This window comes from Lithobates pipiens, unplaced genomic scaffold (assembly GCF_037356315.1).
Source record: "Lithobates pipiens isolate NorthernLeopardFrog02 unplaced genomic scaffold, aLitPip1_a1.2 Scaffold_18, whole genome shotgun sequence".
Taxonomy (NCBI): Eukaryota; Metazoa; Chordata; class Amphibia; order Anura; family Ranidae; genus Lithobates; species Lithobates pipiens.
Window position 1 is genome coordinate 228,022,704 of NW_027507758.1, and position 1,153,433 is coordinate 229,176,136.

The 1,153,433-nt window shown below is 41.8% G+C and overlaps 1 protein-coding gene across 1 annotated transcript; it reads right to left on the minus strand.

The window, feature by feature from the left end:
- Window positions 1-83,156: 83,156 nt before the first annotated feature.
- PACRG (parkin coregulated) lies at window positions 83,157-801,536 on the minus strand. Its single transcript, XM_077486658.1, has 5 exons — window positions 801,299-801,536; window positions 635,411-635,545; window positions 392,474-392,645; window positions 375,649-375,798; window positions 83,157-83,376 (listed from the first exon to the last, which is right to left on the minus strand). The coding sequence occupies exons 1-5, from the start codon at window positions 801,410-801,412 to the stop codon at window positions 83,216-83,218; spliced, it is 732 nt and encodes a 243-aa protein (XP_077342784.1). The 5' UTR covers window positions 801,413-801,536; the 3' UTR covers window positions 83,157-83,215.
- Between the last annotated feature and the right edge of the window lie 351,897 nt (window positions 801,537-1,153,433).

Sequence of the window (1,153,433 nt, forward strand, 5' to 3'; positions counted from 1 at the left end):
AGTTTTTTTGCATTTTTTGCATTTTTGAATGATGAAGGCATGTATAAATGCACATTAGATACTTTTTTAACAATTTTTAGCAATTTTTAGCAATTTTTTTGCAACTTGCGACTTCATGCGACTTGCTGCAATTTTTTATGCCTTTTTGCATTTTTGCATTTTTTTTGCATTTTTTATCACAACAATACCCTCTTTACTCTTATGTCCACCTTCGGATGTCACTATACATCCTTTACCATACATTTTTACCTCTAGTCCAGTAGAATACTATAATGCAATTATATTTCTTACCCATTTTTTAACGTAAATTTAATATAATAATATTGTGTATTATGATATGTATTTTGGTATTATGCGGTGTGTCCGTTACAACTTGGCATTAAGTAGTCCTTTTAAAATCACCCCTCGTTATGTTGCGGAGTAGTGTTGTCTGTTACCATTTTAAATTTTAGAATATTGTGTATTATGATATGTATTTTGGTATTATGCGGTGTGTCCGTTACAACTTGGCGTTAAGTAGTCCTTTTAAAATTACCCCTCGTTATGTTGCGGAGTAGTGTTGTCTGTTAGCATTTTAAATCACACTACTAGCAATAGCATCTGCCATGCCGAAACCTGGAATAACCACAAATGGCCGCGGTTACATGGCCATCAATTTAGGACACACCTCATACCATATAAAAACCGGATGGTGTATCAAGGTGGCACCACTCCAGATGACCTCCCATTGGCAAAACGCGTAGGGAAGGACTATGCATCACTTCCAGTTTCGAGCCATGGAGTGCAGATCGCTCTGGTTTCCTGTTTTTAAATACCGTTTTCACTTTTAATGATTTTTATTAAATGTGAGTACCCATCAGTATTATTAATACATTTTTGGATATTTGTACGGTATCACACTATGGAGTCTCTTTCCTCTCTACATGTGGGCAACATATAAGAGGTTAACAGTGAGGAGACCACTTATATCACAGACAAGGTGGCACTTCGAGAACACAGGACAGGAAGTTTCCTCCCACTCCACAGGCTGTACAGTGGCTCATACTGTGGAGGTGAAATACCTCCTTGTGGGGTGAATAATAGTGGTGAGTGTATTTCTTATGGAGCACTATTTTCCAAGAAGCACAGAACAATTTGAAGGAGCACATTGTCACTTTATTGGACTTTTTTTATACACCAGGGTTTAAGGACAGTTCCGTATTTATCTGCGTATAACACGCACTTTTTTTTCCCTTAAAATCAGGGGAAAATCATGGGTGTGTGTTATACGCTGATCCCCCGCCAATTGTGCCTTTAGCAGTTCTCGGCGGCTTTCGGCCACCTTAGGCTGTTTTTGGCGGCTTTCGGCCGTTCTCTGTGACTTTCAGCCACCTTCGGCTGTTTTCGGAGGCTTTTGCCCGTTCTCGGCGGCTTTTGTCCTCTCTCTGCCGAAAAGCTGCCGAGAATGGCTGAAGGTGGCTGAAAGTCGCAGAAAACGGCCGAAGGTGGCCAAAAGCCGCCGAGAACGGCGGAATGAGCAGGACATCTGGCTCTGTATCTCGGCAGCGCCATTTTTAAATGGCAAAGCAGAAAATAACACTGACAAGGCTGTATGACAAAGCTGAATGACAAGGCTGGAAATGACCCTGACAAAGCTGAATGACAAGGCTGCAAATGACACTGACAAGGCTGATTGGCAAGGCTGCAAATGACCCTGACAAGGCTGCAGATGGACGCTGACAAGACTGCAATGTTGGACAAGGCTGCAGATGGACACTGATAAGGCTGCATTGATGGGCATTTCAATTTAATTTTTTTCCTTAAACTTCCCTCCTAAAAGTTATTTTCCTTAAAATTCCCTCCTAAACTTGGGGTGCGTGTTATACACCGGCACGTGTTATATGCCGATAAATATGGGATATGTCTAAACCCAGTTTCACAGCAACAATATACACCAGTCATATATGTTGGATTTCTTTGCGCAGAAATGTCACTTTGAATTGCAGGTTTTGCACAAGATTGTGTCTATTTTATTTTATTTCTGTCTGAACATAACAATATACATTATATATAAGCAGTTAGGAAGTTTACACAGTAGGATTTTTGGTGGATTTTTGTGAATATACAAATATTTATTTTCTGCACTTTTAGTCGCTTTTTTCACTAAATACACCCGTGACACATGCCCCTCAAGTATTTCGAGGTTGTAGGTCACCTCTTAATAAGAGCAGAGCCATACCTATCCCCTCCTTTTCACAACCCCCCTTGGATTGCCATCCATGTCAGGTCTTTGTGCCTGTTGGTGAGTCCCTTTGAAGAAACAATCCTCCAGACCACTTTGCAAGTGGCTGAAGGGAACAGTCTCAACAATGTCTATTCCTCTAATCAACTTGTGGATAGTCTTTGGCTTCCACAATTCAGGTTTAACGCCATGCATCCCCAGCTTCTTGATAAACTTAAAAGTATCTAAGTAGTACCAAGGAGTGTCCCAGTTGTAGGGGATGGAACTGTCCCATTTATCCCATCCAAAGACTTCCAAAGAGGCAGAAATGGGACATGGAGTTACCACCAGAGTCCAAAGTTCTGTCAATCAAAGTCCCGCGTATGCAGTTACAAGCAAAGAACAGCCTCAGAAGTGTGGCGATGTCAGCACGCCCTTACTGCCCTTGAGAGGTGTTCCTTAAACATAACTAGAGCCCCAGATGAAGTGGAACACCGCTCTGGTGATGGCCTTGCAGGTGTGAACCTGGGGGGGGGGGGGGGCAAGCCAGGTACTGCAACACAGGGAGAATCTCACTGCAGAGTACCAGTGTTTTACCTTCAATGGTGAGATCTCTGAGGCTCCATAGTCCAAACGTCGCATCTTGGCCAGTCTCTTCTCCCAGGACTTCAGGACCTCAGCTCCAAACCAGACCCCAAGAATTTTGATGAAATACGCTTTGATGCTGAAAGGAATGGGTGCATCTCAGGGGGGGGTGGAGCCACAAGATTGCGCCTGATAGGAACATGCTGTGAAGCCCCATGCATTACTCCGTGCAAGCGTGCTATGATGGAGGTAGCTTGTATGCCTAGACACCCTATCTGAGCTTGCCTATGCTTCTGTTAGAAGCTGATCAATGCCGGCTATGAAGCTGCACTGGTTTGGAAAATGAAAACTGAGACTTCTGTATCTGCTATCTGTCGTCCTGCTTTTTGCCTTTCCCAGTGCCTCTACCACGCAGTGAGGCATATATCAGGCACTTACCACGCCATTGCTGTGAGGAGAGAAGGAGGTGCCTGTGCATGTCGGCACACCCCCTGCTTGTGGGAGAGGTTAGGGGGTGTGCTCTCCTGTGGGTGTCAGAATGGCAGACTGATGTATGGACCTGGTGTCAGCGTTGGCCGAGAGGGCTGTGGCTGGAGGATTGTGGAGAGGAATCTGGTGGTTGCAGTTCCCCCCTGATCCTCCTCCCCCATGCCTGTGAGAGAAGCTCAGGAGAGGTTAAGGAGACGGCTGAGCCTGCTAGTCCAGCGGAGGGCAGCAGCAGGTGATGGAGAGAGCTACAGTCCCAGATGGGAGATGGATCGGGAGATGTAGTAAGTCAATTGGCCTTACGGCAGCCCCCTAGAGGACTGAAAGACTTCCTGAAGGTACTCAGAAGAGATAAAGGAATTGAAGGAAGCCTGCAACAAGGAACCTCAAGCAATACTGACAGGTAGAGGATTGCAGACTGGGTTGGAACAATTGAAATAAAAACTGGCTAAAAGTAAAAGTATAGTAAATATAGAGGTTATTAGTCCTTGGAACAAGTTGGAGAACTTTTTAATGTGGATGCAGCAGAGGGTTAACTCGCAAAAATTTGTAATAATACTCTGCTTAAAAGATACTGTTTCAGCAAGAGAGAAAAATGTATGAAAATAGCGCAAAGAGGAAGGTTTGACTTCACCGCTTAGCTTTTTCAATTAATGCTTTATTCAGTTTTTTTTTCTCTGATAAGATTTCTCTGCGGACTGTTTCCTAAAAGCCTATATACCAAACAGAATGAAGATATCTACATAGACTAAGTCTACACTTGCATTCTGTGCTTACTCTGCTTTGCCTCTGCGTTGCTAGTTACTGCTTATTTTGTTAAGTAAACAATCAGTGCAAGGAAAATAAGGCAATAATGGATCAGTGGGGGTCCATGCAGGCATACTGAAACCCCAAGAGATGCCCTGCCTGGATGGGCACCAATAAATTGGGCGACAGTAGGGTAGGCCATATCATTGATAATCAATGGAAGGGGGATTGGGAGGAGGAGGGGGGCCTACTAGAGGGTGTATATTAGGGATACATTAGAAAGGGTTGTATTGTGGTGTCATGTTTTGTTAAATTGTGTGTTAGTTGAGTGGATCATCTCTGGAAAATCAGAAGCTCTTTATTTCCTTCCCATGATTACGGGTCTCTGGATGTTTATATTTCACAGGTCTGAGAGATGTTGCCCTTGAAGATAGTGACATATAATGTTAGAGGTAGGGATGAGCTTCGTGTTCGAGTCGAACATACGTTTGACTCGAACATCGGCTGTTCGCCCGTTCGGCGAATACCGAACGTTATGGGCCGTTCGCGCCAAATTCGTGTGGCGCTCGCGGCCCTCAATGCACTGCGCCATCGCAGTGCATTGCTGGCTCATGATTGGCCAAGCATGCACTGTGACCTCGTATGCTTGGCGAATCACAGCGCCGGCAGCGAGGAGAGCCATGATTGGCCACAGTGGCCAATCATAGCTCAGGCTGTGTAGTACACGCCCCACACTATATAAGGCCGCCAGCGCGGTGGACTTGTGTAGTGTGTTGGCGTCTGTAGGAGTTAGTGGGTGTTCTGTGTACCTTCAACACAGTATACACCGTTCTTTATCGCCCGATTTTGTGTTCTTGCTCTTCTATAGTGCGTGCTGTCTGTGTGCCCTGACCGCAGTATACACCGTTATATCCACCTATATAGCTAGCTATATTGCTCTTTTTTAATAGAGCTTGCAGTCAGTTGTAGGAGATTGTGCGTGGTGTCTGCGTGCCCTGACCGCAGTATACACCGTTATATCCACCTATATAGCTAGCTATATTGCTCTTTTTTAATAGAGCTTGCAGTCAGTTGTAGGAGATTGTGTGTGCTGTCTGCATGCCCTGACCGCAGTATACACTGTTATATCCACCTATATAGCTCTTCTCTAATTGAGCCATCTGCCATCTGCAGGAGTTAGTGGGTGTTGTGTGCCTCCAGCACAATATACACTACCCGATTTGGTTAGGTAGTGTATATTGTGTATTGGTTTGGTTTGGTTTTCCCATCTCCCTTCAGGCCATTACCATGTCTGGAAGGCCAACAATGAGAGGCAGACAGGCACGAGCCGATCAAAGAGGGCAAGCAGGCTCTGTGTCTAGAGACAACAGTGCTGGTTGTGGACGCGGTGCATCGTCATCATCAGCACGTGGCCATGGGACACGCTTGTCCTTCTTTTCGGCAGCTGGACATGTTGAGCCGCAACATGCCGAAGACTTGGTAGAGTGAATGACCAAGCCCTCTTCATCCTCCTCATCCTCTCTCACCCAGGCTCAGGGTACTAGCAAAGCAGCTGCCAACGCATCGTCTTCCCTCCTCTCAATGTCATCATCAGTGACTGCTTCCCTAGACCCACCACGTCCTCCTGAGGAGTCTCCTGAACTCTTTGAGCACAGTGTTGGGTACATGCTCCAGGAGGATGCCCAATGTTTTGTAGGCTCTGATGATGATACTCAGCTAGAGGAAGGCAGTAGCATGAGCGCAGAGAGAGGGGATGCTCAAGAAGAACAGCAATCTGGCAGTCATGTTCCACAAGCTGCAGCATACTGCCAGGTTTGCTCCAGCAATGAAGAGGGAGGGGATGATGAGGGCACTGACTCCACGTGGGTGCCTGGTAGGAGAGAGGAGGAGGAGGAGGAGGCACATGTCCAATGAGGCAGGATGCCCTCCGGGGCCAGCTTAGGGGCAGCACACCGACTGAATCACACCTCAGAGCTCCGCCTGTGCAGGGCGCTGCCTCTGCGCGTTATTCTAAAAGTTTTTTGGTGTGGGCCTTTTTTGAGACGAGTGCATCAGATCGCACCGCTGCTATTTGCAACATATGTCTCAAGCGTATCTCGCGTGGCCAAAACATTAGCCGCTTGGGCACCACATGCTTGACCAGACATATGACAAGTTAAGGCGCAAAAATCGTTTAATAATATGTCCCAGCAGGGAGAGGACTGTCTACATAAATACAAGAAATGATGAATACAGAATGATTCTATATCTACATGGTCAGGTCCAGGAGAAGATGTCTTTATTTATGAGGAGGATTCCACATGCAGGGCTGCCACCATCAGGGAGCTGAAACCAGGCTCCTAAATTGCTGAAGGGTACAAAAAAGAAGAAAGATTGGGTGCAGATTTTTTCCCAAAAGTTTATTCACAGTTTCTTGGTAATCAATAAAATTTGCACTCACATTTTCTGAAGTTAAAACGAGCATTAAAAAGACACAGGAAGGGTCATCTGATTCATCTGATTCAATCCGTCAGCTTAAAGCGGGAGTCCACCGGGACTCCGCGTTTTTTTTTTTAAAAGCCAGCAGCTACAAATACTGCAGCTGCTGACTTTTAAATAGTGACACTTACCTGTCCAGCGCGCCCGCGATGTCGGCACCCGAAGCCGATCGCTCGCTCGGCTGCCGGGTCCCGCCGCCATCTTGGGTGTGGGAATCAGGAAATGGAGCCTTTCGGCTTCATTTCCCGGTTCCCTACTGCGCATGCGCGAGCCGCGCGGCGCAATCCGGACGGTCCCCGCTGCCTCTGGGAGCTGTGTGTTTCCCAGCAGGCAGCGGGGCACTTGCTGAAGGGGGCGGGCGTTTGCGGAACGGGGGCGTAACGTACGCCCCGTTCCGCAGAGAGCTAGCCCGGAAGTGGGTGCAGTTACCTGGATTATCCAGGTAACTGCACCCCCCTCCCCCCTGAAAGGTGCCGATTGTGGCGCCGGAGGGGGGGGGATTCCGATGAGCGGAGGTCCATTTTAGGGTGGACCTCCGCTTTAATAGTCCAGTCCGCATGTGTCATCTTGCATTTCTCAAAGCGTTATCCACTTGTAAGGTGTTTCAAAAATGCCGGCTTATAGTGGACGCAGAGGATGTAATATCAAACCGAGGCTTGGTATGCTCAGACGAGCGGGACATAGAGCTGTGACGTCATGTATATGCGACGCGTTTCTTGACCGTGTGGGTCAAGGTAGAAAGCCTGCCATGCAGCTCGTTGGCAAGCATACCTCAAAGACCCACACCAAAGAACAAAGCGGACCTTTCCTTGCTCCTCATCAGCTGGGATCTCCAACCCCACTAGACCTTCAGTCCTCTCTGAAACCTGCTCTGAGAGGAATGCTTCTGGGCACTCTGCTAGCAGTACACCCACGTCCGATTATAGCAGGCAAATGTCCCTGCCCCAGCTGCTGGACCGTTGAAAGAAGTTCACTCCCAGCCATCCACATGCCCAGCGGTTGAATGCTAGCTTGGCTAAATTGCTAGCACTTCAACTGCTGCCTTTTCAGTTGGCAGACTCGGCCCCATTCCGTGAGTTTGTACAATGTGCGGTTCCTCAGTGGCAGGTCCCCAAACGCCACTTTTTCTCACGGAAGGCGATTCCGGCTCTCTACCGGCATGTGGAAGGCAATGTCCTTGCCTCGCTGGACAGGGCGGTCAGCGGTGAGGTGCATATTACCGCTGACTCATGGTCCAGCAGGCATGGACAGGGACGTTACCTGTCTTTCACGGCCCATTGGGTCACTCTTCTGGCAGCTGGGAAGGATGCAGTAGTGTTGGAGGTTGTTCCGCCACCACGCCTCCAAAATGCTACTATTGGTTGTGACACACCTCCCTCCTCCACCCCCTCCTCTTCTTCTTCCTCCATGGCCTCTTCCAGTGCTCTGTCCTCAGAACCAGCGGTGCTCCATAGGCATTCCAGGGGCTACCAAGTACGCAGGAAAAACGATGCCATGCCGTGCTTGCGCTGGTTTGCTTGGGGGACAGGAGCCACACTGGGGCAGATATTTTGTCAGCTCTGTAGGGGCAGGCCGAGAGGTGGTTGACACCACGCCAGCTTAAGCCAGGAATGGTGGTTTGCGACAATGGCACCAACCTCCTCTCCGCCCTCTGACAGGGACAACTGACCCATGTGCCCTGTGTGGCTCACGTCCTTAACCTGGTGGTGCAGCGGTTCTTGGGCAGGTACCCGGGCTTACAGGATGTTCTGAAGCAGGCCAGGAAAGTCTGTGTGCATTTCCGCCGATCATTTAATGCCTTTGCTTGGCTGGCTGAGCTCCAAAAGGAGTTGAACCTGCCCAAGAACCGCCTTATATGTGACATGCCCACCAGGTGGAACTCAACATTGGCCATGCTGCAGCAGCTGCACTTGCAGCAGAGGGCCATCAATGAGTACCTGTGCGACTACGGCACCAGGACAGGGTCAGGGGAGCTCGGTTTTTTCTCACCACGCCAGTGGGGCATGATCAGGGATGCAGGCACTGTCCTGTCACCATTTGAGGAGGCCACAAGGATGGTGAGCAGTGACAGTGCATGCATCAGTGACACTGTACCTCTTGTCCACCTCTTGGAGCATACGCTGCGTGGAATAATGAACAGGGCACTTGAGGCAGAACAGAGGCAGGAAGAGAAGGACTTCCTTGCCTCTCAAGGCCCCCTTTATCCAGACAGTGTTCCTGCTGTGCCACCCATCACACATGAAGAGGATGAGGAGGAGGAGGAGGATTGTGTCAGCATGGAGGTGGAGGCTGGCACTCAGCATCAGCAGCAGCAGCAGCAGCAGCAGCAGTCTTGTAGGGATTATTTACAGTCCCAAGAAACCCGTGGACTTGTACGTGGCTGGGAGGAGGTAGCTGCGAATCATGTTGTCCTTAGTGACCCAGAGGACTCCGGACCGAATGCCTCAGCTAACCTACGCTGCATGGCCTCCCTGATCTGCAAAGCCTGCGGAAGGATCCTTGTATTCTTCGGATCAAGGAGAGGGACCATTACTGGCTGGCCACTCTCCTTGATCCACGGTACAAGGGTAAGGTTGCCGACCTTATCTTGCCGGCGCAGAGGGAGCAGAGGATGAGACATCTCTGGGAGGCCTTGCATAAAGGTGCAACGCGTTCCCAGAGACTGGGAGGTTACAAACTCCTGGTTCTGGACAACGTGTTGCTGAGGCATCGGTCTGAAGGAGCGGTGGAGAAGGTGGCCGTCTGACCAATGCATTCAGACAATTTTTTAGTCCGCAGCCCCAAGGTATGATCGGTTCCAGCAACCATCGCCAGCGTCTGATTTACATGGTGCAGGAATACCTAGGGGCAAGGTCAGAGTTGGACACCTTTACCACCGAAAATCCTCTGGCTTACTGGGTCTTGAGGATGGATCACTGGCCAGAGCTTGCACAGTATGCAATCGAGCTACTGGCCTGTCCTGCATCCAACGTTCTTTCGGAACGCACCTTCAGTGCTGCTGGTGGCTTTGTTACCGATCACAGGGTGTGCCTGTCCATGGACTCAGTTGATCGACTGACCTTCATTAAGATGAATCAGTCTTGGATCACCCACAGCTACCAAGCACCTGAAGCTGATGTAACCGAATACTTTTTTTTGAAATATCACATCCCTTCAAGACTGCCTATTCTGATGCTGAGTGACTGTCCTGTTATGTTGATTGTCTATCCTCTTCCTCCTCCGCTGATATGTTGGAAGAACATTTTTGGTTCTGGGTGATGCCACCAGCCCAATTTTTCAGCCCCTGTTTAACAGGGGCGTTTAATTACAATTTTTGATGCAATGCTTTGCAGCAGGGCTAATACCTGCACTAAAACTAGAGTATATGGGAGAGGTTGCAGTGTCGTGGCACCAGCACCAGTGCCTAAGGCCCAATTTTTCTGCCCCTGTTTAACAGGGGCATTTAATTACAATTTTTGATGCAATGCTTTGCAGCAGGGCTCATTCCTGCACCACAACTAGAGTATATGGGAGAGGTTGCAGTGTTACCCAGAGTAACTGTGAGGACTTATAGTGTTGTGGCACCAGCACCACAACCACCAAAGGTCAATTTTTCTACCACTTTTCAACAATGGCATGTAATTACAATTCTTGATATAATCGTTCACAGCAGGGTGCTCCAGCGCCCACCAAGAGTCACTTTGAGGGCTTACAATGTTGTGGCAACACCAACACCTTGTTCCGCCATTTCTGCAGAGCATATAGGGCAGGCCCCTACTTTCAAAAATCCAACTTACAAATGTCTCCTACTTGCAAACGGAAGGAGACAACAGGAAGTGAGATGAAAAAAGACGGACGGCAAAACAAATTATACAGGGGTGATAACCCTTCCCTATATTTTCCAAAAAGCTTAAAAATAGATTTTTTGACTGGAGCTACACTTTAAAAATGTACCAGTTCAAAATTACACACAGATTCTACTTAACACAACAAATCTACACAGTCCCTGTCTTGTTTGCACCGCCTGTATACTGCTGTTCTGAGTATATAGGGCCTGGGGGCTCCACGTCTTTCCTTTTTTTAATATGGGTACGGGGTTCCCCTTAATATCCGTACAAGACCCAAAGGAGCTGGTAATGGGCAGGGGGGCTACCCATGCCATGATTTTCATCCATATTGCCGGAACCGGATATTACATTAAAAACGCAAGCAGTTTGAAATGACTTTTTTTACGTTAAATGTCATTTTGTGCAGGGACTGTTCTAAACACAGGAAACGTGGCACTTCACAGGCATACTATAGACACCCCCCAGGCACGATATTTAAAGGAATATTTAACTTTTTTTTTCACTTTAATCGTCATTAAATCAGTGCTCTCGCCAAAACGGCCATTTTAAAAAACATTTTAGGCATTGACCCATGTCCCCTGGGGGCAGGAGCCAGGTCCCCAAACCCTTTTTAGGACAATATCTTGCATATTGGCCATTACAGTTAGCACTTTTAATTTCGAACGTTCGAGTCCCATAGACTTCAATGGGGTTCTAAAGTTCGTACAAATTTTTGGTCCGTTCGAAAGTTCTGGTGCGACCGAACCTGGGGGGGGGGGGGGGGTGGGGATGTTCGGCTCATCCCTAGTTAGAGGTTTAAATAGCCCCAATAAACGCCATTAAAAATAGTGCACTTGCTTACTGGGCACTTAAACACCCTTCCTGCCCAGACCAATTTTCAGCTTTCGATGCTCTCACACTTTGAATGACAATTACTCAGTCATGCAACACTGTACCCAAATGAATTTTTTGTCCTTTTTTTCCCACAAATAGAGCTTTCTTTTGGTGGTATTTGATCACCTCTGGGGTTTTTATTTTTTGCGCTATAAACTGGGGCGGATGGCACTTTTTTTTTCACTTACGGCCGCTGCAGCTGTTCATCTCTCCCCTCTCACAAGCTGTCTGTGTGAGGAGGGAGAGCGGCGCATTTGACACGCCGATCGCGCTGTAAACGGCCGCTGTGATTGGCCATTTACAGTGATCTGTGTTTGCCTGTCTCCGGCAAACACAAAACTTCCCCAATGTGCGCCCGTGGCGGTGCGCATTGCGAAAGTAAACACCAGGACGTCCAGGGACGGCCTCCCGGAAGAGAGCGCCCGCTCTATAGCCGTCATTCGGCTATAGGGCGGGCGGGAAGCGGTTAAAATTCTGGTCATTAAATATTGTTTTTTTACAAGAAACTCATTTTCAATGGTCATCCGAGGTTGGACTGAGTTAAAAAAAACTTCCCAATTTGGTTCTATGGATATTCCTCCGATAAGAGATCTAAAGAAATAGCGATAGGTTTTGATAAAAACACACCATTTAATTTAAAAGCAATGCAAACAGATGCCGAAGGAAGGTACTTGTTTATTAAGGGATCCCTGTTTAATATTGAATATATATTCCTTAATATATATTGCCCAAATATCCAGCCATGCCTCTTTTTAAGTAAGGTAATAAATACATTTCAATTTTGTACTCGATCGATCCAACTCTGGGTACCCAACCCCTCTTCCTATGTTCAGAGGGTAAATATCTCAAGGTTATTAAACAAAAAACGACACCAACAGCAGCTTGTGGAAGCATGGAGAATCTTTCACCCTAAGGGGAGGGACTTCACATATTATTCTCAGGTACACTCAATTGATTATGTTTTCTTAGACCATCAGCTTCTAGAGGGATTATTAAAGGTAGAGGTGAAATCCTTCACCCTCACGGATCATGCCCGGTTATAGCTAGCCTGGATTTAAAGAATATACCGGATAAGCAAAGATCCTGGAGGTTGAATGAATCACTGCTATATGATCATGGTATAGTGGAGGGTGTGGAAAGGGAACCCATTTTTTTTTTTTTTAACAGAAGGAATTTTTTTGTTATATTCAACCAGTTACATGTAATATATATCAAGTATCACAATACATATTGATGTGCAGGAAATAATGCAGGTACTTAAGAAACATATACAATAGGATTGCAGGGAAAAAAAATTGTCTGTTCATATAATGCATTATTGGAACTTATTTCTTAGAATATACCAGGGTATTAGTAGGTGCATGTTGCAGCTCGTTAGAGCCTATTCTCGTTAATAGGTCAGATAATCTGGTCTAGTGCAACCTTCATTGCCTATTGTCTCAAATCATAGAGGCCATTAACGTAGTTGTTGGAAGAAGGGATATCTGTGGGGGGGGGGGGGGGGTAGCAAGGACATGGACCATAGGATCCCAGGGGGTGGGACTGTGAGGGGGGGTGGGGGGAAGCAAGGATCGGGACTATAGGATCCCGGGGGAGAGAGGGGGGTCTCCACAGAATCCACTGAGTATGGTGGGTAGAGAGACTCAGGGGAGAGGAATCCTTCACCTGAATTAGGGCTGTGTTGGTGGGAGAGGGTCTCTATCTGTTCCTATACCGTGAGACCCCTGGCCCCAACCCACGCTGACCAGATTTTATGGTATTTCTTAGGGCAGTTGCGTCCCATGTACGTTAGTTTATAAAGAGGGAGGGTAGCATTCACCAACTCTCTCCAAGTGGAAACCCTGGGTGTTTCTGTCGTTTTCCACTGAAGCAAAATAGTCTTCTTCAATAGTCATCAGCCACTTTCTGCCAGAATTCTTGTATTCGTGGGCAGAGCCATAACATGTGTATATATTTGCCTATACTTTCCCTACATTTGGGACAACTATCAGATGTATGGTATATCAGAGCCAACCTTTGCGGCGTATAATGGACCCTATGAAGGAACTTCAGTTGTACAAATCTGTCCTTTGCTGATATCATAAAGGGGATGTATTGTTGTAAGCGAGGACTGTCCAGTCCTCCTCAGTCAGGCCCGGAAGATCCCGCCTCCGCACCGAGAAGGCCTATCTGCCCCAGAGCCAGCCACACACGTTAACCTAAGGTAAATTGACGATAGAGTTTTGTCTATAATGCGGGATGTGAGCAGTCTCTCTACCTGGTGTGGTTCAATCTTAATGGGGCCAGAGAACTGTGCTCTGAGGGAGTGTCTCAGCTGCAAAAACCTGAAGTACATCCAGGGGGAAGCCCAAATTTAGATTTCAGTCCTCCAAAGGGGAGCAGGCGCCCTTCTGGCATGACATCTCGAAGAGTCTTCACTCCAAATCTGGCCCAGACCTGTGGGTCGGGTACCATCCGCAGATGGGTCAATGATGGTTTACCCCACAGGGGCATGTGGGGAGAGAATGACTGTGGTTCCTCTATATGTCTTGATACTTGTTTCCAAACCTGTACCGTGGTCTTCATAGGGGTGGTTATTTGTGTGGTGGATCTAGGCCCCCTATACACAATATTGCTTAACTCAGAGTAGGAGCCTAATATAGCAGCCTCGAGATTAACCACAAGATTAGATTGGTCTTGTGTGAACCACCACCGTACAGACACAAGTCAGGGAGGGCTAGGCCACCCCCTGACAATCCAAGTTGAAGTGTGGACCTTGCTATCCTCGGCATCGATCCCTTCCAAATGAATGCAGTAGTTATTTGGTCTAATTTTGTGAAGAAGGAGGTGGGTATGGTAATGGGGGTATTTCTAAGGACCTATAGAAACTTTGGGAGGAAGGACATTTTAATTAAATTAACTCGGCCTATTGGGAAGAGTGGTAGACTTCCATATGGAGGTCTACTGCACAAGCTTCTGAAGGACTGGGTTTACATTAGCATCCAGGTACCTAGATGGACTTTTATGCACCTGGATACCTAGGTATTTAAAATTATCCACCCATTGGTGAGGTGTCGGGAGGTCTGGGGGAGGTTCCCCCCATGCAGAGAGAAGAGGACTGATTTATTCCAATGAATTCTAATGCCAGAGAATTTGCCAAACAGATCTATCAAATCTAGGGCCGCTGATAAGGAATGGTGGGGGTCTTTAAGGTAAAGGAGGGTGTCATCGGCATACATGGACACTTTCTCTACAATAGGCCCCACAGATATGCCAGCCACCATCCCTGATGACCGCAGGAGGATAGCCAGGGGCTCCACGGCAAGTGCGAAGAGAGCCGGGCAGAGGGGGCACCCATGCCTAGTGCCCCGGCGGAGTGGGAATGGAGCAGAAAGTACACCACCGGTCCAGACTCTGGCTGTCGGAATTGAGTACAGCATCTGAAGCCAGGATATAAAGACCGGACCCATGCCAAATCTTTGGAGCACACTCCACCGAGTCACAGGCTTTTTCGGCATCCAACAACGCTATTGCCTCCTCCCCCCCAACCACCCGGTCGATCACCGTACACAGTCTCCATAAGTTAATATCTGTGCCCTTTCCAGGCATGAAGCTCATCTGGTCCCCATGCACCAGGGAGAGTATCACTACATTGAGGTGGTTGGCAAGTAACTTAGTCAGGATCTTTGCATCCACATTCAGTAATGAGATTGGTCTATAAGATGAGCATAGTTCGGGATCCTTCCCGGGCTTGGGGAGGACTTCAATTACCGCTCTCATCATGGATGCCGGCAGAGCCCCCTCCTTAAGAAGTGATAAGAGGACTCCTCTAAGTCTTGTAGCCAGAGGGGCACTGTGTGTCTTAAAGAACTTCACTGGGAGGCCATCGTCTCCCAGGGCCTTACCGGCCTGCATAGAGGATATTGCCCTTTGGACCTCTTTTAGAGTGATCGGGGCCTCTAAATGCAATGGTGTATCATCTGATAGGGTAGGGAACAGACTGTTATCTAGGAAGGACTGTAGTTCAGCCGGTGTGTGGCCAGCTCTGGAGGAGTACAAATCCCTACAGTAATCCCTAAAACAAGTGTTTATATCGCTTGGGTCCGATATACCTCTCGGGAGAGCAGAAATCTTGGCCAGGACTGGGCTGCTGATGTAAATAAGATCTATACGAGACATAGCCGAATATGTGGCTGAGTTGCAAGTATAGCTCTTGGTCTCTGGATACTTCCATCTCCAGACATCCGTTGGCCCAGTGTCATAGCCCAAGGAGAGAGTGGGGAGTCCAATGCTGGACCGGGAGGCAATCTGTCCATGTTAGGGCACGGTGTCATATTAAAGTGCCCAGCTAAAATTACAGTGGTGACTGAGTATGATGCTACTATCTGGGCTAGCTTATGCAAGAGGCCCATGGAGGCCAGAGGCAGGTTGTAAAATCCCACCAGTAACATTGGTAGACCCTCTATACTTGCGTGGATAACCACATATTTACCCTCAGGATCCAGATGCAGGTCAAGAAGTATAAATGGGAGGGATTTTCGTATTAAAATACTAACCCCCCTGGCATGTGTAGTGTGGGTGAAATGGTAATAATGACCAACCCATGGTTTCTTAAGACTAAGGACCCTTCCACCCACCAAGTGTGTTTCTTGCAGAATACATACATCAGGGGCATATGCTTGAGAAATTTAAACACTAGGGCCCGTTTGATCTTAGAGTTCATCCCCCGGACATTCCACAATATTAACCTCTGTCCCACATCAGGATCCCTGTGGGCGGTCCCCGAAAAGGGGCATCCACCGACAGCAACTAGTGGACATTTGCAAAAGTAAGCAGCATTTGTGATATACATACATACATCATTCTTTCATGAACAATCAGGTAACCAAGAGAGAGCAACGCAAAGTAAAAGAAACAGTAGAAAAGGAAAAAAAGGACATAAACCAAAACCTCAACTCCCCCCCACCCTGTGCATCTATTCCAACTTGAGTGAACTTGGATCCCCTTAACAGACACGGTCATTTACCCTCTGAGGGCGTGAACATATAACAATCCGGCGATAAACTCCCAGGCACCCGGTGTATAGGGGGGGTGCAGCGGAGATGCCGCCAACGGAGCGGAGTGCAGGAATCACCTGGTCGAGCCAGGGATACAGAACTTAAACTGGTCATGTAGATTGTCATATGTTAGGATTACAAGCATGTTTGATACCCCCTGGGACCTGTAGTTATCTCTCTTACGGTCGTTGTACACCAACATACTTATGGGGCATGAGAGACTTTGTCACTTCTGTCCGAGCAGCGTGTGTTTGGGGGGGTCTGGGATGTGGGGGAGTCTGTTCATTGTCACAGGGGATATGCGTTTCTCCAACATCCCCCAGCATCAATGTCCAGCACAGCAAACATTTGTGCCTATTCTTCGGCTCACCCCTCTCCCCCCAAAAATAGGTGCCAGAAGGGAAGATGTAAGGGAAGAAAGTACTGCATGCATGGCACAGGAATATTCATCCTCCCCTCTGCACCAACCATATAGCAAGCTGAAAGTCACGGGGTACGCTGCTCTCTGTGAATTCTCCCAGGGTCCAGGGGTGACAATAAGAAGCAAAAGAGTTCCCAGGACCAAAAAAAGGGGGAAGAAAACTCACGTGTCCCAAACTCGATCCATATATGTCGATCATGGGGTCTCCAGATCATCCACGCGGGAGTGTATTAACCCATTGTGCTGCTTCTTCAGGAGTGTTAAAGAAGCAAACTGATTCACCATCCGCCACCCTCAGACGTGCAGGGAACATCATGCTATATTTTATATTCCTGGATCTGAGGGATTGTTTGAGCGTGTCTAACTATTACCTCCTTTTTTGGGTGTCCACGGAGAAGTCCGGGAAAGACATGAGGTGGGCCACCTCGTGATGAATATCATCCCTCTTCCGGGCCTCTCGTAGTATAAGATCCCGGTCCCTGAAGTTCATCAGCTTAAAAATGAACGTACGTGGCGGTGCTCCCGGAGGGCCTCGGGAGGGAGGCATCCTGTGCGCCCTCTCCACCACAAAGTGAGGGGAGAATGGCGCTTGAGGAAAAAGTGTGCAGAGGAGGCACTCAGTAAATGCGGGGGTGTCCGCTCCCTCAGTCCCCTCAAGGAGACTGATGAGCCGCAAATTATTGCGCTGATTACGGTTCTCGGCATCTTCTGATTTTGTTTCCAGGTGTTTCAGCCTGATCTGAACCGTATGTAGGGTAGCCCTATGATCCCTGACAGTCTCCTCCGTACTCCCCACGCGGGTCTCCACCTTGTCCACCCGTCGGTGGAGCTTTTCACTGTCCTTCTGCATCAGTCCCATTTCTATTTGTAGTGAATCTATCTTATTAGTAAGTGCCGCTTGGCAACCATTTATGGCTTGCATCAGTGCAGCAAATCTGTCGTCTTCCATGAGGGTCAGGTCTGCTTCAGGTGTTTGCGTCGCCATGTTGGAGATTCCCTCCACGTGTGCGGCCGCACCAGAGGAACGGGCTGGGACTCCCTTTTGCTGCGACTTACGGTTTCTGCCCTTGTTCTTCCGAGGCAGGACCATCTACACTCTACTGTGAATAAGGTTTAAAGGGTCTCGGGCAGGGAAGGATGAGGTAGCAGGATAATTTCCCCTTCATTGGCTCAGAGCTCCACTCCTAGATGTCCGACCCGATCGCCATCTTGGCCACACCCCTGGGAACCCATTTTTTAAAGAGAATAATGTAGAAAATATTTTGCCAACTGTACTGTGGGAAACATACAAAGTATTTATGATGAGACTGATAGCAGAAGGAGTTAAGAGGGGACAAAAATGGACAGCACAAAAATAATCTCTCCTACAAGAAATTCAGGAATTAGAGCAGTCACATAAAAATTTAAATGACAATAAGGTAAAGGTGGAATTAGTAGGAAAACTTGAGGCTCTGAGAGATTTGATGGAGCAGGAATCCAAATGTGTTTTTATAAGAACGGCTAAAAGGCAGTATGAGATTGGCAACAGACCTGGGAGAGTGCTGGCAGGGGTGATTAAACCTAGAAGGAACTTAAACTATATTGCGAAAATGAAAGATAAAAAGGGAGAAATGAAATACTCTACTAAGGACATTAGTAAAATCTTCCTGGAGTATTATCATTCATTATATAAAGTAAATTATTTCCAAAATAGTGAAGATAAACAAAATAGAGGAAATAAAATCGAACAGCACTTACAGAAGATAAAGTTTCCGGCCCTATCGGATGAGGCCGTAAGTAAATTAGAAAATAATATCTCCAAGGAACAATTTGAGCAGGCAATCAGGAAAAGTAAGGCTGGTAAAAGTCTGGACCCAGACAGTTATACATCCTTATATTTTAAAAAGTTTTCAGGTTCCCTGACCCCTTTTTTCCATTTATATATGAATTCTATCAGAGAAAATCTGAATATTTGTGAAGAAGCTTTGGGGGCCTATATATCACACTTAGGGAAAGAAGGGAAGGATCCAACTCTGTGCTCTAGCTTTAGGCCGATATCCTAGATTAATGAGAATGTTAAAATATATGCAAGGATTTTGGCCGAAAGATTGAGACCACTTATGCCAGATTGTATTGAGAAAGATCAAGCAAGATTTGTCCCTGGGAGGGAGGCGAAAGATAACATATTAAGAACAACTTTATTGATGCATGCAGCAAAAAAGGGAAATAAACTGGTTATTTTTCTATCAATAGATGCCAAAAAGGCCTTTGATAGGTTTGATAGGTTAGATTGAGACCTTATGCTGCAGACACTACATAAATTTGGTATGGGCCCACGAATGCTGAGGTGGATAGAAGCTTTATACTCCACTACTATGGCTAAAATTCAAGTTATATAATGGTAGACAACAGGGGTGTCCCCTTTCTCCCCTACTCTTTGTGTTTTCCCTGGAACCCTTTTTAGCCTCTATAAAAGCTAATAATAAAATTAAAGGTATAGAGGTCGAGGAACAAGAACATAAGACATCCGCGTTTGCGGATGATGTTATGTTATGTAATCCTACACAAACACTCCCAGAGATTTTGCTTGAATTGAGTGACTACTAAGGATGAGCTGAACACCCCCCTGTTCGGTTCGCATCCAGAACATTCAAACAGGCAAAAAATTTGTTCGAACACGCGAACACCGTTAAAGTCTATGGGACACGAACATGAATAATCAAAAGTGCTAATTTTAAAGTCTTATATATCAATGCAAAAAATGTTCTTAAAAACTGCAGTTTTTTCGGGAGCAGTGATTTTAATAAAGCTTAAAGTGAAACAATAAAAGTGTAATATTCCTTTAAATTTCGTACCTGGGGGGTGTCTATAGTGTGCCTGTAAAGGGGCGCATGTTTCCCGTGTTTAGAACAGTCTGACAGCAAAATGAAATTTCGAAAGGAAAAAAGTAATTTAAAACTACTCGCGGCTATAATGAATTGTCGGTCCGACAATACACATAACATTGATAAAAACGGTATGGAATTTCCCCACTGGGGAACCCCGAACCAAAATACGAGCTAGAGTAGTGAAAGCCTCTAGACCCTCCAACACTATACACCAGATCCAGAGTCCACAGGGCACACCCTGCTTTAAAAATGAAGACATTGCAAAGTGTTTTGAGAATTACTACAAAAAACTATACAATTTACAACCTACCACCCAGAACCCGGGTCGGATAAATGAGAGGACAGTAGCCATTAGGAATTTTCTAACTCAATACTGCCCAAATGCTCTCTCAGGTGAGCAAGCTGTGGACATGGAGTGGCCTCTTTCCATGGAGGAGCTCCAGAATGCATTAAAGCAGATGAAAAGGGGAAAGAGCCCGGGCCCTGACGGGTTTACGTTACAATATTATAAATCCTTCTCCACCGTACTGTCACCACAGCTAATAACTACCTTTAATGCCATGGCAAACCCTAAGACCTCAGTCGGACGCATGCTAGAGGCCCACATTACGGTTATACCGAAAGAAGGAAAGGACAACACACAAGTACAGAATTACAGACCCATTTCCCTCTTGAACGTAGATATCAAAATTTATGCCAAAATTCTAGCGAATAGACTATCCCCCCTTTTACCCAATCTTATCTCTTTGGATCAAGTGGGCTTTGTCCCTGGAAGGGAGGCTAGGGACAACACTATCAGAGCCCTAAACCTTCATCACTGGCTTTCAACATCCAACACTCAGGGTTTCTTCCTGTCTCTAGACGCTGAGAAGGCGTTCGATAGAGTGGCCTGGGATTACATGCACGAGACCCTGAAGGCAGTGGGCCTCCAATCTCGCATGCTGGCTCATATCTCAGCGCTATACTCTTCTCCAAGTGCGGGTGTGAGAGTTAATGGCCACCTATCAGACGCCTTCTCCATAGGTAACGGAACACACCAGGGCTGCCCCGTCCCCGTTAATCTTTGTCCTGATATTAGAACCCTTCCTCAATAAATTAAGAGATAATCCCGATATAAAAGGCCTCTGGATACAGGATAGGGAATACAAAGTAGCTGCCTTTGCAGATGATATTCTGCTGTCCCTCACCTCCCCCCTTACCTCTATTCCCAACCTGCTGAAAGATATAGAACATTTCGGAACCCTGTCACACCTAAAGATTAATTATGCGAAAACCCCAGGCCTTAAATGTTTCCCTACCCGTAACAGAAGTAGCACGCTGTCAGGAATCCTTTCCCTTCCTGTGGAATCAGATAGCCATTACGTATCTAGGCATTCAAATCACAACAAAATTGACTAACCTATACAACGAAAATTTCCTGATAGCCCTGAAAAAAGCCCAACAAGACTTGAAAGACTGGGGGAACCTTAATGTCTCATGGTTCGGCAGGTCAGCCCTCTTGAAAATGATAGTGTTACCACGACTCCTATATCTCATCCAATGCATCCCCATCAGCCTCCCAGTATCCTTCTTTGCAACATACAAGTTAGCATCTTCATTGTTTATATGGAGAAACTCCCCGCCACGCATTAAATATACACGTTTAACATGCCCCAAACCCAGAGGTGGTATTGGGCTACCAGACCTCTATAACTATTACTTGGCGAGCCACCTTACTCGACTTGTCGATTGGCGCATTCATGAGGCTGGTAAGATCTGGGTGACACTGGAGAAATCTTTTACGCATCTCCGTCTTAGGTCCTTGCCCTGGGTTCCCTCTCGACTTTGGCCTGTAGAGGTCGGGGCACACCCAATCATCTACCCATCTTTAGAAGGCTTTAGAAAGGCAACAAAATCGGCTGCGCTTTCCTCTGTGCCCGGTCCCCTGACACCCTTAAGGGGGAACCCCGGCTTTACACCGGGTATCTCATCCTAATTTCTTAGACAGGAGTGGCCACAGGAGGAAATCCTAGCTCATCAATTCTTTGCCCGAGGAGCCACTCGCTCCTATGAGGATTTAGTAGCGACGCCCCCTTCCAATTCTTTTCCATTCTGGATATATAGACAGATCCAACATTTTCTCTCCACTCAGGCAACGACAGAGACTTGGACAAGACACCTGACTCCATTTGAGTCGATCTGCACGTGCCTCCCCCCACAAAGACACCTGATCTCTGGTATCTATGAGATACTTATGGATGAAGTCCCTAGTTATCCGGACCCAGCTCGTGTAGCTTGGGAACGTGACCTTCAGGCACCTCTCACAGATGATAATTGGGCCCTTATCAATGAATACGTCCACAAGGGATCTCTTAATGTTGCCATCCAGGAAAACTGTTATAACATTGAAACGCGTTGGTATAGGACTCCTTCACTTCTACATAAGTTTTCCTCATCCATTCCAGATACATGCTGGAGGTGTAAGAAGGCGAAAGGAACCATGCTCCACATATGGTGGGAATGTGAATGCCTCCAGCCATTCTGGAAGGAGGTGCATGAGCTTATTGCCCACATCACGACTTACACTTTAGATTACTCTCCAGCACAGTACCTCTTACACCACACCCACCTGACCAAAACTGAGTACTATAAGTCCCTCGCCATGCACATGGTAAACGCGGCGAGATTATGCATCCCGGTACATTGGCGAACTACACACACTCCAACAATAGGCAAATGGTTTTTGAGGATTTCCAGGATAGAGGAAATGGAAGAACTAGTACATATTTCTCAGGAACGTATTCAAAAATTTACAACAACATGGGCCTGCTGGACCCACTTTAAATCTACGCAACGCTTTCAGACTTATGGCACTTGAGCATTAGTTGCTGCCAAAATATACCGAGGTGGTTAGCCCGCTCTGGACCGTATTGCCTATGGGCATATGACCTTGATAGCAAGTATACCTTAAACCCCCCCTTCCCCTTACCCTTTTCCATCCCCTGTTCCTTTTCTTGCTCCCCATTCTCCCCACCCCTCTTTTCCCTCTTCCTTCGATATTCTTCCCCCCCTCTTTACAATCTATCCTCCCTTCCTACTTGTGCATCCCCCCCCTTTTTTTTTTCCTTTTTTCTTTTTTTTTTTTCTTTCTTTCTCTTTTTTCTTCTTCATTTCTCACTTACTTTTCTATCTTTTCTCCTACCAAGTATGACAACGTGAACCCCCTTCTGGTTCTGAACTGTTAAGAGGGATTCCCAACGGGCTTAATATCCACATTATTACCATACTTCATGCCGATGCCCTGGAATCTCTGCAGATAATGTTTTTTGTTTTCTGTTCTGAACGTATAAGCTGTTATGTGCAAAATCTAGTAAAAAAAAATATTTGTGGAAAAAAAAAAATACATAAATGGTGTGGAGGTCCCGCTTAAAATCCATACCAGACCCTTCAGGTCTGGTATGGATTTTAAGGGGAACCCCTCGCCAAAAAAAATGGTGTGTGGTCCCCCCAGAAATCCATTCCACACCCTTATCTGAGCCCGCAACCTGGCAGACCACAGGAAAAGAGGGGGAGACGAGAGAGCACCCCCCTCCTGAACCATACCAGGCCACATGTCCTCAACATTGGGAGAGTGCTTTGGGATAGTGGCCCACCTCAAAGCACCTTGTCCCCATGCAACCCTTGCCTGGGGATTGTGGGGGTCTGCATGTGAATTGGTAATGGGGTACAAATGTGGGGTAATGGGGTAAAAAAGTGTCAAAAGGGTTAAAAAACACAGGACAGTTTTTGACAAGTCCTTTATTAATTTCTTCTTCTTTCTGCTTCTTCTTCCATCGTATTTCTTGTGGTATTCCTTCCGTGTTCTTCTTCTTCCTCCATTTTCTTCTTCTCCATCTTCTTCTTCATTTTCTTCTTCATCTTCTTCTTCCTCCGCTCTTCTCATCCCAATGTTTAGGGCATGTGGCCTGGTACAGTTTAGGGGGGGGGGCGCTCTCTTGTCCCCCCTCTTTTCATGCGGCCTGCCAGGTTGCGTGCTCAGATAAGGGTCTGGTATGGATTTTTGGGGGGACCCCACTCTATTTTTTTTAATTTTGGCACGGGGCTCCCCTTAAAATCCATACCAGACCTGAAGGGTCTGGTATAGATTTTGAGGGGGGCCCCCCACACCATTTTTTCTTTAATTTTGGCGTGGTGTTCCCCTTAACCCCCCTGACGGTATTCCCGAGTCTGGCTCGGGGTGGAATTTTTATACCAAAAGCGGTAACCCCAAGCCAGACTCGGGACCGCATCGCTGGATCCAGGAGGACGCTTACTTACCTTCTCCCTCAGATCCAGCGATGTCCCCGCGCTGTATGAGCTAGCCGCGTCTCGCTTGATCTATCACGGATCTGATCACCGTGCCCTGCGAGCGTTGCGACGCATGGGGACGGAGATCGGCACCAAATTCAAAAAGTGAAACACTCACTATACATACAGTATAATGTAATCTTTGGGAGAGTGCTTTGGGATAGTGGCCCACCTCAAAGCACCTTGTCCCCATGCAACCCTTGCCTGGTGATTGTGGGGGTCTGCATGTGAATTGGTAATGGGGTACAAATGTGGGGTAATGGGGTAAAAAAGTGTCAAAAGGGTTAAAAAACACAGGACAGTTTTTGACAAGTCCTTTATTAATTTCTTCTTCTTTCTGCTTCTTCTTCCATCGTATTTCTTGTGGTATTCCTTCCGTGTTCTTCTTCTTCCTCCATTTTCTTCTTCTCCATCTTCTTCTTCATTTTCTTCTTCATCTTCTTCTTCCTCCGCTCTTCTCATCCCAATGTTTAGGGCATGTGGCCTGGTACAGTTTAGGAGGGGGGGGGGGCGCTCTCTTGTCTCCCCTCTTTTCATGCGGCCTGCCAGGTTGCGTGCTCAGATAAGGGTCTGGTATGGATTTTTGGGGGGACCCCACTCTATTTTTTTTTAATTTTGGCACGGGGCTCCCCTTAAAATCCATACCAGACCTGAAGGGTCTGGTATAGATTTTGAGGGGGGCCCCCCCACACCATTTTTTCTTTAATTTTGGCGTGGTGTTCCCCTTAACCCCCCTGATGGTATTCCCGAGTCTGGCTCGGGGTGGAATTTTTATACCAAAAGCGGTAACCCCAAGCCAGACTTGGGACCGCATCGCTGGATCCAGGAGGACGCTTACTTACCTTCTCCCTCAGATCCAGCGATGTCCCCGCGCTGTATGAGCTAGCCGCGTCTCGCTTGATCTATCACGGATCTGATCACCGTGCCCTGCGAGAGTTGCGACGCATGGGGACGGAGATCGGCACCAAATTCAAAAAGTGAAACACTCACTATACATACAGTATAATGTAATCTTACAGATTACATTGCTGTATGTAAATATTTCACCTCCCCTTTGTCCCTAGTGTTCTGCCCAGTGCCCTGTGCCCTGCATGTAGTTTTATATAATAAAAACTGTTCTTTATGCCTGGAAACTGGAGATTGTCCATAGCAACCAAAACTGTCACTTTACATCAAAAATGATTTTAGACCAGCTAGAAAACAGCGATAATAAATTAGAATCACTTGCAGAATTGAGGGATAGCGATTTGTGGGGAGATCCGTCATCAAATACTTAAAAGTAATGACAGTGACAATTCTGCAACTGAGCAAATTTCAGTGTTTTTGATTTGATTACATTATTGAATAATTTTTATTATTGTTATATTATTATTTGGTACAATTATTTATAATAAGAAGTAGAAAGTGGAATGTCGTGCTGCTGCCGTTGTCAACCTAGAATGTCTGACTGGTCATCACTTCATAAAGCACATCCTACCAACTGAAAAAAGTCAGCACCCACAAGGATATGCGTGGTTTGTTGCTCAAAGCATGACAACAGTGGAAAGAAAATCCGAAAGTCAACCAGGCTCCATTGTCCTGATTGTGACGTTGGACTTTGTGCAGTCCCATATTTCAAAATTTATCATACCCGGGATGTTTACTGAAACAATATGACTAGCACTATTTCACCCTTGTTTTAACACATTTCAGTTTTTTTTTTATTTGATTATATTATTGACTAAAATGTATTGAATACAAATTATTATTATTATATTATTATATTTATAGTTATGTATTATATTATAATTTATGATTTCATTTTTCAAACTTTATCATGTCTGCTAGACTCTGGTTTGGACAGATTTAAGAGAGTTATTGCTAAGAATTACAGTACTACAATATAAAATGCCAAATTTTCATGCAAAATAATTGTACCGCTTTTAGCACCTAAAATCCTAAATAATCGTACTGCCAGGGAGGTTAATATCCATACCAGACCTGAAGGGCCTGGTATGGAATTTAGGGGGCCCCCATGCATTTTTTTTTAAATTTTGGTTCAGGGGTTCCCCTGTGGGGAAATTCCATGCCGTTTTTATCAATGAGCTGTTATGCGTATTGTTGGACCCAAGAACTCATTATAGCCACGAGTAGTTTTAAATGACTTTTTTTATCTTTAGAAATGTAATTTTGCTGTCAGACTGTTCTAAACACGGTAAACATGCACCCTTTACAATCATACTATAGACACCCCCAAGGTACGGAATTTAAAGGAATATTACACGTTTATTGTTTCACTTTAATAATTATTAAAATCACTGCTCCCAGAAAAACTTCCATTTTTAAAACTTTTTTGCATTGATACATGTCCCCTGGGGCAGGACCCAGGTCCCCAAAGACTTTTTATGACAATACCATGCATATAAGCCTTTTAAAATTAGCACTTTTGATTTCTCCCATAGACTTGTAAAGGGTGTTCCGCGGCTTTCGAATTTGCCGTGAACACCCAAAATCGTTCCCTGTTCGGCGAACTGGTGAACAGCCAATGTTTGAGTCAAACTCATGTTCGACTCGAACATAAAGTTCATCCCTAGTGACTACAGTGCTGTATCGAACCTCAAGATTAATATAGAGAAAATTGAGATATTAGATATCTCGGTCTCCTCAGCTGAAGGAAGGGATCTCAGATTTCTGTATCCCTTTAAGTGGATGAAGAGGGAACTGAAATATCTGGGAGTGTTCCTATCAACATCAATAATGGACTTATATCAGGATAACTACTTGCCCTTATTGAATAAAATTAAACAAAATTTGAGAGGACACCCTGTACATAGATTATATTGGTTTGGTAGGATAAGTGTCATCAAAATGATGACTCTCCCGAAAGCCTTGTATATCTTTCAATGTCTTACGATAAATATTCCCGTGGCTTATTTTAAAACTTTTAGATTGATACTAATACTAGTTTATATGGAATAATAGGCCCTATTATTATTATTATTATTATTAATAATCATATTGTCTATAAAATTTTGAGTAGACCAAAAGAAAGGGGAGGACTATTCCTTCCAGATTTTGAAAAATACCACGCAGTGGCAATTTTACGGAGAGTCATATACTGGGTGCATGGGTCTCCGTATAAAAAATGGGTGTCATTGGAGGCAGAGCTGAGTAAATCAGCCCTGAGCCAGAATATTTGGATTCCAAGGTAATATAGAGATTTCTCTAGAGAAATGGCTCCAATTACCATAGAAACACTGAGAGTATGGGATAAGCTTTTCAAAAATACACCTTGGCAATATAATAGTCCCTTGATGCCGTTGACAGGTAACAATTATTTTCCTCCAGGCAAGCATAATAAATTGTATTTAAAATGGACTTGCTCGGATTACCTGAGGTTAAAAGATGTCCTGGAGGGAAATGTCCTTTGCTCACTACTGGAAATGCAAGGAAGATTTGAGGTAACGTCATGGGATGCATGGAGGTATAAACAACTTCAACATTTTGCAGAATCTCTTCCAAAACCCCTCTGCTCAGTTAGTGAACTAAATTCATGGGAAGGCTTAATCAATCGAGGAGGAATAAATAAACAGGGGATTTCCAATGTATATAGGATGTTGATGATGCCCACAGAACAGGAATCCTTGCGTCCCTTGAGGGGGTGGGAACAGGAAATGAATCAGGTATTGTCCGAAACAATGAGAAGTAAAGTATTTAATAGTAAAGTATTCATCTTCAATAGACACAAGGATGAAGGAAATTAATTATAAATGACTAATTAAGTGGTATTATGTCCCAATAAAACTGCATAAAATCAGTCCGGATCTCCTTTATGTTGGAAGGGATGTGGGGAGAATGGAACGCATGCACATATATAGTGGCAATGTCCCCTTACTCAACCTTACTGGAGGGAAGTACTTGATTGAATAAAGACGATCAGTGGGAATGAAATTGGTCTTGATCCTTGGCAATGCCTGTTACATGCAACGGGGATGCCAAGGAAGAAATATAGAGTAGCAGTTATCCCATTCCTACTGAATGCAGCAAAGACATTAATCCCAAAACAATGGAAGTCAAATATAATTCCAATGATAAAGGATTGGTTCAGGGAGGTAGCCAAAATGAGGTTAATGGAAGAAATAATACATATGCAAAATAACTCAGAAATAACATTTGTTAGTACTTGAAGAGATGGTTGGAATTTAGATAAACCCAGGATTATATGAACTATATGGGAAGTAATTAGATATGCTGCAGTTCCCCGCCTATGACCCCCCCCCCCCCCTTTTCTTTTTTTTTCTTTTTTTTTAGTTTTGTTAATGGAACACAGTAATTAAGTACACCTTATTGCAGGAATTTTCGATGGGAATAAAAAGTCGAGAATCTCTCCTCTTTATAAATTAAATAAAAAGGGTTTTGGAAAACATACAGTTTATTTTTGTAAGAAAGAAGTCACTGAGAGAATTATACATTATAGATGGTGGGTGAGGGTACTATCAAGGGTTTTTTTTTTCTTCTTTTTTTCTGTTCACGGAAACAGGCCTTTTTAAGGAGGAACCTTTAATATGTGCTAAAAAGCAGAGAATTTTTCACGTAAATAAGAAGGAATGTCACTCTGATAGGTGGGGGATTAGGGCACTTTTCACAAACTTAACAAGGATAATAACACAGTGGCATAGTAGCCCTCCTGTTTTTTTTTTTTTTTTGTGGGGGGACTAGACAGCGGGAGATGGTGAGATAGCTTTAACACGATGGAGTATATTAGGAGATAGATCCATGTTTGTGTTATGTTGATTGTATTTTATGTTTTGTATTTTATATATGTTATGTATATGCTATATATACTTGTATGGTTCTGAAATGAATTGAAATGGAATGTTTCTATGAGTTTTATGTATATAATAATTTAATAAAAATAATTGAAAATTAAAGTGAGAACAATGTGTGTAGAAGAAGGCCGGAACCACTTTCCAAAGAGTATGAACTCTGACTTCCCGCAGTTGATCTTTGTGCCTGAAGCTTTGCTGAAGTCCTCACAGGTCTGGACGAGTGTGCTGATGGAGCTCTGATCAGCACAGAACACCGTCACGTCGTCCATGTAGAGTGAGCACTTGACCTCCCGTCTGTCTGGTCCTGGTGCGGTGATCCCTCTGATCCCTGTTTTCCGTCTGATGCCTTGGTTGAAGATCTCTATACAGCAAACAAAAAGCAGAGGTGAGAGGGGGCAGCCTTGTCTGACCCTGGAGAGTACAGGGAAGGGATACGTCTTCCAGCCATTCACCAACACCAAACTACAAATGTCACTATACATCACATTCACATATGAACAAAATAGCTCCCCAAGACCAAAGCACTCTGCACATAAATCATCATGGGAGACACGGTAAAAGGCCTTCTCCTAGTCGAGGCTGACCTGGGTCGCGTGCACATAGCAGCCATGAATGTACTGGACCATGTCCTGGACAAGCACAAGGCTGTCTGTAATCCTGCGACCAGAAATGCCACAAGTCTGATCCGGATGGATGATCTGTCCGATGACAGACTTCAGCCTGTTGGCCAAAACCTTAGCAAGGATTTTGTAGTCCACGTTCAAGAGAGAGACCGGGCACCAATTTTTCAGATCTGATCTCTCCCCCTTCCGAAATCGTGATCATCCCCTCCCTCAGTGACTGAGGCATTCTGCCCTCCTACACCATCCCCTCATACAGCTCGAGCAGGTCCAGGGCCACGAGATCCCACAGCGATACATAGATATCTACTGGGAGACCATTGCAGCCTGGGGTCCTGCCCCACCTAATGGATTTAGCTGCAGAGTGCAGCTACTCCAATGCCAAGGGAGCGTTGGTGGCCGATGAGCCTGCAGGATCAATTGGGTTAGAGATAACTGACAAGAACCTGTCAGCCTTATTCATGTTTGTTGCTTTCGGGAGTAAAGGTTGGTGTAGTAGTCGAATCACAGCCTCCTTCCCCTTCTGGAGTGTTCCAGTCTCGTCACTCACAAGGTCACTCGTCACTCTGACAAGGGTGTGTGTCCTGAGTGAAGTTTCCTGAAAAAGAAATTACACTTCTCACCTTTATCAAGATTCTCCACCGTGGCATGGAAGAAAATTGCCTGGATTCTTCCTTGAAGTGCCCTATCAGGCTCTTCTTGGAGTCCTCCAGGTATTGCCTAGTGTCCCAACTGCAGTGGTGAAGATCCTTGCAGGGTCTGCAACTCACGTTGCAGTCTCCTGAGTTCTCTCTTCATGGTACACGCTTGCTGATGTCCCCTTGCCTGAAAGAAGCTGCGCAGCTTAACTTTCATAAACTCCCACCATTCACTTACCCTTCCAAAGAATCTCTTTTCCTCCTTCCAGGTGGCATAGGCCTCCCTGATTTCCCCCCTAAATTCGTCATTTTCCAGCAGGGTACTATTCAGCTTCCAGGGGCAAAGCCCTCACCAAGGTCACCCCAAAAGTGAACAGCCCGGTCAGAGAAAAAGCAGGGGACCATGGAGAACTCACAATGTCTGACTGCCTTTGAAGTGAGCACGGAGTCAATCCTGAACACGCGGATCAATCAGGTCGGCACCACGAATAGTTCAAGGAACTTTTTCCTATGGATCCCATGGCATCCTGCAATGAAGCCTCCAAGATCATCTCCCTGAGCAGCCAGGAGGTAGCATCTAGTTTTGTGTATAGGCTGGAACTAAACCTATCCTCCTTGATTGGATAGGTAAAATCTCCGCCGATCACTACTGTTTTGGTGGAGACAAGTTGGGTCCGCAGGGTCTGGAAAAGTTCCAGCCACACATTTTTGTCTGGGGGGCATACACTTGATGAGCCTAACTGGCTCTCCCACCCATGAGCCATCTATGACCAAAACACAACCACAGATGAGCTCCCACCCCTGACAAGAATGGCTACTCCTACAGACTTACAATCACCACCCTTTGACCAGTAGGAGGGACCAAGGGTCCACTAGGAGGACAGATGAGTGCACCTTCTCAAAGCAAGAAGGGCACATTCCTGAAGCATGTAGGTATCACTCTGCTGAGTGTAAAGAATGGTCAGCACAACTTGCCTTCTAGACTTACCATTAATATTCCTCACATTAATGGAAAAGATGGAGATCTCAGGCATAATGAAAAAGGTTATGAAGGCTAGTCTGCAAGGGGTGGAACTTACCTCCCCAGAGTGGGAGGTGACTGTTCCAGTTCACTTGCTGCCTATCCCATGTTCTGGGTCAGACCCAGTTCCTCAAGGACATCATCCATCATCTCCTTGAGGGTGAGGTCAGGCTCAGGATCGGCCATAATCTCCTCCTCTTCCTCCTCGAGGTCCTCCACTACTAGGTCGAGTCCAGCGCTGTCTTGCTGGGCCATGGTGAGCCACTTTATGGAGGTAGTGGGTTCCTCTGCTGTTGGGCTTTCTGGCTTCCATTTCCAGCTTCCTGTTGGGCTACTGGTGGGGGTGGGGGGGGGGGGCAGATCCGGGGTGGGAAGGGAAGGGGGATGGGCGGGCAGGGTCTCCTCTGGATTGGAGGGGAAGGGTAGGGGTGTTCCGGAGGCAGGAACAAGGAGGGGGAGGGGACTCACCTGTGACCTTTTGGGGCTCCTTTGGCTTCTTTTTCTCTGGCGGTTTCCTCCTGATGGCAGAAGATGATGTACCCTGGATCAGGGCTCCAGCGTAGGTTCTCACACATCTATTATACTATATATATATATATATATATATATATATATATATATATATATATTTATATATAGTATGTATAAATATATACTGTATATATTATGGTGAAGGCCGCACAATTACATTTTTTTTTGCATATATATTAATTCCAACCATACAATGAAAATACTTATACTCAAAATTACACCATTTTCTTGTGGAGAACTTTATCACGTATCTGCTATTATTATCCAAAAGTCCAAAAAAATGATTATAGTGTAAAAAGCTTAAATATACACAATAACCTGCAATGCCTTGTTACATGTGGATCCCATCAAGTTCCAGTTTTTAATATGGTTACAAAACTTATGTGCAACACAAAGTGGCTGATTTACTAAAGGAGATGACAATTCTTACACAATGAATTGTAAGCATTTTCACTTCAAGTAGCCATTCATGTGAAAAACTAATTCTTGTTTGCTTATTAAACCTGAAAAAAAAAAATATTCAAAGTAAGCAGGAATTTTTTGCTTACATCATTGGATAATTGAAGTGAATATTCACACAAGTATGATGTGAGGATTCTTGACTTTTGTAAATTAGTCCATTCCAATGGTAAAGTCAAGATGAGTTAGAGTAAATCTCTACTTCCTCACAAACAGGAAACCCCTCTCACTTTGTCCTGACTCCTGACTCCAGAAAGGTCTCTCTTCATACAGCCATGTGCCTCAAGGTGCTCTCCACAATTTGGGAATCCATTGGCATCTTCATGCTCACCATTGCATGATTGCATGCTATACCAGCCCTTAATTCTACATGAATATTTTCATGAAACAGAGTTTCACTGGAAGGCGAAATCTGGATCAGGAGCCAGGTTGTTTTTTAACCTTGTTACTTTTTTGGGTGTAAAAGAATGTCTGTCTGTACTATGTTTTTTGTCTGCTGTATTGCAGCCTATTGAAAATGTTGCTTCCTAAAGGTGTACAAGTAGAAGAAGGAATATTCACCAGCATGAATATGGTGGTGGACTCCTGACTGATAGCCCTGGAAAGCCATACACTTTGCATGGCAGTGTGAAGTGAGGCATCTTGCTGGTAAATGGATACATGAGTCTGAACAAATGATGGGCTCTCCTGTTTCTGGAGAACTTAATAAATACACTGCTGGAACTTTGTTTGTCCATATTAAATACTGGGACGTATCCTCTTGAGACAAGTTGTTTTAGGTGATTGAGAATTTATGTGTTCTTACTATCACTGCAACATTTTCTTTGACGTTTGGACTCTAATGTCACAATAATTTTATTAGCATGGTGTAATCCTGTATACAAATATTTCATATTTACTTAAAAAACTAACACAAAATATAGTCTCATAATAACTAACTTATATACAAAACCAAAACACATACCCTTTAAATGTAAGTAGGAGAAAGATAGACACAGGGGGGCTTATTTTCTAAAATATTAGAAAACTTATGCAATGAGTAAACCAATTATAAGCAGTTGAATTAAAAAAAAGAATATAAGTGTATCTTGCTTACCATTGCATGGATGAAGTGAACACAGCTCCACTGGACTAAGTGCTACAGCTTTAGTAAATCAGCCCAATGTATCGCTACTAGTTTACTGTATGAATAAAACAGGAATAAAGGTTTACTGTATGAATAAAGCAAGTGTATGGGAAAATATTAATATATGCGGCCAACTCAGTGGAAGATTTTACATATTATTCATTGCAAGATAGGTAAAATGGAAAAAAAAATCTAATATCCTGGAAACATTTAATAAAATAGGATAATGACATTTCACAACAGAAGAAAACCTTTCTTAATAAATTATCTGTCTATCAAATTAAAAGATGGGAATAGAACTGACTTTGTGATTAATAATAATGTACAGTATGAATAAATGATAACAAGTATAGCAATATGATGATGCCTGGACCATGATAACACTCATCTTCTATATATCATTAAAATGCTATTTTTCCTGCCTAACATTGTTTTTTAAATCTCTATCATCAGCATTGAATAGGAAAACATCTGGAGTAAAGCTAGTGCCTGCAATGCACTTATGTTTCTGCAATATTTTACCATCATTGTATTTACAGTATCAGTAACATTGGTGTGTATTTAATCATGTTATATTTATTATATTCCAAAATTGGTCCACAGGTAAAAATAACCCTATCTATTGTTTACACCTTTTCTATGCTCATTTGCCTCAATTTTGAATTTGACTTACAAGCATCATGTATGCAAACATAACAGCATTCCAGCAACACAAAAGAAGAGGGCCAAAGCTGGATTTAAACAACTACAGCTAGCAAAATCATTTTGAACAAGCATTTTTGATGCATTTTGATGCATTTTGTTCTTTTGTTCTTGCTGCTGCCGCAGTTACGGTACAGTCTTGTTGGAAGAAGAAGCTGAAGAACAGGAGAGGAGGAAGCAAAGATTTTGAGTGCATCCTGTAATTGCCAAAAGAGAAGAGAAGACAATTTTGGATCAGGCCCACCATGACCTCCAAGCTCACGAGGAGAAGTTTTTCAGGTACACATGGATGTCCGTAAAAAGGTGAGCATATGTTAGCAGGTCTTGGACTTTCCCTGGAGATAACACACAGTTGTGCGTTTTTTTGTTTTGTTTTTAATCACTAACACCCTTATTTCTCTTCACACATGTTTGATAAATTGCAGGGTTTACGCAGCAGCAGGCTGGAGGAACAATATTCCGCCAGTTGAAAGTGTGTTTCATTTTTTTAATAATCCTTTCCCACCCAAAACTAATGAATGTGACACAGGTAAGGTTGTAATGGCAAAACATTTTTTGTAAACTCTTTTTAGATTTTTTTTTAAATCCATTTACATTTTTTAACATTAACCACTTCCCGACCAGCGCACGACGATGTATGTCGACAGAATGGCACGGGCAGGCATATTGGCGTACATGTACGTCCAATATTCGTTGCCGCCGTGCCATCGGGAGCGCGCCGCCGCCGGCGCGCTCCCGCGCTGGTCGGGGCCCCCGTGAGTCCGGTCGCGGGACCCGCGGACTCGATCGCCGCGGGCATCCCCGCGATCGTCTCACGGAGCGGCCGAATGGAGGAAATGCTGTATAAACAACATTTTTCCATTCTGCCTAGCAACTAGTGACGCTGATCTCTGCTCCATGTGATTGGAGCAGAGATCAGTGTACACTAAATGAAAGCCCAACCCCCCCACAGTTAGTAACACACCCCTAGAAACACTTAACCCCTACACTGCCACCCACTGGTTAACCCTTTCACTGCCAGTGTCATTTACACAGGAATCACTGCATTTATATAGCAGTGATTACTGTATAAATGACAATGGTCCCAAAAATGTGTCAAAAATGTCCGATGGGTTCCCCACAATGTCGCAGTCACAATAAAAATCGCAGATCGCCGCCATTACTAGTAAAAAAAAAATAATAAAAAATTATTAATAAAAATGCTATAAAACTATCCCTATTTTGTAAACGCTATAACTTTTGCGCAAACCAATCAATAATCGCTTATTGCGATTTTTTTTACCAAAAATATGTAGAAGAATACGTATCGGCCTAAACTGAGGGAAAAATTTTTTTTTTTATATATTTTTGGGGGATATTTATTATTACAAAAAGTAAAAAATAATGCGTTTTTTTCAAAATTATCGCTCTATTTTTGTTTATAGCGCAAAAAATAAAAACTGCAGGGGTGATCAAATACCACCAAAAGAAATCTCTATTTGTGGGAAAAAAAGGACGTTAATTTTGTTTGGGAGCCACGTCGCACGACCGCGCAATTGTCAGTTAAAGCGACGCAGTGCCGAATCGCAAAAAGTGGTCTGGTCTTTGACCAGCAAATTGGTCCGGTCTGAAAGTGGTTAAACATGCAGCATGAAATTATGTTTCAAATTTAAAAACATTTTTTTTTAAACATTATGCAGCAGGAACTTTTATAGTATAGTATGAAGTATACCCTAGTATACCCTATCTTACCCTATCTTATCATCTGTTTAAACAAACAGGCAACAAAAAAAAAGTTTTAACATGTACTTTCCTCCTGGGAAATCTAGGACTTAACACTTGGGTGGTTCAGTGGACATGCAGTTGGCTAAAGGATAGATACCAGAGTGTGGCTGTAAAAGGGGTTCACTCACGACAGAGAGCAGTCACTAGTGGTGTATCACAAGGCTCTGTACTAGGTCCTGTTCTAGTTAATCTCTATGTAATTGATATAATTAAAGGTTTGTTGGGCAAGGTATGTATTTTTGCTAATGACACAAAGGTGTGTAATAGGGTTGATATCTCTGGAGGTGTCTGTGATATGGAACATGATTTGGCATCGCTGGAAGATTGGGCAAAGCAGTGGAAACTGCAGTTCAATGTTTCTAAATGTAAAATAATGCACCTAGGGAAAAATAATCCCTTGAGAGATTGCAATAGTGGGGGTACAGTGTTGGTCAGCACCACAGAGGGAAAGGATTCGAGGATACTTATTTTAGATGATTGCAAAATGAGAAAACAGAGTGACCAGGCAGTGGGAAAAGCAAATAAAATTCTAATATGCATTACTAGAGTGATCACCAGCAGGAGGAAAGAGGTTCTGATCCCCCTATATAGATCTTTAGTGAGTCCTCATTTAGAATATTGTGTGCAGTTCTGGAGACCTCACTTACAGAGACTCTTGAGCCTGACATGTGTTCCTCGGGTCTGCCTCCTCTCTGGCGGTGTGTCGTGGTGGTGCTGTGACATCATCACTTTTGCCTCCTGGGAGGTGTAGCTCTGCGGAGGACAGCGAGCAGGGAGAGTGTTATGGGACACCAATGATTTTATATTGAGCTATATTGCAAATTTCTTGTAAGTGCCATCTATTTATTTTTATTAAATTCTTTGTTTTTATTACTACACAATGGGAGCTTTTATTATTTATATTCCCTGATTGGTACCGATCCAGGATAAGCTGTATTGCGGCATAGGTTTTTGGGAGACCAAATTCCCTGCGCTTGCTGAGACCATCCTATTGGTCTTTGGAGTCGGTAAGGAGAATATTTGCTCACTTCCTGGGTGTTTTTCCACTTGGCAAAGGGATTTCATATTCACTGATCTTCGTTGGCAATTCACTTAAGGACTTGTATCTATGGACTGATTTTCACTATACTTTCACTTTTTGGCACTCTGCCTTAGTTTTCACTTTTAGCATGCATTTTTTCACCAGATATTTTTAGTCAATTTAAATAATATTTTTTTTAATGTTTATTATATATGCTTAATTCTAGTGTGCAAATCTATTATATTTAAGCAGAGTTTATGCTATTAATCCAGCATATTTCTTGATATATTATTATTTATGTAAATTTTTCTTTTCACTATTGTTTTATCACTTAGCACTGCACTTATTTTTTATTTGTCACTGATTTAGGGGTTTTCTTGTTTTATAAAACTTGAAGTGCTGGCTGCTCTACCAATTGATTTATTTTTATTTTTTGGACATTCATATCCTTCCTATAGCGCAGCGTTTGGCCTTTGGCTGTTTTTTATTTAGGTGTGATTTGGTGGCCCGGCCCGACATCGGCTGTTTTTATCCATTGCTTCCTCCATGGCTGCCTTTGGGATTATGGGGGGGGGGGCTTACCCCCACCTCTACACCGGGGCGAGACGGCTCTCTCGGAGCCACTGCACCAATCCATCTTGGGCACCTGCTGGACCAATTATATATATACATGGGCTATACCATAGGTAACGTATAAGCTCTCAGCTCCCTCTTGTAGAGTATATGGTACACCCTCTTAGACCCCTTTCACACCAGGGCGTTTTGCAGGCACTATAGCATTAGAAATAGCGCCTGAAATCCGCCCAAAAAAAGCTGCACCATTGTTTGTAGTGTGAAAACCCGAGGGCTTTCACACTACAGCGGTGTGCTGGTAGGACGTCAGGGAAAAGTCCTGCCAGCAGCTTCTTTGGAGCGGTAAAGGAGCGGTGCGTTTACCGCTCCTCCATCGCTGCTCCCCATTGAAATCAATGGGGCAGCGCTGTAATACTGCCGGCAAAACGCCGCTATTGTGGCGTATTGCCAGCAGTTTTAACCCTTTCTCGGCCCCTAGCGGGGGTAAAAGCGCCCCGCTAGCATCCAAAATGTGCCGCAAATCCGGCGGTGAAACGCCGCTAAAAATAGCAGCATTTTACCGCCCACACTATGGGCGGTGTGGTGTGAAAGGGGTCTAAGACTTGATTTATTTATTTTTCTATCTTACCCTGTAACCAAAGTCTATGCATCTTACTCCTGATGGGTGGCTGTTACCGCCACAAAACGTGGTGAGTTTTGATTCAAGAATGCCAAGCCAAACTTATCTTAAAATCATAAATTCTGTTAATTTTATTGTTTGTTTATAGTTATCATGACGATTACAATCATTGGACCTGTATTTGTATCAATTTATCAATTGTTTTTGTCTGTAGCAATCATGTTTATTATTAGCATTAAATATATCAATAGGATTATGATTATTATTATTTATTATGTCCTTCTTTATGGGGAATATGTATTATATATCATTTATATGAAACATTATATATCATAATGTGTATTGCATTTATTAATTGTATTTAATTGATTGTAGTTATAAATTTAAATCAATAATTCAACGGGTACATGCTGTTCCCAATGGCAAGCACAACATGTAACCTGTTTATAATTAGATCTTTTTTTATTTTATTATGTACATGCCTCATTTAAAGTCCCAAACCCTTTTTTCTCTTTCTACACACACATATATATATATATATATATATATATATGAGGATGGAGGCATGTGTATGACATAACCTGGTTGGGTTCAATGGGGCTACTCCTTGTTCTTTATTTCTCACTTACAGAAGGATATTGATAAAATAGCCGGAGTCCAGAGAAGGGTAACAAAAATGGTGAAAGGTCTGGGGGATAAAACATATTGAGAGCGACTTCAGCAACTTAATTTGTACAGTCTGGAGGAAAGAAGGGAAAGGGAGACATGATTGAAACCTTTAAATACATTAACAGGGTAAATAAGGTCAGGATTTTTCAATATGGAACCAAAATCAAGAACACGGGGACATGAAGTCAAACTAGCTGGAGGAAAGTTCAAAACTAATTTTAGAAAGTATTATAAAGGGTAGTTGATGCTTGGAATAATCAAAAAAAAAAAGGACAGACTCAAGGAACTACAGTTCACTTTCAGGAAATTGTTATTCAAAAAATCTGTCCGGAGGATTGTTTAAATTGTACAATGGGGCACAATGGGGCACAATTTGGCACATTAGCCATTGCAAATATGGACATTGGTGGACCAAATGTAGATGTAATGGGTGGTGGGAGTGACTCAAGTTGGCTTGTTGGTGCTCTGTACGGGGACTGGGCACTGGCAAGGTAAGTGGGCTGTATTGGTGTTTGGTATGACGGTTAGAAATTTGGAAGATTTGAATAAGGGGCATAGGGACCCGGTTGTGGTGTCAGTGGAGGGCTAATTCAGGGTGAGTGTGCAGAGGGTGTAAAGGTAGAAAGTTACTGCATAACCCCAATGCGTATCTCCACTTGTTGCTCCAGAGGGATTTGATTCATCAAAGGGACTAAAGTATTTGTGAACTGCTGGGATATGGACATGTGTTTTTTTTTTAAAAGTGAGTTCATTAAGCATGTCAACCATTTATTCACTTGGTTTCAATTGTGTCCCTATCTTGATCCACCTCCCCTCCTAGCTGTGTTAACAGTGAGAAATGATGCTGCAGCCCCCCTCTCTTGCTCTTCCTCTGCTAATCATGAAGTCAGGGACCCTGTAGTTGGGGTCTCCTGTAAATGTTCTGATGGACCCACCTCAGGGTCTTCTTCTGATTCATGAGATGGGTCCAAGCTGCTCTCAGTGCTGCAAACCTCAAATGTAAAAACATTTTTTAATAAAAATACCCATTGATTACAGGTATTTTATGATCATAGCTTACCTTATCATCTCAAAGATCAATTTTAGAATTTCAAGATCCTTTGCAAAATCTATGGGGTAAAAATCTATGTGGGGTAAAAGTTTTTACAGAAGACCCACTCCTGGTGCTGCGTTCATTTTTTAAATGTTTATTGTAGCAATCTTTTGCGCTACACCATCTAGCTCTTAACTGCTTAACTGCAAAACATTTTTTTTTTTTTACTTTTGATTTCAGGTACCTTGCAACTGGACATTCTCTATCAAGTCAACATTTTCAGTTTATGGAGGGAAAAACAACTGCCAGCTATATTCTATGGGACACCTGTTCATTAATATGTCTTTTAATCTCCCTAGCGGTATGATTATGTCAGATTTTTGATGCTGAAAGCAGTACAATGTTTTGCATGGAAATTTGCCGATTTATATTGTAGGTCTATAATTCTTATGCCACGTACACATGATCAAACAATCCGGTGGAAAAGTCCGGCAGACTCATGTCCGCCGGACAATCTGTCCGTGTGTAGGCTCCGGCTGACTTTTTTTACCCAAAAGTCCGGCGGACTAAGATTGGAGTTTTGCACACCAATCTGTCCACCAGACTCACATTTCAGTGGACAGTACGGGCGGTCGTGCGTGTGTGCCAGTCCGCCATACTTTTGAAATGAGCGGACTTTTCTCCGGGAGGGAATAATTTTGAGCACGTCTCCAGGTAGCCAGGACCAGCGAAGGAGGCGTCGCTGGCCCCGTCACCTGGTATGGACTTAAAGTGGAATCCCTACGCCGAAAAAGCAGCGTGGGGATCCCCCCTAGGCCCATATCAGACCCTTATCCAAGCACGCTACCTGGCCGGCCAGGAAAGGGGGTGGGGACAAGCGAGTGCCCCCCCTCCTGAGCCATACCAGGCCGCGTGCCCTCAACATGGGGGGTGCCCTGGGGAAGGGGGGCCATGAGGCCCCCCAACCCGAAGCACCTTGTCCCCATGTTGATGAGGACAAGGGCCTCTTCCCGACAACCCTGGCCGTTGGTTGTCGGGGTCTGCGGGCGGGGGGCTTATCAGAATCCGTGAGCCCCCTTTAATAAGGGGGCCCCCAGATCCCGGTCCCCCACCCTATGTGCATGAGTATGGGGTACAATGTACCCCTACCCATTCACCTGTGAAAAAAATGTAAAAAAAAAACACGACACACAAGGGTTAAAATAGTTTATTGCACAGTTCCAGGGGTCTTCTTCCGTCTTTGGGGGTCTTCTCGCCGGACTCCTCCGCTATCTTCTGCTAGCTCTTTTACTAGCGGAGGATCCCGGCTTTCTTCTTTGCCACCGCCCTCTTCTTCCGACTTTGGGGGTCTTGTCCCCCTCTTCGGGGGTCTTGTCCCCCACCCGGTCTTCTGTCACCGCTGCTGCTGTTGCCGTCTTCTGTTCTTCTCTCCTGGAGATGCTGCCTCGTCGCTGTCTCCGGTCACTATGACAGGACACGCGGCATGCAGCAACTTATATAGGGACATCACCGGATGATGTCCCCGCCCATTATGATGTCACAGTCCCAGCATCCATCTCCTGAAGAGAAGAAGAGAAGAACAGAAGAAAAGAAGACGGCGACAGCGGCAACAGAAGACCGGGCCACCGCTTCTAAAACAGCTAGAAGAAGGCGCGGTGGCCCGGCAAGAAGAACCGAAGAGGGGGACAAGACCCCCGAAGTCGGAAGAACAGGGCGGTGGCGAAGAAGGAAGCCAGGATCCTCCGCTAGTAAAAGAGCTAGCAGAAGATAGCGGAGGAGACCCCCGGAGCTGTGCAATAAACTATTTTAACCCTTGTGTGTTGTGTTTTTTTTTACATTTTTTTTACAGGTGAATGGGTAGGGGTACATTGTACCCCATACTCATTCCCATAGGGTGGGGGTCCGGGATCCAGGGGCCCCCTTATTAAAGGGTGCTCACAGATTCCGATAAGCCCCCCGCCTGCAGACCCCGACAACCAATGGCCAGGGTTGTCGGGAAGAGGCCCTTGTCCTCATCAACATGGGGACAAGGTGCTTTGGGTTGGGGGGGCCGCATGGCCCCTTCCCAAGGCATCCCCCATGTTGAGGGCACGCAGCCTGGTACGGCTCAGGAGGGGGGGTGCTCGCTCGTCCCCACCCCCTTTCCTGGCAGGCCGGGTAGCGTGCTCGGATAAGGGTCTGATATGGACCTGGGGGGGGACCCCCACACTGTTTTTTCGGCGTAGGGATTCCCCTTTAAGTCCATACCAGGTGACGGGGCCAGTAACGCCTCCTTCGCTGGTCCCGGCTACATGAAGACGCACGCAAAATGAGCGGACTTTCCTCTGCGTGTGTGGGCGAGTCCGTTCATTTCAAAAGTACGGCAGATAATCCGGCGGACTTAGTCCGCCGTACCTAGTCTGCCGCAAAAGTACCGTGTGTGGGCAGGTAGCTCATTCGGAAAGTCCGGCGGACAGTCCGGCGGAAAGTCCACCAGACTAAGTCCGCCGGATAGTCTGATACGTGTGTATGCGGCATAAGGAATAACTCACTTAAATCTGTCCAAACAAGAGTCTGATAGGCATCCTGGGTATGATAAAGTTTGAACCACAAAATCATAAATTATAATATAATAAATAACTATAAATATAATAATATAATAATAATAAATTGTATTCAATAAATTTTAGTCAATAATATAATCAAATCAAAAAAACTGAAATGTGTTCAAACAAGGGTGAAATAGTGCTAGTCATATTGCTTCAGTAAACATCCCAGGTATGAAATATGGGACTGCACAAAGTCCAATGTCACAATCAGAACAATGGAACCTGGTTGACACTGTTGTCATGCTTTGAGCAACAAACCACGCATATCCTTGTGGGTGCTGACTTTTTTTCAGTTGGTAGGATGTGGTGTATGAAGTGACGACCAGTCAGGCATTCTAGGTTGACAACGGCAGCAGCACGACATTACATTTTCTACTTCTTGAAAACTTCAGATGTGTAGCAGCTTGTTGCTCTCCGTACCAGTTTGCCTCCATAATAAATTTTTCAATAACCTCATAGGTCAAAAATAGTTGTAGGTATGCCAAGGGGTTGTCATCATCAGCATTCACTTTGATACCATTGGGAATCTTGGGGGCGCTGAGTGATCCATACCACAGTCAATAGAGCACCAAGTCCGCACATCACTGAGCTCATTTACAGGATTGTCGCTGATGAATTTCCCCACTAATCGATATCACTCAATTCTGCCAGTGATTCTGTATTGCTATCACTGTTTTCTAGGAGGTTATAAACCACTTTTGATGTAGAGGCACGCTTTTCAGATGCCATGGTCGTTCTCCAGTTTCCAGACAGAAAGAACAGTAAAATTGCAGGCAAGGGCACTGGACAAAGCACTGGGGGGGGCAAACTGAGGTTAAATTATTTGATACAGTAATGTAATCCAATAAGATTACAATGTATTGTGTGTGTTGTGATTTAAACGTTTTGAATCTGACACCGGTTCCACCCCCTGCATCGTGACACTCACAGGGACTGGAAATCCAGGTAAGTCACCTCTTCCAGGATCGATTGATGCAGTGGTTTGGGGGTTACAGCTAATGGTACTGAAATTTCACCCTCGGGAATACCGCCAAGGAGGTTATGTACTGAAAGATATCCTCTTCAAGAGATTGGACCAAGATAGCTAATGTGTTCTATGAGCGCTGTCATTTCCCAAACTGTGTGGGTACATTAGATGGAAAACATAGTCGCAAAAAATACTAGTTTGGGGGATCATCATCATCATTCAGACTGTATAAAGAATGCAACAAGAAATGTAAGGGTGCAATAAGGGCGGCTAAGATAGAACATGAAAGACACCCTCATTCAAAGCAGGCTTCCAGTTTCTGAAAATCCACTCACTAATGCCCACTTTCTTTTTTGTGGAACTGAATGTGGGGATGAAGCCCTTGTAGGGTTTGCCCCCCACCCACACAAAGGGGAGGTACATGTGCTCTGGCTCCATTTCCTGGCCAGCCAGGCTGTATGCATGGATAAGGATTTGGTTCAAATAAAGGGGGAATCTCACTTAGGGGTAATGTTCAGAATGTACTGTCCCCCTTAAAATTAATAAAACACCCTTACCCAGGCATGAAGCCTGGATAGCCAAGAAATACTAGGCCATCTGCCTTCAACATTTTTAGGGTATCTTCAAAGGGAGGGGGGTCCTTCAGGGCACCTTGTTCCCATGTTGATGAGGACTAAGGCCCAATCCATTTTTGATACAATAAAACTTTGAACTAAAATGTTTTTTCTGTCTTTCATTGATATAGTATTTGTATCAGTGGCACCTAAAAAGTCACATTTTGTTTTTTGTTCTTTTTTTTTTTTTTTTTTACATGCCTGTACATTATAGGGATATGGTGGAATTAGCTGCATGGTCACTCCTAGTCATACATGGTTTCCTTGACAACATGAAGCGTTAATGTTTATAAATCAACGTGACGTAATACTTCTGAATATATTCAGTTATACTTTTTTACCTCTAGCTTGTAAATGGAACATTTATACACTAAGTGGTGTCCAATAAAGCAATTGTATTTAGGTCACAAGCGGAAGCAGTTTTGTCAATAGAACTTAATTTAAATCCAATATTTAAAAAAGTCAGCTTCTCATTGTTTAAAAAAAAGACTCTTTGGGTATTTCAGTGCTCTGATTACTCCATTACGGTGTTAGTTCACAAAATAAAGTATGGTTTCTTGCAACAATTGAGGACTCTGATACTTTACCATGATTGATAATGCAGCCAAAACATGTTAGGAGCCCATTCACACTAGGTGCATTGGACCAACCCAAGACAATGCATATTGTCTTGTTTACAGTCAGCTCAGTTCACACCACTGCAATGTGGTTGTGTGCACAGAACAAATGTACAGCGTGCAGTACTTTTTTTTATAGCACAGTGGGGTGCAATGCAAACCAACGCATTGTACTGTACTGTGGCTAATAGAACTGAATTAAATGTCACTTTGTGACATTTTATTAAAGTTAAAAAAAAAAGTTGCCAGGAGTTACATGTTACTCCTATATTTAGGGTGCAACATTTACCATGTTACTAATGCAGCAGCCCCACTCACCCCCATTGTGTCAGTGGGCAGGGGATCTTTGCACAATTTAAAAACAGCGAGGCTGTGCGGGGCTCCACTAGCACAGCCACATGATTCAATCACACAGATCTGTGAATGAATGAACTAAAAGTCCAGTTTGTCAATGTGGCAGACAGCTTGTAGTTCTCAATAATCAGGTAGGGCACTGGTGAGCGCTCTCATAGTACATTGACATTTCCTGCTCTTCAGTAACTGTCTCTCCATATGGGAGATATGTCCAGAGAAGCTGTATTGAGTGTCTGCAGGAGCCTGGCATTATACCCATTATACACATGATCTGCTGATCTCTGGTGCACTGCTCTTCATGCTTCTAAGAAATAAATTAATTAATAAACGCATTTTTTTTAACCACTTCCAGACCGCCATACGCCGATGTCCGTCCTCACTTTGAGGATGGATATCTTTGTTATGGCAGCAGCTAGCTATCATAACCCCGATATCTCCGTGTTTGGCCGGCGTTCCGGTACAAGATAAAAGTGGTCTCTGTGGCGGAGGTGATCCGGTCCTCTTGACGGCTGTGCATGAAGATGAGTGAGGGGAAAATGGCCCCCATCCATCTCCATGACACTGCAGACAATTTTTTTATTTTATTGCATTTTAGTGTAAATATGATATCTCAGGTCTTTTTGACCCCAGATCTCTTATTTAAGAGGTCCTATCATGCTTTTTTCTATTAGAAGGGATGTTTACATTCCTTGTAATAGGAATAAAAGTGGCACCATTTTTTTTTTAAACAGTGTAAAAATAAACAAATAAAGGTAAAATAAATAAGAATGTTTTTTTTTTTAAATGCACCCCATCCCGCATACGTGAGTAGCGCCTGCATATGAAAACAGTGTTCAAACCACACATGTGAGATATCACCACGATTGGTAGAGCAAGAACAATAATTCTAGCCCTAGACCTGCTCTGTAACACAAAACATGCAACCTGTAGAATTTTTTAAATGTTGCCTATGGAGATTTTTAAGGGTAAAAGTTTGTTGCCATTCCACAAGCGGGCGTAATTTTGAAGCGTGACATGTTGGGTATCAATTTCATGTAAGTGCCGAACCCTCCCCCCCTCATAGTATTCAAATTAGGAATGGAAGCACATGGTTTTGCTCTATTGATTTAGCTTTATTACAATTATCCTGCTCCAGTTGACCCTATGTTAGCCGCTCCTGGCTAACTTGCCTTATATACCTACCAGTGATAGTATGACATATTCATAATCATCATTAGTGATTTACTTTTCTTATTGTAGGCACCAGATATACAATACTAGCTAATCCATTTCTGATGGTGCTGTGTGCTGTTGGGTCATTGGGCCGCCTAGTTATCATTTGACCCAGAAACTGCGATGCACACTGAGGGCGTTCTCCCACTTCCCGCTTCTTATGATGCCTGTTTGGATGTTAGAGACATTGTGCTCCTCCACCTTCTGTTTGAGGATGGCCCACAAATGCTAAATATGGTTTATGTATGGATACATGCTTGGCCAGTCCATCACCTTTACTGCGGCATAGACTTTGAAGGGAGGGGATCATGCTCTGCTTCAGTATGTCACAGTATATGCTGCCATTCATGGTTCCCTCAATGAACTGTAGCTCCCCAGTGCCAGCAGCACTTCTCCCAAAAAGTAATTGCCTTAGTAACTCAGTTACTACATTGGAAAAGTAATTTGTTACTCAGCAAAGTAACTGTGACTTTTTTTTAAATATTATAAGGGGAGGTTTAGTATTACTGTAAGCAAGGGGCGCATTCCCCCCTGCATGTCTATTTCCCCTCTGTACCCCCTGCATTTCTGTCCCCCCCCACACATATATCTGTTCCCCCCTACACGTCTGTCATCCCCCCACACACATATATCTGTTTCCCCTCTGTACATCTGTCCCCCCCCAAACTCACGGATCGGATCGTTCCTCGGATCAGAGTCATGGATCGGATCATTTTTCGGATCAGCAAATAATAATTGAATTTGCAAAAACCTGTGAAAATTCCACCACCATATAGTCCCCACTGTAATATCCACAATCTCCCCCACTGTAATATACATCTCCCCCACTGTAATATCCACAATCTCCCCCACTGTAATATACATCTTCCCACTGTAATATCCATAATCTCCCCCACTGTAATATACATCTCCCCACTGTAATATCCACAAGCTCCCCCACTGTAATATACATCTCTCCCACTGTAATATCCACAATCTCCCCCACTGTAATATTCACAATCTCCCTCACTGTAATATTGGCAGAGTATGGCTGGGTAAGGCTAAGCATGGCTGGATACGGCAGGATATCGCCGAGTATAGCTGGGCATTACCGAGTATTGCAGAGTATTGCAGAGTATGGCTGGGTATTACCAAGTATGGCAGAGTATGGCTGGGTATTACCGTATATGGAAGAGTATGGCAGGGTATAGCAGAGTATTGGCTGGGTATGGCAGAATATTGTCAGGGTATGGCAGAGAATTGTCAGGGTATTGCAGAGTATTGTCAGGGTATTGCAGGGTATTGGCAGGGTATTGCAGAGTATTGGCAGGGTATTGCAGAGTATTGCAGAGTATTGGCAGGGTATTGCAGAGTATTGGCAGGGTATTGGCAGGGTATTGCAGAGTATTGCAGAGTAGTGCAGAGTATTGGCAGGGGATTGCAGAGTATTGCAGAGTATTGGCAGGGGAATGCAGAGTATTGGCAGGGTAATTCATAGTGTTGGCAGGGAACTGCAGAGTATTGGCAGGGTATCGCAGAGTATTGGCAGGGAATTGCAGAGTATTGGCAGGGAATTGTAGAGTATTGGCAGGGTATGGAGGGATGGCTGTGACTGCAATTGTCACAGAGCAGCACTGTGGGCACTACAGATCCAGCCCACATTGCTGCTGCCATCCGATCTCTCCCCTCCACTGTACAGATCTGTAGACAGAGGGGAGAGAGGTTTGTTTACAAGTGATCGTGCCGTCATTTGACGGAGCAATCACATTGTAAACGGCCGGCGGGTGCACCAAGATGGCCACCGCTCCGGAGCTAGGATCACGGTGTGTGCGTCCCTAGTGGCAGTAGATGTAATTGAGGTAATGCCGCCCAAGTAATGGGAACGGCATTACCATGAGGGGAAAAGTAATCAGTAACGCTGTTTACTTTAACTCCGTTAGTTACATCACTGCCAGTACAAGAGAGTGAGAGCGATAACACCAACTTTAACACACCTGCTCCCCATTCACACCTGAGACCTTGTAACACAAACGAGTCACATGACACCAGGGAGGGAAAATTGGGCCCAATTTGGATATTTTCACTTAGGGGTGTGCTCACTTTTGTTGCCAGTGGTTTAGACATTAATGGCTGTGTGTTGAGTTATTTTGAGGGGACAGCAAATTTACACTGTTATACAAGCTGTACACTCACTACTTTACATTGTAGCAAAGTATAATTTCTTCAGTATTGACACATGAAAAGATATAATAAAATATTTACAAAAATGTGAGAGGTGTACTCACATTTGTGAGATACTGTATATATATATATATATATATATATATATATATATATATATATATATATATATATATATATATATACCCAAAAATGATGTTGGATGATCTGGATGATGACGATGATGATGCAAGCACTAAATAGTTACACAGTTATATAATTACATAGAAGGTAATGCTGAAAAAAAGACAATAGTCCATCCAGTTCAACCTGTGTGGGTGTATGTGTATCAGTCTCTATAATGCTTTCCCATATCCCTGTATGTTGTGTCCTTTGAGATGTACATCCAAAAGTCTTTTAAAAATATCCATACCCCCTGCAGTCACCACCACTTGTGGGAGAGAGTTCCATATCTTTATTGCCCTAACAATGAAGAACCCCCCACGCAGTTTCCTTAAACCGCTTATTCTCCAGTATCATTGTGTGGCCCCATGTCCTTTTATGCTCCCTATGACTGAATAGTTTATTTACTATGGCGGGATCCCCATTGAGATCTTTGTAGATCGCTATGATATCTCCTCTCAAGCGTCTTTTCTCCAGCGATAAAAAATGTAATGTTTGCAGCCGTTCATCGTAATTGAGGTCCTACAGTCCCCTTATTAGTTTTGTTGCCCTTCTTTGGACTCTCTCCGGCTCCAGCACATCTCTTCGGAGGACTGGCGACCAGAACTGGACTGAAAAACTCCAGATGAGGTCTGATCAGAGTTGTATAAAGTGGCAGAATTATGGTTTTGTCCCTGGAGTCTATCCCTTTTTTGTGCATGGTAATATTCTGTCGGCTTGGCACTGCATGCTGTTGCACAACCTGTCATCTACTAGTACCCCTAGATCCTTCTCCATCCTTGACTCCCCCAGCTGTACTCCACCTAGTGAATATTTTACATTTATGTTTTTTGACCCCACGTGCATTACTTTACATTTCTCCATATTAAACCTAATTTGCCATTTGTCTGCTCACTCCTTTATTTTATTCAAGTAATTCTGCAAAATGTCCATGTCCTGATGAGAGTTTATTATTCTGCTTAACTTTGTGTCATCCACAAAAACTGAGACTGAACTATTTATCGCACCCTCTATGTCATTTGTGAATATGTTTAATATAATTTGTCCCAAGACAGAACCTTGGGGTACCCCACTGACTACTCCAGACCAGTCTTACATGTTATTTATCACTACCCTTTGGACCCGTCCCTGTAACCAGTTGTTTACCCAAACATAAACCCTATGGTCTAAGCCTGCCGATCTTAGCTTGTAACTAAGTGTTTATGGGGACTGTATCAAATGCTTTTGCAAAATCCAGATACACCTCATCCACAGCCCTTTCCATATCTAGATGGCTGCTCACTTCCTCGTAGAATGTTAGCAGACTGGTTTGGCAGGAACATCCCCTCATAAACCCATGCTGATTACCACTAATGATGTTCTTCTGCTCCATAAAACTTTGGATTTGGTCCCTAATCATCCCCTCCAATAATTTACCCAGTACTAATGTTAGGCTGACTGGCCTATAATTCCCAGGAATATGTCTCTGTCCTTTTGTGAATATTAATTGGTACCACATTGGCTTTTCTCCAATCGGCTGGTACCAATCCTGTCATTATGCTGTCTAGCTATAACTTGACTGAGTTCTCTAAGGACTCGTGGGTGTAAGTCATCTGGTCCCGGTGATTTATTTGTGTTGAGCTTAATAAGTCTATCTTTGACTCCGGCCTCTGTTTGCCATGTGGGTTTGTCTTGTGTTGTGCCACTAACACTACAGTCACTGACAATAAACTCTACTTTTTCTTTCATAAAAACTGTGGAGAAGAAGGAATTTAATACAGTTGCCTTTTTTGTGTCATCTGTAACCATCCTCCCCTCCTCATCTTTTAAGTGTGCAATGTGCTCCGTTTTTGTCTTTTTACTGTTAATTTATCAAAATAACTTTTTGGGTTATTTTTACTTTCTTCCGCTATGTGTCTATCGTAATCTTTTAAGCCACCTTGATTATGTTTTTACATTTCTTGTTGCATTCCTTGTAGTGCAGAAATGCTGGCATTGAGCCATTCCATTTATATTCCTTAAAGGTGATCCTTTTCTCCTTGATGAGGCTACTCACATTACAGTTACATTTTTTGCTCTTCTATATTTATTTCCCACTGGAATGCACTGCTTGATACCTTTATTTAACCACTTCAGCCCCAGAAGAATTTATTTTGTTAGCTAGGCTCCTAGCAATTGTGTATATGCCTCTTAGGCTGGATTCACACATATGCATTTAGTGCTTTTTGCATTTTGCAGATTTGCATTACAGTCCATTTAACATAGTTTCCTATGGAACACATTCTGTAGTGCAAATCTGCAAAATGCAAAAAGCACAAAAAATGCATAGGTTTGAATCCAGCCTTAGTGCTGTAAGAGTATGCATTGTTTTCACCCCTTGTTTCTCCAGGCTTTGTCTTTGAATTTGCCAATCACTTACCCTGTGATTAGTTGTTATGGTTATATTTTCACTGCTATTACTCTTGCTGACTCTATCACCCTCTCTTACGCGCTTCCTATTAGCTATCGCTTTTTCTGATTCTCCCTCCCACACCTAGTTTAAAAGCCCCTCCAGCTTTATTGCCATCTTACTTCCCAATAGAGCTGTACCATCCCCATTAAGGTGCATGTTCATGTTGAGCCCCATACACATGAGCCTGAATGTTGGGCGGCATCGGCTAGTTCAGTAGAAACCGACCGACATTCGTGTGTATGGATGAGCCCCAGTTCCGTTCGCAGCAGAACATGCGAACAAGCAAAATGTTTGTGCGTACATGCATTACAGTTAAAGTCTATGGGACGCAAATGTGAGAAATCAAAAGTGCTCATTTTAACTAGATGCTGACCGCCGGCCGTCAAATGACGGCCAGGCAGCGCACCTATTGTGGCGGGAGGCCGTCATACGACGGCCTCCCGTTTAAACAGGGAATGAGCGCGATCGTGCGCGCGCATGCCTGTTTCTTCGGTGGCGGCGTGTCACGGAGACACTGCTCGCCACTGAAGGGGGTGAACAGCCATTGCTTATGGCTGTTTACCACGTGATCGGCCGTGATGAAGTCACGGCCGATCACAGGTGGTCACACCCCGGCTGTGCACGGCGCATGCGAGCGATCGCGAGCGCGCTGCGCGTGCACGTCGGTGGCGGCGTGTTCCCCGGGAACACTGCTCGTCACGACGCTGGTAAACAGCCATTGGCCAGCTGTTTACCCACGTGATCGGCTGTGAAAGGATCACAGCCGATCACTAAAATGTAAACAAACCGCGGTAACGAGATGTTACCGGGTTGTTCTCCTCCTCACACACCGATCGTGTGAGGAGGAGATTGCGGTAACATCTCGTTACTGCCTAGTGTACACCAATCACACTGATTGCGCCCCCCCCAATAAAGAGGACCTGTCACCAACCCTCATAGTACCTGTCAATCACAGTCCATCAGAGTACCTGTCACAGTCCATCAGAGTATTTGAGTACCTGTCACAGTCCATAAGAGTATTTGAGTACCTGTCACAGCCAATCAGAGTACCTGAGTACCTGTCCCAGTCCATCTGAGTACCCGAGTACCTGTCCCAGCCCATCAGAGTACCCGAGTACCTGTCACGGCACATCAGAGTACCCGAAAACCTGTCTCAGCACATCAGAGTACCCGAGTACCTGTCATGGCCCATCAGAGTACCCAAGTACCTGTCACAGCCTATCAGAGTACCCAAGTACCTATCACGGGCCATCAGAGTACCCGAGTACCTGTCATGGCACATCAGGGTACCCGAGTACCTGTCACGGCACATCAGGGTACCCGAGTACCTGTCACGGTCCATCAGAGTACCTGAGTACCTGTCACAGTCCATCAGGGTACCCGAATACCTGTCACAGTCCATCAGGGTACCCGAGTACCTGTCACAGTCCATCAGGGTACCTGAGTACCTGTCATGGTTTAACAGTGTACCCGAGTACCTGTCACAGCCCATCAAAGTACCCGAGTACCTGTCACAGCCCATCAAAGTACCCGAGTACCTGTCACAGCCCATCTGAGTACCCAAGTATCTGTCCCAGTCCATCTGAGTATCCGAGTACCTGTCACAGTTCATCTGAGTACCTGTCACAGTTCATCTGAGTACCCGAGTACCTGTCACAGTCCATCAAAGTACCCGAGTACCTGTCACAGCCCATCTGAGTACCCAAGTATCTGTCCCAGTCCATCTGAGTATCCGAGTACCTGTCACAGTTCATCTGAGTACCTGTCACAGTTCATCTGAGTACCCGAGTACCTGTCACAGTCCATCTGAGTACCTGTCACCAGGCCATCAGAGTACCTGAGTACCTGTCACCAGGCCATCAGAGTACCCGAGTACCTGTCACCAGGCCATCAGAGTACCCGAGTACCTGTCACCAGGCCATCAGAGTACCTGAGTACCTGTCACCAGGCCATCAGAGTACCCGAGTACCTGTCACCAGGCCATCAGAGTACCAGAGTACCTATCTCCAGCCCATCACAGTACCCCAGTACATATTTGCAGCCCATGTCTCATAGAATATACGTTGGGATGTTTGCTTTCCAAAATGGGGTCATTTTGTGGGTAATTTCACTGTCCTGGTGGTCCAGGACCTTCAAAAGTGTGATAGGTAGGAATGAAATGAGATGTGTCATTTATGCTCCTAGAACGCCTGAACGTACTACTTCAATGTTCGGCCTCTCTATGTGGCCAGGCTGTGTAAAAGTCCTACACATGTGGTATCGCCATACTCGGGAGGAGTAGCAGAATGTGTTTTGGGGTGTAAATTTTGCTATATACATGCTATGTGTTAGAAATATCTCATAAATTTACAATTTTGTGTAAAAAAAATGTGTTTTAATTTTTTTCCACATATTCCAAAAACTTCTGGAAAAAAATTAACCATTCAAAAGACTCATTATGCCTCACAGATTATACGTTGGGGTGTTTGCTTTCCAAAATGGGGTAATTTTATGGGAAATTCAATTGTCCTGGTACTCCAGGGCCTTCAAAAGTGTAATAGGTGGTTGAGAAATGAGATGCGTAATTTTTGCTCGTAGAACGTCTGAAGGTACTACATCAATGTTGGTGCTCTGTATGTGGCTAGGCTGTGTAAAAGTCTCACACATGTGGTATCGCCGTACTCGGGAAGAGTAGCAGAATGTATTTTGGGGTGTAATTTGTTGTATGCATATGTTGTGTGTGAGAAATAACCTGATAATATGACAATTTTGTAAAAAGAAATAATAATAAAAAAAAAAATCTTAATTTTGCAAAGAATTGTGGGAAAAAATGACAACTTAAAAAAACTCATCATGCTACTTACTTAATACCTTGGAATGTCTACTTTGTAAAAGGGGGTCATTTGAGGGGTATTTGTACTTTCCTGACTTGTTAGTGTCTCAAGAAATGAGACTCACCTGATGTACTGAAGGCCTGATCAGAAGTGATCAATTTTCAGCGATTGGCACCATAGTTTGTAGACTCTATAACTTTCACAAAGATCAAATAATATATACTAATGTGGGTTAATTTTACCAAAGATATGTAGCAGTATAAATTTTGGCCAAAATGTATGAAGAAAATTTACTAATTAGCAAAAATGTATGACAAAAACAAAGAAAAAGGCATTTTTTTCACAAAATTTAAGTTTTATTTTATTTATAGCACAAAAAAAAAAAACTCACTAGTGATTAAATACCACTAAAAGAAAGCTCTATTTGTGTGGAAAAAAGGACGCAAGTTTCATATGGGTACAGTGTTGCATGACCGAGTAATTGTCATTCAAACTGTGAGAGCGCTGAAAGCTGAAAATTGGTCTAGTCAGAAAGGGGGTGTAACTTCACTGTATTGAGGTGGTTAAAGGCTTATATGCAAGTTATTGCCATAAAAAGTGTTTGGGGACTCGGGTCATGCCCCAGGGGACATATATCAATGCAACAAAAGTTTTAAAAACAAATTTTTTTTCGGGAGCAGTGATTTTAATAATGCTTAACCACTTAAGGACCGCCGTATTGCCATTGTACATCATCACAATGGCACAGGCAGGCACAAGCACGTACATGTACGTGCCTGCCTTCCAGCGGGTGGGGGTCCGATCGGACCCCCTCCCGCTGGATACGGCGGTCCGTTTCCCTCCGGGAGCGATCCGTGATGAGGGGATGGCCGTTGGTTTCTGGCCACCCCCTCTCGATCGCTCCTGGCCAATGACGAACTTCCTCCCACTGTGTATTGTTTACACAGGAAGGAGGAAGTGATGTCATTCTCCTCGGGGCGGTCTTTTTGACCGGACTATGAGGAGAAGACTAAAAGTAAGTGCACCAAAACACTACACTGACACATAGGTACACATAGGTACACAAACCCCCCCCCCCCCCCGATTTTTCTGATCGCTGCATCAGTGTCGCTACTGTCGCTAGGTAGCTAGTTATTTTTTTAGGTTCACCGCCAGGTTTTTATATCGCTAGGTACCCCGATATACTACCCAATAATGGTTTTAACATCCTGATTGCCCCTAGTTAACCCTTTCACCCCCTTTTGCCACTGTCACTAAGCAATCATTTTTCTGATCGCTGCATCAGTGTCGCTACTGTCGCTAGGTAGCTAGTTATTTTTTTAGGTTCACCGCCAGGTTTTTATATCGCTAGGTACCCCGATATACTACCCAATAATGGTTTTAACATCCTGATTGCCCCCTAGTTAACCCTTTCACCCCCTTTTGCCAGTGTCACTAAGCGATCATTTTTCTGATCGCTGCATCAGTGTCGCTACTGTCGCTAGATAGCTAGTTATTTTTTTAGGTTCACCGCCAGGTTTTTATAGCGCTAGGTACCCAGATATACTACCCAATAATGGTTTTAACCCCCTGATTGCCCCTAGTTAACCCTTTCACCCCCTTTTGCCACTGTCACTAAGCGATCATTTTTCTGATCGCTGCATTAGTGTCGCTACTGTCGCTAGGTAGCTAGTTATTTTTTTAGGTTCACCGCCAGGTTTTTATATCGCTAGGTACCCCGATATACTACCCAATAATGGTTTTAACATCCTGATTGCCCCTAGTTAACCCTTTCACCCCCTTTTGCCAGTGTCACTAAGCGATAATTTTTCTGATCGCTGCATCAGTGTCGCTACTGTCGCTAGGTAGCTAGTTATTTTTTTAGGTTCACCGCCAGGTTTTTATAGCGCTAGGTACCCCGATATACTACCCAATAATGGTTTTAACCCCCTGATTGCCCCTAGTTAACCCTTTCACCAGCGATCACAGTATAAGTGTCACTGGTGACGCTGGTTAGCCAGTTAGTTATTTAGGTTCCCTGTCAGGTTTTTATATAGCGCCAGGGACCCCCATATACTACCTAATAAAAATTTGAACCCCTGATTGCCCCTAGTTAACCCTTTCACCACTGATCACCATATAAGTGTTACAGGTGACTCTGGTTAGTTTGCTTTATATAGCATCAGGGCACCCACCATTTATTACCCAATAAAGGTTTAACCCCCTGATCACCCGGCGGGTGATATCAATTAGGTTTTAGGGTCAGGGTCTGCGTCACCCCAGGCAGCGCTAGGTTAGTGCCAGTACCGCTAACACCCACGCGCAAAGCATACACCTCCCGTAGTGGTATAGAATCTGAACAGATCAATATCTGATCTGATCAGATCTATACTAGCGTCCCCAGTAGTTCAGGGTTCCAAAAAAAACGCATTGTTAGCGGGATCAGCCCAGATACCTGCTAGCACCTGCGTTTTGCCCCTCTGCCCAGCCCACCCAAGTGCAGTATCGATCGATCACTGTCACTTACAAAACACTAAACACATAACTGCAGCGATCGCAGAGTCAGGCCTGATCCCTGCGATCGCTAACAGTTTTTTTGGTAGCATTTTATATTTAAATCCGGAAGGCAGTGCTTGTTTTTTTTTTTTTTTTTGTCATTATTCAATCCCTTGGGACAAAAAAAAAATATTCAATGGTCTCAACATGGCCCTCAGCAAATAGCTTGGGGTGTCTACTTTCTAAAATGGGGTCATTTGGGGGGGTTTTGTGCCATCTTGGCATTTTATGGACTTCAAAACTGTGATAGGTAGTGATAGGTAGTGAGGAGTAAAATAACAAATGCCCTTAGAAATCCTGAAGGCGGTGCTTGGATTTCGGGGTCCCGTACGTGGCTAGGCTCCCAAAAAGTCCCACACATGTGGTATCCCCGTACTCAGGAGAAGCAGCAGAATGTATTTTGGGGTGTCATTTCACATATGCCCATAGCATGTGTGAGCAATATATCATTTAGTGACAACTTTGTGCAAAAAAAAAAAAGTTTGTAATATTCCCGCAACTTGTGGCAAAATATCCATGGACTCAACATGCCTCTCAGTAAATAGCTTGGGGTGTCTTCTTTCCAAAATGGGGTCATTTTGGGGGGTTTTGTGCTATTTTGGCATTTTATGGCCTCCGAAACTGTGATAGGTAGTGAGGAGTGAAATCAAAAATTTGCACCCTTAGAAATCCTGAAGGTGGTGATTGGTTTTCGGGGTGCCGTGCGCAACTAGACTCCCAAAAACCCCCACACAAGTGGTATCCCCATACTCGGGAGAAGTAGCGGAATATATTTTGGGGTGCAATTCCACATATAACCATGGCATGTGTGAGCAATATATCATTTAGTGACAACTTTTTGTAAAAATTTTTTATTTTTTTTTCATTATTCAATCCCTTAAGACAAAAAAAATAAATATTCAATGGGCTCAACATACCCATCAGCAATTTCCTTGGGGTGTCTACTTTCCAAAATGGGGTCATTTGGGGGGGGGGGGTTTGTACTGCCCTGCCATTTTAGCACCTCAAGAAATGAGATAGGCAGTCATAAATTAAAAGCTGTGTAAATTCCAGAAAATGTACTCTAGGTTGTAGACGCTATAACTTTCGCGCAAACCAAAAGATATACGCTTATTGACATTTTTTTTACTAAAGACATGTGGCTGAATAAATTTTGCCCTCAATGTATGACTAAAATGTAGTTTATTCGATTTTTCTTTTCTTTTTTTTTTTTTTCTTTTTAAATCAATGAGTTTTTATTAAGTTCTTTAAAGACAAACAGAACATAACATAATACAATAAAGAAAGGAAGATTAGGGTGGGTATCTGGACACAGGACATACAGCCATTAGAGATGCAAAAATATATAGTACAGACATGTGAAGTACTTCTCGTTCAGTTAATAAAAATCAAGGCAAAAATTATTGTATCAGTTAGCGATAATAAGGTTCTAAAATAAGATGTGACCACGTATCAAGGCCCAAACCTGGTGGTCCATAGCTTCCAATCTGTATCGAATTGCTTACAGCAAAATTAGTTAATTGCAATCAATCTTTCGAACGTATAATTTCTATTGACAATGGTTACTACTTCAGAGAAATTAAGGGCCATATATTTCTTCCAGTTGCGAAGAATTAGGTTTTGTGTGGCTAGTAAAATATGTATTACCATAGCTCTATCCCCACGTGGAAAGGTTTCAATACCAATGTGCAGTATAGCTAGATTGGGGTTTGGGGGGGTTAGGATACCTGTGAGATCAGAAATTGTTTGGAAAACTTTGTTCCATAAGCTTTTCAAGCATGGGCATTCCCATATAATGTGAATCAAGTTTCCAGTGTGACCACAATTCCGCCAACAAAGTGGTGAAGAGGATGGGAACATGATAGACATTCGAAAAGGGGTATAATGCCACCTATAAATAATTTTCAAGGTCATTTCCCAGTGACTCACACAATGGGAGGATTTGTGGATAGATTTAAAGGCAGAGAGCCATTGTTCATCAGTAAAGGTGGTTGCTAAAACTTCTTCCCACTTCCTCAGGGCTGGTGATTTGTGAAATATGCGTTTATCCTGGAAGATGTTATAAAATAATGATATACCTTTGGTATTATGATGTGAATTCGAAAAAAATGCCCATGCCTTAGTGGGTATTTGGGTGGTGGGTATCGGACGCGACTTTAAATAGTGAGAAATACGGGTGCAGGAAAACCATGTGGTGTGTGGTAAGTCAAATTCCGATATAACTTGTGCTGCCGATTTGGGTTCCTTGTCCCTGCATAATTCTTGAATATAGTGAATATTTTTCGCCTGCAGTTTGCGAAGTTTGTAGGAAGGGGAGCTTGGCATTTAGGATTTTTAATGGTAAGTCATATGTTATGTCGGTTACTTCTTTGTTATTTTGTTTGAGGAGGAATCGCCACGCTTGTAGTGATACCTGTATAGTGGGGGGTAAACTTCTGGTGTCCCAAGGGTCCCAGGAGTCACTAAATAAGAAATCTGTGGGATTACCTACAGGGAGCTTAGAAATTTCCATGTCTGCCCACAGTGGGCTTTCCACTCGATTGAACCAGTGCTTGAGTTGGTCTAGTCTTGTAGCCCACATATAATCTCTTAGGTCTATATATCCAGCTCCCCCTATGGATTTGTGAGGTGTAAGAATGTGGCGGGGGCATCTAGCCTTTTTACCCCCCCACGTGAATTTCCACATGGCATTGGACAACTTGTTAACATAGTGTAGGGGTATGGGAATTGGTAAAGAGCGGAACATATACAATATTTGAGGCAGTATAGACATTTTTTAGGCTGCAATTCTACCTAGCCATGACAACTAGTGATGGACGAACTTCCGACGGGACGTTTCGCGAACGCGAAACGCGAACGGACACAAACGTTCGCGAAAACGACCGTTCGCCGCGGGCTCCATTGACTTCAATGGGAGGCGAATTTCGCAAACCTTTAGGTCGAATTTGCGGCCACGGGGTAATTATTAGGGGGTAGCACGTAGTCCCACCACCTGGACAATAGCATAATACATGTATGAGGTGAATTTGGGATCGATAACTACAAGCATTTTTTTTTTATTTGGGAAATTGTTCTGACAATTCAGGACTATGGAGCTAATGAAGGCAATGGAGGAGAGGGAAGGTCAGGGACCAGGGTAGGCAAACAAGAGGGTGCAGGAGATACAGAGCACTGACAGCAGCACTGTAATACAGAGCACTGACATCAGCACCGTGACATACAGCGCTGACAGCAGCTCCGTGACATACAGCGCTGACAGCAGCTCCGTGACATACAGCGCTGACAGCAGCTCCGTGACATACAGCGCTGACAGCAGCTCCGTGACATACAGCGCTGACAGCAGCTCCGTGACATACAGCGCTGACAGCAGCACCGTGACATACAGCGCTGACAGCAGCTCCGTGACATACAGCGCTGACAGCAGCTCCGTGACATACAGCGCTGACAGCAGCTCCGTGACATACAGCACTGACAGCAGCTCCGTGACATACAGCGCTGACAGCAGCTCCGTGACATACAGCGCTGACAGCAGCACCGTGACATACAGCGCTGACAGCAGCTCCGTGACATACAGCGCTGACAGCAGCTCCGTGACATACAGCGCTGACAGCAGCTCCGTGACATACAGCACTGACAGCAGCTCCATGACATACAGCGCTGACAGCAGCTCCGTGACATACAGCGCTGACAGCAGCACCGTGACATACAGCGCTGACAGCAGCTCCGTGACATACAGCGCTGACAGCAGCTCCGTGACATACAGCGCTGACAGCAGCTCCGTGACATACAGCGCTGACAGCAGCTCCGTGACATACAGCGCTGACAGCAGCTCCGTGACATACAGCGCTGACAGCAGCTCCGTGACATACAGCGCTGACAGCAGCTCCGTGACATACAGCGCTGACAGCAGCTCCGTGACATACAGCGCTGACAGCAGCACCGTAAGCAGCCCCAGGAGGAAGTCAGCACAGCACAGGGATGGTGTGATCCCCTCATAATAAGAACCCCCAGGAGGAAGTCAGCACAGCACAGGGATGGTGGGAGCCCCTCATAATAAGAACACCCAGGAGGAAGTCAGCACAGCACAGGGATGGTGGGAACCCCTCATAATAAGCAGCCCCAGTAGAAATATGACACCGCTCAACCTCTTCAAAGAGGAGGGTAGGGGCATATAGTACGGTGTGCTTTTTTGGGTCAGGGAAGTGAGCCAAATGAATTAAGAAGGTCTGTGTGCTTGATTCCAAAAATTGTTTATAGACATATACATGGTCTACTGATCACATGTGTTGAATTCCTCCGAGATCCATGCCTCATTCATTTTTAGAAATGTGAGGTAGTTAACACTGTCGTGAGCTAGGCGAGTACGCTTATCGGTCACAATCCCCCCTGCTGCGCTGAACGTCCTTTCGGACAGGACACTGGATGAGGGGCAAGCCAACAGTTCGATTGCAAATTGGGCAAGCTCTGGCCAGAGGTCAAGCCTGCCCACCCAGTAGTCTAGGGGTTCATCACTCCTCAGAGCGTCCACATCGGCCGTTAACCCAATGTAGTCGGACACCTGACGGTCTAGGCGTTCCCTGATGCTGGATCCGGATGACACCTGTCGATGGGTCGGCTGAAAGAATGACCTCATATCCGAAGTCACCAACACATCTTCAAACCGGCCTCTTCTTGCAGGCGCTGTTGGATTGGTACCCGCAAATCCTTCTCTGGGAGTGGGAATTGCTCCTCTGCCAGCGCACGCAAAAGCAGAATGCAGCATTTCTCGAAGCAAGGCCTGGAAGTGCTGCATTCTGACAGCCCTCTGCGACGGCGGTAACATTTCCGCCATTTTGTGTTTGTACCGGGGATCTAAGTACGTTGCCACCCAGTACTGGTCCTTGACCCTCATGCTTTTTATACGGGGGTCCCTATTAAAACACTGGAGCATGAAGGCCCCCATTTGCACTCAAGCGGAAGGTATGTGGTGGTGGTGGTGTTGTTGGTGGTAGTGTCTTTGGGGGTGCACATAGCAGAGAGTGAAGAAGAGGGTGCAGATCGAGAGGATGAGGAGGGTGCAGAAGAATAAGGCTGAGTGAGCCACTCAACCAAGTCTGGTGCGTCCTTTAAAGTAATTGAACGCACCTTCTGCAACTTCCCACTTTGGCTCAAGGCTGTTGCTCCTGCCCTACCCCTACCACCCCTGCGGAAGGGCCTGCCTCTTCCTCTGCCTGTCATTTTTTAAATCACCCTGTGACAAAACTCTTAGTCCCTATACCGCTGAAGGACTGCTGCAGTATAGGGCAGCGGTCAGCAGTAGTGCACGTCAACCCTATGTATTGTGGACCGATAGCGGTCCTTACAGAACAGCAGACTGTAACGCACTCAGGCCTATGTACCGTAGCACCCTATACCAAGTTACCAGTCCTTATAAGAACTTTTGTGGACCAAGCAGGTTGTGTGTTAGTGATTAGCAGACTGTACGTCAGTCCCTATACCAATGAAGGACTGCTGCAGTATAGGGCAGCGGTCAGCAGTAGTGCACGGCAACCCTATGTATTGTGGACCGATAGCGGTCCTTACAGAACAGCAGACTGTACTGCACTCAGGCCTATGTACCGTAGCACCCTATACCAAGTTACCAGTCCTTATAAAAACTTTTGTGGACCAAGCAGGTTGTGTGTTAGTGTTTAGCAGACTGTGCGTCAGTCCCTATACCGCTGAAGGACTGCTGCAGTATAGGGCAGCGGTCAGCAGTAGTGCACGGCAACCCTATGTATTGTGGACCGATAGCGGTCCTTACAGAACAGCAGACTGTAACGCACTCAGGCCTATGTACCGTAGCACCCTATACCAAGTTACCAGTCCTTATAAGAACTTTTGTGGACCAAGCAGGTTGTGTGTTAGTGATTAGTGATGGACGAACTTCCGACGGGACGTTTCGCGAACGCGAAACGCGAACGGACACAAACGTTCGCGAAAACGACCGTTCGCCGCGGGCTCCATTGACTTCAATGGGAGGCGAATTTCGCAAACCTTTAGGTCGAATTTGCGGCCACGGGGTAATTATTAGGGGGTAGCACGTAGTCCCACCACCTGGACAATAGCATAATACATGTATGAGGTGAATTTGGGATCGATAACTACAAGCATTTTTTTTTTATTTGGGAAATTGTTCTGACAATTCAGGACTATGGAGCTAATGAAGGCAATGGAGGAGAGGGAAGGTCAGGGACCAGGGTAGGCAAACAAGAGGGTGCAGGAGATACAGAGCACTGACAGCAGCACCGTAATACAGAGCACTGACATCAGCACCGTGACATACAGCGCTGACAGCAGCTCCGTGACATACAGCGCTGACAGCAGCTCCGTGACATACAGCGCTGACAGCAGCTCCGTGACATACAGCGCTGACAGCAGCTCCGTGACATACAGCGCTGACAGCAGCTCCGTGACATACAGCGCTGACAGCAGCACCGTGACATACAGCGCTGACAGCAGCTCCGTGACATACAGCGCTGACAGCAGCTCCGTGACATACAGCGCTGACAGCAGCTCCGTGACATACAGCACTGACAGCAGCTCCGTGACATACAGCGCTGACAGCAGCTCCGTGACATACAGCGCTGACAGCAGCACCGTGACATACAGCGCTGACAGCAGCTCCGTGACATACAGCGCTGACAGCAGCTCCGTGACATACAGCGCTGACAGCAGCTCCGTGACATACAGCACTGACAGCAGCTCCGTGACATACAGCGCTGACAGCAGCTCCGTGACATACAGCGCTGACAGCAGCACCGTGACATACAGCGCTGACAGCAGCTCCGTGACATACAGCGCTGACAGCAGCTCCGTGACATACAGCGCTGACAGCAGCTCCGTGACATACAGCGCTGACAGCAGCTCCGTGACATACAGCGCTGACAGCAGCTCCGTGACATACAGCGCTGACAGCAGCTCCGTGACATACAGCGCTGACAGCAGCTCCGTGACATACAGCGCTGACAGCAGCTCCGTGACATACAGCGCTGACAGCAGCTCCGTGACATACAGCGCTGACAGCAGCACCGTAAGCAGCCCCAGGAGGAAGTCAGCACAGCACAGGGATGGTGTGATCCCCTCATAATAAGAACCCCCAGGAGGAAGTCAGCACAGCACAGGGATGGTGGGAGCCCCTCATAATAAGAACCCCCAGGAGGAAGTCAGCACAGCACAGGGATGGTGGGAGCCCCTCATAATAAGAACACCCAGGAGGAAGTCAGCACAGCACAGGGATGGTGGGAACCCCTCATAATAAGCAGCCCCAGTAGAAATATGACACCGCTCAACCTCTTCAAAGAGGAGGGTAGGGGCATATAGTACGGTGTGCTTTTTTGGGTCAGGGAAGTGAGCCAAATGAATTAAGAAGGTCTGTGTGCTTGATTCCAAAAATTGTTTATAGACATATACATGGTCTACTGATCACATGTGTTGAATTCCTCCGAGATCCATGCCTCATTCATTTTTAGAAATGTGAGGTAGTTAACACTGTCGTGAGCTAGGCGAGTACGCTTATCGGTCACAATCCCCCCTGCTGCGCTGAACGTCCTTTCGGACAGGACACTGGATGAGGGGCAAGCCAACAGTTCGATTGCAAATTGGGCAAGCTCTGGCCAGAGGTCAAGCCTGCCCACCCAGTAGTCTAGGGGTTCATCACTCCTCAGAGCGTCCACATCGGCCGTTAACCCAATGTAGTCGGACACCTGACGGTCTAGGCGTTCCCTGATGCTGGATCCGGATGACACCTGTCGATGGGTCGGCTGAAAGAATGACCTCATATCCGAAGTCACCAACACATCTTCAAACCGGCCTCTTCTTGCAGGCGCTGTTGGATTGGTACCCGCAAATCCTTCTCTGGGAGTGGGAATTGCTCCTCTGCCAGCGCACGCAAAAGCAGAATGCAGCATTTCTCGAAGCAAGGCCTGGAAGTGCTGCATTCTGACAGCCCTCTGCGACGGCGGTAACATTTCCGCCATTTTGTGTTTGTACCGGGGATCTAAGTACGTTGCCACCCAGTACTGGTCCTTGACCCTCATGCTTTTTATACGGGGGTCCCTATTAAAACACTGGAGCATGAAGGCCCCCATTTGCACTCAAGCGGAAGGTATGTGGTGGTGGTGGTGTTGTTGGTGGTAGTGTCTTTGGGGGTGCACATAGCAGAGAGTGAAGAAGAGGGTGCAGATCGAGAGGATGAGGAGGGTGCAGAAGAATAAGGCTGAGTGAGCCACTCAACCAAGTCTGGTGCGTCCTTTAAAGTAATTGAACGCACCTTCTGCAACTTCCCACTTTGGCTCAAGGCTGTTGCTCCTGCCCTACCCCTACCACCCCTGCGGAAGGGCCTGCCTCTTCCTCTGCCTGTCATTTTTTAAATCACCCTGTGACAAAACTCTTAGTCCCTATACCGCTGAAGGACTGCTGCAGTATAGGGCAGCGGTCAGCAGTAGTGCACGTCAACCCTATGTATTGTGGACCGATAGCGGTCCTTACAGAACAGCAGACTGTAACGCACTCAGGCCTATGTACCGTAGCACCCTATACCAAGTTACCAGTCCTTATAAGAACTTTTGTGGACCAAGCAGGTTGTGTGTTAGTGATTAGCAGACTGTACGTCAGTCCCTATACCAATGAAGGACTGCTGCAGTATAGGGCAGCGGTCAGCAGTAGTGCACGGCAACCCTATGTATTGTGGACCGATAGCGGTCCTTACAGAACAGCAGACTGTACTGCACTCAGGCCTATGTACCGTAGCACCCTATACCAAGTTACCAGTCCTTATAAAAACTTTTGTGGACCAAGCAGGTTGTGTGTTAGTGATTAGCAGACTGTACGTCAGTCCCTATACCAATGAAGGACTGCTGCAGTATAGGGCAGCGGTCAGCAGTAGTGCACGGCAACCCTATGTATTGTGGACCGATAGCGGTCCTTACAGAACAGCAGACTGTACTGCACTCAGGCCTATGTACCGTAGCACCCTATACCAAGTTACCAGTCCTTATAAGAACTTTTGTGGACCAAGCAGGTTGTGTGTTAGTGATTAGCAGACTGTACGTCAGTCCCTATACCAATGAAGGACTGCTGCAGTATAGGGCAGCGGTCAGCAGTAGTGCACGGCAACCCTATGTATTGTGGACCGATAGCGGTCCTTACAGAACAGCAGACTGTAACGCACTCAGGCCTATGTACCGTAGCACCCTATACCAAGTTACCAGTCCTTATAAGAACTTTTGTGGACCAAGCAGGTTGTGTGTTAGTGATTAGCAGACTGTACGTCAGTCCCTATACCAATGAAGGACTGCTGCAGTATAGGGCAGCGGTCAGCAGTAGTGCACGGCAACCCTATGTATTGTGGACCGATAGCGGTCCTTACAGAACAGCAGACTGTACTGCACTCAGGCCTATGTACCGTAGCACCCTATACCAAGTTACCAGTCCTTATAAGAACTTTTGTGGACCAAGCAGGTTGTGTGTTAGTGTTTAGCAGACTGTGCGTCAGTCCCTATACCGCTGAAGGACTGCTGCAGTATAGGGCAGCGGTCAGCAGTAGTGCACGGCAACCCTATGTATTGTGGACCGATAGCGGTCCTTACAGAACAGCAGACTGTAACGCACTCAGGCCTATGTACCGTAGCACCCTATACCAAGTTACCAGTCCTTATAAGAACTTTTGTGGACCAAGCAGGTTGTGTGTTAGTGATTAGCAGACTGTACGTCAGTCCCTATACCAATGAAGGACTGCTGCAGTATAGGGCAGCGGTCAGCAGTAGTGCACGGCAACCCTATGTATTGTGGACCGATAGCGGTCCTTACAGAACAGCAGACTGTAACGCACTCAGGCCTATGTACCGTAGCACCCTATACCAAGTTACCAGTCCTTATAAGAACTTTTGTGGACCAAGCAGGTTGTGTGTTAGTGATTAGCAGACTGTACGTCAGTCCCTATACCAATGAAGGACTGCTGCAGTATAGGGCAGCGGTCAGCAGTAGTGCACGGCAACCCTATGTATTGTGGACCGATAGCGGTCCTTACAGAACAGCAGACTGTAACGCACTCAGGCCTATGTACCGTAGCACCCTATACCAAGTTACCAGTCCTTATAAGAACTTTTGTGGACCAAGCAGGTTGTGTGTTAGTGATTAGCAGACTGTACGTCAGTCCCTATACCAATGAAGGACTGCTGCAGTATAGGGCAGCGGTCAGCAGTAGTGCACGGCAACCCTATGTATTGTGGACCGATAGCGGTCCTTACAGAACAGCAGACTGTAACGCACTCAGGCCTATGTACCGTAGCACCCTATACCAAGTTACCAGTCCTTATAAGAACTTTTGTGGACCAAGCAGGTTGTGTGTTAGTGATTAGCAGACTGTACGTCAGTCCCTATACCAATGAAGGACTGCTGCAGTATAGGGCAGCGGTCAGCAGTAGTGCACGGCAACCCTATGTATTGTGGACCGATAGCGGTCCTTACAGAACAGCAGACTGTAACGCACTCAGGCCTATGTACCGTAGCACCCTATACCAAGTTACCAGTCCTTATAAGAACTTTTGTGGACCAAGCAGGTTGTGTATTAGTGTTTAGCAGACTGTGCGTCAGTCCCTATACCGCTGAAGGACTGCTGCAGTATAGGGCAGCGGTCAGCAGTAGTGCACGGCAACCCTATCTATTGTGGACCGATAGCGGTCCTTACAGAACAGCAGACTGTACCGCACCCAAGCCTATGTACCGTAGCACCCTAGACAGACCAAGTTACCAGTCCTGATAAAGAGCTTTGTGGAACAAGTGAGTTGTGAATGATTAGCAGACTGCAGCAGAAGGGCAGCAGTCAAGTATAATATTCTTTCTATATTTGGAAGAAAGAATATTATACGTGTACAAGCCTATTACCGTACCACTGATACCAGTCCTGAAAAGAACCTTTGTGGAACTAATAGTAACAGCAAGTCTTTAAAATTATCCTCACTGCCTGACACACTGCTTCCTGCCTGTCCCTATACAAATTGGCAAAAAAGAGTAGGCTGGAACGATTAGCTGGAACAGCTCTTTTGTGGACCTGATAGTAACAGCTAATGATGATGATGATGATGATGATGAAGAAAGACTAATCTGGCTGAGCTGTCCCTAAAATAGCAGCATACAGCGCTCTGTCCCTTTATCTAAACTGACAAAAGAAACTCAGGCTGCTGACCTAACACCTATACCAGTCCTGAAAAGAACTTTTGTGTACCAAATAGCTAGCGTTTTCTCTGTCCCTACTCCACACAGGATCCTTTCCCTACAGTGACAGAAGAAAGAATGTAAAATGGCCACCGGATCGGGTGTATTTATAGGTTAGGGGGAATGTCCAAGTGTCCATGAGCTGTCATGTCTCAATTGGTTGTCCTGTAACACATGATAAACGTGTCACGAAAGGTTAAAGTTCTTGTATACATTAAACACGTAAGTCCGCCGGGGCGAACGACGGAAAAAGGCGTTCGAACCCGCGGACGGCGAAAGTCGGAAATTCGCCGCGAAACGACCGCCGGGCGAACCGTTCGGCCATCACTATTAGTGATTAGCAGACTGTACGTCAGTCCCTATACCAATGAAGGACTGCTGCAGTATAGGGCAGCGGTCAGCAGTAGTGCACGGCAACCCTATGTATTGTGGACCGATAGCGGTCCTTACAGAACAGCAGACTGTACTGCACTCAGGCCTATGTACCGTAGCACCCTATACCAAGTTACCAGTCCTTATAAAAACTTTTGTGGACCAAGCAGGTTGTGTGTTAGTGTTTAGCAGACTGTGCGTCAGTCCCTATACCGCTGAAGGACTGCTGCAGTATAGGGCAGCGGTCAGCAGTAGTGCACGGCAACCCTATGTATTGTGGACCGATAGCGGTCCTTACAGAACAGCAGACTGTAACGCACTCAGGCCTATGTACCGTAGCACCCTATACCAAGTTACCAGTCCTTATAAGAACTTTTGTGGACCAAGCAGGTTGTGTGTTAGTGATTAGCAGACTGTACGTCAGTCCCTATACCAATGAAGGACTGCTGCAGTATAGGGCAGCGGTCAGCAGTAGTGCACGGCAACCCTATGTATTGTGGACCGATAGCGGTCCTTACAGAACAGCAGACTGTACTGCACTCAGGCCTATGTACCGTAGCACCCTATACCAAGTTACCAGTCCTTATAAGAACTTTTGTGGACCAAGCAGGTTGTGTATTAGTGTTTAGCAGACTGTGCGTCAGTCCCTATACCGCTGAAGGACTGCTGCAGTATAGGGCAGCGGTCAGCAGTAGTGCACGGCAACCCTATGTATTGTGGACCGATAGCAGTCCTTACAGAACAGCAGACTGTACTGCACTCAGGCCTATGTACCGTAGCACCCTATACCAAGTTACCAGTCCTTATAAGAACTTTTGTGGACCAAGCAGGTTGTGTGTTAGTGTTTAGCAGACTGTGCGTCAGTCCCTATACCGCTGAAGGACTGCTGCAGTATAGGGCAGCGGTCAGCAGTAGTGCACGTCAACCCTATGTATTGTGGACCGATAGCGGTCCTTACAGAACAGCAGACTGTAACGCACTCAGGCCTATGTACCGTAGCACCCTATACCAAGTTACCAGTCCTTATAAGAACTTTTGTGGACCAAGCAGGTTGTGTATTAGTGTTTAGCAGACTGTGCGTCAGTCCCTATACCGCTGAAGGACTGCTGCAGTATAGGGCAGCGGTCAGCAGTAGTGCACGGCAACCCTATGTATTGTGGACCGATAGCGGTCCTTACAGAACAGCAGACTGTACCGCACCCAAGCCTATGTACCGTAGCACCCTAGACAGACCAAGTTACCAGTCCTGATAAAGAGCTTTGTGGAACAAGTGAGTTGTGAATGATTAGCAGACTGCAGCAGAAGGGCAGCAGTCAAGTATAATATTCTTTCTATATTTGGAAGAAAGAATATTATACGTGTACAAGCCTATTACCGTACCACTGATACCAGTCCTGAAAAGAACCTTTGTGGAACTAATAGTAACAGCAAGTCTTTAAAATTATCCTCACTGCCTGACACACTGCTTCCTGCCTGTCCCTATACAAATTGGCAAAAAAGAGTAGGCTGGAACGATTAGCTGGAACAGCTCTTTTGTGGACCTGATAGTAACAGCTAATGATGATGATGATGATGATGATGAAGAAAGACTAATCTGGCTGAGCTGTCCCTAAAATAGCAGCATACAGCGCTCTGTCCCTTTATCTAAACTGACAAAAGAAACTCAGGCTGCTGACCTAACACCTATACCAGTCCTGAAAAGAACTTTTGTGTACCAAATAGCTAGCGTTTTCTCTGTCCCTACTCCACACAGGATCCTTTCCCTACAGTGACAGAAGAAAGAATGTAAAATGGCCACCGGATCGGGTGTATTTATAGGTTAGGGGGAATGTCCAAGTGTCCATGAGCTGTCATGTCTCAATTGGTTGTCCTGTAACACATGATAAACGTGTCACGAAAGGTTAAAGTTCTTGTATACATTAAACACGTAAGTCCGCCGGGGCGAACGACGGAAAAAGGCGTTCGAACCCGCGGACGGCGAAAGTCGGAAATTCGCCGCGAAACGACCGCCGGGCGAAACGTTCGTCCATCACTAATGACAACTCCCTCTTTTCAATCTCCGTAAGTTGGCGGTCTATTTTGGCCAATAGAGGTTTGAAGTTAGCATCAGCTAAGGTGGGGAGAGTGTTAGTTAACGTCAGACCCAAATAGGTAATGTTGTTGGTGGCCCAAGAATATGGAAGTGTGAATTGCAAGGTCTTTTTTACTTGCGGGTGGGTTCCCAGATCCAAGATCAGTGATTTATTGTGATTGACCTTATAGTAGGATATAGCTCCAAAATCAGACAGGGTCTTGTGGGCTTGAGGGAGAGAGTGGATAGGATCAGTTAATAGTAGGATAATGTCGTCAGCAAACAGATTTATGACATGTTTGGATTTGCCAAAAGAGAAACCTTTGATCAGGTCATTCGCCCTTATAGATTGTGCTAATGGCTCTATGATCAGATTAAATATAGTGGGGGAAAGAGGGCCCCCTTGGCGAGTGCCATTTGTTATGTCAAACGATTTGGACAATAGGCCTGCCGTGTATACCTGTGCTGATGGGCACGAGTAAAGTGCCATAATAGCAGTGAATATTGGTCCCCTGAAGCCAAATTTGTTCAATACCGCTTTCATATATGTCCAGTGCACTCTATCGAACGCCTTCTCTGCGTCTATGGAAAGAAGCACAGAAGGCGTTCCGGAGGCTTTAGCATGGTGAATAACATTGATAACGCGCCTAGTGGCGTCTGAAGTCTGCCGCCCCTTCACAAAGCCCATCTGGTCCTTTGGTATAATGCATGGAATGATATTTGTCAGTCTCCTAGCCAGCAATTTAGCATAAATTTTTATATCAGAATTTAAAAGGGAAATTGGCCTAAAATTAGCGGGAGTGGTGGGATCTTTACCCGGTTTTGGCAAGGTTACAATGTGTGCTCTCAGCATCTCAGAGGGGAAGGAGGAGGTTGATTCCGCTTTAGCGAAAACGTCGAGAAGGTGTGGGGAGAGCAGGTCCATGAGGGTTTTATAGTACTCGTTCCCGAAGCCATCAGGGCCTGGGGATTTGCCATTGGGCAATGTGGATATAGTCTTAGCTATCTCCTGGAGTGTGAATGGGCTATTTAATTGAGTAAGATGTTCCTCCGAGATAGATGGGAGATTAATGGCCTTCAGGAATGTCTGAATGTCTTGTTCAGTCGGTTGTGGAGTGTTTATGTCATTGCGTAGATTATAGAGAGCTCCATAATAATCCGCAAATTGGTTCGCTATGTCCTGGGGATTCGTGATTTTGTGGTGTGATGTCGGGTGTATCAAATGGGCAATTTTGGAACGGGTGCGGGCGGCTTTTATTCTATTAGCTAGGTATTTCCCTGCTCTATTGGCATGAGCGTAAGAATTTAGTTGCAGTCTGCGTAAGTGTTTATCAAATTTTTGTGTAAGGAGGTTTCTTAGTTTGTTTCTAAGGTCGGTGATGGCAGCCGCTATAGCGGGCGAGGGGGAGACTTTGTTGTGGGTATCTAGCAAATGTATTTCATCTAGCACATCTTTCAGTAAAGAGTTGTATTTCTTCTTCTCTCTGGCTCCTAACTGTATAAGAATACCTCTCATGAATGCTTTGTGTGCGTTCCTGAGGATAAAGGGATCAATGGCTGGGGTGGAATTGTTTTGGAAAAATTCTCTGAGATGCTGAGAGATTATTGGGGCAAGTTTGGGTTCTTGAAGAAGCCTATTATTGCAACGCCAGATGGGTGGCGAGAGGGCGGCCTTTTGTGTATCAATAGACAATGAGATTGCAGCATGATCTGACCACGTGATATCATGTATCGTAGTGGCCCGGACCCTCTGCAAAAGCCACTTGTCAGTTAGGAACATATCAATCCTTGAATAAGTACAGTGTCTAGCTGAGAAAAAGGTATAGTCCCTTTCATTAGCGTGGTGGCATCTCCAGACTTCGAAAAGGTCTCTCGTGTGTAGAAGGTTAGGTAGAGGCGATGGTCTACATTTATGAACAGCCTTAGTGTCTAAACGATGATCCGCTACGAGGTTGAAGTCCCCTCCTATGAGAAGACTACCGTAAAGCATAGATTCAGCTCTTTTGAGCACTCGTCTGATAAATCTCAGTTGATGGGAGTTCGGAGCATAAAGCGTTACCAAGGTGAAGGGTTGAGAGTCAAAGTCGCCTGTTAGAATTATGAATCTACCTTTATCATCTATGAATGATTCCTTAAGAAGGAAGGACACAGTATGCTTGATTGCTACCATCACCCCACCTTTTTTGCTGTCTGGAGTACATGCCAAAAATATGTGTGGGTAATCCTTATGGGTACAGATCTGAGTTTTCCGCTGTTGGAAATGAGTCTCTTGGACGAGGAGTATGTCCACTTTTTGTTTGTGGGCCTCTTGCCAGAGTGAAAAACGTTTTGCGGGGTGGTTCAACCCCCGCACATTAAGAGATAAGCAAGTAATAGTCATTTGTGATGTGGTAAGAAAGTCTGTGGGATCGTAAGTGCCTGGTACTCACTGTTGTCGCATGTTCTCAATAGATGCGTCTGCACCAGTGCTGAACGGAATATTGTTGGTTTTTGCACAAGGAAGTTCTTGGTTTCGTCGTAGAGGTCCATGAGTCCAGAAGGGAGGAAAAAGGGAAAAAAACTAAAACATAAGACAAAAACGTAGAATGCATGTATAGTAAAAAAGGATCTAACAACTGATCCGTGTGCAGTCATGACTGCTGAACTTAGTAACAGGGCGATTGGAGAGTAAGAACTAACTCCGTCAGCCAGAGAGAGAAGATGTAAAGGATGTGGAGTAGTTAAGAGCTACTCCCGGCCTGTGGTTTGTTGTGGCGCTTGTGTGAGACTAGCTGCCATTCTTCCTGGAGAGGCGAGGGGCGCCTTGGGGGAGCTAGAATAGGCGGTGGCTCCTGCAGAATCTCCCATTGAGTCAGGAGGTTAATGTCTTCCTCCAATTTATTAATGGATTTGGTGACCCCATTATGTGTTATGATGAGCGTGGCTGGATATTTCCATTTGTGTGGAATTTTATGGTTTCTTAGAGCTTTCGTGATTGTCGCCAGATTGCGTCTTCTCTGTAACGTATGCCGAGAGAGGTCCGGGAGGATTTGCAAATCGGCATATTGGGGAGGCATATTGTCGGGGCTGCGTGCTGCTTGAAATATTTGCTCTTTAATATGGTAGAAATGGATCCTCAATAGCGTGTCTCTCAGGGTGCCCTCAGGGAGGAAGGAGGGTTTGGGGATCCTATGGATCCGGTCCACTGTGCGGTCAGATTAGGCAGCAGAGAGGAAAACAGCGTTTGGGCAAATTGTAAGAGTTGTTGTGCAGAGACAGATTCGGGTATTCCCCTTAACTTAATGTTGTTACGTCTGCTGCGGTCTTCGTGGTCTGCGACCTTGTCTTTCAACCATGCTATGTCCTCCCCCTGTGCTGTGTGTGCATCCACCATCACATTATAGGTAGCTGAGAAATCCTCCATCTTGCGTTCCACTCTATCCACTCTGACCCCTATAGCCTGCACTTCTCTGTGGCATTGGTTGATACCGTGCACCATATCTGCATGGAGAGCTGATCGAAGTGATATTAGCATTTCTTTCAGCACAGTATCTGAAATAGGTTGGCCAGATGTGGGAAAGTTTGATATGGGGTCAGGGTCTTGTGATGGATGTACTGCCTGGTCACCTTGTGAAGCGCTTACCTCCATGGCTGGCTGTCTGTCAGGAGAAAGTAGCCTGGGTTTTGATTTGGCTGGGCTCCTTGTAGTGGGGCTCGGCGTACCGGACGACTGGCCACTGAAGGATCCCGCAGGATCTTGGTGGGAGATAAGATCTCCGCCTTCCGTCCCATTCTGCGCGGCCTGCTCTGCTCTGAGGCGAGGATGTGATCCGCCGCCATCTTGCGGGGGCCCGCGGGATTTCGCCGGGAAGAAGTGAGCCAGCTTCTGCGGTTGAAGGGTGTTTTTTCGTCTCCTCGACATTCCCCAGCCGTTCCGTCGATCGTTCGGGTGAGTTTGCGGGTATTATACGGCCGGTGAGCGCTGGTGCGGCGTGTTCTCTCTGGCAGGCGAACGGAGCTCCAGGATCAGGTGTCCATCTTAGAGCTCGGTCGCCACGCCCCCCTCGATTTTTCTTATAACAAAAAGAAAAAAATATCTTTTTTTTTTCAAAATTTTCGCTCTTTTTCCATTTATATCGCAAAAAAAAAAAAAAATCACAGAGGCAATCAAATACCATCAAAAGAAAGCTCTATTTGTGGGAAGAAAAGGACGCAAATTTCGTTTGGGTGCAATATTGCATGACCGCGCAATTACCAGTTAAAGCAGCGCAGTGCGAAATTGGAAAAAGACCTCTGGTCCTTAAGGTGTTTATTGGTCCGGGGCTGAAGTGGTTAAAGTGAAACAATAAAAATTAAATATTCCTTTAAATATCGTGCCTGGGGGGTCTCCTTAGTCTGCTTGTAAAGTAGCACATCTTTCCCATGTTTATGACAGTACCACAGCAAAATTACATTTCTAAAAGAAAAAATGTCATTTAAAACTGCTTGCGGCTGTAATGTATTGTATTGTACAGCAATATAGATAAAAAAATTTTTTTTTAAATGGAGTGGTTTCCCTCCCCCAGCCCCATACCAGGCCCTTTGGGTCTTGTATGAATATTAAGGGGAACCCCATGCCAAAAATACCAAAAATGGCGTGGGGGTCCCCCAGGCACTATGTACTCTGAACAGCAGTATATATACTATACGGCCTGCCCTATATACTCTGCAGAAAATCTGGGCGCTATGTGTTGGTGGTGCCAGAACACTGTAACCCCTCATAGTTACTCTTGTTGGGCATAGAAACGGGCCCTGCTGCTAAATATTATATCAAAATTTGTAATTATATGGCCCTGTTAAACAGGGTTAGAAAAATTGGGCCTTTGGTTTTGGTGGCACCAGAACACTGTAACCCCTCACAGTTACTCTTGTTGGGTGCAGGAATGGGCCCTGCATTGAAATATTATATATAAAATTAAACAGGGGCAGAAAAATTGGGTCTTGGGTGGTGGTGGTGGTGCCCTAAATCAAAACTATTGTTGGAAGCTAGAATCATCAAAATTGAGGAGGAATAGGATAGTCAGCATAGGCAGTCTTCAAGGGATCCCACATCCATAGCAAATTCAATCAGTTACATCAGCATCGGTTGCTTGATAGCTGCTGCTGATCCAAGACTTATTTGTTTTTAGGAATGTGAGCCTATCAGACAGGTGCACTCTTCAATCTGTTACAAACCCTCCAGCAGCACTGAATGTGCGTTCATAAAGCATGCTGGATGCAGGATAGGCCAGTAGCTCAATTACATATTGAGCAAGTTCTGGCCAGTGGTCCATTCTCAAGGACCAGTAACCCAGTGGATGCTCTGTTGGAAAGGTCTCCAAGTCACCCTCTGCGAGGGCAGGATAAGTTCTGCAACTTTACTCTTGTGATGTGGATCAAGAAGGGTTGCCAGCTAGTAATGATCCCTCTCCCCAGAAATCCTAGGATCCTTTTGCAGGCTTTGCAGAATCAGGGAGGCCATGCAGTGTAAGTTTGCAGAGGCATTTAATTCTGAGTCCTCAGAATCAGAATTAGGGTCACTAAGGATCACATTATCCGTAACTACCTCCTCCCAGCCACATACAACTCTTTGGGTTTTTGGGGACTGAAAACCATCCCTTGAAGACTGCTGCTGAGTGTTATCCTCTACATCATGCTGACACAATCCTCATCCTCTTCTTCCTGTGTATTTGGTGGGCCTGCAGGTATGCTATCTGGATAAAGGGGATCTTGAGAGGAAAGGAAGTCCTCCTCTTCCTCCTGCTTTTCTGTCTTAAGTGCCCTGTCCATAATTCCATGAAGCGTGTGCTCCAGCCAAATGGATAAAGAACAGAAGAACTCTGGATAGCCGCACTCCGGATCAGATAAAGTGAATTGTGCCTTTATTATTTCCACTAAAAATCTTCACATCACGCAAATCACAACAGCAGAAGGAAAAAGAATGCAGAACAAAAAATGCTGACGCGTTTCACGCTAAAATTAGCGCTTACTCATAGCTCCAGCAGGAAGACTAGAGGGACAGTATAACTGATTCATGAATTGTCGCCGCTCACCATCTTTGTGGCCTCCTCAAATGGTGACAGGAGAGTGCATGCATCCTTGATCAGTAGCCACTGGTGTGGCAAAAAGAAGCCAAGATCCCTGATTCTATCATGTTGCCATACCCACACAGGTACTTATTGATGGCCCTCTGCTGTATGTGCAGCCGCTGCAGTATTGCCAATGTTGAGTTCCACCTGGTGGGCATGTCACAAATGAGGCGATTCTTGGGCAGGATTCCCTTTGAGCCAGCCGAGCACTGGCACTGTATGACCGGCAGAAATGACCACAGATTTTTCTAGCCTGACTCAGGAATTATTGTAAGCCTGGGTACCTGGTCAAGAACCTCTGCACCACCAAATTCAGGACTTGTGACAAACATGGAACATGGATCAAGTGTCTCTGTTGGAGTGCAGAGAGAAATTTGGTGCCATTGTTATATACAACCATTCCTGGCTGAAGCTGGTGTGGCGTCAACCACCTCTGAGAATGCCCCTGCAGAGCTGAGAGAATCTCTGCCCCAATGTGGCTCTTGTCCCCTGGGCAAACCAACCTAAGCACTGCATAGCATCTTTTAGACTGACTGCTTGCGTAGCCTCTTGAATGCTTATGGAGCACTGCTGGTTCAGAGGACAAATCTGCATAAGATGCCATAAAGGAAGAAGAAGAGGAGGATGTTAAGGAGAGAGCTGTGGTAGAATCACCACTAGCATTTTGGAGACGTGGTGGCAGAACAAGCTCCAACAACTGAACCCTGTCCTGCATCCTTCATAGCTGTCAGCGTGCCGTGAAGGAAAGGTAACATCCCTGTCCATGCCTGCTGGACCATGAGTCAGCAGTAATATGAACCTTATTGCTGACTGCCCTGTCCAACAAGGCCAAAACATTGCCTTCCACATGCTGGTAGAGAGCCGGAATGAAAAGGCAGCAGTTGCAGTTCTAGCAATTTGGCCAAGCTAGCATTTAGACGCTGAGCATGTGGGTGGCTGGGACCAAATTTATTTTTATAGTTCAGCAACTGGGGTAGGGAAATTTGGCTGCTAAAATTGGTGGTATACTGCTAGCAGACTGGTTGCAAGTACTTGGGACACCTATTGCTATACCTGCATTCTTCTCAATGCAAGTTTTTGAGAGGACTGGAGGTATAGTAGGGTTGAAGATCCCAGATGAGGGGCAAGGAGAAGTCCACCTTTTTATATGATGTGAGTCTTTCAAGTGCTGTTGCCAATTGACTGCATGGCAGGTCGTCATATGTCTGGTCAAGCAGGTGGTGCCGACTGCCGAATCGGTTGCTGTTCTGGCCACACTTGATCCGCTTCAGACATAGGTTGCAAACAGCAATAATGCGATCTGCTGCACACGTATCGAAAAAGGCCCACACCAAGGAACTTTTAAAAGTCAGCAGGGATTCAGCAAGCTGCCCCCTAGAGGACATCCTGCCTCATTGGAGTTGTACCTCCTCCTACGCCTCTCTTCTCTCAGGCACCCAAGTATAGTCAGTGACCTTATCATCCCCTCTCTCTTTGTCACTGGAGCAGACTTGGCAGCATAATGCATCTGGGGGAACATGACCTTCTGTGGCTTTAGGCTCACGTCACTCCCTTCCTCAACCTGTGAACCAACATTGGAGCTTTCAAATTTCTGTGCACTGTGTGACTGTGGACAAGGAGTTGGTGGAATAGGACGCTTTGGCACCTGCGTTGGAAGGCAAATTACTCTGAGCCTGGGTGACAGAGGATGAGGACGGCTTTGTTATCCACTCCACCAACTCTTCTGCAGGTTGTGGCTTAATAACACGGCCAGCAGTAGAAAAAACGGACAAGTCTGCCACATGACCACCAGCAGAGGATGCACCATGTCCACGACCACCATTGTTGACTGTAGACACAGAGGCTGCTTGCCCTCCTTTACTTGCCTGTGAGCTTCTGCCTCTCCTTGGTGGCCTTCCGGACATGATGTATTTTTTGTTTTGCAACACCACACTACACTGTATTGTATACTGTGTACACCGACCTGAAGTGTATTAGAAACAGTACACCACCGAATGCACTGTAAATATAGGCTTCACTGAATGCAGAGTATATATATATATATATATATATATATATATATATATATATATATATATACACTGACTGAATATGAATACTGAATATAAAGTTTATGCTAAATGCAGAATATATATATATATATATATATATATATATATATATATATATTAGACTATTAGACTGACTGTATCAAATACACTGCCACTAACTGAAAACCCTGTCTGCTTAATCTAACTCAAGGTATCTCTCTGTCCACACCGAGAACAATAGCAGCCTTATATAGTGTGGGGTGTGGACTTAGTCTCCCTGAGCCATGATGGGCCAAACGCACCCTGCCTTTGGCCTCTCAGCAGAGCATGCTGTGATTGGCGAAAGCATGCAGGTCAGGTGCATGTTTGGCCAATCATCATACAGCAATGCCCTGCATTCTCACAATGCAATATTGGGCGTTCCACAGAGCTCCAATTTCCTGTGAACTCCCCATACAGTATGTTTGGTGCATTTTAGAACAAACGAAAACGCCCGAACACTAATGTTCAACTTGACCCGCTGGCTTGTCTCTATTCATCTGTACTGCAGCCTGTCTGACAGAAGCCTGCTGTTTGGCTTCTGTTGAAGGGGCATGACCGAAAAAGGTCTGCAACCAGCTCCCAATCAGTGCTCTCAGCCAATAGCTGAGAGCACTGACCAGGGTGTTCTGGTGGAGGGACCATCCCCCTGTCAAAACACAATAGAATAGCAGGGGAGATCGCTGTACTAACATTCGATTGTTAGTACAGCTGCTCCAACCTGAGCAGTCAGTTTTGGGTTTTTTCGTTCAGCTTATTGGGTTTATGGGGGAAAAAAAATAGAAGTGTGTACTAGGCTTCAGTGAAGGCACTGTTATTCTGTTATTCAAATATTTTGCGTTCATGCACATTTTGTTACTTTTCTCAACCTGGTTAAATCTTATCTTAATGTTATGCTAACAATTTAATTTACTAGTGCTGCTGACATCTCAATCTGATCTTTTTCTGGTTCAACATTTTTTTTTCTACTGTGTGCAGTGCAATGTAGTGTTGAAAGGGGAATAAAGCTCTCCTAAATAAAAAAAAAAACACATTCACTTTGAGCTTTAACATTCTGCTATGTTACATAAAAATCACACTCATTTGATATACGGGTAATTTAAATCCACAGACTTTGTTGATTATATTTCATAATAAATATATGGAGGTATGAAAATTATGTAAAGGTTGTGTTTCGAAAAATGACAACAAAATTAATTTCTTCTAAATTTTTTACTATTTATTCCCACAAAAAAAAACAAGGAAATAAAAATATATGCTACCAAAGCTCTGTCTGTCCAAAAAAAAAAAAAAAACTGTTGGGCTAGGGGCTTTAGGGAGAACAAGGCCTGGGGACTCGTGGTTAAAACAAAAAGAAATAGAATCCCCAGTATATAAATTAAATACAATTGTAGACATCTTTAGTGCAAAAATAAAGAGGCTGCAACTGTCCATGACTTAACAGTCCAAACATAAGTTCTATCCCCGCGTAGTCAGCAGCTGTGTGCTCACATTACATTCTGTGAAGATTAAAGCATTCATTTCTCATGTATGTGCTTTTTGAGCCTCTAATAAGCTTATCATCCTTACTGAAGAAGAAGAAACTATAGCCTGTTTTATTAAAAACTGGCAGCAAATAGACTCAATAGAGTCTATTGAATGCTGCATGAGCTATAAGAGAGACCATGTTCCGATTTTACAACAAGGCCATTTGTTTATGTCTCTGTCCACAAATATGTTATTTCATTTCAGCACGCTGGGGTTAAAATCTTACTTTGCTGAATTATACCATTCTGTGCAATAGCAGATCTCCCATAGGAATAGCAACTCATTTTATACCTTTAAGCGGCATGGTTCAGTTACAGTATGACATATTATTTACAGAATACAAAATGGAAGCTACATATTACACCTCTTAGAACAACGGTTTCATACAAAATGCATAAATAGATTAAAAGCTTTTAAAACACAAGAGCATTCATACTCATATGCAATCAAGGTAATGGAAAATTAGTCTCTTAAAGAAAACCTGTCATAGGAGCAATATGGAGGCTGCGGTTGCTGACTTCCCCTTTATGTAAGCATTAGTTGCCCAGCTGTCAGGCCAACTTATATTCTTTGAGTCCTCAACATTTTTATTTTTATGATCTGCATACTTAATCCAGGTCAGATTCTGGAAATAGTGAAGCCAGCAAGTAAGCAGAACAACCAGGTAACTAGAATTTTAATAAAGTTAGATATGGAAGCCTCTAATTTATCCTCAAGACAGATTTACTTTAAAACTAAACAAACATGTTTGTTTTAGTATGCAATAGGGTTGATTTACTAAAACTGGAGAGTGCAAAATCTGGTAAAGCTCTGCATATAAACCAATCAGCTTTCAGGTTGTTTTGTCAAAGCTTAGTTGAACAAGCTGAAGTTAGAAGCTGATTGGCTACCATGCACAGCTAAGCAGATTTTGCACTCTCCAGTTTTAGTTACTAAACCCCAGTATGTTGAAATATTGGAAATAAGACTATTCACTATCAGATTGGAGCTAAATGTGTAAATGCTGCAGTTGCTACTGCTGATTAAGATGTAACTCCAGGTAAAATGAAAGAGGACATAATATCCCCCCCCCCCCCACACTTCAGTAATGCAAGTCCATCTTCCTTCACTAGTGCTGCTGACATCTCAATCTGATCTCTTTCTGGTTCAACATCTTCGGCCATCATGATTGGTTGGCATGGGATGACAAAACTTCTGCACATGCTGATATGCCAAGAATATACACTGATCTGCACACATGAAGCTCACTGCATACTCTAGGGAATATAGTAAGCAGATAGATGAGATTGTTTATTGTCCAATGCATTTCATTAAGCCAGGGACCTCAAGATGAGATCCTTGGCTTGACAAAACACGTTGGGTGGGAGTTTGTTGCCGTAACATCACTTCCGCTATCTACAGTAGAATGCATGCCTGCATTCCAAACAGGGAGCACAAGGAAGGGATTGAACTGTTTGATATTTTGTATTGCTTGATTGCTGGGAAAGGCACCTTATATGTAAGTACAGATTTGGCTTTTTACTTTGCTATAATAAAAGTGGAACATGCTATTTGTGGACTCTCTCTTCCTTGGTTTTGTGCCCATATAACACTGTTAAGGAGGTGGAGGAGAACAGAGGAAATTTGACCATGTGTAGGTAATAAGTGGCAACTATCCTATTAATTTGAGTGATCTGCGGTCTTGATGAAGGGTTGAAGAAGAAACGAGATACCCTGGAAAAATTACATAAGTCACTTGCAAGACCCACTTACAAATTTAGGAGGTCCACAGTTCTGGTGAATGTTTCACATACTGGGGTGTTTGATGAGAACAAGGGAGCAGGTGCATTGTAGTGCTACTAGGAGGAAGAATGGAAAAAATTATAATTGCACACTGGAATTCAATCACATTGCGATTGAATATTGAACTTTGAAATCATGAATTGGATGTTCACAGCACATATTATAAATTAAATTATTCATTTTGTTTGTTGTTAAGTTTTTAAGGTTTATTGAGCACTAAGTTTGAGGCATTAATTAACTATTTATGTCTATTAATCATTTTATATATATTTTTCATCACGTCATATATGTTGTTTCACATTATAGACATGGAATGGGTCGATGGGTTCATAAACATTATAGTGCTGCATGATTCTATTTAATGGTGCGCCCTTGCCATTATTATTCTCATTCAACAGCTGTGACTCCAAGATTAATCTGAAACCCCACAATGCTAATGAGCAAAATGCATGAATCCAACACAATTTATATAATAATAATAACAGTTTGCAGTACAATAATATTATATTATACTATGTATCCAACACATGATGACAAAATCAGGGGCACAGGGATTTCAGCATGATGACGCTTTCCGGTGACTTAGGCAGAGTCTGCCCCTTATTGCGCCAAAATGCTGCTCCCTGGAAGCCACTGCCAATCTCTGCAGAGCGCCACAAAGATCACTGGATAGAGCATTCTACTGGCTAAGTATGTTGCAGATCTTGATTCCAATTTCTATGCAGAACGGATGATATGTCAGCTTATCTATTTTATATATGTGAGTGTTCCATTGGTCTTTGGGAATTTATAAATAAAGGTATACAGTGAACAATATAGAAGCTCTGTGTTGGCTGGTTTCTATGCAGAGCTGCACCAGATTTTGCACACTCCACACTCCAGCTTTAGTAAATAACCCCCTTTGTGTGCTTGGTACACAGTATAATGCTGCGTACACACGGTTGGATTTTCCGATGGAAAATGTTCAATGGGGGCATTTTGTCTGAAATTCTAACTTTGTGTAGACTCCATTGGACATTTTCCATCAGAATTTCTGACACACACAAAATTTGAGATCTGGATCTCAAATTTTCCGACAACAAAATCCGTTGTCGGAAATTCCGATCGTGTATACACCATTCCAACGCACAAAGTTCCACGCATGCTTGGAATAAAGTAGAAGAGCCGCACTGGCTATTGAACTTCAATTATCTCGGCTTGGGTACGTTCTTGACATTTGGAATTTCCAACAACATTGTGTGACCGTGTGTACGCAAGCTTGAGTCAACACCCGCCGGAAAAAATCTCACAGATTTTGTTGTAGGAATGTGAGATCATGTGTATGTGGCATTACAGTATTGTGCTGAACATTGTTAATATTATTATATAAGTTGCATATTGCATTTATTAATTTGTTTTTTAGCTTTTTTGGGTATAATCTTGGATTCACAACTGTTTATTAGTAGACTTTAGTGCACTTATCGAGCTTTTTTTATATTCTACATAGGTGTGAATCGCTTTTCTTAGTGCTTGCTGGCTATTCACTTTAGGAACATAGTTGTAAGGACAGTATTTGTGGTTACTTGTGATGTTAACATGGATACCTAAGATTTTAATGTTGCTCTGTTTAATTTAGAAAACAATTTGGGTATATTCAATATATAATACAAATATTATATGAATATTAGCAAATGTAAAGGCCATATAAAGTATTTTAATATGGTAGTAGTTATGCAAAAGGACATATTATACAGCACAGCTGTGAAGGAGTCACAACTGAACTGCTATTTCTTTTCCATGACAAATACCTATTAAGCAGTCAGAGCAAACCCTCATTAAAACCTCTGACATCACCCTTAGGGCAAGAGAACACAGAGCAGCAATTGCTGAATTCCATATGAAAATTATAGTTTTATTGTCCGTACAACTGAAGACTTAACTCCAGCTCCCATTTCAGTCAGCTTAGCCATAAAGAGGGTATTCTTTCACAGTACAAAAAAGCACAGTGCACCATTGTAATGTAAGGAACAGTCACTGTTTATGTATTTGATAGCCTTGTTCACAATAGTACTAACAGTGAAATGGTCCTGAAGATCTCATTTTAGCAGCTGTGAAGAGAAAGTCATAAACAAGAGAAAAAAAAATGCTTCAATTGGATGTACAAATTTGGAAGCCCACAGCCTTTATTTTCAATCAATAATACTATTTTGTTTAGTTCAACAGACAGGATTCGTAGGTAGGCACCATATATTTTATATTAATAAACGCATCTTCTCCTCCGTGGCGCTCAAAAGCTTCTAGAGTTTCTTCAATCAGGTCGCCAATGTTTTCACGTTTTTGCTGGCTGTAGTCAATGCCATCGCCTGAGTTCACTGTAAACAAAGAGAGAAAACTGTTCATGTTTTGCGATTTGCTTCTTTTTTTTTCTGCACAGAAAATATTGTATAAAAAGAGATTTATAAAACTAAAAGGAAAAAAAAGTGTTGCACATAGCAACCATATTGATCTTAGTTATAATTTCTATTTCAGGGTAAAATGTCAAATGTTTGGTTGGTTTGAATACGGTTCCTTTTTTATACTTTCCTTACATTGTTACAAATGACAGTTTCACAGAATAGAAAATGCTTAGTTGAACTGCATAATTAACTGGAAGTTAAAAGGATAAGAAGTGCATGATCAGCTTTCTCTTTAATGCAGGTCAAACAGTACATGGGTGAAATCAAAGCATCTATATAAACAAAGTATAAAGCATCTATATAAATAATATATATATATATATATATATATATATATATATATATATATATATATATATATATATATATATATATATTGTATAGTAGAGAGAGCTCAAGTCACATATATACATATTTTAGTGCAATGCACTTACATTTTTTTGTTTTTAGCTATTGTTGATGAATAGTACTGTATGTAACAACAAATTCACTGGGTCTCAAGATACACACACCTCACTGCTCTAGATGCCACAGGTGTAATCTACATTACCAACAGCTCAAGCAAATGGGCGTTCTTGTTAGAAATGGCTCAAATACATGGTTTTTGATTACGTAACTGCATGTGACCTGGTTTGCCTGTAATTCAAATGAGCCTTAATAGGACCTGCTGTATGTAAAAAAAACTGTAACTCAGCACAAAGCAAAGCAGGTCAAGCACAGCCTCTAAACGGTTATATCACGTAGCATATTGATAAGGTCAATAGGAATTTTCTGGACTGCATTGGATGTGCATTTCAAATGCACATCAAATGTAGGAAAACAACGCCCATCTGCATGAGCTCCAAACCCAGTCGAGTCCCTTTGTTTCAATACAGAAGACAAGAAAAGGAAATTTCCAAATGATGGTGTAATAATTATTGTTTGTTTTTCTAACTATTTACAATTTTTCACATTCTTTGCTATTTCTTAGACTTTAACATTACAACCTTCCATGTCTGGCTTTTATAAAGGAATACTGTCATTATTGTGTTGCTCTTTGTAAGTAAATTATCTATAGTGCTTGTTTCTGCCATATTTCATTTAATTTACATTGCTAGACTTAATTAGTACGGGGAATATTAAATAAATGTCATTCTGTAAACTGTTGATTTACATTGAAAGGTACACTTTGACAGCTAAGTCTACCATACTTAAGTCTGCATCATTTCCAAGACATATTCATTATTCAAAGTGCATTTGTAAAGTTTTTCAAAGTGACCCACAACTAACGAGGGCAACCAATGAATCAATACTAATCATATTGAGAAAGCACAACCATGAGACATATTTTCCTTTTAATTTGCATCTACCTTTCTTTTAAAAGGATCAAACCCTTTTACAAATTAAGCTGTAGACAAGATGGAATATCAGTTTGCCATGATTACAAATACATAAACATCCTTCTTTTGTATTTTTACTTATAGATGTCAAAGTCTGCCTATTGATTTTACATTGTCTTATGTTTATGCATACCATATCTATATTACATGTTAGTAATAATAAAATCCATTCTCCTTATGTCTTTGCATTGCTGAGTTTTCATACTGTCTATGATATTTTAAAAAATATGCATTATTTTGTGAACTGATATATATATGGACTAAGTTAAGGCTGTCCTATGCCAGCTGCATAATATTACTTGATGATATCATATTATGCATTAGAACCAGGTCGGAAGCTCATCCTTTGTTGTAAAATGGGAACTGAAAGGGTGAAAATATACTTTGTTATAGAGAACATCTAGAAATGCTAGGTGTGCTTAAGCAGCAGTGGCAGCTAGTAGTCAATAATTTGGGGGGGGGGGCGGCAAACCATCGCCACCCCCACTGCCCCAGAGGATATGGACAAGAAGGTGGCAATCATCCCTCTCCATGTGGGAAATGGACGGGAAGACAGTGATCAGAGACCCCCTTACCTTAGGAGACAGATAATATGGCTGCAGCTCCTCGCTCTGGGGCCATTGCTTCTCCTCCAGGTCAAACAGGAAGTGGGTCTTGGGACCCAATTGGCCAGGAGTCCTATAAGTCCCTGGCCAATCGGGTCTCAGGACCTGCTTCCTGATTGGCCAGGAGGAGAATCCGAAAGACAATAGCGAATATTAATTCGCTATTGTCCCACAACTGGGTTGGCTCAGGGTGCAGTGCTGTGCTCCTCAAGCCCATCCTTTTTTTAACCCAATTAGAACCTCAGGCTCTAATCATGTGCTTAAAAAAAAAAACAAAAAACATTGAAATCCATGTGATCGGCACCCTGTATGAATATTAGGGGCAGGGTGCATGGATTAAGGGGGTGGTGCCCCTGCACCCCCTGTGAACAGGGCTGCAACTGCTAAGCTGTATCATAAAAAATTTACCTTTTGTGTGGAATCCCCCCTGAAAAATAGAAGTGCACTTCTTGGTATGTGAGGGTATCTAGGGCGCCTCTGTGCCTACAGGCATATCGCTGTATGCCTGCATTGTGAAATCTAAGGCACTGCTGCCTCTGATTGCTTGTGTCAGGAGGTTAAGAGTGATATTTGGTCACGTCACTACTGTGCTGCTCACTGCTTTCTTCACTGGAGGCCCTGACATAAGGAAGCAAAACTCTGTACCTGTACATGGACACCCCAACACACATTAACAGCGCAGAATAAAGCATGGCCATTTAGTAATGAGGAAATTATTAATTGTAAGGAGATCATAGGCAATGTTGCTGCAGCATAACTGGTCAGCAACCAACTAAGCGTATTCAGTAAACACTGCAGGGTGCCCATGAGCAAATGGGAGTGTTTGGTTGTGCATGCATAATCTTCTGGATTGCTCTTGACATGTATGAGTGCTCTAGTCTGTAAAATGTCCCAGTTCAAGGTAGTGAAGAGAACAATGAGGAAGAAATAAGTGCAGCTGACAGACACTGCCAGCTCAATATTTATGGTAAGCGAAAACCATAACAATAAGCCGACTGATAGTTCTATCAGGCAGTATCCAGTCTCTGAGGTCAGTGGCCTTCCATAAACATGACTTCATTACACAATCTGGATGTTTTCTGTGGAAATGGACTAAAGCCATCTCATGACTATGGGTAGCTTTTCCAGTGACCAGCATTTTCCAATCTTTAACTTAAAATATACAAAATATATTCCATTTTATTATCAAGTTCCAGCTATAAAACTCTCAAGTATCTGAGTTAGGCCTTGTACAGAAAGACATCAAAATTGGGAAACCAGTGTGCCTTCTTAATGCCGGCCAAATGCCCCCATTTGCCAGGCTGGAGAGAGTACACAGAGTCTTATGATAAAATTCACACAGAAAGTAATAGAAGTCATTGTGTTGTTTTTTGCCATGGTGCAAAAAAATGGCAGTGATATCATGTATTCATCACCCTGGCTTGCAACATCAAACCCCCTCAACTGATATATATAGTATCTCTCTCTCTCCCTCTCTCTCTCTCTCTCTCTCTCTCTCTCTGTATATATATATATATATATATATATATATATATATATATATATATATATAGTGACAGTAGGACCCTGTGCTACCTGGAGGATTGCTGGTTTACGCCAGATTTTGGAGAGACAGGCACGCTGATTACACAACTGTGTAATGGGCTATTTAGTTTTGACCTGGCTATGGCTCAGTGTTCCACCCAACAGACAGGAAGTCTGTGCATGGGAGCTAGGAGAACGCTTACCTCTAGGAAACTCTTTTAGGTCTGAGGAGCAGACCTAAGGCCTAGGCTAAAGGCATGAATCAGCCAAATAGGAAGAATGTAACCCAGGAGGCTAAAATATTAAGTGTGCAAGATACAGTAGTGGTGGAACCCCCCTGTGTGGGTACTGATGTCTTTGTGAACTTTTCTGTGCTTTTAAATAAAAGTAGGCTACCAGGCCCTTAAAAATACAGTTTTGTACTGGCGTACTCACTGGAAAACTCACATACCATTTGAACCTGATAACCCCAATCTAAGACCTCTTTCACACCATGCCGCCCATAGCTTCAGCGGTAAAACGCCGCTATTTTGGCCGCTAGCGGGGCGTTTTTACCCCCCGCTAGCAGCTGAGAAAGGGTTAAAACCGCCGGCAATATGCCGCAATAGCATTGTTTTGCCGGCGGTATTACAGCGCTGCCCATTGATTTCAATGGGGAGCAGTCGTGGAGGAGTGGTAAACACACCACTCCTTCACCACTCCAAAGAAGCTGCTGGCAGGACATCAGGAAAAGCACTCGGGGCTTTCATACTACAGACAATGGTGCAGCAGTTTTAGGGCGGATTGCAGGCGCTATTTCTAACGCTATATCGTCTGCAAAACGCCCTTGGTGTGAAAGGGGTCTTATATATATATATCTCCCCAGTGATTAGCTGTGCAGAGGGACATGTCAGCAGTCAGCACAAGTCTGACCATTGGATTACAGACAAGACAAATGCAAAGAAGAAGAAAACTGACCACACTGGGAAGGATGTGCTTCTATGCCTAGCACAGTCAGTTTGAAATAGGAAAGCAGGATAACTAGATATTTCACACAAAGGAAGCAAATACAAGTATAGTATATGGTACAACAAACGCCTATCAGGATATTGCTACATAAGAAACTACAGCTTTTTGTTTCCTTCAGTATTTTATACATAACCCTCAAAATAACTCAATGTAATTGAGATAATCTATCCTTATTTTCTGTTGCCATTGAAGACCAGACTCACTACTATCTTAGCATTTATGTGTTTTGTGTTCCCAACTAAAGTGGACATACAGTATCTATACACTTTAGAGGCATTTGTCCTTTATTCTAGACATGAGTGTTAGTATAAATTTAGACTTCAATAATTGCTAGATGTTCCTGTGTTTGAAGCATCTGAGGTGCATCTAGCATTCAGCGGCATGCCAATGCATACTGACATCCTTCCATAAAGGACAGCTGTATCTTGGTGTGCATATCTCAAAGCAGTAAACAGAGAATCGTTGAGATGCAGGAGAGCACATTGACATAAGCATGTTTATACAAGCATTATAAAATGCTGTGCTGATCCGAATGCATCTTAAAGAGATAAAAAATTGATCAATCATTAATTAAGCTGAGACTACTGAAAATAAAATACATGAGGTGTGTAGTAGAATAAAGTGGAAGACAAAGACTGCACAGTGTGCAAACAGTTTGGACCTTTTTATGCATTCCATTTATAAGCATACCCTTTTGAATATTTTACCAGAACCTGTGTTTATTAGTAGTATATATAACACCTAAAGTCCTAAAGTATGGTATACTTCCAAACAGTGATACCTGTGTGTCTTCTGTTATTTGCAGCATCTCACCATTTACTACCTCCATTCACTACACTTGTGGCCTCACTTGCATTATCCATATTCTAGCATAATTTCCTGTAAAATTACCAGCACCGTTGGAACCAATGTTATGGCAAAACACTTAAAGTGATTGTAAAGCTTCATGTTATCTTTTTTTTAAATAACAAACATGTCATACTTGCCTGCACTGTGCAGTTTGTTTTGCACAGTGTGGCCCCAATCATCCTTTTCTGGGGTCCCCCAGTGGAGCTGGTATCTCATCCCCACATCATATAACCCCCTGGGATCTCCTAAATTACTTCTGACAATTTTCTCAGGCAATAGGCATTTCATTGTGACCTTACCTCTAGCATGCATTATTTAATTGAAGCCTCACCAAAACATTGACATGCATGTTTCCCTATGAGATTGTGAAAGAGGAGGGGTGTTCATTCCCTCCCTCTGGCCTCAGATTACACTCAGATTTGCACTGTAGATTGTATCAGATCCCTTTCCCCCTACCTCTAGCATACAAGAGGTGGTTTACACCCTCACTAAATTGATAACGTGCATGTTTCTCAGTGAGGCTGTGTAGAAGCGAGTGGGGTATCTATTCTACCCTCTCAGGTTCTCAGGTTTCAGATTACACTCGGGACTCTGCTCTGTGCTGTGAAGTTTGTGGCATCAGATCCATGCCCTCTCCCTCCTCCTGGAAGCTGAGAAGTACCATCTGATCTGTGTACTTTGGAATGCCCTATAGGAAAGAGGGCTGCAGCTAAAGAGAGGATCTGCTTTGCACTGCACTCTTAATGTGGTTGTAAACCCCTATATATACTCACTGAAGTATATGTAATGATGGTAGGTCCCTACGCAAAAGTTCTGTGTATTCTATTATAGAAGCTGCGTGCCTTATAGCTGGAATATATAAACAAGAAAGAAGAGCAAAAATCCTACCAATAATTGTGCCAAAAGTAAATGGTGCTTAATAACTTATATAGTGCTAATATATTTAAAAAATTGCATATGTAATGATCAAACTATATTCAGTGATATACTTATAAATGTTCTAAACAATGCATAAAGCGCTGCACAAACTGTTGGCGTTATATAAATTCATTAAAGTTCATGAAAATCCTTCAGTAAAAGCACTTGCTGTTCAACCAAAGTGCTTGCTGTAATAAAATGAAAAATTGTATATTCACCTTTCCGGAATTTTCCTTTCCTGACGCATCTCCATGGCAGCACACACACTGGGTTGTGACTCTGCCCCCACAACCTGACAGGATAGGTTAACTATAAAAGATGAAGGAGAGGCACCCCACCTCATTCTCTGTAGCTATCACCTAATGAAGGGTGGGATGCAGTGTGCTGCCATGGAGATGCGTCAGAAAAGGAAAATTATGGAAAGGTGAGTATACAATTTTCCATTTTCCTGATGCATCGTGGCAGCACACACACTGGGAAATAACTCGCCGGTCGGAAGGGTGCAAGTAAAATAGTAGAATTTATCATATGGCTGTAGAATTAGCCAGAATAACTGATCTGCCAAATTCAACTGTTGACAACTGAGCCGAATCTACCCTGTAGTGGGACATGAATATATGCCTGGAAGACCAGGTTGCTGCCCTGCTGATTGTCTCTGGTGACACCCTGCAATATGCTTCCCAGGAGGTTGCCACTGCCCTTTGTTGAATGAGCCCTGATGTTTCCAGGTATTGTCAAATTCTGAACGTCGTAGGCTTTCTTGATGGCCTTAACCAGCCAAGATGCGATGGTTATAGATTAAGCCATTTGGCCTCTTCTTCCTTCATGAGGAATAACCAATAGATTCTTCCTAAAAGATACAGTAGCTGTCAGGTAGTTCCTAATGGTCATCATCAGTAAATAAAAGAAGGTTGATTACCTGATTGTAGTGAAAAGATTACACCTTTGGAGTAAAGCGGCCTGATGGCTTCAGAACCACCCTATCTGGGTAAAAGATCAAATAAGGTTCTGAGATCATTAATGCCTGAATCTCCGAAACTCTTTTAGCTGACGTGATGGCGAAAAAGAAATGTTGATTTCAATGTTAAGAGTCACAATGTGATCGAGTCAGCTGGATGAAAGGGTGAACCTGATAGAGTATTGAGGTCTACTGATTAATCCCATGTTGGAAATGTCGTCTTCTTGGAGGCTTAATCTTTATGCAAGCTTTTATAAACTGGATTATGAGAGGGTGTGATGCCCATCTGAACCCTGTTTTTTGGGGGATAAAGCTGAAATCTACACCTTAAGGGTACTTGAACTGAGTCCCTTAGATAAACCTGTTTGCAGAAACTCCAAGATCTGCGAAGCTTGAGGATGTAGTGGATCCCAGCCATACTGTTGAGCCAGGATCTCTCCCATATCCTACCGTAAGTAATATTGGTTGAGCATTTCCTTGCTTGGAGTAGCATTGAAACAACTTCCTGAGAACAGCCTTGCTCTCAGAACCGATCCCTCTCAACATCCATGCCATTAGATAGAGTTTATCCGGATCCGAATGGAAGAACTGCCCCTGGTGAAGCAGATCTTGAGACAATGGAAGTGGTAGTAGATTTTCCATGCTGAGTTGTAGCAGAGTCGTGAACCAAGGCCCCCTGGGCCAGAATGGAATCACCGCTATTACTGACGCTGATGACCTCCTGAGCCTTGACAGGAACCTTGATATTAAAGGAGTTGGTGTAGGAATATGCATCCTAGACAAAAGTTCCATGAATGAACCAGGCAATCTACCCCTTCTGTAGATGGATATGCTGCCCTTGACAGGAACCTCTGGCACTTGGTGTTAATCATGGCCAGATCGATTTCTGGAATCCCCCAAGTTTGAGTCAATAGATCAAAAGCTTGATGGCTCAGAGACCATTCGTTGTTCGAAAAGAACTCTCTGCTTAAAGAATTGGCTAGTAAGTTCTGTGTTGCCAGAACATACACTGACGAAGATCTATTAGGAATAACTGGGTCCATTCCAGGATGGGGCAAACTTCCTGTAGTAAGGTACTTTTCCTAGTACCCCCCTGTCTCTGAATGTATGCTACCGCCAACTTTGTTGTCCATCCATATAAGGGCACTTTTCCCCCTCACAGACAGGCCGAATACTAGGAGGGCTTGAAAGGCTGCTCTGAGTTGGAGAACATTCAATGTCATGCCCACCGTGTGAAATTGCCATTACCCCTGAACTGCCTGGTCCCAATAGTGGTCTACCCATCCTGTTTGACTGGCGTCTGATGTAATTACCTCTGGTTCTGGGTGAGCTATAGGACTGTTTCAATCTGCAGTGAATGGCAATCGGCTGGAGCATTGATACACCATTCCACTGATTGAGGAATGGAGACTGCATCTCCGTCATGTGCCATTGGACCATCAGAAGAGTGGCCGACATTGAGCCTAACGTGCTCAGACAGACTCTTGCTATAAGGAATGTTGCTGTCATTAACCTTCTTAGCTTCCAAATGAATGGGTCTATCTTCTCTTGAGGTAGGCTGACTCTGTTTGAAGGAGTATTGAGTTCTTCCCCTAGAAAAATCATGTTTTGTGTAGGTTGAAGATTGCTATTTTTCCAGTTGAGTAACCCCCCGAAACTCTGGAGAGTGTTGATCAATATCCCCTGATGGAGAATGAGCGTAGCTTGACTGTCTGCTAGGAGCAAAATGTTGTCCAAATAGTGACGGCCTTTCTCCCTTAGAAATGCAATCACTGGAAGGAGAGTTGTTGTAAAAGTCCTGGGAGCGGAGGAGATGCCGAACGGGAGGCATTGAAATTGGAAATGTTGATGATTGACTGCAAATCATAGGTATTTTTGAAATGCTGTCACGATCGTTCCACCATCCCGATCGTATATAGGAGACTTACCCGCAGGGTTCCTGTACAAGAGGATCGTCGGTGCCCTCGGACGCGGGTTGGCGCACACGAACGCACGCGAGTGCATGTAGTCCCTAACAGGCGCACGCGGGTGCGCGTTGATACGAGCGAGCGCACGCGGGTGCGCGATAATCCGATCGGGCGTACGCGGGTACGCGGGGTCACGAACGGGAGCACGGTCACCCGCGGGGGTACGCAAACGTACCGTGCGACCGGTTCTGGCGCCCAACAGGCTATTTAAGGGATCAGCTTCTGCTCCACGGTGCTGTCCTGTCTACAGCGTTCCTGTGACTTCTGCTACCAGTTCCTGTGTGTTCCTGATACTGTACCCGGCCTTGTTCCTTGACCTTGTCTGTTTGCTGCCTGCCTCCGACCCTTTGCCTGATTGACCACGCTTCTGCCTTCTGCTCTGTACCTCTGCTGCCCGATAGTTGCCGACCCGGCTCGCCTCTGACCACGCCTGCCTGTCCTCCGAGTTCCAGCACCTACTACCCCTCTGGTTCTTGCTCGACCACCTGTGCCAGCTGTTCCTGCAGTTCCTGTCCGGCTTCCAGCGCTAGTTGCACCTACCGTTCCAGTCAGCTACCTATTCCGGCTGTGCCAGCCATCTGCTATCCGGCCTGGCACTTGTGTCCTCCGGACTCCTGAATCCCTGTCTCCACCTCCAGGGGCTCACGAGCCGGAGGCTTACGAGGCGCCGCTCCCTGCACGTCTGGGCTCTCCAACCAGGTACGTGACAAATGCGTGGTATATAGGCACAGGTAGATGGGCGTCCAATAAATCTACTGAGAGCAACCAGTCTCCTAAGTTTATGGCTAATAGGATTGATTGGAGGCCCTCCATTTTGAAGGCTTTGATATGAATTCCTTTGTTGTTGAGCCCTTTTAAGTCCATCACAGGGCGTAAGTCTCCCGTCTTCTTCTTTATTAAGAATAGGAGAGAATAGGAGAGAATAGGAGATAGGCGTCCAATAAATCTACTGAGAGCAACCAGTCTCCTAAGTTTATGGCTAATAGGATTGATTGGAGGCCCTCCATTTTGAAGGCTTTGATCTGAATTCCTTTGTTGTTGAGCCCTTTTAAGTCCATCACAGGGCGTTAGTCTCCCGTCTTCTTCTTTATTAAGAATAGGAGAGAATAGGAGAGAATAGGAGATAGGCGTCCAATAAATCTACTGAGAGCAACCAGTCTCCTAAGTTTATGGCTAATAGGATTGATTGTAGGCCCTCCATTTTGAAGGCTTTGATCTGAATTCCTTTGTTGTTGAGCCCTTTTAAGTCCATCACAGGGCGTTAGTCTCCCGTCTTCTTCTTTATTAAGAATAGGAGAGAATAGGAGAGAGTAGTTCCCCCTTCCTCTTTGAGAGGTTGGAACTTCCAAAATTTGCCACATTGCTTTCCAAATCTGCCACATACTTGAGAAGTAGTTTCCTTGTGACTGGTGAAGAAGGAAGTCTGGTTGGCTGGAAATGGCCTTTGGCCCCCCCGTCTAAAAACCTCTATTTGTGCACATGTTTTATTGTGAACAGTGTCCAAGCATTTTTTATGTGATCTGTCCTGACCTGTTCGAATTTTTTGAGCCTTGCTCCCACTTTCCCAGGCAGGACAGCTTACCCTCAAAAGGACTTCTGGTTATCCCGACGTGGTGGTCTTGGATTTTTGAAGCCTCAAAAAAAGAGGATTGTGGATTCTTCCATGTTATTTTGAACTCTCTTCCTGGCTCACTTCTCTATACCTCTCTAGAAGGTTTCGTTTGAAGGTAGGATCTTTCTGAGGTCTAGGCCTTCTTTCAGAGGGAATCGATCCCGATTTACCTTCTGTCATTTTTTAAATTGCTGTGCCCAGTTTGGAACCAAAAAGATCGACTCCCTCGTAAGGAATCTTGCACCAGTTGGTCTTTGATGCTGGATCTGCCACCCATAGCTTTAGCCAAAGAGCTCTTCTAGCCATGACTGAAGCTAACATATCCCTCGCAGAAGAACAAACGACATCTACTAAAGTCTCTGCTACAAAGTCGCTTGCCAGTTTCAGTTCTTTAAGGGAACTAATTATTTTCTCTTGGTCCGCTCCTTCACATATGGATTTTTCTATATTGGCAGACCATCCAATGATCACCTTAGCGACTGCGGCCGCTGCTACTGCTGGCCTATATGCCCCTCCTGCTGAGCAATAGACTTTTTTCATATCCTGATCAATCTTCCGGTCTAGCACATCTCGGGCGGTTACTGCATCTTCATTACCTATTGGAAGGGTAACATGTCTTGCGAGTCGCATCAGGGAAACGTCAACCATCGGTGGAGGAATTAATGAATTTACCTCCATTTCTTTCAATGGATATAATTTGGCCAACATGCTATTCAGGTTGGATCTCTTATCTGATCTTTCCCATTCATCCTTAATGAGATCCTCCAACTCCTCGATAAAGGGAAAAGACTCTGGCTCTCTTTTTAAATTAGGGAAGTATTTCTGTACTTTGGGAGGAGCTGCAGCCACTTCATCCCATGCTATGGCCTCCTTTACTGATCTTATAAAGGGTTCCACTAAGGTAAAGTCGAATCCTGTGGGCATCTCTGAATCTTCATTGTTAGAGGTTGAATCCAAATTAATTATGAGATACAGCAAATGTGCTTGAGCCTGTCTTTTCTGGTTCAGGAGCTGATGATTCCAGAATAGATTCTCGTACAGATTCTCTGATAAGGTCAGATACTTCTCTTGTGTCCGACTCCTTCTCCCTGGTTGCTTCATTAAAGCATGCACAGCTAATTTGTCTGGCAAAGCTGGAGCTCCGCAGATCCAGCAAGCATTTTCTGCAGGGTGGGTGTGAAAACTCCTTTCACGAGGAGGAGACCAGAATGTGCCCCTGAGACCACCAGATTGGGGTTTTCTCCATAGAGGCTCCTTTAGAGGCTGTACAGGAGAGACTTCCAGCCATGAGAGGCTTAACCTGGTGGGGCGAATGCGGTAAGGTTGCTGAATCCTTTCCATCCGAATCAACGGATGTATCCATGTCAGGTGAGGATATAAAAAAGAGAATGAGATGGGGTGCCTCTCCTACATCTTTTATAGTTAACCTTTCCTGTCAGGTTGTGGCGGTGGAGTCACAAGCCAGTGTGTGTGCTGCCACGATGCGTCAGGAAAATAAAGTGCTTTTTTTGCTATATGGTGCTCTACATGCCAGAAAAATTCACCAATTAGTGTAAAAGGTGACAACACTATACACTTACCATAAAAATGTGACCCCTTTTCTCAAAGGAGGTCAAAGGAAGTCAAGTAAAGCTCATAGGTAAGTGGGTCTCCTAGTTGGGGCTGTAATTACTGATCCAGCGATATCCTGGATATTGTAATTCAGTCAATCATGGATGTCTAGGATACTGTTCTCATTTTAAATGAATCCACCACTCAGGTGAAACACGGAGATGAAACAAATCCTCCTATGTAAGTTGTATCTGTTTATCTGCAGTCGTCTCTTCTCTAAAGCCCTTCAAAATACAGAATTGGAACAGCATTTCTGAGCTTCCAGAGGCAAGGGACAGGGATCTGAAGTCACATACTGCACAGCTCAGAGAGGAGAGATCTGTGTAACCTTAGATCTGAAGGGATACACTGCCCTCCACACAGGTGGGTGTTATGAGGTTTCTTATTTATTATTTTATAATTCTTATAATTTATACTTAAATACTTAAGCAGTAGTTCATGTGGTGTGGGCTCACAGTGAAGAAAATGTGCTTGTCATAGCATGCCACACAAATCCCAATCCACGTTAATAATTAATAACTAAAGATTTATCAGTGCCGTTCTAAATTTGTTTGAGCAGAGGATGTTTTAAAGCTAAATTGAATGGAAAAAAGGGAAAATCCAGACAATGAAAGCTATGTTACATAGTGAAACAATTCTACAGACTGTTATTATAGATATGATCATGGTTTCTTGAAGCATCTATCACCTAAAAAATCCAGTTTTTCTCTTTCTTCAAGGAGAAAAATACCTCTCAGCTATGATTTTACTAAAATGGCCAGCTTTGCACTGAAGTCACCTGCCAAGTGCAATAACTGCTTATCTCCTCTTGTTGCTGAAATTAGCAAATACGCCAGTCCAAAGTGAGATAATTAGGGATGAGTTCAGTGAAAGAATACAAAGACTTCTGTATGAGATAAATGAATCACATTGATTTGTTCAGAACACCTAATGTTAAGTATGCAGTCATCATCTGCACTTTGAAGAAAATTGATATGGATATATAAGGGTTTCCTGAGATGTCTGAGATGTTTAACTTCATATCATGCAGAGAGAATGTTCTCAGCAGAAAAAAATGTGACATCCAAATATTAATCCTGTATGAAGATGCATGCAGAGATCCTTATTGTCAGTATACTGTTGCAACAGCTCTGTGTTTTCTACCATTCCCTACACATTAAGTAAAATATTAACATTAAAAGGTTTCAGTAAATAAATGGTTTTCATGCAATTCAATAGAAATAGAGTACCATAAGAAACAAAGTATGCTCACAAATATTAAAGTGGAACTTGAAGCAAATAGCTAAATATCTAAATACATACTGTCTATATATTACTTTACTGGTCAAAGTATTTGTCATTTTGACCAGAAATTCTATAGTTACATACAGTAGGAGCCACCGATATTGTGTTTCCAGCGCAATGGGATCGCGCTGAAAATCACCACTGCGAGCTGTGCTTCTCACGCTCTCTGCCCCCATGAGATGCCACGCATCCATAGGAATGTATTGGGGCAGAAAAGCGGGAGGAGAGACATAGCTCGGCGCTGGCTCCTGCGACGGGGCTCACGGGTGTCAATCTCGCCGCTAATAGTGGTGAGATTGACACAATATCGGCGACACCCACTGTAGTTACATAGTAGGTGAGGGTGAAAAAGGACACAAGTCCATCAAGTCCAACCTATGTGTGTGATTATATGTCAGTATTACATTGTATATCCCTGTATGTTGTAGTCGTTCAGGTGCTTATCTAATAGTTTATTGAAACTATTGATGCTCCCCGCTGAGACCACCACCTGTGGAAGGGAATTTCACATCCTTGCCACTCTTACAGTTAAGAACCCTCTACGTAGTTTAAAGTGTAAGTAAACTCCCCTATCGTTTTCAGCCAAGGAAGCTGCCATCTTTGCCTCTGTTTAATATAAAACTACCATGAGTGCTGCACATGTGATCAGTCATGACACCAGCCATTGGATGGTTTAACAGTTTGATTGGGAGCACAACCAAAGGTAATGTTACATTTCCAGCATGCCCCAGAAATGAAACTGTTTTATGGATGGGTTTACTTCCACTTTAAGGTTAAACCTCTTTTCTTCTAATTTTAATGAGTGGCCACGAGTCTTGTTAAACTCCCTTCTGCGAAAAAGTTTTATCCCTATTGTGGGGTCACCAGTATGGTATTTGTATATTGAAATCATATCCCCTCTCTCCTCCAAAGAGAATAAGTAGTCATATAGTATATAATATAATAAATTTATAAATGACTGCAAGGATCACTCTGCTACTTTCAGGCTAACCATTACAGCTTCCTTGGCTAGCCTAACTGCTTCAGGCCCCTACTGTTATACTTACCTACTCAATAGTATTGCACACGGGGGCTACGGGGCACTTGTGCAGGCATAGTCACATGCCGGGCTGTGTGCATCAATAGGCATACACAGCATGACCTGGCCATGCCCTCCCAGGAGCCAATGAATCACGCTGCTCTCAGTGAAGTCTGTGAATCCAGGAAAAGAGGAGAGGGGGGCTGCGTTGGGGACAGTGCTAGATTGTGCAGGGATTGCATTAAGGTAAAAAATTTTTTTCCTTTATAACCACTTTAAGTATATAGATTCTTGCAGATTTCCTAAAACATTATAATGTCGAGCAGAGCAAACAATTGGATTACTTGGTATATTTTCATTTTTTGCTACCTATAAAACCAAGTGAAGCATCACCGTGTGCAGGTAGGTAGGTTTATTTTATTGCAGAAGAGACTATGCATGTCTCTTATACAATAAAGAGTGAGTCTGCTATCAGTTTTGTTAATGGAGACTTTAGCTTCACTTTAAAGAAACTCCTCACTACCTGTTCACCCCCCCCCCCCCCCACATTCCTAAATACTTACCTGTCTCCTCTCTGGTATTGTCTTCAGCTCCAGCTTTAGCATCTCTTCCCTCACTTCCTGCTTTCACAGGAGAAACTGGGGGAAGCAAGCTATAGGATCCTGTTGTTGTCAGTCAAACTTCTCTGAGGCGAGAGCATGGGGCCTGATTTACTGGTGTTGTGTGTCTATGGACACAGCTCAACATGGGATCCACTGGGAGCATGCATGGGTGCCTCCTTGGCTCCTGGCTTGCTACAGGAGGCATATACATGTATTATCGCGCTCATAAAAGGAGCGCAGCCGTCCTGTCATACACGGTCTTGCCAGCTCAGGAAACGCGTCGCATCCCCTGTGACGTCATCTCCCGTCGCCCGGAGTTCCTCGTGCGCTCCACACCTTGGACCAACGCTCGCTGCTCTACATCGGCCGGCTCTGCACATCTAACACAGCCCCCAGGAGAGGACACATGCCGACAGGACTCCCCCAGTGCAAGGGAAACAGATGACACATCGAGGGTCTCCCTGCGGTTTGGAATCTTTACATCGCCTGTTAACTTACTACTTATGGGAGTGTTTTTAACCACCGGTGCATTAAATAAGAATTTTACAGTCTGCACTCAAAGGCGCCTCTTTCTCTTGACTTTGCTACAGGAGGCACCCAACATAGGGTGAAAGCCTACAATGCCACCGGGGATTGCAAGAAGAGGAGGAAAGCAACATTTGTGCAATATCATTGCACAGAAAAGCTAAGTGTTACTCTTTTTTAGTTATTTAGCCTTTAACATTACTTTAAGCATTGAAGATATGCTTTCCATCACTCTGAAATGTAACACTGACAATAGTCACAGCAAATGGGCACATTTTTAAATAGAGGCTACAGACAAATGGTGCACTCATTAATATTGGTTTTACAACGTACTTACAAAGAGCTTACTGTCAATTTGCGCCACTAATAAGAAATGTTATTTCATTTGGAGGACAATTGCACTTGAAACTTTGGTGTGTTCCTTCATAATTTAATCAGGTTTTTCTATTAGTGGCTACAGCTGATATTTCATATTAAGTGAGCTAGAAAAGCAACATATCCTCCTTCGCACATGATAATTTTATGCAAATCTAAAAGCAGATATGCCATCTAAATAATATATTGAGTGTTATATTGGAGTGAAAACATTTTACTAAAATGCTGTAGGTCATACTTTGCCTTTATTTTCTTTAAATCTATTTCTGCTATAGTGCAGTCTAGTACGTAGAAACAGAAGCCCAAAAAGGTTAGGTAAAAGGTACACCAACACTAGTTTGAATCGACTGTGTCATTTCCCTATACAACTACTGCAAAGTACAATGCTATTTGCAGTAACATTTCTGAAAACCCCTGTCAGATGTCACAGTGACGATGGAACACATGGAGAAGTTTTACGAATGATGCAAGTCAAGTACAAATACACTTGTGATTTGCTGCTGAAACAAATACATTGAAATCAAGCCAGTATGACAGCTGTTATCACTGTTTTCCATTCCCTGGAAATACTAGCCCGGATCAAACAAAATCCTTGCCTACTTCACATTTTATATTGAAGTACTAATATGAAAACAAAGCAATTGTTGTTTTTTTTTTTGTTTGTTTTTTGTTTGTTTTTTTAGCTTTGACAAATAACAGCAGGTGATATATTAAATCACTGTAAAAAAAAGGGCATTGATATTTTTATCTGAGTTGGTGAGCAATTTTATTGCTGTAATAATAACGTAAAACTTTCAGAATTGCTGGTGCAGCTAAGAAAGATCAATAATGAAACAAAGTGGGGCTGAATAATGTTACATGTGCAGGCTCTACTGAAACCACTACAAATAAGCTCAGCAATATGTGTGCCCATTGAAATAATCTTTAAAGTGGTAAACACACCTCTATAGCAAGAATTTTCTGTGCAAGTTACCTTTCTTCGTAATTTGTAATACATACCCTGTTTCCCCTAAAATAAGACCTAGCGTGATTGTCGGTGATGGCTGCAATATAAGTCCTACCCCTCAAATAAGCCCTAGTTAAAGTCCTTGTAGGTCTTATTTCCAGGGTAGGGCTTATTTTCGGAGAAACAGGGTAGGGCTTATTTGGGGGGTAGGGCTTATATTGCAGCCAACACAGACAATCACGCTAGGTCTTATTTTAGGGGAAACAGGGTAGTTACAGTACAGACCAAAAGTTTGGACACACCTTCTCATTCAAAGAGTTTTCTTTATTTTCATGACTATGAAAATTGTAAATTCACACTGAAGGCATCAAAACTATGAATTAACACATGTGGAATTATATACTGAACAAAAAAGTGTGAAACAACTGAAAATATGTCTTATATTCTAGGTTCTTCAAAGTAGTCACCTTTTGCTTTGATTACTGCTCCGCACACTCTTGGCATTCTGTTGATGAGCTTCAAGAGGTAGTCACCTGAAATGGCTTTCCAACAGTCTTGAAGGAGTTCCCAGAGATGCTTAGCACTCGTTGGCCCTTTTGCCTTCACTCTGCTGTCCAGCACACCCCAAACCATCTCGATTGGGTTCAGGTCCGGTGACTGTGGAGGCCAGGTCCTCTGGCACAGCACCCCATCACTCTCCTTCTTGGTCAAATAGCCCTTACACAGCCTGGAGGTGTGTTTGGGCTCATTGTCCTATTTGAAAAATAAATGATGGTCCAACTAAACGCAAACCGGATGGAATAGCATGCCGCTGCAAGATGCTGTGGTAGCCATGCTGGTTCAGTATGCCTTCAATTTTGAATAAATCCCCAACAGTGTCACCAGTAAAGCACCCTAACACCATCACACCTCCTCCATGCTTCACGGTGGGAACCAGGCATGTAGAGTCCATCCGTTCACCTCTTCTGCGTCGCACAAAGACACGGTGGTTGGAACCAAAGATCTCAAACTTGTACTCATCAGACCAAAGCACAGATTTCCACTGGTCTAATGTCCATTCCTTGTGTTCTTTAGCCCAAACAAGTCTCTTCTGCTTGTTGCCTGTCCTCAGCAGTGGTTTCCTAGCAGCTATTTTACTATGAAGGCCTGATTCACACAGTCTCCTTTTAACTGTTGTTCTAGAGATGTGTCTGCTGCTAGAACTCTGTGTGGCATTGACCTGTTCTCTAATCTGAGCTGCTGTTAACCTGCGATTTCTGAGGCTGGTGACTCGGATGAACTTATCGTCCGCAGCAGAGGTGACTCTTGGTCTTCCTTTCCTGGGGCGGTCATCATGTGAGCCAGTTTCTTTGTAGTGCTTGATGGTTTTTGCCACTGCACTTGGGGACACTTTCAAAGTTTTCCCAATTGTTCGGACTGACTGACCTTCATTTCTTAAAGTAATGATGGCCACTCGTTTTTCTTTACTTAGCTGCTTTTTTCTTGCCATAATACAAAGTCTAACAGTCTATTCAGTAGGACTATCAGCTGTGTACTGTATCCACCTCCTGCACAACACAACTGATGGTCCCAACCCCATTTATAAGGCTTGAAGTCCCACTTATTAAACCTGACAGGGCATACCTGTGAAGTGAAAACCATTTCGGGTGACTACCTCTTGAAGCTCATCAACAGAATGCCAAGAGTGTGCGGAGCAGTAATCAAAGCAAAGGGTGGCTACTTTGAAGAACTTAGAATACTTCACACTTTTTTGTTCAGTATATAATTGGACATGTGTTAATTCATAGTTTTGATGCCTTTAGTGTGAATCTACAATTTTCATAGTCATGAAAATAAAGAAAACTCTTTGAATGAGAAGGTGTGTCCAAACTTTTGGTCTGTACTGTACATAGTAGGTGAGGTTGAAAAAAGACACAAGTCCATGAAGTCCAACCTATGTGTGATTATATGTCAGTATTAAATTGTATATCCCTGTATGTTGTGGTCTTTCAGGTGCTTATCTAATAGTTTTTTGAAACTATCGATGCTCCCTGCTGAGACCACCGCCTGTGGAAGGGAATTCCACATTCTTGCCACTCTTACAGTAAAGAACCCTCTACGTAGTTTAAAGTGTAAGTAAACTCCCCTATCGTTTTCAGCCAAGGAAGCTGCCATCTTTGCCTCTGTTTAATATAAAACTACCATGAGTGCTGCACATGTGATCAGTCATGACACCAGCCATTGGATGGTTTAACAGTTTGATTGGGAGCACAACCAAAGGTAATGTTACATTTCCAGCATGCCCCAGAAATGAAACTGTTTTATGGATGGGTTTACTTCCACTTTAAGGTTAAACCTCTTTTCTTCTAATTTTAATGAGTGGCCATGGGTCTTGTTAAACTCCCTTCTGCGAAAGAAGTTTTATCCCTATTGTGGGGTCACCAGTACGGTAGTTGTACATTGAAATCATATCCCCTCTCAAGTGTTTCTTCTCCAGAGAGAATAAGTTCAGTGCTCGCAACCTTTCCTCATATCTAATATCCTCCAGACACTTGTTTAGCTTTGTTGCCCTTCTTTGTACTCGCTCCATTTCCAGTACATCCTTCCTGAGGACTGGTGCCCAGAACTGGACAGCATACTCCAGGTGTGGCCGCACCAGAGACTTGAGCTGTTTATTCTGATAATTCAAGAAAAATCACAATTAAAATACCACTCTGTCATTCAGATCTAATGGCAGGTTTGCTGTTGTGCCATGTTCTTTACATTTGGTTATGATAGATTTGATGGTGCTCCTAGGGATCATCAAAGATTTTGGATATTTTTTTATAACCTAAACCTGACTTGTACTTCTCAACAACGCTGTCCCTTACATGTTTGGAGAGTTCCTTGGTGTTCATGGCAGTGTTTGGTTAGTGGTGCCTCTTGCTTAGGTGTTGCAGCCTTCGGGGCCTTTCAAAAAGGTGATTGTATATATAATGACAGATCATGTGACACTTAGATTGCACACAGGTGGATATCATTTCACTAATTATGTGACTTCTGAAGGTAATTGGTTGCACCAGAGCTTTTTATGGGCTTCATAACATATGGGGTGACTACATACGCACATTCTAATTATCAGTTTTTTATTTCTGAAAAATAGTTTTATGTATATATTTTTCTAATTTTACTTGTAACAAAATACCGTATTTTCTGGCGTATAAGACGACCTTTTACATGTAAAAAAACTGGCCAAAAAGCAGGGGTCGTCTTATACGCCGGGTCAGCCCCTCGGATGCCGGCTGGGTGTTTGGTAATACTGTATGTAGCTTCGGCTGCATACAGTATATACCGCCGAGCCAATCCTGGTGAGCGATGTATTCAAATGAATACAGAGCCTGCTCAGATTGGAGTAATAACCTCTGCTTGCCTGCTCGGATTGGCTTTGAGAGTCAGAGAGGCGCGGGCTGATGATGTTACAGCCTCTGCCAATCCAAGCAGGCTTTGTATTCATTAATAGAATACATCACTCGCCGTGATTGGCTCCAGCAGAAACAGGAAGAAGGAAGAAATATGAAGCCTCGGAAGCCTCGAAAGCCGGATCGTCTTATACAGTGAGTACAGTTTTAAAAGCCTTTTTGTCCTGTAAGATTAGGGGGTCGTCTTATATGCCGGGTCGCCTTATACACCGGCAAATACGGTAGGTAAAAAGCCAAAGGGGGTTAATACTTTTGCAAGGCACTATATTCTTCTGGTGATCATCATGTATGCATGCACTAAAATTTCTAATTTAGGTATGTCAAATATCTGTTTTAGGGTGGTCACAAACATTGGGAGTTCTCAATTTTCTTTTTGTCATCTGGATTAAGAGAGGTATATGAGTACAGGGGAATTGTTTTTCAATATACCACAGAAACAGCATATTACAATGACCATGAGAGTGAGTAGGAACAGTGAGGAAAATTGGGTCTATCTTCCTCTGCTCTTCTCTCCTCCCTTGAGGCAGGATGTGTAATGCAGTCCTTCCAAATGCCCGCTCACTGAACGGGGCTTGTCATCTGCCATAGTGTCTCCCTTCCATTGACGGGCCATGGTGTATTGTGGACCTTGTAGCATCCCGCAAATGGCGCCCGCGCAATGGCCACTGAACGTCCGCATTGGAATAGAGATGTCAGACGCTGGTTGAGCGGCCTGTATAAAACAAACACACTAACTAGACCACTTGTCAGGACTCCGAGGTGGACCACATCCTGCTGTAGCTTTATACAAGGCAAAATAACTACATTGTACAAGCGACTCTCTCCTCAATTCTAATACTAATACTAATGTATTTATTTCAATTTTATTTGAATGCATTGGATTATGTCCACTGCAAATGCCTCTTTCTCTTTTTCTCTGTAGCTGTATCTGCTGCCACCTATCTAAATCTCCCCTAGTTGAAGGAGACAGCTGATTTGCAGCAATTTGTTTGGTCTGTGTTTATGTAATCACAGATCTTTATTCATGTGTTCTATACCTTATTGATCATTACCTAAGTTTTTATTTGCTTTTTTATTTGATAACTAATAACCTTGAGTCACCCCTTGCTCATTCTAATTTTCCCTAATACATTTTCAGTCTCTCACTGCTTGTCTTTAATCTGACAACCAGTGTTATTACTCCATCATGGCACCTTTGGCTTTCTTGTCTATCAACAAGGTGTGTTATGAGTATGTTATATAGTGCTTGGTGTGTCACCCTAGTGTGTGGTCCCACCTCCCTTTCACCCCCACTTTTCTTTCATGCCTCTACAAATCACACAGTTGTTGCTAGACAACTAATTGAGTATTATTATATTCCAGTCTGATCTATCTGACTCTATGCAGCCACTGTATGCACCCTCTAGTGTCCACTATATCATGATTGGCTGGGTTGGAGGCAACAGGAAGTTGAGTTGGGTGAGTCGGCGATATGATTTAACATGGCTATCTATATTTAAAATTCTGTTTTATATTTGTTAGGAATTGTCATTTCAGTTGTCTTAAAATATGTTTCATTTTCTATGTAGTGATATAATATTTATCACAATCATTCCCCTGAGGAAGCCCACAGTGGCGAAATATGTCAGGATAACCATCTAATTGTCACCCCCTAAGTGACAAGACTACTTCCTCCTTGATGGCACACCACAAGACATGTTGTATTTGATGTTAATGTTTGTACAATAACAAACCCTTAACATTTTTTAAAATAATTTTATATATATATATATATATATATATATATATATATATATATATGTCTTTAATTTTTGCCGGCACCTTAAAAATCCCCTAAAAAAAAAAACTCTCTGTATCTATTGAAATTTCAGGGATGTTGGTGCCTTTTTGAACCTGTCACAAATCCATATCACCATCCGCTCTCGAAAATTGGGTCTATGGACTCATCAAATCCATTTACAGTGTTACAAGGGCAAGGTGACATGTAAAACTGAAAAAGGAGCCTCTAAGCAGGGTTGGAGAGGAAAAGATGTATATCTATTCAAATGTAAATTATCTGTAATGGGAAGGTATGCCAAATCTTATTAGGAACTTATAATATAAAATAGTTCAAAATATCCATTTTCTTTTTCAATCACTTTTTTTTGGGAGGAACGTGATAACAGATGTTTGGTTAGTTGTTAAATCAACATATAGCTAACGTTTAAATATTTCGCTCTCATGCATGCTAAACAGCGTCTGGGTGTTATGCCTGTCCCAAATCACAGTTAGCTAAACACACTTGTTAAAGGTCCAATATTTGTTAATTCTTTTTTTTCTCTTAGTGTGATTTGCTAACTGAAAGAGAAGGGTCACTTCTCCAGTCAGAATACTTAATAGGAACATGAAGTCGCATGCTGAAGGAATGCTTTCAAAACCACAGATGAAAGTAGAGAAATGGCTGATGGATTGAGCAAATCCCCAGAGATGAGCGTTGTGAATACACAGACCCCAGACTGAACACTTGTGCTTGTGAAGGTTAAAGTACTGGCAGCCCTGGAAACATAAGTCCGCTATTTATCTAGAAGCCAGGTATAGTGCAGACAGCTGCAATCTGAGCCTTGTTTCAAAGATATCTCTATAACCTTAGCTCTGACCTCTGATGCTCACTGTCTTCCCCACTACATGTGTCATTAAAAAAATAAATAAGCATACTCTCACTCTGAGGCATGTTTATCTTTTATAAAAATAAAGACAAGAAGTGTCCATGGAGTTACATGTCATTTTGCTATCACTCATACCACATAACATGGCTATTATGCTCTCATGGTTAAATATAGCCAACAGATAAACTGTCCCTAGGAATCATGATTTGGCATGTTGACATGCAAAGTTAAATGTAATTAGACCACACTGATGAAGCTGCCGGTCAGAATAAATAAAACAAATATATATATATATATATATATATATATATATATATATATATATATATATATATTTATTTATTTATTTATTTTCTTAGTTTCCTTCAGAAGGCTAGTCAAGTGCGAAAGTTCAAGAGAAAAGTAAGTATATTAGTTGTCCTGTGTTTCTGGCCATTATATTTCAATTACTGATTTAAACATTGCAGCAGATTCATTGTTATTTTGCAAAAGAAAGGGTGCACTTGAGCAAAGATGCCTTGACATAGCACTGTTCACGGTCATCAGTGAATATAACAGCCAATAATAACTATGATATGTATGCTGCTTTTTACTATGGTAACCCTGAATCGGTATCATGACATTTATGTACAAAGTAGCAGAAAAGATACTAAAAATATTTTCCTTCTGTGATCAGTCATCATTGACCACTTAAGCACCGAGCCTCTTTTTGAGATTTGTTGTTTACAAGTTAAAAACATAATTTTTTTTGCTAGAACATTACTTAGAACCTCCAAAGATTATACTTTTTTTTTGCCTAACGACCTAGAGAATAAAATGGTGGTCGTTGCAATACTTTGTCACACCGTATTTGCGCTGCGGTCTTACAGGTGCACTTTTTTTTTTAAAAATACACTTTTTTGAATTAAAAAATAGGACAACAGTAAAATTAGCCCAATTTTTTTTATGATGTGAAAGATAATGTTACACCGAGTAACATACCCAACATGTCACACTTCAGAATTGCGCCCAATTGTGGAATGGCGACAAACTTTTACCCTTAAAAATCTCAGTTGAAAAAATTCTACAGGTTGCATGTTTTGAGTTACAGAGGAGGTCTAGGGCTAGAATTCTTGCTCTCGCTCTACCGGTGATACCTCACATGTGTGGTATGAACATATGCATTCGCTTCTGTGCGCAAGCTTGGCGGCACGTTTAAAAAATAGTTTTTCTTATTTATTTTACCTTTCATTTTTATTTTTATACTGTTCTTTTAAAAAAAAATTGTGTCACTTTTATTCCTATTACAAGTAAACATCCCTTGTAATAGAAAAAAAGCATGACAGGATCCCTTAAATATGAGATCTGAGGGTCAAAAAGACCTCAGATCTTATATTTACACTAAAATGCAATAGTTTTGATGTCGCTTCCGCCCTGCAATGGTATAGAGATGGATGAGGGCCATCGTCCAGTCACTCCTCTCCCTACCCAGAAAGGGAGAAGGTCCGATCGCCTCTGCTGCTGCCGATGGCTCCGGTAAGTGGCGGAGGGCATCGGAACACGGCGAGGTGGGGCCTTCTCCTGCCGCTGATAAAAGCGATCTAGCAGTGAATCCTCTGCAGAGACCACTAAGCACACCGCCTGCTGAAAAAGAGGATACTGTAGTTATGGCAGCTAGCTGCTGCCATAACAATGATTCCTCTTCAAAGTTAGGAAGTATATCCTCTAATTCAGGGGTCTCCACACTTTCTAAACAAAGGGCCAGTTTACTGTCCCTCAAACTTTGGCCAGTGGGAGAAGAAAATATCCTGGTGTCAGTGGGATTAAACAATGCACCATGATTGGTATTAGGGGGAGTAATAGTACCCCCATTGTTAGTATCACTGAAAGGAATAGTGTCCCATTGTTGGTGTCAATTGGAGAAATAGTACCCCATCAATAGTGTCAGTGAGAGGAATAGTGGCCCAACGTTGATGTCAGTGGGAGGAATGGTGCCCCATCATTGGTATTAGTGGGAGGAATTGTGCACTATCATTGGTGTCAGTTGGAGAAAAAGTGCCCCAATGTTGGTGTCACTGGGAGGAATAATGCCCCATCATTGGTATCAGTGGGAGAAGTAATGCCCCATCATTGGTATCAGTGCAAGGAATGGTACCAAATCATTGGGGGAAATAGTGTCCCATCATTGGTATCAATGGGAGGAATAGTGTGCCATATCTGGGGCCAGTAAGAGGACTAGTGCCCCCAGTGGCAGGAACTATGCCGTACTGTTGCTGATGGTGGGGGGGAATAATGCCTCAAGGTCTCGATAAAAACAAGCAAAGGCCAGCATCCAGCTCCCAGTTTAGAGACCACTTCTCTAAATGTATGTTTTTATTTTATGTTTCATTATATCTTTATTTTGAATTGACAAGTCTTTGGTTTTACTGTAAATCACAGTGCACATTTTGAAAAATAAATTAAGTAACAATTAGGGCTTACTGAGATAAAATCAACGTTAGTGATATCTACCAAAAAGTTCATTCTTAAAATGTAACTTCAGTCAAAACCTCTTTGTGTCTTGTAGGCAATTTTGTTGCTGTAGGAGGCTTTAATGTGGAAATCTACCCTCACATACTGTCCCAGAAGTTGTTTTATAGATAGGAAGAGAGAGAAAATCTTCAACATGGGCAGCAATAAAAAGCTGTTAGTGGCTCTAGCCTTTCCATACTGTACTAAAAATGAGATCAGGACAGGAAGGCCGCACCTGGGCATTTTGAATCATGGGAAGATTTTCCACTATTCCTGTACTTTTTAATATAAAACAAAGTTGTCCAGAGATACACTTTAAAGGTATTGTAATGCGTTGCAAAACTTTCAGTACTCTGTTGGGTTCTCTTTAGGATCATTGAGCAGCAGTATAGTCTGCAAAAACAATATGCACCCTAATATCAACCATCCTATCCAGTTAAGGGGAACTAAAAAAATGTTCCCTTACTGGTTATTCGTGCAAACCTTTAGGTAATGTTTCTGTCTAGGGTACAAGTGAGCAAATATGCTTTCTTACTTCACTATTTAAGGCTGAACTTCAGCCATCAGCACAGTTGTACAGGCACCTCTTTTCACTGCACACTGTGAGCTTCTTCCAGGGAGCAATAAAATCTACAGCAGGTCTTGCCTCAACTTGCCTCATTTGCAGAGTGGAGGATGTCTAACATCTTCTAAACCTTTCCTCTTCAACCTGACTATTCCTGGCCCACCCCTTTTATTCATTAGATTTGAGTTATTTCCGTCACGAAGGTTCAGTGTCACATGCAGGCATTGCCTAGGGCTATCTGTATGCAAATTCAGTCTGTCTAGTAACACCCACCCTTTCAGACTGATATCCACCTCAAGAAATTTGAACACTGGTTGCCTCAGGACTGAGGGCTCTTATGAAAAAACGTCATTGGCATGTTGATGAGGGGATTCCAAATGAAGGAAACCAAAAAACAGACAGCTAAAACTTCAGCTTTTCATGTGTTGAAAAGTAGAAAAAAAAAAAAAATAGACTATAAATGTATTTTCCTACACTCAGAAAACCACGTGGCTAATTTAAAGCTGACCAAACACAAATTTGGCTGGTTCAGCGGGGATTTAAAACAGTGTGTAGCCATCCCTGTTCAAAGACAGCAGCAGGAGCCACTGTCAGAATACGATGGCCCATGAGGGGGATTCCTCTATCCATCTTGTTTGTGCGGATGGGGGAATCTGTGTATTTATTTATATATTTATTTTCATTTAGACCACTGGCTAAAAAAAAAAAAAAAATAAAAAAAAAACACCTAAAAGTGTATAGACAGCTTAAAGCTCAACGGCTACAAATACTGCAGCTGCTGACTTTTAATATAAGGACACTTACTTACCTTTCCAGGGAGCCCACAATGTCTTCACCCGAAGCCGACCCGTCCTTCGGCTCCAGGTGCAGGCGCCGACATCCTTACTAAGGTAAACAGGAAGTGAAGCCTACTTTGCATGCGCAAGTCAGGCTGCATGGTCTGAATTGTCCCTACTGTCTTCTGGGACCTGTGTGTCTCCTAGAAGAAAGCGGGGTGAAGGATGAGGGGCCAGACATTGCAATGATCTATGCCCAGAAAGGTGCCAAATGTGGGGGGAGGAATCCAATCAGTGGCAGTTCAATTTCTGGGTGGAACTCTGCTTTAAAGTGTTTGTAACCCGAAAAAAATGGAGATCCTGGTCCCTTAAAGCAGATTAAACAGCACAGTACTTGTGCTGTGTTATCTGCCCCTCTCTAGAAGGTAAAAAACCTGACAGAACCTGCAATTCCTCTATCTCCCTCTCTGCATTGACCACAATAATCAGGGCTGCTGAGCCCTGACCACCGTGGTCGGTGTACGTCCCTTTGTTATCAGCAGCCCTGATCTCAGCTCTCCTCTCTCCCCCTCACCCCCTCCTCCCTGCCTGTCAGCTCTGTGTCTCTGTCCCCGCCCTGCCCCCCCCCCCCCCCCCACCACTATTATTAAAAAAAAATTATAAATGGTCACTGCCAGCCCCTCTATTATAGATAGGCATGTAAATATCCCTTTAGAGCGATTTTCAGGCTGGTCACGTGACTCTTGGACAGTTTCCAGGTGAGCAAATTAATACAGTAATAGTATTAGTAACCATTTCACATACAGCTATGCTGCCTTCAGTTTATACTGTCACAATTAGCATATGATGAAGCATCAAGCACTTCATACATTACTCAGCAAAATATGATTCCCTGAGTTCTAACTATGAAAGATAGAAAATGTTTGCCATGGTTGTGTAACAACAATAATGAGGCTTCACATGGGTTTGGCATTGCTTCTTGATACTTCTGTCTGGCATGAGTGTTCTCATCCTGTGTTTACTAAAATTGGATCATTATGCTTATTTACAACACTTCAAATATGCTTATAATAGGTATTACATGAGCTGTAAGTCTGAATAATGGTTCTTACATTTTTTAAAAGTAGATACATATTTAGGGATACTGTTACTATATGATTTTTTTTTTTTTTTAAAGGAAAGAACTGCAGTAAATCTGTTTACATAGTTACATAGTTAGTAAGGTTGAATAAAGACACCAGTCCATCCAGTTCAACCTGAGTGAGTGTCTACAATTGTCCCTATCCCTGCACATTGCATGCTCACATCAGACCCTACACTCAAGGAGCCCACAATCCTAGGTCCCCATTCCTATACTAGGGGCAATTTTTGGACAGAAGCCAATTAGCCTACCTGCATGTCTTTGGAGTGTGGGAGGAAACCGGAGTACCAGGAGGAAACCCACGCAGGCACAGGGAGAACATGTAAACTCCAGGCAGGTAGTGTCGTGGTTGGGATTCGAACCAGCGACCCTTTTTACTGCTAGGCTAACCACTACACCACTGTGCCGCCCACACATCTATAATCCGAAAAAAATGGAAACATCTTTCATGTAGAAGATATCACCACTAAGGACACAAATGTAAAACTATATGCATAGATCCATAAAAGCTAAAAAAAAAATTAAATATTCAGGCTTGGTTTGGGTAACTCTCTCACCTGCTCATTTAATGTACTCTCTCTACAGCTCCACTTGGATCATGCATAGATCTCGGAGAGGTCCAAGTCATGCACCCACCATTAATTGGACTAATCACTCTAGAAGAGGAAATGCCAATTGTCAGCTGAAGAGGATGAGATTGAAGAGTGATCATTGTAAATGATTGCTGTGTTTGAGCAGGACCTTTGGTTTCACTCCAGAGGGCTGCTAAAACCAAGCATTGTGTCTGGATTTGTCATGAACTAAATATATCCTGGAAAGATAACCACACACGATAGCTTACCGACACTAAAGTGTTCACTGAAACAAAGATAATGCCAGCATAATGCAGCAGAAGGCCATAGAGCCTCTAACACATTACACACAGATAGTGCTTAGCCATACAGTAATTCTGGCAGGAAATTATATTCATTTTAAATGTTAATCATCCAATTGAAAAAAATATAATCATGTGTGACAAGTAGAGTTCGGTATGGTTAACCATCAACTGTCTTTGTAAAATTTGTTCTTGCAGTACCGCAGATAAATTATGTTATTCGAAAATGCCTGAACTGGATGACTGTCATCTTATGCCTATGAGCTGTTTTTATGTAATAAGCCAGTATAAAGAGCAATGCTTATGCCGTAAGTATATAATCCTATTACAACAGTAAGGGCCTGTGTCAAAGAGATTTGGGCTTGTGTTGATGGTATCAGTTTGATGGTATCAGTATTGAGATGCTTCTGAGATCATTCAGAACTCACTGACAGGTGTGTTTGACCTCCAGTTGACCTCCTTCTGATCTCCATTTGACTTGCTTTAAGCGGTTTTGCATTCCCATAGACTTGTATAGGAGTATTAAACTCATCAGAAGTTAAAAAAAGCCTCCCGACACTGCTTAGACGATTGATTGTGATTCACTGCACTTTGCATACTAACCAAAGTCTATTTTTAAGGTCCACTCCAATTTACCATCCATGTTCTTTAGGACAAGGTTGAATACTACATTTGTAAAATGAATGCATTTCTCAGAACTGTGGATTGCCTTAATCCTTTTGCTGCCAGGTCACCTGACAGTGGATCTGACGGGGGGGGGGGGGGGGGGGGGTTCACACAAAATCTGGTGGCGGCAGCCACTGGGATTGTGTGTAAAACTGACTAGCAGACTCTTGCCTGTCAGGTGGATGCTTTCGGACCAGCTAGGCTGCCCACCCCCCTGTTACCAGTGCCCCCTCCTGTGCACATACCCCGCCATGTATTATGGGCTCTGCTTGCCCCTCTGTTGGACCGGGATCAACATGGCAGGTGCTGGTGAGTGGAGGGGGAGGAGAAGAGCAGACACACATCTGTTCTACTCTTCTTGCTATGACCCGGAAAGTGGCATGTTTTGGGGTGCTACACCTATAATGTATTACACATGTCTAAACAAAACATGTTCTACTATTGCCAAATTTGACCCTCCAACCTGCACACACTTTACAGATTACAAAATACTTGGTACCTGACTAACTTTTAAGTTTTGGACAGTGGGTGGAGTTAACAAAGAGTGGTGCAAGCACAATGCTTGCACCACTCTTCTGAACATAAAAATTATTCAAGTCCATTACATAATTGGGAGTGATCAGTTCTCTTTTCTGTGACTGTGAGAGATACAGCACACAGTACAGAGAACATGAGAGCTGGACATGTTCTGATCTCAATGCCTGTCTCCACCTCCCTGTTCAGCTCAGGACAGGAGGGAGGGAGAGGGTGATTAACCCTGCGGGCTCTGCTCATGTAATGTCATTACTGCACAGGCAGCGAGAGGGATGTGAGCTGTCTGCTGATAGCTGCATCCCATATGCCGGTTCACATCTGGCAAGAACCTGCAGCAGTTTACTATATGGAAAACTGCCATATTCACTTTGTTATTTAGGTGCCGAGCCTGTGCCAGTTTTTTATTTACGCTGAAATAGAAACTGGCGCAAGTGGCGAAGACCTGAAACAGGTCTATCTGCCTAGACCACTTATGGCAGTTTCATGTGCCACACAAATTTTAGTTAATTTGCTAATGCATGTGAAACCTACCATGTGTTGGAAAGAATGTATAGCTGTGTAGTTCAACAGCAGCCCCATATTGATTATGTAAGTAGTCAATAACTGCACTGACAGTATTCTTCAATGTACAGGTTATGTGAGTCAATATGTGAACAATATGCACAATACATGAGCATGACCGGGAGATTATGTAAGTTTAGCTATAGATAGACAATCGTGCTGTCATTCACTTATTGCAATGTTGTCAAGGAAGCCTTGCAGATACTTTGGGTACGGTGTATGAAATTGGAACAACTGACAAAGCACCTAGATTCCAGATAACAGTTCTCTAATACAGGTTGAAAGCAAAAGGAAACACTTGATTATCACTGAAAACGCCCATACCTTTCCCATTGCCATTGCGACTGATGCTTATGGGAAGGTTCAGTACAGATGACTGGAGCAAGATTTTCTACCTAAAGAAAACGTTTACCTCATGGAAAGGTGATGTAGAAATACACCTAAATATACAATAGCAAAGAACAAGGAGCAAGCAGATGAGGTTATCCACAACAAACTAACCCTGGACTAATACAAGATGAATTGTAGTTGTTGTGGGTTCTGCATTTTGTTCAGTAATTATTTACTAAATACATCTTAAAGCAAATCACAGATTTTGTCATATACAGTATGTTTCATAATGAGCTATATTATACAGCATTTACTGTACCTACAGTATATGCGGTAGGTTGTAAAGTATATCACTGCAAACCAATAGCACCAACCTGGTCAATATCAAATAGCAAGTATTCACATTATTGGCCATCGTTATTATTGGGAATAGGACACTGCACATACTAACAGACAAAAAGTGTTAAAGACTCTGCAATGTCATTTCCCCTCTTGGGTTTAGAATAAACAATTAATTCTATACAGCTTTGATCTCTAATATATGAATATTAATTTGATATCTATATACGTAACCAGTACAAAAAGCAGTGAGACTGTTTGTGTCACATGATTTAATTTGTGAGCTTTCTGTGACATAATTTACAACTGTCGGTGAATGTAAAATTTCCTCTGCATAGAAAATGCATTATAAGAAATAGCAAGCATAAATTAAGAATAGAACTGAAGGAAGAACAGTGCCGGATACCCATGATAATCTATCATATTCTTCTTTTCATAGCAGTATGGAAGAAGCAAGGGAGGAAGTGAGTTGTCATGGACAGCTTAAATAACATTGTACTCATTTTCTATTACACCCCTCCCCCAGTGTAAAATAATATGGCTTCATATATGAATGTATTTGAAAAATTAGCTCTCAAAAATGTCCACAGTAATCAGATAAAATCACTATTTCATGTTCCAAGTCCAAGTAGGGATGAGGCAATAGTTCACTGCTATCAATGGTTCAAGGTGAATTCCGTTCAAAGTTTGTGGTCCAAGATAAGGTATAGTGAATTTCACTGTGCTGAATTTTTTGTGCTATAATGCACTACATAGCCTTTTAACTTCAGCTGGCTTAGAAGGGCCAATAATGTGGGTTTTGTTATGTGCCAGCCCCCTCACTAAAAAGGGTCGGTTCCCCGCAGCCATTTTTCAGTGTGTGTTGGAATAGTTTAGGGACAGTTGAAAAAAAAATGGGTTGGGTTTTCTGTTTCTGTTGGTGAGGCATATTGTATTTTATTTTCTGTTATTGGAGCCATTTTTCTATTTTGGGGTGGGCAGTGTATATTTTTACACAGCCAAAAGTTTATTTTGTTTGCAGTATGCCACCTCATACTTGTGCACCAAAGCAAAATATATTTATTTTACCTATTGCCATAGTTGTCATTAAATTTAGTCAATCCTCTTTATTAATAAAAACAGAATAAAAAATGGTCCCAGATAACCCCAATGTCCAGTATCTTAATGTCAGCTTGGCAAAAATGCTCCCATTTCAGCTCATGGAATTAGCCCATTTACACACATTTATGACCTGTGGCAAAAGGGCCATCCATTTTCCCCAGATCACAAAGGTCTCCCAAATTTCCATGGGAGCATCAATGGGCTGCATGGCAGGGCCTACCAGTCCAAAATAGGCTTTAATGAGAACTTCAAGTCTCTTGTCCACTGAGTCCTTGAAGACCGGAACATCGCCAACTGGAACTATCAGGGCACTGTCAATGCAGTCAATAGCAGTATCCACAGGAGAAATATTTATAAAACTTCTCTTTGCATGGGGTATTGCTGAGAAAATCATTTTGAGGGTAGGTCTTGGGCAGCCTAGAAGCCTCCTCGGAGCTCATACTGGTTACATTTGGTCTGACAGACTCCAGAGGCTCCAGCTTTAAACAGAAGCATAGCTCATTCACCAGGATAGATATGAATCACTGCCAAATCGCAAAAACAGTCTCTAATCTCATAGAATCAGAGGAGAGTGCATCCTCTTTCATTTCATCTTTTGGTACCTCTTCTGCTCTCCTTTCCTGTAGTAGGAAATGAACCAAGACAGATTCTGAGATAAAATGACAAGGAGAAACTGTAGTATGCCTCTTACTGCTTCTTTGGCCTGACATCTCCCACAGGATTTTTCTTTTCCCATACAGTGGGACTGTGTCCGCCCTGCATGGGTTAACAGCTCTTTTTCATCTGGAGGAAAGCAGAGCGGAGATATACTTTCCTAATCTGCTGATCCTCTGAGTGCAAAACTGGTCCCCGCTGCTCCTGCCTCCCGCATTCTAGCAGGTTTGTGAATGGAGTGTTTCTGACGTCACCAGGCCCATAAAAAGGCTCTGGATATGAGGACGGGAAGAACAGTCCACCACTGGACATGGGAACATGGTTTTCCAGAGGATTGAAGGATCGGCTAAGTATAGCTTTTTCTTGCTCCCCTAGACAAAGCAGTTAACCCACACAGTGTGGGCACAGCCTCACTGCATAGGAGAACAAAAAATGTTCACGTAGTTCTTCTTTAACTACACCATAGAAAAGGAAAACTATTACCTGTTTAAACATGGGAATGGGAAGTGCCTGCAGGAATAAAACAGGAGAAGGATGCAGAAGAAGGACAGTTACCTGCAGTCTCAAATATTGTCCTTTGTGGGGAACCCTCCTTCCCAGGGCCTTCTAGCGGAAGGTATGTGTCACGTACCTGGTGGTGGGAGCCCGGAGTGCAGGGAGCGGCCTCTCGTAAGCCTCTGGCTCGAGATCCCCTGAGAGTGGGAACAGGGACTCTGGAGGGCAGAGGGCACAAGTGCCAAGTCCGTGTAGGTGGGCCTGGTCCAGGAACTGGCGTCAGACAGCAGTGGATAAAGGCAGGTGGTTCTGGAGTGGCTGGAAGTCGGCAGCTGGCAGCAAGCAGGTGGGCACACAGGAACGGCTGGCAGGCAGGCAGCAGACAGCAGAGGTCACAGAACACGGACTGGAACAGCAGGCAGAAGCGGGGTCAAACACAAGCCGGGTCATCAACGGGCAGGCAGCAGAAGTACCGAAGGAGGAGGCAGAAGAATAGTCAGGAGGTCCGGGGGTCAGGGCTGGCAGCAAGCAGGATAATCAGGAACAAGCCGAGTAGATCAGAGACAGGAACAATCAGGTAATCAGAGGCAACTCTCAGGAACGCTGTAGACAGGACAGCAACGGGCCACTAGAATGAATCACTTAAGAAGCCCTCTGGGCGCCAAGAACGGTCGCACGGCGTGCCCGTTCGCGCCCACGTCAAACCGTGCAACCGACCGTGACCCCGCGCACCCGCATGCGCACGTTCGCAACCTTGTGCACCCGCGTGCGCCCGATCGTACCTGCTCGCACCCGCGTGCGTCCGTTCGCGCTAACGCGCGCCCGGGAAGACCTATTAGCGCTCAACGGACCAACACTGTGGGTAAGTCTTCCCTGGGCTGCTGGAACTCGGAACCGACCATGACATTGCCCCCCCCCCCAAGGGGCAGCCTCCGGATGCCCAATTGGGCCATTTTACTAGGATGGGCCCTTCTGAAGGCGAGAATCAGTCTCCTGGCATGGATGTTGGATTCAGGTTCCCAAGAATTCTCTTCAGGTCCGTACCCTTTCCACTTTACCAGGAATTGAACTTGATTCCGTCTACGCCTGCAGTCCAAGATAGACTCCACTTCGTACTCGACTTCACCGTCGACGACCACGGGTTCAGGTGGGACAATCCTCCGACTGACGAAGGGGTCCGGGATGGCTGGCTTGAGTAACGCCACATGGAATATGGGGTGAATCCGGAATGACTCTGGCAGTTTCAGCTCAAATGCTACATCGTTTATTTTCTTTACAATTGGGAAGGGACCCACAAACCTTGGTCCTAACTTCTTAGTAGGGCAAGCCATCTTTAGATTCAACGTGGAGAGCCACACCTGGTCCCCAACCTTGAGTTCAAGCTCCCCCCTTCTCCTCCTGTCAAAGACTTCTTTATTATGTCTTTGGGTCTTTGCCATGGTCTCCTGCAGAAGTTTGTTATTGGCACTAAAGAAGTCGATATTCTCCTGGACTGCTGGTACCGGGCTTTCAGGCAGGTCTTGGGACAAGAATGAGGGGTGGAAGCCGTAATTGGCGAAGAACGGAGACTGACTTGTGGCGGAGTGGATGGAGTTGTTATAAGCGAACTCCGCTAACGGGAGCAAGGAAGCCCAGTTGTCCTGAGAAAAGGACGAGAAGCAGCGTAGGTACTGCTCCAGCGTCTGGTTCGTCCGTTCTGTTTGCCCATTGGTCTGTGGGTGGTAGGCAGACGAGAGACAGAGATCAATTTTCAAGGCCCTGCAGAGTGCTCTCCAGAACTTGGACGTGAACTGCACACCCCGATCCGAGATAATGTTTGCGGGGACACCATGCAGCCTCACGATCTCTTTAATAAAAACCTCAGCGGTCTCTGCAGCGGAAGGGGTGCCCTTCATCGGCAAGAAGTGGGCCATCTTGGTTAGCCTATCTACTACCACAAAGATTGTGGAGTAGCCTTCTGATGGAGGAAGCTCTACGATGAAATCCATCGAAATCATCCGCCATGGCCTCTCTGGAACAGGTAATGGTTTCATCAGGCCCCAGGCCCTGGATTTGCTGCTTTTATTACGGATGCAAATGACACAAGCCTCCACGTATCTTTTACAGTCGGATCTCAACTGGGGCCACCAAAAGGTGCGCTGGACCAACTCGGTGGTCTTGAGGGCGCCGAAATGGCCGGCCAACGGGTGGTCATGGCATGCACTGAGGACTGGCACCCGAGCCTCCTGGGGGACAAAAATTTTGCCTTCATGCCAGAGAAGTTCATCTTGGGCCAGAAGTGTGATGTTAGGTGGAGGAGTGGCACCAACGGAGACTTGCTTAATCAGGGACAACAAATCAGCTTGAAGAAGAAGAAAGTTCCCTGAGGTCAGGATGGTATCCGGATGTGGAGAGGTCTCTGGCTCGTTGAACATTCGGGACAGGGCGTCCGGTTTGGTATTCTTGGAACCCGGGCGATAAGTTATGTGGAACAAAAACCGGGAAAAGAAGAGAGCCCATCTGGCCTGGCGTGGCTTCAACCTCTTGGCGGACTTCAAGTATTCCAGGTTTCTGTGATCCGTGTAAATGAGGATTGGATGCGTAGCCCCCTCCAGCAGGTAACGCCATTCCTCAAGGGCCACTTTAATGGCCAATAGCTCTCGATCTCCGACATCATAATTTGCCTCTGCTTCGGTTAGCTTGCGGGAGAAGAACGCTACTGGGTGCAAGCGGGCCCTAGGCCCATGTCTCTGGGAGAGAATCGCCCCAACCGCAATCTCAGAGGCATCAACCTCTAAGATATAGGGCCGGGTCAGATCAGGATGTTTGAGGATGGACGCCGACACAAATAAGTCCTTCAGGGTAGAGAAGGCTTCCTGAGCCTCTGGGGACCATTGAAACTTCAGACCCTGCCTGGTCAGTCTGGTGATGGGGGCTATAATAGTGGAAAACCCCTTAATAAATTTTCTATAGAAATTTGCGAATCCCACGAAACGCTGGACCCCTTTTCTGTCAGTGGGAGCGGGCCAATCACGGATAGCGGAGACTTTCTGAGGGTCCATCTCGATGCCATCTACAGAAATCACCAGCCCCAGGAATTGAATACTTGATTGCTCAAAGGTACATTTCTCCGGCTTGGCATATAGCCCGTGCAGACGAAGTCGGGATAGCACTTTCCTGACATGCTCCCGGTGTTCTGCCAGAGAGGAGGAGAAGATCAGGATGTCGTCCAAATAGGTAATGACGAACAGGTCTAGGTAATCCCTGAAAATATCATTGATAAAGTGCTGGAATGTGGCGGGAGCGTTGCATAAACCGAAGGGCATGACCAGGTACTCGAAGTGCCCGAAGCGAGTACGAAAGGCAGTTTTCCACTCGTCGCCATCACGGATGCGGACCAGATTGTAAGCCCCCCGGAGATCTAGTTTCGAAAATACTGCCGCTGACCCCAGTCTCTGGAAAAGCTCCGGCACAAGTGGTAGAGGATAACGATTCTTAATAGTTATTTTATTAAGGGCCCGGTAGTCAACGCAGGGGCGCAGGGTCTGGTCTTTTTTTTCTACGAAAAAGATCCCTGCTCCCGCCGGTGAAGTAGAGGGACGTATAAATCCCTTCCTGAGATTATCGTCCAGGTAGGACTTCAAGGTCACCAACTCAGTCTCTGATAGCGGAAAGATCCTCCCAAAAGGAATTTCTGCCCCGGGAAGTAATTCAATGGGACAGTCGTATGGCCTGTGAGGGGGTAAGGTCTCCGCACCCTTTTTGCTAAACACGTCCAGGTAATCATGGTAGGCAGATGGTACAATTTGGCGGGTTTCTGCGTCAACTTCCAGGCAGAGCAAAGAAGAAGAGGCCTGGTCAGTTCCCGACAAACAGTGCTGGAGGCAGTAAGGTGAGGGGAATCTTAACTCCCCGGTGGTCCAGTCAACAAGGGGGTTATGTGCCCTCAGCCAGGGCATGCCGAGAATGATAGGGAAGAGGGGAGAAGTAATAATGTCCAGACAGAGTAATTCTTGATGGGTCCCGGCAATAGTGGTTGGGTTACAGGTCCAGACTTGAGGGTGGAACCATCGGCCAGATGTATGGAAAGTCCCTTTGCCCTGGGCCGAAGAGGGATGTTATGTTTAGAGGCGAAGGTTAGGTCCATAAAGCCACTGCAAGCTCCCGAGTCAATAATGGCGTTGGTCTGGACGTTCCCTCCTGGTAGCTGCAAGGAAATGGACACAGTCAAATGGGAGGCAGCACTAGGACAGTCTAACGTAAGGGCAGGAGATACGAAGAGGGACTTACGGAGCTTAGCAGGGCAATTGCGCACGAAGTGTCCAGACCCTCCACAGTAGAGGCAGAGATTTCCTTCCCTGCGGCGTTGGCGTTCTTCAGGCGTTAAGGAAGGCCGGAGTAAGCCCAGCTGCATGGGCTCAGGGAGGTCTTGACTTGTCGTGGTGACAGCAGGAGGGGGGAGATGAGGAGAGCTGGGGACCCGAGGAAGCATCCATACCGGACGGGAAGTGGTTGAAGACCGCTCCAGGCGGCGTTCTCTCAGCCGCCTGTCTATTTGGATCGCCAGTTCCACCAGGGCTTCTAGAGTCTCTGGAATGCCCACTCGGGCGAGCTCGTCCTTCAATGGTTCCGATAGGCCCATACGGAACTGATAACGCAATGCCGCGTTATTCCAGTCTGTGTCGGAGCTCCAGCGTCGGAACTCCGACACGTAGTCCTCTACAGGTCGGCGACCTTGCTGCAGCGAATGCAGGGCTGCTTCAGCGGTGGCGGTTAGTTGTGGGTCTTCATACAACCGCGACATGGCCTGGAAGAAGATGTCCAAGGTGTCAAGGGAGAGATCCTTCTTTTCTAGTAGACGGTGGGCCCAAGACTGAGGTTCACCAGTTAGCAGAGAGATCCCATAGCCCACCTTGGTAGCCTCGAGGGAGAAGGTCCTCGGCTGTAGAGCAAAGAACAGTTCACATGAGTTCCCGAAAAGCCCGGAATTTCCCTCGATCTCCGGAAAATCTCTCGGGTGTAGGCACCCTGGGTTCGGGTGGCAGCATCACTACAGCAGGAGTAGCAGAAGTTCCGGAAGTAGCAGGAGAGGAGGTGGACAGGGCCTGGACCCGTTCCTCCAGTTGACTGTAACCCTCCTGTAAACTCTTCACTGCTTGAGTGAGGCCTGCGAGATGGCGGCAAAGTTCGTCCATTGGAGAGGCTCCCTGCGTGGGCTCGGACATGGCTGTCCTGTACTGTCACGTACCTGGTGGTGGGAGCCCGGAGTGCAGGGAGCGGCCTCTCGTAAGCCTCTGGCTCGAGATCCCCTGAGAGTGGGAACAGGGACTCTGGAGGGCAGAGGGCACAAGTGCCAAGTCCGTGTAGGTGGGCCTGGTCCAGGAACTGGCGTCAGACAGCAGTGGATAAAGGCAGGTGGTTCTGGAGTGGCTGGAAGTCGGCAGCTGGCAGCAAGCAGGTGGGCACACAGGAACGGCTGGCAGGCAGGCAGCAGACAGCAGAGGTCACAGAACACGGACTGGAACAGCAGGCAGAAGCGGGGTCAAACACAAGCCGGGTCGTCAACGGGCAGGCAGCAGAAGTACCGAAGAAGGAGGCAGAAGAATAGTCAGGAGGTCCGGGGGTCAGGGCTGGCAGCAAGCAGGATAATCAGGAACAAGCCGAGTAGATCAGAGACAGGAACAATCAGGTAATCAGAGGCAACTCTCAGGAACGCTGCGTCCGTTCACGCTAACGCGCGCCCGGGAAGACCTATTAGCGCTCAACGGACCAACACTGTGGGTAAGTCTTCCCTGGGCTGCTGGAACTCGGAACCGACCATGACAGTATGCTTGAAAGCCTTTTTACACCATCCTGCCTCTGCTTTGAATCCTCCATAGCAGTCAGGTAAACCCACAAGGGTATTTATTAATAGCGCCGTGGAAGGTACTAATAGAGCCGTGGAAGGTGTTGATAGCTTTTAGGTAAAAAATTCCACAGATGATGGTGCCTGTGTAAAATGGCAGTCTGGAGCTTAGAAAATATAGCCAACTCTCTTAGGCCGCGTACACACGGGCGGATTGTCTGCCCAACTAAGTTTGTCAGACAATCCGACAGACAGTCCGTTCAACTTTTGAATGAACGGACTTGACCACACACGATGAACAGACAGTCCGCTGAAAACTTGTGCGATGACGTGTACAGCACGTACGACGGGACTAGAAAAACGACGTCCAATACACTGCAATGCAACCTTCGGCCGTGTAAATCCTTTCTGAGCATGCGCCATACTTAGTCTGTCCAACTTGCCTACACACGAGCGGACTGTCCGCTGAAACCAAGTTTGGACGGACAAAACCAAGTTTGGACGGACAAAATTACGGAAATTCCGAAAGACAAAGTCCGCCAGACTGTCCGCTGAAAAAGTCCGCTGAAGCCCACACACGAGCGGATTGTCCGCTGAAACACGGTTCAGCGGACTAAGTTGGGCAGACAATCCGCCCGTGTGTACGCGGCCTTAGAACTAAGTTCATAGATCTCTACCTCTGAAAATGGTGCCAGAGCCTATCCTCAGCTGCATTCATGTGGCTACAGTTAGAGAGAGGGGCAGTGCTGAATATAACCTGTCAGTTAGCCTGAATAGGAGCAGGGACAACCATAGGGAAAATAAGCCTGCTTGAAATCCACTACAGATTAAAAAGAGCTGTGTCACAACAGGAAAAAAAACTGTTGCAGCCTCTGACAGGGCTGCAACATAGAATAGCACTACTGAGACTTCTCCCCTTCTTTTTTTCTGAAGTAACAAATCAGACTAGCTCCAACATAAAAATACAAATGAGTGCCTGTAGAAGCTTTACATGCCAGCCCCCAACTTCTATCTTTGACAGGGCCCAAGTATGTTCCTAGTGGTGCTCCTAGGGTCCAGAAGCTGCACAATTAGTCAAAAAAGTTGGTGCATAGCCAGGTGAGGATTACTGTGAGTGGGAGGGATTATACAGGGGTCCTGGCTGTCCTGTTTCCAGTGTCCAATCATCTGAAGGTTACAGCATGTAACTCATGTGTCCTGTACTGTACAGTCAAGAAATTTATATGTGAGAAATGTTGAATTAATGTCACAATTTGTGTGCTACTGTATATAATTGAAAATATTGCATATACCGTGTTTACCCAAAAATAAGACCCAGTGTTATTTTCCAGGAGGGCTGCAATATAAGCCCTACCCTGAAAATAAGCCATAGTTTAAAATGCTTGTAAAATCCTATAATCCACTCTATTACAGCAGTATATAATGTACAATGCGTGTGTTTATGTAATATAATTGTGGGGAAGAGAGCTCCGAGGGGTCACAGAAGCGCAGAGCGGCGCTATAACAAAGGTTTTTGGCACAATTATATTACAGAAACACACACATTGTATATTATCTACTACTGTAATTGAGTGGATATTAGGATTTTACAAGCATTTTAACTCAGTTCACACTGGGATTCCTATCAGGCAGGGAGAGAGGGGAAGAGAAGACCGCACATTACATGGTAAGACCTATTTCAAAAATAAGCCCTACTGTGTCTTTTGTTGCCAAAATTAATATAAGACCCGGGCTTATTTTCGGGGAAACACTGTATTTTTTTCTGCAAAGAATAGGTGTATTAATGAGCCAAGCAGTAGGTGGTGCAGGACTTGTAGGTATATATGAGATCAATGTATAAATCAAAGTATATACTCATCATTGTCAATTACATAAGAAAGCTTTAATTATATATGTGTCTTCTGGTATAATTGAAATACATATTTTGTAGCCTGAAGTTAAAAATAAAGTCAAATTTGTACAATATACTCCTTCTGGTAAATGGCAACAGTATGTGAAATTAAAAATAGTATCAGTAATCATTGTCCTGAGTTTAACTTTGATGAGCTGTCTCATAGAAATGAGAAAGCTAATATTCTGTCTCACTGTTTTATGTTCTCACATCCCCTTCAGCACTTTAGTTTAGTTTCAGACCTTCAGAGGTTTTTGCATCTTATAAACTATGATCACTGCAACACTATAGTTTATCAGGTCCCTTGTGTTTATGTTATTGTGTTGTGCTCATTATTTTAAATTTTCTCTTTTTGAACCCTTCTAAATATGACAAAAAATTCTATGGAAGAACAAGGTACAGCAACTAGCTATACTACCCTCTTATATTTCAGTATGTTGTTACTATAGTACACATACAATTATATAATATATATATGTATGTATATATATATATATATATATATATATATATATATATATATATATATATATATATATATAGTGGTTTTGCACTTTTTGATAGAAAGTTGCATAGAGTAGGTAGGTGTTTTCAGCTGAACACCGAAAATGCTAAAAACGATTACTTCAAATAGTCTTACTTGTAATTAATTTTGTTCTACACTATAACAATAATGAAAGATTAGGAAAGACATGCGATCCAATTTGTGAACTGCTACAAGTCTAAGCAATCTTTTCTCAGTTACAAAACTCCCTTGAGGCTGGGTTCACACTGCTGCGGGGGGAGATCCGGATGTGATTCGCACCGCAAATCACATCCGATCTCCGTAACGATGTGAGTACAGCCATACAGATAGTATGGCTGAATTCGCATCGCTCCCGCAGCAAACTCGCACGGGACCCTTTTTTTGGTCCGCAACAGAATCGGATCGCATGGGGGTTCACACCATGCGATCCGATTCCTGTGCGAGTCGGCAGATCGCACTGCGATATGCGGACGGATCTGGGGGTGTCATTAACATATCATTGACACTCCCAGCCGTCCGCATAGGGCAGTGTGAACTGCCGGCGGGAGTAATGCGATGCGGGAAAACGCCGCGGATTCGCAAGGTTCCCGCATCGCAGCGGTGTGAACCCGGCCTGAAAGGAATGCCACAGTATAGATCGTATTCGGAGAGTTACCATTTCTAACCTTGGTTCAATAAATTGGCTGAAACTAACATTCTAAAAATGCAATAATTACAACATAAGCCAAATAGGAAACAGTGTGCATTGATTGACAATGTTTTAGGTTATTGCATATTGCTAGGCGCTGAGTGGGAGATTTGGTAACTCTATTGAAGTGAAGAGAAAGAGAGATTTATTTTTATACAAAATTATTCAGCACAAGCTGTGTAAACTTTCCGCAGTCACTCTGAAAGATCGCTTGCCTTTTGTTCCAAGGAAGACAAAAATTAGTATTTAATTACTCCTCAGGTTCTGGGGGATTAAACGGTTTAAGGTCCAGAGACTCTGAACATGATATCAGAAGTAGCAATCTGACTATTCCTATACACATATTTAATTGTTTTTCCCAACCTTTGGTTATATATGACCAGTGCAGTAATAGTGCGTATAATTGTTAAATTGTAGCTTTGTAGGTTAGGCACTGTATTTTTATTTACACAAGAAAAAAAACAACAGAAAATATGTAATATCTGTTTATATTTGTATATGCTCACACGTCGTATATGGTCGTTCAAATATGTAAAATATAAGAATCTCTTCTATCATGGGATAAATGCAATTGCCAATCTTGTGGATTTTTTTTTACTTTATGAACTGAGCATCTAACCCAAGGATAGATAAAACTTAACTTGTATTTACATTATGTAAGCATGCCTATTTTCATCCCAGCGTATTAATAGATCATTTTGTGCTACTTACATAGTTACATAGTTAGTAAGGTTGAATAAAGACACCAGTCCATCCAGTTCAACCTGAGTGAGTGTCTACAATTGTCCCTATCCCTGTATATTGCACACTCACATCGGTCCCTACCCTCAAGGAGCCCACAATCCAAGGTCCTCTATTCATATACTAGGGCCAATTTGGGACAGAAGCCAATTAACCTACCAGCATGTCTTTGGGGTGTGGGAGGAAACCGGAGGACCCGGAGGAAACCCACGCAGGCACAGGGAGAACATGCAAACTCCAGGCAGGAAGTGTCGAGGTTGGGATTCAAACCAGCGACCCTTTTTACTGCTAGATGAGAGTGCTACCCACTACACCACTGTGCCGCCCATGGCCCATTTCTGAAAACAATCTCCCAATCTCTATATTTCACTGTATACTTACTTTTTCTTCCTGCTCCTTCTAGTTAATCATGATTTTACTCTTGTGTCTTTCCAAAGTTTGACCCAGAAGTGAACCATCAGTCTTAGTATATACATACTGTATAAAGGTTTTTTTATGCACCCAACAAAAATAAAAGGTCATTTCACCACTTGTTTTGAAATCAGAGGATCTTTATCATGGTGGTGGTGGGGGGGTGCAGTGTGGGTGTCATGGGGATGCAGTAATGTTTGTTTGTCAGCTTACCTCTCCATGTGTTCAGCTTAAGAGTTTAGCCTCTTTCACCTGGCTGCTTAAGTAATGCTCAAAGCATGGCTCCACCCCAGCCCCTATCAGGGAACTCTATAATAACCTATGGTCTGCAAGCCAGCCCTGCTGATCGATATTGTGTGTTTGGATAAGAAAATGCCAACACCCAACTGGCACAAAAACTCTCCCAAGCACATTTTGATCTCAGGCTCCTACTTATAGAACAGATAAGCTCTAGCTAAGATTAGACTCCCGTCCCTCTCATCGGAGCAGCTCTCCAGTCTGAATTCCCCTGTCATGGAACCTGAGCTCAAACGAGTCATAAAGACACTTCCATTGGGAAAGTCCCCTGGCCCGGATGGCCTCCCAAATGACTATTACAACATTTTTCAAGACCATTTAGCCTCACACTTGCAAAATGTTTATTCGGCAGCTGTGTCCTCGGCCTCTTTTCCCTCGGAGATGCTCAAAGCTTATGTGGTCACGATCCCGAAACCAGGTCAAGAACCTATGTCCCCGGCCAATTTCAGGCCGATTTCACTCCTTAACACAGATGTCAAGGTTTATGCCAAAATATTAGTGCATAGACTCCTCCCGATCCTTCCCTTTCTCATTAATCCTGATCAGTCAGGATTCACCACAGGTAGACAAGCCTCTGATGCCACGAGAAGAGTCATCAATATTATGCAATACACGAGGGCCTGTCGGACACCTTCTCTGCTCCTCTCCTTGGATGCGGAGAAGGCGTTCGACAGGATTCACTGGGGATACATGAGACTGGTGTTGTAGAAGTTTGGTTTTTCAGGACCCATTCTCTTGGCAATCCTAGCACTTTACTCTTCGTCCTGTGCAGAGGTATGCACGTCCAACATGCTCTCTACCACCTTTAAAATATCAAATGGCACGAGGCAGGGGTACCCCTTGTCACCCTTTATTTTTAATCGTCTCATTGAACCGCTGGCAGAGAGGGTAAGAACAAACCTTGATATCACTGGATTCAACGTGCAGGGTAGGACCCATGTTATAAACCTGTTTGCGGATGACATAATTCTGTTTCTGACGGTGCCAGATACATCCCTACAGCAGACACACAACACTCTGGAGGAGTTCAGTATGATCTCCTACTATAAGGTAAATTCCACAAAATCACTGTGTCAGGTCACCTTGAGCCGAGGTGACAGATGCACACCGTAGGAATCAGGAGTGCACCGCAAGGTTGTGGACCTACGGCTGACTGCTGCGGACGGGAGACAGGTCCCACCGAGGTTAGAGCGTAAGATTCCCTGGGGCGCGGAGACGCCCAGGGTCCCTCAGCTCACACCCACAGTAGGCAACAGGAAGATAGGGATGGTGAGGGACAAAGCCAAGGTCGGGGCCACAAGCAGACTGGAATAGTCAGGGACACGCCAAAAGGTCAGGATCACAGGCAAACAGGGATAGTCAAAGACATGCCAAAGTCGGTAACGGAACAACAGAAGAGCACACGGCAGGTAACAGGAAGCTAAACACACAAAGGCATACACAATGGTTGATCAGCACTCTTGGCTTGCAGTGCACAGGTTAATATAAGGTTCCCTGATAGGGCCTGGGGTGGAGGCATGCTTAGAGGAGAGGTTATAAAAACCACTAGGTGGAAGTGGCTGGCCTCTTAGTCTGAACACATGAGGGGAGGTAAGCAAACAGGAAGATCACTGCATAACCATGACACATTGATTTTGGAATTAGGCATCCCACTCCCTCTCAAGAACAAATTACAGAAGGAATTCCCCTACATCTGGAGCAGGGACAACATATCATATCTTGGTATTAAATTAACAGCCGATTTGCAGCAGTTAGCCGCAGCTAACTTTACACCCCTGTTAGAGAAACTCAAAAAAGAAGCTGATAAACTAATCAAAACAGAGCTGACTTGGTCGGGTCGCTTGGCCACATTCAAAATGTTACTTTTGCCGCAAATTCTATATCTCTTCTGAACACTCCCAATTTAAATCCCTAAACTCTTTACTTAAACAGGTCATTTGGGGACCCAGATGACCAATATGTGCAAAAGCCTTACTGATCAAGCACAGAGTAGTGGGAGGTTTGGGACTAGTAGACAATCAGGATTACTATAAGGCCTCTATTCCTACACAACTCAAAGTTTGACTTAACCCTACTTCAGAAGCACCGTGGGTTAAAATAGAGCAGGCTTTATGCCCGAGTAACAATTTAAGGACATTCCTTCTTTTGGCAGCCCTGAAACCATTCCCCATACACAAACTTCCATCCACCATCCAAGCCTCGATAGCAGCATGGAGAACTCTCCAAGATATATCCCCAGCTATGGAGGGTGGAGTGGAAGTTCCCATACTTGTAATGGTCCTCCCGCAAGCTATCCCAAACCTCTATATTGCTAAATGGCAAGAAAAGGGGATTCAGAACATTACCAATCTTTATGACAAAGCTAACCCTATCGATTTTCTCAAGCTTCAGAACCTATATAATCTTTTGCCTTCAGATAAATATAAGCACAATCAAATTCTACATTTTTTGAGATCTACTAAATCACACCAGATATCCATCCCAAAAGAGGCATGGCAGTATTATAATGCTACCTCCCTCTCTCGTGGCGGTATCTCCCTTTTTTATAACCTATTTCAACATAAAACAGACAGACTAAATCTCACCCATTTGTGGGAAAAGGACCTAAATACTACATTCACGGTCCTGCAGTGGAGGGAGGCTTTTCGATCAATCTACAAGTCCTCTAAATCTATTAACCACTGAGAATTATCACAAAAAATCGCTTTGAGATGGTATCTCACACCTTATAGGATTTCTAAGTTTGGATGCCAGGGATCCCCGCTGTGCTGAAGAAATTGTGGCGATATAGGCAATTTGCTCCATATGTTCTGGAGTTGTAGACACCTAACCAGCTTTTGAAACTCTATATTCTGCTCAATCTCCAGTATTACGGGCATTATATCACGTCCCAATCCAAATCTGGAATTACTAAACATTGGTATCGAGTGCTTTCCTCCAGACTGCAGAGAACTGATTACACATATCCTCTTGGTTGCGCTCACACTTATAGCAAAGCATTGTAAAAATTATATAGTTCCAAACGATTCTGAAGTTTTTGCGACCACCCAAACCCATTTTGTATATGAGACTCTAATTGGCAGCAGAAATGGTAACAGAAAGCAGTTAGTGGGGAAATGGAAAGTATGGACAAATTGGTATAAAACTTAAAAGCTGAACTCCTCACAAGTGTAGACTCTAAAGTTAAACTTGTTAGAACATATACAAAGAGACCAGACCATGAGACCCCTTTTCCCCTCCCCCTTCCTCCCTACACTAAGTCTTCCCTTCACGGGTTCTACTTCTCTATCCCCCTAGTACACACTCCCTCTATAAAGTAAGTAATATTGACTAAGATTGAAAAATTCTTCCTCATCTCAAAGGCCATGGCTCGACATGGCCACAAGGACGAATGCAGGATCATCCGGCTAAGGGTTTGGGGGTGAACCCTGGCCTGGACGGTCGGACTGAATATTATGACCAAGAAGGAATGCTCACTTCAAATTTGATAAGGAATGTATGTATAGATCTTTGTATTGTTCCTTATCATCCATTGCTGACTGAATACTGTCAGGAGTATGCCTACTATACATGACACTGAATGTATACATCTGTGTTCCTTTTATTTTTATTGTTTGATTTGTCCCTCTTTTTGTTGTATCTTATTTCCCCCTTTCTTCTTATTGTTTTTGTAATTGATATCTTATAAAACTTCAATAAAAACTAATTGGGAAAAAAAAATTATTGTGTGTTTAGCTTCTGTGTGCTACTTGCTGTGGGTTCTACATTTGATTCCAGTTACCTATCGTGGCTTGTTCTCGACTATCCTTACCAGCTTGTTGCCCTGACCTTTGGCCATCTCCTGACTATCTTTGTTGTCACAGTCTGCTGCTTCCTCTCTACCTCCCTGTAGTCTACCGTCAGCGTGAGCGTGAGCTGGGAGGCCAGAGGGGTTGTGACCTGGAGCTAGACTACAGCTAAATCCATCCTCACCATTAGGGGCCTCTGGTGAACACCGGCTGGCTCTTAGATTCCGCGCCCTGGGACATCTCATACTCTAGCTCCTAGTGTCATCTGTGTTGGTACTACAGAGTACATGCTCTCCTGTATCACCTAGAGCTCCATCCGCAGCAGTCAGCCATAGGGTCCACTACCCTGCGGTGCACTTCAGACCCCAAAGGGGTGCATTTGTCACCTAGAATCGGGTGACTTGACAGTTTGATTAGCTGTGGACCCAGCTGACGTGCCACTACCCGTAGATGATCCATTGCAGGGCATAATCTGCAGACTTGAGACCCAGGAACTGAATCAGTCTCAGGTGATATGATTCCTCGAGGATCTGGCTTCCCACTTTGAGCAGCTTCAGGCCTGTTGGGAACCCCGAGTCAGCAACCTCAAGTACAATTGGTGGCTGCACCTATTCTGGTCACAGTCACAGCCACACATTCACTGAAACTGCTCCTTCCCTCCTGTTTTTCTGGGGACTCCAAGGCCTGCAGGGGGTTCCTCAGCCAATGCACCATTCATTTTGAGCTCCAGCCTCAAAACTTCCTGTCTGTTTGGGCAAAGGTAGTCTATATTATTTTCCTCCTCTCCGGTGAAGCCCCTGTAGGAGAAGAATGATCCTGTGGTTTCCAGCCTATCTGACTTCTTGAAGCTCTTTCAAAACATCTTCGAGGAGCCAGATTGGGTTTCTTCAGCAGCCAGTGTCCTTTTACGTCTTCGCAAAGAATGTTCTTCAGTGGGAAAATATGCTCTTCAGTTTCGTATCCTCAAACATGAGTTGAGCTTGAACAATGAGGCCCTGGTTGCAACCTTTTTACATGGCCTCTCTGACTGAGTGAAAGGCGAATTAGCAGTAAGAGCCATCCCTGCCGGTCTGGACGATGTAATTTCCTTGTGTAACCAGATCGACATTCGTTTTCAGGAGAGGTCCCTAGAAAAAAAATGCCAGCACTCTGTGCTCCCCTCCCTTTGTCCTGTGGAGCATCTTCTACCTGCTGAGGAACCTATGCAGCTTGGCCGAACCAAGGCTAACCCCCGAAGAACGTACTAGGTGCAGAACTCTGAGCTTTTGTCTCTATTCTGGTGATCCTTCATGTAGGCGCTTCTCCTCAATTGATCTTTGCATATCTGGATTCCGGGGCTGCTGGCAATTTTATGGACTGGAGAACTGCTTCTTCCATGAAGCTTACCCTTGGATCCCTCACTACGCGACTGGTAGTCTCGGCAATTGATGGCAATTTTTTCCCAGGGGGCCCTATCCACTTCCAGACTCTACCTATTAAGATATCTGTAGGGATACTCCACCAGGAGTGGATATCCTTCCTCCTTCTACCCAAGGCCTCTACTTCCCATTGTATTGGGCCTCCCTTTGCTACAGCTCCACTCTCCACATGTGGACTGAGTCTCTGGGCAGATCCTGGCTTGGGGTCCCTCATGTTTCTCGTCCTGCCTTCTTAAGGAGAGTCTTCTGATCTTCCCGCTGCATACAGGGATTACCGGGATGTGTTCTGTAAGAAATGAGCTGAGGTGCTTACTCCTCACAGGTCTTTTGGCTGTGCTATTGACCTTGTGCCTGGAGCAACTCTGCCCAGGGGACGTACCTACCCTTTGTCCATCCCAGAGACCCAGGCAATATCAGAGTATGTCGTTGAGAATCTAGAGAGAGGTTTCTTCCGGAAATCCTCATTGTCTGCAGGAGCAGGGTTTTTTTCGGTGCCAAAAAGGATGGTATCTTGGGACCCTGCATCGACTATCGAGGTTTAAATAGCAAAAATCAATACCCCGTATCCATAATATCTGAGCTATTCGACAGGTTGAAGGGTGCCTCCATTTTCACAAAGTTGGATCTCAGAGGTGCATACAATCTGATTCAGATACAGGTGACGAATGGAAAACCACTTTTAACACTAGAGACAGGCATTATGAATACATGGTTATGCCTTTTGGTTTGTGTAATGCCCGAGCTGTGTTCCAAAACTTTGTCAATTAAATCTTCAGCCCGGGCTCACACTATAACCCACTGCGGAATGCACAGGAACCCATTTCAGGGACAAATCAGGGCCGATTATATGCCTGAATTAGGCCCTGAAACGGAGCCAAAGTTTTTTCTGCAGTGTGCTCCGCAGCTGCCCCGGAGATATGTGAACTGTGGCCATAGGGAGCCAGTCACATTCTCCTACTATGCGAATTAGATGCGGGGAAATGCTCATCTAATTCGCATAGGTGTGAATGGGGGCTCAGGGATCTGCTGTACCAGTTTGTTGTAATCTATCTTGATGACATTCTCATCTTTTTGGAAAATCTTCTTGCCCACAGACACCATGTCCGCACTGTACTTCAATGCCCTAGAGAGAATAATCTGTATGTCAAGCTGAAGAAATGTTCTTTTGAATGTTCTGAGGTCCTGTTTCTGGGATGCTTTGTCTCGAGTTTGGGTCTTCGTATGTATCCTGGAAAGGACTTGACCATTACCAACTAGCTTCTTCCTGCTAGCCTCGAGGCCACACAGTGCTTTCTTGGGTTCATAAATATTTATAGGCAGTTCATAAGGAATTACTCTTCCATTGCTGTGCCTATTATCGCTTTGACCAAGAAGGGTGTGAATGCCAATCATCATGTGAGCTAAAATTACTAGATAACACATAATAAAACACACAGTCCTGTACCAGGTAATACCAATATTGTCTAGCATTATCACAGAGTGGTCACTTAGTTTTATAGGGGTTAAACTCTAAGATGCATAGGCAAGACAAGAGTAAATTTAATAAAGGAGAAGGATCAAATTAATATCTTCAAAGAAAGGACAGTGGGACTATAAAAATATGGTGGGTAATATTAAAATTTTCTGGTGGCTGCACTGTGGTTTTGGTGTAAATGTATATAATGGGAGGATGTTTCCCCTAGTAAGATACAGTGCAGAGAAAAGAGCTTTACCCTTCCCTTTCCACTTAGAGATCCCTCCCTTGCTAGAGTCTGGAAAACAGAACCCACTTAGACACTGTACAACATAAGGCGTAATTGAGAATGCATACGAAAAATAAAAATAAAAATATGTGCATTACAAAGTGCTTGAACAAAACGATCAAACAAAAGCATCACTCTGCAAGGACTGACACAAGGTGACACATTGCTATATTCTGAGCCAGAAAGATAATTTGTTTTCATAGCACCAACTGCTGTTTTAAAGCAGGAGCGCATGCAAGTACGATTCTGGATTTCACACTGCCTTAATCTGTCCATAAGCAATTGGCGTACGAGTCATAATATGCCTGGAATGATTTTTCTTGCTTTAAGTTGTTCTCTTTTGAAAACAAATGTCACATTTAGAATTAAACATGTATGGGAAATCTTGTTTTTCCAGGTTTTATGTTGCATTTGTGATATTTGCTATGGTAATACTCTAATATAATTGAAATCAGATCTATCTGCTGGATAGCTTAATATGCAGTGTTCTAGCTTTAATGACAAGTTTTGTTTCTTCTATATATAAACATGTTCTTTTTCAGAAAGAACTTCTTACAAGAACAATCTCCCCATAAGATTACATGTGCATTAAAGGGGTTCTGCACTCAAAATACAACATTTGCCCATTCTGTTGCCTATAGTTAATATATCTCATAATGCCACCTGTTTTTTTTTTTTGATTCACCTACCTTTTGTAATCTTCAGTACTTTATTTCAAACCCCTGCGGCGATGGGCGGTCTCTTGCGGGGATCAGCGTAATTTCCTGTTGAAGCCCGCACTGTCTCCTGTGATCTCGTTCGTGTAATCCCAGGAGACATTGCGGCTAATGCACCCGACATCTCGCGAGATTTCGGGTGCTACAGCCGACATCTCGCGAGATTTCGGGTGCTACAGCCAACATCTCGCGTGATTTTGGTAATTACAGCCGAGATCTCGCGAGATCTCGGCTGTAATTACCAAAATCACGCGAGATGTTGGCTGTAGCACCCGAAATCTCGCGAGATGTCGGCTGTAGCACCCGAAATCTCGCGCGATGTCGGGTGCATTAGCCGCAATGTCTCCTGGGATTACACGAACGAGATCACAGGAGACAGTGCGGGCTTCAACAGGAAATTACGCTGATCCCCGCAAGAGACCGCCCATCGCCGCAAGAGACCGCCCATCGCCGCAGGGGTTTGAAATAAAGTACTGAAGATTACAAAAGGTAGGTGAATCAAAAAAAAAAAACAGGTGGCATTATGAGATATATTAACTATAGGCAACAGAATGGGCAAATGTTGTATTTTGAGTGCAGAACCCCTTTAAAGAGTAACTCAACTTTTGTTGAGAAAAGAACATTTATTTGTTTGCAAGGGCTTTATGACAGATTCCTACCTTTTGTTATTCTGAGTAAATAGCTGTTTTTTTTGTATCCATGTGCACATTGAATCTAATGGGTGTGATTTCATAATTATCAATCAGATGCAGGGCTCTAATGAGGAAAACCTCAGTGTCTGCATCCCTTTAGGCATGTTTTCCTTTTGGGAGTATCACATCAAAAATTCCATTTTGTTGCAGGGGTTGCCAAAAATCTCATTTGGATCTTAGTGCAGGCTTCTGGGAAAGTTAGGGAGCCAATCTCACAAGCAGAAAATTACATTTCTGTGGGGTGTTATGTACACCATCTGTGTACAAATTCAGAATTCTGTACACTTGCGTACAGAAAATCCAGACTTTCAAGAGGCCAAATAGAATGAGTAAACTAAAACTCACAAGTAAAGGTGGGTTATACCACTAAACAGAGGGTTTATGGCATCTGTGGATTACATGGAAGGCAGACTTAAAGGGTTTGTGAACCGATTTGTATAAGTTTATGCCAGACCCTCTACTAGAGCCTTGCATAGCACACTGTGTAAAGCATTTAAAAAAAACGGGTAGTGTAAATACAGATTTTCAGCTGTCTTCAGGCTGATCACATGACTCACGCCCCCTCTCCTGCGCTGATACAAGGCTTCTGCGGGAGGGGCCAAGATCTCCCTCTGACGTCAGCCAGGGAGATCACGCGGCTGCTCGGCTCCACCAGCAGAAGCTCTGTCTCGGAGCTGTAAAGCAGCCGTGAGTCACGTGACCGGTCTGAAGACAGCTGAAAATTGGTATTTACACTGCTCGTTTTTTAAAATGCTTTACACAGTGTGGTATGCCAGCCTCCAATAGAGGGGCCGGCAGTTTTTTTTTCCATTAATAGCGATGGGGGGGGGGGGGGGAGTGCAGGGCTGAGCCGAGACAGACAGAGAGAGGAGAACTGAGAGCAGGGCAGCGTATGATGGAGGGACGCACTCAGACCACGGTGATCATGGCTCAGGAGCCATGATTTTCTTGGTCAGCGCAGAGAGGGAATAGAGGAAGTGGCAAGTTCAGGGAGGTTTTTTTTTTAGAGTTTAGAAGGGGGAAGATTATACAGCACAAGCACTGTGCTGTGTAATCTGCTTTAGGGGCTAGGATATTTTTTGGGGGGTTAACAAATGCTTTGAACACCTATAAAACAGAATGATAAAAGTTTGGCGCATAAGGGAGAGAGTTCCAACAGTCACATACATCATTCATGAGTACACGTAGAAAAGTCCATCTCAGGTGTTTAAAATAACTGACTGGGTAATTTAGAGTCACTGGCTCAGATCACTCAGAAGCAACCGCTTCTAGACAAGCTAGCTGGTACTCAGTAGGCAAGAGGAAGAGCAGGAACAGCGCTTCTAAGTATAATAGTTTAAAACCAGTGGTGGCTGGTGGTCAATATTTTGGAAGGGGTGTGACAAACAGTTCTGGTCCCCTTACTTGCATCCACCGTGCCCTCTCTCTGCGCACAGCTCTCAATCCAATCCACTCACCCCTGAGCCCACCCTTTTTTAAGCCAATTAAAGAATTTGGCTCTAATCGCGTGCGTAAATAAAAAAAAAAAAGAAACTCCACATTGAAATCCATATGTCCGGCACCCTGCATGGAGATTAGGGGCCGGGTGCATGGATTAGGGAGAGTAGCATTCCTGTGCCCCTAATGGACGGGCCGCCACTGCTTAAAACACTTTAATGGTTAAAAAGTTATAAACACACAGGGATAGATGAGACTGCGCATGTAAGTACCTCTTGCAGTTCCCGGGTAGTCCTGCTGGGTGCCTCTCTGTCTCAGTAACAACAGCAGAATGTCAGCTGTGCTGGTGGATTCCCGCATTGCCAATAGTGGTCATGGAGGCTGAGGAAGCTACAGACCAGGGTTTGCTTCTGGTATACAGGATGGGGCAGCACGTGTTTGGAGCATGCGTGCCCCTCTGGCATGCTCCGAACGCATGCCACCTCCCCCTGCATCCTGGAAGCAAGTCGTACCCTGGTCTGCAGCATCCTCAGCCTCCACAAGCATTATTGGTAGTGCAGGAATCCACCAGCACAACCAACAGTCTGTCATTGTTACTGAGACAGAGAGACACACAGCAGAACTACCCGGGAACTAGCCCTATGAGTGCATAACTTTTTAAACATTAAAGTGTTTTTTAAACTATTACCCTTAGAAGCACTGTTCCTTCTCTTCCTCTCGATCACTTATGAGATATTTCAGCTGTACAAGCTGACAGAGTTCCATAAATTAAAACAGGTGCACAGAGTGGAAACCGTAAGTTTGGGTATGCCATTGTTTTAATCATTATTATTTAATCATTTAATCACAGCGCCTAGAGGCGATTCAGTTCGCATTGTGCGCTATATAAGTATTTCATTCATTCATTCATTCATTATGACCAAAGAGATGTATCCCCTGAATGGTAAGCAAATAAGACAATGCTGTGCATTCCAGAAATGTAGTCAAAGTGCCTTACCCATATAGACAGACATTAGCGCCATAGAGGATGGGTCATCCTAACTGAAGCAGAGGGTTTTAGACAGTTACTTGTTCTGTGTTGAGGAGTCCCTCCTAAAGTATGTGATCCATTGGGACATGGTTTGACAAAGTAATGTCACCTCCAACAGAGTATAGAGAGTTGTTCCAGTTAAATTAAATAGAATCAAGTAGGAAGTCCTACTGGCTATAAGTAAATTTGATAAACGTTCAGGCGCTAGAGGGATGAGAAAGGTAAAGACCATTTCTCAGGAGATTCCCTATCAAAGCGAAATGCTTTATCACATAAACAGGAAGATCCCCTGATGAAGAGAAAGAGGCACTGTTTATAGCATGGAAACTTTTAACCTGGTAAAGTAGGTTGATCCTCTAAAAGCAAAATAGAGTCCACTGCATCAATCAGACTGTACACATCAGTTTTGATATCTGAAACATAAGTTTGGGTCTGGGCTAATACAGACTCTGCAGCAGCAGTTATGAAAGGTTTTCAATCAGAAAACAATGATAGGGCCTTCAGGATCTAATAGAAATAAGGGCCCAACAAGCAAAGTGTGAAAAGCACCACAATGCAGTTCAGCATTCAAAAACATACCAGGATAATATTACTATTTATTCCATCTCACAGAGTGACTATACAGAGACTGGTCATATCAGAGACTTTGCCATAGCTCTGGGCCTGGAAAGCACTCTGTGGCTAGCTAGTACAGTACAATAAGATCTAGAATCTAAATCTAGAAAAAAAAATGTAAGCAAGCTGATTGAATCCATGAAGGAGGCAGCTGCCTGGGCTTTTCACCCCCCTTCCTCTCCTGACACACACAGAGGCTAGTCTGTTCCTCCCCTGTGTTGGCTGATTCACCAGGTCAGCAGACTGAACGCCATTGCAATACATCTGCAATTAGGAGAATTGTTTGATAGTTCTTCAGAGGATCGCTGAACAGGATTGGTGAGGGGGCTCTTGGCTAAGAATCTCACTTTCAGGACACGGTTATTTACTACTCTTAAAGGGGACACGCCACTGATACCTATAGTGTATTATTCCCAATAGACTTTGAGGTATTATAGGTTGGCCCGGGGGCCCCCCTTTAGTAATATTAATATCTACAATTATCCTTAGCTTTCTTGAAGATTTGCTTATTACCGTTTAACACTGTATTCAATGGTGTTACTTTTGTTGTTGCTAATTGTCATCAGGGCCGGCGCTCCCACTAGGCGAACTAGGCAGCTGCCTAGGGCGCACTGCCGCCTAGGGGCGCAGCCACAGCCGCTGGGTCCCCTCAAGAGGACTGGTGGGTGTTGGCTGGTGCGGTGCCGAGTATAGTGGGAGGTGGCTCCCGCAGCTCCATCTGGCTGGCTGCAGAGTCACTCGGCGGCGAGTAGGAAGAGGCAGTTCCCCCCTCCCCCAGAGCCAACCATACCAATGTCCAGCAGCCGTGTGTGTAAGCTCTCTGCCCTCCCCGCCCCGCCTCCCTCCCTGGGTGATGTGCAGCCATTGGAGGAGCAGGGCGAGCGGCATTATGCACAGAGACAGCCGGATGGACTGGCCATAGGACACACGCTGGTCCTGCAGCCCGCCCTGCTTACCCAACCTCTCCGCGGTCGTCAGCCGGAGCCCGGGGGTGGAACCAAACGATCAGCTGATCGGATGGGGGACGAGCTGGAGGAGGTCTCCCGTGCATGAGCTATGACTCGCAGCCTGTAGGAAACCCCATCTCCTAATCCTGGGACTTGTGACAAATCGACTGCTGCCATGTGGACGGAGCTGAAAAGAAGTGCCCCAAGGTAAGAACTTGTCAGGTGGTGGGGGAAGTGCTGCTGGGGATGAAGGCTTCCAGTCAGACATTTTTCACTGGTGTGTGTGACTGGATCCACCTGGCTTCATCCCTCCTCCTGCTTACACCCCCCCTCCTGTCCACCTGGCTCCACACCCCCCCTCTTATCCACCTGGCTCCATCCCTCCTCCTGCTTACACCCCCCCCCCTCCTGTCCACCTGGCTCCACCCCCCCTCTTATCCACTTCGCTTCATCCCTCCTCCTGCCTACACACCCCTCCTGTCCACCTGGCTCCATACCTTCACTTGGCTACATCCCCCTCTCCTGTCCACCTGGCTGCCCCCTCTCCTGTCCATCTGGCTATAGCCTCCCTCCACCTGGCTGCACCTCCTCTCCTGTCCGCCTGGCTCAATTCCTCCACCTGTCTGCACCTCCCCTCCTGTCCACCTGGCTGCACCCTCTCCTTTCCACCTGGCTGCACCCACCCTCTCCCATCCACCTGGCTCCATCTCCTTATCTGGCTGACCCCCCCATCCTGGCTGCACCCCTCTCTCCTGTCCACCTGGCTCCATCCTCCCTCCACCTGGCTGCACCCCCTCTCCTGTCCACCTGGCTACACCCCCCTATCCACCTGGCTCCATCCTTCCACCTGGCTACACCTGGCTCCATTCCTCTACCTGGCTACACCCCCTCCACCTGGCTACACCCCCTCCTATCTACCTGACTACATCCCTCCTCCTGGCTACACCCCCCTCCTGTCCACCTGGCTCCATCCCTTCACCTGGCTACACCCTCCCTCCTGTCCACCTGGCTCCACCCTCCCTCCACCTGGCTGTCCCCCTCTCCTGTCCACCTGGCTATAGCCTCCCTCCACTTGGCTGCACCTCCTCTTCTGTCCAACTGGCTCCATTCCTCCACCTGTCTGAACCCCCCTCCTATCCACCTGGCTCCATCCTCCCTCCACCTGGCTGCCCCCCTCTCCTGACCACCTGGCTATAGCCTCCCTCCACCTGGCTGCACCTCCTCTCCTGTCCAACTGGCTCCTTTCCGCCACCTGTCTGCACCCCCCTGTCTACCTGGCTGCACCCCCTCCTTTCCACCTGACTGCACCCCCCCTCTCCCATCCACCTAGCTCCATCTCCTTACCTGGCTGACCCCCACTTCTGACCACCTGGCTCCATCCTCCCTCCACCTGGCTGCACCCCCCTTTCCTGTCCACCTGGCTCCATCCCTCCACCAGGAGTTTTGGTGCTGAAATGATTGAATTAATTTAGATTTTTTTTTAGGGGGGGGGGGCGCAAGTAGTCGATCTTGCCTAGGGTGCAAAATAGTCTTGCACCAGCCCTGATTGTCATTTATTGCTTTAACAGAAATTGGCCCTGGCTACTTATACAGGACTTGTCTGACTAATATCACTTTAAACCTTTCTCTGGTCTAAGTAAACTTGAGCGGTTAGAACTGTGTCTGTGTGTTATTAGGCTACTTTCACACTGGGGAGGGTGGGCGTCGGCAGTAAAGTGGCGCTATTTTTAGCAGTGCTTTAGCCGTTGTTTTAGCAGCACTATTCGGCCGCTAGCAGGGCAGTTTTAACCCGTGCTATCAGCCGAAAAAGGGTTAAAACCACCGGCATAGCACTGCCGGTTTAGCTGTGCTGCCCCATTTTTTTCAATGGTAAGGGGCGCTTTAGGAGCAGTGAATACACTGCTCCTATAGCGCTCCAAAGATGCGGCTTGCAGGACTTTTTGTACCGTCCTGAAGCACACTGCTCCAGTGTGAAAGCACTCAGGCTTTCACACTGGAGACACAGGAGAGGCGCTTTTACAGGCGCTATGCAGGTGCTGTTTTTAGCGCTGTAACGCCTGTAAAGCGCCTCAGTGTGAAAGTGGCATTACTGTGTTATTCCATTAATCACATTGCTAGGTGCACCAGAGGGGTTCTTTTGGGTTGAGAGGCAGAGTTACGGACTGAACAAACAAAAGCAGCTCCTTCGGGGGTATCGCAACACAGTATTAACCCAAATACCAAAAATGCTATATTTTGCAGTTTAACAATTCTTAGATGTGGTGGCTGCATATTTTTTTATTTTTAGTCTTTTTTCTCTGTTTTCACTTGGTGATCTGGCCAGTAACACACCTCCTGTATTAGAATGTCTCCACTCTAGTTGAGAAGAGCACAAGGGACACCTTCGGACAGCAGCATTGTTAATATGAGGGAAGGGGAGTGTTAGATGCACTAGCAGATTTACCCTAATGAGTTGCAGCCATACTCCAACTCACACTTTATAAGCAGTTACAGCAACAGTTTTTTTTTCCCTTTTGGGACAAAGGTTTTACATAAAAAAATAAAAGCTGATCATTGTAAGCACTCAAGTCTGTAATAAATGGTTTGTCTCAACCCTTCAACTGCTATATCTGCAGAACATCTTGTTCTGTTGAAAAACAACAGATTTAATCTATGTGCTTTGTTTTCTGTTAAAATTAACAAATGTGCTGAACAAGAAAAACAACAAATTTCCTGGCTAGATCACCAGGTAAAAATAAGGGAAAGAGAGCATAAAAGGGAGAACTAATGCAGCCATCACATCTAAGGAATGGTAAGCTGCAATATAAATACATGTTTGCTTTCAAGTTTAATACAGCTTCAAGGTGCAATATGTGAAAAAAAAAACGTAAAAAAGAAGTATGGGAATTTTTTTTTATTACCATAATCATACTTACCTAGGTGGATACAGTATCGGACCGATGCTGCATGTGTCCCTCGCCATCTCTGCATTGAGAACTGAGCCATCAAATGTTGCAAATGGCTCAATTCTCTCGGCTCCCCGAGAGGAGAGCTGCTAACTGTCAATCAACAGCTCTCCTGTTCTATCCCTCCACGTTCACTAGAGCGCTGAGCTGTGGAGGGGCAGGGAGCGGCTGTCTCAGCGGCTTGCTGAGAGGCTGGGTTGGCCATCAGTCCAGGCACTTGGTGGATCAAGACTCCCAGAGTCGGGATGACTGAGCTGTGTGATGTCAGCAGAGAGAGGGCCACAGGAGTGCAAAAACGAATTGCACTCCTGCCCAGGCTGGACTTCTCCTTTAAATTAGTAAATGAACGAATGAACGTCATCACGTTCCGAACTACCGGATTTTCCGACAACTTTGTCCGACCGTGTGTATGCAACACCAGTTTCGGAAAAAATCCGTTTGAAAAAATCTGATGGATTTTGTGGTCGGAATTTCCGACCGTGTGTACAAGGGCTAAGAGAGAGAGAGAGAAAAGAGAGACCACCATGTGAGAAAACAACCGCACTCTAAGAGAAAGGCAAGAATATGACAATATCTTGTTAGAGAAAGACTGCCATTAGACAGAGTTAACATTGGAAATGAGATCACTGGAAAGATTGTCCCCAAAAAATGCACAAAATATGTAATTTTCTCAAAATGCATAGCCTCTATCACCTCATTAGAAGTGCAGTAATTCACCTACTGGGGTAACCTGGACTAGGTACTGCCTGGCCCCAGAGCTGCTTGTCACTTTCATTCCTTTTGCTTAGTTAGTGATGGGATAAGCTACTTATCAGTCATCAGCCAAAAAAAGGTAGGCAGCAGATCAGTAGCAATTAGCACTTTCATCTCTTATGCAGTCACTGCAACAAATACATTCACTCCTGTAAAGGATTTTCTACTACAGTCAGGAACATAAAGAAAAGCATGTCATCTTTATACATAAGTCTCTTAATAACCACTTGATATTGATGTGTTCATTGCACATGAAAATTGTGCATTGCTATTTTTATTCAATCACTTGCAATGCTTAACAATTTAAAGATATCTTAAAAATAAGCATTTGGGTCATGTCTATGAACAAAATCAATGATTTAGGCAGTAAGCTAACACAATTATTGATGTAGAAAGCTTTTAAATGCATCAGCTGTGGCATTCATCTGGGAAAAGATAAAATAATAGGTCCCTTTTATGTGACCTAATGTTTACATTTTTAGGGTATCCAGAGTTTTCCAAGCAGGTGAAGCACCATTACAAGCCAACGTGAAACAATAAAAAAAGAAAAAAAAATTCAAAGTACTTTTCTCAATGAGTCAACACATGTTAAACATATTAAAGCTCACTTATTAATAGAAGTAGAATGGGGTATTTTTGTTAAATTTGTGCAGGCTGAAAACCAGACAGTATCTGCTTTTGTAAACTTTGTGAATGTGTGTTTTAGGATATAAACATCCTCTGTTTATTGTAACAGTTGAAATAAAATAACAAACAAAATCCAGTTTTATTAAAAGATTATTAATTACTACCGTCTTCAATAAATCAAAGCTAGTTTTTTTTTTTATTTTATGAACACTACAAGCTAAATATTGCAAGTTTATGTGAATTCAACTTTTTTTGTTTTACTTTATTTCTATGCAATGGTTTGAAGAATATAACCCAGAAGCTTAAAACAGGTTTGATTTGATGCATAGATGCTAATATTTCATTTTAATAGGTACAGATTTATGAAACTAAGTCATAGAATCATATTTCACCTTGATATTCTACTGTGTTCTAAGTTAAAGGAAAATAATGTTTTTTTTGTTTTTTTTTAATCTACCCCAAAATATTCTGGCAAACTATATCAGGACTACAGCTGCCACAGAAGACCTGATATATAATCCATATTTAAGCTACACAGCCAAGCTTTTCTAATAAAAAAATAATAATTTTAACAAAAAATGTACTTTAAATAGCACCTCGGCCTTAATTACAGAACATATAATGCTGAACATGGAATTTAGACTTGCGATTATACTATATGCTGTACCAGACATTCCTAACTTGACATTAGGATTACTTTTTACAGGTCAAAGAATTTACACTTTCCTGAATAAATATTGTAGGTTTTTATATTTAATGATAAGAAGTTAACAGCATAACACTGACGTGCACTCTGTCATGTAGGAAGTTATTCAGAGTCCAGTGAAAGAAACAACTATGTACATATAAATCATTGTATATTGTCGAAGGATTTTTAATTAAGAAAATTAAAGACATCTACTATGAAGATTGTTTTCCATCAGTAATTTTTCTTCAAGTAAAGCTAATTACATATTTATCTTAGATAATTAGAAATCTGTTGACAGATTTGTTTCTGTAGTAGGTAATTACAAAGAGTTGGAAGTTCAGTCTAAATTCATCACCTGATGTAAAGGCTTGCAATGTTAATATAAAGCAGTGTAAATTTTTCATGCATATAACAGAAACTCTAATTAATAGCAGACACTAAGGGGTGTATTTAAAAAAAATTGCAGAGCTCTTCATCCTGTGAAACTGCATGCGCATTTGTGCCGCTGCTGATACCGGCAAGATCAATTGATACTAAGCTAATTTCTCTCCAGTTTAGATGGTCTTCATTCAAAAGAATAGCATTAACCTCCCTGGCGGTACGATTATTTCAGATTTTAGGTGCTGAAAGCGGTACCATTATTTTTCATGAAAATTTGGCGTTTTATATTGTAGTTCTGTAATTCTTAGGAATAACTCTCTTAAATCTGTCCAAACCAGAGTCTAGCAGACATCCCGGGTATGATAAAGTTTGAAAAATTAAATCATAAATTATAATATAATAAATAACTATAAATAATTATACCAAATAATAATATAATAATAATAAAAATGATTCAATAATGTAATCAAAAACACTGAAATTTGCTCAGTTGCAGAATTGTCACTGTCATTACTTTTCAGTGTTTGATGACGGATCTCCCCACAAATCGATATCGCTCAATTCTGCTAGTGATTCTAATTTATTATCGCTGTTTTCTAGCTGGTCTAAAACCTCCTTTGATGTAAAGGGACAGTTTTGGTTGCTATGGACAATCTCCAGTTTCCAGGCAGAAAGAACAGTTTTTATAATATAAAACTGCATACAGGGCATTGGGCAGACCACTAGGGACAAAGGGGATGTGAAATAATTACATACAGCAATGTAATCTGTAAGATTACATTATACTGTATGTATAGTGTGTTTTTTACTTTTTGAATTTGGCGCTGTTCTCCGTCCCCGTGCATCACAGCGCTTGCAGAGAACGGAGCCCGGCGATGTGATACATTGAGCGAAGGGCGAGCTGCTCGCACAGCGGGGGGGACATCACTGGATCCAGGGGATAAGGTAAGAAAGCTCATTCTGGATCCAGCGATGCGATCCCGAGTCTGGCTCGGGGTTACCACTAATGGTACTGCATTTCCCCCCCCCCCGAGCCAGACTCTGGAATACGGACGGGGGGTTAAACAAGAAAATACCACACTATGACCACTAGATGAAGATGATGATCATAGAAAATAAATATTTACTGTTGCAGTATGTTCCCTGGTTCATGCTATACTTCTAAATTAGGAATTTCTGACCTAGGGAAAAGATATCCAAGTAACATTAGTAACATTAGGCATTAGTTGCAACTTTGCAATCCATCTTAAAACACACTGAATTCCTGCAGACCCTTACTCCTCTATTGATTTATAGCTCCCTCCAGGAGGGTGACTTCCAACAACTTCCACCTTATGTTTCGCTATGAGGGAGGGATCTCTGTAGCTTCTTAGAGTCGTACCAATAGTCCCAGATTTGGGAATACGATAGCCTATGGATCACTTAATACTACAATAATTGAAGCAAATAATACATTTTACTTCACTGGTAAATGGTAACTCCACAACTGGCTAAGTTCAAACAGGGTGCCTCAGAACTATGTTAAAGGGCCTTCAGAGCAGTGGGGGCACTAGCTCATATAAGGTGAGAGTGCCACAGTTTTTTGAAGTAGAGCCTACCAATTAAAGTGTCATTAATCCCACATTGTCAGTGCATGTTGTATCACACTCTGTTCATACTCACTAAGTCACTATGGAACTTGTTTTCCATATTCTGCAAAAAACTGGTTGATACTATTGTTCATTGTCCCTCCCTCCTTGTCTGTGTCCCTGCTACAGCCTGAGATTGTATAGACCAGCTGTTGCCATATCAACATTGAACATGCTGCAATTTCAGCTCCCTTCTAAGCTGTTAATTTCCTAGTTTTTTTGTATATGTGCAGCTAATGTGACTATAGAGTCACATATGTGGGTCATGTGATTGCATACACTACAGATAAATGTCAGCTCACTCCCTCCTTCATTCTTTATGCCTACTAAACAGCTTTACACTATGGGGGCAGGGCATTACATGTTGAATGATGTTGACCTCCCTGTAATTCTAAGCACATACAAACAACATACTAGAGGGGCATAACCGGCTGTGATTGTCAGCCCCCTAGATAGCCTCCTCCCCCTAGATAGCCCACATCATGTTTTTGCATTAAAATAGAAAATATTTGAGTTCAAATACATATTTGTATAATGATTTAAAACATTTGATAATTAATATGTATTTTTCCTCTGTATTTTATTCTATTATTTTTTATGAACTGGCAGCAGAGGACTATAATCCATATGAAGCGCTACTCCGCCACTAACTAATTGGATGCATGGTTAATCAATTCAGACTCATAGCTTTCATTTTCATGGAAGACAAACAAACTCTGGTGAAAACTCAGTGAAGTGACACCACAACAATTGCAAAAAAATTGTCAAACAAAAATTGCATAGTATTTAGTGAACAAAAAGGGGCTGCACTCTTCAATGCAAAGAAATTTGGAAAGGTTTGGACCTTGGATCACTCACTATTTCCCTGGTAACTTTGATTATTCTCTATAGAATATCTTACATCCACTAAGTAAGAGGCGATTGTTTTTAGGGTGGTGACTGATCTCACGCCCTCCCTTTCCTTTCCACCATCCTGTCCTATTTCTCCAAACCTCCCTGTTCCTTTCTCTCTTTTTTTCGTCTTTTCATTTTACTTACTTTTATCTCTTATGCCAGGTAATTGAGCTGGATTGTAAGTAGAAGTGGAGAAAGCAGATGCTCCCTCCTGTCGATTTCAAAACCTAAATACAGCAGATTTTTTCTGCCCTAAGTTTGGATCTACATTATGAATCGTGTGGAGTGATCCTCAGTTATCCTCTATCAGCATGTGCCTTGTCAGTATATGAGTGCTGCAGCACAACTTGGTTACTAGTACTGCTTCTCCCCTAGCAAATCTAAGCTCTGCTTTACAATGGGTTGCAAACGGATGACACCAAGTCAGACTCAGTGCCTGATACTGCTTGCAATTACAAATACCTTTAATAATGCAAAACCACATTTAATCCATTTTTTTTTTATATCCGTGTGTATTTCATTTTTAGCTCATGTTGGTGAAGGCTACAATCAGACACTGATTAGGAAGAGCATAGAAAATATTAAAAAGTTGCTTATGTATGGATTGATGATATCAAATGATCAGCATCAGATTCTAAATGTTCATGTTTTAAGCTGCAGCATTGATATGAGTCATAAACCGTCTTCTTTGCAAAAGTCCATTTTTTTTTAAAGGATTAAAATTAAGATAGGAAGAGTGTGCCAGAGAGCAACAGACAGAATTAATTTTGCAGATTTTATAGTTGCATAGTCAAATTACTGTGATATTAAAAAGAGCTTAGTGTAAATTTTGTCTCACATTTTTGTACTGTCACAGGGTAGATGTGTACTTTGTGAATTTAAAGACATTAAAAAAACACTTTCTGATGGCCTGTACGTGTCTTATAAGCTCAAAGTATTGCCTAACAAGTTTTATCTTTATATTTACATAAAAGTAAATATGTAAATGAAATGCAAAATCCAATTAACAATTTAATAGCATTAGATAAAAATGTCACCAATTTCTCAGATGGCATTTTTGTGCTGCTTATAGGCAGTTTTTCTTCTTACTTACGCACATCCCAAACACTTAAAAAAGCATAAAAATTTAAAATGTGATGCATTCTCCAAAAGGCATATGCACTTTAGCTTTATTAATGAAAAACTGTTTTTTATTATGGCTGTCCTTGAGTTATATAAACAACCCCAAGCACTAGAATTTTGAGTCAAACAATACATAACTGAATTCCCAAAGGCCCGTATCACAAAGAAACAGTAATCAAGTTAGCACCTTTCATACTACTGCAATAAAATTAACAATAATAAAACACAACATATAATTGCTTATGTAATAAACCTTTCATAACTTATTAATCAAGGCATGTCATGTGTGACCTTCTTACCTCAGTGGGTACATGACTAAGAATGCAGGCGATTGCAATAGAATTTCAACACTTCTTGATTTTATAGACAATTTTATGACCTGCTAACATTGTAGATTATATTTTTGTACTCAATGAATGTTTGCAACTTTGTTGAAAAGCATTGATTTTTTTCTGTGATAAAACGTTTTATTATTTGCAAACTGTAAATTATACATAATTTTGATAAGAACCACTGATCATTTCAAGTCTGTGCCAAGCTTCCAAAGAAAAAAAATAAGATTGACCTGTTATATTTAAAGTGGAAGTAAACTCATCGATTTATACAGTTAAAAAAAAAGGCACGCCGGGAATGCTAACTGCACATTGGCTGTTCTCTCAGCCAAACTATCAAACCATCCAATGGCTGGTGTCATAACGAATCACATGTGCAGCACCATAGCAGTTGAAGATTAAACAGAGGCAAAGATGGCAGCTTCCTTGGCCTAAAACGATAGGGGAGTTTACTTCCACTTTAAATGCACCCAGGAATAAAATTGCATAGGTTTCAGTAGTATGCATGTCTAGCAAAGTATTGATATAGAGAAATGGCAAATGTTTGCTTGTTCATTGAAAGAAAATTATTTGAAAGGGTGACAAAGTATTCAAAAAAATGGCCTCAATAGGGATTATTTGAAAACCCTTTTATATTTAAAGTGGCGTCAGGGTGGGCGGGGCATGTTTTAAAGCATGCCCAGTCACTCCTTCTTTGGTTTGAAGAAGGGCGGCTGGACATGCTCTGAAACATGTATTGTCCACTCTGACGTCACTTCCGGTTGCCTGGACAATGCTACAATAATAACTTTATTTATTAGTTTATTTTCTGCAAACCCTTGCAGGTGTTTTTTTATTGCTAGTCTCTGTAAAAAAACATTGGGGAAATATAGGAGCTTCTATCACAAACTCATTTTTGAGAGAGTAAGGCCGCGTACACACGGGCGGACTGTTCGCCCAACTTTGTCCGCTGAACAGTGTTTGGGCGGACAGTCCGCTCGTGTGTGGGCTTTCAGCGGACAGTTTCAGCGGACAGTTGGACGGACAAGGTTTTTCGGAATTTCCGAAAAACTGTCCGCTGAAACCTTGTTTCAGCGAACAGTCCGCTCATGTGTAGGCTTGTTCGTCAAACAAAGTTGCGCGCATGCTCAGAAAGGATTTTCACGCCGAAAGCTATAATGCAGTGTATAGGACGTCGTATTTTTCGTCCCGTCGTACGTGCCGTTCACGTCATCGCGCACGGTTTCAGCAAACTGTTCGTTCGTCGTGTGTGGCCATGTCCGTCCATGCTAATTTTGAGCGGACTGTTTGCCGAAACTGTTGGACGGACAAAGTTGGGCGAACAGTCCGCCCGTGTGTACGCGGCCTAAGATTCAAAGCTGTTATTATGATGCCTGCTTCACAATTTAGTAAATCACTAAACTGGAACAAACAAGTGCATATCAGGGGTCCTGACATTGACTCATTAACTATTAAAGAAAACATCACGGTGATAGTCATTCAAAACAAGTCAGTAATATCAAATTGCATATTTTTATCATGACAGTTTTCTTTTAAAATCAATAATCTGGTTCTGCATCAATTTTGAACTAAACATGCCTGTGACAATTTCACAATAACAGCAATGAACAAGATATTTAAAATTTGACAGACATTCATGTTTAATATAGAGGCTGCCAGGAAACAATGTTATCTTTGTATTGTAAATATAATCCAGGACTTGGTGCATTTTGTCTTTTGTTACTGAGATATAGCACCACCCATGTAAGTGGCAGCAGGTGGGCATCTGTCTTCCAAATGTTTTTCTTTCCTTCGTGTGAAGGAATTGCATGGGAGAAAAATTATGTGAAATCTGCAAAGCTTATTAGTTTGCTGGAAAGTCTTGAATCACATCAGGGCAAGACATAAATGAAGTTTACCAGATTACATGCTAACACTCATCCATTGTGACTAGCCTCTTTCTCTTTGTATTCCATCTCACAGCATGGCTGACTTTATTTCTAGTGATTAGCTCGCCCTGCTGTGAGTCTTGCTGAAATGTAGTCGGCAGTTACTTAAAAATATTTCGTCTTTACTGAGTACTGTCCTTTATAAAAGAAAGCAAATGTCAACATGTACTGAAAGATTTCAAACCACAATATAACACTGGTGGTCTTGAATTTTGAGGATATGATTTCTTTCCATTAAAATCCTTAGCATTATGCATTACAAACTGTTAAAAATGGTTATTTTTTACAATAAACTCAGACGGTCTGGTTTGTATGAGATTGGTGCTAATTATAACGTATTTGAAAATGGCACTATAATGCCTTGGTTCATTATTACCAATGGAAGGATTATTGGCAGAGCTGGAAATTCACTCAATAACTCATTGTTACTGATCAAATCCCTATCATAGTTCATAATGGACTATTTGCGAATAGGAATACGGGAAGATGGGCAAGCGGGTATGTCCTATGGCAACCATAAAACCCTACATTAAATAACAGATTCGATTTTAGGATAACATAATCTTAAACTATAGTCTAAACCCTGGCTCTAACACTGGGTACACACTATCAGGGTTTTTGTTTTCATCCAGAGTAGGCTGAATAAAATAGAAACTAACAGATTCCTGCATTCACCCCGCTTGTAGGGATGCAAAAATCACTCCCCAGTTAGGACATTGTATTTTAACAACAGGGGGTTCTCCGCTGTCAAAATACGCTGATCAGTGCTGCAGCCAATTGGCTGCAAGCTGTTGATCAAATAAAGTTTACGAGCAACTCATTTGACAGAAGCTGATCTAACGATTGGCTTTTATAAAACTGGGAGTGCTGCACACAGACAGAAATTAACTCTTAACCATATATCTTAACAGAACCTCCACCCTAACTTCCATGAAACTTGTTTGAAAAAGTATGGAGGTTGGCATTGCGACAGCTGAATGTATGTGTAAACACAGTTTCCGGTTCTCTGAGAGGAGAAGAGACAGATCGTCTGTTGACACAGAGTATGAACGGCGATCTGTCATCTCCCCTACACAGTCCCCCCCCCCATTCAGTTAGAACACACACTAGGGAACACATTTAACCCCTTAATTGCCCCCTAGTGTTAAACCTTTCCCTGCCAGTGACATTTTTACAGTAATCAATGCATTTTTATAACACTGATCGCTGTATCGCCAATGGTCCCAAAAATGTGCCAAAAAAAGTCTGACGTGTCCGTCATAATGAAGATCACTGGCATTACTAAAAAAAAAATAATAAAAGAGAAAATGATAAAACTATCCCCTATTTTGCAGAGGCTATAACTTTTGCACAAACCAATCAATATACGCTTGATGCAATTTTTTTTTACCAAAAATATGTAGAAGAATACATATCGGCCTAAACTGAGGAAAACATTTTTTTAATATATATTGTTGGGGAATATTTATTATAGCAAAAAGTAAAAAATATTGTGTTTTTTTCAAACTTGTTGCTCTTTTTTTGTTTATAGCGCAAAAAATAAAAACCACAGAGGTGATCAAATACCTTCAAAAGTTCTATTTGTGGGAAAAAAAGGACATCCTTTTTTTTGGGTGCAACGTTGTACAACCGTGCAACTGTCAGTTAAAGCGACGCAGTGCCGAATTGCAAAAAGTGCTCTGGTCAGGAAGTGGGTAAAATCTTCAGGGGGCTGCAGCGGTTAACTGGGGGGCCCCAGATCCTGTCCCCCCTATGTGAATGTGTATGGGGTACGTTGCACCCCTATCATTCACCAAAACAGTGTCAAAAATAAAAACAGATGGCAATTTGACAAATCAATGGAGAATTTTTGCATTGATACCTGTGCCCCAGGGTAGTACCCGGGCCCCCATACCCTCTTTAGGAAAATAACTTGCATATAAGCCTTTAAAATGGGCACTTTTTCAAGTTTGGGTCGCATAGACTTTAATAGGGTTTGCATTTCAGGTCCGAAATTGTGTGATGTTCTAGAGTTCTGGTGTGAACCGAACTATAGGCCCAACTTTAGTTAAATCTAGTTCCATACCAAGTAACTGCCCTGCTGCATTCTGAACACAGGAGGTCAGTTGCTTGGCACAAGCACTATTCAGAGAATGCTTTGCATTGTCTGACTGGATGAGGTGGAAAGCATGACATTACCGCCCTCTCTACTTTGTCCAATTAGAGAATGATTTGCATTCATTCAGGAAATACAAAACATTACTGAAGTAGTAGTGTCTACTACAGTGATTTCCAGCTTCCAGGGGCATCAGCCTTGTACAGTATAAGCTGTATAAATTGATCCAAGCTGGACCAATGTAACTATGTATAAAATATCTATATAAAACCCCCCCAAAACACACATAAATCAGTTAACACATAAATGCCCATATACTACAATTGTGGCACGTGCCCATTAACTCTCATGCGATTCACTGTAAATGGTCCAAATAAATAAAAATAATAAAAATAACAACAGTCATCTAATGAATAGTAGGTGATATATAGAACAGCCTACTCTCCACTCTGGAGATCTGTGTGCTCAAGCTCTATAAAGATGTGCACCAAGTGCCACCACTCATGCCCTTTGAGACAAAGCACTCAGCATATGGACCAGACCCTTTACACATGTAATTGGGTCATGTAAACTTTATGGTGAACTGGAAACTTTGGTTGCTCAACTTCCAAATCTCAGGTCTCCCCTATACTCAACTCAGCAATATTACAGTGCCTGCATGCTTCCTAAATATGTCCAGATGGGTGAAACATATTGAGATGGGGCCATGAAAATTTTTACATCACTTCCGGTGACCGCAGTTCCACCCGGTGGAATACACGCATGCTTCTGGTCTCGAAGTTGCAGAAGCTGGGTAGTGTGGAAATTTCTGGAGTCTCTGGGTGCCAGATGAAGGCAATCTAATATAGATGAGAGGAGTATAGGGGAGACTTGAGAGTTGGAGAGTGAAATTAGGCAACAGAAGTTTCAAGTTCACATTACGCTTATTGATCCTTTACATACGTAAAGGGTCTGAGTCATCTGGTGAGTGCTTTGTCTCAAAGGGCACGAGTGGTGACACTTGACATACATCTTTATGAAGATTGAGCACACAGATCTGCACAGAGTGGAGAGTGGACTGTTCTACATACCACTTACTTATGTGAATGACTGTTGTCATACTTATTCATTTATTTATTTGGTCTCTGCGTTAATGGGCACTTGTCACATTTGTAGTATATGGGCACATATAAATGATTTATGTGTTTATTTATAGTCCAACTCTGTTTTGGTTTAATGTGATAATACAATATATTTTTTGGCTAACACTGGTACTTTGACTGTCAGCCTGGTCACATATATTTTATTTTTATTTTTTTACACAGAAGTTTTTATTTGTGCGCGGTCTATTTATATTTTGTTTGTATAAAATATCTATACAATTCATCTTTAACACTAACTTGATGTATACCTTAAAATATATTTAAAATTCACACTTCACATAAATCAGTAGCCGTTACTTGGGCTTTACAATATCAAACTATTATTCTGGGTAAAAGGCAACACTCTGTTAATAAAAACTACTCTTGAACCACCTCATATGGCCTGAGGCCTAGACAAAGCTCATCTGCACACTAGATGCATTGTGGGTGTTATATGTAGTTAGACAAAAGAGAGTGAATTGCTTTCACTCAGACAGATCTAAGAAAACAAAATGAACATAGCTAAATCGCTGCATAATGTTACTAAGCAAACCATGATTAGGCATCACGCAAATACAGTATGGGGGTTATTTACTAAAGGGAAATCCACTTTGCACTGAAAGTTCACTTGGAAGTAAAGTCGCTGTAGATCAGAAGGTTATGTGCAAGGAAAATAAACAGCATTTTAGCTTGCACATGATTGGATGATAAAATCAAGCAGAGCTGCCACTCATTTCAGACCTACCCCTTAGATTGAGAGCGACTGCACTTCCAAGTGCACTTTCAATACACTTGCAGTGCAAAGAGGATTTGCCTTCGTAAACAACCCCCTATATGTCTGTCTCTGAGCAAAAACACACACACACACACACACACAAAAATACTGCACTACCCTTTTATCTACCAAAGAACCATACTTATCATATATTAAGGTTAATATATCAGCACCAAAAACACGAACCCATAGTATGAAATTTTAAAACTCTAAGCCCTAATGCAGTGATGGTGAACTTTGGCACCCCAGATGTTTTGGAACTATAGTTTCCATGATCCTCCACTACACTGCAGAGTGCATGAGCATCATGGGAAATCACTGCCCTAATGTATTTGTATTAATTAATACATTTATTAATTAGGATTGCCTACATTTATTAACCACTTGACCACTGGGCACTTAAACACCCTTAATAACCAGACCAATTTTCAGCTTTCGGTGCTCTCGCATTTTGAATGACAATTACTCAGTCATGCAACACTGGACCTATATGAAAATGTTGTCCTTTTTTTCACACAAATAGAGCTTTCTTTTGGTGGTATTTAATCACCGCTGGGTTTTTTATTTTTTGTGCTATAAAAGAAAAAATACCAAAAATTCTGTAAAAAAATGAATTTTTCTTTGTTTCTGTTAGAAAATTTAGCAGATTAGTAATTTTTTCTTCATACATTTTGGCCAAAATTTATACCACTACATATCTTTGGTAAAAATAAGTACAAATTGGTGGATATTATTTGGTCTTTGTGAAAGTTATAGAGTCCACAAGCTATGGTGCCAATATCTGAAAATTGATCACACCTGAAGTACTGACGGCCTATTTCAATTCTTGAGACCCTAACATGCCAGAAAAGTACAAATACCCCCCAAATGACCCCTTTTTGGAAAGAAGACATTCCAAGGTATTTAGTAAGAGGCATGATGAGTTTTTTGAAGTTGTCATTTTTTCCCACAATTCTTTGCAAAATCAAGATTCTTTTTACTTTTTTTTTTTTTTTCACAAAATTGTCATATTATCAGGTTATTTCTCACACACAGCATATGCATACCACAAATTACACCCCAAAACACATTCTGCTATTACTCCCGAGTATGGCGATACCACATGTGTGAGACTTTTACACAGTGTGGCCACATACAGAGGCCCAACATGCATGGAGCGCCATCAGGTGTTCTGGAGCACCCAGGACAATTCTGACATTTCTCTCCTACATGTAAAAATCATCATTTATTTGCTAGAAAATTACATAGAACTCCAAAACATTATATATGTTTTTTTAGCAAACACCCTGGAGAATACAATGGTGGTCTTTGCAACTTTTTATCTCGCACGGTATTTGCGCAGTAATTTTTCGAATGCTTTTTTTTGGAAAAAAAACAGTTTTGTGCTTAAAAAAAAAAAAAACACAGTAAAGTTAGCCCAATTTTTGCATAATGTGAAAGATGAAGTTACGCTGAGTAAATAGATACCTAATATGTCACTCTTCAAAATTGCACACGCTCGTGGAATGGCGCCAAACGTCGCTACTTAAAAATCCCCATAGGCGACGATTTACATTTTTTTTACTGGTTATATGTTTTGAGTTACAGAGGAGGTCTAGGGCTAGAATTATTGCTCTCGCTCTAACGTTCGCAGCGATACCTCACATGTGTGGTTTGAACACCGTTTTCATATGTGGGCGGGACTTACGTATGCGTTCGCTTCTGCATGCGAGCACATGGGGACAGGGGTGCTTTAAAAAAAAACATTTTTTTTATTGTTCATTTTACTTTATTTATTTTAGTTTGACATTTTTTTCCCCAAAAATATTTTTTTTGATCACTTTTATTCCTATTACAAGGAATGTAAACATCCCTTGTAATAGGAATATGGCATGACAGGTCCTCTTTACAGTGAGATGTGGGGTCAATAAGACCCCGCATCTCACCTCTAAGCTGGGAAGCCTGAAAAAAAAAAAAAAGATTCTGGCTTTGATCGTATTAGCGATTCGGTAGAAGCACCGGAGGGCGTTGGGAGGGGGGGGATGTCTATGGCTGGGTATTGCAGGGTATCACCGACTATGGCTGGGTATCTCAGAGTATGGCTGGGTATCTCAGAGTATGGCGTTGCAGAGCATTGCAGGGTATTGGCGGGTGTTGCAGAGCAATGCAGAGTGTTGCAGGGTATTGGCGGGTGTTGCAGAGCATTGCAGAGTGTTGCAGGGTATTGGCGGGTGTTGCGGAGTGTTGCAGGGTGTTGCAGGGTGTTGCAGAGTATTGCAGAGTGTTGCAGGGTATTGCAGGGTATTGCGGAGTGTTGCAGAGTGTTGCAGAGTGTTGCAGAGTGTTGCAAGGTGTTGCAGAGTGTTGCAGGGTGTTGCAGGGTGTTGCAGAGTGTTGCAGAGTGTTGCAGGGCATTGCGGAGTGTTGCAGGGCATTGCGGAGTGTTGCAGGGCATTGCGGAGTGTTGCAGGGCATTGCAGAGTGTTGCAGGGCATTGCAGAGTGTTGCAGGGCATTGCAGAGTAATGGCAGGGCATTGCAGAGTAATGGCAGGGTATTGCAGAGTAATGGCAGGGTATTGCAGAGTAATGCAGAGTAATGGCAGGGTATTGCAGAGTAATGCAGGGAATCGAGGGGTTAATTTTCGGTGAGCAGCGATGTGGGCACTGCAGATGCAGCCCACATCGCTGCTGACACCGATCTCTTCCCCCTCCGCTGTACCGATCGGTACAGAGAGGGGGAGGGAGGAACCGGCGTCATAACATGACGCCGGCTTGTTTACAAGTGATCACTCCGTCATTTGACGGAGCGATCACGTGGTAAACGGGCGCGATGAGCGGCCGTTTACCGTGATTCGTGATGCGCCGGGTCCACTGGACCCAGCGGTCACGGATGCTCTCGTGTGCGCGCCCCAGGGGGCGCGCGAGAGCAGAATTCTGGGAGGCCGTTAATTAACGGCCTCTCAGAGTTAAACAACCGCCCTGAAGCCGTTAATCGGCAATGGGCGGTTGTTAAGTGGTTAATAAAGACAAAAGTAAAATGTTTTTTACTAGGCCCTTTGTTGCTGCATTGCGCTTAGTGAACTTGATATACAGATGTAAAAAAAAGCTGGACACCTATAAAAAGAACTCTATAAAAAAAGAACTGACAAACTACAGAATGAAAATAGTGATTCCCACTGTGTCCAGGTCAAGCACTTCCCAAACCATTTCTGCCATTTCTATAAAGTGCAGTAAACGTTCTGTATGGGTACACTTAACCAGAATCCCTGTGATTGAGCTACACATAGAGAAAAAAGTAATGCTCTTTCATTTCAACTTTGCACATTTAAGCTGTTTTGTATTTAACAGCAGTGATGATTTCCCTCCAAGAGGAACAAAAAGGCGCTACCTAGTATTACCTCCTTCCTCTTTACATTTAGTTAGCATGACAAAAATCCTTAATGTTTCCATTTCATAAAAGATTCTCTAGACTGCATTTTTCTAAACAGAAGAGAATTGTGTATTTGATACCTTTCTCTCTCTCTTTTTATATCTTTACACATAGATTTTAAAGGCTACGTTCACTTATTTTTTTTCTAAATTCCAGCTCCCCTATGTACCTTTATACCATTTATATACTATTTTTGCAGAAATAAAAAATCTTTCTATTTGTCCTATACCAGCCATTACCTCAGTGTCAATGCTTGTTGTATGAAAAAAAAATCTTTATTACTTCCTGGACAGACCTTAGGGTGTGAAAACTGTTAGGACACAGGAAGGAGTTCACCCACTGACCTCATTAACACATGCTGCATCTGCCCTTCCCCCTTCTCCTCCAGGAGATTGCTCCCACCCACCTCTGTAGGTGCCTGTTTTTTTTTTCCAATGCAATCAGCGATCACCGTTATCACTAAATACACAGCCAGTAATTTTTTTTGACCTTTCCTTCATCTTGCATAGAGCATTCATTTGGCAGAGTGTGCAGGAGCTGAGTGGTCACATACCAGCCTATGTGGATCAGAGATTTAGTACTCAAAACAGGAGAAGCATGTTGTGGGTTCTGTAAAGCTCACCATACACTATACAGTCTGATTATCCAATCTTCTTTAGATCTACTATCATTTATGTAGTGCAAAGGCCTGTCTGATTGGATACAGAGCAATTGGATAGATGGTGTGTCCTCCTATTATATAGATTTGGTAAATCTAAAGGAGATTGTACAATCAGATTGTATTGTGTATGGTCATCTTTATACATCTAAAATTAACTAGTTGCACTTTTGGTGCCATTAATCCATAATGGCAGACCGAAAGCATAAGCAAGCCCACATTTTTTGCGACAAACACAGTAAAAACATACAATAAAATGTGCAACATGGCTAAATGTTCCATGAGCCACTTTGCCACAAGAACCTACACATTATATATATATATATATATATATATATATATATATATATAAAATCTATCTTTCCATCTATCTATATAGATATAGATATAGATATAGATATAGATATATATATATATATATATATATATATATATACATACACACACACACACTGATGCAGGAAGCAATATACATTGGCCTGGAAGTGAATCGTCTCTTCCTCAGAGAACAGTGAGCAAGGCATGGTGCATGGTGGTGGGAAGAAATTAGCAGAAATATAAGCAACTTCCTGGAGGGGCATGATGTCATGCGACAGGAAGTGAAGCCAATTTTCAGAATAGGGACACAAAGCCCAAACTAAAAAAAGACAAGCAGGAGTTCTAACACTTGGTTTGCCTCAAATGACCACATATAGAATAGGATTGTCTTGAGCTAGATTTTAGCTCAGTGCTCTAAATCAGTGGTTCTCAACCCTGTCCTCAAGTACTCCCAACAGGCCATGTTTGCAGGTTTTCCTTCATCTTGCACAGGTGCTTTGTATCACAGTCAATGGCTTGGTATTTTGGACAGCTATTTTAACTAAGATAAATTCCCAAACATGTCCTGTCGGGGGTACTTGAGAACTGAGGCTGAGAACCACTGCATTAAAATGGAAAATTGAATACTTACCTCGCTGTAATTTTTCTAAAAGCTACTTTCCTGGTGCCTATCCATGGCAGCATACACACAATTCAAGCATGTGCTACCATGAAGGCACCAGGAAAGTAGCTTTTCGAAAAATTACACCTTTTTTTGTTTTGACATGCCAATCAGCTTAGTTAAGCTGCAGCTGGGAAATCTGTTGAAATCTGTTGAAAATTGGTTGGGGGGGGGGGGGGGGTGTAAAATGCATTACTTGGATTGAGCATGCACTGGCAAAAAAACACATAAAACATAAAAACTTGCTACAAATTTTGTTGGTCAACAAAACAGGACTTGGAAAAGAGCAAGGAAAGCAAAAAACACATGTATGTTAATTTGAGACACTAACAGAATATGGTATTGAGGTCTGACCATTTTGCAGAGGAAATTAAAAGGAGTTAATAGGACTGTGCCTACAAATGGACAGTCTCTTAAGGATTTAAACATTCATTAGTCACAACATCTTGAGGAAGATTATGCAAAATAATGCAGCACAGACAATTAAATCAAAGTGAAACTAACAACCTACAAACAGCAAACACTGACAACATCAAAAATATTACACACACACTTGCCTCTTTTTAGGGCAAGGTAAAGATTGCTATCTGCAAGCTTTATATAATACGGGTTTGTATGCTAATGAGGCAAATGAAAACACATGCATAGTCCATGAAACACACAAAATGCAAGTTCCAATGTAAAGACAGAACTTCAAAGTGGGTACACCTGTTAATGATATCCTTAAAGTACTAACCCAAAAAACAAAGTCTGAGCATGTCCAGAAAAATCCAAGTGCTGTTCACACAAAAAAAAAAACAAAGTCCCTAAGCATGCCCAGAACAACCCAAATGCTTTTTCACACACCAAAAGCAACACATTAGAGAGGAGCCAGGTGTCACTGTCGTCACTTCCGGTTGCGGCCAAGAACGTAAGTTTGTTTGTTTGTACACTCACGATTTTGTCTACTTAAATGTAAGCATGGATTTATTTAATTAAAGTCTAGTTTTTATTTACTACCCATTGGAGGCCCCCCTTTCTTCTTATCTCATACATGCTTATTGCTGACGATACTTTTAATATTGACAGGCTGGACATACGAGGAGCAAAGCAGGATTGTGATTGCTACCAGTGTCTATACAGCATCATATAGCCCTTAGTGGTCTTGTATTGAGGTGAGAGGCTGGGGGAAATAAGGGGTGCACAATTGGAGCACTGAAGTGTCGATTATCGGTGGACTGTCACAGTTTGGAGTTGCTTACACCTTTGCTTCATTGCATGGACGTTGTGGACTTTCACTGTTGGACATATTTAATTTTTTGTACTTTACTTGTTCGTAAATGGGGGATTCAAGCTCTGTTACCAGCACAGCGTTTTGTAAAAATATGAAAATGTGCGTTGCGTCTCACCATGCACTTCTACTGATGGCGCACGGCTTCCATTAATCACCCCCTTAGCATTTAAGTTATTTTAAAGGGAATATATATATATATATATATATATATATATATATATATATATATATATATATTTTTTTTTTGTTTGTTTGTTTCTTTTAGATAAACATATAAAAAAAATCTGCTCTTTACATATGCAGTTTCTACTTTCCTGCTTTGCAGTGCTACACAATGGTTGTGCCTTACCACTCCATGTCACACTGAAATTCTATCAGGTTGATTTAGCAAAGCGATGGAGCCTCTCTTGTTAGCTTTGTTAATAAGGTGAAGCTGTTTTAGCTTCAATCATCCAATTATGTGCATAAATCCTATTTTTTCATTATTGCTCTTTTTCATGACTAAATATTTCATGCAAACACGGCTTAACTTTATTCATTATGCTAAATTAACAGTCTCTATATCTTTATTACACCAACTAGTTGTGTCAGCAACCACAATGTTAAAGCAGAGCTCCACCCAGAAGGGGAAGCTCCACTTGTTTGCACCCCTCCCCTCCAAGCGTCTCTGCTTCAAAGCACCCACCCATCCCCATGTTAAGGGAATGTGGCCTGGTATGGTTCATGAGGGGGGCACTCGCTCACCCCCCCGTTCATGAACTGCTGAGATGCATGCTTGCATAGGGGTTTGGTATAGATTTTGAGGGGATCCCACGCAATAAATAAAAAAAAATCCATACCAGACCCACACCGTTTTTTTAACATTTTGCTATTGCCTGCAATGGTATTGTATTGCCAGAAATGTAAATGTGATTTGACTTGTTTTTTGTTTTTTTTTAAATGTCAGTTTTGCTGCAGTAGGTTCTATCCATGATACAGATGCATCACTTTACAAGTAAACTAAGGGAGAGCCACTATATTTAAAGGATTTTTTTTGTTTTTAGTGTTTCACATTTAGCATCATTAAAACCACTGCTCCTGTAAAAGCGATCTTTTAAAAAAAAAAATTTGCATTGATAAATGTCCACCAGGGCAGTACTCAGACTCCCATAACCTTTTTATGGCAAATAGCTCACATGTAAGCCTTTAAAATGGGGACAATTGATTTTTTAAGTTTGGTTCCCATAGACTTTAATAGGGTTCACCGTTCAGGTCAGAACTTTTTCTCTGTTCGGGAGTTCTGGTGCAAACTGAACAATGAGGTGTTTGGCCCATCTCTAATGGAGGTAAGAACCTCTGACTTTTCTCTGACTTTCCATATACACGTACCTGTTCTGTGTCTCCCAGTATTGACCCAAATGGGTCAGCAGATGACCAATGCAACAGACATTTAAAAGGAGGTTAGCAAAGGTAAGGCTGGGAACACACCAACAGGTTTTTAGTTTTTTTTTTATCATTCATCCCAGTAGGCTAAACAAAACAAAAAAAACTGAGAAGTCACTGTAATAACACAAGCGCTGTTAGTGTGGCAAACTCCACCACTGTGCCTTTGTGTTCTAACAGGGAGACTGCCCCACCCTTGCCCACCAGAATCGGCTGCAAGTGCTGATCCGATGCCAATTGGATGCTGGTTTTTCAGCATGCCCTTTCAACAGAAGCTGGTTATAGGAACAGACAGCTGTACACACAGGCTGAAAGTCGTCTGGTTCCTACCAAAATGACCATTTTCAGCCTGTGTGTACCAAGCCTAAATGTATAATGACAGCTTTACTTTAGGATTATACAGTATCTCACAAAAGTGAGTACAGGCCTCACATTTTTGTAAATATTTATTATATCTTTTCATGTGACAACACTGAAGAAATGACACTTTGCTACAATGTAAAAGTGAGTGCACAGCTTGTATAACAGTGTAAATTTGCTGTCCCCTCAAAATACCTCAACACAGTTATTAATGTCTAAATCACTGGCAACAATGTGAGGGGTGTACTCACTTTTGTGAGATACTGTATGTGGTTGAGAAATAATTCTATCAATATTTTCTAGTGAGGTGGCCACACACATCCTGATATAGGCCCAATTTGAGCTTAACCTGCAGTAATCAAATGAGAATTGTGAGCACTGCTTGCTATTTCTTTTAGTTAGGCTACTGTCACACTGGAGCAGGGATTTGTTAGCAGTAAAGCGCCGCTAGTTTTAGCGCCTCTTTACCGTAGTTTTAGCGGGGTGCTTTTAACCAATGTTAGCAGTTGAAGAAAGGGTTAAAAATGCCTGTTTTGAGGCAAATCCAAAGTGAAGAGGGGCAACTGTCACAACAGCCATTGATATTGGTCAAACATCTCCATATCCAAAAAACATGTATGGCCACTCTAACATATGAGATACATTTGAAATTCCACATACATTACACAAAAGCTCACCTGTTTTCTCCACCCCTGAACCTACATTTTTTTTTTTTATCACTTTTGTTTTAAGTATATAGTAGATTTAGAGTTAAATAAAATGCCTTACAGCAAAGTTTCATCTTTTAAATGTATACTGAGAAAAACTATTATGTTTCTATTTTGTTTAAGGCTGTTTATTACAAATTTAGGCCGGCAATTATCAGTGTTCCCAATTATCTTGGTAAGACAATTATACTGTAATGAATAGAAAAACAATAACCTATACTGAAAGAATAGTTAGGATCAGCAATTTAGCTGCACAAAAAACATTAAATGACCATGAAAGATAAAAAAAAGCTACGGAAAATTTACAAATAAATATGCAGCATTATCAAGAGTCAGAAACATGTATTTATTAGATAATGCTGTGATTCATTAAAACACCTTTTCAGTACACATCAAACTTATTGTCATGCATTTGCAGAGCACAGTAAAAATAAGGGGAAAAAAAATTCACAAACAGAAAACCGCTGAAATAAGTTTTTTTCATTTTTTTCTAAGGTTAAAAACATTCCATAAATGATAGCTGTCATAAGTGATATACGCACTGATCCCCCCCCCCCCCCCCCCTCGGAAAATGTTAGCTGCTTGACTGCTCAGGTATTTATAGCATATCTAAATCCAAAAGACAAACATTTAATATATTGCAGCTGATCAGTCCTTAGATGTGGTGGCTGCAATCCCTAACTATTTTCCTTTATTTCCACCCAGTGATTCCACCAGTAACATACTATACTTCCGTGACAATGCACACCCACTGTACTGTGTCTAAGGAGGAGTAGAGTTTTCAGGATTAAGGAAAACATCCTCCTCTCTGCTATTCCATAAAATAGGGGGATCTGTTTTGTAGTCCGGTGAGATTGCTGAAAACAAAGCTAACTAATAAGAGAGCAGCAGCGTTTACAAAAAGTTACAAACTCCTTGGATTTCTCATAGGATCAACTGGTATTTTTGCACTTATTCAACAGATATAACAAAACCCTGTTTGCCTATTTAATAGACCAAATGGGGGGGGGGGGGGGGGGGATAAGACATATACTTTAACTTTTTCTTAGTGGTTCACCTAAAACAAGCATGTAGCTATAAAGTTAGGATATTGTCAGAAGGCCTTATCTGCATTATTGTTCCAAGAGGGTGACTTACCAAGTATTGAAGGGGGAGGGTTTACAAACCAGCCAAACAAGATTTTTTTTTAAACAACAGCGATGCTACTTGTTTCCATTATTATATTTAACAAATTTTCACTTAACTTAGTTTCAATGTTTTACACAATCTAGGCTGGGTTCACATATATGTGAATTGAATGCGTTTTTAACCACATCCAGTTTGCATAATGAGTGAATGTGACTGGCTTTTAATGAAGCCGGTTCACACATGCCCAGGGCAGCTGTTGTGCAGTTTTGAAAAGGGTCCTGTGCGTTTTTGGGTCTGGTTTAGGTGTGAATTCAGGCAAAAATTTGATTGCACCAGCCTCTGGACTGAAAACCACAGCCAGACATGTGTGAACCCAGCCTAAAGATGCTATACATGTTCTGATTTTTAAAAGAAAAAAATTTCCCAAAGATCCACATAGACATTAGATTATTAAAATATATGGGAACAAGCACTACACGGATCGTTATCTGATTCTAAGCTTGCCAGGATCTGGTGGCATTCAGAAAAATATGGCATCCTCAGTACCTTAAGGTTTTGCTATCTTGAAAGAAAATCATACTTTTCTCACAAATGTCCTTCAAATAAGTTCTAAAAGTGCTGGGGGAATTTACCTTACACCCATATATATATATATATATATATATATATATATATATATATATATATATATATATATATATATATATATATACCTTAGTATGATGCGGGCATGAATCTCTGCATGCCATATGCCAAAAAAAGAGATTGGAAATCCTTATGTCATTGTTTTTCTCCATATAAGTCAGCAAGAATAATTTCTGCTGAACAATTGCCTCAGCTTTCTCCATGGTTTCCAACTGGTCACCTAATGCAAGCAATGGTGTTAGGTATGTATTGGCCAACATTTGTGGCATGATAAACCTGCTCTTTAATGTATAAAGCCAGCTTAATTTTCTGATAACCAGATATATACTGCCAATGGTTTCCCCTCCTATGTGTTATCTGAATACATCCTAAAAAAAAATCCAAAAATCCATAGCAGGGCAACTGGTGTTGCCTTGCTTTCTGTATTATCCAGAACTTAAGAAGAACTTCCTGACAAGTTTGTGTATATTAGCTCATGTGGCCAAGCCTGTTAAAGACCAGGTCATGTTAAAAATGTGTGAATGATAGGAAACATTGGTTGACTTCCCCATGAAAGATTAGCTTTAAACTGGTTGGAATTTTCAGGTATTAACAGATGGCAGTCTCATTGCTACAAACTGGCAAATGAATACTCCTAAACACATGGCATGGAAACATTTGTGCCCACACCAAAGGTATACAGTGTGTATATATATATATATATAGTAAATGTGTGTGTAAATCAAGAAAATGGAGAAAAATTGTGACAAAAGTATAATTTTCTTTCAAGATAGCACAACCCCTGTAGTTATTCAAGATACTGATAATGCCATATTTTTCTCAATGTCACCAGATCCTGCCAAGTTTAGAATCAGATAATGAACAGCTAAGGTGCAGTGATTGCTCCTGACAATGCTTTATACATTGGGGTTGACTATTAAAGAAATAAAGGTAGTTAACTTTGCAAAGTGCATGTTATATATTTTGGACCTGTGTTCACTTAGAAAAAACAACATTGTGCAAAGAATATAAAAGAGAAAAACAAAAAAAAAAAAAAACAGGATTTTTGCTAGCGTGTGATGGAGTAAACCTAGCTTCACTTTTTTACGAACGTCTATTTTAACGGTGAATATATTCTTTGCTAGGTAAACAGCTTCTTTCGCTTTGGTAAATCAATCATGCGTGATCTATTAGTATTCTTTGGATTCGTCTCATTTTAATTTTCCACTCATTCTTTTTTTTCCCATATTGTGCCATGCTTCTATCTTCAAATTCTGCAAACAAGTAGCTGAGAATGGCTGTATTAATAGGAAACTTAGGTCTGTTTGGTTAAACGAGGATTTAGGGGCTTTTTAAAACCTTTACCTTCTATGCTAAAACTTCTCTTTTCAATGCTAAGAATGTCAATAGTTTAACGGCACACATTTAATCATTTCCTTACTTGCACTTCTGTTTACAATCTGATCTTTATACAACTAAATAAATGCTTTCCTGTTCTGAAATAATGCAAAACCCCACTAAATCAAACTGGCACACTGTTTCTAAGACAATTATGTTTAAAACAAGCTATCAAAAAAAGTGATGTTCAATTCTGTAGCAATTTGCAATTCATGATTGGGACCAATTTGAATGTTGGTTTGGATCTGAACTAATTTCAGCAAGAAATGAAACCTTTTCCCAGAGTCTTGGCAGGCGTCCATTCTCTGAGAAGCAATTACACAATAAAGAAAGTTACAAAGTAATTGAAGGCTGCATAGGTTGCAGATGTAAATGGAAGACCACATTTTGCCACTGTATTAAATATTTAGGAATTATATCAGTTATGATTATATTGCAAAACACTTATTTAAAAAATGGGTAAGGGGGCTGCTAATCAATACACATGTAGTGTGGGTTTTTGTTGTTCACACCATGGTCATTGAGCTGTGTTTCTGTGCACACCACCACACATGTATGGCGTGAACAGGCCACATAGAAACAATTGTTTATATCTTTATTGCATATTGCTTAATATGTATTGACCACACTAAGCATGCATATCAATGGATTTACCTGCAGAGTGTTTCTGCAAGAAAATATAGATCTATTGCTTTTTGTTTCCTTGGGATTCATACTTTTTTTCCTTTACAGGACTGAGCTCTTATTAATAGCCACAATATTGAAGATAATCTCTAATGAGCAGGGGACTGTGATACCACATTTTGTAAAGCACTGCGCAAACTGCTATATAAATAGTGTAAAATAATATTAATAATAATAATATTGCTGGGAGGTAATCATCATCTTTGCTGTTGACAGATCACTGTGATTAGCCAGATGGATTACAAAACTAAGTTGTCTCTGAAGCAAAAATAAGAAAACTAATCCAATGTAGCACTGTTTCACAGTGTGTATACATGTAGTGAAAGTATTATTTTTAAGAATGCAATGAGAGAGCTAGAGTCAAGATGAAAGTTAAGGTTACGGCTAAAGCTAAGGTTAAATAAGTCAATATAATTTTGGCATCACTGTAATTTTAAAGAGGAAACTTTACCCATAACAACTTGATAAAAAATATTGTTCTTTAGCAAGGAACATAGATTCCACATTAATAATTATGCTACCAAATGACTGTGTGCTGTAAATTGCCTCCAGCATTGCTCCTGTTTCTACTTGCTGGAGGCTGCCATTTTTCTGAAGCCCAGAGCCCCTAAACAGCATATTTAAATCATAAAGCAGAACTAAACCCATCGATTTAACAGTTTCAAAAAACAGTTGCATTCATGAAATGCCAGGATTGCTAACTGTCACATTAGCTTGTGTCCATACTGTCAAACCATCAAATGGCTGGCGTCCTAAATTATCACATGCAGCACCATGGAAGTTCCTTGGGGACTTCAACATCCCTAGTAATACTAATGCCGTGTACACACGATCAAACAATCCGGTGGAAAAGTCTGGACTCCTCCGCCATATTCTTGTAGCTCTTTTACTAGCGGAGGAGCCCGGCATTCTTCCTCGCCGCCGGCCTCTTCTTTCGACTTCGGGGGTCTTGTCCCCCTCTTCGGTTCTCCTGCCAGGCCACCGCGCCTTCTTATAGCTCTTTTACAGGCGGTGGTCCGGCAGGAGAACCGAAGAGGGGGACAAGACCCCCGAAGTCGAAAGAAGAGGCCGGCGGCGAGGAAGAATGCCTGGCTCCTCCGCTAGTAAAAGAGCTACAAGAATATGGCGGAGGAGTCCGGCGAGAAGACCCCCGAAGACGGAAGACCCCCGGAGCTGTGCAATAAAGTATTTTATCTCGTGTGTTGTGTTTTTTTTGTACTTTTATTTTACAGGTGAATGGGTAGGGGTACATTGTACCCCATACTCATTCACATAGGGTGGGGGGGCCGGTATCCGGGGGACCCCCTTATTAAAGGGGGCTCCCGGATTCCGATAAGCCCCCCGCCCGCAGACCCCGACAACCAACGGCCAGGGTTGTCGGGAAGAGGCCCTTGTCCTCATCAACATGGGGACAAGGTGCTTTGGGGTACCAAGGCACCCCCCATGTTGAGGGCACGCGGCCTGGTACGGCTCATTCACCCATTCACCTGTAAAATAAAAGTACAAAAAAACACAACACACGAGATAAAATACTTTATTGCACAGCTCCGGGGGTCTTCCGTCTTCGGGGGTCTTCTCGCCGGACTCCTCCGCTATCTTCTTGTAGCTCTTTTACTAGCGGAGGAGCCCGGCATTCTTCTTCGTCGCCGCGGCCTCTTCTTCCGACTTCGGGGGTCTTGTCCCCCTCTTCGGTTCTTCTGCCGGGCCACCGCGCCTTCTTATAGCTCTTTTACAGGCGGTGGCCCGGTCCTCTTTCGCCGCCGCCGCCCGTTCTTCTTCTTCTTCTTTTTCTCCAGGAGATGTTGACTCGACGATCTCTCCGGCCGCAATGCCAGGGACGCGCTGCGCTGCCACTTATATAGGGGCAAGGGGCGGTGTCACATGGGTTTATGTCACATGGGTTGGTCACATGGGTTGATGTCACATGGCGACAGTCCCAGCATCCTCCGGGACTGTGACATCGTAAGGGGGCGGGGTCACCATGTGACACCAACCCATGTGACATAAACCCATGTGACACCGCCCCTTGTCCCTATATAAGTGGCAGCGCAGCGCGTCCCTGGCATTGCGGCCGGAGAGATCGTCGAGTCAACATCTCCTGGAGAAGAAGAAGAAGAAGAAGAAGAACGGGCGGCGGCGACAGAAGACCGCCGCCTGTAAAAGAGCTATAAGAAGGTGCAGTGGCCCGGCAGAAGAACCGAAGAGGGGGACAAGACCGCCGAAGTCGGAAGAAGAGGCCGCGGCGACGAAGAAGAATGCCGGGCTCCTCCGCTAGTAAAAGAGCTACAAGAAGATAGCGGAGGAGTCCGGCGAGAAGACCCCCGAAGACGGAAGACCCCCGGAGCTGTGCAATAAAGTATTTTATCTCGTGTGTTGTGTTTTTTTTGTACTTTTATTTTACAGGTGAATGGGTAGGGGTACATTGTACCCCATACTCATTCACATAGGGTGGGGGGCCGGTATCCGGGGGCCCCCTTATTAAAGGGGGCTCCCGGATTCCGATAAGCCCCCCGCCCGCAGACCCCAACAACCTACGGCCAGGGTTGTCGGGAAGAGGCCCTTGTCCTCATCAACATGGGGACAAGGTGCTTTGGGGTGGGGGGCCGCGCGGCCCCCCTTCCCTAAGGCACCCCCCATGTTGAGGGCACGTGGCCTGGTACGGCTCAGGAGGGGGGGCGCTCGCTCGCCCCCCCTTTCCTGGCTGGCTGGGTAGCGTGCTCGGACAAGGGTCTGATGTGGTCTTGGGGGGGACCCCCACGCCGATTTTTTTCGGCATTGGGGTTCCCCTTTAAGTCCATACCAGGAGGCGGGGCCAGCGACGTCTCCTTCGCGGGCCCCGCCTACCTGGAGACGCGCTCGAAATGAGCGGACTTTCCTCTGCGTGTGTGGGCGAGTCCGTTCATTTCAAAAGTAGGGCGGATAGTACGGCGGACTTAGTACGCCGTATTAGTCCGCTCAAAAAGTGCCGTGTGTGGGCAAGTAGCCCGTTCGGAAAGTCCGAAGGACAGTCTGGCGGGAAGTCCGCCAGACTAAGTACGTCGGACATACCGCTACGTGTGTACGCGGCTTAACATTCCTGCAACTTCCAAACTTCTCAGTCTAACCACCTCCTTTGACCTGAAGCAATGGATACATGCTCCTACTCACTCTGAAGGCAATACCCTTGACCTCATCTTCTCCCACCTATGCACTCCATCTGATCACTACCTTATTAACTTCACTCTCTCCCTCTCCTCTGCCTCCTGACCCTGCATACACCCATAGAAATATTCGCTATCTCAACCCTTCTCTTCTCTACTCTGCGACTGACCACCTCTATGACAAAATTGCTCCTCTGTCCTGCACCAATTTAGCTACTTCTGTCTACAACACTTGACTCCTAGCCTCACTGGACACACTTCCCCCCCCTCACTACACACAGAATCAGGCCCCGTCCCCTTCAACCCTGGCAGACAGATGATACTTGAAGTCCGAAAAAACACAGCCGTGCTCTTGAGCGCCTGTGGTGTAAGACGAAGTCCGATAAAGATTTCAGCCAGTATAAATCTGCCCTCCAAAAATACAATTCAGGCCTCCTCACTGCCAAGCAGACCTATTTTATTACTCACATTACAAAATTATCATCCCGTCCCTGTCAACTCTTCTCTACCTTCAATTTTCTACTTCATCCTCCATCCGCCAGCTCACTCACTGCCCAGGAGATCGACAATCTCTTCAAACAGAAGATTGATACAGATTGATACAATTTTGCGAGGAGATCTCTACTGTTCAGATACCCTCCATGCTTTACACTTCATGTCCACAGGTACAATCATTACTTCCCTCTTTCAACCCCACCACTATAGACGAGGTTGCTAAATTACTTGCTAATGTCCATTTTACCATCTGCCTTCTGGATCCTGTTCCCTCGCAAATGCTACATTTACCCTCTAGCTCTATTCTACACTCTCTAACCCATATACTCAATCTCTCCCTCTCTTCTTGCATCTTCACCAACCCTTTAAAACATGCACTTGTCAGCCCCATACTTAAAAAACCCTCACTGGGCCCATCCAATCTTAACAACCTATGCCCCATGTCCTTGCTCCCCTTTTTACATAATCCTTGAACGGTCTAGTTTACAACCGACTGAGTGTCCACCTTGCTGATAATAGCCTTCTTGATCCCCTTCAGTCTGGATTTCATCCTCAACATTCCACAGAAACTGTTCTCCTAAAAATAACAAACGATCTACTAACGGCCAAAACTAAGGGACACTATTCTGTACTCCTACTCCTGGACCTCTCTGCTTTCTTTGATGCGGTTGAGCACCCCCTCCTTCTCAAAAAACTCCATGCCTTTGGTCTCTGTGATTGTACTCTTTGCTAGTTCTCTACCTACTTATTTAACCGCACCTTTAGCGTTACCTACAATTCTACTTCCTCTCATCTCCCTTTCTCTGTTGGGGTCCCCCAAGGTTCTGTCCTTGGGCCTCTCCTATTTTCAATCTACACCTCCTCCCTGGGTCAGCTGATAGCCTCCCAAGTCTTCCAATACCCTCTCCACTGACGACACCCCTCAACACACTCCTTCAGTCTCCTCACATATCAGAAATATCAGTCTGGATGTCGCACCACTTCCTCAAACTTAATCTATCCAAAAACAAACTTATAATTTTTCCTCCCCCATGTGCTACTTTCCCTGATCTCTCTGTCAAAATTGATGGCACAACTATCAGCCCATCCCTACATGCCAAGGTCCCAGGAGTAGTCCTGGACTCTGAACTCTCCTTTAAGCCGCACGTCCAATCACTGTCCAAATCTTGCTGCCTCAACCTCTCGAACATCTAGTATACGCCCCTTTCTAATCAATGAAACAACAAAGCTTTTAATTCACTCTCTGGTTATCTCTCGCATCGATTACTGCAACTCCCTCCTCATTGGCCTGCATCTGCATACTCCATCCCCCTTCAGTACATCATGAATTCTGCTGCCAGACTCATCCACCTTACCAACCGCTCTGTCTCTGCTACTCTGTTAAACTCTCCACTGGCTTTCGCTCACCTAATGAAATTAAATTCAAAATACTAACAACTACCAACCTAATCATTCTCTTCCTTCTCAAGTCCTCCTGCTCTCTAGCTCACTCATCACCTCCTCCCATGTTTCCAGAACTTTTCCAGAGCCTCTCCAAGCCTATGGAGCTCCTTACCCCAATCTGTCCATTTATCTACCACTCTATTGGCATTTAGACAATCCCTGAAAACCCTCCTCTTCAGAGAAGCCTATCCCAACCACACTTAACAACTGTATTTTCATTTTGTCCATCTGATCATCCCCCAGAGCTACTACCCTTTGTTCCACTTGACCCTCCCTTCCCGGATGTTGTAAAGTGCAAACACAAACTGTTGGCGCTATATAAATCCTGTATAATAATAATAATAATAATACAGGATAGGAGGGTTTAATTCCACTCTAAGCTTGTCAGCAGATCAGCCTCTAAAAACTAGGCAGTGCTTAAAAATGCCTAAAAATGCAGAGCAACTGAGCGTGTGCAGAGCAGGGCAAGACAGTGTATTACAGAACTTAATTTTCTGACCCACTTTAAATATGTTGAAAACTGAACAGGATTTCAAATCTTTTGACAAGTATTTAGCAGTTTACTCAGAGTTCAGCTTTAATGTTCTTCTTATTTTCCCTGTTTACTTGATAACATTCACATATTTTTCTATTTAAAAGCCTGTAATAAATAAAATGTTTATTACTTCAAATTGTTGGCATTGCAGATGCACTTAAATAGGTCTTTTAAATGAAAAAACTCTGAATATATAATTACAGTAGTTCAAAATGAATAATCCCAATGATCCATTCTATGTGTTAAGACACTGAACAATCTGTTCAGCATGCAAAAAAATAAAAATGATAATGGCATATAAGAAACACAGAAGCAGAATCTGCATTCTAAAAACTACTGGCTTTTTGTGACTCCAGAAGAAAACCATGCTATCAAATAGCTAATTTTGTTGGGACAGAAAGCAGGTGGCTTTCTGAGAGATCTCATTTTATATTTGATATTGGTAAGGGAATCAAATTGTTCACTGCATTGATTGTGAATGAGAAACTGTTAAACACAGGTCAGAGGTGGTTATGGATAATAAGTGTACAGATGCTTTAAACCAGTTGTGAGGTGATGGTTCTAAGAAACCAAGTTACAGTTCAAGGGCAGAATATAGGCACAGCTAAACAATTTTATTTTACATTAGATTATGCAACACATTTATACTTGCAGTATCTTCCAGGGAAATGGTCTATAGAAGGTTGTGCTATGTGCTCATGGTAATCGAATAGTGAAACGCTTTCAATTAAAACTTTTCTGCACAAATATTTATCCTAGGTTTCCTATCTACACTGTATGTTTAGAATTGAAAAAAACAAAAACTAAATATATACTATATTTTTCGGGCCATAAGACACACTTTTTCCCCCCAAAAAATGGGGGAAAATGTCTCTGTGTCTTATAGTGCAAATATACAACAGGCATCACACCCCCACCGCTGCCAGCACCACCCCCCGCCGCAGTCGCCATACTAGTATTGGAAGACAAACATCTCAGGCCCACGCCCAGCACTGGGCGATCTCCCGGCTGGGCCTGACACCTGCTGAGAAGACAGAGCAGCCCAAGCAATGGCCCAGATCAGGCTGCAATAATGGCAATAGTCAGGCTGCATTTATGGCAATGGTCAGGCTGCATTTATTGCAATGGTCTGGCTGCATTTCTTTGACACAGGTCAGGCTCCATTTCATGGGCACTGGTAAATATTTTAGTACACCATTTGGTTCAGAATATTTGTTTTCTTGTTTTCCTCATCTAAAACCTATGTTTTAAGGTGCATCTTATGGTCAGGTGCATCTTATGGAGCAGAAAATATGGCATACAGTATTTGCAACATATATATATATATATATATTTTAAATAAGAGACTAATATAACCATATAAAGGCACACACTTCTTCTGGTATATAGACCAGACATAAATTTAAGGAGACACCACACAGACTCAGATCATGAGTGAAAAGCTGGGGAACGAGATACATTATCCTTGACTGGGTTGAACTTATACAATGTTCCAAAATACCAAAATATATTTAAAAAAAACGAATTCCGCTGATACAAGGTTCACTCCCTTCAACGTAACGATAATTGACATCTTGATGTTCATGGCCTATAAGTCTCAACGTTAATATACCCTGTCAAATGCCATTTGATTTGTATCATGTGTTTCTGTTATATTCTTCATTTGCTTGTTCTCTTTTACTTCTAATAATAAAAACTTTATGGAAGAAAAAAATAAAAAAGAGGCTAACACCAATAAGTTAGGACTAGAGTTAAACTGGTCATGTATTGGATTGAACTTTGGTGGGTCCAGTAGGAACCAGCCGAGTTTTGGTGCATGTAATCGACGGTAGTCGATCATTAGATGGACACTTCTGTATGGACCTAAAAAGTGCTCACAGGTGGCCAAGTCTGTACGGACCTCATATGTCTCTCTCATATAAGCTTATGGTCACTTCAAGGCGTCAGGCTGGAGATTGCGGTGGGGGTGCAGTGCGGGTGGGACTGAAGTTGTGGCTTGGGGGGGTTTGTTATAAATGTGTATACCAAACCCCCTGTGCAATGAATATAGGCAGTGATTGCTGCTATATCCACTGACCAACTGATCCATGAGTGTTACAATGTATCCAATTGTCATTTAATTTCATGAATGGAAAGGGCCTATCTTCAGTCCCTCTATCTGTCTCAAAAAATAAATATGGGGGGTCTGTTTAGACCTCTTATATCTCACCAAAGACCCCCAATAAAATAATTAAAAAATGTAAAAAAACAAAAACACAAACATAGTAAGACCCCCCAGGTCCGTCCACACTCACCCACACTCACCCCCCCTCCCCCTATGGTGACAGACCCCCTCCCTCCAATCACCCCTCCATGATAACGGCCCCTACCCCTCCACGGCTTCCTCAGCTTCTCCTTCCGGTCAACCTGATCTGTCCTGATTGGCCAGGAGCAGAAGACAATAGTGAATATTAATTCGCTATTGTCAGAAGTTAGCGGGTTCAGGGTGTAGTGCTCTGCTCCCTGATTCCAACCTTTTAGGATATTTACATTTTTTTGCATATGTTCGATTTTCACCATTTTGCAAAAAGGCGCAATGTAAAAATTTGCATTTCTTGTTATTTATTAACTCCATACAGGTTAAGCTCTTATATTTAAAATTTTATATATGAATTTAGCAGGAATTTTGTAAATTTAGCTGTGTTTTTATCTGCTAATGATGGTTTTAGTGTATTTTTTGCGTATATATTAGTTTGATAAACATTTGTGCAAATACCGGGGGGTCTAAAAAATCAGTAGCATCTTCTTTTTATTCTAGAGGTCATATGCTTGTGTAAGGGAAAAATTAAAACCTTCAGATTTTTTGAGAAATTTGGATATTTACATTTTTGTGTACATTCGATTTTCACCATTTTGCAAAAAGGCAAAATGTAAAAATTGCAAATATTTGTTATTTATTAACTCAATACAGGTTAAGCTTTTATATTTAGTAAGAATTTTGTGAAATTTGCTGTGTATTTACCTGCTAATCATGATTTTAGTGGATGTTTAGTAAAAATATTGTTTTGATAAACATTTGCGCAAACATTGTGGGACCTTAGAAATCAGTAATACCTTCTTTTTATTCTACTGGCCATGTGCTTTCAGAAAATAGAAGGTGTGGGGGTCTTTTACAAATAATGAAAGCTATAAGTGAAAAGTAAAAGAGCAAAGGAAAAATTGCAAAAATGGTCTGGCCACCATGTTCCTATTACTAGCAAAATTGTTCCCTGCAACAGGTGTAGTTAAAATTTCAACATGCTCCAAACATAAGTATAACTTACATTGACTTAAAACACATACCATGTAATTTATTTTTTTACTTCCCATCCTCTCCCCTTCAAGGGAAAAAAAACGGAGGATGGCAGGAATAACAAAGACATAAAAACATAAAAAGGGAAGAAAAATCTAAAAATTAGGGGGTGGGGGGGGGGGGAGGAAGGGAAAAGAAAAAAGGAAAAAGAAATGGGAGAAACCTATGAAAAATTAAGTAAAGCTGTCAATGGGCTAAAAGAAAAAATTAATCTTAGCTGATATGTCATACTCTGATTCACTATTCACAGGAGTCTGAGATTATTTCATAGTATACTGTAACATAGTAGTCTTAAATTCAAACCATTTTCCCCATGCCCTAAGATATTTCCTGGTTAGACCTTTATTCCTACAAGTTAATTCTTCCATTAGATAGATCACATTGACTCTTCGTAGACACTGCGAAATAGTAGGTATAGATCGATTTCCCCAATTTTAATGGGATCAGAGATTTACCTTTGTTTAATAGATAGGACCTATTGCTTCATTCGTACAGTAAAACAGAAATGTCAATGGCTCAGGTCTAATTATTCTCCCCTGTACCAAAGAGATCAACTTCGCCACCTCCTCTCAAAACGGGCGGATCTTAGGGCAAGACCACCATATATGCCCATGTGTAGCTTTCACATTCTCTCCAGCACAGGGTAAATTCAACGTGAACATTGCGTGCAATTTTACTGGTGTGTAATGCCTTTGAATAAGAAGTTTAAAATTTACCTCCTCCATTCTGCACGAAGTGATGGACATATAAGAGAGTTGTATGACCATACCTTTTTGTTTATCTGTAAGCCTAATTTGTAAGACGTTTCCCAACAGCCTATATAATATGGCTATCCCCGATTTTGCAAGGTCAGCAAAGCTTTATAAAAAAATTTAACTACAGTGCTGTGGTGGATCCTTATATTGCATAATTGCTTCAATAGGGTTCAGTTCTTTTAGAGAGCAAATAGGTTGCAGGAATAAATAAATCGAGATAACTATACGTATCTCCACTTATCCATAAATATTGGCTGATCTACTCTGCACATGGGCCTTAATTGTTTAATCTTTGAATACCTCATCACTTGATGTATTAATGGTATAGATTCTGGGAACCATGATTCAAAACCTTTATCTAAGACCCCTGGCATAACATATTCATGTTTCAGCAAGGGCATTATTGGGGCGTTATATTACCAGCAATATTGGCTGTGTAGAGAGCCCCATAGTGCCAAAGTATATCTAGTCAGTGTAGATATTGTGGAAGCTAACCCTTTCAGTGGTCGTGGTATCTATGGTACTACTGATAAGTCTGTGTCTACCAGTGCCATTTCAAGTTCAACCCAAAGTTTAGTCTTTCTAGCATATTTCTAATCTACCATACATGTCAATACAATTGCTTGGTAGTACAATTTAGAATTTGGTAAGGCCAGTCCCCCCATTTTTTTTTTTTTTTTGGTCCGGTATAGGGTATCTTGAGATATTCTACAATAATGCCCCTTCCAAATATAGTGTGCAATAGTAGACTGTAGCATCAAAAAAACACAGTGGCACCAGCACAGTGTAGCATACATTATTGACATCCATCAGATGGAACTTGGTGACATAATAATGCAATTCCATGCATGTTGACAATTGTATGCAAATGCATTGCATGCTCACTGGGCACCTTATGGATGAAGGAGAAAGATGTGAGCAGCTACAGAAGCTTCTGAGAAATATGGCATTAGTAGTTATGGCTTGAAAAGGGAGAGCAGGGAGCTCTCATTGGTGGAGGTCATATGCAAGTAGGTTTGCTAGCTTACACCTCACCCACCCATCCAGTTTCGCTTTAAATATAGATTGGTCGCAACCTGAAATAAGGCTGCTTGCGTGTTTTATGTATCAATATTGTGTGCATTAGAAAACCTTGCTAAAGATTTCATGGCACTCAAAATGAGACCAGAGAAACATAGCATACAGTGTGTGTGGAGAATATAAATAGGCCACTTTATGAAATATCTTTTCACAGTGCTAAAATTAAAGATGACTTTTCCACAAACACCTGAATCTAAAGCAACTAGATGGCCATTGCTGCCAGAAGCTATACTATAGTATACAGATAAGAGGGATCTTGTAGGCTGTTGTTCTATGACTCACTTTCTATCTCACATTTGTCCTTAACAACAGTTGAAAGCTTTACATATTTTATGTATACCAATAATTGTTTAGATCGTAGTTTTTCGATACTAAAGAAGCTTCTTCATCTTTCTGCATTTTCAGCTCTATAACTGTGTATAGCTTGTATATACCTCCTTGCTATTAGTCAAAAAAACAAGGAAATGGATCATAATGAAAACATACAGCCACGAAGTATAGTTTACAGTAATTGTATTTGTTTTCCTTAGATATGAATTATAAAAGAACTAGAACCAACCTTTTCTAAGCATTAAGATCTTATATACTACCTAAACTGGCTAAACTCTATGTTTAGTGAGAAAACTGAACGCTGTTGTTTTTTTTTTTATTATTATAAAAAAAGTAAAAATTGAAAATAAATAACCCTCATATGATTCTGTCCTTATGGGCTTATGAGACGAGTGGTGAGCTGCTTGTTGTAGCTGTAGCTCATTATTCTGCACTCTTTAGCACAGTGCTCTGTGCACCAGTGACAGGCTCTATGCATCTCCATAGATAAACGGAATCATCATTCAGATACAGTGGTTTGGAGCACAGAACAGATGTTGGTGTACATACTGACACAATGCCATGCATGTTTTGAACTATACTATGGGTCACTGGAGTCAGAAAATGCACAGTGCATATTAATGCCAATCCTTTGTTCACTCTGTTTGAAATATATCCTCATTCTGGGCTTGGGGGGGGGGGGGCAGGTTTATCTGTAAGGCTCCATGAACACTGGGTTTAAAACAAAATGTCAGTTCCCTGGGCAGAAAAAAAATGCTCATATGGAAAGTTTTTTGTGCAAAGTTTAAACGAGTTTAGGAGAGTTTTGAGTTTTTTTTCTGCCAGTAAGCTCCAATCAGAAATGCAAACCAGAAGGTTTTTTTTTACTGCCGCTCTAAAAATTAAGCTCAAAATATACCTGTAATCATCCTAATGTACATAGACATATAGGACAACATTGAGCTGCTTTTACAGGCAGAACACAAAACTCCTGTAGTAGCAGCGATTTTTAAGCCAGTGTGCACAAAGTCTTAAATGTAACTTAAATCAGTTTGAGATACTGACCATTAAGATGAGCTAAGCAAACACATAATTACATGAATGCATACATTGGACTTTTTTTTTTGTCTGTCCTTCCAGATAACTTAAATATTTAGTGCTGTAGATGGCTTCAACCTACTAAACTGATACCGCAAACGTGCCTACTTCTCACATCTGAGGGTATACAGCAAATTCCCTTGCTGTTTTATAAAAAAATTCTCAGCACGTTATAAAACAAAAATATAGGTTGCACTGTTGGTGCCAGGCATCACAATTATGGTATACATTCCAAAGGATACAAATTGATTAAATAAAAAATGATGATACCTTTCCCAACAAGAGCTGCTACCTTGTGAGTTTCCCATCAACAACCTATTTCTCAATTTCCTTCCACTGCCATTCACATGGTAACTATTTCTGCCTAGGTTTTTACTGATGTCTGTATCCTCAGCGAGGAGTTATACCCCTCTGTTTATCCTTTTGACCATTGTTACCTAGACAGAGAATAAAGAGAAGTTGAACATTTTCGAGAACAAAAATGAGGGCAAATAATGGAACGGGGTCACCTGTCCCAAGGACACCTCATTTTCTCTCATTCCCTGTTGTGTCTCCATGACAAAACATTTAAGGGTAATTTTCTCAGTTTGACAGAAAAAAAACAACTCAATAACCATTACTTTCTCTATTTAATAAATAATAAAAAAAAAGTATTGGCTTTACAAATACATTAAAGTGGTTGTAAACCCTTACAAACCACTTTGACCTACAGGTAAGCCTAGATTAAGGCTTACCTGTAGGTCCAAGAAAGATCTCCTAAACCTACACTGTTTAGGAGATATTTAGTAAAAGTCAGTGACAGCTGTCTACGGCGCACACAGGCGCACTATCGCCCTTAGCAGCATGCCGCTGCTAACGGCAATATGCCGTTAGTGGCAGCTCCCATGCACATGAGCAGGAGTGATGTCATCGCTGCTCCAGCAATGTGAGTGGCTGGAGCAGCGATACCCTGAAGAAGATGAATGCTCCGGACTACAGGGGACAGCGGTGACATCGCTGGCTCCTGTGTCAGGTAAGTGACACATAATGGGCTAAAATGCGATGCATAGTAGCCCATTATGCTTTACCTTTGCAGGTAGACAAAGAGGAAGTAAACCCATCAGGGTTTACTTCCTCTTTAAGTGATCACATTTACATATCGATAAAAATCACCTGTATGTGAACATTGCAATGAAAGATCATTATTACTTCAGTTGCTGAAACCTTCCAGCATTTGGGAATGTTTCAGGGTTACAGTAAAATTGCCTGCAAATGATTAAAAATTATAAAACCAGGAAAAACATAGCAGTCACTGCACAATGCTTAGTAATCATTGAAGAAAGGGGAAAACATCAATCTTTTGTGATTATGAAAGGTCTGCCTATATATGTCTCAAGTAACAATCGTGCAGAGACCATTTCTGCTTCCAAACGACTCAAATAGCATCTTGGTAATAAATGCTAACCTTTGAGAACATTATGGTTTCCAGAGAGAAGTTATATGTCAGCACAAATTATTGTGTTTTGTTTTCACAAAACCAGGCTTATATTGCTCCACATCAAAAACTAAATATTTGTTACTTCCTAAATGAAAACCCTCCTGTACTGCATAGTGAAAATGTCAAAAATGGGAAAAAAAATGTTGCCATAAACTTCCAGGTAAAGAATGCATCTGTTCTTTTTACTGCTGTCCCCAATATCAAGCAAAATATTGATTTTTATTGTTTGCAGGATAAGTAATATTTGCTTTTTTTTTCTTTTTTGTTTTTTTTTTAGGTGCACACATAGACACCCTATTGTAATTTGTAAACACATGCACTGTGCTAGTTCAATACATTTCTGTCATTGTGGTGCGTAAGAATCTGCTGAAAACTGCATTTACATAGCAGCTTGCAAACTATTTTTAGATGTGTACGCTGGCAACATCTGGTGAAAAAAAGGCGGTGCAGAGCTACAGAAATAATACATTTTAGTTATAATCAGTTAGGTGACTTTGTGCATATTGAGTTTGTATTATGCAAGATTTTTTGTTAGAATGAATTCAAACTGTAAAGGCCTAGTTAATATGGAACTCTAGAAAAATAATTCAAGTAAGCAACAGTATTTCTTTTGCTATTCATTTTAACAGTTATCGGTACAGAGAGTTTTTTGCATATATTTTATTGCCCCCTTTCCCAAGTCACAGCTCTCTAGAAATCCTTAGATAGCAGCTGTGAAAGCTCTATGTAGAAATCTGCTTTGCATACTGGAGTCCAATTTGCAGAGCCTGTACAGTAAAGATACTTATACATGGCTGCAATTTCAACCAATTCCCTCTGAATCACCTGAAATTTGAGCTGTGGGTGGCCTTGATGGCATTTAAAAATCAACTGAGCAATCATATGCTGACTACTATCTATTAGGCATTGTCACCCTTTATGTATTCTGAATACAGTAGATGTCGGTGCAAATTTCTCCATCCCTGCTGTTTAGGATGGATAAAGGAATGTACTGATTTTTTTTTCTTTTTCAGCATACAGGCTGAACAGTAAAGTTGATCCGGGGAAAATCTGATTGCCTCTCAGGGGATCAGGAAGGAATTTTTCCCCTGCTTTAGCAAATTGGATTATGCTCTACTGGGGTTGTTTTTCCTCCCTCTGAAACAACTGTGGGTATAGAATTGGGTATAAGGGATTGTATGATATTATTTTTTTTTTTTGTGGTTGAACTGGATGGACTTGTATCTTTTTTCAACCTGACTAACTATTTAACTATATGTGTGTATGGACAGCACGAGGTTAGCTGTACATAATACGATTTCACTTATTCAGTCCCACAAGCAGAACAAGAAAATGAAATACCTTTCCCCATACACAGTAAAAAGGGTGGATGAAAGAATCTACCCTAGGAGCAGCAGCTGTCAGAATACCTGGGCAGTGACTGCATTTGATTAGCTGCATTCACTGTTTGGTGGAGAATTTTCCACCTATACATTCCCTTGGAGTTTTTCTTTAAAGGAACCTTGTAAGTAGCCCAATAATTTGAATTGGCAGGCACCTGCAAGACAAGATGTATTACGATCACCTCTCCATTGGTCTCGTACCTTACCTCTATTCAAGCACTACAGCTTCAGGCAGATTCTTCAGAACTCAACATTTCCTGGAGTGCAGATGCTTGTGTCCCTTACTGCATGCTGTGGCTCCATCTTCAAAATCCTTACATCACAGTGTTGAGTTTTGTAGTGACTTTGGAGTTAAAGGAAGGAATCACAGTGTGTCGAAGGAAACAGAAATCCAACATCAGAAATGTTGAAAACTAACGTTGAAAGTCTGACTGAGGGTGAGGCTTGAATGGAGGAAAGGTGGGGAACATGGATTTTTTTAGGTGACTGACATGGTCACTTTTAGTGGACCTTGTTATGTGGGGATTTATGCAAACCATATATAATTAAACTGAAATTTAATGATGGTATCCCTGAGCTAGTGAATAATGTACAGTTTACTGACAGAGAAGAAATACTTGGAAGCACAAAGTAGCCTTTGATGGTAGAAAATACATTATTATGGGATGGAAAATCTCAGTATCACATTCATGATCGTACCCCATGAAGAAAGGAAAGATTCTTCCACTTTATGTGAATGTAAAAAAACAATCAGTGGTAATGTTATAGCATGTTACGTAATACAGCATTATCCAGAAAAACAGAGAGATCTCTTATCGCATGGTATGAGGAATTGCCTTTCCTATGGTCAGATCCACCTCAAGTATCTTTATCTACTTTTTAGAATGCAAACCAGAGACTGACATCTCTAATTAGAAGTTACAAAACAGAACGGGAGATGCTTGTTTACATTAGCATGTCCTCGTTCTTCCTCACCGTTAGACAATTGCGGGTATCCCCACGGACATCGGGTCCACGGGACCTGTGATCACGGTCACAGAGCTCCTGGCGGGCATGCAAGCCTGCGAGCCGCCTCTTAAAGGGCAACGTACAGGTACGTTAATCTGCCTGTACGTGCCCTTCTGCCGCAATATATCTGCGTGAGGGGGTCGGGAATTGGTTAAAAATGAAGCTTCGGGGATGAATGCATCATATGTATTTTATTATAGTATTGTCCACAAAATTCAACGAACACCATACTGAGTTAAACATCGTTTTAAAATAATACAAACGGCAAAATAAATCTATCTGAACAAAAGCAATCATTTCACTTTGTTCCACAAAAACTAAGATTGATCAATGTGTTATTTCCATATTTTTTCAATAAATGGCATTGATTATATTCTATATGTGTCAGAATCGAGTCTCACTTATACTGACCTTGCACAAACAATAATCAAAGGTAGAAATGATTCAACAATATTCAAATACAGCTCGCCAGGGGCCATCACACATCCACAGGGGGTTGAATGTATTGTTCAGAAGCAGGGTCAGATGAGAAGGTTATTCTGTTATTTTTGTGTATAAATTGATGTATTATAAATTGTAATGCATGCTCAGGTCTATTCATTATCCAGTGGTTTTAGTGACAAGAGAATCTTCAGAAGATTAATTACTTCATCAGAGTGATAGCCTGTCAATATCCCTTACCAGCATATCACAAATGCAAAGAGGAAAGCATTCAATGGGGCTGTTCATTTAATACAGCCGCCCAGCAAAGCAGACTCCTTTATAATTTATATTAAGCTGTGACACAAAAAATACACAGTGAGCAATATCTTTTAGTCTTTTTACCATGCCTACCTTATTTGTATAATGAATTGTTTTTCGGCTGCAACATATGTTAAAGCGTTGTAATGCTATAAAGATATAGAAGCTGGTGTTGCAGCACAGGCTATATTGGCTTGGCTAAGAACATTATTCATATTTAGATTCTAGTATTTGCATTTTACACAATGACGAACACACAGTTTGTATGACAATATTGTGTGTTTAGGAGTTGCACACTGGTATGTAGTAATGATCACTGACACATTCAATACCAGCCTTTGAGCTGGAGGCACAATGGGATAATGATATTTAAGGTCATAAGAAGCGGTGTTTAACACACTGTCAAGTAGACAATTACACCTATTTTACAGACAATAACATTATTATTGTACTAATGAAAACAGAAACTGCTCAGACCTGTACACTTTTCTTACACTGATGAACTTTATAAAGTGTTTTAAATGCTTATTTTTATTTCTATTGATTCTAATAATGGAAATAGATGCACAATTCCTAATATGGGCCCTATTTATATAGAATAGCCTGCATGTAAAAGATCTGCCATATTCTGTGTTCACCATTATCTTAAAGTGGTTTGTGGTGATTTAATAGTGAATTGATGTTCTAAAAAAAAACATTTTAGAATATCTGATCTGAAGCACTATAAACATTCAAAAGCTGAAATCAGAAACTGAAAAACGAATTAAAAACATGCACTCTAATTACATTTACTGAATGTAACCCTACATATTAAACCGAGGTGATGAGTAGTACAAAAAAGAGAAAAAGAGAAGGCTTTTAGCAATGATTAGCCATACAAACAGGAATCTAGCAGGAACACTTTACAAGAGATGCGTGAAGGAATTAAAGGGCTTCTAAACCCAGGACCACACAATCGCTATATCTGTTCTCTCACAATACACAGAACATGGAAATGCAATTGTTTTAATAAACGTAAACTGTTAAATACTGTACCTTTTCTAATCAGCAGTATATATAAGTCTTATGACTTCTATCAATGTCTGGTTAAAACTTGTAGGAGGAGTTTTCAACTGAGACTGTCCTATGAGGCTGCAGGGCCCCTTACCCTCTGTCTGGACAGTGCTGATTGGCCCTGTGCTGACCACATGCAACCTCCCAAGACAAAAAAAAACTCTCTAGAAATAGACACCAAACTGAGCATATGCAGAGGGACTCCAAAGGCTCTGTCTTATCAGGAGATGGATTGGGGACTGTGGAAGAAGGGGAGGATTGAAAAAAGATGGGATCAAACAGCCTTTTTTCACAATGCAGAGGACTAACCCCTTAGGTCCCACAGCGAGTATAACAAGAATGCTTTACTGCATATACAGACTGATTTTACTGTTGTGGGTTTAGTAACACTGTAAAGAATTGTAGCCACTATGAAAGTGATGTAATTTAATACCCCACTTTAATAATTGTTCTAAGAATATGGTTATTTGTCGTTTATAAACTATATAAACAGAGTCATAATAAGACAAGGTTCAAATAAATATGAATAACTTTAAGACCCCTTTTACACTGCGGGCGATTTTCAGGCGCTACAGAGTTAAAAATAGCGCCTGCATAGCGCCTGTAAAAAAGCAGCTCCATTCACTCCAGTGTGAAAGCCCGAGGGCTTTCACACTGGAGCAGTGCATCACAAAAAGTCCTGCCAGCAGCTTCTTTGAAGCAATGAAGGAGAAGTGAACTCACCGCTCCTCCACCGCTGCCCCCCATTGAAAACAATGGGGCAATGCTGCGATACCACTGGCTGCTCTGGCTGCGTTTTGCCAGTGGATTTAACCCCTTTTCGGGCTGCTAGTGGGGTGTTAAAATCGATTAAGAAATTAAGAATAGTGCCGCTTTACCATTGACACCCTGGGTGGCTCAGTGTGAAAGGGGTCTAACTGCTGCCAAAACTAGGTGGCTATGCTTTGTTGATCCATTGGCTTACATACATTTTAAATCACTGGACTGGAACAAGTATGAAAATCAATAGTCAACAATGGCATCCTCCAAATTTTACTCAGTACAGGTTTCCTTTACAACAGTGATTTGCAAACAATAGGATCACTGACTTCAAATGCCGAATACAACAGCTGAAAGAACATTTCTAAATAGATTAAAAACAAACTTGAATAGAGTACACCGCATAAGAGGCAACATAGGAGTAATTTATCATGTTTGACTCTTTGGGGTTGATTTACTAGAACTGGACAGTATAAAATCTGGCGCAGCTCTGCATAGAAACCAATGAGCTTCTAACTTCAGCTTGTTCAATTAAGCATACATAAACAAAAAAAATGGAAGCTGATTGGTTTTTATGCAGAGCTGCGCCAGATTTTGTACTCTCCAGTTTTAGTAAATCAACTCCTTTATCTCTCACCCCATATGTTGTAGAAGTAAGAACTGAAGCAAAGCACATTTTCATTTCTGTTTGTGAAGAATAATGAAAACTACTAAACAGTAACAAATGTCAGCAGTATACTGTAGGTTGAGGTCAACCATAAAGTATCTCCTGGTGCTGCAAAGAAGGCCGTTTTCATCTAAAATGAAGCAGTGGATATATATGTAAACTCTACAAACATTCAAATGCTGTCCATTTACCTTGATGGTATGCTCGTTTATTTAAAGTGGACATTTCCCCCTTTCACTTAAATCACACCACCATGCAGCTCTGCATGCTGATATGAATTCATCCTAAATTCTTTACTTTTTGCTTTTACTTACAATTACTGTTTTTCCACTTCCTGGTCGAATAAGGCACCGGTTATTTAACCCTGACCACACAGATGCATCCTGGGAAGATTACGTCACATGTTCCAGGTGGCAGACCCAGAGGTCCGGGAAATAAAGGGAGATAGATTCACCTGCCCTTTGTGAAAATGGCCCCCATAAGATAAATGGTAGAGAAGAGAAAAATAAGGCATTTCAAACTAATAAAAAGCCTGAAATTATGTCCCAAAAATGCTTTGTATTGGTTTTCCAATAACAAGGAAAGAAACAAATTGCTATAGTTCAAATAACATGTATACATGCATTAATAAACAGTAAAATACAGTCTTTTAAGCCAAAAGCCTGCAATTATTTATAGATAATATAGGTATAAAGGTATATGTATATACACATATATATATATATATATATATATATATATATATATATATATATAGGTATAGGTATAGGTATATAATTATAGGTATATGTTTGTAGATTGACATTACTAAACATTTTTTTATAAAATAAACATAATTTTTATGATAAGAAGTTCCTATCACTACACACACACACACACACACACACACACTTGCTGCTTCATATGCGCCACACATTCTAGAGCAGGGGTTTCAAACTGGCGGCCCTCCAGCTGTTGCGAAACTACACGTCCCATGAGGTATCTATAGCAAGGTTGACAGTTACAAGTATAACTCACAAAGGCATGATGGGACTTGTAGTTTTGCAACAGCTGCAGTTTGAGACCCCTGTTCTAGAGAATGTGCTGTGTTATGCCCTCTGTCTTTTTCTATGTTTGTTTCACCAATAACATTTAAACTTCTAAAACTGATTTGAATTTTCTTATTGGCTGTGAGAAATAGATTAATGCTGGTATTTTTTTTACATTGAAGCTAGGTTCACACTGGTGCAATGCAGCCACCGCTTGAGATTCGCACATGTATCGTACCACATTCCTGTTCACATCACATGTGATGTCTGTGCGGTGCAAATTCAGCCATACAGTTTGTATGGTAGAAATCGCATCTCATCCATACTGAAATGGCGCAGGACTCTTTTTTTTCCCCCGCACCTAAATCACATTGCATGGGTGTTCACACCCATGCTTTGTGATTGCAATGCGATGCAGAAAACACACAGGATTCACTGTGTTTCCCACATCGCATAAGTGTGAACCTAGCCTAATGCCGCGTACAAACGATCGGATTTCTCATCGGAAAAATATATGACGGCATTTTCAACGGGATTCCACACTTCCAAGTTTGCCTTGCATACACATGGTCACGCAAAATTTCGCTGAAATAACGACCGTCAAGAACGCGGTGATGTACAACACTACGACGAGCCGAGAAAATTAAGTCCAATGCTTCCGAGCATGCGTCAGAAATGTAAACGTCGGAATTGCCACAGACAATCGCATTTTCGGATAGGAACTTTTCCCGACCGAAAAATTGAACGCATGCTCTCAATCTTTTGCTGCCTGGAATATACATAGGGTCGCATTTTCTGACAAAAAACTCTCATCTTTTTTTGTTGGCCAAAATTCTCATCGTGTGTACGTGGCATAAGTCTTCTGTATGGAAGAGGTAGCATGGTGCTGCATATTCCTGGATGTTGTGCTGTGGTATGGTGCACTACAGCTATAAGTGGGAGAAAATATAATGTACTAGGCAGTACTTTGCAACACATTGTAACTGCTCTCCAATGTCCTATTCCCTTCCACACTAGGTATCTGTATCAACCCCATTCCTACTCAGTTGGAGTAGCTCATGTATACGCAGAGCTAGGGATTTAATATCACAGCTGACTTTTGTTTTCCAGACACAGAACAGACGCAGAAGCTCCAGGCTGACTTTTTTTGTAGTGGCGAACACAAATTATGATTTTTTTTCCAATTAAAGATTTACAATTTTGTACAATGAAAATTGTTCTATGTTATCGTTTTACATAAAACAGTGTTTTGTGGACTCATTTTTGCTAGTCTTTTTTATTATGATCTGCATTATATTTATCCCAAACACATAGATCACAGTTCTATATGCAAAGAAAAGGCTTTGTAAGTCTGTACTTTTCCTGCATGTTAAAATTTTGATCCATATTATTCACTGACATAATCTGTTGCTATGGTAACTTATGCTGTATTATGTGTGAATGGCAACAAATATTTAAATTTTACTGTGTTTTACTGTTTGACAAGAAAGAAAAAAAGAAAAACTTGTACATTTATAATAGCATAATGCCAACGGCACATTTATTTAGTGGTTGCTCATTATTGTAACTGACTGTGCTTTATTCATACAGCTACATACAGTGTATTCCATTGAAAACCGAAGGGCTTGAAATAAGATCTTGAACTATCATACAAAGGCACATCTGCAACCTTTCCTGGATATAGGTGATATAGTCATTTGGTTAGAATATATATATATATATATGTATATATTTATATATTTAGCAGCACATCCTACAAGAGATAATTCACAAATTACTGATGCTATGAAGCTAATATATTAATACATTATGATACAAAAAAAAACAAAAAAAACTAGATCACAGAAACCACACACAAATCAGCATATTATTAGTAAGTCAGTAAGTCCAATTATTTTCAAAGCAAACATTATGCCTAGCCTATGTGGCCGGAATGTGGCATTAGAAGTTACAAAACCCCCTTTTATTAAAATATAAGGTGGCAGATTTCAGCCTATACTTTTGTTGATACTTTTTGTTGCTGTGTATGTCGACCCCTACTGATTTTGATCCTCTACAGCGTCCTCTGCATCTCTATCCTAATCCTTCTTAATGTTAGCAAAAGACGTTGGAGCTTTCTGTTTCATCTACTAAATCTACTTGTGTGCAAGGTCCTAGACTGTCATCTTTGTCCTTGTATCACTAACAAATGACCCACTAACCTGGAAGAAATATGCAGTTTGGGAGTTCTGATTCACATGCTACTACTTATGCCCTGTACACACGGTCGGAAATTCTGACGGAAGAGGTCCAATCGGATATTGTCAGAAAATCCGATCGTGTTTGCTCTATTGGACTTTTTCCGTACGAAATTCCGATGGAAAAAATTTGAGAGCAGGATCTCAAATTTTCCGACACAAAAATCCGATCAGACTTTTTCCAATCGTTTGTAGAGAATCCCGATCAGACAAAGTGCCATGCATGCTCAGATCAAATTACAAGACCAAAGCTTTTGGCTACTAGCCTCAACATCGCGTTCTGAAAGATCGGATTTTCTGACAACTTTGTCCGACCGTGTGTATGCAACACCAGTTCAGGACAAAATCCGTCGGAAAAAATCAGACGGATTTTGTTGTCGGAATGTCCGACCGTGTGTACAGGGCAATACAGGTCATTGGCTCACTAAGTACCTAAGCACTGGGGTAACCAATTATACCACATTGGTATCTATATATCTTTTTGCAGATATGTATAATGCATCCGCTCCTGGGGAAATGGAGTGAATACACAAAATGCAAGCCTATTTGGATGCAGTGATGTCTCTAACCTACATTTTTTATCTTATATTTTAGATCCCATTATGATGTTTTTGCCATATCAATAACTATATAACATGGACTGAAAATCGGCTCATAATATCATCTACTGTGGTGTATTATGATGATATGTGTGTGTGTATATACATGAACTGCAATATGACACATGTTATTGGTGTATATGAATTTGTTTATGTGTGTAATAACTGCAATGTGCTACAGTATCTACTTTTGTATCATAATAAATTTGTCATCACTTTATATCTATTTTACCAATCATGTGTCATGTGCCTCATATAACGTCCCAAATTGTCTCCTTTTATCTCAGATATGGAAGTGCATGACTGTACTGTAATGCGCTTCATTTAAAGTCCTAACCCTCTAACCCAATTTTAAGTAACTAAGCAATGCTTAGAATGAGAGTAGTAGAGCCAGCATCTTCAAAGAACGTAGGGACAGGCAGATTTCATATTTCTTTTCTGGTGGGTCTATTTTAAAGTCTAACTCTGGGCTAAACCTTAAAAAAGGTTATCCAGCCTCTGAAAGAATTAAAAATCAGCTTGGGCTACTATACGGGTATACCCCACAATTAAGTGCGCAATGGGGTTTATTTACTAAAGCTGGAAAGTTCAAAATCAGGCTCACTGCTGCATAGAAACCAATGAGCTTCTAACTCCAGCTTGTTCAATTAAGCTTTGATAATAAAACCTGGAAGCTCATTGGTTTCTATGCAGAAGTGAGCCTGATTTTGCACTTTCCAGCTTTAGTAAATAAACCCCATTGTGTACTTAAAAGTGCGGTATGCCTGTACTTACCTTTAGTTCAGAGCTGTCCCCATGCAGTACTCTGCCATAGGATGCCCTCAGTCTTCTGGGTTGCAGGATGTCCAACATCACTCAACCCGAAATACACAGCCAGGGGCAGCTTCAGTGGGGGGGGGGGGGGGGCATTAGGGATGAGAGTCAGGAGCTGGAGTTGAGCTTGAACCATTTGACTGGACTGTAGTTCAATATGCTAATAGATATATTTTATTATAATGTAAGTTATACATTATAGAAGGCTAATTCCATTATTTTACTGTACAAGATGTAATATGAACACAACACAATTATTACATCCACATATAATGATCTGCACTACATTTCATCGCGTTTACAAAGCATACCTGAGTAAATTTACATCAGATTACGTTTATGGCATATATTTATGGGTTATGCATAAGGAATGATTTTCCCTGCTTTTGTCACCGGAAAACCAATCATCATTTGTATAATTTACTTACTACATATATGACATTTATATAAGGTAATTATATCAGCAGAGAATTGAATCTATGAACATACACGTGAAGAAAGCTGTAAGGTAGTTAGCAGCTTGTATGGAAAAAAACAGCAACAAAAAAAAATCCAAAACAATAAAAATGAATAGATGAAGAGACAGAAGCAGTGATAGAGAGAATGAATTATAAAACACTGCTGTAATCATAGTAAATGCCTGATACCCTTACTTATCTGTGTCTTCAGCAGATTAAAAGGATCTGTTGTCAGGCCACAAAGATATCAGACAGAAAAACACAAAGACAACAGCTAGGATTGTGGGAAATGTTTAATGTGAATTTCTGTAAATCCTAAAATCTGTAAGGATAGAAGTATGGGAGCCACTACTGTAGACTTTCTTACAATGGTGTAGATCTGACTGGGCTAACAGCTGAGTCAGCTATCTAGAATAAGCACGCAAACAGTAAATTTACAACTATGAACATGCATTGTTTTTTTTATGTCAGTGGAAGCAAAGATAAGGACAACAACCACAGAGCATAAACCTTTCAAATGAGTAGGACATGGATTCTCAACCAGGGTTCCGTGGAACCCTAGGGTTCCTCCAAAGGTTGCTAGGGGTTCCTTCAGCATTGGGCAATTTCTGCCTCTCAGATAAGTTCCCACTGACACCATTGATATTTTTAGCCATCTGTAAGGGGTAATTCTTCCCAATGACCACAAGTGTAAGGACCATTCTTCCCACGGACCATCACACTATTGTATCATGAGTTGTAGATTTCTCATTTTTATCTGGTGTTCACCGAGACTGAAGAACTATTTCAAGGGTTCCTCTGTGTTAAAAAGGTTGACATGGCAGCTTTCTCCAACCCTTCTTTCTATCCTGACAGGGTCCATATGAATAGTCATGGAGTAGTAAGTTGCCGCTTGGAAGAGTCAATGCCAATTTTACACAGTTAGCCTATACATTTAAAATCAACCTATAATAACCTTCCCCCTTTGTAAACTATTTAGCATGTATTATTCATTAATGTATTATTTATCTATTTATTACCTATTTGAACACATTATAACTTTAAAGAATATGTGCATTTTTCAAAAAAAGTTCTGGTGCCAATGTCACTTGGCAGAGTCAGAGATAATGTAATGTGGGCCTACTGTAGTCTCTAAGTTAAGTAACCACAGGGATTGATTTATTAAAGGCAAATAGGCTGTTCATTTTGCAAGGGAAGTTGCACTTTGCAAGGCAATTGGTCCCAGAGCTTAGTGAATGTGGTGCAATTTCATTTGGCAAAGAATACCCAATCACATGCAAGAAAAGTAAAAAAAAAAACAGTTGTACACGTTTGAATGTTTAGAAGCCAGCAGAGTTTTGCCTCATTCACTATGCTCTGGGGAAAATGCCCCTGCACAGTGCAACTTCCCTTGCAAGGTGAACAGTCTATCTGACTTTAATAAACCAACCCCACTTATTCCTCTTATGCCCTGTACACACGGTCTGACTTTCTGACAGAAAATGTGCAATCGGATCATGTTGTCGGAAAATCCGATCGTGTGTGGGCCCCATCGGACTTTTTCCGTTGGAATTTCCAACACACAAAGTTTGAGAGCTAGATCTCAAATTTTACAACAACAAAATGTGATCGTTTAAATTCCAATCGTGTGTAGACAATTCCGACGGACAAAGTGCCACACATGCTCAGAATAAATTACGAGATGAAAGCTTTTGGCTACTGGCCCGTTTATAGTCCCGTCGTACGTGTTCTACGTCACTGCGTTCAGAACGATCGGATTTTCTGACAACTTTGTGCGACCGTGTGTATGCTAGACAAGTTTGGACCAAAATCCGTTGGAAAAAATCAGACGGATTTTGTTGTTGGAATGTCCGATCGTTAATTAATGTAGGAGGGCATTCTTTCTATTACTGTCCACCAAGGTTAGCAGGACATTCTTTTTTGTGTTGACCACAATTGTACTGTTCTGCACTAACCATCAATGTTAAGGCTGGTGGGCTTTTACAGTGACCACAGATGCAAGGTTGCCATCCTACTGGCCACCAACAAGAGGGAGTGCATAAGTCATAACACATAAAAAAAGAATCTGTATATGCAGCTGTTCATTCAGACACACTAACATGTTTCCACTTGTCTGCGTCTGGCAGTTGTCCAGAATAATGTGACAGTGTAGTACAAACTGTACTCTGCGTTTAGACTTGTTGAATTATTATGTGCAACATCTAGGCTTACAGTAATGTCAAGAACTCAATCTCCAAGAAGCTTTTTGAAAAAAAATTAAATAAAAAATCCTTGAATATTTAAATGGAAGGCACCAAACATCCTGATTTTACATTGTTAATTACATCATAATGCAAAAATGTCAGATGTGAATGTTATTTCAGCTGTGTTATAGGCAACTTCGTGAAACTATACCATCATCAAATAAGTGACACAGTCACTTTAAATAAAAAGCCCATCATAGCCACTCAGCGCCTACTGTTTAAATGCTAACAATAATCTATGAATGGCTGTAGGTGGCACACAGGGTTATCAGAAAGAATTTCTACAATACTGAGAGCTCTTCCTTACAAGGAGTATATTGCGGGCATGGGCTGATAAGGATATGAGGGACTTCTGTTACTATTTGTAGATCTTAAGCATATTGTGTTAGGATGGGGCAGTTGAATGTGCGCCAAGTTTTCATAAATAATGTGTTTCAAAGACTTGTCTGCTTTAGTAACGATTCTATATTAAAAATTAATATACATTTTACATCCAACTTTTGATTCACAGATGTGCCTTTAGAAAGCAATCAAACAATAGCGTTGCACATCTAAAAGCAGTGATAGTGCTATCTTATTAGCTCAGAAGGAATAAACAAAATGACTTTGCTAGAAGTACACTAGCATCCAGTTTTAGTTAAATTATTTACAGTGCAATATAAATGTAAAATTGCAACATGTTGTGATAGGTAGCTGCACTTTATATGCTGTACTCTCTTCTATAATAAAACTTAAGTGAATTTGGGAAAACTTGATTGCAGGTAGCCTCTAATTGCATATATGTCTCTTCTGCAATAAACATTTCTCTTTTTCCTGCCAACTCCTCTACTACTAAATTTATACTGAAGGGTTCACTTGTCGTATAGTGCACATTTTTGGCAAGCCGTAGTGCCAAAATGAATTAACTCTTGTGTGCATGCGAGGGAGTGATAACATTCCAGACTGGCCATTCAAGATGGTCAAAAACAATAAAGCGAGGTGAAGATGCAAGCATCGGCGAAAGGGAGGTGACTATAGGGAATTTTCTTTCACTTTAAATAAGCCTGTGTTTAAAAGGTCCGTTCACTAAGAAATAATAATTAAGTTATAGGTGGTGTTTGAGTCATCCACTGCATTATTTTATATCACTTGGGGACTCCAGTAATTGTATCTTCTTGCCATAGGTTCTGGCTCTGTTCCTGTCTACTGTGGCGTATACAACGTATACAATGTATACAATGTGCCCACCGCCAGCTATTCCCTCTGCTGGCTCTTAAAGAGGAGTTCCACACCCAGCAAAAAATGAAAAGTAGAAGCTACACATACTGTAGCTGCTGACTTTTAATATATGGACACTTACCTGTTCTGGAATCCAGCATGTTGACACCCAGTTGATGTTTCCATTGGCTCTCAGGTGCTGCTGCCACCACCATTCGTAGTAAGGGGATCCGGTAGTGAAGCCTTGCGGGTTCACAGCTGGTTCCCTACTGCACATGCGCAAAGCGTGCTGCCCTTTCTGAACGTCCCGGCGGTGGGGAGAGAAGGAGGGGGGCCAAACTTCCGGGGGATTGCGCTGCGGTGCGATCTCCTGGAAGTGGGGACAGGTACCTGTCACAAACAGGTACCCCCCCCCCCCCCGAAAGGTGCCAAATGTGGCACCAGAGGGGGTAAGGGGTCAGATAAGCAGAGATTCCACTTTTGAGTGGAACTCTGATTTAAGTGCTACCAACCAGGAGGTAAAGCTGGCCATAGAAAGGTAGAATTTCCAATAAACATGATTAGGAAAAGAACGTGTGTATTGTTTATTTCACTGAGAGGAGCCAGTTTGCCAATATATTGTTGTAAGGGTAGTTTTCATGTTGGGCCTTACACACAGGCTGAATATCAGGCAGCATCGGCCGGATCAATAGAAACCAGCCAACATTCAGCCTCTGGGTACAGCAGTCAGTCTAACAGAAGCTGTCCATTCAAATGTCTTCTGTTGAAGGGGCATGACTGAAAAAGGTCTGCCAATTGGCACCCTATCAGCACTCTCAGCCAATGGATTTGAGTGTTGGCCTGTGTGTACTGGCGGTGGGGGGCAGTCCCCCTGTCAGAACACAAAATTTAGTGGGGAGATCACTATACTAACATTGGATAGTTAGTACAGTGGCTCCTCCTGAGCTCTTCAGTTTTTTTTTTCGTTCAGCCTTCTGGGTTTAATGAAAAAAAAAAACCTGTAAGGCCTCTTTCACGCGGCTGTTAAAAGCATGTTTTGTTATTTTGAAATTATAAGACTCCAGGCACAGCGATCACTTGCAGTTGTACATTGCAATTAGCTGCATTTACATGTGGCTGCGTTTAGCTGCGTTTAGCTGCATTTAGCTGCGTTGGAACATTCTTGCCATTTCTGATGTGCTTCCTGTTGTTTTTCTTTACTTGGTTCTATTGCTATCCACAGTAGAAATAGTACACTGTGATTACCAGCAGTTATGTACAAGCTGCAATAAATCGGTCCTGGGCACAGTCAAATGTATTTTGTCTAACCACACAAAACCCCATGTAACGAAACCATTGCTAAATGCAGTGTGTGAATGGGGCCATAGGAAAGCATTGTGCGAGTTTAGCTGCAGTAGATAACTTGACCTATCAACAGCTAAAAGCTGAATTCTATCTGTACGTGTGAAAGGGGTCTTATGCCGCGTACACACGATCAGAAGTTTGGTCAGAAAAAGCTCTGATGGTTTTCCCGACTGAATTTCCGACGGGATTTCGCTCAAGATGTCTTGCATACACACGGTCACACCAAATTCTGACCGTCAAGAACGCGGTGACGTACAACATGCACGATGGGACTAGAAAAGTTCAATAGCCAGTAGCCAACAGCTTCCGTCTCATGGTTAAATGAGCATGCGTAAGCATTTGCGCGTCGGAATTGCATACACATGATTAGAATTTCCGAGAACCTGCTCTCAATCTTTTGCTGGAGGAAATTCGGCCAGCAAAATTCCGATGGAGCATACACATGGTCGCATTTTCCCGATGAAAAGCTCTCATCGGTCTTCTGCTGGCTGAAATTCCAAGCGTGAGTACGCGACATTAGGCTCCATGCACACTGACTTAAAAAACGTAGCTTCTACAGGAGTTTTGTTTTCTGCCTGTAGAAGCTACTTAATGTTATCCTATGTGTCCATGCACATTAGGACAATTGCATATTTTGTGCTCAAAGTTTAGAGGCAGGGAAAAAAAAAACTTCTGGTTCGTGTTTCTGATTGCAGCTTACTGGCAGGAAAAAACTCTTCTAAACTCATCTAGACTTTGTGCAAAAAATGCTCTATATGAGCGTTTTCCACTTCCAAGAGAATAGACATTTTTTTTAAAGTCCAGTGTGCATGGAGCCCTAGTGTGTACCAAGTTTTAGAATAGGAATATAATCTGAAACAAATGAGACTTTTATCTCAGTGCCATAAATAAACACTATTGACCACAGGTTATCAACTAAATGGTGTCTAGCTGACATTGCTATAAAGACAAGTGACCAGATCTGCCACCATAAGGACTGTTTTCTCTCACATACAGTAATACCAATATATTCCTAAAACAAGTTATTAGACTGTATATTGCAATGTATTAATTACAAAAAATATAACTCGTTATCACATTGCCCTTAACACATGACTTCAATGACTGTACTGATTCTGGGTGATAATAAAAAAGGAATTTTGGTTTTATCAGATGCTCAGGTTTTCCAGTATATCCTTGGCTGCAAATAAAACAGTTTTCTGCCTATCTCAGCATGAGATTAATTGGAATCCTTTTGTTCTGACCACATTAGGTTTGCATGAAGCATATAGAAATGCATTCATCTTTCATATTTGTGATCCTGCGGGAACCATTGGGTAAGAACCATCTATTTCCAGCTAAGCATAAATGTGAATATAAGAGATAAGAATAATACGTGATGTGACATAATCCATTTGTTTTATATAAAACAGTAAAATATATTAAGTGATAGTCAGACTCGGCAGATACATTGGACAAACTAGACTTAGTCCAAAAAAATGAATTATTATAGAACTGCCTATACATTATATACCCACTACTGTTCACTTTTACTAACAATTCCTTTTACTGACATGCAAACAAAAATATGGTTTTAATTGGGATCATAGCTGTAGTAAAATCATTTGTCACCCTTGACTCAAGTATAAAGGCATAGTTCCTATTTCCCCCATAAAAATGGCTTATGCAGGTAAAGCCCCATACACACTATCAGATTTTCGGCTGATTTTTGTCTTCAGATTTACCAAAACCAGTAGTGCAAGGGCCTGCCTGATTGCATACAAACTGAAACTCCTAAGGTTTGACATCATATTATATGGTTTTGGTAAATCTGAAGACAAAAATCAGCAGAAAATCTGATAGTGTGTATGGGGCGTAAGGAGCATCTGTAGAGTAAAAACAAACTGTGCAGCTTTGACCAAAGTTGAAAAATGCCTTGATTGTAGGTGATTTATGTACCTCATACAGCCTGACTGAAAAACTCCATGAGACTGCATCTCCCCACCCAGCCTTCTTGCTGAGACATTGCTAAGAGACTCCCAGCTGTTGCTGTTCACATCCACCATCACAGGAGCGAACAGTTAAATGCTAAGCTCAGAGCTACTGCATCAGAGGAGAGAAAGATTGTGTGAGAGGGTTTGAATTAGAAAAAGAGCTCACTCCTGTGATGGAGTCCTAGCACCAAGGCAGGACGTGGAGATGCAATCCCTTGGAGTTTTTGCATTTAGCCTAGATTCACACCAAATGCGATGCAAATTCACAGCGGATTCGGTACCGCATCTAAATCACAACCCACCCATGCAAACCAATTGTGGGGTGTATGTTAACAACACCCTGCAATCAGTTTGCAAAATGTAGATTTGCAGAATTGGATCACATGGGTGTGAAAACTCATGCACCAGGAGGACATACATGGACATCCCCCTGATCCAGAGGTTATACCAGGCTAATGCCTACAGGCAACAACTTGGTATTATTCTCTTCAGCCAGCGATTCCCTTCACCGTAAGAGTGAAGGTTCAACCCCCTCCCACTGCCCTCCGGTGCTTCTCCTGATTCACCTGTGCGATCGGTTAGCTGGAGAAGGAACCCACCAGTGGCGGAAGTTGACCATAGAGAATTTCTGGGGAACAGATGGTCCCCGGTCATCTCTATGACTCTTGGAGGTCCGGGCGTGACATTATGACGTCACGCCTGGCCTGGCAGTTGTAAATGCTGCCATATTGCCATGTACTCGGCTGGAATACCGAGATCGTCCTGTTTTTTTTTCAATCTCAGTCTTTCCAGCCTGGAGAAGAGATGTGGGGTCTTATTGCACTATTCCTATTACATTCCTTGTAATAGGAATAAAAGTGATAAAACATTTTTTTCAAAGGGAAAGTGTAAAATCAAGCAAGCTTGCATGCAGAACTGAGCGCATGTGTACTTCACACCCACACATATAAATTACATTCAATTCACACATGTGAGGTATCACTGCGAATGTTAGAGTGAGAGCAATAATTCTATACCTAGACCTCCTCTGTAACTCTAAGCAGTTAACCTGCAAACAAAAATGTAAGCGTTGCCTATGGAGATTTTTGAGTACCAAAGTTTGGCCCCATTCCATGAGCAAGCGCAATTTTCAAGAATGACATATTAGGTATCTATTTACTCGGCCTAACATCATCTTTCACATTATACCCACAAATTGGGCTAACTTTAGTGGTTTTTTTTAATTCATTAAACTTTTTTCCCCCAAAAGACGCGTTTTAAAAATTGCTGCGCAAATACCAAGCTGCAACAACCGTCATTTTATTCCCTAGGGTCTCTGCTAAAAAAAAATATCTAATAAATTGGGGGTTCTGAATCATTTTCTACCAAAAAATAATGAGTTTTACATGTAGGAGCAAAGTGCCAGAATTGGCCCGGATGGGAAGTGGTTAATGGCAGGTGTAGTTTAAAATGAAGTCACTTGTTTGTCATATATACATAGAATATACTTGAGTTGTTGACTTTCTGAATACATTTGATCAGTAAACATATAAAGCAAACTATGATATAATCTGTGGTTAAAAAAATGCCATATTTTTCATACTAAAGAAACCATGATAGACAACTCAGTATATCCACAGATCTATGAAAAATCTGAAAAATGTTTTGTCCATGTTTATTTTAGAGGAGGCCCTTATCTTTACGAAAGGTTGACAGATGCTACAAGCACTTTCATGTGAGATGGATATTGCTGAGTTTCATGTAAGACAGGAAGATGGAAGCTCATCTGTGCCGGTTTGTAAAGAGAATAAAACAAAACCTAAATGATTCTGGAAGAATTGTTTGTATTTAATAAATAATAAGATATATGTATAGTGTTTTCTGTGCCTCCATTGAAATTAAAGCGTGAAATCTTGTGGTCACATACACTATGCAACAGTTGGCTACATACTGGTTCTAATAATATCATTTAACAAGGATAAAGAGTTGATCTTACTGATCATAAAAATGGCCATGGGAAGGACCCAATGTTTATATGTATTATATCTATGGATTATTGTCCAAATAATACAAATATAACAATAAGCCTTGACATAAATAAAGGTGTTATTGTATTATTTTCTTCTGTGTTCTTACATAAATATAAATGTAGCTTATAAGGGAAACAAATAATATACCCCATCTGAGGTCTGAATTAATTTCCTGTACCACCCAGCGAGCATACCCTCTCATTTAGATGACAACTGAAAAAACTCTTCCAATGTAAAGATTAATCAATGTGAAATAATAATGAGCAACTGAGGAAAGTAAATGATCTCCTACTCAACAAACTGTATTATATACTGTAGTAACATAATAGTGGAACAGCATCTTAACAGTGGTAAACCATTTCAATGCCTACAAGTGCTAATTATCACTTTCAAGGGCACCCTTATAGTGAAAAATTACCAAGTTAGAATATCTTGCATCATTTGCAAAGAATCCAACCATGTAACAAAACACTTATACTGTACAGATTTGGAGCCTCACTTGGACGTGGAGTTTCTGCTGGGAACATTGTAGGGCTAATCTTGGGGGAAAGGGGGCAAGACTAGCCTAGACCAAGCAACATAACTAGCAGTACTGCTGAACTCAAAATAAAATGAGCAGCAGGAAATGTAAGGACCTGGAGCTTATAAAAGTTAGCATCCCTTTTCCTCCTTGATAAACACTTTATTAATAATAATTTGGGTTATTTTTTGCCATCACCTTACCATCCTTCTGAACATTTCTGTCTGGTGCACTAGGTTTATCTTAGATGTGGGACAGCTACTGTTGGGCCTTTTGCGGTTTTCAGAGCTACAAAAGGTTATGGGAAACCTACATGGTTCACTTAATTGGGGTTGGCATGACCTTTCGCTTGGCAAGGCAAGAGTAGATCCGATAATGCTTAAGTATATATATATATATATAAGTATATATATATATATAAGTATAAATAGTAAGTGTACCTAAAAAAAAAGAGGCAGTGCTTACCCCCAACTCCTCTCATAAAAAAAATAAGCACTAAGACCTCGGATGCAACACAAACTTGCTTTCCACTGCCCTGGCCTTAGCTAAACAGTATATACGATCTATTACTATTGAGTCAAGTATTAATCTCAATATGTACTAGAAAAAGGTGAGCTGTCCTTTTAAATAATAAAATTCATAACTCAGTGAAAAAAAAAACAATTGAAAAATCTTGATCAATACCATCATTCGAAAATTTGATAAGTGCAAACAAGCAATAAGTAAACAATTAGGTGAGCTGACATTCATAAATCAACAGTATATGTGCAAGTTGCAAATCTAATGAACAAAAGTCCCCAAAAAATATGAAAAAAAATCTAATTAGTGCAGTAACTCAATGAAAGTAAAGTCCATCAAAAGCAACCTCTGATGTAAAAAAAAAAAAAGTCCAAATGTAACAAAGTTGAATAAAGTGCTCTGTGCTATAAAGGACCTCCGCTCATCAGTGCTCCCGTGCTCATAAGTGCTCCTTAAGGAGAGGGGCCTCTTACCAAAGGTAAATAATCTAGAAGCGCACACATTCTTCCCCCAGGTGTAATGGGTTCACCAGCCACAAAATCCTTTGGTAAGCAGACTGAAAGGACTAGCCCTTTGTGATCAAAAGACTACTCTCTACGCAAGCATATAAAATACATACAGGGAGAAGCTTTATAGCGTAATACAGTCTGCATCTTTTTATTAGTGAAAAATTGTACTTACATTTGAGTAGCTAAACTAGGCAGTGATAATAAAAGCTGGCCATGGTGCCACCTGATCTGCCGATACGTGATGACGTCACACACTCACTCCGCCCAACGTGTTTCCCCACATTTGGCATTCTCTGGGATCTCAATAACCCAAAGCTATAAGCACCTTCACGTTTAGTGTAATGGAGGATTGGGCAGTGGAAACAGACCTGAGCTGTATCTGAGGTCTATGATAGCAGATCCTTTTATTTTAAGGAGGGTAAGCATTGATATGCTTTTCTCTGTAAAATATAGCTAAACTTTAAGGATGTACAGATATTACTTTTAAAAGTTGAAGGCTTTCTACATCAAATATCATGTTGTTTTGTCTATTTCATATGCTTAATGTGGTGGGTCAATGTAGCCTAGATAAAGCAGCAAGAACATATTTACACTATATTTTCAGCAAAACAATGTTTATTTTAGGATATATCTATGTATTTTTTTCTTTTGTACAACACAAGTGTATATAATGCAGTAGCAACTACTTAGAGGTGTTTAGTAACGTAAAAACATTCAAAAAGGAAATTTAAAATATTTTGTTCTTTCTTAAGACCTTTGACATAAGCAGGGAGAGCAATCCTTTAGTTACTTATTACTGGGCCTTTGTTAGAAGACCACAATTTCCATTTTCTATGCATCAACTTGTCCAAGCTCCAGAGATAAGAAAAGAGCTATAATGAGGATATTTTTCTGATACATTGGAAAGTACATATGCAGTCCAGTTTGACAGATCCATATGGTGCATAAATCAGTCAACAGACAGAATTCTTACAACTCCTCCCCACTCTCAGTGAAGCATCTACCAAAGACCAATGTTAACAGCCTATTTTATACACACAACACAAGCTAAATTTTTAAAACAGCTTTGAATGATAGATTCTCAAGAATATCTTTAGAACTGAATGTCTATTAAATAGATATACAGAAGATGTCTATTGTCTCTAACCTTTATTTTCCCAGATTTAAAGTGTATACAAACCTAACAATACCAATTTTTATGTTGCAGTCTACCAGCCTTTAAAGATGACAGTTGCATTAGCTTTCCTTATTCAGTTTTTTTTTTCTTTTTTTTCCACCATCCTATCAGTAATGTATTTTCTATCTTTGTGTGAGAATACTCACTCTCTATACTTTATCTATAGAGAAGTGGTGTTATTATACTAATAACATACAATATGTATATACTATACATAAGACATGTGTCTTGGTACTATAAAACACCTCCCTTCTTTCTGGTCTCCAGAGAGAGGGAGGAGGTGTTCTGTAATTCACAAATATGAAATTGCGCATACTGATAACTAGTGGGACTGATAAATGCAGAATTGGCAGAAAACACAGGAAGTTAGAATTTTTCTAGTTTTCTATTTTCTGTTCATTCGTGTTTATTAACCACTTAAGCCCTGGACCATTTTTCTGGCCAAAGACCAGACCACTTTTTGCGATTCGGCACTGCATCCCTTTAACTGACAATTGCCTGGTTGTACGACGTGGCTCCTAAACAAAATTGATGTCCCTTTTTTCCCTAAAATAGAGCTTTCTTTTGGTGGTATTTGATCACCCCTGCAGATTTTATTTATTGCGCTATAAACAATAAAAGAGCGGCAATTTTGAAAAAAATGCATTATTTTTTACTTTTTGCTATAATAAATATCCCCCAAAAATGTATAAAAAAATGTTTTTCCTCAGTTTAGGCCAATACGTATTCTTCTAAATATTTTTGGTAAAAAAAATCGCAATAAGCGATTATTGATTGGTTTGCGCAAAAAAGTTATGGCGTTTACAAAATAGGGGATAGTTTTATGGCATTTTTATTAATACTTTTTTTTTTACTAGTAATGCAGAGATCAGCGATTTTTATTGTGACTGCGACATTATGGCAGATGCATCGGACATTTTTGACACATTTTTGGGACCATTGTCATTTATACATGCACTAGTTCCTGTGTAAATGACACTGGCAGTGAAGGGGTTAACCGCTAGGTGACAGTGTAGGGGTTACGTGTGTCCTAGGTGCATGTTGCTAACTGTGGGGGGTGTGGCTGTGTTTTACACATTACTGATCTCTGCTCTAATCACAGGAGGCAGAGATCAGTGTCACTGTTGCTAGGCAGAACAGGGAGATGCTTGTTTACTTTAGCATCTCCCCGTTCTTCCTCCCCGTAAGACGATCACGGGGTATCCCCATGGCGATCGAGTCCACGAGATCTGCGATTGGACTCATGGAGGTCCCGACCGGTGCATGCGTGCACCGCCGGCAGCGCGCACATGATGGTACGGCGGCAAATTTAAACGGATGTACCTGTACGCCCATTTGCCTGTCTGTGCCATTCTGCCGAAAGTACATCGGCGTGTGCCAGCCAGGAAGTGGTTAAGGGTTTCAGTCAAAAAAATGAGAGAGAAAAAATAGGAGAATTACCCCATAATAACATGTGACAGAATAAAGTCCAAAAATTACGTGCCAATCAAAAGGTGGATCTGTTAGGTTACATAACAGAAAGATTGTATAGACCAATGAAATCATCAATAAGAGTGTACAGGGAAAAACACATACAGAAAATCAATGGTTGCTTAGAATAACCTACAGTTTCAGGATCTATTTTAAGCAGATTAACAAGTATGGCTCTGCACTTGCATTGTTTTTAAAGAAACAAAACATGGCAAAATGAACAGAGAGTGAGTATCCCCAATTAGAACTTTAAAGGCATTGATATACATACAAAGGTTATGAGACATATTTCAAATACACCTCATAACCTTTGTATAGATATCAATGCCTTTAAAGTCCTAATTGGGGATACTCACTCTTTGTTCGTGACAATTCATGGATGTGGCATTATATCTATGAGAAATCAGTAACCGACCACCCTATTTTGCTCCAGACATGGCAAAACCCCCATGCATTGGAGAGATGCACTCATATTTTTTTTCATTATTATTATTTTGCCTCTACATACTTTAATCAGCAGCCAAGGATTCTATTTAATTACAGAAATAGAATGATGTTCATCATCATATTTAGAAATCTGTTGGTAGGTATGGCAATGTGTTAACGTGTAACTAAACCCTCCTTCACAGCCAAGGAAGCTGCCATCTTGGTCTCTGTGCCGTAGTTGTAATGGTGTTGCATATGTGATCAGTTATGACACCAGCTATTTATCGGTTTGACAGTTTTGCTGAACAGCAGCTGTGACAGTCATTTCTTCAAAGCGTGCTTTGAATGGAGCTGGTTTTGGGAAACTGTTAAATTGATAGGTTTAGTTCCACCTTAAAGTTACATGGTTATGGCTCTATTGTCAGGATGGAGCAAAACTCCTGCATTCTCGCAGGCTATGAGTGTGTGTATTCATGTTTGGGTAAATCTTACTCCCATCCTATTATACTCTTCACCATAAATTCCTTTTCAGATCTCTTATAGAGCAAAGTGCTTAAAAATGCAGCTTCAGGCAGTGAATCCTCAGTGCACCAGCCTACCCCTCTTCCCCCCATCCCTGCTCCACTCCTTCTCTCACTCCTATTATATTTATTACTGAAGTGTTGGAAGGAATCAAACAATGTGCCACTTGCATAATACTTATGTTTCTTTACCAGGTTCTGCATTTACACAAATAATATTCTGCATTGGCGCAATTCCATTGACATTCCTGAGTAAAATAGATCCACTTTGTAATGCTAATTATAACATTAGATGTATGCGAGGATAATTGAAACTTCCTGCATGTAAAAACATGTCTGGCATTTTATCTTCCCAGGCACTGCTGGCAGTCTATTCAGTGGATCAGGTAATGGTTTTACCAGTCAAGTGTTCCTGGGTGGCAGTCATGTAATAAAGCTTGCCTCTGGGTCTTCTCAATTCAGTTGGCTTCAGATAAGACATGATGAATGAGGGCACTAAGGAAACCGTAATCATTAGCTTCTGAAACATGTGTAAGCAGTAAACTGTCTGCTCTAGAGATGAGCGAGCTTTTAAAATCCACACAGCCTGCGATTTGCCTGATCTGATAAAACAATCTCATCTCCTGGTATTTTTAACGTTTATTTTATTATTTCCCCTTACAGTTTTGTAAGAATTTATTTTAAATAATGTACCATTCTTTCTGGATGATACAAGCCCTGCACACCAGTCATAGAGGCTGGAGGACTGCAAGTGTCCAAGCCCCTTGCCATATGGATGCCAGTCCAATAATGCTTATCATTGCTAGGAGGGTGCTGCAAGGGCAAGGAACCACAGTAACGTCCACTTAACACGCCAAACCAGTACTGGCAAACACCAGCTTCATTTGCATTTATAAAATGAGATATATTAAAGTAGAACTATGTGTAAAAGCAACAACTTCATATACGATGCAGTCTGTCCATAGCATTAAAGTGGCCCTTCCCTCTCCTTTTGTCGATTGCTTATTCCAGAACCTCCCATTCCCTTTAAAACATTTGAGAAACAATGTTTGGGAGTCAGGACCCCACCCAAGACTCACCTTTAAAGCGGAGCTCCACCCTAAAGTGGAACTTCCACTCATTGGAACCCTCCCCCCTCCGGTGCCACAATTGGCACCTTTCAGGGGGGAGGGGGTGCAGATACCTGTATAGTACAGGTATTTGCACCCACTTCCAGCAGCGCAACTCGCACATGCGCAGTAGGGAACCGGGAAGTGAAGCTGCAGGGCTTCACTTCCTGATTCCCATACCGAAGATGGCAGCGGCAGCACCCGAGAGCCGAACGAGAGATTGGCTTTGGGTGCCAACATCGTGGTAAGTGTCCTTATTTTAAAAGTCAGTAGCTGCAGTATTTGTAGCTGCTGACCTTTAAAAACAAAAAACGGCGGAGCTCCCACTTTAACACATTTGGAAAATATTTTGTTACTTTTTTTATTTTCAATAAAGTAGACAGGTTTAACTGGACCTAGATGAGGATGACATTTGTTGGGTACACGTCTCTCCCACCCACAGCCTCCTGGGATATATACCAGAAGATTCTAGGACAATTGCATCAAATCTGCACATTCACGGTGGGGAGCCAGCAGTGACTTATCAGGAAGTTGGCTCCCCAAATCCAAGATGGTGGCGTGGAGCTGATGATTTCTGGTTGTAGAAAGACAACATTGGACACCATGGGCTAGTACCTATTTTGAAAAAGTTAGTGGCTACAGTTCTTGGTGCTGCTGACTTTTACTTTTTTTGCAGACCAGGCTGAAGTCCCACTCTTATGCAGCAGTTGTTCTACTGAGTACACTCTTTTATATAGTTGTATTTCCTGTTGCTCCCCCCAAAGGAGATCTATTGATTTTCCAAAATCTGTAGTAGCTAATCGTTTTGCATTAAAATCATGGCAGAATTGTCACCCTGTATACAGGGTAGTCTAAAATAGAAGTCGTTTTAGATAAGTGATGAACAAATTAAGCCCCTCTCTAACATGAGATTTTTTTTTTTTTTATTATGGAAAAAAGGTTCAGAGAACATGATTAAAAAACCCTTGTCAGTATAATAATTTGTACAAACTGTCAATTTTGCTAGACAGCTTGGCCTGGGTGTAATAGCGGAAAAAAATCTATATATAAGCCTATGAAATACAAAAGGGAATCATATACTTAATAGCGTCATTACACCTATTAACCCCGTATCATTACCAAAATACAATCTTTTTTGCCATAGTAGGTTTTTAAAAATGAACGAATTATTGCTTTGCCAACGCATCCATTAAATATTATACAAAGTAGCCTAATTTTACCTGTGGAACTACAATGAAATATCTGTTGGAAAGTTAATTTGACAACAGTGTTTAGAGAAGCACATTTTTCCTGAGGATATCTATCAGGGAATGGATTCTTCGAATGAGAGATTGTGGGTTAACATCACAAGCCCATATTCAGCAGTACTCTCACAGCTTCTTAACAGTTCCTCCTCTATGAAAATAAATCTTCAGGCAATAAATTCTCCCTGTGTCACTCCATGCTCCTATTGCTATGGAAATACAATGAAGTTGCTAGATTGTCACAGATGAAAGATCCTTTCAGTTTATTGTATGCGGTTTAAAGAAACCACATGAATAGCTATTATAATAATATGAACTGTGAATTATAGTTTTCAAATTAGTTTTCAGAGGCTAGATTTAAGTAATTGGTTATTTGCTTGCTTGCACATTGCAAATTTGAAAAGAAATAAACGAAAAATGAAATACTACTATTCCAAATAATTAATTTTAAGGTTAGACTTGCAGTTATACATTTTGCCTTTGGCAGTCAGCCACCTTATAATCTTCCCTAATCAATCCCTTTTTCTTTAAATAACGAAGAAGTGCCATAGGAACAAGGCTTGCGGTCCCCTCATCCTCACAAGGCCCATAGAGCAAATGTTCTTTTCACTATCATGATACCACTTTTATGTGATAAGGCAAATATGTGGGCTGATAATTCTGTTTGGCTTTGTCTACCTTAAAAATTTGAGTCACAGACCCAGAGTTATTATTCTGCAAATAAAAGCCAGAGAGAACTTGGAATTCCTTCCTAGCATTATAGAAGATAGAGTAGGCAGTGGCAGCCCTTATATTTTTCGATAATATTTGTACTTTAGGCAAAGCGGACAGGTGACTAAAGTACACCAACTTATCACTTCTTTATAAGCCCTTGTACACACGGTCGGACATTCCGACAACAAAATCCGTCTGATTTTTTCCGACTGATTTTGTCCGAAACTGGTGTTGCATACACAGGGTCGGACAAAGTTGTCGGAAAATCCGATCGTTCAGAACGTGATGACGTTCGTTCGTTACGACGGGACTACATTGTGGCTAGTAGCCAATAGCTTTGGTCTCGTAATTTGATCTGAGCATGCGTGGCACTTTCTTTGTCCGATCACAATTCTCTACAAACAATCGGACAAAGTCCGATCGGATCATGTTGTCGGAAAATTTTATATCCAGCTCTCAAACTTTGTTGGTCTGACATTCCGACGGAAAAAGTCAGATGGAGCCCACACACGGTCAGATTATCCGGCAACATGGTCTGATCAGACCTTTTCCGTCCGAATTTACGACTGCGTGTACAGGGGCTTAGTGTTGGGCATGTAGAACTGCATGGTGCACTTCTTGTTACTAGAGAAGCATATATTTTACAATTGCCCTTTGGGAGAGGGGAAATATCGATGCAGTTCAGATGCCATCCTTGCACCTACTTAAAGGGAATCTATAGTGCTTTTGCATGTATTTTATATTTTGTATTATGCGTCAGGTAAATAGGAAAGATCGGCTTTGAGTGGGTAATGTGTGTGAGACAGTTTCAGACAGAACATTTGTTACTATAATGTGAATAACCTGTGTATAGACCTGTAGACTATCAAATTGCATAGATACAATTAATTTTGCAGAAAAGGAATACCCCACCCATGTTGCCCTTCCGACTTTTCTATCTGCCAAAGCAGTCAACAAGTTCAGAATATTTGCTGCTCAGTTCTAAAGTTCTGTGGGTCCAGGCGACATGATAACGCATCCCAGGGGGCGTGTCATCAACAGCTTGGGTTCACGGGACATGAGTTGAATGATACTGGTTGTCATTCAGACCAGAGAAGCACACTGGTGGTGGATGTAGAAAGAAGCTGGGGACAGTGCTGTAGCTTGTGGAACCTGCTGAAGTTAGGGGGAGATGAGAAGTTTAAAAAAAAATTATATCCTGCAGTTTTACTTGAAGCTGTTATGTTGCCTGTTCTGATGATTTTTTACAACGGCTGCAACATACAAATGAAAGGTTAAAATTTGGTGTTTGCAACATAACTTCACAACTTATTTCGGACAACCCCGGGCGTGGGCTCTGCTTCTCTGTGCAGTTCCTTTCTCTGAGAGTGGAATCCAAAGCTGGTCATACATGGCTTAGTTTGTTTTGTTTAGCCAGTGGGCTGAATGAAAAAGATAGAACAAATTCTCCCATCCACACATTTGTGGTGGATGCGGGAATACTCCCTGCTGTATAATTTTATTCTGACAGCGGAGGAGTCAGCTGTACTCCTCCACTGTCCTAATACACTGATCAGCAATGGAGCCTATTGACTGCATCTTTGAGCAAACAAAGCCCGTATGTGGTTAACCGACTGGTGATCGACTGCTTTTAAACAGGACCAGCTATAGATGGATCACAATTTGGCTGATTCCTGCTGAACCAGTTGAATTTCAAACCATTTATGACCAGTTTAAGAGAAAGCTGGTATCCCAACAAGGAGGCCATCACAGCAGTGTTGGCTTAGCTTAGTTTAGAGAGACACAAGGCATTGGGTAACTGGAAGCAGGGGTGATGCTGCAGATTTAGAGATTGCACAGCAGAAGTTTAGATTGTGGATGCAATGGAGACAGAAGGTGCAGAGATGATATAGTGGTGGCTCAGACTATGAATGCAGTAGAGATTGAAGATGCAACAGAGGCTAAGACTGCCAGAGATGTGATGTCTGTGGGGCCAGTTGAGGTGAAGCAAAGGCTACAGGGCAGCAGCTGTGCGCAGAATCACATATATACTATATAAGTGATCCTGCACTTGCACCTGCAGGGGGTGTGCATTCGCTGCCAGTGGTCCATTTCTGCTGTGATCTGCAGGTGACAGGTACTCGATGTCTGCCGACACCGGCTGATTGTCGGGCAGAGACTCAGAACAAAGCTCTACCTATGTGAACAAATCAGAGTTCCATTCTGAAAGTAAGGGATGAATTTTGTGTTCCTGCGAAGCAAGAACTAAAAAACTAGTAAAAGCAGCACACATAGTGTACACATAACCCTTTGATCACCCTATATGTTTAGCCCCTTCCCAGCCAGTGTCATTAGTACAGTGACAGTGCATATTTTTTAGCACTGATCACTGTGTTAGTGTCACTGGTTCCCGCAAAGTGTCAAAAGTGCCAGTTAGTGTGTATACACTATAAGTCGTTGCTCACCGCCATTACTAGTATAAAAAAAAAAATAAAAAATAAAAAAAATTATATATCTCATAGTTTGTAGACGCTAAAACCAATCAATATACGCTTATTGGGATTTTTTTTTACCAAAAACATGTAGCAGAATACATTTATACACAAATAAAATAAATTTATGAAGAGATTTTTTATTTTTTTATTGGGTATGTTTTATAGCAGAAAGTAAAACATATTGTTTTGTTTTTTTATTTATTTTTTCAGTCTTTGTCTGTCTTTTTATGTTTGTAGTGCAAAAAAATAAAAAACGCAGTGTCGATCAAATACCACCAAAAAAAGCTCTATTTGTGGGGGAAAAAAATTATATACTTTTTTGGGGGTACAGCTTGGCAAGACCAAACACTTGTCAGTTAAATGAACGCAGTGCCCTATCGCAAAAAGTGACCTGGTCATAAATGGGGGGGGGGGGGGTACAATCTTCCAGAGGTCAAGTGGTTTAAGCAGATTTAAATCCAGTCACTAATATCTCACATAAATCCTGAAATCCTGAATAATAATAATCCTTATTATATTTATGTGTTTTTTTTTTTTTAAATGTCAATCTTTTTTATTTTACAGCTTTTCTTGAATTAATAGCTTGTAATCCTGTATGGTTCAGGCACATCCTATTGTGGGGTGACAAGGCCCTGTTTCCCAACTGCACTCCTCCATTGTCACCTTGTCACCTGCACCTCCAATGGAGACTACAAGTGGCTGTGCCGATGCTTACTGTGCAGACATGTTCTCCTGCTGCCACTATCAGGAAGACTGTCCTGATTAATGGAATGCAGCCAAACGCTGGAGAGAGTACATTGCAAGCAGATGCAAAGAGACTGACAGAGCAAGACCGACATGGAACAAATAATGAAAAAAGGCAAAAATGTAATTAGTGCTTGATATACTGTGCTTTACCAAACTAAATATCACCCATTCATGGTTTAGACTGACTGTAAAACACCAACAATTTCTGGCAACCGATAACGTGTGTTTCAGTGAAGAAGAAAAGGAGCAATTAGCTAATATTAGAAAATAAGAGTGTTAACACTTGCTTTATCATCCCAGACAAAAATCTCTTCTTGAATCCATAGTGTAATCAATTAAAACTGCTCTCAGTGCAAAGGGAGTTCTAATGGTACCAGCCAGATGTACCTAATAAAGTGGACACTGGATATAAAATAAAATGCAACATCTTTCATCAATGTCAGGAGATACTTCTGTTGTTAATGTCACTCCCACTGTAAGAGAACTGATAGTGCAAAGTGACAGCCATATTTACATTTTTATAAATGAAAGCCCTTCAACAAATAGTTTACTAAGATATCACATCTCTCATTTTCAGCCACTGCACATAGGCCATATATCTCTTACCGAGTATCAGTAGCTTTACTATATCTTTTACGTGACAATATTGTACAGACTCTACATATTTCAACATGATTAATACCAAGACTAAGACATCCTATTGTTAGCAGCATACATTTAAACGTATGTCAGTTCTTGTTTTGCAAAATTTAATGGGCATTAAAAAATGTGTCATTTTCATCTTTAAAAAAAGGCAACATAAATGTCAGAGCATTCACAGAGTGGCATTCTGGCAGGACTTTCTAAACAATCACACTTTTGGATCTCTTCGTTTGCTATTGTAATGAAACATGTTTCATTAGACACTTCCACTAGAACACAGCAGCAAAGGCAAAGCCGAAGAGCTGACAAGTGCTAATCTACCATTCTTATTTTAAAAGCATTTAGTCCTAAGAAGCTTCTAAATCTGCACATTTTCTGGTACTCTGCCTATAGCCTTTTTTGATGAGATTATAATACTACTGCATGTTACGGCTCAGTGTTGCTATCATTCTAACCATATAACAGAAATACAATAAAGTACCTTATTTTGTTTTTTTAAGGAGGTCCACAATATCGTGTACACTTCATTCTTTGTATTATTTATTTATTAGAGGCATTCGTAAAGTAGCAACAGTTCACAAAGTTAGATTCAAAATTGCTGAAAAATTTAAAGAGGAAGTAAAGTATTTTTACTATGATAAGGCTTACCTGTAAGTACTGTAAATATCTCCTAAACTTGCACCGTTTAGGAGATATTTACTATATCCGCTGCCGATGACGTCATCGGCGCATGGGCTCTGAAGGAACGGTCGCCCATGCCATTTCTTCAGGGCCCTGTGCCACGATTGGCAGTTCTCATGCGCATGCGTGGGAGTGACAACATTGCGGCGCCGGACAATCACAGAGTCAGAACCAGCGAACCTGGAAGAAACACCAGGGAAGATGTCAGCCGTCTCAGTGGTGTGCGGGCGCCGCTGCAGGGCTTTGATCTAAGGTAGGTGTAGGTACTGTAAGTATTTCATATAGAGCTAGTATGCGATGCATATTAGCTCATTATGTCTTTGTCTTACACGTGTTTGTTTTTTTGTTTGTTTTTTCTCAGGTTTACAACCTCTTTAAGCTGGCTATACATGGATTGCTTTTTTTTTGATCAGCCAATTCACCCATTGACACAAGGGAGGTTGATGGAGGAATCCTCCCCACTGTATTATTGTATTTTGACAGCGGAGACCACTCCACTCTTTCACTGTCAGAATACTCTGAACAGCAATGCAGCCAACTGGCTGCAGGTGCTGGTCAAATGGAAGTTTTCTAACAGTCCTGTACGAGAAAAGTTGATCATTAGTCTTTTAAGTGGGAACATCCATAGATAGATCAAATTTGGCTGGTCCCTGCTAAACCGGCTGAATTTGAATCCATCTGTAAGCAGCTTAAAAACGTTTGTGCTGACATAAGGTCTTCACTGACTCTTATACCAATTGTAGCTTATTTGCTGACTGCAATAGGAGCCATTTAGCAAATTTGGAGGGATTAATTTTAACTTGCCTCCATAAAATGGAAATCCAGAACAGGCAAAAGATGTAACACAAGAGCTACCTGTGTCTGATCAGTTTTGTTGCCCTCATAAAAATAGCTTAGAGAGTCATAATGATACAAATGGTGTTCAGGCAACTACCAACATGTATGTTTTTACACCTAGAATTCCTGCCAGAAACTTACATGGAAACACAAATGCATGCCAACACACACAAATGCATGCAAGTGCACAGGTCCACTCATGAATGCACACTGACACACAATTGTCCCAGACTGGCACCAAATGGCTTTTGTATGGGAGCCAGTTTCTGGTTGATCTGTGGCTCTCCGGTGCACTTGTTCCTGTGTTACCCTTTCATCTATGGACACCCGTTACCAACGCGGCTTGCCCCTTAAAATGGTTGTAAACCTAGTTACACCACTTGTACCTACAGGTAAGCCTTTAATAAGGTTCACGAGTAGGTACTGTAAATATCTCCTAAACTTCCTCGATTTAGGAGATATTACCATATACGCTTGTGTCATTGGCACATGCGCACTAAAGAAACGGCTCGCTTGTGACGTTTCTTCAGCAGCCATGGCCGTGAGCGTCAACGCGGCTTCAAACCCCAAAATAACTCTGCACTCAATGGGCGGAGCCACTGCAAAAGCTTAGATCTAAGGTAAGTATTTAAAAATGAGCTAGTATGCCATGCATACTAGTTCATTGTGCCTTTGTTTTTTTCAGGTTTACAACCAATTTAACCTGCCTTCTGCCTGCCTCCTGATCTGACTTTGGCTTGATAAATGGACTGTCTGATTCTGCTCTACTGTGTATGATCTTGGCTATCCACCTGACCATGCTTTCTCCTGTCCTTACCTGGTACCTGACCTTGGCTTTGAACCAGCTTTTCTCCTGACTCCTGCTCTACTTGAGTCCTGCTTCTTTCCATGGGTGCCACCTGTCTGCAGACACTATCCTGGTTTCTCATCTGAGTACCTGGAAACCTCGTCTGACAACACTCTAGTCAGAATATCCCTGCAATCTATTGCAGTAGGTGACCCTTGCTTCTTTGAACCCGACTCCTCCTGCTTGACCTTCAGGGGAGTCTGAAGCTTAGCCAGATGGGAAGCCCTCTCTCCATTGGCCTCCAGCACCAAACACATGATAAGGAGTTTCAGGAAGTGGGGTCAGTAGAGAAATCACTGCTTGGAGGAATCAAGGTACCATGGGCTATGTAATCCTAAGAAACGGAAAGTAAACAGCAAAGCTACAAAATATGCAGGAAATCTAAGAAGTTGTGTAAAGACATGGACAGCAGACAGCACTCACATTTTTCAAGTAAGCTTATATCGGATTGTCAAACATAATGATTGTTTGCATTGCTATTATGTTGCTGATGGTATAAAATGAAAGTGTATGCTGTGACTAATGAACTCATTTAAAGAATTGCCCTATTTTGAATATATACAAAGAGACATATGCTTGAATACCTTTTGGATTTAGCCATTGTTTAGCATTCCTCATTCCTCATACCGTATTTCATATTTTGTTACCCTTTGACATAGCATAGCTCAAGCCAAATAAAAGTGTGGTATAAATTACAGCAATATGATGACTGACTGAAAGTTTAAATGTATCCACTTACAATCAGAGGACAGCCCTCCAATGTAAAAGCTCTGTAGCACTTGACATTGCCGCATTATCATAAAACATGTGCACAGTCAGCTGTGCTTTGATTCCTTCAGCACATTGCATTCCATAATAGTATTGTCTCAGAGCACGTGTGTGGAAATACTGTCTAACCTAAACTCTGGGATAAACAAATCATCTCACCACATCGAGTGCAATGCGTGTGTCGACAATGAAAGGCTGTCCTATAATCTAACCCATGTCCAGATTGTGCAGTAATCCATAGTTAACCGTTTACATGTTTAGCACATTCTCAAGTGTATTTAAAAATGGCAGCTGAATCATAGCTTTTCTGCTACAATATGTGATACCACACATTTATTTCAGACACATCCTAGGAACTGTTGATTTGATTAGAAACTGCATGTTGTGTTGTTTCTGTCTAATGAAAGGTTATGTGGGAGATCTAAACTGATAGAGTGACTCTGAGGATATGCCCACACTGACAGTTCACCCGGGCTTGCTGCCTGAATTAGAGGATAAACGATATTGCAAAAGGTTTCATCTCTGACATAGAAATTGCTTATTCTCGCAATACATTTGCAAAGACATTCAAAACGACTATTCTATTTCTGTTTTTTTCAGGCTACTTCTCTAATCTCAGAGGCAAACAAAAAATGCAAATAGCTCAAGAAATAAATGTCCAAGCACACAGTCAGGAATAACTAAATATGTATAATAGATGTATATCTATAATATCTATTAATAATATAGTATATATTTTTAAAACAAATATAAAAAACAAAAAAAATCTAGTTTACCTACAGATTTATCTATTCCCCTATTTTTTCATGCCCAAGGTCTTTTATGTGATCACTCATCACAACTGAGGCATAATTATTTGTGTTTCTTCTGACAATGCTGTGTAGGCACCATGAGTGTAGCATACAGGGCTTGCCATACGCTTGCCTTCCCTGATTTCCAGGAGGTTTTATAGCTACTTACTGCTTACTATTGGGTTCTTATAACTTACCAATACTTTATTACTGACAAAGACCCGTATTCTTTTAGGATGGTGTGGGGAAGATATGGAAGTGCGGGAAGAGACTACGTTCTGCATCTAACAAGGCAGCTAGCAAACATGGCGTACTTTCCCCAAGGCTTCTTATATATTTATTTATAAAATTCTATGTTTCAAAGCTCGAGCATATGTCCCCCCTTCATCCTACAAGGGTTAAATGCTTGTTACATCTAAGGGAAACTGAAGAGGACCTTAACCCCCAATCCAACCAGCTCTTCTTCTTTCTTAAGTGCACCAGCCTTTCAGTGTCATCATGTACAATGCGGGGCTATTGACACTACATTGTACGTTGAGGAGACAGAAGTGCAACAGCAGTCGGGAGCACCTTAGAAAAGAGGCTTTGTGGGGCCACTTAAACCGCTGGAAGGTAACAACTGGGGAATAAGTATTACACCTTATTCCTCTACCCCTAGACAAAAATGAGTATTTAACCCGTGTAGTGCGAAAAAGGGGCACTGCAAGGGTATTTTTTTCCCTTTCTTTTTTTTGTGCCCAGAGTTGGGCTTTCATTGACCACTTGCCATATCTGTTTTACTGCTACAGGGTGGCTCTCCTATGCAGAATCACATATACAGTATATCCACCTGCAGGGACAGCGCGCACTGCACGCGGGCCACTTCTGCTGTGATTATTCACAGCAGAAGCGGACCTGTGGGTGCCGAGCACTGGATAGCCACTGCCACTCACTGATCATTGGTAATACACCCAGAAATGATAAACAATGCAGATCTCCATTCTGACAGGGGGAAGGAATGGATTTTGTATTACTGCACAGTGGGGAACAAAATTAATCTCTTGCCTTAGTAAAAGCACCTAACACAGTACACAAAAACACTGGCTAGGCACACAGTTAAACCTTTGATTGCCCTAGATGTTTAACCCTCTTCCCAGCCTGTGCAATTAGTATAGTGACAGTGCATATTTTTAGCACTGATCGCTGTATTAGTGTCAATGGTTCCTGCAAAGTGTCAAAAGTGTCAGCTAGTGTGCAATTGTCTGTCACAATATTGCAGTCTCACTATAAGTCACTGCTGAGTCTGACTGCCATTACTAGTATAGAAAAATAAATAAATACAAATTCCATAAATATATCCCATAGTTTGTAGATGCTATAGCTATTGCCTAAACCAATCAATGTATGCTTATACTCTTATTGGGATGTTTTTTTTAACCAAAACCAGGTAGCAGAATATATATTGTCCTAAAATTATGAAGAAATTAGATTTTAAAAATTTTTTATTGGATGTGTATTATAGCAGAAAGTAAAAAATATTGTTTTTTTAAAAAAAATTGTCACTCCTTTTTGTATACAGCGCAAAAAAAGAAAGCTCAATTTTGCAAAAAAATTACTTTTTGGGTACAGTGTCAGATTACCGCGCAATTGTCAGGTAAAGTAAGGCAGTGCCGTATCGCACCGTATCGTAAAGCAGAGTTCCGCTGGAAAATTTTTTTAAATCGGCAGCTACAAATGCTACAACTGCTGACTTTTAAAAATAAGGACACTTACCTGTCCAGGGCGCCCGCGATGTCCTCACCTAAAGTTGACCCGTCCGTCCGCTCCGGGTGCAGGCGCCAGCATCTTCCGTAAGTGAATCAAGAAGTGAAGCCTTGCGGCTTCATGGCCTGGTTCCCTATGGAGCATGCGTGAGTCGTGCTGTGCATTCTGAATGGTCCCTGTTGTCTTCTGGGAGCTGTGTGTCTCCCAGAAGACAGCAGGGGGGGACAGATGAGGGGCTGGACATGGCGTAGTTCATTGTGGATTATGTGCCACTCTTTCTCCAGAAGTGGGAGCAAATACCTGTATTAGAGGGGTATCTGCTCCCCCTTCCCCCTGAAAGGTGGCAAATATGACACTGGGGGGGGGGGGGGGGCCGGATCAGTGTAAGTTCCATTTCTGTGTGGAAGCCCGCTTTAAGAGTTTCCTTTAAAAAGACATAGAGGTTGATTTACTAAAACTGAAAAGTGCAAAATCTGGTGCAGCTCTGCATACAAACCAAACGGCTTCCAGGTTTTATTGTCAAAGCTTACAAAAGCAAGCTGAAGTTAGAAGCTAATTGGCTACTATGCAGAGCTGCACCAGATTTTGTACACTCTAGTTTTAGTAAATCAACCCCACTGCTTTATGCAACAATCTAAATATTTAGTTCTGCATCCAGCTTTACTTATCCATTTAAACCTGATGCTGTATCCAGCTAAAAAGAGAGCGTTATCAGTGATCAGTAGATGAATATGCAAAGTGTTCATAAACCAAACAAAAGAAAATCCTTATTTTGCCATTGAAGAAGTAAGAGCCAACACATTTCAGGAGTCATGCCTTCATTTCATCTGGGCTAATGCACTTACAGGGAATGATTAGTAATTAGAGAAGCATATAGTATAACCAAAAAAGGGAAAAAATATATCTGAAGTATGAAAAGCTAGTACAAACATGGCATTGTGTAAAACTATTTAAATCTAAGGCTAAAGAGAGGTAAGCCTTTGAACTATATACTTGTTGGTAAATTTTGCTAATCTTAAATCTGACTGTGTGTAGCAGGTTAATACGTACTCCATCTTAAACTTCTAAGTAAAAGTTCTCTTATGCCACGTACAGACGACCGAATTGTCCGGCGGACTTAGTCCGGCAAACAATCCGCCGGACTTTCTAACGAACGGACTTTGCCACACACGGACACTCCGAAAGTCCGGCGATTTCTAATGCAATGATGTACAGCACGTACGACGGGACTAGAAAAAGGAAGTTCAATAGCCAGTAGCCAATAGCTTCCTTCTCATACTTGCTTCTGAGCATGCATCATTCTTAGTCCGCCGTACTAGCACACTGATGAACCGATTGTCCGCTGAAAGCCAAGTCCGGCGGACAAATTTTGAGTCAAAACTACTTTCTAAGTCCGCCGGACTTTACGATGAAAAAGTCCGCTGGAGCCCACACACGATCAAATTGACCAGCGTAACGCGGTCTAAGTCCGCCAGACAATTCGGTCGTGTGTACGCGGCATTAGACAGAAAAGTCTATTCTGTTCTGTTTCAGATTGGGTTATATATTATTATTATTTTTTACTAGGGCCTGACTTTTCTTGACTTAGCTAGCCTAGGCTTCATCAACTGCTGCCCCTCTGTCCAGTAGGACTACCAACAATGTTCCCATTTAGAATGGGTATGACAGTTAGCAGAGCTTAGACAACAGATAGCAAACGATAACAAACAAACAAACGAAATAAAGAGTGCCAAAAGCAATCCTTTTAAGATTATTAAAAGTGACACATATGTTGGCAGGACTTCTGCATATTTAAACGTAAATATGGGATCACTGTAAGCATGCTGAATCATAAGACTGAATATTCATGTTCTTGCACAAGCCCAACTGTGACTTAAAAATCAGTCGTAATCCTTTCGATATCAGCGTTACAGAACCACAAACCCAAGATTTATGTAAACATACAAATAACTTGATCTCTAAATTCAATGTAGCAAGAGTATGTGGAACTAAAATGGCATGCTGAAAAAAAAAAAATATCTCCCTTAACAATACAGCCAACAGGTTGCTAAGCAACAGTGACATATAGGCCAACAAAAACAGACCTGTCAAGGAAAATGGTGGGAAGGAGATGTGAACAAATTTTGCATTCTGCTGCTGTCTGAAATCTTTCACACAATGAACAAATAATAAATATACATATAGTAGTTATATATAATATAATTATAAAGTAAAGTAAACCCCACACTTATATATATAGCATTGCAAGACATCCTGTCTACTTTCTATTGTATGCGATTCGATTTCAGAAAACTCTCCAATATACTGTAGATAAAATGAATCTCCTGGACACTAAAGAGGTTAATATGTTGGAATATATCAGTCAATCCACAGGCACCCTTGGCAACACCCCGGTATTTATGGTGTGCTTTGAAAGCAGTTATGCGTTTATAAAAATGTAACACATACATGAACAGCTCTGAGCTCACAGACTTGACATTTGAAGCTCAAGGTTATTCAGCTGCTTGTTTGGTTGTGGCCCAAGAGCTATTAAAACATTTCCCTCCCATGACAATTTAGCACAATAAAAAAACCTCTGTGAGTCACGCTGGTGTAAATAATTAGCATACCTGGAGCCAAACCATCTTCTGATCTTCTCTTTTTAAAGATGCTCCAGATTTTGCCTGAACCTTTCCCATAGAAACTGAAAATCTACAAGATGTGCATTTCGTAAGCTATCATTTTTAACCTCTTGTCTATATTTTATTATATGATCGTTATGTTGTTTAAACTGTACAATACAAAAAAAAAAAGATTATTAGATTATTGCCCCCCAAAAAAAACAACTGGTATACCTTAGGTATGGTAAAGGAAACTAATTAGACTGGTACGGGTAATATGTAGCACAGAAAACATATAATACAAGTATCTCTTTCAGCTGGAGATGCCCTTGGGATGTTTAATGGTTTCTGGAATTATTCTTAACCTATTTTTCACACAAAGCACTTGAGTACAATCACAAAGTGCACTTGTTCAATGGATTTTTCATTTCTTTGTCTCACCGAGATTCATCTTTCAGAAGCTATGTTAAAAAGACAGCCTAATGAATTAAGCTGTAGTTTAAACCATGCTTATTATTACCAGCGCCGTTTTACAGTAAAAATGTGTCAGCGTCACTCAGATGGTTAGTGGACTGGATGAATATCATGTTGCTTCTGAACTAATGCTGTACTCTAAATACTGCAGCAGAAATCCCGAGAAAATGTGTTGTTTAAACAATTCTTCATTTTTTCTACTTGACCAGAATCCAGAGAGAGGTCCTTTTATCTGGTCACAACATACACTAACCCATTGACCTGATTGAGAACTCACATGCAAAGCTGTTTACAATAAGTGGTAACTATTAAAATAATGTGTGCCTTTTCCCACAGCAATGAAGGGATTCTAAAGTCAGCTAATGAATTACAGATAAAATCAGGAATATTATGGTTTATTTGTACAGAAAAAGGAATAATGAAAACTTGACCCACTACTCTTTGAGCTGGTTCACATCTGTTCGGTGTATTTTAGGTGTTTCAGGTACGTTTTAAATGTTGGCTGCGTTAAGCCTAGTACACACCACTGACAGCTCCGGCCGGAGCCACTGTACTAACAATCCGATGCTAGAACTGCAATCTACTCTGCTGTTCTATTGTGTTCTGACAGCCATTGGCTGAGAGCGCTGATCAGGAGCTGGTCGGCTGCTGGTTTTCTAGGATGCTCAACCAACAAAAGCCACTTGTCTTCTGTCGGACTGGCTGCCATACACACAGGCCAAATGTCGGCTGGTTTTTACTGAACCGGCCGATGTCACCCAACATTAGACCTGTGTGTAACAACTAGACTGTATTGTTGAACTCTCTATGTGCATTTTCATGAAAATGTCATCAATGATAGAGCCAACAGGGATTTTTAATGCACTGCACCTAAAACACACATCACATGCTTATGGGATGAATGGGGCCTTCCATTTCTTTGTGTTTACAATATATAAAGTAAGTATATATATATATATATATATATATATATATATATATATATATATATATATATATATATATATATATATATATATATATATATATATATATATAATATTACATTTATAATAAATATACATTTATGGTCGAGGCCCTTCAATCGAGACAGATGTGAACCACATAATACGTGACAAGACATATAACATAACATAGACCTGAGGTGTGCCCTAGTCTGTTGGCCGGTATGGTATGGCAAAAAAAGGGGGCATACCCAAGATAAGTATTGGATGTTTGCAGAGACAAATGTGCTGAAAAATGCCCTGAAAAGGGGAATGGGAGGGAGGGTATTGTGCACCGGAACCGACAAAGACCACAAGTGAGTGGTCTGCTTAAATACCCTCCGGACTCCTCCCATAAATTCAGGCCACCATACTGGCCTTCTTATATATATATATATATATATATACACACTGGGGGTTATTTACGAAAGGCAAAGCCACTTTGCGCTACAAGTGCAAAGTGCACTTGAAATTGCACTGCAAGTGCACTTGGAAGTGCAGTCACTGTAGACCCGAGGGGGACATGCAAGGAAAATAAACAGCATTTTAGCTTACACATGATTGGGTAATAAAATCAGCAGAGCTTCCCCTCATTTCAGACCTAACCCTCAGATTTACAGAGATTGCACTTCCAAGTGCACTTTCAGTGCAATTTCAAGTGCACTTTGCACTTGTAGTGCAAAGTGAATTTGCCTTTCATAAATAACCCCCACTATATTACCAAAAGTATTGGGACAGTTGCCTTTACACGCATATGAATGTTAATGGCATCCCAGTCTTAGTCCATAGGGTTCAATATTGAGTTGGCTCACCCTTTGCAGCTTTAACAGCTTCAACTCTTCTGGGAAGGCTGTCCACAAGCTTTAGGAGTGTGTTTATGGGAATGTTTGACTGTTGTTTCAGAACCGCAGAAGGTTACACAGCTACATAGTAGGTGTAAGGTCAGGACTCTGTGAAGGCCAGTCAAGTTCCTCCACCCCAAATTCGCTAATCCATTTATGGACCTTGCTTTGTGCACTGATTCAAATCATTTGGTGGAGGAAGGATTATGGTGTGGGGTTACATAGTTACATAGTAAATAGTTGCATAGTAGGTGAGGTTAAAAAAAGACACAAGACCATCAAGTCCAACCTATATGTGTGATTATATGTCAGTATTACATTGTATATCCCTGTATGTTGTGGTCATTCAGGTGTTTATCTAATAGTTTTTTTAAGCTATTGATGCCCCCAGCTGAGAACACAGCCTGTGGAAGGGAATTCCACATCCTTGCCACTTTTACAGTAAAGAACCCTCTACGTAGTTTAAGGTTAAACCTCTTTTCTTCTAATTTTAACGAGTGGCCATGTGTCTTTTTCATCAGCATACTATCAAGACATTTTGGACAATTTCATACTCCAAACTTTGTGGGAACAGTTTGGGGATGGCCCCTTCCTGTTCCAACTTGACTGCACACCAAGGGTCTGCATCCCTTTAGTCATGATTTCCCTTTGGAAGAATCTCATCAAAAATCTTTGTTTTTGTTGCAGGGGAAGCCCATTATCTGACCTGTATAGTATGTTAGTGCAGACTTTTGGGAAAATCAGTAAGCCAATCACACAAGCAGGAAATTTCATTTCTGGGGGACGTTCTGTACACCATCTGTGTACAGAACGCCTCTCAGTGGACATAATGCATTACATTTTACAGAAAATTCCAGCACTTCAGATTGAAAAGGAAAGGTAATTTTTAATAACATTCAGTTATAATATGATGTGTGCAGTAGTTGTCTACGCAATATAACTTTTTTTTAGCTTCGCCCACGAAAGTGGAGTTACCCTTAAAGGGATTGTAAACCCTCAGCTTTTTTCCCCATCCAATGGCTGCGCTGCTAGATTGATAGCAGCGCAGCCATTGGCTCCCTCTGCTATCAATCAAATCCAATGATGCGGAGCCAAGTCCTGCTGTTTGTGTCAACAGCAGCAGGAAATGGGAGTGTCCTGAAGGACAGCGCTTCTCTGATTGAGCAATCGAGAAGAGGAGGATTCACCAGCACCGCTAAGTGACCCCAGAAGGAGGATCAGGGCCACTCTGTGCATAACTAACTGCACAGGGGAGGCAAGTATGACATGTTTATTTAAAAAAAAGGAACCTTTAAAACCCCTTTAACTAATGACAGATAGTGATGACTATCAGAATCATATAATGACACTTAGAGAGAATTGCTTTTGGAGGCAACCACTTCCGTACATGCAATGCAAAATCAACATGGCACCGGTTGCTCTCTCACTAAACTCAATGCAATAGCAATACTTTTCTGGATACATTTCTGGAAATATGTTTTAATTTTTTGAAAAAAAATTATTACAAATAACCATGTCAGTGCTAATCCTATAGAATGGATTAGCAATGGGAAATGCTGTACTTATCATACAATTAAAGCCAGCCACCAGTTTCAAAGTAATTATAAACCAGCACACAGTATAGATTACCATTCACAAATATTACCCAGCAATAATATTCCATTACAGAAAAATGTGTTATCTAAAATGCTATGTCAAGTGCAAAATGAGAATATTGCTTAATTTACCTATCAGATGCTCAACAAAATTAGAAAGGTATTGTCCTGTGAGGAAAGCAAGTTTAGAGAGGAACCACATTGACCAAAAGGGGACAAGCTATTCCTCACACCTTGAAGTGTAGAAAAGGATTGGTGCCAGGAGTTCTGCAAAAGAGTGAGGTTTTAACAAATAGACTGATGGACATGTATGCATAAACCTGCTTTATTTACAAGGTAATGACTTTCTAAGTTTGTTGTCCCCCTCATAGGGTCACGTTAAGGCTGGGTTCACACTGAAGCACGGAACGGTCCGGTGCATCCCTGTTCACCGTTTCAAGTCTGATTGCAGTCTGAATTTTAGCTGAATTCAGACCTGAAACGGACCAGAAGACGCACAGGACTCCTTTGCAATTTGCACCAGAGCTGCTCCAGTGATGTGTGAACTGGTTTCAAAGAGAGCAGGTCACAGTCTTCGGACATGCGAATTTGACCCCTCATCCAATTTGCAGTAGTGTGAGCCCAGCCTAAAGCACAAAAGCACTGTAACCCCCTCTATAACTACCATATTTATCGACATATAACACACACTCTTAAAATCAGGGGGAAATCGTGGGTGCGTGTTATACGCCGATCCCCGCTGACTGTGAGCAGAGGAGCGAGATCCGCCGAAATACACATAGCCGAGTGTACTCGGCTAGGCTCGGCTCCGCTCACAGTCATGCCCAGTCCCGCTCTATGATGGACATAACACAGGGACTGGGTGTGACTGTGAATAGAGCCGAGGGGAGCTGAGCCTAGCCAAGTACACTCGGCTATGTGTATTTCAGCGGTGCTCGGCTCCTCTCGGCTCCGCTCAGTTACGACCAGTCACACCACTGGATCTGTGTTATTTCCATCATAGGGCGGGACTGGGGAGGACTACGAGAGGAGCCGAGAGGAGCCAAGATACACGGGACTGGCTCTGTGTATCTCGGCGGTGCCATATTTAAACTGCAGTGACACTGAGAAGGTTGCAAATGACACTGGACAAGGCTACAGATGGACACTGATAAGGCTGCATTGATGGGCATTTAAATGTACGTTTTTATCCTTAAAAAGTTTATTTTCCTTAAAATTCCCTCCTAAACATGGAGTGTGTGTGATACGACGCTAAATACGGTAATGCATAACTTATGTCTTCAAGCAGTAGAAATGTTTTATTTTTGTGCTAACCATCCTGTCCAGGGCTAGTGTAGGCCACCACTCTTGTGACCAGTACTCAGGGAACATAGAACTGCATTTTTTTACAGTAAGAATGTGTTTTTTTAGCTCCTCTGTTGATTTTTGTCCATCCCAGCAACACAGTATAGCTTTGTGTTAACATTTGAGCATATGTCCAATTTAGGCACTGCTTTCTTTGTACATGGTAGCTGTAAATAAGGAAGTTAAGATTGTGGAACAGTCTGGTGTCAGTTATATTGATGTACTTGGGTGCTGAATGACAACTGAGCCTGTCATATTTTTGGATCGTCATGGTAACAGGCAAACAGCGGAGAGAACCAAAATTAGGAATTAAGCATGGCACTTTTAAAATAAACTAAACATGACACTTAAAATACTCTGGTGTACAAATGCTGTACATTAATAGAATATATGTGTGCTTTAATCATTGTAATGAAGCCCACTGGACTAAAAGAATGAAAAGAATGCAACTAATTACTGATAAATTATCTTGTACATGGAATCATATATAGGCATAGATACATGTAAAAAAATGCCAGTAAACTACAGTACATCTGTTGCATGAAAAAATATATCTGACAGTAAAGCTGAGTAATGGACAACAATTTTTCCAGTCATGCTGCACTGGGGCTCTAACATATCAAGAATGGATGTTTGTTGAGTTTCCGCATATAAGAATCAAGAACGTATTGGATATACTGTTTAGGAAAAACTGAAAGCTATTTTATACAGTTGCAACCCTAAAAAACAGTGGGTTACTTGTATATTGAATATATATATATATATATATATATATATATATATATATATATATATATATATATATATAATAGATAGATAGATATAGATAGATATATATATATAAATGAATTATATTAAGAGTAAAATCCAACCACAAGGCATGTAGACATTTGTTACATTCTTTTCACGGTAGGTAATCCTGAGACAATCATGTGTTTGAATAATGTTGCAGTTGTCTGCACCTGTTCAAGAAAATATTTGCCGTAATTCCAGGAGACATACGCAGGAAAATAATAAATAATAAAACAGCTAAAACTAGCGGCTGCTACTCTTTTGTTAATGTTTCTGTTATATTATTTAACCGCTTCAATACTGGGCACTTTTACCCCTTTCCTACCCAGGCCCATTTTTAGCTGTCATGCTTTGAATGACAATTGCGCGGTCATGCAACACTGTACCCAAATGAAATTTTTAGCATTCTCTTTACACAAATAGATCTTTTTTTGGTGATATTTAATCACCGCTGTATTTTCTTTTGCTAAAAAAAGAATAAAGTTTGAAAATTAAAAAAAAAAAGTTTTTCTTAGTTTCTGTCAGAAAATTTTGTAAATAAGTAACTTTTCTCCTTCGCTAATGTATGCTGATGAGGCGGCACTGATAGGGTGCACTGATAAGCACTGGTGAGGCGGCACATATGGACACTGATGATACAGCACTGAAGGGCACTGATGAAGTGGCACTAATATGCCGCACTGATGGGCACTGATAGGTGGCACTAATACGCGGCACTAATGGGCAATTATAGGCAGCACTGATGAGCACTGAAAGGCAGCACTGATGGGCACACATTTGAAATACTGATGGGCACATGTTGGTGTCACTGATGGTCACTGACTGGCATCACTGTTGGGTACTGCTGGGGCTGCACTGATGATCAGTGCCCTGATTACCTGTGCAGGTCTCCCCTGGGAGGAGATGCCACTGATTGGCCCTCCTCTCCTTACATTCTGTCAGTGTGACAGATAAACGGCACTTCTATGTTTACATGTGATCAGCTGTGATTGGACACAGCCCATTATATGGGTAAATAGCTCCTTTATCTGTTCTTTACCGAGATCAGGGTCCCTGGGGTGAGGGGGGGATCCTGCCTGCCATAATTTTGCTATACATTGTGCTCCTAAAGTAGTATTAAACTCAAAAGCCAGAATTTGTTATAGTGCAACTTGCTAATTACTAGATTTAGTTGCAACATGCATTTTCTTTTTTTTAGGCTTTCTTTCGCTTATTGATCTGGCCAGTATGTCTGTTGTTTTTTGATAGAACAAGCTCTCTTGCAGATATAGCAGTTAGAGGGATGAGGCAAACCATTTATCACTGACAGGGGTGCTTAAAATGATCAGCTTTTTTTTTTTTTTGTAAAAACGTTTATCCCAAAAAGAAAACAAATCTGTTGATGTAACTGCTTCTGAAGTGTGAGCTGGAGCTTGGCTTCCATTTGTTAGTGTATTAAAATCTCCTAGTACATCTAACACTCCCCTCCGTTCAGATTAACAATGCTGCTGTCCAAATGTGCCCATGTACTCCATCCAGAGTGGAAGTGCTCTAATACAGATGGAGTGTTTCTGGCCAGATCACTAGTTAAAAACAGAGGGGAAAAAGCTTAAAAAGGGACTACTAATATACACATCTAATGATTGGTATACTGCAATATATAACATGTTTGGTTTTGGATTTAATACCACTTTAACCACTAGGGATCCGCGCTATAGCCGAATGACAGCTACAGCGTGGACCTGCATTGCTGGGACTCTGTCTATTGACGACGTCCCGTACATGAGCGGCCTGCGTGCCCCCTGAAGGGCGCGTGCGGCACGCTCTGTGATCAACGAGTCTATGAGACCCCTTACCACGTGATCAGCTCTCAGCCAATGACAGCTGATCATGCGATGTCAACACAGCCGGTAATTGTCTATTTTTTCTCTTCGCGCTGTCCGATCACCAGCGGCAGTGAGAGGGACATCACTTCGATGTGCACCAGATCCTCAGTGCCCACCTGCGCCCCCTAAAAGTGCTGCCTACCAGTGCCCCCAGCACCACTTATCAGTGCCCACAGTGCCATCTGTCAGTGCCTACAGTACCACCTATCAGTGCCCACAATCGGTGCCTGGACAGTGCTGCACATCAGTGCCATCTATGAGTGTCCATCAGTGTCACCTACCAGTGCCCATCAGTGCCACCTATCAGTGCCCATCAGTGCCACATATCAGTTCCACCTATCAGTGTCATCTATAAGTGGTACCTATCAGTGCCCATTCATACCACCCATCAGTGCCACCCAACAAGGCCCATCAGTGCCATCGTATCAGTGGCCATCAGTATCGATTTATCTGTCCCCATCAGTGCCACCTTATCTGTGCCTATTAGTGCCGCCTTAACTGTGCTTTTTAGTGGCCATCAGTGCAGCCTATCAGTGTCCACCAGTGCAACCTATCAGTGCCCACCAGTGCTGCCTCATCAGCACATATCAATGAAGCAGAAAAATTACCTGTTTGCAAATTTTTAAAACAAACTATTAAACATGTTTTTTTTTTTGCAAAAAATAAAAACCCCAGCTGTGATTAAATGCCACCAAAAGAAAGCTCTATTTGTGGGAAAAAAATTATAAAGATGTAATTTGGGTACAGTGTTGTATGACCGAGCAATTTTCATTCAAAGTGGCTCAGCACCGAAAGCTGAAAATTGGTCTGGGCAGGAGGGGTGTTTAAGTGCCCAGTAGGCAAGTGGTTAACTCCTCATTCAACTCAGGGCCCATACGCATCACAGCACTCGTGTACTGGTAAAACACATTTTTTTCTTTTTTTTATTCCACCTATGCGCTGAAGCATGTAGCAATGCGTTACAGGTTATCCTGTTCAGTACACACCAATGCAGGTTATTGGTGTAAAACCTTAAGACATAAGGACAATTAACTTGTTCTTGTGCTGAGACAACACTGGGCAAAACAGCCCAAATCTGCTGGTGTGAATGGGCAGAGTACATATACAGTACCCATGTGAATTTGAATAGCTATACATTTGTAAAGAATTAAAGAAGTTATATATCAGACCAGTGATGATATAGTTGAAGCTTTGCATGAATGTGTCTGTTGTTCAGTTTTTATAGCCTATATGTGCAACTAACGGTAAAGGTTTTACAAGTACATATTACCTGAAAGAGCTCAACTACCCATAAGGCACTAGGGTATTGCTATGGATGGTCCCCATGGTACTCATTGAACCTGTAACAACCTGTTCTGCCAATACAAGTGGCTTTATTTCTAGAGATAAAGCATATAAAAGCTTTACTCAACAATGGATGCTCCATTTTCAGTCCCTAAAAACCTTTCTTCAAACATTATCTCAGTATGGGACCCGGATTAGTACTCCAAGAACATGCTTTAGAATTTTCTCACAATGCTGAAGAAACAGAGGAGGTCCAGAACATTTACTGTCTAGCTTTTGGCAGTGTGATTATCAATGTAATCCTGGTAACAGCTACCAATTAGAAAGGACAGCTATTTTTGTAAGAGATATCCTTACCTGACCAGAATAGCAACAAGTAAAATAAATCCCCTTAACCACCACAGAAGATAATCAAAGGCATGGATATTCTCATCAGTGTAGCCTCCGCTGATTAACCACTTTATCAATCAGACAGTGCTATCAGTAAATATTTCCTCTTACATTATTTTTTGAAACAGCTCATACGGAAGTTATTCTATAATGGAATATAAATGTATATGATGCCAACAAAGACAATACTTACAACTATTCAATTGTCATGTTTTTCAAATCGATTATTGATGGGATTCTATGGACAACCGTCCTTGTCTCCCTCGCCCTTGTTAAAGGAAATGTTATTGCATTCTTTAATTGTTAAAAACTCACAATAATATTTTGTCAGGGTTGTCGCTCCTACTGAAAGTACATTGGATTCACGTTTATTACGCTCCCATCTCAGGAATAAAGGCAAAATAAAGAAGATTCGACTATGTCCTTGAGTTGGTTGAAGGCCAGGTGTGTACATATATTTATTATATAACAGAAAGAACTACTGTGTATCTTTCTGGCAAGACACGGAGAGGAGTGGGTGAAAATAACAGCATGTTCTGCAATCCCACTTTTTCAGCTATGCTCTTCTAGCAATTTACATCACAACAAGATACCCAGAAAACAAACACTGTTTCTGTTCTGCTAAAGATCTGGAGGATGTGCATACAAAGGGAACTGAATAAAATCTCCTCTGTTCATTTAATGCATGGGAATTTATTTACTGCGGAGATATAATCTTTATATTTAACAACAAGGGTTTGGGAGGAATAAAACACCGGTAGGTATCAGTGTTTGTAACGGAGCTGCACGCAAATATAAAATCATTCTTTATTTATTTCAAATCTTTCTACTATGAATACTAGCAGTCTATTTCTATTAAATCCCCATAATGCTTGCACACCACAAATCAAACAGAGAAGGGCTGTACTAACAGCCAATCATTGAGAGATTTGGAAGGGAATGATGAGACTTTCTATTCTCCACAAACAATGCTGTTTGTTGTTGCCTGAGCTGGAGCAGTTAGCCATCTATGTGCATCTTTGCCCACCATTAAATTCTCCGCCTGAAAGAGTCTTCAGTGTAGCTGGTGGCCTCATCACTAACAAATATATAAATGTATGGAGTGTGGACAGTATGTAATTATTTTCTTATCAGAATGAATCCACTCTTACATACAAACAAACCTCTATCTATTATGCGTTACCAACCGCTTTGCCATCTTTTGCAATCCTATACATAGATTTGCAAAAGTACTGTGAAGAGAAGAAAAGTTAGCAGCCTACATGTGCGTATCCCAGGTAAAACATCTTCCCATAGAATAAAAAAAACGACATTTTTAAAAATTGGTTGTTTACCTATTCATTTGCCAAAACCCATTTCAGCTTTCTAGCTCATGTCAAAATGTGATGATAACTGAAGGATCACAATACAGACATACTAAAGCTGCAAAGTGCAAAATCAGGCTCACTTCTACATAGAAACCAATGAGCTTCTAACCTAGGCTTGTTCAATTAAGCTTTGGTAATAAAACCTGAAAGCTCTTTGGTTTCTATGCAGAAGTTTGCACTTTTCAGCTTTAGTAAATAAACCCCATTGTGTACCTAAAAGTGGGGTATGCCTGTAGAGAGCATTTTCCCTCATTTTTAACCACTTTCAGACCGGACCATTTTGCTGGCTTAAGACCAGACCACTTTTTGCGATTCGGCACTGCATCGCTTTAACTGACAATTGCGCGGTCCTGCGACGTGGCTCCCAAACAAAATTGAGGTCCTTTTTTTCCCACAAATAGAGCTTTCTTTTGGTGGTATTTGATCACCCCTGCATTTTTTTTTTTGCGCTATAAACAAAAATAGAGCGACAATTTTGAAAAAAACACATTATTTTTTACTTTTTGTTATAATAAATATCCCCCAAAAATATATAAAAAAAAACTTTTTTTCCCTTAGTTTAGGCCGATATGTATTCTTCTACATATTGTTGGTAAAAAAAAATTGCAATAAGCATTTATTGATTGGTTTGCGCAAAAGTTATAGCGTTTACAAAATAGGGGATAGTTTTAAGGCATTTTTATTAATAATTTTTTTTTTTACTAGTAATGGTGGTGATCAGCGATTTTTATTGTGACTGCGACATTATGGCGGACACATCGGACATTTTTGACACATTTTTGGGACCATTGTCATTTATACAGCAATCACTGCTATACAAATGCATTGATTCTTGTGCAAATGACACTGGCAGTGAAGGGGTTAACCAGTGGGTGGCAGTGTAGGGGTTAAGTGTCCCTAGGGGCATGTTACTAACTGTGGGGGGCTAGGCTTTGTTTTAGTGAACACTGATCTCTGCTCCAATCACATGGGTTGTTTGTGTCCCCATTAAGGAGATTCTATATCTCTATTTTTCCTGTTTACCATTATCAGTGAAAGTAAAATAAAATCCCAAATTTTGGGCTGTCACCAGAAAAGTAATAGAAAGAAAACCTTCCAATGGGGACATGGGACCTGGGGGTCCTCAAGGAATGCCCTTAATTTGCAGGGATTTCCTCTCACTTCCTGTTTGGCTAAGTGGAGAAAAATCTCCGCAATGGGACACAGATGGGGTTATAAGGCTACCTTATGCTCTACAAAGTGAATACAAAAGTTTTGCCTTTAGTTCAACTTTAATTTTGCAAATAAAGGCCTTTAGATAATTTTGGGTACGACTCCTGATTTTTTTTGTCAAACTCTCCCTAAACTAGTCCAAAACATACTGCAAATGACTGCTGCGAATCCACTTTTTTTTTTAAATGAGGCGGTGGCACACATTATTGCCCATTGCAACTCTACTGAGCACAGTCAGACTTGGGTACAATCAGCCTGCTCAAAGATGGTTCAAATCTCAGCCGGTCCCTGCTGAACTGGCCAAGATTCGAACCATCTATGGCTGCCTTAAGTTACATACTTTATACACAGTACACCAACACACTAAGCATTCCTCCTTTACACACATATACACAATAAAACACATTAGACAGAGTTTGTATACACATATATTACACAAACACTTTACTCAGCATGACAGTGTAAGGCCGCGTACACACGCGCGGACTGTTCGCCCAACTTTGTCCGTCCAACAGTTTCAGCAAACAGTCCGCTCAAAATTAGCATGGACGGACATGGCCACACACGACGAACGAACAGTTTGCTGAAACCGTGCGCGATGACGTGAACGGCACGTACGACGGGACGCAAAATACGACGTCCTATACACTGCATTATAGCTTTCGGCGTGAAAATCCTTTCTGAGCATGCGCGCAACTTTGTTTGACGAACAAGCCTACACACGAGCGGGCTGTTCGCTGAAACAAGGTTTCAGCGGACAGTTTTTCGGAAATTCCGAAAAACCTTGTCCGTCCAACTGTCCGCTGAAACTGTCCGCTGAAAGCCCACACACGAGCGGACTGTCCGCCCAAACACTGTTCAGCGGACAAAGTTGGGCGAACAGTCCGCCCGTGTGTACGCGGCCTTAGTGCTGATTGTGCTTCTTTTTTGCCTCTACATTCCAGCCAGCAGTCTGAAGGTTGATGAATTATGATTTGTGCGTTCTCACATAAATGCAATAAACAAGCAACAGTACTGCCAAGTAGCATTGCAATCTCCAAAGCTACCCACAGACATGAGATGGTGGTCGGGGGATCTGAAAGTGGTTTTTGGTGTTTGGATTAGACGTATATAAAATAACTTGTTTTGCATGACAAATCAGCCTTGTCATAACATTAAGCGTTATTATGAAAGTGTCATTTAACTATGAAGCGGTGGTTGTCTGCATTTTCTCTTTAAATAAAGAAGTATGCATATTATATAGTACATTTCTCATCATGGACAATCTGGAACAAATGTGCTACGTGTCATATTTTACCTTTTCTTTTCTTTTTTTGTCAGGACACTACACTAAAAAGAGATTATGGAAAACATGTGGTTGGCATCTGTGCAGAAAGCACTGCTGAAGTTAAAAAAAAAACCTAAGCTCAATAATTGTTAGCGGCAGATGGGTTCAAGCTAAACAGTTGAAGGAGCACACAGAACAAAGCACCTGTGATTGCTTAACATATCAGGGGAGTCTTTGAAGTGCAGTACAAGCTTTTAATCAGCTGACTGTCAGTGCGCATTGGCCCAAGCTTCAATCTGCACAAGCAAGCAAGCCTAACTGCTACAGTTGTACTAGGCTTGGTAATCAGTTGAGATCAATATGGAAGTTTCCTAAATGTTGCTTTATTTTGTATTGTGCATTTTTTTATACCACGTATTGTTTTGTTTCTGAGATTGTCAAATCTGGATAACAGACACAGGAAAAAAAAAAAGATGAATATTTTGTTATGGGTTACTGTACTAAGCTAATTACTCTTTGCTGTTTGGCCCATTAAATTAGCCAAATATTTGTTATTAGTGCTATTGAAGCCCCAAAGCGGGTTCCAAACATCCAAATGAGAATTGGAAGGATCAGCAGGAGTTGTTGCCTCATTAATGTTTTGTTTTTGTTAGTTTTTTTTATAGAGCTGCCATTGTTTATATCATAAGGGAAAACATAAAACAAGGATTCTAAAAACAAGCAGCTAATTAACAAAAAAAATAAAAAATCTTTAATAAAAATAAATGGCCATCAGAAGTTATCATCAATTATTATACTAATCATAACACAAATTTCTGTGGAACAGTTTTTTTTTTTTTTTTTTTTTTGTGAATGGTTTGAGTCCCCATTTTTTTTCCTCCTTTAAAGTCACAGTAAACTCATAGCATGTTTAAAAAATATAATAACCTGCTAATACTTCTCAGCTACAAGTCACTATAATTATTCTGTAAACAGCCTTCAAATATCTTATTTTTCTGCCTTTCATAAAGGTCATGGGATTGTTTGAGGCTCCAGCTATGTGGCATCGGGTGGAGACAGAAAGACAGAAAAGGATGGTTGGCGGTTTCCGATGATGTTGTGTATCACAGGAGTTCTTTAGTTCCATGGCAGCCAGCTGTTCTTTTTTGGTGGGTTTAAATCTTATCCTTCTTATCCCCTGGGATCTGGGCAGGGCTTTAATTTAGTAGCGGGTTTGCTTAAATGAACTTGTATTTGAAAAAAAATAAAAATAAAAAACACCCTTTCCTGTAATTCTTACCAACTCAAGAATTACAGAATTTGTGCACCCCCAGATATATACCCCAAAAGATAACCATAAGAGTTTGTTGATTAAAATTATATCATATAAGTATTATTTCTTTATTACATGGAGAGATAAATAAAATGTAAAGTAAATGTTTACAATTTACTTTAGAAGAGCTTTATTACATTGAGATGCAACCAGGGAAAAACCAATGATTTGCGGGAAAACTGCATAACATTCAGATAAAATCAGGTCAGGTTAGTGAGGTCTCAGATTAGAAGGATGGTGACTCAGAGGACATTGCATTCACTTACGTGAATCTCTAACACTTACGCAGTAAATGAGAGTGTCATTTGTGTGATCTGGAGATTAATCTCAGCAGGGAATCTTTATGTATGTATATATATCTATATATATATATATATATATATATATATATATATATATATATATACAGTGGGGCTGATTTACAAAAGGTTTGCACCATGAATTGTGACGCACGCCAACGCGCAACGGCCATTTTCGTAAAGCATTTGAGCCTGTAACAATTCCGCATTAACTATTAGCAGGGCGGCCACGATCTGTGCACCGCTATAGATCTGGTGCACGGCTTCTTCAACTCAGAATTAAAAGAAGCTGGAAGTGCTAATATTATAGGGGTGATGTGAGGAAGTATTAGATATAACTGTCCAAGTAACAAATATGCCCAAAATAGAACGGGAAACTAACTTTCTTTGAGCAAGCTTGCTGCGCCTGCAAATACACTTGGAACTGCGCCAGGTCAATTTATGCACTGCGCATTTGTGCTCGTTCAAGTGCTCTGGTTCACTGCGCTGGTAAATGTCAAGCCATGTAGATTCATTTGCATAAGTTGAACAAGCGCACGTCTCAACTTTACTTTTTTTTTTTGCAGTGGTTCACTTCTATGGGTTTTTTAAAGGCTATTTGCACACAGATAATGTTACCATTAAAAAAAAAATGCGTGGGAGTCCCCCAATATTCCATACCAGGCCCTTTGGGTCTGGTATGGATATTATGGGGTCCCTCTCAAAATCCATACCAGACCCTTATCTGAGCACACAACCTGGCAGGCTGCAGGAGAAGAGGGGGGGGGCGAGAGAGCGCCCCCCTCCTGAACCATCCCAGACCACATGCCCTCAACATTGGGAGGATTCTTTGGGGCCCCCCCAAAGCACCTTGTCCCCATGTTGATGAGGACAAGGGCCTCATCTCCACAACCCTGGCCAGTGTTTATGGGGGTCTGCGGGCAGGGGCTTATTGGAATCTGGAAGCCCCTTTAACAAGGGGACCCCCAGATCCTGGCCTCCCCCCTGTGTGAAATGGTAAGGGGGTACACAATACCCCTACCATTTCACCAAAAAAGTGACAAAAGTGTTAAAAATGACAAGAGACGGTTTTTGACAATTCCTTTATTAAAGTCTTCTTTCATCTTCTTTCTTCTGGTCTTCTTCCTTCTTCCTTTCTTCATCCTTCGGTTTCTTCCTCCATCTTCTTCTTCCTCTGATCTGCTTCTTCTTGCTCCGGTGTTCTCATCCGGCATCTTCCTCCACAGAGTCTCTTCTTCATTTTCGGGCCCCTCCACACACGTACGGTTCTGTGCATCAGAGGAGGCGAGGTCACCAGCTGGCCCTGCGCCCCGTTATATAAGACCTGTCCGAAGAAGAGAAGAGTCACACAGAGGGAGCCTCCCATTGCGCGGAGCGGCCCGAGAACAAAGAAGAGATGCCGTGGAGGAAGATGCCGGACCAGAACACCGGAGCAAGAAGAAGCGGATCAGAGGAAGAAGAAGATGGAGGAAGAAGAAGATGGAGGAAGAAACTGAAGGATGAAGAAAGGAAGAAGGAAGAAGACCAGAAGAAAGAAGATGAAAGAAGACTTTAATAAAGGAATTGTCAAAAACTGTCTGTTGTACTTTTTAACACTTTTGTCACTTTTTTGGTGAAATGGTAGGAAAAGTACCCCCTTACCATTTCACACGGGGGGAGGCCGGGAATTTGGGGTCCCCTTGTTAAAGGGGGCTTCCAGATTCTGATAAGCCCCCTGTCCGCAGACCCCCACAACCCTGTCCTCATCAACATGGGGACAAGGTGCTTTGGGGGGTCCCCAAAGCATCCTCCCAATGTTGAGGGCATGTGGCCTGGTACGGTTCAGGAGGAGGGTACTCTCTCTCATCCCCCCCTCTTTTCCTGCGGCCTGCCAGGTTGCATGCTCGGATAAGGGTCTGGTATGGATTTTGAGGGGGACCTCCACGCCATTTTTTTTTGGGTGCGGGGTTCCCCTTAAAATCCATGCCTCAGGTCTGGCATGGATTTTGAGGAGGACCCCCACGCCATTTTTTTTTGGCATGGGGTTCCCCTTAATACCTATACCAGACTTGAAGGGCCTGGTATGCTCTTGGAGGGGAACCCATGGCGGGCTATTTTCTTAAATTAAAGTTGCCTGGCCTGGGGGCAACTTAAAGTCGCGTTGTAAGTCACCCCAAGTCGTGCTTTGATTAACACTCAAGTCGTGCCCAAGTTGCCTCCCAAAGTCGCGCTGGAAGTCGTGTTGCCCCTGTGTAAATGGACTGTTAATGATACAGCGTGCGCTATTATCAATTGTCCCGGCATATTATGTGTTGCGCTTATGCGTGCGCTGGTTCATACGCTCACTTGATAATTTATCTGGCGCACAAATGAAGGTATGAACTAGCGCAGCGCATTCATCTTAGTACTTTCCCTACTTCTTTTAAAGTAGGAAAAGGGTTAGACTCTGTATTCATTTTTATCCCCATTCAAAAATGTTGAGTTGTCAAGAGATGAGAGAAAATCATCCAATGGGGACAACTGTTCATTTATTTCTGTATTTGTAGTGCAGGAAGTGAAGGAAAATCTCATTAGTGGGACAAAGACAGCAAAAATAAAAAAAAACACAACATAGGATTTAACCCTTCCCTAATTTATCTAATACAAAAAAAAACGTTTTAGCTTTATATACACTTTAAATATTGATGTCATATATTCCGTATATTGTGTTTAACATGGACAATATGTAGAAACACTGGATCTGAAATGCTGTCCAATCAGACAATGGTTACTGTGTGATTGAACACTTCAAACTGTAGGCCTTACAACTGTTACTAAATGTTGTTATCTTTAGTTGTTTGGAAACCCAAGGCATTAGTTTAAGACCTGTCAGAAAGAAAAACAAACCACCTTTGACTGCCAAAATCCAGATAACCAGGATGTTACCTTTGGGTGCAGTTTATAGATCAAGAAGTCAAAGTAAAGTGTGAAAAATGTCTTTCCTAATAAAGAAAAGCCTATTTACAAAGATCAGTATAGATGACCAGAGAGTACAGTTCCATGTGAATTAAAGGTGAAATCTTTATATTACCTTTTACCTATAGAAGAGATGAGTCTTAAAACTAAGAGAAAATGGGAACACTAGAAATGTGCTAGCAAGAAATAATAATATTTGACTAAATCTGGTAAAAGAAAATCACTCAGTTCAAACAAGATAACAATGTTTTAACTGAAGCTAACTTTAGAACTTTATTAGTGGCAGCCCATGAGATTGCTATAAGGACCAGTAGCATAGGAGACCCAATTTACAAGAAAGAATATGGTGACAATTTAAGTAAAGCTGATCAGGTAGCAAAATGAAAGCTAAATTTGTAGCTAGTAAATAATTAAAACCTGTGTTCAATATGCAGGAAAAAAAATGATTTGAACAAGATTTGGTGACCTGAAAGCAGCTTCACCTATTTACAAAGTACAGTGAACAGCCTCTACTCCTTTAGTAAATCAACACCTTTACCTCAATGTCCTCCTCTGTCGGCATTGACAGATTCTGGCTGCATGTAGATTTATCCATTCAGCACCACCATTTGAAGAATATATAAGATAAAATATTAAAATCTTCTAGATTGTAAGCTCTAATGAGCAGGGCCCTCTGATCCCTCCTGTATTGATTTGTATTGTAAGTGTACTGTCTGCCCTCATATTGTAAAGCGCTGCGCAAACTGTTGCCGCTATATAAATCCTGAATAATAATAATAATAATAATAATAATAGTGGGGATACTGTGCCAAAATCATTTGAACTCTGTAGTATTTTAGTTGTAATATTTTAATTATAATATAATACCAGAGGAAACTGCATACTATATATAATATAATATAATATATATATATATATATATATATATATATATATATATATATAGATAGATAGATAGATAGATAGATAGATAGATAGATAGATAGATAGATAGATAGATAGATAGATAGATAGATACACACATTTCCTGTACAGGGACTTTCCTTTCTAATATTATGCACAGTCTTGTTTCCCTTAGTAGCCACTTCTCACTAACCAAATGCATATATGGCATAAATCAGTATGATTATTTAGATAGTATTTTATTATTGTTTGCATATACTGTTCTTTAGAACCAGATATATCAATGCACCAAAACATCCTGCAGTAAGGTCTTTATGACTATTTTCTGGTCATACTCTGCCATATTGCTTTGCAATTTTTTCCCCTAGGGTTGACTAGTAGTAATTGTGATGTGATCAGAATGTACACTATAAAAAATTCAATGACATCTAATTAAACTCAGACCAATAAGATGTACAATCTCTATGATAGATTAAAGTAAATAATGATCTGTAAGTAGATTATACCTTAGGGAGGATTTATAGCAAGAAGATCTAGCAATCACACAACAAGAATATAAGGACAATTAACAGGGCAATTTTATACATTAAATATTTACTATGAATTATTTTAAGTCTGCAAAAAAAGGACAGCAGTTTGCACATACCAAATAATGTGGAATTTAAGGTTGAAACAGACCTGAGGCTTTTGTTCCCAGTGCAGTAAAAGGTAGCTTTCTTCATGCAGTACATTTTAACAGCGCTGCAGAAATAATTCTGCAGCATAACTAGCTGGAATGTGAACTGAGTTGTGTATAGATCCATATATATTTTATACACTAAAGTACAATACATGTATACGTTTGAATAGAAAGGAATTGGGCCCCGATGTTCCCCACATGCGGCATCTTCTGCAGAGGCATTAAAATATATCTATAAAATAATTGTACCTAAAAAACTCAAAAGTATATGAACCTCCATGATAATATACTCCAGGTATTCCAGTCAATAAACTGAGATTAGAGGTGTAGTTAGAAGTGCAATATAAAAAGATGCACACATTTTGGATATTGACAGGAATTGAATGGAGCCTTGATTGAAATAAATTGACGAGGCCCTTAGATCATGGATTGTGGAGCATGTAGCTGAAAAGGCTAAAAATTACTTTTTTTGCCTTTTCGGACTGGATATTCAGTGTATCCAAAATAAGCCAAGATGTCTACAAATGGAGAAAAAGCAATATGTATTCCACTCTCCATAGGAGTTGGTATATAGCTAAAAGTACAGCAAAGGTACAGGGTACAAGACCAAAAAAAGAATAGGTGAAAATGGCACAGTGGGGGTTATTTACTAAAGGCAAATCTACTTTGCACTACAAGTACAAACTACAAGTGTAAAATGCACTTGTGGATTTCTTTTTATAAATTTCAACTTTTGATAATACAAAGCTATGCATATATAAACTTATGAAACTGAGCGTAGATACAGGTATGTTCATAAAATAAGCATCTTCCAACTATGGATCATTCAAGTATAATTATCGTACCATATCCTGTGATAAACAAAGGGAAAAAAGGATATATAGTTACGAATAACAACAATACAAAAGAAAAGAAAGAAAAAAAAAAGAAAGCAAGATACAGCATAATCAAGAGATGGCACCATGAGATTCAGGAGGTTGGAGGGTTATCAGACTCAAGGGGGAACTCAGAGTCGTCCCTTATCTTCCATATTTTATAAAAGGAGGATAGTGTGTCCTCTATTTTAGCAGTCAAGTGTTCCATCCTACGTATATCTGCCATTATGGAAAGAAAGTGCTGGAATGTGGGGGGAGTGGTGGAGAGCCAATGTCTAGGGATTGCTCTTTTAGCAGCCAGAAGGATAAAGGACATAAGATTCCGTGATGCTTTAGATACTAAAGTGGATTTTCCTTTAGTAAATAACCCCCCAATGTCTGCAAAGCATCAATGTAAATTTACTGAAGCTGTCAAAGTCTTTGTTCATGTGTTAACTGTAAGAAAAACACTGCTTCCGTGACAGTATTCTGTGTATAAACATGGCAAAAAAAAAAAAAGAAAACACCGCATGCCAACACCAAATACTATACTCATTCTAGAATACAGCATAGTACATGGCAGGTTTGCTACCTCAGAGAACAATAAATCTAAATCTGTGGCAAGAAAATGTAGACATCACAGGGAAGTGATCCTCACCTGAAGATGGATGAAACTGGGTGATGCAAATGAGATCTAAAATATAGACCTAATTGAACTATTTTATTTTCAACTTACGCAACCTTTGCCTACTATTTTTGAAATAATAATTCTGCTCAAAATACTGTCATATTTCCTTGTATAAAAGGTATTGTTTAATCTTATGAATAAGTATGCAATGTACTTATTAACCGAAACCTGTATTTATCTGATGTCAATTTGACCTGTTTTGTTCCTATATATATTTGAGAAATAAAGAATTAATGAACAAAGAATAAAATAGGTACAGCATACAGAGTACAGAAGGCATGTCAGTATAACACCAGATACAAGCTTATATTCCCATCAAAGTTCAAAGTGCAGAGTATATTGTACATTGCAGCTAAGTAGAACAGACCGTAAAACAACAAAACAAGTGAGTAAACTAAAATAAAAACTTACATAAATTATTCACCATACATACTGTGATATTACTTCAAGAAATGTTTAAAGTGCATTATCGTGCCCTGTGATAAATTTGTGAATTAAAGGGGTATGAGTTAATCCTAGGGACCTACAGTACATCATTTAGCAGTAGGCTAGATGTTTCACAAGTACTTTTGAAACAAACTTGCAGGGACAGCTTCTGGGTTCATATGTTATTTATACATGAGTAAGGTTTGGTTAATCACCCTTTTCTACACATTGAAAGGAAGAGGGTCAGCGTGTACCCAATGAAGCGCCACTATTTTCCTCACATAAAGTAGGAGAATTCTCAGAAATAGTTTTGTGTCGTACTAAGACGCCTTTTACACTGAGCACCTGTGCCATTAGCACTAAAGTACAGCTCATTTTATCTGCGCTGTAGCGCTGTTTAAACAGCACTTTTGTGTCTCCTTTCGGCCACTAGTGGGGCACTTTTAACCCCCAAAAAAGGTTAAAAATTTCAGTGTTGTGGTGCTTTCAAATCGATGCCCATTCATTCCAATGGGCAGGGCAAAACCGGCCCCAAAGATGCTGCTTGCAGGACTTTTTGGAGTGTCCCACAAGTGAACCGCCGAGTGTGAAAAGTCACACTGGAGGCGGTTTTCAGGAGCTTAGCAGAGGCTATTTCCAGCACGAAAACACCTGAAAACTGCCCCAGTGTGAAAGGGGTAGATGCCAAATATACACCATTTGGGGTTACAGTAGTTAGATGAAGACTGTTATAGTATTTTGAGACCAAAGGGGTCTGATTTTGTCACAACCCCACACCATATGTAGAAAATCATCTGTTTCTTTGAGACATTTATGGCAAGTTGGTATATCTCTTTTATACATATGAAACAAACATAAAGGGATTTAGCATACTCTATGAAAATACCTTGACTGACTAAGTTTGCCTCTAGCAGGTATGGCTGTATCAAAGTATGTGCTAAAGAATTCTTGCCAAATGCTTTCAGAGATATCAGGAATATCTGTCTGCCAACAAAGTTGTTGTTTAAGGAGTGTGGGGACTTTACTACTCAAGATCAAATGGATATTGCACTTCTGCTACATGACTAAGTTGCAAGTATCTAAAATTCCAAACATCTGTGATGGCCAGTTCCCACTGAAGCACAGGAAAGGCCTTGAAGGAACCCTGAGAATAAAGACGATGAACAGATTTTAGATGTAACCTTGAGCTATTTAACTTTCTATATAACAATCTTTTTTTAGCAGGAGGTAGATCATTACGAAAACTTTAAAAAGGAGCCTAATGTTGACTCAAAAGCGTAATAAAAATATACTAATATGTGATATTCATATTTACCTGTTTGTTTTACATGTTTGTTATAGTGTTATCTTTTAGTCCTGTCCATAATGAATATAGAAAATCCGTCCAAAAATACAAATTCCCTTTAACCACTTGCCAACCGCTGTCAGCAAATATACGTTGGCAGAATGGCACGGCTGGGCAAAGTAATGTACTTGTATGTTACCTTGAATTTCCCGCCATGCGTGTGCGTGCCTGTCGTGAGCTCCATGACCGTGCCCACGGGAACCGCGGACTCGATCGCCGTGGGAGTACCCGCGATCGTGTCACAGAGCTCAAGACCGGAGAGATTCCGATGTAAACAGCATCTCCCCGTTCTGCCTAATGACAGGACACTGTCATCAGGAGCAGAGATCAGTGTCACGTCACACACAGCCCATCCCCCAGACAGTTAGAAACACTCCCCTAGGACACATTTAACCCCTCCCCGCCCCCTAATGGTTAACCCCTTCACTACCAGTGACATTTTTATAGTAATCAATGCAATTTTATAGCATTGTTCGCTGTATTAACGGTCTCAAAAATGTGTCAAAATTGTCAAAGATGTGTATGCCATAATGTTACAGTCATGATAAAAATTGCTGATCGCCGCCATTACTAGTAAAAAAAAATTATTCATAAAAATGCCATAAAACTATCCCCTATTTTGTAGACACCATAACTTTTGCGCAAACCAATCAATAAACGCTTATTGCCTTTTTTTACCAAAAATATGTAGAATAATAGAAGAATTTTATATATTTTTGGGGGATATTTATTATAGCAAAAAGTTAAAAATAATGCGTTTTTTTCAAAATTGTCGCTCTTTTTTGTTTATAGTGCAAAAAATAAAAACCGCGGGGGTGATCAAATATGACCAAAAGAACACTCTATTTGTGGGAAAAAAGGACATCAATTTTATTTGGGTGCCACGTCGCTTGACCACGCAATTGTCAGTTAAAACTACCCAGTGCCGAATCGCAAAAAGTTCTCTGGTCAGGAAGGGGGTAAATCCTTCCGGGAATGAAGTGGTTAAGAACTATACTGGAACAAAAACATATTATGCTGATTTTTTTCACCCTATTTTATAATGTAAAGTATCTTAGGTTATTTTTTCCCATACTGCACTATTTGATAGATATATGTGCATATGTGCCTGTGGCTATGATGCCCTAGCAAAATCAAACACTCTTTCTCTTCCCCCAGATCAGATGCTTGGCATATCACAAGGTACACACTACAAGAAACATCTGACCTCTGTGATTGACATCAAGGGTTTTGCCACCAAGTACTAAATCATGTTTTGCGAAGGGGTCAAATACTTACTTCACTCATTAAAATGCATATCAATTTATAACTTTTTTGCAATTTCTTTCTGGATTTTTTAGTTGTTATTCTGTCTCTCACTGTTAAAATAAACCTACCATTAAAATTATAGACTGATCATTTTAACTAGTGGGCAAACATACAAAATCAGAAGTGGATCAAATACTTTTTCCCCTCAGTGTATAGTGAAAGAAAATCAGGAAAAAGTGCTAAGGAGAAAAGTCTGTGCCCTTAGTCAACATGGTTCCAAAGTATACAGCCTTCCTAATCTCCGCACAGTGGGCGGCACAGTGGTGTAGTGGTTAGCACTCTCACCTAGCAGTAAAATAGGGTCGCTGGTTCGAATCCCAACCACGACACTACCTGCCTGGAGTTTGCATGTTCTCCCTGTGCCTGCGTGGGTTTCCTCTGGGTACTCCAGTTTCCTCCCACACTCCAAAGACATGCAGGTAGGTTAATTGGCTTCTGTCCAAAATTGGCCCTAGTATATGAATGGACCTTGGATTGCAGGCTCCTTGAGGGTAGGGACCAATGTGAGTGTGCAATGTACAGGGATAGGGGTAGACACTCACTCAGGTTGAACTGGATGGACTGGTGTCTTTATTCAACCTTACTAACTATGAAACTATGCTGACATCAATGTGGTTGATTTACTAAAGACAAATAGACCGCATACTTTGCAAGTGAAGGTGCGGTTGCTTCAGAGCCTAGTAAACGAGAGGAAACTCTACCGACTTCAATCATCCAATCACATGCAAGCAAAAAAATTATATATATATATTTTCTTCTTGATATCGTGATTGGGTATTCTTTGTAAGGTGAAGCTGTATCTCATTTACTAAGCTCTGGTGTAACTGCATTGAAAAGTGCACAGTCTATTTGCCTTTAGTAAATCAAGCCCAATGTTTCCACAGTGTTTGTTCTTGATACTTCAGTTCTCATAAATGATTCAGAGATGGAACTACAAAAACTATGTTTTGTGCATATGAAATGCTACAGTATCAAGGGCAGGCACTGGCAGGAACTAAAACATTAGATTACTAAATTTGTAAATTAAAAGCTTTATTATATTTATAGAAATGTATGCCTCACGTCACATTTGATGTCATAGTACATGTTATATAAAGAGTCACATTTAAATATATTTTATAGATTTAACCATGGCAAGCCAAAGTACTGAAAAACAAGCCATCCATATTTACAACTAGGAGGTAGCTATAGACATTTGAAGAGAGATGATTCAGAGTAGGATCAAGGTTTGTGTTAATAACACTCTTAATGCTTTCACAGTGTTTAGTTTAAAATGGAATAGACGTCAACAAATAACTTTTCCCTTTATAAACTGCATATGTTAACAGGTTAAACTACATAAGCGACATATATATATATTGGTGAAATTTTTAAATATAACAAGTAAAATGTTAATTCAAAATGAACTCAAAGTTCTCTAATTCTAAATGTATTCATGGCTTGAACAGATGGCAGAAATGATTATGATGTCTTCCTTCAGACTCCACTTCATGCTGTGAGAACGTGGTTGGTATATAGTTATAGACAGTTTATTATTTTCCCATGACTTTTTCGTATGTCATTATTTTGTGCACTCACAATATTATTGCATAACATCTATTATGTATCTGTTCTGTCAACATTTAAACTTTTTATGATAATTTTAAAGCAAAATGTATCCAATAACACATACGCCTTATGTTATATTTTAATCTAATACTTACTATAAACATTCTTTATTTCTTATCCTAAACGTATACATACATCTATAATACAAATATTCCCAGTTGCTAATGGAGATTGCTCATGAACTCCTCATAAGGCAACACCTTGCAACACTAAGTTTACTTTTCAGTCTTGAGTTAGACATGAGGTGATCAACCACAACCCTTTACTGTATTAACTAAACATCATGTTGCCTACTATCTTCGCTTCACTTCTATTGTTCAAATTGTAATGGGCTATATTGCCAACTCTTGGAACAGGCTGCCTCAGGTAGAATCATTTAATTCAAATTGGCCGCAACTAGCTTCATTGCCCTCCATTAGCAGAAAAACACAAATAGCTTATCCCCAACAATAAATCATAAAATAAGAAATGTAATCCTAACATGTCTGGCTTTGTGTCAAAACCCACAAAATAACAGTTCCTACATGTTAAGGCTGTTGTCACATAGGGTCTCCCTACTCAGTCAAATGGCCTTGCATTCTCAAGGCTAAAGACAACTTTCTGTTTTATAGAGAACAAACCTAACACTGGCATACCTGCCCTGATTACCATTTTATTGCCAAGTTGGCTTTCCTAGTGCTCCTGTCTCAATGTAAAATATATAGTAAAAAAATATAACTAATAAATTAGAAATTGGTGGACACATACTTTGTCGACACATGTAAGCTTCTATCAAGGCCAGGGGCCAGCACAACAGTGAGAACTGATGAGTGACAGTGCAGTATGCATATGGCCCTAGAACAACATTGCCAAGGTTGTGACTGAAATCCTTGCCCATCTGCTGTCTTGCACAAGTTAGGCTGAAAGAAGCCCTGCTGTCTCCTATTTCATATGATTCAATGGAAAATTCTGTTGGGGAGGATTGACCACAGACTCAGTGATGTCTCGGTCTTGGTTGTGGTGCTAGTTACTTCTGACCAAACTAGGTGTTGAGCTCCTACACTTAATATTTCAGGAAAATGGAAAGATAGCGCTGGATCTGTAGAGTTATCTTACTGGTTATGTTTTTTTTTATTTTTTATGTGAGCAACCTCTGGAGGAGCCGCAGGGTTCCATGGAACCCTGGCTGAGAATTACTGATGTAGAGTATAAGATTTCCTATCATTTGTGCCCAGTCTTACCACAAAGAGTCAATCCAGCTCTGAACAATCTTCTTTTATTGTTCAGTGAGATAAATCCCGAGATTTAATTCCCTCCCACTCCTTTCTTCTGCTGCTCTGCCAGGATTGGATGTTCAACACCTTAGCATAATTGGGCATGCTGAAGTCATGTGGTTACTTTCCTGTCTTTTCACTGGATGTTAGAGATTATAGCAGAAGTTCAGTGTAAGAAATACACAGGAGAAAATGTGTATCGTGTATAAATCGTGTATAATGATATTGACAAGGGGAGTGTAAAGGTGAGCGGGGAGTCTACTGACATCACGACTCCACCCACCGAGCTCCAGACAACAGACCCACCCACAGAATCTGCAGTTTTTTGGGTCTCATAACAGACAGAGGGGAGATATTTGACAGGTAAATATACATGCAGGAGGCATGTATATCCTTATAGATAACCCCAATGGCAGTAGTTTAGAAAGGATGGCATTGGGTTTACATCCACTTTAAGGTATTGATGTTGGTGTAAATTATCCGGTTCCAGGACAGATGGCTTCTACACCCCAGAGTATCTACTCAGTCTCCTTGTTTTGTAGTATCACGTAACAAGAATTTAAATTTCAGCACCACACTGCTACTAAAAAGTCCAGAGATAACTTTATTCCATTAAATGTCAATGGTACAATCCAAAAAAGTAGCCAATCAATTTCAGGGGTCCAAGCACCCCCCTGCATCAGGGCTTGACTGGCATCCATGTTAACAAACCAGAAGTGAACTGGACTTACAATTGTTTTTTTTGCAGTGGAAATTACAAGCACAGGCCTTATCGGCAGTATATTTGTTAGCCAAATAGACTGCTGTTATGGACGCTTGGGCCCCCAAAACATGTTGGCTACGTTTCTGGATTGTACCTCTGACTTTTAATGGAATAAAGTTGCATCTGGACCTCTTAGCAGTAGTGTGGTGCTTCAGTTTCAATTCTTATTATACTCATTATACTTAATATCTGAACTGTAATAATAATGATAAAGTAAATAAATAAATAAAGTAAATAAATCATAAACAGCACTTAGACATTTGTGTGCCCCAACTGAAAGAGAGCATTTTTATGGCTAGCAACACTAAACATAATTTGATGATAGCAAAGTGAAAGAGACTGTGTTGACATCACACCGAAAGAGCAGGTCAGATATAGCTCAACATTATTCTAACGTTTTATTTTATAAAAATATTGTACATCCTTCGCAGAGTTTACATGTAAACGTTCTATGGGTGGAGCAACTTTATAACCTAAATTACTTTATCCAGCAGCTGCTAGTTCTTAAAGTGGTTGTAAACCCTTACAAACCACTTTGACCTACAGGTAAGCCTAGATTAAGGCTTACCTGTAGGTCCAAGAAATATACTTGCCAAAAGACAGGTACCGCATGCGCCGTAGACAGCGGCGCGCAGACGCACTGAGCGTGTCGCTGTTAACGGTGATTTGCCGCGAGTGGCCGCTCCCGTGCGCATCCACGGGAGTGACGTCATCGTGGCTCCATCGAATGACAGCGCCAGAGCAGCGAGACCCACCAAGAAGATGGAGGCTCCGTACACAAGGGGACAGCGGTGACTTCGCTTGCTCCTGTGTCAGGTAAGTGACACATAATGGATTACTATGCGATGCATAGAAGTCCATTATGCTTTACCTTTGCAGGGAATCAGAGAGGAAGTAAAACCCATCAGGGTTTACTTCCTCTTTAATGCCATGCACCTTCTTTCCCAGCCGTTGGACCAGCTGTATATGACCCATGTGAACTTTAAATAAAGAAGTATATGGGGAATCTTTCAACAAAAAAGTTGTAATGCTATCAGCAGTTTCTGCAGAGCCCCCCAGGAAGAAATACTTAGCACAGAGTCATTTTCTAGAATACAGTCTGTACAGTAAAGCCTGAAGCACTTGTTTAACAACTTGGAGCATGTGTGAACAGTGTACTTCTGTTTTTTTTTTTTTTTTTTTTTTTTTAATAAATACAAAATACTCCGTATCATTTTACTACCTGCATTTGCATCAACAAAACAAAGTTTCAATTCAACTTTCAGCACAAACATACCTATAAAATATGATAAACAATTCAATGCCTTCATAAGTGTGCAGAATAGTTTTTGAAATTCTGTGGTATGAAAAGGCTCATTGTGATCCATGCCTACAGTTTTGTGAAGTACAAATAAAGGATTTACAGACAACAATAAAAACCTGAGTGTGGCAGGTGGGTTAATTACACCAACAAAGAAACATTGTGGGTACATTTTATAAAATAACATGCAGAGGGAACAAACAGAGAGAGACAGCAAGCCTATTTAGCAGTCAGTCATCAGTCACAGCGCTGGTAGCAGGAAATTTCTGGAAGCTGATCTATACATTTAAAGGGCATCCACCCACATATGTATTTTTTTTCTTTTTCCTCTTGTTTTGATTACTGAATATGAATGCAAATTTATATCCCTTTCTTTCTGCAGATGTCAGAAAGATACATGAAGTAAATGAGATCCCTGTTGCTCAAGGCAGAACAATGGTTACATACTTTAAACCGAAAGCTGCAATTAAACTTAATAATCATGACTTCAAATGGTTATATACTGCCTTACATTATCCAAACAGCCCATTTTTAAATGTGAATGCTTGAAAAAATCTAGATATTTTCCTGCATGCATGAACAGAATTGTGCTATTTATTCCATAAATATAGTCACTTATTAATGGATCACTAAATCTGAAGTACAAGATAACTCTGAATTTTTTTTTTTTTTAAATAAAGTAATAAATATATTCATAAATGTAGCCATGCCTGAATAGAATGTGAGCTAGCTGACACTGTATTTAAAGCTGGCCACACAGAAGTAGAATTCTGTTAGACATTTTTGGACCGTTCCTTGAAATTTCTAATAGTTATCGGGGTCAAATTGATGATTGTTTTCAACCAAAACCATAAAACTTTTCTTCGATTAATGAAATTCTAATGGAGAATGTGGTTATTACTTGGGAAATTCCAATCATTACAAAATTGAATGGAAAAGCAAACAAAATCTGGAAGTACTTTTGAATGGCATACGTCTCGATTGTCTCTTAAGGCATTATTGAATGTACTGTTCAGATATTTTGTACAAACATCTGTAGAAAAATCTACTAGGTTGATCTGAGACAGTTTTACTATGTTATCTGCCATCTTAGGCTAAACGAAGCTTTCCACTATCTGGTATATAGATTGTTTACTTTTCCAGTGATAAGGTTTATACTGTACTTCAACCCTTCACTGTAATTATCTTTTAGCGTGATTACACAATATGCATTAGGTATTTGCTACATGGAAATAAATACCCAATAATGATTTCATACAATACTTCCTAATGAAGGCTAATCAGGGAAGTTCAACTACAATGTTTTATGTAAATAGGATATGACCAAGTGTTTGCTGCTTTCATGGCTTTCACACTACTCTTAAAGCTGACCTTTTTTTTTAACCATCTGCAACACTAATCATTTTTGCAATCCATGTATAAATGCATTAGCCCATATAGATTTATGCTATAGCTGTCAAACCTCTGGTACAGTACGTCTATCTTCTTTAGACTGAATATTCAGAGTTGTTATGCTTGCCTAATTATAAACCATGATCAGCAGCATGGAAATAGTGGATCATTGGATCTGTCAGGACCTAATTAAACAGTGAAGCTGTCAATCATGTTTGGACTGTTGCTGCAGGAGCTGGGGTGCCCTCTAGCTAAATGTATGTAAAATTCAGATAGAACCTGCATAATCAGAGAACCATATGCCATGCTGAGCTCAGTTAGCCATTTCTGTCATAAAGCAACCCTGACTTTTATAAGGTGGACTACCTTATATATCACAAATTCCAGATTAGCATTCAGAGATGCTGCTTTATATGATCAAGCATAAATTGAATAAATTACAGTACTTTGTATATTATAGTTCAATTTTATGTGAGCACAGTCTCTATTATTAAAACAAAGTATGTCTCTGTGCCAGCAAAAACTGGCTTTTTTATTTCAAAGTATTTTGTTTACGTCTAATATATACAGTACATTATAACTACACTCTCGTTCCCTCTTTCTCTATATATAAATATCATAGCGCTGAAAAAATTATCAAGGCTTAAAATGTTAAAATAGGTAATAATACAATGGGAGCTAAAATACATAGCATTCATAGTCCATCCATATCAGAGAATTTGTAGTTTTCTTACATTATTCTAACAAAAGGTTATTTTTGTTTATTGCACATCACACAGATTCAGCAACCAAAACAGTGAATGCTTGGTATTAGCTACAAGAACATACTTACCTTGCTTTGTATAACTCAATACTTAAATGCAGCAAAGCTAAATATAAAGCAATTACTATTCGGTCCTATCAGGGTTAGTCAGCAAGGCAGCACATAAAACAGCAGATCCAGGGGGTTACAAAATTTGTAGACCTAACAATAGACTTAACAATAATGCACTGCCTGGAAGTTTTAAGTGGTTGTAAACTTTTTTTTTAATGATTATTCAAATAAAAAAGATGCTATGCTTACCCACACGTGGTACTGCACAGAGCGGTCTCCTCTTCTGGAATCCCACGCCAGCACTCTCCATGTGCTACATGGGCACATTTGAGGGTGCGCTCCTGAGCTTGGCTGTGTGCGTCTATAGACACATACAGAGTGGCTCAGTCATGACCCTTGCTCCATCCTTACAGAATTTGACTGACAGAAGCAGGAGCCAATGGCCGCAGCTGCTGTCTTCTGTGAGACCAGGAGATGAAGAGAGAAGAAATGCAGTCAGACACAGTGCTGGATTGCTGACAGGCTCAGCTAAGTGTTTAAAAGTAGGGTGGCCTGGTAGTAGGGGGAACATTTGGTGTCTTTAACTTGGATCAGATGGCTTAGAAGGGCCAATAAGGGGGATTTTGGGTAAGCTACTCCCCACACTATAAAAAGGTGAAGTCACCTCAGCTATATTAACAATGTGTTTTATTTCAGATAGAAAAAGCATAGGGAGTGCTGCTGACAAACTGCATAGGAAAAAAGTGGTACAAGGATTGTAGACACTAGCAGGTTTGTTAATGTGGAAGTAAACCATTACTGAATATCATAAAGGTATCTAAATGCTTTGCAGGTTAGAGAACTGGTATGGGAGGTTACATTGTTAAATCCTGAGGCCGCGTACACACGGGCGGACTATCCGTCCAACTAAGTCCGTCAGACAATCCGACAGACAGTCCGTCCTACTTTTGAATGAACGGACTTGACCACACACGACGAACAGACAGTCCGCTGAAAGCTTGCGCGATGACGTGTACAGCACATACGACGGGACTAGAAATACGACGTCCAATACACTGCAATGCAACCTTCGGCCGTGTAAATCCTTTCTGAGCATGCGCCATACTTAGTCCGTCCAACTTGCCTACTCACGAGCGGACTGTCCGCTGAAACCAAGTTTGGACGGACAATATTACGGAAATTCCGAAAGACTTAGGCCGCGTACACACTGGCGGATTGTCTGGCCAACTTAGTCCGCTGAAACGTGTTTCAGCAGACAATCCGCTCGTGTGTGGGCTTCAGCTGACTTTTTCAGCGGACAGTCTGGCGGACTAAGTCTTTCGGAATTTCCGTAATACAGTCCGTCCAAACTTGGTTTCAGCGGACAGTCCGCTTGTGAGTAGGCAAGTTGGACGGACTAAGTATGGCGCATGCTCAGAAAGGATTTACACGGCCGAAGGTTGCATTGCAGTGTATTGGACGTAGAATTTCTAGTCCCGTCGTACGTGCCGTACACGTCATCGCGCAAGCTTTCAGCGGACTGTCTGTTCGTCGTTTGTGTGGTCAAGTCCGTTCATTCAAAAGTTGGACGGACTGTCTGTCGGATTGTCTGACGAACTTAGTTGGGCAGACAATCCGCCCGTGTGTACGCGGCCTTAGTCCGCCAGACTGTCCGCTGAAAAAGTCCGCTGAAGCCCACACACGAGCGGACTGTCCGCTGAAACACGTTTCAGCGGACCAAGTCCGTCAGACAGTCCGCCCGTGTGTACGCGGCCTTAGTAACATTTAAATGCCTGATGTCCTGAAGCCTCATTACAGCCTGACCCTGTCAACATGCAGGGATAACAGACTGCTATTTTTTTGCTTCCTGCATTTTTTTTTTCACAGGCCTTTTTTTAAATAGTGACAACAGTGGAATATGTCTGGGCAATGCGCATCCGCACAGTAGTTTTTTTTTTCCGCTTGAGAGAGCCTGGGACAAGGTGACTTATAGCCAGGAGGTTGTGGGAAAGCGATTGTGGGTGGGATTTACTAAAACTGGGGCACTCAGAATCTGGTGCGGCTGTGCATGGTAGCCAATCAGCTTCTAATTTCAACTTGTTAAATTATGTTTTGGCAATAAAACCTGAAAGCTGATTGGTTTCTATGTAAAGCTGCACCAGATTTTTCACGCTCCGGTTTTAGTAAATCTCCCCCACAGTGTTGTTACAACATAACACAAAGCAAACAAACAAGGACCTTTATATCACAAAAAAATCACATATTTACATAAAAGCTATGAATTAAATAATAATAAAAAAAAAATGTTAACGCTAATATGAGATTTTAGAGATTAAGTTTAGGTCTGCTTTAACAAACTATGCTTAGGTTCTTTGATTTACAGTTCTGGGGTACATATTCTTATGTGCTTGCCTATATTTACAGAACTGTACAGCCAAAAATAATTTGAAGGCCAAAAAATTTTTTTTAAGTTATATTCTTTAGGCAGGGTTTAGTACAAATTGTCAGTGTGACCTGTCAGGCAACTTAGCTGCCTGATAAGTTGCACTCCATGCATTGCAATGGAACCGCTCTAATAGGAATGACTCAAGGCGCTCCAACTTAGAAAAAGGTTCCTGTACTACTTTGGGGCGACTTTGCAGAGGCTTGTATTGACTTCTATACAGAAGCGGTTTTGCAAGCCGTGCTGAAGTCATGCTGTACAGGGTGGCTTCAGAGTCGGATGACTTTGAAGCTGCCCCTGTGTGAGCCGGAACTCAAGCAGCAGGACAGTACATAAACGCAACAAGACTAAAATGTGTAAACAAAACAAGGCACATATTTTGTCACACTAGATATTCAAATGAATCATCTCATGGACAGTTCAAAAACTGACCAGCAGCAGTGAAAGTTTGGAGGTAAGTAGTTGAAGGAAGACTCAAATCAACTGTTTTGTTACACTGAACATATAAGTGTACTGTCCTAGAGACATATCTGAAAATATTGATTGGCGGCAAGCTAGTCGTATAATGTATGCTAGCTGAAAATGTACAGACACAACACATCAAGTTTATTTTCTGCAATAAAAATATAGATAGACTAGTGAAAAATAGGCCATATTGTGTATATTTCTGTTTTAAAAAATATCTGATAAAAAAAAATCGAATTTCTTCATAAATTTTGGGCGAAATGTATTCTGCTACATGTCTCTGGTAAAAACAACAAAAAAAACAAAAGTTATAGCGTCTATAAACTATGGTATATATATACTGGAACCTACACAGCTAAAGGCACTATACTGTCATAGCGGTAATCATCGACTTATAGTGGGACTATGATAGGCAATCTGGCACCAACAGATACTATCTGGGAGGGTCACTAACTGACACTGATGTCGTTAGTGACACTTATACAGTGATCAGTGATAATACTGCATTAATGACAATGGCTGGGAAGGGGTTAACATTTAGGGGCAATCAAGGGTTAACTGGGTACCTAAAAATGTGTATTGTGTGCTGCTTTTACTTTCTGAACCAGATGTTTTTTCTCCCTGCTTTTCAGGGAGAAGAATAGGCAAGATTGCTGTTCCCTGTACACAGAGTTCTGTGTGTTTGAAAACACATAACTGTGTGTGTGATTGGACACAACTGATCAGCTGATTTCAGCCAAAATCATTCACTGAAATCTACTGCTAAACTCATGCTGTGTCCAATCACTGTACCACTCAGCAGGGGGGGCGTGCATGAGGAAAAAGGCCGCCACATACACAGTATATGTACTATGAGTGGTTGGCAGGGAATAAAGGTATGTATGCATTAAATATTTTAAATCTTAGAGCAGGTAGAAGAGGAGGCTTTCCACACTGGAACTGAGCTAAATCTGTGCTAAAAGAAATATGAAAGTTGTAATTCTTTCATCATTCATTCATTTATGTCATGCTTTCATCTGAAAATACTGGTTGACAGTCTTGTAGCTACAATTTTCATAAATTGAGGCAGCTGACATATTTCTAGGAATGGTGAATAGTTTGGCCTGAGCATAAGTTTGGGCCGAATTTTGGTTGTTCGGATGTTTGGCGAACACCGAACAATATGCAGTGTTCGGGGCAAATTCGAAAGCCGCTGGAACACCGTTAATGTCTATGGGACACTAACATGAAAAATCAAAAGTGCTCATTTGAAAGGCTTATATGCAAGTTATTTTCATAAAAAAGTGTTTGAGGACCTGGGTCCTGCAAATCAATGTAAATTTTATTTTATTTAAACGCCCATTTTTTTGGGAGCAGTGATTTTTTTTAATGCTTAAGGTGAAACAATACAAATTAAATATTCCTTTAAATATCATGCCTGGGGGGTGTCTATAGTATGCCTGTAAAGTGGCACATTTTTCCCGTGTTTAGAACAGTACCACAGAAAAATTACATTTCTAAAGGAAAAATTGTCATTTAAAACTGGTAAATATTAGGGGGGGGATCCTGTGCCAAATTTAAAAACAAAATGGCATAGGGTCCCCCCAAAAATCCATACCAGACCCCTCCTGAACCATACCAGGTCACATGCCCTTAACAGGGTCTGACCCCAAAGCACCTTGTCCCCATGTTGATGGAGACAAGGGCCTCATCCCCAAAACCCTTGCCTGGTGGTTGTGGGGGTATGCGGGTGGGGGCTTATCTGAATCTGGAAGCCCCCTAATAAGGGGATCCCCAGATTCCGCCCCCCATGTTGGTAACTGGGTACATTGTACCCCTACTATTTCACAAAAAAAGTGTCAAAAATGCTAAAAAAGACAAGAGACAGCTTGAGACAAGTCCTTTATTAAAAGATTAAAAAAAGTCCCGTGATGTAAATCCACACCGCCCCGACGGACCGAAAAATAAAAAAAAAGCTGCAACAGTTCCACCTCCATGGGAGGCTCCCACCCAGTGATGCTTCCTCTGGGTGATAGCTGTTATATAGCTGAGGGCAGGGCCACCCGGTGACATAAACAGGTGACCCTGCCCCCCTCTGATGCCACGGGGAAGCCCTGTGGATTTTGGAGGGACCCCATGCCATTTTCTTTTAAATTTGGCACAGGGTTTTCCTTAATTTCAATATCAGACTTGAAGGGCCTGGTATGGATTTTGGGGGGACCCCCACGCATTTTTTTTTATTTTGGTTGGGAGTTCCCCTTAATATTCATACCAGACCCAAAGGGCCTGGTAATGACCTTTTTTTCAATGAGTTTTATCTATATTGCAGAGACCCGGCAATTCATTACAGCCACAATCAGTTTTAGATGACAATTTTTTCCTTTAGAAATGTAATTTTGCTGAGGTACTGTTCTAAACACGGGAAACATGGGCCACTTTACAGCCATTTTTACAGACACCCCCCCAGGCATGATATTTAAAGGAATATTTCATTTTTATTGTTTCACTTTAAGCATTAAAAAAAAATCACAGCTCCCCAAAAAAGTCAGTTTAAAAAAAAAAGAATTGCACTGATACATGTTCCCTGGGGCAGGACCCGGGTCCCCAAACACTTTTTATGACAATAACTTGCATATGAGCCCTTAAAATTATCACTTTTTATTTTTCATGTCCGTGTCCTATAGACTTTAACGGTGTTCGTGTGTTCTTCCAAATTTTTTGACTGTTCGGATGTTCTGGTGCGAACCGAAATGACATTTAGTTCCTATTTCATTTTACGTTAGCTGAATGTATAAAGATCACACATTCATAAATCTGTATCAAAGCAAAACATCATGCAAATATAAGCAAAAGCAACGCTTATCTTTACCGAATTCAATGCTCCCTCCTACCATCCAATTAAAAATAAATATGGTTGGTTAAACACAAAACAAAGCACAGAGGAAGCATCCATGTTTAATAGGAAAATCAAATTTCACACACTGATGATATTGCTGCTTTAAGCACGAATAGGTCAGATAACTGGGCATAACAGACCAGAGAGCTGACATTCATAGAATCACTTTTCTGAGATTTAATTTCAGGAAAGAAAACAATCCTCTAATGCTCAGAAAGATAATAACTGGGAGCTGTTTTGGCAAGTTGCGGTTATGATTTGAATGATTCAGAGTTTTGAATAGGTTAACATTACAGGGATTTTCAGTATAATCAATGTGGCAAAAGGCTGACTGAGTGCACGTCACAGAAAAAGGTCTTTTTTTAATGCTACTTGTTAAACCCTATTTCTAGGTTACTATAAGCTATAATTTTAAATGAGTAGAAATAAATAATTCTGGCATTCACTGGGTCAGCAGCATATTTTTAGAAAGACTATGCAAAGCCATTTGTGTAGCTTGTAGTCACACAGAACTGTGTCCAAGGTTGGAAGTAAGAATTGTGAATCTTGATATTAGAGTCCTGCTTACCAGATATAATTAACAAATCTGATAAAATGATAAAAGGTAAATGGACAAATTAAAGAGAACCTGTATAAGTATAACAGGTAGTGGCAATATATTTCTCAGTACTTTGCTAACATCTAGGACTGCTTATATCAGTTCACTTTCTAGCAGTGAGACAATGGAATAAACATGATATATATCCAGTTTTGAGTGTGGGCCAAGTCTATAATTTTCTATTGCATCTTACATACAATGTGGGGTTATTCACCTTGCATTGTACATGATGATTTCAAGGGATCACCCACCCGCAGGCCAGATCTTCAGGGGAGAGGAGGTCAAATGTGGAGCTAGCTGGAAGGGAGAAAGGGTAAGTAATGGAGCCTTGGGGGTGTGTCCAAGATGGCGACCTTGGTGGGGTGTGTCCAACATTATTATCTAGCAGCTGATCTCCTATCCTATCAATGAGACACAGATCCTCACATGTGAATTTCGGTAGGGAGCACACTATGGCCATCCGTGTCCTGTAGTAGAAAGTCCAAATTAAAAGAACTCACCGCTCCAGGTGGAACTGATATGCCCACTGGAACACACACCTGAGTGCTAGCCCCAGCTCACCTCCATGGTAAATTGTCAAAATAAGAAATTGGGTCACCTCACGTGGGCTCCAAGTAAGGTTTATTGGAATATGAAAATATTCAAAATGACACCAGAGGACACCAGCAGTGGTCAAGGTAGACACTTTTCACACAACAGAAATGTGCTTAATCATTACCAATGACAATTAAGCACCTTCTGTTGTGTGAAATATGTCTACCTTGACCACTGCTGATGTCCTCTGGTGTCATTTTGGATATTTTCATATTCCAATAAACTGTACTTGGCGCTCACTGGAGGTGCAGCCATTTCAGATTTTGATCCTGGAGTACAAAGCTGAGGATGCAGAGAACAGGAATGGGAGGAATAACCTCTGCGTCGTTGGGTTGGATGAAGGTACAGAGGGGGCAAACCCAACAGTCTTCATAGAGGACCTGCTCCGCAACCTATTTCCAGATGCTCATTTCTCACCCTACTATACGGTTGAGAGGGTTTACCACAATCTGCCTAAACTGGGCCCCCCTGGCTCCCCTCCCTGGACCTTTATCCTGTGGCTACTAAACTTTCATGACAGGGATGAGTCCCCTTTCCCAAGCTGGCTCAGGCTGATAAGAGGCTGATATTTCCCTGGAGGAAGTTCAGATCACAATTGGGCAGTTGCAGGAGGAAAGATTCCTGGGGCTGATGGTCTCCCGACTAAATTTTACTCCCAATTCGGTGAATTATTGGCTTCAAAGCTTACAGCTCTTATTTCTGACTCTACTTGTTAGCATCTCTGCCTGAGTCCTTAGAGGAGGCTGTTATTGTTTTGGTTCCCAAGCTTAGCAAGGACCTGCTGGAGTGTGTGTCATATCGAATCATCTCTTTATTGAATGTTGGTGCAAAGATCTTTGCGAAGGTCCTGGCTAGCCGTCTCTCCTCAGTATTAGAGGATTTAATTAATGTAGATCAGACAGGCTTTATGCCAGGTAAGGGAATCAGCATCAATATCCAAAGCCTTTTTCTGAACTTCTCTACAACACATGAGAACCTTGTCACTAGCGTTATTGCCTCCTTGGATGCCAAGAAAGCATTCAACTTAGTTAAAGTGGAAGTAAACCCTCCTATCGTTTTCAGTCAAGGAAGCTGCCATCTTGGCTTCTAATAATTCTTCAACTGCCATAATGCTGCACATGTGATCAGTTATGACACCAGCCATTGGATGGTTTGAAAGTTTGGTTGAGAGCACAACCAATGTGAAAGTTAGCATTTTCGGCATGCCGGGAATGTAAGTGTTTTTTTAAACTGGGTTTACTCCCGCTTTAAGTGGGACTTTTTGTGGGAAATTCTGCGACTTTATTATTAAGTGCACCCCGCTGCTAGGTGTTTTTTATCCATATATTATGTCCAAAATATATTTGCTACCCCTCACCCTTGGAGAGGGTACAGAAAAACCAAAAAAAATTGTGGTGAATAAAAATATAAAAATATTATCGGGCTCCATTTTCACCCATATATAACTTATACACCCAAATCAGGTTGTCAGCTAGTCTGACAAGCCTGAAAACTTCCCCAAACACCTTCTATACCTACTTCAGAAAACCGATGACAGCACAAACATAATATTATATTACTCTACAGGACTCCCAGGGCACAGGTCTGTACCAATGAATGGCTTTTAGAGGTTTTTCCCCGTTATCAAGGTACAAGGCAAGGATGTCCATTGTCCCCTTCTATTTTTGCCCTGGCTCTAGAGCCCCTGGCTATTCTGATCAGAATGTCTTTTTAAGTCTGGGGTTTAAGGGTGGGAAGAGAAGCTGTCCCTATAAGTGGATGATGCCCTATTTTACCTCAATGATGTGGGCCCATCTCTCCTGGCAGCACTGCAGATCTTTGACACCTTTGGATCCTTCTCAGGCATCCGGATTAACTGGTCCAAGTCCATCCTCTTTCCTATTGATGACCAGGCAATAAGACAGTGCTCTACTTTGCTGGGAAGAGGAATTTCAGTATCTAGGGGTGCAGGTCACCATGACCATTCCCTTCTTCCTCTCTTATCCCTGCTTAAGGGGAAGTTTGCCTCTTGGTCTAGCCTTCCTCTAAATTTACTAGGGAGATTTAATTTTATTAAAGTGATTGTAAAGTCTCGTTTTTGTAAAAAAAACAAAAAAAATGTTATACTTTCCTCCTCTGTGCAGTTGGTTTTGCACAGAGCAGCCCATCTTCCTCACCTTTGTGGGTCCCTCTTTGCTGCTCCTGGCCCCTCCCTCCTGATGAGTGCCCCCCACAGTCAGCAGTCTGTGGTGGCACTGGAGCCTAGTCACAGCTCTGTGTGTCCAATCAGACACAGAGCCTTAACCTGCCCCGCACCCTCTTTCCCCTGATTGACTGACTGACTTTGATTGACAGCTGCTGGAGCCAATGGCACTCAGCCAATCAGGAGGAGTTTACAAGATGGCTTAGACATTTGTGGACATCACTGATGGGGCTCAGGTAAGTAATTCGAGCTGGGGTGGCTGCTACACACAAACTTTTTTATCTTAGTGCATCTTAAAGTGCTTGTAAACCCTTACAAACCACTTTGACCTACAGGTTTTTTGTGGTGAATAAAAATATAAAATTATATAAAAATTATTAAATAGTGTTACGTGTCTATAACCAGTGTCCAATATGAGACTAGTAACCAATATGAGACTAGTAACCAATATGAGACCAACAGTTGACTGTGCAGTAACGCATACAATACATGCAATAATGTACATAAATAAGACAAGTGAAAACAAAAAGAAATAATATATAAATAGTCCCAAAACAATATCTATATTTTTTCCAAACGGTGACTTGTGCAGACTGCCTATGATTATTCCAAGGACAGAGAGAACTCCCAGTGCGATTTTGTGAAACCAATTTATATTGCGCTCACCATATCCCTGCCCCAGCAGGGGTAAAATCGCCTCCACAATGTGAGCCCTTGTGCCGCTCTCTGGTGTTTCCCTGGGGATTTAGTTTGTCATCCACAGGTAAAGATGCCTCATTCATATGTTCCATAAAAGAAAAGAATATCCATGGTGTAGTATGTCTATACAATCCGTTTATTTGTAAAAGGAAAACTACTCACATGACACCAGCATAAAATCAGCAATAATTAACTTCCACCGCCGGCCGCTGGGGTTTGCTGTAGAGAGGTCACGTCCTATGACCACGCCCTATGCGTTTTGTCATACAGACGTCATCTCTGTTCTTCAGATTTGAACTTTTAATAAGGAATCCTAGACCCATCACATTCCTTGATAAGACGCGGATAGGTCGAATATTATGCATACATAAATATTTTCTATTTTCAAATATTTTGTACAACTTTGCACATTTTTGCAATATTTTGCACAAGGAAAAAAGCCCTTTCCCTCTTTCCTTTTGCCTCTAGGATTTTCCTCCTTCCCATCTCCTCCTGTATAATGTAGGACATATTTGCACCAAAAGGATATATATATATATATATATATATATATCTTGCATTTTTTCCAGTTCTTTTTTGCTCCCATGATTTTTTCCACCTCCTTTGGTATGATGCAAGATATATTTGCAATAAAAGTATATATATAGAACATCTTACATATTTATGGAGAGTGTTGATTAAAGTTCTAACTTTCTCCTTGTAATATTATTTCTATGTATAAGATGCAGCAGGCACTTTCTTTTACATGAGTATCTGATAAAAATGGTCTTTTTTCCGGTTCTCTAAAAACATATTGTACCCCCTAGCTATTAGACGGGAGCTGGGGGCACACTCTCTTTATATATTTTTTCTATTTTTTTCTATCCAGTATAATATTTTTTCTATCCCGTATAATATTTTATTTTAAATTTTTAATCCAATATTTTTTTTTTTTTTAATTAAAATTAAATATTAATAAGGATTTAATTTATTTGTATAATTTTTCATTTTATTATCATGAGAATTTTTTATGGTCTGGTCATTATTTAATGTGTTTTTATTTAGAGAATGTAAACTTGTGCCTTGCTTTAAGGAATAGGTGTTCCATATTTATATGCGGATATTATGTTACTAAATGTAAAACAATATATGGGATGCAGTGTTCCAATTCTTTAACCAATTGTACCTAGAATGATGTTTTCCCTTTAACAATATGGGGAAGTCTTTATGCCTGCGCAGTATGTGGCACATATTTGTCCCCATATTTGTTTTTAAAAAAAAATAAGGCGGTGATTGGTCCCGCACATCCGCGTTAACACAAGGGTATAGGAGAATCAAATACATGCTCGGGTGATCGGACAAGCACACAGAATTGGAAGGTTCCCCTGACAAAGATGGTGCGGGTACACTCGCACATGCGCGAAACACTGCACCCTATATAAGTGGAGAGGTGCACCAACATGGCCGCTTCAGATGATGTCTGTATGACGAAACGCGTAGGGGGTGGCCATAGGACGTGACCTCTCTATAGCAAACCACAGCGGCCGGTGGTAGAAGTTAATTATTGCATTTTTTATGCTGGTTACATGTGAGTAGTTTTCCTTTTACAAATAAACCGATTGTATAAACATACTACACCATGGATATTCTTTTCTTTTATGCAACATATGAATGAGGCATCTTTACCAGTGGATGACAAACTAAATCCCCAGGGAAACACCAGAGAGCGGCACAGGGGCTCACACTGTGGAGGCGATTTTACCCCTGCAGGGGCAGGGATCTGCTGAGTGCAATATAAATTGGTTTCACAAAAGCGCACCGGGAGTTCTTTCTGTCCTTGGAATAATCATAGGCAGTCTGCACAAGTCACCGTTTGGAAAAAAAATAGATATTGTTTTGGGACTATTTATATCTTATTTCTTTTTGTTTTCACTTGTCTTATTTATGTACATTATTGCATGTATTTTATGCGTTACAGCACAGTCAACTGTTGGTCTCATATTGGTTACTAGACACTGGTTATAGACACGTAACACAATTTAATAATTTTTATATATTTTTATATTTTTCTTTTCCACGATATTTTATTGAAGACAAAATCGCTATACATACAGAGTCAAATGTGTGTATAAAAGAGAACAAAAAAAACAAAAAAAGACTTTGCCTGGGCCTGTTGGTATGAGAATGTACAGGTAAACCAAAACCAGCATATTATCATAAACGTTCAATCTTGCTGTAACAACAAAAAGTATGTAGAGGAGATGATATGGCGTTCTTAAGGAGAAACAGCCAGGTAGCATATCTTGTATGGTGAATGCAAGCAGGTTATGTAATTCGTAGGCTCGGAGGGGTTTACTTTTGGAGAGAGACGTTTTTGAGGTAAGGCTGGTTTCTTGTGATAATAACGGTTGTGTGGGGAAATCTCTGTATAAGAATGGGTGGATATTGTTTGTGCTGTCATCGGTTTTCTGAAGTAGGTATAGAAGGTGTTTGGGGAAGTTTTCAGGCTTGTCAGACTAGCTGACAACCTGATTTGGGTGTATAAGATATATATGGGTGAAAATGGAGCCCGATAATATTTTTATATTTTTATTCACCACAAGTTTTTTGGGTTTTTCTGTACCCTCTCCAAGGGTGAGGGGTAGCAAATATATTTTGGACATAATATATGGATAAAAAACACCTAGCAGCGGGGTGCACTTAAGGCATTAAAGAAATGTATAGGGCACAGGGCCCTGATTGGCTAAATACTTTTCACTGAGTTTCCAACGTAGCACATCACAGAAGTAGTATTTTCACAGTATAAACGAACATAAATAATAATCAATTTTTAGTTTAATCGTTTTCATTGGTTAAAAATATTGTTCCATTTAAAGGTATAGCGCCAATTCTACTTAACTCATTCTTATACCTAGATAGCAAAAGTTTAACAGAGAAGGATTTCCAAACTTTTTTTGACTATATGTTGTTTGTGGGTCACAGGAGTACTAACATCTGATTAAGCAGACCCATGGCAAATTCAGGAAGGAGCCTGATAATATTGTTGGCATTCACATGGCTGAGAGCTGGAGCTAGATGTATCTGTCCCTTCCCCAGCTTGGAAATCAAGTGAACGCTGGAGAAGTGTTACCTTTGCAAGGCATACATCTATATGGATCCTGTCTTTGGTATGAATAAAGGTGTTGGACAGTATGTGCCATGAAAAATACCTTGCTGTACAGAAGAATGGAAAACCTTTTTTTTTCATGCACCACATTAATTACCTAGGACACTTGGTTTGATAAGAAATACTAAGGTGATACTGTCAATCTGGCATAGCAAAGAATGAAATACTATTACATTTTTCACAAATGTGAATGTTCATCATACCGACACTGAAAAACAACTTACATTACAATGCCTTCATGTTTCCTAATGGTTTATGCCTCTGTCTTTTTCAGAAGGATTTAATTAGGGTTAATCTGTAAAACTAAACTAAACTATCATACCAGATGGCCCTAAATTTATGGAAATCCTTGTTGCAGATGTGTTCCAAGCTTTACTCTATTATAAGAAGCTGTAAGTTAGTAGGCAAGCTGTAGGTGATGTATACCATCTCAAGGGAAATTAGAAACATCCTGATAGTGATGCTGTCATAACTACCTCTCCTTGCAAAATGCTGACTTTTTTTTACTGTAATCTGGAATGTCTTCAGTATTTATGTGACGCTCTTTTGGAGCTGAGCCAAAATGTTTTAAAAAGCGTATTTCTGCAAACGATGAAAGACAATTGAATCTGCGGGAAATGATTTAGAAAGGAGAACACAGACAATAAAACCTAGGTAACTGATTAGTGTATACTACATTACTTCTTTATCAGGCTATCCTATTTCAAATAAAAAACAACTTGTATTTTCATTCTATAAATAATATACATTTACTGCGATCATTATGATGTGTCAAATAAGAAATTTTACAGTGCAAATGCAGACTCCATTATTTAGCAACAGGGCTTTAAAACACCTGAATAAAAGCCATTTAGACAAATATTGGAATAAGTGGTAGGCAAAGCTTGCACACTTAAAAATGTATTAAACTTTCCAGCAACTGTATTAATATGTGCATAAGGGGTTGATTTACTAAAGTAGTAATTAATGGTAATGTGGCAAAATGAATAAGGTGAATTTGTGTTCATTTTAAATACTCAATCATTGTGAAGAGAAATGCAAAAATCAGGCACCTTGCACATGGCTGGATGACTGAAGTGAACACAGCTTTATTTCATTTACTGAAAGTAAATATTTCGTTTTCAAGTCAAAAATTTGTTCTCCTTTAGTAAATCAATGCCATTTCCATATGTCCTGTTGTGGTTGTGATCTCTGTGATTTACGCTAAATTAAAAATCCAAAAACACTTCTACCATCTCACAAGTCAAAACAAAAATTCTAAATTAAAAGAAGAATATCAATCATTTCATCAAATCAATCATAAACATATCAAAGGAAATGTTTTACTTTCAAAGTGTAAAAATCTATGTGCTTCCTAAATAATTCATCCAGCTGTGCATGTAAATCCTAATGTGGCCAATCCCTATTCACAAGGATCACTTCAAAAAAGGATGCTCCCCTTTAGTAAGGTCATATCATTAAAAAAGCAGAGTAACAGCGTATATCTATGAGCTCCGACTCGTTCCACAATCACATCACTTCCGGTATACCTCCACTCACGGGCATGAGTGGAGGCATACCGGAAGTGATGCAATTGTGGAATGAGCTCGGAAATCGTGGATATACACCATTACTCGGCTTTTTAATGTGAGCGCACTGTATGATGTTAGGATTTTAATAAAATAATTCTAAGTTTCTACACTACAAGAGCACTCTTCTTCCTTTAGATATACCCCTTTGAGAGGACATTAGAGGGAACCCCCTGGGAGAAAACAGAGACACAACATATGTGAAAGCAGATCATCGGAAACAAGTATAAAGGACCCCAAGAGGTGACTACACGCCAGTACACAGTCCAAGGAACCATAGGCTATGCTGATTTAATATTTACCTGAGGTGAAAGGCTAGAGAGCATGGAGGTGATGTGGGAGCAAGATTGTCAGCTATATTATGAATAGTCACAACTAAAGGTGTAGGAATATTGTGGACTACCTCACAAAAAGGACTTTTTATATAAGGACTTGTATCGATGGACACGCACCATTATATTGTTGTTTAGATTTGTGTGTTAGGTGTCCAGCCTTGAGACACAAGTTATTATTTATGCACTAGGATCACTTTTATTATATGTTTTGGATCATTATTTATATTGCATGTTTATACACCTATTTTCTATTGCTGCTGATTTAACACAGTGTGAAAAGTGTGGTGGATGACTAGGGGCATCACAGGGTGATTGCTTTTAGCCTTGAGGTTACATCCAGTAACATTCAATTGGTTTATGCACTGAAGTCACTTTATATTTATATTTATTTTGATGGTTATCTATTAGGAGTGATTAACAAACAATATTATCACCTACAGACCTGATGAAAGAGAAGCAAGCACAGTGGCTTATTTATTAAAGGAGTAGAGCTTGTTCACTTTGAAAAATAAATTTATATTTTCACCTACCTTAGTAAATGTTGTGAATACGTACTTTACAAAGAACACTTTTTGTTTTTTCTTGTTTTTTTATTGCACAAACAGGCTTTTTGCTTGCACATTGAATGATAGAAGTTAGCATGCTTGATCAAATAATAAAAGTCAGTACATCTTTGCCTTATTCACCAAGATAAGTAAAAATTCCATTGTAAAGTGAACATTTATTTTGCAAAGTGAACCTGCTCTGCTTCTTTACTAAATCATCCACTCCACACAGAGTCCCTTTAGGGTTACAGTAAGGCCGCGTACACACGCGGGGACTGTTCGCTGAAACTGTCCGCTGAAACCAAGTTTCAGCGGACAGTCCGCTCGTGTGTGGGCTTTCAGCGGACAGTTTCAGCGAACAGTCCGCTGAACAAGGTTTTTCGGAAATTCCGAAAAACTGTCCGCTGAAACCTTGTTTCAGCGGACAGTCCCCGCGTGTGTAGGCTTGTTCGTCAAACAAAGTTGCGCGCATGCTCAGAAAGGATTTTCACGCCGAAAGTTATAATGCAGTGTATAGGACGTCGTATTTTTCGTCCCGTCGTACGTGCCGTTCACGTCATCGCGCACGGTTTCAGCAAACTGTTCGTCCGTCGTATGTGGCCATGTCCGTCCATGCTAATTTTGAGCGGACTGTTTGCCGAAACTGTTTGACGGACAAAGTTGGGCGAACAGGCCCCGCGTGTGTACGCGGCCTGAGTCTATTTTTTTTTATCAAGGAGTGTAACATAAATGATAGGGTTGCGATATATTTACTACTTCTTTACAGTATTCGCAGCATATTGAAATCTATTGTTTGCCTATTTGATGATTGTCAATAAATGGATAAATATCAGAGTAGTAAATATTAAAAATATTTTGGATGGTAGGTGAATGTATTCCTTTTTTGTGCACACCTAGAATGTGACATCTCACTGGTTTGGTTAACAAGGAAGCTACTTAGGGAACGTTAAGTTATTTGAGATCCTGGCACTATCAGGATCACTTGTTTGACATTGCCCCCAGTAGGTAAACCCCCAGAAAGTAGTTTCCTGCTTGTGTGATTGTCTTACTGATTTATCCAGAAGTCTGCACCAAGATACAAGTCAGATTTTAGACACCCTTTGCAGCAAAAAATATAATGTTGGCTGAGATACTAAAGGAATCCAGACCCTGCCTTTTCCTTATTAGAATGCTGCAAGTACATCAGCTGTTTAAGCATTTCCCGACCGGCGCGCGCCAATGTACGTCGGCAGAATGGCACGGGCAGGCATATTGGCGTACAGGTATGATCAGTTTTAAATGCTGCCCTGCCATCGCGAGCATGCCGCCGCCGGACTCGATCGCCACGGGCATAACTGCGATCGTCTCACGGGGTGGCTGAATGAGGAGATGCCGTTGTAAACATTATCTCCCCGTTCTGCCTAGCAACAAGTGACGCTGATCTCTGCTCCATGTGTGTGGAGCAGAGATCAATGTTCACTAAAACAAAGCCCAGCCCCCAAAGTTAGTAACACGCCCCTAGGAACACTTAACCCCTACACTGCCACCCACTGGTTAACCCCTTCACTGCCAGTGTCATTTACACAGGAATCACTGAATTTGTATAGCAGTGATTGCTGTATAAATGACAATGGTCCCAAAAATGTGTCAAAAATGTCCGATGTGTCCGCCATAGTGTTGCAGTCACAATAAAAATCACTTATTGCCGCCATTACTAGTAAAAAAAAAGTATTCATAAAAATGCCCTAAAACTATCCCCTATTTTGTAAACGCTATAACTTTTGCGCAAACCAATCAACAAACGCTTATTGCAATTTTTTTTTACCAAAAATATGTAGAATACATATTGGCCTAAACTGAGGGAATTTTTTTTTTTTATAAATTTTTGGGGGATAATTATTATAACAAAAAGTAAAAAATAATGCTTTTTTAAAAAAAATTCTCGCTCTATTTTTGTTTATAGCGCAAAAAATAAAAAATGCAGGGGTGATGAAATACCACCAAAAGAAGTCTCTATTTGTGGGAAAAAAAGGACGTCAATTTTTTTTGGGAGCCACGTTGCACGACCATGCAATTGTCAGTTAAAGTGACGCAGTGCCGAATCGCAAAAAGTGGCCAGGTCTTAAGCCAGCAAAATGGTCCGGTCTGAAAGTGGTTAATAATGAAAAAGTCCCACAATTTTTTTGCTTCAGAGTAAAAACAGATAGAACTCGGCAACAAATGTTGTTAAAATCCCTGCAATGTAAATTGATCACCTAGAGGGGATTGTTTTTTTCTCAACAAAAGACTTAAGGACAGAGCCTCGTTTTGAGATTTTTTTTTGCTAGAAAATTACTTAGAACCCCAAAATATTATCTATATTTTTCTAACATCCTAGAGAATAAAATGGTGGTCATTGCAATACTTTCTCTCACACAGTATTTGCGCAGTGGTCTTACAAGCCCACTTTTTTTGGAAAAAATACACTTTTTTTGAATTAATAAATAAGACAACAGTAAAGTTAGCCAAATTTTTTTTGAAAGATAATGTTACGCCAAGTAAATTTATACCCAACATGTCACAATTCAAAATTGCGCCCGCTTGTGGAATGGCGACAAATTTTTACCTTTAAAATTCTCCATAGGCGATGTTTAAAAAATTCTACAGGTTGCATGTTTTGAGTTACAGAGGAGGTCTAGGGCTAGAATTATTGCTCTCACTCTAATGATTGCGGTGATATCTCGCATGTGTGGTTTGAACACCATTTTCATATGCGGGCACTGCTCAAGTATGAGCTTGGCGGGACGGGGCACGTTAAAATTTTTATTTTATTTTCTCTTATTTTTTTTTACTTTTTATTTATTATTTTTACACTGTTCTTTGAAAAAAAGTGTAAATTTTATTACTATTACGAGGAACGTAAACAAAAAAGCATGACAGGACCTTTTAAATATGCGATCTGAAAAGACATTCAATCTCAAATTTACACTAACATGCAATAAAATAAAATAAAAAGTAATTTGGAAAAAAAAAAAAATGTCCTTTTAGGAGCTATGGGTGGAGGTGACGTTTTGACGTCGCTTTTGCCCTGCAATGATATGGACCCCGAGCGGAGCAATCTTCCTCTCAGTCAGCTCCATACCACAGACCAAGAAGGATCTGATCATCTCTGCTGCTACTGGCAGCTTCTGTAAGTGCGGAGGGCACCGGAGCACCGGGCCCTCTTCCGCCACTGATAAAAGTGATCTTGCGGTGAATGCAACTGTCCACTGAAGAAGAGGATAGTGGGGGTTATGACAGCTAGCTGCTGCCATAACAACGATATTCCTCTTCAAACAGCCGACATATAACGATGGCGGGCGGTCGGCAAGGGGTTAACCCAATATGAATTTTTAATAAAAAGGAGGACACAGCAGAAAAAGTTTAAGAAGATCCAGTTCAAATGTTTTAATCTCTGTGTACAGAAATTGGGGAATAACGGATATCGTTTAACTTTTGTAAGAAACAGACTAAAGGTCCCTTTTGGCAGTTCTACAAATAAATTCAGTAACTTGCCTTTTAACACTGATAAGCAATAGCAATGAAAACTCAGCCCTATTCACTTTACAAAATGTAACAGATTGATTGCTCACCACTATCCACAACCTTTGCACATTTGTTCTACACCATAAGGTTGATTTATTAATGGCGAGTAGGCTTTGTTAACTTTGCAAGCAATTTTTTCCTTAGCTTAGTGAATGCAGTGAAAACTCACTTAGCAAAGAATAGTCAATCATGTGCAAGGAACATAAAAAAAAATATTTTTACTTGCACATGAATGGAAAATAGAAGTAAACAGAGCTTTACCTCCTTCACTGAATTAAGGAAACATTTCTGCAAAGTGAACAGCCTATTTGCTTTTAGTAAATCAACCCTCATGAGTTGAGAACTAAAAACACCTAAATTGCTTGATAATAAGTATGTATTTATACATACTAATAGCTGTAAAAATGTATTGTAGATGTACTTGTAATTCCATTGTGCTATAAATGCAAACCTTTTATATATAGCTAAAACCCACAATGTTCCATGAATATAAATGAAACAAATCTAAAAAATCACCCCCATCCTAAAAAAGGCCTATATAGCAGTCATAAACCAAAATTCTACATGAGAAGTGCTAGAAGTAGAAAACCGTGTCCTTTGCATATAAAATACAACTTAGAAATACAAATAGAACCATTCAAAACAATCAAATTACATCTACATACCCTATAGGGTGCCATTCCTGTATCTACATATGGCATATTCCATAGAAACACATCTCCAAATGTGCACTCATGGTAAGCTTAAAAGATCAATTTGTCAATGTGCAGTATGTTATGTCCCGTGTAAATACTGATCCACTGGCACAGCAGTTATCCTATTGGGACCTGCCAGAAAGTATTTATTTCTGTTTTATTATTTATTACAGTTACTTATAAAGCACCATCAATTTGCACAGTGCTTTACATAAATATATCGTGTATTCACATCAATCTCTGCCCTCGATGAGCTTACAATCTAAGATCCCTAACTCACATTCATACATACAGTACACATATTAGGGCAAATCCAGACAGGAGTCAATTAACCTACGAGCATGTCTTTTAAGTGTGCGAGGAAACCGCTTGGATTCAAACCAACAACCCCAGTGCTGCCAAGTGGAAGTGCTCACCACTTAGCCACTGTGCTGGCCAAAGTCATGCCACAGTCCACACAGAATAAATAAATAACCACCACAGAATGTTCAGGGATTAAAATGTTTCATGCAGGTTTCCACCAATTTATTTATCATTGGAAGGATTGCTGTTCAGTAAAACTTTCCAGAAAGTACCTATGAAAAAATGGAAATATACTTTTTTTTTAGGGGCACATCAGAAATTATACTATTCTCAAGTGTCCAATGTATTTTTTCCAATAAAAAAAATGTATGAGTTGTATTTTGCACTGAGCTGCAACAATCGGTTTGTATAATCGAATAATTTCTGCACAAACTGCCAGAAACAATCTCAGGGAAGCTCATCTGCATCACCTCATCGGGGTCTTGAACTGACTGCAGTTTGCTTTGTAACTGTTTTGAGTGGGCAATTGCTCACATTTGATGGCATCTGGCACTTTGGAGATGTGTTCTCTTCATGGATGAATCCCAGTTTTCACTGTACAGGGCAGATGGCAGACAGCGTGGTGTTGTGTGGGTGAGTGGTTTGCTGATGTCAACATTGTGGATCAAGTGGCCCATGCTGGCGGTGGGGTTAGGGTATGGGCAGGCATATGCTATGGACAACAAACACAGGTGCATTTTATTGATGGCATTTTGAATGCACAGACATACTGTGATGATATCCTGAGGCCGATTGTTGTGCCATTTATCTATCACCTGTTGCAGCATGATAATGCACAGCCCCATGTTGCAAGGATCTGTACACATTTCCTGGAAGCTGAAAACATCCCAGTTTTGCATGACCAGCATACTCACCGGACTTATCACCCATTGAACATATTTGGGATGCTCTGGATCGGCGTATACAACAACATGTTCCAGTTCCTGCCAATATCCAGCAACTTTGCACAGCCATTGAAGAGGAATGGACCAACATTCCGCAGGCCACAATCAACAACCTGATCAACTATATGTGAAGGAAATGTGCTGCACTACGTGAGGAAAATGATGGTCACACCAGATGCTGTCTGGTTTTCAGACCCTCTCCCAATACAGTAAAACTGCACATTTTAGATTGGCCTTTTATTGTGCTGTCTAATCAGCATCTTAATATGTCACACCTGTGAGGTGGGTGGATTATCTCGGCAAAGGAGAAGTGCTCACTAACACAGATTTAGACAGATTTGTAAACACTATTGGAAAGAAATAAGCCTTTTGTGTACATAGAAAAAGCCATAGATCTTTCAGGTCAGCTCATGATAAATAGGGGCAAGCACAAAAGTGTTGCGTTTATAATTTTGCTCAGTGTATGTTTTGTCTATACAGCAGAACTATACTCACCTGTTCTCCAACACTATGATGTTCCGGAGCTCCATGTCGGATGCTGATATATTCAGCCCGGTGATTCGGTTGCCGATCCCCTGCCATTTACATTGGCCAGACCAAGATGACATCACGTTCAGTCATCCTGGTATTGTTGAAATTCTTACACTGAGCTGCGCATGTGAAGCTCAGTGTATGGGGGAAATAGACAGGTAAGTAATGTTCATGCAGAAAAACATAGCATGTCTCTTCTGCATTAGAAAACCTTGCCTATTCACTTTTATTTGGTAAAGTTTCACTTTAACAATTCTTTGCAGAAATTCACAGTATATAGATATACCAATCATGTGTAAATCATAATAACTATGGAGATTAATGGACAGTGTCCATGTGGAGTCAATCAAACAATAATCTCTAATTGGGAATATGAATTTCTTCATTCAGTATCTCTTCATTATTTTAAAGATGATCAAGTGTGCACTCCAAGTTTTCACCGCCTCCCCATCTAATAAAGTGTATAGAGCACCAACAACTAAATGTGCATAAAGAAGTCATGGGAACTTAACTACTTTAGCCTCCATACCCATACTTTAGAGGTTCATATGCTCCATGCTGTATATATATATATCAAGGGATGACACTCTGAAAATAGGTGATCTATGGTTGTAGTGTGTTTTACTGGGCCTATGTGTTTTAAATAAATTATATTTTATTGTAAAGTGTACATTTCATTGAATTCCTACTTCTGATATCTTTTACTTCGAATTTTGCTCTGTGGGACTTGTATGGACTGTATTATTTGGATATTTTGGTTGTCTGAAAAAACAAGATATATGATATTAAACAACTCATCATGAAGTCAAAAGTACCAACTATTTTACTCATCACTGGTTATGAAATTGCATTTTTCCCAGATCTTCTACAAATATTATGTGTGCCTGTACTTGATATATTTATTTTTTAATTAGTTTTACCACTTAATCCAAAGAATGTTGTCATTAAAAGTACTTAAATTTACCAGTAAAAGGGAGAGAAAATGAACAATGTTCCGGAAAAGGTCCCCTAATGTCCACAGGCAATAACTTATAATATAACCCATTTTATTAATTGATTTTAAGAAGAAATCAATTCAAACAGTCTTAGATTGCCTAAGGCAGTTTGGAATAATTTGTGCACTGTAAGAATTTTAATAGCGCTGCCCGAGCAATGAACTCTAGTGACCGATACTTAACAGAATTTCTTACTTTCTTAGTGCTTAAAAGGAAATACGGATCAATGTTGGTAATGTAGAATATGCTATTTCTGTAGTAGCAGAGGGACAGAGAAACACAAGATATTATCATTACTTCTCCCAGAATGCAAGCTTGGTGTGAACAGTGCATTCATATGCTAGACATAACAGAGGATAGAGAAAAAAAAAGAAGACATTTTCTGTAGTGATGCCTTTCAAAGTTTCAAGATTTTAATACATCATTCAGAAATTGAAGAACAAAGATTTTCCTTTGTGTTATTAGTTTTATTTAACCTGCCAGGACTCAGGAGAATGCATGTAGACATTTTCAGACAGTTTTAAATGTGATCTTCTTCCTTGACCTCTTGTACATAAGATGTTTAAACACCTCACAAAGCTATTCACTTCTGAAATGAAGATTGACCATACTGCTCATGTACGAATTGGGTTACCTGAGATGGTACAGACACAGGCAACCACATTTTTAATAAATTTACCATATCTTACTTATTTGAATGCTTCACACCCATGTTAGATATTGAGATTGTGAGAAATATAAAAACACAGGAGGTGCGGTGATTCTAACATTTATAGGGGTTTTCTGTACACTGACAGTGTACAAAATGTCTCCATGTTTCCATATTGTATTGAATTGTACTACAGAAAATGACAGTGCTACAGATTTAAAATAAAAGTACATTTTTAATAACATTAAATTAAAATACGGTTTATGTAGCAATTGTATATGCTGTATTTTTTGTTTTTATTTTTTTCCCATGAAAGTGGATTTAGTCTTTAGTCTCTTTTTTGCCTGCAAGATTTTAGAAGATTGCCAAACATAAATATCTCCCATAATTTTCCACCATAGTATCTCTAATAAAAATAAATAAAGACAAAGTGAAAACAAAAGACAAATACGAAAACAAAAATCCCATATGATGGGTTTGGTAGATTCAACCTAGGAGAATGGATTATGGGATCAGATTGAAAAATTGGCAGCAGAGCAGATTTGAATAAGTTTGCTCATCCCTGGTAGCAGTGAAAGTGATACTTTAAGGAGATGGGGCTGAATGAGGCTAAACAGAGCTCATACTAGCAGACATATGTTCTGATTAGACATATACACTGATCTGAAACTGAAAAGGAAGAGAGTCATTTATGGAATAATAATCCTTTATGTTTGGAGGAATGTGTGGCTTACATAGAGTTTCAACTAAAATCTTTTGTAGATATTTTTTTTTCCATATATGGATTCTTGTTTCTAATTGCATGGCATCAAGGTCAATAAAATGGCATGATTGGAGGTATTTGATTTATGGAGTGGTTACACAAGCAATTTACTTACTGATAAATGAAAATCCATATGATTACCTACTTAATGACAAAGTTAAAACTAACCTTGAAATAAAAACTCAGTTTTTCAACTTTGGCATGTGTTATTACAACTGTAAATACTTGCAACTACTTAGTGCATCCAGTTAATTTATTACTTTTTTTTTTAGGACAATATGAGCCTTCAATTGGTGGTACATGTTAAAGGAGAAGTATGGCCACAGCTTTTTTGGACATACTTCCCCTATGGGTCACAGGAGTGAATTTAGTTCTGCACTCCTGTGGCCCAGATTAAGCCAAGTCAAACACTCAGTCCAGGCAATAATTTCAGGATCCACCCAGATTTCTAAATAGCATCTAGCTCAGCTTCTCAGCGTGATGCTGAGAGCGTGAGCCAGCCATCCCCTCCACAGTACAGTGCTCCAGTGAGCACTGGAGGGGCACAGCAGAGAAGACCGCAGAGTGATTAATGGTTTTTGATTGCACAGTTCTCAATGTAGAGCTGACTGGCTGCATCCACCTATGTAAGTAATGTTTGATATTTTCCATTCCTGCACTTCTCTCTAAAAGGACTTCTCCTGATTTTTTTCACTATCACAAGAAAAATTGGGCCAAAATAGTAAAATAAAATATATCTGTATAAAATGTTGCTGTATACTTCCTGCCATTACCATAACCACCACCAAAAAATAAATAAAAAAATTCTCCTACTACTGATATGCATATGGATACCACTTACTGTATGTGTACAATATTTGTTGTTGGCACCCATTGTAGGGCCCAGAAACAGTAGTGCACATTGTGCCTTCAAAGAGGTCAATTAATCCAAATTGAATTATTATTTCAGGTATCATACTTACATTACATACACTTTGTAGCATGAGCACAGAACTATACACAGCCCACTGCCATGGTAGTTAATAAAAACAAAATATTAAAACACGGACACCCACACAAACAGACAATAAACTGTCAAATAACTCATACCACACACTATCACAATAATTTATATAAAACTTAGTTTTTTTTTAATCTTACCCCAAACACTCAGACATTGACACTAACATTGGCATTAACATATGCTGATATGAGCGCGGACACGAATGATCTACCAAAACTAGGGTTTTGGTAGATCATAAGCTCAAAAATAGCATGCAATGCCAAGCTGTGGTTTCCAAAGTGAGCAAAGTTCTTTCTTGTATTAAGAGAGGTATAGACTCCAGAGAGAGAGACATCATTTTGCCCCTGTACAAATCATTAATAAGACCTCATCTGGAATATGCAGTTCAGTTTTGGGCACCAATTCTCAAAAAGGATATTGGGGAACTGGAGAAAGCGCAGAGAAGGGCAACCAAACTGATAAGAGGCATGGAGGAGCTCAACTATGAGGATAGGTTAGAGGCACTGAATTTATTCCCTTTTCAGAAGAGGAGATTAAGGGGATATGATCAAAATATCCAAATCTACAAATACATAAGTGGTCCATATTGTGAACTTGGTGTTGAGTTATTCACTTTAAGGTCATCACAGAGGACAAGGGGCACTCTTACATCTAGAGGAAAAAATATTTAATCTCCAAATACGGAAAAGTTTCTTCACAATAAGAACTGTGAAAATGTGGAATAGACTCTCAGAGGTGGTTCTGGCCAGCTCAGTCAATTGCTTTAAAAAAAGGCTGGATTCTTTCCTAAATGTACAGAATATAACTGGGTACTAACATTTATAGGTAAAAAAATCTGATTGCCTCTCGGGGGATCAGGAAGGATTTTTTTTCATGGGTGATTGAGGGGTAGTAAAAACAGGTAGTTGAGCCATAGTTTCACCTCCCTTTTACTGAAGAGCTGAAAGTTAGTACACATTGTTATAGATACCAAGGGGTTGATTTACTAAAACTGAAGTGTGCAAAATCTGCTGCAGCTCTGCAGAGAATCCAATCAGTGTCCAGTTTTTTTGTCAAAGCTTAATTTAACAAGCTGAGGTTAGAAGCTGATTGGCTACCATGCACAGTTGTACCAGATTTTGCGCTCTCCAGTTTTAGTAAATCAACCCCCATGTATCTTGTTTTTCTCACAAATGGAAGAGTAATAGATACCTGGGAGAATTCCTAAACAAGTGATGAGTGTGAAAGGCTATCACAGTGATCACATCACAGAGCTAGCTCTGAATGGATCCTGACAATAATGTTGGGCTCTGCCCAGATGCCTGATCGGCTGCTGGCCCAGCCTATCAAACTGCTGCTGAGAGCCTGAGCCAACTGCTCCTGTCCCCTCCACAGTCCGATTCTCAAGTGAGCACTGGAGGGGCAGAGCACAGAGTCAGGCTCTGTGGTCAGAGGGGACCCGAGAACTGAGTAATCAGAGGTCTTTAGACATTCAGTTCATGGTGAACCAGTGACGGAAAGCTGCAGCATCAGATTGATACTGCAGCTATCTATGTAAGTACGTATGTTTATTTCTTTTTAATTCCCACACTTCTCTTTTAAGAAATAACATTTTAAATACAGTTTACTGCACTGACATTTAAATTTGATATAACATGAAATTTTATATTTTGAAAGTTCAGCCATGTAAAAAAAAATAAAAAAATAGATACTGTGGAAGTTATGTTAATTTCTTTTTTTTTTTTGCATCTCATCTTAGGCTTTTGTACAGTATGCTGAATAAGGTGCATTGGCATTTTAGACCTTATGATCTATGGTCTAATGTCAATCTAATATTCATAGACTCTGCCTTCCTTGAAGCTTTTCAGCAGTCTATTATGCAGCTGTTGACTAAATATGATGAACAAACAGTTAGACATGTGTGCAAGCATCTGAATGAACTGAACATCTTTGATTAATATTTAATGTTAAAGAGAAAATATTGTAACTAGTTCAGTAAGTTTAGTGTGCTATAATAAAGAATTGAAGGAGAGCAATTCCCTGGAGCACTTAAGATTTAACAAGCGTTATACTACATTTTATTAATGCCAATGTTTAATTTCCCTAAAACCAACAGCGAAAACTTTTAATTTAGAAAACTTGAGCACACAAATATGCACCATTCAGAATGCAAATATGTTTTGCACATAGCATAAGAATATTCCATAGATTTCTTTTTTTCCTGTTTCTCCATCTGATGTTGTTGCAGATGTTTACCTTAACGCACTATATTTACATACATATATTGTATCTGTACTATATATATACAGTATATAGAGAGAGAGCAAGATATGTTCTTTCTCTTATATAGTGTTTGTGATTGGATCATTACTACTTATTTAATTAAAAGGAGAGAACTTTTATCACAGATCCTGTATCCCCTATGCTCTTAATTAAATGATAGTATAGATCACAAATAAAGACAAATTGATGTTTTAAAGTGATTGTAAAGTCTTGCTTAAAATTTTTTTATAAATAACAAACATTTTATACTTACCTCCTCTGTGCAGTTGGTTTTGCACTGAAGAGCTTGGATCCTCTTCTTCTCCGGTCCCTCTTTGCTGCTTCTGGCCCCTCCCTCCTATCAAGTGCAGCCACAGTCAGCAGCTTCCTATGGAGGCACTGGAGCAGAGTCACAGCTCAGTGTGTCCATTCAGACATGACAACCAGACCCCTCTCTCCCCTGATTGGCTGACTGACTTTGATTGACTGCCATGGGAGCCAATGACACCGCTGCTGTGTGTCAAGAGGAGGGTCCTAGATGGCTTAGACAGTAGTGGGCATTGCTGGATGTGGCTCAGGTAAGTAATTAGAGGGTGCTGGGGAGGTTGCTACACAGATGTTTTTTTTTTATCTTAATGCACAGAATGCATTAAGATAAAAAAACTTCTGACTTTACAACCCCTTTAACTGCTCAGCCTATCCAAGGTTAAGGTAATTCTGATATTAGAGGTCTTTTCATGTTAAGCTCATTCTTCTTGGGGGCATTTTGCCGCTTAATAAAGTAATGGGTTGTGTATCTAACAGGGTATACACACATTTTTACCTTTACAGATGAGCCTGTTCTCCATCTCTGGGTTGTTCCCAGTAACTTTCTATATATATATTTTATGTTCTGCTACCCATTTATCCATTTTATCTGTTTTTGTTTTCATCATACTATACATATTGATCATATTAAAGTGGTTGTAAACCCTTACAAACCACTTTGACCTACAGGTAAGCCCAGATTAAGGCTTACCTGTAGGTCCAAGAAATATCTCCTAAACCTATATGGTTTAGGAGATATTTGCCCGAAAACAGGCACCGCTGTCTACGGCGCATGCGCCGTAGACAGCGGCGCGCGGGCGCACTGAGCGCGGCATTCTCAACAACGGAGCTGCCGTGCGTGTTGGCTCCTGTGCGCATGTGCAGAAGTGACGTCATCACGGGTTCGCCAAATGACAGCGGCAGAGCTGCGAGACCCCACCAAGAAGATGGATGCGGCGGACTACAGGGGACAGCGGCGACTTCGCTGGCTCCTGTGTCAGGTAAGTGACACATAATGGACTACTATGCGATGCATAGTAGTCCATTATGCTTTGCCTTTGCAGGGAATGAAAGAGGAAGTAAACTCATCAGGGTTTACTTCCTCTTTAACTTGTACAGCTTGAAACTCTGAACATAATTATGTTTGAAAAATGTACAAGTAGAACACAGGCTTTTGAGTAACTTTCAGCTCTGTTAATGTTCTTGCAAAGACCTACATAATATACATCTATCATAAGTCTATAATCATGTATTTTGAAGTGTGAACTCTTATATAACTTTACTTCACTTTACTGAACCAGATCCAGGTCCTGACTCAGAGGAACTCTATGGAACCTTTTATGTATTTGGGGGAATATTTTAGATTAGGACAAGAATGTGGCTGGGCTGTAGCACCCAGGCTTATTCCCTGGATCTCCTGCTAAATTGCTCAGGTGTTTAGCTTGTAACATGGGTTGACGTATGGGAGCCAGGCATTGGATGTAGTATAAATCCAGCATTTGTATTGACCTGTAATTTGAGTTGATTGTAATAACTCTGGATAGACTGTGCTATGGTAAAACTGTCCCGTCCCTCTTCCTGATACCTACAGTATGCTAACTAATGTGTAAGAAAGATGTATATACTTATCAATTTTCAGGCTGGTCACATGCTCTCCCCCGTGGTAGGCAGCAGTGAATGTGGGGAGAGGAGAGAGCACGCAAACAATGGCTAGTAAAGCCTGGAGAGGTGACGTCCTTCATAGATTTCAATGGCCCATGTGTTGTCAACACATCGTCCTCTCCTTTGCAGCTAAATGGGCTGACACAGGGGAGGCAGATTACAAGACCAGATCCAAGCAGCCTGAAAACAGGAAAATATATATATCTTTCTTACACAGGTTAGTTCTGTTAAAGGGGGGGGGGGGGGTTTAGGGCTAGTTAGATGTATAGACAGAATTCCACTTCCAATTATTGTGATTCTTAGTTGTTGAAATATAAATGTTATGCCCCATTGGCATGCATAATTGGTATGCATCCCACTTCCATTTGCATTCATTTTTTTACTGTTCTTAAAATCAACTACTGATCTGTTTTTTGAAATCATAGCAGTATTAGTCTTAATAACTGCTTCCGGATCAACCACCACTGCACATTTATTGTGGCATGGAGGCTTGGCTGCGTAAAACAACGTACCTGTATATTGTTTCTGCCTCAGAGTTTGAGGCATGTGCGCGCTGCCGCCGACCTGCTCCCGTGGTGACTGGATACAGTGGGAGCAAATCAGTGGGTCTGGCAGCCGTGATAGCCACTGGGACCTGACGATTGTTCGCATGAGAGGCAGAACAGCAGTCTGTCAGAGAGGAAGAGAGAGATCTTGTGTTCCTGCTAATCAGAAACACAGATCTCACTCTTCCTCCAGTCAGTCCATCACCCACACAGTTAGGCCGCGTACACACGGGCGGACTGTTCGCCCAACTTTGTCCGCTGAACAGTGTTTCAGCGGACAGTCCGCTCGTGTGTGGGCTTCAGCGGACAGTTTCAGCGGACAGTCTGACGAACAAAGTTTTACGGAATTTCCGTAAGACTGTCCGCTGAAACTTGGTTTGAGCGGACAGTCCGCTCGTGTGTAGGCTTGTTCGTCAAACTAAGTTCCGCGCATGCTCAGAAAGGATTTACACGCCGAAGGTTGCATTGCAGTGTATAGGACTTTGAATCTCTCGTCCCATCGTACGTGCCGTTCACGTCATTGTGCAAGTTTTCAGCGGACTGTTCGTCCGTCGTGTGTGGTCGAGTCCGTTCATGCTAATTTTGAACGGACTGTTTGTCAAACTGTTTGACGAACCTAGTTGGGCGGACAGTCCGCCCGTGTGTACGCGGCCTTAGAAATCACTCCCTAGGAGCACACTTTACCCATTGATCACCCCAGGTTTTAGCCCCTTCCCTGCCGGTGTCATTTTTACAGTAACAGTGTGTTTTTTTAGCACTGATCATTGTATTAGTGTCCCTGGTCCCCAAAAAGTGTCACTTAGTGTCCAACTTGTCTGCCAAAATGTCGCAGTCCCACTAAAAATCGCTGATCACCACCATTTCTAATAAAAAAAATGCCATAAATCTATCCCATAGTTTGTAAACAAGATAACTTTTGTGAAAAACCAATCAATATACAATTATTTGGATTTTTTATTACCACAAATATGTAGAAGAATACATATTGGCCTAAATTGATGAAGAAATTTGATTTTTTAAATGTTTTTATTGGATGTGTTTTATAGCAGAAACCAACAAATATATATTTTTTTTTTTTTCAAAATTGTCAGCCTTTTTCTGTTTATAGCACAAAAAATAAAACCCGCAGAGGTGATCAAACGCCACCAAAGGAAAGCTCTATTTGTGGGGCAAAAAAGGGCATACATTTTTTTGGGATACAGCATCGCACGACAGCGCAATTATCAGTTAAAGCAATACCTTTAGTAGGTGTATTTACGTTGTACCACAAATAAAATGGCCTAGTTAATAAGGGAGTGAAACCGTCCAGGGCTGAAGTGGTTAAGAAAGGAAAGCTAATATATATTTCAGTTATCTGGCTACTGTGAGCCAATGCTTTCTTCGCTACAGTTTTTTCCTAAAAGTTTCAGCATGGAACTTCCAATGATCATTAACCACTTGCTTACTGGGCACTTAAACCCCCCTCCTGCCCAGACCAATTTTCAGCTTTCAGCGCTGATGCACTTTGAATGACAATTATGCGGCCATACAACACTGTACCCAAATGACATTTTTATCATTTTTTGCCCACAAATAGAGCTTTATTTTGGTGGTATTTAGTTACAGCTGGGAGTTTTATTTTTTGCTAAACAAACAAAAAAAGATGCAAAATAAAAAAAATAAAAAAAATCATGTTTCATAGTTTGTTATAAAATTTTGCAAACAGGTCATTTTTCTCCTTCATTGAAATGCGCTGATGAGGCGGCACTGGTGGGCACTGATAGGCTGCACTGGTGGGCACTGATAGGCAGCACTGGTGGGCATCGATAGGCACAGTTAAGGCGGCACTAATAGGCACAGATAAGGTGGCACCGATAGGCACAGATAAGGCAGTACTTATGGGCACAGATAAGGCGGCACTGATGGGCAAAGATGGGCACATATAAGATGGCACTGATGGGTGGCACGGATGGGTGGCATGGATGGGTGGCACGGATGGGTGGCACTAAGGGGCACTGATAGGTACCACTGATAGATGGGACTGATGGGCACTGATATGTGGCACTGATAGGTGGCACTGCTGGGCACTGATGGACAGCACTGATGGGCACAGATATGTGGCACTGGGGTGCAGCACTGTTGTTGAGGCAGATTGTGGGCACTGAGAGGTGGCACTGTGGGCACTGATGGGTGGCACTGTGGGCACTAATGGGTGGCACTGTGGGCACTGATGGGTGGCACTGATGGGGGGCACTTATTTTATTACATAGGTGGTACTGCCAGGGGGCAGGTGGGCACTGATAAGCTGGCCATGATCGGGACTGATGTCCCGATCACGGCCGCCGGTGATCGGCTTTTTTTTCTCTCCTCGCGCTGATAGCCGATTACCAGCTCTGTTGTGTCACATGATCAGCTGTCATTGGCTGACAGCTGATCACGTGGTAAGGGGTCGGGATCGACCCCTTGCCCTGATCCGTGATCAGGCAAGTCTCATAGACTCGCTGATCACAGAGCGCGCCGCGCGCGCCCCTTTAGGGGGCACGCAGGCCGCTCGTGCACGGGACGACGTCAATAGACGTAGTCCCGGCAAAGCAGGTCCGCGCTGTAGCCGTCATTCGGCTATAGCGCGGATCTCTAGAGTTTAAAGAAACTTAATGTGCAAATACCCATTCAGCTGCAGTAGTATCTATCCCTGTGAAGTAAAGTAGCTCAAGTCTGCAGTTCCCTTGTATGTACTAATTATGCTTCCATATAACATTCTGTGCATAATAAATAAAACTTTTATCTTTACTTCACATCCTTTTTTTTTTGGTGTTGTGCATTTTATTTATAGTTGTACCACATAATCGTATGTATACATTCCTTATGCAATATATATTTTTTAAACTTTAAATTTGTATTAAAGTATCAAATATATATACTGTTAGATATAGGAACAGAAACATATATGAGCAGAATATTTAAGCATTAAGAATTACATTCAGATTAGTGCATAGAGTAATGCATAGAGTAATATTGACATATATACTCACTGTTAGGAACAATAAGCCTCTATTGACCCCAATGGGACCATACTGTCAATAGAAATTGTTCCTTATAGTATAGTGGGCAGTGGAACCAGAAGGTAGGGAGTGGGAGCTATGTACTTGATTATTGTGGCTTGTTGAAATCGTTAGGAAATTTTGATACTGTGGGGTGTAACATTCAGTCTTTCCAGATATTTTTAAATTTGCTGGTGTTGAAATTCTTGTGAGCTAACAAATGCAATTCATTTTTTAACATGCTTTATAATCTCAAACTGTAATAATTGCTTGTGATTTTCTAATTTGTGTATTATTGGTGTTATAATTTCACATGCAGTATCAATACACTATACATGCAAATAGCTCTAGTTATTTTTACTCAGAAAGTTCAAGATTTTTGATGGTGGCCTCCATAATCACATATTTACTTTCTGCTGTAAGATGGTTATGTTTGGTAGTAAAATTATACTTATCTGTCTTTAGAAACTGCACAATAACACTCTAGAATAGCACAGGTCTAATTCTAAGATGACAATGGCATTACAAATACAAGTGTTTTATTTATGATAAAGGCGCTGATCTGTCTTTAAATCAGTTATGAACATTGATAGAATAGTGCTTTTCGGATTTTAAACATACTGTAGTTTTTACATTATACCGATCACTAAAACAAAGTCTGCCTGAGCAGGTGTAACCTACAGACAAAAAGGAGGTATTTATGCATGCTTGTATCACTCTACAAATGCCCCTATAAAACACTAGGCATTCAAACAAGTGTCAAAGGTTAGACCATTTATTTCTGCTGCTTTGTCTTTCTAATGGCTAGTGAGGTCTTCCATCACAGTTATGGGCCAATAAGGAGGAATGACAGGAAAGACAATGCCAATCAGCCTTCTACATTATGAGGAATTGTCCTCCAAACTGGCCTAATTGAGATCCAGAACTTTTGCAGGGTGTTAAACATACATGCCTGCTAGGGATGAGCTTCGTGTTCGAGTCGAACGTACGTTCGACTCGAACATTGGCTGTTCGTCCGTTCGGCGAAATCCGAACATTTTGGTCCGTTCGCATCAAATTCGTGTGCGATGGCGCAGTGCATTGCTGGCTCATGATTGGCCAATCATGCACTGTGACTCCGCATGCTTGGCCAATCGCAGTGCCAGCAGCGAGGAGAGCCATGATTGGCCACAGGCAGGATGCCTGTGGCCAATCATAGCTCAGGCTGTGTAGTGCACGCCCCACACTATATAAGGCCGCCATCGCGGCGGCCTCGTGTAGTGTGTTGGCATCTGAAGCAGTGGGTGTTCTGTGTACCTTCAACACAGTACACACCGATCGTTTTCGGCCGATTTTCTATCTTGCTGTTGTGTAGTGGTTATTGTCTGTGTGCCCTGACCGCAGTATACACCGCTATATTCACCTCACCTATATAGCTAGTGATCTATCTTTTATAATAGAGCTTGCAGTCAGTAGTGTTAGGAGAGTGTTAGTGTCAGTTTGCGTGCTGAGTTAGAGTAGGATTTTGCAATATCAATCAATTGGATCGCTCTGCAAATGCTGTCTCATGTACCCCTTAAATGGACAAAGCCTACTTGATCTTTATGCGCAGCCACTGCGCCCATCAAGCGCAGCCACTGTGCCTATCAAGCGCAGCCACTGTGCCCATCAAACGCAAGTACTGTGCTCATTAAACGCTGCTACTGGTGCCACTAGCGGCTGGTGCTCAAAATTTTTGGGGAGGCGCAAACAAACTGAAAAAAGAAAATCAATTGCGGCCATTGTGCCATCAAACTAAGCCACTGTGCCCATCAAGCCCAACCACTGTGTCTATCAAACGCAGCCACTGTGCCCATCAAGCGTAGCCCCTGTGCCCAGCAAGTTCAGCCACTGTGCCCATCAAATGCAACCACTGTGCCCATCAACCACAGCCACTGTGCCCATCAATTGCTACCACCGTGCCCATCAAATGCAACCACTGTGTCTATCAAACGCAGCCACTGTGCTCATCAAGCGCAGCCACTGTGCCCATCAAATGCAACCACTGTGCCCATCAAACGCCGCCACTGTGCCCATCAAATGCAGCCACTGTGCCATCAAACGCAAGCCACTGTGCCCATCAAATGCTGCCATTATGCCCATGAAACGCAGCCACTGTGCCCATCAAAGGCAGCTACTGTGCCCATCAAGAGCAGCCATTGTGCCAACTACCATACCTATCAATTGCTGCCAGTATGCCCATCAATTTCTGCCAGTGTACCCATCAATTGCCGCTCCTGTGCCCCATCAAATGCTGCCAGTGTGCCCATCTTTCGCCGCTGCAACTGTGCCCCATCAAATGCTGGCAGTGTGTATCACCCCGGCACTTGCCTGTCTCGCAGCGGGTCAGTGGCAGTGTCCTGCGTGCTCCTTGATGTCTTCTTCCGTCCTCTCTACCAGGCGTCCAATCACAGCGTCTGATGTTTCAGCCAATCAGGTGACAGATAACAGACCCGAGCACCTGATTGGCTGAAAGGTGGTTCAGTGTTAGCAAAGTGAATTCCTTCGCTTTGCTAACAAACAATTGAGTGAGCAGCAAACGCACAGCATTGCACCCGCTGTTCACCTTTTTGGGTGCCTATTAGAGTCTACGGCTCTAATCAGGTGCTTCCAAAAAAAAAACAAAAACATCACTATAATTCAGGTGCCCAGCGCCAGAAAAGGGGCCAGACACCTGAATAGGGGGTGTCAGCGGGGACTATAAATAGATTCATGCAAGGCATGAATCTATCTATGGTGATAGAGCGGTGACAGAAGAGAGGGGGCAGCGCTCCTGCGCCCTTTACGGACGCACTGCCACTGTATGTTATACTTTTCATTTAAAGCCCCTCTCAGAGATAAAATCCACACCCCTGCCTGTTGTAGCCACTTCCTATTGGATGGGCTATGGTAAAAAAAAGGTGGACGTCAGCAGAGAGGATTGGAGGAGACTGGTGGTCCCCTGGGTCGGTGGTACTCCTAACAGTGGGGATGTGGGATCTAGTTTGGGGATTTACGTGGGTATATCTGGCTTCACACAGTAAGGGGGAAAAGGCCTAATAGAAAAAGATAGTGGGTATTTAAGTCAAATAATGAAGAGGTAGAGAAAACATTTTGGGAGCCCAATGGATCCAGCAAATTATGCATTCTAATTATTTTCCTATTGCATTCTTCTTTCTTTTCTCCAGTACCACTACATTAAACTCCCACTTAAATTAATATTTTATTGCTTCATAGGCAGAACAAATGTCATTTGTAATTATATGGCAGAGGTTGCAGTGTGGTGGCACCAGCACCAGTGCCTAAGGCCCAATTTTTCTGCCCCTGTTTAACAGGGGCGTTTAAGTACAATTTTTGATGCAATGCTTTGCAGCAGGGCTAATTCCTGCAATAAAACTAGAGTATATGGAAGAGGTTGCAGTGTGGTGGCACCAGCAGCAGTGCCTAAGGCCAAATTTTTCTGCCCCTGTTTAACAGGGACATGTAATTACAATTCTTGATATAATATTTCACAGGAGGGCCCCTTCCTGTGCCCACCCAGAGTAACGGTGAGGACCACAACCACCAAAGGTCAATTTTTCTACCACTGTTCAACAATGGCATGTAATTACAATTCTTGATATAATCGTTCACAGCAGGGCGCTCTAGCGCCCACCAAGAGTCACTTTGAGGGCTTACAATGTTGTGGCAAAACCAACACCTTGTTCCACCATTTCTGCAGAGCATATAGGGCAGGCCCCTACTTTCAAACATCCAACTTACAAACATCTCCTACTTGCAAATGGAAGGAGACAACAGCAAGTGAGATGAAAAAAGATGGACAACAAAACAAATTATACAGGGGTGATAACCCTTCCCTATGTTTTCCAAAAAGCTTAAAAATAGTTTTTTTGACTGGAGCTACACTTTAAAAATGTACCAGATGAAAATTACAAACAGATTCAACTTAACACAACAAACCTACACAGTCCCTGTCTTGTTTGCACCGCCTGTATACTGCTGTTCTGAGTATATAGGGCCTGGGGGCCACACGCATTTCCTTTTTTTAATATGGGTACGGGGTTCCCCTTAATATGCGTACAAGACCCAAATAGGCTGGTAATGGGCAGGGAGGGCTACCCATGCCATTTTTCTCAATGATTTTCAACCATATTGCAGGAACCAGATATAACATTAAAACCGCAAGCAGTTTTAAATGGTGTTATTTCCGTTTAATGTCATTTTGTGCAGGGACTGTTCTAAACACGGGAAAGACGTGGCACTTCACAGGCATACTACAGACACCCCCCAGGCACGATATTTAAAGGAATATTTCACTTTTTTTTTTCACTTTAATCGTCATTAAAATCAGTGCTCCCGCCAAAACGGCCGTTTTTAAAACTTTTTTTGCATTGACCCATGTCTCCTGGGGCAGGAGTCAGGTCCCCAAACCCTTTTTAGGACAGTATCTTGCATATTAGCCGTTAAAATTAGCACTTTTCATTTCGAACGTTCGAGTCTCATAGACTTCAATGGGGTTCTAACGTTCGTTCGAATTTGGGGTCCGTTCGAAAGTTCTGGTGCGAACCGAACCGGGGGGTGTTCGGCTCATCCCTAATGCCTGCATTTTAGATGTTGATATGGTCAGATAAACTTGATAGTATGCATGTAAATCCTTTTCTTTTTTACAGTGTAACAATGGTTTTAGTTGGAATAGGTGTAAAAAAAATATTTTACTAAAAAATGTATATTGTACCTTCACATTTATTCAGGATTTATAATGACAGCCATAATTATTTGTGGTGGCTGCACTGATGACCACATATACAATTTTCCTGATCTTCAGACACTGGCTACAAGAAAATGCTTTTTGTTCCCTTCAAAGCTATTTTATCTTGAACTTCTCTAACAAGTGTTTTCATTCTTTCAACAAAATGTTCACCTTTTTTAGCTAGCCAGAGAGCCTGTTTAACTACTTATCTCTGCCTACCTTAGTCATAAAAAGAGTAATGTTGTCAAGTATTACATGCTTTGAATACAGAAACAATATTTTCAACCCAGTTTAAATGTAGATACTTAGGAGATATGGTGCACATGCTGTGTTTTGAAATTAATTAAAAATGATTGTCTGGACACATCATTAATCACTAATTTTGCTCTCAACATGTTCATATATTTCTGACTTATATAGCATATTGTCTAATTTGTTCACTGTCTAACTGAACAAAATGATAAAAAAGAGTAAGAAAGAATATTTATTAGTAAGAGACATTGCTGATGTTAATCAGATATAGTAATATAGCTGAAATACAATACTTATTTTTAGAAATGTTGGACTATAAAATAACTAGAAACTATTTATAGGCTATTCATATTTGCAAGTGTTTTTGCCTTTAACTACTTGCCTAGTATGAAAATCCCTGGGTTGCAAAAACCTCAATTCTCTTGGAAACTCAACAAGGAATTATTAGATGAAGAAGGAGAGGAAATAATAAGAAAGAAGTTGGAGTTCTTCTTTGCCTCTAACTGGACAGAATGCAGAGAATACCATATGGGAGGCCCACAAGGCCTATATAAGAGGGATATATATCTCCTTAGGGGCAAAGAGAAAGAGAGAAAGGAATAACAAGAGCAGAGGGTTAAGGGAGGAAATCTATAGATTAGAACAAACCCATAAAAAAGAGAAAAGTAAGGAACAGGGACAGGCCCCGGATCTACAGCGTAATTTAGTTATCAAAAGAGAGGAAATAAAGGAATTAACGGAACAAGAAATGAGGAAGACATATAATAGGATCGCAAAAGAGAGATATCAATGGGGGAATAAAAAATAGCAAGGGCTTAGCTAGGATATTGAGGAAAAAAAAAAAAGATCTATAAACTATATTGAGAAAATATTAAATAAGAACAGAGAGCCGTTATATAATACTAAGGACATAGCAGAAGTTTTTAGGGAATACTATGAGCAACTATATTCGGTAAAGAGGAGAGAGATAGGACAACAAGAGACTATCAGAAGGGAAAAAAATTAAAGAATATGTACTCCAAGCAAACGTCCCTAGATTATCAGAGGAACTAGCGCAGGAATAATAGAATAATAATAGAATATCTAAAAAAATTTGGGGAAATACTAGCGCCAAAACTATGCACATATTATAACAGATTAGGTATTAAATATGGACTGAGCAAAGAAGCCTCTACAGCCACAATCACCACGGTATTGAAAGAGGGGAAAGAGAATACAATATGTTCAAACTATAGACCGATCTCATTACTGAACACAGACATAAAATTAAATAAGAAAGGGAAATAGACTTGGCGCTATACCGTTTAGTTTAAAAAAAATTATAATTAATTATAGTTTATATAAATTTTCCAGCGTGCTGGTAAGTAATAAAAATGAAAAACTATCTGTTCATGCCCAGCAGTAATCTCTAGTGATTATTTATATATATATATATGCTTCTTTATAAATGCCATAAAGTGCTAACAAACCATAAATAAACATGTAATTCCTATATTTAGGTATTAAAGTGCAAGTGCCAGTGAAAAAACATGTGTGAAATTTAAGTATTAAAATACACAGATTCAGCTACATTTAAAATGAATATATGATTGATTAACAATTTTGCATGTCATATATCAATTAGTGAACAAATCAGTGTACTAAGTGACGCAATTGAATACCATGCGACTAATGGCCCGTGAAAAAATAAATAAATAATAAAAACTAAAATTAAAAATGAAAAAGGTGAGCAAACTGAAAAATTATAAAAATGAATATATGATAAAAAATTGATTTAAAAATAATAATATAATAAACGGTGGAAAAAATCTTCTGTGAGTGTCTTTAAAAAAGGGGGGGGGGGGGTGACTGCAACTGCTGCTCTCAGTGCTCGGTGACTGCTAATGTGATTGCTCTCACCAGAGGTATAACCCCATCCGGGGTGGATCAGCCTCCACAGTATAAGCCACTGTGTTACTCTCTGGCTTTTCTCTGCTGTGGTCCTGGGGGTCCCCCGTTCCTCCGTTGGTATAGCGTGCCACGTTATATGCAACAAGAAAGAGGCATATCCATAGTGTAGTACGTTTGTAAAAGGAGTTTTATTTGTATAAACTTAAAATTACTCACAAACATCCAGTGTAAAATCGTTTTCTTGTAGTGATCGGTTTGAAAGTCCCGCCCGGCCGTATTGCCGTCTAAGCAAGAGGTGTACGCTGTCTGGCCCCAAACTCCTTTTACAAACGTACTACACTATGGATATAGGAATTACATGTTTATTTATGGTTTGTTAGCACTTTATGGCACTTCATGGCATTTATAAAGAAGCATATATATATCTATATATATATAGATATATATATAGATATATATAATCACTAGAGATTACTGCTGGGCATGAACAGATCGTTTTTCATTTTTATTACTTACTAGCACGCTGGAAAATTTATATAAACTATAATTAATTATTAATTTTTTAAACCAAATGGTATAGCGCCAAGTCTATTTCCCTTTCTTTTTTCATTTTACTGTTTCACCCACACTGGGTGGAAATTTAATAGAGGCCGCTCATACCAGAACTATACTAAACTGCTCCATAGCGCGACCTTATTCCCTTCTCTTGCCTTTTACAGACATAAAATTGTTTGCGAAAGTTTTAGCCTCCAGGATAAAAAAGTTGATGCCGAGTTTGGTCCATTCAGATCAGGCGGGTTTTGTGGTGGGGAGGGAAGGAAAAGATAATGGTGTGAGAACAGTACTGCTGCTCCAGACAATGTGGGAGAGCAGAATCCCAAGTCTACTCTTATCAATCGATGCTGAAAAGGCTTTTGATCGAGCAGACTGGGGATTCATGATAGGTACCCTGGAGGGAATGGGGTTTGGCCCTAGAATTCTGAGTTGGACAGAAGTACTCTATAACAGCCCAATGGCAACTGTAAGAGTTAATGGAATATTATCCGCCCCCTTTAGGATGTATAACAGGACTAGACAGGGGTGCCCGTTGTCACCCTTATTATTTTTGTTGGTATTGGAACCATTCCTGGAGACAGTGAGGGGAAACCCCGATATAGGAGGGGTAGAGATGGGGGAAGAGACGCATAAGGTAGCCGTGTTTGTGGACAATGTTCTGTTTTATGTGTCGAATCCCTGAATTTCCATGCCAAACCTGGTAAAGGTTATTAAGGAGTATGGGGAGCTATCCAATTTTAAAATCAATTCAAGGAAATCAGAAGTGTTACATGTAAACATTAACCATAAAGAAGAGCAGAGTATCCAGAAGGAATTTCCCTTTCTATGGAAGAAGGAAATTCAATATTTAGGGATAAAACTGACAGCATCAATAGAGAAAATTTATCAAGCCAATTATATCCCCCTTCTGGATGAATTAAGATAAGAAACAAGGCGAATAGCAATAAAACCCCTGTCCTGGATGTGAAGGATAAATACCCTAAAAATGATTATACAGCCCAAAATATTGTACAAATTCCAGATGCTCCCGATTTATATCCCTCCGATGTACTTTAGAATCATCAAGTCCTTAACCGCCAAGCTCATTTGCCAAAATAAGAAACCCAGAATATCATTAAAGACCTTGCAATTGGAAAAAGATCAGGGAGGATTAAACGTACCGGATTTTAAAAAATACTATAAAGCAGTAGTATTAACATGGGCAGTAGAATGGACAAAATTAGATAGTAAAAAAATATGGGTAGCGATAGAGCATAGTTTAGCAGGAACACATTTAGGGAAGGAAATTTGGACACCACCAAAATACAGATCACTTGGGGGAACAACACTTACACTTACAAAAAATGTGTTTAGAGTTTGAGAGGGAGTACACAAACACAACAAATGGAAATATAACTCCCCACTAATGTATTTAAAAGAAAATTATTTTTTTCCACCAGGTAAAAGCACTCTGGGAGGGAAGAGGATAAAAAAATAAAATATTCAATTGAGACACATAATAAAAGAGGGGGAAAAAAAACCACTATAAACACTACAGAAAGAAAAAGATTGGATATTTTTAAATAGATGGTGGTACCTCCAGCTCAGACATTTCTTCTCAGCGTTACCACAACCCCTGAGAGATGGAGAAAAACTAACAGCCTTCGAATGGACGTGTGAGGAAAAAACACCTCGGGCAGGTATCTCGCAGGTATATAAGATACTGGGATGGGCTGATGGGATGGAGGTGCCAACATACATAAAAAAATGGGAAGAAGAAATAGGATCACGCGGAGAGAAGCAGAATATAGAAAAAATTTTGAACCTGGTACATGGAACCACTAAAAACATTAGGATGATAGAAACAAACTATAAATGCTTAGCAAGGTGGTACAGGACACCAGATATAGTGGTGACATATCAAGTGGGACAATCTGGGAAATGCTGGAGGGGCTGTGGACAACTAGGGAATATGGCACATATTTGGTGGAATTGCCCAATTATTAAAGCGTTCTGGAGAGAAATACTAGGAAATATTAAAGTAATAAACAAAACCCAGATACCAGAAAATCCTTGGGCATGTCTTTTCCATGGCATAGACACTCCAATAAAAGAGTACAGAAACTCCCTTATAAGCCGCCTGATAAACGCGGCAAAGAGCCTGATCCCAAAAAAATGGAAATGCGAAAGGTAGGAAAATTCGAAGGAGGGGGCTTTCCGTCTTTGTAATTTGATAGAAGAACAGTAGTAAAGGGAAAGAAGGCTTCTAAAATATATTGGTTATGTTTTTTTTTTTCTATTTAATATTTTTGGAATTGTTGTTCCCCCCTTTCTTTCTTGTTTGTATTAAAAATCCTTGGAAAATGTAAGAATATAAAAAAAATTAACTACTTGCCTACTGGGACAATTTTTTTTTGTACACATGTTACAATCTACATTTCTTCTTAGAAATTAATGTAAACCTCCACAATAATATATTTTATAATCTCAGAGACCCTGAAAAACAAAATGGTAGTGGTTGCAATTTTTTCTGTTACACGATATTTGAGCAGTTACTGTATTTATTAAATGCATTCTTTCAGGAATAAATACACTGAATGTATTTTAGTACAAACAAACACAATATTATACCCAATTCTTTATTAAAATGTAAAACAAGGGGTTGTGTTGAGTAAATATATACCAAACATGTCAAATCTTAAATTGTGCATGCCCGTGGAATTGACATAAAGAAGCAATGGTACCCAAAGTTCTGCATAGGCAATGTTTTAAAAGCCTTTACAGGTCATCAGTTTAGAGTTAATTGTGAACTATGGCCCTAGAATTATTGCTCACGCTCTAATGCTCATGATGATGCCTCATGTATGGCAGAAATGCTTTTTTTACATTTTTCTTTTTTATACTTTATTGTTGTCACAAGTGGGGTAACAAGCCCCCTATATGATAGAATGGGCAGGTGGCAGGTCCTCCTTATGCAGACATTAGGGTTGCCCTTCAATGTAACTATTCAAGCACATATTGCACTAGCTGAGGAATGACAGCTGTGATACACATCACTTCCGGGCTCATTAGTAAATTGGGTAATTAATGTTCCCTCAGTTACTTCTGCTTTCATTTGAGAAGTAGTTGCCCATGGTTTCAGTTCCTCAGATAAATGGGAGAGACTGAAATTACCATAGGTTCTGCTGGTGGGGTGACTCATAAAAGTGTTTGAGTGGCTCAAACACTTTTATTGGAAAACCCTTCATCAGTTCTAAACCACTTCAGCCTCTGCAATGTACCCATACGTCGCCAGGTTGAAGAAGTTTTACTGGGATGATGCCTGTAGCTACAGGCATTATCCCAGTATCTTATTTTTCAGCTGGTGATGCTTTGTAATGTAAAAGCATTCCTAGCAGTTAATGAGCCACTGGATTGCTTTCACAGGTGGTGGAAGGGAGTCCCCCTCCCGCCACCTTCTGCTGCCTTCTCAGGCTCTCCTGTTTCATCGATGAACCTGGGACTGAAGCCAGCAGTTTTTTTCTGGTTGACTATATAGATAACCAAAGACTGGAACATTCTCAATCCTCTCTATGGTCTAAGAAACCGAAACAAAGAGTATGTTGTCACTTCCAGTTTCAGTCTAATGGAAACAGGCCTGTTGAAGTATCAGGTCAAATCGATCTTGGTTTGATCTGATGATTTTAAGGGTATAGGAGAGATCTGGGGTCTCTCAGTAAAGAGTACCAGTCAGTGCCCATTTAATCACAAGGGAATGTTGTTCATTTCTTGTGATTACATAAAGTTGATGAAAAAAATTAAAGATACAGCATAAGAAATAACAAAAATATTAAAACAAAAAAAGGTTAAAGTGTTCCCCCATGCTTGCATGCAAAGGTAAATGCACATGTTGGTCCCATGTGAATATGTAAATAAAGATCACACCACACATGTAAGGTATCGCTACAAAACATCAGAGCGAGAGTAATAATTCTAGCACCAGACCTCCTATGTAAATTTAAAATGGTAACCTGTAAAGGATTTTAAAACATCACCTATGGATAATTGAATGTACCATAGTTTGTTGCCATACCTAGGGCATGCGCAATTTTAAAGTGTGACATGCTTGGTATATATTTACTTGGGTGTAACATCATATTTTATATTTTAACAAAACACTGAGTATTATATTTTGTTTGTGTACACTAAAGTTCATCAAAGTGTTTTTTTTACGAAAAGCATTCCATTTGAAAAACCCAGTGACAAAAACAATCCAACAGCCACTATTTTATACTCTAAGGCCGCTGCATAAAAAAGAAAACAATCATGTTTGGGGGTTCTAAGTAATTTTGTAGCAAAGAAATGTTGATTTTTACATATATGCCAGAACTGGGCTGAGGTGGTTAAAGCAAGTATCAAGCCTACAGCTGCAGCGGCATCTGTGAGATTGATTCCACCATATGTCTACCATGACTTTTATAAACATGCATTGGTAGACAAATGGTTAAGGAGAAATGGACTGCCATGAATTGGGGTGGATGTCATTTTTGTTTAGCTTCCTGTAATTGTTATGGGTACACATTGGATGCTTCCAGCTGCCATTGTGCTCTGGTGGGCTTCTGGGGTATCCTTTAAGCAGGCTTCTTTAAGAAGGAATGGGTTGCCTTTAGGCATACATGCCCTTAATTTATTGACTGCTATATATGCTCTAGAATGGAGGCTTCTATTGATTAGAGTTAGGACTTCACTAAGCCTTGATGAGGTAGTGTGGCTTCCACATATATTTGCAAATGTTTTGCAAAGCCTCTGTTTGTAATGTAAATTGTTAGACTTTTTTTCTGGATATCTGATAATTGTGCTGAAAAATACATTTTATTTGGTCTGCACTTTGCAAGGGATGTTTAATTTTGTAAGGGAGTTTTCCTCAGAGCTGAGTGGATGTCATAAAGTAGTCATGTAGTGAGTATTTAAAAATGAAATGGAGGAGCACATACTGTATCACCAGCAGTAAGGTGAGGAATGCAGTCAGGTCATTCAGAGGTTTGTACATTAACACTGCTTTAACAGTTATGTCTGGTTCAGCTAAAGGTTGCATGTTGCAGTTATAATTATGCTTTATATGTAAAATGTTTACAATTATTAATGTTCCTGGTGGTGATTGTGCTAAGCAATGCACAATTCAGATATATTTTATTCATACATGGCATTTTTTTTTAATACATTGTATGTGTTAATATAGTAATCAAATAAAATAGACCAATAAGTATTAAAAATAATGATATAATGGTCATATTTTTGAAGAATAACACATAAACACTAAATATACTGTGGCAGAAAAGGACAGAACCTGATCTGCTTATACAATCCAAATAGGAGCTTTACAGTGCTAACCCAAACATCTCCATGGTTTGTCCACTTTTATTAATGCTAGTGAATTAAATAAAGAAAGCCTTTTAGACCAATGGTCACTCACTCAGGACCATTACATTGATTTAACCAGCTCTTCTTCATTTAATCCATTGATTTGCTGTAGGGAAATTAAAAGGTGACTAGGATAATGTCATTAACATTCGTATTGTTAAACAAGTACCATCCTATATATCAGAAAATGAACAGCCAATAATGTTAACACTGTATAAAAACTCTGCTTAGACCTTGTTTTCTGTGGTTGTGAAATCACAAACGCATTACTAGTAAGAATAATAGCATTAATAGTACCAACACAGAAGAGCTACGATAAAAATAAATGTGTTAAGAATAAAGGCATTTTGCTACTAAATAAATGCTAGATGTCAGTTAAATTCTCTTAGTCATTTTGTTGCACTTGTTATAATCACTTAAAACTTGCTTGTAAAATTTAGCTTTTGGCTGCTAACTTTCACATCGTAATGTAAACAGCAACTATGTTATTTTTCCATATTATTTAAAGCACTATCTTGCATAATGTACTATGAAAATATTGACTATAGCACATCACATAGTAACAATACCCCACATAGAGACTACAAATTTGTATATGAAAATAGTACATAACACACAAATTAAATGTGAAAAGTCAAGATCAGATTCCTTCAAGCAAGTAAAATGAATGTAGCTAATGTTTCAACCACTTTTACCCACCGCTAAGAAAAAAATGCTTTCTAGATAATCTAAATATAATGTAAGGATTGCGTACATTTTTTACATATTTATATATATTTTTTTGTTTTGAGGAACTTGCACTTTGCATTGGCATGTCCCGATTTCTGAATGGGGGGGGGGGAGCAATTTTCATAATAATCATCCAAACAATCTCCCATTTATAACCCAAAACGCTGGAAAATTGACAACCGTTTAAGCAAAAATAAGCCTAAAGCCTCATTCACACGATAGGACTTTGTACAAACTTTCCCTTGGATTTTTGTATAAAGGGCGTCGGCCCTGAACTTGTATTGCATACACACAGCAGGACTTTTTCAGCCAACTTTCACCAAATCATGTGTTTTTTCTGCTCTTTACCGCCACCTTTGGTCAACTTCTGTATTGTTGTCTGATCTTTTGCATTGGTTCTGAGCATGCCTGTTTGTACTTTGTACAAAAGTCCGATGGTTTTCTGTACACACGATCAGACTTTGCTCCATCAGACTTTTGTTGCCAGAAAGTTTGTCCGTTCGCACAGCCAACAAAAGTCAGATGAAAACCAAAAAAGTTTGTCAGATGGAGCGTACACACGGTCGGATGTTGCTCCAAAACAGCTAATTTGCATGTTTCTTGTCAAAAAGTCTGATCGTGTGTATGGGCCTTTAGATACATATAAGGTCATACAAAGCTAGAATTTTGGATATACTTTGAGCCATGGGTAGATAAGTCAGCAGCACCTGGCTTAACAGACTTTGATTAAAAATCGCGAAAGCGCGGATAGAAAACTGTGGTCCGAATGATGACTGCATCCTATTAGATGCAGTCACGGCTTGCGTATTCAGACAGCCATGAGTGCCAGCTGTCTGAATACAAAAAATTCCCCCAACCACATTGCTCAGCATAGATAGAGAAATCTAGTCAGGTATAGCTAACTTATCTCACATAAAGGTAACTACTATTGCAAGGGGTTGCTGTAACCTGACTTGCAGCTCAGTGCAGTCTTCTGGAAAGCAAGACACAAGATATCTGGAGGAATTTTGTAAGCATAGACAGTGGAATTCCATAAAGCATCATAAAGCATGTATGTCACTTTTCTGGCTGTACTTTTCTTTAGAACTACCTGCAATGTCATTATTCAATATAATAATGCTCACATTTGGGAAATTACATTGTTCACTGTGTGGGCACCTTAATCTTAATTGTCAGCACATTGCAGTGGGTGGATTAGAAAGCCACTAATGGACTGAATAACGGTCATGTAGCCACGCTCACACCCTTGTGCATTAATATTCGTTCTTTACTCATGTTGATTAGTTTTTTATATATTTTTTTGCTAGCAATCTGTTCATTTTTAAACGTTATGTTTACTTTTTGCGACTCGGTGGAGTTATCTTTTTAGCGCTCAAATTAATCGGTTGAATAAAAATCTGTTCAAACCATACTACACGATCGGGTGCATTTTTGTTTCGCTTTTTCCGGTGATATGACGTTTTGAGGCCTATGAGAGGATCCGAGCGGATTTGGAGACTACGTGATATCCGAAGGATTGGGTGGTTTTCCGGCTTCCTGTATCGAAGGATTGGGTCGGTCTCCGGCTTCCTGTATCGAAACGTCTATGTGATCGTATTTGCGCAGACTGACCTCCCTTAACAGGGGGTCACTGGTGATCTGGTAAGCCTCCATTCACTATTGGTTTACAGAGGTGAAGGGTCCACGTGGTCAAGCATTAATATCGTTGTTTTGAACAAACAAGATTAATCACTTTTTGTTTCATATTTCACATGAGACTTTATATTGTGTCACATCATTTTTTATGATTATTTGGTTTTTTAATTTGTTTTTCACCCTATTGGACATTTGAGTTATAGATAAATGTCTTCTGACTTTATTGGACATTTGAGTTTTGAAAGTATTTTTCACTAATGATTTTCACATCATTTAGGTTTTTCACACTATTTTTATTCTATTAAGTCATATTTATATTTAGAGGCTAAGCGCTGCACTTTTATTTCTCATATTATTTTAAGTGAAAGAACATTTTTTCCTTGCATACTGATTGAGCCCTCAAAATGGATGCACCTATTATATGAAATCAGTAAGTGTATTATGCAGTATAAGGAAGCAGTATAAGGATGTCAAAAGATAAAAATATATCAAAATTTTACCAGCCTATAAATTCACATTTTTGATTTTTTAATATTGTACAACATTCTTACTTTACTACTTAACATTTAATATGGGATGTTTCCATGATGCAATGGGGTTGATTTACTAACACCGGAGAGTGCAACATCTGGTGCAGCTGTACAAGGTAGCCATTTAGCTTCACATTTTTCAATCAAGCTTTTTCTGGAAGCTGATTGGTTTCTATGCAGAGCTGCACTAGATTTTGCACTCTCCAGTATTAAATCAACCCCAATGGCTATTTGTACCAGATAAGCATTTGATAATAAAGGCAGGAAGCATTGAGACTGCAAAGGCAATCATATATGGTAAAGATACACCGTATAGTATATTATATATAGTATGTAATATGGTATGGTAATATTGGCCAGCTAGTCCTGTATGTTACCGGGTGTGGCTCAAGATAAGAATATGAAAAGACAAGGCACTGAAATGTGGGTGAGTACATGATGGTATTTGATAGGAGAAAGGGGAAAGGGCCGCTGTACTAACAATCCAATCAATGTTAGTACAACGATCTTCCCTGCTGTGCTATTGTGTTGTAACAGGGAGATGCCCGGGATACCCCCGCCAGAAGGCCCCTGCCCCAGTTGGCAGAACGACATTCGGCCCATGTGTACTAGGCTTAAGCATCAAACACATTTGTGCAGTGAAAGGAATGTATATTTGTAATGACATATGCAAATGTAATTAAATGTTACACATAATTGGATTGTTGTTTACTAAGGTTTTACAATGCAGTTGCTATGTTTTTAAAAGCAAATTGCTATGTATAGTTTGCCCATAGGGACAGCAATATTTGTTTGTTGCTTATATGCTGTAGTGTGTAGGTAGCATTGCCTATTAATCCTAGGTAGTGCTGCAAACTATTTATTGCATGGGTCTTTTTACAGTTTATAAATAATAAAAGGCAGAATCACCCACTGACTTCTTGTATCTCCCAGGGACTCTGGTGGTAAAATCTTTGTGCCTGCCGCAAATGTTAAAAGTGATCTAACTTTTTCCTTTGCTTGGCTGAATTATGGCTATAGTAGAATGTCAAAGCTAGAATTCTGAAGAAAAGATCCTGCTGTTTAAATCCCCATAAGGTCAACTGGTAAAAAAAAAAAAAAAATGGCATTGGCTTCTGCAAAGAACAGAAGTATCTGTTTTAGGTGGACTACTTCCTTAAATTTCTTTTTGAGACACATTTGTAAGCATTAAAAAATAATAGATAAACTGACCATTATATGAATGCTTTCATATTACTGTTCATAAACTCATAAAATGGCTTAAACTGTACATTTCCCTCTGCCACTGTAAATTGTCATTATTATAAAGCAAGCAGTTAAATACTTAAGTGGGTATTATAGATGAAACATGATGTTTTCTGCCCACTGTGTTCCATTTGATTAACCCACTCAGACTAGCAACAATGTTATAAACAGTGTTTCTAAGGATTTAACAAGTCTAGTCATTGTCAACACACAGACTTGACATTGTTTGTGCATTTTTATGGAGCGTGGGTTTCTATGAAGAATTATTCTTTAGCAAGAAAAAAAATGTATGAAATTAATAATATAATCTGCATTTTTCTTTCTGTAATGAGTCTTTTTATCAAATTTGTTGCAGATCAGTAACCTTATATTCAGAAAAATCAAATAAAGGTTATTTATTTCACTAAAGGAGCATATAAAATGCATGCCATAGAATTTTTTTTCAATAACTATGAAATGAAAAAAAACAAGGATGCCTATACACCCTAAACTTTATCTACTCTATATCTTTCTTTGGGTTCCAAAACAAGGAAAAAAATAACATATATAATACTATATTTACAGTACATATTATATATATATATATATATATATATATTGTAAATTAAGACATTTTGCTTTATCAGTTAATATTGTAAATCCCCCCTAATGTCAAATGTAAAATGATTTTACTGGTCTAAATGTGAACACTATAGTAGAATGTACATTTAGAATGGGACTTGTAGGAAAACAAGTATTCTCCTTATCCCACTGCTATGACTTAAAATGCTCATCCACTGACCCTTTGGTTTCACCAATTCAGAAAAATAAAACTGACCTGGAAAAAACAGTCAGCATGACAGCCTGATACTAGCACATTCAGGACATCAGAATAGACTCCATAGTTCTCTAATGACAGAGATCCCAGAACTCCATTGCATATTGTAGCTTATTAGTCATTTATCTGCACAAACCTGAATATGCTCATGTAAGCATAATTAGGGGGCAGTTAGTGACAGACGCAGCCTAGGTGCTTTAGATGCTTACTGAAACAAATACTGATGGTCCCACACTCACCTCAAATGCCATTTTTTTCTGCTGACTAGAAAGTGGGAGAGCAGGAGACCCTGACCGGTTGACCTGTTTTTCTAGGATGATAAAATTTACATCTTAAAGCGGAGTTTCACCCAAAAGTGGAACTTCCGCTTATATGCTTCCTGCCCCACTCCGGTGTCACATTTGGCACCTTTCGGGGGGGAGGGGGGAAAGGGGACTAATTTCTGACAGGTCCACTTCTGTGAGACAGGCCATGGCCTGATGTACCAGAAGTTCGGCCCCCCTCCTCCTTCCCCTGCTGCCAGGCCAATGAGAAAGCACAGCGTGTTTCATGTATGCGCAGTAGAGTGCCAGCAGTAAAACAGCAGCAGCACTTGGGAGTGGATCCGAAGATTGGCTGGGGTGCCGTCATCCCAGACTCCCTGGACAGGCAAGTGCCCTAATATTAAAAGTCAGCAGCTACAGTATTTGTAGCTGCTGACTTTTAATCTTTTTTCACCCAGGCCGGACCTCCTCTGTAGCCTCACTGGCGATATGATTGTCAGATTTTTGAATCTCAAAGCCATACATTGTTTTGCATAGAAATGTGGCATTTTATATTGTATTCCTGTAATTCTTAGTAATGAAAAAATTAAAACAGAGATTGTGCTATGGATGCAGACAGTATATTAATGGTATGTGCTGCCTCTGCCTAATATTGCCGCCCCCTGGGTGGAAATATATTGAATGTAAAAACAAAAACAGATCTGGCGCTATACCTTTAAGAATTAAATGCCAAATGGAAAAAAGTTGGTACGGAGTAGAGAAAAATATACTTATTTTTTTCCATTTGGCATTTAATTCTTAAAGGTATCTGTAATTCTTAGTAATAACACACTTAAATCTGTCCAAACAAGAGTCTAGTAGACATCCCGGGTATGATACAATTTAAACCACAAAATCATAAATTATAATATAATAAATAACTATGAATAATTATAAAAAATAACAATATAATCATAATAAAATTAATTTCCCCACAATTCACTATCGCTCAATTTTGCAAGTGTTCTAATTTACTATTACTTTCTTCTAGCTGGTCTAAAACCACTTTTGACATAAAGGGACACTTTTTGGTTTCCACGGACAATCTCAAGTTTCCTGGGAGGAAGAACAGTATATATAATATAAAAGTTCATGCCGGGCACTGGACAAAGCACTAGGGACAAAAGGGAAGTGAAATGATTTGATGCAGTAATGTAATCTTACAGATTACAGTTTACTCTATGTGTTATGTTTTTTGTACTTTTTGAATTTGCCGCCGGGCTCTGCCCAATGCGACACTCGAAGGGAACAGAGCCTGGAACACAGAGCATTGGGCAGATGATCCAACGGAGGACACAGCGAGGGGACATCATAGCATCCTGGTGACAAGGTAAGTTCGCTGTACAAGGATTCTGCAATGCAATCCCGATGGGGCTTGGGGTTACCACTAATGGTACTGAAATTTAACCCCAAACCACACTCGGGAATACCACAAGGAGGGTTAGGTAAAGGAAAACAGTTACTATGGTACTTCAATATTTACTCATTTAAATTAGATTTGCTCTTGCTCTTGCTATGTACCGTTTTACATAGCAAACATGTTAGGACGTGCAGTGTCAGACAATGCTGAATAAAAAAGGGGAATAACGTGTTCCTAAAGCAAAATGCATATGTTCACTTTGAGCTGTACCATTTCACTTGATTACAAAGAAGTTGCACTACTGTGATATTAGCAAACTTTGTTTTGATTATATTTTGCAGTAAATAATTGGGGATGTGCAAACGCTACATTGAGAAAATTACAGAAAAACATTTAAAAAAAGTCAAAGTATTGTCATTAAAAATAGAAATGTGTCAAATGAAATCCATATGTCCCCCAAAAAGTATACTAGGTTAGGCAGACTATAAATACTAAAATGTATATTATGCAGAACCAATCAATTTAGGTACAAAAAGGCCCCGATGATTTAGGTAGCTTACTGTTGACGGGTCCTTTAGTAAATGTAATATGCTAACTCATAAAGCTTTAACACAATAAAGACCTTAATTTTAGCCAAGTGACTGTAATTTTTAAATCTCACTGAATTCAACTAAAAACAACTTTCACTTTTTGCAAATAAGTATCTTTGTCCTCACGTGTTAACTTTGTGAGCCTTATATCTTAAAACATCTGTCTCTAGAATTCCTAGGGGTATTCAAAATTACTAAACAAAGGGCCAGTTTACTGTCCTTCAGACTTTAGGGGGGCCGGAATGTGGCCAATGGGAAAAGAACATTGTTCCCATCAGTGGGCATAAACAGTGCCCCATCTTTGGCATTAGGGAGGGGATAGTGCCCCATTGTTGATGTCAATGGCAGCAATTATGCTCCATGTCTGGCATCAGAGGGCAGAACAGGGACTCATATCAGTGAGCTGAATAGTGCCCCAAGGGCCAGATAAAGGCACGCAAAGGGCCCCCGGGTCACAGTTTGGAGACCACTGCCATAGAATATATCTCTATGGCATGTAAGAATGCCTTTTTTTCTCATATTGTACCAGTGAAATTTAGTTACAAAAATGGCAATATCTATATATTTTTTTTCAGTTTTTATGCAAAAAGATCAGTCTAGTATGTTCTTGAAACTTTTCTGGGCACGCATGGAATACACTTGGTATTTCTGATATCAACTCCTAGCTGAAGTGCTATTGCTTTCCCAACCTACCTTTACTCTATATCAGTGTTAAATACACATTCTCATGCAGTACCCAATAAACAACACAATTAATTTGTAGTCACTTGCAGAATAGTACATTTCGTTTTATTTTTTTTATTTTTATTTTTTTATAGGAGATGAATAACAGAAAGAGAAAAAAAAGAAAGAAAGAAAGAAATAGAAATGCATTTGTGGCTTCTAAGAGGTTGAAATGATATGTCTAGTGAAGAGGTTAGCAAAACAACTCGAGGATGTTCTACTTCAGTCTTCTTTGTGAATTACATATTGTGTGGATAACAAGAAGAATAAGATATGTTTCTATGTAAATGCTTCTTTCATAAGATCTCTTTAGAAAGCACAATTGTTTGGCAACAATGTTATTTTCTGAGTCAAGTTCAAAAGCAATTATTGGATGTCAAAACATCTGACTACAGAGACCGCACCTGAGCAATTAATGTGGGTTTGTATTTCGAAAGTGTTATAAAGTGTGATGCTACTATAGTAAAATAATAGAACTGACATAGTTAACAGACAGGAGAAAGTTATCCTGCAAGCCACAGAAACAAATAAGAAGTTCAAATTGTGCCAATTTTATAAAAATAAGTGCTTATAGAGATTATACTTATATGACAATAATGTCTAATAACATAATGAGAACAAATACGGAAGAGATGGGGGCAGCCACCTTTTTACTGATGCAAAGCAACACATCTTCATTCATCGACAAAGAACACACTCCTTGCCAGACAAATGCTGGCAATCCGTGCTGCACCTGCTTTCATTCAATCTGGCCATGAAGAAACATTAAAATTAATTCTCCAAGGCTATCAATATCTTCTTCCTTTCAAACACTATGATACTATTATCCTGAAAAATGATCTGTGGCAAATGAAGTTTAGCAGGAAAAATAGTAATGGTAATAAGGAAAGTGCTATTAAAAATAAAGGCTACATCACTTGTGATAGTTTTTCATTTCTTACTGCCTTGCTGCCATAATTTATCTGCTTAAAAAAGGCTAGACAGCAAATGCATCTCTGTATGCTTCTATCCATGCTTGCATCTTCTCTGCATTTGTGTCATTCTATTGTAGAATTCAACATCAAAACCAAACGAATTCTTCCAGTAATGGCTCCAGAAGATAAAATTGCCACAGTGCAGGATTTTAAATTGAGTTATACAATAAGCTAAGAACGATGAATCAATAAGACATTAAATTATTATACTCTCAAAGGGAATAATGGCAGAAATATGGTGTGGCTGATTAAATTCTCTAAGCAAACTACTCCAGATTCACATTTCAAAAGCACAGCCCCAACAAAATCAGTCCCTGGGCTGTCATACCGATTATCTTTGTTTGTTTTCATTTTAAACAGCTATTCATTTACACAAAAGCTTCTATACTTGATTTAGAAATCCATGAGCCACCCATCACCGGTCTGTAAAATATTCATATCCTGAAACAATCATGTACAAATGAAAGTACACAATTGTTGCTACACATGATGCAAGTGATGGTAACAGAAGGGTGCTTCTTGTTTAAGACAGAGTCTAATTTTGTTCTGAGGGTAATAACAATAATGCATCTGTATTGCATTAAACACAAAAACACAAAAAGCCAGTGAATAGGTATTCAAGCATAAAAATTAGTATGTTAAAATAATAATAATTCAAATAATTTTCTTTTAGGGTTTAACATCATTGCTTTAAGTTACTATGGGTGAAGAGAACGCTCACTTACATTAATGCAATGAAGCTAGGTTCACTTAAGATATTGCACAAGATCGTATGCCCGAACAGCTTCACTATTTTCAGTAATGGGTTCATTTATAAAAAGAGAATGGATATTGCTATCTATTATGTGGTACATTCATAAAATGAAGGCCATGTTCTGGAGCCTGTGGTATGATAAGGAATCCACTTCGTATAACGGAGTAGAAAGAATTATATGACTGGAGAAGAGCTAAGCATGTGACTTTGACAAGCTTCCAGCTTTGTTTTCAACTTCCCTTAACTATACCTGCATTCTGCAAGTTTTGGACTACCGAAGCCAGTGGAGTACAATCCAAATTTGTAATGGCATAAACATACCACCGGCTTTATATAAATACCATACCATTATATACATAAACATACCATTGCTTTTTTAAATCTACTGCTTTAAACATCTCTATTTCTTAAGTTAAACAATACTTCATTAAATATATAATTAAGAAACTAAAGAGACCAATGGGGAATTTTATCTTCAGGATTTTCAAAAGAAAATACCAATTTACATACAAAGTTCCCTAAGCACTCTCTACATACACTGTAGATATTCACATATCTGACAACTAAATTGACAATTCCCCCAAAAATACAATACACCACTTTATTTTCACTTCAGCTGGCCATAGATCAGAAAAAAAAAATTAACAGATTGGCCAATCCACACATGATGGGCCATCTGAGATGGATGGGAAAAAATTTCCCTGCTTCGCCTTTGTATTCTGACAGCGGGACTCCTCTACTGCCACATTACACTGAAAAGAGATTTAGCCATTTAGCTGCATGCAGTGTCGAGACAAGGTTATCCAGTGCCCAGGGCGAAGTTTGCAAACCACGACCCCCCCCCCCCATCACCACCCCAAGCTATTGCTAAGCTATTTCTTCTGGGTAATAACATACTAGCTCATTATGAATTACTTACCTGAGATCGAAGCCCCCGAAGCGACCCTCGTTCACCTCCTCCATCGCTGACATATTGACTCGGTGTGTCTTCCGGGTATCGGTGCTCTGGCCAGTCGTATGCGCGCTGGTGCCGCCACTAATGGCATGATCGTCGTTAGATTTGGCACGCTCAGTGCACCTGCGTCCGATGTCTACGGTGCATGCGCTGTAGACATCGGTGCTGCTCTATTTCTGCAAATATCTCCTAAACCTTTTAGGTTTGGGAGATATTTCTTGCACTTACAGGTAAGCCTAATGCCTTGTACACACGGCCGGACATTTCAACAACAAAATCCGTCAGATTTTTTCTGACGGATTTTGTCCTAAACTGGTGTTGCGTACACACGGTCGGACAAAGTGGTCAGAAAATCCGATCATTCGGAACGTGATGACGTTCGTTCATTACGACGGGACTACATTGAGGCTACAAGCTAATAGCTTTGGTCTCGTAATTTGATCTGAGCATGCGTGGCACTTTGTCCAGTCGGAATTCTCTACAATCAGAAAAAGTCCAATCAGATTTTTTTGTCGGAAAATTTGAGATCCTGCTCTTAATTTTTTTCTGTCGGAATTTCTGACGGAAAAAAATCTGATAGAGCCCACACACAATCGGATTTTCCGACAATATAATCCGATCTGACCTTTTTCGTCTGAATTTCCGACCGTATGTACAAGGCATTAATCTAGGCTTACCTGTAGGTTAAAGTGATTGTAATCGGATTACAACCACTTTAAAATCTTCAATGTGAATCCCTTAAATTCATTTGCTTTTGGTTTCTCATGACTTAAAGCGGGAGTCCACCGGGACTCCGCGTTTTTTTTTTTTTTAAAAGCCAGCAGCTACAAATACTGCAGCTGCTGACTTTTAAAATAGTGACACTTACCTGTCCAGCGCGCCCGCGATGTCGGCACCCGAAGCCGATCGCTAGGTCGTCTGTCGGGTCCTGCCGCACCATCTTGGGTATGGGAATCAGGAAATGGAGCCTTTCGGCTTCATTTCCCGGTTCCCTACTGCGCATGCGCGAATTGTGCTGCGCAATAAGGACGCTCCCCGCTGCCTCTGGGAGCTGTGTGTTTCCCAGCAGGCAGCGGGGCACTTTCGGGAAGGGGCGGGCACTCCCGGAAAGAGGCGTAAGTTATGCCCCTTTCCGCAGAGAGCTGTCCCGGAAGTGGGTGCAGTTACCTGGATTATCCAGGTAACTGCACCCCCCTCCCCCCTGAAAGGTGCCGATTGTGGCACCGGAGGGGGGGGAGGGTTCCGATGAGCGGAAGGTCCACTTTAGGGTGGACCTCCGCTTTAATATGAACTTTCTTACTTTGTCTTGATTTCTTGCTAACAGTAGGGAATTTAAAAATTGATGGTCGAGTTGAAAATAACACACAGCTTATATGCCGCATGGGTACAGCTTACATGTATCCTTTATATGAAGTGTGGCCTGGCCTGTCTAAATTTCTAAATGACAATCAGGCCCAAAAATTAGGGTGGTAATAAAATGTAAAGAGATGAAAAAATAATTAAAAATCCCCCAGTCTGTTCTGGAATGTAAATTACTGATCCATTTTTTCTTAAAATATTCTCAGCCTTTCCAGCTATCTTTCTCTTTAACTATAGCAATATTCATATTTCAGCTATGCATCTATTTATTTGGGCATCGTTTGTTTTATAATCGTTAATAACAAAGCTTATATATAACAAGTACGGTAACAAGTAAACGCGAGTGCCTGGTGGACATTGTGTGCCCCCTATACCGCTGGGAAGCCGAGTACATCATATGACACCCACCCACAATGACAATGGGAGGGTAGGGAAGTGCTTAAACAGGAAATATATGCATTTTTAAAAAATCATTAAATTTTACATTGCAAGTTTGAGCAGCTGAGAGAGAGTCTCAGAGAGAATATTCCAAAAAAGTCTGCGATCTGTATGTTACAACTGAAATTACAATGTAATTAGATGATTACATCAACTTCCAAAGTAAACAATCAGTACCTTATCCAACCTTGACATCAAGACCTATGAGGCATGTGCTGTATAAAAAAAGTTACGAAAGACCATCAAAAACAGTATATGCAAAGTATAAGAAACCTGCTTTTTCATGTGATCAGTGTCTGCAGCCTATCAACTGTAGTGCTGATCAGTGTCTCCCATTAGTGGAGGAGTCCTGCTATCAGAATACAGTTGCTCAGTGGTGACGATTTCCCCATCAACTTCGTGTGAATGGGGAAACTCATTCAGTATTTTCAGTCAGCCCACTGTCTGATCAAAAAGTATGACCCGCTTTATACTGCGTACAAATGATCGAATTGTCCGGCGGAATTGGTCCAGCAAACAATCCGGCGGACTTTATAATGAATGAATGAATCACTTGGCCACACACAGATGCTCCGAAAGTCTGGCGATTTCTAACGCGATGACGTACAGCACGTACGACGGGACTAGAAAAAGGAAGTTCAATAGCCAATAGCCAATAGCTTCCTTCTTGTACTTGCTTCAGAGCATGAGTCATTCTTAGTCCGCCGGACTTTACGATGAAAAAGTCCGCTGGAGCCCACACACGTTCAAATTGTCCGGCGTACGCGGCATTAGAAACTAAGAGCCCAAACTTCACCCATCATGGCAGGTTCCTGTCACTTGAGGACCATCAAGGACTGGGTACCCTTTTCATTTTTGGGGTTCACTCTCTTGGACCTGTACAGAAGCCTGCAGGAATGCCTTAGCACTGTGGTTTCCAGGATTCCACTTTGCACGGTCCAGCGCCCGGAGGCCTCATTACAAGCAAAACTTTGCAGGATCTTGTGTCTTCTTTGTGAGGCTCTGGTACCATTTATCTAAGCATATATAGCCTGTGTCAAATGAATCTGATCGGTCAATCCCTTAATTCATTTAAGAACCATTTGTGGGACTAGAGACCTGGAGCTCAGAAAGCTCAAACAAACCGTGCCATCCACCTTGCAGACACTGGTAAAAAACTGAAGTGCTTCTGTGTGGGAGGGTTGAAAAACTTCTTTGTAATACATGTTGACCAAGGCTTACCATGGACAATCAGATATCTCCACAATAATGACAGGTGGAGAATTAGCATGCATTGTGTGTTAGACATTGGCATCCTCCATCAGAAAGGTGTTTAGCTTGATCACAGATTACCTCTATGCATGATCCTTTCATACAGGCTTTGAAAACATGCATGGCAAAAACATTACAGGGAAATGATTTTTTTGAGCAAACTTTTATTAATTTTTATTGTTGACAAAAGTAAACACGTAAGTGCATATGAATTTAAACTTATAGATTACAGAACAACTCCCACTATTGTTACATTGTATTAAACTATGCTATAAGCATTCTGATTCAGTGCTGCTGTCACTCAAAATATCCAGTATAAAAACAAATCAATATAGCACAAACCCACAAATCACACTGTGATCACCTGCTTCAAACAATACTAATTAAGGTTCTTTTACTTGAACTAATCAATTGTGATGTCAGGTCACCTTTATGAAGAAGGTATTGGATGCAATAGCTGTTTGAACAGCATTCAATCCATTCGAACATGTTGTGTTTGATATTCTCTATTACAGTTATGATTTGCTGAGTTTAAATGAAATAGTAATTTTTAATACCATTAAAGATAAACTCTAAATTCTAGGGCAAATGGAAATTATTTTGTGATAACTATCATAACCTTGTTAAACATTTAGCTTTTAGATTAGGTAACAGATGTTTTTGAGTAGTTGCTAAACATTACTTGAAAGTGGCTTAACCATTTTTCCACCAAAGTTATATTTCAGGTTTTGTACACATTTTAAAATACACATATAAGGCCTGAAAATGACTGCAAACCTCCAAAGATTATATATTTTCAAAAAGCAGAGACCTTTGAGAACAAGATACGATTGACCACCCCCTCCTCCTCAAAAAACGACACACCTTTGGTCTCCGTGACTGTACTCTACGAGGGTTCTCTTCCTACTTATCCAGCCGCACCTTTAGCGTTTCTTACAACTCTACTTCCTCCTCTCCTCTTCCTTTCTCTGTTGGGGTCCCCCAAGGTTCTGTTCTTGGACCACTCCTATTTTCAATCTATACCTCCTCCCTGGGTCAACTGATAGCCTCCCACGGCTTCCAATACCACCTCTATGCTGACGACACCCAAATCTATTTCTCTACCCCTCAGCTCACTCCCTCTGTCTCCTCACGTATCACTAATTTACTATCAGATATATCAGTCTGGATGTCACATCACTTCCTCAAACTCAATCTATCCAAAACCGAACTTATAATTTTCCCTCCCCCATATGCCCCTTCCCCTGATCTCACTGTCAAAATTGATGGCACAACCATAAGCCCATCCCCTCACGCCAAGGTTCTAGGTGTAGTCCTGGACTCTGAACTCTCCTTCAAGCAACACATCCAATCACTGTCCAAATCCTGCCGCCTCAACCTCCGCAACATCTCCAAAATACGCCCCTTTTTAACCAATGACACAACAAAGCTCTTAATTCACTCGCTGGTCATCTCCCGCCTCGACTACTGCAACTCCCTTCTCATTGGCTTACGTCTACATAGTCTATCACCTCTTCAATCCATCATGAATGCCGCTGCCAGACTCATCCACCTTACCAATTGCTCTGTGTCTGCTACTCCTCTCTGTCAATCCCTCCACTGGCTTCCGCTCAGCTAAAGAATTAAATTCAAAATACTAACAACTACATACAAAGCCATCCACAACTCTGCCCCCAGCTACATCACTAGCTTAGTCTCTAAATACCAACCTACTCGTTCTCTTCATTCCTCTCAAGACCTCCTGCTCTCTAGCTCCCTCATCACCTCCTCCCATACTCGCCTCCAGGACTTTTCCAAAGCCTCTCCAATCCTATGGAATGCCCTACCCCAATCTGTCCGCCTATCTCCTACTTTATTAGCTTTTAGACGATCCCTGAATACACTTCTCTTTAGAGAAGCCTACCCCACCCACACCTAACTGTATTTTAATTTTCTCCATCAGCTCATCCCCCCACAGTTATTACCTTTGATTCAACTTGACCCTCCCTTCTAGATTGTAAGCTCTAACGAGCAGGGCCCTCTGATCCCTCCTGTATTGATTTGTATTGTAAGTGTACTGTCTGCCCTCATATTGTAAAGTGCTGCGCAAACTGCTGGCGCTATATAAATCCTGAATAATAATAATAATAATTAAATGTGATTTTAAAGTGAAAGTAAACCCATCGATTTAAACAGTTAAAAAAAAAGGCATGCCGGGAATGCTAACTGCACATTGGCTGTGCTCTCAGCCAAACTATCAAACCATCCAATGGCTGGTGTCATAACGAATCACATGTGCAGCACCATAGCAGTTGAAGATTAAACAGAGGCAAAGATGGCAGCTTCCTTGGCTGAAAACGATAGGGGAGTTTACTTCCACTTTAACGCACACAAAAATAATATATTACCCAGCTGTTTCATAAAATGTAAAAGTTGAGGTTGTAATAACTAAATAGATAACCAACATGCCTTAAAATTGTGCATACCTGTCTAAGGGCAACAAACATGTGAATGATGACCCTAGAATGATTGCTTAAACTCCTACATTTGTAGCAATATGTAATACATAACACAGTTGGCATCTCCAACTTATGTATTTAAGCTCTTTTGTGTGTGTATGCAAAGGCATAGGGGTTTAAATTTTTTTTATTTTTGTTTATTATACTGTATGTTTCTTTTTTAACTTTTTTTTTTCAAACACATAACATTATTGCTATCACATAGGGGACCAATAGCCTCCTCTATGAAAGTATACTGTAATCAGTCTGTTAGACACGTGATGTCTCCCCTGCCCTCCACTGAAGCTAATGGAGCACAGATCGTCTTCCACAACAGCCAGCCAAAGTGACAGCCAAACACACAAGTGCTGTAATACACTCCACTTCCATTTTCATTCACTGGACGGAAGATCAGCAAACAGATGTACACTGATGTCCGTCTGTTCCACCTGCTACGCCCGCCCTGTACTTGCAGGTAAAACACCAGAGCCAAGAATACATAGTGGGATCAGTTGGGTGGGGGCAGTACCTTCTGTGAAGTGTGGCTTCCACCAAAAAGCTTACGACCAGATGAACACATTTAAACACAGTGTTTAAATCTCAGTTTGCCAGCTGTTGTTTATAATTATCTCATATCTGTAGGTAACTTTGGAATAAATAGGTAGGCAATCCAGTAATGGTGTGAATTATCCTTGATTGCGCTACCTGCTTTTTATCTTTGCATAGTTTTAACCTGCATCTGTCTACCTTAACATTGAGGAAAATGAGTTAAATCATCTCAATCCAAAATAGTTAGCCCAGTAGGTCTAAAAATAAAAATAGCAGCTCTGGCTGCTCACTTCCTCTGCTGCAGACGCATTGCTCTATGATTCAGGGCCACTGCTCTCCTGGGTTAAATAATACGTAGGGGATTGAAACATGGAATTGTGTTTTAAACATCTTCATTTAATCATGTAGTCAAAAGTATTGGGATGCATGCCTTTAAATACATATGAGATATGAACTTTAATGGCATCCGAGTCTTAGTCCGTAGGGTTCAATATTGCGTTGGCCCACTCTTTGCAGCTATAACAGCTTCAACTCTTCTGGGAAGGCTGTCCACAAGGTTTAGGAGTGTGTCTATGGGAATGTTTGACCGTTCTTCCAGAAGCACATTTGTGAGGTCAGGGACTGATTTTGGACAATATGGCCTTGCTCGCAGTCTCCACTCTAATCCCAAAGGTGTTCTATCGGGTTGAGGTCAGGATTCTGTGCAGGCCAATCGTGTTCCTCCACCCCAAACTTGCTCATCCTTGTCTTTATGGACCTACCTTTGTGCACTGGTGCGTAGTCAGGTTGGAACAGAAAAGTGCCATCCCTAAACTGTTTCCACAATGTTGGGAGCGTTAAATTGTCCAGAATGTCTTGGTACGCTGATACCTTAAGAGTTCTCTTCACTGGAACTAAGGGGCCAAGTGCAACCCCCTGAAAAACAACCCCACACCATGATTCCCCCTTCACTAATGATTTGGCCCAGTGCACAAAGCAAGGCCCATAAAGACAGGATGAGCAAGTTTGGGGTGGAGGAACACGATTGGCCTGCACAGAATCCTGACCTCAACCCGATAGAACACCTTTGGGATTAGAGTGGAGACTGCGAGCCAGGCCTTCTCGTCCAACAGCAGTGCCTGACCTCACAAATGCGCTTCTAGAAGAATGGTCAAAAATTCTCATAGACACACTCCTAAACCTTTTGGACAGCCTTCCCAGAAGAATTGAAGCATTTATAGCTGCAAAGGGTGGGCCAACTCAATAGTAAACCCAACGGACGAAGACTGGGATGTCATTAAAGTTCATGAGCGTGTAAAGACAGGTGTCAGAAAACTTTTGACAATATAATGTATATATATATATATATATATATGTATATATATATATATATATATATATATATATGTGTGTGTGTGTGTGTGTGTGTGTGTGTGTGTGTGTGTGTGTATTACATGTATTATAATGTAAATATTCAATTGTAATTTCATTATTTGTCACAGCATATGTGGTGCTGGACTGGACAGTGTACCAGGTAATATTTCTCATGAATTAACTTTGTTTACAGTGCATAATTGATATGGCTAGCTTTGATAACTTGAATATATGATGGAGATTCTGTCTATTACGGTAACTTACCAAGAATGCAGATACATAATCAAATACCTGCCACATTTTTATTAATTTTGTTTGTCAAAGTATCTAGTGACTATACTATCTGGCCATGTTAAAAGCAATTTAAAATTATCTTGAACTGTATTCTACTTGATTGAATACCATAAAATAAAACCACAATAATAAAATGATACAGCTACAATAAATATTTATAGTGCATTTTTATTTATTCAATTACATGGTCTGTGTATTGTTTCTTCTACTGACTTTACTGTTATTTTAGAGAGACAATATCAAGAGACCAAGTCAATGTTACTGATTTAGTTGCATATACAAAGTCAGAATTTTGGTTTTATTAAGGCTTGGCACACAGTAGCTAATGACAAGTTATGAAAGTGATAAACACATAAATCTTGGAGCTTTAAAAGAACATGCACAGAATAAATGCAGAACATACAACATTCTCTACCATGAATTGGAAATAGGACAATATAACCATTAATCTTTTTACATTAAGGAAAATGAATGAATGTTTATCGGTACAATAGCTTAGAGTGCCTCCTTTTGGTACACTGTAGAATACAGTGTCTTTTTTTCACTAGGGCTATCAGTTGAAACAGTTAAGGACCATCTTTTATCTATTCCATTTAATTATTATACCTATTACTTTGTACAGAACATATTTTAATTTTAAATAAAGAAAGAAAATAACACAGAGAAAAAGAAACCTGCATATTTGTGAGTGCCAGGAAAGACTACACAAAGATGATTTATTTTTATTTTTAGATAAAATAGAATTCCACTCAACAGTGAAAATTCAGAGTTGGTTTCTAGTGGCCTTATTTAATAACGATATGTTATTTAACTCTTAAGTTCAGTAACTTACAACAACCAATCAGAATACTCTAATGAAGACCAATACAATATACATTTTGAATAATGGTTAGGCATCACTACATTTTAGAAGTAGCACATAACCTTTTCATGACCATTAATAAAGCATGGATGTCATGACTACTGTTACCCTTTTGCCTCGGCCCCGCATTGTCTGCTCTTAACAAGCGCTTGGAAGGCCTTTGCCCAGCTTTCATAGATGCAAGCTAAATGAGACATATTCATAATTATGATATTTTCCAGATCTTAATGGAGATTTCACATAAACTCATAAGGCAACACTACATTTAGCAGTATCCACACTGTTGTGGGGGTCAAGCTCACCTTTAGCACTTTTTATGAACCTTAGTCCTGCCAGTGATGGTTTCAGGACTTTATTTGCCCAAATTTGTTAAAAAAACAGTTTCTTACATAAAGATTTCCACACATAGGTTTTAGCTTCATACATTGTTCTAAGCAAAAAAAAAAAGCTCCTGGCTATACAGCAACTACATTTGGGCCACAAAGTCCTTAGCCTTAAATGCAAAGTCTCAGTCTTGAACACAAGGGTGTTCCCATGCTGCTTCTTCAGCAACTGTAACTACAGGTTTGGCCTGGCCAGTACAGACCTTTGTGTGTCTGTACACGTGCTGCTCCCTGGCACCACAACAATCTCTGGAGGGTGGAGCCCTGAACCATAATCCGTCCCTATATTAAAAGAGCTGTGCACACCTACACAATCAGAATGCTCGTTGTCTGCAAAGCCTGGACTCAGTGTCAGAGGCTTTATCCCACCCAATACTCTTCAAAGCTTACAGTCTCCAGAATCCATACCAGGATTTATCAATCCTGGAAAAAAACTGAAAAGCCAGTTTTCTCATAACGAGTCACACATCCCAGAGCCCCTCAACCTGCCTGGGTGAGAACCCTGGGTGACACCAAATTCTTCAAACACAACTTTTAACACTAAGGATTATCAGAGCACTATTGAATAAATAAAGAGACATCATAGCTGATCACATATTATTTTCAGCACTCTTTATCTTATAGAAACCTGGAACTTGACAGTCTGAAAAGGGAAAGTCACTAATCTGATCAGTTCTGTAAATAAGGGGCTTCTTTCAGCATAACTGAAATGTAATCAAGCTAATGGTGTAAAAAGGAGACCAATGCTCCATCTGCTGACTGGATAGAAAACAACAAAATAGTAATAAGCAATATTTTATATTCATAATAAAGAAAAACTGATTTATATCACTGTACCTAGCAGGCTAGTGGCCCTTCATCATCCATGTAATAATACTGATTATTAAAGTAGTAAAGCATGTTCACTTTGCAAAGTTGATGTTCACTTTTGCTCTGGAATTTTACCATCAGTAAAAAAATGTAAACATTGTTTTTTTCACTTCCTGGTTGAGAGGCAAAAGAGATGTAACTCGGGCCTTACAGATGAATCATGGGAAGTTCCTGTCACATGTTCTGGGAGGCAGATCTAGAGTTCTAGGCAGCATTCCAATATTCCAGGAAGTAAAAGGAGATGGATTAATCTGTCCTTAGTAAAAATGGCCACCATTGGGGTGCAAAGGAAAAACAGAATAAAGAATAAAAAGCCTGCAATTATTTTTTAAGTATCTGCAAAGATTGCCATTACAAAAAACATTTCTAAAGGTGTTTTTGTTGAATTTTTTTATGGTAAGGGTAAAGTTTCTCTTTAATCATTTATTAATTCAGAACCAAAGGTAGAAGGCAGAACAACATTTTAGATACATGTACTTGGATCCACTGTACCATGGTGTTACTCCTTATACTGGGGCACACATTAAAGGGGTTGTAAAGGCAGAAGGTTTTTTATCTTAATGCATTCTATGCATTAGATAAAAAGCCTTCTGTGTGCAGCAGCCCCCTCAGCCCCCCTAACACTTACCTGAGGTCCCTCTATGTCCAGCGATGTCCACGAGTGTCTCAGCCATCTGAAATTCTCCCTCCTGATTGGCTGAGACACAGCAGCGCCACCATTGGCTGCCACTGCTGTCAATTAAAGTCAGTTAGCCAATCAGGGAAGAGAGCAGGCAGGGGCCAGGTTGGGCTCTGTGTCTGAATCTACACACAGAGTTGTGACTTGGCTCGGGTGCCCCCATAGAAAGCTGCTGCTGTGGGGGCACTGAACAGAAGGATCTGGGCTGCTCTATGCAAATCCACTGCAACAAAGCAGGTAAGTATAACATGTTTGTTATTTTTATAAAAAAAAAAAAAAAAAAAAAAACTTTAAGCAAGAAGCAACAAGCATCTGATTAGATATTTCTGGACTTTTTTTTCAGATTCTAACCCTGCACTGTGCACATAATATGTATATTGGCTCCTGAAGACACATTAATTAGAAATGCATACGCTATAACTTTTATTTTTCAGCACTAATTTTCTTAGTGGAAAACAGCATCCACTGCAATACTACTTGTAGTTTTTTGTTGTAGCTGGGATAGTGATGTAGTCTGATAATTATTTTATGGGTTTTCTAAAGGTAGATTAATTTGTACAACAATCACTGCAAATGCAACACACACACACACACACACACACACACACACACACACATGCTTTAAAGTATATGTGTGTGTTCATGAAACTAATAGCTAGCACATGTAGATAAGTATGAACCACATTTATTAGAAAATGTATTTCTATTTTTTTTTATATAAAAATATATTTATGATAAAAAAACATTTTCATTATTCTTTTAATGTTATAACTATGAGTACACGCTGCTGAAATGTGCATTAGCTGTTCAGAAATTCAAGGAATGTGAGGCACTATAGTTACTTCTCTCTATTGAAACTTTGAAGAGGTTGTCACTTCAGCCTAGAAATACCAGTGTTTTACAGCTAAGAAAATCTAGGCATTCTTTTGAACAATCTGAAAATGTATTTGAGTGATGGCATGTCAACCGCAATGACAGGTAAAATTACATTCCTATGCCTCTGTATGAGTAGTGGGGCAAATAGGACAGGCAGGTGAAATGTACTTTTTTCTGTTTTTGGTGAGTAATCATACTTTTCCACTTACAATTTTACTTTTAACTTTGCCTTTTATGACCTACCAATGACTTTCCAGCTGAAACAAGAACGTGCAAGCAACATAAGGACTTTTAGTCCTAGGCTAGTATTGTTTTTTATTTCCTAAACTTGTTTTTTTAATAGTATATCATTTAAACCACTGCAAACACCAGAAAATTGAAGAATACATCTGTTACAATGGTAACAATAAAGATGTATTAAAATTGCATTGTAATATGCAGTATATTACTATGCTACTTTATATGGCAGAAAATATGTTAAAATAAATCCAGGCAAACATTTGTGCTTCAGTTTATGTCAAAAATAGGTTATAAACACATTTTTCTTCTTTAATTATGTATTTATGACAATATACTGTACATGTACTGCATATACATATATGAGTCAAACAGTTTTAATGAACTTAGCTGATACTATTTTAGCATTTAGCAATTTTGTATAATTCAGCTGATTGTCATGTTACACATTGAATCACAAATCCTCAACAACCCTAACTTATATAAACCCCATCTATGTGGGCTAGTGGCACACCAGTAGCATCGCTCTGGCCAAAGGTCAATATTGCCCCTGCTATAGGAGTAGGCCTCCTGAAGCCTGGCAGTAAAACTCTCAGATATTACATCATCCTATTCTGCCTTGTTGCTAGGACATTGCTAGGAAACTCCCAGGTGTCACTGTTTATATCCATCATCACAGGAACGTGCTCTCAAATGCTGATCTCAGAGCTACTGCATCAGGGGAGAGAAAGCGTATGTGATGAAGTTTGAATCAGAAAAAGAGCTCACTCCAATGATGGTGGCAGTGAACAGTAAGAATTAAGAAGGGAAATTTGCTACATTACTATTTACCAGCAGCTGTTTTCGGTTAATTAAGTGGTCGGTTTATAGTGGTTATAAAGGCAGAAGTTTTTTTTTACCTTAATGCATTCTATGCTTTAAGGTAAAACACCTCCTGCGAGCTGCCCCCCCCCCCCATACTCATTTGAACCCACTTACGATCTGGCAATGTGCACAAGAGCAGAAGCTCTCTCTCCTATCTCATTGGTTTAGACACTGTGCCTCCCACTGCTGTCACTCACAGCCAGTGGTGAGTGAGTGGGGTGGGGCCAAGTCTCACTGTCTGTGCTGCTTGTAAGTGCCCCTATGGCGTGTAGGTTTTACCATAGGTAGGCACTCAGTCGGGGGAGAAGCCAGGAGCGCCAGCAGGGGAGGGGACCTGAGAAGAGGAGGATCAAGACTGCTCTGTGCACAACCATTGCACAAAGCAAGTGAGTATAACATGTTTGTTATTTTACTGAAGAAAAAAAAAAAAAAACTTTTAGAATCACTTTAAAGGGGTTATAAAGGCAGAAGGCTTTTTAGCTTAATGCATTCTATGCATTAAGCTAAAAAACCTTCTTTGTATAGCAGCCTCCCCAGCACCCCTAATACTTACCTGAGCCCCATCTCTGTCCAGCGATGTCCACGAGTCCCCCGGACTCTCCCCATTGATTGGCTGAGACACAGAAGTGGCACCATTGGCTCCCGTGGCTGTCAATCAAATTCAGTTAGCCAATCAGGAGAGATATGGGGGCACGATCAAATGGCAGCTCCGTGTCTGAATGGACACAGGCAGGGAGCTGTGACTCAGCTTGGGTGCCCCCATAGCAAGCTGTTTGCTGTAAGAGCACTTGACAGGAGGGAGGGGCCAGGAAAAGTGAAGAGGGACCCGAGAAGAGGAGGAACCAGGCTGCCCTGTGCAAAACCAACTGCAACAAGCAGGTAAGTATAGCATGTTTGTTATGTTTTATTTATTTTTAAAATGGGACTTTACAATCACTTTAAGCTCTCATGCAAACAAGATGCACAAACCTGCATTAAACTGCTATTATTACAAATTTTTCTTTTTAAGTTTATGTTTAACCACTTCAGCCCTGGAAGATTTTACCCCTTCCTGCCAAAGCACTTTTTACAATTTGGCACTGCGTTGTTTTAACTGACAATTGCGCGGTCATGCAATGCTGTACCCAAATGGAATTTGCATCCTTTTTTCAATCTTTTTTTAATTGATCACCTCTGCGGTTTTTATTTTTTGCGCTATAAACAAAAAAATAGTGACAATTTAAAAAATATATATATTTTACTTTTTGCTATAATAAATATCTCCAATTTAAAAAAAAAATCAAATATCTTCATTAGTTTAGGCTAATATATATTCTTTTACATATTAAAAAAACGTAATAAAAAACGTGATTAGTTTGTACAAAAGTTATAGGGTCTACAAACTATGGGAAAGATTTATACCATTTTTATGGCATTTTTATTATTTTTACTAGTAATGGCATTGATCTGCGATTTTTAGCAGTACTGCGACATTGCGACAGACAGATTAGACACTTTTGTCACATTTTTAGGACCATTGACATTTATACAGTGATCAGTGCTATAAATATGCACTGATTACTGTGTAAATGTCACTTGTAGGGAAGGGGTTAACACTAGGGGGCGATGCAAGGGGTTAAATGTGTGTTCTCTCAGTGTGTTCTAACTGTATGGGGATAGGACTGACTAGGGGAGGAGACCTAGGGAAGGGGTTAACACTAGGGGGCGATCAAGGGGTTAAATGTGTGTTCTCTCAGTGTGTTCTAACTGTATGGGCATAGGACTGACTAGGGGAGGAGACCTATTGTTGTTCCTACTTAATAGGAGTAAACAAGAGGTCTCCTCTCCCCTGACAGAACAGGGCTTTGTGTGTTTAAACACACAAATCCCCTGTCCTGGCTCTCGTGCATGTGATCACACATGACCAGCAGCGATCGTGCCTGCCGGCCACACGCATCGGTTCTCCGCTGTGTAGTGCGCACACACCTTCTGGCGGCTCTTACAGGGGACAACGTACCCGTATGGGGAATTGCGCAGCCATGCCATTCTGCTGCAGTATGCATGAAGCAGTTAACATTTATATATTATATTTGTATTTGTATATTATATTTGTTTTTACTACAACAGTCTGTCACTGTGAATAAGCACTAAATGACAGTGATACTGTCTGGGCAGGGATATAGATCCCTAAAAAATATGAACATGCATCTAAAGGCAAGAGGTGGGTTTTTTGCCCCAAATTCAATTTTCTACTCCTCATCCTGTGAAGGTAGATTTTTGCATATGTAGCATGCTTGCAGGCCCGTACTGAGCATGTGCCCAGTTCTACCTAATTTGACAGGCACCTGAACCTGACAAATCTCTGAAAAAACATCAGCCTGTGCAGGAAAAAACTAAAACTCTAAGCAGATCAAACAACCAGGAGGGTGGACAATGTTTAAAGGCTGAAACTAACCATTGGATGGGTAAGCCCTTGTACACACGGTCGGACATTTCAACAACCAAATCCCTCAGATTTTGTCCAACGGATTTTGTCTGACGGATTGTGTCCGAAACTGTTGCAAACACGGTCGGACAAAGTTGTCGGAAAATCCGATCTTTTAGAACGTGATGACGTAATTTTGTTTTACGATGGGACTACATTCAGGCTAGTAGCCAATAGCTTTGATGTAGGAATTTGATCTGAGCATGCGTGGCACTTTGTTCGATCGGAATTCTCTATACATGATCGGAGTATGTCCGATCGGACAAGTTTGTCGGAAAATATTTCCAGCAAGTTGGAAAATTTGGTCCGACGGATATTCCGACGGAAACAGTCTGATGCATACCACACACAGTCGGATTATCCGACAAAACGATCCAATAGGACACATTCCGACGGATTCTCCGACCGTATGTACAAGGGCTAAGTGTGTGCTGCTGAGGTCTGTGAATAAAAGTGGCCAGGAGCTCTAAAACATACGCTGTTCTATGGACTGAGGCATTCATTTGTTTTTATATCTTTACTTTCCTGTGAACTCTGTAATCGAGGCATAGTTTTTGTTTATTGTTATTTATTATGGGTACTTATATAAAGCACTGTCAATTTACACATGTTGTACAATCACAATTATAGCCACTTTTAGTAACCTCAGTTAATTTGCACAACCATCCAATTAGGCTCAGGATCCCACTCTTATTTTAGGAGTGTATTGTTAAAATTGTATTTGTGAAGTTTTTTAACACCATTGTTTCTGTAGGTTCCAACCCCCAGATTAACATACAAACTATATAGATAGATATTGCTAATTATACTATACTAATAAAAACCTATATTATTTAGCTTAAAATACTGTTGGTTTATGGTGTGTTTCCATACACACTGTATTTACTACCAAGATTTTAATTGAACATTATTTTAAAAAAAGCTAAAAAAATTAAGCCACGCAGTAATGGTTATGTAGTGGTAAAGAAATCCAGAGTGCACAAGGTGCCATGAAGCAAGGAACCAAATCAACAGGCAACAGAATAGTCCATAAATACGGTTGTTCTCAGGACTGGAGGCATTAAAGAGGACGTAAACCCTGATGGGTTTACTTCCTCTTTGATTCCCTGCAAAGGTAAAGCATAATGGACTACTATGCATCGCATAGTAGTCCATTATGTGTCACTTACCTGACACAGGAGCCAGCGAAGTCACCGCTGTCCCCTTGTGTACGGAGCCTCCATCTTCTTGGTGGGTCTCGCTGCTCCGGCGCTGTCATTTGACAGAACTGCGATGACGTCACTCCCGCGCATGTGCAGGGAGCCGCCACTCGCGGCATATCGCCACTGACAGCGGCGCGCTCAGTGCGCCTGTGCGTCGCTGTCTACGGTGCATGCGCCGTAGACAGCGGTGCCTGTCTTTTGGCAAATATCTCCTAAATCGTGTAGTTTTAGGAGATATTTCTTGGACCTACAGGTAAGCCTTAATCTAGGCTTATCTGTAGGTCAAAGTGGTTTGTAAGGGTTTGGCAACCACTTTAAGCCAATGCTTAACTAACAGGTAAGGCTGGAGGCGTTTAAGTAGAATTTTACCTCAAGCAGAACAGGCAGCAGATAAAATAACTAGCATACCCCATAAGACATTTCGGGGCAATAACAAGAATAACAGTTATAATCATGGAACCAAATTACCAAAAAAATAAAACCTTTCCACTGTTCAGATGCACTAAGAAGAAATTAAAACTGTTGTTTGAAGATGTTATAAGAAAACCTTGAGAAATGCAAAATGTACATGTGTTAGTTAAGAGGGTAGCTTCCACTAGTACAGATGGAATCAGCGTTGTCTCTGATTTTTGGACAGCATGTAGCCATATACAGTTTAAAGTGGAAGTAAACCCTGTTATTGAACTTGTACCTTCAGGTAAGCCTATAATAAGGCTTACCTGTAGGTACAGTGAATATTTCCTAAACACTGCATGCAGCCAGTAAAGTCACTGGCGCATGCACTGTGTAGGGATGGCATACTGTGCTGTCCATTCATAGCTCTGTGCCACGGTCCGTGACATCATCGTGGCGCAGCCAATCAGGAGGCCAGAGGACGCAAACCTGGAAGGAAGACCGGGGAGAAGATGGAAGCCCTGTCACCGGTGACAGCTCATAGCTGGAGGGCTTCATTCTAAGGTAAGAGTTTCCTAGCACATACTAGCACATTATGCATTTACCTTTCAGGTTAAAAAAAATAGGGTGCAGTTTACTACTGCTTTAAGATCAGAAGAAAATGAGGAGTAGGGCTAGCCTGTGATAAGACGCAACTGTGACCTTGACCACAAATTCTCAACCGCATGACGAACATCAAACTTTCTGAGAGAATTCACCACACGTTATATGATTCTATGCCCCTTTATCAAAAAAATAAAAATAAATGGATTCTCTGGGATACCACCTCTCTAATTTACATTTTTTTTTTTACCTCCTCTTTGATTGGCCTGATTATAACCATATGCATTTCCTGTACAATGCTCACTGTTAAAGATATTTGTATACATACCTGCACCATCATTGTAATTTTTTATATATCTTGACCTTTTCCAAGTAAAAAACAAAAAAATAAGATGCGACTGTATATTCTATTGTTGCAAGACAAGTACTTGTGTGGCATTAAGACTGCACAGATAGAGCCATAATATACAACGCTAAAACTTTTGATTATTAAACATCTAAAAACATTATTTTTAAAATAATACATCTTGATGAGAAATTAAGCTGGACATACATAAAATTTCTATATCTGCATAATCACAGTAAAGAAAGAATCCCATCGTATTCTGACATCGGCACCCACAGCCATCAGAACATACTGATCAGCGGCTGCAGCAATTTTGGATCAGTGTATGGCCAGGTTTAGTCATATGGAAGTTATCAGTTTCATGTGATCTGTAGCAGAATATTAACCCAACTGAAACAATTAGGCATCAACAATGTTAAATTATGAATGGACGTACAGATGCTGCAAAATTTGTGCCAAATAATGCAGCATTCCACTGTCACCTCCATACTTGCTTGATTTTCATGGGTGTATCCTCTTCTAGAAGATTCTGCCTGCCAACATAATATACCTAATAAAATGTGCCAGAAAGGTGAAAGCTCATTTTGCACCATTTAATTATACGCATGTTAGATGTTACATAGCATGTTAAACAATGCTGTATGTTTCTGTACATGAAGTAAACATGTCACAAGCCTGCACAATTCAAAGTAAGATTGTGATTTTTTTTTTTAAAAGAATAATTAGAGGTTATTGTTGGTGAAAACTGCATGTCAAAACAATCAGTAGAATCAGATATATAGGCACTTGAAATGACATGCAAATCTTAACTTTACTGTAAAGGCAAATATTGCCCTGCTCTATTTACAACTCCCGAGACCTCCACACTGGTCAGTGAGGCTGCATGTTACCTTAAAATTACCAACTGGAAATATGAAGGTGGGTAAAAAGAGAAACTCTTCATAACTTCCCTCTGTATCTCTGGACATAGTAATTGTTTTGTTATGTGGTTTTACTGATGACAACCTTTACGTATGCATTTTTTTAAATCTTCATCAACTAGAATTGCCTAAGTTTGTGTTGCGTTTATGTTTTAAAGCAGTTGTAAAGGCAAAAGAAAACCTTCTACATGCAGCTTCCCCTGCAGCCCCCCTCAATACATAACTGAGCCAGATCTTGATCCAACGATGTGCAGGAGAGCCAAGATTCTCTCGGCTGTCTCCCTTTTCATTGGCCGAGATACAGCAGCATACTGTCAATCAGTGCCAATGATTAGGAAGAGGAGTTGGAGCTGAGCCCTGCTTTGTGTGCTTCATGGACACTCAGAGCAAGGCTTAGAAGCGAGCATGAACAAGTGCCACTTGCTATGGGGGCACTCAACAGGGGCTGACAGGGGATCCAAGAAGAGGAGGATTGGGGCTGCTCTGTGCAAAACTGGTGCACAGATCAGGTAAGCATGTGTTTATTATTTTATTTAAAAAACAGCCTTTATGATCTCTTTAATAAACGTTGATACACAGCTAACCATGAAAAATGCTGCAAGAATATAATTATTACTAATCAAAATGTAACACCGATTCATGATTTTGAATAGGTTTTAGCTGAACTCCTTTTTCTTTCATCTGTGAGAGATGTTAGAGCTTTCCCTCTCATTAAACCCAAGTTTAAAAAATATTTGTTAATACAATTTCATTTCTGTTTTTATCAATGTGTCACTATGTGATAAAGAAAATGCAACTGCTGCTAATTGAAGAGAACATTTCAAATTACAAATAGTTTATTTTGAATTAAAATACCCCTTTCTTCCAATATTACAGAATGAGAGCTTATACCTCCCTGATAAATGTAGCAGCATTAGGCCTTTGTAAGCAGTTATTTATTGTGTTAAAGAATTAGCAGAAGATCTCTTAAAGCTGAATTCCAGGCACAGAAATGTTATTTAAAGTGATTGTAAACGTATTTTCTAAAAAATAACAAATAGGTTATACTAACCTGCTCTGTGCAATAGTTTTACACAGAGCAACCCCAAACCTCCTCTTTTTGGGTTCCCCGCCAGTGTGCCTGGCTCCTCTTCTTCTAAGTATGCCACCATAGGTAGCTGCTTCCTTATGTGGCACACCTGCGGGTTAGATCCTAAGCTGTGCTGTCTGCATTTACTGATTTGCTCCAATGGCTCCGACTGCTATCAATCTGACCTGTGAGGATAGAGAGAGAGGAGAGAGCCTATGCTCTCAAGCATACCTGGACTGAAAATAGGTTCAGGTAAGAATAAGGGGGCACTAAGGGGTGACTGCACACACAAGGTATATATATATATATATATATATATATATATATATATATATACATATATGTATACACACATATATATATATATATATATATATATATATATATATATATATATATATATATATATACGTGATTCTGCACTGCTATTGGGAGGATGCACGCACATGCCACTGGCAGGCCACTTTTGCTGTGATTACTCACAGCAGAAGCATATCTGCGGGTGCTGGGCAATGGATGTCCACTTCCACCCGCCGATCATTGGACAGAGGCATAGAATAGAGTTCTGCCTATGTAAACAAGGCAGAGCTCCATTCTGACAGTGGGGGAAGTGATGGATTTTGTGTCCCTACAAAGCAGAGAATACAATTCATCACTTCCCTTAGTAAAAGCATCTAATACAATACACAAAAACACAGGCTAGGCACACAGTTAAGGATTTGCACACACTAGATGTTTAACCTCTTCCCAGCCAGTGTCATTAATACAGTAACAGTGCATATTTTTTAGCACTGATCACTTCATTGGTGTCACTGGTTCCCTCAAAGTATCAAAAGTGTCAGTTAGTGTCTGATTGTCTGCTGCAATATTGCACTCCTGCTATAAGTCGCTGATCACCACTATTTATAGTATAAAAATAAATAAATAAATATAAATTCCAGTATATATACAATAGTTTGTAGACACTATAACGTTTGTGCAAACCAATCAATAAACGCTTAATGAGATTTTTTTTTACTATAAAAATATGAAACAGAATACATACTGGCCTAAATTAATGAAGGAATTAATTGATTTTTTTCATTTTTTTTAAGGATATGTTTTATGGCAGTAATAAAAAAAAAAAAAATATTGTTTATTTTGTTTATAACACAAAAATAAAAACCACAGTGGTAATCAAATACCACCAAAAGAAGGCTCTATTTTTGGGAAAAAATTACATAAATGTTATTTGGGTACAGCGTTGCATGGCCTGGTCATGAAGGGTTGCAAATCTTCTGGAGGTCAACTGGTTATTAAAAGCTGAGCATTGTAGGCATCACTGTCAGTGTCAAAGTGGAACTAAAGTCCTCAATACTTAACTCTCCTTAAAAGGTCCAAGGTCCCTCACTGGCGCTGCCACCACATCTTCTACTTGGCTTCCAGGAGCTGGGCTTTGGCCATTTTTATTGGTTGCCACAGGAATGACATTCATCCTGTGCATGTGCAGTAGTTCAGTCATCTTGGCATAAAGTCTCTGTGCCAAAGTACAAATGAAGAGCCACATAAGCTAGTGCCTCCACTGTAGTGCTTGTTCCTGTCCCATGCAGAGTGATACCAATTGCACTCTACCTCTTATCTCAAATAGAGGTCTCCAGAGTGGTGCCAGCAGCAGGAAAGAAGAGATCTGTTACAGTTTACCCACACCACAGATGCAGTGCAGTGTACCTGCAGCTTTCCTGCTGGTTTGCTGTGCTTAGCCATAGACTTCTAATATATCCTGCGGGTTTGGTGCACTTTCTGAATGCAGGAGTTTTGATGTGCTTTCAGAAAGTGCACCATGTCTGTAGGATATAATAAAAGTTAATGGCAAAGGGCAGCTAACCCAGGAAAGTTGCAAATGCACTGCGCTACACCAGCAGTGTGGGTAAGCCACGTCGCATCAGTGTGAAAGCCGCCTTATAGGAGCCTCAGAACAGTAAGGGTTCATTCAGAAGTACAGCAGGCACTGCTGCTTCCCTGAAAAGCAATCCGATTGTGTTTGACAGGTAGTGAGGAGGTGATATGTTGCCTCCTCACCACCTGATTTAAACCCATGATTGCCGTGCAGTGCAATGCACTTAATTGCTACACGGTAGTATAGCAATTTGAGGTTTAAATCAGGTGTGAGAAGGTGACACTGTGCCCGGTGATCTTTGACTTCTCCCATGTGCAGGTAGATCTCTACCTCTTTAAGGTTGCCTACCCCTGGTGTAGACTATATATTCTCTTTAAATACCCTACGACATATAAAGCAAGATCACAGTGTTACAGAACAGTCTGAGACAATGCAGAAACTACTTTTACTTTTTGAATTCATGTTGCCATTGGTAAATAATCAGCAGGGGAATACCGGCATGTCGACTTCTTAAAATCTATGAGAGCCTTTTACAAAACAATTTAGAAGCTACAAACAGGCCTCCGAGACTTCAACACCACTCTTGGATGCTGCATATGATGCATAGCATCAAGAAGTAATGTTCTATAAGTTTTGTAGCTATCAATAACATAGGCACTGGAAAACATGCCAAAAACTTGTTTCATGTCTGCACACTCTTTCTTAGCGATATACCTTTTGGGGTCTTAACAATAATTGTGTCTTTATTCATACTGTAATAAAAATATCTTTCTTCAAATAATATTACATTTGAATTCCTCTGCTTATAAGGATATAGGAAGTAATGTTCCAACAACGTTCAGAAGTTATAATTTAATAAATATTAAAACAAGGCAGGTTAGTAATCTAATGTCAAACAATTGTGTTTTTTTATTTAATTACATTATTCTGTTGCTATACTGGAAATGGATTGATACTTCTGGTGACAGGTGCATCACTAAAAACATTAGTTATAATGTACATACACAAACTAAGATTAACTACATTTTACTTCCAGAAAGCAGGTGTATTGTTTCTCTCTATATAAATATGTTAAATTGGATCTGTAAAAGCTTCATAATGTAGTACTTTCTCAATGAAATATTGATTTCTCTATATACAGGCACAACTATTTGCAATTAAAAGCAACCTCTCCTTTGAGGTCATAAATCAAATCTTTCTTGTAACTAAGCTGGACTAAAAAAAAATCACCATTTATAAGAAAGATCATTTCTGCTAAGCATGCAATGCCCTTTTCAGATAAATGTTGCTTTTTTTTTTTTTTTGTAACGCTGAACAGTTTTACTGTATCTAATCTTCTAAAACATTGTAAAAGTCAACTAACCTAATGGCTTCTGGAAATTGTTCAGCAAGCAACAAGTATAATTGCTTACCAGCAGTCATGACTTCACAATGTAAAATCATGTCCAGCATTTTTTTCTTTGTCAATGGAAAGTGTTCACAAGTATTTATTATTTTAACATTTGCCCCAGATGTAAAATACGTGCTATAATCAGCATAAGTGTACATTTAAGAAAGCCGGATGGATATGGCTCCATAGACCCATGCACACATGTGGCAAGGGGAAAGGAGGATTTTCTTTCACTTATTTTCCATTAGCTTAGTCCTCAATATGACATTTCCAAAATACAGTTTAGCTTCTTCAGGTATCTCTGAAATATACACAAATGTGTTCATTTTCTAAAGAAATAAAGCATGTTCCCTTTTCAAAGAGAGTGTTCACTTTCCAAGGGAATTTTCATGTAGCTTACTGAGTGTGGTGAAAATGTGCTTGTAAAAAATACCCAATCACATGAAAGGAAAACTAAAAAAACAAACAAACAGTATTTTTGCTTGCACATGATTGGATAATGGAAGTCAGCAGAGCTTCACCTTTTTCATTAAGCTAAGGAAAACAGCCTATTTGTCTTTAGCAACGCAATTCCCTAAAAGTACAGAAGTACATATCACTCAAAAAATGTGTATCACTGTAAAAATTTGTAACTGTAAGGAAGGTGCTATTTTCTCTCCCTGAGCCTTAAAGCAGAAGTGAATGCAAAGTCTTATGTATTATTGTTGTTATCAAAATTTCACATTACAACCTCTGTCAGATTTTTGTTTGTCTTCACTTGCTTGATAACATTTTGCCATGAGTTTAAACATGTTTTAGTTTAAATTGCAAGTCAAAGCAGAGAATACAATCACATTCACTCATTTTTGCTTTAACAAATCTGCAAATAAAGAAAAATCACAGTTTGAGATGACAACACAGTTCCTGTGCTGCTTTAAAATCCTAAGTAGCATTGTCGCTTTCTATCCCCCACCCCTCTCAGTCTCCCTCTACATGCATGCATTGTTTTCTTTCCCAGAAAAACAATGCTTTTGTCTTACCTCCCAAGATCTTGCCCACACCACTGTTCATAGGGAAAAAAGCTCTTGGGAGATGTAGCTCTGGAGATGTGATCAGAGGGTGGTTCTAAATACGGATAATTTGAAACAGAGACCCGTCACTAGTGGGGTACAACAAGGTTCTGTACTAGATTCCTTTTCTTTTTATATCTGTTTGTAAGTGATATAAGTGAAGGTTTAGTACAGGGATATGCAATTAGCAGACCTCCAGCTCCAGTTGGAGGTCCGCTAATTGCATATCCCTATACTAAACCTTCAGCTGTTGCAGAACCTCCAGCTGTTGCATAACTACAAGTCCCATGAGGCATAGCAAGACTCTGACAGCCACAACCATGACACCCAGAGGCAGAGGCATGATTGGACTTGTAGTTTTGCAACAGCTGGACGTCCATTAATTGCATATCCCTGGTTTAGTAGATAAAGGTTGCCCTTTTGTTGATGACACACAGGTTTGCAATAGATCTGATAATCCTAAAGGAACATGGAATATGATTTGGCATTGCTGAAAGGAGGCCTTACGTCTCCTATATAGCTCTTCTGGTAGACCCCATTTGGAATACTATGTACAGCTCTTGAGATTATACAAATACTTGGTTAGTAAGTAAGTTCAGAGATAGGTAACACAACTAGTTAAAAAGTCTGATGGTAAAACATACCAGGAGAGATTGCAGGAACTTTATATATACAGAGAGCACAGGGATTTGACCTCAAACTAGCAAGAGGACAGTTAAAAACTAACCTAACAAAGAAGAATAGTTGATGCTTGGAATAGATTTCCAGCAGAAGTAATGAGTTAGTCAACAGCAAGTGAACTAAAACATGCGTGAGGCAAACATATATCTATGCTTAGACAAAAAGGCAAAAAAAAAAGGGGGGGGGGGCAGACTTGATGGACCATGACATCTTTTCTGTCATCACTCTTCTATGTTTTGGGTTTCTAAATGCATATGCCAAACTAAGCACCAAATAAGCAGCTCCTGTAAGACTTTTACAAAGTTGTTTCTCACTGCAGGAACAAGGTAAATAAAAACAATAATAATCTAGAGGGTGAAACTACAGGTTTGGGGGTATTATTTGGGAGATAGCTTTACTAATCCTTTAAATGTGTGATTCGTACTACCAATGAAGCAGAAACTAGTGTGGACAAAATAATTTTGATTATTATATCGGTCTCAGGCATCAGGGGAACATGCCTTGTGTCTTTTCCCAGGTGCCCCATGTTTATGTTGCCGAGCATTGCCAAAGTCCTAACTACCTGCAGAGCTGTGGGTCACACTTTCTGCACTGCAGAACCCATCCTGCACTTATTCAAAAAGTATACTTCATCTGGCAGGACCTAACTCCTCTCCCTTGTCAATTATTTCCCCTGAACATTCCCTTGTCAATCACTCTCTTTGGAGAGCCCCACCTCTAACACCAAGCACACAGCTCCTTTGTTTCAAACAACAGAAAGGGACATGACCATGGAGCAAAGTGAATGAAAATGGAGAAAATTGTGTCAGGCTTAGACACCACCTCAGCAGCCTGACACAGAGCACCAGATGTACAGCCCAGTGTAGTACCTGAGACTTTGGATAAAGAAAGAAGGGGAGTTTGGCGATAATGGTGTATCAGGTGGCTTAACCTGGAGATACATTAAAGTGTAGGTCAAGCTAAAAAAAAATTTGGGGATAGTGTGGGTAATATTTGAAACCCACTTTTACTGCTATCCTAGCAATGTGTCTCTTGATATATAAAACATAGAAATGTGATTGCAGAAAAAGAGCGAGTAGTCCATTGAGTCTGTCCATTCTCTAGCCACTTGCCAACTGGCTCCTGTACATTTTGAAGATGGATATCTTGGTAAGGGCAGCAGCTTCTGCCACAACTGAGGTATCCATCTCTTCAGGAGCCAGTTGTGTTTCCAAAAATGGTGGTCTCTGCAGTGGATTCACCGTGAGGTCAACGTTTTTGTTGGTAGGAAAGGGACCCTCCTCCCACAGCTCTCCCACGCCCTCAGCCACTTACCGGAACCATCTGCAGCAGCGGAGGGGATCGGGTCATTATCATGGCTGGGTATGGAGACAAGTGAGGGAAAGATGGCCCCCACCCATCTCCATATCATAGAAGGGCAGAAGCAACGTCATAATGTCACTTCCGCCCATACGTATTAAAGGGACATTTCAATGTCCTTTTTTCAAATGACATTTTTTTTTTTATTGCATTTTAGTCCAAATATGAGATCTAAGGACTTTTTGACCCCAGATCTCATATTTAAGAGGACCTGTCATGCTTTTTTTCTATTACAAAGAATGTTTACATTCCTTGTAACAGGAATAAAAGTGACCCAATTTGAAAAAAATTAATAAAATCAAGTAAAATAAATAAGAAAGAAAATGTTTTTAAAGCGCCCGTTCCAACGAGCTCGCACACAGAAGCGAGCGCATACTTGAGTAGCACCCACATATGAAAACAGTGGTCAAACCACAATTTTGAGGTATTGCCGCAATTGATAGAGTGAGGGCAATACTTCTAGCCCTAGACCTCCTCTGTAACTCAAAACATGCAACCTGTAGAATTTTTTAAACGTACCCTATAAATATTTTTAAGGGTAAAAGTTTGACGCCATTCCACATGCAATTTTGAAGCGTGACATGTTGGGTATCAATTTACTTGGTGTAACATTATCTTTCACAATATAAAAAAAAAATACTTAACTTTACTGTTGTCTTATTTTTTTATTCAAAAAAGTGAATTTTTTCCCAAAAAATTGCGCTTGTAAGACCGCTGCGCAAATACGGTGGAAAAAAAAGTATTGCAATGACAGCAATTTAATTCTCTAGGGTTTTAGAAAAAAATATATAATGTTTGGGGGTTCTAAGTAATTTTCTAGGAAAAAAAAAAATGTTTTAAACTTGTAAACACAAAAATCTCAAAACGAGGCTGGTCCTTAAGTGGCTAGATTACTGCATCTTAATAACTTTGTACTCTTTGCCTATCTCATGCATTGAATTTGTGTTATTGTTTTAGGAAAAAATTATAATATTGTATTGATTATAAAAGGATTAATTCGGTTGTGTCTAGAACATGACTTTTCAGATCTCACACAGTAGTTTATCATACTTTTTACAATTGCCTCGCTACTAAATGGTCAGGCAGGGATTTAGAACATTGACAGAGTTGTTGTATAATCATAGGAGGAAAAACCCCAAAGGTTAAAAGGGAGAAAATATAGGAATTGTATGGCTCAGTGGCTTGCACTGGGATACAGAGCAGCTTAGCTGTAGGCTCAGATCTGGCTCAGACTAACAGTAACTGAAAATCAATGCTACTTGAAAGCTGTTCAGGTTCAGTTTTCCTTTAAATTATCTCCATTACAAAGCATCCTGCACAGAATGTAAATAAAACCTGTGTTCTCTATATCCCACACAGAACTAAAAGAACAGTTTGGATAAATAGAAAAATGCCCAGTTATTACCTAAAAATAAACGTTTAAATGTAAGATTACATTGATATCAAAGAGAAAAAGAAGAACATTCTCTATATAATGATAGGTGTACTGCTTGCTAAATAAATATAAAAATGTTTTTTAATGCACCTAATTCATAACTTAATTGGTGTTTGTTGAACATATGTATACTTTTACATTGGGAAACACTTTAGGGTTATTTGTTTATGTTGCAAAACACATTTAATGTAAATCAATCAATTAAAGTAGACAAATATGTTATGCAAATATATACTTGAAAACATATGTCTCTTAAAACACAGCATCTTTATTTCCATTTACAAATCAGAAGTGCAGAAAAATCAAGAGAAATTACATATTGTTGCACTCCTTGTTTGGATTTATGATCTCTCAGGTTAGAATATTAAACAATATGCATAGTAATGTTGGAATGTAAGAGCACTCTGTATTTTAAAGTTCTAAGTTAATCTAAATATAAAGGCTTGTGAACGAGTTCCATTTGCCCCTTTATTGATCCTAATTTAGTTTTCTTCTGCTTTACCCTTCAGCTTGAGTTAGAAGCTGAAAGGTCACCTAAGGTTTGCTGCCTTGTTATATGTCTGACCCCTTACATTAAACACTCAAAATCAGTAAGATAGTGTGCAAGGTTAGACAGCTGATGGGGTAGCAATGTCAGACTTCACATAACAAAAGGAAAATGAATAAAGATAAATAATGGGGTATCTGGGAATTCTATTCTTCACAAAATAGCAGAGAAAGAAGAACTGAATTCTGTCACATGATAGCCCTTCGCAATTCACAAAGATGTGGTCTTGCTAACTTCAATTATAAACAACCACAGAATATGCCCAACTTATGGATAACTACCCATAAACCTATGCTTTGTTGGGATAATGAAACATAAGCCCCAAGCTTTTGTGCTTATATTACTCACATCCCCCTTACATTAAACACTCAGACTTCACATAACAAAAGGAAAATAAATAAAGATAAATAATTGGGTATCTGGAAATTTGTTTCTAGACTTCACAAAATAGCAGAGAAAGAAGAAATGATTTCTGCCACATGATAGCCCTTCACAATTCACAAAGATCTGGTCTTGCTGACTTAAATTCTAAACAACCACAGAATAGGCCCAACTTATGGATAATTACCCATAAACCTATGCTTTGTTGGGATAATGAAACATACGCCCCTAACTTTTTTGCTTATATTACTCACATCCTAGTGCATCCTTCCCCATCCCCCTAGACCCTACTTTTTTTCTCTCCTGCATCTTATCTAGTATCTTCTTTCCGTTTTCATTTTCCACATCTCCCTCCCCTGGCTTCATCATTTTCCTAAGTTGTAACCACCTTAGCAGGGCTACCCGCCAGTTCCTCCACATACAGTCTCCTTCTTGGCTGACATTTACTAATAACCCCTTTCCATATGCTAACTTGCTTGAAGATTAATGCCTCTCCTGTTCATTCATTCATTACTTTGGATAGCCTTTTCTGGTTTTGAGGGACATGTTCTAAATACTTGACAAACATGTCTTTATAAGCCTTGTACATGCAGGTTTTAATGTATTTTCTTTACGTATAACATGTATACATAACATTTTTTCAACCTGACTAACTTTACAGTCAACAAAGAGGACAAGGGGGCACTCTTTACGTCTAGAGGAAAAGAGATTTCATCTCCAAATACGGAAAGGTTTCTTCACAGTAAGAGCTGTGAAAATGTGGAATAGACTCCCTCCAGAGGTGGTTCTGGCCAGCTCAGTGGATTGCTTTAAGAAAGGCCTGGATTATTTCCTAAGTGTATATAATATAACTGGGTACTAACATTTATAGGTAAAGTTGATCGGGGGAAAATCCGATTGCCTCTCGGGGGATCAGGAAGGAATTTTTTCCCCTGCTTTAGCAAATTGGATCATGCTCTGCTGGGGTTTTTGCCTTCCTCTGGATCAACTGTGGGTATAGCATTGGGTATATGGCATTGTAAGATATTATTATTAATTTTTTTTTATTTTTTTGTGGTTGAACTTGATGGACATGTGCCTTTTTTTCAACCTGACTAACTATGTAACTATGTAACTTTTGTATAATTCCTTTTTTCTGCTGTTATGGTTATGGTATAAAACCAATAAAATATTTGTGGCAATAAGATAATAATGGGGTAAATACAATTCTTACATACATAAAACAGCACAATCCAAGTAATCTAGAAGTGAATAAACAGATTACTGCATATGCCCAATAATGATTAGTTCTCTTTAAGCTGGTTGTCCTCTGATAAAAAATATTTACTCACCACTCTCCCCTCTCAACAAATTTTCCTCTACTTTAATCAATCAATACATTTAACTCATTTACCCAAATACTACATACCAGTAGATGATTGCTGCAGAGGAAAGCACTGGAAGGATCATGCTAATTGAATCCCTCAAATCCAAAAATTCCCCAGTAGAAATAGAAGCAAAATCATGAATGGATATTGACAATGTGTTGGAAGGTGGTATTTAATTACTTTGATCTTAAGGAATGACTTCATCTCAAAGCTGAAATGCATTCCCAGCAATAATGGCAGTGTTTTCTCTCAATCTCATTCCATAATTAGTTACAAGCCTCAAAGTATATGTATAAACACTGACCTTGTAAAACAACCTATTCCGTTAAAATATAACTGATGGGTAAAACATTTGTTTAAATATATATATAGTATACATTATAACTAAATGTTCTCAACTTCTTGTTAAGGGGCTTAGAGAGTTTGGGTAGAGAAACAGCAGTACACTGATCTTCCTAGTGAATGGCTGTTCCGGGGGGGGGGGGGGGGGGGTCAGCACAATTCTGACCATTAGAGGACAAGCAGTCTGTGCTCCAAGACAGAAAACTGATCATGCTGGGATGGATGTGCTCTCATGTCTAGCATGTTTGAAATAGGAAAGCAGGGGGACTGGAAGGATCGCCAGGTATTTTACATAAAGGAACAATGCAAAAGGGACATTTTACTTTTTAACACAAGTTCATGGAACAACAGTCATATATTAGGAATATTGAATGCTGGGGTATATATATATATATTTTTAATAACAAACTAAAGGAAAGGTAGTGGCTATTACAAGGGTTAGAGGAATAAAATATATTCACTTTCTATACTGTCCATAAAGTGCATAAACATCATTTCATAGCCCCTGACACTATGATAATAATGAGAGTAGATGTTTCCCACCCATCTTTTGAACTTGACGATTGACACATTGGAAGTGTTTTTTTTCATCTGCAGAAGTAGTTTCCTATTGGTATTTATTGAGACAGAATCTTTTTATACATTGATCCCACAAATAGCATGTCATGTGGGCCATGTGTGACTCTACCTAATTTGCAAGTTTGCACCTTGGTTCTGCATGTTTTTACCAAGCAGATGGTCTCATCATTCTGCTATACAGATACTTATACTGTAGAGGGGTCAAACCAGGAACTCCAGATATTCACTATGGTAGTCAACATTTATTTTTCTGATATGTCTTGTATATCATACCAGCAGCTGCTACTTAGACTTGTAATAAAAATTCTGTACCGGAATGAATGTGGGTGGAATTTGCAATTGCTGGCCTCCTTCTGAAAATTCTTCTCATATTGTAAAGCGCTGCACAAACTGTTGGCGCTATATAAATCCTGTATAATAATAATAATTCTAGTTTCTTGGCTGTCTTTGAATTTAATACCTTTTAAATCAATAAAAAAAAACTGGCAAAAATCTATTCTCCTGGGGACACTAAGTGTAAGGGGAAGGTTTAAGGCAGAAGGGGTTATAGCCTCTAGTAGTATGGCCTTCACTTTCTATGTTCCTAGTGTCTATTTCTCCCGCAGGAGGCACTATATCCCTTGTTTTTTCATAAAGTTGTGTCCTATGATGGACAATAGAGAAAAAACAAGTAGTCCCTGTATCCACAGGAACTACCCACTGTAGTAATAAATACTGTTTTTTTAAGTTTGCCATCCATGTCCTTTCACCCTTCATATCCCTTCACACATGTAGAAATTCATACTATTATACTGAATCCTTAAATAGTTCCATATACTTCCTAAAGACTAAATCTATGCTGATCTAAGCCATTATTATTTTTCGTGAAATACTCAACTTTTGGTGTGTATGTAGTTAGAGTTCAAAGAGATAAATGCTTTTTTTAAGCATTCTATTTAGTTATTCCTCCGTGCACAGGAAAGAGCAGGTGAGACTATCTCAGTAGCGCTGAATAATTAGCATTGTAATTAGAGGACGGGGAGGGTCATTAAGTACACAGTTTCCATGAGGCAGTCTATGACTGAAATTCCTATGCGAGTCTAATAATCACACATTTACAAATGCTTATACTTTCCAGAGGGAGTAAGTTAATAGTGTTTAAGCCCATGGCTTATAAAGGACAGCACAAACCCCTTAGGTGTTCACAATGTGATACTAGGAAAGTATGCACAGCCAAAGAGGTAAAATATTTTTATTCTATTAAACTCAATTATTGAATGTGCTGTACATAAATGTCCATTTCATCACAGACACAAGATGCCCTGCCCTTACTACCTCTTTATACTTGGAATAAAGCACCAGAGTGTTGCCTTATGAGGAGTTTATGAGTAATCTCCATTAGCAACTGGGAATATTTGTATTATAGATGTAGATATTAGTAGTAGTTTAGCTTAACCGGCACAGATGGTTTGAGGTACAGGAACAGACGTCTGGTCAGCGTATATAATTCAATTAACAATACCTTTGTCTCACAGGTATGCTAAGTGTGGGTGTGAGGGAGATGTCCTGCTGTTTACCTAATGTAATAATCAAAACCCACGAACAGATACCATTTGGGGTGTGTAGTCGGTACGGAGCCGAATTCATTTGCTAGATAAAGGCTTGTGTATTCTTCCGTGCTAATCCACCATTTATCCATTTCAAAGGGTGGTTGATATGCTTAAAATATTTCTTTGATCTGTTCAGGAATGGACAATTTACCCCGGCTGGGACTATGCATAGTTAAGTGTCCTATTCAAGAGCAAACTTCCTCTTTAATTAAGTGGGCTTCAGACTAATTATCGCTAACCAATCAGTGTGGTCCTATGCAAGTCAATGAGAGAGGGCCCTTTTTAAGGGAACCCAACCCTAGGGTAATGGCAGATGAGAACTGACCAGAGCTATGGACCAATATTAGGTAACATATCAGATCATCTCCCAGCACTTACAAGGTATACCGAATTGTCATATGTCCTGTTTTGTATTGTAATGAATGTATTGTACTCTTGTTGTAGTTTAAACTAATATTTTACTCCCTCACTTAGACTATAGATATTTTCTGTGTATTAGATAAACCTGTAACGTACTCTAATAAATGGTGTTATGTTAAACCTCCCTTTCCTTTGTCAATAAGAATTCTCTTTTCAACCCATATCATATCTTCTGATTAATAAATCAGAAATATAGATTTTGAAGGTTAACAGTGGCGACCACGAAGTTGAGTACAGGACTGAAAGTATTTAATATAATACCACAATTTGTTTATTAGAGATTAAGGTTATTAGGGGGAATTTAAGCTGAGTCAGCTTATCCAATCTATACAGGGAAAAATATAGGTAAATGTTTTTTTTTATTATATGTTTTTATTATTAAGTGAGTATTAGATTAACTCTAAGGAGAGAATATACACCACAAGTTATTATTATTGTTTTTTTTATGTTTTGGATTTTTTTTAATAATTTTTTTATTAATTTTTTTTTTATTATTTTATTTTTTTTTTTTTTTTTTTTTTATTAATATCCCAAAATTATAATTGAAAAAGTTCTTTGGATGTACCCTTATATACCGGTCGATGTAAGGGGGAGGAAGTAACTTTGCGGGAAAAGTGTTATTAATTTTTTTTTTTTTTTATTGCATTCTTTGGTGCTCACCAAGCTTCATTGCTGTCTCTAACAATTGCTTGAGAGTCCTGCATGGTGAGTACATTTATTTTATTGAAAAGACGCCAATTGAGTGTGATCTTGGTTTTGTTGAAAAGGTTCAACAAATGTTTGTTTTAATTGAAATGGTCTATCCACTAAATGCATAACATAGCTTTAAGAAAGTAGTTTGTTTGTTTTTACGGTGGAATTTTATAAGCAGTAATATTCTCATTGTTGTCAGTTAAAGTACAGAGCTGTGGAAGTCTTGTTGCTGAATACTGAAGCTAATCTTTGAGAAAGATTATTAGTAGTGTATTAGTGTGAAATAAGGTGCACTGAGCATAGTATAATAGACCTTCCAAAAGTTTTTGTTGTTGTTTTTTTTTGTATTACTGAATGAGTTACAAATACTAGTGTAAACACGGCTGCGTTTACCTTACCATTGTCAGCATATAGATCCTTGGGGGCTTACAGTACACATTCTCAAAGCTCTTGGTTCTATTGTCCCCTGGGTCAATTGTTGTATTGAAGGCTCAATGTTATGGTGAGCATAATTAGTGTTCCCCCACTAATATAAAAGAGGGTTTTATTGTGAGCTGAAATATTGTTTTATTTTTACTGTATTTTCTGCATTTTTATTTGAGTCTGTTTATGTTTTTTTTTTTAATTATTATTTTTAAAGTGTTTTCCTTCCCTCCTTCTATACGGTAATCTCAAAGTGGCTGTATAGTACAGGGGAAGTTAACATAATTTAGCTTACAAATTTTGCATTGTATAGATTGGTAATGGCTACCATGTCCGGTCTAGAAAGTTTTGTAGCAACGTATACTCGTAAACATAAGAACAATGAATTTGCCTGTGATGCCAAGTTAAAAGTATCTCCTTGGACTTATGTCCAGGAGTTATTTGAGAAAGAAGTTAAAACAACCAAAAAAAATCAGCATAAAAGTCTAGCCTTAGCAGGTATGTATGCAGCTTGCATGGCTATGAATACTAAAATGCAGAAATTAGAAGATATAGTCTATAATAAAAATATTACAATTTCTGAGAAGGAAAAAGAGAATACAGCTTTACAGAACCAGGTACAAACATTAACTACCCTTAATCAATTAGTTAATGCCTCACAGGAGGAAAATGTTAAAAGTGTAAATTTGGCCCAGAAAGAAGTGGTACAATATAAAAGCATGCTAACTAAAGTTGAGACTGAGCTGGACCACATAACTACTGCATACAAAGTAGTCCAAAATCAGTTACATGAAGCTAAGAAAGGAACATTTATAGATCACACACACTGCACGCAAACCGAGTCACAGTTGCTACAAACAATTTCTATCCTTAAAGGACAGGCGGCGGTGGCCAACAGATGCGAACAAGGTAATGCTACGGCACCTACTTGTGCCTATGAAATTGGGGACACAGAGGAATATGAAGAGTATTGGGGAGAGGAAGATATGGGTTCCGATTCCACATTTCCTGTAGCGATGGGAGAAATCGCAGAGCCACAGGAAAATCGAGAATGCACCATTGTCATAGACCCACCAGACAACGGGGACCAGCTATCTACAAATGAGGAGCATGACAAGTTCCCCATCATGGGTAGGACCCAGATTTCCTCCTCTACTGAAGGAAATCAAACATTTTTGGGCTTTGATAGTGAAGGAAATGAGGTGATTTCCAATGTATATCCAATTCAACCTGTAAAAACCCTTATGAGTGTAGCGGATTTCATTGGCAAAATTAAAACGAATGAACACATTACTTCACATGCAACCAATGTACAACAGAGGTGTGAGCTCTTAGGTGTGCGAAATCCTAGTGACCAAGTTAAGGTGTTACAATTAACCCTTGACGCCCACACCTGGAATGCACTCCCAGATCAAATTAAGGAAGGCAAAGGGAGCTACAAAGTAACCGTGGCCGAATTGCAAAAAGTCATAAACCCCTCAGCTATAGGTTTGATGGTGGCCTATCAAATCAAACAAAGTAATGAGGAAAATCCTTTAGTTTATGCCAATAGATTGTGGGCAGCATATAACACTAACAATGGTAAAACCACTAGAGAGGACATGGAATATAAGAACCTACTGATACACAATGCCCATCCCGCTATTCGAATAAAATGTGAGCATTTAATAGATCCTAGAAAACATAGCTATGAGGAGGTGATTGGATTAATACATAGATCATTCCATGCCATCCAAGCCTATAAACAGCACAGGCTTAAGGAAAGAGAAGAGAAACAGCTGTTTAGGAAGGTGGCTGCAGTACAATGCAGGACTACCACCGTAGAAGGCCCCCATGCCCCAGGAGAAGCCAATCCTCCATACAACCCTAACTGGGACAAAAGTTTACAAGGGAGGGGGAGGGGATATAGGGGGAAATCAGGTTATAGAGGCAGAGGCAGAGGAAGAGAAAACTCTCATAGCCACCTATCACCGGGCAAGCATGTCAGTGACACAGAAAGAGCTCCTACTTATGCAGAGTTGCGACAACAATTACAGGCCTTTCAAGTAGGCCCTGGAAAGGAAGTACAGGTAGCTTCCCAGACAGAGGCTAACCGTCATCAATGGTGACAACTACAAGGCCCCAAAATCTTAGCACCTATTTCTCTGGATAGGTGTGGGCGCCCTGTAGTGTCAGCGTTGATTAGGGGCCGTCAATGTGCCATGTTAATCGACACAGGGGCGGCGATATCAATTATGCATGACAAAGATCCCTTAAACTCAACACTATCTTCAGGAAAGCCACTGAAGCTCCAGAGCTTTGCTGGACATAATGTTGAGTCTGCCTTGTCCAAGCCCCTAACAATCCAAATTGGTGAGTTAACCCTAAAACAGCCATTAGCATTAATGTGTTTGCCAAATGAAACCAGCCTGCTGGGTTCAGACTTCTTAATTCCCAATGGATGTATGTTGGATCTGACCAACCTGTTATTATTGCAAGGGGTTCCAACTGATCAGAATAGCACCATTGTGATACCTGATTCTCACACAATTGCAGCCATCAAACGCAATGATTTAAAATATGACATACTGGAGATCATTACAGATCACCCAGAACATCAGCTTCTGCACCCTGTGATAGAAAGACATCAGGGATCCTTTGCAAAACACAAACATGACTGTGGAAAGGTAAATACGGTAATACACATCAGTGGGCCAGACCCAGTTCCGCAGAAACAATACCCCTTTCCAAAGGAAGCTATCAGCTACATACAGGAAACCATAGAGTCACTGCTTGACCAAAAGGTCATCAGACCATGTGTATCAACAACAAATGCGCCAATATGGCCGATTCGCAAAAGTACTGACAATTCGTGGAGATTAACAATCGATTACCGCAAATTGAACAGTATTACAAACAATTGCGCCCCCACCGTTGCATCTGTCCCGGATGTGTTGAGCATGTTAAATCCCAAACACAAATATTTCACAGTGCTGGACATATCAAATGGTTTTTGGTCATTACCGTTGTCAGAAGAATGTCAATACAAATTTGCATTTACATTTCTCGGAAAACAGTATACTTTCAATTCTGTCCCTCAAGGATTTCATAACTCTCCTACGTTATTTCATGCAACCATGAGAGATATTTTAATTGATTTTTCTTCTCCAAAGAATCTTTTCCAGTACGTGGACGATTTGTTGCTAGCCACATGCGACAAAGAAGAACATTTGCGGCTATTGGAGGAACTTCTGCAGATCCTAGGAAAGGCGGGACTGAAGTGTAATCCCATTAAGGCACAATTGTTGAAGGAATCTGTGTCTTTTCTTGGGATTACAGTGACAGCAAACGGACGTAAGATAGCAACGGAAAAGGTAAAAGCCATTCTACAATTACCGCTGCCAGTGAGCATCCCGACTCTGAGATCTTTTTTAGGATTGGTAAATTATTCACGGGCTTTCATCCCTGAATTTGCACAAAAATCTGCACCACTGTATGATTTGTTGAAAAAGGATACCCAATGGCAATGGACTGAGCAACACACCAAGGCAGTGCAGGAGCTTAAAGAAGCTTTAGCGCAAGCGCCAGCATTAGCCAACCCAGAGTACCAACTGCCCTTTCACATTGAGACTGCCATATCAGAGACAGCCATGTCAGCTGTTCTGTCACAGGAAATCCATGGGCAACAGAGACCCATTTCATATGCGTCTAAATTATTATCTCCTGTGGAAATGAAGTACTCTCTATGTGAAAAACACCTCCTAGTTACGTTTTGGGCAGTGAAATACTTCACATACATCATAGGACTTAACCCAGTCATCCTGCACACAACTCACACTCCCACTAAATTTTTACTCACAGACCGAGTGAAGGATGGCAATGTATCCAATGCCAGATTGGCCCATTGGGCTTTGTTGCTTCAAGACAGAGACATTAAAGTTCAACACACAAATAATCCGTCCACTAGAGCCCATGGCCTCCTTTACCAGGGAGTACCACATGAATGTGATATCACCCCACAATCAGCGGCACAACAATTCTTTAGACCTTTGTCAGTAAAGGAAACAGTCCCTGAAAACGCAGGCCAAATTTTCACAGATGGATCATGTTTTTACGTGGAGGGTTCTCCATGTGCAGGATTTGGAATATACTATATCAATCCACAAGCAAAGACCCAAACATCAATCTTTCGGTCATGTAAAGTCAAATCAGCACAATTTGCGGAAATGGCTGCAATCGCTCATGCCCTAGAACTGATGAAAGGGGACCAAGAAATTGTTTTATACTCAGATTCTGCGTGGGTCTGTAATGCTCTTACAGAATTTCTGCCCTTCTGGCACACCCACCAGTACATGTCCTCAGATGGGTCTCCACTTAAACATGCATCCCTGTTGAAATATATTGTATCATTGGTGCAAAAGTTGCCAGTCAAACCATGGGTGTGCAAAGTTAAAGGTCATTCAGGTACTGCCCCATACTGGGAACAAAATGAGGCGGCGGATTGCTTGGCCAAACAAGGAGCACAGGGAGGGGAGATCTGGGAAATTCCGTCGAATTTACCGGACCTAGTCTTGTGCCCCAGTGTTTGTGCCCTCACAAAATCCTGCATAGTAGTTCCGGATATTTCGGACATACAATGCCAGGATGACAACATTAAGGAAATAATGCAAAAACTGCAAAATGAGACTGGAGAACTCTCTGAGGGGAATACTTTGGCAAAATATATAAAACACCTCACATTGTCAGAAGATAAAAAGGTATTGTTACATCATGGAGATGAAGTAACTTGGGTGGTTCCTGAAAAATACCAAAATGAAATGATTTACATAGTGCATGACCTACCTACTGGGGGTCATCAAGGGTCAGAGAAAACAGGTGAGCGGCTCAAGAACATAGGTTGGTGGCCTTCCATGATGGCAGATGTGAAGCAGTATTGTGACAATTGTATTGTCTGTGCACAGGTTAACCCCGCACCAAGGAAGATCAATGCCCCTTTACGAATTAGACTGAAAGAAGGGCCATGGAATGCCTTACAAATGGATTACATGGGACCCTTGCCAGTCACTTCTAGAAACAACAGATTCATCTTCGTAGTCACAGATTTATTTTCTAAATGGGCAGAGATCTTCCCAACCAAAAGTAACACTGCACAAAATACGGCTAAGATTTTAGTGGAACAGGTGTTCAGTAGATGGGGGCTCCCAGGATCAATAGAGTCAGATCAGGGGACCCATTTTACTGGAAAGGTGGTAAAAACCTGCCTACAGATGTTAGGGGTGGAGCAAAAATTTCACATTCCATATCACCCAGAATCTTCAGGTCAGGTTGAAAGAGCCAATCGGCAGATTAAGACAATGCTAAAAAAATTTGTACACATCAATGGTAAGAACTGGGATAATCTGCTGCCATTACTGGCCATGGCCATCCGAGCAACCCCCTCATATGCTACCCGGCTGACACCCTTTGAAGTGCTGACAGGTAGACAGATGAGACTCCCTGAACATCTCTGGCTAGAGATGCATACACCTACCATAGACAGACTGTCAATGGACCAATACCTCCTTAAACTCCAAAAAGCGGTAAAAGAGATCCATGTATTTGCCGCAGCACAAATGGGTAAAAGTCAAAAGAAAGCCAAGGCGTATTTTGACAAAGGGGTTCGAGAATGCACTTGGGCCATAGGAGACCGAGTTATGTTCTTGGAACTACGTCCCCTGGATCACAGTCTAAGTCAAAAATGGAGAGGTCCATTTTCTATTATTGATAAATTAAGTCCTTCTGTATATAAAATCAGAATAGAGGCGGGCAAAAAGACACAAGATAAATGGGTTCATGCGAACCAACTGAAACAGTTCCATGGAGCCAAAGAAATCAACTAAAATGTGCTGCTTTCTTTCCTTTTAGAGCCATGAAGTCGATGTGGATCGTTATCCGGCTCCAGCTGATCACAACTACCAAGGAAGAGGAGACTGGACCACTCATCAGCGTGATCGTTGACAAGAATCCTGTCTACTGCCTAGAGGGGGAATCCATTTTATTACCGGTGGCCATTGTAGGGACTGTGGGGAAGCAAGTATATTGGTGGAGTCCCATTGATAATCATCTCGTCTGGGGTAACGGCGTCGCAGGGAATATCACTGACTACCGGGATAGAGTCATGAGTTTTCAGAATGGATCCTTGTTGATTCAAGAGACACGGTTGAGTGATGCCGGAGAGTGGAAATATTCTTTTGTTATCTCCATCCCCTTGTCCAGCAACACACAGGCATCCACTCTTCAGTACGTCCCAGGAAAAGTCACCTTGCACGTGTCCCCAAAGACTAACACCCCTGCTCCTACCATTTTGCCCAAAAATACAGCTGCAATCCCCTACTATGAACCAACATCCTTGGAATGCCCATCACTGCAAGAGGGACCACCTAGTGGCCTAACGGCAACATCAATCCCTGGAATTCTGTTCAATAACGTTAAGTTCATTCATGTACCCGTGGTACTTAATTTGTCCCAGTGGAACATGGCTGAATTCGGCTCATGTGCCCGGACAAATGTGTCTCTGTTTTACTCCTCCTTGCTGGTAGATTTGATTGCCTCCCATGCAAGCCGAACTCAGGACCCATTTGCAGAACCAAACCTCACTCCCCATAGGGGCATTTTCAGATCCAGAAAGTTAAAGGGGTTGGACAGCATACTTGGGTCCATCCCAGGACTTTTTGGATCTGGCATGTCAATTTGGAACCGAGCCGATTTGTCAGCGATTCGCAGGCATATCGGAAATTTTGAACAAAAAGAGGGTCGGCAAGTGCTGAAACCAGTTCTGCAGGGTGTTGAGGGGCTTGCAGAGGAGGAAAGGTTTACGGTGTATAACATGAAAGATATTGCCCAGTTGTTTGAAAAGACACAACAGAAAATCAACGAAATCATAAACATAAATAATCAGAAAGCTAGAGAGGATGGTATGGGGAAAGAGGTAATATGCACTGCGTATGGAAATTTTGTTTTAACCAAGGTCACTAATATCATCCGAGATATCCAAGCAGGTAAAATCCCTGATATATTAAGAGATACCGACCTTACCCAATGGTATTGTACTCACACTAATAATAGTGGTGGAATGAATGTACATTCTGGAGACAAGTGCAAACCTCTGCCAGTTTCCACAATTCGAAATATAGGGATAGTAACACCACACCCAAATAGAGGGCCATTTGCTTGCAAGAAGAGCCCGTCCCTGTGCGCCTACCGGGACCTAATGTATGTTTCCTTCACCATGTCGCTGCCAGTGTTCCATCCACAAGATGACTACTTTAACACGATGGCGTCCATACACTCCCTCGGGTACCTTGAAAACGACGTGTACAAGGAAAGGTTGCACCTCCCCGAAATGCTCATTCAAGTTCAAGGGCGATGGAAAGCACCACACACTGCCTGCTGCACTGTCAAAGACAATAGGTACTTATGCCGTTGTGATGTGTTTGAAATTGACACTCCAGTCTGTGGTCTAAGCAATGACCCGGATCCCACCGCCAAAGTAGCGAGGGACCCCCAACTGGAAAGTCCACGCCACCCACCTCAAGAAACCAGCACAAGTGAGATGGAAGCTAACTGCCCAGTGAAGCTGTCAAAATGGAGAACACCTAGCACAAAGGTCACCTACCACATGGATGGACTGTACTGTGTCGTTACCAATCACCAGACATTTCTCTATGGGGGTCAGTGGTGTCCCATACCCTATCCAAATTTTTGCTTCATTCCACATGAGTACACTATTATTGGGCAAACTGTAGTAACCCCCATACCAGTGTTAACAGAAGACTATATCATTGAGAGTCCCCCTGATGTCCCAGATCCTATAACCTATCTACCCCATTTTGATATAAAAATTGATACTCTGTCAGTAAACCTTCACAATCTGCTCGCAAGGAAGGATACCCATATAATTCAAATTAGTAATGATATGGAGAAAACAGGGAAAAGGTTGAATGAACTTTTACATGATGGGGATTTCAGTTTGGTCACCACCAGGACCTGGGTAGAAATGGGAATAAAAGGTCTTCTCATATTGCAGTGTGGGGTACTGTTATTTATGACGGGTATGGTGATATATCTCGGCCGACTTCTAAGATGGCAGAGAGAGAAACTGAACTCACTAATGGAGATTAGACATAAACAATTACTCACTTAAGTGTGGCGTCGTTTCATTGGACTCAACTTGCCACAAGGGGTCATCTGTTGCCTTATGAGGAGTTTATGAGTAATCTCCATTAGCAACTGGGAATATTTGTATTATAGATGTAGATATTAGTAGTAGTTTAGCTTAACCGGCACAGATGGTTTGAGGTACAGGAACAGACGTCTGGTCAGCGTATATAATTCAATTAACAATACCTTTGTCTCACAGGTATGCTAAGTGTGGGTGTGAGGGAGATGTCCTGCTGTTTACCTAATGTAATAATCAAAACCCACGAACAGATACCATTTGGGGTGTGTAGTCGGTACGGAGCCGAATTCATTTGCTAGATAAAGGCTTGTGTATTCTTCCGTGCTAATCCACCATTTATCCATTTCAAAGGGTGGTTGATATGCTTAAAATATTTCTTTGATCTGTTCAGGAATGGACAATTTACCCCGGCTGGGACTATGCATAGTTAAGTGTCCTATTCAAGAGCAAACTTCCTCTTTAATTAAGTGGGCTTCAGACTAATTATCGCTAACCAATCAGTGTGGTCCTATGCAAGTCAATGAGAGAGGGCCCTTTTTAAGGGAACCCAACCCTAGGGTAATGGCAGATGAGAACTGACCAGAGCTATGGACCAATATTAGGTAACATATCAGATCATCTCCCAGCACTTACAAGGTATACCGAATTGTCATATGTCCTGTTTTGTATTGTAATGAATGTATTGTACTCTTGTTGTAGTTTAAACTAATATTTTACTCCCTCACTTAGACTATAGATATTTTCTGTGTATTAGATAAACCTGTAACGTACTCTAATAAATGGTGTTATGTTAAACCTCCCTTTCCTTTGTCAATAAGAATTCTCTTTTCAACCCATATCATATCTTCTGATTAATAAATCAGAAATATAGATTTTGAAGGTTAACAAGAGCATTGTTATTCAGATGTCTTCAAGAGACATAGGCAAAGATGCTTTGTGGAAGACCTAGCACTACAATGTTAAAGAAAGACATTGCATATGTTAATTTTTTTAGCCAAAACATTTTAAAAGTAAGAACCATACTCCATGCATGATCTATCATCATCTACAATGGAAATGATTTAAAGTAAACCTGTCTCAAATCTGGGCAATTCAAAGTAAGAAAATTATGTAAAAATCATAAGTGAAAACTGTGTGTCAAAACAATTGCTAGATCCGGCAACATTTAGAATTCATCTTGCTTCTTGCTGAAAGGCTGTGACGGCCCCTTAGTTGTAATAACCCCTGTCATACCATAAGATTACGGCAGCAGCGGTGTAATGGGGATGGCCAGGATGGAGGAAGACTACCAGTAACAGAAGAGGAATCAGAACATGGACTAATCCTACTGATTATACATGATGTCACTTGTGCAGATTTTTCTGTTTTTGGCTGCACTTAGGTTTTAAACCCCAAAGGATTTATGATGCAGTCTATGGACTTAATCTCAAAATAAAATATACAGTATCTAAAAAAAGTGAGTACACCCCTCACATTTTTGTACAGATTTTATTATATCTTTTCGTGTGACAACACTGAAGAAGTGACACTTTGCTACAATGTAAAGTAGTGAGTGTACAGCTTGTATAACAGTGTAAATTTGCTGACTCCTCAAAATAACTCAACACACCGCCATTATAGTCTAAACTGTTGGCAACAAAAGTGAATACAACTCTAAGTGAAAATGGCAAATTGGGCCCAATTAGCCATTTCCCATCCCCGTGTCATGTGACTCATTAGTGTTACAAGGTCTCAGGTGTGAATGGGGAGCAGGTTTGTTAAATTTGGTGTTATTGCTTGCACTCTCTCATACTGGTCACTGGAAGGTCAATATGGCACCTCATGGCAAAGAACTCTCTGAGGATCTGAAAAAAGAATTGTTGCTCTACATAGAGATGGCCTAGGATATAAGAAGATTGCCAAGACCCTGAAACTGAGTTGCAGCATACTGGCCAAGACCATACAGCAATTTAACAGGACCGGTTCCACTCAGAACAGGCCTCACCATGGTCAACCAAAGAAGTTGATTTCACGTGCTCAGAGTCATATCCAGAGGTTGTCTTTGGGAAATAGACATATGAGTGATGTCAGCATTGTTGCAGAGGTTGAAGAGGTGGGGGGGGGTCAGTCTTGTCAGTGCTCAGACCATACACCTCAGACTGCATCAAATTGGTCTGATGGTTGTCATCCCAGAAGGAAGCCTCTTCTAAAGATTATGCACAAGAAAGCCCGCAAACAGTTTGCTGAAGACAAACAGACTAAGGACATGGATTACTGGAACCATGTTCTGTGGTCTGATGAGACCAAGACAAACTTAGTTGGTTTAGATGGTGTCAAGCATGTGTGGAGGAGTACAAAGACAAGTGTGTCTTGCCTACAGTCAAGCCTGGTGGTGGGAGTGTCATGGTCTGGGGCTGCATGAGTGCTGCTGACACTGGGGAGCTACAGTTTATTGAGGGAACCATGAATACCAACATGTGCTATGACATACTGAAGCAGAGCATGATCCCCTCTCTTCGGAGACTGGGTCGCAGGGCAGTATTCCAACATGATAACGACCCCAAGCACACCTCTAAGACGACCACTGCCTTGCTAAAGAAGCTGAGGGTAAAGGTGATGGACTGGCCAAGCATGTCTCCAGACCTAAACCCTATTGAATATCTGTGGGGCATCCTCAAATGAAAGGTGGAGGAGCGCAAGGTCTCTAGTTCCATTATGTTGTCATGGAGGAGTGGAAGAGGACTCCAGTGGCAACCTGTGAAGCTCTGGTGAACTCCATGACCAAGAGGGTTGAGGCAAAGCTGGAAAATAATGGAGGCCACACAAAATATTGACACTTTGGGCCCAATTTGGACATTTTCACTTAGGGGGGTACTCACTTTTGTTGCCAGCGGTTGGCAGCGGCTGTGTGGTGAGGAGACAGTAAATTTACAGTTATACAATCTGTACACTTACTACTACATTGTAGCAAAGTGTCATTTCTTCAGTGTTGTCACATGAAAAGATATAATAAAATATTTACAAAAATGTGAGGGGTGTACTCCCTTTTGTGAGATACTGTATGCTAAAACCTATGTAACACCTAAGGCGGGGATTATTATTATTCAGGATTTATATAGCGCCAACAGTTTGCGCAGCACTTTGAGTAAGGTTAAGTAGGGAAGTATTTGTCAAAGTGCTGCTTTCATATTCACTTTGTTATTGCCAAAGGAAATCCTACTTTGTGCCCAAAAAAATTACAATACAGGCCTATAGCAGAAATGCGCAGAAATGAAAAAAAAAATCTATAAGGGGTATAAAGATCTGTGTGCTATAGTGGTATAGCTGCCACCTTCTATTTGCCTTTTTTTCATACTTTAAAACTTTATGTTATACAATAGATTTTCCTGAATTAATACAACACTATCATTTTTCCAAAAAAAAGCATTTCTAACTAGACAAAGATGGATGTGTTTTTAAACTGTCAATTTAAAAGTACTAAGAAGTTTGAAGAAATTTGTTGATAGTTTATGAAGCCTGAAACTCAAGGAACAGATTGTCTTGAGCTTGAAGAGCTGGTCAATTGCAACTTTGAACACCACAGCAAAATTATTTGTATATGCAGCTGCAAAACAGAAATTTCCAGACAAATCAGATTACATTGACTTGGTTTAATGATTGCTGTATAGAGGTAAATAAAAACAGTTTATATGCCTTGTAAAGCAGAAGGAAGAACATTTTATTTTAGAATTGTTTTGTTTATCTGTTTTCATGGTCGTCTATACGTGTGAAAAGAAAATGCAATCACTAGGCTAGAAAACAGCATTTTTTTCAGGCGTTTTCATCTTTGGGATAGTGAAGATTGAAGATCAAAATCATTAAAGCAATGCAATTTCTTTAATGCCACACAAATCTGAGCACCTGTAGCCATAACTGGGGAGAACGTGAGTTTGCAAACAGGTGAAAAAATTCATGTTTGAATGCAGCAAATGTTTGACTGTTTTTTCATTGTAAATAGGTTTTTCTATTATAAATATGTCTATGCCTTTAGTAACGGAAAAATAGACACAGTTAATGGAAACTGTAATGGAAATGGGAGATTACTGACTTTTTATCAAAGTATATCTGAGATGTAAGTGTGTATAGTCAGTCTGCAACTAATAGTTATTCATCACATTTTCTATGAAGAAAAAAGGAACAGCACTTTCACATGCACTTCTAAGACAAGTTAGCCGAACTAGAAAGAACATCACACCCCATTCTGGAGATGATTTCTGCAGTTCTCCGTGCAAAGTCTGCACTTGCATGGCCACCCCACGACATGACTACAAAGTACTGCAAGTGCAGTAAATTATTAACAAAGGAATATATCTGTCCCCCCAGTGATGATTTAAATTCCTGGCAGTCCATTTCAAGCTAACTTGCTTCGTATATTTGTTTGCAGCACTCCTCCTTTAAAAAATATTCAAACTTAGGGCTTATTCATACTAGGAACACATGCAAAACCACACATTTTCCTATACCGCAAAAAAACATGCTGCCTTCTGCATATGCACGTGGGTGCCATTAATTCTTAATTTTACCCCCATGCACCTGGCAAACAGGTGTGTGCCAGCACCTGGTACAAAAGTACCATGCAGTTTGGTGCTTCTTTCCCCAGTGTTGGACAAACTGCCATCTGCAGTAACTGTTAGTTGAACATATCAGAGGTTCAGTGCCTGGGACAGCAAGTAGGAGGAGGCACCCAGAGATATGTATCAATGGCCTCCGAAACTGTGACAGGCAGTAAGGAGTGAAATCAAAAATGGACACCCTTAGAAAGCCTGAAGGCGGTGCATGGTTTTTCGGGTCCCATAGGCGGCTAGTCTCCTAAAAAGTCTGTGGTATCCTCATACTCAGAAGGAGCAACAGAATGTATTTTGGGGTGTAATTGCATATATGCCTATGGCATGTTTGAGCAATATATCATTTAGTGACAACTTTGAGAAAAAAAAATGTCTTTTTCCCACAACTTGTGTCAAAATATAAAATATTCCATGGACTCGACATGCCTCTCAACAAATAGCATGGGGTATCTACTTTCCAAAATGGGGTAATTTAGGGAGGGTTTGAACTGTCCTGGCATTTTATGCACAACATTTAGAAGCTTATGTGACACATCACCCACTCTTTTAACCACTTGAAGACAAAGCCCTTTCTGACAATTTTTGTTTACATGAAAAAAATCATTTTTTTTGCAAGAAAATTACTTTGAACCCCAAAACATTATATATTTTTTAAAGCAAAGGCCCTACAGATTAAAATGGTGGGTATTTATTTTTTTTTATTTTTTTTCACACAGTATTTGTGCAACGATTTTTAAAACACATTTATTTTGGAAAAAACACACTTTTTCTAATTTGAATGCACTAAAACACACTATATTGCCCAAATGTTTGATGAAATAAAAAAGATGATCTTAAGCTGAGCAAATGGATACCAAACACGACATGCTTTAAAATTGCGCTCAAACGTGCAGCGGCGACAAACTACAAACATTTTTAAAAGCCTTTACAGGTTACCACTTTAGATTTTCAGAGGAGGTCTACTGCTAAAATGACTGTCCTCGATCTGACCTTTGCGGTGATATCTCACAAGCATGGTGCAATTGCTGTTTACATATGACGCCAGACCGATGCTTGCATTCGCCTTTGTGGAGAGCAGTGGGGCAGGGGTGCTTTTTTATCATTATTTATTTTGCTTTTTTATTTTATTTTTAAACTGTTCCTTTCATTTTTTATTTATTTTTAGCATTTTTATTGTTATCTCAGGGAATGTAAATATCCTCATGATAGCAAAAGGTAGTGACAGGGTCTATTAGACCCTAGATCTCTCCTCTGCCCTCAAAACATCTGACCACACAAAGATAAGTGTGATAAAACGCTTTCTCAATTTTCCAATGGCACCTCCTACAGCGCTGGAGTCATGGCTTTATGTATTGTGGGAGCAAACGATGTTGCTGTCAAGATAAATAAATCCATGCTGCAGCTGAATGGCGTACCTTAAATGAGAAAAAATGGTTAACAATAAAACACAGTAAACAATAAAGTATAAAACAATTACATACCTGAAAAGCAAACATCTTTTGTGAAAGGATTGGCTCAGGCGAAGACGCTGCTGGATTCCTGGACAGGTGCCCTAATATTAAAAGTCAGCAGCTACAATTTTTGTAGCTGCTGACTTTTGATTTTTTTCTGCAGGAGCCTGGAGCTCCTCTTTAACCAAACCCAGCAACAATCGCTCTCAGTCTGCTGGCACTTGATCGTGATCTTGCAAGCTGGAAAATCTTTGGGCAGGGTGAGGCTGAGAGTGAGTGTCACTGTACCATTTGACAGCATGGTATGAGTTTGACCAGCCATTTGTCACAATTTAGTGAACGTGGACAGGGTCTGACGCAGCGTCCATCACAGCATCGATCAACACAAATTCTAAATCAGTTTTTTTGTAGGCAGGATCTTAGAGTATCTTGGAGACATGTTTATAAATGTCCTGGTCACTCCTAGTTACTCTACTACTTAAAAAATCCATGCTTGCTAATGAATTTCCGATTATCAAACCTCTCTGGTTTTATCCTTATTCACTGACAACGTTGGATTAGAAAGCCTGAGATCTCTTATAATGAATTTAAATTAAACATTCACCGATACAACAAGGTTACATTTACATTTCTTCAGATTTAGAAAAATATATTATATTTAATCTCCGATAATGACAGTTCTGCTACAATAATGAAAAACATCAGTAAGAACAAATCTTTAGCCACAGGAGATATTCTGATAAGCTTCTGCTAAAAAAAAAAAAAAAGAAAGAAAAAATCTTCTGGAAAGAGTCTCTGAAGCTGAGATTTTTTTTAAGTTCTGTTCTACTTTAAAACATGTCAGAGTACTTTTCATTTCCTCCAATCACGTATTCAGTCTCAAGTCTGTGTAATGAACACCACTTAGAAATGCTTTGTGCTTTCTTCAGGCAAATGTCAGAAGATAGATGAGACACGATGCAATTGCTAAATGCACAGCTAAAATTAATATAGGTGCTATTTATGTTTCCATTTACAAAAAAAAGATGCTCTCATTTACTTCATCCTTTAGGAATACAAAAGACTAATAGGTTCAGTATTAGGTGGGATTCAAATTTGTCGGTTCAAAACAGTCGGTGGCTTGCTTCCAAGCCCCAGCACTATTTTGCATGAATAGCACTTTTTTTGCCATTGTTTCAACGATAAAACTCATTCTCTGTCAATACTAAGAACACTTTGATTTCCTCGGAGATAATTATACATGCTGTTCAAATTACACATTACAGCTTAACCCTTCAAACACTAACAGCCTCCTAACCAAATGCGATGATTCTCAGAGCATTTCAAGCTCACCATGGTACTGTTCAAAACACAATTACTATAATTTTCTAGCAAGAAACCAATACTAAATTATGCTTTATTTTTGTTAGTAGATCTCAGACTGAACAAAGGACTTCAAAGTTTACAGATATTGTGTGACACATTAGAACAACATTTTACAGGGTCCTACCAAGAAAAAAAAAAAAAAAAAGAGAGAAGAAGAAGAAAGAAAGGAAAGACATAATCATCCCTGTGGAATTTTGTTCTCATCCTCCAGACTTTTCTTTCACACCCCAGTGCGGAAGCACAGCCCCCTCTCTAAGCAATTAGAGAGGATGTTCAACCTCTTCATACTTAGAAATCTGCAATTCGCTTTTAAATTTCCTGCAGCTGTCACTTGATGCTGCTGAGAGAGACCCAGCAAAGCAATAGAGTCATTCTCCTGGATACTGGAAGTCTGGGTCGCAGTATACAAATCCCATGGCAATGTTTTTTCTTATATATACAGTATAGTATTATATGCATTTCTTATATATACAGTACAGTATATATGCAGTGAATAATGTACAGACTATAGCAATGTGTGTATGCTGTATATGTCCTTTGATGCAGTAGCTGCAGGTAAATCACAGAAGAAAATGTTTATTATTTTTTATTAATATTATTTATATATTTTTTTTAGCCAGTAGAGTTATTCCTACTTTTCTGTAAATCAGGTTTTCGTGTTATTCTTGATGTGGTAAAAGGTAGCTTTGAAGAGCTAAAGGTAAAAATAAATGTACAGTAGTCAGCATCACAGGCTGATTGTCGGTGATGTGCTGCACTTGAACTGGCGAGGTACTAATGTGTCCTAAAATTAGCTATAGATATTAAAAGGCAGGGAACTACAAAGGCCCAGTCTGAACACTGGACAACTTCCCTGACAGTGACATTTATACAGTAATAAATGCATTTGTATAGCACTGATTGCTGTATAAATGTGAACGGTCCCAAAATGGTGTCAAAAGTGTCCAATATGTCCGTCGCAATGTCGCAGTCACGATAAAAATCATGGTCCAAGATGACCACTGCCTTGCTAAAGAAGCTGAGGGTAAAGGTGATGGACTGGCCAAGCATGTCTCCAGACCTAAACCCTATTGAGCATTTGTGGGAACCTCAAACAGACGGTGGCAACCTGTGAAGCTCTGGGGAACTCCATGCCCAAGAGGGTTAAGGTGGTGCTGGAAAATAATTGGTGGTCACACAAAATATTGACACTTTGGGCTCAATTTGGACATTTTCACTTAGGGGTGTACTCATTTTTGTTGCCAGCGGTTTAGACATAAATGGCTGTTTGTTGAGTTATTTTGAGGGGACAGCAAATTTACACTGTTATACAAGCTGTACACTCACTACTTTACATTGTAGAACGTCTAATTTCTTCAGTGTTGTCACATAAAAAGATAATAAAATCTTTGTTGTAAGGGGTGTACTCACTTTTGTGAGATACTGTATATACATACATATATATATACATACATATATATATATATATATATATATATATATATATATATATATATATATAAAAAGCAGAAGAGCGATTGCTGCACAAACAAAAGTAAATTTATTGATACAATTTACATCACATCAGGAATAATTCAGGTATTCAGGTGACGTTTCGGGCTAAGCATGATATCGCCCTTCCTCATGAACTTCGGTTACAATTTTTATTGCAGGTATGTGGTCATGAGGAAGGGGGATATCATGCTTAACCCGAAACGTCACCTGAATACCTGAATTATACCTGATGTGATGTAAATTTTATCAATTGTCAAAGGGCAAAAAGTGCAAGTAATTACAATAATTCATAAAAAAATATAAAAAATTATAAACTATAAAGAATATATAAAAAATATATAAAAAAATATTAGCACTTTGCACTTTAATGGAACTTTGAATACTGTTTTTGCAAGACTTGTTTTTATATATTTTTTATATATTTTTTATATATTCTTTATAGTTTATAATTTTTTATATTTTTTATGAATTATTGTAATTTCTTGCACTTTTTGCACTTTTTGTAATTTTTGCACATTTTGCATTTTTTGCACTTTCTGCATAAGGATTTGGACTCTACTGTCACATTAGAGGTTTTTTGTTTTTGTTTTTTTGTTTCTCTTTTTATTATATTCAATATTAGACTTACACAGTTATCTTTTATTTTTATTATATTTCTTTATATATATATATTTTTTTTTTATTTGATCACTATACTTAGATTAGTCTGCACTTTAAAGTTCCCCCTCTAGTGTTTACAATTACGTACTACATCCCCCTGGTCTAAAATACTCCATCATTAAGTAATGCTTTTTACCAACAGGACAGGCATGTACTGGCCATCGGGACTACCGGGAGATTCCCGGTGGGCCGATGGCTCAGTGGGCCGGTTTCAGTGACAGCCTAGCCAAATGAATGGCTGCGCTACTCGCACAGCCATTCATTTGAGCACCGCTGTACTTCTGAGCACAGCGCGGTGCACTTCGGCTCTTTCCGCCCCCACTCGGCGCTCTCATAACACATCTTCGGCCACCTCCGCCACCGCTCGGCTTCCCCCGCCCTGCTCCTCTCCGACAGCGAACAAAACTCGGCTATCTCCGGCGGCCCCCGCGGTAACAGACGCTGTGAGTTTAAATGAGCCGGGGGCCACCATGAGAGCAGCCGACAGGCAGAGAAGTCCCTGGAGCAGACGAGGGAGCCTGGAGGATGGCGGTGCTGCAGGAACCCATCCAGGTAACCGGCCGGCCCATTGAATACTGTATATAGCACATGGCTGGATATATATATATATGCTGTGCATGTGTGTATATATTATATATATATATATATATATATATAGCTGTGTGTATATATATATATATAGCGAAGGATGTGGTGCTAAATAAAATAACATAAAACATCCATTTGGTGAAAATAATGGTTAAAATAATATGCAAAATCCAACATAGCTAAAAGTTCACCAAAACTGTCAATTAATATTAAAATGTGCATAAAAATATTTTCAGCAAAAAAATCATATATAAAAATGCTTATAATTAAAAACCCCCCTTTTTTTGTACTCTTTTTGCACTTTAATACCAAGGACATAGTTTGGATAAAATGGTTTTAATTATAAGCATCGTTTATATACAAATTTTTTGCTGAAATTTTTTTTATGCACATTTCAATATTAATTGACACGTTTGATGTACTTTTAGCTATGTTGGATTTTTTGTATTATTTGAATCATTATTTGCACCAAATGGATTTTTTTTATGTTATTTTGGTTAGCATCACATCCTTTGCTATATATTCAATTTATCTGTGGGTTTGTGTTAGGCCCCTTTCACACATGCAGATGATATGTCCGTATTTCATCCATCCGTTTGCAGATGAAATACGGGCATACATTCATCCCTATGGGATAGCGGGTGTCTGCGGATGAACATCCGCAGACACCCGATTTCATCCGCCTCCGCAACAGTCCGATTCTGCAGACGGAGGAAAATCCTATTTTTCTATCCGTCTGCAGAGCGGATCGGATGAACACGGACAGACGGTCCGTGCTCATCTGATCCCCATAGAGGAGAGCGGAGAGCTGACAGGGCGGTCCCCGCACAGTGTGCGGAGACCGCCCTGTCCGCAGCCGGCTCAGCGGGGACAACGGAGCGATCCCCGCTGAGCGAGCGGATCATCACGGGGCGGATCATTACTGATCCGTCCCGTGTGAAAGGGGCTTAAACCTGTTTGATGTTGGCAGCTTCTCATTACTGCGGTTGATCAAAAATAGGTGTGCGCATTCGTTGTTTATTTTAAAATATATAATGCAGAGCCAGACTTCGGGCAGGTGACAGGGGGACACCAGGGGGTGGGGGGGGGGGCTGGAAAATAAAAGATCACCAGCAGTGTGCTGTCAGCTTCTGAGTTTGCATACTCCTGCTATGTGTCTAGCCGGGCCGTGATGACGTCACTCTCGTGCAAGTGCACAGCATACTGTTTTTGTGCGCGTTTGCAAAATTGGAGTGGGCCGGTCTGGATGAAGTCCAGGGCCAAATTTTTGTCCCAGTCCAGCCCTGCAACAGGATGTATGTAGAGAACACATGATAACTGCTATTGAGCTTTTTCTGTGTTTTTCTCTCCTTTTTTTCTCTTGGGGTATTACCATTTTTTAGCATTTACTGCACATAGACCCAATATAGGGGTATATTGTACAAAATTCTAATACTGTAATCTGGATATTGCAGTTTATCAAAAGTCCAGGTAGTCCAAGCTGAACACTGGAGAGATATTGGGGTTTTTTCTACTCAGGGGAGGTGAGCTATTGATCACAACCAGCACAGAGGATTTGAAAAATTTCCATAAAATACGGGCTTAGCCCATTAAGTATCTTTTAGAGGTAGCGCCTAGAGCCCCATATTAATCTAAAAAAACAGCTGAATATCCACAGACTTGGGGGCTGAGGACTTGTAGGGCGGCAACAACCTATTACAATTTCTGAGCGCGGCTTTTCCAGTACTTTTTATTTGATTGATATATATATATAGCGAGAGAGAGAGAGATTACGGTACATTTTTATTCAAAGGCCTACAAGATGTAGCTAAAATTTGCATTAAGAAAGATTATTGGCAAGCACCCCAACATCTTATATACATTTATATGTTTGTATAGCCAAAATATTTTCTTTTTTTTGGGGGGGGGTAGAGTAGGGAAGTATTAAACCCATTTATGCCTGATGTTGTAATTTTTTGAATTTGTGCATGGAATTCATATATGTTATCTATAAAAATTCAAGGAACAAGAATTTGAAGACATTTTGTTTTTCACTATATTACATTGTTTGGTAGAACACCAAAAATAGAACACTAGGCAAAACCACTGCTACATTGTACATAATGTATAAAATCATGTTTCTTGTCTCAGGAGGTGGTGACACCTGTTATTCAGTGTTATATTCAACAGAACACTTCACCTGTAAGGCAACATCACATTTTTCACATTGAAAAGTGGTGTTCTTATGACATTTAGCACACCGTGTTTGCTTTCATTGTTGACTATCACATGATTCATGCTACCATGATGTGAGTCAATGTTATGCTTCTGAGAAGGTCCTCCTCTTCAGCCAGGTTCTGAAGCATGACCATGAGTCTCCAGATAATGGCATATCACATGTCATGGAAAATCAAGAAAATCCATTGGCTTCTTATCATATGTTTTATGCAGTTGCCAAGCATTTTGTAAGACCAATTCCAAGCATAACAAAAGAGGACTTGAATACCATTTTTTTGCAAGGATTGATGCCCAATACTTTTATCAGCTCTGTCTATGCCTTTCATTAAATGGTAACACACTTTGATCATGTTTGGCTGCTGAACATTGAACTTCTTTTTCAGTTTCTGGGAATATCGATTAACAAGACACAGGGGATTGATATCAGAATCAGAGGAGACTACAGTGACAACACTGTTATCATTCCATCTTCAAACAATATTGCCTTTGCCATCAATTCAATAATGTGCCCCTTTCCTTTTTGCGGAAAGTGGAAAAAATACATTATCAGTCCTAGTGGTAGTGGTTTTGCCTAATGCTCCAAAAATGGAACATTCAAAATATCAAACCCATAACTAATACAAAAATAATAATTGTGTCATTTTCTTTTTACAGCACAATAGCATATCTAGTAGAGAAGTAATAGGAAAAAAAATACTACTATAGGATGTAGTGCAGTAAAGTTGTATTTACCTGTCATTGGTAGGTTCTTCAAAAATGTTTCTGAAAATTCACATCACTTTTTGACAGGCTCCCAACATGCTAGTATCTGCAGCAGTGCCTAACTCTGTGTACCATGTGATAACATGTACCCTCATGTACGTGTGAAAAATCAAATCTCAGTGATGACTTTGAGCAGTAGGATATAAGTAACTCCCATATCACTACCGTTCCAATAATGGTACATCAAGCATTAATGGGTTAAGACCTCTTTTTTTATATTATTCTGCAGTGATGTGGGATCTGGCAGAAGGAATCACAGTGATTGATAGAAGGCCAGGAATCTGATGGTGTTTTGGATAAAGAGGATTCTCTGGACATTGTAAATCTTTAAGAGGGCAAACTTCAGCATCAAGGGCAGTAGGATAGTTACGTACAATATCCCTTCTTTGCAGGGTAAACTCTTTTCTACTTTTTTAATTTGGGACAGGGTCACGTGAACTACTTATATGTGGGCAGTCATGTTTGTTCACTACTATATATAGGTTCTACCACGTGCTTTGCTATATATGGTTATGTTCTACTGCCCCTTCTCACACTGAAGTCTATGGGGTTGATTTACTAAAGGCAAATCCATTTTACACTGCAAATGCACTTGGAAGTGCAGTCGCTTTAGATCTGAGGGGAAGATCTGAAATGAGGGGAAGCACTGCTGATTTTATCATCCAATCATGTAAGCAAAAATGCTGTTTTTTTATTTTCCTTGCATGTCCCCCTCAGATCTACAGCGACTGCACTTCCAAGGCAAAGTGGATTTGCCTTTAGTAAATAATCCCCCTTGTGTCAGGCAATCCATAAAAACAATGTACTTACTGGGTGGGTAACATTTGTTCCTATGCAGAGGCAGGTACAGAAATTGCATTGAGCCACTCTCAGCTTCCTACTTTAGTTATCATTGTGTGCTTCTATGTCAACTATGGGGGATTTCTTTTTACTGCCTATTTAGTAAAAGGTCCTGGACAGCATTGGATATGAAGATTGTTTCCTCCCTTCCTGCTTATTTGATGAATGTAAGAGATAACAGGGAGTGGGGGATTCCCTTTAATGGGGACAGAGACTGTAATAAAAACTATAACACCTCGAAATATACCCTATATTTTTCTGTAGCCTATATAACCCCTTTGCCGCCGAGTGTACGCAGATGTGCGTACTTGGCTTCCGGGGGTTATACCGGGATAATGCCCGCACCTGCAGGCATCATCCCAGTACTGTTTTTCAGAGCGGGCGATTGGCTTTCCAGCCTTCCCCTCCAGCCGCCTCCTGCCGCTCTTACCGGGGCTCCCGTTCAATTGGGAGCACCAATGCATGATCCGCCACTTCTGGCGGCTAGGGAGGGACTAGAATGAAGCCGTAAGCGACTTCATTAAAGTCTCCTAATTGTAAACATGGAAGCAACGTCATGACGTCACTTCCCATTTACTCGGCTGCCAATGGCGCCAGATTTAAAAATATATACAGTATTCAGAATCGCCAAAAATGGCGATCTGAATACTTTGAAGTGTAAAGGAGGGATCGAGGGTCTTTTAGACCCCCGATACCTCCATAAAGAGTACCTGTCACCACCTATTAATGTCACAAGGGATGTTTACATTCCTTGTGACAGCAATAAAAGTGATCTTTTTTTTTTAAACAATTTATTCATTTTAAAATAAATAAAATAAATAAGAAAAAAAATGTAAAGCACCCCCCCATCGCCGTGAGCTCGCGTAGCAAAGAAAACACATACGGAAGTCGCGCCCGCATATGTAAACGGTGTTCAAATCACACATGTGAGGTATCGCCATGATCATCAGAGTGAGAGCAATAATTCTAGACCCCCTCTGTAACTCTAACCTGGTAACCGGAATTTTTTTTTTAAAGCGTCGCCTATTGAGATTTTTAGGTACCGTAGTTTGTTGTCATTCCACGACTGCGTGCAATTATAAAGTGTGACATGTTTGGTATCTATTTACTCGGCGTAACATTATCTTTCACATTATGCAACAAAATTGGGCTTTTATTGTTTAATTTTTTTTAAATTCATCAAAGTGTCCCTTTTCCCAAAAAGTTGCATTTAAAACACCGCTGAGCAAATACCGTGTGACATAAAATATTGCAACAATTGCCATTGTATTCTCTAGAGTCTCTGCTAACAAAATATATATAATGTTTGGGGGTTCCAAGTAATTTTCTAGCAAAAAATATGGATTTAAACTTGTAAACACCAAATGTCAAAAATAGGCATAGTCATGAAAGGGATAAAAAAAGATGGGGGTGACAGTGTAAAGAAATAGTGCGGGTAAAATTATTGTGGAAACAGTGTAACAAAGTGCTGCTGTTATTTCCTAACCTAGTATACCAGGTACCAGAAAACAACAAGACAAAAAACAGAATGGCACATGAGAGGGTACAGAAACACACTGATAACCCAACTGAAAAAAGTATGGGAAGTGTACGTATGCAGCAGTGACAGCACCTTTAAGAGCGAAGCAGTCTCTGGAAGAACAATGGGAGAAAAACAAGGTGCAGCAAAAACTTAAGCAAAAGATGCAACAGATGGTATATTTAGTTAAAATCAGCCAAATGGCTACTCACTCTAATATAAAGATCAATAGGCATATAACAGTATAATACTGTGGTCACTCAGCAGGTCCCGGTGGATGGTGGTGTGTAGATGTTAACATGAGAGGAGAGGAACAACTGGCCAGACAGTCTTATTGTCTCGGAACCAGCATGGAACACACTTAGAGTTGCAACAGATTGATACCTAGCCATTTAGCCTAGTGATCAATAGCCATTTAGTCATGTGTTCCATGCTGGTTCCGAGACGACAAGGCGGATGTCTGGCCGGCTGTTCCTTCCCTCTTGCATTAACATCTATACACCACCTCCACCGGGGACCTGCTGAGTGACCACAGTATTATACTGTTTTATGCCTGTTGCTCTGTATATTAGTGTGAGTAGCCATTTGGTTGATTTTAATTAAATATACCATTTGTTGCATCTTCTACTGCACTTAGTTTTTGGTGCACCTTGTTTTTCTCCCAGGTACCAATGAACACTCACAGTGCATCACTAATGCATGCAAACTAATAGTCCATAGTATTGTTTGGCTGAAAGCTTAGCCTCTCTGCGACCCTTTCCTAACCCTAGCTTGAAATTTGAATAATAATGGACTAAACAGCTAACATTATAGAAAAAAAACAAAAAAAACTATTCAGTAGTTACTAATGTCAGAGCTTTTTTAGCTTTGTAAATAAAACCTATATGAGTATGATAAATCATCAAATACCTTGAACTCTCTTTCCATATACTGAGATGAAAAAAGAGGTCAACTGTAAGTAAAAGGTATTTAGGCAAAGGACATATCCATGTGTTTGTCCAACATGATTAGTGAAACCCACAAGTGCTAATTTCCCTACTACTTTTTCAGTATACTGGCATTTTAAAATAGTAGAAACAAACATTTAGAGGTTGGATGGCAAGTAGTGTTGAATAACAGTATTGTTAGTAAAATAGCACATTTTTATATAGGGGTCAAAACATCTGAAAAAAACTGAGGAACACCTAGGGCGAAATATGGATTTGGCTCCAAAAGAGGGACAGTCCCTCTAAAAGAGGGGCGGCTGGGAGCTAGAGCTAAATCAGAGAATGAAAACAGTTTAGTATTAGTACCCCTCATTCTTCCTAACTACTGTCATTGCAGCTAGGAGACTTTGAGGAGTCTGTGTTCTTGTTCAATAATGTATTAAGCTTGAAGATCAGTTACAACTGTCTGATATCCTCACATGGAAAAAAATAATAATTTCTTTATAGTATATATTTTAGGCACCAATAAATCAGGATCCATCGCAATGACTGAGAAAAAAAAGTAATGCTGATGTCAAAATTAGAACATGTCAATCATAAAATGAGATAGCTGTCAGTTGCTGCTACAGTGCACAGATAACTGGTGCAGCAGACACAATCCTTCCCCATATGAGTACCTTATAATGAAAACATGGAATATTAATCAACTTCTACTCTCTTACTATGCTAGTTATAACAAGACAAAAATAATGCAAGCTATAACAGATTTATAATATGCCTAGATGGTATGGTTTGTTATAATTGGTATTATTAAAAATGGGCCATATTATTATTATTATTATTATTAGCGTTGGGCATACCCAGATTTTTTTTCTGGATGATCTGTTTGCTTATGATAAATCTTAACCAGGTCATTATAAATATTAAAATACAGGCATAATATTAGCAAATACATTAAATGATAGCCATGAAACTACAGCTCAAGTGAACTTACAATAAATCAAAAGCCTGAGACTCTTAGCCTTGATGTGCACATAGCCTACTTTGACCGTTGGCTGCAGAACACAAAACATGGCAAAAGCATGCCACAATTTCCCCACAATTTGCCACATTTTCCAGCCGGCATTCTTCTGTGATTCTTCCACATGCAGGAGAGGTAGGTTGAAGCTCCCCTAGCCATAACAGCTCATTAACTCTGGTAAAAGCCTATGTGTACATTGGCTTTTATGGAGTAGCGTTTAGGAGCTTTGGAAAAAAGCGCCAAAAGCTCCTAAACTCAGGTTCAGCAGCTATAGTGTATATGAAGCCTTATAATTGTTTTCATAACTATAGTAGGCTGGGGCATATTTATAAAGCTACAAATGTAAAAATCAACAAATATGTACTGCAGGTGAATCACTCGCTGGCATTTGAATCGCCTGCAATAGAAGCATTCACCTGCAGCGACTGTCCAGTGAATTTCACATTCAGTGCTTCATAAATATACCCCTAAAATGAATTTTCTTTGTGAAAGCAAAATGAATAGCTGAATGATATTTAAAAATAGCCTGTCTGGAGACCTTTATGACCATGATTTATCTCAACATAGCTCCTTACGTACTTAGAAAACTTGTAAAACTTTTAGAATCTGACTAGATTTAGCATGTCAGGGTCAGTGTAATGCTCCAAAATAAACAGAGAGAAATCAATAAACATAACACAGCCCCCTTCCCCCAGTAGGTCCAACATCCCTTCACATTAGAACATTTAGGTCCTCCGTGTTGGTTATTGGTAGATGTGCAGTTTACAAGCATCCATTGTCTGAACAGGCAGTATCTACACTAGTGTGTTCATCTAATGAGTTGCCTGTTGAAAATTTGGTCAAAGGCCACAGATGGAACTTCTGAAGATGATCCACACATGAGTGGGCCCCACAGCATTAATGTGGGGTTTTCTCCACCAATGATCCACAACTTCTCAATCCACACACACACACAAGTACAGAAGTTATACTAAAGCAAACATCTAGCCATTTAATCAGCTGCATCAAATACCATTATAGATTGAGAAATGCACAAGTAAAATACAAAAACACATAACAATTTGGCTACCACTAGCTTTCCCAAGAGAGGAATACAACTGACTTTTATTGACAAAAGACGGCTTGGTATTTTAATGTAGCTCATCAAATCATCATTTGAGTTGCTTTTTTCCCTTCATTACCAACAAGATTAGGCTGTGGGTTCTACTTATGCACACAAGAGACACATATTCCAGCCTATCTAACGCAAACACATCAATAAGAACATTATCAAAAAATCTCTAGGCCTCCGTAGATCATTAAAAATGCCAAGATCACAGACTACACAAGAGCTATAATTCTGAACACCTACGTTTTATCAATGCTAAACTGAAGTTTAGAAGGTAAGGGTATTTAATGAGGCAATGCCATGGCTAACAATTATGTTCCGTAAAGTACAGAAAGAAGCATTCTAAAAATGCTAACTTTAATTAAATAATATACAGCATAAACAGTAACGCAGTGGAGTGTACTCTCTTGAACATGTTAATATTAACGGTTCAAAGAGTTCATAGAGTACCGTAGATGGCATTTGCAATCAGAAATGCAGCCAATGTTATTACCATTCAAAATACTAATCTTTTTATGCTCACATTTACTCTCTGTTCCTTTTCCTTGCATCTCATCAAACATTTATGAAAAGTGGCAATGCCTTTGTGGGAAGGTGAAGGCAAGATATTGATACACACTGAAAGTGAAAGCATGGATAAAGTGGATATAAAATGCCTTCCCCATGCAAAGCTTTATAGAAATGAAAGATTATGACTTTCTTATTATACGGCAATGTCCCATGCTTGTTAAATTTTACTCATTAAGAAGTACTCTCACTCCTTGAAAGTAGCATCATTCATTTTTAGTGCTAGCTGTCTCAAAGACTTCAATAGAATTGTGCTCTTTGAAGTAAGAATTTTTCTATTAAAATGACATTTTTGATCCATAACACGAAGACCCACTCAATTGAGCTATTGTACTTTGACAGCTTTGTTGTTAAGGTCGGCACTGCTGTACTATATACATATACAAACATGATTATCAAATGGATTTTGGGGCAAGATAAGGGCATTTATTTGTTCCATATGAGAAATGAGTGGCAAAAAAGACAGGGCTCAAATGGAAAAAGTCAAGCTGGAATAGTACAATATTAACGCAGAATATATCACACATTTAACAGTGTGCACTGAGCACAATATATAGCAGAATAGAAATGATCCACGACTTGAACATCTGGATACTTGTAAATTATGACACATATTCAGCAATCAAAGCAGCTTCCTTGGTGCATTTCAAATGATGTGCTGTGCTACAATCAAAAGGCTTTAAAGCAGCTGCATTCTTAGGTTTTTACTTTTTTTTTTTTCATTTTCTCTCTCAGTTAGGTACTGTAAAAGCAGCTAACGGATTATAAGAAATATTGAAGTAATGGAACTGCTATATCCTTTCATCTGTCCATGTTACATGATGCAAATGGTAAATTTTTTTATTTTACGTGGGTATAGAGCAGAGCATACAGGACCCTCAGAATGCTACATATTCTAGAAACATAAAAAAAAGACATAAGGGGATAAATACACTGGTATTTTCTGCTGCCCTTTTGCACTGAACAAGCTTACCAAACACTGCTTTGAATATAATTATGCAATGAGATTGACACTTAAAAACAAAAGTCAGCATGTGTTTCTATTGTACCCTACACACTGTACCCTACACACCTAGCTAGTTTCTAAAGGCCTAAACGACTTGGAACACCTCTGGGCACCCAATCTGAAATGTTATTAGGCTTTTAGATTCATTTAAAGAAAAGTTGGCAAGTCTTTTTCATTGTCATTGCTGTCCATGGTAAGGGAGTTGAAATGATTAAAAAATATAGATCACAGCAGAGATACTATAAAGGAGAGAGTCAGAATGGCAGTCTGCCTATGTAAACAAGGCAGATTGCCATTCTGATATTAAAAAAGACTGAGATCTTGTGTTTCTGCTAAGCAGGAAGACGGATCTATGTCTATCTTCAGTTAAGCCATCCTTCACACAGTAAGAAAGCTCTCTCAGGGAACACCATTAGTTAACTCCTTCCCAGCCAGTGTCATTTATACAGTGTATTTTTTAGCACTGATCACTATATTGGTGTCACTGGTCCACAAAAAGTGTCACTTAGTGACAGATTTGTCTGCTGCAATGTCGCAGTCCTGCTAAAAATCACTGCTCCCTGCCATTACTAGTAAAAACAATAAAAAAAAATAAAAAGTCCATAAATCTATCCCATAGTTTGTAGATGCTATAACTTTTGTGCAAACCAATCAATATACGCTTATTGGGATTTTGTTTACCAAAAAGTAGCAGAATACATATTGGCCTAAATTGATGAAGAAATTCGATCTTTTAACTTTTTTTTATTGAATGTGTTTTACAGCAGAAAGTAAAAAAAAATATTGGTTTTGTTTCAAAATTGTCAGTCTTTTTTTGTTTATAGCACAAAAAAAAAAAAAACAGCAGAGGTGATCAAATACCACCAAATACCACCAAAAGAAAACTCTATTTGTGGGAAAAAAAAGGACATAATTTTTTTTTTGGGTACAACGTCACACAACCGCACAATTGTCAGTTAAAGCAATGCAGTGCAGTATCGCAAAAAATGGCTTGGTCAGGGAGGGCGTAAAACCTTCCAGAGCTGAAGTGGCTAAAGTAGAACTGACGATATCTTCATCTATTGCATCTGTGTCCCATTAGGGAGATTTCTTTTTACTTTCTGTATCATAGGCCCATCAGGAAGTTAGACAAAATCCCTCCAAAGTTTGAGAAAGCCCTCGTTGTCCCCATAGTCACCAGAACTACTGTCCCTAATTGGAAGATTCCATGTTCTGGTGTCGAAGTTTAGGATTTTCTTTGACTCTCAGTGATAATTATCACCCCAACAAATTAAGAGGGTGAATCTCCCTAACAGGGACACAACAGCAATTAAAAAACCTGACTGATGTTCTAATCCCTCTCCACTCTATAAAGACTAAAAAAAATGCATTAAGTTATACTTTAAAACAAAATAAGTGCAGATGAGCAGTTCATTTATGCAGCTTACTGATCTCAAACAGAGGCCTCAAAACAATTCCTACACACTTTAAAAGACCCAAAGCAACCCTGTATCAGGAGGAACTTACCAGAGTAAAATAATGCAGGTAATCTCTAAGGCACTATAAGGCTGTTCCAGAATATAGCAGGTGTGTATATATATATATATATATATATATATATATATATATATATATATATATAGGTATTTGGGGTTCAGTTTCCAAATCACTAGTAGACAGGACTAGGCAAATCAGGTTAATTAGAGTCAAGCAAACTCTTTGTGATATTTGGTAAATATTGTTATTCAAAGCCGGGAAATTAATCCAGAAAAGTTAGAATTGAATTACATCTTGTCCAGTAATAAATTATATAGTTTACTAAACTCCCCAATCATCAGGAAAGATCTGCCAGCTTTACTTCCAACAATGTATAATAAGTTTAGTGTGTCTACTCCCCAATTACAGGAAAGGAAATGAGGAGTACATCCTTCAAAGAGAGATATGGACTATGTGGATATGTCATCGAAAGGTTGATACATAGGGGCTGCTTTTCTAAAGACAAATAGACTATTCAAGGGATGCTGCACTTTGAAAGAGATTATTTTCCAGAGGTTAACAGTTTAGGTAAGACTCTGCTGACTCCCAATCACGTGCAAGCAATTTTTTTTTTAATTCCTTTTGCACATGATTAGGTATTATTTGCAACATGAAATCTCACCACATATTTGAATCTCTGGGGAAAATTCCCCTGTGATGTGCAATGTACCTTTAAAAGTGAAAGTTTGCCTTTCATAAATCAACCTTGTAGTGTCTATTATGTAATATGGAGAAAAAGGGGTGTATTCCTGATGTTCAGTTGTATACCCTGGTAATCCAACGTTTCAGAGTATTTTCTGATAAACAGGATCCTTAATAAAGGATGGATCTTATCCAACAATGTACAACTTCAGAATCTCAAAAAATCTGGAAGGTCTCTGAAGATCAGAAGGCTGTTAATCTCATGTAGCTCATACAAGTAAATCAGAGGAGAGGCTGTAAATTATCTACATAGATGTCTGTTCATGTGCTGCTGAAGTGTATCACCAACCAACCAAAACTGCTGCCACCATGACAGCCCCGTGATATCATTAACTGTCTTGTTGGCATAAGGAGGAGGAAATACAGGACAAAGAGTTTATTCCAGGGTGCGGCTTGTCACCCCTGCAGGGGTACATCTCTTTGGTGAGTGTGGACCTGAGGGGGGAGCGCGGGTGAAGAGTTATTCACTCACGCACCACACACTTTTTTGAAGATGATCATTTATATGGATTTATGAATTATGACTTTTTGCAGATTTTATATTATTTTACATTTTGCTTGAACATTTTTTTAAGAAACTGACTATGCTTGTTATTTGGCACTATTTGCACTTTGAGCACTTTATTGGCATACATTTATTTGTCAGTAATTGATGTTATTAGCAGGGTTGTGCCTGTACACTTCATACACTTGTTCATCAGTGTGTTTTTGGTATTTAAAGAGACAGTACACCGTTTATTTATTACATTTGTATTAATTTATCTTACACAATTAGCCCATCACAGTGCCACTTCACCCCCTTAATTTCACTTTTGAAACTGCAGCTTGCCATTGCATGCTTTTATTAAGCTTGTGATCCACCAAAACCCCCAAATCCTTATCCACTATGGATTCCTTAGTATGTATGATGATGCATATTTTTATACCCCAAGTGCATAACTTTAAATTTACCAACATTAAACCTCATTTGCCATATAGTTGCCTAATGAAAGGATGAGGATGTTATTCCACTGCATAGATTGGTGTGATCTGCAAAGACTAAATGGTACTTTTAATCCCAGACCCTATATAATTTATAAAGCTATTAAAAAGTAAAGGTCTCAACACTGAACATTGGGGTACACCACTGATAACCTTAGACCATTCATTAGCCACTACTCTCTGAATTCTGTATTTTAGCCAGTTTTCTGTCCATTTACAAACTGTTCTTTCCGAACCTACAGACTTTACCTTACCTTGGGGAACTGTGTCAAACGCTTTTGGAAAATCCAAGTATACTACGTCCACAGACACCCCTCTGTCCATGGTTTTACTTACCTCCTCATAAAAAGAAATCAGGTTTGTTTGACAACCTCTGTCTTTCATGAATCTATGCTGTCTGTTGCTTAAAATATTTTTTTCCCAGCAATAATTCATCAAAGTGGTCTTGTATTAAACTCCCAAGTATCTTCCCGACTATAGAAGTTAAACAAACAGCACTATAGTTCCTTGCTTTGATCCATTTTTAAATATGGGAACCACATTGGCCTTACACCAATCCAGTGGTACTATTCCAGTCATTAACAAGTCCCTAAAAATTTGATACAGTGACTTTTAAATTACAGAAAAGAAGCAGATAAGAGGTGAAGCATTACACAGTCTAGCTGTTTTTCAGCTGGTTTGAATGACAGTCTCCTGACTATGGCACCAGCATACACTACAAACTAACCATTCCATGAAGAGAAAAATCAATCTGACAAGTCTCAAAACTTTATCCAGTCACTATTTTTCCACCAGAAATAAGTCTGTGGAGGTCCACATGTCTCCTCTGGACTCTCTGTTCCACAGGCATAAATATAAACACTCAAACAGCGCAAGGATTCATGTTTATTCTTACATCTAACCAAATGGCCACATCAAGCACATCTGGTTATCATCTAAGGACTATGGCAATCATTCATTTTTTTCAGCTATAACTGAAAAACACAGAAATATATTTTATATATACTGTAAATCACCTCCATTACTCTCTATGTCTTACATTACAGTGCGGAAACTGATCAGTTAAATTATCACTGCAGTATCTGATTCTATCATAAAGTTTCAGAGAAAGAATCCATGATGATGGTGTGCTTAATAGAATGTGGAATATAGAGCTGTTAATGCATTTAAAGTAACACGTTTTCTTTGTTACAGAAATGAAGAAACTGCCATTATCACTTAGGCCTAGCTATGTATCAAATGAACCGGTTACAATGGCTGTCAATTGGAATTTGGTTGCTTCAAAAGCCCATCCAAATTATAAGATGATATTTATTGCACAGACAACACAATCCACTTGTCTGCCTAAAAGACAGCTACAGCCTCTAAAATGTAATTATTAGAAGATTACACAATGCCTTCAATGTTATTTGCTTTAATAAGCTACATGTGAGATGTGTGGTAAATTAAGCAGTAATATTACTAGATCCCAGCACTGGGAAATGAGGCACTTGTCTTACTCTGATCTTTGGATTCAGCTGTTAAGATATATAATCGAAGTGATATTACTATACTCCATGGCTCTTTTTATTCAAAAATAGATTGACTTCATTGGCATTTTAAGACTTGGAAAGATTCAAGCAACACATTTGTACATCAATCAGTTTTTTTTTTATGCATATTACGTTTGGATCAATTAGTGAAAGGAAAGTAAGTAAAAGGAAAGCCTTACCATTTATATTTTTGAAGATGTTGAGGATGGGAAGAATCTGGCGGTAGTAAGGAACAAGAGCTTCACCCACCATTTCCGATGAAAAGACCAAATGCTGCAGAACTTTGAGAGTGGTACAGATGACTTGCCGGTTGCGAGTGTTCAAGGCATCTAAAGCACGATAATAGTATCTTACTTTATACATAACAGTACAGTTTGATAGCCATTTTAGACAGTTTGACTGTCATAAATAACTCAATTTTGTTACAGACAAAAAATAAACTTGTATGTACATGGTGCCAATATCAGAATTAAAATGACTGGCACTCCTCTAAATCTCATATAAATTACATTATGAATATGACAGACTAAGAAATGGTGAACAGGGCAACCGAGTATGTGGTATAAATTTAGCAAGCATATATGTAAATAATAAAACACTTCTCACTTGAAATAGTTTTTTGCTAAAATAGAAAAAGTCTGGCTTCTGCCACAAGTGTGATGAACAAAGAAGTCGCTGTATATACAAGATTCGAAAGTATGAGGGACATATTTGTAATAGTATTTAGTTGGCATAGATGCATTTTTAATACATTTGCTTTCCATGTGGCTCTGGTGTGTAGTCATACAAACGCAAGGTTATGCTATTTTAAACAAACCAGAAAAACTGTCTCAACATTTTGTCTTTAAAGTGGAATTTCAGTCAAATGCAAAACTAAACCTACTCCCACCCCCATTCTGAGACTATTCTGTCTACCTTGTAAAAGAAAAGATGTCTGAACTTACGGTCGCGTTTCAGCGCTGGCTTAAACTTAGAGGAGAGACAATGACTGCAGAGCATAGGTGATGACGTCACCCATAGGTTTACTATGGGGCAGCCATTTTTGGCTGTCCCTCCTCTACACTAAAAGCTGATGCTGGAATTTAATCATGTAACCAAACTGGAGCAGCTTCAGAATAGATAGGTATACACATCTTTTCTTTTACAGGGTAGATAGTCTTAGAATGGGAGTGGGGATAGATTTACCCTTAGTTAGAATTTGACTGGAATTACACTTTAAAGAAGTCTACTACCCAACATCTTGGAGAGACTTGCTGTACTAAACCATATTTTAATTTCCTTGGTTTGATTCTCTTCTATCTCTTTAACTGCCATGAGTAATAACTGAGAACTGTCAAAAATATGCAACACGTCAGCACCTTAAGAATGGGAAGAGTCACATTCATAGTTATTATGTGGGAATTTTCAAAATCCCACTATTACAACTATACATTGCAATGGATTAGAGGCCCTCTCCTTCGTGTGAAAAAATATGCACTGACCACCAAGGGGTAACTAGATTTCAGAGGGATTTATAGTAAAAATTTGATGGAGCTCTATGAGTGGCAGGTGGGTGCACCCTTTTTAATAGCGCGAGGAGAAGAAAAAAGCTGATCACCGACGGCTGTCAGAGGGACATCGGTCCCGATCACTGAGAGCTGTTGCCGAGTGATCTGTGCCCACCTGTGCGACCTGCCAGTGCCGCCTACCAGTGCACAACAGCCTTGCCTACCAGTGCCCACCAGCTCCACCTACCAGTATCCACAGCTCCACCTATCAGTGCCCACAGTGCCACCTATCAATGCCACTAATCAGTGCCTCATCACCAGTGCTGCCTATGAGTTTTATCTATCAGTGTCCACCAGTACCACCTATCAGTGCCCATCAGTGCCACCTATCAGTGCCCACCAGTGCCACCTATCAGTGCCCATCAGTGCCACCCATCAGTGCCACACATCAATGCTACCTATCAGGGCCCATCAGTGCCACCTTATCAGTGCACATCATTGCCACCTTATCTGTACCTATTAGTGCAGCCTATCATTGCCCATTAGTGCAGCCCATCAGTGCCCACCAGTGTCCATCAGTGCAGTCTCATCAGCGCATATCAATGAAGGAGAAAAATTACCTGTTTGTAAAATTTTATAACAAACTATGAGAAAAATGTTGTTGTTTTTTTCAAAATTTTCTGTAATTTTTTGTTTGTTTAGCAAAAAATAAAAACCCCAGTGGTGAGTAAATACCACCAAAAGAAAGCTCTATCTGTGTAAAAAAAGATTTTTCATTTGGGTACTGCGCAATTGTCATTCAAAGTGCATCAGTGCTGAAAGCTTAAAATTGGTCAGGGCAGAAGGGGGGTTTAAGTGCCAGTAAGCAAGTAGTTAAGACATGAACTTGACCCCTCGGCCTGTGGTCCACAACAGTTGCATGGGTTGCTATAGCTGCAGTTTTACCTTTTCTGACAGAGACAAATATTTTTGCATGAATGTTGATCTAGTACAGGGGTCTCCAAACTTTTCAGGGGGGCCACTTTGTATATTTTACAAATATTCATTGGATTAAAAATACAAAACATGAACATGTCAGTAACAAAAATAAAGCAAAGAAACTACAAATTAACTTGAGCAGAGTTGGCCCTTACATCAGAATCCCCACAGACCTCCCACCTTACATACTTTAAGCTAAGCTAATGTAAGGGGGCTCTGATGTAGAGTTCCCCCTTACATCAAGGACCCCATCAAAGTCCCTTCTTAAAATGTTTACATCATGGGGCTAGATAAAATCTTGGAGCAGGCCCTTTTAGGCCAGCAGGCTGTGGTTTGACAACCTCTGGTCTAATAGAAAACACAGGTGTTGATTTACTAAAGGCAGATAAACTATGGCAGGGATATGCAATTAGCGGACCTCCAGCTGTTGCAAAACTGCAAGTCCCATCATGCCTCTGCCTCTGGGTGTCATGCTTGTGGTTGTCAGAGTCTTGCTATGCCTCATGGGAATTGTAGTTCTGCAACAGCTGGAGGTCCACTAATTGCATATCCCTGGACTATGGCCTTTGCACAGTGAATGTGTTAAAGCTCTACTGATTTCCATCCTCCAATCATTTGCAAGCAAACATGATGTTTTTTTTTTTTTTTTTTATATTTTCCTTGCACTTGATTGGTTGCAACTTTACCACATTTACTAAACTCTGGGGAAATGCAAAGTGCACAGTCTATTTGCTTTTAGTAAATCAATCCTGCAGTGTACCGTCATCATCATTATTATATTTTCCTTGCACTTGATTGGTTGCAACTTTACCACATTTACTAAACTCTGGGGAAATGCAAAGTGCACAGTCTATTTGCTTTTAGTAAATCAATCCTGCAGTGTACCGTCATCATCATTATTGGCTTTTGCAAATTTACATTTATTCAAAGGACATTATCTTTTCAAAAGCTGAGCAATATAACTGAGAAACTACAGAGATTTTTCCACCCAAAAATATGTTTCACTTTAGAATTGGGAGCAAGTGTTGGTCTGGTGAAATACAGTTGTTTTCAATAACATACATAGGTCTTTAGAAAATGAATTCAAGCCAGGGTTAAAATGTCATATGTTGATACAGAGCCTTAACTCTTACCTATGTGGGCCAGTTAGAAAAACACTGATTATACTTTTCACGCTTTTATTTTTTGTCCTCGTTGATTGCTACAAAGCAATGTATTTCAGGCCCCTAAGGCACTGTAGGGAATTAAGCTGAACTCTGCTGGGAATTGTAAAAAGGCCTTTATTAGTCAAAGCCTTGAACGAAACTAAAAGATGGATTGCAGCCCTGATGTTATAAAACGCTGCCTTGTGTGACTGTTATTTGTTCCCACAGTTTCTGCTGACACCTCAAGCAGACCCCAAGAAGGCTATTCTTCCTTCACATTGGCTCTGTTATTAGTCTATTCAATAAGTAGAAAGAAATCACAGTTACTTTTTTTGGACACTATGACAACAGGAAGTCGACCTGGGAAGGGACAAATTCAGAATCTCTTCTAATGATTACATTTTGCAAACTTTACAGTTCTTCTCAGAAGCATTTGCATTGAAGCGATGCAAAAGACTTTTCAAAATAAAAGGAACAAAAATGAGAAGTGGATGTTTAGAAAAGGTTCTCGGTTCAAGTTTTAATTCTGGAGAAATATGCACAGATTTTTAACTAAAACAGTCGTTTGAGCAGCTATTTTTAAAAGTGTAGCAGAAGGAATACAAAATAAAATATAATTTAACACTTATTTTAACATGACAATAGCTTACAGCTGAACTCCAGAATAATTAATTATTGTGTAAATATAAGAGTCATATGTATTCTTCATTGAATCTCGGTGTGCTCTGTGCATTTCTTCCAGATCTACACAGTAATAGAGTGAGAAAACAACACATGTGCTTCTGATGATTTTTTGTTATATGTATTACTTGATAGTTTATATGAATTTATATTTACTTGTACCTCTGTGTTTCTATATTTGTACAGTTACTCTTGAAATGTTGGTCTAAATTTGCACATCCCCTGAAGAAGCGCCACAGTGAAACATGTTGGGATAATGTGCAATCTATTCTTCTCCATTTAACTTGCTTGTCATGACCACCATTTATATGAAATTCTGCCTATTTTCATATTAATTATTGTTTTTTGTTCACATGTGCTTTTTAAACTTTAAACTTATTAAAAATTAAATATTTTTTTCTAAATGTATGGTCTCCAACTTTCTCTCATTTGTGTATATTGTGCACTGTCAAAATCCCTATTCCTCTCCCAATTTCTACAATAGTGTGAGAAACTTTACTTCTGTGCAGGAACTCCCTGTAATAAAGACCAATCACCGCAGCTCTTTTATCTTGTGCAGGGTGACTGGTCTTGTCTCCACCCCTTCCTGTAGTTTTCTGCAGTCGGTCTGTAGTGGGTGGGGCTCGTTGGGTCCCTCCTGCAGCTCTGTTTTATGCACAGTGTTGATGTCACTGCTACTTTTGCAAGGTAATATCTAGGTTTAGCATTTAGCGCACACAAAACTGGATTATATTATTTGTGGCTATTGAGGAATATATTTAAATGCCCAGAGTTAAGCATTAAAATAAGGAATAAATATCCAGGGGGCATATAGTATAAAGTTGAATGGAGCAGCAGAATATTAGGGAGTGTAGTGTAGTAGTGCTGTAGAAATGGCCAATTTTCAGTGCTCAGTAATATTAGAATTTTCAATTGTAGTCTATACTGTATATAATTAAGTCCATCTGGGCTGTATACAGTAGGAATTGCATGTCTAAATGGTTTTCTGTGTCCCTGCTGGGGTATCCACAGTCTGTTCTGGTATAACAGCAGAAAATAAGTAAATATTTTCATCGATTTACTAAAACTGGTGCACACAGAATCAAGTGTAGCTGTGCAATCAGTTTCTAGGTTTTAGGCTCGGTTCACAATACTGCCACCTGAAAGTCCCGCGACTTATGGATGGTGTGACTTTACCAGGCAATATACTGGCAATTTGAGTACTACTTTGATACAACATGATGCAACTTTAAAGCAACTTTGTCTTGTGCAGGTATGCAGAGATAACAGCAAACAGGAAAATGCCATGCCCCGCCTGGGTAATCTTCCTGTAATGTTGGCTCTAAATCATATTAATATAGATGAGAATCCGACTTGGAGGCGACTTCCATTAAAGTCTATGGGAACAAGTCAGATACAAGTCGTCTTTAAGTAGTACAGGGATTTATACATGAGGCAGGCCCTGTCACCCCTTTAAAAAGCAATCCATAGTGGATAATTTTTCAGAGGTGCTTGGCAGGTTGTAAAGAGGCTATTTATCACCTCCTCATTGCCTGATTAACCCTAAAAATGTTGACTGTTCTGGATCCATTTGCATTGTATGCAGTTTCATGCTGCTGATTGTGACACGACCCTGTTCACTTGAATGGGTCATGTTCAGTGGCAGTACCACTTGCCAAATGCCATGGGATACTTTGTTTCATGGATGCATGCCCTTGGTGGCTGGTCAGTGGGCTGTAAAACAGCGGCTCAACCAATTGCTTTTTCTGCCCCTTGGCCATATGTGTGAAGGTGCCCTTAAAGCATGGGTCTAAAACTGGTGGTCCTCCAGTTGTTGCAAAACTACAAGTCCCAAGAGCCATTGCAAGGCTGACAGTTACAAGCATGACTCCCACAGGCAGAGGCATGATGGGACTTGTAGTTTTGCAACAGCTGGAGGGCTGCCAGTTTGAGACCCCTCCCCTAAAGTGTATATAAAACCTATCAATAAAATTTCATAATTTTTTTACTTTTAGCCTGTTAAAATGCCACTGATAAATATGTTTGATAAGTACAGAAAAATACATTATGATTCTGCCTGAAATCACCTGAGCTAATAACTTCCTGTGCTCTCTACTTCTGTTAAAGTGGAGCTCCACCCAAAAGGGAAAGTTCCACTTTAGGTATTCGTACCCCACTCCTCCTGACAAAAAAATTGGCACTTTTGAGGAGGGAGGGGGCAGGTACCCAATTTTGACAGGTACCCTGTTTCCACTTCTGTTGTGAACGCCATGGCAGTCTGAAATGTAAGTTCTCCTCCCTCGCTTCCCCCTGCAGTCTTCTGGTACTCAGACAGGTCCCAGAAAACTACATTTGCCATTCACAATGTGCAACATGACTCACGCTTGCGTAGTGGGCACCCTGCTGTGAAACCGCAAGCTCTCACAGCCGGGTAACCATAGTGAAGATGCAGGCGCCGGGGGTGGGGGGGGCGAAGACAGCGGATGAGACCTAATGGGGTAAGCACACCATTCGATTATGGGACAGATGAGTGGCTGTTTTTTAAAAGTCAGCAGGTACAGATTTTGTAGCTTCTGACTTTTATTGTTTCCACAGTTGACTGGAACTCCACTTTAAGTGTTATCAGTCAACATTATATACCCACCTCTCCATAGTATGGAAAAGGGGAAATGTTCTGTAGTCCTGTCCTAGGATGACAATGCTGCTCTTTCATAGATACAGTACAGAAAGTGAGTGCTGTCAACCTAGGACATATAGTTACTGGCAAGTACCAAGTACAAATAAAGAAATAGGATGAAATAAGAAAACTAATGCTAACAACATTTCTAAAGACCGCCAAGATGCACTATATCACACATTTGTTCTTGGGTTTAGATACACTTGAAAATTGTGAGGTACAACTGACTATGGTAGCAGCCACATAATCATGGTGTTATTTTGGGTTGAGGGTTGTCTGTCCTAGTCGTACAAATGGCCCTAGAGTACCTAAGAAATTATTCTTCTGAAAACATCAATACTTTTTGTCAACCCTACCCATTTTTTTCACTGAAACCTCTATGGTACCAGTCTTATGATGTACCGATTGGATGACAGAATCATCCTTATTTTATTGCACTTAAGAAAAAACACACAGGCTTCCGCCAAGAACAAAAAGGCTCATAGATACCGAAGTTTTGTATATGTAATTGTTTCCTCTAAATGCCGGTAAATGTAGATGTGTTTAAGTCACATTTTACAAGTTTATATGCATACATAAACATCCTTTTTTTCTTTAGGCCGCGTACACACGGGCGGACTGTTCGCCCAACCTTGTCCGCTGAACAGTGTTTGGGCGGACAGTCCGCTCGTGTGTGGGCTTTCAGCGGACAGTTTCAGCGGACAGTTGGACGGACAAAGTCTTTCGGAAATTCCGAAAAACTGTCCGCTGAAACTGTGTTTGAGCGAACAGTCCGCCCGTGTGTGGGCCTGTCCGCTGTACTTTCGAAATGAGCGGACTGTTCCCGCTCGGAAAGTCCGCCCATTTCGAGCGCGTGTACAGGTAGGCGGGGCCCGCGAAGGAGACCTCGCGGGCTCCGCCGCCTGGAATGGGCTTAAAGGGGAACCCCAACGCCGAAAAAAATCGGCGTGGGGGTTCCCCCAAAGTCCACAACAGACCCTTGTCCGAGCACGCTACCCGGCCGGCCAGGAAAGGGGGGCGAGCGAGCGCGCCCCCCCTCCTGAGCCGTACCAGGCCGCGTGCCCTCAACATGGGGGGGTGCCTTGGGGAAGGGGGGGCCGCGCGGCCCCCCCACCCCAAAGCACCTTGTCCCCATGTTGATGAGGACAAGGGCCTCTTCCCGACAACCCTGGCCGTTGGTTGTCGGGGTCTGCGGGCGGGGGGCTTATCGGAATCCGGGAGCCCCCTTTAAGAAGGGGGCCCCCGGATACCGGCCCCCCACCCTATGTGAATGAGTATGGGGTACAATGTACCCCTACCCATTCACCTGTGAAATAAAGTACAAAAAAAAACACAACACAGGGGAAAAAATATTTTATTGCACAGCTCCGGGGGTCTTCCGTCTTCGGGGGTCTTCTCGCCGGACTCCTCCGCTATGTGTGTGTAGCTCTTTTACTAGCGGAGGAGTCCGGCTTTCTTCCTCCCCGCCGCCGGCCTCTTCTCCCGACTTCGGGGGTCTTGTCCCCCTCTTCGGTTCTTCTGCCGGGCCACCGCGCCTTCTTGTAGCTCTTTTACAGGCGGTGGCCCGGTCTTCTGTCGCCGCTGCCTTCCGTTCTTCTGTCGCCGCCTTCGGTTCTTCTGCCGGGCCACCGCGCCTTCTTGTAGCTCTTTTACAGGCGGTGGCCCGGTCTTCTGTCGCCGCTGTCGCTGTCGCCGCCTTCCGTTCTTGTTCTTCTTCTTGTTCTTCTTCTTCTTCTCCAGGCGATGTTGACACGTCGCTCCCTCCGGCCGGAATGCCAGGGACACGCTCCGCTGCCACTTATATAGTGACAATGGGGCGGTGTCACATGGTATATGTCACATGGGTTGGTCACATGGTGACCCCGCCCCCTTACGATGTCATAGTCCCCATGTGACATCAACCCATGTGACCAACCCATGTGACATATACCATGTGACCCCGCCCCATTGTCACTATATAAGTGACCGCACAGCGCGGCTCTGGCATTCCGGCCGGAGAGAGCGACGTGTCAACATCTCCTGGAGAAGAAGAAGAAGAACAAGAAGAAGAACAAGAACGGAAGGCGGCGACAGAAGACCGGGCCACCGCCTGTAAAAGAGCTACAAGAAGGCGCGGTGGCCCGGCAGAAGAACCGAAGGCGGCGACAGAAGAACGGAAGGCAGCGGCGACAGAAGACCGGGCCACCGCCTGTAAAAGAGCTACAAGAAGGCGCGGTGGCCCGGCAGAAGAACCGAAGAGGGGGACAAGACCCCCGAAGTCGGGAGAAGAGGCCGGCGGCGGGGAGGAAGAAAGCCGGACTCCTCCGCTAGTAAAAGAGCTACACACAGATAGCGGAGGAGTCCGGCGAGAAGACCCCCGAAGACGGAAGACCCCCGGAGCTGTGCAATAAAATATTTTTTCCCTGTGTTGTGTTTTTTTTTGTACTTTATTTCACAGGTGAATGGGTAGGGGTACATTGTACCCCATACTCATTCACATAGGGTGGGGGGCCGGTATCCGGGGGCCCCCTTCTTAAAGGGGGCTCCCGGATTCCGATAAGCCCCCCGCCCGCAGACCCCGACAACCAACGGCCAGGGTTGTCGGGAAGAGGCCCTTGTCCTCATCAACATGGGGACAAGGTGCTTTGGGGTGGGGGGGCCGCGCGGCCCCCCCTTCCCCAAGGCACCCCCCATGTTGAGGGCACGCGGCCTGGTACGGCTCAGGAGGGGGGGCGCGCTCGCTCGCCCCCCTTTCCTGGCCGGCCGGGTAGCGTGCTCGGACAAGGGTTTGGTGTGGACTTTGGGGGAACCCCCACGCCGATTTTTTTCGGCGTTGGGGTTCCCCTTTAAGCCCATTCCAGGCGGCGGAGCCCGCGACGTCTCCTTCGCGGGCCCCGCCTACCTGTACACGTGCTCGAAATGGGCGGATTTGCCTCCGCCTTACGTGGGCGAGTCCGTTCATTTCAAAAGTTGAGCGGACTGTTTGGCAAACAGTTCGTTGAAACAGTCCGCTCGTGTGTGGGCAAGTCCGCTCATGCAAATTTTGAGCGGACTGTTTGCCGAAACTGTTTGACGAACAAGGTTGGGCAAACAGTCCGCGCGTGTGTACGCGGCCTTACAAGTTAGATTTGTTAAATATAGATGCTAGGGGCAAGGATATTTTAAAATACAAGTAAAAAACAAGGTAAAAAGCAATGAAACAGTGTATATGCACTCAAGAGCATAACTGTTTATTTGTTAAACAAATTAAAAATGTCAGTGGATGCAAACCTTAAGTTGTGGACTTACAACTCACTTTGCAATACAGCTCTACAATCAAAGATTTGTAGAACAGGAGTAGGGAAATTGATACTTAAAGAAGTCGTTTTTTTTCAAGGGAAAATCCTGCTGCTGTGGCTTGGGCTGTTCTGCTAGTATTATGGCAAATGTTTGCACCTCACGTTAAAAATGTTATTAATTTCCCTATAAAATTTATGTAATGGAATAAAGGTTTTCCTAGTTTTAAATTGAGTGTGTAACTTTTATTAGTGTATTCGACCCCAATGGGGCAATTCACCTATTTTGTCCTACTGACCATTGTAATGTCATCCTCATTCACCCCTAGCGTAGTGGGAGCGCACATTTTTTGTCTCATTTTTCCCACAACGCACATAGGGAAGCCAGTTGATTTCAATGGGTTGCCCTACATGTGGCAAAGTAGCTCATGGGACATTATGACATTTTTTTGCACAATTTTTACTTTACCTTTTGCTTTGCTTGTTGCTCGTTTTTTTCACATGGCAAAATGTGTTTTTGCTTCGTGTTTGGGGTGCCGTTAACAATTAATAGCACTGAAAGTGCGACTAGCTCATACACCAGACAATCGGATTGTAGAATCTCCTTTAGATTTTCCAAAACTATATAATATAAGGGCACACCTATGTATCCAATCAGGCAGGCTCTTGCACTACATAGTTGATGGTATATCTAAAGGAGATTGTACAATCAGATTGTATAGAGTATGATGAGCTTTACAGTCTTCCGGGGACGCACTGGGGTTTATTTGAGCTAGAGAGGGCAAAATTAGTCATAGTCAGCTTCTAACCTCAGCTTATTTAATTAAGCTTTAACAATAAAATCTGGAAGCTGATCGGTTTCTCTGCAGAATTGCAAATAATTTTGCCCTCTCTAGCTTTAGTAAATAAACTCCACAGTTTGCAATACTACATTTCTGTTCCACATAGGCTGCTTCTGATCGCTCAGCTCCTGCACACCCTGCCAAATGATCTCTGCAAGATGTACAAATAAAACAAACTGATCGCTGGCTGTGTATTTAGTGAGAAGCACAGATTTGGGTGGGAGCCATCTCCTGGAGGAGGGTGGCGAGTGCAGGGTGTGTCTTGATGAGGTCAGCTGGTGAACTAATTCCTTGTACTGGTTTTTATGTCCTAAATACCAAATTCAGGATGGGGCAGGAAGTAATGGATTTTCTTTAAACACACCAAGGGCAGTGGTAAAGCCTTGTCTTAAAACCCCTTTTACACTGAAGCAGCTAAAACAGCACTAAAGCACCGGTCATTTTTTGCGGTTGCCATATCGGTGCTTTTGCAGTGCTTTTCGGACACTAGCAGGGTGGGTTTTTTAAGGTCACGTGACAACGTGACCTTATAAAAAAAAGGAAAAAAGGTGCTTTCAAATTGCTTTAAGTCACTTTGGAAGTGCTGCTCATTAATTTCAATGGTCAGGGGCATTTTGAAAGTGCTTTTTATAGTGCTCCCAACCCACCCCAAACATGCTGCTTACAGGACTTTTTCTAATGTACCGCAAGCATATCGCCCGAGTGTGAAAGCACACATTGCAATGAATGGGAGGCAGTTTTCAGGTTCTTTTCAGAGGCTATTTTTTAGCATTAAAACGTCTGAAACCTGCATCAGTGTCTAACACAGGCACAATAGAAAAAAGGAAAAAAAAAAGGTCTGAGCAGTCAAGGCACTAAAGTTATGGAGATTACATTTTAAGAGTTCACACATTTGTTTTCTTAAAATGGTTTAAAAGTTTAAAAAAAGAAAAAGTAAAAAAAACAAAAAAAAAATGCTGAATTGGGTCTAATGGATCAGCCAGTGGATTGGAAATTATTGATAATACTGCTGGACAGAAATCTGCATGATCAGTTAAGTATCCAATGGATTGATCTGGTTATCTCTTTTCGAGACAAGGTCATCCATGGAGGATATTAGGATAAAGAATACCCACTGGAGACCAGAAATGAAACTATAATTAGTGGTAAAGCATTGTCCATCAGGGACTTAAACAGTGATGGGCAGCCAATCACTTATCTTGATGCTCTAATGTGTTCAAATCCTTTAATAGGATTCTCCAGTGTGTTCAGTCATTGCCAGGTTAGTGAAACATTATTAGATTTTTATTTATAAGATTCCAATTTTTTTTCCTAGGACTTGTAAAAGTGATGTCAATATTGGTCAGATTTAGTGTTGACTGAAAACCAGCTTACGGCTTGTGTACTTTTTCTGTACCGTTTGCTTTTAGTCCTGACACAGCAGGCAATGTGTACAGCTATTTCCAAGGCCTTTCAGTGTCAAGGTTGCTTTCAAATATGTTATATGTACATATCATAAACAGTTCTTTAAATTAAGATCCTCTAATAACAAGCGCATTTCGTGTAGGATCAGCATCATTTTATATGAGCCTAATTTTAGTCTTCCTCTGTTAAATTGAAGTTTTATGTTTTTTAATAAATCGTTTAGTAAGAAGAGCTCTACTCCATTTCTGATAATTTAGAAAATGTTCATATCACTCCCAGGTTTATGACTTAATGGAGACCTAGGGAAATACATTAGGCTGCCAATTGCAATAAACTACAAAGTTGTTAATAATCATGCCTGCATTCAGAAACATCAGACGTAACACAATATCATTTCACAGCCAATGTCTACATGAAATATGGATCCATGGAGATAGTGTTTCAGACTGAATGTTTGGGGTATTATCTGCACCATGGAGCCATACAGACTACAAATGCCCTAAAGTAGATCTAGTTATTGGGACTGCAAAGGGTTTACACTATTGGCCTTATTCCAACAGTGCCAAGAGCCAATCATTAAGTGTATAATGTGGTAATCCATAGAAAATAATCTACATCCCCTTTAGGCTGGGTTCACACTAGTGCAAATTGGATTTGGCTTTTGCTGCATCCAATTCGCACAGCAGGAGATTGTGACCGGCTCTCCATGGAGCCGGTTCACATATGTCCACAGTGGCTCTGATGCAATTTGCACAGGAGCCCTGTGGGTCTTTTAGTCTGTTTCAGGCCCGAATTCAGCAAAAATTCAGGGTGAAATCGCACCTGAAACAGTAAACAAGGATGTACCGGACTCCTGCTGTGAGCCACTGTGTACTCATATGTGAACCCAGCCTCACTGTAATTAAACCCCTCAGTGCCTCAGTTTTTATACAAAGTGTCTGTGTAAATAAACCCCTCAACTTGGTCCGGCGGATCCACCCGTGTGTGGGATCCGGCAGACTTTTTCTTACCAAAAGTCCGGTGGACTTAGAAAGAAGTCTTGACTTAAAATTGTGGCTCAGCAGTCTCGGCAGTCAATCTGCCCATCTGTATGCTAGTCCGCTGGACTTTTGAAATGAATGGACTTGCCCACACACGGAGTAAAGTCCGTTTTGAACGTGGCTCCAGGTAGATGGGACTAGCGCAGGAAGTCAATGTAGCCCTCCCCAAAGCACCTTGTCCCCATGTTGATGAGGACAAGGGGCTCTTCCCGACAACCCTGGCCATTGGTTGTCGGGGTCTGCGGGCGGGGGGCTTATCAGAATCCAGGAGCCCCCTTTAATAAGGCGCCCCCAGACTCCGGCCCCCCACCCTACAATGTACCCCTACCCATTCAGCTGGGGGAAAAAAGTGTTAATTAAAAAACCAAAACACAGGTTTTTAAAATACTTTATTAGACGCTTCCGGGGTTCTTCTTCTGTCTTCGGGGGTCTTCTTGCAGGACTCCTCCACTATCTCCTGCTCTTTTACTAGCTCTTTTACTAGCGGAGGAGCCCGGCTTTCTCCTCCGTCGCCGCCACCCTCCGGGGGTCTTCTTCCGACTTTGGTGGATGTTCTTACTACTTCGGGGGTCTTGTCCCGGTCTTTGGTTCTTCTTGCCGGGCCTCTGCTTTCTTCTTCCAGCTCTTTTACTAGCGTTGGCCCGGTTCTGTCGCTGTCTCCGCCACCTTCTGCTTCTTCTTCTTCCTGCTTCTTCTTCTTCTTCCTTCTTCTTCTCTTCTTCCGATGTTGACACGACGCTCTCTCTGGCCATAACGGCAGGGACACATCATGCAGCGATTTATATAGGCATAAGGGGCGGGGTCACCGGGTGATGTCACATGTTGACCCCGCCCCTATGATGTCAGAGTCCCAGCATCCCCCGGGACATTGACTTCCTCCGCGAGTCCCGTCTACCTGGAGCCACGTTCAAAATTAACAGACTTTACTCCTTGTGTGGGCAAGTCTGTTCATTTCAAAAGTCCGGCGGACCCCCGCCATAGGACTTTTCCGGCAGACTAGTAGGACCTAGTCTGCCGGAAAAGTCCAGGAGTGTGTGGGCAAGTCTGCTCGTTTGGAAAGTCCGGTGGACCTCCGCTGCAAAGTCCAGCGGATTGTCCGCCAGATAGTCTGATTATGTGTATGCGGCATCAGTGCCTCAGTTTTTAGGCAAAGTGTTGTTAAGCTTACATGTGATGACATATTGGCCTTCATGACCTATGACATGGAATCTCCTTTTAAAACTGCCAAGGTTGTTTTTACAGCAACCTTGGTGACTAATACACAGAGACAAATGTGGCATCCTGCGGAAAAATGGTATTCACCTATTTGTCACAGTGTAGAAAGGGAACATAGCAATATACCGCTAAGCAGGGCAGATAGATAACATACTGGGCTGGTCACCATTGGGTTAAAGTGACACTATTTTTTCCCGTAATATGCATATTTTCTTCCTCTCTTCTCTTCCCCTGCATAGAAGCAGTATTGAAGGACACAGGTAGGCTGCATTGTTGGGCACAGGTGAAGTGGCATTGATGGTTACAGGTAGGCTGCATTATTGGTCACAGGTGAGGTTACATTGATGGCCATAGGCAAGGAGGCTGCATTAATGGGCACAGGTGAGGCTGCACTGATGACCACAGGTGGGGCTGCACTGATAAGCACAGGTGATGCTGCACGGATGACCACATGTGAGGATGCATTGTTGGGTACAGGTGAGGTTAATAAAGTTGTTGTTAATATTTGTTTTTAGAACTTAATTTTGCATAAAACATTTAAGTGTCATTTTGTGAGATAATTTATGAGGGCGGAATTAGGGGCGGAGCATGGTAGGGGTTGGGTGGGGCAACTGGTGGCGAGTAACCCTTGGGGCCTGGCTAGTAGCTCAGGACTTGAAATTTTGAGCCGTGCACAGTGCATTATATAACTTTCAATTTTGCTTTGGTTTGGGCTAATGTCTAATGTCTAAAACTAATAAAGTGACTGTTGTATTTCTACACTCTCTAAAATATTCATGTATACTCTCTGTTTCTTCAATTGATACCAGCAGCATCACTGCAAACACAGTTTATCCACTGGCTGCAACCACTTAAAATGTCAGAATTAATGTATTATTATATATTTCAAAATAAATATATTATTATTATTACAATTTCTCTGAAAAACAAGGTAAAGAAGCTTAAATGAAATGCCAATTTTTTTTTTTTTTTAACCGATGGTTGCAAACGTTTTGGTGCTAGTCATGCTCAACTTATCCTTCCTAAACTAAATGAGGACACAACTTCAATAGGATACAATCAGATATTAACTAAGACAAAAATGAAAAAGGCTGTCAGAAACTGGATCCCCTTCTGGTGGCACTGTGGTTCCCGGATCTAAGAAGTGTTGTCCTGGTGTCCCCCACCGGGTGTTTCCCAGTAGCAACAGATCCCAGCAATTAATCCCTACCTGACACTGGCTACTGGAAAAGTATTTAGTTCGTCCTCCAGCATTCCACAGTACCTCAGTGTTTTGCCTGTGTGTCTATGTGCTCTGTTCCTGTAAATCTGTAACCCTGATCTCACTTGCTGGTACCTGCTCCTGAGTACCTTCTCCCCATTCTGGTCTATTCTTGACCTGCTATTCCTTCCTCCTCAGCCTGATCTCACTCTGCCCTATTTATTCTGCTGTTTGTAAATAGCTTAGTTAGGTAAGAGAAAGAGCTGGGAACACACCACTTATAGCCACCTGTGGGGATCTGATGAGCTGCTGAAGAGATCCAGGTGCCTGCCTGGTCTGCAGCAGGGAAATCCAATGGAAACAAAGAAAATGGTGGCACATCCAGAAGTAAAATGAAAATAATTTATTGAAAGTCCATAAAATCAAGCGAACGCGTCTACTGAGCACCTTTATTGGACTGATGTTTGCCATGTTCGTTTGATTTTATGGACCTCTGGATGTGCCACCATTCTGCTTTGTTTCCATTAGCTTAGGCAGTTTAGGTAGGGATGCTCTTGTGTGATAGTTGGTTTCACTTCCACTGTTTAGATTCACTTTTCTTGAAGTTCAATGGTTGTTTCTATATTGGTTTTTATGACTGTTTGCATCAATTACTGTGTTTTATATTACTGGTCACCTGTGCTGTTTCACTAATAAATCTCATTTATTTCCCCTTAGTTTTGAGTTTGAAGTTCTGGTCGCATCTGCTCTACATAATACCCTTGGCATCCTAACAAAGGCAAATTTTGCAAAAGCAAAACACTTTTGGTCTATGACTGCAAAAACAAATTTCTTCTCTTACTCATTTCTTCATTTATTTCATTATATTTACTACCTCTTAAAAAGGAATCAATTTTATGAACATGCTCTGACTAAATATAGGGGAATAGCTTTATAGAAAGAACAGACATCTACTTTAATGATGTGATCATGTGAGTGATAGAAATATTACTATTCAAAATAAAGTTTGAGGGTTTTGAATTATAATGTATCATACTGCAGGTACAGTACAGGATTAGAAAATGACTCAAGACTCAAAGTCTGGTTTGCCCACGTACTTACTTTTTATGGGTATAATTAGCTGAGGAATGACAGGCAGAATCTTTGGTCCTCCGTGCTCCAGCATGTCATGGACTCCCTGACGTGCAAAAAATTCATAAGGATGTGCCATTTCACAAAGTCCATCAAAGAAGAGAGGCAAGTAGTGGTGATAATCCAATTTTTCAATCTCCACCTAAACAGAAATAAAGGATAAATGACGATGTAATAAACATTCATCAGTAGCACATGAGGCAAAAAAACAATGGTATTATGAAAGAGATGCCACAGCTTAAGCCATACTTACAGCTGCAACATTATTGCAGATATAAACTATTAAAGACACATTGTGGGAAACAGATATTCAAAATTACTCTAATTGACTGAATACGAGTTTTAGTTTGCCTGAGGGGTTTAGCTCCATTGGGATGCTAGTCTAACTACTGAGGCAGTCTGTCGAAATCTTTCAGAAAATTCAAACCAGAAGAACAGACAAATGCATAGAGATCTTTTTTTTTTACTTTTGAGTAAATTGCTTGCTTTTTTCAATACAATAATGTATTTTGCTACATCCGGACCTGTCTTTTAAGAAATTAATGTTAAGGGATGATAATGGAATTTCCATTTGCCCAGGTCCTCCTGAAAACCATAAAATGACATTTAGTTATTAAAACGATATGCTACACACATTGGTTTACTACTACTGGGCTATTATCAAATGAACAACAATTCCAACCCAGGTAGATTCTTATTATGTCCATTATGTTCTTATTATTATGTCCATTTATTCTGATTGATATTATTTGCATGTACTGTAACTGTAAAAATATTATATCTTTGTTTTTTATTTCACATGCTTTATTTATTTTCCTCAACATTTTAATACAGAATAAGTGACAGCGATGGGGGTTTGGACAAATCACAACCCTGTTTGAGCAGTTGCAACAGCAATTTGTTGTTTTTATATATGAAAAAACACAGGTCTTTCATTCTATTGCAAACGCAAAGCAGTTCAAAGCAATCAAGCTTCAAGCTCCAACTGACTGAATGAAAAAACAAACAAACAGAATCTTGCATCCACACAAGCAAGGTGGATGCAGGAATTCCCCCTCACTTCCACTGGGGCATTGTATTCTGAAAGAAGGGATTCTCCACTGTATGAAAAAACTGATCAGCGCTGCAGCAGATAGGCTGTAAGCCACTGATTAATGCAGCTCTTCCAGCAGGTCAGTTTGACAGAAGATGATGTAACTTGGCTTCTGTTGAAGAGAGAGGGCTACACACAGATCGAAGTACAGCCAGCTCCTGCTGAACGGGCTGGATTTTGATCAGTGTGTACTCCTAAAATATAACCACCAAACATTTATATATCCCTCTATCAATCCCAACAAAGGAAGTGTCTGTAACTACCAATGGGAAGATGACAAATAAGTTGGATCTGATGGAGAACTTCCACCTATGTATAAATTAACACAGCTGTCACTGATCAATTAAGTGAAAGAGATGGGATTAAAAAAAAACTACTAATAGTTTTTTTTTTAAAATATAAGTTTTAACCCCCTAAAAAGGGTGGTATATAAATATGTAATACTGATATTTTTACACATGCTGTGCAAAGTCTGTAAATTGTTTTGTTCAAGAAGAATGTGTTAATGAAAGGTCTTAAGCCTCATACACACGATCAGATTTTCCACAGACAAAACTTTTGTCCAAAGAGCGTTTGCCCCAAACTTGTCTTGCATACAATCGGAAAGGAATTGTCAGCCAACAAACACGAACATAGTGACGTACTACGTGTTTTTTCAGCTCTTTAGGGTCACCCTTTGGGCTCCTTCTGATGATTTTTTGTTAGTAGAAGTTTGGTGAGTGTTGATTCGTGCTTTTCATTTCACGCATTTTTAATTGTGTGCTTTTCAGTTCATTTCTGAACAGCCGTTCATTAACCAGACATGTTGCGGAATTGGAGGAGATAATGTGTTATTTATTATTGGCCTTGAAGTTATTGCTTTGGCCCAAGTCCAGTCCAGAAAACAAGAGGAGGAGGATTTATTGGACCAAATATTGGTTGCTTTATTAATCGTGACCAATTATGTCACATGCTTTTGCTGCGGGAGCTTCAGGAGAATAATATGGATAGTTTTCGGAATTATCTACGGATGACAAACTCCTGCTTTCACCAATTCTTGGCATTGTTGACCCCCTTTTTAAGAAGCAGGACACATGCATGAGGCTTTTCATTTTTTGGTTGAATAATGATTTGATTTGGTATATTTTTGGATGCATAAGATGCACTTTTTGGTTAAGTTTTATTTTATTTGTTTTCTTTTTTAATGGACAATAAAAAAATTGTGGAGAATAATACTTGGTCATGTGTTTTACTACTGGGTGGCACAGTGGTGTAGTGGGTAACACTTTTGCCTAGCAGTAAAAAAGGGTTGCTGGTTCAAATCCCAACTAATCCCGACCCGATACTACCTGCCTGGAGTTTGCATGTTCTCCCTGTGCCTGCGTGGGTTTCCTCCCACACTCCAAAGACATGCTGATAGGTTGATTAGCTTCTGTCTAAAATTGGCCCTAGTATATGAATTTGAGTTAGGGACATTAGATTGTAAGCTCCTTGAGGGTAGGGACTGATGTAAATGTACAATGTATATGTAAAGCGCTGCGTAAATTGACAGTGCTATATAAGTACCTTAAATAATAATAATAACACTTCAAATGACTGTTTGGGAGTAGGCAGTTACATTTAAAAAAAATACAATGTAAAATTCACAAGGGACACAAACATAGTTGTATCTTTGATCTTAAAAACTACGGGATAATGGTGTTGTGGTAACTTGCCCAAAAAAAAAAAAAAAAAACAGGCAGAATAATATTATTTTTGATATCACTAGAAAATAAAAGACTTTTAAAATACGTTTGGCAGAACTCCATCAGTATCATCAACAAAGCAAGTTAATTATAATCCCTTTAATGAAGAAGAGAATGTGTGCTGCATTTTGAAATTTCATAATTTGCCACGTCACGATTGTCAATTCTCCATTACGAACGCTAGTTTACAAGATTGACCGCTTCTGGCTCATCCTTGCTTCCAAGCATGCATGTTTGTTCTTTGGACTCTTGTCCAGCAGACTTGTGTACACACACTCGGAAAATCCAACAACAGACATAGTTACATAGTTACATAGTTACATAGTTACATAGTTAGTCAGGTTGAAAAAAGACACAAGTCCATCCAGTTCAACCAAAAAAAATAAAATAAAATAAAATAAAATATACTATACATACATACATATACATACATATATATATATATATACACACATACATATACCAGCCCATATACCCAATTCTATACCCACAGTTGATCCAGAGGAAGGCAAAAAACCCCAGCAGAGCATGATCCAATTTGCTAAAGCAGGGGAAAAAATTCCTTCCTGATCCCCCGAGAGGCAATCGGATTTTCCCCGGATCAACTTTACCTATAAATTTTAGTACCCAGTTATATTACGTACACTTAGGAAATAATCCAGGCCTTTCTTAAAGCAATCCACTGAGCTGGCCATAACCACCTCTGCAGGGAGTCTATTCCACATTTTCACAGCTCTTACTGTGAAGAAACCTTTCCGTATTTGGAGATGAAATCTCTTCTCCTCTAGACGTAAAGAGTGCCCCCTTGTCCTCTTTGTTGACTTTAAAGTGAATAACTCGACACCAAGTTCCCTATATGGACCCTTTATATATTTGTACATGTTGATCAAATCCCCCCTTAATCTCCTCTTATCAAGAGTGAATAAATTCAGTTCCTCTAATCTTTCCTCATAGCTGAGTTGCTCCATGCCTCTTATCAGTTTGGTTGCCCTTCTCTGCACTTTCTCCAGTTCCCCGATATCCTTTTTGAGAACTGGTGCCCAAAACTGAACGGCATATTCCAGATGAGGTCTTACTAATGATTTGAACATAGAAAATTTTAAAGCCTGCCATCCAACAATTGTCTGATGCAGCATACAAACAGCCAGATTTTCCGCCAACAGCCTGTCATCACACAATTCCCGGTGGAGAACAACCTAGTCCTAGTGCCTGTGCTTTATAAAAAAAAACACATTTCTACCTGTTCCTACAGTGCCTCCCAGCGCTCATGAGACTCCCGGCTCCCTCCTCTCCCCATCTGACAGCTCCCGCGAGTGGAGCTGAGAACTCAAGCTGACATCAGTCGGGGAGGCCTGGATGAGAGAAGGAGAGAGCCGGGAGTCACAAGACCGCCGGGTGGCGCTGTGAAAACAGGTAGAATTTTTTTTAATAAAGCACAGGCACTGGGGCATAGGTTGTTATCTAATAGAAGGCACTGTATAAAGATCAGATAGTTATGTATCAGCGGGGAGGGGAGGGGGAGGAGGACAGAAGGAGACAGAGGAGAGCTGCAGAGAGCAGCGGCTTACGGAGGCAAGTAAATTAACAAAGATGTCAGGGCTCAGCAGCCATGATATACCGTCATCAGTTTACAGAAGGAAAGGCATAGCCAGGCAGGATCAGCCAGGTATTTCAGGTGATATAGGGGGCCAAATTACACAGCACAAGCACTGTGCTGTATAACATGCTTTAACCACTTCCCGACTGGCGCACAACGATGTACGTCGGCAGAATGGCACGGGCCGGCAAATTGGTGTACAGGTACGTCCATTTTAAATTGCCGTTGTGCCATCGCATGCACGCTGGGACCCCCGTGAGTCGACCGGAGTCAGCCGCGGGGAGGCTGAACAGGGAGATGCGGAAGTAAACAGCATCTCCCCGTTCTGCCTAGCAACAAGTGACACTGATCTCTGCTCCCTGTGATTGGAGCAGAGATCAGTGTTCACTAACACACAGCCCAGCCCCCCACAGTTAGTAACACACCCCTAGGACACACTTAAACCCCTACACTGCCACCCCCTGGTTAACCCTTTCACTGCCAGTGTCATTTACACAGGAATCAGTGCATTTAAATAGGTACTGATTGCTGTATAAACGACAATGGTCCCAAAAATGTGTCAAAAATGTTTGATGTGTCTGCCATAATTTCGCAGTCACAATAAAAATCGCTGATCACCGCCATTACTAGTAAAAAATATGCTATAAATTTTGCACAAACCAATCAATAATTGCTTATTGCGATTTTTTTTTACCAAAAATATGTAGAAGAATACGTATCAGCCTAAACTGAGGAAAACATTTTTTTAATATATATTTTTGGGGGATATTTATTATAGCAAAAAGTAAAAAAATTTTTTTTTTAAATTGTCGCTCTTTTTTTGTTTATAGCGCAAAAAATAAAAACCACAGGGGTGATCAAATACCACCAAAAGAAAGCTCTATTTGTGGGAAGAAAAAGGACGGCACTCTTGTTTGGGAGCAACGTCGCACGACCGCACAATTATCAGTTTAAGCGACGCAGTGCCGAATCGCAAAAACGTGTTCTGGTTTTAAGCCAGCAAAATGGTCCGGTCTGAAAGGGATCCATTTTGTTTAGGTTAACACATTTTGTTGGCAACAAATGTCATTTTTGAATCTATCGCCAAACTTAAAATCACACAAGCTGATTATTGCTATTGGTATGGCCCTAAAATGAGCACAAGTCATTCAATTAATGAACTGATTAATTAAGCAGATTAATGCATTCTGTGATCAGCCTTTATTTTATTTGTTTACCAAGGGTATTACCAGCTACTAAAATGAAACAGCCAAAGAGAGCTAAGAAAATCCACATCTGTTTTGGCCATTCACAGGCTTCCACATTACAGAGATACTGACACATTTAATGTTTTTTTTTTCCAACAAAATGAACAAGAAAATTAATTACAATGATTAGTAAAGTGTCTTATTATCAAGTGGGAAGGCTGCTTTTATAATCTGAGTGAAGATTCCATTTGAAATATATCTGCTCTTCACGAAGCCAAGCTATATGCTAAATTACTCTGCATTGCTCGGCAACACTTTGTTTCAGTTATTTTACTGGTTTTATACAATAATTAAGCTTGCTAAATACATTCATAAACTGTTATTTCATACAGCTACCTTACAGTGGTGACTATAAAACACTATTTTCTCCTTTTCCCTATGATATTTTGTTCCCTGTACATTTTTGCCAATAGCATACAATTTGTAGGACATCACAAACAGGAATAATGAATAATGTTTGTTTAATTAGCCATATGTTAATAGTTTACGAGAAAGACTGCAGAATCTGTTTTACAATCTGAAAGAAGAAAAAATTATCATTTGTGCTGTGCTGTGCCAAACTGTTTTTCTGAAATGTATTTGAGGAAAATTGCTGCATTCGGAATGTTTGCTGGTAAAATGTAAGTCTTTGCAAGCATTAAAATCATCCTTATGGTGCTCAAGCCCACACGTTACAAATAAAATCACAGTTTTTGGTTTGTAATTCTTTAAGGTTTAAATGTTAAATTCAAATAAACATGTGGAAAATAAATCAGCTTTTAGTGTTAGAAAATATACTTTTATCTTTAATATTGACCTTAAAGTGCACCTGAACCCAGACTGTGAGCATTAAACTAATTAGATATTATATATCGACACACAGTAAAAGAGCTTTAAAACAAGTTAACAGTCACCGAAATAGGAGTGGAGTATAAATATATTACTAAAACATGACTCCCAAGCTTTAAAACAAGCCATCTTTGACCTCTCTAGCTGCAGGTATTGTGAAGTGACTCATTCTCCAAGCTTCCCAAATCGGTTTCAGTTGGAAAAGGCCTCTTTCACACAGGAGGTTGAGCCATAGTTTTGCCACCCCTGAGCACCACTTGAAGCCTACCATACAGTCAGAAGGGGCTGTTCACATACCATAGTGGCTGAAGCAAATGTAATGTGGCATGTTGACTTGGCAGACGGTTCCACCTGAAGTCAAGTTATCGGGCCCTACCACATCCGTGGCCTAGCGGCCTAGCTGTCTAGTTGCACTCTGAAAAGTGTTCTATCACAGGTTGCATTTCATAGAATGAACAAGTGTGGTCTGAGACTAACAGCTTAGGCAGGTCATAAATTATGCAATTTTCTTTTTCTTCAAACATGGGTTGAAGGAAAGAAAATTGTTTGATTCCCCCATCAACTCAGCCAGTCAGTCTGCTACAATAGGAGGTAGAAACTCTCCAATTAATTTCCCTACATGTGCATTAGCTGGTGGTGTCTGAAAAATAGGGTTTTGGAAGCCATAGGGTGGAAGACACAGACTCAATAATAAGATTTTGGGGCTACACATTGGGTTTTGAGGCAAAGGTAGAAGCTCCTGTATAGCAAGTTTCACAGATACCTATGTAATGGAGGGCAAGCACAGTTGGCTGTTAAGAGCACAGTGCTATCTCTTTGGTGTGGCAAGGCTTCTGTGACACTGATGATGGGAGGTCTGTTAAATTATAATTAAAAGTATTTTTTTTTGTTTTGGATAGCGTGGAGATCGATTAGAACACTTTTTAGGTTTTTATTGCTGTCTGTGTTCCCGGAGATTCAACCTCTCTAATTGTTCTGTTGACCATTTTCATTGAAAGTGAAAAGTAATAGAGGGGGAAATCTTCCAATGGGGACACTAGTTTCTATTGACGTGGGGTCTCCCAAGAAATTCCCTTAATTTGCAGGGATTTCCTCTCCCTTTCTGTTTTGGCTATGGGGCAGGAAGTGAGGGTAAGTCTCCCCAATGGGACAAAGATAGCAAAAAAAACTGACAGGAGTTATAACCTTACTCTGTCCAAACTGAAAAAAAAAAGTTTTGCCTATAGTTCTACTTTAACCACTTATGGACCACCCGCCGTAGGTTTACGTTGCTAAGTTGAAGAGGAATATCGTTATGACAGCAGCAGCTAGCTGCCATAACCCCGGTATCCTCTTCTTTAGCGGGCGGTCTGTTTTCAGTGGAGAAAAGTGGTCTCTGTGGCAGATTCGCCGCAAGATAATTTTTATCGGTGGCGGGAGAAGGGCCCCTCTCCCGCTGTGCTCTGGTGCCCTCTGCCGCTCAGTGGAGCTGTTGGTAGTGACGGAGGCAATCGGATCCTTCTTCCTGCTAGGCATGGAGATGAGGGGAAGATGGCCCCCACCCATCTCCATATCATTGCAGGGCAGAAGCGGCGTCAAAACATCACTTCCGCCCATAGCTCTTAAAGGGACAATTTTTTATTTTTTTTTATAAAAATTTTTAATTTTTGGTTTTTATTTTTTTTATTGCATTTTAATGTAAATATGAGATCTGAGGTCTTTTTTACCCCTGAGGTCATATTTAAGAGGTCCTGTCATGCTTTTTTACTATTACAAGGGATGTTTTCATTCATTGTAATAGGAATAAAAGTGACACAATTTTTTTTTTAAAGAACAGTGTAAAAATAAAAAATAAAAGTCAAAATAAATAAGAAAAACATTTTTTTTAAACGGGCCCGTCCCGCCGAGCTCGGGTGCAGAAGTGAACGCATACATGAGTAGTGCCCGCATATGAAAACATTGTTCAAACCACACATATGTGGTATTGCCGCAATTGGTAGAGCAAGAGCAATAATTCTAGACCTCCTCTGTAACTCAAAATATACAACATGTACAATGTTTTAAACATCGCCTATGGAGATTTTTAACGGTAAATGTTTGTCGCAATTTCACGAGCGGACACATTTTTGAAGAGTGACATGTTTTCACAATATAAAAAAAATTGGGCTAACTTTACTGTTGTCTTTTTCTTAATTAAAAAATGGGTATTTTTAACCACTTCAGCCCCGGACCATTTTGCTGGTCAAAGACCAGACCACTTTTTGCAATTCGGCACTGCGTCGCTTTAACTGACAATTGCGCGGTCATGCGACGTGGTTTCCAAACCAAATTGATGTCTTTTTTTTTCCCACAAATAGAGCTTTCTTTTTGTGGTATTTGATCACCCCTGCATTTTTTATTTTTTGCGCTATAAACAAAAATAGAGCGACAATTTTGAAAAAAGCATTATTTTTTACTTTTTGTTATAATAAATATCCCCCAAAAATATATAAAAAAACATTTTTTTTCCCTCAGTTTAGGCTGATACGTATTCTTCTACATATTTTTGGTAAATAATTTGTTTTATGGCATTTTTATTAATATTTTTATTTTTTACTAGTAATAGCGGAGATCAGCGATTTCTATTGTGACTGCAACATTATGGCGGACACATCGTACATTGTTGACACATTTTTGGGACCATTGTCATTTATAGAGCAATCACTGCTATATAAATGCAATGATTCCTGTGTAAATGGCACTGGCAGTTAAGGGGTTAACCAGTGGGTGGCAGTGTAGGGGTTAAGTGTTCCTAGGGGTGTGTTACTGACTGTTGGGGGCTAGCCTTTCCTTTAGTGAACACTGATCTCTGCTCCAATCACATGGCGCAGAGATCAGCGTCACTAGTTGCTAGGCAGAACGGTGAGATGCTGTTTACAATGACATCTCTCCGTTCAGCCGCCCCGTGAGATGATCGCGAGTATGCCCGCTGCGATCGAGTCCGCGGGACCCGCGACCGGACTCACGGGGGTCCCGACCAGCATGCGAGCGTGCCGCCGGCAGTGCGCTCACGATGGCAGGGCAGCATTAGAGATTGGATGTACCTGTACGCCAATATGCCTGCCCGTGCCATTCTGCCGATGTACATCGGCATGCGCTGGTCGGGAATAGGGATGAGCTTCGTGTTCGAGTCGAACATACGTTCGACTCGAACATCGGCTGTTCGCCCGTTCGGCGAATTCCGAACGTTAAGGGCCGTTCGCACCAAATTCGTGTGGCGCTCACGGCCCAAAATGCACTGCGATGGCTGCGATTTTTCGTTCTTGCTCTTCTGTAGTGGTTGTTGTCTGCGTGCCCTGACCGCAGTATACACCGCTATATTCACCTATATATCTAGCGATATATCTATCTTTTATAATAGAGCTGTCAGTCAGTGTTAGGAGATTGTGCATGCTGTCTGCGTGCTCTGAACGCAGTATACACCGCTATATCCACCTATCTAGCTAAATATCTTGCTCGTTTTGAATAGCGCTCTCAGTCAGTGTTAGGAGATTGTGCATGCTGTCTGCGTGCTCTGAACGCAGTATACACCGCTATATCCACCTATCTAGCTAAATATCTTGCTCGTTTTAAATAGAGCTCTCAGTCAGTGTTAGGAGATTGTGCATGCTGTCTGCGTGCTCTGAACGCAGTATACACCGCTATATCCACCTATCTAGCTAAATATCTTGCTCGTTTTAAATAGAGCTCTCAGTCAGTGTTAGGAGATTGTGCATGCTGTCTGCGTGCTCTGAACGCAGTATACACCGCTATATCCACCTATCTAGCTAAATATCTTGCTCGTTTTAAATAGAGCTCTCAGTCAGTGTTAGGAGATTGTGCGTGCTGTCTGCGTGCTCTGAAAAAGACGGACAGCAAAACAAATTATACAGGGGTGATAACCCTTCCCTATGTTTTCCAAAAAGCTTAAAAATAGTTTTTTTGACTGGAGCTACACTTAAAAAATGTACCAGTTGAAAATTACAAACCGATTCAACTTAACACAACAAACCTACACAGTCCCTGTCTTGTTTGCACCGCCTGTATACTGCTGTTCTGAGTATATAGGGCCCTGGGGGCCACACGTATTTCCTTTTTTTAATATGGGTACGGGGTTCCCCTTAATATGTGTACAAGACCCAAAGGGGCTGGTAATGGGCAGGGAGGGCTACCCATGCCATTTTTCTCAATGATTTTCAACCATATTGCAGGAACCAGATATAACATTAAAACCGCAAACAGCTTTAAATGACGTTATTTCCGTTAAATGTCATTTTGTGCAGGGACTGTTCTAAACACTGGAAACATGTGGCACTTCACAGGCATACTACAGACACCCCCCAGGCACCATATTTAAAGGAATATTTCACTTTTTTTTCATTTTAATCGTCATTAAAATCAGTGCTCCCGCCAAAACGGCCGTTTTTAAAAGTTTTTTTTGCAGTGACCCATGTCCCCTGGGGCAGGAGCCAGGTCCCCAAACCCTTTTTAGGACAGTATCTTGCATATTAGCCGTTAAAATTAACACTTTTAATCTCGAACGTTCGAGTCCCATAGACTTCAATGGGGTTCTAACGTTCGTACGAATTTGGGGTCCGTTCGAAAGTTCTGGTGCGAACCGAAACCGGGGGGTGTTCGGCTCATCCCTAGTCGGGAACCAGTTAAAACAAAAAAGTGAGCTCGCAAGACCACTGCATAAATACAGTGTGACAGAAAGTATTGCAACGACCGCCATTTTAGACACCAAAGCACCCTCTCCATGTTGAGGGCATGTGGCCCGTTACAGTTCAGGAGGGGGCGCTCCCTTGTCCTCTCCTCTTTTCCTGTGGCCTGCCAGGTTGCGTGCTCAGATAAAGGACTGAATTTTGGAGGGACCCCGTACTCCAGTCTTTTTATTTTGGTGCAGGGTTCCCCTTAAAATCGGGTCTGGTATGGATTTTGGGGGGACCCCTACGCCATTTTTTCTTAAATGTGGCGCAGGGTTCCCCTTAATTTCCATACCAGACCTGAAGGGCCTGGTATGGATTTGGGGGGGGGGCATGCCATTTTTTTCAATGAGTTTTATCTATATTGCCAAGACCCAACAATTCATTACAGCCGTGATCAGTTCTAAATTACTTTTTTCCTTTAGAGATGTCATTTTGCACCGGTACTGTTCTAAACACGGGAAAACTGAGCCACTTTACAGGCATACTATAGACACTCCCCAGGTACGATATTTAAAGGAATATTTCATTTTTATTGTTTTACTTTAAGTATTATTTAAATCACTGCTCCCAAAAAAACAGCCGTTTTTAAAACTTTTCATGCATTGCTACATGTCCAATTGAGCCAGGATCCCCAAACACTTTTTATGATAATAACTTGAATATAAGCCTTTAAAATGAGCACTTTTGATTTTTCATGTTTCTGTCGCATAGACTTGAACGGTACTTGAACACATAAACGGTGTTTGTGTGTTCTGAATTTTTTGCCTGTTCAGATGTTCTGGTGCGAACCGAACCGGGGGGGGGGGGTGTCTTCGGCTCATCCTTAGACCCCTTTAACACCGAGGGCACTTTGCAGGTGCTATAGTGTCAAAAATAGCACCTGCAATCCACCCTCAAACAACTGCTCCATTGTCTCCAGTGTGAAAGCCCGATGGATGTCTCCAGTGTGAAAGCCATCGGGCTTTCACACTGGAGCAATGTCCTGCCAGCAGCTTCTTTGGAGCGGTGAAGGAGCAGTGTTTTTACTGTTCCTCTACCGCTGCTCCCCATTGAAATCAATGGGGCAGGGCAGCTATACCGCTGGCAAAATGCCACTGTTGCGAAGCATTGGGGGTGGTTTTAACCCTTTCTTGGCTCCTAGCGGGGGGTTAAAAGCATCCCGAAATGCACTGCAAATCTGACGGTAAAACACTGCTAAAAATGGCCGCGTTTTACCGCCGACTCTATGGGCATCACAGTGCGAAAGGGGTCTTAGTCCTAGAGACTTCTCTGGCTTAAGTTCTGGTACTCATAGAGTTTAGATACTTCTAGCAGTGAGAACATACTTAAGTTGAGTTAAACAGTTGAGTAAAAGTTGAGTTAAACAGTAATGTGCTTTTCTGTGTGCTTTCATGCAAAAAAAAGGGAAGCACGTTAAAGTATAACAATGGTCATACTGTTAAGTTCAGAGAAATATTGAATGTTACTGTTCTGTGGTCCTAAGAGTGTGATAAAAGATGTCCTAGAGGTATACATTTACTGCACTAAGAGATAGACATGTAACTCAAAGCCACAGGGGCCCTACAGGCAAAATCTGAACATCTGCCCCCCTAGTAACTGCGGAACAACTTTCAGAGATCCTCTGTAATCATTTTATACATATAACACTGTAAAACGTGCTATTTTATAAAACCCATATATTTTAATGTGAAATATTATTATTAAAATATGTCTAAAGGCTTTTAGACTTAGATAAAGTCATGTGTTTGAACCACCATGAGGTTTTTATTACTGTCTGGGCTGTATAAGTTATTTCCTGGCAGAAAAAAAAATGTTTTACTATCCAAAGTTAAATAGGAAGTAAAGGCAATAAAAAAAAACACACCCTGTAAGGCAAAGGCATAATGAGCTAGTATGCATAGCATACTAGCTCATTATGAATAACTTACCTGACAACGAAGCCGATGAAGCGGTCCTCCATCTTCCTCTTTGCCGCTGCCATGTATCCCGGAGCGACTGCACTGTGATTCGCCGGAGCTGCGATGACATCACTCCCGCGCATGCGCAAGGGATCAGTCACGAGCGGCATATCGCTGCGATCTGCGGCCTGCCCAGTGCGCCTGCACGCCACTGTCTATGGCGCATGCGCCGTAGACAGGGGTGGCTGTCTTTGGGTAAATATCTCCTAAACCATATAGGTTTAGGAGATATTTCTTGGACCTACAGGTAAGCCTTAATCTAGGCTTACCTGTAGGTCAAAGTGGTTTGTAAGGGTTTACAACCACTTTAAAACAACAAAGGTAGAAGATGGAATAGATGGAAAGTTGAAAAAATGACTGAAGGTCCGCTTTAAGCCCTTTTGCCTTTCTTGAAACAAACAGGCAAAGCAATCTGGTGAGTTTGACATTTTCATTGGTGAGGGGGAACACAGTGGATACTATGCATGAAGAGATCAATCACTGCTGGGTGGTGGTCATTATTTATTATCACTGAGAAATTCAAATGGACATTGTGAATACTTTTTTAATTAAGCTGATTAAAATATGTGATTTTATTTTACAGAATCACTGAAAGAGCTGTCATTTATTTATTTTGTTTATTTTAATATTATTTTTGTGTGTGGTAAGGACATTTATATATGTTTGTGATGTGTTTGCAATGGGGTTGATTTACTAAAACTGGACAGTGTGAAACCTGTCGCCAATCAGCTTTTAACTTCAGCTTGTTCAATCAATGTTTGCCAACAAAAAATTGGAAGCTGATTGGAGAGCTATGCAGAGCTTCACAAGATTTTGCACTCCACAGTTTTAGTAAATCAACCCCAAACTGTCTATCATCTAGAGGTAAATTCAAAGTTTTAGCGCTGAGCTGATTGAATACATTTTGGCTTAATTTGTAGTATTATTTGTTTGGGGATTATTAAGAACAGCTGCTGATTTTTTATATTAGCACTGCTTTGAGGGTTTGTTTATTTGTACATTCTAGGAAAAGTGAATCTGTTTGTAGTGCAAGGTGGACACAGGTGTTTTATTGAATATTATTATTATTATTATTATAACATATTATTTTATATATGCCGTGATTCTGTACTTGCCAAATATACTGCAGAAATCTCCCTCCACTGAGTCTGGCTGAATCCATTTTAACTGTGGGCAGCTGAAGCTGCTGCCTGTTCACTTCCTGGATTTACACACCACCAGCTCTGCAGCCCTGCAGCTCTCATTGGCCCAATTATGAGTCATCCCCCTCTCTTCCTGTGAATGATGTCGTAAAGCCTAGGCTAATGACCAGACAAGAAACAGAAAGTGGGTTGTATATGTTTACTGGCAGAAAAAAAATGTTTTACTATCTGAAGTTAAAACAACAAGGGCAGAAGATTTAATAGATGGAAAGTTGATAAAATGACTGCAGGTCTGCTTTAACAATGTTTGTATTACATTTAATGCAGGGTCCCTACATTCAGGTAAAAAAAAAAAAAAAAACATTAAAATTTCCATTTCACATGCTTATTAATCTCTAAAGCCCTGTACACACGGTCGGATTTTCCGACGGAAAATGTGCAATGGGATCATGTTGTTGGAAAATCTGATAGTGTGTGGGCTCCATCTGACTTTTTCCGTCGGATTTTCCAACGCACAAAGTTTGAGAGCAGGATCTAAAATTTTCCGAGAACAAAATCCAATCACATAAATTCTGATCGTGTGTAGACAATCCCGACGGACAAAATGCCATGCATGCTCAGAATAAGCTAAGAGACAAAAGCTATTGGCTACTCGCTCATTTATAGTCCCGACGTACATTTTGACATCACCTTGTTCAGAACGATCGGATTTTCCAACAACTTTGTGCGACCATGTGTATTCAAGACAAGTTTTGGCCAAAATCCATCAGAAAAAATCCAACAGATTTTGTGGTCGGAATGGCCGACCATGTGTACAGGGCATAAGAGATAGGTGACAGGAAGGGTAGTGTGTTCTTCATATTAAAAATAGGTAATATGTGTACACGAAATATGAGAAACTACCACTTTGAGTGGAGTTTTCAATTTGAAATCACCCCATTTTCTCGTATTTTGCTAAGATATTATTATCATCATGAGTATAACTTAATCCAATGATTAATGACTTAGTAGCCTTCTCTGGTATAGTAACCTGCCATTGGACCACTGTAGCCTCTCCAGATGGCATAACAGATACCCACAGAAAGGGACATAGGGGAATCCACCTACAATGATTTCATCCATAGAGAATCAAATTTGCCATCATCTGGTAGGGACAGCTCAATCCTGTGCACAACAACCAACCAGTATAAAAGGAAAAACACTGTGTATTTATGCTATGAGTGAATGTTATATACAATTTGATACTATTTTGCCTATTTAATGTCCCATTTAAGAAGAGAGGATGATCTTTTAAATGTGCTTTTATGTAGAAATTTTTTTTCAGTGGCGTTCTATTTGCAAAGTAACACTGATAGCTGAAGTAGTCTTTGCTCCTTTTCTTTTTAGTACAGTTAAAAGTAAAAATACTGTTTTTACTGTGCATAAATGTCACATGCTTTTACTCTAATTTTAATTTTGAGGCATATTTTAGTAGCTGCACCTTGCAAACATTTATGGCAAAAAGTATTTTATATCTTTTTTTTTCTCTTTTAAGAACAGTCACTGTGCTCCATTTGACTGCAGATCCAACAATATAAGATGGCACGTGTGATTCACCCACTAAAGTATTATTCAATTTAGTCTGCATTGGTCACTTTATATAGGACTTTTTCAATTAAGAAATTGATCATTTGGCAAGGTTTCAAGGCCTGATTTCTGCACATGTTCCTATTCTGTAATACGTGTTCCTATAATGTGATCTTTCAAGGTTATGTAAGCAGCTTGTTTAATTAACTACTTTAGTGCTGGAGGGAGAAGGGGATGGTTGAGAGCATAATCCTAGTAGAGGGAAATGAATATTTGGCCTTTCAATATAGATTAAGGCTATGCTATGTTTTTTTAATAAGTGTTTTTCTTCCATACCTATGTAGGTTTACATTTTTACTTATTTAAAATGGCTAGTAACTTGGCACAATTATTTTTTTACTGGCAGATTTAACTGCATATTTATTAATACCGTTGCTCTTCACAGTTTTGGGATTTGTGATAATATTCACAAAATAACACACACACACACACACACATACAGTATATATATATATATATATATATATATATATATATATATATATATATATATATATACACATACACACACAAAGTATTGATATAAAAATGCCACCAAATTAATTGCTATTACTATACTTATACATTTGAATTTGCTAATTATTATGAAAAGGGTAAGAAAAATTATTTATTGTACATCCACACTTTCAGTACAGAGAAAATGTAAAATGGATAAGATCTAGAAAGTCTTCACTTTGTACTAAGGTTTCTAAAGAAGTGGTTATTAAAGTGGTGTATCTCTGCATTAGGGTAAAAAACCTTTTAGAGTCCCTGGCGAATAAAATAATAAAATTTCTGATTTGGTTATGTCACATGATATTTGAGTCATGGTTTATCAAGTGAACATTTTTAGTAATACATATACTAAAGTTACATTTAAGGCATACAAATGCAACATATTATCAAAATATAAAAGATACGGTTGTACTGAGTAAATAGATAGTAAACATGGCAACCCTTAAAATTGCACATATCCAAGAAATGGCAGCAAACTTTGGTTCCCTACATTTTCCATAGGCAACATTTTAAAAGCCCCTACAGGTCATCAGTTTAGAGTCAATCATTAATAATAGACTTCCATTCATTCCAGTGTTCACAGCGATTTTTAATTTGTATTGTACAATCAATGTTTGCATATGTAGGTACTCTGACGTGTGTTTACACATTGGCATGTGCATGCACGCAGGGGCAGGGACAGGGTGGGCTCAAATGTTTTGAAGGATGGGTTTTTTAGTGCTTGGGTTTAACTTTATTCTTTTACACTAAAACTTTATTCATATCACATAAGAGCCAAAAGTTCCCTATGTGATACACTTTTGTTGTGACAGGTTCAGCCACCTACTTCTGCCTGAAAGCCAACAAATGGCTTGTCAGAGTAAAGCTGGATGGTTCAAATCTTGGTTTGTTCAGCAGGGCCCAGTCGAGATTCAACCCATATATGAGTAAGCTGATTGTATTCAAGTTGATTGTTTGGGTACAACCAACATATTGGATTTTTCATGTGATTATTGCCAGTGGCTATAGCCTCTAGTAAAAATCACTGTGTGTTCTCCCGCCAGACGAACACAATAGCTCCTTGGGAGGGATTCCCCCCATCAACACTGACTGTATTGATGGGGGAAACAAGCATTTTTTTTTCTTCCTGCAACCGTGTTTTAAAATGATATTGCTGAAAAAACTGAGAGATCCCAGTACTAATTAAATTATGTTAGTGCAGCAAACTCTCCTGTTGTGCCTTCGTGCTCTGATAGGGGGACTCCACCCCTGCCAGAACACACTAATCAGCCAATGGCTGTGAGAGCTGATCGGATGCTGGTTTTCCAGCATGTCCCTTTGACAAAAGACCGGTTTCTGTCAAAATGACAACTGTACACATGGTTGAATGTCCGATGGTTCCTACTGAACCTGCTGATGTTTGGACCATGTGTACTTAGCTTTAAATGGTTTAATATGAGGTTTCAGTCAGACAATGGAGCCTCAAAGCAAGTTTTATTTACTGTGCTGTGTCTTCAGCTAACCCATACTTCTTTGACGATCATTGTCATGTACTAAATGTAGAGACAGTAACAAACTGCTTTGTATTATTGCCATATTATAATGTGGTTGCTGCCTGTAGGAACAGCAAAGACAGTGACAAACAAAGATCAATAACCATACTGTTTTACGTCAAGATGATAACATTTACATGGAGGTTCATCGATAAAGTAAAAGCTTTTATGCAACAGCTGTTTGAGTTGTAGATTGGAAGCAATATCATTTTATGGCTAAAGTTAATTAAACAGTGTTTTGGAAAGTGATCTATTTAGCAGAGCATTGCATTTTTTTGTTAGCAGGCCAGAATTTTTCAATATTGAATATATAAATGGTCATGGTTTATTTTGATGTTAATTAAGACTCCTCAGAGGCATTAAATAATTGAGGTTTGTGGTAAGGAAATATACGATCTGTAACAACAAATGTTGGCTATGACGGTAAACAGTAGCAGAACTATACAAGAAACAAATTCTTATACAAATTAATACACATTTGGGATAGTTTTCTCCAATGTAATATAAAAAAAACAGGAGTTGATTTTACTCCAAGCATAATAATGTGCTTAAATTGTGGCATGCAAATGCTTTTATCCAACCATAATAAAACTCAAAACAGTCTGTTTACATTTTTTTTTTGCCTTGATTTTTTTTTTCTGAATGCTTTGTGCACATTTGCTAAAGACAGTTCAAATATAGGCCACATATTTTTTTTAAATCCGTAATAATTAGAAAAGCACTGAAGCCATTTGATGTGGCTTTCATAAGTTTAGAAAAAGCCTTTTAGAAAATAAATGCATCTTTTTGCTGACCTCCTTTTGAAAATGCTAATTCACTGGCTGTTATATTGATCCTCTTGCTTCAGTCATTTATTAAAGAGGTACAAAGTGTTCACTCAGAAAAGTGAATGTTTAGTCTTCTTAGTGCATAAAACAAAGTTGTGTTCACTACATTACTACATTCATCTAATCATCTGAAAGACCAAATGAATTGCATGCAATTTAAGCCACACACTCAAAAACTGATTGTAGCTTCATATTAAAAGAGGGGGCGGGGGGGGGCAGTTGTGGGACTTTAAATGAAATGCATGAGTACATGCACCTTCACCCCTAAATCAGAGATTCAAGAAATTGTATTTTTTTTTTTCATTTCTTGCAGATATGCTACGCGGTTTCTCCTGATGAGTGGAAATTGTCCATGAAACGCGTCAAGCCTATTAAATGGCATCATGGTCCCAGTATGAGCCTATTAGTTGCCATCATGTTCCCAATATAAAGCTCAATTTCAACTGTGAGCCATTTTTATGAAAACATTTCTCATTGAATACCATATTTAATACTTGGCTTATATCATCAGTTATCACAGCAAGATACCATGTACTTTTATTTATATATATATATATATATATATATATATATATATATATGAATTCTCTACTGACTTGTATATAGATCAAATTACCTACATTTTATTATGTATCACATTTTTTATGGATGCCCTGTTTTTATGCAAATAAAACATCTACACAGCTTTTCCATACCACGTGCCCTGTGACTCACACAAAGTCCCCCCCCCCCTTTTCTTGAATGCTTGTAGTTTCAGTTTTATCACAATGCCCAATACAAAAAAAGATTTCTGGTAAAAAAAATTAACATCTCAAGCTGTCATTTTAGGAGATGCACTAAATAATAGAAGAGTGGGTTCATCGGGTTTTGTAAATGATCATAAAATGCATTTCCACTTTTGCAGTCAACTTTGAAAAAAAAAACACATGCTTCATGTTTTTTTTTTAATTGTCCCATTCACACAGCACACCTAAAAATATTTTTTTAAATATTTACTACCTTTCTGGTTGTTTCTTTGTAGCAGGTTCATGCATAGGATTAGAAATGGTTTGAGCACAGATTGGATGTGGATTTACATCTAGGGACACTGTTTTTTTTTTATAAAGGCATTGTCAAAAATTATCTTTGTGTTTTAATTAATTTTTTACACTTTTTTGGTGAATGGGTAGGCCATAATCATTCACATGGGGGGGCAGATATGGGAGCCCCCTTTAACAGATTTCGATAAGCCCCCTGCCTGCAGACCCCCACAACCACAGCCCAGGGGGGTCTATCAACATTGGGACAAGGTGCTTTGGGTTGAGGGAGCCCCCAACCCCAAAGCACCGCCTATGTTGAGGGCATGTAGCCTGGTATGGTTCAGTAGGGGGCCGCTCACTCACCCCCCTTTCTTGATCTGCCATTTCTTTGGTGAATGGGTAGGCCATATTTCTTCACATGGATCTAGGGGCCCCATTGTTAAAGAGGGCTTCCAGATTCTGGTAAACTCCCAGCCCAGGCAGGCAGATCCCCCCTGCTCCAAAGAACCCCCCATGTTGATGGCATTTGGGATGGTATGTTTCAGAAGGGGGGCCACTCACTCACTCCCCTTTCTTTACTTAACAGGCTTCATGGTCCGATAAAGGTCTGGTATAGATTTTGGGGTGACCCCATGCCAAATATTTTTTTAATTATTTTTTTTTACCAGGAAATGTTTTTCTTTTTTATTCAGCTGTCAGTGGGGAAGCCCATTGACAGCTGATGTCTTATCAGTTGTTAAGAATGCCAAATCCTGCTTCCCGGCCCAGCTCCTAAACCAGCTTCTACTGCACCCTGATTGTGCAACACCCTGCAAATTTGGATGTTCCCCGAACGAGTCAACCAGACAATGTTCGGCCCAAACTCATGCTGGGGCCGAACCATTTGCCCAACACTAGCTTAGGACAATTAAGGCAGATTTAAAGCTATTCTCAACAATTTCAAAGTGCAATTAGAGGAACAAAATGAGGGACAAACATAGGTAAAGTTCATTAAGACACAACATACTAACCTAGACTTGAGATCTTTTGTTAGGACAGACAGTGTTTAAAAAAATAATTTACAACTGCTGAGATCTGCCAGCACAGTGCAGACAGGCCTTATTATGGTAAACAGAATTTTTTATGATATTTTTGCAAGTAAAAAGGTAAGGGACAATAAAAAAAAAACATTTAGTAAATTACGCTATGTGAACGGGGACATTTAATAAAAATAATACATTTTTAAAATAAAAATAAATAATTAATAATAAAAATAAATAAAGGTGTTATCCTGATCTGGCTACAAAAGTGGAAAAGGAATTTAAAAGTTATCATATATACCCTTTAGCAACATAATAAATAGAAGTCCTAAGAGGGTAAATAAAAGCAGTCACTACTAATTAACTAAACAGGTGAAAGTCCATGCGCAACAAATAAAAAAAAGTATATTTTATGAATAATTATAGCTGCCTCTGGGCTCATTTGACTCCGGCAAATGTGTATATTTGGCAAGGCTGAAACATCATAGTTCACTTAGTTCAACATATTTATATTAAGTCAAACACTGCTGACCCTCAGGAGAATGCCTGAAGTAATTATTCCCACAGTTCTTCTATCTGACTTGCTTTATGCATATAATGTTTTGGAATATGCGCTCATTTAACATGGTATGTACATGAATGCTATAAAAAGCACAACAATGTATTTAAACAAGTATGTCTTTCCAATGCATTTTTATGTAATTCCTAAGACATACATCTAAAATCAGCAATTTGGCTTCCAGCATGCAATTTTATGTGCCATAATAGATTTGTCAAATGCATCAAAGCTTCATTGAAATTCAAGGTAAACACAATTACATTGTGGCATCAAAGTATTTCCAGAGTTCTGTTCAATGCTCTGATGTCAATAAAAAGGTCAACATGACAACTAAATCACCTGACAACAAAACGTAAAAAGTCCAAAATGGACTTGCGTACAATGGCACATAGAGGCATATTTATAAAGCCGTGAATGTGACATTCACCCAACATTCACTGCAGATGAATGAATCACTGTCATTTTAAACACATGCACCCAGAAATTCACCTGCATTGAATGTCTGGTGAATGTCGCGTTTACTGCTTTCTAAATATGCCTAAAGAAAAGACTGGGACTAATTTTAGAGACATTACAAAGCAGTGAGGTATATGAATCACCGTACATGTACTGTATTCATTTACAAGCAGGTTAAAGGAAATAAATTCTATTTTAGCATTGGAAATCCATGTGTCTTCTAGAGAACCAGTCAGGTTATGTGGAAATGTATATTTAAAAACAAATTCCTTATCCGGATTTGCATTTTGAAAACGCACGGCTTCTCAAGATGGAAATAAATTTTACTCCGTTTTGTAAATCAGCTTCTCAGCTCTCATATACATAATGTGATAAAATGTTTAGTTAGGCAGATTTTTTTGAACAGCATCTTTAACCACTTCAGTCCCGGACCATTTTGCTGGTCAAAGACCAGACCACTTTTTGCGATTCGGCACTGCGTCGTTTTAACTGACAATTGCGCGGTCGTGCTACATGGCTCCCAAACAAAATTGATGTCCTTTTTTTCCCACAAATAGAGCTTTCTTTTGGTGGTATTTGATCACCCCTGCGGTTTTTATTTTTTGCGCTATAAACAAAAATAGAGCGACAATTTTGAAATAAACACATTATTTTTTACTTTTTGTTATAATAAATATCCCCCAAAAATATATAAAAAACATTTTTTTCCCATCAGTTTAGGCCAATACGTATTCTTCTATATATTTTTGGTAAAAAAAATCGCAATAAGCAATTATTGATTGGTTTGCGCACAAGTTATAGCGTTTACAAAATAGGGATAGTTTTATGGCATTTTTATTAATTATTTTTTATTTTTTTCTAGTAATGGCTGCGATCAGCAATTTTTATTGTGACTGCGACATTATGACAGACACATCGGACATTTTTGACACATTTTTGGGACCATTGTCAGTTATACAGTAATCACTGCTATATAAATGCAGTGATTCCTGTGTAAATGACACTGGCAGTGAAAGGGTTAACCAGTGGGTGGCAGTGTAGGGGTTAAGTGTTCCTAGGGGTGTGTTACTAACTGTGGGGGGTTGGGCTTTCATTTAGTGAAAACTGATCTCTGCTCCAATCACATGGAGCAGAGATCAGCGTCACTAGTTGCTAGGTAGAATGGAGAAATGCTGTTTACAGCGGCATTTCTCTATTCAGCCGTCCCGTGAGACGATCGCGGGTATGCCCACAGCGATCGAGTCCGCGGGACCCGCGACTGGACTTACGGGGGTCCTGACTGGCACGCGAGCATGCCGCCGCCGGCATGCTCGCGATGGCAGGGTGGCATTGAAGATTGGACGTACCTGTACGCCAATATGCCTGCCCATGCCATTCTGCCGACGTACATCGGCGAGCGTTGGTCGGGAACCGGTTAAACTATTATACATATATATATATATATATATATATATATATATATATATATATATATATATTATATTTGTTGCAACCACCATTCATGATTGACTTCAAGTCCCATAATTTGTGTGTCTCAACACGTAGAAGCTGTTATACTGTATGTATATTCATATGTGTCCCAATACAATGCTTTTAAATGTTTATTCTCTATATTTTGCATTTTTTCACTGAATAATAAAAAAAAATTATTTTATACTTTTTTAGTACTATCACTTTATATCTTGCCAATTATCTTACCCGTACCATCCCTCGGGGCAGTTTTTTCCTAGTTCTTTAAAGTAAAAACCACAGCCCAGCTCAGAAGCATGTGTGCACAGTTGTCACATGGCTTGCTGAGAGTACACCCACAGGAAAGGAGGGACAGAAAGCACCAGCAGGGGGACTTCATAAATTAAGATAAGGAACTAATACCATTGCACAGAGCAGGCATCATTTTTTTGTTGTTTAACCACCTGACATCTGCACTATGGGCGAATGACGGCCACGGCGTGGACCTGAATTCCTGGAAGGCCTTCATAAGACAGCCTCCCCTGTGCACGCTCCCTGCGTGCACTGTGATCACTGAGTCAATGAGACTTGGGTGAGCCCAGCCCCTTACCATGTGATCAGATGTCAGCCAATGACAGCTGATCACATGATCAAAACAAAAGCTTGGTGATTGTTTTTTTTCTCCTCACACTGACAGAGGAGGAGAAAAAAAAAGCTAATAACGGCTTATCTTAAAGGGACATCGGTCCCGAAAAGAAAGAGGCAAGTATGCCTCATTTATGCCGTCCAACAGTGCCTACAAGTGCCACCTATCAACTATCAATGCCCACAAGTGCCACCTATCAATTCCCACCAGTGCCACCTATCAATGCCCACCAGTGGTGCCAATCAGTGCCACCTAGAAGTGCTGCCGTGCCCATCACTGCCACTTCATCAGCGTACATCAATGATGGACAAAAATTACCCATTGATAAAATACCACAAAAGAAAGCTCTATTTGGGGGATAAAAATTTAATTTGGGTACAGTGTTGTATGACTGCGCAATTCTCATTCAAAGTGTGACAGCGCTAAAAGCTGAAAATTGGTCTGGATAGGAGGGAGGTTTAAGTGCCCAGTAAGCAAGTGGTTAAAAATATTTTTGCCTTTACAATCAGTGTACTTTTTTTGCTATCACAAGGGTCTAATAAAGCTTATAGTTGATAGCTTTGGATATGTGGCAGGTACTCCCCTACACTCTAATGCAGCTAATAAAGCACATATTGTGCATAATTAGCTGCTTTCTTGGTTGTAGCAGCCAGAGAATGACAGTTCTGAAACTGGAAACTGGAAGTGGTAAAAACATTGTCATTTATTAGTCAGAGAGGAGAAAGTTGCTTGATCTCCGTTGTTAATTGTTAGTAAGGAAATTACTGTTCACGTTGGTGATTAATTTTTCTTGTTAACTAGCGCCCCCTACGTGTTACATATATTCTGAATTGAGAAGTGTACTATTGTATTCTTTTTTTTTAGGGGAGCAGCATTGGAATAATTTTGAGTGTTTATATATATTTTTTTGGCGCTGGGTTTTTTCTATTTTATTGATCTCCGTTGTATCTAACCATTCCAACCATTTACCATAGTCCCACACTCCCCTGAAGAATGGGAGAGCCTGTGAAACACTGTGGGGGGCGGGGGGGATTGTTGGGATGTGGCCCTTCTCATTACAGTAAAAGTGCCCAAATCACTTTTACTGAACAGCCGGTCACTGGCTACAAAAAAAGATACCAGGCTCATGGATGCAGGCCAGGATGATTTTTATGTTTGGCAGTCAGCAAGTGGTTAAAGGAAATTGTACTGAGAGAAATAAGTGTATGCAAAAATGCAAGTCACCTAACTAAAAGAGGCATGCAACAAAGTCAGAGTGAAATCGGAACCCCTGACCTGCATATTCCAGGCTTGTGACTGTTACCGATCCACTGGATCAGTGTTACAGCAAGGAAACAAGTATTCTTAGCATTAGAGATCAGTAGTGGCAGCACTCATAGGGGGACATTTATTAATAATGTGTTAATAGTTCTAGTTGCTAATGTGTTGCCTCTTATTTATTATTTCATAAATTAAGGACAGATTTATAATCTCTACACAAGTTGCATAATATATTAAAATATCCACACCTGTATAAATGTGATCCTTAGCCCTTCTTAGTTCTGTGACAGATGAAAGGTTATATTAACTCTCAAAAAGGTGTTTGCGGTTGTGGCAGAAAAGAGAAAATAGGCAGACAGTTGCTATTTGGCTGCACAGTCATGCATAAATACATTTTTTGGTCGCAACCAAGACCCAAAATTGATGCTAACATTTTTGCACACAAATTTCACATTAACATGCAATTGCTTTAACTAGTTCCCTCAGTACAAGTTCCCTATGGATTTACACTACACCTATGTACCTATTACACTTATCAATGAAAACACAACAACACACATGTCAAATTTTAAGATTTGTTGTCACGTTTTCAAAGTGTTTTTTAATGCACATTGTACTGGATGTCAAGGTGTGACATTATGCATTATGCATGTTTTGATTAATGATTGATGATGATATGAATCCAGGGCTTAAAGATCCAATATACAAGTCAAAGAAATATCATTATTTTAGTTGCCATGATCGGTTTTATTTATGAAGTAAAATAATGATTTTTTTTTTTGTTTGTAATATTTAGCTATTGTATTGATAAGCAGGCAGAGTGAAAATATTTCAGATAGGAAAGAAGATAAAGCGAAGAATCTGATTCTTCTAAGTGGATGGAAGATGAGAGATATGGGAAGAAGAGAGTATTTGAGCAAATAAGAGTCAATGGCATTAAACATATCTGTTCCCCATAGAGACTGCAAGAGACAAAAACCCAAGAACCCAAAAAATCCTAATGCCCCGTACCCAAGATCGGACATTTCACCAGCAAAAGTCCGATGTGAGCTTTTGGTTGGAAATTCCAACTGTGTGTGCGCTCCATCTGACTTTTGCTGGCCGAATTCCCGCCAGCAAAAGATTGAGAGCAGGTTCTGGCAGATGTTCGATCGGGTCCCCCATGCCAACGGGAGGCCGGGGAGAACGGCAAGAGGTGGCGGGAGGAGGGGGGATGTCCCATTCCGCTCCTCCGGGATAACAGCCAAGTGGCTTTTAGCCACATCGGTTGTTATCCCTGGATAGCCAATTGCCCGCTCTAAACAACGGTACCGGGATTATGCCTGCAGCTGCGGGCATCATCCCGGTATAATCCCCGAAATTCCGAGTATGCATATTTGCACATGCTCGGCGGGAACAGGTTAAACAGATATCTAGGGGTCCGATTGTGTCTATACATCTGACTATCCTGTAATCAGAGGCATGCGCAGGGGGTGTGCCTAGGCACATTCTAATTACCTTGTGCAGTACGACTCCCGGTGCTGCTTGGCCCCTTGTGTGCCCCCCCCCCACAGTGTTTCCAGCTTCCCTCCTCTCCTGTCGGCTGCTGTGTGGGATGTGTCAGGATGAAGAGTGGGAGAAGGGGCTGGTAAATATGTCATTTACCAGCCCCTTCATTTTCTGAATGAATATTGTAAGTGATCGGTATTGATCGTTCCTTTGCCCATTCATAACTAAAGCATAGTAAACTGTGTAGGTGAAGGAACAAGAAGCTGCTTAGTACAGAGTAATCCCCATTCATTCACTGTCCAGTGCAGCTGAGGCTGCAGAGAAGGGGACTAGGGAATATTTGTCCTCTATCCCTTTATCCATCTAAAAAATGAGACATCAGGGGTCTGTTTAGACCCCTTATATTTCACCAAAGTCCCCCAACAGGGCTCTTAAAAAATAGTAAAAAAAAAAAATAGTTGAAAAAAATGTAAAAAATAATAATGAAAATAAAAATCTACTGACACCATCCACTGTCCTACTATTATTATCTACTGTTCTACTGAGATTGTCTATGTTTTAATACATTTTAAAATGTTTTTTTACATTTATTTATAATAGTGTATGTCTGTGTGTTTGTGTATGTCTAAGCCTGTAATGTCTGTATTTTTTTTTTTTTTTTTAGAAAACTACAGTATTAAATTGTTTTAATACTTCATTAAAATAGAAATGGCAGCTAAATAGAGAACAGAGATAGAAAGCAGCAGTGCATGCCAGATCTATACTAATTGAAGTGGCCAGTAAACATGACTGATAAACATGGAATGCACTCAAGAACTGTTTGTACAAGGTAAATAATAAACCCTTATCTTGGCACCAGTCAAATGGTTTCTCCTGTATGTAGATTCCATCAGAAATCAGTTGAGCCTTTTAAAAGGTGTCAATCACACATTCATGTCTGTTGTTTAAAAATAAAGAACGACAGTTTGTCTTTGTAAGATCCAAAACCTTTTTGTTCCAACAGCTACTATTCTACATATAAATCGAAAGCTAGAAGCACAATGGAATTACCCTGTGCAATTGTCTGACATTGTGAATTTCAGAATGCAGTGAATACATTAATAATTGCTGTAACAGTAAAAGGTCGATAAAATGCAATATTATCCCAACCAGTGGTTATATTTGTTTATTAGTTTTATGGTATAGTACAGGACATACCACAAATATGAAAACAATAGAAGCCTGTAGAAAAATATTTCTAAATTAAAGTTATAAGGCTCAAACAGCAGGAAAAACAGAACAGCAGAAAAAAAGTGCTGAAACATTTGGTAAAAATGCACAATGCTATGATTATAGAAAAAAGGCATCTGTCAGGGCAGAAATATGGGTACTTCCATTACCAACTTGTTTAAAGGTGCATGCTTAAAGGCTGTCATCCTTTTTGCATGCCTGCTTAAGGGATAAGTCAGATTTTCTCAATTTATACCCCAGAGGAACCCTCAAAATAATTTGAGGTCTTGGGGAACACCTGCAACAATTAATTAAATAATTAATTAAATTGAAAGAATGCCACCTTTAAAGTAGTTTGCAGAATACCACCTTTACAGACATTTGAAAGATTATTGGCATCATGCCACGGGATGTGCCAAATGGCATTGGACCCAGAACTATGCCTGCACTGCCAAATATAAGGTCATTCAGCCACAGCTAAAGGAAACCCTGGTGACCTCTAAAGGCACCTTAGAGTTCCATCGAACCCTGGTTCAGAAAGGATGGGATAAGTGGTCACAAGTACTAAAGTAAGGGCAAGGCTAAACATCCTAAAGCAGGCTGCTTCCAAAACATTATTATCAATCAGAACCAGAGGGCGAGTTTGTATACATGAATTTTATAGACTCTCTGTGGGCACCATCTCTTCAATGGATTAAAATATAAAACCTCTCACCCCGTTGTACACTGGGTGATGGTGTATAAAATAGGACTTTGAATGTGCTCACAGAGTAATACAGACATGATGTTCTATTACAAACAATTAAAATATGTATTTTACACTTATATGATATGTTGATCCATGATTTTTGAATGACTTTTTTTTATAAAAGTGAAATACACATTTTAACTGTTCATAACAAAATGTCACCGATTTTTTTTTACTTCAGGGTCTATAATACACATTCAAAGTCCAATTTTATACACCATCAGCCCGTGTACATTAGGGGCGAAAGGTTTTAAATCCTGCGTCAAAAATATATCAACAATGGAATCTCCCATATTCCTATCATAACCAGTTTCTTTTAGCCCACGTACACACGGTTGGAGATTTTGCCAACCAAATCCGTCGGATTTTGCCCATCGGATTTAGTCCGACGGATTGTGTCCGAAACTGTTGCATACACACGGTCGGGCCAAGTTGTCGAAAAATCCGATCTTTCAGAACGTGATGACCTAATTTCGTTACGATGGGACTAAATTCAGGCTAGTAGCCAATAGCTTTGATGTAGGAATTTGATCTGAGCATGCGCGGCACTTGGTCCGATCAAAATGCTCTACACATGATCGGATTAGGTCCGTCCGGCCCAGTTGGTCAGGAAATATTTCCAACATGTTGGAAAATTGGGTCGGACGGAGATTCGGACGGAATCAGTCCGATGCATACCACACACAGTCGGATTATCTGACGACACAGTCCGATAAGACTCATTCCGACAGATTCTCCGACCGTGTGTACAAGGGCTTAGGGAGGCCAGACATAAAGGCTTGGGACCTCTGTTGTGTCTGGCAATGACTCTTCTCACTAAGCTACTTGAGATGCTGGTCAGCACCCTCTCTGATCCAGCACACTGTCTGATCAATTGGACAGCCCTGCCTTGTGCATTGACTTCTGCTGAATCTTGAACGCTTTGCTTTTCCCATGAACTTCCTAATTTAATACATGTCTCTGCACTTCCTGTTTGGCAGATTATTGAGCCCTCCAGCCAATATCTCATTCTTGTCATGCCTGCTGCCGTCTATATTTTTTCTACCACACAATACTGACCTTTGGTTTGTTCATTGACTACGCTTCTGCCTGATTCCAACCTGCAACTACTTGTTACCGACCCTTGACTTGTTTACTGACTACCCTTCTGTTTTATCCTTACCTGCTACATCCACTACTGGATTCTGGGTTTCTCACCTCCAGGTGGGTCAATTCTGAGGACCATGACCTTGTACTAACATGCAAAAAAAAGAAAAACATCACCATCAGGAGCTCTGGTGAACACTGGTTAGAACTTAGACTCTGCACCTCAGGTGAGCCTGCATAATCCACCAGGATGACCTGCTTGTATACCTATCCTGCTGGTCAGTGGAAGTCCCCCTACTGCTGTAGCTACTGGTCTCCAAGCCTGACCCCTGATCATGACATAGACATGACTCAACCATTCTCATGCAGATGAGAATGGTTCATCATTGGCTCATCAAGGAGAAAAAATATATTTATTAGATCAGACTTTTGGAACTTTTTGGTCTGACCAAAATTTCCTTCAATAAGTCTTAGTCATGAATGCTTAGAATGTCTCAGAAAAAAACAGACAGGCAGGCAAAATATAGGGCTAAATATCTAAATACAGCACACCGTCGAAATAGCATCCTCCATACAAAATAGTAGTTTTATGTGAAAGCCTTTCTTCCACCATCACTTCATATTTGTCTCCAACATACTTTGCAACATATTGCAAGTTAGCAGACCCTCCACCACTTATATCAAAACTTAGCTCCTGTCCTGTGTGAGTGTGGGTGGGATGGCTGGGTATGGCTGAGTATAACTGGGTATGGCTGAGTATGGATGGATGAGTCTTGCAGAGTATGGCAGAGTATGGTAGAGTATGGCAGGGTATGGCAGAGTATTGCAGAGTATGGTAGAGTATTGCAGTGTATGGCAGAGTATTGCAGAGTATTTCAGGGCATTTCAGAGTATTTCAGAGTATTTCAGGGTATTGCAAGGTATTGCAGAGTATTGCAGGGTATGGCAGTGTATTTCAGGGTATGGCAGAATATTTCAGTGTATTGCAGAGTATTTCAGGGTATTGCAGAGTATTGCAGAGTATTTCAGGGTATTGCAGAGTATTTCAGGGTATTGCAGAGTATGGCAGGGTATGGCAGGGTATTGCTGAGTATTGTCGGAGTCAGAATGCGGCTGGAATGGGCACTAAGCAGCACTGTGGGCACTACACATCCAGCCCACAGCACTGCTGCAAAAGTTCTCTCCTCCTCTCCCCTCACACTGTACTGATTGGTACAGAGAGGGGAGGGAGGAACTGGACGCGACACCGGTCTGTTACTGTGATCGCTCCGTCATCTCACAGAGCCATCACGTGGTAAACAACCGCTATCAGCGGGCATTTACCATGATCCGTGATGCGCTGGGTCTTCTGGACCTGATGGTCACGGATGTTTCCAGGTGCACGACCCAGCGGCATGCGGGAGCAAGATTTTGTGAGGACATCCATGGACACCCTCCCATAATAAGCTGACCACGCTGTAGCACTCTTTTGGCTATGGCCCGGTCAGCATGTGGTTAAGACGAAAAAAAGCAAATACAAATATATTTATACATACTAATATAAATTTTGTAAAAAAAAATTTTTTTTTTGCATTTTTTGTTTTACATCAGATATAATAAATCATATAGATGCTGGACTTCTTTTCAGTTTGATAAAACAAAGTTTAGGAGCTCAAGGCATCATCTTTGTATGAATAGTTGATGTTGTCAGCACAGTCAAATGGACATAAATGATATGTAATACACCAAATTACTGAATAGCTCCTTATAATAGCCAGTTTAATGTATTGATGTCATCCAAGTGACAAATTATAAAGGACTTGCACCATTGTTCTCCTCTTGGCAGATAATGGAGACATTTATCAAATGGAAATCGGTGACCCAAAGGCAAACATACTTATGAAAGTTTTACACCATTATATTATAAAAACAAAATTAACACAGGGATGTTTTATTAGCTACATTTATCTATACCAAATAGACTTAAAAATAGTGTCAAACTTTAATAAACCCTCTGGTCAAATACAAAACAAAGTCAAGTTAGAGTATTTCCTTTCATATACTGTATAAATTGTATACATAAATATTGTATGTAGAAAACCCTCTGTGTTTTGCCTTCATGACAATAATCTATTCCAGTATACAACTGATATATTATATCCCTGATCTAAAATAAAATACATGCTTCACTTCTGTGTCTTAATGTTTGCATTTGTTTTATATACTAGGCAGGAATAGAAAAATAGAATAGCAACAAATATATATATATATATATATATATATATATATATATATATTTTTTTTTTTTTTTACGTTTTCTCAACCTTAGTATATGAAAAAGAGCCTCTAACCAGTTTTTTTATAAGCTGGTGAATATTAAGAGTGTCCTTGAAGTTATACTGTCAACAGCATATTAATATTGAAGGAGGCTAAGATCATTATGAACGTGAACAAATTAATGACACACTGATACACCTTTATCACCATTGCTCATGATATTCAAAGCCTATTTTAACAAAACATAGTTTAAGTTTGGGAACCTCCGTACAGACAAATGAAATTAAAATGTTGTTACTTTTTTTATTGTTTTCTTTATTTTTTGGTTGGTTACAAAAGCAAAAGCTATTTCATTGCTTTCCTATACTGAATGTATATCATGTTGATTCCATTCTCCTAATAGATTGTAATTTGTATGAGCGTAATTTCATATAGCACATGCACAAGTTTAGGCACATGATGTCACGTGCTTCCTGTCACATATCGAAGAAACTGATTCTGGACAGCTGCACTCCAATAAAGCCTTTATTGTAATGAATAGTCAACATTCATGTGATAATAGAAGCAGGACAAACCGCTGACGCGTTTCACAACATCATTGTTGCTTAGTCATAGGTAAATTACCACATATTGTTTGACAAATATATACCAGATTCAAGCATATCACATGATGCATTCAATGTTCTTAAATTGCAAACACATGTGGCCGAAAAAGGGGGGGGGGCGGGGACACATACATACATGTGAGGCCCCTGGGAAAATATGGAAAACAAGGAAATAGAACACAAAACGAGATGGTGAAAACAAAAAAAAGATTACTGTATATACATGTACATATCAAAGATATGCATATATAAGAAAGTCCAATACCTTAAAATAATCTAAAAAGTAAAAAAACTAACCACAGATTTAAAGGATGACAGGTGGTGGTGAGCGATGACTAATACAGGCTGCCCTTAAGCTCTCCATAATCTATAATCAACTACTTTGTACTGTGATAAAAAAAAAACACAAAATGTAAAGTTGTTTAATTATAGCTAGCAATAATAAATTATAAGCGTGAAATAATATTGTGTCTGTAGCTTCAGTCAAAGGCAGAAACATGATACAAAAACCTAACCACAGATTTAAAGGATGACAGGTGGTGGTGAGTGGTGACTAATACAGACTGCCCTTAAGCTCTCCAAAATCTACGATCAACTACTTTGTACTATGTCTGTAAGTCACAGCTAAAATTACTCATGACATCTAACTGATATCTGACCTACAAATTCTAAAATAGATTTAAGGCAAGGGGAAACTGTTTGACACAAACATAAAACGAAAACATAGACACGTATTTTAAGCATCCCTAAGCATGAGTTTTAATTAATTATTATTAAAGTGGATGTAAACCCTCACATATAGCCAGTGAAGTGAACAGCCTCAGATGATACATAGAGATTAAATAAATCTCCCTACATAAGTTTTACATCCATATCTGCTGTCTTCATCTTTATATACTGTTTAGAAAGTGCACATCATGTTAGGAGATTTTCTCTTCCTGTTTAACACTGCAGTGAAGCCTGGGCATACAGCCAAGACAGCTGATTGGAGGAAAGACACACACCCCCTCTCCTCATAGGTAGATACTTTCAGCTTTGTTTGTTGAATCCTTTAGGGCTCTGCTAATCTATTTATAGCATCCTCCCCAACACAAAACTCTGGCTGCTTTTATCATATGTGACAGAGAACTTGTCAGGAGTTATCAAGGAGAGATTGAGGAGAGATGACAAAACACTGCAGATATGTGCCCAGCTCAAATTTCATGAATCGGGTTTACATTCACTTTAAGGTAAAGAGCAATGTACAAGATTACAATTTGTAGCAACTGGTTAATCATTTATGCAAAAATCATCATTGTTTGCTGTAGATTACCTATATTTACACATGATTGTGACATTCCACAATGTTTTTATAAATTATCCTGTACACGTCCATTTGGATCCATTGTTTAATGTCTCTGTTTAGTGTAAAGTAGTCTTGTCACTTACTCACAAATACACATCAAACTCAACATGTTACAGAGTGGTTGATTTACTAAAACTGGAGAGTGCAAAATCTGGTGCAGCTTCCAGTTTTTTTTTCTGTCAAGGCATGAAGTGATTATAAAGGTTTTTTTTTTTTTTTTTTTAAACAAACATGTTATACTTACCTGCTCAATGCGAGGGTTTTGCACAGAACGGCCCCGATCCTCCTCTTCTGGGGTTCCCAGGTGGCGCTCCCGGCTCCTCCTCTTCATCGGGTGTCCCACGGAGAGTCGCTTTCCCTGGGGGCACCCATGTGGGTGCACTCACGAGTCCCACTGCTGCACCCCCATTGACACAGACAGCAGGACTTGACCCCGTCCCAAGCTCCTGTGTCACTGGATTTGATTGACAGCAGCGGAAGCATTGGTTCTCTTCACCGCTTCTCCTCGGTGCCGATAGCTTGAGGCTTCACAGCTGGGTGCGCATTGTGCATGCCCGAGTCGCACTGCACATCCTGAATGGCCAGGCAATCTTCTGTAATCTGTGACCTGTCCCAGAATGCAGGGTGGGAGGGAGGAGAATGTCCGCTCTGGGAGCTGGGTACCTGTCATAACTAGGTAACCCCCCCCCCCCCCCCCCCCAAAAAAAAAATGACATAAAAATGCCAAATGTGGCCTATCAGGGAGTCAGGAGTCCTTAAAGCGGAACTTTCACTTTTGGGTGGAACTCCACTTTAATGCATAGAATGCATTAAGTTGAAAATCCATGAGACTTTACTACCCCTTTAACCTCTTGCCGACCAGCCACCATCATTATACTGCAGCAGGTTGGCTCGTTCCCGCAAATCACTGTACGTCGGCCTGGGAACTCGCTTTTATGGGCACTCTATCCCATTGGCCAGCGGGAGAAGCCAATCAGCAGGTCCAGCAGACATGCCGTGACAGAACGGGTATCCTGTCTTTCTGCTAAGCAGATCTGTGTTTTCCCAAGTCACACAGTCCCCCATACAATTAGAAAACACAAACAGGGAATACATTTAACCCGTTGATCACCCCTGATGTTAACCATTTCCCTGCTCATTAGTACAATAACATTGCATATTTTTAGCACTGATTACTTTAATAATGTCACTGGTTCCCAAAAAAGTGTCAAAAATGTCAGTTAGGTGTCCGATCTGTCTGCTGCAATGTCACAGTCCCGCTAAAAATCACTGATCGTGATTTACTAGTAAAAAAAATAAATCATAAAAATGCCATAAATCTATCCCCAATTTTGTAGGCGCAATAACTTTGCGCAAACTAATCAATATACGCTTATTGCAATTTTTTTTACCACAAATTTGTAGCAGAATACATATTGGCCTAAACTGATTAATAAATGTGTCGTTTTACTTTTTTTTGGAAATGTTTTATAGCAGAAAGTAAAAAAGGTTTTTATTTTTTTCAAAATTATCGCTCTTTTTGTTTATAGCCCAAAAAATAAAAACCGCAGAGGTGATCAACTACCACCAAAAGAAAGCTCTATTTGAGGAAAAAAAAGAATTCAATTTTGTTTGGGTACAGTGTTGCAAGACCGCACAATTGTTAAAGTGACGCAGTGCTGTATCGCAAAAAATGGGCTGGTTATTAACCGCTTGATGACCGCCTCGCGCCAATTTTCGTTGGCAGAAGGGCTCACACAGGCAAACTAATGTACCTGTACATGGCCCTTTAAGAGGCGATCACCTCACGAGGAGGAAGAATGGGGAGATGCTAATGTAAACAAGCATCTCCCTGCTCTGCCTAGTGACAGTGTCACTGATCTCTGCTCCCTGTGATCAGGAGCAGAGATCAGTGATGTGTCACACGTAGCCATGCCCCCCCACAGTTAAAAACACTCCCCAGAGCACATCTAACCCATACACTGCCCCCTAGTGGTTAACCCCTTCACTGCCAATGTCATTTACACAGGAATCAGTGCATTTGTATAGCACTGATTGCTGTATAAATGACAATGGTTCCAAAAATGTGTCAAATATGTCCGATGTGTCCGCCATAATGTCGTAGTCATGATAAAAATCGCTGATCACTGCCATTACTAGTAAAAAAAAAATAATAATAAAATGAATAAAAATACCATAAAACTATCCTCTATTTTGTAAACGCTATAACTTTTGCGCAAACCAAACAATAAACGCTTATTGCGTTTTTTTACCAAAAATATGTAGAAGAAAACGTATCGGCCTAAACTGAGGAAAAAAATCTTTTTTTATATATTTTTGGGGGATATTTATTATTGCAAAATGTAAAAAATAATGAATTTTTTTAAAAATTGTCATTCTTTTTTTGTTTATAACACAAAAAATAAAAACAGCAGGGGTGATCAAATACCACCAAAAGAAAAAAGGACATCAACTTTGTTTGGGAGCCATGTCGCACGACTGCGCAATATTCAGTTAAAGCGACACAGTGCCGAAACGCAAAAAGTGCTCTGGTCAGGAAGGGGGTAAATTCTTCCGTGGCTGAAGTGGTTAAGGGGGCAAATTTTTCCAGGGCTAAAGTGGCTAATTGAACAAGTTGCAATACATTTTGCACTCTCTAGTTTTAGTACATCAACCCAACCAAGTTTTATACTTGCAAAAATGTTTTCTTTTATATGCGCAAGAGACTATTCGTATAAATACTCATGATAGAATACATGCTGGCATAAAGGAGAACAGGCATGAATCAGTTGCATTTATTTCATCTGTATGCAAATTATGCTGCTGGCTTCTGTCCCCAACCACTGCCTAGTGGTCGAGGGAAGTGCTCTAAAATTCCTCATTGGGTCTGTGCTATAGGTCTGACAGTCCTCACCAGTGGGTGAGGAGAGAAACAGGCAGCTGCATACGTCACATACAGTAGAAAAACAAAAATAGGCAACATAGTCCTCAAGAGATATAAGAACTTGTCAGGGTGTTACCTCTCTAGCAGTTACCCAAAAATGAAATATTCGTTTTGGGTAGACTGTCTATTTAATGTGACTCTAACACTTAATTTTGTATCATTCCTCCAGCTTAAAAATTAATCAATTAACCTAAATACTTAAAAGTTAACCAGGAGTTGGCCATACATAGTAAAACCTTCCTGCACACTCTCATTTCAATTTGTCAAGAATGTACAATGCAATGGCCCACATTATTGGATATAATTTGTTTGGATTTTTTTTTAAGTAGCTCTTCCTTCTACATTCTTGTTAATAAATCTAAAGTGGGATTGTGTTGAGACTATAGAGTCAGCATGAAATATGTGATTACTGTAACAATGACTTGACTACTTAAGGTTTACTCCTTAACACTTTACCTAAGCGCTAGTACTGAATTGACTCTTGTTGCATAGGGCTGTCCAATGGATGCAGAGAGTAAGTAATGCAAATCTACTCTACACTAAAGTGGAACACTGTACACACCAGAATGGGGATTAAACTTGGAGTGTAACACTGTGCTCTTGACAGGCATTGTCCTTGCATAATACAAAGGAACATTATCTCTGTAGTGCCATGACTCTATTTGCTTAATTCTTTTTATTACAGAAAAAGACTGTGTGTGGAACAAATACAACTTAGAAATGTTGTACTAAACAAATTAATATATGTAAATCATTATATATGATGTCGCTATGCGATACCATATGTAGATTAGTCTGCTTGCCTTTCAGAAGCTAATTTTGACCGTAAAGACAAGGTCAGTTGAATGTTGACATGCAACATTGCTATCTTTATGCACAAGCTGTGTTTATTAACAAAAAACAACTTAATTAATCCAGGGAACAGCTGCTCAATAGGTTTGGCAGGAAACTCTTATTGCCTCGGGTTAACAGTGTTCCCTAGACTGGTGGTAACAGGGAGTATTGCATAATTTGCTTCTCTTCCTCAGACCCTCTAGGCAGTAACAGAAGGTAAGTGACCTGTAAACAGCTATAAAATAGTGGCAGCAAAAAAGTTTTAGGAAAAGCAATTTTAAGAGCATATGGAAAGCTTCAATTAACAATACTTGTATATCACTGGAAAGAACTTCTAAAAGAATATGTATGTGACATGTCATCATAGGGTAATTAAGGGTATATCGTATTTTTAGCTGGTCTCTTCACTAGTCACTTCAGCACCAGTTTTCTATGTCTTTTAAGCATATCCTAAGCTTTCTCTGTCAATGAAAGGGTCAAGACCATGGGTTACAAGTCATATGGTGAATGAATGAGACTGAATTATAATGAGATGCAATTTCAGTGAGTGACATTTGGCAGATCTCCAAGGATTATGTTAGCTTAGCCTCAAGTTAGTATTACTCTTTTTTGTTATTACTTATTTATAAGACAGTAACATATCTTACACAACTGTAAAAGGACTTGAAGCATGTCAATTATATAATAAATTGATATAATAAGTCTATGTCACAAAGTGCAAACAAAAAAAAAACAAAATGATACCTAGCATGATATGATATGTTTTAAAATAAATGTTGGCTTAATAAACAGTCCCAAGGGGAGTATGCATATGATATGAAATGCTAGTGGCAATACATTTAGCTGTAGACGCTACGTACTACTAAATCAATGACAGAGTATGCGCACATTAGCCATTCATGCAAGCAGAACATTTAATTTAAATTATGTTCAACAATAACAACGTATATTTTGAAAGCATAAAAACAATTCATAGCACACTAAATAACAGATAATAGGTTTGCATTTAGCATTGTTAATAGCAATTGTTTTGTGAATAGTATATAAAAATTCAATTTAACTGAGTTAAAGGAGAAGTAGGACAAAAGCTTTTTTGGCCCTACTTCTCCTGTGGGTCTCAGAAGTGCATTTAGTTCTGCACTCGTGTGATATTGGCCTAAGGTCCTCTGGTGGCTGAAGTCCCTCAGCTGGTCCAGACTCTGGAGGAATCCTGACTTTTAGGCTACTTTCACACTGGGGCGGTCGGGCGTCGGTGGTAAAGCGTGCCTATTCGGCCGATAGCGTGTCGGTTTTAACCCCCCCCCCCCCCCCAGCGTCCAAAAAAGGGATAAAACCACCCGCAAAGCACCACAAAGCCCATTGTTTTGTAGATTTGTGTAACTTATAATTAAGGTAAGGTTTTGGGGGCAATTACTAGAGGGACTGGTTCTCTCTTCTGTTGGTTCCATCTGTTGGTTCCATCTCTTACTGTTTACAGTAAATTTTGTACAATCTGATTGTGCAGTCTCCTTTCAATTTACCAGAAATACAGTGTGATGACTACCTAACTGAATACAAATTTAATTTATTGTTAAGGTAGATGCTTTTATTATAAAAGTTGTCTATAGGTATCAGATGTTCATGTAAAATCTGGTCATCCCAGAATGTCTTCCTCTATCTCCTGTAAACAGAAATACGAGCGTCAGGGATAACCAGAGCTATTGTGTGTTATTTCTGTTGTCATTTCTAGCTAGGGAAGAATGTAATCTAAAATCTAAAAGCACCTACATTTATTGGTAAATTGTCACTGGGCCACATGAACTACATGTTTGTATAGTCTCCTTTAGATTTAGTTTGGAGCTCAGCTTTGGTGCAACTTTGATGCAAATTTGGATGGGTGCAACTTGAATATGACTTTGGCTTTGACGAGTGATAATGGACAACTGTTGCATTGTACAACATTCAGGTATGACTTTCATGCAACTTTTGAGGGCTACATATACATAGATAATAGTGTGCTCCTTATTACTATGCAATAAATGAAATACTGAAAATGTATCAATATACAATCAATGAGTTGAATAGTTCATAAGGTTTAATATGGAAATAATTCTGTGTGCCAATAGCAATGAAAACATATAGAGGAATGAAGGTGTATCTAATTCTTCTCAAAATAATGATATATCCCACTGGGTGGCAAACCACGTGAATTGTTACAGCGTTCCACCATACACATAGTTCCCTCCACCATTATTAAGCCTCTTACCAGATGGTTGTGATCCCCAATTACAGACATAAAACACACATGAGTAATAATGGACCCCTTTGAGTGTCTCTAAACAGGATCAGTATGGTCCACTGGGTTTCAACATATGATATTCCCAATACCAATGCACAACTTTCGATTTAACTCAGACAGCCGCCATAGAGAAAAGGAACATAGGTCGCACATAGCATGAATATTGCTAGTACACGTTTATTATTGAAAACTGACAATCGGCATCAGCGGGCGTGAAAGATGTCAAATGTTTGTTGCCTGCCCAAATAGTTTTGCATCACAGCGCATCATCAGGGGAACAGGAGTATAAATAGATACACTATTATTAATGTATATATATGTTTTCACATCACTTTTGGTATTCGGGTGATATATAGGTGCAGCTCTTTGATAACTCACTACACTTCAACGCAGAAATACTTTTGTTTAAAAAACTTTTGAGGGTTAACATTGAAGTCTATGGCCCTCAAGTTGCATGAAAGTTGGACCAAAGTAGTGCATGAACTACTTTGAAGTCACTGCAACTTTAAGTTGCACATATATGAATGGTTATTATTGGAAAATATGAGGGACGACTTTTCATGTGACTTTGATGTCCAACATTGCATGACAAGTGTAAATTGAGCCTAAATAGTTGTTAATAAATCAAAAGGAAATTGTACAGAGATTGTACAACTAGATTGATAAATGTGCGGCCAGATTAATATGTTGATGCTATACAAAAAAATTACATAAGTAATTTAGTAACTAAAGCACAGGACTCATGTTCATACTTCTGTCTTATACAAGTGTTTGAATTAGAATTACAACATCCTTCCATGGCATGTGTCTTATCTACTCTCTGAACTATAATATAGCTCTTATTGTTAATCAGCCCTCTGGAATAGTGTCTCCAAGCTAACTTGCTTGCAAAACAAATCTTGTTCCAGATTGTATAAACTGACTTTATAAAGAAAATGAAGCATTATGCAATTTCTACAGAAAAGTCATGCCACCTTCAGATTCTGGTGGCCTCTGCCAGGCTACCTTGTCATCCCTCATGACCCCAATAAATGTATTGCAGAAGTAATGCAGACCCTTAAATGTGAGTACAGTCAAACTAGGTGCCAAGCGCCATCATTAGTGACAGTATATTGAGGGTTGTCTTTACTCACTGCCTTAATGTAACCATTATCATTCATCATAGACAGTATATTTGCTAACTTTGAATAATCCAATTTTATTCTAATTGTCCCTGTTAACATTTGCATGCTGAGAAACGCTAGCGCTACTCCTACTGTTAAAAACGTAGATACACTTTTTTTGGCTTATTCAGACATTTGAGGTTCCAAAGACCACAACTGGAGTGCAAGTTTTCGCATGCATTTTTTTATTATGATAGGATTCTCCTCCAATAAAATTGTTCTCCTCCCCTTGCCCAGCCCATGAAATAAACATCTAAAGCTTGCTACATGTGCAAGAACCCCTGCAATATGCCTGTAATACAGCTGAATCACCAAGAAAATTTCACGTCACAATCACCAAGAAAATACTCTGCTTGCACTCTGCTCAGGTTTGTTCTGTCACAGTGATATTTCAGAAAAGCTGGAGGAACATTTATGGAGGAAGCTGCATAAATATATAATAAATCTGTCTCAGATCTACCTCAAATTTGCCTCACTGCTTTTGTTTAGCCCTATCTAGCTTTGTCACAGAATTGATAAATGTGCCCCAGTCTGCCTTTGTTCAATCCAATGCATTATAAATAAATAAATGCATTATTTAAAATGCATTATTTAAAAGCGTTATTATTGTAAATAAAACATTTGATGGAAATTCAAACGAGAAGAGCAAGTAACAAACCTCAATGGGGGTTATTTAGTAAAGGAAAATCCACTTTGCACTACAAGTGCAATTAGAAGTGCACTGAAAGTGCACATGGAAGTAATGTCACTGTAGATCTGAGGGGGACATGCAAGGAAAATAAAAAACAGCATTTTAGCTTGCACATGATTGGATGATAAAATCAGCAGAGCTTCCCCTCATTTCAGATCTACCCCCGAATGCGCTTTCAGTACACTTTAAAGTGCACTTGCAATGCAAAGTGTATTTGCTTTCGTAAATAACCCCCAATGTGTCCTGTCTACTGGGAAGTTTACTTAAAGTTGACTTCTATAAGAAAATTAAAAATAAAATTCACTTAGCATTAGTCACTAAATGCTTAGTATGAAACAAAATGAGGTATGAGCTTCAGTGTGAAAAGGTGGGGTATACAAATATATTTCTTTGAATTCATTTATAGAATGCCAATATCAAAAAGCAAGCGGAAAAATAGACCTTTATTACAAGAATATAATGGCCAGAGATTATCTCCTTGGCTTGCAATTAGCTTCCCCACCGATTCAGTGAATGTGTTTTGTTCTGATTTTGCTATTTTCTGCATGTACATGATGAGACAACTAAGGTATAATTGTGTTGGGCGTCACAGATAAAAAAAAAAGCCATTAAGCTTCATATTTCATCTATAAAACACCTTAATTTACATTTAAACTTTAATCTCTAATAATTTTCTTTCAGCTGAGCGATGAAATGGTCAGCTTTAGAGTGAAAAGGTTCAATAGCACACTGCAAATTACTTAAAAACATTCAAAATAGAAAAAAATGGAAAAACTGCTTCCTTTTATAATTGCTTGGTGTATGTTTGTTGAGTAAATAATAAGGGATTCAAAGAGAAGTTGTCATAAAATGTGGTCTATTACTATTTATTCAGCTAAATTTGGTTTTAAAAAACATCAGCAGGAATTGCGGAAGCATAAATATGAACTTCAGAAATATTTTCACATAAACTACATTGAGAAATAAAGTTGATGATAGGTTAGCTGATTACTGCCTGACATTTTATTCAACTGATATTGAAAGTCATCCTAAAAAAAAAAGCAAAATTGTATACATGCACCCAAATTGCACAATGTCTGACCTAATGATGTGCTGAAATTGACACCTATTTATGATCTCTTCCTAATCCAACATGATTCAGCTGTTCAAACTAGCTTATCTCACAATATCTTTACATATTTTATAAACACATTATTCATCACAATGCCATGTTTTCTGTTGTTAAACAAACGTGTTATAGATACATAGTTATTTCGTTGGTTGAATAAAGGCATCAGTCCATCCAGTTAAATTTTGAGTGTGTGTTTTTGCATGTGTGTGTTTATGTCACTATCATTTTCAACATCCCTGTACATTGTGTTCATTAACCACTTGCCAACCAGCCGCCATTATTATACGGTGGCAGGTCGGCCCATTCCCGTGAATTGCCGTACCTGTATGTTGGGTCCTTTAAGAGCCATAGCAGCCACGTATGGGCAACCCAATGCGCATGGACAGTCGCGGGCACTAGAGCCAGAACAGGGATCTGTGTGTGTAGACACACAAATCCCCGCTCTGACAGGAGAGGAAAGACAAATCTGCTGTTTCTACTAATTAGGAACAGCGATCTGTCTCCTCCTCCAGTCAGTCCCATTCCCCCACAGTTATAAACACAAATGAGGGAACACAGTTAACCCCTTGATTGCCCACTAGTGTTAACCCCTTCCCTACCAGTGACATTTACACAGTGTCAAAAGTGTCCAATCTGTCTGCTGTAATGTCGCAGTCCCGCTAAGAACCGCAGACCGCCACCAATACTAGTAAAAAAATGCCAGAAATCTATCCCTTATTTTGTAGATGCTATAACCTTTGCTTAAACCAATCAAAATACGCTTATTGCTAAATTCTTTACCAAAAATATGTAGGAGAATGCATATTGGCCTAAATTGATGAAGAAATTATTATTTCATTTTTTTTTTAATTTTGGGATATTTATTATAGCAAAAAGTAAAAAAATATATAGTTATTTTTCAAAATTGTCACTCTTTTTTTGTTTATAGCGCAAAAAATGAAAATGCAGAGGTGATCAAACAGCACCAAAAGAAAGCTCTATTTGTGGGAAAAAAAGGACGTCAATTTTTTTTAGCTACATCATTGCACAATGGCAAATGTCAGTTAAAGTGACGCAGTGTCGTATCGCAAAAAATGGTCATTAAGGGGGCAAATCCTTCTGGTCCTTAAGTTGTTAAAAAAACACATCTAATATGTTTTTTATTTTTTTTATTTATCTACACTCCCCACTGACTTCTCTAACATTAGAGAACCCCTTACACAGTTTAAGATTGAGCCACTTCTCGTCCAACTTCATTGTGTGGACACGAGTCTTCTTTAGAGACCTTAGGTTAAATAGTCTCTTCCCAATGCTAGATTTATCATTCAAACATTTGTATATTACGATCATAACCCTTCTTAAGCACATCTTTTCCTGAGAAAATAAGTTTAATGTTTGCAGATATTCCTCATAGCTGAGGTCCTGCAACTCCCTTTTTAGCTTTGTTGCCTCTGGACTCTTTCCAGTTCAAAGGCATCCTTCCTGGGGATTCCTTGCCAAAATTGGCTTGCATATCTTTCTTGCATACGCAAGATGTGGCTGAGTTTTGTAAAGTGGTAGAATTCTAATTTTGTTACATAGTTAGTCATAGTTAGGTTGAAAAAAAGACACAAGTGCATCCAGTTTGAGTAAACACTCTTATTAATGCATGCTAGAAATCTGCCAACTTTGCTTGGTGAAACTTGCCATTGTTTGCTATGTCTATGATACACTAGGAACCCCAGATTATTTTCCATGTTTGATTCCCCCATATGTTCTTCTCTTAGCATATAACTTGCATGCATATTTTTAGTATTACTTTGAATTTTTCAATACTAAATCCTATCTGTCATATAGCTGGCCATCCCTCTATTTTAACTAAGTCTCCTTGTAAAGTGTCTATATCCTGTTGTGAAGTTATTGCCCTGCTTAGCTTTGTATCTTCAGCAAGTAGTAAGACTAAATAGTTTTTCCAACCTTCATATCATCTATGAACAAGTTAAACAGAATTAGTCCCAGGACAGAGCCCTCACAACTCTAGGCCATTCATAAAATATGCCATTAATAACCATCCACTTCTGTAACCAGTTTTCTGTCCAGTTACATATGATATCATCAATGCCAAGAGACATTAAATTGTAAATTAAGAGTTTATGGGGTACTGGGATATCAAATGCCTTAATGAAATCTAGGTAAACTACCTCCTCATAGAATGTTAAAGGATAAGGTCACCTTTGGGAATATGTTACATGTTCTACCTGTTTTTAGGGTGGAAGATGTAACATATTCCACTCCTGCAGCTGCTCCCTGATCACCCCGAAGGCCGAGGATTTTCTTCCTGCAGAGCTTTGTTCTCATGTCCGCATCATTCATTCATAGAGTCCTGTGACTGAATGAACTAAAAGTACTGACAGCCTTTGCGGCTGATGGCTTATAATTCTCAATGAACTACCAAGGCTCTGCAGAGGAAGTTCATTGATTCTGTGTAACTGCCTACCTATACAAGGTACAAGCAGATAGTTTACACTGAGGCCGCGTACACACGCGGGGACTGTTCGCTCAACTTTGTCCGTCAAACAGTTTCAGCGAACAGTCCGCTCAAAATTAGCATGGACGGACTTGCCCACACACGACGAACGAACAGTTTGCTGAAACCGTGCGCGATGACGTGAACGGCACGTACGACGGGACGGAAAATACGACGTCCTATACACTGCATTACAACTTTCGGCGTGTAAATCCTTTCTGAGCATGCGCGGAACTTAGTTTGACGAACAAGCCTACACACGAGGGGACTGTTCGCTGAAACCAAGTTTCAGCGGACAGTTTTTCGGAATTTCCGAAAAACGTTGTTCAGCAGACTGTTCGCTGAAACTGTCCGCTGAAAGCCCACACACGGGCGGACTGTCTGCCGAAACACTGTTCAGCGGACAAAGTTGGGCGAACAGTCCCCGCGTGTGTACGCGGCCTGACAGTTTGCAGGAGCCCTGCATTGCACTCACAATCTGATGATCATGGGTGCAATGCTTTCCAGGCTCCTACATAAAAAAATAGTAAATGCAAATTTTTTTACCTACAAAAAAATGTTCAGTTATTCATTTTTTTTTTTTTTTTTTTAAGGTGAAATTATCCTTTAAAAGGTTGGTCTAGAGAGAATGTTCTATCATAAATCCATATTGGTTGCTACCAATGATACAATTTTCATCAGACAATTGTACATGGTCCCTTATCATTCCTTTAAAATGGAATCTGTGAATGAAAGAACTATAAATCACATTTTCCACCAAGGCAGATGACTTGTGGTTCTCAATGAACTGCAAGGGCACTGCTGGGTGCCCTTGTAGTTCATTTACAAGTCCTGGGACTTTCAAACTGATAGCTCATACAGAGGTATGGCAGAAAGTTGTAGGGCTTGTCTGCAGAAGCTTGGCATTGCACCCACAATCCACTGATCATGCGTGCAATACTTTGCAATACTTTGCAGACTTCTTTGGGAAAAAAAATGATAAATGCAAAAATGTTTTCTGAAAAACTGTGTGCATTCATGGGCGTTTTTTGTAAAAGCTCATAAACTCCACTCTATGTGTCCATGCACACATGGACGTTTTTCAGCTTTAATGAGCAGTGGAGTTTATGGGCTTTTTTCTGAACGCCAGAAATTCGTGTTCAAAGTGCCATTTTTCACCGCCAAAAAACGACAAATGCTGATAAACGCTCATAAACACTTATAAACGCTCATAAACACTTATAACCGCTCATAAATGCGCGTTAATTAGTATTCGGCATTCTATTTTTTCAATGCATCGTGGGAGTTTGGAATGTACTGTGGGATTTTTGGAGTGTCCTCTGTGAATTTTTTATTGAAAACGCCCATAAACGCTAACACTAATAAACGCTCATAAACGCTAGTACAAAACGCTGTTAAAAGCAAGTTTTTCAACCAGCGTTTTCTGCCAGCAATCTGGTGTCCAGAAAAAGCTTCAGTGTGCATGGAGCCTTATTCTTTCCCAAAAGGTGAACTTAGCCTTTAACCACTTGCTGATCAGCCGCCGTCATTATACTGAAGCAAGTCGGCATGATCCCGTGAACCGTCATAGCTATAAGTCAGTCCCTTTGAGAGGCATAGCAGGAGCCCACTGCACAGTGGGGGTGCCGATGCTCGTGACCGGAAGTCGCGATGGACTTCAGCCACGAGCATTCGCGTGCAGGAGAAGAAGTACAGGGATGTGTGTGTGTAAGCACACACATCCCAGTTCTGTGAGGAGAGGAAAGAGAAATTGTGAGTTCCTACAAGCTGAGAACCACGATCTCTCATCTCTTATAGTCAGTCCCATCCCCCACAGTTAGCACACACACATGGGGAACACATTTACCCCTTGATCGCCCCCTTCCCTGCCAGTGCCATTTTTATAGCACTGATCGCTGTATAATTGTCAATTGTCCCAAAAATGTGTCAATAGCGTCCGATGCGTTTGCCATAATGTCGCAGTTTTGATATAAATCACAGATTACCGCCACTAGTAAAAAAACAAAATAATAAAAATGCCATAAATATATCCCCTATTTTGTAGACACTATGACTTTTGCACAGACCAATCAATATTTTTTTTGCAATTTTTATTACCAAAGATATGTAGAAGAATACATATCAGCCTAAACTGAGGAAAAAATTAGCTTTTAAAAAAAGATTGGGGCTATTTATTAAAGTAAAAAGTACAATATATTGTGTTTTTTCAAAATCGTCGCTCTTTTTTTTTGGTTTATAGCGCAAAAATAAAAAACGCAGAACTGATGAAATACCACTAAAAGAAAGCTCTATTTGTGGGAAAAAAGGACATCAATTTTGTTTGGGTACAACATCGCATGACCGCAAAATTGTCAGTTAAAGCGACGCAGTGCCGTATCGCGAAAAATGACCTGCCTTAAAGTGATACTAAACTCTGTTTTTTTTCTTTGAAAATAACAAACCTGTTATACTTACCTGCTCTGTGCAGGGGTTTTGCACAGAGCAGCCTGGATCCTCCTCTTCTTGGGTCCATTGCTGGAGCTCCTGGCCCCTCCCTCCTGCTGAGTGCCCCCACAGCAAGCAGCTTGCAATGGAGGCAGCTCAGCTGCAGCATTGTGTGTCCATTCAGATATAGAGCTGCACTTTGTCCCCACCCTCTCTTTCTCCTCATTGGCTAACTGACTTTGACAGCAGCGGGAGCCAATTGCGCCACTGCTGTGTTTCAGTCAATCGGGAGGGAGAGTCCCGGAGGGCCGAAGCACTTGTCCATATCACTGGACCATGATGGAGCTCAGGTAAGTATTATGGGGCTACTGCACACAGAAGGTTCAATAACACATGACTGGGGCACTGTGCGGTCATGAAGGACTAATTGTTATTACATGACTCCACAACTTCTCCTCCATAGAAAGGCTTATGTGTTTGTTTAGTCTAGAGCAGGTTTCAAGTACAGAAATACCTAGCTAATTCCTTATTGCTCCACCAAAAGCTGGCACTCTCCTTTGCTCTTCTCAACTCCAGGTAAGTGGGCTGACACATGACATAATCATGCACAATGTGAGACCACTGCTCTTGCATGACATCAGAGAGGCTACAACCACATGATGGGCAAAGAAGGGTGGCTTCATGCAATGGGTCATTCAGTGAGGTGCAGGAGTGAGTAATAAAGTAGGTACTCCTCAGCTTAAAACCTCCCCTAGACTAAACAGGTATCTAACCCTTACTGTGTCAAAACACTCCCTTTGCACATACATTTAATGCTGCACTGCAGTGGTACAATTGATACAATTAAGATGGTTCCTTTTTTAATTAATAAGTATATTTTATATATTTGATAAAGAATGTAGATAAAATAAAATGGAGATATGCATCACTTCAAGAAAATAACATTTTCTTATCACATTTTGCTGGGATGTGTGTGACAGCATTAAACTATACTTGATCTTTGTCTGTCTGTTTTAGGCAATCTTTAATCTGCTGGCGATGCCCTTGCCACAAGCAGATAAATGTGTTCAGTGTACTCAGAGAGTGCACAGGACTGGAACTGATTGAGCAGATCTGGACGCAGCTACAAAATGTATTTTTACTTTTTAAATGAAAGCATTTGGACACTGAAAAGTATAATATTTTATGAATTATGTTCATATTAATTTAGGAAGGCTTAATGTATAATCCGTACAAATGATGAGTGAATATACTTATGTTTTCTACTGCTTATGTACTTACCAAAAAGAGCACTTGCATGAAAGCAAATTACAAGTTCAAATAGTAGAAAAAGCAAAATATTCAGTTAATCTAAGTTACACCTTGGTCTATATTTATTTTTATTGATTTATTTAGTACAATCATCTGCTATGGTTATGTACAAAGTGTTCAAAGAAGGGTAAGTAATAAAGAAAACAAAAATATATAGGCATTTCTAAAGACAAATACATACAGTATAGCAACATAACGCACAATAAGATGCAATAGCAAAGACAGCACTACTTGTACAAGCCTACAATCTAAAAGAATATGGTGTAGACATGTAGGTTAGGTGCATTAAAGTGGAACTAAACTCAAAAGTGAAGATTTTGCCAAGTTTTAGGGAACATCCAGGGGAGCTAGTCATGTCTCTGCTGTACCCTAACAAATTCACCATTTGTCTTGCATTTCTGAACTATGGCAGTGCATTTCTGGTGTGTGAGCATGCCTAGGCAGTTCTGTGCCTACAGCATCATGGATGTACATTTGCAGTGTGATAAGGCACTGCTTCCTCTGACTACAAAACTCAGGAGATTTGGTGATGGCATTACTGTGCTTTACACTGTTTTCCTTGCTGGAGGCTCTTACATGAGGAAGCAAAACCCTGCCTTTACCAAAATGGTCACCTCAACACAGAGCAAAGACCAGTGACTAGTTATTTGCCCTTTACCTGCATTTTTTGATGGGGCACAACTTTCAGTTCCTCTTTACCAAGTAGGTCCAATGCTACTTCGAATACAGAAAATACTATTTTTATTAAAGTACATGCTTTTCAAAAGTGATGACGATTCAAGGTATAGCTAGATTTAAAAATTGTATGCTGAATAAGGCACGGTAAAGCCTGTGAAAATGAAACAGGAATTAAAGCAGGGATGAAGCATGAGCATAGATATGAAAAGAGATGTGAGGAATAGAATAAAGAGAAAAAACAAGTTTGAGAATGTAGAACAGTGTAGATATCTATGGGGGGGGGGGGGCAGGGTAGACCATTCCTGAGTTTATGTTTGTGTATCAGCAAATCATTAATCAATAAATCAATCAATAAAATAGCTTTTATTCACCAAGCTACCAGGTGATGCCTCTCCAAGATTTTTGTATGATGTGCGGTTTCTGGCTTGCCAGTAGGTACAAAAAGGTAGATATTGCTTAAGTGAGGAACTGTTTACTGTATACGTTTTTATTTCTGTGCCAAGGGGATAGCTTGAATGATGGTTAATATTGAAATATTATAAAAAGTATTAAAGAAAATGTAGAAAAAATCAGAGCAGAGGTGATAGAAGATGGGTCAAAGATGTGACCATCACTGTACGAGGAGTAATGGGTTACTGTGCGAGACCAAAGTATAGGGTGAGTGAGCTTTCCTGGGTGGCAGCAGGGCTAATATTTCCAGTCTTAACTCCCTATGAGTATCTGTTCTTTCTCCAATGTGGAAGTGAGAGGCAGCATAAATACAGTACACACAGGGTAAACCTCAACAGAAGGGAGAGAGAAGGAAGATAAATAATATCATTAAACAACAGTGCCTAGAGATTAAATGTCAACTCCGCCACCTTTTTACATATACCTCCTGGTCAGGAATATGGCTAAAATGTATTCTTCCATATAAAAATTAAACAGTTAAGACAGTGGCAGAGGGAGCAATTCATGTTTGAGTGAGGCCGAGTAAAGTAAGATTTTTAGAAATTATAGGATCATGGAAGTGGGTACGGTAAGTTTGTTACTTGGCAAAATAGGAAAATTTAGCTGTACACCAACATCCGTCCAACAGGTTTATTGAAAGACTGCCACCAGGACTGTGACAACGGACCAAGGGGTCCTTGTTCCATTGTCACAGTCCTGGTGGCAGTGTTTCAATAAACCTGTTGGATGGATGTTCCTGCGCAGATTATTTTTCCTATTTTGTCTACATGTTCATGGTTGCGAGCCGGAGCTAGCACCCAACCCTTCCTCTCTCGCACCGATCTATCTCATTGTTCCTTGTTACTTGCAAAAAGACATTCCAGAAAACCCAGGTTACAGGATTAGGAAGTAAAATATACATTAACAAGGGTAAAGTGTATCTCCATACAGGTAAACCCATTATTATAGCCATTAGCGCACATTACTGGCACGATAAACAAATCTTTTATGGGTTTTGCAGGGGAACTGAGAGAAAAAGTAAAAGCAGGTGGTCATATAACTAAGTGCTTTTTAACCTCCCTGGCGGTATGATTCAGTCTGGAATTAGGTGCTGAAAGAGGTACAATTATTTTGCATGGAAATTTGGCATCTTATATTGTAGTCCTGTAATTCTTAGGAATAACGCTCTTAAATCTCTTCAAACCAGAGTCTAGCAGGCATCTCGGGTATGATAATGTTTATAATATAATAACTAATAATAAAAATTATTCAATAATGTAATCAAATCCTAAAACACTGAAAAAGGGACAAGTTTTGGTTGCTATGGACAATCTCCAAATTCCAGGCAGAAAAAACAGTATTTATAATATAAAAGTGCATGCAGGGCATTGCACAGACCACTAGGGACAAAGGGGGTGTGTATTTTTTAATACAGCACTGTAATCTGTAAGATTACAGTGCTGTGTGTGTTTTGTGTCTTTTTACTTTTTTGAATTTGCCGCCGTTCTCCGCTCCCGTGCGCCGTAAGACCGCAGGGAACGGAGCTCGGCGGCATTCGGCACTGTGAATCGAGCGGAGGACGGCTCGATCACACAGCGCGGGGGACATCGCTGGATCCAGGGGACAAGGTAAGTAAGTCTCCCTCTGTCCTCCCTGTATCGAGCGAAGCGATCCCGAGTCTGGCTCGGGGTTACAGCTTCTATCAGTAAATTCCCAACCCGAGCCAGACTCGGGATTACCGCTAGGGGGGTTAATGGAGGTCAAAGTTCTAATTTAAATTAATTGTACGTGTCTTATTGGATTATTTGAATGTGACCCAATTTTATTAGACAGCTGATCATAAAAATGCTAGTCAATAGTAATCATAGCGAAGTAACTCAATGTACATATTTTTTTCTGGTTTAGTCATCCTTTGTGACATAAAAAGCTTTACATCTTCCAGTCTTTCACTACACATTATTTCGTTTTCAGTCATGACATATTTTGATTCATATTGCCAAATGACAAATGACTTGCATTCTCGATTGATCATCCTATTTGGAAAGCAGGGTTATGTTTCAAGGTGAAAGAATCTATGTATGACCTTTCAATCAATAAAGCCCAACAAAATTCCACTGTGACTTACTACAGGCATTGCATGCCTTTATTATCGATGGATGATAGATAGATAGATAGATAGATAGATAGATAGATAGATAGATAGATAACACAGAGATTTCTTTTTACTTTATCGTTGACTTTAGGCATATCAAACTCAAATGAAACAGAGTTAAAATGAGTTTCCTGACTGGCATATTAGTTCTGGATCAGTGATTCAGAAACTACTAAAGCCACTGATTTGACAGGGAGCTAGCATTTTCAGAATGAGAGGTTAGCAAAGGCAGCTTCCATCCACCCTCAGTAAAGCTTAACTGCATTTCAATATGCTAGGAATTATCTCACCAAATATATTTTTTTGTTTTCTACTGATATCAGTGCTTTTTTTTTATTAGTTCAGTTGCTTCAAGCTGAAGGAATAAATGACACATTTACCAGTCATTTTCCCCAGAGCTTAGTGAATAAGCTGAAACTCTGCTGCAAACTGAACAGGCAATTTGCTTTTTGTAAATCAACCCCACTGGGTGGCCATGGATGTTTCATTGCGAATATAGGTGATGAGACATCTGCCTGTCATCAAACAAGTGTCATGAGTCCTGGCCACCTGTAATCTACTACTTGATTCAGGCACAAGGCAGATAAGACACATGTACAGCAAATAATTATTTGCCTTTTTAAAAGAATTACCCACAAAAGATCTCAACTTGGAATACCAGGCATGCGAGCTGGTGCTCCACAGCAAAAGGATTGTGAGTGTACAGACTTTAAATATTACGTGGGGGCTCAAGAGGAAATCCCATATTACCAGTCCTCCCTCTTTTGAAAATCTAGACTGCTACTAATAGGCCGTATGCTTTCTGCACATAAAGGAGATTTTGTAATTAGTCGGGCAGGTCATTATAACAAATCTACTGCACCGATACCACTTTTTAAATACTGAGTACAAGTACCAATAGATTTCTCCAAGTACTCGTCGATAATGATTACCAATACTTTTTTTTTTTTTTTTTTTTTTTTAACAATTGGTTTTTATTGAAAATTTTGCATATGACATATACAAGTAGAAAGTGACATATCCAATAAAAAGATATACAAACACCCATAAAAAGAAAAGATCATGTTGAGAATAACCCGTAAGACAAAATACATGAAAATGCCAGTTCTCTGAAATGAAAAAAATATACATATAACAACCGTAAATATAAAAGCCTAGATTCATTTTCGTCTAAGGGTGCTGAGATAAGCTGTTTAACTAACTGACATACCCCACAAATTAGTGGGAGCTATCCTCACTACAAAGATAAATACCTATGGGTATTCTGCTTAGAGGAACAAGGAAGGTGGGGGAAAAGAAAGAAACGGGGAGTAAAGGAAAGGGGAAGAAAAGGGAAGAGTAGGGATAGGAATAGTAGGTTCACTGACCAAGGTCTGGCGGTCATCTCCAATCTACACTTATGTAACACTCATTAAGATCAAGTAGGCTTGTACCAATCTTTCCATATTCGCCATTTATTCAACATCTTCATTCTATTACCTTGTCTGCTAGCAATTAATGTTTCATATACACAGTGAATTTGGGTGATAGCTAAAACCTCAGATATTTTGGGGGCGTAGTTTGATTTCCAGTGTTTCGCTATCAGCGAACGAGCCACCAATAAGATGTGTGTTACCACCACTCTAGACTCAGGAGGAAAAATGTCTATTCCTATGTTCAATATAGCAAGAGCGGGGTTAGGTCTAGTTAGGATCCCCGACACACCGGACACTACACGGAACAGGGAGTTCCAGAAGCTAGTCAGGCTCCTGCAACTCCAGAACACGTGGTACAGATTTCCAATGTCTCCGCACATTCTCCAGCATAGCCGGGACCCCCCACAGACAAATTTGGATATTTTGTATGGGGTGAGGTACCATCGTAGGGCGATTTTTTTGTGATAGTTCCCAATGATTGACGGATTTGGAGGAAGCATATACAGCTTGAAAAGCTGCTTTCCATTGTTGAGGTGTGAAGGAAGTATTCATATCCCTTTCCCATAATTCGTATGGGCGAGACTTAGCAAACTCCAATTTGCTTTGGTAGATGTTATAAAAGAGGGAAATCCCACCCCGTGTTAGAAAGTTGGAGTTGTAGAACTTCCAAGCAACTTTAGGTAAACGCACTTGATGCGTCTTTGCTGCCCTCAAGCAATGTAATATACGGTAGTAGGTAAACCTATCCGTGGATGAAAGTCCATATCGTTCCTGAAGTATGTCGAAGGGAATGGGCCTGGCCTCAGTGTATAAGTCAGCGATAAATTTGATTCCCTTGTCATGCCATGTACCCGTAGGAAGGTCGGGGACTATATAGGAGAGAACTTTTAAGGGTACAGGGAGCTCCTTGGTCTCCTGCGCCTCTGAGGCTAAATTGGTGAGAGTCCTCCAGGCCAACAAAGAGGCCTGGATGGTGGGGGGAAATATGCGCACAGAGTACGGCTTCAGAGAATCTAATAGGAGCAGGATTGTCAAGTCATCTGTCGGGCACAGGGCTCTTTCCAGCTCGACCCAAGGGGTCGCCCATGAGGGATTGAGCCAATGTTTGACTTGAGTAAGTAATGAGGCCCTGTAGTAGTCTCAAATGTCCACTAGCCCCATACCTCCCGCCCTCCTATGTTTCACCAGTAGTGATTTAGCACATCTAGGTTTCTTACCTCTCCATAGGAACTGTCTGAGTATCGCATTAAAGGGTCCAAAATGAACCTCTCCTAGAGGGATTGGGAGGGTACGGAACATGTACAGAATCTGCGGCAATATAATCATTTTGAAGGTGGCTAACCTTCCCGTCCAAGTCAATTCGGTTTTGTTCAGTTGGACAATGTCAGTTTTGAGTTTTGACAATAAGGGGGAAAAGTTGGAAGGGGCCAGTTGTTTCAAGTCTTTAGTAACTTTGATGCCCAGATAGGTAATGTGTTCTGGGCTCCAACTATAGGGAAACTCCTTTTTCAGTACGGCCTCTAAGGGGGGGGGGCACTCCCAGTCCTAAAATTAGGGATTTAGTCGAATTAACTTTATAGAAGGAGATGTTCCCAAATTCCTCCAAGGTCTGAGTGGCTCGCCTAAGAGAGATGTCCGGGGAAGTTAAAAATAGGATAATGTCATCCGCGAATAAATTCAACACATGCTCCCTTTCTCCCACCTTAAAGCCAGTGATGGAGGGGTCAGATCTCACCCTCTCCGCCAATGGCTCGATTAGAAGATTAAAGATGGAGGGGGACAAGGGGCATCCCTGTCTCGTACCGTTTGTTATAGCAAAAACAGAGGACAGCATGTTGGATGTATAAACCTGTGCGCAAGGCGAGGAGTACAAAGCTAACACAGCCGACAGAATCGGGCCTGAGAAGCCAAACTCCATCAACACCTGTCTCATGTAGCCCCAGTGGATCCTGTCGAACGCCTTCTCCGCATCCAAAGATAGGAGCAGAGAAGGCGTCCGACAGGCCTTTGCATTTTGGACAATGTTGATGACCCTTCTAGTGGCATCCGATGCCTGTCTACCTGTAGTAAAGCCCGATTGATCGGGGTTAATAATAGAAGGGAGTATCGGGAGCAGTCTGAGCGCTAATATCTTCGCGTATACCTTGACATCGGTATTGAGTAGAGATATCGGCCTAAAATTCGCCGGGGTAGTAGGGTCCTTACCAGGCTTTGGAATCGTTACAACAAATGCCTTAAGCATCTCTTTAGGGAAAGAGGCCGAGGACACTGCGGCTGCATATACCTGTTGCAGCGTTGGGGACAACTGCTCACCAAAGGCCTTATAATAGTCATTAGATAGCCCATCCGGGCCAGGGGATTTTCCCAGCGGAAGAGTGCCTATGACCTTTTCGATCTCAGACTTAGTGACCGGGGAGTTAAGGGAATCTAGCTGGTCCTTCGTAAGTTTCGGCAGCCTAATCTTAGCTAAGAATGCTTGTATGGCGTCGTCAGTGGGCTGAACGGTGTGGGGATCTTTGCTCAGATTATAAAGTGTTGCGTAGTATTCGGCAAAAGATTCTGCTATCTCCTGCGGGTTAACAATTTTCCCCTTGCCTTGAGGCCCTAATAAATACGGTATTCTAGATTTAGTTCTCATTCCTCTAAGCCTCTGTGCCAAGAATTTGCCCGCTCTATTACCGGAGGAGTAGAAGGACATACGCAATGAGCGCACGTATTTTTCATTTTGTTCAATCAGCATAAGTCTGAGATCAGAACGAGCCCTAGATAACTGTTGAGCTAAATTTGGATCAGTATTAGATTTATTAAGGGATTCAAGAGTTTTTATAGTGGTGAGCAGTTGGTCTACCCTATGTGTCCTCCGCCTCTTCTCTCCTGCACAAATCTTAATCATTACTCCTCTAATATATGCCTTATGGGCACACCATAAAACCATCGGGTCATCCACCGAGCCAGCATTACAAGCAAAATAGTCCTTCAGATGCGCTCTGATGCTGGTAGCATGTTCCGGCATTTGAAATATACGGGAATTGGCTCTCCAAATGTAAGCTGGACCAGGAGCGTGACCCTCCATCACCACCATAGATACTGGGGCGTGGTCAGACCATGTAATGTCATGGATGGAGGATTTAGAGATTAACTGCAGCAACTGTTTGTCAACAAGCATTAGGTCAATGCGGGAATATGAGTTGTGCCTGGGTGAGAAACATGTGTAGTCCCGCTCGTCGCTGTGCTGACATCTCCACACATCATATACATCTGCGGCATGTAAGAGAGACTGAAGTTTAGGAGGAGACCTTTTGGCAACCGTAGTAGAGTCCAAAGTAGGGTCAGGGGTGACATTATGATCTCCACAAATAATCAGGGACCTCCATCGAAGATCCTCAATTCTTCTATACAATCTTTGCAGGAACCGAATTTGGTGGGTGTTAGGGGCATATAGATTGACCAGGGTATACTGCTTGCTGTTGAGCTCTCCTTGTACGATTAAATATCTACCTGCAGGGTCCGTGTGGAGCTCTTTTAACACAAAGGAGACAGAGTCTCTAAAAGCAATAAGGACCCCCCTGTGTTTTTTCGGTGCGCAGGACATAAAGATAGTTGGGAAGTTTTTGTGTTGGAATTTTGGTATATTACCAGCTTCAAAGTGTGTTTCCTGTATAAGAAGGACATCAGCCTTGAGTTTGAGGGCCTCTTTCCATGCTGTGGAGCGCTTTGCTGGATGATTTAGCCCGTTTGCATTAAATGAAACAACATTAAAAGACATATCTATCAATTAGTGGAGGGTACTCACGAAACCTGGAGAATATGGTACCAGTAGCGGGAGTCCATAATTTCTGTACGTTGTTCTCGAAAGATGAAGAAGCCGACCAGACCATGGGAGATGCACAAAGGAGGGGGAGAAAAATAGGGGGAGAGTCATATCCAAAAAAAAGGAAACAAAACATTATTAAAAAATCAAGATTCAAGAACCAGAGGGCGGAAATACCGTCCATTATAACGAGGGGGGGAAGAAACGCACTAATGCTCCATAGTGCTACAAGGCCCCCATATGTATCCGCATACTACTCAGCTCAGGAAGGGAACACGTTAAGGCTTACTTTTCCTAGGGTTTTTCTTCTTCTTGTGCGACACTGTGTGCCAGCCTTCAGGGGAGTGTGCCACTTTTGACAATGAGGGTTCATCTGCTGCTGTCGCAGGTAGTATGGCCAGGGATCGTAACAGGGCCAAGCCCTCTTCAATGTTGGTCACCACGGTGGTGTTGTCCTCGTGTGTAACCGTCAGTTTCACCGGGTAGCCCCATCTATACGGGATGTTGTGGTTTCTCAGAGCTTTGGTCACCGACACCAACGACTTCCGTTTTTGCATTGTATACTGCGAAAGGTCCGCAAACAGTTGAATGTGAGTAAATTTTTCAGGAGGAACTTGCTGTTTGCGGAACGCCATCATGAGCTTCTCTTTGGTTTGGAAGAAATGCACTCTCATTAACACATCTCTAGGGATATTATCTGGCAAATGAGATGGTTTGGGTAATCTGTGGATGCGGTCCACCTGCATCTCCGCTTCGTCTGTAGAGGGAAGGAATGCGCACAGAAGTTCCTTGGCATATTGCTGTAAATGCGCAGGAAGGACGGATTCGGGGACTCCCCTTATCTTTATATTATTCCTTCTCGACCTATCTTCAAGGTCTGCGATTTTGCTTTTAAGCCATGCGATTTCATCCGCTTGCTCGTGAAATGCATCAATCAAAGTATTATGGGAAGTAGCGAAGTCCCCCATTTTGGACTCTATATGTTCCACCCTGCCACTCATCTCTCCAACTTCTTTTTTAAAGGAGCTGACACACTTCAGCATGTCAGCATGCATAGATGTGCGGAGGGAGAGCAGCATCTCCTTCAGCATAGTGTCTGAGACAGGTTTGTCAGCAGTAGGGAAAGCGTTAAAGGGGTCTGTTAACTCTCTCGTGTCTTCCAGGGAGTCCTGGTCTGTGCTCACCTGTCGGCAGTCTTCTTCCAGCCTTGGCTTGGATTTTACTGGGCTGCAGGAGTTCGGGGTGGATGCCGCTGGAGACCTTCCGCGCTGCGCTCTGTTCATATCAGGGCTCGAATCATCCGACCGGGAACTGCATGAGGGAGGTGGAGGCGAATCAGCTCCGCCGGCGCCATCTTGCTTTAGGCCGCGCTCCGCCGGCCTGAAGAAATCGACCAATTTCTTCGGTTTGGCCGCCTCTTTCCTCCTACGGGACATAGCTCCGGGGTCCACAGATGTTCCGGTTACCGGGTATGTATGCGGATTTACGATTCGTCGCTGCGTTGTTGATAAGGGACCGTCGCTAGAGCGGAGCACACCGTTCAGGCGTCCATTCACTAGCGCGCGGTAGCCACGCCCCACCAATACTTTTTTTAATGTCATGTAACAGTTTTCAAAGCACAGTTTTGTAAATAAGTAATTTTTCTCCTTCACTGATGTGCACTGATGAGGCTGCATTGATGGGCACTGATGAGGGGGCACTGAAGGGCACTCATTGGGTAGCACTGATGAAGAGGCACTAATATGCAGCACTGATGGGCACTGATAGGCGTCACTGATATGCAACACTGATAGGTGACACTTATGAACACTGATAGGTGGCACTACGTGGGCCCTGATAGGCAGCACTTATGTGCACTGATAGGTGGCACTGACTGATGGGCACTGATAAGTGGCACTGATGGCTGGCATTGATTTAAGCCACTGACTGGGAGCTGATATGTGTCACTGACTGGGCAGTGATAGGCAGCACTGATGAGCATTGAAAGGTGGCACTGACTGGGCACTGATACTGATGGCTGGCGCTGATTAAAGCCACTGACTGGGCACTGATATGTGTCACTTATGGGCACTGATAGGTGGCACTAATGGGAAAGCACTGATGGGCAATTGCTGGCATAATAAATGATGAGATGATATTGAGACAATAACAATTCAAACAACTTGGAAAGGAAGGCTTTTGCAATGCTAGTATTAGTAGCCTAGTACAAATGCTATGATGCCCATCTTGGTACACTCAGCCACAGTAAGCCTACAGTCAGAAGGCAGCACCAGAAATCTTATTACACCCAGCTCATATAGTTAGTGAACTATATGGGCTGGGTGTAACAAGATGTCCAACACAGCCTTACTGGGGTCGAGTGCAGGGTGTACCAAGATGGGCATTGTGATGTTTAGCCTCTGACGGAGACATGGAACGTCATTTCTGTTATGCGACATCCCGGTCGCCGATTCTGACGGAAAATGCGGCTGCGCCCTGCACCCCTGCCCCGGCCAGTCTGCTGCTGTCAGCCCGATGAGGATTCTCTCTCCACTACGCTCTCTTCGCCCACTGACTTCTGGAAGCACCTCTTTAATCCCAGGTATCAGATCAAGCATTGGGAACATTTGCACAAGTACTTGTAATTGAAACAAATTGTAATGCTCGGTATCGACGCAGATACCGATACTACGCAACCCTAAAATCTACCCACAAACATAACAAAATATGGTTGTGGCAGTTAAGTTGCAGATATACCACTTTGTTTTTGCACATTCCTGGAGTCTGCCCTTATAATTCTTTACATGGAACATATTTCATTTTCATTATATCTTAACAACTTTTCTTTCTGAGAGATTCCATACTCTTATGCCACGTACACACGACCGGACTTTCCGGCAGAAAAGGTCAGACGGAATCATTCCGTCAGATATTACGATCATATGTGGGCTTCATCTGACTTTTTTCTTCAATAATTCAGATGGAAATGTATTTTAGAGGAAAAACTCAAAAAATGCCAGCAGGTCCAATAAAAACACCGACCTATTTCACAACTAGTAGTCTCATATATCCAATTACTACCACATGAAGATAATTGCTCTTTATCAGATGGAAGCCACAATGCAATCCTTTAGAACCCACTAACTTCAATTCAGTCCAAGAAAAAACAAGCAACCTCTGCCAAAATCGTATACAGTCGCATGGGTTGACCTATTGCGATTCGGACACGATTATGGCAAGTGTAATTATTATCTAATATATTTATAACCGTATTCGAAAACTCTATATAATTTACCAGAAAAAATTATACATAAATCCTGTGAAGAAAAACTGAATGGCAAAGAAAGTGATACTTAATGCGACTATAACCTTAGAATCGCATGAGTATTAAGATGTGATTATATCCGACACTTTATCAGCTAAAATAGTAAATAAATCTAATATGAAAGTACAGAATCTCTTGAAAAAAATATAAAGTGCATTAAAAGTGCAAGTGAAAAATCAAGAAATTGAAATGCAAAATATATAACACAACCAATACCCAAAGTGAATCGCAAGACCTGAAAAATATATAATAAAAAATATATATATAAATAAAAAATATATATATATATATTTTTATTTATATATATATATATATATATATATATATATATATATATATATATATATATATATATATATATATATATATATATATATATATATATATATATATATATATATATATATATATATATATATATATATATATTTTATTATATATTTTTCAGGTCTTGCAATTGCATAGTGTACGCAAACGAAACTTTTATCATTTTTTTTTTACACAAATTGAGCTTTCTATTGGTGGTATTTCAGCACCAGTGGGCTTTTTATTATATAAATGAAAAGAGACCAGAAAAAGATTTTCTCAATTCTGTAATGAAACATATCTAATAAAAAATAAAAAAAATAAATTAAACTTCTTCATAAATTTAGGCCAAAATTTATTCTGCGACATGTCTTTGGTAAAAAAAAAAAAAAAATGCCAATAGGTGTATATTTATTGGTATGGGCATCTACAAACTATGATACATATACTGAAATTTACACAGCTATAGACGCTATACTGTAATGGTGGTGATGAGCAACTTATAGTGGGACTGCGAGACTGTGATATGGTGGTGGGCAATCTGGTGCTATCTGGGAGGGTCGCTAAATGACAATTGTGTCAGTTGTGACACTAATACAGTGATTAGTGATAATACTGTACACTGATACTGTACTAATGACATAGGCTAGGAAGAGTTTAATATCTAACGATTTGAATGAGAGCAACACGCATCAAATGAGAAGTGTACATTACTGCAAATAGACATTTTCAGCAGAAGCTCCTTTATCAAACATGTGTAGACGTTTTCTTAATTTGACAAATTAGTAATATTTCCCACTGTTTTTAACATCTGTAATTAAGCAAAATGCTGCCAATGGTATTATACCATTTAAAATGGAAAGACACTAAGCATATGGTCTTTATTAGAATTGCTGGACAGGGGGCAGACTGTACTTTTTGCAAACAAAGATATATTCGAACACTTCCAGTTCCAGCAGCTTGAAAAATACATTTTAGTAACAGTTTCTTATATTTTTGACATAGGCCAGCTTGTATTTTATAGTTTCCAGTCTGGGGTACCTTTGTGTTCACTTACATGTGTGCCCTTAAGGAATGAAACTGTTTAGCCAACAACTGTTTAGTGAGTGTAAGCATTCAGTTATAATATGATCTTCCTGGAATTGGGTTTTAGACCATGGAAATGCATACAGTGTTGAATATCATGATGGCATAAGCCACGGTATAGACGGAACAACAGGAATTTGATTATTATGGCACAAGAAACATATGTTCAAAACCCACAAGGGCAGGTTATGTTAATAAAACTAAACTTGTTGCTATCTACTTGCCATAGATTTTGTTTTAACAGTAATAGATGCAGACATTGAATTTGGTTCTACTTTAAACAAGAACACATAACATCTTTCTGTGCTAGGTAAACATTCAACAAGCCTTCTTACTATAAACTCAAAACCCAGAAAGACCCACATAACTTTAACCGCTTAAGCGCAAAATTGCTCCTGCTGTGATTGGACACAGTGCGAGCCAATCAGCGGGTCCGGTTCATGCAATGTCTGCCAGGAACCCAGCAGTCGTACGGAGAGACTGAACAGCGGCCTATGTGAACAGCGCAGACCTCCGTTCTGTCAGAGAGGAAAATAGAGAATTGTTTTCCTTTAGTCAAAGCACATCCCCCACAGTTAGAAAGGACTCATAGGGAACACATTTAACCCTTTGATTGCCCCTGATGTTAACCCCTTCCCTGCCAGTGTCATTTATATAATGACAGTGCATTTTTTTTAGCACTGAAAACTGTATTGGCGTCCCCAAAAACTGTAACTTAGTGTCAGATTTGTCTGCCGCAATGTCACATTCCCGCTAAAAATTGCTGATCACTGGCAAAAAAAAAAGCCCATAAATATATCCCATAGTTTGTAGACGCTATACCTTTTGCACAAACCAATTAATATAAGCTTACTGGGATTTTTTAACAAAAATATGTAGCAGGATACATATTGGCCTAAATTTATGAAGAAATCTGTTTTTTTACATTCTTTTATTGGATGTTTTATAGCAGAAAGTAAAAAATATAGTTTTTTTCCAAAATTGTCTGTCATTTTTTTGTTTATAGCACAAAAAATAAAAACCGTAGAGGTGATCAAATACCACCAAAAGAATGCTCTCTTTGTGGGGGAAAAAAAGACATCAATTTTATTCAAGTACATCATCGCATGACTCACAATTGTCAGTTAAAGTAACGCAGTGCCGTATTGGAAAAAATGGCCTGGTCAGAAAGGGGGTAAAACCTTCAGGAGCAGAAGTGATTGAAGTGGTTGTAAAGGCACAAGGTTTTTTACCTTCATGCATTTTTGCATGAAGGTAAAAAACCTCCTGTGTGCAGCAGCCCCCCAAATACTTACCTGAGCCCCTTTCGATGCAGCAATGTCAAAGAGAGTCTTGCCTCTCTGGGGACTCACACTTTTAATTGGCTTTTGGCAGCAGAGGGAGCCAATGCTGTCAATCACAGCCAGTGAACCAATCAGGAGACCATATGGGGTGGGCCAAGCTGCAGCTCTGTGTGTGAATGGACACACAGACACACTCGGGAGTGTGCCTGCTTGGGTGCTGCCACAGGAAGCTGCTTCCTATGGGGCAACCGGCAGGAGGGAGCCAGCAGTGCTGGCGAGGGATCCGAGAAGAGGAGGTAAGTATAACTTGTTTGTTATGTAAAAAAAAGGCTTTAATATCGCTTTAACCACTTCCGGACTGCCACACGCCTAATTTGGGGGCGGATATCGTTGTTATGGCGGCAGCTAGCTGCCATAACCCTGGTATCCCTGTGTTCGGCCGACGGTCCAATACAAGATAAAAGTGGTCTCTGCGGCAGATTTGTCACAAGATCACATTTATCTATGGCAGGAGAGGGCCCCTCTGCTGTGATCCGGAGCCATCGGCAGCAGTGGAGGCGATTGCATCTGTCCCCTGGGCTGACATGGAGATGAGTGAGGGGAAGATGACCCCACCTATCTCCATGACACTGCAGGGCGGAAGCAACGTCATAACGTCACTTCCGCCCATAGCTCTTAAAGGGGCATTTTATTTTTTTTATTTTTTTAAGTTACAATTTTTTTTGTTTTGTTTTTTGCATTTTAGTGTAAATATGAGTGTAAATATGAGATCTGAGGTATTTTTGACCCCAGATCTCATATTTAAAGAGGGATTCCACCAAAAAAAAAAAATATTAAAAGCCAGCAGCTATAAATACTACAGCTGCTGACTTTTAATAAATGGACACTCACCTGTCCTCACTCACCTGTCCCGGGTTCCAGCGATGCCGGCAGCCGAGGCCGATCGATCACTCGGCTCTCGGCTGCTGTAGTCACCATTCTAGGTGAGGGAATCAGGAAGTGAAGTGAATCGGCTTCACTTCCCGGTTCCCTACTGCGCATGCGCGAGCCGCGCCACGCAATAGGAATTCTCCGCGCTGTCACTGGGACCCGTGTGTGTCCCAGCAGACAGCACGGCAGGGCAGGAAATGGCGTAGACTCCCACGGGAGTCTATGCCCGGAAGTGGGTGAAAATACCTGTCTTTGACAGGTATCTCCACCCCCCTCCCCCCTGAAAGGTGTCAATTGTGACACCGGAGGGGGGGAGGGATCCGATCAGCGGAGGTTCCACTTTAGGGTGGAATCCCGCTTTAAGAGGTCCTGTCATGTTTTCTTTTTTCTATTAGAAGGGATGTTTATATTCCTTGTAATAGGAATAAAAGTGACAGATTTTTTTTTTAAAACAGTGTAAAAATAAAAAGTAAAAGGTAAAATAAATAAGAAAAAAATCCCTGTACCTTAGATCCAGCCCTCTGTGACTGAATTATTGGGTAACTGGTAACTGTGTCCATACAGGGTGTTGTTTGTATGTTGTTTATATGTTTTTTAATTATTCTGTAATACAATGTATACCTTTTATTGATTCTCCCTCATTATGTGCCCACAAAGTCCACCATTTTTTTTACTCGTTCAATCCTTTTATATATATATATATATATATATATATATATATATATATTGGATGTTGGTATGGTGAGGGTCTTCCCTTCCTACGTCCTTCATAATAAAAATTGAAATTAGATTTTCAGGGAGAATGGTATAGGCATAATACATAATAAAAAACTCACAACAATCTAGTATTTTAATTTGATCTCTTTTACCTATATTTGTATATGTGCGTATATATATATATATACACACATATACTTGCATTTTTAAAGCCATTTTTCCCAGAGCTTAGTGAATGAGGAGAAACTCTGCTGACTTTCATCATCCAATCATGTTCAAGCAAAAATGCTGTGGTTTTTTTCCCCTTGCAGGTGATTGGGTATTCTTTGCAAAGTAAAAATTCATCACATTCACTAAGCTCGGGGAAAATTCCCTTGCAAAATGAACAGCCTATATTCCTTTAGAAAATCAATCCCTTGGTGTCTATGAATTGCCGTATAGCCTTGGTACAAATTTTGCCTACGCACAGTCTATTTTGCAAGTAATTCCTTTGGAAAGCTTTAGTAAGAACACAGTATCATAACATTTTGTTGTTTAAACAGCTTTTATCTACAATCTTTTTAAATATGTTTTGTTTTCTAAATATTTGTAACTATATTTTTTGCATTATTTGTATATATCGATAATCAACATATGTATTACTTATTTTACATCATCTATTATTTTAAAGTTTTGCCAGCTTTAGGATGAAACCTTTTAGAGAATCTACCCATGAGTTTTTTGTTTTTTTTTCCATTTTAGGTGCTTGCCCTTATTTGTAGATGTATGTCAAACTGATCCATAACATGAAGTGCCATGTAGAGAGGATCATGAGCCTGCTATGTGAAGAACAGGTTTAATTTGGTTTTATTTACCCTTTCTATATAGAAAAACATTATTTATATTGCAAGTACATCAGAGTACCTGACAAGAGAAAGCAGGTCAAACTTGTTTTCACTCAACCTTTAAGATCAATATCAACTTTGCACCAGCCATCACACTTCCCTCTGATCTCTGGTCATCTTCTACAATAAGAAGTGAAAAAAACCAGACACCTTGAGCAGTTTAAATGGGAAAAAAAATGGGTTTTCTTAAATGCATTACTTTGTCATCTGTATGACCCTCAACAATTACATCAGAAGCAGTGCAGGGAAGCAGGGAAAAACAAGTGGTTACACGACAATGGATCACTGCCCAGGCAACGTCTTTCTGAACTGATTTATCTAAAAATATGTATAAAACACACATAGTTTAAAAAAAAGTTTTTAACAAAAATGTTTTTTGTATTTTTCTGCTCAATGTGTGACCGTTTACAAAACCTGTATGCAGACTTTGGGTAATAAAAAAAGACCTACACGTACTTGTGAGGTCAAAAATGTTCATAAGGTTGGAATAAATTGTGACTTTTGTGTTGCCACTTCTGAGATTCTCTCTTGTTCCTTTCTAGAAAAAAAATGTAACCATCAGCAACGTGTAACATGCAGTAAACTAAGAAATACGTAACGCCTTTTAGTCCATAGAGTCTCAGGAGCCTAAGTAATATAGAAGTTATCAATAAAATCCTAACGCAAGCAAAATGTTCTGCTAAATTTATATCTACAGCTATATAACATCAAATAATCTCTGTAATTTTTTTTTTTAAAAATCCTTGTTCTGAAAAAAACCTAGCTGATTACACAGTCCTCAAAAACCGTAAACTCAATATTATACGTAACTGGATAAACTGAAAAAAATTAAACCTGGATGGGTTCATTATAGCTATTAATAAGCACAGTACAATCCACATAGGTTCCCAATGATCACAAAGCTGGTTACATATAGACAACATTACGTTTGGTCGTGTGGTTTAATGGATTTGTTGATTTGTATAAGAAAAGCCCCCAAACTTCAGATCAGATGTCAGTTTTAGCAAATTAATGTGATGAGCCAACAAAATATCATTTCTGTTTGGGGGATATCCAATAATGAACATTACTGCTGTAAGTAAGATATAAAAAAAATACTTTTATAAAACGAATAATGGTTTTAGTGTATTGAAAATGGTAATGTTGTCTTTTGTTCATATGTGTCTGGGCTCTACCAATAGATTTCTATTCAATAGCCCTATCGGATAAATGCCACTCAATCAGAGGCTGCAGCCAATGACTGTAGAATTGACCTGTGTATTCTGATGGTGAAGGGATTCTACTCGCTATCAGAATACATTAATGCAGTGGTAAGGACAGGGTAATTGGTTCTTTGTTTTTGATCAGCCTGCTGGCTCAGTGAATAAAAACTGAACCATGTATTCCCATCTTATGGGAAGACTTGAACCCTGGTAAGCTCCTTATTGCTTTCTGTGTCCCTTTTGCAGATTTTCTGTCAGGGAAGACTTACCATTACCAATAGTGTAGACAATGTATCTAGTTACATACAGAAGTGTAGACACACATGCGTATGTCCATACCTGTGCGAGCGCATTCACAAATACCGATGCCCATTTAAACAGGGCTGCTGCACTGGCTCATTGCTTTTTCTACAGCCTTCTATGTATTCTGTTGCTTGTTCTTGTGCCCAACTTCTGTTTCTGGCCAGGCTTGCCCATGGCCATGCCTTGTTCCTGGAATCTGCTCTTGTCTCCTGGCTTGTCTGACCTGCTTCTCTGTTGCTGACCTTGACCGGTGTCCCGATTTCTCTTCTGCCTGCTTGATCTGATCGACTGTTACCAACCCAACGTACCTGACCCTACATCCTGTTCATCCTGTCTGGCACAACACTGTTTGACCAGTACACTTCTTGCTTGGTTCCTGTCTGCGCCTGCTCAGCATCAGCCATCTGTCCCCAGCCAGCCAATCACTAGCTCTGGGTCTGCTGCATCCGTCGGCTGTCAGCAGCTTCTGTCTTCTGGCTCATCCCTGGTGAAGCATCAGCTATTTACCGGCACAGTCTACAGGACTTACTACAGGCATTCATACCTCACTGTGCTCCCACAGCCACTATCTCGCTCCCAGTGGTCCCTGAGCCAGAGCTGTAAGCGAGGCCTTCCTTTTTCCTTTTCAGGTCAGGCCCTATAACCAGGTGTGTGACATTTTCCCTCACTTCCCACCCAGTGAAATAGTTGTGACCAAGACTGTAAAGGAAGAGGAACCTCTTTAAAGAAGCAGTAGATAGCAGTAAAACACAGCTGTGGTTTCTAACTCTTCCCCACGTTATCCAAAGTTAAAAAAAAGTCTGGACTCACTTTAAATGTAATTGATTGGCTGCTGATAAGATGACATCTAACTTTGACATTATTGAATTTCCTAGCTGATTCTATTATGGTGATGATTGTGATTTTGTTAGCAAATTGGTTACTTTTCATGAATATGTGAAGGAGAATTCCAGCTCATGTTTTTTTTTTTTTAAACAATACAAAGCTTTATACAGTATATGATGTTGCAGTGAACCTGTCAGGCTTTGGAACATTTGTAAAATAATAAATTATTTGTGTTTTCCTTCCTGTGTACCCAGTGTTCTGATGGGTGCCCAGTGTTCAAATCAACCTGGGACCACCTTTTACCTTCCTCAGTACCCACAAACTGATACATCTTGTAGTGCCGCAGCAGACAGTCAGTGGAACCACAACACCTGGTAGGGGACCAGGAGTCCAGCACTTCCAGAACTGTGTAAGTGTTTCTGATCTTCTTTAAAGCCCCAAACACACTATCAGATTTTCTGCTGATTTTTTTCTTCAGATTTACCAAAACCATATATTATGACGTCAAACCTTAGGAGTTTCAATTTGTATGCAATCAGGCAGGGCCTTCCACTACATGGTTTTGGTAAATCTGAAGACAAAAATCAGCAGAAAATCTCATGGTGTGTATGGGGCATTGAATAAGCTTTTCTCTTTTAGATTTTTTTGTTACTTTAAGCTTCTCCCACTGCCTACCAAAACTAAGATTTGATGAATACATTATATGTCACTTATAAAAATACATTTTATTGTAGATAAAATAAAACTCCCTTTCCTTAACCACTTTAAGCAATGACTGAGATACTGTTTTTTTTTTCAACTAGTGATTCCCTTCATTGTAAAAGTAATCCTAGCGGCTATAGAGCTGATGGATTATTTTTTTACAGGTGGCAGAACCAGACGCCACTGGTCACATCCTTACCGAGTTCTCCCAAGTGATCAATGAACCCGATAAGGATGTGTCCGGTTACATTTGGTTCCTGGGAAAGTGGGAGGAACTGATATTGTTCTAATAGACCTCAGATCTCTCCATAAAGAGGACCTCTCATGGCTCATGCTATCACAAGAGATGTTGTTCTTCCCCTGGGATAGCAATAAAAGTAATCATGTGCATATGCAAACACATGGGTCGGTCCCGCATGCATATGTTAAAGGTGATTGCATTAGACATGTGAGGTACCACCAATGTCAGAGCGAGTGCAATAATTCCAGCTCCAGACCTCCTGTAACTTTGAACTGGTGATCTGTAAAGGATTTTAAAGCGTCACCTGTGGAGATTTTTAGGTGTCGTAGTTTGGCACCGTTCCATGGTATAAGCAATTATAAGCTATTTTAAACTGTGACATGTTTAGTATCTATTTACTTAGCATAACATTATCTTACTTTTAAAGGTTTTTATTTTTGAAAAGGCACTTACAAGTACATGGGTACATTTACAAACAATTGGCAGTAGGGCAGGCCTGCTGCCGGTAATCAAGTATACTACAGGCAAACAATAGTGCAACCATAGACAATAGCAACTGGAGATACAGACATCATCCCTCACAGGGAGGGCTAAAGCCAGATGAGCAATAAAAGGGGTCACCTTATCTGGAGCCCATAACTAGAGGCTAACTAAGGGAGAGACCAGGGGTCCCCCCCGACACCCCAAATAGGGATCTAGCTGTGTCAGGGTAGGGGTGATCCCCCCCATCCCCTAGGAAGAGGGTATTCAAGGGGCAGCAGAAGAGGAGCTCCCCAATATGCGTTATATCTGCATTATGATCGTGTTATTTATCTGCCTATTAAGGCAATCATCAGAAAGAGATCAAGAAAGATAGAGAGAGGAGAGAGGACAGAGCACAGAGGATTGGGGGAAGGAAAAGCTACTCCTGAATAAGGGGGAGAGGGTGGTGGACTAGATCAACCACCACTCAATTGGGGATTGTCACATCTATTGTTTAGATCGTAATACCCGGGGGCACTCCTGGTAAGAGGGAAATTCCTATGTACCTGGCCCATGGATCCCACACCTTTCTAAATGAATCAGTGTTGTGTCCATCAGGATACCTGACAATTTTTCCTGGGACATAATCCAGGATATCTTCCTTAGCTGCAAGGAGAAAGGGTCTGGGTTGTTTCCATGCAGTAGCTATTGCAATTTTGGCACCTAGGAGGATAAAGTGGATCAGTTTCTGAGCGTTTTTGGGGAGTGAAGGAACACGAGTGTTTAGCAGCGCTACTTCCGGAGTCCTGGGGACCTGGCAGCTTGTTACCCTGAAAATCATGTTGAAAATTTTGCTCCAGAATGATCGGAGCCTGGGGCACTCCCACCAAATGTGGATCATGGAGCCACGGTGTTGACACCCTCTAAAACATAGAGGGTTTGCCGTGGGGTAGATTTTAGCTAATTTGGAGGGAGTGAGATACCATCTGGTTATCAATTTGATGCTAGCTTCCATGAGTGATATGTTTTAGATCCCCTGAAAGGATCTAGTCAGAGCCTCCTGCCAGGTCTCCAGACTGTTTGTGATTTGGAGGTAGGCCTCCCAAGCTGTCATATAGGGAGTTTTGCCCATTGGGCCAGTGAGGGCCGAGTAGATTACCGATATGCCGCCCCTCTGTTCCCCAACCCTACCACACCAAGTTTAACATTATCTTTTATATTTTACTAAAATATGGGTATCATATTGTGTTTTTGTGCATAAAAAAGTGTAATTTTGCTTTTGAAAAACCACTGTGCAAATATTGTGTGATCTAAAATTATGCAACACTCACCATTTTGTTCTCTAGAGCCTCTTTTTATAAAATGTATAATGTTTGGGTTCTAAGAAGTTTTCTAGCAAAAACATTTTTTTTACAAGTTTTTTACATGTAGGAGAGGAATGTCAGAATTGACCCAGACTTGAAGCAGTTAATTTGTTAATAAAGTGTTACAATTGACAAGCCAATACATCTATCATTCTAATCCTATTCAAGATTCTAATTTTTAGTGCTGACTTCCTAAGATGCTTGAGATTGAGCACCTGTAATATGTCTAATCCTCAAAATACACCAGTTACTAGGGGGCACTAAGGAAAATATTTAAGGGTACACTATTCGCTTGAGATAGAATTTTCACCTTAGTTTGTAGCAGAAACACTCTTGATTATTTTTGCAAGACACAGGTGTGGCACTCATGGTGTCTTATGCTTAGTACATGTTAGTATACTTGTTTGATTAAAAAATATTTGATATTCCAGACACTAGCTCACGCATATGATAAACTTTATAGTCAAAGTAATACGCAAAAAAATATGGGTACTGACATCATAATGGCCCGCAAATCCAACCGGTGAAGATATACAATAATGCAACATTCAAAAGTACCATTTATTTAAAAGCTCTGCTTTCACACTTCTTATGAAATCTCACATCACCAGCCACAATAACAGCTGATAGCTGGTTTCTAGAACTGTGAAAGAAGACAAAGGCTCCAAATATCACATGTAATGAAACCATCATTGCCCTTATCAATTTAAATATATTTGCACATAATGCTCGCAGTCATTTCTGAGGGTAAAAGATTTTCGAATAGTTGAGTAATAATAAATGTTAATTAGCAAATTAAATGTGATTAGTGTGTTTTTATAGTATTTAAAGTAACAAGTCAAGTATACTATTTTGTGCTGCTTCAGTCAAAAGTAATAAGAAAATCTATCTGCTGTGTGTCTAAATATAATGGAGATATCAAAGAGAAATCTTTCTTAATTGTCAGAACAGAACAACTTCAAAAGACATCCCGAAGCATCTAGTAATATAATTCCGACAAGCTCCTTATCTATTCCGAGTTGTCGAATTAAACTATCTTGTCATGAATTCTAGTCTCCACTATTATAAATCAAAGGCCTGACATACTTCTGATCATTGAGCTGTTACAGTTAACATCACTATAACAGGTACAAGACGGATCACATACAGCATCTACCTCTTTATTATCCAAGTGAAACAGTGTCAGCTGCTGCATATAAAACATCTAGCAATGTATTCATTAAAACTTAACCCTAGAACGAGTCATGGCATTTTGGAGTGTGCTTTGTGCCAAGTGATGTGTTGCAGTTCACAAAGTTAAAATCAGATTACATCCACAAATCTTATCATGGAATACATATTTACCTATTTTTAAAGCTGTATCTTTTCAAGCTCTGTTAGAGATAAAATATTGATATAGATATTCTATTCTATTCTATTCCATGCTAGTCAAATCTATTAAATTATCTTCTTTAAACATTTTAAAAAGATTTAGTAGCTATTTCTTAAAACGTTAGTTTTAGAAAAAAATTTAACTCTGTACAGGTTTAGCCAAAAGTTTTTGCACTTACCTCGACATTGCCCCGTTACTGCATTAAGAAAAAAACAGTGCTTCTAGATATTTAGGTTCATATGATACTCCCTACCATAAATCGGACCTGAAGGGCCTGGTATGGATTTTGGGGGCACCCCCAAGTAATTAAAAAAAATGTTTTGGTTCAGGGTTCCCCTTAATATTCATACCTGACCCAAAGGGCCGTATTTTTCAATGAGTTTTATCTATCTTGCTGAGACCCGACAATTCATTACAGCCACGATCAGTGTTAAATTACCTTTTTTCCTTTAGAAATGTCATTTTGCTGTGGTATGCTAAACTAGACATGTGCATTTGTTTTCGTCCGAATGCATTTTCGTCCGAATTTAGGGTATTTTCGTTTCGTGCAGAATCCAAAAACCCAAAGATCCAACATAAACAAATGCTTTATTTTCATTTTGTTGTGACAACAGTTAAATATTGATAGGAGATTCGACATGACGCTGACAATAGCAATCTGTGTCCATCGAACCTGTGGTCGAATGTGCCTAACCTTAGCTCTATTAGTGGAAGATTATTCTACATAGAGAGAAAAGATTTGAGATAGAGAGAAAAGATTCAACATTATAGACACAATAGCAAAAAATGTCAAATGTGCCTAACCTAACTCTGTTAGTCCAAGATTATTCGACATAGAGAGAAAAGATTTGACATGAAGCAGAGTGGACATTTATGGTCAAATGCTCCCCCTATAGGCTACATAAGAATTTTAATGTTGGTTGACTAGTAAGAATAATTAATATAATTATTACTAGTGTCATACAACATTAGAATTCTACTATAGCTTGTAGGCGTAACATTCGACCGGAAATGTACGATTGCAGCGTCATACAGTTTAGCTGCTCCGTCAAATCTTCTTAGAACATTCGACAGACACCATAAGCCTTCAATGAAAGATTTGACCTTAATTATTTTGGATTTTTGGACTAATGCATTTTTTAACTAAACAAAATAAATAAAAACAAATTTCGGGAGTAACTAAATAAATTTATTTTTCAGATGAAAACGAAATTCCAAAACAAAATATTTCAGTGTGCACATGTCTATTCTAAACACAGGAAAACTGCGCCACTTTATGTGCATACTATAGACACCGCCCAGGCACGATATTTAAAGGAATATTTAATTTCTACTGTTTCACTTTAAGCATTATTCAAATCACTGCTCCTGAAAAAAATTCTGTTTCTAAAACTTTTTTTGCATTGATACATGTCTCCCGGGGCAGGCCCCAGGTCCCCAAACACTTTTTATGACAATAACTTGCATATAAGCCTTTAAAATTAGCACTTTTGATTTTTCATGTTCGTCTCCCATAGACTTTAACAGTGTCTGCATGTTTGTTCAAATTTTTTGCCTGTTTGCATGCTCTGGTGCAAACCGGGGAGTGTTCAGCTCATCCTTAACAACCAGCTATCCAACAATGAAGATAAAGACCTTTACTGTAATTTCACAGAAATTTAAGTTTTGGGACATGGAAGATCCCTTTCTCAAGATAGTGAACAGTTCACGCCACATATAATACAACCAACAATTACTTTTGATCAGGTCCACCTGGAACCTCCCATCAACAAAATATATCATTATAGCTGCTCGAAGTCCTTCCCATAAGAGGAAAGGAGTGCTCGTTATTGGCTTATGTCTTTTAACTTGTCAAATGAATTGTTCCTCCAAGTGACATTTTGATCTATAATAAAATGGCGCTGCAACCAGAAGTGAAGTTACATGTTTCAGGCTATTTCCAGAAGTGTCAGGCCGGGTATGATGTTACTGATTCTGGGTTACAACCAGAAGTGATGTTATGGGGTTCTTTGGATGGGCTATATAATAATGGCCACTGTTGCTTGTTTGTTTAAAGCTCCTGAGGACAATTGGTTGCGCAAAACAGCTGTAGAGAGTGGTTTCATTCTGCCTAAGGTCCTTGCCGCCAGTCCCATGGTTTAGCGGCTATTAATGTAAGTAACACCAGTGGCATATGTTTCTACTTTGTGTACAGAATTTTAATGTTTTTATCTTTTTTATTATGTTATATATTTTCAAGTCGCCAATAAATACTGCGCTATTAGTATTTTTTTCTGGTTGTCGATGATTCATCTCTGATGGGAATGTTACCATGATACTATTGATGGGAGAGAGAGAGAGAGAGAGAGAGAGAGAGAGAGAGAGAGAGAGAGAGAGAGAAAACTTCCCAGTCCACACTTTTTACTGATGGAAAGGAGCTATACATTCTGGGAAGGAGTTATACAGTAATTACTAAGCGTATATAGCTGTTATATTTATAAACAGCAACGCTATCTGTGAGTGTGTATTTCTGCTATTGCCAGAGGCACAGCACTATGGAATTTATTATGGTGCTGGATTGGACTGATTACTACACTTATGCATGTTATTTAACCTTTAAAGATTTTTTGGACTTTATTATTTACTCTTGATATTATAATCATTAAGATGTATGGACAATGTTTATATGGACATTGCTTATAATCATATGGGTGTCTTTTGTATCAATTACTTTGAGCACTGCATTTTTTATTAGATTGTTCCTCCAAGTAGGCCTACTGTTATTTGTTACTGATTGCTGCTAGATCCAGAACGCATTCAAATATAAATGATAAATAAATTATAATTTTATGTTACTGATTGCTGCTAGATCCAGAACGCATTCAAATATAAATAATTTTCTTGGCCTGTACCTTTCAAAACTAAACTCATAAGTGTAAACTATGTTGACTGACTATCAAATAACTAGGGATATGTGCTATATGAATACACAAGGGTATAAAAAAAAAAAAAACACTGCATAATATTTAACAGTGCAAATTATAGCTTTGAACATTACATTAACACAGCATATTAGAATGAGTCACCTTGCACCTGCAATAGGTATTGTGTTACTTTACCCTGACATTGCTAAATAAAGACACTGCTCTAGGCACAAAATCGAATGAAGCCTGTGTTGTGACGTTATTTCAGTTCGTACATTGTTTAAAAAGAATTCCACATACTGTATGAAATAAATTCTAAATGTTCTGTTACAATATATTTGTCTCTGAACTATACCATGCAGACCCCACAGATGAAATTCTTATAGCTGCTCTGTAAGGCAGAAATCATAGGATTTAAGCTTAACTTAAATCAGGGAAATGGGAGTAAGTGGATTTTTTAATGCAATGTCAAACAGGCACAGGGGACACAGCTAGTTATGGATGGTCAGTCTCTCTTCTTTTTCATCAATCCAATTGTGACTAGGATAATTTAATTTGCTTTACCAGATGGGCACTTAAATGTCCTAAGATTCTACCATTTCAAACCATATGGTCACATCTGCTCATCGCTATGATTGTTTAGCTACAGACCCTGTCACTTATTTTGTCTGTAGAAATTGATTTTCTTTCCAAGATCTGTTCTTTTAGGCACAATTCCTTTGAGATGTCATTACTTAAATGATCTCAAATTTATAAAGACTCAAAAAGCTGTATCTCAGAATGAATTTTTTTTTATAAATAAACTGTTTATTTTTCACAAACACAGCATTAGATTGGTGTAAGAACACAAGGTGGCAAGTAAAGGTCAAAAAAGGGAAAATATAATGTACTTTTAGGATGAATATACAGTATATTGTCAAAAGTATTGGGACATCTGGTTTACATGCACATGAACTTGTGACATCCCAGCCTTAGTCTGTTTAATATTGAGTTGGCCACCCTTTGTAGCTTTAATAGCTTCAACCCTTCTGGGAAGGCTGTCCACAAGGTTTAGAAGTGTGTCTATGGTAATGTTGGACCATTTTTCCAGAAGCGCATTTGTGAAGTTGGGCACTGATGTGTACAGAAAGTGTAGACTAAACCCCTATTTTTAACGCATACTGTTAGACAGGTTCATTTAATTTGTCTCTGCTGGTCAGGATGTAGAGCTCGGAAGTTTCCTTGATTTTATCCTTGGTTGTTTTTGTTATACTGATATGGACAAGAAGGCCTGGCTCACAGTCTTTGGTCTACTTCATCCGATAGGTGCTCTATCGGGTTGAGGTCAGGACTCTGTGTAGGCCAGTCAAGTTCAAGTTCATCAGTGACACCAATCAGTGCCCATCAGTGATGCTAGTCAGTGCTGCCTTTCAATGCCCATCAGTGCCGCCCATCAGTGCTGCCTATCTGTGCCACCTACCATTGCCCACCAGTGCCACCTATCAGTGCCCAACAGTGCCACCTATCAATGCCCTTTAGTGCCGCCTATCAGTGCCCATCAGTACCGCCTATCAGTGCCCATCAGTACCGCATATCAGTGCCACCTATCACTGTCCATGAGTGCGGCATATTGGTGTCTCTTCATCAGTTCATCTGTGCCACCTAATCAGTGCCATCAGTTCAGTCTATCCGTGCCCATCAGTGCTGCCTCATCAGTACACATCAGTGAAGGAGAAAAATTAGCTTGTTTGCAAAATTTAGTGAAAGAAATACAATTTTGCAAAAAATCAAAAACCCAGCAGTGATTAAACACCAACAAAAGAAAGCTCTATTTGTGTGGAAAAAAATATATATATTTTCAATCATTTGAGTACAGTGTTGCATGAGTGGCAATTTCCATTAAAAGTGCGACAGCACTGAAAGCTGAAAATTGGCCTGGGCAGGAAGGGGGTAAAAGTGCCCAGTAGGCAAGTGGTTAAACACGATTATTACTATACTAATATTATAACTATATATGAATACCTTTTGTGTCTGTATACAATACATTTCATCATTTGATTTAACAAGAACAAATGATTCAATTCCCTTTAGTTCCCAACACTTACTAAGCTCTAAAAAGCAACTTTATTCCAGATGGAAAATTACCGGTAATTTAAGATATAACATAGAATGTTTTTCTTTCAGATCTGACATCAGACAGCCAGTTGACGATCAACCTTTACCTTTCTATGTGCCTTTAGGTTGAACCAGCAGCATCTGATATATTGCTCACATATTTTATCCATCCAGTACAGTGATAGTTTGCAACAAATAGAACTAAAATAAATTCTCAGGTAGATTGTGTTGCTACTTTAAATTATAGTGTGTGCAGTCGATAAAATGGTTGTTGGCAATTTCACCAATGGGCTAGGCAATGAGACGTATCACACCATATACTTTTATTACTGATACAATGACATTACTGAAGTCGTAAACAATGCACTTGCTTTTGATATCTTGGACACTTGTAATTTTATTCAGTTTAAGCAACAGTAAACAATACCAAGGAAAATACTATTTGTTTTGCTTTGAAATCATATTTTATTATAAGAAAAAATACCATGCTTTTCTTTCCTAGCGTAAAAAAAGATGGTAATGGGGGGGGGGGGGATTTTGCACTACAATAGATTAGATATAATCGGCTCATTTGTGTGTTTTCTATGTTATTTCCCCTCTAATCTTTCATAATGGATCTTGCTTGGGAAAGTATCAAATATGTCCCAATATTTAGGACGGCCGTAGGAGGCACACATATGAAAGCATTGACTTGTAAATGGTCAGTTAAAAAAGTGGTCCATATTAGAATCATTGTAACATGTTTCAAGTTTATCAATTTCTGTTGAAGCATGTCACTATCAGCTCTTATGCCATGTACACACGGTCGGACATTCTGACGAGAAAATCCATCTGATTTTTTCCGATGGATTTTGGCCCAAACTTGTCTTGCATACACACGGTCGCACAAAGTTGTTGGAAAATCCGATCGTTCAGAACCAGGTGACCTACAACACATACAATGAGACTATAAAGAGGCCAGTAGCCAATAGCCTTTGTCTAGTAATTTATTCTGAGCATGCATGGCACTTTGTCTGTCGGAATTGTCTACGCACGATCGGAATTTAAACGATCGGATTTTGTTTTCGGAAAATTTTAGGTCCGGCTCTCAAATTTTGTGTATCGGAAATTCCGACAGAAAAAGTCCAATGGAGCCCACGCACAATCGGATTTTCCGTCAACTTCCGAAAGTCCGACCGTTTGTACAGGGCAATATAGTCCAGTTGCTAACCATCTTCTGCAGTATGTCAAAGGTCTTTCACCATCTTGTGATGCTTGCATAATATTTCTTATCGGTTTCTGTTGCCCTATATTAATTTAATATGTGCAGCCCTTTTGTGATTTCAGGGGCTACACTTGAGATCCTCTACATGACCAATGAATTAAGGAATACAGGTTAGTCACATTCTAATGTGTAGGAATGAAAGTCTAATGCTTAAAGAGTAACTCCATATTTGTGGAAAAAATAGCAAATAAAAATAAATTAATATAACTTTTCAGCTTCATTATTATCACCTATAAAGAAGAAGAGAATTGTGCACTGCATTTTAAGATTTCATAATTTGCCACATCACGAATGTTAATTCTCCATTACAAATGCTAGTTTACAAGACCAACTGCTTCTGCTTTTGAGCATGCGTGTTTGTACTTTGGACTTTTGTCTGACGGACTTGTGTACACATGATCGGAAAATCCGGCAACACAGATTTGTTGGTGGAAAATTTGAAGACATGCTAGCCAACATTTGTTGGTGGAAAGTCCAACAATTATCCAATGAAGCACACACATGGTCAGATTTTCTGCCAACAGCCTTTCTGCCAACATTTCCAGTCAGAAAGTCTGATCATGTATACGGGGCTTTACTGTTTGCAGTCACTAATCTGTCACTTCCTTTGTATTGTAGTTAGAGACAGATCTATTTTCTGTTTATTAGCACTTTAAGGTTATGCAACAGTTCTGGGGTTAAACATCTCTTAATAGGTGCTTGCAGTTTATCATGCAAAGATAAATCTGTTGCTTTGGTCAAAAACATGGCCAAAGATTAATGCTAACATGTTGCAGGCAAAGTACACAATAATGAAAATGCAACTGTTTTAATAGATGTTTTCCATTGTGCTGGCATTCTGTGCTGTAATCACTGCAGTAAAACTGTGGCAATTGAGTGCACGTTCATAAGAAATTAGCTTATGATTGTTGGATGTTGCTGATTTGAAAGATGACAAAAATGAGAGCTTAGACCAGTTGTAGACATTTGGTATTGCACATAAAATGTTCCCAGCTTGTGGTGGGTCCCATCACTCATGTAGGTATGGGCAGATATCTACCAGCCAATAGTTCTGGGGCCAGCTATGTCTAGGCGAGCCTAATGGCTTTTTAGCACCCAGCACCACCCTACCCCTACAGTTAATCTTTTTATTTCTACTTCAATTCATACACAAAAACTACTGAATCTAGTGGATGATAAAATCTGACATCTGAAAATTCCAGATCATTAATATATGTTAATCAAATCAATCTCCGCAGTACATAGTTAATCATTATTCTCAAAACAATTATCGTACATAATAATTTAGGAAACTACAGTAGCCTCTTCAGTGCTAAATTTAGGTAGACAAGGACGGAACACCATCAGAATACCAATATGCACTGCATTCTGCTAAAAGAAAAAGAGACACATTAATCATCTGAAGCATGATGAGCATTTGTTGTATACCATGAAATGAAAAAAAGAAAAAAAACTAAACTGAACTAAACTAAACAAAGAATGAACTGCTTAATATGCAGGCTCTGTGGTATTCAGACCCTCAGTTATAATAACAGTAGTAGTCCGTATTTTCAAGTTTTTACTCAAGAATAAAGTTCTTTCACTCACCTCCCTTTTAAACATAGGTTTAGGCTTATAAAACCTGAAAGAAGGGTGTTGCTAACTTATAAATCAGTCAGATGCTATCTATCATTTTTAATGTGCACCATTTAAATCACAAATAAACAAACTGGCTGGTTCTAGAGATGAAAAAATTATGACAAATCTATGCACTCCATTTCGTGTTCACAGAAGTTGTGTTTTAATCCAATTTGCTGGTATTTATTTTATTAAAAACAAAATGAGGTTTCCATTTAAAGATATCAGCCCACTATAACAGGCATAGAGGCTGGTACTCCAATGACTGGTAGATCACAAGCAAGTAGGCTCAAGCTATTGCTTTACCAAAACATAGGCAATTCTGAAAAACACATACACTAACCTGAAAGACTGCCAAATGACCAACCAAAGAACACACAATGCAAGCTTACAACATTGTTTCTAATTCTAAGCCCTTGTACACACGGTTGGTCGGATATTCTGACTGTGTGTGGTCTGCATCGGACTGTTTCTGTCGGAATATCTGACAGACCAACTTTTCCAACTTGCCGGTAAAATTTTCCGTCAAGATGCTCCGATCGGACATACTCCGATCATGTGTAGCCTACTCCGATGGACAAAGTGCCACGCATGCTCAGATCAAATTCATAGGCCAAAGCTATTGGCTACTAGCCTGAACGTAGTCCCGTCGTAATGAAATAACGTCATCACATTATGTACAATCGGATTTTCCGACAACTTAGTCCAACTTAGTCCAACCGTGTGTATGCAACATCACTTCCGGACCTCTTCCGGAATTAATCCATTGGAATTACTCAGACGGATTTGGTTGTCGGAATCTCCGACCGTGTGTACAAGGGCTCAGACAGTGGCTTCGTTTTGTCAGACTTTAACTTTGATGTTCTGTTACTGTCAGTATTTTCAAGTAAATAAAATCTCACAAAAATGATTTAAACATTTTTGTTCCAAAAGTTCCAGGGAAACAAGGGATTGTCCTTGAGATTGATGGTTTTCCTTTAAGAAATCTGATCCACACTGACATGGATTTACAAATCTGAGACACCACCCATAAGGCACAGACAATTACATCATATAACTCAAACTGAGACCGAAGTAGGGAATTCAAGTGCTAGGCCGTGTACACACGGGCGGACTGTCTGGCCAACTAAGTCCGTCAGACAATCCGACAGACAGTCCGTCCTACTTTTGAATGAACGGACTTGACCACACACGATGAACAGACAGTCCGCTGAAAGCTTGCGCGATGACGTGTACAGCACGTACGACGGGACTAGAAATACGACGTCCAATACACTGCAATGCAACCTTCGGCCGTGTAAATCCTTTCTGAGCATGCGCCATACTTAGTCCATCCAACTTGCCTACTCACGAGCGGACTGTCCGCTGAAACCAAAGTTGGACGGACAATATTACGGAAATTCCGAAAGACTTAGTCCGCCAGACTGTCCGCTGAAAAAGTCCGCTGAAGCCCATACACGAGCGGACTGTCCGCTGAAACACGTTTCAGCGGACTAAATTGGACGGACAATCCTCTCGTGTGTACGCGGCCCTAGTCATAAAAATTGTAAGAACTTCATCAGCCTGTTTGGTGGTGTGCTTCTTAAGGTGGATGAAGTGTCAACAGTTGGCAAAATCCATGTAGCAATGCATTCCTTTCAAAGTGATAAAAGTCTCTTCATATTCTCAGGATAAAGACATGATTCCACAGGCTGTTTCCAGTCCTCATAGAAGAATGTTTTATATACTGAGTATTGGAAAGGTCTATGCAGCGCTAATAGCTCTAAAATGCCATATTCCTGGAACTACAGCCTGATCCTCCAATTACAGGGACCGAATCCACTACATCAATCAGATTATCAAGTACTTCTTTTAAAGCTAAGTCATGTGAAACTTGTTAAAATATAGGCTCTTCAGAAGAAGGCTGTGAGCATCAGGCACACTTAGAGGTGGAGGTCCAGTAGGGCCAGAACTAAAGTCTGTTATGAATGGAGCTGTACTGTACTTAGAACCTCTGCAGGAAGATTGCTGCATTAGATGTGCATAAACCAATAAATTGCTCATGTCAACAACAGAGGATTATGGGCTGTGATCTCCCACTGTAACTAAACTGTCCACTGTGTGTCTATAAAAAGACATGTTGCACTGTAGCACCCCAAAAGGAGGCACGGCCTCATTCACGCAGAAACCTAAGCAGTTGATGCTGAAGAGGGTCATAGACAATCAAGACACTGGAAACAGGCAGTAAAATGAGCCTAAAGAAAGTTGTGTGCAGAGCATGAGCAACACTCACTTAGTGGATAATGTTCCCTCAGCCTTAAAATTTACAGTGGTAAGATGGCGGTGGTACAACTTTAAAATGGGAGATAGGTCTGAGTGCTTTAGCCCGCCTGGCCTTACTCACTATGTGAGATCAGGTCACACCAGAAGCTTCACCATGGCTCTGGACCTACAGTGTGCTCTGCAGTGTACAGAGGTCTGGAAAGCAACACAGTGCAGAGCCCACTGTCAGTAGGTCACATTCCAAGTTAACTTTGAAAATCTTTCAGTCCAGCAAGGACCGAGCACTGGCCACAAAAGTGTAGATAAGGACACGCCGGTCTGGACAGCTAATGTATAAAACAAGCTTAAATTGGAAGTAAACTTTCATCTCAGCCTTTTACCTAGAATAAGGCTTACCTACAGTATAGGTAGTGAAAATATCTCCTAATCATGCACAGTTTAGGAGATATTTACTGTACATGTACCCAGTGACATCAATGGCGCATGCGGTCTGGAGGAACGGCCACCCTGTGCTGTGAATGGCGGCATACGTGGGAGTGACGTCATCGGGGCTCCGGCCAGTCACAGACCTGGAGTCCGCAAACCAGGAACAAGATGGGGAAAGATGGGAGCACCTGTAGCTCTGATCTTGGCACAGAAGGGCTTTGTTTTAAGGTAAGTTTAACATAATTTGCTAGTATGCGATACATCACTTGCAGGGTCCAAAAAAGACCAAAAACGTCCAGTGATTTACAACCGCTTTAAGCAGTGTTTTTGATTTCTTGATTGAAATCATGAGAGAAAATATATCTACAGTGTATCTTGATTAAAAAAAATAAAAATAAAATTAGAATAAAAAAAGGCTAACAAAAACATTATTTTTTTTCAGCAGAGGATAAGGCACCCAGCCTCTTAGGACACTAGTAAATCACTGAAGCATGATGGTTAAAGGCAGGGTTATAAAGAGGCTAGCTTCGGATTTTTTGTTTGTCAGCTTCCCAACCTCTAAGCCCTTGTACACACGGTCGGACGTTTCGATGGAAAATGTCCAATCGGACCATGTTGTCGGATAACCCGACTGTGTGTGGGCTCTATCGGACTGTTTCCGTTGGAATATCCGACGGACAAAGTTTTAGAGCTGGGCTATAAAACTTTCCAACATCATGATCCGATCAGACTTTGTCCGATTGTGTGTAGACAATTCCGATCGGACAAAGTGGCACGCATGCTCAGATCAAATTCCTAGACCAAAGCTATTGGCTACTAGCCTGAACATAGTTCCGTCGTAACGAAATAATGTTGTCACGTTACGTACGATCGGATTTTCCGACAACTTTGTCTGACCAGGTGTATGTAACACAAGTTTCGGACAAAATCCGTCGGACAAAATCCGATGGATTTTGTTGTCGGAATGCCCGACCATGTGTACAAGGGATTACAGGTGGCAGTATAACCTACAAGTCCAATAATTGACTACACTCTTGTGCCCTTAAATTAAATAAAAAACTAAATAGATTTTGGATGTACATAGACTTTAAAGCTAAACTCTAGACCAGTGATGGCGAACCTTGGCAGCCCAGATGTTTTGGAACTACATTTCCCATGATGCTCAACTACACTGCAGAGTGCATGAGCATCATGGGACATTTAGTTCCAAAACATCTGGGATGCCAAGGTTTGCCATCACTGCTCTAGACAAATAAAAAAGGCAAACAATGCTCTGGTATTATTGATATGTTATGTAGCACCCTCTACCATTAGGTAGGTGCTAGAGTAGTGTTTTTGTGTTTACTGCCAGTGCAGGTAAATTTAGGCAGGCCTAGCTGTGGGCTAGGCCTGTTTGTTTTGATCTGGGGGCAGGGGAGTGATTTAGTGTAGCAGCAAGTGACTGACATGTGCCTCAACTCTTGGGAGCCTCCTCTGTTTTCAGTGAGAATGTTCTGGAAAAGAGGCAGGGCAGAGTGCTGGAGTCACATGGGATGTATTTGGGAGCCCTGACCAATCCCCAACTAGGATTGGCAGGGGGTAAGGTCATGGTCAGCCTGTGGTGGGAGGAGCTGTCGGGTGGAAGAACTGAACGATAGCATGTTAGGCTATGGTGGACCGTAAGGCACCCCCTTTCTGGGGTGGTGTACCGTAGGCCTGGAGCTCGAGAGCTGGGAAGGAGCCTCTATTTACACTGTCATTGAGAGGTGTCCTGGAAAAGGAGCAGGAGGAAGACAGCAGGGAGCACAGCAAGGAAAGTCATTGGAAATTCCGACAGCAAATGTTCGATGGAGCATACACACGGTCATACTTTCCGACAAGCTCACATGGAACATTTCCCGTCGGAAAATCCGACCGCGTGTACGTGGCATAAGTTTTTGGTTATATGGTTTTGTTTTTTCCTATAGGCCCCCTTTAAGGCTTTGGACTCCAACCTATTATAAACACTACTCTACTGTATTGTATATAGCCACATCAACAAAAATATAACCATCATTTGCATCACAGAGCATATGCCAATGTCTAGTAAATTAGCAATGAATTGCTATTGAGGAAAGGTGCACCTACCATTCCTAGGCAAATTCTATTTTTCCTAATTTTAGTCATTGTTGCATGTATGATTTCTTGGCTAAGCAGGGCTCTAGGCACCTCATATTCCTCTAAAGGTATCTGTGTGATTTTTACAAAGGTAGTCGTATTTCAAAGCTAAAATTTCTATTTTTTTCCGCTCACTCTGTTTTAAACATGATATCATTCCAAGTTGAAAGTAGTCCATTCCAACAGTTTTCCCAAATGGCGAAGATAAAAGAGTAACTTAACAATGCCTCAAAATAAAAAATAGAAAAAAACAAAACAGAAAACTAGCAATAATAATAATAATAATAATAATAATATCCATAGTAGATTATGCATGGTATAAACTTTGAAAAAAAATATGAATACAGGTTTATACTCCTTAATAATTAATTCTGCTTTTATTGCAACATATATAAGAATCGCTATAGTAAAAGTAACTACATAATGATGAAAGAAAACTTGACTACATTTCCTGGAATGGACATGATGCTGTCAATCAAAGATCAGACTCAGGGCTAGCCATGGGATGGGTCACTTCAAACTGATATGTTAGTGCAACCATCAATCACTGAGAAATATGAAGGTCAGCCAAGCCCAAAAGTTCTTGAAAGTCAAAAAGGCTGCTGTGTAATTTCAACATTTTATGCATTCGGCAACTACACAATAGTCATTGAATACAACATCAAAGTATGTTGTTTCCCAACAACTGTCTAAAAATACCTATAATGCATAAACCTCATATTAAATAACATGCTAGGAGGGAAATATAATTGCCAACAATTCGCAAATCACAGATTTAAAAGAGAAGGCATATATATAATTTCCACATTGACAGAAAAGGTAAACAGCAACAAAAAAATAATAACCAATAATAATTCCCAAAAAGTCCCAATTACATCTTTCTGACTTGGGTTGACCTGGCACATTCTATTGTGTAATGCCACGTACACACGACCGGACTTTCCGGCAGACTAGGTCCGACGGGATCAGCCCATCGGACCATCCGATCGTATGTGGGCTAGTCTGACTGTTTTTCAGAAAAAAAAAAACGACGGACCTAGAAATAGAATATGTTTCAAATCTATCCGACAGACTCAATTCCGTCGGACTAAAAATCAGGAAAACCGTTCATCTGTGTGCTAGTCCAACGGACCAAATACGACACAAGGGCAGTTATTGGCTATTGGCTATTGAACTTCCTTGTTTAGTCCCATTTACGCCATCACATTCAAAATAATTGGACTTTCAAACGGACTTAGCCCGGTCGTGTGGGGCCAAGTCAGTTCCTTCGGAAAATCTGTCGGACTTCTGCCAAAAGTCTGTTGGGAAGACCGTCTAAGCTAGTCTGCCGGAAAGTCTGGTCATATGTACGCAGCATAAGATGGCATTTCTATTCTCCTAAGATGTAGCTTAACAGCTTTGCTTTACCTGTATGTTTTTTTTTCACATCTACATGGTCTTTTCAGGGCTAAGTCCTAGTTGAAAAGATATAGGGCTCACAAGACAGGAAAAAAGTAGCACAAATAGGTTGTTCCTTCTTGTGGCCATGTAACTTAATATAATACAATACATTTGTTTAGATGTAATGCATTCATTATCATAATCATGATCAGAACAGTCACCATTTGCTATAGATATTTTTCCTTCTTATTTACACAATAGTATGTTTGTAATAGAGCCAGTGTTTATTTTAAAAGGAATCATATATTTTACTGATGTACTATATAGCATAACAAAGTGACCTTGTCATTATGCAAACATCATAGAGGAAAGTCATATCTATAAAAGAAGGCTGTAACCACTAATCTTTCCTCCCGAGACATGGTCTCAGTGATGATCTTTTTGGTCCTTTTTAGCTCCTGTTGGCTTCTCCTGCTGACCTCAATGCTATTACTGGGTCCTGTATTTTGCGGGGGTCAGCTGGAGGAACCGGTGAGAGCTGTGGGTAAACCAGGAGACTAAAAATCCAGGAAGTGTCCATATCCCAGCAGACTTTAGGGGACCAATCCTACTGAACACTGAATGAAGAAGTGTTCTGTAGCACAGGCAGCAGGAAAGGTGTGCTTTTACAGTCTTCTTTACATTTATGGACTTCCTTAGTAGCTAAGTGAAAGTGTGGAAGGTATTTTAGTGTCTGCAAAGCACCCCTCAACCTCTTCCAGGTGTTAGGTCTAACACTTTTTAAGGCCTTCATAAGCCACCAATATCAATATATGGATATCAATGGATTTTAAATGGTTTTAAAAAATAAGAAGCAAAAGCACAGTACCTAGCTAAATAAAGCAGAACAAGAAGGATTTTTATCTCTAAGCCCTAGATATCTTTAACCTTACATTTTACCTGTTCACATTTTAACCTGATGTACAAGTAGAAGATCCAAACAATAAAGCTGTAAAATATGTGAATTCAAAAGCTGTAAGTGCTATTATATTCCACAATTGTTAAAATGTAAGTCTTGTATGATGAACCGTTTGAATTATATATTTAATGCTATATTTGATACCTTGTTATATTATTATTATTATTATTATTCGATAATCTACATTAGTACCTTATTGTATGTTTAGTGCTGTAGCAGCTAGGTAAACTGTGAGTGAAATGGAACTGCATTTATAGTATTACAGAAAAATAGCCTTTATTTGTGTGCTTCTATAGATAAAAGGTGACGATTCAACTAATGTTCTTTGTTGTAAAGCTTTTTCTTCTCAGCAGGAAGCAAGTAAGTAGCAAAAAGCTATAATATGAGTTCATCAAGTAATATAACCCTGATCTGCAGGGATCATGTTCTTTAGTGGTGTGATGCAATTTGGTTGGTGTGTTAGTTCACTTTCAGTCTTCCCCTAAACAAAGCCCATCAATCATGCCTAGCTGTGGAATTATTCCTCTAGCTCAAACCTGTAGTGCACACTGGAGACCATGCTGATACTATCAAACTCATTTCATTTAGGACTTCAGGCTACATCCCCAAAGAGAACATACACAAACGTTATCTCTCATGCCACCCAGTTTTTCTTGTTGCTGGAATAGATTGCAGGAAAAAAATGATGCCTTCCTTTTTTTACATGTAGTGGAAAAGACAATGTCTACTTTTGAATTACAGAGATAACAGCAGATACATCAAGAATGTGGTATTGGATCTCTTAAACTTTCAATATGTTGGAAACCAAATGTCACAGCGCTGAATAAGAAGTGTAATTGGTCTCTGGAGAGTGAAAGATTGGCCTCTGTAAAAAGTGTGTGATAAGACTGAAGATCTCCAAGGGAATTCTAATTCTCTTCCTATCTGAGATGCAAGAATATGGAGGCAACAAAAATGTTTACCAACTATAACATAAAAAAGAGATGCATTTCTTAATGCTGCTTACATTGAGTCCTATATATGTATGTTCCACTGTTAAGGGATGCAACAAAAGGTGCAAATATAAGCGATGCAGCTCTTTGACTGAATCAATAGAAACTAAATCTGAAATCCACACCACTATAAAACCCACACAATATTTTAAAGTCAGACCGAACTTTTAGTTTAGATTATCTAAAAACATTACAGATGCGTTAAAACAAAAGGTGGAAAATTCCTTGCAGTTGTTTTTCTTCCCAGTAAGCTGTATAGAAGAACCCTTGCTCAGTGATTTTTCTGTTGAGGTTTGACATGCCTCTTGCTGAACCAGAACTAGAGCTCTTCAACCAGCAGGAAGCATGGGCCTTGTTGATTGCAGAGCTATAGCTGCAGTGGTGTGAAAAAGTGTTTGCCCCCTTCCTCATTTCCTGTTCCTTTGCATGTTTGTCACACTTAAGTGTTTCGGAACATCAAGCCAATTTAAACAATAGTCAAGGACAACACAAGTAAACACAAAATGCAATTTGTAAATGAAGGTGTTTATTATTAAAGGTGAAAAAAAATCCAAACCATCATGGCCCTGTGTGAAAAAGTGATTGCCCCCTAAACCTAATAACTGGTTGGGCCACCCTTAGCAGCAACAACTGCAACCAAGCGTTTGCGATAACGTGCAATGAGGCTTTTACAGAGTCCTGGAGGAATTTTGGCCCACTCATCTTTGCAGAATTGTCCTAATTCAGTTACATTAGAGGGTTTTCGAGCATGAACGGCCTTTTTAAGGTCATACCACAACATCTCAATAGGATTCAGGTCAGGACTTTGGCTAGGCCACTCCAAAGTCTTCATTTTGTTTTTCTTCAGCCATTCGGTGGTGGACTTGCTGGTGTGTTTAGGATCATTGTCCTGCTGCAGAACCCAAGTTCGTTTCAGCTTGAGTACACGAACAGATGGTCGGACATTCTCCTTCAGGATCTCTTGGTAGACAGCAGAATTCATAGTTCCTTTTATCACGGCAAGTCTTCCAGGTCCTGAAGCAGCAAAACAGCCCCAGACAATCACACTACCACCACCATATTTTACTGTTGGTATAATGTTCTTTTTATGAAATGCAGTGTTCCTTCTACGCCAGATATACTTGGACACACACCTTCCAAAGAGTTCCACTTTTGTCTCATCGGTCCACAGAATGTTGTCCCAAAAGTCTTGGGGATCATCAAGATGTGTTGTGGAGAAATTGAGACGAGCTTTGATGTTCTTTTTGCTTAGCAGTGGTTTTCTCCTTGGAACTCTGCCATGCAGGCCATTTTTGCCCAGTCTTTTCCTGATAGTGGAGGCATGAACGCTGACCTTAACTGAGGCAAGTGAGGCCTGCAGTTCCTTGGACGTTGTTGTGGGGTCTTTTGTGACCTCTTGGATGAGTCGTCGCTGTGCTCTTGGGGTAATTTTGGGCGGCCGGCCACTCCTGGGAAGGTTCACCACTGTTCCATGTCTTCGCCATTTGTGGATAATGGCTCTCACTGTGGTTCGCTGGATTCCCAAAGCTTTGGAAATGGCTTTATAACCCTTTCCAGACTGATAGATGTCAATTACTTTCTTTCTCAATTGTTCCTGAATTTCTTTGGGTCTCGGCATGATGTGTAGCTTTTAAGGATCTTCTGGTGGACCTTACTGTGTCAAGCAGCTCCTATTTAAGTGATGCCTTGATTGTGAACAGGTGTGGCAATAATCAGGCCTAGGTGTGGCTAGAGAAATTGAACTCAGGTGTGGACAACCACAGTTATAGTATGTTTTAACAAGGGGGGCAATCACTTTTTCACACATGGCCATGATGGTTTGGATTTTTTTTCACCTTTAATAATAAACACCTTCATTTACAAATTGCATTTTGTGTTTACTTGTGTTGTCCTTGACTATTGTTTAAATTGGTTTGATGTTCCGAAACACTTAAGTGTGACAAACATGCAAAGGAACAGGAAATGAGGAAGGGGGCAAACACTTTTTCACACCACTGTATGACTCAGCAGCGGACAGAGGACAGGCTTTTCTACTCAGAATGTGGCTAATTTATAAAGAACATGGACTCTTGGACTTTGCACCATTTGAATTGATGCACCTAGAATATATTCAGCTAGATGAAACTAAAAGTTCAATTGGATTTTAAAATATAAGCAATACTTCAGCATTCTAGTTGCTATCAAAGTTCCTGAAGTAAGCCCCATAATCGCTAATAACCTGCTAGATCTATAGTTATGTGCTTGGATTCTGGTGCTACATGTAAACCTAATGTTCGTTATATGGATGGCATGGTTCCACAGAAGCTTTAATATTTTGTATTGCTTTCCTGAAACAAGTATGTGGATAAGAAATTTTAGAGGGAAGTACATAATCCTTATATGCAAATGGTTCTGATTTAGCAATCCAATAAACCAGAGAGTCAATGTAACAGCCATTTGATTTGGCTATATTTTGAAAGACTCAACAAAATCCCCTGGATAGGCTAGGTTCCTACTAAAATTGTTCAACAGTGTTTGTAAAAACACTGCTTTTTTGTATTACATAAAGCAAGTATGGGCTTTGCTCATGTAGGTGAAATCAATAATTGAAATTAATGATAGCCCTACTAGAAGTGTATAGTCACATTCCCTCTGCCCTATAATTGGGAGTGTAGAACAATACCTGATACCCGATAATGGATGCCTGTGTTATAGGACTTAACACCCTTATTCCCATGTGAGTGCTGGTACTTGGCTGCTTAGGGACTTTATTAGGTATAATATATATATATATATATATATATATATATATATATATATATATATATTAGGTATAATATATATATATATATATATATATATATATATATATATATATATATATATATACACACACACACACACACACACACACAGTGTGTATTCAGACCCCTTCCCTTTTTTTCTGAGAGTTGTTTAAATTCATTTATTTTCTCATTAATTTTCACTCGGTATCCCATAATGACAAAGTGAAAAAGTATTTTTGAAATGTCTATAAATGTATTTAAAAAAAAAAAAAAAACTGAAATATCACATTGGCATAAGTATTCAAACCCTTTCCAACAAAGCTTGACATTTAGCTCAGTTGCCTCCCATTTCTCTTGATCAGTCCTGAGATGTTTATACACCATTATTGTGGTATATTAAATTGATTGTACATGATTTGGAAAGGCAGGCACCTCTCTATAAATAGCCTCACAACTGACAATGCATACTGTATCAAAACACAAGTCATGAGGTCAAAGGAACTGGCTGCAGAGCTCAGATAGGATTATTGCAAGGCACAGATCAGAAGAAGGCTACAAAAACATCTCTGCTGCACGGAAGGATCCCAAGAGCACAGTGGCAGCCATAATTCTCAAATGGAAAAAGAGCTGGCCATCCGGCCAAACTGAGCAATTACTGTACATGAGAAGTGCCTTAGTAAGAGAGGTGACCAAGCACCTGATGGTTACTTTGACTGAGTTCCATCCTGTGTGGAGATGAGACAAAGTTCCAGAAATACAACCATCACTGCAGCCCTCCAACAATTTGGGCTTTATGGCAGAGTGGCTAGGCGGAAGCCTCTCCTCAGTGCAAAACACATGAAAGCCTACTTAGAATTTGCAAAAGCCTTTTTGCAAACTCAAAGCAGGCTTTCACTAAAAACTGGGAGAGTAGTAATTTACCCACATACTTCCTGGTCAGTTACAGCTGTATCTGTAAGAAAGTACATGTACATGTACTGTACATGTCATGACTGAAAGTCTTCAGAGACAGGAACAGGGCAAACCCTGCCATAGTTCTTGTCCTGAAATCTCAGCAGGGAATCTTGAGAAGGACTGGCTTGATCTGAAAGCAAAGTCCTGTGCTGGAACAAAGAGGGGATGTCACTGCCAACCCTAAGATGGTTACATAAATTAGCTGGTGATTTCTGCAAAATATTGTAGAAAGGAAGTAGACATCCATTCTCCTCAGGACACTAAGCTTAACTAGAGGGGCTGTAGTCTCTAGAGGGCTGGAGTTCAGTTTCTAGTGTCAGTTTCCTCCTGTAAGCAGCAGTATAAGCCTTGGTTGTGTATTACCATAAAGACATGTCCCTCAATGGATGATAGAGAAAGCACAACAACCTATCTTTAAAAAAATAATAATAATAATAATTACAATCTGACACAAAAAAAGATAGCATAGTAACAAAAAACATAGTTTTTCTTTACATTCAGGCCTACAAAGCACTCCATGACTTCTGATGAGAAAGAAAATTGTATCAGGCACTCAATACATGTTACAGTTTCATATAGCAGTGCATCTGAAACCAGTTATGTTTATTTACCTGATTTATTTTTAAACTATTTAAAAAATGCTGAAACCAAAACCAGTTAAAGTATAGTGACGGCACCATTAAATATTATCTCTCCTATGTTTGCAACAATTGTCCTAGAGGTTTTCTTCCTTAGGCATAAACATAACATGAAAAAATGTATGTTTTGCACATATACCTGGTTGGTGGGTAGTACTTAACTCTGAATAGCTATATATCATGCACGCTACATAAGAATTTACAAACTTAGAAACCTAATTTTTCATTGAGTTCTGCATTCCTGCCCAAGGCCAAAAGCAAAAGAAGAGATTCCAGATTATGGTATTATACTGCAAACTCCACATGAAGAAGAAAAGCTCATAATTAAATAAATCCATGGTCTATCTAACAAAAAGAAAAACAATCAAATACATTTAAGCACTTTATAGCTACATTTCACAAAGTTGAATATGTTGCTTGTGTCTTGTTAAACTATATACAGTAATTTTGCATCAAAGTGTTCAGTTCAAATAAGAAAAGAAGCCTCCATAAATCAATATTTGTATTCAAACTCAATGGAGTTGATTTATTAAAGGCAAATAGACTCTGCACTTTGCAAGGGAATTTTCCCCAGAGTTTAATGAATAAGTAAAGCTCTGCTTCCATCCATTCTTGTGCAAGAAAAAAAACAGTTTATTTTACTTATTTTATTTTGCACATAATTGGGGATTCTTCACAAAATGCACCACATTTATAGAAGCAAAATGCGGAAAAGGCCAGTAATATAACACATATGCTCATTTCAATAGACACTGTATTACCAAAAGTATTGGAACACCTGCCTTCACATGCACATGAACTTTAATGGCATCCCAGTATTAGTTTGTAGGGTTCAATATTGAGTTGGCCCACCCTTTGCAGGTATAACAGCTTCAATTCTTCTGGGAAGGCTGCCCTTTTTAGGAGTGTGTCTATGGCACACATCAGTGCTCATCTGTACCACATCCATGCCACATCAGTGCTTATCCTCGCCACATCCATGTCACATCAGTGCTCAGCCATGCCACATCCATGCCATATCAGTACTCATCCATGCCACATCAGTGCTCATCCATACCACATCAGTTCTCATCTGTGCCACATCCATGCCACATCAGTGCTCATCTGTGCTCCATCTGTGCTCATCCATACCACATCAGTGCTCATCCATGCCACATTGGTTCTCATTCGTGCCACAACCATGTCACTACAGTGCAACTACAGTGCCCATCAGTGCCTCACAAAAGTGTAATAGGCAGTCAAATTAGATTTGAAATGTACATCCCTAAAATGCCTGATGGTGCTCCCTGTAGTTTGGGCCTTTCTATGTGGCCAGGCGGTGTAAATGTCTCACACGTGGTATCCCCATACTCGAGATGAGTAGCAGAATGTATTTTGGGGTGTCATTTTTGCTATGTACATGCTATGTGTTAGAAATATCTTAAAAATGGACAACTTTGTGTCAAAAAAAAATATATGTTTTAATTTTCTTTCCACATTTTCCAAAATCTTGTAGAAAAAAATGACATGTTGAAAAGACCTATTATGCTTTATAGATTATACGTTGGAGTGTTTACTTTTTTTTGGGGTGTTTCCATTGTCTTTCAAAAGCGTAAGCCCCTGTACACGCGGTCGGAGATTTTGCCAACCAAATCCGTCGGATTTTGCCCGTCGGATTTAGTCCAACGGATTGTGTCCGAAACTGTTGCATACACACGGTCGGGTCAAGTTGGCGAAAAATCCGAACTTTCAGAACGTGATGACGTAATTTCGTTACGATGGGACTACATTCAGGCCAGTAGGCAATAGCTTTGATGTAGGAATTTGATCTGAGCATGCGTGGCACTTGGTCCGATGAAAATGCTCTACAGATGATCGGATTAGGTCCGTGCGGCCCAGTTGGTCGGGAAATATTTCCAACATGTTGGAAAATTGGGTCGGACGGAGATTCGGACGGAATCAGTCCGATGCATACCACACACAGTCGGATTATCTGACGACACGGTCCGATAAGACTCATTCCGACAGATTCTCCGACCGTGTGTACAAGGGCTAAGAGGTAGTCAAGAAATGATATCTGTAATTTATGCTCCTAGAATGCTAATGGTGCTCCTTGCATGTTGGGCCTCTGTATGTGGCTAGGCTATGTAAAAGTCTCACACATGTAATATTGGCATACTTGGGAGGAGTAGCAGAATGTATTTTTGGGTGTAATTTGTGGTATGCATTTGCTTGGTGATAGAAATAACTTGTTAATATGACAATTTTGTGAAAAAAAACAAACAAATTTTGCAAAGAATTGTGGGAAAAAAAATCATAACTTCAAAAAACTCACCATGCAGCTTACTAAATACCTTAGAATGTCTACTTTCTAAAAAGGAGTCATTTGGGGGGTATATGTACTGTCCTGACTTGTTAGGGTCTCAAGAAATGAGATAGGCCCTCAGTACATCAGGTGTGATTAATTTTCAACCATAGCTTGTAGACTCTGTAACTTTCACAAAGACTAAATAATTTACACGGGTTTGGGTGATTTTTATTAAAGATACATATCAGTATATGTATATCATATCATATATGATATATGTATATGTATATCATATCAGATCATATCAGCAGTATAGATTTTGGCCAAAATATATGAATAAAAAATACAAATTTTCTAAATTTTAAAACAGAACCTAAAGAAAATACTTTTTTTTTACAAAATTGTCGGTCTTTTTTAATTTATAGCGCAAAAAAGTAAAAAAGATCAAATACCTCCAAAAGAAAGCTCTATTTATGTGAAAAAAAGGACACAACGTAATTGTCGTTCAAAATGTGAGAGCACCGAAAGCTGAAAAAGGGTCTAGTTAGGAAGAGGGTTTGAGTGCCTCACTGTGGGCACCCCCCCCCCCATTTATACACAAACTCTTATGGTAATGATGGTTTATAAAAGACCTGGTGCTTGTCAACTTAGAACATTGGTGGTTTTAGAAAGGTGACCTCTGGAAGTCCTTTTTTTATCATGAAGACCTGGCTCGTAGTCTTCTCTCTAATTCATACAAAAAGGTGTTCTATAAGGTTGAGATCAGGACTGTCAAGTCCGTCACCCCAAACTTGCTCATCCATGTCTTTATGGACCTTGCTTTGTGCACCGGTCCAATCAATTTGGTGGAGGGAGGTTATGGTGTGGGGTTGTTTCTCAGGGGTTGGGCTTAGCCCCTTAGTTCCAGTAAAGGGAATGCTTAAGGCATCATTTTGGACAATTGCATGCTCCCAACATTGTGGGGACAGTTTGGGGTGGCCCCTTCCTGTTCTAACATGACTGTGCACCAGTTAACAAAGCAAGGTCCATAAAGACATGGATGAGCGAGTTTGGGGTGGAGGAATTTAACTGGCAAGTATAGAGTCCTGACCTTAACCGATAGAACACCTTTGGGAATGAATTAAAATGAAGACTGTGAGCCAGGCCTTCTCGAGGAAAGGGCTTTCAGAGGTCACCTTTCTAAAAGCACCAATGTTCTAAGTTGACAAGCACCAGGTCTCTTCCACACCACCATTACCATACAAGTTTGTGCATAAACGGGGGGGTTGCCCACAGTGAGGCACCTATGCTGCTATTGCATGTTTTGTGGATAACTGTTCCATTAATTACAATGCAAAAATAGTTTTATGAAAATACATGCAAATATATATGAAATAAATTCAGAATGTTCCCTGCTATCCTTTTTTCCATCTTATTAGGATAGAGCAGAGTTCTTTAGAATGGTCAATATTGACCCCCAAGGGTATCTCCAAAATTCAGTTTACACCAAGTTCAGTTATGAATAGCTCTAATTTGAATGTCTGAATGAAAATGAAAACATGTTACTGCAAACTTACACATCTACAAATGGCATTTCTGTACTTTTGTAAACAACAACAAATGAAGAAAACAAATGAAGACAATGAACAATCTAATATTTTATGAAGAAGTTGATGAGATAAAAAGTTTAAGGACCGACCCCGGGACAGAGTTAAAAAAAATGATGGAGTCGTTTGTTGTAATTTCCTCTGCCCAGTCCTGTAATCCTTTTAATTAAAAAGAACCAGAAAAGCAAATACTGCCCATTTTCTTAAGCATACTGTCTTCAAACAGAAAATTATTGACTCTATTGTGATTCAGTCTTATGAATGACACAGGAATTCTTGAGGGGTTGCAACACTTTCATTCATAATTACTTCCAATAAAGCAAAAAGAATTACTGCAGATTACATTGTAAATGGGGTTGGGAGTTGATTGTCTTATAGCTACGAAGGTCCTAGAAGATTAACACATACTACAGGTGTCCTTAAAATTACAATATAGTGCAATAGTAGAAAATGATGATGCTATATAAATCAGAGCTAATCAAAATCATATAAAAACATTGAGGCTACCTGGAAAGACAAGCATACGGTACATGGTCATCAACTGCTACCATTATTTTACCGTTATTAAATGACAGCATGAATCTGATTTGATAGCTTTAATGTACACAGACACTTTCTTTACAGTTTTTAAACTTATACATTTGTTCTGCTGTACTTAATCAGAGCAATAATTGGTTAATTGTTTTTTTGTTGTTTTGTTTTTTAAGACAGAAAGGGTAAAAGAATGTAGAACCAGACCATGCTCCTTACTATACTTTTTTGAGCACACTCCCATAACAGTGTACAGAATAAACTTTTCACAGCTCCAGGGGATTATTAGATTAATAATTGATTTTGTATTCATTTAAAAATATGCATAGTAATGAGCTCATTTGTTATTTATGTGGATGTCACATAAATGTGCAGAGGCATTATGCTGCAGTTTAGTATTCAGAAACGAACATTTAAAACATCACTCGCTTTTAAATACATTTCATGCAAGATGACTAATAGGCTATTATCTTTGTTTATTGTTAATCGCATTTATCTGATATACAGCAAAGTAGTATACTGGTCTGCATCACTGACACATCAGGCAGACATCAAGAGCAACATCTCCAATTTATTTCATGTATAAACAAAGGTTACAGTTTACATATCATTTATAAAAATGCATTTTTCTAGCAAATGCAATGGGCAATAAAAAAAAAAAAGCTGTGTAGTCAGTGATACATAACGAATCATTCAGTATAAAATATTTAATGATGCACACATTATGAGCAAGAAAATTCTTGCATCCTGAGGAAAATTCACTACATATTTCCAGTTCTCGGATTTCTAATCCCATTAATACAGAGTTTACTGCACATACAAAAAAATCATAAAGGTTTACATTTTTAAAGCAGAACCATGAGCAAGGGCAAAAGCAAAAATGACAGATATGATGCAATTTGTCAGTAGCATTTTGTATTTTTCAGAGATTTATTAACTGCTGATCCAGTCAGTAGACTTGTTTGTTTATGGTAATAGGGTAACATGTTCGCCAGTCAAATCACTGCATTGTTGTAACCCTGTACATAGTGTAGTAAAAAATGGACATGTCCATAAGTGTACAATTAGTACACGTTTACAAGAAACATCGTTCAAGCTATTAACAAATTGGTACAATGCACCAACCAAATTACATAAATGGTACCCCACGGTTCCAGATCTTTGCTGGCATTGTAACCAAGACAAGGGCACATTACAACAGATTTGGTGGGACTGCAATCTAATCCAACCTTTCTGGAATCAAGTAATTAAACATACAAAACAAACTACGGACACCCGGATTCAATTAAACGCAGCATGTTTTTTATTACATATTACCGACTGTTCGATGAAAAAATACAAAAAATCATTGACAAGATTCTTACTCACAGCCGCAAAAGCGGTAATACCTAGACACTGGAGAAGTGCCACTGCCCCTAAAAAACAAAAAATGGCTAACCAAGGTACACCATCTTTATAAGATGGAAGAGATTAGGGCAACGATACCTGGCAACCTTGGATCATTTTCAGGTATTCTTTGACATTTGACTCTCTGATACAGACCTAAAGAAGGACCAAACATAGGTACCCAACCTATTACTGGCTCTCTTCCTCTCCCCTGCCCCCCCCCCCACCCTTTCTTTTTTCTCTCTTTCTCAATGTATCATCCTTTAAAAGGTTGACACTCTATACCTATCTTTCACCTCTATTACTGGTTCTATAGGGCTACTTATGCTCACTTAAAGCATTTATAGATGATATTCTAAATATATGATTGATCACTAGTAGTTATATTGGGAAACATCCATAAGATGAGACATCCACCATTGAAACCTTCATAGTACAAATTTTTCTGTTTTATGCTAATGATAAATATATTTTGTAAGGTTTATACAAATGCTTTACTGATTGTATCCATGCTTACTTTTGAAATAAACTTTTAAATGAGTAAAAAAAAAATGGACATGTCATTTTAAATGAACTTTAGGAAAGTGACAAAAATATTAAAGTCCCATTTGGGCATATGAACACCCTCTAACCCCTCCTTCCTGCTCCCCCAACCCACCCTGTAAGCTTTATCATTGCTTTTAACTGATGAACCACCATCTAGGTCCCTTGCCAGGCCTGTGCAGGGGACTGCTACCCTAACACTGCATATGGTCCCCTGATGGTCAGTCCTCTAGTGTTCCCTCACTCTGACCTCACTGGATCATCTTCTGGATTCTGAGAGACCACCGCAGCTGGACAGCAAAGAGGAAGTGTCCATATCACCCAAACAATCATGTGCGTACCTGAAAAAATGGCAGGTATAAGCAGAGATGGAAAGAAGGTTTGGGACTGGAGCATTACATAACAGCAGCATTTTAAAAATCCAAAGACTGGGGATGGAGGGTTGGACAGCCTAATTCCAGAGATGGGCTTCAAAGCCCAACTCCAACTAATAGTTAGTACCATGTGTCACATTTGTTGGCAGCTTAGCCTGCTGTTATATGTGGAAATAAATACAAAAGGTCTGTGAAATAAAAAGGGAATTCATATACTGAATATTTTTATTACAGGTATTAACCTCATGCACGTACGGTATAAAAAATATTTACTATAGTGCTTCTTTACATTTTTATGAGGTTTGAAGCAGAAAATGAGCACACAGGTCATTTTTCTAAGATAAATTATAAACTATAACTCAGCTATAATGTAAAAATATTGGGGGCGATTTACTAAGGTTGGCCATATATTATACAATTTCCTTGTACAATGTTTCTTTAGATTTACCAAAACTCTATAATAGGAGGTCAGACCTAAACAGTTCTAATTTGTAAGCAATCAGGCAGGCCCTTGTACTACATAGTTGAAGTTAAATCTAAAGGAAATTGAATAAGAAAATTGTATAATGTATGGCCATCTTAACACTGGTACATGCACAATCTGGTGCAGCTGTGCATAGTAACCAATCAGCTTCTAATTTCAGCTTGTTCAATTACGTTTTTACAAGAAGCTGATTGGCTACTATGCACAGCTGCACCAGATTCCGTGTGCACCAGTTTTAGTAAATACCCCCTATCATGTCCCACAATGAACTCAGAGGAATGAATTTAATGGCGAGTACAAAATAATCTTTTGAGGGACATAGCACCCGTGAGGGGTGGTGGGACACACAAACAAACAAAACTAGGTAAGCTCAAAACCCCAAGGGATGAATCTAAGCCACCAGGTAGTGCTTGCACCAAGCTTCCTCCTCCTGCAGGTGATGATATGAATTCATGTCTTTTGGACAATAGAGAAGCAGGTTTTTCATTTGCACACGTTTGTATGATTGCAAAGTGGAAATTCTATTAGCCAAAAAATGTAAATGAGATTTAATGTTGATAAATTTTGGGGTTAAAAACATGCATGCATGCATGCATCATATATTCTAGGAGGAGAACAACTGGGGTAGTCATCGGTAAATAAGGATCTGGATGTTCTGGTAGATCATAGACCTAATAATAGCATACAATTCCAAGCTGCAGTTTCTAAAGCAAGCAAAATACTTTCTTGTGTTAAAAGAGGTATAGACTCCAGAAAGAAATCATTTTCCTCTGCAGAAATCATGAGTTTATGTCTCATCTGGAATATGCATCTGGAATATGCAGTTCAGTTTTGGCCACCAGTTCACAAAAAAGGATATCGGGGAACTGGAGAAAGTGCAGAGAAGGGCAACCAAACTGATAAGAGGCATGGAGAAGCTCAGCTATGAGGAAAGATCAACTGAACTAAATGTATTATCTCTTAAAAAGAGGTGATTAAGCCTGATCTTCCTCCAGTACTGTGCACGAGAGCGTACATTGGCTGAGGCAATTGCAGGAGCTATCAATCACAGCCAGTGAGCCAATGAGGAGAGAGAAGGGTGGAGCCAAACCGCGGCTCTGTTTGCGAATAGACACGCAGTGCACGTCTCAGGAGTGAGCCTGCTGGGTGCCCCCACAGCAAGCTGCTTGCTCTGGGGGCACTCCACAGGAGTGAAAGGCCAGATGCACTGGCGAGGGACCCAAGAATAGGAGGATCAGGCTGCCTCATACAAAACCACTGCACAGAGCAGGTAAGTAGGACATTTTTATTATTTTGATGTAAAAAAAAATTCAAAGCTTTAATATCCATTTAATTTCCAAGGGAAAGGGGGCACTCTGGAGTAAATGAGATTTAGGTTTCACAGAGGGAAAAACTTCTTCACCACGAGAACAGTGAAAATGTGGAATATACCTCCTCAGACTCCCTTTACTGTGACCGGCTCAGTAGATTATTTAAAAAAAGTACTGGATGCATTTATAAATTAACTAAATATAACTGGATATTAACATTTTATAGGTAATAACACCAGAGATCATTGATCCAAGGAGTATCAGATTATCTTCTGGGGTATCAGGGAGGAATTTATTTTTCCCCCGCTGGAGCAAATAGGACCATGCTTTATACAGGGTTTGTTTTTTGTTTTTTTGCCTTTTTCTGGATAAACGGTGGGTATAGGGTTCTGTATATGGTTTGGTTCTCTGGATAAACGGTGGGTATAGGGTTCTGTATATGGTTTGGTTCTCTATATATAAGTGTTTTTCTATACAAGTACGGTATTTGTTTTTTCAACCTGAGTAACTATGTAAAAAGCTTCTTTTGTGCTCTGTGCCTCTCACTGATTTCGTTTTTTTGCATGATAACTTCTGACAGGTTCTCTGACACAGGAGATAAAAGCAGCTGAAAATTTGTGTTGGGGTGGGTGCATAGAGATAGATAAGCAGAGAGCTTGTCTATTCAAAGCACAGCTCTGCAAGTAGCTTCATTCCTCTGCTTATGTGGAAGGGGGGGGGGGGGGGTTGGGAGTGCCTTTCCTCCAATCAGCTGTCACACAGTGTATGTCTAAACTCCCCTCCCACAGCTGAAAAAGGAAGAAACATTTATAACACCATGTGCACTTTCTAAAGAATGTAGAAAGGGAAAGACAGCAAATATAAATGTAAAACGTATGTAGGGAGATTTGTTTAATCTCTGTGTATCATCTGAGGCTGTTCACTTCACTGGGTATAGGAGAGGGCTTACATTCACTTTAAAGTGTTACCAAACCCACAACAGTAAAATCACTCTGTATATGAAGTAAATATGCTTGTTATACTCACTGTGGAATCTAAGGGATTAATCTCCTGCATTGTGTAAAAAGGCTGTTTGATCCTGTCTACTCTGATCCCCCTCTTACACAGTCCCCAAACCCTCTGCTGATACAACAGAGCATTGGGTGCAAGCTGCACATGCTCAGTTTGATGTGTACTACTAGAGGTTTTTTTTTTCTTTCTTGGGAGAGAAACAAGATCACTCTTAGCGGCAGCAGGAGAGGTGCCCCCCTTCCGCCGTGCTCTGGGGGTCTCCGCCCCTTACCGGACCAACCAGCAGTGGCGGAGACGATTGTGTTCTTTCCTGTGGTGGCCTGGCTGCTGAGTGAGGGGAAGATGGCCCCCGCTTGGCTCCATACCATTGACTAATTGACCAATGCTCTCAAAGGAGACTTTTTTTTAGAATTTTTTTCAAATTCAATTTTTTTTTTCTTTATTGCATTTTAGTATAAATACGAGATCTGAGGTCTTTTTGGCCCCAGAGCTCATATTTAAGAGGTCCTGTCATGCTTTTTTTCTATGATGTTTACATTTCTTGTAATAGGAATAAAAGTGACCCAAATATTTTTTTTCTAAAAGGACAGTGTCAAAAATATAGAAAATAAATACGATTTTTTTTAAAGTGCCCACCCCCCCGCCGAGCTCGCATGCAAAAGCAAACGCATATGTGAGTAGCGCCCGCATATGAAAATGGTGTTCAAATCACACATGTGAGGTATCACTATGATCATAATGCAAACAGATGGTCGGACATTCGGGACAACAAAATCCATCAGTTTTTTTCTGACGGATGTTGGCCCAAACTTGTCTTGCATACACACGGTCGCACAAAGTTGTTGGAAAATCCGATCGTTCAGAACGCGATGATGCATAACACATACGACAGGACTATAAAGAGGCCAGTAGCCAATAGCTTTCGTCTCTTAGTCTATTCTGAGCATGCGTGTCACTTTGTCCATCGGAGTTGTCTACACACGATCGGATTTTGTTGAAGGAAAATTTTAGATCCTGCTCTCAAACTTTGTGCGTCGGCAAATCCGACAGAAAAAGTCTGATTGAGCCCACACGTGGTCAGATTTTCTGACAACATGATCCGATCGCACTTTTTCCATTGGAAAATCCGACCTTGTGTATCGGGCATTAGAGTGAGAGCAATAATTCTAGCCCTAGACCTCCTCTGTAACTAAAAACTGATAACCTGTAGACATTTTTAAAGGTGGCCTATGGAGAGTTTTAAGGGTTAGGGTTTGTTGCCATTCCACGAGTGGGCACAATTTTGAAGTGTGGTTGTTGGTTATCAATTTACTTAACATTATTTTTCACAATATAAAAAAACAAAATGGGCTAACTTTACTGTTATCTTTTTTAATTAAAAAAAAAAAAAATTAAAAAAAAAGTGTGCTTGTAAGACCGCTGTGCAAATACAGTAGGACAGATATTCTCTAGGGTGTTAGAAAAAAAAAAATATATATATATATATATAATGTTTAGGGGGTTCTAAGTCATTTTCTAGCAAAAAAAAAAAATGATTTTAACTTGTAAACACCAAGTCTGAAAAATAGGCTCAGTACTTAAGTGGTTAAGGTTAGTATTAGGTTCAGATGCATAACTAATCTTTGTGATGAGGTTTAGGTTAAAGCAGAACTAAACTCATCAATTTAACTGTTTTCCAAGAGCGTTACATTCAAGGAATTTATGAATGATAGATCTCATAAGTGCTTGTGCTCTCAACCGATTTGCCAAGCTGTGAAATGGCTGGTGTCATAACTGATCACATGTAAAGCATGGCAACTGCAGATCAAACCAAGGTTAAGACGGCAGCTTTCTTGGCTGTAAATGGGAGAAGGGTTTAGTTCTGCTTTAAGGGTTAAGATCATGGGCAAGCCCAAAGCTAGAATTGATATGCCTGAAAACTGCACATTTAAAGTGTGACAAAAACAGACAACTCTCCCTAGGACCCTAGCCTGATCTAAACGTGGTCCCACCACTCAGGCTCTTCCTGCCAGAAGTGGCCTCCTCCTGTGTGAAAAGTCTCACCGCTGAAATCTTCTGTGCTGTTTCCATTTGCACAGTAAAACCCCATCGACTTGAATGCAGCTTCTAGTATTGGCACTACTTCTAGTGCCAATACTTTTGGAGTAAAGTCAGCCTTACCATGTATGAGCTACAGAAGGCTGAATTTTAATATACTGTATATGGCAAATTAATGTACTTATTTTCGGCAACAAAGCTTTAAACCAGTAGTGATCTGTTTACTTGCTACCGAGGCCCTAAATGTGGCCCCTGATATCACCAAAGGATGGCAAATAATGTACAGTGTATGTACAGTGGTGTGAAAAAGTGTTTGCCCCCTTCCTCATTTCCTGTTCCTTTGCATGTTTGTCACACTTAAGTGTTTCGGAACATCAAACCAATTTAAACAATAGTCAAGGACAACACAAGTAAACACAAAATGCAATTTGTAAATGAAGGTGTTTATTATTAAAGGTGAAAAAAAATCCAAACCATCATGGCCATGTGTGAAAAAGTGATTGCCCCCCTTGTTAAAACATACTATAACTGTGGTTGTCCACACCTGAGTTCAATTTCTCTAGCCACACCCAGGCCTGATTATTGCCACACCTTTTCACAATCAAGGCATCACTTAAATAGGAGCTGCTTGACACAGTAAGGTCCACCAGAAGATCCTTAAAAGCTACACATCATGCCGAGACCCAAAGAAATTCAGGAACAATTGAGAAAGAAAGTAATTGAGATCTATCAGTCTGGAAAGGGTTATAAAGCCATTTCCAAAGCTTTGGGAATCCAGCGAACCACAGTGAGAGCCATTATCCACAAATGGAGAAGACATGGAACAGTGGTGAACCTTCCCAGGAGTGGCCGGCCGCCCAAAATTACCCCAAGAGCGCAGCGACGACTCATCCAAGAGGTCACAAAAGACCCCACAACAACGTCCAAGGAACTGCAGGCCTCACTTGCCTCAGTTAAGGTCAGCGTTCATGCCTCCACCATCAGGAAAAGACTGGGCAAAAATGGCCTGCATGGCAGAGTTCCAAGGAGAAAACCACTGCTGAGCAAAAAGAACATCAAAGCTCGTCTCAATTTCTCCACAACACATCTTGATGATCCCCAAGACTTTTGGGACAACATTCTGTGGACCGATGAGACAAAAGTGGAACTCTTTGGAAGGTGTGTGTCCAAGTATATCTGGCGTAGAAGGAACACTGCATTTCATAAAAAGAACATTATACCAACCGTAAAATATGGTGGTGGTAGTGTGATGGTCTGGGGCTGTTTTGCTGCTTCAGGACCTGGAAGACTTGCCGTGATAAAAGGAACTATGAATTCTGCTGTCTACCAAGAGATCCTGAAGGAGAATGTCCGACCATCTGTTCGTGTACTCAAGCTGAAACGAACTTGGGTTCTGCAGCAGGACAATGATCCTAAACACACCAGCAAGTCCACCACCGAATGGCTGAAGAAAAACAAAATGAAGACTTTGGAGTGGCCTAGCCAAAGTCCTGACCTGAATCCTATTGAGATGTTGTGGTATGACCTTAAAAAGGCCGTTCATGCTCGAAAACCCTCTAATGTAACTGAATTAGGACAATTCTGCAAAGATGAGTGGGCCAAAATTCCTCCAGGACGCTGTAAAAGCCTCATTGCACGTTATCGCAAACACTTGGTTGCAGTTGTTGCTGCTAAGGGTGGCCCAACCAGTTATTAGGTTTAGGGGGCAATCACTTTTTCACACAGGGCCATGATGGTTTGGATTTTTTTTCACCTTTAATAATAAACACCTTCATTTACAAATTGCATTTTGTGTTTACTTGTGTTGTCCTTGACTATTGTTTAAATTGGTTTGATGTTCCGAAACACTTAAGTGTGACAAACATGCAAAGGAACAGGAAATGAGGAAGGGGGCAAACACTTTTTCACACCACTGTATAATCAGAGGTTGGACATACTACAGTAGATTTTGAGAGACTGTGAGAATGTTGGAGGAGAATGACAGACATGCTACAAGTGTGATTGAAGAAATAGATTGTAAGAGAGATTTGGATATGTTAAAAGACTGATGTATGATGCTTTAAATTTGTAATAAAAAAAACTATTGGAACTACAGTCAGTGCTCCCTAAAGCAACTTTAAAAATGTACTGCCACATATTTGTTATTCCTCTGAGCACAAAATACAAAAAAATACAGTGCTGTAAACTTGTAAAATTAATCAAAATAATTTAGCTAGGAAAATCCCAGGTTAATGATTTTTTTTTTCATTCACTTTTCCTAATTATGCACCCAGTCAAAAGAAAATACAGACTAATGCCTGGTGTCACCCAAATGCTGCATGTGTTCCTTGGGCCAAAGGTTGCACAGGGTCGTAAGCAAAGTAAGAGGCCATCCATATCAGAATTAGGCAAGTTGGCACATGGGTGGGGCAACATATAGTTATACTTTAAAAAACAAATCAGCAATCACAGGTCCCATATGTTTAAAAGCATAGTTACATAGTTAGTCAGGTTGAAAAAAGACACAAGTCCATCTAGTTCAGGCAATCAAAAAAAAAAAAAAATCATACAATCCCATATACACAATCCTATACCCATAGTTGATCCAGAGAAAGGCGAAAAACCCCAGCAAAGCACAGGTATATGTTAAACCCTTGCATTGTAAAACAACCCATTCAGTTTAAAATAGATATTAAAGATTTTAAAGAAAACATTTGTGTATCTCTAGGGGAGAAGAAACAGCAACACACTGAACTTCCCAGTGAATGGATGGGTGGGGGGGCCTCATGTGCCTCTGTTGGTCAGTTTTTGAAAGAAAGGCAGATGGACTGGGAGGAACACCAGGTATTTCACACAATGGAAGCAATACAAAGAGAACAGGATACTTTTTCATACAAGTATATGATACAGCAGGCACATATCAGGAACATAAAATGTTGGGTTTACATATTTTTTATCTTAGTAATTGGATTTTAAAGATGCCTGCAGAAACATCCATGTACAAAACACTTATGTTGATTTACACTAGCTGTAAATGGATGTACCAGTTAAAAAATCAGTTGAGCGTGGTTAGCTCGAAAAACACCGCGCTTGCGTTTGACACTTTTGTTCATGCTGACAAAATGGTGTGTATTAACATAGCGAATAAACGTATACCAAGATTTTAAATGAAGGACCATTTACCCTACCTTACCCAAAAATGATGAATGCATCTTAAAAATTATTATATACTGTTATGCCGCGTACACACGATCAAAAACTGTCTGCTGGACAATCTGCCCATGTGTGGGCTCCGGCGGACTTTTTTTCCCCAAAAGTCCGGCGGACTTAGAAAGTAGTTTTGACTCAAAAATTGTCCACCGGACTGCGAGTCTGGCGGACAATCCGGCCGTGTGTGTGCTAGTCCGCCGGACTTTTGAAATGAATGAACTTTTCCGCACACAGAGGAAAGTCTGTTCATTTTGAACGTGGCTCCAGGTAGCTGGGACTAGCGAAGGAAGTCAATGTCGCCGCCTTCGGTGGCGAGATTGACACGTTGCTGGCCCCGTCACCTGGTATGGACTTAAAGGGGAAGCCCTACGCTGAAAAAACGGTATGAGGGTCCCCCCCAAGGTCCATATAAGACCCTTATCTGAGCACTCAGCCCGGCCAGTCAGGAAAGGGGCTGGGGATGAGCGAGCGCCTCCCCCCTCCTGAGCCGTACCAGGCTGCGTGCCCTCAACATGAGGGGGGCTTTGGGGAAGGGGGGGCTGCACACACCCCCACCCCAAAGCACCTTGTCCCCATGTTTATGAGGACAAGGCCCTCTTCCCGACAACCCTGGCCGTTGGTTGTGGGGGTCTGTGGGCGGGGGCTTATCAGAATCTGAGAGCCCCCTTTAATAAGAGGAACCACAGATACCGGCACCCCACCATATGTGAATGAGTATGGGGAACAATGTACCCATACCCATTCACCTGTGAAAAAATGTAAATAAAACACAACACACAAGGGTTAAAAATAATTTATTGCACAGCTCCAGGAGTCTTCTTCCGTCTTGGGGGGTCTTCTTGCTGGACTCCTCTGCTATCTTCTGCTAGCTCTTTTACTAGTGGAGGAGCCCGTCTTTCTTCTACATCGCCGCCCAGGGGTCTTCTTCTCCCTCTTCGGTTCTTCTTGCCTTTCCTGACTGGCCAGGCTGAGTGTTCAGATAAGGGTCTGATATGGACCTAGGGGGGACCCCCACACCGTTTTTCCCCTTTAAGTCCATACCAATTGATGGGGCCAGCGACGTGTCAATCGAAGGCGGCAACATTGACTTCCTTCGCTAGTCCTGGCTACCTGGAGCTGCATTCAAAATGAATGGACTTCTCTCCGTGTGTGGGCAAGTCCGTTAATTTCAAAAGTACAGCGGACTCCCGCCATAGTCTGACGATCCTAGTCCGCCAGAAAAGTCTGGTCGTGTGTGGGCAGGTCCGCTCGTTCGGAAAGTCCGGAGGACTTTCCGGTGGTTTGTCTGCCAGACTAAGTCCGCCGGATAGTCTGATTGTGTGTACACGGCATTAGGGATTCTCAGTGAAGACAGTGATGACAGATAGTATATGAATACAAGGCCATGCATTTTTACAGGTTTATATACTGTACATCCAGCTGGGATTTTGCCTGTTTTAGTAAACCAATGTTGGATGTTCAAGTGGTTAAAACCTTTTCTTAGAAGCGTGCAACTGATTCACTTTGTTTATTTACTTAGCTGAAATGCGGACACAACATTGTATTATGTAGGATAATTAAATGCTTTATTAGATCAGGCAATGTTTCATTGGTCTGGATAACAAGCAAGCAGCTGAAAACAATAGTCTAATACCCAAAGTCATCATCATGTGCATGGAGCGAGGAAAACATCAGATTCATGCTGATCTAATTCTTTGACCATCCTTATACTCTTTGCATTGGAATACAAATTAGAAGGAAAGAACACATTACAAAGGTGCTCAATTAACTAATGTATTAACACTATTAACATTCTGAAGCTAAAAAGTTATTGTATTATATAGTGTGTGTTGGTCTCTGCTATAATTTATATTCCGATTATTGTACCCTAATTTCAGCTGTAACAAGCTAAACAAAATCAGGTGAGACATTTCCTATTTCCTACCGTAAGTAGGAGTATGGCTTTCAGACTGATCAAAACCATGTTTTAAACTAGAAGCATATGAAATGTGCATGCTATCATTCAGAGCTAATAAAATATTTACTTTTTAATTTTCACTTTCCATTTTTTCTGGTACCCAATGTAGGAGTGCTGTCAGATTTATAGCGGGTCAAAGCAAAGACTGATTTTCTGAAATGTACTACAGGAAACACTGTTTTATTTTCATGCTACGTAGCTTTGGTAATGATGCATAAAGCAGATCTTATTTGCATGGAAATTCTTGCAGAGGGAGAGGAGCAACATTATCTCACAAATAGATGTTTTTAGACAATAACAAGGCAGTCAAACAGACGGACTCCTTGAATTTTTGTTTTTATGAAGATAATTATTGTGCAGCTTATTCGAATGTGCAGACATCTCATCACAGTATGTAAGGAAAACAGCAATGCTCTTAATAATAATCTTGTGCAATGATTTACTGTACAGTAATGACCTTTTATCTTAGTAATATTAATATTTCATTTGAATATTCAGTAGCGTACTCAAATCATATATAGTTATTGCTTAGTAAGACATTTTTATAACAATAAAAATAACTTGGTTTGGTAATACAACTAAACAGCAGAAGATAATATTAAAGGCTATGTACAGTATGTGAATTGAAATTCACGCCAATTTTTTTTGTTGTTTTTTTTTTTTTTTACCACTTGCTTACAGGGCACTTAAACCTCCCTCCTATCGCACTTTGAATGACAACTGCACGGTCATACAACATCACCTGTGCGATTTTTTATTTTTTTTATGTAAAAAGACTGAATTTTCTTTTTTTTTTTATATATTTCTTATCTTGTTTTAAAATGTTATAACCGGTCATTTTTGTCCATCATTGATGTACGCTGATGAGGCGGCACTGATGGGCACCGATAGGTGGCAGTGATGGGCACTGATGGGTAGCAGTGATGGGCACTGATCGGTTACACTGATAGGCAGAACTTATAGGTGGCACTGATTGGCACCACTGGTGGGCATTGATAGTTGGCACTTGTGGGCATCGATAGGTGGCACTGTTACTCTATAAATGAGGCTTAATTGCCTCTTCCTTTTCAGGACTGATGTCTCTTTAAGATAAGCCGATGATCACGAGCTTTTGTTTACATCATATGATCAGCTATCATTGGCTGACAGCTGATCACATGGTAAGGGGCCGGGACCGGTCCCTTACTCGGATCGAGATCACCCGAGTCTCAGTGACTCGGTGATCACAGCGGACTCCGCGCGCGCCCTGCGTGCACAGGGGAGGCCGTCATATGATGGCCTCCCGGGAATTCACATCCACGTTGTGGCCGTCATTTGGCCATGGCGTGGATGCCAGGTGGTTAAACAAACAGGTGGTATAATTTCTTTAGACGTGACACTTGACCCCTCAGTTCTTATGCCAACAGACCCCTCTTTTCTTCACAAAGGAAGTGCTATACAGTATGTCATGTATCTACCTCCACAGTGACTCGTACTATGTACTGTGTGTAGAACACACACTAGGAAACATTCCAAGTTACCTGAGCATGCAGAAGGACTACTTTGCACAGAAACCAATCAGCTTCTATTTTTTTTGTCAAAGCTTAAAGTGTTACAAAACCCACAACAGTAGAATCAGTCTGCCATAAAGCATGCTTGTTATACTCACTGTGGAACCTAAAGGGTAGTCATCTGCGTTTGGTAAAATGGCTGTTTGATCCTGTATGCACAGATCCTCCTCTTCTTGCATTGTATCCAAAACATGTCTGGATAAGATAGAGTTACTGGAGACAGGCTGCACATGCTCAGTTTGGTGTGTATTGCTGGGGGGGTTTTTTTGGTCTTGGGAGAGTGCATGCAGTCATGACAGGGCCAAACAGAGGGTCAGGAGTCCTGCATCCTGATGGGACAGTCAGTGTAGAATGAAAATTTCCCCCACAGGCTGTAACCGGGTACTGAAAGGAGTCACAAGACTGCTATATACTGCTGATGAGAAAAGGTCTTTAGCTTATATTTACTAAAATGATTGCATGTCAATGTTCTGTGTACTGTGGGAAACCTTATATAGTGAATGCAGGGTCCTGGGCTTAGTAGCACTTTAATTGAACAAGCTGAAGTTAGAAGCTGATTGGCTACCATGCGCAGCTGCGCCAGACTTTGCAGTCTCCAGTTTAAGTTATTCAACCCCAACGTGAAAACCCAGTGGCTGTGGTTGTTAATCTGAAGACTATAAGATGTCCATCCTAGCTTGTATTCCCAATCGGGCTCAGGGTTTTTTTTTTACTTAAAGCGAAGTTCCAGACATTTTTCTTTTTTAATAGATTCGAGCATAATGCATTATTAAATAAAAAATTAAATATATACAAGGTTAATAGTGGATGTTGCTAAAATATAAATGTAATACTCATAAGTTTGTTCCTCTTGTTGTGGCCATTGCCCTCATCATCATGGGCATGTGAAGCCCAATCAATAACTCTTCCGGGTTAAGTGTTGGAGAGGTGCATGCTGTGTAACCAGCATGCACCTCTCGATCTCGTGCATGCGCGATTCACTGTCAGCCGTAGAGCCGATTGTTTCTAAAGTTGCCATAACAACGGGCGGCAACGGAGGAAGGTCCCTCCCCCTTGTTATGACAACATAGATAAACACATCTCAACATAGTAAAATAAGGAATCCCAAACCTTCCAAGCAGCTGAGATCGCAGCTCCTTCCGCTCGGCTGCTTTGTCTAGGACATCCACATGTGTTCTGACAACAAAGGCTTTCTTACCTTTTTAAAAATGGCGCTGTGATCCTTCTTAAATTGCATCATTTCCTGTCAGGAAATAACACAATTTTTGATCACAACACTGCCCACAGACTCCTGTGAAATTACAAATTATTTTCCAGGAGCACAGGTAAGGGAGGAAGTGACGAGGAGCTCAGCGGACCAGGAAGTGGCAGATTATGAGGACTACATAGCAACAGGGTGTCTCTGGTAAGTATAAAAAACAATTCCTCCAAATGTTTCTTTATAGGTTTAAAGGAGTCTGATTATGATTAAAATAATTTTCAGGGTGGAACTCAGCTTTAAGCCAGATGGGGTATGTACAATGACCACTCTTTTAGTTTTTTTCAATCATCAAAACAATCAGAAATTTTACAGAAAGCGATCTGATAAGATTTGGTAACCATATTTGTTTTATGATGGTTCTCTAAGATAATGGCATTTATTTATTTATTTGCTTTGCATCATGGAGATGTTGATCATGCACCTTTCTGAACCTTCCTACGCTGGATCCAGATATGATACTATAAAAGGTTGATCACACATTGGATTTCCCTAATAAGTTTGCCCTTTATTGTTGCTTTCAGGTTTTTTTTGTTTTGTTTTGTTTTTTACCCAGTGGTTTATTAATATGTTTATCAGCATAAAAACCCTGTGCACAAAAAAAAAGTTGTCTATTATTTTTCTCAAAACTATAAATAAAATCCTCCCCATCTAAAATTATTTCTTTGGTAAATTAGCCCTTACAATACCAACTGTTTTACTGCTCTATTTTTAACATTTCTTGCACACACCTTAGTAACAGTCACCCACATCAAAGTTCTTCTAGTAATTTTTATAACTATGAACGCACTTATCTGAGTATTACATGATGAGATACAGCCTATTATGTGAGTCAAATTTAGCAGATAATTTTCAAAAACAAGGCTTTACTATGACTATTGAAAATTCAAAATTTCTAATTTGTTATTTTCTGTTGTGGTTAGTGAAGTATTTAAAATCGACATAAATGACAGAAATTCACCCAAACTTAAAAAATGGTCTTATGGACTCCTTAAAATGACCACAAACATTTGACAGTTTTGTTATTTCTATTGCAAGGCATATTTACATTCCTTGTAATAAAAATAAAAGTGATCAAAAAATAAAAATAAAGGGACAATGTAAAAATAAAAAGTAAAATAAAGTGAAAAAAATAAAAAATAAAATTAAGTGCCCTATCCCTCCATGCTCACATCATCTCCATGCACGGATCAGCGTTGTGGCTTGCGGGTGACGTCACGGCTAAAGTCACGTGGTCCGTACGCGTTGCGTCCCTGAAAGTAGGCGGGACTTCATCAGCGGCAGCTTATGAAGTCCCGCCTACTTTCGGGGACGCAGCACGTACGGACCACGTGACTTTAGCCGTGACGTCACCCGCAAGCCACAACGCTGATCCGTGCATGGATATCTAATGTATTTGTATTTTCGCTTATTACTCGGCACTGGAGATCAGTGCAACAGCATGTGAGTGTACCACTCTGTTTTGTATTTCTTGTAATAAATCTTTTGTAAACGGAGAGCACTAGATTTCGTCTTTTTATACTTTCATGTGGAATCATGCTGGTATTTGGGACATGAAAAGGATCCATTTCCAGAGCACTCCTGTTTGTATGCTGATATTTGTGATTAACCCTTGGTGGGAATATGCGTTTTTGACCTGTCTGATTTATCAGGGGTCCAGTGTTTGAGGTGAGAGTCCATCTTGCTCTTTGGTGGAAGGGATCACATCATCACCTTTATGCTGATTGAAGACACACTGCACATGTGGACTTCCTTGAAAACTCATCTTACCTATCCTATATTTCGTTTATTTATAGATGTATCTATATGTGTTATATTTATCACTTTGTTAGTATAATTTTGTTAGTTTTTATCTGCGCTGTACTGTTACTTTTAAATTTTATTGTGGGATTTGGTATTTTGACCTATAGTATTCTAGCCGCAGTATTTTAGTATATATTGTATGTATCTTAGTTTATTTTGTTCAGCGCTGATTGATTTCGTTTAAGTATATACACACACACACACACACACGCATAAAATGTTTGGGGTTTCTAAGTAATTAAAAATAAAACGACTAATTTATACTTGTAAACTAAAAGTTCCAGAGAAGGGCTGGTCAGCAAGTGGTTAAAATGAGTTGGCTGATTAGATACATTTTGAGACTTCAGTCACACAGTAAAATATAGTTGACAAAATATAAAATAATGTTAACATTGAAGAATGTACAATATAAAATTTATGGGTAGAGACATTTTCAGGATTTTACTATGTCTTGGGGAAATCAGCTATACACTCACTAGTTAGAGCTATTACAAAGGGGTATCAAACTCACTAATAATCTGGTAACACCCCAAGAGAAATGCAACCACTCATAGTAGTGGGAGCGGGGCTATTACCACTTATGCAAAGATTTTCTTGCTGCAATCTATGAGATTTAAGTCACTGGTTTTCTATTGGGTACTGAAGGTGATTCAGTTCACTCTATCCTTGATGTAGCTCACCAGAATCTACCCATTGCTGCAATACTTGCAGAAACTTATAGGTGACCATGAAAACGTTCTTTTTTTTTTTACAGCTAAGACAGAGAAATGATGAGATGTACATATCAATTGAATACATGATCTAAGCTTTAATATCATATTTGTACTAGATAATGTAATTCTGTAAATCATGCTTGCTGAACCAACCGTCCAGAATAACTATGAAATGTTATTATATATTCATTGAGACATTTTATTAGGATATGATACAGTAGGTTAGCAGGGATTTTTACAACAGAACTTACTTATAAAATGAATAATGCTGCCCCACTGTTTATCTACAATACAAAAATATACAATAAATGTTGATAAAACCAACCAATAGTTATTGTGTCTGTACGAGCCAACAAAGTAATGAATGCTGATGCTTTAAAAAAGTCTCCTTTTCCCCTTGATGATCTAGGTTGCTGTTATATTTCTAACAAGTCTTGAATTTTAACATAGAATGTGACAATAAAATCCATTTTCTGCAAATGCATATACAGTTCAACGGGAGCATTGAACTGAAAATTGTAATAGTCTATGGCATTTACATGAAAAATCTAATAACTCAAGCTGCCTACAAAATGTTATTCTTGATATTGCCAATAGGTTGCGAATGAAATAGGACAGGGCATAGCTGCTACGATTTTCAATGCTTTTGAAAGGTTCTTTGAAGTTGAAAGCAAATTCTTTCTTCAACATTGTCACAAAAAGAATGAAAACAAAATCCTGGGAACGCTTGAGATACAAAACAGGTCTTTTCTTAAGATACTTGCAATTAAAGTGGTGCTGTCATGTAAAATGAGGGAACTGAGATGGTTCTAAAAGCTTGCTAGTCCCACAGAATAGCCATTGCTGTTCTAACTTGGTAGGTATGGGTAGGTATTAGAATTTCCATTACTTACCCTTAAGTGCTACTAAAGGCATGTTTTAAATAAAAAAAGTTATACTTATCTGCTTTGTGCAAAGATATTGTACAGAAAGGTTGCTTTCTTTCTGTCCTGTCAGTTCCTGATGGTGTTGTCTGTACCTTCCTCCTTCGGGTACCTCCTGTAGCAATCACCATGCTGGGATGGCACCCATGTGTTTATGCGTTCTCCCATTGGGTCCTGAGCCAGGCTGTTTGTGTCCGTGGACACACAAAGCACTAGAAGCCAAGACCCCGCTCCCCCACACAGGATTATGACCGATAGCAGCAGGAGTCTATGGCTCCATTGCCTTCAGTTTCTCCCATCTAAGCAGGTAGCGAGGGGAGTAGTGATGGAGCTGAAGCCATGAAGCAGTGACATGGACATAGTTAAGTGTTTAGGGACAGAGGTGGGGTACAACAGGTAGTGAGGCATTTTTTAACCTTAAAATGGTTCTGGAGTCTAGGTTGTTTTTCCTTGCATTCAACTCCCCACTAACTATTTCTCCCTCCCAGCCCCCAAACACTTACCTGAGTCATGTATCAATCCAGCACTCTGCCTGGCTGCAGCTCTTCTCTTCCCTCTTCCACACACAGCTTGCTAAGGGACACTCATAAGATGGAGGGGAGAGTGTGGACGGTGGATTGAAAAAGAGGGGATAAGGGACCAGCCCAGTGCATATATTGTTGCACAGAGCAGTCAAGTATAACCTCCTTTTTTTCTATTTTACAAAAAAAATAACATTTGGAACCACTTTAATGCAGTGAATGTCCTGTGGCAATATGTGACTGGCATGAAGACTTTGGAAAAATAAATCATTAAACAGCCTATAAGACCCCTTTCACACTGAAGGTGCTTTTCAGGCATTTTAGCGCTAAGAATAGCGCCTGTAAAGCACCTGAAAAGTTCCTCTAATGCCTTCCGAGTGTGAAAGCCTGAGTGTTTTCACACTGGTGCGGTATGCTTGCGGGAGCAGGATATTTGGGGCGGTATACACCGGTCCTAAAATGCCCTGCCCATTGAAATGAATGGGCAGTGCAGCCGAAGCACCTACAAAACTGGCACTTTTAACCCTTTGTTCAGCTGCTAGCAGGGGTTAAAAGCACTCCGCTAGTGGCTGAAAAGTGCTGCAAAAACAACAGTAAAGCGTCGCTAAAACTAGCAGCGCTTTATCGCTAACCTGGCGTGGCTCCAGTGTAAAAGGGGTCTAAATAATATTTATTTTAATTTTGAAAATGATACTTGGTAAAGAAAAGGATAGCTGTGGTGTTTTGGGAAAATATTTATTTAATATATTCTTGCTGCATAAACTGAAACAGTAGCAATGCCTCTGCACCAATGAAAAATGTGGTTCCAATACATTAGGGCACTAATGAACCATTTACTAGAAACACATTATTCTCAGCCCAATTTAAAAAGCAAACCATTTGTTGAATTTCATGTAAACAAAAAAAAAACATATTTTAACAGTTTAAAAGTTGCTAAAATAAAATGGATATTGCTGATGTATTTAAATTAGATATGGATATGAATAACACTTAATTTACAACATTTAGTCACCTATCTGCAAAATATCCATTGGTTACATTACTGCAGGCCTGTGAAAGTATTGTCTTTGTAAATTTAATCTTTCACCTATGTTGTTCTGAGACCCATACAGACTTCTGAATTACCCATTTTGTCCTAAATAGAAAAATATGTTTGTTTAAAGTGCTGGCATAGCAACTGAAGACCCACTGCTGTTTGCAGAATCAAATCCCAACTGATATCAGTATGACATTCCATAGACACAGCTATATCTATCACTATCACCTAGCAGTAAGCAATACTTCCAACACTTCATGTTGGGTATGGTGGAAAGAGTGAAAGCAAGAATAATGGAAAAAGATAAGCGATCATCACTTTTTACAAAATAAAGAAAATATTACATCTATCGCCAGGGTAGAGTCTAAACACTAAAAGCAAATTTAAAAATTCTCTGCTTATGTGAGTACAAGTACAATTTAGAAACATGGTTATAGCAACGGTCAAAGAGGAGCACAAGGAATAATGTTGATAAGCAATAGTTGGCATGTAAAAGGTTGCTTAGTCCTTTGACAGAAGTACCTACTGACACATGTCTGTATGAATTGTACAATTTCTATTTATTTATTTAATTTTATTTGAGGGTCATTTCATGAATATATTTATAGCATAATTGTAAAAAATTCAATTTTATCGTGGATGCTATTTGTTATAGCTGCATCTGCAGACAATGGTCCCAAACTGGTGTGCAGAAATCAATGTAAGTTCAGCAGGGCAGACCTAGTGTATATGTTTTATTATTCTGCACAGCTGTATTTGGTTGTTGTATGTTTAATATCATTTAAGACACCATTTAGTCAATGTATGGCAAAGTGCAGTGTTGGACAGGAACCTTCCAATAGAAAACATAATATGAAAATATGCACTAATCTTTTTTAATGCACAAAGCATAATGTACTTATAATGGGAAAATTGTCTGATAAAGTCGTGGCAAGATACTCCTCACTGATGTAACTAAAATATCTACAATGAGTCTGCTGTCACCTTTGGAACACAAAATGCTAAGCATAAGATTACAATAGCTAATAACTCAAATATCAATAATCTGACTGCAGTAAGATGAAAAAAAAAAAATGGTTATTACAGTTTCAAAGAATCTGCAAATATAATTGCCTTAAAATAGGGGATGATTTACTAAAGTCAAATAGACTGTGAATGTGCAAAATATATATATATATATATATATATATATATATATATATACTGTATTATATATTACATTAATGTAATAAAACACTATGATGGCATTGCCTTGAACAAATAAATTATTAGGGATATAAAATGCATAGAAAATGTTATATTGCTACTTTTTTTACAAACTCAACATGCATAAAATTCTTTGCATTCATTGCTTACATTGAGAGCCCATTTACACTTCCGTGTTGCAGTGCTGAATGTGTTACAATGTGCATCGTTGCAACACATGATATAACATCCAAATGCACTAAAGCAACACAGCTGCAGGGTGACATGCCACAATGCATAGAAAAACACAACAGTGTATGGCATTACAAAAATAGGATCAATTGCTTTTTTTTCGTTTGTTATGGTGCACTGGCAGCCCTTTGATTTTTGAACAGGCTGCTTAATGCATATTAACACGCAACATAATGTGTTAATGCCCCAGGGAATTAATGTTTAGAAACTGCCACTTTGCCCTCAATGAGCATGGTGATAGTGACTCTTTAAACAATCATCATTTACATTAATTAGTAATTAAATTGCTATAGATGCGCCTAACCAAAGTTATGTAAGACTTGTCAAGGTTCCAAGTGGTTAAGACACTTCACATTCTTTGCCTTATCAAAGCCTAACGGTTTTCAAATGTAGTACCTCTCTAGACAGCTAAACCCTCTTTGTACGCTTATAGGGCATACGTACACAAATTTTACCTTTAACTTTAAAGTCTAGCTGCCAGATCAACATATAATATTAAGGTAATTATATGTAAGAACATTTTACTAAAACATTTATAGAATACAACGTAGAAAACATACAGTTAATTGTTGTATTTGAGACTGAGTTTCTGTTCTCTAAATACCCATATTACACTGGCAGTTGACATTTTTTTGGTGATCACAATCCTAGCTCTGCAGTTTCACAACAATATAAGAAGTACTTGTGATTTCTTCAACTAATGCTTGTACAATTCCCTGAAGAATGCAGCCCTGTGGAAGAATTGGCATGTGTTCTATTTCTTTTCTTCATGTGCATTGTAAGATGCTATTTGCTTACAAGTTCCCCCGTGGTTCGATACCACTTGTTCCTAAGGATGACTATAGTCTGCTGTATTGGTGCAGCATCTGCCATGTCTCAACTCATTATGAGCGCTTTGGGCAGCAGATAGAATGTTAAAATACAACTGACAGATGTACATGGAGAGCTACAGTAAATTCATAATACGAGGATAAAAGAAAGTTGCTACGCTTCTGAAATCTGAATTTACAGTGCCTGCAAGTACTAAATACCATAGACTGCATAGACTGACTTTTTATGACTCTGGATACAATCAGAATCATGTATCAATATGTAAGGGTATGTTTGAGTAAAGCACCACTATGACAATATAAAGTGGGAATAAAGCTTTAATACAAAAAATTGCCACAAGGTACAGTTTTTTTACTAGAAGAACCTTTACAACATTTACTTACCTGCTGGCAATTGCAATGCATTTTCAGTAGATTCTGTAAGTCTAGGATTTAAACCAGGGGTCTCAAACTGGCTGCAGTCCAGCTACTGCAAAACTACAAGTCCCATGAGGCATTTCAAGGCTGACAGTTACAAGTTACAGGCAAAGGCATGATGGGACTTAGTTTCGTAACAGCCGGAGGGCCTCCAGTTTGAGACCCCTGATTTAAACCATCAGGACCCACCCAATGGTTGAAGCAAGAACATGTCGGACCCAGTAAATTTAAATGAAAAAAAAGTAAAAAAAAGGCCAATACAATTGCTAATATATACATCTTTTTTCAAACATTAACGCACATTGATAACACAATATAAGTAATACATTCAGCTGATCTCTTTTACACTACTGTATATCTTAAAATGTGAAAAGAAAGTACTTTCCCTTGAAAGGGAACCTGCATGGACAAAAATGTAAGTGCTACCATTTCAGAGCCCCAGACAAGAGTTCTTCAGATTTTAAAGGAGAAGTCTGCCAAAGCTTGTTTGGCTGGACTTCTCCTATGGGTCCCAGGAGTGCAATTCTTTTTGTACTCCTGTGACTCGTTTTCAGCAGAGAGCTGGCTGAAGTCCGCTCTGCTTACATCACAGAACTCAGTCCAGGCACCGTGTCATCCTGACAAAGGGAGTCTGGAACTGCCAGGCGAGCCGCTGAGAACCTGAGATGGCCCCTCCCTGCCCATCCACAGCCTATCAATCCAGTGAGCGAGGAGGGAGCAGAACAGAGAGCTGCCAATTGACAGTTAGCAGCTCTATGCTCGGGGAGCTGTGAGAACCAAGCCATCGCCGGTGTTTGATTGCTCATTTCTCAGTGTAGAGGCGTCAGGGGACAGATGCAGCATTGGACTGATGCTGCTTCCATCTAGGTAAGTATGAAACTGAAAAAAAAAATCCTTTAATTCTCTTTTTAACGCTAGCTTTTCTACCTGATGAATCACTGACTTGGTAGGTGTTCTCACTTCGTAGATTGTGTTTGCCCAATTCACTTCTCGGTTAATTCAGGCCCTGGTTCCTGCACCTTTTAAAACCAAATCAGCAATGGTAGCCCACATACCTATCTATATTCTATGTATTCACTTTAAAGCAATAAAAGCAAACCAGCCCACAATTGTTTGTGTGACTGAACTCACAAGTGTTTGTGTGAAGCTTGGTAGCTCTGTTAGGTTAACATATTAGCACTACAACTGCTTTAAAAGTCTTGGGATGACTCATGAGCACACAGATACCACAAATCACTTAATGGAAATTAACTAAGTGTGAATTTATGTGAGGACATAGCAATAATGCATTTAAAGCATTTATTTTACACAGCAATTTTTAACAGATTACAGCACCATTCACTGTGGTCCCTGCCCCAGGGGAGCTTACTGGCTACTTCTGCAACCTTACATACTAATATTCTTAGAAATCAGTTTATCAATTAAAGAGATACCATGTTTCCTTTGAGTGATTTCTCTTCACTTTCTGTCCTGTAGATTTATCAGGGAATGTGTGGATATCTTTACATGCTGAGGGACAGTTGTGTCCATTTGAAAATTTCCCACTCTATTTCTTCTCTGGTTGCCACTCAAAACTTTGGATTTACCCTAAGTTTCATTTATGGTAATATTTGTTTTCAGGGCAATTAGTGAGATTAAATATCCCTAACCGGGACACAGACAGCAGTGTAATCCTGGCAGTGGATCTAACCTCTTACCACTCTACCAAAATGTAAAAAAAAGAACTTCTTGTAGGATAAAATAAAGATATTGTTTGTTTTATTTCTATAATGATCCACCACATTACTGAAAAACAGAGACAACTGTGTACCCATTGAAATGCAATTAACACCCTCAGTGCAGTGTTATAAACCACCTGTGTTATTATACGCAAGGGAGTACCTCATTCTGCCATCTGTAAAACACAGAGACTTCTGGAGTGCTTCCTGATGGCATCTGAACAAGTTCTTGTTAGAGAAAAAACCCACAAGACAAAAAAGGAATAGTTCTTTCTAAAGTTTACTATTCCAAGTTACCACAGAAACGAATGGCGACCAAAAAAAAACCCTTGTTTGTTCTCTTTAGTTGCCTATTCTCATTAGTTATTTTAGGATGTTTACACCAGACATATTCCACTGTGGTGATGCTAAGCTTGTGTGCCTGTCCTTGTGTGAGGTTAGACAAGTGTTTATATAGTTAACAAATAGAAATGCATATGCTATGTATTGGGGAGTTAATTTAAAGCCAAACAACTAGATACACATTGAAAAACCTATACAGAAATGTCTTTTACTGTCAAGAGATTTGTAATTCTTTTCAGCCAGTCTTGTAAATCACCAGAGCCTGCCCAACTGCATAGCCAGGAAGAAGACAACTATATGTTTCATTCCAACTTGGCAGCTTCCTGCGTCTGTTCATTGGGGGACGAATAAACAGCATGATAACATTATATGCCTAGAATTCAACCTTAAAGTAGAACTATGAACCCGAGTCCGACAGACAATCCGCCCGTGTGTGGGCTCCGGCTGACTTTTTTTCCCAAAAGTCTGGCAGACTTAGAGAGAAGTTTTGACTCAAAATTGTCCGCCGGACTCTGCAGTCTGGCAGACAATCCGGTCATCTGTGTGCTAGTCCAGCGGACTTTTGAAATGAATGGACTTGCTCACACGGAGAAGAGTCCGTTCATTTTGAACGTGGCTCCAGGTAGACGGGACTAGCGCAGGAAGTCAATGTCGCCACCTCCATCGGCGAGATTGATACCTTGCTGGCTCCGTCACCTGGTATGGACTTCAAGGGGAAGCCCTACGCCGAAAAAACGGCGTGGGGGTCTCCTCCAGGGTCCATATCAGACCCTTATCCGAGCACGCAGCCCAGCTGGTCAGGAAAGGGGGTGGGGTGAACCCGCCCCTTGTCCCTATTTAAGTCACTGCACAACGCGTCCCTGTCATTGCGGCCAGAGAGAGCATCGAGTCAACATTTCAAGGAAGAAGAAAAGACGAGAAGGCAGCAGGGACATAAGACCAGGCCACCGCTAGTAAAAGAGCTGGAAGAAGAAAGTGGAGGCCTGGCAAGAAGAACCGAAGAGGGGGACAAGACCCCCAAAGAAGGGGACAAGACCCCCAAAGTCGGAAGAAGACCCCTGGATGGCGGCGGCGCGATGACGAAGAAGAAATCCAGACTCCTCCGCTAGTAAAAGAGCTAGCAGAAGATAGCGGAGTAGTCCGGCGAGAAGACCCCCCAAGACGGAAGACCACCGGAGCTGTCCAATGAATTATTTTAAAAACATGTGTTGTGTTTTTTTCTTTACACTTTTTTTCATCAGGTGAATGGGTAGGGGTACACATAGGGTGGGGGGCCGGTATCTGGGGCCCCTTATTAAAGGGGGCTCCCGAATTCCGATAAGCCCCCTGCCCGCAGACCCCAACAACCAACAGCCAGGGGTGTCAGGAAGAGTCCCTTGTCCTCATCAACATGGGGACAAGGTGCTTTTAGCTGGGGGGGCCGCAGGGCCCCCCTTTCCCAAAGCACCTCCCCATGTTGAGGGCACACGGCCTGGTAAGGCTCGGGGGGGCGCTCGCTCGTCTCCACCCCTTTCCTGACCGGCCAGGCTGTGTGCTCGGATAAGGGTCTGATATGGACCCTGGGGGAAACCCCCACACCGTTTTTTTGGCGTAGGGCTTCCCCTTTAAGTCCATACCAGCTGGCGGGGCCAGCGAGGTGGCAATCTCGCCGATGGAGGTGGCGACATTGACTTCCTGTGCTAGTCCCTTCTACCTGGAGCCACGTTCAAAATGAACTGACTTTTCTCCGTGTGTGGGCAAGTCCGTTCATTTCAAAAGTCCGGCGGACTCCCGCCATTGTCCGGCGGTTTGTCTTCCAGAAAAGTCCAGTCATGTGTGGGCAGGACCGCTCAATCGGAAAGTCTGGCAGACCTCAGCTGCAAAGTCCTGCGGGTGTTTCGCCGAACTAGGTCCATCGTACTAAGTCCACCGGATAGTCCGATCGTGTGTACGTGGCATAAGACTCACTGCAACGTCAAACCAATACTTGTTGAGCTTGCCAGTGAAGTCCACCTGACACAGTTTTTTGTGACAATGTGGCAACAATGCTGCACTGCTCCTGAATTCAGAGCAGAATCACCATTCTGCTGTGCCTGCTTTCACTACAGTGGGATAAAAAAAAAACATGTTGCAAGGGGAATGACAATCAGTATTGTCACTGCTGATTTACAAGCCTGTAGCTTGTAAATCACCACAAAACTAGTAAATGAGGACTTTTGTTAACTTTTTGAGGCATCTGTATCACATACTAACTGAATTTGGAGCTTGCTTATACTGTCATATAGGAGCTTTTAGTTATAATTTAAAGCATCATTTTTCAACCAGGGTACCTTGAGGTTTCTTCAGGGGTGCCTTGGCAAATTATCTAAAAATTGCCCCACAATTGAATACAATGGGTGGATGAAACCGGCCTTTTAGTTACACAAAGCCACAGGTTTTCATTGTACACTATTACAACCTTCTACATGCCAACCTCCTAGCGACCAATGACATCTGCAGTTGATAAGGAGGATGTCATTTGCCTGCATATATACCTTGTTTGACCCTCCTTTGCCTCTCTCCATCAGCTTTGGGGTCTCATTAGCTAAGCGATGGAGAAAAACTGAGGGAGAAGAGAAACATTGGAATACTAGATACTAGTCAGTACCAGTTTGCAAAAGTGTATTTGCTTTGGAAGAATATATCAGCATTTACGTTGGGTGTCCTATGATGTTGCTATATTATGTAAAACTATTAGAATTGTTTATACATTTTACAATGAGGTGCCTCAAGACTGTCCATCAGTGCCTTGCCTGAAAAAAGTTTGAGAAACACTGATTTAAATCATATCTCCTGTTATTTTAAATACTATATATATATATATATATATATATATATATATACATTAATAAATTATATATATATATATATATATATATATATATATATATATATATATATATATGAGAAGGCCAGTATGGTGGCCTGAATTTATGGGAGGATTCCAGGGGGTATTTAGGCAGACCACTCACCTGTAGTCTTTGTCGGTTCCAGTGCGCGTTACTCTCCCTCCCATTCTCCTTTTTCTGGGCAATCCACAGAACATTTGTCTACACAATCATCCATTAGTTAACATGGATATGTCCCCCTTCTTGGCATACTGACCATCAGACCAAGGCCCACCTCAGGTCTATGTTATGTTATAAGTCTTTTCGCGTGTTTATGTGGTTCATATCTGTCTCTGTCGAAGGGTTTCAACCATAAATGATATACACACACACACACACACACACACACACACACACTACCTCACAAAAGCGAGTACACCCCTTACATTTTTGCAAATATTTTATTATATATTTTCATGTGACAACACTGAAGAAATAACACTTTGCTACAATGTAAAGTAGTGAGTGTACAGCTTGAATAACAGTGTAAATTTGCTGTCCCATCAAAATAACTCAACACGCAGCCATTAAAGTCTAAACCACTGGCAACAAAAGTGAGTACACCCCTAAGTGAAAATGTCCAAATTGGGCCCAATAAGCCATTTTCCCTCCCCATTATCATGTGACGCTAGTCTTACAAGGTCTCAGGTGTGAATGGGGAGCAGGTGTGTTACATTTGGTGTTATTGCTCTCACGCTCTCATACTGGTCATTGGAAGTTCAACATGGCACCCCATGGCAAAAAACTCTGAGTATCTAAAAAAAAGAATTGTTGCTCTACATAAAGACGGCCTAGGCTATAAGAAGACTGCCATGACCATGAAACTGAGCCGCAGCATGGTGGCCAAGACCATACAGCAGTTTAACAGGACAGGTTGCACTCATAACAGGCTTCACCATGGTCAACCAAAGAAGTTGAGTGCACATGCTCAGCATCATATCCAGAGGTGGCCTTTGGGAAATAGAAGTATGAGTGCTGTTGGGATTGCTGCAGAGGTTGAAGGGGTGGGGGGTCAGCCTGTCAGTGCTCAGACCACATGCCATGCACTGCATCAAATTCGTCTGCATGGCTGTCGCCCAAAGGAAGCCTTTTCCAAAGATGATGCACAAGAAAGCCTGCAAACAGTTTGCTGAGGACAAGAAGACTAAGGACATGGATCACTGGAACCATGTCCTGTGGACTGATGAGACTAAGATAAACGTATTTGGTTCAGATGGTGTCAAGCGTGTGTGTGTGGCAGCAACCAGGTGAGGAGTACAAAGACAAGTGACAAGCATGGTGGTGGGAGTCTCATGGTCTGGGGCTGCATGAGTGCTGCTGTCACTGGGGAAACCATGAATGCCAACATGTACTGTGACATACTGAAACAGAGCATGATCCCCTCCCTTCGGAGACTGGGTCGCAAGGCAGTATTCCAACATTATAATGACCCCAAACACACCTCCAAGACGACCACTGCCTTGCTAAAGAAGCTGAGGGTAAAGGTGATGGGCTGGCCAAGCATGTCTCTAGACCTAAACCCTATTGAGCATCTGTGGAGCATCCTCAAACGGAAGGTGGAGGAGCGCAAGGTCCCTAACATCCACCAGCTCTGTGATGTTGTCATGGAGGAGTGGAAGAGGACTCCAGTGGCAACCTGTAAAGCCCTGGAGAATGCCATGCCCAAGAGGATTAAGGCAGTGCTGGCAAATAATGGTGGCCACACAAAATATTGACACTTTGGGCCCAATTTGGACATTTTCACTTAGGGGTATACTCACTTGTGTTGCCAGTGGTTTAGACAATAAAGGATGTGTGTTGAGTTAGTTTGAGGGGGCAGCAAATTTACACTGTTATACAAGCTGTACACTCACTACTTTACATTGTAGCAAAGTGTCATTTCTTCAGTGTACAATATTTACAAAAATGTGAGGGGTGTATTCACTTTTGTGAGATACTGCATAGACAATATTGTCAGAGGACCTTGTCAGGAATGTCTAATTTGTTTGATGTGCTGCACATCAATTGCTTCATTTAGCTTTCATCTATGCAGGACAAAAAAAAAAATTACAATCTAATTGGCTGTTCTGGGCTTTAAAAAAGGACCTGACCCTTTATGTTAATAATTAATACATTCAGTGAAAGGTATAACAATATCAAATTTGTAATCTGGTTACCAAAAATAGCAATTTCCACAGAAACAGATGGTCTGGCTCTCTGCTGACAGTTACAGATAATTACATGCAAATCATATAGTGTCACAGAAAAAAAAAAAAAGCAAAAACAACATACAATTTGTATGTTACTAGATAGTTACATTTTGCATGTGCTGCAAAGCATGAAAAAAGCTTTGAAAGGTTAAATCTCTCCTTTTAAACACACCTTCTAAGCCAGAGGGTTATGTAACAGAGGTAAAAGGTGTTTTCTGGTGTGAGATATAAGACTTTAAATCCTCAGGTAATCATGACATTTATAAGCTCCATTGACTCCGAGAACAGGGCCATCCCCAATAACATAGTATAACGCAAATAAATTCTAGTGTCACCATTTCCAGAAAAACAGTTTATAAGATATAATTTAAAGTGTATAAACAATAGCTTCCCTTAGAGTGTTACTAAACCCAGGAGCCTGCATTCAATATATCTGGTCTCCCACAGTACACAGAACATGGAAATGCAACTATTTTAGTAAATATAGACTGCTAAATACCTTTTCTCATCAGCAGTTAGAGCAGTCTTGTGACTTCTATCAATGTATAGTTAAAGCATGTAGGAGGGGTTTTCATTCTCCTATAATTGTCCTATGATGCTGCATGACCCCTGACACTCTATCTGGACAGTGCTGATTGGCCCTGTGCTGATCACATGCACTCTCCTAAGAAGAAAACACTCTCTAGCAATACATACCAAACTGAGCATGTGAAGCCTGCCCCAAATCTCTGTTCTATCAGCAGATAGATTGGGGACTGTGGAAGAAGGGGAAGATCAGAGAAGACAGGATCAAACAGCCTTTTTACATAATGCAGGGGGATTAACCACTTAGGTCACACAGTGAGTATAACAAGCATGCTTTACTGCATATACAGACTGATTTTACTGTTGTGGGTTTAGTAACACTTTATATGTTCAATTTGTTAAATTATATCAACAGGGCACAGGCCATATACCTCTCCCTACACTGCCTTTCTCCTAATTGCAAACAAATTCTGGTTGTAAAAATGATAATTGGGATTTGCTCCACATTACAGAAGTAGCTAAAGCCACTGTTGTGTTAGCCCTTGTACACGCGGTCGGACATTCCGACAACAAAATCCGTCAGATTTTTTCCAAAACTGGTATGCAAAATCCAATTGTTCGTAACGTGATGACGTTATTTGGTTATGACGGGACTACGTTCAGGCTAGTAGCCAATAGCTTTGGTCTAGGAATTTGATCTGAGCATGCGTGGCACTTTGTCCGATCGGAATTCTCTACAAATGATCGGACAAAGTCCGATCAGATCATGTTGTCAGAAATGTTTTATATCCAGCTCTTAAACTTTGTTGGTCGGACATTCCGACTGAAAAAGTCCAATGAAGCCCACACAAGGTCGGATTATCCGACAACACGGTCCGATCGGACATTTTCCGTCGGAATGTCTGACCGTGTGTACAAGGGCTAAGACTAAGCCTCCAAACACGGTTCAGAAGCTCTATTAATAAATACAATGTAACAACATTATAGTTACATAAAAATAGATAAATAGGTGTGACATCATAGCATGGGAGTGAAAACATCTTACTAGTAAAACCTATGTTCCTATTTAACTCCTTATTTACCCTTAGTTAACAATAATCTGCCCTAATTAACTCCTTTCTCCCCTTATCAAGTTTACATTTGTTTCCTTTATTTAAAGTGGTTGTAAACCCTTACATGTGCCCAATGAATGTATTATCCTCAGTTGATACACAAAGATGAAACAAATCATCCTACATAAGTTGTACCTTTTTATCGACAGCCATCTCTCTTCTACATTCATTCAAAGTGCAGAATTTATAAGCTTGTCTGAGAGTTCAGAAAAAAGGGGATGGTGAGCTGAAGTTAAATTCTGCCGAACTTAGTGAGGAGTGTTCTGAGAGCTGATTGGAGGGAAGGGACACCCCCCCCCCCCCTTCACACAGCACACAGGAACACAGCAGAGGCTGTTTATGAGCTCCCTCCCCTGTCACCTTTTTTTACTTGGTGTCAGGATAAGCAGAAGAACTAAGCAGTAGACAGAAATGACACTTAGTACTCCTAATAGTACACACTATAGAAGGATATGCTTTGTTTATATTTCATGTCTGAGGTTTATAACCACTTTAATACTCTTGCTGCTTATATACATCTTCCCTTGACCACCCAGTGTTCCATTTTATAAATAGGCAGGTTTTTTTTTTTTTTTGCTTTTGTCCTCGTTGACATAGCCACAGCATAGCACACATGCATTGATATCAGAAGATTCATTTAATGTCAGGTTTGACTACTACCATCTTGTAAATGGAGTGATTTTCAAAGCTTCTGTGTACTGTATGTTATTATTTGTCTGTCTGTCCACCTCATGGATGTATACTTGTGTGAGTACATTGCATCCTGTGTGTCATTTCCCCCTCCTCTTTCGTAGCCCTAGTTTAGTACCGCACATTTTATTTTTTATAGCTGCCATCAGGGATAAAGGTGGATACATGGCCTGAACTGTTGACAGAGCTGTAGCCTTTCTGTATGCCTAATAGATTGGCAAAGAGATTAAACAGAACATAGGAGCCCCAAATAAGATATCACTTGATGGTAGTTGTAGTTCTCCTATTCACAAAACTCTATGAATGAATGACGCAGCCGAGTACACGGTGCCCAGCACATCCGCGTTTTTTTTTTGAATTGTGACAGCGGGTGCAGGCAGAAGATCCCTGGCCCACTGTCACAATGGGGGATGGGAGGCTGCTAATTTAGTAACAGGTTACATGTTACACCTTAAATATGGGTGTAACATGTTACTAAAGGTGAATGCATCCTCTAATCATCCCAGTGATCTCTGCAAGCCACTTCAGCCCCAGAAGATTTGGCTGCTCAATGGCCAGGCCATTTTTTGTGATTCTGCACTATGTTGAAACGCTGTACCCAAACAAAACTGATGTCCTTTTTTTCCCACAAATACAACTTTTTTTGGTGGTATTTGATCATCTCTGCGGTTTTTATTTTTTGAGCTATAAACAAAAAAAACATAAATTTGAAAAAAAAACACAATATTTTGTACTTTTTGCTATAATAAATATCACAATTTTTTTTAAAAAAAAGCATTTTTTTTCCTCAGTTTAGGCTGATATGTATTCTTCTACATATTTTTGGTAATAAAAATTGCAATAAGCGTATATTGATTGGTTTGCGCAAAAGTTCTAGAGTGTACAAAATAGGGGATAGATGTATGGCATTTTTTTTACGAGTAATGGTGGCGATCTGCGATTTTTATCAGGACTGCAACATTATGGCGGACACATCGTAAACTTTTGACACATTTTTGAAACCATTGACAATTATACAGCGATCAGTGCTATAAAAATGCACTGATTACTGTGGAAATGTCACTGGCAGGGAAGGGGTTAACACTAGGGGGCGATCAAAGGGTTAACTGTGTTCCCTGACTGTGTGTTCTATCTGTGGGGGGAGGGGACTGATTATAGGAGATGACAGATCATGGTTCCTAGCTACTAGAAACTCACAATCTGCCTCTTCTCTCCTCACAGAACAGGGATGTGTGTGTTTACACACACACATCCCTGTTCTGCCTCTCATGCCCATGATCGCACGTGACTGCCGGCCACGAGCATCGGCACCCCCCGCAATGCGGCGGGTGCACACGCGCCTGTTATCCCACTTAAAGGAGCCGACGTGCAGCTAAAATGGTTCGCGGGATCGTGCTGACCTGTCGCCATATAATGACGGTGGCTGGTCGGCAAGTGGTCAATAATTACAACAAAAGTAAAGGGATTATTTTACCAAAAGAAAATAGGATGTTAACTTTGCAAGGAAATTTCCCTTAGCTTAGTGAAGGAGGTAAAGCTCTGATGATGTACAAAATACTGTGTTTTCTGCTTGCATGTGAGCATTGGTATTCATTGCAAAGAGAATTTTAACCACATTCACCAAGCTAAGTTAAAAATCCTGGCAAAGTAAGCAGCCTTTGGTAAATCCACCCCATAGTCACCAAAATGTCTACAGAAAAGAATCAGTACTTTTGTGACACAGTTCCTCAAAGTTTTACATTGTGAGCTTCACAAATCTAGAATATATGACATCCTGCCATTTAGAAGACACTCTAAAATCAACACACATGGATGATTTACCTGGTGTGAAAAAAACAAATTGGACCCCTGAGCAATGGAAAAAAGTACGATCTGATGATTTATCTTCACTCTACCTAAATGATTTTATATTTTGAGTACCCCAAAGAAAATAAATACTAGAATACTATAAAGCCAATATTTCTGTTGCCAACTGGTAAAAGAGAAGTATTTTTTTTTTATAATTTCATACTTACCTAGGTGGATGCAGCATCGGTCCGATGCTGTATCGGTTCCCCGGTATTTCTGCACTGTGAACCAATCGATCAAACATCACCGATGGCTTGGTTCTCACAGCTCTCCAAGCAGAGAGCTGCTGCTTGTCAATCTGAAGCTCTCCTGCTCTGCTCCTCCTCGATCACTGGAGCACAGACCTGTGGAGGGCTGGGCAGTGGCCATCTCAGCCTCTCAAAGGCTCGGTGAGAGGCTGAGATGGGTATCAGTCCAGGCACCTGACAGATCCAGACTTTATTGTCGGGATGACGCAGTGCCTTGACTGATTCCAGTGACGTCAGCAGAGAGTGGACTTCAGCCCGCTGTCTGCTGAAAATGGGTCACAGGAAAGCAAAATTAATTGCACTCCTGTGACCCATAGGAGACGCCCAGCCAAACAAGCCTAGGCTGGACTACTTCAAAGTTCAGAATCCATAATGGCATGAGTGATCATCTTGTATGAGTATTAATCATTATAAAAGATGAGTGCTTTGCTTGGTTGTTTAATGGCATCATGATGTATACACTGCTCTTAACAGTGTATGGCCACAAATGTTTTCTTGGTTTTGTATAGTCCAAAGAAATATTAAGATCTATATGATTTTATTGCTCTTTGTGACCCCACTGGGGAGATTTAACCTCACTAATTGTCCCCAAAATCATTTTACAGAAAGTAAACGAAAGTAAACGAAATCCAAAATGTTAGGGTTTCTTTCCACAGGAATAAGAAGTAAGGGGAAATCTTATACCAAATGACTCAGGTCTATATTTCTAAAGGGAGAGAGCTCAACGGGGTCTGTGTGAGGATTACTGGGACGGTGGTGGCCTTTTATAGACTCTGCTATTACTGATGATTACTTAGAAAATTAAAATGTTCTGTTTAATGGAAAACTCCACTTACACTAAAACAGGCAATTCTGTATAATTGCTTTATAAGTTATTTTATATTTGAAATATTAAAATATGACTTTTATTTCAATCTGCAACTACTGTAAAAAAAGATTTTGCTTCTATGAAATATGATGTACTCTACTGTTGTTCAGAATCCCCAATGAATGTACTTTCCTATTTGTGTCACTCCTAAAGGGATGTATATGCCGCAGCTTTCCTTGGGCAAATATAATGAAAGCAGATGCTCACATTCAGAATTCAGAACATAATGAAACAAGGACGTGCTAATACTTGTAGTACCGCTGTAAGCAAAAAAGGGTATATATATATATATATATATATATATATATATATATATATACATATTATATATATAGTCCTGGTATTTAGGAAGGGGTATGCTGGGGAAAATATAATTGTCCAATAGTGTATAGCATACTTTAAAAAAAAATCACTGTTCAACCCTATGCAGTTTATGGGCTTAACATGTATAAATTGATGCCTTGCACCACTCCACACACCATGTCCTCTAACATGTTTTTCCCCAACCACCGGGGCTTAGTCAGGTCTATGAGTAAGCCCCGATGGGTGGGATGAAACATGTCAGAGGACATGGTGTGTGGAGTGGTGCAAGGCTGAGGCCAATTTATACATGTTAACCATATATACTGGATAGGGTTGAGCAGTGTTTTTTTATTTTTTTTTAAAGTAAAACATAATAAAACAAACGCAATAAAATGTAGTGCCATGTATACAGTCAATATTGGCAGCATAGCTTTCTCCATAAAACTAGACTCATAATGTAGATAAAGGGGTTTATTTACTAATGTCAAACAACCTGTTTACTTTGCAAGTGGAGTAGCACTTTGCAAGGGAATTTTCTCCAGAACTTAGTGAATGTGGCGAAGCTTCCCTTTGCATAGAAAACACAAATAAAGTGCAAGAAAAAAAAAATAGCTTGCACATGATTGGATGTTGGAAGTCAGCAGAGTTTCGAGCTCATTACACTGTGGGGACAATTCCTTTGCAAAGTGAACAGTTAATTTTGCATTTAGTAAATCAACCCCAAAGAGCCCCATCACTGTTGCAAGTTTAACCACTTAAGGACCGCTGTATTGCCATTCATAGTTTCATAGTTAGTAAGGTTGAATAAAGACACCAGTCCATCCAGTTCAACCTAAGTGAGTGTCTACCCCTATCCTTGTATATTGCACACTCACATTGGTCCCTACCCTCAAGGATCCCACAATCTAAGGTCCCCATTCATATACTAGGGCCAATTTTGGACAGAAGCCAATTAACCTACCTGCATGTTTTTGGAGTGTGGGAGGAAACCGGAGTGCCCGGAGGAAACCCACGCAGGCACAGGGAGAACATGCAAACTCCAGGCAGGTAGTGTCGTGGTTGGGATTTGAACCAGCGACCCTTTTTACTGCTAGGTGAGAGTGCTAACCACTACACCACTGTGCCGCCCGTTTTTGTACGTCATCACAATGGCACAGGCAGGCACAAGCACGTAGATGTACGTGCCTGCCTTCCAGCGGGTGGGGGGTCCGATCGGACCCCCTCCCGCTGGATACGGCTGTCTGGTTCGCTCCAGGAGCGATCCGTGATGAGGGGATGGCCGTTGGTTTCTGGCCACCCCCTCTGGATCGCTCCTGGCCAATGACAAGCTTCCTCCCACTGTGTATTGTTTATACAGGAAGGAGGAAGTGATGTCATTCTCCTCGGGGCGGTCTTTTTGACCGGACTACGAGGAGAAGACTAAAAGTAAGTGCACCAAAACACTACACTGACACATAGGTACACAAACCCCCCCCCTGATCGCTGCATAGTGTCACTAAGCGTTTTTCTGATCACTGCATTAGTGTCACTAGTGTCGTTAGGTAGCTAGTTATTTTTTTAGGTTCACCGCGAGGTTTTTATAGCGTTAGGTACCCCATATACTACCCAATAATGGTTTTAACCCCCTGATTGCCCCTAGTTAACCCTTTCACCAGCGATCACAGTATAAGTGTCACTGGTGATGCTGGTTAGCCAGTTAGTTATTTAGGTTCCCCGTCAGGTTTTTATATAGCGCCAGGGACCCCCATATACTACCTAATAAAAATTTGAACCCCCTGATTGCCCCTAGTTAACCCTTTCACCACTGATCACCGTATAAGTGTTACGGGTGACTCTGGTTAGTTTGCTTTTTATAGCATCAGGGCACCCACCATTTATTACCCAATAAAGGTTTAACCCCCTGATCACCCGGCGGGTGATATCAATTAGGTTTTAGGGTCAGGGTCTGCGTTGCCCCAGGCAGCGCTAGGTTAGTGCCAGTACCGCTAACACCCACACGCAAAGCATAAACCTCCTGTAGTGGTATAGAATCTGAACAGATCAATATCTGATCTGATCAGATCTATACTAGCTTCTCCAGCAGTTCAGGGTTCCAAAAAAACGCATTGTTAGCGGGATCAGCCCAGATACCTGCTAGCACCTGCGTTTTGCCCCTCTGCCCAGCCCACCCAAGTGCAGTATCGATCGATCACTGTCACTTACAAAACACTAAACACATACCTGCAGCGATCGCAGAGTCAGGCCTGATCCCTGCGATCGCGAACAGTTTTTTTGGTAGCATTTTATATTTAAATCCGGAAGGCAGTGCTTGGTTTTCGGGGTCCCGTACGTGGCTAGGCTCCCAAAAAGTCCCCCACATGTGGTATCCTGTACTCGGGAGAAGCAGCAGAATTTATTTTGGGGTGTAATTTGACTTATGCCCATATCATGTGTGAGCAATATATCATTTAGTGACAACTTTGTGCAAAAAAAAAAAAAGTTTGTAATATTCCCGCAACTTGTGGCAAAATATAAAATATTCCATGGACTCAACATGCCTCTCAGTAAATAGCTTGGGGTGTCTACTTTCCAAAATTGGGTCATTTTGGGGGGTTTTGTGCTATTTTGGCATTTTATGGCCTTTGAAACTGTGATAGGTAGTGAGGAGTGAAATCAAAAATTTGCACCCTTAGAAATCCTGAAGGTGGTGATTGGTTTTCGGGGTGCCGTGCGCGACTAGACTCCCAAAAAGTCCCACACATGTGGTATCCCCATACTTGGGAGAAGTAGCGGAATATATTTTGGGGTGCAATTCCACATATAACCATGGCATGTGTGAGCAATATATCATTTAGTGACAACTTTTTGTAATTTTTTATTTTTTTTGTCATTATTCAATTCCTTAGGACAAAAAAATAAATATTCAATGGGCTCAACATACCCATCAGCAATTTCCTTGGGGTGTCTACTTTCCAAAATGGGGTCATTTGGGGGGGGGGGGGTTTGTACTGCCCTGCCATTTTAGCACCTCAAGAAATGAGATAGGCAGTCATAAATTAAAAGCTGTGTAAATTCCAGAAAATGTACTCTAGTTTGTAGACGCTATAACTTTTGCGCAAACCAAAAAATATACGCTTATTGACATTTTTTTTACTAAAGACATGTGGCTGAATAAATTTTGCCCTCAATGTATGACTAAAATTTAGTTTATTCGATTTTTCTTATAACAAAAAGAAGAAAATATCTTTTTTTTTTTAATTTTCGCTCTTTTTCCATTTATATCGCAAAAAATATAAATCGCAGAGGCAATCAAATACCATCAAAAGAAAGCTCTATTTGTGGGAAGAAAAGGACACAAATTTCGTTTGGGTGCAATATTGCATGACCGCGCAATTACCAGTTAAAGCAGCGCAGTGCGAAATTAGAAAAAGACCTCTGGTCCTTAAGGTGTTTATTGGTCCGGGGCTGTAGTGGTTAAAGACACTGGGATTGGTTTATTAAAACTGGAGAGCGCAAAATCTGGTGCAGCTCTGCATTGAAACCAATCAGCTTCCAGGTTTTATTGTCTAAGCTTAATTGAACAAGCTGAGGTTAGAAGTGGATTGGCTACCATGCAAAGCTGCACCAAAATTTGCACTGCCCAGTTCATAAATAAACCTCAGCGTTAGATCAAACTGGAGCTAAATCTCAGTGACTGAAAGAGCCTCTAAACTTTTGATATGAATTATAGTCCTAGGTTAATACTAGGTAAATTATAATAAAAACAGTGTTTCTTTTACATATGGCACACAAAAGCAGATGGGAAAATGAACTTAACATTAATAAACAACTATCTTTAAATATATACATTTTTTTTTTTTATAAATGAAAGGTAGCAAATGGAACAGAAGTTCTTTTTTTAACTTTCACTAGTTGCTTAGCAACTTGAGATGAAGAATATTTATTAACCACTAGATTGCTGGAGCAAACATCTAAACATACTCAAAACTCATAATTTTCAATCTACTGTATTAATAAATGTATTTGATCTAGTTTTACTGGAAAAGGATAAAACAGCACATCTTAAGTGGTACTAAAGCCAAAATGAAAAAAAAGAAACATACTGGGGCTGATTTACTAAAATTTAAACTGAAGAGTGCAACACCCGGTGCAGCCATGCATGGTAGCCAATCAGCTTCTAACTTCAGCTTTTCTTGTATTGATTTCTATGCAGAGCTGCACCAGATTTAGCACTATTCAGTTTTACTAAATCAACCCCAATGTACATGATGTAGTTTGGCATTAGCATTAACAACATTTTCCTTGTTTTTCTTTTCTTGTTTTTTCGTTAGTTTTTTTGTGTCTGTTGTGACTGTTGATCCAGCTGTTATTTTTCAACTTCCTTTATCAGACCAAGCTGTGCAGCAAAAGTGGAAATTAGAGTATTGAACCAAACCATTTAACAGTGATATTCCTATGGGGGGCATACTAACCTGCGATCACTTGCAAGCTTCATGGGCCAGGGCTGTTCTCCCCTTGGGGCGGAGGGGAGCGCAATTCCCAAGCAGGGTTTGGGATCATGATTGGGGGAATTCTTTATTTTCTTCTGTGCTTTTTAACAAAGAGAAGTCTCTGGATAAGTGATAAATAAAAATTATTGGAAAAAAACGAATTTGACTGGTTTAGCAGGGACTGGCTGAATTCCTATCCATCTATGGCTCATGGATAGGCTTGTTGGAAAATGTTTGTTTGGATGCAGCGCTGATCTATGTATTCTAACAGTAGAGGAGTCCCTGCTGCCAGAATACAGAAACACAGCAAGGTGGATTGCTGTTCCAGCTATGGCCAGCTTTAGACACCCTAATGCCGCGTATACATGATCACATTCGCCGGACCACAGTATGCCGGACAATTTGATAGTGTGTGGGCTCCAGCGGACATTTTCATTGTAAAGTCTGGCGGACTTAGAAAGTAGTTTTGACTCAAAATTTGTCCGCTGGACTTGGCTTTCAGTGGACAATCCGTTCCTCAGTGTGCTAGTCCGGCGGACTAAGAATGACGCATGCTCTGAAGCAAGTATGAGAAGGAAGCTATTGGCTACTGGCTATTCAACTTCCTTTTTCTAGTCCTGTCGTACTTGCTGTACATCATTGCGTTAGAAATCGCCGGACTTTCGGAGCGTCCGTGTGTGGCCAAGTCCGTTCGTTATAAAGGACAATTCGATCGTGTGTATGTGGCATAAGATAGGAAGTGTGCTATAGACTGAATCACCAGGTGAAATTAAAGGGGGGAAGGGCCTTCTAAATCAGAAAAACAATCCATCCACCACATCTAAGGATTGGCAAGATGCAATATATTACATTTTTGTTTTTGGGTTTAGATATTCTTTAGAAAACCAATATTTGTTAATTGCACAAGTATTAAAAGCAGTTTTGTTTTTTTTTCATTTAATTCTGGGTAATCATACATAAGGGTTATTCCACCTTACCCCTGTAACTTGCAGTCTCTTTAGAGATGATATAGCTAAAGAAAAACTAGGGTTCTATCAAAAAGAATGAAGAAATACTTCAACCACATACTGTATGTTATTTTTCTTCACAGTCATTTTCTCAACACACTGAATGACCCTGGAAACTGAGGACAGAGTACCGGATCTGCATTTCTCTTGGTACCAAAGCTCTTTAAAATCATTATGCAGATCATAAAATCTTAATAATCCTATCATTGTAAAAGAATTGTGCTACAGACTATACAAGAGGAGTTTTAAAATTTAGCAGCCCAGGCTCTGAAGAGGTTTGTAGATCACTTCACAGTCTTTCGTAAAGATAAAAGGCATGAGAAAATCCAAACAAGTGTTTAGCAACTGACTGAACTGCCTGCACATCAAAATTTCTACCATAGAACTGAAAAAAAGAAATGAAGCCTGAATGTGTATCCATAAGTATCACATTTTTATTTGCAAGCACAAAATATTTATTCAGATAGGTGAGAGAAAATAATAGTTGTTAATACTTTAAAGCGGTATTAAAAACAGAACATGTAATATATCGTAGCTTACCAATCATTAAATGTGGTGGCTACATCAGTTTTATTTTTTTAGACCTTTTCTCCTCTGGTTTCACTTGGTAACCTGGCCAGTAACAAACTCCTGTACAGACATACCCCACTTTTAAGTACACATTGGGGTTTATTTACTAAAGCTGGAAAATGCTAAATCAGGCTCACTTCTGCATAAAAACCAATGAGCTTCTAACCCCAGCTTGCTCAATTAAGCTTTGGTAATAAAACCTGGAAGCTCATTGGTTTCTATGCAGAAGTGAGCCTGATTTTGCACTTTCCAGCTTTAGTAAATAAACCCCATTGTGTTTTTAAAAGTGGGGTATGTCTGTATTGGAGTGCCCCCTCTCTGGCTGAAACAGCACCTTTGGACAGCAGCATTGTCAATTTGGGGAAAGCATAATATTAGAGGTACTATCAAATTTAGATAAAAAACAAATAGATAGCAGAAACTGCCTAGATTTCTGTACATGGGTACCCTTGTCTGTTCAATAAAAAATGGTTGTCAAATTTAACCACTTCAGCCCCAGAGGATTTGGCTGGCCAAAGACCAGAGCACTTTTTGCGATTCGGCACTGCGTTGCTTTAACTGACACTTGAGCGGTCGTGCGACGTGTCTCACAAACAAAATTGATGCCCTTTTTTCCCCCACAAATAGAGATTTCTTTTGGTGGTATTTGATCACCTCTGCAGTTTTTATTTTTTGCGCTATAAACAAAAAAGTGCGACAATTTTGAAAAAAAAAACACATTATTTTTTACTTTTTGCTATAATAAATCTCCCCAAAAAATATCTAAAACATTTTTTCCCCTCAGTTTAGGCCAATATGTATTCTTCCACATATTTTTGCTTAACAAAAATCACAATAAGCATTTATTGATTGGTTTGCACAAAAGTTATAGCGTCTACAAAATAGGGGATAGTTTTATGGAATTTTTATTATTATTATTTTTTTTACTAGTAATGGCGGTGATCTGCGATTTTTATCATGACATGTAAAAATGGTTAAATAAAAAGGCACAAGTCTATTCTAATAAATGCAGCAAACACTTTGTGAGTTGGCTCTCATTAATGTACAGACTGAAAGAAAGGAGGGGGTGTGATGCGCTTCCTATATTAAAGTCCAATAGTGGGCTATCACAAAAAACAATCCATATTTCGATACTATCATGGAAACAGTAAAAAGTGCAATTGTGCTTGAACAAACAAACAAAAAACTAGTAGATCAAAGTGCGTCTGTGCATAGTATATATAAAATGTGTGCATAACATTAGATATATAAAAATATTACGTAAATAATATAAGTGGCACCAGCAATGGTGCTGTGATGAAAACTACAAGTGCATGTAACCGAAGATTAATATAAGTGAAATACACGTAGCAAACTAATAAATAAAAACAGCAGCAGCAAAAATAAAAAATAGAAAAAATATACTATGCACAGACGCACTTTGATCTACTAGTTTTTTGTTTGTTTGTTCAAGCACGATTGCACTTTTTACTGTTTCCATGATAGTATTGAAATATGGATTGTTTTTTGTGATAGCCCATTATTGGACTTTAATATAGGAAGTGCAACACACCCCCTCCTTTCTTTCATTATGGTGGACAGATCGGACACTTTTGGCACTATTTTGGCACCATTCACATTTATACAGCGATCAGTGCGATTAAAAATGCACTGATTACTGTGTAAATGTGACTGGCAGTGAAGGGGTTAACATTAGGTGGCACTGTAGGGGTTAAGTGTGCCCTGGGGAGTGATTCTAACTGTGGGGGGGGGGGCTGGGCTGTGTGTGACACATCACTGATCAGCGCTCCCCATTACAGGGAGAGCTGATCAGTGACACTATCACTAGGTGAACAGGGAGATGCTTGTTTACATTAGCATCTCCCCATTCTTCTTCTCCATGAGGCGATTGTGGGTATGCCCTAGACAAGATAGACAGATTTCACACAGTAAAACTGTGGCGGCTGGTCTGCAAGCAGTTAAAGTATAACTAAGGCAAACCTTTTTTTTTTTTGGTTTGGATAGAGTGGAAAGGAATTAGAACACCTGTCAGGTTTGTATTACTGTCTGTGCCCCCATTAGGGAGATTCACCCTCTCTATTGGTCCTGATTACCATTATCATTGAAAGTAAAAGAAATGACCCAAAGTTTGGGTTGTCCCCAGAAAAGTAATTTCTTCTCACTTCCTGTTTGTCAGGAGACAGGAAGTGAAGAGAAATCTCTGCAATGGGACACAGATAGTAAAAAATAAAAAAATGAACAAGGCTTATAACCCTCCCTTGCTGTATCCAAAATGAAAAAAAAAAAGTTTTGCCAATAGTTCTACTTAAAAAAAGAAAAAAGTATCTTTAATTAAATTTGCTGGCCGATTTTAACAAAATGGTAAAATAATAAACAGTTCCCCTAATGAGTGAAAATGTACTTTCCAAACCTATATATGTAATGTACTAATGGCTGATCGCTGCATGTGAAAGTCTACTCACTGTGTTTGTTTCTGTAGAAATCACCATGCAATCAAAAGTGACGTCATGCTTGCTTGCACAGTAGGTATTTTCATAGTGTGCCATTTCTTTATCCCTTGCATCCCGGGACATTAGGATTGATTAACTTCCTCTCAGAAGGGCACAGAGGGAAGTCTTGTGATGCTGCTCTGATTATCTCCTTCCTGCTTCTCCCCCTTGTGACTATGTAAGACGTCCCTCGGGGGAGGGAACCAGAGCAGCACAGAGTGTGATTTGCTGTGATTAATGGCTTAGCTCAATTGCCGTAGTAACGGCAATCGAGATAGAGGCTTGGTTTAGGCTTGGACAGGAAAACAAAGTAAGGGTGGAAATGATGCCCACCATCAAGCAGTAGTAATGATGGCACAGCCAATACCAGGAAGAAACTACATTTAAAAAAAAGGGAAATAAGGTATTTTGAAACCTTGTTTTTGTCATATTTAAATGTATATGACTTGCTAATACATTGCAAGTTCATTATATTAAAAAAATAAGAAAAAACGTACAGAACAGTGGGCACAATAAGGAGCCCACAACATGGGATTGTGGCTGCCAACGGAGTAGACTAAAAAAAAATTTATATTTATATGATTTAATAAATAAAAAAATGGGTTTGTCACGAGGCAACAAGCTGGAAAAATGTTTTTCCCACAGATACAGGAGGTTATATAAGTGCCTGTGTGCCAGATCGCTCACAGATGCCCTGAGGTGGCTTAGGCGTGAGCTCCCCCTCCCCCCCACCCTTGTCACTGGCACCGTTATGTGGTTATGTCACCCTTGGATCAAGGGGGGACTTTGTTTTTATAAATTGAGTAATTTGTAGCTCGAGTTCTATGACTGAGCGAATTTAGAATTTGTTTTAAAAGTTAAAATGTTGAAAATATAATTTATTTATTCTTTCACTGTTTTATTTTGTATAAAGTTATTTGATTAATTTTAATACCAATAAAGGTGCCGCTGCCATTTAAAACACCAATTGTCATTTGCTGTGTGTTTTTATTGTAAACGTAAGAAAGTGCGACCTACAATCCCAAGGGTTTACTTCCTCTTTAAGACATCAGAAATTGGTAATCTTCTCTGATTTGTATCCACAATAGTTGTTGCTAAGTTGGTCTGCAATTTTATCACAGGAAAATGGAGATCTAGGCTTTGGCAAGGGAAGTAAAGCAAGTTCTAATCTTACCATTAGGGAAAAAAATTCATTCGCTTGACAACGGAACAAAATGGATCAGTGTATTAGCAACTGAGTACTTAAAAAACGTTTGGAGCTTGTAGGCTGTAATCCCATTTCTTTTCAAATTAAATAAATACCACAGCAGAAAAAAAAGCAGAGGCATGCAAATCCCCAGCTAAAATGATTGGCTGTAAAATACGTTACTTCTTTTTTTTTTTTTTGCTGTTTCATTTACTACTTCATGCATTTTATCTGTTTTAATCTACTGCAAAAATATGGCTTTCGCTAACAAGTTGCAAACATCATCTACTTTTTAATAGGCACAGTTGTGAGCAGCATGAGTTTCAGGAATAAGTAATTACACAAGGACAGAGTAATATCATTATTGAATCCTAATAAGGTGCCCACGCACAGGCCGATTAGACTTTCATCTGCTAATAACTGCCATTTGTATGGAGTGCAGTGGTTGGGATCTTAGATGCACCACCAAGCTCAATTTAGCTTTGGTGCCAAGTATGCAGATCTTTTATCTTTGACCAAGATGACTGTATAAAAAGTGCAAATCTTATAAAGTTCAAGACTCCAGGTGCTCAAATAAAACTATATATTTTTTTTCAGTTTCAAAGATCCAAAGATTTTGATTGGACTTTTCTATGACCTCCATACCTGTAGGCAATAGCTGACTCCGCCATACACTCCTAAGTGATCTTATCTAGATACATTTTCTCAATAACTAATTTTTTCTGGGGCTATTAGGTATTCATCTGCACCAGATTCAAAGGTTTTAATGTGGATTGTGCCTACATGTCTGACCACCCTATAACCAATTGAATTGTGTATAAACATCTCAGTATAAACCAAGTACTGTGTAATGGACATATATGTTTTTGTGGGAAAAATAATGGTTACATAGGTAGTAAGGTTGAATAAAGACACCAGTCTATCCTGAGTGAGTGTCTACAATTGTCCTTATCCCAATACATTGTGTCTCATTAAGATGCTCATCTATTATATTATTATTTATTTAAGGTATCCATATAGCACCATCAATTTACACAACGCTCCACACATACATCACACACTCACATCGGTCTCTACCACCATGGAGCCCACAATCCAAGATCCCCAACTCACATTCATATACTATGTTCAATTTTGGACAAAAGCCAATTAACCTCTAGTCTAGAAACTCTGGTGTATGCAAACTTTAGCAGGTCATTAGTTGTTGAGATGCTGCAGCTACCACATCTGCCATACATCACATATCTTGTCGATTCTAATGTTTAGTTGAAGAATAACTGAACAACTGACTGTGCATAGAGTCACAGCCTCACAATTCATTATTTAGTTTTTTATGTCAATAAGCAGGTGTACCTGTAGCTACTGAGTAGATACAGCCATTCAATTGCTTGGTAACACAAATTGCTAATTAGCCAACCACATGGCAGCAACTTAATGCATTTAGGCATCTAGATGCGGTGAAGACGATTTGCTGATGTTCAAACCAAGCATCAGAATGGGGAAGAAAGGGGATTTAAGGGAGTTTGAATGTGGCATGGTTGCTGGTGACAGACAGGCTGGTCTGAGTAGTTCAAAAACTGCTGAACTACTGGGATTTTTCATGCATCTCTAGAGTTTACAGAGAATGGTCTAAAAAAGAAAAAATAACCAGTGAGTGGAATTTGTGTGGCTGAAAATGCCTTGTTGATGTCAGAGGAGACTGGGCAGACTGATTTGAGATGATATAAAGTAAACAGTAACTCAAATGATCACTTGTTACAACCAAGGTATGCAGAATACCATCTCTGAATGCACAACACATCGAAACTTGAAGTAGATGGGTTACAGCAGCAGAAGACCACACTGGGCGCCACTCCTGTTAGCTAAGAACAGGAAAGTGAGGCTACAATTTGCACAGGCTCACCAAAATTGGACAATAGAGCAGGGGTAGGGAACCTCGGCTCTCCAGCTGTTTTGAAACTACAAGTCCCATGAGACTTTGCAAGACCCTAACAATCATAGGCATGACTCCTAGAGGCAGAGGCATGATGGGATTTGTAGTTTCAAAACAGCTGGAGAGCCAAGGTTCCCTCCCCCTGCAATAGAAGATTGAAAAATGTTGCCTGGTCTGATGAGTCTCGATTTCAGCTGCAACATTTAGATGGTAGGGTGAGACTTTGGCATAACAACATGAAAGCATGGATACATCCTGTCTTGTATTGGTGGTAGTATAATAGTGTTTTGGGCCCCTTAGTACCAATTGAGCATTGTTTAAACACAACAGCCTACCTGACTATTGTTGCTAAACATGACCATCCCTTTATGACTACAGTATACCCACTTTCCGGTGGCTACTTCCAGCAGGATAATGCACCGTGTCACACAGCTAAAATCATCTCAGTCTAGTTTCTTGAATATAACAATGCATTCACTGTACTCTCGATGGCCTCCACAGTCACCGGATCTCAACCCAATAGAGCACCTTTGGGATGTAGAGGAATAGGAGATTTGCATCATGGATGTGCAGCAACTGCGTGATCCCATCAGGTCAATATGGACCAAAATCTCTAAGCCCTTGTACACACGGTTGGAGAATCTGTCGGAATGAGTCTTATCGGACCGTGTCGTCAGACAATCCGACTGTGTGTGGTATGCATCGGACTGATTCCGTCCGAATCTCCGTCCGACCCAATTTTCCAACATGTTGGAAATATTTTCCGACCAACTGGGCCGGACGGACCTAATCCGATCATGTGTAGAGCATTTTCATCGGACCAAGTGCCACGCATGCTCAGATCAAATTCCTACATCAAAGCTATTGGCTACTAGCCTGAATGTAGTCCCATCGTAACGAAATTACGTCATCACGTTCTGAAAGATCGGATTTTTCGCCAACTTGGCCCGACCGTGTGTAGGCAACAGTTTCGGACACAATCCGTCGGACTAAATCCGACGGGCAAAATCCGACGGATTTGGCTGGCTAAATCTCTGACCGTGTGTACGTGGGCTCAAGAATGTTTCCAACACCTTGTTGAATCTATGTCATGAAGAATGAAGGCAGCTCTAAAGGCAAAGAGAGGTCCAACCTGGTACTAGCAAGGTGTACCTAATAAAGTGGCCAGGAGAGTATAGGTTACAAGTTGGTGTTTTACATATGCATGTACTTCTAATACTTGTGTATGTCTTCACATACATAGTCATACAGTTGTTTTGTTTGCTTAGTATCCTTATAAGCTTTTATATCCCAGGAAATCTTTAGCTTTGCTTTATCAAAACATAACAGATGTGCAGATATTTACAAGGAATACAAGTGTATGCTATGCTCATGCTACCAAATAAAGGCATCTATGCCAAATGTCCTTCAGGTTCTATAGCCTTAAGGGTAAAAGACTGAGATTCGCATTCAGCAAAATACTGCTGGTGTAACAACAGAAATGCTCTCTTTCCTTTGCTTTTCATTGCTTTCAAAATTGATATGAAAAATAAGATAGCAGAACCTTTAGGGAAAAGGATTCATTGTTCCTATGTCATTCTATTATGAACAGTGTTATATAAAATACATTATCGTTTATGTCAGACCAATAAATGGAATTACATCCTCCAAGGTATCCAATTTAGTATGAGAGCATTACATCAACTAGGGAACCTAGGCTATACACCTACAGATTCAATAACTATACCTTTTGTACTTAAAGGGAACTTGTCAGGGCAGAAATATGGGAGCTGCCATTGCAGGCATGTTTTAATAGGGTCTGTCATTCTAAATCTTGTTTTGTTAGTTGCTAAATCAATGATTGGGAACAAGTGTGCGCATAACAGATGTCCTGGAAGTCAGTGGATCTGCAAGGAATGATATATAAGTAGCCAATATCTGAGGATATCAGCTGACTGGAAAGACCCAATCCACAGGTTTATTGTAGGGAAACAGTAATGGGACTTTTAAGGTGCCGTAAACAAATCAAAACCAATATATATAAAAATATTACATTTATTTGTACATAGATAAAATCATCAGGATATCATCATACAATAACCATAATTAAAACATGGACTGCAGTATTTTCTTGCTCTACATTCGATGGTTTCCTCAGGATATAAGTACTGCATATATGGTCACTACAGATTGAAAACAGAATATTAGAATCATGTAAACTATTACAATATATGACATCATAATGAAAAATATGCAAAAACACATAAAAAAACCTCTCAAGGAAGCATAGGACAGAAGAACTAGAAGAATCCCCAAATGATAACAATATATATCCTATATGCATCAAATTTGTGGCTCAGATATCAGGAGGATATTGACATTAGGAGATATCTGGTGCACCACAGAGGGGGATATAGGAACGCCAATGGCAATGGGCCTGTAGAGTAGGATGATATTTTAAAGTCTATGAGGCAATGTATATGAAAAACATATAGGTATGTATTAACCAATAGGTTAAACCTACCAGTAAATCCAAAGTCTGAAAATGATTTACAAATGGCAAAAAAGAGAGAGATTCATAAATAAAAATAAATATTCCAAAAGGAAAATCACAGACTGTTATAGATCCTAATTTACACCAAATGAGAGGATTCAATAATATGCAATCCACATAATTTTCAGCCTGATATTGCCTGGTAGCCTTTAAAATGATCTCCTAGTCTACAGTCTACAGGCTCATTGCGATTGGAGTTCCTATATTGCCTCTATGGTGCACCAGATATCTCCAAATGTAAATATCCTTGTGACATCTGAGCCGTGAATTTGATGCTTATAGGATATATATTGTTATCAGGTGGGGATTCTTCTAGCTCCTCTGTCCTATGCTTCTTTGAGAGTTTCTTTTTATGTGTTTTTGTATATTTTTCATTATGAAATCATATATTGTAATAGTTTACATGATTCTAATATTCTGTTTTCAATCTGTAGTGACCATATGTGCAGTACCTTGATCCTGAGAAAGCCATCTTATGGCAAAACATGTAGAGCAAGAAAATACTGTGGTCCATCTCTTACTTATGGTTATTGTAGGATGATATCCTGATGATTTTATCTATGTACAAATACTTTGATTGATATATATATATATATATATATATTTGTTAATGGCAAAAGTCCCATTATCCTTTCCCTACAAAAAAATATTTACAACATAGGGATGTGGTGTCACTTGACTATCCAACATCCATCAATTACTGTATTACATTTTTACCCAATCCACAGGGTTCTTTTTTAAATTTTGGTTTCCCCCTTCAAAGCAAGGCACATGGGTGACAGCAACAGGGCAAGTATTCAATCAACTATGATATGCTGATATTAGCCTGCATACTTTTCAGCATTAGCCAGGTGTGTCATAACTATGGCCAAATTTTAAATGGAGTAACCTCTGAAAACAGCAATCTAGTGCTGATGATTGCAGGGCTTTTCCACACTGATAAATGCATTGCCATGAGAAAATATATATGGCTACACCTATTAAATAAGATGCAGACTGAGTTTAATCTTTAATGGCATCTGACATCACCCTAAGGAATCATGTTCACAGAATTCTTAAGCAGCACCTGGAGCCATCTGAGTACTTGCACTCTGAACACTGCCAGGAACAAGGTTCACATGCAGGGTATAGCCAGAGAGACAACAGATCTGTCAAGAGACTGTAAATGCAAAAACTAACAATGCTATGAGTGCAGTTTGACATTAACAGTAATGTCACTAATTATTGATTCTGGAATTACCTATTTATTTTATATATTTAATTATATTATCTATAAAAGAACATGACTTGCAGAGCACTCTATTCACTTCAGCCTCCCAAAGGGGCTTACAATCTAAAATACTCCCTATCAGTCTTTTGCACACTAGGGGCAATTTGGGGGTTCTAGTGAACCCACTGTGATGAAAGTGGAACACCAAAAGGAAACTGGTGCAAACACACAAAATACATACTAACTATCTACTGTCCTTAGTGGAACTTCAAGTTTGGACCCAGAGTTACAAAGCAGGGTTGTTAACCCCCGTGCTGTCTAGAAAATCTGCTTTCCATTACCTGAGAGCTCTCTGCAGCATATCCCTGTGAGGGCTCTGATCCCCACCCTGGACTTATGGAAATATGCTGCAGAGAGAAGTGCCGGTCCCTGAACTGGTAAATCTGTAAAGAAAAGCACCAGAAATAGTGTTTATATAGCGCTACAGCATTTTTTTTTTATTACGGTATGTACTCCGCTTGGGGACATTTTTTATTTTGTGCCCAAACTGGAATTGGGCTTTAAACACATAGGTATAACAAGGGGTGAACAAGGGCGCAAGGATAGCAAAACCAAAAGGTGTCTGTTGGCTCGATATAAAATTATATAAAGCCATTTAAAGTCCATATAGCCCATATACTGTACAAAGAAAAAATAACCAACACTTCAGACAGCATGTTCTCTAGAGGTAGAAGCAAGACTCATGCCACGTACACACAACCGGACTTTTCGACGGACTAGGTCCAACGGTCTTTCGGCGGAGGTCTGACGGACTTTCTGAACGAAACGGACTTGGCCACACACGACCAGTTTGAAAGTCCATTCCTTTTGAACGTGATGATGTAAACGGGACTAAACAAGGAAGTTCAATAGCCAGTAGCCAATAGCTGCTCTTGCGTCGTATTTGGTCTGTCGGTCTAGCACACAGATGATCGGTTTCTCCGATTTTTAGTACGTCGGACTCGAGTCCATCGGATAGATTTGAAACATGTTTTATTTCTAGGTCCGTCTGACTTTTGGGGAAAAAAGTCCGCTGGAGCCCACACTCAAATTGTCTGACGGATTCTGGTCCGCCGGACCAAGTCTGCCGGAAAGTCCGATCGTGTGCATGCGGCATTAGCTGTGTGAATAAAAAAGAACATACAAGCGCCATCTAAGGGACTTAGATGGCGTTTCTATGTTCTTTTTTTTATTTAAACACATACTGTAGGCACTGTGGCAACTCCTGTGGACACGCCGACAGTGCCAGGTACAGGCCATTAATTGTGTGACTAGCGCCAATCTAGGTGTAACATGTTAAGAAACATTCCGTTTTGGGCCCTTTGTCATTTATGTGAATACAATCATATTAGTGCATATACACACATTCCCTGTACATAGATACATTTATTACATACATTACATTGTAAGAATTTGGTAAAAATGTAGAAAACAAACACTCAAAACATTCCGTCTGTAAAATAAAACAAGATAAATCAGCAAATTTAACATTAATTATAACAAACAAGTTTTTCCTTCTGCACAATATAATGCACATTTCCATACTTGATTTGACTACAATCATATTTGCCAATTATGCTTCACATCTCATCTTCTTTCTCATTGCAAAGCCAAAGAACATATTCCTTCTTCCATCAAATACCTGTTTCAGTCTACTATATATACTAGGCGAAGGTCACACATCAGTAACTGGGTTAAGTCCAGGCAGATTGAAGAGCTCAGAATCACAAGCGACACACTGTAAAGTTTGTAAAGCTTTACCTTTAATCCCAGATATCCATGCAAATTCTGTACAAGGAATGATCAAATTTATCACAGAAGACCAGAAAGAGTGAATTTTGTACTAACCATATCATTCTTTGCTTGGAATTCATTGAGGGACACAGGATTCAGAGACAAATAGGTAATGTTGCCTGCTTCAGTTTTGTAACAAGCAAGAGCACTGTAAACACATAAATATGGGGTCTTTGTCATTGAACTCCAGCAAAAACGGGAAGTTTATGGTGAGTACAAAAATCCACTTTTCTTTCTTGAGAAGCACAGTATTCATAGGCAGCAAACAAAATGGCAAAACAAGGCCAATATGCCAAAGCTGGCCATAAGATGAGGCCTGAACTGTCAACGGAAGACCAGGTGGTAGACTTGCAAATCTGGCAAACAGTTGCCTGATGCTGAAAAGCCTCAGAAGTATGTACAAATCGAGTAGAGCATGTCTTGACAGAAAAGGTTGGAAACTGATGCTTAAAGTGTTTCTAAAGGCTTGACCTTTTTTTTTACCCTAACGCATTCCCTGCATTACACCCATTTCACATTTGTGTGACTTGTCATGCGACTTTAGACATCAAAGTCAAATGACAAAAGCGTTCCCCAATGTTTTCTAATGATAACCATTCATATACAGTATATGAGACTTAATGTTGCAGCAACTTCAGAGTAGTTCATGCAGTACTTTTGTCTGACTTTCATGCAAATTGAAGGCCATAGACTTCAATTTTAACCCTCAAAAGTTACACAAAATTTGTACCTGAATGTTTTACATGCAACAGTGGTGTAACAGTGGGTCCAACTTTGCAGAGGGACAACATCCACATCCAAGTCGGAGCCATCAAAATTGCACCAAATTTGCACTAAAAAGTCAAACGACTTTGGAATTATACAAGTGTAAATGGAGCCTTAAGGAAAAAAATATCCCTGTATTGTGCCTTTAACTCCCTCAGCTCAATCTTGATCCAGAATCATGCCCATCTGCAGCAGCACTCTCGTCTTCTCATCTCTCTCTGCTCACAGAGGCAGCAGCAGGAGCCACCAGCTCCTGCTACTATCAGGCAAACCCTGTGAGCATAGAGCAAGGCGGAGCCGTGCTGTGTGAGTCTATAGACAATAAATCACCTTAAGACCATCAGCCTGAATTGTGACCTATCTGAGCCTGAAATAGTCAATCCTACAGAAGCAGTTGCTACATCCAGACAATTAAGGAAAATCTCCTTCAGATGTACTTGGGTCAAACAGAGGGATGGAAACACAATGTCCTGGTGAAACCACCTTGGGAATCAAGGAGGCGCTAGGCCTTAATTTGTCCCCATGTACATTGTAAGATGAGAAAAGGTTGTTTACAGGATAAAGCCAGAAGCTTAGACACATGCCTTGTAGAGATGATGGTGTCCAGGATCATAACTTTGTTAGTGAAAGTGAAAGGGGAATATCCCTAATAAGTTCAAAATGTGTTATTTTTAAATGGCAAGAAAACACAACTCAAATCCCTAAAAGACACAGGTGGCCACACAGGGAAAACTACCTGGGTAAACACTCTTTATAAAGGTAAATAAGAAATAGATGGTGTTGCGCTCCACACCAAATAAATTAAATCTAATAACACAATTACTAAATAATCGCATAAAATCTTGAAAACGCACTCATGTGATTAAAGTTAGAATCGCTAAATAATCGCATAAAATCTTGAAAAATGTGCTCATGCGATTAAAATTCCATTAGTTCTAAAATAAATACCAAGTGAATGATCCAGTGCTTGAAATAAAACTATTTCCTACTAATATTCATAAAATTGAAAAATGATCTATATAATCGTGATACAGTGACAGGAAAAGAATCGCAAATCTTAAAATTGTCAAAAGAATTGTGACATCTAACAAATCTGTGTCAGTCCATGAAAGTGCATCCAAGTGCCAGCATGTGTGCAAAAAAATATATAAGATGATAAATACACAATGAAAATATATAAAGCGGTGTGTGAAAAAAATTATTATCACAGAATACAAAAAATAATAGTCCAGCAAACGTGATAAAGAATGTCTCTAAATAAGTATAAAAAGGCTAAATCACAAAGTTCATGCAGAAAATGAAATAAATCCACGCTGTGCTATGTGAAGAAATTAATCCTATGAACAACCCCGGGATGATTCCACCAGTGATTTTGCAGCTCCTTAAACGTGGGTGCTCACACACTGAGTGCAGTGGGTACCTTACCTCACTGCTGTCAGTAAGACAGCAAAATGCTCCAGTGCAACAGTTGTGTCCTCAAATGGGGTGTATATCCTCAGTGGTATCCTCCCCGGAAGTGACGTCCGGGGTACGAACGAGGAAGCCGTTCGTTGTTTGTTAGTGGAAAAAACGCTTGATTTTTACTGCATAAATGTGAGTACCCAGGACTTAGTTCCTTTTTATAATAAAGTATTTGTGTGAACGTACTTCACTATTGGAGCCCCCTCTTTCTTTCTTGGGTCTGACTTGCGATCCCTTGCGGAATATCTGGAGGAAAAGGTTTTGGGGGCGCCCATACTACATTTAGGATATACACCGCAAAGTGTTGAAGGTCCCCTACATCCACTGAGGATATACACCCCATTTGAGGACACAACTGTTGCACTGGAGCATTTTGCTGTCTTACTGACAGCAGTGAGGTAAGGTACCCACTGCACTCAGTGTGTGAGCACCCACGTTTAAGGAGCTGCAAAATCACTGGTGGAATCATCCCGGGGTTGTTCATAGGATTAATTTCTTCACATAGCACAGCGTGGATTTATTTCATTTTCTGCATGAACTTTGTGATTTAGCCTTTTTATACTTATTTAGAGACATTCTTTATCACGTTTGCTGGACTATTATTTTTTGTATTCTGTGATAATAATTTTTTTCACACACCGCTTTATATATTTTCATTGTGTATTTATCATCTTATATATTTTTTTGCACACATGCTGGCACTTGGATGCACTTTCATGGACTGACACAGATTTGTTAGATGTCACAATTCTTTTGACAATTTTAAGATTTGCGATTCTTTTCCTGTCACTGTATCACGATTATATAGATCATTTTTCAATTTTATGAATATTAGTAGGAAATAGTTTTATTTCAAGCACTGGATCATTCACTTGGTATTTATTTTAGAACTAATGGAATTTTAATCGCATGAGCACGTTTTTCAAGATTTTATGCGATTATTTAGCGATTCTAACTTTAATCACATGAGTGCGTTTTCAAGATTTTATGCGATTATTTAGTAATTGTGTTATTAGATTTAATTTATTTGGTGTGGAGCGCAACACCATCTATTTCTTATTTACTGTCATTTTGAGGGGAGGGTTTGCACCTCTGTCGGTGTTTTTTGCTGCAACCACACCAACCTGCTCTAACTTTACCACTATAGCGCGAGGATAACCTACCATTACTCTTTATAAAGGACTCCATCTAAGAATGCGGAGCTAGTGGTCTTTGGAACAAGATCACAAGCACTGAGACCTGGCTCTTGATGCTCATGGCTAATTGTTAATCCAGGCCTGATTTTAAAAAGGTCAGCATCTGTCCCACAAAATGTTTGTGCTTATCATCCATCCATCTAGCTGTACCCTTTCAGGACTGTGCCCCCACCACAGACTCACCCTCTCCCATGGTCTCCCATATATGTGTGGCTTTTTTTTGTAAGTATTCTTTTTTAACCTTTCTTTGTAATTAAACCTTGTTGGAACGTACTGCACCAGAGTGGTCACGCTGTCTCCCTGTTTTACTGTCTCCATTTTGACAGCAGCAACCTTAGGTCGTCCGTTCATTTTGTCTAGTTATAAGGGCTACCCGCTCACAAGACCCCCCCCCTCCCCCCCACAAGTTTTGGTCTGTATTATCCTTGGTCTTTGTTTATTTCATGGGGTATTTTTTTACTTCATCATTCATATTTCACATTAATGGGAAGTGTTAGGAACATAATAAGATTGCAATTTTGATTCATAAGATTTTACATAACTGCAGTGAAATCCCAGGTTGGAACCAAACAGGGGACCACACCAGACAAAGCTAAGGAACATTCAAACAGTAGGGACTCAAGCAGGGAACAATGTTCCAGGTTGGTGGTGATAGGCCATTGAGAGTGAACACTGTAGGCCACCCCAGAACTGTTAGTAAATATTGAGCTAGGGGAACTTGATACAGCAGGACTGTCCCTTGCATGTTTGACATCCAGCACCTCAAGCAAGGACTTAGCTCTAATACAACCAGGGCTGGACTGGGACAGAAATTTGGCCCTGTACTTCATCCAGACCGGCCCACTTACATTTTGAGTGTCCCATCAGCACCTCCTTACATCAGAGTGGCCCATCACCAGCCCCCTTACATCAGAGTGGCCCACTGAGCCATCGGCCCACCGGAAAAACTCCCGGTAGTCCCCATGGCCAGTACATGCCTGAATACAAGGTAAAACTATAAATCTCCATTTAGAAGGATGCCAAGTGCTGTACTATGAAAAAAAAAAGTGTTGCTGTTTTTTGCACTACATTGACTGAAACAAGAAAAGAAGGGCATAGTTGCACTGTAGTATGTGTAAGGACTTAGGCAGGTTAGTTGTTATTTACATAAAATAAAGTCATTTTTTTTTTCACAGATTATACATATACAGTAAAACTACAGAAATAAAACCAAACCATCTGTTAAGAATACATTTCATAACATAAGATACTATATGTGTAGCCGATAAATGTAAAAAATAAAAATATGTTAAAGTGGTATTTATTACATGAGCCATTGCAAGTACAACTTAGAGTATTAACATATATTTTGAGATAGTAAATAAATGTTTAGCTACACATTTCCATTTCACATATTTGCATGGTTTTTCCTGTGCGGTTTAGTTTGTTTCTCATGCTGTTTAGTCACATGCATTTGAACATATGCAATTTAATTTCCCTCAGTGCATCTATCTAAGGCTTTTCAATCACAGTGACGTGTTTTTTTTATGTGTTTACAATAAATTTACCATGCTTCTATTAGATTAGATCACAAGTGGACGTTACAGAAATATTTCCAGGTGCTCCTTAATAATGCACCACAACACAATGTAATCAACTGTATCAAAATGATGTTGGAACTTTAGGTACCCACTCTTAGGGCATACATTTAAATCAGTTATCAAAGGCAATAACAATAGAGAAGTCTGTACATCTATGTTAATGTTTTACAGATTTACAGACTGATAGGCAGAATTGATGGGCACTAATAGGTGGCATTAATGAGCACTGATAGGTAACACTTGTAGGTGGAAGTGATGGGTACTGATAAGCGGCATTGATGAGCACTGATAGGCAGCATTGATGGACACTAATAGGTGGCATTGATGAGCACCGATAGATGGCACTGATGATTGGGGCACTGGTTATAAGTGTAAACAATATACTTACATTCTTGACAGTAAACAGCAGTCCTTTCCTAACACAGACATGGCATGGGAGGAAAGGGCTGCAGATAACCGGCAAGTCTGTTTACATGTGATCAGATGATCACATGGTAAAGGGCCGCTGTGATTGCGCTGGATGCATGTCCCAGGGGTCATGCGGAAAACACGGTTTTGGGAGGATGTCCATGGACACCCTCCCAAAATTGGAAGCCCGGGTTTCAGAAGGAAGGGGGGCAGGGGGGCCCCATCATGGTTTCTTCCATCTGGGCCCTGAAGGTTCTAGTTATGCTTCTGCCACTGTACATGTTTAAGGCAGCCATAGATGATACGATTTTCATTCCTACAACCACGTATTGCAAGGAAGCAAATCGCTTGATTCCCCCATCAACACAGTCAGCGGTGATGGGAAAATACCTCCCATGAACCTATTGTGTTCTTCCAGTGGAGGGGGCGGGGGAGCCAACCTAGCAGTGAGAACATACATTCACAGGGCGGCACAGTGGTGTAGTGGATAGCAATTTCACCTAGCAGCAAAGAGGGTCGCTGGTTAAAATTCCAGCCACAACACTACCTGCCTGGAGTTTGCATGTTTTCCCTGTGTCTGTGTGGGTTTCCCCTGGGTACTCCAGTTTCATCCCACACTCCAAAGACATACTTGTAGGTTAATTGTATCCTGTCTAAATTGTCCCTAGTATGTGTCAGTATGAATGTGAGTTAGGGACCTTAGAGTGTAAGCTCCTTGAGGGTAGTGACTCATGTGAATGTACAATGTATATTTAAAGCGCTGCGTAAATTGACAATGCTATATAAGTACCTGAAATAAATAAATAAAAATCAATTCACAGGACAGAGAGGCAGCAGTGGCACCCTTTAACTCCTGTTGCCGTCAATCAATTCCTGGGAACAGGGAGAGGAGGGGGGTGGGGTTGAGCCACACTATGTGTGTGTATGGATACACACAGCCTAGTTCAGGAGCAAACCTTCACATGTGCCCCCATAGGAAGAAGATTCTTATGGTGCCACACGGAGAAGAGGAGGAGCCAAGAGCACTGGTGGGGGACCCCAGAAGAGTAGGTTGAGGGCCACTCTGTACAATACTATTGCACAGAACAGGTAAGAATAAAAAAATAAATAATTAAAAAATATAAGCTGTACAACCTCTTTAAATCGATGGGTTCAGTTCCACTTTAAAGAGGAAGTAAACCCTGATGGGTTTACTTCCTCTTTTTTTCCCTGCAAAGGTAAAGCATAATGGACTACTATGCATCGCATAGTAGCTCATTATGTGTCACTTACCTGACACAGGAGCCAGCGAAGTCGCCGCTGATCCCTGTAGTCCGCCGCGTCCATCTTGCTGGTGGCGTCTCGCAGCTCCGACCAATGACAGCGGCGAAGCCGCGATGACGTCACTCCCGCGCATGCGCACGGGAGTCGCGTCTCGCAGCTCCGACGCTGCCATTCGGCGAAGCCGCGATGACGTCACTCCCGCGCATGCGCACGGGAGTCGACAAATTAGGCAAATCCATTCTTGGACTTGCCGCATTTCGTGCGCCGTAGACAGCGGTGCCCATTTTCGGGCAAATATCTCCTAAACCATATAGGTTTAGGAGATATTGCTTGGACCTAAAGGTAAGCCTTAATCTAGGCTTACCTGTAGGTCAAAGTGGTTTGAAGGGGTTTACTTCCTCTTTAATTATAACAAGCTGACCATATCACAAAGTAGCAGAGAATAATGCACCACAGTACAGCCCACATTAAAAGGTGGTTCATCAGAGATAATATACTATCAGAAAAGTTATAAATAACACGGAGACCTGAAGATATAATAAGCGATGGATAAAATTGATGTGACAAAAATATAAATGGAGGAATACAAAATCATACGCATTGTTTGAACAATCATTATAGGTGTGTTGTGTAAGAATTAGTATAAAATGATCTGTTCCCTATTCATTCCTGTACACCCTGTATAGGATGATAAATAAGCCCATAGTATTTTCATTAGGAAAATCGATCTGTACTGGAGGGAATACAGGGCTGCTGCTATTTCCCTGCTCTTAATTCCTCACAGACAATAAGGACATTTCCAGGACACTCGTACGGTGTTTTGTGGAATATTGTGCAGGGTCCATATGTCAGCCCTGGCAGGAAGGCTGTGAACAAAGGACACATGCCTTTAATAGCAGGGGATAAAAAAATAAATAAAAAATACTAGTAACGCTGTGCAAACAAATGCAATTCAAAGTGTAACAGATTTAAAAAAAATACACGCTCACTTAGTATACTCAGTGCTGACAATTCTTCCAATGCAGATGATTCTGAATACAAGCCGCATGCACCGGGGCTCAAATGTACCGTGCGTGACTGTGCAATTAAAAGCTGAACAATAAAGCTACATATTTCTCTGTGAAATTAGAACTGAGGAGCTGGGGTTGTGACATACTGTATGATAAATATGAACATAAACAGAATAGTGGCTGCTGAGAGAGCTATGGCGCGTGACACCGCCACAATGGAGCTTTTTTTCAGGTGAAGCAGTTTATCCTTCAGTGCTGAATTAGATATTTTCTTCTAATGGCAATGACCATCATGTCATCCTATTGTTAATAGATAGCGGTGAGCCTACTGATGCTATGGTAGCAAACTGCTAAAATGTCTTATTGAGCACTAAAAGATATTAAATCAAAGATTTGCTTCTAAAAAAAAAAAAAAAAATAGGCTAAAGCTCCTACGGCACAGGTCGTGATAGAGCTGGGCCAACAAAATGAACTGCCAGTTGTCTGATGATCTGGTGTTCATTGATCAGAAATGACATGGGTATCTGTGCCATGCTGCCACTTTAATAAGATCATTGGTGGCTCAGTGGATATTATCGCTGTGCACCCTGTCACGTCATGGAGTCAGCAGCACCACCACCATTGTATTATCGATGGATCTGTCATTGTGACAGCAGAAGGAGTTTTTTTTTTCTGTTTTATCACACAGGCTCTCTGGATTTGATGGTGTGTTGCTGTTGTCCCCTGGTCCTTATCATTGACTGCCTAGCTGTCTTTCACATTGATATAGGGCAAATGTTCTGTAAGATTGAGGATAACGATGCCTCTGCTTCCACATTACCCCACCCTGGGGGTGCACACACAATCATCATGTTATAACCAGCACTCCTGGTCCTGATAAGTTATTACAGATTACAGCTTTTGTGCCACCCACCATCGGAAGTAAAAGCAGGACACACATGTACTGTAGGTGTATGAATGTGTCAAAGTTAGTGTGGTGTTCCCCAGAAAACAGGCAGCAAATTTCAAAAAATATTACCTGGTTTAGTTGCTCAAGACAAAGGGCAAGTTCCCCTATACATTCTGCTTTCTGTCCCATAAAGACATCCATGACAACTAATTGGCAACAGCTTAGAAATTATTTTACGGAAAAAAAAATTTTATAGGACGCTGTTGGTGATCTCCCCAAGGACAAGTATGCAGCAAGTGAAGTCAGAACTCCTGATATGCATTTCTTCTGGATCTGTAACCCAGAAAGACCTGAAGACATAGGGCTGATTTAGACCCCTTTTACACAGAGGCAGTTTTCAGGCATTTTAGCGCTAGAAATAGTGCCTGAAAACTGCATCCCATTCATTGCAATGGGTGCTTTTGCACCTGGGCGGTGCTCTTGCAGGATATTAGAAAAAGTCCTGCAAGCAACATCTTTGGGGCAATTCGGAAGAGCAGTATACAGTGCTCCCAAAACGATTGCAATGTATCACTTCTGAAGCGCCTGAAAAATGCTTTGGAAGCACCGCAACATGGGAGTTTTTAACCCCTTCTTTGAGGTTAAAAGCCCCCCGCTAGCGGTGCAAAGCACTGCTTGAAACAGTAAAGCACCGCCAAAATGAGAGGTGCTTTACCGTTAATGGCCCACGCTTTCATTGTGAAAGCAGCCTTACTAGAACTGGAGAGTGCGAAATCTGGTGAAGCTGTGCATGGTAGCCAATCAGCTTATAACTCTAGCTTGTTCAATTAATGTGGAACTTCTCCCAAAGGACGAGTTTCCACTTGTCTTCAGCCCCTCCCCCCTTTAAGTTTTGGTAATTACTTTTTTTTTTGGGGGGGTGCACCTGATTTGGACAATTACCAGCTCCCACTTCCAGTCAGATCATAGCGGTGGTCTGAGCAGCAGTTCGTGACCTCTCTTCCCAGTTCGTCCCCCCCTTCCCCAGCAACCTGTGATCATTCACAAAGCCCAGCACAGCTCACGCATGTGCAGTGGGAAGCTTCCTGTGAAACCACATGCAGTCACAGCCAGCTTGTCAAAATAAACATGCCAGTGTCTGGACCCGAAGACAGCTGAAGAGCAGGCTCAGGTGAGCACAGTGCTGGATCCCTGAACAGGTGAGTGTCCTATCATTTAAAGCGGAGTTCCACCCAGAAGTGGAACCTCCGCTTATCTGGTTCTCTCCCCCCTCCCCAGTGTCACACTTGGCACCTTTCAGGGGGGGATGGGGGAGCTGATACCTGTCTAATACTGATATTTGCTCCCACTTTCAGCAAAAAATTGCTGCCGTATCCGTAGTGATCTATACCATGTCTGGCCCCTCCTCAGTACCCCCCTGCTATCTTTTGGGAGACATACAGGTCCCGGAAGACAGCAGGGACCAGTCATAACACGCAGCTCACACATGTGCAGTAGGGAACCAGGCTGTGTATAGCAAAATGACGGTGGCAAAGTGGTTTTAATATCCTGACCGGACGTCATATGACGCGATCAGGATATTAAGCCGCCGGGGGCGCGCATCACGACGATCGTTGTTGTGGTGTGTCAGTCTGACACACCGCAACTACAATCTCGGTAAAGAGTCTCCGACTCCCACAATGGACATCACTGATTGCCTTGCATTATTGTTTGGCATTGATTGGCATCCATCCCTACAATAATTTACACTACAATGCCGCCTATCCGTGCCGCCTATCAGTGCCCATCCATGCCGCCTATCAGTGCCCATCCATGCCGCCTATCAGTGCCCATCCTAGCCGCCTATCAGTGCCCATCCATGCTGCCTATCAGTGCCCATACATGTCCATTAGTGCCGCCTATCCATGCCCATCTGTGCCGCCTATCCATGCCCATTTGTGCCACCCATCCATGCCAATCCGTGCCACTTATCCATGACAATCTGTGCCACCTATCAGTGCCTATTTGTGTTGCATATCAGTGTCGCATATCAGTGCCGCCTATCGGTGCTGCCTATCAGTACCACTTCATTGGTGCCCATCAGTGCCCGTCACTGCACCCCCATCAGTGTCCATCAGTGAAGGAGGAAACTTACTTATTTACAAAGTTTTATAACTGAAACAGTTAGAAAAGACAAAATTTGTCTGGGCAGGAAGGTGTATAAGTGCCCTGTATTGAAGTGATTAACTTCCTGATTCCCTTACTTAAGATGCCGGCGCCTCCACCTGGAGCCGAGGGACAGCTCGGCTTCAGATGAGGACATCGTGGGCACCCTGGACAGGTAAGTGTCCTTATTTTAAAAGTCAGCAGCTGCAGCATTTGTAGTTGCTGACTTTTATTTATTTTTTTGCAGGCGGAACTCCACTTTAAAGTTAGCTACAGTATTTGTAGCTACTGACTGATATTTTTTATTTTTAGCCATAATCCCCATTTTTTTTGTTTTTTCAGCTGGTGATTGGCTTTTTTATTAAATAAGTCTGAGCTGCCAATTAGCTGCTGGGTTGCTTTCAGAAGCAGTGGGAGGGGTCACCCCCACCCCATCACTCACCTGTGTTTCTCAGGCTTACCATTATTACCAGCCCGCCCTAGAAATGAACAATTTACGAAGCTTGCCATAGAGGTGAACAGAGACAAGATTGTCTCTGATCACCTCTATGATCTTGGAGAACCAGAGTGACATCATGATGTCACCTCCGGTCTAAGGCTGAAGTAAACAATTTTTGTTTTTTTTTAAGCAAAAAGCTCACATTTTTGTTATAATCTTTTGCTTTTAAAGGTAGAGGAGAAATTTGGGGTCTCAGAGAACCCAGATTTATCCATTAAGAGGGCCTATCACCCCTTATTTCTATTACAAGGGATGATTACATTCCTTGTAATAGGAATAAAAGTGATAAAAAAATAAAAATAAAGAGACAGTGTAAAAAAAAAAAAAAAAAAAAAAGAAATCAAAAGAAGAAAAAAAAATTGTGAATCGCCCCCGTCTCCCACACACAGAAGTGAGCGCATATGAAAGTCACGAATGCATATGTTCACACCACACATGTGAGGTATCGCCGCAAACGTTGTCTAACAATATTTCTAGCACAAGACCTCCCCTGTAACTCTAAACACGTAACCTGTAAAAAATGTTAAACCATCTCCTATGGAGATTTTTAAGTATCATAGTTTGTTGTCTTTCCACAAACGTGCACAATTTTAAATCACGACATTTTAGGTATCTATTTACTCGGTGTAACATCATATTTTAAATTTTACCAAACAATTGGGTTACACATTGTTTTGTTTTTTTTTGTATTAAAATTAATGAAAGTGTACTTCCCCCTCCTCCCCCCAAAACAGTGTGCAAATACTGTGTGACATGAAAGATTACAATGATCGTCATTTAATTATCTATGGTCTCTGCTTAAAAAAATAAATAAATAAATATATATATATATATATATATATATATATATATATATATAAAATGTTTGGGGGTTCTAAGTAACTTTCCAGCAAAAAATACTGACTGGGCTTGGTTAGCAAGGCTTGATCAGCAAGTGGATAATGTCGAATGTATTCATCTGGTATCTTTCAAGTTAAATAAATTTACATTTTATAACATTCGAAAGATTGTCTGATTTAATCATTAATAGAACAAAAACCAAAAAAAGAAGTGAACCTTTCCCCCACCTATTACATACAGTATGACATATTAATAATAATGTAGACACTTAGTCACAAACGCACACATGCCTTACAGTTCTTTGAAGCAGCTGCGCTCGGGAACAGCTGTTCTTGTGACTTGCCACACTTGTAAAGAGCCCGCACCTGCCACATATGTGCTAACAGACATGGTAATTCATCAGAGGTTAGCACCTTTCTTTAAAGAAGTTCTATGCTGCATTTGTCACATTTTCGTAATTGCTGGATCAGTTTACCAAACCAAAACCACCTCTCAAACATGGTCACCATTACATTAAGATCATACTAAACAGAAAAAGTGGTTGGGCTTGATTATTTTAAATAATAGGTAATAACTTTGATTTGTACAATATAATGCAATTGGAACACTGAAAACAGGGAATCTGGAAAAAGTACTAGGGACGTGTCACACAAAAAATAAAAAAATAAATGGGAATGGTGGTAGATAGGGACTAGATTGGGTTTGGTACAAACACATATTTGCCAGATCCCAGAAGGAAGCTATCAGCGTCGGCTCAATTGGCTGTGGCTGGGGCATTGAATGTACACAAAGCATCCAATGTTATGTGACCGTATTAGGTCAATATATTATGAAGATGAGAGGAAGTTTTCTGAAATCCTGGTTCTAGGGTGGCAATGTTACTCCTCCACAGAGTGTTGTCGCCCTAGGATAGGAAGTGCGTTACTGGCAGGATCACCATTTAAACATGAAGGAAAAAAGCCTGAAAACGAATGCAGCCACCATATCTAAAGCCTGGAAAGCTGCAATAAATTACATTTTTGCTCCTGGGTTTAGATATGCTTTAAGGATACTAAGCTTTACTGCAAGAGAAGTAACTATATTTAATTCTGCTCATCTGAATAATGATGCCCTTTTGTTCAAGCTACTGCTAGACTGCGCTATTGGAGGCAGAACACTGAATGTTCTTTATGTTCTCTATGTACAGGTCTTGTTTATATGCAGAGCTATTTTACAGACCACCAAAAAAAAAAAGCTCTTCCCAACAACCCCCACTATTCCTCAACTGAAATTAGCCACAAACATCCAATATCACAATTTCTAAATGCTCCCCCTAACCCTGAAACTTTAGACACTGGTCCACAAAAGCCATGGTAAATACAGCCTTGCCAGGAACTAGTAGGTGTTCCAGGAACTGACAGGTTCAATCAGACATTTCTAGAGTTTTTCTTTTACCTTATACAGATTCCCAGGGCAAGTCTCTAGCAAAATTACACTCTAATGCCAAGTAAGGGTACCATCATTCAAACAATAATTGAGAAATAGGAAAGAAGACAATTCCCCTAACAGTCTCCAAGAGAAAAGGAAATGGATAAATGGACTATCTCGGTACCTTGTACACAAGGAATACAATTTAAAGTTGTTTTATTTATAAAAAAAAGGTAAAAACAGGATATCCAAATATAAACAGAACAATTGATGTAAATTAAAGTTCAAAAAGGTGTGTAAAACTCTAGTCTGTGTATACATTTGTTCTACTAATGCTTACTGTACTGCAATTGGGAGACAAGAGGTTTAGTGGGTCCTCATTAGACAAGTACATGTTTTTCAGATTTGTACCGCTTCTTCAGGCGGAACAGACTGGGTAATACCAGTATAAATCAACAGACTGGACAAAATTGAGACGGGGGGCAGTGCCAACACTCCCCTACAGTGGACATAGGGGACAAATGCGAGTGGATGCATTAATGCTGTGCAGCAACTGAGTGCACCAAGCAAACTGTAAGTAGCCAGGAGGGTAAGAATGATACACAGGGGTTCGCAGAGGAACAAGGAGGATTACACTATCCCCACATACAAACCAAGGGGAAGAAAGATAGCCAAAAGTGACTCATGGTATTTAAGTAGGAACTGCTTCACATTGCCCTAGAGATCTGAGTCTCCAGTGTTGTGGGCACCCCCCGGCTAACATCCACCACCGCCGGCGGGGGGGGGGGGGGGGGGGTGCCCACAACATTGGACACTCAGATCTCCAGGGCTATGTGCGGAAGTTCCTGTTTAAATCCCCCTTGCATCTCTGTGAACCCCTGTGAATCTTTTTTACCCTCCTGTCTACTTACGGTTTGCTTGGTACACTCAGTTGCAATTCAGCATTAATGGATCCACTCGCATTTGTCCCCTATGTCCGCTGTAGGTGAGTGATGGCAGTGCATCTCGATTTTGTCCAGTGTGGTGATTTATACTGATATCACCCAGTCTTTTCCCCCTGGAGAAGCAGTACAAATCTGCGAAACATGTAGGGGAGTACTTGTCTATTGAGGGCCCACTAAACCTCCTGTCTCCCAATTGGAGTGCAAGTGTTAGTGGAACAAATGTATAGACAGACTCGATTTTAATACACATTTTTGAACTTTAATTGATGTTCATTATTCTGTTTATATTTGGATATCCTGTTTTTATCTTTTTGTATAAAAAAAAAAAAAAAAAAAACATTTAATTTGATTCCATGTGTACTATGTCTAATGTACCGAGATAGTCCATTTCTCCCTTTCCTTATTACAGATTCCCTTTAAATACCTTTTTTAATTTGTTTACTGGGATAACTTTCAGTATAGAGAGCTGTAAACAATAATACAAATAGGCAAGGTCTTCTCAAAGATACACATCTAGCTATCTCACAAGAAGAATGTTATAGACTGCTTTCAAATACTGGCCATTCACAGACAAACGGAGTATTGAAACTGAAAAAAAGAACAAGGCCAGAGTAAAGGAATCCTACACTGAGATATATGGATAATGTGTTGTTGTCCTCCTTCTAAAATGTATAGTTTTTTGGCTGTGCCTGGCCTTAGTATGAATTTAATTACCAGCCCAGAAGATTTATGCAGCAAGTAAAGTTAGAATGCCATCAGAACTCCATATTTCTTCCAGGTCAGTAAGTCAAAAGTCCCAAAGCCTCTGGAACATAAACACAGCCAGGCTTCTGGCAGTTCATCATGGTTAGGTCTGCTAGGCCAACATGTGTAGTTCCCTCACTTCTTCACCCACAAGTCATCAAACTAATCATGTACTATTGGTGGAGGGAATGGTAGCAAAACAAATGTCCATCTGAATATACTGTAAGAGCCCAATACCATATACAAACAGAATCAATGCACATTGCTTAGAAATGCATGTCCACATATGGGGATAGACTAGGTTATTCTTATGATCCACTCCTGCTATCCATGTGTTTTTCCTACCATGAAAGACCAACTCCAGTAAAATGTTTTTTTTTTTTTTTTTTTTTCAGAGTTGTAAATTCCACCTTACTTTTTTACTTTTTGTTCACCTTGCCACCCACCAGGAAAAGCAAGTGATGGCAAATGTTTTAAACAGGGACACAGAAAACATTAACCATTTGATAACCCCCCCCCCAGGTTGACCCAGCAGGCAGCTGCTCCTGTGTCCTCTCCTCCTCAGCTTTGGCAGCCAGCAGCAGGCGGGTTGCGGGCAGCGGCTCCTGTGTCCTCTCCTCCTTGGCTTTGGAGACAGGCAGCGAGCAGGTTGCGGGCAGTGGCTCCTGTGGCATCTCTTCTTAAGCTTTCGCAGTGTGGCTCCTCCCTCCTTCTCCTAAGTGTCCATTATGATCGCCTGTCCTTTCAGCCAATTGGGTGACCAGTCTCAATACCCACTTCCTGATTGACCAGGAGGAGGATCAGTGTGGCGATAGCTAATATTTATCTGCTATTGTCACACAACTGGGTGATCCTTTTTTAAAGCCTATTAGAACCCTTGGCTCTAATCGCGTGCTTCAAAAAAACACACCCCCACTGTTGGACTCCATAGTCTGCCACCCTGTATGTAGATCAGGGGGCCGAACACATAGCTAGGGGGGGGCGATGCTCATGCGCCTCTAATGGACGGTCCGCCGCTCATAATAACATTACAAAAAATGATGATTGTTAACAATCTAATATAAGATTACTTTGAAAATAGCCTTTCATGTTGGGATTGCTGCCTGTCTGCTAGTCATCTCCACAACTTCCTGGATAACCTACATGTTTTGCAGCTTCCCTTCTTTAGATTACTTTTGATTTCTAAGGACTACATATCCCATGTTGCCTTGCCCGTCTGAAATCTGTGATTCCTGTACTAACTCCACCTCTTGAAACTCCTCTTCTCAGCACCCCTTTTGTTTAGATGACAGCCTCTGGAAAATGTATGACTCATCAGTGCCTACTCACAGGTCATAGTGAATACAGATAAGAGATATAAACAAACAAATGTATGGGGATATTTACAATGTAACTTTACAAACGTCAAGACCCTTCAGATTATTAGACATACTATAGGAACAATTGAACCACAATGTAGAAATGAATATATGATTTTACATTATGACAATAGATCCAATTTAACCCCATTACGACTGCCCAACACACTTTAACCCTATTATGACCACCCAACACATATGTGCCACACATATGCGTCACTAGGCACCTGTTGTTTTTGTTCCCATTTACTGTATGCTCTCAGCAAAAAGACGTAGCTAGCTCTTGACCTTTCCGATCATGTGAGCACTGTAATGGCGCATACACACGATTGGATTTTCCGACTGAAAATGTTCGATGGGAGCTTTTTGTCAAAAATTCTGACCATGTGTAGGCTCCAACGGACATTTTCCATCGGAATTTCCGACACACACAATTTGAGATCTGGATCTCAAATTTTCCGATAACAAAATCCGTTGTCGGAAATTCCAATCGTGTGTACACAATTCCGAAGCACAAAGCTCTATGCATGAGTGGAATCAAGCAGAAGAGCTGCACTGGCTATTGGACTTAAATTTTCTCAGCTCTTTGTACGTCACCGCGTTCTTGACGTGCGGAATTTCCGACAACATTGTGTGACCATGTGTATCCAAGACAAGTTTGAGCCAACATCCGTCGGAAAAAATCTCATGGATTTTGTTATCAGAATGTCGGATCGTGGGTATGCGGCATTACAGTGATTACATGGTCACCGATCCTTCCCTCCACCAGAGTATTCCAAACTATTTAAAGAGATGCCTGGGTGGGTAGGAAGGGGTTAACTTATAGGAACCATGTAAACAAAATCTGTCACCACTGGTTTTAGCCACCTGCATTCCACCATAGACAGGTAAGTTGCACATAAGCCTGCAAATTACCCATACCTCTTCTGGCAATGTGCTTGAAAAGAGAATCAGATTTTTAAGAAGAAGAACCTACCTGAAACCTAAACCTAAAACGTAAGAGTACAAAATCTGGTGCAGCTGTGCATGGTAGCCAATCAGCTTTTAACTTCAGTTTGCTCAATTAAGCTTTGACCAAAAAAAAAAAAAAAAAAACCTGGAAGCTGATTGGTTTCTATGCAGAGCTGAATCGATTTTGCCACTCACCAGTTTAGTAAATCAACCCCATAGTATGACAGTAGTAGTGTATATGCCTTGTTAGCTTTTCTGGAGTTTTCTGGAGATTTTTTATTTATTTTTTGCCTAGCAAATATCCATTAACTTGGTCTGATTTGGCTCAGTTATTGAAGCTGACAGAGCAGTTTACTCATCTGTAATAGACTTAACAATTTATGGTAAGCAGCAGTAAAACAGTGATTACTGCATGGATTGAAAGCTTCCATACTGCTGTTAAACACAGCTTGTGTTGTTTAGCCACTTCCGACTTTATCTATAGAAATTCCAGGAAAACAGGACCATCTTATCTTCATCCTCTTAATTTGAAGCCCATGTTTTCAGGTTAGTATACAGTGATTAATTAGTGCCTTCCATCAATTTACGAAGCCTTTTATTTCAGGACGTTTCATTGTTTGTAATAACTAAAATCTCACCTCTATTGGCTGGCCTGAACTTTTTCATGCAAGAACAACAATCTGATTGAGCACTGCTGTAAGTATGCCATTCCTCATTGTAATTAGCCATAATCATAGCCTTCCTGGGTGCATGAGAATGTTAAAAAGACTGATTCACAACCCTAACCTATTTGAATATGAATCTTCTCAGTAAGTAGCAATAAAATAGGGGGAAACAAAGTAGTTTCTCTAGGGAATTTTGTAAAGAATTCTTACTAATTCTTCCTCTTCAAAATGTCCTTCTTTCAGTATCTGGGATTTGTTTGCTAAAACAAGGGTTGCTTAATGAATACAATGGTTTATTATTTCCCTTAAGTGACACAGCAGGGCCCAAGTAATACAGACCCAGCTCTTTCAGAGCACGCCAAGAACATAAGAGACAAAGGAGCAGCAGTTCCATACAACAAATAGAACTCTCGGCTTGATCTCCGGTTTGAACAGTCCACAGAGCAAGACCTCGACTCTGCTATTCGAGTTTTCCTAGCCAGTATTTTTCCCCTCTGTTTTATTCCTCTCAATGACTCACACACAGGGCTGAGTCTGTGCTGTCATGGAAAAGCACATAGCAACAGCACAGTGATAACCAAAGGAGGGGGTGAGGCTCTCTAATGTGCATTCATAGTGAGCCACCTAATGGCGACAAAGCTTTCTCCAGCTCTGAAACTATTTTACAGCCGCCGATGACAGCTAATGTTTGTGTGCACATTTCCTTTGTAATTAGCTCAGATTTAGTCATGCTGCATAGAAATAGCTAAATGTACCTTGCAGTATTCAGAACTCCTAACTGCATAGCAAAGACCTTATCGTATTTTATAGTGCTGCAGTCTAGCAGAGCGGCTTCTTCTCATTTTTTTTTTTCTTTTTCATTTAAAAAAATATATAGATTCTAAGAAAATATGTTTATTTAAGCCCCTGGTTGTCTAAGTCAGTTGCTTTTTATCTAGATGTAAACGTTCTTTCCATAAAGAACAGTGTTCAGACAATAAAGCAATGAGACGTCACCAGCATTCTGTTGCAAACATATACACTCATTTATTAGTGTAACGTCACATTAGTCAAAAAGCCAATGTTTGGGGCAATGCAGGATCCCTTGGTGACATAGTGAAAGCCCACAATGCAACAAAACATGAATGTATATCCTGTGCGGGTTCATTCAAGTGTAGCGTCTTTCATGAACTTCTGGTCTTTTGGCTTCTGGTCACTTATGTTCAAAAACATGCAAAAGACCTTCCATTCCTCTTAGCCATTATAGAAAATGTGTTTTGCCACACCTTCTAAATGCAGCACGGCATCTGATACCAATCTACTGTAAAAAAGGTACCCTGGCATGCAGAATAGGTACGACTTGTGAATTATATAATGGAGGCAGTTCTACGCTATCTGGGCAACATGGATCCACTATACGTCAGGGGCTTCAGGGACCCCGCAACCCCCTCTGCCAGCACCTTCAGTGCCTCTTATGGTGGCGGTATGAGCGCTGTTCATAGCTCTCTTCTCTATAGGTCCTACTATATTTGAACCAATGCTTTTTAGTGCCTATGATTTGATTTGGCTTCCTGCTTATGCCTACTGCTCAGCGTCCCAAACTTATTAGAGTGCTCCTAAGTTTACCTTCTTCTTTGTTTTTTATATTTTGTATTGTTTTGTTTATGGGTGCTTGTCTGTCTACTCATTACAGCACCTACTGCACAGCCGATGAGCACTCACACCTTACAATGTGACGTTCCTTTGGATTTTTAATATCTGTGATTCCATTGGGAAGTCTGGGGAACCCTTGGTTGCATACCCCATGGTCTGACCATTTTGGCCAGTGGGCCTTGAGGTTTCTGCCATAGGCATTGCTTCACCTAGACTCCTCAATCCTCTCTTTTCTATGCACCTGCTATATGGGTTGGAATTGGCCCTCTTAGAGGCCCATGTCATTATTCTGGTTAATACTACATGTACAGTGCTGTTTTTGTTTACTTATATGTATGAAAACATTTTCTTTAAAGATTACATTAAAAAAAAAAAAACACGAAAGGTTACTCTTGCAGGGATTTTCAGTTTCACGATGAAAAAAAGGCTGTTGTCTTATCACATACAGTCTTTTAATATCTCTCTCAGGAGATGATCTAGTCATATCACCTCTCCTTGAAGTTCTAATTGACACTCTCCTAGTGCTTTGTTCACACACATTGCTTGCACAGTAGCTTGTCTTCAGGAAAAGAAGCTTCAAATCATAGACAGTCCCTTGACCAAAAGGCCTGTGCACACCTGCACAGTCAAAATGCTGAGGCCCTCAACCTGCATAAGTGAGAATGCTGGCAGACATAACCCTTTTGACACAGTAAAAAGATGTAGCACAGTAACAATATATAAGTGAACATGCAGAACCAAATAACTACCCCCAGGGATGTCATATTGACATAATCCCACCTAAAAAAAAAAAAACACTACAATGTTATGATTAAAAATGAAATATATATTGAAATGAAATTTTCATCTGAACAACCAAACAAATATAAAGGTTACCTGAAAACCCGGAAGTGTCATGTGGGTTGAAAGGTAACTCAAGTTTTCGGCAGTTGCTTAGCAACCCCATTCAATGGGCAAAGTATCTTGATTGCTCACACAGATACTGCTGGCCAGTAACTCTCCTGATCCAGCAATTAGTTGCTCTACACCGAATGACACAGGAAAGTGCTATGTTGTGTCCATTCAAGGTTCTTATTTTAACTGAAGCCCTGATAAAAAGGGGGGCATTTCTTGTGACCCCTGAAACGTGTTGGTTGTTTTTTAGTATAAACTAGTAAATTAAATTGGGCTCTTTTATTCTTTGGTCTGGCACTCCTTCCATTAATGCATGCTCCTCTGGTGCCCATCAATGGGAACAGTACAGGGAATGCTGCTACTGAATTGGTGCATGCACATTCAAATTAGCAAACATATGCACCTGCGCAAAAAGAAACAAGAATAAGTTACAATGTATATGGGGTCTCCTAAAAATCAGAGCCAACTGTCACTGTCCAAAAACAGTGTTCAGCCAATTCTTAAGTGTATAATACAAGACAGAAAACTGAGGCCGCTCACTAATGATCTCAGGCCTTGCTGTAAAGAAAAGTGAATGCAACCTATGATAATCTGCAGCAACCTGCAATAATGGCGTGTAAACAATCGCAGTCCTATATTATTGATTGTGGGTCTCTGCAACCTATACCAATGGTCTCTTTGTCATCTACTTATTGCAAAGCCTGCAAAGGGTAGCAGCAATTTTCCTTCAGACAGTAGCACAACTGAAAAATCTATTTACAAATCATATTCATTTATTGCCAGCCTCCCTTATTTTACCAAATACAATATAAAAATGAGTTAACCCTAAATCACTCCCACCACATAAAAATGTACAAACAATGCTTTTAATGTTTGAAAACTTCAGTAAAATATCACTGAGAAATAAAAAAAATTTAAAAAACCTTTAACACCCCACAATTGTATCTTTATTCATTTACTTAAACCTTCAGTGCCTAAAATAAAGATCCACGCACCCAAATCAAAAATGCTGTGAAAAAAAAAAAAAAAGCCAAAGGCTGATCTAAAGCATTACAGGAAATGCAGCAATTGCTCTGGCAGAAAGATGAAATGCTTGTCAGGTGTGAGAAATTACCATTTATATTTCAGTCATATATGAAATGGAGTGGTAAAATGTGTTTTTTCTTATAAAATATATTTAAAAAATGATAGTATAATTCAAGGGCACTCATTTATATCCCGGATATGTAAATATGTCTTCCTGCCCTCTAAAATTCTTTAATTATATTAAGAGATCTTTTTCATAGCAGTTACGAGAAAGCCAGGGTTTTATTTTAATGAAAGACTAAGATGAAGGGCATGCATTAGCAACCTCTGAAAAGACAATTAAGACATGACAAAGGCACATGAGGCTGACACCATTCATTTATGTTTTTGTTCTATTTAAAAATTGCAATTATTTATAGGCATATTATGTCTTTTAAGTGCACAAATGGTGCTTTGTGACCTTGTTTTCATGATGATGGCTACAAATCCAAACTTTGTAAATATTAGAAAACTGTTTTTAAATTAGAAAAAAAGTGGTTTTCATTTAATTTTTACTGAAAATAGGGACTATGCTACCAGCATTATGTGATTACATGATTATATCTAAAGACAGCAAATGCAGATGGTATTGAGAGGATTATATTGAAAATGTATTCTTTAGGCTAGGTTTAAGCTTGAGGTTGGGGGGAGGTGAAAACTTGTGGCTGGGCCACGTTTTTTCTGTCACCTAACCGAACCTTAAAGTGGAAGTATTTTCAAAAAATATGCTGACAAGCAGGGAATGTATGACAGAGGGGACCCTAATGGTCTCTTCTGACATAAATGCATCCTCCTGCTTGTCAACCATCACGTACACTGAACATTTGCACCCGCGATCTGTGCCGCGGCAATGTGACTCCTGTGTGCATGTGAGGGAGTCATCGTAACACGGAATGGCCAAAGGTTTAGAACCTGGAAGGAAGACCGGGCAAAGATGAAAATGGCATAATGTACTAATATACTGTGCATACTAGCACATTATGGCATAAACCACTTGGGAGCTCCTTAAAAGAAAATTATATAGCGGGGTTAAAGGAGAAAGGGAGGAATTTCACTTTATGCCCCCCCCCCCTTATCTGTTTGTGGCACTTTTTGGAGGGGTACGTATCTGATTTTGACATCACCTGGGAGTTCTCCCCTCCCACAACCTTTGAGGGCCATTCACAAAGTGCAGCTTGCCATGCGCAGAGGCTAGCTGGCTGTGAAGCCACATGGAAACACAGCTGGCTGCTCACAGTAAACATACCAGTGTCAGTACCCGAAAACCAGTGAAGAAGTGGTTTGTGTGAGCATGGCAATGGACCCCTGGATAGGTAAGTGTCCTTTATTAAAAGTCAGCAGTTATAGTAGTTGTAGCTGCTGACTATTAATTTGTTTTATGAAAATGGTTGAAGAACTGTTTTAAGCTTCAAAGGCAGCAGACAGGGGGTGTACAAATGCCACAGCAGCAATAATTAGCTTCATGGCCAAAGCAAAAATATAGTAATTTCCCCCTTTTGGATCTGCCGGCACAACAGTCCACCAAATGTGACCCATTCAAGTGAATAGGGACATGCTGCACCCGGCTCACAACTATGTGCATTGCATGTGTTTGTTCAGAATGGTAGTGCAGGTTTTTAGGGGTTAAAACTGAAAAGCAATCCACTGTAACATCACAAGTCTCAAGTAAATAGAAAAGGTTCCAGCACACTTAGCAGCTAACCTGCAAAAAAATAATAAAAAAGTAATAATTGACCTTGTCCAACAATTCAAGCTAAAGTGGCTGTAAACCCTAGAAAAAACAAACAATAAAAAACCTGCAAGACAAAGGCACGATGAGCTAGTATGCATAGCTTTCCCCGGGGTTGCTTCCGGGTATCGCAGCTCCGGGACTGTGATTGGCCAGAGCCACGATTATGTAATTTCCGCAAATGCGCACAGGAGAGGCCGGTTACGGCACGGTCTGACTGAAGTCTACTGACTTCGGTAACGGCACAGTCTAACTGAAGCAATGGCACACACTGCCATTTCTTCAGTGTACATGTGTCCATGACGTCGGTACATGCCAATACAGGGGATATCTCCTAAACCATGCAGGTTTAGGTGCATAGGGCAATTTGGTTGTGAAGCCATAGAATTGTTATTGTGGTGAATGGCTAAGGGCTTCAGTAGGGACCCTTTTTTTAGAATCTCACCTTCCTTGTTAATTTCTTATAAATACCATCAATTGCCATACCATGTTCCCTGTTTTGAGAGTAGGGTCCAAGTTTTTCTACTAAATCAAATAGCTGGTGGTGAAGGACACATTTGTCCTTAGTATAGGAGAAGCAGAAACTTCATGGCCATGGAAGTATCAACCCAATATGCCTGGCTACTGTCATTCTTTTTTAATTTGGAAGAAAAAATATAAAAAAAAAAGAAGCTAGCTCTAATACTGAATCAGCCCAAACGAGACTGAACATCAACCTTGGAGGGTGAATTTGCTGTGTTTAGACTGCAGGCCTAATTCACAAAGCTTCAACAGAAAGATATAGTTCTATAGATAAGCAATGTGCCTGTCATTTTCAAATTACATTGGACTCAGCTGACAATAGCTGTCACCGTTTTTAACATAAGTATACTTATCCTGGTATAGAAGCTTGGTGAATCAAGCCATGTATCTTGTGTATGTCAGAATAATGCCTTTCTTACTAGCTCACAAACTACAGAAATAAAACAGTAATAAATCTTACCTGTTATGGATAATTGGGAAACATAAACACAATGGGGTTGCTTTAGGCAAATAGACTGTGCACTTTGCAAAGTGTAGTTGCAATCTGCAAGCACAGTTTCTCCAGAGCTTAGTAAATGGGGTAAAGCTTCACTTTGTAAAGAATACCCAATCACATGCAAGGAAAATGAATACAAAAAAACAGCATTTTTGCTTGCACATGATTGGTTGATGGAAGTCAGCAGAGCTTCTGCTCACTTACTAAGTTCTGGAGCAGCTACACTTTCAGAATGCAAGTGCACAGTCGATTTGCCTCTGGCAAGTGGATGTCCTAGCTCTGACTTGGATAGAGAGGTTGAATTTGCATCCAGGATCGGCACATTGGTCAGTGGTTTTCATACAATTTAGTAGATTCATGGTATTTGGGGAGAACATGCTTACCAAGGATGGCCTGGCTTCATTACCATATCTAAATATATCAATATCTGACTTTATTCCATTTAATGCAGCTCCCACTCCCTTGCCCTTGAAAAATATTTTGCTCAGGGTATATGCTTATGATCTTAGGGCTAGATCCCCCCCCCTCCTATGTGACTCATATCATGTACTGGAAACTCCATCTTTTCCATTGAAACCTGGTACCAATAAGATCCCCTGAGGAAGCTATAAGCGGAACGAGTAGTGATTCCTTGGTACTTCTCATTTCTCGGTGATGCCCTGATATGGAAGACCATCTATAAATCAAGTTACAAGTTCACCATACCTCTGGGCATAAACCTACAGGTCTTTTTGTACATGTATAGGATTGACCCATATGGGACATAACCTTATGTACACTATTTGTATTATATGTTGAATCTATCCTATGATTTTAAAGTGATTTTTTTATGATGTCATAATAAATGTAGTATTTTTATTGCATTGAGAATTCTCTTTTATTTGAGTCTACCAGTGGCTACCAATTTAAAGTCCAGTATCCTTTCACAATTTTTCTTTGCCTATTACCTTATTACCTTAGTCATATCTCAACATAATCTTTTACTTTAGTTACTCAACTCCAATTTATCAAGACAGTTATATGGCAGTTGTCGCTGTTGACTTTCTTTGAGAGTGCAAGCTTCCGGACCTTATCACAACCTTAGCTTCACTAGTGGGGGTTGATTTACTAAAAGTGGAGATTGCAAAATCTGGTACAGCTCTGCACAGAAACCAATCAGCTTCCAGGTTTTACTGTCAAAGTGAAGTTAGACGCTGATTGGTCACGATGCACATATGCACCAGATTTTGCACTCTCAAGCTTGGTACAAGCTTTACCTTACTGCCCACATAACGACTCCATATCGGTGCTTACAATAAATGCTCTCAGGACACCGATTAGCAAAGCTCATATTGCTGTGTTTAATGTACGGTAAAACATAGACTAAAAAATTACAGCCATTTCAGGTTTACTTTAATAGGCATGATGATCCGATTTGGTAACCCTCCAAATGAGACATCTTTTTGATGACTGATAATATATAGACAGATAAATAGACAGATGGATAGATGGATAGATAGATGGATAGATAGATAGATAGATAGATAGATAGATAGATAGATAGATAGATAGATAGATAGATAGATAGATAGATAGATAGATAGATAGATAGATGGAATAAGCAGGTAGTCCACTGGTATAACTGTTGCTTTAGAAAGTGCAAAGTCAAAGTTCACTTGATAATGAGACCTACTGCAGCATGAGCCATGTATTATCCAAAGAACAGCGGGAGTACAACAATTATTCTTCAGAATAGTCCCCTCAACCTGGTTTTCAAATTAAATTATTTATTACGGTGTCAAGAAGTTGAGATTTTAAATAATGTTCAGCCAAGAAAGAGAATCACTAAAGAACACAAAAGAATTGAGTATTATTATGGGCTCAGACAATATCATTACATATTAGGGATGTTAACATCTGGAGGAGGGAAAATAAATAGAAAATCGTACTTGTTGTTTATAGTGTCAGGTCAAAAATATATATTTTGTTCATAAAATAAAAGTTGAGACCTGATTGGTTACGTTTGGCATGGCAGTAATGTTATGTTAATTTTCTTCTCTCCAGATTTAATGAACCAACTCCACTACCTTTCATGATAAACATCCGTGTATATTGGACTATCACGTTGGTAATTTGCTACAGTGTAAAACAACTGACTGTAAAAGGAGAAGGTCAGTCTATGGTAAATAAAGACACTAAATCATTGTACATACTAAAGAGAAACCTTAAAATATAAAACTAAATTACCAAAAGTAAAAAAAAATGAAAAATGAAAAAGTAAAAAATAAAAGTTCACATTTACGTCCCTGTGTTAAAGTAGCCTCTTACATTCAAGTTTTAAAAACTTTCACTTCCACCCTCCTCTGTCACAAGCTGGCTGAATGTCATACAGAATGATTATTATAATGTAGAATGGGATACTGGAAGATTCCAAAGCTCTAGCCCCCACGGTGTGATTAGCCCTAAGCCATCTTATTTTTTTTATTTTTTTATTATTGGTTTTGGATAGAGAAGCATGGGGTTGGAACCCTTCTAAACATCACACAATCATTTTCAGAAAAAAGCAGTAGAACACTTAACTATGTTATTGCTGTCCATGCCTTCCTGTTCCTCATTTGCTATACTGCCATCGCCAGGGAAAATCTCCCCAATGGGGAAAAATACGTAAATTAAAAGCTGATCCATTTTAAAGCTTCCCTATTCTATTCAAAGCTATAAAAATGGCTAGGGTTAAAACATATCAAAAGTGAATAACAAAAATATACCTTAATTCGTTGTAGCTTACTAGTCCTTACATTTGTTGTCGGCATCATTTTCTTCTTTCAAAATTAATAAATTTGTTTTCCAAGTACAGAAAAAGCACCTGCAAGAAATCCCTGTGACCTTGTCATTTCCTGTGCAACGAAATCTCAAACAATGTTATCGGCTTTCCTAGTTTTCCTCTATAAACTACAGAACACCTCGGCGGTCTGACCATTGGGCCACTCGGGCACTGCGGGAGGGCCCCATCAAGGTTGCCAGCCTCAGTAAAACCAGGGACAGTATGTGAAAATTTGTGTTTTTTTTTTACATCTGTCTCTGAAATGTTGCTTACCGACATCCTTTTGGTCTAAAAATCCCACGATTATAGCTGCCCCACCTCTCCAGTACCTTCTCAGCCAATAGACATGTCTGTGTATACTGTGTGATTGTATACTGTGTGTGTGTGTTTGTGAATACTGTGTGGCCCCATAATCTCTGATTGCCTGGGGGCTCCATAAGCTCCTATTGCCCGGGGTCCCCATGAGTTGTCAGTCTGCCCCTGACTCTGTCTATGTAATGGAGATGAGGAGAGGGAAACACGTTTGTATTTTAAGTTAGGAGAGCCGTTTAGAGTGACAACACTGATCTTCCATAGATACATTACAGTGAGTGTTGTCACCCTAGAACAGGAAGTGTACTGTTAGTAGGATCAGATGGTAAAAATAAAGTAAAAACTGAAATTAATTTAGCCACCACATTAGTAAACTGCAATATATTACATTTTTGTTTTTGGATTTAGATATGCTTTAAGGTTTAATCATTTTGTTGATTGATTGAACACACCTAGCAGACCTTGCCATAATGATTCCCGTAAATTAAATCAGTACCCCAATGCTCTCTTATATTATTTAAACCAGAAAACTGCAGGCCTTCTCCTCCTGAAAAACAGATTGTTTAAATTGCTCATCTTAAATGACAAACATCTGTTTCTACCACCCTATAGCAGATATACTGCTACAGGGCGGTCCTCCTGTGCAGAATCACGTAAATATATATATATATATATATATATATATATATACCTGATTCTACACTTCCACCTAGGGGGCGCATGCGCACACCCCAACGAGCTGCTTCTGCTGTGATTACTGACAGCAAAAGCTGATCTGCCGGTGCCGGGCAATGGATGTCTGCCAGCACCCACTGATCGTCAGGCAGAGACACAGAACAGAGCTCTGATTATGTAAACAAAGCAGGGCTCTGTTTTGAAAGGAGAGAAGTGATGGATTTTGTGTCTCTGCAAAGCAGGGAATAAAATCCATCGCTTCCCTTCATATAAGCAACTCACAGTCTACATAAAAACACTGGCTAGGCACATAGTTAACTCACTGATTGCCTTAAATGTTTAAACCCTTCCCAGTCAGTGTCATTAGTACAGTGACAGTGCATATTTTAGCACTGATCATTATATTAGTGTTACTGGCTTTCACAAAGTGTCAAAAGTATCAGTTAGTTTCTGATTGTAAATATCAACAAAAGAAAGCTCTATTTGTGGGGAAAAAAATGACAGAAATGTTATTTGGGTACAGCGTTGCATGTCTGCAGAACTGTCAGTTAAAATAAAGCAGTGCAGTATTGCAAAAAATGGCCTGGTCAGGAAGGGAGGGTAAATCTTTCAGAGGTCAGGTGATTAAACCATAAGTTCAGCCAAATGCAGACTTTAGTTTTGAGTGAAGAATAAAACCTGCCATACATGGATTACAATTCAGCCTGTTCAGGAGGGACAGGCCGCATTTCAGTCCATGTATGGGCAGGCTGGTTGTGCACAAATCAATCAATTGTACAACCTAGTGTACAACTGGCCTGTTTGAAGTCTGTCAGAATACATTAGCACAGTGGGAGGGATTCCCCCATCCACATCGAGTTGAGGCAACTGAATCATTTTATTTCAGTTTGAACTAAAAAAAATAATACTGTATGTCCATCCTTAGAGCCTGTCAGAGCTGGGCTCAGCCCTTCCTTCCCTGAGCTGGCCGCTCAGCTGTCAGCTAATTGCCAGCTCCTATCTCTCCACAGGTACCCAGCTGCTGATGATATCCTGCTTGTCAGTCCTGCCTACTTAAGCCGTCTAGCCCAGAGGATCTCTGCCTTCGCCTTAGTCAAGATCACAGAGACACTCTCCTGCATTGCTGTTAAAAGACTTGCTTGGCTGACATCCCTTCTGGCTCCAGATCCTGCCTCCTGTTTTACTACGCTCATCTCCGGCTGCCTGATGTTTGGCTTGTCTGACTATCCGTTCCGGTTCCTGAACTCTGGCTATGTTTTGACTACGTATGTTCTACTTACTTTTATTATTAAACAAGTGTGATTTAACTGTATTTCTGTCTCGGTCTGATTTCATGGTTTCTGACAGTGCCCTATCAGTTTTTGGTTTTACTGCTATCTGGGGCTCTGTAGAGAGATTTCCCCTCAGTTACTGTGACAATACCTTTACCAGTCAGGAAGCGAGGCACAACAATAAAAAGATGACAAGAAATATATCCTTCCCCAAATAAACAAAGGACTCATATTTGGATCTGTCTTTGCTTCTGTTGGAGATTTCCTTTCTCTCCTGCCTGCTGTTTGTCAGTGAAGACTGAATAATAGGCTCAAATGTTGGCCAATTCCTGTTGAATCTAATGAAATTCCACCTAAGAGTGACTGACCCTGTTGGCACCATCAAGCTCAAAAAGAGTACATTAAAATAATTTTTAATAAGGTTTTGAGTATAACAATCATAAAGGCAAGACAATGTAATAATCAAATGCACATCACTCAAAACCAACAGACCGTAGATCTTCTTGGTTATAACATACAAAGTAGTAGTATCAAACAAGTAAAGCAACTAAGCTAACCAAGGATGTCTCAAAAAGTGTGTCTTCAAACCCATATGTTGCACCTTAACACAATTTAATAATTAAGCTGACAAAACAAAGCAACCGTGTAAGTTGGCATAAGTCTGCCGCATTAAACTTTATCATATCTTTATGAAAGAGTGGCATGGGGGAGGGAGGGTCAGTTTGGGAGTAAGTCTTGGGGGGAGAGGCCAAAAGAGGGCTCAAGGAGTGGCATTCAGAGCCACACAAGTTGCAGGATAAAGTACATATACAGGTGGTCACAGTAAGGCCTCATACACACGGACATTTTTACAGCGGCATTTTCTTAGCTTTTTCTGCAGCTTAAAAATGCCAGTCCGTGTTATTCAATGGTCTCATACACACCATGACATTTTTGAGCTGTAACAGGCATTGCCGTTTTTAAGCTCCAAAAGTAACCCAGGACCAGCACATTCTGAGGCTCCAGTGCCAGAGCTGGAAAAAGCCAGATGCCAGTAAAGGGTGTTAAATACGGTTTTTAAAAGCTGTATACACAGCGTTGTCCGACCAGAAGTCGGATAAAGATGATCTGACTTGCAGTGTGACTTGTGTGCTAAGAATCTTGAAGAGGAACCATGCCAACATTTTTAAAAGGATTTTGCTTGAGGTTCCCCCCAAGACCTGACGTTTGGCTTGTCTGACTATCCGCACGGGTTCCTGAACTCTGGCTACGTTTTGACTACGTTTGGATCTTAAGGGGAACCCCCACACCTAAACAAATGGTGTGGGGACCCCCCCAAGATCCATACCAGACCCTTATCTGAGCCTTTTTTTTAGGTGAATGGGTAGGGGTACGATGTACCCCATACTTATTTACCTATGGTGGGGGGCCAGGATCTGGGGGCCAGACTTTGATAAGCCTCCACCCGCAGAACCCGACAACCACCGAGCAAGAGTTGTTGGGAAGAGGCCCTTGTCCTCATCAACATGGGGACAAGGTGCTTTGGGGTGGGGGGCGCAGAGTCCCCTTACTCCAAAGCACCCATCCCCCCATTTTGGGGGCATGCGGCCTGGTATAGTCCAGGAGGTGGGGCGCTTTCTTGTCCCCCCTTTCCTGACCTGACGGGCTGCGTGGTCAGATAAGGGTCTGGTATGGATCTTGGAGGGGATCCCCATGGCGTAAGATTCATACCAGATGGAAGGGTCTGGTATTGTCTGGGGGGGGGGAACCTCACGCAAAAAAAAGTTTACATTTTGGCGGGGTTCCCCTTCAAGATTCTCCACACACAAGTCGCACCGCAAGTTAGATCAACTTGATCCGACTTCTGGTGCAACTTCTATTTAAATCAATGGGCTTCCATAGGGAACCATTGATTTTGAATAGAGGCAGAGAAACGCGTCTGAAAGCTAGCTTGGCTAAACGTGCATTGATGCCAATACAAAATGTGGATAAAATGGCATTTTTAATGCTGTTTTTTTCCTGGCGTCGGTACTAGCTTTACAGCAAATTTTTTTTTAAATCTGTGTGTATGAGGCCTAAAGCTGGTACTTGGTGTGGGGGGTGGGGAAGTGACTGGTGTTGGACCAGGAAATAGGAAAAGGGGGGATATCTCTTCCTACGTTCCCCTCTTTCAGTCCCAATTCCTATTCCCATTTTCTTATATGTTTTTCAGTTTTTACTTTCCGCTATTTCCCCTGTTCTTTCCTTGGGTCAAGCTCTCATTGTTCAGTATCATTTTGGCTATGTAGTAACCCTGGAGAATTCTGTTGATTCCACAAAATTTAGCCAACAAGCCCAGATTTTACACAATTTGCCAAGAGTCTCTCTAGCTTGGAGAATCAAATCTTCAATGTCCACAGTTTTCCTAACACACTGGAGCCATGCGGCTATAAAAAAAAGTACATTTTTTGATTAACTTTTTATTAAAGGATCCAGATGGAAAATTGATGGCTGAACAGTGACTGCATCTGATTGGATGCAGTCACTGTTTGGGTAATCTGATAGTGGCAGCAGCACCTTCTAAAGCCAGCTGCTGCTACACAGTCCTCTGACAAGCGATCCACTGCAGATAATAAGGTAATCTCCCAGTTTTTAGGACATAATGATTTTGATTTACTAAAACTGGAGAGTGCAATCAGCTTTCAGGATTTATTGTCAAAGCTTAATTGAACAAGCTGAGGTGAGAAGCTGATTGGCCATGCACAGCTGCACCAGATGTTGCACTCCAGTTTTAGTAAATCAACCCCAAAGTATTCTAACATTTTCTTGGCTTTTGTTTAAAAAAAATTGTTTGCAGTATGTACTCCAAACTTCCTAATTATATCACTTGCACAAATCTTGGCCATACACACTTCAATTTTATTATCCAATTAGTGTGTGTGTCGAATAAATCTGAAATCACAAACAAACAATCAAGTAGTCAGAACTTAGATTTCAGGCCCATACACACAATTTGAAAATCGTAAGTAAAATTTCATCCAACCAACGATCTGCCGATTTTCTGATCGTTAGTATGGTGCTTTCGACAGCCGATTCCGATTTTTGGTATAACAAAAGCTGGATGTGCAGATTATTACATTTTTGTCGGATGTGAACACAACATTCGATTTTCTTTTGATTAGTATGTTTTCCGTCTGAAAAAAATCGTAAAAACAAGACTATGCATGCTCAGAAACAAAAGAATACATACAAAACTATTGAACATATTACGTCACTTCTGACATAGTATTCTGTCGTACGAGAATTTTTGTACGGCGAGTAACTTCTTCACTTTCGACATGAGACTAGCATGCAACAAAAAACGGATTAAAATCTGATCATGTGTATGAGGCTTTAGACTCAGTTTAAAGCAGATTCTATAAAATTAAGTATGAACGGAAGTGGAGAATTCCCCATGGGGCTATTTAGCAGCAAATAGGAGTCAAAAAATATTTTTTCCACCAAGATGGCCGCCATTCTGGAGCTAGGCTGAAGCCACTGCCTTTCCTAAGGCCGAGGCCGCGGAGCACTCGGGTGGTGCCAAGCGTATATTCGCACCATAAGATACAGGCACATTTTCCCCCATATTTCTGGGGGGAAAAAGTGTGTCTTATAGTCCGAAAAATACGGTATATTGTTTATCAGTTATATAACATGGTACTATCTACTATTTGCTACCCCTTCTTAGTCCAAACTCTCTCACATTGAGTACACAAGAGCTCATATTTTAACTTTTGTATCATATTGATGTCCAATTGTCTCTTAATGAATAAAATCAATATTTTTTGGGAAAAACAACATTTTGACTCCTATTTTCTGCTAAATACCCCCATGGGAAATTCTCCACTTCTGTTCAAACATTTTGTATTGGGGTGTGCAGCCTTATCAGACTCCCATACATGGGTCATTCATTGCTATAAAATTAAGTCAATCAACCAGGGTGAGAAAACATATCAATCGTTGTGCATTGATTGGCAGTATCAAGATACTTCGTTCATAAACCCAATGGTATTTTGTCAAAATAGAGAGTTTAAAGTGATCAATTTACAAATTTGGTTAAATCAGCACCAACGTCCCCTTGTAATAGAAAAAGTAGAAAACCCCTATTGGGGGATATATGTGACTTTCTTGGATTAGGAGACATAATGATGGAAATAGAGGTGTGACCGGTAAGGAAGAGCTCAGGTGTGTTCGCATGCTCCATGTGCAGAGCCCGCTAGGCAATCGTCGCAGCGCTGCTCTAATCACAGGCAGTGAGACATTGCCTCGATGTGTGGTTGCAGAGATCGGGCAATGTCTCACTGCCTGTGATTAGCGCAGCGCTGCGCCGACTGCCTGGCGGGCTCTGCACATGGAGCATGCGAACACGCCTGAGCTCATCCCTACTGACCGGTAACTCATGGTTGTATCTTAATTATTGCTTGCCCATGTGTGGCATATCAATGGAATGGGTTTTGATTATTCTTATTTGAAGAGACCAGTCAGAAAATAAGTTGATCATTTATTGAATTGTGTATTGCTACCTTTACACTGCTCAAGTTCTGTGCAACTGAAGTTTCCTGATTAGGAAACGACAAATGGGGTGACATTACCAATTAGGGTTGCCACCTCATCCCTTTAAACCCAAACACATATTAATCACACAGGTTCTGTGGCTGATTAAGGTGGTAATTAAACTCACTTGGTGCCTTATCTGCATTTAATTAGCCTCAGAACCTGTGTAATTCAAAGGTGTTCAGGTTTAAAGGGATGAGGTGGCACCCCTATTACCAATGCTTATCCATACAATGAAACAGAGGGAATAATGTAGCAGCCATCCCCACTGAATGATAATTGCTCTTCTGGTAGTCACTTAAACGATCAACCAGTAGGGGACGCTGCTTGCACTGACATAAGCCTAGATGCTGTCAGTGGCAGGACAGAACGCTGCCTAGCACAACTATTCAGAGTCCGGTGTAAGTTCAAACCGTGCCTTCTTTCAGAAATACATTCTTTTACACTGCAGGAAATATTTTCCAATAGCAATAATCCTTTCTAGTTTATATAATGTTAACAAAAATAAAACACGGTTTGCATAATTACATATAATCTCATTTGTAACAGTTAGATTTTTCTATTTCAAACGCTTTTTTATTTTTTTATTTTATTTTTCCTTTCAGTCCAGTTGGAGAAGGCAATTAATTTAAAAGTGATTAGAGATACTTATTAAATGATATCAACAATAGAGACCAATTCCAAAATAACTGTAATTAGGCCTGTGTAGGACATTAAAAGTTACAGCGGTGTCACTGCAGCTTCATTAGCTAGCTTTATCTTTTTTTTTTTTTTTCCCCAGAAAACTCATTTGTGTGTTTCATCTGCACAGACAAAGCCCTATCTGCAATTTAACATTTCGTGCCGTATGCAGGACATTGCAGGCATGATGATGCGCTAATGCAAAAAAATAAAATAAAAAATCTTCTAGTTTTTGGAACATTAAAGTGGCAAATGATGATTCTGTTTCTATCTTTTCAGTGTGTAGACAGTGTAGGCTAATAATTGTCCTTGACCTTCATTATGCACCTGTGCTTTTTATGTACAGACATAACTTAAGTCACAGGCAATTATCTACCAGTAAAGCCCTCAACCATTGCAGCTATTAAACCCCGTCTGACCATTAATATGTTCTTTCTCAGTAACTTCTGTGTCACATAAGCTTATTTATAAAAGCTAGCTTATTGCATTACCTCATAAGCTATTTTTAATCATGGCAAGTTTGTTTCTACCCTCACCTCAATATTCAAGCTGTAGCGACGCTTTTGATGTGTTTTTAACTAATGAAATGGATGCCTGCTGCATACTTCAGCAACAAAGCAACCGAAAATAGGCTGTGCGATTATTAAACTGACACGCAGAAACAAAGTAAATCATACCGCCGGTAATATAATCCTCTGTTTATTAGTCATCATATGTACGCACCTAAGAGAATTGCATATTGCTTCACCGCTACAGAAAAACCAAAACAAGCAAACAAGGGCACACAAAATGCCTTTCAAATCCAACAAGCCAATAAATGAACCTTTTCCAAATATAAGTGAATTTTTAATACACCTTAGCTCTCGACATACATACGACCAAATCTGCAAATATAACGTTTTACGTTTCCCTTGTTCCTAGTGTACTGAGATCGCTAATTAAAGTAGTATCTAACCCAAAAGCAAACATTTATTATATTGCAGCTTACCAATTCTAACGACGCGTACACACGATCGGAATTTTGGTCGGAAAAAGATCTGATGGTTTTCCCGACGGAATTCCGATGGAATTTCGCTCAAGCTGTCTTGCGCACACGCGGTCACACCAAATTCTGACCGTCAAGAATGCGGTGACGTACAACACATACGACGGGACTAGAAAAAAGAAGTTCAATAGCCAGTAGCCAATAGTTTCCATCTCATAGGTGAATCTGAGCATGCGTGAGTATTTGCACGTCGGAATTGCATACACACAAACGCATTTCAAGATAGGAACTTTTTCAGACCGAAAAATTGAGAACATGCTCTCAATCTTTTGCTGGCCGAAATTCAGCCAGCAAAAGTCCGATGGAGCATACACACGATCGCATTTTCCGACCAAAACTCTTTTTCTGGCCGAATTTCCGATCGTGTGTACGGGGCATTAGATGTAATGGCTGCATTTGTCTTTTTTTTTCAGGCTTTCTATCTTTTATTTTCATATGGTGATCTGGCCAACAGAACAAGCTGTCCTTTAGATGTAGCAGTCAGAGACAACAAATGATATACCACTGACCGGGGTTCTTACAATAATCAGCTTTTATTGATTTATGTCAAATCTTTATCCCAAAAGGGAAAAAAAAAAAGTTTCTGTAATTACTTGTGTAACTGCAATGTGAGCTGGAGTTTGGCTTCAGTTTGTTAGAAACATAAAAAAGTAGACTGAGTAGTCCATCGAGTCTGCCCATTTTATTTATTTATTTATTTTTTGGGTGGGGGAGTAGTTTCTTTATTAAAGCGGAGGTCCACCCAGAAATGGAACTTCCACCTCCCCCCTCTGGTGGCAACGTTCAGGGGTTAGCAGATACCTGTCAAATCCAGTTGAACTAGAGCAATGTCTGTCCCCTCCTCCCTCCCCCCTCACCCCCTCGCTGTCTTCCGGGAGACACACATGTCCCAGAAGACAGCAGGGACCATTCAGAATATGCAGCACGACTCATGCATGCAGACAATTTTCACTGCCTGGTTCCCTTACCAGGAATGGTAATGGTAATGGGAAAGGCAGATCCCCGGGAGGTGATCCAAAGATCGGCTGGTGTGCTGATATTGTGGGCGCCCTGGACAGGTAAGTGTCCTAATATTAAAAGTCAGCAGCTGCAGTATTTGTAGCTGCTGAATTTTTTTTTTTTATTTCAGCAGAACTCCACTTTAAGAATGATCTTTAGGCCCCTTTCACACTGGGGCGGTGCGGGCGTCGGCGGAAAAACGCCGCTATTTTTAGCGGCGCTTTACCGTCATTTTCAGCTAGCGGCCGAAAAAGGGTTAAAACCGCCCACACAGCACCGCAGCAGCGGCGCTTTGCCGGCGGTATAGCCGTGCTGCCCCATTGATTTCAATGGGTAGGAGCGGTTTAGGAGCAGTGAATACACCGATCCTTCACCGCTCCAAAGATGTGGCTAGCAGGACTTTTTTCACCATCCTGCTAGCGAACTGCTCCAGTGTAAAAGTCTCCTCTGGCTTTCACACTGGAGTGAAAGGGGCTGTTTTTTTCAGGCGTTACACAGGCACTGTAGCGCCTGAAAACCGCCCCAGTATAAAAGGGGCCTTAGTGTAAAGAAGAACAAGGAGTCCTGAAAGTGATGGTTTGGCCCCCACAGAGCCCTGATCTCAACATCTTTGGGTCTGTCTGGGATTACATGACAGAAGGATTTAAAGCGGAGCTACACCCTAAAGTGGAATGTCTGCTCATCAGATTCCCCTCCCCCTCCGCTGCCACAATTGGCACCTTTCAGGGGGAGGGGGATGCAGATACCTATAATACAGGTATCTGCACCCACTTCCAGGCATAGATAGCTGTAGAATAGCCGCAGATGCCCTCCCCTCCCCCATTGTGTTCTGGGAAACACACAGTTCCCAGAACACAATGGGGACCAGTGAAGACAAGCAGCGCAGTAGGGAACCGGGCAGTGAAGCCGCAATGCTGACCGAGGATGGGGGTGGGGGCAGCTGAGAGACGAGCGATTGCTCGTCATCTGCTGCTGACATCGCGGGCACCCGGGACAGGTAAGTGTCCATTTATTAAAAGTCAGCAGCTGCAGTATTTGTAGCTGCTGGCTTTTAATATTTTTTTAAGGTGGAGGTCCGCTTTAACCACTTACAGATGGGACCATTTTGCTGGTCAAAGACCAGAGCACTTTTTGTGATTCGGCACTGCGTCGCTTTAACTGACAATTGTGCGGTCGTGCGACGTGGCTCCCAAACAAAATTGACGTCCTTTTTTTCCCCACAAATAGAGCTTTCTTTTGGTGGTATTTGATCACCCCTGCGGTTTTTATTTTTTGCGCTATAAACAAAAATAGAGCGACAATTTTGAAAAAAACGCATTATTTTTTTACTTTTTGTTATAATAAATATCCTCCAAAAATATATAAAAAAAACATTTTTTTCCCCCAGTTTAGGCCGATACGTATTCTTCTACATATTTTTGGTAAAAAAAAAATCGCAATAATATGGTTTGTGCAAAAGTTATAGCGTTTACAAAATAGGTATAGTTGTATGGCAATTTTATTAATAATTTTTTATTATTTTCTTTTTTACTAGTAATGGCGGCGATTAACGATTTTTATTGTGACTGCGACATTATGGCGGACACATCGGACATTTTTGACACATTTTTGGGACCATTCACATTTATACAGCAATCACTGCTATATAAATGCAGTGATTCCTGTGTAAATGACACTGGCAGTGAAGGGGTTAACCAGGGGGTGGCAGTGTTAAGTGTTCCTAGGGGTGTGTTACTAACTGTGGGGGGGGGGGCTGGGCTTTCATTTAGTGCCGCGTCACTAGTTGCTAGGTAGAATGGGGAAATTCTGTTTACAACGGCATTTCCTCCATTCAGCTGCCCCGTGAGACGATAGCGGGTATGCCCGCGGCGATCGAGTCCGCGGGTACCGCGACCGGACTCACGGGGGTCTCGATTGGCACGCGAGCTCGCCGCCGGCAGCTTGCTCGCGATGGCAGGGCGGCATTGAAGATTGGACGTACCTGTACGCCAATATGCCTGCCCGTGCCATTCTGCCGATGTACATCGGCGTGCGCTGGTCGGGAACCGGTTAAGGTAGCCTGCATCCACAGAAGATACCCGCTGAGTTCCTTCAAAAACTATGTGCAAGTGTACCTAGAAGAAATTAAGAATTGATGATGTTTTGAAGACAAAGGGTGGCCAAATGTATATTTATTTATTTATTTACTAAATGTATTCTTATTACATTTTCATTGACAGAGAAAACAGTACAAAAACAGAAAAAATAAGTAAAAGATAAAAGGGGAGAATACAAAAGTCCTTTGTCACACCAAATATTGATTTGATTTGAATTTCTCTTTGGTTCATTTACTTTCCATTTTGTTCATTGATAAAAATAAACTATTAACACTTCTATTTCTGAAAGTATTCTTAATTCACAGCATTTTTTTACACCTGCCTAAGACGTTTGCACAGTACTGTACATCAAACCATTTTTTCATAATAAGTGATCCTGCATATAATTATGTAGAAGAAGAATTTTAGAGTCATTATTTTAGTATAGGACTAAATAAAGAAAATAATAAAGGTTTTACGTTTAAGTCACTTATTTTCTGCTTTCTCTGCTTTCCGTTCTCGCTGTTTTGCTAACTGCACAATAGTAAATGTATACATATTTGTCATTCGGTGACATGATATGGCCTTATCTTTTATATGTAGCAGGAACTCTGCAGATTATGTTCTGTTTTCTGTGCGTTAGTGATGATGTGATGGGAGGCAGTGCCCGGCAAATACTCTTCTAGTATACTTTTCTTGGCAAATCTAAGCTGTATGCAGATATGTTCAAGCAAATCATTCATTAAAGATACCATTTCCTTAGAGAGACCTGGAGGTTGCCATGTGGTGGCTTTCAATTTGGCAAATGCCGGCTGTCTGGCTGAAATGCTCAGAGTCATATTAGGGTAGGTAGCAGCCTTGCCCTTCCCCCACCAATTCCAGCTAACAATCCCAATGTCTATTGGAACATTTGTTGCATCATAAATCCCATGTGTTTTGTATGCCCTTTGTATATCTACAATTTCAAAGGTGTTCTACCTGAAGGTGGCAAGTCAGTGTTATTTGTTTAGAAAGGGAATGGGAGAGGCACATATATATAAATGAAACATTTGACTTGAGAGTGCTTACTAGCATTGGTATCTCTTTCTTTTCTTCTATTTTCTGTTTCCACTATCTAAGGCCCCTTTCACACATTCCGGACCCCTTTTTACTCAGCAGGGGATCCATCCGCAGATCCCCTGCTGAGCTGAGGCGAATAACAGGTCTGTGCTCTCTATGCTTATAGAGGACACTGACAAAGCCCGCTCTGATCTATGCACAGCCTGATATAAAAGGACCAGGTGTGCATTTACACCCCACTGCCCTCCGATCTGGTCAGCCGAAGGGGAGCAGATCACCTTCAGTTTTTCTTTGTTTTCTGCTGGATCAGATTGGATCAGGAGGTAGCTGGGTATAAGCAGACGTTTGTCTGTTTACATCCAGCGCTCCATATTAGACCCCTTTCACACTGGGGTGCTTTGCAGGCACTATAGCGCTAAAAATAGCGACTGAAAAGAGCCCTGAAAGATCCACTCCTGTCTCTCCAATGTGAAAGCCTGAGGGCTTTCACACTGCAGTGGTACGCTGGCAGGACCCTAAAAAAAAAGTCCTGCTAGCAGCATCTTTGGAGTAGTGAAGGAACGTTGAGTATATCGCTCCTCCACCACTCCTGCCACAGTGCCCAATGGGCAGCACGGCAATACCACTGGCAAACCACCGGTTTTAACCCTTTTGTGGCTGGTTTTAACCCTTTCTCGACCACTAGTGGGGGGTAAAAGCTCCCCGCTAGCAGCCGAATAGCGCTGGGAAATTGATGGTGATGCTAAATATAGCGGCACTTTACTGTTGATGCACCCACCGCCCCAGTGTGAAAGGGGCCTTAGAGAATGGAGGGTCTGGCTAAAAAAAATGGACACCTGGACCCAATCAGATCTCTCTTAGGAAAGGGGCCAAACTATCTTGAACTTCACCATACTTTTTCCTTTTACATTTTTTCCTCTGTAGTCACATGGCAGTCCTACATCATAATAGCTAGATTCAGCTTGGTCCGCTAGATCTCTGTTCTCTCTTTCTTATATATTAAATGTCCATTCAATTTCCTTTGCTTTATTCTATCACATTCCATTTTCTAGTTCAGCTCAATAACACTCAGATTCTCAGTGTTAAGTCTCAGATCACTAGCAGACTCAGTGGCACCTTCTGTGATCTACCTGATAGCCGGCCTCTCAGTGTACCCCATGTCGCATCTGGTGCACATGTTATATTTTTGGTACTTATACAGTACCTTTTGACATATTCAATCCATTGCTGGAGGACCCCAATGAGCCTCTGCCTCTACACATACAGTCTTTCTAAAAAAATATCTTTGGCCTTTAGAGATGCTGGGAAGGCCAGTAGGCAATTATAAAATTGTGGCGCTGCCTGTTGCTTGATATACAGCTACAGTGTTTTCTGCATTCAGTCAGCATGTTATAAGTTGACATCATTTAGTTCCAAGGAGAGGCTGATGGTATATTACATCAGATATTCTTCCCCTCATAGTAAACTGAAGAAACCTAAAATTAGTGGGGTTGTGGAATTTGTAGTGATCAAGATTGCACCTTGGCTATGGCAACAGCCTGATGGTTTTGTGGTTGGCTCGGTAGTGATCTAGATTTGCACTCAAGCTACCTGTATTCCTTCTATTAGATTGTGACTAACATACACCCGAGTGTCATCGTTTAAGTAATGGCCACCCTGTGTAAGGATTTTAGTATGAATAACAATTCAGCAGTAGTTGTTTTCTACTTACACACTTCAGATGTTTCTGTTTAATTATGTAGCACACATCGAACAGTACAAGCTAAAACTAAAGTTTTGAAACTATGATGAATTGTTCGTTCCACATTATACTTTGGAATGACTGCCTAGAGATCGAGAATGCTAACCTGCATCAACATTTATTTATTACGCATTTACCTATTTGATAGTTGGTAATACATCTGCTTCAATGTTATTCCTGTGGCTTTTTCAAATATCTCATAGAAAAATAGCATGTTATTTAAGTACATTTTTTGCAATCGAGAGAAAATAACTAAAAATTACACTGTAAATTATGGTGGTTGCTTTCTGCTTTCATGATTGTGTTTCTAAGCATTAGACCTTGAGGACTAGCCCATGGCTTCAAACATCCCTTAATGTTTAGAAATACAGATTGTCCTTAAAGACCTCAAAATACTTTTAGAACATACTGTAACTATGATTTGTTAATGTTAAACTGCTTCACCGCTGTACAAATCTGACACGGATTCATATAAGGATGTTTAGAGATGTCAACAAACATTTTTCATACTTAAATGGCCCACTTAGAGACCTTCAGCTGAGCACGAACCTTTGCTACGCAAAAGCCTTCTATAGCACTCTTAATACTGCAAATAAGCAATTCATTTTAACCATCTCTAGAATAAAAGAATGTGGCTCATAGTTCCAACTGAATGCTGAAACCCATACTTTACATCATTGCCAAAACAAGACAATTATGCATACTAACGGAGCAGTAAAATGTTGAGTGCTCATGCAGCTGGGTGAACTTTGCAGGATAATGCTGCACTTAACATGCCTACATTGTTTTTAAATCTAAATAGGCCAATTATTAGTTTCAAATCATGACAAAATTATCAGCATGCAAATACTAACCCATTGTCATGAAGTAAAACAATTGTTCAGCACTTATTCTTCAAAAGACAGTACAAAAAGGTTAGAGAAGTTCTATGTTGTTCAATGGAACAGTCTACATACCATGGGGTGGGTATAATACAAATCTGCGCATAAAAAACGTGTTTAACAACAATTTGAATAAAGAGCATATTCCATAAGGATGAATGGCTAATGCATGTTAAAACACACAAATATGCATTCTTTAGTTAATGAATAATTTAATGGGTTTGTTATGCTACAACCTTAGTTGCTCATATATACAGCAAACAAACTGAATCAAATTAATAAAATATAAACTTTTATAAAACAGCTAAATGCAACATAAAGAAACAGAATGGTTTATGATAGCAATGTTGCTTTCTAAGTACATTCTATATCATGTACTTTAAACATTACCACTCCATCTACCATCAGTTACAAACATTTCAGAAGCGTATTACATCTGAAATGCATAAAACGCCAGACAAAACACTGTGAAGCAAAAATATGCATAATAAATAATTAAATACATATACAAAAAAATGCATGTCTGAAACACATGCTAGCAGTGAATCCATACTATGAACTGGCAATGAACCCATACTGTGACTGAGAATATAGCACAATGGAACATGAATAATATAGCAAAGCATGGATGCGAAATAACACCACTGCGCTGAGCAGACTAATACCATGCAAACACTGGTTTTAGATCTTTCATTTGTGTTACAATTCTCATGCCTTCTAGCTAAATCCCCAACTTCACAACAAAAAAACTGCATGAAAATAGTGAATCAAAATGACTACATCTCATGTGAACACAGTAGTACATGTAACATGTGTATGTACTCTCACAGACTTGGTGAAAACCATATTATATCAGCCAACTACAATATGTACAAACATGTATTTATTAGTAACAGAGAGAACCCATTATTAATGGGCATTTCTGAATGCCCAATATTAATTTTTATCAAAAATTCTAAATACAGTGCTTCTATATTATCCAAACATGGATAAAGTCCATATCATTTGGAGATGGAAAGTTCATAGATAGGGAATGTAATGCCAAATAAAAGGTGCTGATAGAAATCTGTCAGCAGTAGCAGAGACACACACTGACCCTTACCCCATATGGTGGACCACTTAATCAATAGCAGTCAGAAAAGCGTTTTGTCGCAATCAACTCCACACACATAAGATCTCCTGATAAATGTATATATCAGGCTATGACACACTCCATCAAGGACAAGATCTTAGATCATATAGTATGTGCAAACAGGCAAGAAGACACCTCATTGTGCCCTCATTGTGCAATATTACCCCAATAACATTTATAAAACAAACACCAAAGTACTCAGAAACGACGTAAATAAAATGGCATGTACATCAATATGTCAATAGGAATGACAGGCGTCATTGGGGATGCCCCTAAAGACACCATTGATAATGTTTGTGATGACAAAACGTGTTGGATGGAGCCTGGTCACACGACATAGCCATGTCTGGTAGTCGGTCATCTTGTTGGTTGGAGACATTCCTATTGTCATATGGATTTACATGCAGTTTTATTTATGTTGTTTCTGAGCACATTGTTTTTTTTTAATAAACGTTATTAACGGTAATATTGTGCAATGAGGTGTCTTCTTGCCTATTTCCACATCCTATATGATCTTAGATCCTGTGCTTGATGGAGTGTGCCATAGCCCGAGGGATACAGCTATCAATAGATCTTATGTGTGTGGAGATCTGGAGCTGATTACTATAAAACACTTTTTTGACTGTTTTTTTGTTGTTGTATGTGTCTCTGCTACAGGTGATGGGTTTCTATCAGCACCTTTTGTGTGGAATTACATTTGCTGGATCCCTATCTATGAACTTTCCATCTCCCAATTATATAGACATGTTTAATATACAAGCACTGCATTTATCATTTTTATTGTTGTTATTGTTTTTACCAGGAAACTGTGTTAGAGGCATTTATGCAGTCCTTTGTACATTTTATTACATCACGAGAGCAGGTGTTTTGTGTTTTTCATTATTCATGTGTAATAATAGTGCAGCCTTACTTATCTGAGATGTGTGTGTGTGTCTTTTGCTGCATTTTCTCCCTGTCAGGGCAGAAATGTCAGCCCAGTCTCAAGCTGCAGGTCCACTGATAAGGAGGCCACCGGGCCTCCTGTACGGGTCTCAAGTCCCATAAATTCAATAGGGGGGCTCAGAGCAGCAGTAGTGGGTGTTGCTGGGAAAAATCCCCCTGTGGCCATTTCTGCATTTAAAATGTTTCAGTTTGTGGATGACCGGGGAGTTTCTGTACAGAGCGCTTCTTATTCATTCACTCTGGGTCCTGGGTCAATATCTTTCTCTGTCCCAAAAGTGAGACATTGGGTGTCTGTTTAGATACCTGGTATTTCACCAACACCCACCGGGCTGTGGGTATTATAAAAAATAAAAAAACATAATTAAGGGCTCATTTTCAAAGGAATTTGGACTGGAGCTATCTGTTAGGCATGGTTCATAGTTTCATAGTTATAAGGTTGAATAAAGACACCAGGCCATCCAGTTCAACCTGAGTGAGTGTCTACAATTGTCCCTATCCCTGTACATTGTACGCTCACATTGGTCCCTAACCTCAAGGAGCCCAAAATCCAAGGTCCCCATTCATATACTAGGGCCAATTTTGGACAGAAGCCAATTAACCTACCTGCATGTCTTTGGAGCGTGGGAGGAAACCAGAGTACCCAGAGGAAACCCACGCAGGCACAGGGAGAACATGCAAACTCTAGGCAGGTATTGTTGTGGTTGGGATTCGATCCAGCAACTCTTCTTACTGCTAGGTGAGAGTGCTAACCACTACACCACTGTGCTGCCCTAACAGTAGTGGTTCATTGTTTCTGTCAGCTAGGCCAGCCTCTTTCAACCAGGTTGCCCAGGCACCCTGGGGTGCCTTAAGGGTTTCTTCAGGGGTGCCTTGGAAAAATGCCTAAAAATTGCCCAAAAATGTCATATAAGCCAGTGTGTAGATGAAGCCTGCCCTTTGGTTACACAAAGCCACAGGTTTTCATTGTGTACCATTACAACCTTCTAGCTGCTGGCATCCTAATGACCAATGGCATCATCAGTTGATATGGAGGATGTCAATCCCCTGCATAGCACTCTTGTTTGACCCTCCCCTGCCCCTCTCCATCAGCGATGGGTCACATTAGGTGAATGATGTAGAAAAACTGAGGGAGAAGAGAAACATTGGAATACTAGTCAGTACCAGTTTGCAAAAGTGTATTTGCTTTGGAAGAATAAATCACCTCTAACGTTGGGTGTCGTACTTTTGTGGATGTTGCTGCATTATGTAAAACTATTAGAATAGTTTTTTTAGAATGGGGTGCCTTGAGACTGTCCATAATTTTTAAAGGGTGCCTTGAGATTGTCCATTATTTTTAACCACTTCCGGTCCCGGACCACCCACTGCACATATACTGCAGCAGGACAGCCCGGCTGCCTGAAACAACGTACCTGTACATTGTTCGCGACTTCTGTATCTAGGGCGTGTGCCACTGATGACCTGTTCCTACTGCGATTGGACACAGTGGGAGCCTATCAATGGGTCGGGCCAAACGCGATCTTTTGGAAGAGAGACAGAACGGCGGTAAACAAGGCAGTGGGGAGAGAGAGATCTTGTGTTCCTACTAAAAAGCACACCCAGGGAACACACTTAACCCTTTGATTGCCCTTGATGCTAACCCCTTTCATGCCAGATTAATTTATACAGTGAATGTGTACAGTTTTGTTTTTTTCAAAATTCACGTTTTTTTTGTTTATAACACAAAAAATAAAAAACGCAGAGATGATCTAATACCACCAAAAGAAAGCTCAGTTTGTGGGAAAATAAAGGGCATGAGTTTTGTTTGGGTACAACATTGAATGACCATGCAATTGTCAGTTAGAACAACGTAGTGTCATATCTACAGAAAATGGCCTGGTCATTAAGGGGGTAGAACCTTCTGGGGCTGAAGTGGTTAAAGGGTACCTGAAAAAGGGTTGAGAAACACTGAGCTAGACTGTACGGGGCCCCATCATTTCTAACAGCAGCCCTGTCAATCTGTAAGGACACCATAGAAGTTGGACAGTCTCAATAATGGTCAATAATGGTAGATTAAATAGTATAATGTGTAATAATGTGTAATAGTGTAATGTTTACTCAAAACTCTAGTGATTTGTTGGCAACTCTTTTAAAATTCTACTATACAGCCTAAAGCCTCGTACACATGGTACGATTGTTGGCAGATGATTGTCTGTTGACAGACTGTTGTCCTAAAATCTTACTGTTAGTATGCTCCTTTTGACAATTGTTGTCCAATTTTTGGCCAACAAATGTTGGATGACAGACTAGTAAATTTTCGGTGGACAATGGCTTGATTTTCGTATGGTCAGTACACAAATCCGTCACACAAAAGTCAAAAGTACAAACACGCATGCTCAGAATCAATGCTCACCAAACATGAAATTAGCAGAAGGGGCCCAAAGGGTGGCGCTCGAGAGCTGAAATTCCTTGTAGTACGTCACTACATTTGTGTTTGTGGCACGACAATTGTGTACCGTTAGTATGCAATACAAGATCCTGGCGCACGCCCTTTTGACAACACTCAGCTGCTCGGTTGGCCCACAATTGTCCCGTGTGTATGAGGCTTAAGGCTGGACATAGATAGTGCAAATTTCTTCTTGTGGTTGCAGGAAAGAAATTTGCACAATTCCCCCATCAACATAGACAGTGCCAAAAGGGGCATCCCTCCTGCCGAGAAATTATATTCTCCTCGTGGTAACGGCTTCTCTATGCCTCTGCCGAGACATTGTATTCCCCTGGCTTCTCTATAGCAGCCAATAACATTAAAGTGGATGTAAACCTGATGCATGAAATTTGAGCTGGACACATATATCTGCAGTGTTTTGTTATCTCTCTTCTAAGCACTATGTCTCGTAGCTTTCTCCTGCTCTGTTCTTCTGTTATCAGCATGATAACTCCTGACAAGTTCTCTGTCACATATGATAAAAGCAGCTGGAGTTTTGTGTTGGGGAGGATGCTATACATAGTTTAACAGAGCCCTGAACTATTCAAGGAACAGAGCTGAAAGTCTCTACCTATGAGGAGAGGGGGTGTGTGCCTTTCCTCCAATCAGCTGTCTTGGCTGTATGCCCAGTCTTCACTGCAGTGTTGAACATGAAGAGAAAATCTCCTAACACAATGTGCACTTTCTAAACAGTATATAAAGATGAAGACAGCAGGTATACATGTAAAACATATGTAGAGAGATTTTTTTCATCCCTGCGTATCATCTGAGGCTGTTCACTTCACTGGGTGTATGTGAGGGTTTGCATCCAATTTAATTGCAAGTAAAATCCAGCAGGCTGGTTGTACCCAAGTTGGTCGATTGATCAGCTTGGTACATTCAGCCTGCCCATTCATGGTTCGAATCTTGAGATTTGAACCATTTATGGCTGGCCTAAAGCTGGCCATACACCTATAGATTATCTGTAGATTTTCTATGGTTAGATGGAAAAAGTGCAACACATGTTCACTAAACTGTGTGGATGGAGGAATCTCCCACTTTTTCCATCTAACCATAGAAAATCTGCAAATAATCTATAGGTGTATGGCCAGCTTTACTCATCATCGTGAAATAATTCTGCACCATATTAACAATTCAGTAGTGCAGATGCAGAATAACAAATGGTGGTAACTGGTCCCCTTTTGCTTAGAGAAGCATAGAGGCTGCAGTTATTAACCTCTCATTCTAAGAACAATAGAGGGCTGATTTACTAAAACTGGAGAGTGCAAAAATTGGTGCAGCTCTGTATAGAACCCAGCCAGGCAGCAAAGTAGCTAAGTGGTTAACACTTCTATATTGCAGCACTAGGGTCATCGGTTCTAATCCCAACCATGGCACTACCTTCACCGAGATTGCATGTTCCTCCTGTGCCTGCGTGGGTTTCCTCCACACTCCAAAGACATGCTGGGAGGTTAATTGGATGCTGTCTAAATTGCCCCTAGTATGTGTATGTATGAATGTAAGTTAGGGACCTTAGATTGTAAGCTCATTGAGGACAGGCAATGTATAATAACTATGTAAATTGCCTCATAAATTGACAGCGTTATATAAGTACCTAAAATAAATAACAATAAAATTCTAACTTCAGCTTGTTAAATTTTTTGCCAAGCTTTGACAAAAATCCAGGAAGCTGATTGGTTTCTATGCGGAGCTGCGGCAGATTTTGCACTCTTCAATTTCAGTAAATGAATCCCGAGCTCCCTGTCATATGGAGCTAAGAATACTTTCTTACTGACCAGAACAAGTATGCAAATCATGAGATTTTGTGAGGTTTTTTAAGAATGCACAAGAACTATATCGTGAGTCCTAAACTGAATTTGTGTGAAAGGAGTTGCCTGGCTATATTTTATCCCCATGCATTAAACCCACTTCTACTAGATTCCCTTATAGTTCTATACAAAAAAAGAAGAAAGAGTATAAATCATAACATTAATCCGTTATTATTAGACTTTGTCAGTCTCATCGTGTCATGAACGGCAATTAATTGATCATTAAATGAAATATATCACATAACTCTCCTGCAGCACACACACAGATCTGAAATCTCTTAATTATTGCTCGCTGCTAGAGTGGAAGCACATAGTTTTACATCATTATTGTGCTTAATGTAAACAAACATTCCTCAGTGGTCTCTTAATAAGCAAAGAGCACAAGAGAGAGTTGCGAGGGATTGCACAGTTCATGATCATTACTTTGCTCTTCTACCTCCTCCCACCTTCTATCTCTATTAATTAAGCAGTGGATAAGCAAAAATGTGTACAGTTTACTAACCATGCACCATATTCACACTAATACAACTCGGTTTGATAAACAGATGGCAATATTTTCAATGTGCCGCCTGGCTAAAGGAAAAAAAAAAAAAAAATATATGAAGGTTGGAATTTTGCAGACCTTTATCTTTGTATTGGTTGAAATACATTGAAAGTGCTATATTCTACTAGGCTATTATTTATCACTTTTGGCTTTTTGCTTCAGGAAAGCTAGTAGGGTCATTCAAGATTCAATCTCACCAAAGGAAACTGAAATTGCTGCTACTATCTGAAAAGATTACACTATCACTTTTTATATAACCTTTATAAGTGCTTTTAATTAAAGAAGAGTTCCAGTTGGAATCAAAATCAGGTTATGAACACTCGGTAGTTATATGTTGCCTATAAAAATATGATGAATAATTCCTATACTGAATATATGTATCATTATACTTGCTTCCCTGGCTTACGATTACAAGAATCAGAATCAACATTCTTTTGGGCTAGTTAGTCCTCTACATTAGTGGTTCTCAACCCTGTCCTCAAGTACCCCCCAACAGGCCAGCCATGTTTTGGGAATTTTTCTTAGACCCCTTTCACGCTGAGGCAGTTTTTGGGCATTTTAGTGCTAAAAATAGTGCTTGTAAAGCCCCATACACACTATCAGATTATCTGCCAACTTTTTCCTTCAGATTTACCAAAACCATATAATATGAGGACAAACCTTAGGAGTTTCAATGTGTATGCAATCAGGCAGGCCCTTCTACTACATGGTTTTGGTAAATCTGAAGGAAAAACTCAGCAGATAATCTGATAGTGTGTATGGGGCTTTAAGCGCCTGAAAACCGCCTCCCATTCTCTGCAATGGGTACTTTCACACTGGGGCAGTGCGCTTGTGGGATGTTCAGAAAAAAGTCCTGCAAGCAGCATCTTTGGGGTGGGTTGGGAGTGCTCTATACCAGTGGTCATCAACCCTGTCCTCAGGGCCCACTATCAGGCCAGGTTTTATGTATTAGCTTGGGGAGATGCAGACAAGAATACTGCAATCACTGAGAACCAAATGATATCACCTGTGATTTATTTCAGTTATCTTGCAAACCTGGCCTGTTAGTGGGCCCTGAGGACAGGGTTGAAGACCACTGCTCTATACAGTGCTTCCAAAACACCCCTGCCCATTGCAATGAATGGACAGCGCTGCAGCACAGGAGTTTTAACCCTTTTTTTGGGGTTAAAAAAGTCCTGCTCACTGAAAGCTATAGCTCTTACTTTCCACCTCTGGCCGCGAATACCTAAATATTCTGGTAGGAGACCCTATATACTCGTCTCAGATAGGGGCTTGGGTCAGAAAGCAGTCCCCACCCCCTGCCCTACCACCCATACCTCTCTCCCCATCCTTACTTTCTGTCTTTCCACCCCCTCCCTCTACATCTCTTTCCCTTCCCTCTCTTCTACATACATGACAAGATTTTACGTCCCACCACCATTCATTAGAAACCCATAGCATAAGACAGAGGCTGACCTTACCAGCCTCAATATTACCGCTAGGGGACCTGTTGATATTGGTCCAAGTGGTACTACTCCTTTCTAGCTGAAATGGTTGGTCCTGGAACTAACATATGCTCCACTTGCTCTCTTCTTGATCTACGTATATGTCAATACAGGACCAACAGACCTGTGAGTGAAACCACCTCAAAATAACAGTAACTCAACTTCTTTATCTCCAATAAAATTCCTTTTTGTGGGAAAAAAAGGCCTGCTAGTGGCCAAAAAGCATTGCCAAAGCACCGCTTAACCACTTCAGCTCCGGACCAATAAACACCTTAAGGACCAGAGGTCTTTTTGCAATTTCGCACTGCGCTGCTTTAACTGGTAATTGCGCGGTCATGCAATATTGCACCCAAACGAAATTTGCGTCCTTTTCTTCCCACAAATAGAGCTTTCTTTTGATGGTATTTGATTGCCTCTGCGATTTTTTTTTTTTGCGATATAAATGGAAAAAGAGCGAAAATTTTGAAAAAAAAAGATATTTTCTTCTTTTTGTTATAAGAAAAATCGAATAAACTAAATTTTAGTCATACATTGAGGGCAAAATTTATTCAGCCACATGTCTTTAGTAAAAAAAATGTCAATAAGCGTATATTTTTTGGTTTGCGCAAAAGTTATAGCGTCTACAAACTAGAGTACATTTTCTGGAATTTACACAGCTTTTAATTTATGACTGCCGATCTCATTTCTTGAGGTGCTAAAATGGCAGGGCAGTACAAATCCCCCCCAAATGACCCCATTTTGGAAAGTAGACACCCCAAGGAAATTGCTGATGGGTATGTTGAGCCCATTGAATATTTATTTTTTTTGTCCTAAGGGATTGAATAATGACAAAAAAAAAAAAAAAAAATTTTTTTTACAAAAAGTTGTCACTAAATGATATATTGCTCACACATGCCATGGTTATATGTGAAATGACACCCCAAAATACATTCTGCTGCTTCTCCCGAGTACGGGGATGCCACATGTGTGGGACTTTTTGGGAGTCTAGTCGCGCACGGCACCCCGAAAACCAATCACCACCTTCAGGATTTCTAAGGGTGCAAATTTTTGATTTAACTCCTCACTACCTATCACAGTTTCGAAGGCCATAAAATGCCAAAATAGCACAAACCCCCCCCCAAATGACCCCATTTTGGAAAGTAGACACCCCAAGCTATTTACTGAGAGGCATGTTGAGTCCATGGAATATTTTATATTTTGCCAAAAGTTGCGGGAATATTACAAACTTTTTTTTTTTGCACAAAGTTGTCACTAAATGATATATTGCTCACACATGCTATGGGCAGAAGTCAAATTACACCCCAAAATAAATTCTGCTGCTTCTCCCGAGTACGGGGATACCACATGTGGGGGACTTTTTGGGAGCCTAGTTAACTAGCTACCTAGCGACACTAGCGACACTGATGCAGCGTTCAGAAAAATTATCGCTTAGTGACACTGGCACAAGGGGGTGAAAGGGTTAACTAGCGGAAATCAGGGGGTTAAAACCATTATTGGGTAGTATATCGGGGTACCTAGCGCTATAAAAACCTGGCGGTGAACCTAAAAAAATAACTAGCTACCTAGCGACTGTAGCGACACTAATGCAGCGATCAGAAAAACGATCGCTTAGTGACACTGGCAAAAGGGGGTGAAAGGGTTAACTAGCGGCAATCAGGGGGTTAAAAACATTATTGGGTAGTATATCGGGGTACCTAGCGATATAAAAACCTGGCGGTGAACCTAAAAAAATAACTAGCTACCTAGCGACACATGCAGCGATCAGAAAAATGATCGCTTAGTGACACTGGCAAAAGGGGGTGAAAGGGTTAACTAGCGGCAATCAGGGGGTTAAAAACATTATTGGGTAGTATATCGGGGTACCTAGCGCTATAAAAACCTGGCGGTGAACCTAAAAAAATAACTAGCTACCTAGCGACTGTAGCGACACTAATGCAGCGATCAGAAAAACGATCGCTTAGTGACACTGGCAAAAGGGGGTGAAAGGGTTAACTAGCGGCAATCAGGGGGTTAAAAACATTATTGGGTAGTATATCGGGGTACCTAGCGATATAAAAACCTGGCGGTGAACCTAAAAAAATAACTAGCTACCTAGCGACACTAGCGACACATGCAGCGATCAGAAAAATGATCGCTTAGTGACACTGGCAAAAGGGGGTGAAAGGGTTAACTCTAGGGGCAATCAGGGGGTTAAATCTTTATTGGGGGGTGATAGGGGGCTACCCTGGACCTAACACTAACTGTCCTGACAGTTTTTACTGTCACAACTGACACTGAATGCATTGATCAGTAAAGAAATGATCAATGCAATCAGTGACACTGTGACTGGGGGGGGAGGGGGGCGATCGGGGGGGGGGGATCGGGGGGGGTTTGTGTGCCTGTGTGTACCTACATGTCAGTGTAGTGTTCGTGCAGACTTACTTTTACTCTTCTCCTCGTAGTCCGGTCAAAAAGACCGCCCCGAGGAGAATGACATCACTTCCTCCTTCCTGTGTAAACAATACACAGGGGAGGAAGCTTCTCATTGGCCAGGAGCGATCCAGAGGGGGTGGCCGAAAACGAACGGCCATCCCCTCATCACGGAGCGCTCCTGGACCGAATCGGACCGCCGTAACCAGCGGGAGGGGGTCCGATGGGACCCCCCACCCGCTGGAAGGCAATCACGTAGATGTACGTGATTATGCCTGCCTGTGCCATTGTGCTGACGTACAATGGCAATACGGCGGTCCTCAAGTGGTTAAACAGTGCTAAAGCGCCACTAAAACGAGTGCACTTTAGTGCAAACTGCAGGCTCTTTCAGTGTAAAAGCAGCCTTAGGTAAAATAGCTGACCAAAATATCAAGCCATTGACTCTGATTTAAAGCACCTGTGCAAGATAAAGGAAAACCTGCAAACATGGCCTGTTGGGGGTATTTGAGGACAGGGTTAGGAACCACTGCTCTACATTACCAGTCATGTGATAACTCTATTTGCAAGTTTTCATATAAAGTGTAAGGCTAGGATCACTGCTATTCATGTGAATGGGCTGTTGTGCCTGTATTTCATACAGGAAAAAGGTTCCTGCACCTTTTTTTAAATGCAGTCGCAGGGAAATGCAAAAGCAACATGAGATTTCATGCAACCAAAAATGTGGTACGTTTTCAGATGCGTGAGGGGTGCCATTAAGAATGAATGAGAGCTTGGATATTATTATTATTATTTTATTTAATCTTTTTTTTGGGGTTATGAGGGTGGGAGGGCAAAGATAAGATGTATTAAATGTAAATGTAAATAAGACTGTGGAAGACATATATTTGAAAGAAATGCATTTGTACAACTGAATTATATAATAAAATAAAGAATATATAAAAAAAAAAAAGAATGAATGAGAGCCTGCTAATCTGCAAAAGAGCAGCATGGTGGGAACAGGTGCGATTTACACGCACAAGTGTGAATTTAACTTTAGTCTAACTAAACACGCAGTTGAAACACATATTTGTAAACCCTTATTCCCTTTAGCCTAGGTTCACACTGACAGCGGAAATGAAATGGTGTGAGTTCAGCTGAACTTGCACCATTTCATTTCCGCATGTCATTCCCGACTTCAGGGGCGATTTCAGAGACATTTGTGCAGGTTTCTGCACAGATATCTATTGAAATCACACCTCAAAGTTGCCAAAAATAGTACAGAATCTACTTTTAGGAATCGGTGCGGCAAATGCAGCATCGCACAGATTGGGACAGTGCCATTGCTGGCAATAGCCGCCTATTTGTCATGCGATTTGACATGTCAAATCGCATGCCAAATGCTGCAATGTGAACCAGGGCTGAAAGCTATAGTTTCAATACACCACACTGATTCTGGCCAACAATGGATGTCCTCAGTGTCACTCATTTCAGTAGCTCTCGAACAACAATACACAGAAAAAAAAAACAATAGATAGTTTGATTTTCACAAGACAAGGGAAGCAAGGTGTTGTTACTCAACATTGGAAAGGCCCCTTTGGTAACATAAACACATTGTTTTAGCCCTGGTTCACATTGGCATGATTTTACATGTCAAATCGCATGTGAAATCAGCGGCAATTTCCGGCAATGGCACCGTCCTAATCGGTGCGATTCTGCATTTACGGCGCCGCATCAGTTTCAAAAAGTCGTTTCTGTACTACTTTTTGCGATTTTGGGCTGCGATTTACATTGAGCTCTGTGCAGAAACCCTAACGGAAATCTCTGAAAATGCGGCCGAAATCGGAACTGACATGCGGGAGTGAAATTGTGCAAGTTCAGCTGGACACGCACAGCTTCATTCCCACAGCTCAGTGTGAACCTGGGCTAAATGTGATTTTTTAGCAGTCACTGTTAATAAAAGATGTTTCTGCTGTTTCCCACGTTGTAAGCGGTGGTATGAAAGCTATGGACAAGTGTTTTAAGGCATAGGATGAGGGTGTGATGATGCACAACTTCTATTCCCTCAGTTGGTCAGAGGATTATCTGCATATAAATGTAAGATGAAGCCTCCATAATTAGGAAACCCTGCGGTATTGTTGAGTGCTTTTCTAGTTTACTGGTGGCAGCTGGGGGAGTCCTTTGGGACATGGGTAGAGGATAGCAAGACACAGTTGTCTGAATTCCAGGGATGACCAGAGCATTATCGTGTATTGTCGATTTTACTGGCCTTACATGTAGAGTAAACTTTTTATATTGGCAAGATTTTTCTACAAGGGTAAAGTAATGGCTAATGAGATTTGTATCTTACAGCACAGAAGTCTCAGGCAGTAATTCTTTTTTTTCTCTATGGAGAATGTGTGCTTTCCTTTTGACCAGTACTGTAAAGTACACGGGGACTGATTTACTAAAACTGGTGAGTGCAAAATCTGTTGCAGCTCTGCATAGAGGCCGAGTTCACACTGGTACGACACGACAGTCGTACCACTTTGGATCTGACTTTGCCCTGCAACTTGAAGTACGACATGAATTCTGACTTCAATGAATGGGGATCCAACTTTGATCCTTGACAATACCAGGCATTGTGTCTGGCATGAATCTTTGGGGAAACTCCACGCCAAATAAAAAAAAATGGCATGAGTTCCCCCTCCAAGAGCATACCAAGCCCTTCGGTCTGGTATGGGTTTTAAGGGGAACCCCCACATCGAAAAATCGTTGTGGGGGCCACCCAAAATCCATACTAGACCCTTATCCGAGCACACAGCCTGGCAGATCAGTAAAGGGATGGGGGTGAGCGAGTGCCCCCCTCTCCTGAACCGTACCAGTCCACATGCCCTCATCATGGGGGGTGAGTGCTTTGGGACAGGGGGCCCCAAAGCCCCCTGTCCCCATGTTGATGAGCACACAGGCCTCTTCCCGACCACCCTGACCATTGGTTGTTGGGGTCTGCGGACGGGGGACAGAATATGAGGGAACCCACCCTATGTGAATGAGTATGGGGTACACAAATAACACATGTGAGGTATTGTCTTGATTGTCAGAGTGAGAATTCTATTAACCCTTTCATGACTAAGCTTATTTTTGGCATTTGGTGTTTACAAGTTAAAATCCATATTTTTTGCTAGAAAATTACTTGGAACCCCCAAACATTATATATATATATATATATATATATATATATATATATATATATATATATATATATATATATATATATACATACACACACACACACATACATACATATAAATATATATATATATATATATATATATATATATAATGTTTGGGGGTTCTAAGTAATTTTCTAGCAAAAAATATGGACTTTAATTTGCAAGCAACAAATGTCTGAAATAGACTGACTTAGGCATGAAAGGGTTAATAAGAAAGTAGATATTATATACTGAGTGAATAAAAAGAGCCTCAGTCTCCCCTATGCAAAGCTTCTGCATAAAGTATATTTGCTTTGAATTTTAAATATCTGCAGCGATGAAATGCTCACAGAAGAGGATTCTAGTTGTATATTAGAGCCATCTGTTTTAGTCCAAAAAATAGACAGAATCACATGTGACCACATATGAATCATAATTCTTAGATACACCTTCCCTTAATGATGTAGGCATCATTCCGTGAACGTAGAATTTTCTGCTTTTCAAAAGAAAAAAGTCTATTTTTAGAGATATGTTAGTGCTGTTCCAAGAAAAACAAAGAAAATGTATATTGCATTCCCTTTCTCATGCAAACTTCATAACAGAGAATACATATGGTAAACTTTACTTAGTTTATAGATCTCCTATCATCAAGAGGATTGTGCTATGTGATCACCTGAATTTTCTTCCATCAATGTCACAGATGGCAGTATCACAAATGAATGGTAGGTAGAGTAGCTAAACAGAGTTGGATATCTACAAGCAATGCAATAGAGTCTGCATAGCTTGTGATGACTGGGCTGTGATTTTCTGAAACTGCTGTTACTCCATGCAAATAATAAATCTGAAATGCTGGTAAATGTGTGTATCTCAGATCGGTAATAGCTAATCCAACCCATTATGTTGTAAATTGGCCAAGTTGGGGCCCAACTAATCATCAATGGCTGCCCATAGGGGTTTTTCTTTAACTTAGTAAATGTAATGAAAATTCCAAATTGTGTGCAAGAAAAATAAAAATAATAGGACTTTTACTTTCACATGGTTGGATGATGAAAGAACTTCACCTCATTTACTAGGCTATAGAGAAATTCCCTTACACAAGTTAATACAGGCATACCCAGGTTTTAAGTACATAATGGGGGTTATTTACTAAAGCTAGAAAGTGCAAAATCAGGCTCACTTCTGCATAGAAACCAATGAGCTTCCAGGTTTTATTACCAAAGCTTAACACCCCTAGTGGTAATCCCGAGTCTGGCTCGGGGTATAAAAATACTGATAGGAGCTGTAACCCTGAGCCAGACTCGGGATCGCTTCGCTCGATGCAGGGGAGGACACAGGGAAAGTTACTCACCTTGTCCCCTGGATCCAGCGATGTCTGCCGCGCTGTGTGATCGAGCCATCCTCCGCTCGATTCACAGTGCCGAATGCCGCCGAGCTCCGTTCCCTGCGGCATTACAGCGCACGGGAGCGGAGAACGGCGGCAAATTCAAAAAAGTAAAAACACACAAAACACACACAGCACTGTAATCTTACAGATTACAGTGCTGTATTAAAAAATACACACCCCCTTTGTCCCTAGTGGTCTGTGCAGTGCCCTACATGCACTTTTATATTATAAATACTGTTTTTTACTGCCTGGAATTTGGAGATTGTCCATAGCAACCAAAATGTGTCAATTTTTCTGTTTTTTTGGATTTGATTACATTATTGAATAAGTTTTATTATTCTTTATTGTATTATAAACTTTATCATACCCGGGATGTCTGCTAGACTCTGGTTTGAACAGATTTAAGAGCGTTATTCCTAAGAATAACAGGACTACAAAATAAAATCCAGATTTCCGTGTAAGATAATTGTACCGCTTTCAGCACCTAATTCCAGACTGAATCATACCGCCAGGGAGGTTAATTGAACAAGCTGGTGTTAGAAGCTCATTGGTTTCTATGCAGAAGGGACTCTGATTTTGCACTTTCTAGCTTTAGTAAATAAACCCTATTGTGTACTTAAAAGTGGGGTATACCTGTAGTTCATTTTCCTACAGTAAATCAGTTCTGAAGACTCTGATCTATACACTATATTTTTAAGGATTACAAATAAATATTGTTAAGAGCTGCATACCCCCTTTGCATTCCTTCCTAATGTGGCACATACGTGTCCCACATGCACACATGTATGTGCCACCAGTCCTTTCTGAGTTTATTTTTGTACATAGTGGGGAAACATTTTATTAAAGCGAATTTAAACCCCAAAAAAGAAAACTGACCACAACATTTAAGAAATGATTAGTTGTAATATATTTATATTTAGTTTTTGGGTTCAATACCGCTTGAATTTAGCCACTACCTTTCTATATGGCAGCTATGCCCAACATCCAAAAAAATTCCCTTGTGATAAGGAAACCTCTTCCTCTGCTGTTGCTTAAATTCCACAAGTGGGCAAATGTCTGTCAAACATAAAGAAATAAAAACATAATTTATTAACCCCCCTGCCGGTATTCCCGAGTCTGGCTTGGGTTTTTATACCAAAAGCGGTAATCCCGAGCCAGACTCGGGACTGCATCGTTGGATCCAGGGTGAGTTTACTTACCATCTCCCCTGGATCTAGCAATGTCCCCGCGCTGTATGAGCGAGCCGTCCTCCGCTCGATCTATCACGGAGCCGATTTCCATTCCCTGCGAGCGTTGCGATGTATGGGGATGGAGAACGGCACCAAATTCAAAAAGTGAAACACACAGTATACATACAGTATAATGTAATCTTACAGATTACATTGCTGTATGTAATTACTTCACATCCCCTTTGTCCCTAGTGTTCTGTCCAGTGCCCTGCATACAGTTTTATAATATAAAAACTGTTCTTTATGCCTGGAAACTGGAGATTGTCCATAGCAACCAAAACTGTCCCTTTACATCAAAAATGATTTTAGACCAGCTAGAAAACACCGATAATAAATTGTAATCACTCGCAGAACTGAGGGATAGTGATTTGTGGGGAGATCCGTCATCAAATACTGAAAAGTAATGACAGTGACAATTCTGCAACTGAGCAAATTTCAGTGTTTTTGATTTGATTACATTATTGAATCATTTTCATTATTATTATTATATTATTATTTGGTATAATTATTTATAGTTATTTATTATAATATAATTTATGATTTCATTTTTCAAACTTTATCATACCCGGGATGTCTACTAGACTCTGGTTTGGACAGATTTAAGTGAGTTATTCCTAAGGCCGCGTACACACGGGCGGATTGTCTGCCCAACTTAGTCCGCTGAACCGTGTTTCAGCGGACAATCCGCTCGTGTGTGGGCTTCAGCGGACTTTTTCAGCGGACAGTCTGACGGACTTTGTCTTTCGGAATTTCCGTAATTTTGTCCGCTAAAACTTGGTTTTGTCCGTCCAAACTTGGTTTCAGCGGACAGTCCGCTCGTGTGTAGGCAAGTTGGACGGACTAAGTATGGCGCATGCTCAGAAAGGATTTACACGGCCGAAGGTTGCATTGCAGTGTATTGGACGTCGTTTTTCTAGTCCCGTCGTACGTGCTGTACACGTCATCGCGCAAGTTTTCAGCGGACTGTCTGTTCATCGTGTGTGGTCAAGTCCGTTCATTCAAAATTTGGACGGACTGTCTGTCGGATTGTCTGACGAACTTAGTTGGGCAGACAATCCGCCCGTGTGTACGCGGCCTAAGAATTACAGGACTACAATATAAAACGCCAAATTTTCATGCAAAATAATTGTACCCCTTTCAGCACCTAAAATCTGAAATAATCATAACGCCAGGGAGGTTAAAGGTCAGGTTTTTCTTTTATTTTTCATAACATTTGCTTGAAAAAAAAAAAAGCACAGAGCCAAAATATTTCCAAAAATATCACATTGTTTTTTTAAGCTCCATTTAAAACAATCTTGTTAAAAGTGGCAGTGGCCTTCAAATTTACCCCACCATTATGGCTAACTTTCCAATGCCGTTATAGCTTATTTTAGTATCTCTAAGTCCTTTAGTGTCAGCCGAGGTCAAATCTTACTGAAGTGTTTTTATTTCCCCCTAAGCACATCTTGTTTCCTTTATGACTCTGCAAGGCTTTGTTCAGTTTATATTTTTAGTACAGCATCTGTGTGGCTCTTCTTTTACCATGCAATATACTTTGAACATTACAGAAGAGTCGTCTCTAGTTCTTTCTTTGTGGCCATTAATGTGACAAATTTGTTAGAATACCTACTGCAGCAATTCATTTTATAACACAAAACACAAATCAGTTTAGTGTCTTCAGCGTTTTATGTATGAAATGTTTATAGCTGCTCCCTGCATTTAGTAAACTCTTCTTTTTTTGGTAGCTGGCTGAGAATCACAACTGTATTTTCCAAGACTCTTTCTTGACCTTGAACCTAAAGTTACACTGCTGTGTAAAGTGGTTTATTAAAAATAGTACTTCTGATATAAAGTGAAAATATATAATTGCAACTATTCTAGCTTCTTTGCTGCTATCAAAAGGTTAAAATCTGGGTTACAATAGAAGCCATAAAATAAAGTTCTATTATAGCAATACTGCAAAACTTCACCTCTGCCATTGCTGTGTATTGCCGGAAAAAAAATGTGCGTTACTACATATAAAAAAAAAGTAAATCTGCAAAGACAATCAAATGCATTAAGGAAGTATTGGCACACAGTCCTTAATTTGTTAAAAAAAAGTGCCACAAATTATTCCTATGAGAGTAAAATCTATATAGTGAATCTCTTATGCTTCAGCTTTTGAAGTCTGACTTACTCATTCTCCAACTCCCACCTACAGAATGCTATGGGAACTACAGCAAAAAAAAAAAATCTTTGTAGCTACCATCAATCACCATGACGGGAAAATTAACAGGCCTTGACACTTAATGCCACTTTGAAAAGGAAGGCCAACATAACAGAGATGTAGTCTAAGCAAGCCAATTTTTAACCCTGTTTAACCCCTTGAAGTCTTCAATCCGAAGATTTATGTTCCCCTACATGGTGCCTCATGCAAAAGGAACATTATTCCACATTTCCCCTTAAAGCGAAGAGCACTCAACTGTCACAGACAGCTTCACCTCTTCTCTAATTGTTGGGAACCAATCATATGATCACCATGCTCATGTGTTTGTTTATAAGCACAGAAATAGGTGATTGTAACAATTAGGGTCCATTTACACATAGCACAGTTGACCCGCATTTTTTCTGTACTAGAATGCCATCACTGGTGGTAATACAGCCCAAAGGTGCGGTGCAATGAGCTGTGATATAAATGCAGACATGCTGCATTTTATGAAAGCATACAGGATGGGATCGCATGTCACTGCACAGCAGTGCTGAAACACATATCACACAGTTTCCTACTGTTGCCTTACTGCAGTAAAAACCGACAGCTGCCCACACATAACATCTCTCCAGTTTGGTGTGCAGGCAGTGCGAACGGGCCCTTAAAGTGTCATAAAACCGACAGCCAACCTTTCACGTGTAAGATAGATTAAAATGGGTGTAGGCCATTTATGTACTTTTCAAAGCCTGGCCAAAAAAACTCCCAGAGATGGCATTCCCCTGTCCTGCATCATTACTGGTATATTGTAACAACACTCCCAGACAGTATTGCTCATCCCCATAGGCGTGCGCAGATTCCCTCTGCTGACATTTCACAAAAGCCCCCAAACGGGTCTCCCAAGAAAATTATAATAAACTCTAAACTCTAAAATCTAAAAATAAAATTGTAAAAATAATACAAAAATAAAATAATACAATACAATAAAATACAAAAATAAATAATACAGATAAACAACTAGTGACACAGTCCACTATCCTACTGACACCAACTTCTGCCCTATTGAAACGTCCACTGCTCTACTGACACCATCCATTGCCCCTAGCAACATCCTACCAACAAGGCAGGACAGGGGGATGCCAGGAGTTTTTCAGCCAGTCTTCAGGAGGTATGTAAATGGCCTAGACCTATAGCAGGGACATTAACCAACTTAAACTGATTGTAAAGGCTCAGTTTTTTTTTTTTTTAAATAACAAACATATCATACTTACCTCCACTGTGCAGCTCGTTTTGCACAGAATGGCTCATCCATATCTGGGGTCCCTTGGTGGCTGTTGCGGCTCCTCCCCGCATCAGATAACCCTCTAGGAGAAGAGCTCTCCCAGCGGGTTACCTTGCGGGCATGCTCCCAAGTCCAGCATTTGTGTCCATAGACATGAATGCTGGACTCGGCCCCGCCCCCCCGGCGCCCGTGTCATTGGATTTGATTGACAGCAGCGGGAGCCAATGGCTGCACTGCTATCAATCTATCCCATCAAGAGCCGGAGCCCCGTGGAGAGAGGGACAGCGCATCCCACATAGGGAAATATGGACCTGAGGTAAGTAAAATGGGGGGGCTAGGGAGCCGGTCACTGCCAGGTGTTTTTTCATCTTAATGCATAGGATGCATTAAGGTGAAAAAAACATGAGGGTTTATATCCCCTTTAAGTCAAAACTGCATAGGCAGTTTTTGGTAAAGGTGAACTAATTCTTTAACACAGTATATACAAATACAATGAGAACTAATTAAAATATTTCCAAACACCAGATTTTATTCACTTTATATACTGATCACATGACTTTTATTCACTTGCACCACACTTTACTGTGCAAAAGGTGGGTGAAGCTAGCAGTAAACCTCTGATATATCCTGCAGCCATGATTGCATAACGTTTTCTTTGTTCTCCTGTGGTCACGCAGCGCAGATTGGTGCTCTTGCTGTCACATGGTATAATTGAGAAAAAAAACTATTCTAAATTTAATGAAAAACAATTAAAGGACAACCATTTAAGCCATTATTGTTACCTGAAATAGCAATTGTATTAAAATGAACGAAATAATCATTTTGAATGGCTGAGGAGGAATTTGTTCTGATGGACAGCCCCAGTTATTATACGGAGCAGATAGGAGGGGAGAGGGAGCTAATGTCACTCATACAGCTGGAGCCACCTTGCAAGTGATGAAAGGAATCACATAGGAAACCCTAAGAGAAGAAATAAGGAAACCAATGGCTTCCCAAAAATCAAATAGGGAAGCATGCACTAAGGGTGGCAACACCACTGTGATGATGTTGCCACAATGCCACAATGTTGCCACAATGCATGAAAATGGCAAGATCTACCAAGTATAATTAAAAAATAAACAGATGGATGATAGCAATATCTCAATCTCAATTGCAATCCTTCTAGTATCGTGCAGATCCATTAATAAACAGTTTGTTAAATACGTGCAATGTTAAAATATATTTAATTAATTCTTGTCTTGAATATGCATATTTATAAAGTCACTGAAAGGTTTGCTCTAGATGATATCAATTTATGAAAAAGCACATAAACTTGTAAAAATCCTTAAACGCTAAGGTTAAAAAAAAAAAAAATTGCTTTAATCAGCTTACACATGCTGCTAGTGTTTTTAAAGCCTAAAGCAGAAGGAAGCTTCTGACATCACTCAGTCATGTAGGACAAAAAAAGGGCAATCAAATCTAAGAAGGATATACCAACTACTGAGAACGCATGATGAAAACAGTACTGTAAGTAAATACTGAGGATGAAGACTCTGTCCAGGATTTCATGATATGCTGGACTAATCATGAAATCTAACGCATCGGTGATTTGCATGGACAATTCAGACATTTTTCTTTCCTCCAGACATTGTCTTGTGGAGTCCAAAAGCTGCGTATATCAACCCCCTCTCTTTTATAGCAAACACAATATAGATATAGCCAAGATGCATTATAGGTCATACTCACTGGGATATTTATACACATTGGGATATTGTGTATCGATGGAACAAAACTTGGGGGGGTAATTACATTGTTTACAATTTTGGCTCACGGTGAATTTTCCATACCAAAAGCGGTAACCCCAAGCCATACTCTGGATCGCATTGCAGTATCCAGGGAAAGTTACTTACCTTGTCCCCAGGATCCTGCAATGTCTCCCTGCTGTGTGTGGGGGCTGTGTCTTCCGCCCGATGTACTGTATCCCGGGCTCCATTCCCTGAAAGTGACACATGGGGACAGAGCCCAGCGGCAAATTCAAGAAGTGCAAAAAACATAACATATAAAGTACACTGTAATCTTACAGATTACATTACTGTATCACATTATTTCACCTCCCTTTTGTCCCTAGTGCTTTGTCCAGTGCCCTACATGTAGTTTTATATTATATATACTGTTCTTTCTCCCTGGAGATTGTTCATAGCAACCAAAAAGTATCCATTTACATCGAAAGCGGTTTTAGACCAGCTAGAAAACAGTGATAGTAAATTTGAAACACTTGCAGAATTGAGCGATAGTGATTCATGGGGAAATTCGTCATCAAAAACTGAAAGTAACGACAGCGACAATTCTGCTACTGAGTACATTTCTGTATTTTAGAGTTGATTAAATTATTGAATACATTTTATTATTATTATTATTTGTTATAATTATTTATAGCTATTTATTATATTATAATTTATTATTTTGTGTTTCAGACTTTATCATACCCGAGATGTCTACTACACTCTTGTTTGGACAGATTTAAGTGAGTTGTTCCTAAGAATTACAGGCCTATAATATGAAATGCCAAATTTCCATGTGAAACAATGTACCACTTTCAGCATCAAAAATCTAACATAATCATACCACCAGGGAGGTTAAAGGGGTTGTAAAGCTTCATTTTTTTTTATTTTCTAAATAGGTTCCTTTAAGCTAGTGCATTGTTGGTTCAGTTACCGTTTCCTTTTGATTTCCCTTCTAAATGTTTTTTTTCTTTGTCTGAATTTCTCACTTCCTGTTTCTCCTCAGTAAACTTCACACCATCATCCAAGTGGTGTTTAGTCAGCCAGAACAGCTTACTGAGGAGGAACAGGAAGTGAGAAATTCAGACAAAGAAAACAAAGAAAAAAAACATTTAGAAGGTAAATCGAAGGAAAAGGTAAGTGAAGCAACAATGCACTAGCTTAAAGGAACCTGTTTAGAAAATAAAAAACAAACCTTTACAACCCCTTTAATATTCACCTTAGCTATTTTTTTTTAATAAATCATTGTGTTTTGATAAATTAACTGAGCTAAAAAACGTCCTTTGTTTTACTGTTTACGGAGATGTTGAAGGAATCAGAGCTACAAATGAAAACATCAGAATGAGCATTGATTTTTATATGGTCATGTTGTCAGTTTGATTGGGTTTGCCACCTACCAAAGGTTTCATTGCCTTCTAGTCCTGAAGTGATATCGGGGGTGGGAGGAGGAGGAGAGAGAAATGTAAGTGATGGAACTGAGCAGCAAACGTTCATTAAATGACTAATTGGACCAGGACGGTGGATTCACCTTCAGGGCAGCTACAGAAAACTCATCTGAGCTCTGTTTGTGATGTTGAGCGGAACTTTCTGACAAGCAGCAAGCAACACTTTTAAGACTGATGTTTCAGCTTACCATTAAAAGATTAAAGTGTAACAAGCTCTGACACTTTCGGTTGGTAACCTTTTTAGCCTTGGGGGGAAAAAAAAAACCTCTCCGTCCTGAAACAAATTGATAACAATATAATTGTAGCTTTGTTGCTCTACACCCCAACCTTAACCCCATACTGTAAAAGGAAAACAGTTAACAATAGATTTAAAAAAAAAAAAAAGCCCATGCTATTTTTTTTCTTGTTGTCAATCCAGTGAGTTTTGAAGCTTACAGCATTGCTAGTTTCCCCTCGGGTCCATAGTAATGTGAATTGTCTTTATCCAAGTGCCTAACAAATCACTGTCATATAACGGCAGTCGACCTTTCTTTTCAATCTATGCACTTTTCAGGAGTTATAAATCAGTTGACTTTCAAGCTCGATGAGATGGCATATGCCCTGGTTTGAAGAACAGATGGAAGCTTGGGAGAAATGGTTTCTGCAGGCCTGATACAAGCAGCACTTCTCCATAAAAGTGAACCATTCGCACCGATTTCCCACATAAATTATACAGGCAGGGCGCATCAGCCCATTCAGCAGAACATCTTTCATCTAGCTTTCGGAGGTCATTTAGAAAATTTAAATTAAAGTTATTTCTAATATATGACTGCATTTTCATTCTGTATATTTCTGAGAGTTTGCAATTTATATATTAAAAAAAAAGACGTCTTTAATTGTGTCTGGATCCAAAAGGGGAAGCAATAAATTACATGCTGCACTATTCAAGATTTCTAAAAAAAATTGTGATAAGCCATAGCTATTAATTGATGACAGGGAAATTTGCAATTCTATTGTGTCAGCTTCACAGTATAGGAGGTGGTAAGCCTCTCATTGTCTTTTGCAGCTTTCTTTTACAATAGTATGGAAATGTATCTGGATATTCATATGAAGGTAACTGTAGAAAAGGCTACAGTACTAATATATCTTCTCTATAGGATACATTTTCATTCCACTGAAAAAAACTAGCATGCAGGCATAGTAAAATTGGTGAACAGAATAGAAAATATAATAAATACCTCATCTCTCCAAGATATTGTAATACATAAAAAAAGACAAAACACGTACACACACATACATACAGTAAATGCACAAATACTGAATAGGAGCAGCAGTTTTAATTTTCCTATCTTAAAATATAGAAAAATATGCAGAAGTTTTATGTATGAAAGCAGGGACAGCACTATCAGTTTTATGGTATGGTAATAAAGGTAATTATGCCAAATACATTATACCAACGTACCCAAAGTGAAAATGTAGGCAGAAAAGAACCCTGTGTATTGCTCTTATATATTCATAAAGAATGAATAATTTTTATTTTTTTTCAAATATATATTTTGGTAGTTTTCAACAATGGGGCAAGGGCTCGTTTAACATACAGCGGTAGCATAAAAATGGAGGTCGAAGCCTCCTAGTCACACATCTTGATAGGTTATAAAATACAGTGCATATTCCAACAGCACAAGAAAGAGAATATAACCCGGGTCTATACACCCCCGAGGCTCAGTCCGTTGGTACAGCCAAGGTCTAAACAAGATAGGCCGACATATCGCTACCAGAAAAGAATTGAATAATTATTAACCGCTTCAATATCAGGCACTTTCACCCCCTTCCTGCCAATGACAATTGCACGGTCATACAACACTGTACCCATATGAAAATGTTGTGATGATGATGTATTTTGCTAAATAAACAAAGAAAGACCAACATTTTTGAAAAAAGGAATTTTTCTTTGTTTCTGTTATAACATTTTGCAAATAAATAGTATTCCACTACATTTCTTTGGGGGAAAAAACAAAAAACGAAATTTGTGTTTTTTATTTAGTCCGTAATAATCCATACGCTATGGTATCTGAAAATCGATAAATCCTGATGTATTGACATCCTGATCTCATTTCTTTTTTTTTTTTTTCAAAATAGATTTTTATTGAAGTTTTCAATAATACAAAGGTACAGACTGTGAATCGTTCAAACATAAAGTAGTGCAAGAATTGGTACAATTAGATATATTTGTTTTAACAGTGTACGCACAAAACAAGGTGTGTGTACCTACATTGAACTGTGATAAACGTTTAAGTAAAGAAAGAGAATAAAAGAAATTAAAGGGGAATAAAAGTGAGGGAGGGGGAGGTAAAGAGCAGCACTATAAATACAGTTGTAGCAATTTGAACCGAATGTACAGTAGTGTTGTCAAGAGGTTGTTAAGTCTTTTAGCATACCATCGTTCCCATGGAAGCCATAGGTTATGGAGTTTAGCGTACAAGGGTGTGACATTATAGATTCATACGTGTAGTGTGATTGAACTAATGTAACTACTTCTTGTCAGTGTTGGGGTAGTGTTTGTTGTCCAGCATCTAGTGATGAGTAATCTGGTTGCCAGGAGTATGTGTGTGATCACTAATATAAAAGTTGGTGGGATTGATTCTGCATTTATATTCAGGATAGCCAATTGTGGAGTAAGGTTTATAGGGAAGTGATATATCTTGTATGCTATTTTCTACCTTTTTCCATAGACTTGTCAAAGCTGGGCACGGCCGCAAGATATGTAATAAGGTGCCCGTTTGGTTACAATTTCTCCAGCAGATGTGTAAAGTGTTTAAGTGAAATTTGGCCATTCTCTGTGGTGTCAAGTACCATCTCTGTGTTATTTTGTTAGATAATTCCCATAAGGAAGTGCAACAAGTAGCCTTAGCTCCTATACACACAGTCGGAAATTCCAACGGAAAAGGTCAGATCGGACCATGTTGTCGGATAATCTGACCGTGTGTGGGCTACATCGGACTTTTTCGGAATGTCTGACCAACAAAGTTTGAGAGCCGGATATAAAATTTTCCGACAACAAAGTGCCACGCATGCTCAGATCAAATTACGAGACCAAAGCTATTGGCTACTAGCCGCAACATAGTCCCATCGTAACGAACGAACGTCATCACGTTTCCAAACTATCGAATTTTCCAAAAACTTTGTCCGACCGTGTGTGTATGCAACATCAGTTTCGGACAAAATCTGTCAGAAAAAATCAGACGGATTTTGTTGTCCGAATGTCCGACCGTGTGTACAAGATTGACTTTACGGCAGTTTGCCATTGCTGTTTAGAAAAGTGTGATTGCATGTCCTTGTCCCAATCTTTAAAGGATTTAGATTTTTGGAACAACATTTTTTCTTGTAGTGTAAAGTAAATTAGTGAGATACATTTGGTATCTATACTGTTTGAGAAATAGTAAATCCATATTCTGGTAGACATTGTTGCATTCTATAGTAATTGAAATAATCTTTGATGGGTGCATTGTATGTGTGTTTGAATTTGAGCAAAGGATTTGTCTAGTATCATAGCCCTGAGTTCAGAAGTGTAGGTTGCCTGTTCTAATATCCAATTTTGTAAAATTAGGTCAGGTGGTACTAATTGGTGGGTGCAAAGAGGTATTTGGAGATGTCTGGTGGGAAGTTGAGACAATTTGGTAAAATTTTGTATTTTCCATGCTTTGACTGACTTAAATCGTGATCTCAGTTCTTGAGGCCTTGAAACACCAGGATAGTACAAATATCCCCCAAATTACCCCTTTTTGGAAAGTAGATAGTCCAAGTCGTAAGTTGTAATTTTGTCACACTTTTTTGGAAAATTAAGACATTTTTAACCGGTTCCTGACCGTCTCATGCAGATTCACTGTGGCAGAATGGCTCCCCTGGGCAAAATCCTATATGGGTACAGCCTTCCCGTTAGCGGCCATCAGAAGGTACATGTGCGCCTCCCACTGCACGGTGGGGGACCCGATGAGCATGGCCAGCGGGCACAATCGCCACTGGCCACACACGATCGTGTGTACAGGCGCCAGCATGAGGATTTGTAAACACACAAATCCCTGTGCTGTCAGGGAAGAGGAGGCATATCGTTTGTTCCTAGTTTGTTCTTACCAAGTAGGAAAAATTATGTCTCCTCTCCTAGTCAATACTATCCCCATATAGTTAGATCACGCTGAGGGAATACACAATTAACCCCTTGATTGCCTCATAGTGTTAACCCCCTTCCTACCAGTGACATTTATTTACACAGTAATCAGTGCATTTTTATAGCACTGATCTCTGTATAGATGTCAATGGTCCCAAAAAAGTGTCAAGTGTCAGATCTGTTTGTTGCAATATCGCAGTACCGCTAAAAATATCAGATCATCGCCATTACTAGTATAATAAAACAATAATAAAATAAATGCCATACATTTTTCCCTTAGTTTGTAGACACTATAACTTTTGTGCAAACCAATCAATATAGGTTTATTGCAATTTTTTTACCAAAAATTTGTAGAAGAATATTTATTGGCCTAAACCGATGAAGAAATTTGTTTTTTTATATATTTTTGGCGGGTATTTATTAGAGCAAAAAAGTAAAAAATATAGCTTTTTTTTTTTTCAAAATTGTTGCTCTTTATAGCACAAATTGTTGCTATTTATAGCACAAAAAATAAAAACCACAGAGGTGATCAAATACCACCAAAAGAAAGCTCTATTTGTGGGGAAAAAAAGAAGCATGTCAATTTTCATTTGGAACATTGCACAAGCCCGCAATTGTCAGTTAAAGCAGCGCAGTGCTGTATCGCAAAAAGTGCTCTGGTCAGAAGGGGGGAAATTCTTCCAGGGCTGAAGTGGTTAAGTAAATACAAAATAACTTTATAAATGTCAAATAATGAAAGGAAATAGTATCAAAGGTCACACACATATATAAATACCCTTCTTCCACCAATAAAAAAAGACAACATTGTATTTTTTATTGGTGGAAGAAGAGTGTTTATATATGTGTGATTTTTTTATACCATTTTCATTCAATGTTTGACATTTATAAAGATATTTTGTATTTACTTAATTGAACTGTTTTTGATATACCATGTGTGTCCTGTGAGAGCAGCTTCCTTTTGACTGGTATTATAGTCACCTTTTTTCTTTTGTATTAATACATATGCCACAGGGATCACACTGACACTGGCATGTTTCTACAGTTTAAACCATTTGACCTCTTAATTAGCAATAAAAAACTGACAGGGGTTCTAAATCATCTCCACTGTATCCATCCCACTGGATATCGCATTAAATAAAATACCACATGGCTTCATGAGATAAATACTGCATATTTCGGAAAAATACTGCACATGGTATTTTAGAAGCATTTTTTAAGTGAATGCCGACATTTTTTTTTGAAAAATACTATGCAGTATTTTACCGCATTTCCTAAAGCAGTAAATACAGATTTGTGAATGGAGCCCACAGTCAACAGTGCAATCCACGTATACAGTTCAGATTTTTACATTGTGCCATACAATTGTATTGCAATCATAGCTATTGTACAGCAGTCTAGATTTTTGCTGTCATGGCTTGATTCTACTCAATATCTTCCATATTCACCAAACAGAGGCTGCCTCACATACAGAGGGCATTGTTATTGTCTTCTGTTTTATTTTAGAACTCAGAGGCTCCCTCTTTTAAGGACATTCTCAGTAATCTACAAGGCAAGTGAGGATATGGAACTGCTGTTGCATATCTATATTTATATACTTCTGTCTACCTGAACAGAAAATAAGTACTTACTACAGCACCATGGAATAAGGTTTCTATTTTTCTTGTCCATTATCATTTTATTTCTAGCACAATTTACACAATTATTAAATGACTTTCGCTTTCCTGCGTTCCCTGTACATTTTCATTTCCCCCTGATTCCCTTGTTTATATAGCCAATCCTGACTTTTCTTTACTCCACATCATCTATTGCAATTTAATTGTGATCCCGCTACATATTTCCTGTTCACCTTAGTGGCATGTAGCCTTTTTTATTTCTTGTCCATGAACTATCAATTGGCTATTCTACATTCCTGGAAATCGGAATACATTTTCCTTTACTCTAACATCATTTTTAATACTATGCATTTATGCATTATCTATAAATGTACATTTTCATACTTGTTTCACATACATTTGGTTATCTTTATATGAATCCCTATTTATCTCTGCACTGCATGTCATGTGCAAATGTCAGTTTAACTATTTTAACTCCATTGCTATATTCCTGTTAATTCAATCTTCACTGGTATTTTTTTTTTTTATTCAACAACAGGAATATTTTTTATTGTATCCAATTTATTCATTAATATTAATGATTGTTTTTGATGTTGTTAAATAGCTGCAAACATCCAGATACTCATTTTTTACATTCACTTAAAAATTGCTTATTATGATAATTATTAGCTTCATCATTATTGTAAATGTACCTTTATGGCAGAATACTTTGCATGGATTAGTGGTTATGAAACTTTTGAAATGTGTGCTTGCTTGTTATAAATATCCGTGTAGATTTCTATGGACATAGCATGTACTTACATTTTAAAAAATAAGCAATGTAACCAATAAAAATAATAGTAATTGTTGACAATCTAAAAGCTTACTTGAAAAAATCTTTGGTGGACTTTGGTAGTTTGCCCGATACTAACCAACAACATGGCTGCCTCCGAGGAGTGTACGCATTTGCCGGTGTTGTGTCAAAACAGCAATTTGTCTAAATCTCCAATTACTGATGCTTTACAGTAACTGGAAGTGACATGATTGGAGAGCTCGATGAATTGGCAATGTTGACAGAACATCTGCATACATTGATTCCTGTATTGACGGTGCCTCCTGAAACTCATCCTCTCAGCTCCTCTGTAGTTCAGAAGGCAGGCTGTGTGAATGTGTGACACGGCAGTGCCTACACACCAGGTGCAGAAAATACCTACAGTATCATGGAATTTAAGGACGTAAATGTGTGGGGATCTTCACAAAGTGTGTTTACCAACTTTAGGATTTCAATTAATATGAGTAGGCAAGGAAATCATTGAATGCAATGTGGAAATATTATATATAGCCATAATAAATATATATATATATATAATATTATTTTACATTTTGAACATGTATACTTTTTAATGTAATCAGATCACTAATTATATACAGGAATCATGGTGACTTCCATGCCCTACTTACATAGAATCAATCGGCTGATGTAATGGTTGGTGCGAATTTGGGTTTTTTACTGGGGTGAGAATAAGCACCTTTGAATATTTAAAGGGAAAGGGCTCATTATTGTTGACAAATGTGTTGTTAGAAATATTGCTGATCCTCAGAGGTGCATGTGCGGTGGCTCCAAAGATGGCCAAATAAGCCAGGAGCTCCGCACTGCCCCGGCCACTCAGCCTTCAAAGCAACATATCACGATGGGCAGCATCAAGTGGGGGAGACCCCCCGCCATAAATACATGCCTGGATGGACTGCCCGCCACAACCTCAGATCCCAGTTTTCATCTGAGGACAAATGATAGGATTCCAAGATGGCCGTCACGGCCCAGCCACGAGACCAGATCACAGACGGACACTCTGAACAGAGGCAAGTGCTGACCCCAGCAACCCTTTCTTTCACCCCACTGATGGCAATCGTAATCCCCACAACCAAACCCCTTCAGCAGCCTCAAAAGTATCGCTCATAGAGCGCACCATCAAAAACTATGGGCTGTCCCCTGTGGGAGTAACCCTGCATGCCCAGATCCCCTATCCTCCACAGGGGGTCTGGCTCCAGATACTGATATCAATGCAAATGATCGGTTTACCAGGCTTGCAGAGCTGTTAGACAGAGGTCTTGCACAAACAGCTGAAAAAAATCACAGGAGATATTCGATATGACTTCCAAAACCTGGGTTCCAGAATGGAAGCACTTGAAAGTGAATTGGATATCACAGTATCCAGGGTTAACCAGAACATGGACCACATCCATGTTCTCCAAGACCAGCTTGATATAGCCCTTTAAAAGATTGATGATCCTGAAAATCTTTTGAGAAGGGATAACTTCAGGATCAGAGGCCTTCCAGATACCATTATGGATATTCCCATGACGGTGCAGGATGTCATTAAAAATCTAATCCCTCCATCCCCTCACATAAACTGGAGTTGTACCAGGCACACAGATCTTTGGGCCCACCCAGGAAAGAGGGATCCTCAAGAGATGTGGTAGTGAAACCTCACTACTACGCAATTAAGGAAGAAATTATGAAAAGTTCCTGCCAGCAATCTCAACTGATGTTCCAAGGTCATGCAATTCAAATCTTTGCTGATATTTCACCCTCCACAATTCAAAGGAGAAGTTCCTGAAACCCCTTCTGATGGTTCTTACTCAAAGGGACATCAAATACCATTGGGCCTTCCCATTTGCACTGAAGTTCTCCCTTTACCCTACACCTTCTCAAGTTTTCCAGAAGGAGAGTGTGTGCTTCTGAACCTTAAATTTATCTCAAAGAGCTCAGCAATGAACACTTCAAGTTTATAACCAGGGTCCTCCAAGCGTCCTATACCTATGTGCCCCATCTCCCTGATGTGGCACACAACCTAGACCAAGCGAGCTAAGGATAACAAGCCCCCCTGATCCCCATGGAGCAGCTTTCTCCTCTCACTCCTAGTTTTTCCAGGCTTCCAACCGGACAGATTCCTTTTTCTGCCGACCATGATCTACTCCACCAGACTTCCTTATTCCCCCCCTGGCAAGACCTGGCAAGACCTAGAAGACTGACTCTGACCTACTGGTATCATAAGGTTTATGACACATTTAGTGTACCCATCTGTGGTTGGTTGCAAACGTCGACATATCCAAAATAAATGAATTCCTGGGCGACCTCCCACTTCCAACTTTAGGGAAGGGCCACAAAGACAGACTAGAGGCTCCCATCACTGAGGAAGTATTGGAAGTCATCCAAAATCTGAAAGGCAGCTCTGTCCAGATGGCTTTTCTGTTCCCTACTATAAAACTTTTGCAAGCATTCTGGCCCCAATCCTAGTTAGATTCTTTAACTCTAAAAGGAAGGGTGACCCATTAAATAACCAGATAAATTCGGCACTCATCTCAGTTATTCCTAAACTAGAAAAAGACACAGGGACGGTGGGGAACTACAGACCCATTTCATTGATCAGCGATATAAAGATCCTGACCAAAATCCTTGCAAATAGGGTTGCCTCCTTTATCAGTCTGTACATACACGAAGACCAAGTAGGCTTTATACCTGGAAGACAAGGCCCAGATCAGGTGAGACGAGCCATAGATATAGTCTCAATCCTACAATCAGGATGGGATGGAGACATTTGACAAGAAGGAATGCTCCTATCACTTGATCTCCAGAAGGCCTTTGACTCGGTCTCCTGGCTTTACCTTTTTGCAGTTCTGCGATGATGGGGCTTTGGTCCGAACGTTATGGGGCTGTTGGAAGTCCTTTACTGAGGTCCAGAAGCCAGGACCAGGTTACAGGGTCACTACTCGGAACCAATTAAGATTTGTCAGGGGGTATCTGCTTTCACTCCTGATATTTGTCATGGCGATTTAATCACTAGAAATAGCGATTCACGCCCATCCTGATGTGAAGGGGGTTAAGTGTGGCCTATCGTCCCTTAAGTGTGCCCTTTTCACTGACGATATACTCCTCTTTATCACTTCCCCGATTATTTCCCTTCCCAACATTTGTAAACTACTAGATGAATTTGCTAAAGTGTCAGGCCTTCATGTCAATCTCTCTAAAGTGACTCGTCCATCCAATACCGGGGGATTAATCTCACTCCCAAGATTGAACAACTATACCAGGAGATCTACCCACCCATGTTCCACAAACTGAAATGCGACCTTAAGGCATGGACTTCGTTTAAACTGAGGGATAGGTAGAGTGAAATATGTTAAGATGACTCTGCTCCCCAGAATATTGTACTTATTCCGCTCACTCCCAATCCCGATCAAAAGAGATCATCTTAATTGCCTTTAGGGGGAAATTACTAAATTCATTTGGGGCAAGATGGGGTATTGCTTCTCACAACGTATACTCTTTAGTCTCAAATCCCACAGTGGGCTGGGTCTCCAAAAATTACTCTGGCACTATCAAGCGGCTAGGCTAGTGCAATTATCCACTGTCTATTCTAGACTAGAGAAACTGGATTGGGCACACATAGAGAGGCAGGCAGTGCCATCATTTATGCTAGACTTCCTCCTTTGGTGTGCCCCAAAGAATAGACCCCCAGTGATGTCCCCCACTCTGTTCCACTCACTATCCCTTTGGGATACCCTGCGTAATCTTCCCTCTTTGGTCTCAGAAATCCAAATCCTTGATTATATCTTTCACAATTCCCAGTGCATCCCAGACATGGACATTAGAAACTTTAAATGATGGTTAGACAAAGGCATTTACTGAATAGGACACTTCTTTTGCTGCACAGGACCTCTTTCACTCAAAAACTGTGTAAACAATTTAGAACTCCCCAACTCTGAAAAAATTTAGGTTTCACCCAATCTCACATTATTTACACTTGCTTTGGAAAAACAAACCTAATCCCCCCCGATGTTCACGGATTATGAGCGGTGGTGTGGCCAGGTCATGGAGCAAAGTGGGGGGGGGAAAAGAGGGGGGCATATCCATAATCTACTCGTCAGTAGCGAGGCGTACTACAAAACTCCCATATATGGAGGCATGGGAGAAATAGCTCCATAAATCGACCTCTAAGTGCTCTGAAATATAATTAAAAATATTATTTCACATGTATTTTCTTGTATTGTATTTTTATGTGTGAAATACATTGAATTATACTGCAAAATATAAATCCAGCTTATACAGTTATTCTACCTAGTGTAACTGCAAGCTACCGAAAAAAAAGTGTTTTTTGCTGTGATTATTACATAGGCCTCATTTAACTACATCCAATGGTAAAAAATGGCTACATATCCTTTATCCGGTCATTTTGGGGTTTAATCAGTAAGGGTTCAGTCACACTTTTGCAATTACATAAATACAAAACACAGAAGAGAGGGAAGGATGTGCCAACTAAGTGTAGTATTCCAGTTAGTTTCTTACATAAAAAAGGGATTAAGAAAATGTACAAGGTGTAAAAAAAGTATAGGCTCATCTGTATGTGGATCTCTTAGCCCTTGTACACACGGTCGGAGAATCCGTCAGAATGTGTCCTATCGGACCCTGTCATCGGATAATCCGACTGTGTGTGGTGTGCATCGGACTGATTCCGTCAGAATATCCGTCGGACCCAATTTTCCAACATGTTGGAAATATTTCCCGACCAACTGGGCCGATCGGACATACTCCGATCATGTGTAGAGAATTTTGATCGGACCAAGTGCCACGCATGCTCAGATCAAATTCCTACATCAAAGCTATTGGCTACTAGCCTGAATGTAGTCCCATCGTAACGAAATTACGTCATCACGTTCTGAAAGATTGGATTTTTTCACCAACTTTTTCCGACCGTGTGTATGCAACAGTTTCGGACAAGATCCGACGGACAAAATCCGACGGGCAAAATCCGACGGATTTGGTTGTGGAAATCTCCGACCGTGTGTACAGGGGCTTAGAAGGGATCATCCTTGTATGTCCTGTGAGGTCATGGGTAATACAGTTCCAGCTGCTTGGTAAGGATAAGGACAGTTCCTGGAGCCTCAAGAAGTCCAGGAAGCACACCCTATACCAGCGAGGAATGCACTGCGGATATGATATCACCAGAAGGATCGGAGGTTGGAGAACAAAGACAAGTGGAGAAAACAACAAGGTTAAGCGCTTGGAGCATTTGGCTCCTTCTACAGGCCTGTAGGCGCGTAGCCTTGTTGTTTTCTCCACTTACCTCTGATTTCCAACCTCCGAACCTTCCAGTGACATCATATCTGCGGTGCATTCCTCTCTGGTACAGCGTGACTTTCTGAATATCTCAAGGCTCCAGGAACTGTCCTTATCCCTACCAAGCAGCTGGAACCATATCACCCATGACTTTACAGGACATACAAGGACGATCCTTCCTAAGAGATCCACAAATAGATGAGCCTATATTTTATTTTACATCTTGTAAGTTTTCTTAATCCCTTTCTATGTAATAAGCTTACTGGGATACTACACTTAGTTGGCGCGTCCTTCCATCTCTGCTTTGCTTCCTTTGGTTTTTCATATAGCCGTCACAACTCTGAATGAATGAATGAAATACTTGTATAGCGCACAATGCGAACTGAATCACCTCTAAGTGCTGTGGCGAGCTTTGATCATCTGCTAAAAGAGGAAGGTCTTGAGTTTTTTCCTAAAAGCCAGGTGATTTTCTTCCAGGCGGATGTTGATTGGTAGAGCATTCCATAGCCGAGGCCCTTGGACAGCGAATCTCCGATCCCCCTCCAAACTCTGAGGACAGCACAGCAGCAGGCGGACCCATATACCCTCCCAGCATATACCTGTATTACAGAAACAGTAACATTCATGGACCTGCCCTTACCCTGATCTACTGCTCTTCTTAAAAAATAAAATTTGCTGGCTGGACTATACACTATAACTCTGTGCGCCAGTATCTTCTCCTTCTATATATACAAAATACACCTGCATTGTTTTTGATAATGAAGTTCACCACAATACACAGAGTATACATATCCATGTGCTGTGGTGAGCTGTGAGAAAGTTGGCTTTGCTCAGTTATGTTTTAGAGATTCCCCTTTTAAAGTAGTCTCACAGCTGCTTTCTCACAAGAATACAAAGACAGTTTCTCAGGCCAGCCATAAACAGTTTGAATCTCAACTGGTTCAGCAAGAAATGGCCGAGATTCAAACAGTTAATGGGCAGGATGAATGTACCAAGTTAATTGATCAATCAGTTGGGTACAACCAGCCTGCCTGATTCTCTTGTGATTATCACTAGCGGCTGCTATAGCCACTAGCAATAATCACTGACTTCACCTAGCTGATGGGAGCAGACAATTGCTCGCTAGGAGGGATTCCCCTGTCAGCACTGTCAGTGTTAATGTTGGAATCGTGCAAATTTTTCTCCAGAAACCCATGAAATTTGCACCGTGCATGGCCAGCCTTATGCCTCGTACACACAATCAGACTTTCCGACAACAAAACAGTGCGTTTTGTCTGAAAGGTGTTGGCTCAAACTTGTCTTGCATACACACAGTCACACAAATGTTGGCCAACAATTACGAACATAGTGATGTACTAGACGTACTACGTGGTTTATCAGCTCTTTGGCGCCACAATTTGGGCTATTTCTACTAATTTTCTATTAGTATAAGTTTGGTGAATGTCGTGTTGAGCTTTTCTTTTCGTGTTTTTCATTTAGCGCTTTTCAGTTTGTGCTTTTCAGTTTGCTTCTGAACGGTCGTTCGTCAACCAGCCATGTTTTGGAATCGGAGGAGAATTCTTTATTATTGGCCTTGGAGTTATTGCTTTGACTTTATTTTTTTGGTTGAATAAGGATTTGATTTGGTATATTTTCTATATTTTTGGATACATAGACTGAACTTTTTGGTTAAGTTCTATTGGCGGATAGCATGTCTAATTTTTTTTTGTGTTCCATCTCTGCTAATTGACACATGATCTAACCTCATCTCTTAACTGCATATAAGTCTTTGTTGATCAAAGAATAAACTGTATGTTTAGGATAGCATACAGCAGACAGTAAACTTTACCAGGGTGCCATTCAGATTGGTTGAAAATGAAATACAATGCACCTGTGTGTTTTTCTAATGCATGTTTAAAAAAAAAAAAAGGTCACATTTTAATCTGCATTGTTACAATGTAGGTGAGAATCCAATCTCAAACGTACAGGGAACAAAAGGCTCAGTAACATATAAAGTTACAAATAGCAATTAATCATAAATTATAATGTAAAATGAATTTAGTTACTGCACCTTGCTTTTAGCACACAATGTATTAAAAAAGCCAGTCATCATTTCATGGTGCCATTTCCCCTTTTTTTAAAACCTCTTGTCACCCACATAAATCATATGGAGGGTGGACTTTAACACCCACGATCCACATACAGTGCCTTGGGAAAGTATTCGGCCCCCTTGAACTTTTCAACCTTTTGCCACATTTCAGGCTTCAAACATAAAGATATCAAATTTTTATTTTTTGTGAAGAATCACCAACAAGTGGGACACAATTGTGAAGTGTAACAAAATCTATTGGATTTTTGAAACTTTTTTAATTAATAAAAAAATGAAAAGTGGGGTGTGCAAAATTATTCGGCCCCTTGCGTTAATACTTTGTAGAGCCACCTTTTGCTGCGATTACAGCTGCAAGTCGCTTAGGGTATGTCTCTATCAGTTTTGCACATCGAGAGACTGAAATTCTTGCCCATTCTTCCTTGCAAAACAGCTCGAGCTCAGTGAGGTTGGATGGAGAGCGTTTGTGAACAGCAGTTTTCAGCTCTTTCCACAGATTCTCGATTGGATTCAGGTCTGGACTTTGACTTGGCCATTTTAACACCTGGATACGTTTATTTGTGAACCATTCCTTTGTAGATTTTGCTGTATGTTTGGGATCATTGTCTTGTTGGAAGATAAATCTCCGTCCCAGTTTCAGGTCTTTTGCAGACTCCAACAGGTTTTCATCCAGAATGGTCCTGTATTTGGCTGCATATCCATCTTTTCCTCAATTTTAAGCATCTTCCCTGTCCCTGCTGAAGAAAAGCAGGCCCAAACCATGATGCTGCCACCACCATGTTTGACAGTGGGGATGGTGTGTTGAGGGTGATGAGCTGTGTTGCTTTTACACCAAACATATCGTTTTGCATTGTGGGCAAAAAGTTCGATTTTGGTTTCATCTGACCAGAGCACCTTCTTCCACATGTTTGGTGTGTCTCCCAGGTGGCTTGTGGCAAACTTTAGACAAGACTTTTTATGGATATCTTTGAGAAATGGCTTTCTTCTTGCCACTCTTCCATAAAGGCCAGATTTGTGCAGTGTACGACTGATTGTTGTCCTATGGACAGACTCTCCCACCTCAGCTGTAGTTCTCTGCAGTTCATCCAGAGTGATCATGGGCCTCTTGGCTGCATCTCTGATCAGTCTTCTCCTTGTCTGAGCTGAAAGTTTAGAGGGACGGCCAGGTCTTGGTAGATTTGCAGTGGTCTGATACTCCTTCCATTTCAAAATGATCACTTGCACAGTGCTCCTTGGGATGTTTAAAGCTTGGGAAATCTTTTTGTATCCAAATCCGGCTTTAAACTTCTCCACAACAGTATTACGGACCTGCCTGGTGTGTTCCTTGGTCTTCATGATGCTCTCTGCGCTTTCAACAGAACCCTGAGACTATCACAGAGCAGGTGCATTTATACAGAGACTTGATTACACACAGGTGGATTCTATTTATCACCATCAGTCATTTAGGACAACATTGGATCATTCAGAGATCCTCGCTGAACTTCTGGAGTGAGTTTGCTGCACTGAAAGTAAAGGGGCCAAATAATTTTGCACGCACCACTTTTCAGTTTTTTATTTGCTAAAAAAGTTTAAAATATCCAATAGATTTCGTTCCACTTCACAATTGTGTCCCACTTGTTGGTGATTCTTCACAAAAAATTTAAATTTTATATCTTTATGTTTGAAGCCTGAAATGTGGCAAAAGGTTGAAAAGTTCAAGGGGGCCGAATACTTTCGCAAGGCACTGTATACTGTATGAGTCTATGGGCAGCACAGGTTTCTGTGCTGACAGCATGCTAGCTCGGTGAACAAGCTGTCAAAGATAGCTTTTGGTCTCTAGTAATGATCAGGAACTGGCAGGGCTGCCTCCCGATCATGTGACCACTATGACAGACAATAGCTCTGTGGATTCTAGCTGCATAAAAAAAAGAAGACCGCTATGCACAAGATCTGGATTAATACAATCCAGTTGCAAAACTCTACTGGAACAATGACAATGAAGCATGACCATGTTAGTTACCCAGTGCCCTAGTCTTCCATTTATATGAACTTGTTGTGATACTCTTACCAGTGATGTACCTCCCACGTCTAATTTCAGCTTAGAAAATAAGCTAGGAACTGCAATATAAGCTGAATGATTCATTTATTTTTCAAGTGTGGGTTGTATTTTGAAATTATGAAATATGGCAGCTGTTAATGCTGACATAGGGGGTTATTTACTAAAGGCAAATCCATTTTGCACTGCAAGTGCACATGGAAGTGAAGTTGCTGTAGATCTGAGGGTGACATGCAAGGAAAATATTAATCAGCATTTTTGCTTGCACGTGATTGGATGATAAAAAACAGCAGAGCTTCCCCTCATTTCAGATCTTCCCCTCAGATCTACAGCGACTGCACTTCTAAGTGTACTTGCAGTGCAGAGGGGATTTGCCTTTAGTAAATCAACCCCAAAGTCTATTACCTAGTGAGTCTCTGACCTAAAACAAGCATACAGCAAGAGAAGTGTGAGAAAACCTAATATACATTAGGAATAGGGTTGAAACGCCTGAGCTTGCCCAAAATAAGTCAACAATGGCAACCCTGTCCACACATAATAAAAATTTTCAGATTTTACAAATGTACACAAACATGTTTTCTTAGCTAAATAACTAATATTCTTGATTGATTAAAAAAAAAAAGAGGGAGCGAAAGAAAACTTTTGTTCAATACATAGTTTTCTTCATTTTCCTGCTGTTGACAATCACAATGTCACAAATATTCCATAATGCAGTGTTTTTGTAGCATCATACTGTGTTTTCAGTTTTTATTCATGCAATTGGTACATCAAGGGAAATATGCTTCCAAGCAATTATGGAAAATACAGCTTGGTTTGATATTTGGAAAAATAGCTGCATAATCATCCCTTCAACTTTGCTGGAGGGGTTTAGACTAAATCTAAGATGTCTGTATAAAACATTTTTCATTACTCACTGCTATAGTACATCTCTCCATGTAGGTTGCTTAATGAACTCCTAAAGCTTTGCTTGAGAGGTTTGTTACAAAATTTAGCACCTTATGCATGTGTAAAAATCCATCTTCATTGAAAGTATCAGTATCTGCAGTATTCTTTAAATGCTTCCCTTCAGTAGAATGTATTTAGACTGCTAAATACACTTGGTACTAAAAGGCTCCTCTCTAGATATACTGCTCTAATGGACTGTGTTCTGCAATCCCCTTGGCTGTATATTGTATTGCCATTTATTTACAAGGTAAACATATCATATTTAAATTGAGCTCTCTAATATTAACAGATGGAAGATTAAGAGTTATATTTATAAATTTAAGTAATCTAGAGATTGAAGACAGACTTGAACAAAATACATAAAAATAGAAAGATTAAATGTCAAAACTCTGCTGTGCTTACAGGTTTAATCAGCCAGTGAGCAAAGAGTTTAATTGCATACAATATATATATTCAAGTAAATACATTCAATTGATGCTAATATGCTAAAAGCATGATATGTAGAATTAAAACATGTAGTTACTGAAAACAGCATCAAAGCTTCTAGTGTGCCCTCCATTTGTTGGATGTCTATTTTTCATGTATTAACTGATAGTTGAACTGAAAAAAATAAATTTCGTATATCTGTACTCAATGGTAAACATAAAGCTGTTTACAAAAAAGGAGAAAACACTACATCGTGCCTCCAAAAGGTGGCTTGAGAAAAAAAATTGATTGAACCTTGACTGCTATTGTTGTTCTTGTGACAAAATTCTCCTTGCTTCTGGTTGGGACTGCCCATTATACCTGTAAGATTGTGATCTATTCTAACATCTGTGTAGCATTTGAAGTCTTTGGTCTGCATTAAGCTTATCAGACATGGCTTGAATTTTCGACAAGTTTCTTCTGAACCAGCCATGGTTGGCTCTGTTGGCACCGCACCACCTAGCCCAAAAAACTTCAAGAACTTGAAAGACTGATTGAGCTAGATGGAAAATTGTCAGTCAAACAGTGAACGCATACAAACAGATACAGTCACTGTTTGGGTATTCAAATAGCTGTCACAGCTGCTTCAATACAATAGCTTCCAAACCAGCTACTGGCAAGGCCTGTGCTTGTAATCACACAGGAAGAAATAACAATGATCAATCATTATCTGATTGCTGCAAATAGGTGAGCAATCAGGATTATCTCCACTCATAGCATGAGGTTTTATTTATATTGTGTTTTGTGCAACTTAGAAATAATTATGGCCCTTTGAGGCAGAAACATGTTATAGGATTGCTTTTAATTCTGTTACACGAAAGGAATGATTTAGAGGGTTTCTTAGAGGGTTATGCTGTGCTGAATACATGCTTTGCTTAACCTCCTGGGACAGAGCACAAGCAAATATGCGGCCTCTTGTCGGGTGGGCCTTGGCACAGAGCGGCTGCATAGTTGAGTGCATTAGTGCAAATACAGCCCGTCACATGATCACAAACTCAACCCCGCCTCCTGGCATCTCTATGTATCACTTAATGCTAGTCATTTCACTGGCTACTTAAAGGACAATCAAATCCTAATGAAGGGTGTGTTTTTCGATCTCCAAAACGTGTTGGATACTCTTTGGACTGAACCTCAGAGTTTTAAAGGCATAGAGTTGTATCTGGACCTTTTAGCATTGGTTTGCCATTTCAACTTCCATTTTTGTTACATTACACTATAAGCCAAGGAGTCTGTGAAGATCATCTGTGGTGTAGAATCTGCCTGCCAGGAACCATGTTATATATAATATCAATACTTACACTAAGATAACTTTACAAGTCTAGTGCTATTTTTCCACTTTTTCTCAATATAACAGATGGCAGCAGAGATTCCTCCATCCACGTTGTTTATTCTATTTGTTTTTTGTAAAGAAATCTATTAGGTTTCTATAGTTCAGTCTCAGGAAATCTGTGTGTGTATGCCTAGCATTGCTCTACTGAACACTATCAGGATCATTCAAGAAAGACACGGAAAGGGAAATGACAGAGCGTTGGGCAGCTGAAATTTTAAGCCTGAACTAAAATAATAGCATTGCCAGAGCCATAACCAGCATTTATAACAGGAAGAGCTACCTGCAAGAGTCTTGGTTTTCATAAGCCACTGCCATTTAATACCAATGTACAAAAAGGTAGAAACTCTTTAGGATGGAATATATCATTTTATCCTATGACTTTATAACTTTCCAAAATGTCAGCTTGAAACTTGTTTACCAATTTTGCTTTTTGTATTGACATTGCTTCCTTATTTTTATACATACTGTAATTGTACATTGTATGATATTGCACCTTGAATTTAATCTTACCCCCTATACTCTCATCTATCTGCTATTGGTGGTAAGTCTCCCCAAGGCATAATCTCACCTCACCTCGCCTTTTTGAAGGCATGGCCCTTCTTATTCTTTAGACTAGTATTTACCCATACTGTCCACAAGTTCCACCACCAGTCCATGATTTGCAGATAACTTCACATAAGCACAGATGGAATAATTAGTGTCTCAGCAATATTGTATAGTTGCTTGTGTGTCTATCAAAACCATAAATTGTGTTAAAATTTGAGGACATATTTGGTAAACACTGTCAAGATACCAATTAGTGTAATAAAACACTGTCAAGATACCAAGTAGTGTAATAAAATGAATGAGAATAAACATTTTTAACAATGTATTTATAGATCTTTGAGCAACATGCTTAATAAAATAAAATGTGAGCAAGAAAAAAAAAGTATGTCTCCAATAGCAAATTATCAAAGCTGCTCCATAAAAAAAAGTCAGTTAATATTTGATTGGTTGCTCACGATGCATGTAAAAGAGATTTTTTTTTAATATTCATTATAGATGAAGAATATAACTGAAAGCTGAAACTTAGGCAACGGCTAAGAACACAATAGAGGTAGCGGGTAAGTAGTGCTTTACCCGCCAAAAGCTGTCTATAGCTGAGTTTTTTTTTTTTTTGCTCAGCCAGAAGGCTGAATAAAGAAAAAACAATAAACAAAAAAAAACCCACCAGATTGCTCCATCCACAAAAGTTAAGTGAATGGATGAATTTAGAGAAGAGAATAATGCAAATAAACAAGTACAATTTATGTAGTAGGATAGGATTCATCTCTGTGTATCACCCCTGGGTATCAGTCCCTGGGTAAGGGTTTATAACCACTTTCAGTAACAGCACTAGGGATGAGCCGAACACCCCCCGGTTCGGTTCGCACCAGAACTTTCGAACAGACCCCAAATTCGAACGAACTTTAGAACCCCATTGAAGTTTATGGGACTCGAACGTTCGAAATGAAAAGTGCTAATTTTAACGGCTAATATGCAAGATACTGTCCTAAAAAGGGTTTGGGGACCTGGCTCCTGCCCCAGGGGACATGGGTCAATGCCTAAAATGTTTTTAAAAATGGCCGTTTTGGCGGGAGCACTGATTTTAATGACGATTAAAGTGAAAAAAATGTGAAATATTCCTTTAAATATGGTGCCTGGGGGGTGTCTGTAGAATGCCTTTGAAGTGCCACGTGTTTCCCGTGTTTAGAACAGTCCCTGCACAAAATGACATTAAACGGAAATAACACCATTTAAAACTGCTTGCGGTTTTAATGTTATATCTGGTTCCTGCAATGTGGTTGAAAATCATTGAGAAAAATGGCATGGGTAGCCCTCCCTGCCCATTACCAGCCCTTTAGGTCTTGTACGCATATTAAAAAAAGGAAATGCGTGTGGCCCCCAGGCCCTATATACTCAGAACAGCAGTATACAGGCGGTGCAAACAAGACAGGGACTGTGTAGGTTTGCTGTGTTAAGTTGAATCTGTTTGTAATTTTCAACTGGTACATTTTTAAAGTGTAGCTCCAGTCAAAAAAACAATTTTTAAGCTTTTTGGAAAACATAGGGAAGGGTTATCACCCCTGTATAATTTGTTTTGTCGTCCATCTTTTTTCATCTCACTTGCTGTTGTCTCCTTCCGTTTGCAAGTAGGAGATGTTTGTAAATTGGATGTTTGAAAGTAGGGGCCTGCCCTATATGCTCTGCAGAAATGGCGGAACAAGGTGTTGGTTTTGCCACAACATTGTAAGCCCTCAAAGTGACTCTTGGTGGGCGCTGGAGCGCCCTGCTGTGAACGATTATATCAAGAATTGTAATTACATGCTATTGTTGAACAGTGGTAGAAAAATTGACCTTTGGTGGTTGTGGTGCTGGTGCCACAACACTATAAGTCCTCACCGTTACTCTGGGTGGGCACAGGAAGGGGCCCTCCTGTGAAATATTATATCAAGAATTGTAATTACATGTCCCTGTTAAACAGGGGCAGAAAAATTTGGCCTTAGGCACTGCTGCTGGTGCCACCACACTGCAACCTCTGCCATATACTCTAGTTTTATTGCAGGAATTAGCCCTGCTGCAAAGCATTGCATCAAAAATTGTAATTAAACGCCCCTGTTAAACAGGGGCAGAAAAATTGGGCTGATGGCATCAACCAGAACCAGAAATGTTCTTCCAACATATCAGCGGAGGAGGAAGAGGATAGACAATCAACATAACAGGACAGTCACTCAGCATCAGCATAGGCAGTCTTGAAGGGATGTGATATTTCAAAAAAAATTATTCTGTTACATCAGCTTCAGGTGCTTGGTAGCTGTGGGTGATCCAAGACTGATTCATCTTGATGAAGGTCAGTCGATCAACTGATTCGGTGGACAGGCGCACCCTGTGATCGGTAACAAAGCCACCAGCAGCACTGAAGGTGCGTTCCGAATGAACGCTGGATGCAGGACAGGCCAGTAGCTCAATTGCATACTGTGCAAGCTCTGGCCAGTGATCCATCCTCAAGACCCAGTAAGCCAGAGGATTTTCGGTGGGAAAGGTGTCCAAGTCTGACCTTGCCCCTAGGTATTCCTGCACCATGTAAATCAGACGCTGGCGATGGGTGCTGGAACCGATCATACCTTGGGGCTGCGGACTAAAAAATTGTCTGAAAGCATCAGTCAGACGGCCACCTTCTCCACCGCTCCTTCTGACCGATGCCTCAGCAACACGTTGTCCAGGACCAGGAGTTTGTAACCTCCCAGTCTCTGGGAACGCGTTGCACAGACCTTTCTGCAAGGCCTCCCGGAGATGTCTCATCCTCTGCTCCCTCTGCGATGGCAAGATAAGGTCGGCAACCTTACCCTTGTACCGTGGATCAAGGAGAGTGGCCAGCCAGTAATGGTCCCTCTCCTTGATCCGAAGAATACGAGGATCCTTCCGCAGGCTTTGCAGGATCAGGGAGGCCATGCAGCGTAGGTTAGCTGAGGCATTCGGTCCGGAGTCCTCTGGGTCACTAAGGACAACATGATCCGCAGCTACCTCCTCCCAGCCACGTACAAGTCCACGTGTTTCTTGGGACTGTAAATCATCCCTACAAGACTGCTGCTGCTGATGCTGATGCTGAGTGCCAGCCTCCACCTCCATGCTGACACAATCATCCTCCTCCTCCTCTTCCTCCTCCTCATCCTCTTCCTGTGTGATGGGTGGCACAGCAGGAACACTGTCTGGATAAAGGGAGCCTTGAGAGGCAAGGAAGTCCTCTTCTTCCCGCCTCTGTTCTGCCTCAAGTGCCCTGTCCATTATTCCACGCAGCGTATGCTCCAAGAGGTGGACAAGAGGTACAGTGTCACTGATGCATGCACTGTCACTGCTCACCATCCTTGTGGCCTCCTCAAATGGTGACAGGACAGTGCATGCATCCCTGATCATGCCCCACCGGCGTGGTGAGAAAAAACCAAGCTCCCCTGACCCTGTCCTGGTGCCGTAGTCGCACAGGTACTCATTGATGGCCCTCTGCTGCGTGTGCAGCCGCTGCTGCATGGCCAATGTTGAGTTCCATCTGGTGGGCATGTCACATATAAGGCGGTTCTTGGGCAGGTTCAACTCCTTTTGGAGCTCAGCCAGCTGAGCACAGGCATTAAATGATCGGCGGAAATACACACAGACTTTCCTGGCCTGCTTCAGGACATCCTGTAAGCCGGGGTACCTGCCCAAGAACCGCTGCACCACCAGGTTAAGGACGGAAGCTACACAGGGCACATGGGTCAGTTGTCCCTGTCGGAGGGCGGAGAGGAGGTTGGTGCCATTGTCGCAAACCACCATTCCTGGCTTAAGCTGGCGTGGCGTCAACCACCTCTCGGCCTGCCCCTGCAGAGCTGACAAAACATCCGCCCCAGTGTGGCTCCTGTCCCCCAAACAAACCAGCGCAAGCACGGCATGGCATCGTTTTACCTGCGTACTTGCGTAGCCCCTGAAACGCCTACGGAGCACCGCTGGTTCTGAGGACAGAGCACTGGAAGAGGCCATGGAGGAAGTGGGTGTACCGCTAGCAGAGTTCCCGGAAGCACTTTGCTGTGACACACCTAATTCTACACCTTCATTCCTCTCAGAGCAGGTTTCAGAGAGAACTGAAGGTCTAGTGGGGTTGGAGATGCCAGCTGATGAGGAGCAAGGAGAGGTCCGCTTTGTTCTTTGGTGTGGGTCTTGGAGGTACGCTTGCCATCGAGCTGCATGGCAGGTCAACATATGTCTGGTCAAGCATGTGGTGCCCAAGCGGTTGATGTTTTGGCCACGCGAGATACGCTTGAGACATATGTTGCAAATAGCAGCGGTGCGATCTGATGCACTCGTCTCAAAAAAGGCCCACACTAAAGAACTTTTAGAATAACGCACAGAGGCAGCGCTCTGCACAGGCGGAGCTCTGCGGTGTGATTCAGTCGGTGTGCTGCCCCTAAGCTGGCCCCCGGAGGGCTCCTGCCTCGTTGGACATGTGCCTCCTCCTCCTCATCTCTCCTTCCAGGCACCCACGTGGAGTCAGTGCCCTCATCATCCCCTCCCTCTTCATAGCTGTAGCAAACCTGGCAGTATGCTGCAGCTTGTGGAACATGACTGCCAGATTGCTGTCCTTCTTGAGCATCCCCTCTCTCTGCGCTCACGCTACTGCCTTCCTCTAGCTGAGTGTTATCATCAGAGCCCACAAAACACTGGGCATCCTCCTGGAGCATGTACCCAACACTGTGCTCAAAGAGTTCAGGAGACTCCTCAGGAGGACGTGGTGGGTCTAGGGAAGGAGTCACTGATGATGACATTGAGAGGAGGGAAGACGATGTGTTGGCAGCTGCTTTGCTAGTACCCTGAGCCTGGGTGAGAGAGGATGAGGAGGATGAAGAGGGCTTGGTCATCCACTCTACCAAGTCGTTGGCATGTTGCGGCTCAACATGTCCAGCTGCCGAAAAGAAGGACAAGCGTGTCCCATGGCCACGTGCTGATGACAATGCACCGCGTCCACGACCAGCACTGTTGTCTCTAGACACAGAGCCTGCTTGTCCTCTTTTATTGGCTCGCGCCTGTCTGCCTCTCCTTGCTGGCCTTCCAGACATGGTAATGGCCTGAAGGGAGTTGGGTAAAAAAGCAGTTGGGTAGTGTATATTGTGCTAGAGGCACACAACACCCACTAACTGCTGCAGATGCCTTTATTATAGAACACCAGAGATAAAGGGGTATATACAGATGTATACTGTGCTGTGCTGGAGGCACACACAACTTCCAATAACTCCTGCAGATGGCAAGTGGTCTCAAATAGAGAAGAGCTATGTAGGTGGATATAGCGGTATGTACTGGGTACAGAGCACTCAGACAGCACACACTAGCTTCTAACACTACTGACTGCAAGCTCTATTATAAAAGATAGATCACTAGCTATATAGGTGAGGTGAATATAGCGGTGTATACTGCGGTCAGGGCACGCAGACAACAACCACTACACAACAGCAAGATCGAAAATCGTCCGAAAACGATCGGTGTGTACTGTGTTGAAGGTACACAGAACACCCACTGCTTCAGACGCCAACACACTACACAAGGCCGCCGCGCTGGCGGCCTTATATAGTGTGGGGCGTGCACTACACAGCCTGAGCTATGATTGGCCACAGGCATCCTGCCTGTGGCCAATCATGGCTCTCCTCGCTGCTGGCGCTGCGATTGGCCAAGCATGCGGGGTCACAGTGCATGCTTGGCCAATCATGAGCCAGCAATGCACTGCGCCATCGCAGTGCATTGTGGGCCGTGAGCGCCACACGAATTTGGCGCGAACGGACCAAAATGTTCGGATTTCGCCGAACGGACGAACAGCCGATGTTCGAGTCGAACGTATGTTCGACTCGAACAGGAAGCTCATCCCTAAACAGCACTATAGCAGGACCTGGACACACTTTTGGCTTGCTTAATAAGTCCCGGTTCACACTAGTGTGATGCGAGAACCAGTGCTATTCCAGTGCCAGTACCTGCATTGCATAGGACTCGCAGGCAGTTCTCACTGCTCTATGCAAACCACTGTGGGTGTCAATAGAAAATTAATAACACCCCAGATCGGTTTACATATCGTGTGAACTGTAAGATGGTGCAGGAATCGGATCGCATGGGTGTGAACACCCATGCAATCCGATTCCAGTGTGAACCAAAAAAAGGGTCATGCGCCATTTTGGTGCAAATGTGATGCAAATTCAGGAATACAATTTGTATGGCTGAATTCACATCACATAGACATCGCATTTAATCTGCACAGCAGTGCGGTGTGAAACACATGCAATGTCCAACATCGCACCAGTGTGAACCCAGCCTCAAGAAGGGGCAGAAATGGCATTAAAAATGTTTTGTTGGTTGCAGAGTGGAATGCCTTTGCTTGCCAAGCACACTTGCTTTGTATCAGAACATATATCATATTTTAGGAAAGTGGTATTTGTGGTCTTTTGTATTTAGAATAATTTCTCTCCAGATAAGTTTACCAAGTATAATGCAAAAAAATTAATAATTAAATACTGATTTATGGAAAAAGAATGTGTTACACTGCCTACTGCATTTTACAATACAATATGATCTTATTAAATGCAATTTAACAGAACAGCAAAATTTGTAATAGATGCTCTTTTTTTCCCCCTTGCAGGAGAACAGGCCACAGAATAATAGAAATATATGTAATATTAGTTGTCTGTCATTTGCATTCAACAGTTCAGTTTGATCAGTAAAGAAACCAAACACAGATATACGACCTTGCTTGTCTTCGCACTCAGCAGGTGACTGAATTAAAATAGGGTCTGTATTAAAAATCCTCAGCACAGACTGTGTAACAAGCGTTTCAGTTTAATATGCTTATTTGATTCAGGATTGCTTCAATGTACTCTGCTCAAATAATGATTTCTCACTTATTTGGGCTCTCAGAAATTTATGTTTTTGACTAAGCAAAAGAAAAGAGGGAGAAAAGCTTCTGAGAACACATGTAATTAAATGGATGGAGCAGGAAAAAGATTCAGTTTTTCAAATTAAATTTAAAAGCTTGCCCTAGTGAGTTAAAAAGATTGGCAATTTTTTACAAATAACATCAGTGGGCCATTTGGAGACAGAAATCCAGCCGTATTGGAATGGAGTCATTAGGCAATACATTTATTTTGAAGCCAATTAACCTTTTGTCAGAGAAATGTCGGCGCTGTAATGATTTCAGCAGTGGAGGTCAGCCTCTAACAGAGGCATGTATGACAGCGATTACGTTGCTTGACATATGCTGCAGACTAAAAGCACCGTCTCTGAATGAGAATCTGCCTTCGTTTATATTCTGCTCTGCATTTCCTAGGGAGCAGCCAATTTTGACCTATCCATTTAGGTAATTAAAGCTTCCATTTGGAAGTGTCCTGCAGGAAGGTGAAATTTGGGGGAGATAAATGGCTACCGCTCGCAATGTGCAATCACTTGATGGACTGCCTGAAACAGCCAGGGTTGCCAGGTCCTCATAAAAATAAAGATGAATTGATGCATGAGATAATTCTCTGAGGCAAAGAGGCTCTGTCATCTTCTTTTCTTATGGAAGATAATTTAATCGTTAGCCAAGGTGGCTGGCTGACACCGGGGGGGCCTGCTTATGAACAGCTTCCACCATACACTTTCATTTGCCAATGAATTACTTAGGTTTATTTACTTATAAGCTAACTTTGTTTGGCAATAGAAGATGTCACTTCAATAAGCACAGCTGGCAGTCACAGCTGTGCTCTCACTTACCTTCCAGGCTATTTTGTTTCCTTTCGTATCATGCTCAAGGGCGATTGGAAAGTCTCCTCGCTCATAAAACTTGCGAAAAGCCGTGGGCTTTGCAGGTCGTTCTTTGAATGCTCCTGCTGCTGGGGGGCCTCTAACCTGTAAAAGATAAAGTAATGCATGTATCAAGGCACCGATAAACACAAACAGGCTCATATATGATATTTATTCACATTTGTAGAACACCGAGCATTGGGAAAAATGACATTTTATGCTAAACAATTATATATCTAATGGTTTAGCCTACTGTGATTCAGTAGGAAGGTTCTGAAAAAAAAACAAAAAAAAAAACAATGTTCTTGTAGCAAGCAATTTCTAAATGAATGTCTCCATAATAAAATTCACAATGTCCTTCACATATCGATCCAGATAAACAGTCCAAGAAAATGTTCTCAAATCATGCAGGAAATTGATTAATGCAAGCAAAGCATTGAAGATTTTGTTGTGAGTTTAACCAAATAAAGATTGGGTGTGTGGAGCTAGACATTTACTGTGAGGATAGAGATTTACTGCAGTTTTTTTTTTTTTTAATTGCTCATCAATAATAATTGATGAAAGATAATTTTTTTCTTTTATTAGTTCTACCAATGAAATATGTATCAAAATACATTTCTACATCCAAAAATTACCTTTATAAATGTCAAAGTAAAACAGCCTCCGATTGCAGAGCCCTGCCTGGCTATACAATTATTCCTGGGCAGTCACTTCACCTAGGAAGCTTTACTACCCATGATTGAGTATATCTGCTCCTCAGAAAAATATTTAGTTACTAGGGCACATATATTATTTGGTGCATTTCTCCCTTTTTTACTTGCCCTGCTTTCCTTTCCCGTTTCCTCCATTCTTACTTTCTCACTCTTTCTGCTCTCATCTCTGTAAATTCATGTCTTATTTTTTCTTGACTTTGTCATTAAGACTTTTTCAAGCTGAACTCCAGCATCACCTTCAGTCTTGCACAGTTGTACAGGCCCCTCTGCTGTGCTGAAATTGCTTACCCTGATTTCAGTTCACACTGTAAGAGTTTCACATTGTGCATTATAAACGGCAATGAGTCAGATGCAGCCCACCTCATATTCTGACTGGATGACATCCAGCATCATCTGGCATGCCTCTCCCTCAGTTTAATTGCCCTTGGTATACCCCTTTCATTCACTTTCTTTCAGTTCTTCCGATCACAGAGATGCAGCATCAAATATGGACAAAATCAATGGTGGGTATGCAAATGCAGTCAGCCTAGGAACTTCCACTCCTCCAGACTGACATTCACCCATCATGGCATTTTGATATACACTTAACTCTTCTCAAAAACCATGTCTTATGACTAAGGGAACCTTGATTTGTGAAATGCATTAATCTTGCCATGCCTGCATAGAGGTCTCATGATATTTTATAATGTATCTTGATGGATTTTTATCTTCTATAAAGTAATCATCACTGCTTTACACCTGGGAGTGTGGTCAACCTTTCTTTAACTATTGACTCTTATTCAGACTACAGAATGGACCTGCACCCTAAGATTGAAGGGAGCAATTCTTAGCACCTGGAGTGGCATTGCTCTGTTTTTGTATAAGTTATCTTCCCAAAAACCAGCCTACTGCTTGAGGGCTCTTGACTGGGCCAAGCACCTGCTCAGAGAAGCTCAGAGACCCAGTGATGGCATCACTGGTTATAGAATAAGATACATAATAAAAACAGAATGGTTTCATTTAAAAAGTTGATTGGCTAATTTATGGGGAAGAGGGTATTTCTTCATTGTTGTCACTTAACCACTTAAGGACCAGGCCTCTTTTTCAGATTTGGTGTTTACATGTTTAAAACCTTTTTTTTTTGCTAGAAAATTACTTAGAACCCCCAAACAATATATTTTGTTTTTTTTCTAACACCCTAGAGAATAAAATGGCAGTCATTGCAATACTTTTTTTTACACCGTATTTGCGTTGCCGTCTTACAACCGCACTTTTTTTGGAAAAAATTCCCTTTTTTCCAAAAAAAAAAAGGAGACCACCGTTATCGTACACAGGACCACCCCCTGTAAAGAGGGATATCTCGGTTGTGGCAGCAGCTGCTGCTGTTACCGAGATATCCCTCTTCAAAATAATGACGTATATATACAGGAGGCGGTCCTTAAGTGGATAAAAATATATAATAAAATATTTACAAAAAATGTGAGGGGGGTGTACTCACTTTTGTGAGATACTGTAAGTATAAACCTGTTTTTTTTTCTAATAATTTTACATTTACAACCACTTTAAACTTTCCTCTGCTCTGCATTGTCTGTACACTGTACACGTGACACTTTTGCTAATGTTTACAAGCAGCATCCAAAGTATATGGATTCTATTAACACCGCTGCTCAGTGTTGACATTTAAATTTTAACAAAGTGTAGTCAGTGGCACTGCCACCACTGATTACACACTACTGATGTTTACATGAATTAATGTGGCGCATGCGCAGAATGACCTCATCAACACAGTTGTGCTCTATTTTTTATATTATTTGTTCCTGAAGTGCAACATTATGATGCCAAGCACAGTTGTGAGCTAATAGCTGGGTATACTGCTGTGCACAGAAGCATACAAAACTGTACACTGTATGCATCTACATGGCAGCTTTAATGCTCCTGCGAACAAGATCATAATGTTTTTGATTTATCCTTTATTAATTCATTTAAAGTCTATTGTATATCAAAAATAACAAATCTTTAGTTTAAATAATCCCTGCAATTAACCACTGGAATATTTGGCTGCTCAATGACCAGGCCATTTTTTGCGATGCGGCACTGCGTTGCTTTAATCAAGGGATTAACTGTGTTCCCTAGTGTGTGTTCTAACTGTGAGGGAAGGGAACTTACTATAGGAGATGACAGATCGTGGTCCCTAGCTATTAGGAAGTCACGATCTGCCTCTCCTCTCCTCACAGAACAGGGATTTGGGTGTTTACACAAACATACGTCCCTGTTCTGCCTCTCGTGCCCGCGAACGTTCCCATCGACACACCCTCCACCGTGTGCATGCTTGCTATCTTACTTAAAGGAACCGATGTACAGCTACAACGGTTCGCAGGATCGAGCTAACCTGCAGCAGTACAATGGCCGGCATGTGATTAAGTGCTTAAGTAAAAAAAAAATATTTTCATTAAAATAATGCCCTTTCTGTTATAAATAACTGGTTTTGCTGCAACTCACTGATCTTCCCCAAGAAAATATCTGATAATCCTGACAGCCTTAAAAACTTCTCCCAGAAGGGTAAAAACAAAGTAGGACCTGCAGTGAATTTACTGCACCATTGTCACCCTCAGCTGCAAAAATGTGTTCCTATACTTTCCCATTTTTTTTACCCTTTAATTATGCAGGAAGTAGTGGGAAATACCCAATGATTGTAGGCTCACAACACTGCCACTACTGCAATGACATCTCAAGCTGTGTTGTCATAGTGGTCTTTTGTCAACACAGCGCCTCTGTCTCCTCTACTCCATACCTTCCCCCTGCTGTTTATCCCTCCTCTCATGCTAATTCCATGCAGCAGTCACCCCAAAATAGAAAGTGAAAGATCATCATACCATTTTTAGTACTTGTAGTATTTTTAAAGTTACATAACTTGGGAAATGTATGTACTAAAGCTGAGCTAAAAATATATTTTTTGATTTTTCCCACATATAAATTGGGGCACGGGGCATGATATCCTCAAATCCCAATAGGGGCCCTTCATATCTAAACAAAATATAAATTTAGTCACTGGATAAAAACACTTAAAATGGTTAAACTTTCAGTCTACTAATCCATGATTTATAGCACTGTCCATCAATCTGGCTGACACCTTCAATTTAACTGGCATTAATTTCATTAGCAAAACTACAAGTCAAAAGTAATTGTATTGTTTGATTTCTTCAGGTTCATTAATGCAACCTATTTCAAAAATGTAGCCAATGACAAGGAAAATGGTTTGTCTAACACTTATCACTCAATCATAATGCAATGGGACTTTGGTGAAGCAGAAAGCAAGGCACTAATGGAACTTTATATTACAGGGTGTATTAATAACCACCTTTTCTGCTCGAGGGCTCCTTCTCTAATTCTTTACATTAATACAGCATTAAAGTGAACATGTCTACATTAAATTGTTAGTTCACCTTTATCAAATAATAACCTAGAGTACGCAGTACCTAAATATCATTGCATAATTCTAAAGCAATCAGCTTTCCAAATATGCTTTGATGCTATTTCCATATCCGTATCCCATATTTGTAACGAGTGAAACCTCCCCTAAAATCCCTAAAAGTTTTTTTAAAGTCTGCACTGTCTTCTTTCTAGGACAGAGAAGCCATTACAGCAGATGCCCCTTGGCCTTATGTCCCGTACACGCGATCCGAATATCGTACGAACGTTTTCGGTTAATAAACGCAAGTAGAAATTGAATAGATAAATAAAGTCACAAAAATTCTCGTACGATAGAGAAAAAAAATCGTAAGTGATGTCATGTGTTGTAATGTATTTGTATTGTATTTTTGGATGACAACTATACTGCCTAAACGAAAATTGTACGATCTGGAATCGTACGGGCAAAATTTCCAAGTCCAATCAAATAATATCGAATGAACTTGTCTTAATTGGCTGTTGAACGTGGTGTACACGCGATCTGAAAATCATACGATCCTTCCTTGGATGACCGTTTTCGTACGATATTTGGATCGTGTGTACTGGCCATTACAGGAGCAAGACCTTCTACTGAGCCCTGCACATGAGCCCTGATTCTCACAGATGAGCTCATTAGCTGTGACAGGAGGGGGAACACACTGTGCATTTGTGGGGCTCAGCAGAAGGATGGTGCTCACTACTGTACTTCTAGGGGATATATTGGTCCTAGCAGCTGCCTCATCCTAGACAGAAGACAAAACAGCTTGAAAAACTGTTAGGGGGTTTTATGGGAGGCTTCCCTTGTGATCAATAAAACAAATGGTAGAACTAAAGTATACAGTACTATTATAAGCAATAGCCACCACAAGCAAGAATTACAGTCCACAGCACTTATGAGGGGGGGATGTAGCCCATGGGTTAAGGGTACACGAGATCATGCTGCTCCAAAGAAATGCAGGGTCTCCACAGAACTACAAAAAAGAAAACCAACAAAAGTACATTGATCTCATGTAATAAAATCAAGCTATATGCATTGGGTTAAAAGCAATGTTTGAACTCACAGTGTTCTATTTTGTCACAGTGCCCATTAAGCCAGAGGGAGCCTGCCAGATTCACTGGGATATACTGTGGCCAGTAGTGTGGTTGAGGTGAAACACATGCAGCTGTAAATTCCTCAGAGAGGGCACACTACAAGCATTTGGAGATTGGTGGTGATGTCGGTCTGTCAGCAGTACCTCTGTGGGGTCCAACTGGTGACAAAGGAAGTAGGCTTGATAAAGCGAGGAGGCTTGATAAAGAGTGTAATGCATTGTCAGCCTCCCCCTTTGTCACTACCTGCACTTTGTGCATGGAGACAAGTTGGAACACTGTTGCCAATTTGCTTTTAACCCAACAATTGTAACTTGATTTTATTGCATGAGAGATCGGCATTCTTGTCTGTTTGCTATTTTCATTGTAAAAATTACCTAGAGGAATTGATTTTTGACCATAGTTTGATTTTCCAGAAATGCATGTTTGCATGTGGTCTGCATAAGAGCCAGGGAACTACCATTTTAAGAAGGCTAACAATGGCAGCCAATTTGCTCCCCTTAGGAAAGGTTTACTTTAACATTTAGCAGCTTCTTAAAGGCCTAAACTTAGCCTTGCCCAAAACAACAAGCAAAGGGCAAAAGACAAGTCACTAGTATTGCCTGTAGGCTCCCTGCAGCTGATCTTTTAACATTTCTTAATTTAGCATTTCTTGTTCTGCACTATGCCTCTGTGTACAGATGACCATTTTGGTAGAGAAACAAAGTTTTGCTTGCTCATGTCACAGCTTCCCTCTAGATGGCATGTGTTCTAATAACAGTTGGAGGAATATTCAAGGAGCAGCAGGAGAGGAGATCCACAGAACGAATAAAAACAGATACTTTTATTGCAGGTCCTTAACCACTTGCCAACCATCCGCGGCAGAATGGCATGGCTGGGTGAAACAACGTTATGTAACGTCACTTTGCCCAGCGGCGTGCACGTGCGCCCCCTGCTCACCCACGGAGCCGATGCGAGTGCCCGGCGGTCATGATCATTGCCGGGCTCCCGCGATTGCTCGGGGCACACAGAGAACTGGAATCTGTGTGCCCCGTTATTTACTAAAGGAAAATCCACTTTGCACTACAAGTGCATTTGGAAGTAAAGTCGCTGTAGATCCAAGGGGGAAATGCAAGGAAAATAAAAAACAGCATTTTAGCTTGCACATGATTGGATGATATAATCAGCAGAGCTTTCACTCATTTCAGATCTACCCCTTAGATTGAGAGCGACTGCACTTCCAAGTGCACTTGCAGTGCAAAGTGGATTTGCCTTTCGTAAATAACCCCCACAGTTTCCAGTTCTCTGAGGGGACAAGTGACAGATCGTCTGTTCATGCAGAGTATAAACAGCGATCTCTCTCTTTTGCTATAAAGTCCCCCCTTCAGTTAGAACACACAATAGGGAACACATTAACCCCTTGATTGACCCCTAGCGGTTAACCCCTTCACCGCCAGTGACATTTTTACAGTAATCAATGCATTTTTATAGCACTGATCACTGTAAAAATGCCAATGGTCTCAAAAATGTGTCAAAATTGTCCAATCTGTCCACCAAAATGTTGCAGTCCCTATAAAAATAGCGTGTTGCCGCCATTACTAATAATCAAAAAATGAATAATAAAAATGTCATAAAACTATGCCCTATTTTGTAGACGCTATAACTTTTGTGCAAACCAATCAATATACGCCTATTGCGTTTTTTTTTATAACAAAAATATGTAGAATACATATCAGCCTAAACTGAGGAAAAAAAAAATGTTATATATATTTTTGGGGGATATTTATTATAGCAAAAATAAAAAATAATGCATTTTTTTTCAAAACTGTGGCTCTTTTTCTGTTTATAGTGCAAAAAATAAACAATGCAGAGGTGCTCAAATACCACCAAAAGAAAGCTCGATTTGTGGGAAAAAAGAAAGTCAATTTTGTTTAAGTGCAACCGCGCAATTGTCAGTTAAAGCGACGCAGTGCCAAATCTCAAAAACTGCATTGGTCAGGAATGGGGTAAAATATTCCAGGGCTGAAGCAGTTAACCACATCAGCCCTGGAAGATTTGGCTGCTTAATGACCAGAGCACTTTTTACAATTTGGCACTGCGCTGTTTTAACTGGTAATTGCATGGTCATGCAATGCTGTACCTCAACAAAATTTCTGTTTCTTTTTTCCTACAAATAGAGCTTTCTTTAGATGGTATTTGATTGCCGCTGCGATTTTTATTTTTTGCAATAAAAAACTGAAAAAGACAGAAAATCTTGAAAAATAATTGTATTTTCTACTTTTTGTTATAAAATAAATATTCAATAAACTAAATTTTAGTCATACATTTAGGCCAAAATGTATTCAGTCACATGTCAAAAAAATGTCAATAAGCATATATTTATTGGTTTGTGCAAAAGTTATAGCGTCTACAAACTAGGGTACATTTTCTTGAATTTATGCAGATTTTAGTTTATGACTGCCTATCTCATTTCTTGAGGTGCTAAAATAGCATGGCAGTTTGTAAACCCCCCCCCCCCAAAATGACCCAATTTTGGAAAGTCAACTCTTCTAGGAAGGCTGTCCATGAGGTTTAGGAGTGTGTCTATCAATGTTTGACCATTTTTCCAGAAGCGCATTTGTGAGGTCACAGACAGGTTGTCCAATACTTTTGGTAATATAGTGTGTGCCTATATATATATATATATATATATATATATATATATATAAAAATTTGGGCACAGTGTTGCATGACCGAGTCATTTTCAATCAAGCTGTCACAGCACTGAAAACTAAGAGAGCTCTTCTGTAGGTTACATTAATAGAACTATGTACAAATGCAAGTGAGTAATGTCATGATACAGGCCAATTTAGGACTATCCAAGAGAGATAATAAAAGCAAACAAACTGCACCCATTAGTAATATAAGACTGCATGTTTGTTTTAGTTAAGTGCAGTCAATAAACAACATAAATGAAAATGTGTTAAATTGATCTTATATACATTTATGTAAATACACAGTTGCATGTGTTAAATAAAAATAGCGACATAATGTTCCTGAATTGAAAAAAAATAAATAAGACCTCAGTTGGCTGTAAATGAAAATGAATTCAAGAATTTAACAGCAGTTTCTTATTTCTAAAATACAGCATGATATATGCCAAGTTCACCATGACAGGTATCTGTGTTGTGTTGAAAACTAAGATATCCTACTAACCAACTCATCTAGGCAGGTAAGCATAGCACTCTCTGACTGCAATTGAAGTACTATTTAGTAACTAAAAACATCCACAACAGGGTCAAGCCAATAACAGACAATACAAAGACACTTGTTCAGGAATAACAATGATCACAAGCTACTCAATCTTTACAGTTAATATGTACTTGTGCAGCTTTATTGCTACACTGCAATAACTGGAAATGGAAATTGGGTGTACAAAGGAGAAGCATTGAACAATACAAGCACAATATAAAATTCTCAATTTATCAGCCATGAATCCATGTTTAATTTCCTCTTTTTGTGTTACAATTAAAGTGATTGCAAAGTCTCCTGGCCCCTCCCTCATGTTGAGTGCCCTCAAAGCTGCAGCCCTGTGTGCCCGTTCAGAAATGGAGCTGCCATTTGGCCCTGCCCTGCCCTCTCTCTCCTGATTGGCTAACTGACTATGATTGACAGCGGCAGGAGCCAATGTGGCCGCTGCTGTGTCTCAGCCGATCAGGACGAGAGTACGGGAAGACCAAGGTATTCATGGACATTGCTGGACAAAGATGGGGCTCAGGTAAGTATTATGGGGTGCTGGAGGGGGCTGATACACACAAAAGGCTTTATATCGTAATGCATAGAATGCAGTAAGGTAGAAAAAACCTTCTGCCTTTAAAATTATTTTCATGATTTCAATAATAGTAGATCCAACACAGCATCAACATTATATAGCAATGAATAAACTGAAGGCAATGTTATTGTGAAATGTTTCCCAAGTTGACACAGTTGAAGATGTCTCATCTACATATCAAAATGCAGCAAAAAGTGAAAAGCAAGTACCTGTGCCAAATTATGACTAGCAGTAGAGGTACACATTGAAGGATTAATCAAGTGTTTCTCAACCTTTTTTTTAATCAAGGCACCCTTTAAAATGCTGCACATTCTTGAGGCACCCCATTCTAAAAAAGAAAAGCAATAGTTTTACATATCACAGGAACAACATCCACACATGTAGGAGACCCAGCGTTAGAGGTGATTTAATCTTAAAAAGAAAATACAGCCTTGAACACTGGTAGTATTATGGTAGTATTCCAGAGTTTCTCTTCTCTCCCTCACTCAGCTTATGTGACTCCAGTACTGATGGAGGGGGCAAGGGAAGGGCAAACAAGGGTGCATGTGCCTGAAGTCTTCCTTATCGTTGATAACATCATTGGCTGTTAGGACCCCAGCAACAATGAGGTTGTAATGATGCACAATGAAGACCTGTGTAACTAGAAGGCAGACTTCATCCACACGCTGGTTTTTATTACATTTTTAGACAATTTTTAGGCATTTTGTCAAGGCACTCCTGAAGAAACCTGAAGCTACCCAAGGGTGCCTGGACACCCTGGTTGAAAAAAGCTTGGTTAATCCACAGCAAACTAACAATACAAAATTCTCCATTAGTACTCTGAACAATAGTGATCTCTCTGCTTAAACAGCACCTACTTCTATAAAATCCTGCCAAGAATCCCCTAACATAAACAGCTCAGGTAGTGGGAGTGGGGTGGGGACAGATTTAAAAAAAAAAGTGTTGTTGGTATTGCCTTTTTTGTAAAATCAGTCTTTACATCTATTTATAAAACAATATAAGAATAACAGTATTAATTTTATTAGTATAGTATGAGGTTGGATTAGTGGTATTGGGTCTAAGGATGAGCACTAAGCCCTGGTTCAAATTGGTGTGATATGGCATGCCACACCGATTTCCAAAAATAGTTTCTGTACTACTTTTGGTGATTTGGGGGTACAATATCATCAGGACTGACATGGGGGAATGAAATTGTACGAGTTCAGCTGAGCTTGCACGATTTTATTCCCGCACTCAGTGTGAACTTAGGCTCAACAGTATTTGTTGGCTGGATGGCAGTCGGTCTATTATTGAGCATTTGGAGGAAGTGGGGAAGGCTTTGGCTAATATAATATAAAATGTAATTTAGGTGGAAGGTAGAGGATCATCAGTTAACAGTCTGGTTTGATCACATTGAGTGCATTGCAAACATGATAGTATGGATTGTTGGGTATCAGTATTCAAGGTCTGAATGACAGATTCCCAGCATCAAAAAAAGGAGGACCTGAGTTTCCTTTCCTTATGTAGGAAAACATAAACTTTGATCTACTTTATGTATTGTCACTCAACGTTACCATTATTCTTTTGTGCTTTTATACTGTACTTGTTGCCGTAATACATATTTTATATGGTGACATATCCTCTACAGTATCTTATGCGTGGACATTGTTGCCTATTTATCTTTATAAAGTAACTTGCTGCAGTATATATACTATATATATATATATATATATATATATACACACACACACACACACACACACACACACACAGTATTTTTGTGCTTATCCCTACTACTAGATAGTGGTGTATATTTTTACTATGAATACATCCCAAACAGTTACTTTTATTTCTTTTATTATCTTCCATGCAGAACTAAAAATAGTCCCGTTAGTCTGGTATTAATTTGTGGATTTTATATTTTCTTCTATAAAGTATAAATAGAGGAAACAGATTACAGTATATAGAATATAGCTACACATGACATTTTTTTAGAATCTATATGTTGTAGTCTCTATCTGAAAACCCAATGAATCTTTGCCAGAAATTAAACATAAGCCTTCACTAGTGAGGCAAAAACTTATGCAAACATTTCTTACTGTTGACAGATTTTGTTCTGCTTCCTGTACCAGTCGAAAAATGTAGTGAATAGATAGCAAGCTACACAGAAGGACCACAGTCCTGAAGCCCCCCTATCTTGTCAGCATTACAGGTATGAATTAGCAACACATGGCCTCCTCGCTTCTCTCCCCTACATTGGTGGAAACAAATAATTAATACCTCTCCATGTGTCTCTGTACAGTGGGAGCAAACATAATCCCATCGTCATTGGTGTTCATTGGTAACTTACCCGAACATGCTCCCTCGCTGCTTCCTATTCGAGTCAGAATTACACTATGCCTGTTGGGCAGGAGACGGCCACCATTTGGTGGAAGACAGAGGCCCACCTAGTTGGACAGCTCCAGTTTACACCTACTTCATTTTTTGTTTTTTAAAAACTTCTTATGACCTCACAGATGTAACACACATGTATACTGGTAGAAGAAACACATTTCAATCATGTGATTTTTTTTACAGCTTTTTTTTTTAGAGAGAATATTCAGAGCATGTCCTTCGGTAGGACTAAGGAATAATTTACAGAGGGCAGTTTAGATCAATATGATATAAAAAAAAATTCCAAGATGCAAAGAGCTGCTGCATAGCATGTATATTTTACTGAACGGAGAACAATTACAGCTTGTAAAAGCTACTTTGGCGCTGTAAAAGTAAGCCATGTCAAAACTAATTTGAATTCTCTCAGTTTTGATAGTTTAAGACACATGAGGAAGCAAGTAGAATCAGCAATCAATTTAAAGGTTTCAGATATTTTTAAAACAGCAGAACTTCTTATTATCGTTGAATTGCTTAAACAATTTCAAAAAAGGGAAAAAGCAGATGTTGAATTCTGCAATGAATAACGGCTAGTTATAACACATGCATGAATATTTGCTTCACTTGTTTTCTGTTTTGATTGCCCAGCTGGATTCCTTTTTGAATCTCTAGAACAACCTTTTTCAAGACCTGGCAAGCTGTTATACGTGTAACCCATACTTTACCGCTGATAAGAGAGGTTGGGCTCTGTGTACCACAATCACTGCTCCACTGTTTGTTGACATCATTAAAATGAAAATGCACTTCTGCCCAGAAGTCTAACAATCACTTGCACCTGTCAACCCACCATCTCTAAGATGCCGCTCTCCCAACGCAGGACATAGCATAGCTTTATTCTTTACAGTTTAACCTTCAAATGCTTAACCACTGCTCTGCACTCACTCCATTTTTGTGATTGTAGCTGATTTGCAGGAATAGGTTGCCCATTACTAGTCCTGTGTCATCATGCAGCACCTCCAGCGTTAGTCACTAGGAAAATTAGTCTTGACATTCTCTCTTAGTCAATTTTGGCTCCAATATGTTTCATTGGCACTTTCCAGAATTCAGTATAGTATTATAGAATGCTATCTCCAACAACTATTGAACTCTCAAAGCATGCTAGAGTCTTGTGACCTCCATCACATAAGGTGCCTTTACCTACCAATTTTGCAATTACTAGGCTGGGCTACTGATGTATTTTGTTTACCATTGCTATATCAGCCAACAACAGGGGATTCATATAGCTAAATTGAAAAGACATTGAGAACTACAGTGTAATTACAGTACATGAAAGAAAGATAATTATTTGGTTCATAAAGCTTCCCAATTTGACAAGGTGAAAGTTATAACACTGAATTGTAATTACAGTACATCTCTTTTGTATTAGGGGTTCATGCTGGTGACATATACAAATAGAAGACCAAAGGTTGCCCCAGAATATTTTGGAGGTATTATATCTAACTGGCCGATAAACATTTTGCAGCATATAAATGTACTTTTATTATAAACAATTTACTTTTATCTGTCTTTGCAAGCCAATAGGATGGATTAGCTTTACTGAAGGTAGGCCTTTTAGCCAGTATCTTTGCCTGTTATCCCTTGGCTTGCACATCCTGTCCTGTTGTGAATAAGTTGCTGCTGGAAGTTGGGCTGCTCAATCAAGCCAATACAAAGCAAGACTTACATCCTCATAACAAATGTTCAGGGGGATAATACAAACTGCTTGGTAGATAGGTGAGCACTGAACTACTTCAGTGCTAGAGAAAGGTATGCATGGATCAGCTGGTAGGAGAAGGCAGAGGTGATCTGCATTAGGATGTGCAATTTTACAAGTGTTAATGTGTATGCACAGCAGTTTCATGCCTGCAGTATGGCTTTTTATGTGTGGATAATTCTAGTATTGTCTGTAGAAGTTCATTTGTTTCCAATATGCTTAATACATATTTGTTAATTCATTGCTAGCTATTAGTAATGTTGGGGTTATTCATTGCTGTGGGTGAACAGCATATTTTTCTATTTAGGAAATTATCAGTAATTGCATCATTCAGCTTTATTGATGCAAGTGCCCGTTTAGTTATATTTTGTATATCTGCAGATTATACAATGTAAAAGAAGCTGTGAATTGGTCGCAATGACCAATCACAATTGCTTAGCCACCTTAGCTTGCATTTTCTCCTTGCAGTGCTCATTAAATAAGATTGTGTTCAGCTGGCAGCCTCATGTACAGTATACATGGAGAGAGAGAGAGAGAGAGAGAGAGAGAAGATAAAATAAAGTTAGGAGAGTGGAGAGAACAAGAGATAGCAAATTAACTAAAAGGAAAGCAAAAAAGAGAGTTTGGGGAGAGAGAACTGGAAAAATGAGAATGAGGGAGGAGGGAAGAAAGAGAAAAGGACAGTGCAATAATAAAAAAGAAGGCTGTGAAGTTATTGTAAAAGGCTCACATTCTATTTTTTTTTTTTTTTTTTAAATAATAAACATGCAATACTTACCTGCTCTGTGCAATGGTTTTGCATCGAGTAACCCCGAACCTCATCTTCTAGAGTCCCCTGCCAGAGCTTCTGGCTCCTCCTTACCCAATTGAGTGCCCACCATAGCAAGCTGCTTGCTATGAGGGCAATGGCATGGGCTCTCTCCCAAGCCAGCTCTGTCTGACCATAGACACACATTGTGCCCCCTGCTCTCTTCTCACTGGCTGTGACTGACAGTAGCAGGAGCCAATTGAGAGGAGGGAGTAGGGAGAGACGCAAGAGAGCCTATGCTCTTGTGCACAGCACTGGATCGCGAGGTATTGCCCAGGTAAGTATAAGGGGGCTCTGGGGCAGAGCTGCATGCAAAAGGTTTTTATTTTTTTACATTAATATATAGAATGCATTAAGTTAAAAAAAAAAAAGAAAAACCTTCAGCTTTTAGAACCACTCTAAATCATTTTTGTTATTCTGTTTTAATAAAGTTACTCATATTTTGACTGATTACTTCCTTTCAGTACATTTTCAATTCATATTTTACATTCTCATACTTTTGTTTGAGTAAAAGGTTTAGCACCACTGGTTTAGGATATATTGCGCACCATTTGCAAATTAAAGAACTTCCTCTACATGAGTGCACAATGTCATTGCCCAATCCAGGTAGTGAAGCTGTATATATATCTGCTTCACTGCATGTTACTTTGTCACCCCAGAACAACCGTTAGCACTACGCATAATGCATTCCCAGCATAGGGTGAGATACTTATTATACACTAAGATAACTCCATGCAGTGAGAAGAGAGCACTTAGGAAACCACCACCATGATCTGCTGCATCACATATCACTCTAGATGGCAAGTAAAGGGTACACAGAGTTATTGATCTGACAGACTCAATTTAAAAACAGATTGTTTTGCATCCAATTGCACTCTCAAACTGAAAAGTGTAGAGCTTTCATATAAAGGTCATTATGAATGAAGAGTACCGCTGTTACGAGCACAGCAGACATCAATGCTTGTATTGTCTCTCAGTTCTGTTTACTTTGCTTCTCTTTACTAGCCATTCAGTTTCTCTCTATAGATAGAATATGGATCGACAGTTCGGAAAATAGACAGGTAGATAGGTTCTCTTCTTTAGCACTTTAGCATATGTGCTATAATATGTGCTGCCTATAACCTACACAACCTTGTCCTTTGATTTAAATCTTTCTGCCTGGCTACAGTGCTCCAGACTCTAAAAACGTCTTCTGTTAAGTGGTAGCTGTAATAAATGTTAGATGATGCAATCTGCCATAAATCAGAATGTAGATCAGGCTACTTGCGTTAGTGCTTCTAAGTTGGCATGAAATGTAAAGGAACTTTCACCTAATTAGCGGGAATAGATGGTGCAAGGAGATTATTTTAATTAGATAATTGAAATAAAGCTGAGCAATGGGACAAAATGCAATATCACATTCAATTGCAGCTCTCATTTTCAAAGCTCTTCTTGGCAGTTCACAAAAAACAGAATAATGTTGACTATGCAATATCATGTGTAAGTTAAATGTAGATAATGTGGTTTGACCAACTTTTGTTCATTATATTTCACCACATTGAAAAATGACCTGAGATTTTTATTGACTTCTCAATAAGTTAAAGGCAACCTTAAAATTGACCTTTTCCGGTGAATGAATGAAATGGACCCTATTCCAGTTTATAGAATTTGATGTCATCATCTTTCAAGTTAAGTAAGTCCTTCACCTGTGGCCCACAGTCACTGTGTTTTAGGGCAGGGCCTAGATAGAAAATGGATAGGTAGAATTTTCAAATCTTTACCTTAGAAGCTAGAACAATCTTGACAAGTTACAGTTGTAGATCCAATGTGCTGCCTAAGGTGAGCTTTAAAGGGAAACTATAAGAGCTTTTTTACACTATAGAATATGCATCAGCATGCATATAACCAGCATGTGTTGAAAGACAGTTTTAAATTGCGCTGCATTGCAATTAATCTTTAACACATGTTGCAGTGAATTTTTTTACCGTTTGAACTTATATGTTTTTACCATGTCTTGAAACACATTGTGATGCATTACAAGTGTCAGACCATGTTGCTAAAAAAAAAATGGCATTTCCTATAAAAAATTTTTTTATAGAAGCCAGGAGGTGAAACATTGGGATCTCCCCTTCTCTCTCTTTTCACCAGTCTGGCTCAGTTTTCTCATAATTTTACCATGGCTACTGAATTCCTGCATGTAACAGCTGCTACAGTGCTTTGAAAAAGTATTCACACCCCTTGAAATTTCTCCACATTTTCTCATGTTAGAACCAAAAACGTAATTGTATTTTATTGTGATTTTATAGGCTAGACCAACACAAAGTGGCACATAATTTTGAAGTGGGAGGAAAATGCTAAATGTTTTTCAAAATTTTTTACTAATAAATATGTGAAAAGTGTGGCATACATTTGTATTCAGCCTTCCTGTGTCAGTAGATTCTAGAACCACCTTTCGCTGCAATTACAGCTGCAAGTCTTTTTGGGTATGTCTCTACCAGCTTTGCACATCTAGAGAGTGACATTTTTGCCCACTCTTCTTTACAAAATATCGCAATGTCTGTTAGATTGGACGGAGAGCGTCTGTGAACAGCAATTTTCAAGTCTTGCCACAGATTCTCAATTGGATTTAGGTCTGGACTTTCACTGGGTTATTCTAACAAATGAATATGTTTTGATTTAAACCATTACATTGTAGTTCTGTCTGTATGTTTAGGGTTGCTGTCCTTCTGGAAGGTGAACCTCCACCTTGTTTTACGTCTTTTGCAGACACTAACAGGTTTTCTTCTAAGATTGCTCTTTATTTGGCTCCATCCATTTTCCCATCAATTCTGACCAGATTCCCTGTCCCTGCTAAAGAAAAGCATCCCCACAACATGATGGTGTGTTCAGGGTGATGTGCAGTGTTAGTTTTCCGCCACACAAGCATTTTGCTTTCAGGCCAAAAAGTTTAATTTTGGTCTCATCTGGCCAGAGCACCTTCTTCCACATGTTTGCTGTGTCCCTCACATGGCTTCTTGCAAACTGCAAATTAAAATTTATATGGCTTTATTTCAACAATGGCTTTTTCCTTGCCACTCCTCCATAAAGGACAGATTTCTGGCATGCACGACTAATATTTGTCCTGTGGACAGATTCTCCCACCTGAGCTGTGTATCTCTGCAGCTCCTCCAAAGTTATCATGGGCCTCTTGGCTGCTTTTTTGATTAACCTCCCTAGCGGTATTCTTGAGAGTGGATCAGGGGGGAATTTTCATTGCCAAAAGCAGTAACCTCGAGCCACACTTGGAATTGTATCACAGTATCCTGGTTCAGGTTACTTACCTTGTCCCCAGGATTCTGCGATGTCCTCCCGCTGTGTCCTCCGCTGGATCCTCCACCTGATGTATTACTGTTCTGGGCTCTGTTCCCTGAGAGCACCACGACGCAAGGGGGTGGAGCACAGCAGTAAATTCAAAAGATTCAAAAGTACAAAACACATAATACACAATACACTGTAATCTGCAATATTACATTACTGTATCAAATAATTTCAGACCCCCTTTGTCCCTAGTGCTTTGTCCAGTGCCCTGTCTGCACTTTTATATTATATACCGTATTTTCTGGTGTATAAGGTGACCGGGCGTATAAGACGACCCCCTAATTTTACAGTTTATTTTTACAGTTTTTGCCTATACTCATCGCATAAGAGGACCCCCTTCCAAGGCTTCATATATCCTTCTACTTCCTGGAGCTGGAGCCATATCGCACTGAGCCAAATCACAGCGCGTGATGTATTCTATTCATGAATACAAAGCCTGCTTAGATTGGCAGAGGCTGTAACATCATCAGCCCGTCCGTGCCTCTCTGACTCTCAAAGCCAATCTGAGCAGGCTACTGTATGTCACCTGCTAGGATTGACAGAGGTTGTTACTCCAATCCGAGCAGGTTCTGTATTCATTAATAGAATACATTGCTCACCAGGATTGGCTCAGCGGTATATATTCTATGCAGCCGAATATACATAAAGTATTACCGCACATCCAGCGGGCATCCGACGGGCTGACATCCAGCGGGTGGCATTTTATACCCGTTGTATAAGACAACCCCCACTATTTGCCCATTTTTTTAAGTGTAACAGGTTGTCGTATAAACCGGAAAATACGGTATACTGTTCTTTCTGCCTGGAAACCTGAGAATGTCCATGGCATCCAAAAAGTGTCCCTCTATGACAAAAGCAGTTTTAGACCAGCTAGAAAACAGCGACAGTAAATTAGAGTCACTTGATTTGTGGAGAATTTCGCCATCAGACACTGAAAGTGACGACAATGATGATTCTGCGACTGAGCAAATTACAGTGTTTTTGATTTGATTACATTATTGAATACATTTTATTATTATTTTTTTTTTTTTTTTATCAAACAAAGAGTTTTTTTTATGCACAGAGAGTATATGTACATATATGGTACAAAGCAAAACAGTTATATATAAAAACAGCTTATTACAATATACATAACGACAGCATATTGTAACGATTAGTCTCAATACACAAGAACTATTCATCTGTTCTCCATTGTAACCAAATGATTGTTCATTTCTTGTTGTCCCCTCATTTAAATGGAGAGATAGACACAATAACTGGTACTAGAACAGTTGGTCATAAACCAAATCTAGAGGGGCTAGTCCGGGAACATGCAGACACGGTGCCCATAATTTGTCAAATTTGCCACTTTTGCCTCTGTGCTGGTAGATACGTTTTTCTAATCGAATAGTATCACCCATTTGGGTAATCCACTCCTGCAGTGTTGGGGGTTCTGTGTATTTCCAATGTCTCAGGGTTAATTTCTTTGATTGAAAGAGGGCCTATACCACCGCCCGTCTGGGCATGTCTTCCAGTGGGAGTACAGCAAATATTCCCATCTCTTTCCCACCGCGACACTGCCTTATGGGGGGTCTCACCATGGAAAAGGCTGAGGAGAATGGCGTAGCTACCAGATATAAATTCTTTATATGTGACAACCTCAAACAGGTAATTGAATATAGAGGTGGAGTCCAAGGACCATTGTGCCCCATCACCCTGAGCCCTGATCGCATGTTGGAGCTGCATGTAATAAAAGGAAGTCTAAAAGCCTCTCTGAGAATGATCTCAACTTTCCCTCACGAAAATTATGGCCCAGATAGGCAATGCCAAATAGTAACCACTTTGTGCCATATGGTATTTTTGCTATTTCTGGGAAATAATTGTTCCATATGGGGCTGTATTTAGTGAACTCCTGTAGCCCTTGCATTGTTCTCACCTTGTTCCAAATTGTTTGCATGAGTGCATATGTAGGATATAGTCTATTAGATTTACTTTACCATGGTTTGAACAAGGCCTAAAAGTTATGGGTAAACCTCCAAATTTTCTGATGACAACTGTCAAAGAAAGGATCCCCCTTAAGAGACACAGACAAAAACCAAAAAAACTAAAATCTGTTTTGATAAATTCCAGATATTTGCAAACTGCACATTTTTAAAGCAACAGCATTTATTGATATACCTTTATCTGAACAGGTCTTTCAATATTTAAGTACCTGTAAATCAAACTTCTTATAAATCAAAATTTGTAATTAGAATTCAGTTTAGGTTTTTTAAATTCTCAAAAGTACTTCACTGTAAAATCAACTGTAGCTCTGTGATTACAAAGTAACTGACAGGCTGAGTAAGGCGGGAGGACGATAAACATCAATATTTGCTGTTCTGGAAGTGCCTTGCTGCTACCTGAAACAATTTTCTCCTCGGCTGCCTTAAAAAAGACACAACAAAACTAGCAGGTTTGAGGTGATTAGTAATTGATTGTAATTCTGAAACAAATTAAAACCTAACCGATGTAATGTAGAAATGTTTTCCTTTACACCACAACAAACGAGCAGCGGTTCAGGCAATACTATACATACAGTATACACAGCATATTTGTGAAGAAATGCTGTAAATTAAGAAGTAAGAATATATATTTTATTTGTTCATTTTTATCAAATTTACAAAATGCAAAGTGAGGAACAGAAAAGAGATCTAAATAAAATCAATATTTGATGTGACTATCCTTTGGCTTCAAATCAGCATTGATTCTTACACTTTCATACTTTGTGCACTTGCACAAAGTCAGGGATTTTGTAGGATTAAGAGTCAGGGGTAGAATTAACCAGTTATATCAAGCAGGTACTCTGAACAGAAGGGCTGGTGACTCGGTGCGCTCTTGAAAAAAATTACCACAAGGTACAGAGGATATACTGACATGTTTCGGCTATAGAGCCTTCATCAAAGCATACAAAATTATTTAAAAACTCTATACAAGGGGGCAATAGCCTCACTAATTAAGAATAATTATGTTAATTGAAAGCACATGGAGAAAAGACAGAAAAAAAACAAAAGGGAAAGAACATATACACTGAACAACATTGTATATGTCAAAGAGAAATTTAGCAGTATATTAATTTTTACATAATATTAACTCAAAAATTCATATTAGAAAAAGATTTATGTCCATCCTCTCATTCAAGCCATGGGGTTTCCTAATATTGAGGGTATGTATCCACCAGACCACTCGTTAAAGCAGGATACAATGTGTTTCTCCTCTTCTTAGGTTTTTTTTTACTTTTTCAACACCACAAAATGAAAAAGTGTCAAGATTGCCATGGTGGGCTTCTTGGAAATGGTTTGACACATTGGAGAAGTTTTTAGCATTTAAATTGGTAGTGTCATTTACATGCTCTGAGATCCTCACTCTCAAAGGATGATAGTGCAGCCTAGGTACTGTACCCTGCAAGCACTACACTATACAACATAAACGACTGATTTGGAATTGCAATTTATATACGGTTTGGTGGCATATGTTTTTTGGGTTGAAAAGGGCGTTACTGAAATGCTTTTCTTGTGTCTATTACATTACCTACAGGTATTTTGTCCACACAGGTATGATTCTGTAGTGGACAACCAAAACATAAAAAAAACAGTGTATATCGTGGAACAGCTGCTTTTTCCATCCTAATCAAGCTTAGCCAGTCTTGAGTAGATAGTTGATATTTGTGGTAGCTGAAAGGCCTGGTAGTACCAGAAAAGGTTTGGCAACCCCAGCCCTCCTTTTTTGCAGGCTCTGAATAGGACCCCTTTAGCTGGACAGTGACCCTTGGAGTCCCAAACAAATGCAATGATTTTTACCTGGAAGCATCTTAAGTGATTGGAGTTAAGGGTAGGTAGGGCCCGGAAAAAATATAGTATTCGTGGGAGTAAGGTCATTTTGATTGAATGCACCCTCCCTAGTCATGATAGATTGATGCGAGACCTGTTTTGCAGGTCCGATTCCAGTTTTTTAAAGAGTGACGGATAATTTGTGGCATAGATTTGATCAATCTTGGATGGTAGGTTCACCCCTAGGTAGGAAATAGTGATGTCTTTCCATGTGAAATGAAAGTGACTTTTTAGACTTGAAGCCAGTGATCTGGAATATTTATATTTAGGATCTGCGATTTTGACAGATTGACTTTGAGGCCTGATACTTTCCCAAAGTCCTCTAAAAGATTACATAAATTTAGGAGGGAAATAAGTGGAGATGTGATAAATAGAAGTAGGTCATCTGCAAAAAGTGCATACTTGTGTGTATGTGGTCTGCAGTGTACTCCATGTATGTCCGGGTTATTTCTGACTGCAATAGCTAATGTTTCAATCGCTATAGCGAAGATCAGGGAGGATAGTGGGCAACCTTGTCTCATACCTTTAGAGATAGGAAATTACTAATATCCCTGGAGTCTTGAAGTCTTGGCTTTTATTTGTTACATGTGGACGTAATAACTTCACAAAACTCAGAACCTTGTATGGCACACAATATGTCATACAAGAGGAGGTACTAACTTAGAGTCATTTATGGACTTTGATTGACAAGCCCACATGTAATGTGCTGATCATGTTATATAACGTAAATTCTACTAAAGTAACACATATTACCAACTTAAACAAGTTAAGTATATACATACAAATACTAATGATTATAACTGAGATTACACTAATCCCAACAGTATTTAAGCAAATATACGTAGTATTCCTCTAATTACATAAATACAGAATATTCTTGACTTCCCATGACATATTATACCAAGATGAGTAAATACTATGCCGTGCTATAAATATGATGTCATCAAAAATAAAATAAATATAAAAGGAATTGGATCAATATAAAATACAGCAGCTAAAATCACAATAAATTATTAATATAATTAAATAAGTGCTGTGCTAGGTATTATGCACTATACACCCAATAACTGTATAGCAAATGCATACATAACATAAAAACACACAAATATTGACCAATGGTGAAGTGCCAGTAAATAATAAATAAAAAATAAAATAAGGGAGTGGAAAACTCAAATGCACAGCAAGTATATAGTGCTCATGTGAAAAAAACATATAGGTTCATAAGATTTATAAAGTTCATAAAAGTCCATATAGTGTATGTGAAAAAATATATGACAAGTATTAAAGTGCTCGTGTGCAAAGTGTCCTGCTGTGCTTCTAATCAATAAGCTGAGTAGTCCATGCAATCACAAAAGCAACTTGGTAGGTGTTCAAATGTGCCAAGGTATCCTCCCTCCAGTGATCCCCTAGGTAGTGAACACTCATCTTAGAGCATGCAACTTAGTGATTAAACTAAGTCTAAACACATATTACAACCTCCTCTGGGCTCAGAAGGGAAAAACTGCATCCAGGGCTCCTCAGTGAAATACCTCAGTTTTATGCAAAAATAAATACACTTGATAGTGTAGTAAGGTTTAAACAATTTAATGAACACAAGTAAACAAACCCTAACAAAGGGTACTCACATTTATGAAGTGCATCTAGTGCACTATTCTACTGCCAGCCCTAACCATTAAGATCAGATACTGGAACGGTAAAGGGGGGTGATGTATGTCTCCTCCTATGGCAGGTAAACGTGCTGTCCTGTCCCCTCCCCGACGCATATTCAATGCAGGGAATTTGTATCTACTTCAGGGGGACAGTGCCTCCTCCCTAACACTCCAGTGGTCTAGGGTCTTGAAACCATCAACACTAATGCAGGATCCATATCCTTGTGCTTTACATGTAGACACTGTGGGGCAGTCCACTGCCTGAGCAATGTGAAGCGTCATCTGCTGGAGGAGCAGACCAGGTAAAGTAAAGTGTTTCCCCTCTCCCCTAGGCTAAACAAGCAGTTAAACCTTGCACTGTGGAGTAGACATGTGAGATTAGTTTTGTACGAATCGAAACTTCGTACCTTCGTACGAATCCGAAATACAAATTTTTTATGCATACGAATTCTGTACCAAATACAAAATTTATTTTACGAATTTCGGATACAAATTCATAAAGCAAATTTGTAATTGTTATGAAAAGTTAACAAACCTAAAAGTTAAAACCCCAGGAAGTCAGCACAGCACAGGGATGGCGAGAACACCTCATAATGATAAATTCATCATAATGAAAATTCGTAATTGTTACAAAAAGTTAACAAACCCCAGGAAGTCAGCACAGGGATGATGGGAACCCCTCATAATGGACACACAGCAGGTGTACAGACCTGGGAACTCAGCACAGGGATGGTGGGAACCTTATTGGAATCTCTATGCTGGGCTTTAACCACTTCACCACTGGGCACTTAAACCCCCTTCCTAACCAGACCAATTTTCAGATTTCGGTGCTCTCACATTTTGAATGACAATTATTCAGTCATACAACACTGTACCCATATGAAATTTTTGTCCTTTTTTCACACAAATAGAGCTTTCTTTTGGTGGTATTTAATCACTGTTGGGTTTTTTATTTTTTGCGCTATAAAAGAAAAGAGACTGAAAATTCTGTAAAAAATTAATTTTCCTTTGTTATAAAAATTAGCAAATTACCGTATTTATCGGCGTATAACACGCGCCGGCGTATAACATGCACCCCAAGTTTAGGAGGGAAGTTTAAGGAAAAAAACTTTTAGGAGGCAAGTTTAAGGAAAAAACCTTACATTTTAAATACCCATCAATGTAGCCTTCCACTGTCCCCCTGCAGCCCTACACTGTTCTCCTGCAGCCTTCCACTTGCCCCCTGCAGCCCTACACTGTCCCCCTGCAGCCCTACACTGTCCCCCTGCAGCCTTTCCCAAAATTGCAGCATGGTTAGTTTTAAATTTACCGCCGCCGCCGAGATCTTCAGCTCCTCCCGCCGCCGCCATCGAGATCTTCGGCTCCTCCCGCCGCCGACATAGACCGAGCCGAGGGTACTCGGCTACTTGGCTCTGCTCGCAGTAACGCCCCCGTCCCACCCCTTGTCCTGGCTCCTGTGATGGACACAACACCGGGCCAATGGCGGGACGTAACGGCTAGGAGGCGGGACTGGGCGTGACTGAGAGCGGAGCCGAGTACACAGTACACTTGGCTCAGCTCGGTAAATGTCGGCGGCGTTCCACAGACAGCGCAGATCGCCAGATCGGCGGGGGGGATCGGCGTTTAACACGCACCCATGATTTCCCCCCGATTTTAAGGGGAAAAAAGTGCGTGTTATACGTCGATAAATACGGTAGTCATTTTTCTTTATACATTTTGGCCAAAATTTATACTGCTACATATCTTTGGTAAAAATAACTCAAATCGGTGTATTATTTGGTCTTTGTGAAAGTTATAGAGTTCACAAGCAATGGGGCAAATATCTGAAAATTGATCACACCTGAAGTACTGATCTCATTTCTTGAGACCCTAACATGCCAGAAAAGTACAAATACCCCCCAAATGACCCATTTTTGGAAAGAAGACATGTCAAGGTATTTAGATGCATGGTAAGTTTTTTTAAGTTGTCATTTTTTCCCTCAATTCTTTGCAATATGAAAAAATACATCTTTTTTTCCCCACAAAATTGTCATATTAGCAGGTTATTTCTCACACACAACATATGCATACCACAAATTACACCCCAAAACACATTCTGCTATTACTCCAGAGTATGGTGATACCACATGTGTGAGACTTTTATACAGTGTGGCCGCATACAGAGGTCCAACATGCAGGGAGCACCTTCAGGCGTACTGGAGCACCCAAGCCAATTCATGACACAAAGGGGGTGGGGACGAGCGAGTGGCCCCCGCTCCTGACCCCGCCCCTTGTCCCTATATAAGTCGCCGCGCACTGCGTCCCTGGCATTGCGGCCGGAGATAGCGTCGAGTCAACATCTCCAGAAGAAGAACGGAAGGCGGCGGCGACAGAAGACCGGGCCACCGCTAGTAAAAGAGCTGGAAGAAGAAGCGGTGGCCCGGCAAGAAGAACCAAAGAGGGGGACAAGACCCACAAAGTCGGAAGAAGAGGGCGGCGGCGACGAAGAAGAGAGCCGGGCTCCTCCGCTAGCAAAAGAGCTAGCAGAAGATAGCGGAGGAGTCCAGCGAGAAGACCCCCGAAGACGGAAGACCCCCGGAGCTGTGCAATAAACTATTTTAACCCTTGTGTGTTGTGATTTTTTGTAAAAAAATTTCACAGGTGAATGGGTAGGGGTACATTGTACCCCATACTCATTCACATAGGTTGGAGGGCCGGGATCCAGGGGCCCCTTATTAAAGGGGGCTCCCGGATTCCGATAAGCCCCCCGCCCGCAGACCCCGACAACCAACGGCCAGGGTTGTCGGGAAGAGGTCCTTGTCCTCATCAACATGGGGACAAGGTGCTTTGGGGTGGGGGGGCCGCGTGGCCCCCCTTCCCCAAGGCACCCCCCATGTTGAGGGCTGGTACGGCTCAGGAGGGGGGGCGCTCGCTCGTCACCACCCCCTTTCCTGGCTGGCCGGGCTGCGTGCTCGGATAGGGGTCTGGTATGGATTTTGGGGGGGACCCCACGCCATTTTTTTCGGCAAAGGGGATTCCCCTTAAAATCCCTACCACACCTAAGGGCCTGGTATGCCTCCCAAGGGGGAACCCATGCCATTTTTTTTTACATTTGGTGTGGAGTTCTCCCTTAGGATTCATACCAAACACAGTGCCTGGTATTGGCGGGAATCCAATTCGGATCCCCGCACCAGTGTAAACCCGGCCAGCGATGCTTGTCGCTTATCGGGAAAGGAAAAGAAACATTTTTCCTCTCCCGATGTGAGATAGCTCAGCGCTTGCTCCCGCAACGGAGCTCGTAGGGTGTCAATCTCGCCGCTAGAAGCGGCGAGATTGACACAATATCGCGGTCACCTACTGTATATGTAAAAATCATCACTTATTTGCTAAAAAATTACATAGAACCCCAAAACATTATATATGGATTTTTAACAAAGACCCTAGAGAATACAATGGCAGTTGTTGAAACTTTTTATCTCGCACGGTATTTGCCCAATTATTCGAACGTGTTTTTTTGGAAAAAAAAAACTGTTTTGTGCTTTAAAAAAAAACAAATCATTAAACTTTGCCCAATGTTTTTGCATAATGTGAAAGATGAAGTTAGGCCAAGTAAATAGATACCTAACATGTCACACTTCAAAATTGCACATTGTGAAACAAAAAAAAAAAATTGCACATGCTTGTGGAATGGGCACTTACATTTTTTTTTTATTGTTCATTTTACTTTGACGCCTTTTTTCCCCCAAAAATACATTTTTGATCACTTTTACTTTTCACTTCTATGACTGGTTGCTATTGTCTGTTTTCATATAGAAATACTTAGCATCAGAGTAAGCATTTAGGTCTGCATACAAAACACTATGCAAGACAACAATTTATTCTTTCATTGCTTGCCATTGCTTGCTTACTAGCTTGTCAAATTTTTTTTTCATGTGACAGTTAGTATAAAATCACCATGAATTATATGTATTTTAAAAAGCAGTAACTGAGCTGTCCACTTTCCATTCACCATTTTCAAGGGGATAGCTATGCAAAGGAAAAGTGTTTTCTTTTTTATCAAAGTTAGTAGAGCTATGAAATCAAGCTGAGATTTTGTTAAATACCCTTTGCTACTTGTTATTTCAAGGACCTTTAGAGTGTTTACATCCTGTATATCTTTTATGTATTTAAATAACTGAAAATATCCACGCAGATTTGCTTCTATATTCCACGTATTATTTGTTATTCTGACATAAGTTTTACAAAACAGAAGTACCCTCTGGTCTTGTTAGAATTACTGTTAGGAATAAACGGATCACTGATTGCGAAATATGTAAGGAGGGGGCGGAGCCGGCGGCCAGAGCAGATAGTTGTGTGAGAGAGGAGCTCTGCCACAGCGGACAATCCATTGCGGCTCACAGCCTATCTACAGAGGCACAAATAGTACCCACAGGGGGAAGAGATCGAGGGGCACACAGCGACCACCATGCATAAAAGAAAGGAGAGAGACCGAGAAAACTCACTGAATCTTACCCACCTCCCATGGTAGCCCAAGAAATCCAAGATGGCGCTGGGAGTCGCTCATCCTCATCCACAACCAGCATGCTTGGCCATCCATCTCCATCCATGGGTGAGTCACAATATGAAGACCATCTACTGAAATCCTTTCCCTTTAACAGCCTGGTCAAACAGAAAAGGAGGCTTGGAGAGGAAGGAAAGGCCCAGGATGAGGCAGGAAATGACGGGAAAAACTTAGAGGATTCCTCCACATATGGTCAGCGCCTTGATGCATTCCCCACCGCAGGGCAGCCCATTATAGACACAACTATGTAAGAGATGCTGCAATCACTGCGGGGGCCTCGTGGAAAACAGCACTGGACTTAAAATGCAATACTCTATGTGCACAAGAAATGCATTTCTCTAGCGTCAAACCCCCGAAATGCTCACACATAAAATTTCCACACATCTTTACAGCCAACGATACTACCAAAAAAAATGGGTTTTGAATGTTATTTGGGACACTCTAATATTTTCTTTATTGCAGGACCATTTTGACCCACAAGGACCCTTCAGCTGGCAGAAATAGCACGGGCCATCTACACACTGGTGAACTTATATGCACCTAAAAGCAATGAAATTTATTTTTAAAGTCTTTAAGCTAGCTAAAACAATGTAACAGGATAATCTAATGCTGTGTGGGGATTTTGATATAGTTTTGAATAGAGAGCTTGATGGAGGCCATCTTTAGGATCTTTGTGCCATGAAGAAAGGCTCTTTGATCCTTGGCGATATATGAGAGCCGCTGAGTGGGATTACACGTACTACTCCATGGTGCATAGTAGCTATTCAAGAATAGATTTTTTTCTTACAGATATGAATACTCTACAGAAAGTCCAAAATGCTGTTATCCACAACACCACATGGTCGGACCATGCCCTAGTGACTATCGATGTTGTGGATACGAGCAAAACATCTCACAAACCGATTTGGTGCAACAACACTTTCTTCCTATCACACCCCAAAATTAGGGATGAGGTAGAAGGGAAACTCAGAGAATGTTTCCAATTCAATGACAATGGAGAATGCTCTCCCTTGACAACATGGTGTGCACATAAGGTATTCGCTAGAGAAACCCTCATCCAAATTGCATCTAGAGAAAGGAAAAAAGCAACACAGCGCCTATCTCAGCTCCATTGCAGATTTAGAGGATCAACACAAAAATCCCATTACTAATTCTACCCAAATACTAGACCGCTTTACTTCCTTCAGAATTGCGGCAGGAACTCAGGGCAGAGTATGACACATACTTCAAATGCATGAAATTGTCCTTCTACTTTCAAAACAACAGGGCAGGTAAAATATTAGCCTCCCACCTCAAAAAAAGGCAAGAACACTCTAATCTCACACATATCATACACTGCCAAACTAACAGCATGCTCCACAACCCTAAAGACATAGTCAACGCCTTCTTACTATAACTATACTATTGCTATAAATCCTTTTACAATCTTAACAAAGACCCACACACCCATCAACTGACAGAAGTAGGCATAAATAACTTTCTACAAGGAATTCAGCTCCCTGCACTAGATGTCACCACACTTCAAAAACTGAACGCTCCCTTCACCACTGGAGAGGTCGAGACTGTCATAAAATCCCTTCCCATGCACAAGTCACCCGGAGCAGATGGATTTTCCACCAAATATTATAAGGCATTCATATCAATTCTCACCCCCAAACTAGTATATATTTACAATACTGCAGCATCTTTAGGTTCCTTACCAAGTGAATTGATCCAAGCTGTAATAGTCACACTACCAAAACTGGGTAAAGACCCTACACAACTTGGGGCCCATTTCCCTATTAAATTCTGATCTAAAAATATACAGATATATCAGAGATCACCCCATCCCTCATAGGTCTTGACCAAGTGGGCTTTGTAAAGGGCAGATAAGCACCAGACTGGACCAGAAGAATGCTGAACCTTCTGAGATTTTTAAGAACTTTCCTGGCCCTGGAGGCAGAAAAGGCCTTCAATGGGGTCCATTGGGGATACCTATCTAGGACCCTGCATAAATTTGGAATATCTGACCTGATCCACTCAACAATTATGTCCCTCTACTCAAACCCCACAGCTCAAGTCTTCCTCCATCTAACTCTCTGACCCCTTTACACTGTCAAATGGAATGTGTCAAGGTTGCCCCCTCTCTCCAATTACATTTTCACGTGTTATAGGACCACTAGCAGAATAGATCAGATCTATTGAAGCAATTAAAGGCATCAAAGTAGGCCCCGAAAACCATAAAATAGGACTTTTCCCTGATGATAATATGACTGGGGCATGGGCCTTCCCAACGCTCGAACATACTACGCTGCTGCTGTACTTGACCAAATGTTATACTCCTTTTCTTGCCAAACAGATAACCGGTGGTCTAACATAGAAAGTGAAGACACCCCGGGATACAACCTCCCTACAGTGGCACTAGCGGCATGCCTACACCACAGCCAAAAAATTCCACTTTATCCAACTATCCAAGCCACTATTGCATCATGGTCCTCCTTGAACAGACAACACGTTACGGATACTCTAATGTGCAGAATACAGATCACACTAGCGACATATGAATACTTAATCCCTGGTTTGTCAACCCAAACCTGGAGGAAACAAGGTGTACACTTCTCCACGTCTGATTTACCTGAACAGGACACAATGGATAGATACAAAATACCTCCAAATAAAGTACTACTCAGCAACTAACAAAAATGGCCCCATAGAGCTACCTTAAATGCTTTGGAATTACCTGGTAAATAAAAACCCAACTACAAAATACAAATAACACTAATAAGACTAATAGTGAGCCTGATCACAGTGAGTAACCGTTTAGGGTGACAGGCCATACCTCCGGTTGAGGTCTTATTCTGCATCTTTTTACGAAGCCCAAGCAAAAGTAATAATGTCTTTACAGCAAGTTTGATTTTCTGTACCCACTCTGTATCTTTATTATATTGTAAGACATGTTTTCTATTTCACATGTATACTGTGGAAATTAATGAATATCTATGGTTGAAAAAAAAAAAAATGTAAGGAGCTTACAAACATGTCTACTTATAATAATTATGCATAATATGATGGCATGACAGTAAGGCTACTTTCATACTGGGGTGGGCAAGCGTCGGCGGAAAGGTGCCGCTATTTTTAGCGACGCTTTACCGTTGTTTTTGCAGTGCTAAAATAGGGTTAAAACCACCCGCAAAGACCCATTGTTTGGCAGTGCTGCCCCATTGATTTCAATGCACAGGGGAGCTTTAGGAGCGGTGTATACGCCGATCCTACAGCGCTGCAAAGATGCTGCTTGCAGATCTTTTTTTTACCATCCTGCAAGCACACCACTCCAGTGTGAAAGCACTGAGGCTTTCACACTGGATAGACAGGAGAGGCACTATGCAGGCACTATTTTTAGTGCTGCAACGCCTGTAAAGTGCCTCAGTTTGAAAGTAGCCTATCGTTTGGTCTGCAGGTTACCAATAGCTGATGGACCTACTACTGGTTTATACCATGTGTGTTTGGGAAGGTATACAGTATAGAAAATATATATTTGCAACTTTTGTAAGGGCCATTGCCATGAGCAATACACAGAATAACTGTCCAAAACCTATTTTTCTGTTTTCTCATGTTGGAGAAGGGTTTATTATCTTACTAAATAGTTTTTTGCTATCTATGACCTTACATGAAGATCTCTCTTCACTGCAGGAGTTATCATGGTTATCAACCCCTGCTTTTCATGTATACTGTTAGACAGGTTATTTGGTTGCCTGCGGGCTGGTGGTAAGTTAACCTTGGTTTTTCCCTTAGATTTATCCTTGGCTCTGCTGAGTGCTGAGCTTTCTGACCTCACTTTCTAGTGAACAAGTCCCTTATAGTCCAATAGAATAAAAAAGTGAAGCAAGAGGTTTACTTATAGAAGAGAACTAGCCATCACTGTAAGAGGGAGGTATATGGAGGCACAATGGCCGACCTTATTGTTGGAGTCTGGGACAACAGTAACGTTATAACAAGTTCAGTGGGCCAACGAATGTTAAGTTCCACCAAAATTAGAGTTTTGTGATGACTTCTGTGTATATATTAGGACTAAAAGTATTAATGGTTACTATTTCTATAACTTTACAAATAATATCTTTATTGCCCTAATAGACAACATCTTTCTACATTCTTAAGTGAAAAATATTCAGTAAATAGGTTTATGTCTTTAGAAAACAACACAGGCAAGCAAAAGCTCCATGCTTTAGTAATGTGTTTTAGTGCACTTTAGCCTCGCAGAGAATTAAGTCATGACTGATATCATAAATCATACATGACTGCTGATTTCTGCAAAAGATAGGGCTGATACTGTGACCACTATATTTTCATTTATAAAGCTTTTATAGAGCATACACATTTATTAATTTTAAGACCGTTCTTAAAGCAGGCATGTGACGGCTACGTCTAACAAATTATTTGTATTGAAGTGTCAATAAAACCAGTTACACATATTGTTTTACCTGACCTCCAAGCTTAAAAAAATGCCTTTCACATAGCTCGTATAAACTGTTTGATTTTGCTGCATTGTTAAAATGCTTTAAGACAAAGGCTCTGTGGCTTACACATGCATTTTCAAATTTGTGCAGACTAAACCCCTGCTTTTCACGCATAATGTTAGACAGGTTATTTGGTTGCCTGCGGGCTGGTGGTAAGTTAACCTTGTTTTTTCCCTTAGATTTATCCTTGGCCTTGTTTGTATTTAAAACAAAGTAGCATACAAAATATATATATAAAAAAAAAAGTTCTGCTGGCTCTCCAAAAGGGCTCACTGGGCCCCTATACTAAAAAGTTGAGGAGTAAACACAAAATCATGTCTATAAGGAAATAATCTACATTTCCTTGCTTTTGTAAGAATGATAACTAGAATTTGTGTACAGCACATGCCTGCAAAAATATCCACAATGTCCACTATCTGTCAGCTATAAAAGTGAGGGGGGGTAGTACACATACTTGCCAATAAAGGCATATGACTAGGCTAGTTGTATGACTGAATAATGGAGTAAACCCAATAATTACCATGGAATATATTTTCTTTTAACCCCATCCTCTTCCTTACAGACACAGTTTGTTAATATATATATATATATATATATATATATATATATATATATATACATATATATATGTACACATGTATGTCCTTAGTCTGCTTGTCTTCAGCAAACTGTTTACAGGCTTTCCTGTGCAATATCTTTAGAAGAGGCTTCCTTCTGGGATGACAGCCATGCAGACCAATTTGGCATATGATCTGAACACTGACAGGCTTACCTCCCACCCCTTCAACCCCTGCAGCAATGCTGGCAGCACTCATACCTCTATTTCCTAAAGACAACATCTGGATATGACGGTGAGCATGTGCACTCACCTTCTTTGGTCGACCATGATAAGGCCTGTTCTGAGTGAAACCTGTTCTGTTAAAATGCTGTATGGTCTTAGCCACCTCGCTGCAGATCAGTTTCAGGGTCTTATAGCCTAGGCCATCTTTATGTACAGCAGCAATTTTTTTCAGATTCTCTGAGAGTTCTTTGTCATGAGGTGCCATGTTGAACTTCCAGTGACCAGTATGAGAGAGTGAGAGCGATAACACCAAATTTAAAACACCTGCTCTCCATTCACACCTGAGACTTTGTAACACTAACGAGTCACATGACACTGGGAGGGAAAATGGCTAATTGGGCCTGATTTGGATATTTTCACTTAGGGGTGTACTCACTTTTGTTGCCAGTGGTTTAGACATTAATGACTGTGTGTTGAGTTATTCTGAGGGGACAGCAAATTTACACTGTTATACAAGATGCACACTCACTACTTTACATTGTAGCAAAGTGTCATTTCTTCAGCGTTGTCACATGGAAATATATAATAAAATATTTACAAAAATGTGAGCGGTGTATTCCCTTTTGTGAGATACTGTATATATATATATATATATATATATATATATATATATATATATATATACACATACACATGCACACACACACACATTTTTTATTGCTGTGAACCTAGGCGATGAGATGATACACTCCCAGGGAGTGACCATGATGACACTGATGACACTGGTTATCAATAAATCCAGAAAAACAGTGACAGCAGCAAGATGAGTAGTGCAGCAAAAGCTGTATTTTTTTATTTTAAGCTGTATTTTTTTTTTTACTATTATTTTAAACTTCTGACTGGGGAGAACTGTGAAGCTTCAAGAATTGCTCATGAAATGAAAGAAATGATCCAACTCATCAAAATGACTGAACATGTGCTCCCAGGGATTCATATCATTGGAAGTATGGTTTTTAAGTGTAATGGTGGATTTTTCACAAAAGTAGACTTTAGAGCTTTTAACACAGGGGGTTGAAAGACTCTGAAACCCCCCTGTCTCTCAGAAACTGGGCTCAGATGGCCATGCCTTAAGCAACTGTGAAGCAGGATCAAAGACCGAGCCTTGAGATAACAAGTCTAGTTGACTGGGTCAGTGCCAGGGAACATATGCATGAAAACAATGCAGATCTGCATACTACACCCTTTGGGGCCAGGTTGGAGCAATTAGTATAACTGGGATCCTCTCCAACCAGATCCTGCCATGTAGGCTGAACAGAAGTCATTATGCTGGGTACGCGTGGATCCAGCTGCATCAATCTCACAGCTGGAATGTGGGGGAACGCAGTTCCGGCACCTCCTGGACTGACTGTATGTAATGACAAGGAGTGCTGGGTTGTGCTGCAGGGTATTGATGCTCACTGCTGGGGATCTATTCTAGCTGGAGGGGATCTATTTTTGCAGGTGGCTCTATTGTTGCTGAGGAGGGCTATTGTTGCTGGTGGGGGACCTATTGTTGCTAGGGGTGGGTCTTATGTCCCTGGGGGGTCAGTTATTGCTGAAGCACATCTACTATTAGGGGAGGAGTCTATTGTTGATGGCTGCCAGAGAGTCTATTATTGCTGGCTGTGCGGAGATCTGTTGAAGCTGCCGGAAGCCTATTGTTGCTGGGGGGGGTTTGTTGTGGGTGGTACATTGTTGTTAGGGGGATCTATTGTTGCTGGCTGAAGGGAATCTATTTTAATGCCTTTCTTGATATCATTACCAAATTCCATACAAATAACAAAATGATACTTGGTTCTGTAGTGTCTAAAAGGGGTGGTACTGGGAGGTGGGTAGGAGATGGAACCAAAGAACGGCGCTCAGATGTGGGTAGGGGGTGGGGAAAAGGGGTGACTCAAAAAAGGGGAGTTCTAGCACCTATTGTCTCTGAAAAAAAGCCCTGTTTTTAAGTGAAAATTTTTAATATTTATTGCAAATAGGTTCTATGAACTATATAAATGTACTTGTCTTGTTCTCCTACATAGTTATAGGAACCTCTAACTGTTCTCTCATAAATTTCAGAAACGTTAATATTACGCCATTTATAATTTGCTTCTAGGTACAGAAAATAACCTACTTATGTTTTAATTAAATAGCTTCTAAAAAAATAGGCAGAAAAAACTGCCTATTTGAAAAAGTAATTTGAACAAAAAATAATAGGCACCATAATTAAAATGTAATTATCAGCAGAAGTATCACATTTTATGTGTTTATGTACGGTTTGCTGTGTCTAAAGAACTGAAAAGGACATGACTAATATGGGCAAAGCTATATCTCATTTTAGATAACAGGAAAAGAAAATCCCTGCCAGTGTATCTAATGAAATTTGCCATATTATTCCAACAAAAGGTATATGATAAAGATGGGCAACAAGGGTAATGGAGAGCAGACATCAAACCGGTAAGTAGTCCACAGTGTTGATAACTTAAGACATGCGGTGTCCTTCTTTTATCCCAAACATAAATTGTAAAATCATTTCATATAACCAATGTCCCCAAAAGAAACTCATCAGGAAAGAGAAAATAAACCAAGCTTGGGAAAAGCCTGTCAAAATAATTCACTGCTTTATGCTGTGTTTATGTTGTAACATGTCTTATTAAAATGTTATGTTGTCTCTTTCTGTAGGAGTTCTGCAAGGCTTTAAGAACTGGAAAGAACAAGAAAACATAAAATCTGATTTCTACTCAACGAAATGAAGATTTCCTGTGGTGATTAAAATATAACACTATGAAGTGGATACATTATTGATATATCTGTCTGGCAAAATATCACTCACGACTGAAATACATATAGAATAGCCAATGAAACTCAAATCTAAATAAAGTGAATGTAAAAACCCCAATGATAAAACTTTTGGTAAAAAACCAAATTTGCCAACTGGAAAGGTCTAATGATATAGGTTTCTTCTGTCAAAAGACTCTCTCATTTACTTGCTAGCAGTTTATTTCTTTCTTTCCAGACAAGAGTCCTGAGTAAACATTTATATCATGCACTTGCATAATCAGTTGTATCAAAACATTTGAAAACTATATTAGAAAATGCATATGTCTACATTTGTAGGTGGTGGGGTGGCATTAAATCAATGGCAACTATATACCAAGTCAACGGGAACCTTGAAATGGTCCATAGTTATATTCACAACTTAGGATGTAGGATGTCCTAATGCCATTGTACATTTCTTATTCATCTTGTCTTTACAATCTCCAATGTACTGAACATTAGTGTTGCTACCCCATATAATTTTGAGATCCCCACAGTGCTCATCCATAGTTGTGTTGTGATCCCATTAATCCCATTTATATATGTTGATCTAATTTATGTAATTGCTAAATATTTAATAAAATGTATAATGCAGGTTCTTAATTCTTTATTTTATCTCTTGACAAGAATTAAATGTACATTTTCAGTAGCCCTAACAACCACACCAAATTAATTTGTCACTGTTATGACCTCTTATTCTGTGATTAAATCAGGTTGTTATATAAATTACAGAAAAGCATTGCTCTTCATGCTTTATTATTAAATAATGTATGCCTTGTGGCTTACCACAACTTGCGATCCAAGCTCAGAAAATATACCTAAAGCAATTTTTTTCCTTTTTTCCCTTTGTGGGGAAAAGTTAAAACTTTCAATTGAGCTTTCAACTGCTGCCCATGTTTGCATTGGGGAAATTAACTCTATTTGTGCTTACACTTGACTTAGGGTATGGGATTGTAATGTATACTTCATCATTCTAGCCAGGTGTTGGTGATTAACCACTTCAATACTGGGCACTTTCACCCCCTTTCTGCTCAGACCAATTTTCATCTTTCAGCACTGTCACACTTTGAATGACAACACTGTACCCATATGATTTTTTATATCATCTTTTTCACAAATAGAGCTTTCTTTTGATGGTATTTAATCACCACTGTTTTACATTTTTTGCTAAACAAAAAAATTTTTGAAAAAAAAAATTTTTTTCTTTGTTTCTGTTATAAAATTTTGCAAACAACGAATCTTTCTTCATATGTTTAGACCAAACTGTATTCTGCTACATTTCTTTGGTGAAAATAACCTAACCCCGTGTTTATTATTTAGTCTGCCGGAAATGTATAGAGTCCACAAACTATGGTATATACATTGTTAAGAAATAATAGCAGTGTTTTTAAAAAGTGAGAAAAGCTCAAAATTCTTATCATAGCTTTTATTTCCATACACGCAAATGCATTGGGAACACTGCACAGTCTATTCCAAATCAAAACATAAAGAAAAAAAAATTCAAATCTGTTATTACAATACAGAAAGTGAAGAAAAAGGAACATTCTCATATCATTAAGCTTGCACCACCATGCTTCACTGTCTTCACAGTGTACTGGCTTGAATTCCGTGTTTGGGGGTGGCCTGACAAACTATCTGCGGCCTCTAGACCCAGAAAGAAAACTTATGGCTTTCATCAGTCCATAAAATGTGGTTCCATTTCTCTTTAGGTCAGTCAATGTGTTCTTTGGCATCTTCTAATTGTTATAGTACTCACAGGTAACTTTAGACCTTCTTTGATCACCCTGAAGCTGATCATTGACCGAGTCTTTGCCTAATGGCTATTCTTTGATCCATTTGAATGGTAGTTTTCCATTTTCTTCCATGTCTTTCTGGTTTTGGTTGCCATTTTAAAGCATTTGCGATACTAGATGCTTGAGCAGCCGATCAATTTCTGCACTTCTTTATATGTTTTCCCCTCTCTAATCAACTTTTTAATCAAAGTACACTAAGTACACTGTTCTTCTGAACAATGTCCGGAACATTCATTTGACTCAGATTTTCAGATAGAAATGCAATACTGTATACCCAGCATGTACAGCATTTGCTGCCTTTGTCCTTAAATAAGGGCCACCTGTTTGACACTAGTTTTTTTTTTTTTTTTTCACAGACTGAATTACCTCACTAATTAAACTCCACACTGCTATTAATTTGAACACGCCCCTTTCAATTAATGATTCAATTACACAGAATCAGCAGCATGCATGTCATAACAGTTGGGTCTGTTGGTTTTCTGTTACTCTACTACACCTACTAGTAAATTATTTCTCATGTAGAAGTATAATTTGTATGAAAAACAGTGATTGATCTGGTTAGTGATGTTGGGCTACTATTATCTGAACTGTATATCTAAAAATTGATCAATCCTGATGTACCAATGACCTATATTATTTCTTGAGGCCCGAAAATACCAGAACAGTACAAATATACCGCAAATGACCCCTTTTTGAAAAGTAAACAGTCCAAGATATTTAGAAAAAGGCATGGTGAGTTTTTTGAAAAAATGAAGAAATGTTTTTTACATACTGTCACCAGTGTAGTACAGTGTTATCATATAAAGGGCATGTCTGTGATCAGGGACACTGACTGGTGACAGCATTAAAAAAAAAATATACTTTGCTACAATGTAAAGTAGTGAGTGTAAAGCTTGTATACAAGCTGTCCCCGCAAAATAACTCAACACACAGCCATTAATGTCTTAACTGCTGGCAACAATAGTGAGTATACCCCTAAGTGAAAATGTCCAAATTGAGCCCAATTAGCCCCCCCCCTGGTGTCATGTGACTCGTTAGTGTTACTAGGTCTCAGGTGTGAATTGGGAGCTGGTGTGTTATATTTGGTGTTATTGCTCTCACTCTCTCATACTGGTCACTGGAAGTTCAACATGGCACCTTTTGGCAAAGAACTCTCTGAGGGTCTGACAAAAAAATTATTGCTAAATAAAGATGACTTAGGCTATAAGAAGATGGCCAAGACCCTGAAACTGAGCTGCAGCATGGTGGCCAAGACCATACAGCGGTTTAACAGGACAGGTTCCACTCAGAACAGGCCTCACCATGGTTGACCAAAGAAGTTGAGTGCATATGCTCAGCGTCGTATCTAGATGTTGTCTTTGAGAAATGAGTGCTGCCAGCATTGCTGTGTGGGTTGAAGGGGTGGGGGGTAAGCCTGTCAGTGCTCAGACCATATGCCACACACTGCATCAAATTGGTCTGCATGGCTGTCATACCAGAAGGAAGCCTCTTCTAAAGATGATGCACAAGAAAGCCCTCAAACAGTTTGCTGAAGACAAGCAGTCTAAAGACATGGATTACTGGAACCATGTGCTGTGGTCTGATGAGACCAATATAAAATTATTTGGTTCAGATGGTGTCAAACGTGAGTGGCAGCAACCAGTTGAGGAGTACAAAGCTAAATGGGTCTTGCCTACAGTCAAGCATGGTGGTATAACTGCGGCAGGTAGTCGGGAAGCGGTTAATAAATGAGGTACATTTTCACTTTACAAAGAACACCCAATCACATGCAAGGAACATAAAAAAACAGCATATTTGCTTGAACATGATTTGATGATAAGATCTCAGCAGAGCTCTCCCTCATTTACTAAGCTCTGGAGCAACTGCACTTCCAAAAATGCACAGTTTATTTGTCTTTAGTAAACCAACCCCTATGAGTCACTGGAGGCAAATCTCAAAGAGCTGTGCACTCTCTATGTGACGACACCGATTGCTCCAGTGCTGTGGAGTGAGTCACATGCTCCTTCATACCAAAAAGAAAGGGTATTTATTTTGTCACTAGGTGCTGAATGAAGCTATGGGGTAACAAAAGGTAAGTCTTAAGCCCCGTACACACTATCAGATTGTCTGCTGAGTTTTTCCTTCAGATTTACCAAAACCATGTAGTAGAAGGGCCTGCCTGATTGCATTCACATTGAAACTCCTAAAGTTTGACCTCATATTATATGGTTTTGGTAAATCTGAAGGAAAAACTCAGCAGACAATCTGATAGTGTGTACGGGGCTTTAAAGTACATGGGAGGTTTTACAACCTCTCCTGAATAATTTTACTTGACAGATAGTAACCGCCGCTTAAAACATCAGTTTTGCCATGTTTATATGCCGAGTTTTTTTTATCAAGGGTTTTTTTTTTTAATAGTTAAAAATGTAAAATGCCTGTAAACGAAAACGTGGCTAAATACGAGTTACCGCATTTGCACGCTGTTACAGGCGCTTGGTGTTTAAAATGCCTCTGAACATCCGTCCTGAATGCATTTGTTTGCTTTCCAAAAAATGCTCAAATGCATTACTCAAATGCCTAGAAACGACTATAAAGGACCCTGTGTACATGTGCTGAAAAGATAACAGAGGAGAGTTCAGGGGCAGCTGAGAAAAACGCCCAACTGCTCCTAAACGCCTGTTTACCAGCAGCAGTGTACATGAGGCCTAAGGCTTTATGGAGCATTTTAGTAAATGATTGCCCTTCTCATAAGAAGAAAAGAGGTTACAATTGATTACCTACCAAAACATCTCAAGAGTATGCATAGACCATTTTATTGTTGCTTTGTAGTATAAGGTACGTCATGCTCTTCTGAGGCTTCAGTAAAGACTGAACGTTGCTACACTATTACAGTGAGGATAAAGGCTGAATGTCTCATATGTAATTTAGGCATTATTTCCTTCATCCAATTTCATAGATTCAAAATAAATATGTTGTTGATTGCTTCAATCACAGAGATGAGTTTTTATCCAAATGGTGTTGATAGTTCTGAAGTTTAATTAGCTTTCCCTGACCTGCCCCAGGGATCAAAGATTTTCAATTTAATTCTCCAGGATAAACTATTTTTCATGACATAAATAATACATAAATAGCACCAACTTTCATAATAACAACTATTGAAGTATTTTGTCATTCTAATAGAGACTTGTTTATAATTGAAAATAAAAATGGAATGAAATTATTCATTTGTTATTGTTACTTTAAATGTTCTAGATACAAATTAGGTAAACAATAATTATATTTCCTTTGTGCAGAAGAATACCTTTTTAAAGTAACATTAAAGCTTTACTTTTTTGCATAAAAATAACAAACATGTTATACTGTACAATGGTTTTGCACAGAGGAGCCCCAATCCTCCTCTTCTGGGGTCCCAATCTGGCGCTCCTGGCTCCTGCTCTTCGGAGACAGGAAGCTGCTTCCTATAGAGGCACTCACTCGCTCCTGAGCAGCCTTGTCTGCGTCTATTGACACAGACAGTGTGGCTTGCCCCCCCCCACTTGCTCACCACAATATTTGATTGACATTGGCTTCCACTGCTATCAATCTGTCCAGTGAGGAGGGATAGAGTTGAAAAAGCAGAGTGGAGATCGAGTTCAGGTAAGTATGGGGGGGGGGAGACATGCAGCACAGAGGGTCTTTTAGAATGCATTAAGGTAGAAAAACCCTTTTAGATCCCCTTTATTGGCAGTGGAAGCAACTTTAGAGCAGTTAGACCTTCTAAGCTATTAATTCTGTCACTGATGAATGCAGTTTCAAATCAGGACGAATTCAATCAGAATTTTTTTTCACAATTTAATATGCTAGACAGAGGTAGACAATCTAAAGATCTAAAATAATAACATTATATCTGTTCTCAGTTTTTAAGTTCAGTTTAAGTACTCTACAATACCTGCTACAAACAGTCCTAGCCTTATAACTTAGTTGACAATGAAATAAGTCAAATATTAAAGGGGTTGTAAAGGTTTTTTTTTTAATAACAAACATGTCACTTACCTCCTCTGTGCAACGGTTTTGCACTGATCCTCCTCGTCTGGGGCCCCCCAGCAGCGCTCCTGGCTCCTCCCCTTCTCAAGTGCCCCCACGGAGACCCACATTTCCTGTGGACACTCGTGGGGGTGCTTTCCTCAGTCCTGCTGCTGCATTCATTGACACAGACAGCAGGACTCGGCCCCGTCCCCCGATTCCCGTGTCACTGGCTTTGATTGACAGCAGCGGGAGCCAATGCTGCTGCTGCTATCAATCAAGCCAATGAGGACCTGATACAGCGGCTGGAGCTGCTCTGCTCATCCCTGTTGCTGGAACGATCGGGTTCAGGTAAGTAAAAGGGGGGCTCTGAGGGGGCTGCTGCATTAAAAATGGTTTTACTCCTTAATGTACAGAATGTATTAAGGTGAAAAACATTGAGGGTTTATAACCCCTTTGAGTGTAGATTAATAAGAGGAGGTCAGACAGAAATTGATGTTAACCACTTGCCGACCAGCGCACGACGATGTACATCGACAGAATGGCACGGGCAGGCAAATGGGCGTACATGTACGTCCCTTTAAATTTGCCGCCCTGCCATCGGGAGCGCACCGCCGGTCGCGGGACCCGCGGCGATCGCCGAGGGCATCCCTGCGATCGTCTCACGGAGCAGCCGAATGGAGAAGTGCCATTGTAAACAACATTTCTCCATTCTGCCTAGCAACTAGTGACGCTGATCTCTGCTCCATGTGATTGGAGCAGAGATCAGTGTTCACTAAATGAAAGCCCAACCCCCCCACAGTTAGTAACACATCCCTAGGAACACTTAACCCCTACACTGCCACCCACTGGTTAACCCCTTCACTGCCAGTGTCATTTACACAGGAATCACTGCATTTATATAGCAGTGATTACTGTATAAATGACAATGGTCCCAAAAATGTGTTAAAAATGTCCGATGGGTCCCCCACAATGTCGCAGTCACAATAAAAATCGCTGATCGCCGCCATTACTAGTAAAAAAAAAAATAATAAAAAATTATTAATAAAAATGCTATAAAACTATCCCTATTTTGTAAACGCTATAACTTTTGCGCAAACCAATCAATAATCGCTTATTGCGATTTTTTTAACCAAAAATATGTAGAAGAATACGTATCGGCCTAAACTGAGGGAAAAAAATGTTTTTTTATATATTTTTGGGGGATATTTATTATAACAAAAAGTAAAAAATAATGTGTTTTTTTCAAAATTGTCGCTCTATTTTTGTTTATAGCGCAAAAAATAAAAACCGCAGGGGTGATCAAATATCACCAAAAGAAAGCTCTATTTGTGGGAAAAAAAGGACATCAATTTTGTTTGGGAGCCACGTCGCACGACAGCGCAATTGTCAGTTAAAGCGACGCAGTGCCGAATCGCAAAAAGTGGTCTGGTCTTTGACCAGCAAATTGGTCCGGTCTGAAAGTGGTTAAATACACTTATTTATAAATGTGATGTGCAGAAGCCCAGCAATATACCAAATACCTACTAATAGACTGCAGTACGTAGGTTGGAGACCCAGACCGAGAACTGCTAAACTTTGTAAACGTATCTATCTATCTATTGTTTTCTTATACAACGGCCTGTATGCAATGTATATAATGTAAGAAAGGTAAGCTTGTTGCTACGTTGCCACACAGTTTCAAAATGTGAGATGTCATATATATGCAAATATAATGCTCACAAGTCACTTAAATGCCCTCGGACCTTTTATATAGTATTAAAGAATGCTAGAATGCAAAAGTCCTAACTTAATAACAGTTAATGCAATTTATTTGACTTCATCAAATGTCTTTGTGCTTCTCTGTGTTTATTTTAATTTAAAAACATTGTTTTTCAAATATTTTATAATCTGTATGTAGATGTGTTGTGATGCATCATGACTTGAGATGCATTATCTAACAATGTTTTGCAATTAAATCAATATGACAAGCACTTTATACATTCTGTAAAAAAATAAGTCAATTGTAATGCTAATATAATAAAATGTTTAACAATTAGCCATGTGGCTCACTAATAAAAATGACAATCAGAAAGTCTGTAGCAAAGTGAAGTGGTAAAATAGGGAAAACAAGTAAAATTTTGAGCATGCACGGTCTAACTGTTGGGGGTACATCTAACTGTTGGGGGTGCATCTAACTGTTGGGGGTGAATCTAACTGTTGGGGGTGAATCTAACTGTTGGGGGTGCATCTAACTGTTGGGGGTGCATCTAACTGTTGGGGGTGAATCTATCTGTTGGGGGTGCATCTAAATGTTGGGGGTACACCCTCCTTGTGCAAAGTCAGGTTGAAGAGCAGGTTAAGGAATATGCTAATACATTATAATCATACAGGCAAGTCCACAGTAGAATCAGTTTCTTTGGGCTTCAAGGTAAATCCAATATTTTAAGGAGGGCAATCAAAAAAATAATAGTTTGAATTGCCTTTCTCCTTTATTTTAGATTTTACTAGGACTTTAAATGGCCACTGTGTGCTAACAGTGAATTAACACTGCCTGCAGTGTTTGTTCAAACATAAGCTTGATATTGGTTGAAATGTGATGAGAAATTCTTGAATTAAACTATAGGTGAAATGAAATCACTAAAATCAAATATAAGCTTTACCATGTAAATGTAATTTCAAAAAGAATTTTAAATAATTGTAAGCTTTTATTAAAAAGAAAAAAAAATGAAGAGGCATTTCCCGTTATAGGGTGACAACACTGTTTCCGTCTCCCAAATATGCTTCTCGATTTCCAATCTGTGACATTGGCTTCAAATTGGGACCACAAGTGGCCATTTCAGCATTAAGTACACAAAAATGGTCCACTGCTTTTACCATAAAAAAAAAAAGACAAAAACCAAAAAAAAAAACCCTGGGAAGTGTCATGCAGGCATTTGGTGGTGTATGTGACAAGGGATGAAAACGAGTACTTTAAATTAAATGTCATCTATTTTAAGACAATATTTAAACATTTCTCACTGAACATAATGGATGCTTTAAGGTGGGTTTATGATGACACAAGCCAGGTACCAACAATAGTTTATACAGTAGCATCATTGTGCCAAATGTAATATCAAATATGATGTGATGATTGAATAAATTGACTTTTTCTCATTTAAAAAAAAAAAAAAGCCCACAGCCAAATGCCAAAGCAATGTCATAAATTATTTCAGATAGTGGCGGCCTGTTCATAAGGGGCGCCCGGGAGCCGCCCCCTCTATCCACGCCCACCCCTACATGGTTAATGGATAGATTCATGTATAGCATGAATCTATCCACAGCTGCCGCGGCCACCCCCTATTCATGCGTCCGGCCCATTTCAGGACGCTGAGCACCTGAATTACAGTGTATTTTTTTTTTGAAGCACTTGATTAGAACTATAGGCTCTAATAGGCCTCAAAATAGGGTGGGCTCGTAGCAAAGAGCATTGCACCACGAGCCGACCCAGGTGTTACAACGGTGAATAAATATTTGCTGCTGTTACACTGATCCTCAATTCAGGCCAATCTGAAGCAGGTCTGAGACCTGTTTTCTGACTGGCCAAAAAGAGAAGGCTCCCGATTGGTCCCCGAGGAGGAGGGGGGAAACGGAAGCTGCCAATGCCCATGGAGAGCAGAGGAAGGGAAAGCTGCCAGTGAAGCGCTGCACATATGGGTAAGTGCATCAGACCTGTGCGCCAATTGACCGACGAGGGGTGGTACTATTTGCCGCCCCCTCCAAAAAAACTTACCACCAGCCGCCACTGATTTGAGATAATTAATATTACAGGATAATATAAAAGCTAGGCCAGTTAGTCAAACACAGACCTATCAATTGCTCGTTTGTATTTGATCATGGATTTTTTTTACAAAAAGCTAATCTTTATTTAGCTTAGTGCATTAGGTAAAACTAAGTAAAATTTCAAGGAAAGATGCAATGAGAATAAAAAAAAGAACACACAATTAAGATTATTTGTTCACCCATGAGAGGATGAAAAAATTCAGCCCAGCTTCACCTCATTTACTATGTTAGGTGAAAACTCACTATGCACAAGTGAACATGCTCTACCCTTCTAGTAAATGAACTCCTATGAAATTCCACCCAGGGCAGATGAATGCAGCTTTTAGGGCAACATATTTTTAAATAATAAAATAGATTAAACACATTGTATGCCGAATAAACTCAATTTGTGACTCCAGAACTTACAGTTTTGTGCTATGCAATGAAAAGCTTTACATCAGAACTGTGAACATAAAAACTGATACCAAGCATGTTTTGCCATTCAATAGGTTTCTAAAAAAAGTGAAATTTCATGTTTATGCCTCTGATTACAGGGTAAGCATGTTCCAAATTGTTCATGTGTGTAATACTTCAAGCCACCATGACATCAATAGGCCAAACAAAAATAAATGGCTTCACCTCTAATGGCACCAGTATGCATCTTGCCAGAAGCCCATTATCTCCAGAGAGTCATCAAAGATTCAATTTAGTCCATGCTATTTTGTCTTAGTTGAGTTGATAAAATGCCTGAATGGCTAAGACAGCTTGGTTAATGTGCCGTCAAACAATAGGAAAAAGTTGAATGATTGTAGCAGTAAGAAACATATACATTACATATTTTTAACAATGTACTTGCCTAGAAGAAAAATCCATGTTCTAGTAAAAGTAAAATAAAAAAAGAGGGAAAAAAATATGCGTTTGGCTTCAACAGCCCTTTATCCAAGGTCACGAAGCATGCCAGGCTATTGAATGGCTTATTGCTCCCTTGCTGTTTTTGTTGTTGTTCTTGTAATTTATAACAATAATGCTAATAATAATCACAGCGCTTCATATAGTGTAATAGCCAGACAAATGGAATATGGTCACTATAAATAATTAGCCTGTTACACCAAGGGACTTTACAATGGATTCAATTTAAAAAAAAAAAAAAAAAAAAAGAAGCACTAGTAGCATAAACTATCTTGCAATAAAGGGAGACATAGGCTTTCCTAGAGAAAGGAGAATGAAGACGTATTCCTTGTAGATGGCCATAAAATCATTGTCAACAATGGTGTACTTGTACCACTCAGTGTATGTTTTACCAGCTCATTGTAGGCAGCAAGTCAGGGAATTAGCTTTACTCTACACAAGAACAACGGGGAAAAAGATGGAAAATGCCAATCTGATAAATTTTTAGGCTGCTATAATATATATTCTAGAGCTATGTTCTGTAGAATTAAGTGATTCACCGGACCACATATGTAGATTGCCACCATCCCTTGGTAATACATAAAATAGACCTAAAAAAATAGGATTTTATGGGCAATTTGAAAAAATAAAACTTCATGTATAGAAAATGATTTATTATGAAAAAACTGCATAAAAAATTACGTATTGAAAATACAGAGCATTACATCAATGATGTCATCAACATTGCACATTTGACTGTTTGACTGTTAGATGGGGACTACCATAAAGTGGTAGTTCCCATCTACTTGCTGTTCCCTTCGTCATTGATTTTGCCAAGGAATACAGCAGAGGGGGATATCCAATGCGTTTCAAAGTGTACTGTTATAAATCTTCTTCAGGGTAAAATACCTCTTCTCAAAATAAAACAGCTTAAATTAGCTCAAATTGCCCATAAAATCCAATTTTTGTGAGGTTTATTTTATGGGCTATGTTCTGTTTTCTGCCGTGTGCCCTAATTTAATAGAATGTTTCTAGAGTGATTTGTACATTGTGATAATCTTAAAAATCATAGTTGGCACTTGTATTCCTACACCTACTCCCTTGACATATGACTATTTAGCTATACCTATGGGTGTATTTGACTGATGCTTAACATCTCTTTTACCTATAACTTTTACCCTTCTATTCTTATCCCCCTCTCTCTACCCTCTCTCCACTCTACCCTTCTGATTTTAGGTGATGAAAGCGGTACAATTATTTTGCATGGAAATTTGTTGTTTTATATTGTAGGCCTGCAATTCTTAGGAATAACTCACTTAAATATGTTCAAACCAGAGTCTAGTGGACACCCTGGGTATGATAACATTTATAATATAATAAATAATTATAACAAATAATAATAAAAATTATTCAATAATGTAATAAAATCCCAAAACACTGTCATTAGATTTAGTGCTTGATGACACATTTCCCCACAAATCGCTATCGCTCAATTCTGCAAGTGATTCTAATTTATTATTGCTGTTTTCTAGCTGGTCTAAAATCACTTTTGACATAAAGACACACTTTTTGGTTGCTATGGACAATCTCCAAATTCCAGGTAGAAAAAACAGTATTTATAATATAAAAGTGCATGCAGGGCACTGGACAGACCACTAGGGACAAAGGGGTGTGTATTTTTTTATACAGTACTGTAATCTGTAAGATTACAGTATACTGTATGTGTTTTGTGTTTTTACTTTTTTAAATTTGGTGCCGATCTCCGCTTCTGTGTGTCGTAACATCTCAGGGAACGGAGCCCAGCGGCACTCGGGAACTGTGTGAATCGAGCGGAGGACAGCTGGCACACACAGCGGGGAGACATTGCAGGATCCAGGGGACAGGGTAAGTAACTCTCCCTGTATCCTGCAATGCGATCCCGAGTCTGGCTCGGGGTTACCACTCGTGGTACTGAAATTCCACCCCGAGCCAGACTCGGGAATACCACCTGGGAGGTTAACCACTTAAGGGCCGAGACTTTTTTTTACACTTGTTGTTTACAAGTTAAAATCTGGGGTTTTTTTGCTAGAAAATTACTTAGAACCCCCAAACATTATATATTATTTCTAACACCCTAGAGAATAAAATGGCGGTCATGGCAATACTTTGTCACGCCGTATTTGTATAGCGGTCTTACAAGCACACTTCTTTGGAAAAAATACCCATTTGTGAATTAAAAAATAAGACAACAATAAAGTTAGCCCAATTTTTTTTATATTGTGAAAGATAATGTTACGCCGAATTAATCAATAGCCAATATGTCACGCTTCAAAACTGACCACTCGTGGAATGGCGACAAAATTTTACCCTTAAAAAATGTTTAAAAGTCTGTTTAAAAATTTCTACAGGTTACCAGTTTTGAGTTACAAAGGAGGTCTAGGGCTATAATTATTGCTCTCGCTCTAACAAACACTGCGATACCTCACATGTGTGGTTTGAACACAGTTTTCATATACAGGCACGTATGCCTTTGCTTCTGTACGTGAGCTTGTCCGGGCGGAGCACTTTAAAATGTTTTTTTTTCTTGTTTATTATACTTCTAATTTTTTATTTTGACAATGTCTTTTTAAAAAAAAAGTTTGGGTCACTTTTATTCCTATTACAAGGATTGTAAACATCTCTTGTAATAGAAAAAAAGCATGACAGGACCTCTTAAATATGAGATCTGGGGTCAAAAAAACTCATATTTACACTAAAATGCAATAAAAAAAATTAAAATAAGATGTCACTTGAAAAAAAAAATCTGCTTTAAGAGCTATGGGTGGAAGTGACGTTTGATGTCGCTTCTGCCATCCAATGCTATGGAGCCAAACGGGGGCCATCTTCCTCTCAGTTGGCAGTCAGTCATCCACGGGAAAGGACGCTATTGTCTCTGCCACTACCGGCGGGTCTGGTAAGTGGCAGAGACGTCCACAGCACGGTGGGGGGGGGGGGGGGTGGTCACCTCTCCCACCGCCCATAAAAGTGTTCTCGTGCCAAATCCACCACGGTGATCACTTTTATCTTAAAGAGATATATGCACGGCATTCCCCAAAAAGCTGGGGTTATGGGGGTTACAGGGCTGCTATAACCCCGGTATAACCCTAGTATTTAGCATCAAAGTACCGATGTACTGGTATGTCGTTTTGCATGAAGTGGTTAATTGTAATCGATGTACAGCTTACATGGATGTCATAGCACTGTGTTATAAACCACTACCTTTTTTTTCAGAAAAAACACTCGTTTTTACCCTTCATTCATGCTTTGTTACATATGAGTGCAGTTAATCTTCTTCAGTCTCTTTGCACTTCCTGTCTATACGCATGAACTCCAAGGATGACTCCATTGCTTTCTTAGGGTGGGTTTACTGATGGTAACAACTGTAAACACTGACACTCCCAAACATAATTTTTTATTTTTTTTGCAGAGACCCTAGAGAATAAAATGGCAGTCATTGCAATATTTTATGTCACGGCCTTTCAAACTCAATTTTTTTGGAAAAAATACACTTTAATGAATTGAAAAAAAAACCTAAACAGTTAAGTTATCCCAATTTTCTTTTTTCTTTTTTGTATAATCCGAAAGATGATGTTACGCCAAGTAAATAGATACCTAACCGATATAGCCACTTCAGCAAAAGGACATACAGGTATGTGATTTTGCAGAATGTGGTTAAGGTTTTTCTCCTCTGTTTTACCTGGTGATCTGGCCAGTAACATACCTAATATATTAGGGTGCCTGGATGAATGAGCAACAGAGACACCTCTGAACAGCAGCATTGTCAGTCTGGAGGGGCTAATTTCAAATCAAACCCCAATGAACCCTTTTTAAACAGTTTTGCTCCTTTTGGGACAAGGGTTTAAAATTAAACATAAATAAATAAAAGCTAACCATTGTGGGCACCCCTATCAGTTTATCTCAACCATTTAAACACTACAATTGCAGGACAGCTTGTTCTCTTGAAAAACAAGACTAGTGTGTTATAAAGGCCATGTGCTAGGGTGACAATACAGGAACTGCCTGAACTAAGACCATTCATGGCAGGATCAATGATGGCTACCAAATCTAAAAAAAAAAAAATTAAAAATATTTAAGCTGTGTTTGCTTTAAATTGTAAATTATGTACAAGGGAATTTAAAAAAAGAAAGATGTTTGCTTGAACATTATTGGACGTATGAGCATCCCTAGGGCCAGAGACCCAGGTCTGTCCTTATAATTTGTATCCTGCTATAACACTTGAGATTCAAGTAAGCTGAAAAAAAAGGGTAAAAATATGAGCAGTGATGCAAGAGGGGAGTGCAGAGATAAGCAGTGATATTGGGGGATGTAAAAGATGTAGAGGAGTAATTTTGGAATAGGGACGCAAATGTAAATATTGGTGGAGTCAGGTGATGCAGGGGATGCAGAAGGGATTGTAGGAAAAATGGGGGTGCGTAGCATAGGTGAACGGTTATAAAAGAGGGGATGAAAGGAGTGCAAAGATAGGTAGTGGTGGGAATGGGGGGGCAGTGATGGAAGAGGAGTGCAAGGGATACAGGGGTTACAGTGGTGACCAATGATGGAATAAGAGGACATAGGTGAACAGCTGTGGAATATGGGTGTATGGTGTGTATAAGTGATCAGTAGTGGAAAAGCCATTGCAGAGGTGAGCAGTGGTAGAAGAGGGGTTGAAAGATGAAGGGTGCACAGGGTGCCAAGGCAAGTGACGGACAAGGCAAGAGTGGTTTGGAGGAGATTTTTTGCTGAAAGAGGAATATATATATATATATATATATATATATATATATATATATATATATATATATATATATATATATATAGATACATACATTTTTATTTGGTATGTGTTGTCATACTCTCTCCTTCTCCCCAGACTAACCATGCTGCTGTCCAAAGGTGTCTCCGTTGCCCCACCATCCAGAATGGAAATTCCCTGATGCCACGTACACACAACCGGACCTTTTCGATGGACTAGGTCCGACGGTCTTCCCGACAGACAATCACACCAAAGTCCGATGGATTTGAACGTGATGATGTATGCCCAGACTAGAATAAGGAAGTTCATAGCCAGCAGCCAATAGCTGCCCTAGCATCGGTTTTCGTCCTTCGGACTAGCATACAGATGAACAGATTTTTCGACCGGACTCGAGTCTGTCAGAAAAATATGGAACATGTTCTATTTCTAAAGTTCATCAGATTTTTGGACAGCAAAGGTCCGATGGAGCCCACACACGATCAAATTGTCTGACGGATTTGTTCTGTCTGACCTTTGCTGTCAAAAAGTCCGCTTGTGTGTGTGACATCAGACAGGAATTGTGTTACTGGCTGGCTTACCAGGTAAAACATAAGGGGAAAAAAAATGAAACTTAGGCAGCCACCACATCTAAGGACTAGCAAGTTGCAATATGTACAATTTTTGTTTTCAGGCATGACACCATGTTTTCTTGTACAATTAATAAAACAAATGCCCATAGGCTTCTACAGAACACAACATCTCTAAAAGCCGCTGCAATGCATGCCGGCCAACCTAATCTATGAAGTGCTTTATGAGCTTATATAAGCACGACTATTTTGTTTAATAATGACTTAAATATTGCATGTTTGTGTCGCTGCTTTTTTTTTTCACAGTTATTTTTATTATTAGCGCGATATACCACTTCGACAACTTTATGAGATAATGGCTGTCATTATCAGCTTCACAAAAAGTGGTAAGAAGAAAGAAAATATTTATACCAGGATATAAGGGACAATCATCAGCTTGCACCAAGTTTTTAGCGTTGTCACTGTATTTCTTCTGGATAGTAATTTGGTGGCTCCATACACAGTCACACAAATACTATGTATCTTGGCTCTTAATAGCTTGTCAGAAACTACCATGACTACAGAAAACGAGATTCTGTCCAAATATGTGTATCTAAGAACACTCCTTTTCAAATTAATGCTTTGCAATCTTATAAAAGCACGGCAGGTTTCTATCAGATACACTGATGATATTAATCTAGCAAATTTTCTGACAAAAAAAGAATCACAAAGTGCTTCCTATTAAATTGCATCACTATGCTGTCACTTATCAAACAGCTAATAAAACAACAAACAAGGAGGCCATCTCCAGTCCTAATAAAATTGCTACTTTCATTCAGTCTGACAGGATCAAAAGATAAAATACAGATGAGCTCCCATAAATGGAATACTTTATATCAATCATTGCTTTGCTGCCATTGTATGAAGGCTGAATATATCTCAACATATATTTGTTGTAATTTACTGCATCTTAAATCATGAAAAGCCAGATTCTACAGCATACCTAAGTTCAGCATACAGTAAATTCATTGTGAGACCGCATAATGATATCATTTATAAGTTGCTGCTGTGCTGGTCACATTCACCTGGGAGGGGTTCAAGACAGCGTCAGAAGCACTTTACCATGTGGGCCTAAAGTGTAACCAACCCCCCCCCCCCCCCCTCCAATTTTTTTTTTTTTTTAACATAGTGTAGCTTACAAATCATTGGATGTGGTGGCTGCATTGGCTTTCCTTTTTTAAAGCTTTTACTCCTTTATTTTTATCTGGTGATCGATCATCCAGTAAAACACCTCCTGTCTTAGGGTGGTTACATTCACTCTACTATACAGAAGGGGTGGCCTGTCCATTAAGGGGCGCAAGGGCACTGCCTCCCCCCAATGTTCATGCATCCGGTCCCAATGCAGAACACCAGATGCATGAATTCCAGTGGTGGGGTTTGAAGCATGTGATTAGCGCCTTCAAAATAGGGCAGGCTCAGGGCGCAAAGCACTGCAAACCATGCCCCCCCCCCCAGTTGTGTGATAATAGCGAATGAATATTCGCTATTTTCCCACTGAATCTCTTCCCCGCCAATGAGGAAGCGGGTTTGAGACCTGTTTTCCAATTGGCCGAAAGGAGAAGCATTCCAATTGGCTGCTGAGGAGGGGGGGGGATACGGAAGCCCGCTGAGCAGGGGTGCCTGTGATTCCCGCCGCCCCCGATTCCCATGGAGTAGAGCAGGGGTAGGGGAAGCCACCTATGATGCCCGTGATGCCCTCCATAGATGGGCTAAGTGATCTGGACCTGACCGACTGGACCGGGGCTAGGAGCGGATGCACTGCTTTGCGCCCCCTCACAAAAAAAATTACCATCAGCCGCCACTGCTGTACAGTACCCTGCAGGAGCATTGTAGTTACTCTTGGACAGCAGCATTAATTAGTTAGAGCATAGTCGTAAATCAACTAGTAGATATAGGTGAACTTATAAGTGACTTAGACAGCCCGCATATACATAGTTACATACATAGTTATATACATAGTAGGTGTGGTTGAAAAAAGACACAGTCCATGAAGTCCAACCACACAAGGTGCAAATTTGTTTCCTCCTGCCACGTGCGGGAAGCAGTCTCTGCCGGAAGAAGACAACAATTATAGCTAGTGACTATAGCAGCCACTACTGATAATCATAAGAGAATCTGGCAGGTTGGTTGTACCCAAGTTGATTGATTGATCAATTGGTACATTCAGCCTGCCCATTAAAGGTTTGAATTCCTGCTGAATCGTCCGAGATCCGAACCGTGTATGGCCAGACTAACATTTTAAAGCTGAACTCCAGCTAATTCTTATTGGAGCTAATTTTTTTTTGTTTTTGTTTATTTAATTTTGGGATACATGTTTTGAAAATAATAAGTATCTTCCATGCATGTTCATGTAATGTTGCATATACAATATAAGTATAACAAATAAAATATAATTTCTATTATTGTGTTATGAAGGCACATAGACAGATAGGCACACCCCCATTTCTAACACTGTGTAATGCAGTGCCTTCCTGTACCATGTCTGGCTAATTGATAATACTCAAGAAAGGCTCAATCTCTCCAGCATTAATTGTACTGGAAGAAAATACCACACCTTGCATTAAGCCTCCAGATGTCAAAGTCTAATCAAGTGGTTTTAAAAAGATTTTTGATTCATATAGATTAGGGGAACGGTCTCATCTCAAAAGTGAGAACACAGAAGTTAAAAGTCTTAGCCCCTGTACACACGGTCGGAGATTTTGCCAACCAAATCCCTCGGATTTTGCCCGTCGGATTTAGTCCGACGGATTGTGTCCGAAACTGTTGCATACACACGGTCGGGCCAAGTTGGCGAAAAATCCGATCTTTCAGAATGTGATGACGTAATTTAGTTACGATGGGACTACATTCAGGCTAGTAGCCAATAGCTTTGATGTAAGAATTTGATCTGAGCATGCGTGACACTTGGTCGGATCAAAATGCTATACACATGATCGGATTACATCCGACCGGCCCAGTTGGTCGGGAAATATTTCCAACATGCTGGAAAATTGGGTCGGACGGAGATTCGGACGGAATCAGTCCGATGCATACCACACACAGTCGGATTATCTGACGACGCGGTCGCATTTTTGGAAAGGATGCATGGCCATTTTCCCAGCATTTTCAGGAGGTACAGAAGCCAGAAACCTTATTGATATGAACCAGGCCTTAAACAAATAGTCATGCTTTTGCATGTACACATCGAAAAACCCACTGAACCTGGTCAAATGGTTAAAGGCCAGCAGGGGGCATAAATATAAAAAAGTCATATCTAGAAACATATGTCAGCTTTCATGTGTAATGTAGAACTATGCCCCCCACCCCTTCAATTAAAAAAATGTGCTGCAGCACTTAATTATAAGTGTTTCTGTAATTACAGTATTCTCTTGCAAAGTCTCATAAGTACTGGTTGCATTGGATAGTGATGTTGACCTAATGCAGCTTCCTGTAATGGTGTGGCATTATTGCTGCACTGTTTCTGGATTCAGAGCAGAGCTGCCACTCTCATGTAGGCTGTGCCTGTAGCACAAGAGTCGGAAGATGTTGCAGGGGCAGGGGGCATGGCTACATATAGTCTGTCCACTGCTATCTAGATGACACCATTGACACCACTGGCTCTGTTGCTCAAACCCTCCCAGTGTGAGATGCAGTGTCTGGGAGGGGAGCATGTGAGACACAAATTAAGGAGGATATGGCCCAGTCAGGGAATGCATAGGAAGTTTTTTATTTACTTTATGAGGCTTGTGTACCACATAGTAACTGGATTTAGTACTTGTTTAGATGGCCATACAATTTTAGTTGTACTAAACTTAGTTAAAAGGTCCCTTTCACACTGAGGCGTTTCTAAACTGCCAGTAAACCGCTGCTTTTGAAGAGCTTTTCAGGTGCTTTTGATTAGTTTTTGTAGGCGTTTTTGAAGAGCTTTCCATTCATTTCAATGGAGAGGGGCATGTTTTCACAGCCCTGCACTGCTCCAGTGTGAAAGCATTCATTAATTTTAATGGAAATAGTTTTTTGTGAGCTTTTCAGGCGCCTGAAAAGCACCTCAGTGTGAAAGGGGTCTTAACGAGCCAAATTTGTCTGACAGGGATTCACCAAAAATATATCCCACCTAAATTTAAGTGCATTTTTTGGCAAAAGCATCAGGTTATCTTTAACAAATGAATAAAAAACAAACAAAAAAAAAACAGTGATCCATTTTTAATTGTTTGGACTGTCTTTACAGTACATCATTGACCACTAAACTCAGATCTCTTGAATCATAATCTATTTGTTTTTGGACATCTGCTGTTGAGCACAAAGCTTTTCCCTCTTCAAGAGCCATTGTAGCTGAAGAGGCAGACAGAATGTATTGATGTCATATTCTATTTCTTAAAACTGTCCTATCTTAAAGTTCTGGCAATTACGTATGTAAACATTAAATAAATTCTTTATCTAGAAAAACTGTATATACTCTGTCTATGCCATACCCCATTAAGCTCCCACCACCATTTGCCGCTAAGTATGCTGCCTTTCTCCATTCCTTAGTGTCCAGTTGTACCCCAGATGATTCATAATTATAGTAACACCCCAGGTAATATGGAAGGATATGCAGACACGGTATTGTTCTTTACAGATACAAGCAGATACTGCATTGTGATGAATAGCGATATGCAGATACTGTACTGTGATATACAACCATAAGCAGATAACTGCATTGTGATATATACATATAGAGATATGCAAGTGCTGGATTGTGGTTTATAGCCATTTGTACATACTGCATTTTGCTATATAGGGAAATACAGGTAAGGCAGTGGGGTTGATTTGCTAAAAGTGGGGAGTGCAAAATCTGGTGCAGCTCTGCATGGTAGCCAAACAGCTTCTAACTTCAGCTTGTTTATTTAAGCATTTAGGCTTTGCCAACAAAAAAAAAAAACTGGAAGCTGTTTTGTATTCAGAGCTGCACCAGATTTTGCACTCTCCAGTTTTAGTAAATCAATCCCATTGTGTGATAGAGATATTCAGGTTTTAGTGTTTTACGTTGTGCTATTTGAAGATATACAGATATTGCATCATGCAAAGTATAGATATGAGGGCAAGAGGGAAAGAGAGAGAGGGAGAGGGATGTACTTCATTGTGGCTTATATGTAGACATATGATCATATGATGGTAATGCATTGTGATATACAATACATAGATATTAACCACTTGACCACTGGGCACTTAAACACCCTTAATAACCAGACCAATTTTCAGCTTTCGGTGCTCTCACATTTTGAATGACAATTACTCAGTCATGCAACACTGGACCTATATGAAATTTTTGTCCTTTTTTTCACACAAATGGAGCTTTCTTTTGGTGGTATTTAATCACCGCTGGGTTTTTTATTTTTTGTGCTATAAAAGAAAAAATACAGAAAATTCTGTAAAAAAATGAATTTTTCTTCATTTCTGTTATAAAATTTAGCAGATTAGTAATTTTTTCTTCATAAATTTTGGCCAAAATTTATACTACTACATATCTTTGGTAAAAATAAGTACAAATTGGTGGATATTATTTGGTCTTTGTGAAAGTTATAGAGTCCACAAGCTATGGTGCCAATATCTGAAAATTGATCACACCTGAAGTACTGACGGCCTATTTCAATTCTTGAGACCCTAACATGCCAGAAAAGTACAAATACCCCCCAAATGACCCCTTTTTGGAAAGAAGACATTCCAAGGTATTTACTAAGAGGCATGATGAGTTTTTTGAAGTTGTCATTTTTTCCCACAATTCTTTGCAAAATCAAGATTTTTTTTACTTTTTTTCACAAAATTGTCATATTATCAGTTTATTTCTCACACAGCATATGCATACCACAAATTACACCCCAAAACACATTCTGCTATTACTCCCGAGTACGGCGATACCACATGTGTGAGACTTTTACACAGTGCGGCCACATACAGAGGCCCAACATGCAGGGAGCGCCATCAGGCGTTCTGGAGCACCCAGGACAATTCTGACATTTCTCTCCTACATGTAAAAATCATCATTTATTTGCTAGAAAATTACATCGAATCCCAAAACATTATATATGTTTTTTTAGCAAACACCCTGGAGAATACAATGGTGGTCGTTGCAACTTTTTATCTCGCACGGTATTTGCGCAGCAATTTTTCGAATGCTTTTTTTTGGAAAAAAAAGAGTTTTGTGCTTAAAAAAAAAAAACACAGTAAAGTTAGCCCAATTTTTGCATAATGTGAAAGATGAAGTTACTCCGAGTAAATCGATACCTAACATGTCACTCTTCAAAATTGCACAGGCTCGTGGAATGGCGCCAAACGTCGCTACTTAAAAATCCCCATAGGCGATGATTTAATTTTTTTTTTTACTGGTTATATGTTTTGAGTTACAGAGGAGGTCTAGGGCTAGAATTATTGCTCTCGCACCAACGTACGCAGCGATACCTCACATGTGTGGTTTGAACACCGTTTTCATATGTGGGCGGGACTTACGTATGCGTTCGCTTCTGCATGCGAGCACATGGGGACAGGGGCGCTTTAAAAAAAAAAAAAAAAATTTATTGTTCATTTTACTTTATTTATTTTAGTTTTACATTTTTTTTCCCCAAAAATAAATTTTTTGATCACTTTTATTCCTATTACAAGGAATGTAAACATCCCTTGTAATAGGAATATGGCATGACAGGTCCTCTTTACAGTGAGATGTGGGGTCAATAAGACCCCGCATCTCACCTCTAAGCTGGGAAGCCTGAAAAAAAAAAAAAAAAAAAAAAGATTCTGGATTTGATAGTATTGGCGAGTCGGTAGAAGCACCGGAGGGCGGCGGGAGGGGGGGGGGTGTCTATGGCTGGGTATTGCAGGGTATCACCGACTATGGCTGGGTATGGCTGGGTATATCAGAGTATGGCTAGGTATCTCAGAGTATGGCGTTGCAGAGCATTGCAGGATATTGGAGGGTGTTGCAGAGCATTGCAGAGTGTTGCACGGTATTGGCGGGTGTTGCAGAGCATTGCAGAGTGTTGCAGGGTATTGGCGGGTGTTGCAGAGCATTGCAGAGTGTTGCAGGGTATTGGTGGGTGTTGCAGAGCATTGCAGAGTGTTGCAGAGCATTGCAGAGTGTTGCAGGGCATTGGCGGGTGTTGCAGAGCGTTGCAGAGCATTGCAGGATATTGGAGGGTGTTGCAGAGCATTGCAGAGTGTTGCACGGTATTGGCGGGTGTTGCAGAGCATTGCAGAGTGTTGCAGGGTATTGGTGGGTGTTGCAGAGCATTGCAGAGTGTTGCAGGGTATTGCAGAGTAATGGCAGGGTATTGCAGAGTATTGCAGAGTATTGCAGAGTAATGCAGACTATTGCAGAGTAATGCAGAGTAATGCAGAGTAATGCAGAGTAATGCAGGGTATTGCAGAGTAATGCAGAGTAATGCAGGGTATTGCAGAGTAATGCAGGGTATTGCAGGGTATTGCAGAGTAATGCAGAGTAATGCAGGGTATTGCAGAGTAATGCAGAGTAATGCAGAGTAATGCAAGGTATTGCAGAGTAATGCAGAGTAATGCAGAGTAATGCAGAGTAATGCAAGGTATTGCAGAGTAATGCAGAGTAATGGCAGGGTATTGCAGAGTATTTGCAGGGAATTGAGGGGTTAATTTCGGTGAGCAGCGATGTGGGCACTGCAGATGCAGCCCACATCGCTGCTGACACTGATCTCCTCCCCCTCCGCTGTTCCGATCGGTACAGAGAGGGGGAGGGAGGAACCGGCGTCATAACATGACGCCGGTTTGTTTACAAGTGATCACTCCGTCATTTGACGGAGCGATCACGTGGTAAACGGCCGCGACGAGCGGCCGTTTACCGCGATCCGTGATGCGCCGGGTCCTGTGGACCCGGCGGTCACGGACGCTCTCGAGTGCGCGCCCCAGGGGGCGCGCGAGAGCGGAATTCTGGGAGGACGTCATATGACGGCCTCCCACAGTTAAGAAACCGCCCTAAAGCCGTCATTCGGCTATAGGGCGGTTATTAAGTGGTTAAGGTACGACCTTTTTGTATGTGCAGGTTCTGCATTGTGATATATAGACATGCAAGTGCTACATTATGTTGTATAGATTTATGCAGGTCGTTTTTTATGTTCTATGGAGTAATGCATATGCAGGCATACCCCACTTTTATGTACATAATGGGGTTTATTTATTAGAGCTGGAAAATGCAAAATCAGGCTGATTTCTGCATAGAAACCAATGAGCTGCTAGGTTTTATTACCAAAGCTTAATTGAACAAGCTGGGGTTAGAAGCTCATTGGTTTCTATGTAGAAATTAGCCTGATTTTGCACTTTCTAGCTTTAGTAAATAAACCCCATTGTGTACTTTAAAGTGGCGTATGCCTGCACTACACTGTGGTTTATAGACCTACCCATGTACTACATTGTGATAAACAGACATTTACAGGTGCAACATTGTGATGTATAGAGTTATGCAGGAATTGCTTTGTGCTAAGCCAGTGTTTCTCAATTCCAGTCCTCATGGCCCAGTAACAGGTCATGTTTTCAGGATTTCATTCAGATGAAACAGCTGGGGTAATTACTAAGGCAGTGAAACTGATCAAATCACCTGTGCAAAATAATGGAAAGCCTGAAAACATGACCTGTTAGTGGGCCATGAGGACTGGAATTGAGAAACACTGTGCTAAGCTAAGATATATACAAGTACTGCATTTTACTTGCAGATTCCTGTCCTGACCGTTTAAAAAGATGTGTTATAGGAAATGTAAAAGGAAAAGATACTTACTCAAGATCATGGACTGTCAAAACTCAGTGCTTGCTCCCTTGAAATTGGTATATTTAGTGATGCTGCTCTCCTTGAGCGGGGAAACTCCAAAACACTAAAAACAGAAAAAAAGGAGGGCGCAAAACACTTTGTGCATTACCTTAGATACTTTAAAAATGTTATTTTAAAAAAACGCCAGAAGCCTACTCACAAACATAGAAGGATACAACACATGTCCTATGCAATTCCAGTATTGAGGATGACACATCTCTATGGTTGGAAAGCTGACACAATTCAGGAAACAAGTTCCCTTCCTCAGAGCTAAAATGAGCTCTAAGGAAGGGAACTTGCCTCCCAAAATGTATCAGTTTCCAACCATAGAGAGGTCATTCTCGATACTGGAAATGCATATGACATGTGTTTTATCCTTTTATGTTTGTGAGTATATTTTTGCCATTTTTTTAATAACATTTTTAAGGTGTCTAAGGTAATGAACTAGGCATTTGTGCCCCCTTTTTTTTCTGTTACTCAAGATCATATTTACAAAGTTACAGACCTGTTGCCCACTAATGCTGATCTTGAGGTCATTAACCACTTCAGCCCCAGAAGATTTTACCCCCTTCCTGACCAGAGCACTTTTTACAATTTGGCACTGTGTCGCTTTAACTGACAATTGCGCGGCCATGCAATGCTGTACCCAAACAAAATTTGCATCCTTTTTTCTATTCCTTTTTCTATTTTCTATTTTTACATTTTTTGCGCTATAAACAAAAAAAGAGCGACAATTTTGAAAATAAAAACAATGTTTTACTTTTTGCCATAATCAATATCCCCAATTTAAAAAAATGAAAATGTTCTTCATAGTTTAGGCCAATATGTTCTTCTACATATTTTTGATTAAAAAAAATTGCAGTGAGCGTATATTGATTGGTTTGCGCAAAAGTTATAGCGTCTATAAACTATGGGAAAGATTTATGTAATTTTTTTTTTTTTTTTTACTAGTAATGGCAGTGATCTGCGATTTTTAGCAGTACTGCGACATTGCAACGGAAAGATCGGATACTTTTCACACATTTTTTGGGACAACTGACATTTATACAGCAATCAGTGCTATAAATATGCACTGATTACTGTGTAAATGTCACTGGTAGGAAAGGGGTTAACACTAGGGGGCAATCATGGGGTTAAATTTGGACTGACTGGGGGAGGAGACATATCGTTGTTCCTATTTAGTAGGAATAAACAATATGTCTCCTCTCCCCTGACAGAACTGTGTGTTTACACACACAAATCCCCGTGCTGGCTCTTGTGCACACAATCACATGTGGCCGGTGCGGTTCAAGCCACTCAACCACATGCATTGGGTCCCCGTCATGCAGCAGGTGCGTGTGCGCCCTCTGGAGGCTCTTAACCACTTCCCGACCAGCGCACGACGATGTACGTCGACAGAATGGCACGGGCAGGCATATTGGCGTACATGTACGTCCAATATTCGATGCCGCCCTGCCATCAGGAGCGCGCCGCCGGCGGCGCGCTCCCGCGCTGGTCGGGACCCCCGTGAGTCCGGTCGCGGGACCCGCGGACTCGATCGCCGCGGGCATCCCCGCGATCGTCTCACGGAGCGGCCGAATGGAGGAAATGCTGTATAAACAACATTTTTCCATTCTGCCTAGCAACTAGTGACGCTGATCTCTGCTCCATGTGATTGGAGCAGAGATCAGTGTACACTAAATGAAAGCCCAACCCCCCCACAGTTAGTAACACACCCCTAGGAACACTTAACCCCTACACTGTCACCCACTGGTTAACCCTTTCACTGCCAGTGTCATTTACACAGGAATCACTGCATTTATATAGCAGTGATTACTGTATAAATGACAATGGTCCCAAAAATGTGTCAAAAATGTCCGATGGGTCCCCGACAATGTCGCAGTCACAATAAAAATCGCAGATCGCCGCCATTACTAGTAAAAAAAAAATAATAAAAAATTATTAATAAAAATGCTATAAAACTATCCCTATTTTGTAGACGCTATAACTTTTGCGCAAACCAATCAATAATCGCTTATTGCGATTTTTTTTACCAAAAATATGTAGAAGAATACGTATCGGCCTAAATTGAGGGAAAAAAATGTTTTTTTATATATTTTTGGGGGATATTTATTATAACAAAAAGTAAAAAATAATGCATTTTTTTCAAAATTGTCGCTCTATTTTTGTTTATAGCGCAAAAAATAAAAACCGCAGGGGTGATCAAATACCACCAAAAGAAAGCTCTATTTGTGGGAAAAAAAGGACGTCAATTTTGTTTGGGAGCCACGTCGCACGACCGCGCAATTGTCAGTTAAAGCGACGCAGTGCCGAATCGCAAAAAGTGGTCTGGTCTTTGACCAGCAAATTGGTCCGGTCTGAAAGTGGTTAAATGGGAAGACATACCCGTACGGGGTTTCGTTTAAGAAAATCTACCCTTTTTTCTTAAAATACCCCCCCCCATGCTACTCGATGAGCATATCAGGCAATAGATCTAGTTTGCCTATAGGAAGGGGGCAAGCAAGTGTACACCCCTCCCTTGCTTTGTCAATTTCAGCCCTATATCACTTAGGCAAAAATAGAAAACTGCGCCAACCCTATACTAATAAAAATAATAATAATGAAAAAAATAATAAATAAAAATAAAAATAAAATAAAAAAAATATGAAATATATTATCGAAATGTGTAGGTGATTATCACAAATGATTATAACAATAAAAACACCTTAAGTGCAAAATAAAACACAGCAATGCATAAAGAAATAGTGTCATAAACAAAAGTCCAATCATGAAAAGTTCGTATGTGAATCCGGATAAGCGTTTGTGACACCACAGTGATTCAACACGATCCAAAAGCGCATAAAGTGCCCGTCACCGTATATTAAATGCGCTTACCAGAAAATAGGCAAGTTAGGGCGTTTGTATATATTCAATGGGTCCCATCAGAAGATATCCTCCTTTTTAGTGGGTCAACTCTTCATCTCATAATAGTGCCCTCCAGATAATAATATACTTCGTGATCCCAAATGGGGTGCTGTGTGGTGGCCGTGCAGAAAAGGAGCCTGGTGTCCCTTTTGGGCTCAAGGTATCTCTCTGAAGACTCCAGGTCCAGCAATCCAGAGGGTCCTTGGTGCAGCTGGAGGCAGTATCTCCCCTTTGCAGCAGAGGTGCTCAGCTTTCTGGGGCTATATCACTTAGGGTATGTTTCAAAATCAGCACCACAAAAAGAGGTAACCTTAAAGTAAACCAAAAGCATTTTAGAGAACCTAACCTCTATCCTCTGTTTATTTCATTTTTGCCGTCTGTGTCTCTGTATACACTTGGTTAAGGAAAAAATGACAACGCATTTGCCGAATTATAAATGCTGTGCATGATACCAGTGAATACTGATTAATGCATTCAAAATCATCAGAGATAAAAAAAAAATTGATAAAACAAAATTGTCAATTTCTACGTGTGCTGTATGTAATAACCAGTAGGCTTGCCATATAACAGTCTTTATATGTTTGGCTTTGTTGCTGAGCCTGACCTTTAATAAAGTCCTATGTATGTATTCCTGTCCTGAATAATTAACTTGAAACTCTTTTTTTGCCATCTTCTTAGAACACTTTCATAATATAGACCAAAAATAACCCAAATACATAACCATGCTACATTTCTAAAAAAAAAAAAAAAACATACTTCATCAGTCAGTACAGGCTGATAAGTTACTTTTCTTGGATTGCAATTCGAAATACAATTAATATGTAAATAAAACACATTCTGAAACAGGTAAAGAACCTTTCAAATAAGTAATCACACAAGGATTTTTCAGTTTATAGTAAAGGCAAAATATGCACACTGGATAAACAAATTGAAAAGATTACGGTATTACCAATAAGGGTATTTTTTTAAGCTGAAGTTTAAGTATGAATTAAATTATATAGTTACACTGGTCCAGCTTGGAACAAGGTAACTATGTAAATCTCATGCCTGAGAAATCTCTCTGGAAGCTGCAAATCACTGAAGTAGTTGCTGTTACTACAGTGATCACAGCAGTCTTCCAGTTCCACTGCCGAGCAGCTGCCCTTTTGCATGGTAACCACAGAGGGCCACTCACTGCCATTCAAAGAGCACCTACCTGGTAGACTGCTGCTATCATGGTAGTAGCAGTGACTACTGCAGTGATTTGCAGTTCCAAAAGGGATCACTCGGGTATATGCATAGTAACATTGGTCCATGCTGGACTAATGTAACTATGCAATATAATTCATACCTGAACATCTGGGTTAAATAATATGTAAGATCAAGGTGTAAGAGGTTGGTTAATTCCACTAGCTATATCTTTTAATAGTTTTTATTCTCATGACTTATATCTTGCCAATATCTTGTGTATGGAGCTAGAAAAACAAAATACATTCAACTATAAGTACATTTGTGACATTGTAAATGGTGCTTATCTCAATACACATTTATTTTAAAGACCATAGAGCCATTGCATTTTGGATTTCAGCACCAGCACTTTTGGTACCAGAGACAGGTGATAGTAAAAGTGTACAGAATAATGATCCTGATTTTCAACTTATTTCTAATAATTGCCTAATCCCAAAATTAACCCTACAATCTGAACACTAAAGACCCCTGTACAAATGCGTTGCTAGCAGTGCACCTTCATACGCACTAAAATTAAAATGACTTCTTTTTTTTGTTGTGGTGCACTCCAGTGTGGGTGCATTTGCTACTGCTGATACTGTAACACATCATTATGAATAGGCCCTAATATTATAGTGGTTAACAATAAAATATCCCCCAAACCCAAATCTTAACAATTCATTTTGATCATTTAACTTCACGGAATCCCTTTACACACCCAAAGGTCTGCTCCTAATTTTGTCCACACAGGACCTCATAGTGCCATGGTATCACAGTACACTAATTGGAGAGTATCTTGACAGGAGTTGACCACTGAATATGGAAGGATATTTCCAAGGAAAATGGACAGAGGCTGGCTCTAGCAATTGGGGACAGTTGACACTGAAACTAACTTGCACATTGCCCCAATAAAGCATATCACGGACATATCTTTTCTTGTTTCCTTTCTAAAAAGCAGCAATTCAGCATGGCAAAAATGTTGTGTTATCATGAAAGGCTGAAAACTGTAGTATTCTCTCCATATACATGCATGTAATTTATATCCTATTTTATTCTAAGAGACATGAAAATGAGAATTCTTCTCTCTAAGCAGAACTGCTCAAAACGGCCTTAAAAATGAGGGTTCCAAAGTGTTGCTAGGCAATGAGACCTTCTTTATAAGTCTATTTAGAAATGTTTTCCAATTGATATCACTGTCAGAAACATTTAGAAAATACAATACAAAAATACCCGGGACAGACAAGGGAGAAATACCACATACACATTTATGATTAGGTTGCTCGAATATGTCTATGTTCAATTCACCGGCCGTTTGAAAATCATCAAAAACCACAAACCTGATACTGGATATATTTTAGGGGAATTTATAAACTTTATTTTAAAAGCTGGTAGGTATTTCTTTGTGTTTTATTTGATTAAACAGTTTTGAATTTGGTGTGCTTGCTTTTTTTAACCTCTTGTGGGAATGGATAAAGGGTACCAATGTATCCCTGCACTGGGGGTTAATAATAAGTTGCCCCCCTACTGTCCAGATTTCAAAAGAGTCCTCTCCATTTTACTATTAACCCCACTTCCTTTCTGGAGAACATGCAGGTGGAAAAGAGGCCCTTCTCCCTCAACATTGGAAAAAAGGGTACTTTGCAAAGGGGGGGGGGGGGGGGCGAGGTTTTGCTCCCCCAGTGTGCACAAGGTACAGACCCCATGTTTAAAGGCATTTTGCCTAGTATGATAAAGAAAGGGGGTATATGCTCACTTGTGTATAGTTTTTTTATTGCTGTCTGTGCAAACTCTGGGGAGATCCACCCTTTTTATTTGTCCTGGTGACCCCTGTCATGAAGACTGAAAGTAAGAAAAAAGATAAAATATTGAGTTGACACCATAAAAGAAGGAAAACCTCACAGTAGGATTCTCGGGGGAAAATGGATAATAAAAAGAAAAAAAAAAAAAGTGAGCATCCAGAGGTAGAAGGCAGCACTCAAAGTGACTATACAAGCCTTGTAAATGAACACAAACAACTGTATTTACAGCAATCACAATATACACAGTGCTATAAGAATAATATAAATGCACTACATTCAGCATTTTCTGGCTCCGTGTGGTGAGCTTTTAATGCACAACTTTCATCCATTTGGTGGTGTCCTGTGCCATGGACAACTTTGGTGGAGATTGGTTATGATATGCATTTAGACATTAGATTTCTGGTGAGTGCATAAAGGTGGTGGAATATATTTGTTAAGTTCAGTATATTTGATGCTATAAGCAATTATATACATATTTCTGGTGAGTGCATAGAAAGTGGACAATCAGCGTCACCGTTCCCATTTTCACATGGTGAAGTATTCCCTTCAGCTGCGGAGGATCATTTAATATTCATTGGACTTTATTTATGGACATATTTGTTTATATTACTCTTATAGCACTGTTGTATTTTCAGTTGTTTGAATCCAAAGCTAACAAAAAGGTTTGCGCTTTAAATATACTGTAACCTATTGCTTAATACCCTTAGTTCGAAACTTGACTGGTTACCCCCAACTTTTCACATGAATTCTAATCTAGACTGTAGAGTTAGCAGTTAGGAGTTAGAGTTCAAAACAGCTGGAGGGTCAAGGTTACCAATCCCTGCTTTAGACCCTGCATTGCTTTTGATGATAACCTACGAACCCCAGAGCACAGGGGAGAACAGGCTGCATAGACCAGCCTTGCACTGATGAGACTGTGGGAGTGGGGGATTGGGTAAGTATAACTGCTTTTCTTGTTCTCCTAGTCCTAAATAAGCATGTAATCATTGCAGCACAGGGCAGTTCCACTGCAAGGGAGACACCTAAGCCCTAATGCCTTGTACACACAGTCGGACATTCCAACGACAAAATCCGTCTGATTTTTTCAGATGGATTTCGTCCTAAACTGATGTTGTATACACACAGTCAGACAAAGTTGTGGGAAAATCCTATAGTTCGGAATGGGACGTTCGTTTGTTACAACCGGACTATGTTGAGGCTACTAGCCAATAGCTTTGGTCTCAAAATATGATCTGAGCATGCGTGGCCCTTTGTCCGATCGGAATTCTCTACAAACGATCGCAAAAAGTCTGATCAGATTTTTTTGTCAGAAAATGTGAGATCCTGCTCAGTCCGATAGAGCCCACACATGACCAGATTTTCCGACAATATAATCCATCAGAATTTCCGACCGTGTGTACAAGGCATAACAGTAAAGTACTGTAATCCTCTCTGTAAACTCACCTAGTATTGCATCTTTACATCTCTGGGCTGAAAGATACCAGTATCAAGAAGTAAGTGCCAAATACTAATTATTTGTGCCCTAAATGTTTGAAGAAGACCTAAATAATGGATTCACTTCAAAATCCCCATAAACCAACTCTTCCTTAACAAAGAAAATAGTTTTGCTGGTAAGAAGCATGATCTTAATAATTACAATGGACTAACATTCAAAACAAAGCACGGTGCAATAACAAAAGGAGAAAATAATTGTTTATGAATAACTTGTCACTTTCAGTTTTATCATCTATATTCTATAGTGTCAGATTACAAATACTGTAGTTTTTGTTTACTAATCAGGAAAAGAATGTCAAGTACCGTGATCTGTAAAAAGAAAAAACATTGTGAGTTTAATTAATCTCAGCGATGAATAAAAGCTCTACACCAGGATACAAATATGAATTTGAATGGAATTTAAGCATAAGAACTTAGTCCGACAACCAGAGTCCTGATCAGTTTATTCTCACTGCTACCCATGGAGGTTAACAAGGAAAATCGTAGATATGCAAAAAAAATATTAATATTAATATTAATATTAAAGCCCTGTACCCCAGTTTAAAAATATCAAAGCTGCTGTACCAAACACAACCTCTATGTGCATCCTATATCACTGTGCTAAATCACCGCCATTCATCACATTTATATGCCAAAATATCAGCTAATAAAGTGCTCTTGTCCTCAAAATATCAATAAATAAAGAGTCCAGTGTCCCTTAAATAACGTGTTCAGTGCTTTTGCTCCAATAACTCTTCGCTTGCAATAATCCACATGGTGCATCTTTCCCTTTGTGGAACTTATCACCCATATGCCAACACCTCTACATCAGAAGACTCACCGGATGACCATGACCCCCTTCATTTATTAATTGGTCATAAAACACTTGTGCCCCTCAGGGGGAGTCCAACACCACAGTCATAATCTGTCCTCTCAATATGTTCCTTACATAGATTGAAGTGTCACGAAAGAGAAAAGTTTACATAGTGTAAAAACAATATACATCCACTCATATTTAAACGTGCGTAACCTTGTTCAGGAATGACACATTCAATTTATGTAAGGCATTAACTCCACCATTTGTGGTGTGAGCCATACTCTTTCTCCCAGGTGTGGCTCATCACTTCCGGTTGTACGTAACGGGATGACATCACTTCCTGTAGCTCTGCTCTGATGCATTTTGCCGTGATTACTTCTTCAGGAGACATTACAGAAAGAATCTCTCCCGCTTACTCCTATACTTCAGCTATTAGCTCTCTCTGTTTCAATACAATTTTAATAAAGCATGATTGGGCAAACCTTCTGCCAGACTTTTACATTAAAATAGAGACTAACCACTTGCGGACCAACTGCTCACAATGTACTGCAGATGTGCACCCCGCACAGGCAAAGGACGTACCCGCATGCCGCTGACGTACCTCCCCAGCAACACCCTCTGTGTTGTACACAGCAGGAGAATGTCAGCAAATCCTGGCCAATGATTCATGGCTGAGACCTGCTGATCGGCTGTATACAATCACAGACCAGAGCTCTGTGCTGACAATCAACACATAGCTCTGCACAGAGAGCACTGTTTTTCATCCCTGCAAAGAAGAAACTGAGAAACTTAGAGATCTATTAGTAAAAACAGCACGCATTACACATATTACACATAGTTAGGCACACATTTAACCCCCTGATCACCCTAGATGTTAACCCTTCCCCAGCCAGTGGCATTAGTACAGTGACAGTGAATGTTATCACTGATCACTGCATTAATGTAACTAGTGATGTCAGTTAGTTCCCCCAGTGTCAGTTAGTATTACATTTCTTGCCACACTATTGCAATCCCATTATAAGTCTGAATGTTGTCATTAGTAGTATAAAAGAAAAAATCCACTATATATACACCATAGTTTCTAGGGCCTATAACTTTCATATAAACCTATCAATATACAGTTATTGTGATGTTTCTGTTATCAAAGTAATGTACCAAAATACATTTTGACCAAAATGTATCAACATTTTTTTTTTTTAACTGGATATGTTTTGAAGCAAAAAGTAAAAAAATATTGGGTGCTTTTCAAAATGTTTGGTCTTTTTTCATTTATATCGCAAAAAATAACAGGGTAGACTGGGGACTCATGATAGAAACGCTAGAAGTCATGGGATTGGGCCCAAGGATGATCCAGTGGATCAAAGTACTTTATAACCACCCGCAAGCTGCGGTGAAGGTTAACGGAGAATCACCTGCACAGTTTCAAATGGGAAATGGCACCAGACAGGGGTGCCCATTATCACCCCTCTTGTTTGCATTGTCTCTTGAACCCCTATTGGCCTCAGTACGAAATAACCCGGATATAAAAGGGATTAGGGTTGGAGAGGAAGAGCACAAACTCGCAGCTTATGCGGACGATGTGCTCTTTTTCATTACCAACCCTAGGACAACAATTCCAAACTTGTTGAGGTTGCTAGAAAAGTTTGGCAAAATATCAAATTTGAAGATAAACTTGGGCAAGTCCGAAGTTCTAAACATCAACATTAGTATTATGGAAGAGAAGAAACTCAGCGCAGAATTCCATTTTCCCTGGCGTAAGGAGATTAAATACTTAGGAGTCACTCTCTCAGATACGATTAGGAAAATATACTTGAATAACTATATTCCTTTACTAGATGAAATTAAACGAGAAATAAAGAAAATTTCAACAAGTCCTCTCTCGTGGTTAGGACGTATAAATGTGGTAAAAATGATTCTGGTTCCGAAGATTATATATAAGTTCCAAATGTTGCCTATCTCACTCCCCTCGGCCTTTTTTAAAATATTAAGAAATGTAATCTCAAGGTATATATGGCAACATAAAAAGCCAAGAATCGCTTTCGCGGTGTTAAGGAGGGGGAAAAAACAAGGTGGGTTAGCACTCCCGGATTTAAAAAAATATCACACTGCGGTGGTACTTTCACGGGTGGTGGAATGGGCGAAAGAGGTCAATGACAAGAGATGGGTTAGTTTAGAGATGGCAATTTGCCAAGCACATTTAGGGAGAATAATATGGAATCCTCCACTACACAGGACACTAGGACATAATATACATGAAATAACACGATATGCACTTAAAATGTGGGATCAGACCCATACACAATACAAATGGGGATACAACTCACCTCTGATTTTTTTGAAAGAGAATGATTATTTTTTACCGGGAAAGTTGGAGGTGGGCGGTAACTGGATAAGAAAAAATAATGCACAACTAAAAGATATATTGGTGAAGGGACAATTAGTCACTTTTCAAGCACTGAGGGCGGACACGGAACTGATGAGGGTGGATGAATGGCGGTTCCTCCAGTTGCGTCAGTTTGTTGCAAAGCTCCCTCAACCAGTACGAGGGGAAGAAGATCTAAGACCTATTGAACGGCTTTGTCAGAGAGAAAAGTCAAAAAATAATATTGCTCGAATATATAAAATACTCTCAGAAGGGGACGAGCTGGAGGACCCGGCATACATTAAAAATTGGGAAAATGATTTGGGTTCACAATGTAGCACGCAAAATAGAAAGAAAATATTTAAATTAGTTCACAATACGGTGTTTGAGAACAAAATAATAGAGATGAATTATAAATGTTTAGCTAGGTGGTACATTACCCCCGAAAAATTTAGTAAATTCGGAGCTGGACATTCCTCGGATTGCTGGTGAGGATGTAAAAAAATAGGGACTATGGGTCATATATGGTGGGACTGCCCCATTATTAAAGAATACTGGAGGAAGATCATTGACATAATAAAAGAGGTAACTAAAAAAGATATTAAAGAGGACCCCTGGACAGTTTTATTCCATGGAATAGACGAACCCATAAAACAATATAAATTCTCGCTGGTCCCCATCTTACTTGACACCGCGAAAAGCTTAATCCCGCAAAAATGGAGAGAAAAGGAAAGCCCTAAAATACAGGACTGGATTTTCCGAGTAAATAAAATACAAAATATGGATCGCCTAAACGATGGGGGAGAGGACTCAACAGTAGAAGAGAACAATGGAGGGAAATGGGAACCCTGGAAAAAATTTAAAAAATCCTGGAGATTTGTTAAGGAAATAACACAATAATACTAAAGAAACATAACCCCAGTCAGTAAATGATAATTAAATTATGAACCTCAGGCGACATCTGCAGGGAAGGATAGGAGGGAGGGGGAGGGTGAAGGGACAAGGGAGAAAATAGAAGAAGTATAAGGTTAAGAGGGTAAATGTATGTATAAACTAAGAAGATATGTTTGTAAACATGAAATATGCATTCTCCTCTTCTTTTAAATTTGTTCTTTCTTTTTGTATTTTGTGTAAAAAATAAATAAATAAAGATTATAAAAAAAAAAAAAAAAAATATCGCAAAAAATAAAAAAATCAAGGATGATCAGATACCACCAAAAGAAAGTTCTATTTATGTGAAAAACATGTATAAATATAAATGTTGTTCTGGTACAGCGTTGCATGATTGTGCAATTACCAGTTAAAGTAGCACAGTGTTTAATAGCAAAAAATGGCCTGATCATAAAGGGGTAAAATCTTCTTCAAGTGGTTAATTTTTTGTCATCCACACCCTGGTAGGTTACAGTTTTGTGGAAAACTTAGTTTTGAGGCTTCTGTTGGTCAAGAGAGGAACAGTGGAGAAGGTGGCCGCCTAAGTGATGTATTTTTGAATTTATTTAGTCCTCGCTGCCCAGGGCTGTCAGCTTCCACATCCCATCGGCAGCATCTGCATCACATGGTGAACGATTATCTAGGGGCAAAAACAGAGATGCTTTCCAGTCAATGATCCACTGGCTTACTGGGTCATGAGAATAGACCACTTGCCAGAACCCACTTGCCTGAACTTGCCCAGTATGCTATTGAGCTGCTGGGCTGCATCCAGCATGCTTTCCGAATGAGAATTCAGTGCTGCTGAAGGTTTTGTTACTGATCATAGAACGAATCTGTCCACAGACTCCCTGGACCATCTGGCTTTTATCATGATGCCGATGTTGATGTTGCTGATTAAGTTTTTGTGATATGTAATCTCTGCAGGACTTCTAGGCTGACTAGTGTTGTGAGTGTTGATTTCATCTGGAAGAATGTTTTTGGTGTAGGTTTCATGGGCACAATTAACACCCACAGAACAAATTTTCTACACCTGTTTAACAGGGACTGTATTTTTTTTTTCTGCTGCAGCAGATAGGGCAGAGAAATTTACTGGCTCTGGTCTACGGCTGGTGGTGTGCTGCTGGCAGATGTGCTGCAAGGACCTGAGACACCCTGCTCTATACCGTTATCCCTGTTAGTGGAGGCTGCTGAGAGGTCATGAGGTATAGCAGAGACAGACTGAAGTGGGTAAGGAGAAGAGACAGATATGTGCCCCTTTTGTGTGTCTTGTAGGTGCTCTTGCCAATGGGCTGAGTGGTGGAAGATTAAATGCCTTGTCAAGTACCCAAATAATTGTTTTTTGTCACGCTTGAAACAAAGTTTGCAAATAGCAACAGTGCGAACGGCTGCACATGTACTAAAAAAGGCCCAGACAGCTAAGCTGTGGGAAGTGGCCCGGGAGATAACAGCTTCACAATGTGATGCAATAGGGTGGTTGCTCTCTACACTTCCATGATGGCTACCTCGTTGGGGTTGTGCCTCACCCTCACTTTCCTCCTCTACTCTATCTGGCACCCAAATTGAGTCAGTGACCTCATTATCATCTCCTCCATCCTCATTACCACTGGAGACAACTTGGTAATATGCTGGGGGAACATTACTGTCAATTTGTGTACCAGTGTTCTCCACTCTCTGTAGGTTCATGTTTCTTCCTTCCTTGACCTCAGAGTCAAAATCAACATCTGACTCAAGTAATGGCTGTGCAATGTTAAGGCACAAGTGGCTGACGCTGTGTTCAAATAACTCAGCTGAATCCTCCATGCCTGATGCTGGGGCTATGGCAGGAATAACTGTGGATAAGGGGGCAGGTTTTTCCACTCTGGCAGCTGCAGGGGACTACGCATGAGTCTCTGCTTGGGTGAGGGAAGATGAAGAGGACGAGGACTGTTTAGTAAGTTAGTCCACCACCTCCTCTGCATGATGTGACTGGATAGCACAGGCAACATCACTAAATGATGCCCTGCCTCAGGACTGACCACGTCCACTTTTGCCTGTGGACACATATGCTGCTGGTCCCCTTACAGTGGCATGGGAATGTCTGCCTCTCCTTGCTGTCCTCCCAGACATGATGGGGGGTGGGGGGTGCTTATTAACAAAATGTGATAAAGCTGTGTAAATGTGTACATGGATACACTTTAATCAATGGAAAGTGGTGTTTGGTGCACTTTAATTTGAGCATTCACAACACAGACACACTCTATATTGGAATATAATACATCAAACATGCAGTAACGCAAATATCTATATCGCGTTAAACTTGCAGTAACGCACAGAACTATATGGTGTTAAACTTGCAGTAATGCAATGAAATATATGGCGTTATTATTGAGGAGCTGAATACAGTAATGACAGCTCTGTCAATGGGTAAAGTCTGGGGCCTGATGGCTTGATATACCTATTTGGTCTCATTCTGTGACACTTGTTTTTTTTCATGTCTTGTGCTCTCCAGTGACCTTTAACCAGATCAATACCATAAAATGTTGATACCTTTGCATTTTTATTGTGATATTCTTTAACCCCTTGCTTAATGGGTACTTTTACCCCCTTCCTGTCTAGGCCAATTTTCAGCTTTGACTAAAAATTGCTCAGTCATGCAACACTGTACCCAAAAAATATTTTTATAATTTTTTTCACACAAATAGAGCTTTCTTTTGCTGTATTTAATCACTACAGTGTCCAGAGGATACTATGATCACAGAGCGCGCCAGGCACAATTACGCTGTGACATAACAGCATCCTTGAACTAGACGACCATGCTGTAGCCGTCATTCGGCTATAGCACAGTTAGTGAATGGTTAGAGTGTCTGAATACACTATGTTTAGCGTAACTTTTTATGTTGTTAATATGATACCCTATATGCTTATGAAACTCTCTAATGGTCCTACCTATGTACTGGAGCCCATACAAACATTTCAATACATAGATCACATGGGAGCTCTGGCAAGAAATCAATGACTTGATCTCATACATTATTATTTTTGTTTGAATTAAAATGTGTTTTTCTTTCCTTGCCTTTACTATTCATACACTTTTGACACCTATAAAACCCTCTTACATCCAAGAAGGTTCTCCCTCTGCTGGTGGGGGGTTATTACATTTTTCACCACCATGTTTCTCAATAGTGGACAGTATGCTTAACTATCTACCTAATGCCTATAGTCTCAAACTAATTTCACTAAGTCACTAAATTCTGTTGCATAAGCATATTCCATCCACATACCATTCTCTTTCCTCTTATGAGTCAACAAAGCCCCTCTGTCCATTCTCTTTATTTCATTCTTTATTTGCATTAACTTTCCTTTTCTATATCCTTGCCTAGCATGCCTATTAATCAGAATGTTGCTTTGTGCATCAACATCATCATCCAAGTTACAGTTATGTCTCATCCTAACCAGCTGTCATTTCAGGATGTTGCCAGCCCATTTCAGGTGATGGCAACTGTTTGTGGATATGAAACAGTTTCTGTTGGTTTCCTTGAAATATGTTTACTCTCTTGAAAGTTTACTATCTCCCGGTTCCATTATGCAGATAAAGATAGACCATATATGTGTATACATTTGTTTGTTTATCTCCTCAAGAAAACTATTAAGCGATTCCGCTTTTCCCTTCCAGATTACCACCATACTGTCTATAAACTGTTGGTAAAAGTCTAGTCCTCGTCTTTGTTTTCCAAACCCTTCTGCTTTCCATTTATCCATTACCAGGTTCACAACACTGGGGGCATATTTAGCCCTCATTGCCACATCCCTGGTATGCAGATAGTACTTATTATTGTACCAGAAGAAGTTATTCCCCTTCACCAACTCAAGGCAGTCCAGAATAAACATCTCCTGGTAATGTTTCAACTGTTTTTCTTGCTTTCAGTGCATCCTCTTGATTTAATACTGGTAAATAATGCATTGCATCAATTGTCAGCATAATGTAGTCTTTTTCCCATTGGATATCCTTCAGCATTTTAATCAATTCTACACCATCCTTAAGGTATGTTAGTTTATTTGTGACCATTTTATTGTAGGTAGTAATCTATATACTCTCCCATTATATTAAAAACAGAGTTAATCCTACTGATGATTGACATGCCAGGTGATTTTGTTTTATTTTTGTGAATCTTAGGGATGCAATTCATTACGGTCATCTGTAGGGCTTCGGGAACAAGGTACGTTGCCTTTTTTTTTTTATTCAATAATATTCCTTTTTTTCCTTTTTTTTTACCATTTTTTTCAATTTCTCAATTGTTTTAGCCATGGGGTTTCTTGGTAATTCTGTTTATGTATTTTCTAATGCGAATACCTTCTCCATTTTGTTTTTTGTACTCCTCTTTATCTAAAATGATGATTCCCCCTCCTTTATCAGCAGGTCTAATTTCTATGTTGCTCCTACTTTCTAACATCTTAATACCTTTTTCTATATCTGATGGTCTTCATAGCAACATTGGCTTCAAATAATATATTTGGCAACATAAAGAATGTTAATATTACACTTGTCAACAAGTTATTCTACATAATATATCTATCATCAATATTTATGAATATTATGAAAATGTTCATATCTATATATCCAGAATACAGGCAAATGCCAGCCTTGGTAGAACAGCATTGAAAATGCAGTCTTTGTCTTAAGTACTTAAAGTTATTGTAAACCCACAAATTCTTGTAAAACAACACATTCAATTTAAAATAAAAATGATGTATAGATTTAAAAACATAATAAATACATTTTTTCTCTTTTTTTTTATAAATGATAACATTCCCTTTGTTCTCAGCTGCATAATAGCTAGGGTAGGGGAGAGATAGAAGCACACTGAACTCCCCAGTGAAAGGCTGTGCAGGGAAGGGCTGTTAGAACAAGTCTGCTCATTGGAGGAGAGTTCTCATTACAGCTAGAGAACAGACCATGGTGTGTTCTCCTGCTTAGTATGGTCGGCCTTTAATGGAAAAGCAGAGGGACTGGCAAGAACATCAGGGATTTTACACAAAGTAAGCAATACAAATAGAGCATGAGACTTTACGTATGTGGTATAGCAGGGAAATTTCAGGAATATGAAATGTTGGGTTTACATACTCTTTAAAGAGGATTTGTACTATTAAAACTGTTCTGAAAAAGGGTGTGCAGAGGGCACCAACAATGACTGTGCAATTCCTGAAGCTGGTCTTTCTTACATTATTGAGTTGCCATGCCTTGATCCACATTTTCTCTGTTTAGAGAAAACCATCTTGGCAGAGGAGCTTTACTTCCTCATGTCAGACCTACCCCCTGCTGATAGATGATATGATGACTGGTGGGGTAATATTCAAGAAGCAAGAAAATGTAGCAAAAACAGGGCAAGTGAGCTGCAGGTCCACAGGTACTGTCCCCTCTCCAGCAAAGAAAACAGTAAACATTGCAGTAGTAGCATCACCAAATCTCACTTAAAATCCTGTCAGACTAGCAGTTGGATGCAACACTGCCTTGGGTAGTATCACACTGCATATAAACTTCTAAGAGGCTTTAGAAACAGAAGTGCCTAAGCACAATCACATGCTAGGTCATGCATTATTTTTCAAAAGGCATTCAACGTACAAAAGTATACTTTCCAGATACTCCTTAGGCACAATTAACATATCTAGATGTTCTCTATAGGGTAGCAATTTCTTAATCTTAAATCCAGCTGCAGTTTAAGAACACAGTGATTTCTCTTTGTGTGTCTCATACACCAAACAACCCAGCACTGGCTATCCACATTCAGGTTTTAATCTGCTAAATCAACCAAATGTTCTAACAACTATGTAGTATAAAGGCTAAACTTATAACCTTTCAAATTATACCCAATCAGGCACACCCTCACAGTACCCTCAAATTACCCAGGAGTAGGCTAAAAGATTTATTTGCATGTCAGCATAACCATATGCCTAATAGAAGGTAGCCTTTTTAGGTGACTCTACAGTCACTTTGTTTTCCATAACACCGTTCCTGAGTCCCTGAATACAGCCTTGCAGTTTTGCAAACTTTAACTTAGTTTCTAATTGGAGTTCTAGTATGTATCTATTGTGTGGCCCAGGATTTGAGGTTGAACTGAGACTCAAGCAGGCGATAATCCTCCGGGCCCTTCAAAAGGAGAATTTTAGGCCATCCTAGAAATATTATTGGAATTTAAACTTGAGGAATCTGAAGCAGTGGGGCTGCTCCCCTTCTGTTTGGGACCCAGCATGTTGCACTGCTTGGAAGGGACAATTTAGCTCAGATTACCAGGTAAAGCCTGGGTACTAACTGAGGTGAAACCACATGTTACTTGCACATAGGAGCATTGGTGGGAAGGTATTACCGCAGCATGTTAACCCTTTGTGTGGAAACCAAAAGGAAAAAAGGGATAATAATGATGCCCAGTGTTCTTAAAAGAAGTAGCTCAAAATGCTCAGCCAGCTTATCATGATTCAGAAAAAAACAGATAGTTTGACCACTTTCCAGTATACCAGAGGTTGTAATCCTGCTGTTTCTTACACGTATCAATAACATAGCTTTTTTCATCAGGAGATATCTTTTAGTTGCTATATCTCTTGCTCTAAAGGCCTAAAACACAAGGTAAACATATGCATTTTATTTTAAGCAAACAAACTACTGATATGACTGAAGCAGCTCATTAACCAAACACAAAAGTGTACTTGCTGAGGTTCTAATCACCGCTTTATAATGTAATTCGTCTCACTGCACATTTATTGTACCCGTACATTGGATTTATAGAATGTCAGAGCAAGATGCAGTGTGGTTCGGCTGTAATAAAAGAGCTGTGCTATCTATCACTTGTACCTTACCAAAGCTTGTCTCCTTCTATTAATCTTCTCATTCTATTTACTTGTCATAATTCAATAATCTTTCTCACCACCCACAGCATCCATTGTGTGCTCACTTTTCCCACAGGATGCAACTGGCGGTTGACAACACCATCAGAAGGAATATATCACGTCCTGTATTCTAGCTTGACTTGCAAGTGTCTATGTATAACTTTGTATTTTTATTTATTTATAATAATGATGTATGTCAAAAATCTAAAGACGATGTACATATATGTGATTAGGACACTGACAGCAACAACTGTATTGAACATGATCTAAGAAAAAGTGACTTTAAAAACAAAAACAAAAAAACAGTAAGAAACAAACTACACCATGGATCTATCATAACCTTTGTTTATAATCCAAAATATAGAAATTAGATTTACACATTTTTTTTAAATAATAATGTAACATTATTATTGATCACTAAATTATAAATGATAATATTTATAAATTATATTATTTATAAATGATAAATAAATTTGTAAAATAATTTTAGGATTTACTTATAGATTAATAAGTATAGTTTGGTAGAAGTGATAGGTAGGGTTTGTATCTGCATATAGCTAAATCTCCATACTACATATATGAAATAGTACTGATTATTACAAAACATACATAGTAATGCTAATTACCTCCCTATCATGTTGTTCCACTGGCTTTGACACTTTACGAGCCACTGCAAATATGCATTAAAGGTGGCTAGACTTCATCTGTTACATACGTGTTCAGGATCAATGACCTGACAAAGGCCTTGGACCAAAATGCTTTTTATAGAAAGTTACAGGTCTCCTTTATGACAGTTTATTGTAAGTAAAAATTGATGTCTCATATTTAAATTTCCTAATCAAAAAATTGTAAGGAAAGCCCAAAGACAACAGAAGATAGCCAAGTGGAAACAAAATACTTATAATTCATTTTTCATTGAGTCCCATGTCAATTTACACTCTATGTGACATTTGAAACTAAAGTAACAATAAGAGTACCAGCACTGGCTGTGGAGCAAGGATGAATGACAACTTGTCTACAATCTCTCTTTTGTATGGCTTTTTTAATAGCCATTTATTTATCATTTTACTTTCTGCAGCTTTAGTAGTCTAATCGTTTATGCATTCACAGTGGGAGAACCAATGTGGAGAGACACTTATAGAACTAGAGGTTTATGGCAAAGAATAGGTAGACAATGGCTATAAATCCATACAAGTATATGTTTTTAGCTCCAGTTCCTATTGCACAGAAACACAAACATAAAGGTCAAGGAACAAGAACAACTGAATCAACGGAAGTAAATACATTTCTGTCTAAAGTACAAGCTAAGCTTTCTTTTTCTGCCTTTCACATGGATCCTTCTGAAAGCACTAAATGTAATTAAAAGCACCAGTATTATTTATTGTCCTTAAAAGTTGGCAATTTCTCCTTGTGCTGTATGACTCAATTTACTAAGCCTTTGCTTTTTACTATTGCAAATACATTAAATCTACCTTCATTCTTATATTGATTTCGCTCCATTGCCAGCATTACTTAGCTGAAAAGAAAAACTGCTTTCAGAAGAAAAGGAAAGTGAATGCAATTGACATTGTAATTTGACATTTATCTATAGTTTTGGATTTTAAATATGTGATTTTTTATGTGCTTCACTCTAACCAGTGATTTTAATGTACCTAAATGATTAAAAAGGTTTTATGCACCAGAATAATGTTTAAGTTGCCTTTGTAACATCCTTGTGCTAGTGTTACTCTTTAGCAATCTATGTGTACTACTAACATATTACTTGGGCAGACCTGGTAAATCAGCATCCTATCTTATTTCTTATAGAGCAAAAAAAACATCTTTAAAAAAGGGTTGATTGGTGGCTGCAAATTATACCTCATCAACCAAATAGCTGGAAAGTGCATTTGAAGAAGTTTGCTCAACTTTAATTGTGTATTATAAATTACACAAATTAGGAATAATAATAAACGTGTGCATGTTTCATACGTATTTCCCCTAAAAGTTTTTTTTGTAGGAAAGTTTTCATTTTGGTATTGTTTGCTAATTATGAAAGTGGTCATATCACCAAGAACTGCACTGACTGAGTCCTGGCCAGTACTATAAGAAAAAAGCTAGGACACTAGGAAAGCTACATAATGAAACTACTAAAAGTATTACTAAAACATTGTCAACAAGCCATTTTGTATTTTACAGATTTTAAAATAGAACATACATCAACAAAATTATATCAAAGTAAAGCACTATTTTCTTATTACCGATTCAAATTATGCTAAAACCTTAAAAACATCCTTCTTTCTTCATAAATTAAAACATATCATTAAACACATCACATACTATGCTGTCAGTCAGATTACATCTTGGTGTTTTGGTTTGGATCTCCTCAGCAACCTACATCTTACACCAGTGATGGTGAACCTTGGCACCCCAGATGTTTTGGAACTACATTTCCCATGATGCTCATGCACTCTGCAGTGTAGCTGAGCATCATGGGAAATGTAGTTCCAAAACACCTGGGGTGCCAAGGTTCACCATCACTGTCTTACACCATCTTCATTGCTTTATTCTCCCTCACATAGACATTTAATCCACCCAGTGGGTTACATTTTACCCACTAGAGATCCGCGCTATAGCCAAATGACGGCTACAGCGCGGACCTCCTTTGCCGGGACTACGTCTATTGACTATTGAGGGGCGCGCGCGGCACGCTCTGTGATCACCGAGTCTATGAGACTCGCCTGATCGCGGATCGATCCCGACCCCTTACCACGTGATCATCTATCAGCCAATGACAGCTGATCATGTGATACAATGGAGCTGGTAATCGGCTACTTTTCCTCCTCGAGCTGACAGCGCGAGGAGAAAAAGAAAGAGCCGATCACCGGCGCCCGTGATCGGGACATCAGTCCCAATCACGGCCAGCTTACCAGTGCCCACCTGCCCCCTGCCAGTGCCACCTCAGTAAATAAAAAGTGCCCCCCATCAGTGCCACCCATAAGTGCCCACAGTGCCACCCATCAGTGCCCACAGTGCCACCCATCAGTGCAGACAATCTGCCTCAACAACGGTGCTGCACCCTAGTGCCACATATCCGTGCCCATCAGTGTTATCTACCAGTGCCCATCAGTGCCGCCCATCAGTGCCCAGCAGTGCCACCTATCAGAGCCACCTATCAGTGCCACCTATCAGTGCCCATCAGTCCCATCTATCAGTGGTACCTATCAGTGCCCCTTAGTGCCACCCATCCATGCCACCCATCTGTGCCATCTTATCTGTGCCATCTTATCTGTGCCCATATTTGCCCATCAGTGCCACCTTATCTGTGCCCATCAGTACTGCCTTATCTGTGCCTATCGGTGCCACCTTATCTGTGCCTATTAGTGCTGCCTTAACTATGCCTATCAGTGCCCACCAGTGCAGCCTATCAGTGCCCCCCAGTGCCGCCTCATCAGCGCACTTCAATGAAGGAGAAAAATTACCTGTTTGCAAAATTTTATAACAAACTATTAAACATGATTTTTTTTTTTTGCATCTTTTTTTGTTTGTTTGTTTAGCAAAAAATAAAACTCCCAGCTGTAATTAAATACCACCAAAAGAAAGCTCTATTTGTGGGAAAAAAATGATAAAAATTTCATTTGGGTACAGTGTTGTATGGCCGCACAATTGTCATTCAAAGTGCATCAACGCTGAAAGCTGAAAATTGGTCTGGGCAGGAGGGGGTTTAAGTGCCCAGTAAGCAAGTGATTAAGCATCTTATTCCAAACATTATTGAAGAGGCCAGTGTGTTCCTGATCCTCTTCAATATACCCTTCTTATTGCGGTTCGGTTCTCCCTTCAGTCCCCCCCCCCCCCGACTCTATTTCCCTTTTTTTATATTTGATCCCCTCCCCTCTCTGCTCTATCGCTCTCTCAGTTCATCGGGAAGATTTTTCTTTGGTTACAGTTGATAAATGCCCTATCTCTAATATGCCGTCCATACAGTTACCTACACCTACAATGTTCATGGACTAAATATACCAGAAAAAAATTCTAAATTGTTAACTGAACTTCAGCATATTAAAGCTCAAGTAGTGTTTTTTTTTGGAAACGCATTTTGGCCCAGACAGAACTCCTAACCAGCCCAGTCCCAGATATTCTCACGTATATCATAGTATCTTCTCGAATTCTAAATCCAAAGTAGCATCAATACTCCTCTCTAATCAAATTCTCCTAGACATGGAAGGATGCCTACTGATAGTAAAAGGCACTATATATACTTGCAAGGTCACTTTGGCCAACACGTACCTTCCAAATAGAAATCAAATTGAAACAATTGATCCCCTTTTAGAATGCACTGCCCATCTAGAGCAGGGCCTCTAGACTCTCTAATTGAGCACCTCACACTTATCCTTTTCTGCTCAATGCAGGATCAAAAAAAACTCTTCATTCCGACCAATAGATTGATACTTGGCAAGTTATTCACCCCCGGGATCTGGATTATACATACTTTTCTACATGCCATAATACTTACTCACATATGGATCATATATTTATTGATCATCCCCCTATCCCATTTCTCAAGTCCTCATTGGTTGGATCTTTTTCTAACTGTGATCTAATATATCCAAACAATGGAAATGGCAATTAAATTAATCATTGATTCAAGATCGTTACATAGTTACATAGTTAGTAAGGTTGAATAAAGACACCAGTCCACCCTTATTGAGTGTCTACAATTGTCCCTATCCCTGTACATTGCACGCTCACATTGGTCCCTACCCTCAAGGAGCCCAAAATCCAAGGTCCCCATTCATATACTATGGCCAATTTTGGACAGAAGCCAATTAACCTACCTGCCTGTCTTTGGAGTGTGGGAGGAAACCAGAGTACCCGGAGGAAACCCACGCAGGCACAGGGAGAACATGCAAAATCCAGGCAGGTAGCATTGTGGTTGAGATTCGAACCAGCGACCCTTTTACTGCTATGTGAGAGTGCTAACCACTACACCACTGTGCCATCTTAATCTATAAATCAAGTTCTCCAAGACATCGATTTGTTTTTCTCTACCAACTCTAGCATGGACTTTTCCCCTCTCACGTACTGGGAAAGACAAATGCTTTATAAGGGGCATTCTAATAAAACTAGGTATTCACAAGCAGACCCTTGCACAGGATATTAAAGAAAATTTGAATTCACTATGAGACCAACTTAATGAGCTGCTTTCTGATAGGGCTAAAGCATAATTAATCAGATGCAGACACAGCTTTTATGAGTATGGTAACATGACTAAGTGAGCTATTACCTAGAGTGCTTCAAAATATAACAACTAGGAATTACATACCACCAAAAAAACAATTTTTTATGATCTTCCTTCAATAGCTTCCACATTACGGTCCTATTATTCCAATTTATATAACTTACTCCTGCAAAATAATGAAAACTCCTCAAATACAATCCACCATAACTCGTTACATTAAAGACTCAGGTATGCCACACTTATCTGAGGCAACTATTGAAGACCTTGAACATCCACTTTCAACAGAAGAATTTAACCTACCCTCATAAGCATGAACATGGGAAAATCCCCAGGTCCAGATGGGTTTTCTCTTGCCTACTACAGAAATTTCCAGGATAATATAGGTCCTCATTTTGTAACAGCTTTCAACTCCATCTTGAAAGATGAACGTATCCCACGTGACACTCTCCAGGCCACGATCACAGTAATTCCTAAAGAAAACAAAGATGCTCTTCTCTGCCAAAGCTATAGACCCATCTCGTTTTTGAATGTGAACCTATAACATTTTACAAAAATATTGGCCAGTCGCCTACTAACACATATCACACTCCTCAGACACATAGACCAATCAGGTCTTGTACCAGAAAGAAAAGCAAAGGACAAAACCCAGCAAGTCTTAAACGCCATACACTTTTCTAAAAATAACATTCCTTTTGTATTGCTTTCTGTGAATACGGAAAAAGCTTCTGACAGAGTTAACTGAAACATCATCATCACTACTATTACTCACATAGGTCTAGGGACTAATATGATGTCTTGGATCAGGGCCTTATACTTGCACCCTACGGCCACTGTTCACATTAAAGATTCCTTTTCTACACCCTTCTCAATCAGCAATGAAACACACCAAGGGATTTCCTCCATCCTTTTTTGTTTTTATATTATTAATTGAACCATTTTTATGCTCCATTAGGGTAAAGTCTGCAATCACCGGCCTTGACATGGGCAATATCATCCATAAGGTAGCTGCATATCTTAACTCTTCCCAAATTGAGAGGGGGTATTGGGTTTCCTGATTCAATCAAACATCATGCTGATGTTCATCTAATAAGACTCTTAGACTGGTGTACCCAAAAAGATTGTAAACCTTGGCTTACTTCCCCTACCCCTGGCCTGGATAACACTTCTAACCAGTAAACAATTTTTTTTTTTTTTGCAAGTATTTTTTTTGCAGGTAAAAAAACATACTTTTATTAATTTTTTTGCATTGGGAGCCTGTAAAGCATTGCACCAGTGATGAGCAGGTTGATGGTACCATGCAGGACTCCTGCAGACCTGTCAGTGTACGAACAAGCAGATACTCACTGACAGGAAGAATGAATGAACTACCGCAGTGCTCAACAGCACTGTGGTAGTTCATGAGAACTACAAGCTGACAGCTGCAAAGGCTGTCAGGACTTGTAGTTTTCCATTCAAAGAGGACTGTGAATGAATGATGTGGTCGGGTGTACTTTTTTGCTCAAAAAATGTTACTAGCTAATAATGATCAAGAAAATGGTATGGCGCTGTTTAGTATGGCAGTCTGGGCCAGGTTTTCCAGGAAAACAGGCACACTAATGAAGCAGATGTGTGCTGGGTTTATTTTAGTGTCAGAGTTGGAGGTCAGGGTCCCCACCCTCCCGAGAGAATTAGTGTGTGAAGGGAGCAGTTCAGGACAGACCAGAGCCTGAGAGAGAGAGAGAGTCTATGAGAGACAGAGTAGCTGGGAAGCTGCAGGAAAGCCAAGCTGATAGAAGTATAGCTTGTGGTGCACAAGCACAGGGGCGTATGTTGGACGATCAGGGGAACCGAAGCACGAGGCCTGAGCCACAGGGTTGATAAAGAGATGGGAGGCTGAACTCTATTTTATTGCATTTAAGTGGGCAGAAAAAGCCCTACAAAGACACTTCATGGGGTAAACTCACAGTTTGGCACTACCAATGAGCTACAAAAGCCTCAACTTGTCACAGTGTGTATAAAATACTTACGAGATGGTATAAGTGCCTCCGAAAGTTTACATAAAAGCAATCCCCAGGTGTCCCCTTTATGCTGGAGATGCTTCAAAATGGAGGGATCTCTTCTACATATTTTTTGGGGCTGCCCAGTTTTAGCCGACTTCTGATCTGGTGTCAGGACTTCCTTCAACCACTTCCGGACCTCCCGCTGTCATAATATGACGGCTCTTTGAAGAGGGATATTGTTGCTATGGCAGCAGCTAGCTACCATAACCCATCCTCTTCTTCAGTGGGCGGTCTGCTTTAGGATAAAAGTGGTCTCTGTGGCAGTGGGAGAGGGGCCCTCCTCCTGCCGCTCTCCGATGCCCTTCGCTGCTTACCGGAGCCACTAGAAGGCAATTGTGTTCTGTCCCCTGTTGGGTATGGAGATGAGTGAGGGGAAGATGGCCCCCGCTCGTCTCCATACCATTGCAGGGCAGAAGCGATGTCAAAACGTCACTTCCGCCCATATAGCTATTAAAGCAAAAAAAAAATTCTCCAAATTACATTACATTTATTTTTATTGCATTTTAGTGTAAATATGAGATCTGAGGACTTTTTGACCCCAGATCTCATATTTAAGAGGTCCTGTCATGCCTATTACAAACATCGGTTGTAATAGGAATAAAGGTGACACCATTTTTTTTTTTAAAGAACACTGTAAAAATTCAAAAATAAAATGTAAAATAAATAAGAAAAAAATTAAATTTTAAGCTCACCCTGTCCTGCCCAGCTCGTGTGCAGAAGCAAACCCATACGTAAGTAATGCCTGCATATGGAAACGGTGTTCAAACCACACATATGAGGTATCGCCTCCTCTGTAACTCAAAACATGCAACCTGTAGAATTTTTTAAACATTGTATATGGAGATTTTTAGGGGGGAAAGTTTATCGCCATTCCACGAGCTGGTGTAACTTTGAAGCGTGATATGTTGGATATCAATTTATATGGCGTAACATCATCTTTCACAAAAATTGGGCTAACTTTACTGTTGTCTTATTTTTTATTTTAAAAAATTGAATTTTTTCCCCAAAAAATGCACTTGTAAGATACTGAGCAAATACGGTATGACAAAAAGTATTGTAACAACCACCATATTATTCTCTAGGGTGTTTATATATATATATATATATATATATATATATATATATATATATATAATGTTTGGGGGTTCTAAGTAATTTTCTAGCAAACAAAATGGATTTTAACTTGTAAACAACAAGTTTGAAAAATAGAGAAATAGGCCCGGTCTTAAAGTGGTTAAAGATTTGACAGGCTGGTCTCTTCCGAATACGCCAGCCCTCTATTTTTTGCATGATACGCAAATATCATTCAAACATTCTAAAAACTCACTTCTCAAACACCTCCTGGATGTGGCAAAGGCTTGCAAACCTGCTCTCTGGAAAAAAAAACAGACCCACCACCCACCTAGCACATTGGCATGCAAGAGTTTCTGAAATTAAACTAATGGAACAACTTACGACATGTATTAAGAACAAGTCTGACAAACATTTTAAAACTTGAACAACCTGATTACTGTATAGGAACTAACACTAAATCTGACAACTTTGATAAGCTATTGCTGGCAAGGGAAGATTACTGTTTTTCCCTCCTGCCCCTTCCTTTATGTCCCCCTTTTTTTCATTCCTTTTCATGTCCTACTCCTAGTTACTTGTAATTATGCCGGACTAGCCTGAAATACAGATCTAGAAATTTATTGAACTATTTCTTTTGCAACTTACTCAACCTTTAAAGATTTGACAGTCTGGTCTCTCCTGAATATCCCAGCCCTCTATTTTTTTTCATAATACGCAAATATCATTCAAACATTCTAAAAACCCACTTCTCAAACACCTTCTGAATGTGATAAAGGCTTGCATACCCGCTCTCTGGGGGAAAAAAAAACACCACCCACCTAGAACATTGGCATGCAAGAATTTCTGAAATTCAACTAATGGAACAACTTAGGACATGAGAACAAGTCTGACAAACATTTTAAAACTTGAACAACCTGGTTACTGTATAGGAACTAACACTAAATCTGAAAACTTTGATAAGGAATTGCTGGCAAGGGAAGATTACTTTTTCCCCTCCCACCCCTACTTTTTTCCAAGTCCTACTCCTAGTTACTGCTAATTATGCAGGACAAGCCTAAAATACAGATCTAGAAATGTATTGAACTATTTTATTTTTAACTTACTCAACCTTTGCCTATCATTTTTCAAATAGTGATTCTGCTCTAAAAACCATCATATTTCCTTCTATAAAATGTACCATTTAATCGTATGAATAAGTATGTAATGTACCTATTAACTGAAACTTTGCTTTATATCATTTTGACCTGTTTTTGTTCCTATATACCTAAATTTTAAACTCACCCTGTCCTGCCAAGCTCGTGTGCAGAAGTGAACCCATCTGTGAGTAGTGCCTGCATATGGAAACGGTGTTCAAACCACACATCTGAGGTATCGCCTCCTCTGTAACTCAAAACATGCAATCTGTAGAATTTTTTAAATGTTGCATATGGAGATTTTTAAGGGGAAAAGTTTATCGCCATTCCATGCAAAAAAAACACAGAATGTATTAAAAAAAAAAAAAAAAGCATACCATTAAGATACCCAATACTAGTAGTTGTGGAAGAGACTAAAAGAGAGAATTTAACATATGAACTTATGATCACATGCCAGAGCTGCACGATTCTGGCCAAAATGAGAATCACTATTTTTTTGTTAAGAATACATTTTATTTTCTAGGGTTTCTGCTAAAATATATATATAGATATGGATATAGATATATATATAGATATAGAGATATATAATATTTGGGGGTTCTAAGTAATTTTCTAGCAAAAAATAATGATTTAAACTTGAAACCAACAAATTGTGAAAAAAGGTTTAGTCTTTCAGTGGTTAAACTTTCCTCATTTACACTCCAAAGTTTATTCCTTTGATCTAAAGAACAAAACATTACAATGTTTATAGTTAGTTCCACGCAACTAAGGAATGTTGTGATACTTGTCAGACTTCCTGTTTTTTTGGGGGGGTTTTTTGACAGCTGTCGGCTTCAGCAGAGAATTCTCTGCATAGAAAGAATCATGAAAATGCTTAGGCAAGATTGCAAGGGGGAAAAAAATTGCAATAATGATTCTTAATGATTAATCATGCAGCTCTAACACATGCATGCTAATTGTGGTCCCCATTAAGTTTTCCAGAAGGTTTCCTCCTTTTTTTCTCCCCTTGTATGGGTGGGTAGGGGTAATCACATAGTAAATTGTCTGAATAGTCGGCAGTTTGTATGGGCAGTAAAGGAAAATAGGACCTATCCTCTCATCTTAGGAAGCTATATACTGTATATGTGAAATGCATTAAGAAAGGAGATCTCTGCTGGCGTCCCCCAAAAGGATGAACCTCTGGACTACTTGACATTGTATATAAAGCATGGGTTAGACACCTGTAGGAAGAGTTTCTCAGGAAAGACTTTGTGAATTTAACAAACTGTCATGTCCAATATAGAGGATGAAGGAAATATGTATGTCTTTTTTTTCTTTAGGCATTGTGAATAAAGAATTAAATATATTTTTATATATCTTTGGAGTCTTTAGGCAACTATGTAGCACTGTAAAACTTGTTTTGGTACACGGTTTGGCTGTCCCCTAAAGCTGCATGTTAAGCTGGAAATGTAGTGTAATGTACATCTTTAAAATTGCAGTGTTTGTTTACAAACAACAGCTAGGGAAGCTAACCAGGGTGATCTGTCATTTAGCAGAAGCAACGCTACTAACACTAAATGGACAGATCCATTGCTGCTTGTAAACAAATGGCCTGGGTATCCTGGGTGATAGCCATTAACATATTTGTTCAATGACATCACCTAGGATCCCTGAAGGTGAATATATTTGAGTGTAGCAGGACAGCATTGTCTGCCAAAGGACCATAACAAAAACCTTGTGAGGTCCTCCTTACCCAGTCATGCAACCTGGGTGGCCAGAAAGTGTGTGTGTGTGTGTGTGTGTGTGTGGGGAGGGGGCAGATAACAGGTGCCCCCTCCTCCTTCTGAATGATAAAAAAGTTACATGTTTCAATATGTACCCCCACCCTCATCAAATCATTCTCTGCAGCTATTACCTTTTGTACCACCACCCCCTCCCTTTAGAATGTAAGCTCTACGAGCAGGGCCCTCCTGTACCTTTTGTATTGTACTGTAATTGTGTTGTCCCCCCTATACATTGTAAAGCGCTGCGTAAACTGTTGGCGCTATATAAATCACGATTAATAATAATAATAATAATAATATATAAATCGTGATTAATAATATTAGCCGTGTACCTTGTAAGGGGGGCTGCAAAGATTTGCCTCCCTGCAAACACCTAGGTGCCAATGTTGAGGGGATAAGGACCTCATCTCCAGATCAAAAGAATGTGGAGGTCTGCAGAATGGACTTATTGGAAAACGATTGAAACTATTGAAGCCTGCTTCCTCTTATTATTCATTCACAAAAAAATAATACAGTGGATAAAAAACCCACACCAAAAATACTTTAGTTAAAAAATAAACAATATCTCGCAATGTATCATTCACTCAACGTGGTTCAACGTTGTAAATCCACATCAATCATGATGAACTGCTCCCCGACTATGTTGACACACTGTCATGACAACCTGCCAATAATGCCCTGTTGCTATTTTCATCAGAAATTACTGATCTCCGATGCTACGGTACTGTAAACACAGTGCAAGGCATCCTGGGTGACGTCACTGGCCAAATATGGCTATGACTGTATTTGGTCAATCACAGCATTCATACCTGTAATCCCTTATTTTTGAAATCTAATGTACCTTCATCTCATTAGATTGTATAAAACGACTGTAAATTAACATCCAAAATAAATCACAAAGATTCCTCTTGCCACATATAAACAACATGTAGATAAATCTAAACACAATTTATTAGAACATCCAGGCAAGCGAATATCCAGTAAACCTCCCAAGATAAAACACCATATAAAACAAAACATAATTAAGTAGCATATTTATAACATATGAGTGAACTGTTTTTACATTCTGCGGGAAGGAACCAACAGCAATATATTTAAACTAATGGCTGTTGCAGGATAAATTTGGATGAGCAATTCATTTTCTGTGCTGCTGAGCACTTACATGAAATATGAAGAAAGAAGAATGTTATTAAGGTTTAGCGTAATTTGAATCTGTAATAAGCAAAAAAACTTTCCAATATGACATAGTCCTTGACTTTCATAATTCTTAAACACTTTTATCATTTTGCTGATGTATGTTCTATTTTAAAATCAGGAGGATAATGGATGTGCTTCTTATACAGTAAATTGGGTTTTATATCAGAGACCTGTCAGAGCCACGACAGGCTGACCTGACAGTGGTCCTGTATTTGCAGCTCTCCTTCATGTCTGCTTTCTCAAGGTGAGAGGGTCAGTTTTAAGAAAAGTGCAGAAGATTGCTTGATCCCTCAGGAAACATCTCCAACCCGTAATAACAATTACTGCAAGCTATAATCATTTTATGTTCTTCTTAACAGCTTAAAAGCAGAGCTATACTTTGCTACCACATGTATTTGTATTAATCAAGGGCATTTAAGTCTACAACTGATATCAGGCATTTAGAAAAACTGTTTGGATTTTTCTTTTCTACCAAGGAAAATAAAATTATATTTCTTTCTGTTTATTCACAAAATTGTACATTTGATTGTAAAATGTTCCACTGCACAGTATATCATAGGTTATTTATATACATAGACAGTGGTTGCTGGATGTGATAGGGCAAGCTTTACAGAAATACCAATCTCACTAAAGGACAATGGATGTTAATTAAGCACTTCATTACAAGAAGCCAAATTAATTTGTTCATTAAATTGATTACTGAGTATAGCTTTATGCATGAAAACTTCCTTTTGTGGGTTTAGAACCAAGGGGATCATTTATCAACAGCTAAGGAGTTGTTGTTTTTTTGTATTTTGTTTTAAAAGGAATAGATGTAGTTTTTTTTTATTCTTTGTGAAACAAGTGTTGATTAATTCTGAGGTTGGGCCAATGATGAGATTTTCAAGGGAAAAAGCAAGTAGAGTTTCTGAAAGACAGCAAAAAAAAAAAAAACATTATAATGTTTGGCAGGGCAAATCAGCCTTTCTACTGCAAACTGAAACATACCTCTTCTATTAAGGTCCAGGTGAACCCTCATGAGAGATATAATATATATATATATTATATATATAAAAATCTTTGTTTACTCTTCCTTTAATTGGTTATTATTCAATAGAAGAAGAAAGAAGAAGAAAGAGGGCGCACTGGCCTAGTGAATTATCTAACAAATATTTATAAAAAAAATGGTAAACAATAAAAAAACTACTCACAAACACAGGTGATAAAAATCACTCATCAAGCCACACTGTGTGGCCATATACTACCAGGCTGCCTGGTGAAATGCTTTAAAAGCCCCTACAGATTATCAGCTTAGAGTTACTCAGGAGCTCTAGTGGTCTAACTATTGATCTCACTCTGGCGTGCGCGGTGATCTATAACATGTGTAATGGCATCTCTTTTTGTGTACGTAGGTGCCCCATTTGGGTTTTTGTACGTATATGTGCGTATGTGGGGGTGGGAGGGAGTCCAAACTTTTTTTGTTTTTGTGTTTCTATTTTTTTTTAAAATCATGACTTTATTATTATATAGCTATTAGCCCCATATGTGATAGCATATTAGGTGATAGGTCCTCTTTATGACATGGGGGGTTAGTATGCGCAAGTAGAGGGGCAGGAGAGGAAAAAAGCACTGTTTACAGTGAGGGAGCCGGGTGTACATACAGGCCGACACTAACTGTTGTTGCAGGCTCTGATTGTGACTGCCAGCTCTTTGTTTACTTTATAGCGCCAGAGAAGAATCTGTCATTCAACCCGCCATTAAAGTAAACAAAGGGATGGGGTCACCCAGTGACATAACCTGGTGGCCCTGCCCCCTTTCTTTACTTCTGTGGAGGGGCCGAATGTCAGCTCCTTCTCCGACGCTATAAAGTAAACAAAGAGTTTACAGTCAGAGCTGGCAAATGACATACCTGTACATACACACTGCCCCCTCACTGTAATAACTGCTCCTTTTGCACACATGGCCCTTCCTCTCTCTTGTTTGTTGTACATACTGATTGCATTTAGTCTGTGCTGTTACTGGGAATCAGAGATGAATCACTGGTTGTTAGGACTGGTTGTTAGGACACTGGCAGGTACTGGCTCCTAACAACCAATTCAAAAACAAATGAAAAAAATTTGCCTTTACAGCTGTTTTTCATCTGTTTAATTTTTTTTGTTTTTACAGAACAAAAATAATCTGTTCCAAAAAACAGATGTTGACATGTGAATGATGAATGATCATACGTTTACATCTGTTTTTCCATAGAGATGCATTGATGTCCAATTTTGATCTATCAACGGATGGTCCACATGTGTGAAAGGGGCCTAGGTCATAATGTGTTTACAACATATAAATATTATTAGAGCAAAAAATATAGCAACTATGTTACATTAAAAAAAAAAAACAAGTGGTGAAAACGTATAATAAAAAGTAATAATAATAATAATAATAATAATAATGATAATCATACATAGATACGGTATACAATCATCATATGCAAAGTGGTAGGAAATTTTAAGTTAGGAAACATAAAATTATATTGCTTAAATTAGGTTACACTAAAAAGTGTTTAAAGATCTGATAAGCGAGAACAGTAAAAAAAAAAAATGGTCAAGGAGAAACTGTAATATGACTTTAATATAAAAGTCTCATGATAAAACATAAGCCTTCTAAAGAATTCTTGCGTTACAAGTTTTGCTTAAAACTTCTGAAGAACAAACAGGTCTTTTTGAAGTTACCATCAATAGAATGAGAATAACATTAACAAAACCTATTCCTTTGCCTTGCAGATGCATTCTGATTACACAGAATAATAATTAAAAGGTGCTATGGAGAGAACACAGCCTTCTTCTGTCCGAGTTACTGTATTCAGATGAAATGTTGCTTACTTTTTATTTACTTTCAGGAGTGTAGAAATGGAAGGATTAGGATGTGTTTTGCACAAACACGATCTAGCAGACAATTTCAAATGTGCATGCTGATAGCTGTGGTCCAGTAACAACTGGAGCAAGAGATGCTTTTGATGTATTATAAAAATGGGACAAATAAACGCAATACAAAAGGATAAAAAATCCTCCTGGTCAAATGCAATGATTTTTGGGTGAGCATTTTGCATTACAAATGCTACCTTACCTACTATATGTATGCCATAGTCATTTTACTTTCAAAAGCCCATACAGAAAACCATATCAGAGCACTTGAACGTATCATGTATGTTCATCTGTGTGTATAGGATTATGAGGATGATTTCAAATAAAATAAAAAAAACAGCACAATGTAATAAAGTTTAAATATATGGTATGTAACAATTTTCTTATTTGTATCCCTTATCCTTCTATGTCTGATTTCTCGCAGTATTACCAGTCTTATGCAGTGAGAACATTCTCAGTTGGGAGCTTGCCTTCTATATGGATTTATTAAATAAACTGGTAACAGGTTTCCACCAATAGATTTCCTCAGTATTTTATAATGTACTTGACTGCGGTGCTGCTCCTCTTTCCCATTTTATATAGCACAGCTGGATTTGTAATTGAACACTTAGAGATTTCATGTGTGATGGTTACAAAAGCAATGGATTATGGGACATGCTGTTTCTCACTTTTTCATATTCAGTAAGAACATGTTTGTCAAACTCAAGGAAATGATTTGGGTTTGTGAATGTCTAACACAAGAAATTACACTGACATATCTTGTTGAACATACAGCATCAAAGTATCATGGGCATCATTATTGGAAAATGTCCTCAACGTTCTAGGACATCTTAAAATATAAGTAATTTGACCCAATGGGGTAGGTGAGACCTGCTAACTTGAATTTGATATAATGTTGTTAATTGGTTACCTTTATACCTTTGTTAGCTACCTTAGGATATAAGTATTCTTATAACATATAATAATAAGGAACTATGTGATGTATTGATGACTGTCATGAGAGGATGCTCTTGTTGTTAAAGAAATGTATAAATAAAAAAGTAAAAAAAAATATATATATATATATATATATATATATATATATAGTGATTTGCAAACAGCTTTTCCATTTAAGAATGTCAGTTTTTTCAAACAATCAAGGTATATAAGTTTCACTTGTCACATAAAAAAATATATTGTTGGAAAAGTGTTTAGCCGAAATGCAATAGATTCCTAAAGACTTGGGCCTTCATTGGTCCATATACCAGCCAATGAAGCAATCTCATCAGCAAGCAGTGTACTACAAAGGTTGAAGAAAACAAATAACGCATACCAAAACATCATCCCAACTGTGAAGCATGGTGGAAAGCATGCTTTGCTGCTCAATGTATTGAAGTTGTATCAGGAAATTCTATAATAGAATGTCACAGCATCTTTTTTTATTCAAAACACAAACACGATTGGGTCATACAACATGAGTAAATCAGAAGAAGAAAATTCAGGAATTTTTGGAATGACAAAATCCTGACCTCAGTCAAATTAAGGAAGAAACTTCAGGATTTCTCCCTCCACCCACCTGATTCACCCTCTAAAACCATCTCTGTTTTTTTATAAACCCCTATACATATCTTTTGTCTTGAAGTCTTCATGCTAGTCTGATGATATAATTATAGCTTCTTCTCCTTCTTGCAGAGGCAGCATGGGTAGGCATTCTTCCAAGAGTGAATGGCACTCACAAAATGACTTGTGAACACCACTTAGTTCTGCAGTACCTGCCTGTCTTCTCCCAGGGTTAGCCTGCTTGATCATGCACCCATTAGGGAGGGCATGTAAAGGACAGACTGGGATCACAAGTAATGGGCAGAATTACAGAGTACAGTTCTGTCATGAATACGGTTACTGGTTGCGGACTAAGGAGGAAGTCAGGGACAGCTTTGAAGTGTGGAGAAGGTATATGAAGATTGTTACTATTTTTTTTTTAACAAATAAAAATACAAATCCTGGAGTTACACTTTAAAATTATATCATTTGAGCCAAGGCAGGCTGTTTAAAGTGCAACTTTCTAAAAAACATTGTATTCTGATATGTGGTTAATATGCATATTAGAATTATTCACGTTATGACTTTTTATTTTACTTGTCTCTTTTTTATGTATCTCCCCATTAAATGAGTACATCAGGCTGCCCATATCATAACACAGTTTTGTACAAACTACAACACTGTATTATCTTCATGTGCTCATGGGTCCCTTTCACTGCCACTTGTTTCTGAACAAATTGGCTGAATGTGATGAAAATATATCAAAATGCCATGTGAAAAAATAGAATATGCTGAATAGTTGTATTACCTATATTTACCATTTACAGTTATCAAAATGCATGTTTATTACATTTTTTAAAAGATTAAAACAAATGAGCCAAAACCTGCTGAAACCACCACACAGGTCTTATAAGCAGCTACAGAAATAGTTTGATTAAGGTTATTGCCAAGGAACATTTCTCTAGCATCCTTTACCTTTACAGTGACCATGGTTGTTTAAACAGATTAATCAACAAAGGTATTTAAAATGCATGAATGCACATGTATGTGTAGGTGTGCATGTGTGTACTGATAATATATATTTGAAACAGTAGAACACACTGCAGAAAGTTACAGATGAGTGAAAGTTGGTCATCAAAATATACTTACTAGATAATAGTCTCTGTAGTCTAATGAGCCATGCTTTATGAATACATTGGAATTGCATCATAAAAACCACATTTCTGTGAATGGTGCTCATTCACACTTCAATGGCAGCACTGTAGCAGAGCCCAAATACTGAGTGCCAAGTTTTCTATAGATGTACATTTTTCACAGAAGTTCATATTAGCTTTGGTTTTGCACCAATGTGAGCATTCTGTTATGTAGATATTGTTACTAAGAAGCTAGCCACTTCTAGCATTTCAAAGTTACATAATTGGTAAGGCTGAATTAAGGTACCAGTCCATCCAGTTCAACGTGTGTGTGTTTTTGTGTGCGTGTGTGTGTGTGTGTGTATATATGTGTTTGTATCATCAGCATTTCCCATATATTTCCCTGTATATTGCATTTGCCAAGATGCCCATGCATGCTAATAGTCTGTTAGCTTTGCTTGCTGCAGCTTGGTACTGCATGCTATTGCTGAGCCTGTGATCTACTAGAACCCCCAGATCCTCTCCATCCTTAAATCCCCCAGAGGTTACCCCCTCCAGCGAGTAACTTGCATTTATATTCTAATTTTTTTTGTTAAAAATAACAAACATGTTATACTTACCTGCCCTGTGATTTTTCACAGAGCAGCCCAGATCCTCCTGTTCTTGGGTCCCTCTTCAGACCTCCTGGCCCCTCCCCTCTGTTGAGTGCCCCCACAGCAAGCAGATTACTATGGGGGCACTCGAGCCATGCCACAGCTCCCTGTGTCCATTCAGATATGGCCCACCCCTCCCCCTTTCTCTCTTTATTAGCTCACTGACTTTGATTGACAGCAGCGGGAGCCAATGGCACCAAACTGCTGTCTCAGCCAATGAGGAGGGCAGTCCCAGGCAGCTGAGACACTCCTGCAGCATCGCTGGATCGAGATGGGCTTGGGTAAGTATTAGGGAAGCTGAGGGGGGCTGCTGGAACATAGAATGCATTCAGATAAAAAAAAAACCTTTGGCCTTCATAACCACTTTCATTTGTAAATTAGGCATTTATGGGGTACTGTATCAAATACCTTGGAGAAATCCACGTACATCACGTTTGCAGGCCTTCCTCTATCCAAATCACAGCTCAAATCCTTATAAAATGTTAAAAGATTTGGCCTGAGAAGAACAATTTTTTATAAATCCATACTGGTTATTGCTATTTTCATCAACTAATTCTTGGATATTTTGGTCCCTTCTCATCTCTTCCAATTGATTTTTGGCCGGCTAGTCAATAGTTTCCAGGTATATACTGTATCTCTGTCTTTTTTTGAATATTGGAACCACATTATCTTTTTGCTTTCACAATAACTATTTCACTATCCACTATTACCATTCAAGTCAGTATGCTGTCCTTAAAGATTAGGGATAATTGTCTGGCTATAAAATGGCTATGTTCTTTGAGGACTCTCGAGTGAAAGCCAACTAACCCTGGTTATTAATTCACATTAAGTTTTCAAGTCTTTTTTTAAACACTAGCTTCTATTTGCCACAGGGGTACATTCCATGTTTTGCTACTAACAATACTGTCTTGTTTATTATACCCCTCCTTTTCCTTTGTAAAAACAGAGTGTATTTAATACAGTTGCTGTCTCCTTCTCACTTGTAACAAACTTGTAACTATGCTCTGATCTCGCCTTTATACTATTAATATATTTAAAACATGTTTGGGGATTTTCTTTTACTTTTTTCTGCTATGTGTCTCATTGTATGTTTTAGTTGCCCTGCTCATGCTCTTACATTTTTTATTGCATTCTTTGTAATGTTGCAAAGTCAACGGTGCTCCCTTGGCCTTATATTTTTTAAAGGACAAGTTTTTTTGTGTTGCTGATTTAGTAAAGGTAAATAGGCTGTTCATTTTGCAATGGAAGTTTCACTTTGGAGGGTGATTTTCCACAGAGCTTAGTGAATTTGGATAAATTTCACTTTGCAACAACACCCAATCACGTGCAAAGATAATTATTAAAAAAACAGCATTTATGCAGCTTAAGCTCTGGGGATAATTCCCTTGCAAAGTTCAACTTAGTTTGAAAAGTGAACAGTATTTACCTTTAGTAAATCAACCCATGTATGTCTTTGTCATCAGAGATTCTTATCCATTGTACACACGGTCGGAGATTCCGTTGGAATGTTTCCTATCGGACCGTTTTGTCGGATATTCCGACTGTGTGTGGTCTGCATTGGATTGTTTCCATTTGAAATATCCGACGGACAAATTTTTCCAACTTGCTGGTAAAATTTTCGGACAAAATGCTCCTATCGGACATACTCTGATCATGTGTAGCCTACTCCGACGGACAAAGTGCCACGCATGCTCAGATCAAATTCCTAGACCAAAGCTATTGGCTACTAGCCTGAACGTAGTCCCGTCGTAACGAAATAACGTCATCACGTTATGTACAATCGGATTTTCCGACAACTTAGTCTGACCTTGTGTATGCAACATCACTTCCGGACCTCTTACGGAATTAATCCGTCAGAATTACTCCGACGGATTTGGTTGTCGGAATCTCCGACCGTGTGTACAAGGGCTTACAGCTGTGGCACGCTAGCACTGGAGAGAAAGAACAATAACTTATGAGCCATTTACAGAATAAACAACTGTTTTTTTTCTGGGTATTCTCTAGTTTTGAGTGAATATAATCTAAGAAAAGCTTCCCTACAAAACAATGACCATGTATTTATTTATTAACATCAGGGAATTAAACTGGTAACTCTGCCATGTCCAGATCAAGGAAGAGAATGCACAGAGGCAATGAGCAATCCCTTTGATGAAACTGTTTTAATGGCAATTCATCAGTCAAACAATCTGTTAAATGGGCAGCTGAGTGATTCTCCTTCTGACAGTTTGAATGATAGGTATTCCTGATCTGCTGTTTCATGCACAGCTCTAGCTCACAACAGCTATACAATCAATGACAACCCAAGGAGAAATCAGCAGGCAACTTCATGAGTCATCAAACAGTGCAAAATCAATACATTTTGCCTATATTGAAAGTCCAGTTATGCTTATTATTACATGCTATAAAAAATATTTTTTTAGTGCTACAAATTGATTATACGCCTGAATACAGGAACACAGAAACTCTTTTACTTTCCATAGTTATAGTTCATAAGCCATGTTGAAGTGGCTATTGCATGAACACGTTTCTTCATTGACATCAATACTCTATCTTCAGACTCCCATCTCTATTTGTCTCCGTGTGATCAAACACTAAAAAAGTTTAAAACTAAACATAGGTAGCTCAAATTAACACAAGAAAACCAAACCTAAACGCTGAGAAAATAAATATGCTGCCATTAATGACGTTGAAAAAAACACAAGTTTCCTGACTGTTTTCATTTATAGTTACATAGTAGGTGAGGTTGAAAAAAGACACAAGTACATCAAGTCCAACCTATGTGTGTGATTATATATCAGTATTACATTGTATATCCTTATATGTTACAGTTTTTCAGGTGCTTATCTAATAGTTTTTTTAAACTACCGATGCTCCCTGCTGAGACCACCACCTGTGGAAGGGAATTCCACATCTTTGTCGTTCTTACAGTAAAGAACCCTCTACATAGTTTAATCCCCTCTCAAGCGTCTCTTCTCCAGAGAATAAGTTCAGTGCTCGCAACCTTTCCTCATAACTAACATCCTCCAGTCCCTTTATTAGCTTAGTTGCCCTTCTTTGTACTCGCTCCATTTCCACTACATCCTTCCTGAGGACTGGTGCCCAGAGCTGGACAGCATACTCCAGGTGCAGCCGGACCAGAGTCTTGAAGAGCGGGAGAATTATCGTTTTAACTCTGGAGTTGATCCCCTTTTTAATGCATGCCAATATTATGTTTGATTTGTTAGCAGCAGCTTGGAATTGCATGCCATTGCTGAGTCTATCATCTACTAGGACACCCAGGTCCTTTTCTATCCTAGATTCCCCCAGAGGTTCCACATCCTACGGAGAAGTTATTGCCCTGCTTAGCTTAGAATCATCCACAAATACAGAGATTTAACTATTTACCCCATCCTCCAGGTCGTTTATGAACAAAATAAATAAGACTGGTCCCAGCACAGAACCCTGGGGGACACCACTGCCTACCTCTGACCATTCCGAGTACTCCCCATTTATCACCCCCCTCTGAACTCGCCCCTGTAGCCAGTTTTCAATCCATGTACTCACCCTATGATTCATGCCAACGGACCTTATTTTGTACAGTAAACATTTATGGGGAACTGTGTCAAATGCTTTTGCAAAATCCAGATACACCACATCTACGGGCCTTACTTTATGTGGATGGCAACTCACCTCCTCATAGAAGGTTAATAGATTGGTTTGACGAGAACGATTCTTCGTGAATCCATGCTGGTTACTGCTAATGATACCGTTCTCGTTACTAAAATCTTGTATATAGTACCTTATCACCCCCTCCAAGAGCTTGCATACTATTGATGTTAGGCTACCTGGACTGTAATTCCCAGGGATGTATTTTGAGCCCTTTTTAAATTTTGGTGCTACATTGACTTTTCTCCAATCACCTGGTACCATTCCAGTCAGTAGACTGTCAGTAAAAATAAGGAACAATGGTCTGGCAATTACTTGACTGAGTTCCCCAAGTACCCTCAGCTGCAAGCCATCTGGTCCCCGTGATTTATTAATGTTAAGTTTCTCAAGTCTAATTTTAATTCTGTCCTCTGTTAAACATGGAGGTGCTTCCTGTGATGTGTAATAAGGATAAACACTGCAGTTTTGGTTACTAAAGCCCCCCGAATTCCCTCGGGAAGACTGAAGAGAAGAATAAATTCAATACCTTTGCCATCTCCCCATCCTTTGTAACCAGATGTCCTTCCTCATTCTTTATTTACCAATATGGTCTGTCCTCCCTTTTTTTACTGTTTACATACTTTTTTTTGCTCTCCTCTGCTATGTGTCTTTAGTGTTCAATTTTAGCCGCCCTAATTACATTTCTTGTTGCGTTCTTTATAAAGTCTGAATGCTGATGATGATCCCTCAACCTTGTATTTTTTGAAGCTTTCATAGGCTCGATGAAGGAGCGCGGCTGTCAAACGATCTCAGCCTGTACGCTCACGAAACCGGTCGCGCCCACCTCATGATGTCATCTCTCTCCGCCTGCGCTCCAGACTTCATTCTGCTTTAAACTGCACTCCACGGCTGGCGTCTGTGCCGCTTCCTGGCCGCTAGTGGCTGCAGCGCCTCAGCTCGACGGACTATCAGATGACCACATCCATGCTCAGCTTTTAAAGTGACTGAATGCTCATACATCACATCCAAAATGTGAGTTGCCTATATTAAATACATTTTAATTATTAAAGTGTATGTTATCTCTACACCCAGAGGCGCCTCTTCCTTTGCTTTTTTTCACAGACTTTGGAACATGATTTCTGTCCTTCACTGATGGCAGCCCTGGTTATCGAGCTCCTGGTTTTAAATGCTTTGTTCTACTGGATGGTAGCTTTTATATTTATAATCATACGGATCTTAACATACAGAAGTCTATTCCAAGCATCAGCTACTCTTTCTAATACTTTCTAAGATTAGATTTAAACTTTTGTCCTGCTAGTTTGAGGTTATGTCCCTGAGCTCTTGTTCCTAGTTTCATATAAAGAACTCTTTTGTGCCGTTGCAACTCTCAGGGCTTATTTATTTACACTGTATATGTTGAACTGCACAGGGTAACCTTTCTAAATGGAGAATTAATGCATAAACAGGGCATACTGCCTTATATCCGAATAGTTCAATTTACACCACTGTGCTGAAAAAAAGTGAGTGTATGCTGTACTTTTTTCAGCACAGCATTTTGCAACGTAGCACACCACATTGTACCCCACTGTGGTTAATAAAGACGAATAAAATGTCACCTTGTGATATTTCAATAAAGTTGGAAAAAAGTAAACAATGTAATGAATCATTTATGATGCATCAGTATTGCTCCATTCAAAGTGCACACCAGCCCCCAGGTTATAATAATAACCTGATCACAAGGTCACAATTTGTTTAAGTCTTCCTCCTCTTTTTACTTTTCACTCATTTTTCATTTAAAATTTAGCATTTAGATACATTATGAACATAACGCTTGTTCTTTTAAGTCATGGCACGTGTACCAAATAATTTATGGCAAGGACAGATCACAAATAATTTATTATGAAATGAACTTAGATTCCTTTAGACCTGTTCTGTGCATCTCAATAAATCGAAGTACTATAAACCATGACAGCCTTTCATAGAAAAAATATCATCAGGAATAAAGGACTGGAAGCTTACTGTATATTATTTCCTCTTCTCAGTATCTTACTGTGGCCAACTGTCATAAGCCATACAAATCTGCATATGAATACTATGCCCTTGCTATTTAATGGATATTCTCTGTGGATTTGAATTTGAACACTGTTTTTTTTTTCCCTGGATCAATCTTTAGAAAATAACACTACATATTAAGAGTCTTCTCCTTTAGACAAGTGGAACTAAATGCCTTGGAGCCAGCCGAGGAAGCCATTACAACAGCTTAAAAGCGTTCTTCCTTTGCCAAGCACAGTCATGTTTCAAGGCAGATCTCTTGGTGAAGTCAGGAAGTCACCAAAATAGGAACAGATTAATGCCATTCAGTCAAACAACCAACATGCTATAATTTATCATCCTAGCAACAGGCTTGTTTTGGGAAAAATGCTTTTTCTCTGTAAATTTGTAACACAGCATTTGCTGTTCAGAAATTAAATTAGCATTCAGACAGTTTTGTTTTAATTAATTTCTTGTTAAAATTTTCTTCCAGAACAAATAGGCACTGCACAACAATTTGTGGCCTAATATTTCATTGAATTTCTTCAACAGCTTGTTATTATCAAGGTCAAAAAAGCTTATAAGAACAGAATTTTTAAAAGAGACCTTTAAAATTCAAATAAATGTCTGATGATCCTTTTTTGTTGGTGTTAAAAAAATTATAAGCATAGATCATACTTTAAATTTTTTTTTTTCTTATAGTGCTTATATAGTTCTTGCATATTATTCAGTGCTTTATGATACAGATAAAACTATTTTTTTCATTCCTACCTCAGTGGTGCATTAAACAATCATATAAGCACAAATATATACATGCTGTAGCCACATTTAGGTGCTAGTTAACCCACTTACAGGGTTTTTCATTTGTTGGAAAAACCTGGAGCTCCTATAGGAAACCTGCGTGCAAAACAGGCAAACCTTACAAGCTACACACGGTAGTGTCCCAGGTAGAAACTGAACTGCAATGCAGCAAGGTAAGGGTGCCAGCTACATAACAGTAGCCATATGCCATGGCAAAGAGATATACTTTCAGAAGGAAAAAATACCAATATGCTGTTAGGTAAGGGAAAATAAGTTATCTATCAATTATTGAGCATACAGCAGGAAAAAGTAGCTATTGTGTTGTGAGTGCCCGTACAGATCAGGCTGGCTATTTTAGAAAAAATCTATATACATGTAAATTTTCTAAGACAAAACAAACTTTGGCAATGGTTTTGGCATGATTACCTACAATAAATGTGTGCCACTAGGCTTGCCACTGACTCCTGAGTTTTTAGGCACTTGTCAAAATTTTTGTTTTACGTGGACACTTAAAATATTTAATTGAATGATCTTTTTTTGATAATGGTGTAAAGGCACACTATAATTTATACATTATAAATATAACCTATGCAAGGTTATATGTATACATTAAGGGTTTGAATGGTTATACTGGGATTTTCCTAGAATAGCTTTTTAATGCAACTTAGGAGAAAATATTGAGCACACCATTCAGTCTATTTATCTTGCTCTGGTAACAATTGTTTTGGTGTATGTGTCCCTTTGGAGAGATCCTTCTTAACCTCCCCTCTCAAGACACAACAGATCTCTCAGAGGAAGGGAAATCACATTTTAGACAGTTGTCATTGGAACAAATGTCTCCATTTAACAACTCAAAATTATTGATTTTTTTCTCACTTCAAATGATATAAAAAGAAGAGAGAGATTGCCACATAGTGTAAAACTGTGGAATTTATTGAATGAGTCCACAAGTCCTGTTTTAACCCAGGACATTGTTTACTCTTGTTGTGGACTCATTCAATATACAGTATACCACAGTTTTACACTATGTGGCAACCTCTCTTCTTTTATATCACTTGTATGAGAGAAAAAGGAAAAACCAGCAGGGCTAATTTCAATGCTATCTTTGTCTGGTTTCCATGGATGGATCCTTAATGGGGTGTGTGAATCCATGCTTTGCTAGGCTCCTATAACGTGGCTATCCGGTAAGGTCACATCTTTTAAACTTCAAAAGGTGCACTTTGAATGTCTCTGTTATCCTTTATTCCAGCAATCATGAGGAGTGTTTGGACACATATTTGGACACTTTTTTGGAATTATTATCCAGTTTTTTTAGACACTAGCGTGGCAATCTTTTGTTGTTTTTATGTTTTTACACAAATGTTCTGTATGGTCTGTGTGATTGCCAGCTGCTTTTTTTTTGATTCATCATTATTTTTTACCTCTGCAGTTAATACATTTTCTTTTCTAAACATACCTACTTCATAAGAAAAAAATCTGTTTACATACACTTTACAAGAGGTGCTGAATAGGAGCACAACAAAAGTGAGGACTGGACTTGTCTAACTGAAAACAGTATGCAATGTTTAAAGAAGAAGAATTCCAGGATTGTTTTTTACCCATGTAGTGGGGCTGTGCCCGCACTGCATGGGTTAAGTGCTCATCTTTGTCTAGGGGTGAGTAGAGCAGAGATATACTTACAGTACCTAATCCGTCGATCCTACGAGCACAAGACAGGTCCCTGCCGCTCCTACCCCCACGCAAGCGCGTGTGCATTGACTGTTCCTGACATCATTATACCCATGGACCAGCTCTGGATGTGAGGACAGCAGGAACAGTCCACTGCTGGATGTAGGGGAGTGCTGTTTTCAAGGGGATCAAATGATCAAGTAAGTATAGCCTTTCTGTGCTCCCATGGACAAAACGAGTAGTTAACCCACGAAGGGCGGGCACAGCCCCACTGCATTTAGAAAGAAAAAAAAACCAGAGTTCTGCTTTAAATTAACATGAGAAAAAAATAAAAACGTACACACTGTATTAATTGCTATTGTGTAGAGGATTATTGCAACTTTTAAAGTGTAATCATGATAATGGTGCAAGAAAACATTTTCTGAGTGCGTTGATGTACTAAATAAATGTTCTAATGAATAGTCTTGGGACAATTTGAATTCCTAACAGGACAGTACAGTGTATATCACACTCGCATACAATTGCTACACAAGCCATATTGTGAATTAAAGTGGCAAACATTTATTATATTGCAGCTTACCAATTCTTAGGTGTGATAGCTGGATTCATTTTATTTTTTAGGCTTTCTTTCTTTCTTTCTTTCTTTCTTCTATTTTCATCTGGTGATCCAGCCAGTAAGAATGTATCAGTTACAGAGATCAGACAAACCACTTATCACTAAAAGGGGTGCTTACAATGTTCAGCTTTTATTTATGTAAAAACTTTATCACAAAAAGAAAAAAAAGTCTTATAAAGTTTTAGATGGAGTCTGGCTTCAATTTGTACGTGTATCTAAATCTGATAGTACATCTAACACTCCTCTCTCCCTGACTGACAATGGTGCTGTCTGCTGTGCCCTCTGTGTGCATTCATCCAGAGCAGGGGCACGCTAATACAGGAAGTGGTTTACTGGTCAGATCACAGGTGAAAACAGAGGGAAAAAGCCTATAAAAAATGATTCAACCACCACATCTAATGATTGGTAAGCTGCAATATATTACATTTTTGGTTTGGGGTTTAATACGGCCTTGATGTTATAGTTACATAGGTACATAGTTAGTAAGGTTGAATAAAGACACCAGTCCATCCAGTTCAACCTGAATGAGTGTCTACAATTGTCCCTATCCCTGTACATTGCACATTCACATCAGTCCTTACCCTCAAGGAGCTCACAATCCAAGGTCCCCATTCATATACTAGGCCCAATTTTGGACAGAAGCCAATTAACCTACCTGCATGTCTTTAGAGTGTGGGAGGAAACCGGAATACCCGGAGGAAACCCACACAGGCACAGGGAGAACATGCAAACTCCAGGCAGGTAGTGTCATGGTTGTTATTAAGAATTATCTTTCCTTTTCAATCTGCAGTGCTACAAGTTGCTGTAAAATTCAATACAATTTGGTAACCTGAAGGCCTTCTCTACATAGTTGGTATACAGATCTTCCCCTGAATTGTCATTTTCTGTTTGTGTGATTGGCTCACTAATTTTCCCAAAAGTCTGCACTACGATACAGGTCAATTTTTAGGCATCACCTGCAATAGGAATTCTATTTTTAGTGAGATGCTCCTTAAGGGTTAATTACTTCTAAAGGCATGAATACACTGCTAATGTCCTCATTAGAATGCTGAAACTGCATTAGCTGATTATGTTGAACACAGGCACTTCCATTCAAGGATCAGTATTCTAAGGGTGTAGTGGAACATACAGCTTTTTCTTAAGAACAGAAACAGATAAGACTCTCCTACATGGTTTGTTAAAATCCTTGCAATGCACATTGATCATCCAGATGGGATTGTTTTGTTCTCAACAAAAGTGAATTCTTTGGTAACACCTGTGAGACCTGAAACCGAAAATCTGACTTTTGAGGGTAAATTTGATTTTTACACAGTCTTTCTAGAATCAGTGACATCAAATATCCTTCCTTCCCTTATAATTGTTATTGTTCTATTGGCTGAAGTTAGCCAATAATTTAAAAACAAATGGTATTCCGTGGGGAAAGAATGGATTGTTGGAAGCGAAAGTATGTAAAATGGAGAGATTGATGAAGAGCTGTAACATGCCTCTATGTACAGTCACTGTTAGGTGGGACCATAAGAAGGATGACATAGGTTCCTTATTACCTATACCAATATTTATTTTTACAGAAGTAAAGCTATATTTTACAGGGCAATTCCATCTAAAGTTTAACATTAGCCTTGGGTAGCAACCCACTTCTATGATGATTAAGAGGTATGTTTTTTTTTTACATTATGGAGAATGAAAAATGTCAGATGTAGACTCCTCCCACTTACACATAGGAAGTGAACTCAAGTATGGGGAAAAGCTTGCAATGAGTACATAAAAAGTCTAAAAAGAAAATGGCTAGTTTAGCTCATGAACCAGCCTCTGAACTTCTAAATTTATGTTTCCACAGTTGTTAGGAGTTATCTTTTATCAAGCTTATATTTTCTGTGCAGTCAATGAAGTAACAATTTCATCTGCTGCTTGTATTGTGATGATGAAAGTTAAAACTCGTTACTGTCCATTAGATCTACTCCAGCTGTTCGGTGATTCTAGATTTATTATACACACAACTGAATTGATTTAACACATATTATGCATTGTGGAAATAACAGTATTCTACATGTTTAAAATCGGTATTAATTAATCTTTTGGGACATTATCAGACAGTGTTTGTTCTATATATATTTGCTTCTTAATTTTGGTCCAGGAAATGCCTGATGTTACATTTATGTGACTTCATAAATCTGCACAGTCACAATGAAGGCCAATGGGACTAATTATTTTTGACACTTTTTGGAAACAATATCAGAAGTTTCTCATGTATTTCAGAAATGGGAACAAACACAATTTTCGACACAAGGACATCTGGGAATGGTAATGGGTTTCGTTCAACTGGCAAAATACATCTGTACATTTGTTGAGCTTTCACAATCATCTGAATGCTAAAAATCACCTTCCTTTTTTGTTTTCAGATTCTAACTCTTGCATTAAACCAATAAATACTTTTCTAAACATACATTATTTTGAATCTGAAAATGTTCAAGAACATTCAAAGCAGAAAGGTATAATTTTATTTCAATCTTACGAAAACAAATATTTTTTATATGGGTAGAGTCGTCATAACTATGACATGCTAGATTGCTAATAGGATTACCAAGGCTACAGTTAAGGAATGTTACGTTTGATTGATAGTACAGCCATTTTTTCCAAGGTCTATTCCACAAGTAGACAATTTGACATAGTAACAAATCATGGATTTCTCCTGCAAATGTCAGAGCTTTAGAACTCCAAATATGAAAGTATGTGAAGTCTGATTTGGCAAGACAAATAATTCAGAACAATTAAAGTAGAACTAAAGGACAAACTTTGTTTTTGGCCTGGTGGAATAGAGTGGAGAGGGAATGGAACAAACTATTGTTTTTTCTAGCTGTCAGTGACCACTTTAGGGAGATGATCCCCTCCCTTTGTCCTCTGTTATCATCAAAGGTGAAAGTAAAAGAAAATACAAAATTTGAACACCAGAACAGTAAGAGGGCAAATCTTCCAATGGGTACAGCAGTTCTGGCAACCCTAGAAACAAAGTGGAATTCCCTCACTTTGGAGGGATTTATTTTAGCCTCCTATTTTGGTTATGGGTAAGGAATCAAAGGGAAATCTCCCCAATGGGACAATGAGATGTTGCCTTTAGTTCTACTTTAAAAAGCAATTCCAGGCCTGTGAAAGCATCCAATTAGCTACAAATGCTACTCTCTAAATACAGCAATTGTGCTCAAAGAGAAATTTACACTTACTCTTTCAGGGCAAACTGACAATGTCTGCATAGACACTGACCTACTTATGCTTACCTTTTTAGCAATCCCCTGTTGATCTTTCCTCTGTCAAAGCTGATAAAAAATACCTAGTACTTCCACATATGAGATTGCATGTGATCTTCTCCCATGATGAAGTGCTCAAGCCAGCTAGCAAACTGTAAGGCCCAAACACTTGGCAGAGGAGGTGACATTTCTGCTTCCTCTAGGCTTGGTATTTTGGTGGCAGCTACGACAGAGGAAGAAAAAGTGGGACCTACTGAAGAGTGGGTGGGTGGGCAGGGCTTTACACAAACATTATCACTTTGCCCTGAATTAGTAAAATGACAGTGTCTCTTTAAATCAGAAAGACTACTGAATTTCCCTAATGTGAGTTCTGTGTAATCCCTTGAAGAATAACTACACACAACTCATAGTGGGTTGATAGCTATGTAACATTTTAAGCCTGCGGTGTGTAGCTTCCACTCTTTCTGCTTCACCAATTTATTTTGAATTTACAAGGAAAGCTTAATTTGGAGTGATAGCTGATGAGGAAAGTTCCAAGAAAATCCATTCAGTTCTTGTGTAAAAACTCAAAAATTGATTTAATAATAAAATAGAATATTACAAGAACAATATCAAAATGTAGAATGTAAAAATAACATCAATAATTTATTATATTCTTTAGATGAAGTTTGAATCAGATGTGCATCTTTGTGTGTGTGTGTGAAGCTATGGCAGATTCCTTCAATGTCTCGTGGTGTGTCTGCAGCAAAATCTGCTAACTGTGTTTCTGTTACTAGCTTTTACTCTTAAAATCTGACCCCCACTTTATCCTCCAAAGGGCTGGTTTAAGGTTCTCATATGTCTTGCAGTAATACAGAAAACTGTGGGCTTTAACCCCCCCTGGTATTGCTCAGTCTCTATGCATTGACATTCCTGAAGAGAGAACAATGTGTGAAACCATTTAAGGTATACAATATAAGTTTATTTTAACATAAGATCAAATACTACATATAATATTCATTGAAACCCAATGTTCTTATTAATATCCTAATCAAGAAACATTGTAGTACAAAGAACTAATAATCTTAACTACAACATACAGTTTTACATATTAAGAAATGTGAAACCATTTTGGGAAGGAGTACATGAGACGATCACCAGTATCTCCAGTTATACCTTGGAGTTTACATCAGCTCAATACCTTTTACATTACACCAAGCTACCACGATCGACGTATAGGAAATCCATTGTCTCACATCTCCTAAATGCAGCCAAACAATGTATACCTCTCTATTGGAGGAGCAATACCCTACCTACCTTACAGGACTGGTTTAAACGTATAGAAAAGATCTCAGAGATGGAAAATTTGATCCACCAAGCCAGAGACTCACCAACAAAATACAATAACACATGGGCATGTTGGTTACACTTCCGGGAGTCACCACAATTTCAAGAGTTACTACGCACAACTTAACTCTCTTTCCATGTAGGGGTTTACCCTCACCCCAAATTCCTAAAAGCTTCCACATGCCGAATTTAATTCCTATGCGGTATCCGCCATGCCTTGTTATTCTTAGGCCTCTTTTATTTGACATTGTTTTTTGTATTCTTCCTTATCCCCCTCCTTTCCCTCTATTTCAGATAGTTCCACCAGCAAAGGTCCTAAAGGAAAGGGACTGTTTATATTGCAATGGTCATATACATTAACAAATAATGCTATGTTCCAGCTTGCCCTGGACAACTCCCTCACATAGGTAGTCATTTACCTTCCTCATTGCATAGCTTATCCCCTTATACGACTTGGATGATAGGTTACACTCATGTGCTATTGCGAGGTAGAATTCACTACTGCTCCAAAAATTTAGACCATTACTACCACTTTCTGAAGAAATTCTCATTTACCCTCCCCTTCCATACAGCGTGATCCCATTTGGGGTATGGAAGTGGAGAGGGGAAGCTACGTCTCTACTTATATATCCTCCAGATATACTTCTATATCTCGCATCATGAGCTTTTGTTCATTCTGGTTACCCTATCCTATTTATGTCCGACTTACCGCAGGTATTTATCTGTATTTTGCTGAATTTACTGAGTTGACAGTATATTATTTCTGTATAGAATATGTTAGTGGCAATATTGTAATGCTATACGGTTGTACCACTAATTGTGCACATGTATTTGGGCCTTTTGTAACAGCCCTTTGGTTGTGTTATGATGGATTGTAACTATCTTTTCTTTACTAATAAAAATTGTTTGGGAAAAAAAAAAATGTGAAACCTTTCTTCTCATGTGATGTGGGAAGGTGAGAACCCAGCTCAAGAAAGATTTCTTACTAACACATGTTGGCTCTCCATAGAAATGTCTATGAAGCGTATAACAATATGTATAGTTTTACAAATATAAGAGTCTATATATATCTATATCTATCTCTCTATCTATCTATCTATATATATATGTTCAACTTGATTATTCTGTAAAGATCTAATATATTAATTTATTTGCTAATATTTGTTAATTGAAGTATATTAGGTATTAGATTAAAGAAACTTTCTAACAGCCTTCACTGTGTGCAATAAATGACATATAGAGTTCTTCTGAACAGTGCTGTCCAGTGTCACGACACACTGTAACTTGATATATTTTGCATTAGGGGGGACGCACTGAGCCTAGGCCACTCCGCCAATCCAACGTTCCTCTGTTACCTCACTCCCAGTAACAGCATGGGGTCCCACTGTGCACTTAGTGTGGACCTCATGTGTGCACTTATTAACCTTCTCACTTCCCATATCTTATGACCAGGTCATAGATCTCCATAATTCGAGTTTGGATTTGATTGCTATTGGATACCAACCACAAGAGAGGGAGCCAGAACATTGGCTACCTTACTAGCAAAGAACCTGTCACCATACCAGGTTCCACACCTAATAAATGGTTGCTTGTGTCTCAAACTTGTACTCAGTTACTTTTAGCAACTACACTCTTCCTCTTGTCTTGCTAAGTTAACCCTTTTGTAGTGGTGTTACTTCATACCATGTCATGCTTTAAAGAGCATGGTTCTTTAGCTACACCAGAACCAACATACATCCCTTTGAATAACTTCAGACCAGGCTTAGGACAGCTAATATAACTTTACCGAACACGTGTGGCATAACAGTTCAATATGAACCACTTCCTATTCCTAACCTTAACTACAGTAGTGTGGCTGCCCAGGCATACTTCTGTGAGGTAAGGGTCCCAATATGGCATTGTCCATGACCTAGATGTCTCTGAAAGTCCCAGAGTCTTCAGCAACAGTTCTGGTAGCACAAGCAGAACCAACCAATTTGGTTAAGAGGGCCCTGTACCTCAGCCTTCCCCTTTTTTAGCTGGCTAGGACCAAAAAGCCTGGGAACTGAGATTACAGCAGTAAACTCTTTTTTCTAGTCTGGGCCAGCCACTAACTTGTTGGAGCTTAACACTTTTCAACCTGCCTACTAGGTATGCACCGAATAACCCCCCCGGTTCAGTTCGCACCAGAACTTGCGAACAGACAAAAAATTAGTGTGAACATGCGAACACCGTTAAAGTCTATGAGACACGAATGTGAAAAATCAAAAGTGCTCATATTAAAGGCTTATATGCATGTTATTGCCAAAAAAAGTGTTTGGGGACCTGGGTCCTGCCCCAGGTGGCATGTATCAATGCAAAAAAAAGCAATATACATAAAAAAATAATAATAAAAAAACAGAGTGCCCCCCCCCCCCCAAAAGTCCATACCAAGCCCTTCGGATCTGGTATGGATATTAAGGTGAACTCAACACCATTTTTTTTTTTAAATGCCGTGGGTCCCCCCCTCAAAAAATCCATACCAGACCCAAAGGGCCTTGTATGGACGGGGGGAACCCATGCTGTTTTTTTCTTAATTCTGTCAAAGGGCTCCCCTTAAACACTTCAATACACTATATTATATATTGTACACTGCACTGTATACCCTGAACTGTATTACATATAGTACCACTGAGTGCACTATATACTACTGTATGAACTGCAGTATATATACTATACTGACTGCACTATATACTCTGCTGAAAAATTGGGCCTTAGGTGTTGGTGGTGCCAGAACACTGCAACCCCTCACAGTTATTCTTGTTGGGTGCAGGAACAGTCCCTGCTGTTAAATATTATTTCAGAGGCTGCTTGCCCTCTTTTAGTGGCCTATGAGCATGCGCTTCTCCTTGGAGGTCTTCCTGAAATGATGGGTATTTTTTTTTAACACCGCACTACACTGTATTATATATTGTGTACACCGCCTGAAGTATATTTGAAAATGTACACCGCTGAATGCACTGTATATATAGGCTATGCTGAATGCAGAGTATGTGTATATATATCATATATACTGCCTGTACTGACTGAATATAGAGTTTACACTGTATATATAGGTAGGCTACGCTGAATGCAGAGTATCTATCTATCTATCTATCTATATATATATATATATATATATATATATATATATATATATACACACACACACACACACACACACACACAGTCTGACTGTATATATATATATATATATATATATATATCAAATACACTGCCTGTACTGACTGTATACAGAGTTAATGACTCAAACTCAAAGCTCACCCCTGCTGCCTACATGTATCTCAAGGTTCCTAACTTAGGGGACAAAAAAATATTATTGGGAATCAAGTGTATCAAACTGCCAACATTCTATATATACAGGCATACTTCTGAGAGGTGAGAGTCCCATTATGGCATTGTCCATGACCTAGATGTCTCCAGGCGCTAACTTGCTGGAACTTAACACTTTTCATGTGTTTCACTTACATGTATCTCAAGGTTCCTTACTCAGCACAACATATTAGTACAACATTTAGTACCCTTTCACACAGAGGCGCTTTACAGGCATTTTTGCGCTAAAAATAGTGTCTGAAAAGCACCTGTAAACTGACTCTCAGGCCACTCCTGTGTGAAATCGCTTGCAGGATAGGAAAAAAAAGTCCTGCAAGCAGCATCTTTGGGGCGGTGGTGTATACACCACTCCTCCACCGTCCCTGCCCATTAAAGCGAAAAGGCACCGCTGGCGAATCGCCTGCAAAGTTCTTCGGCAGTGGTGCTTTTTGGGCACTATTAACCCTTTCCTTGGCCACTAGCGCCGTTATAACAGCGGTAAAGCGCCGCTAAAACTACTGCCAACGCCAACACCTCCCCAGTTTAAAAGGGGGTCTTATCCTGGTCTGTTATAACACCATTTGGTGGTTTAAAGCACAGTAAATATTACTATCAAATTTTTATTATCCATAATCCTAATTCACCTCACTTCCTGTTCCTCCAACAACACTTCCTGTTCTTCTGACAACAACTCAGTTTGAATGGAACTCTTTTCACTGGGACAGGGATGATAATATTAACATAATATAGGTTCTAACCCTACTAATGTATTTTTCTGAAGTCTCTATCTAAATTGGAAGTTGATCTTATAACTTTTGTCAGGAAGTAAGTGAATCTTCCCAGTGGGGACTGCAAAATGAGGCCTTGCTGAGGTTATATCCCTTTCTACACTGTCCAAGCTGGATGTGCTTTATAAAAGGAAAATCGATCTGTTCAATGTTTCCAATAACAACAAAAAATAAAATTCCCAACAGACGTAACCAATGATTGTACGTGAAGTTGTACACGTATAAGAGAAAAAAAAACATACATTTACAAAATTGAATACCTTACTTTGCTAAATCAAATTCAAAAAATTGTATTTGGGATTTAGGCAGCTTTCAATCATCTAAAAATGTTGTACCTTAATTCATACACTTGGGAATTGAGAACAATGTATATAGGCCGGTGATTCAAGCAATGAAATGCACTTTTTATTTTAGAATAAAATCATTATTTATTTTAAATCTCATTTGTAATAGCTTGGTGGCAGCACGTTTACATTTGTTTTTTTTTATCCGCTTAAGCCTGGTATAGTTATCTTATTACAACATTAGCTTACATGAATTCATGCGGATTCATGATTTTCCCTTTGTTACCAATCACGCTGGTCTCAAAGAAAAGAAATTCATTGAAAGCTTTTAGTCTGCCATCTGACTAAGATCTAATTACACATCCATTATTGTATAAGTCCCTTGGCATCAAGCCCAAATAATTTAACAAAACAGCAAAAAGAAATTACAAAATTATTTTAACATTGCTGTGAAATAGAAACACAGTTTTAGCTATGTAGGCATAATAGATGCCTATAAAGAATGTTTTCTCCTAGGTTAAGGCTTAAGTAGCTTTTTTTGTTTTTAAGTTTTAAGTAGCTCAGTCATACTGCTAACATCACCTACAAAAAATCTCAAACAGTAAAAATTAACTGATGGTGAAAAAAATTGCTTCTTATGATGTAAGCTATATAGTGGTGGTTTATTGCATGCAACTGTAGCACTGTGCATGACTAATCACTGTTTTTTTTTTTCTACAATGTAGCTTGCACTCCAAGAGCAATTGTTTCCTTCATTTGATGATTGATCACTTCCTCCTACATTGTAGGTGACTTTCATGGCTGTCTGAACTAATAAAATCTGTCCTTTTGGGTAAAGTGATTGTGAAGTATCGTTTTTTTCCCCCATAAATATAACAAACATATTATACTTACCTGCTCTGTGCAAGAGTTTTGCACAGAGCAGCCCAGATCCTTCTCTTCTCTGGTCCCTCTTCCGCTCTCCTGGCCCCTCCCTCCTGTTGAGTGTCTCCACAGCAAACAACTTGCTATGGGGGCACCCGAGCCGAGTCACAGCTCCCCATTTTGGCCCTGCCACCTCTCTTTCCTGATTGGCTAACTGGCTTTGATTGAAAGCAGCAGGAACCAAAGGCATGATTGCTGTGTCTCAGCCAATCAGGAGGAGAGTCCTGGATGGCCAAGGAACTCATGGACACTGCTAAATAGAGATGGGGTAAGTATTAGGGGGTGCTGGGGCGGCTGCGGCACACAGAGGGTTTTTTTATCTCAAAGTGGCGTTTCACCCACATGTTCTACTTTGCATCATCCTCATCAATCCAGCAAGTTAGAACAACATTGGCATTTTTTTCAAGCTTCCTTTACCGTCTTTTCTGGGTGTATTCTTTTTTCTTCCTGTACAGGGCACCACATGCGAGGTACCTCATACCCTGAGGCACCCTGGCTCCTGGGAGATGTGTGTTATCATTCCCAGGAGTCAACAATGGGGCAGGACCTTCCTCTGACGCTGCCGTTGTGATAGCAACCAGAGATACAATTGTGCGCTGCCCCATGGGTACTATGTGCATGCATGAGATAGGGAGGTGCATGCTGGATAACCAACAGCACCTTATCCAGGAAGACTACACTAGTAGGCTTCACATGCCCACAATTAAGATGGGAGCACACAGCCAAACAGCGACTTTGCATACTTGTGATAATAACATCCTGGTTTTCTTTTAAAAAATAAATAAAAAAGTATGATGGGAAAACCACTTTAATGCATAGAATGCATTAAGATAAAAACAAAAACAAAAAACTTCTGACTTTACAACCACTTTAAGCTTGTCATAACTCCAATAAAATATTTCAAAAAGCTGGAACACCTTCAAACCTATCAAGTGTAGATCTGTACAACATTGTGTCATTAAGGGCTATTCTCTAAAAGTAAGGCAAAATCAAATAGGTATGAGTAACTTTCCATTTTTGTGAAAAAGCTGTGAAAAAAATTGACAAAAAATGTAACTTGTGAATGTGTTGGGAAAGCAGCAGATTAGTAGTGAGTAAGCAGCAAATAAAAATACAGTGCTAAGATGGGGGCTGATTTACTAAGGCAAATAGCCTTTTTTTCTTTACAAGGGAATGTTCCCTCACCTTAGCGAATGAGTTGAAGCTCTGAAAACTTTCATAATTTAATCATGTGCAAGCAAAAATACTTTTTTTTTTCCTTGCACATGATTGGGTAAAAGTGTTAATTTAAGACTACCATTCACCATTCAATGCTATGTGATTTAACTTCAGAAGGGGCAGGCGTGTCACCTTATTACTAGAATAAGAAAAACTATGGATTTTTCTGGCAGGATCAATGATAAAATTATGTTACAGGGAAATTTTGAAAAACAAAAATGCTGTGTTTTTTCTATGGACAGATTACAGCACACACAGTACTTCTATTTTGCCAATAGTTAAACTTTAAAGAACGAGAAAAGAACATATATGATCTCATCAATGTTCTGTTGCTTTTATGTTCTCCCATCAATAGGCTGAAGGAGATGATATGATTAAGAAAACAAAATGTCAGCATTATTTTTTTCTCCTCTATTGTACTATTTACAATGATGCTTCTGGCCCCCTCTACATGCAGGGCGCCGGACGCATGGATTCCAATGTTTTTGTTTTTTTGAAGCACGTGATTAGAGGCTCTAATAGACTTCAAAAAATGGTCCGCCCTGAGCCCACCCACTTGTGTGACAATAGCAAATGCATATTTGATATTTTGATATTGTCTTCTTCATTCTCCTCCCTGGCCAATCAAGAAGCCTCTATTGGCCAAGGAGCCTTAGGACTCCCTGACCAATCATGTCTCAGAACACACTTTCTTTTTCTGTTCGGCCAGGAGGAAAATATCTCTCTGTGTGCTCACCGGAGTGGCCCCAGCTTCTTTCACCCTGCCTCCATAAGCTAAGCCAGCCAGTACTCCACTCGGGTAAACACTGCCACCTGTCTCCCATGGAGGGGTAGATCGCCGACCATCTCCAATGGGTGTGATCGCTACCGTTCGTCTTCCGTGGGGGGGAGGTGGGCTGTGTGTGACAGCTGCCATCCATCTCCCGTGTGGGGGGGTGTTGGTGTTCGTTTGTGCCGCTCCCCCCAGAATAGTGAGCATCAGCCACCACTGGTTTTCATAGGGGGGACAGGTATAGACTTAGCTATGAGAATTAGGTAGAACATAAGTGGGACATATAATTGACATCTTGCTATTTTTACTTGCCTGGAGCCCCACTTTAATTCTTTCTCAATAGCATGTCTGACAAATCCATGGGAACAACAAAACATGTGTTTTTGTTTTCTTTATTTATTTTTGTTTTACTGAAATTGCACATGATTTATGCTTTGTGTTCAGCTGAAATACAAACAGAACCAGTGAAGTTCTGTTGTAAAACACAACTCTTGTAAAAATGACAGCTGAATGAAACACAACAAAGTAGTCATAAAGGTATGACTAAATTGCACGAGGCATGCTATTACTACAAAATATGATAAGGCAATAATATTGGGAGGTTTTACAATGAGTAAGCTCTTTAAAAGGATTATGTATATGTTCCTTGTTTTGATGAAAGTTAGTGATGGTGCACATAATCCAGAGTCAGCAAATATCTCCAATCTTTGTACATCATACCCAAGAGAAATGTTCAGAACTCAGGAAGAATATTTCAATTTTATTTGCAGTTACTATTGATCCTCATTCGCTACAGAATATAACACTGCCTCTATTAAATTAGATTTCGGTCCCCTTTTACTACTATAGCAGATAGTTTACTAACCAGATATGTTAAGTTGGTGTTACATTGCGATGCTTGCAGTCCTTAGCATGTTTAAAGATGTCCTTAGCATATTTATAGACCCCCAAGCTATTCTGTAGTCCATAATGCCTACACTTCAGTAAATACGTCTTTGGATAACTACAGTTTCTAAGAAGGTTTGCTTTTCTAGCACATTTTTCTTCTATAAAATAGAAATGAACCATGAATTGTTATTACTACCGAAGAACTGCCTAAAATTGTGTTGAAAGTGTATAGGGAGTAAAGTGTCCTTTGTAAGATATAGAGTTCTGAAAATTAGTCCTTTGGAGCTGTATCTAATTTTGCGTACAACTTTGTCTCATTTGTAGCATTGAGCCCCGCTATACAGAAATGTGAGCATAGCAATAAAAACACATTTTTTAAAATCTCACAGTGCTTGATGGGGGATAGTGCAGTTAATATATTACATTGAAAGTTTATGTAAACTCTCAAATTGAAAAAAAAAAAAAAACATTCAGTTTAAAATAAAAATGAAAGGCAAACAATTTTGTATAGATATATATAACCAAAAAAAATTATAAATACCATTTTTCCCTTTTTTATAAGTGATCACAGTATTTCTGTTCTCAGCTGCATAAGAACTGGAGGGAGGAGAAGCAGCAGCATACTGAGCTTCCCAGTGAATGGCTGTGCAGCGGGGCTGTCAGGACCAGTATGATCATTGGAGGAAATCAGACTGCATTCCCAGCAAGGCTAGAGAACTGACCACGGTGTGTTCTTCTGCTTAGTGTGGTCAGTTTTCAATAGGAAAGCAAGGGGACTAGCAGGAACACCAGAGATTTCACAAAAATGCAGCTATAAAAACAGAACAGCATACTTTTTTCACACAAGTACATGGTACAGCAGGCACATATCAGGAATATGAAATGTTCTACCTCCAGAGACATTTTAATAGCACTCCCTGAATTTCTTCTTTAGAACATTAGTAGGAAATGTGTTCCTGTCCCAATGGGTAATATTTGGAGCTGAGCTGATTGTCAGAGCAGATTTGCTGTGAGCTTGTGATGGGTGTCAATTCAGTTTAATCTACTGGTGTGGGGTGAATGGGAGGTACGGGGGTGGTGTACAATGGCCAAAGAAGGAAGGCAGTAAGGTGGCCGGTCTCAGCAGGATGGTAAGAGAAGGTCTGTGACCTGGGGATAGGTAGACAGGAAGCAATGTATTGTAAGTGGGGGTGAGGTGTGAGCATGGGGTTAGGTGAGTGGGGAGAGAGATGTGTTTTCAGTGGTGGGGTGAGGTGGCTTTAGAGGGATGCTCCATGAGTAGAGTTGAGGTGGTTGAAGTAGGATGTAGTGTGAGCCGAGGTGAAAATGAAAAGAATGAGAGGAGTGGGTGGATGAAAGGGAGCGATAAGATTTTAGGGAGGATAAGGTGGCCAGTGAGGGCTGAAGTCTAGCTGTTGAAATGCCTTAAAAAGATATGAAAAAGGATTGTACAGTCAATTATTAATTTATTAAGTACACATTTCTAGGTGGGACCCCCTTTTTACTTTCAGAAAAGGCTCTTCAGATTTGACAGCCTTACATTCATGCTATGCTTTTTCCAGTTTCATCACGATACAGAAGTGCATTGTTATTGCAAACTAAGATCTGAGGTCCCGAGTACACGGAAGTCGCGATCATGTTTTTGGAACTATCATCACCATAATCACCATAATCAATATCATCACATGCATGTTTTGAGACATGATATATTATTCAGCTGGATGTAACCATTGGAAAATGGGTAGACTGAATAAATGGTCAGCAGCGTTACTCTGGTAAGTTTTGGCTTTGAAATTATACAGATTCAAATAAATGGCCTAATATTTGGCATTATTCCTAAACCATTATACAACAAGCCTGAAAGTTTGGAGATTAATTGATACCCTTTATTGGCTAATTTTAATTATTAAAGATGCAAGCTTTTGGAATAACTCAGATCGCATTCATCAGGCTTATCTTTAATAACACACGTTAGCCAATAAACAGTATCACTGAAACGTCAAACCTTCTGAATTAATCAATGGCTAACATGGTAAAACACTCTACTAATGCTGAGTATCATCTGCATAATCGAAAGCTGTAAGCCCTTGTACACACAGTCGGACATTCCGACCACAAAATCCATCAGATTTTTTCAGATGTTTTTTAGCCCGAAACTAGTGTTGCATACACACGGTCGGACAAATTTGACGGAAAATCAGATCGTTTGGAACGTGATGACGTTCGTTTGTTACAACGGGACTACGTTCAGGCTAGTAGCCAATATCTTTGGTCTCGTAATTTGATCTGAGCATGCGTGGCACTTTGTCCGATCGGAATGCTCTACAAACGGTCGGACAAAGTCAGATCGGATCACGTTGTCGGAAAATTTTATATCCAGCTCTCAAACTTTGTTGGTCGGACATTGCGACGGAAAAAGTCCGATGGAGCCCACACACGGTCGGATAATCCGACAACATGGTCCGATCGGACATTCTCCGTCGGAATGTCCGACCGTGTGTACAAGGGCTAAGACCAGTCTAAAAGCTTTGGGGATCCTGTGGCCAGGAAAGCTTTAGATCTGTTCTTAACTTAGCTAACATACTGTAGGTACATGTAACATGTAGAGATGCCTTCTTGTCTCTCAGCTTGCCAAGTCTGGTCATTCCATCTAAAAAATTTGTACATTTATCTATTTTCAACCTGATCTGGTCCAGTCACAAATGGTCACATGGTCCCCTGTGTCAGCCAGCAGCTACTGCAGGGTAGAAGAGGGAGTGCTTAACAAAAGTTGAGAAATCCAGGAGTGATGACATCACCCATAGGCTCCAATAGCCCAACTGTTGTTGGCACTCCCTCCTCTCCCTTGTAGCAGACACTGACTGACACAGTGGAGCTATGAATCACTTTACCAGATCAGTCCGGACAATACAGCATGTTGTTTCATAAAGTGCATAGTGACAGCATAAAGTATTATTCCAAACGTTTAAACTATTGTATACAGTATAATCTTCAATTTCCTTTAGCTAAAATTATGAACATATGCCATTTTTTATTTTTTTTTGCAAATAACTAACATGCAGTTACATCAGTTTATATAATACTATATAAAAACAGTTGGCTAATATTTACCATTATGGGCACATTGTGTAGGCAAACTATATTTAATCATCACTATAAAAATGTCAATGTATCTTAGGAACAGTAAAAGAAATGCCTTTATATTTTTCTATCCGGATAATAATGCAGAGGCTGCACATTTTAGAAAAGGAGATATTAAACAAAATATTGTTAAAAATGAATGAAATGTGCTTGGACCGAGAAAACAAGCCATTGTGTGCTACTTATTTGATTACTATATTCCCTGCTACTCCAATCTAAAGGAAAAGGCTGTTGGAGGCTTTGCTGTGTTTGTAACACAATTGCTTGACAGAAAAACTCATAGAGGTTCAATAAAGATCATATTATTATTGGCTAATGAATGTTTTTAGCTGCCAGCTTTCATGACTACTTAGCTTCCTTCCTCGGGCAATGGCACCGGCTCAAAGATCATTTATTTGAAGGGTGGCGGTGAAATTCAAGGTTGAGCCCAATTATAACACTATAGGTCACGAAGAGAATAATTTCATTTGTTCTGTGGTACTGATTATGAATTCTCTTTAGACTTTATTCTCATCGGTATAAATCTGTGGAGCTAAGTAGCACTATAAGTAACATATCATGAGAGGCAATATAACTGTCCTTTATTTTTGCAATTGCATCACATGAAAGATGACAGACATCAATAAAGTCCTGAGCAATAAATCGATGAGGTAGCATGCAATGCATACCCAATTCTAATTAAAGCAATGATTTTTTTTTTTCTTTGTATTTTCTTGCAGAACATACTTTATACAGCTTGAAAGGGGGGACATTTTTGAAATAGCATTCTAAAACTTCATACTGGTTCTGTCTTTTATTCATATTTTCAAACACAAAATCTGCAGACTTAAATAGACTCTCAGCACATTTTCTTCATAAACATGGGCATTCATGGACACGCAGAATGTGGCAAGTAATTGTTTTTATGAGAAATGCTCAACAGACCAGGTAAATATTCAACTCTTCCGGGTATAGGGTGCATAGGCCTCATTCCCCTTTCTCCCATGTGGCAGCACGATTTGTGCAGGGCTTCTTCTACTCATTATTATTATTATTATGATACAGGATTTATATAGTGCCAACAGTCTGAGCAGCACTTTACAACATCGGGGCATACAGTACAGTTACAATACAATTCAATACAGGAAGAATCGGTGAGCCCTGCTTGTTAGAGCTTACTTGCTTATCTTTGCAAAGAGGGCATGGGTCATACACAAAGCACAGACCTATTTTGTTTTGTTTTTTCTTTTCTTTATTTTAACTTTAATTGTATCCAATCACTCTTTCAACCTTCTACTTATAGGATAAAAATGCTTATTCTAACATGATCCCGTTTTTTTCAAGCTACCATATCCCCTTCAACATCCCAAACAGCCAATCATCTTTAGCATTATGGTTGAAGAATAGTTTGAGCATCACATGCCACATTATGGCTGTTCAAAGACCAAACATGCTAAACCATAACAAAGCAAAGAACTTTCATTGTTTCTACCTGTTACTGACAGACCAGTACAAAATCAATTATATTATAGTGTGCTGGGGGCACACTTGCAACTGGGGGTCTTTCTCCAAGTGGGGGGATTTCAATAAGTGGAAGCACTTCTGACTCTGCACTTCAGCGAATGCACAAAGCGAAGGTACACAAGAAAATACTTTGAAAAACGCCGCAAAGACAGCAGGTGACCTAATTTAACCCTTTAGCACTTTCTCCTTATAACATGCATTCTCTACCACTCCTTCTGACAGCTCTGTCCTCTATACCCTGGACCTCCATCATTAAACTGTACCCATCACCCTGCACCCTTTGGTAGCAGCCGCAATCAACACAATTTAGTTCCCATTTCTATTCTTCCCAAGATCAGACTCCCTTTCTCTTGTGCCCTTTGGAACTCCCGCTCTGTCGGCAACAAACTCACCTCTCTACATGACATCTTTATCGCCAACTCATTTAACCTACTCGCCATCACCGAAACCTGGCTCCACGAATCAGACACTGCGTCTTCCGCAGCCCTATCCCATGGTGGTCTTCTTTGGACTCACACCCCCAGATCCAATGGACATAAGGGAGGAGGTGTTGGAATCCTTCTAGCCCCACATAGCACCTTCCAGGTACTTCAGCCACCTCCCTCTCTGTCACTCTCCTCTTCCGAAGCACACTGCATTCGTCTCTTCACTCCAATTTCTCTAAGAATAGCAGTGATCTACAGGCCCCCTGGACCAGTATCAACATTTCTTGATGACTTCTCTGCCTGGCTACCCTACTTTCTTTCTTCTGAAATCCCCACAATCATTCTTGGGGACTTCAACATCCCTATTAATACTAACACTTCTGTTCCTTCCAAACTTCTCAGCCTAACCTCCTCCTTTGACCTGAAACAGTGGATACATGATCCTACTCACTCCGAAGGCAATATCCTTGACCTCGTTTTCTCTCACCTTTGCACTCCATGCAACCTCTCTAACTATCCATTCCCTCTCTCTGATCACCACCTTATTAGTTTCACTCTCTCCCTCTCCTTCACCTCCTCTCCCTCCAACCGCATTAAAGTTACCCGCAGAAACCTACGTCATCTCAACCCTTCTCTTCTCTGCTATTGACAACCTCTACGACAAAATCTCACCCCTATCCTGCACCAACCTAGCCACTTCTGTCTACAACACTTCACTTCTGGCCTCTCTGGACTCACTGGCACCCCTCACTACACACAGAATCAAGCCCCGACCCCTTCAACCTTGGCAAACAGATGTCACTAGAAGTCTGAAAAATGTAGTCGTGCTCATGTGGCGCAAGACCAAGTCTCAGAGAGATTTCAACCAATATAAATCTGCCCCCAAAATTACAATTCTAGCCTCCTCTCTGCCAAGCAGAACTATTTTATCACTCTCATCAGCAACCTATCATCCCGTCCCCGTCAACTCTTCTCTACTTTCAACTCTCTACTTCGTCCTCCAACGCCTCCACCCGCCAACTCACTCACTGCCCGGGAGATTGCTAATCACTTCAAACGGAAGATTGATACAATTCGCGCGGAGATTTCTACTGTTCTGATACCCTCCACGCTTTACACATCATGCCCACAGTCACAATCATTACTTCCCTCTTTCAACCCCACCACTATAGACGAAGCTGCTAAACTACTTGGTAATGTCCACCTTACCACCTGGCCTCTGGATCCTGTTCCCTCGCAAATGCTGCGTTCACCCTCTGACTCTATGCTACACTCTCTGACTCACATCTTCAATCTCTCCCTCTCTTCTGGCATCTTCCCCAACTCTCTAAAACATGCACTTGTCAAACCCATACTTAAAAAACCCTCACTGGACCCATCCAATCCTAACAACCTACGCCCCATCTCCTTGCTCCCCTTTTTATCCAAACTACTCGAACGTCTGGTCTACAACCGACTGAGTGTCCACCTCGCTGATAATAGCCTTCTTGATCCCCTTCAGTCTGGATTTCGTCTTCAACACTCCACAAAAACTGCTCTCCTAAAACTAACAAACGATCTACTAACGGCCAAAACCAATCGACATTATTCTGTACTCCTCCTCCTGGACCTCTCTGCTGCCTTTGATACTGTTGACCACCACCCCCTCCTTCTCAAAAAAACTCCACACCTTTGGTCTCCGTGACCTTACTCTACGATGGTTCTCTTCCTACTTATCCAACCGCACCTTTAGCGTTTCTTACAACTCTACTTCCTCCTCCTTTCTCTGTTGGGGTCCCCCAAGGTTCTGTTCTTGGATCGCTCCTATTTTCAATCTATACCTCCTCCCTGGGTCAACTGATAGCCTCCCACGGCTTCCAATACCACCTCTATGCTGACTGCACCCAAATCTATTTCTCTACCCCTCAGCTCGCTCCCTCTGTCTCCTCACATATCACTAATTTACTATCAGATATATCAGACTGGATGTCACATCACTTCCTCAAAATCAATCTATCCAAAACCGAACTTATAATTTTTCCTCCCCCATATGCCCCTTCCCCTGATCTCACTGTCAAAATTGATGGCACAACCATAAGCCCATCCCCTCACGCCAAGGTTCTAGGTGTAGTCCTGGACTCTGAACTCTCCTTCAAGCAATACATCCAATCACTGTCCAAATCCTGCCGCCTCAACCTCCGCAACATCTCCAAAATACGCCCCTTTCTAACCAATGAGACAACAAAGCTCTTAATTCACTCGCTGGTCATCTCTCGCCTCGACTACTGCAACTCCCTTCTCATTGGCTTACCTCTACATTGTCTATCACCTCTTCAATCCATCATGAATGCCGCTGCCAGACTCATCCACCTTACCAATCGCTCGGTGTCTGCTACTCCTCTCTGTCAATCCCTCCACTGGCTTCCGCTCAGCCAAAGAATTAAATTCAAAATACTAACAACTACATACAAAGCCATCCACAACTCTGCCCCCAGCTACATCACTAGCTTAGTAAATAAATACCAACCTACTCGTCCTCTTCGTTCCTCTCAAGACCTCCTGCTCTCTAGCTCCCTCATCACCTCCTCCCACACTCGCCTCCAGGACTTTTCCAAAGCCTCCCCAATCCTATGGAATGCCCTACCCCAATCTGTCTGCTTATCTCCTACTTTATTAGCTTTTAGACGATCCCTGAAAACACTTCTCTTCAGAGAAGCCTACCCCACCCACACCTAACTGTATTTTCATTTTCTCCATCAGCTCATCCCCCCACAGTTAATACCTTTTGTTTCAACTTGACCTTTCCTTCTAGATTGTAAGCTCTAACGAGCAGGGCCCTCTGATCCCTCCTGTATTGATTTGTATTGTAAGTGTACTGTCTGCCCTCATATTGTAAAGCGCTGCGCAAACTGTTGGCGCTATATAAATCATGAATAATAATAATAATAATAATAATAATAATAATAATAGTATATAATGTGTAAAATGGACCCTCGCGCCACTATGTGCTAGACGTGAAATAAATCTACGTGCATAACAAAGTATAATGTAACAATCTGTGGAATAACAAAAGTGCAAGTGCTACTAAATGAAACAGAAAATGCAGCGGGACAAAATAGTAAACACAAACTATCACTTGAATAATTAAAAAAGAGTCCTGCGCAAATAATGCCACAAAAAATAAATAATGTATAAAAATGTGAAGAAAAACAAGAGTCAATGTAAATATTTCAAAAATAAACACACCAATAGTGTAAGTGTGTAGTGAAAAAGTACTGGAGAAAGAACAGGACCAAATGTTCCAAAAGATCAGGCTCCCAGAACTCTCACCTCAGAGATGGAATAATAAGGCAAAAGAAAGTAATTCCAGTGGACTTCTCCTTCACTTCTCTGTGCACAATCATCAAATGGTATAAACTTCTACCACTAGAGGGCCGATTCAATCTCTTATGAGTAATGCTGCAGCATATGTATCCTCGTGGTATGAAACTTAAAGAAAACACAGAGGGGAAGGGGGAAGGGAGAGAGAAAGGGGACTCCAATAGTGTAGTGGTTTCCAAAACTGAATAAATTTATTTAAGAGAAAGCAAATGGACTCTCACATTTAAAAAGAAAATATCAAACAGAAAGAGATCTGGCGTGTACAGCCAGTCTTACGCTCGTTCCGGTATTCCTACGGCCACTCCCTACGCGTTACGTCACCACGTGACTTCTTCATGGGGATCACCATGAAGAAGTCACGTGGTGACGTAACGCGTAGGGAGTGGCCGTAGGAATACCGGAACGAGCGTAAGACTGGCTGTACACGCCAGATCTCTTTCTGTTTGATATTTTCTTTTTAAATGTGAGAGTCCATTTGCTTTCTCTTAAATAAATTTATTCAGTTTTGGAAACCACTACACTATTGGAGTCCCCTTTCTCTCTCCCTTCCCCCTTCCCCTCTGTGTTTTCTTTAAGTTTCATACCACGAGGATACATATGCTGCAGCATTACTCATAAGAGATTGAATCGGCCCTCTAGTGGTAGAAGTTTATACCATTTGATGATTGTGCACAGAGAAGTGAAGGAGAAGTCCACTGGAATTACTTTCTTTTGCCTTATTATTCCATCTCTGAGGTGAGAGTTCTGGGAGCCTGATCTTTTGGAACATTTGGTCCTGTTCTTTCTCCAGTACTTTTTCACTACACACTTACACTATTGGTGTGTTTATTTTTGAAATATTTACATTGACTCTTGTTTTTCTTCACATTTTTATACATTATTTATTTTTTGTGGCATTATTTGCGCAGGACTCTTTTTTAATTAATAATAATAGTAACATTTATGGTTGTAGAAAATCTCTTGGTGCCAAATAAAGAGATTATAAGAAAGATCTGGATAGATGAGTTTCAAAAGCTGAACTAACAACCAAGTAACCTACTGGATAATTATTATTAGTAGAATTCCAGGATAAATGTAACTAGTCTGAAAGAAGTGCACCCCCCACAACACCTCTGCTGACTAACCTGTTTTTCATCCCACTGTGGTCTGGTCACAAAATCCTGTTTCCCTGTGTCAACCAGTCAACTAGTGGCAGCTGCAGGAGAGAAGAGGTAGTACTGAAAACAACTGGGACATGGAAGAACGTGGGGGACATCCCTGCTCACAGGCATTCCCAGCCATTGTCGAGTGCTCTCTTCTCTCCCCTGCAGCCACGCAGGAGATCATGTGACTGGACCAAAGCAGGTTGAAATAGATAAGTATATTTTTAAGAGTAGTAGAGTAGTTAGCTTAAGCCTGAAATTTCACTTTTAAGGTTAATACATTTAAAGAAATATAACTGACAATGTACAGGCATACCCCACTTTTAAGTACACAATGTTTTTTTTTTTTTTTTACTAAAGCTGAAAAGTGCAAAATCTGGCTCACTTCTGCATAGAAACCAATAAGCTTCCATGTTTTATTACAAAAGCTTAATTGAACAAGCTGGGGTTAGAAGCTCATTGGATTCTATGCAGAAGTGAGCTTGATTTTGCACTTTTCAGCATTAGTAAATAAACCCCATTGTGTACTTAAAAGTGGGGTATGCCTGTAGTATTTCTGGCATTTGCAGGTTATGCATTGCAGTTTTGAATTTTCCCTTAAAGGGAATGTGTACATATTTTGTCCATATTTACTTTAATTTCTTTTAATAGCTCAAGGTGCAATATAAGCATACACGTGAATGACCTATCTTTTATCAGATGGCTCAATTCAAAGTTTCTGAGAGATCAAGTATATACAAGGGTTGAGGAAAGTTAAAAACATTAAAAAAATTCCAAATTTAGCATGTATAATGTGAAAGAAAATAATTACTTAATTAAATTAACTTTAAAACTCAGCTATACAAAATGCTGAAATGTTTATGAATGATCCAGAAATTGTAAATACCAACAAATATTAGAGCGATGATACTACTTTACAATGGTAAACACAGTTACACCCAAAGGGGAAGCTCCACTTGTTTGCCTCCTCCCCCCTTCCACTGCCACATATGGCCCCTTTTGGGGGGGAAGGGGGAACAGGTACCTGGTTTTGACATGCACCCGACTCCCACTTCCAGCTCAGTTAACCATGGCGAAGTGAGCCTGAAGTTCGGCCCCCACCTTCCCCCTGTTGCTGGCACATTGACAAAGTGATGTACGGTTTGCGCATGAGCAGCAAAAAAAATGCTTTTTCCCTTAGCCAAGATGGCGGATAGCACCCGGCCAATTCAAGAAATGACTCGGGTTGAGGACTCCAATGGGTGCCTGGACAGGTATGTGTCCTAAGAGTATTTGTAGCTGCTAATTTTTTTTTAAGGGGGGGGGGGAGAACTCCTCTTTAAGTTGTAAAAGTCTCAGTAACTTCTCCCAAAGTGTGCTGATGAATACTTGTATATGTTATAGCAGTAGAGACCTTGATTTTGCTCAAATGCTTCTGAATATGAAACATGCAATGTTCATAAACCGTTTTACATTTTTAATTACATTTACAGACTAATATACTGTATAAGGGTTTCAGTAGCCTAGAGGGGCAGAGATTATTTAATATGAAGGTAATAAAGTAGAGAGTATTATATTCAATCACATGGCCTCTCTGTAATCCAGTTGTAAGAAACTGTTCTCCAATTGCTAAAATATAAAAATACAAATCAGTCCACAGGTGGTAGTCTCAGAGAAGGGCATCGATAGTTTCAAGAAACTATTAGATAAGCACCTGAACGACTGCAACATACAGGGATATGCAATATAATACTGTAATATAATCACACACATAGGTTGGACTTGATGGACTGGTGTCTTTTTTTCAACATCACCTACTAAGTAACTATGTGCTTCTCTTGGGGAAAAAGAAAGTCTGGTCCTGAATTTGAAACACATGCTCATGAACAGTTTTACTTTTTTAATTACATTCATAGATTAATATATAAACGTCTCAGGAAATTATCAGGACGTATGTTATTTAATATGAAGGTAGTAAAATAGGGAGCATTATTTTCAATCACATGGCTCCTCTATAATCCAATTGTAGGAAACTGTTCTCCAATCACAAAGCTATGGAAACACAATGAAACACGAGTTCTTCTATCAAGAAATGAAAGGAAAGCCTAAAAGCTTGCTCCGAGCTGCAAATATGACACCTACCAAGAAGCAATTGGCAGAGTAAAATTAAATACATTTTAAATATTAAATGTACAGGTATGAGTACTGCTAAATACATACATGTGAATGTTTTGGCCTCTTAACGTGTAACTTTTTTCATTTAGGGTTCAGCAATCCTTTAAGCATAATGCTTAAGATAAAATATTTTAAGACCTTTCTCGGAAACTTATGTAGCACACATATTTGGAATTGTTAAGGTGGAACTGTTATGTGGTTGCTCAGTTCCAGCTCATTCCACATTTCATGACAAGTTGATATGAATTCCCATGAGATATAGAGTGGAAGAACAGCCGTTGAACATGAACGGTTGAATGGTTTCCTGATGGTTTGGTCATAAAAAGAAGTTCAAATGTTTCTGTTGTTTTTTGTGCATACAATAAAACACAGAACCTTTGCTTCATAAAAAGAAACCTTTACTTATAGCTTGTGGGTGAAAACTGAAAAGAAAAGTCAAGACATAGCCTAAAAATGTACCCTTCTGACACAATATAGGAAAGCATTCTGCTTATTTTATTGGAAATAGTGAACTATATTTATGTTTACAAGGGAGACTATTTTATTTACCTTTCAATAAAGAACAGGAACATATTCTTAATATATTATTCATTAATTGCAGCAGGAACATATTAGTCTTTAGGATTCTACACATAAACCCTTGGCATTCAATGGTAACTTCAAAGAAAGATGGGAGCACAAGTATACTTAGGGCCATGTCAGTGATCCTGCTGCTGGTGACACCTCACCAGTGACAGGATCACTAACACACCACTTATCTAAACATATGGAGTATTTCCAACGAGACAAGCAGGATTACATTATTTTGCTGCTCCCATATTAGAAAGGGAAATATTGCAGCATTACAGGCTAACAAGAGAACGGATCCTAGTGATTCTGCTGATAGAAATGTGTCGCCAGTATAAGAATTGCACATTTCACATGGGAAGTGTCTGTTCAGTCTAGGATAAGTGTCTGTCTCAGTCAAATTAGAACACTACAGTTGTATTTTCCAATCCCCCCCCCCCCCCATCGAAAAAACTGGGTGAGCAAATGTAAGCAAAACTCAAATCTGTCTATATCTGCCCACCTCTGATCTGGTCAATTAAAGTGGACCCAAACGCAAACCTTTTCTGTTCAGTCTGACAGACCTGAATAGACCTGTAGGTGGGTGAATACAGGAAAATTCAAGTCTGCTTACATCCACCCACCCAAAGGGTTTTATTTCAATCTGTTTTGAGCTGTGTAATCATGGATTAAAAAGGTGGACAGGTGTACCACCTGTGTAAAAAGGGACAGAGATGTCAGTAAGATTATTAGTATTAGGTCTGCCCTGTGATAGACAGATGTTTTTCCACACCTGTTACACCAACAAGGCCATTATGCCTCCTATGGTACTACAGTATTACAATTTGACCAGCAAGTTTACTTAAACACAAATGTTAAATTACAGTTATGTTAACAGTATTGCTAGGGTGAATTAAGAAGAGTAATACAAGGGCTAATATACTGTATATAGCTTTCCTAAATATATATATATATATATATATATATATATATATATATATATATATATATATATATATCTCCACAATTCTTTAGTTAAAGCCTAAATAAAATGGCTCAAGGTGGAGACATAAGAAGGGGAGAATGTTGATGATGAAGAAGATAAACTGTGGCAATGTATCACCACAAAGAATAGATTATCCAGAGTAGGAAGTTTTGGAGTTAGTGATGGAGCCAAAATGTGATGTTCTCCTTTTTTTAAATTGTTTATTTAACATTTTAGCACAACATTACACAAAAAACATGCCTTGGGAGAGTGATACCATGAAAAGCATCCACAACAAACCCAGAAGGCAAGATACAGTATATTGTATGCAAGCAGAAAAAAAAAAAGGGGGAAAGGGGAAAGGAGAGGATGGAGACAGGACATGGACTGCCCGTGTCAGAGACTACGGCAGGGACTGACAAGTGAAATCAGGATTGGGAGGCCAGCGACATGTTATACTCGGTGGAGCAATGTTCTCATATTCTAAGGTTCAAGAGTCAAGCCTCAACCTCAAGATATGACAGTTCAGGGAGCAATTGTGAGATTTCATGATTTGCCATTGTTTTCAATATTGCAAAACTCAGTTAAAAAGTAAAGTGGTTGGGGGCGTGGCCTGGTTGGTGTCCAGGCTGAGGTTGCCACTCTACTCATCACTTTAGGACACCTAGATGTGCGACTTTTAGTGGCCACCCCATTATTTTCTGAAGCCTGATAGGAACCAGGAAGGGTTCAATCCCTTGCCAGCACTCTAGCAGCAGCTGCGGAAGCATTGATTACATACCCCTTTACCACCGGGCATGAGTGGCACACACGCACACATTTCCTAGGTCTCAGTTAAAAAGTAAAGTGGAACAAAACTTATTGGTTTAATGTTTTTCTAAAACAGTTACATTCGAAGTATGACATGAATGATAACTGGCACAGCTGCTTTATGCTCTCAACCAAACTTTCAAGCCATCAAATGGCTGGTGTCATAACTGATCACATGTGTAGCACCATGGCAACTGCAGATCAAACAGAGGCTAAGATGGCAGCTTTTTGGCTGTAAAGGATATAAGAGTTGAGTTCCACTTTAAAGTTTCTATCTCTAACTCCACTGGCAGATTTTACCTCACATCCCAACTCTGCTAAAATGTTTTTATGTGTCCCTCTTGAAGAAATTTTTAAATAACTTTTTATCCTGACAGGACACAATGGGAAATGTTCCCAAAAGGGACACAGAGTTAAAAGTAAACATACAGCTTGTTCTGAAAAATTTGCATCTAAACATGAGCATAAAAAAAAAAAAAAATATGGGTGCTCTTGTGTTTATGTCTCAATTGATTCTGATCTGACAAACCTGTGACTGTACTGCATATATTGGGGGATTTAGAAATCATGTAATCTCTTTGTTTCGAGATCAGAAAGGCCAGAAATTGCCTCTCTATAGTACTGGGGTCAACCTCAAGTGCTAAGAAATGCCTCTTCTACTTTTTTCCTTGCCGTGGTGAGAACTGTGATATTTAGATATTGGAGGACCAGCTGTCTCCTGAGTCCCTATAATTAAATTTCTGCGTCGCCAAACTCACCCATATGCAGCGTATGGATGAACTGAAAGCACAACTTCATGTTTTAGAAAAACTTCATGATAGATTTGATAAATATGTCTCAAGCTGGTGCTCATGGATTCACTACATGAGCCCTGACCATTTCTGGAAACTAGTTTGACACCTGTACTAGGTTTTACACACTCTTGATCTGAGTGTCAACCCCCCAGTGGCTACCCAACTCCTCTTCTCTCTCCATTCTCTGTCTTATCCTTTTATGTGGTTTCAAAGTTTAATTTTCTTCCTGCATTATTATCCTGATGCCTCTTGGTTTGAACATCAGTACATAGTTGTAATTTACCAACACAATTACTTTTCTTTATATGTTGAGTGATATCGTTGTGACGTATACTGTTGAGTATGCATCATGCTCACTATCCACACAATAATTATCCCCTTTTTCTGTATCTAAACACATAGTACACATTGTATGGAAAATATTTAATAAAACTATACTCTTTTTTTCTTTTTTGGTTATTCGAAGTAAAGATTCTGTATAACAGCAGGTGCTACAAGATGTTTTTTAGTCTAGTGTCCAATAAGACAACCTCAGTGAGTAACAAAGATGCTTTCTTTGGATAGGACCTGGTTCTTAGTGGAGATTAATCACTGAGTTATGGAGGTAGTAGCAGACATCCTATTATATCTGCTCATGAAATGCAATGGACTATTACTACAGAATGCATGTTTGGTGTAAATTTCTTGATACAACTGGGAGTTACATACAGTCTCGATTTTCTTTTATGTATGTACTGATACAAGAATCAATGCCCTGCTTTGATCATTCTTCACCTTCATTTCTTTTTATCTGACAATATACAAACCAGATGTGAGATTTTCTGATGTTTTTAGCATATTTTAAACATATTTACTTTAGTATCCACCACACAGCACTATTTTGATCAAAGACATTTGCATGCATACAGTAGTGAGTTTAAATCAATTTATTTGAGCTAATGGTTTATTCTATGATATCCATCAATTTTTGACTTAGATTCAGAATGTTAATGTGTCAGTTTTGACACTGACAGGCAGAACCAGATTGAGATTGATTTATTATCTTTGTCATTTCAGATTCTTTCAGACCGGTATAATTCTATTAATTCCCCAAACTGCAGTTATATATGTCAATAAATAGAAAGACAAGCTTGTATTGTCTTATATACCGTTGATGACTGCCTGGAAAAGTAGATTTTTTTTTAAACACACATGTAAATTTTAAGGGAAAAATAAATCTGACATACTATTGTATGTGTTGGTTGAGTTGGAAAGGGAGTATACAATGGCAGGGGTCTCCAAACTTTCTGAACAAAGGGCTGGTTTACTGTCCTTAAGAATTTTGGTGAGAAAAACTGTGGCCATTGGGAGTATAAAATGTCCCAGCACCAGTGGTAGAAAACTAAGCTTCAGGCTTGGTGATCAGTGGGTGTAAAAAATGTACATAGCATTTGTAGTCAGTAGGAGGAGTAACATTAGTATTGAGTTGAGAGTGCCCCAACATTAGTATTAGTGGGAGAAATATTGCCCTATCGTTGGTGTCAGTGGGAGGAATAGTATTCCATTGTTTATATCGGTGGAGGAATTATGCCCCATTGTTGATGTCAATGGAAGGAATAGTTCTTCATCATTGGTGCTATAGGAAAGAATGTCTTGTATCAGTGGGACAAATAGTGCTCCAAAGGCCAGTTTGGAGACCACTGAACTATAGGGTCTATTTTCCTAAAATACTTAAACCGGAACTTCATGCTCTCAATCAACATTGACTATTTATAATCCTTACACTGCTAGCACTAGTAAATAGATAGGAAAATATATCATATTTACAACTTCTACTTGTTTTAACATTGTTTTCAGTTACTTCCTGGTTTCTAGGCCTAGACAAATGATGTCATACATGCCAGAAATCTTCAGGAGTGGATGGGGGGTTATCTTAGCCAAGCACACCTTCCTGCCTGCATGCCTGAGCTAAGAGCATATGGGTTCCAGGAAGAAAATGCTACATGAATCATCTGTCCTTACTCAAAATGGCCATTGGAAGAAATGTGATTTCTCAGCAAAATAAAGCATGGAGACGTAGATGGATGGGTGAGTTTGCTTTGAATATTAAATATGAATTAAACAGAATTGTTGGCTGGTGGAGCTCGGATCAGTGTAGTTCTGCTTTAAATCAGGAAAATACAGCATTATGTACATTAGATGGAGCTCAAAATCATAAGAAAGGAACATACTACAGAGATTAGGTTTTATTTTATTTTTCTTGCCAAATTTGTTTATTGAATTTTAAAAATTTGTATACATAAGTATATATATATATATATATATATATATATATATATATATATATATATATATATTGTGGAGAGGCGACCCCAGTCACAGTGTGTATTAGCACCTTCAGCCTGGTTTTTGCATAGACAAGCATGATGATTGCACACCTGTGGGCTGGGTTTATATTCCCCTCAAGAAGAGAGCTCAGGGCTCACACTTGGGAATTACTCCACCCTACAGGCAGGTGGCTTGGTGTAGGAGTCGGGAGGGCTTTCAGGTGGAGACGGCTCCACGAAAGAGAGACAGGTGGTCTCTATGAATCGGAGCATGCATTTCTGCAGGAGGCAACTTATATAGAAACTTATATAGGGACATTGCCGGGTGATGTCCCCGCCCATTATGATGTCACAGTCCCAGCATCCTCTGGGACTGTGGCATCATAATGGGAGGGGACATCACCCGGCGATGTCCCAATATAAGTCACCGCACGCCGTGTCCCTGTCATTGTGGCCAGAGACAGTGACGAGTCAACAGCTCAAGAAGAGAAGAAGAGAAGAACAGAAGGCGGTGAAGACAGCGGCGACAGCAGCGATAGAAGACCGGGCCACCACTTGTAAAAGAGCTAGAAGAAGGCGTGGAGGCCCGGCAAGAAGAACCGAAGAGGGGGACAAGACCCCCAAAGTCGGAAGAAGACCCCCAGATGGCGGTGAAAGAAGAAAGCCGGGCTCCTCCGCTAGTAAAAGAGCTAGCAAAAGAGCAGAAGATAGCGGAGGAGTCTGGCGAGAAGACCCCCCCAAGACGGAAGAAGACCCCCGGAGCTGTGCAATAAACTATTTTTAACCCTTGTGTGTTGTGTTTTATTTACATTTTTTTCACAGGTGAATGGGTAGGGGTGCCCCATACTCATTCACATAGGGTGGGGGGGGCCGGTATCCGGGGGCCCCCTTATTAAAGGGGGCTCCCGGATTCCAATAAGCCCCCCGCCCGCAGACCCCGACAACCAATGGCCAGGGTTGTCGGGAAGAGGCCCTTGTCCTCACCAACATGGGGACAAGGTGACCCCCATGTTGAGGGCACGCGGTCTGGTGCGGCTCAGGAGGGGGGGCACTTGCTCGTCCCCACCCCCTTTCCTGACCAGCCGGGTAGCGTGCTCGGATAAGGGTCTGATATGGACCTGGGGGGGACCCCCCACGCCGTTTTTTCAGCATAGGGCTTCCCCTTTAAGTCCATACCAGGTGACCGAATGCGGCGACATTGACTTCCTTCGCTAGTCCCAGCTACCTGGAGCCGCTGTCAAAATGAACGGACTTTCCTCCGTGTGTGTGGCCAAACCCGTTCATTTCAAAAGTACGGCGAATAGTCTGGCGGACTATGTCCGCCGGAAAAGTCCTGTGTGTGGGCTGGTCCGCTCGTTCGGACAGTCCGGCGGACTTTACGGCGATTTGTCCGCCAGACTAAGTCCGCCGGATAGTCTGATCGTGTGTACGTGGCATTAGTAAGAGTGAGTGAGCCGGGAGGCTGAAGTTTTTCTGTTATATAATGATGGTGGAACCCCCTGCAAGGGAAGGTGTTTGGGTCACCCCAGATGATGACTCTGTAGTCTAAACGCATTGCGTGGACTCCTCTGCAGACATCGCTTCCAAATTGGTTAACAACGGGCACAATGCTGTGCGTTCGCTGTTTAGACAGTGTTGTGTTAGAGAAGCGAATACATCGCTTCCCTAAAACTGACCCGGCTCTGTGTTACCCGTCACCTGATTGGCTGAAATAACAGGCGTTGTGATTGGACACCTACCAGGCGTCCAATCCTTGCAGAAGACGAGAGGAGGAACAGGCGGGAGAAGACATTAGGGTCGGGATGAAATAGAGGACACCAGTCACCGCTCGCCATCACCCACTGCCCACCCGAGACAAGGTAAGTGCTGGGCAGACGGCAGGTGAGGGGCACAGTGGCAACATTTGGAGCACAGTGGCAGCATTTAATGGGCACAGTGGCAACATTCGATGGGAACAGTGGCAGCATTTGGGGAACAGTGGCAGCGTTTGATGGGCACAGTGGCTGCGTTTGATGGGCACAGTGGCAGCGTTTGATGGCACAGTGGCTGCCTTTGGTGTGGGTTTTTTTCAGAATTTTTCAGTTTGCGCCCCCCCAAAAAAATTTTGAGCACCAGCCGCCACTGCTATTTATAATCAGAAGGTGATGAGCTCTCAATTATTTGACTGCTGTGACAGCCAATCACAGTGGTCACGTGATCAAGAACTCCTCCTAGAATTAGCATTAACTGAAAGGTCCACTGGGAGGCGTTATCAAGGGGTTAAAGTGGTTGTATGCTCAATTTTTTTAACTTTTACCTACAGGAAAGCCTATAATAAGGCTTACCTGTAGGTAAAAAAAATATCCCCTCGGTATGCGCCGGACTGAAATCGCCGGATTGAAATCTCCCGCGCGCATGCGCGGGAGTGACGATATCGCGGCTCCGGCCACTCACAGCGCCGGAGCCACGATACCCGGAAGAAACGCCGAGGGAGCATGTCAGCTCCCTCGGCGTGGATCGGGCCAGATGTCGGGGCCTCGTTCTAAGGTAAGTATTTCATGCCTTTTGCTTTGCAGGTTTAAAAAAAATAATAATAATTGCGGGTTTACTACCGCTTTAAGTATCTACTGCGAGAAAAACATATAACTACACAAAGAAAAATATATACATGTACTTTAAACTAAAATAGCAACAGTACTTCTATACATACTGTATGCCACATGCATCATATAATTGAACATATTTTCCTCCCTGCAATTCATGTCTTTTAAAAGATTAATGTCTAAAGCCACTAATGAGGTTTAGGATGATTCTACCAACCAGCAAGAAAAAAAAAAAAAAAATGAAAAAGAATCCAAAGGAACAACGATTTATCAACCAAGGTCAAATGTAGCTTACTCAAATTTATTAATGAAAGACAAGGTGCATTGTAACAGTATTTATAGAAGCACTCGGATAAATTTGACTGACTGTGAATTTATAGCAGCTTTTGGCAAGTGACATCTTGAAGGGAAAATTCATTGAAGAGTTTTAGCGACCTGAGTTCAAAAAAAGCTGTTTGCAAATGAAACATTGGAACCGTAAAGCAACTTATTACAAAAGACAGAAACATAAATAACAACTGATATCTCGCCTCAAGGAGAAACGACTAAATATGCATATATTTATGAAATCCTACTAGACTTACTTTGTCTTCTCTTTTTTATTTATTGAATACTGTTAATTAATTTCTCACCGAAATACAAAACACATTTCACACAGCTAGACAAATCTGGCTTTGTAGGGGAAGAAGGTGTATTATATCCGGATTATACAGTTTACTCGACATCTGCTATTTCTCTTTAGTATAAAAACCTGTAATAAATAATATTAGTTATTATTGTTATTTTATTTTTAAAAATAAGGAGTGGCATTTCCTAATGATTACTTAAAGTGACACTAAAGCTTAATTTATTTATTTACCCCGAACCTGCTCTTATGGGGTCCCTCGGCGGCTCTCTCGGCTCCTCCCCACATCTGATAACCCCCTCAGAGAAGCACTCTCCCGAGGGGGTTACCTTGCTGGCGCACTCCCGAGTCCAGCATTCGGCTTCCATAGATGGCGAATGCAGGACTTGGCCCCGCCCCCCGGTCGGCTGCCTCATTGCATTTTTAAGAATAATTGTAGTTAGCCCTGTCTTCCACTTTAATTTAAAAAAACATGAAACATGACTGGTTGCTAAAAGTAATGGTCCCAGTTTTCTGTTAATTACTAAAATATGCTTTGCTTCCAAAATCAAGTGTTGAATGATATCTTAGGGCCCCAATTATAAGGCAGCAATATGGCCATAAACTGGCAATAATTAACCTAATTGTGTTTCGCTGTCAACAGATAAAAAGCGCAAGTGCAGCACAAAAAATAAATCAATAATAAAAGATACAAAATTCATAAGAAATCCACAAAATGCAGATGAATGTGCAACCCAAATAAAAAAGTACAAGTGCACAAAAGGAAAAAATAAAACATGAAATTCATAAAAGATCACAAAAAACATGCCCAAAAACGTAACTCAATTTAAAAACCCCAATAATTGCAAAGTGTTGTGTGCAAAAGTTCATAAACCGAAAAGAAAATACAGCCACCCAAATCTTCCTACAGATGAATAGATTCTTCACCACTTGTGTGCACCTACAGTCACAAACTGCTTACCAGATCCTCAGACCTCAAAAGAAGGAGGTCTGGCTACACTTTATCGGGGAAAACCCAAATAGATGTACAGTGGTGTGAAAAAGTGTTTGCCCCCTTCCTCATTTCCTGTTCCTTTGCATGTTTGTCACACTTAAGTGTTTCGGAACATCAAACCAATTTAAACAATAGTCAAGGACAACACAAGTAAACACAAAATGCAATTTGTAAATGAAGGTGTTTATTATTAAAGGTGAAAAAAAATCCAAACCATCATGGCCCTGTGTGAAAAAGTGATTGCCCCCTTGTTAAAACATACTATAACTGTGGTTGTCCACACCTGAGTTCAATTTCTCTAGCCACACCCAGGCCTGATTATTGCCACACCTGTTCACAATCAAGGCATCACTTAAATAGGAGCTGCTTGACACAGTAAGGTCCACCAGAAGATCCTTAAAAGCTACACATCATGCCGAGACCCAAAGAAATTCAGGAACAATTGAGAAAGAAAGTAATTGAGATCTATCAGTCTGGAAAGGGTTATAAAGCCATTTCCAAAGCTTTGGGAATCCAGCGAACCACAGTGAGAGCCATTATCCACAAATGGCGAAGACATGGAACAGTGGTGAACCTTCCCAGGAGTGGCCGGCCGCCCAAAATTACCCCAAGAGCGCAGCGACGACTCATCCAAGAGGTCACAAAAGACCCCACAACAACGTCCAAGGAACTGCAGGCCTCACTTGCCTCAGTTAAGGTCAGCGTTCATGCCTCCACCATCAGGAAAAGACTGGGCAAAAATGGCCTGCATGGCAGAGTTCCAAGGAGAAAACCACTGCTGAGCAAAAAGAACATCAAAGCTCGTCTCAATTTCTCCACAACACATCTTGATGATCCCCAAGACTTTTGGGACAACATTCTGTGGACCGATGAGACAAAAGTGGAACTCTTTGGAAGGTGTGTGTCCAAGTATATCTGGCTAGAAGGAACACTGCATTTCATAAAAAGAACATTATACCAACAGTAAAATATGGTGGTGGTAGTGTGATGGTCTGGGGCTGTTTTGCTGCTTCAGGACCTGGAAGACTTGCCGTGATAAAAGGAACTATGAATTCTGCTGTCTACCAAGAGATCCTGAAGGAGAATGTCCGACCATCTGTTCGTGTACTCAAGCTGAAACGAACTTGGGTTCTGCAGCAGGACAATGATCCTAAACACACCAGCAAGTCCACCACCGAATGGCTGAAGAAAAACAAAATGAAGACTTTGGAGTGGCCTAGCCAAAGTCCTGACCTGAATCCTATTTAGATGTTGTGGTATGACCTTAAAAAGGCCGTTCATGCTCGAAAACCCTCTAATGTAACTGAATTAGGACAATTCTGCAAAGATGAGTGGGCCAAAATTCCTCCAGGACGCTGTAAAAGCCTCATTGCACGTTATCGCAAACGCTTGGTTGCAGTTGTTGCTGCTAAGGGTGGCCCAACCAGTTATTAGGTTTAGGGGGCAATCACTTTTTCACACAGGGCCATGATGGTTTGGATTTTTTTTCACCTTTAATAATAAACACTTTCATTTACAAATTGCATTTTGTGTTTACTTGTGTTGTCCTTGACTATTGTTTAAATTGGTCTGATGTTCCGAAACACTTAAGTGTGACAAACATGCAAAGGAACAGGAAATGAGGAAGGGGGCAAACACTTTTTCACACCACTGTATAAATGGCTGATAGCTTCCCAGTATATTACACAGAGCTCATCTCACCAACAGCCACAATTTTATATAAAGTACGCTTTTGTAAATCACATGCCCATACTTTTCACGATGTTGTGACTCAGGGGGGCCAGGTTGGACCCAGAGTGGACTAGCAGCAATACCTAGCTGTGACCTCTTGGGCGTCATGCTCACTAGGAACAATCAGAACATAGATGCTCCTAGTGGTTGGGGGGTAAGTGAAAAGGAGGGGGTAGGTGCAATCTGGGATCAAACACTAAGGTCTATAAGGAGGGAAGAGGTGGGTAGATGATGCTTTGGATTTCCTCCTACTCTTCTTTCCCCTCCCTATCTCCCCTCCTCTCTTCTTTTCCTCCTCCTTTTCCTTTCACTATGTTCCCTCCCTTCATGCAGGGGGATAGCTGTGAGTGCAGCCGTCTCTGAAGAATTTGACATTTATTTATGTAGTTGAAACTTTAGCGCAGCTGTTTTTTGTTTTTATGAACTGGCAATACCACTATTTCATGGTTTGCTTTACAAAAATGCTCACATTTTGGGGAATTAAATTACCAGTTTACGTGAACCCTCACCTTATAAAATAACCCATTCAGTTTAAAACAGAAATGTAAGGCATAAATATTAGAGCTGCACAATTAATCGTTAAAAGATTGCAATCTCGATTCACCCCCTCTGACGATCTGTATTGAGTTTCCCCAATTCTTTCATGTAACAAGTATAGAGAGTTCTCTGCTCACTCTGGCAGTCTGCCAAACGGGCAGTCTGCCAAGTTTAACAACATTGTAACTCTTCTGTCTTAGATTATAGGGATAGAACTTGTGTGTGAATATACAGGAAGTTTAACCACTTAAATTCTAAACCTTTTTCTGACACTTGTTTCTTACTTGGAACCCCCAAACATTATAAATAGATAGATAGATAGATAGATAGATAGATAGATAGATAGATAGATAGATAGATAGATAGATAGAGATATTTTAGCAGAGGCCCTAGGGAATAAAATGGCGACTGTTGCAATATTTTATGTCACACTGTATTTGCACAGTGGTCTTTCAAACGTAATTTTTGGGGAAAAATACACTTCAATTAATAAAAAAAAAAAAACGAAACATTAAAGTTAGCCCAATTATTTTGTTTAATGTGAAAGATGATGTTATGGTCTGAGAATCATGATCTATCTTCTAAGAAAAAAAATTGCGATTCTCATTTTAGCCAGAATCGTGCAGCTTTTTCTCTTCTTTTACAAGTGATTACATGACTCCTGTTCTTATCTCAATAAGTCCTGTTTTACACTGGTGCGATGTAGGACACCCTGTGATTCAGTGCCAGTTTCCACATCGCACCTGAATCACACACTGACATCTGTGGACCCTTGGGGGTGTCAAAAGGATTGCCACCTCATCCCTTTAAAACTGAACACATATTAATTACACATGTTCTGTGGCTGATTAAGGTGGTAATTAAAGAGAGTCCACCTAATAAAAAAATATATATATATTAAAAGCCAGCAGCTACAAATACTGCAGCTGCTGACTTTTAATAAATGGACACTTACCTTTCCTGGAGTTCAGCGATGTGGGCTTCCCTTCCCGGTCCCCTACTGCGCATGAAAATGGTCCGCGATGTCTCTGGGACCCGTGTGTGTCCCAGAAGACAGCGAAGACAGGAAGAGGCATAGACTCCCGTGGGAGTCTATGCCCAGAAGTGGGTGCAAATACCTGTCTTAGGTATCTGCACCCCCCTCCCTCCTGAAAGGTGTCAAATGTGACACCGGAGGGGGGAGGTGCCTTATCTGCATTACGTTAGCCTCAGAACCTGTGTAATTCATATGCGTTAGGATTTAAAGTGATAAGGTAGCAACCCTAGGTGTCAATGTAAAGTTAATGACACCCCCAGATCGGTACACAGAACACAGTGCGGACTGTAGAATGATGCAGGAATCGGATACCATAGGTGCGAACACGCATGAGATCTGCTTCCAGTGCGGACCAAAAAAATGCGATGGTGTGAATGCGATGTAATTTCAGCCATACAGTTTGTATAGCTGAATTCACATCACACTGACACCGCATGTGAGCTGCACAGCATGCATGGGAATCACATGCAATGTCTGTAATCCCACAAGTGTGAACTCAGCCTAAGGGGCTTCGAGAGCTTGGGTGGATACTGCAGTTGGGTGTGTCAGCAGTACTCTGACCTTGATTTTCCCAGGGAATTGCTGTGCAGAGGTGTGTGCCAGCACATTTTGGCCATTGTAGGTCAGGCAGCCTGAGCTTTTCTAGCACAGCCAGAAAACTGAACATGCTAGGAAGGATGCCTAGCATGGTCAGTTTGAAATAGGAAAGCTGGGGGACTGGCAGGATCACAAGATATTTCACATAAATGAAGAAACACAAAGAGGATACTTTTTAACACAAGTACATGATACTTCAACATTTTCCTAACATGTGTATGTTGTAACATATACTTCATCTATTTGAGCCACCAGCGCCAGTTTCCATTTTAGAGTTACTGTAAATAAAAACCAGCACAGGTCTACGTCCCTAATTAACCGAGGAAATATGGCAGATTCCATATAGAAAAACACTGCAGATCCCAGGTTTCAGCTTCCTTTTTAATGAATGCTAATGAATTATCCTAGAGGTTAGGCATAGGGGCACTGATTTTGACCCAGATTTTCAACAGCATTTAAAGCCCACCACTAGGGAAAGTAACCCCCTTGTAATGGGAATGTTCAAAGGTTTGTTCAAAAATCCACCAGTGTATAGCCAGGAATTTGAGGCCCTAAATAAACTCTAAATCTAAACTAACTGGTGCAGGTTTCCAACCCCAGTGTATTACTTCTAGGGTTCTTATTCTGAGCATCATGTATATAATTGTAGACTATAAACCAATCAATTAAAATATTCATTAATGTTTGTATGGTAAATGCAATTTATGAACTGTATACCACACATATCCTGCTTTGGTTTCCTTTTATCTTTTTGGTTACATTGCTACCATCAGTTCTATAGTATAACAATATAGACATGCAGTGGTTTTATTGTCAGCATCAATGATCAATTGCAGCTCTGTTTACTTGGCAATGAACCTGACTGCTGATGCACCACTAATTAAGCATCCAATGAAGTAAACCAGAAGAAATACATTTGTGTATTCATTTTTATTAACGTCTTTGGTTGGGCAGACCGATAACATTTTTTAGTTTTACTTTGAAGGAATGACATGTAAATTCAGTAGATTACACACACATGATTCTAACTTAGACACGCATAAACCTGCATTTCTCCCTATAAGGCCGCGTACACACGGGCGGACTGTCTGACGTTTCAGCAGACAATCTGCTCGTGTGTGGGCTTCAGCTGACTTTTTCAGCGGACAGTCTGGCGGACTAAGTCTTTCGGAATTTCCGTAATATTGTCCGTCCAAACTTGGTTTCAGCGGACAGTCCGCTCGTGAGTAGGCTAGTTCGACGGACTAAGTATGGCGCATGCTCAGAAAGGATTTACACGGCCGAAGGTTGCATTGCAGTGTATTGGACGTCGAATTTCTAGTCCCGTCGTACGTGCCGTACACGTCATCGCGCAAGCTTTCAGCGGACTGTCTGTTCGTCGTGTGTGGTCAAGTCCGTTCATTCAAAAGTAGGACGGACTGTCTGTCGGATTGTCTGACGGACTTAGTTGGATGGATAGTCCGCCCGTGTGTACGCGGCCTAAGGCTCCAAGGGACACAGGATGCGCAAAAAAGTCATTCTGAACGTTGGATTTCTGGCAGGAAAACGCAGCTTTAAAAATGCAATTGTATCAGTGTTTTGCATTGGTGTCAATGCGTCTTTAACTGCGCTTGCTTTTAGCCATGTTTCTCTGCCTCTATTCAAAATCAATGGTTCTCCATGGGAGCCCATTGATTTGAATAGAGGTCCCACCAGAAGTCAGATCATGATGATCCGACTTGCAGTGCGACTTGTGTGCTGAGGATGTTGAAGAGGAACCCCCCCGCCAAAATTTTTAAAAAAATAGCGTGGGGTTCTCCCCCAAAATCTATACCAAACCCTTATCCAAGCATGCAGCCTGGCAGGTCAGGATGGGGGGGGACAAACCAGTGCCCCCCCCCGGGGGCCATACCAGGCCACATGCCCTCAACATGGGGGTGGGTGCTTTGGGGCCCCCATGTTGATGAGGACAAGGGCCTCTTCCCAACAACCCTGGCCGTTGGCCCCAAAGCACCCACCCCCCATGTTGAGGGCATGTAGCCTGATATGGTCCAGAGGGGGGGGCCCTCACATGCCCCCCCCCCTTATCCTGACCTGCCGGGCTGCATGCTCGAATAAGGGTTTGGATTTTGGGGGGGACCCCATGCCATTTGTTTTTCCTTTTTTACCCCCGGGGGAGGAGTTCCTCTTAAATATTCTCAGCACACAAGTTGCACTGCAAGTCGGAGCTTAATGATCCAACTTCTGGTGCGACTTCTATTCAAATCAATGGGCTCCCATAGGGAACCACCGATTTTGAATAGAGGCAGAGAAATGCCTGACGAGGCCTAACGGTCTGTTTACAGCATTAAACCGCGTTTAACATATTTTACCAACATCTAGCGTTTTTAGGGCTGCTCTTGAACGCAATCCTAGGGCGTTCAGACAACAGCCCATAAACTCCACTTATGATAAAAGCTAAAAAACGTCCATGTGTGCATGGACACATAGGATAGCACAGAGTGGAGTTTACGGGCTGTTAAAAAAAATGCCCAAACGCCAAAAAAATGCTGTTTTTGAGCTCCAGTGTGCATGGAGCCTTAGGAATTGTTTAAATTTACTATATAAAATTCATATATCTATAAATACATTGAAAATTAACTATTTATTGGGTTTTCCCATTTTCATCAACTTTTTCAACATCCTGCCATACTACCTACAGTATTTACTTTCTACTATTCAGGTAACAGGTACATTTTTGCTAGTCAATAGGAAAATGTCTTACATATTTGTACATTGTACAATTACTATAGAATCTGCAAATATCCTGATTTTAACCCTGGTGAAGATTACAGACCCTTCAGCATGACTAATTCCATAAGTAACAGTGCTCTGCTCCTGAACTTCACTCTGCTTTTCTGGTTAGTCAGCAGACATTCAAAGGACAGAGAAATCTGGGAGGAAGATAATTCTGTACCTTGAAGAATGGGTCATGTTGGAGAGTATCAGATTACTGTAGGGCAGACCTGGGCATTTTATGGCCCCCAGGCTGCCCGTATCCAGTCCTCAATGTCTCCACTGTCTGCAGGCCTCTTGGTGCTTATGCATGTGTACCCTGAACTCAGGGAGATAACTGGCAGAGCAGCAAGCACTGGAAGGAGAGACCGCAAGGAGCTGATCGATACAGTGGGGAGGCTTGGTTCTGGCTGGAGAGCATCGGGATGTCTTCTAGGCAAATCTGTATCCAAGGAGATGTCTCAACGCTCTCTTGCCACTCTGCTTTCCTGCCAAGTTCACCCTGTTAGTGCCAGGATTGAGCCTGCACACTGCAAACCCCAGGAACCATGCACCGGTTTTTCACTCCAGGTCTGTAGAAATCCCTCCTGTACCAACCTTAGGCTCTCTAGTTTTAGTACTTGCAGCTCTGCCAGTTATCTCTCTGAGCCTGTAAGTCACACATAGGCACTTAGAACAGCAGATCAGTTAAATACCCTTTGTGCCTGACAGCTCCCTCACTTCTTTTGACTTGGTGGCCCTGGTTCTGCCCCCTCTGTAATTAAAAAGGCTGGTGTTTTTTGAGATGGGGTGATCATAGTTTTGTTTTTTTAGACACCCAGATTGCCCTATCCCATACTGCCATTTTGGCCTGGGCCAGAATAACGTTCCATGGTCCAGTAGGTCCCTGGGATATGCCAGGAGGCAGTCAGAGCCCATTCACAAAGAGACCAAGGGGTTGCCTGAACCCTGAAGAGGTTGGAGAGCACCAAGTGGCTGGTGAGGGGAACTGGCTATCACACCTGAACATTGGAACACTACAGGACAACTATGAATCTGCTGGAAAGGTGAGTTGCTTTTTTAATAGAACCCAGCATACCATGTAATGGCAAACCTTGGCACCCCAAATGTTTTGGAACTACATTTACCATGATGCTCATGCACTCTGCAGTGTAGTTGAGCATCATGAGAAATGTAGTTCCAAAACATCTGGGGTGCCAAGGTTCGCCATCACTGTAATAGGGGATGGAAGGTGGAGGAGTAAAGTTCTTCTTTAGACACTGGGGCGTTTTACCACTGTTTAATAGGCACGTTTTGGCTGTACATGTTCTTGCAAAAATGGCTGTCCATATAAGTGTTGCTGCAACCACCGGCTGGTCACATGCTGATGAAAGGGTCCTGCGAGGTTCCAAAATGTTGTTATTGCTGTAAAAAGGTGATTGCTGAATAAAGCTTTGGACCCACTGTAGAGATGCATAATGTGCTGGTAACATTCTCTCGCAGTGTTATGTCCAAGGATGAGCTCAGGCGTGTTTGCACACTCCACATGCAGAACCCGCCAGGAAGTCGGCACGGCGCTGCGCTAATCACAGGCAGTGAGACATTTCCCGATCTCTGCAGCCACACATCGTGAAAATGTCTCACTGCCTGTGATTAACGCAGCACTGTCCCGACTTCCTGGTGGACTCTGGAGTGTGCAAACATGCTGGAGCTCATCCTTAGTTATGTCAGTTCACACCATCGTGCTGCAGTGGCATGCATACTTTTTTCAGTGCAGGGTGGTGCAACGCAATCCTTCACAGATAATAACCGACATTTAAAACTGTCTGCTTTGCACGTTTTCAAATGCCGCGCTTGCATTTAGAATAATTTTTGTTTTTTTAAATAATCAAAAATTCAAAACACCTGTAAATGAAACAAGGCTAAACGCGAGTTACCACGTTTACAAGCGTTTATAGGCATTTGCCATTTCAAATGCCTCTGAACGTCCGCCCCAAATGCATTTTTTTGCTTTCCAAAAAATGCTTTTAAACTCAACTGCCTAGAAACTACTATAAACGACCCTGTATACTTGTACTGATAAGATAACATTGAGGAGAGTTCAGGGGCAGCTGAAAAAAGCCCAACTGCTCCTAAACATCCGTTTACATGAAGCCTTATTGTCTAATTGATAATGGTCACAGGACAAACAGAGGGGTAAATCTTCCAACTAAGAGTCTAATAGTACCCATACACTAAACAAAAACTTGTTTGAAAATCTGTCATTTGGACAGTACATTAGTTTTTTTGGCCAGTTAATGGGCACAAATTTGTAATCTGTTGTGACTAAGTATGAGCTCAGGCGTGTTCGCATACACCACGCGCTGAGCCCGCCAGGAAGTCGGCGCATCACTGCGCTAATCACAGGCAGTGAGACATTGCCCCCGATGTGCGGCTGCAGAGATCGGGCAATGTCTCACTGCCGGTGATTAGCGCAGCGCTGCACCAAATTCCTGGCGGGCTCAGCGCGTGGTGTATGTGAACACGCCTGAACTCATCCTTAGTTGTGACGTATTTAAGCCAAAAAAGACAAGTTTGGAAAACGTCTGAACTAGTGATAAATTGAAAGGTTAATGCCTTCATTGTTCGTTAAAGAAGTGAATGGTTGCTACTGCACATGTGTGAAAAAAATTTAACCAACAAAGATAACTATTTTTTGTCAACAAATGGTTACGTCAAAAGGCAATAGTAGAATATAATAATAATAATATTATAATTGTGTACGGAACACACAGGAGGTCAAATACATTTTGCCACTGCCTTTTCATGTGCAAGAACACATGACAAAATGATTAATTGATGTCCATGGGCGACTTGGTTGAAAATCACATGATGGCTTTGTTTGCTCTCACAAACTTGTGTTCAATTTTCGAAAGCATGTTCGAAAGATTTTTCGACTAGTGTATGGCTAGTATTACTCTTCCATTCAAAACTAAAAAATGAAAACTGTCTTTATATATAGTATACTATAAGGCTTCGTTCACACCTATGCAGGTGTGACCGCACACATGCGCTTTTGTGCATTTTGGTGCATTGCTTTTGAATTGACTGGGCTGCCTTAGGCCTGATTCACACCTATGCATTTTTTGTGCATTTTGCAGATTTGCACTACAGAACATGTTCCATAGGAAACCATGTTAAATGGACTGTAATGCAAATCTGCAAAATGCAAAAAGCACTAAAAATGCATAGGTGTGAGTCAGGCCTTACTCTTGAAAATCACAGAAAAGAAATGCAAGCACTTTTATTTTTAAATTGGGCCACTCCAAAACACAGGATACCTTGTTACCATTTGTTTGAGGCTGGATTCACACCTAATGCATTTTTAGTGCTTTTTGCATTTTGCAGATTTGCACTACAGTCCATTTACCATGGTTTCCTATGGAACACGTTCTGTAGTGCAAATCTGCAAAATGTAAAAAGCACTAAAAATGCATAGGTGTGAATCCAGCCTTAAGCGTACAATTTTGTGAATGCTTGTAAGGATTACTACCACGTGCCTTTTTTGTGTCTCAGGAGTAGGGATGAGCTTCGTGTTTGAGTCGAACGTACGTTCGACTCGAACATTGGCTGTTCGGCCGTTCGGCGAATTCCGAACGTTTGGGCCGTTCGCGTCAAAATTCGAGTGGCGCGCGCGGACCACAATGCACTGCGGTGGCACAGTGCATTACTGGCTCATGATTGGCCAAGCATGCACTGTGACCCCCGCATGCTTGGCCAATCGTAGCGCCAGCAGCGAGGAGAGCCATGATTGGCCACAGGCATCCTGCCTGTGGCCAATCATAGCTCAGGCTGTGTAGTGCACGCCCCACACTATATAAGGCCGCCTTTGAGGCGGCCTCGTGTAGTGTGTTAGCATCTGAAGCAGTGGGTGTTCTGTGTACCTTCAACACAGTACACACCAATCGTTTTTGGCTGATTTCCTATCTTGCTGCTGTGTAGTGGTTGTTGTCTGTGCCCTGACCGCAGTATACACCACTATATTCACCTCACCTATATAGCTAGTGATCTAGCTTTAATAATAGAGCTTGCAGTCAGTAGTGTTAGGAGATAGTGCGTGCTGTCTGCGTGCTCTGTACCCAGTACATACCGCTATAATATAGGGCAGGCCCCTACTTTCAAACATCCAACTTACAAACATCTCCTACTTGCAAACGCAAGGAGACAGCAGCAAGTGAGATGAAAAAAGATGGACGACAAAACTAATTATACAGGGGTGATAACCCTTCCCTATGTTTTCCAAAAAGCTTAAAAATAGTTTGTTTGACTGGAGCTACACTTTAAAAATGTACCGGTTGAAAATTACAAACAGATTCAACTTAACACAACAAACCTACACAGTCCCTGTCTTGTTTGCACCGCCTGTATACTGCTGTTCTGAGTATATAGGGCCTGGGGGCCACACGCATTTCCTTTTTTTAATATGGGTACGGGGTTCCCCTTAATATGCGTACAAGACCCAAATAGGCTGGTAATGGGTAGGGAGGGCTACCCATGCCATTTTTCTGAATGATTTTCAACCATATTGCAGGAACCAGATATAACATTAAAACCGCAAGCAGTTTTAAATGGTGTTATTTCCGTTTAATGTCATTTTGTGCAGGGACTGTTCCAAACACGGGAAACACGTGGCACTTCACAGGCATACTACAGACACCCCCCAGGCACCATATTTAAAGGAATATTTCACCTTTTTTTTCACTTTAATCGTCATTAAAATCAGTGCTCTCGCCAAAACGGCAGTTTTTAAAACTTTTTTTTGCAGTGACCCATGTCCCCTGAGGCAGGAGGCAGGTCCCCAAACCCTTTTTAGGACACTATCTTGCATATTAGCCGTTAAAATTAGCACTTTCCATTTCGAACATTCGAGTCCCATAGACTTCAATGGGGTTCTAACGTTCGTTTCGAACGCGGGGGTCGTTCGCAAGTTCTGGTGCGAACCGAACCGGGGGGTGTTCGGCTCATCCCTACTCAGGAGCAAGTACAGTTTTGTGTTCATTCCTGAACTGCTCACATGTGAATCTAGCCTCAAGCCTCATACACACGGTACGGTTGTTGGCCAACCAAGCGTCTGATTTTTCTCAAAAGGGTGTGTGCCAAAATCTTGTCTTGCATACTAACGGTACACGAACATAGTGACTTACTACAAGGAATTTCAGCTCTTGAGCGCCACCCTTTGGGCCCCTTCTGCTAATTTTGTGAGTGTGGATTCCGAGCATGCGTGTTTGTACTTTCCACTTTTGTGTGATGGATTTCTGTACTGACCATACAAAAATCTGACGTCAAACAGTTGTCCGTCGGAAATTTACTAGCCTGTCATACAATATTTGTTGGCTGAAAGTTGGACAACAATTGTCAAAAGGAGCGTACTAACGGTAAGATTTTAGGACAACAGTCTGTCAGCAGACAATCCCCTGCCAACAATCGTACCATGTGTACGAGGTTTTAATCTTGGATAAAGGAGACACAGGGAAATGTGTATACTTAGTGGGCTTCCTAAAATATTATCTTGATTGCATTTATATAAAATCACTGAATGACTTTATTTTTGCCTGGTGCTTATTTTTAGAAGAGTAAATACATTTAAAATGAATAAACCAAAAATCCTAATGTTTAAAAACAATCAATACCCTTTTCACATAAAACAATGTAAACTTTTCCTGCCTAAAGATTACTTGAATAAATTCCAAACAGTCATTGTGTTTCCTTAAAGCTGGATAGTTTATATAGGCAAAACGCCGTGTAATTCAGGTGCAGCTCATTGCCTGCCACTCCTATGTGCAGTCCTGCATGTTTGACAGGCACATTAATGGATATCAGCATGCACATGGAGCATTTCCATGCATTTTTTGATCACAAAGGTCCATTAGTGTGTTTACCCCCGCTGTGTGTAAATGGCAACTCCATTCATCATAAAGATGAATAAAGCCTGTCAACCATACAGAAACACAAGTAGCATTGCTGGGCGACCACATCTTCATGCAGCTATTTCATCTTAACTGTGAATAAATCCGAACACAACTGCTATTGCTTGCTTGTCTCTAGTCGTCCTGCAGTCACACGCAAAGGCTGGAATTAATAGGTTAACCCCACCCAATGGCTATCACTAGCCCTTCCAGCTTTAGGCTTTAAAATGGTAGTCAAGTGCAGTTTGTTGCGTACTTCCTTCTTTGATAACTATACAGCCCAGCATGCGTACAAATTATTTGACTAGTCTTTAAGGCTGGACATAGATGGGCAATTTCCCTTTGTTCAGCCAGCGAGCGCACAAAGGAGGTGGAGGAAAAAATTAGCTAGGACATCATACTGACAGAATACACCAATCAGAGGTTGCAGCTGCTGATTGTTCGAAAAAAATAAAATAATCCAGTTTGTCCCTTTGACAGAAGTTAAAGTGTAAGTAAACCCTCCTATCTTTTTCAGCCAAAGAAGCTGCCATCTTGGTCTCTGTTTACAACGACCATGATGCTGCACATGTGATCAGTTATGACACCAGCCATTGGATGGTTTGACAGTTTGGTTGAGAGCACAACCAATGGAAGTGTTACATTTCCGATGTGATCAGTTATGACACCAGCCATTGGATGGTTTGACAGTTTGGTTGAGAGCACAACCAATGGAAGTGTTACATTTCCGGCACGTGCTGGAAATGAAACCATTTTATAGATGGGTTTACTTCCGCTTTACGTAAATAAAGTGACTTCTGGCAAGCGGGGTTGGTGGTGGCACACGCTACTCTTCCTACTCCCTGCTGGACTGGCTGAATTTCAATCAGTTTATGGACAGCTTTAGAATCAATTGCACGCATTTGGAATGGGCAGAGCCATTTTTTTGGTCTTTACAACAATTTACTATGTTGTGCCACAAAATTGCATTAAACACCAGCCAGAGGGTCTTCTACCTCATCCCAACAACATTTTTTCTTTGCTGCCTGTGTTCCATTTGGGGAAGTTTCCCCTCAATGTTCTGTCTGACATCTATCAAAAATCTGTAAGGAACCTCTTAAGGCTGGATTCACACCTATGCATTTTTAGTGCTTTTTGCATTTTGCACTACAGAACGTGTTCCATAGGAAACCATGTTAAATGGACTGTAGTGCAAATCTGCAAAATGCACTAAAACCGCATAGGTGTGAATCAGGCCTAAAGAATTCTTACAGAGAGTCCAATCTCTACTCACACTATCCAAAACTGAAGAATAAAGTTATGGCTGGAGTTGGACTTTAAAATTAAAAAACTTTCAGTCCCCCTTTGTTTTGGCCTTGCTTCCCTCTTCTGGGGCTACCATCTCTGTTATTGTACGAATGTGTTGAAGGGCTCTGCCGGCATTCAGGTCCCAGCAGAGCCTTATGGTCCATCTGCACAAGCATAGTAATGTATGGCACTTCCATACTCACTCCTTGCGCATGCACAGGGCCTTCTGTCATTCTGAATGAATAACGTAGTATTACATAAATACATGTAACGTTGCCACACATTACCACAGCGCCATAGTGTATACGTCACTGTGATACAGCATATCTACCAGAAATGTCATATGACATACCATGGCACAGTGGTGTAGTGGGTAGCACTCTCACCTAGCAGTAAAAAGGGTCGCTGGTTCAAATCCCAACCACGACACTACCTGCCTGGAGTTTGCATGTTCTCCCTGTGACTGCGTGGGTTTCCTCCAAGCACTCTGGTTTCCTCCCACACTCCAAAGACATGCAGGTAGGTCAATTGGCTTCTGTCCAAAATTGGCCCTAGTATAGGAATGGGGACCTTGGATTGTGGGCTCCTTGAGGGTAGGGGCCAATGTGAGTGTGCAATGTACAGGCATAGGGACAATTGTAGGCACTCAGGTTGAACTGGATGGACCAGTGTCTTTATTCAACCTAACTAACTACGTAACTATGATCTATTGTGCATTCAGATCATCAGTCTGTAGGCACCCTGGTTCATAACAACACAGAAGAAGCTAGCAAACTATAAAATAACACAAAGAAAACAATATGATTAAATAGGTTAGCAATCTTTTGTAGTAACCTAATACAGATCTCCAAAAAAGCCAAGGAAAGCACTAGCACAAATAATTTTAAAGATCATAAATAAGATGCAAATATATATACATATATCAAATATGAACATGCTTTTTAAAATATAAAGCAAATAAATTTGTTACATATACTATGCATGTGTCATTTTTAACTTGTATTTTCTTTTCTTATTAAGGATAATGATGAAGATTAATACTGATGATTTAATGATGCATCATGCAGCAAACAAGAAGTCATTACCCAAGATGGTGGTTTCAAATAACCTTCAGACACACCAGCTGAAAAATTTCTCCAGAAACTGACTTTATCCAAACGTGGTCCTAATCATAGCAATCACGTCTTCTGTATGATTAGGGCAAAGTTTCATTGAAGGCAAACACTTGATGTCAGAACTTTTATCTCTTCAGATATGAAAGAAAGCCTACTATTTAGTAATCACTTGCTGATCAGCATATTCAAGACTGACGTGCGAGGAGGACTTGGATCAACACTTGAACATATCCAATGGTATAAATCAACAGGGTACAAATGAACCACTAAGGTTAGCCCAATTTTTGTAGCATGTGAAAGATGATGTTACACCGAGTAAATAGATACCTAACATGTCATGCTTTAAAATTGGGCAAACTGTGGTACTGAAAAATCTCCATAGGCGGCGCTTTAGAAATATTTACTGGTTACATATTTAGAGTTACAGAGGAGGTCTTGTGCTAGAATTATTGCTCTTGCCCTAATGATTGCGGTGATAACTCACATGTGTGGTTAAAACACCATTTACATATGCGAGTGTGACTTACTATGCGTTTACTTCTGCGCAAGAGCATGGCGGGACGGGGTGCTATAATTTTTTATTTTTTTTACTTTTTATTTTTGCACTATTTTTGTTTATAACTTGTATTCCTATTACAAGGAATGTAAACATCCCTTGCAATAGAGATAAGCATGTCAGGTCCTATTTATTGAGAGACCTGGGGTAAAAAAACAAAACAGATCTCTCATTTACTCTTAGGTCCCTTTCACACTTGTGCGACATTACCTGCAACTTTGGACATCAGAGTCGCATGACAAGTTGTACCCCATGATTGACAATGATAACCATTCATATCTGTGCAACTTCAAGTTGCACCGACTTCAAAGTAGTCCCTGTAACACTTTCATCCAAATTTGATGCAAATTTACACAGGCATTCCCTAAAAATTGCAAGACTTTCAAGTCGCGGCAATGTGAACAGGGCCTTAAAAGCATAAAAATAAAAGACATTTTGCCTTTAACTAAAAAAAAAAAACAAAAAAAAAAAAAAAACGGCCCTTTAAGACCGAGAGGCAGAAGTGACATCAGACATGCCCTCACTTGACTTCCTGCCCAGGCATCTTAGGAATCGGATTGGCTCTGGGCTTACCAATGGCTCCGGTAAGCTCAGAGACAACAGGGAAGCTTGGAGATGTCCGGGAAGCAGCGGGCAGGCGGTGCACCTCTCCGCCACCTCTAAAAGTAATCTCATAACGAATCCAGCACTGGGACCACTTTTATCAATTGCCCATAGTACAAAATAAGACCGGGGTTATGGCAGCAAGCTGCTTCCATAACTACGGTATTTCATGTTAAAGTAATGATGTACTGTAAATGTACTGTGGGCAGTCAGCAAGTGGTTTTAAAGTAACATTCCTGCAATTACGCCTCATCTCCTCACATAACAAGAACCAGTATTATGTAAGATAAAAAGCTTTCAGTAGCCAAACACAATGAGATATTATTACAAATACTACAATCTTGTCGCAATTATGTAGCTTTCTTAAAGTATGTGGCGTGCAAATGATTTAAAATAGAACTAAAGCTAAAACTTTATTTTTCTCATTTTGGACAGTGGAAGGGAATATTATAAAGTAAACCTCCTTAACAAAGACAACGACAACAATAAAAACCTGACAGGTGTTCTAATCCCTTTCCACTAAATAAAAAAGTGTTGCCTTTCGGATAACCTTGGAAAAACAATATTACCTGTTTGGTTTGATTTTTTTTTTTTTTCTTACTGCTCCCACTATCCCAGGAATGTGTTTGCCGTTCATTAAATAGGTTTAAATGCTGTGCAAAAAAAGAGAAGTTATCCTGGTATAATTGTTTACCTGCAGTCAAATTCTCTTGTTTTATACCTCTTTAGAATAGCATGCCAATACATCCTTTCAGCATACCTCCCAACTTTTTGAGCGCTGAAAAACACTTTTTGATAGATAAAAAGCACATTTTATATACATCTATATTGATCAGGCCAAAATGAGGAGGAATGAGGGACATTGCTTCAAATCAGGGACAGTCCCTTGAAATCAGGGACAGTTGGGTTCTATAGAGCAAGCCCTTGTAAACAGTTTTGTTCAGATTATGAAAACTATTGTGTTGTCCCCAGCCTGCAGTGAACAACACAAGGGGTGGTATACATAGAGCCTTATTAGGGTTTATTCACACCAACCAATGCAGAGGCCTGTACATCCTGCAAGAGCTGTTTGTTTATGTTTCCCGAGTGGTGAATAGCTTTGTGTAGGCAGCTTCTGTTAACCGCTTCAGCCCCGGGAGTATTTACCCCCTTCCTGACCACAGCATTTTTTGCGATACGGCACTGCGTCACTTTAATTGACAATTGCGAAGTCGTGCGAGGTTGTACCCAAACAAAAATGTCCCTTTTTTTCCCACAAATAGAGCTTTCTTTTGGTGGTATTTGATCGCCTATGCGGTTTTTATTTTTTACGCTATAAACAAATAAAGAGCAGCAATTTTGAAAAAAAAAACACATTATTTTTTACTTTTTGCTATAATAAATATCCCCCAAATTCTTCCATGACAGAATGATTATTTTATGTGCTTAATACAGGAGCAAGGTAAGTAGCGTATGGATCACCTTTTTGGGTGCCAACGGGTCTACAAGTCCCAACAAACAGAATGCTATGGAAGGTCTGATGGTAATTGTCGTAACCGATTCGACACAATTCACAACCTCCACTCAAAACTGCTGGTGTGCAATGCTGGAAAATGTGCAGAAAATCCGCCCCAGGGGCAGCACACCTCCAACAGTTCAAGGGATACGCTGGAAAGATTCTCCCAAGTTTAGATGGAATGTATTCTATTCAATGGAGAAAATTTGAATTGTATCAGGTGATCCAGTGCTGACACCTGTCTACAAAAGGTAGAGTTCCAAACATTGTTCCAGTCATCACTAGGAAGCTGCGGGAAGTCTGACAAGCAGGCAGCACGACAGGAGGCCAGGACCTCAGTAGTAGTATAAATAGTTTATAAACAACATACAGGGCTTTAGGGAGGTCTTGGTCTCTAAGCAAGTGATTATAAACCCTTCCATAAACCCAGTGTAGTGACTGGCCTCAGGTGATACACAGAGATAAAACAAATTCTCCTACAAAAGTTGAACCCATTTATCTGCAGTCTTCTCTATATTCCTTCAAAGTCCAGAATTTATAAACTTGTTGGAGCTTTCAGAAAGCAGGGGGCGGTGGGGACAGCTCTGAGAGCTGATTGAAAAAAAAGGTGCACACCCCCCTTCACACAGCACACAGGAACAGAGCTGAGGCTGTCAATCACAGGCTGTGTGCTTGAGATCCATCCCCATCCCTTTAGGTCTCTGGAACACTTGTCAGATATGATGATTCATGCTGATAGCAGAAGAATGAAGCAGCACAAAAAAAGTCACTTAGTGCTCTGGATTGAGACAAGTACACACTACAGAGGGATATGTTTTGTTAGTATTTCAAGTCAGAGGTTTACAACCACTTTACAATCAGTATGGCTCCACCCACACAGCCACATCATCAATTCACAGAGATCTGTGACTGTATAAACTACAAGTCCTGTCTGCCAATGTGGCAGAAAAACTTGTAGTTCTCCATGGACAACGAACATACTGATCAGCACACCTGTACTCCTCTGACACTTCCTCCAGCTCTGCAACTGAAAGCCTGTACAGAGGTATGGGCAGAGAGCAGCAGGAAAATACTTTCCAGGCTTGTTTTACCTTGCAAAAAAATGTGAATTTATTACTTTTTTAAATAAATGCGGCCTTAGTATTTCATTCACATAGTAAAATGGGTTAACAACACAACAACACAAATTTTAATAAAACTGAATTAATACTTTTGTGACACGTGATTTTATGTGTTTTAAAGAGTTACAACTGCCATATTTCCAGTTCAACGATTCATCATTTATGTGGTTAGAACTGAGTGAACTTCTTTTGACATTTACCATGTTGTATGACCAGTACTGTAACTACTATTTAGAACCCACCATTACTGTTTCGTAGAAATGTCAAGCACTTCATTCACAGAAAAGCCTCCAGCCAAATGCAGAATGATGAATTAAAGCACATTCCAACACCCAGAATGTTTCATTTCCTACAGAATGTCTTACTAGGATCCAAGCTTTGCTTTCTTTATTACATCTTATCTGCTATTGACTGACATGCCATCATTTTACTTTGGTAAGACCTATCTGCAATAGTTATACGTTTCTTTCACACTCTTGAAGCATCAAAGTACATAGGACTTTAAATTACAGGTTATTATTGGTTATTGATTTTGTCCTATTAAAGTTGAACATCAGAAATTCAGAAACTTTGTAAATTATGCTTGCTATGAGTTAGGTCCAACAAGGTGTATGCCACCTCATGGATGTAGCTCTCTTTTTTTTTTCTTTAAACTGACAATTTTAATGAGCACCAGGAGTACAGCTATTACTACACTCCTGCCACTGACAGGAGATACGCTGTCTTCTCATACAGCAGCAGCTTTGCCCACCCCTCCACTCTGCTGTCCATTCACAGAAGGCTTTGCATTTTCTGAATGAGTTCACATAATACAAAGCGCTCTGTGATTGGGCAGGATGAGGGGAGGGGAAGACACAGAAGCTGAATGCATAAGGAAAGAGACAGATCTGGCGCTATACCTTTAAATTAAAGATTAAATAAAAATTAGAAAAATAAAAAAATATATGTGTACTTCTATTATTTAACTTCTATTGTGATTAAATAAATATGCATTAGTAAGGTGTAACCAAGTGCGCCTATCAAAGCCACATTCTAGTGTATAAAATATCAGTGAGTATAAAAAAGAAATCAAATTATATCCGTGCAAAATTGTACCAATCCTAAAAAGAAAAAGGAATAATGATAACCGTGCAAAAAATTATACCTTATAAAAATATATGAATCAAATGATGTCCATGCTTAATTGTGCTAACAAAAATAAAATATTATATATATATATATATATATATATATATATATATATATATATATATATAAATAAAATCAGTGTATACAATCATTACTCTAAAGTGCTACTAGACTATTAATTTGTGACAATACAAACAAATGTATCAAAGGTGCAAAACTATAAAAATATAAAAGTCTCTCATAGGTAATCAATGAGTCCTCAGATACACAGGTGCAAGGAAGCACTAAAAGTTTCCACACCTGTGTATCTGAGGACTCATTGATTACCTATGAGATACTTTTATATTTTTATAGTTTTGCACCTTTGATACATTTGTTTGTATTGTCACAAATTAATAGTCTAGTAGCACTTTAGAGTAATGATTGTATACACTGATTTTATATATATATATATATATATATATATATATATTATATTTTATTTTTGTTAGCACAATTAAGCATGGACATCATTTGATTCATATATTTTTATAAGGTATAATTTTTTGCACGGTTATCATTATTCCTTTTTCTTTTTAGGATTGGTACAATTTTGCCCAGATATAATTTGATTTCTTTTTTTATTCTCACTGATATTTTATACACTAGAATGTGGCTTTGATAGGCGCACTTGGTTACACCTTACTAATACATATTTATTTAATCACAATAGAAGTTAAATAATAGAAGTACACATATATTTTTTAATTTTTCTAATTTTTATTTAATCTTTAATTTAAAGGTATAGCAGCAGATCTGTCTGTTTCCTTATACATGTAATATATTTCCATCCTATGTGGTGGTGATATCAGGCAGAGGCAGCTCATACCACTAATATACTTTTTCTACCCATAACGCAACCCCCTCTTCAATATATTTACAGAAGCTGAATGCGACTCTGCGGCTACAGAAGCTGAGATTAGAAGGTCTAGTGTTGTAAGTATAGCAATAGCTATGCTCTTTGTTATTAGTAAAACTGTAAATTAAATCGATAAGTCCATGAGGTGGCATGTACCTCATTGGATTTAACCCACAGTAATCCAGCAAAAGTGGCTGTATTCCCAGACTTCAGCTTTAGTAATGATAGTTCATAGACATTAATTTCTGTGTATGTGCATATAAATATATATACACTGTTAGCTGTGAACTTCGACCTACTTAAAGTGTTACTAAACCCAGTAATATGAAAATAGTTCCTCTGCCCCCCGCAGTGCCCTCAACTTATACATCTTCTTTTTACATTTTAAATCTTGCCACTATATACCTTTTTGGCTGATCTGTATACCACGGTCAGTGATAAACAGTTTCTCCTGTGCTGAGAACTCTGGTAGGAGGAGATTTCCACTTCAGCCTGTATACACGCCTACATGTGTGATGCCAATATCATATGACCTGGTTAGCTCTGAGAACAAGTGAATGTTCTCTCCAGCATAAAAGACAAAACTGAGCATGTGCAGGTTGGCTACCCTGCCTGTGTTAGCTGGGCTTCCCCAGATAGACTGCAGGGAGGGGAGGATCTATGCATACAGGATAAAGCACACTTTTTACACAATGCAGAGGATTAACCACTTTAGTTCCACAGTGAGTATAACAAGCATGCTATGCTGCATATACAGACTGATTTTACTGTTGTGGGCTTAGTAACACTTTAAGCTACAGTGAATTGTAGGTCCTTTGTCCTGCTTGAACCATTAGTTGGTCAAACTGGTTTTCAGCAGAACAAAAAAAAGCCTCTCAGTATAAAATGTGCATGTGGGTGGAAGACAAAGGCTAGTTCATCCATGGCTATATCGTGAGTACCTAGAACAAGAAGATCATCACATTCCAAGTATTCTGATTAGAAGTTGAAGACTCCCCTGGACTAGCATAATACTGTATTTATATAGTTTCATCTACAGTGGGGTAAAAAAGTATTTAGTTAGCCACCAATTGTGCAAGTTCTTCCACCCAAAAATATGAGAGAGGCCTGTAATTGTGATCATATGTATACCTCAACTATGAGAGACAAAATGTGGAAACAAATCCAGATAATCACATTTTTTAAATAATTTATTTGCAAATTATGGTGGAAAATAAGTATTTGGTCACCTAGAAACAAGCAAGATTTCTGTCTCTCACAGACCTGTATCTTCTTCTTTAAGTGGCTCCTCTGTCCTCCACTCATTACCTGTATTGATGGCACCTGTTTGAACTTGTTTTCAGTATAAAAGATACCTGTCCACAACCTCAAACAGTCACACTCCAAACTCCACTATGGTGAAGACCAAAGAGCTGTCGAAGGACACCAGAAACAAAATTGTAGAACTGCACCAGGCTGGGAAGACTGAATCTGCAATAGACAAGCAGCTTGGTGTGAAGAAATCAACTGTGGGAGCAATAATTAGAAAATGGAACACATACAAGACCACTGATAATCTCCCTCGATCTGGGGCTCCACGCAAGATCTCACCCCGTAGGGTCAAAATGATCACAAGAACGGTGAGCAATAATCCCAGAACCACATGGGGGACCTAGTGAATGGCCTGCAGAGAGCTGGGACCAACATAACAAAGGCTACCATCAGTTACACACTACGCCGCCAGGGACTCAGATCCTGCAGTGCCAGACGTGTTCCTCTGCTTAAGCCAGTACATGTCCGGGCCCATCTGAGGTTTGCTAGAGAGCATTTGGATGGTCCAGAAGAGGACTGGGAGAATGTCATATGTTCAGATGAAACCAAAGTAGAACTGTTTGGTAGAAACACAACTCGTCATGTTTGGAGGAGATAGAATGCTGAGTTGCAACCAAAGAACACCATACCTACTGTGAAGCATGGGGGTGGAAACATCATGCTTTGGGGCTGTTTCTCTGCAAAGGGAACAGGACAACTGATCTGTGTACATGAAAGAATGAATGGGACCATGTATTTTGATATTTTGAGTGTAAACCTCCTTCCATCAGCAAGGGCATTGCAGATGAAACGTGGCTGGGTCTTTCAGCATGACAATGATCCAAAACACACTGCCCGGGCAACGAAGGAGTGGCTTCGTAAGAAGCATTTCAAGGTCCTGGAGTGGCCTAGCCAGTCTCCAGATCTCAACCCCATAGAAAACCTTTGGAGGGAGTTGAAAATCCTTGTTGCCCAGCAACAGCCCCAAAACATCACTTCTCTAGAGGAGATCTACATGGAGGAATGGGCCAACATACCAGCAACAGTGTGTGACAACCTTGTGAAGACTTACAGAAAATGTTTGACCTCTGTCATTGCCAAAAAAGGATATATAACAAAGTATTTAGATGAACTTTTGATATTGATGAAATACTTATTTTCCACCATAATTTGCAAATAAATTTGTTGAGGTATACCTATGATGACAATTGCATAGCTTTTGTGGCTGTACTTCTCCTATGGATCACAGGAGTGTAGTTCATTTTGCACTTCTGTGACCAGTTTTCAGTGGACAGCACACTAAAGCCCACTGACGGCTGACATCAGAGCCATATGGTCAGGATCCACCCAGATGCCTGGGCCAGCAGCTGCCTCAGCCTCTCAGCAAGCCGCCGAGAGACTGAGCCAGCCGCTTCCACCCCCTCCACAGCCCAGTGCTCCAATGAGCACTGGAGGGGCAGAGCAGAGAGCTGTGACTGACAATCACCGGCTCTCTGCAGACTGAAGGCTGAGTGATCAGCAATGTTTAATTGGAACAGGTGCATCTGAGCTACCACCTCCTATGCAATGCCTGGGGAGCCTCAAGAACACAGCGCCCGACCTGTAAAGTCTCTGTAAACCTCCAAATAGGCCATGCAAAAAATGAGAAGCCAGGCTGACCATCTAACACTTACAAATGACAAATAGAAACAGACATCTGGAGGTATATACTTTTTCATCATACTCTTTCATTATATTTAATGCAGTTCCTATTTTTATTTTTCTGATACATGTTTTTATATACATTCATGTACAATTGTATGCTTTTAGTTCTCTTCTTTTGTATGGCGCCACTTTTTGGGTACTGTGACCCCTGGAGTTGACCATGTAATTTAGTCTACACTATTTAAGCCATTTTGTGTCACTTAGAGAGTTCTTTGCCATGAAGTGACATGTTGAACTTCCAGTGACCAGTATGAGAGAGTGAGAATGACATAGGCATGCGCACAGGGTGTGCCGGAGGTGCCTGGGCATGCCCTAATCCCTATATGCAATGCAGATTCCCCTTGCTGCCAGGCCACCCAATCCCCGCCCCATGCCCCATCTCAGTTTCAGGATTGAGAATGGGGAAGGGCAAATAAATACATCATTTATTGTCCCTTCCTTTTTTGAATGAACAGGAAGCTGTTCAGCACAGAGCACTTCCCATTCATTCACTGCCCAGTGTAGCTGAGGCTACAGAGAAAAGGACTAGGGAATCTCTGTTCTCGGTCCCTTTCTTTGTCTAAAAACTGAGAGAGTTTGAGCTTTGGGGTGAACATCTATGGAGACTGATAACACCAAATTGTATACACCTGCTCCCCATTCACACCTGAGACCTTGCAACACTAATGAGTCACATGGCACCGGGGAGGGAAAATAGCTAACTGGGCCCAATTTGGACATTTTCACTTAGGGGTGTACTCACTTTTGTTGCCAGTGGTTTAGACATTAATGGCAGCAAATTTACACTGTTATACAAACTGTACAATTACTACTTTACATTGTATTAAAGTGTAATTTCTTCAGTGTTGTCACATGAAAAGATACAATAAAATACTTACAAAAATGTGAGGGGTGTACTCACTTTTGTCAGATACTGCATGCACTAAGGCCTGTTTCACAGTGTACTGTTCCTCTGAAAAGTGATTCATGGTGGATTGCTTTTCCAAGAGTAGGCACCTATAAGGTGATATCTACCCCCTCAATGGTGGTTCTTTTTTTTTTCCTTTCAGCCAAACTGGGATTTTCTATTGAAATACCATGTTACAACCAAATGTTTAGTTAGCGGTAGCCCCATTCGCTTGCATGGGTTGCATTAGCCAGCAGGACTTCCTGCCAAACATGACACACATGTATGATTTCTATCATTTTGCCACACCATGTGAATGACCCCAAAACATGAATTTTAGCAGGATTTTCTGCTAGCTCTGTCAGCAAGAACCTGCGTTCCATGCAGAAAATATGCATATGCCCATGTGAATAAGCCCTAACACTACCTTCCGCAGACAGGGCTGCTGCCCAAGAGTGTTTCTTCTGCTTCTCCATAGATAGAGGAGCCACCCTAACACGAGATCACCAGGTGAATGTGTGTGCGGTTAAATCATTTTTGATGCATTTTTTATGCATTTTCCTGTTTCCTCTTGGTTTTTAGATTTTGTTTTGTTTTTTAGGAGGAAGAGACTGGTTGTTAAACACAAAACTATACCAAAAATCCACCAAAAGTGTGTGTGCATCCATTTTTGATGCGGTTCCATTGCAGTCTATGGAGCCAAATATGCACTTTTTCCCAAATCGCACTGCAGGAAACTGCATTAGATGTGAATGAGACCCATAGGAATTAATGTTAAATGGATGGTGGTGCATTTCTGCTGATCTGCAAACACATTAAAAAACGCACAGAGGTGCACCTACAGTAGCCTGAGGACAGGTAAGCTGCGACATATTCCATTTTTGTTTCGCGGCCTGTTCACACTTACTTTGGTCACTGAAGAGTGATTCCAACGCAGATCAATTGACGTTGGTGAGGAGGTGCTGCATCTTCCCTCCTCCACCTGCCTTCACTCATTGAACCCCACTGCATCTGCGGGTGCGGGGAGCTCGCAGAGCAGCTCCATTCACTTGGAAGGGTCCTGCTCAGCGAGTGTAAATGTGACAGGGGGTATAATTACTGCACATGCAGATTAAGGGGGAGTGGTTGTGGGGCAGTAAAAGGGCAGCTCAATTGTGAGATTTTACCATCCCCTCAGCTACCCTAAGGGTTTAGAGCCACTTTAATAAAATGAGCCTCCATGGAATGAATGATTCCCAGCACTGTGGATTATAGCACATAAATTTACAGGTTTCTTCTGACCTCCAACATCGGAACTCCAGTCACATTTCACTATTAATCATAACACATCATTGCCACTTACGGTTGCATTCTTCATCATGGCTCTAACGGTGAAGCCCTCAGAAGAAGCCGTGTTGGTTTTGCCCTTGGTGTTCTCAGACTGGGCAGCCTTCCCGTTGTTGGTCTCGATCACCATTTTCTTTCTAGAGTAGAGAATGCTCTATATGAGTGTTACCGGTGGAATACAGGTGCGTAGTGGTAGCCTCTTACCGATGTTTACATCCGTTGTCACAGCAACAACTGAACACGCTGCCTGTCGTTGCTAGGCGACATATCAACAATGCCTATTACGTAACATGTGTGATGAGCCTTTATGCCGCGTCCTCCCGCCTTACTGCACGGCGCCCGCGCATGCGCTGTTTACTTGTATTGGGTCTAATATTGGAGATTGGGGACCGGGTGTGATAGGAGGTGACCGCAGCAGTCAGCGAGTGTGTGTCATTATGTTATCCTAGAGACATAGAAAGTACGGCTGTGCGGTTTAGGAGATGAGGAGTTTGCAGTGTGATAATTCAGGCGATAGTTACCCTCACTAACGAGACGGATTAATAAATATTCGATCAAAATACCCAGTAATAATATACAGGGGATTGACGTGTGTGTAACCACAGCTTCTTCACACTGCCGCGTTGTGTTTTCAGCTCTTTTATTTCATATTCCCAAAAAAAAAAAAAACACAAGTACTATTTATTTAATCTATTTCACCCAATAAAAGGTAAAGAAAAAAAATGATATATATATATATATATATATATATATATATATATATATATATATATATATATATATTACCATTTATATATATATATATATATATATATATATATATATATATATATATATATATATATATATATATATATATATATATATATATATATATATATTTATATTTATACACACACACACACACACACACACGTGTGCCTACTCTCTTCAGCAAGCAACTAATGCTAGCCATACACTATACGAAAAATTGGCCAAACCCATTATCGATAAACGAACATACGCCCATGAGCGCAAGCGATAGTGCCATCATATAATCACCGATAAATCGTTCGGCGGACATAATGATTGCGTTTTTTGTTCTTTTTTTTTTTTTTACATGTACCTAGTGCAGACAGTTCAGCCGAAAAATTAACGGTCTAAATGACCGACTTTCGGCTGATTTTTAGTATAGTGTATGGCCAGCATTAGTCTCCACATCAGCAGAAGCCGTCGCTTTGTTTACACAAAGTGTCAGAGGCGCAGCGGAGGACTGTGTCCCGACTCCCGAATCGTAGGGATGAGCCGAACACCCCCCGGTTCGGTTCGCACCAGAACTTTCGAACGGACCCCAAATTCGCACGAACGTTAGAACCCCATTGAAGTCTATGGGACTCGAACGTTCGAAATTAAAAGTGCTAATTTTAACGGCTAATATGCAAGATACTGTCCTAAAAAGGGTTTGGGGACCTGGCTCCTGCCCCAGGGGACATGGGTCAATGCCTAAAATGTTTTTAAAAATGGCCGTTTTGGCGGGAGCACTGATTTTAATGACGATTAAAGTGAAAAAAAAAAAGTGCAATATTCCTTTAAATATGGTGCCTGGGGGGTGTCTGTAGTATGCCTGTGAAGTGCCACGTGTTTCCCGTGTTTAGACAGTCCCTGCACAAAATGACATTAAACAGAAATATCACCATTTAAAACTGCTTGCGGTTTTAATGTTATATCTGGTTCCTGCAATATGATTGAAAATCATTGAGAAAAATGGCATGGGTAGCCCTCCCTGCCCATTACCAGCCTATTTGGGTCTTGTACGCATATTAAGGGGAACCCTGTACCCATATTTAAAAAAAGGAAATGCGTGTGGCCCCCAGGCCCTATATACTCAGAGCAGCAGTATACAGGCGGTGCAAACAAGACAGGGACTGTGTAGGTTTGTTGTGTTAAGTTGAATCTGTTTGTAATTTTCAACTGGTACATTTTTAAAGTGTAGCTCCAGTCAAAAAAACTATTTTTAAGCTTTTTGGAAAACATAGGGAAGGGTTATCACCCCTGTATAATTTGTTTTGTCGTCCATCTTTTTTCATCTCACTTGCTGTTGTCTCCTTCCGTTTGCAAGTAGGAGATGTTTGTAAATTGGATGTTTGAAAGTAGGGGCCTGCCCTATATGCTCTGCAGAAATGGCGGAACAAGGTGTTGGTTTTACCACAACATTGTAAGCCCTCAAAGTGACTCTTGGTGGGCGCTGGAGCGCCCTGCTGTGAACGATTATATCAAGAATTGTAATTACATGCCATTGTTGAACAGTGGTAGAAAAATTGACCTTTGGTGGTTGTGGTGCTGGTGCCACAACACAATAAGTCCTCACCGTTACTCTGGGTGGGCACAGGAAGGGGCCCTCCTGTGAAATATTATATCAAGAATTGTAATTACATGTCCCTGTTAAACAGGGGCAGAAAAATTTGGCCTTATGCACTGCTGCTGGTGCCACCACACTGCAACCTCTTCCATATACTCTAGTTTTATTGCAGGAATTAGCCCTGCTGCAAAGCATTGCATCAAAAATTATAATTAAACGCCCCTGTTAAACAGGGGCAGAAAAGTTGGGCCTTAGGCACTGGTGCTGGTGCCACCACACTGCAACCTCTCCCATATACTCTTGTTTGATTGCAGGAATTAGCCCTGCTGCAAAGCATTGCATCAAAAATTGTAATTAAACGCCCCTGTTAAACAGGGGCAGAAAAATTGGGCCTTAGGCACTGGTGCTGGTGCCACCACACTGCAACCTCTGCCATATACTCTTGTTTGATTGCAGGAATTAGCCCTGCTGCAAAGCATTGCATCAAAAATTGTAATTAAACGCCCCTGTTAAACAGGGGCAGAAAAATTGGGCCTTAGGCACTGGTGCTGGTGCCACCACACTGCAACCTCTCCCATATACTCTTGTTTGATTGCAGGAATTAGCCCTGCTGCAAAGCATTGCATCAAAAATTGTACTTAAACGCCCCTGTTAAACAGGGGCAGAAAAATTGGGCTGATGGCATCAACCAGAACCAGAAATGTTCTTCCAACATATCAGCGGAGGAGGGAGAGGATAGACAATCAACATAACAGGACAGTCACTCAGCATCAGCATAGGCAGTCTTGAAGGGATGTGATATTTAAAAAAAAATTATTCTGTTACATCAGCTTCAGGTGCTTGGTAGCTGTGGGTGATCCAAGACTGATTCATCTTGATGAAGGTCAGTCGATCAACTGATTCGGTGGACAGGCGCACCCTGTGATCGGTAACAAAGCCACCAGCAGCACTGAAGGTGCGTTCCCGAAAGAACGCTGGATACAGGACAGGCCAGTAGCTCAATTGCATACTGTGCAAGCTCTGGCCAGTGATCCATCCTCAAGACCCAGTAAGCCACAGGATTTTTGGTGGGAAAGGTGTCCAAGTCTGACCTTGCCCCTAGGTATTCCTGCACCATGTAAATCAGACACTGGCGATGGGTGCTGGAACCGATCATACCTTGGGGCTGCGGACTAAAAAATTGTCTGAAAGCATCAGTCAGACGGCCACCTTCTCCACCGCTCCTTCTGACCGATGCCTCAGCAACACGTTGTCCAGGACCAGGAGTTTGTAACCTCCCAGTCTCTGGGAACGCGTTGCACAGACCTTTCTGCAAGGCCTCCCAGAGATGTCTCATCCTCTGCTCCCTCTGCGATGGCAAGATAAGGTCAGCAACTTTACCCTTGTACCGTGGATCAAGGAGAGTGGCCAGCCAGTAATGGTCCCTCTCCTTGATCCGAAGAATACGAGGATCCTTCCGCAGGCTTTGCAGGATCAGGGAGGCCATGCAGCGTAGGTTAGCTGAGGCATTCGGTCCGGAGTCCTCTGGGTCACTAAGGACAACATGATCCGCAGCTACCTCCTCCCAGCCACGTACAAGTCCACGTGTTTCTTGGGACTGTAAATCATCCCTACAAGACTGCTACTGCTGCTGATGCTGATGCTGAGTGCCAGCCTCCACCTCCATGCTGACACAATCATCCTCCTCCTCCTCTTCCTCCTCCTCATCCTCTTCCTGTGTGATGGGTGGCACAGCAGGAACACTGTCTGGATAAAGGGGGCCTTGAGAGGCAAGGAAGTCCTCCTCTTCCTGCCTCTGTTCTGCCTCAAGTGCCCTGTCCATTATTCCATGCAGCGTATGCTCCAAGAGGTGGACAAGAGGTACAGTGTCACTGATGCATGCACTGTCACTGCTCACCATCCTTGTGGCCCCCTCAAACGGTGACAGGACAGTGCATGCACCCCTGATCATGCCCCACTGGCGTGGTGAGAAAAAACCGAGCTCCCCTGACCCTGTCCTGGTGCGGTAGTCGCACAGGTACTCATTGATGGCCCTCTGCTGCGTGTGCAGCCGCTGCAGCATGGCCAATGTTGAGTTCCATCTGGTGGGCATGTCACATATAAGGCGGTTCTTGGGCAGGTTCAACTCCTTTTGGAGCTCAGCCAGCCAAGCACAGGCATTAAATGATCGGCGGAAATGCACACAGACTTTCCTGGCCTGCTTCAGGACATCCTGTAAGCCGGGGTACCTGCCCAAGAACCGCTGCACCACCAGGTTAAGGACGTGAGCTACACAGGGCACATGGGTCAGTTGTCCCTGTCGGAGGGCGGAGAGGAGGTTGGTGCCATTGTCGCAAACCACCATTCCTGGCTTAAGCTGGCGTGGCGTCAACCACCTCTCGGCCTGCCCCTGCAGAGCTGACAAAACATCCGCCCCAGTGTGGCTCCTGTCCCCCAAACAAACCAGCGCAAGCACGGCATGGCATAGTTTTGCCTGCGTACTTGCGTAGCCCTTGGAACGTCTACGGAGCACCGCTGGTTCTGAGGACAGAGCACTGGAAGAGGCAGAGGAGGAAGAAGAAGAGGAGGGGGTGGAGGAGAGAGGTGTGTCACAACCAATAGTAGCATTTTGGAGGCGTGGTGGCGGAACAACCTCCAACACTACTGCACCTTGTCCTGCATCCTTCCCAGCTGCCAGAAGAGTGACCCAATGGGCCGTGAAAGACAGGTAACGTCCCTGTCCATGCCTGCTGGACCATGAGTCAGCGGTAATATGCACCTTACCGCTGACCGCCCTGTCCAGCGAGGCAAGGACATTGCCTTCCACATGCCGGTAGAGAGCCGGAATCGCCTTCCGTGAGAAAAAGTGGCGTTTGGGGACCTGCCACTGAGGAACTGCACATTGTACAAACTCACGGAAGGGGGCCAAGTCTACCAACTGAAAAGGCAGCAGTTGAAGTGCTAGCAATTTAGCCAAGCTAGCATTCAACCGCTGGGCATGTGGATGGCTGGGAGTGAACTTCTTTCGCCGGTCCAGCAGCTGGGGCAGGGACATTTGCCTGCTATAATCGGACGTGGGTGTACCGCTAGCAGAGTTCCCGGAAGCACTTGGCTGTGACACACCTAATTCTACACCTTCATTCCTCTCAGAGCAAGTTTCAGAGAGGACTGAAGGTCTAGTGGGGTTGGAGATGCCAGCTGATGAGGAGCAAGGAGAGGTCCACTTTGTTCTTTGGTGTGGGTCTTTGAGGTACGCTTGCCAACGAGCTGCATGGCAGGTCAACATATGTCTGGTCAAGCATGTGGTGCCCAAGCGGCTGATGTTTTGGCCACGTGAGATACGCTTGAGACATATGTTGCAAATAGCAGCGGTGCGATCTGATGCACTCGTCTCAAAAAAGGCCCACACCAAAGAACTTTTAGAATAACGCGCAGAGGCAGCGCTCTGCACAGGCGGAGCTCTGCGGTGTGATTCAGTCGGTGTGCTGCCCCTAAGCTGGCCCCCGGAGGGCATCCTGCCTCGTTGGACATGTGCCTCCTCCTCCTCCTCCTCTCTCCTTCCAGGTACCCACGTGGAGTCAGTGCCCTCATCATCCCCTCCCTCTTCATCGCTGTAGCAAACCTGGCAGTATGCTGCAGCTTGTGGAACATGACTGCCAGATTGCTGTCCTTCTTGAGCATCCCCTCTCTCTGCGTTCACGCTACTGCCTTCCTCTAGCTGAGTGTCATCATCAGAGCCCACAAAACACTGGGCATCCTCCTGGAGCATGTACCCAACACTGTGCTCAAAGAGTTCAGGAGACTCCTCAGGAGGACGTGGTGGGTCTAGGGAAGGAGTTACTGATGATGACATTGAGAGGAGGGAAGACGATGCGTTGGCAGCTGCTTTGCTAGTACCCTGAGACTGGGTGAGAGAGGATGAGGAGGATGAAGAGGGCTTGGTCATCCACTCTACCAAGTCGTTGGCATGTTGCGGTTCAACATGTCCAGCTGCCGAAAAGAAGGACAAGCGTGTCCCATGGCCACGTGCTGATGACAATGCACCGCGTCCACGACCAGCACTGTTGTCTCTAGACACAGAGCCTGCTTGCCCTCTTTTATCGGCTCGCGCCTGTCTGCCTCACCTTGCAGGCCTTCCAGACATGGTAATGTCCTGAAGGGAGTTGGGTAAAAAAGCAGTTGGGTAGTGTATATTGTGCTAGAGGCACACAACACCCACTAACTCCTGCAGATGCCTTTATTATAGAACCCCAGAGATAAAGGGGTATATACAGATGTATACTGTGCTGTGCTGGAGGCACACACAACTTCCAATAACTCCTGCAGATGGCAAGTGGTCTCAAATAGAGAAGAGCTATGTAGGTGGATATAGCGGTATGTACTGGGTACAGAGCACGCAGACAGCACGCACTAGCTCCTAACACTACTGACTGCAAGCTCTATTATAAAAGATCGATCACTAGCTATATAGGTGAGGTGAATATAGCGGTGTATACTGCGGTCAGGGCACGCAGACAACAACCACTACACAACAGCAAGATCGAAAATCATCCGAAAATGATCGGTGTGTACTGTGTTGAAGGTACACAGAACACCCACTAACTCCCGCAGATGCCTTTATTATAGAACACCAGAGATAAAGGGGTATATACAGATGTATACTGTGCTGTGCTGGAGGCACACACAACTTCCAATAACTCCTGCAGATGGCAAGTGGGCTCAAATAGAGAACAGCTATGTAGGTGGATATAGCGGTATGTACTGGGTACAGAGCATGCAGACAGCACACACTATCTCCTAACACTACTGACTGCAAGCTCTATTATAAAAGATAGATCACTAGCTATATAGGTGAGGTGAATATAGCGGTGTATACTGCGGTCAGGGCACGCAGACAATAACCACTACACAACAGCAAGATCGAAAATCGGCCGAAAACGATCGGTGTGTACTGTGTTGAAGGTCGGCCTTATATAGTGTGGGGCGTGCACTACACAGCCTGTGGCCAATCATGGCTCTCCTCGCTGCTGGCGCTGCGATTGGCCAAGCATGCGGGGTCACAGTGCATGCTTGGCCAATCATGAGCCAGCAATGCACTGCGCCATCGCAGTGCATTGTGGGCCGTGAGCGCCACACGAATTTGGTGCGAACAGACCAAAATGTTCGGACTTCGCCGAACGGACGAACAGCCGATGTTCGAGTCGAACGTATGTTCGACTCGAACAAGAAGCTCATCCCTAGGCACTGGTAGGCTACACTGATATATACATAGATATACACACAATCCTATACCCACAGTTGATCCAGAGGAAGGTGAAAAATCCCAGCAATGTATGATCCAATTTGCAAGGGAAAAAAATCCTTCCTTACTCCCCAGAGAGGCAATCGGATATTCCCCGGATCAACTTTACCTATAAATGTTAGAGCTCTTTCACACTCAGGCATTCAAAAACTGCCTATAAAACGCTTAGCACTTTTGGGGCGCTTTTGAGGCATTAGTGGTGCAATTATTTGAAGGTCATGTGACTCAAGAAGCATTTTGAGGAGCATCTCATTCATTTCAATGGAGAGGGGCACCTCCCTGCCAGTGCACCATCCCAGTGTGAAAGTATTCATGGATTTAAATGGGAATATGTTTTTGTGAGCTTTTCAGGCCCTTTTTTTGTTAGCGCCTCAGTGTGAAAGGGCTCTTAGTATCCAGTTATATTATGTACACTAATGCCGCGTACACACGATCGGCATTTCAGCCAGCAAAAGACCAATGAGAGCTTTTTCATCGGAAAATGCGACCGAGTGTATGCTCCATCAGAATTTATTTAAATTTGAGAGCATGTTCTCAAAATTCCAATCGTGTGTATGCAATTCCGACACGCAAAAACTCACGCATGCTCAGATTCAACTATGAGATGGAAGCTATTGGCTACTGGGTATTGAACTTCCTTTTTCTAGTCACGTCGCACGTGTTGTACGTCACCGTGTTCTTGACGGTCAGAATTTGGTGTGACCGTGTGTATGCAAGACAGCTTGAGTGAAATCCCGTCTCTATTTTTCGGTCAGAAAAAGTTCCTATCCAAAAATGCATTAGTCTTTATGCAATTTGGACGCGCAAAAAGTCACGCATGCTCAGAAACAATTTGACGCATGCTCGGAAGCATTGAACTTCATTTTCTCAGCTCATCATAGTGTTGTACATCACTGCTTTCTTGACAGTCAAAAGTTCAGAGAACTTTTGTGTGACTGTGTGTATGCAAGCCAAGCTTGAGTGGAATTCCGTCGTAAAAACCATCCAAGTGTATTATGACGGAATTTCTGATAGTGTGTATGGGGCATCAATCTTTTGCTGGCTGGAATTCTGCCAGCAAAAGTCCAATCGAGCATACACATGGTTGGAAATTCTGACCAAAAGCTCACATCCGACTTTTGCTGGCAGAATTTCTGATCGTGTGTATAGGGCATACATGTGAATTAGGCCTTAGGAAAGAATCCAGGCCCTTTTTAATGCAATCTACAGAGCTGGATAGAATCAGATTCTGAGGGAGTCTATTCCACATTATCACAGCTCTTACTGTGAAGAAACCTTTCCGTATTTGGAAACAAAATCACTTTTCCTACAAACATAAAGAGTGCCCCCTTGTCTTCTGTGATGACCTTAAAGCAGGGATCCTCAAACTACGGCCCTCCAGCTGTTGCGAAACTACACATCCCATGAGGCATTGTAAAATTATGACATTCACAGACATGACTAGGCATGATGGGAATTGTAGTTTCTGAACAACTGGAGGGCAATAGTTTGAAGATCAATGCCTTAAAGGAAATAACTCAACAAGCAAGATCCATGAAGACATGGATGACCGAATTTGGGGTGGAGGAACTGGACTGGCCTGCACAGAGTCCCGGCCTCAACCCCATAGAACACCTTTGGGATGAATTAGTGCAGAGACTTCAAGTCAGGCCTTGTCCAACATGAGTGCCTGACCTCACAAATGTGCTTCTGGAAGAATGGTCAAACATTCCCATAGATACACTTCTAAACCTTGTGGACAGTCTTCCCAGAAGAGTTGAAGCAGTTATAGCTGCAAAGGCTGAGCCAACTCTGGGCTTGAACCCTACAGACTAACACTGGGATGCCATTAAAGTTTGTGTGTGTGTGAAGGCAGGCGTCACAATACTTTTGGAAATATAGTGTATATGTTTCTTAATTTAAATGTGGATATATAGATTGTTTTTTTGTTGTTTTGTTTTGTTTTTTTCAGAAGAGCACTTAAAAGAGATTTTGTTGGTTTATATGATAGGATTTGCACACAAACATTTTTGAAACATTGTATGTTTTGTATAGTATCATTTTTTTACACCAACACGCTGGCATTTATATGTGGAAGGACACAATCTCACATACCCACTGTGGTTTATATTTATAGCTAAACACAGAGTATTTAACAGTTGTAACACAGTAACTATCCACATGCAAAATAATTGCAACATTAACGCTTTAAATATTGAAAGTAAAGACAAACAGCTCCCTCTTGCCCAGCGCTGTCATCCCAATAATATAAACTTAAATTGAGTTCTCTTGATTTTGATAGCAGCAATGATCACTTAATATTGATCATCCAGGCGCGGTTCACACTTCCCTCTATATTTCAGATGAGGCCTTACAAATGATTTGTACAGCGGCAAATTGATATCTCTCTCTTTCTGCTGTCTATACCTCTCCTAATACAAGAAAGGATTTTGCTCAATTTGGAAACCGCAGCTTGGCATTGCATGCTATTATTAAGTTTATGATCTACCAAAACCTCCAGATCCTTTTCTACTATAGATTCCCCCAGTTGTTCTCCCCCTAGTATGTATGATGCATGCATATTCTTAAACCCCAAGTGCAAAACTTTACTTTTATAAACATTAAACCTCATTAGCATTTCTCTTTGAGTGGCACCGGTCCAAAACCGAGCTAAAAAGTTCCTGTACCAAATTTTAGCCCTGAGCCAAGCGTGTGTTGTGTCGCAAGACAGCAACAAACCTTTAGGGTGCCATTAAGAAACAAAAGCACCACAAGCATGTTGTGCATTTTTTGCACATTTGCAGAAATGCTCATTGCTTCCATGGTTTCTACTACACATCGGTGTTAAAGGGACCTTAGGCAACTTGGAACCACAGGCAGAATCAGCGGGATTCTGCCCAAGATTCCAAATTGCTTTAAAATCATGGAAAAACACATGACACGCACTTGGGTTGCATTCATTCTTAAGGCAGAGGTCCTGACAATTTTTTTTTTTTAAGTGAGCAGCTACAAATACTGCAGCTGCTGACTCTTAAAAAATGGACACTTACCTGTCCAGGGCGCCCGCAATGTCGGCACCCAAAGCCGATCTGTCCCTCCTCTCTCGGGTGGAGGCGCCACCATCATCGGTAAGGGAATCAGAAAGTGAAGCCTTGCGGCTTCACAGCCTATTTCCCTAATGCGCATGTACGAGTCACGCTGCGTGATCCCCCAGGTCCCTGCTGTCTTCTGGGACAGAGGAGGCAATGGATATGGCATAGATATCCGCAGGTACACAAAATCACAAGTGGAAACATAAGTTCCCACTTCAGGAAGTTTGAAAGGAGACTTAGGGCACTTTCACACTTGCTTTGTTCTCTGACAAGCAATGTGAAGGTGCTTGCAGAGTGGCCCCATGCACTTAACCTCCTTAGCGGTAATCCCGAGTCTGGCTCGGGTTGGAATTTTAATTACAATAGCGATAACCCCGAGCCAGACTCGGGCTTGCACCGCTCGATGCAGGGGAGGACACAGGTAACGTTACTTACCTTGTCCCCTGGATCCAGCGATGTCCGCCGCGCTGTGTGATCGAGCCCTCCTGTGCTCGATTCACAGTGCCGAATGCCGCCGAGCTCCATTCCCTGCGACGTTACGACGCACGGGAGCGGAGAACGGCGGCAAATTCAAAAATGTAAAAAGACACAAAACACACACAGCACTGTAATCTTACAGATTACAGTGCTGTAGTAAAAAATACACACCCCCTTTGTCCCTAGTGGTTTGTGCAATGCCCTGCATGCACTTTTATATTATAAATACTGTTTTTTACTGCTTGGAATTTGGAGATTGTCCATAGCAACCAAAACATGTCCCTTTTTCATTTTTTTTTTGGATTTGATTACATTATTGAATAATTTTTATTATTCTTTATTATATTATAAACTTTATCATACCCGGGATGTCCGCTAGACTCTGGTTTGAAGAGATTTCAGAGCGTTATTCCTAAGAATTACAGGACTACAAAATAAAAGCCAGATTTCCATGCAAAATAATTGTACCGCTTTCAGCACCTTATTCCAGACTGAATCATACCGCCAGGGAGGTTAAATTGATTGTGTTCTGTGGGTGATACGCCCGCCAGAAGCAACAGGCAGTATATTTCATGTCATGGCCACAGCATGTGTACACCCCAGCCACTGCCTCTGCAGCTAAAGGGGGGAACAGCTCAAGCACAGGATTTTAAAGCCCCTTAACTGCCAAAGTGAATGGGCCATAAGGCAACCTATCTCAACCAGGGTTCCTCCAGAGGTTGTTAGAGGTTCCTTAAAGGGGTTGTAAAAGTAAATGTTTTTTCACCTTAATGCATTCTATGCATTAAGGTGAAAAAACATATCACACTGCCGGCACCCCCAGTCCCCCCGTTTTACTTACCTGACCCCTCAAAAGTCCCGCGCTCGACCCCGCCGTCCTCTTCGTTCTCAGCCTGGCCGCTGATTGGCTGGAGTGGATGGATTGAAAGTGTCGCAGCCATTGGCTCACGCTGTTGTCAATCACATCCAATGACGCAGCGCGCCGGGGCGGGGCCATGTTATACAGCGAGCGGCTATAGCCGCCGGCTGTATCACGGGAGCGTGCCTGCAGGTGCTTCTCACCATGCGAGGGAGCTCGCATGAGCGTGAGAAGTACCTGCGGGAGGAAGCAGAGACAGCCGCCGAGGGACCCCAGAAGAGCAGGTTCAGGGCCACTCTATGCAAAATGAGCTGCACAGTGGAGGTAAGTATAACATGTTTGTTATTTATTTTATTTATTTTTTATTTTACTTTACAATCCCTTTAAGCAATTTCTGATTCTCAGATACATACTACCCACTGACACTCATGAGCACTTTAGCCATTTGTAAGGATGGGAGTGTGGCTTTTACTGATGACAACATATGTAAGAAGCATATGATGTAGATATAATATTAGTAAGGGCTTCCTCCATGTTGCATTTAAAAAAGGTTGAGTAAGGCTGTTCTAGGGGCTTGGTTGGAATTGTGGTTGAGCCATGTCTTTAGCACCTCCACCCAAGCTGTAAAGGCAGTGGACAGAGGTGTCTACATGCCATGGTGGCCATGCTTTGCTTGATACCTGGAGCAAAACCTTTCACCACTGTCCAAATCTATTCCTTTGAATGGGTCGCATTCAGTGGTGCCACTGCCTGCTGAATGTGACCTAGTCAATCAAATTTGTATGCAACATAAATGCCCCCCAACGGCATGCACATTGATGCAGTATTTATGGGGTCATATTGATTCCTCTCCTCCTGTTAAACACCTCTGAAAGTGATCTGAATATGGATCACGTTTTAGAGGCATTATTGTTTGGACACAAGTTTAAACATAGCCTAACAATAATTTTTCTTTATTTGCTCCCTTTAGTCTGTTAAATGTACCATTCAAAGTGTTTTGTTATCAACTCAACAATAAAAATATCTGTTGACTGAGCCAGAGATCCCGTGAGCTTATCATTTTCTGAACTGTTATTAGCTTTGTTCCATGCTTTCTCTGTTTTGCCGCGTACACACGATCAAACTATCCGGCGGACAATCTGCCCATGTGTGGGCGGACTTAGAAAGTAGTTTTGGCTCACAATTTGTCTATTTGTTTGTGTACTAGTCCGCCGTACTTTTGAAATGAACGGACTTTTCCCGCACGGAGAAAAGTCTGTTCATTTTGAAAGCGGCTCCAGGTAGCCGGGACTGGCGAAGGAAGTCAATGTCGCCGCCGAAGATTGACATGTCGCTGGCCCCGTCACCTGGTATGGACTTAAAGGGGAAGCCCTACACCGGAAAAACGGCGCGGGGGTCCCCCCAGGTCCATATCAGACCCTTATCCGAGCACGCTACCTGGCCGGTCAGGAAAGGGGGTGGGGACGAGCGAGCACCCCCCCTCCTGAGCCGTACCAGGCTGCGTGCCCTCAACATGGAGGGGGTTTTGGGGAAGGGGGGCTGCGCGGCCCCCCACCCCAAAGCACCTTGTCCCCATGTTGATGAGGACAACGGCCTCTTCCCAACAACCCTGGCTGTTGTTTGTCGGGGTCTGCGGGCAGGGGGCTAATCGGAATCTGGGAGCCCCCTTTAATAAGGGGGCCCCCGGATACCGACCCCCCCCACCCTATGTGAATGATTATGGGGTACAATGTACCCCTACCCATTCACCTGTGAAAAAAATTTAAATAAAACACAACACACAAGGGTAAAAAATATTTATTGCACAGCTCCGGGGGTCTTCTTCTATCTTGGGGGGTCTTCTCGCCAGACTCCTCTGCTATCTTCTGCTAGCTCTTTTACTAGCAGAGGAGCCCGGCTTTCTTCTTCGCTGCCGCCAGGGGGTCTTCTTCCGACTTCGGGGGTATTGTCCCCCCTCTTCGGTTCTTCTTGCCGGGACTCCGCTCCTTCTTCCAGCTCTTTTACAGGCGGTGGCCCGGTCTTCTGTCGCCGCCTTCTGTTCTTCTCTTCTTGAGATGTTGACTCGTCGCTGTCTCTGGCCGCAATGACAGAGATGCAACATGCGGCGACTTATATAGGGACATCGCCGGGTGATGTCCCCGCCCATTATGATGTCACAGTCCCAGAGGATACTGGGACTGTGACATCATAATGGGCGGGGACATCACCCGGTGACCCCGCCCATTGACCCTATATAAGTCGCCGCGCAACACGTCCCTGTCATTACAGCCAGAGACAGCGTCGAGTCAACATCTCAAGAAGAGAAGAACGGAAGAACAGAAGGTGGCAAAGACAGCAGTGACAGAAGACCGGGCCACCGCCAGTAAAAGAGCTGGAAGAAGGAGTGGAGGTCCAGCAAGAAGAACCGAAGAGGGGGACAAGACCCCCCAAGTCGGAAGAAGACCCCCGGGCAGCGGCGAAGAAGAAGGTCCAGAGAGAAGAACCCCCCAAGACAGAAGAAGACCCCCGGAGCTGTGCAATAAATTATTTTTAAGCCTTGGGTATTGTGTTTTATTTAAATTTTTTCACAGGTGAATGGGTAGGGGTACATTGTACCCCATACTCATTCACATAGGGTGGGGGGCCAGTATCCGGGGCCCCCTTATTAAAGGGGGCTCCCGGATTCTGATAAGCCCCCCGCCCGCAGACCCCGACAACCAACTGCTAGGGTTGTCGGGAAGAGGCTCTGGTCTTCATCAACATGGGGACAAGGTGCTTTGGGGGGCCGTGCGGCCCCCCTTCCCCAAAGCACCCCCCATGTTGAGGGCATGCGGCCTGGTACGGCTCAGGAGGGGGGGGGGGGGGCGCTCGCTCGTGCCCATCCCCTTTCCTGACCGGCCAGGTTGCATGCTCGGATAAGGGTCTGATATGGACCTAGGAGGGGAAACCCACGCCGTTTTTTCGGCGTAGGGCTTCCTCTTTAAGTCCATAACAGGTGACGGGGCCAGCAACGTGTCAATCTCGCCGTCGAAGGCAAGTTGATGTATCCTTTGCGCAGTGGCATAGCTAGCACATCTGGACATGTTTTTGCCCCCCCCCCCCAAAAGAAAAATGGTATGTGGCAATATAACGGAGTCATGCCAACACTGTGGGTGTGGTCAGAGTGCATCAACAGTGGGAGGAGCCTAAAGAGCCATATGCTTTAGTGACTGGGCCACAAGCGAGTATGTAGCAGACAGTACAAACCTCAGTACACTCATTGTAATAAAATAAAACTGTTCTATTGTGTATCCTTTACCATACGCAGCTAACCTTAAAGTGATATTAAAGTCTTGTTTTTTTTTCTCATTTTTTTCTAAATAATAAACATGTTATACTTACCTGCTCTGTGCAGTGGTTTTGTACAGAGCAGCCTGGATCCTCCTCTTCTTGAGTCCCTCGCTCTTACTCCGGGCCCCTCCTTTTTCTGAGTGCCCCCACAGCAAGAAGCTTGCTATGAGGGCACCCAAGCAGGCATGCTCCTGAGCTGCAGGTCTGTGTGTCCATTCACACGTAGCCATGGCTCGACTCCACTCCCTCCCTCTTCTATTTGGCTCACTGGCTGTGATTGACAGCAGTGTGAGCCAATGGCTCCTGCTACTGCCAAAAGCCAATCAGGAGTGCAAGTTCCCAGACAGCCAAGGCTCTTGTGGACATCGCTGGATCGAGAGGGGGCTCAGGTAAGAATTAGGAGGGGCTGGGGGGGCTGCTGCACACAGAAGATTTTTTACCTTCATGCATAGAAAACAGGCTTCTGCTGTTTAATAAATCTATCACACAACCTGTCTCTCTGCTCCTGTTTGACATTACTTGCGACAATTGATAAATGTCTCCATTTATGTTGTGAATTCACCCTCCAGGGCCCAGGCAGGCTCTTCCTCAGCTCAGGCTTTAGATCCAGGCTCTTGCTCCCTGAAGCTGGAAGGTCCTTCAGGCACCCTCTTTCCTAGTCCAGAGGGCCTCCACAAACCCTCTCTCATTGTCCAGGGCCTCCAGACACCTGCTTCCCTAGTCCAGGGTCTCCAGACACCCCCTCTCCTAATCTGGGACCTCCAGGCAACCCCTCACCTAGCCCAGTATCTCCCTTCTACTCCCCCGCCCCATCGAAGGTCCTTTACCACACCAACCACCATTTCCTAGGCAATGGCCTCCTCTGAACCCAGTCACCTAGTCCAGGGTCTCCTTTGCACTCCTCTCCTAGTCTAAGGCCTCCTTTACAGCCCGCCCAAAGTTAAGATCCTTTATCAACCCCATTTTTCAAGTCCAGGGCCTCCACTACACCCCCCAGTCCAGGGACTGCTGTGTATCCCCCCCAGTCCAGGGCCTCCTGTGCACCCCTCACTTCATCTCCTCCAGTGCACCCCCCCAGTCAAGGGCCTCCTCTGCATCCCCCAAGCCGAGAGTCTCCTCTGCACCCCCCCCAGGTCAGGGCCTTTTCTGCACCACCCAGCCCAGGACCTCCTCTGCATCCCCCAAGTCCATGGTCTCCACTGCGCCCCCCCCATGTCAGGGCCTCCTGCACCCCCCAGCCCAGGGCTTCCTCCGCACCCCCATCAGCCTAGGGCCTCCTCTACACCCCCACTCAGTCCAGGGCCTCCTCTGTACCCCCCCAGTCCAGGGCCTGCTCTGCACCCCACCATCCAATCCAGGGCCTTCTTTGAAGCCTCCCCTTCTCTGGGATGCCTCACGCAGAAAAGACATAGACTATATGGGCACTGGCAGGCCTAGGAGGGAGACATGCCTGTCCATTATGCTTGATCAGGAAGCAGTGACACCCTGAGAGCAGTGGCTCCCAGTGCAGGTCGGGATGGAACCCCTGGCAGTGTCCGCCTAGATGTGTCACCTGGGGTAGGCGCCCCTCTGACACCCCCCCCCCCCAGTTTCAGTCCTGCCTCTGTGCTATTGTCTCCTCTGTTAGCTGAAATCCTAAAAAAGCCTAAAATAAGAAAACCAATGCAGCCACCACATTTAAGGATTGCAAAGCTGTAATATATTATATTTTTTGTTTTAGGTTCTTATTATAAATGCAAAAGTTTAAAATTTTTTTAAATCTGCAAGTTTCAGTAAAGTGGAACTTTAGTCAGAAAATACAGTCCTGATAGATCAGTTCAGGCCGGCCCATTTTGCAGGTATTAAAAATAAGTGTCTATACTGTTTAAAATCAGTAAGGCCCGGTCTCACCCTGCTCTGGACATGCTCAGTTGTCCTGTATTGTTTGCACTGTATAAAAAAATGAAAAGTAAAGGTGTTGGCACTAAACACCAGGAGTGCTCATGAGGTAGATGGCAACTCACCAAAGGAGTCTCACCACTTTTTACAGTAGGTCAAAATGCACTTAGGTTGAATGGACCAGAGGTATCCTACGTATGCATTAGATATGTGCGCCGTCAATGAATTTGATGCGTTTCGTTCCGTTCCATTTCGTATTAGCCATTAATTCGTAAATACGAAATTTCATTAGGTTTGTTAACTTTTCGTAACAATTACGAATGTTCGTTATGATGAATTTAAAAAGCAAAAAATACCTTCTCAGTATGGCAGTCATCGGACTCATTATGCTCATTATGAGGGGCTCCCACCTGGGGCTGTACCCCTGCTGTGCTCATTATGAAGGGCTCCCACCATCCCTGTGCTGTGCTCATTATGAGGGGCTCCCACCACCCCTGTGCTGACTTCCTGAGTTTGTACCCCTGCTGTGCTCATTATGAGGGGGCTCCCACCATCCCTGTGCTGTGCTGACTCCCTCATAATGAGCACAGCAGGGGTAGAAACCCAGGAAGTCAGCACAGGGATGGTGGACCCCCCTCATAATGAGCACAGCAGGGGTAGAAACCCAGGAAGTCAGCACAGCACAGGGATGGTGGACCCCCCTCATAATGAGCACAGCAGGGGTACAAACCCAGGAAGTCAGCACAGCACAGGGATGGTGGGAGCCCCTCATAATGAGCACAGCAGGGTTACAGCCCCAGGAAGAAGTCAATACAGCACAGGGATGGTGGGAGCCCCTCATAATGAGCACAGCAGGGTACAAATCCAGTAAGTCGGCACAGCACAGTGATGGTGGGAGCCCCTCATAATGAGCACAGCAGGGGTACAGCCCCAGGAGTAGGGATGAGCCGAACACCCCCCGGTTCGGTTTGCACCAGAACTTTCGAACGGACCCCAAATTCGTACGAACGTTAGAACCCCATTGAAGTCTATGGGACTCGAACGTTCGAAATTAAAAGTGTTAATTTTAATGGCTAATATGCAAGATACTGTCCTAAAAAGGGTTTGGGGACCTGGCTCCTGCCCCAGGGGACATGGGTCAATGCAAAAAAAACTTTTAAAAACTGCCGTTTTGGCGGGAGCACTGATTTTAATGACGATTAAAGTGAAAAAAAAAAAAGTGAAATATTCCTTTAAATATCATGCCTGGGGGGTGTCTGTAGTATGCCTGTGAAGTGCCACGTGTTTCCCGTGTTTAGAACAGTCCCTGCACAAAATGACATTTAACGGAAATAACGTCATTTAAAGCTGCTTGCGGTTTTAATGTTATATCTGGTTCCTGCAATATGGTTGAAAATCATTGAGAAAAATGGCATTGGTAGCCCTCCCTGCCCATTACCAGCCCCTTTGGGTCTTGTACGCATATTAAGGGGAACCCCGTACCCATATTAAAAAAAGGAAATACGTGTGGCCCCCAGGCCCTATATACTCAGAACAGCAGTATATAGGCGGTGCAAACAAGACAGGGACTGTGTAGGTTTGTTGTGTTAAGTTGAATCCGTTTGTAATTTTCAACCGGTACATTTTTAAAGTGTAGCTCCAGTCAAAAAAAATTTTTTTTAAGCTTTTTGGAAAACATAGGGAAGGGTTATCACCTCTGTATAATTTGTTTTGCCGTCCGTCTTTTTCAGAGCATGCAGACAGCACGCACAATCTCCTAACACTGACTGAAAGCTCTATTTAAAACGAGCAAGATATTTAGCTATATAGGTGGATATAGCGGTGTATACTGCGTTCAGAGCACGCAGACAGCACGCACAATCTCCTAACACTGACTGAAAGCTCTATTTAAAACAAGCAAGATATTTAGCTTAATAGGTGGATATAGCGGTGTATACTGCGTTCAGAGCATGCAGACAGCATGCACAATCTCCTAACACTGACTGAAAGCTCTATTTAAAACGAGCAAGATATTTAGCTATATAGGTGGATATAGCGGTGTATACTGCGTTCAGAGCACGCAGACAGCACGCACAATCTCCTAACACTGACTGACAGCTCTATTATAAAAGATAGATATATCGCTAGATATATAGGTGAATATAGCGGTGTATACTGCGGTCAGGGCACGCAGACAACAACCACTACAGAAGAGCAAGAACGAAAAATCGGCCGATAATGATCGGTGTATACTGTGTTGAAGGTACACAGAACACCCACTAACTGCTACAGATGCCAACACACTACACAAGGCCGCTGCGCTGGCGGCCTTATATAGTGTGGGGCGTGTACTACACAGCCTGAGCTATGATTGGCCACAGGCATCCTGCCTGTGGCCAATCATGGCTCTCCTCGCTGCCGGCGCTATGATTGGCCAAGCATGTGGGGTCACAGTGCATGCTTGGCCAATCATGAGCCAGCAATGCACTGCACCATCGCAATGCATTGTGGGCCGCGAGCGCCACACGAATTTGGTGCGAACGGCCCATAACGTTCGGAATTCGAAAGGAAAAAAAATCTTGATTTTGCAAAGAATTGTGGGAAAAAATGACAACTTCAAAAACCTCATCATGCCTCTTACTAAATACCTTGGAATGTCTTCTGTCCAAAAAGGGGTCATTTGGGGGGTATTTGTACTTTTCTGGCATGTTTGGGTCTCAAGAATTGAAATAGGCCGTCAGTACTTCAGGTGTGATCAATTTTCAGATATTGGCACCATAGCTTGTGGACTCTATAACTTTCACAAAGACCAAATAATATCCACCAATTTGTACTTATTTTTACCAAAGATATGTAGTGGTATAAATTTTGGCCAAAATTTATGAAGAAAAATTACTAATCTGCTAAATTTTATAACAGAAACGAAGAAAAATTCATTTTTTTACAGAATTTTCAGTCTTTTTTCAGTCTTTTGTCTTTATAGCACAAAAAATAGAAAACCGAGCGGTGATTAAATACCTCCAAAAGAAAGCTCTATTTGTGTGAAAAAAGGACAAAAATTTCATATGGGTACAGCGTTGCATGACTGAGTAATTCTCATTCAAAATGTGAGAGCACCGAAAGCTGAAAATTGGTCTGGTTATTAAGGGTGTTTAAGTGCCCAGTGGTCAAGTGGTTAAATAAGCCAAAAAAGCATAACCACACTCCCTTATGCCATTGACATATTTTTGTATAGGGTAACATAAAATTGCTTATTATCTAATGGTACCTGCAGCATTCCTTCTCTTTGTGTTCTTCCTAATATAGTTATTTGCTCTTAGTTTGCTAGACACACTGTACTGGAATTTAGTATTCTGGTGCCTTTTGAGATTAAAGAGGAACTGCAGTCTGCTCACATAATTTGAAATAAAAGCATCTTTGCCATTCTGAAGCTTCCCTCCAACCACTTTGCATATTACTTGCCAAATATCTAAATCTCCCTCCGCTAAGTCTTGCTGCATCCATTTTACTGTGGGCAGATGAAGCTGCTGCATGTTCACTTTTACACAGACACACACCTCCAGCTCTGCAGTTCTCATTGGCCCTCTTATTCTCACCCCCCTTACCTTCCTGGCAAACTCTCACAAGAGTGAGAGAGCTGTGCATGATGTCATAAGCCTAGGCTTTTTACCAGACAAGAAACAGGAAGTGGGCTGTATAAGGTATTTTTCTGGCAAAAAAAAATGTTTTACTATCCAAAGTTAAAACAAGGGCAGAGTATTTAATAGATGGAAAGATCAAAAAATGACTGAAGTTCCGCTGTAATTCTTGCAAAGTTAACATTCTGCTTATGATTGTAGGCATGTCAAGTCACTGATAAATTATGATTTTGTCGTTATCTTCTGCTAGCTCTTTTAGTAGCGGAGGAGCCCAGATTTCTTCTTCGTCGCCGCCCGGGGGTCTTCTTCCGACTTCAGGGGTCTTGTCACCCTCTTCGGTTCTTCTTGCCGGGCCTCCGCTTTCTTCCTTTCTTCGCTAGTCCCGGCTACCTGGAGCCGCGTTCAAAATGAACGGACTTTCCTCCGAGTGCGGGAAAGTCCGTTCATTTCAAAAGTCGGGTGGACTAGCACACACGCGGCTGGATTGTACGACGGACTCACAGTCCGGCGGACAATATTTGAGTCAAAACTACTTTCTAAGTCCGCCGGACTTTTGGGGAAAAAAAGTCCGCTGGAGCCCACACACTGGCGGATTGTCCGGCGGACTCTGGTCCGCCTGACCAAGTCCGCTGGATAGTTTGATCATGTGTACGCGGCATAACTGACATTGCTAGTGATATTAGTACAGGGATCAGCAAAAAATACTGTATAATAAATCAAAAAGTGTGCTGGACCTTTAAATCATGAATATACAAATAATTACAGTAACAGAGTCATGAATGAGAGTAAATAAGCAATTGTGAAATAATCACATATCCTTTTAAATCATGAATATACAAATAATTAACAAATGTGCCGTCCTATGATTGGATAATAAAATCAGTAGAGCTTCTCCTCATTTCAGCCCCCCACCCTATGTGAATGAGTATGGGGTACAATGTACCCCTACCCATTCACCTGTAAAAAAAAGTAAAAAAAAAACAACTCACAAGGGTTAAAATAGTTTATTGCACAGCTCCGGGGGTCTTCCGTCTTCGAGGGTCTTCTCGCCAGACTCCTCCGCTATCTTCTTCTAGCTCTTTTGCTAGCGGAGGAGCCCGGCTTTCTTCCTCACCTCGCAAGCCCGGCAAGAAGAACCGAAGAGGGGGACAAGACCCCCGAAGTCGGAAGAAGAGGGCGGCGGCGAGGAAGAAAGCCGGGCTCCTCCGCTAGCAAAAGAGCTAGAAGAAGATAGCGGAGGAGCCCGGCTTTCTTCCTCGCCGCCGCCCTCTTCTTCCGACTTTGGGGGTCTTGTCCCCCTCTTCGGTTCTTCTTGCCGGGCCACCGTGCCTTCTTCTAGCTCTTTTACAGGCGGTGGCCCGGTCTTCTGTCGCTGCTGTCGCCGCCTTCTGTTCTTCTCTTCTTCTCTTCAGATGTTGCCTTGTTGCATCCTCCGCTCACAATGGCACGGACGCGACGTGCGGCGACTTATATAGGGACATCACCGGATGATGTCCCTGCCCATTATGGTGTCCCAGAGGATGCTGGGACTGTGACATCATAATAGGCGGGGACATCATCCGGTGATGTCCCTACATAAGTCGCCGCGCGCCTTGTCCCCGTCATTGTGAGCAGAGAGAGCGACGAGGCAACATCTGAAGAGAAGAAGAGAAGAACAGAAGGCGGCGACAGCGGCGACAGAAGACTGGGCCACCGCCTGTAAAAGAGCTAGAAGAAGGCGCGGTGGCCCGGCAAGAAGAACCGAAGAGGGGGACAAGACCCCCGAAGTCGGAAGAAGAGGGCGGCGGCGAGGAAGAAAGCCGGGCTCCTCCGCTAGCAAAAGAGCTAGAAGAAGATAGCGGAGGAGTCCGGCGAGAAGACCCCCGAAGACGGAAGACCCCAGGAGCTGTGCAATAAACTTCCGATAAGCCCCCCGCCCGCAGACCCAACCAACGGCCAGGGTTGTCGGGAAGAGGCCCTTGTCCCCATCAACATGGGGACAAGGTGCTTTGGGGCGGCCCCCCTTCCCCAAGGCACCCCCCATGTTGAGGGCACGCGGCCTGGTACGGCTCAGGAGGGGGGGGGCGCTCGCTCGTCCCCCCCTTTCCTGGCCGGCCGGGTAGCGTGCTCGGACAAGGGTCTGATGTGGACCTGGGGGGGGGACCCCCACGCCGATTTTTTTCGGGATTGGGGTTCCCTTTTAAGACCATACAAGGTGGCGGGGCCAGCAACGTCTCCTTCGCAGGCCCCGCCTACCTGGAGACGTGCTCAAAATGAGCGGACTTTCCTCCGCATGTGTGGGCGAGTCCGTTCATTTCAAAAGTACGGCGGATAATCCGCCGGACTTAGTACGCCGTATTAGTCCCCTGAAAAAGTGCCGTGTGTGGGCAAGTAGCCCGTTCGGAAAGTCCGGCGGACAGTCCGGCGGGAAGTCCGCCGGATAGTCCGCTACGTGTGTACGCGCCATTACAAGCAATAACATGAAGTACCCCACAATGGCAGCAGGAAGGTAAAACTACTAATAGTACTTTAAAATGTAAAAATTGATTCTTTGCACTCTTTTGAAGTCTCACAAATCGCAAGTGACACTAATACAGTGATTAATAAAAATACTGTAAACTGAGACTGTACTAATGACACAGGCTGGGAAAGGGTTAACATCTAGGAGCAATCATTGGGTACACAGGGTTAACTGTGTACCTAACAATGTGTATTGTGTGCTGCTTTTACTTTCTGATCTGTCTGTTTTTTCTCACTGCTTTGCAACATGACTCTCAGCAAATACTTTGGGGTATCTACTTTACAAAAGAGGTCACTTGGGAGGTGCCTAAACTATTCTTGTATTTTAGGGCCTCCAAAACTGTGATAGGTAGTCAGGAAGTGAAATGAAAAAATGATGCCCTTTGGTGGTCATTGGTTTTTGGCTCCCGTATGCAGCTAAGCTCCAAAAAAGTCTCACACATGTTGTATCCCCATACTCGGGAGAAGTAGCAGAATGTCTTTTGGGGTGTAATTATAATTAATTTAAGTGACAAATTTGTGTAAAAAAAATTTAAATTATTTCTGTAATTTTTCCAAAAACTTGTGGGAAAAAATGCAATCTTCCATACCTCTCAGCAAATACCTAGGGGGGTCAACTTTAAAAAAATTGGTTTATTTGGGGAATGTTTGTACTGCCCTTGAGCACCTCAAGAAATGTGATAGTGAAAAAGTAAAAGCTACGTAAATTCCAGTATATATGACATATACAGTAGACGCTATAACTTTAACGCAAACCAATTGATACAGTATACACTTATTGGGACTTTTTTTTACCAAAGACATGTAGCAGAATACATTTTGACCTAAACTTATGAAGAAATTAGATTTAATTAGATATGTTTTATAACAGAAAGTAGAAAATATAGTTTTGTTTTTTTTCATTTTCTTTTTTAAATTATATTGAAAAAAATAATAAACCCAGTGCTGATCAAATACCACCAAAACAAATCTCTATTTGTGTGAAAAAATTATAAACATTTTAATTTGTGTGCAGTGTTACATGGCCAAGCACTTGTCAATTAAAGTAGCGCAGTGCTGAATAGCAAAAATGCTCTGGTCATGAAGCGGGTAAAACCTTTCGGAGGTTATGTGGTTAAAATTCCATGCAATGTACATCTCCCAGAGGGGATTGTTTTTTCTCAACAAAAGTGGACTTACTCTTCAATAACATTTAATAGAGCTCAGATTAAATTTACAATAATTACAACATACTACAGGTATCTCTATCTACTTGAGCATAAGAACAAATATTTACCTAGTCACCACCATACCCCACATCACAATGCTATCTTGGCAAAATTTCAAGCTTTACAGATGCTACAGAAGATATACAACTATGTGGCCTGTGCCGTACCACAGTGGCAAGTACCTTGCTGCCATTCTGTTGTAGCAAGGTCCCAGGTAGTGATGGACGAACTTCCGACGGGACGTTTCGCGAACGCGAAATGCGAACGGACCCAAACGTTCGCGAAACCGACCGTTCGCCGCGGGCCCCATTGACTTCAATGGGAGGCGAACTTTGCAAACCTTCATGTCGAATTTGCGGCCACGTGGTAATTATTAGGGGGTAAAACGTAGTCCCACCATCTGGACAATGACATAATACATGTATGAGGTGAATTTGGGATCGATAACTACAAGCATTTTTATTTTATTTGGGAAATTGTTCTAACAATTCAGGACTATGGAGCTAATGAAGGCAATGGAGGAGAGGGAAGGTCAGGGACCAGGGTAGGCAAAGAAGAGGGTGCAGGAGATGATCACCAGCAGCGTGACATACCGGAATGACACATGCACCGTGATAGAGGCATCTGACAGCAGCACCGTAATACAGAGCACTGACAGCAGCACCGTGACATACAGCGCTGACAGCAGCACCGTGACATACAGCGCTGACAGCAGCACCGTGACATACAGCGCTGACAGCAGCACCGTGACATACAGCGCTGACAGCAGCACCGTGACATACAGCGCTGACAGCAGCACCGTGACATACAGCGCTGACAGCAGCACCGTGACATACAGCGCTGACAGCAGCACCGTGACATACAGCGCTGACAGCAGCACCGTGACATACAGCGCTGACAGCAGCACCGTGACATACAGCGCTGACAGCAGCACCGTGACATACAGCACTGACAGCAGCACCGTAAGCAGCCCCAGGAGGAAGTCAGCACAGCACAGGGATGGTGTGATCCCCTCATAATAAGAACCCCCAGGAGGAAGTCAGCACAGCACAGGGATAGTGTGATCCCTTCATAATAAGAACCCCCAGGAGGAAGTCAGCACAGCACAGGGATATCATAAGCAGCCCCAGTAGAAATATGACACCGCTCAACCTCTTCAAAGAGGAGGGTAGGGGCATATAGTACGGTGTGCTTTTTTGGGTCAAGGAAGTGAGCCAAATGAATTAAGAAGGTCTGTGTGCTTGATTAAAAAAATAGTTTATAGACATATACATGGTCTACTGGTCACATGTGTTGAATTCCTCCGAGATCCATGCCTCATTCATTTTTAGAAATGTGAGGTAGTTAACACTGTGGTGAGCTAGGCGAGTACGCTTATCGGTCACAATCCCCCCTGCTGCGCTGAACGTCCTTTCGGACAGGACACTGGATGAGGGGCAAGCCAACAGTTCGATTGCAAATTGGGCAAGCTCTGGCCAGAGGTCAAGCCTGCCCACCCAGTAGTCTAGGGGTTCATCACTCCTCAGAGCGTCCACATCGGCCGTTAACCCAATGTAGTCGGACACCTGACGGTCTAGGCGTTCCCTGATGCTGGATCCGGATGACACCTGTCGATGGGTCGGCTGAAAGAATGACCTCATATCCGAAGTCACCAACACATCTTCAAACCGGCCTCTTCTTGCAGGCGCTGTTGGATTGGTACCCGCAAATCCTTCTCTGGGAGTGGGAATTGCTCCTCTGCCAGCGCACGCAAAAGCAGAATGCAGCATTTCTCGAAGCAAGGCCTGGAAGTGCTGCATTCTGACAGCCCTCTGCGACGGCGGTAACATTTCCGCCATTTTGTGTTTGTACCGGGGGTCTAAGTACGTTGCCACCCAGTACTGGTCCTTGACCCTCATGCTTTTTATACGGGGGTCCCTATTAAAACACTGGAGCATGAAGGCCCCCATTTGCACTAAAGTGGAAGCGGTGTGGTGGCCTGGCTCCTGCTCATCATCCAGGATAATGTCGTCCTCTTCATTCTCCTCTCCCCATCCTCGCACAACAGGGATCCCAGAAAGGTTTAAAGCATGCTCTTCTTGCTCCTGCTCATCCGCCCCGGCACCATCCTCCTCTGACTCCTCATCAGACTCCTGTTGTTGACTTGTCTCAGATAGAGTAGCCCCCCCTGGGAATTCATCCAGCATTGCGACTTCCTCATCTTCCCGCTCCTGCTCCTCCACAGCCTGATCAATGACACGACGCAATGCACGCTCCAGAAAGAAGGCATAAGGTACCATGTCACTGATGGCGCCATGGCTGCGACTGACCAGTTTGGTGATCTCCTCAAATGGCCGCAGAAGTCTGCATGTGTCGCGCATGAGCAGCCACTGGCGCGGTGAAAAAAAACCCAGCTCCCCAGAACCGTTTCTTTCGCAGAGTTCATACAGGTAGACGTTAACTGCACGTTTCTGCTGGAGCAGCCTATCAAGCATATAGAAGGTTGAGTTCCATCGCGTCGGGCAATCGCAAATAAGACGTCTGACCGGCAGATGGTGTCGCCGCTGAATGTCAGCAAGGCGAGCCATGGCCGTGTAAGATCTTCTGAAATGGGCCGAGATTTTCCTTGCCTGCCGCAAGATGTCCTGGACCCCAGGGTATTTGACAAGGAATCGCTGCACGACCAAGTTTAAGACGTGTGCCATGCACGGCACGTGCGTGATTTTGCCCTGTTTCAATGCGCTAAGCAGATTGGCACCGTTGTCACACACCACTTTACCAACTGTCAAATTGAGCGGTGTTAGCCACTCATCTGCCTGTGAACGCAAAGCTGAAAGGAGTGCCGGGCCAGTGTGGCTCTTTGCTTCCAGGCACAACAGACGCAGCACGGCATGGCAACGTCTCACCTGGCATGTGGAATAGGTTCTGGGGAGCTTGGGCGGTGCAGTGGAAGAGACGCTAGCAGCGGAAAAGGAGGAGGCAGCTGAGGAGGAGAGGGAGGAGGATGGAGTAGGAGGAGGAGAAGAAGAGTCAGGCCTGCATGCAATCCGTGGCGGTAAAACCAAATCTACACGGGTGCCACGGGTTACATGCTTGACGGCCGTCAGAAGGTTCACCCAGTGGGCAGTAAAACTGATATACCTTCCCTGCCCGTGTTTGCTAGACCACGTGTCTGTGGTCAGATGTATCTTGGCACCGACACTGTGTGCCAGAGATACATTCACTTGCCGCTGAACATGGCCATATAGCTCTGGGATGCCCTTCTCTGAGAAATACTTCCTTCCTGGGACCTTCCATTGTGGTGTTCCAATGGCCACAAATTTGCGAAAGGCCTCCGAGTCCACCAGTTTATATGGCAGTAGTTGGCGGGCTATGAGTTCTGACAAGCCAGCCGCCAACCGTTGGGCAAGAGGGTTATCCGGCGTCATCATTTTTTTACGCTCAAACATTAGGCCCACGGAAGCCTGCCTTTTTGCAGAAAAATGTGAGCTTGGCGTGATGGAAGGTGGAGTGGAGGACAATTGTGAGGAGAGAGGAGAAGGAGAAGTAGAAGACGAGGCTGGACGGTGAGAGCCTGCAGTGTGGCTTTGTGTGTTCCGTTGCTCCCACTGGGCTCGGTGATGGCTGCTCATGTGCCTTCTTAAGGCGGTCGTCCCTAGGTGAGTATTGGGCTTACCGCGACTAACGCGTTGACTGCAAAGATTGCAGATGGCAACGCTATTGTCAGCAGCGGACACGTTAAAAAAAGCCCACACTGCGGAGCCATGTGCCGGTGTCCTGGGAGCGCCAGATGTGACCGTACATGGTCGATGACTCGCTCCTGATACATTTGCAGTCTGCTTTGTCCCTGCTGTGCAATGTAAGTCATTGCTGCTTCTCCTCCCTATCTGCTGGTCCATATCTCCCTCTGAACTCCCCTCCTCTTCCTCTCTTGTGGGCACCCACGTGACATCACTAGACACGTCATCATCAACGTCACCTTCCCCACCGCTATAAGTAGAGATCTCGGAGTAGGCAGCAACACCGGGGACCAACCTCCTCCTTGGGCTGATCTGGGTACTGGCGTCAGACTGCTGAGTAGCGCTTGTTGCTACCTCCTCTTCCTGATCCAATACCAAGAGTGGCTGCGCATCAGAAATGTCCTCTTGATATGGATCGGAAAATAATTCCAGTGACTCAAGCGGAAGGTATGTGGTGGTGGTGGTGGTGGTCGTGTTGTTGGTGGTAGTGTCTTTGGGGGTGCACATAGCAGAGAGTGAAGAAGAGGGTGCAGATCGAGAGGATGAGGAGGGTGCAGAAGAGTAAGGCTGAGCGAGCCACTCAACCAAGTCTGGTGCATCCTTTAAAGTAATTGAACGCACCTTCTGCAACTTCCCACTTTGGCTCAAGCCTGTTGCTCCTGCCCTACCCCTACCACCCCTGCGGAAGGGCCTGCCTCTTCCTCTGCCTGTCATTTTTTAAATGACCCTGTGACAAAACTCTTAGTCCCTATACCGATGAAGGACTGCTGCAGTATAGGGCAGCGGTCAGCAGTGGTGCACGTCAACCCTATCTATTGTGGACCGATAGCGGTCCTTACAGAACAGCAGACTGTACCGCACTCAAGCCTATGTACCGTAGCACCCTATACCAAGTTACCAGTCCTTATAAGAACTTTTGTGGACCAAGCAGGTTGTGTATTAGTGTTTAGCAGACTGTACGTCAGTCCCTATACCGCTGAAGGACTGCTGCAGTATAGGGCAGCGGTCAGCAGTGGTGCACGTCAACCCTATCTATTGTGGACCGATAGCGGTCCTTACAGAACAGCAGACTGTACCGCACTCAAGCCTATGTACCGTAGCACCCTATACCAAGTTACCAGTCCTTATAAGAACTTTTGTGGAACAAGCAGGTTGTGTGTTAGTGATTAGCAGACTGTACGTCAGTCCCTATACCGCTGAAGGACTGCTGCAGTATAGGTGAGCGGTCAGCAGTGGTGCACGTCAACCCTATCTATTGTGGACCTATAGCGGTCCTTACAGAACAGCAGACTGTACCGCACTCAAGCCTATGTACCGTAGCACCCTATACCAAGTTACCAGTCCTTATAAGAACTTTTGTGGAACAAGCAGGTTGTGTGTTAGTGATTAGCAGACTGTACGTCAGTCCCTATACCGCTGAAGGACTGCTGCAGTATAGGTGAGCGGTCAGCAGTGGTGCACGTCAACCCTATCTATTGTGGACCGATAGCGGTCCTTACAGAACAGCAGACTGTACCGCACTCAAGCCTATGTACCGTAGCACCCTATACCAAGTTACCAGTCCTTATAAGAACTTTTGTGGACCAAGCAGGTTGTGTATTCGTGTTTAGCAGACTGTACGTCAGTCCCTATACCGCTGAAGGACTGCTGCAGTATAGGGCAGCGGTCAGCAGTGGTGCACGTCAACCCTATCTATTGTGGACCGATAGCGGTCCTTACAGAACAGCAGACTGTACCGCACTCAAGCCTATGTACCGTAGCACCCTATACCAAGTTACCAGTCCTTATAAGAACTTTTGTGGACCAAGCAGGTTGTGTATTAGTGTTTAGCAGACTGTACGTCAGTCCCTATACCGCTGAAGGACTGCTGCAGTATAGGGCAGCGGTCAGCAGTGGTGCACGTCAACCCTATCTATTGTGGACCGATAGCGGTCCTTACAGAACAGCAGACTGTACCGCACTCAAGCCTATGTACCGTAGCACCCTATACCAAGTTACCAGTCCTTATAAGAACTTTTGTGGACCAAGCAGGTTGTGTATTCGTGTTTAGCAGACTGTACGTCAGTCCCTATACCGCTGAAGGACTGCTGCAGTATAGGGCAGCGGTCAGCAGTGGTGCACGTCAACCCTATCTATTGTGGACCGATAGCGGTCCTTACAGAACAGCAGACTGTACCGCACTCAAGCCTATGTACCGTAGCACCCTATACCAAGTTACCAGTCCTTATAAGAACTTTTGTGGAACAAGCAGGTTGTGTGTTAGTGATTAGCAGACTGTACGTCAGTCCCTATACCGCTGAAGGACTGCTGCAGTATAGGTGAGCGGTCAGCAGTGGTGCACGTCAACCCTATCTATTGTGGACCGATAGCGGTCCTTACAGAACAGCAGACTGTACCGCACTCAAGCCTATGTACCGTAGCACCCTATACCAAGTTACCAGTCCTTATAAGAACTTTTGTGGACCAAGCAGGTTGTGTATTAGTGTTTAGCAGACTGTACGTCAGTCCCTATACCGCTGAAGGACTGCTGCAGTATAGGGCAGCGGTCAGCAGTGGTGCACGTCAACCCTATCTATTGTGGACCGATAGCGGTCCTTACAGAACAGCAGACTGTACCGCACTCAAGCCTATGTACCGTAGCACCCTATACCAAGTTACCAGTCCTTATAAGAACTTTTGTGGAACAAGCAGGTTGTGTGTTAGTGATTAGCAGACTGTACGTCAGTCCCTATACCGCTGAAGGACTGCTGCAGTATAGGTGAGCGGTCAGCAGTGGTGCACGTCAACCCTATCTATTGTGGACCGATAGCGGTCCTTACAGAACAGCAGACTGTACCGCACTCAAGCCTATGTACCGTAGCACCCTATACCAAGTTACCAGTCCTTATAAGAACTTTTGTGGAACAAGTGAGTTGTGAATGTTTAGCAGACTGCAGCAGAAGGGCAGCAGTCAAGTATAATATCCTTTCTATATTTGGAAGAAAGAATATTATACATGTACAAGCCTATTACTGTACCACTGATACCAGTCCTGAAAAGAACCTTTGTGGAACTAATAATAACAGCAAGTCTTTAAAATTACCCTCACTGCCTGACAACACTGCTTCCTTCCTGTCCCTATACAAATTGGCAAAAAAAGAGAACGATTAGTGGTTACTGGAACAGCTCTTTTGTGGACCTTGATAGTAACAGCTAATGATGATGATGATGATGATGATGATGAAAGACTAATCTGGCTGTCCCTGTAGCATACACCGTCCTTTCCCTTTCTCTAAACTAACAAAAGACACTCAGGCTGCTGCAAGAATCAGCAGCACAGCAAACCTATCAACACCTAACACCTATACCAGTCCTGAAAAGAACTTTTGTGTACCAAATAGCTAGTGGTTTATCTCTCCCTACTCCACACAGGAACCTGTCCCTATCGTAACAGAAGAAAGAATGTAAAATGGCCACCGGATCGGGTGTATTTATAGGTTAGGGGGAATGTCCAAGTGTCCATGTGCTGTCATGTCTCAATTGGCTGTCCTGTATCACATGATAAACGTGTCACCAAAGGTTAAAGTTCTTGTATACATTAAACACGTAAGTCCGCCGCGGCGAACGACGGAAAAAGGCGTTCGAACGTGCGGACCGCGAATGTCGGAAATTCGCCGCGAAACGACCGCCGGGCGAACCGTTCGGCCATCACTAGTCCCAGGCCTCTTTTGATCTAATGAGAACCTCCTGGGCCAGGGAATAGCTGAAATCCTTCTGCATGGTAATGGGTTGTGAGGCGTGGTGTGTGTAGAATGCAAAAGAAAGTTTATTTCTCTTAACCAACATTTTTGGGGGGAGAGAGAGAGAGAGAGAGAGGGTTACGGCCAGGGCACCCTTAGGTAGTTGCAAGATTAATTAGCGGACTCCGAGACTTCAATAGGAGGTCAGCCATGCAGGGAAAGGCATCCAGCAAGATCTGCATGTGCAGGAATGCTGTCTCCTATGGCAACAGTCTTTAACAGTTCCTAACACAAAGCTTAACAGTTCCTTCACTTTCCCTACAATCGCTCCTTGTAGTTCTTCAGACTGAACTCCCGGTCTCTCACTAGACCCGCTTATTCACTGCCATTGAATCCCTTGAGCTCCTCCAATCTTCAAGGTGATATCTTCCTCAAGCGTCACCCCTGCTTCTCTGCTGGGTCTCTAGCTTGGCACTCTACATACCTCTCAAGCTTCACCCCCGCTCACCTGCCTGGTCCCTGGCTTGACACACAAGGCTGCTCTTCAAGCGTCACCTCCGCTGACTGGGTCCCTGACTTGATACACACTGAAGTTTCCCAATTCTTCACTGTCCCCAATTTGTGAGAATACTGCACCAGCACTTGCTTCAGTTACTCACTGTGGTCCCTGGTAATTAGGCAGATAGTCCCTTACTGGCGACAGCTTCCCCTCTTCCTCTGACCACAACAGGTTCTCCGGCCGGCAGAACCATCCCTTCTGGTAGGACTGCAAGCCGCAGTCCCAACCCTGCGGCGCTCTCTTGCTTCTGGATAGGCCCTCAGACAGCCTAAAAGCCAGATGTGCCCAGGATAGGCCCAATCGCTGGCCTAGCAGCCAGGGCAATACAACACACGTCCACCCAGACAGTGGTCCAGGTGGCACAGAAACTAGATCACCTGACTCCGCCTGAATATATAGGCTCTCCCAGCAGGCCAAGGGATTCAAGAAAACCCCTGCCTATTGACTGAGATACCCCATATATGTTGCCCTTATGTTTCCCTTCTTGTATCTAGCACCACCAAGTACCCGGCCACCTAGTGGTAGAAGAGAAAAGTGCAACAAGGCCAAACTCAGGGTGCTACACTTTTTTTTACCAAGATGGCTATCCCTGCCTTCCACAAGCATGTGGAAAGTAATGTCTCGCTGAATCACATGGTCAGCAGCAGGGTTCACATGACCACAGACATGCAGTTTAGCAATCACGGGATGTTACATCTCCATCATGGCCCAGTGGGTCCATTTTCTGGCAACCAGGAAGGATGCCGGATGGGGCACACTGCTGTAGCTGATGGTTCTGTCCTAAATTGTGCAGTTTACTGAAAGTGACAGCTCAGTCAACTCTGCCCCCTCTCCTTTCCCAATTGCCTCATTCTGTAAAACTTCAGAACCGCCAGTACCCCCAAGCCTATGCAACAGCTCAGACAAATCACTGGAATAATGTTTTGAAGCTGTTATGCCTTGGGGACAGGAACCACACTGGGGAAGAGATTTCCTCATCTCTTCAGTGGCTGGCCAAAGGAGGCTGACCCCACACCATCTTGTGGCAGGAAAGGTCTTACCTGACAATGGCACCAACCTGCTGTCTGCTCTTTGGAAGTGAAGGTTTTCACACATTACTTGTTTTGCACATGACTTTAACCTGACAGTGCAGCAGTTCCTAGTTAGGTACCCTGGCTTACATGATTTTCTGCAGCAGTGCAGAAGAGTGTGAAGCCACTTCCAGTAAATATAACCAGCCATGTTTACCTGCCTTAAATTTAAGTCAGATTCACACTCTATCCACTAACATGCTCCTCATTCCTCTTCCTTCTCACATCAGTGTCTTCTATCCTTACTCTACCCCTTCTCTCTACCCTGCAGCATGCACATATCACCCTCACTCCTACCCTCTCCCTACTACTACACCCATCATCTCCTGCATTTTCTGCACCCACATGCTGGCATAAACACCAGGGCCACTAGCCACGTGCACTCATGCACATCCCACTCCCATCTTGCCTTCCTCACCCTCCTCCTTCTCCTAGTCTCAGGTGACATCTCTCCTAATCCTGGTCCGCCATTTTCAAACTGCAAGCCACATCTCCAATACCCCTCCCTACCTGGCAACCACTGCAATCCACTTAATTTATTTTCTATCCCCTTGCTTCCCCACCTATCTCATGCAACAAGCTAACATCTGTACATGACCTTTTCATCTCTCATGGCTTTAACATACTCGACCAGGATTAGGAGAGATGTCACCTGAGACTAGGAGAAGGAGGAGGGTGAGGAAAGCAAGATGGGAGTGGGATGTGCATGAGCACATGCAAATACCTGATTTCCGCCCCGGGACTTGGCAGTGAGGTCAGATGCCGCAGAGTTGGAGAGGGCTTTATAAGGCAGCTGTACTGTGCCTTACCCTCTGTTGAGATGGCCACTGAGGTGCACATCTGTATGTGTTCCCTCCTCTCGGGTTCTCCTTATCCTTTTAATGCTTGGGTAAGACACTTTTGATACTTATTACTTTTATTCTGGGCCAATAATTATTTTTTGACCTATGAATGGATGGCTCTATAAATTCTCAGCTACACCCTTTACTTTTTCTATATAGATACCTGATTCAGCTCACACTTGGTTCACTGTCAGCTGCTGACACTTTTGAGTCTGTTTTGTTTCAGGCTATTAGCAAGTTAGCCAGTTTCTCCGCATTGATTCGACACCAACTATATAGCTACCCAGAGGTAATATCACCGCTATTAAGGGAAACATTATTTTTTTCCCGGTGGATGTGTAAAATATTTAATTTATATTTTTCTACATAACTGTGGGGCTGTCTTCAATTCTCAATATTTTAATATATTTTTCTTCATATTTGGATTCCAAGCATATGTGGCGAGACCTGTTTTCCTACTTTTTGATCATATGTTTTCTATGCCCTTCTAATCTTGTTATTTTGCTACTGCCTTTTGTATTTTTGATTGACTTTTTTTGACTACTTATCAAGTTTAATAAACATATATGTGCTATATTTATGCTAATACACACTTCAAAAGGATGTTTCTTATTTATGCTTTGTTATTGCAGCATACAAAAGAGCTTTACGATCAATCTCCTGAAGACACTCTAATGAGTGAAACACATTGAGAGTGGTAGTGCTATATATGACTATGTTTCAATAACTTCTATATCCTGTTGTATGGATGTATTACTGTCTTCCTTTTGTTTTTATCATTTTGTAATTTAATAAAAACCAATGTCTTTTGTACTTCTACCTCTGGTATTTTGATCTATGCACCTGATACCGCTAAAGTCCTGAGGTTTGTTACCTCTCAGTCCCCCTTTTTGCTCTATTTTGTATATTTTAGTTTGATCTCTTCATCTTGATTTTTGGATACCCTATCACACAGAGCGGACTCTGTTTTGCTCAGCAGGGGATTTGTCCAGTGACTCCCTGCTGAGCAGAGAATGACAGGTCTGTGCAGTGAGCAGATAGGTGTAAATGGACGCTGTTTGTTTATACCCGACGGCTCTCAGATATGGTCCGCCTAGATGGAAGGGGAACTTATCCCCTTCCGTTTCCTTCTAGTCTATCGGATTGGAGGTAGGCGGGTATAAATGGACACAAGTCAGTTTACACCCATCCCTCAATAGAGGTGAATGGAGAATCCGCCTAAAAACTGACAGTGAAAGGATCATTAGGCCTCATTTACACTTGTGTTGAGAGGTATGGTAAAAACTACTACCCCTTATACTGCAAAGCAGTGGAGGGGGGATAATACATACAGTGGCCCTGATAATATTTATGCAGCTAAAATTATCACTGCTGTTCTGTTCACCAACAGCCTTCACCTGTTTCCCCAGTCTCCCTCGCTGTTAGTGGTAGGGTTGGTAGCATAGAGCGTAGGGGGAGGAACATCCATTTCTCCCTCCCTTGGTGACAAATGAAGCCTGGAGCTACAAAGATTATGCCAGTTCTGGTTTCAGTTCTGTGTTTACCTGGCTAGTACCAGCCAGGAAGGCAGCCAATCAAACCAATCTGTGTTTGACAGGGCTGGACTGGGACAGAAATTTGGCCCTGGACTTCATCCTGACCGGCCCACTTTAATTTTGCAAACACGCACAAAAACAAGTGAACAAGTGAAGTGGGAGGGCTAACATGATGCAGGAATATTGCTATATCCTCATTGGCTGGAATTTTAGAAACCGTCATTGCTGCACAGCCATTGGCTGCCTTTCAGCAAAGCAGCAGTGCTGAGGCTGAGCCGGGTTGCGCACTATGAAGTGAGGTGATGGGCGGTGCAGATGACAGGTCTCTCTCATGCCTGCCGGACATGGCCAACCCTGATGGCCACCCAAGGCCCCCCCTTTAACTGTCCATTAGCCATTCTACTTTATTTCCATTATAGGCAGTACACAGTGGTGACTCTAGAAACAATATACTGTATATAGGCACATAAAATACCACAGTCAAAACTGGGGGGGGGGGCAATGATCATTTTTCATGGTATAACTGCTTGAAGTCCAGTGACATACTGAAAAATATAGTGTATATAGTGCGGGAATGTGGAAAAGAAAAAAAAACCTTGGATAAAAATGTGGCCATACACAAGGGACAAAAAACTGTAACTATAGCAAGCCATTCTAGACCTAAGCTAAATGAATAAGACCTTCACCCTTCACCATTACAAATTGGCAGCATTGTCAATCTGCACTCCCTATAATGTGTGAACCTCATTGAGCTGCTATAAATCTCAATGCCTATACCTAAAATAATGATATATTAAATATCACAAATAGAAGTCTCCCTGAAAAGCCCCACAGAATTATTCTTCTGCATCTACCAAGAATGAGCTTAGCAGCAATCCATAAATATAACGTACATATCACCCAGCAATGGGCATATACAGAGGTCAGGGCCATCTTTAATATTGATTGGACCCTGGGCAAAAATTTTCTTGCCCCCCCCCCCCCATGCAGTTTCGCTCTCCACATGCCCTGAGACATACAATAAATAGCAGCTAGACTTAAAGTCAGTTTACTGTATCAGATCAGGCAGCAATTGGTTGCCAGCGGTTATAGCATATCATTACTGCTTACTGACTGGTTGCTAGAGGTTACAGCACATATTACACATTACGGTTCACTGATTAGTTGCTAGAGGTTACTGTACAGTATTACTGCTCACTGATTGGTTGCTAGAGGTTACAGCACATCATCTCCTCAGTGCAGGGGGGCATGATCTCCATATGAATGCCACCTTTATTTACATATCAATACTGCCGGCCGCAGCTATTTATTTATGAATGCCACCGCTATTTACATATGAATGTTGGTTATTTACATGTAAACACAGGGTCTGCAGGTGAGTCCCCTGTACACAACAATAAGGCAATAAGGACACAGCACATGACTAAAACTTCAGAGGACAAGGGAATTTAAACTGGGATAGTTGGCAAGTATGAGGCAGCTGCTTTGGGCCCCACAACAATGACAGGGCCCAGGGCAGCTGCCCCTTTTGCCCTGCCCTAAAGACGGCCCTGTCAGAGGTGCTCTCATGCAGTGTACATGGTCTGAGGAAAAGAAAATGAGTGCATCCTAATACTTCTCTTAATAGACCTGTCAGTAGAAAGCAGAGACTTTATTCCTAATATCAATTTACTGCAACCTAACATGAGACCATGGAGTAAGGGCCAGTTCACACTGCTGCGATGTCAGAGATCGGATGTGATTCATACCGCACTGCAGTGAAAATCCCATGCGATATCTGTGCGATGTGATTTCAGCCAAAAAGATTGTATGGCTGAATTTGCATCGAGCTCGCACTGGACCCTTTTATGTCCGCAGCAAATCAGATCACATGGGTGTTCACACCCATGGGATCCGATTCCTGTCCGAGTTTGCAGATTGCACTGTGATTTGTGAACTGATTTGGGGGTGTCATTAACTATAATTGACACTCCCGGCAGTTGGCATAGGGCACTGTGAACTGCCACCTGGAAACATGCGATGCGGGAACCTGCAGTGGGTTCGCAAGGTTCCCACATTGCAGCAGTGTGAACTGGCCCTAATAGATCATTGGAGAAATAAATGGTTTAAACATATAGCACATCCATAGAGACCCAGGCAATGCTGCTTGTGACTTGACTAGAGTCCTGATGTGTTTCTTATCAATGGCATAAGATACTGCAGCTCTACTATAGTGATAAAATAATGTTATCTCTCCACATTTGAAACACATCTGAATGCTGACCCTCAGGTAATGATTCTAGACACTCAGATCAGCCACACCCGAGCATCAAGTTGAAGGCAATACAGCAAAACTTGCTGGGGCGTGGCCTAACTCCGGACGAAGATGGATGCCTGATCCCTTAGCTCCGGCACTCGGGAGAACAATCCTCCTTAATCAGGGCGAATCCTGCAGCATCCACGCCAGGGAACACAAGATCTGAGTCCCCCAGCACCCCAGGCTTAGATGGAGCAGCAGCAGCAGCCGCCGGTAAGCATTCCGGCGATGTTCCGGACAGCGCACGGAGAAGGCCCCAAAGCCGCGGCCTCGCCTAAGCCGCCCATGCCGCCCGGCGGCTCCGCGGCCTCCGCGGACACCGTTAATAGCGCGAACGGCGCTCAAAATCAAGGGACACATCATCAACACTCGTTTACCCTAGCAGACCTCCAGACCAACCTGCAGGCCATGTCAATGGACATAAAAGCCTCCTTTTCTGCTGCCATTAATGACATCAGATCTGACATACAGAGCATTGCAGCCAGGACAGGAGCAATAGAACAAACAGCAGCTCACCAGGCAGAAGCAATAAAGCAGGTGCAAAGACATGCAGACATCCATCTCAATCATATTATTGATATGCACCGCCGCATAGAAGATTTGGACAATAGGGGGAGGAGACACAACATTAGAATCAGAGGGGTCCCTGAAATGGCTGATCAAAACCCAGTTGAACAAACAGCAGCCGCTCTATTCAATGACATCCTGGACAGACCCCCTGACTCCCCTATTGAATTCGAGAGGATACACAGAGCTCTTAGACCCAGGGGTAGAGATGATGATCCCCCTAGAGACATAATATGCTGCCTTGTTAATTTTCCCCTTAAGGAAGCAAGAAAGCAAGAGAAAAAGGTAGAATCATATTTAATGGAAATGAAATCAAACTGTACCAAGACCTATCAAATATCACGCTACAGCAGCGCAAAGCTCTTCGCCCGATCACAGAACAACTGCGCACCAGAGGCATTCCATACAGATGGAAATTTCCGTTCTGCCTCTCAGCTACATGGAGGGGCCACACAGCACTACTACGCACACCAGAAGACCTCCAGACTTTCTCTGAAACTCTAGATCTTCCCAGAATTGAAGTTCCGGACTGGTACAGCACCTTCACTCCGAACGAATCCTGGATTACAATCTCTAACAACCTCACTCCAAGATCCCAGAGGAATAGAGACCGCCGTCGCAGATCACCGTCTCCACACTTCAGCAGAAGAAACGCCCACCAAAGAAGTCCCAGGATTTCCCCACCCAGACGCAGAGATCGCATAGATCACCGAGAGCAAATGGACACCTGAATACTTACCTTCCAGGATAAATCTTACTCCTAGAAACCCTTTATAACTTTGACTTTGTTCACCTCACGCTAATAAGTCTCACCTCTTTTCTCTCTAATTACTATATTTCCACTTTGTCGCTCCTTACTCAGCTCCGCGCTGGCTTATTCCTCTCATTTCTCTCCCTCTCTCTATGAAGGACTCCTTAAGCACCGACTGGTAAGAAACTTTGGGAAGGGATCAAGGGTTCTTAGGAGGGAGGCGGAGGGGAAGTGTGAGGACATATCTTCTATACCTAACTGTCATGATCCCCGTGGATTAAATGTGGTTTTAGATCACCCCACTAACTCAGATTAGAAACATCCCCTCCCCCCCATCTGATGCGGATCTTTCGATCATTCATGGTAATAATCACCCCGGTAGTTGAGATAATTTTCTAAACAACCCAGACATGCCAAGCCCCAGATTAGATAACCAATGCTTAATGGTATGCTATGATACCAAAAAGAAGTAATGAGGGCAAGGAGAATAAGGAAAACAGGGAATACAGAGATTTCTAAGGCAATTAGAATACCTTATTGCTATGTTAGCAATTCTCGCTAACACACAGGGACCTTATTTTAGGGTTAAAGGAAGAGAACAAATGCAAAAAAAAAAGGGGGGGGGGGTGTGTGCAGTACCACACACCCTAAGGTTAACGAACATATCGCTCAGTTTACAAATTGATAGATATATATTTGCATTTTACGAAATTTTTTTTTTTTCTTTTCTTACACGCTCTCTATCTCAAAGATAAGATTGTCTAGTTAAGAAAACTGGGTATAAGTTGTTTACGATGTTTACAATGTTGTTACGGGTTAATATTGTTTGCAGTTCGAAATTGTAATAGAGTTGTTTCTAATAGTGGTAAACCCAAGGGTGCGACCCGCCCCCTAGGTAGTTTGGAGGTGTTTCCACTAGTCGTTGGAAAGCAACCCAAATCCTTTTTTTGTCCTCTTTTTTTCCCTCCTGTATTCCACCAGGAGAGACACTACTTTCAGAGCGGAGCCAACACATTCAGTATCTCCATTCTGGACAGTTATTACTAGCATTTGGTAAAAATTCTGTGACTACACAACACACACCATCTCCAATGTTTTAAAATAAACACAAAGATATGGTCAAACTCTTGTTCCTAATGTTATAACGTTGATTACAAATATGGGTCATTGGAGTGGCTTAAAGCGGGCTCATTGTTTTCATCACGATATACATCTGGTGAAACCATCCTTTAGACCGGAACTAGAGGCATACTCCAAAGACCAGTTTATCGCTTTATTAATCCCCTTAGGGCGCTAGATATATAAGAATGCATCGTTAAAAGTTAAACGTTTTGGTACATCTAAAAAACAAGCTTCCAAATATGTTTCTGCAGGTATACACATAAGTTTGTAGCACAACATATCATTTCTAAAGCCATCCAACTGTTACGAGGTTGAACACCACCCCTCTCCCTGGCCTACGTTATTGATAAATGTCCTGAACTACCCAATTTTATGCTAAATGACTTCTCCCGAGTGCAGGAAGTCACTATCTGTTAGAAAAAGTATCTTTAAGGAAGAAAAGAAAGGAAAAGTAAAATAAGAGTTAAAAGAAAACACTTCCTTTTGTTTAATATTCCAATAATTAACAAGCAAACACAAGCATCCATTGAACCCCGAGTGGACCCCGAACTCACACAAAGGGCAACTATCTTTGCCCTTTGAACATACCGGATTCTTCATAGGGTAGACTAGCAGGTCTATATCTACCCCCGGCCTAACACCAATCACATACCCCTATCCCCTCCCACCCGATCCCCACTCCCCCTTTATTTTATTTTTTACATTTATTTATTTATTTATTTATTTATTTTTTATCTGGAACTGAACATCAAAACTCCAAGATGCCTGATTATAAACAAACACTTACTCCACTAACGATTAAATTTCTCTCAATTAATGCCAAAGGTCTTAACATACCTGAAAAAAGGTCTAGACTTCTTGATGAGCTTCATAAGCACAGAGCAAATATTATTTGTATCCAAGAAACACATTTCAAATCTGAAAAAGCCCCAAAATTACAAGACAAAAGGTTCCCATTCGCATACCATGCCACAAACCCAGAAGGTAAAACAAAAGGGGTCTCGATTCTGATTTCCAAACAGACACCTTTCCAACTCCAAGACACTATGACAGATCCTGGAGGCAGATTTATCTTCCTGAAAGGCAAAATAGGACATCATCCCATGACCATTGCTAACATATATGCCCCTAATATTAAGCAGGTAGCCTTCTTTCGCCGAACCATAGACCTTTTAACAACCTTCGCGTCGGGAATTATTATTCTAGGGGGAGACTTCAACACCCCCCTTAACCCCGCAATAGACACCTCAAATGGAACATCGAGTCTCCCATATAGAGTACTGAAACAAATCAAAATTCAGCTACAAAACCTTATGCTACATGACTCATGGAGAACCCTTAACCCCCTATCCAGGGACTATACATTTTTCTCCAATGTTCACCAAAAATATTCAAGAATTGATTACTTTTTTATAACACAACCGGACATTCCCCTTCTGAGCAACAGCACTATTGAACCGATGACGATATCCGACCATCATACAATCACCATGACACTGACCTTCCCAGAGAAAATTACCAGCACCAAAACATGGAGACTGAACACATCCTTACTGAAAGACCCCAAAGATATTTCCGAGTTTAATGACACATTAAAAGATTACTTTACAAGAAACGACAATGGGGAGACCTCTTCAATCACACAGTGGGAGGCTCACAAATGTGTTATTAGGGGCGAATTTATAAAAAAACTATCCAAAATAAAGAAGGAAAAACAAGCCAAAATAAACTCATTGATATCCCACATCCACAATCTGGAAAAATCGCATAAACAAACTATTGCAGTCTCAACATTTGAGGAACTTACAAACGCACGAAAACAGCTTGCAGAGGAACTTAATATAAAAACCAAACGGCAATATATACTAAGACACAAAATTTATTACGAACAAGGCAACAAGAGTGGGAGACTTCTCGCTAAAGCAGTACAAAGCAAAAAGTCCTCAGCAACGATCCATCAGATAATGGATAAACAAGGTAAATTACGATCCTCAAATGAGGAGATTGCAAAACAATTTGAACTCTACTACCAATCTCTTTACAATATCCCCTCCAATCCCAAAAGCCCACAAAACTCTGACCTAAGAGCCAACCTCATTCAGGACTTTTTAAGTAAATATAGTCCGCCCAGAATTTCAGATAAAACAGCCCAAAAACTAGAAGAACCGATTTCTGGCACAGAATTAGATAAAGCAATAAAAGAGATGAAGATAGGAAAAGCCCCAGGCCCTGACGGATTACCCCTACAATACTACAAAACTTTCATTGAAATATTAAAACCTCACTTCCTGAATTCTTTCCATTCTTTACATGCGGAAAATCATCCCCCTAAACAATTACTAGAAGCACATATAACTGTAATTCCCAAAGAAGGTAAGGACTTAACCCAAGTCACAAATTATAGACCGATTTCATTAATTAATGTGGATGTAAAATTATACGCAAAAATCCTAGCAAACAGAATCTTACCTTTACTAACATCCTTAATAACATTAGACCAAGTGGGCTTCATACCCGGCAGAGAGGGTAGAGATAATACGACCAAAGCGCTAAACATTATCCATTGGCTAACCTTGAAACAAAAACAAGGATTCTTTCTCTCCCTCGATGCAGAGAAGGCGTTCGATAGGGTGGCATGGGATTTCATAGACGCAGTATTAATTCATATAGGGATTCTACCCCAAATGAGATCTTACGTCAAGGCGCTCTATTCCAATACTACAGCACGAGTCCGCGTAAATAACCACCTATCGAACGCCTTCAACTTACGAAACGGCACCCGTCAAGGATGCCCGCTTTCCCCACTCCTATTTGTTCTTACTCTAGAACCGCTGCTAAATAGGATCAGAGCTAATAATGACATCAAAGGAATAGAAATTCAGAACAACACCTACAAAATTGCAGCTTTTGCTGATGATATGCTCCTTTTCCTATCAGAACCACACACATCCCTACCCAACCTCCTTAAAGACCTGGAACATTTCCATCTTCTCTCTAATCTCAAAATAAATAATTCCAAGTCAAATGCACTTAACGTTACATTACAGGCGAGCTCAGTGGAACTATGCAAGAAAAACCACCCATTTACCTGGGCAGACACAAGCATCACTTATTTGGGCATTGAAATTCCCTCGGACTTAGAAAAATTATTCCAGCTTAACTTTTTACCCATTTTAAAAGAAACTCGAGAAGACTTGAAAAGATGGAATGCCCTAAACATCTCGTGGTTCGGCAGAGCCTCACTGATAAAAATTACAATTTTACCTAGATACCTTTACGTTATGCAGACAGTTCCCATCAGAGTGCCCTCATCTTTTTTCACAGCCTTTCGTAAAGCATGCTCCTTGTTTATTTGGAGAGGCAAAACCCCCAGAATAAAATTTGCCAGATTAAACCTCCCTAAACACAAGGGTGGCATAGCTCTCCCAGATCTTAGGAAATATTACCAAGCTACTCTTTTAACGCGTATAGTGGATTGGAACATTCATCAATCTGTAAAGGATTGGGTGACGCTAGAACAATCCCAATTTCCCCTACCAATTAAATCACTCCCGTGGATTAACCCTAAATTTCACTCTAGCGATATAAGGACACATCCTCTAGTTGGACCCACTTTAGAAACCTTTAACAGTACATTCAAATCCAAAAACTCTACCCCCTGGTATGGCCCCCTCACCCCCCTAGCAAACAATCCTGATTTCCCACCAGGTTTAGAAAGAAATTTTCTCAAACAGAACTGGCCACATAAGGAAATCCTCACCAAGCATTTCTTTAAATATGGGAAATTACTCTCTAGAGAAGACCTACATGACAATATAGCACCCTTCCAAATACCCCCTTGGTTTTATACCCAAATTAGACATTTCCTAACCAACAAACAGATATCACATCATTGGACAAAACCCCTAACGACAGTGGAAGACCTTTGTTCGAAAAAATACACCACACAGACACCTCATCTCAATCATATATAACTCATTATTCGAGGGTGCACCAGACTTAGCCAGTACAACATGCAAAAACTGGGAAAGAGACCTCGACATTTCGATCTCCGAAAAACAGTGGGAGAAAGTACATATTTATGCACACAAAGGGTCTCTAAATGTAGCTACTCAGGAATGCAGCTATAAGATCTTATCCAGATGGTATAGGACACCCTCCATCTTACACAAATTTTCCCCCACAATCTCAGAAAAATGCTGGAGATGTAACCGAGAGGAAGGGTCGATGATCCACATATGGTGGTCCTGCCCCTTAATCCAGACATTCTGGGAAGCGGTTCACGATACCATTAACAAGATATCCTCAGAACCCCTGAGCTTTAACGCCGCACAGTACCTCATTCATGTAAACGATATCCCTAGGAAAAAATATCTAAAATCATTACCAATGTTTATGGTCAACGCTGCACGTCATTGTATCCCCTTCCACTGGCGCTCCGAATCCGTTCCAACGAAAAAGGAATGGTTTCGGAGAATAAATAAGATAGAGCAAATTGAAGAGCTTATTAGTATTTCTCAGGAAAAAATCACCAGATTCTATGCAACATGGCATGAATGGATAGAATACAAGAATTCTCAAGAATATAAATCAACTATTACTCAGTAATGAAGCAAGGATTTAGGAGATGTAATCATTTATTAACGAAATTGTATCTGTAAATTTCAGTGTTCTTCTTTTTTTTTTTTTTTCCCTCAACCCTCCCCAACCCCCCCCTCTCCCTATCTATTTGTATTCAATTTAACAAACAGCTGTCCTCCATTAATACGGTGTATTAATATGAATATTTGATCTCTTACTTAATGTATTACCTATTTAAATATTGTCCTTTTTTAACAATGCAATTGTACCCGACTTTTGTTACATATACAATATGCGCTTCTATGTATTTTGTTACTTTAAGTTGTATTATATCCACTTTTTCAACCAATAAAAACTTGCGAAACAAAAAAAAAAAAAAAAAAACGTGCAAACTAAGATAAGGGGAGAAAGAAGCTGCCACAGACTCTTATCTTAAATCAGAGGTACAAACTAACCCCTTCAGTCACTACGGAGGGTGACTGCACTATTACAAAGTTAACCCCTATGGGTTCCCGGCTTTCATTCAAAACTAGTTTTGTTTAATGTTACAGAGATTACCACTAAAACCGATCCTCAGACTTTTCACTGATTCATTACCTTGTACATTGATGTTCATCTGGTGTTGCTGATGTCCCCTCGGGCTCACTTGTCATATTACCTGCTGCTTTCTGCTTGTTTCCCCATTGGTCAAAACTGTGCTGTAGTTCGGGAGTTAGGTTGGGCATGCTTGATGTCACCTGACATAGTGGCAGCTGCCTGCAGATCCCGAACAGCAACAGATAGCAGAGAAACGAGCAGTGGGGACACAGGCATAGGAAGGTCTGCTCTCCCTCTGGTGTCCCTCAGACAACACTCAGGCAGTGCAGAAAAGTCAGGCACGGGCAGAAGAAGAAGATCACACACAGCACTTCCTCTCTAAGAGCATGTCACCCGTGCAGATGAGGAGGTGGGTTGAACTAAGCACTCGGCGCGGAGGAGGAGAAACTTAAACCCTGCTCCACTGTGAATGCTGGGCCGCCTCAGCCTCCTTCTGTGTCTGTGTGCCTGACGTCACTGGTTGCTACACGCTAGGCGGCAGGCTGCTAGCAACCAGTTTGGAAATCTCACTTGAGAGACCCAATTTGTGCCTGCGTCAGCTATGTGGCAGCCAGAGGAAGATGCGGGGCCACGGGCACCCGCTACACAAAAAAGAAGAAGGCATTTCTGTCACTGAAACAGGCCCACTGAGCCATCGGCCCACCGGGAAGCTCCTGGTAGTCCCAAAGGCCAGTACATGCCTGGTGTTTGATCAGTTGCTTTGGAAGGCAGGGGAGGGATCAAAGGTCTAAGCCCTTGTACACACGGTCGGACATTCCGACAACAAAATCTGTCGGATTTTGTCCGACGGATTTTGACCGAAACTGGTGTTGCATACACACGGTCGGACAAAGTTGTGGGAAAATCTGATCATTCGTAACGTGATGATATTTCGTTACGATGGGACTACGTTCAGGCTAGTAGCCAATAGCTTTGGTCTCGTAATTTGATCTGAGCATGCGTGGCACTTTGTCCGATCGGAATTCTCTACAAACGATCGGACAAAGTCCGATCAGATCATGTTGTCAGAAAATTTTATAGCCCAGCTCTAAAGCTTTGTCCGTCAGACATTCCGAAGGAAAGAGCCCGATGGAGCCCACACGGTCGGATTATCCGACAACACGGTCCGATCAGACATTTTCCGTCGGAATGTCCAACCGTGTGTACAAGGGCTAATAGAGGACCTGAGACTGCCCCAGCTAAAAAGGCCCCCCCAAAAAAGAAAAGAAACAATAATTCTAGCACTAGTCCTTCTATTTAACTATGAACTGGTAGCCTTTTAAAGTGTCACCTATGGACAATTTTAGGTACCATAGTTTGTTGCTGTTTCACAGGGAGTATAGTGTAGCTTTTAATCTTGACATGTTTGGTATCTACAACGTGATATGTTGTACATGGCAGCCCTGCAGCCCCTTAGGTGCAAGAATTTTATGCCCAGCACATTTTTAGTCTCCATGTGTACTGTATGAAGCTTGAGTCCCCGTCCAAGTGCAATTTCAAAACAACTAGCCTAGTTTCAACAGTTTCTGTGACCTCTGCTGGAATTAGCACTGGAATCACCAGCTGTCTGTGAACGTAGAATTCTTCTACAGGCCAGGGTTGTCAACTTTAGGTAAATTTACAAACAGTTTGTAAAATCTGTAATTTTGCTCTGTCCGTGAATGTTCATCATGGACATGTAGGCTGCATATCCATAATAAACATTCATGGACAGATGGAAAAATTCCAGATTTTAGAAACTGTTCGTAAATTTACTGAAAGTTGGCAACCCTACTACAGACACTCATATGGAATGCTGTGTAGCCCAATCAGAAGTCCTGAAAATGGTTGTTTCAGCTTCTGGGTGCTAGATCCAGGTTTTCCCAGACATCTGGTGATTGGATCTAGCTCTAAGCGCATAAACTATAACAACCATTTTCAGAGCTTCTGATTGGGCTACATAGCATTTTATATGAGTGCTTGTAGACGTTCTCTGCTTTGACAGACAAAGCTGCATTTTTTTAAGCAGGTGGGCAGAGTCAGGGATGGGGTTATGAGTGGGGTTGAAGGCCCCATCAGATAGGCTATACGGGGCCCATGATTTCTGCTGGCATGATATATTGGCATGCTATCGGACAACATCTTCTGGCACTGTTGCAGACTTTGCCATTTCATGCTGCCTCTACAGTTCTATTATGGTTCTTCAGCACTGTCAATGTGCCACGCCTACTTTTTTTTACAGTTGCTCCCCAGCTACCAGTTATATATATATTTTTTTCTGCAGGATCATTCCTTTGTTGTGCCTCAATATTTATGGTGCATTATGCTGCTTCATCACTGTCAAGGTCTCCCAGCTCATTTTTTAAGCAGTTTCCTCAGCTGCAAATTTGAATAATTTTTGTCTGTAAGGTAATTCTTGCATTGTGCCTTAATATTTGCAGTGCCTTAAGTTGGGTACCCACTATAAGAAAAAAAGGGGCAAATGTTCGTTCGATTTTTCTCAATGTTTCACAGCAAATCGGAAATAAATGAATGAAAATTTCATACAAAAATGCTCACGAAAATTTTCGCACAACAAAGGCTTTTTTGTTGTTGTTTCTGATCATGTGCAGTCTTTCTTTTTGATTTTTCTTGTACGAAAATCATTCGAAAGCGGTGCACATTAAAAAAAAATAGTTCGTTCTGTTCCCATAGAAAAAGTTTGGAGCTTGTCCCTTCCGGAATTTTCGCACAAAAATTCAGAATCGGCCGTTGAAAGTCTTGCACACACTATACGAAAATTGTACGAAAATTATTTTGACGGAAATGTTTGCACGATTTTCTTATAGTGTGTATGAACCTTTATGCTGCTCCGACAATGTCAAGGTATCACATGTAATACTTCTGTAGCTGCTATTCAGTTGTACAGTTTGTAGTGTTTGCTGTAAGCTAAATCATGCTCTTTGTGTCCTATTTTATAGCCAGTGCTCAGTAAATCAAGAATATCTATAGCTATTGTGAAGTCTAACAATGATTTTTCTTTCATTAAAACCTGTCTGAATTCTCCACAATAAACTGTAGGAAACGTTATTAAATACTGTACATGGATTTTGTGAAATACTTTGGTGACTTGTTTTTGGCCAAATATTGCAATCTAATGTCATTGTTTTGATTGCAAGCTGCATGGTGTCTCTCCTGTTGCAGGCAATTGAATGGTTTTAAGTAATATGTTGAGAGTCTGTACAATATTTTTCTGTCTTTTTCTCTGTGAAATAAATATAGTTTATTAGCAGGCGACTGTTGTCCCTTCTGTACAGAGCCAAAAGTGCTAAAATATTAACCATGGAGTCATTGAATTATTTTTTCCTTTTTCATGTAAAATATATACACTTAAATCTATCTCCACATTTAATGTCCCTAAATAGCTAGTTTTGGCCAAGCTGGCCCAAACGCATTATTTACCACACTAATGCCATATACACACAATTGGACTTTTCAATGGACTTGGTCCGGTGGACAATCCGACGGACTTTGCAGCTGAGGTGCGCCAGACTTTCAAACGAACGGACTTGGCCACACATGATCATTAGCCAATAGCTGCCCTAGCGTTGTTTTTTGTCCGGCAGACTAGCACACAAACTACCAGATATTTAGACCGGACTCGAGTCCGTTGGAAAAATTTGAAACATGTTTTATTTCTAGGTCCATCAGACTTTTGGGAAAGAAAAGTCCGCTGGAGCCCACACACTATCGAATTTTCCATCGGATTCCGGTCCGCCGGACCTAGTCCGTTGAAAAGTCTGATCATGGAGGATTGGGAGCCCACCTTAACTGTGCTTTGACAACAGAATTAAAAGAAAGGAAGGTAACCCACCCATTGATTGTTTTATATAAACTATCACCAGTACATCATATGACTGGTGACATTGTTTCAGATTTTTTATTTATTTTTTACAATTTTTTTTTTTACATACTCTCATCAGAGTAGTTACATTTTTTTACACTGTGATTGTTTGCTACAGTGATGAGCACTGTAACAGTAATCGTTTGAACTGTCATGAATGGCTTTCATTTATTACTCATTGTTTACTATTGTGATGCTGTGATTGTCTCACAGCTATAACATGGTACAGGGTGCTGTCATTGGCTGCTCAGGTACCATGTGATCACTGGTGACCAGTCACAGATCACACACAGTAGTAAATAATGATGTCATGAATAGATTCCATTCATGACAATTGTTTACTAGGTGTCATGTGATTGAGCAGAAATCACATGGTATCCAGGCAGCTCACAGTGGGCTGATATTGAGCACCACAATCCTCTGTGTCCAGTAGACACAGTGGGTCACAGATGATGCCGCTGCATGCCTCAAGGGCAGTGATGCCTGTAACTGTGCAGTGGCTTGCATTTGTTGTACATGCTGTTTGAATGAAACTGAAGTAAAAAAGAATTGCATTGAAGCAGGGCCCTCTGATTCCTCTTGTACCAAATTGTAATGTAACTGTAATGTCTGCCGTCACGTTGTAAAGCACTGTACAAACTGCTGCCTCTATATAAAATGTATATATATATATATATATATATATATATATATATATATATATATATATACAGACTTCTCCAAAAGGTAATTCTTTATTATTTTTCCTGATTTCATGAATAGAATATTTTTATTCGTCAGACCTCCCGAATCATTTTTTTTTTGTTTTAAATTTTGTGGTTGTTTTTTTTTTTTGCCACCTCAACGAATTCTCTAGAGAGACTCAAATCAACTTTCCGTTCATTACCGTCCATTCGCGACTTCACATCATCGTAGCATATTTATTGCCCTTATATATATGCCTTTTTTTTTTAAAATATTAATTCCTTTTTAATATAAAAGGAGGATATTTACAAGTCATTTATTTCACAAACATCACCTTAATTCTTTCCTCCCCCTTATACAACCCCCCCCCCCCCACCTCCCCAATATAGCATTATTGTCAGTGTTTTTTTCCCTTCCCATTTCCAGCTCCCGTATAGGTCTTTAAGCTCTTAATTGTTCTACATAACTCCAAGCTTTCTTAAAATCTTTCCAACATTTCCATTTTTCTATTAATGCATCTCTTTTATTACCATTACCTACACTTAGGCTTTCCATAATAGATATTTCCTCAACTGCGTCCACCCACTCCCAGATCGTTGGACATTCCACCTCCTGCCATTTCTTAGGTATCAATTTTTTTGCTGCATTTAGGAAGTGTGGGATTATTGTCGCTTGATATTGTTTACCCCACCTTTTATACCATGGAATAGTACTATCCATGAATCTGCTTTTACTGTTATTTTAGTAACTTCTTTTACCTTTTGTAAAATCTTTCCCCAATATGTTTTAATTTTTGGGCAACTACACCATAGATGTGCCATCGTTCCTGTATCTTTACATCCTCGCCAACACTCTGCTGATTTTCCTTGTTGATATTTAGCAATCTTATCTGGGGTAGCATACCATCTAGTTAAACAATTATAATTCATCTTGGCGGTTTTACTATCAGTTGCCGAACTGTGAGTTAATTGAGATATTTTATCTATTGTTTCTTTATCTCTCTGTGTTCCTAATTCTTTTTCCCTTTGTGGTTGGTTTTTTAATCAATATTTCCTTTTTTTTTACATTTTGCTCATCTTCGTAATTTTTGTGGTGTGTTTTTTGTGTCAACTTACCACCACACCATTATTATCTTTTTATTTTATTGTTTTATTTTTTAATCTCGAGGAGGTTGTTTGGTGTTGGTGCCCCTTGTTAATTTGGCTTTGTATTTTTGTTTTATGTACCTGCCTACTCACAAATAAACTGTCCTTTTTGAAGTAAAACACATAGGCAAGTATTTCTTGAACCAAAAAAAAAAAACCTTTATTAGGTGTCATAAACAAATAAAGAGGGAGGCAATGCTGGCGAAACTGGGGAAATTAGTGAAGCCTTTAGGCCCCCAGGGCAGACATCAATTATTTAAAGGCAAAAATTGGTGGCCTGAGGAGTTCATATCTATCTATATCAGGAACAGCAGCAGATGACATCTATGTCCCCAGGCTGTGGTCATACAAGAGCCTGCATCTTCTGTCAGACCAGACTGAACCCAGGTCATCACATTCTGGTCTTCCTTCCACGCTTCCTTCCAGGCTGTGACTGTGGTGTTGGAGGTGTGGCAGAAGGAGGAGTAGGAGCATGGTCCATGTCACACATGTGTGTTCTTTGTGTAATTTGGCCCAACAACCCCTTATTTAAAGTTTTCACAATGATTTTCTCACACATGAGGCATTGCCCCTCCTCCATTTGGTGCAGTTTGCATGCAGCCAAGGCGGCAAAGGCCTCTTGATAAGTGGGGGTGGCTTTGAGGGTCGTAGAAGCCTCCCCAATTAGCCTGAGGGCCGACTCCTTCACATCCCCCCTTTATGGCCCTTTTGGGTTGAAAGGCAGAGGGGAGGGACCTGTGATTCAGTCAGTCTCCTAGGCCTGCCAACATCTTGGCTGCCACTTACACCTGCCTCCTTCTGGTTGCCACATTCTGCAGCCACCTCCTGGCTGCCACATTCCACGCCCTCCTCCTGGCTGATGTCTTCCTGTGTATGAAAAAGGGACATCGTTTTTGTTTTTGGTTCATCAAACACACACAATTTTCAGCTCTTGACTGTTGCAAATTGTTAAAAAATAGAAAAGACATTCTGAGCCCAGCATTTTTCATTCTTGGCCTAAATATTTTGGCCACTACTGTCTATTGATATGTAAAACACTTTATAAAATCATCAATTAGTGAGCAAAAATCAAGTTAACATTATTCATTTTTACTACAAAAATATGTAGAACAATACTATACCTGGCTCAAGCTGGGCTCCTCCACACTTTCCTGACTGGAAGACCCAGGTTGGGCATCGGAAGCCTCAGCAGGGGTGGAACAAAGCGTAGAAGGAAGCGTGGAAGGAAGAGTGGAGATTGGATTCCCTGACCTCAGTCTGGTCTGACAGAAAATGCAGCCTCTAATAGTACCACAGCCTGGGGTCATAAACTTCATCTGCTGCAGCTCCAGATTTCATGGACTCCTGCACCTTCTTGTGCTCCCTCAGATGTGTACTCCTCCACCACTTTTCATTCTTAAATAGTTGACGTCTGCCCTGGAGTCCACCGGCTTCACCAACTCCAGCAGTTTCTCCATCCCTGCCTGCCTCTTTAATTTGTTTCTGTAATGGGGGTGTTTAGATTGCCACAGACAGGGCAGCTCCCTGTACTTGTCGATGAACAGTGGGAGGAAACTATGGTCATTGAACCCATCCATATTCTCTGCAAGACACAACACAAGACAAACCCTAATGTCAGGCTAAACTCTCCTAATCTTGTCCCAATATAGGCCTATATGACACCTGCACCGTGATAGAGTGATCTGACACCAGCACCGTGATAGAGAGCACTGACATCAGCAGCGTGACATAAAGCACTGACATCAGCACCGTGATATACAGCACTGACACCAGCACCGTGATAGAGAGCACTGACATCAGCAGCGTGACATACAGCAATGACACCTGCACCGTGATAGAGTGATCTGACACCAGCACCGTGATAGAGAGCACTGATATCAGCAGCGTGACATAAAGCACTGACACCAGCACCGTGATATACAGCACTGACACCAGCACCGTGATAGAGAGCACTGACATCAGCAGCGTGACATAAAGCACTCACACCAGCACCGTGATATACAGCACTGACACCAGCACCGTGATATACAGCACTGACACCTGCACCATAAGCAGCCCCAGAAGGAAGTCAGCATAGCACAGGGATGGTGGGAGCCCCTCATAATATGCACAGCAGAGGTACAGCCCCAGGAGGAAGTCAGCACAGCACAGGAATGGTGGGAGCCCCTCATAATAAGCAGCCCCAGGAGGATGTCAGCATAGCACAGGGATGGTGGGAGCCCCTCATAATAAGAAGCCCCAGGAGGATGTCAGCATAGCACAGGGATGGTGGGAGCCCCTCATAATAAGAAGCCCCAGGAGGATGTCAGCATAGCACAGGGATGGTGGGAGCCCCTCATAATAAGCAGCCCCAGGAGGATGTCAGCACAGCACAGGGATGGTGGGAGCCCCTCATAATAAGCAGCCCCAGGAGGATGTCAGCATAGCACAGGGATGGTGGGAGCCCCACATAATAAGCAGCCCCAGGAGGATGTCAGCATAACACAGGAATGGTGGGAGTCCCTCATAATAAGCAGCCCCAGGAGGAAGTCAGCACAGCACAGGGATGGTGGGAGCCCCTCATAATGAGCATAGCACAGGGATGGTGGGAGCCCCTCATAATATGCACAGCAGAGGTACAGCCCCAGGAGGAAGTCAGCACAGCACAGGGATGGTGGGAGCCCCTCATAATAAGCAGCCCCAGGAGGATGTCAGCACAGCACAGGGATGGTGGGAGCCCCTCATAAGAAGCAGCCCCAGGAGGATGTCAGCATAGCACAGGGATGGTGGGAGCCTCTCATAATAAGCAGCCCTAGGAGGATGTCAACATAGCACAGGGATGGTGGGAGCCCCTCATAATAAGCAGCCCAGGAGGATGTCAGCATAGTACAGGGATGGTGGGAGCCCCTCATAATGAGCAGCCCAGGAGGATGTCAGCACAGCACAGGGATGGTGGGAGCCCCTCATAAGAAGCAGCCCCAGGAGGATGTCAGCATAGCACAGGGATGGTGGGAGCCTCTCATAATAAGCAGCCCTAGGAGGATGTCAACATAGCACAGGGATGGTGGGAGCCCCTCATAATAAGCAGCCCCAGGAGGAAGTCAGCACAGCACAGGGATGGTGGGAGCCCCTCATAATGAGCATAGCACAGGGATGGTGGGAGCCCCTCATAATATGCACAGCAGAGGTACAGCCCCAGGAGGAAGTCAGCACAGCACAGGGATGGTGGGAGCCCCTCATAATAAGCAGCCCCAGGAGGATGTCAGCACAGCACAGGGATGGTGGGAGCCCCTCATAATAAGCAGCCCCAGGAGGAAGTCAGCACAGCACAGGGATGGTGGGAGCCCCTCATAATGAACATAGCACAGGGATGGTGGGAGCCCCTCATAATATGCACAGCAGAGGTACAGCCCCAGGAGGAAGTCAGCACAGCACAGGGATGGTGGGAGCTCCTCATAATAAGCAGCCTCAGGAGGATGTCAGCATAGCACAGGGATGGTGGGAGCCCCTCATAATAAGCAGCCCCAGGAGGATGTCAGCACAGCACAGGGATGGTGGGAGCCCCTCAAAATAAGCAGCCCCAGGAGGATGTCAGCATAGCACAGGGATGGTGAGAGCCACTCATAATAAGCAGCCCCAGGAGTATGTCAGCATAGCACAGGGATGGTGGGAGCCCCTCATAATAAGCAGCCCCAGGAGGAAGTCAGCACAGCACAGGGATGGTGGGAGCCCCTCATAATAAGTAGCCCCAGGAGAAAGTCAGCACAGGGATGGTGGGAGCCCCTCATAATAAGCAGCCCCAGTAGAAATATGACACCGCTCAACCTCTTCAAAGAGGAGGGTACGGGCATATAGTACGGTGTGCTTTTTTTGGACAAGGACGTGAGCCAAATGAAGAAAGAAGGTCTGTGTGCTCGATTAAAAAAATAGTTTATAGACATATACATGGTCTACTGGTCACATGTGTTGAATTCCTCCGAGATCCATGCCTCATTAATTTTTAGAAATGTGAGGTAGTTAGCACTGTCGTGAGCTAGGCGAGTACGCTTATCAGTCACGATCCCCCCTGCTGTGCTGAACGTCCTTTCGGACAGGACACTGGACGAGGGGCAAGCCAACAGTTCAATTGCAAATTGGGCAAGCTCTGGCCAGAGGTCAAGCCTGCCCACCCAGTAGTCCAGGGGTTCATCACTCCTCAGAGCGTCCACATCGGCCGTTAACCCGATGTAGTCGGACACCTGACGGTCTAGGCGTTCCCTGATGCTGGATCCGGATGACACCTGTCGATGGGTCGGCTGAAAGAATGACCTCATATCCGAAGTCACCAACACATCTTCAAACCTCTTCTTGCAGGCGCTGTTGGATTAGTACCCGCAACTCCTTCTCTGGGAGTGGGAATTGCTCCTCTGCCAGCGCACGCAAAAGCACGCAAAAGCAGAATGCAGCATTTCTCTAAGCAAGGCCTGGAAGTGCGCCATTCTGACAGCCCTCTGTGACGGCGGTAACATTTCTGCCATTTTGTGTTTGTACCGGGGGTCTAAGTACGTTGCCACCCAGTACTGGTCCTTGACCCTTATGCTTTTTATACGGGGGGTCCCTATTAAAACACTGGAGCATGAAGGCCCCCATTTGCACTAAACTGGAAGCGGTGTGGTGGCCTGGCTCCTGCTCATCATCCAGGATAATGTCGTCCTCTTCATTCTCCTCTCCCCATCCACGCACAACAATAGGGGTCCCAGAAAGGTTTAAAGCATGCTCTTCTTGCTCCTCCTTATCCGCCCCGGCACCATCCTCCTCTGACTCCTCTTCAGACTCCTGTTGTTGACTTGTCTCAGAGTAGCCCCCCCTGGGAATTCATCCAGCATTGCGACTTCCTCATCTTCCCGCTCCTGCTCCTCCACAGCTTGATCAATGACACGACGCAATGCATGCTCCATAAAGAAGGCATAAGGTACCATGTCACTGATTGGGCCATGGCTGCGACTGACCAGTTTGGTGATCTCCTCAAATGGCCGCAGAAGTCTGCATGTGTCGTGCATGAGCAGCCACTGGCGCGGTGAAAAAAAACCCAGCTCCCCAGAACCTGTTCTGCCGCAGAGTTCATACAGGTAGACGTTAACTGCACGTTTCTGCTGGAGCAGCCTATCAAGCATATAGAAGGTTGAGTTCCATCGCGTTGGGCAATCGCAAATAAGACGTCTGACCGGCAGATTGTGTCGCAGCTGAATGTCAGCAAGGCGAGCCATGGCCATGTAAGATCTTCTGAAATTGGCCGATATTTTCCTTGCCTGCCAAATATGTCCTGGACCCCAGGGTATTTGACAACGAATCGTTGCACGACCAAGTTTAAGACGTGTGCCATGCATGGCACGTGCATAATTTTGCCCTGTTTCAATGCGCTAAGCAGATTGGCACCGTTGTCACACACCACTTTACCAACTGTCAAATTGAGAGGTGTTAGCCACTGATCTGCCTGTGAACGCAAAGCTGAAAGGAGTGCCGGGCCAGTGTGGCTCTTGGCTTCCAGGCACAACAGACGCAGCATGGCATGGCAACGTCTCACCTGGCATGTCGAATAGGTTCTGGGGAGCTTGGGCGGCGCAGCGGAAGAGACGCTAGCAGCGGAGGAGTCAGCCGAGGAGGAGAGGGAGGAGGATGGAGTAGGAGGAGGAGGAGGAGAAGAAGAGCCAGGCCTGCATGCAATCCGTGGCGGTAAAACCAAATCTACACGGGTGCCACGGGTTACATGCTTGACGGCCGTCAGAAGGTTCACCCAGTGGGCAGTAAAAGTGATATACCTTCCCTGCCCGTGTTTGCTAGACCACGTGTCTGTGGTCAGATGTATCTTGGCACCGACACTGTGTGCCAGAGATACATTCACTTGCCGCTGAACATGGCCATATAGCTCTGGGATGCCCTTCTCTGAGAAATACTTCCTTCCTAGGATCTTCCATTGTGGTGTTCCAATGGCCACAAATTTGCGAAAGGCATCCGAGTCCACCAGTTTATATGGCAGTAGTTGGCGGGCTATCAGTTCTGACAAGCCAGCCGTCAACCGTTGGGCAAGAGGGTTATCCGGCGTCATCATTTTTTTATGCTCGAACATTAGGCCCATGGAAGCCTGCCTTTTTGCAGAAAAACGTGAGCTTGGCATGATGGAAGGTGGAGTGGAGGACAATTGTGAGGAGAGAGGAGAAGTAGAAGACGAGGCTGGACGGTGAGAGCCTGGAGTGTGGCTTTGTGTGTTCCGTTGCTCCCACTGGGCTTGGTGATAGCTGCTCATGTGCCTTCTTAAGGCGGTCATCCCTAGGTGAGTGTTGGGCTTACCGCGACTAATGCCTTGACTGCAAAGATCGCAGATGGCAACACTATTGTCAGCAGTGGACATGTTAAAAAAAGCCCACACTGCGGAGCCATGTGCCGGCATCCTGGGAGCGCCAGATGTGACCGTACATGGTCGATGACTCGCTCCTGATACATTAGCAGTCTGCTTTGTCCCTCCTGTGCAATGTAAGTTATTCCTGCTTCTCCTCCCTATCTGCTGGTCCATATCTCCCTCTGAACTCCCCTCCTCTTCCTCTCTTGTGGGCACCCACGTGACATCACTAGACACGTCATCATCGACATCACCTTCCCCACCGCTATAAGTAGAGATCTCGGAGTAGGCAGCAACACCGGGGACCAACCTCCTCCTTGGGCTGTCCTGGGTACTGTCGTCAGACTGCTGAGTGGCGGTTGTTGCTACCTCCTCTTCCTGATCCAATGCCAAGAGTGGCTGCGCATCAGAAATGTCTTGATATGGATCGGAAAATAATTCCTTTGACTCAAGCAGAAGGTATGTGGTGGTGGTGGTGTTGTTGGTGGTAGTGTCTTTGGGGGTGCACATAGCAGAGAGTGAAGAAGAGGGTGCAGATGGAGAGGATGAGGAGGGTGCAGAAGAGTAAGGCTGAGTGAGCCACTCAACCAAGTCTGGTGCAGCCTTTAAAGTAATTGAACGCACCTTCTGCAACTTCCCACTTTGGCTCAAGCCTGTTGCTCCTGCCTACCCCTACCACCCCTGCGGAAGGGCCTGCCTCTTCCTCTGCCTGTCATTTTTTAAATGACCCTGTGACAAAACTCTCAGTCCCTATACTGATAAAGGACTGCTGCAGAATAGGGCAGCAGTCAGCAGTAGTGCACCTCAACCCTATATATTGTGGACCTATACCAGTCCTTAAGGATTAGCAGAATGTACCTCACTCAACCCTATGTACTGTAGTACACTATACCTTACCAGTCCTTATAAGGACCTTTGTGGAATTAGTAGGTTCTGAATGATTAGCAGACTGTACCTCAGTCCCTATACTGATAAAGGACTACTGCAGCAGAAGGGCAGCAGTCAGCAGTAGTGCACCTCAACCCTATATATTGTGGACCTATACCAGTCCTTAAGGAATAGCAGACTGTACCTCACTCAACCCTCTGCAGCAGAAGGGCAGCAGTCAAGTATAATATTCTTTCTATATTTGGAAGAAAGAATATTATACGTGTACAAACCTATTACCATACCAGTCCTGAAAAGAACCTTTGTGGACCTAATAGTAACAGCTACTGATTAAACTGACTGGCCCTCACTGCCACACACAGCTTCCTGCCTGTCCCTATTTAAACTGACAAAACACAGGCTGCTGGAACAATAACTTGAATAGCACTCAAAACTATATCCTGTACTACTTTACCATACCAGTCCTGAAAAGGACTTTTGTGGACCTAATAGTAACAGCGAATGATTAAACTGACTGTCCCTGCTGCACACAGCGTCCTGTCCCTCTCTCTACACTGACAAAAGACAGGCTGCTGCAACAATCACTAGCACAGCAGTGCCTCAAACCTATATCCTGAACTACACCTAACACCTATACCATTCCAGTCCTGAAAATAACTTTTGTGGACCTAATAGCTAGCGATTTGGGTCACTGCAGTCTCTCCCTGCTCCACACAGCAACCTCTCCCTATAGTGACATACGAAAGAATGTAAAATGGCCGCCGGATCGGGTCTATTTATAAATTAGGGGGAATGCCCAAGTGTCCATGTGCTGTAATGTCTCAATTGGCTGTCCTGTACCCCATGATGGATGTGTCATCATAGGTCAAATTTATTTTACACAGTAAACATGGAAGTCCGCCGGGTGAACTGCGGCAATAGTCCGCCGATTGGGCAGACTGCAAACAGCCGAAATTCGCCGCGAAACGACCGCCGGGCGAACCGTTCGCCATCCCTATTCATGGGTTCAATCGTTCGTAATAAACATTGTTTGTTCGCCCGCTTCAAAGATGATGTTTTGGCAAGTTGCACTTAACTACATTTGTTCAGGCCTATTTCTAGTCAAAGGAAGTTTGTTGTCTAGAGGGGTTTGTAATAGAATGAACTGCAACTTGATTCAGTGTAAAGGAGAGGACACTCAGTAGCTGTTTACACATTTGAACTCAGGAGAACTAGTGTGGGACACCAGAACACCCTTTTTATTAGGATGTCCCACACACATACTCCAGTGGATACTATAGGGGTGTCTCCATCTGTCAAACTTGCACAAAACAGGTAAGTAATACAGCTTTAGAAAGTGTCAAAAAAAATGTTTTCAGCTTTGAACTCTGCCAATAAACACAATTGTACGACACTTCCAAGCAATGTTTCATATTCCTATTTCTGGCTTCAAATATCAGTGTGCTAAGTATTCCTTTTTTACATTCTCATAGGGGAAAGAAGACTCGGGATGTCTGAGGACACCAGGGACCCCACACCTCCCAAAGAAGGGGGAAATACCAACACCAGAAGCAGAGGAGGAGAAGGAAGGAGAGATTGTTGAAATTGGCGAAATTGACACCACAACAGGTGAGTGTCTGAGACCACAGCTTCAGGTAAGGTAATTAATGTATGCCTGCATATTTATAATACACAGTGTTTTTTGGGTTTATTTTTAGGTAATGTGGATATTGTGGTCGACGAATCGCATTTTACCAGTAAAAGTGCCCAGATCATCATCGGGGAGATTATGGGGTGCAATCACGCTTTAGATAATATCAAGAAAAACATCATTGAGAGCTGAATGCATAAATAATGTGTGATACTTTGGCCAGCCCCTACTTATTTACACTATTGGTAGCCCACTGGACTGGTAAGAGGTGTCATAATACAAAAAAAAACTATTGAGGCAGGCCCTTGCACTACATGCTTTGCTGAATTCATCCATAAATCTGACCACAAAAGAGGTAGGTATAGTGTGTATTGGGTTTGGCAAAGTCAGTAGATAGAGGATTGGTATCAGCTGACCTAGCAGTTGGGGGAGGGGGGTTCCTAATGAGTTTGGCCCACCCAAAAAAAAAACTCTGGCACTCTGCATGAATTTAAACACACACATAACATTTGTACACATTTTAGGGGGTGTTTAGAGAAAAGCAATACTATGCTGCTGACAAAATACATTGCTAAGTGTCTAGGCTATGGTGTATGGGCCCAGAAGAGCACGCTGGGGAAGTTAGTGAAGGCAAATATGCATGAAGGACAAAAAGGAACTTAAAAAGCTTCCAGCATGCATGAGGACAAAGGGGCACAGCATATCAATTACAGCATATTGCAATCATGGTAATTAGGGAATGATGAAAGAAATACAATACATTATCAAACATTAAATACATAGAATGTGATGCTAAAGGAGAAATCTTACCTTAATATAGTCCTTCTGCAGGACCTGTATGATGGCAGAACAGGTCTCTGGAATAATTATCCCCAGAGCCTGGGGGGAGATGCCTGTCGAGATATTGAGGTCCTGAAGACTTCTCCCTGTCGCCAAGTACCGCAACGTGGCAACTAGCCTCTGCTCCGGAGTGATGGCTTTCCGCATGCAGGTATCCTGCCTTATGATATAAGGGGACAGCAAATCCAACAGATGGTGAAAAACGGGGTCTGTCATCATCAAATCATCAGGACTATTCTCTCGGATCTCACAAAGCAAAGGCATGTGCAAGAATTGGTCACGCTGGAGCAACCAATTCTTGATCCATGAACTCCTCCTCAACCTGTTCATGGACTGGGCTTTTGTCAAAGCTAAAAGCCCAACACCAAGCCCCTGCACAGCACAAACTCTGTGACGAGTACGTACATGGCTTCAAAACGGTCGGCTGGTCAGAACGGACTAACAGAAAGTACCGATAAACAGCAAGGCCTGAAAGAACAAACTGAAAACCAGAAAAGAGCGGACAATAAGCCCTTAAAATCAAAGCGTACTATATAAAATATAGGCCGCAAGGACAAACAAATGGGAACTGACTACACGCCCTGATAAGCAGATACGCACACCGACAAGCACAAACTGTAGAGCGGTAACGATCTGAAGCACAAGTCTGAAAAGCGCGAACCATCTCTAACCAAACTTCTACTAAACACAAGATCAGCAGAAGGAGCCCACGTGGTGCTGAACTTCCCTTTTATAGTCCCGTCATACAAGGTTTACGTCACCGCGTCACCACGTTCTTGACGATCGGAAATTCCGACAACTTTGTCCGACCATGTGTAGGCAACACTAGTTTCGGACAACATCCGTCGGAAATTATCCAACGGATTTGGTGATCGGAATGTCTGACTGTGTGTACAGGGGCTAACAGTAAAGAACCCTCTATGCAGTTTAAGGTTAAAGATATTTTTTTCTAATTTTAATGAGTGGCCACATGTCTTATTAAACTCCATTCCACTGAAAAGTTGTATCCCTATTGTGGGGTCACCAGTATGGTATTTGTAAATTGAAATGATATCCCCTCTCAAGCTTCTCTTCTCCAGAGAGAATAAGTTCAGTGCTAATACCTTTTCTTCATAACTAATGTCCTTCAGTGCCTTTATTCGTTTTGTTGCCCTTCTCTGTACTCGCTCTATTTCCAGCACATCCTTCCTGAGTACTGGTGCCCAGAACTGGACAGCATGCTCCAGGTGAGGCCCGACCAGAGTCTGGTAGAGTGGCAGCATTATCGCTTTATCTCCAGATTTTAATGCATGCCAATATTCTGTTTGCCATCTTCCCCTGTAAGGTATCACCTTCAATGTTGAAAGGCATGTGACCTGGTCTTCTGCAAGAAAGGAGGGATGATGCAAGCCTCCATTGTTTGGCCTAGATAATGGGCTAGGTTGAGATTTAAGGGCAAATGCATGACTTTATTTCACATTTTTTATGTGTACTGCCACTTTTAAAAAAATACTGTACATGCGACTGTTCTCCAACACCACTTGCAGCTTTAAGGTATCCTCCAAGCATGTTATTTAGTTATTTAGCTTTTGGATGTGTGTGGTACATCTGTGCCCTGAACTGGTCAAAATAAGCTCATGGCTGTTAAACTTCCATTTCCTGATTTCTGAGTATGAACTCAGATGTGCTCAGGTCTCAGCATTCCATTTTAGAGATATGAAAAAAACAAGCTTTTACCTCCATTGTGAAAGCAATAAAGGTAAAATAAAAAAAAAAAAATGGTAAAAATTTTAAGTATAATAAAGAAAAAAATACAACTGCAAACATGCATGTAGGATGTGCATGTGTATGTAAACAATGATTTCACAATGCATATTGGGTATTGCTAGTGGCATAGCTTGGATGGAGGGGGCTGGGGAGCGGCGACCCCGGCCGCAATATCTAGATGGATGCAGAAGTCCCGACTCCTACTGTCCCAACTACCACCATCCCAAGTATGCCACTTTCTGTGCCCCACCTCCGCCGCTCTCCATGATTCATGCTAGCGCTGCATGAGCTTCCCCAGCTGTCCGGGCTCAGCGTTGGGCGTTCTCTGTGATTGGCTGCACTCAGTCATGTGTGGGAGCGGCTTTGGCACGGGATTGTGGCTTGCTCCTGCCTCGCTGTTCAGGTGTCACTGCTGGCTGGGCTGGGCTGGGCTGGGCTGGGGCCGGGCTGGGGTTGGGCTGGCTGGAGACAAGCAGGCTCAACAGTGATTTGGATATTTTTTTTTTTGAAAATATTTTTATTGAGTTTTAGACAGACAAACAAACATTCAACGAATAACAGTGACATGCCACAGTATTATGATTAGACCCACGCAGGGGCCATCAAGTGATTCCAACAGTATAAATCGACAACTGTAGCACATTCACAAACAACAACGACTAACTTAGTGCTAGGTTGGCTCCCACTCTATATAAACAACTTAGGACCAAATTCTTCAGTCGGGCCGCAAGGGACACCAGAAGAAGTGAACTAGACTCATAATAGTGGCTACACCAAACAATATTAGACAGTGAAGCGGAGCAATACCAGGGACCCACCCCAACCACACTCCCATCCTCCCTCAGAATGGCATCCCGGACATGTTAATCTGTAGTCACTGTGGAGGCTTCAGCCAGCCACTTAGACCACACTCTCGTGTATTTTTTGGGGCAACCCCTATTATGATATGTTTCCTTATAATGTGGTAAGACTTTATTGACATGGGATTTCCACAGCAGCATTGACGGCGGGGCCTGCTTTTTCCAGCATAAAGTGATCATTTTTCTGGCATAAAAGAGTAGGAGTCCTATCAGGGTTCTGTCCGCTATCCTGGGGGCCACCCCCTCCACCAATCCCAGAAGGCATATCCGTGGGGTCTGGGCTACATCTATTCCCACCACTTCATGAATTTTGGATAGTACCTGTGACCAGTAACGCTGAATTACCGGGCAGGACCAGAAGATGTGTATAAAGTCACCCGGATCCCCAGTGCATCTCCAGCATTCCGAGGACAGGGAGGTTCTCATTTTATGTAGTCTATACGGGGTAATATATGCCCGGTGTAGAATTTTGTATTGTATGAGACGGTCTCGAAGGGAGACCAGGATGGTGAAGGGAAAGTCCCATATGTCCTCCCAGTCCTCGGAATCCAGGTCCGGGATGTCTTGAGTCCATCTCTGTCGGAGCTTTGACAGATCTGGAAAAGAGACCCTAAGAAGGTGCGCATAGAGGACCGAAGTCGGCTTCCTAGTACATTCAGATATTGTAACCTTTTCCAGGGTGGACTGCACAATTTGCATGGTATTGGGTACCACTTGGGCCTTGAAAGCATGGGATAGCTGCATATAGTGGATAGGGATGAGCCGAACACCCCCCGGTTCGGTTCGCACCAGAACTTGCAAACAGCCCCCACGTTCGTTACGAACGTTAGAACCCCATTGAAGTCTATGGGACTCGAACGTTCGAAATGGAAAGTGCTAATTTTAATGGCTAATATGCAAGATACTGTCCTAAAAAGGGTTTGGGGACCTGACTCCTGCCTCAGGGGACATGGGTCAATGCAAAAAAAAGTTTTAAAAACGGCCGTTTTGGCGGGAGCACTGATTTTAATGACGATTAAAGTGAAAAAAAAAAAGTGAAATATTACTTTAAATATGGTGCCTGGGGGGTGTCTGTAGTATGCCTGTGAAGTGCCACGTGTTTCCCGTGTTTAGAACAGTCCCTGCACAAAATGACATTTAACGGAAATAACACCATTTAAAACTGCTTGCGGTTTTAATGTTATATCTGGTTCCTGCAATATGGTTGAAAATCATTCAGAAAAATGGCATGGGTAGCCCTTCCTGCCCATTACCAGCCTATTTGGGTCTTGTACGCATATTAAGGGGAACCCTGTACCCATATTAAAAAAAGGAAATGCGTGTGGCCCCCATGCCCTATATACTCAGAACAGCAGTATACAGGCGGTGCAAACAAGACAGGGACTGTGTAGGTTTGTTGTGTTAAGTTGAATCTGTTTGTAATTTTCAACTGGTACATTTTTAAAGTGTAGCTCCAGTCAAAAAAACTATTTTTAAGCTTTTTGGAAAACATAGGGAAGGGTTATCACCCCTGTATAATTTGTTTTGCCATCCGTCTTTTTTCATCTCACTTGCTGCTGTCTCCTTGCGTTTGCAAGTAGGAGATGTTTGTAAGTTGGATGTTTGAAAGTAGGGGCCTGCCCTATATTATAGCGGTATGTACTGGGTACAGAGCACGCAGACAGCACGCACTATCTCCTAACACTACTGACTGCAAGCTCTATTATTAACCACTTGACCACTGGGCACTTAAACACCCTTAATAACCAGACCAATTTTCAGCTTTTGGTGCTCTCACATTTTGAATGACAATTACTCAGTCATGCAACACTGGACCTATATGAAATGTTTGTCCTTTTTTTCACACAAATAGAGCTTTCTTTTGGTGGTATTTAATCACCTCTCAGCTTTTTTATTTTTTGTGCTATAAAAGAAAAAAGACCGGAAATTCTGCGAAAAAATGAATTTTTCTTTGTTTCTGTTATAAAATTTAGCAGATTAGTAATTTTTTCTTCATAATTTTTTTTTTACTGGTTACATGTTTTGAGTTGCAGAGGAGGTCTAGGACTAGAATTATTGCTCTCGCTCTAACGTTCTCGGCGATACCTCACATGTGTGGTTTGAACACCGTTTTCATATGTGGGCGGGGCTTATGCATGCGTTCGCTTCTGCATGCGAGCACATGGGGACATGGGCGCTTTAATTTTTTTTTTTTTTTTTTATTGTTCATTTTACTTTATTTATTTTAGTTTGACATTTTTTTCCCCAAAAATATATTTTTGATCACTTTTATTCCTATTACAAGGAATGTAAACATCCCTTGTAATAGGAATATGGGGTGACAGGTCCTCTTTACAGTGAAATCTGGGGGTCAATATGACCCCACATCTCACCTCTAGGCTGGGAAGCCTGAAATAAAAAATAAAAAAAAGATTCTGGCTTTGATCGTACTGGCGAGTTGGTAGAAGCATCGGAGGGTGGTGAGGGGTGGGGGGCGTCTATGGCTGGGTATTTCAGGGTATCACCGAGTATGGCTAGGTATCTCCGAGTATGGCTGGGTATGGCAATTTATGGCAGGGTATTGCAGAGTATTGGCGGGGTACTACAGAGTAATGACGGGGTACTGCAGAGTAATGGCGGGTACTGCAGAGTATTGGGGGGTACTGCAGAGTAATGGCAGGGTACTGCAGAGTAATGGGGGGTACTGCAGAGTAATGGCAGGGTACTGCAGAGTAAAGGCAGGGTACTGCAGAGTAATGGGGGGTACTGCAGAGTAATGGCAGGGTACTGCAGAGTATGCACTGGTATTGCAGAGTATTGGCAGGGAATTGAGGGGTTAAATTCAGTGAGCAGCGATGTGGGCACTGCAGATGCAGCCCACATCGCTGCTGACACCGATCTCTTTCCCCTCCGCTGTACCGATCGGTACAGAGAGGGGAGGGAGGAACCGGCGTCATAACATGATGCCGGTTTGTTTACAAGTGATCACTCCGTCATTTGACGGAGTGATCACGTGGTAAACGGCGCGCGAGAGCAGAATTCTGGGAGGCCGTTAATTAACGGCCTCTCAGAGTTAAACAACCGCCCTGAAGCCGTTAATCGGCAATGGGCGGTTGTTAAGTGGTTAAAGATAGATCACTAGCTAGCTATATAGGTGAGGTGAATATAGTGTAGTGGTGTATACTGCGGTCAGGGCACAGACAATAACCACTACACAAGAGCAAGATAGGAAATCAGCCAAAAACGATTGGTGTGTAACTGTGTTGAAGGTACACAGAACACCCACTGCTTCAGATGCCAACACACTACACGAGGCCGCCTCAAAGGCGGCCTTATATAGTGTGGGGCGTGCACTACACAGCCTGAGCTATGATTGGCCACAGGCACCCCTCTGCCCTGCTGATGTTTCCTCCCCCTCTGCCTTGCTGATATTCCCTCCCCTGCCCTGTTAATGTTCCCTTCCCCTATGCTCTGCTTATGTATCCTCCCCCTATGCCCTACTGACATCTGTCCTCTCTCCTGCTGAGCCCGTCCTCTCCCTTTCTGATGCCCGTCCTCTCCATTTTTGATACTCGTCCTCTGCCCTGATGACCCATGTCCTCTGCCCTGGTGACCCCTGTTCTCTTCCCTGCTCGTCCCTGTCCTTTTCCCTGCTGACCCAGTCCCCTGCCCTGCTGACCCTGTCCTCTGCCCTGCTGACCTCTGTACACTGTTCTACTACTTTTCTTCCCACTGCACTGCTGACCCCTTGTCCTATAACCCCTGTATTCTGCTTTGCTGACCCTATCCTCTGCCCAGCTGACTTCCTACCCTGACATTTTTTAGTACACACCCACATCAGACAGGCTGCATCTGGTCCCAATGTTGAGTCAGACACTTGAAGTTGACTGCTCTCATTTTGGACAGATAATTAAAGAGCTTTTGGGAACTATTAATTCAGAGGTGCAAGAATTGAGTTGATCTGAGGTGTGAAGGTACAGAAATTAGGGTGATCTGGGGTATAAAGATGCGAGAACTGGGGGGATCTGAGATGTAAAGGTGCAGGAATTTGGGTGATCGGAGATATAAAGATGCTGGAATTAGGGCTGATCTGAGGTGTGAAGGTGCAGGAATTAGGGTGATCTGAGGTATAAAGATGCATGAACTGGGGTGATCTGTGATGAGAAGGTGCAGGAATTGGGGTGATCTGAGGTAAAAAGATGCAGGAATTTGGGCTGATTTGAGGTGTGTTGGTGCAGGAATTAGGGCTGATCTGAAGTGTGAAGGTGCAGGAATTGGGGTGATCTGAGGTCTGCTGTGCAAGAATTGGGCTGATTTGAGGAGTAAAGGTGCAGGAGTTAGGGCTGATCTGAGGTGTGAAGGTGCAAGATTTGTGGTGATCTGAGGTGGGAAGATGAAGATTAGGGTGATTTGTGCAAGGCCCAGGGGACTTCTACTCAGCAAGTCTCTCACTTTTCCTGCCACCATCTTCCTGCACTTCCTGGGAAACACACCAACTCTCAGGGCTGATATTGTAGGTAGGTACTATGTGCACTACTCTCAATAAAATAAAATGAAAATAAATTTGAGTAGTAGTAGTATTACTTTATTTACATTAGTATTTTCTTAATATACAATACAAGTGTTTAGGTAAGCGGTTTAATACTGTTCTAGTTGAAAAGACTCAGGTAGTATTAAAGGTGGAAAGGGATAGAGGTTAGGGGGGTAACTTGCTTTGGCTTGCCCTGAGAGCTGACAACCTACGCTACGCCATTATTGCTGTGCACATCAGAGTGAAATAAATATCCCTAGGTCTGTCATTTATGGTTAACTGTAAACTGGTTAGTTGTAAAAGCATTTCAAATTTCATTTAGTGACAATTTTGGGTAGCATAATTTTTTCACCATTTCACTGGAGCACATAGTTTTAATGCCTGACATATTTGGTATCTATTTACTCAACACAGCTTCATGTTTTATTTTGTATTTAAACATTTTATTATATTGTCTTTGTGTGCACTAATAGTCAATTTAGTGTATTTTTTCTTCAAAATATAGATTTGGCAAACAGACATGCAAATATCTTGCAACATAAAAATAGTAAATACCATATTTGTATTCACCTCCTTTTAGAAAATATATAATCGTTGGGGGTTTTAAGTGATATGTTTGAGCCAAAAAATGAAAAGAATTGCTTAAGAGGGGAACTAGTTAAATTATTTGTATATTTTCAATTCTGGAATTAAGACAGTGCTGGGACAGTGATGGGACATCTGAGACCTCTAGAAGGGAGGGAGAATTTTGTGGAAAAACTCAGTGATGTTTTTAGAGCCAGGAATTGGAAAGGACGCAGATACCTATGACGAGGGAAAAAAAAAAGTATCCTTATAGGAGCAAGGATTGATGTACAGGACATAGGGGTTTTTGAGGTCATCAGATTCGAGGTATATAAAAATATTAGATTTTTCCTTTGAAAGGTGTCATTTAGGAAATGATATAAAGAGAAAATTCAATCAAAGGCACCTTCAGAAATGTCTAGTAATAGTAATCTACAAACTGATACTTATAGATAATTTTATATACAACAAAGTGCAATGCTATAAATAAGATTGCCACAGCAGGGAGAACACACAAGTAGGCTGGTCGCACTTCAGCGATGTTGCAGATAAAACTTGTATTTATTGAAATCTTCAAAAACATATGGATGGACGGAGGACAGTAAAAACGTTTCACACAAACATATGTTTAAACATTATATGTGTGTTTTCCCTGTTGCTGCCATTGCGGCGGGCACCAGCTGATGTGTGGAGGGGCTTTAGATATACAATTTGCACCTGCCTGCAGCAATTTCCTTTCTAGAAATAAGATTACCTAACCTCTTTAAATAATTAGTAAACTATATGCAAAAATAAATAAATAATAGCTTGAGCAGCATTATACAGTGCCTTGAAAAAGTATTCATACCCCTTGAAATGTTCCACATTTCGTTATGTTACAAACAAAATCGTAAATGTATGTTATTGAGATTTTATGTGACAGACCAACACAGTGGCACATAATTGTGAAGTGAAAGGAAAATGATGAATGGTTTTAAAAAATGTTTACCAAATAAATATGTGAAAAGTGTGGCATGCTTTTCATAGTCATAGTTTCATAGTTAGTAAGGTTGAATAAGGACACCAGTCCATCCAGTTCAACCTGAGTGAGTGTCTACAGTTGTTCCTATCCCTGTACATTGCACACTCACATTGGTCCCTACCCTCAAGGAGCCCACAATAAATTTGTATTGTATTTGTATGCATTTGTATTTAGCCCCCTTGAGTTAATACTTTGTAGAACCACCTTTTGCTGCAATTGCAGCATTTTATGTATGTCTCTACTTTTTTTTCTAGAGAGTGACATTTTTGCCCATTCTTCGTTGTGAAATAGCTCATGTTCTGTCAGACTGGATGGAGCGCATCTGTGAACAGCAATTTTCAATTCTTGCTACAGATTCTCACTTGGATTCATGTCTGGACTTTGACTGGGCTATTCTAACACATGAATATGCTTTGATCTAAAACATTCCATTGTAACTCTGACTGTATGTTTAGGGTCGTTGTCCTGATGGAAGGTAAACCCAGTCTCAAGTCTTTTGAAGACTCTAACGGGTTTTCTTCTAAGATTGCCCTGTATTTGGCTCCATCCACCTTCCCATCAACTCTGACCAGCTTTCCTGCCCCTGCTGAAGAAAATAATCCCCACAACATGATGCTGCCACCATGTGTGGATGGTGTGTTCAGGATAATGTGCAGTGTTAGTTTTCCATCACACATAGACTTTTTCTTTTAGGCCAAGAAGTTTAATTTTGGTCTCATCTGACCAGATCACCTTCTTTGACATGTTTGCTGTGTCCCCCACATGGCTTCTCGCAAACTTCAAATGGGAGTTCTTATGGCTTTGTCTCAACAATAGCTATCTTTTTGTCACTCTTTGATAAAGGTCAGCTTTGTCCTGTTGTCAGTTTGTTCTGTGCACAGATTCCCCCACCTGAACTGTGGATCTCTGCAGCTCTTCCAGAGTTACTATGGGCCACTTGGCTCCTTCTCCTTCTCTGATTAATGCTCTCCTTACCCAGCCTGTAAGTTTAGGTGGACGGCCATGTCTTGGTAGGTCTGCAGTTGTGCAATACTCTTTCCAATTTTGGATGATGTATTAAACAGTGCTGCGTGAGATGGTCAAAGCTTGGGATATATTTTATTTATAATCTAACCCTGCTTTAAACTTCTCCACAACTTTAATCCTGACCTATCTGGTGTGTTCCTTAGCCTTCATGATGCTGTTTGTTCACTAAGGTTTTCTTACAAATCTCTGAGGACTTCACAGAACAGCTGTATTTATACTGAGATTAAATTACACACAGCTGGACTTGATTTACTAATCAGGTGACTTCTGAAGGCAATTGGTTCCACTAGATTTTAGATAGGGGTATCAGAGTAAAGAGTACAAATGCACGCCACACTTTTCACATATTTATTTGTAAAAATTTTGGAAAACCATTTATTATTTTCCTTCCACTTCACAAATATGTGGCACTTCGTGTTGGTCTATCACATACAATCCCAATAAAATGCATTTACGTTTTTGGTTGTAACATGACAAAATGTGGATAATTTCAAAGGGTATGAATACTTTTTCAAGGCACTATAAGTGAGACCACCCACAGACAAAAATCACTTTTGAATGTGTATAAACAAACAAATCAATAGTTCAATCATAAATTGTGCAACATTATGAGTGAGACCACCCACAGACATTAACAAATTGTTTAAAGTGTGCTTAGTGCACACAACACATGCAGTGACTCCAGTCCCAGTAATATTTCCAAGTGGTTAGTAAAAATAGTCCGCGCGTGGCCTGGATCCAATCCGAGATGCACGCTTAGATCTGGAGCTCCCGTCCTTGAGGCCAGCTACTTTAGCGATCTCGCCCTATTCTTAACCCTGCCATGGTGAGGACACCCAGAGCTACCTCCGCTACATGGTCCCGATCGCCAAGGGGCTCAGACGACCTCTCCGCCAGGCAAATACCGGAGATATTCCGAGCCCGGCCTTCAGGTAGGATGCAGGCCTCTCAAGCGGAAGCGCGGGATCATATATCCCCGAGCGTCAGTCCTCACCGACTGGAGGCATTACACACTGCGAGCCCGGGTACTGACCGGCCTCATAGCCAAGCAGCAGCAGTGAACATAGATGACCTCCGCAGCGTCGCCGCGGACATCAAAAGTACACTAATGGCGGCGATATCAGACATGAGGTCTGACATACATGCCATGGCTCTGCGAGTTGAGGAGGTAGAAGCAGTACAAGCGAGGCAGGACACTGCCCTATGCCAAGTCCAACAGATAACAGAATCCCATGCCATACATCTCAGAGATATTAACAGGCACCTGGAGGATTTGGACAATCGCGGAAGACGCCGCAATCTCCGAGTAAGAGGCATTCCGGAGGCCATAGAACCCTCCCAGTTATCACAAACGGTTGCCATGTTGTTTAATGAGATACTTGACCGCCCTCCTGCCACACAGATTAGCTTTGAACGTATACATAGAGCACTGCGACCCAGAGGGAGAGAGACAGATCCCCCAAGGGATGTTGTTTGTTGCCTCATGGATTTTCAGCTAAAAGAGCAGATTCTACATGCGGCCAGAACGCACAACCAGGTCACGGTACAGGGCGCTACAGTCAAAATATACCAAGACCTCTTTGGCATCACCTTGCAGAGAAGGAGGGAGCTCCGCCCACTTCTGGAATCTCTGAGAGCTAGATCCATTGTCTACAGGTGGAAGTTCCCCTTTGGCTTAACAGCATCTCACCATGGCAAAACAGCGATTCTCAGAGTACCTGAAGACCTGGATCACTTTTTCTTCACGTTAGACATCCCATCAGTGGAACTGCCAGACTGGTACAGCGACTTTTGCCTTTCAACACTCACCCGAGCTTTATCTATGGACGGTATAGCAGAGCGGCAATTTCAGCATTGGACGCCACCGCCCTCACCCCTTACCTCCGCGTTAGCCCCCGCAAGATATCGGAGCACCAAGAAATGGTAGCCCCACGGCTTCCCCGGCGCACCGCAGGGCCCGGATTCACTGATTTTGCCGTTTCAACACAGACATCTGCTCCCATCTGACTCTAAGGTACTGTGATTCACTCCCTGCTTCCTGCCACCCGTTTTATTCTCCTTATCTCAAGTTCCTTGCAATACCCTGATACTCAGTTTGCGGACCAAACCCTGTTTTACCTAGGATCTCAGACTGCGTAATGACCCGCTTAGCCTGATCATTCTACGGACCCTCAGAGGACCCCCAAGTCAACTCTCAATTCCCTTCGAGTGGTTTCACGATCCCAGGTTTAGCCCACAGCCCCACAAGCTCTTAGCCTGTTTTCTTCTTCCCTCTCCCATTCCCCCCCCCCCCCTCCACCTCCCCCCTATGATAGTCCAAAACGGTGAATGTACTTAATCTACAGGAATTTAACTCCACTAACTCTGGGTCATTCAAGATAGACGCGGAGGGGTTGTGACAGACCCCCAAGCTTAATGTTTTCTGGTACCGCACAGCTATGCTCATACATCGGATTTGATTCACTGGTCTATCATCTGTTAGCAATTTTAAGTTGTATACAACAGACGATACATTGTGCCTTATGCCTGTCCTCATCTCCTTGCATCCCTGCTCTATTCTCTCCTTCCTCACCCTCTCCTAACTGCTCCACTCCTCCCCCCCCCCCCCCTTCCTTATTCCTTCTTTTCTCTTCTAATTGCCTGTTACCTTTTTTCATAGAAATTCTCTAGTCAATAACTTGTCATGTTAGGCTTTGGCTCTCACTGGTTCCTTCTATAGACCTGGGGTCCTAAATGACCCGACCTCTTTTGGAGGACAAGCATATTTCCTGGCCTACCAACACCTACTGGAGCCCGGACCTGAGCATGACCTCCTCCACCTCAGCATAGAACCTATTTGTAAGTTGCAGCATCAAGAGGGGTTTGAACCAGCTTTAGAGCATGCCAAAACCTCAGTTTTTCATAAGTTTTTCAAGATATGAAAAGTTTATTGTTAAAAGTTCATATTTCAAATATTTAAAGTTAGGCGGATAACTCTGTTATTGTAGTAGCCTTTATAAGTTAAATATGATGCTTTTTCAACCGCGTTTGTCAGATGGGTAGTAACCTGTTAAGATAAGTAAAGGAAATCATATGTATATGTATTATGTGGTCGGTTTGTTTCTCTTTTTATATCACTTCCCAGTCCCATGGACCTAGTCTCACACTGATTTCTGATTGAAAGACGCACAAGGTGACCCATTTAACACTCAACCCTCCTTCTTATAACAATCTGGCTTAGATTTCTTATTCCCTAATCACCACATCCTCCAAGGAGACGATCCCTCCTTAGGAACATTCACCGTTGCCCCTCCTCTGCACTTTTGGTTTAATCTGTGTATATCAAGAATGTGTTCACCTGTTTGTGGCGTCGACCAATTCACTGAACTCACCTCACCATGGTCAATCTCAGACATGTGTGTGGGCCGGTCTCAGGGGGAGCTTATGCTCTACCTGGGTCCTGGTCTACCTACAACTCCTCCTGATCCCTTACCTTCGAAGCCTCGACAGGACATAGAGCCCTCCCTCTTGGTCCGTACCCAGCACTCAACCTCCCACGCAGGAGACTCTGGTAGTCTTGCTGACCTTTTCCAGGTTAATCCCCTCATAAGGCGTAGGTTTGCAGGTCAATCCCGCCAACCGGTTGTCTTCACATCCCCCCCCTTCAGGGCGATTTAGTGCCCCTCAATCCCAGTTTGTTCCCCTCTAACCGCATACCCATTCCGCCCCATCTACCTTAATCTACAAATCCCCCCCTTCTCCTCTCTTCCTGCCCCCCCTCCCCCCCAACGCCCCCTCTGCCTGCACGGGTCTCTGGCTTCCCCCTGTTTCTATCCTCCTACTGCCCCTTGGACCCTCTGCCGAACCGCCATGTCACGAGTTCAACCCAACTCGGACCACCTTACATTTAAAATCCTTTCCCTGAACGTTAGGGGCCTGAACACCCCAGAAAAGCGCTCCCGATTGCTATCTTACGCAAAACAATCTAAAACAGATGTGGTTTTCTTGCAAGAAACCCGCTTCTGTTCTAAACATATACCGAAAATGACAAATCCTCACTTTCCTCATGGTTATCACGCCACTTCCCCAATTACTAAATCTAAAGGAGTCTCTATCCTTCTCTCCAAAAACTCGCCAATCAACATTACAGATTCTTTTCTAGATGAGCAACGGAGATTTGTCTTTCTCAAAGGAACCTTTAAAAATAGACCCATCACCCTAGCAAACATATATAGCCCCAACTCTTCACAAGTCCCTTTCTTTCGCGCTATATCTCAGCAACTGATCTCCTTTCAGGAGGGAATACTGATACTAGGGGGATATTTCAATCTACCCCTCGATCCCCTTCTGGACACCTCGTCAGGAAAATCACATATTACTTATAGAGCACTCAAACAAATCAGGCGTTGCCTTCATGAACTCTGTTTACACGACACATGGCGCATTTCGCATCCCAAAGACAAAGACTTTACCTACTTCTCTGCCCCCCACGACAAATACTCTCGTATAGACTATCTTTTCTTATCGCAACAGGATCTATCACTACTTAAGACCGCAACTATTGAACCCATGACATTATCCGATCACCACCCTATCTCCTTGACACTTACCTTCCCAGAGATTAGTGATCGCACATTCATATGGAAACTGGACCCCACTATCTTAGCCGACAAATCAATTGAAAGTGACCTAAATAAATGCCTGATAGACTACTTCTCAGAAAATGATTCCCCGGACATCTCCAAAATGACTCAGTGGGAGGCACATAAATGTGTTATCAGGGGCAAAATTATATCAATCTCGGCAGCGCTCAAGAAAAACCGTAAGGCCAGACTCACTGAATTGTTTACAAGATTGAGGAAGTTAGAAGCCCATCACAAACTAACACTGGCAAAACATACCCTAACAGAATTAACTGACACTCGAGTCCTAATTAATGAGACCCTGAACTTCACCCTTAAAAAAAATTTCACTCTGTCCCAAAAGCTCTTTTATGAGCACGGGAATAAAAGTGGTAATTTTCTTGCCCAAGCCCTGCATAAGAAAAAAAACAATAACGTTATACACCATCTGCGCTCCCCCTCAGGTGATCTACTTCTTCACAATAGAGATATCGCCCAAGAGTTCGAGACCTATTATTCCTCACTGTACGATCTCCAAAACCCTACTAGTGCGACAGATGATCATTTAAAGCACAAACATGCTATCTCCTCCTTCCTCACCCAATTTGCCCCAGATAAGCTTTCACCTGAAGCTTCGGAGGGACTAGATTCCCCAATATCCCCCCTAGAATGGAATCTAGCACTTAAGAATATGAAATCCAGGAAGAGTCCGGGCCCAGGCGGTTTGCCCGCGGTTTACTACAAAACCTTTTCGGACTCATTGCGGAACCCCTTCCTCAAAGCTTTTAACTCTATCTCTCCCTCCTCCCCCATATCGCAGAGAATGCTGGAAGCACATATAGTTGTTATATCAAAAGAAGGGAAGGATCCGTCCCAACCCAGCAATTACAGACCTATCTCCCTCCTCAATTCGGATATCAAGCTTTTTTCTAAAATTATAGCAAACAGGTTGCTCCCTTTTCTCCCATCCCTCATTTCCCAAGATCAAACCGGTTTTATCCCTGGTCGAGAGACCAGAGATAACACTGTTAAGGCCATAAACTTACACCATCTTATAACCAGCACCAACCAGAAAGGATTTTTCCTTTCTCTGGATGCGGAAAAGGCGTTCGACAGAGTGTCTTGGAGATATATGAAAGCAGTGCTCCAGGCGATTGGATTGGGGCCTTATTTGATCAACCTAATCATGGCATTATATGACAATCCAACTGCGAGAGTTAGAGAAAAACCACACTCTGTCGAACGCCTTTCCCATCCGCAATGAAACAAGACAGGGATGCTCCCTATCTCCCATCCTTTTTGTCCTGACCCTTGAACCCTTCCTCCGTAAAATAGCAGCAAATCCCGATATTCAAGGCATCAAGTCCCCTCACAAGGAATATAAATATGCTGCCTTTGCAGACGACATCTTGTTATTTCTTTCGAATCCATTGATCACACTCCCGGTAGTGCTTTCAGAATTCCAACAGTTCCAATACCTGTCGAATCTTAAAGTCAATTTGTCGAACTCCTTTGCCCTCAACATCTCTCTACCCCAAAAAATAGTTGACCAATGTAAGACAAATTTCCCCTTCCACTGGAAGAATGACTCCATTACATACTTAGGCATCCAGATCCCCTCCAAACTATCCGACTTATATGCAAAAAACTTTACACCCCTCTTGAATCAATTGACTAAAGATCTCAAAGGATGGGACAAGCCTATATTTTCATGGTTTGGGAGAGCAGCTATTTTGAAAATGAATGCCCTTCCAAGAATGCTCTACCTGCTTCAAACGATTCCCATCCACATCCCTAGCGCCTTTTTTAGAAATTACAAACAACTTTGTTCCAGATTTCTCTGGAGCAATCGTAAGTATAGAATAAACTATGATCAACTCTCACGCCCGAAGGATCTGGGGGGAATCGGACTACCAAACCTCCATAAATACTACACTGCAACGCATTTAACCAGGATAGTGGATTGGAATGTGCACGCCACCAGTAAAGACTGGATACCCCTAGAAGCCTCGTTTACGGAATTGTCTCTGGCTTCCACACCGTGGATTCCTTATCGATTCATCCCACCGAGCCTGCTACAGCACCCTCTCATAGGCCCAACTCTGAGATGCTTTCACCACATCTGCAAACAATCGAACATTTCATCCTCTCCGGGTCCCCTAACTCCTCTAAAACTTTTATCCCGACTTCCCACCGGGAATGAAGCAAGACTATCTAACAGACTATTGGCCCTCGACCCACATCAGGGCACACCAATTTTTCCATTGCAGGAAAATACAAACTAGAACTCAGCTTGCGACTCGGACAGGGGACACACCTATTCCTCCTTGGTCCTACATCCTGTTGGCTTCAAACTTACAGAACTTAGACAAAAACCTCTGTTGCTCCCGACAACTCTCTCCTTTCGAAACACTTTGCACTCAAACCCTCCCCCAAACACACCTCATCTCCTCTACACATAATCTGCTCTTCGCAGAATTCAGAGCGAATGACATGCCAGCTTGCAAGAAATGGGAAAGGAACTTGACCATTTCACTATCAGATGACCAGTGGGAGCAAATTCATGTCAACATACATAAAGGGTCCTCTAATGTGAGCACCCAAGAAAATGGATTTAAAATCCAATCCAGATGGTACCATACTCCGGTGGCAGTACATAAATACAAACCTAATGTTCCTGAGACCTGCTGGAGATGTAATCAGGACAAGGTAACGTTGTTACACATATGGTGGTCCTGCCCATCAATTCAACATTTTTGGACGGAAGTTCACCACCTCACAGAAAAAATCTCTTCCTACACAGTAGAATTTACTCCAGCCCAGCTTCTCTTGCACCATTCCAGCTTACCACATAACACCTACCACAAATCGTTGACAATGCATCTAATCAACGCAGCTAAGCAATGCATACCTCTTCATTGGCAATCTTCCCGAGTTCCCACCATCAAAGATTGGTTTCTCAGAATTCAAAAGGTCGTGGAAATGGAGAAACGTATTAACATTCCCCGAGACACCCCATCTAAATACAACACGAAGTGGGCCTGCTGGATCCACTTTCAGACTTCACAGGAATATTTGTCACATATGGCAACCCGCTCGTAACTTTGGGCTCAGTCCTCAAGTTCTGACACACCTCTCCTTTACTTTACGACGGGGTAAGCCAGAGACCCCTTCCTCATACCTCCCCCCTTCTCACCCCACCTGCACCTCCTTACCCCCTCCATGACACCACCAAACCCCCCCCCCCCCCCGTTTTCTTCCTCTATTTTTAGACTTATCTTTGCCATTTATACCCTACACTGACATATATCTCAAGACTCGGTACTCTATAATACTCATCTTCACGACAATAGTACACCACGCGCTATGCAATTTTTCACCTAGGTAACATTTGAACGATTTAAGACCCTAATGTATTCACCCCTCCCCATGATATTTAATAACCCACTTTAGCCTCCAATTAAGCACGTTCCCCCTACATCCCAAGTCACTGTGGATCTGCCTAGATCACATTCCCTCAGGTCATACAAGAGCATACCCGGACAACTTGCCTACTGTTGTATACACAGAGGATATACAATAGATGTTACTTTAGGACTAGGCGGATTTCTCATGTTGCTATCAGGGGTTATACGATCCTCCTGTTGTTCTTCTATCTTTTACATGGGCACAAAATCTCGTTGAACAATTGTGGTCATTATAATTTCCAGTTTCGCCTACTACTAGTTCTTTATAGAAGTAGTAAGTACTCCTATTGTTGAAATGGAATTTAAGATTGAGATATGTAACCTGTTTTACGTATATGTCATTTGTTCTTTGTCAATATTCTGTCTTATATTAATAAAATTATTTGAAACAAAAAACAAAAATAGTCCAAATCAACGTGATGTTGATGGTATAGGAAACAGCTGAAATCACTCTTCAACACATCACATGCCACACCAATAGAGATGGGCCGAACGTCCGAAAGTCCGAAAGAGTTCAGACCCGAATAACAAACTGCATTAAAGTCCATCAAATATCAAAAGTGCCCATTTTGAAGGCTTAAATGCAAGTAATTAGGCATACAATGGTTATAGGGGTCTGGGTCCTGCCCTGGGGGACATGGTTCAATAAAACATTTTTTTGTGAAAAACTTAATTTTTAAATGAGCAGTGTTTTTTGTTTTTTTTAAGTGAAAGCCTAAAAATGAAAATTTCCTTCCAATATAGTGCCAGGGGGCCCCCTTAGTCTAAATGTAAAGTGGCAGATCTGTATCATGTCTAGAATCTCCTGCAGCAATAATTGAACTTATAAAGCCCAAAAAAAAAATTAATTTTTCCTGCAAGCTACCTTTATTTTGCTCAGCAACAGCTGGGGAGCCAATGTATATGATGAGGCTACAATGTAATGCACTGGGAGCAAGATTAGAGATTTTTTGGATACATTCTGGTGTCACTTTGACTTTGGGTGCAGAAAAAATAACCCTATAGAGGTACACTTGATGAAAGCAAGAATTTGCCTTGCTGTAAAAAATTGCAATGATATGCACCTGTCAAAGAGGTGCAGAAAAATTGGTCTTTGGGTGTCAGTGGCGCCTTCCCTCCATAACCCTATAGAGGTACTCTTGATGAAAGCAAGAATTTGCCCTGCTGTAAGAAATTGCAATTATATGCACCTGTCAGACAGGTGCAGAAAAATTGGTCTTTGTGCCCATGAAACCTATACCAAAAACATTCTTCCAGATGAAATGATTGAACACCCTCAAAGCTAGGCAGCCTCGAAGTCCTGCAGTGATTCCACATCCCAAAAAGACTTAATCAGTGACATCGGCATCAGGGGCTTCATAGCTGTAATCCAGGACAGATTCATTTTTATAAAAGTCGGTCCACAAAGTCTGTGGACAGACACGTTCTATGATCAGTAACGAAACCTGCAGCACTGAATGCTATTCTGAAAGCACACTGGATGCAGGGCAGCCCAACAACTCAGTAGCATACTGGGCAAGTTCTGGCTAGTAGTCTATTCTCATGACTCAGTAAACCAGTGGATCATCAGCTAGGAAAGCTCTCCATCTCTGTTTTGGCCCCTAGGTAATTGTCCACCATGTGATGCAGATGCTGCCGATGGGATGTGGAAGCTGACAGCCCTGGGCGGCGAGGACTAAAAAAATTCCGAAATGCTTCACTTAGGCAGATGCCTTCTCCAACGCTCCTTTCTTGACCAACGGAAGACTCAAAACTGTGTTTTCCGCCACACTGTAACCTACTAGAGTACGGAAAAATGTTCAATAAAATCCTCTTTAATGTGTCCTCAAGAGATTTTATCCTCTGCACTCTCTGTGGGGAAGGAATGAGTTCAGAGACCTTCCCCTTATAACGGTGGTCAAGGAGTGTTGCCAACAAATAGTGATCCTTTTTCTTTACGCCACGTATTCTTGGGTCCTTTCGCATGCTTTGAATCATGAGGGAGTGCATGCACCATAAATTTGCGGAGGCATGAGAAGCTGACTCATCGGGGTTACTGAGGTTTATAGTATCTGGAACTGCCTCCTCCCAGCCACGTACCACACCCAAGGGTTCTGTTGATGGAAAACCATCTCTTACTGTTTTACGTATATCTTCCTCTGCTTCAATGCCTCTGAAACTGCTAGAATCGTCCTCCTCTCTCTCCTCTTGTGTGTTCTGTGGCATAGGAACAATTGTGTTTGCCAAAATTGTGTTCCACCTGGTGGGTATGTCACAAATCAGGCTGTTTATGGACAGGTAGAATTCCTGCTGAATTTCAGCCAATCGAGCACTGACTGTGTATGACCACCTAAAATGTCTACATACTTTTCTGGCCTGCTTTAGCACATCTTCCAATAATGGGTACCTATTTAAGGAAAGGCTGCACCACCAAATTGAGGACATGTGCCAGGCATGGCACATGTGTCAACTTTGCCTCTCTAAGGGCAGACAGGAGGTTTGTGCCATTATCACACACCACCATTCCTGGCTCCAGCTGGTGTGGCGTGAACCACCTCTGGCCCTGTCCCTGCAGAGCTGCAAGAATCTCTGCTACAATGTGGTTCATGTCCCCTAGACACACCAGCTAAAGCACTGCATGGGAGACTTGTGCACAATGGAACATTTTGCTTAGTTTTGGTTCGTTGTCATTCGTAAAATACATAATTTCTTTGTGTTATATTCGTTATGTTACGTTAATTTGTTTTCGGATAATCTGTTATTTCTGTAGAGTGTCGATATTTGTTATGCTGAATCTCAAATCATGTCGAATTCATTCATTATATACGCTATAATTTCTTTCGTATTAGTTGAAATTTTATATTTATGTATATTGATTCGTGATAATGATTCATAGTTTGGAAAGTCATTTGTTTATTGAATCTATTAACATACACAATGACAATATCTCTTCTCCTCTGCTCAAATACAATACAACACCCTTCTCACCCAATTCTCAGGACTGCACTATTTTTTTATTTTTTTCCACAAAATATTTTTATTGAAAGAGAACAAAATTGCATGAACAATACACATTACATATCATCCGAAAATGCATCCATGACAGATTTTTACAAACAGCGGAGGTTCTGTTTTTATGACCAGAAAAGTCAAGGTCAGGTTGGTACCTGGAAGGAATCAAGTAATTTTGAAACCAGTTGCAAGACCCCATAGACCAATATCAACAGGTCCAACTGCGGTCGAAGATGGAACCTTAACCTTGATATCACTATGGTAGAAGAAGTGTCAGGTGCTTAACCGGTCCCCGACCAGTGCACGCCGATGTACGTCGGCAGAATGGCACGGGCAGACATATTGGCGTACAGGTACGTCCAATATTCAATGCCGCCCTGCACGCTCGCGTGCCTGTCGGGACCCCTGTGAGTCCGGTCGCGGGTCCCGCGGACTCGATCGGCACGGGCATACCCGCGATCGTCTCACGGGATGGCTGAATGGAGGAAATGCAGTGTAAACAGCATTTCTCCATTTTGCCTAGCAACTAGTGACGCTGATCTCTGCTCCATGTGATTGGAGCAGAGATCAGTGTCCACTAAATGAAAGCCCAACCCCCCCACAGTTAGTAACACACCCCTAGGAACACTTAACCCCTACACTGCCACCCACTGGTTAACTCCTTCACTGCCAGTGTCATTTACACAGGAATCACTGCATTTATATAACAGTGATTACTGTATAAATGACGATGGTCCCAAAAATGTGTCAAAAATGTCTGATGTGTCCACCACAATGTTGCAGTCACAATAAAAATCGCTGATCGCCGCCATTACTAGTAAAAAAATAAATAATAAAAAATTATTAATAAAAATGCCATAAAACTATCCCTATTTTGTAAACGCTATAACTTTTGCGCAAACCAATCAATAATCGCTTATTGTGATTTTTTTTACCAAAAATATGTAGAAGAATACGTATTGGCTTAAACTGAGGGAAAAATTTTTTTTTTATATATTTTTGGGGGATATTTATTATAACAAAAAGTAAAAAATAATGCGTTTTTTTTTAAATTGTCGCTATATTTTTGTTTATAGCGCAAAAAATAAAAACCGCAGGGGTGATCAAATACCACCAAAAGAAAGCTCTATTTGTGGGAAAAAAAAGAACGTAAATTTTGTTTGGGAGCCACGTCGCACGACCGCGCAATTGTCAGTTAAAGCAACACAGGGCCGAATCGCAAAAAGTGGTCTGGTCTTTGACCAGCAAAATGGTCCGGTCTGTAAGTGGTTAAGGTGGGGTACCTAGATAAGGTTTGCTGGTTATATCGCTGTAGAAGTATATGGAGGGTGTAAGAAGGAGAGAATAAGTAAAAAGTAAACAAGTCTGAGAAAAGAAGTTGCGGGGGGCGGTATTGGGCGAAGACGAGAGGGGGGAAAGGTAAAGGATAAAGAATAGTGGGGGCCAAATTAGGGTATGGATGAATCTTCAGTGGGCTATCTATATGATTAAATGTTATAAAGGAAAAAGGAGTTGTGGTAGTCCAAATGCTTAATGTGTCCAACAGGCCCAGGTCATTGTGAACTTCTGAATGCGGTCTTGGGAGGTATGTATCAATTCCTCCATCTCCTCTATCTTGGCAACTCTGGTCAGCCATTCTCTAATGGTTGGAATATTTGTTTAACGCCAGTGTGTAGGAATGCAGAGCAGGGTAAGGGTAGTGACCCGCAATATTATGGAGTCGACCTCCCTCCAAAATGGTTGAAGCAAGGTACAATCCCACCAAATATGAATCATGGAGCTAACCGCTCCTTTGCATCTCCAACATATGTTTGAAATTGCGGGTGAGAATTTGTCTAATAGGGCTGGAGTCTTGTACCACATGGTTATGATTTTGTATCTATTTTCCTGGATCGATACGTTCATCGATCTCTTATGCGCATGTGTAAAAATGGATTCCCAATCATCATTTGTGAGTGTCATTTGTGGGTCTTTTTCCCAAGAATTACACGCGGTCTGTGACGTGGAGGGGCCAAGGTCATCTTGGAGTAAGACATAAATGTATGATATGAGATGCCGTTGTAGTGTGTTGCATGAGCAAAGTGCTTCAAATGAGTTGTCTATTCCATGTGACCATTGGGATTTTAGAGGTGAGAAAATGTGTCAGCTGAAGAGAGAGACTGCTTTCCTAAAGGTCGATAGTGAGGGTTAAATGAGTGGGTGCGATTTAAGGGTCTAGGGCCAGAAACGGGGAGCCAAGGGAGTATGTGTGTTTTTTGTACGTGTGCATGAATTTTCCAACATCACCCAGGCTTTCCCCAGTTCGTGGCATTTCCAGTCCACAACTCTAGTCAGATGGCAGGCTAAGTAGTACTTGTAAAGATCTGTTAGACCAAATCCACCTTTAGCTTTGGAACAAGTCAGTCGTGAGTATTTAATGCGTGGGACTTTATTCTTCCATATGAAGGCTGTGCAGGATCTTTTGTATGCCGCAAAAAAGGAGGGAGAAGGTGAATTGGGATTGTCTGCAATAAGTACAGAAGGCATGGAAGGACAACCATCTTAATGAGGGCCGAGCGACCAAACCATCATATATTAAAACTGGCCCAATCCTTCAGATCTAATTTTTTAATTTTGGAGAGGGTGGATAGAAAGTTGTGGCTTTAAAGATCCATTGTTTTCCTGTTGATTTGAATGCCTAGATAAGTAATGACTTCTTTCTTCCATTGAAAAGGAAATGAATCTTGACAGTGAGTAACTTCCTATAAGGTTAATGATATGTTCAAAGTGTGTGATTTGGAGTAATTAATTTTAAGATTTGATAACATACCAAAGTACTTTATGTCTTTCAGGAGGTTAGGTAGGGACAAACTAGGTGATTGTAAGGAAAGCAAGATATCGTCCACTAATGCTGCTACCTTAAATTCCCTTTGTGCAATGGAGATTCCTTTAATATCCAGATTGCTTCACAATCTGTTTAAGAGGGATTACAATGTCAAGACAAAGATCAAGGGGGATAGAGGGCATCCCTGATGGGTACCATTGCTTATAGAGAAGGCGTTTGACAGGAGGCTGTTAGTTTTCACCCTTGCTGAGGGATTAGTATAAAGAGCAGTGATACATGCAAACATGTGGGCTAGGAGGCCTATTCTTTTTGGTACTTCCTGCATGTAATCCCATGCCACCCTGTCGAACACCTTCTCAGCATCGAGGGAAAGGAAAAATCCCCTCGTTTCTGACGAGGTGAGCCAATGGTGTATGTTTTAAGTGCGTATGGTATTGTCCCTGGCTTCCCTACCTGGGATGAACCCCACTTGATCAGATGATATGAGGCCAGGGATCAGGGGGAGCAACCTATTTGGTAACATCTTTGCATAGAGATTTATATCCACATTGAGCAGGGATATCGGCCTGTAGTTGGATACTAGTGAGGGGTCTTCCTTCGGAATGACTGTGTCATGGTTATGCAGTGATCTTCCTGTGTTTGCTTACCTCCCCTCATGTGTTCAGACTAAGAGGCCAGCCACTTCCACCTGGTGGTTTTTATAACCTCTCCTCTAAGCATGGCTCCACCCCAGGCCCTATCAGGGAGCCCTACCGACTTAGGCGTGTCTTGACTATCCCTGTTTGCCTGTGATCCTGACCTTTTGGCATGTCCCCGACTATTCTTGTCTGCTTGTGGCCCCGTTCTGGCTTTGTCCCTCACCATCCCTATCCTCCTGTTGCCTACTGTGGGTGTGAGCTGGGGGACCCTGGGGATCGCGACCTGGAGCCAGTTGCAGCCAAGTCCATCCTCACCACTAGAGGTGCTGGTGAACACCTGCTGGCTCTTAGACTCCGCGCCCCAGGGAATCTGTTCTAACCCCAGTGGGATCTGTCCCCCGTCTGCAGCAGTCAGCCGTAGGGTCCACAACCTTGCGGTGCACTCCTGATCCCTACGGTGTGCACCTGTCACCTCGCCTCAAGGTGACCTGACAGTTTGATCAGCCATGGACCCAGCGGACGTGCCACTTCCTGCAGTCGATCCGTTGCAGGGCTTAGTTTGCAGACTTGAGACCCAAGAATCGCATCAGACCCAGATGATGCAATTCCTTCAGGATTTGGTATCCTGTTTTGAACAGGCTCAGGCCTCATTAGGACCCCCAGTTCAACAACCTCAACCGCTATCTGCCGCTGCACCTATCGCATCAGTCGCAGCCACACATTCATTCCAACTACCAGCTCTGGTCTGTTTCTCTGGGGACTCCAAGGCTTGCAGGGGGTTCCTTAGCCAGTGCACAATTCATTTTGAACTTCAGCCCCAAAACTTCCTGTCCGATCGGGCAAAAGTCACATATATCATATCCCTCCTGTCCGGCGAGGCGTTAGCTTGGGCCGCCCCTCTGTGGGAACTGAATGATCCAGTGGTTTCTATCCTGTCTGACTTCTTGAAACTTTTTCGGAATATCTTCGAGGAACCGGGTCGTGTCTCCTCAGTGGCTAGCGCTCTTTTACGTCTCCGTCATGAGTCTGCGTCTGTGGGTCAGTATGCTCTTCAGTTCCGTATCCTCACCGCTGAATTGAGCTGGAATAATGAGGCCCTAGTTGCAACCTTTTTACAGGGCCTCTCTGATAGAGTGAAGGAGGAATTAGCAGGAAGATCCCTTCCTGCTGATCTGGACAGTGTCATCACCTTGTGTAACCAGATCGATATTCGCTTTCAGGAGAGGGCCCTGGAAAAAAGACGCCAGCACTCCCCGTTCTTTAGGCAGCCTGAGCCCCCAGTCCCCTCTCTTCGATCCGAGGAACACCCCCTGCCTACTGAGGAACCTATGCAGTTGGGCTGGACTAAATTATCTCCCAAAGAACGTGCTAGGCTCAGGACTCTGGGCCTATGTCTCTATTGTGGGGCCAAAAGTAATTTCCGTGACACTTGTTCTCTTCGTCCGGAAAAACGCTCAGGGCTAATACATCTGGAAGGTGGAGCATTAGACCCTGAAATATCACCTTCACCTTCTCGTCTTCTCCTTTCTGTGTTGCTTCATGTCGGTGCTTCCTCTCGTTCGGTCTCTGCCCATCTGGATTCCGGAGCCGCTGCCAATTTCATGGATTGGGAAACTGCATCCTCCATGAGACTTACCCTTTTGCCCCTTACAACACCATTGGTGGTCTTGGCGATTGATGGCACGGTTCTCCCAGGGGGCCCTATCTGCTTTCAGACTATTCCTGTTAAGATGTCAGTAGGGAAACTCCACCAGGAGTGGATATCCTTCCTTGTCTTACCTGAGGCTTCATCTCCTATCATATTAGGTCTTCCTTGGTTACGGCTCCATTCTCCACACGTTGACTGGTCTGCTGGACAGATCCTGGCTTGGGGTTCCTCCTGTTCCTCTTCCTGCCTACTCAAGGGTACCCCAAAGGAGAAACTTCCTGTTACCACCATCCCAGTATCTTCTGCTCTTCCCGCTGTATATAGCGATCTCTGGGATGCGTCCTGCAATAGTCGGACTGATGCACTCTCTAGGTCATGTGGTACTCTGGATGAGGGGCCCACCTATGAACCTGAGTCGATCATTCACTCCAGTTCGCATAACCATTTACCTTGGTCTGTCCCTAATCTCCCTTAGACACACAGCCAGGCTAACTTGTCTGCAAGTTCCACAGCTGCTATGCCCTGTGATGCGATTGAGATGGTCGCTACACCTGACAATACTATTCAGTCGACCTCTGCACCAGTTATGCCAGTCCAGCCCATGCCCAATGAGTTTCCTGCTTCTTGTTCAGCACCTTCGGTGACCTGGCCTCACCCTACTGCTACTATGTCCATTCAAACCCGTTTAAGAGGCTCAATCCATCCTTTGGATAGAATACCTCATTCAGCCAGGAGGGGTTTTCAATATTTTTCTCAGGGTTCTCTGCATTCTGTTTGTGTTGCAGCTATTCAGCTTGACTCTTGTGACATGTCACTTTCTAACCAACCTGACCTCAAGGATCCACTGACCTCTGCCCAGTCTGGTGGTCCTGTTATGGATGCCCAGCTAATCTTTATGGGTGTGGGGGACCCTGCTCAGACTTCTCATGCCCTTACCCATTCCTAAAAAGCCTTTAGTCCTCAAGTCCTCTCGTCTTCTCCCTACCTCTGTTTCGGTCTCTGAGGATAATCTAAAATACGATGTTAGTCAAGTTTTGGATTCCCGGATCCGTAAAAGCATTCTTCAGTACCTCGTACTTTGGAAAGGGTTGGGTCCTGAGGAGAGGTCTTGGATCACTGCATCAGAGGTCTTTGCTCCCTGTCTGTTAAGGAGGTTCCATCTGGAGTTTCCCTTTAAGCCTGGACCCAGGCGGGGGAGGGGGAGGCCTCGTAAGAGGGAGGGTACTGTCATGGTTATGCAGTGATCTTCCTGTGTTTGCTTACCTCCCTTCATGTGTTCAGACTAAGAGGCCAGCCACTTCCACCTGGTGGTTTTTATAACCTCTCCTCTAAGCATGGCTCCACCCCAGGCCCTATCAGGGAGCCCTATATTAACCTGTGCACTGCAGGCCATCAGTGCTGATCAACCATTGTGTATTCCTTTGTGTGTTAGCTTCCTGTTTCCTGCCGTGTGCGCTGCTACTGTTTTCCGTTACCGACTTTGGTGTGTCTTGACTATCCCTGTTTGCCTGTGATCCTGACCTCTTGGCGTGTCCCCAACTATTCTTGTCTGCTTGTGGCCCCGACCTTGGCTTTGTCCCTCACCGTCCCTATCCTCCTGTTGCCTACTGTGGGTGTGAGCTGGGGGACCCTGGGTGTCGCGACCTGGAACCAGTTGCAGCCAAGTCCATCCTCACCACTAGAGGCGCTGGTGAACACCTGCTGGCTCTTAGACTCCACGCCCCAGGGAATCTTACGCTCTAACCCCAGTGGGATCTGTCCCCTGTCTGCAGCAGTCAGCCGTAGGGTCCACAACCTTGCGGTGCACTCCTGATCCCTACAGTGTGCACCTGTCACCTCGCCTCAAGGTGGCCTGACAGACTGCAATATGGGCTTCTAACATTCTGCCTAAAGAAGTGTGAGGGCTTGATAGAGAATTAAATGTTTGTAGTAACTTGGGTGCAAGCTCATCCAAAAAGGGAGGCCGTCAGGTCCTGGGCTTTTACCCACTTTCATTTAACTGCTAAGTGTAATTCCTCCATGGGAAGTGGGTTTCCATGGTTTCAGTCTGTTGGGGAGTAATAGGTTTGGGGCAGTATTGTGCTAGGAAGCCTTTTATTTGGGAGTATTGGTTGGCTGTGTTGGTCAATTCTCCCTTTTCTTGCGCTAGGTTATAGAGTTTCGAGTAGAATTTTTGAAAGTGTTTGGCTATGTCCTCATTTTTGGAGAGGAGTGTACCTTGATTATCTTGAATATGATGGATCATAGACGAGGTCTTATGCCGCGTACACATGAGCGGACTGTATGGCGTACTTAGTTCGTCATACAATCCGACGGACAGTCCGTCGTACTTTCCACTGAACGGACTTGACCACACACGGATGCGCAAACAGTCCGTCGAAAGCTTGCACGATGACGTGTACAGCACGTACGACGGGACTAGAAATAGGAAGTCCAAGACACAGCAAAGCACCCTTCCACCGTGTAAATCCTTTCTGGGCATGCGCCATTCTTAGTCCGTCGAACTAGCATACCGACGACCGTATTGTCCGCTGAAATCAAAGTACGACGGACAGAATTTCGAAAAAACCGAAATACTTAGTACGCCGGACTGCACGCTGAAAAAGTCAGCTGAAGCCCAAACACGAGCGGATTGTCCGCTGAAATGTGTTTCGATGGACTAAGTACGCCATACAGTCCGCTCGTGTGTACGCGGCATTATCTGCCTGTATTGTTGCGTGCCAGTAGCCTCCCACTTTTGTTACCCTGTTCATAGAACACTTTTTGTTTGAGTACATACTGCCTTCTGGTGCATTTCCCTAATACATCCAACAAAGTAGAACAAGTGTGCAAGAGGTCCTGCAGTGTGGCTTGTAAGGACAATTGTTTATGAGCTATCTCCAGATGGTTGATTGTCTCAATAAGTGATTTAACCTATTCCTGATGTCTTTTTTTGGCTATTGTTGCTAATGATATTAGTTTCCGTCTCATAACACAATTATGCGCTTCCCAAAGCGTAATGGGTGCGACGTCCGGGGTAGAATTTTCTTGGAAGTATAACTGGATTTGGGTACTGATCTGTCTAAAATTTTCAGGGTCTTTTAATAGGGATGGGTTTAGTCTCCAATATTTTGTTGTTTTGTTTGTTTCCGGGAATGAAAGGGTTACCGTAATGGGATGATGGTCGGACAAAAACATCAGGATCTATTGTGGCATGTGAGAGGAGAGGTGGGTCTGTTTGTGAGAGGAAGAAATAGTCTATTCTGGAGTATTTTTGATGTGTAGGCGAGAAGAAGGTATAGTCTTTGTTGGTAGGAAATATAGTGCGCCAGGTGTCACGTAAGAGTGTTAAGTTTTGCAGTTTGGGTTTGATTTGGCGAAGTGCCCGGTACGAGAGTGTACATGTGCCTGTAGAAGTGTCAAGGGTCGGATTTAGTGGAACATTAAAGTCACCTCCCAATATTACAATACCCTCCAGAAACGTAGAGAGGTCGCAAATTTTCCTGAAAAATGTTACTTGGTGTTCATTAGGACAGTATATATTTGCCAATGTAATTGGTTTGGAAGCAAATATACCCTTAATAAAGATATATCTGCCACCAGGGTCGACCATCAACTTGAAAATCAGCGTGTTTGGAAATTAATATTGATACCCCTTTTGTTTTGGAGTCTGGGTTCGTGGGGGGTAGTGCCCGTTTGTACACATAATTCTCTAGTTTGGGGATCGCATCTGATCGGAAGGGCATTTCCTGCAACACGAGGAAGGGAGCTTTGTGTGTGGACAGTGTTGATAAAAGCTGCAACCTTTTTCCTGGGAGGTTTAGGCCTTTGACATTAAGCAAAAGACATTTCAGTGATAGATGTTGTTTATTAATGACTGGCTCCTTCTGCATGTTATAGGCTGATGGGTCAAGATATGTATGCGGGAGTCTTGTGAACGTAACCTCAGCGCTTTTGTGGTACCCAGGTGTTATTTATTGGGCCCAGATGGAGGGGGAGAGAGAAGCAGCCCCCACTGGAAATCAGAAGTAGAGAAAAAAGAAGGAGTTCAAGGATAGATGAAAGAAAAGAGGGGAGGGACAAGTTTAGACGGGGGGGGCAAAGGTAAAATGGTACCATTGCGGGGTACACTGACACCATAGGTGAGAGTTTACCGGAGGCAGTTATAGGCACACCTATCCACCTAGTGGGGGGAGTCCGGAAAGTCAGCTACCATCCGTTAGGAAGGCTGTGGGGGGACAATAAACTGGGAGCAGGTTACTAGGTTTAGCACTAAGGAGGACGAAAAAGGGTGGACAGATAACCAAATGATGTTGAGTGATATGGAAGGGATTTAGTGAATAGGGTTTGGGGTTTAAGGGGCATTATTAGTAGCTGCAGGGTATGTAGGATTACCGAGCACAGCAGACAGCATACATCGCTGCTGCTTAAAGGGTGTATATTGAGTAGAAACCGAGAGCAAAACCTGAATTCTATAATATGTACGGGGGGTTTCCTCAGGAATGCACTTTGCCAGTAATCCAACCTCCAGCACAAAATTAATCAGCTAATTGGACTGTAAGATTTACTTTGAGTTGACCTTTTGTTTCATTAGATCTTTACTGAATCATGTCGAAGGTAATTTGTTATATTTGCTATCATTTCTTTCGTATAAGTTGAAATTTGTTTTCTTTTGGACATTCGGATGCATCTGAATGTCGCAAGATGAGAAATTCAGCCGAATTTTCGACTTGTTACGAAATGAATTACACATGTCTACTGTATGGCACCTTTTAGCCTGACTCATTGAATAGGCCTTTGAATGCTTAGGGGGTACTTTAGGTTCATAGGACAATTCAGCAGAGAAGGGCATGGAGGAGGAGGAGGGGAAGGAGGGGGTATAGCTGACAAATCTGGCATCATCACCAGCTGTATGGAGACGTGGGGCACAACAAGCTGCAGCACTGAGCCCCCTGTGCCCTCCACAGTGACCCCTATAACACCCACCCACAGTGTTCCCCTGTGCCCTCCACCCCCCCACAGTGACCCCCTGTAACACACACCCACCCACAGTGTCCCACTTTGCCACCCACCCACAGTGTCCTCCTGTGACCTCCACCTCCCCACAGTGTTCCCCTGTGACCTCCACCCCACACAGTGACCCTGTGTAACACCCACTTACAGTGTCCCCTTGTGCCCTCTACCCACCACAGTGAACCCCTGTAACACTCACCCACAGTGTCCCCTTGTGCCCTCCACACCTCTCCCCAACAGTGTCCCCTTGTAACACCCACCCACATACAGTGTTCCCCTGTGCCCTCCACCCCCCACAGTGACCCGCTGTAACACCCACCCACAGTGTCCCCTTTTGCCTTCCACCCCCCACAGTGTCCCCCTTTGCCACCCACCCACAGTGTCTCCCTGTGCCCTCCAACCCCCCCAAAGGTGTCCCCCTGTGCCCTTCTCCCCCAACGGGGTCCCCCTGTGCCCTTATCCCCAAATGGTGTCCCCCTGTGCCCTTCTCCCCCCCATGGTGTCCCTCCTGTGTCCTTCACCCCCCCCCCCCACGGTGTCGCCTTCCCCCCTGATGGCTACCCTGAGAGACACTGTGCTGAGTCTGGAGGATCCCAGTGCTCTACTGTGTGCCCTGTGTTTTGGTTTGTGCCCTGATATTTGCCCTCCTGCGTGCCTCATGGCCTGTGATGTGCCCTGCTGTGTACCCCCTGATGTGCCCTACTGTGTGCCCCTTGCCCTGTGATGTGTTCTGGGCCCTGTGATGTGCCCTGCTATGTGCCCCATGCCCTGCTGTGTACCGCTTGTTCTTCTCTACTGTGTGCCCTGTGATGTGCTCTACTGTGTGTCCCATGACCTGTGATGTGCGGTGTACTCCCTGATGTGCCCTACTGTGTGCCCCATGCCCTGTGATGTGCCCTGATGTGTACTGCCTAATGTGTTCTGTTCCCAATGATGTGACGTGGGATGTGCCCTACTGTGTGCCCTGTACTCTATTGTGTGCCCTACTATGTGTCACATGCCCTGTGATGTGCGGAATGCCCTGCTGTGTACCTCCTGATGTGCTCTGTGATTTGCCCCTCTGTGTACTCACTGATGTGCCCTGTACCCCCTGTGATGCACCATACTGTGCTCAATTTTGTGCCCTGCTGTGTACAGCATAATAAACCCTGATGGGCCCTACTGTGGGTCCTGTGATGTGCCCCATGCCCTGTGATGTGCTCAGTGCCATGCTGGGTGCCCCATTATGTGCCCTACTGTGTGCCTCATACCCTGTGACATGCTCAGTGCCCTCTTGTGTGCCCTGTGATATGGCCTACTGTGTGCCCCATGCCCTGTGCCCCATGCTCTGCTGTGTGCCATGTGATGTGCCTTACTGTGTGCCTCATAATTTATGTAGGTGGGGCTTTGTGTAGGTGTCGTTTGCGTGTGGGCGGGGACACAGGGGGACCCATGATCTTCTATTGCCTGGGGGCCCCATGAGTTGTCAGTCCGCCCCTGCTGGAGAGGTTTAACTTCTGCAACAGCCAATGCACATGTCACTACTGGTTCTGCAGTCCCTCCATTGGTCACAGCAGCAATATTGTCCACCTCACTATTGCACAACATGGTGGGGCATAGTTACTTCATTAAATATTACGAGTGCTTCTCTGTGCCACCCATCCTAGTCTATTCTTTCTGTGCTCCAGTCACCAGTACTCCATAGCACTGCTCCATCTAACCAAAGAGACTCAGGTGGACAGAGTGGTTTGGCAGCAGATATCCTGCACCAGTCACTGTCAACCACATCAAATTGTGATAATGCATGCTCCATCATTTGAGCTGTTTTCCCATTCTGTTCCACCTGAGCAGTATTAGAGCTGTCGTGGACCACCACCGACTCCAACACAGGGAGTTCTCGTGATATTTCCAGGGACAACGCTGGGGCACTGCCTGTGGTTGCCATGGGAGACCTCAAACGATCAACATTATCAGTAATACACTTTTTAACATCATCATTATCCACATTCCTGCCTTGTATAGGCTGTCAGTACATTAGCAGTTTGAGATTGTAGGATACTTAGTACATCACTTTTCACCTCACGTGAAACACACTTGTCAGTCGGGGTGGTGACAAGGTTGTCCTGGAAAACCCCAAGTTCAGACACCATGAGCTCCTGTGTGGTCTCCAGGGACACCACTACTGCACCTATCACGGCTGCTAGGGGTAATGGCACATATTTTTCAGTGGCCACCCCTGACATATCTGGATGCAATGCCACATTTTCGCCATCAGTATTTTTAATCTCATTAGTGAGCAACACATTATATTCATTTTTACCACTTGTCTTCCTACTCAGGGCCAGATTAACATAGGGGCTATTGGAGCTGCAGCTCCAGGCCCCTTTCTCAAGATAGGCCCATTTGGCCCAAAAAAAAAAAAAAAAAAAAAGATTGACTTTGAGGATTGTAGCTCGGCGACCAGGAGTCACAGAGACCCCATATTTGGGAAGTATGTAGCTATAGACCCACTCCAGCACTGGTTAAAATATGGGGCTGCTATCATCTATGGTTCCGGAGATACAGGGCTGCTTGCGCAGCCTGTCAGAAGCTGCATACAGAGCGGCAGTTTAAACACAATCTGGAACACTCTGCAGCAGACTGAGAGGATGAACTCACAGAGCTCATAATAATTATTTGTATATTACTTATGATAATTAACCCCTTGCCACCCAGGCCCATTCTGAGACTTCTCTTCTACATGTAAAAGTCGTCATTTTTTTATGCTAGAAAATTACTCAGAACCCTCAAGCATTATATATTGTTTTAGCAGACACTCTATGGAATAAAATTGTGGTCTTTGCAACTTTTTATGTTACATGACATTTGCGCAGCAATTTTTCAAACTTTTTTTTTGGAAAGAAACTGTTTCATTCATTAAAAAAACCCACTAAAGTTAGCACTATTTTTTGTTGTGTACTAAGCGATGCTTTAAATTTTTTTACAGGTTACACGTTTAGAGTTACAGAGGAGGTCTAGTGCTAGAATTATTGCTCTCGTTCTAACGATCGTGGCGTATGTAACCTGTGTGTATCTGGCTCTGATACTAACCAGTGCCCACCCAGGGACTGACTAGTATCTCTCCCCAGCCTGTCCCCACACACCCTCTCACCCGCTGACCTGTGAATGGGGCGATCACTCCCGCAGTGTTATTGTGTTCTGCCAGTGAATACAATGATTAGTGTTGCTAACTATAGCTGGCAGCACTGATTGTTTTGGGGAAAACCTGACAGTCTGGTTGTACTCAAGTCGGTTAATAGGTTGACTTGTGTAAAACCAGCTAGCCCATACATAGATCGACTATGGCTGGTCTCTGCTTAATTGGTGTAATTTCAATCCATGTATGGCCCGATTAACCACTACGCAGTCCCTAAACATCCTTCCACAAACCTTTACATTTTTCCTTCCCAGATTACTTCATCCTCCTCTCCCATACATAGTGCCCACTGTCATACTCTCCACACTTCTCTCCTATACATAGTGCCCACTGTCATACCCTCCACACTCCTCTCCTGTACATACTACTCACTGTCATACCCTCCATACTCCTCTCCTATACATAGTGCCCACTGTCATACCCTCCACACTTCTCTCCTATACATAGTGCCCACTGTCACACCCTCCACACTCCTCTCCTGTACATACTACTCACTGTCATTCCCTCCATATTCCTCTCTTATACATAGTGCCCAGCGTCATACCCTCCCTCCACACCCCTCTCCTGTAATTACTGCTTACTGTCCTACTCTCCACACTTCTCTCCTGTACATAGTGCCCACTGTCATACCCTCCACACTCCTGTACATATTGCTCACTGTTATACCCTCCACACTGTTCTCTTATACATAGTGCCCAATGTCATACCCTCTACACTCCTCTGCTGGGCATACTGCCCACTGTCATACCCTTCACACTCCTCTCCTGTACATAGTGCCTTCTGCCATACCCTCTGCACTCCTCATGTACATAGTGCCCACTGTTAGACCCTCCACATTCCTCTCCCTCACCTGCACATACTTCCCACTTTTATACCATCCATACTCCTCCCCTATGCCTCTTACCCACAAAAACTGTTCTTTAAAATTATACTGAATATCCTCAATGTTACCAGCTCTAGAATGGGCACTTTTGTCAGTTCAACTAAAGGAAATCTCACAGTCCTCATATTTGTTCTGCCCCATTATTAGTATTTAATTTTGTAATTACTATTGTGATGTATAGAGGAACATAGGGGATGTCAGCTACTCTAAATATAGCGATTGTAAAAAAGCGTTCCTGAAAATATTTTTGAAATGTTGACAACTATGCACTTAGGCACTGCCCAAGGGCCACAGGGTCAGTAGGGGGCCCCATGAGAGGCTCGTGATATTAAAGCGCTAGTAAACTTTTCGAACATTACTACTTTTTAGAGGCCCTGGGGTAGGTTATGCCATAATGTACAAGTATGCCCAGCATATTAGCCCATTAGGGTACACTTAAATTGTCAGACTGAGCCCTCCAGTGCTGTGCTGTGATCAATCCGGTGGGGCCCGGGCACTTCCATCTTCACCCGGTCTTCCTTCTGTGCCTTCGGTCACTTGCCTTGGCCAGGCTGCATTGATGTCATTCCCACACATGCTTATGTGCATCCTCTATCTCTCACCCCCCCCCCCCCCCTTCTCTCTCATCCTCGATCCCTTACCCCTCACACCTCTTTCATCCCCTTTCTCTCTCTCATCCTCCCTCTCTCTCTTTAATTTCATTTGTTATAACAAAAAAATGTTTGCATTTTTATTTACTTATTGTTTATAAAAGGCCCCACCAAAATCCTCAGCACCAGGCCCATGATGTTCTTAATCTGGCCCTGTTCCTACTACACAGTCCTTATCAAGTTCTCAGTCTTGCTGTGGGTTCAGCATTAACCTCTGCTTCACCCTGCAACTCACTCTTAGTAGCATGTCCCAGACTGGACTTGCCACTACTTCACCGGCATTAAACACAAACTCAGTCTCTTTCACACATGAAACAGGAATTGTCTTACCATTCCAGGTAGCAGGTGTTGGGCCTTCTTGGCTGTGCTCTAACAAGCTAATGCCCCCACATGGACGCGGGGCAACATTGCAACCTTCTTGGACTCTTCAACATCCCCTCCAGTCCAAACAGGTTTCCTGTTGCCAGGGGTAACAGCAGACCCACACACCTGGTCAGATGCCTTGTAGGATGCTGGATACTGGGCCATTTTGTTTGGGCTGATCACTTCGCACAAGCAGCCATAATGGGAAACCACCAGTTTCTTGCTCTCTGTCACCCCCTGCAGGCTGGACCACATTTTCACCCCGGTTATCAGGGGTAACAGCTGACACTTTTGCACAAACATCTTCAATCAAGATTTGAGCCACATCTCTGCTGTAGCACCTCCTTTCCGCAAACAGACTTTCTCTGGTTACTATGGGATACCGCATTCTCCCAAGCTGAATTTCCCCAGTGCTCTCTAGATTGGATTGCTTCTAGGTTATTGTCAAAGTAATCTTGGTTATGACCCATCCAGCAGTACACTCCTTGGTACTCTGTCAGAAAAGTCTGCACCGATTCAACCCAGCAACCTCTGGGACACCTTCTGTAGGAAGCAATCATCACAAACTCATCCAAAAAGTCTTCCACATGTTCAGAAGGCTACATAGACCATATGAAGTCAGCAGCACACATTTTCCCTTTGTTGCCAAGGGCAACTGCACCCATCTGCTGCCTTCTTGCTTTGTGCGATGACTTGCTTTCCTTTTTCCTTTGCTCCAGTGGACCAAATGCATCTTGCAGCAGGCTGGGGCTTGTTTTGTCGGTAACAACCCCTCCAGCCACAGGGTTCTGTCTCTCATCTCAGCAAACATTGCTTCCTTTTTGCGTTTTGACTGCCCCATCTCTGCAGTCAGGCACCCAACACTTTTTAACACAGTTCCCTTTAACTCAGGACATTTGGCACACTGTCTCTTTAAGACTTGCCAGCAATACACTTTCATATGCAGACTTACGGTAACTATGTTCACATTAGCTGCTCTTCAAAGCGTTGCTGCAAAACACAGTCTCTTGCTACTCACTTTTTTTGCAGTAGGCAGTAGGTGCATTTTCTAAGGGCATGATAGCCCATTTTTATTTAAAAGAATGGAAAAGACACCAGTAGCCCACACAGGGGGTTCCACCATTGCTGTGACTTGCACATTTAGAATACCTCAGCCTCCTGGCTTACTCTCTTGCCACACGGTCGCTTCAGGCCTCCAGCCTAGACCTTAAGTCTGCTCCTCAGACCAAAAGAGATCCTTAGACTAAAGCTCTCTCATAGCTTATGCCAGTGATTCTCAACCAGGGTTCCTCCAAAGGTTGCTAGGGGTTCCTTCAGCATTGGGCAATTTCTGCCTCTCAGATAAGTTCCCACTGACACCATTGATCTTTTTAGCTATCTGTAAGGAGGTTATTCTTCCCAATGACAACAAGTGTAAGGACCATTCTTCCCACTGACCATCACACTAGTGTATCATGAGTTGTAGATTTCTAAAATTTAGCGGGGGTTCCCCGAGATTGGAGAACTATTTCAAGGGTTCCTCTATGTTGAAAAGGTTGAGAAAGGCTGGCTTACTAACAAACAGCTTCTTGCTGCTCTGTCGCACACTAAATTTGCCCCTGTGTAGTCTCTCTAACTCCTGGAGAGGTTGGGAGTCCATCTGACTCCCATGCACAGACCTCCTTTCTGTTGGGTGGAGCCCTGAGCCATAGTCAGGTCACAATTAATAGCCCAGCATACAGCTGTGCAATCAGGGTCTCCAAAAATCTGATGGAAATCAACAGTCTTCTGAGTAGCACAGGGTCCCACTGCTACAGTCTGTACCCAGAGTCAGATTTATTCTTTCTACTTCCCTTGGCCACTTGTATTGTGACCCTTTACCACATCCACTGTATTGTGCACATATGCTCACTCTCACTCTATTGATAGTGTGACTATTGTAATCTTAACATTGCCAGTGCAAGATGTCCTCCCTGGCTTGTGGCTTTACTGGTAATATGATGTTTTTTAACATGCTGACTGCATTTAGAAACAAGGAAACATAAGTGTGTAAAGATTCAGTAAAAAAATATCCTATACTGTTAACCTTGAATGCCTCGTGCTAACACAAAGTCCTAGATTCTACGTTCTCTGTTATTTGAAAGACACTTTGATGTTCTCAGTAGAACCTAAAATTAAAGGACAAAGATTTCATCCAAAAATACTCTGCAGGAAATAGGTATGGTTGAGGGAATTCTCTAATGGCACTGCTGAGCATAGGTTATAGAGTGAAGTCTGCTAAAAATCTAGGTTGAGATTTGTGGACAAAAATGTAAAGTGCAGTGAAAATTCATTTTTCTACAGTTTAACTGTGAAGAGCATATAAAGGAACTGACCAGCAGTCTATTGCTTACTCGAAGTCAGGAATGCTTTACTTCTTTTTAACTTGCCCCACTCACTTCCTCTCCTGTAGACCTGCTTTTTGCCTGCTTGCAAAACTTGGGGTTAAAGTGACAAAATACTTTAACCTCAAGTTGAAGTCCCATAAGAGAGCCACTCTTTCCCATTCTGTACCAGGGTATAACGTCAATAAATGTATTCAATTAAATATGAAAAACTGTGCTATTTCCTTACAGCATTAACATCTAAAATGCAGTAACTCTCCTCTGAAATACACACAGTAACAAATATATTGCATTATAGAGTGGTGCTAAGTTCCACAAAAATCATATACATTCAATAAGTAAACTGTGAAAATAGGAAAGAAAAAAGTCCAAAGGTAGTGAAATCAAGTCCTTCACCATCCATCACCAGAATAAAAAATGTGTGATCCTTAGCAAATGCCTCCAACTTGCAGAGCGCTTGCTTCCAACTTATGATGACCTCCTATTATGGAAGGCCAAATGCGCCTATGGCTCAAAAACCCAGCCAGGGCCTCTATCCACCCAAGGAAACTTTGTGGTGAAATAGGAGATCCACCCTTATAAAGATGTAATTATAGAAGATCCCCAAAAAAGACATAAGCTCATCATAGTATAAAACCTCTGTGTAGAGTCTCTTCTGACAGACGTTTATTTCCTATGTGTATCCGACTGTAAATTTGTAAATCTCCAACTTTCCTCTTCCCTTTTAGAAGCTCCTCTGACAGATTTCCTGTATGGATCAAATAGTCAGTCAGTGATGTACACATTGATATTCTCCCTTCCTGTGAAAAAAGCTTCAGCTTGCACAGACACAACCTGACTTGAGCTCACTATACTATATATGCTTACTCACTATAACTTCAATAAGCACAGGTGGCGCAGCATTTTGAGGAAGTAGGTAGGAGGAATGGTTCTGCAGCAGAAAGTCACAGTGCACAATTCTAGGCTCCCTGGCACTAGGTATGTGTCTTTTCACAGAAGATATGTAATTCCATAGCAGGAGAAGAGCAGGACTGATGAGGCATCAATGGGACATGAATGATTAATGATAATTACGATAATAATGTACAGGTAAAGGTATCTGATTCTGGGTAGGGATGAGCTGAACACCCCCCCGGTTCGGGTTGCACCAGAACTTTCGAACGGACCCCAAATTTGTACGAACTTTAGAACCCCATTGAAGTCTATGGGACTCGAACGTTCAAAATTAAAAGTGCTAATTTTAACGGCTAATATGCAAGATACTGTCCTAAAAAGGGTTTGGGGACCTGGCTCCTGCCCCAGGGGACATGGGTCAATGTCTAAAATATTTTTAAAAATGGCCGTTTTGGCGGGAGCACTGATTTTAATGACGATTAAAGTGAAAAAAAAAGTGAAATATTCCTTTAAATATCGTGCCTGGGGGGTGTCTGTAGTATGCCTGTGAAGTGCCACGTGTTTCCCGTGTTTAGAACAGTCCCTGCACAAAATGACATTAAACGGAAATAACATCATTTAAAACTGCTTGCGGTTTTAATGTTATATCTGGTTCCTGCAATATGGTTGAAAATCATTGAGAAAATTGGCATGAGTAGCCCTCCCTGCCCATTACCAGCCCCTTTGGGTCTTGTACGCATATTAAGGGGAACCCCGTACCCATATTAAAAAAAGGAAATGCGTGTGGCCCCCAGGCCCTATATACTCAGAACAGCAGTATACAGGCGGTGCAAACAAGACAGGAACTGTGTAGATTTGTTGTGTTAAGTTAAATCTGTTTGTAATTTTCAACTGGTACATTTTTAAAGTGTAGCTCCAGTCAAAAAAAAAGATTTTTAAGCTTTTTGGAAAACATAGGGAAGGGTTATCACCCCTGTATAATTTGTTTTGTCGTACATCTTTTTTCATCTCACTTGCTGTTGTCTCCTTCCGTTTGCAAGTAGGAGATGTTTGTAAGTTGGATGTTTGAAAGTAGGGGCCTGCCCTATATGCTCTGCAGAAATGGTGGAACAAGGTGTTGGTTTTGCCACAACATTGTAAGCAGTGGCGTAACTAGTACCTTCAGGGCCCCGATGCAGGAAACCATGGCGCCCCCCCCCCCCCGCGACCTCCGTACAGGGCTCTTTTCTCCGAGCCTGATGGTGGAACACCAGGGCCCAGTCCCAAGTGGGTGGTTGCATATAAAGGAACCGATTTAAAAAACATCAATTACAGCCACTGTGCCCATCAAACGCCACCACTGTACCATCTAATGCCACCACTGTACCATCAAATGTCACTACTGTGCTCATCAAACTCTGCCACTGTGCCCATCAAATGCCACCGCTGTGCCCATCAAATGCCACCGCTGTGCCCATCAAATGCTGCCAGTGTACCCATCAAATGCTGCCACTGTGAATCCCCACCGCCCACTCACTGTCTGCCCGCCACTTACCCTGTCTTGGTGGGGCAGCGGGTAACGACCATGAGCGGGGTCCTCCATGCAGCTACTGCCATCCTCATCTCCCGTCCTCTCCTCCTGATGGGCGTCCAATAGCTGTGTCTATCGTTTCAGCCAATCGGGTGATGGGTAAAAGACCCGCACACCTGATTGGTGGAGAGGCGGTTCAGTGTTAGGAAAGTGAATATTAATTCACTTTTCTAACACACCTGGGTAGACTGTGCGCGTCAAGCATAGCACTTGCAGTTCACCTATTTTGAAGCCTATTATAGCCCATGGCTCTAATCAGGTGCTGCAAAAACACCCCCCCGCCTCTGTAATTCAGGCACCCGGCACCCCAAAAGGGACCAGACACCTAAATATGGGGGTGGCAGCGGTGGCCATGGATAGATTCATGCTATGCTATGCATGAGTCTATCCTTTGGTCATAGAAGGGGTGGAACCTGTGCACCCTTTTGGATGCATCGCCACTGATAAACACATGCACACACACATGCATACATACACATACATATATGAACACACACACACACATACATACATACATGCTCTTAGGCCGCGTACACACGCGGGGACTGTTCGCCCAACTTTGTCCGTCAAACAGTTTCGGCAAACAGTCCGCTCAAACTTAGCATGGACGGACATGGCCACACACGACGGACGAACAGTTTGCTGAAACCGTGCGCGATGACGTGAACGGCACGTACGACGGGACGAAAAATACGACGTCCTATACACTGCATTATAACTTTCGGCGTGAAAATCCTTTCTGAGCATGCGCGCAACTTTGTTTGACGAACAAGCCTACACACGAGCGGACTGTTCGCTGAAACAAGGTTTCAGCGGACAGTTTTTCGGAAATTCCGAAAAACCTTGTCCGTCAAACTGTCCGCTGAAACTGTCCGCTGAAAGCCCACACACGAGCAGACTGTCCGCCCAAACACTGTTCAGCGGACAAAGTTGGGCGAACAGTCCGCCCGTGTGTACGCGGCCTTACACTCACACACACATACAAGCATGCTCACACACACTCACACACATACAAGCATGCTCACACACACACATACAAGCATGCTCACACACACAAACATACATTAATGCTCACACACACACATTAATGCTCACACACACACATACATGCATGCTCACACACACACACACACACACACACATACAAGCATGCTCACACACACACACATACAAGCATGCTCGCACACACACACATACAAGCATGCTCACACACACATACATGCATGCTCACACACACACACACACATACATGCATGCTCACACACATACATTCATGCTCACAAACATACAAGCATGCTCACACACGCACATACAAGCATGCTCACACACACACGCATATACAAGCATGCTCACACACTCACAAACAAGCTCACACGCACACACAAGCATGCTCACACACACATACATGCATGCTCACACACACACACATGCATGCTCACACACACGCACACACACATACATGCTCACACACACGCACACACACATACATGCATTCTCTCTCACACACGCACATACAAGCATGCTCACACACACACACACACGCACATACAAGCATGCTCACGCACACACAAGCATGCTCACACACACGCACATACAAGCATGCTCACACGCACATACAAGCATGCTCACACACGCACACACAAGCATGCTCACACACATGCACATACAAGCATGCTCACACACACATACAAGCATGCTCACACACATGCACATACAAGCATGCTCACACACATGCACATACAAGCATGCTCACACACACATACATACAAGCATGTTCACACACACATACATACAAGCATGTTCACTCATACAAGCATGTTCACACACACACACACATACAAACACAAATACAGTAGATAGTCTTATTAAAAAACGGCAGACATTTACCTTCCTGGCTCTTCCTGCCGGGTACTGCACTCTAGGGGGAGACAAAGAGCACACACTGCTTTCACCACTAAGCCTAATGTGAAGAGCTCCCGCACAGTGCCGATTTCAGTTCGGCTGATGATCGGGGAGCTCCTCTCAGCCTTCCCTCCTATCGAAGAGTGCAGGGGGCCCTTGGGCCCCCCCTGCAGCAAGGGGCCCGGTCGCCATGGCGATCTTGGCGACCCCTATAATTCCGCCACTGATTGTAAGCCCTCAAAGTGACTCTTGGTGGGCGCTGGAGCGCCCTGCTGTGAACGATTATGTCAAGAATTGTAATTACATGCCATTGTTGAACAGTGGTAGAAAAATTTACCTTTGGTGGTTGTGGTGCTGGTGCCACAACACTATAAGTCCTCACAGTTACTCCTGTGAAATATTATATCAAGAATTGTAATTAAATGCCCCTGTTAAACAGGGGCAGAAAAATTGGGCTTTAGGCACTGGTACTGGTGCCACGACACTGCAACCTCTCCCATATTCTCTAGTTTTATTGCAGGAATTAGCCCTGCTGCAAAGCATTGCATCAAAAATTGTAATTAAATGCCCCTGTTAAACAGGGGCAGAAAAATTGGGCTTTAGGCACTGGTACTGGTGCCACGACACTGCAACCTCTCCCATATTCTCTAGTTTTATTACAGGAATTAGCCCTGCTGCAAAGCATTGCATCAAAAATTGTAATTAAATGCCCCTGTTAAACAGGGGCAGAAAAATTGGGCCTTAGGCACTGGTGCTGGTGCCACGACACTGCAATCTCTCCCATATACTCTAGTTTTATTGCAGGAATTAGCCCTGCTGCAAAGCATTGCATCAAAAATTTTAATTAAACGCCCCTATTAAATGGGCAGAAAAATTGGGCCTTAGGCACTGGTGCTGGTGCCACAACACGGCAACCTCTCCCATATACTCTAGTTTTATTGCAGGAATTAGCCCTGCTGCAAAGCATTGCATCAAACATTTTAATTAAATGCCCCTGTTAAACAGGGGCAGAAAAATTGGGCTGATGGCATCACCCAGAACCAGAAATGTTCTTCCAACATATCAGCGGAGGAGGAAGAGGATAGACAATCAACATAACAGGACAGTCGCTCAGCATCAGCATAGGCAGTCTTGAAGGGATGTGATATTTCAAAAAAATATATTCAGTTACATCAGCTTCAGGTGCTTGGTAGCTGTGGGTTATCCAAGATGAAGGTCAGTCGATCAACTGATTCGGTGGACAGGCGCACCCTGTGATCGGTAACAAAGCCACCAGCAGCACTGAAGGTGCCTTCCCGAAAGAACGCTGGATGCAGGACAGGCCAGTAGCTCCATTGCATACTGTGCAAGCTCTGGCCAGTGATCCATCATCAAGACCCAGTAAGCCAGAGGATTTTCGGTGGGAAAGGTGTCCAAGTCTGACCTTGCCCCTAGGTATTCCTGCACCATGTAAATCAGACAATGGCGATGGTTGCTGGAACCGATCATACCTTGGGGCTGCGGACTAAAAAATTGTCTGAAAGTATCAGTCGGACGGCCACCTTCTCCACCACTCCTTCTGACCGATGCCTCAGCAACACGTTGTCCAGGACCAGAAGTTTGTAACCTCCCAGTCTCTGGGAACGCGTTGCACAGACCTTTCTGCAAGGCCTCCCGGAGATGTCTCATCCTCTGCTCCCTCTGTGATGGCAAGATAAGGTCGGTAACCTTACCCTTGTACCGTGGATCAAGGAGAGTGGCCAGCCAGTAATGGTCCCTCTCCTTGATCCGAAGAATACGAGGATCCTTCCGCAGGCTTTGCAGGATCAGGGAGGCCATGCAGCATAGGTTAGCTGAGGCATTCGGTCCGGAGTCCTCTGGGTCACTAAGGACAACATGATCCGCAGCTACCTCCTCCCAGCCACGTACAAGTCCACGGGTTTCTTGGGACTGTAAATCATCCCTACAAGACTGCTGCTGCTGCTGATGCTGAGTGCCAGCCTCCATCTCCATGCTGACACAATCATCCTCCTCCTCTTCTTCCTCCTCCTCATCCTCTTCCTGTGTGATGGGTGGCACAGCAGGAACACTGTCTGCATAAAGGGGGCCTTGAGAGGCAAGGAAGTCCTCCTCTTCCTGCCTCTGTTCTGCCTCAAGTACCCTGTCCATTATTCCATGCAGCGTATGCTCCAAGAGGTGGACAAGAGGTACAGTGTCACTGATGCATGCACTGTCACTGCTCACCATCCTTGTGGCCTCCTCAAACGGTGATAGGACAGTGCATGCATCCCTGATCATGCCCCACTGGCGTGGTGAGAAAAAACCAAGCTTCCCTGACCCTGTCCTGGTGCCGTAGTTGCACAGGTACTCATTGATGGCCCTCTGCTGCATGTGCAGCCGCTGCAGCATGGCCAACGTTGAGTTCCACCTGGTGGGCATGTCACATATAAGGCGGTTCTTGGGCAGGTTCAACTCCTTTTGGAGCTCAGCCAGCCGAGCACAGGCATTAAATGATCGGCGGAAATGCACACAGACTTTCCTGGCCTGCTTCAGGACATCCTGTAAGCCCGGGTACCTGCCCAAGAACCGCTGCACCACCAGGTTAAGGACATGAGCTACACAGGGCACATGGGTCAGTTGTCCCTGTCGGAGGGTGGAGAGGAGGTTGGTGCCATTGGCGCAAATCACCATTCCTGGCTTAAGCTGGCATGGCGTCAACCACCTCTCGGCCTGCCCCTGCAGAGCTGACAAAACATCCGCCCCAGTGTGGCTCCTGTCCTCCAAACAAACCAGCGCAAGCACGGCATGGCATCGTTTTGCCTGCGTACTTGCGTAGCCCCTGGAACGCCTATGGGGCACCGCTGGTTCTGAGGACAGAGCACTGGAAGAGGCCATGGAGGAAGAAGAAGAGGAGGGGGTGGGGGAGAGAGGTGTGTCACAACCAATAGTAGCATTTTGGAGGCGTGGTGGCGGAACAACCTCCAACACTACTGCACCTTGTCCTGCATCCTTCCCAGCTGCCAGAAGAGTGACCCAATGGGCCGTGAAAGACAGGTAACGTCCCTGTCCATGCCTGCTGGACCATGAGTCAGCGGTAATATGCACCTTACCGCTGACCGCCCTGTCCAGCGAGGCAAGGACATTGCCTTCCACATGCCGGTAGAGAGCCGGAATCGCCTTCCGTGAGAAAAAGTGGCGTTTGGGGACCTGCCACTGAGGAACCGCACATTGTACAAACTCACGGAAGGGGGCCGAGTCTACCAACTGAAAAGGCAGCAGTTGAAGTGCTAGCAATTTAGCCAAGCTAGCATTCAACCGCTGGGCATGTGGATGGCTGGGAGTGAACTTCTTTCGCCGGTCCAGCAGCTGGGGCAGGGACATTTGCCTGCTATAATCGGACATGGGTGTACTGCTAGCAGAGTGCCCGGTAGCACTTGGCTGTGACACACCTAATTCTACACCTTCATTCCTCTCGCAGGTTTCAGAGAGGACTGAAGGTCTAGTGGGGTTGGAGATGCCAGCTGATGAGGAGCAAGGAGAGGTCCGCTTTGTTCTTTGGTGTGGGTCTTTGAGGTACGCTTGCCAATGAGCTGCATGGCAGGTCAACATATGTCTTGTCAAGCATGTGGTGCCCAAGCAGCTGATGTTTTGGCCACGCGAGATATGCTTGAGACATATGTTGCAAATAGCAGCGGTGCGATCTGATGCACTCGTCTCCAAAAAGGCCCACACCAAAGAACTTTTAGAATAACACGCAGAGGCAGCGCCCTGCACAGGCGGAGCTCTGCGGTGTGATTTAGTCGGTGTGCTGCCCCTAAGCTGGCCTCCGGAGTGCATCCTGCCTCGTTGGACATGTGCCTCCTCCTCCTCCTCCTCCCCCTCCTCTCTCCTACCAGGCACCCACGTGGAGTCAGTGCCCTCATCATCCCCTCCCTCTTCATCGCTGTAGCAAACCTGGCAGTATGCTGCAGCTTGTGGAACATGACTGCCAGATTGCTGTCCTTCTTGAGCATCCCCTCTCTCTGCATTCACGCTACTGCCTTCCTCTAGCTGAGTGTCATCATCAGAGCCTACAAAACACTGGGCATCCTCCTGGAGCATGTACCCAACACTGTGCTCAATGAGTTCAGGAGGACGTGGTGGGTCTAGGGAAGGAGTCACTGATGATGACATTGAGACGAGGGAAGACGATGCGTTGGCAGCTGCTTTGCTAGTACCCTGAGACTGGGTGAGAGAGGATGAGGAGGATGAAGAGGGCTTGGTCATCCACTCTACCAAGTCGTTGGCATGTTGCGGCTCAACATGTCCATCTGCCGAAAAGAAGGACAAGCGTGTCCCATGGCCACGTGCTGATGATGACGATGCACCGCGTCCACGACCAGCACTGTTGTCTCTAGACACAGAGCCTGCTTGCCCTCTTTTATCGGCTCGCACCTGTCTGCCTCTCCTTGCTGGCCTTCCAGACATGGTAATGGCCTGAAGGGAGTTGGGTAAAACAGCAATTGGGTAGTGTATATTGTACTGGAGGCACACAACACCCACTAACTCCTGCAGATGCCTTTATTATAGAACACCAGCAATAAAGGGTAGATAAAGGGGTATACTGTACTGGAGGCACACAACACCCACTAAGCCCTGCAGATGGCTCTATTAGAGAACAGCAATAAAGGGTAGATACAGGTGTATATTGTGCTGGAGGCACACAACACCCACTAACTCCTGCAGATGCCTTTATTATAGAACACCAGCAATAAAGGGTAGATAAAGGGGTATACTGTACTGGAGGCACACAACACCCACTAAGCCCTGCAGATGGCTCTATTAGAGAACAGCAATAAAGGGTAGATACAGGTGTATATTGTGCTGGAGGCACACAACACACACTAACTCCTGCAGATGCCTTTATTATAGAACACCAGCAATAAAGGGTAAATACAGATGTATACTGTGCTGTGCTGGAGGCACACACAACTTCCAATAACTCCTGCAGATGGCAGATGGCTCAAATAGAGAAGAGCTATGTAGGTGGATATAGCGGTGTGTACTGGGTACAGAGCACGCAGACAGCACGCACAAGCTCCTAACACTGACTGCAAGCTCTATTATAAAAGATAGATATATCGCTAGCTATATAGGTGAGGTGAATATAGCGGTGTATACTGCGGTCAGGGCACGCAGACAACAACCACTACAGAAGAGCAAGATCGGAAAATCGGCCCATAACGATCGGTGTATACTGTGTTGAAGGTACACAGAACACCCACTAACTGCTTCAGACGCCAACACACTACACAAGGCCGCTGCGCTGGCGGCCTTATATAGTGTGGGGCGTGTACTACACAGCCTGAGCTATGATTGGCCACAGGCATCCTGCCTGTGGCCAATCATGGCTCTCCTCGCTGCCGGCGCTGTGATTGGCCAAGCATGCGGGGTCACAGTGCATGCTTGGCCAATCATGAGCCAGCAATGCACTGCGCCATCGCAGTGCATTGTGGGCCGTGAGCGCCACACAAATTTGGCCCGAACGGCCCATAATGTTCGGAATTCACCGAACGGGCGTACGGCCGATGTTCGAGTCGAACGTATGTTTGACTCGAACACGAAGCTCATCCCTAGTTCTGGGTACTTGCATATAAGTTTTGCTTTATAATTTGCCTATATTTTAAGCTCTTCACTATCTTTTCTTAGTTAGATTATAATGATCAGCCTGCAACTGTGCAAATCTTCCAGTGTTGGGGTTACTTTACTAAAGGCAAATAGGCTATTCACTCACACAATTTTCCTTAGTATAGTGAAAGAGATGAAGCTCTGCTGACTTCCATCATCCTAGATGCATGCAGTATTGGTTCCACATTGCCTCTTAAGGCCCGTATACATGATCAGACTTTTTGACAACAAACATGCAAATTAGCTGTTTTGGAGCAACATCCGACCGTGTGTATGTTCAATCGGACAAAGTTTTTCGGTTTTCATTGGACTTTTGTTGGCTACACAAACTGACAAACTTTCCAGCAACAAAAGTCCGATAGAGAAAAGTCTGATCGTGTGTACATAAAACCATAGGACTTTTGTACAAACACGCATGCTCAGAACCAATTCAAAAGATCAGACAACAATACAGAAGTTGACCAAAGGCGGCAGTAAAAATCAGAAAAACTGTGTGATTTGGTGAAAGTTGGCTGAAAAAGTCCTGCCATGTGTATGCAATACAAGTTCATGGCCGATGCCCTTTGTACAAAAATCCACGAGAAAGTTTGTACAAGTCCGATTATGTGTATGAGGCTTAAGAGTGAGAACTGAGCAATCAAAGACAGCTGATCACTCAGTTCTCGGTTTTCAGTGAGAATAGTGACTGTCAGTCACCATCACTCTGCTCTGCCCCTCCTGTGCTCACTGGAGCACAAGCTATGTCGGGGCAGGAGTGGCTGGCTTAGGCTCTCAATGGCATGCTGAGAGGCTGAGCCAGCTGCCTGTCAGGGATCTGGGTGGATCCCCACATTAAAGTTAGCATCTCTTCAGATCTTGGACATGCTGAGTGACGTCAGCCAACAGTGGACTTTAGTTTGCTGTTGGCTGAATACTGGTCACAGGAGTCCAGAATAAAGTGCACTCCTGTGAGCCACAGGAGAAGTAGGGCCAAAACAGCTTTTGCCCTACTTCTTCTTTAAGGAAAATCTCTCTCCCCCTCTCCCTCCCCTCACAGGATCCAGAGGCACCAGCAGGAGCCTTTGGTGAGGAGGGAGTGTTGGCAGGGCTGAGCTGCACTGTGTGTATCAGTAGTCAGACACAGCCTGGGATTGAGATTGCACGAGTGCCCCCATAGTAAGTGGCTATGCATGTGGCATAGTAAGGAGGAGCCAAGAGCACTGGTGGGGGCCCCAGAAGAGGAAGTTCAGAGCTGCCTTGTGCAAAACCATTGCACAGACTGGGTAAGTATAACAAAAAAATAACCTTTACAATCACTTTAACGTGCTTGGTTGTTTTCATTTATTTAGATCTAGTTTCCTGTTCATGGCTTAACTTGTACTTGGCTGCTTTCTCCTATATCATTCTGAGAATCTACTGATTGTAATTGCTTCTTATTGTAACTGAATATTCTTCAAATAATCCAGCCTGATCTCTAGCCTGTTCTGACCATGTTCAAATGCATAACTGCATCTTTAGAATATTGTCTCACTGCTTCATTGAAGAATGTAGGAACCTGTCAAAAACATGTTGGCACCAGCGGAGTAGGAACACAGAAGAAAATGCATCTAGAATAGAATCAGCCAGAAATACATGGATGCAGAAATTGTATATAAACCTGCAGGAAAGTCCCCAGATGATTTAAGAAATATCATAAAATGGTGGATAACTGAGGTGAGGGAATCTAGAAGCATGCAGAACCTCCTCAAGCTGCATTTATAGGTGACAGTTCTGAGGGGCTGCAACAGGAGCCTATAGGTTATATGGTATGAGGAAGAAACAGTTATTCTGGGTGTAGATGCAACTAAATTGGAATGGAGAAGACAAGAAATGATGAAGGCATGAGAAAAGACCAATAACAATAATGCGTGTTGCATGGTAATATTATTAATAAGAAATAGTGATCACATTGATAATATTATTACATATTCTATATGTCTCCAAGTTCCCATAAATGCCACACAATGACTTCAAGACCTTCCTGAGGCCAGCGAGGAATATCTGTGAAGACCAACTCTGTCCCCGCAGATGTTTCTACAAACAGCTTCCGCTCCTAGCATCCCCATCAACACTAAACAATCTGTCAGGGCTCCGGCTGGCTGCCATTTTGTGGTGGAACAAATTGCACTGTTTTAATGGGAGTATTCTCAAACGCTAGAGAAGAAACATTCTTCTTGTGTTGATATATATATATATATATATATATATATATATATATATATATATATATATATATATATATATATATATATATATATTCTGTTTTGAAGTAAAAGAATTAACAAGTTTAACATGTCTAAAAGAGTAAAAGAATTTCCAAGTGTATATGCCCCCCCCCCCCCCCCCCCAAAAAAAACATATAAAAAGAATTGTAAAAAAAATATAAAGTGTAAAAAAATCAATTATTAAAAATAAAAAACTACTGACACCATCCACTGCCACATACCACCCACCCCCTTCCCCAGAAGCACTGTGGAAAAATATTAAAAAGGTGATTTAAAAAATATTTTGCCATGGGGGGTGTGGCCTCAAAGTGCCACCTCCCTAAAATGAGTTTACCACCCTCTTGAAATTATTTTTTGCAGGTTGGGATGTCTGTGATACCCAATAAATTTATTTGACATTTGTGAATGTACACCCATGAAACACCTTAGGTCTGCTTCTTCTAGCCTAAAGGGGAATATATTTAAACCATATATGGCATCTTATAGCCAAGACAGTTCTGTCACAAATAACTGGGGATTTATTATATTATATATAGGAGACTCGTGAAGAGACTGGCTTTAGGACATTCTGGACTTCCATATAGTAAGAGAATAAGCTCCCGCCTATGGGAAATTCTGGACTTCTATACACCAAAGGAACAAGCTCTCTCTATTCTTTAATCAAACATCAGCCCTAGTGAGTATTATGTTAATAATAGAAGTATTTTCTATTTGGATTGTGGAAACCTTGATATACATATTTTAGCCATTGTATGTTTTAATTATAAATGGCTCTTATTTGTTGTTGAAGGATACATTTTGTTTGAATCATTCTTTCACCTGGCACACCATAAATGGTGATTCTTTATGGGTTTCATAGTATGCAAGTTATTTTTTATCTATTATAAAATGTTGTCTAGTGTTCTATACATCTGATGAGATGATAGGCTGTGCTAATGGCTCTGCTGTATCCATGGAGAATCAAACAAATAATAATATCCATGTATCTCATTGTTTTTTGATCAAGGTCTCTGTTTTAAGTCAAGAATTTAAGGTTCTGAAGATGCAAGAATGTGAAACGCGTCAACCATTTGACAATTACAGTAACAGAGATCTTTACATTTCATGTTACCCACTTACAATTTAAGGATTTTATGAATGTAATCAAGTTTTTAACTTTTGTTAATGAAAATATTTAGTAAAAAAATTCTGTTTACAATTTCCTCTCTGGTATCGAGAAAGTCCATAATTTCTGTTTGTTTCTTTCTAAGTATTATATAGGATGAGGTACCCCCATAGCCTACTTTTCTTTTTTACATGCAATAGAAAAAAGAATACAGAAAGGTCTAAAGAACAACTATAAAATCAACTTTACTGTAAGAACAATGGTAAATAAATTGTGCAGGAAGAAGAAAAGAAGAGCTGTTTAAAGATACAGAAAATAGAAATGAGTGTAAATGTCAGTGTAGTAAAGAGAGGATTTCAGCAGTAAATGATGATGATGTCAAAAGATAAAGTCAGAAATCTAATTTACAAAAGAAGAGGGTATTAGAATGCTGGGAAGAGTACATTTAAGAACTATAAAGAATAAAGAATGTTGAATCAGAAAACCGAAAATAAGTCATATTTTATGACCCCGGAGTATAATTGAAAGCACATAATATGAAGAAGTAGAAATAGCCATTAAACAGTTGAAAATAGAGTAAAGCACCAAAGGAGTGTGTGAAGTTTGTGAGCTATTACTGTCTTACTTTTATCCCATAACAATGGACATTCAGTCTCACTTGCTTCAGTCTGGAAGGTTTCTTAATTATTTAATGGTCTTCGGGATGGCTATCTTACACTTCATTTCAGCATTTGGGAGAGTATGGCAGTATGCCCCATAATTGCAACAGAGTTATTATCACTGTCTTATTATACAACTTAATTGTAACCAAATTGTGGTTGACAAAGAGAATTGTTTAACATTTTGATTCTGTGACATTTATATATAGTATATTGCATATATATGGAAACACTCCACTAGAGGGGGATGTCAAACAATTAGGCAGATAGTCAAATTGTTACACCTACTGAGTGCTATCTTTCCTTGCAGATGCCTTTATAAATTCACCTATGTTTTCAGCTCTGTAAATTATTTAAATATAGGGCTACTGTAACTACCTGTACCAAAAAAAAACAAAAAAAACAAAAAAAACCTATGATGCTGTTTTTGAACATTTCATTTTTAAAATACACAGGATTTTACTTATGCTTCCACTTGTGTTGACTACACAAAAAAACTAAAATAAACCACTGCTACTAGACTTTAATAGACAGTTTCTATACAATACTGTAATATGAGTGTTCTATATAATTAAATACAGGAAAACAAAAAAACAAAGCACTAGCATGTCCACTTAAATTGTACAAAGTATAAAATCACCAAGGTATACCTATCTACCTATCCATATTAAAATCCCACCCAAAATACCTTCCAATTACAATGAGAGCTCTATGTAGAAGATACTGTCAATAGGTCCACTTGGGGCAGCTAGTTCTTCTGTCCATCTGTGGGGACGTCTGCACAATATATATGAAAAATCAATCACATACAGCCAGTACATTCAAAAAAGTAAATGCATTTCCTTTTAAATAGATTCAAATAGGTTCAGCTTCTTATTAAATAGTTGGAAAATAAGAGTATTTTTGTTACTTGTGAAGATAGATACATTGTATTCCATTTCTTACCAGTCCAGAGAAAGTCTATCCTGGACTGAAATATCACAAACAATGTATAAATGAAAATATCCTTATAAGGCAATGCATTGCTTGGTTGTTCACTCTGCAAGAGAATTATCCCCAAAGCTTAATGGATGCAGTGGAATTGTAACTTTGCAAAGCACACCAAATCACATGCAAGCATTGGTTGAACTGGATGGACTTGTGTCTTTTTTTCAACCAGACTAACTATGTAACTATGCAATAAAAATAAGACATTCCAATTTTACGTGCACATGATAACATCACTTGTAAAGTAATCAGTCTATTTGCCTTTGGTAAATTAACCCTCAAGTGTGAGTATTGATGATCTTGTAGAGTGCTGTAACAACAAAGATTAGACAATTAGACTCATCATTTCCTTTTTTTTTTCCTTGTTAAAAGATTTTATTGCATGTACAAATGACATACATATTAGATACAATAATGATTATACAATAAAGATAATGAAGTTTACTCACACAGATCCAAAAGTATTATTATCATTATCTGAATTCATTTAAAGACATAAATGGTAAATTATTAATAAATCCTTAACTAATAAGCAATAATATCATTAATACTTTGTAAATCAAGGACCTTGCAAAATTAGATGCAATCCTCTGAACTATAATAAGTTAGAAACAACTTGTATGCATATTTTTATAATGATATGTAAGTATGAGTATAGTAAAAGAAAAGAAGATGAGAGAGAAATGAAAAGATACAAAGAGAAAAAAGGAAAGGAAGAAAAGAAAGATGGGAAGGGAAGGAATCCATGGAATTGGGCCGAGAGCCACTGCTATTTCTGAAATGAGTGTATTCAGGATGATATCTTCTCCATCAACTACCATGGCAAAAGCACTTTCAAGTCAAATGATGGACATAAAAAGTTATCCATCCATGGCTGCTATATTTTTTCAAATTTAGGAATCGTGTTCAACTCAAGAGCTATCCATTTAGCATGAGACATAGTATTGTTCATTCTATTCACAGCTTCGTTAGTCACCAAGTCCAGAGTTCTCCAGGCTTTTGCCAGTGTTTGTTTGGCTGCTGTGAAAAGTTGAACCAGCGGGTTAAATTGTAATGTCATGTGTTAAGTAATCCGGTTTTAAATTAAGGAGAGCCATTACAGGATCAATAGGGATTTCCTTTTTAAACAATTTAGATGCCATATTGAATATTACCGTCCAAAAAGTTTGTGCTTTAGGGCATACCCACCAGGTGTGGAAATATGTGCCCAAATCTGAACAACCATGGAAACATTGTGCTGAGCAATTCTAATTGGTACAAGGTACCATCTGGTTATCACTTTGTCACTTTATCACCAATACATTGCAGGAGATTGCTTTTGTTACTGACCAAATTCGGTTCCATTCCACATTTGCTAATGTACTTTCCAGATCCAACTCCCATTTTTGTACATAGGAAGGTTTTCCCAATTCAGGATGTGTTAAAATCTGGGAGTATAATAGTGATATTATACCCCTAGTATGAGGATCATTCTTACAAATGTTTTCAAAACTAGTGAGTTGATCAAGTGGAGTATCAGAGTTTAGGTAGGGTGTGAAGAAATTTTTAATTTGGAGGTATCAAAATAATTCAGATTGGGGTAAACCATAAGATTCACATAGAGACGGAAAAGGGATAAAGGATGAGGAGTTTACGAATTTATGCATCGTCAAGAGGTTAAGGGATACCCATTCTCTAAATTATTTAGGAGAAACTCATGCAGGATAGAAAGCTGGATTTTTGTAGAATGAGAGGAGAGGATTGTGCATTGATTGTAGATGGCTCCCAATTTTAGTTTTATCACATAGAGAAATAAAATGCTTAGTAATAGTATTACTCAATTCTTTATGGTCTTTCGGGGGAAATCCAAAGTAGGTTGGAAATTGTCAATGGGTCACATTCTGCAGCTTCTATGTGTACCCATAGAGGAATCTCGTAATTTGCTTGATATTTGATGAGACTAGCCAAATGTTCTGCCTTATAGTACTGCGCAAAGTTAGGACATCCCAAATCCCCATTTAATAACCACCCAATTCAATGCCCGTTATAGTATAATTTGATCTTATTGACTGGGCAAGTGGCTCAATTAAAAGCACAAACAATAAAGGGGAAAGTGCACATCCCTGTCTTGTACCTCTTTCAATGTTAAACACTACAGACTTGTAACCCACATATTTTACATAAGCTTGTGGTTTGTTATATAATGCCACTATTCAATTTATGTTGTTAGGACCAAAGCCCCATTTTTGTAGGGTGTAGTTCATATATGACAAAGAAATAGAATCAAAGGCTTTTTAATGTCTATAGAAAGAAAACATGCGGGTATACAACATGTTTTTGCAATGTGCGCCAGCAGTGTTGCTCTACGCACATTGTCTCCCGCTTGACGTTTGGGCATAAATCCGACCTGGTCTTGATGTATTAGAGATCCAATGAGTTTATTTAGGCGAGATGCTAGAATTTTTGCCAGAATTCTGATATCGGTGTTTAACATTGAAATAGGATGGTAATTAGAGCAGGAAGTTTCATCTGAAATAGGTTTCGGAATCATGCAAATGATTGCCATTAAGGATTCTGGTCTAAAGGATTATTATTAAATGCATCCACCAACAAATGGGGAAATGATGTCAGCAAAGGGGTGATAATAGAGTGCTGTATATCTGTCAGGGCCCTGTCTTTTATTTATTTTTAAATCTTTAATGGCAGCCATTAAATCTTCGGTAGTTATTCTTATGGGAGGAAGATATTTGAGGAATCTTTATACGTGAGAAAAAGGATTCAGCTTCTGTAGGGTTAAACTCTTTTGTTTCGGAGTATAGGGATGATAAACTACATCCAAATTTATGCACTATTTTGAGTGGATTACTGGTGTAAGTGTTTCTAGTACTTGCCAGATTTATTTGACTTAACATAAAACACATGTTTAGTACGGTACAATGATTTATCTGCAGAATTTGCAAGGAATAAATTAATAAATAAATAAATTCCAATCTTGCCCTTTCTAGTTAAATTTTTAGGATTGTTTTGAAAATCTATAAAAGAGGAATTAAATTCAGTTTCTAGTTTCCTTGCCAAATTGATGCGTTCCCGTTTCAGTATTCTCAACTGTTGAATTATTAATCTTAGCCCTTGTACACACGGTCGGACATTCCGACGGAAAATGTCCGATCGGACCGTGGTGTCAGATTATCTGACCGTGTGTGGGCTCCATAGGACTTTTTCCATCGGAATGTCGGACCAACAAAGTTTGAGAGCTGGATATAAAATTTTCCGACAACATGATCCGATCGGACTTTGTCCGATCGTTTGTAGAGGATTCCGATCAAAGTGTCACGTATGCTCAGATCAAATTACAAGAACCAAATCAAATGGGTTCTAGCCACAATGTGGTCCCGTCGCAATGAACGAACGTCATCACATTCCGAACTATCGGATTTTCCGACAACTTTGTCCATGTGTATGCAACACCAGTTTCGGACAAAATCCATCCTGAAAAAATCCCATGGATTTTGTGGTCAGAATTTCCGACCGTATGTACAAGGGCTTAGAACGGGCTTGTGTGTTTCCCAGAGAGTCAATGGGGAAATGTCTGAGCATGTGTTATTTTTTAAATATTCTTTTAGGGCTAGTTCTATTGATTTGCAATGAGATGGGTGTTTTAATAATATGTTTGGAAGTTACCATGTGTGATCGTGCACTTTCGGTATGGTATGGTATTGGAATTGGAATTGGAATTATATTGGATGTAAGTATTTCTGGCACCATTCCTATAGTTAAAAAGATATGGTCAATACGACTAAAAATTTGATTTGGGTGTGAGAAGTATGTGTATTTTCTTTTGGTAGGATTATTTTCTCTCCAGGAGTCCGCTAATTTAAATTTAGAGAGGAGCTGAGAGAAAGATTGTTTAGAATGGTTATTGGGAGAAGTAAAAGGGGTTTTGTCCAAAAATGGGAGTATGACCTGGTTGGAATCACCACATATAATTAGTGATCCCATTTTATTTGAGTTTACTTGAAAAAGGTGTGACAGAAAAGGTATAGGTTTTTTATTAGGCACATAGCACGAGACAATAGTAATGGCTGTGTTTATAATAAATCTGGTAAGTATTATATATCTGCCTTCTGGATCTTTAATTTCATTATGTAATGTGAAGGGAGTAGACTTATGAAAGGCTACAAGTGTACCACGCTGCTTGGTATCAGCTAAAGCTGTGAATACCTGGGGATATGAAGCATTATAATACTTGGGAGTTGAATTTTTTGGCGCCATAGTAGTTGTTGAGTCAGCAGACAATTCTTACCGAATATTCCAGAGTGTTGGTTTCTTGACCCAATGTCCACGGAAAAAGATAGAAATAAGAGAAAGAAAAGTTCAGAAAGACCTGGAGTGGGTAAGGAACAAAAGATATGTGAGATCATGTAATAAATAGGTACAATAAAGATGTTAAAACATCTAAGATGTACCCGTGATGGACAATATCCTCCATCAGGGAAAATGTTGCCAACACTGAATCCCCCCATAATAAAACTGGGGATCCGGTGAAGGCGAATTGGGGAGCATGGATCTTCCGTGAGCAGAACACCCGTCTCAAATATATTAGATATAAACATCATAACAATGTGTGTTAATAAACCCTTTCAATATATCTTTAATTTTAAGCATTAACTGAATTTTCACCCGATTAGGATAAATTGATAAGGAATAGATTTGTCTAATAATAGTATTGAAATGAGAAATCCTAATATGGATAAGTGAATTGAAAAGACATTAAACTTTAAAATATATAGTCTTATTTATCCTATGAATTTTAGTTATTTGGTTAATATAGAGAGAAAAAATAAATAAAACTCGCACTTCTATGGATGAAACCCATCCATGGTGATTAAAATCAGTGTTAATGTATAGTTACACCAATATGAATCAAAAGGACCATATAGGTCTATTTGGAAAAATTTAATTAAAAATAAAAATGAAAGTAAAAATAAAATAAAAATATAAATGAAAATAAAAAAAATGATATAAAAAAAGTGAAAATGAATGATAATATTAGGATTAAATATTAGCATCATAATGATCGTTGTTAAAAAAGACTTTTCATATTCTGTTAATTTAAGCATTAACTGAAATTTTCCAACCGATGAGGGTAAATTGATAAAGGATAGATTAAACTAATAATAATATTGAGTGAGGAATCATAATATGGATAAGGAAAGGAAAAAAGATACTAAACTTCATTCTATAAAATCCTATTTATCCTGCAAATTGGAGATATTTGGTTAATATAAAGAGAAAAAATAAATAAAACTTGCAACCCTAAGGAAGTAACCCATCCATGATGATTAAAATCAGTGTTATTGTATAGACACACCAGTATGAATCAAAACGGATCACATAGATCAAATTATAAAATAAAAAATAAGGAATAATAAAAATTTAAAATTTAAATAAAAGCAAAATAAAAAGTTAATATGAAGGATAATAATCCCCCAAAAAAAGTGTACAAAAAGTTGGAGTCATATGACTTTTAGAAGGGATTTTAGGCTCATTTACATATCGTGATCAAGTTCTGGAATAATTTGATAATATGCAGTCCATTAGTTATTGGACTGCATATTATCACCATACTGTATGATCACCAAGGAAACACAGATCAACAGTGACATCTTCTTTCTCTCAAGATGCAAAAAGAGGAATCTCATACCACAGGGCCTGATCAAAAATCCTTGTGCAAATACACTGAACTCTCCTTATGCAGAAGGACTCTGCAGACGTACCAGCGAAAGGTTAAGGAACAACCTCATTCATAAACTGTATGGTAAAAGGGAAATAATCCAGAAACTAAAGCAGTTGATGTTTGAAACCTCAGCACAATTGGACCCTACAAGTATCAACCAAATTAAGAATGAAATCAAAACCTTACAAAGACAACTGCAAAAACTTGCCATGAACACAGGGCTGGACTGGGACAGAAATTTGGCCCTGGACTTCATCCAGATCGGCCCACTTACATTTTGAGTGTCCCATCAGCACCCCCTTACATCAGAGTCTCCCATCACCAGCCTCCTTACAACAGAGTGTCCCATTGGCACCCCCTTACATCAGAGTCTCCCATCACCAGCCTCCTTACAACAGAGTGTCCTATTGGCACCCCCTTACATCAGAGTCTCCCATCACCAGCCTCCTTACAACAGAGTGTCCCATTGGCACCCCCTTACATCAGAGTCTCCCATCACCAGCCTTCTTACAACAGAGTGTCCCATCGGCACCCCCTTACATCAGTGTCTCCCATCACCAGCCTCCTTACAACAGAGTGTCCCATTGGCACCCCCTTACATCAGAGTGTCCCATTACCAGCCCCCTTACATCAGTGTCCCATGAGCAGCCCCCTTACATCAGAGTGTCCTATCGGCAGCCCCCTTACATCAGAGTGTCCCATCGGCACCCCCCTTACATCAGAGTGTCCCATCAGCACCCCCTTACATCAGAGTGTCCCATCGGCACCCCCTTACATCAGTGTCCCATCAGCAGCCCCCTTACATTAGAGTGTCCCATCAGCAGCCCCCTTACATCAGAGTGGCCCACTGAGCCATCGGCCCACCGGGAAACTCCCGGTAGTCCCGATGGCCAGTACATGCCTGCATGAACAGGAAGCAAAAAAAAAAACTCCAAAAGCTACACCAAGAGCAGACCTTTTGGATACAACCTAAACAACAGAAAACAAACACAACTTCTATATCTCCTGCTATGGACTTGAAACCCGTTTCAGAATCCCATGGTATCCCTTGTAGAAATGCTGACTTGACAGAAAATGTGGATATAACAGAGGAACTCGGATTCATAAATTTGTCAAATCATAAACTTTCTACACCAGAAACAACAGTCCTCTCCAAAGGCCTCACATTCTGCCCAACCACCAAATTGGATAATTTACAAATATGGTCAGATATGGAGGAATTCTTTAGGAGACTAAGGCCGCGTACACACGGGCGGACTGTTCGCCCAACTTTGTCCGCTGAACAGTGTTTCAGCGGACAGTCCGCTCGTGTGTGGGCTTCAGCGGACAGTTTCAGCGGACAGTCTGACGAACAAAGTTTTTCGGAATTTCCGTAAGACAGTCCGCTGAAACTTGGTTTCAGCGGACAGTCCGCTCGTGTGTAGGCTTGTTCGACAAACTAAGTTTCGCGCATGCTCAGAAAGGTTTTACACGGCGAAGGTTGCATTGCAGTGTATTGGACGTCGTATTTCTAGTCCCGTCGTACGTGCCATTCACGTCATCGCGCACGCTTTCAGCGGACTGTTCGTTCATCGTGTGTGGTCAAGTCCGTTCATGCAAATTTTGAGCGGACTGTTTGTCGGATTGTTTGACGAACAAACTTGGGCGAACAGTCCGCCCGTGTGTACGCGGCCTAAGGCTCAAAGAATATTTTCACAGTAATGAAAGGAATCCTAAGACAATAGGAAGTGACAAAAAAAAAAGAACAGCAACTTCATACCTCCACAAGGACGCAACACCAAACTGGATACCTATATTGACAGCTTCAGGCTGCGAGTTACATCCCTGCTATCCACCCAGTAAAAGAATATATTATACAACCTTTCACCACTGGAGCGAAGAGCTGTACATGATCTGTGCAATAATCAGACCATAGCCATTAAACCAGCAGATAAAGGGGGAGCAGTCGTTGTGATGGATACAGACAAATATATACAAGAGGGCCAGAGGCAGCTGGCAAATACTACTTACCACAAAAAACTGGATTATGATCTGACCCAGGATTTTACTAAGCAATTAAAAGGTCTCATTGTGACAATACCAAGCCACCTACATTCAGAACTCATCAATGCGATTCCGGACAATCCAGAAATTGGAGACTTCTACATACTGCCCAAGATTCACAAGCCAGGAAATCCAGGCAGACCCATTATAATAGGTATGAATACACTTACCGAACATATTTCAGGCCTTGTAGAAAACATGTTAAAACCTTTAGTCATGAACACTGCGAGTTTCCTACAAGACACCACAGATTTTCTGAACAAGCTTAACAATATACAACAATTACCACCAAATACACTTCTAGTCACCATGGATGTAGAATCTCTGTACAGTAACATCCCTCACAAGGATGGGTTGGCGGCATGTCACAGATTCTTATCATCCTCACCAAACCACAAATACACTGCTGAGGATGTGACACAGCTCATCGAATTCATTCTTACACACAACTACTTCACTTTCAATAATGACATCTATCTCCAGTGTATGGGTACTGCTATGGGAAGCAAAATGGCACCCCAATATGCAAACTTATTTATGGCTGATCTAGAGGACACATTTCTGAACAGCATACAACAAAAGTCATACAGATATTATCGCTATATTGATGATATCTTCATGATATGGACTGAAGGTGAAGAAAATCGAAACCAATTCTTCTCATTGATCAACACTTTTCACCCATCTATCAAACTAAAAATGGATTATTCAAACACACATGTCAACTTCCTAGACACTACAGTATACATCAGGGATCACAAGCTTCACACGTCGAAAACAGAGGAACACAGAAAACCGACTGACCGATGCGGCTATCTTCACAGTTCCAGTTTTCACCCCCAACACACTAAACGGGCCATCATACACAGCCAGGCCATCAGATACCACCGAATTTGTTCAGACCCAGAAGACAGAGATAAACATCTCAGAACACTGGCAGGCTCCTTCCACAAGAAAGGTTACAAAGACAAAACCATCAACAACAGTATAAAAACAGCCTTGAAAACCCAAAGAGAAAATCTCCAATGCACAGAGAAAAAAACAAATAACAGAGTACCACTAGTCACCACATACATCCCAGCACTAGAAGGGATCAAAAAGACAATCAAAGATTTACAACCCATTATAACAGAGGATGCAACTCTGAAAGAAATATTCCAACAACCCCCATTATTGGCTTTCAGACAACCACCCAACCTCAGACACAAACTAATCAGCAGGAAACTTCACTCTGATTATGAAGTCACAAATAATGGAAGCAAACCCTGCAATAAAAAGCGCTGCAAACTATGCAACCAAATCAATCTATCCAAAAGTGTCACACACACAAATGGGACCTTCAATATCATGGGATCTTACAACTGTATCTCCAGTAATGTTATGTACCTCATCCAATGCAAAAGGTGCAGCAAAGGATCTTATGTTGGTGAAACAGGACAGAAATTGCAAGCGAGGATGAACTTACACAGAAATACCATCAAGGAACATAAAGACAGTTTATGCACACCTGTGGGACATCACTTCTCACAACCGGACCACACTATAGAAGACCTCAATGTTTTAGCTCTTAAAGGGAATTTCAGAACTATCCAGGAATGGAAAACCTTTGAACTAAGAATGATAATTCTTTTTGACACAAAATATAATGGCCTGAATTTAGATATAGGTTTCCTTACCCATTATACTAAAGTTTTACAACCCCCTCTGAGACTAGCACCCCCCCACCTCTCCATTCCATAGCTCTCCCTCTGTCTTATCTCACTAACTCTTCTGTTATCTTTATTGCCATTGATTTGTATGTGTTTTTTTCTCTCCTTTCCTCAGAGGTGTTTTTTTTTTGTGTGTGTTTTTGTTTTTACATTCTGCTTAAAAATGTGTAAATCAGTACTGCTTGGACCTTGAAGAAGGGGACATACCCCGAAAGCTTGTCCTGAAAAATTGTATGTTAGTGCAAATAAAAAAAGTATTACGGACAGTACTCAATTTTCTCTGTCACAATTGCACTAATACGGCTACAATCACATTAGGTATTATTGGGACTACCAATGATAATGGAATTCTTCATTAATTAATTTCCATTAAAGGATTATATTTGCAACTTCCCTCTTTGTGTTTTTCATTCCATAACATCTTCTTTTTCTTGAGGTGGGAATACATGTCTACTTCTTTTGTGTTGGTGTTGATTTCCATTTTTCTCCACATATTGAGAAGAATTTCTTTGTGAGGAAGTAGATGCTGTTCTTCTTCTTGAGGTAGATGTAGTTTGCGCATATTTAAGATCTTGTAGCGCTTGTTGGAGTTCTTTAGATGTTCTGCAAGTGTGTCTGATACCTTGGTAAGTAAATCTCAAGGAAAATAGAAAACCCCATTGGTAAGTAATCTCGTTTAGTTGCAATTCCATTAATTGTGACTTAATTGCACGCCATTTGGAGATAGTTAGTTGTGATAGGTCAGCAAATAATTGATAGTGATGTCCCTGAAAGGCTAAGTTAGTCTTTTCTCTAGCAGCAATTAATAATTGTTCCTTTGCTCTGAAAAAGTGGAATTTGGCTATTATGTCTCTTGGGGGACCATCTGCTTTTTTGGGCATAAGAGCCCGGTGCACTCTGTTCATCTCCAATCTTTCCATTGGTATACCTGGTAATAATTCTTGACACAATGCTGTTACTGAGGATTGCACATCTATAACAGATTCTGGTATCCCTCTGATACGCAGATTTGGCCTTCTAGCTCTGTTCTCAAAATCCTCAAGTTTGTTTTGTAATATTTTCTTCTTTAAGCATATCAATTAACTTTTCTGTCATTAATTCATTAGTTGTTTGTTCAATATCTTCCACTTTAATTTCAAGTGCTGCTGTGTGGGGTCCCAATCTCTAATCTCCTTTGTAAGATTTTCAGTGATTTGCTCTGAAGTTTGTTTTAGCGCTTTATGTAACATTTTTTCAAATTGCTTCAAAATGTTTTGAGGTGAAATAGAATCTTGTGGGGCTGAATGAGATACAGAAAATTCATTGTCTGAATCTCCTGAGGAAACAGGTTGTATTAGGTTTAATTTCAGTTGCTGTTTAGTACAGCGTGCTGAGGTGTTTGAGGCTGCTTCTGAGGTAATTTGCGCCATTTTAGGTAACACAGGCACTGGTGTGCCTCCTAACTTAGTTTTTGTTTTAATGCGGGCTCCTCCAAGCACCATTCTTATATTAAAATGTTCCTCTCACCTCTCCAGTATATGGGATGGTATTTCCGCTAATTGAATGTCCATATTTACCTCTATTCAGCGGGTAATCTCCTCACTTAGCAGAGCTCTAGCTGAACATGTCTGCCCTGCTAGACTCCGCCCACGCACTCTAGACTCATCATTTCAGACCTAGAGAAATATTATGTAAAATCCAATTAAACCTAGACCTGTGCAGAATGGAAAAATGTGTTTTGTTTTGTTTTGGATAGATTCCTTATTTTACTAATTTTGTTTTAGAATGGAAATGGAAATGTAATATGTTTAGCTTATTAATTTTCTAAAGAATTCCACATTTTTCGAAACGATTCGAATTTGGATTGATCGAAAAAAGTTTCAATCGATTCAAATTATGTGTGAAGAATAGCTGGTTGTTAAGGAGTGGGCCAAGAATCTGGTCACCAGGTACTTGAAAACGGATGACTCCGGTTTCCCCGATGACAGCTGAAATATAAACAAAAGATTGCCGGCAATAATATTTTTTTGAAAAAAAAAACCCTTATCCAAGCATGCAGCCAAGCAGGCCAGGAAAGGGGGGGGCGAGCGAGCGCCCCCTCCCCTCCTGAACCATACCAGGCCACATGCCCTTAACATGGGGGGTGCTTTGATGCACCAAAGCACCTTGTCCCCATGTTGATGGGGACAAGTGCCTCTTCCCCACAACTCTGAGCAGTGGTTGAGGGGTTATATAGGGGGCTTGGGCTTATCAGAATCTGGAAGCCCCCTTTAACAAGGGGGCCCCCAGATCCAGCCCCCCAAGTGAATGAGTATGGGGTACATAGTGCCCCTACCCATTTGCGTAAAAAAGTAAGTAAAGACACAACACAAATGTTCGACAATTCCTTTATTAAAAAATCAAAAATCAAAAAAATGTCCTCTGCTGTAGATCCATTGTCAATCACAATGCCCGCTGTACCGCTGGACCCAAAAAAAACTCCCGCCATCTGCCATCTGACATTTCTTAAATAACTAAGGGGCGGGGTCACTCGATGGCTAATAGCAGATTTTTGGGGGGTTTTGTATGTAAAATCACTGTTGTCTCTGGGGGGATGACAGGTTTGTAGGCCTTGAGTCTGGTGTTTTGTAAAAACCTATGTTGAACCAAAGACTTTAAGATATAAACAAAAATGAACATATTGTTGTTTACCATTTTTTTGATGTAGCAGCTGTGTTCATTTTCATTTTTGAGGCTAAAAGCATTTTCAACAAGTACAGAAAATACCTATTGATTTTAACAGAGATGCAGTTCCCCTTTCACTTCATATGAGCTGAACTGAAAGCACAAAAACGTTATCAACCTATGTAGATAACATGTATGTATGTTATCTAAACTACTACTCCCCCTACCCCCCATATATTGGGGATGAAGAGAGGAAGACGTGTTTGAAGTCCAGTCTGTGTGACAAACATTGCTTCCTCTGTAGATATTATAAAATGAGTTGGGCAGGAAGTGTGTTTTTTTTTTTTTGCAGGATTACCAGTTGAAAATGAAAGAAAAAGAGACTGAAAAATCAAAACTAAAAAGTCACCTCATCTAAGGAATAGTAAGCTGCAATATTTAATATTATTGTTTTGGGTTTAGATATGCTTTAATACTTTTTGAGCCTCGGACCGAAAACGAATACACAGATTACGAGTTTTGATTGAGTTTCATATGCTAAGTACATGCACATTATAATGACTATATAAATACATTTGATTGCATACATTTACTAAATAACACAGAAACTGAAAATGGATTTTATCCTATGTTTCTATGTATCAAACTCATAAATACCAAAACCATATACAGTAGGTCATATTTAACATCGCCAGACACCAGAGGGACATGTTGTCAGGGTTCCCCATGCAGATAAAACTGTCACTGTGCTGGGAAAAACACAGCGTCCATGTCCAATAACTGATTTCAGGAGAATGAAATTACATGGGCATCCTCTGTGGTATCTTCAGCCCATGTGTCCCTAAAAGTGAGACAGATGACGCTGAGATACATGAAGAATAAGAATGCCTGAAGATGTTGAATCATTATTGAACTGATGTTGATGACATTGAAGAACCAGCAGGATGAGAAAGCTGGAGGGTCAGACGAGCAGTCAGCAGAACCACAGGAAACACAAGCAGATGGTAAGGAGGAACTCTGGCGTGGTAGTGGGTTCAGGACAAGCAGATTTTAGCAATGGCACCATCAGGCCGGCAGCAGGAGCATCCATAATAGTCTCCAGTTGGATCTTAGAGAAGCCTAGGGCAGGCACTTGAAAGGTGGCATAGGACCGAGTCAGGGACAGTAGTGAAGTCACAAATCAGGCCAAGGCAGCAATGAGTGGGCAGTGCAGTAACAAATCATTAGCAGGATCAGAGTTGAAAATGCAAGCTCAGAAACTGGATCAGCAAAGGTACAAAGATATTCTCCATCTGTCACATTTGCATGGTACACATTCACCCCATAGGGTGGAAGCTTTGTGGCATGTCAGAGAATGGTGTACAATAGACAAATTAAAAAATATCACTGGTGAAATTAGTCATAAGTTAGGAGAAAACATGTAAACAAATATTGTTTATATATCTCTATGGAATGAGGATAAAAATCCAAGATTGGAAGCTAGTATTGAATGAATATTCTATTTTTACACTCACAGATTTACACACTCACAATGAGCCCTTATTCTTGCCAGTAATGATATGTGATGTTCTTTTTAAGCACCTGTTTTGAGAACAGAGTTTTTGCTGTATAAATTATGAAATATGTATATGTTTTATTTATGTATATTCTTAAGTATTTTGTGTTTATTGTTTGCAAGTATTTTTAATAAGAAAAAACTGTATAGAAAGAACTATGCTACCCAGTAGGGGGTGAGGATGGCAAAATTGCCCAGCAGGGGGTGAGGGAAAACAATAGTGCCCAGGAGGGGGTGGGAGAGAACAATAGTTCTCAGTTGGGGGTGGGGAGAACAGTGCACAGTAAAACTTATAGGGGATAACCACTGTTGCCTATTGCAGCTAGTGAGTCTCACCATGGGGCTTGCTAATCATTGCTCCTCTACTAATGACAGTTTAAGCTATAAGCACTTGGCAATGCTTTAACAGAAATCCGAATTTAATAATAACTGTTTCAGTCATTACTAAATCCCATTACTCACAGGGCAGACTCCAGTTTGTAAAAAGTAATTGAATTCTGCTGTTACTGTGTAAGACGTTCTCTTGCCTCCAACTGTCATAATACCAAATTAAAAAAATAACCTTTTGTGCTGCAACTCCTTCTCCACACCATATTTATTAACCATGGGACTGACACAGACCTAGGACAATAGTCTTCAAAATGACTCTGCTAGTCACATAAAAAAAAAACTTATCTGCAATAGAAGACAACACTTACCTTGCACTTTAGTTTACTTCCTCCTTCTTCACTCTGTTGGGCAGGTGAGCAGGAGTGCACTCCATCACACATAATCTGCATAAGAAAGAAGTTGGGTACAGAAACAAGACTTTGGGACCGCCCTAATACATGGGACTGCAGGATTGTGTTAAAATCCCAGAACAGTCACTGTTTCACATTATTATCCCAGGGTGTGATAATTCAAAGGTAGTAATCATAATTGTATATGCACCAGGAAATACAGCCACTGGAGAGCTAGGCTGTGGAGGGCGCTGGAGCGTCTGGCTCAGCCTCCCACTGAAATGGTGAGCCAAGTGTCAAGTGGCCCAGGCAAGGGAGGATTATACAGTATAAGGATATAAAGTGCAGCACTATGAAAAAATTTTTTTAAGTGAAAATCCCAGGAGTAACCCCCAGGTAAAGAGGTTAGAAGATATTTGTGGAAATCCCAGGAGTCGCCTCTTGGGATAAGTGCTACACTAGTAACTACCAGCAGTATACAGGTGCACAACAAATATACATGAAAATATTTTTTTTTCGTGAAAATCCCAGGAGTATCCCCCAGGGAAAGAGGTTAGAAGATATTTGTGGAAATCCCAGGAGTCACCTCTTGGGATAGGTGCTAAATTAGTGACTACCAGCAGTATACAGGTGCACAACAAATATACAAGTGCTTCTATAGTTCCTGCAGCAACACCCCAGAGATAAAGAATGCACAGGTATCTGCTGATTAGTATAAGCCAGTGACATGAAAATATGCAACAATGTGTATCAGTATAAAACAAATACTGCTATAATGTGACCAAGGCTCGTTTGACCTACCGCTATACGGCATGTGTGTCCACCACCTTTGGTAAGTGTATCCAATCTTCTTGTTGTACTCATATGGTTACATTTATCATCACTTTTGAAGAAGCGCCACTCCTATTTTCCTCGTAATAGGATCATATAACATCTGAGGGAGGAGCTTCCAGCTACAGTGATTCGTCTTTCACAGACTGCCCTTGTTTGACTTTTTTCACAAAGACCCCTTTTTTTTCTTTTTTTTTTACTTGGCAGTATTGGTCACACACTGATTTTCAGACTATTTTGATTGGTTGTTTTACAAAGACTTTCTCATTTGGCCACATTATAGCAGTATTTGTTTTATACTGATACACGTTGTTGCATATTTTCATGTCACTGGTTTAAAATAATCAGCAGACACATGTGCATTCTTTATCTCTGGGGTGTTGCTCCAACAACTCCCTATAGAAGTACTTGTATATTTGTTGTGCACCTGTATACTGCTAGTAGTTACTAGTGTAGCACTTATCCCAAGAGGCGACTTCTGGGATTTCCACAAATAAAAATTTATTTTCTCAGCACTGCATTTTATATCCTTCTATTTTATTACACAAACAACTATATTGTTGATGCTAGCTGCTTATCCATTATATTATCACATTTATTAGTAGTGCAACTTTTTTCACATACAGGGTTATATAGTAACTCCTATCAGTTGATTTTGCCATATGTGTCCCATTGGGGAGATTTACCTCACTTCCTATCCCAAAACAGGAAGTGAGAAAAAATTCCTGAAAGTGAAGGGAATCCCCCCCCCCCCCCCAGGTCACCAGTACTAGCGTCCTTTATTGAAAAATGTCCCCTCTATTACTGTTCTGGGATTTTCGGGAAAATTTGGGATTTTCTTCTACTTTCACTTTTGATGATAATGGTAAACAGTACAAATAGAGCAGGTGAATCTCTCTAATAGGCAGAAGTAGCAATACAAATCTGAGAGGTGTTTTACCGGCTTGCCGTCCAGCCCACAAGGATATATGTCGGCACAATGGCATGGCTGGGCAAATGGGCGTACCTGTACATCCCCTTTAAATCTCCAGCTAGTGGGCACGTGCTCACAAGACACTTCCCTGTTCTGCCTAGCAACAGGACAGGGATCTACTGCTCCCTGTCATCGGGAGCAGGGATGTCTGTCATGTTCTAGTGAGCCCATCCCCCTACAGTTAGAACACACTGAAGGAACACAATTAACCCCTTGATAACCCCATAATATTTAACCCCTTCCCTGCCAGTGTCATTTACACTTTTATTTATACACTTTGCATTTTATAACACTGTTTGCTGTATAAATATCACTGGTCCCAAAATAGTGTCAAAAGTGTCCAATGTGTCCACCGCAATGTCGCAGTCACAATAAAAATCACAGATTGCCACTATTGCTAATAAAAAAAAAATTCTAATAAAAATGCCATAAATCTATCCCCTATTTTGTAGACGCTATAACTTTTGCGCAAACCAATGAATATACGCTTATTGCAATTTTTTTTATTTTTTTTTACCAAAAATATGTAGAATACATATGGGCCTATACTGAGGAAGAAATTCATTTTTATATATTTTTTGGGGATATTTATTATAGCAAAAAGTAAAAAATATTGTTTTTTTTTTCAAAATTGTCGCTCTTTTTTTGTTTATAGCGCAAAAAATAAAACCTGCAGAGGTGATCAAATACCACCAAAAGAAAGCTCTATTTGTGACAAAAAAAGGACATCAATTTTGTTTGGGTACAGCTTCGCACGACCGCCCAATTGTCAGTTAAAGCATCGCAGTGCCGTATCACAAAAAATACTCTAGTCACGAAGGGGGTAAATCCTTCTGTGGCTGAAGTCGTTAATCCAACTCCACTCTGTCCAAAACTAAAAAAAAGTTTTGCCTTTAGCTATACTTTAAGATTTGATCTGGCAAATATCACTATATGCCAGACCCCCAAACCTTGAACTCCCTAAATGCACAGCAAATCCACCATGTGGCAGATCCAAACCTCAATCCTATTCTTGGTGTATCTCATTTAGCAGGAAGGTAAATACTTTTTTACAAGAAAAAAAGATGTATGTTCTATTGATATGAAAGTAGTACAGAGTTATGTAGTAGTTTTTGTTTGTTTTTTTATCATTGTAAAATGTTAAAGTGTGTAGAAATAATTAATTACACTTTTCTGAAAATCATTTGTAATCACTGAAACAGCCTTCCGAATTACAAATTTGAGTTTATATAAACGTTCACGTCTATATTCATTGCAGTTCACTGAACTATCTTAATAATCTGGCTTCCATGAAAGTTTCCCTTCACTGGGTGCATGCAAAAAAATGGATTATGTATTAGAATTGAAAAGTCTCCTAGTCACCGTAGAAATAAAGTTTATATAAAAGTGTCTTCTATCCCATGTATGGAATGCATTGGCCATTGTAATTAAACACATTATTCTGATAATGTAAAATAATCTGGATTAAAGCTTTAAAAGTGTAATGTTCTCATTGTTGTTGTAACTAGCAATTAATTCATTTTTGCGGGTGGAAAAATACATAACTATGGACTGCATATAAATATTCATGTTTGTCTTTTATTGCTTTCCTCTATTGTACATTGAATTTGTGGCAATGCTGCGTTTTTTATGAAAACAATTCTTATCAGTTCTAGGTTGGATAGGGTATCATTGAGAGATGCTTTAACTGTTTTATCAATAAGTCTTTATTGAAAAATTATAACAGAGGGTATGGTACAGAGAGCACTATAAATATTTAAAACCCACAAGATTCCTTCCAGGTCCTCAAAATCACTTGGCTCCTTCAAAAATGGGCCCTCGTGTGCCTAATCTGTATGAGAAACAACTAGTTATCACGTATCTGGTGCTGGAGGCCAATGGAGAGAAAGCTTATCATTACGGCTAAGCTCCAGACTTCCCTGAAGGTGGAACAGGAGGGCTCAGGCTCAAAGAAACATGGGTCGCCTGCTGGAGTTGCTTGCAAAGATGCTCTGACTTTTCCCCAGACAGCCAGCAATCCTACCCTAATATCCCTCAATAGCCCACCTAAGGCCAAATTCCGGATGGATGGCTCCGGATGCAGTCCCACAGCCAGCCACAGCAATGATTCTGGGGAGGACACTAGAGAGCTACCTGACAGCATTGAGGTGTTCCCAACAAACAGTCAGCCAATTATGGACATTGTACTAAAGGACATGCTACTGTCCCTAAGGAGCTCAATCCAAACTGACATGCTGTTATGCATGCAAAAGTTCAATAAGGTCTATCGGCTGTAGAATCCAGAGTGGGGCACATTGAAAACAAGATGAGGGCATTTGCAGATACTGTGAACGATTTTGTAGATGCCCATGATGAAAAAGAGGTGGTAATAGATGGTGTAACCTGGGGGACAGGTAGCAGGTACAAAACTCCCTGGGACGAGCAGTTGCTCAGGCACAGATACCAAATCCATTGATGAAGTGACAAACAGTGCTGTGTTTATTTGTGTTATATACAAGTCAATATACAGGTGCTGTACAGTGTTCTAGAAAACAAATAATGGAAAAAAATAGCAAAACACAAATCCTAGCCGTGTCTTGGCTCTAACTACACAATATGCAGCCCCTAACTACCAGGCTGAACAAGCCTACCACTTGTCAGTCTCTACATAAACTGCTTAACAGCTTTTACCAACCTTTCTCTTTTTGTCTGTGTGTCCCAGGCAGAGAGCAAAGGCTGTCTGCTCAGGTGAGCTTAAATTAGCCTGGGGAAGAGGACCAAGACCCGAACTGGATCATGGATCAGAGATTTCCGAATGTGTACGAGAGGAGCCTGGGAGACGTATAAACCCCGAAGAGGACTTTTCCTGGCTCTCTCTGGGACGCTCTGCTACATATCCTCCCCCCTTGTTTCAACTCCAGCGTTGGAACACCTGTGGCCCAACAGGAGTGAACACGGGACAGGGCATCTACATTCCCCATCTCAACACCTGGCCTGTGTTTTATGGTGAAGGAGTAATCCTGTAGTGCCAAAAACCACTGATTCACCTGTCTATTGGTCTCCTTCTTTTGGGCCATCCTTTTAAGGGGAGCATGGTCAGTTATTAACTCAAACTGGCGCCCTAACAAATAGTACCTGAGTGCATCCACGGCCCACTTTATGGCTAAACATTCCTTTTCAATGACTGCATACTTTTTCTCATGGTCATTGAGCTTTCTGCTTAGGTACACCACAGGGTGTTCTTCCCCATTGTGTACCTGCGATAGTACTGCCCCGATACCAACATCAGATGCATCTGTCTGAATCAAAAAATCTTTGGAGAAATCGGGGGAGTACAGTACTGGCTGTGCAGAAAGAGCCTTCTTCAGGACTTGGAAAGACTCCTCTGCTACTGAGGACCATTTCACCATTGCAGAGTCTTTACCTTTCATCAGGTCTGTCAGAGGGGCGGCTATAGTTGCAAAATTTGGAATAAATCTTCTATAATACCCTGCAATGCCAAGAAAGGCCCTGACCTGCTTCTTGTTTGCAGGACGTGGCCACTCCTGGATGGCTTCTATTTTACTCACTTGAGATTTTATGACACCACGGCCAATAGTGTAGCCCAAATACTTGGCTTCCTCTAGACCAATGGCACATATTTTTCCGTAAAACCTTCTTTGAAGAGGGAATCAAGGACTGCCTGGACACGAGGCAAGTGAGACTCCCAGTCAGTGCTATATACCACTATGTCATCTAAATAGGCTGATGCATATCGTCGGTGGGGTCTTAGGGTCCTGTCCATGGCCCTCTGAAATGTCGCAGGGGCATTTTGCAACCCAAAAGGCATTTTTTTATATTGAAATGAACCCTCCGGGGTCACAAATGCAGTCTTCTCTTTGGCGCTACCAGTCAGGGGTATTTGCCAATACCCTTTTGTCAAGTCCAAAGTGGTAAGATAGCAAGCTTTGCCAAGTCGGTCTATAAGTTCATCTACTCTGGGCATTGGGTGTCGAACTTTGTCACTGCATTAAGCTTCCTGAAGTCGTTACAGAACCTCCAAGTGCCATCCGGTTTTGGGACTAACACGATGGGGCTAGACCAGTCACTATTGGATTCCTCAATAACATCTAGCTCCAACATTTTTATAACTTCATAGCTGATGTCTTTTCTCCTTGCTTCAGGAATTCTGTATGGTTTGAGCTTGACATGTACCCCAGCAGGGGTCAAGTCCCAGGGAAAAAAGTGTGGGAACTCCCACCCAAGATCCACTCCCCCAACATAAAAAATGATACGCTCATATGCACGAACACTTCAAAAGTGGTATTTTTCAACTAATTTTCGTATTGTGTGTATGAAGCTTAACTGTTAGTACATAAAAAAAAAAACAATCCTCAATAAACATAAATACGGCAATTCTCTGAATAATCAGCATTCATTCAATTGTGCCTCCATGCAAATGTGAACATCATGTTCTGATCTTTATTTTGGAATGTTATTTTGTATATAGAGTATTTATGTGGTGAGTTTACACTTTTTATTGAACAGAGTTTGGATAACACACAGTTAAACGGAAAGGTCATAAATTAACTGCACATTATCTGGATAGAATGCTTGGGGTGATGTGTTCCTGCTTAGGAGATGTATGTTAGCTTGGGGGGCTGCAAACTCTGCAGGGCTCCAACACACACTCGCTGCTATTCCAACCCTTCACATATTTCCACATAAAATTCCCTCCTGGCATTAAACTTTGCCAGGTATTGTGCTCAGCTTACCATCCCAAACTGATGTTCCTCCCTCAGCTCACCTCTCTCCCTGCATGTCCTGTGAGCAGAATAGCTGTGTTCCTCCTCTGGGTTCTCTCATCATATGACACTGAAGATAGAGGAATGGGAATTCAGCGGGACACACAGAGCAAGTATGCAGGAGACTGGGAAGGGGGTGCGAGGAGACAGAAAATCAGGAGGGGCAGGTGGGGAGGAGCACATTATTAGAGGTCTGACTAAATACAATCTCTTAGCAGCAGGATCCTGATCTAACCATCAGCTAGCTGTGATTGACAGGTAGATCGAAGAGGAAGCTGTCATGGGGCCCCCTACTGGCAATGCCTGAATGGTCAGTCCACCCCTGGTGTGCGGCACTTACTATTGCGAGCTGTGTCGGCGGCTGCTGGTATAGCACCTGCCAAACAGCTCGCATACTTCAAAGTCTTGCAGGATGCGGCTGCTAACGGGAACTGAGTTCCTGTTGTGGAAAAAGTACAGGAACTCCGTTTCCATGAGCCATGTACCCCAGGTTCAGTAACAATATCATGCTGAACGGCTGAAGTCGTGCCAGGTAACTCTGAAAATTTCTCTCTATTCCTTATCAGGAACTCTCTAGCTTCCTGTTTTTGAGAACATGACAAGGTGTCTGAAATCGTGACCTCAGGGATCAGAGGGGACTCAGTACCCTTAAGCTTTACTTTCAATTACTTCAAAGGGACCCTGCCACTTAGCCAGGAACTTGCTCTCAACAGTAGGAACTAACACTAGGACCCTGTCACCAGGTGAGAAAACCCGGAGTTGGGCCCCCCTGTTGTATATTCTCTGTTGGGCTGCCTGGGCCTGCAGTAAGTGTTCTTTTACCATCGGCATGATTGCTGCAATCCTCTCCTGCATTTGAGCGATGTGCTCAATGACACTTTTATGGGGTGTCTGCTCCCCCTCCCAAGTTTCTTTGGCTATGTCTAAGAGTCCCCGAGGGTGTCTCCCATAAAGCAACTCAAATGGAGAGTACCCCGTAGAGGACTGGGGAACCTCCCTGATGGCAAATATCAATTATGGTATCAGGAAGTCCCAGTTTTTCCCATCCTTGTCAATAACCTTTTTTTAACATACTCTTTAATGTCTTATTGAAGTGTTCCACCAAGCCATCCGTTTAAGGATGGTACACTGAGGTTCACAACTGTGTCACCTTAAACAACTTGCACAGCTCCCTAGTTATTCGCGACATAAATGGGGTGCCCTGGTCTGTAAGGACTTCTTTAAGGATGCCCACCCGACTGAACACCATAAACAGCTCTTTGGCAATGTTTTTAGCAGACGTGGTCCATAAGGGAACTGCTTCAGGGTAACGGGTAGCATAATCCATGATTACGAGGATATGCTGATGACCCCGGGCAGACTTGGGGAGTGGACCCACAAGGTCCATGGCAATCCTTTCAAAGGGCACTTTAATAATAGGCAAGGGCACTAAAGGACTTTGGAAGTGGGGTAGTGGGGTTGACATCTAACACACAGGACAGGATTGACAATAATTCTCAATATCTTTCTGTACCCCGGGCTAGTAAAACCTGCACAACACCCTTTCAGTCGTTTTTTCAACCCCTAAATGGCCTCCTAGCACGTGCCCATGGGCAAGTTCCAACACTACCCGTCTGTATGGCTTAGGGACCACCAACTGTTCAACCACTTCATCATTCATTTTACATACATGATACAGTAAATCCTCATTGCTGCTGAAATAAGGAGAACAGGGCCTGTCCCCTGGTTCAACAGGTACCTCATTAATCACTATTACATTTTCCCAAGCCCTGGCAAGGGTCTGGTCTTTTCTCTGCTCAGTACCAAAATTTTCTTTGTGCACATTAAGGTCAGCAAACTCCAACGTAGGCTCGGATTCAGCAGATGGCTGTCAAGCTCTACTGGTGGTGGGGACTTCCTCAGACTCCTCCAGTTCTCCTGCCATAACCAATAAAGGAAAACCCGGGGAGCCCTGAGAGGAATCCCCTGTGCCCACATTGTCAGTAGTGGCCAGGAGTTCTGGCTCTGCCACTGAGTCAGGTACTGCGACCGGGTCGGGATGATCCCACAGTTCCCAAAACTTAGGGAAGTCTCTACCAATGATGGTCTTGTGCACCAAGTGGGGGACAAGTCCAACCTGATGGGTCACTGTACCTAAGCCAGTTTTAAACTGAACAGTGGTTATAGGATACTCCTGGGTATCCCCATGTATACAGATCACAGCAATTTTTTTAGCATGACAATTCCCAGATTCAATCATTTCAGCTGTAACCAACGTCACTAGACTTCCAGAGTCCAGCAAGGCTGTAATAGGCTTATCATTAACAGTCATTTGACACATTGGTTTTCCCATATTTGGCGCTGCAGCACATGAAACAGCTGCAAACATAGACTGCCTTCTAATAGATAAATCCCACTGCATTGGTTCATCTATCAATGGACAATTTGCTGCAACATGTCCCAGTTTTTGGCAACGAAAACACCTGACGTTTCCCCAGTTTGGTTTGCTGACAGGCAGTGGCTTCCCTTGTTTGGGATGCCAAATTTCAGTCCTGGCACCAAAAATCCTCCCCCCTATTTCCTTGCCATATTTACCATCCACTTCCCCTGAAACAGTCTTACCGGTTGCCTGGGGAGACCGTGGCTTTGGGTGGAAAGTCCATGCAGTTGTAGGGGTGGTGACCAAGTTTTCTGCAGCCAAGTACCTTTCAACGAGTTCCACAAGGTTGTCCACTAATTTGGGGTCTCCTTGACTCACCCACTTCTGCAGGGGAATTGGTAGTGACCTCAGGAACCGGTCCATGACCACACGCTCCACTATTTGTGGCCCAGACAGGGACTCCGGCTGTAGCCATTTCCTCACCAGGTGAATTAGGTCAAACATCTGCGATCTTGGGGACTTCTCATCTTGAAAGAACCAGCTGTGGACCTGCTGTGCTCGAACTGCCAAAGTGACACCAAGTCGTGCCAGGATTTCCCGTTTAACCTTTTCATAGTCTTCCACTTCTGCTGATTCCAAATCATAGTAGGCCTTCTGCAATTCTCCAGAAAGCAAGGGAGCAACCAGTCCTGCCCACTGGGTTTTAGGCCAACCTTCCCTCTCAGCGGTCCATTCAAACATTAGCAGAAAGAACTCTGGATCATCATCTGCAGTCATCTTAGAAAGAAAGCGACCCACATGGATGACTGAGGGCTTATCTCCAACATCATTAACTTTAGCAGGTGACCTCTGTGCTAGCATCTCTTCAACCTCAGACACACCTTTCCTATCCGCTTTTGCATCAGTGGCTAGCTGTTCAAACAGCCTCTGCGATTGCTCCTGTGCGATAGCATTAGCTTGCTGTTGTGCAGCATTGGCTTGCCGTAGTTCAGCATTTGTTTGCTGTTGTACTGGCCTTTTAAGTAGTAACTTACTACAGCTGCCCGCATTCTCCACCATATGTAACCTGGGGGACAGGTAGCAGGTACAAAACTCCCTGGGACGAGCAGTTGCTCAGGCACAGATACCAAATCCAGTGATGAAGTAACAAACAGTGCTGTGTTTATTTGTGTTATATACAAGTCCATATACAGGTGCTGTACAGTGTTCCAGTAAACAAATAAAGGACAAAAATTGGCTCTAACTACACAATATGCCGCCCCTAACTACCAGGCTGAACAAGCCTACCACTTGTCAGTCTCTACATAAGCTGCTTAACAGCTTTTACCAACCTTTCTCTCTTCACAGACCAATTTTGTATGTGTGTCCCAGGCAGAGAGCAAAGGCTGTCTGCTTAGATGAGCTTAAATTAGCCTGGGGAAGAGGCCCAAGACCCGAACTGGATCATGGATCAGAGATTTCTGAATGTGTGCGGGAGGAGCCTGGGAGACTTATAAACCCAGAAGAGGACTTTTCCTGGCTCTCTTTGGGACGCTCTGCTACAATGGGCTCAAATATAAAATGGCTGACATAGAGGACAGAAGCAGACGGAACAACCTAAAAATCAGAGGGATCCCAGAGTCTGTACAGCAAGGAGACCTGTATAATTATTTATTTTTTATTTCAATTCCTTTTTTATTATTTAAGTTAAGAAGTCGACATCAACAAAATATACAATTATTTCCCATACATACTGATACAAATAAATCCCTTTCTATGTACCATCATTCTTCCCTTTTAGGCACTTATGCAACCAATACCAGCAACAAAAAAATACAAATCGTGCAAAAAAAGAGGAGGAATAAAAAGAGGAGAAATAAAACACCCTTATCATCACAATAAAATAGTGAACAACCACTTCTTCCATTAATCCCTCACCCCCCTTATTCCCACTTTCTACCTTCCTGTCACGTACCTGGTTAGAGAGCCCCGACGTGCAGGGAGCGGCGCCTCGTAAACCACCGGCTCTCGAGCCCCTGGTGATGGAGACAGGGGTTCAGGAGCCCGGAGGACACAAGTGCCTAGCCGGATAGCAGATAGCGGATACAACTGGAACAGATGGTAACAGGAACGGCAGGTGCACCTGGCGTTGGATGTCAGTCAAGGACTGCTGGGCGGCTGGCACAAGTGGACCGGCAAGGTGGCAGAGTCAATGGGTGCCGGACTTCGGGCAGACAGGCGTAGTCAATCAGGCTGGGTCGGTAACTATCAGGCAGCGGAGGTACAGAAGCGAGAGGCAGAGGCGTGGTCAGTCAGGCAGGGTCGGCAACTATCTGGCAGCGGAGGTACAGAAGCGGGAGGCAGAGGCGTAGTCAATCAGGCAAAGGTCAAGGGCAGGCGGAATACAGGCAGAGTCCAGGAACAGGTCGGGTATAATATCAGGAACACAATCACGAACAAACAGCAGAAGTCTCAGGAACGCTGTAGACCGAACAGCGCCGAGGAGCAGGAGCTGTGGCCTTAAATAGTCTATTGGGCAACAGGATTGGTCGTACGGCCCGTTTGCGTACCCCCGCAGGTGGCCGTGGTTACGCTCGTGACCCCGCGCACGTCCGTACGGTGCGAACGCCCGCTTGTGTCGGCGCGCACCTGCGAACGTCTGTTGGAACCTGCGTGCACCCGCGCGTGTTTGTTCGCGTCGACCCGCGTCCGAGGGCGTCGGAGATCCCGTCGTACAGGAACCCTGCAGGTACGTCTCTTCTGTACGATCGGGGTAGTGGAACGACCGTGACATTGCCCCCCCCCAAAGGGCAACCTCCGGATGCCCAACTGCATCATCCTATCAGGATGGGACCTCTTAAAGGCTTGGACTAGTTTTGCAGCATGCAGGTTGGACTCTGGTTCCCACGAGTTCTCCTCAGGGCCGTAGCCCTTCCACTTTACCAAGAACTGGATCTGGTTCCGTCTCTTCCTGCAGTCCAGGATGGACTCGACCTCGTACTCCAGTTCCCCATCAATTGTCACGGGCTCAGGAGGATTGGTATTCCGGTCAACAAAGGGATCAGGAACCGCAGGCTTCAGTAGCGAGACATGAAAGACCGGGTGTATCCTGAATGACTCCGGGAGTTTCAGCTCGACGGCCACGTCATTTAGTTTCCTTACGATGGGAAATGGACCCACAAACCTCGGGCCCAGCTTCTTGGATGGGCAGGCTAGCTTCAAATTTAGTGTGGACAACCAGACCAGGTCCCCGACCTGGAGGTCAAGTTCCCCTCTTCTCCTCTTGTCAAAGGCCTCTTTATAGCATTTCTGGGTCTTCGCCAGGGTCTCTTGAAGAAGCTTGTTATTGTTCAAAAAAAAATTAAGGTCCTCCAGGACTGCAGGTACAGAACATTCGGGGAGACTACCGGACAAAAAGGACGGATGAAAACCAAAATTTGCAAAAAATGGTGACTGTTTAGTGGCAGAATGAGTAGCATTATTATAAGCAAACTCTGCAAGCGGTAAAAGTGATGCCCAATCATCCTGAGAGAAAGAGGAGAAACAACGCAGATATTGCTCTAACGTCTGGTTGGTTCGCTCGGTCTGGCCATTGGTTTGAGGGTGATAGGCCGAGGAGAGACGGAGCTCAATCTTCAGGGCTTCACAGAGGGCTTTCCAGAACCTAGACGTAAATTGTACTCCTCTGTCAGAGGTAATGTCAGCAGGAACACCGTGGAGCCTTACTACTTCCTTAATAAAGGCCTTGGCCGTTTCTGTGGCCGACGGGGTCCCCCTCATCGGTATGAAGTGGGCCATCTTGGTAAACCTGTCTACCACTACCAGGATAGAGGAGAAGCCTTCAGAGAGGGGCAGATCCACTATAAAGTCCATAGATATCATCTTCCATGGTCTGTCCGGGATGGGTAAAGGTCTCAACAAGCCCCAAGCCCCTAATTTGCTACCTTTATTCCTGATGCAGGTGGTGCATGCCTCCACATATTCCCTGCAATGCTTCCTCATCTGGGGCCACCAGAACGTGCGCTGGAGCAAGTCCGTGGTCTTGGACACCCCAAAATGACCGGCCAATGGATGGTCGTGACAGGAACTGAGGACCGCCGTGCGGATCTCTTGGGGGACGAAGATTCGGTCCAGGTGCCAGAGAAGTCCGTCCTTGGAGGTTAAGGAGATGTCCGGTGGGATGGCTGGATCGCTGGAAGCCTGTTTAATTTGAGATAGGAGGCCTTCCTGGAGCAGAAGGAAGTTTCCTGGAGGCAGGATGGTGTCGGGGGTATGAGGTTCCACAGCTTCGTTGTACATCCGGGAAAGAGCATCGGGCTTCACATTCTTTGACCCAGGCCGGTATGTGATGTGGAACACAAATCTGGAAAAGAAAAGTGCCCACCGGGCCTGCCGAGGTTTCAATCGCTTGGCTGCTTTCAAATACTCGAGATTTTTATGGTCGGTATAGACCAGGATTGGATGAGAGGCGCCTTCAAGGAGATAGCGCCATTCCTCCAATGCTGCCTTGATCGCTAGGAGCTCCCGGTCACCGACATCGTAGTTGCGCTCGGCTTCTGAGAGTTTGCGGGAGAAGAAAGCCACCGGGTACAGAAGTGACTTGGGTCCCTGTCTCTGGGAAAGTACTGCCCCGACGGCCACTTCCGAAGCGTCCACCTCTAGGATATAAGGCAGCGAGGCGTCGGGGTGTTTGAGAATTGAGGCAGAGATAAACAGGTTCTTCAGAGTTTCGAAGGCCTCCTGAGCCCTAGGGGTCCACTGAAATTTCTGGTTCTGCTTGGTCAGCTCAGTGATGGGGGAAATAATGGAAGAAAATCCCCTGATGAATTTTCTGTAAAAGTTCGCGAATCCCACGAAGCGTTGGACCCCTTTCTTGTCCGAGGGAGCGGGCCAGTTTATGATGGCTGAAATTTTCTGTGGGTCCATCTCTATGCCGTTTACGGAGATGATCAAGCCCAGGAATTGGATACTCTGCTGTTCGAAAACGCACTTCTCCGGTTTGGCGTAAAGGCCATGGAGGCGGAGACGGGCCAGGACACTTCTCACATGCTCCCGGTGTTCAGCTAAAGAGGAAGAGAAGATTAAGATGTCATCGAGATATATAACAACAAACAAATCAAGGTACTCTCTAAAGACATCGTTAACAAAGTGTTGAAATGTAGCGGGAGCGTTACAAAGTCCAAAGGGCATAACTCGGTACTCATAATGTCCGAAGCGGGTACGGAAGGCGGTCTTCCATTCGTCGCCTTTGCGAATGCGAATGAGGTTGTACGCGCCCCGTAAGTCTAACTTGGAGAACACCTTGGCCGACCCCAGTCTCTGAAATAATTCGGGCACTAACGGTAGAGGATAACGGTTCTTAATTGTAACTTTGTTGAGTGCTCGGTAGTCCACACAGGGCCGTAAGGAATGGTCCTTCTTCTGAACAAAGAAAATCCCTGCGCCTGCTGGGGAAGTGGATGGTCGTATGAAACCCTTCTTCAGGTTATCGTCCAGGTAGGTTTTTAAAGCACCCAGCTCGGTTTCAGATAAGGGGAAGATCCTCCCGAACGGGATCTCCGCTCCCGGGAGTAGGTCAATAGGGCAATCGTATTGCCTGTGGGGAGGTAAAGTCTCTGCGCCCTTTTTACTGAATACATCTAAAAACTGGTGGTAAGCTTCGGGCACAACCCGTCGGAGCTCGGTGTCTGTTTCCATGCAGAGCAGAGAAGAAGAGGCAGGATCTGTGTTGGCGGCTGGGAAGCAGTTTTGATGACAATATGCAGACGGGAACTCTACTTTTCCAGTGAACCAGTTAATCAGAGGGTTGTGGGCCTTCAACCAGGGCATGCCCAGGATCACAGGAAACAGGGGGGATTTGATGATATCCAGACTCAGGAATTCCTGATGAGTTCCGGCTATGGTGACGAAAAGCGGGGACGTCTCCTGAGTAACGGGTCCGGATTTAAGGGAGGAGCCGTCGGCCAGAAAGATTGAAAGTCCCTTTACCCTAGGCCGAAGAGGGATGTTATTCTTCAGGGCAAAAGACAGGTCCATGAAGCCGCTGCAAGCTCCAGAGTCTATGATGGCGTCAACGCTGAGAGTCCCTCCGGAAAACTGTAGGAGAAGAGGTACAACCAGGTGAGAGATGGTGTTGGTGCTGGGCAGAATGGCAGGAGAAGCAGAAGGTGCAAGAAGGCACTTACGTGACTTGGCGGGGCAGGTGCGAACGTAATGTCCAGATTCCCCACAATAAAGGCAAAGGTTGCCAGTTCTCCGGCGTTGGCGCTCCTCGGGCGTCAAGGAAGGGCGAAGTAGACCCAGTTGCATAGGCTCCGAAGGATCCAGAGCAGGTGGAGCAGGAAGGACCGGAGGGTTGGGACTTGGAACCCGCGGCATCATCCAGACTGGGCGAGAAGTGGAAGTTGAGCGCTCTAAACGACGTTCCCTCAAACGCCTGTCAATCTGAATCGAGAGATCGATGAGGGCTTCGAGGGTTTCAGGGGTTCCCACGCGAGCCAATTCATCCTTTAATGCCTCCGAAAGTCCCATGCGGAACTGGTAGCGAAGGGCTGAGTTATTCCACTCTGTGTCGGCACTCCAACGCCTGAACTCAGACACATAGTCCTCTACTGGCCTGCGACCCTGCTGGAGTACATGCAAAGCTGCTTCTGCAGTGGCGGCGAGTTGCGGGTCCTCGTACAGTCGGGACATGGCTAGGAAGAAATCGTTCAAAGAATCCAAAGAGGGGTCCTTCCGTTCGAGGAGACGATGTGCCCAGGTCTGAGGTTCGTCGGTTAATAGAGAAATGACGAACCCCACTTTTGTTGCCTCAAGAGAAAAAGTCCGGGGTTGGAGGGCGAAAAAGAGCTCGCAGGAGTTCCGGAAGGCCCTGAACTTATTCCGGTTACCGGAGAAGCGGTCTGGTGTAGGTACCCTTGGTTCTGGCGGCAACATGACCACTGATGGTGGGCCTGGAGACCCAGAGGCAGCCGGGGCTGCGGCAGATAGGGCCTGGACCTGTTCCTCCAAACGTCCGTAGCCTTCTTGTAGGCTCTTCACGGCCTGGGTGAGGCCGGCTAGATGATGGCAGAGTTCATCCATGGGAGACGCTCCCTGCGAGGGCTCAGACATCCTGGCTGTTCGGTACTGTCACGTACCTGGTTAGAGAGCCCCGACGTGCAGGGAGCGGCGCCTCGTAAACCACCGGCTCTCGAGCCCCTGGTGATGGAGACAGGGGTTCAGGAGCCCGGAGGACACAAGTGCCTAGCCGGATAGCAGATAGCGGATACAACTGGAACAGATGGTAACAGGAACGGCAGGTGCACCTGGCGTTGGATGTCAGTCAAGGACTGCTGGGCGGCTGGCACAAGTGGACCGGCAAGGTGGCAGAGTCAATGGGTGCCGGACTTCGGGCAGACAGGCGTAGTCAATCAGGCTGGGTCGGTAACTATCAGGCAGCGGAGGTACAGAAGCGAGAGGCAGAGGCGTGGTCAGTCAGGCAGGGTCGGCAACTATCTGGCAGCGGAGGTACAGAAGCGGGAGGCAGAGGCGTAGTCAATCAGGCAAAGGTCAAGGGCAGGCGGAATACAGGCAGAGTCCAGGAACAGGTCGGGTATAATATCAGGAACACAATCACGAACAAACAGCAGAAGTCTCAGGAACGCTGTAGACCGAACAGCGCCGAGGAGCAGGAGCTGTGGCCTTAAATAGTCTATTGGGCAACAGGATTGGTCGTACGGCCCGTTTGCGTACCCCCGCAGGTGGCCGTGGTTACGCTCGTGACCCCGCGCACGTCCGTACGGTGCGAACGCCCGCTTGTGTCGGCGCGCACCTGCGAACGTCTGTTGGAACCTGCGTGCACCCGCGCGTGTTTGTTCGCGTCGACCCGCGTCCGAGGGCGTCGGAGATCCCGTCGTACAGGAACCCTGCAGGTACGTCTCTTCTGTACGATCGGGGTAGTGGAACGACCGTGACACTTCCATTCTCCATTCATCCCTTCCACTCCAAACATACTTCATCCCCTTTGGCACCAATTTTTCCATATCCTTTCATATTTTATATAATTGCCCCTTTTCCTATATATATATTCCTTTTTCTTTATTGTGTCTTTAACTACTTCCATCCATTCTTTTACTGTAGGTGTTTCTTTCCTCTGCCATTTATGAGCAATCAACTTCCTCCCTTGAAAAAGACATCTAGTTACTGCTGTACTAGTGTCTCTCATCACTCCTTCCTCTTCTATCAAACCCATTATACAGATTTTAGCCTCTACTTCTAATGATGTCCCAAACACCTGATTTATTTTCCCTATTATTTCTTTCCCATATCTGTATAACCTGGGGCATCGCCATAACATGTATATCAGATCTTCTCTTCTGTCTCCACATCTCTGGCATTCTGCGTCCTGTCTTCTCCCAAACCTAAACAGCTTCAGGGGGGTATAATATGACCTATATATCAAATACAATTGAGATACAATTTGCGAGGGGGATAGTGAGACTTGGTCCATAACCATAACCCATCCCCATTGTTCCTCCGTCATTGGGCCCACATCTCTCTCCCACTTTGCCCTGTTCTTACTTTCTATCTCTTGTTCTGCTCCCTTTGAATAACCGTAAATATCCGAGATTACTCCTTTTAGATGTTTTAGTATTTACTAGTTTCCTAAGTGCGGGCATCTTACTCCACTCTAATTTCTTTCCTCTAAATTGTACCTCCAAAGCATGTCTAATTTGCATATAACTATAAAATGAGCAACTGGATACTTCATATTCTTCCCTTAATTCCTGAAATGTTTTCAGCCTCCCTTCCTTATACAGTTGTGGTAGGTAGTGAATGCCCTTCCGATCCCATTCTTCTATTTTCCCCATTTTTCTGATTTCCACTAGATATTTATTTTCCCAAACTGGGAAAAATTCTGAATATCCGCTGTATCCCAACATAGCCTTTACCGATTCCCAGCATTTTACCATCAGTTGCACTGTTAGACATCTGGACCTAAATGAATCGGCCTCTACCGTCTCCACAACTGTATTATGCGGGGTATCATTCAGCAGAAGCTTATTACCTACCTCCCCTTCTATCGATAAGTTCCCTGTTATGTACTGCCCTGGGTCTCTTGTCATGTTCACTCCCAAATATTTCATTTGATCAACTATTTTAATTTGGGATACCTGAACAGTGGTTCTTTTAACCAGTTGCCGACCGCCGCACGCCGATGTACGTCGGTAGAATGGCACGGGCAGGCATAAGGACATACATGTACGTCCCTTGCCTCCCGCGGGTCGGGGGCCCGATCGGGCCCCCGCCCGGTGCCTGCGGCGGTCGGTTTTCGTCCGGGAGCGATCCGGGACGAGGGGGCGGCCATTCATTCATAGCCACCCCCTCGCGATCGCTCCCGACGAATAGAAATCCCCGGTGACATCACTTCCTCTCCTGTAATGTAAACACAGGAGAGGAAGTGATGTATTCTCTCCTCCGTGTCGGTATTTTTCGTTCCGACACGGAGGAGAGCGGATCGGTGAGTTGCACCAACACTCTACACACACAGTAGAACATGCCAGGCACACTCACACCCCCCCTTTACCCCCCGATCACCCCCCCAATTACCCCTGCCCCCCAGTCACAGTGACACCAATGTCATTTTTTTTTTTTTTTTTGCATTGGTGTCATTTGTGACTGTAATAACTGTTAGGGCAGTTAGAGTTAGCCCCCTTTAGTTCTAATGTACCCCCCTAACCCCCCCAATAAAGGTTTAACCCCGTGATCACCCCCCGTCGCCAGTGTCACTAAGGCTGGGTTCACATTGCAGCGGTTTATGAGAACGAATGTGATTCGCACCGCACTGCAGTGCAAATCACATCCGATCTCTGTGCGATTCGAGTTCAGCCATCCGCCGCACCCGCCGCACCCGCCACACCCGCCGCACCCGCCGCAATATCGCACGGGACCCTTTTTTTGGCCCGCAGCAGAATCGGATCGCATGGGTGTTCACACCATGCGATCCGAGTTTGCAGATCGCACTGCGATATGCGAACTGATCTGGGGGTGTCAGTAACATTTCACTGACACTCCCAGCAGTTCGCATAGGGCAGTGTGAACTGCCGCCGGGAGGCATGCGATGCGGGAACCCGCCGCGGATTCGTGGCGTTTCCGCATCGCTCCAGTGTGAACCCAGCCTAATAAGCGATCATTTTTCTGATCGCCGTATTAGTGTCACAGGTGACGCTAGTTAGGCAGGTAGGTATTTAGGTTCGCCGCAGCTTTTTATAGCGCCAGGGACCCCCATATACTACCGCATAAAGCCCCCTGATTGCCCCCTAGTTAACCCTTTCACCAGTGATCACCATATAACTGTTACAGGTGACGCTGGTTGGTTAGTTATTTTTTTATAGTTTCAGGGCACCCGCCATTTATTACCTAATAAAGGTTTAACCCCCTGATCACCCGGCGGGTGTCATTTGTGACTAATAACTGTTAGGGCAGTTAGGGTTAGCCCCCTTTAGTTCTAAGGTACCCCCCTAACCCCCCCAATAAAGGTTTAGCCCCGTGATCACCCCCCGTCGCCAGTGTCACTAAGGCTGGGTTCACATTGCAGCGGTTTATGAGAACGGATGTGATTCGCACCGCACTGCAGTGCAAATCACATCCGATCTCTGTGCGATTCGAGTTCAGCCATTCGCCGCACCCGCCGCAAATTCGCACGGGACCCTTTTTTTGGCTCTACTGGTGGTGGGGACTTCCTCAGACTCCTCCAGTTCTCCTGCCATAACCAATAAAGGAAAACCCGGGGAGCCCTGAGAGGAATCCCCTGTGCCCACATTGTCAGTAGTGGCCAGGAGTTCTGGCTCTGCCACTGAGTCAGGTACTGCGACCGGGTCGGGATGATCCCACAGTTCCCAAAACTTAGGGAAGTCTCTACCAATGATGGTCTTGTGCACCAAGTGGGGGACAAGTCCAACCTGATGGGTCACTGTACCTAAGCCAGTTTTAAACTGAACAGTGGTTATAGGATACTCCTGGGTATCCCCATGTATACAGATCACAGCAATCACAGCAATCACAGCAATCACAGCAACCTGGGGCATCGCCATAACATGTATATCAGATCTTCTCTTCTGTCTCCACATCTCTGGCATTCTGCGTCCTGTCTTCTCCCAAACCTAAACAGCTTCAGGGGGGTATAATATGACCTATATATCAAATACAATTGAGATACAATTTGCGAGGGGGATAGTGAGACTTGGTCCATAACCATAACCCATCCCCATTGTTCCTCCGTCATTGGGCCCACATCTCTCTCCCACTTTGCCCTGTTCTTACTTTCTATCTCTTGTTCTGCTCCCTTTGAATAACCGTAAATATCCGAGATTACTCCTTTTAGATGTTTTAGTATTTACTAGTTTCCTAAGTGCGGGCATCTTACTCCACTCTAATTTCTTTCCTCTAAATTGTACCTCCAAAGCATGTCTAATTTGCATATAACTATAAAATGAGCAACTGGATACTTCATATTCTTCCCTTAATTCCTGAAATGTTTTCAGCCTCCCTTCCTTATACAGTTGTGGTAGGTAGTGAATGCCCTTCCGATCCCATTCTTCTATTTTCCCCATTTTTCTGATTTCCACTAGATATTTATTTTCCCAAACTGGGAAAAATTCTGAATATCCGCTGTATCCCAACATAGCCTTTACCGATTCCCAGCATTTTACCATCAGTTGCACTGTTAGACATCTGGACCTAAATGAATCGGCCTCTACCGTCTCCACAACTGTATTATGCGGGGTATCATTCAGCAGAAGCTTATTACCTACCTCCCCTTCTATCGATAAGTTCCCTGTTATGTACTGCCCTGGGTCTCTTGTCATGTTCACTCCCAAATATTTCATTTGATCAACTATTTTAATTTGGGATACCTGAACAGTGGTTCTTTTAACCAGTTGCCGACCGCCGCACGCCGATGTACGTCGGTAGAATGGCACGGGCAGGCATAAGGACATACATGTACGTCCCTTGCCTCCCGCGGGTCGGGGGCCCGATCGGGCCCCCGCCCGGTGCCTGCGGTGGTCGGTTTTCGTCCGGGAGCGATCCGGGACGAGGGGGCGGCCATTCATTCATAGCCACCCCCTCGCGATCGCTCCCGACGAATAGAAATCCCCGGTGACATCACTTCCTCTCCTGTAATGTAAACACAGGAGAGGAAGTGATGTATTCTCTCCTCCGTGTCGGTATTTTTCGTTCCGACACGGAGGAGAGCGGATCGGTGAGTTGCACCAACACTCTACACACACAGTAGAACATGCCAGGCACACTCACACCCCCCCTTTACCCCCCGATCACCCCCCCAATTACCCCTGCCCCCCAGTCACAGTGACACCAATGTCATTTATTTTTTATTTTTTGCATTGGTGTCATTTGTGACTGTAATAACTGTTAGGGCAGTTAGAGTTAGCCCCCTTTAGTTCTAATGTACCCCCCTAACCCCCCCAATAAAGGTTTAACCCCGTGATCACCCCCCGTCGCCAGTGTCACTAAGGCTGGGTTCACATTGCAGCGGTTTATGAGAACGAATGTGATTCGCACCGCACTGCAGTGCAAATCACATCCGATCTCTGTGCGATTCGAGTTCAGCCATTCGCCGCACCCGCCGCACCCGCCACACCCGCCGCACCCGCCGCAAATTCGCACGGGACCCTTTTTTTGGCCCGCAGCAGAATCGGATCGCATGGGTGTTCACACCATGCGATCCGAGTTTGCAGATCGCACTGCGATATGCGAACTGATCTGGGGGTGTCAGTAACATTTCACTGACACTCCCAGCAGTTCGCATAGGGCAGTGTGAACTGCCGCCGGGAGGCATGCGATGCGGGAACCCGCCGCGGATTCGTGGCGTTTCCGCATCGCTCCAGTGTGAACCCAGCCTAATAAGCGATCATTTTTCTGATCGCCGTATTAGTGTCACAGGTGACGCTAGTTAGGCAGGTAGGTATTTAGGTTCGCTGCAGCTTTTTATAGCGCCAGGGACCCCCATATACTACCGCATAAAGCCCCCTGATTGCCCCCTAGTTAACCCTTTCACCAGTGATCACCATATAACTGTTACAGGTGACGCTGGTTGGTTAGTTATTTTTTTATAGTTTCAGGGCACCCGCCATTTATTACCTAATAAAGGTTTAACCCCCTGATCACCCGGCGGGTGTCATTTGTGACTAATAACTGTTAGGGCAGTTAGGGTTAGCCCCCTTTAGTTCTAAGGTACCCCCCTAACCCCCCCAATAAAGGTTTAACCCCGTGATCACCCCCCGTCGCCAGTGTCACTAAGGCTGGGTTCACATTGCAGCGGTTTATGAGAACGGATGTGATTCGCACCGCACTGCAGTGCAAATCACATCCGATCTCTGTGCGATTCGAGTTCAGCCATTCGCCGCACCCGCCGCACCCGCCGCAAATTCGCACGGGACCCTTTTTTTGGCCCGCAGCAGAATCGGATCGCATGGGTGTTCACACCATGCGATCCGAGTTTGCAGATCGCACTGCGATATGCGAACTGATCTGGGGGTGTCAGTAACATTTCACTGGCACTCCCAGCAGCTCGCATAGGGCAGTGTGAACTGCCGCCGGGAGGCATGCGATGCGGGAACCCGCCGCGCATTCGTGGCGTTCCCGCATCGCTCCAGTGTGAACCCAGCCTAATAAGCGATCGTTTTTCTGATCGCTGTATTAGTGTCACAGGTGACGCTAGTTAGGCAGGTAGGTATTTAGGTTCGCTGCAGCTTTTTATAGCGCCAGGGACCCCCATATACTACCGCATAAAGCCCCCTAATTGCCCCCTAGTTAACCATTTCACCAGTGATCACCATATAACTGTTACAGGTGACGCTGGTTGGTTAGTTATTTTTTTATAGTTTCAGGGCACCCGCCATTTATTACCTAGTCTCACTAGTGTACCCCTAAATTTAGGGGTGTCTACTTTCCAAAATGGGGTCATTTGGGGGGGGGTTTGTGCCATCTATGGCCTTCAAAACTGTAACGCCCTTAGAAAGCCTGAAGGCGGTGCTTGGTTTTCGGGGCCCCGTACGCGGCTAGGCTCCCAAAAAGTCCCACATATGTGGTATCCCCGTACTCAGGAGAAGCAGCAGAATTTATTTTGGGGTGTCATTTCACATATGCCCATGGCATGCGTGAGCAATATATCATTTAGTGACAACTTTGTGAAAAAAAAAAAAAAAAAAAAAGTTTGTAATTTTCCCGCAACTTGTGGCAAAATATAAAATATTCCATGGACTCAACATGCCTCTCAGCAAATAGCTTGGGGTGTCTACTTTCTAAAATGGGGTCATTTGTGGGGGTTTTGTGCCATCTTGGCATTTTATGGCCTTCAAAACTGTAATAGGTAGTGAGAAGTGAACTCAAAAATTTACGCCCTTAGAAAGCCTGAAGGCGGTGCTTGGTTTTCGGGGCCCCGTACGCGGCTAGGCTCCCAAAAAGTCCCACATATGTGGTATCCCCGTACTCAGGAGAAGCAGCAGAATTTATTTTGGGGTGTCATTTCACATATGCCCATGGCATGCATGAGCAATATATCATTTAGTGACAACTTTGTTAAAAAAAAAAAAAAAAGTTTGTAATTTTCCCGCAACTTGTGGCAAAATATAAAATATTCCATGAACTCAACATGCCTCTCAGCAAATAGCTTGGGGTGTCTACTTTCTAAAATGGGGTCATTTGTGGGTGTTTTGTGCCATCTTGGCATTTTATGGCCTTCAAAACTGTAATAGGTAGTGAGAAGTGAACTCAAAAATTTACGCCCTTAGAAAGCCTGAAGGCGGTGCTTGGTTTTCGGGGCCCCGTACGCGGCTAGGCTCCCAAAAAGTCCCACATATGTGGTATCCCCATACTCAGGAGAAGCAGCAGAATTTATTTTGGGGTGTCATTTCACATACGCCCATAGCATGTGTGAGCAATATATCATTTAGTGACAACTTTGTGTAAAAAAAAAAAAAATTTTTTTTTTGTCATTATTCAATCGCTTGAGGCAAAAAAATAAAATATTCAATGGGCTCAACATGCCTCTTATCAATTTCCTTAGGGGGTCTACTTTCCAAAATGGGGTCATTTGGGGGGGTTTTGTACTGCCCTGCCATTTTAGCACCTCAAGAAATGAGATAGGCAGTCGTAAACTAAAAGCTGCGTAAATTCCAGAAAACGTACCTTAGTTTGTAGATGTGACAACTTTTGCGCAAACCAATAAATATACAATTATTGACTTTTTTTTTACCAAAGACATGTGGCTGAATACATTTTGGCCTAAATGTATGACTAAAATTGAGTTTATTGGATTTTTCTAATAACAAAAAGTAGAAAATATCATTTTTTTTTCAAAATTTGCGGTCTTTTTACGTTTATATCGCAAAAAATAAAAATCGCAGAGGCAATCAAATACCATCAAAAGAAAGCTCTATTTGTGGGAAGAAAAGGACGCAAATTTTGTTTGGGTACAACATTGCATGACCGCGCAATTACCAGTTAAAGCAGCGCAGTGCCAAAGTGTAAAAAGACCTCTGGTCATTTACCAGCAAAATGGTCCGGTCTGAAAGTGGTTAAGGGATCTATTGGCAAAAGTACTGTTTTTTCCCAATTAATTTCTAGTCCAGAAAAATATCCAAATTCTTTAACTTTTCATTGCTGCCACCAATGAGGGCCCCGTATCCCCCAGAAACAATAACGCGTCATCCGCGCTCATAGCGACCTTTTCCTCTTCTTGACCCCTTTTAAATCCCTGTATCTCCTGCGACTCTCTCAAGGTAATGGCTAATGTCTCCATTGCAAGGGCGCAAAGCAGGGGCGACAATGGGCACCCCTGTCTTGTCCCCCTCCTCAACTGGATCCATTCAGAACACTCTCCATTTATCCTCACTTTTGCCCTGGGTCCCATATATAGCAGTCTTATCCATTGTGCGAACCTCGGCCCAACCTGAAACTCTGCTAACACCTTCCATAGGTAATGCCATTCCAGGCTGTCAAAAGCCTTATGCCGCGTACACACGGGCGGACTGTATGGCCTACTTAGTCCGGCGAAACACATTTCAGCGGACAGTCCGCTCGTGTGTGGGCTTCAGCTGACTTTTTCAGCATGCAGTACGGCGGACTAAGTATTTCGGAATGTTCGAAATACTGTCCGTCGTACTTGCATTTCGGCGGACAATCCGCCCGTGTGTATGCCAGTCCGCCGTACTTTTGAAATGAGCGGACTTTTCCCGCCCGGAGAAAAGTCCGCTCATTTCGAGCGGGTATCCAGGTAGGCGGGGCCCGCAAAGGAGACGTCCCTGGCCCCGCCGCCTGGTATGGACTTAAAGGGGAACCCCAACGCCGAAAAAAATCGGCGTGGGGGTCCCCCCCAAGTCCACAACAGACCCTTGTCCGAGCACGCTACCCGGCCGGCCAGGAAAGGGGGGCGAGCGAGCGCCCCCCTCCTGAGCCGTACCAGGCCACATGCCCTCAACATGGGGGGGTGCCTTGGGGAAGGGGGGGGCGCGCGGCCCCCCCACCCCAAAGCACCTTGTCCCCATGTTGATGAGGACAAGGGCCTCTTCCCGACAACCCTGGTCGTTGGTTGTCGGGGTCTGCGGGCGGGGGGCTTATCGGAATCCGGGAGCCCCCTTTAATAAGGGGGCCCCCGGATACCGGCCCCCCACCCTATGTGAATGAGTATGGGGTACAATGTACCCCTACCCATTCACCTGTAAAATAAAAGTACCAAAAAAAACACAACACACGAGATAAAATACTTTATTGCACAGCTCCGGGGGTCTTCCGTCTTCGGGGGTCTTCTCGCCGGACTCCTCCGCTATCTTCTTGTAGCTCTTTTGCTAGCGGAGGAGTCCGGCTTTCTTCCTCGCCGCCGGCCTCTTCTCCCGACTTCGGGGGTCTTGTCCCCCGCTTCGGTTCTTCTGCCTGGCCACCGCGCCTTCTTATAGCTCTTTTACAGGCGGTGGCCCGGTCTTCTGTCGCCGCCGCCGCCGCCTTCTGTTCTTCTCCCGAAGACGGAAGACCCCCGGAGCTGTGCAATAAAGTATTTTATCTCGTGTGTTGTGTTTTTTTGGTACTTTTATTTTACAGGTGAATGGGTAGGGGTACATTGTACCCCATACTCATTCACATAGGGTGGGGGGGCGGTATCCGGGGGCCCCCTTATTAAAGGGGGCTCCCGGATTCCGATAAGCCCCCCGCCCGCAGACCCCGACAACCAACGGCCAGGGTTGTCGGGAAGAGGCCCTTGTCCTCATCAACATGGGGACAAGGTGCTTTGGGGTGGGGGGGCCGCGCGGCCCCCCCTTCCCCAAGGCACCTCCCCATGTTGAGGGCACGTGGCCTGGTACGGTTTAGGAGGGGGGCGCTCGCTCGCCCCCCTTTCCTGGCTGGCTGGGTAGCGTGCTCGGACAAGGGTCTGTTGTGGACTTGGGGGGGACCCCCACGCCGATTTTTTTCGGCGTTGGGGTTCCCCTTTAAGTCCATACCAGGCGGCGGGGTCAGCGACGTCTCCTTCGCGGGCCCCGCCTACCTGGAGACGCGCTCAAAATGAGCGGACTTTCCTCCGCGTTTCCCTCTCTCACCAGGATGCGTGTTCCGTGGTTCCCTGCGGAAGAGCTATAGGAGGCTTCACCACCCTCCTCTACCATCTCACTGCTGCTTAGCTCTCCGCCGGACAGCGTCACAGCTTCTCGGCGTCTCCTTCCCCTCCTTCCTCCTCCTCCTCCTCCTCCTCAGTGCATTCGATTCTGGAGTGGGCGGGAGGCCTGGGCATGCCTCGACCTCTCACCCCGGCATCCGGTCATGCCCCCCCATCCTCTGTGGTCTAAATCTTCATATTGGTAGGTTTCAAGCCAGAAAACTGTCCTCCAAACCCCATGGGACACATGAAGTAATCAAGGAGACCTATGTAAGTACGCCACTACTCTGTATAAAGAAATCTTTACTGACCTAATGGATCTAGAAGTGATCATAGACAGGATCTATTGCCTGCCCAAACCCTCATAACTTCCAGATTAGGTCACTAGGGATGTAATTCTACGGTTACATTTTTACCATACAAAAGAAACATTGATGTCTGCAATGCGCACTAAGGATAATATTCCTCCACAGCATCAAAATATGCAATTTTTTTCAGATCTATCGCAGTACACCCTTGAAAAACGAAGAAACCTCACCACAATACCAAAGCCCTCAGGAACCATAGAATCAACTATAGATGGGGCCTCCCCAAAAAAATCACGATTACCAAAGAGGGTCATACTTTCATCATAGACTCCTTGGAAAAAGGTCTGACTCTGCTTAAGGAATGGCAAATACTTTCAGTGCCTGTCAGCAGGCCTGGCTCCCCTGTGAGGGTTCCCCATGCAGATTCTAGATGGCAAAAGTTTACAGCTAAGAATGCTAAAAGGCACTGACTACTTGGAAATCTAATAAGCATTATTCTTTGTTCTGTGGGGGGAGCAGCCTCTCTTGGCTCACAGACTCACCCCCTTGATAATACTTCAGCAGCTAATGCTGCATACAGTATGAAATACCCATACTTGAATCACATTGTTAACTTGAAAAGTTCAAACATGTTATTCAAGGTTCAAGTTTCTATGTTCACAGTCGGTTTTATTTTTCTTCTTGTTATATTTTTCCAACACAATCAGAACTTACAGCTTACTTTACAGCTCTCAGAGGAGGCCACTACTGATTCTCCAAGGTCAATACCTCCAAAGAGACTTCACCAGTATAGCGAGAAAGATGCCTGCACTTCTAACTGTGAGTACAACAAATCTTGGTCTACACTAGCACCTAACAAAAGAACCTATACCCACTCTTACCACTTGAGGGCACTATCCACCCATAAAAGAATTTATATGAATACAAAATGTCAAGCATTTAAATCCACTTTGTCCACATGTGGGTGACATTTCTTTCTATAAATACCAAAGGACTTAACCATCCTGTCAAACATAAGTCATTATGGAAGTAAGCTCAACAATTTAAAAGGGATGTCCTATGTGCTCAGAAAACATATTTTACTAGTCTGCCCCCCCCCCCCCCATGCACAAATTTCCCCATATCTTTACTGCAAACGCAGATTAAAAAAAAAAGAGCAGTCCTTATTGCAAGGGATGTTGTCTCATTTCAACTCCATGAAGTGATTGCAGACCCACAAACACGGTTCATAATATTAATTTACGATATCAACTCCTCAACATACACTATTATAAACCTTTACGCCCCGAATACCAACCAAATATGCTTTCTTAATAGAACTTTTCAAAGGACATGGGCCCACCAAAAGGGAGCTCTGATGATCTGTGTGGACTTCAAACTTATCCCAGACCCACAACTCAACTCCACTTCTACCCCCACTAGGAGAATCCAAATGCTTTAAAACACTATACATCAGTAAAACCTATTTGATGCCTGGAGATGCCTTCACGCAGGAGAAAAAGACTTCACCTTTTTTTCTTCACCACATTGGTCATACTCATGAATTGATCTATTCCTAGTAGACCAATGGATATTGTCCAGAACTGTAGCAGCATCCATAAATTATATTACGTGGTCAGATCATGTGTCTGTGGTGCTGACAATCAGTGACTCATTTTCCTCAAACCCTGTTCCCATCTGGAGAGCTAACCCACTTCTTTTACAGGAAAAACCTGCTAAAACTATATTGGAACAACATTTAATGCAATATTTTAGCAATAATGTAAATTTTGTGGATGATAAGTTTACATTGTGGAATGGCCATAAGGAGTTCATGAGGGGTATTTTTATTAAACTGGGGGCAGGGAGGAAGAGGCAGCACCAACAGCAAATACAACATCTCACAAACAAAATTCACAACTTAGAAATCAGCAACAAACAAAAACCCACACCCTCAATTTCTAAACAAATTTCCCAATACTGTTATGATCTTTGATTGCTGTTATTAGGAAAATTTGAAAAGTCTACCAGACGTCTAAATGAGCTATTATGTAAACGGTAACAGGAAAGGGAAACTCCTAGCACAATGCTTACGGGACTACAGGTACAAAACCAAGATACAGTACATCCAACACCCAATCACTAAATATAAGCATCAACACCCACAAAAAATTGCTGACACATTTAGCCATTATTATGGATCTTTATACAACTTAACAGATGATCCAAATACCATTCAACCAACCCCAGAGGCAATATATTGCTTTCTGAAGAAAGTGTCTCCTCCCCAATTAATGCCAACACAACTACAGCACCTTAATTCTCCCTTCACAATCCAGGAAGCATCTCATGCTATAGATACACTACCACTAAAGTCCCCAGGTCCTGACGGATAAATAGGACAATACTATAAAATATTCAAGAACATCCTCCCACTCCACCTAACCAATATTTTCCTTCTTCCCATCAAAAATGTTGAAAGCACTTGTAATCACCTTACCTAAATCAGGAAAGGAACCACCTCTTCCACAGAATTTCATGCCGATATCATTACTTAATAATGACCCGAAACTATATGCCAAACTGATTGCACTAATGCTGATAAACATACTTCCACAGCTAATACATATGGACCAATCCGGATTTACAAAAGGACGTCAAATCACTGATGTCACAAGACGCTTAATTAATGTAGCACTGACCCCCGAAGGGGCTGCTGAATTTGTTTGGGCCTGTACTCTGCTAGTGAACCCCCACTGACTTGGCTCAGTCCCCTTGACACAGCTGTGGTGCAAAGTTGGTGTGAAGCTAATGGTGAAGAATGACCCCACAATATACAATATAATAACAGTATACCTTTGTTATCACCTGAGTATCCAATGGCTTCACCTGCTTGGAAAGGAACAACACTCCACACCAGTTGTACTTAACCACGAATGTATATTTACTAAGGTTAGTGTAAAATAGCAATTACAGCATTTGCACTGTCACACCAACATAATGCAACAGCACAGTAGGAACACACAACAGTATGCACATGTACAATTATCTTAAGTGATCCCTGAGAATGCGTCTCCATTTGGACTAGTGCTCAAAGTGACACCTTACTCTGGGCACCTCCCCACTTCCAGCACACTCTAGTAGCTATAGAACTGCAGGATCAATAATGAATTACAACACAATCCCTAGGGAGCTTCCCCTACTTTAATAAGATGCAAGGCCTTGTAATAAAGGATGCAGTCTTTGATCTTATTTCTTCTGCTAGCTATAGTTGTTGTAACAAATGTAATCTGACAGTGGAACAACAAGGGTTAACGTGAGATGAATATTAGAACTGTTCCTGTAGTGTGATACACCTGTAATTGCCTCTGGTATAACACAGTGCTAATAGTGAAGTGAAGGATTTGAGGCCTGCTTAAACTCAGTCTGTCTATTAGATTCTCCCCCGTGGGACTACAGGTCACAGCAACACTGTGTTAAAGTCTAGGTGTGTGCAAATGTGCAAGAAACTGTGAGCAACAGCCCTCTCACCAAACTGGGTTTGAAGAATAAGTCTGCTCCACTCCTCTGGTCTCAATCCATTTGCTGCGACCACGCCGTCACGCTGTTCCACTTCACAAGGTCACCAGGAGCTCTCAGTTACGTCCGTCAGAGTGCCTCTGGATCCTTCCCGATCTGACCACACTGCTGTCCCAGAATGCTGTTGTGTGAAGTCCTCCTCTGTCTTTAGATTGCTGCTCCGCAGGCTGCTGTTCTCTGGAGCCATGTGTCCAGAAGAGACCTAAGATGGCCGCGCAGGGCCCTTTTATATCATACCCAGCATGCAGTTAAGTACAAGGTGATCGTGGGTAGGTCACCTGGCATTCTGGGTAAATGAGGTCAAATATCAAAAGTAAACAGTCACTTCTTGTTATATTTCCAACAGTATGAAAAGGAAAATCATCCAAGTCCATTTCCAGTTTTGGTCACTAGATGACGCCAAATACTATGGAATAACACCGTTCATAGGTTTAAATTGCATTAATATTAATATTGCATTAGTAGGCAAAAATGCCAGCGTTACATTAATATTACCCACCATGCAAATTTGAAGGGAATGCCTTCTCTGCTCCTAGCCTTGGACGCAGATAGGGCATTCGATTGGATACATTAGGGATATCTTGCCAAGGTATTAGAGAAGTTTGGATTCCAAGGCACCATATTTTCTGCAATTAAGACATTATATTCCAGGCCCTCTGCCCATGTTTACACATCAGGGGCACTCTCCCCTCCATTTAATATTACAAATGGTACTTGCCAGGGGTGTCCACTTTCACCATTCATTTTCAACCCCCGTGCAAATTTCACTCTCCACCTGCTCTGAGACATACCATAAATAGCAGCTAGACTTAAAATAAGTTTACTGTATCCAATCAGGCAGCAATTGTGATTGAACGCCAGTGGCTACAGCATATCATTATTGCTTACTGACTGGTTTCTAGAGGTTACAGCACACATTAAGGCTCACTGATTAGTTGCTAGAGGTTACAGCAATTGATTGCTGCTTGTTGATTGGTTGCTAGAGATTACTGTACAGTAATACTGCTCACTGATTGGTTGCTGGAGGTTACAGCACATTATCTCCTCACTGCAGGGGAGCATGATACACATATGAATGTTGCCTTTATTTACATATCAATGCTGCCCGCCACAGCTATTTACTTAGTAATGCTGCCACTATTTACATATGAATTCTGGTTATTTACATGTAAACACAGGGTCTGCAGGTCAGTCATCTGTACACAATAGGGCAGAGCTGGGCAGCATTAGTAACAGCACTTCACACTGAGATATCCCAGGACTAAAACTTCAAGGGACAAGGAAATTTAAACTGGGATAGTTGGCAAGTATGAGGCAGCTTCTTTGGGCCCCACAACAATGACAGGACCCAGGGCAGCTGCCCCTTTTGCCCTGCCTTAAAGACGGCCCTGGGTCAGACTTAAAGATTGCTGTTCACAAGTGCAAACCATCCAACTTGCTGGAGCAGTTTTGTAAGAAGGAATGGGCAAAAATCCCAGTGGTAAGATGTGGCAAGCTCATAGAGACTTAACCAAAGCAACTTGGAGCTGTGATAGCCGCAAAAGGTGGCTCTACAAAGTATTGACTTTAGGGAGGTGAATAGTTATGCACATTGACTTTTTCTGATATTTTGTCCTATTTATTGTTTGCTTCACAAAAACAAATCTTCAAAGTTGTGGGCATGTTCTGTAAATTAAATGATGCAAATCCTCAAACAATCCATGAGGCAACAAAACACAAAAAAGAGCCACAGGAGTGCAGAATGAACTACACTCCTATGATCTATAGGAGGAGTACAGCCAAACGAGCTTTGGCTGTATTTTACCTTTAAATATGTTTGTGTCATTTTAGTTGTGGTGGTTATGAGGTGAAGTAGTGATTATTTTATAGTGTTATGGTGTATTGAAGTAAAGAGTGGATTTATATAGTTGTGTGGAATTTCACTTTAGTATTACTAACTTTAGCTCATTACTGTAAAGATCTCTGTAACAAAACGAAGTCAGATGGAGTAGACAAGAGAGAAACGAATTGGCACATTTTTGAAAGATTTTGAAATAGCCATTTAATAAAGTTATAAGAGTTTATAAGAAGAGGGGACACGGATATGTTAAAAATTAGACATGTATTGGTTCTGTGCCAAAACTGAATTAAGTGGCTATAGTGCCTGAGAGGCAGGATAATATACTAGTAGATAATACGCTTATACCTTTTTCAATTATACTCACTTTAACCCAATGTCATATATCCAGGATCATAAATCATTCCAGATTCAAGGTTTTACTTATGAGTGCAGAATCTATAATACCGACTCATTCCACTTTCGTCTTGTCTATATTTTTCAGCTATGTAAACCCTTATTTTCTTGACATATCTCCAATAATGTACATTAAAAAAAAAGGAAAATGAGCTTGGCATATTTGACCATGGAAATCTCTAAATAGAAAATACCCTTTAAGCCTAAGAGCATTTTTATTTTATTTTTTTTTATTTTTTTTATTTTAAAGAGCATTTTTATCATTTGTTTAATACTTGTGCTGCCAGAAAGCTATGGTATATTTAATAATACATTTTCTAAACATTAAAACATTGGACTTGATTTAGCATGGAAAGCGGATATCGTTTTCTGCTCTCTGTTATATTATGCTAGCTTACTTCACTCTGTAATCTACATTTTAAGGCCCATTCATTATATGCAGGCAGGGCGTGAAGCCTATGATGCACTATGTAGTTTTCTCTGCTTAACGCAGCAGAGAGAGCTCTGTGATTGGAGGAGAGTTGGACAAAGCGCTTCACTGGCTTCGGAGTCCTGAGCACATTTGTAAAGCATATTTCTATTCTTCATGAATGTGCAGTGTCTTTTCTTATTTTGTTTTAAAGCAGCAGTATGGCTATACTGTGGCTTTATATGCCAGCCCTATTTTGATAGAAAAAAAATATTAGTCATCAATACAATTGTCTTCCATATTTGTTGTAAAAACTTACAAATGAGATCTCAACAAGTCAGTTTCTATATAGCCTACTAAGTCCTGACTAAAAAGAATAAGAATATAAATTCAGCCTGTTAAAGCTTAACTGCAAATGTTATATATAAAGTTTATTTGCAATATTGACCAAGAACAAAGAAAAGCGAGAGAAAAGCAGCAGTTTTATAAATCGTACTATCGTCTGGAAATATTTTTTTAATAGATTGGAGATGGATCACGTTGTTTATTTCAAGTGATATGCAATTGGAATAGAGTATTCTCAGACCTACATATTTGTTAATCCTAATTTATCCATCAGGCAAAGCAATTTTGCAAGTGCCTACGAGGAGTTAGTGTAAGCACTTGTTTTCCCCTGGCTGAGCTAATTTCCTCCTGTTAGTTGAGACAGCCAGGTGCAAAATGTTACAATATTTGTAAATTTCCTGTGTCCCCGACTTCACCTGAGAGCTAAGGATAACCAGACTGTAAGTGTTAACGTTTTTCCCACCATTTTCAGCCAGGCTAATGCCCCTACTGGTCAACCAACATAAAAAGGGCTGTCTTCAAACCCCTGGAGTTCTGTCTGGGGAAATACTGCCAAAATGTAGCTGGATACTCTGCTGAAGGGATCACCCCCTTTTTTGTGAGGAGTGATAGGAGCCTAATCAGGATTTCTAGTGAGAGTCATAAGATTGGGGACCTTATGGACTTGCAGCTGCTAATCATGGACATACTTGCCTTTGGGGATTACTGCTAGTCAGGAACTCTAAAGCCGCGTACACACGGGCGGATTGTATGGCCTACTTAGTCCGTCATACAATCCGACGGACAGTCCGTCCTACTTTCGAATGAACGGACTTGACCACACACGGATGCACAAACAGTCCGTCGAAAGCTTGCGCGATGACGTGTACAGCACGTACGACGGGACTAGAAATAGGAAGTCCAATACACAGCAATGCAACCTTTCGCCGTGTAAATCCTTTCTGAGCATGCGCCATTCTTAGTCTGTCGAACTAGCCTACTGACGAGCGGATTGTCCGCTGAAACCAAAGTATGACGGACAGTATTTCGAAAAATCCGAAATACTTAGTACGCCAGACTGCACGCTGAAAAAGTCTGCTGAAGCCCACACACGAGCGGACTGTCCGCTGAAATGTGTTTCAACGGACTAAGTAGGCCATACAGTCCGCCCGTGTGTACGCGGCTTTAGGAACATGTGGTGAGTCCTGTGGATTATTGCCTAAATAAACTTTTGCCTTAAAAGGGATTGCTTAATGGACTGTATAAGTGTAGCACCCTCTAGTGTGTGCTACTAGTAGTGTAGGAAAATGTACTCTTACTCTTGTTTAAAGCCTGTGAGTCGTAAATAAGTCAGAGCTGGATGACTCAACCTAACAGCTCTCTGGTGCCTTTCCCTGTTTCTGGGGCATTGGAGAATGTTCTAGAGCTAGTGAGTGGAGGCTAAGGCCTCATGTACACTGTTGTTGGCAAACAGACGTTTAGGAGCAGTTGGGCATTTTTTTCAACTGCCCCTGAACTCTCCTCTGTTATCTTATCAGTACATGTACACAGGGTCATTTACAGTCATTTCTAAACGCGGCATGTAAATGCGGCAAAACAGACATTTTAACCACTTGCCGGCCGTCAAATGACAGCCAGGCGGCGCACCTATTGTGGTGGGAGGACGTCATATGACGCCCTCCCACCACAACAGGGAATGCGCGTGATCGTGCGTGCGCATCCCTGTTCCTTCGGTGGCGGCGAGTCACGGAGACACCGCTCGCCAACAAGGGGGGTGAACAGCCATTGGGTATGGCTGTTTACCACATGATCAGCTGTGATGAAGTCACGGCCGATCACAGATGGATACACCCCCACTGTGCACGGCGCGTGCGCGGTATCGCGAGCGCGCTGCACGTGCACGTCGGTGGTGGCGTGTTCCCGGGAACACTGCTCGTCACTGACGCTGGTAAACAGCCATTGGCTGGCTGTTTACCCACGTGATCGGCTGTGATCATTTCACAGCCGATCACTAAATGTAAACAAACCACGGTAACGAGATGTTACCGGGTTCTCCTCCTTACACACCGATCGTGCATGAGGAGGAGATTGTGGTAACATCTCGTTACCGCTTACAATGTACACCAATCACACCGATTGCCCCCCCAATAAAGAGGACCTGTCACCACCCCTCATAGTAACTGTCATTCACAGTCCATCAGAGTACCTGTCACAGTCCATCAGAGTACCTGAGTACCTGTCACAGCCCATCCAAGTACCTGAGTATCTGTCACAGTCCATCCGAGTACCCGAGTACCTGTCACAGTCCATCCGAGTACCTGTCACAGTCCATCCGAGTACCCGCATACCTGTCACAGTCCATCCGAGTACCTGAGTACCTGTCACAGTCCATCAAAGTACCCGAGTACCTGTCACAGTCCATCCAAGTCCTCATCACAGCCAATCAGAGTACCTGAGTACCTGTCACAGCCCATCAGAATACCTGAGTATCTGTCACAGCCCATCTGAGCACCCGAGTACCTGTCACAGTCCATATGAGTACCTGATTGCCTATCACCGCCCTTCAGAGTAACCAAATACTAGTCACCAGGCCATCAGAGTACCCAAGTACCTGTCACCAGGCCATCAGAGTACCCGAGTACCCGTCACCAGGCCATCAGAGTACCTGAGTACCTGTCACCAGGCCATCAGAGTACCAGAGTACCTATCTGCAGCCCATAAGATTACCCGAGTACCTATTTGCAACCCATGCCTCATAGAATACACATTGGGGTGTTTGCTTTCCAAAATGGGGTCATTTTTGGTGCTCCAGGACCTTCAAAATTGTGATAGGTAGGAATAAAATGAGATGTGTCATTTATGCTCCTAGAACGCCTGAGGGTACTACTTCAATGTTCGGCCTCTCTATGTGACCAGGCTGTGTAAAAGTCCTACACGTGTGGTATCACCATACTCAGGAAGAGTAGCAGAATGTGTTTTGGGGTGTAATCTTTGCTATATACATGCTATGTGTTAGAAATATCTTATAAATTGACAACTTTGTGTAAAAAAAAAAATGCGTTTTTATTTTTTTCCACATTTTCGAAAAACTTCTGGAAAAAAATAAACTGTTCAAAAGACACATTATGCCTCACAGATTATACGTTGGGGTGTTTTCTTTCCAAAATGGGGGCATTTTATGGGCAATTCCATTGTCCTGATACTCCAGGGACTTCAAAAGTGTAATAGGTGGCTGTGAAATGAGATGTGTCATTTTTGCTTGTGGAACGCCTGAAGGTACTACTTCAATGTTGGTGCTTTGTATGTGGCTAGGCTGTGTAAAAGTCTCACACATGTGATATCACCATACTCGGGAGGAGTAGCAGAATGTATTTTGGGGTGTAATTTGTTGTATGCATATGCTGTGTGTGAGAAATAACCTGATAATATGACAATTTTGTAAAAAAAAAAGTAATAAAAAAAAATCTTCATTTTGCAAAGAATTGTGGGAAAAAATTACAACTTAACCACTTGCTTACTGGGCACTTAAACCCCCCTCAGTCCCAGACCAATTTTCAGCTTTCAGCGCTGATGCACTTTGAATGACAATTGCGCGGGCATACAACACTGTACCCAAATGAAATTTTTATCATTTTTTTCCCACAAATAGAGCTTTCTTTTGGTGGTATTTAGTTACAGCTGGGAGTTTTATTTTTTGCTAAACAAACAAAAAAAGATGCAAAAAAAAAAAAAAAAAAATCATGTTTTAATAGTTTGTTATAAAATTTTGCAAACGGGTCATTTTTCTCCTTCATTGAAGTTCGCTGATTAGGCGGCACTGATGGCTGCATTGGTGGGCACTGATGGGCTGCATTGGTGGGCACTGATGGGCTGCATTGGTGGGCACTGATGGGCTGCACTGGTGGGCACTGATAGGCATAGTTAAGGCGGCACTAATAGGCACAGATAAGGTGGCACCGATGGGCACAGATAAGGCGGCACTGATGGGCAAAGATGGGCACAGATAAGATGGCATGGATGGGTGGCACGGATAAGTGGCACGGATGGGTGGCACGGATGGGCACTGATAGGTACCACTGATAGATGGGACTGATGGGCACTGATAGGTGGCACTGATAGGTGGCTCTGATAGGTGGCACTGCTGGGCACTGATGGGCGGCACTGCTGGGCACTGATGGGCGGCACTGCTGGGCACTGATGGGCGGCACTGGGTCGCAGCACCTTTGAGGCAGATTGTGGGCACTGTGGGTGGCACTGTTGGTGGCACTGCTGGATGGCACTGTGGGTGGCATTGTGGGTGGCACTGTAGGTGGCACTGTGGGAACTATGGGCACTGATGGGGGGCACTGATGGGGGGCACTTACTTTTATTCAGGATGGCACGGCGGTGGGCAGGTGGGCACTGGCAGGGGGCAGGTGGTCAGCTGTATTGCTGGCCGTGATCGGGACTGATGTCCCGATCACGGCCGCCGGTGATCGGCTTTTTTTTTCTCTCCTCGCGCTGTCAGCGCGAGGAGGAATAATAGCCGATTACCGGCTCCGTTCTATCACATGATCAGCTGTCATTGGCTGACAGCTGATCACGTGATAAGGGGTCGGGATCGACCCCTTGCACGGATCGGTGATCAGGCGAGTCTCACGGACTCGCCGATCACAGAGCGCGCCGCGTGCGCCCCTCAGGGGGCGCGCAGGCCGCTCGTATCCGGGACGACGTCAATAGACGTAGTCCCGGAAATGTAGGTCCGCGCTGATGCCGTCATTTGGCAATAGCGCGGATCTGTAGTGGTTAAAAAAACTCACCATGCTACTTACTTAATACCTTGGAATGTTTACTTTCTAAAAAGGGGTCATTTGGGGGGTATTTGTACTTTCCTGACTTGTTAGTGTCTCAAGAAATGAGATACACCTTATGTACTGAAGGCCTGATCAGATGTGATCAATTTTTTTTTTTTAACCAATAATTTTTATTCAAATTTTTCAGATTTACAGGGTACAAAATATACAAATTAACTTTCATACATAGAAGTCATACACTTGACGTAAATAGGAGACAGTCCAAACATATCCCGCTAACAATGTGGTTGCAATTATATAAAACAATACAGTGTGTTGACACAACATATTGCCAAACAGGCATCATCGCCACCGCCTGAGACCATATCACCCTCCCATCGCAGGTGCCCCCTCGGGGATCTAGCTGCACCCCCGTGGGAGGAATCATACGGTTCCCTTTATTTTGATCCTGTATTGAACTTAAAACAATCGAGTTTATGCCCATTTCCCATAGATTGTAACAAACGCTCAATAGGCGGCAATGCTGTCTCTCCATAATGTCTACTATGTGCCATAAAGAAAGTCAAAAATAAGGGGGAAACAATAACTATAACCTTAATCGGGTAAGGGGAAGGGGAGGGAAGGAAGAGTAGGAGCCTAATACTAGGCCCCAGGGCAGGAGACTGTCACTCAACAAGTTTTCTAAGAAATAAAGATATGTTTCCAGTTCCTCAGAATTCACACCCCACACAACTAGATTAGCTATGTCGTTTTACTATGGTGTGTGTGCTTTATACCAGTCGCACCACGGTTGCCAGTTATTTAGAAAGATAGTACGTTTCCCTGATACCGATGCCAAAATAAGTTCGTAATTGTAATGAGTAGCAAGAGACCGAATGACCTCTTGTACCTCCGGTGGCTGGGAGGATTTCCAAATCCTAAGAAGTGCCAGTCTAGCTGCTAAAAATAGATGAGTTACAAACTGTCTAAGGGATGGTGGAATATCCTCTATTCCTACATTAAGCAGGACCAAAGCAGGGGACGGGGGTATCGTGATGCCTGTCACTTGTCGGAATATTTCGAATATTCTCATCCAGAATCCAGCTAGTTTGCTGCACGACCACAGTACAAGAAAAAAAGTGCCTCGGGGGCGTGGCTTAGCAATGGCGGTATAATCTGAGCGCTGATTCTTCCCCTCCAGTGTCCCGCTTGAGAAGCCGATGGCAGCCCGCAGTTTGTGAGCCCTTACAGATGTTACGGATGTTACGATCGTTGACCCGCTGAGAGAAGCTGTGGTCCTCGCTGTGTCCCCGCTGAGCGCTCTGCTGTTTGTTTGCCGTGCTTTCCGAGATCCGAGATCCTGCTGAACCCGCTGTGCCTTTGGCGTCCGTGCCGTGCTGTGTAGTGCTGTCTTCCCCCCTGTTGGGAATTGATCCGGTCGGCATGGAGGGCGTAGGGACGGACGGCTCGGCGGTGGGGCAGAGGAGGAAGTAGAGGAGACGGAGGAGAAGCTGTAAGAGAGAGTGGAGGCAGAGGTGGACACGAGTGTTACTGTGAGAAGCCAGCCCTGGGAGCAACAGGGCTGCTAGTGCAGTTAGTGCTTCATCTCTCTGTCTAGATCCATCATATCCCTCCCTACTCATCCAGCCCACTGTAAAGATAGGAGCCATGGAAGAACTCTGAGAAAACAAGCTGACTGACGGAATCTGCAGGTTTGGAGGCACAGAAATGTAGGAAGCACATGGTAGTACATGGAGAGGTGAGCCTATGTTAAACTATTGGAGAAGTGCTGAACCCACACTATTTCATATATTGATTTAAGACTGAGTTAAGACTGATAAAGACTGTTAAAGAAGCCTTCGGTGAGCCTTTGCTAAAAAAAACTGTTGGAGAGTGCTGTATCTACACTATTTTATATACAGGGCTAATACTAATATATAGGGCACTGTTTTTTCCCCCACTCTCCTCACTATGGATATCCAAATCTGGAATTTGCCTCCTCACTGGGGATGCACAGCACAAGGAGAAGGAGAGAGGAAAAAACTGCGCAAAAGGAGCTAGTCCAACAGGGAATTAAAGGTTTCTTTCCGCATACACGAGCAGCAACAGCTCGGGCGTCCGCGCTAGAGACTAGAGAGATGGCTGGTATTGAGATCCCAATGGCAGCACCCCGGATGAGTCTCCCATTATCACCAGACGCAGCAATGGACATAAATCAGGCGCGGGCAAGGCCTGAAACAGGGTTAGAGACGGGATGTCGGGGGAATATTGGAGGAACCTACAGGCTGTATGGATTTAAGATCAGTAATGCAAGCCCTTCCAACTCACCAAGAAATAGAGGCCCTGAGAACAATTATGCAGGCTCTCCCAACACGCCAAGAAATGGAGGCCCTGGTGTCCCGACTGGAGGAGGGACACAGAAGGGAAATGCAGTCAATACGGTCAGAGGTACAGGCTTTAACAGATAGGGTAAATGTGGAAACATCAGCCTTCAATAGTATAGAGGAAAGGGTATCCAAGTTAGAAAGAGAGCAGATAGCACAGACGTCCATTATACAATTAAAATTTGAAACAGCTGAAGACCGAAGTGGAAGAAACAATCTCAGATTTAGAGGCATCCCTGAAAGTATTGAGGAGGATCATCTACACAAGACTGTGGTTTCTATCTGCCATAACCTGGGGGTTAATACGGCCCAAGGAGAAATTGAATTTGACAGACTTCACAGAGCTCCAGGCCCACGTGCAATAGACCTGTCCAGACCAAGGGATGTAATCGGGTGTTTACATAGATATGCTCATAGGAAGATGATTAGTCGGAAAGCATGGGATGCAGGCCCGATAGTTTATGAGGGCGCCAAGATCAGTATTCTACCGGATTTATCAAAAGCTACTCTACAGCGGAGGGCTCAACTGCGGCCTATACTGGAGAAAATAAAATCTTCGGGGGGCACTTACCGATGGGGGTACCCAATCTCCCTGACAGTTAAAAGGGGATCAGCCTCTTCTGTGCTTTCATCTCCACAGGAGTTACCGGCTTTATTTTTCTTTTTGGAAGCTGACTGGTGTGAGGTACAAGATTGGCTTCAGCCTATAAAGAAAAGACATTTAAAAGAGGGGGCTTTAAGGACTAGTGGTGAAAAATCCTTGAAGGGTAGTAAAGAAGCAATTGCACAGCAAATAGCTGATGCGGGCTCCTTACCCTAGGTCAATGTGCTATAAGAGAATAAGGGTTACGTATATATACTGGGTGATATCTCCCCTTTTGTTAAGGGCAGGGCTCTGTATGGACCCTGGATAATTTACTTTGCATAATATATATATAGGATGATATAAAATAATATGTATATGATTGCCATGTTATCCTCCCCCTCCCCCCATAATTTTTTTCCCCCCTTTTACGGGAACAGAGTTTATTAGATAGACACAAATATTAGTTAACAAAATAAAATTTGGGTGTTCACTACTCCCATAATAAAATATTGAGATTTGATATTATTGATTTAGGGTCCACGTTGACGTGGTTTGTTATAGGATCTGGAGGTTTTAGGAGGGTAGGTGGGTGGATGGGGGGGGCGACATAAAGGTTGTAATTACAATATACACTATAAAGTATACACTAAAAATATACACCTACTTTGGGTTAAGGGGATAAAGGATTAGGATAACTTTAATGGGTATTAGAATAATAGGAACAAAAGGATAACTCTTCTTTTTTATAAGGGAAGGGAAAAGGAGTGAGTTTTTTATTTTTATTTTTTTGGGAAGGGGTTGGTGAGAGGAAAGGGTTTTGCCCCTAATAGTAGGGTATAGTTCTTGGACTGGCCTGGGGGATTATAGTTGGACCTGAATTGGAATACATGGCAAGGGTATGGGAGAATTATATATATTGTGTGCTGCATAATATTGAATAGAGGGAGAGGGAATTGACGAGAAAAAAACTGGATCAAATTATTGAGGTTGTCGGAATGGATGTTAATATAAAGGGACTACCTGGAGGGGAGGTAGCGTTGCATGTGCCCTGTATTTGCTAGCTACCAGCCCATACCTTACACCTACGGGAAACTGAGAACCCATAGGTAGGTGTGGGGGAAATTTGAAAGATATCCCCCATAGGGGGTCCTCTTCCCCTTTCCCCCCTTTTTTTTTCTTTCTCTTAGCCCAGAAAAAATTGAGGGATTACGTGTAACATCACTCAATACCAGAGGACTTAATGCTCCCGAAAAACGTAAAATGCTATTAAACGATTTAAAACGCTCCAAAACTGATATTGGCATGGTACAAGAAACACATCTGAAGGAGGGAAAATTTCCCCACCTCCAAAATAGAAATTTTCCAAATGTTTATCATAAATCAAGAGGCTAAAACTAAGGGAGTGGCCATTTTAATTTCTAATCGTATAACGTGGTCTCTGTTGGATAAATGTCAAGAACCAGGGGAAAGATATCTATTCCTTAAGGGGTTTATAGGAAATGTTAAAGTAACTCTCGCTACAGTTTACTCCCCAAATATACAGCAAGATGGGTTTTTGAATAAAGCATTATCAAAATTAATGGAATTTAAGGAAGGGATACTCATTATAGGGGGGGACTTTAATGTCTCTCTAGATCCCAAATTAGACACCTCGAATGGGACATCTTCTGTCTCTGGAAGAATTAGGAAAAATATCCTTCGCAAATTAAACGAACTGCAATTGGTCGATGTATGAAGAGCTTTCCATGCAGATGAGAGGGATTATACATTTTTCTCAAATCCCCACCAACGGTATTCACGTATCGATTTCTTTTTACTATCTCAGCGAACATTATCGTTAGTACAGGACATATGTATAGGAAATATAACATGGTCTGACCATGCGCCAGTTACGATCAATATTTCTTTGAAGGAGGCTACACATAAGATGTATTGGAACTGGAAATTGAATGAAAGCCTTTTGCAATGTCCTGAAATTCGAGAAGAGGTGGTCAAAGAAATCGATTCGTATTTTAAAATTAATAATAATGGAGAGACTGAAATGGGGATAGTGTGGGAAGCCCATAAAGCAGTAATTAGAGGAATTCTAATAAAACATGGATCCCAAATAAAGAGAGCTAGAGAAGAGGAAACAGGTAGATTATTGGAGAGGATAAGGGAGACAGAGATACAACATAAGAGGTCAATGGAGAAGGACATATGGATAGAATTGGCACATTTGAGGAGACAACTATCTGATCTCCTTCGGTATAAGGCAAGGGCTATTTTACAACAAAAGAGGAGAGTAATATGTGAATCAGGAGATAAATGTGGTCAAGTGTTAGCAAGGAAGCTAAAAAAGCAACGACTCCGATCATATATACCCTATATCAGAACAAAAGGAAATCTTAAATCCTCACTACCGAAAGATATTGCAGAGGAATTCAGACAATATTATACTTCATTGTATAATCTTCCAGTTTCCTCCCATCCCTCTTCATCATTAGAAGAATATCTCGAATCTTCACACTTAGCGAGATTGTCATCTCCAGGACGAAGAAAACTTGAGTTACCAATAACAACAGAAGAAGTAACTTTGGCAATAAAGATGTTGAGGCAAGGAAGGGCTCCTGGTCCAGATGGATTTACTCTGCAATACTTTAAAATTTTTCATTTACAACTAGTCCCTTATATGGTTAAAACATTTAACATACAAGGAAAAGCTGCGCCTCCACCTGTAGAAGCACTAAAGGCACGTATTGTACTTATTCCAAAAGAAGGAGAGGATCAGTCAATATGCAGTAGCTATCGTCCAATATCATTACTAAATACAGACTATAAAATATTCACGAAGATACTTGCATCTCGCCTACAGCCGTTTATGACACAGTTGGTACATTTGGACCAAGTGGGGTTCATCCCCACACGTGAAGCTAGGGATAGTACAATTAAAGTTTTGAATTTGATTCAATATGTAAACCATAGGAAGTTGCCGAGTATCTTTGTGAATACAGATGCAGAAAAGGCCTTTGATAGGGTCAATTGGCCCTTTATGTTAGGAGTCTTAAAACAAATGGGCCTTGGGGATCGAATGCTGGACTGGATAGCAGGAATATATTCAAAGCCACAAGCATTGGTGAAGGTTAATGGGATAAACTCTGAAAATTTCCCAATAGCTAATGGGACGCGTCAGGGATGCCCTTTGTCGCCTCTCTTATTTGCGTTGTCACTGGAACCTTTGTTAAATAGAATTAGACAGAACCCCGATATTAAAGGCATTCCCTTAGCGGATCAGGAATATAAACTTTCAGCATATGCAGATGACTTATTATTTTCACTTTCTAGTCCACAAATATTATTACCCAATTTTCTGGGGGAAATAGAGTGTTACGGAGCTCTGTCTAGTTTTAAAATAAACTACAGTAAATCAGAGGAGATGGGGATATCACTGGAGGGTTCCATCCAAAAAAATCTGGAGGACAATTTTAAGTTTAAATGGACAGCTACAGCACTGAACTATCTAGGGATACAGATTCCACCTAATTTAACAGATGCATATGCATTAAATTTTCCACCCTTATTAAGGGAAATTAGCATAATGTTGAATGAATGGAGTAAATCCTCACACTCCTGGTTTGGGAGAAGTAATATCTTGAAAATGAACATAGTCCCTAAATTTCTTTATCTGTTCCAGGCGTTACCGATCCGGATTCCACTGGCCTTTTTTAGTAAAACTAGATAAATGTTTACAAAATTTATATGGGCAAGTAAGCATCCTAGGATTAATAGGAAGCTGTTAATACTGCCTAAAGAGGTGGGTGGAATTGCAGCACCGGATTTATATAAATACTACCAAGCTACTCAGCTTGGTAGAATTGTGGACTGGTGCCGTCATAGAGACAGTAAAAGGTGGGTCGCTATGGAACAACAAGTAAGTCCCATTCCTTTGGATAGAGCCATGTGGTGCGGCGCGGCTATACCCCCTATATTAAGAGCCCATCCGTTAATAGGACCTACGCTCCAGATGGGAGCTAAAGCCGTATGGATCCCCAGAATCTCAACAGTAAAATCTCCTTTATTTCCCATTCTTGGGAATCCACACTTCCTGCCTGGCCTGGAACCAGGAGTATTTAGAAATTTAAGAGAGAAGGGATGTTTTCAGGCATCACATTTCCTGGTCTAAAAAATGGCCATCACTTCCGGTTCCGGCGCCGCATGGAGTAGCTGTCCCCTCTCACAGCTCCCGCAGACCGGCCTCTAAATCGGCTTCAAATCCGGCGATTTCGCCCGCTCCACCGGCCAGCTGACTTCCCCACGCTACCAGCTCCAGGATGGACCGGTTCGTGGAAAAAACCGGGCCGCGTTCGTACGCGGCCGCCACCGCGCGGCAGGCCGCACCGCAAATCGAGGCCCCGGCTTCGGCCTACACCGCTCCGGTCACCGCTCCGGCCTGCACGGCCTACCCGGAGGAGCCAGCGCCAGCCATGGAGGTAGGAGACCCAGCACAAGGCCAGACAACCTCCAAGGCACCCTCTTCCCTCCAATCTCCAACCTCCACACATGTACCTGGGCCTGTGGCGCCTGTGACCATGCTGCATTCTCTGCCATCCCCACCGCTGCAGGATCCACAGACAGAGCTTCTGGCACAAGCTGTTGCTGCTCTCCTCTCTCCTATGATAGCTGCCTCTGTTGAGAAAGCTGTCACCCAAGGCATGCATAAATTTCAAGCCCAACTCGGGGAACATGCATCCAGACTCAATGAGGCTGAAAATCGCATCTCTACTTTAGAGGAAGAATTATACCAAACGCAGTCCCTGGAACAAGCTCAGGACAGAACTAACAAATATATTTTGGAAAAGCTTGAGGACCTCGAGAATAGGTCCAGGAGGAGCAACCTGCGTTTTGTAGGTATCCCCGAGTCGCTTCACTAATCCGCCCTGTCAGACCTGTGTGCAAGCTGCATCCCGGAGGCTCTGGGCCTGGGGGGACCCTTCGTCGTGGAACGAGCACATCGTGTGGGGGCGCCCAACTCGGATCGCAAGTCCCCGCGCCCGATAATTGCCAAATACCTGAATTATTCAGACAAAGCCTCCATTCTGCAGCAGTATCGCCAGTCCAGATCACTTCAGATTGACGGGGTCAAAATCCTGATCTTTGCTGACTATTCAGTGGATGTTTCCAAGAAACGGAAGGCCTTTCAACATATCTGTACGGAACTATTCCAACGGCAGATGAAATTCACTCTGGCATTTCCGGCAATCCTACGGATCAAAGCACCCAACGGAGAACAGCTCTCTTTTCAAGACCCAGACGATGCATCGCGTTTTCTGAAATCGATACGCTCGGGCCCTCCACTCAGCCCGGCTCCCAAAGCGGCCCCAGTCAATAGGGCCCTTGACCAGAGGAGCCCACGGAAGGATTCCCCCAAGCGCTTCAGGGCCTCAGGTCCAGCTCCTCACGCTCTGAACCCACGTTGATGAACCCCAGGACCTTGTTACCTTTTTTGTCTTCCCTCCCTTTCAGGGACGAAGCTTTGCCTACCACCCGTTTTCTCATGGTAGAAGTGGCTTCTGCTTGAATCAATCCCCTCCTGGGCCACTTGCGCTATGCATGCGCTCCTCAGGTAATATTTGACCAGGGCCGTGACTGGCCCCGTGCGCTACATTGACTGAACGTATGTCTTTTACCATGCCCCATACGCCTTCGGCTTCTGGTTGTTCTTTTATTGTCTTATTATAACTGTTTTTCCTCAATGTTTGTGTTTTTTTTCTCTCAGGTTATACCCACTTGTTCCCCCTGTGGATTCTTCTGTGCAGACCATCTCACTTCGTTCTGATCCTTGCCTGGGTTGACGGCATGCCATGCTCCTTCTTTCTAGGGCAGCCATTTCTATGTCAGTTCGGAGGCCTGGTTCTGGGAGCTGGTCTACACAGTGACCCCCATGCGGAAAAAAGTGAAGTTCACAGTGAGTTGTTTTTACTTTCTTTGTTATTATGCTTGGCACATTTGCCGCTCCCTTCCCCGCCCCTTCCTTCTACTTATTCCCACAGCTGCACTTTTCCCCAATTTACTCTCCCTTGCTGCTACCTTACCAGGGGCCGCCCTGGCCCTATCTGGAGCAAAGCTCCTGTTGTTACATGCCCCGGGTCCTCCCTACCACATGGTACTATTAATCCCCACTGTTACTGCACTTAACGCTCCACCATGCTACAAGTAGTCTCGTGGAACGTTAAAGGGCTTCGTTCCCCCAACAAACGTCTGAAGATACTGCGACACCTCAAGAGACTCAAAACAGACGTAGCGTTGTTACAAGAAACCCATCTCTCCTCATCGGACTTTGTTCGGATGAGGAAGCTCTGGGTGGGTGAGGTGGTAGGTTCTGAGGCTGTAGGCCGTAAAGCAGGGGTTCTTATTCTTCTCAATAAGAATCTTCCTTGTAAGATCCTATCTACGGACACAGATCAACAGGGCAGACTCCTCACGATCAGGGCCCTCATAGGGACCAAGGAACTTGCTATTACAAACGTCTATGCTCCCAATAGCCCCACAAAACCTTTTTTCGGCGCATTGACTAGTTGGCTTCTGCGCTTCCCCCACCTCCCGCATCTGGTGGGGGGGGCGACTTCAATTCTGTTGCCCACCCGGTAGATGACAAATCCTCATCATTGCGCCCCATACTCTGTTCGACTGTTACCATTCCCACGAGCCTGGCAATGACTATGGAATCCCTTCACCTACATGACATTTGGCGACTACACCACCCGACCGACCGAGAATTTTCCTTTTACTCTTATCCCCACAATGTATTTTCTAGGATTGACTATTTTTTTAGTTCTAATGACTTAATCCCCTTCCTTCCGACAGCGGAAATCCATGACATAGCCATATCAGATCATGCTCCGATCTCAGTGACTCTAGAGACCCCCGACATACACCCCAATCCCAAAATATGGCGTTTCCCCTCCTATTTGCAGCACAACGCAGATTTTCAAGCTTACATGACGAAAGAATGGGCGTCATATTCACAGACGAACGCAATACATGCTGATAACCCACACTTGTTTTGGGACGCAGGTAAGGCGTTCCTTAGGGGACGCATTATCTCTTATGCCTCCTCGTTCAAGAAACACGCTCAATGTCTCAATACAAAGCCTCCAGTTCCAGATTACATCAGGCCCAGCGAGCACTCTATGCCTTAAACTCCCCCGAAAATCGCGAGGCCTGGCACACAGCTAAGCAGTCATTTGACACTTGGGCCGAAACCTTGGAAACCACTAAACAAGCCCACTTCGACGCCACTCTACACAAATTCGGCAACAAGGCTGGCAAGCTTCTTGCCAGACTATGCAAGGGAACCTACCGCCCCACGGTCATATCATCGCTACGCGACCCCGATGGCACAGTCACGACCACTCCGAAGGGCATCAATGCGGCGATGCTCCGCTTTTATTCCACCCTATATGCGGCGAACCCTATTGACCGACCCACTGCTCGCGACTTCCTCGACGAAGTACAATTGACCCGAGTATCTCCCTCTCAACTCGATTCGTTAAACGCCCCCATTTCCCCCTCGGAGATATCCGATACGATTCGTAAGCTAGCTTCCTCCAAAGCCCCAGGCCCGGATGGCCTATCAGGCGAGTTTTATAAATCTTTAAACGCACTTCTAACCCCGACCCTGGCCGATGTCTACCAACATATATGGTCTGGTGGCCCCTATCTCCCGTCCGGTAACCAAGCAATTATTAAGTTGTTAGAAAAAAAGGGTAAAGACCCACAAGAGCCTGGGTCATATAGACCCATCTCGCTTCTAAATCTTGACGTCAAAATTCTTTCCAAAATAATAGCTAATAGACTGGCTGACATCATCCCCTCCCTGATCCACTCCGCCCAGTCAGGTTTTGTCAAGGGGAGAACGGCAACTATCAATATCAGGAAGGTGATGATGGCACTAGAACATGCCAGATGTAACCCTACCAGCGATCTAGCCATTATTACTCTAGATGCCGAAAAGGCTTTTGACAATGTCAATTTTGAATGGCTTTCCATGGTACTGGGGATATGGGCTTCACCGGACCATTTCTACACCTGATCAGCTCCATGTACACATCCCCTGCAGCCAGACTGGTGGCCGCTGGCCTCCTCTCGGATGAGTTCCGGCTACATAAGGGAACCAGACAAGGCTGCCCCCTGTCCCCACTCCTCTTTAATCTGGCCTTGGAGCCGCTATCCAGATACCTGACATATAAAGCTCCGCTACACGGGATCGAAATCGGGTCGCACGAATTAAGAACCTCCCTCTTTGCTGACGACGTCTTGATATTCTCCGCCAACCCTTCAACAGACATGCCCACGATTAAATCCTTATTTGACCGTTTCAGACAGTGCTCGGGACTGCGTATTAACTACTCCAAGAGCGAAATACTCCCCTTGGGATCCCTTCCACCTCCGACATGGGCAAACCACTCCATTTTCAAAGTAGCTAGAACCCATATCACATACTTGGGCATTAAGATAGGGAGGCTCCCCTCATCTCTCTATCACCTGAACTACCCCCCCCCCTCTTTGCCAAACTTATACAGGAATTAGACAACTGGATGGATCTGCCTCTTTCGCTCTTGGGAAGGTGCCACCTGGTAAAAATGGTCAGCTTTGTACGCCTCCTGTATCCCCTTCAGACGATACTCTTACTTCTTAGACATAAGGATACAAAACTTTTAAACTCAGCAATCTCTAAATTCCTGTGGCAAGGCAAGAGACCCCGCATAGCCTTCTCTAAACTTCACCTTCCCAGGAGCGAAGGGGGTATTAACCTTCCCAATCTTAGAATGTATAACCTAGCATGTCTTTTGAGGGTAGGTCTAGACTGGATATCCCAAAAATCCCGCTGCTCTAATTACCCACTGGAAGCTGTAATGACCCACCCTTACTCCCTAGCTGCTCTTCTCCACTGCAAATGGAAACAATTAGATCCGTCATTGCAACACAACCTTTTACTGAGAGACACGGCTATTGCCTGGAGAGAAACACGGAAGAGCCTTAAGCTGTCTCCCTTCATTTCCAGACATCTCCCGATACAACGCAACCCGAACTTTACCCCGGGGCTGGACCGCCAACCCTATGAAACATGGCGTCAACAGGGCCTCGACACCTTCTCCTTATGTGACCCAGACTCTGGTCGAGCACTTCCCTTCCGCCGGCTAGCTGTCAAGTTCTCCTTGCCGGATTCATCCGCCTTCCACCATGGCCAATGCCTCAGCTTTTTGCAGAAAACTTGCAGAGCGGAACATGCAAGATTCCAATCCTCTTTCATCGAAGTACTTCTCCACAAAGACTCTTATGGCATCTCTGATATTTACAAACCTCTACTACTGAATACTACACCCTCTCTGGAATCTTCCTCGGTCTCTAACTGGGCCAAAGATTTCCCAAGTACCGATATTGTGGATAAGATCCTACACGGACTCAAATCAGTCTATAATTTGATCCCAAATGAAACTTGGAGGGAAACCCAACTAAAAATTGTACATCGAGCGCACATACCTTTTCTACATTCCTCACCTTCGTGTCAATCCGCTGCTTCTTTGTGCCCTCTATGCCAGCATCCGAGACCCTTCCTTACTCACCGCTATTGGTCTTGCCTGGTCATCTCCTCATTCTGGGATGGAATTTTGGCTTTTATCTTCAAGATAACACTCCTGAAACTCCCCAAGGACCCGCTACTCCTTATCTTTGGGTATTGGGACCCCAAACTGCTCCCCTGGTCGGCTACCCCCACACCTCTGGGCAAGGAGTGGGCCTTGCTCTGCTTGTTACTCGCTAGGAGAACCATCCTAGCCAACTGGACAACCACGACTAAACCCTCTGTTCCACAAGTAGACAGAGAACTTATGCATCTCCTCTTTCGGGATAAATTGAATACTAGCTTTCTTCACGCCAAAGCCAAACTACGTTTTCACAACAGATGGGGCTTATATATGGCATCTAAACTCACCCCACAGGAACGAGCCCACTTTGAGGACCACTCCTTCATCCATAAGGGACACGCGCCAACGGCGATAATCGCTGCAACCTGAAACCGTACCAAGCGGGTCTCTGTGCTCCTGACTCTCTCTCCCCCCACACGGGGACTCATCACCTTTTATGGACAGCCGGGATCTGTGCAGCACCTCCCCCCCCAATATGCAATGAACTGCACCTGCTACTGACCACTCCCCCCCTCCCCCCCCCTCCCGCTCCCCCCCCCCACGGTTATTTTATTTCATATTTATTTTATTTCATATTCATTATATACTTTATTTTACCCTGTAGTTCGCTTTTATAAAACATACCAGGTTACCTTTTGACCTCCAGATCCATCCAGTTGAAGCTTCCCCTTCTCCCTTCTTTGGGGAGAATGGTAGGTCTTCCCTTAAGCTATGTCCACAATGTTTAGTTACTACCAAACCCTAAGCTGAATGATTGTTTTCACTCGATCTTTCTATTTCAATGAGAAAAATTTACATCTTTGTATTTTGTACAATTTGTTCTATGCCTTTTTCAATAAAATTTTATTTAAAAAAAAAAAATGGCCATCAATAGAAATGTTAATGCATTTAGGAGGACAATATGAACTACCCCTCTGGCAGGTGTTACAGGTTAAACATTTCTTGGATACTTTGGGATCGACTGAGGATTTTGATCGGCCACTTACGAAGTTTGAAGGATATTGTGAGGAGAAGGAGTCTCTTTCCCATATTATTTCTAAGATATATGCCTTATTAATTTCTCCTTCGGAGGATATTGATATAATGAGTTTAGATAAATGGGAAAGGGATCTCGGACAAACCTTCACCCTGGCCCAACGTCAGAAAATAATACATTTGACTTTTAAATCATCTAGATGTGTTAAGATACAGGAGTTAAATTATAAAGTATTAATGTGTTGGTATTATACTCCATCACAAATGTATACTTTCTTTCCAGAGTCATCAGATAGATGTTGGAGGTGTGATAAGGAGAGAGGCACTATTGCCCATATTTTTTGGTATTGCCCAGTAATTAGACAGTTTTGGGAAGAGGTTCGGAAAATCTCTCAACTGTTTACTGAATATTATCTTATGGAAGACCCAGCCTTTTTTCTATTACAATGTACACACATCCCACTAGAGAGATACAAGAATTCAATGCTATGTCATTTGGTGAACGCAGCTAAAAGCTGCATCACCACTTGCTGGAAGGAAACAGGGGCACCACGAATTTCGCAATGGTTAAACAAAGTAAGGAAAATTGGGATCATGGAGAAATTGATCCCTATGCCTTTGGAGGAAAGGGAATTTATAGTGCAAGTCTGGGCCCCATGGGAAACATTTTTACAATCAGAGGAGGGGAATAGGTTGATTGGAGAGGAGGCTGAGGAGTAGACTAATTGGTTGAGTGATGTGAACCTTACCCTTTGAGGGGTGGGGTCGGCTTACTCCCCTTCTCTCCCTCTTCCCTGTCCTCTTTTTGTTCCCCCCACCCCCTTTTTTTTTTCTCTCCCTCTTTAAGGGAGAAGGAAGAGGATCGCTATGGGGAATTGATATTGTATTGATATTGTTTTGTTGATAAAAATGGCAGGAATACATTATGTTGTTTTCTTATTGATGTTGTTTAATAGAACTTGTGGTTACCAGAAAGTGTTCTGTATATTTAATTATTATTAACAACTTATGTTTCGTATTTTTTGCAAAGAAATAAAGAATTAAAAAAAAAAAAAAAAAATAGTGCCTACTTGAGGCAGTTCCTCCAACAAAGTGGAGAGATCGAGGGGTTAAATTTGGCCAGACGGTATGGTGTTAAATACCATCTTTGCGTAGTTTTATGCGCTAATTCCCAAAGGGAGGTGCATCTTGTGGCAGAATATGTGTGATGGATAGCTATGCTCCATTGATCATCAGAGATAGAGACTCCAAGGTCTCTCTCCCAAGCCATCATGGGCCCAGTCTTTTCTAATATCGATTTGTCATTTAAAGTGCTATAAAATAAGGAGATACCACCCTTTTTCTCACCCCCGGTACTAAGATATTGTTTAATTCGCCAATTAACTTTGTAAGGGGGAGTGTGTTTACTAGTAAGATATGACTGTACTCGGTGATAAGTAAAGTATTCTAAGTGCGATAAGCCGTACTCCTCCTGCACCTGTGCAAAAGGTTTAAGCTGAGAGCCACTAAACAGGTCATGAATCCAATAGATTCCCGATTTAACCCAACTATTCAGGGATAGCTCAGGAATTAGTAACGTTAATATAGATATTGGTAATGAAATTGTAGAGGTTGGGCTGCTATGCGATTGTGTAGAAACGAATAGTTTCCAGGAGTGTAAGGATGCTAGCACTGGGAGCAAAAGATCTTTCGGTATCTGTGCGAGGTATGGGAAGGCCAGAGCAAAATCTTGTAAATTACAGCCTGGAACACTCTGTTGTTCTATCTCCCCCCACAACGAGGATGGCTTATTAGCAAACCATTCCCTCAGTTGTGCTAGGATAGCTGCTCTATAGTAATCCACTAGTATAGGCAAGCCGAGGCCGCCAGCTTTCCTAGACTTGCTCAATTTCTTGAATGCACTTCTAGCTTTCTTACCTTCCCAGAGAAACCCTGAGAGCATTGACTGCAATTTACAAAAAAATTGGTTAGTGACTGGAATGGGGACCGTATGAAAAATATAAAGCAACTGAGGTAGTATTTGCATTTTAAACGCCACAAGGCATCCCGACCATGATAGAATGTGCTTACTGAGGCCGCGGAGACCAGACCTCATTTTGTCTACTAAAGGAATATAATTAGCTTTAAAAAGTTGATCAGGGTAGGGGGTAAGCGTGATCCCTAGATAAGATATCCCCGAGTCTTGCCAAAGGAAGGGGTAGGTAGTCTGCAAAAATTTTCTTTCTTGTGGGGAAATTCCCAGATCAAGAACATAGGACTTGGATGTATTTACTTTATAGTACGAGACTTTGCTATAGTGATCCAGAACCCTGGCAACATGCATCAGAGAGGTTGATGGTCTAGTAAGCATTAGAATCACGTCATCAGCGAAGAGGCTGACAACATGTTTGCGACCTTTCACCCTAAACCCATAGATATTCGGGTCCTGTCTGATGCACGCAGCCAAAGGCTCAATAAGCATATTGAAGATCAAGGGGGATAACGGGCATCCCTGTCGGGTGCCATTCGTGATTTGGAAGGGTTTTGACAACATTCCTGAGGAATATACCCTAGCCGAAGGAGAGGTATAGAGAGCAAGTATGGCCGATAGAATATGGCCTGTGAAGCCAAATGATCCTAACACTCCAGACAGATAACCCCAATGGACACGGTCGAACGCCTTCTCTGCATCCAAAGCAAGGAGCAGAGAAGGCGTTCGCCGACGCCTTGCCAAGCCAACTATATTTATAACACGCCTCGTGGCGTCCGAGGTCTGCCTCCCATTAGTAAACCCCGATTGGTCAGCATCTATGATAGTAGGCAACATCGGCATCAGACGTAATGCTAGCATTTTAGCATATACCTTTAAGTCATTGTTCAGTACTGATAGAGGCCGAAAGTTTTGGGGCACCTCCGGGGCTTTGCCCGGCTTAGGCAGGGTCACTATAATTGCTTCCAACATTTCAGACGGGAAGAGGGCAGAGGCAGCGGCATTCTCATAAACCTTAAGAAGGTGGGGGCCCAACACAGACTTAAAAGTCTTATAATATTCTCCAGCCAGCCCGTCAGGGCCTGGGGATTTGTTGCTTGGTAAAATGTCTATGGCCCTATACACCTCAGCAATCGTGAAAGGCAAATTTAGTTCCTCCAACTGATCAGTGGTTAGAGTAGGAATTTTTTGCTTGCGCTAAAAAATTTGCTATGTCGTCCCTAGATGGCTGTGGGATAGAACTGTCTTTACCTAAGTTGTAAAGAGATTCGTAATAGTCGCTAAAGGAGTCTGCAATCTTTTGCAGGTCACATTCCTTGATATTAGTCCTAGGATTGAACAGATGAGGAATTTTTGATTTGAAGCGCTGTCCCTGTAGCCTACGCGCCAAGGCCTTCCCAGCCTTGTTGCCCGTAGAATAGAAGGACAGTTTTAGCCTCCTCTCTACCTGTTCAAATTTGTCCATTAACACTAGCCTGAGTTCATGCCTCAAATGCCCTAGGGCGGTATGGAGAACTAAAGTGGGATTGGTCTTGTTCAGGCTTTCTAAGGTTGTGATTTTGTTCAGAAGATCTTCTGTCTGCTTTTGCCTCTGCCTCTTCAACCGCGCACCTTGCTGGATAAAGATACCGCGGATGAATGCCTTATGGGCATTCCATACCATAGTAGGAGTGACCTCAGGGGTAGAATTAAGCAAAAAAACTCAGAGAGGTGGTCCTCCAGTAAGCGTTTGGTAGCTGGATCCTGAATTAATTGGGAATTAGATTGCCACAAATAGGCGGCATTAGTGGGATTGTTGTCTGCGATTGTGACCAGCACTGAGGCATGGTCCGACCATGTGATTGAATTAATTTTGGTATGAGTGATATTCTGAAGGAGCCACCTATCCGAGAGGAAGAGATCAATCCTACTGTAAGAGCGATGCCTATGAGAATAGAAAGAATAATCTCTCTCATCGGCATGTCTACAACGCCATACATCAAATATATCATTAGTTCTTAAAAAGTTACACAGAGACTGAGATTTCCTAGCAGGGGTATACGTTGAGTCCATCTCCAGGTCTGGTACAATATTAAAGTCTCCACACAACAGTAAAGCACCTTGTCTAATTTTGCTTATCCTCTTCATAAGTCTGTTTAGGGGCGTGGTCTGGAGCCGGTCTAAGATGGACGCATAGATCCGGAGCTCCCGTCTCCCGAGGTCCAGCTTCAGTGACAGCAGCACCGCACAGCACACGAACACCTGAACATGGTGAGAACCCCCCAGAGCGACGCGGCATCCCGTTCACGATCCCCGCGGGGACCAGACACTCCAGCAAGCGGCCAAGTCCCCGCGATCTTCAGACCGCGGCCTAACAGCGGCATGCAGGCCTCACAATCCCCAGCCTCGCGTGAGCCACGCTCCCCGAGCTCCAGCCCACACCGCAGCGGTAACCGGAGCCAGCCTGGTTCAGAGTCAGGGCAGAGGCACCCACACGCAGTAAGCCTAGAAGATCTTCACAGTGTGGCGGCAGATATAAAGAACACCCTCATGGCGGCCATCACAGACATGCGTTCGGATATACAGGCCATAGCCTTACGTGTGGAAGAGGTGGAAATTACTCAAGCCCGCCAGGATACTGCACTCTGCCACGTACAGCAATTTACGGAGTCTCATGCCGTCCATCTTAGAGAGATCAATCGCCACATGGAGGATTTAGACAATCGCGGGAGACGTCGAAACCTCAGGGTGAGAGGAATACCAGAATCGATCGATCCTAGTCACCTCTCCCTAGCGGTCACCAATATATTTAATGATCTCCTAGAAAGACCCCTGGACACACCAATAGTCTTTGAGCGGATCCACAGGGCGCTACGCCCGAGGGGACGAGAGTTGGACCCTCCTAGAGATGCGGTTTGCTGTCTTATGGATTTTCCACTGAAAGAGGAAATTCTCTGCAAGTCAAGAAGCAGAAACCAGCTCACATACCAGGGGGCAACGATAAAGATTTATCAGGACTTATCCAACATCACCCTACAACGTAGACGGGAGCTAAGGCCCCTTCTGGAAACTTTGAGATCGAGATCTATCATCTACCGCTGGAAGTTCCCCTTTTGTCTGTCGGTGACGCACCAAGGCCGTACAGCAAATCTCAGAGTCCCGGAGGATCTGGAACACTTTTGTTCTACATTGGATCTCCCAATGGTCCCTCTACCAGATTGGTATAGTGACTTCCGCTTGCCGTTACCCAAGATAGCCACTTCCATGGAAGGAGTGGACGAAGCAGGCACCTACAGCATCAGCCGCCGCCGAGCCTACCCTCCCGCACCACTCACTCCACCATGGATACCTGGAGCCCAACGCAATGGTAGCCCAACGGCTTCCCCAGCTCACCGCAGGGCCCGCATTACCTAGACAGGTACTCAAGCCCTCTCTACATGCTTTTTTTTTACTTTTTGTTGTTGCTGTTGCCTCTCTTTGTTTTATGGTCCCTTCTCATGACACAGGGCCCTAGCTCTCTTCCTGACGAGAGCAGGGAATGGAGAAAAGACTTCAGCCCGATATTAAGGTAGACTTTTCTATATTTGCAACGTATAGATGATACCTATTGCCCGGAACCACACTGAGACAATACTTCGTGCCCACCATGTCTTTAATTGGCGCGGATCGGCTATAACCCCAATATCCCTGACTGACTCACGCAACGTATACCACTCCAAAGGAGCAGAGAAAAGGCCCTCACCTCCGTGATGTGTAACTACCATTGCTGGTTCTTTATCCTCTGACTGAAACTCTTTGTATTCCACTTGCCTTCAATGTTTTTCTACACAAGGTATCTCAAAAGGCAGATTTTCCAGCAGACTTCTACGCCAGGCTTATAGTTTACCTGATTATCCATAACAGCTCCCCCTGGAGACTCACAAAATAACAAGGAAGTAACAGGTCACTTCTCTCGGTGGAGTGCCAATCACATAACTCACTTATCTCTCTAACTTTTTGGCCTGTCCCTTCTGCCCTCCTTTCCTACTGTGCTCATACCTCACTGCTTCCTACCCCCCCCTTTTTTTTTTCTCTTCTCTCTTCCTTCCAATCTTTTCCTAACTATAATGCATATTGTAATAAGATCTTTTTCTGCTATTGTAGGATTGTGAGTATCCTTTTTTGCCTATGGCTCAGCTATGATGGTGGGCACGGAGCGCCAGGGGGGGTCGCGCGCAGGTAAGACTGCCAATTGATGACAAAACACATATCCACGCATTGCCTAAAGAAACAGGGCTGTGCGCGACCCCGCCTTTGTTTACTCCTTCATTAGGGCATAGTCTAATCAATGGTTACTAATTATTTGTTCTTTGTCAATGTTATTGTTACCATGGTTATATTCATTAACACATAGTTTTCTAGCTCTGTGTCATGGGAACCATCAATTTTAAGTGTTCAGTTACTTGTTCAGATAAGCTAAAGACATACATATACGGTGTTTACGCAACATCTCCCCCCCCCAAGGCCCTGGTATTTTTTCAGGCTTCTCACTAACTGGCATAGTTCCTAAAATCGGACATTCCCCATTATCCGACACACACTCATGCTCACCATTTCGTCGCCCTAACGACAAGTTATCTAAGTTATTCAAAGGCAACTATTACTCCTCACCTGACACCCGGAAATTCTCACCATATTGTGCTGATTTGCACCATAGACCTCTTAGAGACGTGAAACGTATCCTTTTGTTAATCGTCACCTGCCAACCCCCCCAACAGTGGACTCTGGTAGATACCGCTGACATCAACCGGAGTATCCCTGAATTTTGAGTGAGATAGCAGGACATCTCCCACTTCCGGTACCCCTCCATCTTTCCCCAATCCTTTCCAGTAGATTATCTCTCTCAGATCATAACCTACCCCTTCCCCGCCCTTTGGTCCCTCCCTAACCTCTCCAACTGTACGTCTGATCCCGCCCTCCCTTACCTCCCTTCCCCTACCGGTCCGCGTCTCTGGCTTCCCCAAACCAATATATTTAAAGGGGCTTCCTCCTACCTAAGTAAAACATGGCTTTGTCCAAGACCAACAGACAAAACCTCTCCCTTAAACTTGTTTCCTTGAACACCAAAGGCCTGAACACCCCAGAGAAGCGCTCTCAGTTACTGTCTAACATGAGAAGTATGAAAGCAGATATAATGTTTCTCCAGGAGACCCATTTTTGCTTGCAAAAAACGCCGCCCCTGACTAACAGATTATACCCCGTCGGCTACCACTCGACTTCCCCGACTTCAAAGTCCAAGGGGGTCTCTATACTGCTTTCCAAAAATGTCCATATTGACATTAAAGACAAAATCATTGATGACCAAGGCAGATTTATCTTTCTGAAGGGCACCTTTAAAAACCACCCCATCACCTTGGCAAATATATATAGCCCCAGTAAAGCTCAAGTCCCCTTCTTCCGGGCCATCACGCGAATGTTAGCTAACTTCCAGGAGGGGATCTTGATCCTTGGGGGAGATTTTAATGTTCCACTTGACCCTCTCCTGGACTCCTCCACGGGACATTCCCATTTACCCTTCCAAGCCCTCAAACAAATCAAAAAATGCTTCCAAGAACTACTAATCCATGATACTTGGCGCACACTTCATTCGAACGATAGGGACTATACTTTTTTCTCTAACCCCCATAAAAAATATTCTCGTCTTGATTATTTTCTTCTCACGCAACAAGACCTCCCCAAGTTGCAAACGGCAACCATAGAACCAATGACACTTTCGGACCACCACTCGATCACGATAACCCTCGTTTTTCCAGATAAGACCAACCATGCCTATATTTGGAGGCTAGACCCCACGATTTTGACAGACAATTCAAAAGAACAAGAGATCAGGGAACTGCTTTACTGATAATGATACCCCAGACACATCAAAATTGACACAATGGGAGGCTCACAAATGCGTCATACGAGGCAAATTGATCTCCCTGACGTCAGCAATCAAAAAAGAAAAGAGACTCAACCTGGCTAAGCTATATGCCAAACTCAAAAATCTTGAATCTCTTCATAAACATAACCTAGCTATACAAACACATAACGAATTACATAACGAGCACCCAGATAAAGGAGGAATTGGGACAACACTTACGGAAAAAATATACATTGTCTCAGCAACTCTTTTACGAATACGGTAACAAGTGCGGCCACCTCCTAGCACAAGCCCTACGTAAAAAAAAAATCTAGCATAACAGTCCACCAGCTTCGATCCAAGATAGGCAAATCGATCACGACAAATCCTGACATAGCAGCGGAATTCGAAGCCTATTACACTGCGTTGTACAACCTCAAGAACACTGACCCAAACTCCCCACGGCCTCCCGGAAACATGGCGGCGATAAAATCGTTCTTAGCTCAGTACTCCCCTGACAAGATCTCAGCCGAAAATGCCACTCATCTCGATTCCCCGATCACCATAACGGAATGGAACCAAGCGATAAAACAATTGAAACCAGGAAAGAGCCCAGGCCCAGATGGCCTCTCTGCGGTCTATTATAAAACATTCTCCGATACCCTTCAGAAACCCTTCCTTGATGCTTTCAATTCTATATCCCACGAGAACCCTCTCTCTAGGGAAATGTTAGAAGCACACATTGTTGTCCTCCCCAAAGAGAATAAAGACCCAACTTGTACGAGTATCTATAGACCCATGTCTTTGCTAAATGCGGATGTTAAGATCTTTTCTAAGATACTTGCGAATAGAATCTTGCCAATACTCCCTTCAGTCATATCCCAGGATCAAGTGGGGTTTATCCCTGGACGGGAAGCCAGGGATAACACTATAAAAGCAATTAACTTGCACTACCTAATGACGCACACGAACCAAAAAGGTTTTTTCCTCTCTTTGGATGCGGAGAAGGCATTCGACAGAGTGTCATGGGAGTACATGGGAGAAGCCATTCGAGCATTAGGAATGGGCTTGTGCTTCATGGACTTAATCCTCTCATTATACATGGAGCCCTCGGCCAAAATACGAGTAAACAACACTCTGTCGAATGCCTTCCCCATCCGCAATGGAATGAGACAGGGATGCCCCCTTTCTCCCATTCTCTTCGTACTTACACTTGAACCGTTCCTCCGTAAATTGAGACTCAACCCCGATATTACGGGTATCGAACACCTGACAAGGAGTATAAGTACGCAGCCTATGCGGACGATATACTGCTATTTCTAACTAACCCAGTGACCTCTCTACCAACTTTACTGGCGGAATTCCATAACTTTAGCCAAATATACAACCTAAAAATCAATTTTTCAAAGTCCTTTGCCCTCAACATCTCCCTGCCCCCACCTTTAGTCTCCCAATGCAAAGATAACTTTCCATTCCAATGGAAACGGGATTCTATCACGTATCTGGGAATACAGCTGCCATCCAAGCTCTCGGATCTATACACGATGAACCACCTTCCCCTCCTGAATAAATTATCCTCTGACCTCACTTCATGGAATAAATCTTTATTTTCCTGGTTCGGTAGGGCGGCGATCCTAAAAATGAACGCTTTACCAAGAATGCTCTATATATTACAAACGATACCTATACAACTCCCATTCGTATTCTTCAAAGCATACAGAAGCATCTGCTCCAGATTCCTGTGGGGGAACCACAAACCCAGAATTAGCTTTTCCCAACTTTCCCGCCCAAAAAGACTAGGAGGAATAGGTCTTCCAGACCTCCTAAATTATCATATGGCCATACACCTTACAAGAATAGTAGACTGGAATGTGCACTCGGCCCATAAGGATTGGGTTTCACTTGCAGCATCCTTCACAAACATGTATCTGGAATCCCTTTCTTGGATTCTCCCTAAACATATACCCCAAAGTTTAAAACAACACCCCCTAATTGGATCCACGCTAGAGTGTTTTCGAAAATTATGTCACAAAACCCCAATATCCTCCATTCCGGGCCCACTAACACCGGTCAAACTAAACCCTGATTTTCCGCCGGGCTTGCATAGCAGATTCCTCACAGAATTCTGGCCACACGATCAGATGAGGGTTCATCAATTCTTTCACCAACATAAACTACTCACAGCTTCCCAGCTATCTACCCAAGGAGATAAACCACCCATTCCTCCCTGGACATACCTATTGCTGACACACTTTCTAAAAGCCCTCAACAAGGACATGCAATGCTCTAGGCAGCACACACCCTTCGAAAGGTTATGCACCCAAAGTTCACCACAAGCCCACCTAATAGCTGTCACACATGAGCTCCTCTTCGCTAATTTACCAGTCAATGATAGCCTGTCGTGCAAAGCATGGGAGAAAGACCTTGCCATATCGCTCTCAGAAGAGCAATGGGAAACAATCTTCCTAAACGTCCATAAAGGTGCCGTTAACGTTAATACCCAAGAAAACGGATATAAAATCCTAACCAGATGGTACCGTACACCTTCCCTCTTACACAAAATGAACCCAGCCATATCAGACGTCTGTTGGAGGTGTCATCAAGAGAAAGGCTCCCTACTCCACCTCTGGTGGTCCTGCGCTTCCCTTCAGACGTTTTGGAAGGAAGTTTGCCGGATCACATCCCAGGTTACCTCATCCCAATTCCTTCTCCACTACTCATCCTTATCACATCATTCATATCATAAGTCATTGGCAATGCATATGATTAATGCAGCAAAACAATGTGTCCTCTTATTCTGGAACTCCAGTTGCGCACCTTCACTCAAGGACTGGTTTCTCAGACTTAATAAAGTGGCTGAAATGGAAAAACTCATCCACATTGCACAGGATACCCCCACAAAATACAGCACTAAATGGGCCTGCTGGTCTCATTTTCAGTCAACACCGGAATATAGGGCTATAATGGTTTCACTCACGCAGAAGAGGAATTAACAAGAGCCCACTCTTAGGCATTTCACCCGGAACTCCACTATAACATCCTTCTCCGCCCTCCCCCCTTGTCACTTGTAGGACCTGACATACAGAAGATCATCCCTACCCCTGGCACTTTGGTCCCCTATTGGACCTTAGAGGATTGGGGGAAGCCAGAGACGCCCCCCCAACATCCACCCTTGACCCTGTCTCCTTTCCTTTGTCCTCCCCCTGCCCATTCCGTACTTGGTCCCTAATACATTCCCCTGTCTTCCTTATTTAGGCACTTTCCCTAATCGGCACCTTCCATCTGCCGGACACATATCTAGTTCATCCCTCCCTATTTACAAGGCCCAAGAATGAGGAGCTAATACTCATTACATGATTAGAAGAACGCCAGACCTCCCTCCCACTCGCGGGGTCCCATATAGTCAAAATTCTTAAGCCCCCTGGATTAAGCCCCCTAGACTCAACCACAGCACACCTTCCTATAATTATGCCCCCCCCCCCCCCCACTCTAATGTTTTATACCTCCTTCACATTCTATGCCTATCCACCAGGCATCCTACTCAGAACAGCAGGGAAGGTCATGACTCCTGACTCCCATTCTTACTTGTTACTGTATGTTTTGGTACCATAAGTCTTGTAATAAGATGAACGTTTTGGGCTTTGTAACCCCTTATTGTGTGTTCGTCTCTACTATTCAAGACTTCTGTAAGCTTTTTTTTCCTTTTTCTCAATAAAGTAAAATTTCTGAAAGAAAAAAAAAAAAGTCTGTTTAAAAAGTGGATCTGGCGAACATTAGGTGCATAAACATTTACTAATGTGTAACGGGTATTGTTAATATCGCACACCAAAACTATGAAACGACCATCAGGGTCAGTAATTTCCTGGTGCAATAGAAAGGAGACTGTGTCTCTAATAGCTATCATAGTACCTCTCTTCTTCCTCTGTGCACTGGATAGAAAATAGTGTTGAAACCCTCTCGATGTGCATTTGGGAGGGGAATCCTTATGAAAATGCGTTTCTTGAATGCAGAGTATATCGCAATGCGATGATTGGGCTTCTTTCCATAAAGAAAATCTCTTGGCCGGGTGGTTTAGTCTGTGGGCATTGACTGATAGGATATTAAGAGGCATTACATCTATGTGATGGGGCGCTTTTCATGGGGAGACGCTTGTACTCACCGCTGATCTCTTCTCGGTGCATCTGTAGGTGGTAGTAGTGTAGATATGGTGAGTAGAAGGCCCCTGCAAATTCCTCTTCATAGAGTGGGTGTTCTGAGACATTGGAGTTGGTTGTTCCTGGACGTAGTGGTAGTGCTGACAGCTCCTGAGGGAAAAACAAAAAAGGGAAAAAACTTCCAAAACAATAACTGGGTAAAAGGAGGGTCATCATAACCCGTGTGCAGATCATATCTGCTCAGGTAAGTGGGGACTTTATTGACCAAAAAAATGGCTCCGTCAGGCAGGGCCCATAAGAAGCTGTTTAACACAGCGCAGCGGCCACAAAAAAGCATCAGAACCAACATCCAATGTCAAAGTACAGTTAATCCACCGGTAGCCGACCCTTTGGGCTGTGTGCGGCAGGAGGCGGAGAGGAATCATCGGGGAGGATCTTCCATCTTTTGAGTAGTTGAAGGCCTTTGTCAGGTGATGAAATCACATAGTTAGATCCTTCCCTGCTCACAATCAATTTGGTAGGAAACCCCCATTTATAATTGATGCTGTGATTCCGCAGAACCTTGGTGATGTTATTCAAGTTTTTGCGGAGCTGCAATGTATGTTGCGAAAGGTCCGCATAGAACTGAATATTAGAAAATTCCGTAGTACGGTGCTCCCCTTTCCTGGTAATTTGCATTAAACGGTCCTTAGTTTGGTAGAAATGCATATGGAATAGAACATCCCTAGGGACATTTTCAGTAATAAAGGTGGGCTTAGGGATGTGGTGTATTCTATCAATAGAAACTTCTACTGGCGAAAGACCTGGCATAAGAGTAGTTAACAGGTTTGTAACATAGGGACGCAGGTCTGCTGGGGTTACGGACTCGGGGATGCCCCTTAGCTTCACATTGTTCCTCCTGGCTCTGTCTTCCAAATCTGCCAGCTTAGCTTTAATCCAATTCTGTTCTTCCTCAACTGAATCATGGGCATCGATTAAGTCGTTTATAGTATTCCCCCATTTTTGTTTCCACATGACTCACTCTCTCACCCACCTCCTTAAGCTCTGTGCTAAAGCTTCTCATACAAGACATCATGTCTGTATGTATGGTGCTGCACAAAGAGATTAGCATGTCTTTGAGGGTAGTGTCCAGGACAGGCTGGTTCGTCATGGGAAAAGTGGTAATGGAGTCAGGGAGTTCTCTAGTGTCTTCCTGGGAGTCAGTGGGGGATCTCACCTCATGCTGCTGCAGTGCTCCGGAGCTGTCCCTTCTGCTCCTGGCCTTGGCTGGACTTCTGCTCAGCAGGGTAGATGCCTGTGAGTTCCCCGGGGAAAGTCTACCGCTGGTGTGGGCATTCTCATCGGACCGCTCCAGAATGCTGGATGTAAGGAGCGGAGTGGAGGACACGCTGGCCATGTTGTCTCGGCGGCTGCATAAAGTACGCGGTCAGTTTTCTGGGCTTCCTCTCCACTCTTTTCCTCCTAGACATGTTGGCAGGCTGTGCCCAGATCAAAACGCCACTATAGGGATGGAAAGTGTGGCCGCTGTGCTCCATGAGCCGCTCCGTTATCCCGCTGTACACCGGAGCTCTGGGTCTAAACCTCCATCTTGGCTGAGGTCAAGCCACGCCCCCGTGATCAATTTTCAGTGATTGGCACCATAGTTTGTAGACTCTATAACTTTCACAAAGACCAAATAATATACACTAATGTGGGTTATTTTTACCAAAGATGTGTAGCAGTATAAATTTTGGCCAAAATTTATGAAGAAAAATTACTAATTAGCAAAATTTTATGACAAACAAAGAAAAAGGCATTTTTTCCACAAAATTTACTTTTTTTTTATTTATAGCACAAAAAAAAAAAAACCCACTAGTGATTAAATACCACTAAAAGAAAGCTCTATTTGTGTGGAAAAAAGGACGCAAGTTTCATATGGGTACAGTGTTGCATGACTGAGTAATTGTCATTCAAACTGTGAGAGCGCTAAAAGCTGAAAATTGGTCTGGTCAGGAAGGGCGTGTAAGTGCACTGTATTGAGGTGGCTAAACATGGGTTACTATCTGTCAAGTTAAATCATTCAGGAGAGGTTGTAAAAATGTCCCGTGTACATGAAGCCTAAAAGGGGCTGTTATGAATACTTTTGGAACCTCAGCCAATCCCCAAAAGTGGGCTGGCAGGGGGACTGAGAAATTCCCATAAAAAGACATGGACCATGCCAGTAGGAGAGTTGGGTGGAAGATAGACATGGAGCGCTAAGGGGGTTTTCGTTGACCCTTGAGGAAACCCTGGTGGGGAGGGGTTTTACCTTGGGGTGGAGCTCAGGATAGCTTGCCTGGAAGGATTCCACCTCTGGAGGGATTCATGCCAGAAGAAACAGCAGGAAAGAGCAAGGAGAGATAGTGAGTAATATTAGCACAATGCAGGGACAACACAAGGGGGAGAGACTTTCAGCTGTAACGGTACTCTCTGAAAACAGCTGTGTGCTTAATGTGATTGTAAAAAAAAATTTCCCCTATAAAAATAACAAACATGTTATACTTACCTGCTCTGTTGCAGTGGATTTGCATAGAGCAGCCCAGATCCTCCTCTTCTCGGGTCCCTCTTTGGCCCCTGCCTCCTTTTCAGTGGCCCAAAGACTCATTACTTATTCTGCCTACACTAACAAACCCAGACCAATCGTCCTTTACAACTGGTAGACAGGCATCGGATGCCACCCGTAGAGTCATAAATCTTATCCATTATGCTAGAACCTTTCGGACGCCTTCTCTCTTCCTTTCTTTGGATGTGGAGAAGGCGTTCAACAGGGTACATTGGGGCTGCATATATCTTGTCCTCCAAAAGTTTGGGTTTGGGGATCCAACCCTGTCCGCCGTTCTAGCTTTATACTCGTCGCCTTTGGCCCAAGTATATACATCGAATATGCTATCCCAACCATTTTCTATTTCAAATGGAACAAGGCAGGGTTGTCCCTTGTCTACCTCAATATTTAACCTCATCATAGAGCCCCTAGCCGAAAAAATTAGATCCCACACTAAAATCACAGGTTTCTCCCTACATGGCCAGACCCACAAAATAAATCTAAAATGATGTAATTTTATTAATTAATTCCCCACTTCAATCTTTGACCCATACCCATCATATCCTAGAGAGTTTTAGTAGGATCTCCTATTACAAAGTAAACTACACCAAGTCACTCATCCTACCTTTGGGAGTTCCTCCGACGCTACGTGATAGATTGAGTAACCTATTCCCTTACTCGTGGAGCACAGAGGGGGTACCCTATCTAGGCCTCCACTTGACCTCTGACCCATCTAAACTAGCTGATGCCAATTACCTACCATTATTGAACAGGATGCAGGTAGAGACCAAATGTTTATCTAAGTTCAAACTAACTTGGTCAGGTCGACTGGCCTCTTTTAAGATGCTCCTGCTCCCCCAAATATTATATGTATTCAGGACTCTTCCAGTTCCTGTTAAAAACATGCATCTTAGGGCCTTAACCCTTCTCCTCAGTAGGTATGTTTGGGGCACTAAGAAACCTAGACACTCTAGGGTCAACCTAATTAAACATAGGAGGGTGGGAGGCATGGGGTTCATTGACTTACAGGACTATGCTAGAGCCGCTTGACTTACCCAACAAAAAACATGGTTTGCAAACACTTCAATTATACCATGGCGTACCATAGAACAATCACTTAGCCATACTAGAGATCTTACCTCTACTATTACTAGACAAGTGGAAGCCGTTCTCGTTGAAGCAGCTCCCCTTGACCATTCAAGCCTCGTTGATGGCCTGGAGGGATCTCTACAACCATAAGTCACCTCCCAATACCCTAGTTGAAATACCTCTCCCTATTCATATACTAGCCAAAGCCATTCCTGGCACCATGGTCAGGGATTGGCAGTTAAAAGGTATTGCCCATGTCGTTGGACCTATTTCAGGATAGGCAACTCAAATCTTTCCAGCAATTAAAGGAGGAATATACCCTCCCACCTAGAGATGAGTATAAATACTCCCAAATTGCGCACTTGCTAAACTCAGTGGACTCCTGGCGCCTGTACCTGCCTGAGTCTCTTTGGAGGTTCTATGGGAGCACGTCCAGACGGACAAAGGTTATCTCACTGTTGTACACTGTCCTTCAAAATAAACTGATCTTCACCAAAACAACTCCCTTTCGGAAATGGCAGGAAGATCTGAGAAAGTCTTTCACCTAACAGTGGAGAACGGCCTTCAATACAATTTATAGAGCCTCCAAATGTGTGAACCTCTGGAAGCTATCCCAGAAGATAGCACTGAGATGGTATCTCACCCCATACAGGTTACAAAGAATTTTTAGAACCAGCTCCAACCTCTGTTGGAGGGGTTGTGGAGAGGTGGGCAACATTAAGTATATCTTCTGGTCCTCCAAACACTCGATTTGTTTCTGGAACAGCATTTTCCACCTACTTTCTTCTATCACAGGTGTTCTGTCCTGAATTGGCAATACTGAACCTTGGTATAGAAGCCTTCCCTACATCCTTTAGGACAGTTGTTACGCATGTTCTCCTGGTGGCCAGATTGCTCATAGCTAGAAACTGGAAAACAAATGTGGTACCCAATGTATTGGACGTGATCCCTATTGTACAAACCCACTGTACTTAAGAATTCCTGCTGGCCAACAGACTTGGTTCCAGGGGAAGATGCGAGGGGCAGTGGAAAGCTTGGCGACAGATGTTTAAGTAATGTTCATGTGCTCTGTTATGAACCCTTTGATTCCGATTGTGATGTAAAAGATTTTATATCAGGAAATGTTGTACCGAAGTGCGTATATCCTGGCCATCTCTAGCTTTAGTTTCCCTCCTTATTTTTAGCTAAACTTCTACTCTACATGAAGGACAAGAAGCTAATATGACCCAAGTTGGGAGCATAAACATTGACAATTGTGAGGGACTGGGTGAGAAAAGAGCATTCTAGAATGATAAATCTGCTCTGGGGGTCCAGGTGGGAAGATTTAACTCATAGGGGGCAGAGTCGGTTAATCAAAATAGCTAGGTCTGCCTTTCCCGACAGATCGGAAGCTATAAAAGATGTCAGGAAATGCTTGCTAGCAAACTTGAGGGATTCCCCAGGACGGAAATGAGTCTCTTGAACTAGGATTACGTTTGCTTTGGAAGCTTTAAACTCCTTCAAAGCTAGCCATTTTTTTTAATGGAGTTTAAACCTTTAACATTATAGGTCAGGAATTTCAGTGCCATATCAACTTAGTCAGAAGAAAACGCATTACAAACTTTATATGGTATACAATAGGGGAGGTATTTCTTGGAACAATAATAATACATATCAAGTATCAGAAAGGTATAAGCAACAGTGGTAGCAAAGTGACTGAATGGTAATGACTTTGTAAAAATTAGCAGCCTCAGGTTAAGAAAAAAAAAAACCTGAGGACAAAAAAAATAATAATGAAAAAAAGAAAAATAGAATTCAAAAAGAGAGAAAGAAACTGAACGTCCATCAAGTGGAAACCTGGAAGGCCGGGTGCCACCAGGAAGCCCAGGTCTAAGCCATGGGTCAGGAGTGGGGACATGGAGACCTCCGAACACAGGGACCAGGGGGTCTCCCACCACTCTCCGAATCAAATTGCCGGAATCTAAAAACAAAAACTGTTAACAAAAACTGTTTAACCAGGGCAGCTGTAGTATATTCAGCCACCTATCCCCCAGGCCAGGGGGTGCGTGAACCCATTAAAGGGTTGTTGACCACCCAAAAAACATAGTAACTGGGGGTCAAGTAAAATAGTGTACTCAGTGCAGTCATTGAAAAGAATACTCAGGTTGGAAATCTTGAGGCCTGGCGCTTCTGGGGTGTGAAAGTTGACTTGGATGGCTTCTGTCTCACCGGGGTACAGATACGGCTCAGAGCCATCGGCTGTTTAGGAGTAGCTGGGAGAGGCAGAGGGTCCTCGTCAGGGAGGGGTTTTATGCCCAAGTTGCGTAGGAAGGTGTCGCTCTCTTGAAGATCCTATAGAGAGTATTGTATGCCTTCCCTGGGTGCAGAAAGGGGAAGCCCCAGCGGTATATTACTTTGTGGGATTGAAGATGCAGGGTTAGTGGGCCAAGATTCCTCCTTCTAGTTAAAGTAATGGGTGAGAGGTCGCTGAATATTTGGATCTTGGAACCCTCTAATTCACTTCTGGATTGATTGCTAGTGGTTAAGGTCAGAGCTTCCTTACTGTCATAGCAATGGAATCTAACAATCGCATCTCTTGGGTTGGCCCCCACTGGGGGCTTCGGGGCAAGTGACCTGTGAGCTCTGTCCAGACGCCAGGCTATGTTAGGGATATTAGGGGCAACCACATTAAAAAGGCTTAAAAGATAGGAACAGAGATCTCTATCTTCTACAGCTTCAGGAATACCTCTGAATCTCAAGTTTTGCCTGCGTTCTCTGTTTCCCAGGTCTTCCTGCTGGGCCTGGAGCTGAGTGATAGTGTTTTTTATGGTGACGCTGTCTTCCTCCAGCACCTGTACATATTATTATTCATTATTCAGGATTTATATAGCACCAACAGTTTGCGCAGCGCTTTAACATACTGTACCATCTCATCAAATTTATATTCTAGGGAGTCAGTGCGTTCCCTTTCCCTTTCAATTCTTTGGCTACTTTTCCTTTTGTGCGATGTTTTGGGTGATAGCCTGGAGCAAGGAGTGTAATTTAGCATCTAGTACCTCCGCTGTCAGCGGGGGGGGGGGGCCCCCGATGTAGGAGTGGAGTGATATCAAAAAGTGTACTTGTGTTCAGTTCAGATGGCTCCAATGTGGTCTTCGTGCCCTCGAGGGCTCCCAGGGCCGTGGATGATGGTCTGCTTAAAAAGCGTTCCATCGCAGAAGAGGTCTGAGGTTTAATGGTTGCGGAGTAGTTGTGTCTTTGATCCCCAATTTTGCTCATGGGGTGTGCTGCCGCTGTGAAAGGCTGAGGAGGTGACTCCCGTGTATGTTGAGGCAAAAAAAAATAGTCAGCGGGGGTCTCTAAGAAATGGCGGGAGACTGGGGCCCCAGTCTCACATGTCTGCCATGTCTAGAAGCTTCACATGTCCAGCGTTGTGCTCTGTATGAGCAAGAGCACAAGAGCTAGTGTCATTAATTCAGATTGCACTTGTGGCTATAGGGGGGAGATGGGTCCCTTTAAATGCTTGATTCCGGTTTACCAGAGAGTATGCCGCCAGACCAACAGATGTCCGGGCCTTGTGTAATAGTTTTGAGAAGTGAGTGGAAAAACAGTTCAGCAAAATGCAAGTCAGGCCTGTAAGGAATAGAGCAGCTGCAGCCTCACTGTTGCTGGGTGTAGCAAGATGGCTGCCACATGTAGTTATAAGGATAAGGCCTTGGATGCTCCAGGGGTTGTTATTGATATAGAAGTCTATTTTATCACACACCCGTGTCTCCCCCCTAGTGAGCAGGTAGTTTTAAAAGTTCAGTGGTGGTTCAAACTGGAGCAGGAGGGTTGGGATGGCAACTATTAGGCCTGAGGTGTAGCAATATGGCCGCCTCTTACCTGTGTCTTTGAGATACTGAGCACAGCAGGCCCTCTCCAGCGCCCATCCGACAGCCTGTGCACCGTCCTCTCTGGCTGAGGAAGATATTGGCCATCCTGTCCTGCAGAGCGCTGTAGGTGAGGAGGCTGGATAGGCCGCAAGATGTCGGCGGCGTATCTATGGATGGAGCCGACCATGGGCCGGGCACCCGATATCAATGCCGATCTGCCCCGGGTATGCCTAGGGCTAAGGGTGGGCTTCTGGGACATTTTTTAGAGAAGCGCCGGCTCCGGATGGCTGTGGATTGAGAAAGGCTCGGCAGATCTTCACAGCGGCGTGTATTTCCTCGATCACTTCCGGCCACGCCCTCCGCTCATTTTATTTTTATCTATGGGGACACTTCCAGGATCGTTCTCAATGCCCAGTGTATTATTAAACATCTTGACGCAGCATCATGATTCACCGCCAGACGGTACATAGGGCAGAGTTGCTGCTGTGTCATGTGTTTTGTTGCTGGGTTGCGTGGCATTGCGCTGCGTCAATGGACGCAGTGGCATGGCATATGATTGGATGTGTGGTCGTCATGGTGTTTGTCACAGTATTAAAATCGGGTTTTAACGTAATTTCCGTATCTGCTGACGAAGCCCCGCCCACAGGGGATGTGACATCACCTGCAGCCATTACAGATCATTTTTTTGTACATGCTGTATCACCTAGCACTTAGTTTAAGTGCTGCTGTGAGTTTTTATACACTTTTATTGTTGTTAGATTTTATATATGCAGAGATCACTATGCATTGCCTTTATTTTTTGATACATGTGACTCTGGAGTGAAGAATACCAATTTATACCTCTATCCAAGAGGGGACTGTCTAGAACATATGTGCTGATTCCATCATTCTATACCCCAAGTGGGAAGGTGCATGAGACCCTCTATAACCAAAGGGTCCATTTGGTGAGGTGAGTGGCCATCTTCTACTCTGGTGGAGGTTTTGATATTCCCACAAAGTCACCTGCATGCTAGTACTTGTAGTACATCACGGAAGACTCCACAGATTGTCTTTTCATCACAATTTTTATTTTTTATTTTGAACTCATTTAGCGCTGCACTACAGGTTCTCAAATGACCTTTGAATTTTGGCCATTTTATTCAATAGTGCAAACGTAACTCATTTGATACATGAGGTGACAATCTCTTCTTCAGCTAACTATTATGTTGTGCTGTGGGTCTGCTACACACACACAGTGTTATTGTTGGTAATGTATGTAATGCATTAATGATAAAAATAATCATCTCCATGAATTTATTGCTTGGAGTCCATAAAATGACCAGATTTTGACAAATTTCACAGCACAGTAGGGGTTATTGACTAAAGGCAAATCCACTTTGCACTACAAAGTGGATTTGCCTTTAGTAAATAACCCCCGTTGTCACTGTAACTACACCAACTTAAAAAATAAACTGATATTGAGCATTGAAATAAGAAGCCACACATTGTTGAGAAAAAACATTTTACTCCAAGCACATTCACGTGCATTATAAACAGTTTTGGTACAAACTAATATCTTGGTGTATAACATGTATGTGTCAGGAAAGGTTCCCTCCGCTGGTAATATCTATCATTTGGCATGCAGTACTGAGGTCCACCAGCAGGTGTCTCCTGGCAGTTTGGAACTGTCAGCCCTTTTTCCTGCTGGTATTATGTCATCTTTGGGCCGCAGTTCTGGTGTTCACCAGTGGATGGATCCTGACAGTGTGGAGCAGGCATTACCTTCTGCAATTAGGCTTCACCCGACTTTGATAGCAGCTATAGTATAAATACCCGGCAAGTGCACACACACCTTGCCCTGTTATTGTCCTTGTGCTCTGCCCGGAAGCCTGTTTATCCATGATCCTGATCCTGAACTTGAACACTGATTCCTGTATCCTGTATCCTGAACCTGTTTGTTTCTGTTCCTGTAACCCTGGATTCTTGCCCTGCAGCCTGATTCCTTCCATCTTGTTCCCTGTCTGTTTACTCCTGCCCCCCCCATCTGCTGATCTCCTTTTTATGACCCTGGCCTGCCTTGACTATGATTCTGGCACTCCCTTTTGCTATATATATATATATATAGATATATATATATCTATATATATCTATATATATATAGATATATATATATATACTGGTTGGTTTATTATCACTGTTTGGTTGTTCAATTTGTTCACTCTGTATTGGTGGTGTGTTCACATTTATATGCATTTACTTTAATACACTTATTTACTTTCACCTGTTTATATCTGGTTCACTCTGTCGCAGTCATAGTTCTGGTGACATCTGGTTTATGACAGTATGTTTGGCATGAATTTGCCTTTTTTTGGGGCTAAACAGGCATGTTTAAAAACATAACATAGATATCCCCAACTCAGGAACTTACAAAGTTCAACTTTACTAGAGGGAAGGCCATATGAGACATTAGTATGTTAAAACTATGTTGATTTTGCCTTTATCAGATGGGGTGATCTCACCCCTGTAAAAGCCAAATTTTAAAGATGCATACACATTGGGACTCAAAATTTGGATTATCCTCATGATCCCATGACTAAAATGTGTGTATTTTACCTACATCGATTTTTCTAAAGCCACAAAACACGTATGTCAACATGTGCTATCTGCCATCATGGGATATTAATGTACGCATTTTGTGGGTGCAACCCCTTTCTCCAAACTAAAGTGGGTGAGAGGAAGGGGTTGCACCCCCGAACCACATCCATTGATCTCCCACGATGGGAGCTAGCACATGTTGACACACTGGGGCTTATTTCAAAAAGGACAATCCACTTTGCCCTACAAGTGCACTTTCAAGTGCACTTGCATTGCACTTGTAGTGCAAAGTAGTTTTGCTTTTTTTTAATAAGCCCCAGTGTGTAAACATGTGCTAGATCCCACCATGGGGGATCAATGGACGTGTTTCAGGGGTGCAACCCCTTCCTCTCACCTACTTTAGTTTGGAGGAAGGGGTTGAACCCACAAAATGCGCACATTGGTATCCCACAATGGCAGATAGTACATGTTGACACAATGGGTGTTATTTACTGAAGGCAAATCTACTTTGAACTACAAGTGTACTGCAAGTGCATTTGAAAGTGCACTTGGAAGTAAAGTCACTGTAGATCCGAGGGGGACATGCAAAGAAAATAAACGGCATTTTAGCTTGAAGATGATTGAATGATAAAATTAGCAGAGCTTCCACTCATTTAAGATCTACTCCTTAGATTTAGAGCAGTGCACTGTGTAGTGGAAAGTGGATTTGACTTTTGTAAATAACCCCCACTGTGTGCATCTTCAAAATTTGGCTTTGCAATTCATTTAAAACTGTGAAAAAATGTACAATAATAACAACAACTTAAAAATTAGTTTTTGGTTTAAATTTTGCTTAAAATATCAATGATCTTACTCAGTCTTTTTTGAACATCATGGATGTTTTGCTTCATCTTTTCCAAATCACGATAGCACACCATGAACTCACTGATGAGTATTTGTGCACTTGCACTGCTGAAGTGAGTTTCTTCTTCACAACATCCACATCACCTAAAAAATAAATGCACCATGTATTATAAATATGCAGGCACCCATCTATTACCTGAAGCTGTGGTCTCAGACACTGACCTGTTATCGACACCATTTCGACAACTTCATCCAGCACTTCCTGAACCTCTTCATTCACATCCTCATGTTGTGTGGTGAGTTCCATATGTTCATTAGGTGTGGGGTTACTGGTGTCCTCAGATGTCCCTATTCTTTTCTCCCCTATGTGAATACAAAAAAGGTATACTTAACAGACAGATATGTTAGGCTAGAAATAGTAATATGAAACATTGCTTGGAAGTGTCTTCCAACTGTCTGTTTTGGCAGAGTTCCAAGCTGATTTTTTCCCTTTCAAAAGCTGAAATACTTACCTGTTTTGTGCAAGTTTCACACATGGAGAGACCCTTAGTATCCACTGGAGTACCTGTGTGGGACATCATAACAAGGTTGCTATGGTGTCCCACACTAGTGCTCCTGCGTCCAGATGTGTAAACAGCTGCTGAGTGTCCTCTCCTTACACTGAATCAAGTTGTCATTTCATTATAGTTTCAAACACATCTAGACAACAATGTAATAAACTTATTTTAATCAAAATAGGCATGAACAAATGTAGTTAACCTGCATCTGCCAAAAACGTTGTATTAGTGGTCGAAAAAACAATGTTTAACCACTTACCAACCGGCCCATAGCCGAATGACGGCTACAGATAGGGATGAGCTTCGTGTTCGAGTCGAACATATGTTCGACTAGAACATCGGCTGTTCGCCCGTTCGGCGAATTCCAAACGTTATGGGCCATTCGCGCCAAATTCGTGTGCATCGCTGGCTCATGATTGGCCAAGCATGCACTGTGACCCCGCATGCTTGGCCAATCACAGCGCCGGCAGTGAGGAGAGACATGATTGGCCACAGGCAGGATGCCTGTGGCCAATCATAGCTCAGGTTGTGTAGTACACACCCCACACTATATAAGGCCTCCAGCGCGGCAGCCTTGTGTAGTGTGTTGGCGTCTGTAGCAGTTAGTGGGTGTTCTGTGTACCTTCAACACAGTATACACCGATCGTTATCGGCCGATTTTTCGTTCTTGCTCTTCTGTAGTGGTTGTTGTCTGCGTGCCCTGACCGCAGTATACACCGCTATATTCACCTATATAGCTAGCGATATATCTATCTTTTATAATAGAGCTTGCAGTCAGTGTAAGGAGCTTGTGCGTGCTGTCTGCGTGCTCTGAACCCAGTATACACCGCTATATCCACCTATATAGCAAACTATCTTGCTCGTTTTAAATAGAGCTTGCAGTCAGCGGTAGGAGCTTGTGCGTGCTGTCTGCGTGCTCTGAACCCAGTATACACCACTATATCCACCTACATAGCTCTTCCCTATTTGAGCCATCTGCCATCTGCAGGAGTTAGTGGAAGTTGTGTGTGCCTCCAGCACAATATACAGTACCCAATTGCTGGTTTTCCCAACTCCGTTCAGGCCATTACCATGTCTGGAAGGCCAGCAAGGAGAGGCAGACAGGCGCGAGCTGATAAAGGAGGGCAAGCAGGCTCTGTGTCTAGAGAAAACAGTGCTGGTCGTGGACGCGGTGCATTGTCATGATCAGCACGTGGCCATGGGACACGCTTGTCCTTCTATTCGTCAGCTGGACATGTTGAGCCGCAACATGCCAACGACTTGGTAGAGTGGATGACCAAGCCCTCTTCATCCTCCTCATCCTTTCTCACCCAGTCTCAGGGTACTAGCAAAGCAGGTGCCAACGCATCGTCTTCCCTCCTCTCAATGTGATCATCAGTGACTCCTTCTCTAGACCCACCACGTCCTCCTGAGGAGTCTCCTAAACTCTTTGAGCACAGTGTTGGGTACATGCTCCAGGAGGATGCCCAGTGTTTTGTAGGCTCTGATGATGATACACAGCTAGAGGAAGGCAGTAGCGTGAATGCAGAGAGAGGGGATGCTCAAGAAGGACAGCAATCTGGCAGTCATGTTCCACAAGCTGCAGCATACTGCCAGGTTTGAAGAGGGAGGGGATGATGAGGGCACTGACTCCACATGGTGCCTGGTAGGAGAGAGAAGGAGGAGGCACATGTCCAACGAGGCAGGATGCCCTCCGGGGGCCAGCTTAGGAGCAGCACACCGACTGAATCACACCGCAGAGCTCCGCCTGTGCAGGGCGCTGTCTCTGCACATTATTCTAAAAGTTCTTTGGTGTGGGCCTATTTTGAGACGAGTGCATCAGATCGCACCGCTGCTATTTGCAACATATGTCTCAATTGTATCTCGTGTGGCCAAAACATCAGCCGCTTGGGCACCACATGCTTGACCAGACATATGTTGACCTGCCATGCAGCTCGTTGGCAAGCGTACCTCAAAGACCCACACCAAAGAACAAAGCGGACCTCTCCTTGCTCCTCATCAGCTGGGATCTCCAACCCCACTAAACCTTCAGTCCTCTCTGAAACCTGCTCTGAGAGGAATGAAGGTGTAGAATTAGGTGTGTCACAGCCAAGTGCTTCCGGGCACTCTGCTAGCAGTACACCCACGTCTGATTATAGCAGGCAAATGTCCCTGCCCCAGCTGCTGGACCGGCGAAAGAAGTTCACTCCCAGCCATCCACATGCCCAGCGGTTGAATGCTAGCTTGGATAAATTTCTAGCACTTCAACTGCTGCCTTTTTAGTTGGTAGACTCGGCCCCCTTCTGTGAGTTTGTACAATGTGCGGTTCCTCAGTGGCAGGTCCCCAAACGCCACTTTTTCTTACGGAAGGCGATTCCGGCTCTCTACCGGCATGTGGAAGGCAATGTCCTTGCCTCGCTGGACAGGGCGGTCAGCGGTAAGGTGCATATTACCGCTGACTCATGGTCCAGCAGGCATGGACAGGGACGTTACCTGTCTTTCACGGCCCATTGGGTCACTCTTCTGGCAGCTGGGAAGGATGCAGGACAAGGTGCAGTAGTGTTGGAGGTTGTTGCGCCACCACGCCTCCAAAATGCTACTATTGGTTGTGACACACCTCTCTCCTCCACCCCCTCCTCTTCTTCTTCCTCCATGGCCTCTTCCAGTGCTCTGTCCTCAGAACCAGCGGTGCTCTGTAGGCATTCCAGGGGCTACGCAAGTACGCAGGCAAAACTATGCCATGCTGTGCTTGCGCTGGTTTGTTTGGGGGACAGGAGCCACACTGGGGCGGATGTTTTGTCAGCTCTGCAGGGGCAGGCCGAGAGGTGGTTGACGCCATGCCAGCTTAAGCCAAGAATGGTGGTTTGCGACAATGGCACCAACCTCCTCTCCACCCTCCGACAGGGACAACTGACCCATGTGCCCTGTGTAGCTCATGTCCTTAACCTGGTGGTGCAGCGGTTCTTGGGCAGGTACCCGGGCTTACAGGATGTCCTGAAGCAGGCCAGGAAAGTCTGTGTGCATTTCCGCTGATCATTTAATGCCTGTGCTCGGCTGGCTGAGCTCCAAAAGGAGTTGAACCTGCCCAAGAACCGCCTTATATGTGACATGCCCACCAGGTGGAACTCAACGTTGGCCATGCTGCAGCGGCTGCACACGCAGCAGAGGGCCATCAATGAGTACCTGTGCGACTACGGCACCGGGACAGGGTCAGGGGAGCTCGGTTTTTTCTCACCACGCCAGTGGGGCATGATCAGGGATGCATGCACTGTCCTGTCACCGTTTGAGGAGGCCACAAGGATGGTGAGCAGTGACAGTGCATGCATTAGTGACACTGTACCTCTTGTCCACCTCTTGGAGCATACGCTGCATGGAAGGCTGGAGGCTGGCACTCAGCATCAGCAGCAGCAGCAGTCTTGTAGGGATGATTCACAGTCCCAAGAAACCCGTGGACTTGTACGTGGCTGGGAGGAGGTAGCTGCGGATCATGTTGTCCTTAGTGACCCAGAGGACTCCGGACCTAACGCCTCAGCTAACCTACGCTGCATGGCCTCCCTGATCCTGCAAAGCCTGCGGAAGGATCCTTGTATTCTTCGGATCAAGGAGAGGGACCATTACTGGCTGGCCACTCTCCTTGATCCACGGTACAAGGGTAAGGTTGCCGACCTTATCTTGCCGTCGCAGAGGGAGCAGAGGGAGCAGAGGATGAGACATCTCCGGGAGGCCTTGCAGAAAGGTCTGTGCAACGCGTTCCCAGAGACTGGGAGGTTACAAACTCCTGGTCCTGGACAACGTGTTGCTGAGGCATCGGTCAGAAGGAGCGGTGGAGAAGGTGGCCGTCTGACCGATGCTTTCAGACAATTTTTTAGTCCGCAGCCCCAAGGTATGATCGGTTCCAGCAAACTATCGCCAGCGTCTGATTTACATGGTGCAGGAATACCTAGGGGCAAGGTCAGACTTGGACACCTTTCCCACCGAAAATCCTCTGGCTTACTGGGTCTTGAGGATGGATCACTGGCCAGAGCTTGCACAGTATGCAATTGAGCTACTGGCCTGTCCTGCATCCAGCGTTCTTTCGGAACGCACCTTCAGTGCTGCTGGTGGCTTTGTTACCAATCACAGGGTGCGCCTGTCCACCAAATCAGTTGATCGACTGACCTTCATCAAGATGAATCAGTCTTGGATCACCCACAGCTACCAAGCACCTGAAGCTGATGTAACCAAAAATTTTTTTGGGAAATATCACATCCCTTCAAGACTGCCTATGCTGATGCTGAGTGACTGTCCTGTTATGTTGATTGTCTATCCTCTTCCTCCTCCGCTGATATGTTGGCAGAACATTTCTGGTTCTGGGTGATGCCTAAGGCCCAATTTTTCTGCCCCTGTTTAACAGGGGCGTTTAATTACAATTTTTGATGCAATGCTTTGCAGCAGGGCTAATTCCTGCACTACAACTAGAGTATATGGGAAAGGTTGCAGTGACCTGGCACCCTCACCAGTGCATAAGGCCCAATTTTTCTGCCCCTGTTTAACTGGGACATGTAATTACAATTCTTGATATATTTCACAGGAGGGCCCGTTCCTGTGCCCACCCAGAGTAACTGTGAGGACTTATAGTGTTGTGGCACCAGCACCACAACCACCAAAGGCCAATTTTTCTAACACTGTTCAACAATGGCATGTAATTACAATTCTTGATATAATCGTTCACAGCAGGGCGCTCCAGCGCCCACCAAGAGTCACTTTGAGAGCTTACAATGTTGTGGCAAAACCAACACCTTGTTCCGCCATTTCTGCAGAGCATATAGGGCAGGCCCCTACTTTCAAACATCCAACTTGCAAACATCTCCTACTTGCAAACGGAAGGAGACAACAGCAAGTGAGATCAAAAAAGATGGACGACAAAACAAATTATACAGGGGTGATAACCCTTCCCTATGTTTTCCAAAAAGCTTAAAAATCGTTTTTTTGACTGGAGCTACACTTTAAAAATATACCAGTTGAAAATTACTAACAGATTCAACTTAACACAACAAACCTACACAGTCCCTGTCTTGTTTGCACCGCCTGTATACTGCTGTTCTGAGTATATAGGGCCTGGGGGCCACGCGCATTTCCTTTTTTTAATATGGGTACGGGGTTCCCCTTAATATGCATACAAGACCCAAAGGGGCTGGTAATGGGCAGGGAGGGCTACCCATGCAATTTTTTTTACTTATTTTCAACCATATTGCAGGAACCAGATATAACAATAAAACCGCAAGCAGTTTTAAATGATGTTATTTCCGTTAAATGTCATTTTGTGCAGGGACTGTTCTAAACACAGGAAACACGTGGCACTTCACAGGCATACTACAGACACTCCCCAGGCACGATATTTAAAGGAATATTTTTTCACTTTTTTTTTTTGCACTTTAATCGTCATTAAAATCAGTGCTCCTGCCAAAACGGCCATTTTTTAAAACATTTTAGGCATTGACCTATGTCCCCTGGGGCAGGAGCCAGGTCCCCAAACCCTTTTTAGGAAAGCATCTTGCATATTAGCCGTTAAAATTAGAACTTTTAATTTTGAACGTTCGAGTCCCATAGTCTTCAATGGGGTTCTAAAGTTCGTACGAATTTGGGGTCCATTCGAAAGTTCTGGTGCGAACTGAACCCGGGGGGTGTTCGGCTCATCCCTAGCTACAAGGCAGTTGGATAACTCTGGGAGGATGTACAGTGACGTCCTCCCAGAGTCCCGCTCTTGTGCCCCTTGGGGTGCGCACCCAAGAACATCCGTGACTGTCGGGTCCTGTCACAAATCATGGTCGTTTACCATATGATTGCTCTGTCAAATGATGGAGCGATCACTTGTAAACAAACTGGCGTCATTTAATGATGCCGGTTCCACTCTCCCCTCTGTGTACTGATCTGTACAGTGGAGGGAGAGCTGTTGAAAGGCAGCAACGCTGTGGGCTGGCTCTGTAGTTCCCACAGCGCTGCTCTATGAAAATTGCAGTCACATCCATGGATCCATCCATCCATGCTCAGCCATCCCTCCATACTCTGCAATACCCTCTCATACTCTGCCATACTCTGCCATACCCTGCAATACTGTGCCATACCCTGCAATACTCTGCAGTACCCTGCAATACCCAGCCATACTCTTCAATACTCTGCCATACACATACCCTGCAATACCCAGCCATACTCTTCAATACTCTGTCATACACTGCCATACTCTGCCATACCCTGTAATACTCTTCCATACCCTGCAATACTCTGCTATACACAGCCATACTCTGCAATACTCGGTGATGCTCAGCCATACTCTGCAATACTTGGCAATACCCAGCCATACTCTGCAATACTCAGTAATACCCAGCCATACTCGGCCATACCCAGCCATACTCAGCCATGCTCGCCCATGCTCGGCTGTACTCGGCCTCTGTATGTGACCAGGCTGTGGAAGTCTCACACATGTGGTATCGCCGTACTCATGAGGAGTAGGAGAATTTATTTTGGGGTGTTTGGGGTATGTAGATGCTATGTGTTAGAAATATTCTATAAATGGACAACTTTGTGTTTAAAAAAAAAAATGCATTTTAACCACTTCCATATGATGTCCTTGAATTTGTGCGGGATATCCGAAAGATGCCTGCAGCTACAGGCATCATTCAGATATCAGCTTTTTCAGCCGTCAATTCCGTACACCATAAAAATGATCATAGGGGCTGTTCCACTGCTTGATCATTCTTACAGGAGGCAAGAGGGGATGCCCCCCCCCTCCCGCTTCCCTCCTGTGCTTCTACCGACTCGCCAATACAATTGAAGCCAGGGTCGTTTTTTTATTTTTATTTCAGACTTCCCAGCCTAGAGGTGAGATGTGGGGTCTTATTAACCTCATATCTCACTGTAAAGAGGACCTGTCATGCTGTATTCCTATTACAAGGAATGTTTACATTCCTTGTAATAGGAATAAAAGTGATCAAAAAAATGTATTTTTGGGGAAAAAGTGTCAAACTAAAATAAATAAAGTAAAATGAACAATAAAAAAAAATGTAACCACCGCTGTCCTTGTGTGCTTGCTTGCAGAAGCGAACACATACATAAGTCAAGCCCACATAGGAAAACGGTGTTCAAACCACACATGTGAGGTATCATTGCGAACGTTAGAGCGAGTGCAATCATTTAGGCCCTAGACCTCTGCTGTAACTCAAAACATGTAACCAGTAAAAAAATGAAAGCGGATATTTTAAAGTAGCGAAGTTTGGCGCCATTCCACGAGTGTGTGCAATTTTGAAGAGTGAAATGTTAGGTATCTATTTACTTGGCGTAACTTCATCTTTCACATTATGTAAAAATATTGGGCTAACTTTACTGTTTTTTTTTGCTTGTTTTTTTAAAGCACAAAACTTTAAAAAAAAAAAAAAGCATTCAAAAATTGCTGCGCAAATACCTTGTAAGATAAAAAGTTGCAACAACCGCCATTGTATTCTCTAGGGTCTTTGCTAAAAAAATATATAATGTTTTGGGGTTCTATGTAATTTTCTAGCAAATAAATGATGATTTTTACATGTAGGAGAGAATGTCAGAATTGTCCTGGGTGCTCCAGAACGCCTGAAGTTGCTCCCTACATGTTGGGCCTCTGTATGTGGCCACGCTGTGTAAAAGTCTCACACATGTGGTATCGCCATACTCGGGAGTAATAGCAGAATGTGTTTTGGGGTGTAATTTGTGGTATGCATATGCTGTATATAAAAAATAATATGACAATTTTGTGAACAAAAAAATCTTGATTTTGCAAAGAATTGTGGGAAAAATAACAACTTCACAAACCTTTCCATGCATCTTTTTAAATACCCTGGAATGTCTTCTTTCCAAAAAACTGTAATTTGGGGGGTATTTGTACTTTTCTGGCATGTTAGGGTCTTAAGAAATTAGATCGGCTGTCAGTACTTCAGGTGTGATCAATTTTCAGATATTGGCACCATAGCTTGTGGACTCTAAAACATTCACAAAGACCAAATAATATACACCAAGTTGTACGTATTTTTACCAAAGATATGTAGCAGTATACATTTTGGCCAAAATTAATGAAGAAAGATTACTAATTTGATAAATTTTATAACAGAAACGAACAAAAATTATTTTTTTTTACAGAATTTTCTGTCTTTTTTTTCTTTTATAGCTCAAAAAATAAAAAACCCAGCGGTGATTAAATGCCACCAAAAGAAAGCTCTATTTGTGTGAAAAAAAGCTCTATTTGTGAAGTATAAAAATGTCATATAGGTGTACAGTGTTGCATGACTGAGTAATTGTCATTCAAAATGTGAGAGCACGGAAAGCTGAAAATTGGTCTGGTTAGGAAGGGGGTTTAAGTGCCCAGTGGTCTAATGGTTAATACAAATTATTCCTGTGCCCACGAACCTCAAACTTGGCATTTTAAACTGTACAACAGTAAAGAAAAACAAATGGACCAGCACAAATGTAATAATAATAATAATAGGAACACGGGACAAATACTTACTTTTTTGCAGCACTTTCCTGGTCTTTCTATACTGATCTTGCTCCCTCAGGTCTGACAAGCATTTCCTCAATTACTCCTTGGATCGTCATACCCCAAAAGTCCTGTGCAGGCTTCTCACAACTTTAGCCATGATCTTGGCCTTTCGCACATTAGGGTTTCTGTACAGTCCATGCTTCCCATCATAGTCTGTCCTCTTCAAGATGTCCACAATCTCCACCATCTCTTCAAAGGACATATTTGAGGCTTTATATCTCCTGCTGGATGTGAAACTGCCTTGCTCTGGGCTTTTGTCATTGTTGCTGCTCTCAGCACACACCTGCTGTGTTCTGCCATGTGCTCTCCCACTGTCCCGAAAGAGAAAAGAGGCAAGGAACACACTAGAAAGAAGGACAGGGGTGGAGTTTAACGCATGCTCAGTGTATATAAAGGATAACATATGATTTCCTGCCCAAATTTATTGACAAATGCAAGGAGCTGCCATGTCTCTGGCAAGTCCAATGCAGGGACTATTCTAACAAGCTAAAGAGGAAGGCAGTGCTTGAGAAACTGTTGAAATTAGTGAAGCCTGTTTATCCCATAGCAGACATCACCTATTTGAAGGCCAATATTGGTAGCCTGAGAAGCACATATAATAGGGAGCGCAACAAGGTCTAGGATTCCCTGAGATCCGGAGCAGCAGCAGATGAGGAATATGTCCCCAGGCTGTGGTACCACCACAGCCTGCGTTATTATTTTCCAACCAGACGGAACCAGGTCATCACTATCAACACTTCCTTCCACATCAGCTGAGGTTCCTGTGGTCCAACCTGGGCCTTCCACCCAGGAGGAAGATGTGGAGGAGCCCAGCTTGATCCAGGTATACCATTGTTGAAGATAATTCTTGTCAAAAATTGAATGATGTTAACTAGATGTTATTGAAAACAAATTTCTGATTTAACAAAGTGGTTTATCTATCAATAGACAATAGTGGCCAAAAATGATTGGGACACAAATGGAAAATGCTGGGGGTCAGAATGCTTTTCTATTTGTTAACATTCAATTTGCAACAGTCATGATCTCAAAATTGTGTGTGATGACCAAAAACCTAAAACTATGTACCATTTTCATACACAGGGAAGTCTCAGCCAGGAGGAGGCCATGGCAAGCAGCCTGACCAAATCCCAGGTTCCTTCCCTCCACCCTCCAACCAAAAGGACCAAGGAAACCGGAGGAGTCAGTGGCTGCTTTCCTAAAACATTCTACTGCGGCAATTACCATGACCCCTGGTGTCCACGAGGCATTTGGATGCATCACTGCCAGTAAATTAGAACACATGGAGGAGGCCCAATGCACTATATGGGAGGAGATAATACTGCAGGCCATAAACAAGGGGATGAGGGGTGAACTCACACGTGGTGCTCCTCAACCAACACCACCAACACCACAGCCACCCCACCCACCACAGCAGCATGGAAGGAAGCGTGGAAGGAAATGTTGAGAAGTAAAAATGCAGGCTTTTGTAAGACCACAGCCTCGAGACATATATTGCATCTGTTGCTGCTCCCAATCTCTCGGAGTCCTGGACCGTATTGTGCTCCCTATTAAATGGACTCCTCAAGTTACCAATTTTGACAGTCAAATAATTGATGTCTGTCCTGGGGTACAAAGGCTTCATCAATTCCAACTGTTTCTCCATTGTTGCCTTTCTCTTTATTTTGTTAGGACCTTGTGCTCCCTATTAAATTATAAATGTTGGTTTTGAAAAATGCTTGGCTATGTATTTTACTTCAAAAAGGACAGTTTGTTTGTGAGTAGGCAAGTACATATCAAAATACAATGTCAAATTAACAAGGGTCACCAACATAGTTGTATCTTTGAGGTTAAAAAATACAAGATAATAATGGTGTTGTGGTAACTTGACACACAAAACAAAAAAAATATTCTGGAGATCACTAGAAAAAAACACAAAAAAAATTATGGATATCACTAGAAAAAAATAAAATATTATTCTGTAGATCGCTAGAAAAAAAATAGTATTCAGGAGATCACTACAAATAATAAAAAATATTTTTATCAGAACTCTGTGAATATCAGCAGAAAAGCAACTTCATTAGTATAGCATTATAAAGAAGAAGAGAATGCTCTGCATGGCGGAAGTACAAAAAATGTCAGATGAAGCATACACACGGTTGGACTTACCACCAACAATCTCACATCCAACATTTCCTGTTGTAAATTCAATTGTGTGTACACGGCATTACAATTCAACACTGCCACAAATGTGTGGCAAGTTATCCTTGCTATATAGGGGCCCTCATCTAGGATAAGAGTTTTGCATAGATGAAGGAAGTCCCCGACCATTTGTTTAAAAACTGAATTTGTCATTTGCTGGCAATTTAAACCTTATTTTGTAATTGTCAGTGTTGCTGTAGCAGATTGTATACATTGTACAGATGTGCCACCTCACATGCAGATTAAAGGCATCCACCAGGCATGTTATTTAATAAAATTTGGCATTTTTAATGATTCACTCAAAGAATTACTAAAAATGCTGCCCCCTCCCCAAGTTTTTTTTTGCTTTGGTACATGTCCGCCAGGATAGTGAACAGCCCTCTCTAATTCCATTTGTTTGACAATCTCAGCCATGAATATGGCCATTTCTGTTTTTTTTAATGTTTAGCACCTATTGAATTAAATGGGATTTGGAATTTGCACTAGTATTTGCGGCTCATCCCTACCCATAAGATATGTGAGTGAGAGCCCCTGTCTCAGTGAAAATGAGTGTAAAATGTACACAGGACTCTCAAAGAGGCAGTTTGAGAAGTTCCAGCACAAGATTGGTGAGCAGAGAAAACTATCATTTAAGTCTTCTCTGGATTTTGTAAGTCTGGATTGGGGCTGGAAACTTGAAGACTTCAAAGAGCATTGGGAGGGATAGAGTCTCCAGTCTTGTGTCTGGGCTTTCCAGAAGTTCTGAAGGTTCTGTGTGTGTGTCCAGGTGCACACTCATTATAAGGTAGATCTGAGCATAGCTCAGGACAGTTGGTGTTGGAGCAGTTGCTGCAGCCAGGAGGGAGGTGTGCTACTGCTTAAGAACCCAGGCAATATCCTTGAGATGGCACTCCATGTGGGAGAGGTTCCAGGTTAGTGGACTGAAAGAGTTGGGCCAGCTGAGAGAGTCTGGAGGACCATAGCTGAGACAACTGGAAAAGAGAGTCCTGGGGACCGTGAGCCTTGGAGGAGTGTGAAAGCCTGAAGTGTCAGGAGAGCCCTTCCTAGAGGCTAGTAGTGGGCCTGCACAGCTTTGTACTGCGACCAAGGCTGAGTGAGTCTTGAGAGGCAGGTGGCTTGTAATTTTTGTTTGTGTTGTAATTTTTGGGAGAAGAACCTCTGTGTGGGCAACCCATGCATGTATGAACTTTCATTTTTGTTACTTTCAAAAAGTGGTATACCACGCCCTTAAACTGAAGTTCCTATTGGCTGGGAACTCACCGAAAACACATCTACCACTGAGCTAGACATCCCCCATATTACAGAAGGTATATCTTTATTACTGTGGTAATACCAGCACGTATCACCTTCCTGTTGATCGAATCCTTTACAAACAAGTTTAAAAAAGCCCACACTCCACAAATCTCAGAGAAAACAGCTTAGTAAAGAAATTACATTTGACGAACAAGGATTGGCAGTTATTAGTTTACCAAAAGAAATCCCAATGGTCAACAATACATTCCTAAAAGACCTTTCATCCTAAATTAAAATCATCTCTTCTAAAACTGTTTTTATTCTTTCTGAACAAATAATCCATCTTATTAGAAAACCATGTAGTCAGCTTTATTGGGCCTGCTCGTGGATGCATAAATGTATGTCTGTTTATTTTAAAATTGATATACATGAATTCTGGTATGCCTGATACTTCTCACTCTGATATTAAAAGAGGCTTCATCCAAATCCTGATGATAGCAGAAACAGTCATTTTAATTTATAAAATTATCTAGCTAGATTTTGTCTCTGTTCAAAACAAACCCCAGGCCATGTGTTCTTCACGAGTAAACTGAACAGCTGTTACTAGTGAAACAGTGCTAAAAGAGAACTAACTAATGATGTTATCAAGCAATCGGAAAACACATATAGGTACTATATATCAGTAAAGCATCGGCATAGCAATAAGTGATGGTGTTTGTGAGTGAGTGCATGAGGTTTTTGGGACAGAATCTGAGGTCTTCCATAATGGATCATACTATCTCTATACATACTGCTACACACCTACCTTTTTTATGATCTGTGCCTGCAAAATCTCAGTAATTCCTCACTCTGAAAATTACCCAATTAAAGTGATTGTTTTTTTTTTTTTTTTTTTTTTTTTTTATGAAAACCTTTACAAACATGTTATATTTACCTACAGAGGAGCCCCGATCCTCTACTTTTTGGGTCCCCCACTGGTAGTCCTGGCTCCCTGCCAAATGCCCCCAATAGCAAACCTTGTGCTATGGGGGGGGGCATTTGAGCAGACATGCTCCCAAGCTGTGCTCCTGTGAATGAACATTGTCCATTCATGCACAGAGCATAGCTTGGCCCTGCCCCCACTCCCTCCTTATTGGCTCACTGGCTGTGATTGACAGCAACAGGAGCCAATAGCTCCCGCTGTTGTATGGGCCAATGAGGAGAGAGAGCTAGGAGAGTCACTGCTCTCATTCTGGATCATGATGGGGCTCAGGTAAGAAAAGGAGGGGGCTGGGGGGAGCTGTACCCAGAAGGTTTTTTACCTTAATCCATATGCATTAAGTTAACAACTTAAGGACCAGCCACCGTCGTTATAAGTCGCTACTTTGGCATTAAATATTGTAGTTATGGCAGCAGCTAGCTGCCATAACCCCCATATTTTTAAAAACAGCAGACTGTCCTCTTTAAGTTCAAAGTGGTCTCCGTGGCAGGGTTGGGCTCGGCTCTTCCTTCTCTGAGCTGGCCGCTAAGCTGTCGGCTAATTGCCAGGTCCTATCTCTGCACAGTTATTCAGCTGTTGATGATATCCTGCTTGTCAGTCCTGACAAGCCCAGAGGATCTTTCCCTTCATCTTAGTCAACATCACAGAGACGCTCTCCTGCATTCCTGTTAAAAGACTTGCTTGACTGACATCCCGTCTGGCTCCAGATCCTGCTTGCTGTTTTACTACACTCAACTCCGGCTCCCTGACGTTTGGCTTGTCTGACTATCCGTTCCGGTTCCTGAACGCTGTCTATATTTTGACTATGTTTGTTCTATTTTACCTGTTTTATTATTAAACAAGTGTGATTTAACTGTACTTCAATCGAATTTCATTTTAGGCATTGACCCATGTCCCCTGGGGAAGGAGCCAGGTCCCCAAACCTTTTTTAGGACAGTATCTTGCATATTAGCCGTTAAAATTAGCACTTTTAATTTCGAACGTTCGAGTCCCATAGACTTCAATGGGATTCTAAAGTTCGTTCGAATTTGGGGTCCGTTCGAAAGTTCTGGTGCGAACCGAACCGGGGGGTGTTCGGCTCATCCCTACTCATGACATGCTAAGTATGAACACCGATCTCTCTATCTCTCCTCCTAGACAGTCCCATCCCCCCACAGTTAGAACACACATAGGGAACAGCGTTAACCCCTTGATCACCCCCTTCCCTGCCAGTGAAATTTACACAGTAAGCAGTGCATTTTTATAGCACTGATCGCTGTATAATTGTCAATGGTTTCAAAAATGTGTCCAATGTGTCCGCCATAATGTCACAGTCCCGATTGCCACCATTACTAGTAAAAATAAATAAAATGGCATATATCCATCCCTTATTTTGTAGATGATAGAAATTTTGCTTACACCAATCAATATATGCTTATTGCGATTTATTTTTTATTTTTTTGATTTTATTTTTTTTAACAAAAATATGTAGAGGAATACATATCGGCTTAAACTGAGGAAACATTTTTGTTTTTTTGATAAAAAAAATGTGGGGTATTTATTATAGCAAAAAGTAAAAGATATTTTGTTTTTTTTCAAAGTTGTTGCTCTTCTTTTGTTTGTAGAGGAAAAAATGGCGTGATAAAATACCATCTTGATAAGAAAACTCTAATTGTGGGGAAAAAAGGATGTCAATTTTGTTGTCAGTTAAAGCGATGCAGTGCTGAATTGAAAAAAATGGCCTGGTCATTGAGCAGCCAAATCTTCTGGGGCTGAAGCGGTTAATTCATTTTTACACTGTCGCTTTAATTTTTTTTTTTTTTATGTGAACATTCCTTGTCATAGAAATAAGGCATGAGAGGTCCTCTTTATGGAGACATCTGGGGTCTCCATATCAGATCTCTCCTCTACCCTGCAAACGCACAATGTCCATAAAATTGATCTCATGCTTTAAAAAAAAAATCTGCCCTAACCTAACGTAATGTTGTCCTTTCCAGCCTCCTAAACTATAGAGATTGCCGGATGGCTGGGGGCCTTCTTGTCCTTGGCCAGCTCTACGATAAACCAGAGAGACCACTGGATCAGATACCGGACTCCCTGATTGCACAGAACAGCACAGAGAGGCACAGATGGGTAGACCTGTGCAGAGCGGAAAACTCTGTTTAGTTTCATTTTGGATAGATTTGTTATGTTACTAATTTTGTTTCATTGATTTGTTTCAGAATTCATTTGGTTTTGTTTAGTTTTGTTTTGTTCCAAATGTATTTCCAAATTTTCAGAACGATTCAAGTTCGGATTTGTCAAAAAATAATTGAGCAATCCAAATTGTTTGTAAAGAATAGCTGGTTGTTAAAGAGCAAGCCAAGAAGCCAGCCACCGAGTCCTTAACAACCAATGACTACCAATGTAAACAAAATTGCCAGCAGGCCACGAAAAGTGGGGGGAGGAGGGAGCGCCCCCCTCCTGAACTATTCCAGGCCACATGTCTTCAACATGGGGGGCTGCTTTGGGGCAGGGGGGCTCTGCTCCCCAAAGCACCTTGTCGCCATATTGAAAAAGACCTAATTTTTATTTGCGGGCAATTCTGTTTACATCCAGCTGTCAGCGTGGAAACTCGTTGGCAGCTGATAAGTAGGGATGAGCTTTATGTTCGAGTCAAACTCATGCTGAACAGCAAACAATTTTGGGTGTTCGTGGCAAATTCGAAAGCCGTGGAACACCCTTTAAAAGTCTATAGGAAAAATCAAAAGTGCTAATTTTAAATGCTTATATGCATGGTATTGTCATAAAAAGTGTTTGGGGACCCGGGTCCTGCCCCAGGGGACATGTATCAATGCAAAAAAAGTAATTTAAAACTACTCGTGGCTACAATGAATTGTCGGTCCGCAATACACATGGGGATTTCCCCACAGAGGGACCCCAAATCAAAATAAAAAAAAAATGTGTGGGATCCCCCTAAATTCCATACCAGGCCCTTCAGGTTTGGTATGGATATTAAGGGGAAACCAGTGCCAAAATGTAAAAAAAAAATGGCGGGGGGGCCCTCAAAATCCATACCAGACACTTCAGGTCTGTTATGGATTTTAAAGGGAACCCCGCAACAATTTTTTTTTTTAAATGGTGAAGGGTCCCCCCAAAAATCAATACCAGACCCTTATCCAAGCACGCAAACCTGGCAGGCAGCATGAAAATAGGGGGGGGCAGGAGTGCGCATGCGCGGGACTTCCGGGAAGACGCTCTGAACGGGAGCTCCGCACCGCTCCGGCCATCCGCGGCACATTCCCCTTGCTATCCCCAGCGGACACCTACGGGGAGACCCTCCCCGTGCACCGGAAGATTCAGGGCAACTTTATGAATGTCGGGGAATACCGCTAAGAAGGACCTTAGCCGCAAATTACATTTCGGCCTGACGGGCCCCCAGCCTTCCAAGATGGCGGCCGCTAAAACAACATGCGGTGAGGCCGCAATCCCCACAAGCATGACAACCCCTGGGACAACTCCATCTGTGCCTGTGAGTAACCCACAGAACATCTCCCCTTCTCCTGCATCCACAGAGTTTTGCAACCCCCCTGTAAAGATGGCCTCCCTTGGGACATTGTAGTCAAGCCACACTTCTATGGGGTTAAAGAGGAAATAATGAAAAAATCACGCAACAGGGAAGACATCTTTCTCAATGGCGTCAAAATTCAAATCTTTGCAGACATTTCCCCCAATACAATCCAAAAAAGGAGAGCTTTAAAACCTTTACTTGATGTTCTCTCCCAGAAGAGGATTAAATACAGATGGGCCTTCCCCTTCCGCCTACAATTCCATTACAAGGAAAAATCGCACAGCTTCACGAATTTCCAGAATGGCGAACGCTTGCTCCTCCACTTGGGGCTCATCTCTCAAGACTCGTCTCCCGAACAAATGGAGACACGTCCGAGCTCATCCAAAAGACCTCCGCCATCAAGCCCTCTGACCCCCCTCTGGATCAAGTAATCAAAGAGACAGCGGGACACGATTCCCCCAAGATGATCATCTCCTCATTTTGACCCCTAAGGGTCTGTCCCTTTCTTTACATCCTAACCGGATCTTTTGGAAGTGATGTCCTCACCTCCGTGACTTACGAGTCATCTCGGAATAACTTGTTACACCTCCCCTCCCCCCCTCTCTCCTATTTTTCATTACTGACTTTTATGTTCCATTAGTTGTCAGGTGGACTTTGGGGTTTCCCCAACTCACTTCTCATGGAGGGCCTCAGCTTCCCTACCCTCCCTGTGCCCCCCCTCCAGCTATTCCCCCCAACCCCTCCGCAGGGGTTGCCCCCAATTCCCTGATTGCCTGTCTCGAAACAGGAGATAGGCTCACACCGTTGGTGAACTTTACTATGCCCACGGGACATGAGTGATTCCTCCCTAGGGGCCTCCCCCTGTGTTATGGTTACTATGTGTATGTTAAAGTTGCCCTTCCTATATGTTAATTACGTTTCTATGTTAACTACGTTTTATTTTAGGTGTAATTTTACAGATGGCGAGTGCCGCGCGGCCGGAGCGGGCCTGCTTGCCACTCCACCTGCTGTGACCCTGGGGCCTCACCCCCCCTTGGTGACATCAGGACCGCAACCCCGCTGCGGGTTGCCCTCCTACCGATCCCTGCAACTCAGAGAGTATCGGAGCAGGTTTGGACCTGCCACCCCCCCCCCCCCCCCCCCCGGGGAGCCCAGACATCTTTTCCGTCTGGGCTCTCCCTCTTTCTTCTCCTTTCTCTTCTCTCTTTTTCTCTGTCCTTCCCTTCTTCCTGGTACTTATGTGTCTCTTCCCCCTCAGGTGCCTCCAAGGAGAGTGAGTTGGTTCATACCCCTTCGGATACTGGGTCAAGGTCGCATCCCCCGGATCGGGACCATTGGTCACTTGGATCAGGTAATCAATGCCAGCATGTGTTCGCACTCTCTCCCTCATGTCCATGGCTGATGACGACCCCAAACAACATCCACTTAAGATTGCATCTCATAACACTCAGGGCCTAAACTCCCCTATGAAAAGGCGCAAAGCCCTACACAGCTACCACTCCAAGAGCTTGGACATCGTCCTCATCAAGGAGACGCATTTTCCTAAAAGCTTTAACCCCTCCTTCCTGCACCGAAACTACCCTACCTTTTTTTTGGCCAATGCTGATGACAAGAAGAGGGGAGTAGCTGTCCTTATTTCAAAACGCACCCCTTTCGCCCTGTCCCTAGTTATCAGGGATGAGGAGGGGAGATATATATTAGTCAAAGGACATATTAATGGGTCACTCTTCTCTATCGTGTCATATTATGCTCCCAACAAGGGCCAAACTCAATTCTTTTCCTCCATGCTAACCTCTCTTTCTCCACATTTGGAAGGTAAAGTGCTCATGGGTGGCGACTCTAATGTCGCCTTCGATCATGTGCTAGACAAATCTGCCCATAATAAAGCCCTCCTGAAAAGACCTCCCAAACAGAGTCTCAGCATTGCTAGGCTCTTTCATGCCTTGGGTATGATTGACTCCTGGAGAGAACTTAATCCCTCAGCCCAGGACTACACCCACTATTCTGCTCCACATAGGACTTATGCCCGTATTGACCATATCTTTCTGCATTCCTCTGACATCCACCTGGCATCTCACGCCGCTATAGTTGAGGTGCCTTGGTCGGACCATTCATTGGTTCTCCTGAAAATCTCGGGTTGCCTCTCCCAAGCGAATACCCCACAATGGCGGTTGAAGGAAGCATTGCTATCCAACCCAGCTCATCGTACTGCCCTTGAAATTGACCTCAAGGAATACTTTCGCATAAATGATATTGAAGACATATCCCCCAGGGTTTTATGGGGGGCACACAAAGCGGTAATGAGGGGCAAATTTATACAACTAGCCTCGCGTCTTAAACGCGAAAAACAAATACTAACCTAGAGAAAAATTTCCAGGCATTAAGTAAAGCGCACAAGAAACGTCCCACGGCCTCTTCCCTGGCTCTTTTGGATGCAGCCAAAATCGCCCTCAACACTGCCCTTACCTCTAGTGCTGAAAAGCATACGCAATGGGTGCATGGCAGATTTTATCTCAATTCAGACAAATTCGGCCCTCTCCTCGCTGCGAAGCTGTCTCCTAAATTTAGAACCCAGGCTCTCCCTAAAATCAAATCTCTTTCTGGCTCCCTCACACAAAACCCAAAACATATTCTGAATGCGTTCCATGCATTCTACTCAAAGCTTTATTCTAGCCCAGACCCGGACAACACACAGTCGTCTAAAACTTTCATGGATAATATTCCTCTTCCCAAGATCTCGGAAGCACACCGTTCAATGATGGAAGCCCCCATTTCAGAAGCAGAAATTAAAGCAGTCATTAAAAACCTTAAGAATGGCTCGGCCCCTGGACCAGATGGGTTTTCAACACCATATTATAAGACCTTCTCTGAGGTTCTGTCCCCTTATCTGGCCCGGTTCTTCAATTTTCCTGAACCGAGCTTCACATTTAGACCCCGAAGCCAACTTAGCATACATCTCAGTCATCCCAAAACCGGGTAAAGACCAGAGCCTGGTCAGCAACTACAGACCTATCTCGTTGATTAATAACGATTTAAAAATAATGACGAAAATTCTCTCTAACCGTTTGGGTTCTTTTATTGGGGCATATGTCCATAAGGACCAGGTTGGCTTCATCCCAGGGAGGCAGGGACCGGACCAGATAAGAAGAGCGGTAGACGTTATTTCTCTACTTAAATTGGGGTGGGGCAGGGGTTCCTCACAGGAGGGCTTCCTCCTCTCTATAGATTTGCAAAAAGCATTCGACACTATCACTTGGCCGTACTTATTCGGCGTGCTAGAAAGATGGGGCTTTGGCCCACATTTTATTCTCCTCCTGGAAGCCCTTTATTCCCAACCCAGGGCACGGGTCAGACTCCAGGGCCACCTTTCAGAACCCTTTTTGATTCGTAAAGTCACTAGACAGGGCTGCCCGCTATCCCCCCTCCTCTTCGCCATTGGCATCGAAACCTTAGCTATTTCCATTAGGAATCACCAAGATATTCAGGGAGTTAAATGCGGAAAATCAACACATAAATGCGCCTCGTTTGCGGACGATGTCCTCCTCTTCGTAACCTCTCCCCTTACCTCCACTCCTAACATCCTCCAACTCCTCCAAAAATTTGGAGAGGTTTCCGGGCTGCATGTTAATATGGCCAAATCGACAGCCCTCAATGTATCTGTACCCCCAGACCTAGTAAACAGTCTCAAGGAGCACTTCCCATTTTCCTGGAGCACTTCTTCCATTCCCTATTTAGGGGTCCAGCTCACGCCCACCATCGAACATTTATACAAACATAACTACCCGCCCATGTTTAAGAAACTCAAAAAGGACCTTGAGCAATGGTCCCTCCACAAGCTGTCATGGATAGGGAGGGTCAATGCCATCAAGATGACTCTCCTCCCTAGGTTATTGTACCTCTTCCGTTCACTACCGATACCGGTCCCCAAATCCCACATCCAAACCCTACAGTCAGCGATTATTAGATTTACCTGGGGCAAGTCTAACCACAGACTCCCCAAGACAACGTTATTTAGACCTAGACGGAAGGGCGGACTTGGGTTACCTAACCTCTGGTGGTACTACCAGGCGGCGCAACTCTGCCAGATTTCTAACGTATATTCGAGATGTCCAAAGCCTGAATGGCTAGAAATGGAAAGACAAGCTATCCCTAAGCACACTATTGATTTTCTGATGTGGCGCCCCCGAAATCTAGACCCCCGATCATGGCCCCTACCCTCTCCCACTCCTTCACTTTATGCGACACGGTTTATAAATCCAACATCCTCACCTCAAAGTGGCAACCTCTCACGCATCTCTTCAATAACCCCTCATTTCCACCAGGGATGGATATTAGGGCGTTCCAGTGGTGGATAGACAAAGGCCTCTATAGAATAGGACACTTTCTCAATCCGTCTGGGCCACTCAAACTTGGTCACTGCAGCTCTAAATTGGAGATGCCAGACTCAGAAAGATTTAGGTTCCATCAAATAGCCCATTTCTTACACACTCTGACTTCCCACCATCCCCTCCCCCTCTATGTTTCCCCGTATGAACTCTGGTGCTCGTCAGCCATGGACGTGAGGGGGGGCATCTCTCTGATTAACTCTGCTTTGGTCGATCCAAAGGAAAAAGCGCAATACATGCTGAGCTGGGAGCGCGATCTGGGTATTGAGTGGGACTTGGACTCTTGGCACTCCCACTTCTCGACTGCCTTCAGGGGGATCCTCAACACTTCCCTGATGGAGGCAGACATTAAAGTTTTCACCCGCTGGTACCTGGTCCCGACCCGTCTAGCTAAATTTTACCCCCAGTACTCACCCCTATGTTTTAGGGGCTGCGGCCATCTAGGGTCGCTCCTCCACATCCTGTGGGAATGCCCCAGAATCAGAAACTTTTGGAACAAGACCTTTGGCCTAATTCGTAAAGTCACTGGTCATGCTATTCCTCAATCCCCAGCAATTGCCCTCCTGAATCAATCAATACCTCTAACCCCCAAACATAGCCGAGTCCTGATCCACTTTTTCTTCATTGGAGCTAAAATGATGATAGCCAGATCTTGGAAGTCCCCCAGGGTTTCCTTCCCATTACTTAAACAAAAAATTACTTGGATTATGTTCCACGAAAAAACTTCTCATTCAATTCTAGACAAAATAGACAAATTTAAACGGGTGTGGGAACCTTGGGCCAACTTTGTTGGGATTCTCATATAAGACCAGATTCATGGCTCGGTTCATGCTTAGCTCCCAGATCCGATCTGTACCACGGCTTCCATAGACTCTCCTTGGCTTAGGCACCCCTCTCTGTACACCTATCTCTCTTTCTCTCTTCCCTCCCTCTCTTTTCTATTCTTTCCTATCTCTCTCTCGTCTTTGTCATCTCCTCCTTCAAGCCCAGCTGGACTGGGTTCTGGGGAATGTTAGTTCTCAGGACAGGTCATGGCAGTTTTATTTCCTCATGGCCTTAAACTCACTAGCTTTGCACTATCGGTCTTACCGTTTCTGGGTCTTATCTTCACATGTTGTCTGAAGCTATGTTAGCAGTAGGGACTTTCAGAGGCCCCTACCAAGTTCATTTAACGTCTTCTTGAACTATCACTTAACCCAGACATTATACGCTAAGGTTAGGCAATAAGGCCTCCCGTTCCATCGTCAGGTTTGGGGGGTTCTGAGACTCCGACACAGCGTGCTCCCAGTTGGGGTGTCGGGGCCTCGGTCCACCTAGCGGTTTTCTCCACTTGCTCTTATGTTAATTTTTACCTTTAGATGGACTATTCTTTTTTGTCTGGAAGATTTTCTTTTCTTGTTTATAATTGCTCGGAATACTGGTTATTACCCATTAGACGGTCTTTATGTTGTTAGGCATGGAGCCTCTTCCTCATTAGGAAGGGTCTTACACTCGTTTTTATTTTCTGTCATACCTGTCTAGCAATATATTTCCAGAAATCCCCTGCGCGGGAGATAAGTCTATGTTGTTTTTTCATTACTTCAATAAAAAAACTTTTGAAACTTAAAAAAAAAAGAAAAAAAAAAGAAAATAGGGGGGGCAGAGAGTGCCCCCCCTCCTAAGCTGTACCAGGCCACATGCCCTCAACATTGGGAGGGTGCTTTGAGGTAGCCCGTTAAAGCACCTTGTCCCCATGTTGATGGGGAGAAGGGCCTCATCCCCACAACCCTTGCCCGGTGGTTTTGGGGGTCTGCGGGTGTTTGGGATTTCATCTTCTTTCTTCTGGTCTTCCTTCGGTGTTGTTCTTGTTCTCCATCTTCTTCTCCATCTTCTTCTTCTTCCGCTCTTCTAGTCCTGCATCTCTTGCTCCGGCTTCTTCTCCAAGTCATCCGCACGATCCGCCTCTGTGGGAGTCTTCAACAGTGTGACACTTCTTCTGACACTTTTTAATAACGGAGGGCGGGCAACCCGGAGACCCCGCACTCCTCTGACGCACGGGGACTTTCCTATGGCTTTCCCCGTGATGTCAGAGGGGGGCAGGGTCACCCTTTTACGTCAATAGTTTGTAGATGCTATAACTTTCACCCAAACCAATTAACCACTTAACAACCGGCCCATAGCCGAATGACAGCTACAGGGCGGTTGATTAACTCTGGGAGGCTCTGGGCGCGCACTCGAGAGCATCCGTGACCGCCGGGTCCACAGGACCCGGTGCATCACGAATCACGGTAAACGGCCGCTCATCGCGGCCGTTTACCACGTGATCGCTCCGTCAAATGATGAAGTGATCACTTGTAAACAAACCGGCGTCATGTTATGACGCCGGTTCCTCCCTCCCCCTCTCTGTACCGATCGGTACAGCGGAGGGGGAAGAGATCGGTGTCAGCAGCGATGTGGGCTGCATCTGCAGTGCCCACATCGCTGCTCACCAAAAATTAACCCCTCAATTCCCTGCCAATACTCTGCAATACCCTGCAATACTCTGCAATGCCAGCTAATACTCTGCAATACCCTGCAACACTCTGCAATACTCTGCAATACCCTGCCATTACTCTGCAATACTCTGCAATACCCTTCAATACTCTGCAATACCCTGCAACACTCTGCAATACCCTTTCATTACTCTGCAATACTCTGCAATACCCTGCAACACTCTGCAATACCCTGCAACACTCTGCAATACCCTGCCATTACTCTGCAATACCCTGCAACACTCTGCAACACTCTGCAACACTCTGCAATACCCTGCCATTACTCTGCAATACCCTGCAACACTCTGCAATACCCTGCAACACTCTGCAATGCTCTGCAACACCCACCAATACCCTGCTCTGCAACACCCGCCAATACCCTGCAACACTCTGCAATGCTCTGCAACACCCGCCAATACCCTGCAACATTCTGCAATGCTCTGCAACACCCGCCAATACCCTGCAACACTCTGCAATACCCTGCAACACTCTTCAATGCCCTGCAACACTCTGCAATGCTCTGCAACACCCACCAATACCCTGCAACACTCTGCAATGCTCTGCAACACCCGTCAATACCCTGCAACACTCTGCAATGCTCTGCAACACCCGCCAATACCCTGCAACACTTTGCAATGCTCTGCAACACCCGCCAATACCCTGCAACACTCTGCAATGCTCTACAACACCTGCCAATACCCTGCAACACTCTGCAATGCTCTGCAACACCCGCCAATACCCTGCAATGCTCTGCAATGCAATACTCTGCAACGCCATACTCTGAGATACCCAGCCATACTCTGAGATACCCAGCCATACTCTGAGATACCCAGCCATAGTCGGTGATACCCTGCAATACCCAGCCATAGACATCTGCCCCCCCTCCCGCCGCCCTCCGGTGCTTCTACCGACTCGCCAATACGATCAAAGCCAGAATCTTTTTTTTTTTTCAGGCTTCCCAGCTTAGAGGTGAGATGTGGGGTCTTATTGACCCCATATCTCACTGTAAAGAGGACCTGTCATGCCATATTCCTATTACAAGGGATGTTTACATTCCTTGTAATAGGAATAAAAGTGATCAAAAAATTTATTTTTGGGGAAAAAAATGTCAAACTAAAATAAATAAAGTAAAATGAACAATAAAAAAAATAAAAATTTTAAAGCGCCCCTTTCCCCATGTGCTTGCATGCAGAAGCGAAAGCATACTTAAGTCCCGCCCACATATGAAAACGGTGTTCAAACCACACATGTGAGGTATCGCTGCGAACGTTAGAGCAAGAGCAATAATTCTAGCCCTAGACCTCCTCTGTAACTCAAAACATATAACCAGTAAAAAAAAATGAAATCGTCGCCTTTGGGGATTTTTAAGTAGCGACGTTTGGCGCCATTCCACGAGCGTGTGCAATTTTGAAGAGTGACATGTTAGGTATCTATTTACTCAGCATAACTTCATCTTTCATATTATGCAAAAATTGGGCTAACTTTACTGTGTGTTTTTTTTTTTTAAGCACAAAACTGTTTTTTTTCCAAAAAAAAGCATTCGAAAAATTGCTGCGCAAATACCGTGCGAGATAAAAAGTTGCAGCGACCACCATTGTATTCTCTAGGGTGTTTGCTAAAAAAACATATATAATGTTTTGGGATTCTATGTAATTTTCTAGCAAATAAATTATGATTTTTACATGTAGGAGAGAAATGTCAGAATTGTCCTGGGTGCTCCAGAACGCCTGATGGCGCTCCCTGCATGTTAGGCCTCTGTATGTGGCCACACTGTGTAAAAGTCTCACACATGTGGTATCGCTGTACTCGGGAGTAATAGCAGAATGTGTTTTGGGGTGTAATTTGTGGTATGCATATGCTGTGTGTGAGAAATAAACTGATAATATGACAATTTTGTGAAAAAAATAAAAAGTAAAAAAATCTTGATTTTGCAAAGAATTGTGGGAAAAAATTACAACTTCAAAAAACTCATCATGCCTCTTACTAAATACCTTGGAATGTCTTCTTTCCAAAAAGGGGTCATTTGGGGGGAATTTGTACTTTTCTGGCATGTAAGGGTCTCAAGAATTGAAATAGGCCGTCAGTACTTCAGGTGTGATCAATTTTCAGATATTGGCACCATAGCTTGTGGACTCTATAACTTTCACAAAGACCAAATAATATCCACCAATTTGTACTTATTTTTACCAAAGATATGTAGCAGTATAAATTTTGGCCAAAATTTATGAAGAAAAAATTACTAATCTGCTAAATTTTATAACAGAAACAAAGAAAAATTCATTTTGTTACAGAATTTTCTGTATTTTTTCTTTTATAGCACAAAAAATAAAAAACCCAGCGGTGATTAAATACCACCAAAAGAAAGCTCTGTTTGTGTGAAAAAAAAGGACAAAAATTTCATATAGGTCCAGTGTTGCATGACTGAGTAATTGTCATTCAAAATGTGAGAGCACCGAAAGCTGAAAATTGGTCTGGTTATTAAGGGTGTTTAAGTGCCCAGTGGTCAAGTGGTTAATATACACTTATTGGGATCTTTTTTTTTAAAGGCATTTATATTTAGCACTTACCTAGTAAGTGATCTGTGCTCCGGGGTAGAGAGCATGCCCGCGCTGCCCAGGCTGTGCTACGATTGGCTTCAACACCAGCCAATCAGCGGCTGCTGGCTGATTGGTCGCCGGCACCCGATGATCTGCTCCGGACATTACCAAAGAGAGCCCTGTGTAGGTAAACAAACACAGGACTCTCCTTTGACAGCAATAGGCTGTTTTTTAAATGGTTAAATAACATAAATTTATGAAGACATTAGCTTTTTGTTTTGGAAATATTTTATTACAGAAAATATAGTTTTTTTTCTCCTTTAGAATTGTCTGTCTTTTTTATTTTATGTGGCAAAAGATAAAAATACAACCAAAAGAAAGCTCTATTTATGTCAAAGTTATATACATTTCCTTTGGATACAGTGTTGCATGGCCAAGCAATTGCCAGTTAACCACTTGCTGACCAGCCACCGCCGTATGGCAGATTGGTTTGATTGCAGTTTGCTTAAAGTGGAGGGCCACCCTGAAAAAAAAAAATATATAAAAAATGAAAAAAAAATCTAAAAAAAAAAATGAAAAAAATTTTTTTTTTTTTACTTACCAGAAGTGCCTGTTGCTAGGCACATAATCCTAATCTTCCTCTTCCTCCTCCGCAGAGATCTTCTGGTCTTCTCTCCTCCGTGCGGCGTCTTCTGGGTAATGGGTCGCGCTGTGTTCTGTGAACTGTGTGTTCCAGAACACAGCGCGTCCCATTCAGAAAGCGCTGTGTGACTCGCACATGCGCAGTAGGAAACGGGCAGTGAAGCCGTAAGGCTCCACTGCCTGTTTCCCTTACAAGGAATGGCAGCACCGGGACCCGAGAGCCAAGGGACGGGTCGGCCTCAGGCGGCCGACATCGCGGGCGCCCTGGACAGGTAAGTAGGATGATTAAGTCAGCAGCTGCAGTGTTTGCAGCTGCTGACTTTTTTTTTTTTTTAAAAGGCCCTCCGCTTTAAGAGGTATAGCGCCCGTGGTGCAGGAGCCAATGCACGTGCCCATGGCTACAATGAATGTCAGACACCCACGATCACTCCTCAGAGAGGCAGAATAGTGATCTGTCAATGCAAACAAATAGATCCCCGTTCTGTCAGGGAAGTACAGTGTGATCGTCTGTTCCTAGTGATTAGGAACAGCAATCTCTCAGTACTTCCTGTGAGTCCACTCATCCCACAGTTAGAAACACCTCCCTAGGACACACTTAACCCCTTGATCGCTCCCTAGTTTTAACCCCTACCCTGCCATTGTCATTTATACAAATGACATAAATATATAAATATATTTATATGTATGTTTATAACACTGATCACTGTTTAAAAGTCACTGTTCCCAAAAAAGTGTCAAAAGTGTCCAATCTGTCCACCGCAATGTCGCAGTCCTGCTAAAAATCGCTGATCACTGCCAATACTAGTAAAATAAATAAATAAAAATGGCATAAATCTATCCCCTATTTTATAGACACTATAACTTTTGCGCAAACCAATCAATATACGCTGATTGCAATCTTTTTACAAAAAATATGTAGTAAAATAAGGAGTTTTGTTTGGGTACAGCATTGCATGACCGCGCAATTGACAGTTAAACTGACGCAGTGCTGTATCACAAAAAATGGCCTGGTTATTAAGGGGGTAAATCCTTCCGGGGCTGAAGTGGTTAAACTAACACAATGCTTAATAGAAAAAAATGGCCTGGTCATGAAGGAGGTAAAACCTTCCAAGGGTCAAGTGGTTAAAATTAATTAAAAAAAGAAAAATATTCATTAACTGCTTGCTGCCCGCCCACCGTCAAATGATGGCGGGCGGGGCGGGGCGGTGCGGCTCTCGTTCTGGACAACGTCACATGATGGCGTCCCAGAACGGCTGCTCTCACACCGATCTCTGTAAAGAGCTGTGTCCGCGGCTCTTTAACCATGTGACTGTCTATGTCCAATCACAGCGGGTCACATGTAAACACAGAGATGCTGATAATCGTCTCTCCGCTCTTCACAGTAACAGGGTGTGTAGCGAGGAGAGACGATCAGGGACGTCTCCATGCAGGGGGACATATAAGAATGTAAACAAGGCACTGATCATCAGTGCCCTGATTACAATATAGAAATACAGTGTCACCAATCATTGCCCACCAATGCCAGCAATCAGTGCCCATTAGTGATGCCAATCAGTGTTGGCAATCAGCGCTGCCTATAAGTGCTGCCCATCAATGCCCAATCACTGCTGTCGATCAATACCCATTGCCCACCAGTGCCCACCAGTGCTGCCTATGCATGTCCATCAGTGCTGCCTATCAGTGTTCATCAGTGCCACCTATCAGTGCCCATAAGTGCAGCATATTAGTACCTCCTCATCAGTGCCACTAAAGCAGTGCCCAAAAGTGCCACCTCATCAATGCCCACCAGTTCAGCCCATCAGTGCCACGTCATCAGCGCACATCAGTGAAGGTGAACAATTATTTAGTTACAAAATTTACTGACAGAAAAAAAAGTAAAAAACATTTTGTTTTCAACATTTTTGGTCTTTTTTTTTTTTTTTTTATAAAAAACCCAGCAGTGATTACATGCCACAAAGAAAGCTCTATTTGTGTGAATAAAAGGATAAAAAAAATGTTTAGGTACAATGTAGTATGACTGTGCAATTGTCATTCAAATTGCAACAGCACCGAAAGCTGAAAAATGGCTTTGGCAGGAAGGGGGTGTAAGTGCCCTGTAGGCAGATGGTTAAATACTTATGGGTGTATAACATGCACAGGTGTATAACACGCATATTCATTTTAAGAGGGACGTTTCAGGAAAAAAACATACATTTTAAATAAGGAACTTTGAAGCAAAATAAGGGTCAGTGCCCATCTGCAGCCTCACCATTGCCATCAATGCAGCAGCCTCACCATTGCTTTCAATGCAGCAGCCTCACCATTGCTTTCAATGCAGCAGCCTCACCATTGCCTTCAATGCAGCAGCCTCACCATTGCAATCAGTGCAGCCTAATCGATTCCCATCTGAAGCCTAGAGGGGACAGGGAGGGGGGCGGGATGAGCGCCGACAGATTACATACAGTGAGAATCGCCTAAGATAGACAGAACAGTGGTCCAATGGCAGCCCAGGAGATGAGACTTCCTATTACAGAGGTCCCCAAGTAAACAGGAGATTATAACTGTATGCAATCTGAGGGCACTCACCCCTCCCTGTTCCCTCCGAGGCAGGTAAAATTTAAGTATTGGCGTATATCACGCTCACATGCTATTTGCACCCAATTTTCATGGTGAAAAAGTGAGTGTTATACACCAATAAATACAGTACATACAATTAGATATTAGGAACATGCAAATACAGTGCCTTGACAAAGTATTCATACCCCTCCACATTTTGTCATGTTACAACCAAAAACGTAAATGTATTTTATTAGGATTTTTTTGCAATAGACCAACACAAAGTAGCACATAATTGTGAAGTGGAAGGAAAATGATAAATGATTTTAAACATCTTTTACAAATAAATTTCTGAAAAGTGTGGCATGCATTTATGTTCACTTTGTAGAACCACCTTTCACTGCAATTACAGCTGAAAATCTTTTTGGGAATGTCTCTACCAGATTTGCACATCTAGAGAGTGACATTTTTGCCTATTCTTCCTTGCAAAATGGCTCAAGCTCTGTCAGATTGGATGGAGAGCATCTGTGGACAGGAATTTTAAAGTTTTGTCACAGATTCTGTCTTTAGGGTTGTTGTCCTGCTGGAAGGTGAACCTCTGCCCCAGTCTCAAGTCTTTTTCAGGCTCTAACAGGTTTCTGCTAAGATTTCCCTGCATTAGGCTCCATTCATCTTCCCATCAACTCAATTATGTGCCACTTTGTGCTGGTCTATCACCTAAAATCCCAATAAAATACATTTATGTTTTTGGTTGTAACATGACAAAATGTGGAAAATTCCAACGGGTATGAATACTTTTTCAAGGCACTATATAAAGCCAAAAAGGTTTCCAAACATTTTCCCTGCAGGCTTTCTTTATTTGAGTATGAAGAGGCCACAATGTAGTGCACTGGGAACAAGATTAGGCCGCGTACACACGCGGGGACTGTCTGCCGAAACTAAGTTCGTCAAACAGTCCGCTCAAACTTTTGAATGAACGAACACGCCCACACACGGCACTTTTTGAGCGGACAAATACGGCAAACTTTGTTCGTCGTACTAAGTCCGTGCAACTTTTGAAATGAACGGACTCGCCCACACACGAGGCAACAGTCCGCTCATTTCGAGCGCGTGTGCAGGTAGGCGGGGCCCGCGACGGAGACGTCGCGGGCTCCGCCGCCTGGAATGTACTTAAAGGGGAACCCCAACGCCGAAAAAAATCGGCGTGGGGGTCCCCCCAAAGTCCACAACAGACCCTTGTCCGAGCACGCTACCCGGCCGGCCAGGAAAGGGGGGCGAGTGAGCGCGCCCCCCTCCCGAGCCGTACCAGGCCGCATGCCCTCAACATGGGGGGTGCCTTGGGGAAGGGGGGGCTGCGCGGTCCCCCACCCCAAAGCACCTTGTCCCCATGTTGATGAGGACAAGGGCCTCTTCCCGACAACCCTGGCCGTTGGTTGTCGGGGTCTGCAGGCGGGGGGCTTATCGGAATCCGGGAGCCCCCTTTAATAAGGGGGCCCCCGGATACCGGCCCCCCACCCTATGTGAATGAGTATGGGGTACAATGTACCCCTACCCATTCACCTGTAAAATAAAAGTACCCAAAAAAAAAACACAACACACGAGATAAAACACTTTATTGCACAGCTCCGGGGGTCTTCCGTCTTCGGGGGTCTTCTCGCCGGACTCTTCCGCTATCTTCTTGTAGCTCTTTTGCTAGCGGAGGAGTCCGGCTTTCTTCCTCCCCGCCGCCGGCCTCTTCTCCCGACTTCGGGGGTCTTGTCCCCCTCTTCGGTTCTTCTGCCGGGCCACCGCGCCTTCTTATAGCTCTTTTGCAGGCGGTGGCCCGGTCTTCTGTCGCCGCCGCCTTCCGTTCTTCTGCCGGGCCACCGCGCCTTCTTATAGCTCTTTTAGAGGCGGTGGCCCGGTCTTCTGTCGCCGCTGTCGCCTTCCGGTCGCCTTCCGCTCTTCTTGTTCTTCTTCTTCTCCAGGAGATGTTGACACGTCGCTCTCTCCGGCCAGAATGCCAGAGCCGCGCTGTGCGGCCACTTATATAGTGACAATGGGGCGGTGTCACATGGGTTGGTCACTGTTTACGTCAAACAGTTGTGTAAACATAGTTTTTTGGGTGTTAATTGTGCCCATGTAACATACACCAAAAAAATTCTTCCAGATGAAATCAACTCTGAATGAATGAATATGAATTCACTCTGGATGAGCAAAGCTGGTAGAGACATACCCAAAAAGACTTGCAGCTGTAATTGCAGTGAAAGGCGGTTCTACAAAGTATTGTCCTTAGCCCAAACTAAGGGGCTAAATACAAATGCACGCCACACTTTAATAGATATTTATTTGTAAATAATTTTGAAAAACATTTATAATTTTTCTTCTACTTCACAATTATGTGCCACTTTGGGTTAGTCTAGCACATAAAATCCCAACATTTTTGGTTGCAACATGACAAAATGTGGAAAATGTAAAGGGGCATGAATACTTTTTCAAGGCACTGTATATTAATAGTAATTTTATTATACTTAGTTAATTAAAATGAAGTAATTCTTGAAAAAATATGAGTGTCCGTAGGTCATAGCCTAGAAGCATAAACTCAAAGCCCAACTTGAATGTCACATTTTCTGTTATTTTTTCTTTAAATGGGAATTGTAGCTCACAAGACTCTAGTCCTGTAACCATAGCAGAAACTCTTCTTTCAGGCTGCATGACACTCTACATCATCCAGACTGCTCCTCAGCCTTGGTCTGGCTGTCAAAAACATGTCCTCTACAATCTACAGGAAGAGGGGGGTTGGTTGTCATCTTACAAATGTTGTCCACTGAGAAAAACCCAGTCCTGTCTCAATTTTACAATCTGATAATATCAATACCAATAATAAAAATGAAAATATCAATACCTACAAGGTAGCGCGGGATATCCTACACTTTTTTTTTTCATTCATCAAAGGCTGTTCCTTTTTATTCCTTATGGAAGCATTTTTTAATCAACTGTAATTATTTTTTTGCCATTGTTACTCACCTAACTATCAATTCCCAATGACTTGATAGTGGATCTTGTCTCAGGACTACTAATTGGGTATTCACAGCTAACATATATCTACAAATTACAGAGACAGTAGCCCTTGTGATGTCAAATACCAAAGGGAACCAGAAGGGGGTTTCAGAGCAGCTGCTGCTTTCTGGTTGAGAAAGCCTCCAACACTCCTGGAAGTTCAGAGGTGAAAGAGAACTTCAGAGTCCTTTATTAACAAATGGGGAAACAAACTAGCAGAACAATAGATGTGGATTCCCTTTATAACTCGGTCCCTCATAAATTGGGGGCTCCAGTTATAGATGGTTTCCTCTCTGAACGAGGGCCAGGGGCAAGAACCTACAGTAATTTTGTGATTGAATTATTGTTGTTTATATTAACCACATCAGTCCCGGCCTATAGACATATGACACCCACAGATGGGATCTTCCATCCTGGGTGGGCGTCATATGACGTCCTCTGATTCCCGGCCATCTAGGGGGCACGTGCGTGCGCAACTGCGGCATCGCTCGGGACCCGGTGCGTGTGCCCGGCAGCCGCAATGTCCGCCGTTGCCCGGGAACACAGCAGGACCGTGGATCTGTGTATGTAAACACACAGATCCACGTCCTGTCAGTGGAGAGGAGACCGATGGTGTGTTCCCAGTACAGAGGAACGTTGATTGGTCTCCTCCCCTTGTGAGTCCCCTCCCCCACAGTTAGAATCACTCCCATAGGGAACATATTAACCCCTGCAGCGCCCCCTAGTGTTAACCCCTTCCCTGCCAGTCACATTTACAGAGTAATCAGTGCAATTTTATAGCACGATCGCTGTGTAAATGTGAATGGTCCCAAAAATGTGTCAAAAGTGTCCGATGTGTCCGCCATAATGTTGCAGTCACAAAAAAAATCCCAGATCGCCACCATTACTAGTAGAAAAAAAAATGGCATAAATCTATCTCCTATTTTGTAGATGCTATAACTTTTGCACAAACCAATAAATAATCACTAATTGCAATTTTTTTTTATTACCAAAAATATGTAGAAGAATACGTATCGGCCTAAACTGAGGAAAACGTTTTTTTTTTGTTTTTTTAATTGGACATTTATTATAGCAAAAAGTAAAAAATATTGTGTTTTTTTCAAAATTGTCGCACTTTTTTGTTTATAGCTCAAAAAATAAAAACCGCAGAGGTGATCAAATACCACCAAAATAAAGCTCTATTTGTGAGAAAAAAAGGATGTCAATTTTGTTTGGGTTGCAACGTCGCATGACCGCGCAATTGTAAGATAAATCGACGCAGTGCCAAATCGCAAAAAGTGCTTTGGTAAAGAAGGGGGTAAAATCCTCTGGGGCTGAAGTGGTTAAGTAACAATATTTTTCATGTTTTATTGCTCCCACTACCTCCAGGTACAGGGGGTAGTGATGGGGACTAAATGTGCCCCGTCATACGCCAATCTGTTTCTGGGGGGATGGGAGCGTGAGATATTTTCATCCTCTGAATATCTTGAGATGTTCCAAAAGATCTTGATCTGGAAAAGATTTATTGATGATATTTTTATTGTGTGGATGGGGACAAGGGATGAGTTAACTGTTTTTTTGAGTCAATTGGAGATTAATTCATTCAATTTAAAATTTACAATGACTTGTGATCAGAAATGTATAAACTTTTTGGATATTGTTATCTATGTAAATCCAGATGGAACAATGGGGTCTTCTTTGTAGAGGAAACCAATAGCAGGAAATACTATTCTACATGCTACCAGTTCTCATCCCGAGTCCCTTGTCCAGAGTATTCCTTATAGTCAGTATCTTAGAGTAAGGAGAAATTGTAGCAAGGATGATGATTTTGAGTTAGAAGCAAAAGCTCTCCAGTCACGGTTACTGGATAGGGGGTAGTAAAACCTGTCTTAAAAGAGTCTATCAGCGGGAAAAACAAAAACAGAGAGGAGCTTTAATTCATTCGACAAAACGTCCCAAAAATGAATCAAAAGTACGCCTGATTACAAGCTATGGGCGTGAACATAAGAAAGTTTGCCATATTTTTGAGAAATACTGGCATCTGTTATCTTCAGATGAGGTGTTATCAAAATTTGTCGAGCTCTACCCCCAGATAACTTATCGTAGGTCCAGTTCCTTGAGGGACAAATTAGTCCATAGTCACCTAACTTCTAAGGTTTGATCTGCATGAAAAGGGACATTCCCATGTGGGAAATGTGAGTTCTGGAGCTTTTTAATGAACACCTCGGAGGTGTGTCTTCCCAATGGACAAATGTACAGACCTAATTTCTGTGCAACTTGTAAGAATATAGGGGTGGTCTACTTTATGATTTGTGTTTGTCAAGCCTTTTATATAGGCAAAACAAAGAGGCCTTTCTTTCATCGCATAAGGGACCATGTTTCCCTTATTAATAAGAAAAAGGTGCAAACCCCTATTAATATGGGTCTGTACCATTCCTTTGATGTTTCGAAGATGAAATTCTTTGCCCTTGAATTTGTTCCTGATTTTGACAGGGGAAGTGATACTTTGGCTGCCACGGTCCATCCAGGCCTAATAGAATCCTTACGTTTTAAGCCTTTTCTATAGGTTGCCGTTTATAGTCAATAGCAGATTTTCTGCTTTTTCAGAAAGTTTATGAATTTAGTTTATGTAAAATTTGTGGTTTAATTATATATATTTTTTTAAAACTACCTTATGTAGGCTTCTGTGGAGATTTCATTTTTGACAGTTTGGGCTGACCTTTGTCTCTAAATTGAAATGTTTCTATTCATTTATTTAAAAAAAAACTTTATATGAATAAAATTCGATGGTTATGGATTGTTTTCCTTTTGTCCAGTCGAATTTTGATCTTACAATATAATGTGAGATCCTTTGATTAACCCTTTCATGACTAAGCCTATTTTTGGCATATGGTATTTACAAGTTAAAATCCATATTATTTGCTAGAAAATTACTTGGAACCCCCAAACATTATATATATTTTTTTAGCAGAGACTCTAGAGAATAAAATGGCGATTGTTGCAATATTTTATGTCACATGGTATTTGCGCAGCGGAGTTTTAAACGCAACTTTTTGGGAAAAGGGACACTTTCATGAATTAAAAAAAAAACTAAACAGTAAAATTAGCCCAATTTTTTTGCATAATGTGAAAGATAATGTTACGCCGAGTAAATAGATACCAAACATGTCACACTTTATAATTGCGCACACTCGTAGATTGACGACAAAGTACGGTACCTAAAAATCTCAATAGGCGACGCTTTACATTTTTATTAATTAATTTATAAAACTACCTTATGTAGGCTTCTGTGGAGATTTCATTTTTGACGGTTTGGGCTGACCTTTGTCTCTAAATTGAAATGTTTCTATTAATTTATTTAAAAAAAACTTTATATGAATAAAATTCGATGGTTATGGATTGTTTTCCTTTTGTCCAGTCGAATTTTGATCTTACAATATAATGTGAGATCCTTTGATTAACCCTTTCATGACTAAGCCTATTTTTGGCATATGGTGTTTACAAGTTAAAATCCATATTTTTTGCTAGAAAATTACTTGGAACCCCCAAACATTATATATATTTTTTTAGCAGAGACTCTAGAGAAAAAAATGGCGATTTTTGCAATATTTTATGTCACACGGTATTTGCGCAGCGGTGTTTTAAACGCAACTTTTTGGGAAAAGGGACACTTTCATGAATAAAAAAAAAAATGAAACAGTAAAATTAGCCCAATTTTTTTGCATATTGTGAAAGATAATGTTACGCCGAGTAAATAGATACCAAACATGTCACACTTTATAATTGCGCACACTCATAGATTGACGACAAAGTACGGTACCTAAAAATCTCAATAGGCGACGCTTTAAATTTTTATTAATTTTAATATTAATATTTATTATTTTTAATTTTAATATTTGTTATTGCTCTCTCTCTGACGATCACAACAATACCTCACATGTGTGATTTGAACACCGTTTACATATGCGGGCGCGACTTCCGTATGCGTTTTCTTTGCTTCACGAGCGCTTTAAAAACATTTTTATTTCGAGCGGGAGCACCGGTAACAGCGGCGGGAGGCGGCGGGAGGGGGGATGTCCCCTCCCGCTCCTCCGGCATAACAGCCGAGCGGCTTTTAGCCGCTTCGGTTGTTATGGCTGGATAGCCAATCGCCCGCTGAAAAAAATGGTACCGGGATGATGCCTGCAGGTGCGGGCATCATCCCGGTATAACCCCCGGAAGCCGAGTACGCACATCTGCGTACGCTCGGCGGGAAGGGGTTATATTGGTTAAATTATCTAGATCAGATGAGCCATGTGGACACCCAAGGCGCTTCTCTGTGGGTTGTTCTTTAATTCCCACAGAGGGCGCCATTCTTGTCATCATTAAGGCGGGATCCATACGCCATTGCATAACACGATGGCGTATTGGTTCATTTATATCCAACAGGAATTGACCACTCTGTGACCCCATAATTGGATAATCAACATTAACTAATTTTGTCATCCTTACCACCTAGTACTAGTTTGGTTGGTATCTTTAAGTCATCTTTTGTAAACTGCATTTGTTTGTGGTTTTGTTTTAGTTGGTAATTTTTTGGCTGTTTTGTTTCCGGGTCACAGACTGATCTTAATTTCCTGTTTGTGGCGTCGATCCGCTATGACGCCTGTTCCGGTTTCCGGTACAGGCGTCATTGTTAGCGCGTTTGCGTTACTTCCGATGCACGGATGTCACTTCCGACATGGCGTCACCCATATGGGGACAGTAATGCCGCGTACACACAATCAAACAATCGGGTGGAAAAGTCCGGCAAACTCAAGTCCGCCGGACAATCCCCCCGTGTGTAGCCTCCGGCGGACTTTTTTTACCCGAAAGTACGGCGGACTTAGAAAGTATTTTTGCACTCCAATCTTCCCGCTGGACTTGCATTTCGGCGGACAATACAGCCGTGCGTATGCCAGTCTGCCATACTTTTGAAATGAACGGACTTTTCCCGCCCGGAGAAAAGTCCGCTCATTTTGAGCACGTCTCCAGGTAGGTAGGGCCCGCGAAGGATGCGTCGCTGGCCCCGCGACCTGGTATGGACTTAAAGGGGAACCCCAATGCCAAAAAAATCGGCGTGGGGGTACCCCCAAGGTCCATATTAGACCCTTGTACGAGCATGCTACCCGGCCGGCCAGGAAAGGGGGGGACGAGCGAGCGCCCCCCCCCCCCCTCCTGAGCCGTACCAGGCCGTGTGCCCTCAACATGGGGGGTGCCTTGGGAAAGGGGGGGGCATGCGGCCCCCCTACCCCAAAGCACCTTGTCCCCATGTTGATGAGGACAAGGGCCTCTTCCCGACAACCCTGGCCATTGGTTGTCGGGGTCTGCAGGCGGGGGGCTTATCGGAATCCGGGAGCCCCCTTTAATAAGGGGGCCCCTGGATACCGGCCCCCCACCCTATGTGAATGAGTATGGGGTACAATGTACCCCTACCCATTCACCTGTAAAATAAAGTAAAAAAAACACAACACACAAGGGTTAAAATAGTTTATTGCACAGCTCCGGGGGTCTTCTGTCTTCGGGGGCCTTCTCGCTGGACTCCTCCGCTATCTTCTTCTAGCTCTTTTGCTAGCAGAGGAGCACGGCTTTCTTCCTTGCAGGTGCCCTCTTCTTCTGACTTCGGGGGTCTTGTCCCCCTCTTCGGGGGTCTTGTCCCCCTCTTCGGTTCTTCTTGCCGGGCCACCGCGCCTTCTTCTAGCTCTTTTACAGGCAGTGACCCGGTCTTCTGTCGCCGCTGTCGTCGCCGCCTTCTGTTCTTCTCTTCTTCTCTTCAGATGTTGCCTCGTCGCTCTCTCTGCTCACAATGACGGAGACAAGGTGCGCGGCGACTTATATAGGGACATCACCCTAGGAGGAGTCCGGCGAGAAGACCCCCTGGTATGGCTCAGGAGGGGGGGCTCGCTCGCCCCCCCCTTTCCTGGCCGGCCGGGTAGCGTGCTCGGACAAGGGTCTGATGTGGACCGTGGGGGGACCCCACGCCGATTTTTTCGGCGTTGGGGTTCCCCTTTAAGTCCATACCAGGTGGCGGGGCCAGCGACGTCTCCTTCGCGGGCCCCGCCTACCTGGAGATGCGCTCAAAATGAGCGGACTTTCCTTCGTGTGTGTGGGCGAGTCCGTTCATTTCAAAAGTACGGCGGATAGTCCGGCGGACTTAGTACGCCGTATTAGTCCACTGAAAAAGTGCCGTGTGTGGGCAAGTAGCCCGTTCGGATAGTCCGGCGGACAGTCTGGCGGGAAGTCAGGCCGGACTAAGTCCGCCAGATAGTCCGCTACGTGTGTATGGGGCATTAGAGTGTCCTCACCTTGTGTTTGGAGCCAATGTTTTGGCGCCAAACAAGGTGGAGAGGGCTATAAAGGGCTAGGATTATTAGTCTGCATAGCTGACTCATAAGAGAGGGAGTTGCATGAATAGGTAAGATTTTTCAATTGGATGTTTTTTTTTTGTGATGAACAAAATGTATTTCTTCCATCTTCAGCACATCTATCTTTTATACAATGGATTGGTCTCTTTTTATTTTTTATCTTTAGTGTGGGTACCCCGATACTTTTATACTGACTCATTTTGGACCTCCTTTTTGATAAGGGGTGCGGGGAACAGGATTTTTTCAGGTAACAATGTTATTTAATCACATATGGTGATCTCAGGGCTTGAATTTCATGTAGGGTAGTACCCTAGTATCTAAATATAAAATATTTTTATATACAAAAGGTTTTGCCAGTTTTCACCACTAAATTGATGAAATCGGAGTTCCTGTAAAACGTTTGGTTTCGGAAGTGAGGCTATTAAAATCTTATCTATATATGGGAGGTAAATATTTTATTGAGTGGGCCATGCAGATTCTATTTTGTAGGGATGATTGGTATATCTGTTGTACTCATTTATTTTTGATCTATTCCAACAGATGGATTCCCTACGGGCTTAGTCCTTGTGTGTAATATACCCCTCTCTAAAGTATCATCATATGATCTTTTGTTTTTATTCAACCTTGAGTGGAACATTTGTATTATCATTTTCAACTGGAGTGCACAGGTCAGCTTCAAAGTCATGTTGTATCTTCATGATAGCCTATGTGGGGGGTAAATTATAATGTATTTATCAGTGTCTTTATACTTGTTTTTGATTGCCTTTTGTTATTTCAGTGACTATTTCAGTGACTATTTGTTTATGCGAGATTAAAAAGTTCTCCTGAAGAAGCCTTATGATGTACGGTGAAACATGATGAGATATAAACAAATAGTCACTGAATACTGCAATTGTATATATTGATTCTGTGCTATATTGTTGTATCAAATTTCAATTATGTATTTTGTAAATTGTATTAAAATGTATATATTTTTATATAATTTGGTGTACTTGTGCTTTGAAAGTCCCATAAAAACTTGGTATTCATTAGCAGAACAATAGTTAAGTGCCACTTTCATCTTAATGATATATTCAATCTGCACAGTATAACCTGCTGGCTGGTCACTTTGATAAAAGTGTGTGCTATCTGCATGGCAAATATGTTTGATTATTTGTTATTATAATGTCTACACTTATTTAATATGGCAGTTCAATGTGCAGTAGCCTATAGCAATACAATTTCTCTTTTAAACATTTCTATCAAAAGGAACAACAAACACTCTATGGTTGAAGTGCTCTGGTTTTATATGAGTTACAACATTGCCACATTGCTCTTTGCTTCAATAAATCTGCCAGTAGCAAGGTTTTTAAGTAAACAACAAATGCATTTTGTGTGTGAGTCACAAGTATGTGTACTGTAAGCATATGTGTGCACATTTGCTGTTTATTAAGACTTAAAACAGATCTGCCAAGATTACTAAAAAGTGATTGGTGTGATTTTTGTTTTTTTCTGAATTTCGAGTCAACTAGAATATTTCTGATTTGATTTATCTTTAACCATTTGAATACTCCCCTGTATTTATCACTTTTTTAGCAGACCAGTTTTCATTTTGTTTAGTTTGAGTAACATTACTTGGACATACATTAATTAATTGAATTCACATTTTTTAGACAGAGCTTTTTTATGGTATTTTTTTTTATAACCACTGGTTTTTTTTATTTTACTATATAAAAGGAAAAAAGACCAAACATTAAAAAATATATGTATACATTATGCATTTCCTGAGGCTCTAAAATGCCCCTCAAATTATTTAGCTTAGAACATGGCATGCAGCAGTAAGAGTGAAGTGGTCAGGACTATGTATTATACAAAAGAGATTGCAGATTTTAGCAGTCAGGAGTTAGTGCCCCATTAGTGTGGTGGTTGGTAATGAGTGTCCCTTTAAATGTTGTTGGTCAATAGAATGTGCCCCCAGAAATGTTGGTGATCAGTGGTGATTACCCCATAACACTAGTGGTCATTGGGGTTTGTCCTATTACACCAGAGGTCAATGTGCCCCTTTGTGGTTTACAGCAGGGATATGCAATTAGCAGACCTCTAGCTGTTGCAAAACTACAAGTCCCATCATGCCTCTGCCTCTGGGTGTCATGCTTGTGGTTGTCAGAGTCTTGCTATGCCTCATGGGACTTGTACTTCTGCAACAGCTGGAGGTCCGCTAATTGCATATCCTTGGTTTACAGTATATGCATCCTTGCTTCTCAGTGGTAGTCACAGTGTGCACTCCTTGCTGCTCAGTGTTCCATCCTTTTTTGATCAGTGGGAGCATGTTTACCTACAGGATCACAGGAGAAGCTGCTGGTAGAAGAAGGGGGAAGAGGATCAAGACGATTGGTGGCAGAGGAGGAAGGGACAAACTCACCAATGTAATCAGTTGGGATTGCTGTAATTAGCCATTACACGGACACAAGACTCAGAGCTGCTCAGATCATCTATGTGCCTCTTGACTGTGATGATTGTGGGGGTCTGTGGGTGGGTGATTCATTGTAATTTGGAATCTCCCATTAAAATAAGAGGGTGCCCAGATATCCAAAAACCCTCCCATGTGAACGAGTAAGGGGTCATAGTACCTCTACTACCTCTACCTCACAAAATAAATGTAAATCGAAATCAAAGACACATGGGGGGTTAACAAGTCCTTTACTAAAAAAAAAAAAAAAAAAAAAAAAAAACACCAAAAAGTCCTATATTGTAATTCCAAAGTCAATCATGTCACCCAGCAATGTAGATCCTCATAAATCAAGACAAATGACTGAAATCTAAACAAAGAGGTGGGGATGGTGGGTGATGAAATTTTCCAAATAAGCAATATTATTGGGCAAATATAGGCATGTCCATATTTGGTCAGTGGTGTCATCCATCTATCCCTAGCACATTTATTCACATTCAGATGGGTGTACCCCGCTGACAGTTGAATTGGTGAGGGGGATTTGGGGGGGGGGTGAGTCATGGTTGTTAGGACAGCAGCAGATGCCAGCTCTCTGGTAGTAATTCACTAATGTAAATGTTGAATAAAGATCCTAATGGGAGTGGTGATTGTCACTTTAAACATGCTGCTAACAGGCTTTCAACAAGCTTCAGGCAGTTTTGAAGCCTGCTAGTAGCTTGTTTAAATTGGAAATTTTAGCACTACACCACTTTATTCTTTTTATTTGTACTATTTACCTTTGTTGGGATTACAGGAGCATGTTTGGCAGCTTTATAAGACTTAAAATAGAGCGCATGATAAACACAGAGTATTGTGTATATAGATTATGAAAGCATACCTTCCCACCAATCCTTAATGGGCAGTCCAGTTGGAAGAAAGCATACAGAGGAGAAGAAGTTAAATTCCATTATTACTAAAATGACTTTCTACAACTCACCAGGTTGCTAAGGCTTTCTTTAAGATGATAACCAACAGAGTCCTATTTGAAGATTTGAATATAACGTAGAAAAATATAAAAATATAATACAAATGTCTCTTCAAATACAAACTTATTCTACATTTTTTTTATTTTTTAGCTTCAGTGAGAAACTTGGCATTCACTTACATTCACAGTTCAAGGGTCATGTGTAAGTAATGTAAAGTTCAGAGGTCAGTAGTATGTAACAGAGTGCAAGGGTCATAATACGTAGTAGTGCTCCCTTCCTGAAATGTACTCACAGACCTCACATGCAGTTATGCTCAGCTGAGTGGTTGAAGTCCTCCCAGGTCTTCTCTCAGCTGTGTCATATGACTAGAGTCAAGGGGGAGCCTAGGATTTCCTTGGCTCTGCATTCACATTGCCACTCGGATCTGATGGGGAATTTAGATTACGATCGACATATTACTAGCTCCTGGTTTACTTCATTTAAACACTTTTCTGTAATAGACTTGTATATATACTGTAAATCATAGTATACAGAACGTTCATACAATGAAAATAAAATGGAAGCTAAAGGTATAGTTTTTATATTTAACTATTTACATATGTTTTGACATAGGGTTTACAAAACGTTCACCCAGAATTAACACATTTTTTCCAATTTAATCCATTTAGAAAAATGTATTTATTTATAAATAACGCCATAAGTGTTTTATCCTCCAGTTCCCTTTCTCATCCATTAACTTGGTATATGGTTCTGTGTGTTTCAAAATACATAACTGAAAAAATATTTAAGATGTGTTTGATTTATGACAGTGTTTGCATGGAGGTAGCAACAGACCTCGTTTTAACCTTTTTTATAGAAATATGTTTTGGAGGTTTCAGCACACTGCAGCCTTAAAAGTAAGGTAAAATATATGTTTGAGATGTGATGTGTGTGACATATTTGTGTGACATATTATAGGTGTAGTACAGAATACTTTATCAGAATTTTTTTTTTTTTTTAAATACATGCCTTGTACTCAGTATACAGAGCTACCCCTCCTTCTTATCCCCAAAACAATATGCTAAACATCCATATGATAATAATAATACATAAATAAAGGGCAGTCTTATAATGATCCCTAGTTCATCACCCAACAAGATGCATATACAAATTCAGTGTATAATCAAATAAAATTAAGAACAGTTCTTTCATCATAAACAAATAAAGAAAATGTTATCCAATAACGTTAAAAATGCAAATTCAAAATATCAATGTGCTGCATGTTAATTATGTGCCAAAGTACAAACAATGTCCATTCAGTCACGGTTTTACATCTGCCTGTCTGCCTCCTTAACAATCATGGCTCATCCCAGCTGTCATTAGGGGAGTCCCTACTGACAGCAGAATGTAAATAAGAGTGAAGGTTAAAAATAAATAAAAAAATGGTGTGCAGGTCCCCCCAATCTGTACCAGGCCCTTCACGGCTTTTGTGGAATTATCAATACTAATTTTTATTTTATGTGATAGGTAGTCAGGAAATTTGATACACAATTTATGCCCCAGAAAGCTTGAAGATGCTCCTTGGATTGTTGGCCTCTCTATGTGATTAGGCTGTAAAAAAGTCTCACACATTTAGTATTGGCATACTCGGTAGCAATAGCAGAATGTGTTTTTGGGTGTAATTATAAATATGCCTATGCTGTGTGTAAGAAATATCTCATTAATAACTAAAAAAATACATTTTCATTTGCATTCTCCATGTTAGAAACATCTTATTATTTAACAGCTAAAAAAAAATTGATTTTAATTTCTTATTTTCCAAACACTTGTGTCAAAAATGACAATTTCCAAAGATTCTATATGTCTTTCAGAAAATACCTTGGGTGTGTTTTCAAAATGTGGTCATCGGGATTGATCAATTTTAAAATATACAGTATCTCACAAAAGTGAGTACACCCCTCACATTTTTTTAAATATTTTATTATATCTTTTCATGTGACAATACTGAAGAAATTACACTTTGCTACAATGTAAAATAGTGAGTGTAGAGCTTGTATAACAGTGTAAGTTTGCTGTCCCCTCAAAATAACTCAACACACAGCCATTAATGTCTAAACCGCTGGCAACAAAAGTGAGTACACCCAAATACACCCCAAGTACACCCAATGTCCAAGTATATATACCATATTACCCCAACTTTATTACAACTAACCACCGCCCTGCTAGATGTAAAAAGACAAGCGCTTACACCCCAAAAATGTATGTGTATCTTCTGGGGACGGGTTAGATGACGATGAATGAGGGAGTGGTTGGATTTTTTTAATGGGGTTGGTTTTAAGCTTCAGCAATTAATTTTAAGGAGGAAAGAGAGAAAAATGAAAAAGCTGAAAAAACGAATTGAGGAATTATCTAGCGAACTAGTGAGTATTAGAGGAACTCAATAATGGATTGATTTTAACTCTAATATTAATAAGAAATTAGAAAAAATTGACACAGATACTCAAAAAAAGAAAGTAAAAAAATTTCATAGGGATTTAAATGATTTTAAAAATGAAAACATTTATGTGTGGCAGAGTAAATTAGCGAATAAACCCTCTGAAAATATAGCAAATGGAGAATGTCCTCCATTGACTCCTAGAGCTGTAGGTACCGGTGGGCCTCTTAAACCTAATAGTCATTCTACCCCAAGATATGAGGAACAAGGATGGACCCAGGTAGAACCACATTCCAAGAGAAGGGGAAAAAAGGGGAATTTCCCGAGAGGCTCTAGATGGGGTGAATATATGGAGAGACCAGATGTCTATTCACAATTGAGACACGAATATGTAGGACAACAGCAGGGGGTGCCAACCTTAAATAGATTTGATCCTTTAAGGGCAAACCCGAGGAATAACTACAACCCCCCACGTCCTTTTTTAGGGAGAGGAGGGTGGAGAGGAAGATGGATACCCGGGGGGATGGGAAGGAATCTACCTTACAACAATTACTCTCAGAGAAACGGGTTTCCCCCAAGATCTCAGCAGGGATGGTGGAATCCCCGACAAAGCCAACCGAACCTACAACCCCCAGTGGAAGCCGCCCCAGACAGTATCTCAGAGGACGGAACAACCTCAAGAAGGAGTCCAGTATTATAGGAGACAAAAAAGGGGCTGCAGAGCAGGTCGGAGAATCCAAAAAAAGAAGGAGGGATCAGGATCAGTTGGAATCTATAATCTAAGTAGTAGTATACTAACACCTAAAGAAATGAATATACTACAATTAGGGCTAAAATGTGCCCCTAGAAAATCCATAAATAAATGTAATGTTTATATGGATATTCATAAATACAGTGGTGTGAAAAAGTGTTTGCCCCCTTCCTCATTTCCTGTTCCTTTGCATGTTTGTCACACTTAAGTGTTTCGAAACATCAAACCAATTTAAACAATAGTCAAGGACAACACAAGTAAACACAAAATGCAATTTGTAAATGAAGGTGTTTATTATTAAAGGTGAAAAAAAATTCAAACCATCATGGCCCTGTGTGAAAAAGTGATTGCCCCCTAAACCTAATAACTGGTTGGGCCACCCTTAGCAGCAACAACTGCAACCAAGCGTTTGCGATAACGTGCAATGAGGCTTTTACAGCGTCCTGGAGGAATTTTGGCCCACTCATCTTTGCAGAATTGTCCTAATTCAGTTACATTAGAGGGTTTTCGAGCATGAACGGCCTTTTTAAGGTCATACCACAACATCTCAATAGGATTCAGGTCAGGACTTTGGCTAGGCCACTCCAAAGTCTTCATTTTGTTTTTCTTCAGCCATTCGGTGGTGGACTTGCTGGTGTGTTTAGGATCATTGTCCTGCTGCAGAACCCAAGTTCGTTTCAGCTTGAGTACACGAACAGATGGTCGGACATTCTCCTTCAGGATCTCTTGGTAGACAGCAGAATTCATAGTTCCTTTTATCACGGCAAGTCTTCCAGGTCCTGAAGCAGCAAAACAGCCTCAGACCATCACACTACCACCACCATATTTTACTGTTGGTATAATGTTCTTTTTCTGAAATGCAGTGTTCCTTCTACGCCAGATATACTTGGACACTCACCTTCTAAAGAGTTCCACTTTTGTCTCATCGTTCCACAGAATGTTGTCCCAAAAGTCTTGGGGATCATCAAGATGTGTTGTGGAGAAATTGAGACAAGCTTTGATGTTCTTTTTGCTCAGCAGTGGTTTTCTCCTTGGAACTCTGCCATGCAGGCCATTTTTGCCCAGTCTTTTCCTGATGGTGGAGGCATGAACGCTGACCTTAACTGAGGCAAGTGAGGCCTGCAGTTCCTTGGACGTTGTTGTGGGGTCTTTTGTGACCTCTTGGATGAGTCGTCGCTGCGCTCTTGGGGTAATTTTGGGCGGCCAGCCACTCCTGGGAAGGTTCACCACTGTTCCATGTCTTCGCCATTTGTGGATAATGGCTCTCACTGTGGTTCGCTGGATTCCCAAAGCTTTGGAAATGGCTTTATAACCCTTTCCAGACTGATAGATCTCAATTACTTTCTTTCTCAATTGTTCCTGAATTTCTTTGGGTCTCGGCATGATGTGTAGCTTTTAAGGATCTTCTGGTGGACCTTACTGTGTCAAGCAGCTCCTATTTAAGTGATGCCTTGGTTGTGAACAGGTGTGGCAATAATCAGGCCTGGGTGTGGCTAGAGAAATTGAACTCAGGTGTGGACAACCACAGTTATAGTATGTTTTAACAAGGGGGGCAATCACTTTTTCACACAGGGCCATGATGGTTTGGATTTTTTTTCACCTTTAATAATAAACACCTTCATTTACAAATTGCATTTTGTGTTTACTTGTGTTGTCCTTGACTATTGTTTAAATTGGTTTGATGTTCCGAAACACTTAAGTGTGACAAACATGCAAAGGAACAGGAAATGAGGAAGGAGGCAAACACTTTTTCACACCACTGTATATTCGGAAAATCAACATGAAAAAATATTTTTTAAATGCCAATACTGAGAGTAGAACAGCGACACATAGAGGTATAGTAGGCGTGGACAGCGGTTTGAAAAATAAATCCCTGTTTAATCCATTAAATACCGCAAATAAGCATGTTGAGGTATTCAAAAATTTAATTTTAAAAGATTTGGAAACCATAGTACCAAAAAAGAATATAAATCCCCATTATTTACAAGAGGGTATTAAAATGTTAGAGAGGAGGAAGGAAATCATAATTAGACCAGCGGACAAGGGAGGTAGTGTTGTTATTTTAGATAAGGCATTTTATGAATCACAATTGGAAAATATGTTGTTCGATAAGGACACTTATGTACAATTAAACAAGGACCCAACTTCGCTATACCATCGAAATTTAGAAAAGCTGATCTCCCTGGGAGTAGAAAAGAAGATTCCTGGTACCAAGTTATTGTAAAGTGCCTACAATCTATACATTACCTAAGGTGCATAAGAACCCAACGAGACCACCCGCCAGACCAATTGTAAACTGTATTGGATCTGTGACAGCAAGATTGGGGCAGTATCTTGATAAATTTTTACAAGCCAGTGTCCAAAATACGAAAGCGTATCTTAAAGACACAAAAAATGTATTACAGTTAATTAGTCAGATTAAATTAACAGAAGGTGCTGTAATACATTTAGTTACAGCAGATCTATCCTCTCTGTATAGTATCATTCAACATGATGATGCTCTGCTTGCCCTTAATTGGGCCTTGAGTCAAAAGGATGATATCCCTCATGAACAGAAAGTTTTTCTGGGAAAGGCTTTGGATTTTTGTTTGTCCCAGAATTACTTCTGGTATAACCAACAGTTCTACTCCCAAAAAAGAGGCGTGGCCATGGGGGCTAAATTTGCCCCCAGCATAGCAAATTTGTTCATGGCCGAATGGGAGGATAGGGTGGTCTTTGCACGACAACAACAACATAGAACATCACTTGTATTTTACAAAAGATTTATAGATGACCTCTTGTTCATTCGGGAGGGTTCAGAAAGCTCCCTGCATGAGTTTATGAAGTTGTTAAATACTAATAATAATAATATTTGTTTGGAATACGAATACAGCAAGGAAAAAATACATTATCTGGATGTGGATATAATGAGGCAAGGTGTGGCCCTTATCACAAGAGTATATTTCAAACCCACAGACAGGAATAGCTACTCACCTTTGAATAGTGGACACCACCCACAGTGGTTGAAAAATAACCCCAAGGGTCAAGTGATGCGTATTCGGCGTAACTGCACATTAGACAGTGATTTTTACACTCAGTCAGATATTATTAAGAAACGATTCGTAGAAAAGGGGTATAATGAAAATGATTTGAATAAAGTAGTAGTTGAAATAGGAAAAATTCCGCGGAACAAATGCCTTGAGAATAGATTAAAGGAGAATTCTACCGATCAAGAATGGGGGTTCATCTCAGACTTCCATGTCCAGTACAAAGAAGTAGAGACCATACTGAACCGGCACTGGCATATATTGCTCCTAGATAGAACATTGTCGCAGTCCCTACCACCTCGTCTGTTATTTATTTACAGAAAGGCGCCTAATTTTGGGGACCAGGTGATAAAAAAGGTATTGAATCCCCCTAAAAAATTGGAAACCTTTTGGGATAAATGCGTTTTTTTCTCATGTAGAAGGTGTCAACCTTGTATCAGAAGTAATCACGCGATCAGAGGCCTAGTAGAGTTTACTTCAACAGGTAATAATAGAAAATTCGAAATTAAAGAATTAATTACAAGTAATTCCACACACGTGGTATACGTGTTACAGTGCCCATGTAACTTGATGTATGTGGGAAGAACAAAGAGGACCCTGGGGGCGTGGCCTGACCGAGCACCAAGATGGACGCGTGAGAGAACCGCTCCTACCGCTGACTCTCTTTCCTCAGCTTTATCGGTGAGATCCAGTAGCGAATACCGGCCAAAGAGATGGGGACGGCGTCCCGCAACACCTCGACGTCTAGATCCCAGTCGCCTCGGGGACATTCAGGTGGAAACACTCATAATATCCCCGAAATGTTCCGTTCACAGAGAGGCAACATGGCGCCTTCCCGCCAAGTCCACCACCAGCCATCTACGCCACCATGATCGGATGCCACCCTGGTCTCACGGGAGACCTCTCAAGTACTCAACGCAAACCGAGAATCGTCCCCGCAGCAACCGGTCAGTATACAAGATTTGAGATATATAGCGGCCGATATAAAGGACACGCTATCAGCCGCCATTGCGGACCTTCGAGTTGACATACATGCGCTCACAGACAGAGTCCTTGAGGTGGAAAAAACTTCCGCTCAACATGATAATGTACTGCGTAAAGCCACCAGAAAGATTGATCATCACACACTCCAACTGCAGGAGACACAATGCTGCATCGAGGACCTTGACAATCGCGGCCGCCGACATAACATTAGGATTAGAGGGTTACCGGAAAGCATCGAACCGGACATTTTGGAGCAAGAGGTAACGACTCTCTTTAACTCGCTTCTGAACCGGCCTAGAGATACTCGTATAGAAATGGAGAGAATCCACAGGGCCTTACGCCCCAAAGGAAAGGAGACTGACCCTCCTAGAGATATTATCTGCTGTATCGTAGACTATAGGCTTAAAGAAGAGATCTTAGGACAAGCAAGGAGCCAACAACAGCTTCAACATGGAGGTGTATCTATCCAAATATTTCAAGATTTGTTGGCCATCACGTTACAAAACCGTAGAGACCTGAAACCTTTATTGTAAGTTTTGTGTACCCATGGCATACAATATCGTTGGAAGTTTCCGTCTCTCTGCCACACATAGGGGTAAATCAGCACTGCTACGGTTACCCGAAGACTTGCAACATTTCTGCCAAACACTAGACATTCCGCTAGTGGACCTACCTAATTGGTACGCAGACTTCCGCACCTATTCGATGAGGCGTTCACCTCCGCCATCCGAAGAACAAATGGAAGTGCAGGAACAACGACCCCGTAGGAGACGATCATCTTCTGGAAATAGAACACGCTCTTCTTGTCACAGGGATAGCCATGGTTTTAGTCCTGAAGAATCCCCGCGCTCCCGAAGGGCTCGTAGAGATTACTGATCGGGAAGTTTTCGACATTGACTCCAGCAATCAGAGTGGTGATCTCCTCACTCTGTTCTTTTGACTGAAGCTTTCAGGTGCTGCACGGTAGCATAAGTTCGCTCCGCTCGTTTGAGGCGGGAATTTTCGACTTAATTCGGTATGTTTGATCACCTGCAGTATACTGGACGAAAGAAGGAAACAAATTCCATTCGACCGTGAGAACTGAACACACGACAAAGTTGTCCATTTGACGCCCAACACGGACACTCGACTATGGGTGTTTCTCGCTCCTAAAAGGTCCTACTCCCATTTCTACGACTAACATCCTGAACATTTTCCTTGAACACACGGTAGATGAACCGCACATTGCAATGGTCCACAGATGCCCGGAATGTATCGCTCTGAACCATCGAGGTGGGACCTCGCGAACTGGACTTATCTGCCGCCTCACTCCCGAGCAGCTCGGGGCGTTTGCAGCATCTGAACTACGGTCTGAGAAACCCTGCTGAAGTCTACCATATCTCACACAGTTTGTTGATACGCTTAGTTGTTTTGGTATCCTTTCTCTATTAACCCCCTTTTTTTTTTGTAGGTTACTTCAAGAATTTATAGATTTATATGTCATGTGTGCTTAATCACTCTAGTTGTGGTTGTTCCACATTGCTCATATCAGAAGTCCGCGGGATGGTAACTAGACGACAGTTGATAGCGTCCCTCGCTTAAATTTATAGTTTGAACACTAGTTGATACCTCACCAATTTGGGGTTTCTATTTGGTTGATGAATGGCTCTAAGTGAGGTATTTTGAAACGATTATTGCGAAGATCTTACTCTCGGATTGAGATCCTAACTGGTTACCTCAAGAACCATCCCTGACATGCCCATTTTGGTGGGGTAGTTGGTCGCATCAGAATTTTCAGAATATGATCCAGCTTTCAAATAAATGTTTGCTCTAGTTGAATGTTATTTTACAATAGTCTGTAACCTTTGGTGTTGCACCAGATTAGGTTACTTATTACTAGTGACTCTACTGGGTCATGGATCCCCATGAAGGTTTAGATTTAAGACTACTGTTTATAGATTGGGTAGATGGGTCTATGTGTTGGAGATAGAGATTCATTTTATAGTAACGTCATGGCAAGGAATACGCTTCAAATATGGATTCGGCGGCTAACCGAATGTCTAGATTTTATGTTGTTAATATACAGTGAAGCGGTTCCCCTTTTATACGCAATTGGGCCTCTCTCATCTCCTATACCTACCCTCATCACCACCGGTATCTGTGTTTCTGAATGTACATGATGCTGTTTCTCCACTGTCTTTGCAGAGTTCATGATCTTAGGATGGATTCGTGTATGCTCCTGCACGATTCGCACCTTTTTAGGGAACGCCCGGTTTTACACTACTGTTACACAATCTCCCAATAGTAGATAGTATTTGAGAGTCCAGCGGTAGTTTTCGCTAATTTTGAGGTTAGTATATCGGTGTTAGGCCTTGGTCGACCCCCCAACGGTGTCGTGGGTGGATCCGTGTCGCTATTTACGGATACGGACTCGGCACACGTCACCGTACTCTCCTGGCCTATACTGATGTAGTATAGGTCAGAGTAATATCTTTTACTTTTACATCTTTCCACACAGTCCTGTTTTCTTTTTAATTTCTGTATTACATTTCACATCACAGTGTGTGCATTCACACTTGTTTTTTAGATTAAACTTAGCGATCGGTGTCCAAATATCCGAACGGTAACATGGCCTCTCAAGCCCACAATCCAATTACCCCTACGGCGATAGCAACCCCTGACCGAGATCTACAGATTAATTTTACTTCGATCAATGTCCGAGGACTCAATACCTGTCACGGTCGTTCCACTATCCCGATCGTACCAAGGAGACTTACCCGCAGGTTTCGGTGCCCTCGGACGCGGGTTGGCGCAAACGAACGCACGCGAGTGCATGTAGTCCCCAACAGGCGCACGCCGGTGCGCGTTGACACGAGCGGCCGCACGCGGGTGCGCGACAAGCCGAACGGGCGTACGCGGGTACGCGGGGTCACGAACGGGAGCACGGTTACCCGCGGGGGTACGCAAACGTACCGTGCGACCGTTCTTGGCGCCCAACAGCCTATTTAAGGGATCAGCTCCTGCTCCACAGTGCTGTCCTGTCTACAGCGTTCCTGAGACTTCTGCTACCTGCTCCTGTGTGTGTGTTCCTGATACAGTACCCGGCCTGTTCCTTGACCTTGCCTGTTTGCCGCCTGCCTCCGACCCTTTGCCTGATTGACCACGCTTCTGCCTTCTGCCTCTGTACCTCCGCTGCCTGATAGTTGCCGACCCGGCTCGCCTCTGACCACGCCTGCCTGCCTACCTGAAGTCCAGCACTGACTTCTTCTGTGGTTCCTGCCTGTCCACCTGTGCCAGCTGTCCAGCAGTTCCAGCCCAGCGCTGGTGGTGCCTACCGTTCCAGTCTACTACCTGTTCCGGCTGTGCCTGCTATCTGCTATCCGGCCTGGCACTTGTGTCCTCCGGAATCCTGAATCCCTGTCTCCATCTCCAGGGGCTCTCGAGACGGAGGCTTACGAGGCGCCGCTCCCTGCACATTTGGGCTCTCCAACCAGGTACGTGACAATACCCCACAAAAATGGTCACAATTACTGTACACCCTTAAAAAACACAAACAGCATATTGTATTCCTACAAGAGACTCACTTTCGAACAAACAACATTCCTAAACTATATGACCGACACTACCCCACGTCTTACCACTCTACGACAGATGACTCCAAATCTAAAGGAGTTATGATACTGATTTCTAAACACTGCCCACTGAAAGTAACGGATATCAAACAAGATACACAGGGCAGATATCTTTTCATTAAAGGCACCATTCACAACAGACAGATTACATTAGTGAATTTATACACCCCGAACAAGAGTCAAGTCGCGTTTTTTCGAGAGACACTTCATATCCTTACTGAATTCCAAGCAGGTATGCTCATAATTGGGGGGGGATTTCAATGTGACTTTAAACCCAACTCAAGACTCATCTAACGGAATGTCATCCCTTACTTATAGAGCTCTATGGGCTATCAAAACACAACTGCAAGAACTGACGTTACATGATACATGGCGTACACTCCACCCAAATGGCAGAGATTTCACCTTTTATTCCACCCCACACGACAAATACTTCCGTTTAGATTATTTTTTCATTTCCCAAAACAATTTGACGCTTGTTACCCACGCATTCATAGAACCAATGATTATTTCGGACCACAATCCGATAGCTATGACGTTAACCCTACCTACTTTACAGACCCCGAGCCCAATTTGGAGACTGGACAACTCTTTAATAACTGACATGGACATTACTCAGAAAATATCCTCTCGCTTGTCGCAATACTTCCGAGAAAGCAGTCGAGCATATGGGCGGCACATAAATGTGTCTTACGGGGAGAATTTATATCCATAGCTGCACACAGACACAAACTTAGGAAAAAACACCTACAAGAGTTATACGACAGAGTTTATAAACTAGAGAGAATGCACAAGGCATTGTTGGCACATACTACGCTTACGGATTTACTGCAGGCGAGGGACGAACTCCGACAGGAGTTGATTTCAAGACTACGGAGGAAATATGTCCTCTCACAAAAGCTATTTTATGAATTCAGTAACAAATCGGGTAAACTTTTGGCAAAAGCAATACAACGTAAGAAAGCAGCGGCAACTATACATAAAATCATAGATCCTCAAGGCAAGAGTCATGTGACGTCCGATGGAATTGCTAAACAATTCGTACATTATTTTTCGAAACTCTACAATTTGTCTCTAAATAACTCATAGGCCGCGTACACACGGGCGGACTGTCCGCCCAACTAGGTTCATCAAACGGTTTGACAAACAGTCCGTTCAAAATTAGCATGAACGGACTTGACCACACACGACGAACGAACAGTCCGCTGAAAACTTGCGTGATGACGTGAACGGCACGTACGACGGGACGAGAAATTCGGCGTCCGATACACTGCAATGCAACCTTCGCCGTGTAAATTCTTTCTGAGCATGCGCGAGACTTAGTTTGCCGAACAAGCCTACATACGAGCGGACTGTCCGCTCAAACCAAGTTTCAGCGGACAGTCTTACGGAAATTCCGAAAAACTTTGTTCGTCAGACTGTCCGCTGAAACTGTCCGCTGAAGCCCACACGCGAGCGGACTGTCCGCTGAAACACTGTTCAGCGGACAAAGTTGGACGAACAGTCCGCCCGTGTGTACGTGGCCATAGACAAAAATTACTGCTAGACTTCCTTAACGAATACGGGACTCCCCGGATGGCGATAGATGACATGCAAACTTTAGACGGACAGATTACCTTTGAAGAACTTACTTTAGCACTGAACCAATTAAAACCAGGCAAGAGTCCGGGCTCAGACGGCTTGAATGTCGGCTATTACAAGACTTTTCAGGAGACGCTCTCCCCACACCTGCTTAACACGTTTAACTCTCTTTCTCCCACAGACCCAATCAATAAAGATTTACTAGCTGCTCACATAACGCTGATTCCAAAACCCGGTAAAGATGACACCATTGTCTCGAATTATAGACCCATCTCGCTTTTAAACGTAGATGTGAAATTATTTGCCAAAATTTTAGCTAACCGTCTCCTCAGGATTCTCCCACAACTAATCTCTCTGGACCAAGTAGGTTTTGTCCCCGGAAGAGAAGCCAGGGACAATACTATAAAAGCACTGCATATACAACACTGGCTTACCAATAAGACACAACAAAAAGGCTTTTTCTTATTGTTGGACGCGGAGAAGGCGTTCGACAGGGTGGCCTGGGACTATGTGGCCGCTTCATTACAAATGTTAGGACTTCCTGCCCACTTCCGAAGGTGATAGCGACACTATATTCTTTTCCCACAGCTAAAGTACGGATTAATGGTTGCCTGTCGGATGCCTTCTCTGTGTCGAACGGAACTCGGCAGGGATGCCCGGTATCACCGATCATTTTCATCCTTACTCTTGAACCCCTCTTACGAAAACTGCTATTAAAGGCATCGACATTGGTCATAAACAATATAAATTAGCGGCGTATGCCGACGATATCCTTCTGTTTCTTTCGGACCCGTTAATTACATTACCGAATGTTTTGAAAGACTTCACACTTTTCAACAAATTATCCAACTTGCAAATTAATTTTTTTAAATCAAAGGCTCTCAACATTTCTCTCCCCTCGTCCACGGTAGACCTCTGTAAGCTGAACTTCCCATTTAGTTGGGAACCCAAAGCCCTCACATACCTAGGTATCCATCTACCTTCCTCAACTGACGACCTTTACGACCTAAACTACAAGACGTTCCTTCAGTCCTTACAAAGCGACCTCGCCAAATGGATGACTGGCAAGTTCTCTTGGTTTGGCCGCATAGCCATCATAAAAATGAACATCCTGCCTCGCATTTTATACATAATGCAAACGGTCCCGATTAGACTTCCTGCACTATTTTTTACAACGTACAAAAGGTTGTGCAGAAACTTTATTTGGGCCTCCAAATCTCCGAGAATAAGTTGGGATACACTGGCACTACCTAAAGCTCTAGGAGGTCTCAGTTTACCTGACGTTCGTAGATACCACTCAGCTTGCCACCTTACGAGAATTATCGATTGGCATGTGCACAAAGAGATAAAAGACTGGATAAACCTAGAGGACTCCCTTGACCCCATTCCTGTAATGCACTTACCATGGATCTCGGAGGGAAACGCGCCCAGTGCCTATGTTACACACCCGCTCACAGGTGCATCTATGCGAGTGTTCAGAGAAGTAGCCGCGCAATTGCAATGGACTACTTCGCAGGGTCCGGTGAGTCCTCTAACTAACAATCCGGATTTCCCCCCGGGAATCTCCGTACGAGAGATTGGGGGAGGTTTTAAAAATCAAACTTTGCGAGCCTCACAACTAGTTTCCGATGGTACTATTCTCCCATTCAATAAGTTATGTTCATCCCTCCCAGGCTATGATATTCCATTTTTTAAATTCTTACAACTCAGACACTTCCTCCACAGTGCCGACCACATATCGCACTGGAGTAGACATTTGAACCCGTTTGAAACTCCGTGTTTAGGCACGTCTCCTCTCAGGCACCTAATTTCAGAGGTACTCACTATTGTTCGGAGACCACAACTCCAAAAATTTGCGAGCGGTGCGCAACTGGGAGAGAGACCTAAACTTGGATCTCTCGAACGGGGAGTGGGAACTAATCTTGGGCAATATTCATAAAAGCTCGGTTAACGTATCAACTCAAGAGAACTCATATAAAATCTTCACGAGATGGTACCGAACACCGGACATACTACACAAGTTCTTCCCCTCTGTTTCTCCACTGTGTTGGCGATGCAGCCAGGAAACAGGAACTATTCTTCACATCTGGTGGGAGTGTACGCGGATTAAACCCTTTTGGGAAAACATTCACAAACTAATTGCAGAAATTTCATCAAGAACATTAGAGTTCACGCCGATGCAATTTCTGCTAAATTATTCGCCCTCCTCACACATAAACCTCAAGAACTCGATCATACCGCATCTGATTAATGCAGCTAAACAATGTGTCCCTCTTTTCTGGAGGACTACAACACCTCCAACGGTGACAGACTGGATTACCAGGGTTGAACGAATCTCTGAAATGGAACAATTAATCCATCAGGCACATGACACCCCAGCTAAATACACCGCATTATGGATGTGCTGGATTAATTATAGAACCTCTCCGCAATTCGGCAACTATGGTCGAATCCCTTAAACTCCCTTAAACATTGTCTTCCTGTTGGGGTAATAATTTACAGCACATGGAAATAAATACAATACGAAATACATTTGTGGGTAGTTGTACAAGTAGACGTTTCTTTGGGACTGACTGCTTTTATCACGAGTCTAGGGGAACATATATGTAAGACGAACGTTTTGAATTGATAACGAACGTGGCATAACCACTTAGGAGGCATTAGGAAAGCTTACTAGAATTTTGGTCTTCCGTGTATTGCTAGAACAAATGTGTCCCTGCTCCCTCTGTACAGTAAGCTCCCGTAAGGGGTGCAGAGGTCGTGTAGGGCATAGCTAGTAAAATATGTTACTATAGTCATTCTCGTAGAATACAGAAAGATTACTAATCATCCGTAGAATTGTCTTTTGGCATTGCACACATCACAAGGAGCCTCTCCAATAGCTGGTAGGAAGGTTTAGTTACAACGTTACCATGGTTTCAATAAGATTCAAAAGGACGATGTAATAAGACTAGCATTCTCTTCTTTTCATTACCTTGTGCAACTTAACTGTGTAAAAGGACTTACTGACTATATACAGAATGTTTTTGTACTATGTTCATTGTATGGAATATTGTATTCTCATACTGTATTTCTTGTACTGGATTTTGTTTTTGAAAATTTATCAATAAAATTATATTGGAAAAAAAACAAAAAAAAACAAAACAAAAAAACAAAAAACAAAAAAAAAACAACAAAGAGGACCCTGAGGAAGCGCATATCGGAGCACATGTATAATATAGAAGTAGGATACAAAGATCACAGTGTGTCCCTGCATTTTAAGAAATACCACAATCAAGACCCTTCTTTATTAAAATTTTGGGGAGTAGATAGGGTGTATACCAATTGGCGAGGATCAAATATGGTGTGGGAAATTTCTAAGAAAGAATCCCAAAGGATATATCGAATGAACACCCTCATGCCTAATGGATTGAACGTCAAATTAGACGTGAATTGTTTTATCAGTGATTTTAAAAAAATATATATTATTGATTTTTGTATCATTTTATGAAGGAGTTCTGTGTCAATATAGTTAGATTAATATTTAAGATGATTAACTCACTTACTAGACATGTGCAGAGTAAAATATTTCGTTTCGGAATTTAGTTTTCGTCCGAAAACTTAATTTATTTAGTTACTCCCGAAATTCGTTTTTATTTATTTCGTTTTTCGTTCAAAAATTGCGTTCGTCCGAAAATCCACATGAATTACGGTCGAATCTGTCTTGGAAGGCTTATGGTGTCTGTCAAATGTATAAAGAAGATTCGACGGAGCTAACTATATAGCATACTTTAGAACCCTATTAAAGTCTATGGGACTCCAACGTTCAAAATCTAAAGTGCTAATTTTAAAGGCTAATTTGCAAGTTACTGTCCTAAAAAGTGTTTGGGGACCCGGGTCCTGCCCCAGGGGACATGTATCAATTCAAAAAAAAGTTTTAAAAACGGCCGTTTTTTCGGGAGCAGTTATTTTAATAATGATTAAAGTGAAACAATAAAAGTGTAATATTCCTTTAAATTTCGTAGGGGGGGGTTGTCTATAGTGTGCCTGTGAAGGGGCGCATGTTTCCCGTGCTTAGAACTGTCCCAGCACAAAGTGTCATTTATGCAGGAAAAAAAGTCCTTTAAAATCACTCGCAGCTATAATGAATTGTCGGCTCCCGTAATACAGAGAACACTCATTGAAAGTCATTGATAAAAAAAAAAAAAAAAAAAAAAAGAGCGTGGGGGTCCCCCAAATTCAATTACCAGGCCCTTCAGGTCTGGTATGGATATTAAGGAGAACCCTGCCTCAAATTTAAGAAAAAATTTGACGTGGGGTTCCCCCTAAATATCCATAACCAGACCCTTCAGGTCTGGTATGGATATTAAGGGGAACCCCGCGTCAAATTTAAAAAAAAATTGACGTGGGGTTCCCCCTAAAAATCCATACCAGACCCTTTATCCGAGCACGCAACCTGGCAGGCCGCAGGAAAAGAGGGGGGGACGAGAGAGCGGCCCCCCCTCCCTCCTGAACCGTACCAGGCCACATGCCCTCAACATTGGGAGGATGCTTTGGGGGTCCGTGACCCCTCAAAGCACCTTGTCCCCATGTTGATGAGGACAAAGGCCTCATCCCCACAACCCTGGCCGGTGGTTGTGGAGGTCTGCGGGCGGGGGGCTTATCAGAATCTGGAAGCCCCCTTTAACAAGGGGACCCCCAGATCCCGCCCCCCCCCTGTTTGAAATGGTAAGGGGGTACAAAAGTACCCCTACCATTTCACAAAGAAAGTGTAAAAAATGGTTAAATAAAACAAACACACTTTTGAAAAATTCCTTTATTAAAAATAAAAAAAATAAAAAAAAGATTCCAGCGGCGGTAATCCACTCTTGCTATCCAGCGACGGACGGTCATCTCTCCAGCGATGTCTCATGTCATCCAGCGCAGCGATCCTCCATCCTTCTTCTGTCTCCTCCACGGAGACACTGCTGGCATTCCAGCGGCTGACGTTTCTTATATACGGAGGGCGGGGCCACCCATCACCTGACCCCGCCCCCCTCTGACGCAAGGGGAAACCCGGGGTTCCCCGTGACATATGGGTGACCCCGCCCCCCTCTGATGTAACGGAAACCTGCCTGTGTTACATCAGAGGGGTGCGGGTCACCCCTACGTCACAGGGAACCCCGGGTTTCCCCTTGCGTCAGAGGGGGGCGGGGTCAGGTGACGGGTGGCCCCGCCCTCCGTATATAAGAAACGTCAGCCGCCGGAATGCCAGCAGTGTCTCCGTGGAGGAGACAGAAGAAGGATGGAGGATCGCTGCGCTGGATGACATGAGACATCGCTGGAGAGATGACCGTCCGTTGCTGGATAGCAAGAGTGGATTACCGCCGCTGGAATCTTTTTTTTATTTTTTTATTTTTAATAAAGGAATTTTTCAAAAGTGTGTTTGTTTTATTTAACCATTTTTTACACTTTCTTTGTGAAATGGTAGGGGTACTTTTGTACCCCCTTACCATTTCAAACAGGGGGGGGCCGGGATCTGGGGGTCCCCTTGTTAAAGGGGGCTTCCAGATTCTGATAAGCCCCCCGCCCGCAGACCTCCACAACCACCGGCCAGGGTTGTGGGGATGAGGCCCTTGTCCTCATCAACATGGGGACAAGGTGCTTTGAGGGGTCACGGACCCCCAAAGCATCCTCCCAATGTTGAAGGCATGTGGCCTGGTACGGTTCAGGAGGGAGGGGGGGCCGCTCTCTCGTCCCCCCCTCTCTTCCTGCGGCCTGCCAGGTTGCGTGCTCGGATAAAGGGTCTGGTATGGATTTTTAGGGGGACCCCCACGTCAATTTTTTTTTAAATTTGATGCGGGGTTCCCCTTAATATCCATACCAGACCTGAAGGGTCTGGTTATGGATATTTAGGGGGAACCCCACGTCAAATTTTTTCTTAAATTTGAGGCAGGGTTCCCCTTAATATCCATACCAGACCTGAAGGGCCTGGTAATTGAATTTGGGGGACCCCCACGCTTTTTTATTTATTTTATTTTATTTTTTTTATCAATGACTTTCAATGAGTGTTCTCTGTATTACGGAGCCGACAATTCATAATAGCTGCGAGTGATTTTAAAGGACTTTTTTTCCTGCATAAATGACACTTTGTGCAGGGACAATTCTAAGCACGGGAAACATGCGCCCCTTCACAGGCATACTATAAACAACCCCCCCCCCCCCCTACGAAATTTAAAGGAATATGACACTTTTATTGTTTCACTTTAATCATTATTAAAATCACTGCTCCCGAAAAAACGGCCGTTTTTAAAACTTTTTTTTGCATTGATACATGTCCCCTGGGGCAGGACCCGGGTCCCCAAACACTTTTTAGGACAGTAACTTGCAGAATCTTTTCTCTCTGTCAAATCTTTTTTCTCTGTCGAATATTTTCTCTATATAATCTTGGACTAATAGAGGTAAGGTTAAGCACATTCGACCACAGGTTCTATAGACACAGATTGTTGTCAGAGTCATGTCGAATCTCCTATTCTATATCGAACTGTTGTAACAATGAAAACGAAAATAAAGCATTTATTTATGTCGGATCTTTCGTTTTTCGGATTTTGTGCTTTCGTTATCGTTTGTCAAAACGAAAACGAAAATAGCTGAAATTCGGACGAAAATGCATTCGGACGAAAACGAATGCACATGTCTATCACTTACCCCAGAAAACGGTCATTTTGGAAGTGAAGAAGGGGGGTATAGATGGGGTAGGTAGATATAGAGATGAATACGCTAGGTAATTGATATGCCTTGTAGAGTTGTTTACTTTATGGGTGCTATTCATGATGTGGATTTTTATTCATTGTATCTGTTTATTCTTTTTATTCATTCTTTTTATTCATTGTATCATTTGAGGCTTTTTCTGTATTTTTATTTGTGTATCGAATCATTTATACAAGGATATAGTCTGTATATTTAATAGACGTAGCTAGATAAATATGTGACTAGTCTGTGGCCGATCCGGCACTCGGGGGGGTGGGTTATATGTAAATATGCCCTTTTCATGAATTTTATAATAAGAACTCTCAGTTTTCGTATACAGTTTTTAATAAGATTTTATAGTAGAGTTCCTTTTAAATACGGATGAAATTACATTTGGGGCAAAGTAGATTATAATAGAGAAGTTTGTCACATTTTCGGCCTCCACTGACGATTAAGATCGGGCAGTGTATGGTCCATGGGGACAGGGTAAATGTTCGTTCATTGGAGGGGGTGCGGTACTTATGTAGGATCATCGATATGGCAGCAGGTGAGGGAGACTGGGCTATCCACCGATCAAAGAGGGATGGCTCCAGATACCCGTAAGTCTGAGGATAATATGAGGCTGAAAAGATTAGTGTTGCGGGGATAGCACCTCGAGTGGCTAACCGGGTATGGAAATGAAGCCAGACGAGTCCCCCACTACGAATGAGGAATCAGGGGATGATTGGGACTATTATACATCACCTCATCCACTGATGAGCACCGTTAAGGGTTCCCAGTTTGATGCACAATATATATGTAGCTTGTACTTCCTTTTTATAGGAGTAACATTATTGTGAATGGGATAGTGCTTGCAGTAGGGATGGAGAGGACCCGCACTAAAGAGGGATGGGGGACGGGCGGGATGGAGTAATATTAGTGGCGATCGTATAGATGAGAATATTCTTAGAATATCCTGCTGGTGTTACTGAATGATAGAGCAGAATACTCAGTACAGGGGTGTATAGGAAGAGAAATGATAATGTTTCATGAAGGGTTAATAATAAAATTCACCCCAGAGGTATAAAAAGGTGATGGGAACGTATGGCCCCACCCTCAGATGATGTCAATACGACGAAACGCCTCAAGAGTGGAACCATACGAGTCTAACATAGCAGGACTGACAGGAGAGAAAGAGGAGAAGTGTCCGATCCGGGAGATATCAGCGGGGAGTGATTCATTGCTGAGGGCGGTAGGACTATCCTTCAACCTTGCTGATCCAATAAGCTGTGTATTGAACCAATGCTTTGAAAGATTTTACGTTTGTGAGTGCAATGTTTGATGTTTTTTTAATTGAATAAAGTATCTTTGTTGTGTGATGGAATTACACTATATGGGTTTTTTGTGATTATCCCTCTCTGAGATCGAGTGGTGTGATATACGAGAGTGAAGGAGTCTGGTAAGAGAAATACCAAAGGGGGACTTCTCACTAGCACTGATTTTTCGGTGTGTTGTGTGTGTGTGCGTGCACGTGTGGAGGTGTATTCCGGGCAAAGGGGCAATACATGTCAAGAGTTTAACGAACTATGTTAAATTGCTGCGAGATTTAAAACTTACCATCAAGAGTTAATAACTGAATATTGGAGATGGACCATAAAATGAGATACAGAGTTTGAATCCATGGATTATATATACATTGTGAATCCACATAATTTTAATGAGGATCATCTGATCATTTATTGCACTCTATGGTCATTGTTTGCAAATATAATATTATGCGCTGTTTTTCTCTGTTTTGATGGAGGAATTTATCGTTAGATGTATTGATTCATTTTTATAGAGTTTCCTTTTCTATATATACCATATGTATATACCATAGTTTCCTGACACAAGCATGTGACCGCATACACGTATATGTACAGGCTCCAACCCCTGCCCAATCACAGGACTGATTATACTATATAAATGACTCACTTCCCTTAGGGTGGCATTCTCTTATTTTTCCTCAATGCTCAGCAGGTTATGCAGGCGTTTAAAGTAAATAATTCTATTTTTGCCCTCACTTTGCCAGATTCATCTGGCCTAACAGCACAGGTTAGCCTCTACTGTGCCATATCTCATATTAAGAGGTCCTGTCATGGTTTTTTCTATTACAAGGGATGTTTACATTCCTTGTAATAGGAATAAAAGTGGCACCATTTTTTTTAAAAGAACAGTATAAAAATAAAAAATAAAAGGTAAAATAAAGAAAACATTTTTTTTTAAAAGTGTCCCGTCCCACCGAGCTCACATGCAGAAACAAACGCCTATGTGAGTAGCACCCACATATGAAAACGGAAAGCGATCGGTAGAGCAAGAGCAGTAATTCTAGCCCTAGACCTCCTCTGTAACTCAAAACATGCAACCTGTAGAATTTTTTAAACATCACCTATGGAGATTTTTAAGGGTAAAAGTTTGTCGCCATTCCACGAGTGGGCGCAATTTTGTAGCATGACATGTTGGGTATAAATTTACTTGGCGTAATATTGTCTTTAACAATATAATAAAAAAATGGGCTAACTTTACTGTTGTCTTACTTTTTCATTCAAAAAAGTGTATTTTTTCCCAAAAAAGTGTGCTTGTAAGACCGCAGCACAAATACAGTGTGACAAAGTATTGCAACTACCAACATTTTATTCTCTAGGGTGTTGGAACCCACAAAAATTAAAAAAAAAAATTCTAAGTAATTTTCTAGCAAAAAAAAAAACTGTTTGTAACTGGTAAACAACAAATCTCAGAAAGAGGCTCGGTCCTTAAGTGGCTAGAGATTGTACAAGTGTGTTCTTCATCGTGACTCCATGGAAGGACATTCATTGGACTTTCTGCTGACCATGATGCATTCACATGGTAAGGCACACCACATGGTGCATAAGACAATGGTATTCAGCTGCTGTTATACCATTAAGAGTTGACTACAGGTATATACTGTTATCTTATGCTGCTGAGAGCATTCATCACACATATCAATCTCTTCTGGCTTGTTGTCCACAGATCTGTCTGTTTTTCTAATGCCTCACAGGTTGAGGTTTGTGTCTGCAGCGCTGCTAGAGCATGGGCTGATGGTACAGGTGTTTGCTGTCGCAGAGTTGAGCCTTTCCTATTACCTCAGAAATGCCTGGCTCCGCAGGCTTGACTTGAGTGTGTATGAATGATTTAATGCTTAGTTTGTTGCATTAACCTTTGCAGTACATTTACCTTATGTACTGTAGGTTAACCTACTAGTGCTAATTATCTGATGTCTATTCATTGCTTTGCCTGTGATATATGAATTCTTTAGTGCTAATGACTGTTATTTGTTTATTGACTGCTATACATTAAGATGTTAGTTCTAATGCCTGAGTAAGTGTCAGTACTCTGCTTTAGCAATCTGTAATGGCTTCTGTATGATGGTCAGGGGTCCATTTGCTGTTGATCATGTGGTGGCCCTTGACACTGCGACTGGTTGCAGATCACAGTTGTGAGTGGGTCTTTGACCATTCAATGTTCTGCGGATGGTTGTGTGGATTGCCACTAATAATGTATTAATGCTTATGTCCTAGCCAGTACTTCCAGGTTATATAAAAAATTTCCGACAACATGATCCGATCTGACTTTGTCTGATTATTTGTAGAGAATTCTGATCGGACAAAGTGCCATGCATGCTCAGATCAAATTCCTAGACCAAAGCTATTGGCTACTAGCCTGAACATAGTCCCATTGTAACTAAATAACGTCATCACGTTCTGAACGATCGGATTTTCGGACAAATTTGTCCGACCGTTTCGGACAAAATTCGTCGGATAAAATCCGACGGATTTTATTGTCGGAATGTCCGACCGTGTGTACAAGGGCTAAGTGTGACAAGGCCACGATAGCCCTGAAGGAAACTGCTATGCATTTCAAGGCACTGCCAGGAGAGGCAGGCTAAAGGAAATATCCCTTCAATGATCATCCTGGGCAGTATTGGGCTTGTGGTCAGCTAACTTGCCTAAGATGCTTATTTCTGATGTGGACACAATGGTGTGTGCTCCTGTAAATACACCTGCATTTAATGTGCTAATAAAGTGACAAATCTATGCTCAATATATTAAATGTGCAAATAAGCAAATTTTATAAAATGAATGTGAAAACAAATGAATATTTAAATCAACTCACAATATATATGTGCATCTAATACCGTATTGCAAATAAATTAATAAACTGTGCAATCAATCAAAATAAATCTCTATGCAAAACACATAATATAACTATGCAATAAAGTGACAAGTGTCATGTCCAAAAGTGTTTTTTTTAATAAGGGGGCCCCAGATACTGGCCCTCACCCTATGTGAATGAGTATGGGGTACAATGTACCCCTACTCATTCACCTATGAAAAAAAAGTAAATAAAACACAACACACAAGGGTTAAAAATCATTTATTGCACAGGTTCGGGGGTCTTCTTCCGTCTTGGGGGGACTTCTCCCCAGACTCCTCCGCTATCTTCTGCTATCTCTTTTACTAGTGGAGGAGCCCGGCTTTCTTCTTCATCGTCGCCCTCTTCTTCCGACTTCGGGGGTCTTGTCCCCCTCCATAGTGGAACATAGACCACCCAAACCACTGTGTGTTAAACATAGCCAATGTATCCCTATCTGAATAAGGTAAAGCATTGAATTTGGTTGTTAATATTTTGAAAGTGTCTTTGTTGCTGTAAGCTGGACTGCAAATATATATATATATATATATATATATATATATATATATATATATATATATAATTTTTTATATTTTTTTATATTTGCAGTTTGTGAAATACTGGGCAGTTGTGCTCTAGTCTCCTGGTGGACTGGCTATTTGCAGTGTTTATGATATGTTGATACTTTCTTGCATGATTCACAAAGGGTGTAAGTATTTTGAGAGGAGCCTGTCTGAAATCTGTTACTAAGATGTTTTAAGTTCATCTTTGGGGGACAAGAATATGCATGCATCATACATGCTAGGGGGAGTACAACTGGGGGAATAATTGGTGGAAAGGATCTGGGTTCTGGTAGATCAAAAGCTTAATAATGGCATGCAATGCCAAGCTGCAGTTTCCAAAGCAAGCAAAATCCTTTCTTGTATATAGAGAGATATAGACTCCAAAGAGAGAGATATCATTTTACCCTCTGTACAAATCTTTTAAGCACTTCAATGCCTGACGCTTTTAACCCCTTCCTGCCCAGGCCAATTTTCAGCTTCTAGCGTTGTTGCACTTTGAATGACAATTGTGTGGTCATGTAACACTGTACTCAAGTAAAAATTTTTAGCATTTTGTTCACTCAAATAGAGCTTTCTTTTGGTGTTATTTAATCACCACTGGAATTTTTATTTTTTTGTTAAATAAATAAAACATTACTGAAAATGTTTAAAAAAACAAACCTGTTTTTGTTAGCTTCTGTTAGAAAATAGTGCAAATAAATAATTGCTCTTCATAAATTTAGGCCAAAATGTATTCTGCTACATTTCACTATTTTTACTGTTCCACTATGGAGTATTCCACCTCACCTCCATCCAGTGGAGATGCTGTTCAGTTTTGGGAAAATCCTCTTCTCTAATCACTTAGTGGGTGGCTTTATTGGTTGCTCAGAGAACACCTGCATTACAAGCGGAGACGCCGGGTGGTGGGAGCATGCGCAATGGGGTCTAAGTGATGTCTGTACCCCGCCGGTGATGTCAGATGCCAGCAAGGTGGGAGGGGATATATGTAGCAGGTGGCTCGGCAGCTCATTCACCTGAGCCATAGAAACACCAGTAAATCAGCTTGCATGCAACACCATGGTGAGCTATGAGGGGAAAGATTGTGGTGGAGGACTTAATCTATTTTTTTTTCTTGAGATTAAACTGCAATATAGCAGATAGTAAGTGCCATCCAATGCATTGACTTGCCTTGTAGGGAGGGAGAATTTTTGTGTGTGTCCACTGCCAGATATAAGTACATATACAGTATCTCACAAAAGTGAGTACACCCCTCACATTTTTGTAAATATTTTATTATATCTTTTCATGTGACAACACCGAAGAAATTAAACTTCGCTACAATGTAAAGTAGTGAGTATACAGCTTGTAAAACAGTGTAAATTTGCTGGGAAAATAACTCAACACACTCATTAATGTCTAAACCGCTGGCAACAAAAGTGAGTACACCCCTAAGTGAAAATGTCCAAATTGGGCCCAATTAGCCATTTTCCCTCCCCGGTGTCATGCGACTCATTAGTGTTACAAGGTCTCAGGTGTGAATGGGTGCAGATGTGTTAAAGTTGGTGTTATCACTCTCACTCTCTCATACTGGTCACTGAAAGTTCAGCATGGCACCCAATGGCAAGAACTCTCTGAGGATCTGAAAAAAAGAATTGTTGTTCTACACATAAAGATGGCCTATGTTATAAGAAGATTGCCAAGACCCTGAAACTGAGCTGCAGCATGGTGTCCAAAACCATACAGCAGTTTAACAGGACAGGTTCTTGGAGTGGGATACCAGGTATACATTAGAACATTGGTCAGTTGCATTCCAACCCTGTCAGTGTCAACACATTCTTTTTTGTGACACTCTGTTAAGTGCCTCATATTAAGAAAAATGCAAGTGAGTTTGGAACAGCAGTACGCGTCAAAATTTTGTGTAATCAGAAAGCTTATGGAGAATCGACACTATCATCAGCACAAGTGTACAGATGGCACAATGCCTTCAAGTAGGCGTTGAAGACAAACAACAATCAGGATGCCCCTCTTTGTCAAAAACGGAACAGAATGTGGATGCAATGAGGTCTGTTCTCCACCATGACCGACGGCTTACTATCAGAATGTTTGCAGAGGAAATGGGAATTATTAAGTCAATTGTTCATGAAATCGTGACTCATGATTTGAACATGCAAAAAGTGTGTGCAAAACTTGTTTCAAAGAACTTGTCACCTGATCAGAAGGAACACCTGTCGACTCTCAAAACCCATTAGCCCATTTGGAAAGAGATCCTAATTTTTTAATTTGAGTCTAGTGATCACAGAAGATGAAAGTATGATCCTGAGATGAAGAAACAACATTTAGAACACCTACATCTCCTCACCCCAAAAGAAAGCTTGAATGAGCAAATCAAAAGTCAAGCTATGCAGGCTCTGAACGGCATCCCACGTCCAGGAATGCTATGAAGATTTAAAAAATTGCTGGAGCAGTGGTGTACACTCACAAGGTGCATACTTTGAAGGAGACCATTTTCAATTGTAAAATTTTTCAATTGAATTATTTTTAAAATATCATTCTAATTACCTTCTAGACACACCTAGTGTGTGTGTGTGTGTGTGTATGTGTGTATATATATATATATATATATATATATATATATATATATATATATATATATATATATATATATTGTGACAGTACAGTTCCCTGTCCTAGTAATTGTTGCCCAGGGTTCTCAAATAGGCAGGTTGAGGGGCTCCAGGAGTATTTAATGTGGAGGAATCTGTTTTATCAGTTTCCTCCAAAGTTTGTAAAATCCACTTGGGGACCTGGAGCCCGGAGATTCCATAGCGTTATGGGTGGGATGGAATCTCCAATCCTGGGACCGGGTTTTTTGAACAGCCAGGAGTCTGGCTGGTTGATTGAGCAGGTGGGTCCTGGGCTTATAGCAAAGTTAGGATTAGGGCTCTGGGCTCCACCCAGAGAGACAGGAGGTCTCCAAGAGTGCAGAGAGTGCAGAGAGTGCAGAGAGTGCAGAGAGTGCAGAGAGTGCAGAGAGTGCAGGTGTGCACTAGAGAAAGCCAGAGACCCAAGTCTGAGAATCAGAGTAGTGAGGGGCTGCTTGCTAGATAGACACTGTGTGTGTTAAAGCTGTGCGCATCTGAGACAAATGAGAGCCTGAAGTGGAAGGCCTGAGCAGCAAGGAAGCTAAAAAGAGGTACTGTAGTTGTGCGGGAACCCTGTTATATGGCCAAGATGGCTGAATTGTAAAGCCTAGGTGGCAGTGCTGCTGAAGAGAGCCAGGTGGCTTGGCATTTTTCGTGTATTGTTTTTTTGGCAGAAGAACCCCTGTGTGGGCAACCAAGTGCATGTATGAACTTTATGTTGCTCCTTTTTAATAAAAGTGGGCTACCATGCCCTTAAACGAAAATTCCTGTTCACTATGAACTTGCTGAAAAGGCATCTACCACTGAGTTAAACATCCCCCAATGTTACAAGATATATATATTTATTATTATTATTCATTTATTTTTAAAGAAGCAGGTATGGTGAAATAGGTCAACAGTGAATTCTTAGTGTACTGCAATCTGGATATCCCACCGGCCACATATAAAAAAAATCTAAAAAGGATTGCTGTTCTTAAAATGTATTTAGAAAATAACATTTACAAAAACAAATAGTCAAAGTATTCCATTACAACAATTTCAGGCTATATTGCTAATGCCCTTTTTCAGGTAGGAACCCATCTCAATAAACAGTCCCCAATCATATACCAAAAAATGTATCTGGAACAAACTTATTGAGTTCATTCCCCAATACTACATGTCTGACCCATAGTTACTACTCCATTGGCCACTTCTATTTACGAGATACTGATCATTTAAAAAAAAAGAGTTGTCAATTAAGCCAGATTCAGCACTGCTTACCTAGGACCTGTCAAACCTGTATACTGCTATCCCTCATGAATTAGGAGTAGAGGCTTGCCACCACCTCTTGTTTTATTCCAAGCAATACTCTAACACAAAAATAAACTTTTTGTTGAAATTTCTACAGATTGTTTTAGAGGAAAACATTTTTCTATTCAACGATTCAAATTTTTTGCAAGTGAGAGGTGCGGCGATGGGTTCCAATGCTGCACCTCCATATGCTAACACATTTAGCCCTTGTACATACGGTCGGAAATTCGGGTGGAAAATGTCCGATCAGACCTTGTTGTCGTATAATCCGACCGTGTGTGGGCTCCATCTGACTTTTTCCGTCGGAATGTCCGACCAACAAAGTTTGAAAGCTGGACATAAAATTTTCTGACAACATTATCCGATCAGACTTTGTCCGATCGTTTGTAGAGAATTCCGATCAGACAAAGTGCCACGCATGTTCAGATCAAATTACGAGACCAAAGCTATTGGCTACTAGTCCCGTCGTAACGAACGAACGCCATCACGTTCTGAACGATCGGATTTTCCGACAACTTTGTCCAACCGTGTGTATGCAACATCAGTTTCAGACAAAATCCGTCTGAAAAAATCAGATGGATTTTGTGGTCGGTTTCCAACCGTGTGTACAAGGGCTTATGGATATATTAGGGAATGCTTTTGTTTACAATAAAAGTTTTGGTTTTGGAGAACTGCCAGAGCTGGCTTAGATTAATTGATGGTGTGTTTGCTGTAGGGACAAGCGGCATTGGAACCTTATCTGTTTTTCATGATTATCTTAATTATCTTATACCGGGTTTACAATTTTTTTTATGGTCATGAGTAGAACTAAAATGTAGTTTTTGGACACAGTGTTAAAAATTCATTATTAATGATTCGCTAACCAGTGACTGGTATGATAAACTGACAGACCACAATCAACTTTAGCACTTTAAAAGTTTTCATTATAATTGAGTTTTTAAATCTATTCCCAGGAGCGAATTTTCTTGTGTAACTAGAATGGTGAGTAATACAGAATATCGGGATAAATGATTAAATGAGATGGAGGTAAAACTTGTACAGAGAGGTTATCCTTCTGATCTGAATATAACAGTTTATTTTGTTCTAGAAATAGAAGAATGCCTTTCGTTTTTCAGTTCCATCCTTTCTCTACTTGTATATAAAATATCATCAAAAAGCATTGGTCCATTTTGAGCACAATTATTCTACCATCCCCCAAGTTCAGTACTCGTCCCTTGCCTTCATACCAATGGGGTTAAACCATACATGATAGAATTGTTAGAACAAATTTGTATTGAACACCTACTCCTATCACTACGTTTTTAGGTCCTCTTAATAATGGGTCATATACTTGTTTAAATTGTATTTAATATAATTTCATGATTAAAGGTACATTTTCCTCTGATCCACATAGGGGTAATAACATTGAGGCCGCGTACACACGGGCGGACTGTTCGCCCAACTTTGTGAACAGTGTTTGGGCGGACAGTCCGCTCGTGTGTGGGCTTTCAGCGGACAGTTTCAGCGGACAGTTTGACGAACAAGGTTTTTCGGAAATTCCGTAAAACTGTCCGCTGAAACCTTGTTTGAGCGAACAGTCCGCCCGTGTGTAGGCTTGTTCGACAAACTAAGTTCCGCGCATGCTCAGAAAGGCTTAACACGCCGAAAGTTATAATGCAGTGTATAGGACGTCGTATTTTTCGTCCCGTCGTACGTGCCGTTCACGTCATCGCGCACGGTTTCAGCAAACTGTTCGTTCGTCGTGTGTGGCCATGTCCGTCCATGCTAATTTTGAGCGGACTGTTTGCCGAAACTGTTTGACGGACAAAGTTGGGCGAACAGTCCGCCCGTGTGTACGCGGCCTCAGACTAAAGGATTTTTTTACTTGTCAATCCTCTTATGTGGTATACATCATTAAATGCCCTTGTGGATTAATGTATGTGGTAGAAATAACCCAAAAAAATAAGGACGGAATTGCCTCATAAATACTTGATCAGGAACAAATTAGTGCAAATGTTGCTTACAAGACATTTTATTAAAAAAGGGAAATACAATTTCGAAACTTAAATTTATGGTGATCGATGGGATAAATAGGAATAGGAGGGGAGGAAATGGGGAAATGGAGCTATGGAAATAAAAGGTGCAGTGGATTCTTCATTTGGATAAATTGCAACCCAGAAATCTTAACTATGATTTTGATTTGCATCTTTTTATATATACTTTTTCTCATTTATAATATGGTTATTCTGATAATTATATGTTCTGTGTTTGACTAATTTATTTTTCTCCTTTTTTTGGGATGATATGAATTAGTTATATTTTTTAAGATCAGGTATTTATCCAAAGGTCCTTTTATATGGTGTTGGGTATTGGTCTCAGTTTGTTCACCAGCTCCATGCCATTTGTGTGTATGATGGTACTTAGCGATATAGCTTTAATTGTCAGAGAATTGATTAATTGGTTCCAGATGAAATGTCTGGTATATTGTTATATTGCATATTGCACCTGTGCTGCCATTGTGCTGGGTGTTCAGTGTGCTCCTGTACCTTTAGAAGGGGTGGCTCCCCTTCAGTCCACCTGCTCTCACCTACCCATCAGAATGCATGTGCCTCCACTGTGGGGACATTTATAAGTTAGTGTTAGGTACCACAGATACTGGGGTGCCTTGGCTGGGCTCTGTGGCTTACGCATGCATTTACAGACTAAGTGCAACAATCCATATTTGATATATTATATTAGATACAAATGACATCTACCATATATATTTTATGTATTTACATACATACACTATATATAAATACAGTGTGTGTGTATAATATATATATATATATATATATATATATATATATATATATATATATATATACAGTGGTGTGAAAAAGTGTTTGCCCCCTTCCTCATTTCCTGTTCCTTTGCATGTTTGTCACACTTAACCACTTCCCGACCAGCGCACGACGATGTACGTCGACAGAATGGCACGGGCAGGCATATTGGCGTACATGTACGTCCAATATTCGTTGCCGCCGTGCCATCGGGAGCTGGTCGGGACCCCCGTGAGTCCGGTCGCGGGACCCGCGGACTCGATCGCCGCGGGCATCCCCGCGATCGTCTCACGGAGCGGCCGAATGGAGGAAATGCTGTATAAACAACATTTTTCCATTCTGCCTAGCAACTAGTGACGCTGATCTCTGCTCCATGTGATTAGAGCAGAGATCAGTGTACACTAAATGAAAGCCCAACCCCCCCCCACAGTTAGTAACACACCCCTAGGAACACTTAACCCCTACACTGCCACCCACTGGTTAACCCTTTCAATGCCAGTGTCATTTACACAGGAATCACTGCATTTATATAGCAGTGATTACTGTATAAATGACAATGGTCCCAAAAATGTGTCAAAAATGTCCGATGGGTCCCCCACAATGTCGCAGTCACAATAAAAATCGCAGATCGCCGCCATTACTAGTAAAAAAAAAAATAATAAAAAATTATTAATAAAAATGCTATAAAACTATCCCTATTTTGTAAACACTATAACTTTTGCGCAAACCAATCAATAATCGCTTATTGCGATTTTTTTTACCAAAAATATGTAGAAGAATACGTATCGGCCTAAACCGAGGGAAAAAAATGTTTTTTTATATATTTTTGGGGGATATTTATTATTACAAAAAGTAAAAAATTATGCGTTTTTTTCAAAATTATCGCTCTATTTTTGTTTATAGCGCAAAAAATAAAAACCGCAGGGGTGATCAAATACCACCAAAAGAAAGCTCTATTTGTGGGAAAAAAAGGACGTTAATTTTGTTTGGGAGCCACGTCGCACGACCGCGCAATTGTCAGTTAAAGCGACGCAGTGCCGAATCGCAAAAAGTGGTCTGGTCTTTGACCAGCAAATTGGTCCGGTCTGAAAGTGGTTAAGTGTTTCGGAACATCAAACCAATTTAAACAATAGTCAAGGACAACACAAGTAAACACAAAATGCAATTTGTAAATGAAGGTGTTTATTATTAAAGGTGAAAAAAAATCCAAACCATCATGGCCCTGTGTGAAAAAGTGGTTGCCCCCCTTGTTAAAACATACTATAACTGTGGTTGTCCACACCTGAGTTCAATTTCTCTAGCCACACCCAGGCCTGATTATTGCCACACCTGTTCACAATCAAGGCATCACTTAAATAGGAGCTGCTTGACACAGTAAGGTCCACCAGAAGATCCTTAAAAGCTACACATCATGCCGAGACCCAAAGAAATTCAGGAACAATTGAGAAAGAAAGTAATTGAGATCTATCAGTCTGGAAAGGGTTATAAAGCCATTTCCAAAGCTTTGGGAATCCAGCGAACCACAGTGAGAGCCATTATCCACAAATGGCGAAGACATGGAACAGTGGTGAACCTTCCCAGGAGTGGCCGGCCGCCCAAAATTACCCCAAGATCGCAGCGACGACTCATCCAAGAGGTCACAAAAGACCCCACAACAACGTCCAAGGAACTGCAGGCCTCACTTGCCTCAGTTAAGGTCAGCGTTCATGCCTCCACCATCAGGAAAAGACTGGGCAAAAATGGCCTGCATGGCAGAGTTCCAAGGAGAAAACCACTGCTGAGCAAAAAGAACATCAAAGCTCGTCTCAATTTCTCCACAACACATCTTGATGATCCCCAAGACTTTTGGGACAACATTCTGTGGACCGATGAGACAAAAGTGGAACACTTTGGAAGGTGTGTGTCCAAGTATATCTGGCGTAGAAGGAACACTGCATTTCATAAAAAGAACATTATACCAACAGTAAAATATGGTGGTGGTAGTGTGATGGTCTGGGGCTGTTTTGCTGCTTCAGGACCTGGAAGACTTGCCGTGATAAAAGGAACTATGAATTCTGCTGTCTACCAAGAGATCCTGAAGGAGAATGTCCGACCATCTGTTTGTGTACTCAAGCTGAAACGAACTTGGGTTCTGCAGCAGGACAATGATGCTAAACACACCAGCAAGTCCACCACCGACTGGCTGAAGAAAAACAAAATGAAGACTTTGGAGTGGCCTAGCCAAAGTCCTGACCTGAATCCTATTGAGATGTTGTGGTATGACCTTAAAAAGGCCGTTCATGCTCGAAAACCCTCTAATGTAACTGAATTAGGACAATTCTGCAAAGATGAGTGGGCCAAAATTCCTCCAGGACGCTGTAAAAGCCTCATTGCACGTTATCACAAACGCTTGGTTGCAGTTGTTGCTGCTAAGGGTGGCCCAACCAGTTATTAGGTTTAGGGGGCAATCACTTTTTCACACAGGGCCATAATGGTTTGGATTTTTTTTCACCTTTAATAATAAACACCTTCATTTACAAATTGCATTTTGTGTTTACTTGTGTTGTCCTTAACTATTGTTTAAATTGGTTTGATGTTCCGAAACACTTAAGTGTGACAAACATGCAAAGGAACAGGAAATGAGGAAGGGGGCAAACACTTTTTCACACCACTGTATATATATATATATATATATATATATAGAGAGAGAGAGAGAAAGAGAGAGAGAGAGAGAGAGAGAGAGAGAGATCTATATATAAATATATTTGAAACATCTGCGTTTTCAAGTATAAAAAAATTCAAAATACATATGAGTGTGTATTTGCCCTGAAAAAAATTACTGCTATGATTGAAATGTCAACAGCCAAATAACAAGTATTAAATCACTTTGAGAAATCCTGGTGTGTACTCCTATTCATAATAAAGTTTTCTTATCTATGTCTGTGCAGCAACCAGGCTGTGAGTTGTCAACAGTGTATACTTCTTCCGGCATTTATAAATATACCTGCACATAGTACACATAAAGAAAAGTATTTTTTTTTATTATAATTATTTACATATTTAAAATAAATTAAACCAACTGGATAATTAAATTGATGAGTTCTTTGAGTGCATCAAATGGCTTAGATTATTCTAAATTTAAAAGAACTGAAACAAGAAATTGCTAAGTAATGAATAATTTGACATCTCAGGAAGTACACAGGAGAGTCTTTAACCACTTTCTGGTATCCGTATCTCCTCCCAGAAGCACGTGCCATGTATGTGCCCCCTGTATCCACTGGATACAGCAGATTACGGTGCCAGGTCACTGTGAGCATCACTGGTACCATATAATCGCTGTGACCAATCACAGTAGTAAACATTCACGATTGCTTGCGTATCTCTGCAATTGGTCATAGTGATCACATAGTACTAGGGATGAGCCGAAAACCCCCCCGGTTCGGTTCGCACCAGAACTTTCGAACGGACCCCAAATTCGAACGAACTTTAGAACCCCATTGAAGTCTATGGGACTCGAACGTTCGAAATGAAAAGTGCTAATTTTAACGGCTAATATGCAAGATACTGTCCTAAAAAGGGTTTGGGGACCTGGCTCCTGCCCCAGGGGACATGGGTCAATGCCTAAAATGTTTTTAAAAATGGCCGTTTTGGCGGGAGCACTGATTTTAATGACGATTAAAGTGAAAAAAAAAAGTGAAATATTCCTTTAACCACTTCAGATCCGCGCTATTGCCAAATGACGGCATTAGCGCGGACCTACATTTCCGGGACAACGTCTATTGACGTCGTCCCGGTTACGAGCGGTCTGCGCGCCCCCTGAGGGGCGCGTGCGGCGCGCTCTGTGATCGGCGAGTCCGTGAGACTCGCCTGATCACCGATCCGTGTAAGGGGTCGATCCCGACCCCTTATCACGTGATCAGCTGTCAGCCAATGACAACTGATCATGTGATAGAACGGAGCCGGTAATCGGCTATTATTCCTCCTCGCGCTGACAGCGCGAGGAGAGAAAAAAAAAGCCGATCACCGGCGGCCGTGATCGGGACATCAGTCCCGATCACGGCCATCAATACAAGGGACCACCTGCCACCTGCCTGTGCCCACCTGCCTCCCGCAGTGCCATCCTGAAGTAAAATAAAAGCAAAAGTAAGTGCCCCCCATCAGTGCCCCCCGTCAGTGCCCATAGTGCCCACAGTGCCACCCACAGTGCCACCCACAGTGCCACCCACAGTGCCACCCCACAGTGCCACCCACAGTGCCACCCAATCTGCCTCAAAGGTGCTGCACCCCAGTGCCGCCCATCAGTGCCCAGCAGTGCCGCCCATCAGTGCCCAGCAGTGCCGCCCATCAGTGCCCAGCAGTGCCACCTATCAGAGCCACCTATCAGTGCCACCTATCAGTGCCCATCAGTCCCATCTATCTGTGGTACCTATCAGTGCCCATCCGTGCCACCCATCCGTGCCACTTATCCGTGCCACCCATCCGTGCCATCTTATCTGTGCCCATCAGTGCCGCCTTATCTGTGCCTATTAGTGCCGCCTTAACTATGCCTATCAGTGCCCACCGGTGCAGCCTATCAGTGCCCACCAATGCAGCCCATCAGTGCCCACCAATGCAGCCCATCAGTGCCCACCAATGTAGCCTATCAGTGCCGCCTAATCAGCGCACTTCAATGAAGGAGAAAAATGACCCGTTTGCAAAATTTTATAACAAACTATTAAAACATGATTTTTTTTGTTTGTTTAGCAAAAAATAAAACTCCGAGCTGTAACTAAATACCACCAAAAGAAAGCTCTATTTGTGGGAAAAAAATGATAAAAATTTCATTTGGGTACAGTGTTGTATGACCGCGCAATTGTCATTCAAAGTGCATCAGCGCTGAAAGCTGAAAATTGGTCTGGGACTGAGGGGGGTTTAAGTGCCCAGTAAGCAAGTGGTTAAATATGGTGCCTGGGGGGTGTCTGTAGTATGCCTGTGAAGTGCCACGTGTTTCCCGTGTTTAGAACAGTCCCTGCACAAAATGACATTAAAGCGGTTCTGCACACATAATAATACATTTTCCCATTCTGTTGCCTCTAGACCGTACATTTGATAATGCCACATTTTTTTTTTTTTTTATTAATCTACCTTTTGTAATTCGTAGTATTTGATTTTCCTCCCCTGCGGCGATGGGCGGTCTCTTGCAGGGATCAGCATCACTTCCGGCTGAACCCCGCACTGTCTCCTGGGATCTCGTCCAAGTAATCCCAGGAGACATTGCGGCTAATGCAGCCGAAATCTCGCCAGATTCGGGGATCAGCCGGAAGTGATGCTGATCCCCGCAAGAGACCGCCCATCGCCGCAGGGGAGGAAAATCAAATACTATGAATTACAACAGGTAGATTAATAAAAAAAAAAAAAATGTGGCATTATCAAATGTACGGTCTAGAGGCAACAGAATGGGAAAATGTATTATTATGTGTGCAGATCCGCTTTAAACGGAAATAACACCATTTAAAACTGCTTGCGGTTTTAATGTTATATCTGGTTCCTGCAATATGGTTGAAAATCATTGAGAAAAATGGCATGGGTAGCCCTCCCTGCCCATTACCAGCCCCTTTAGGTCTTGTACGCATATTAAGGGGAACCCCGTACCCATATTAAAAAAAGGAAATGCGTGTGGCCCCCAGGCCCTATATACTCAGAACAGCAGTATGCAGGCGGTGCAAACAAGACAGGGACTGTGTAGGTTCGTTGTGTTAAGTTGAATCTGTTTGTAATTTTCAACTGGTACATTTTTAAAGTGTAGCTCCAGTCAAAAAAACTATTTTTAAGCTTTTTGGAAAACATAGGGAAGGGTTATCACCCCTGTATAATTTGTTTTGTTGTCCATCTTTTTTCATCTCACTTGCTGTTGTCTCCTTCCGTTTGCAAGTAGGAGATGTTTGTAAATTGGATGTTTGAAAGTAGGGGCCTGCCCTATATGCTCTGCAGAAATGGCGGAACAAGGTGTTGGTTTTGCCACAACATTGTAAGCCCTCTAAGTGACTCTTGGTGGGCGCTGGAGCGCCCTGCTGTGAACGATTATATCAAGAATTGTAATTACATGCCATTGTTGAACAGTGGTAGAAAAATTGACCTTTGGTGGTTGTGGTGCTGGTGCCACAACACTATAAGTCCTCACCGTTACTCTGGGTGGGCACAGGAAGGGGCCCTCCTGTGAAATATTATATCAAGAATTGTAATTACATGTCCCTGTTAAACAGGGGCAGAAAAATTTGGCCTTAGGCACTGCTGCTGGTGCCACCACACTGCAACCTCTCCCATATACTCTAGTTTTATTGCAGGAATTAGCCCTGCTGCAAAGCATTGCATCAAAAATTGTAATTAAACGCCCCTGTTAAACAGGGGCAGAAAAATTGGGCCTTAGGCACTGGTGCTGGTGCCACCACACTGCAACCTCTGCCATATACTCTAGTTTTATTGCAGGAATTAGCCCTGCTGCAAAGCATTGCATCAAAAATTGTAATTAAACGCCCCTGTTAAACATGGGCAGAAAAATTGGGCCTTAGGCACTGGTGCTGGTGCCACCACACTGCAACCTCTGCCATAAACTCTAGTTTTATTGCAGGAATTAGCCCTGCTGCAAAGCATTGCATCAAAAATTGTAATTAAACGCCCCTGTTAAACAGGGGCAGAAAAATTGGGCCTTAGGCACTGGTGCTGGTGCCACCACACTGCAACCTCTGCCATATACTCTAGTTTTATTGCAGGAATTAGCCCTGCTGCAAAGCATTGCATCAAAAATTGTAATTAAACACCCCTGTTAAACAGGGGCAGAAAAATTGGGCCTTAGGCACTGGTGCTGGTGCCACCACACTGCAACCTCTGCCATATACTCTAGTTTTATTGCAGGAATTACACCTGCTGCAAAGCATTGCATCAAAAATTGTAATTAAACGCCCCTGTTAAACAGGGGCAGAAAAATTGGGCCTTAGGCACTGGTGCTGGTGCCACCACACTGCAACCTCTCCCATATACTCTTGTTTTATTGCAGGAATTAGCCCTGCTGCAAAGCATTGCATCAAAAATTGTACTTAAACGCCCCTGTTAAACAGGGGCAGAAAAATTGGGCTGATGGCATCAACCAGAACCAGAAATGTTCTTCCAACATATCAGCGGAGGAGGAAGAGGATAGACAATCAACATAACAGGACAGTCACTCAGCATCAGCATAGGCAGTCTTGAAGGGATGTGATATTTCAAAAAAAATTATTCTGTTACATCAGCTTCAGGTGCTTGGTAACTGTGGGTGATCCAAGACTGATTCATCTTGATGAAGGTCAGTCGATCAACTGATTCGGTGGACAGGCGCACCCTGTGACCGGTAACAAAGCCACCAGCAGCACTGAAGGTGCGTTCCGAAAGAACGCTGGATGCAGGACAGGCCAGTAGCTCAATTGCATACTGTGCAAGCTCTGGCCAGTGATCCATCCTCAAGACCCAGTAAGCCAGAGGATTTTCGGTGGGAAAGGTGTCCAAGTCTGACCTTGCCCCTAGGTATTCCTGCACCATGTAAATCAGACGCTGGCAATGGGTGCTGGAACCGATCATACCTTGGGGCTGTGGACTAAAAAATTGTCTGAAAGCATCGGTCAGACGGCCACCTTCTCCACCGCTCCTTCTGACCGATGCCTCAGCAACACGTTGTCCAGGACCAGGAGTTTGTAACCTCCCAGTCTCTGGGAACGCGTTGCACAGACCTTTCTGCAAGGCCTCCCGGAGATATCTCATCCTCTGCTCCCTCTGCGATGGCAAGATAAGGTCAGCAACCTTACCCTTGTACCGTGGATCAAGGAGAGTGGCCAGCCAGTAATAGTCCCTCTCCTTGATCCGAAGAATACGAGGATTCTTCCGCAGGCTTTGCAGGATCAGGGAGGCCATGCAGCGTAGGTTAGCTGAGGCATTCGGTCTGGAGTCCTCTGGGTCACTAAGGACAACATGATCCGCAGCTACCTCCTCCCAGCCACGTACAAGTCCACGTGTTTCTTGGGACTGTAAATCATCCCTACAAGACTGCTGCTGCTGCTGATGCTGATGCTGAGTGCCAGCCTCCACCTCCATGCTGACACAATCATCCTCCTCCTCCTCTTCCTCATCCTCATCCTCTTCCTGTGTGATGGGTGGCACAGCAGGAACACTGTCTGGATAAAGGGGGCCTTGAGAGGCAAGGAAGTCCTCCTCTTCCTGCCTCTGTTCTGCCTCAAGTGCCCTGTCCATTATTCCATGCAGCGTATGCTCCAAGAGGTGGACAAGAGGTACAGTGTCACTGATGCATGCACTGTCATTGCTCACCATCCTTGTGTCCTCCTCAAACGGTGACAGGACAGTCCATGCATCCCTGATCATGCCCCACTGGCGTGGTGAGAAAAAACCAAGCTCCCCTGACCCTGTCCTGGTGCCGTAGTCGCACAGGTACTCATTGATGGCCCTCTGCTGCGTGTGCAGCCGCTGCAGCATGGCCAATGTTGAGTTCCATCTGGTGGGCATGTCACATATAAGGCGGTTCTTGGGCAGGTTCAACTCCTTTTGGAGCTCAGCCAGCTGAGCACAGACATTAAATGATCGGCGGAAATGCACACAGACTTTCCTGGCCTGCTTCAGGACATCCTGTAAGCCGGGGTACCTGCCCAAGAACCGCTGCACCACCAGGTTAAGGACGTGAGCTACACAGGGCACATGGGTGAGTTGTCCCTGTCGGAGGGCGGAGAGGAGGTTGGTGCCATTGTCGCAAACCACAATTCCTGGCTTAAGCTGGCGTGGCGTCAACCACCTCTTGGCCTGCCCCTGCAGAGCTGACAAAACATCCGCCCCAGTGTGGCTTCTGTCCCCCAAACAAACCAGCGCAAGCACGGCATGGCATCGTTTTGCCTGCGTACTTGCGTAGCCCCTGGAACGCCTACGGAGCACCGCTGGTTCTGAGGACAGAGCACTGGAAGAGGCCATGGAGGAAGAAGAAGAGGAGGGGGTGGAGGAGAGAGGTGTGTCACAACCAATAGTAGCATTTTGGAGGCGTGGTGGCGGAACAACCTCCAACACTACTGCACCTTGTCCTGCATCCTTCCCAGCTGCCAGAAGAGTGACCCAATAGGCCGTGAAAGACAGGTAACGTCCCTGTCCATGCCTGCTGGACCATGAGTCAGCGGTAATATGCACCTTACCGCTGACCGCCCTGTCCAGCGAGGCAAGGACATTGCCTTCCACATGCCGGTAGAGAGCTGGAATCGCCTTCCGTGAGAAAAAGTGGCGTTTTGGGACCTGCCACTGAGGAACCGCACATTGTACAAACTCACGGAAGGGGGCCAAGTCTACCAACTGAAAAGGCAGCAGGTGAAGTGCTAGCAATTTAGCCAAGCTAGCATTCAACCGCTGGGCATGTGGATGGCTGGGAGTGAACTTCTTTCGCCGGTCCAGCAGCTGGGGCAGGGACATTTGCCTGCTATAATCGGACGTGGGTGTACCGCTAGCAGAATTCCCGGAAGCACTTGGCTGTGACACACCTAATTCTACACCTTCATTCCTCTCAGAGCAGGTTTCAGAGAGGACTGAAGGTCTAGTGGGGTTGGAGATGCCAGCTGATGAGGAGCAAGGAGAGGTCCGCTTTGTTCTTTGGTGTGGGTCTTTGAGGTACGCTTGCCAACGAGCTGCATGGCAGGTCAACATATGTCTGGTCAAGCATGTGGTGCCCAAGCGGCTGATGTTTTGGCCACGTGAGATACGCTTGAGACATATGTTGCAAATAGCAGCGGTGCGATCTGATGCACTCGTCTCAAAAAAGGCCCACACCAAAGAACTTTTAGAATAACGCGCAGAGGCAGCGCTCTGCACAGGCGGAGCTCTGCGGTGTGATTCAGTCGGTGTGCTGCCCCTAAGCTGGCCCCCGGAGGGCATCCTGCCTCGTTGGACATGTGCCTCCTCCTCCTCCTCCTCTCTCCTTCCAGGCACCCACGTGGAGTCAGTGCCCTCATCATCCCCTCCCTCTTCATCGCTGTAGCAAACCTGGCAGTATGCTGCAGCTTGTGGAACATGACTGCCAGATTGCTGTCCTTCTTGAGCATCCCCTCTCTCTGCGCTCACGCTACTGCCTTCCTCTAGCTGAGTGTCATCATCAGAGCCCACAAAACACTGGGCATCCTCCTGGAGCATGTACCCAACACTGTGCTCAAAGAGTTCAGGAGACTCCTCAGGAGGACGTGGTGGGTCTAGGGAAGGAGTCACTGATGATGACATTGAGAGGAGGGAAGACGATGCGTTGGCAGCTGCTTTGCTAGTACCCTGAGCCTGGGTGAGAGAGGAGGATGAAGAGGGCTTGGTCATCCACTCTACCAAGTCGTTGGCATGTTGCGGCTCAACATGTCCAGCTGCCGAAAAGAAGGACAAGTGTGTCCCATGGCCACGTGCTGATGACAATGCACCGCGTCCACGACCAGCACTGTTGTTTCTAGACACAGAGCCTGCTTGCCCTCTTTTATCGGCTCGCGCCTGTCTGCCTCTCCTTGCTGGCCTTCCAGACATGGTTGGGTAAAAAAGCAGTTGGGTAGTGTATATTGTGCTAGAGGCACACAACACCCACTAACTCCTGGAGATGCCTTTATTATAGAACACCAGAGATAAAGGGGTATATACAGATGTATACTGTGTTGTGCTGGAGGCACATACAACTTCCAATAACTCCTGCAGATGGCAAGTGGGCTCAAATAGAGAAGAGCTATGTAGGTGGATATAGCGGTATGTACTGGGTACAGAGCACGCAGACAGCACGCACTATCTCCTAACACTACTGACTGCAAGCTCTATTATAAAAGATAGATCACTAGCTATATAGGTGAGGTGAATATAGCGGTGTATACTGCGGTCAGGGCACGCAGACAATAACCACTACACAACAGCAAGATCGAAAATCGGGCGAAAACGATCGGTGTGTACTGTGTTGAAGGTACACAGAACACCCACTGCTTCAGACGCCAACACACTACACAAGGCCACCGCGCTGGCGGCCTTATATAGTGTGGGGCGTGCACTACACAGCCTGAGCTATGATTGGCCACAGGCATCCTGCCTGTGGTCAATCATGGCTCTCCTCGCTGCCGGCACTGCGATTGGCCAAGCATGCGGGGTCACAGTGCATGCTTGGCCAATCATGAGCCAGCAATGCACTGCACCATCGCAGTGCATTGTGGGCCGTGAGCGCCACACGAATTTGGCACGAACGGACCAAAATGTTCGGACTTCGCCGAACGGACGAACAGCTGATGTTCGAGTCGAACGTATGTTCGACTCGAACACGAAGCTGATCCCTACATAGTACCAACTGTAACAAATCACAATAGTAAACAAGGGTTTCATAAATTAAACCTTTGAATTGTGTTACTGATTGCTTATACATTGATCTCTGTTGACAATGTCAAAAATAAATTACAAAAGAAAAAAGTACATACTTTTACCAGAGCAAGTGCAGTGTCACTATGGTGGCAGTGATCATGTACAGTGAATGGCTGGGTGTTGCCCAGTGCTGTCAGTTTGTATCCCTAATTACCGCCACACCAGTCAGTGTCCCTGATTACTGCCACCGACCCACATTTCCCCTAATCACTGCAGACCACTCACAGTGTTCCTTATCATCACAGTCCACTCACAGTGTCCCTAATCACTGCCACCCACCGACAGTGTCCATAATCATACCACCCACTCACAGGGTCTCTAATCACTTTAGCACCAGTCATATTGTCCCTTATCACCACTACACCAGTTACAATATCCCCGATCATAGCCACACCAGTTACATAGTTACATAGTTACATAGTTAGTCAGGTTGAAAAAAGACACAAGTCCATCCAGTTCAACCTTAAAAAAAAATAAAAAATAATAAAAAATAATCGTACAATCCAAATACCCAATTTTATGCCCACAATTGATCCAGAGGAAGGCGAATGATTATTGTGTCCCTAATCATTGCTACACCAGTTAGTGTCTCTGATCATTGCCACACCAGCCATAATGTCCCTGATTGCCACCACACCAGTCATATTGTCTCTGATTACCACCACACCATTTATATTGTCCCCAAACACTACCAAACCATTTACAGTGTCCCTGATCCCTCACACCAGTTATTGTGCCCATGATCATCTCCATACAAGTCATATTGTCACTAATCACCACCACATGAGTCAAATTGTCCCTGATCACTGCCACACCAGTCACATTGTCCCTGATCACCACCACACCAGTCATATTGTACCTAACTACTGCCACATCAGTTACAGTATCCATGTTCATCATCACACCAGGCATATTGTCACTAATCACCACCACACCAGTTACTCTGTACCTCTATGCAGCTAGACTGTGAAAAAGTCTCACACATGGCAGAGTGTGTTTTGTGGTCAGATTCTAGGTAGGGATGAGCTCTGGCATGTTTGCATACGCCACGCTCAGAGCCCACCAGGAAGTCGGTGAAGCACTGCGCTAATCACAGGCAGTGAGACATTACCCAATCTCTACAGCCGCCCATCTGGGCAATGTCTCACTGCCTGTGATTAGCACAGAGCTGTGCCAACTTCCTCGCAGGCTCTGCACGTGGAGTATGCAAACAGGCCTGGAGCAAATCCTTAATTATAAGTATGGATATGCTGCATGTGAGAAATAATTGTGGAAAAAAATGATTAAATTTTTTAATTTTCAAAATAATTGTGACAAAAAAATACAAATTCAAAAAATTGAAGAAATGACACAATCAGTACATTAGAACCATTTTTTGTTTTTTGAATATATGTATATACCATAGTTTGTACATTCTATAACTTTCACTAATGCCGCGTACGCACGATCAAACAATCCGGTGGAAAAGTCCGGCAAACTCAAGTCCGCCGGACAATCCCCCCGTGTGTAGCCTCCGGCATACTTTTTTGACCCGAAAGTACGGCGGACTTAGAATGCCGTGTTGCACTCCAATATGCCGTACTCGCATTTTGGCGGACAATCCGGCCGTGTGTATGCCAGTCCGCCGTACTTTTGAAATGAGCGGACTTTTCCCGCCCGGAGAAAAGTCCGCTCATTTCGAGTGGGTCTCCAGGTAGGCGGGGCCCGCGAAGGAGACGTCCTGGTATGGACTTAAAGGGGAAGCCCAACGCCGAAAAAAATCGGCGTGGGGGTCCCCCCCAAGTCCACAACAGACCCTTGTCCGAGCACGCTACCCGGCCGGCCAGGAAAGGGGGGGCGAGCGAGCGCCCCCTCCTGAGCCGTACCAGGCCGCCCCACCCCAAAGCACCTTGTTCCCATGTTGATGAGGACAAGGGCCTCTTCCCGACAACCCTGGCCGTGTGTTGTGCCGCCGCCTTCCGTTCTTCTTCTTCTTCTTCTTTTCCAGGAGATGTTGACTCTACGATCTCTCCAGCCGCAATGCCAGGGACACGCTGCGCTGCCACTTATATAGGGACAAGGGGCGGTGTCACATGGCTTTATGTCACATGGGTTGGTCACATGGGTTGATGTCACATGGGGACTGTGACATCGTAAGGGGGCGGGGTCACCATGTGACACCAACCCATGTGACATAAAGCCATGTGACACCGCCCCTTGTCCCTATATAAGTGGCAGCGCAGCACTGGCATTGGCATTGCGGCCGGAGATATCGTCGAGTCAACGTCTCCTGGAGAAGAAGAAGAAGAAGAAGAATGGAAGGCGGCGGCGGTGGCGGCGACAGAAGACCGAAGACAGAAGACCGGGCCACCGCCTGTAAAAGAGCTATAAGAAGGCGCGGTGGCCCGGCAGAAGAACCGAAGAGGGGGACAAGACCCCCGAAGTCGGAAGAAGAGGCCGGGGGCGAGGAAGAAAGCCGGACTCCTCCGCTAGCAAAAGAGCTACAAGAAGATAGCGGAGGAGTCCGGCGAGAAGACCCCCGAAGACGGAAGACCCCCGGAGCTGTGCAATAAAGTATTTTATCTCGTGTGTAGTGTTTTTTTTGTACTTTTATTTTACAGGTGAATGGGTAGGGGTACATTGTACCCCATACTCATTCACATAGGGTGGGGGGCAGGTATCCGGGGGCCCCCTTATTAAAGGGGGCTCCCGGATTCCGATAAGCCCCCCGCCCGCAGACCCCGACAACCAACGGCCAGGGTTGTCGGGAAGAAGCCCTTGTCCTCATCAACATGGGGACAAGGTGCTTTGGGGTGGGGGGGCCGCGCGGCCCCCCCTTCCCCAAGGCACCCCCCATGTTGAGGGCACACGGCCTGGTACGGCTCAGGAGGGGGGGCACTTGCTCGCCCCCCTTTCCTGGCCGGCCGGGTAGCGTGCTCGGACAAGGGTCTGTTGTGGACTTGGGGGGGACCCCCACGCCGATTTTTTCCGGCGTTGGGGTTCCCCTTTAAGTCCATACCAGGCAGCGGGGCCAGCGACGTCTCCTTCGCAGGCCCCGCCTACCTGGAGACGCGCTCGAAATGAGCAGACTTTCCTCCTCGTGTGTGGGCGAGTCCGTTCATTTCAAAAGTAGGGCGGATAGTACGGCGGACTTAGTACGCCGTATTAGTCCACTCAAAAAGTGCCGTGTGTGGGCAAGTAGCCCGTTCGGAAAGTCCGACGGACAGTCTGGTGGGAAGTCCGCCAGACTAAGTACGTCGGACATACCGCTATGTGTGTACGCGGCTTTAGACTAAATACTACACACTGATTTGGGTTATTTTTACCAAAGAAATGTAGCAGAATACATTTTGGCCTTCATTTTTGAAGAAATATGTTTTTGTTTTTCAAAATTTTTGGTATTTTTTGTTTATAAAGAAAAAAAAAACAAAAAAACAGTGGTGATTAAATACCACCAAAAGAAAGCTATGTCTAAAAAAATTGCTAAACATTTATTTTTGGTATAGTGTTGCATGTTGCAAGTAATTGTCATTCAGAGTGTGACAGCACTGTAGTCTGAAAATTGCCCTGGACAGGAAGAGGGTGAAAGTGTCCAGTATTGAGGTATGCAGAGTTTTATGAGTGAGAAAATTCCTTGGCTGATAGGCTCAAATGCACAAAATGAAGGCATAAAGAACTATTGTGTGACCTAACCTTAGTTATGTGATGCTGATATGAAGACTGACAGTCACCCCATCCAGCAGGTGTTGCTGTTTAGTGTGCAGCATGGTGTGTGGGAGTTACGGACTGGATCGACTGAATGAACCGGACCCCCCACTGAAACCGAGAGGCAGCGGGCGGCTGAGAGTGGTGACCGGCCGCTGCTGTCGGGAACATCAGGATTAGAGGAGCAGAAGAGTAACTAAGGACCATGCCACTCTGACAGATGAGGCAGGACCAGGAGACCGAGGGAGACCGTGAGGTGACCTATTAACTGGGAGAGGTGGCAGGTAAGTGAAATACGTGGACCGTAGGGGGAGTGTGTCAGGTAGAGCAGGGAAGGGGCGAGGGCAGTGACAGGCAGGCTTACTGTGCGAGACTGAGTGCTGACAGATCACAGAGGTGTCTGGACAGGAGCAGAGGGGACACAGGAGCACAGCTGATAGAAGACTGACTGACTGTGTAGTGGGGATGCTGGCTGAAGAGGGTGTAGTGTGAGTAACTGAGTACTGCTGAAAATTGTGGTGTAACTGAGCACTGAGTACTGTTGAGTAACTGAGTATTATGGTATAACTGAGTACTGTTTTATAACATACCAATAAGTATGCCCTGTTGCATGATATTGGAGAAACCAGTTAGGGACCAGCATTGCTGGAGCAGAGGGATGCCCCTAGTTGCCAGTGGAGAAACTCCTCCAGTGAGGGTGAGGGTAGGGTACTTGTCACGGAACCCCACCACACTCCGCTTCTGTCAGCATACAGTCTCCTTCAGTCAGAACATCAGATATCAGATATTACAGCCCTTATATTGTAAGTAAATACCAGGCGAGGCTAGCTCAGTTACACAGATTGAACATGGAACTCTTTATTGGAACAAAAATACAGTCTTATATACAATTCAGAAGGAGCCCCCCCCCCCCCCCCCCCGATCAAATTACTCTACCAATTTACCAGAAACATAAATTAACATGAGCTAATGAATCATTTACCCAACCTAGGTGACTCAGAGGTCTGACCTTTCAAATGAGCCTTGCTGTCTTTTAGCTCATAAGACACAACACACATTATCATTATACTTTTATCATTATAAACAAATGACACCTTCACATAATAGCAGGAGCTCTAAGCCCTTGTACACATGGTCGCACATTCCGACAATAAAATCCGTTGGATAAATTCCGACAGATTTAGTCCGGAAGTGGACCGGAAGTGGTGTTGCATACACACGGTCAGACTAAGTTGTCAGAATTTCCGGTTGCCAAGAACGCGGTGACATAAGCTGCGTACGACGGGACTAGAAAAGGGAAGTTCAGAACCACGTCCGGCACCCTTTGGGCTCCTTCTGCTGATCTCGTGTTTATCGCGTGTTAGTAGAAGTTTGGTTAGAGACGATTTGCGCTTTTCAGATTTGTGCTTCAGATCGTTACTGCTCTTCAGTTTGTGCTTGTGGGTGCATATCTGCTTATCAGTGCATGTAGTCAGTTTGCATTTGTTGCTCATTGTGGACTATATCTTGGTATATAGTACGCTTTGATTTTCAGTGCTTATTGTCTGCTCGTTTCTGGTTTTCAGTTTGTTCTTTCAGGCCTTGCTGTTTATCGGTGCCTTCTGTTCTTTCTGACCAGCCGACCGCTTTAAGCCATGTTTCGTGTACGTACTCGTTGTAGATTTTGTGCTGTGCCGGGGCTTGGTGTTGGGCTTTTAGCTTTGACACAAGCCGGTCCATGAACAGGGTGAGGAGGAGTTCATGGACCAAGAATTGGTTGCTCCAGCATGACCAGTTCTCGCACATGCATTTGCTTCGTGAGATCCAGGAGAATAATCCTGATGATTTCAGGAATTATCTCTGGATGATGGACCCCGTTTTTCACCGTCTGCTGGCTTTGCTGTCCCCTTATATCAGCAGGCAGGATACCTGCATGCGGCAAGCCATCACTCCGGAGCAGAGGCTAGTTGCCACGTTGCACTACTTGGCAACAGGGAGAAGTCTTCAGGACCTGAAGTTCTCGACAGGCATCTCCCCCCAGGCTCTGGGGATCATTATTCCAGAGACCTGTCCTGCCATCATACAGGTCCTGCAGAAATACTATATTAAGGTAAGTTTTCTCCTTTAACATCACATTCTATGTATTTAATGTTTGCTAATGTCTTGTATTTCTTTCATCACTCCCTAATTACCATGATTGCAATATGCTGTAATTGATATGCTGTGCTCCTTTGTCCTCATGCATGCTGGAAGCTTTTAATTGAGTAATAACACCACAAAGGAGAGGGTAGGGTAATATGGCGCTCTCTGTATATATGAAATATATATATGAAATATGTGTATATATCTATTTGTGTGGGTTATGTATATATCCACACATACCTAAAGGTAAACTCAAATCAGTGTCCACAATAAGGGGTTCATAGTATATATAGTTCATCAAAGTAGTCCATGAAGGTGGTCCGTACTAAGAGCTGTACACTAGTGGGCTGCCAGTCTTAAAGCAAGAAGTAGCTCTAGGAGACAATAAATAAAAAGAGAGAGACCACGCCCTCTAAGTGCAGCAATAAACTGGCTAAAATGTATTAAAAAGGTTTAAAAACACTCACATTAGGTTAGTGGTGTAAAGGCACATCTTAAATACAGTGTTTCATCCGTATATCTTTAGAGACACAACTCATGGGGCTGTAGTACAGGGGTCACAGCATCTGTCCTTTAGCCGATGGTTGGTGGCTTGATCCATTCCATGACAATTTCAGGATGGTCGGAGCGGTGCTGGTCACTGTAGTGCCCTTGGTTTGGTGTTCAGGGAGTCTGTGTCTTCTGGAGATAGGCGGGCTCTGCATTCAAATTAGCGGTGCCGTTTTGGCTGGGAAGCCAGGATCTGTGTTTTTTATTTTTTTATTTTAGGCTTCCCAGCCTAGAGGTGAGATATGGGGTCTTATTGACCCCATATCTCACTGTAAATAGGTCTGATCGTGCCATATTCCTATTACAAGGGATGTTTACATTCCTTGTAATAGGAATACAAATAATCAATTTTTTTTTAAAGTGCCAAACTAAAAAAATTTAAATAAAATTAACAATAAAAAAATAAAATAAATTTAAAGCGCCCCTGTCCCGTGAGCTAATACGCAGAAGCGAACGAATACGTAAGTCCTGCCCACATATGAAAACGGTGTTTAAACCACACATGTGAGGTATCGCCGTGAACATTAGAGTGAGAGCAATACTTCTAGCCCTAGACCTCCTCTGTAACCCAAAACATGTAACCAGTAAACAAATTTAAAGTGTCGCCTATGAGGATTTTTAAATACCTAAGTTTGGCGCCATTCCATGAGCACATGCAATTTTTAAGCGTGACATGTTGTGTATCTATTTACTCAGCGTATCTTCCTCTTTCACATTATGCAAAAAAATTGGGCTAACGTTACTGTTTTTTTTTTTAAAGCATGAAACTGTTTTTTTTCTGAAAAAATTGTGTTCGAAAAATTGCTGCGCAAATATTGTGCGAGATAAAAAGTTGCAACGACCGCCATTGTATTCTCTAGGGTCATTGCTAAAAAAACATATATAATGTTTGGGGGTTCTATGTAATTTTCTAGCAAAAAAAATATGAATTTTACATGTAGGAGAGAAATGTCAGAATTGGCCTGGATGCGAAGTGGTTAATAAGCAAACCACCTTGGGCACAGTTTGCTTGTTCAAAATGCAATTCAATCCAACATTGGATCTACTTTCCTAAATGCTGATAATGGCAACTTCCTACATATCTGCTGGGAGTTAAATATAAGCTCTGAAACTGAAAAAAAGTGTTTTAAGTGGTTGGTCATGGTTTTCAAGATTTTTTATTATTTTTTTTCTCTTTTAAAAATACTTATTCTTGTCTTGTTTGCTCATATGCTGTACTTATGTTGTTGAGAAAGGAAGATATATAATGAAATACATTAAGAAATGAAATATAAAGTGATTGATATTTAGGTATTTTGTGTACAAGAAGGCAAAATGTAATTGCAATGTTGCTTACATAGCACAGACTATACAAACCGTAAATAAAAAACTATATGGGCAACCTGGCCAGAAATAAATTAAATACTTTAGCTCATTCTACATCTGGTACGCAAGAGATTTCCACTTTTATTGACAAAAGTTGTCTGGTTGGGTGTGATAAGAGAACAAACACAAAATTAATAGACCAAGGCAGTCAATACTTTAAAGAAAGATGGCTTTCATTGTCCAGATTCTGCTTGCTGCAGGAGATTCCAACTTTTTATTCTTCTTGAGATTAGTGTGCACTTCATGAAATGTCAGCTTCCTAAACCTCTAGACTTAACTCCCTCAGGATGTCTTTCCAAATAATTTTATATGTGCTTTCCATGATGACCAGACATGATTGTAATTTGCTGATATACTTTAGATTTTTGATATTTGGCTGTATGGCACAAGGAATGTTAGTTCTGTGTGAGGCCATATTACAAGGATGTCCCTGTGTGCTTTTCTTCTTTCTTTGCTTTTCAATCAGAGAACACAAATGGATTCGCTGCCGAGTTGATTGCAATGGAAGCTTTCTCTAGTCATGCACTTTTTTAAAGTTAGACGCTCTTCTAAAAAAAATAATAAACATAGATATTTCTTATTTTACTATACTTACACAAATTATGCTCAATATTGAATAAACCCAACTCTAACCATTTTTATTAGCATGGGTATGGTTTATGACTTCTGCCAGATTTTTACTGTGATTTGTAACTCTGCTGGGTAGATTTCCAATCACTTTTTATCTCTTTGACTTGATGGGAACAGGGGTCTCTCTCTGGAATGGAAAGACATAGACAGCATTAAAATCCTCAGCGTATTTACCATTCCCTACTTAAAGTGCCTTTTTTGCTGTCTTTTTCTCCATGGGAAATATCTCCAATGTGTAAATAGCAAAAAGAACAAAAAGGCAGCTGATATATTCCTCCACAACTCTAAAAGTCAAAATGAAAAAATAGAAATGGGTTTAAGTAACAGCTTTGATTGTGGGGGTTAGTTTCTCACAAAATGTATCACCTAATTATATTTTTTTAAATATTGTACACTTTCGCCTTGACATTATTTACAGTTAGCTCTTTAGAGGATATTCTTTGTGGACACAGTGGAACTGAGAGTTAAAGTGATAACACAGTCTTGCTTTTTTTGTTTAAGAATAACAAACATTTCATACTTACCTGCTCTGTGCAATGGCTTTTCGCCGAGCTTTCCAGATCCTCCTCTTCTTGGGTCCCTTGTTGGCTCTCCTGGCCCCTCCCTTCTGCTAAGTGCCCCCAGAGCTAACAGCTTGCTATGGGGGCACCCAAACCTGAACTGTTTGTTCATTCAGACATGGAGCCGCAGCACATCCCCACCCCCTCTCTCCTCATTGGCTCACTGACTTTGATTAACAGCAGCGGGAGCCAATGGCACCTACTTCTGTCTCAGCCAATGAGAAGGGTGAGTCCCGGACAGCCGGGACTCTTGTACAACAACATCGCTGAATCAACATGGGGCTCAGGTAAGAGAGGTTGCTGCACACAGAAAGTGTTTTATCTTAATGCATAATATAATAAGATTAAAAAAAACTTCTGCCTTTAAAATCACTTTAAGTTGTAGTGTTTATTCCCACGATTTGGGGAAAATGAATTGTTAGTTGGCAACTAGCATGACTACCAAGGGTCCAAAATGTAAGGCGAGAATGCAAATTTTCTGTAACCAAAATGAGTGGAACCTTAAATTAAGTCATAACTTCCATTTATCAATGCATCACATTTTTTTTTATACTGACAATTTTTTTGTACCCAAGCCTCTAATGAGAATAAATCAACAGTGTTGAAAAAAGAAAAATAAAAATATCCCCTATGGTGGGGTTTTCTGGCAGCAGAGCAATATCTGTAATGTATGTAAGAAAAATACTAAGTAAAAATTAAATTACTGAGTAAAAGGGGAATTTTATAAATGTTTATTATTACATAAAAAAATATAAAGGTATAAATGACGCAGTAGTCAAAAAATGAACTCCACTGAACAGTTAAAAAACATAATATAAGAGTAGGATATACACATCTAGACAAAATTATTATTTCATCACATGAACACTGTACAATTGTATAAACAGTGGAGATGTGACCCTGACACGTTTCGACCCCCACTTGGGGTCTTCTTTAGAGGAATTGTCTATCATGAAAAGGAAAAGATTTGTGAATACATGTACAGGAAATTGTTTATCACAGTACACTGTAAACAATTAAATAAATATAAGTATAAATATAGATATTTAGAATCACAGTATAATTACCAATTGGTGTATATCCCAAACAGTAAAAACGCAATTTTCCAGTAGGAATCCTCCTCAAAAGATATGATAAGGACCACTTCTCTCTCCCCCTATATATATATGTACCAAAGGTCATGAAGATAACACCTGTCGCCGTATACCAAGCCAGGAAAAAGGGGGGCGAGGTCCAATGGTGCAGCTTGCAGGGGATCACACAAGCTAATCCCCTCTGGTGGAATCCACAAGAGGGGATGCAGGCGTCAGCGACCGAGAAATGGAGAAGACGCACCTGCAGCAGAATTAGATGCAAACGAATGGTCAGCACTGCCCACTCCATAATTCAGGGAGTGGGCCCCTCAACTATGATATATATATATATATATATATATATATATATATAGTTAAAGCCTAAAAGCTGGCACAGCGATAGTACCAAAAATCTAATAGTATGCATGCAAATGAGGATAACAAGAAAATAAAAGAAAAAGAAAAGGGGAAAGAACTGGGGGGGGGGGGGGAGAAAGAGGAAGACCACCCCCGTCAGGCCATCCCAAAACCATGAGAGTGCAAAACTATATTGAAAACTGAAATGAAATGAGAATAAATAATGAATAAAAAGCAATAACTGTGAATAGGTGAAAAAGGAAACCAATGTATGTGGGCAGTGAAAAGAAAACTGAAAGTACTCAGAATAAAAATATTTTTACCTGAATGGATCATTAAGTGAATGAAGACTCCTTAGGCAACAAACCAAGGAGAAACGTGAAAAAAGAAGGGGAAGTAGTGGCAATGACCCAGTCCTCATAGGTCATACAAACACCAACCCTACACAAATATGCAATCCAATAGGGCAGACAAAGCCCAGATCTGTAAGTAGATGTGAATAGTAAGCATCTAAACCTCAGATGTGTCCCAAATGCATGTCAAAACAAAAGATAACTTACCACCTGTATAATAAGCGGTCAGCAGGGTAATCTCCTACAGAGGAAGGAATAGACCTATCTCAGTGTGGAAGGGGTATAAATAGCGTGAACCCCTGCCTAATCTCGTTTGCACCAAAGATTCGCCACAGGGGGTCCCGCCCACCCCCCAGCCTAATGCTGATTAACACTGCGTGGTCGCCATAACAGCCGACCACGTGTGGTCCCCCCGGCGTTCCGGAAATGGCAAAGTCTGCCCCGTAATGACGTCAGCTCCGTTGCACAGGAGTGACGTCCACACGTCACGCGCACCTGCGGATTCCGCGCATGTGCTGTGAGGTGCGGTGTCCGGGGCTGTTCCGGAATGCCGCCAGCAGGGGGACATTCCCCCATCAAGCGGGCGGTACCTACCCGCTTTGTACATGGGGACATAGGGGGGGAGCCCGTGCGCGCAAGGGCTCACCCCCTCCCCCTGTCGGGAAACCGCATCAGAGCAGTCCACCCATCCTGGAACGGCAGCAGTGAAGACCAGAAGCACCACCTAGAGGCAGAGAGAGAGAATGCATGATTAACTACAAAGTGCCAAACTATTTCTTTTCTTTTCTTGTTATCCTCATTTGCATGCATACTATTAGATTTTTGGTACTGTCGCTGTGCCAGCTTTTAGGCTTTAACTATATATATATATGTCATAGTTGAGGGGCCCACTCCCTGAATTAGGGAGTGGGCAGTGCTGACCATTCGTTTGCATCTAATTCTGCTGCAGGTGCGTCTTCTCCATTTCTCGGTCGCTGACGCCTGCATCCCCTCTTGTGGATTCCACCGATTAGCTTGTGTGATCCCCTGCAAGCTGCACCATTGGACTTCGCCCCCCTTTTTCCTGGCTTGGTATATGGCGACAGGTGTTATCTTCATGACCTTTGGTACATATATATAGGGGGAGAGAGAAGTGGTCCTTATCATATCTTTTGAGGAGGATTCCTACTGGAAAATTGCGTTTTTACTGTTTGGGATATACACCAATTGGTAATTATACTGTGATTCAAAATATCTATATTTATACTTATATTTATTTAATTGTTTACAGTATACTGTGATAAACAATTTCCTGTACATGTATTCACAAATCGTTTCCTTTTCATGATAGACAATTCCTCTAAAGAAGACCCCAAGTGGGGGTCGAAACATGTCAGGGTCACATCTCCACTGTTTATACAATTGTACAGTGTTCATGTGATGAAATAATAATTTTGTCTAGATGTGTATATCCTACTCTTATATTATGTTTTTTAAACAGTGGAGTTCATTTTTTGACTACTGTGTCATTTATACCTTTATATTTTTTTATGTAATAATAAACATTTATAAAATTCCCCTTTTACACAGTAATTCAATTTTTACTTAGTATTTTTCTTACATACATTACAGATATTGCTCTGCTGCCAGAAAACCCCACCATAGGGGATATTTTTGTTTTTCTTTTTTCAATCATGATTTAGGGGTGAACAGCACTCTCTAATGCCGCGTACACACGGTCAAACTGTATGACGTACTTAGTCTGGCGGAAAAGTACGCCAGACTGTCCGTTGGAATTTCAGAACGGGCTACTTGCCCACACACGGCACTTTTTGAGCGGACTAATACGGCGTACTAAGTCCGCCGTACTATCTGCCCTACTTTTGAAATGAACGGACTCGCCCACACACGCGGAGGAAAGTCCGCTCATTTCGAGCGCGTCTCCAGGTAGGCGGGGCCCGCGAAGGAGACGTCGCTGGCCCCGCCGCCTGGTATGGACTTAAAGGGGAACCCCAACGCCGAAAAAAATCGGCGTGGGGGTCCCCCCCAAGTCCACAACAGACCCTTGTCCGAGCACGCTACCCGGCCGGCCAGGAAAGGGGGGCGAGCGAGCGCCCCCCCCCCCCCTCCTGAGCCGTACTAGGCCGCGTGCCCTCAACATGGGGGGTGCCTTGGGGAAGGGGCGGTGTCACATGGCTTTATGTCACATGGGTTGATGTCACATGGGGACTATGACATCGTAAGGGGGTGGGGTCACCATGTGACACCAACCCATGTGACATAAAGCCATGTGACACCGCCCCTTGTCCCTATATAAGTGGCCGCGCAGCACGGCCCTGGCATTGTGACCGGAGAGAGCGTCGAGTCAACATCTCCTGGAGAAGAAGGAGAAGAAGAAGAAGAAGAAGAAGAGCGGAAGGCGGCGGCGGCGACAGAAGGCCGGGCCACCGCCTGTAAAAGAGCTATAAGAAGGCGCGGTGGCCCGGCAGAAGAACCCAAGAGGGAGACAAGACCCCCGAAGTCGGGAGAAGAGGCCGGCGGCGAGGAAGAAAGCCGGACTCCTCCGCTAGCAAAAGAGCTACAAGAAGATAGCGGAGGAGTCCGGCGAGAAGACCCCCGAAGACGGAAGACCCCCGGAGCTGTGCAATAAAGTATTTTATCTCGTGTGTTGTGTTTTTTTCTGTACTTTTATTTTACAGGTGAATGGGTAGGGGTATATTGTACCCCATACTCATTCACATAGGGTGGGGGGCCGGTATCCGGGGGCCCCCTTATTAAAGGGGGCTCCCGGATTCCCATAAGCCCCCCACCCGCAGGCCCCGACAACCAACGGCCAGGGTTGTCGGGAAGAGGCCCTTGTCCTCATCAACATGGGGACAAGGTGCTTTGGGGTGGGGGGGCCGCGCGCCCCCCCCTTCCCCAAGGCACCCCCCATGTTGAGGGCACGCGGCCTGGTACGGCTCAGGAGGGGGGGGCGCTTGCTCGCCCCCCTTTCCTGGCCGGCCGGGTAGCGTGCTCGGACAAGGGTCTGCTGTGGACTTTGGGGGGACCCCCACGCCGATTTTTTTCGGCGTTGGGGTTCCCCTTTAAGTCCATACCAGGCGGCGGGGCCAGCGACGTCTCCTTCGCAGGCCCCGCCTACCTGGATACCCGCTCGAAATGAGCGGACTTTTCTCCGGGCGGGAAAAGTCCGCTCATTTCAAAAGTACGGCGGACTTGCATATACACGGCCGGATTGTCCGCCGAAATGCGAGTACGACGGCCAGAATTTCGAAAAAAACGAAATTCTTAGTACGCCGGACTGCACGCTGAAAAAGTCCGCTGAAGCCCACACACGAGCGGACTGTCCGCTGAAATGTGTTTCGGCGGACTAAGTAGGCCATACAGTCCGCCCGTGTGTACGCGGCATAACCCTCGGGTAGTGTGTTAGTTTTTTTCTTTGTAAATCAACAGTGTTTTGTTAAAAAATCAACTACCATTATTCTGTTGCAGGGATCTCAAACTGGTGGCCCTCCAGCTGTTGCAAAACTACAAGTCCCACGAGGCATTGCAAGGCTAACAGTTATAAGCATGACTACCACAGGCAAAAGCATGATGGGACTTGTAGTTTTGCAACAGCTGGAGGGCCGCAAGTTTGAGACCCCTGTTCTATTGTATGGATGTGTATATTTTGTTGCAATCTAAATATTATTAGAATATTTTGGAAAATACATAATGAAAAGGCTTCAATCCTGCGTGATTGGTTCACTACACTGCTGAAAAACAGGTTTTAAAACTCAATTGTAGCTTTCTTTTTAAATGATTTTTAAATCAAGCTGCCTAAAAAAAAAGTATTTTAATGTCTTTTTTTTCTTTTAGTGATCCAGCCCTATCCTCATTTCACCTTCCTTGACAGGATACTGTAAATCAGTACTGCTGTTATCTGTGTGAGGGCAGCGATCTATCTCGATGGCAGTGGTCTATCTTACACATCTCATGCAAAGTCACACTTATTGTTCTCCAATCAATTATGGTCACACTCCCTGGAATGGTGGTGATAGCATTTTAATTGGAGCAGACTTGTTGTGACTAGTTGACAGAAATAAAGCAAATGTCTGAAAAATCACAAAAGGCTTTGTTTTACAATGCAACCAGTATCGTAAGGTTAGCATTGAGGAGAGATAAGTTAATTTGTTGGATTAAAACAATACATAAAGTGTATTTATAGCTATGTGTTACTTTTTCAGAACAGGACCCTCACATACACTTTTGTCAAGGCTTGAAAAAAGCAGTTCATGGTGAGAACTCCTCTGAAGTATATGTCAGATTATAAGCCAGAGGGTCCTCTCTGCAAACTGATGTTATCCTCCTGCAAGGAGTCAGGAAATTGTGGGTTGTGACCAGGCACATGCCTTTGAATAAATGATTGCTCAGGGTTGTGCTGCATAGCTGGCCAGCGCTCTTGCCAAATAGGCTATTTAAGGCATGGTCAGACTCTGAATCATTCTGTGTTACCTGGCATGTCTTGTATGTATGTATAATCTTGTTATGTTGTGTCAGGGAATGCCTGAATGAATAATTCATTTGAGTTATTTTAGCAAATGCAGAATTCTTTAAGAACATAAATGAGAACAAAGTGACTATGGACTGGGATATCGACAATAAGTAAGAAGGCCAGTATGGTGGCCTGAATTTATGGGAGGAGCCCGGGGGGTATTTAACCAGCCCGTTCGCCTGTGGTGGTTGTCGGTTTCCGGTGCGCAATACCACGTCACTAGGCCGACAGCTCGTGTTGATCACCATTTGATTACCATTCAGACAAACGTCTCCCTTCTTGGAAGTCTCGTAGTTTTCGTGTTCCGTCCGGTTTTGTACAAATCTCGCCGGCTCGACTGCCGCAGGTAGGGGTCTCGATTGACCTTCATTTCTATTCATTTCTATTTTATTTGAGTGTCGTAAACCCTAAAAAATGTCACATCGTTCGGGATGATACCGGGTTGTTATCACTCATGTCGCACTTGCCCGCACACGCCCTTCATTTCACGGGCGTCGTTCGGTAGGTTGTCTGTGATACCTTGTTAGCTACCGGTTGCATAATCTTGTTCGTCATGTTCCGCAGTCATATCGTTGTCAGTCGTATCTTGCGGCACAACGACCCATGCCTCTGCCACAAACTGGCTCACGTAGGCCATTTCTTCATTTCACCTGTCACTTACTACGCTCCGATTCGAATCCAGTTGCATCACCTAAATGCGCCGATTCGTCCCGGGGTGCCCCTAGGTATTCGGCCTCATTTCGGTACATGCTCCAGAGTCCGCGCGTTCCAAACCGTCCAGGTCTCTGTCATGGGTTCATTTCACGTCACCTACTACGTTCGAATCGATACCAGTCGTTTGCCAAAAAAAAAAAAAAAAAAAACGCACAGGTTCGATTAAACGTGTCCCAAATAGCTTGGCCTCATTTCGGTACATGCTCCAGAGCCCGTGCGTTACCATTTCAACCCGGGCCCTGTCATGGGATTCATTTCACGTCACCACTACGTTCGAATCAATACCAGTCGTTTTAAAAAAAAAAAAAAAAAAAACGCACAGGTTTGGTCGACGTGTCCCAGTTGTCGTTGGCCTCATTTCAGTACATGCGCTAGAGCCCGTTCGTTGACGGTTGCGAGTCGCGTCCTCTCCGAGTCGCAGCTCTACCATGGGAAAACATTTCATCCTCATCTAGTTCGCCCGGGTCGAATCCGGTCGCATTTCGTTTGCATCGATTCGCCCGGACGGTCCCACATTTTGTAGCTTTTTCGGCCTCATTTCAGTGCATGCTCCAGAAATCCGGGTTGGTTCCAGCCTCAGTTTGGGGCCGGCCATCCCAGGCCTCTGTCATGACAGTAGTCCTTCATTCATTTCACTGTCACATTCCGCGCTCCGGTTCGAATCCAGTCGCACGATCGGATGCACCGATTCGTTCCGGTTCGCCCCCCAGGTTGTTGCCCTCATTTCAGTACGTGCTCCAGAGTCCGTTCTGCTGTCAGTTGTACTAACGACACGACCAGTTTGTGCCTCTGTCACGGCAAATCGTGCTTCATTTCATGGTCACTTATAGCGCTCCGATCCGAATCCAGTAGCATCTATGATGCATCGATACGGTTCGGCGTGCCCCAGAGGGAACAGCCACATTTCATTTATTTTTTCCACAGGTTGTCTGGCGCTGGGCCAAAAAAAAAAAAAAAAACAAAAAAAACGGAAGTCTCAAAAGGATAACAGAAACAATGAGGGAATAACGGCGTGATGGTTTAGGAATCATGGCGCAGAAATATCTACTCACCGGTGCACTTCAGTTGTGTTAGCCAACTACTTACGTCACATGCCAGTTTTCCTTGTTAGGCTCCTTCAAACAAATGTCATCTGTTGTTTCTCTCTCCAGGTCAGTCAAAGCTTAGTAGGTCCACCCTGCACCAGCTTGGACGTCGTCTCCCAGGTAAAAAAAAAAAAAAAAAAAAAGAAGGGCTAGGAGTGGAAAAGGCGACAGCGAGACGGACCGGTACACATATGTATGTAGGCGAAGGAACGTCAGTATATATGTGTATTCGCGTTCGCTTCCGCCTTAGTACCCAAGCAACAGGTGGGCTCACTTGGAAAATAGAGAAACAGTCTTGACTTTGTCATCCTCTATAGGTTCCGGTCGTCCATCTATCTTCCCCAAAAGAGATAGGACATCACTCCCGGGGCTCGATCCATCAGGAACCATGTCCCAGACCAGCAGTGAAGACCTTACTGCCCCCCTGTCACCTCGCCCGCCTTCAGTGGGCGACAGCATTCAGTCTTTCAGGGGCTGGACTATCCCTAGGCTGTCAGCGGAGCTCAGACGCAGGGGCATTCCCTTCCCAGCCACAGCTAGGAAGGCAGAGCTGTTTAGGCTCCTCTCTGCCCCCCCAGCTACCGCCGGGCCTAGTACCCCGCCTCAGGCTACGCTGCAGTCCATCTCTTCGGCCATAGGTCAACTGCATACCATGGTGTCGTCTCTGGCCAGCTCGGTCACGGATGTTCAAACCAGAGTGACCCTCTTAGAAACACCTCCAGCTACAGCCACCACTGTTCCGGATGCAGTCCCGTCTCCTCTACCAACAGGTACCGAAGGCACATGTCCCGTGGTCTGTCCAGCACATCTTGTGCCGGCCAGCATTAGGAAGGACATCTTGGACGGCAAGGATGTTAACCTTGCCTCCTTGCTCATTTCGGTGCATGACCTGGCAGAGAACAAGGCTTACACCTGGGGGGATGTATCCGTAGTTCTCAAAGCTAAGGACCCCAGGCTAAACCGGAAGCTATCCATCCCCGAGTTTACCCTAGCCTTCGGCATGCTCAGAGATGTCGTTTGCTCAGCCTCTCCTGCCAGGAGGGTTGAACTAGATTTGTATCTCCACACGGTGGTGGACCTGGGGTACAAATATGGTGGCTTTGCATTCTACGACTACCATCGTTCCTTCTCAGCGAAAGCAGCCGCCAAACTGGCACAGTTCCAGTCTCTCACAGACTGGAGCCTGATGGACACGGAACTATTCTGCCGGCATTTTGCCGGCCTTCGTTCTCCCCTGTGTGCCGTCTGCCAGTCCTCCACCCATACCGCTCCCTGGTGCGCCAACATACCGGCTACTCGCCCGGTAGAATTTCCCTCCACCTCTGCCGCAGCCCCAGGCCCATCAGGCTCGGCACCAAAAAACCAGGTGGACAAATTTGGACGCACGGTCCAAACCATTGGGGGTGCGGCCATCTGCAATAACTTCAACTACGGTTCTTGTAATTACAGCCAGTGCCGTCTACTGCATATCTGCGTTATATGCCACAGGGCGCACCCCAGGAATTTGTGCGAGGTCAAAGCGCACAAAGGTTCATGACTGAGCCGTATAGACATACTTTGCCTGGGCTTCTACCTCAACACGCACCCCACTCCTTCACTAACCACCTTCCTCATAGGCGGCTTCACCGCAGGTTTTCACACCGGCCTCATCTCCCTACCTCACCAAACCCACGAGTGCAGAAACCTCCGCTCAGCAGCCTCTGACGAACAGGCCATCGACCTACTGCTGCAGAACGAGGTGGATCGAGGCTTCGTTATAGGCCCCTTCACTCAGCCCCCCTTCAATATGTGGAGAGTTAGCCCTATTGGGCTTGTCAAGGGCAAGTTTTCCAATAAAAGTCGTTTAGTGTATGACCTGTCTGCGCCTCATTCTTCTCACATCCCTAGCTTAAACTCATTGATCCCTTCTGAAGAATTCTCCTTAAAATATTCCTCAGTGGACATGGCAATCCAGGCCATCCTTAAAGTAGGCACAGGCGCATGGCTGGCGAAAGCGGACATATCCGACGCCTTTAAACTGTTACCTATCCACCCGTCCCTCTGGTGCTGGCACGGGATTAAGTGGAAGGATCAATACTACTTCGCCACGAAGTTGACGTTCGGCTCCAAAAGCAGCCCGTGGCTGTTCGACATATTTGCCCAATCTCTCGAGTGGATTCTCTTACACAAGGTCGGCTGTCAGCAAGTTATCCACTACTTAGATGATTTTTTATTGATAGAACGGCCAGGCGCACCTCCCAGAGATCTCGACAAGTTAAGGACCGTTTTCGGGAACCTCAATGTTCCCATCGCTGAACATAAGGTGGACGGACCCGCACATTCAATCACCTTCCTTGGTGTTATTTTAGACGCCGGCTCCATGAAAGCCAGCCTGCCCCTTGACAAACTAACCCGCATCAGGGCGGCACTTCACGAGTTCACTCGGACCAGGGGATGTACTAGGAGACAGCTGCAGTCACTGTTGGGCATGCTCAATTATGCCATGCGCATTATCCCACAAGGCCGTTCCTTTATCTCACGACTGTTGGTCTACCTGTCTCAGGCTCAAGACCCGGATCATATCCTTTGCCTAGACACCGCAGCTTTAGCAGACCTGGCAATGTGGGACGAGTTCCTGTCCAACTGGAATGGCATCTCCCTTTTCATCCCGTGCATTTCACCTCTCTCACCACAGGTAGTCACAGACGCCGCGGCCTCTACAGGGCTTGCAGCAATTTTTGGCCACCATTGGTTCGCCGGACCCTGGCCTTCTCAGATACTTAGCATCCCGGGCTTTAGTCAATCCTCTTCACTCTTCGAGCTCTACCCCATGGTTGCAGCCGCCCAGCTCTGGGGCCCTACCTGGTCCGGACAAACGGTAGGCTTCACCACCGACAATCAGGCCACAGCCGAAATTGTCAATAAAGGCAGGTCTAAATCCCCCTCCGTGATGTCCTTCCTACGCAGGCTGGTGCAGCTGTCACTACAGCACCAATTTAACGTCATCTGCATGTTTATCCCAGGGAAATATAACCGGGCAGCTGACGCCCTCTCCCGCTTTAATTTCCGGTCCTTCTTTCTACAGGTTCCCAGTGCAGATGCCGCATCAGCGCCTATCCCGCATTGGTCGCAGTTGACCCTGGACTAGAGCCGCATTTACTAGGAGCCACGCAGCTCATCAACCGTTCGTTATCGGACAATACTCTCAAAGCCTACCAGGTAGCCTGGAGAACCTTCAACGCATTTCTGGTCACCTCCTCAGTAGGCACCCCCACAGATACTAGACACATTCTAGCCTTCATCTCGTACTGCCACAACCAACTGGCCTTGTCTTTTAACACCATTCGCTTATACTTAGCTGGTGTTCAGCACTTCCTTTCAATCCAGGATCCTACCAAACCCTCTGTTTTCTCGTCCCACGCTGTCCGAGCCATATTACGCGGCATCCAAAAGCAACAGCCGCCAGTAAAAGTCAAGCGGCTCCCCATCACCAGTGCCATCTTCAGGGACATGTCCACCATACTCAACAGCTACCCCTTTGGTGTTCTCCCCAGTCTGGTCATACAGGCAGCCATTTACCTAGCCTTCTATGGCTTCCTTCGGCCCGGTGAGTTCACTCACAACAGCCTACACGGCCCAGTCCTCCGCAGACGTCATCTGCTCCGTCACCAGGACCATTTCATCCTCCACCTCCCGGTAACCAAGACCCAGCAGACAGGCACCGGCGTAGACATCCACCTCTACAAAACCAACAATGCCTGGTGCCCGGTCACGATGCTTACACAGTTTCTCGCTCGGCTGCCCGAGCTCCCGGACTCTAGCCCACTTTTGCCCTTCCCGGTGAAACCACTAACTAACCAACAATTTATTAAGCATATCAGGATTCTCCTCCGCAACCTGCTCCTCAATCCTAGTGAGTATTCCGGCCACTCCTTCCGCATTGGAGCAGCTTCATCCGCATCCCGGCATGGGGTCCCGGACCACGTCATCAAAAGGTTGGGCAGGTGGAAGTCGGCCTGCTTCACTCGGTACATCCCTAACCCACAGGTGGAGATGTCTCGAGCATTCACTCAACTGGCTCAATAAAATTAACCAGGAAACAATAAAACTCTCTTATCCCTACCTGACTGTTTTGCCCCCTTATTTTGGTATACCGTCCATTAGACCAGGGCACACTTTCAGGTCCATTTCATAAAAGGTGTCTCATGATAAGCTTGTTTTGTTCAGATACGTATCGGCCATAGGGCTCCAGCCATAAGTAAGAAGACCAGTATGGTGGCCTGAATTTATGGGAGGAGCCCGGGGGGTATTTAACCAGCCCGTTCGCCTGTGGTGGTTGTCGGTTTCCGGTGCGCAATACCCTCCCTCCCATCCCCTTTTTAGGGCATTTATCAAAAAACATTTCTCTTCAATCATATTCATTCTAATTACTGGGTATGCCCCCTTATTTTGGTATACCGTCCATTAGACCAGGGCACACTTTCAGGTCCATTTCATAAAAGGTGTCTCATGATAAGCTTGTTTTGTTCAGATACGTATCGGCCATAGGGCTCCAGCCATAAATGTATATTTATTCAATAAATCACATACACACCATAGACACTAAGATAATTACATAAAAATCCCAAGATTGTCTGTAACAATAGATTACATACTGTATATATATATATATATATATATATATATATATATATATATATATATATATATATAGTTTCTAAAATCTGTCAGACGGATCTCATTCTGTGTTTGTCTTTCTCAGAGCTGAGACAATGGTTGGATAACCAGGTATGGTGATCTGTTGTGTCCACGAGTCTGCCTGAACACACACACAAGGTGTCTTCAAATTCCACATTTAGGGGACCTGGAGATCCTTGTAAATAGTGGTCAGTTTGTTTTTGCTCCCAGGTGTTGTGAGTATATCAGAGTATATCAGAAACCCAATGTTGTTATCACGAGTTCTTGTTTATCTAACACCCCTGACAGTTTCTTTGTTCTTGTGCTGGGTAAATGTTAATATGACTTTGTCCCTGATCTAGTAAGACAATTCCTAGAGCCCAAAGAAAAACAAAAAAATGAATATTTCTTTCTATAACAGTTCTGACAATCTGCTGTGGCTGGTCTGAATTGTTCCTGAATATTTTATCCTGTTACCACGCCTGGACCTTGACTTTCTATAACTGACCTTGGTTTGACCTTGATAATGTCTATGATTTGGTGCCATGTTCTCTGCACATTAACAACTCTGGCCTGTCCTGTGACCCTGCTGTTGTCACAAATTTAGAACCTCACTGTCTATCCACTGATGACTCTGGCATTCCCAATGATCTGTTTTCTTTTTGTGCATGGTATCCTGATGCTTGCTGTTGGTTCTGCCCTGGTGCCTATCTGAGGTTCTACCCTAACCTCCACTGTCTATTAGCTGAGTCCACCAAACTTATCCCATATGAGTGCTCCATATCTGCCATTGCTGTCTAAACAACTTATGCCACGTACACACAACCGGACTTTTAATATCCGTTGAATATTATGATTGTGTATGTGCTCTAGTGGACTTTTAATTTCCCAAAAATCCGACGGACCTAGAAATAAAACATGTTTCAAATATTTCCGACGGACTTGAGTCCAGTAAAAAAATCCGTTCATCTGTATGCTAGTCCGACGGAAGAAAACCAACGCTAGGGCAGCTATTGGCTACTGGCTATGAACTTCTCTATTCTAGTCCAGTCATATGTCATCACGTTCAAATCCATCGGACTTTGGTGCGCTTGTGTGTGGCCAAGTCCGTTCATTGGAAAGTCCATCGGAACTCCACCGAAAGTCCGTCGGGAAGACCGCCGGACCTAGTCCATCGAAAAGTCCGGTCGCGTGTATGCGGCATTACTGGTTAATTTTTGCTGACTCTACAAATTCCAGGTTGCCATGAGCAGCTCTTCTAGGCACCTCTCCCATGACCTATTACACTACGAGGGACCTAGGGTTTAAGAAGCAATAGAGACTGTCCTCATCTTCTTACTGTCCTTCATCATCTTCATGGTCTCCTACCATGAGTGTGACAGAAGGCATTAATAAAACAAATTGCATCAAAAGATATATAGTGTAACTAAATAATTATATATAGTGTAACTAAATAATTGAATATAATAATATATATATATATATATATATATATATATATATATATATATATATTTATTTATATATATATATTTTTTTTTTTTATAATGAAATATAGTGTAACTAAATATAGTAACTAAATATAGTGTAACTAAATAATTGAACTCCATAACAACGCAAATATACATCATCACACATGTCTAACACACTTTCTTAAAAAAAATACTTTATCAAGGCACATGGTCTTTATGATGCAAGTCATGAAGATCATTAGATTATGAGCACAAGCAATTAATATAAAAATACCCTGCTATATATATATAAATAAACAATAGCAGCTAGCACTACAATCTTAACAAAAATTGTGTGAATGAATAAAGTGAAAACAGTGCAGCACTGAGAATCAAATGTACTCAACATTTGATTCTTAGCGGTTTTCACTTTATTAAATCATGAGCCCCTGATGGATGAAGTCCCCTATTTTGCAGGCATTGTTTTGAAATGGGAATAAGCGTGTCTTCCTTGACAGTAGCTTGTTTATTAACTGCCTTTTAGTGTAAGCAATGTGTACAAGGCAGCGTGACCAGGAATTCAATACATGTTAGGGGGATTTATGCAAAATAGAGTAAAAGTATCAGGAAGAAATCAGCAAGAAATCTTACTGTTGCATTAGTAAAATGTAATATATAGTTTTACAAATGTAAACATTAAAATTGTAAAACCAATAAGAAGATTATTGATTAGGTTTTCAACTGCTGTGGTCAAGTTTTGGATCTCCCAGTTATACCTTTGAAAAAGTCTTGGATCTTTCCACTAAACCTTTGAGAAGGTTTTGAGAAAGATTTAGGTAAGCTTGCCCTAATTTCAAACATAGGCATTCATGTCCAATTGCTGATATTCAAATAAACCAGAACAAGCAGCCCACTTGCAAAGACAACATTACAGTGGCTTCCATGTATATTTGAGAATGCATACAACTTAAATCTGTGTTTTTGATATATATTATAATCAGACTTTAATTACGTACATTTCTCTTGCTGGCAAGGATGATTTTTTCAGAAGGTTGCTGCAGTTAATTGTCCCTTCTATTTACACTGCATTGGCTAGTTATAAACAGAGCTGCTTGTTATTTTATATTTCTGCTAGATTTTGTACACACATAAGAGGTGCTCTTGATTTATATTTGTATTTTTGCCTATTTTATGCAACTATAAGGTGTCCTAATTGCTGTAATTAGGTCATATTTGCCTACTGGTGTGGAAGAGTGATGTTGATCTTTGAAATGTATTTTGTATAGATTCTGCAAAACAAGTGTTTATAGTACCTAGAATAAATGATTACCCTTTAAAACAATCAGAAACAATTTTATTCAGTACAAAATCAATAAGAGGTATGTCTTCTATTTGCATCAGTAGAATCATGTATTTTGTGATGACGCAAGCTTAGCTTTTTTTCATGGCTTTTAAAATCCATTTATGACACTCCGACACCCATTTTAGATTTTCCCCTCAGATCTACAGCGACTGCCCTTCCAAGTGCACTTGTAGTGCAAAGTGGATTTGTTTTTAGTAAATAACCCCCTATGTGTCTGCACAGATACTTCGTTATTGCTGCATAACAATGGATTTCTGTGCTGGCAGACTTTGCCTTTCATGCCTTTTATGTCCTAGCCAGTTTTCTAATATTTATAAACATTTCATTGGCGAGAGATGGAGAACAAATGGTCATACACACCCAACTACATTGTGGTTTGAAACAGTGGTTTTCAACTTAATTAAAATATGAAGTTCTTTATAATGCCCCGTTGTGTACGGTCTCCTTCTCCTTCCCCCTCCTGTTACCCGAAGTGGCGGGTCCGCCATCTTGATTCTGGAATTTGCCAGTCCGCCATCTTAACTCCTGATCGATCATGGTAAACCCATACCCTTAGGTTGCTCAAAATCAACCCCGCCCCCAGAAATAAAGGATCCTCCATTTTGAATTCTGGCCAATCTTCACTCTTCCCCATTTAGAATACCTCTACTATTATACTAAATATATGGGCAATGTCTATACGGTATGGGATTCTCCCATATATACCCAAACCTTCTCTCGCTTAACTAACAATATTTTAGGTTAACCACTTGCCTACTGGGCACTTAAACCCCCCTCCTGCCCAGACCAATTTTCAGCTTTCTTTGCTCTCATATTTTGAATGACAATTACTCAGTCATGTAACACTGTACCCAAATGAATTTGTTGTTCTTTTTTTCATACAAATAGAGATTTCATTTGGTGGTATTTGATCACCTCTGGGTTTTTTATTTTTTGCGCTATAAATGAAAAAAGACCGAAAATGTTTTTTTTTTCCATAAATTTTGGCCACAATTTATACTGCTACATATCTTTGGTACAAATAACCCAAATTAGTGGATATTATTTGGTCTTTGTGAAAATTAGAGAGTCTATAAGTTGTGGTGCAAATCATAAAGAAATTATCACACCTGATGTACTGGTGGCCTATCTCATTTCTCGTGACCCGAAGAAGCCAGGGAAGTACAAATACCCCCCAAATTACCCCTTTTTGGAAAGTAGACATTCCAAGGTATTTATTAAGAGGCATAGTGAGGTTTTTGGTGTTGTCATTTTTTCCCACAATTCTTTGCAAAATCAAGATTTTTTTTCCCCACAAAATTGTCATTGTAATAGGTTATTTCTCTCACAAGGCATGTGTATACCACAAATGACACCCCAAAATACATTCTGCTACTTCTCCTGAGTATTACGATACCATATGTGTGGAACTTTTTCACAGCCTGGCCACTTAGAGAGGCCCAACATGCAGGGAGCACCATCACATGTACTAGAAGCATAAATTACACATCTAACTTGTTGCCTACCTATTACACTTTTGAAGGCCCTGGAGCACCAGGGCAATGACACGTGGCACTGATGGCAGATGGTACTGATACGTGACACTGATGGCATGTGACAGTGATGTGACACTGATGACAGACGGCACTAATACGTGGCACTGATGACAGACGGCACTAATACATGGCACTGATGACACCTGACACTGATGACAGATGGCACTGATATGTGGCACTGATGACACGTGACACTGACAGGTGGCACTGATACTTGCCACTGATGACACGTGACACTGACAGGTGGCACTGGGTACACATGGCACTGGGGACACGTGACACTGACAGGTGGCACTGATAGGCAGCACTGGGGACAGGTGATACTGGGGACAGATGACACTGATAGGTGGCACTGGGGACAGGTGGCATTGATAGGTGGCACTGGGGACACATGGTACTGACAGGTGGCACTGGGGACAGATGGCACTGATAGGTGGAACTGATAGGTGGAACTAGGGACAGGTGGGCATGTGTGTGTGTATTTTACTGTGTGTGTGTTCTTACTCACAGATGCTGCAGCTGCAGCCGTTCATCTCTCCCTCCTTACGCGCTTTCTCTGTGTGAGGAGGGAGAGCCGGTGATGAGAGATGATCTCATATGTTTACATATGAGATCACCTCTCATTGTACACTGCGATCGAGTGCTAAATAGCCGCTGTGATTGGCCATTTAGCACAATCTGTGATTGGCTGTGTCCAAGGGACACGGCCAACACAGAACTAGTAAACAGGAGGACATCCAGGAATGCCCTTCCAGCAGTTAGCGTCCTCCCTGTGGGCATCTTTTGGCTATAGCGTGGGTGCGGAGCAGTTAATCAACTCTGTCTTATCCACTTATCCCTTCATATATTATGGTATTCCCAATACGCAAAGGGTCCCAATTACATACTATATATTGGAAATATCATAATCAATCAGGAGTTAAGATGGCAAACTCGTGACTTCTGGAATCAAGATGGCAGACCCGCCACTTCCGGGACGCAAGGGGAAAGGAGAAGGAGACTTTACACAATGGGGTATAGTAATTTAGTTCATTAATTAACAACAATCTAAATACGATGGACATGCACCCAGCAGCTTCCTGATGACGCCATTCTAATTTGCAAAACGCATAGAGGCTGCTGGGACTTTTTGTGATGTGGATGCCTGCCGCATGACAGTGAGGCTTGGAGCGCACGCAGCATGGGAAAACTTTAGAGGATCACACGCCGGTACAGCGGACCCCACATACATAGCTGGATAAGCTTGGTGTCAGCAAACTGACACCACAACATGTGAGTGTAACCTATTTTTAATTGTTTTAATAAACCAGTTGGAAAGTATTACACTATGATGGCTCTATATATTTTCGTATGAGAATTAGCCAAATATCCAGTAGTTTATTGCTTGAAGAGTGAACGAACAACTGATTGTAAGGAGTGGTTATCCATTTAATGAACCAAAGGCGAGCATTCACCTGTATCTGGTGAGTGGCCAATTTATAAGGTGGTGGTGGCACACAAAGGTGAAGTTTTTTTGGTGTGCACAACACAGGAATTAAAAGGAGAATCGTCCTTCTCATATCTGGGAGGATCGTCCTTCTCCTGTCTGGGAGGATCGTCCTTCTCCTGTCTGGTACGGCTGCAGCTACAGAGAAGGAGGCAAGCACCACCTCAGTTCAGTGTGCGGGCTGTATCAGAGTTCAGAGCACAGGGTAGTGTGACAGCTAGGCAAGTTGCTCAAGAGCTTCTCCTGAGTGTTAAGAGCATAGTGCAGCTCACAATCTGGCACCCACTCTCCTCCCTGCCGTGCCTGCAAGGACTGCTCACGGACACCAGTGTCTGTGTGCAAAAACCTTGCCGGTTCCAGGGGGGGCACTTGACCCCCCTTGGCTCTATCTGCAGACGCCCATGCAGCAGTGCATGCCAGACTCTTCTCACCTAACAGGTAGCATTTCACTACAACATTAATGTCTTACTCTCTCATTCTCTGCTGCAGGCTGTAGCAGTGCAATCATGACTTTGCCCACCTAAATGGCAACGCTTTGCTATATCACCCATGCATTTCATTCTCTCATTATTTGCCAACATCACCAAAAAATGTAACTATATTTCTTCAATAGGAGGTAATCATGTTACTTTTACCCCCATGCACTGCGTAATATTTGCCCCCATTTGAGAGGTTCCCATCTTACAAGAGAGACTGATTCATACTATCTGTGTCTCTATTCAATGGGTAGTCGCATTATACTAGAAAACTTTCTCAGTTCCACTCTCCCAAGTTAAATTGTGAGTGGAATCTATCTGTAAAGTAGAAACAATGTTTCACATTGTAAGGGATCTTCCCGGGGTAGGGTGTGTTTGGACACAGTTCACAGCAGACTTGGAATTTATAAAGCAGATCTTGGCGTTTATTCGTGGTACAAACAGTCCAGCAAACAAAATATATAGCAACACCGTGCTTTCTAAGTACAACAAAAACAAAAGTCCTAGCCCGGCTGGGCGCTTACTAACAGGTTCTGCTCACCTATCTGACACTTACAAACACAGCGTCTTTCGCCTGGATATCGCAGGGTGAGTTTTAGCTCCAGCAGTGGCTGTGCTTGCAGCTTCCTTCAACACACAGATTGTTCATTCCCTGGCTGAGAGCAACCACCTGCAGACCCTGCAGTGCCTTTAGCTTCCCAGGCTAATTAGGATCAAAGCTCACCTGATCCCAAACCCAGAACTGGATCGGGGGATGTGGAATGACAGGTCCCTCTACCAAACCTACCTGCCATTCCATATAAACCCAGGCCCGGCAAAATTAAATAACAACTCAGCAGCATATCGCTGCTGAGAAACTGATCCATCCTGGATTTACCATCTCACACTGTGTAGCAACCTAGGTGAGATGTACACCCCCTCAACCACTTCTCCAGTGACATGTCTACATATCCCCCCCCTCTTTTTCAGACCGGAGGGCTGAGCCTTTTGTCCCCACAGACAACTCACCCTTGACAATGCGTCAGCATTTGCCTGTAATTTCCCTGGCCTGTGTTCCACAGTGAAATTAAAGTTTTGTAGGGAGAGAAACCATCTAGTCACTCTTGCATTTCTCTCCTTGTTTAACTTCATCCATGTTAGGGGGGCATGGTCTGTCACCAACTTGAATTTCCTGCCTAGCAAGTAATACTTTAACGATTCTAGGGCCCACTTTACTGCCAAACATTCTCGCTCCACAATGGCATAATTTTTCTCGGCCGGGGTTAGTTTTCTACTCAAGTACGTCACTGGATGCTCCTCACCATTCACTACTTGTGAGAGTACTGCACCTAAGCCTGTGTTAGAGGCATCTGTCTGGACCAGAAATTCTCGCCTGAAATCGGGGGTAACTAACACAGGTGGTTGGCACAAGGCAGACTTAAGGCTTTGGAAAGCCTTCTCGGCCTCTGGGGTCCACGTGACCATTGCTGTCTTTCCGCCCTTTGTCAAGTCAGTTAGTGGAGCAGCAACTGAGGCAAAGTTCGGCACAAATCTACGGTAATACCCCGTAATACCCAGGAAAGCTCTAACCTGTTTCCTTGTCAGGGGTCTAGGCCAATTCTGTATTGCCTCAATTTTATTTAGCTGTGGCTTAATCAACCCTCTCCCAATAATGTAGCCCAGATATTTGGCCTCTTCTAGGGCTAGAGCACACTTCTCGGCATTTATGGTCAACCCCGCATCACTTATGGCATCCAACACGGCCTGTACCTTACAGAGGTGACTTTCCCAATCAGGGCTAAAAATGACCACATCATCGAGGTAGGCAGCTGAGTAATCACGATGTGGTCGCAGAATCAAGTCCATCAACCTCTGGAAAGTTGCAGGCGCTCCATGTAACCCGAATGGCATCACTACATACTGGAATAGCCCATCAGGGGTGGAGAATGCAGTTTTCTCTTTAGCCTCACCAGAAAGTGGAATCTGCCAGTAGCCCTTTGTGAGATCGAGAGTGGTTATGTACCTGGCGTTACCCAACTTCTCAATCAACTCATCTACCCTGGGCATAGGATACGCATCGAACTTGGAGATCTCATTCAACTTTCTGAAATCGTTACAGAACCTCCAAGTTCCATTGGGCTTTGGGATTAGCACAATTGGGCTGGACCATTCACTCTGTGACACCTCAATTACCCCCAGAGCAAGCATACGTTTTACCTCGGCAGATACGGCTTCCCTACGTGCCTCCGGTATCCTATAGGGCTTAAGGTTTACTCTGCTTCTAGGCTCAGTTTCAATGTGATGATGGATGAGGTGTGTACGCCCTGGGAGGTCAGAGAACTTGTTTTTGTTTTTCTGTAAAAATTCCTGAGCCTCCTGTTTCTGTGACACTGATAGAGTATCACCTACCTTGACTGGAGGGATTGGTTGTGACAAATCATTAACAGTATTTGTCGCCACCAAGGATTCCCTGTCTTTCCAGGGCTTGATCAAGTTTATGTGATAAACTTGGAAAGGCTTCCTTCTACCTGGTTGGTGCACCTTGTAGTTCACCTCACTGATCTTTTCAACAATTTCATAAGGACCTTGCCACTTCGCCAAGAATTTACTCTCAACAGTGGGGACTAGTATAAGGACCCTATCGCCTGGGTTGAATGTCCTGATTCTTGCGGACCGGTTGTAAATTCTACTTTGGGCCTCTTGAGCCCTCTGGAGGTGTTCCCTTACCAGGGGCATTACAGTGGCTATACGGTCCTGCATTTGTGCTACATGCTCAATAACACTCTTGTATGGGGTGGACTCATTCTCCCATGTCTCTTTTGCAATGTCCAGTAGACCCCTAGGGTGATGACCATAGACCAACTCGAATGGTGAGAACCCTGTGGACGCTTGGGGCACCTCCCTAATAGCAAACATGAGGTAGGGTAATAAATGATCCCAGTCACGACCATCTTTTGCCACCACTTTCTTCAACATATGTTTCAAAGTTTTATTAAATCTCTCCACCAATCCGTCCGTCTGGGGGTGGTACACAGAGGTACGGATGTGTGAGATTTTAAATAGTTTGCATAATTCCTTCATTACTTTCGACATAAATGGCGTACCTTGGTCAGTTAGGATTTCTTTGGGGATCCCAGTCCTAGAGAACATATAAAACAACTCACGTGCAATTGTTTTAGATGCAGTGTTTCTTAAGGGTACAGCCTCAGGATAGCGGGTCGCATAATCCAGGACTACCAAAATATACTGGTGTCCTCTAGCTGACTTTACAATGGGACCCACTAAATCCATGGCAATACGCTCAAAAGGCACCTCTATAATAGGGAGCGAAACCAAAGGACTGCGAAAATGTGACACTGGGGCACTAACCTGACATGTGGGGCACGACTCACAGTATTTTTTAATGTCATCATATATGGCCGGCCAAAAAAACCTCTGGAGAACCCTCTCTCGCGTTTTGTCAGTCCCCAAGTGTCCCCCAAGAACATGGTTATGTGCCATGTCAAGCACCTGACGCCGGTACGGCTTAGGTACCAGAAGCTGTTCCACAATCTCATCTTTAACCTTATTGACTCTATAGAAAAGATCATTAGTCACCGAAAAATGTGGAAATCTTTTTTCAGCATCTGGTTGCTGAGGTACCCCGTTCATAACAGCAACCTGCTCTCTCGCATTTTTGAGAGTGGGGTCCTGTAATTGTGCAGTCCCAAAATTATCGCTAGACACCTCTAAGTCTAGTATATTTTGCTCAGTGGGAGGAGCCTCCTCCTCCCCAGCCAGGACCTGCAAAGGAAAACAATCATTTTCATCCTGCACATTTTTATCATTCACAGTGGACAAGGCAACCCCCTTAGAGGTATCCTCACTCCTTTTGGGGATTTTTCTTTTTTCCCAAAGAGCCCAGAATAATGGAAAATCGCGCCCCAATATTACATTATGCATGAGGTTTTTAACCACACCCACTTCATATTGTACGGTGCCTTGTTCAGTCCCGACTTTAGCCAGCACTATAGGGTACACTTTTGTATCACCATGTATGCACACAACACTCATATGCTTTTTAGACTCTAAGTCCCCAGTCACCAGGCTAGCATGCACCAAGGTTACAAGGCTTCCTGAGTCCATTAACGCTTTAACAGGAAAGTCATTGATTGTGATGTTGCAGATTTGCGGTTCAGTCTCTAGTCCAGGAACTGCAGCACAAGATGGTTCCGCAAATAGCGACTGACGCCGGCTAGCGTCACATTCCATGGGTTCAGAGGTAAGAGGGCAATGGGCAGACACGTGTCCCGCCTCATGGCATCTCCAACACTGGATAGGGCCTGGTCTCTTTGGCAAGGAGTCCTTTTCAGAGCCCCTTAGCCACCCGGGACCATCACCAGTCTTTTGTCCCTGCGACACCACTTGAGCCCTTTTCCCCCCATCAGCACCCCTCCACACTCCCCCAATAGATGGAAGTCTCTTACCAGCTGACGGCACAGATCTGGCGCTCCGGGGAGGTGAAGATGCTGCAGGAACATCACGGAGGTAGTCCTCAGTCGCCTGGAACCTCTCCACAAGGTTGACAAGTTCGTTTGCGTTCCTAGGATCACCTTGTCCCACCCAGCGTTGCAGGTCAGTAGGAAGCGCTCGGAGGTAGCGATCCATCACGACCTTCTCTAGGATTTGTGCAGGAGTAGAAGTGTCTGGCTCCAACCACTTTCTTGCCAAATGGATTAGGTCATACATCTGGGACCTCGCTGATTTGTCCAGACTGTAGCTCCAGTTGCGTACCCTCCGGGCACGGACTGCAGTAGTAACTCCTAGTCGGGCAAGTATCTCCTCTTTTAGCCGAGTATAGTCCTTAACCTCTTGCTCACTGAGGTCATAGTAGGCCTTTTGAGGTTCACCTGTTAAATAGGGCGCAATTACCTCTGCCCACTCAGCGGCTGGTAACTTCTCTCGCTCAGCCACGCGCTCAAATACTGTTAGATAGGCCTCAATATCGTCCTCAGCAGTCATCTTTTGCAGCGCTTTCTGCACAGTCCTTCTCCCAAAAAAAATCTCTGGAGCGGCTCCCTCCATTGTGGGTGGATTAGCAACCACAGGCGCCTCTCGATTTACTATCAGGTGCTCGATAAGTTGTTGTTGGCTTTGGCGCAAAGCTTGCAACTCTTCCTTATGCATCCGCTGTTGTGCAGCCATCATCTGCTGTTGTGCAGCCATGGACTGTTCATGTCGTCTATTGGCCTCTGTCTGCGCCTGCTGTTGTTCAGCCATGGACTGTTCATGTCGTCTATTGGCCTCTGTCTGAGCCTGCTGTTGTTGCAAACTCACTTGCATAAACTGCTTCAGCATCTCCTCCATGTTGCTGGACTGTTTTTGGAGTGTAGTTGCAGCTTTCACCCAGGACATCAGCAGCTGTAGCCAAGTCTGTCCACACCGTTGCCCCTAGCAACCGCATTGCCCGCTACCTCCACCAATTGTAAGGGATCTTCCCGGGGTAGGGTGTGTTTGGACACAGTTCACAGCAGACTTGGAATTTATAAAGCAGATCTTGGCGTTTATTCGTGGTACAAACAGTCCAGCAAACAAAATATATAGCAACACCGTGCTTTCTAAGTACAACAAAAACAAAAGTCCTAGCCCGGCTGGGCGCTTACTAACAGGTTCTGCTCACCTATCTGACACTTACAAACACAGCGTCTTTCGCCTGGATATCGCAGGGTGAGTTTTAGCTCCAGCAGTGGCTGTGCTTGCAGCTTCCTTCAACACACAGATTGTTCATTCCCTGGCTGAGAGCAACCACCTGCAGACCCTGCAGTGCCTTTAGCTTCCCAGGCTAATTAGGATCAAAGCTCACCTGATCCCAAACCCAGAACTGGATCGGGGGATGTGGAATGACAGGTCCCTCTACCAAACCTACCTGCCATTCCATATAAACCCAGGCCCGGCAAAATTAAATAACAACTCAGCAGCATATCGCTGCTGAGAAACTGATCCATCCTGGATTTACCATCTCACACTGTGTAGCAACCTAGGTGAGATGTACACCCCCTCAACCACTTCTCCAGTGACATGTCTACAACATTCTATACCATACTATGCCTTATTATGACAAAACCTAGAACCCTTGGTTTGTTACCTATTATTGTTTAATGAATCATCCCTGGTATTTGATGATATCTTTCTTTTTGTTTTATCATCAGCTATTCTAAAAGACTTCAAAGACATGCTGGTAGGCAGAGGCGGCTCTTTAATTAGGGAAATTAGGCGATCGCCTAAGGCCCAGCACTCGTAGGGGCCTCACTGGCAGCCTAATTTGCCTGTGATCAAACACTGATGTCAAGGTCTCATCACGGAGCGTCCAATGGCAGCAAGGGTGGCGAGCGGGACAGTGGCCTCTAGGTGGCAGCAGAGGCTGGATGACAGCACCGGGCTCCAAGGCATGCTGTGTGCCTGAATAGGAGGAGCGGTGGGGAAACCGATTTTTCCATATTCCTTCATGCAGCCGCTGAATGTCTGCAGGAGGGAGAGGAGGAGAAGTGGTCATTAAGCGGCTGCATTGAGGAATATGGAAAAATTAATTCCACTATGTGCATTCTCCCCACGGCTCCTCCTTTCTAACTTCTTCTGCATCCCTGTGCTGCCCGGCCCCTCCGTGTTCTCCCTGGCTCCACCCCTCCTACTCTCCAGCGGAGTCTAGCCCCTCTGTGTGCTCCCTGGCTCTGCCCCTCCTGCTCTCCAGCCCCTCATTGTGCTCCCTGGCTCCGCCCTTCCTGCTCTCCAGCCCCTGCATGTGCTCCCTGGATCCGCCCCTCCTGCTCTCCAGCCCCTGCATGTGCTTCCTGGATCCACCCGTCGTGTTCTCCAGCCCCTCCTTGTGCTCCCTGGCTCCTCCCCTCTGGCTCTCCAGCCCCTCCTTGTCCTTCCTAACTCCGCCCCCATTTTGCCAGTACCCTCCTGCTCTCCACTCCAATTCTTTCTGCTCCCCCTCTCCAGCCCCCACCCCTCCTGTGCTCTCCACCTTTCCCAATTCTCTCTGGCCCACAGCACATCTCCGGCCCCCACTCCCCAGCACTCTCTGGCCCCCACCCCCCAGCACCCTCTGGCCCCCACCCCTAGCACCCTCCGCCCCCACCCCAGCACTCTCTGGCCCCCACCCCAGCAATCTCCAGCCCCCACCCCCAGCACTCTCTGCCCCCCACCCCCACTGCACACTCCAGCTCCTCCCTGCTCTCCCCCCCCCAGTCTTCTCACAGACCAGGACATGGGGTACAGAAGGGGCTGCAGAAAGGGACAGGGCTGGAGATCTCTCTCGCACCCTTTCCCTCACCCCCTCTTTCTCACCCCCCTCTCTCTCCCCCTTCCTCTCTCCCCTCTCTCTTTTTCTCTCTCTCCCTCCCCTCTCTCTCTCTTCCTCTCTCTCCCCCCTCCATACCCCTATCTCTTCCCCCTCGCTCACCTTCTTTCTCTCCCCCTTTGCACACCCTTTCTCTACCCCTCCCTCACCCCTCTCTCCCTCTCCCCCTCTGGCTCACCTTCTCTCGCTTCCCCTCCCTCCCCCCTCTCCCTCAAATCTCTTGCTCCCCTCTCTCTCCCCCCTCTCTCTCTCCCCCTCCCCTTCTATCTCTCTCTCTCCCTCTTCTCTCTCCCTCCCTCCCTCTTCTCTCTGCCCCGCCCCCTCTCTCTCTCCTGCCCTCTCTCTCCCTCTTCCTCTCTCCTTCCCTCTTCCTCTCTCCCCACTCTCTGACTCTCCCCTCGCCCTATTCCTGCCCCCCTTTTTCTCTCTCCCTCCCCCCTCTCTCCTTCCCCCTTGCTCTTCCCCCCTCGCTCTCCCCCTCTCACTCACAATCTCTTCCTCCCCCCTCCCCTCTCTATTCCCCTCCCTCCTCCCTCTTTCTCTCACTCTCTCCTTCCCCCTTTCTCTCCTCCCCTCCTCCCTCCTACCCTCCTCTCTATCTCCTCCCCCTCCCTCTCACTCCCTCCCCTCTTCACTCTTCTCCCTCCCCTTCTCTCACACGCTCCTCCCCTCCTCTTTCTCTCTCCCTCCACTCCCTCTCTCCCCCCCTCTCTCTCCCCCCCTCTCTCTCTCTCTCTCTCTCTCTCCCTCCCTCCTCTCTATCCCTCCCCTCCTCTCTCTCTTTCTCCCTCCCCTCCTCTCCTCTCTCTTCCCCTCCCTCTCTCTCCTTCCCCTCCCCTCTCTCTCTCCTTCCTCTCTCTCCCCCCTCTCTCTCCCTCCCCCTCCTCTCTCTCCTCCCCCTCCCTCTCTCTCCCCCCTCTTCTCCCCCTCCTCTCCCTCCCTCCCCTTCTCTCTCTCCTCCCCTCCTCTCCTCCTCTCTCTCTCTCTCTGCCCTATTCTCTCTCCTTCCTCTCTCTCTCCCCTCTTCTCTCTCCTTCCTCTCTTTCTCCCTCCCTCCCCTCCCCTCTCTTCCTCTCCTCTCTCTATCTATCTATCTCCCCCTCCTCTCTCTCTCTCTCCCCCTCCCCTCCTCTCTCTCTCTCCCCTCCTCTCACCCTCCCCTCCTCTCCTCCCCTCTCTCTCTCCTTCCTCTCTATCTCTCCTCCCCTCATCTCTCTCCCTCCCTCCCCTCCTCCTTCTCTCTGTCTGTCTCTTGTGGCCTCCTTTAAAAGGGCATTTGATGATCCTGCATGCTCCGCTTCTGCCTCATGTTCATCAGAGTACGAGAACTGTTGCTGTCTACGCCATTGAATTCCATACTGTAGCAGCAGAGGTTGCTTGGAACAATGAGGCCCTTGTGGCTGCTTTTTCTCATGGTCTCTCGAATTCCATCAAGGATGAGATAGCAGCCCGAGATATACCCACTGAGCTGGAGAAGTTGATCACCTTTTCCATCCTCATTGACTCCAGACTTAGAGAAAGACTCTCTTTTAAGGAGGGCTAGCGGAAGACTCCTGTGCATTTGCCTCTGAGCTTTGCAGTCCCTCCTATGCCTCCTGGTACAGAGTTGGTCAGTGAAGTTGAACCCATGAACTTGGGCTTCTCGCGTCTCTCTGTGGATGAGAGAACCTTTATGAGGAGGGAAAGATTGCACTTTTATTGTGGCCAGGCAGTTCACTTTTTGAAGTCTTGTCCTACCCATCCAGGGAACACTGGAACCTTGAGGTCCTGTCACAGATAGACCTTAGGTGGCGTTGTTTCCTCCCCAGTTATCCAGAAGGATAAGCCCCTGGTTTCAGTCACCCTTTCTTGGGCTGAATCGTCCATCAAGATACAGGTTCTAATCGACTCTGGGGCTGTAGGCCTGTTCATTGATGCTGCCTTTGTATCGCAGCACTCCATTCCGCTGCAGCTGCGTGACACTTCACTTGCTATTGAGGCTCTACAGCATGCCCATGTGACTCATGAGACAGTTCCGTTGTCCATGGCTGTAAGGGTTCATCACCATGAGATAATCCAATTCCAAGTTATTTCCTCACCTAAATTTGTTCTGGTTATTGGTTATCCTTGGTTACAGAGACACAACCCCTCCTTTGATTGGCTAAGTGCTGAGGTTCTCTCCTTTGCCTCCACACCAGCCGTATGATTGCACGATTGACCTTCAACCTGGTGCCATACCCTCTTGTGGCTGGGTTTACCCTTTGTCGGTCTTGGGGGATAAGGCCATGGAGGAATATGTTGCAGACACACTTTCTCGAGGTTTCATCCGCAAATCCTCATCTCCTGCTGGTGCTGGTTTCTTTGTGAAGAAGAAGAGTGGTGAACTGAGACCTTGTATTGATTATAGAGGTCTCAATCATTTAAGAATTAAGAATGCCCATCCGTTGATTACAGAGTTATTTGACCGCCTCAAGGGAGCAACGGTTTTCACAAAGCTTGATTTGAGAGGGGCATACAATCTCGTGAGGATTAAGGAGGGCGACAAGTGGAAAACTGTGTTTAATACCAGAACAGAGAAAGGGGAAAGGTTCCATCCCTGTAACATATAATACAACAAAGGATTCACCCTGGGACTTTAAATGAATTGGGTACCATTTCCGCCAGTAATCATAACAGTAGTAAATACAGTATATGGTGTATTCATGTAAAATTGTTTACATGCATAGATATCACCAACAGTTGCCAATTTAAAAATATACATAAACAAGGAATATTGGTACATAAATGTAATAGCAGTCATAGTACACGGGCATCATACTATCCAACACGTTTCACAAGATCAACTCGCTCATCGGGGTGGATTTGTGTAGCAATGTACCTAGGATGAAAAAGTATATATTTGGCAATATGGCACAGTACATGCACAGGGTAGGAGGGGTTATGGGTCCCTATACTCACCACTGAGCTTGCCTATGGCTACAGGTGTGCAGCTCCAAGACGGTGGCAGCAGGTGCCTCACCAGGGAGATGAAGGGGTGGAGTCAGAAGGAATCCCGCCAGGGGCCAAATGGAGAGCAGGCATGGCATGGGTGTAGTGATTAGGGATAAGCTTCGTGTTCGAGTCGAACATCTTCTGTTCGCCCATTAAGCGAATTCCAAATGCTATGGGACGGTCGCGCCAAATTCGAGTGGCGCGTCACGGCCCGTAATTCACTGCGGCATCGCAGTGCATTTCTGGCTGCTGATTGCCCAAGCATACACTATGACCTGCATGCTTTGACCAATCACAACGCAGAAAAAACGGAGAGCCATGATTGGCTAAAGCCAGGTTGAGTTCCACCTTATGGGCATGTCACATATAAGGCGGTTCTTGGGCAGGTTCAACTCCTTTAGGAGCTCAGCCAGCCCAGCACTGGCATTAAATGACCATGGAAATGCACACATACTTTCCTGGCCTGCCTAAGGACATCCTGTAAGCCCGGGTACCGCTGCACCACCAAGTTAAGGACGTGTGCCACACAGGGCACATGGGTCAATTGTCCCTGTCAGAGGGTGGAGAGGAGGTTGGTGCTATTGTCGCAAACCACCATTCCTGGCTTAAGCTGGCGTGGCTTCAACCACCTCTCGGCCTGCCCCTGCAGAGCTGACAAAATATCTGCCCAAGTGTGGCTCCTGTCCCCCAAACAAACTAGCACAAGCACGGCATGGCATCTTTTTGCCTGCGTACTTGCGTATCCCCTTGAACGCCTACGGAGCACCGCTGGTTCCCGAAAACAGAGCACTGGAAGAGGCCATGAAGGAAGAAGAAGAGGAGGGGGTGGAGGAGAGAGGTGTGTCACAACCAGTAGTAGCATTTTGGTGGCGTGGTGGCGGAACAACCTCCAACACTACTGCACCTTGTCCTGCATCCTTCCCAGCTGCCAGAAGAGTAACCCAATGGGCCGTGCCTGCTGGACCATGAGTCAGCGGTAATATGCACCTTACCGCTGACCGCCCTGTCCAGCGAGGCAAGGACATTGCCTTCCACATGCCGGTAGAGAGCAGGAATTGCCTTACATGAGAAAAAGTGGCGTTTGGGGACCTGCCACTGAGGAACTGCACATTGCACAAACTCACGGAAGGGGGCAGAGTTTACCAACTGAAAAGGCAGCAGATGAACTGCAAGAAATTTAGCCAAGCTAGCATTCAACCGCTGAGCATGTGGGTGGGTGGCTGGTAGTGAACTTCTTTTGACGGTCCAGCAGCTGGGGCAGGGAAATTTGCCTGATACAATCGGACGTGGGTGTACTGCTAGCAGAGTGCCCGCAAGTACCCACCTGTGACACACCTAATTCCACACCTTCATTCCTCTCAATGCAGGTTTCAGAGAGGACTGAAGGTCTAGTGGGGTCTGAGATCCCAGATGATGAGGAGCAAGGAGAGGTCTGCTTTGTTCTTTGGTGTGGATCTTTAAGGTACACTTGCCAACGAGCTGCATAGCAGGTCAACATATGTCTGGCCAAGCATATGGTGCCCAAACGGCTGATGTTTTGGCCACGTGAGATATGCTTGAGACATATGTTGCAAATAGCAGTGGTGCGATCTGATGCACTCGTCTCAAAAAATGCCCACACCAAAGAACTTTTGGAATAACGCACAGAGACAGCAGCGCTCTGTGGTGTGATTCAGTCAGTGTGTTGCCCCTAAGCTGGCCCCCGGGGGCATCCTGCCCCTTTGGAGATGTGCCTCCTCCTCTCTCCTATCAGGCACCCACATGGAGTCAGTGAACTCATCATGCCCTCCTTCTTCATCACTGGAGCAAACCTGGCAGTATGCTGCAGCTGGTGGAACATGACTGCCAGATTGCTGTCCTTCTTGAGCATCCCCTCTCTCTGCTCTCACGCTACTGCCTTCGTCTAGCTGGGTATCATCATCAGAGCCTTCAAAATGCTCGGCATCCTCCTGGAGCATGTACTCAACACTGTGCTCAAACAGTTTGGGAGACTCCTCAGGAGGACATGGTGGGTCTAGGGAAAGAGTGACTGATGACATTGAGACAAGCGAAGAGGACGCGTTGGCAGCTGCTTTGCTAGTGCCCTGAGCCTGGGTGAGAGAGGATGAGGAGGATGAGGAGGGCTTGGTCACCCACTCTACCAAGTCTTCGGCATGATGCGTCTCAACACGTCCAGCTGCCGAAAATAAGGACAAGCGTGTCCCTTGGCCACGAACTGATGACGATGCACCGCGTCCATGACCAGCACTGTTGTCTCTAGACACAGGGCCTGCTTGCCCTCTTATTGGCTCGTGACTATCTGCCTCTCCTTGTTGGCCTTCCAGACATATTAATGGCCTGCAGAGAGATGGAAAACCAACAACTCGGTAGTGTATATTGTTCTGGAGGCACACAACACCCACTGTAAATGATGCAGCTGCCTGTATTAGAGAACACCAGCAATAAAGGGTAGATACAGGTGTATACTGTGCTGGAGGCACACAACACCCACTAACTCCTGCAGATGCCTGTATTAGAGAACACCAGCAAAAAAGGGTAGCTACAGGTGTATACTGTGCTGGAGGCACACAACACCCACTTTAACTCCTGCAGATGCCTGTATTAGAGAACACCAGTAAAAAAAGGGTAGCTACAGGTGTATACTGTGCTGGAGGCAAACAACACCCACTTTAACTCCTGCAGATGCCGGAGAAAAGAACACACTGTCCCTGCCTATCTTGCTCTTTGCCTGTACGCCGGAACACACTACACAAAGCCGCCGCGCTGACGGCCATATACAGTGTGGCCGTGTACTAAACCCCCTGAGCTATAATTGGCCACAGGTATCCTGCCTGTGGCCAATTATGGCTGTTCTCACTGCCGGCGCTGTGATTGGCCAAGCATGCAGGGTCACAGTGCATGCTTGGCCAATCATGAGCCAGCAATGCACTGCGATGGCTCAGTGCATTGTGGGCCATGAGTGGCCCACGAATTTGGCGCGAACGGCCAATAACGTTTGGTATTCGGCGAAAGTGCGTACAGCCAGTGTTCGAGTCAAACTTGCGTTCGAATCGAACACCAAGCTCAACCCTACACTGTATTCAGTTTAGCTAGATCCGTTCCTGTTATTCTCTTCATAATATACTGACAGGCAGGGAGCTGCACTATTTTCACTTAGTGTACTGTGTCCTTTGCACAGTGCGCACCTAAAGCTTTACCTGAATACAATTGCCGGAGTTCTCATACAAATACAGGCCGGGAGCTGCAGTATTTTGTTTTTGTGGTCTTTGCACAGTGTGCACCTGAAGATTTACCTGAATACTATTGCCGGCGTTCTCATACAAATACAGGCAGGGAGCTGCAGTATTTTGTTTTAGTGTCCTTTGCACAGTGTGCACCTAAAGCTTTACTTGAAAACAATTGCCGGCGTTCTCATACAAATACAGGCAGGGAGCTGCAGTATTTTGTTATAGTGTCTTTTGCACAGGGTACACCTAAAGCTTTACCTGAATACAATTGCTGGCGTTCTCATACAAATACAGGCAGGGAGCTGCAGTATTTTGTTTTAGTGTCCTTTACACAGTGTGCACCTAAAGCTTTACCTGAATACAATTGCCGGTGTTCTCATACAAATACAGGCAGTAGCTGCAGTATTTTGTTTTAGCGTCCTAATAATACTACAGGCAGGCAGTTGATTCTGCTAGCTGTAGTATAATCAGTGTATATATATATATATATATATATATATATATATATATATATATATATATATATATATATATATATATATATATATATATATATATGTCCCAGCTTTGTGCAGCTACATCTCCCTGCAGGCCAGTAGTATGTCTGGAAGGCCAACAAGGAGAGGCAGACAGTCACAAGCCAATAAAAGAGGCAACAGTGCTGGTCGTGGACACGGTGCATCCTTTTTTTCAGCAGCTGGCCGCGTTGAGCCACAACGTGCCGAAGACTTGGTAGAGTGGATGACCAAGCCCTCCTCATTCTCCTCATCCTCTCTCAACCAGGCTCAGGGTACTTTGTCTGGCAAAGCAGCTGCCAATGCAGCCTCTTCCCTCGGCTCAAGGGCATCACTCCTTCCCTAGCCCCACCATGTCCTCCTGAGGATTCCCCCGAACTGTTTGACCACAGTGTTGTATACATGTTCCAGGAGGATGCCCTAGCGTTTTGAAGGCTCTGATGATGGTACCCAGCTAGAGGAAGGCAGTAACGTGAGCCCAGAGACAGGGGTGCCCAAGAAGGGCAGCAATCTGGCAGTCATGTTCCCCCAGCTGCAGCATACTGCCAGGCTTGCTCCAGTGATGAGGAGGGAGGGGATGATGAGGTCACTGACTCCACCTGGGTGCCTGATAGGAGAGAGGAGGAGGAGGCAGAGGAGGAGGAGGCACATCTACAAGGAGGCAGGATTCCCTCCAGGGGCCAGCTTAAGGGCAACACACAGACTGCATCACACCGCAGAGCTCCACACGTGCAGGGTGTTGCTGTCTCTGTGCGTTATTCCAAAAGTTCTTTTGTGTGGGCCTTTTTTGAGATGAGTGCATCAGATCGCACTGCTGCTATTTGCAACATATGCCTCAAGCGTATCTCGCATGGCCAAAACATCATCTTTGGCACCACATGCTTGACCAGACATATGTCGACCTGCCATGCAGTTAGTTTGCAAGCCTAAAAAGACCCACACCAAAGAACAAAGCAGACCTCTCCTTGCTCCACATCAACTGGGATCTACAACCCCACTATACCTTGAGTCCTCTCTGAAACCTGCACTGAGAGGAATGAAGGAATGCCCCCTTCCGTGAGTTTGTGGAATGGGCAGTTCCTCGGTGGCAGATTCCCAAACGCCACTTTTTCACACGACTCTCTACCGGCATGTGGAAGGCAATGTCTTGGCCTTGCTGGACAGGGCAGTCAGTGGTAAGGTGCATATTACCGCTGACTCATGGTCCAGCAGGCATGGCCAGGGACGTTACCTATCTTTCACAGCGCATTGGGTGACTCTGCTGGCAGCTGGGAAGGATGCAGGACAAGGTGCAGTAGTGTTGGAGGTTGTTCCGCCACCACACCTACAAAATGCTACTATTGGTGATTCTGACACACCTCTCTCCTCTACCCCCTCCTCTTCTTCTTCCTCCATGGCCTCTTCCTGTGCTTTGTCCTCTGAACCAGCAGTGCTCCGTAGGCGTTCAAGGGGCTACGCAAGTACGCAGGCAAAAAGATGACATGTGGTGCTTTAGCTGGTGTACTTGGGGGACAGGAGCCACACTGGGGCAGAGATTATGTCAGCTCTGCAGGGTCAGGCTGGGAGGTGGTTGACACCACGCCAGCTTAAGCCAGGAATGATGGTTTGTGACAATGACACTAACCTCCTCTCCACCCTCTGACAGGGACAACTGACCCATGTGCCCTGTTTGGCTCACGTCCTTAACTTGGTGGTGCAGCGGTTTTTGGGCAGGTACTCGGGCTTACAGGATGTCCTGAGGCAGGCCAGGAAAGTCTGTGTGCATTTCCACCGGTCATATAATGCCCGTGCTCGGCTGGCTGACCTCCAAAAGGAACTTAACCTGTCCAAGAACCGCCTAATCTGTGATATGCCCACCAGGTGCAACTCAAGATTGGCCATGCTGCAGCGGCTGCACACGCAGCAGGGGGAAATCAATGAGTACCTATGTGACTATGGCACAGGACAGGTTCAGGGGAGCTTGTTTTTTTTTCCCCACGCCAGTGGGGCATGATCAGGGATGCATGCACTGTCCTGTCACCATTTGAGGAGGCCACGAGGATGGTGAGCAGTGACAGTGCATGCATCAGTGACACTGTCCCTCTTGTCCACCTGTTGGAGCACTTTCTGCATGGAATAATGGACAGGGCACTTGAGGCAGAACAGAGGCAGAAAAAGGAGGACTTCCTTACCTCTCAAGGCCCCCTTTATCTAGACAGTGTTCTTGCTGGCCCGCCGATCACACAGGAAGAGGATGAGGAGGAGAAGGATTGTGTCAGCATGGAGGTGGAGCCTAGCACTCAGCATCAGCAGCAGTTTTTAAGGGATAATTTACAGTCCCGAGAAACCCATGGACTTGTACGTGGCTGGGAGGAGGTGGCTGAGGATCATGTTGTCCTTAGTGACCCAGAGGACTCCGGACCGAATGCCTCAGCTAACCTAAGCTGCATGGCCTCCCTGATCCTGCAAAGCCTGCAGAAGGATCCTCGTTGTCAGGAAAGGCATGGTAGAAGTGCACATTAATGGCGCGTCGGCACAAGCACACATATGCGCCAGCGCACACACACACGCATGAGTGCACACACGTGCGCTTGTCACCAACGTTGGCGCCAAAGGGGCTATTTAAAGTGAATGCACCCAAGACTTCTTGCTGTTCAGTCTGCAGCTCCTGTGTGTCCTGAAAACCATTTCCTGGACTGACTTCTGATCTCTGACCCGGCTTGCTCTTACTAACCTTGTTTGCTTGATACCCTGACCTCGGCTTGCTTTTTGGACATCTCTTCTGCATGCTGCTCTGCCTGATCCACCAGAACGTTACCAACCCGGCCTGCCTGACTCTGCATCTACTTCTCCAGCCCGCTGCAGCCCTGCCCTGCGGGTCACTCCAATTCCTGTTTCCGCTGCATTACAGTCCACCACATTCTTGGTCTACCAGCTCTACTGGTCTGCCTGCTGCATCTCCAGCCTCGAGCACCCAGCCATACCAATATTGGACTGAACCCAGGCACTCCAGTGTCACCATGCTTCTGGGGCTACTGTCTCAAACTCAGGGGTCCACAAGCCGTACCGGATCCAGGTACATGACACTTGTATTCGTCGGATCAAGGAGATGGATCATTACTGGCTCACAACCCTCCTTGATCCACATTACAAGGGTAAGGTTGCAGAACTTTTCTTGCCATCGCAGAGGGAGCAGAGGATGAGACATCATCAGGAGGCATTGCAGAAAGGTCTGTGCAACACGTTCCGAGAGCCTGGGAGGTTACAAATTCCTGGTCCTGGACAATGTGTTGCTGAGGCTTTGGTCAGTCACAGAAGGAGTGGTGGAGAAGGTGGTCATCTGACCAATGCGTTCAGACAATTTTTTAGTCCGGAGCCCCAAGGTATTATCGGTTTCAGCAACCATCACCAGCGTCTGATTTACATGCTGCAGGAATACCTAGAGGCAAGATCAGACCCTTCCCACTGAAAATCCTTTGGGTTACTGGGTCTTGAGGATGGATCACTGGCCAGAGCTTGCACAGTATGCAATTGAGCTACTGGCCTGTCCTGCATCCAGCGTTCTTTCGGAACGCACATTCAGTGCTGCTGCACCGACTCGGTTGATCAACTGACCTTCATAAAAATGAATCAGTCTTGGATCACCAACAGCTACCAAGCACCTGATGCTGATGTAACCAAATTTTTTTTAAATGTCAGATCCCTTCAAGACTGCCTATGCTGATGCTGAGTGACTATCCTGTTATGCTGAGTTACTATCCTCTTCCTCCTCAATGATCATGCTCATAGCTTGTAAGAACATTTTTGGTTCTGGGCGCCACCACCAGTGGCTATTACATTTAATGCAAAATTTTGCAGGAGGGTTCGTTGCTGCGCTTAACTACAATATCTGTGAGTGGTTGCAGTGTTGTGGCAACAGCACCAGTGCCTAAGGCCCAATTTTTCAGCCCTTGTTTAACAGGGGCGTGTAATTACAATTTTTGATGCAATATTTTGCAGGAGGGTTTGTTGCTGCGCTCAACTACAATATCTGTGAGTGGTTGCAGTGTTGTGGCACCAGCACCAGTGCCTAAGGCCCAATTTTTCAGCCCCTGTTTAACAGGGGCGTGTAATTACAATTTTTGATGCAACACTTTGCAGCAGGGCTCATTCCTGCGCTCCAACTAGAGTTTCTGTGAGGTGTTGCAGTATTGTGGCACTGATGCCTAAGGCCCCATTTTTCTGCCCCTGTTCAACAGGGACATCTAATTAAAATTCTTGAACTAATATTTCACAGCAAGGCCCATTCCTGTGCCCACCAAGAGTACTGTGAGGGCTTACAGTGTTGTGGCAACACCACTACCACCACCAAAGGCCCAATTTTTCTACCCCTGTTCAACAGGTGCATGTAATTACAATTCTTGATATAATATTTCACAGCAGAGCCAGTTCCAGTGCCCACCAAGAGTAACTGTGAGGACTTACACTGTTGTGGCACCAGCACCACCAAAGGCCCAATTTTTCTACCACTGTTCAACAATGGCATTTAATTACAATTCTTGATATAACGTTCATTGCAGGGCATTCCAGCACCCACCAACTCTAACTGTGAGGGCTTACAGTGTTGTGTCAACACCAACACCTAAGGCCCAAATTTCTGCAGAGTATATAAGGCAGGCCCCTACTTTCAAACATCCAACTTACAAATTACTCCTACTTGCAAACGGAAGGAGACAACTGGAAGTGAGATGAAATCTACCCCTAGGAAGGGAAATTCTCTCCTGTAAGAGATAATATGGGAAAAATGTGTCTCCTCTCCATTGGTGATTTATTCACTAAAAACCCCACATTTAAAAAAAGCAGTTGTCATTGGGACAGAAAGTGAAGTGAAATCATCTGAAGAGGTGCACAGACAGAAAAACAAATGTTACAGGGGTGATAACCTTTCCCTATGTTTTCCAAAAAGCTTCAAAATTTATTTTTTTGGCTGGAGCTGCACTTTAAAAATGTACCAGTTCAAAATTACAAACAAATTCTACTTGACAAACCTACAGTCCCTATCTTGTTTGCACCGCCTGTATACTGCTGTTCAGAGTATATAAGGCCTGGGGGCCCCACGCCTTTACTTTTTTAATTTGGGTGCGGGGTTCCCCTTAATATCCATACAAGACCCAAAGGGCCTGGTAATAAACTGGGGGGGTACCCATGTCGTTTGTCTCACTGATTTTTATCAATATTGCCGGGACCAGACATTACATTAAAGCTGCAAGCAGTTTTAAATTACTTTTATTCCTTTAAAAATTTCATTTTGTGCAGGGACTATTCTATTTTTATTTTTTTTTTATTTTTAAAGAGTATTTATTGAGAAATAAATAAAGACACAAATACAGATGCAACAGTAACAAGTACGATATTGCGTAACCATCATCGCAGATGAGGTACATAAAAGTAGGAGCAGATTGTATCTTTATCGTAATGAACTAAGATCATAAACTGTAATACTTAAACCGAGAGGAAGGCAGTGAAATAAGTAGAACAAAGCAGCAAACTGACAGCGACTGGATGGATCTTGCGTGAGAAATAGTTGCAAAAGTAATATATATATAAAACAGGATAATATCATTTCCCATGAATAAGAAAAATAACAGATCATAGGAGCAGGAGTATTAGAATGGATGTAGGAAAAAAAAAAGAAATACTAAAAAAGAGAGGAGGGGAGGGGAAGAGGGGAAGACATACAGAAAGGAAAATAAAAAGGTGAAAAGAGGGGGGGAAGGGGAATACAAGGTTTTCATGTAGAGTCCCTAAGGTAGGGGGGTTCCGAAAGGTAGTCCCGGAGGTCAGTAGGTTCGTGGGCATAGCTCAGACATTAGACTGGGGGGGAAACCGACTCCGAGATTGGTAGTCGAGTGTCGTAATAGGAGAAGGTGAAGTGGTCCAGGTTAATGATATCCACCGGAGGGAGAGTGTCAGATATGAAGGGAAGCCATCGCGCGTAGAAACGAGACTTCGCTTTTTCGTCCCTGAAGTTTGCGTTGTATCGATCTTTGTACAGGAGTGAAAGGAGTTCCTTCTGCATCTGGGCGACGGAGGGGGGGGAAGAGAAGAAGTCCAGCTCTTTAGAATGGTTTTCCTGGCAAGGAGTAGGCACAGCAGAGACCAGTCCACATGGGAGGGTTTGTACGGCGTGCCGCTTAAGGGCACTCGGTTGTTGATGGAAGACCATGGAAGCAGGAGAGGGTCCCAGTATCCAAAGATGAGAAGAAGGGGGTCCTTTGGCAGTTTCAGCAGGGTAACTTTAAAGATGTAGGAGAGGATCCGATCCCAGAAGGATGAGATAAAGGAACAGGACCAGAAACGGTGTGCCAGCGAGGGTCTGTTCTGGAGACAAAGGGGGCACTTGGTGTTGTCCTGATCTGAGTTGGATGGAAGGAAGGGAAGGTATGCCCTGTGGGTGATTTTTAGTTGCGTTTCCCTCCAGATCTCGTTAGGGGTTAGGCGGTAAACTTTGTTAAGTCCTTGCAGGATTTTTTCTACTATATCCGGGTCAGGGAAGTCTTTCTCCCAGTTGGCGACTGATGATGATGTCAATTGAGGAGTGACCTGCTGGAGTAACGGTGTGTAGATGTCTGAAATTTTATAGGAATCGTCTTTAAGCAGGCGGTCCAGAAAGGTTAGGGGGAAACGTTTACGTTCATCACTGCAGACATCCTTTAAGTAACTGACACATTGTCTGTAGTGGAAAGCGTGAGCTGACGAGAGGGAGAACCTTTCCGCTAGAAGGGAAAAGGGCATAGGGCGTCCAGAGTCAAGATCGCAGAGTGTAGCAAAACTGGTGATGCCCTTCTCCTTCCAGATGTGGAATGGCTTGTGGAGAAGGCCTGGGGAGAAAGTGGGGTTCCCCTGTATCGGAAGGTGTCTGGAGATAAAAGGGGGGAGCTTGAGGCATTTCCTGGTTTCCCTCCAAGCTATGGCAGTGTCTCTGAGTAGGAGGTTATGTTGAAACCGAGACGGTACTGACTTCCACCTGCAGTGGAGGAGAGCTGTCAATGAGAGTGGGGAGACCATGGCAGCTTCCAAGGAGTAGTTGGAGTATCTGGAGGATTGAGAGATCCAGTCCAGACTAGTACGTAACAGACATGACAGATTATACAGTCTTACATTAGGCAGGCTGATACCCCCCTCGCGTCTGGGAAGATGCAACTTTTTTAAGGCTATACGTGGGCGTTTGCCCTTCCATATAAAGGAAGAAAAAGCCGATTCCAGAATTTTAACGTCCTTGTGAAGGAGGAGCAGGGGAATGGTTTGAAGTGGGTACAGTAGCCTGGCAAAGCTAACCATTTTCAGCAGGTGGCATCTTCCCAGAAGCGAGAGAGGCAGATCCAGCCAGTTCACCATTTCTTGAGAGATTTTCGTGATCAGAGGGGGGTAGTTGAGGTGGTAAAGGGAGGAAGGTACTTTTCCAATTTTAATGCCTAGATAGGTGATATATGAGTTGGCGGTTGAAAAGATAGAATGTTGTGTCCAGGGGGGTTTGCGAGAGGACCCTATCGGGAGAATTTCGCTTTTACCATAATTTATATGCAGCCCTGAGCATGATTTAAAGACGTCAAAGACCTCTCTAATAACGGGCATGTCGGAAGCGGGGTCCGACGAGAAGATGAGCACATCATCAGCAAAAAGGGAGGTGTGCAGGTCATGTTGGCCAATGCGAATACCGTGGAGAGGGGCCGATTGGGACAGATATCTGGATAGAGGTTCTAGTGCGATATTAAAGAGGAGCGGTGAGAGTGGGCAGCCCTGGCGAGTACCTTTATGTAGGCGGAATTCATCCGAGAGAACTCCAGCCGCGACTAATTTTGCTGCTGGGGAGGAGTACATGGCTTTGATGAGATGGCAGAAGTGCCCCGAGAAGCCCATTTCAGATAAAGTCATAAAGAGCCAGTCAAAGCTGACATTGTCGAAGGCTTTCTCCGCGTCTAAAGTTATGATGGCAAAATCCCCATCCGGATTATTTTTAGCGTGTTCCAGAGCAAGCATAACTTTACGTATATTCAAGGTGGCAGTTCTGCCTTTCACAAAGCCAGATTGGGCAGGATGAATAAGGGAGAGTATAATGGCAGCTAGTCTCGTGGCTATGATTTTGGACAGGATTTTGACATCCAGATTGAGGAGGGATATCGGCCTATATGAGCCTGGTTCAAGTGGGTCCTTCCCTTTTTTGGAAAGGAGTTTTATAACGGCCTGGTTTCCAGAAGGGAGATATGAACCACCAGACCAGATGCCATTGTACACCTTCAGGAGAGTGGGTTTTGTAATGGAGGAGAGGGTTTTGTAAAATTCACTGGTAAACCCGTCGGGGCCTGGTGCTTTGGACGGGGCTAGTTTGCGTATCGTGGTGGAAATTTCATCAAGGGAGATGGGGGCATTGAGAGCTTCAAGTTGTTCAGGGGTAACTTTAGACAACGCCACGCTATCGAGGAAGGAACGAGCCGCAGTAGTGTCTATGTGGTCTGGGGCGTAGAGGGCCGTGTAATAGTTTAACATCGCCTTGTTAATAGCTTGTGGGGTAGATTGTACAGCACCCTTCGCGTCTTTGAGGGAAGTGATGTGCGTCGGGTGGAATGGGCCCTTGCACAGCCTCGCTAGGAGCTTGCCCGCCTTGTTACCAAACTTGTGTAGCGTTGCGTCGAGTTGGGATCTTTTAGTTAGTTCGAGAGTATCTGCCCAAGTGTCGAAACTTTTCTTGGCCGCCTGCCATTCTGTTCTATTAACAAGGGAATCGTTGGTGGAGAGGGACCTTTGGGCTAGATGTAGTCGCGCACTGGCCCGTTTGTAGTGAGACAGTGCGTTCCTCTTAAAGGAGGAAGCATAAGAAATGATCTGGCCTCTGAGGAATGCCTTACCGGCATCCCAGAAGAGGTTCGGGGAGTCTGAGTGAGGGGAGTTAGCTTCCGAGTATTCACGCCAGGAGTTCGCCATAAACTGTTGAAAGTCAGGGTTGCCATGGAGATACGAGGGGAAGCGCCACAGTCTTGGGTGAGGTGGGAGATCTAGGTTGTCAAGACTAACTGAGATTGGGGCATGGTCAGAGATAGCTATATCAAGCACTTCAGCTTCAGTCAAATTGGGTATGAGATCGTCAGAGCCAAAAAAATAGTCGATTCTCGAGAACATATTATGTGGGTGTGAGTAAAAGGTATATTCCCTGTCTGCTGGGTGGGATAAGCGCCATAGGTCACGAAGACGGAGAGATTCCATGGTGGATGCAAAGTGGGAGGGAGTAGAAGAAGCACTTGTCGCCCTGCGACGTGGGGGAGGGGATCTATCGTCCGTATGGTGTAAGATGTCATTAAAGTCACCGCCAACTAAATGGGGAGTCTGGGTGGTACGGAGAAGCCATGAGGTCAGGTCACTATAGAAAGACTTGCTAGGGTTATTGGGAGCATAAACGTTAGTGATCACTAGTTCTTTGGTCCCCAGGCGGGCGTGCAGCGAGAGGAGCCTTCCCTGTGAGTCTGAGTGCGTGGACAATACCTCGCACGGGAGGTTTTTGTGGATCAGTATGAGAACACCCGCTTTATGACTAACGGCGTCGGAGCCTAGGATTTGCCGACCCAGAGTTTCCTCATGCGATGAAAATCTGGAGCGGATAGGTGGGTTTCCTGCAGTAGGGCGATATCTGTTTTCAACCTTTTTAGGTGCCGGAGGACTTTCATTCTCTTATTAGGAGATCTGAGGCCTTTCACGTTCCATGAGACTATTCTCACGTCAGGGGTGTCGGGAAGAGGAAATGGGCCGAGTTTAGAGATTTGTCACCAGCCGGTGGGCAGGGCAGTAGAAGCTTTTGATTAAATAAGAGGGACCCGGAAGGGCCGTGGGACATGTGGAGTAGGATATTCAGAAAGGAGACTCTGTCTCTGAAGGAAGGTGGGGGGAGGGTGCAGGGAAGGTGGGGAGCAAACTTAAACACATATAAGAACATAAACAAAAACATAAACACTGGAGCGAACTTCGTTTTTTTCCGCATGGAGTCACTGTGTAGGCCAGCCCCCAGTGCACGACCCAGAGGTATAGGACAAGAGCGTCCGGGCGATGAGCCTGAGTATGAATATGAACAAGGGTGCGGTCATTGAACTAAGAGCCAAAAAGGGCGCGTGTCATGTTAAGGCAGTAGACATACACAGTGAGTCCAGGAGGAGTACACTACAGTTGAAATAGACACGTGAGATTAAAGTATCAGACCCACATTAACAGAAAACAGTACAGTAAGAGGACCCAGGAATGGAATTATCCACAGGTATAGCATATAAAAGTATAAACTAGAAAGTATCAAAGACAGTGTATAAAATACAAAAAAAAAAAAAAGAAGAAAGGGCAGGATACACAATTATAAAAGTATAGCAATATAAAAATATTAAGTGGCCGCAGAAAAAAAGAGTAGCGAGAGCGGTGGGGACTCCTGAAAACCTAGGCCAGGATGCCAAATAAAACAGAGGAGGTCAACATCACCGATGGTGCATCTGCTAGATGGGAGCAGAGCTTAAGGCCAATATAACCAAAAATCAACAGGCTAGACAGTGGCCGAGCCTGAACGACAGCATAAGAAACAAACTAGTAACTCACAAAAACCAGTCAGGCTGGTGGTCCTGGCGAGAGGGTCACCGGTGAGGTGAGGAGAGGAGGATCCAAGGGGGCCGACATGTCATCAGCGAGGGGTACCCCGGTGGTGGGTGTCTGGGGCAGAGGGCCTGAAGCGTTTGGGTGAGTCCTTCCGGGGGCTCCTTTGGTCCAGGGAGCGATTGAGCGGTGAGGATTTGGAAGGGGTGTGAGGGTGCGCACCCTGGTGCAGAGAGCGGAGAAATGCCTCAGCTTCAGAGGGGTCTTGGAAAGATAGTTGGTCACCGTTTGGGGCCTTCAGGCGAAGGACAGCCGGGAAGGCTAGGGAAAATTTAAGTTGCATTTTGAAGAGTTCCGAGCACACCTGCTGGAATGCTTTCCTTTTCTTGGATACCTCAATGGAGTAATCAGCAAAGATTAGGACCTTGATCCCATCCACTTGGAGAGAGCGCGTTTGCCTGAACTTCTGCAGGATCAGGGCCTTGTCAGAGTAGTTGAGGTACTTTGCGATTATGGGTCTAGGGGATTTGCGTTCTGGTGCAGGTTGTCCCATACGCTGAGCGCGTTCGACCGTGCAATGGCCTGGAAGGCCCAGGGCTTCTGGGATGCGCACTGCGCAGAAGTCAGATAGCTCCGAGGATTGTAGCGACTCGGGGATCCCTACGAATCGCAGATTGCTCCGTCTGGCCCTATTTTCCAGGTCATCAAGTTTCTGTAGAACATATTGATTCGTTCTGTCCTGGGAGCGTTCCGTGGCTTGGGCCTGGTAGAGTTCCTCTTCTATGTCTGACAGACGGTGTTCTAGGTCATTTAACCTGGTGTGGTGTTCGCCTATTTGGGCCTTGAGCTGCTGCATGCCTGCATTTACAGCTTTTTCCACAGATGCCGTTATCATGGGGGATAATAGAGCGGCCACGGCCTGGGCAATGCGCTCTGTGGTGGAGTCCCCTGCAGGCTGCGTGGAAAGACTACCCTGTAGTGGAGGGGCTGGAGATGCTGGCAGTGATTGTGGAGAGGGGGGAGAAGCAATGTCACAGCTCACCTCCATGTCCGCTGCGCGCTGTGAGGAGAAGGGAGCCGAGTAGGCCGAAGCCGGGGCCTCGATTTGCGGCCGTGCCGCGGTCACGGGCGGCGTCGTAGGCGCTCGCGCGCCGGTTTTTTCCAGGAACCGGTCCATGGCTATGAGGGGTGATTCCGGGGGGTGTTTCGTCGGAAGCCCGGCCGCTCAGCAGGATTTTAATGCCGATTTCGGGGTCGTGATGCGGGAGCTGAGGAGGAGAGCAGTCACTCCATGCGGCGCTGGAACCGGAAGTGTGGGGACTGTTCTAAGCACGAGAAACATGTGCCACTTTACAGGCATACTATAGACACCCCCCAGGTATGGTATTCAAAGGAATATTTCACTTTTTTTTCTCTTTAAGTATCATTAAAATCACTGCTCCCAAAAAAACGTCTGTTTTTAAAACTTTTTTTTGCATTGATACATTTCCCCTGGGGTAGGACCCGGATCCCCAAAACCTTTTTATGACAATAACTTGCATATAAGCCTTTAGCACTTTTGATTTTGAACGTTCGAGTCCCATATACTTTAATGGGGTTCTAAACTTTTTGTCCGTTCGCAGGTTCTGGTGCGGTGTGATCCGAACCGGGGGGGGGGGGGTTCGGCTCATCCCTATTCCTGACTTGCCTTCCTGTTTATTACTTTGGCTTCCATCCTGACTACACTTCCTCAGTCTGGTCCTACCAGCCTGATCATGCTTATTCCTTGCCTTGCCTATGGTCACTGACTTCCACTACATCTCCAGGTGCTGCAGAGGTCCTGCCAGACAGACCAGCTGAAAGCTATCCAGATCTGCTGTACTGCAAGCAGCTTCCAGCAGATCTAGCAAAACCACACCCATGCTTCTTCAAGCCTAGCACTCCCTGTTTTTAACCTTCAGGGGTGCTTGGTACTTAGCCACAAGGGAAGACCTCTTGTCAAAACAGCCTCAGACCAAGTACATGACAGAATGTATGCACTACTATGCACATGGTACATTTAGCAGATTAATAAATCAGCAGAAAATGCATGTGCTGTGTTTTGAAGTCATGATCTCTAAATGTTGCCTAAAAGCTATTAATGGCCACTAACCAGGAGTGCTTGTTAGCAAATACCAATATATATATATTTTTTTTAATACTTGTGTGTGCTCTCTGTTCTGAGACCATACTGTCACTGACACATTAGAGTGTGAACTATTTAATTAAATTAGATTTTTTTTGTTTAATATATCTTTTTTACATTTTGTTATCTAAGGATACACACATTAGGGAAAAATGTACAGAAATTGAATAATTGTTTTCCTAAAACCTCATATAAGCAAACAATCAAGTCTTCTTCAAGTCAACCAATGTGTACTGATGCTGCTAAATTTAAACATGGTTTCTAGGCTTAAAATTACCTCTTGTAATGAAGGGGTGAACAAAAATCTGTTGTACAGTACAATATGTTGCAGATTATTATGTAACTATGTTAACTTTTTTCAACCTTACTAACTATGTAACTATGTAACTATGTAAATCAGTCTTATCACAAAATGTACATAATGAGTGGTTTTAAGCTAAATATTAATTAACTTTAGATATTTTTACAAACTACTGTATATGGCTGATACATAAAAATACACTGGAATGGCTTATTATTGGAAAGCTCATATTTAGTAAAAAACAGCTATCTACTTTTAATATAAAATAGATTCCTACATGTAATATAGAATAGATTCCTACATTATCCTATTTAATCACTGGATTATAAAATAGCTCAGATAGTTCTTAATCTTGATTTGCAAAGAGACAGATACTGGAACAAGAATAAATTGTCTTTGCTCATTATGATGGCAAGTCATTTTTGTCTCAAACATTTTTAAAAGTATAGATTATGGCTGTGTACTTGTGAAACTGTTATCTAACATATACAGTATACAGTATGTACATTTATATACAGTATGCATAGATCCACAACTATACATGTAGACATTTTATGAATGTTTTTGTCATTAATTTAGGAGAAACAAATGAATATAGTATTTTGTCCAAATGTGTGCACTTAAAACAAACTGGATTTTGTTTAGATATTACATCTTTTCATATACAGTATTTAAATACTATTTTCATTACAATGTATTTTAAGGTAAATGGTCATTTAAGCAGATGTACTTTATGGACTCTTTAAAACTAGATTTAGTAGATGTAATAACCATTTACAACCAATTACCCAGCCTATTAGTTAACCCATATACATCTAATGATGCATGCTATTTTACTTAGTATTTCAGAAGATATTTGCACTGTTAGAAGAAGATAAAATATGTCTATAATTATACTTAGAAATGTTGGTGTAACGAAAGAAAAACTTGGCATTAGGACAGTATATTTCTTTTTGAACAGACATTCATTTGGGGATCTCAAAATTAATGAAGAATACTTATGGACACTCAAAGCAAAAATACAGTAATACTTAACCACTTCAGCCCCGGAGGATTTGGCTGCTCAATGACCGGAGCACTTTTTACAATTTGGCACTGCGCTGCTTTAACTGGTAATTGCACGGCCATTAAAATGCTGTACCCAAACAAAATGTGCGTCCTTTTTTTCCCACAAATAGAGCTTTCTTTTGATGGTATTTGATTGTCTCTTTATTTTTTGCGATATAAATGGAAATAGACCAACATTTTTTTATTATATTTTCTACTTTTTGTTATAAAAAAAATAATAAACTAAATTTTAGTCATACATTTAGGCCAAAATGTATTCAGCCACATGTCTTTGGTAAAAAAAAAAAAAAATGTCAATAAGCATATATTTATTGGTTTGCACAAATGTTCCTGTGGGCTGCATGAATAAAATAGATTGATCTGTGGGTATGACCACCATTAGAATCCCACCCTTTGGCCACCCACTTCTAATGACAGGCATACATGCACCATTTTTTTAAAATGTGGTGGTGAAATCACCTCCCACAGCGCTGGAGTCGCTGATTTATGTATCGTGGTAGCAAATGCTGTTGCTGTCAAGATAATTAAATCAGTGCTGCAGCTGAATGGTGTACCTGCTAAGCAAATGATGGTTAACAATAAAACAAAGTAACATTACAGTATAACAGTAATACTTACCATACCTGCAAAGAAAATACTAGAAAACATAGTAAAAATAAAACATCTTTAATGCAATCTGTGCCTAAAAAATATATGCCGAAGCATGGGGGCAATCAGCCCCTAATGTTAGGAGAAAATTGCTCCTCCACCCCTGCCCCCATGCTTCGGAATATATGCTCTTTTTTTTAACTGTGGTGGTAAAATCACCTCCAACAGCTCTGGAGTCATGACTTTACATATCGTGGGAGCAAACGCTGTTGCTGTCAAGATAAATAAACCCGTGCTGCAGCTGAATGGTGTATCTGAAAAAAAAAAGGTTAACAATAAAACACAGTAAATAGTAAAGTATAAAAGAATTAGATACCTGAAAAGCAAACATGATAAAATATAGCAACAATAAAACATTGCATTGTAAAATACAGTAAAAAAGAGCGGAACATTAGAGAGAGAAAAGAGAGAGAGAGAACAATAAAACAACAACAATTTTTTTTTATATACTTTTTTGATTTAAAATTTTTATTTTTTTTTGCATTTTTATTGTAACTGTAACGGTTGTAACGATTCAGTTCCAGGTTCAGGTCTCCCAAAATGTGATGGCATCTTTGGAGACCCTGTGAATGTGTGTCCTAGTCTGTGCAGTGCTGTACCCTACGCTAAAACCCCACTAGTGTGTGGTAGCATTCAAAACATTCACCAATGCAAAGACCAGGATGGTCAGTACATTAGAGACAATAATAGCAGGTGTCACGCCTATATCCGCGCTTTCTACAGACACAACTTTTTCTTTGGGGGGCTCATTGGGTAGGGGTACCAGGGAGGACATAAGGAAAATGCCTCCCATGCAGTCGGTTTACTGCATTTGGATTGGGAAGTTGGGTCACAGCACCATCTGGAAACAGAAGGGCTGTGATCTCTTCCTGGAATTTAAGGAAGAATCCAGTTCATCCTGAAGCTTTGTATAGCACAAAAGCATTCAGCAGAGCCAATTGAAATATGTATACAGACACTTTTTTGTACCAGCGTCTGGCCTCATGGGCAATTAGGTACGGCGCAAACAACTGGTCGTTGAGGTCCACCCCTCCCATATTAAGTAGCCGTAGGAATTTGGACCATCGTGTCTTCGTGAAGAGAGGACAGAACGAAAACATTCTTATTATCCCATATCCAGAGTCACCCCAAAGACGGCAGAGTTAATTGTTGTTAAAGCGCATGAACTGCAAGATCTGCTCGTATCATGTCCTGGTAATAGAGGCAGAGAACACGGGCATATGGTGAATTGGGTCAGTAGATCAATATGACCGCAACTCACTCTTTTTGGTTATGCCCATGAGGAGGAATAGGCCCAGAAAGGTCTTAAATTCGGAAAGCCGTAATTGGTTTCCAATCTCTGGCAAGGGTCAAATGGGGATTGACCCGCATATAAATTGCTTTTTTCCACAATAGATCTATAGAGATTTTCTGTGAAAACAGTGAATAAGAATCAAGTGACGTAAAATCAACTGTTTCCACCTGAATTCCAGGGTTGGCCAGTGATTGGGGGAAGTACAGGTGCTGCAGAAGTGGTGGGTTCCCAATTAGGATTGGTGAATGTAGCAGGAAGGGCACTATGGGCTCGATGGGCCTGTCTTCTTCTTGGTGGCTGTGGGACCCTAGTTGTGCTAGCCACCACACCAGCTTTAATTGCACTTATGGAACTTGCCACATCACCACATGTTACTGCAGTGCTGGTTTGACTACGATCAGGGTGTACTAGGCCACTGGTGCTTGCCAGCTCACCAGAAGGATGAGCGGCGCTCTCTGCTCCCTACTAGAGCCCTACGGTTCTTGCACCTCAATGACAGCAGAAGAATGGGGTCTGGTATGCCTGACCTTGGCAGGGACCACAACTCCATTGTCAGAGCTATCTGTCAGGGTGCCACTGCTGTCTACAGGATCATATTCTGAGCCTGAATCTGACAGATGAGTGACTTCCCCTTCACTATCTGTCATGCTCAGAAACGTGTAGGCTTCTTCACTAGTATACCTTTGATTTGACATTTTGGTCTCTAAATTTACTGGTACACTAGTGAGACTCACAGGTAAAAGAGCTCCTGACTATCAGTGACCAATTCAAACACTGCCAAAAAAACTGTTAGCGTTCTCAGGGATCAGGCCTGCATGCTGCAGTTATATGTATTGTGTTTTGTAAGTGACAGTGATCGATTGATACTGCACTTGGGTGGGCTGGGCGGAGGGTCTAAACGCAGGTGCTAGCAGGTATTCGGTCTGATCCCGAAAACACTGCGTTTTTGGGAACCCTAAACTGCTGGGGGCGCTAGTATAGACCCGATCAGATCAGATATTGATCCGTTAAGTCTGGTATGGATTATGGTATGTGGTATGAACCACAGTGTTCTCAAGACAGTATAACACCTGGAAAGCCTAGGTTGGATTATAAACCTAGAAAAGTCTTCCTTGCAACCTTCAACAAGGTTGGAATATTTGGGCATGATCATAGACACCGCTCAAGGCAGAGCGTTTCTGCCAGAGCCAAAAGCCAAGGCCATAAAAGCTCTGGTCCGCCTAGGGTTAAGCAAAAGGAGTCCCTCCATTCAGCTATGTATGAGACTGTTAGGAAAAATGGTTGCCTCTTTCAAGGCTGTTCCATTTGCCCAGTTTCACTCAAGGCCTTTACAGAGAAGCATCCTCGCGGCTTGGAACAGGAAACCTCATGCCTTGAATCTGTGCTTATCCCCAAGGAAAAAGCAAAGGTCTTAATTGATGGTTACAAACCAAGAATCTTTTGAAAGGCAAGGCCTTTCTTCCACTTCCATGGAAAATCATAACCACGGATGCAAGCCTGACAGGCTGGGGAGCAGTGCTGGAAGAGGTATGCACGCAGGGAAGATTGTCCATGACCGAAAGGCTCTTGCCCATCAATATTCTGGAAATTCAGGCAATTTACTTGGCCCTCATGGACTGGTCTTACAGACTACAAGGTCACCCTATTCGTTTACAGTCCGACAATGCGACGGCAGTGGCTTACATCAATCACCAAGGTGGCACCAGAAGTCTGGATGCACAAAAAAAGGGGAATTGCATACTTGCTTGGGCAGAAAGGCATGTTCCCTGCCTTTCTGTGGTTTTCATCCCAGGGGTGGAAATTGGCAAGTGGATTTTTTAAGCCGCCGGCAACTATGCCCAGGAGAATTGTCTCTACACCCCGACATATTTCAGGCCATATGTCACAAATGGGGTACCCCGGATGTAGATCTGTTTGCGTCCAGATTCAACAAGAAGCTGGACAATATTGTGTCAAGAACAAAGGACGTACTTGTTCAGGGGCCAGAGGCTCTGACAATTTCACGGGTTCAGTACAATCGAATTTATGCCTTCCCGCTGAATCCGATTCTTCTGTGGTTCCTGGGGAGAGTCAAAAGGGAAGCAAAGTCAGTTCTTTTAGTAGCCCCGGCTTGGCTCAGACGACCTTGGTATGCAGAGATCGTAAAGATGGCAGTAGGCAGGCCTTGGATCCTTCCTCTCCCGCCAGATCTACTCTCACAAGGTCCAATTTAGCCTCGTACTTTACGAAGTGTAAATTTGACAGTTTGGCTGAAAAACCGTGGGCTCTCAGATCCAGTCCTGTCCACTCTGGTCAATGCCAGAAAGCCGGCCTCCAGGCTTTTAACCTACAGAATCTGAAAGGCATATGTTTTCTGGTGTGAACCCAGGGGATGGCATCCTAGAAAGTATGTCATTAGCAGGATCCTGGCCTTTCTCCAGTCAGGCCTAGATATTAAATTGGCCTTGAGCACTATCAAAGTCCAAATTTTGGCTTTGTCAGTATTTTTTCAGAAGCCACTTGCGTCACATTCCCTTGTTTGGGCTTTTATTCAGGGGGCACTGCGGTTAAATCCGCCAGTCAAACCTCCGGTGTGCCCATAGGACCTGAATTTATATTTGTCCGCATTACAGGGACATCCATTCAAAACAATTCCAACAGGCTTCTTTAGCAATTTTGACTAACAAATTAGTCTTCTTGATAGCCATATTCTCTGCTAGGAGAGTTGGCAGCTCTTTCAAGCAAGGAGCCATATTTGATTATTCACAAGAACAGAGTAGTGATGCGTCCTCATAGATCCTTCCTACCTAAGGTGGTTTCAGGATTCAATTTGAATCAAGATGTAATCCAACCAATCTTTTTTTCCAGATCCGCTGCCCACAGAAGAAGAATCTTTGCACACTCTTGATGTGGTAAGAGCAATCAGTATCTATCTGCAGGTAACCACTCAGATACGGAAAACGGATTGTTTATTCATCCTGCCATAAGGCCCTAAAAAAGGCCAGAAAGCGTCAAAATCCACTCTTTCTAGATGGATTAAACAAGTTATTTTTTAGGCTTATGGTATAAAGAGGAAGACTCCCCGTTATCAAGTAAAAGCGCACTCAACTAGGGATGTTAGCGCTTCTTGGGCAGTGCATCACCAGGCCTCCATGGCTCAGATCTGTAAGGCTGCGACTTGGTCATTAGTTCATACAGTCACTGTAAGAGGGTAAGAGGATACCGCCTTCGGGCACAGTGTACTGCAGGCTGAAGTTTAGTTCCACTGGTCTGTGGAGGTCTATCATTCTGATCTGTGTCTCCCTCCCCTCAAATTGAGCATTTCTTTGGGACATCCCACTATGTAATGAAGGCTCTGTGATGTATGATCAAGAAAATAGGATTTTTGAATACAGCCTACCTGTAAAATCCTTTTCTTGAGAGTACACCACGGAAAACAGAGCTCCCACCCTCCTTGGGTTTTACGTGGTTTACTATTGCTTTGCCCAAAACTGAGGTGCTTCCCATATGGGAGGAGTTATATAGGGGAGGAATTCTCCTTAATTGGGGTTAGCCAGTATCCAATCACCAAATGTGCCTATCTAACCTACTATGTAATGAAGGCTCTGTGTCTCGTGATGTACTCTCGAAAATGATTTTACAGGTTGGCTGTATTCAAAATCCTATTTTTTTACAAAAAATATGTAGAAAAATACATATCGGCCTAAACTGAGGAAGAAATTCGTTTTTTATATATTTTTTGGGGATATTTATTATTGCAAAAAGTAAAAAATATAGCTTTTTTCAAAGTGGTCCTTCTTTTTTTTGTTTATATCGCAAAAAATAAAAACCACAGAGGTGATCAAATACCACCAAAAGAAAGTTCTATTTGTGGGAAAAAAAAGATGTAAATTTTGTTTGGATACAGCATCAAACATCCGCTCAATTGTCAGTTAAAGCAACGCAGCACCTAATCACAAAAAAATGGCCCGGTCAGGAAGGGGGTAAATTCTTCCAGTGCTGAAGTGCAAAAATGATAGTTTAAAAAAAAAATGTTTTATTGATAAATGTCCCCCAGTGCAGTACCCAGACCCCTATACCCCTTTTATGGCCAGCTACTTGCATATATGCCTTCAAAATAGGTGCTGATTTTTCCTGTTGGGCTCCCATAGACTTTAATGGGGTTCACCGTTCGGGTTAGAAAATTTCCCCTGTTCAGGAGTTCTGCTGCGAACCAAACAGGGTAGTGTTTGGCCCATGTCTGCTATACAGCATGTGCAGAAAAAAGTTATTCAAGTCCATGTTCTGTGCTTCATATATTATACACATCCTTGTAATTCCAGCAATATGGTCCATAACTATGTTTGCTGCAAATACGTTTTAAACTAAGGTTGAAGACAATTATCCAAGGAAGCATCCATCTGCAGGTATATGTAACAATCAGCGTATTGGTCAGAGCACTGTCATAAGATCAGAAGGATTGGCTCTGCACCTGGAAGAAACCTATATCCAATATGCACTGAGCAAATTATGAACAGTATCAGGCCTCCAATCAATCGTACAATGAAACATTCAGTAATCTGTCATCACTTGAACTTTGTGTCCATTATACTGTCTAGAACACTCTCAAAATGGTAGGACTGGCTCTGCATCTTGGACAGTTCACTATCCTCACTGTATGCAATATAACATGGTGAAACTGTAAAGTCCCCACACAGTAGCAACGTGACACTGTCAAGTAGAGGTAAATGTATCTATTAAATCAACAGATGACCACCATTCATCATGTACTCACCTGAACTTGTGGAACTATTAGTGTAAGCTATAGGTCAAACCTGTCTTCCCCTTTAGGGGATCTATTTCCAGGGCTTCACCATCTTCACCATTCTCTCTCTCCTGAGGATCTCTCCACTGACTCCTGTGTGAATCACCACAAATATGCAGCCTCCAATTGCTTCTCCACTCAAAAAAGAGGAATAGCATAGTTATTTATGGTTATAACACAAAATCCCTTTATTAAAAAGCTTAAAGTATATACACTTACAAGATAGGTGCACTCGGACAGCACACTTGCCACAAAATCTGGGTACAATGTCCCCTTAAGGTTAAACCTACACATCACCTATTTCTAGCAATCCAGTGGCACTTCTGGGTTGAGGTGATGATGTCATAGGCTCCACCCTGACCTGTTTCATGACACCCACATGACTTTATCAAGTCAAGATTAGGAAGAAAGAGTATATCCATCCATATACGCAGACAGCGCCAACAATGGGAGATGACTCAAACAACCCCTCACCCCTAAAATTATGGAATAGATCAGTATGTGTTCAGTCATGTGGAGAAAGGGAACTAGAAATTGTGAACCTTTCATCAACATTATTAACAGCAGACTAAAAGGCTCTATTGAAGAAAGGACCATTGCTCTGTTCTGTATCAAAAGGTAGGGCTTTTTGCGTGGTAAAAGACATTTATTTGTTTTGCTCAACTGTTGAGGGTACTAAATGCTAGAAAGGACACCACATTGTTTATTGAGGGCTTTGATGATTGGTAACATCTTATGGAGGTCAGAATATCGCAATCATGGTCTGATGAAGAAGCTGTAGCTTCGAAATGCATTACCATTCCTTGCCACTGTGAATAATCACATTTCCTGTTCCTGTGAAGTCACGACCAGCTGCTTCTTGTTTCCTGCCTCCTGGTTCCCAGCATTCTCTGGATCCCCGTAAGATCACACCAGTGCCCCAAGCTTCAAAGGGAAGACATTTATGAGACTCCAGGACTGGCGATTTTCACCACATACTGAACTCATCTAATTTAACCTGTGAGTTACTACTTGTTTTTATTAAATATATGATTTATACTGCACTCAGTCTGAACACGCCTACATCTATACATGAGAACAGGTAACCACCCCCTTTCCCTCATAATAATTTTAAAGCTTTCTGACAATATGTATTTTCAGTTACTGACAATACTGATCCAGAAGCATATATTGCTCCTTCAAGAGCTTGATCAATGTTCTTCTGATTTTCAGGTGCCATTTATTTTCTATAAATGAAGGTATTATGTATTTTTGTGAGGCCCTGGTTTGCAACATATCCTTACTGGAAGATAGTGCTGTTGAACACACTTTATG

Excerpts from the sequence above, each read along its gene's own strand:
- PACRG (XM_077486658.1), bottom strand. The coding sequence starts at position 801,412 with ATGGTGATCGAGACCAACAACGGGAAGGCTGCCCAGTCTGAGAACACC. Across the intron at positions 392,646-635,410 it reads GAAACAAAATAGCCTGGAAG|GTGGAGATTGAAAAATTGGA; the intron begins GTAAGTGAGAGC and ends ATTTCTGTTTAG. Across the intron at positions 83,377-375,648 it reads CATCTTCAAAAATATAAATG|TGAACTCAGGCGATGGCATT; the intron begins GTAAGGCTTTCC and ends CTTTGTTTACAG.